The sequence below is a fragment of the Miniopterus natalensis genome, chromosome 20 (genome assembly GCF_054644295.1).
Source record: "Miniopterus natalensis isolate mMinNat1 chromosome 20, mMinNat1.hap1, whole genome shotgun sequence".
Taxonomy (NCBI): domain Eukaryota; kingdom Metazoa; phylum Chordata; class Mammalia; order Chiroptera; family Miniopteridae; genus Miniopterus; species Miniopterus natalensis.
In genome coordinates, this window is record NC_142100.1 from 10,180,145 (window position 1) to 11,262,714 (window position 1,082,570).

At 48.5% G+C, this 1,082,570-nt stretch overlaps 23 protein-coding genes, 1 long non-coding RNA gene, 1 other non-coding gene and 2 pseudogenes across 62 annotated transcripts; 12 read left to right on the top strand and 15 right to left on the bottom strand.

Moving 5' to 3' along the window:
* The first annotated feature begins 61,840 nt into the window (after positions 1 to 61,840).
* On the top strand, positions 61,841 to 514,703 carry KIRREL3 (kirre like nephrin family adhesion molecule 3). Its single transcript, XM_016204456.2, has 17 exons — positions 61,841 to 61,977; positions 425,278 to 425,355; positions 443,341 to 443,490; positions 446,735 to 446,884; positions 478,930 to 479,087; positions 485,619 to 485,769; positions 491,559 to 491,664; positions 496,554 to 496,702; positions 497,934 to 498,061; positions 498,316 to 498,442; positions 502,278 to 502,378; positions 504,446 to 504,644; positions 506,063 to 506,098; positions 509,356 to 509,463; positions 510,794 to 510,903; positions 512,459 to 512,545; positions 513,139 to 514,703. Exons 1-17 carry the CDS (start codon positions 61,923 to 61,925, stop codon positions 513,580 to 513,582), a joined length of 2,337 nt encoding a protein of 778 aa, XP_016059942.1. The 5' UTR covers positions 61,841 to 61,922; the 3' UTR covers positions 513,583 to 514,703.
* Positions 514,704 to 517,842: 3,139 nt separating this feature from the next.
* Positions 517,843 to 533,639, bottom strand: ST3GAL4 (ST3 beta-galactoside alpha-2,3-sialyltransferase 4). 4 transcript variants are annotated; one of them, XM_016204454.2, is made up of 10 exons: positions 533,182 to 533,639; positions 532,837 to 532,909; positions 532,371 to 532,451; positions 532,037 to 532,134; positions 531,769 to 531,829; positions 531,140 to 531,235; positions 530,855 to 531,044; positions 530,057 to 530,200; positions 523,369 to 523,512; positions 517,843 to 523,082 (listed from the first exon to the last, which is right to left on the bottom strand). In XM_016204454.2, the coding sequence occupies exons 1-10, from the start codon at positions 533,195 to 533,197 to the stop codon at positions 522,996 to 522,998; spliced, it is 990 nt and encodes a 329-aa protein (XP_016059940.1). In that variant the 5' UTR covers positions 533,198 to 533,639; the 3' UTR covers positions 517,843 to 522,995. The 4 variants fall into 4 exon arrangements, with proteins under 4 accessions (XP_016059940.1, XP_016059939.1, XP_016059938.1 ...); XM_016204453.2 differs by having other exon boundaries at positions 532,825 to 532,909; positions 533,182 to 533,252; XM_016204452.2 differs by having other exon boundaries at positions 532,837 to 532,933; positions 533,182 to 533,231.
* A 9,533-nt stretch (positions 533,640 to 543,172) lies between these two features.
* Positions 543,173 to 543,628, top strand: LOC148090780 (large ribosomal subunit protein eL37-like; annotated as a pseudogene).
* Positions 543,629 to 569,344: 25,716 nt separating this feature from the next.
* DCPS (decapping enzyme, scavenger) lies at positions 569,345 to 603,480 on the bottom strand. 2 transcript variants are annotated; one of them, XM_016204448.2, is made up of 6 exons: positions 603,271 to 603,480; positions 601,642 to 601,810; positions 581,608 to 581,753; positions 576,912 to 577,025; positions 571,793 to 571,903; positions 569,345 to 569,795 (listed from the first exon to the last, which is right to left on the bottom strand). In XM_016204448.2, the coding sequence occupies exons 1-6, from the start codon at positions 603,478 to 603,480 to the stop codon at positions 569,529 to 569,531; spliced, it is 1,017 nt and encodes a 338-aa protein (XP_016059934.2). In that variant the 3' UTR covers positions 569,345 to 569,528. The 2 variants fall into 2 exon arrangements, with proteins under 2 accessions (XP_016059934.2, XP_016059936.2); XM_016204450.2 differs by having other exon boundaries at positions 601,642 to 601,835; positions 603,271 to 603,441.
* Positions 603,481 to 603,679: 199 nt separating this feature from the next.
* Positions 603,680 to 612,210, top strand: LOC148090781 (uncharacterized). Of its 2 annotated transcripts, none has more exons than XR_015716246.1 (3): positions 603,680 to 603,937; positions 610,066 to 610,135; positions 610,732 to 612,210. It is a non-coding gene; the product is annotated as an uncharacterized LOC148090781 (long non-coding RNA). The 2 variants fall into 2 exon arrangements; XR_015716245.1 differs by lacking the exon at positions 603,680 to 603,937 and adding an exon at positions 603,944 to 604,039.
* TIRAP (TIR domain containing adaptor protein) lies at positions 607,681 to 613,735 on the bottom strand. 2 transcript variants are annotated; one of them, XM_087828704.1, is made up of 4 exons: positions 613,603 to 613,735; positions 613,332 to 613,402; positions 611,160 to 611,801; positions 607,681 to 610,598 (listed from the first exon to the last, which is right to left on the bottom strand). In XM_087828704.1, exons 3-4 carry the CDS (start codon positions 611,761 to 611,763, stop codon positions 610,579 to 610,581), a joined length of 624 nt encoding a protein of 207 aa, XP_087684830.1. In that variant the 5' UTR covers positions 611,764 to 611,801; positions 613,332 to 613,402; positions 613,603 to 613,735; the 3' UTR covers positions 607,681 to 610,578. The 2 variants fall into 2 exon arrangements, with proteins under 2 accessions (XP_087684830.1, XP_016059933.2); XM_016204447.2 differs by having other exon boundaries at positions 613,244 to 613,402.
* A 7,794-nt stretch (positions 613,736 to 621,529) lies between these two features.
* Positions 621,530 to 628,639, bottom strand: FOXRED1 (FAD dependent oxidoreductase domain containing 1). 2 transcript variants are annotated; one of them, XM_016204446.2, is made up of 12 exons: positions 628,555 to 628,639; positions 627,025 to 627,245; positions 626,173 to 626,283; positions 625,787 to 625,905; positions 624,593 to 624,687; positions 624,204 to 624,305; positions 623,779 to 623,855; positions 623,204 to 623,364; positions 622,953 to 623,082; positions 622,611 to 622,715; positions 622,133 to 622,391; positions 621,530 to 622,035 (listed from the first exon to the last, which is right to left on the bottom strand). In XM_016204446.2, exons 1-11 carry the CDS (start codon positions 628,637 to 628,639, stop codon positions 622,137 to 622,139), a joined length of 1,461 nt encoding a protein of 486 aa, XP_016059932.2. In that variant the 3' UTR covers positions 621,530 to 622,035; positions 622,133 to 622,136. The 2 variants fall into 2 exon arrangements, with proteins under 2 accessions (XP_016059932.2, XP_016059931.2); XM_016204445.2 differs by having other exon boundaries at positions 621,530 to 622,391.
* Positions 628,640 to 628,939: 300 nt separating this feature from the next.
* Positions 628,940 to 634,777, top strand: SRPRA (SRP receptor subunit alpha). Of its 2 annotated transcripts, none has more exons than XM_016204443.2 (14): positions 628,940 to 629,146; positions 629,757 to 629,840; positions 630,134 to 630,297; positions 630,482 to 630,642; positions 630,899 to 631,049; positions 631,166 to 631,319; positions 631,545 to 631,636; positions 631,739 to 631,857; positions 631,999 to 632,085; positions 632,349 to 632,521; positions 632,607 to 632,820; positions 633,137 to 633,300; positions 633,382 to 633,480; positions 633,626 to 634,775. In XM_016204443.2, the coding sequence occupies exons 1-14, from the start codon at positions 629,030 to 629,032 to the stop codon at positions 633,752 to 633,754; spliced, it is 1,908 nt and encodes a 635-aa protein (XP_016059929.1). In that variant the 5' UTR covers positions 628,940 to 629,029; the 3' UTR covers positions 633,755 to 634,775. The 2 variants fall into 2 exon arrangements, with proteins under 2 accessions (XP_016059929.1, XP_016059930.1); XM_016204444.2 differs by lacking the exon at positions 628,940 to 629,146 and adding an exon at positions 629,302 to 629,470 and having other exon boundaries at positions 633,626 to 634,777.
* Positions 634,778 to 635,242: 465 nt separating this feature from the next.
* On the bottom strand, positions 635,243 to 671,703 carry SIRAL1 (SIR2 antiphage like 1). 6 transcript variants are annotated; one of them, XM_016204437.2, is made up of 7 exons: positions 671,680 to 671,703; positions 653,370 to 653,462; positions 649,337 to 649,589; positions 644,971 to 645,198; positions 642,398 to 642,526; positions 640,784 to 641,069; positions 635,243 to 636,100 (listed from the first exon to the last, which is right to left on the bottom strand). In XM_016204437.2, exons 2-7 carry the CDS (start codon positions 653,453 to 653,455, stop codon positions 635,976 to 635,978), a joined length of 1,107 nt encoding a protein of 368 aa, XP_016059923.1. In that variant the 5' UTR covers positions 653,456 to 653,462; positions 671,680 to 671,703; the 3' UTR covers positions 635,243 to 635,975. The 6 variants fall into 6 exon arrangements, with proteins under 6 accessions (XP_016059923.1, XP_016059927.1, XP_016059925.1 ...); XM_016204441.2 differs by lacking the exon at positions 671,680 to 671,703 and having other exon boundaries at positions 635,243 to 635,786; positions 636,044 to 636,100; positions 653,370 to 653,476; XM_016204439.2 differs by lacking the exon at positions 671,680 to 671,703 and having other exon boundaries at positions 644,971 to 645,165; positions 653,370 to 653,483.
* Positions 671,704 to 671,852: 149 nt separating this feature from the next.
* On the top strand, positions 671,853 to 679,013 carry RPUSD4 (RNA pseudouridine synthase D4). The gene is made up of 7 exons (XM_016204436.2): positions 671,853 to 672,045; positions 672,878 to 673,043; positions 674,250 to 674,451; positions 676,990 to 677,083; positions 677,160 to 677,304; positions 677,569 to 677,666; positions 678,220 to 679,013. The coding sequence occupies exons 1-7, from the start codon at positions 671,857 to 671,859 to the stop codon at positions 678,457 to 678,459; spliced, it is 1,134 nt and encodes a 377-aa protein (XP_016059922.2). The 5' UTR covers positions 671,853 to 671,856; the 3' UTR covers positions 678,460 to 679,013.
* An 86,691-nt stretch (positions 679,014 to 765,704) lies between these two features.
* Positions 765,705 to 846,183, top strand: CDON (cell adhesion associated, oncogene regulated). Of its 11 annotated transcripts, XR_015716251.1 has the most exons (23): positions 768,915 to 769,138; positions 796,011 to 796,147; positions 797,635 to 797,907; positions 799,143 to 799,289; positions 800,082 to 800,225; positions 800,880 to 801,167; positions 802,387 to 802,656; positions 803,942 to 804,298; positions 809,556 to 809,845; positions 811,037 to 811,211; positions 812,978 to 813,106; positions 815,978 to 816,181; positions 816,825 to 817,006; positions 817,479 to 817,584; positions 822,149 to 822,271; positions 825,019 to 825,240; positions 827,214 to 827,494; positions 830,098 to 830,177; positions 837,114 to 837,164; positions 837,258 to 837,284; positions 837,396 to 837,644; positions 840,548 to 840,579; positions 840,666 to 841,436. XR_015716251.1 is itself a non-coding variant. In XM_087828775.1 (21 exons), exons 3-21 carry the CDS (start codon positions 796,072 to 796,074, stop codon positions 843,187 to 843,189), a joined length of 3,783 nt encoding a protein of 1,260 aa, XP_087684901.1. In that variant the 5' UTR covers positions 766,678 to 767,248; positions 768,970 to 769,138; positions 796,011 to 796,071; the 3' UTR covers positions 843,190 to 846,183. The 11 variants fall into 11 exon arrangements, 8 of the variants coding, with proteins under 8 accessions (XP_087684903.1, XP_087684901.1, XP_087684902.1 ...); XR_015716250.1 differs by having other exon boundaries at positions 837,396 to 840,579; XR_015716249.1 differs by having other exon boundaries at positions 840,548 to 841,436.
* Positions 846,184 to 847,745: 1,562 nt separating this feature from the next.
* Positions 847,746 to 857,470, bottom strand: VSIG10L2 (V-set and immunoglobulin domain containing 10 like 2). Its single transcript, XM_087828764.1, has 12 exons — positions 857,380 to 857,470; positions 855,579 to 855,908; positions 855,047 to 855,322; positions 853,297 to 853,572; positions 852,503 to 852,751; positions 851,579 to 851,839; positions 849,874 to 850,164; positions 849,134 to 849,430; positions 848,423 to 848,545; positions 848,141 to 848,165; positions 847,982 to 848,034; positions 847,746 to 847,843 (listed from the first exon to the last, which is right to left on the bottom strand). Exons 1-12 carry the CDS (start codon positions 857,468 to 857,470, stop codon positions 847,746 to 847,748), a joined length of 2,370 nt encoding a protein of 789 aa, XP_087684890.1.
* Positions 857,471 to 874,053: 16,583 nt separating this feature from the next.
* DDX25 (DEAD-box helicase 25) lies at positions 874,054 to 887,670 on the bottom strand. The gene is made up of 12 exons (XM_087828625.1): positions 887,596 to 887,670; positions 886,973 to 887,039; positions 886,677 to 886,718; positions 886,027 to 886,162; positions 884,484 to 884,576; positions 884,267 to 884,369; positions 882,704 to 882,818; positions 881,328 to 881,505; positions 877,866 to 878,103; positions 876,472 to 876,634; positions 875,479 to 875,667; positions 874,054 to 874,242 (listed from the first exon to the last, which is right to left on the bottom strand). Exons 1-12 carry the CDS (start codon positions 887,656 to 887,658, stop codon positions 874,181 to 874,183), a joined length of 1,449 nt encoding a protein of 482 aa, XP_087684751.1. The 5' UTR covers positions 887,659 to 887,670; the 3' UTR covers positions 874,054 to 874,180.
* A 625-nt stretch (positions 887,671 to 888,295) lies between these two features.
* Positions 888,296 to 898,152, top strand: PUS3 (pseudouridine synthase 3). Of its 6 annotated transcripts, none has more exons than XM_016204422.2 (6): positions 888,296 to 888,584; positions 888,803 to 888,993; positions 895,330 to 895,748; positions 895,864 to 896,429; positions 897,311 to 897,501; positions 897,644 to 898,152. In XM_016204422.2, exons 3-6 carry the CDS (start codon positions 895,374 to 895,376, stop codon positions 897,952 to 897,954), a joined length of 1,443 nt encoding a protein of 480 aa, XP_016059908.2. In that variant the 5' UTR covers positions 888,296 to 888,584; positions 888,803 to 888,993; positions 895,330 to 895,373; the 3' UTR covers positions 897,955 to 898,152. The 6 variants fall into 6 exon arrangements, with proteins under 6 accessions (XP_016059908.2, XP_087684783.1, XP_016059904.2 ...); XM_016204418.2 differs by lacking the exons at positions 888,296 to 888,584; positions 888,803 to 888,993 and adding exons at positions 889,001 to 889,122; positions 890,509 to 890,640; XM_016204421.2 differs by lacking the exons at positions 888,296 to 888,584; positions 888,803 to 888,993 and adding exons at positions 889,190 to 889,297; positions 890,509 to 890,640.
* On the bottom strand, positions 891,113 to 902,292 carry HYLS1 (HYLS1 centriolar and ciliogenesis associated). 4 transcript variants are annotated; one of them, XM_016204427.2, is made up of 3 exons: positions 902,222 to 902,292; positions 894,518 to 894,632; positions 891,113 to 892,427 (listed from the first exon to the last, which is right to left on the bottom strand). In XM_016204427.2, exons 2-3 carry the CDS (start codon positions 894,526 to 894,528, stop codon positions 891,518 to 891,520), a joined length of 921 nt encoding a protein of 306 aa, XP_016059913.2. In that variant the 5' UTR covers positions 894,529 to 894,632; positions 902,222 to 902,292; the 3' UTR covers positions 891,113 to 891,517. The 4 variants fall into 4 exon arrangements, with proteins under 4 accessions (XP_016059913.2, XP_016059914.2, XP_016059912.2 ...); XM_016204428.2 differs by lacking the exon at positions 902,222 to 902,292 and adding an exon at positions 902,028 to 902,189; XM_016204426.2 differs by lacking the exon at positions 902,222 to 902,292 and adding an exon at positions 896,071 to 898,152.
* Positions 900,902 to 901,041, bottom strand: LOC148090782 (small Cajal body-specific RNA 11). Its single transcript, XR_015716266.1, has one exon.
* A 17,708-nt stretch (positions 902,293 to 920,000) lies between the features above and the next one.
* Positions 920,001 to 922,343, bottom strand: PATE3 (prostate and testis expressed 3). Its single transcript, XM_087828765.1, has 3 exons — positions 922,298 to 922,343; positions 920,631 to 920,753; positions 920,001 to 920,125 (listed from the first exon to the last, which is right to left on the bottom strand). The coding sequence occupies exons 1-3, from the start codon at positions 922,341 to 922,343 to the stop codon at positions 920,001 to 920,003; spliced, it is 294 nt and encodes a 97-aa protein (XP_087684891.1).
* A 7,084-nt stretch (positions 922,344 to 929,427) lies between these two features.
* PATE2 (prostate and testis expressed 2) lies at positions 929,428 to 930,722 on the top strand. Its single transcript, XM_016204237.2, has 4 exons — positions 929,428 to 929,479; positions 929,623 to 929,646; positions 930,103 to 930,231; positions 930,586 to 930,722. Exons 1-4 carry the CDS (start codon positions 929,428 to 929,430, stop codon positions 930,720 to 930,722), a joined length of 342 nt encoding a protein of 113 aa, XP_016059723.2.
* Positions 930,723 to 936,112: 5,390 nt separating this feature from the next.
* On the bottom strand, positions 936,113 to 938,416 carry PATE1 (prostate and testis expressed 1). Its single transcript, XM_016204279.2, has 4 exons — positions 938,365 to 938,416; positions 938,051 to 938,082; positions 936,944 to 937,115; positions 936,113 to 936,246 (listed from the first exon to the last, which is right to left on the bottom strand). The coding sequence occupies exons 1-4, from the start codon at positions 938,414 to 938,416 to the stop codon at positions 936,113 to 936,115; spliced, it is 390 nt and encodes a 129-aa protein (XP_016059765.2).
* An 18,736-nt stretch (positions 938,417 to 957,152) lies between these two features.
* On the bottom strand, positions 957,153 to 959,532 carry LOC148090783 (prostate and testis expressed protein 14-like). Its single transcript, XM_087828768.1, has 3 exons — positions 959,460 to 959,532; positions 957,507 to 957,635; positions 957,153 to 957,310 (listed from the first exon to the last, which is right to left on the bottom strand). The coding sequence occupies exons 1-3, from the start codon at positions 959,530 to 959,532 to the stop codon at positions 957,153 to 957,155; spliced, it is 360 nt and encodes a 119-aa protein (XP_087684894.1).
* Positions 959,533 to 965,626: 6,094 nt separating this feature from the next.
* Positions 965,627 to 968,347, top strand: ACRV1 (acrosomal vesicle protein 1). Its single transcript, XM_087828769.1, is given in 5 exon segments — positions 965,627 to 965,684; positions 965,775 to 965,914; positions 965,917 to 966,085; positions 967,365 to 967,484; positions 968,223 to 968,347. Coding segments are annotated over 5 exon segments (612 nt in total).
* A 10,455-nt stretch (positions 968,348 to 978,802) lies between these two features.
* On the bottom strand, positions 978,803 to 994,194 carry CHEK1 (checkpoint kinase 1). The gene is made up of 13 exons (XM_016204414.2): positions 994,158 to 994,194; positions 993,447 to 993,530; positions 991,937 to 992,160; positions 990,682 to 990,746; positions 990,520 to 990,589; positions 988,678 to 988,866; positions 988,138 to 988,242; positions 986,130 to 986,225; positions 983,279 to 983,387; positions 982,921 to 983,098; positions 982,524 to 982,655; positions 980,714 to 980,815; positions 978,803 to 979,693 (listed from the first exon to the last, which is right to left on the bottom strand). The coding sequence occupies exons 2-13, from the start codon at positions 993,509 to 993,511 to the stop codon at positions 979,598 to 979,600; spliced, it is 1,431 nt and encodes a 476-aa protein (XP_016059900.1). The 5' UTR covers positions 993,512 to 993,530; positions 994,158 to 994,194; the 3' UTR covers positions 978,803 to 979,597.
* Positions 994,195 to 996,303: 2,109 nt separating this feature from the next.
* Positions 996,304 to 1,019,265, bottom strand: STT3A (STT3 oligosaccharyltransferase complex catalytic subunit A). 4 transcript variants are annotated; one of them, XM_016204411.2, is made up of 18 exons: positions 1,019,186 to 1,019,265; positions 1,017,332 to 1,017,458; positions 1,016,550 to 1,016,610; positions 1,014,260 to 1,014,381; positions 1,013,751 to 1,013,896; positions 1,012,253 to 1,012,343; positions 1,010,361 to 1,010,467; positions 1,009,523 to 1,009,687; positions 1,008,146 to 1,008,326; positions 1,007,206 to 1,007,361; positions 1,006,149 to 1,006,240; positions 1,005,317 to 1,005,472; positions 1,004,879 to 1,005,067; positions 1,003,867 to 1,003,983; positions 1,003,647 to 1,003,749; positions 1,000,805 to 1,000,993; positions 999,912 to 1,000,027; positions 996,304 to 999,305 (listed from the first exon to the last, which is right to left on the bottom strand). In XM_016204411.2, exons 2-18 carry the CDS (start codon positions 1,017,417 to 1,017,419, stop codon positions 999,267 to 999,269), a joined length of 2,118 nt encoding a protein of 705 aa, XP_016059897.1. In that variant the 5' UTR covers positions 1,017,420 to 1,017,458; positions 1,019,186 to 1,019,265; the 3' UTR covers positions 996,304 to 999,266. The 4 variants fall into 4 exon arrangements, with proteins under 4 accessions (XP_016059897.1, XP_016059898.1, XP_016059896.1 ...); XM_016204412.2 differs by having other exon boundaries at positions 1,019,146 to 1,019,216; XM_016204410.2 differs by lacking the exon at positions 1,019,186 to 1,019,265 and adding an exon at positions 1,019,104 to 1,019,178.
* A 2,971-nt stretch (positions 1,019,266 to 1,022,236) lies between these two features.
* EI24 (EI24 autophagy associated transmembrane protein) lies at positions 1,022,237 to 1,034,103 on the bottom strand. 3 transcript variants are annotated; one of them, XM_087828748.1, is made up of 11 exons: positions 1,034,087 to 1,034,103; positions 1,031,610 to 1,031,722; positions 1,028,790 to 1,028,935; positions 1,028,138 to 1,028,198; positions 1,027,207 to 1,027,273; positions 1,026,572 to 1,026,696; positions 1,026,140 to 1,026,259; positions 1,025,673 to 1,025,784; positions 1,024,883 to 1,024,994; positions 1,024,420 to 1,024,494; positions 1,022,237 to 1,023,235 (listed from the first exon to the last, which is right to left on the bottom strand). In XM_087828748.1, the coding sequence occupies exons 2-11, from the start codon at positions 1,031,649 to 1,031,651 to the stop codon at positions 1,023,073 to 1,023,075; spliced, it is 1,023 nt and encodes a 340-aa protein (XP_087684874.1). In that variant the 5' UTR covers positions 1,031,652 to 1,031,722; positions 1,034,087 to 1,034,103; the 3' UTR covers positions 1,022,237 to 1,023,072. The 3 variants fall into 3 exon arrangements, with proteins under 3 accessions (XP_087684874.1, XP_087684873.1, XP_087684875.1); XM_087828747.1 differs by lacking the exon at positions 1,034,087 to 1,034,103 and adding an exon at positions 1,033,235 to 1,033,638; XM_087828749.1 differs by lacking the exons at positions 1,024,883 to 1,024,994; positions 1,034,087 to 1,034,103 and adding an exon at positions 1,033,235 to 1,033,636 and having other exon boundaries at positions 1,023,104 to 1,023,235.
* Positions 1,034,104 to 1,042,975: 8,872 nt separating this feature from the next.
* Positions 1,042,976 to 1,048,584, top strand: LOC148090784 (fasciculation and elongation protein zeta-1 pseudogene; annotated as a pseudogene). The gene is made up of 2 exons (XR_015716203.1): positions 1,042,976 to 1,043,067; positions 1,048,236 to 1,048,584. The product of XR_015716203.1 is annotated as a fasciculation and elongation protein zeta-1 pseudogene (transcript).
* An 11,468-nt stretch (positions 1,048,585 to 1,060,052) lies between these two features.
* Positions 1,060,053 to 1,065,611, top strand: LOC148090785 (fasciculation and elongation protein zeta-1-like). The gene is made up of 5 exons (XM_087828770.1): positions 1,060,053 to 1,060,061; positions 1,060,232 to 1,060,318; positions 1,062,442 to 1,062,610; positions 1,065,143 to 1,065,414; positions 1,065,597 to 1,065,611. Exons 1-5 carry the CDS (start codon positions 1,060,053 to 1,060,055, stop codon positions 1,065,609 to 1,065,611), a joined length of 552 nt encoding a protein of 183 aa, XP_087684896.1.
* LOC107530587 (fasciculation and elongation protein zeta-1) lies at positions 1,065,429 to 1,071,713 on the top strand. Its single transcript, XM_016204403.2, has 3 exons — positions 1,065,429 to 1,066,491; positions 1,068,103 to 1,068,178; positions 1,071,043 to 1,071,713. The coding sequence occupies exons 1-3, from the start codon at positions 1,066,420 to 1,066,422 to the stop codon at positions 1,071,264 to 1,071,266; spliced, it is 372 nt and encodes a 123-aa protein (XP_016059889.2). The 5' UTR covers positions 1,065,429 to 1,066,419; the 3' UTR covers positions 1,071,267 to 1,071,713.
* The last annotated feature ends 10,857 nt before the right edge of the window (positions 1,071,714 to 1,082,570 follow it).

Below are 1,082,570 nucleotides of genomic sequence, written 5' to 3' on the forward strand. Positions count from 1 at the left end.
CACAGACTTTTCTGTCTAGGCTTTTTGTTTCACGTTACATCATAATCTCCTGAGCATTTTTCTGTATCAAGTACATTTCAGGAACCTCACTTTTAATGGATGTACCATATGCATTTAAAATTTCTCTATTTTGGATACGTATATTTCCAGTTTTGTTGGCTTCCCTATATAAATATTGCTGCAATTAATAGCCTCGATCTTGGTCTGCACCTCTGATTACTTCCTTACGATACATTTGCATGGGTTACAATTTAAGGTGTCTCATCAATAGCGAAGGGGAATTGCACTGAGCTTTCCACGTGCTCGGGCCTGGTCCGTCTTCTGGTTACTGCTTGTGCTTTTCCCAATGCCTGCTTAGCACCGGAAACAAAATCAGTGTTTCAGAAAGTCATTTGTTTGTTGAGTGTTTTCCTAAGGAAAGCCAAGTAACCCCGGTTTGGACGTCTGTTGTTTTTGCCTGCCCCGCATCGCTCCCTACTTTTTCTGAGTAAGACATGCACAGTTGTCCCTGCTCTCCATTCTTGTGGCTCCAGTGGAACTAGTAACCAGTCACCTTTGGATTCAGGAGTGGCCAGCAGCCAATCAGATCCCCGACGAGGGGCAGGCGGGGGCTCTTGTTAGGACTCTCTTTCCTCTGAGATTGCGGAGGGGGTGGAACATAGGCCCAGAGATGCTGGGACTCATCTTTGCCCCTCTCCGTGAAGATAATTTTATAGACGTTAAGAGATGATATCCTTACCTGATGCCAGTACCTTTCCTTGGAAGTAGGTCAGGCAAGTGAGGACATCCATTGTCTTAGCCACTAAAAGCTCAGCAGCTCTGATAACTGGCTCCTTGGTGACCTTCCTGCCCCAACATTCGGGACCTAAGTAGGCGCCTCACTTGTCAATAAGAACTCAATACTCATTTGGCAAACTGGATAGATCTGGACTTTGTTTGTCCTTCTGATCCCTGGAGCTAGCCACACTCTTCCGCCTACCCTGCCCCCCATGGCTTAAGGCATATTCCTAAAATAGCTGTTCCAACATCTGGTACTAAGCTGACTGGTGGGGTTTCTTGGCAGAATTCTCTGGCCCGAAGTTTGTTTCCCAGTATCATCATGATGAGAATCACCTGGGATGCTTGTTAAACACAGATTACTGAGTCTCTCCTTTGGGAATCTTCATTTGTAGGCTTAGACTGGGGTCCCCAAATTAAGGTTAAGAACAAACACCTGAAATCATGCTTTGGGCAAGGTTGAGACACCCTGAGAATCAACAGAGCCACCCTGGCTATAACATGTCCATTAACCATAATTACAAGCAGCTCATTAGTACGTGGACAGAACATCGTCAAGGGAATCCAATATCCAGGACTCAGATTCTGACTCAAACCCTTGCTAGCTGGGTGGCTTTGAACAAATTATATAACCTCTTTGAACTTGTGTTTCTGCCTTTGTAAAGAGATGAAGGCATCGCTTGCCTCTTTCCCATCGGGGAATCTAATTAGATGATGCATGTAAAAGTGGATCACACATGGGAGAAATTTCCAGTTTGATGTCTTGAGTAGAAGCAAAAGCCGTAAGGTGATCTGTCTGATGGAAGAGGAAAACCTTGCACAGTCAACAATTATTTGTAAATATTAGCTCCACAAACCAGTCATTGCATGCTTGTCCACACCGAAACTGGGAGGTCGTCCCCGTAACCAACAATCAGCATTTACTGAGCACTTACCCTCCATCAGGCATCATTCCAGATGAATTATTCAGACTGATCAATTTAACCCTCACAGCCGCTCCATGTAATAACTGCTACTTTCACTGCCATTTCGTAGTTTGGGAAACTGAGGCAGAACAGGTATATTTAAATAACCTACCCAAGGTATGACTGAGGTATGGCTCAATAACTTGTGAGAGGTCACACAGCTGTTACGAGGCACTGGGAGACTTTGAACCCAGACCGTCTGACTCCACAGTTCCTGTTTCTGACCCTCTAAACCACAGGGTTTCTGAAGGTGACGGTGGCCCCTCACTGACAGGCAGGGTGCTCCGAGTCTCCAGTTATTTGCCCCACTGTCCTCTCAGGTAGTGAGAAGGGATGCATAGGAGGATGAGTGGGCAGAGCAGCGGTTTTTCAAGGCTGTGAAACTGCTGTGTATGGTACTGTGATGATGGATACGTGTCCTTATACATGTATCCAAACCCACAGAATGTACAACACCAAAAGCGAACTCCAAGGTAGACTATGACCTGTAGGTGATAGAGATGTGCCAGTGGAGGTTCATAGATTGTAACAAATGCCCCACTCTGGGGGGGGGGGGGATGTTGACCTTGGAGGAGGCTGTCCATGGGTAGGGGCAGGGGCTATATGGCAGCTCTCTCTACCTTCCCCTCTATTTTGCTGTGAGCCAAAAACTGCTCTAGAAAAGTAAAGTCTATTAGAATACACGTGCAAAAGGTAGTAGTTTTCTTATAGACTGCCCTGCTGATGTCCATGAGCCCTCTATGGAGTTCAGCCTTACCCTAAATAGTTATTCTGTAACCGTTATTACAGAATATTAGCGCTTGATAACATGCTGGCAAACACTGATCTAGGGGGACGTCAAACTAGAGGCCCAGGTACCAGATGTGCCTCCACAACCTTGATGCACTCTTGTGTCTAGAAACATCTTTCGGCGACACACACACTCTGCAGGGTGGCACTGTCTTCCCCTGCCCATTTCACACCTGCAGTCCCTGCCTAACCCCTAACAGCACTTGGGTTTGCTCCTCTGACCCAACCCCGTGCCACTAGGAGGAAACCAAGAGCCCAGACAAATGAAACGGATTGCCCAGGTCCAAAACTAATTAGTGGCAGAGTCTGGAATAGATCCCAGCTCTCCCAACTCCCAGACCAGTGCTCTTCCAAACCACAACAGCATCCTGGCCATCGGAATAAAATAAAAATAAAAATCATGAAGCAGAGTCCTCTCCCAGGGGACACGTCCTCTGCCCTCACAGCACAGGGGAACTGCATGGCAGCCGAGTCGCCATTGTACTGTGCCTGGAAAGTGGGAAGACTTGGAAGGGCCCGACCCACCCAATGAGGCAGGAGGGGCGGCGAGGCTTCGACTGTGACACTTTGATCAAAGCCAGCAAAGAGGAGTCTGGAGCTCAGCGCTTTCTCTCAGGCCCTGTGCGTGCACAGAAAGGCCCGGGAGGGAGGCAGAGCAAAGCCGGCCTGGGCCGCCTTCAGATTGCACCTCAGAGCTGCTTGTGGCCCTGGAGAACTTTTAATAGAAATCCACAGAATGAAATGGGCTACAGCTGTTTGCCTTGATAAATATATTTTATGCTACATGCCTCAGCCACCATCTGTTTGCTGATACGAGCATTTCTTCATGGCAACTAAAGAGAAGTCATCAAAAGGAACCGCAGGAGGTAAGCTTCCGAGCAGGTAGAAGGGAGAGGGCAACCGGGCAAGGGAGCTATTTCTAGAAAGAAAGGGACCGGCCCGGGGATGAGGAGATGGAGGGTGTGTGCGGAGTGGGGCGCACTGGGCCAGGCAGGTCAGCCGCCACCACCTGGGCTCCGCGACTCTCCAGGATGCTCTGGCTGCACCCGAGAGCCCTCCGTCTCTCCTCCCTCCACCTTCCACCTTGACCTCGAAAACCAAAACCAAGGTGAAGGCAGCAATCACAGCAGTGCCCACCTCAGAGCCCACGCTGGCCCGCAGTCAGCATGCCCAGTGGTCCCTGGCACCAGCAGCTGCTCCCTCAGTCAGCGCAACCAGCCAGGAGCCCGAGTTCCCCGCACCAGACCCCTGCCCCGAGCCCACCTCCCGGCTCCTCTGACCTGGGCTGAGGCAGAACAGGCAAAGAGAGGGGCAAGGACGGTGCCCTGCAAATAATGCAGCCAATTTGGGGGCCAAGCCAGGTCAGGGCGTAGTTCCAGAGCCCCTCTGCCGAGCCCTGTGGCCACACACTACACTTTGTCACCCTGGGAGGATTCGAGAAACTTCCATATGTGCTTAGAGTGGACATGAGAGAGGAGGGACTTACGCGTTCTGGAGAGCTACAATATTTCCATGGAAAGCAACCGATCTGCTCCCTCTCGAACCATCAGAGCAAGAACAGACTTCATCTTAAGAGAGCCCAGCGTCCACGGGGAGGGGCTGACATCCTTGGAGGTTTCCGATTTCTGAGGACAGGACCGACGTGAACTTGCCTTTCCCCTTCCTTTCTTCCTTCGTCGTGGGAAAATGTGAGGCAATGGCACAACTTGCCCCTGTCCTGAGTGGCTCCTGTTTCTGGCTTCCCCTGGATCACTGACCCCCCGTCCCTACCCACCAGCCCCCCCACCTCTCCCCTGAGAAGATGCAGAGAGCTGGGTGGGAATGGAGCAAGAGCATGTCCCTGTCCATGGCTCTGACCCCAGACATCCCCTGGCCCCTTCTCCTCCCTGCACCCCCACCTGAGTCCTGTTGGGGAAGATGCTGCTCTGACCCCTCCTGTTGGCAGTACAAGGGCCGTGTCAGGCCCAGCTGCCCCCCGTGTTTCCTTCCCCATCAGGGTGGCTGCACGGGGCTGGTTTTGACGCTGGGGAAATGGGGACAGAGCAAAGGGACAGCTCCGACGTAGGCTGAAGTGAACGGCAAACTGGATCCTTGGGAAAGGGGGGGCAGAGCAAGTTTCCAAAACTGTATTAGTCAAAACTAGCTGGACAAGGACCTGCTGCTCAGCGCCAGCTTCTCCCAAGAACGTGGGCAGGCGACTGCTGGTGACAGTCTGGGAGGCACTGAGTCACTGTGCACCGAGGACTGTGATTCTGGGTCCAGGAAACCCAGTGCTCTGGACGGGCTTCAGAACTGCTGGCTGCTCATCGGGCCCCCCCTCCCCCAGAATTAACGCGTTTCCATGGCGCTGGATGCTACGCAACGATCTTCCCTAACACGCCTGTCTTAGCAGGAGGAGCAGGCCGCGCGCACCCCTCTGCCCCCCCAGCGCCTGCCAGCCTCCGAGAGGCCCTGGCTCCCCGCACGCCTCAGAGGGGGAGACTAGTAGAACCTGGTTAAGTCCCCACTCCACAGCCTCTTCCGTCCACATTTCAAGGCCAGCTCAGGACAAACTGACAAACCCCATCCATTTATTCATTCCACAAATATTTGTTGAGCATCTACTGTGTGCCAGGCCCTGCTTTGGGCACCGGGGATACAGCAATGAGTGAAACAGGCTGTGGAAATCCCTGCCCTCGGGCGCCTTCCCTTCAGCGAGGAGGCCGAGAAACACTAACTGGGTAAGTAGCTAGTGCTATGAGTAAAAGTAACGCTGAACGGGGTAGGGAGGACTGCGAAGGGTATGATTGCAGATCCGGCGATCCCAGGATCGTGGTGGCTGGGAGGAAGGGACCCCACTGAATTTGGCTGGGGAGAGGTCGGAAATGTTGCTAAACATCCCACAACGTACAGGATAGTCCTCTACAAACAACGGCCCAGCCCACAACGTCCGCAGTGCTGAGGTGGAGAGACCCCACGTCGGAGAAGTGAAGGGAAAAACACGCAGGGAGGCACCGAGTGTGCGAGGGTCGGGCGAGTCTACGGGGCAGCCGAAGCTCAGGCGCGAAGCGGACACCCAGAGCCCACGGAGGCCGCGCCGGGGATGATGCTGGAACACGGGGGCAGTTATTACGTCTACAGACCAGGCAACAGAAACCCGCACTCGGAAGAGGGAAGCTGTTTGCTCCAGGTCGGCCATGGGGAGAGTGACGACAGGACCCAGGCTCAAGTAAGGCCTACTGGACTCCCGACCCGGGAGCCTCTGCTCTGACCTTCAGGGGCTGGGAGCCCACACTGGCTCCCACGGGGGCCTTCCGCCCCAGCCGACCCCAGGGGCTCTGAACGTGGCCGGTGCTGAGTGGGGCCTCCTGCAGGCAGGGAGGCGGGCTCCCACAGACCATGAGGGAGGCAGGCGGCCTGAGTCCATTCTTTCTACTCACGGGCATATTTGGTGCCCAGGGAAAAGTGCTTTAATTACCTCTAGATAACAATTGAGTGTTTGATGGCCTTTCCTTTTATTAGTCCCCTCCCTCCCTCTTTTCCTCCCTCTTTTTTATTTTTTCCCCCTTGAAAGTGTGCCTTTGGCAAACTGTGAGTACTCACCAATGCTCATTTCTGTCTCCTCCTCAGCACAGGACCAGATGACCTGTTTCGGCTCCCTTCGTGGCCGTGTGACTGAATGCTGGCCAATGAGGTCCCAGTGAAAGAGCTGTCCCTCGCCCAGGTGTGGCCCCTGGGCCGTTCTAGCTCACTTCCCCACCTGCCACTGCATCACCAGAAGGTGGAAGGTAGAGTTCGCCGGAGACACCGAGGGAAGGGGCAGGGAAGCCTACCTGACAACCCTTATTTCTTCACTGGGCTTCATGTGAGTGACAAGCTTTCACTGGGTCAAGTTACTGGCATTTGGAAGTTTGTTTGTTGCAGCAGATAGATTTGCTTGTCCTACCCAGCGAGCATGGGGGGGAGTCTGGAAACTTAAAGAATTGAGTTTCCCATACACAGAAAATTCCAGCAAGTGGCTCAGGCAGAAGTCCAGCAACAGTGTCACCTAGGAATCCGTGTCCTTTCACTGTTGTTTCACCATCTCCAGTATGCAATGCTGCCATCAGATGTGCCTCCAGGTTCCAGAAGAGGCCACATTCCAGGCAGGAGGGAGGAGGCGCAGGGAGGTGGCCCAGCTGAGCCAGTGCCCCGTGAGCTCTGTGGGCCACCCCTCCTCGCAAGGGAGACCGGAAAAACCTTATCTTTGTACTTGGCCTCCGGCTACTTGGGACAAAATCAGGGGTCTGAGTAAGGAAGGAAGGAGAATGGATATTCAGCGGGGAAACCCTTGGAGTGTTTGTTAAAAGGAGGGAGGGAATGTGGTTTTGAATCAGAAGCTCTGCCCAGCTGCTTATGTGGTTGCTGGCTGCCCCTCTATGTGCTGGTCTGTTTCTGGCTTCAGTGGCTCTGAGGCAAACACAGGAGGGATCTAAGATGGCTCTGCCCTGGGAGGCCCCACCCCACCCCCTTTCCTGGTGACCTCTGAGACAGGATGCCCTCCCCACTCGTCCAGTGCACTCAGCCCAAACCCTCTGCGCTCACTCTCACCTGTTTCCCAAGAGCCCATCCTCGCCTTCCCCCCCAGTCCTCTTTTCAGCAGAATTCCCCACAGTGGGGAGCAGCCAGGAGCAGCCCTATGGCACCTCAGGGTGCCAGGCACCCCCTAGCACCTGCTCTCCCCTTCACAGTTAGCACCATAAAAACACACATTCTCCTGCCATATACTCAGCCAACTCCCAAGCCATGTGTGGAGTTAACGCGGCTCCCTCTGCCTCTCCTGCTTGGTGTTGCTAAATGCTGTTCCCTATGGCACTTGGCACAGGCCCGTGGGGAGAAAATAACACAGAATTAACTTTAAACACAGGTGTATGGGAGAAAAAAACAGCTTTACCAAAACGAGAATAATAAAGGGCAAGTAATCACCCCCTCAACGTGAGCACTTTGGGGTGCCACACGGAAAAAATACTGTGCCGGCTTTTCCAGTTTTCTAATATTGTGGCTGATTGTCCCTCTCTTCCGACCTGCGTGCCCAGGCAGCAACTGCCAAGAGGCAGGCTGAAGGAATGACAACCAGCCTGCCTTCGCACCCACTCCCCGGGACAGGCAAAGGGAGCGGCCGGCCACCTCAGCAACACAGTGGGTCACGAACCAAGGCTGGCTCCTCGAGCCTGTGCACCACGTACCAACATTCTGGGGTTTAAGAAGAGGATTTTATGTTGTTTGGAATAATTTTATGATCTCCCATCAGGTCAGACTCCCTCCTTTTGTTTCCCTGTTTCTATTTAATGGAGTCTGATTCCCCTCTCTCCCTCTTACATAGGACTTACCTTGTTCAGCCATCAAGGGGACTTGGCTAATCCAGGGCAGCGCTTCCTAGATGTTAACATGCATACCAGTCACTTGGGGGTCTGTGAAACTGCAGACCCTGATTCAGGAGGTCTGGGGTAGGGCTGGGAGTCTAAATTCTAACAAGTGCCCAGGTAGTGCCAAGGCTGCCGGTCCCTGGACCACACCTTCACCCTGGCGTCATTGGCAAATGCACTTGGATTGGGTTAAGCAACTGAGATTTGAAGGGATGTGTGTTGGTGCCTGATCAAAAGTGCAAAAAGGGACCTGGCTGGAAGACCCTGTGACTTTGAGAATTGCTGATATCAGCACCTCAGAAGGTTACGAGCCTGAGACTTGGAGGTACATCAGAAGTCAGAGCACATTGACAAATGGATCTCATGCAAAACCAAGCTGTCTATCAGAGGGACCCATGGTTTCCTCTTAAGACGCACCAGTGATTTCACATAGTCTGTGAGCACTGACGCTTCATTGTGTGGTAGACCTGTGGAGAGTTCTAGCAAGCAGCCTCCCACGCAGGGGGGAAGGGGGTTCAACAACCTGCGCTTCCTTCACTCTTTGATATCAACAAATGACTTGTCAACAGCATCCCAAAGGCTGATGATCTTGGGGAGAAACTAAGGCTGGGAGCAAGGTGTTGTTCACCAGAGCACAAACCTGAAGGCCCTTCCCCTTTAAACTGGCCTCCCCGTGATTAGCTGACAGTGTGAGGAATCACAGTGTCCAGCCCAGGACTGCTTCTCAAAGTGCCCAGGGCCACCTTCCAAACGTAAACCCAGCACCTAGTGAAAGGGGCTCTTGAGTCTAGAGAATTCTCAGCTATACACTGGGCCGCTTAATCCACCCAGCTCTTCACCCCTCACCTGAACTCTCTCTCCTCCTAGAAACTAAGCTCCCTCTTTCTCTCCTAGATTTTTCTAGGCGTTCTTTATTTGCTGCACTCATTGGATATGACGCATACTATTGCCTTCCCAGTGACAGCTGTGTAACTGTAGTTTCGCTTGTCTCCATTGCTGACTTTGGAATGAGAAGTGTGTCCTCTGGCCACGTCAGGTACGAATCCACTCACTGTAGACTCTGTCCCAGGAGATCTCATCCAACCCACGGTTTCAGTTACCACCTGTGTGCTGAGGATTCCCAAGGTGGCTTATTGTGAACCGCCTCGGCCGGCCCTCTCATCTTTGACTCTCCCACAGTGTGTGACGATCTGTTGCTGACTCTGGGGCCTGAGAAAGTGATACACGAGTGGATGAGTTAGGAAAGGCCCTCGGTAAGTCGAGAGTTTTCACCAGAGCTATATTGCCCTGGAAATTTATGTCATTTAGGCAACACTGTTCGCAACTCATATTTTTTCCCCTGGAGAGTAATTCCCAGTTATTCCGAGAAAGCAGAGCCACTGCCATGACTCAGCGTAGAGCAGCGAGCGGCCTGCTCGTGATGTTTCTTCTCTCCAGAGGCCGAATCCCCGCAGGTGAAAGTTTACCGCACGCAGGCCCCTCGACTTACCTGGTCAGCTGGGAGATGGGGAGACAGAGGCTGCTGGGGGGGGGGGCATGAGCCCACCCGTGGGCTGTCCCGGCCGCTTCGTGTCCTCCCCTGTGGAAGTGCAGCTCAGCTTTCTGCAGCGCTCCCTGTACGACAGAGCCCAACGTGCTTTCCGGGAGCCGGAGCTGCTAAATGATGCGAACAGGTTGCATAATTCTGTGTAAACTAGAATCTCAAGACTTGAGTTCCAACTGCTGAGCCTGCCACTTGCCGGTGAGGTAAGGTGGGCAAGTTACTCAACACCTCCAAGCCTTGGTGTTTTCATTTATAAAGTGGATCCCTACCCACTTCGTGTTAATTATTGGAAGAGATATCAGCATTTTATAAACTCTGAAAATAGCCTGGCCGGGTGTGGCTCAGGAGTTGAACATCAACTTAGGATCCAGGAGATCGAGGTTAGGTTCCCGGTCAGGGCACAGGCAGGGTTGCGGGCTCGATCCCCAGTAGGGGGTGTGCAAGAGGCAGTCAATCAATGACTCTCATCACTGATGTTTCTCTCTCCCTCTCCCTCTCCCTTCCTCTCTCTGAAATCAATAAAGATAAAATGAAATGAAGTGAAATAAAATAAAATAAAATAAAATAAAATAAAATAAAATAAAATAAAATAAAATAAAATAAAATAAAATAAAATAAAATAAAATAAAATAAAATAATAAAATAAAATAAAATAAAATAATAAAATAAACAAAAACTCTGAAAATAGTAATTCATTGTAAACAAGGTGTGGTTTTTTTTTGCTTGTTTTTGTTTTGGAGCTGGTTACACTGCTTCAACATTATTAAACATTATAAAGAGAAGATGACAAAGCTGAGGGAAGGTGATGAGTCATTAAATGAAGATGACAAAGACCCCAGTACAAGAGAGTCTGGCAATGGGAAGCAGCTGGCACTCAGATCCCAGAGGTGGGAGTAGCAAGAGGCAGGGGTAGAGATGGAAGTAGCATCATTTCATGCGGACCCTTGGAGGCCAAGTTAGAGAAGTTGGGGGTTTTCTGAAGACCACTGGAGCTATAAAAATGTTTTAGGCAGAGAAACATAGTGATAACATTTTCATATGAGAAATTTGTTTATGCTGCAGTGTGGATATTGGATGCAAGTGTGTCAAGACCAGAAGTAAGGAAACCCCCTCAGGGCTCTGTGGCAGAGACCCAGAAATGGCAGTGGGCAGGGCTGGAGTGTAGCTGTGGGGATGGAAGACAATGGATAGATTCAAGAACTAAATAGCAGTAGTGTCAATATGTCACAATTTCATCTCCAAAACCTCAGCTCAGCATCTGCAAAGGATTGCCTCGAGGAAGGCGCACTGGATTGGCAGGCAGACGCCGGATTACTAATCAAAAGATTGTCACTCGATGCCTTGCAATGAATTAATAATTAAAATTAGCTTCACAGATTTGGGCAGGTCACTTAACCTCTCCAAGCCTCTGTTTCCTTGTCTATAAAATGGAGATCATAATAATTACCCCACCTCGGGGTGGGGGAGTGGGTGGGGAGAGATAAAGCAAAGAGCTTATGAGCTTATATGCATAACCTATGGACACAGATATTGGTATGGGGACACCTGGGGGAGAGGTGGATGCAGGGTGGAGGGGATCAATGGAGGAAAAATGGGGCATCTGTAATACTTTCAACAATAAAAATAAATTAAGAAATAATAATAATAATTACCCCTCCTCACTTAATGGGCAGATGTCAAGGTCAAATCTAATATGATGCATGAGATGGGCTTTGTAAATTGCTAAGCAGTGCAGGATGGCAGAGCAGACCCAGCATTGTTCAGACACCAGTCAAGCCAAACAAAAGAAATAGACAGAAAGAAAGCATCGGGCCCCTCATCCGGGCCTCCTCCCTGACGCTTCCTGGCCTGCCTTGACTTACACTAGGCCAGGACCTATTTCCACGGCTTCTTAAATTCTATAAAGCCTTTCACGGTGAGCAAACTTTGCGAGAATCTTATTAGACACAGCAAAGACCAAAATCAGCACCAAGCTCACACAGAAAAGCTTTCGAAAAACTAAGGATTTCTCCAGAGGCCCTATATGTGCTTAAATGGTGCGGAGAGCTAAGTTGTGAAATTACAAATGAGACGTGGAATGGCATATTTGATTATACAGAGTCATCTGCAAAGCTTCATAACATGCAAGAAATTGAGAGACTGTTGATCTGGCACTGAGCTCTGGAAACAATCTGCAGAGCCGACCGAGTCTACCAGGCGTTCAGAAGACACGGGGTGTGCTTGAGGGGGGCTGGAGGGCACACCTCCATGGAAGGGCCTGTCCCACTTTCTCCCCAGATTCCAATGCTCGCATGAAACTTGATTGGAACCCACTCATTTGAGAAGAAGTAAGATTTTCCCTGCTTTCCAGGTAATGAGTTACATCCTAAAAGAAGTACAAGGCATGATCTCCACCCTCAATCAGTTGACAATCTGATGGGGCCCGTCAGATCTGTGTGACACAGTCACTCCCTACATGGCCGATGCTCGCCCCCTTCTACATGTTGAGGGAGAAAGGAGGGCAGAGGCTTTGGAACCAGGCACACCTGCGATTCTACCCTGATTCTGCTGTAAATAGGTCACCTGTGCCCCTGAGCCCCGATGCCCCATCTGTGAAGCAGACATAACAGTGTCTGTCCTGAGGGGTTGGTGCAATGAAATGAATTGGTCATGTGGGTGCAGAGCCCGTGTCCCCTCACCGCAACTGATGACTAGCTAATACTCCGTGTGTGTGTTGGGTGGTGCTCACGACTAGAGGGTTGGTGGGAAATCACCCAGTGAGCTGGGGGCTGTCCACCAGGAGAGGTTGGCTCCTCAAATTCCTAGATCAGCACTGTGCTCTTCATCAAAGTCCCCAAATCCTCTAGGTGCGCCAGAGTGTCAGCCGCAGCGCCCCAGGATTACAAATATTGCAGCAACAACCTAAGACTTCTGTATTTTTCAAAGCAGAAGGCAAGTGGATCAGACAAAAGCAGTTGCCCTCTCCTGACCCAGATTCAACCGGAGCACCAGAGCCAGTGTCTGTCCCCACCAGGCCAGGCCTCGGACGCATGGAGCAGCTGAGCCCGGATGTCTTCAGGAGCCCAGCCTCCAGGGCTGCTGACACTGCAGCCTGGCCCAGCAGGCAGGTGTGCGGGCGGGAGGCAGTCAGGGGAGAGAACAGATTGAGAAGGGCCCTGGAAGTCCCTGGCACAGATGTCATGGCAGAAGGGAAATGCTTCCCTGTGCTCCGTCTTCCAGCCCCTCCCTGCAGTTCAAGGAGAGGGGCCAGGAGTTCGAGGTTGGAGCGGTTCATCTGATCCAGCTGTGCCTCCTTTTCAAATACGGGCCCTGGAGGCTGTGACCCTGGAGGTCAGCATCAGGGCATATTCATCAAAACTGTGTGCAGAGGTCCACACCACCCCCAGCTGCAGGAGTTCATGATCTGACTGTAGAAAGCACACGTGAGTTCAAAACAGACACACAATAGAGCCGCGTTTGCGTGTGCATGCGTGTGCATGCTCACGTGTGTCTGCGTGTATGCATGCATGTGTATGAGCATGCGTCGGGGTGCAGGGAATGGGAAAGTGGGAACTTCCACATTGTAATTTGATTTTACTTCTTAATTATTATGGAAAGAATGAGAACGGGACTGGACAGGATGAAGGCAAAGGAAACACAAGATTTCAGCAACATTTCTCAGTTCCGCGAGGCATTGCTTGTCTTACCTTTTATCCTGGAGCTTGTTGAAGAAACACATTTCGGGAAACCCTGGTTACAGGGCTCCCCTGGATGATCTAGTCAGACGGTGCTGGATCCTGCCTGGTGTCTCGCCTGAATCCCCCTGCAGGTGTGTGTTAAACGCCCAACACATGCAGAGTCCTCTACAAGACTTTCCAGGCCACACGAGGTCTGAGATTATTTTCTCTGCAACTGCGATCGGCTGCAAAGCTCTACTGATTTGCTCTGCTGGATTTATCTCTGACCTGCCAGGCCCTCCCTGTCCCCATGGCCCTCAGCATCTTTGCCCAGACCTCTAATGGGTCAGCTCAGGTGGATGCCAGGTTCTCCCAGATGCCTTCCCTGACTCAGCCCACAGCTTTGCTCAGTGTTCCTCATCTGTGTCCTCACAGGTCCTCAGTTTAGTTTTTGTAGCACTTACCACACGGTATGAAAATAGTGTGCTTTTAGATCTGTGTCTGACCCTAAACTGATTATAATCTGTTGAGGGCTTTGTAACCCTTTAACATCTCACACAGTGTCTGCCGCTGGGTAGAAACTCCAGTGACACTGTTTACTGAGGCTCAGCCTCCATCCCAGCATGTGGTACCCATGTTATCATTACTCAAATATCTGGCCACTCCCCCAGCAGACTGTGGATCCTTAAGGACAGGACCCGATTCATCTGGGAAGCCCCAGCGCCTAGCACAGTGCTTGGTATCTCTCCACTAACCAGTGAATGAATGAGAGCATTACATGTGAATAAATATATCTGCATTTCTTCCAATTGCTCCGAGGCTGTTTTGTATCACATGAGCACACAGATGATAAGTGCTGTTACATTTCTCAGGAGCAAAAGATCACTTTCAGCTAGAACAGTTGGGAAGGGTTTTGAGGAGAAAATGTGATTTTAGCTAGGCCTGCAGAATGAGCAGCTTGCGTGCATGCCGATGGAGAGGGGACCTTCCTGGAGGCAGGAAGGAAGTGGGGGTGCGGAGCTGGGAAAGAGCAACCCCGAGCTGCCAGGCGTGTTCTCTGAGTCTGATCTGCATGGAAGGAGAGATGAGGCTGGCTCTCTTCTCCCTCTCTTCTGTGCCCACTTCAGGGTTCTCAGAGCTGGTGGGTGTGCTATCTGACTCGGGAAGACCTGTGACCCATCCTAACTGAAGATTCTGGGTTGGGGGTGGGAGGGTGGGAAGGTGACCCACTCTCCCAGTTTACCTGGAGGTGATGGTTTCTCAGGGATCGGGACTTGCTGTGCTAAAAGTGGGGAAGTCCCAGGCAACAGGGATGAGCCAGTCAGCCCACCCTCCAGAAAAGACAGAGAAAGCTGAGAGGAGTCAATGAGCCTTTTAGAACCTCTCGGTACCACTCCCTTAGTGTGGCCCCAGTTTCCGATTTACTTTCTCCTTTGAAGACAAAAGGAATGGGCTTTACAACTGGAGGAAAATGTTCTACGCTCTCCAAGAAGCTGTCTCTCCTGCCACTCCTCCTCATTTAGGTGTGAGCTCAATGCTAAAACATGAAGCCTGCCCGCATGCATTTACCCATGACTGTGGGGCGCTGATCTGCAGTGACTTTCCCCAAACTCTCAAACTCTTAGCTGGTGCAGTGCTATGGATCCCAATGCAAACCACCCAGTGCTTATTTATTGAGTGAACAGATGCATTTATTGGTTGGTTTCTTGGTGGTTAGATGATTGTGACTCATTAGTTGAATATTCCACAGTAACTAATGGATCCATTCAAAAGTAACTAGCTTGGCCCCCTCTGGCAACAATCAACTCCACTCAAAGTCCCCACTGGAAAAGGCAGTCCATTGTGTTATGCCAGTTTTTAGTCTCAGGCAGCAGCTCTCTAAGGCTGAAGGGCTCAGCAGGTCTTAGGCCACAAAGGCTCCAGGCTCCCCAATTGTCTTAGTAATGTTCTTTATAATATTTTTTTCTGATCTGGATCCAATCAAGAGTTGTCTACTCCATGTAATTATCATTTTCTTAAGTCTGGTTAGTCTTTTTAATCTAGGTCAGTCTCCTGCTATTTTATTTTATTATTTATTTTATTTTATTCTGATAGTCATGGAGCCCAGATTAATGTTTCACAGAGCACCATGTAATCTAAATTTGGGTGTTTGTTTCTTTGAATTCATATTAGACAGTTTTGGAGTAAGTACTACAAAGGTGATCTCCTCTACTTTTCATCCTAGCATATCAGGAAGCTCAGAATATCACTTATTTCAACATTGATAATGATCCCACATGGCATCAAAGACTCAGGAGCAAGAACTAATGAGAACTGAGGCAAGATGCTTTTTCTGTCACTTGGTTAAGGTTAAGGTGATGTCTGCCAGATTTATCCACCATAAACGCTCCTCTACCCTTTGTAGATAATAACCTGGGGGGAGGCCATGTGAATGCCCCATTCTCTAATGACTTCCATCCAATATCTTACTATGTATCCATTGATGATCTTTGTCTGAATGAAGTATTGCAATGGTGGTTGCAAGTGGTGATTTTTCTAATTCAATCATTTCTTCTGTAAATATAGGCTAGCATTCCTCTGTAAAGAACACCACCCCATCACCCACACACACACATGCCTATTTGTTAAATTTTTATCTTGAAATAAAGACCCACAGAAAGTGCAAAAATGTTACAGGGAGGTTCAGGGCATCCAAAACCTAGCTTCCCCTGATATTACATCCTGCATAGTATGTTATCAAAACCAGGAAATTGACATTGACACCATAGGATTAATTAGACTACAGACTTTACTTGGATTTCACTGCTTTTTTAAATTTCTAATCCTTGTTTTAATTTTTTAGCATCGCTCTGGCCTCATTTTCTTTCATCGTGTTATAATCTATTAACATCATTATTCTTTTTGATGCTCAAATTGTCTCAGGTTTAGCTAGGGAGAAGTCTGCAAACCAGCTCGCATGTCTTGTTGATAAGCCACTACCTGTCTTTGAGCTTTGGTGGCTTTCTAGTACAAGGTGTCCCAGACTCCAGACCTGTAAGTAGCCATTTCTCCAAGTAGCCTAGTTGTTTCTTTTAGTGGGGAATGGTATCTAGAAACTTAGATCTGGGTGCTAGGGGGGCTAATTGCTGCTGGAGCTTATTGCTTCAAGGCTTTTTCAGTGGACAAACCTGAGTTCAGACTCCTCTAACTCAAATCCAACACTGCAGGATTCTTTCTCTTCCTGTCCCATATTTCTAGGCCCTTCTCCCTGGGTCTGTCACCATCAATATATTTAACTCCTTGCCTTGGTCCTACAGGATATTCAAAATTATTGAAATTACTAGGCCAATACCACTACCAACAGCAAATCCACTAAGTAAATGTAAGGTGTCTTTGGTTCTTTTTATAACCCACTCAGGATATACAGTTGGAAGGTTGTGCTCGAGAGTTTTTGAATGAGTTATTTTTTTCTGTACGGTTATGTCACCAGTTTGATAAGAGGTTGGCTTCCTTTGTTTCATTTCGTGTTGTTTTTAAGATTTGATCTTTAGTTATTCTTACTGATTTAATCTTTAAATATATGACACACTTTTGTGATGCGTAAGTCAAAGCTGTGTGACAAGGTATAGTCAGAAAAGTCTCCTTAACACCCGGCCCCTGCCCCTTCCACACGCCCCCTGACACGCAACCACTTCCATCGGTTTCTGGTTCATGCTCGGGGCACTTTCTTTTGCAAAAATAAGGAAACGAGTACACGTTTTCTTGTCTGTTTATACTTTATGTGCCCTTTCACACCTTACCCTTTGCTCTTAACAGGATATCCTGGAAATCTTTTCATATCAGTGTGTGGAGAGGGTCTTCATACTTGTTCGCACCATCTGTGTCTCCTCTCGTGTGGATGTACCATAGAGAATGCAACTCATCTGCTATAGAATGGCATTGAAGTGGGTCCTAATATTGTCTTACAATGCATAACATCACAGCACATGAAGTTATCACAAGTGCTTCGTATTTGTGGAAATGCATCTCAGGTAAATCCCAACAAGAATAACAGCTAGTTCGAAAGGGAAATACATAGTTTTGCTCAATGTGCCCTGTACTCCCCCACGGAGACTGGCCCCGTTGCTCTCCCACCCGCAACGTGGGAGTCTGTTTCCCCACAGCCTCTTCAAAAGTGGGTGTGTATTGTCGACTTTTTGAATTCTGCCTGACTGATAGGTGAAGAATAAGATAAAAGAGTAGTTTTATTTTGCATTTCTCTTATTGAAAGTAAGTTTGAGCAGTTTTTTATACATTCAAAGACCATTTGTGTCTATTTTTTTGTGAAGTGTCTTTCTTTTGCTCATGTTTCTTTCAGATTTGGGGACTTTCATTTCTTGATTTTCAATTTTTTTTTTAATGTATTAGGAAGGCATTAGCTCTTGATCTGTGATGTGTATGGCATATATTTTCTTCAAGGCAGTTGTTTATCTTTTGACTTTGTGGTTCTTTGGCCATGCAAAACTTTGTGATTTTTTTTAATTTAGGCAAATTTATCAGTCTTTTCTCTCATTAACTCTGGATTTGAAATCATGATCAGAAAAGCTCTCCATAATTAGATTATAAAGAAATTCACCCATGTTTTCTTCTGGTTCTTGTACGGTTTCTTTTTTTCTTTTTTTTTCTTTTTTGCATTTAAATCTCTGATCCATTTGGAGTTTATTTAAGGACATAGTGTGAGATATGGATCCATTTTTGTCTTTTCCCAAATGCCTATGCAGTTGTCCAGTCCTTTAAGAAATCCATTTCTTTCCCAGAGCTTCTTGAGTATAGAGGCTTCCACACTACACAAGTCCTATGGTCAATGTTGGGTGTATCAACACAGAAACTTCCACAGTATGGAATTTTCTTTCTGTGCCTGTTCAGTATGATATGGCCAGACCCTGAAGGGAAGATTAGACAGCGACGAAAAAACAAAGGAGCAAGGGTTAGGAACTCACGGTTTCTGAATATACATATTCTGTATAACATTGTTAAGAAATGAATGCTGACAAAATTTCAAATAGTACAGAAATTTGTGCAGTGAAAGTAAAATCAGCCTCCTATATCAGGCTCCAGGCTTTCTGGAAGCAGCCACTGCAGCTGATTTCTCATGTATCTGCCTGCATGATATGAGCCTGTGTAGACAGGGGATCATGAGGGAGAGCAATGCTTTAAGAGAAGGGGGAGGCAAGTCAGCTCATTCCTACTGAAAACCTTTTAAGTGCCCGGCATGCATGGGTTATTACCCTTTACCTTCCAACATTCTTCTGGGTTTTCATATTTTCATCCCATTTTACAGATGAGAAATTGAGGCTCAGAGAGGTAAAGTGATTTGTCTAAAGGCCTCAGTGAGCGAGGAAAGGATCTGGATTTGAAACGACACCGTCTCCTCTGTGCCATGGTGTGCGCCTGTAGGGAGCAGGTGGTCACCACATGTGACTGGAACCCCTGGAGGCACACTAAGCCCAGTGTGGACAGCCCCCAAGAACGGCTTGGCAGTAGGAGCAAAAAAATATGCAGATTGTGCCAAAGAATTCACGTGTCATGTCATATTCACATGCTGCTTGACAAGGAGCTCCCCGTGATGGTGAGGGCGATCCGAGTATGGCCAAACCTCCCCCTCCCAAGCACTTTGAATTTTTTTTGTGTGCAAATCCTGCTGCCAAGAGAGGAAAAAAAAAAAAATCAAAAGACAACCTGGATTGTGTCAAGAAATAGTAGCAGCTATGACTCAAAGATACATGGGGGGCAGATCCGTTGACTCGGAAGGGTCCGTTTCTTAGTCACTTAGCAGCTTTTACCACACTTCAGTCTTTTAGGGAAAGAAAGTGATTTACGGGTTGGGGGGAGGTAAAAATAAAGGACTGAAATGGAAGGATTTGCTCCACAGCAGCAGTTCGTGGCAGCCCGCAAGGAAAATATAGAAGAGAGGGCATTGTTGTTCCACTCCGGACAGAGGGCTTTTGAGTACTGGGGACGACAGTGTCAATTCCTGTATATTAAAACATTCAAAATGCAGCTCTGTTCTCCACAGAAGCCCCCTCTATTGTAGCGGAAACGTACTTTTTCTGGTCTTTAGGGATTACAACTCTGCAACTGCACATGCTCAAAGGGGAGAGGGACGGGGTGCTGCTTCCCTGGAAAGTTCACAGGCTGTTTTTTGGTCCCTGGGGATCTTCCTGCTTCTTAACCAATGTCCTTGAACTGCTCCATTCCTTGGTAGGCTGGGATGTTTGATTGGGATGGGACTGTCCAATGGGCACTTGGTCAGTGTGTATGGTTCACGTATGGATCAGCGCTAGTTCATGATCAATCCGACCTGTTCCCACCCCATCCCCTTCTCAGTACCCCCAACTGTCACCACCAAGAAAGATTCTACAGGCACCAGAATTCTACACCCGAGCTAGACATGTACCTCCTGTCTGCTCTGTGACCACCAGCGGCCAGCCTGGCAAGGATGCTGGCTGCCTGTGCCAGCCCGGATGACCATGTCTGCACAGATGCCCATTCCCGCTTGGACGCTCATTCTCGCACAAATGCTCATGCCACCCGCTGTTTGCTCAAGGACAAGCTCTGCCCTAGCACCTAGCCTCTGACCTCTCAGCCTTTCATTAATTCCCCTCCTTTGGAGAATTCTTTGCCTAATTTCCATCAACATCTACTCTACTCAGATTCTAAACAAGGAACTATGCTGTTCCTACTCAGATCTTCTCATCTCAGCAGTCAGGAATAGTCCTCTGATCTTCTTAGCAAGGCTCCACAACCCTTCCCATTTTAAAATGCTAGAAAAATCCAGAATTTAGGGCAAATCTCCCTCGAGTTTTTCAAATGTTTCAAGTAACTCCATGCTTTAGCATCAGTCTACCCATCCACCGATGAGCCTGTTTGATAGACACTTGCTCTGTGCTAATAGGAATGGAAATGATATTTGCAGGATGCTTTACAATTCTACACCTGTGTTCCTATATGATCCCCACAATAAGCCCTAAAGCAGCAAGGACAAAAATAATTAATAATCCCACCCTGCAAATTAGAAAACTAAGGCCCAGAGAGGTCGGACAGCTGCTAGGAAGTAACAAAACTAAATGTTCGACCACAGATCTTACTTGAAAGCTTCGACACTTTGGATTAACCATAAACCTTTATGTATGTGCACAGGCATGTGCCCCTCCCTCAACACCTCCCCCTACACGCCGGCAGAGTCTACCTTCATAGTTGTAATTAGTGGTAAGCATGTTTTTCTCTGTTTTCTAACGTGTTTGTTCTGCCTTCCTTTAGTCCCTAAGGTCCCCATAAACGGGAGCCCAGAGCAGCTCTCCGAGCTGGAGCTGAGAGGAGAAGTGGAGTCCAGTAAAACCACAGTGCCGAAGGGCAAGGCTGGGCAAGGCTTTCTAGGAGCACAGGTGCTGTCCCATCCGAAACTGCAGAGAGAAGTATTGGGGGCCCGTGCCGCTGGACTCCCTGGTGCTCCACCCCTTTAATAAGTAGTCCTGTTTTTTGAGCAATTTCCATTCCATCAACACAACACTAAGTGAATCAGCTCTGCAGTCTCCATCCAGTCACACTCCCTCCCCCCTCCCCCTGCACAAAAGCAAAGCATGTGTCAAGCCCCCACAGGGGGCTTATATAATCATCAAACTGCAAACCCATTTCTCAAGGATCCTTCCCCATTGCTAGAGACCTGGATGAATCAGCTCGGCTCACAGTGTTTTTTGCATCTCTTAATTTACTACCAAGCACTCCTCTCCTGAGAGGAGATGTTTTGTTACGTGTAATTAGACGGTGTACGCAATCCTATGTGGGACTTGTTATGTTTGCACAGGAGGCTTACAGAGCTGTCTCCAGGCAGAGAACGGTGACATGCTGCAGGAACAAAGGTATGCTCTGTGCTCATTTGCAAACCTCCACCAGCGTGGTGCAGGCTCGGCTGGGGAGATGCTAGGGCTGGAGGGACACGTGGGCTCAGCATCTCCGAATAATTGTCTGGGGCCCCGAGACACAGAACATAATGCCTGGAGCATATGGTCTCCACTGCCTTTAAGGTTTTCTGCCTCCTGAGAACAAGGCCAGCAGCAGCCACCACGGGCTGAAGGACCTGGCAGTGACTTCACAGCCCCTCCTTCCTAGGACACGTGCAGGGGACCAGGACATCTCTATGGAGGACAGATCTGATTTTAGGGATGGAAGAGGTGGCTGGGCTTCGTAGAATGAGTGTCCCTGAGACCTTGAGCTCCAATCTTGGGCTTTTCCTTGTGACAGTTTGATCCCCCTAATACTCAGCCTCACCTGAAAGGAAACTTGAAGTTGTGTGTTACACCAGAAGCAAAATGAAATCACGGCGCAGAAGCACCATCTGGCCTGTTTCAAAAACTCTCCACCAACTCGACTGGAACCTCCACTCCTGACTCCAATTGTACTAGAAAAAGCAGGTTAGAATTCGAGGCCGTCCGTGGAGATACATTCTGTGCACTCTGGTCCTCAGCTGTGGGCACCTTCTGGTCATCGGGCCTCTCAGGAATCAGGCCTCTGGGGATTAATGAGGGCAAGTGTTTCACAGGAGCGGGAAGCGCCCTGGTCAGACGGGAGGAGGGAGCTTTGGGGCACCAGCCTCTAGACCATGGGAAGGAGGCCCTAGAGTGCGGACATGCTTGGATCGGAGGTTACTGTTTCCTGGTTCATCACTTATGAGCTGTGTGACCTTGGGCAAGTCATCGATTCTCTGAGCCTCCGTCTCTACAGACATCTGAGGATGGTAACAGAGATAACCTCGGACCGACGTCTCAGGGCTTTGATGAAGACCAAATGAGATAATGGCAGCAAAAGACACTTGTAAACCATGTTCCTTGTGCAAAGAAAAGTCCCTGTTATTAATAAGAATATTATTAATAAGCGAAAGTGCTTCTTATTAATAAGAACGACTCTTCTGGGGCTGCTCTCCCAGCATTGCCGCCCCCTTAGGCCCTTTGTGAGGGACCAGCACCCAGGAGGTCTAGCCTGTGCTGTCACTCACCAGGGGACATCTCAGGGGACCGCAGGCAGAGGTGCGGAGGACAGGCGCAGCGGCATCCTGTCCCTCAGGTTTGACTCTGCCTAATTGTCTTGACATATGATGAAATTTGTTCCCTCATGGGTCACAAGAAAGCCCAATACCGATGCTTTTCATCTAATTTCAATTACAGTCATTAAAACCCTTACTCCTGAGTCAAGCCTTTCCAAAAAGCCATCAATGACAGCCCATTACACATGAGTTATTTATAGCGGGGCATGTTAATTTTGCAGTCCCCCAGACCGATGATTCACGGCTGGGCATTAGGGAGAGCCTTCGTTCACGGGCTGAGTGATCCCTGACATAACAAGCGGCTCGAGATCTCCTCGGGGACGATTCAAGGCCCCAGACTCAGAGGCCAGACCCCGTGCAGAGCAGGATAACCAGAGTATCTGGCCTCTGCCCATTCCACCCAAGACCTTCTGGCCATGTGGGGAAGAATTATACAGTCTGCTTTGGGACTGACATCTAAAGGATTTCTGACTGAGGTGACATTTGGTCTGGGCCAGAGTTTCAGCTTTTCTTTCTCGTACTTACAGCTACTAGGATGGGCATTCAGTAAACCTCATATTATTGGCTGCTTTTCAATCACTCTAAGGTAGCAATTTTCAACCAATGTGCCACAAGAATTTCTAAAACATGCACAGCCTGGCTATTTAGTCAGGGCACTGACCTCTTTCCCTTAGATTGTCAAATTAAAATAGGACAACAGCCAACACAACAATAGCCATCAGGTTTAAACGCCCTGTCTTGAACCATAAATATATAGGTCATATAACAGAGTTGCATTTTATTGGTCAAATCACATAATAAGTCTGCATCTGATTGGTTAATTCTTGGTACCAGAAATCCTTATATACAAATATAAGCACTTGATTTTTTTTAAAAAGTCACTTTGAAGCAAAAAGGGTAGATAACTGCTATTATTATTTTTGTAAGTCAATCAAAATTATACCTATTTTTTTTCAGATCAGCAAAAATATATTTTTGGTGTGCCACAGAATTTCAGTCCTTAGTTTATGTGCCATGAGATGAAAGGGGTTGAAAATCGCTGCCCTAAGGGGATCTCTGGTACTCACCTGGAGTTGATGGGAAAAGATGGCTCTGGGGCCATGGAAAGCCCACCATCCTTTTATCCAAACTCCTGCAACCTCAGGTTCCTAAGTGCCACTTTGACCAATCGATACCGGGCGGGCCTTTTGATTCCGAGTCTATTTGTAGCTGGATTTCTCCCCCTTGATTAAAAATTCACCAAGAGGCAGCCTGATGTGACATTTATGAGTTCCTGGAAGTCCATAAATGTTGAATGTTAGAAATTAGCGCCGAGTTGTTTAGACCATAAAAAGAAATAAGGAAAAATTTTTTTTAAAAAAAAGCAGGCAAGAGGGCTAGTATTTAACACTCCTACATTTTTGCTATCTATCTGTGGAACCTCATGGCAAACAGAGCTGAAGTTTCACGCCAAGCACCTCAGGTTTGAGCAACCCCTGCCTCTATAGTAAGGCCCCTTCCCAGTGCAGCTGAGCTGGGCTCGGAGAAACCGGCTACCTTATTTCCTTCCAGCTTGGTTATACTTTGACAATGGGTCACTTGCCCAAGTCCCCTGCTCTATTTTAATACAGGCCATAATAATAAATATTAAAATGAATTACCTTTGCTCTTACTTCATATAATCGTAGCCTTACAATCACTAGGACAATAGGTTGGCGAGAAACACATGTGTGGCCTTATTATTTCCAACCACAGGACCATTGCACATTCTACCCATCATTACGCGTTTCGAATTATTTTCTACCTCTATCCCCAGCACTTCTCTGAGCCCCTGTTCCCTTCATTTAAGCACCCTCTTCAGACTTTCTATAATGTTCTCTCTGTAGACCCTTCTGGGCCATTGATCACAGTCCTGGGAGCTTTGCACCCCTCCTGGGAGGCCTTGTGAAGTCTCGGCTGGAGTCAATGAAGAGACAGAGAAGGTTAAATGACTAAAGCGCTCATCAACCAGCCTGAGTGCCACTGTGCTCCTTTTACTGCGTGGTCTTCCAGACAGCAGTTTGTAGATGGAATTTCAATTCTGTCAGGTCGCTGCTACATCTTACAAAGACAGTGAGACACTCTCCTTGACTTTCAAATGGGGAAATCTAGAAACGTGTTCTTTTGTGCGAGTGTGAAGAAAAGCGAAACGTGCAGTGGTAATAGGACAAAATCTACAGCCGGGGTGTTTGTGTTGGTCCTGATCTCTACCATTTATTAGTTTCATGACCTTGCTCTTAAACCTCTCTACGCATCGATTTTGTCATCTGTGAAGTGGGAGTCATGATGGTCCCTGTCTCAGAGGGTTGTTACAAGAGAGTAAATGAGCCAATATTTGAGGGCATTGCCAATCACATAGTAAATGACATGTAAGTGTTTGTTAAATGAAACGTTTTAATATAAGAAATACTTATGGATAACCCACTGTTCCCTGCAAGATACAGTCCTAAGCAATGTGGGAATGTAGAAAATTAACAAATTATGTCAGCCTTAAAGACAGTTTGTGGAGGGACACAGAAGTATATTCAAGTAACCGAGACTAGGGCTGGCACGGGCTATATGCAGGTCTACTCACACAGATGCAATGCACAGACAGAGGAGGGAGGGGCCACTCTAGCCGGGAGGGAACTGTTAAGATTACACAGAGGAGGTGATATTTGGATTATTTCTTAAGGGATGAGTAGTGTTTCCAAGGGCAGGCAATACAGGGCTCTTGGCAGAAGGCTATCCCACTTACACCCAGCAGAAGGCTATCCCACTGGCACCCAGCAGAAGGCTATCCCATTGGTACCCAGCAGAAGGCTATCCCCCTTGCACCCAGCAGAAGGCTATCCCCCTTGCACCAGCAGAAGGCTATCCCACTGGCACCCAGCAGAAGGCTATCCCACTGGCACCCAGCAGAAGGCTATCCCACTGGTGGTACCCAGCAGAAGGCTATCCCACTTGCACCCAGCAGAAGGCTATCCCACTTGCACCCAGCAGAAGGCTATCCCCCTTGCACCCAGCAGAATTCTATCCCACTGGCACCCAGCAGAAGGCTATCCCACTTGCACCCAGCAGAAGGCTATCCCCCTTGCACCCAGCAGAATTCTATCCCACTGGCACCCAGCAGAAGCACAGAGCCAAATCTCCCCCCTCCAAGTTCATCAACCCCGCATCTGTTTCCTCTGTGTGCCTCACCTGCCGTATCTACCTGCATTTCTTCCGCTCCTTCCGCCCTTTCCTCTACTTGCAAATTTCTACCACTCCTTTTTCTTCAAATTACATTCTTCTTATTTTATCTTTCTTTTAATCTCAAAAGTAATGCAAACAATCTTTAAATAAGTCAAATAATACAGAAGGGTATAAAATGAAAGGCAAAACCTTCTTCCTCCACCCCTTCTCCATGGAGGTGACAGCGGTGTGGTGGTTACGAAACGTGGCCACAGATTTTTAACATTTCTCATTCCTAACCCTACCCCCTGCCCCCGCCTTGAATCTGAGTGGGCTTATAGCTGCTTCCACCCCCAGAGAAGTGCAGAAGGGACAGTGGGCTTCTTCCAAGACCAGGCCTGGAAGACCAGGCAGCATCCACCTGGTCCGGCCAGCGCGCTCGCTGGGAGCCCTGAGCTGCCACCTGAAAACTCAGCTTCCCCGAGACAACTCACTGGTGACGCTACATCCCAGTAGTCTGAGCAATGGTCTCATCAGGGTCCAGCCTCTCAGCTTCCCCCAGTCCTTGCAGAGCTCCTCTCTTAGTTAACGCACACCATTGCACAAACCTACCCCCCGTTAACCCCTGTCCTAAGGGTCATTATTGTAGTAGCTTCCAGAGTTTTGAACATTACAAAAAATGCAGCAATGAACATTCTTACCCATACATCTTTGAGCATTGTGTGGGTATTTCTGCAGAATAAACTCCTAGAAATAACATTGAAAAACCAGAGAGTATGTGATTTTTTTTTTTAATTTATAGATATTGCCAATTCCCCTCCAAACAGGCTAATTGACTTTTCCCGATGGTGTATGAGAGCACCTGCTCCCTGTAACCTCACCAGCACTGAGTGTTAACAAGCACTTGCATCTTTACCATGTGGATGTCTCGGCCTTCGTTCAGATGTGCCCGGCTATATTCAGCGTAAGGAGCCATCCCGAGCAGGACTTGAGATGATGCACGAGGGTAAGGTATTAATAATTCAGGTGGAGGAGAGCTCATTTAACATAAAGGTAAGGCACAGGACATCACAGACATGCAGAGCAAAGGTGTCAAAACGTAATGGGATTCAGCTCGATGACACTCTGCTAATGGCAGGTGTTATCTGAAGTCCAGAATGACCCATTTGAAAGGAGAAGGCCGGGGGTGTATGGATGGAGCAAAAAGGAAGCTCTCTCAGTTAATCAAAGCCCTCACTGGGCAGCTGGCTATAAATGGAACATTTAAAAATGATTGACTTCAACCTGGATGGTTCTAGGGTACAGTCAAGGAGAGTGGGTCCCTCCCCGGCCGGTGTGGCTCAGTTGGTTAGATTCCCAGTCAGGGCACATGCCCCAGTTGTGGGCTTAATCTCCAGTACAGGGCATGCAGGAGGCAGCTTATCCATGTTTGTTTCTCTCATGGATGTTTCTTTCTTTCTAAAATCAGTAAAAACATATTTTTAAATAAAAAGGAATATTGTTTTCCAGACCTAGCTGCCTAGCAATATTAGCTGGAGTATTTTTTTAGGAAAATATAGATATTTCAAGCATGGCCAGTGTTGCTCAGTGGTTGAGCATTGACCTATGAACCAGGAGGTCGCAGTTCAATTCTTGGTCAGGGCACAAGTCTGGGTTGCAGACTCAATACCCAGCAGGGGGCATGCAGGAGGCAGCCAATCAATGACTCTCTCTCATTATTGATGTTTCTCTCTTTCTCTCTCCCTCTCCCTTCCTCTTTCTGAAATCAATAAAAATAGGTATTTTTTAAAAGTTTAATAAAAAAAAAATCAAAACACACAGATCACCAGGGAATCTGTTAAATGTGGAATCTGATTAAAATTTTTAAACACATAGACAGTCACCATAGACTCTGATGCAGTTGGTCTGCCTTTTTAACCAACCCATTTCTGTGGCAGAGCAAGGTTAAATTTCTTCTGGAGCAGAGGTTCTCAAACCTAAAAGTGCATTACCCTGGGGACTTATTGAAACAGATTGCTAGGACCCCCCACAATAGCTCCTGACTCAGCAAATCTGGAGAGGGCCTTGGAAACTGCATATCTAACAGGCTCCCAGGTGATGCTGATAGAGGGCCATGGATCAGGGACCACTGCTCACAGACGCACCAGTGACAGCGAGACCTGGGAGCCTGCTGGAAATGCATAATCATAAGCCCCCCTCAGACCGGATGAATCAGAGTCTGCATTTAACAGACTCCCTGGTGACCTGTGTGCACATTCATGTTTGGGGAGTGCCGCCCTATGAGCCTTGCCTCTGTTGCCTTGTACTATTCAAGCCTGCAGAAGTGGAAAGCTGCAGGGAAGATCTGGGTTCTAGTCCCAGCACAGCTAGTGATCATCTCCCCACCTCACATAGGCGTCCGTGCGATACAGCTAGAAAGGAAGATTGTAGAATTCCTCTAGCCCAGTGCAAAGACTTGAGCATAGAGCATTATTAGCATAAGAAATGCCACTGTTCGGAGAGCCCTACCAGTCAGCCTATTTCCACCAGCAAAGGATGTAAATGCCTGCAGCATTTTTCAGCAGAGGCACAAAGAAGTCAAGGTTCCACAAAAGCAAAAGGTTTTTAGACTTTTTCTCAACAATGGGGAAAATGCAAAACTCAATTTGTTCTTTTTCCCATTAAGGTGGTCTACAGCTATGCTTCTCAGATGTGAAGGAGCCTGCGTGTCACCTGAGCACCTTGTTAAATCATTGATTTTGATTCAACAGGTTTGGGGTAGGGCCTGAAAGTCTGTATTTCCCAAAAATTCCTAGTGGAAGCCCACACTGCGAGTCCGTGGACTACACTTTGAGTAACAAGGATCTAAGGGCAGTAAGGTTGGGTCTATGGATTCTGCAGATTCATTGATAGCTGGCGTTTACCTACTAAAGTTTGCTTTGGACAGGGGTAGGTCACCTCACCTTGGCAGAGGTGGATGTTCGAGAGACACAAAACCCTGCCTCCATTAACTTGGGCTCTTAGCATCGCCTGAGCTTTGAAGAGTCAGTGAGACCAAGGGAAGTCATCCAATGTGTTGGCTATTATACGTAGGGTGCCCAGCTCACTCTTCTTCACCGACAGGAAAGACAGAAAGCAGATGGTTGAGGCAACTATGAGGTTAAATTTTAGAGCCTCGTAAACATCCCTTCTCTAGCTTTCAGTGTCCATGGAGACATGCCCTGGGCCTGGTTGTAAAAGCTCAGGAGCTTTCTCGCCTAGTCCCAGAGGGCACAGGGCCTACATACCATAACCCATGGTGTACACTAGAAAAGGCAATCACAGACATCCTTCAACATTCTCCAAGATTCCGAGTGAACCCTACAGCAGTGCTTTCCAAAGTTATCTGTATATTGGGGTCACCTGGGTAGCTTCAACATTAGTGATTCCTGATACAACCCCAAAATATTTTGATTTCACTGGTCAGGGGTATGTCCTGAGGTTTCAAATGTTTTTTAAGACTGTAATGTGCAAGCAAGTTTGGGAATCAGTGCTGTAGGGTAAAATGTTAATTAAATGCAAGGATCTAGGAGCGAGGGGAACTATAGCATTCAGAAGGATTCAAGGGCTACTCTCGACTGATTGTTCATTAATTTGTGTATGGATCCATCCGCTCGTGCATGCATGTGTGCTCACATACAGCAGATCATGACTGAGGACAGACTCTGTGCTGGGGCCCTGCTGTGTATTTATCATTCAAAGGAGAAAGACATGGCCCTGCCCTCAGAGGGTAAAAGAAGAGATGCAAACAGACACCTGAAGGGGAGGGTGACAGTTCTGTGGTAGTGCTGTGGAGTGCAGGAGGGCGACACGGGACACAGAGCCTAAGTCTCACGCACAATTAGCTCTCTCGGATTCAGATCTCTGGGTAGCAGTTCTGACGGGAGGAGCGTGCTAGTCACTCACTCAACGGACGAGCATCTCTCGACTTAGCGAGCATCTCTCATCGAGTTAGCTGCCGAGTACATTGCAAGTGAAGCAGTAGGCTCTATAATAAACTCAGAATTTCGTGCTCCTCTCGGAATTTCTGATTTCCTAGTAAGGCAGCTATTTCTTGCTCGGTTTCCCATTTTGCCGTCCACCCTCCCTTCTGGTACAGCGCTCAGAGCTTCTTTCACTCTCAACCCACTGTGTCTGCGGGATCCCCTCTTCTGTCCTCGGAGCATCAGATCAGCTTGGCTCCGAGTTTCCCCTTGGATTTAACCCGGCTGTGTATGTTGACATGGGGCCGTTGGCTGCCATCTAATGACCAGTGGACAGAAGCAAAGGATGAAGCCATGCCTCTATTCCTGCTCATACGTCAATAGATTTAATAAATTCCCTTTAGGGCCTAATTCAGTTTGGGTCAGCTTTTGTGTTATTTGCAACCTGAAGTGTCCTAACTGCTACACCTAAAATGGATTTTTCTATGAGTATTTCCCTTTGTGATTAAAATGAATAAATAAACCCACCAATACCTGTTCATGAAGTGCTCGGTTTCCCGTTTCATGAAACTGCGTTTGTTAGAGATTCTGTTCTGGCTTTAGATGTATAAAGGGACTTCTGCAAAGTCAGTCAGACCATGAGCTCAAGATGTTCTCAGAAAAGTGTTTAAATGATGCTGCACCTAGTGAGCTGCCAGCTGAAGTCTCGAGGAGCAGATGGAGAGAAACAGTCCGTGTTGTTCCACTTGTCTCCCAACAAGTGCCTAAGAGACCCTGTAGGTCTGAGAGACTGGTTTGGGAGTTTTTGCATTCTGGGCAGTATTGCTATGTTATTGGGAATTAAAAATAAAGAGGAGCCAACGAAATATTGCAAAGGTTGTGAGGTGAGCTGAAGGAAGATTTTAAAACTAAGGCTCTCGCTCATCAAGTACTGCTGGTCCTTCTAAATGTCTCTCAAATTGTCTTCTCTTTTTCAAACATCTTAACGCTTTTGTCCAAATTATCATCATCACGAGCCTGAACTAGTGCAACAACCTGGAAACAGTTCTTCATACATTGAACAAATAGCATTTCCACCTCTGGACACACCCATCCTCCACTCTTCTGCCAGACAATCCATCGTGTCCCTACTTAGAAACTTCGCACTTGCTTGGTCACCTACCAAATAAGGTACAAGATCTCTGCCTAGATACATGCTGCCTCTATCTGCATATGAAGCTTCCACATCTAGTGTGACTGCATCTGGTTCCCTGCATGGGCCATGGGCCAGGCCGGTGCAGGTATCTGTGCCTGTGCTCACTGCACTCTTTCCGTCTTAAAGCCCAGGAGGAAAACCCCTCTTCATCTTTCAAAAACAAATTCAAATACTCCCTTCTTTAGGAAGCCCTTCCAAGAATCCTCCCACCTTTAAAACCAGTTCCTCCCTCCTCTGTACTCAATAATTCCTACAACTTCTATCCCCTAACATTCCCTTACTGTGTTTGCCCTTCCGTCTAAATGAGACCCCCTTTAAGAAACAGCCAGTTCCTTACTTTCCTGTCTCCAACACCAAGTACAGTGCCTGACATACAGTAAGCACTCAGTACATGTTCAATAAATTGGACTGACTGCCTTTGTTTCCAAGTCCGCGTTGAGGGTGATTTAGAAAGAAGCACCTTGATAATCAGGGATAAGATCAGAATTAGGTTAAGATGCAACGGGTAATAGCCGAGTGTTGGTGATAACAGGTTACCCATACGTTGATGTCCATTCCAAAAGATTATCTAGTTCAACCCATAAGACTTGACATGCTTAGCTTTCCCACTAAAGGTAATACATTGTGCCTAATATGAAAACCATATTTACGAAATGTGTAGGTTTGATTAAAATCTCCACAGAAATCGTAAACACAAATACATACTTACACCCAAACACCTTCATGTTCATTCTGGGAGAAAATGGGATTCTAATGACCTATCTTAAATTAAGTAAAAATGTCTAAGAGAAAAAGCAATTCTTTTTTTAAAAAAAATTAAATTAAAAGGCACTTTCTAATTATGCAAAACTAAAATTACCTGGTTGAGACCATTCAAGCTGAATCCTGAAGGGTCAGAGTAGGCAAAGCGGGAGAGCCAATCCTGGTCACCCGACAGCTTCCCAGCTCAGGTGACCGGTTGCCTGAGCAGCGATTTCTAAACAATCCCAACCAGAGCCAGGGACACAAGTCAGATGGCCCCTCAAACATTGAGTGTACACCTGCCCTTCTTGGATAAGCCCTGCTGGGTTTGGGTTGTGCTTATTCCTAGTAATGATGAGAGCGACAGCGTCACTTTAAACCAGCTGTGGTAAAAGAAGACCTAACCTAGCAAGAGGGGGCCGCAGGTTGCCTTATAAAACTGGGGAGGCCTGTCATTGCTTTTTTTGCTGGAGCTCTGCAATTCAAGGCTAGTTTGCACTTTCCAGGAGCCCTGTTTTGTTACCAATTGACACTCCGCAGAAAAGGTAGGCGGTCAGGGGGCAATTTTGTGCCATTGTATGTCTTTGTTTAGTATCACAATTTCCTCATAACCTAATAAGATTAGCGTCTGGCTGCAAGTGTGGCCTCCTGCAAACCAAGCCGCCACCATACTCATAAACACAGCGTATTGTTTCAAAGAAGTCCAGTAATCAAGAGACAGATGTAACAACCTGGAATTCCTGGATTCTCCACCAGTCTGGCAGGGTAAGGACGTGTGTCTGAACTGCCAATCAAGCCGATTCGATGCGCATCCTATTTATATAATAAATAGGCCCTTGGCAGAGGAGGCAGCAATTGGTGATTAAAAAACAAAACAAGTGAGCTCAGGCGTGGCCACCCAGTAAGTAAAGTAGCTTAGCTTCTAATTTTACCATTTTCCTTTAAAAAATCTTATATTGTCATGATAAGGTCCATATTATAAGTGTGCGGTTTCATCAGTTTCCCCATACGGAATGCACACATTTACTGTACCAATCACAGAACGTGTCCTGCACCCTGGAAGTCCACCTTTGACTCCTCCCAGGAACTCGCCTCTCTCCTCCCAAGAGTAACCACTGTCCTAGCTTCTATCTGCAGAGCTTGGTTCTGCCTGGTTTTGTCCACTATATAAATGGAATCATAAGAAACGCACTAGATACAATACTGTGAGATTTGCACACAGTGCTGGGTTTTACATTGGTTTTTTCTCATTGCTGGGCCGTATGATTGTGTGACTATATTTATGCACATACACACCACAATCTGCTGATCAACATGTGTGGTCTCCGGCTGGGGGCTGCCATTAACATTCCAGTACATGTCTTTTGGTGAAATGTATTCACAGGCTCTCAGGCGCCTGCGTGGGGTTGTCATGCTGGATCTTGTGTTATGCACATGGCCAGCTTGCATAGATCCTACCACAGTTTTCCAAAAGGGTCATAGCAAGTCACATTCCCACCAGCACGGCCACACTGGCTGCCCCGCTTGAATGCTTCCCACGTGGCCTGGCCTGGGCAGTATGTTATTTAATCTTCCCGACAGCCCATATTCCGGTGAGGAAACTTAGATTAAGAGACTTGACAAGATCCTACAAAGTAGCAACTCTTCAACCCAGTCCTGAGAGCTGAAACTCTTACTGTCCGTGCTTGTTGTCGGTGGAAGTGGGGCTCTTGCGGTGTTGCGAGAAAAAGCATTTTCAGGGACCCACAAGGGAGGATGCGATCTGGTGGTAAGATTTATTAGGGTGGAAATAGAAGTTGGTCTCTGAGTTTCCAATGTCCCATCTCTGCCCTTCCCGCCATGGAAAGTCAGGGACAGAAATAGGGCCAATGTCCGGAGATTCTGTGCAGTATTAAAGCTTAGTCCTTTGGGGCCTGAGCGATCTGCCCGGGCCCCGGGCAGCTGCTAAGCGGTCTCAGCCCCTGTCCAGGTCGCTTAGCGCTGTCCCTGGTTGCGATTCAGTGTCCTGCTGCAATATCCAGGCTCCCACCCGGAGCTGCATTTGGAGTCCACGTGGTCAACAGCCTTGTGGCTGCTAAGGCCACACGGTTTCTCTGAAGAGCAGGCTGAGCGTGTTACTGGGCGAGAGAGGGAAGGGCTTTGTTCCCTGGGCTTATATTATCTTGGGCTTAGGAATGACCAGGCACTTTTCAAAATAACCAGTCAACTTCCAAGCTTTCATGGCTTGCGCTGGGCCTGCCCTAAATCTTGGAGATTCTGTGTTTTACCCAATCTGGTCCTTGCCCCAGGCTAAACTGACAGACTTCTAGGGTCACCATCGTGGCTCCTATGGTACATGCCTCATAGAAGCACCTCCCCCCGTACCATTTTGATGTCTCCTGTGCCTGTGCTTGCCTTCCCCTTTATCGTTTTATCTGTGGGAAACAGAGCGGGGTTCCCTGGGGAGCGCATGAAGCTGTGGCTTCCTGGTGGAACAAGCAGGCTCAGGGTCCGATTCAGCTCCCCGGCCCTTTAGCTCAACCATGCCCGACCCCCTTTGCTCCCTTCCTTTATTAATATCTGGCTCCCTCCGCTAACATGCTCACGGCCTCCGGGTGTTCTGGTTTGGTGAAAGGTACCAAGTGCACCTCTCTTAAGGGAACCCCCTGATGCTTTTCTCCTGTGTCTCCTGTCCTGGGACTTGCTGACTATTCTCTCCGCTGCCAGTCATGTCCATTCTCTGAAGCTTCTAAATCCAATGGCAATAGCTTCACTTACTTTCAGGAAACCACATTTTTCTCCTTTGCTGGTTCCTTCTCACCCCCTCACCCTCTGAATGTCCCGGTCCCCCAGGACTCATGCTTCAGCTGCCTTTCTTTCTCCCCAGGGACTGTGGACACTATCCAGGACTCCAGCTGTGTCAGCCTCCCTGGCTCCCAAGTACATGGTAGGACAATGCTCCCTGTACATCCTCATATCTCTTAGGCTTGAGTGAGGCTGTGTGGCTACTTCTGGCCAGTCATCGTAAGCAGAAGGGACACATCTCTTCTGAGCCAAAACATCCCATTCCCAGTGCAAGTCTCCCCAGAGTTCTCTTGCGTCTCCTTGCTTTGCCAGTCTGAGTCCCGGAGTGAGGAGACATAGAGCAGAGCTCCCAGCCAACCCACAGTGGATAAATAACATAAACAAGAAAAGAAAATGTTGAAGTCGTGAGCCACTAAGATTTGGCAGGGTGGGAAGTACTTGTTACCTAGCATAACCACACCCATTCTAACTGCTACAATGAAAACATTTAGCTTTGTGAGTTTTGTTAAAACCTATATTTGACAGCTCCCAAATTTTATCTGTTGGCTGATCCTGAGCCCTGAACTCCAGACCCATTTATCCTGCTGTTTTCTCTAAATCTCAGAAAACTAATCTACATCTCAAAGTGTCCAAATGGAATTCCCAGTCTCCCCTCTCCCCAAACCTGAACCACCCATAATTTTCCATAAATCAAATAATAGCAGCAACAATATTCCCAGGCCAAAGCCTTGGGAATATTCTTGTCTCTTCCCTTTCTCTTACACCCCACATCAACCCCATCAAGAAATCACACATGGTGAGTTTGATATATTTTTTTATATTTTCAAGATATATCCAGATTCCGACCCACCTTTGGTTATCTAATTCTAGAAACCATAGCTTTTTCAAAAATATATTCTTCTAGGTATCAGCACTGTTAGCACCTTTTCTTTGGAATTTTCTCGCCACACCCCCCCTCACCCTGCCCCCACCTGCTGCCATGACATCATTGTGTCCAGTTCTCCTGTACACCTTTCTTTCCTTGGAATTTGCTGGCCACTTTCTACCCCTCACTTTAACTTCCTGGTCTTCTTGCTGTTCTGTTTCCATGAGAAAACCAGCCCTTCTTATGGCTTTAATTTTCACTGTTACCCACGTTTCACAAAATGTATGTAGAACCATGACGGTACCAGGAATGATTTTAGGAGATATACGAATGAATACCTCCATTTTAACAGTTATGATCTCATTTTAATGTATATTAGACAAACTATAACAAGCACATGAAGCCTGAGATTTCACAGATACTCTTGCTTCAATGAAGCCAAATAAATCAGTTTAAGTCAAATTAAAGTAAAATATTAAATAAACAATACTACAGGAGGTTTAAAATAGGGGAAATGTAAGTCATACATAAATGAAGTTCAGGGAATGAGCAGGGACCTTCAAACCATAAATGTAGCCACTCCCCTTCAGTGCGTGAATACTTCTGGGGCCACCTGGAGGGTTGCATGTGGGTGGCCCACCGGACCCTCAAATGGATTCTTCAGAAACCAGTTACTTTGCCACGCCAACAACTGGGTGTCATCTTTATTCAGCTCTCTCTTTTGTCCCCTTGATTGACTAAATTTTCAAATCCTGCAACGACGGTCACGTTTGCCCTTTCCCTTTTATTTTCATTCATATCATTCCAAGCCATGACCCAATTACCTCATCCCCAGATGGTCACAATGACCTCCAAACTCTTCTCCTATCTCCGTCTGAATTCAACGGCATTCTGCTATGGCCTAAAAAAATCATCCTTCCCACATTCAAAACATTCAGCAGCTTCCCCAGAAGGCAACGGCCAAGCGTCCTAATGCCATGTTAATCGTGACTGATATTTATTGAGTTTCCTGTGCTGGAAGCTGCACAGGAATTTTCTTATTTAACCCGAGTGATAATCCTTTGATGAAGAATCGGGTTCTTCGTAATAGAGGAGGAGACTAAAGTCTAGAGGTTACATGAATGACTCGCCAAGGGCTAGTGAGTGGCAGAGCCAGAATCCCATCCCAAGCAGCCCAATGCCAGTATCCCTTCTCTATAGTGCCCCACCCTGCCTATTGACAAATCTCACATTACCGTTATTTCTAATTGCATGCCATCTTTATGTCTTCTGTTCTATTTCCTTTCCCCCGCTCATTTAGAGGCGTCTCATACCTGCATTACTGAGCCTTGATCGCCTACCCCTCCCGCACAGTGCACGATATCCAGATTGTACCTTTCCTGTGGGGCCCAGCTCAAGTGCAGCTCCTTATAATGTCACCAAAGCCAGAACGACCGCTGGAGTAAATAGATGGCTGTCCTTCCAGATCTAAAACTGACTTTCCCAGGCCTCGAGCTAGAAGGAAAAAAGCTGACTCCCCCATCCTACGAACAGGAGAGCCCTTCATCTCCAAATTAAGAACGTTTCTAAGCAATGCAAGCAGATGCAGTTCAAGGGACCGCTTCCTGACGTTTTATGGGCACAGGGCCTTTTCAGCTCCGCGTTCTTTGTGTTTAACAGACACTTAGTAATTATAATATGCAGGCTGATGCAAACGTGCCAGTGTTTCAGAGGACAGGGCCGGATATGAGCCCCACCCAGGGGAACCACGGCTTCACCAGGCATGTATTCCGGCAAGATATTTTTGGCTCACTGATATTTTCTCGGTTGGTCAAATCATTCCTTGTTGTCCACAGAGAAGCAGGAAAAGAAATAAAAATGGTAAACACAAGCTGTCTCTTCTGTTCTTTTTCTGTTCTTTTGTATAATAAAAGGCCACAGGAAAAGACCTTAGATGTAGAAGCAAACTTAGACATCATCTGGCCCCATTCCTTCATTTCAAAGATGACAAAAGGAAGGCTCAGGCAGGTGAGGTGACCCCCACGGGGTCACACAACTAGTGGCAGGTCTGGGATTGGAACCCAGGACTTGGAATCCCAGTAAAGTGTTTAAATCGTGGCTCTGTTAAATAGGTGATAACCATATAAACATGAACAAGCCACTCTTTTGGGGGTTCGGTTTTCTTAATTCTGCAATGAGGATAATATTAATAATTGCTTCTATTTTGAAGGATTGTTATATAGAATCGAATAAAGTCAAATAAAATAATTCGTGAACGAGCATCTAACTTAATAGTTAAATGAGCATCAATCGATGTTCATTTACTCACTCAAATGGTTACGTCAGCAGACATCCAGGAGAATCTCAAAAAGACATATTTTAAGAAGACGACTAAAGCATCGAAGATTGGATCCTGCAAACTTTCTGAAGATCTGAGAGAGCCTTGAAGTCAGCGTGGGGAGAAGGGAGGCAGCCGTGAAGGGGGAGATGTTTCATGGTGAGTGTGTCCCAGTTGTTTGTTTTTTAAGGAAAAGGTGTGTGTCAGCCGGGTGACTCTTGAAACACTAATTACATTTTTCATTCTTTTTATCCCTGGGAAACAAACAAACCACTTTGCGCAATGCCAAGCTTCCCGGAGACCCAAGAAAACAATTGCCTGCGTCTATCATTAATTGCTTTAAAAATTAGCTTTAAGTTTCATCTTGCTCCACTTTTCAAGGGTTAAGTGTGTGCAACAGGCAAGTCCTACCTGGGCGGTGATGCTTCATCCCAGGCTGCGATGTCACACCTCAGCTCTACCCTCGACTTGCTGGAGGCTCCTGGATGGCAGTCTGTCTGGGTTCCTCTTTCTGCCCTTGTCCGCTTGCTCTGGAGACTAAGGCTTGGGTGGGCGCTGCAAGCGCTGATAGTAAGTGATCAGGATAATTCTGATCTTGCAAAAAGTTTTGAGTTTTTAAATTATGGAAAATGTATATGCATAAAAGCAGAGAACCATTTAACAATTATCCGGGTACCATCCAGATTTGGTACAGGCTGTATTATTTTTTTCCTATCTGCCTCAGGAAAGAATTTAAAGCCAAAATTTCCAGATGTCATTGGGCCCCCATACCACTCTCTTCCCTCCGCAAAGATAGTCACCATCCTGAAGTTGAACTGTATCTTTGTATTTGTATTGTTTACATTTTTCTTATTTATGTATTCACAATAATATGTAATATTAATTTTTCTTAAATGTTATATAAATGATGTCAGCACATATACTTTCATAACTTGCCCTTCTACTGGACATGATGATTTTAGATTTCTATTTGTTGATACATCTAAACCTAGTTCATTTTGTTTTAACTACAAAAAAAAAAAAACAAAAACTTGTGTATGAGTAGACTACATATTATCTATTATGTTATTGAGGGGCATTTAGTTCATCATTCCAAGGTTTTACGACCGCTAATAAGACTGAAATGAGTATCCTTGGTCATAGCTGTGTGAGTACATGTGCAGAATTCTCTCAGGGATGCACATTTAGGAGTCAATTCCTGGGTCATGGGGCGTACGTCTCTTCAGCTTCACCAGGGACTGGCAAATTGTTCTTCAGAGACTCAGCACTAATTAACACTCCTGTGTCCAGTTACGACAATTTCTGTTTCTGCTTCAGTGCTTGATATTATGGGACTTTTAAGTTTTTTCCCTAATTGGATAGATATAAAAGTCACCTTTCTTTAAAGATCTGTTTTCTTTTTTCTAACAAGTTTACATGTTTAAGAATGTTTATGGGCTATTTGAATTTTCTCTTCTGCAGATTTCTTGTTCATGTCCTTTGTCAAGTTCTCTCTTGCTTTTTTTTTAAACGCACTTACAGAAAAATATTCTTAATACTCTGAACACAAATCCCTTGCTGACTATACAATACTGATTTCCATGTTCCTGAGTGCTCAGCTATTTCTACTGGGCAGACTCTAAGCGAGAGTAGCTATGGATGAGCCCCTGTGTTCAGAGATGCCCGGGGGCAGGGTGGATGGGCACTCGCAGTAGATCTCTAAAGCCGTATGGCGGAGCAGCCAGAGCACTGGTTAGAAGGCAGAAGGCCTGTTTCTAGACTCCCTTTGACCCTTGATTATCTGAGAGTTCTCAAGGCTTTTTTCCTTCATCTGTGAAGTCACAATATTAATACCAGCCTCCAGGGCTTTTGTGAAAAGCAAATGACACATAAAATCACTTTTGAAAATATTATACAAAGGTTAGCCATTGTTAGTAGCAGCAATTCAAATGCAAGGTTATTGAATTAGTCCGGTGGGCTGCCATAACAGAATATCCCAGGCTATGTGGCTTAGAAAACAGTCCTGGAGGTTGGAAGTTCAAGATCAGGGCGCCAGTGTGGTTGACTTCAGGCGAGAGCTTTCTTTCTGGCTTACAGATGGCCACCTTGTTGATGTGGCCAAACGTGGTGGGGAGAGAGCTCTGGTGTCTCCTCCGCTTCTCATAGGGACCCAGCCCTATCGCCCTAGGGCCCCACCCTAAGACCTCTTGTCGTTGTTATCACCTCTTCAAAGGCCCTATCTCAAGCACAGTCACATTGGAGGTCAGGGCCTCAACATAAGAATGTGGGGTGACGCAGTTCAGTCTATAGCAGTCATGATACTTTAGTGTCCATTCATTTATTTCCAAAAGGAGTGACGTTTTTTAATCTTCCATCAGGGCTTGGAGACCTAGATGGGAACACCATTAATTTTGTGGTTATTTTCGCTTACTCCATTCAAAAGTGTTGTGGTTATTAAACTAAGGTTTGATCATTTCTGTGACTACCGTTTTGGGGACAAGCCCTTATTGTCAATCTTTCCTTATCTGGTGCCAGCTTAAAACCGATTGGGTAGAGAGACCAGACCAGGACTGTCCAATAGAGCTTTCTGCAGTGTTAGAAATGGCCTATAAAATCGACATTGTCTGCTACAGCAGCCACTACCTAGCCACAGGTGTCCCCTGGGCACTTGACATATGACTAGTTTGACTGCAGAGGCATATTTTCCATTTTATTTACTCGTAGTAACTCTAATTGAAAGAGCATGTGGGTAGTGGCTACTGCATTAGGCAGTGCATGTCTAACAGCTCACTTCTCCTCTTTTATTGTGTGATCTCTGTGCTACATGGCACCTGGTGTCTCCCTACCATCTAACAGGATTATCTGATGACAAAAAAGACAAAGAATGGAAGTTTGGAGCTCACATCCGAATTCCAGACTGGGGTATGGGTGTGAGAGGGCTGTGGCTCAGGGACTCAGAGAAGGGCAGGAATCAGGAGCCGTACGAAGTAAGGGAGGAAAGACCTCGGAGGGAAATTCTCCCTCCAAAAGTGCAGCTGGCGTCTGCTCCGAAGCTCAGGCATGTGGCAAACGTCAAGTTTTTACCTTTCCCAATTTTCTTTCACTTTCAGAAAGTCTGGGAAATAATCCTTAACGACAGCCGGTTTCCAGATTTATGATGGAGAGGTCCCCTTCCATCCACTCGTACTAAAACGCAGCAGGCCTGAAACGAGAAGAGAAAAAGCTGCCACTTGTTAACCTCAAAAGGTTTCTGCTTTTTAAATTATTTTCTCTGGGTCCCAAATAGGAGCAATTCACACCAGGGCTCACGGAGCAGAGACAATTCCATCACCGGCGGACGGTAGACCTGCCATAGCTGGTCCTGCCCGTCTCAGGCTCCGTGTTCTGCCTCCAAATTTTACTCAGCTACCCCACTAAAGCTTCAGAAACTAAGAACAGTACTTCCAATGAGCAGGACCCCCTAGGCTCATTGATAAGAGAGAACAAAATCAAAGATAGTGATTGGAAGTCATGATCTGAATTACCCCTCAAAGCACAAGACACACAGGTCCAACCCTGCTCTGGAAAAGCAGGCCTGACACTGCCAGCTTGTTGACACGGTGTTTAGAGTCCTGAAAGCTGCTTCTCCGGACTCTGAACTTGACCTTTCGTTCACTGTCTCTTCTTTTTGACTCACCGCTGCCACTCACACCCTCCCAGATTCCACCCACTGTGTTCGTGATTTAGCAAATGCCTTTGTGTGTCTCACAACTTGGGCATTCAAATTACGAGACCCGTCTATTGTGCTTGGATCAATAAGCTAAACCCACACTTACTTTTCAGCTCAGAAAAAGCTTTCCATTTTCCACCCTAATGGTCTTTAACATCGACGCCAATGACCACCAAGCCAGGACTAAATGTCCCGGAGCTTGAGCAGGGAGGGGGACAGGAGCCGCGGGAATGGGTCCACCTTGCTATAATTCGCTAGAATATTAAAGATTTAAAGGTTCCAGGGAAGCCTCGCCCTCTATCCACTCCTTTCAGAAGTCACTCATCTACTCCCTCCTTCATTCAGCAAGCACCTTGAGGCCCACCCCTGTCCCTTGCCCTGGGTCTCACATGTCATCGTGGCTCTCCACAGCAATGTCAGGACCCAATTTGCCACAGTGACATAGCCTGGGCTCACTTCAGAGAGGAACAAAGCTGGAGGAACCCCAATGACTCTTCGAGTCCGGTTCTAGTCCTATCATTCACTGGGTTGGCCCAACTGCTATTGCGAATGCTCGAAATGGTCTAAGAATGAGAGGGACGGGTACAGTTTGTAGGTGATCTACGATTAACACACTTCTCTGAGAGTGGGTCCTGGCTTGGCCTGGGGAGCCTGGTTGAACCTCTCTCAGCCTTCATTCCTCACCCATAGTGTGGGAAGCATGATAGCAACAGACCATAGGAGGCTATTGGAATAGCCGAAAGAGATTCTCCTTAAAGGTTTGCTGACTTCGATCCCGTCTATATGAAAAGTTACAGCCAGAGTGAGGCAGGTGTTTTCTCACCACCTCACCTCTCACCTCCTCTCAATAACAACAAATCATAATAGGTTTAGCACTATCCGTGGTGGCATTTGGGCACGTCTTGCACCTAGAAATTTGAAAAGAGAAACTCTCACTTGGGCTGTGACACAGAGGGGACAGGGAAGGGCTCAGGGAGCGCAGTGTCTGGCTGAGGCCAGGCTGGGTGCCGTCTGCATCGCTCCCCTCCCCAATCCTTTACTAACTTGCTTTTGAATCTTACCTGCATGACCATGTGGGTCCCCGGGAAAGCCAGCAGTTGCAGAACAGTTTTTTTCTCTGGAAGACTTGGCTCTTATCTTCCCCACCTCTTATCACAGGCTTTGGGGGTCACCAACCCATGGGTCGTGGGTAATTCTTCCTGGAGAGTCCTGAGACTGTGCAGGGCCTACGAGTGAACATGCTGGAAATCCTGTCTGTGCTGAGCAGGACCGTGTCCACCTACTGGCGAGAAGCAGGAAAAGACCCTCGGCAGTAGCCCAGCCGGGCAGGGACGGCCGTGCAGGGAACAGTCAAGAACATGCGTGCAGCGTGCTGACCGCAGCCAGAGACATGGTGTCACTGTGTAGGGTGACAAGGACACTGGACTTACTGTGTTGATCGCTTCTCAGGGTATACGAATATCAAATCATTGTAATACACCCGAAAATAATGTTAAATGTCATCTAACCCTCAATTAAAAACAGAAAGAAGTGCTTATATCGCAAAAAAGAGGCAAACAGTCATTAAATGCCTCCTGATGGAAAAAATAAGACACAACTATGTTCTGACCGAAAGGACTGAACCAAGGTCGGATCAAGCCTTGGATCCTGCTGCCAATCAGCAGGAAACAGCAAGGAGCAAGGAACTGCACCCCGAGGTGCAAACTGCGGGAGCCTCAGGACAAACGCCGCAGGTCTGCAATAGGCAAACTGTAGGGAGAGAAAGGTCGGGAGGGGGTGAGGCGAGGGAGCTGCAGATTAAAGGACACCTAAGAACACACGAACATTTTTAAACAGGCAAGTCTACACCGAAGTGCCTAGGGATTGTGATAAAAATATAAAGAAACACAGGAAGCGATGTCTGTAAAAGCCCAGGTTGTGGTCACTTCTGCGGGGAAGGGGTCTGAGATTGGACCGAGGCTGGAGAGGATTTGGGAATGGCTGGAAGGGTCCCATTTCTTTACCTAGATGGTGGTTACGAAATGTTTACTTAATGATACATTCATTAAGTGGAGGGGGGGGGGGGCGGGCTGGGAATAGCACTGGGATCAGAAGAAGAAAGAGACAGCCAGACAAAGAAAGGTGCTTTCAGGATAGATGATGTGTTTGGAGGTAGAATTTCCTTCAAATTTTCATTTTTCCTCGAGCATTTAGAAGGAATTGCTTTCCAGAAAGACCTGAATGTAAAACATCAGATTCAAACGTAAAAAGCAAAAGGGATGTGGGGAAATCAGGTAGCTCAACATAATCACGGGTTTTAGAAAAACTGATCTTATTGTCTCCTTAGATTATTTTCTTTACTCTGATAAAAATCAGATGTCACTTTGTTTTTATGGAAAAGACCGGCCACAGCAATGATTTACGCCCCAGTCCAAAGGGCCCCCTGCACAGCCTCCTGTGAACTCTTACCCCAGTGGCTCCACTTTCCCAGCGTCTGGGCAAAGCCCGTGCCCACCTCAGGGCTGCAGCAGGGGAGCTGCCTCCCTCCGCCGGTGTGGACGTGCAGAAAAGAGGGCAGAGCTGCTCCGTGCAAGCTGTCCTGTTCAAGCCTGGTTTCCTGTCAGTCTTCCCTTCTTTCCTGTGAAGCCTGAAATTTTTTGCCACAGCACTTTCTACATTTTAGTTTCCTGCAAACCTCAGGAAATAGACTGAAATTAATATCGTCAGATGCTTCTGAAAGTGCTGGCTTGGCAGCATTGCAGACGCTCTCAGATGCCATCTTGGGATTAAAATCTACCAGTTATGCCCCATTGTTTGTAAGAGCGATCTGTGAAAGGAATTGTGTCTGGGATTGGACCAAACTGAAATGTAGGTTACAAAAGATTGGCTATGGAGGCCTGAATTTTCAGAGTAGGCAAAGCAACCCCTAAGCAAACTGGAAGTGCCAGCTAAGAAGAAACACCTCCAGGGACCGTGGTGTTTTCTCAGCCCCATCAGAATGTGAAACTGAGGCCTGGGCACCTTGCTCTTGTTTCCCATGTAGAGCTTTCACGCCTAGGGTGACACATCCGTGATCAGGGGCCTCCAGATCTGATGCCAGAGGGAAATGCAATGTGTTATGACAAAAAATAAATAAAAATATAGAGGTAGCCCAGCTGGTGTGGCTTAGTGGTTGAGCATCCACCCATGAACCTGGAGGTTATAGTTAGATTCCTGGTCAGGGCACATGTCCGGGTTGTAGGCTCGATCCCCAGTAGGGAGCATGCAGGAGGCAGCCGATAGATGATTCTCTCTCATCATTGATGTTTCTATCTCTTTCTCCCTCTCCCTTCCTCTCTCTGAAATCAATAAAAACATATTTTAAAAAAAGAGCGAATGGTAAAAAATAGAGAGAGAGAGAGGTAGAGAGATCATTTGTCAAAGAACGTATTCTGGAGCTGATCTGCATGTGTCAGGTGGCAGTACCCAGACCTCGCATTTTCCCACGTCTCACGGGCCCTGAGGGGCCCAGGTCAGATGGAGGCCCACTGAATTTTGAATTCCTGCTCTGGCCTGCAAGCAGGTCCCTATGCCTTCAGACTGCAGTGTCTCTGTCAGTCTAGTGGGGAGATGACATATATTCCCTTCCTCCCTGCACACAGGCATCACAACGTCAAACTTGTAACAACTACACAAACATGTTTCAGGTTCTTGAGGGGGAGAGTGTGACATGAATAGCAGCTATTTTTATTGCTGTTGGTTTCGGCATCTATGACTACGTAAGAGTGTCAGAGGAGGCTACACCATCTCAGAATCTGCAAAAATCTGTTTGAAATCCTTGTAATATTGAAGACTGCTCAGCTCCTTACATTCTCTGTGTATATTCCCCCTTTGGATCAGTCAGCTACAACGTCTCCCTCTACATCACACAGCCTCCATCAGTCCATCAGGGGGCCTATTCATTGCACAGCCAACTCCTCCTGTGCCTCTGTGTCCCTGGTTCAAGCTCTCACTGCCTTCCTTCGCTCCAAATCTAACAAGCACATCACTGGCTTTGCTGCTCTGGGCTCTGCCTTCTGCTGCAGCCTCCACATTCCCTGGTGCCATCTGCCAAATATTTCTCTCTAGTCAGCAACCATGGAGCTCAATGGTCCTTCAGGTACCTACTGAGAAAACCTGTATTTTATAAATGAGTTTACCGTTCCCAGAAAATTCAAGTGAGTCACCCTATGACAGCTTGCTAGTCAAGGGTAGAAATGAGCTAGAAGCAGCCAGATCACCAAATACCAGGTCTATACTTTACTTATCATGTCCAGGGATAGAGCCGGACCAGAAACCAAGTCCCCTAATACCAGGTCTATGCTATTTCTTAGCCTTCAGTGTTCCCACATATCCTATAGAATAAACCCAAATACTCAAGCACTGGCCAAGTACACGCAGCTTCACATAACAGGACTATGGCTGCAGAGGTGCAAAAGGAAATAAGAAGTCAGGAGCTGGCATTCCGAGACTGATGCTGCTGTTCCAGGAAGTCATCAGGGACTCAGGTTCTTTCTCACTCCGTTTCTGCCCTCCCAAGCATGGGACTTTGCTTCAGGGTCACAAGATGACTGCTTTACCTCTCGCCTCAAGTTCACATTCTAAATAGGAAGGAGAGAGGAGCAAAGGGCAAAAGGCGTGGGCCAGGTGAGTCCTTTGTGATAGGCCATACAATGTCCTTCCAAGAGACCTCACCTGGTAGACTTCCATTTACATGTTGCAGGTGAGAGTTAGGTTACCTGATTCCCCTCTAGCTGCAAGGGAGTTGAGGCATCCATAGTTTTAAATGTACATAATGACACTCTGAAAAAAGTTGGGGTTGCGTTAGTAGGGATAAAAAAGAGATTGAATACTGAACAGGTAGCTGATGGTCTTGCCCCAAACACCTTAGTGTTGACATTCAGATACTGTGCAGTTCCACTGGGCTGACTCCTTACCATCCTGGCCGTTGGCTCCACAGTCCAGTGCCCCGGAGCTTGCCATTCCCCACCCAAGCAGCTGTGACACTTTTCTACCTTTGTGCTTTCTCCACCCCCTTGCCCACTTCTTTCAGCTCATCTCTTCTTAAAACCCAGCGAAACACCACTCTGCTTTTCTAATGCTCACGGTCAAAATTAACCTCTAACTTTTCTATTCTTCCATATACATGTTGTATGATCTCTATTAAAGCACTAATCACACATGTTGTATGATCTCTATTAAAGCACTAATCACAGCCCACTTTGAGTCATAATCACTGTGCATATATCTGCCTCATCAGCAGAACACAAGCCTCAGAAGAGCAAAGACCACATTGTGTTTATCTCTGTACCCAGTGCAGAGTTTAAAGTGCTGAGTGTCCCACAGTAAATGTCGAAGTGTTTGTAACTGAAACGAGTTATTTCATTCTGTGTGCGTGACTAATGGTGGACAAAAGGAACATCTCATAAAACTGTGTAGGTAAAAATACGGCGACCTCCCATCTCCCTGGAAGAGTCTAGCACTACCTTTCTGCTTCAGTGCTGGGCTCTGGTGCTGACTGCACCCTGTCCCTCTGGGATCACAGCTCCTGCGAGGTGGCCTCACCCCCAGGCTTCAGCTCTCCAAGGCTCCCCTTACATGGGTCCCTTCCCTCGGGGCTTAACCAGGGTTCCTCTTCCCTGAGTGCCTCAGCATCACCTCTTATTGGCTCCCTAACCCTGCCCATACCTCTGTACACAGTCTATGAAACTTCCCTCAGGATCCATGTGAGTGTAGCTTATTTTATGCCGGGATACAGACTGGCACAGGTGCAAGGCCACCTGCTCCATGGCCTGTATTGATTAAGCTTCTTCAACTAATGAGGACTGTTCAGAACTGCTCACAGACATCTCCCTGCTGGCCTGCAGGAGCCCTGTGTCTGGATTCCCACGCTCTCTGAGGACCGAGTGAATCTCCACCAAAGACCACACGCCCTGTTTGTTTCTACAGCTTGCACTATGACTTGTTCATTCAAGAACTAATCTCCTCTGATACAAAAATAATGCTTGTCTGACCTGATCTGATTGCTTATGCTTGGGGAGATGGGGAGGGGGAGGAGATAAGGGCCCAATGGATATTAACATCTCTGATTAATTGCATATAAAACCCAATAAATTAAAGAATCCTTTCCCCAAAGACTTCATCTCTCTCCAGAGTGGGAAGGTTTGGATGTGGAGAGCTGGTCTAATTGAACCTCACACGGACACGCCGTGAACTCAGAGCAAACCGTTTTCTGTTGTGTTTGTCTGATCCTGGGTGAGCTGAGGGAACGGAGCCTCCAACCTCTCCCAGAGGGGCCCAGAGACGCTCAGCCTCAGGCCTGCAGGGGGCAGGGATATCTGACTTCTGCCTGCCCGGCCTCCCTCCCTTTCCTCTCTCCCTTCCTGTTTCTCTTTGGAAAAGGGCAGTAGAGGAAAGAAAACCACTAAAGCACTTGGACACGTCTGCACACAGGAAGTGCTAAAGAAATGGGGGCTTGATCGTGATTAGTTTGAGATCAAGGCCTTATTGCTCCCTGAAGCCAGCTCATCCTTGTTTGTCTAAAAGTTTCGGGAGTTCATTTTCGGTCCCGTTTCCAATTCTTTCTATTTGGACCAGATTTAAAAACTGGAGCCTCGGTGGAGCTCAGGTTTTCTCTTGCGCCCTCTCTTTTCCCTTCTGGCCCTGTCCCCACCAGGATGGCTGTCTCTGCTTCACCAGAAGCCTGGGTCAGTTGTGGGTGAAGAGAGCAAGTCTGTCCCTGGAAAGCAGGGGACAAACGAAACGAATGCCTTCATTTATGTTTCCTTCAGGCACAGCAAAGCAGACCATCATCAGCAAAAGCTAGGAGACATGTTGTTAAAATGTAAGAAGACATTGTTGCAGAATGACATGTGTCATGTGTGATTGCATCTGTGCATATGTGTGTGGAGTGCTTGGTCTTGCAGAATGACATGTGTCATGTGTGATTGCATCCGTGCATATGTGTGTGGAGTGCTTGGTCTTCTGTACGTGTAGATACATGACTAGAAGGGTCCACACAGAACTGCTACCCATGGTGGCTCTGGGAGAAGGCTTGGGGTGCTGGCTGGGGAAGGGTGGTGCTCACATTGGACAACATGTGCTTCTGCATGTTTGATTTTTTTAAAAGAGATGATCAGGTTTAGCTTTTGCTTACATAAGTAATATACAGATTCAATCACCAGTAGCGAATTCTTCAGCAACTTTTTAGGTCATTTCTTTCCCTTATGTTCTACAAGGAAGGACCAAATTAATTTTTTGAAAGTTTTAAAAAAATGAGATTTCTCCACTTGAAACACATTCTCTATCACTGTGGCGTGTCATTGTGCTTCCTGGCCGTGATTTAAAATAGATAGTAATGAATCATCTCCCACGGCAAGTTTGACTCAGTCAAGTAAAAATGGTTCAAAAGAAATCAAAATTAGGAATTAATCTCCTCCTCCATTACCACAATTATGCTTCTCTGATTGAGTCTGATGGCTCATGTTCCAGGAGATGGAAGGAGTATGTAGCGGAGACTAAGGGAACAATAGCATCAGGTGTCTAACCTAACCGGGACTCCTATCAGATTTGAGCCGGGTCCCTTGGGCTCCAGCGAGGCCCTTGGTGAACCTTGCCCTCCCACCCGCCCGGTCCAGGGGAGGGCGCCCTCTCAGATTCTATGTCACTGGCCACCCCCAGCTCATCTCAGAAGCTCGGTCTGCTGTTCCTTAAGCCTCCCGAGGTCGTGAACAGGCTCCCTGAGGACAGACTATAAATCTTTTTCAACTCCGTGTTGCCTGGGCCTGCATCTGGGGCCTGACACAAAGTAGGTACTCCGTAAATACGTGCCTCGTGAACATTTAAATGAATAAATAAGTGGCTGCCTGAATCAAACAAGGTGTCAGTTTTGTGCCTTCAGCTGTATCGGAAGGTACTTGAGGCCAGGGGCCTATGTCTTCGATCTTCCGCATCCCCTCCAGCGCCCCGGGAAATGCAAGTATTCAACAAATATTTCATGATCGATTTCTTCTATTTTAAAAGATAATAAAAAATATTCACAGAGATTTATATCTTGATTTTTATTTTTTGCCAGCCTATTAACAAGAAAGGGGAGGGGAGACGGATTCTTTCCCTCCTTTTGTAGATAACTCAAAAGGTGAGGAGTTTGGACAAGTGAAGAGGGTGGAAACACGCCCCCTGACCTTTGCAGGCTGCCCTCCCAGGACCTTTCTGACCCCTTGAGAGCCCCGCATGTTCGTGCTGTGACCCTCTCCCTGCCCCGCGGGGCACACGCCGCAGCTGGGTGGAGAGCCCCCAGCAGAGCGGTCTCTGAATTTCAGGCAGTTAAGGTAAAAAGCGGCGCTTCATAATTAGACAGCAATAGCGCAATTATTTGAAGGTGCCTCATAATTACATCCCTCCTCCCCAAGCTCCTTGAGCTGCTTCCACCGGGATCTCTGGTTTTGTCGCCTTCGTGTCCTGCACCAAGGCAGTGCCGCTGGGCCGATATCAAGTATTGATCAAACACGAATATATCATAACAAGGCAGGAACACGCCAAAGGGTTCTCTCAAAAACTCGGACCTCATGGGCGACCGTTGCTACTAGGTGGCGAGTTCTACTTCAGATCATTTTGCATGTGGCCCCAGATGGATGAGATGGGAGGCTGAGAGATCCTTGTGAAGCCACTGAGTCCAGATGCCTCTTCAACATTTATCTCAAAAGGACTGACCTCGGAGCATCATGCTGAACTCCCTACCTCACTGCCACTTGCGATTTGTACTTATTTGTAACTTATGGTCCCATGACAAACAGGTTTCCTGTTGGTTGAGCCTTGAAAGGAAGGGGAAAATCACCACCAGCACCACCGAAAACTACCTGCGCTTTTCCTTCCTCTTGAGATGGAGTAGAGCTCCACCCGACAGCCTCTGAGCAGGCAACACACCCAAACATCGGGGCAGAGTGAGAGCAACCCGCTCAGGTGGGAGCAGCAAGGGACTGGTCAGTCAGCTGCAAACATCACCCGCTTTGAAAGACGGCTGAGTGAATGTGCACCCGGCCTGCAGAAAGGAAGGCGGAGGGAGACATTAATGAAAACAAGAAACTCAGTTTTACATCTTGCTCAAAAGATGGATTCACCGTCCTCCTCTCAATCCAGGTGGGTGAGTTGGTTTACTGTGGAATTTGTCTGCCTTCACTGAAAACTCTGGTCAGGCAATGAATTATTCCAAGTAAATTAAGTGTATCGATCGTCTCCCCTTTCTGACACTTTGCAGATAGTGCTATCAAATCACGCTTCACGTAAGTGTCAGGTTTTGCCACGGACACCTGGAGAGGGGGTCGAATATCCTCTTGATTTCTCAGTCTGAGAAAGTACTCACAGGGTACAATGGGACTTGAGGGACCAGTCAATGACACGGCCCTTTGATGAGACTGCCTGAGTGACTTAGAGGGCTTGCACTCTTAGCTGGGCAGAACAAGGTGAGGGGTGTGCTCCCTTGTATTTTTCAGGTGATGTCAGCTCATGGGCCTGGGTTGCACCTTGCCTTTGGCCAATTTTCAAACAAAGGCTGGTGGACCAGAAAAAAGATCAGGCCAAGAGTACAAATAAAAGTTGTGAATCTATCACCACCCTAAGAGAACAGTCAGACCACGTGCCTTATGAGTAGGATGTAGCAGGAAACTTTATAAACTATAAGGAGTCAGCTCTTTCAAGGGGAACGCATGCATCATTGTGTTGGGAGCCTCAACCGGGGCTTGCTTCTTTGACGTTAATTATTCATCCCCATTATAATGACCAGACTCATTCTTTTCTAAATAATAAATTCTTAACCCCAAAAAAGGAAAAATAATCTTTCTCTGTCTTATCTAGATGAGCTGTCTTTTTTGGCTGAAAACTACTATATTAATGCTGTTGAGGGTATTCTAAGAATGAGTTGTCTAAAGATGAATGGTATGGCTCAGATAACTAACAAATTATATTATAAAGTATTGTTTTCATCTATATGAAAGGCCCTCTTAACATACTGAAATACTTGTGGATGAAAGGATATGATGTCTGAATTTGTTTCAAAATAATCCAGGGAGATGGAAGAAAGCAAGGCAGATAATTACAACAGAAGTCACCATGCCCTGGCTGGTGTTGCTCAGTGGTTGAGCATGTCCATGCATAGAGAGGTCACTGGTTTCATTCCCGGTCAGGGCACATGCTGGGTTGCAAGCTCGAGCCCCAGGAGGGGTCGTGCAGGAGGCAGCCAGCCGATGTTTCTCTCTTTCATGGATGTATCTCTCTCTCCCTCTCTCTTCTTATTTCTTTAAAATCAATAAAAACATATTTTTTTAAAAAAGCATAAGTAGCCATGGCTTGACCATCGTTGAGGCCGGGTGATGGCACAAAGGAATTCTAACAGTAATTCTCAAATATTAGCATGCATCAGAATTATCTGGAAGGCTGTTAAAACATAGGTAGCTAGGCTCCAAATCAGAGATTCTGATTCAGGAGGTCTGGGGTGGGATCTGAAGATTTGCACGTCTAACAACTCCTTAGGGGAAGCTAAGGCTGCCAGCCCAGGAACCCCACATTGAGAGCCGTGGTATTATACTATACTTTCTGGTTTCAACCAGGGCCTAACTGGGCTGGCACAACAAAGCAAAGTGAAGGAGAAGGGGTGTCCACTTCTGTCTGCTCACACTCTCAGACAGACAACGGAAGAAAAAAAAAAGACAGAGACAACAGAAAAAGCACTGAACCATCAACTCAATTCAAATTGGACTGCGTTTGGGAAAAATTAATGTTGGTTTTTCTCGTTTACTTTGAACCTATGTCCATATAGTTATGACAGAGCGTCCCGCTTCTCAGCTGGTTTGGGACTGTGCCATTAACAACATTAAAATGCAGGATTTCTAGCTGCTCTTGTACAAGAGCTGGGGGTAGGTTGTGATTTATACAGATAAACAGCACCCTCCCTGTATTTGCTGAGATGTGGGTTAGGTTCAGAATATATAGTCAGAAATCATCCTTCATTCTCTAGATGCGTCTAGTTCCGGAAGACAGATATAAGATTTTCTAGATCTAGTTGGATCTAAAGGCATCCGATCCAATGGTGAAGAAAGAACATTTCCCTCTTGAGACCGGACGGTCACAAGAAGGACAACCGGGAGTTCTGGCCTAATTTTATTTCATTTAAAAACCATTTAGCAAACAATTACTGCAAGCCAAGCACAGAACAATGCACTCTGGGATATGCCATAAAATAAGTCCACATAATGGTCCTTGACCTTGAAGATCTCACATATGTTTTGGAAGGTGGACATGTAAATAAATAATCATAATACAACATTAACAGTTACACAATAAGAGACAATAAAAATACTGTGGGAACCTGGGTGAGTAAGCTGTTCATATTCGACTAAGGGGCAGGAGAGGTGGAGGGAACTTCTCCTGGGAAGGTGGCCCACCCGATGCTTGAGCTGTGAGCACCTGTTTATTAGGCGAGGAGGTGAATAGGCGGGGAGAGGCAGGACAGGAGAGAAAATAGTTAGAAGAAAGGTACAGAAAAGCAGAAGTGGCTGCTGCCTCTAATCAGTAAATCGTAATTGGAGAGGACTACAGTGTGGGCTGTGCAGGAGGGGCTGGTGGTGAGACAGACAAGATGTGCTTGGTTGACATGCCTCCTATATAGTGAAAAAAGTGTATACTCCATCTTGGGGGCAATCCATGCTTTTAAGCATGGGGAAACACTACAGAAGGCATTTCAAACACAGGTGGTGGAACAGTGGGTTAGACAGGGCAGGGGGCTTGTTAGTCTGCAGACCAGGCAACGAGTGCAGGAGGCTATGAGGTCAGGTGGAGGTGACGAGCATTGGGCCTAGGCCTCAGCAGTTCTGAGTTACTGCAAGTTATGCGTGTGTGTGAAGTTTTGTATATACAAAAAGTTAAACAGCCTTATAAATATAGATGCATATAGAAGTTATAAATATATTTATACATAAGTTTATTTATAAACTGATGCATATGTTTATTATATGGAGAGAAGAAAGAAAGGAAGAAAGGGAGAGGAGGAAGGAAGGCAGGGAGGGAGGGAGGGAAGGAGGGTCAAAGAGAGGGGGAGGGAGGGAGGGTCCAAGAGAGGGGGAGGGAGAGAGGGAGAGAGGGGGAAAGGAAGGGAGTGAGGGAAGGGAGGGGGGAAAAATACTATGAGCAAAAAACAGAAAAGTGAAAGTGAAGTTTGTCATCAGGGAAGAAAACTTTCAGGGGCTTCAAGGGAGACACAGCAGCTCCCGGACTCCAGAGGTTCCCCGATGTACAGTATAGGCTAGTGGGCTAGGGTGAGTATGTTTGCATGGAGAAGGGTTATGAAAAAGAGTAGCTCAGATAAAGAATAAGTGCCGTCTAATTTCTAACACTTCCAATACCACGAGTGAGTCATAAACTGGAATTTCACTTTGTCTTCCAACACGTGCCACATAATCAGCCCGCTGGTAGACGCAGAAGGAGCACATGGCCCGTTCCACACCGACACGGGCCGGTTCCGAGCGCGGCGCTGCGCTGGGGTGCTGAGGCTGCCATACCTGCCACCCCCGGGCACGAGGAAGGTGCTGGCCTGTGCCCTCAGCCAGCCAGGAGACGAGGCACGGGCACTGCCGCGTCCTTTCAGAACACTCCTCGTGTCTTCTTCCCTGTAAATTATGCACTTTCAGGCCTCACTGCGAGAGATAAAGCTGCTCCACTGAGAACTGAATGCCCAGTGCCCTGAATGCGGGAGTGGGCGGGGGCTAAACAGACCCATTGTCCTTAAGCCGAGCTGCCTGGGAATTGTCTCCCGCATGGAATGATGGCGGAGAGATAAAAATATCTTTCATTTCTATAGCACTATGCATCTTAAAGTGTGTTCCACATCTTGCAGGCTATATATAGGCTCACTTCATTACCCAACCCCATAAAATCCAGCCAGCGCGGTGGCAGGCACATGCCAGATGTTTGACAATGGTTTAATAACCGAGAGAGAAGAAGTTAAATTGGATTCAGAAAACAGGAAATGGGATGTGGGGCACTAGGTAAAACGCTACCCTTCACTCAACATTATCTATGGAGAGCCTTCTGCCTGCCGGGGTAAGAGCTGGCGCAGACCTGCGCACTGAGAGGCCTCTAGAAAGATGCCCACTCAGGCAAAGCGGACAGTCAGGTGTGATCCGTGTTAAGATGGAGTTCAAATACAAGGTGCTGTGGTCCTTACTGCTCTAAAGGCGGGCTTTACACGTACTTGAAGAAAAGGTGTGCACCCATACAGCGATCAATGTTCGGGGAAGAAAAGCTGATCTGGAACCGAGTCCGAGCTGGACGTGGGGCATGGTTCTGGGGAAAATTAAGAGAGGCGGTTACAAGGAGAATAAGCTGGGGAAAGACCGTCCCAGGGCACTCAATGTAGGACGACCACGAACCAGTTCAGGAAAATGCCGTAACCAGTGAGAGAGGAGGGGCACAGGCAGGTTCCCGGCACTGGACCCCGCTGGGCCCTGGCCCTGCGGGCCCTGGGAAGGGGCTCCCGAGGCTCTCCAGGCTGAGAGGCCTGCCCGCCGGGAAGGAGATGGTAGGATTTCTTGGATCGGGAGGGACCCAGAGAGCCCTGTCTCCAACCAGTCATTTTTATAGATGAGAATAGACATGCGGGGAGAGGAAACAAGATGGCGGCGTAGGTCACAGCTGCACCCGCCGCCTCCCGCAGCCACATCAAAATTACAGCTAAAATGCAGAACAGCCATCAGCCAGAGCCTCCTGAGACCTGGCTGAACAGAAGCCCCACAACCAGGGAGCTGAAGAAGCTCCGAGACGGTAGGAGGGGCAGAGACGCGGGCGGGTCGGGGTTGAATCTCGGAGACGCGGCCGCGGGCCCTCACCTGGTGGCGCAGTTGAAACCCGGGAGGGACATCTCGGCGGCGGAGGTTTCCCGGAGGAGGGAGGGTCCCAGCCCCACAGCAGGCCCCCAGCCCAGGGCTCCAGGCCGGGAAGAGACACCCCCACAACTCCGGGCTGTGAACCCAGCCAGGACTGTCCCTGAGGGTCGCGGAGGCCGCGGGAGCCCCAGCAGCTCCTCTAAAGGGCCCGGCACAGACTCACTCGGACGCTCCCTCTGAGCCCAGCGCCGGGAGCGGCCTGAAAGGACCCGGGACACTCGGGGGGGAACTGACCTGCCTGAGATCCGGGCGAGAGGCGGAGGGCGGCTTCCTCCCGGGCAGAAGGGCTGGCAGAGGCCATGGCTCCTGTGGCGAGTCCTCCCCGCACACAGCCAGCGGGCAGGCGCCATGTTTGAGTCGCCAGCACCTGACTCACACCTTTGGCCCCGTGATTCCCGGAGGCCCCGCCCCTCCCCACCTGCAGCTCATCCAGGCCATTTCCAGGGGCTTTTCTGTGCAAGTGGCCTCTCAAGCCTCAGGCTTAGGACTTTCCTAAAATCTCTCAAACAAGCAGCAGCGGGCCCCACAGGACTTGATAAGTGGCCCAGGCCTGGCACTAGTGGCAGCTGCACTGGCTCATAGCTGGGCCTCTCCTGGGCTCCTCCAAGCCCAGCACAAGCAGCAGCCAACTACGGTTTGCTGTGTAGCTCATGCTGGGGGGCCCTGGGCAAGGCACTGGCACAGGCTGACTTTGCACCTCCCGAGAGGCCCCAGAGACAGTGCACCTGGTGGTCAGACTGGACCACGCTGCACTACAACCCTACCACATCCACGAGTGACACTCAAGGGGCGCACTTGGTGAACACCAAAACTCCACTGAAGTAAATCCTGCTCCATAGGGGTGTCCCCAGGACAGCAGCTCTTTGGCTGTAGTTGCAGCTGGTCCTCACAGCGGATTGGCCTGGGGGTCAATTCCTCCCAGGGACACCAACAGCAACCAAGGCTCAACTACAACAGGACAGTGCACACAGCCCACACAGGGAGCACCTAGAAGGCCCAGCTCAGGTGACTGGGGAGGCTGAGCCACTGGACCCTACAGGACACCTACTACACAAAGCCGCTCTACAAATTCCAGGAGACACAGCAGCTCTACCTAACACACAGAAACAAACACCTGGAAGCAGCCAAAATGTGGAGGCAAAGAAACATGTCACAAAGGAAAGAACAGAAGAAATCTCTAGAAGAGGAACTAAATGAAATAGAACCAAGCAAGCTAACAGATACAGAGTTCAGAATTTTGTTTATAAGGATGTTTAAGCATACTATTAGGGAAATAACTGAGAAAATTGATAATATAATAAAGTACCAATTTGAAATGAAGGCTACACTAACTGAAATGAAGAATAATTTACAGGTAATTATCAGTAGAGTAGAGGACATTGAGAATCAAATCAGCAATTTGGAACATGAGGAAACAAAAAACATCCAACCAGAAGAGCAAAAAGAAAAAAGAATCCAGAAATATGAAGATAGTATAAGGAGCCTCTGGGACAATTTCAAGAGGCCCAACATTTGAATTATTGGGGTGCCAGAAGGGGAAGAAAGAGACCAAGAAATTGAAAACCTATTTGAAAAAATAATTACAGAAAACTTCCCCTACCTGGGGAAAGAAATAGACTTACAAGTCCAGGAAGCACAGAAGGTCCCAAACAAGAAGAACCCAAAGAGGCCCACAGGAAGACACATCATAATTAAAATGCCAAAGGTTAAACACAAAGAGAGAATCTTAAAAGCAGCAAGAGAAAAGCAATTAGTTACCTACAAGGGAGCACCCATGTGACTGTCAGCTGATTTCTCAACAGAAACTTTGCAGGCCAGAAGGGAGTGGCAAGAATATTCAAAGAGATGAAAAACATGGAACTACAACCAAGATTGCTCTACCCAGCAAAGCTATCATTTAGAATTAAAGGTCAAATAAAAATCTTCACAGATAAGAAAAAGCTAAAGGAGTTCATCACCACCAGACCAGCACTATAGGAAATGTTGAAGGGTCTTTAAGAAGAAGCTAATGAATAAAAAAAACCTGATGAACTAAATAGATCCAGAGATATTGACACATGCAATAGATGATCATATTTCAGTAGAAAGAGGGAAGGGGGTGGAGGGTGGGAAGAGATTAACCAAAGAAGTTGTAGGCATATATGCATAACCCATGGACACAGTCAATAATGGGGTGAAGGCCTGGGGAGGGGGTGGGAGTGACATGGAGGGGGTCAATTGGGGGAAAAAATGGGACACCTGTAGTACTTCCAAGAATAAAGATAAATTTTAAAAAAGAAGAAAGAAAAGAAGTACAAATTGGTAGTTACAGAATAGTCATGGGGATGTAAAGTACAGCATAGGGAATATAGTCAGTAATATTCTAATAACTATGTATGGTGTCAGATGGCTAAGAGATTTATCGAAATGATCACTTAGTAAGTTATATAATAATATCTAATCACTGGGGTGTTCACCTGAAACTAATATAATATTGTATGTCAATTGTAATTGAAAAATTAAAAATGATTTAAAACTAAAAAAAAATTAGCTATAAAAAAAAAAGAAAAAGATATGCCTAGGTTCATTCAGAGTCTACAGAAGTTGGCAGTACCCATGCCAGAGCCCAGGGGAAAGGCTTTGCCATTACCCTGCACTCAGGCCTGGCCCAGGGTGAATTGGTGCTGCAGGCTCGCCATGCCCTTTAGGGGACGTTTCTGAAAGCTGGATCCTTGCTTTTTGGGGCCCTTCCACAACAAACTACAATGAACATGGGTTAAAGTTCTGTAATCCACCTGCACAGGTGTGAGCAAGAAACGTGGTTCAGATCAATGAAGAAGAAATAGGCCAGAAGACTGTGGCTGCCTAGGTCAGGAGGGCTGCTACAGAGGAGGACCTCTGATGGCCATCTGGTCTTGGGACTTATTCATAGCTTCAAGCCCTTATTAACTTCTCCAGGACGGAGAGTGAGGTAAACTGAACTCCCAGGAGGGGCCTGTTCCAAATGTGTTTAAATCCCTGGACATGGAGGTTTGAACCAGCACTGGCAGGATATATTAAAAAAAGGAGAGGAAATGTGGTTTATAATGTATCTGTGCAACAGGTACTGTGAAGAGGCATTAAACAGGAAATTCTCCACTCGTGATGACTGCCTAGGGCATAAAACAGCCTCCCCTCTGGGTGTTTGTGGTAAGGGTACCTTGTGAGCACAGGAAGACAGTGGGGGTAGGGAGGGGGGAAGCCATTTGAGCCTTGCAGGAGAGAGAGGAGGCCAAGCCAGCAGAATCCTGGATGGAGGCTGGGCCTGTGTGCATCTCAAACCTTCCTGCAGGGCCACAGGCAAGTGGGTGGGGAAGGATCCAAGGAGAAAGGATTCAGCATGACAGATGACCTCCGGGGCAATTTTTGTCTTATTAAAAAGCCAATGAGATGTTTCATAATTTTTCCCCATGTATACACCTGTGAATATGTCTCCCCAACCAAAGGACAAACTTTCTAAAAGCAGGAATTTATGTATTCATTCCACATGTCTTGATTAAGTACCCCAAACAGGCCTTTACACAAATCAGAGGAATAATAAATGTTACCCACAGAGGACAAGCAGCCCAAAGCAAGGTCACTGGAAAGTAGTGGTGAGTGGGGTCTGCATAGTCTATGTGAACCCTGGCCTGCTCAGGGCCCCGGAACCCCAAGCCTTACTCTCTGTCCCAGACCTCAGAAAGTTTTGGGGGTGAGCGTGCTGCCAGGAGAGCAGGGCCTGGAAGCTGTCGGTTGCAGACTTGCCCTGTGAAACTTCTTGGCCAGTGAGCAGCAGAGTCTGGAGCCAGCCTCACTCCCTTGGCGATGGAGCTCTCCGTGGCGGGGATGGGAGGGTTCAAAGGACACAGCACTTGGCACAGCCGCCTGGAGAAGGGGGCTGGGGACTGATAAATGCAGCCTCCGGGGCTACAATCCGGAGAAATGCTGGAGAGAATGCCACCTGCTGGTGAGGGACCCCACTTGCCTGGTGGGCGCCGCAGAGACTTGGAGCCTGGATGTTCAGAGAACAAGAATTGGGGAGGTTTTCCACGTTGCCTGTTGGTTTTCTACTGTCTCTTTAGGGCTGCCACCTTCACAGAGGTGCCCAGAGACCCGGTGCCCTGGGCCCCGCTGCGGACACTGATGTTCCCTCCAAGGGTGGCGGACTCCCCTCCTCTCCGCTCCTCCCCACTGCCCTCCCTTTCCCTCCTGCCCCCTCCCTTGCCCTTCGCTCCTATCCCTCCCCTCCTCTCCCCTAAGGTCTCCCCACACGCTCCTGGCTCTGACACTCTCTGCTCTCCTCCATCAGGTGGAGCCTTCCCTTCCTCTCGCCTCCCACCTCCCTGGGCACCGGCCACAGCGCGCAGGCACCTTGCAGGCCAGGAGGTCAGCCAAGCCCCCGGAGGAGGTGAGGCCAGGACCCGCCGCCCGGCGGGCGGAGATGGCGGGGCCACCGTCGGGGCTGGCGCCAGGGCCCGCCGGCTGCGGGTCCTGCAGTTACCGCTGTTGTTCTCTCTGCCCCACGTGGTGGCTGCCAAAGATTGCCGTGGTTTTTCTGGTCCTTTTAGAGCCAGGCAGCTCATCACTTAATCCAAGCTTTTACCTTTAAGCCAGGAGACCGGAGGCTGCAGGGAGGGGTGGAAAAGGTGAGGAAGGAAACAGGCTCAGCTGGCTGGGGGTCCGGAGGCCAATCTCAGGGAGCAGTGAGAGAGTGAGACAGGGTCCTTCCCACCTGGAACCCCCACCAAACATCTCCTGTCCAAGAGTGAGCATGTGGGGTGCACACATGCCCTCTGTGGACCTGATTTTCGTGTATCGCACAGTTGACTGGCCTTGGAACACTAGTTTTGTAATATTTTCCTTGGGAGCCGAATTAAGCAAATCTCGGCCCCAGGCCACTTAGAAATTAGCAACCAAAATTAAACAACAGCTTAAAGGATAAATGTTAGTTAAAACATCAAATATTGCTTTGTAGGATACAAACCACAGTCTATATTGTTAGTCTCATTCACTGTAAGGCTTGGCCTTAGGAATTGCACCCCGATCTTAAATTTCTCCCCACCCCCTTAGAATTAATGGCAGCAACCACTAAAGTTGCAGCACTGCACAGGCCATAGTTTTACTCCTAATATGCTACTTGGTGTGTGTTGCCTAAGATTCTTGTTCCTCTTTTGCATGTGTTTCTGATTTGCCTCTTGGGGTCCATTGCATTGCATGGCCCATAACGAGTCAGTGGGCTAAGGCTATGCAGACACTGCTCCTGAAATTTGTTTGCTAATTTGGTGGGTGAAGTGCCTATATTGGATCCTCTTAGTTTCCCTTGGTCTGTGTTTCTTTTGATCCCCGAAAAGTTTGCTTACAAATTGCCACTTGATATGTTTAACAGCCTCTAAGGGATGCAGTTAAATAAACTATTACGTTTAGAATAGAAAAGTCAACACAGCAGACACCTACTAATTTGTAGGTCTTCAATGTGAGCCACCAGATGTCAGCTCCTGCCAGCACACCCTTTCCCGGGTGCCCCCCACTTCTCTCTTTCTCGTTCCTAAATGCCAAGGGATACATCCACATGGATATGTGGAGTTGGAATGTGCCTTGGAGTCAGCAAAGTTACCAAAGTATGTAATACTGATTCAAGAGAGGCTAAGGTTTCCCCAAAGACCTCTCTCCAAGGTCCAGTGACTAAAGAAAGTGATGATTGATTTTATAATTTAAAGGCACAAACGGAGAAAGCATCTTTCATTTTCCTCTTTTTACTCATTTACTCATAAAATACTGCATATTTTATACACTGTTTGTAACTGTCCTTAGAGTTTGCATCTTATGTGTATACTGTACTTGCACACTAAATGATGAGCTCCTTGAAGGCATGGTCTGTGCCTACGATTTTATTTCCCCCAACGCCCTGCTTATCCCAGGCACATGCAAATGTCTATCAAATGAATAGACCTAGATACATTCACTTTGACATCCTGGCAGAAATCGAGTTTGATTTGAATGTGGGTTTCATGATAGGTAAAAGCCCTAAAGGTTCTTAAGAGGCAGCTGCCTGTGACCTTGGCCTCTCCTTCGGTGTAGGATTCACAGCACCTCTTGGAGAAAAGACACTCTCAGAGTGTTGGAATGCTCGTTAGAGGAGAAGCTGCAAATGCAAAGACTGGCTGCTCCCCTACCCTTGTAGGAAACACACAAGTCAGGATGGTAATAAACAGGCACATGCCACAAATCCACCTGGCTTCCCTCTAGTTCCTTTATTTTGTTTGTTTTCTAGGAGAAGCACAGAGCACGCTAAGGTCCACCCTTCAGGTTTTATGACCTACACCACCCCCCCACCTCGAAAGTCTCAAAAAATGCAAAGCATGCTTGTGTCTTCCCCAACTCTGAGGCTCCCTGCACACATTGGCCAGCTCCTTCCCGGAGGAAGATGCAGCTTTCCCCCCCCTCACCCCCCCCAGCCCAGTTTCCAGTCCTCTGAGCACGGGGCAGGCGTGCCCATTTCCCTGCGTGCACATGCATGTAGTCATTCTTAACTTCACGCCCATTAAACAGCATTCTATCGTGTGGGCAAAAAAGTCACAGCTCCACTAGCTGTTCGAGATGCCTTTTGGTCATTAATGGGGACAAAAGCTGAATTTCCCTCTATTTAAGGGGAGAGAAAAAAAAAAGAAAAAGAAAGAACAGAGCCCCCCGCCCCCTCCGTTTTGCAAAGATCTCCTTTTCCAAGTGTTGCCTCTTTAATTACGGCCCGTTTCCCCTCCCTCTCCCCTCCCCAGCTCCGGTGAAAGGAGCCCTTCTGTCACTGGTCCCCGGCTCGCTCGCTGGCTGGCGGTGGGAGGAGCCCCGAGGAAGCCGTGCGCCCGGGAGGCCGGGAGCAGAGATGGATCTGCTCCGAGAGGGGACGCTGCTGACGACCCCGGCTTCTCGAGGCGGCTTCTAGAGACAGGCCAGTCGTGCCGCGCGGCTGCCGAGACCCGAGGCGCACGAGCCGGAGGCCCCGGGGCGCGCGGGCTGGCGGGCGACCCGGCGAGGACGGCGGCGCAGGCGGCGCCCCGCGAGCCGAGCCGCGGAAACTCCGCGCGAGCCCAAGTTGCCGGCCGGCTCGCCCTCGCCGCGCCGAGGAATGAGACCTTCCCAGCTCCACCTGCTCCTCGCCTGCGCCTTCCTCTTCGGTCAAGGTAGGACCCAGGCCGCCGGAGTTGCGGGGAAAGTGGCGGAGGCGCCGGGGCGCGGGAGGCACAGGGCGGAAGGTGGGAGGCTTCGGAAACTCGGCTGATGGATGCGCCTCTCGGGCCGGGTCGCGAGGCGCTGGCTTCTCTCCTTTGCCTTTGAAAATGCAACAAAATGCTACTGTGTATTTTCCTTTGGAAGGAAGGGGTATGGAGAGGGGGGCGGGGAGGCGACTTTCCCCTCTCACTTGTCGACATCCAGCTCAAACTCTCCAATGCAAATGAGTCCTTTATGCCCCCGGTATGCTAATGAGGCGGTGTCGGTGGCCGTGCAGCCCTGAACTTCTGGGCACCTCCTCTCCTTCAGACCCAGGCTGGAGAGGGAGCGAGTGGGGAGGACAGCTTGGATTCGGTGGATTTTTAGCTCGAAAAAGGTCTGACTTGCGGGAGTGTATGCAAAAGCGAGCGTGTGCGTCGCACGTTTGCAGAAGGGGCTGCAATTACCGAATGCACCGTGGGGGTAATTTGCAGTGCCGGGGAAAAGCGTGTGAAGAGTTCATTGAATGCAATCTCGTTCTCGGAGTAAGACTGAATTCTGAGTTCTGCAAGGCACCAGATTCAGGGTATAAAATGGAATTTCGCCCCTGGTGCTGATTGTTTCGTTTCTGCAGCCTAGCAGGAGCAGAGGAGCTGGGTGGACGCTCAGAAAAGAACTTTGCCACCTCTGGGCTCCCTGCCACTGGGAAGCGTGGGGCTGGGAGTGGCGGGAGGGCGGGGAGGGGAATCCGGGAGAGGGACTGTGAGTGCTAGCTTAGCCAAATGCGTCGAGTCACCTGTGGAATTGAGTTCAAAGGGGACAAGTAAATGGACTCCTTCCCATTTCGGAATGCCAGGGCTGCTCTGCCATGGAGTCGGCGTTTGTGCCAGCCAGCACAGCCCTGAGAGGGATGGGACTCGCTCAGAAAGATCCACAACAGAGCAGGTCCATCTGTTGATTAAATGAAGGGTAAAAGTTTTGGGGAGAGCCCAGCACCGCCGTGGGTGGCAGGCTTTGCAGGCAAACAGCATATCATCTTTTCTTCCCCTGTCAGGGAGAAGCCAGTGTAAGTACAATCCCAGCCGCCTTCCTCACCTCTTCCATAGCCACTGTGGTCCCTGCAGATTTCCCTCATCAAATGTCGCTGCTGACCATCCTGATTAAACCTGAGGGGGGCTTCCCCCATGTGAGTGTGCTATACCCGTGCCTGTGTATAATTATAATGTGCACACACACACTCATGCATTCATGGGGCTGTGTGCACCTCACAGGAGCTCCTACAGTAGCAGGAAGATAAATTGCCTTCCCCAGAGTTTTCAGGCTGAATGAATAAGTATCTCAGAGCACTGGTATAAACAGTTTGGTTACATTACCGTTTGTGAAATTCCCTTCTTTCTTGGATGTGTGCGCGTTTGCTTATGGGCATACACTACACAACTATACATAATACTCTCTCCCATTCCCCAGTTCACTCGGGAAGTTGCATGTGGGATCCCTGAAAGGAGGATCCGGCCATCCTCCTACACACAGTTCATGGGGCCCGAGCACGTTTTGGTCAGCGGTTTGTGTTCTTTGGCGGCACACCAACACAATTCTTCTCCGGATTGGCATACGGAGTCCGTAGGTGTCCAAGTGCCTCTCCGCTGTCTGAATCATCGGAGTGCATCTTCTACCGTGCTCGTTCCCCTCTCAGTGCAGAGCTATTTCTTGACTGCCTCATTGGAATCTTTAAATATTTACCTGTGGAGGTTAAATGCTCTGTTTCATCTACCCTTGACCCTGAGGGCACTAGGGAGAAACCAAAGCATCATGCGAGTCGTAGCTCTGTGTTATTCCTGGGTGCTCGGAGCTTGGCCAGCACTGCTACCCTATAGAGGGTAGATGCACAGGACTGCAAAACAGGACTAAAGAAAGGTGATGAGACCAAAGTGGACCCAGCCAGTCAGAATGGCCCACATCACTAGACACTATAGGTCCCAGGTCCCTTGAGTAGACAGCATCTGACTGGAGGAATTAAAGGTCAGGAAGGAGGATGCTTTATGGACTTCATTGCAATAGAGTATCTTTTGACTTGCTCTATGGATATTTGCTTTAATGTGGATGTCGTTTGGGGTATTGTGAATTCCCCAGAGGAAACTATTTGACCCTGTGCACATACATGCTGAGCTCATATACTGTGCCCAACCCCTGCCTGGTGCCATGGACTTATCACTATTGGACAGTGATAAGTGGGTCATGAGAGCACTAGCCCACAGGCCCTAGATGGCTCTCCTCTCATACCTCTTATTGAGGCCACTTCCCTCCCCCCCCCCACAGAGCCAGCCTCTGACCCCCATCTTCCAAGGGCTCTTCCTCCTGGGGTGCTTTCCAAGGAAATGTTCAGAGTCTCAGTGATGGCCCTCCAATCAGAGAAAGCAAATGTCCAGGGTTCTATTTAAGGCCATATCTGGCACTCAGGTGATACAGCCATCTGCCGCCCACACCTCTCCTGGTGGAAACCTGCGTGTCGTCTCGGAGTTTCTGGAAGCACAATGCTCAAGCTTCCTGTTCTGGATCATCTCAGGTCCCACATAGAGGCGGGTGGCGGGGCTCCAAAAAGCGCCGTGATGACTTCAACAGCAAAACATTTAGATAAACTCTTACAGCCTATTTCAATCATCTTTTCTTTTCAATTGTATCAAATATCTGTTCACCTTTCCTTTTTTTCATAGCCCTTTTGACAATGAAATTAAGGTATTAAGGTACAATTAATTTCAGTGATATGCTGCGCCATTAGTCTTTTAAAGTTTGGACTTTTCATGTCGATGGAGATGGAGTATTTATTTCTCTTTCCTGGGGTGGCAGTAGAAAGACCAGGTGGCATCCCTCCACTTCGCCCCTGCCAGCCTGCCCGGGCCTGGCTCCCCGCGAGGAGATGGAGAGCCGCCAGTGTGCAGTGTGGGTTTCCTCTTGCTGGGGATGCCCCCTCCTTTGGCTGTCAGGACGCACGCTTTGTACAGAGAGGGATATGTCACAGCACAATTTGCCTCCTGCGGAGAAGAGGCATGTTCTGCCCCGGGGTGAAGAGGAATTGATTCTCTTGTCATCCATAAACTTAGAACTTGCTCTATTTTTTCCCTTTACCATTTCAGTTTGCCCACAACCATTTCCTTCTGCGCCTTCCTTCATCTCCAGGACCGTTCCATCCAGCCTGCACAGCCACATTAAGTAGCTGCAGAGGAGTAATGGACTGAGGACTCCCTGCTGCCCACGGATCTCAGTCCTGAGAGTCTGGGAAAGTGCAGCATGGCACAGGCTCGGTGCCTTTACCTGGACCGCTCTAGGGAAGGCATTGTCTACCCCCCCCCCCCCCTGGTGTTTTGCTCTAGTGCCCCCAGTGTCCTGTCCTGCCTAGTAACTCAGTGGGTCTGAAAGTTCTAATTCTGGTGAGCCCTGATCTCTTGATCTACCTGTGCGTTGTGCTGTGCTGCTCTGGGCATGTTGGGGTAAAAGTGACAAATTGCATTTACCTGCCCCTGAGTTGAGGATTCATCTGGGGTGTCATCTACCTATTAGGAAGAATCTAAGCAACTTGCTCTTCTGACCTGCTGGCAGGAATCTGTCAGATGTCCACTCCAGGGGCAGAGGTCCATGGTGACATGCATCTCTCAGGGAATAGAGGAGCATAGAGCAGACAGGAGACTAAAATAGAATGTGAGTGGAGGGAGTTGGCTGGGGTGAGGGGAGCCAAGGGGAAGACAGGAAGCTCAGGAAGGGGGGTGATGAGAATATAGCTTGAGCACCTCAGAGGCTGCCAAAGAACAGAGGAGTCCCAGGGGGTGCATGCTGAGAAGGCGTTAGAAAGGATATTGGAATGAGCAGAGACTTTGGGAAACATTGATCCTCACTCAGAAATGTCATATAACAGAAGAGGCAAGTAATAAGTGTGATGTTCTCTGCCCACCCCCGCACCCCAAGGGGTGTGACATCTGGTCTAGAGGAGAAGGAATCCCTTCTTTTGTGCTAGAAGGTCAGTGCACAGCTGCCAGGGGTGTGGACCACTTCTTCCACAAGTTTGCTGGGTGAGGGAAACTGGGATGTGTCTGCTGCCCAGCAGGGAGTTCTCAGTTGCCAACCAGACCAATTGTGGAGGGAATAGAAACTCCCCGGGGATGGAGGGGGTGGAGTGGGGTCAACACCATCCTACTGCACTCAAAGGACGCTGCAGGGCCTCCCGCCTGGTCACAGAGGAGGGTATGCTGGCAACCTGGGAACGTGGCAGCAGTGAGCGAGGAGCTGCTCTGAGCCAGGGCCAGCAGGAGACAAACGGGGTGGAGCAGGGGATTAGGCCTGAAGATGCAATTTTTCTTTTTTGTTCAGCCCAGTGGGGATGGCTTAGAAGGCATTATATTGCAGACCCAAAAAAGCACATGAATAATCCTGAGTGAATTCAAGAGATTTCCATAGCAAAATAATAACAATACTAATGATACCTTTGATTTGCAGAGCACTTTTCTTCCAAGGAGATAAAAAGATAAACTGTTTTGGAAACATGAATGAGGAAAAGAAAATTGCCTGTGATAGAGGAGTGGGGAGGAAGGCCAAGAGCATTCATTTTAGGGTCTCCATGGAGGTGGGGGGGGTGGGGAGGGGGTTCCATGGTCCTAGGCATCATTTTTTCAGCCTCAGCCCTTCTCCTTGTAAGATGTTGGGATGACTTTTGGGTGAAAAACCGGTGCAAGCATTTTAATCAGGGTCAACCTAGAAGCAGCAAGGCACTGAATTCCTTCAGCATGTGCCCAGGGCCAGGGCCACTATAGTGTAGTAGTGCAGAGGGTAAGCGAGATCCGGGGCCTGCTGGGATCACACTTGGCCTCTCCCCACCGCAGGGATCCTGACTTTAATGGGGACTCTTGCAGCAAAGTGAGTGGGGTCTAGCCTTCCCCCAAGGCCAGTGGACACCCTGGACACCCCAGCACTCACAGAGCAGAGGCTGGCTGGAGCAGCTGCTCTGGGGCTGTTTCCTCCCTGGGCTTTCATAGCCCCTTACTGTCATCCACAAGGGAGCAAGATGCAAAGCCAGCCAGTGCCCGGTGCCCAGACTGTCATAGCTGCGCCCTGTATTCCAAATAGAGTGGGACATTACCTCCAGTTAGGGGACAATGCAGAGAGGCTACTGCTCTGAGACACAGTACCGCTCCTCATGTCATCATGAGCCATTTCTTTTCCCAGGGGAAAGCCACGGACTCCACCCAGTTAGGTGTGCAGGTCACATGAGAAGATGGGTTCCCTGTGGATCATTAAAATACTTGTCTCGCATTCACGCAAAGAGCGCTATGCCCTGGTTTCTGCCAGAGCTTGGGGATTAGGCATGGGGAGGGGAGCTTCAGCCTTCCCTGCTCTCTCAGGACCCACACTACTGCCATAAGCACCCATCTCCACCACCACATTTAACAGTAACTTTCACTGACTTTCTGCTTCTAACCCACCGAAGGAGCCAGGGATCAGACATTATGCTTTCCTCCCTTCCTTCGTCTCCAAATGGTAAAAATGAGTATTCTGGCTATATATGTCCAGAAGTTAGTAAATGTCAATATTGGAGGCGTGTTTCCTTTATATCACTGTAATTTGGCATAAGCTGCTTGGAAACAAAGGTCCCCGTGATCATGGAGTGCTTCCTGAGTACACAGTCAACAGCACTATGAGGACTAGATAAATGTCAGCGTCCTCTGGGTACATGGGTAACAAGTTGAAGCCATGGAGATAGTGGCCAGCATGTGACCCCTGCTCCTGACAGATTATTATGTGGCAGCCCTGGCTGGGGCATGGGGGGTGGGAGATGGGCACTCACCCACCTCCTTCCTGGAAATAAAGGCAAGGAAGTAGCCAAATGGGGACCCCTGCCCGCACACCATCGCAAGGGTTTCTGGTAGTCTAGGGGCCTTACCGTGCCTCCTCCCAGCCTCCTTCCATCTGTGACCCCACTCTGCACGCATGCATGTAAACATCCACCCCCACCCCCACACACCCCTTATTGCTGGAGTGTAGTGACGTCCAGAGCTTAGAACAAATGGGAGGTGAGCTCTCATTCCAGCCTCCCACCTGCATCGGTGTCCTCATAGGAGAAGTGAGGCAGGTTTACCTGAGGCTGTTTTCTGATCGCTGAAACTAACACTACAATGGCTTGTGTTTGTCGCATTAAGAGGAGGTTGCCACATCAGGCTGAATTATCGAGATGGCCTTCCTACCCGGCCTGTGCTCACTGCACAGTTGTTGCAAGTTTCCCTTCTTTCTCACCGAGGCTGGAAGATGGGAATTTGAAATCGGAGTCTGCGAGTTGCGGCAGTGAGCACGGAATGTCATTTTCACCATCCTGCCCTTCTCCCCCGTGTGCTTCGTCGGGCCTGGTGTCTCAAAGGGCCACATTTATTCCCCCTTCCTTTGTGATCTAATGGCATTTGGTGACACTAAAGCTCAGCCCATGGCCTCTGGGCCAGCACCCACTGTGGGCCTATATGTAGCAGGCACTGTGCTAGGGGCTTTGGATGCAGAGATGTCTAAGGCCACATGTCTGTCCCAGGAGGGCTCTCAGTCTGGTGAGGGAGCAGACACTGTGACTCGAGGTTACAGTGATGGGCTCAGAGCAGTCAGAGCGTTCAGAGAGCCTGGATGGGAGTGGCTATCAGGGAAGGCCACACAGAGGAGATGACTTGGTTCTAAGATGTCTAGGAGTCATCGCAATGGAGCATACACAGTGTTTCCGGCTGTACCTTAGAGTGTGCAATGGCAAGAAGACAGGACAGAATGTGACCTGTTCCGAAACGATGGCTCCTGTGGCGGCTGGAATGTTAATGTGTTTGAAGGGAGCCTGAAGGGAAGCCTGGGGAGGGAAGGCTCAGCTTGTGAATGGGGGTGGACGCCACCCTAAGAGTTTTGAGGATGGATTGTCCAAATGAAGCCTATTCTTTAGAAACATTATTAGTAGCTATGGGTCTATTCCTCTCTACACCATGAGGTCCCCAGACTGCCCCCCCCAAAAGAAAGATCAACATGTTATTTATTCGTCTTAATATCCCCTCATTTCACATATAGACTTGAACAGAAATATACTCGCTCTTTTCAGCTCCCCTTCCTTCACGGCTTTTATGTGAAGAATGGAGCAGTGGGCAGTAGAGTGAGTGCGGAGAGGCCGACCTTCCCTCCAGAGGGAAGGCAGAGCGGGTAGTAGGCAGACGTACACTGGAGTGATGTGTCGGGTGAAGGGTGTGGAAGGCAACAGGCGGCACCCAGAAGCAGACATGGCTGAGCCCACACTGGACTGTTAGTCCAACGGAATCGCTGAGAAAGGGATTGGCCAGTTTCTAGGGCCCCGGGAGGCTAGCCAGAGATGGAGGCAACCTAACAATGAAACAATGGTAGACCAGAAAAAGAGCCCAGGACAAAGATGAGACAAACAAGAGACGCCTAGGGATGCTTTGCTGATGGTTTCTTTTCTGTTCTCAAGAGGAAGCTGAGCTATGCTGGTTTTGGGGCAAACAAGGCTCCATGCTCAGTGATTCTTCTACTCAGATGCTAGACGTGTTTACAGGGGGGGAGCCTTTTTCCTGCCAAGGGCCATTTGGATATTTATACCATCATTCGTGGGCCATGCAAAATTATCGAATGAAAAGTTAGCCTGCCATAATTCTTCAAACATTTAATTAACTCACCCCTAATGGGATGGCTGGAACTGCTTCTCTTTGGTGAGGCCTTGGCAGGGCCAGACCAAATGATTTTGTGGACCGGGTGGTTCCCTACCCCTGTTCTAGAGTAAAAGACATCCTCAGATCTACCTGTGTGTCCCACTCTTTTGGCTTGTTTTCATTTCCCCAACAGGTTGAACCTAGTGTCTGAGGCTGGCCCACTGAGCAGCCTCCCATTGCTGAGACACTAAGAGTGGAATTCAGGCCATCGAGAATGGGAGAGTCAATCGCTAAGAGCTGGATTGGAGAGTAGACTAGATTTGGATGACATCCAAATCCTCTCCAATTCTAAGATCTCCTAAATATTGCCTATTAGCCACAGGCTCTTTACTTGGGGTAATAAATGCCTAGAGGGTAGATGACATGTTATAGATCTCTTTGCCCAGCACATGTTCTTGTAGGTGCCGGGCAACTTCCTTTGCTTGGTGGTGGGAGTAGTGGTGGCAATAGTATGTTCTTATCATGATGATAATTAGCAACATATAAAGCTTCATGCATTGCCGAGTGGTGCCTTTCACAAACACTACTTCATTCATCACCATGATATCAAGGAGAGGTGGCTGTGATCTTGGCCATACCCTCAGGAAGGTGATGTTACCTGACCAGGGTCAATCTCAGTCTGGTTCACTCTCTGCCTGATGCTGCTCCAGATGCTGGAGATCCAGCTGCTCTGAATCATCAACAGTGAGAAATGCATGGGCAGACCCTAAGCTGTGGCATTAGTGGAGCCATATTCCTATAACCTGTGGGAATTCTCCCTGGCTGGGAAGAGAAGAGGGGTTTAAAGGTTCTGGATGAAAATCAGGGAGCTGACCTTTGAACAGTGGCCCCGCATTGCAGCTCCATCTCTTCTTGATTCCAGACTCCTTCTGGACTGGCTCCGTCATCTCTCTGTTTCAGCTCTACCTGCAGGACACAGGTTTCCGGGACCTCCTGCCTGAGGAAATGACAGGCCAGCCTTTTGGGCAGAATAGCAGAAAGGAGACGAGGCTTTGGTGGTTTCTTTTGTGGCTGTTCTGAGAAAAAGAAAGAAAAAAAAAAAAAAGCAAAGGCAGGGACTTTTCTTCTCTTAATTGGTTGATGAAATATCCATTTCTTTTGTGCCCCCTGGTGCCTAGCACACTATTCAGCACATAGGAGGCTGTGAATAAATATTGAAATGATGGGATGAAACAGGAGGGATAACGAAAGGAGGAGGCATCCTTCTGACGTTACCACACGCAGATGCTGTGAAGGCCCCACAGGAGGGCAGGGGAAAGAAATCAACTATTAAAAGTGTGGTTCCACCCTGTAGGAAGTTGCCGATCTCGGATAAAGGCCTCTAATGACCGCTGGGTCACCAGGATCTCTGCCAAGAGAAACATCCTCTGGCATGCCACCCACTCCTTCGTTTCAGTAAGAAACAGTCACGTCCTCTGTTCTTCAGTGCATGTCAGTTCCCATTTCCGTCAGTCACCTGCAAATGTCACAGGTGACTCGGCTCCGGTGCTGTGTGACAGTCCACCTGTCACCTTTGGCAATGCTGGGAGCTATGACAGTTTCAGAGTGACACAGGGGGGCTGGTGGCTCATCATGCAGGCATCCAGGAGACAGGAATGTGGAGCTCGCTCCTGGAGACCCATCCAAAGCACCGCATACAAAGCAACTCCCACCCTGCCTCGCTGCCCTGGTGACAAAGACAGAAACTGCCAATTAATCTCCAGGTGGCTTTGTTCTCCATGTCCTAGGACCCACACTTTTCCACACCTCACTTAAAGATGCTGGGTCCACCCCACATTCACAGGGTGTGCCGTTGTATCAGGGATCCGGACTCCAGGTCCCTGCACCGTGTGAGGGACGACTGGGCAGGGAGGGCCTGTTTTATTCTTGGGACCCCATCAGGCAGGAGCTGGCAGAATGGTTTTGGAGCTGAAACCAGGGGAAGGCTGCAATTCCCACATCTGCCTGATGGTGGCAGCAGCAGCGCTTGCAAAGCCCAGGAGTGAGCAGCCAGCCAGAGGCCCAGGAAGGCAGCCGGGCTCTCCAGCAGGTGCCTGGGCCCTTCTCTGCCTGGGACAGAGGGGCTGGGGCACTGAGCATGAGGCAGGGGGCAAGGAAGGGAGGAGCAGACCTTTTGGATGGCAGCAGCTCCCCCAGGTGGGTTCCTTTCTCCCCTTTCTGATGGGGGTGAGGACAGAGTGTTCAGGGTGCCTGTGAGGAGCTCCAGGAGGTAGGTGGGTGCGATTAGAAATACTTCAGGGGCTTGGGAGAGCTACAAAGAGATCAAGCAATGGAAACCTCAGTTGGCAGAGTCGGTTTCTCCGAGGCGAGGCATTTCCCTGGGGTGATGTCTCCCCTGGGGGTGATGAATGGGGTGTCTTCCCCAGGACCCCCCACTTCTCCTCAGTGAGCCCACTCCTAGGCCTGGTCCACTGCCCCTCACAAGGTTTCTGCCCCTTTCATGGTTCAGGAGCCAATATTTATGCAGCTGCTCCCCTCTCATGCTGAAAAGGCAAAACAGACCAATGCTAAAATCACTGACTATTCCTGATCCCCCGGGCAGGTGCTACTGTTCTCACCTCTGGACAGAAACAGGCACCGTGAAGAAGTCTCCATGAGCATGGCTGTGTGTTTAAAGTGAGTCTCTCTGGGGAAGAGGACCAGACCCCGAGGCAGCACCTGTAGCCCACGCCTTGTGCTCTGCCAGAGGGAAGGTGGAGGAGTCCTCGTGGCCCCAGGAACTCCCTCCACCTTCATCTCCGCAGTGGGCAGCTTACCTTTTCACCTTTTGAGACTTAAGAGAAAAGTGGGTTGAAGACCCCGGGAGGGGTCTGGCATCTGCACATGTGCGATCCATGGGCATAATAAACAAACAGTGGGACCTGGAAGGAAGGAAGGCCAAGGCCACCGCTGGGGCCATTCAATTCTCAGGTGTGGCCTGAGCGGCTGGGAGAGCTGGCCCTTCATGTGGCCTGAAGTTATCAGACATTATTCGCCTGTCCATTACTCTGGGTCATTAGTGAGGTTTTTAGATAAGATTTGCTCAGACCCGAGCAGCCTCCACAGCTCACTCAGCATCGCAGGGTCCTGCTGCCTCTCAGGACCCAGGTTCAGGCAGCTGCCAGTCCCTCCGTCCTCACATTGTCTGTCTCCCTGGGGGGCAGGGGGAGTGCAGTGGAGTTGGGAGAGGGGAGGATTGTTCTGTCCCTTTTACTCATAGTTCTGCTGGCAAATGCCAGGTGACATCTTGAGCAGCTCCTGCCAGTCAAGAAAACTTTTTGTGTAAGTTTGAAAACCCTCACCTGAACCTGCAGACCTGATGCTCCACAGATCAGAGAAGAAAGGTCAAACTGCGTGATCCGAAAATTGGCTAAAAATAATAGAGCTGGATCTCTGCCCCGTATAAAGAGATGTCAGACCAGCGTGGTATGTGTGTGCCCTTGGCCCTGCTGCCTCCCTGGCCCCCTCGATGTGGCCGCCTGCTCCCCTTTCTTTTTTCACAAACACGACCTCTTGGTGCTTGGGGATCCCTCAGTGAATGTTGATGGGGAAGAGAGGAAACGTGAGACCAGAAAAGAATCTAAACCTACAATGGCCTCATTGTGTTTCTCTCTTTACCACTATGCCTGTGGTTGCTGAATTGGAGCCAACCATGGTGAAGTCCCCCGTTTAATCCTCATAGCGACCCAGTAAATAAAATAATGCAGGGTTGTCACACCCCTTTGCAGATGAGAACTACTGAGGCTTAGGTTTCATAACTTGCCTGAAGGTCACACAACAGATAGTGACAGAACCGCCATGCAGATGCGCAAACACGCCTATGCAGAGGCGCAGATGCCCAGATGCCACACCCCTCCCTGCCCATCCCTTCAGGAGGAATTTGGTCACACAGGTGCGCCTTGACAGCTGTGCGACTTTCAGGAAGCCACAGAAACCCCTGTCCTTGCCTATGAGCTGATAGACATTAAGCAAACAAACAAAACAACTAACCCAAAAGCATAAATAAGAATCTGAGAAACTTTGCTCCTGGCTAGTGGCTGCTCTTTTCTCCACAGCCCAGCTCCAGCTTAGCCTAACATTTGAAAGCCAAATGCTGGTTTCTTAACAAGAATCCATTACCACCTAACTTTCCTTCAGTGGGTTAAAACAAAGAAGTGAAAGCCCATTCTGCTTGGGGAGTGGTTGCCTGGCGTCAGCTGCCTGCCCTGAGAACAGAGCTACTCCACACAGAGAGGCATTCTAGCGCATCACACCCTCCTGTCAAGCCCAGAAGAGTAAAAATGTCAGGAGGCCACATACTTCTGAAATGATTAATCGTGGTCGTTAGGGAGAAATAAGAGGACTCTTGAAATGGAGGAGAGCCGGGATGCCGTTCAGCCGCCGATGCGCCTCACTTTGGCTCTGGCTGGTCCGTCTTAACTTGGGTCAGAAATCATTTCTGAGGATGGCACACGCCTGCCTGGGCCGCGCTTAAATCACAATATTGCTTTAAGATGGACACTTGTGATAAACTAGCAAAACATAAAAGTTCTTTGAAGTTTCCAAAGCTCCTCTAGATGGAATCGGAGGGATGCAGAGGGAGAAGGCGAGGCAGATAGATCGCCGCGTGGAGAACAGAGCCTTCCTTTTGTCCCAGGGCCTGCGCCCTTGGGCGGAGCACACGCTCACAGCAGGGGCTCTTCCTCCACCGTTGCCCCGGCTCCAAACCCACGCGATGCCCTTTCTCTGGGCACGAGCCTTGGTTTGGGTTCCCTCCTCATCAAACCAGAGCAGCGGTATTCACTGATAGAATCCATACTTTATAGGGGAAAACAAGCAGATGCTGAGCTGAGCAGAGTCAGGAAATATTATCCAGAAAAATGTGTTCCTCCTCCCCTGTTCTCTTGCCGACAGTAATGGGAAATCCACATTCCCTCTCATTACCCAGAGGTATTTATTGTCTAAGATTCATACCACTGAACTGTCCGGGAGAGGAAAAACACACACCCTACTGTATTTTCTAAGTTCAATTGTGCTAGTTTTTTTATTTCTTTTATGTTACGTTGTCCACCTTCAACATTTACACAGCCAGGGCCGGATGTTTATGTCTTTCTCGAGGGCTGTTGCAACCATATGAACTGATAAAAGTATTTTCTACTGCAAATATGCATATCCTGTACACCGAGCCATTTGCTCCTTTCGTTGACTGGCATTCGGAGTCTGTGAATGTCCGCCAGGCAGCAGTGCGTGGGGCCTGGAGGTCACAATTTCCCTCTCAGGAAATACCAAGATGCTTTAAAAAATAGTAATAACAACACCTTGTGGAGACTTGTCCAGAGAAAGATGACAAGCATTTGGGGGGTGCATCTTCTGGCATAGGAGTCTCTTGCCTTCACTCTACCCCTCCCCCACCCCACTGTGGCCTCATTTCCACGTGAATAGTTGACTGGTTGACCCTTGGACAATGTGGGGGTTAGGGGTACCCCCCACAAAGTAAAAAAATCAGGGTATAACTTTTGACTCCCCAAAAACCTAGCTGATCTTAGGTATCCATGGGGGATTGGTTCCAGGACCCACCACGAACACCAAAATCCGTGGATGCTCAAGTCCCCTGTATAAAATGGCTTAGAGCAATGCTAGAGTAGGCCCTCTACATCCTCAGACTCCCAGCCATGGACCCACAGTGCAGGTGTTTATTAAAAAAATCCATGTATAAGTGGACTCCCGCAGTTCCAGTCTGTGTTGTCTGAGGGTCATCGGTATTGCTTATGTTAACTATGGCTGTACAAGGGGTTGGAGAGCAATTTTTAATGAAAGAAGTTAGGCTGACTCATGGGAGCTGTCCCTAGAATTTCATGTCATATTGTCCTGGGGTCACTCGCACTGACAGTGACTCAGGAATCACCATAGATCATGAGCATGGGAAACCAAACATGACAAGGTCAAGAACATACAGCTAGGAACACCGTGGCTTTGCCAGTCTGTCCCTGACATCACTGCCTTCCTCACAACCGAGAAGAATGCCAAGAGTTACTCCTTTCCACGTGCCTCTCAGCGTGTCTACCCCAGGAGAGCCATGTGGTGTGGCCACCTGTGCTCACAGGGGCGACTGTAGCTAAGGGAGGCCATGGTTTTCTCCCTCTGGCAATTTAGAATGTTCCCTTTAGAGTGAGCGTTGCACACCAGAGATGCTGGTGTCCACGAGGGATGGATCCTCTACTTTGCACAGAGAACAGAGTCAGAATGTACAGATTAATGCACCCCAGGAATTCTAGTTCTGGTTGTAAAAACTCTCCAAGGTCAGTACAACCACAGATATTGATATTCATCTCATTGTGAGCTGGGATCTGCTAGCTCCTTAGCATCATTTTATTTTTCAATTCATAAAAAAAGATATTCTCATCAGTAGGCCTCTGGCCCTCTTTCTTCAACGCAAACCGCCAATGGTGAGCCAACTGCAGGAGCTGATGTAGCAGCAGTGAGGGGAGAGAGAAGGAGGCAGAGCCAGCACCCGACTTAAAAACCCCCAACCCCTGGTGGCTGCTGTGGACGCACCATGCTCACTCCCAGGTGCCTGAGTGACAACCGGGTGGTAGCGGAGAGGAAGGGGGAGAGAGGCACAGGTATGTGTGGCTAACCGGGAGAGGCAGAGGGACAGACAGAAAGATTGAACGAGCTGAGATGGGTGTGGGAGAGACATTTTAGTTCCCCAGAGAAAAGACTGGAGGGTTCAGAACAGCAGCTTCAACCCTCCCCAATCCAGATGGGGTCCATGAAGGCACACACCTTCCATACAAGAAGGTTTTGAAGTTTCTGTTCATCAGTGAAATGCTTCAGCCACTTAGCCTTGGGGATAGCCACATGTGCCCGATTCGGGCGCAGAGGTCTCTGTCACTAGGCGGCTGTGTGTTCCTGTTCCTTTGATGGCGGTGTCCCAACACCTACAGGATAAAGATCCTCAGGCCCAAACTGAGCTGCTGATGTCTGAGCGAGCTCTGTTCCCCAGGCCTGGCTTCCCCCCTAACTTCCTTCCCAGTGGAATGACCTCCCTCCCTCCACCCTGAGGACCAGCTCACTGTGCCTCCTGCAGGAAGTTTCCCTGGCCTCCCCCCTTTCCCTCCGCCTTTCCATAACCCTGCGAGGAAACCCCTTGTGGCACTGGTCTCAGTATTTTGAAGTGGCTTTTCCTACCCACCTTCCCTTCTATATCAGGAGCTTCTGGAAAATAAGGCTGGGCCTGTGGTCTGGTTCGTGCACTTCCTCTGCTGGGCCTGGGTACACAGTCGATTCCCAATCAGTGTTTCTCGTACAAGAATGTCTGTAACTCGTCCGAGATTCTGTGGCTCTACCCCCGTGCCTGCATTTCACCTGCTGACCCCTGAACGTGCGCCGTCAGAGAACATGGCCTACTTGCCACCGCTACTGCCTCCTGCAGCTGGAGGGCCCGGAGCGCCTCGTATTCCCGGGAGAGGGGATGATAATTTAATCCCTCCTTATGTACTGCGTGGCTTCCAGAACCCGCACACCTTTATCAGGATCAACTCTTATTCTCGCTTTAAAAAATTAGGCGGTTGAGCATTGACCTAGGATCCAGGAGATTGCCATTCGATTCCCCATCAGGGCACATGCAGGGTTGCGGGCTCCATCCCCAGTCGGGGGCGTGCGGGAGGCAGCCGATCAATGACTCTCTCATCATTGATGTTCCTCTCTCTCTCTCCCTCTCCCTTCCTCTCTCTGAAATCAGTGAAGATATATTTAAAATAACAAAACAAAACAATTTGTATTAAAAAATTAGGCATATGAGACCAGGGGACAATCTGCTTCCTTGCCTCCTCCAGCTTCCAGAGGCAGGCCGCCTGCTCTCCTTGGCTTGTGAGCCCCAACTCGCATCACCCCAACCCCTTGCTTCTGCCTTCACATCTGCTGCTCCTGAAACTGAGCCTCCTCCTGCCTTTCCTTTCTGTGAGTTCTATGGTGACCTCAGGCCCACCCGGATAATCCAGGGTCAGCTCCCACCTCGGGAGCTTTTAACTTCATTACAACTGCAGAGTCCTTTTGTCTTGTAAGGTAACGTAATCAAGGAACAGGACATGGACATCTTCGGGGCTCATTAGCCTGCCCACCACGGGGACCAGAGACAAAAGGGAGCCCGCAGCTCCTCCCTCCTGCACGGAAAAATGCAGGCATTCCTGTCTACTCCCTGTGAGACTGTGCCTCAGTTTTCCTATCTACAAATTAGAGAGAATGAGCTTCCTCCCATTTATATTTATAAAGTACTTGGGGATTATCAAGTAAAGGCGCTGAGTATGAAATGGTTATTATAATCTTATAGCATGACTTGGTATCAATGATGCTTACATTAATCAATAGAGCTACTACTAGATGCAACTCTCACTGGGTCCCGTGGGGGAGAAGTTGGGGGGAACATCCACTGGAGTCTGTAGTTAAACCTCATTAAATGATTCTTGAGAGTGGTTTGCCTTGGCTTCGGTAGCATCGAGTATGAGGACTCTCCTTTAAGACACCCTCTAGCTCAGCCTCTCCCGTCCATGGTGTAATTGAAATGAAACAGAGAAAACAGCAGTTGTGTAAAACAAAGGACAAATGGGCACTGTGCTGTTTCTGTGTGATTTGCTGTAGTGTAAGACATTTATCGCCTGCACTTTGATTTTCTCTCTTTCCCTCCGAGCCCGGTTGAGTTTCTGGCCTTTGACTGAGGATCAGGCTGTGGAGGAGGCACGAGGGAGCGGGCTGTTAACCGTGTGTGGAAGTGGACGTGGGTTGCAGACTCGGGGATGAGTTTGTGTGCCTTGCCGGAGCAGAGGAGAGGGCATATGATGATAGTGTTACACCCCATTTTGGACCTGTTAGGCCTTGAGATTCAGTTGATGTACTTTAAAGGCTTTATGAAGTCGACCCTTGGGTTAGAGAAGATTTAAGAAATTAGGAACCCGAGCCCCTCTCTACCTTCCCGCCCCCCAGATGCATCAAGACTCCGTGGAGGGCGTGGGGCTATTAGGTGCATACTGAGGGCCAAGTTAACCGACCCTGTGCCAGTTCCTTCCTGGCTTCCAAAAGTGGCAACATGTGAGGTCCCCAGACAGACCTCTGATTCTGCCCCACCCCACCCTTACCCAAAAATCCACCGCAACTCTGCCTGGGAAGCCCAGTGAGAGACACAATCAATGGACAATGGTAGCATCTTTAAATAGGTTCATAAAATAAAATGTTCAACCTCGGAAGAGCCTGTATCCAGGAAAGGTTATGTTGCTGCTAGATAGTCCTGGGGGAAGGGGTGGGCATCACAACCAGCTCCTGGCCTCGGGCTCTGGGGAATTAAAGCAGAGAGACAAGCCTGAGAGTGATTATAATCTCATTATGCAGAGCTCCCCCTATTTATTTCTTCATATGGATGAATTTGTATATATTTACATTTTGTTCTATTTGATAATATGCATAGAATTCAAATTGAAATGACTTGAATAGATCTGAATATTAATGAAGTGTTTAAAGACTGCCAACCTGGCAAAGTCCCCCAGTGAGGGCGTGCATGGTACAGAAGCCCAGATATCTCCTGGGTCACCAGCACCGCCAGGCCCCACCAGGCACCCCCAGGGCCAGGAAGAGGGATGCCCCCTGTGATGGAGATAGAGACCTCCCCACAGCTCCTGGACACCAACCCTGGATCCTAATCCACTGAGGGGGTGCATTGAGAACAGCCCCCCAAGCCTGTGCGGCTTGTGGTCTCCTCAGACATCCGGACTCGCAGTTTCAACACTGCCGTGAAGGACAAGCTATTTTCCAACTGAGAAAAGCCCAGTTGCCTCCCCCTCTTAGAGCAGGTGGCAGGGGGTGGAGTCCTGTTTCAACCAACAGGTACAGGTGTGTGTGGCGCTTCCCCAGTGATCAAGGAAGGTGCTGGACTTTTTCCTAGAGATCTACAGCACGTATGACACCTCTTGGTTATCTTCTGTGGAGTAATGGCAGTTAGTCAACGTGCTTTCGTGGGCCTGAAGGTCTCAGTCCTTCCCAGGCTCTGGTGGGACATCACTCGCTACTGGTCACGGAGCCTGTCAGCATTAGCATCTGCAGCCTGCACAGGCCCTGGGCTAAACTCTGAGAATAAATAAGATAAGATGGCTTGTGAACATAAGAAAGCCCCGCTGGGTTCAACTGGTCATCTTCCCTCCCTTTGTCTAGAAACCTGGGTAACAGCTTGTCCTAAGAGGTGGGCTAGTGGTACCAGGCTCCAAATATCTATAATTTGGTATCCAAATGTGTAGGTTCGTTACGTAAGACTAGCACTTTGTAGCAAATTAAATTATGTTAAAGGTAGTTCCTTGTATAGAGCTCTAACTATACCATCATTCACTGCTGAAGTACTAGGAAGCGACATTTCTTAGTGATCCCCAAATTATTTTTTTGTCCTAACTGAATGTTGGTTAGTTCCCAGTTTACACTCCCAGCACCCATTCTGGCAGCTAATTATGAGAGCCAGGGCATATATAATGAGAATATACTCGCGCACCCCACTCCATGAGGCTCTCACGTGTACCCCGTCCTTGCTTCTCAGTCGGCAATCTGAAAACCAAATCGTTTTCTTTCCTGTTGTGGTCTTCATCTCAGGAAAGGGAACCCTCACAGTCCCAGCACCGGTTCTGGAACCTGAGTCAGCTCCAGCCTCTTTTTCTCTCCCCATATCCAGTCGGTTCTCCTCTCGACAGATTTATCTATACCGTCTCTTTCGTTTGCCTTCTCTCGCTCTACTTACCTTTATAGTTTTCTTCCAAACTAATAGAGCATCCTGTCAACTTCCTCACTTTTCCCCAAAGTCGTCCTTTATCATCATCATCATCCAGGTACATGGCCCTTCCTGGAATACAAGTCAGAGTTGCTCTTCTCCTCTCAGCCAAGCCCATGGCTACCCTTTGCCAGTAAAACAGCCCACGCCCCTCCACCTGGCCAAGGCCCGCTCCGTCACCCCCCATCGAAAGCACCCTGAAATCTCACATCAGCTGGCTTCTCGGTGTCGTCTTCTCTCCATCCCTCCTTGCTCTCTAAGTTTCAGCCAAAAGAAAAATTTTTCTATATTCCCTGGATACACCGTGCCTTCATGTCTGTGCTTCTGTTATTGCCTCCCTCAGCCTAAAATATTCGGCACTCATCGTTTATTGAACAAGGCTTGGCTCAAATGTCACGTCTTCCATGAAGCTGCTTCCCGTCCCCAGCTCAGAGTCCCTCCTTCCTTTGTTGTCTGTCCACATCGTGTATATATTTTATCATATCATGTATTCAGTCCCGTCCAGCTTGCTGTTTCCACAGTGTCTCGCCAGCTCCACTGTGAGTCCCGTACAGAGAGAAGCTCTTGTTCTAGCATCTTTAATATCGTCTGATCATCTGTGATGGGGCTCAACAGATGTATCAAAAAAAAGCCTGTGAAATGAATGAGTGGAAAGACACCATGCAGTGAGGGCTGGTCCTGTTCCTGCAGCCGTGGGCAGCTCTTGCTCCCCGGCGCCCGGCTGTCTTGAAAAGACACCAACATTTATTAGGCACCCGCTCCATACGCCAGGTGCTTTCTCATGATCTCAGTTCTTGCTGCCTAAAAACCCAATGAGGAGAAGATCCTTATTTCCATTTTGCAGATGAGGAACCTGAGTCTCGGGGAGGTTAAGGAATGTGCCCCAGATCCTATCCACAGGAAAGGCTCAGGCCTCTGGCTCGCGCATGGTGCGCTTCCCAGCTCCCGGAGCTGCCTCTGGAGTGAGCCAGCCCCTCAGCTTCCCCAGGCTCGGTCAGGCTTCAGTGCCCGGGGAGAATGAGCTTCCTTCCAATCGCTCCCGGATGCAGTTATTATTTTATAGGGATGTTGTAAGTTGATAAGGTAGCTGTTATGCGTTAATAGCTATTGTAATGTTGTTCTTAAGGCCTATTACTCGTGCTGGTTTGTATTTTAATGTGTGCAAAGGTGATTACAACTTTCATATGAATGTTAAACAGATTAGCTGATTTATATGTAAAATAAATAAATAAACGGAATGCATCCTCTCACTTCTTTTCATTTCTCTCTCCCTCCGTCTCCTCCCCTGCTGTCCAAAAGCAGATGTGGTCTGTGGAGCATTGACAGTGGGCCGCAAAGACAGCGTTTTCTGGGTGATGCGTCACGGTTATAGATGCGTCTTTGGTTTCGGATGAACTTGGACTCTGCCCCTCAATAGCTGCTTGTCTGCGAGTTTGTGCTCCTAACTGTGTTTGGGGAGTTCCATGTCGTGTGAGGGCTGTGCTTTCGCCATCCTCTCCCTACCTTGTGTCCCCCACCTCTGTCTGGCCCCTGCTGTTTGCTCAGCACTGGCCAGAAAGTGGGCCAGGCTGTCAGGAAGGCAGGCGAGCCCCTATGCATCCCGATGTACCCAGGAGCGCAGGGCGCAGAGGGGAAGATGGATCAGAAAACCAACGATCGGAGCGTGGACAGGCGGGGACCGGGGGCAGCTCTGTGGAGTTGTTCCTGCGGGAGGAGACCGGAGAGATGCTGCGGACCTGGTGGAGCAGCTGGAGAGAGCGGGTGTCATAAGGCAGAACTCAAGGGTGAGCTGAAGTCATCGGAGAGACGATGGACGGGGCGGGTGGGGACAGGGAGGGCGCCGAGGGGAAGGCAGGGGCACTTAGAGGAGAAGCACGTGCTGTGTGCTGAAGCCTGAAGGCAGGAGAGACTGCAGCCCTGTCCCAGAGCTGCAGGGAGCTCAGTGTGACATGATCTGAGGGCCACTGAGGCCGCTGGTGACACCAGCGCCTTCATGCCCTGTGCTCAGAATCAGAAGTCAGGGAGTCTCCCAGCCAACGACTGTGCGTATTATGTTGACAGGAAAAGCAATGATGGGTAGGGGGTGGCCCGAGTCTTTCCTCTAGGACGCAGTTGCTCCCAGGACAGGGACAAGCATGAATCGGGTTGGTTACAGAGATTCCACACATAAGGGTGGAGAAAACCAGATTACCTGTAACTTACACTTAAGTTTGAAGGGAAGGATGAGGTGCTTACACATCTGAGAGGACAGCAAGTGTGACACAGAAAGAACGCTCATGGGGGTGGAAGTGGATGGTAACCCTTCAAAAGAAATCCTGGAAAGAGGGACAGAGGCAAGACTGAAAGAACCGTGAGTCATTACCCACACACAGTGCAGACTAGTCAATTAAGGTAGCATTAAAGTCTAAAACCCCCACGTGTTAACAACTGGCCCCTGGGCTTGATGGCACAGGCGTGGTGGGAGGCACTGTGGAGTGGGTTAGTGAGGGTGGGCGTCAGTAGACTGGGCACTGGGACACACGGCTGCCCTACAGAGTCCACGCGCTGGGCGTGGGAAGCGTGGTGGGCAGAATCTGAGCAGGAGGCAAAGAAATGAGAAACCGAGGCAGTTACTCTGCCTGCTTAGTATACAAGGTAGGAAAGCTCTCTCCTGATACAAGGTATGAGCTGGCACAGGACTGAGTTGAGCCGCCACAGGGAACCTCAGCTCTCCAGATATCAGCTGCAAGGCTAGTCCTGCTAAAAGCAGAGCCTTGACAGTTTTTCATTGCCTTACAGTCCAGCTTGATCGCACAGAGAGCTGGGGGAAATCAATGAGGGGCCCTGCCACTCGAGGTTCAAGTGTAACTAATTTTTTACTTTTTCAACAAATATTTATCGAACACTTAGGACATGCCAGGCATAGTGCCAAAGAGGCGGGAACCTCGCGATGACACAGACAGGCACATAGTAGGCATTCAATATCTGTTCATTGAAAGGATGCAGGAATGAATGAGCGAAGGAAATGGCAAGCTCGAAGGAAAATAAACACTGACCTTAGGAATTATAGTAAAAACAGGACACTGGGCATGGTCAGACACCTAGCCTAGGCTTAGGACTATCACTGAAATCCTCAGGAAGGAAAGATATCGAAGAGGGGCAATCAGATGGAAAGGTGACTCTGGAAAGATGGGAGCTTCAAAAACAAAACTGACTGGACAGTATAATACTAATTATCGTTTTGAAGGAGGAAGACAGCCAATGTGGCCCCTCAGACAACTCTCCAAGGAGCTCAGGTTGTAAAAAGACACATGGGAAGGACGGAAAGTGGGGCACCTAGCACAGGGTGGGGACAGAGGGAGAAGGGGCCCATAAGGAAGATAGCAGGTGATGTGAAGTCTCAGAATGAGACAGGCCTGCAGAAAAAGAAAAACTAGAGCCAGGAGAAAAAAGCCAAAAAGGAGACTTTTAAGCTCCAGGAACTGGGATAGTAGTCCTTGAGAAATGAGCACGTTAATCAGTTACAGAGAACTTCCAGGCTTCTCTTCTGGTTCTGTGCGTTCTGTAATGCGCTCCTGTTAGAGAAGAAACGTGATTGAGAAAGAACCAACCCCGGAGACAGGTGGCATGATGGTAGGAGACTGGGTCGGGGGCGGTTTAGGGCCACCAGGGTAGGGATTAAACACCGTCTCTGGGACTTAACAAACCTGTACCAGCGGGAACCACTCCTGGCTCCGTTTACGCTTTGGTAAAAGAGACAGGACAAGTGTATGCAAGTCAGATATTTGTTGACTCAACTAATGCAAATAAAACACTCAGTGTCTGAAACCTAAAAAAAAATTCAATAAATGTTAGCTCTTGGGATGATGATGGCGATGAGGTGTTTAAAACAAACCTGGTAACTGCGCCCAACAAAATTAACCTCGCAGGATATTGAAACAATTCGAAGATATGATCCCAAGACCCTTCTGGGTGAACAGTAGTCCAGAAATATTGGAAAATAGGAGAGTCTGGAAAAATACCAGGCTTTTTAAAAGTGGAGGAGCAGATGTCAGTATATTCTGGAAGCAGTGGACAGATAGACTTCACAGAGAACTCCAGGAAAAAAAAATCTGCAAGAGATTAATTTGATAATTTGTAAACACCCAGAACATCATTGCGGTCACTGGAAGCCACCTGGGCCTTGGGCAGTCATGCTAACGTCTCATTTAAGGAAAAAAAACACAACCTGGCATTTCAGTTTCATCATCTGTCTCTCTTTTCTGTTGTTCACAAATGTGATAAACAAATCTTCGGCTGTCAGGTGTATTCTGGGAGTCTTAATTGAAGGAGTTTTATTTATTGAAATCTCAATGTGAGCTAACAGCGTGCCATGGTTACAAATAATGGGCCCCGGCTTCCCCGGTAGAAAGCATTGTGTTCATATTAGGGATGCGAGCGAGCCCGCAGTCCTCTCTGCTGATGCGACCGCATCTGGGTGACCACTCCCTGTCCCCACAGCCACGGCTTGGAGAGCCACAGACACCAGGGCCTGTGCGGAAGGCCGGAGAGGGCGAGGAGCCCGGGGATTATGACACGTGGAGACACGTGGACGAACACAGCACAGTTTGGGCAGGAAAGGCAAGACACAGGGACTCCTCAGCTTTATTGTGCATGAGGATTACCTGGGGTGCTTGTTTGAATTGCTGATACCAATGACGCCAGTTCCTACATTTATAGAGATTCCGATTCATTAATCCCAGGAGGAGCCCAGGAAATTACAATCAAACAGACATTCCAGGCAATTCTCATTCCAGTGGTCCAAGGACTATATTTTAGGAAACATGACTTAGAAGAAACAAAATAGCTGTCCTTAGATACAAAGGGCAGAGTCCTAACCAGCAAGTCCTTGACCCCACTGAAAGCCACTGGAGGGTGGGAATGCTGGTGGGCTCTCTTCTGTGTCCCCAGGTCCAGATATGGTGTCCAGCACACAGTAAGGGCTCAGCAAATCCTTGATTACTGAAATGACCAGAAGGCCAGAGGAAGAACCTTCAAGAAAGCTTCTTGAATGAAGCAGGTGGCCTTGTGCGGCAGCCAGCCGGCCATCTATACCCATCTATATGGGAGGCGGGATAGTAACGCATGAGAGACTGCGTAAGGGACATGGCTATGTCGGAAGAGAAGTTCAACTAAGGCAGCCTCCAGCACTTTCCATACTCTTAAAACTCAACTGAAGAACTATATTCAAACAATTGTTTGACTGCAGAACAGAGATAAGGGAGTCAGAGAGCCATAGACAGGAGAGGAGAGATGGGACAAGTGCCACAGAAAAGAGCGAGAAGAAATGTTTATTTGAAACGTGAGGAGGTGATCAAGTCTGAAGAAGCACTTAACAGGAAGCCCAGGCTGTTTAGTTGTAGCGAGGGCTCCTGCAATATTTTACAGTGTACGTAACTTAATGCAACCCCGGACGTTCGTTGAGCACCTATTGTATACATATAAGGAGCAGAGGTAGAGTTGGTCTCTGTCCTCAAGGCACTCACAGGGTTATGCTGGTGGAGATGTGCCCCAGGTGTGCTCCCGGGATGACAGAATATGAATCTAACTCTTCCAGCAGAGAGGGAAAATGTGAGTTCACAGAGAAGGACATCACCTGTCATATGAATCACTATATCCCCAGCACTTACGAACCTGACACATTGGAAGCATCCATAAATATTTGTTGAATGAATCAGTGCATGAATGAAACCAGGACTCAGCAAATTCCTCCTTGCCTGGCCATGTATTGCCTGCTTTGTCTATATCATTACTCTTTAATTCTTCCAAACTCTGTAAGAAGTATTATTATCCTTGGTTTACGGACGTCCAAATGGAAGTGTTGTGAAGTTACCCACTCAAGGTCATGAAGCTCATAAAGGACAGAGCTGAAGTTCCTGAATTTGAGTGATTTGCCTCCTGACCTTGTGCCATCTCTACTGCACCAGATTAATGTAGGTAGCTCTGTTTTCAGATCTGGAGAGGCAAGAAAACTTGCTCAGCACCACCCTGACCGTGTAACGGAATGGGGTCCAGACCTAAACTCTGAGCAGCGACTTCAGCAGGGCCCGAGCTCTTCAGCGCAGGGCAGCAGCTGACCTCCTTTCCCCACTGGCCCTTGGAGACCCTGGGCCTTCACATAGAGGAAGGGGCCTGGCCTTCGCCAGCTCTCCATTTGCAACCAAATAGGGGGCCCCTGAGGCTATGTCAAAATTGGTTGGGTCAGTTTGAACTTGGCAATGCGATGCTGGTAACTGTGGTGATACAGTCGTCCTGAGAAGACTCTCCCACCATAAAAATGAGCTGATTTTTATGCCACAGGATGTTCGACCTGTTATTCAGAGACCTGTGACTAACGTGCTCATGCAGATTGACCTCAGGACTCAATTTCTGCCTTTTTTTTTTTTTTTACAAAACTTAGAGCTGGCGGTAGAATAAGTTATATGCTAAATTCTTCTCTAGTCTCTGTGGGTTCAGCTCTGCCCTTAGTTATACAAACATAACTCCCATTGCCTTTGTCCAGCGTCCTGCTTGAGTGAAAGGGAGAGTAGATTTCAGGCTCTCAGCTCAATCAGAGCTACATATTGTTCCTTCTCCGATACTTTTTATGTAGATAGTGGGGGGCAATGAATAAAGGGTTTTTTCCCTCACTCCTCTGCAGTTGTTTTCAGCTGGCTGTGCAATAACAGTTTTCAAGCCAAGAAGAGAAGAATGTTTAGGGAAGGAGGAGCGTGTGGTGCGTGCATACATGTGGATACGTGCATGCATGTGCGGGGAACTGTATCAGGCAGGGGTTTTAGTGAAAGCCACAGGAGCACCTGGCTGATGTAAACAGAAGAGAATACTGGGCAGGTCCAAGAATTGCCAGAAGGGCTGATGAACCAGGCTCTGAAGTGGGTCTAAATAACACCCCAAACCACCATCAGAACGTTCACCTGCTGCTGTCGGCAGACAAGGCTGACCCCTGCATGATCTCGCCGCAGCTGCTGGCCCTGCTGGAAGGGGTGTTCTGCTTGCTTAACCCCTCCCTAGCATCACTAGCTGCGGAGGCTGAGTCTGGGAAGTGGGTCAGGTTGGCAGTGACTGACTGGGTCCTGGACGTTCTAGCTGCAAGGGAGGCTGGGAAAACCAGGATGTGGAATTCTGCAAGTTCTACCTGGAGCAAGAAGGAACCTGTTTCCCACCAAGAGTAATGAATTTCCCCCAAATACAGAGTGGGGCAAAAGTAGGCTTACAGTGGTTCATATGAAAAATAATACAATAATTAGTAAATAAAGTGCAAAAATAAACTGTTTTTGCACACTCACAACTGTAAATCTACTTTTGCCCCATCCTGTATAGGAAGGGTTACTACAGCTGGGCAGCCAAACAGACTAAGAGGTACCCAAGACAAGCACAACTGCTGTGGCTCTCACTTGACAATGGGGGGAACAGCATGTGAAATAACGTGCCTGCACCCTCCCCTCTCACTACCAGGCCTTTTCTGTCCAATCCCCAGGTCAAGGACACATGTACAACTTGATTATACCCTGCGGTATGTTTCAGTGAAAACAGCGCTGAAGTGTCATCCCCTCTAATTCATCTGGAGTTTTCCACTCGCCAACAGGAGAGCCAGATGAGCTTCTGGGTCACTCCTGCGACACTGGGCCTGCAATCATAAACTGGAGAGGGGGCTGTGTCAGCTCTGTGCCGTGAATCTGTCCATCCTGGACTGATTGAATTTCCAGACGCCGCTCTTACCCCGAGGGGTCAGTTGCTGGTCATCCTGTCTGTACAATGTAGTGAGCCCGGGTCACACGGAACAGGCATATTTAGAAAATCACTGCAAGCGGATCGTTACAGTCCTTTAAAATAAATAACATTTCCCTGCCTCTTACCTGTGCACCTTAAAAGACAGACGATGGAGAAGCTGCAGAAGGGCCGCCCCCGTGCCCTTTGCTAGGTTGGGTTTCAGCATCTTCCTCTGCAACACCTGAGGCTGACCTCAAAGCCGGGAAGCAGACTGATTTCTTTTCACTTCCATGATTCCTTTCAGGGCTCTTGCCCCTCTTAGAATTGCTGACTTAAGGTAACGTGATCCTGTTTTAATGGGTGCAAAAAAGAGTCTCAGTGATAAGCCAAAGGTCAGATGACAGTGTGGGGAAACAACGTAAAAAGCCTCCCGGTGGCTTCGAACTCTCATTTTCACATCTAGCTGTTATCTTGAGAATTTCCAAACAGTTTGTAATGATTACAGTCTTGTAGGTAGAGATGATTATTCTCAGGCTAGAGCTGGGGAACCGGGGTGCTGAATGAGTTGCCTCTGCAACCTCTATTCATTCGAAAATCAGAGACACACCCTGACGATTTCTCGCTAATGGTTTAACCTCTGAAGCATTGCACTTGTCATGATGTTTACGCAGTTTTGTTTCTGGAATTGATGTCACCAGGAATGTAGATAATACATTCTGTTTGTAAATAGTCGTAAACCATCTAAATAAGTATCTGCTTCTTGGAGGGAGATGACAGTAAAGAGATAAGAAGGAAGGCAGAAGCTGTTGTGTTGAGGAAGGAACAGTAGATGAAAGGATCATTGAAAAGCAATAGTTAATACTGCATTTGAAAATTAATATTTCAAACCTTTAAACTATCGCAGCCTTTGGCAGCCACTGGGAAGGAGGGAAGGGAGAGTCAAAGCCGGGTCAAGGGCCACAGCACCCTCTGTGCCCGTCTGTCCCCTACTGCTGTGTACACTCCCACTAGTGACTGGGCCTCATCAGGTACTAACTTGCAATCCTTTCTACAGTTCCTTAGATGTCACTTATTTGGAACTCAGCAAGCATTGTTTTCATGGGAGCAATGTTCTAACGTAAGCTGAATGCCTCAGCCAGTCCACGGAATTTTACTTAACCGGGACTGTAGCTGAAAGACTGTTTATAAATTTACATATAATAGAAAACATTCGTGTCACAATGTCAGTAAACTTCTCAGCAACTTAACAGTTGAATGAAAGGTCAAATCAAAACTATTCGGTAAACTGGTATTTAATAAAAATCAGATTTCTTAAGATGACAATATATTGGTGCCGTACAGGGTTTCCTGGACCCTCTGAGAGGTTGACGGAGCGTTTTTAAGAGTTTTAAAGATCGGTGGTACTGGTTTCTTATGGTTAAAAAAACCATGATTTAATTAATTGTAATTAATTAATTTTAATTAATGCAGCTGTATCACTTAGGTTTATACTTATCTATCAGTAATAATTAAAATGTTTAATGAAGAGATGAGAGAATAGAAGACGAAAAAGGAGAGAACTCCCTGAAAAACTCAACTAAATTTTAAAAAATAAAAACAGCCAAAGAGAAATGTGTATTGATATGGAAAACAGAGTGGGAGCAACTGAGCTGTGAACAGTGAAAAACAGCGTAATAGCCCCAGGGGAAGAGGGCGACGGTAGAGAAGCTGCATTTCCCTGTGCCACCTCTAGGTGGCAGTGTCAGCCGAGGGCAGCTTGGTGGCTGTGGGCTGGTTTGCGAAAGAAAACTAATTTCAGCCAAGCTTTCTTTTGTATGATCTTGTCTTAACTCAGGTAGAGTCTTCCATTAATCACATCAACACAAAACCTTCTTTGTTTCCCCTCAGTGGTTTTGCTGGAACTAAATCTCAACCCTTAAAAACAATTTTGTGTATGTCCTCGGACCCCAGCACTTTTGCAGTTTGCAGGCAGACAAGAGTAGGGGAGAGGGTCGAAGAAACCATGGAAACATCATGGAAAGGCTGTCCTGTTCCTCCACCCAACAAGAGAGTCCTGGAAGGAGCCCATCTCCAGCTTGGATCGGTCCACAAAAACAAGCCACCTTCTGGATGACACGTCATTACTGACTCAGCCTCAGTTCCATCAGCACAGGTCACCGCAGGCTTTCTTGCCACCCCTCTTTTCCCCTTCATTCATGTGAGGAGAATTTGCCTTCGTGAGCCTTGCTTGCACCCTAATGTGGGATTGCTTCATTGCCCTGAACACAGCATAATGTATCATGTCCCCCCCTCCCTGCCCTCCCAGAGCCCCACACCCTGATGAGATGTTCTCACTCCCTCTGCCCTGGTTCACACCTGCCCCTTCCAGACTCTGCTTGGGTGTCACCTCCTCAGAAGCTCTCTTTCACTCTTCCTGTGAGTTCCCATTGCACCCTGAGCTTCACTCCAGCCTAGTACTCACCACACCATACTGAATTGCCAATACATCATCCCTGGTAGACAACCCCTTCTCCCTGGAAGACTGGTGTTCCTGCAGCTAGAAAATCCATCTTATCTCTCCATTCCCTGTGCCCAGGGCAGGCGCTCAGCAAGCACTTATTGAATAAGTGAATGAAACGACTCTCTCCAACCAAGCTGGCATCCAAGGACTTTTTTGCCCCCAACCTATTTTTCACAGTTTAGAACTGGCTTCACTGGCACCCGGGCACCCTCTTCTGTCAGAGTAGAATTTGCCGTGCATGCTCCTGGTTCTCTGATATGTGGGTCCCAGAGCCTTGCTTCTCAGACACAGTCTGAAGTCACCCCCTCCCTTCAGAGATCTAGTCAAGGTTAAGGCAGAGTTTTTCTGTATCTGATAAGATTGTCAAAAACACATCAAACTGTAACCTGTTAGAACTCAAGGGACCTCAGGGATGGTGCAGTCATACTCCCTCTATTTACAGATTAGGGAACAGAGACCCAGAGAAGTGTGGTCCCTAAAGTCACATAGAAAGCTTGCTGGCAGGCCTGGGGCTGGAATGTTCATCTTCTACCCCTATCCATTTCTACTGCAAAGTCCTATTATAGACGCTCCCTGATTCCTGGACTCCTGAGAGCTCACTCCTGGGATGAGGTGAGCTAAAGGGGGCCAGTCTTGGGCTAAATTAGTCATTCTGGCAACGTACCCGACCTAGGGCTGCTTTCTTCAGGACGAGCTCAGTGCATTGAACAGGGTGTGTGTACACAGGAGCCACTTGAACAGTTTCCCCAGCACACTGTCAGCAGTTACATGTGCCCCATGTCATCTGTAATCTGCTTTTAAAAGGCTCTGGTGAGGTTTTGATGGAGGCAATGAATGACCCAGAAGGCGTCATCCCAAATGTTCAAACTGAGCCGAAGGTTTGGGAGAAGCTAAGGTATTCATCTCCGTAAAAAATCCAAACACGTTGACTGAAATTGCGCTTCTCCATCCAGATACATTAACTTTTCCTTCTTTTTTTCCTCTGTTTCTATTGCATTTGGCCATTACCGTGCTCGGGTTATTGCCCACATCTGGAGCGTGGCAGCTGCCCTGCAATGTGCAAGCTGCGGTCTGTAATTTGGAGAACTTGAATACAAATATCTGTTAATTAAAAAAAATACAGAAGCATGTTTGTCAGCTGGTAATTATGTAAAGAAGAACACCAAGTCCCAAACTAATTTAAAAAGCAAAATGAAAATAACTTTTACCGGCGGCTTCACAAAACCCAACAACTCTGCACTTAGCTGTTAACTTTCTCCTGAGTATCCCAAAGTCCTTTGCAAACGCCTGTGAAGTTTTTTTAGGGTGATCAGATGGACCCAATGAAATGGTCAGGGGGGCAGCAGTGGGCCAACAGACCACTGGGTTCTGTTATTTGCCCCCTGATGTAAAGTCCAGGCAGGGCCTTTCCACCTTGGCACTGCTGGTATCTTGGGCTGGATAATTCTCTGCTGTGAGGTGCTGTCTTGTGCGTCGTAGGATGTGTAGCAGCGTCTTTAGCTTCTATTCATTGCTTATCCCCTCCCCAGCTGTGACAAACAAGAATATCTGCAGACATTAACAAACGCCCCTGAGGAAAGGGGGGGAGAAATCGCCCCCGTGGAGAACCACGGTTATTTTCATTCAGGTGGAGGTGGGCATTGCCTCATGCTGATGATGTGACCCTGGACAAGGCACCTGGCTTCTCTCTACACCTGTTTCCTAATCTCTGAGACGGGTTACTGTGAAGATCATGAGATGTGGAGGATTTTCAAATGCAGAAAAAGGGCATTATGAACGGAAGGTCTATTATTGTTGTTATTATTGCAGGATGGCTCCTGAAGTGCAATTTGGAGCGAGGCCGCACAGCAGATTTGCCCCTTGGGACGCCGTTCCCTGTTAGGACCTTGGCCACATTAGCACGGAGCTGTTCCTCACTGCAAGGCCGACCAGGCAGGTAGAACCTGCGGTGTTCTCTACAGACATCTATGGGCCTGTGGAAGGAGCTCTGAGGAAAGCACAGCTGCTGAGGAATGGCCAGTGGAGAGGGAACAATCTCACATACACAAGGGGAGGCGCTGGACCAGGGCCCCGGGCTCCTCTCCATAACCCCTCTTCTCCCATAACTGGTCAGAACGCATTTGAACGACTCCAGCTGCTGTGCGGTTGTGTCAACATTAAACTCCACGTCGGAGAAAGTTTCAGAATCTTTTCTGATGGTGTTTTACAAAGGAAGAGCCTGCCAGCAGTCTGGGCTGACGGGAAGGCAGGCGGGTGGGTGGAATCACCTCTGGAGGGCCCTTCTAGCTCAGGCATCCTAGGGCTCTGGGTTTACAGCTGGGTATTCTAGATCCAGACACTGCCTGTTGAAGTCCCAGGTTTCTGGGGAGGGCATTCATAGCAGCAGCTGCCACTCACCAAGGACTGCTCTGTGCCGGAAACTGTGCCCAGTGTTTGGGTGTATTATCTCATTTAATCTTCCAGACAGTTCTGTAAGGGACGTATTTTCCCCATTTTACAGATGAGGAAGTTTACAGGGGAAGTCACTTGCCACAGAGCAAGCGAGTGCTGTTTGCAAGAGCAGCTGTGTCAGCTTCTCATCTAAGCTCCTGGAGGGAAGGGCCTGTGGCTGCCCCTGGACTCCATGTACCCAGGCACCTGCGAGGAGCCCATCAGTGCTCCAGAGGAGGGTCACTGAGCTGTCACTCAGGACAGAACTTGAACATCCGGGGGCAGCCCAGGCCTCCTGAGTGGAGCACTCCGGGGCCTTGGGCCTGAAGTTTGAAGACTGAGCGGTATTCCAGGGTTTAGGTGGACGCCTAAAAATAGAAATGTAAAAAAATAAATAACGGCTGGAGGGAGAAGCTGACAGCTTGACTGGAACACAAACAATCAATACACCCAAGATAACAACTTCTGCCGAGCCGCTCCTTGCTTACCCAGACCCCCAGGAGACGCGCTGCTCTGACAACTGGCAGAAACTCCGACTCGCCGCAGATCTGCTTTCCCCGCCGCCTGCTCACGCCGACTTTTTCATTTTACATTATTAAATATTAAATCCAGTAAACACTTTCATTTGTCTGTACTATATTGTCAGTCAAATTACCCTTTCATCACAGCATCAGATTATATTGGTCCCACTTACTTCCCTGGGCCATTCCAAAAGCCTATCGCAGGATGAAACAATGGTGCACCTGAACTGCTGGGCGGGGATCAGGGTTCCCAAATTGACATCTGTGCCAGTCAAGTTGTTCCTTTGAATGGGCACACTATTGAGAACCCACTCCTTTCCTCCAACAGATTGAAAATGGATTGATTTTGAAAATTCAAAATTTTAAAAGTTGAGCCCCATCAACTCAAGTACCCCGGCTGTGGATTACACTACTGTCTTGATACCTAGAACTTGTCTCTTGCTGTCCCTTCCCTGGCAGCCATTTGCTGGTGCTCTGGAATTGTTCATTATTTCCCGATATTAAATATCCAAAGGAAAACATTATGAGGCCAACACGATATGGGACAATAATGGATTTCCAAAGTCAAAAGGAAATGAGATTGTTGGATTAGCTGGTGTTTCAGATTATCCATGTCTCTCTCTGTCTTTCCATTCACAAAATAATCAAAACTTTATAATACCTAAACTTTCATTTTGGGAGACAGTACAAGAGAAAGGATCATTGGATATGTGCATTCAATTGCCAGTTACTTGTGTAGTATTTTATGACATTTCTCAGTACCAGCATTCCAGGACCCACTGTGACAGCCAAGGAAGTCCTGAGACCTGGCGTCTGATGATAACTACTGTGCAAATAGGAGACACCTTGACTCAGCTCCCTCCCAGTGACCACCAGCGTCCTCCTTACTTCCTAAGAGTTGAGTACCAGTGTTCAAAAGATGGAGCTGATGATATAAAAACACCCCAAAACATCTCTGTAAATAACAACACAGTTAACCAGCCCAAGTAGATTTGTCAGCAACAGGAAATAAATTAACTAAATTAAAGTAATTAAGTCAAGTGGAGTTAAGATTTTACCAGCAACTTTAATTTAGGCACATCCTATAGACAGTTCCCCAGAGCGTCCAACCCATCCTTACGCCCAATTCATCTTCCCATTCTTACGCTGCTGCTTCTGTGCCCTAGGTAATATTATTTAACCTTTTCTTGGCCCTAACGACCCATCTGCTGGGCTGGGAGTATAGCACTCGTATGCATCTGTCAGGGAATGGTATGCTTTAATGAATGTTTGGAAAATATTTTGAACATGAAGTGCTCAGTATTAATATTGCTTTCCAATGCCCTAGACAGTCTAATGAAATGGGATCTTCATCTCTGTCGCAGCTAATTCATTTTGGAACTGAGTCTACTGAATACAGATTTCAACTTGGGGGTCACTGGGACAATTTATTTTTCCTTGGGGCAAATATTGACCTGCTGAGCCTCCATCAATATTTACCTCTTGGGTCAATAAGTCTCAGTGTTGACCTTGATAAAAGTCAACATCTCCACAGAACCTTCATCTGTGCTGCCTCAGTTCCAGGTCTGCCACTTGATTCTGTTCTAATGAATTCTTATTTGCCGGAGTTTATAAGACAAGCCGTTGGTCTGAGCTCAGGGTCAAGTCTCTTGGTGTATCCAGGGGCATTTGTGGAGAGATGCTGGGGTGGAACTCTTAGAGTGCTTCAAAGGGAATTCCTGATCTTATGTTCCTACTCTCCTCTTGCAAGGGGGGAGGCCTTTAAGGGGGGTCCACCCAATAAGGAATAAAATACAGATGAGGCAAACTCCTAATAGAGCCTCTCCAACTGGACAGTGACAGTCACTGGGTATTTGCAGGCTATCTATCTATTTGGGAGAAGGAGGCACTGTGTACATGTCCCTGGCCTTGTATCTGCAGACATTGCACATTGGACATTAATCTGAACACACTGACTGTAATCAATAAGGCTTTTCTTAACCAAAGAGGCCATGTAGCTTTCACTCCAAACCATGGACATGCTTGGAGTAGTCCATTAGCTGCGCTGGGATATATTGATTGATAAGTGCAGATTCTGTCATTCGATAGTCGTGTTCGTTGAATATTTTTTAAAGAAACTACTGTGCCAGGTCCTTTGCACAGACCAAGTTCTTGCTCAGGCCCCATGGTGACCCACCGCCTGCTAGGGGCTGAAAATACAAAAGTGCAACAGGCACGGCGCTCGCCCTGAGAACTTTCTCTATAGCATGGACAGAGCTGAATGGCTTCTTCATTTTTCCTATATCGCATCTCACTCAAATGCTCATACCTGGGCTTCTCCCTCTGTGAACAATGCAGGCTGGGGAGACGGTGCGTGAGTACATCTTTCGCACTGGGGTCATAGGCCAAAGGGACGAGGCAGGTCTTCACTCCAGGGACAGCACTTCTAGTCACCTTCCTACATTTCTGCAGGATCTCATCATCTGTGGTCTCAGGGAATCCTCGGGGAGTTTGCCTTGGTTGAAGACATGGGGAACGTGTTTCATAAGAATAGGAGGGTCTGCCTTTCAAGGCCCATGGGGAAGATGGTGCACAAGACGGAGAAGGGCAGTCGAGAGGTGCCAGATCAATAGCACGGCTGCTGCATTCATCACATTTTATCTTTGGGGGTTGGATTTAATTGCTTTCCATATAGATTCAAGTAGAGAGAATGTTTCATCATAAAGTACTTTGTTCAGAAATGTTGCACAGATAAACAGATTTCTAGAATGAATGTATGTAAAACTCAAAACCCTGTCCAACACATCTTATGATAAATGGGACTTTTTTATGCATCTCCCATTGATTTATGTGCTTTTAATGGACCCATTTGCAAGAAGCAGTGCTTCCAAATTTTCAAGGGTGTGTGTGTGCGCGCCTGTGTGTGTGTGGGGGGGGGGTGAAGGGTGGTGAGGGAGAAGCCTAGCAGTTCATTCATCCCAGAAGGCTAACTGTTGGAAGGCTAGATCTCTCCTATAACTGTTCCTCTTTTCTCCATTATTTTGTCAGCCCTAATAGTAATTCAGGCTATAAAAGCCTATTTTTATTTGCCTAGATATTTTCAAATAGTTGGGGAACATAGATTGATGAAAAGGTGGAAAGGAAGGGGGCTTTGGAGTTATTCCCAAGTAAGGTTTGTGGTGGTTAATTTTTTAGCTTAATTGTCAGTTTTCCGCCCTCCTTCTAGCTGGGTATCCCAGGCCACATGGTCCCCATCCAGGAGCTAGCTCAGCAGTCTGGCCCCTGGACTGGTAGCAGCTCCCTGGAACCACAATTCAAATCAAATCCATCTTGATGAGTTTGATTAATTGAGCTTCAGGAGTTTACTCTGTGCTGATCCTTTGAATCAAAGCCTTCAGACCCCAGGCAGCACGTGTTGGGAGAACTTTAAATATACCCCAGGGCCTCTTTAGAAAGATTGGCTTTGCCTCAGTGTCCTGAGCGCCATTTCTGAAAATGGCAAACAAGAACAAAAACACACAAACATAACCCGTCATGGCAGAGTCTCTCATTCCATGGGAATAATTGGGATATTAGCTACCTTGCTCTCAAGATAACTGCTGGATTCTTTTCCTCATTTCAGATTTAATCAAGGAGAACTTGCCTTTTATTTATTTCTGACAAGTAAATTAACTCCTCTTTATGTTTCTTGTTTCCTGAGTCATGTCAAGGTCTTATCAGATGCTCTGCCTTCTCTACTTTGCATGGATGTACAAGCAAAGTCATTCATTCATTCGTTCATTCGTTCGTTCATTCATTCATTCATACAACAACCATTTATGAAGTATCTGATATTCATCAAGTACTTTGCTGGGAACTGAGGGATAAAAGAAATAAATGGATCAATCAGGATTGCTGCCCAGAAGGAAGACAGAGCCTAGAACAGAAAGATAGGCCTAAACAAGCACATGCAGTAAAACTCAGGCGAGAAGATGAAGAATGACTGAAAGCAGTGCTAATGGACACTGAGGGGAGGGTTTAGACATGAGGGGGCCAGGGGGTCAAGTCTGCTGTCCTTGAGCATTAGTAGCACTTAGGGAGTGTCATACGAATGGCCCCAGGTCTGGTAGCAGAGTGGGAAGCAGAGCATTCTCTGAACCAGGGGCTGGTGCGGGGCAGGCAGGCTTGTGTGGAAAGTGCTGTCATCATCTTTGGGCGGTTGATTGGGGGACCTTGGAGACATCCAAGGAAGGATCGCAGTTGACAAGTGAATAGATGATATTACAGCTTGAACTTGGGAGGCATCTGGACTGAAGAGGAAGGTTTGGGATTTTTTTAACATAGGTGTGGTGTTTGGAGCCTTGGAAGTGTGTGAAATCATCCAAATGGGTGCTGCGTGCAGAATGGGGAGTAAAATGGTAAAACAAAGCCCCAGTAAAAACCAGCATTTAGGGGTGTTTTAAGGTCTCCAGAGAAACAGAACAAATAGGGTGTATACCTAGAGAAAGAAAGCTTTATTATAAGGAATTGGCTCACGCAACTATGGAGGCTGAGGAGTCCTTGTCTGCCACAGGTCAGTTGGAGGACCAGAAGAGCCCATGGTGTAAGTTCCTGTCTAAAATCCTGCAGGATGAGACCCAGGGAGGGTCAGCATTTCAGTTTGAATCTAAAGGCAAGAAAAGTTAATGTTCCATTCAAACAGTCAGGCAGCAGGAGTTCCCTCTTACTTGTGGGAGGGTCAGATTTTTGTTCTAGTCAGGCCTTCAACGGATTGGATGGGGCCCACCACATCAGGGAGGGCAATCTGCTTCACCCAGTCTACTGATTTAAATATTAACCTCATCTAGCAACACCCTCATAGGCACCCCAAGAATACCGTTTGACCAAATTTCTGGGCACCCTGTGAAGTTGACCCATAAAATTAAAATCACAAGGGTCATGCAGAGGAGATGGAAAGGGCACCAGAGGCAGAGTAGGTGAAAGAGACAGGAGAAAAGCTATCATTTGTATGAACGATCCCCCACCTTAGACACCTTTTCTAGGGAGGTTTTGCAGGAGTGTTTGCATTTGTGTACACACACTAACATGATTGAGCAAAACAGCTATGTGTGAAAGGCACGGTGCCCAGTATCGTAGGAGAATTCACAGATGATGATGATGCTATATCATCGAATTTAGTGAAAGAGGTAGGCGCATCTGTGGGTAATGGGAGAAGTGAATGAACATGCCCATGGGGGAGGGATGGGCCTGATGAAAATGCTGAGGGAGGCTGAGTACCACGCTGGCCAGTCTCAGTGTCCTGAATGTGGATCCCTAAGCTCGTCACTTACCCATGGGGGGTGGGAGGTGGGTATCCTGAGCCAGAGGATGGGAGTTGTGCTCACATGGAGGAGCTCCTTATAGATGCTTGCTTGTCCGGTGTCAGAAGGAGGCTATTTCCATGCGGCGCCAGTTCACGTAAACTTCATTTAGGGTCGGGCTCCTCTGGGGACACCCCCACGTTCCCAACATTCCATCTTTGTGCTAGATGAATGGTCACGATCACATAATTTTCCTTTCATATTCACACTCTCGGATGCCCTTTTATTTTATTTTTTTTTTAATTCTAATCTGCATCTACTAGAAACGGTGAGTTACATTTGCTAAGTGCCAGGCACTGTGCTCTACACACACCATCTCTTTAACTCTTCCAGCAGTTCTTTGAGGTAGTCCAACAAACCTAAACATCACTCTGTTGGATATCATAAGAAGCTGTGAGGCTTCAGAGAAAACATAGGACCTCTGCTCTTCACTATGCTTGTAAACTGCCAAGTAGCACACGACTGAACAATATTCCTACTGAGTGACATGGCAGCCCTTGAGGTGGATGGCACCCTGCCTGTCTTAGGAGGAAACAAAAGTTCCTGGGGACTGACTTGCTAGGAAGTGGTAAAGCTGGCCCCGAACCCAGGTCTTCAGACATTTGGTGGGTTGACACCAACCTGGTCCCTCAGGCCTCCATATGGTCCCTCAGATCAGCCATGTAGGAAGAGGTCAAGGCTTGGCCTCAGCCCTGACTCAGCCGGGAGCCTGTATCCGGGCCAACCCTGCCTCTGGCTTCTTAGAAACGTCTCCCGTGCGAGAACACCATAGGCCGCCACGATCCAACCTTTCTCTGCAGCCCACACTCTGTCCTAGACTCAGAAGGTGCAGGACTGGCAGTGTAGTGACCCTGTTCCCAAGCATGCTCAACACCAGGTAGGATGGGCTGAGCTCTCACCTTCCCTGGCAGCCTGAGACAAGCTTTCACAATAAAAAAATTAAATATTAATCCTTGACAATTAATCTCTGGCTTGAAAGAGCCATATATACCATATGTGTAACCCCTGGACATTTTAACTTGCACTCTGTGCCAGTAAGATAACATCCTGAAAATGAAATGGAATCATCAATTAGCAGTTCCTCAGGACAGACGGATCTGCAGCAGTGAGCAGTTTCCACCGTCTCGGCCACGCTGACGGTAAGTGAGAAGCAGGAGCGTCAGAGGGAAGAGGAAAGATGAGCCCCTGGGCCTTGAGATAAGCTGCAGAGGCTGGGAGGTGGAAGGCGGCGACCATGAACACTGGCCAGCTCCGTCCTCGATGGGCTCAGCTCTGTGAATTCATCGCACGGCAACCATTGGCTTGGCCACCGTGGACTTGACTGGGTCACAGTGGGGAGACGCCAGAGAAGCAGAAGAGGTGGCCCTGCTGGGAAGACCTTGAAACTATGTCACAGAATTGGATCGTGTACATGTGAAGTGGATTAGGAACATCGCCCAAGAGTCACACACACGTGTACAAATTAAAACAGGGCCTGGTGGTCCTGGGCCTGTTTTCCTGCCTCTGTGTCGCCAAAGGTGACAACTGGAATTGCCTGGCAGCAATTGTAAAAAGTGCTTGTAGATCCTTGGCGAGAAGTCATCAGGCCAGAACAGTGCATTGTGATTTCATATTATATTTAATGGAAAGTTGAAGCACTCGGATATTTCCAAAGAGTAATTTGTTCTGATGGGTAGGCCGACAGTGAATTGGGCTGCTTCACTAGGGAAGAGACCAAAAATAAATTAAACAAATTAATGACTGTGACGCATTCCAGGGGAAAGAAAATGCATCTGATAATCCACCCCCGCTACCACCCCTCACAAAAATCATCATTTTTATTGCAGTCACATCTCCTGGGGCTGCAGCTTCTTGCGGGTATTTTTAAAGAAAACTTCCCCTCCAGTCATTTTCTTTAGCCCAATAAGCACAGTTGCTAATTTTCTCTCATTTGGAGATCCTCCCCCTCCGGAACCATACGCCATTAAAATGCTTAGGCATGTGCAAAGGGGCTGAAGAAGACATGAGGAGACAGGGAGTTTCAGGCGAGGAGAGACTGTCAGATGGAATGAGTCTGACATCAGATTTCCTAACCGAGAGAGAAAGATCCTGCCATGGGAGGGGGGAGGAGAGCTGCGCCCAGTCTCACAAGGGTCCAGAGGCGCCTCGTTCCCATTCCCAGGGCATCACTCAGTGCCGGGCCTCTAGCCAGTGCTCACTGGCTGAATGAGTGAATGGGGGAGTGAAGGAGTGAATGAGGGAGTGAATGAGGGAGTGAATGAATGAATGAGGGAGGGAATGAATGAATGAGGGAGGGAATGAATGAATGAGGGAGGGAATGAATGAATGAGGGAGGGAATGAGGGAGTGAATGAATGAATGAGGGAGGGAATGAATGAATGAGGGAGGGAATGAATGAATGAATGAGGGAGGGAATGAATGGATGAATGAGGGAGGGAATGAATGAATGAATGAGGGAGGGAATGAATGGATGAATGAGGGAGGGAATGAGTGAATGAATGAGGGAGGGAATGAATGAATGAATGAGGGAGGGAATGAATGAATGAGGGAGGGAATGAATGAATGAATGAATGAGGGAATGAATGAATGAATGAGGGAATGAATGAATGAATGAGGGAGGGAATGAGTGAATGAATGAGGGAGGGAATGAATGAATGAACTGAGGAACAAATGAATGAACAAGACAGACATGGAACTGAAACAGGAGGCAGGTGGAGTCAGGAAGTCGGTCGCAGTGGGACGCAGCACTGGCAAGCAGATGGACGTAGGTGAGACTCAACCACACAGAGCAACACAGAGCAGCATGTGCCCTAGGTGACAATATGGACCCATAGTTCCGTGTCCCCTTCTTCATAGAACTTTCCGCATTTTGCATTTATTTGTGTAATTATTCAATTCATGTTTCCGGAGGACTAGCCAACCTACTTGAGAGCGTGTGCGTTGACGGTAGCGACCAACCAGAGCAGATGCAGTGAGAAGGGGCGCCGGCTGCCAGCCCCCCCACTGCCCCCGAATGCGAGCGCTGAGCGGCCCTCCGCCACCAGCCCTAGGCGGTCCGCGATGAGCACCGCGCTTGCTGTCGGGCGCGTGAAGGCCTCGGCACCCAGCTCATGGAAATAGCTGATCAGTTTAGACACTGCCTGCTCTGTGTACATAGCGGCTCAATTAATATTTGTGGGATGAGTGAACACGTTATGTAGGGAAGGAGCAGATTGGGGCAGAGGGGAATGAAACGTCCCCAAACTGCAAGACAAGTTGCCCTCATAGGGCCCCCCAGGGCCTGACACACAGGGACGGGCAGGCAGAGGCAGACCGCCCCCGGCAGCCAGGGGGCTTCCTCCGCAGACTGTCCCCCGAGTGGGGAAATAAATCTGTAAATGCTCCCCGGCCTCCTCCCCTCTGTTAGGGAGCCCAGTGTATTAATTAAAAACTGCGGGCAGCTCTGAGGATTTTCAGAACAGGCTTAAGCCAGCTTTCTGTCAGTTGCTCTCAACGCGGTTGCTGTTTGCTGGAGAAATGCTTTCTTTAAGGGCTGAAGCAACTTGCGTCTCGCTCTGCCATCTCCTGCATTACCCGTGACCCTGCTGGCCCCTTCCCCTAATTCGTGCCTTAAGCCAGCTGCAACAGGAGGACCGCGGGGATGGCCACATGCTGGTCGCAGCACCCCTCAGACAACGCGGTTCTCTGGGCGCCGATGGAAACGGAGTCAGGCCGGTGTCATCAGCGGCCTCTCTGCTCCGGCCAAGTTAGGGCACCTGTGACATATTTATGTCAGCCATGGCCAGGTGTGCCGAGGAGCGAGCAAGACAAAGACAGGATTGTTTCCTACGTGATGGGTCTCAGTTAACTCCTCGCACCCATCACATAAGTGTCACTTACTCTGTAAGAGCTGGCACACCAGGAGAGACTTTCTGTGTCCTAGGACACAGCTATTCGGGGGGAACCAGGCCATCTGAGTGATGCCGGCTACCGTGGTAGGTGCTCAGTATGTGACTGTGACAATGAGCTGCCTGTGAGACTCCACTAGATGACCTTTAAGGGCCCCTCCGAGGTTGAAATCCGATGTTGGGATCGAGCTGTCTCCTGAGGCTGGAGCCGAGTTGAGACCTTCTCCCGCCCTCCAGGGACAGTCAAGGGGGTGCGCTCCCTGGGCCGTCTGCTCTGCTGGCCTGTGGCCTGTGTAACCGGCAGGGGGCGTGGGCATGGGGCAGGAGACAGAAAGGAGAATGCCAGGAAGGCAGGGCAGAAGCAAGCACTCCTGAGCCCTAAGACAATTTATAATTCAGAGACCTTTCGTGTTATCAACAGTGAGTATTAAGCAAATTAATAAAGTCCCCATTGAAGTGATAAATAATCAGCTATAATAGCACAAAATATGTCTGAACTCAACTCTAATGTGACTATAAAATAAAATGCCAAATCTGAGGCAGCCGTTTTTCTTTCATGAGAGAGAGAAAGGAACACAGGCACACACACAAACATGCACATGCACACACAGGCATGCACACACACACATGCACACAGACACACGGATATGCATATACACATGGACACACACAAACATGGACATACACACACACATGCATGTGGACATGCACATGGACACACATGGACACACACTAGGATGTGCAAACACAGACACACACATGGACACACACAAACATGGACACACACACACATGCACATGCACATGGACACACACACGCCTGGCAGACTGCACCTTGTGTGCATGCCACTCAGCAGATCGTGCTGTGAAACCAGCCTCAGAAAAGAAAGAAAGGGGGTGCAGAAAGATCTAAGTGAGGATAACATAAATAAGCCTGTGGCAGGCAGAGAAAAACCCTAACAACTAATCACACTAGGGACAAGTCACTGCAGAATTTATATAAAACACAGTATATTAGAAAAGCCGATGAAAGACCTCTGAGAGGCAGAAATCATGAAAACGTTTTCTTGGTAGCCTGTGGTTTAAATGTGTAAGAATTACTCTTTTGTGAAAAATTGATGACCAAAGTGATTATTTTCTGTCAGCAATCAGCCTTTTTATCTTGTCATTAGACTTAGTGGATTGGTGGTGCTCTGTGTGTGTGTATGTGTGTGTGTGTGTGTGTGTGTGTGTGTATTTAACCCCTGTTTGCATCTTTGGTCTTCTCTTTGGACTATCAACATGCTCAAGTCATAAACAAATGTACAGAACTCTATTTTTTTCTGTAATTCTTGTTGTTCCTCTGTCTCCTATCTTTTCCAACGTTTTACAGGACAAAGTTATTGGATAAGTACATGTGCATTTGCCCTGGCTAATTTTGAGCCTCGGGCTCAGGATTGGCCTTTTTGTGAAGCAAGGTTTCAGTTCTTCTTTCCCTTTTCCTTTGGTCAGTTGCTTCTTTCCTCCAGATGAGTTCATTGCCCCAGACTGCAGTAAGGCGAAAAGATGTCCAGGGAGCATTTGGCCAACTCCTCTGTCTCTCTGCAGGATTGAATGGCTCCTGCCTTTCCTTCCAGCACTCAGAGGTATTGTTTACCTTCTGTTTGCTTTGGCTCCCATGTCTCATACGCCAACATCATGTTTTGACACTTCCAGTACAATCAGTCTTTCTGTGATGAAGAGATGTTAAGCACGCGTTCCTCATTGGGAACTTGGACTCAAACCCTGGTCCCTAGTCCCCTGGCCCAATAGAATCTTCTTGTTCAGGATGCCCACTGCTCTGAGTCCTTCCTAACTAGAATGCCCCCATCGACAGTAGCAGACACCCCTAGAACATCCTCCTTGTGCCCAACACCCACACTGGGCATTATTGGGCATTACTGAGCATCTACTGTGTGTCCTGCTGTGAGCCAGATCCTGTGGCCAGCAAACTGGAAAATGTAAGATGTGGTTTCTGTCATCTTACATGGAGCTTATGTTCTAATTATACAAAATCTGGACATGTGAGAGTTCATTATCAAATGCCCAAAACATATCTATCCGTGCACCCGCCTCTCCTTTTAGCCTCAGGTCTCTGGTTGGTGAGGCCTTTTCTGCTTGTCTTAAAGCAAACGGTGCACGTGGCTCCTCTCTTCCAAGTCTATTCTTAGCACACACGTGCTTTATCTCCTCAGCTGGATGGATGGTGGCCCCCCAAAGTGCCCCATCCTAATCCCCAGAGCCTGTGAGTATGCTCTCTTACGTGTTAAAGTGTTTTTGCCAATGGAATTTGGTTAAGGATCTTAAAATGGGGAGGGTATTCTGGATTAAGTGGGTGGGCTCATTATAATCACAGAAGTCATTATACAAGAGGGACAGAGGCAGAGAAATGGATGTGACCACAGAAGTGGAGTTTGGAGTAGTGTGGAGCCATGAGCCAAGAAATGCAGAAATGCAGGTAGCCTCCAGAAGTTGGAAAAAGATTTTCCCCTAGAGCTTCCAGAAGGAACACAGCTCTGCCAACTCATTTTTTACTTCTGACCTCCAGAATTGTAAGATAATACACTGGTGTTTCTAACTACTGAATTGGTGGTCATTTGTTACAGCAACAAAGGAAACTAGCACCAATCGTGCCATCCCTTGTCTCCTGACCCACATTTTCATCTTGATTTTTGATCTTTTCTACAGGCTGTGTATGGTCAGCACGTTTAGGTCATAAACAAACAAACAAAACTCCATTTGTTTCTGTGCCCTCATGGTCTCTCCATCTTCTTTCAACACCTTATAGCCAAATTACTTTAAAAATAATCTATGGTATTGAATCTCAAGTCTGTCACGTTTCACCTGAGGAGTTCTGTGTGTTTTTTAAATATGTTTTATTGAATTTTAGAGAGAGAGATTAAAACATCAACATCAACATCGATCAGCTGCATGACCTCCTGCACGCCCCCTACTGGGGATCGAGCCCACAACCCGGGCATGTGCCCTGACCTGGAATCAAGCTGAGACCTCCTGGTGCATAGGTCGACCCTCAACCACTGAGCCAAGCCGGCCGGGCACCGGAGGAGTTTTTGAATAATATTACATCTGCCCAGGTTCCTCCATGGACCTGCTGAAATCGGGCCCCCATCCATTCAGTGATCTTTGGCACCTATCACTCTAGTAAAACAAAAAATTAATGATGTTACCCGTCTTCCCCTCATCTTCACAATCACTAAATCCATTGGCTTTTCCTTGGTCTGCATGTTCTGAAACTCCACTGCATTTAACTGTGTTGATCGATTTTTTCTGGGGAGCCTTTCTTGGATTCTAAGTCTCTTCACTAGTCCGGCTCTCCTAACTCCCCCTAGTTGCCCATTTGTTTTCCTTCTTAACCTTAAAGATGAGTCATCAGGTCTACCTATCATCTATCTTTCTATCTTTAGTATTTTCATTATTAAATGTTATTAATTTCCTCTTTCTCTTTAATGGAACTCAGCTATCCTCGTGTTTCCACAGTGTGACTCCCTCCCCTGTGTGGACAACTTCTAAATGTGCAGCTTCCGCTGTGACCTCTCTTACGACTCCAGCCTCATGGCAGACTCTTCTGTGTAACAGCCACTCATTTGTTAGATGTGTCTGGTCTTCACAGAAACCACACCAGATCTTAGCCCTGTGGTCCCAGGTGAGGAAACTTAGGCTCATGGGGGTTATGTAACCAGCCAGCAGTCACATCTCCCTGTGAACCAGATTTAAAATCTACCCTCAACATTCCCCAGAATTTTCAATTTTCCTTTTGGCAAGTTTTTAGAATCTATCCGTATAGAGAGCTTCTCTGGGGGATTCTGAGGGCCTGCATGCATGCCATCCCTATGTTTCTTATTAAAGCACAGAGTGAATATATTAAGTGTGCACATCTCAAAGATGAGCTATCCAAGAGAAAATACTAGCTTTTCTCAGAGTGAGGCACTCCCCCTTTACTTGTTTAAAATTTACCCTTCCCTCAGTGCTCAGCCGAAACACCTTTGCTCTTGAGGTCTTTCTAACCATGTTCACAACAAAGAAATGGCCCCTTTCTGAACTGGGGGTTTTTAAGGCACAAACTGTAGAGTAGACACACCCATCCCAACCTTAGATATTTGGGAGCATGATTCCAGGGCTTTGCCAAAAATGACTTGAGAGATGACACACTGTATTGAACTTGGGGACATTTCTGGATGGATTCAAGCCTTCCAGAAACTGTTTGGGGGTTTGTATGTTTGTTTTTTCTGAACGGAACACATCTCTGAACTTACTTCTGTGTCTGAATTCTCTGTCTTAATAAGCAGAAATCTTCCCTCTGACCTGGGCTGCTCTTAAAAACCCACCTTTATTTGGGAGGGTTGCTCTTTGTTCCCCAAGAGGCCTCTCAGCCCAGGTCTGCTTCAGAGCTTTTTCTACCAAGGAGTTGAGGTGCTCTGTGCAAGTGGTCCTCCTGGTACCCAGCCCTGGTACCCATCCCCCCAGTTCCAAAGATCAGTATGCAGATGGTGGTTCCCCACCGCACCCTCATCTGGGTAATGGGAGGTGGGAGACGAGAGGGCTCAGCCCAGGCCAGCAGCAGCGGGCCCTTAGAGAAAGATGTATCTCCCTGCATGGCAGACAGTGCAGGCTTCTTTCGTCATGCATTACGCATGAGTAGAGACCTGAAGGTGGAAATAGGAATGATTAATGGGAGGGAGGTGGCCACCCTGAGAGCAGCGTGGTTTAGCTGGAGCATTTACGAGACACGAAATTCGTTAAATAAATGAGACCAGATTCTGAAGGATCTTCAACACCAGCCGGTAGAGATTAGCCTTGGTCTTAGGGACACTGGGCTTCCTTGTCTACTTTAAAGCTGGAAAGTGAGCTAATGCTTAGGTTTCCATAAATAACAAAGCGAAAGGAAGGGAGAGTTGCCAAGTGTCTTAAATTCCTCTTGGGCCTATTGCCTGGTTTATCTTGGACCCTAAACACACAGACATGTGCAGCTTTTCTTGGATTATTTATTTTGGATTTAATGTACACAGTGGAGAACTCGATGTGAGCTTGGCTGGGTGCTTCAGAGAAAAGGGCTGTGCTATGTGTGCTTCTGTTGATGCAACTGGTACCCAGACCATCTGTGGGTGGTTCCTGCCATCCTTAGCAGCCCCCCTCCTTCTGTCTAGAAGAATGAAGGCTCCCGTACTGAGTCACTTGGTGGCCACTGAATTTTATTTTAGGAATGTGTCCCCAATAGTGTGGGCTCCCCACTCCCGGTGCAAAGGAGAATGCCCTTTGAGGAGAGGAATCCTGTTTGTCCAACAGCAGCACGCTGCTCCGGCAGCCTCTGTCTTTTGTCGCAGGATGAATGGGGAAATGCTCGGCCTTTGATCGCCCAGGGCGAGAGCATCCAGGGAGGATGCTAAGCAGCCTGTTAGGGTTTGAGTCTGAAATGCACCTCCGTGTCACTCCACATGAAGATGCACGCGGATCACCCTTTCAGTGTTCCAGAAGAATCAGAATCAGAACATTTAAGAACTGGAAGGGACCTGAGCGTCCGACTGCCTGCGTATTACTAGACTCCCGTCACAGCAGTCCCAGTTAGGGGTCACTCTGCTGCTTCGTGCTAGCTATTTTCGGAAGAAGACTCAGTTTCTAATCCATGGTACCCAGTAAGCTCAGACACTGCTTACGTACACTTCTAGAGAGATTGCGTTATATGTCCTAAAAGCTCCCCCAAATCATACCTGGCGACTGGCAAATTCATATCTAGGAATTTAAAGAGATAAATGAATGAATCACTCAGTAAATGTATAATGTTCTTCTCAGTGTCCAGTAGTAAAGAGACGGAGTGAAGAACCATGTTGTAGAATAATAAATATTGGTGTAGGACACAGTAGTAGGTAATATTTTCACCTGTGCCTTTTCTGAGAGCTTTAGATGTCTTATGTCATTTATTATTCACTCAGCCTGTGTGTTTGGTGCCTGTGTGCATACTTGAGTGTGTTTTGGAGGCTGGGAGGGTTGGGGATCCTGTGAACACTTCTGAGTTTTTGAGGGCCAACTAGTGATATCTCCTCCTTTACATCCCCCTGAGCTGGCTTCTAAGTTGCTGTCCCACCCCAACCATGTGTCTCCCTGGAGCTGAACAACCATTTCCCATGAGGCTTCCCCACCTAATCAGTCCCCTTTTACTTCCACCCAGTCAAGGCAGGCCCCCTGAGGAGGTGGAGATTTTAGGGCTTTGAAAAAAGGGGATGCAGCCTTAGACAAGGCTCTAAAGAAGGAAAACTCAACCCCATGGGTCTTTTAAATGCATATTTAAGGTTATATGGAGGTTTGGGGGAAGCCTGAAACCTCTTCTAGCTTTCTTGGTCTCTCCCTTGGTCTCTTCTGTCAGGACACTGGACTGGGAACCAGGGTTCCCTCCCGCATGGTAGTTTGAGCACTACTGACTATGATCTTAGCATGTGATGGTCCTGGATCTTAGCTAATATCACAGTGGTTAGAACAGGACCTAGGCCCCCTGGGTCTTGGCTGCACTGAGATCCTACTATAAAGGGCAACAGATTCACGCCGGAGAGTTTTTCTTCTGCCGTTCTTGAAACTTGACCAGTTGGGGGTTTTTTTATGATCAAATACAATTTTAATAATATAGAATTGGTTTCTTATTAAATCAAAGGAGAAAGTTATCAAGCGTGGTAGGTATTGTACTTTAAGTTGATTACAAAAAGCATTTATTGAGGGTTTACCACTAGGCAATGGGTAGAAAATCAATTACACGGTAGTTAAACATCCAGTAATATGTGTTTTAATGAACAATTTATATTTAACACCTGCTATGAAATAATGAGCTGTGTTGGAGTTTTGGGGTGGCCAAGCAGCAGTTGGGATATCTGAGTTAACGCTTGAGGAGCCTGATGCCATGTTTTACCAAATAGCATCTCACAGTTTTATGATAGGTGAGGGCTGGGTCACATCCCATTCTAGCACTGCGCCTCCTGACGGCTTAAATGACCGCCCAGCTCCTAAACATCCCCCATGTAAACTGGGATCAAAGACTGTATTGACATTGTGTTGGACTGAAAGAGCAAGTCGTTACTTTGAACAAGTCGTTATTTTGAAAATCTCATTATTTTGACGAACTAGAGATGATAGCATACGTTATAAAATGAAGATTTCTAGCTCTGTCCAGTGTGGCTCAGTGGGCTGAACATAAACTGGTGCACGGAAAGATTGCTGGTTCAATTCCCGGCCAGGGCACATGCCTGGGTTTCAGGCTCGATACCCGGTAGGGGTGTGCTGGAGGCAGCCAATCCATGTTCTGCTCTCACATCGATGTTTCTCTCTTTCCCCCTCCCTTCCTCTCTCTCTAAAACCAATGAAAAACTCTTTAAACAAATAGATGAAATGAGCATTTCTTTAGGTAATGTGAAGAGCTGTAGGATCCCTTCTTACTCCCATCCCAGTCTATGGAGACCTGTCTCTCTATTGTCTGCCACATCTCCCACATGTGAGAACTGACTCACATGAGCTCTTTATCTTAAACGGTGTTTGTATGGATTGTGTGTGTGTGAGACTCAGCTCAGTTGCTGTTCATGCTTTTCCTTTTCGGTACACTGTCCAATCAAATGTGGCTTCCAAATGATGGGGCCATCCAGTTTCAACACCTTCCAAGACACCCCCGTTTCCGGCTCCACTGGCTCTTGTTCTGGAATTCTCCATCTCTCCTTTTGCTCTGGGTTGTATAATCTTCAAAGGAGCTCACAGCTTACACCTCTGGAATCCTACCCTGGTGCAGTCTTTTAGTTTAGCCAATTCACAGATATTTTACAGAGTAATAGGAGAGGTGAAGGAGAGAGCAAAGAGTGGGAGACAGGGAGAAAATAGCAATGTTCAGGTGGTAATTGAAAATGAGATCCAGCGAAGCCTGGAGAATACAGGAATGGCTGTGTCATAGGTAGAGGACCCTGTGGGGAAGGTGAGCGCAGGAGTGGGGGATGCTGAGTGGGAAAAAGACAGTAGGAGTAAGCTGTTGACTCAGAAAACACCGGCTTTGGCTGACTTAATGAGGCTCATCAAACCAAGCCGAGGTAGGTCCGATAGGTAGCAGTTAGGAGCTAGGGCTCTAGAGCCAGGTAGACCAGATTTCTAGTTCTTTCTGTCACTCGCTGGCTGTGTGGCCAGGATGTTATTTAATCCTTTTGCACCTGGAGATGTGATGCCTGTGTGGTTATACCAGGTGCCAAGGACAAGGTCTGCCACATCCTAGTCACATAGTAATTGTTGGTTAAAGAAGGTGTGTACAATGACATCTACTTTATATGGTTGTTCCATGCAGATAAGTAGTAAAAACCCATATAGAACATTTAATGCATTGCCTGGTACATAATAACTGCAACATTAATAATAGCAATCATTATTATTACACCCGTTTTTAGAATATCCAAGCCTTTGATTTTCTGTAGCCATTTAACCTTGTTATCTATGTGATGTCCTTTCTGTTATGCATACTGGGACATGGTTTATGAGCTCTTATCACAGCGGCTGATATAAAATATGTTCTCAAGATACATTAAATCAATGAATCAATTAATTTGTAGAATTTGAGTGGAAAGTCACCCTACCGAACTTCTAGTCTACCTTGTAGATTTTTATAGGGATAGCCTATAAATTCTTTTCTGACCATGTATAAATAAATAAAGTAGGATAGCATTTTATTAATGAGGAAGGTGAGGCCCAGAAAGGGCAGGTGGCTTGGGCTAGGTGGCCCAGTGAATGAGCACCAAACCAGAATTATAGCCCTGGTCTTACAACTCTTCGTATGAAGGCATGTCACACCAACTGAATCTTCCCTTCCGGGGGTCAGGGATGGCTGGTCCATCGCAGATCCTGGAGGCCACTGTCTGAGCTGACTTCTCACTATGCAGTTTCAGGGGCTCCACCATCATTTCAAGGAAAGAATTGCAACTTGTGTCCTGGCATCTAAGCTTGGGGGTTCTTGTTTGTACAGGGGGTTAAGCCCTAGCTCTAGGTCACTAGGTTCTAGTTCAGAATTCTTGGCGGTTTTGGTTAGGATTCCTTACTCTGCCTGAATTTCTAAAACACCCAGCTCAGGACCTGAGATTTGAAGAGGCCCCACTCTGACAGCAGTCACCCTAGCTTGTGGGAAGGACACATGAAAAGTGCCAGGAATGACATGAAAGAGGTTGATGCCATTTCTGGAGGGAAAAAGTAGTTTTCTTTGGATAGCATGTTTCTACTTTTTATGGCTGATGTGCTGGGTTGATCACAGGGAATTTGCATATTAACAGGGTCCAGGGAGGAGAAGATATGGTGACCACGTGGGAACTTGAATCGAGAAGTGAAATGGGTGTGTAAGGACCTGCATTTGGGAAGCATTTGGTCTCACCTTCCCTTCTAGCCTGGTTTAGAACGACCCCGTTACCTCGGGGCTGCAATCCAGGGAACGCTTAGTGAAAGCTCTGACACATGGCAAGTACCAAACATGCGTTTGAAAAACAGATGAATGAACCCATTGAAATAATAGAGTTTTAGAGATAAAAAGAAGCTTAATGGACCTCAAGTGATGGATATAACCAATATCGTTGCAATTATTAATTCCAATAAAGCAACTCTCAAAGTACTAACAGGAGCTTGAAAATACAGGATTTATCATCATCAGTGTGCTTCCTGTTGTCACCATCAGGATGGTGGCCTGCCTGAGCTTTTTCTCCCTCTTTCCAGCGTCCCAAAGAGATGGGGAGGCTTACGTATAGGAGCCCAGTGGAGGAGGGGAGCGTCTTCTGTGAGTCTAATGAGGCTATTAGGGTGGAGATAGGCCAGCAGCTTCCCCCGAAGGCATCAGAGGAACCCTGAGAACTGTTTCCCCACAGCCTGGGGGAACATATCTGAAGATTTGCTAAATTGCAGGTATAGATTAAAACGAAACTGAATGGCCCCAGGCCACGTAGTTCTGGGACCTGTGGAGGCTGGAGGAGAGAATGACTTTTTAAAAGGCCTGGATGTGCCAGCTGGAAGGAGAATGAAGAAAGAAATTGTCCCAGGTCCTTCAGGAAGGCGGTGGAGGCATCTCCCGCCCCCTGCGCAGCCCGTCAGATCTGCACTTGTGGCTGAATGCTGCTGATACGAACCTGAGAAGCTATAGACACTGGGACACCTGAGAAGGATCAGGATGGTTTTGTCATTACAAAAATCACACTGGACAGCAGCGAGGCGGGTGTGGACGGGTTCAGCAGAGAACAGGGCCCTGAGAATCTGGGAAGGTGTCAGAGCAGTTTTGACACAGGGAAGCAAACCAAAAGTGAAGCCTAATGGAGAACTCGAGGCAGATAGAGTCTGTCAGTGAGATGAGACCTGTTTCAGAGCTGAGAGAGCCGCGAGGGCCCCTTCCTGATGGGAGTGGGCAGCAGGCTGGGCAGCTTGGAGGGTCTGGAGCCACTCATTCCAGATGGGACTCGGGTGAACCAATCAGACAGTCTCCTCATTAGGGCCTTGAATAAAAGGCGAGTGAAAGAGGGCAGAGCACAGCCTGTAGATTCAATTTGGTCAGAGCCAATATCTGACAATCCCCCATGCTGTTAGCCAAATGAAAGCTAATGCAACTATGAATTAGCAGCCCCAGGAGCAATGGAGGAGGGAATTCAGTTCTCTCCGCTCAGCTCCAGCTCCAGAGTCTGGAGGCTCTGTCCAGACACGCAGGTGTCAGGAGGGGTGCGGGGTGCAGGATGCCCTTGCTTAAGCCTCAGTGCGGGCCCCAGTCCTGCCTTGTCCGAGCTTGGCCAGCTCGCTCTGGGCTGGTGGCTCAGTTGGTCGGAGCGTCGTCCTGTACACCAAAAGGTTGCAAGTTCGATTCCCAGTCAAGGCACCTACCTAAGTTGCAGGTTTGATCCCCGGTCAGGGCGCATATGGGAAGCCACCAGTCGATGTTTCCCTCTCACATCAATATTTCTCTCTCTCTTTTTCTCCTTTCCTCTTTCTAAAATCAATCAAAACATATCCTCAGGTGAGGATTGGGAAAAAAAGCCTGGCCAGCTCCTGATGCCCACGTTGAGCCCTAACCTCTTCTGGGCAGTTTCAGCAGCAGAGAGAAACTTGTTTCTTTCTCTCGCCTTCCTCCTGCCAACCTTGACCCTGACTTCTTTCTTCACTGTGAGCCCTGGACAGAGTTCCCCGGCTTGGTACCTAAATAGCGTCATCCCCACCCAGCTTGAATTCGATAACAGCGTGTCCCCCAAACCCTGAGGACGGCCATGTCCCCACTTTTGTTTTCCTTCCTTCGAACAGGAGGATATTAATGAGACCAAGAGGACACAGGGGACACGGCCTGCCTTCCTCACTCATGGAGATGGCTCTTTAATGCTTCCCTCGGAAGAAGTGCCCGCCCTTGACCCTTCGCATCAGTCATTCTGCTTCTGCTGACCCTGCAGTCCTGCCCTCATCCCTGCCTTCTGCCCCACGTGGCACTTAACCCTCAGAGACATCTGCGACACTCATGTCCCTCTCGGTGGCTGATTTACTCCGATCCTGGGCACCCTTCACCCACTCTCCGTGGCACTGTGCGAATGCACTGTGCTCTCCCAACGGGCCACCTCAGCCGGGTCTGGGTGGTTCTGTTTGTACAAGGCAGTCTGTGAAGGACCTTCCTTTGATGATGTTGGTGACAGTGCTCTCAGATTGTGCTGAGCAGGGCCGGGCAAAGCTGCCATTAGTTCCAGGACCGAGGCAGGCAGTGGCAGAGATGGGATCTCCCTCTCCTTTCTGGGACGGGCCTTTCCCTGTAAGCGAGCAGGTGAGAGGAGAGAAAGGATGGAGATGAATGGTTTGCCACGGGGCTGCTCAAGGTCCAAAGGCATCTTGAAGCCAATCCAAGACCCCCAAGGGAACAGCCTGGTGGAGCAGCACCACGGCCAGAGGGACTGATGGGGACATTTATCAGGAAGCTGTGCAAACGAGCGAGCTGGAGCAGACGCTGGTCCCAGGACACTTTGCAGTGGGTGGAGGGTTGGAGGGAATTTCTTAAAATAAAATCTTTTCCTGTTCCTCTCCACAGCAATATAGCCTCCTTAATGACAAATCGGGAGCTCCCGCCGTACTTTACTGCCTGCGTGTTAATGAGCCGAGCCCATGTAACACAACCATTTGATGAGGGGAGTTTACAAACAACCTGGCTTTGAGATACACAGAAAGAGAGAAAGAAGATGAGATTGCCTGGAGAGCAGCAAGCCTGGGGGAGGAGGCTGCCTCCTTGCAAGCCTGGGACTCAGAGAGCCCCAGAGGGTGGCCGCACAGAGCCAGGGGACATCTCTGAGACTGTGTGCCACTGACGGACTTCGTTCATTAAAATAATATGCAAAGCCCCCTCCAGCACATGCCTCAGGACTCCTAGGATAAATTCAGGTCACTTATGGTACTTGAATGACCATCTGGCTGCCACTCTATGGTACTTGAATGACCCTCTCCAGCAGGGAGAATTGAGGAGGGCATAGGACCTGGGCTTTCATAAAATGGGTCAGCTCCTGTTTCCTGAACTCAGGGTTAGGGTTATGCCCTGGTCCTTTGTTACCAGGTTCTTGAGGTCACTCTGTTACCTTTACAAGGTAACACTACAGTGACTAGTCACACTGCAGTGACTAGTGTGACTGGAGCCCTTTGGAAGGTGGGGGGATCGTGTTTTTGATGACAACGATGATGATGATGATGGCACCATGTAAATGTACTCAGTGCTTGCCATGTGCATGCTGGGCATGAGGGGTCTTAGATGCATCCACCTTTGCATCATTTAGTCTTTACTCCACTGTGTGCTTGACGACATTGTTCATCTCATTTGTATAAATGAGTCAACCAAGGCTCCAAGAGAGCACTAATCTGATCACAGTTAGAAAAGCTCCTTGGTGACGTAGAGTGCAAAAATATTAATCACTGGAAGAACATGCACAGAACTCCCTGGGAGTATGTTATGTTGCAGATACTTGAACTGAAAGGGAACCTAGACATCATCTGGCCCAACCTTTCCCTTCGCCCAGGTGAGAAAGCCGAAGCCTGGAACACTGAACTGACTTCTGCCAGGTTAACCCGCCAGAAACGGCAAAGCTGACAGTAAAGCCTGGTTCTTCTGAATTCAAGTCCTTTGTTCCTTTCACTTTGGCACACTCACTGTCTGGTTGTCTTTCAGGAGGGAATGTTGCAGTATTTTTTTATTTTTAAGTAACTTGTTGATGGCCCCTGGTGAATTAAGTGCATAATAGAACTAAAACATCTAATAGTTGGAAAATAACCAAGGGGATAGCCTGTGTCCATCGAGCAGGTGTAGTTCCACAAGACAGCTCCCTGGGGTCCTGCCATCTCCCTGGGGTGCACCGCCTGACCCCGGGCAGTCAGCCCACGTAGTCCAGGGAAGGCTCTGAGAGTTGGAGGTATCTGGTCTGGTCTTGGGATCTGCCCTCACCCAGGCTTGTACTTGAAGATGAAAAAAGATGAAGGGAGAGGAGGAAGATGACTGGAGATGATGCTTCTCCCTCGCCCACCTGCGTGTGCCCAGCCCATGTGCCAGGCTGGAGTGATGTAAACGCCAGCTCACAGGCCACGCTGGGCCGGCCACTAAGAATCACCCGGAGAGCAACTCCAAGTCAGATTCCCGAGCCCTCCTCCCAGCACTGCTGACTCATAGTGAGGTTACGATGAATCTGTGTATTTTTAAGTGCTTCCCAGGCGACTCTGATTATTGGCCAGACTCAAAGCCACCCGCTACCTAGGCTCTCAGTCGCTGGGCAAACGCAGGGGAGGCTGGAGAGATCACATGACAGTGGTAGCCCATTAAATGAGAGGTCGTGTAGAATTTTGGAGGGATTTGGGCATTTTTATTGTTGTTTTGTTTTTATTTCTTTACTATAACTCCTGGGCCACTGCCAAGGGTGACACCGAGGATGATTCTGACACTGAGAAACCAAAGGAAAGGGCCGTAGGGGTACGATCCATTATTTTAATGCAGATGAGATTTTCAGTAATTAGAACTTCCTGTCAAACAGGAAGGCTCAATAGAAATAAAATCACAAACAGTGTCTGAATCATCTAGATCAATTCCGCTGTGTGTGTGATCCCCAGCAGTCAGTAGATAAAGCTTCCATCAGGCTCAGTCATTACCTGGATAAGGGAGGCAATGAAAATCCAGCCCCCCAGACACCCAGCCCTGAGTGAATCCCCTGGGACCACTCGGGCTGGTGCAGCTGGAGGAGCAGAGCATCCAGAACTCGGTGCAAACAGCTGCGGGACAGTGGGGGCTGCATCCGCCTGCAGCAGCAAAAAGGGTGGGACGGGGGGAGTGAGAGCTCTGAGGCCATCCCTCAGTTTTCCAGCTGGCAGGCTCCGAAGTGGAACATTATAAGCCATGCGACTGGGAGGATATGGCAAATTCAATACCGAGAACATGGCCTTGGTCATGAAATGATCATCTGGCCACCCTCTGGTGCCGCAGAGGAGGGTGAACACGCACATGCATGTAGACACATGCATACGCACATGTATGTACACACACACCGCAGAAATGGACGAAAATGACTTCTCTCTGTTGTAAATCTAAATGAAGTCCGGAGTAGCGAAGGCCATTTATAAGGTCTGCTGAGCTAATGGCTTCATAATGACTTTTAAAGCTTCACTCGGGTAAGAAATACCGTTCATTTTTTAATTGCATATAATTATACTTTTTCATAATCTAGGACAGCATAGCAAAAGTAAATCTACTGGCTTAATTATAAATCTTTTTATTCTCTGGAACCCTGCTGAAATAAGAGGAAAAAAGAAACAACTATTGTTTTTCTAATCTAGGAAAAAGGGTTTAAAAAATACCCTCCACGTTAAACGAGTTATGATGCTTTTGATGTGAGAACACTGGTTTGTCCCACCTTTGATTCGCCTGTGGCTGTTTGCAGGGGTGCCAGGGCTTTCAGACCCGCCTGTGGTCCAAGCTGCTTCCTGTCCTGGGGTGGGCATTTGATGCTCTGTTAAATAAGCTTAAAAAGCCCATTTTTTGTTTTATCCCCAGAGGTGCATTCTGGGAAAATCTTCAAGCTTGCAGGGACAGGAGGTTAGAGGTGGGGGCAGGGAAGGGGGTGGTGGAAGGCGGAGGAGGTGGAGCTCCCAGGAGGGAATCAGATTTTTGCTTCTACGGGTTTCTCCAGGTGGTTTTCCCACAGCCCTCGTGGGGCCCAGGGGCTCACTCGGGGTGACCCTGGGGAAGAAACTGCACCTCTGAAGGATGTAGGTTGATAGCAGGAAGATTCAGGGCTTTCATGGAGATAAGATTTGCTGTCATCTCAGTTTATTGTAAAGTAGAAGTGCTGACTCAGTCATATATGGGGAAACAGCACCATCCCGAGGAGCAAGGCCAAGCCTGGGCCTTCACAGCCGCGTCTGAGGGCAGGGGAGTCCCTGGCTCACCAAGGCTCAGCTCTCCGAGTGCAGCTCGGCTCACAAGCCAGAGGTGCTGGCAGCCTGCCCGAGGGCCTGTGTCTCGGAGGCAGCGATAGGGTGGCCAGCGGAGGCCTCTTAGCTTCAGACCCTGGGAGGCTCATCCAGGCTGGTGCTGAGCTGAGCTGAGCTGAGCTGAGCTGAGCTGAGCTGAGCTGAGCTGAGCTGAGAGCCTGTCTTCTCCTGGCCCGGGATCCCAGGACACTTGAAAAGGCATCAATTCTGGGTGCCCCGTTTTTACGTGAAGCAGTTATTCAGTCATTGATGGGGAGGCAGGGGACCCAGAAAGACTACCTACTTAAGCCCTTAAAGGCTGAGCCTCCGTTTGGGCCTGGGTAGGTGGACAATGTCAGTGTATCTCAGAGGGGGGATTGCTGCTTGAGAGGAGACAGCAGTTAGCCATTAATATCTCTCAGTCCCTCTCAACTACTTTTACCACCCTCTTCCAGTTCCAACCAACAATCCAACCAGTGCAGCCCCCAACCCCCCTCATGCCTGCTCAAGTCGGCTCCGAACTACTGATATCAGGCCTAGAATTGCAGCAGTGCAGGGCGTGCCTGGGGTGACTGGGAGCCTCTCTCACCCAGGCCTTTGTCCCCATAGGCCCCAGGCTGCTCTGCACCCTCCACATGGAGACCCCATTCCCCAGCTTGTTCTAGACCCTGCATTTGACCTTGTGCCTGGTGCTGTTGGAAAGCAGTGTTTTAACTTTTACCCCCTGTCCAGAGGAAGCAGATCACAGAGAGATCTCCCTTAATGCCCTCTACATGCTGTAATCGGGGGAGTGTCCTAGCAGAGGTGGGCTCCTGGTACAAAAGTGGTTTTAAACAGTGAAAAGACAGTTGTGTCCACGCAATTCCTTTATGTTATGGTTTAAAGTATAAACATTGCAACACAGAGAAGCATTGTGAGTTTTGCTCTTTAACCCGAATCCAACTAGGGATCATCCATACCCATTCCCTAGAACTGTGGAGTGTTCTCAGTCAGTGGAGACCTAGACCAGGTGATCGCTTAATCCTAGGGAGCCTGTGTTTTTTCTTTAAACTTCCCTCCCAGCGGACAAAACACAGGCCAGTTTGCAATCCTGGCTCCACCACTTACTAGGTATGTGACCTTGGTGAATCTCCTTGACCTTTTTAACCTCATTGCTCATCCTCGACATGGGGTGATAATGCCTCACTTGCAGAGCTGCAAGAATTAGAGAAAATATAAAAGTGAAGTGCCTGGTGGAGTCTGAGACCAGGCACCTATTCGGGGCTCAGCGTGTGGTTTGTGTTGTTACTGTCGTTACTATTGTGTGACCTGATTCGGCATTCTGGGTGCAGGGTCTGCTCTTCCACTTGCTGCCAGTTTGACTGGGATAAGTTGTGCAGTTTTTCAAAGCCTTCGTTTTGACATCTGTGAAGTGCAACTAATAATTTATACCTCACCAGACAGCAGTAGTTTTGGCAACAGAAAACAGAAAACCAACCACCGTGGTTTAAACGAGTGGGGATGTGCTGGCCTCACTTCAAAGCCTTTCAGGGAGACCCTGTTCTACGGTCCAGCAGCTTCCCCACGGCAGGACCAGCGTCTCCACCGCTCCCCCTGCTCCTCTGTGCGTGGTCCCTGTGTGACTGCTGACCCTGTTCTAGGCTTGGAGAAGGGGGAGAGGAAGGGCCAGAACATCTGCCTCTTTGTGTCAGAAAATCAAAAGCTTTCCCCAACATCCACCCAGCGAATTTGAGCTCATACCTCATTGACTGCAACTGAGATGAGAGTCAGACCAGTCACCTAACAGTGTTGGTCATGTCTGATAGGGTTGCCGTGAGAATGGGTGAGCTGGCCTATGCTAAAGCATTGTGTATGTGCCTTAGAAAAGTAAGTTATTGCCCTGGCTAGTGTTGCTCAGTGGTTAGAGCATGGGCTTGCATGCTCTATGGTCGCAGGTTCGATTCCTGGGCAAGGGCACATACCTGGATTGCAGGTTTGATCCCTTCCCAGGTTGGGGTGTGAGCAGGAGACAACCAATTGATGTGTCTCTCTTACACTGACATTTCTCTCTCTCTCTCTGCCCCTCTCTCCCTCCTTTCCACTCTCTTTAAAAAAAAAAAAAAAAAAAAATCAATGGAAAAAATATCCTCAGGTGAGAATTAACAAAAATAAATAAATAAAGAGAAAAGTACGTTATTGTCCTTATTCCGGCCCTTATTCAAAGGAGAGGCCAGTCAGCTGAAGTGATAACTATGCTGTGCACACCGAGATGAGTGGAGGACACTTGCAAGGCGATGGTGGCTTCAGCACTAGCCTCTTGCTAACCAAGCTGGGGCTTCTCCTGTTTCATTCTGCAAGGGAGATGATGTTTGAATTGGACTTGGTAGCTTCAATTGTTTCTGCTTAATATAAATATGAGACTACGTCCTAGATAAATGCAGTGAATTTCTGTCCCAGCAGGAGGTATTAGAAAGAGTCACTCACCAGTAATCCTGTAATGGTGAATTAATCATAGGTAGTCTCTTTAATGTGGGCCCTCCCATTCATGTACCCTCCCGACATCCTCAATAGGCATCTGCTATTTTTTAACAGCTTTATTGAGGTATAATTTACATACCTTAAAATTCTCCAAGTGTACAATTGAATGATTTTTAGTAAAGTTACACAGTTGTGTAGGCATCACTACAATCCAGTTTTAGAATGATTCCATCTCCCCACAAAGATCCTTCAAGCCCATTTGTAGACAATCTCCGTATCCACCCCCTGCCCCAGGCAATTAGTCATTGATTTTTCTCTCTCTCAATCTGCCTCTTCTGGACACTGCATGTCAGTGGAATTGTCTGTACAAGATGCGGTCTTTTGCATCTGGCTTCTTTCACTTAGCGTGTTGTTGACCTTCACCCCGGCTGTAGCATGTATCCGTAGTTAGTTGGTTTTTATTGCTGAGCAGTGTTTCATTGTATGAATATACAGTGGATGGTGAACATTTAAATTCCTTCCACTTTTTGCTTATTATGAATCATGCTGCTGTGAGCATTCATGCACATGTCTTTCTATGGACATATATTTTCATTTCTCTTCTGTAGGTATCTAGGAATGGATTTTCTGGGTCATATGATAAATTTATGTTTAACATTTTAAGAAACTGCCCAGCTGTTTTCCACTTTTTACCATAGTGGGATGTTTGTTACAATCTATGAACCTGCATTGATACACCATTATCACCCAAAGTCCACAGTTTACATTAGGGTTCACCTTGGTGTTATACACTCTATGGGGTTTGATAAATGTCTAAAGATGGGGTATCCATTATTACAGTATCACACAGAATAGTTTCACTGCCCTAAAAATCCTCTGAATGATTTCACTTCCACCTATCCATCCTTCCCTCCCTCCCCCCAACCCCTGGCAACCACTGATCTTTTTACTGTCTCCACAGTTTTGCCTTTTCCAGAATGTCATACAGTTAATCATAAAAAATGTAGGCTTTTCAGATTGACTTCTTTCACTTAGTAATATGAATTTCAGTTTCTTTTTTTATGGCTTCATGGCTCGTTTTTCTTTAGCCCTGAATAACATTTCATTGTCCAATGTACCATGATTTATTTATACTCTCTTACTGAAGGACATCTTGGTTGTTTCAAAAAATTGCCAGTTATGAGTAACGTTGCTTCTATAAACATCTGTGTGCAGGTTTTTGTGTAGACTTAAGTTTTCACCTCATTTAGGTAAATACCAAGAAGTACGATTGCTTGATCATATCGAGAGGAAGAATATGTTTAGTTTTCTTAAGAAACTACCAAACAGCCTTCCAAAGTGGCTGCACTGTTTTGCATTCCCTCAAGCAATGAACGAGAGTTGCTGTTGGTCCCCATGCTCACCAGTATTTGGTGTTTTGGATTTGGCCTTTCTAATAGCTATGTGGTGGTATCTCATTTTTGTGTTAATTTTTTAATTCCATAATGACATATGATGTGGAGCATCTTTTCATATGCTTATTAACCATATGTCTGTCTTCTTGGGTGAGGTTTAGTTCTTTTGCTCTTTTTTAAAAAAAATATGTCTTTACTGATTTCAGAGGAAGGGAGAGGGAGAGAGAGAGAGAGAGACATCAATGATGAGAGTCATTGATCGGCTGCCTCCTGCACTCCTACTGGGGATCGAACCCACAACCCGGGCATGTGCCCTGACCGGGAATCAAACCATGATCTCCTGGATCCTAGGTCCATGCTCAACCTCTGAGCCATGCCCGGCAGGGCCTTTTGCTCATTTTTAAATTAGATTGTTCATTGCCTTATTGTTGAGTTATAAGAGTTCTTTGTATATTTGCAATAATAGTTCTGATCAAATATGTCTTTTGCAAATATTTCCTCTTAGTTTGTAACTTGTCACCTCTTGACTTTTGCCCATTTCTTAATTGCATTGTTTGCTTTCTTATTACTGAGTTTTTTAAAAGAATTCTTTACATGTTCAGATGTAAGTTATTTATCAAGTATACGATTTGCAAAATTTCTCCCACTGTGTAGCTTATCTTTTATTTTCTTAATGGTGTCTTTTGAAGTGCAAAAGTTTTTAATCTTGATAAAGTCCAAATCTTAAATGTGTTCCTTCATGAATTACATTTTCAGTGTGTATTGAAAAACTCTCTGCCTAACCCAAGGTCACAATGGTTTACAACTATGTTTTCTTATAGAAGTTTTATAGTTTTAGCTCTTATATGTAGGTGTATATAAATTTGGGGTTAATTTGTGTGTGTAGTGTGAAACAAGGGGCTAAATTCACATTTTTTCATGTGACTATCCAACTGTTCTAGCATCAGTTCTCCCAATGAATTTCCTGTCATTTTAAAAAAATCAGTTGACCATAAATGTAAGGGTTCTGTTTTGGACTCTCAGTTCTTTTCAGCTGATCTATTGTCTTTATCCCAGCACCACACTGTGTCGTGTCGGCTACCTATAGCTTTACAGTGTGTTTTAAAATCAGGAAATGTCAGTCCTCCAACTTTATTCTTTCTCTAATTGTTTTAGCTAGTATGGGTTCCTTGCATTTCTTTTTAAATATTGGGATTAGATTGTCAATATCTGCAAAAATAAATAAATAAAACAAAACAACCTTGCTGATATTTTGATAGGAACTTTATTGAAGGTAAAAATAATTTGGGAAGAACTGACATTTAATAATTTTGCGGCTTCCTGTTCATGATCATGGGATGTCTCTCCGTGTATTTAGAACTTTATTAATTTCAACAATGTTTTGTGGTTGACAGTGGATAAATTTTTCACTTCTCTGGTTAAACTTATTCCAAAGAGCTTTATTATTTTTGATGCTTTTATAAGTGGAATTGCTTTCTGAATTTCATATTTGTGTTATTGCCAGTATATAGAAATGAAGTTAATTTTTATATATTGATTTTGTATCCTGTGACCTTGTTGAATTCATGTATTAATTTTTGTCATTTTTGTTGTAGATGCCTTAGAATTTTTTACATATAGGACCATCTACAAGTAAAGACAGTGTTCTTTCCATCTTTATTTCAATCTGTTTGCCGAGTATTATTGAACTTGAAATTTTATAAAAGACTCAAAAATAGTATAGAGGAGGTCCCCAGGGAAAATAATGTGAAAACTTGGAGGAGGCAAGGCTTGCCAGTTGGGGCCGGGGGGGCAGAAGGGGCCAGGGAGACTGTGCAATGAGTTTAGGCTCAGTTACGTACTTTTCAAGGTGCTGGGATGAAGGAGCTGCCATAAGAAAGCACGCTCAGGTTGAGGGAAGGGACTTTGATGATGAAACAGAACATGCCTTATTGTTGAGCCCTTTCAGGAAAATTGAAGTACTCTAGCGTTTTTACTTTGTCCCATGAAGAAATGGTTTGTTTCCTTCCCATTAATTCGGATGTCTGTTTCTGCTAAGCGGGGACTGGCTATACCCCACCCCCTTCCAAAAGAAGAGGGGGAAATAGTGACAAAAAGACAGCCATTAAAAGTCAAGAAGACCTAGTGGCCATGAGCAATGTGCCCCCCCAGCAGTAATTCCAGACTTTAACAACTGTACCTCCTCCTCACCAGCTAAACGCCTTTTAAATAATCCCTCGTTGTTTAACATGCAATGGCTATTATGGCTCTGTGCGCTGTTATCTAGTTATGTTGACTATTAATAAATTATTAGACCATATTGTGTGGGTTTTAATAACTCCATAGGAAGAGAAGCGTGGCCAGGAGGTGAAATCTCAGGCAATTACAAATTCGTAGGTTGAGTTCATTTTTTTTCTACCACCGAAGCTGTTCACTTCGAGGTAAATTAAATACGCAGGCTGTTGTCCTTTCTTAGGATCCTGGCCATGCGGAGGGGAGGAGCTCACAGCACATGCACAGCTCCTGGTGGCAGGGACCTGCGGGGAGGAGGCCTTAGTAGGGCCTGCCCGGAGCAGGGGCCCGCTGCTGGCCAGGGTGAGTGCACTGAGCCTTGCCCACCGGTGTGGGCTCAAAACCTCCACGAGGGCAGGATGTTAATAGCCATGGTCATGCCTGTGAGAGACTAAACAAGGCTTTTAAAATGAATTATTCTCAATCAGCCTTGAAATGGGGCCCCCCACATTGGCCTGCTTGGCCGTTTCCCAGATGAGATCCAGGGAACCACACTGTGCCCCTCGCACGCATGTTCTAGACAGACGGGCAAGAGGCCCCCTAAACTCTGGATCAGAGCATCCGCTGGAAGCTGCTTGATAAACTCTGCTCCGGGAGGTCGGACAGAGGCAGGGAACGCTCCAGGCCCCGGCCGCAAAATGGAAATGGACTCAAATCATTTTCTTGTCAGCCAGGATTTGAAAATCAATACCAAGCCGCCCTGATACATTCTTGCCCCTTTCTCTCCTTTTCCTGTGTCTGCTGAGGGTGATGATGGATTTCCTGGTCTGGGCAGCTGCGGAAATGAAATCCTTACACTGTCCTTGGTACCAGTGCACCCTGCCGACACCCAGCCCGGTGAGGCGACAGCGCTCCCCGGCTCTAGGCATCACACACGCGTGTCACCGCCTCTTCCCTCTGCTGGAAGGGGACTGAAGGCACATCTCCTGCTTCGTTGCCACCATCTGGAAGCTGGTGACAATCTTCCCCAGGACGCTGGAAGAAAGAATTGAAGGCAGGCATGGGACGGCTTCCATTCTGCCTTTGAATTACGTAGCTAGACAACTGGTACCACGCAGGACCCTCACTTATAGTCGCTGCCAGAGAATAGATTTGGGCATAGAACAAGTGCGTGCTCTCGGATGGCCACCCCAGAGCGTTTACTTAGGGGAGCCTTCGGAAGAAACGTATCCAACACTGTCCCCAGCCTGGATCCTGCATCCCCTTGGGCTCCCTGAGGTAGGGAGGTGTGTTTGGTAACCCCCCTTCTTTTTCTCACACCCAACAGTGAGTGCTGTGGGGTGATTGACAGGACAGGAGGGGGAAAGCAAGGAAGGGAGGGAGATAGTTTCCCGTCTGTCCACTCGTCACCCAGCCTTGATTTCATGCCATGCCCTATGCCCGACAGTGCGGTGGGTGCTGGAGACACAGCAGTGCCCAGAGACAGGTCCTGCCCTCAGGAGTTGATTGACAAGCTGGGGAGGGGACCAGCGATGTAAGCAAAGTAGGTGGAGTGCGTGGTTCTGCGCTGGGATAAGCACAGAGGGCTGGGAGCTCAAAGGTCGGGTGTCCAACTCCCCCAAGATTTTCTGAGAGAAGGTGATACTCCATTCCTGTGTGGGAGTGGGGGGTGGGTGGGAAAATTGGGCAGAGGGAACAAAGTGCGCCAAGTCTGAAGAGAAGTGACTGCCTAGTCCAGCAATCCTGGGTGGGTCAGTGCAGAGGAGGGTGGTGGGCCCTGAGGCCAGCGTGGTTCCTTGTCTGTATGTCATGAAGTGTCCCGCAGAAGCTGTGTGAAGGATCTGGGACATGGTCCTGGCAGCCAAGGGCCATCGGGTTTTTAGGCGGCGGAGAGACATGACCAGATAGGACGCTTAGCCCAGACCCTCTGACTGCACTAGGTACAGACGGGTTAAGGGAACAAGGCTCGATGCAGGGAGATATTAGGTGACGTCTGTGAAGGGAGATCCTGGCCTGGCCCAAGTGGGGGCCTGGGAATGGAGAGAATCCAGTGACTGCCCCTTGTCCCCACCTCAGCAGGCTTTAATGCAGGGGCCACACAGCTCTGCAGGGAAGGGCAGAAGATTCAAACCAGAAAGGGGCTATTTAATGGAGAAAGCTTTTCAATCTGGAGAAACTTTGAGGAAGGAAGGGGCTCTCCACGGCCCTCTGGGGAGCTCAGAAAAATCAGGAGAGACCTGCCCCAAACTGTGCAGTTGGGCAGTGAGGGGATGAGCCTCGAGCGTGGACACAGAGGCAGCTGGCACAGCCCATGCCCGATGCCTCGGCCCCAGGGCTTGACGGGCACGGGGAGATCCAAATATTTCAAAGCAGGGGCAAGACTTTGGAGAGCACAGTGGAATTCATTCATGAACTTACCAACTTGCTCCTGTTACCACAGTAACATCTCAAGGGTTTGCAGATCTGGGAGGAGAGAAAAAAAACAAGAAGAAAAGAAAAACCCCGAGTTACAGTACTCAAAGCAAATTAGGTCACTGTTACGAGTTATTAATTTTAATGCATTAAGAAAAGTGTGCAGTGGGGGGAGTGAAGGGTTTTAAAAAAAACACACAGTAAATGGGAAACAGCAAAAAGTACAACAATAATTATGCTGAAAGCAAAGTGAAGTGTTCCATAAAATGTAAGAAATGAACAAATTACACGCCCCTCTCCCCCCTGCCTCCAGTGTGGCTCCCCCACAGCCCTCTGATGCAATTAGGAGCTCACATTTCTCTTCTTTGTGCGTGCCGAGCGCTGTTACTTAAGCCAAGCTGAAACTCAGCTCTGAGAGGAAGCGCACAGGGCATTTTTCTGGGCTGAGTTATGTTTAGTGTGGAACTGCTGTCGGGCAAGTGTGCAATGTGATGAGGGGAACCGGAAGCCTTCGTGCCCAGGGGGACTCCGGGCAGGCTGGGCGTCGGGTTTCTGGGCCTGGTGCACTCGCCCTGGCAGCCTCCCTCCCCGATGGAGCTCTGAGCCTCCTGCCTGCAGAAGTGGGTCATGGGCTGCTGCAGCCTGAAGAGGCCTTGTGTGCTGTGTTCCGCCTGATTTGACTGCCCTTTCTGTTGCTGTTGCTTTTTAAATCTGTTTGTTTTCTCCCTGTTTGGTTTTGCTGTGCAATTTTGGAGGCAAGTCAGAAAAGCTGCCTTCCAGTTGGCGTCGCGTGTGGAACTGGCCTCCTTTATTCTGCCCACCGAAGGCCTCCCCTCACCCTGCCTCTCTTCCCGACACGCGCCCACACCTTTCCTCCTTCCACCCCCTGTCTGCATGGCATCCAGGCCCTTGGTGCGTTTCAGGCTTGCGGGGAGAAGATCGGACTCAGCTCTCCACAGTGGCTGCGTCACCTCCTGCGCCACCTCTCTGGACTTCACGGGCACTGGACACCCTGTCCTCCGGATAACTCCCTTCCCTTTGGCTTCTAAGACACATTTCTCACGTGTGCCTTTCTTCCTCTCTGACCGTGCGGTGCATCTGCCATTCTCTGAACCCTGCTCCCCACCCACATCCTTAAAAACTCCTAAGAGATCCATACATCTGAATTTGAACCCCCTCTCTGCTCCCCATTTTCTCTAGGTGACTTCATTCTTCCTCATTAATGTACCAATTAGGGATTTACTCCTGACACCCAAAACCATAATTTGGCCTTAACCTTTACCTAAGCTCAGAGGAACCCACTAGGGATCACCGTCCATGTAGCTCATAACTGCTCCAAAACTGTTTGTTTTAAAACTAAACTAAATCCCCCCCTCTCCTCGGTGGCCTCTCTCTTACTTTAACCCCTCCCCCCCAGCCAACAAATAAAGCAAAGCAAAGCAATATAAAAACAACTCTACTTCTCTTTTATCCCTTATTGCCATTAAAAGGCAGCATCTTCCAGCCGGGCGTGCGGTGAGGGGCCCCGAGTTTGCGTGTGGACAATACGTCTGCAAGAGCCCACAGTCCTGTCTGTCCTGTTGCTGCCACTGTGACGGCCATGGTCCCGGCCCCCATCCTCAGAAACAGTGTCGGTCTGCAGCGTCGCCCTCCCTAATCCATCCGCTACACTGATTTCTTTCCAAACCCCACACCCCATCAGGGCACCGCCTGCCTGTGGACCTGGCCTGGCTCCCCGTTGCCTAAACCGTGGAGTGGGGAGCATTTGAAGGCCCAGTGAAGCCTGGCCCCGCCCTCATTTCTGGCCACTCTTCCCACCCCGTGGTCTAGACTCACGCCCACTGCTCCCTGCATGCTCTGTGCCCCTCCACCTCAGAGCCTTTGTGCCTGACCTTCCCTCTGAAGGAATCCGTCCCATCTCTTCTCTGCCTAGCAAACTCCTGCTCATCCGCAAGGCCCCGAAAGCCCCCATGTGGGGTGAACCTCCCTGCCCTGGACTCCTGACGAACACTTTTCGTGGAGCACTTCTCACAGCCTTGTGTTCAACTCTTCACATTCCGACACCCCCGTGGGTTTCTCAACTCCTTGAGAGACACCATCTTTGAACCCTCACCCACCATGAGGAAGCTTTAATCTTTTATATTCCTTATGCATGTTTTATTTTCTTTCTCAGCTAAATTCTGCACGTATAAGTGGAAAAGTTCTAAGGTTTCATGATAACCTATTCGAGGCTGTAGATCCCAAAGAAGGCAGAGCTCAGTGGATTGAGAAGTGGAGGCGGTGGACATACTGCATGGGCGGTCTCGGCTGGGTGACAGGCTCTCCCCAAGGTCACTCACCCTGGGAAAGGAGAGGTTGAGATTTTGACACACGAGAGCTCCAGGTGGATGAGGCCGCACACGCCTGGGCCTGGCGCTCGTTACAGTGTGGCTGCAGGTTCAGAGGTCAGAGGGCAGGGAAAAACACTGACGTTCTGGTTTCTTTTCTACCCTATTGTTAAGTGGCTGTACAAAAAGGCTTATCTATGTTTTCCAAAAGTAGTAAAACTGTAAGCGGGGTCGAATCTCATAGAAGTCTGACAGATCTTATGCCTCTGTCTCATTGCTAAGTGGGAACAAATATAGTGGTGTATGTGACTGGGTAGAACATATAAATATATGAGTGCGTGCACATGCAACTATAAATTCAACAGGCATGTATTGAGTGATCACTGTGTGTGTACTTACGTGCATGTGTGTGTGCACACATGTGTGTACCTGTGTGCATGCAGATGTGTGTGTGCATGTGCATGCACGTGCACATGTGTGCATCTGTGTGTGTGTGTGTGTGCGTGCATGCACACCTGCTGCAGTGGGAGCTTCTTTGAGAAATTCATGTGACCTCACCTTATCTGGCTTTAGTACATTCTGGACACTGGGGAGGAGGCAGATTTTCTTCAGAAGCTAATTTACCTGGTGAGTGGAAAGCTGCGTTTTAATTGATCGTATCTTTCAAGATCTGAGTAACCTGTAATCTCGGCTCAGTTGTCAATATTTTCCTGGACGTCCCTCTGCTTTTCCCATGCCGGTGGGAAAAGTTCTGACACGGCTCTGGGTGGAAGGGAAGAGCAGCCCAGGGTACTAATCGGCTTTTGATGTTTGCCTCACTTTTCCTACACCCTCTCTCAAATCCACTCAAACTCGGGAAGATCCATAGTGCTTAGGAAAACTCCTGACCGAGACAACTCTGTCCCCTTCCTTCGTTTCTTTTCCCCCGACCCTCTTTCGTATTCAGAAGCCACCCAAACATCCGAGTTTTCCATGATTCTTGGCTGTGCACAGCGTCGCAACCAGGGTGGGACAGAGGTTCTCCCCAGAGACTTTGCAGCTCCTTCCAGGCCTGTGCCAGATGGTCTCCTTCACACTCCCAGGCATGACTCTGGCAACGAGTCACTGGGGCAGCAATGGTGACAGTGGAGGGCCTTCTGTGGGGATCAAGGGGACATGCAGAGATATGAGTTAAGTGCACAGCTCCTCATGGGTGTCTCTCAGCAGTCCCGAGAGCCAGGGCTCCACCTGGGCAGGACTGGGAGGCCGGCTGTGCAGAGAAGGAAATGCTCAAGGGAATGTAACGAACTTCGATGGCGACGTTGGGTGCTGTGTTAGGAGAGGAGCCTGGGAACGCACAGGGGCAGCAGGTGGGGAGAGGACGGGGCGGGCCCTCCTGGGGAAGCTGCTGTTCCCACCACTGCCAGGGCCTCAGCCAGGGAGCACTGGAGGAGACGGAGGGTGGGAGGGCACACGAGGGGATTTGAATACTTTCCCTGGTGGTGACTCTGGGACGTTGGCTGTCACCGGCCCCATGGAGAGTGAAGATGGGCCTTCGCCAGCAGGAAGACGTAGAGCCAAGGCGGCGAGGGCAGACCGGGCGCGCTCCCGGCCACTGACATCTGCTCCCCAGCTCAGCCCTCGTGCAGAGCTCAGCTCGGGCCCCACAGCCTCTTCTATTGAATCCATAAATCAGCCCCGTGCGACTCGGGCGGCCTCGGTGACCCCACGCCTGTGACGCGGGCAGCCGCTGCATTTTCCTGCTCTACACTTTACCCTTTTTATTTCCAGGCCCCCGTCACTGACTTGTGTGCTGGAGAGAGGCCTCCGCCTGGCGGCCTCATCACAGGCCTGTGACCCCTGTCACCTTTCAGGACACACGCGAGCATGTGCGGTAGATCCCAGCAGCTCCGACTGCTTGGGGAAAGGCAGGAGAGCCTTCGGTTAGCAGTGGGTTGTGAGGTGTGTGGCCGGGGGAGAGACTGCAGAGGCACATCCGCCAGACCTTTGAAAGGCTCTGGTCCTGTAGCCTCAGCCCTGGTCTTGCCTGTGGAAGGAAGGAGCTGGGATGGGAACACAGACCTTTCCCGACTATGTGCATCCCCTCCCCTTTTCCCTGAGAGCACAGCTCCTAGGAATTGTCTTTTTCCTTTCCTGTCCTCTTGACCACACTACACACATGCGCATACACACATACTACACACACACACACATGCATGCACACATGTGCAAACATCGCATGCACACATATGCACATGTGTGCATATATACACACACACAAACACATACTCAAGCGTGCACACACACACATTTGCCTCCTCCCCAGTGTCCAGAATGTACTAGCTTAGTGATGGGTCATAGGGGCTGAGGGAAAGAAGATGCCGTTGGGACTGCCACTCCAGTGTCTGGTTTGGACAAACGGGGAGTATGCAGGGGAAGAGTCACTCACAATAACTGGGATCATGTGAGGACGAGAAAGGTTGGGGAAAGCCGGGGAGCTCCTGCTTAGACACACTGAGCTGGAGTTGCTCATGGGGCCTCTCGGTAAAGATGTCCAGTAAATACTTGACTGTGTGGGACTGGAACTCAGGAGAGAAGCCTCCTCTGGGATTATGGACTGAACCTGGGCAGTACTCTCAAGGCATACCAACATTTAAGAAAGGGGTAAAGCCTGGCTGGCGTGGCTCAGCTGTTGAGTGTTGACCTAGGATCCAGGAGATCGTGGTTTGATTCTGGGGAGCTCTGTCCCCGGCAGGGTGTCTGCAGGAAGCAGCCGATCAACAACTCTCTCATCATTGATGTTTCTATCTCTCCCTCTCCCTCTCCGTTCCTCTCTCTGAAATCAATAAAAATATATATATGTATAAAAGAAAGGGGTAAAAAAAAAAAAAGAAACGTCCGCAAGGCTAACTGGGGAGATAAGAGGAAACCAAGGGAGTGTGATATTACAGAAGCCAAGGCAAAAACGACTCACTGGGGTAGCACCGATTCTGACATAGAGATGGACCAGGGGCTGTTAGAATCCAGAGTATAAGGCCATTAAATCTCAGAGAAAGGCGGTTAGGAGGAAGGGGAGACCTGGACCCCAGGATGCTGTGGGTTGATAAAGGGTTGGGGGTGAGAAATGGGGACAGTGAATGTTGACAGCTCTTTCAAGAAATCTGCTAGTAACTAGAGAGGAGAATATGGGGAGGTAGAGGAATTCAGGATGGAGGGAGGGTGGTGGTGTTGCTGTGTTATTTGCTTTTAAGGTGGAAGAGAATTGAACATATTTTGATTCTATGAGGAAGGAGAGGGTAAAATTGACAAGACAAGGGCCCTGGGAGTGGGAGGGAAGAGAGTTGGCAGCGCAGGTGGAGGGGTGAGCCCTGTATGGCCTCGGTCCACTCTTCTCATGTACCAGGAGGGAAGGTGGGAGCGTGAGGACCCATGAAGTCAAGTTGGTGGTTCGGAAACAAGACTTTGAGAAAACACTTGTCTGTTGACCTCTGTTTTCTCCGGGAAGTAGGGAGAGGTTATCTGCCGGAGTGGGAGCTACCTGAGTGGTGATGTTAAGACGCATGGGGAGGTCTGTGGAAACAGCAGGCAGATCGAGCACAAAGGCACAGAGGCGGTGGAGATGGGGTGAAGGGGCCAGTTGAGGCTGCAGATTTATATAAAACTGGACCCAACTTGAGAGTTGGGGAAAATCTGCCCGGCAACTCCCAGCATCCCAGAATTGGGCATAGGGAAGGTAGACCTTGAAGGGACCTGGGGTTGGGTTTTCTAGGAAGGCGAGATGTAAGGACAAGGGGTATGGCCATGGGTAAAGAGGTGGGCCTGGGGTCTGAGCTGCAGAGGGAATAACATGAATGTGCAGGGCCTGTAGGATAGAGAAACGGTAAGGGGGCGAAAGAGGGGAGGTTCAGTGATGCCCAAGAACGTATCTGTCTTAAAACATATTCTGAGAAATGGCCAAGTAAGATCAGGAAAATTAGGAAACTGTGAGCAGGGAATAAAGTACCTAAATGTATTTTTTTCAGAAGAAAGAGGCCATAGCACTGCCCTATAAAAAAAAAACGAAACAAAAAAACCTGAATGCTGGTAGTGTTTCTTCCCATGAAGACTTCTTTAACTGACTCCTCAACCCAGATCAAACACGTTAATTCCACAGTGAAGCGGAGAACTTTGCCTCAGCAGGGATTTAACTCTGCGTCCGCTCATCAGCGCAATGATTTGATAGCATTATTACCGCACCGTGCATTTATCTCTGTCCAATCGATAGGTCTCTTGGGGTCTACAGATGCATCTCATAGTGATAAAAAAGGCATTTTACAGGTGGAATCAGTGGTGGGAGTGCCTGTCAGGCCATGTAAAGGCAGGAAAGTGTGGTAGCCGAGAGCATGAATTTGGGGATCAAGTTCCTAACCCAGCCACTTATTTGTCAGTTCAACTTTAGGAAAGTTATTTAATCTTTCGGAGCTTTCATCTGTACAATAGGCAGAGTGATAAGTGCTTCATGGGAGTGATATGAAGATTAAATGATACAATTAAATGATGAAGTTAAATGATACAATTATAAACACATTTAGCATCATGTCAGACGTAGTAATTGTTCAATACATGATGATCAGTGATAATAATGGTATTGATTGATATTCCTTAAAGCGGAAGGACAAGTTACACCCCAGACACCTCTCTGTCTGTCAGCATCATGCCTGCCTTTGCCTTTGCCAGCTAAGCCCATGCCCAGGCCGTCTTCCAGCAGCTCCCCCCATCCTCTTAGGAGCCCTTAAACTAAAAAGTTCTTAGCACCTACTCTGCAAGTCATGTGTTGCTATTTGGCTCCTATCGGGGAACGTGCTTTTCTCCAGGCCACAGCTGACTGTCTAAGTTCAAAACCCTTCCGCACAACTGGCCTCACTGAACTGCAGCAGGTCCTCAGCCACTGAGCCCCGGCTGCAGGAACAGCCTGAGCTCGGCTCCATTGTCTGCTCCAGCCAGCAGCTCAGCGCGCCACGCCTGTGCCCAGGCCTTGGTGGCGGCTCGATGTCAAAGGCCTGGTTATCCATTTTTCTAATTGTTATTCTTCACCACGGCCAGAACTGCCAAGGTTTCAAGTGGCTTCCCTCCTCCGATCCGTAAACTTGCCCTTGGCTTATTGAGCCAGCCACACTAGTTCAACAGCCGTGACTTTAATTACTCCGCTGGAGCTACAGAGAAGCAAGTGAGGAAAGCAAGTGGCTGTGATCAGCGTTTAACCGAAGGGCCTGGCCCTCTCCAGTCTTAGGGGCAGAGACACTCATGGTGGCACCCTACCCCGTCCCCCATCACCAGGCTCTCTCACCCAGCACAGGAGCACCCACACGGAGGGGCCAGACTTACTGAGACCCACAGAGCCCCTTTGCCTCAATTCCACAAGTAACATATTTACTTACTACTTGGAAGGCGTGGGATCCTAAGTCGATGCTATAGAATTATACATCCTTCGATCTGTACCAATACCCCTCCATGCTCTCTAGTGCCATAGGAATGTCTTACAGGTCTGATTCCCACTCTCGCTAATGAACCAGACCAGGGAAGCCTCACACACACTCACCGCAGTCGGTTGGCAGTGGCTGCCTGGCACTCACTGTAGGGAAAGATGCTGGAAGGAGCTCTGTGCTTGATCGGTACTGTCTGCCATGGGCACAGGAAGGGAGATGGACACGCCTTTGCTCAGTGTTTGCCATCCCTACCTTAGATCACACATTTCTGGGAGGCGGGGAATGTATCCTTATAGTTCTCTTTGTAAATGCACCTAACGTATCTCGTGAGTTATTGATGATGATGGTAAAGAATGTTTATGAAAAAATATAATAATTTAACCAGTTAGCAAAAATCTGATGATTGCCCTCCTTACCGTGAGCTTGCTCACTGCTCTGTTAGAGGTTAAGCAACTCCGCTTCCAGAGATTTCACTCCCCACACTAGCACCACTTGCAGCCGGAGCCCTGTCATGAATATTAGACACCAAGTTGTCAAAATAAGTGAAGGGAACAGTTTTGTGGTTTGGCAAATTCTGCTCTTCTATTAGATCGTGTTTATTTGCTCACTCACAATTCACTAGATGTCCCCGGCATCCAGCTGTGTGTTGCAGGCTCAGCTGGACTCACACAGGGGAGAGGGAACAGCATTATGAGCAAATGAATGGCAAATATTCCTTTTTCCCTGGTAACATTCATCCCCCTTAAGTTGTGTGTTCTTCAGCAGCTATACCATGGGTCTGTGTCTTCCCTCAGAGAGGGGTATATATCATCATGTGCTAGCTTCATGTTTCTGAGAACACAGAAAACCAGGTTCCTGGATAGCAATAAATGTGCCAGAGATCAGTGTGGAGTCTTACGAAGCTCAGCTTGGGGAGATGAGTTACAGAATCTGAATTCTGCCATGTCCCCGTGAGCTGTATAATAACATACCAAGTGAAATAGTTTAGCAATTGCCAGAGGCACAGGCAGAATGTGTACCAGGGACACAGGTGGGCTGCAGGGAGTTCTAAACACCCCACTGCTTCTCTCATCCCATATTCCAGAAACTTCACCCTGACCCTGAAGTCCATCCCCAAGCACAGGAAACCAGTGGGGGGCACAAAACTGAGTATCTCTTGCCAGCAGAAATTGTAGCAACCACCTCAAATCTCTTCCTGGGACCTATATTACTCCGTCATTACTCAGTACCCATAAAACTTACATCTGTAGGGTGACCCACTGTTCCTGCAGGAGCAGCTGTGGGAGAAGCCCCACCTCCCTCTGATTATGGCCTGTGGTTGAAGCCTCCAGCATAAGGAGACCCTGGGATGCTGGGCCAGGCGTAGTTACCTATCTGAACCTTCAATTTCTTTTTACAAGTATGAAAATGAGAGGGTTGGGCCAGGTGATCGCCAGTGTTCTTTCTAGCTCCAAAATTTCTATCCAAGACCTAAATTCATATTCAGTAAAATTCTGACTAGCATTCATCCCACAGTTGGAATCTCCCGTCCTGTGATCTGTATTAGTAACTGGTTTTTTATTTTATTATTTTAATGAAGAAGGGAAATGTCTTCTGCAATTAAACCTCACAGCCTGGCTTTCTACACTGATCTGTTAAGTTTAATCTAATCATCGTCTTGGGGAATTATTTAGGAGTATCCGTCTCCCTCACATGCCTGTTCTGCCCTTGATAAGACGTGGTCTTCGTGAGTGGTTCTCCAAGTGTGGTCCCAGGACCAGCAGCATCAACATCACCTAGGAATTTATAAGAAATGCAGGTTTGGTGCCAGCCCCTCAAGGTTGACTTTATCTTTATTACCCACTCAGAGCATCAGGCGACTATAATTCGTCAGTAGGTGTGGAAATGCTGTGAAAGGTTGAGTCCATTTCACATGGGATCAGACTTTTATTCATTCATTCATTCAGTTTACAAATCTCATTTATCATCCATTCGTGACAGACACAGTTCTAGGGCTAAAGAATGACACACGAGGAAGACAGATGAGGCCCTCGTGCCGTGGAGCCAAACTCCTTATTAGATCCTTCATGGAACCTTTTGATGTTTGCAAACAATTGTATGATCCATTTTGAGATTAGAGTCAGGTCTCTCAAAAGGATGGGAAAATGTGAAATGCTTTTACCTATGAAGAGTAAGGTTGGCTTATATCTGGTGTGACAAGGAATGAGTTGACTACAATGTGACTAAAGCAATATGAGTCACCAGGAGAGACCATAGGAAGAGATTTAACACTTGTCCAGCTGGGCCTTGCTTTGATGGGGCAGGAGACATGGATGGATGGGACACTAGGTCTCACCCAGCTTGTAATAGCAGAGTTCTACCCTCTTCGTCCGAGTCAACTGTCCTGGCTTGTCTCGCACAAAACTGTATTCTCTGCAGAGGAAAGCAAAGCATGTAACTCCCAAGCTCTTTTCTAGAATCATAATTGGCCAAATCTCTACCATCTGAGATTTGGGACCAATAAGAACAGACAAATGTTCACCAGGTGGATGGACTCCAAGAAAAAATTTTAGAGTTGAAGTTTTAGTCTTCAGCCACTATCATTGACAAGCAGCTTTTTTTTTTTTTTTTTAAATCCAGAGCTAAAATTCAATTTCCTAAATTTTATGAAAAGAAATGAAAAATATCCCTGGGTGGAAAGACTGGCTCAAGAGAGATTTTGGACTTCAAAACCCTCAAAATCCTTTTAATGATTTAAGTGTAAAGGAACCAGAAACATACTGATGAAATTCCCCTTGATATCCACATGGTGCGTACAGATTCTGGAGGGAAGATTCCAGCAATGAAATCTGCTGTTATTTATCAAACCCAAACCATCTGAGATGCCTGGCGAACTCCAATATTGTCTAATCATATCTTTTTCATAACAGTCTCTTCTCCCCTAAGGCAGAAAGGGAAGGAAAGGCCTAATTAAGAAACATTGGTTTTTAAGGTCAGAGTCTTAGGGGGGTGTTGTTCGCGATGCTTGGGCTGACCCACAGATGTGCCGTGAATATACAAAATTAAAATGTTAATTGTCTAATCTTGTGCTACTTTTCAACATACACTTGGCAGCACTTGTTGCATGTTAAGTTCGAAAACAGTAAATTTCCAAGCTGTCATAATATTGAGGTCTCATGTGTATTGCTTACTCTGCATAATTAATTGGAAAGTGACAATTTGTACACTAAGATATTTTCATTCAAACATGAAAGTAAAAGTCTCAGCATCTTTGCCTCTGGCGGGCAGAGGGAAAGGGAAGTGGCAAATGCTCCCCAGGCATTTGTAAGCCTTCCTTTCCCCAAGGTTGGCTGACAAGGTCATCAGAGAATATACAGCTGTTCAGGCCTTGGCCCCTCCCTGCGGTTAACCCTGCCCACTGCTTTCCAAGTCTCATCCATTTTTTTTTTTTTTTTTTTTAAATATATCTTTATTGATTTCAGAGAGAAGAAGTGAGAGGGAGAGAGAAAGATAGAAACATCAATGATGGGCTGCCTCTTGCAAGTCCCCTACCTGGGATCAAGTCCACAACCTGGGCATGTGCCCTGACCAGGAATCAAACCACGATCTCCTGGATCCTAGGTGGATGCTCACTCGCTGAGCCACGCCATCTGGGCTCATCCATTCTTGAAGGTTGTCCCAACTAGGGTCAGCCCTCCAGTCTCCCTTCCTCTGAATCCTGGTGGCTCGGAGTCTATACACAAGGCGTCCTTGAGTTCAGTACTCTCTGTAATTCCTTCTGGCACTCACTGTGTTGGTAAACTGTTGGCAAATGGAAAGCAGGCTTCATAATTCTGTTCTTCCAAATCACTCTGCAGAATCCTGAGAATATAGTCCTGCTTATAGATACTCTTATTAGCTCGGCTGATGTAACAAACAACTCCAGAATCTCAGTGGCCTGCAGCAGACATATTTACCTGTCATGTATGTCACAGGTGGGCTGTGGGTCACCTTTGTCTCTGCCCCACAAGACTTCTCATTTTAGGGCCCCGGCTGAGGGAGTGGCACCTATCTGGGACATCCCTTTCTCACGACAGAAGGCAGAAATTGGCCAAACCACATCAAAGCATCTGCTCACACGTGGTGAGCATCCCTTTCACTCACATTCCATTAGCCAAAGCGAAGGCCAGTGCAAAGGGCAGGGAAGAAAACACCCCTGGAAGGAGCACTACAGGTCACATGGCAATGGAGGGGTTGGCAAAGTACAGTCTCTCCTAACCCGTTGTCCCTGCGCTCCAGATGGAGAGGGAGGACCTAGTCTTCATGAGCATGAATTGATGGCTGCCTAGTACCGTCTCCCCCTGAAGCCTGTGAACTGGTTCTGAGCACAGAGACGTCCTCTGCTCTGTGACCTTCACCACCAGTATGCATGCTCTGCTGCCAGGCCACTTCGGGTGCCTTTTTAGTCTATCCGCAGGTGATGGTCTCTTCCAAGCAGACTTAGGAAAAGGTACTTTTGCCTACAGAAAGCATTCTTTGGACTTCAAATAGCAGAAATGACTCCAGTTGATTAAAACCATCACAAATTTTGTTGATTAATGTAACCAGAAATCCAGAGTTAGGCACAGTGAATGCAGCCACGGGGTCTATTTTTTATCGTCTCAGTCCCTTCTTCCTCTGTGGGTTGTCTTCCCCCCAAGCCAGCCTCCTTGCTGGCAGTGAGGTAGCTGCCAACGGCAAGCCAGGCCGCGCGCTCCTGGGCTTGCATCCCATGGGAGAGAGTGTCTAGCACTCCGAGAGTGTGATAAGTTCCCCCACATCCTTCAGCATCTGCTCTGCATCTCATTGGTCTAACTAAGGTCACTAGCCCAGTTCCGAACTGATGACTGAGGGGGATAGATGGCCCTTAGACCAGTCCGGCTCATTCAGGAGGCCAGACATTTCCCTAAACAGTATTGTTATCAGTGGAAACATAGAATGTACCTGGGGGAGTGAACCCCATTTCCCAACCACATTTGGAAAATCTGGTATCACCTGCAGTCACCATTAAGGATATGGAAAGATGGGAGAGATGAGTCCAGCCTCCCCAGCCCCTGCCCCCGGAGGTAGAAAACAGCAGCTTCTGATCTCTGGGTGGTGATGCCAGAGGTACATTCTCAATCCCACCTGCTTGCCAGGCAACTCCTGTTAACTAAATTTGCTTGGCTGAGAGCCTTTTTGAGGGAGCCGATGTTTCCCTAAGGTGTTGCCTCTCTTGCCTGCTCTGACTGAGTGGTGCACCCCAGATGGCAGGACTCAGCACCCCCCAGTGTGTTATCACGATAAAACAGTATTGGTCGTTATGATGAATGCAGCTAATCACTAGGTTCTATTATCGCATCAAGTCTCTCTTGGCTACACTTCACCTGCGGTGCTGGTGGGAACTTAGAGAGGGAGGCTGGTAATTAGGTGGATACAGCAGGAGGCTTAGTGGTGCCTCACATTGAAACAAAGGCCCTGGAAACGTAACGATGGCAGGGGCAGGAGAGGGCGGGGAGGGAAGCTGCGCCCAGGCACATGTGGGCAGCACCCTTAGGTGCGCAGAGCCATGCCGGGCCAGGTGAGCTTGCTTCTTGGAGGGAGATGGTGAGCACATCTCCAGGGACAGCGGCTGTGCTGCTGACTACATGTGCTTTTGTCCTACCTGGTGTTTCTAAAAGGAGAGCTGGTCTCCAGAGTGACCTTCTGGAAGCCTGACTCACTTCATCCAGGCTTCCTGACTTAGCCTGGCTCTGGCCAGGGGCCTGAACAATGGTTTGGACTTCTGCTTAGGTGCCTGCACCTAGACGCAGCTCTCAGGGCTTCTCTCCCAGTCTCTAGAAGTTGTCCCATCTGCTGTTCTTATTAAAACATCCCACCATGAGCTGGGGGCCAGAAAAGGGAATTCCTTCACAAAAGTCCCCCTGACCCGCCCCACCTCCTACCCCTACCACTTCCTGGGGAGAAGAGAGGGGCAAACGGAGATCCCTTCTCTGGCCACCAGTGGCCAGCGAGGCCACGGAAGTGATTTAGTGGCCGGACAGCTGTAACACTGGAGTGCCCTGCTGTCTCTGCCACAGGGTACACACTGGCCTGGGCAGACCTCACCAGCAGATGCGCTGGCCGCCTCCCTCTGCCAAATCTCCACGAAGTTCTTTTAATTAGGAAAATGTCAGGGTTTTATTCGAGGTGAGAAACCCTTTTCTGAGTTTGACAGCAATGCCATTTTCAAAGAGGAATCTCAGCATGGTGACTGCCTTTGCTTTGGTGGCCTCCTTCCCCCGCTTGGAAAGGAAGGGTGGACCTGGAAATATGGAACCATTACTGTCATCACCAGAACTTCATGTTTCTTGCTCTCTGCCTCCCATCCACCCCCCCTTCACCTCACCCCCTCTTTCCTGATCATAGTGACTCTTCTCCACAGAGAATAAAATTCAAGAAGGGTCCCTGAGGCCCAGGGCAGTTGCAGAGGGGTCTTATAAAGCTCATCCTTCCTTCCGCCTGGCAGCTGGAACATGCATCTTTCTGTCTTGCTCACTCTTAAGCCTGATCTGGCCCAGAGTCACTGCTGAGCCAGGCTACTCCATCAGAGGTGCTGCCTTCCCAGCTGCGTGGAGCCCTGCATTCCACTGGAATACAAATACCCCTTCCCGGGAAGAGGGACATGCAATGGCTAAAGCGACATGGAGATTGGGCCTTTGGGGTTCGGGCCCTAGCCCAGCTGCCTGTTAGCCTGTGATTTTGAGTCTTAGGCTGAGACACCTGCTGATGGCCTCATCTATAAAGTGAGGATACTACTATTTACCACATGGGATTGTTACAAGAATTGAATGGGTTAGTTTATGAAAAACCCTCAAAATGGCATCTGGGCCCTAATAAGCTCTAAGTAAGTAGTAGCAAGATTTATTATTAAAACTATCCAGTGGCTCATGAGTCTGACCACAGCCCTTCTCAAATCCTTGTTATCCCCTTGTCACTATTGGAGACAACTACAGAGTCCCAATCGAGGATTTAGAGACGTTCTCTGCTTTCTAGCCACCAACTCCAAAAAGGCCTTGTTCCCCACACGATCCCTTTTCTCTGGACAAGGTACTCCTTACTGACCCCTTCCTCTTTTTTTAATATATATCTTTATTATTATCATTTGGTTAATCCTCACTCAAGCATATTTTTCCATTGATTTTTAGAGAGAGTGGAAGGGAGGGAGGGAAGAGGAGGGAGAGAAAGAGAGAGAAACATTGATGTGAGAAAGACACATTGATTGGTTGCCTCCCACATGCACCTCGACCTGGGAAGGGATCGAACCTGCAACCCAGGTACATGTCCTTGACCGGGAATCAAATCTGAGACCCTTTGGTGAAAGGGCCAACACTCTAACCACTGAGCCACATTGGCCAGGGCTTCCTCTTTTTTTCTTTTTTTAAATGGGAGCTTTTAGACCAAGGGCTGTGTATCTATCCCACAGTTGCCTCCTTCCCTTGCTGAGCATGCTGAGTCACCTCCTCCAGGAAGATCTGAGTCTGGTCTCTGCAAATTCTGGGTGCTCTGGGGACATCGAAACACTGTAAAGGAAAGCTATCTGCTGACAGACTCAGGACGAGTCAGGTTTGTTGCCTCGAATTCAGATAGACAGTTTAGGGTGATTTTAATGACACTGAAATGTTTTATTTTTTACGGCCCCTGGAACGGCTGCTCTGCAACCTCAACAAATTGCTAGTTTTCCATTCTTCCTCCCTGTCATCTTCAGTTAATACAGGGTCCATTAGGAGTTGAGAAACTTATTATTGCAATAAAAAAATATATCCTATCCATATCACAGACCATATATCTGAATCTTGCATAACACCCTCCCAGGGATTAATCTATATTTTAGCCAAGTGTTTTATAATGGCTATTGCTTCGGCCCATGTACAACCATTGCCATGCATGCAGAGACAATAACAGCAAGAGGTCATCTCTGAGGTCGGGATTCTGCCTCTTCTGGGTTTATAGATACCAAAGAGCATCTCTGTCTCCCCGGGCAGGCTTCCCAGGAGACTAATTGTCTACTGAGAGGGTGGAAGATACCACAGGGACAGTGCTGCTGTGACCCCAGTGAGCCCAGGCCTTCCTCAGCTGTGAATGACCCAGGGGATGTACCTGTGGGGGTGCAGATCTGAATGTGAAGCCCCGTCTCGTCATCAGAGCCACACCCTGTGGTTCGGAGCTTAGCAGGTGCTGGAGGAATGGGAACTGCCTTTACTCCTTGGACACCCTGGGCACTCTCTGCACTTCTCCAGGTCTTTCCTGCATCCATGAAAAGTCTTTCCTGACTGCAGAGAGTCTTTGCTCTCTTGCTTGAGGAAATATCAGGTTAGGGAAGGTTTGCACTCAATCTCATGGCCATCTGCTTATGATGTAAAGAGCCCTAGGCTGGGCCCTGGATTTCAGTTCCAGGAGTCTCATGAACTCTTTCCTTTCCAACCCCACCCTTTCCTTAGCCCCACATTGCCAATTTCTGCTCAGCTGCCTGTCTCAATATTCACATCACTTCTCTAATGATGCCGTCCCATTTACCCTCGGCCCCTTGAGAGCACAAGTTTGGCCTCCCGGCCTTTGGGATCATGGGGCCCTGTGACTTCAGAGCATTCATCCAGATTGTAATTATACTTCTACGTAACTCTGTTCCATATTCATCTCGCTATTTAGATTTCAGGTTCCACAAAAACAGGACCCATTTCATTTAGTCTGTTGTGGAATCCCCAGTGTCCAGTATGCAGGAGCGACTTCCATGTTTGTAGAATGACTGGATGAATGAACTAATGAATGAATGTGTTATTTTGAAAAAATTACTTATCTCTGTGGCTTTCAGTTTTCTTAGTAACAGTAATAATAGCCAATGCTATTATATTGCTTACCTTCTGCCATGCTTAGTCTGAGTATTTTATATCATAATTATAATTAATCTTCATAGCAACCCTACGAGAGGGTTCCTATCCTTTCCCCCCTGCTACATTTGAGAAAACTAAAGCATACAGGTTAAATGACTTGCCCAATGTCACACAGCTAAGAAGTGATGGAACCCAAGTTTGAACCCAGGCAGCCTGGCTCCAGAGCCTCTGCTTTGCTTGGACAAAACAACCCTAAAACTCTCTTTAGCTCTTGATGTCTATGACTTTAGAAGCTATCCCTTGGACTGTTCACCTAGATTCCTTTATTGAATAAATGTTTATCAAGTGTCTACTAAGCATCTGGGAACTGGAGATACTGTAGAAAACAAAACAACAATCCCTGCCTTCCCTGGACTAACATTGTGATGGGTGGAGTCAGGATAACAAACCGAACAAATAACAGGTTGTCAGGTTAGATAACGATACGTGTATGGAGTCCAATGAGGTAGGGAAGAGGTTTGGGGAGTCTTGTGGTAGTGGTGTTATTTCATATAAGGTGGTCAAGGAAGGTTCTGTTGAAAAGGTGACACATGAGTAAAGATCTAAAGACAGCGAGGGAGCCAGGCAGATACCTGAGGGGAGAGCTCCCCAAGCAGAGGGGCAAGCAAGTGCAGGGCGAAGGGACTGGGCTAGATGGAGAAACTGCTAGAACAGAGTGAGCGGGGGGTGGGGGGCATGGAAGAGATGAGGTGGAAGGGTAGCAGCAGGCAGATCCTGCTGGCTTCGTGTTCATCTCCGTCGCTTTCTTCTAATTTCTGTTTACAAGTCCGGTTCATTGTTCCTTCAGTTTAGACTAAGGCTCCCGAGTTTAGCTCTGAGCCTTGTCATAGCTGGTACTTAGAACGCTTTTAGAACAAATGCTAGAAGTGATAGAAGAGCTCTAATCCTATACTTCTTTTTTTAAATCCTCACCTGAGGATATTTTTTCCATTGCTTTTCAGAGAGAGAGTGGAAGGGGAGAGAGAGAGAAACATTGATGTGAAAGAGACACACGGATTGGTTGCCTCCAGCACGTACCTGGACCAGGACAGGGGATCCAGCCTGCAGCCGAGGTACGGAATCAAACCCAGAACCCTTCAGTCCACAGCCCAACCCTCTAACCACTGAGCAAGGCCGTCTAGGGCTAATCCTGTACTTCTAAAACTATTTTGTTGCCAAAGTTTTCTTAGACTTTTCAACCTACCCTCCCAGCGAAAGTTTTCAGCATCTGCAAGAAGACGTTTTCTTGTATTTCACGCTGTTATGTGCCATTGGCAATGACCTTCTATTTCAATTTCCTCTCTATTGCAGCCATCATGAGGTGTGGGGGAAATTATGATATTCTTCGGTGAAAATAATCATAACTATATTTGACACAGATGATGATTTGATACAATGCAGAGCCCTCTGTCTCAGGAGGTGGCACAGTGTTCAGGGCATGAAGAGGGCAGGCGTGGGAGGCACGGGAGCTCTGGCTCACTCATGCCTCCGATCAGTGGGGGAGCTGGGGCAAGAGTTCAAGGGACATTTCCAACTGGCAGAGAGGTAGCTTTCCATTCTGACCAAGTCTCAGTTTGAAATTCAGATACTCCCACAGCAACAGGAAGAGCGACACCGTGTTTTTACCGACTGGTGTAGAGTGATCGTGCGCCAGGCCCCATGTGCAGTGATGGCAGGCATCAGAGGAAAGTAAGGAAACTGAGGGTTCCTTCTTGGGGTGCTTCCCTCTTCACTTTGGGCGCCCAAACCATGAACTGCTCTTCCTGCTTTTCTTCTCTGGAATGTTGGGGTTCAGCCAAACCAGCCTGACTTCCCTCCGTGGGCCTCAGAAAGGCAGAACAATTTAGGGGACCCCAGAAGGAAGCCACATTCTTGGGGCCACATAGGAAAGCTCTGGGGTCTGAAGAGATTGTGAACTTTCAGGATCTAATTTGTCTTATAATGTGTGCAATTCACATCTTGCTTTCAATACTATTCCTACTTATTAGTGAACACGATGTTTCCATCCATGCTAATAAAAAACAGTAAGAGGAAGTGAAACCTGAAGCAGAAACGCTGCTTCGTGTGGAAGGAGAATCCCATCCACTCACCTGCTGGGAGGAGATTCAAGTTCTTGGGCAGGGGCAACAGGGAAGTCATTTTTAAGGTCCTTGCCATCTGGGAGCATCTGTCACTTGTCTCCTTGGGAGTAATCTTGCTGTTAATTCTTCCCTTTCCTGAGCCTCAGTTTCCCTCTAGTGACAGAAGGCTAAGGAGCTGGGTCCTTCCCCAGGCCTCTGCCTTCTAACCCTTCTCGATCAACACCCAGCAAAAGCACCTCCGCAGCCACACAGGGCAGGAGGACTTTGAAGCCAGAGGTTGGGAGCCCGGTCTTTGAACTGCCTGCCTCTCCATGATCAGCAGGCAGAAGGAGGGCCGGTCAGAAGCCTTCAAAGGAGACGGAGAGCGTGGGGAGGAGAGGCTGGGGTCTGCAGCGAGCGAATCTGGAGGACAGCCGACGGGCGGGAGCCTGCTGCACTGTGCTGGGAGCCTGCGGCTCGGCACGCTTCTCAGCCTTGAAGCCTGCCTGGCATTTTGTTCTACAAAGCATCTGGTTTAGCAGGTAAAATGCTTTTTGATCTGAAGACCTGAACTGACGACTCTGTGGACTCACCTCAAATACAGTCGCTCTGCCCATCACCCCACCTCGTCTCCCCTGTGCTTCCCCACTCCGCCCTGCTGCACCAGGAATCCTGCACAGTTGGGTGTGGACAGGGAACCCCGAGCACTTTGGGATGTCACATCCCTGCTGCAGCCACTCCCCCGGGGCACTCCTGGGTTTCCAGCAAGCATTGACAGTCAGCAATCGGGCTCTATTGTCAGGCCTGGAGATGGACATAACCCCATTCCACATGGCTCTGGTGTTTGGTTAGGGTTCACCAGATCGTTAGACAGTGGGAGATGCCTTTTAGCACCCAAGTCACATGCCCACCCAGCTGGATGACACCTGCAATATGTTTGCAGGTCCCGAGTGCCAGAGGCCCATAAGGCCTGAGAAGAAGGACCCTCTCCCTCTACCCCCTCCCCAACCCCAGTGACCCCTGGGCAATGAACAGCAGATGCCTGCCACACACTCCTCCTGAGCTTAGAATCCCAATGAGCAAGGGGGTTACGGAAGTGCCTACCTACTGTGTGCCCCTGACGAATTTCAATTACTTAGGGCTGTTTATCTCATGATACCATTTTGAAAATGAGAAAACAAGGAAATTGAAGGATAGAGGTTTTGTTTTTTTAAATTTATTTTTCAGTTACCATTGACATACAATATTATATTAGTTCCAGGTGTACAACATAGTGATTTGACATTTATACAACTTACGAAGTGATTACCCTGATAAGTCTAGTACCCATCTGACACCAGACATAGTTATTACAACATTATTGACTGTATTTCCTATGCTGTACTTTACATCCCCATTACTGTTTTTATAACTGGCAATTTGTACATGTTAGCTCTTTCTCGATTTTCACCTGGCCCCTCCAACCCCTCCCATCCGTCAGCCATCAGTTTTTTTCTCTGTAGAGGCTTCCCATTAATCTCACAGGAAGCCTCTACACCCGGTTCAGCCCCTCAGCTGGCCACCCCCTATAGGAGCATCTCCTTCACTAAAAAGCATTAACCCCAGCCTAGACATGGCAGTGTACTGGGAGTGAGCCAAGTCCCATCTTCAAGGAGAGGACTCTCAGAATCAAGTTTAGTCCCCCCTGTACAAACTGAGCCATGGGGCATCGGAGCCTCCACTGATGACCCAAGTTGTCCTCACAGCACTGCGTAGACACCAAGCATAATCCTGCCCTGCTTGCCAAACCAGACAGTGACCCAGACTCCCCAGATTGTGTCCCGTCTGAAGCACTGCCACAAATACCCATCTGAAGATGGTATTTCGTGTGACCTGCTAGGCCTGCGTCATCATCATCATCATCATTTTCTGTATTTAACTGTACTTGGGGCTGCCCTAGATGCCTTCAGGCAACATTTGCACAGGTCCTATTCTCTGGGTCTTACTGTCTCAGAGGAATAGCATTGATGCTTGTGGACGCAGAGAGAATGTTCCAAAGATTAAGGGAACGTGGAATAAAAATAGATAAGGCAAGATTAAATATGTACCGGGTTCCCCCCCAAAATGTATACACACTTTTTTTTCTGATACCTCAATTGATGTTTCTTTCTCTTCAGATTTAACCCATTGGAATTAACAGTTATTCAAAGTGTTTTTACATTTTGGGGGGATACCCTATGTATGATGCCTACCTCCTCCCTTGACCCCTTCCCCTCAAGCGCTAGATGCACTGTGCAGTAGCAAGAAACAGATTTTCTGGGTCCGAGTAAGAACAGTCTTATAAACAGATTATTTCTTTCCCTGCTGTCAAAAACATATATTTAAAGTCATCAGGAGAGAGCCATCAGCGGCTGAGCTAAGAAGTGTGGCTAAGATGTTTTAAGGAAATGTTATTAGAATGACCTCTTAGTCATAAAAGATTTTGTGACCGAAAGTCAGCTATGTTTATGCTGCTTCAGACCAAGTCCTTTTTATCGGCTGTAATATTCCTGCGAGTGATGGGTCTGATTGGAGTCGGAGATGCAGTAAATATCAAAGCACCATTTAACCAGCAACAGCAAAATAGCCAGTAATCACCGGTGCGGGGGCCTTTGGCCATAAAAATGCAGATGTTTACCTTGAATGTTGACTTAAACCACCTAGATTTTGTGCCAGATGAAGCTTGAAATGTATCATCTGAAGTATAGTGTCCAAATGATGAAAATAGTCCTAAAAGCTTTGCCGTTTTATTAAAAGGAGATTTCAAAGGGGGTGGTCCTCTCAGAGCCAGACAATTTGTTCTCTGCTGTCTTTATAAAACTGTAGCATTTTAAAGTTACAAAGGACCTTACAATCCAGGCTTTTATAATCAAGCCTCCTCCAAATGCAGAAATCTCTGCTCTAGAATTACCCGCAGGCTGGGTTTGCAATGCGCTATGTACCCAAGGCAGGCTATTTATTATAGGGCCACGTCGGGGGAGGCTGGTTCTTTCCAGGGTGAACCAAGGGACTGCATTCATCGCTGGGCACCTGAAGCGAATGCGAGCCGACCAAGCAAGGTGCCCACATAACTCAGTCTCCTAGAGGGGGTGGCAGCAGGTCTTGGGATCTATTGAATTTCCTTTGATTTAGGACCGTCTTCTTATTTTTCCAGCCAGCAACATCCATTGTTATGTTGACCTATTAAGGTGATTACAGAAAGTGTTGGTGGCCCAATGGATCTCATTTTCATCACTGCCAGGCTCCCTCAATTGCAACCTTCTGAACACATCATAAATCCAGCCCACTGAGTGGCTCCAAGAGCTCAGCAAAGAGGCTAGTTTTTCTGCTTCCACTTAGGCCAGGGTTATGCGTATTAAAGAATAGCAACCCAGGCCAGCGATGTGATAATGGGGGAAAATGAGAAAAGGCCTCGAGGAGAGGCAAGCCAGAAAAGCGCTCAACTCGCCCTGCTTTGCTGAGTTTTCAAATTCATTAGCAACCTCAATTATCCAACTTCTCAATTTTAATCTCTAATTAAACACTGCCACAGACGGTGTGTCTATGGAGGGTGAAATTTAAGTGGCCTCTTCTTAATAATTGCTCAACTCTGGTCCCTGAATGGTTAACCCAGACAAAAAGGTGAAAAAAGTTTACCAAAAAAAAGAAAAACCTGAGTGACTAAACTCCATACTAAATGGTAATTGCAGAAGGATGCTTTTTCCCCTCTAAATATAGCAAAGATGACTACAAGTCTTCCAGCGTTTTTCAGAATAATTTCTTAAATCAAAAGCATATTTGCCGATAAAAAGGTTTTTACCACAGCTATTCTTTTTGGGATAATTAGACAAGCAAGGAAACAATAGGCAGAGGTACACTGTGCTGCTGGGCAAACGATACTATTTTTTGCTTATTTCACAAGGTCAGAGAATCCTGGGCTTCCTTTTTTAAAAAAAAAAAAATATATTATTCAGATGACATAATGAAATAAATATAGGCCAAGGCATTGAATGGTTGCTTTTTGGTAACCAGGTTTCCATTTATTTAAAGAAAAGCTTCCTCCTGAAGAGAGAGCACAGGCACACACTCTTGGAAGGAAATGTGATTCAGACACAGGTAGGAAAATAGAATTCAGTATCTCATCTCTCCATGGCGACAGCCCTGCAAGCCCCGGGCGTCTCTGTACAGACTGTGGGAGGGGGCGGGTCCCAGTGCCCCCAGCATCCTGCCCATTGCTGACACCATGCGTTGTAGTTGCCCATGTTCTCCTTCATGTGCCCCAAGAGATGGTGGGCTCTTGAGGAAAAGCGTGCGCCTCTCATTCCTGTATCCATGGGAATTAGCACCTTGCTTGACACGTAGCAAGGAGCCAGCAAATGTTTGTTAAAAAAATTTCCTGCATTACGACGGGATAGGTATGTGTACATTCTTTCAATTCCCTATTGCAAAGCCTTAAACCAATTTCATAAGAAATATACACTTTAAAGTCCTGAACAAATATATAGTATATAAATGTGCCTATATTGTGTACATCCACATATTTCAAATAGTCAGATTAATTCAATCCAAAGAATCAAACTAAGAGTAAGTTTGAATTTTAAGGCAACGGGAAGAACCTCTTCCTCTATAGTGAAGGCACAGAAGTGTGTTCCATCTGGCCAGGACCTGGGTCTCTTGTGTCCATTACCTAGACCTCTCCACATGGTGTTTCCTTGCAGTGTCAACCACAGCACCTTTAGGTGGGCCAGTGGTTGGCCCAGAGCCCTGTGTGTGCTCCATGACGGCAGCACCACCTGGACAAGACTCTAGGTGTTTCTGATGGATAGGTGACACCCAGGAGCCAGGATGTGCTTAGCAGACCTCAGAGTGCTGGGCGCTGGAGTGATCTTCATTGTCCTGTGGGAGGGAGAATGGAGCCACATGGGCCCTGTTCCTCCTCTCTGACATGTCTCACACTGCAGTGGAGGTGTCCCTGAAGCCGCCTGGCAACCAGCTGGAGTCACCTTAGCTGTGAGCTCTAGGATGGCATCAGTGCCAGGCGAACTCATTGGTTGCTTCTCTGTTTCAAGAAGGACAACCGGTTATTGTAGGAGGAACACTAGGTACCATGGAGGTGCACGTAGTTTAGTGAGACTGTCAAGTAAGAGAAGGCTTTTTTCAATCTCTCACCTCAAGAAGTTTACAGCCATGTATGCAAGGGAGATGAATTAGAATTACAGACCCATGTTTGGGCCTAGCCACCCATTTGTCAGCATCATATATGAAAACTTTAGACACTCAGGTTGTGACTTGAATAGGACCATGATTCAGATGCCTGGACACAGTGTCATGGGCTTTTAGCCCTATATTAAGAGGTTCCCCACATGGCCATGACTGTCCCAAGCCATCATCCGTTCTTTCTCCAGTCAATATCCTATTGCATTGCTAAGCGATTGGTCCTCAGGCTCCCTCTGACCCTTGCAGTGCCTTCCTGGGAGAATGGGGCTGTATTTACTGAGACTGCAGATTTTTCAGACTAGCGACGAGCTGTCTCCTCTTTGAGAAGCTCCCTGCTCCCCAAGGGAATGGGGACAACTTCTTGCTGCAAAAGTGAGGATGGCTCCTTTTGTCAGCTCTTCCCACAGAAAAGCGATGACAGCTGAACACTGAAAAGAATCTGCAACTTGAGGCAGGTACCTTGCACTAGTCTGAGCCAATCTCCCGGAGTCTAGCTCTTGGTGCCAATATTCTGGTCTTTGCCTACCTTGAGGCTCCTCCAGGTTCCTTTCTTCTCTCTCCTCCCCTCTTAATTTGCCCACTTCTCCTATAGTTTCTAGGATAAAGCAGTTACTTGACTTAACTCGCAACTGTTTTGAAAGTATCTTTAAATAAATGCCGTGCATTGCCTCCAACAAAAACTCTGAAAGAGCTCGACAGCCCTGAAGATATACAATCAATACTTCGCCTGAACCATTGATACCCTTGCCCATCACTTAAATATCATTACAGGAAAGATTTCAGCAAGATCACGGCACATTATACTTTAAAGTTTGACTTTAAAGGATGCCTGGGCTTTGCTGAAAGGCATTAGTAATGGAATTCTTTATCTCGGAGCTTAATTTATTCTGAGGAGAATAGGGCCATTATCTTAAATCTATTTTTTTCTTTTTCCCAACAGAGAAAACAGGCCTCAGAAGTCCAGCACTTATAAAGAAATCATTGTTTAATTACTTTTTTGTTTAACCCTTTGCAGAAGGAAAGAGAGTGGGAGTGCATTGTTGGAAAAGGAATGTGCATTCCTATTCGGTTACCATCCATAGACTTGCAGTATTTTTTTCGTTGTCATTTCTATTTCTCTGCATTTCTCACATGCAAGAACCCTGCAGTCAAGGAAACCTTTGCATAGTTTCAAACCTCAACCGAATTCACTTTGCCCTTGATCATTGGTGATGAAGAGATCTTCGGATTGAAGGATGCAGGTCATCCGTCACTGAGGAAGCAATGTTCTGGTATTGGGCTACTTGCTATAAATTAAGCGCACGAGAGCTGTGTGTTTACACACATGGGAACAGACACACTTGCATTTAGCCCCTTGACAATGTGTCCTCCCTGGTTTGGAGAGTAGAGAAAACCATCTATCAACTGACTATAGTCATGAGTCGTCTAACAACTGGCATACGTCCTGTGAAGTGTGTTGTTAGGTGATTTCCTTGTGTGCACATCACCGTGAGCACTGACACAAGCCTAGGTACAGCTTACCACACCTAGTCTATATGGTGGAGCCTCTTGCTCCTGGGCCTCAAGCCTGTGCAGCATGTCACCGCCCTGAATACTGTAGGCAGTGGTAACCCAGTGGTAAGTACGTACCGTACATAATGGGATATGCTATATTTTTATATGATTGACAGCGCTGTAGGTTTGTTTACACCAGCATCACCACAAACACGTAAGTAATGAGTTGCTCTACTGTGTGACTCGGTGATAGGGATTTATCAGCTCCATCCTAATCTTATGGGACCACTGTCATATATGTGGTCTGTTGTATTTCTCTTTCAAAACACTAACCACCAAGCAATTCCTGGGGTTCTTTATTGCTTCCCCCGCAGGCAAATTGGCTTAACTAAAGAGTGGTTTTGGCTTTGTAGAAGGAGATTTGAGCTCTAGGAGTCTCTAAGAAGACGCCATAGGTCTAGAACTTCTACTTGCTTATTTTTGTGTGTTCTAATATGTAAAACTCAACCACTCGGCCTCCGTTGACACGCTTTGGGCCAGGCTTGTGAACTAGAAGATGGACGAGTGCTACAGAACTTGGGGAACAGCTGCTTTGTGAGCTCGGAGCTTCATTAGCCTCCCCACTCAGCCCATCTGTTGATAGGGCCTTTCACTACGGCTGCTCCCAGAACCTCAGCCCCAGATCCGGCTGGCCAGGCGTGCCAGTGGGTGGGGTGGCGTGGCTTTCCAGAGGCTGAGGGGCGATCAAGCTTTGAGGAAGCTTTGTCTTCCAGGACATTCTTGCCAATTGGTTTGGTGGAAGGAGGAAAATAGGCACCATTATAGTTCCAGGAACAGGAAGCCTATCAGTGGTCCACATCTGACCGTAAGCTCCTTCCTTTCCTTTGCCAGTTAGGATAAGTGATGCTTTTTTTTTTTTTTTTTTTTTTACTGCTATTATCAGAGATTTTGTGTTTAATGGTTACTGGGTCACATTTTGCAGGTGCAAACCGCTTTAATGACCTCCATCCACTTCTTCTAGCATGTCTACAAAGAGTAAAAGGCTACAAAGAACTCAGACAGGCACCAGTTTTGATCAGGGCCTCCGGATGGTCATTATACCCAAGTGAAAAAGTCAGTGCACTTCTCAAATTAGGGCCCTATATATAGGAAATCTCCATTCTACAAGATTGTAATGCATCTCTTGGGTTTTGTTCCATCCTGGTGGGTCAGTTAGTGTGTAATTGACTTTAATTGACCTCCCACCTCTGTTAGACTTTATTACCTACAGTCACAGGGAGCTCGGGAATGGGAAAGATCTTCCACCTGCTTTTGAATCCCCCGTCTTACAGCACCCCTACTGATTGCCCCACATGAGTAGGTTCAGAAGTCAGTTGGAAAAGGGAACCATCAGAATCACCATTTCTGTTGCTATTTACTCTGTGTTCTAAGTTATGTGTTCTTTTTTATATTGAGTGTTAGCTGCAGAGACTCAGGTTGACCATATTTCTCAGTTTATGGAACATTATCACCCATCTAAGAAGAACTCTGTTTTCTATATTTTTCTACCTTTATCCCTGGTCCTCACTCCTGTTTCCCTTCCTCTACCCTTACGCACCTATTCTATGTTTGATAGATGTCTTAGAATATATATGTAAAATAATAGCAATTTCTATGTGAATAATTTCAATTTACCTAAATGACATTGTGCTACATATATAATTCTGTTTCTTCTTCTACCCAACTCTCCTTTTAAGAATTATCCATCCTGTTTGATATTTACCCAGTTATTGTTTTTAACTGATGCATTTACAAAGTTTTAGTTATTTTGATGGATCTCTAGATTGCTTCTAATTCCATTCCCCGCTCCCATAAGCCTGTTTCAAACTTCTGGTATTGATATCACCAGACAAGATGTCTGAGTTTTAGGAGACATAATTTTTTAAGTACTGCCAGGTGTATTCTAAAATAATTAACCAGCTTACGTTCTCACTGCTTGTTCCTGGGGGTTCCAGTTTCCCCACATGCTCACAGTCCCTAGACCTCACTTTTCTGATTTTTGCCAACCTAACTGGCATAAAGTAGTATTTCATTATTACTTTCATTTTCCTAATTCCTAATAACTTCTGCTAAATCTTTACTCTCAGCTGTACATGAGATCGGAGGGAGTGGCAGCAGATACTAGAACCAAGGCAAACAGTACCTGGAAATGCCTGAAATAAATGTGTGGCTGCCTAAGGCAGCTCTTCAGACACCCCGACCTGTGTGAGCTGCAAGGCTCACCCTCATCATGACCCCTGCAATTCTGTAGGAATTCGGTGACTCAGGACTGCTGGGCCGGCTTGGACGACCCGAGCATCCACTCCCTCTCCCCAGGCAGCGACATGTCCCCCGTCCCAGCTGCAAGTTCAGGTGTCACACGTCAATGGATCTGTGCAGACTCACTTAGCGGAACGGTTATGTCCACTAAGGAGCCCACAAGTGCCGTCTTCTCAGAGGCTCAAGCTTCTATCACAGGGTCATTATGGTGTTTGTCATGAGACTAAAACGGGCTGTTGCTCCTGCCTGTGGTACTGCTGCTCATCTGAAACTGGAGATGAAATCAAAGTGGAAGAGATTTAACCAAATTATCCATCTTCAGAAAATAAGCTCCACTGCAAATGCATTTTTGATGTGGTGTTTGCAACAAGAAGGAGGAGAGATAAAAATACCCTAATGGCCTCTTGTACACAAACGGGAGACTGAATTTAACCCTCTGTGCGAGCAGGGGTCCACTCTCCTTCCCTGGCAGTGGGGCGGGGGTGGGGGTGGGTAGAAGTTGGATACGTGAAGGACAGGCGTCTAATGCTCAGGTCCAGCTGAATCACACAATCATCTGCTATTTTTTTCCAAAATGAGAGAACCCTTGGGGAAGGCTTTTCTTTTTCGTGACGGTTTGAACACCTTCAAGGGAAGCTTCTCCTAGACTGCCGTCTCTTCCATTCCAAGGCTGACCTTGGGATCCCAGCAGCCCGAGAACACTCAGCGGACTCCACCCGCAGCCGGTGGGCCTGGGGGCAAACCGCCGCTCCTCCCAGTGGGGCCGGGTGTGCTCATTGCAGCCGGAGGGCTTGTCTTAGGCGTGGAGCCTGTGCAGTTCACACTCATGAGATAGTTCCAGTGTGGATGACTCAGATAGTTGCAAGAACAGAAAAGAAGGAGGTCAGAGCAGCATGCTCGGGGGAGTTCAGAGCAAGGCAGGAGCTTGGGCCCGTTACCCACCACGGCTACGTCCCCACCTCCCCTAGGGCCCTGTGGTGCAGACTCAGGAACAAATGGAAGCAGCCAGAGCATCAGACAGAAACCATGGCAGTGCTGCTTCCAGTGTCCACAGTGTGCGGAGCACGCGGTTAGGTGTTGTTGGGGGTAAGGGAGCAAACAATACAAAAGCAGGAGAAAACTGCAGGTAAGACCTAAGTAGGCGCATGATTGTAGAGATGAAACATACGGTGAGAGTGACCACCTGGTGTCAGAGACGGCCAGAGTGACGCTGTGACCACACTGCCCCCGCTCGAGGTCTGAGCCCATGGACAGGCCCCACACCCTCCACCGTTTTCCAGGGATCCCTGTGCCATTATTCCACCCGCTCTGCCCACTTCTCAGATTTCGAGGTTTTCTCCATTCCAAGTAAAAAGCAGACTTTAAAAAGCGTGCCTGGCCGTGGTCTCTGAAGGGCACCAGTGCCAGGAGGGGAGGTGAAGGGAGCCGTGGCGCGGCCTCAGAGCCCAGCGCCTGATGCTGGGGGGACAGGGGAAGCCCCCTGAGCAGCTGGGGTTCGCTCCGAGCTGCCCTGTGTCTCGGGGACCCTGCCTCCTTGCAGACGAGCAGAGGCAGCTCCGCATCGGATGGTGCGGGCTGGCTCCTCGGATGCGCGTCCGCCTGGCAGTGGATTAGAGGCTCAGCAGGTCCTGCCGAGCGACGGCTCTGTGATTAATGGAGGCCTCGCCTCCGAGCGGCCCGGCTACATTTTACATTCGCCATAAGCCGTGCGTGTGCTCTCCAGAGAAAACAAGAATCAAAAAACTATTTGCAAGATAAGTAAAGAGAACTGTAATCCCCGAGTGGAGCGAAGGGGGCTTTGAAATGAATGGGGGATAATCCTTTCGTTGTCGGTTACAAATGCACTTGATTTCTGCATTATCTGGCTACGAGTGTGCCACTCGCTCTCGTGACAAAGCCACTGCAGTTCCTTCTCTTTATGGCATGTGAAGTGTGTGTTGCGGGTTGTGCTTATTGCCTGGGGTCCGGGGAAGCCTGCCCGGGAGGACGGCTGGGTCCCGCGGCCACTGAGGCTTCTGACAGAATGAGTTCCACGTCAAGTTCAGGACATCGGTAAAGGGAGGCTTAGGGGAGTGACAGAACATATGTCCAGCCCCCACCTGCTCCAGACACTAAAGAACCCAGCACTCTGTCCTCATGGGCTTTCAGTCACCAGAAGAGTCTTAACTCAGTCCCTCGCTCAGTCTGACACTTGAGACTGGTCTCTCTTCTATGATCTGCCATTCAGTTCCTTAAAGGGATGGCAGGGACAATGCAAGGACCAATCAGAGCATTGCTGCAGCAGTTCATTCCTCCCCCCCCACGCCATCCTTTCTTCCCTCCACAAGAAGGAAGCCCCTAGTTGGGAGACAGGTGTCATGGAAGCTCTAGGAATGGTCACGAGCTACCCCATCAGAGCGTCTCTGCTCCTGGGAGTTACTCTCGGAAGCTCAGGCTTCCCTCTGCGGATCTGTCCTTTGGAGTCCTACGAGTGCAGAGAAGATGGAGCACATTATGAATGAGTCACTCTCAATGGGTGAAATGACTCCCACATTAGTACCTAGAAAGTTCAAGAGCTCTTCTCTGATCACCAGTCAAGAGAAGATCAGGGGGTGGGGACAGATTGCAATGTCACTGCCCTGCTTTAAATGCTCCAGTGTCTTCCCACGGCCCAGGGCGACAGTGCAGTTCCATGGCCTGGGCTGCAGAGCTCTCCTTGCCCCAACCCCAGCCTGCCTGCCCAGCCCCACCTGGTGCCATCCTCCTGTTCTTCTAACTCCATGCTCTTTGCTGCCCTGGGACCCTCACACATGCCACTCTCTCTACCTAAAATGCCCTTCCCTCCCCGTTGGTCTGATCATTTCTACTCATCCTTCAGAGCCCACCTGAAGCATCATGTAAGCCATCCCCTGCACCCACTGAGAAGGCGGGGGAACTTTTCTTTTGTGGCTCCGGCGCCTCTTTGTTTTACTTATGATTGAAAATAAGCAATCTCTTGGGAACTCACTGTGGTCTCTCACATTGGAATGTAAGCTTGAGAGGCTGGATTCATGCCCATTCATCACCATGTCCCCTCACTGGGATAAATACTTACCAAGCGACTCAATAAATGAAGACAAACCAGCTTTCTCTAGTTTGCATATATATCCCTCAACTCATCAATCCCCTCACTCCCTTAGAAGGCAGGAAGCCTGATTCCCCATCGTGCCTCTCAAAACCCTCTTCCTATGCAGTCGCCCCAGATGACGATTTAGGCATGGAAATACATTTTGTCATGTCTTCCAGCTGCACCAGGGAAGAATTCTTTTTCAATTGCTTGACTCTCATCATTGTCATTTTCACCATCTCATTACCTACAGCAGGATCCAAAGCCCACATAGAACAGAGTCCCATGTGGTCTTGGATAGACATTTATAGAGACGAGCTCATGGGTCTGTATCTCACCACCTGAGAGCTTACAGTCAAGAAATAGAAAATGAATCCAAAATATATCCAGAATATCCTATCAGCATGATGGGAACATGGAACTATGAATCTCAAGGCATTTGTAACATACATAGTTTAATAACAGAACATCTTAGTGGGAAAGAGCACATTTAAGTGCATTTGGAGGTGGGAGATGAATGTTGGCTGCTGACACAATTGAACAAAGAGGATGTGGAGCTTGTCAGTTGGGGGAGAAAAACAAATGATTATCTCATAGTAACCCAGAAGCCAGGCCTTGGACAGATCCGATTCCACCAGGGTCTAAACCTTTCAGGTGGCTGGTTCACTGGTTCCATTTAAGGCATAAGTTCGCCAACGAATTAAGTAAAGTGTCCCCAATAAGTACTAATAAGCCCCAAGAGGAAACGGAGGCATCCCAGGCATACCAAATGCACTCATTAGCATCCCTGCTATTATGCAGACTAGCAAAATGACCTTGCAATCATTAGAAGCTTAAAACGCTATGACTTAAGTTTAGAGGGACACATATTACATTGTAAAACCTAATTAGTGTTACGTCTGCTAATTGCTGCCTAGCACTGAGCTGGATGAAATGAATGCATGACGGACGTTTTGGGGCATCGGGTGTAACCCCAGCACCGTTTTTAAAGGGAGTTGAAATTATAGAAGAGCCATTTGGAAAGGTATTTATCGGAATTATTGTGAGTGGTTGGAGGACAGCGGGGGGGGGGTGGGGGAGCACGGGGCAGTCAGTGTATCTGTTTGTGTGGATCCTAAATGCTGAGATTTTCTCCCGAGAACACTGTTTTTCTCCTGTACTTCCCTAATGTGGATGCAGGGATGCCAAACAATAGGAGATAGTCACAATGGCACCAACACCCATCCCCAGCAGGAAAACCACTGTGCAGGCCTGCAGTGAGCTCGCACCCCACAGGCCACGAGAATGCGCGGCCCTGTCCCAGCGCAGCCCCACAGCAGGACGACCTGCGGGTCCAGGAGGGGATGGTCCCCTTGGTGCGCTGTGCGGGACCCTCTCCGCAGCTCGCTCTCCAGGGGACCCGGTGTGCTCCGAGCTCACATGTGTCGCTGTGAGCACATACACAGCCCCTTCACTACCTCGGGCCATCGTGGTCATAGTGCTTGGGGCACAAAGCTCAAGGCAGGTCCTCGTCTATCTTTACCCTGCTACTGAAAACAAAACGGAAACTAGGAAAAAGGGTTGAACCTGCAACCACACCCACCCGCTAGACACACACACACACACACACACACAGCTGTGTCTTGCTTCCTGCTGTGCTCAGCATTCACAATAGGCTGTGAAAGGCAGATCATTTTCTCAGGGTTGCCATGTCCCCCCCTCCTTAAAGATAAACAATAGCTGATTTTTCGAAAAGAAAAGGGTGTCACTTGTGCCTCTTTCAGGGCCCCTCCTGAGTGTGCCCTAAATGGTACAAGTTAAAATCACATTATAAAATTTACAGCCAGAGCAATAGGAAAGAGTTTAGAGCTTCGTGTCCATGTCGGGTTCGGAAAGGGGCTGGGGGTCCTCCGAGGTCCCTCAGCCTGCACTGCGGCAGGGGGCGAGGAGGGAGAGCAGGGAAAACAGAGCAGGCAGGGACCTCCTTCTGTCGAGGAGCCCCACTCAGCTTTTTTCTAACTGAGTTTGCATGCAAAATTTCACCTGGAAAAGGAAAAGCTCCCGCTGCTAAAAATAGTTGGAAAATCACCAAAAGGCCTTTGAGGAGTAGGATAGCTCTGTACCTTCCCGGAGCTGCTCCCAGACAATTTTAGGGACAGGACTGGAATGCAGGTCTCCTGGGCCCTGGCTCCAGGTTGGGGACAGGGGAGTAAACAGTGCCAACCACTCCCAAAGTTGGTGATGGCTTAGAACCCTTAACAGGTAACTTCCGAAAGGACATCCAACTCCAACCTTGCTCTTGCAGATATTCTCAGATATTCTGAGATAAGGGTCCCTTCCTGGGCTCGATGCCCAAGCACTTCTCTGTACCTTTCAGAGAGAACAGGGGCTTCACTGGGATGGTCAGTGTTGCCCGCTGTGCTGCCCCAGTGTGACCTCCCCCACACCAGGGCTCTAGGGAGAGAGGACCCTGGGAGCAATCCTTCTTAGACTCGGCTGGTCAGGGCTGCATTTTAGAAGCTCGGTTGCCCCAGTGTGATTTCCGGAGTCTCTGCATTGGCCTTGATTGTTAGACCACTTGGCTTCTGTGGGGGAGGCCACTGCCATGTGCTGCCTGACAGTGTTAGTGCCAGCACGTCGGACTGGCAGCTGGAGCACACCGCACCTGCAGCCCACGGGGCCCTCCTTGCAGGGAGGTGGGGCCCTGCCATAAGCTTTAACAACACTGCTGCCTCACCTCCCTCCTTCTCTCTGCCTTTCCTCCTAGCCCCCCGTCCTTTACAATAGCTGCAGATTAAAACAGAAAAAAAACGGAGCTGCTGATAATTAAAATTAAATCTTTGTTCCACAATGTCTGGAACTCTGGGAAGTCATTATCAGAGTCAAACAGTGATATTTTGATTTCCAGAATCTTTTTGATATAGGAATAAAGTTCTGAGGCAGTAGGCGATAGAGCGCCCTGCCATCTCCTCAGCACCCTGTATAATTTGGGGTATCTTGGGACACTTCTCAGATGTTTCCACTGTGGCTTATGTACACTTCAAACCCACGTGTGGTTAAATGCAGAAGCTAGGTACTGAATTAATGAAGGCAGCTTCAAAAGCCCACCTCTTTGGCAGGCTGGAGATCTAAGGGCAAACTCAAAGAGGGTGATGGAGCTTTGAAAATTACTAAGCACAAACAATAAACCTCATTAAAGCCAGCAGAGTGGGCTCCGAGACGGAATAAGGCAGGTGGGGGATACAGGGACCAGGATCAGCCCCAGAACTGACTGTCGGGGAGCTGAGGTTGGGTTGAAAGGATTGTGTTCTGAAAAATCGCATGACCAAGAGAGAAGCAGAACTTAGGCAGGTGGTCAGGGGGACGCGGGGAGAGCCCAGGGCGCAGGCTGGCCACCACAGTGAAGGAGGGGGGGTGGCCTCGTGCAGGAGGGGGAGCTGCGAACCGAGAGGCACCCAGAATTCACTGTGGATGGCTGACTCCTCTCACTCAGCCCCGGGAGCCTGGGCAACGGCTAAGGGAAGCAGGGCCCGTAACGGAAGAGAGCAGCTGATAGGAACGGCTTGGCCACCAAAATGAGCTCCCCAAAGTCCTTCTCCAGGGTGGACCGTCACTCTGTCAAACAGAAGGTGCTCAGGGACCCCTCGAACACCCTTCAGTCTGCAGCCAGGGAGCTGGACACTCCAGGTTCGGTCACAGCCAAAAGGGGAAACCTCCTCATGAGACTCACTTGAAAACTGGCCGCACACTGGGCAGCCCTGCTGCCAGGCCTGAGCCTGGAGCTTCAGCACGAGGTCAGGGCAGCTGGACATTGTGCGGGGAGATTACATTAGGACACAGCGGGGGTGAAGGAGCGCTCAGTGTCTGGGTGCCATGCTCTTCCTTCGGTACCCCTCCCGCAGGAGACTGAGGGTGCCTGACAAGGGGGCCCTGCTCCCTGGGACGCCAGCACAGAGCCTCTCTCTGCCTTGCTGCTGCCCAGTGCCACCTGTCACAGACGCCAGACTCTTTCATGAACCTGCTGAGCACCACCGATCATCCCCCTCCCACTCCCGCCCCTCAGTTTTCTGCTCCCCCCTCCTCCCTAACAATTATATCTTAATTTTAATTCAAGAATTTAACCACAGCGATTACACTGACCCTTCGTCCTAGAATGAAAGGGCACAGGAGCCTCCACCCCATAGTTTCTTGTGACTGTAGCTGGGGGTTTACTTAAACTAATTTTCTTATTCATGACACTCACAATTTACGCAGCGAATGCAATTATAGCCTGTGATTGGCTGTCACTGCCAAGGGCTGCGAGTGCTACTTCCTGGGAGATGAAGAAAGGCGACAAATATTAGAAAATAATCGGTCACAGCAATATTCTTATGAAGTGATCCCCCCAAACCTTCATTTAAAAACAAAAAGCTAATTTAATTTCCCGAATGCCCTGCAAAAGATACCTAATTATCCCCTCCTAAATTGCTCTCATAATTTCTCCGAAGCTCTCGATTGTTTGTGCCTCTGCGAGTTCTCCTTGTCTGCGAGCGAAGGGGCCGTCGTCTCAACCGCAGGTCCCTGAAGACCCTGCTCGAGACGGTCCCCCAAATGCTGCGCTCAGGGGTCCTGACCCAGCCTCAGATAGGCCCGTCTATCCAATCCAGACACATCTGGGAAGCAAGGCCCGAATTACCGTTGCCTACAGTTGTGGGAGGAGTAAAGGAAATTGACTTTTTAAAATTTTCCTTTCTTTTTTCCTAAGAGGACCAGTTTAAAAAAAAAAAAATCCCTGAACATCATATGAAAACAAATTGAGGTGCATCCCTACAATGGGACACGCCTCAGCAGCAGAAGGGAATGAACCACTGAGACTCAAAACAAGGAGGCCAACCTCAAAATAGTTACGCTAAGTGAAAGAAGCCAGCCAAGAAGCAGTGTGAGAGTCCATTTAGGTAGAGTAGTGAAAAAGCAAACTCATTTTTAGAAACAGAAAGCAGATCACATAGTTGCTTGAATGGGAGAGGTCAAGGGAGAGACGCCAAGCAGGAGGAGAAAACTTTGTGGGGGGCTAGAGATGCAGATGCTCATTACCTTGGGTTGCGGTGATGGTCTCATGGGTGGACACGTCAAAACTTATCAAATTGTGCAATTATTCAAAGATGTGCAGTTTGTTCTATGCTGATTATACCTCGATAAACCTGTTAAAACAGACACACCCCTTAGTTAAGGGATTTTCAACCTTTTTCATCTCATGGCAGAATAAATTAATTACGAATACTCTGCGGCACACCAAAAACTCTATTTTTTGCCAATGTGAAAAAAAAATAGATATAATTTTGGTTCATTCACACCGGATGGCTATTGCTGTGTTGGCTGTTGTCATTTTTTTTTTTTTTGACAACCTCAGAGAAAAGAGGTCAGTGCCCCTGACTGAATTGTCAGGTATCACGTGTTTTAAAAATTCTTGTGGCTCACAGGTTGAAAATCTCTGCTCTAATGCAGTAGGCGCGGTCAGTGCAAGGGACAGCCCCCACTGCATCAGATGCGTTCCACCTTCACAAGATGAAGTTCCGGGACCGGCCCAGGTGAACGGCGAGGAGAAGGCTGAATGGGCTTTTGCTGCTTTCCAGCTGTGCAACCTCAGGCAAGTTGCCTACCCTTGCTGAGCCTTAGTTTCCTCATCAGTAAAGTGGGGCTAATAAGAGTTCCTACCTTTAAAGTTGTTGTGAGGATTAAACGAGACCATTAACATGCACATCACTCATCAGTAAGCGTGCAGTGAATATCAGCTTCTGCTTCTGCTGTTGACAGGTATCGCTGATGCTTCCCAGGGCCACAGGGGAAACATACCCCATTTATCATCTCTCGTTCCATCTCTCCCCACCCCCTTGCACCCCTCAACTCTGTACCCCCCTCTACTTGTTCTAAGATGTCTATCATTGCCCCCTGCAGAGGGCCCACCAATGCCAGGCATACGCTTGTCCCCATGTCTTGTGGGAACATTTTCTTTCCTTCCTCCGAGCGGCGCCACTTTTCTTAGAATGCACTTTCCAGAAAGTTCTCCCTGCCACTGATGCCCTCATCTGAGAGCGCACCTGTCCCCCGAGCACACCTGTGTGCCTTCAGAGAAACAGGTTAGGCCTGAGCTTCTGTTTGCTCCCTTTGAGAGCCTGCAGTGGGAGATCTTTGTGATTTAGAGGAGAATCTGGCCCAAAGCGAATTTTTGTGACTTTGGGTTTTGTTGATGGTGACGGTGTTTTATTTGTTTTGTTTAACTACCACTGTTACTGAATGGAACACTCATTTTTAACGATCAGGGTAAGTTCCCGTCCGGAATGAAGATGCACAACAGCAGGCTGCGTGAATCCTTCCACCCTGGTCCTAGGTGGGGCCCTGGGCTGCACTGAGAGCACAGGCTCCAGAGACTCCCGCAGACCCCAGTCTGCACCACGCAGACTTCACGGCTAAGTGACCTTCCAGGAGTCCCTTGACCTCCCTCACCTCCTCTGCAAAAAACGGGTAATAGGTTCATTTGGGGGAACATGAGAACATGCAGATAGACTGCTCAGCTCAGTGCCTGGCAGGTGGTGAGCAGTTGATAAATGCTAAGCTCTCATTATGACACACTCCAGAATTCAATCAGAGCCTGTGCTTAAAGCAGCTGTTTGGAATGTGCTGAAGAGATCGGTGTCGGTCGGCCTGCCTCCTGGAGCTCACGTGTTTCAGTCATCTGGAAGCAAATGCAATCATGAGCCCTGCACAGAGGCAGGTAAGTCCCTCTGCCGCTTACGTAGCAGCACCTCACGGTGAGCTGTGCTTGGCCACTGAGGCCGGAGTTGCCTACTGCAAGGTCATCTGGAACCCCACAGATGTCAGTGCATAGACCTTGAAGATGTCAAGAGAGCCCCACACCTCCCTCCAGGGCCCCAAAGAGGCTGCACCTGGAATTCATCACTGTGCCTGCGACTCAGACCCCATGGGCATAGTGTGGATGACGGTGCCCTCTTACGTGAACCGGGAGGAGTGACACTGCATGTCACCGCCCTGGGCTGATGCCATCCCCTCCTCTGAAAGCTCTAGTGAGGGGAAAACAGCGGGACCAACCTGTTCAGGATAAACATTTTCACTTTTAAGAGGCCCCAGATTGAATATCAAGGGAACTGACCAGTAGAAGAGATGCACAGGCCAACGAAGACAACAGTGAAAAGAGTAGCTATTCTCCACTGGGTGCTTTCTACGCGTGAAAGGTGCATTAACCCACTCAGATCTCACCAGGATCCTTTAAGGTAGATACTGATCATTTCCAGCGCACAGGCGAGAAACGTGATGCTCGGAGAGGTTAGGTGACTTGCCCAAGGACACAGAACAAGGGAGGATGAAGAAGAGATTTGAGCCTAGGTGTGTCTGCCTCCAGAGGCAGGGCCCCTGCCCAACGATGTGAGGCTGTGAAATGCAGGTTCTTTCTCAGTGTAACCCTTTGGGGGAGAAAGAAACCTGCAACCTCCTACCATCTAAATAAGGTCAGGGCGGAAATGCTGTGGCTGAAGGAGGCGAGGGGCTCAAAGTCATCCTATCTCCTCCCCTAGGGGTCCAAACCAAAAACCTCTGGTGCATCTGAAGTGTGGACCTCAGAGCTTCTGTTCTTTCTCTAAGATGGTGAAGACAGATGTTGGCCTTCCTGAGTTGCTGGGAAGATTAAAGGAGCATATAAAGCATCTAGCGTACTCCTCAGGAACTGTTTTGGTCCTAAGTGAGAGATCTACTGGGGAAATGAGTTAGTTCAGGGGGCCCATAGCGGGTTGAATGGTGCCCCCAGAAGATACAAATCCTGAGAACATTACAGTATATCAGCAATTTTCAGCCTTTTTTATCTCACGGCACACATAAACAATTACTAAAATTCTGTGGCACACCAAAAAAAAATACTATATTTTTTGCCAGTCTGACAAAAATAGGTATAATTTTGATTGATTTACCAAAAAAAATAATAATAACAAAAGTAATTGCCTACCCGTTTTGTTCCAAAGCGATTTTTTAAAAATCAGGTGCCTATACTTGTATATAAGTATTTCTGGCACCAAGAATTTACCAATCAGAGGCAACCTTATTATGTGATGTGAGCAGTAAGATGCAACTCTATTATGTGACCTATATATTTATGGTTCAAGACAGGGCACTTACACCGGGTGGCTATTGTTGTGTTGGCTGTTGTTATTTTTTTATTTGACAGTCTAAGGGAAAAGAAGTCAGTGCCCCTGACTGAATAGATATCACGTGTTTTAAAAATTCTTGCGCACACCAGTTGAAAATCGCCGCTTTAGTTAAATCTTGGCTCCGCCATTTCCTAGTATGAAAATGTAACCTCTTGGGGTGGTAGTTTACTCATCTGTAAAATGGGAATGATAAGGCCTTCTCTGCCTACCCCTCAGGGGGGTTAGGAACATCAACATACGAAAACAACCATCCAGATATATACCTACTAATCAATTCAGGAAAGGACTTCATCAACTTTAATCGCTGTGGAAGGGCGAGGGACCAGTTCTGTGGTCCCAGGGCCCAGCCTGTTACTTTACACACGGCCAGGACTCAATCTTTGTTTAACTGAGGGGAAGGGGGACAGCTGGTGTGAACACTTGGTAGGCCTTCACTGGCGCCACGGAGTCTGAACAGTATTTATTTGTTGAACGCCTAACAGGAAATCACAGAACCCTGAAATGGCAGGTACATCTGCCATCGGGAGCGAGTCAGAGAACCTTGACCACTTGCTGGCTTCAGACAGATGAAGCCTAATGACATTTAGGACCTGACTCCGAGCCTCTGGCCAGGCTCTGAAAGAGGAATGCTCAGTGAGGGAGAGAGTGGCGAGCAGGTGACCAAGACCAAAGTCCTGGAACTCCTGCTGGGCTCTCCTGCCCTCATCCTGCCGCGGAAGCTGATCAGTAGAGAGCCTGCTAGGAACCTGGTAAGAGCCCCTGAAAGTCACAGCACAGCGAAGTGAGACTGAGGTGGGGGAGCTGAACTGAGCTCCCTCGCTTCAAAGACTCTTCCAGGCCCCAGGCAGCTCTGATTGTAAATTGTCTGATGCCAGACGTGGTGGCTGCTCCTAGATTAGCATCCCAAACCCTCCTGGAATCTCCTCCCTGGCTTCCTGACCATCAGCCCAGCCCACCTGATGATGACACTCCTGCCTCACTCCAGGCTGTACTGTGCATCTTTCTGTCTCCCTTTGCAGATGCCAAGGTACTTTCCCATGGTTATCACATGTAGTGTCCCCCTTGGTTCTGTGGGGTGTACAGGGTAGGTCCTGTTAGGACTCCTGTTTATGGTGAAAGGACTTGACACCCACGTAAACATAAGATCCCTCACTGAGCAAAGGGTGGAGAGAGGAATCAAGCCTCTCCCTTTCTCTCCTCGTGCCATCCCCAGGGAGATGGATGATCCCACCTCTGGGTAACTGGCCCTGAAAGCAACTCTGCCTATTCCTGTCTTTCACCCGCCGCTGAGAGTAGGAATGTGACTTACCTAAGGTCACACTGTAGCCCAGTTAGAGAGCCGGTCCTGCCAAAGGCACCCTCCTTTCTGCGGTACCAGTTTCCTCTTTAAGATTTGGTTCATTTCAAACATTGTTTCAGCCGTTGCCTTCACACTCCTGGCCAGGGCTGGGAACCCCAGGTAGGGGAGGAGGGGCTGGGGATTGAAAAACCTACTCGGAGGCCCAGCCAAGCTCCTTGGCCTCCTTGCCCCCCGCCTGCAGTGACGGGTAGGCTGCAGAATATATGCCTCCGAGCCCGCCGAGGAAGGATCTCCTGATCCTTTCGACTTCATGAATTTGGAAACAGAATAGCACAGAAGCTATATTTGGGCAGATAGGAGAATCCTCCTTGGAAAACACACTGACCGTGACCGTTGTGTATAATGCTTCCTACTCCTCAGTCTCCAGTCCCCAAAGCATCTCCCCGCCGTTCCACTGACAAGACACGCTTGTCTGTTAGTTTTAGAGAGATGAATGCAGGCTCACTCTCATATTCATGGGCTACATTCAACACAGAACCTGGGCAATTATCAGGAGCTTGGGGAAGTCGGATGCAGATGTCGCAGATGACATGATGCCTCAATTATTCAGTTTCCAAACTGCCATCTGCAATTTTGTGCGCAGCTCACTTCGAATGTTCCCCACACCACCACCCTCTGCCTTTCCCAAACTCTCCTGGGAGGTAGTCTAGGTGAGGTAGCGTGGGACAGGGAGAATGACCTCTAACTCAAGTGTTAACCTTGGATTTGGACTTTCTTGAGCCCTACCCAGAACTACTGTCCCCTTTTCTGAATGTTAAAGGTTTTTTATCCCTCTGAGGAGACATTTATGAAAGTGATCACCATTGGAATGTGAATTTTCCTGTCAAGGATGAGACAGAATAAAGAATGGGACCATTATTCTGTGCTCATAAAAGAGGCCTCCTTCCACCTGTTTCTCCAAAGACAGCACAAGCCCCTCCTGGCACTGGGTCACCCTGCAGACTGGCATTGCCCAGTCAAGGACCAGCCCACGCTCGGTGCATGGGACCAAGCTGTGGACTGATGGCCGAGCTTGGCTCTCCAGCTCAACTGTTCAATAATGCTCTAATTAACTTCTGCAAACTTCGGAGGACCTAGCTAACTATAATTGAGAGATCAGCAGAGGCGGCATGGAGCTAGATGTGCATACTAATTGCTGAATTATCCAACACCTGTTTTGGAATGTAGCACTGAAACATGGCCTGTTCTCAGGCAGAAGGCCATCCGTATAAGAAGAAAGCTTGTCTTTCGTGGGAAAAGTGAAGCCCCCTTCTGGTCTGTGAACCATACCTTTCTATTGGCACTGGAAGGTGACAAAGCTGGGGTTGTACAAATGAAGCCGGTAGGTGACATAGCCATACAGTTAGACATCAGGAGAAATTCCGAAGGGGAGCAAAGGGGCTACTGAAAGTGGATATAATGAGTACATTGGCATGGAGGAAACTATGCTTAGGATCTGTGTATTTGAAGGCTGTAGCCAGACATAATTACCACTTTCCAGCAACCTTCACATCTGGCTCCGTCCCTCAGAACTGGGTTTGCACCACCATCTGAACGCTATTAATGGGTCAAACCACTTAGCATCTTCATTAAGATTTCTGGGAGTGAGATGGGGGCAAGAGGTGTCAAAGGAGAGTGAAGATGAAAGGATGCAAAAGAGTCAGGACCTCAAACTAGAAAAGAGCAGAGAGCAAGGGCTGAGGGAGAGGAGAGAACACAGAATTAAGGTGAGAAGCAGCTTGGACCTGGGAAGGAAGGAAACTCTCCCATTCCTCATTTTTACTGATTAGCTTCAGTAGCCCATAATCAGTGAATTCAGACAGTGGTGAAACCATGCTTACACTAGGAGACACCATTATTCATTCATTTATTTATTTTTAAATATGTTTTTATTGATTTCAGAGAGAGAGAGCTAGAAACATCAATGATGAGAGAGTCGTTGGTCGGCTGCCCCTTGCACGCCCCCGACTGGGGATGGAGCCCGCAACCCGGGCATGTGCCCTGACCGGGAATCGAACTGCAATCTCCTGGATCATAAGTCAATGCTTAACCGCTGAGCCACACCAGCCAGGCGAGACTCACAATTTTTTAGATGAAACATTTATTACCAAATAGAAAAATGAAACCTCTTTTCAAAGCCCCACATAGCCTAGAATTAGACCGCAGAGTGGGGCATACCTGAGGCATCTCAGGTGTACTGTCTTAAAAAGAGGGGACTCCCGGATACCATGAAAAGATTACCTGCCAGGAAATAATAAGGCAGGTTCATTAACTCTGGCTTTTTCTCAACCGGGAGAAGTATGTGTGATGATGATACCACCCATGATGTTGGCAGTGATGGTGATGATGATGAATATGATGATTGGCATTCACAAGCAATACCAACCGAACTACAAAGGCCTGAGGGATGCTGGGATCCTAGAATCATCTTCACTTATACTGTCTTTCCTAAGAAATTCAATACATTTGATAAGAATATGCCTGAAAATTTCTAAGAATTTTAGGAACACACACCACGTTTTCCCATCTCAGTCCTTTCTCTGGGAAGGCTGTGCTAATAAGGAATCCAACGTGGACATTGCCGAAGATGTCACCACACTGAAGTGCCTGTATTTCCCACCATGTTCCTACTTTAGGAACCAGGTACATTGAGAGCGAGTTTTTTCAGACTCAACACGTCTCTGCATTGGGGATCTTTCTCACTGCTGAAACGTGCAAGTGAAGGGATTGATGTCCAAGACTCAAGAAGGTAGTACCATGGCCATCTACTGGCATCAGATTTCTCTCCCACAGTCAAGGTCTTAGCAGCTTTGAAATAACTCTCTTTCCCAGCACTGCCCGATCTGAAAGTGGGGCTTCTGTATTGACATTGAATTCATGGTATTTATATTTAAAAACAATATATGAGACTCTTAACCCGTTGCCCATTCACCCAACATTTATTCACAAAGAGTTGGGTCAAATTATCAACTCCAGATGATGTTAAACTTTGCAAACATTGTTGTGTTGATTATCTAACTTGGAGATGCCCCATTGCCAAGCAACAGCTGGTTGTATCTTTTAGATATTTGCTGACCACGCCACCTTGTGCCAAAATATGACTGCTGTGCTTTTCTAGATGACCTTTTCCACCTCATTAGCTTCTACTGGGAGGTGATGTCATTGCTTTTGAGCTCACACACAACCTTGGCAAATCTTGTCTCATTTCTCTAGAAATATCCCTCAAATCTGTCACCTAGTTGATCAGTTAATTAGTGCCCTGGGTCATGATGTTTGTCTGCTCACTTATTTGTTATTTTTCCCCATGGAGTGCTGTGTTGTCTTGGACTTGAGGGATGTGAGACCTGTACCAAGTGTGTGTGTCTGTTACCAACCTGCCCAGGCTTCCTCGGGGCTCTCCGAGCACATCTTCCCCTCAACAGTCCTTCATCCTTCATACTTCTCTCTGTACTTGGATTTTGAGCCCAAATTACAAACTTTTTCACACATATATATTGGGAGATATCTGAAGGTCGGGTCTATTCCTTGTCAACTTAAAGGAAGATTTGTCGAATAGCAGGGCTTAGGGGACCTTGATGGGCACTCTTTAGAACAGGGTTTCTCCAATGATAGTCCTGGAGCTACTTCCAACAAAACCATCTGGAGTGATTGTTTGGAATGCAACTTCCCGGGATCACCTACACACTACTGAACAGAATTTCTGGGAGTGGAGCCTGGGATTTTTAACAAGCTTCACCAGTGAATCTTACACACACTGAGAACCGAGGTACTGGGGAACACTCTTCTAATAGACCCAAACAAATGTTTATTCATCTATGTAGGCCTAACGCATTGTAGAATCTTAAAGTTGAAAAGTATCTAAGAATCATTGGGGTCATTTGTGCAGTCTCCCAAGGAGGCCTCACAACCTCCACTTTAATATCTGCAGAGGTGGAGCTCACGACTTCAGGAGACTTCCACTGTTGACCTTCTCTGTTAATCAGAAAGTTCTTCATCCTGAACCAAAGCCTGTATCTCCACTTCTCACTTCCAGTTTTGACTGTGAGCCAATATGTACCAGCCACTCTTTTACATGACATGCTTTCTAACATTGAATTGCAAACTGACATCAACAAGCTTTGTTGAACACCTTTAATGAGTCCCATTAGCCAACGTGTGGTAGGCCCTGGAATTCCAAACCTAAGTTTGGAGCCCAATGCTTGTCCATGAGATTTTCATGGTGTGATGTGGGGAAGAGAAAACTTTGAGTGTAGGGAAGTGAATGCTAACACGGAGGTGTGATGGGAGTGTTGAATGAATTTTTAGCCAAAAAAAAAAAAGTACCCTTTACGGAACTTGAAAAGAGGGTGGGATTTTTTCCAGTTGGAGAAAACAAGCAAGGGACACTGCAAGCCGAGGCGTCAGCATGGGTAGAGTCGTGGAAACTGTGATAGTGATCATTCATTCAGAGACTAGCGCAAAGTCCTGTGTGTGTTGGAAATAAGTAGAGAGGGGTGCAGGACAGGGGGTGAAAGGAAGAGAAGAAGCCTTTGTTGGGAACAGGTGGTGAAAGGCTTTCACTGCTGCGCTGTTTGAACGTATCACACCACCTCTGTTGAGCTGCATTGCCTTTCCACGTTGCCTCGCTTTCCCCTAGAGTATTGCTGGCTTCTCGGGGAGCCTCCACAGCCTCTGATGATTCTCCTACCTCCTGCTCAACTGCCAAGGAGTGAGGCCCAGATTCAGAATCAGACTCAGTTTCTTTCCGGAAGGAAAGGGCTAAGTAAATTAAAGTAACAAACTCTGCGCACGTGCACTGAAACAAGGGGAGATTTATTACTTTTAACTAAGGTGACATGTGCCCTAATGGGAGGAGCATGCTTGTCCACTACAGTTAGAGGTGAGCTCATGGACTCAGCAGGCAGACATCCGAGGTCCTTCTAAGCTCTCACTTCTGTCCAACGGGTCATATTCAGGGGGCCAGGGTCTCTGAATCCATGGTCCTTGAGCCTGGACATTCCAAGGGTTCCTTTGTTTGGGTGACTTTTTAAGTTTCTTCACTCAAAATGCATCATGAGTCAGTCCAAGAATGTGTTAGAAACTTCTCCACTGGTCACTGTGGTCACAGCAGAGGGTAAAGTTGGCTCCCTGTGCCCTTCGCAGGCAGTCAAGAACCAAGAATGTCAAAGATCGGCTGCTGCTTTTGCAGGCCCTGTTGACATCACCAGAAATCATGAAAAATAATGGAATAAGATTGCTTAAGAGCAGAAGGTTTAAGGACATAGTCTCTCCCCGAATTCTACTTTCTGCTGGGACACCTCCCCAGTTTATCTCTGTACTGCGACCCAGAGCATTTTCCCCGGTGACAGTCACACACTCACACAAGGGCAGGGTGGACGCACCATCCGGCATTTTATAACAGCAAAATGCAAGCATGCGGGTTTGGTTTGCACTGCAAGCTCGGTGAACTAGGGAAGCGGGTGTTATAGCCGCAGGGTCAGTCTTATCCCCACCAGACTGCCCTGCTGAGCATAAGCAACAGGAAACTCTATAGTGTCTCCCCTCCTAAAACGGTCTGCGGTTCCTAGTCTGAAGGAGGAAGCTTAGGTGTGCACCTGCTCCTACTTTAACAAGTGGCTGGCAATTTGGGGATACATTTGAAAGGATCCTTCAGTGAGAAGGGTTCTCCGAGAATGTCAAGAGGGCGTGAGTTGGGGTGAACATGAGCTTCCAGAGCTACTGTGCTCATTCCCTCGATGCCCCAGCAAACAAAGAAGTGATATGGAAAATGACCTGATGAGGGGCCTGTCTAGGACTTGACCCCACCCTCACCCCCCAGGAAAGCCCCTGGGTGTGTTTCCTGTTCTCCAAGCTCTACTTAGCTCATCCTACTTTTAGTTAAAAGTCATCCATGAATTTTTCCCTAGCACTTTTTTTTCAAAACCAGGCATATTTTTTTTTCTTTTTTAGTTGCATTAAGAGCTGGCCAGTGTGACTCAGTTGGCTGAGCATCATTTCGTGCACCAGGAGGTTGCTGGTTCTAGTGCCCATCAGGGTACATGCCATGGTTGTGGGCTCCAGTCCCTGGTTGGGGCCATGTAGGAGGCAGCCGGTCAATATTCCGCTCTCACATCAATGTTTCTCTCTCTCTCTCTCTCTCTCTCTCCTCTCTTCGTCTCTCTAAGCATGTCCTCAAATGAGGATTTAAAAAAATAACGAACAAAAAAATAAATAAACAGTTTTCATAATGCCCACAGGTCTGTGGGCCCTGCAGCCTTGAACAAGAGCACTGTCCCGGAGGAGCAAGGAGAAGGGCATGGGGTCAGCTGGCACCTGGAACAGGCCCCATGAGCAGAACACAAGGTCGGGGGAAGGGGAGCCCACAAAAATTTCAGCCCATCTGTGCCTCTTGCTTCCATCCCGGCTAATAAGAGATATACTCCTCCTATTAGGTACATTACCCCTTCACTGTGATTGGTAGAGGGAGCAAAGCACTTGTCAACAGAGTGAGTATTGGCTGTCACTCCTGTGATCCAGCTGCCTGCTTATTTGCGATTTTATTTTCAGACGTGACTGACAGCTGGATGGCTCTGACATTCTCGCGCGAACATGCAGCCTGTTATTACGCTTGCATTAACATTTTGATAAACACACGGTGCGGTGCTGGAAAAGTAATTACATGTCATCACTCCAGTGCCTCATCAAAGAAAAGTTTAGCGCGTAATTGCTCTGTGATTTACCTGGGCGCAATGTGTTGCATTCCACAAAGGCTCCCTCTAACAGTTTACACTTCCTCTTTAAAATACACAATATCTCTTCTCAGGGGCTTCCTTGGTCTAAAATAAACTTGGCGATATAATTTAGCTTTCCATAAATATACTTAGATATTACCGCGGAGTACTTTTGCATAACAGTTATTTAATGCTAAGTGTAAATCCGCAGCCCATTATATTGGCTGAGCTATCAAAAAAAAAGAACTTTTTGACAACAAGGTAAAATAGGATATTGTTACCTTGGTTTCTGCATTTAGGAAAGGGCCTTTTGCTCTTATATTTATATCCATGCTTTTCACAATGACATCTAATTTTACAATAAAGTGAAGTTAGCTGAAGCGCCTAGCAGTAGAATCTAAAATATTGGTTCTTGTTAGCGTTTAAAGGGCTCTTCAGATGTGGCACTGAAAGAGGTGTATTCTGGAGGAAAGCACAAATGATTGCAGGGTACTTGGCAACTGGAGACGAAGGGATGGTTTGATGGATGCGTGCTCAGTGGGGTCTGTCTGAACAGTTGCATATCTAGGGAGCAAAAGGTTGGGATGGAGGCTTCAAAGCAAACGGTTGTTGAAAGCCCCCTACGGACTCTGAGACTATAAATTGCTTTCATGGCGGATATTGGTAGGGCCCTTCGAGTTGTTATGTGCTTTGTAATTATCGATGAGCAGATCCTTTCAGCAGCAGCCAAGGTCAAATCGACAAAGCCTTTCTAGGATGCTGAGAGGTCATCGGCACATCTGGATTAGCTACCATCCAAGAAAGGGTAGGCACGGGAAAGTGACTGAGAGGAGTAGGGTGGGCCTGGTTACTGTCACAAAAGCTCATTCCTTTAGCTTTTCCACCTCAAGGGTTCTCCTTGGGCACAAGACTTTTTTTTTTTTTCTTTCCTTTTTTTAAACTATGTTTTTATTGATTTTTTAGAGAGGAAGGGAGAGAGATAGAGAGATAGAAACATCAATGAAAGAAAAACATCATCAATTGGCTGCCTCCCGCACGCCCCCTACTAGGGGTTGAGCCTGCAATCCGGGCATGTGCCCTGACGGAGAATCGAACCAGTGACCTCTTGGTTCATGGGTCGACGCTCAACCACTGAGCCACACCAGTTGGGCAGCAAACAACACATCTTGATAAGTACCACGGCTTCCTCCTTAAAACACTGAGATGGGGTGCGGAGGGCCAGTGGTCTATTCTGAAATGAAACACAAAAATGGGCCAGCCACTCAGTAAGGAACACAGCACTGCAAGCCGCTGGGGACAGAGCTCCTGGGTCACGAGATCAATTGCGTCCTTGAGGTGGCCTTTACCATTCATCTAAGTGGTCTCTTTGCCAAAGGATCATTTTCTCAGGCGACCAACCTGCTCAGCACCGTGCTGAGGTTAAATGACTGAATTACAGAAATCCGGGTGAAAGCCAGAGCGTTTTGATCTTCAGGCTTTCTGTCTGTTCTTTTGGGGAGAACTCATGACCGCGTGGAAAGTGGTTTGGCAGCGAGAGAATTGGGAGGAATGGAAGAGACTGCAGCCTGATCCTGAGCTTGAAAATGAAGGTGGGGAACTCACATTTAGACACAGATGAAGGGGGGCAGTGGGGAGGGCCTGTAGCTCCCCCAGCAGCGTGCCCTGTCTTCAGCTGGGCCTAAAAGGCGCCGGCAACTGTATCGGTTGCCTCTCCAGTGCAGCTGGCAGCCACAAAAAAAAAAAAGACACAGTTAAAACACGCATTTCCAGATGTGTGTGACGGTTCAATAGTTTCCCGTTAGTGTATATTAATGCTCTCTGGAAACTGGCATTAACGCGGCTATAGCACTAGTCTAAATAACCACGTCAGCTCTCAGAGCAGGAGCCCCTTTGCGTAACAGCTGCACACGGCATCTGCATCCCGGTTATAGGTTCACCCTGCATTACCTCTGAAATGAGCTCCCTTCCCTCCTTACGTTCAGCCGCACCCGGCGTATGTCGCCGTTTGCTGTCAGGGATGTAAAGAAAGATGCCATTGTCATTGCCAGTTGGCCTGCAGAGGGACGCCCGTAATTGACGAAGATTGCTGGGCTGCGGGAAGGAAGACGCACTGATGAAGAGGGATCGCTTTTAATATTGCATTTGGCCCGCACTCCTTTCCCCCGTAAGGGGCGTCTCAAGTCCTTTGCCTTGCCTGTTCTTTGCGAGAGAGAAGAGAACTGTGCCGTGGGCCGCCAGGGAGTGATTTCACTGAGTTGGGAGGCTTCAAGGCTTTAATATGGATATATGCTGAGCTACCCCAAAACCGAATTTGTTCCCCTTCCCATTCAATGTACCCTCTGACCTGCCGAACCCAGAGGGGACCAAGGCTTACACCATTTTTCACTCCTGCCTCAAATTACTAGGTCAGATCTTTAAATCGTCATTATTCGTGGGTGTGGGTGTGTTTTTTTTAACTTTACACCTGAATTCAGGCTTGTGTTGCATATTTTTTCCTTGAGAGTAACATTGACTCTTTTTTTAGAGCACTTTAAAAAATTGCACTGTTAGAAAATATATGTATGGGTTAAAATGCATTTTTTCATGCCCTTTCACGCTTTATTGATTTTTTCTCTCTCCTTTTTCTTAACAAAAGAAAGTTTCTGTGTTGTTGTTTTTTGGGAGGGGGCGGGGGAGAGGTAGTCAGCAGTTGCTCCCTCCCCCAGGAGTAAAAATACTGGACACCTTGCTTAGCAATGTAACACTGTATATCTGTATCTATATCAGTATCCAAATATAATGGGGGCTGGAGGTGGTGAAACCCCATTAGTCACCTGTAACACAACTCTTCTCACTACACACCATTTTAATAGCTACAGGGGACTTTTAACTCGCCACAGTTTTTAACTCTGCAGTAAAGTTTAAATGACCTAGAGGGAGTGTTTGATGTACCTAGGGGAGGTTCAGCCTGAGTAATGGTATCTAAAAACTAACATTACCTGGAGAGTATGTATGCACCCACTGCCTCCTGTCCGCATACCTTCCTGTGTGTCTCTCTCTGAATGATAGGTAGGTCATGCATGGCGTGCAAAGGCACTGAGTCAGGAGTCCAGCCATCCAGACTTGAATCCCGGCTCTGAGACCTTGGGCCGGTCATCCCGACCTCTCGGAGCCATCTGTAAAGTGAGCAGCTTGGACTGTGTGTCTAAGAAGAATTTCAGCCTCGACTCTGCAACTGCCAATATTTATTCTTGGGAGGAGAGCGGAGCCTTATCTCCCTGGCCTGTGAGCTTACGGTAGAATTTAGGCCAGAAAGCTGTGAAGGATAGACATAACAAAAATACTTTGAACTGACTACTTCCAACATGAGATCCCCTAGCGTGCCTCCCGCGTGCTCTTCCCGACTCCAGAATCAAGCAGAGCCTGGCTGTGCCGTCACCTCTAGGGAGCCAGGGATTTAATTTCAGTTTCACCTCCAAGCCTGTGCCTGCTTCTAACATCTTATGATAGAGGGACAGGTTCTCCCATGAGATGCCATGTTCTCTCTCAAAGTACCCGCGTCATTCATGCTCACGCTGTGTTATTATGTTTTCCCTGCACCGTCCTGTAGATCATTTTCACATGTAGATACACACTCTTGGATATTGTAACGGCGAAGCACGTATTATGAAGACAAATGCGTTGAGCGTGATGAGAACGGATTGCCAATGAAAGTTGGAAAACAGTGAACCGTTTTGAAAAGCTTACCCTTATCCAGAGCACTGTCACTCTGAATGCTCTGCAGAAAAGCACTTAGATGGAAGTAGCTTATTTTTAGTCTAATGTTGATAAAGGCTTGACTTTGGTAGCGTCTTAATTATCTGATAAAAGCCAGAACCCTCTGCCCCGCTCACCTCTAATGTCTAATGTCTTCTGCTGGCGTTTAAATTATCGCCTCGACTTCAGAGGGAGAAACGCGAGACGGCATCGGATGTCTGAGATGCGAAGTGGGGTTTAAAGAGTCACTTGGTTTTGTTTAAACAAATTACAAAAATAATGGGTTGCCCTTAAAAGGTCTGTTTCATATATTGTTATCCTTCACTCGCGACACCCCGACAGTGCCGTTCCCGATATCACGTCTCCCATTAGTCTCTAGGTGTCTGGGGCTCTCGTCTCTGCTGTCCCTCTTTGCCCCTGATTCTGAAGAGCAGGGAGAGGGTGAGGGGAGAGGGGGCCGGTGGCCCTGTGCCCGGAGCCTCCGCTCAGACGTGAGGGCGCGCAGAAGAGCATATTGGTTGGTTTGTCCATCCATCAGTGGACTGATAATTGCTATACATTCACAATCTCTGAAGCCACACAGGGTCCCGAGAATGTGAAAAGGGGCCAGAAATTGAGATGGGTTCCCTAGGGGACAGGGGTGCTCCCAGACATAAAGAGGAAACAGTCAGAGCAGCACAGGCCTCTGCCAGGTTCGGGGCAGTAAGTTAACAGGACCATTATCTGTGCGACCTTGCTCAGGTCACCTCTCCGACCTCTGTGTCTCAGCTATGAAATGAGGAGGCTAGCCCTGGCCTGTGTGGCTCAGTTGGTTGGGCACCAAAAGCTTTCGGGTTTGATTCCCATCAGGACATACGCCCCCGGTTGTGGACTCCATTCCCCGTAGGGGGTGTGCAGGAGGCAGCCGATCCGTGTTTTGCTCTCACATCGATGTTTCTCTCTTCCCCTCTCCCTTCCTCTCTCTCTTAAAAAAAAAAAAAATCAATAAAGTCTTTTTTTTAAAAAAATGAAGAAGCTGGACTGTTTCTAAGGGACTTCATCTTTAACAGTTCATGAGCCTCTAAGGGGCTGGGACTATGTAGCTATAACTCTAAGCACAGCCGACTGGGAGGCTTAATTCTGAACACCTCCCCTCTCAGAGAGAAAAATGTGCCAGGTTAAGTATCTGAGGAAGCATTTTGCGGGGTTGACCCAATTCCCACACTCGGGAAATAATGTCTAGGCCCATATGGCTAATTCCTTTTCAAATGGTGTGTTTGCCATCACGCAGATCTACCCTGAAAATAAAGTGTCTAGTCGAATTTCGGAATCCAAATAGAGCAGAATGCCAGCGAGCAAGAAAATTATGAAAAGTACATTTCCTTTGAAAATTCTTTGGTGCGCAGCCCTCGGTGTCCCAGGCGCAGGGGCTGTGGGTGAAAACTACGCCGCTTCATTATTGGGGCCTGTATTTACTTGAGTAAGAGGTGCCTTTCAATCTAATGCTTCCCTCGCTCCATTGTTTAACTTTGTTGCTTGGGCGGGCACCAGCCTTGCTGGTAGCACAGTGAGAGATCCGAAACACAGGATTTTCTGTGGCGTCTCCAAGGAACGGCCCTTTGCCCCACTCTCAGCCACGGCTGGGACCCAGGAAGGGGTGGGCAGTTTCCAAAGGCCACGTCGCTACATCATCTTAGAGTCTCATCTCTCGGATGCCGGTGGGAGTCTGAAAATGAGAATGAAACTCAGGTTCGGGAAATGCTATCCAGTCAGTGCTTTCATTAAGTAATGGCTGGGGTGAATGCCTTGGATCACCTTGGTACATCAGAGAGAGATGCGGACCAGCAGGCATTATTAGGTTAAGCTTAACCATGCTAGAGAGATGGAATTCCTTAGGGGAATTTTTTTGGAGGAAGTGGGGTGTGTGGGGGGATTAACCTTATAATTTAATATCTTGGCATCCTTTTATATTAGGTAAGTGGTTACAGCTTCTCGGCTTGATAAAGCATTTCTGTCCAAGCACACAGCAGCCGAGGTGGGCTGGACAGGTCCTGGGCTCCCTCTTGTCTGGGAGGCACTCGTCCAGGAGCACAGGGAGGCGTCCCGAAGGCCTTTGCTTTGGGTGCGAGTCCTTCCTCTCCTTAGCTTTTTCAGTGTGTTGGAAAACAATTTTCCCTGGGCTGGTAATTATATAAAAATTGCTTTTTCTTTAAACAAGAATTATGCTTGAACCTTTTGAGCAAGAAGAAAAATGTGCAGAGGGAATCATTAATTTTGAATAAAAACACTTACTTTCCCGTAGCCAACAAGGGAGGGGAATGTGAAATTGGTGTTTTCTGCAAACAACCCAGTGCCGCGCCCCAATCCGTTTGCCTGATCTATTACCCAGTTCCCTGCAAAGTTGAATGTCTCAGTTGGCCCTTCTGACTTTTGTTCTTCCCTCCACCTATTTTTGAAGGACTGTGTTATATGCATACCTCAGCCTTCATTTGCATCGCATTAAAGTAAAACAGTTTAAATTTCTTCACAGCAGAAGTAAATCTGACAGACTTTATGAAGCTATTATACCTGCAGGTATTTTATACTTTTAAAATACATTCTTGTCAAGCGATCTTAATTACATTATTATATGTACTTTTGAACTTGTATCCGCTGTTCCATGATATATTACACTTTTGACAGAGCCATCCTAAAAAGCTACAATTTATAGCAGAGTTTTTTGGCTGAGCAACGATGAGTCTGTTACGGATTCTGGAGGGGTTTGTTGGTTCCCGTGACGGCATGTGTGACCGTCCAGGTGGTTGCAGGTGGAGGTGCATGGCCGTGGCCTTCAAGAGCGATGGCAGCTGATCTCCACCTGCTTGATAAGTCAGCCTCAGCAGGCGAGTGCTGGCCTTCACCTGGACTCCTGTGGCGTCGGCCTACCTTTGAACAGCTAGTTGCCACTGTGTTTGTTACTCGGCACACCAACAGAGGGCTGACCGGTACATCATTTGCTTTCTTGTGCCTACCCAGCAACCTTCTGGCAGCATCGGGCAGGAAGGTGCCCCCACTCACAGAGAGGGCAAAAACAAGGCTGGGGGAGGGTGGGGTGGAGACAGAGAAAGAAAAGCTCGATGCTCTATAGAACTTTCTCAGAGGCACCAGGCCTGAGGTTCCTCAGAGGGGCTGCTGCGGCATTTGAGGCAGCTGCCCCCAGCATTCAGGGCAAAGGGGGGGCACTGTGGTCTGTCCTGCAGCCTGATCAGATGGGAGGGGTGTATACTCAGACCACGCCTCCTCTTCCGCTCCCTGATAGTGGGGGCCCCCGGGCGCAGGCTCCCTGGAGGCACCGTGGGGAGGCTCTGCTCACCTGTGCCTGCAGGGTGTTGAATGAAGGCAGAGCTTGGCTCATTTCCCCGCACACAGGGCTCCCTGGCTCATCCTTTCCTCCTGTTCTCCATGACCTGCCCTCTCCTGTCCAAGGGCCGTGCTCTCTCTGAGGGCTACAGTCACGCACACACGCACACACACACGCACACGATCTGCGAAGGACAAGCTTGTCATCATGGAGGCGCTCATGCCAACACTGCAGAGAGATTTCTTCCAGAAAGAGGCTGGTACAGGCGACCAAAAAGGCCCCGTTCCTCTCATGATCTAGTCTCTCATTGCACGTCTATGAGGTAACTTGGTTCTACTGATAAGAGGCCAGGGAATGACTTTATCTGGAGCTTCAGGGCTCCCCTTAGATACAGGCTTTATTCCCTTTTGTTTATGGTCCCCCAGACCCTAGGAGGTGCATCTGCCTCTGAGGCTGTTGGAGGCTGAGAGAATGCAGTGACTCACCCGAGTAGTCGTCCCACAGCACAGGGTAACACCAACAGTCTACACAGCCCAGCTTGCCTGCCGTTTGTGCCGTGGCCTCCCCCTGGAGTTCTTCTGAGGTCAGAGGTGGCCCTGCATGTTCCCCTCCTAGTCAGACTTAGGGACACGGGGGCCCTTTATACATGCAGGGAGGGGGTCCCCTGCTTTTCTTACTCTCCCTTTCCTAGAACACACAGCCTAAGTCTGGGCACCAGAGCCGATGGCGGTACACACAGTGTGCCCTGGCTGCACAGCACAGTTGTGTGCGGGATGGAGATTACTTCTGAAGGTCCATTTGGACTGTTTTAGGCATCATCTGCTCCCTTTACCAAAGGCTCCACAGATGCTGTTTTTTTAATATGTCTTTATTGATTTCAGAGAGAGGAAGGGAGAGGGAGAGAGAGAGAGAGAGAAACATCATTGATGAGAGAGTCAGATTGGCTGCCTCCTGCACAGCCCATACTGGGGATTGAGCCCAGGGCATGCGTCCTGACCCAGAATCGAACCATGATCTCCTGGATCATAGGTCGATGCTCAACTGCTGAGCCACCGTGGCCAAGCTCCACAGATGCTCTTGATGTCTGCCTCCGGCTCCAGACCCCATGCCCGGCCAGCTCCCAGGCTATAGGCAGACCTGCTCATCTAGAGAAATGGGTTTCGTGCCTCCTGAGGACAAGTAAAGCAGTTGGGATCCAGTCTCTCTGTGAGGCAGGAAAAAATCCTGTTCCCTGCGCAGAAATCCAGGTGTCATCACCTGCGTCCCGTGGGCCACACAGCACCAGTCCCCCGAGCCCTCCTTTGTTCTCTGCACAGAGCTGTGATTTGGGTGGGCAGAGCTCCAAGGCCTCCCCTGAGCATGAGTGTGGAGAGTCTGTACCAGCTCCACCCCCAGCTCTCCTCTGAGGTGATAGCAGGAGGTGGGCACACCAGGCTTCCTGAGGGTCCTGCGCACATTACTGGTGCTGCTTTCACAGTGGGTGCATCTGTCCATCAGTTTGGGGCCTGCCAAGCCCGGCATGGTGAGTGTGTGTGGGATCCCACTGAGGGGTGACACAGGCTGGGTCAGGCGGCTGCCTTCTAGTGAGCCGTTTGACTCATGCAGGTGGTGACTAATTTTTTGTGAAGGAGCCACCTTTCAGGAAAGTTGCATCTCCAGGGCCAGGCAGACGCTTCACCAAAAGCACTCCATTCCGCCTTAGCCCTTTGACTCTGACCTGGCAGAGGCCAGAGGCTCTGAGTGGCCATCCCTTCACCGGATGGGCCCTCCAGCCCGCCCAGGCCCAGAGCCAGCCTTTGATAATTACATCAGTGGCATAGCCAGCTGTCTCCTGGATCGGGTGTCAAGAGATTGGCGCAGCAGCCCTGGCATCTCAGGGCGGGTGTGCAGTGTGGGCCACGCTGCTGGAGAGATGCAGCCTGCGGCCCTGGCAAGAAATGTGGCTGGGGCAGAGAGGATGTGGGCCTTGGCTTTGGACCATGGAAAGAGCCCTGTCCCAGAACAGAGACCACACCCTTGCCAAACTTGCTCCAGCCTATTAATCACGGTGCTCTCAGGCCCCAGTTTCAAATGAGGTCCCCATCTGCACATGTACAGATGAGCTTTACCCAAGATGCAAAGTCTGTTTAGGGGCATTTGAAATGGATTGAGGAAAGGACGCTGAGAGGCCACTTGGGGTGGATATAAGAGGATTAATAAAATAATGAACCCATTGCCGGTGGCTTTGGAGCTCAACTTTCACCACTTTGGAAGCCAGAGAAAGTCACAGGGATTAGCTCATTTTTGGACAAAGGGGTGTTTTCTCTGCTTAACAAGATCCAGTTTAAATGCTATTCATCCAGTGACCGTTCTGTGAAGGGACTTACAGTGAAGTCTCAATGTGACACAGTCCCTGCTTTCAAAGACTTTATGATTCTGCTTGGGAGTGGGGTAGGGTGGGGGCCGACAGTCAGAAACCAGGATGAGTGCACCATGAGAGGGATAGATCCAGCCCCTGTGAGCATCTAAGACACTCGGAGCAAGAGTCCGGACGTTGTGAATGGGTCAACCTGGGTTCCTGTACCTGAGCAGAACCCATTTGGACAATGGGGGGACTTATCTGTTAGCAGACATGCATGGTCCTACCGTGAATATAAACTACAGAGCCCTACTTTGAGCTGTCCCAGAAATAGACCCCACAATTCGAGTGCAAGTAGTGCATCTGGGAGGCGATCCCTAGAAACACTGCGGCCAAGTGGGAAGGCAGCCGATAGAGTCCATCACCCAGCGGGTCTCCATCGGGGCAGCCAGAGCTTCTTTCTGCACAGAGCAGGCCTCAGAGTCCTCCCGGCTGAGGGGCAAGGAAGCAGGGCATTTACCCCCTGCCTCTATCTGTCCTTAGGTGAGGACTGCTTCTGCCTCGGGCAGAGGGTCTCAGCACAGGCAGGGTGGTGTGGAGAGCCCGATGCTGCTAACGGGTAGAGCGGGACACTGGCAGCGTCCAAAACAACAGAATAAAGCCTGGACCCTACTTGTGCACAGACCTCCACTTACACACTTGCTCTCATGTCCTATCCCACTTGACCCTCACGTCCGACCTGTGAGAAAGGTGGTAGCCGTTGTGACCAGTGGCAGAGTCTAAACAAATCCCAACGCCCCCCCATTACATGGTCACTGAAGAACGAAGGTGGTGGGTCAGGGCCAGTCTCTTTTATGCCTGTGCCGCTCCTTTCTCTCCACCAGAGACGAGGTGGCCCGTCCTCAAAGCCCCCCTCCAGCCTCACCTCTCCTGAGGCTCCCTGCAGCCAGGCTAATGACCACATTGACCTGCCGAGTCCTTTCATTCCCGTTTCCCAGGCTTGACGCCCCGCTCCAAGCCCTCCCCAGGGACTGCTCTCTGCTCTCTGCCTGCATTTTCCTCCAGTCTGAGCTTCGCCTCCGTAGCGATGGGGAGGTTTTCATTCTGTCCTGTCCTCCACTTGTCTGTGTGTCATAGCACGCGCCGACTGGGCATCCGATTGGTTAATTTGAAGTGGCCTAGTATCAGGCTGTCCTGGAGGGAAACCGGCTAAGCTCACCCACCTGCACCCACCCGTCTTCCTTAAATGCTGTATCACTCAGGCTTCTCTGTAACAAAAAAAAAGAGGGAGATGGCTTGGTCTGGAAGCTGTCTGGCCAATCAATGAATGATCAAGTTTATATTGAGTGCCTGTTGCATGTCTAGCTCTGAGGTCAGGAGCTGTAGGGGAAACAGGCGCAGAAGGCACGTGGAGCCTCCTTTGGGAGCCCACAGCTTTATTGCGGAACTAAACTAAAACCTGAAAATCAATTACCTCAGAAATAATACTGGACTGAGAGGCAGCAAAGGTGCTTAAAGGCTCATAAAAAGGCAGAAAGTCCAGGTTCAGACTCTGGCCATCTCACTTACCTCCTAGCTGAATGGAGCCTTAAATAATTACCTACCAGAGCCCCAGCCTCCGTTTCCGTCCCTTGGAAATATTAACAGCACATCCTGATGGGGCTTTTGTGAGAGTGGAAAGTGTTTGCATGGAAACCACGTGGCACCCAGTAATCACTCAACGAAATTTATGAGTATTATTATCTCATATTAGTGTTATCTATTATCTAATTCGAGCCCCTGCTGATTCAAAGTGCTATGGGAGATTGGGGAAGTGAGTTAGCAAGAAGGCTGGCTTCGTCATGGAAAGAGTAATGGGTGAAGTGGTATTAGGTTGGCCCTTAGGAGAGTTTTAAAAATGGGAGAAAGGGCCTGGCCGGGGTGGCTCAGTGGTTGAGCGCCATCCCATGTACCAAGAGGTCACTGGTTCAATTCCCTGGCACATGCCCAGTTTGTGGGCTCCACCCCCAGGAGGGGGCATGCAGGAGGCAGCTGATCAATATTTGTCTCTCATCGCTGTTTCTATCTCTCTGTTCCTCTCTCAAAAATATATTTTTTTAAATAAATGGGAGTAAGGAGAAAGAACATCCGAGGAGATGCAAGGGTGAGTGGGCGGAGTGGGGAGAGTAGGTCCCCACTGGCAAATTGAATCCTTGGAAGGAAGGATTCAATTTGCTTTGAGAAATGGTGTTAAGTTCGTAAGCAGGGGCCTACTATAACAGTGGGGATTCAAGATCATTCCTATGGGGGTGTGGGATGGGCCTGAGTGCAGGAACCTGGGAACTCGAGGAGACCACACAGGCCCTTAGGGAGGGGGCCCCACCCTGCCTGGCCAGGCCAGGTGGGGAGGGGAGCAGGTTCTCCCTGCAAGACACAAACCATGGTCCGTTTACTCGTTCTCTTTCTCCTGAGTGCCAGGCAGTCTTTGGCTTCTGCACAGTGTTTAGACAAGGGAGAAACCTCAGTCCGTCACCCTCCCCCAGCCACTCTCCTAGGATCCCCATCGGCGGAGGCATGCATATTTATCTTTCTTCTCTTTGTGTGCTCCAAAGATGGCCTGACATTGGCAAATCTCTGCAGCGAGCTTTAAATGATGTATGAAATGAAAAATCCCTGCCCTGTGGATTGGGAGCCTCCTGCCTAGCAGTGGTTGTCTCTGCTGGGCTGGCTCCTGTATTATTTAACTTCGAGGTGGCCAGACACTCAGCTGAGCGGAGAAGCTTGGTATCACAAAAAACAAAGTTAAAATTTAAAAAGAAGAAAATATGTCTACTGAAACACATACAAGTCTTTCTCCCTGGTTCTTGACATTTTTTTTTAATTTCTGCTAACGTGGGTAGGAAAACCTTTTTTCTACTTCCTTATGCACTTTCCTCCCACTCAAGTCTCCGCTCTCATTTCGTAACTTTACCAAAGGACAGAAACAAAGACTTCGTCAAATGCGTCAGGGTCCTGTCCAATTGGTAGCATCTCTGTTCCTTCTTTGATGACATTTTTAGTTTGATAGATCCTGTGAGCATTTCAGGGTGGTGAAGGTGGGTGGGACCTTCTCGAGTGATCTGCCCTGATGGACTCTGGACCCACGGGAACCCTGCGGGGTGGACCTGCAGGGTGTGCAGGCGCAGCTGTTGCTGTGGCAGCCGAGGTCTGCTTTAAGAAGCCAGGGACAGTGTTGTCCACCTGACCTCGCCACAGGGTCCGCTGGTCCCAGGCGAGTGTGACCATGAGGATAGACATCAGGTCGGAGTGGCCGCCTCTCACTCTTGAGACTGAGCTACAAATAGACTGAGAGCCTTCTCAGTCTGCAGGGAGGACGGGCTTGATCAATTTGCTTTTAGCCGATGGAATAACCATCGACGTTTGGACAGACTTCTAATCTTGGCGCAGAGCAGTCAAGAGGCATTTTAGCTACAGGTCGTAAATGGGTTCATCCTGGGATATATTTAGCAGAGTGGCCTGGGGGCAGGAGGGAAAGAGGCCTTGGGATCCAGGAAACCTGTGGGAGCCAGACCCACTCTGTGCCTGGAGGCAGGTCATAGCCCTCCCTGCCTCTCTGAATGGCCCCTGGGTGGGTGTGCAGTGGGTTCTTGCTGCAGGGAAGGGACAGGAGGAGCTCCAGGCTAGGCCCTGGACGTGGAATCATGGCTGTGACCATCCTTCATCTGTGCCTACAGGCTAGTAAGAAAGCAGGCAGGTGAGTATAGAATCGTGGGTGAGCAGCAAATGGTGTGTGTGCCCTGAGAGAGAGGAAGGGACCAGGATGCTCTGCGATACACTGTGGAGCTGCCCTGGACTTGAGCCCGGCTCCACCAGCCTAGGGGCGTGCATTTGGGCCGTTATTTCCCCTCTGTCCCTCAGTTTCCTCACCCATAAAATGGGAATAATAACCCCATCTTCTTGACTTCCCAGGAGAAACATAGGAAAAGCCTTCTGTAGACTGCAGTGTGCTCTAGACTTTGTAATATACACTATCTGGTCAGCCCCCTCTCCTCAGCCAAGTGTTTAGCTTCAGGAAGGACATGCAGCCAGTCGTCGCTGGGTGAACACGTGGTCCCGCCAGCTAACAGCAGCCCTGCAGCGCTTGTTCCTGAACCCCGGCTCCAGGGGAGCTTTGGCACCCAGCGAGGCCTGCAGCCGGCCTTTGTCCTGTGAGCTTCCGTGCAGGAGGGTCTCCCCATGAGGAACAGCAGGTACTTGGGGTTTCTGAAAATCCAGCAAAACCTCTCCTGAAAACCCAACTTTAAGTTTAGACTGAAAGGTTCCGAGTTTCACTAACTCCACTCCTCTCCCCTCCCTCCCACTGCACAGACACACACGCACACACACACAGGCACACACACAGGCATCCCCCACCCATTCCCATTTCCGGAACCCTCACTTGGCCTGAGTGGTCTCCCTGGGCAGCTGGAAAGAGAAGGCTGAGCCCCAGCGCAGAACAGCAGCTGAGCAGTCCTCCAGGTTTTCCCCCCAGGTAGCACATCCCAAACCTGCAGCCCAGGTGCCGCCCAGACACCTCTCCTTCCCTCCCCACCTCCACCGGGGGAGGAAGGCAGCAGGCCACGGCCACCAGGCATCAGCAGGAGTTGCTGACAGCCTTTCAGGCAGAAGGGAGCGAACAGGAAAAGGTAGGGCCAGTCCCTAACCGTCACACTTCCTACACCTTGAATTAGCAACTTGTCCCTCACAGCTCCGGTCTCCCAGCGCTGGCTGTCATGGCCACCAAGTAGGTGTGATGCCCAGGCTCTCTCTGGTCAGGGAGCCACGGTGAGAAACTGCCAGCAAAACTCCCACTCTGTCTGTTGCTTGAATGCCTGGCCGTGTAAACGCAGCCTCAAGGGCCCCAGTGTCATCCACATCAGTCCCTGGCAGGTGGATTTCCGGGGCCTTCCCTGTCTCTCGGAACTGTAGAATGCAGAACTGGAAGGGACCTTTGGTGTTACTGGTGCAATGCTGAGATGCAGTGGGGTTGGAGTAGCTGGTAGGAGCAGTTGGTGGTAACTGGAGACTGGAAGTCAGGTGCCTGCCTCCCGGCGAGTGCGCTTTCTGCTGCTCCAGCAGGGAGAGCCCGGGACCTCGTCATCAGGGCTGCTCTGCTAACAGGGGACAGGGGCTGGAGTCCCCGTGCCAAGCCTGCTGCCCACGTGCCCATGCCCATTAAACTGGCACACCTGGTGTCTGCACAGACAGTTCAGACCCACCCGGGGGAGGAAGAGCAGCTCCCAGAGGGAATGGGGTTTTTGTCGATACCCACAGCGGAGGGCTGGCTGGGTTTCCAGTAAGAGTCGGCGAAGCTGGGAAAATTACTCATTATGACTTTATTGATATTCACTTTACTCTGCAAATGACATGGGATGGTTCTGACAGGACACCTTAATGGTTCTGGCTGAAAATCCATTTGGGTGGATGTGGGTTAATGGGGCTGAAGAGACTGGAGTTTCAACCACGTAAACCCTGCTTTCCAGGCATCCCCTCTACTATCGGGATAGAGCGACACTGTACAGGGCCCGGCGTGATGCTCGGGGCACCCCTGCTGCTCAGGAGGGTCTCGGGAGTTTTCCCGTCCCCTCCGCCCTCACCTGGGTAGCATCAGAGCGCTTCGTTTGTCTGTGGCTTTGTTCTTCAGGGCTAACTGCCAAGAAGGGCAGGGGCTGGCGAGGCCCCTCTCCAAGCCCGATGCCCACCTGCCCGTGTGTATTAAACTCATTCTGATAGGAAAGGTTTAGAAGTAGGTAATTAGTGTCTCACCTTCTGCAGAAAGATTTCTTATCATCTGGCGCAAATCCGAGTGCTCCCAAACACGATGACAGCCAGTTGGATGGACACGTCCCATGGACTAGCCCCAGGGAGACACCGTCAGTCCAGATCCAGGCAAGACTCCAATACACAAGCATAAATAAGTTCCAAGCTGCATTTGGAGAGCTTTCTGTAATGTACAAAGGGCTTTTACATATATCATTTCATTTGATTCTCACTAATACTCTGTGAGGCAAGTAGGGCTAGGGATTTTTGTGTGAATTTTCTATGTTGGTCCTTTGCCTGTTGACACATTCAGATCCCCTTCCCCTGTAAATTGCACCTCCCAGGCTTCCTTCCAACTAGCGTCTGTGTAGGTTCAGCCGATAGAGGAGAGAACCAGGACCTTTCACCCTTCTATCTCAGCTCCTTGGGGGTCTCTGAGATGGCGATTGTGTCTCCTGGGTGGTCCCAGTTCCCACTGTGTGGCTCTTGTCCTCCAGCTCTGGCCAGCTTCTCTTGATGCCATCCTTTGGGCACCATCAGACCACCTGGCACAAGCTCTGTTCACCTGGCTTCACCGTGACCCAATATATTCCCAGAAGCAATGAACCGGAGCCCATGACAGCACGTATCGTGTCTTCATCGCAGAAGAGCCCTCACCTTCTAGAACCCTGCCCTTCGATTCCATGAGAGAGCAAAGAAAAGGAGATTCAGAGTGATCCTGATCTGGGAAACCCAGAGGGGAAAGCACAGACACTGAGCACGGAGCAGGGAGCACGGAGCGGGGAGCACAGAGCGGGGACACTGTCTTTGCAGCTGCGAGCTCAGTGGAAGAGGTGGCGTTTGAGCCCGGTAGGCTAAGACTGTGCCGAAGCTGGTGTGCAGGAGGTGCTGGCTCCCACCCACAGAGGGACCAAGTGTAGGACCCTCCACTTTCACACTGTCCACCGGCGCTGTCCTGCATTTGTGCCCGCACCTCCCATCTCGCGGCTTCTACCATTCTCATCTTGTCTCTCGGACCAAGGCAGTAGACTTCTCACTGCTCTACCTGTCCATTCCCCCCCCACCACCGAGGTTAGGAGGAGTCTCTAAAATGCACGTCCCCCCAAGCCAGTCTCCTGTCTGGAAACCTTTGCTGACTCCCTGTTGCCTATGGGATTGGCCCCACCTCCAGAGCCCGGGATCCCAGGCCCTGGGCAGGCAGGCCCTTGGCAGGCAGGCCCCTCTGCCTCCACACAGCCGCTGCCTGGCACCCCGGAGCCATCAGCAGGTCTTGAGGAGGCCGTGCGAGTCTCCTCCGCTCAAGCCCTTTCCTCTGCCTCCAGTGCCCTTGCCACCTTCGTCAGCAGATCCCGTCCATCATTCAATGCTCCTCAGTGATGTCACTTCTTCAACTCTCCCTCCACTTCTGCCTGAAACACGTATCAAGACACCCTCCTCTGTGTTCCCCAAACCCACTGCGCATACGTGTGTTAATATTTTTAATCAACTTGCCCCATCATGATGCATTTACGTGTCTGTTCTTACACCTTAGAGCTCCCAGCCTGGCATGTGAGCTCGTCTTCTGCCTTCTCAGGGCCAAGCACCTGGCAGATACTGAAAGCACGTTAACGTTTGTAACGTGGAAATGAACCCCAGTGTCATCCCTCCTCCCCCTCATCTCCTGACTCCTTTCCTGAATTCACTCCGCTTAAACCCTAAGTCCGTGTGTCTCCCCTTGAGGCCGGCCTGGGACAGGCTCCCCGGGAGCATCCGTGGGGCTGGGTGATGGCATAAACACAGCACCGTCTGAGTTGTGCTTCTCAGACTATGGCACATCATCAGGGCTCAGCGCAGGGCTGTCCGGTTAAATAACAGCAGGGAGGGGAGCTGTCGTGTGAGATGGAAGTCTCAGATTGAGACTGGTGCTGTGACAAACAGTCTCCGCTACCCCATGGTCTCCTGGTTCATTCTCCCTCCTCTCCTCAACCCTGGTCCAGCTGAAAATCGCTTCCCCTTCCAGGGAGCTGGCTGCCCCTTAGAAAGAAACTTCTTTCCGAAACTATGTTCCTTCTCAGGATCGGGCAGTAGTTCTACCTCTCATAGCAGGTAGATTGATGAATGTGTTGGTCAGTTTTAAGTCACTTCCACGTGCATTTATGTGTGTGGTTCCCCTACTAAATCACTAGTGAACTCCTCAAGCTGAGAGGCCCTCTGGGACAGTCCCTCCCCGCCCACCTTGGCATGGCTCCTTCCCAATCTTGACACTGCCCTCCATTGTCCAGGCCGATGCTCCCTTTGATTGCAGAGGGATTTATATGACACCAGAGGGGTTAGAAGCATGGACTCTGCACCAGTCAGCCAGGCTCCCCACCCCAGCCCTGCTAAATGCAGCCCTGTGGCCTTGTGTAAATTTCCAGGCCTGCTTCCTCCTGACTCAGACTGGAGTGATGATGGAAGCTTCCCCACGGGCCAGCGTGAGGATTAAGTGAGCTGCCATATACAAAGTGCTGCGGACAGCACCTAACATGGGATGAGCAGTGCGTGAACGTTTTTTATTATGATGGAGATTATTTTCCACCTGCAGACAGCCCGTGCTTCTCTCCTTCTCCCGCCTGAGGACCAGGGCAAAGGACTTCTTTGTCCAAGTTGGTGTTTCATAAAGTCTCCTTCACACCACTCCGCCTGCAGAGATAGCTCAGTAAAAATCAACTTCAGTCCTCGCGCAGCTTCTTGAAAAGGGCATTTGTGCGCCCGCAACTCTCATCAGGTGCATGGCAGGGAAACCGCCATCCCTGTCCAAGCTCGAATCTGAGGCCTCCGTCCTGCAAGATCGTGGCGTCCCAGCCAGGAGCAGCGAGTTGGCCTTGTTTAAACCATGCTTCCTTCCTGCATTATCCTCCCCGGGAGACGCCACGGTCCCTCCAGCAGCCGGACATCTAGCTGATGAATGCCCCGCCTCGCTAGCCACAAACAGAACCATGGCCGAGCTGGTTTGGGTTTTGAAGACAGTCTTTCCCTCGGCCTCACTTTACAGAAGACGCTGCCTGTCAGCTGTGGGTACACAGACCTGTTTGCGCGTCCCCAGACATAGCCAGACAGAGCAGCACGCACGTGTCCAGACTCACACACATGCTCACTCCTGCTGACCTGAGCCCCTGGGAGATCAAAGCCCAGGTATGTCTGCCTGGTGGACAGCAGATAAGATTCTCGCTTGCTGTGTGAGCACAGGGGAGGGCGTGCTAACCTCTCAGGAGATAAGAAGGGAGATTAATCCCCCTAGCTGAGGCCAGGCCGCGCTCAGTGGGAAGCAGTGTGCCCCTCGCCACACCATGTCAGCTCCCCCCCCCACACCCCTTCACAGCATCTCTGATGGATCTCTGGTGTATTAGGAGGGAAAGTGCATTTGGCAGCGCCGGTGTCTACTGTTTAAGTCCTGTTGCCTCATCGGCTGGCCAGCCTTCGACGGGATGTGTGCTCTTTCAAGGTTAATGAGGGAAAAGCTCCTTTTTACGAGTCTGGTCTATATTTGTGTATTTTGCTGCCACGACATGATAGCTGAAATGGACCAAATGGCTTCCCAGCACAAGCCCACAGTAATATTTCTTGGGCTTTCGCATGTGAGCCTCCTGGCCTGTTGGGCTGGTGTGGTTTGTGTGGTGAGTGGGGCGCCGGCTGGGTGCCAGCAGGTCGAGTCACACGTCTATTGCTTACTTCACCTTCCAGCACCAGTTCTGCCCCCTTTGGCTGTCTGGGGAAGGCCGGGAGCACTCACACGGTTAAACTCCCCACATGGGGGGGGGGTGGCCAGCAGGGCTTGTCTGCACCCCTCTCAGAGCCTTTCCCTGCCCACAGCCACTGGCTGTCCTCCCATTTGCATCCCAGGCAGGGCTAGTGCACCAGGCCCACCCTGCCGCCTGGACCACCAGGGCTGCCCAGAGACTCTCCCCCTCCCCCTCCTGTGTCTGCTGCCTCCTTTGGTATCAGGCAAGTAGTTGTGATAGCCAAAAATGTCCACTTTGGGGGCTGGAAGACCTCCATTCAAGTCCTGGATTTGCTGCTTATGAGGGGGTGACTGTGGAGGAAATACCTGTCTCAGGTCAGAGTCCCAGATTCGGTCCCTGCTCAAGGAAGGACTCCTGGGCAAGTGCTCACAGGAGAAACAGGAAGGAGAAAGAGCAGCAGAAGAGAGGTGGGAAGAAGCCAAGCAAGAGTGTGATTTTAGGAAGAACTCCAGTCTTAGCTGAGCCTGCAGAGAGAAGAGCTCTGGAATATAAATTATACCTCAGAGTGCATCTGAATCTAAGCAAACACTTATGCTCCCACACGAGTCCTTGGCTAAGGGCCCCAAGGGGCAGAAACCTCTCAGGCAATTCCCACTCTCTGCAAATTTAGGCCAACAGTGGGGGAGAGCACCTCCACTGGCTGGAGGATGGTAGTTCATGAGGGTCACAGGGGTGCACCAGTAGAAGCAAAGCCCACAGGTGGGTAGAGGTGGGCACGTGGGACCAGTAAAGGAATGCAGAGGTCAGGGTGGGTCACCATGGGTGTCTCCTCCACCCCCAAGCCCACTGCGCTTCCTGGCTCTCAGTGTAAAAGGAGGACCCCTGTAAGTCTACCATAAAGTTGATATGAGAATAAAGGCGGTCACAAGTGTAAATGATCCCACACCTGCAGGTACATCCATATGAGCTCCCTTCTTGTCCATATACCTATCAGGTTTCCCACCTCCCATCAATGGTCCCACTCATTGAAGAAGCTGAATGCTTGTGACACAATGTCAAGTGGGAAAAAATTCAGGATATAAATTTGTGTCCCTGGCCTGATCACCATTTTATTTAAAAAATCTAAAAAATACACATATACTTTAAAATATCATTAGAAAATACTCCACATGCTAATACTGACCATCTCTGTGCACTGGAATAATGAGTGATTTTTTTATCTTTATACTTTCCTGATTTTCCTACCATGAGCAAGTGCTATTTTTCTTTTTAAAAGATACTTTAAAACACCAAGGCTCAGGAAGATTGAGTAGTTTAATTAAATACTGTGAGAAAAATCTTAAAGGCCAGCTTGTCTTCACCTGCTCCCAACTCCTATGTTCAGGTGCAGAGGCAAAGTCGTGGTAAATAGATTTCATCTTTGCTTCTTAATTCCTACCCTAGGTAGGTACTTGCATTTTAACGGAAATCTTTGTGGACACTGTGGCTTGAGTAAAGTTAAGCAGGTTTCTTGGCTGTGGAACTTTCCAGAGCCTTCAGTGTTTTCAAGGGCATCATGATTTTCCTAGAGATGGATATCCCATTACATGTTCTCCAAACTTACTTAGCACTGGAACCCTTTTTCAAGGAGAATTGAAAGGACTTCTGTCCCAAGGACCAACCTTGGGAAACATCAGGCTTAAGGCAAAGGGAAGGTAGGGCTCTCAGGTACCCTTTCGGGACATGTTTTGAGGCAGGGTCATCTTTTGGGGCTTCCAGATCTCCCTGTGTTGGCACCTCCCCACAGCTTCGAGCAGGTCCAGGAGGGCCCAGCCCCCGAGAAGTGCTGATCGGTGAGCCATGAGCACATAGAGGCGGTGCCAGCAGAGGGCCTGTGGGCCAATCTGGTCATGTCTGGTCGCCAGGCCTCACCCACAAGCGGCTAGAAAATCTAGAACAAAGCCTCGAGTCTCCTGACCACAGAGTCACAGTTTTGGTCAAACTAGAGATAACATCTAGGTCTCAGTTGTGTTTAAGCTCCAGGCCCAGAAAAGCAACAAAACCAGGCAGAGAGATGCCATGGCTGACATCAGGACCAGCTGCAGTGGCTAATGACCCCCTGCCCTGGCATCAACCAATCAGTAGAGACCAGGGCTCTGAAAGGACACCCCTGGAAAGCTGATGAATATTCTATTGAGGCCCTCCCCCTGAGACCTCCAGATAAAAGCCCTTAAGATGAAGGACCCGGGGCGCACGCTCATTCTCTCTCTCTCTCTCCCCCCCCCACCTTTTGCCTCTGTAACTTGTTTCTCACTTCTTCCACAGTTCACTTTATCTTTATCTGCCTCTGTGGCTTTCTAAGTAAACTTTCACTTGTGTTTGAGTTCCTTGGCTCTGAATTCTTTCTCAATCGAACTCAAGAACTGAGGTAGATGAACCGAGGTCCAACATTCTGGTGCTATTTGCCATTAACAGTAGAATCTAAAACAGCAACAAAAACTTGGCTGCATGAGGAGTTGAGGCCACGTGATGGAAGAGGTCTTTCTCACTAAGAATAGCTCCATCGCTGAGCCTGGGGACCGGTCCTCTGTCCTTAAGTGCTCTCAGAACAGACTTGTGTGAGACAATTCCTATGTGTGGCTGACCCAGAGGGTTGAACTAGTTGAGCTTGGAGATCAGTTGCCATGTACTTATTTTCTTTCCCACTATGAATATCGTTAAGTAAAGACCCAGAAATATATTGTTAACCTCTGACATATAAAGTCCTATCACATATCTAGACTGAAACATTGAATCAAGTTTTCTGCAAAATAGGCTCAGAGATCTTGAAAGGAGGTCCAGAAAGTGTTTTTGTTTTTAAGTTTGTGTAAAAATGGTTTTGAAAATTATTTTTTTACAGTATTGTTTTAACTCTGTCAGAAGCATATGGGTGGTGACAGGAACCTGGAAGGAGACGAGTAAATGTGAAGAGCTGTCTAGGGCTGGGAGAACTGTGGGCGGATATTTTTCATGGCTTAATGTCTTTTGTGGCATTGAATATTGTTTTAATAACAAACAAAATAGACGAAATGATAAAAAAAAACATTTGAGAAAGGAAATGCATGAAAAGCATATTAAGACTGACATCACGTCTTTTACGCATTTAAAAGCCTAGAAATGGGGAGCACAGTGAGATAAAAGCAGATGTACTGCTTATTATAAACGAAAACAGTCTCCTCACATTAAGACTCAAATTACAGCCACAAGACAGCTCCATGAGATGGCAGTTCACAGAATCAATATAACTCCCGTTTGTTTGGAAAGCCAAGTTGCCTTATGCCAAAATACATATTTTGTAAATTGCTTCATTTACATTTGAAAGGACCCAACCTTAATTCTTCAAGAAGCTGAGTGGAAGGACTGAGAGAAAGCAAAGGAAAAAAAAATCCGCATCACAGCAATGTAAGCAACCTTTTTGGGTTCTACAATAATTTGATTGAAATTGATAGCATTTGGAAAAAGGAAATGTTTTCCATTTAAAAAAAAAAAAAAAAACAAGGAAAAAAAAACAGCAACAATGCAAAAAATTTGCCAGAGTTATGTGAGGTCTTTCCTGCAGGGAGCTCCTGCTGACAAGAGGATGCAGATAACACACTCTTGGAGAGGAATTATACCCCCCAAAGTTACCTCCTCTGTCCACAGGTACACCTGGCAAAGGCCCTGGAAAGAGCTCTGTCCCCTGGACAGTCTCTGTAGGTGCCTTGGTTCCAGTCCAGCCTCAGACTTGCTGCATTAGCTCAGGGAGCTCGTCCACCTCCCAGAACTGGGCAGTAAGGGAGAGGCATGGAGACAGGGTGCAGAACAGCCATGGCTTTGCTGTGGGGACCTTCAGCACAGTGCCTGGACCCTCAGGCTTCATCTCTTTTTGTGACAATTAATGTAACAAAAGTACAACAGCTCATTTGAGCTCAGCTATAATGCCTTACGTTTTTATAGGGACTTAGAATACCAAGGCCCTTTCTCAGCTGCCACCACGTCATTGACGCTCCCGACTCATCTTATTAATGGAGAGAGAACTCAAGCTTTGAAGTCACAAAGCTGGGTGACCTTACGCCGGTGATTTCTTATTTCCAGACAGGAGTGTCCTAGCTTTGATGAGAACTGAGAAAATATATATATGGTATCTGGCACCAGTCAATTTACCTCTTTCCTACCTTGCAAATTGAGTATCATTTTATTTTACAGATGGGTTTAAGGGAAACTAGATGAGGTTCCAGGCTAGATAGTTGATAAACAGCAGAGCTGAGACTAGAGCCACAGTCTTCTGAATCCAACCACGGCCAGTGGTTGTTCCACTCATTTCCTCCCTTCCCCTTTTCCCTAAAACCCCTGAAAAGTTGTTTTCATCAAAGAAAGGCAAACGGGCAGTCACTGGGTTCAGGCCAGGAGGTGGCAGTTGCCATGGCCTCCCCCAGCCCACCCTCCCTGCACAGAGAGGCCACAGCCTGCTTTACAGCTGCCCATGAGCCTCCCACACAGTTTACTGAAGCCACCTGCCCACGCGGACTTTGATGACCCTGAGGGATCTCAGAGGAAAGATCTGCTTTATGCTCCCATCAAAAATGTGCACATAAAGAGCTTGCCTCCCTGCCAGGACATCTTCATTGCTCTCACCAGGGCCAGAGTCCACAGTTCGCATCCTGCAGGCCAGGAAGAGACAGACAGACACTGGGCAGATAGGGTGGTGACATGAATACAAGCGCACTGGGTTTGGCGAGGCTGTGTATTTGGTTCCCAGGATGGGGAAAGGACGTGAGGTATGTTCTCTCTGGTTAAAGCAAAGTGGCCTGAGGACTGGGGAGGGAGCAGATACTACCCAGAGTGGCTCCCACAGCACCCCTGGAAATCCCAACAATTAATCATGTCCCCATAGTTACCCATAAATATTTGTTTGTGTAGCGCTAATGTGATGCTGCTGAGAAAGCTCTCATGCAGCCATCTAGAGAGGTGCCTCCCCCACATGAACTCAGCACATAGCTCCCCAAATGCCTTGAGCAGCCTTTTTAGCTCCAGTAGTTCATAAGGGACGTCCTGACCCCTGGTCCAGGACTTTTCCAGAGGACCACGAACATGTCATCTGGGGCACCGCAGTTCAGGGACCCTCACATTCAGATATCCAAAGTCCAGCTGTTCATTCAGTAAGTCACCTTAAGACACAACACCACACACACACACACACACACACACACAGAGGCAGTGTGTTCCTATATGTATTTGGGCAACATGATTTGACATCAAAATCTTCTCTGTTCAGAATCTTTCTTCTTCCCAACATTCGGAACCCCTCCCAGAGACAGCCCAAGCCCTGTCGCCTTCAGAGAGGGGCACCCAGGGACCCTCGAGGGCTGGCCATGCTGATTATCTGAACTTCCAACAATGCCGCTCTGCCTGTGACTGCATTGGGGTTAAGGCTTTTCTTCGCAGTGTTTGCGTGGCTCGGGGCCGTTTCATCCCTCACCTCCTGGCCCCCCTCTGTGGCCTGACGTAGGATGCGGGGTCTCCTAGTGACCCAGATGGAGGTTCCTCCCAGTCGGAGTCCCCCGGGGGCCTAGTGTGCCAGCCTCAGCTCCTGCACGGCCGGACCCCTCACGGGCTGCACTCCCAGCCTAAGTCTTCAACCTGGAGCTGATTCCCTCCACTCGATGGTTTTCCTCCAAGCTTGTTTTCTTTGTTCTTCCAGTTTTATTGAGATGAATTAACATACAGCACTGTAGAAATTTAAGGTGTACAGCATCAGGATTTGACTTACATATACTGTGAAATGATTCTTACATTAGGTTCAGTTAACATCCGTCATCTCCTATATGTACCAAAAAAAAAAAAAAGACAAAAATGTCGGGGTTTTTTGTACTGAGAGCTCTTAGAATCTACCCTCTTATTAACTTTCCTATAATCCATGCAGCAGTGTTAGCTGTAGTCATCAAGCTGTGGTAAACAGTAGCCAAAACCCTGTCCCCTCAAGTTCCTAAGTAAAATGTTTCTCTGTTGGCAGCAGGAATGGTACCCAAGGCAGCCACTCACTCCCACCCGTGATCCTTATTAGTCTATAGGTTAGCTCACAGTCACCGCGGAAGGTGCAGAGAACCTGCCCCAAAGCAGTGAGATGCAAGAGCAAGCAGCAGCTTGGGCAGAGGAGGGCTGGGAGCACCCGCGGGACAGGCCTGGGTTAGCGGGGCCTCCCCTGGGGGTTCATTCCCGCCCAGGGCAGGCTTCGGGGGGCCAGCTCTGCAGCTGCCCAGGGCCACCCAGCCACAGCGCGTCTCCAGCTCCGCTTCTGGAGAGTGGAGATAATAAAATCCACCTGCTGGGGTGGCCCTGCGGTTCCAAGGAGATGCTGCGGGAAATCTCTCGGACATTCCAGAGTGCCCTGCAGGCGTGGCTGTCGTAACTGTCGGTGGCTGTTTAACTCTGACTCCCACAGCCCAGGCCCCGCCACCCTGGTGCCACCTTTCCTGGGGGCTGAGGAAGGGTGCGCTGTTGCAATGGGACAAAACCGGATCGTTTGTGCTGCTCCTCACCTGAATGAATGAAACACGCGCAGGTCGCGGGCACTTACGAGCGCTGTCATGTCTGTGTGCGAGGAGCTGGCAGCTGTGGTTTATTCTGTACCGTTCTGGGACAGGGGGCCGCAGGGGTGCTGCGGGTCTCCCGCTAAGGGATGGGCCTCTGCTGCTGAACGCGCCGGGACAGCTGTGCGCCCCGTCCCCGCGCCCTTCAGAGAGGCAGCCCTGTGAGAGCCGCGCAGCCCTGAGACGCCAGCTCCTCACCCTCCGCCTGGGGTCTCTTCCCTTTCCCACAGTGCCCCCCACACCAGTTTTTCTCCCCGGACAGCATGCCTGGGGGTTCCACCTGACTCTGCCCTCAGCCGATTGAGGGGTTCTGCCTGTCAGGAGGGATGGGTGGCTCGGAAGACCCCATCTGAGCAGGCTGTCCTGGGACCCCATGTCTCCCCCAGCTCTGTGGTCTCGCTCACAGTGGGCTGAACTCCGGTTATCAGCTCACCTTGGGGGCGGTAGCCCTGGGGGCGAAAAGTCCCTGTGGGAGGAAGCTGGGCAGATCCAAATGAAAGGCGGGAATTAGGGGCTGGAGTTGGTTCCTGGTGAACTAACAGTGGGTGCGCTCGGCCACGCCAGCTCCTCCCATGAAATCTCTCTCTGGAAGCACTTCAAAGCACCTTTGCCTGTGCAGATCTTCCAAATTCCCTTGGACTTCTGGGCAAGACCATATCCTTTCCCCACGCCTGTGCACTAGCCGCTCATGCAGTGGGGACACAGCTGAAGCTGCGTCGGGGGGTTTTCCATTAGTGGTTTTTCTTATTTTTGTCCTGTTCAGAGGCCGTATCTTCCTTCCAGAGAGCAGTTCAGTGTTGTGTCCTGCTGCTCTGATCACGCAGGCAATTGTCCCAAAGGGCAGCAAGTATGAGGACACCGCTGCCCGGAAATGAGGGCCGGCCCCACGTTTGGCTTTGGAGTGTGTGCAGTTAGGCAGGGAGTCCAGGGATCAGGGGAACTCAGCGCTCAAGTTCCTTGTAGCACCAAATAAAGGCCTTGCTTTGGCAGAAAGAAGAAAAGAAATATGTGATGCTTGGTCCTTCTGAACTTGACCCATACTCTCTCCCGATTGAGAGGCCAGCTCTCAATCTGACTGAGAGGATATTACACTGAGTCAAACTCATGGTCAGCCCAGGATCTGCCCGTGACAGGGGCCAAAAGGACAGTGGCCCTTTGGTGGGTCCTTTCTGAGTCTATAGTTCATTTCTGAGAATAAATGTGTGTCTTTATCACCATGACCTGCCTTCATGGCCCCTTAATTGTGGCTCCATCATCTCTGAGCCGCCTCTCCAGGGAGGAGTTCTTTAGCCTTGTATATAAAACATCACATGTTGGCCAGAGCCCAGTCTGACCATGAAGCTCTTCAGATCCTCTGTCCTGCGGTGGAAAGACCACCAGTCCCACACCGGCACTGTGTCCCAGGACTAGATCCCAAAGCAAGGTAACTGTGGATGACCTTAGGAGACTTGGTCTGGAAAAGGAGAGGGTAGGACTTACATAATCATGGTCTTCCAGCGGATAAGTGCTCGTGACAGGAAGGAAGGGGCCCAGATGCCAGTCCTCTCCACTTGGAGCAGAAAAAGAATTTGCATCGGGGTCCTGAGAGATTTATACTTGGTACAAGGCACAGTTTTCTCATGACTAGGAGAGTTAGGTCCTAAAACAAACTTAGAGAAGTTGTTTAAGTTCATAGGGACAGCCAAACAAAAGGGTCCACGTGGCAAGGGGCAGATTGGACTCCAATAGCATGGGTTGGAAGAGCTGCCTCAGTCCATTGTCCTGGACACAGAGCCTGGATGCAGCTCAGGCAGCTCAGCTATTCCTGTCCCCTCCACACCACTGCTTCTGAGGGCGCTCTCTTCTCTCTTCCTTCTTGCCTCTTCAGTGAAGAGCTCAGTAGAACCTGCACGCTTCCCTCCACTCCTCTCCTGCCCACCATTCCCCGGCCCAGAGCCTACCCAGGGAGATACAGAGCTTGGGGACAAACAGGAGGGAGGGTCACTCAGTAGGACTGCTTCATAGCTCTTGTTCCAAGTCAAAGGCCCACCTTGACCATCTGTGCAGGCTTTGCCTTTCCCTGCAGGACCTAAGTAGAAATAAGACAGCTGTGGGTAGGTGGTGTAAGAGGAAGGCCTTTGGGGCCAGCTGAGAGACTCAGGAAGACCACTATCAACAATAATTAAAAAGAGGGTTCCCGGACACTGAGCGTGGCTCAGAGAACAAAGATGGCACTATAGGGTACACAGCAGCTAATAAGTTCAAGTTTATTGCTGCAGTTCATTGAAGTGTAATGGATATAACTTTTTTCCCTTCAATAAGAAACGTTTGTCAAGTACTTACGATGTTTGGCCTTGGGAACACAGATCCATAAGGTAGGAATGTGGCCACTGAGGGCCTAGCCATCTAGGAGGCCAGGCTGACATGAAAGCAAGTAATGAAGTACAATCTTCTCAATTTGGAGAGATCTCTGCAACGAGCTGGGACACCAGAGGTGGGGTTTGTTTTGAACGCCTTCTGTATCCTGGCACTGTGCTGGGTGCTGGGGATGCAGAGTAAAGAAGCAGATTCAGGCCTTGCCTTCATGGGTGAATTTGCTCGGGTGCATGCATGCGGGTGCCCTCACCTCGCTCTGCCTGGGAGCTCGTCCAGGGCCCTGCGGGAAGCCTGAGCCCAGAAGAAGAGAGCTCCAGCTGTTCCACAAAGGACGGAGGGGATGCAGGTTCTCTACACAGAAGGAGCAGAAAGTCGAAGAGTGTGGCAGTGTGAAAACACGGCCTATGTGGGGAAGCTTGAAAAACATCCCTGTTTATTACTTCGTAACCCAACCCCATTTGCCCTTACAGCTCAGATTCTCAGAGTCTATGAGTCACTGGGAAATACAACTATGTTGCTGAGACACAGACTGAAAACATTAACTGAGGTCGTTAGTCTAGTCTTGTCCCTGGGCGCTGGAGCATCTTAAAAGTTTTGATTAGGGTGCTCCAGCCCTCCTGAGACCTAGAGAGATAACACACACACCGTGAAGAACTGGTGTGGATTTTATTAAGTTCTAGAGCGGCGATTTGCAGGAGTTGACTCTTTCCGCACTAATAGGAAGAGTAGAAATAATAACTCTTCAAGCTCCGCATCTCCAAAGTGGCATGAAAAGGCGTGATTATCGGCGTCAGTAGACACCCGTATCATTTAATCCCCAGAGTGGGTCTCGCTTGTTAACGTGTGCCGCTTCCAAAGCAGGTCTCCCTGTCCTTGCCTCCAGCGAGTAGCCGGTGGCGTTGCTCTCGCCGAGCAGTTTCCTTCCAGAAATCAAGATGCTGGCAGCACCCTGTAAGACACACAGCAGGAAGGGGGTTCGTTCTTGTCCACTTAAATATGCGTGACAGCTCGCATTCTGGTTCAGAAAGACACTTGTTTATTTAGATAAGATTTAATTTATTCATAATTTACCTAACTTTGCAGGGACGAGCATGTACAGTTGAGCGTGTAAGTCGCATACTACAGAAAACGTCACCAGAGCGTGCAAATTGTACGGTGGCAGTCAAGGGACCCGCCTGTGTGTTTTAGGGCGATAACACGTTTCCAGCAGAGCGGAGACCTTAGCACAACGGCCTGGGACTGTTTGCCTGTGAGACGCTGACTCATCAGCACCCAAGGCGAACTTCCCATTAAAAACCAAGTGTGTATAATATAAACGGATTATATATATTCCCGAGCTGGTGTGCTTTCTTTTCTTCGCCCTGGTCAGGAGCGGATTCCTTCCTTGTATACAGACAACCCCTTCTCCTCGAGCCCCCAAACAAAACCAAAATTAGGAATGTCCTCCACATTTCCAGGTAATTAGTGACGAACTGCCATTAGCACTCATTTGCTCATTTATTCAATTCATAGCCATCGTCCACTTGTTGCAGGTAAGGACAATTCTAGACTCTCTCAGCAGCCTTGTGGGGTAGCTCATCGAGAGAATGAGCTCTCTGAAGGCAGGTGCCCGGCCTCGCTCACCCTGGCATTGCAGCGCCCATCCCTGCTGGCATATTGAAGGTGACCCACGCGCGTCATTAATGATGTTGGTCAGTGTTTTCAGCAGCGTATGTTCGTTCCCAGAAATAGAGATTAAAAAGGAACTTTCCATGAGCGCTTTCTCATGGCTTATTGCTGGCCATGCACCTGATATGTTCCTCCTCCTGACCCTTTCGAAAGGAAAGCCAGGTTCTCACACCGGGCCTGCCGGCCGAGGGCACCTCCCTGGTGTGCGGGTCTTTCCAGCCGGGGCCTCATTTATAGGCTTAGAAAGAAGAACTGGACAGACACTATCTGAAGGGAGCGTGAGACAATTTAACAGGAGGGGACTTGTTTGGAGTCTTTGCTACCTAAAGGCACTGAGACTTTATAATGCCAAACAAGTCCCGTTTTTCTTTCTTTATGGATCATACATTTCCCCCCTTTATTACTGCCATGCGTTTTTCCAACCTGACAGCTGATAACACCGAAAATTCACTGCTTGTGAAAAAATTCCATTTACCGCTCTCTCCAACAGAATGATTTCAGAATTAAAGGAAAAAATACTTATGCATCTATATGCAAAAATATCCCTATTTCTTTTTAGCCCCTGGACTCCTGCTCCGCACTGAATATGGATTTGGGGTCTAGAATCACATTTTGATCTCAGTTCAGGGGGATTCTTTTAAAAACATAACCTTCCCACATCAGCTCTTACCTGTTAACTTTTAACCTGGGGAAGAAACGTCAGAGCAGGTCCTCTCGGCTTCCCCGGAGTTGGTGCAATTTAATTTCAATTTGTCAAGCATGGCACTGTGGCGGAGATTTAGTTTTCCCCTGATTTATTAAAAATCTTCTAAAAGGGGCAGCCTGTCACTCAGGTTATTTCAAGGGCTAGTCCCTTGTTTGAAGTTTCTTTCCCTTTGGCTTGCTATCCAAATCCACAGGAAGGGGGGAAACAACCTAGAGATAAAAGGCACAAGGAGGCCAAAGAGAGAAATCAATGTGTTTTAAGTGTGATGACAGGATAGGTTGTTTAAATGGCTCCCACACATTGATTTAAAGCGTGCCTGGTAGAAACCTCTATTATATTAACAATCTTTCCCCTTCATTTCAATCACTGTAGTTGCTGCATCTTACTACTTTTCAGACAGATGGTGGCCAACTATCATGATGAGTACAGTTTTTTTATTATTATTTTTTTGTTAGATGAACAATGGGTGACGACTCAGAGGTCTGAGGACAGGATTAGCAACATAAATAATGTGAACTCCAAATAATGCAAGATGGTGATAAATCAACTGCACATTTAACTATAGATTATATCCTGGCCCAGTACTTTTAAACCCTTTTCATCTCATGGCACACATAAACGAATTACTAAAATTCTGCAGCACACCCAAAAAATATATATATATATTTTTTGCCAATGTGACAAAAAAATAGTTATAATTTTTATTTATTCACACTGGACAGCTATTGTTGTGTTGGCTGTTGCCGTTTTTTTATTTGACAAGAAGTCAGTGCTCCTGACTTAATCGTCAGGTATTGCGTGTTTGAAAAATTCTTGGGCACACGGGTTGAAAACCGCTGTCCCCGATGCATTTCTGTGAAGGGCATGCCGCTCGGGCTTCTGGAGTGTGGAGGGACAGGATGCAATCTGGCCATAGGCCGCAGGTTGTTGAAAATGGACAGCAAGCTGCTGACCCGTGTGAAGTAAACAAAGCTTCCACGTGAGACGCTGGGCCGTGTTTCGACACAGTCCCCTTTAATCTCAGACTGCTGATACCTTTTGTGAAATTACTTGCAGTTGGCCCACCTGCCCTCAGTTCAGAGGAAGCAGGACCATTACTCTTTGAGTTCCTTTCCTATTTCCACACCAGAATGACCCCTTGATGATCGTTAGGGCCGGAAAGGGTGGGAGAGACCCACGTCCTAGAGGAGACCTGGTTCTCCTGTAATTATTATGGAGTAACCCGGCGACAGAGAATGCAACCCACTGGTATCTTTCTACTCGGAGCCTAGGAGCATCCTTGGTGTGAGGATCCTAGCTTTTCATGCAGGGTTTGGAAATGCAATCTGAGCTGTAGTTAGAGGTCGTTTTCTGTTTTGCACACCGAGCAAGTGTTTTCACACAGGGTGTCTCCCTCAGTCTCGCGGGGCTGGTTAGCTCCCACCCATTTCACAGCTGAAGAAACTGGGTTTACGCAAAGTTGTCATTCACCCGATTAAAGATTGAGATTGGATTTGAACCAGTGTTTTTTTACTCCACAACTTCTGTTGTTTCCTCTAGGCCACACTACTCCAAAGCTGTTGTTTTATTTATTTATTCCTTTAACCCAAAAAATACTTACTGAATGGCTTTTATGCGTCAGTCCCATTAGTGTCTGAGGTGCCGAAAATACTGAAGCCAGGACCCACAGACCCTGCTACTGGGGATTTCAGGTTTTGTCGGATAGGTTAGCTGTGCTGGTAGGAGGGGAAGCACGGGGTCATGGAAGCATGTCTAGGTCTGCGTGACCACCGGGCTCGGAGGGCTTCCTGGAGGAGGGGGCCTATGTTGGATCTTGCCCTGAAACACTTGCCAGCAGCCTCCTTCCCCTGGACAGTGTCCCTGACGTGCACTGGGAGGTCATGACTCATAACTAGGAGAGCGAGGGACCCAGTCAATGGCAATGAGGAGGTCAAGGAAACACCGCTGGACATTTTTTCCTCCCCTCCTCAAGTCTATATGCGCAGAGAGGAAGTTGGTTCCTTGCTACCATGTTATTTCATGAGGTTCACACAAAAAAGAAAGGAAAGAAAACGACTCTGTCCACTAGGAGTCCCGACAAGCATCTCTAAGCAGATTGTCAACACAGTGAAGACTTTTTGGACTGTTTGGTGTAACTTAAGTTCGAGTAGTCCGTTCCCCTTCCTTATATCTGCTTGGCCCAGATCTTTATCACCTGCCTTGGGATCCTAGTGGACAGGACACAGGCTATTTATCAAGGCTTTGTCACAGTCAGGATTTACAGCAGGCAAGAACTCCCAAGATACCATATTTAGCAGTTATTCTGCGGCACCTCTATCCCCTGCCTGCCAAACGTCCATTCATTCTTGTGTGAGCTAGACCGACCGTCCACTTAGAGGGAACAGTCCCCCAGTCAACCACCTCACTTCTGACATCAGCCGCAAGTTCAGGAGGGTTCTCAAAAGCACCCTCAGGTTTGAGCATGTTCTAGAAGGACTTACAGAACTCCCCGAAAGCTATTACGCTCGTGATTAATGTTGTTTTTAAGCCTCGCTCGAGCATATGTGTCTTTTTTATTGATTTGAGAGAGAGGAACACAGATGATAGAGATAGAGATAGAGATAGAGATAGAGATAGAGATAGAGATAGAGATAGAGATAGAGATAGAGATAGAGATAGAGATAGAGATAGAGATAGAGATAGAGATAGAGAGAGAAATATTGATGGGTTGCCTCCTGTACACACCCAGATTGGAGATCGAACCAACCACCCTTTGGTGTACAGGACAACACTCCAACCAACTGAGCCACCCAGCCAGGGACATTAATGTTTATTACAGAAAAAGAGTAAAAATCATTCACGGAAAGAAGAGCACAGGGCAAGCCTGGGGAAGTACGAGTGCAGAGCTCCGGCTGTCCTCTCCCCGTGGTGTCAGGATGTGTCCCCTTCCTGCGTCACTTTTGTGTAACAAGACGCTCTCAGCATTGCCAGGGAGCTGGCCTGAGCCTCCGTGTCGAGAGTTTAATGGAAACTTGGAATAGGGGCTCCAGTGCACAGGCGTGAGTGACTGGTGAAGGGATGGCTCGCGTGGTGGGTCTCGGCCTCCGGGTCCTCTCACACCATGCGACCCGGGGCGCCCACCCTAAATCACACTGTTAGACTCGCCAGTGCCAAACACAGCCACTGGCCGAGGCCAGGCCTCTCTGGGGGTGCGGTGAGTTCACAGCACGCAGCTCGCTGGGGCAGGTCTCCAGGCAGAACCCGCACTCCCGCTTGCACCCCGAGGCGCTGTGTCCGCGCCTGTTTGCATCGACCGTATTGCACAGCAAAGTTCTCACTTCCGTCGTCGCTATGTTCTTGGAAACTGCACCTTTAAGCAAAATGACATATAATAAAGCCAAGTTTACTGTAGGGTAATTGATATAGACAAGACTTAAGTTCCTACAGCACATTTCTGGTCACACAAAAACACCACCAAACTTCTCAATAAAGACCCAATACGCCTCTAATGTGGAACATTGAAATAAATGTGAGATGTGCGTGCACTTAAGAAAGATTAATAAAAATAGTGAGGTCATTATTTTTCCACCTGCGTGTTCTAGCTTAGGGTCAAGGGCAGCAGGGGCCTCTCACTGAAGCTCAGGGCACGCCCCAGCCCAGACAGGACGCCCTGGCTCTCTGGGCACTCCCACACCCGCACTGGGACAGTTGAGACACATCCATTTCCTTCCATACACGTTTTCGTGGTGTGGAAGGAAATCGGAGCTCCCAGAGGAAACCCTGCAAACGTGGGGAAAACATGCAAATCCACTCAGACGGTGACCCCAGCCAGAATCGCTTTTTTTGTTTGTTATAACAAAACAGCGTTATTCAAGGACATGCTGTAAACTCCTTGGGGCTGGAGACTACGTCTGAATTCTCATTCTGCCTCTAACACTCAGCACCTATAGGGTCAATCATAGACTAGGTGTTTAATAAATGTTAAGTGGATCGAGTTTTTCTATTTGGTGGGGGAAAATGTTTGGATTTGTAAGTTTGGAGCTTACTGGCTACTTTATTTTGGCTTTCTGGATGACATTTACTTTTGTAAATGTAATTCTTTCCTCACATCCGAGAGCAGACATCACACATTTGTTGAAGTTTCTATCAACCTGTAAAATTCGTGGCCACATCTCAGCTTCCACGAATGGTCAAAGAAAGTTCTTAAGCCCGAACAAGGACCGTATACCTTCCTGGGCATGGCACTGATGTTTCTAGGAGAACATGATTTCCGAACCCTGGGAGGAAGAGAGTCAAAGCGCCCGCTCCTTGTTTTGTGATGCTTCTCACGCAGTGATGTTACTAAAGATAAGTCTGCAGGAGAATACAGCCCACTGAGAATCAATCGCAGGACTTTGGTTAGAGAATTACCCTATGGCAGAAACAGAAAACTGAAAAAATATATATAAAAAGTTGATAAGTGGCAGCAAATCCACTGAGAAATACACAACCGGATGCTACCTGCTGTCATGTTTGTTCCGGTGGGTGGAGCTGCTGTGCTCTGAGCAGATCAGTAAGAGGGTGGCTCAAAAAATAAAATAAAAGTGATTTGCTCACACTGAGCTTCTAATTACGTGCCAGCTGTGGAGTGTCCCTAACGCGTCTGACATGATGGCACAGCTAGCGACCACTCTGCCAGCTGTGCAGGTGAGGGTGCCGTTGGCAGTGCCAGGCCATGCAGCTGGCCACGGTGTGCCTTGGCGGAAGGGCCACGAGTCGGGGGTTGTCGAGATTCCCGTCTTGAGAATTCTTTTCTTTACAAATTGGGATAGGGCAAGACTCATAGATGGCAGAGTTTCAAGCCAGCCGCATCTCAAAATAATATTCGGTAATGGCATTCAAATTGCCCCTGAGTGATCTGGTTTTTAATTTCTCCTCAGCAGTGAGCTGCTGAGATGATCTACGGTGTCATCAGTTGGTTCTGTCTGCTGCCAAAAGCTGGAGTCTCGTGGAGCCGATTCGTGGGGCTTCTGAGAGCAGAGGGACTTCCCCGCTGTATCTGTGACTCAGGCTTTCGTCTGAGCCCCAGATTGGATGGGGTGTTGAATGTTACACCAATGAGTGGTTTCACCCTCGCTTCCACCTGCTCTGGTGGCTAAACTCTTTGAAGACAGCAATCCCCACCCAAATTCCAGGTCATGTGCTCAATGGCAGCCTCAACACCCAGCTTGTCATAGGCAGTCACTTGATGGGATCGTGAGGTCCTACCAAGTGGCTCCAGGGATTAGAGGTGATCTGACCTCCAACCACAATTTGAAACTATATCTATGTAACCATCAATTTAATGCTTGCATTTCCACTACCCGCTGCTACATAACATTTAAAAAAATCTTAAATGGACAGAAAACACACTTTCTCTCAAACACTGTACATTTGGGTGGATGGATGCATTCAGGGGAGCAGACATTGGAGGCAATAGAAGTTGAAAGAAAATACGTGATGGGCCCTAAAGGCTGAAAGGAAATGTAGAATTTCACGGGGACACGCGTGCTTGGGAGTAAAGGTGTGGGGCTCACATCCTTCATGAACAGGGGCGTGTCACCAGCTGACTTCAGGAAGGATTTCCAATTTGCCTGTCTCCATGTAAGGAGACACCTTTGTGACACATCCTGTGGCTCTTCCAATGGAATGCTGCTGAGATGCAAAAGGGTGCTTATTAAGTGGGACCCAGAGAAGAGTAGATGAGAGAAAAATTAGCTAACACAGCAAATGCCGTGCAGGTAGAGGTCGCCCAACCCATTTCTCCGCCCGCAGAGATGAGGCTGCGTGAACTGCGGTGGGTACACCTGTCTCAGGATCACCCGTGAATCCCATTTGCCATAAATTATTTTAGCTTGCCATTGTGTGTGCCTTTTTGGAATATGAAGGTGTTCTTATCTCCTGGTTTTAAGGGCTCATTACCTCTGTAAGTAAAACACTTAACAGAGAAAGGGGAAAATCAGGCCCCGCATTAGAGCAAGCGGGCTCGTGCCGTGTTCTTTGCAGCGGGAAGGGTGGTGCTGTGTGACAAATCACTGCTGTTGGAAATAGTCGGAGCCGAGCATCTAGGAGACTAGATAAGAGAAACTGAATGATCCTATTATAAGGACAAGAGCAGCGAGGAGAGTCTCCCCGCAGCCGTGCCTGGGCACGTTCCGTTGATTTAAAGGTGGTGAGCAGCCTGGATCTCGGAGTTCTCTGCTTTGGATGGCTTCCGTGCAGACCTGCAACGTTATTTTAATGTAGTTCGATCTGGGGCCCACAGTGAAGCCACTTGAACAAATCCACGTTAAAAGGAATGGGAGGACTGTGCACCAAACAGAAACAGAAACAAGCACATTAGGTCTTTGTGGAGGGAGGGTGCAGGGAAAGAGTCCAGACTAAAAAGGGAGAGATTTCCCCCTTCCCCAGTCGCCGCATCTGCTCACTGAGACATTGTGAGTGTGCAGGCCCAGTGCCGCCTGGGAGACCCCTCAGGAGCATGCATTCGCGAGAGTAAAGTGGTGGCACCACGAGTTTGTCTCTGACCTGGCTCTACCCTAATGAGACGTGCACTCTAGCGCTGGGCAGCTGTGAACCTGCAAGGACTCCATTCTCCTGAAATACTCTCCGGCCTCCAGCTTCCCTAGGAGAATTTCAGCTCCTGGGAGAGAAGGGAGGGGTGGCCTTGTGTGCGTGCTCTCCCAGGAATGTCCTTATAGGAGCAGGTTTATTTTAAAGCAGTTGTAATTTCCCCATGTTTATGTATTTATTTATCCATCCCTTTCGCCTCTTCAGCATGTAATCATTGCATGAGCTTCACTTTCAAAACAAACATGCACTGACCCCTTGGCCTTACATCAGTAGGTGCTGTCTGTGTCATTGATGAGGCACTGAGCCCGTGGAGAAGCATCTGTCCACACAGCAGACATACCTACAATGATGTGGGACACACCGTGGGGCATGTGAATAACTTGACTCCATTGTCCTATTTAAAACCCCATTCAAAGAGGAATCTGGGGCATGTGGCTCATTTTCTTTATGTAAAAGAAAATGCAGAAATGTTTGATGGGGAAATAACATTTAATGCCTTAGCATTTCCAAGGTTTAAAAACAGTATAAAACAAATTAAATATGAAGACTTAAGAAATATGTTATTTGTATGGATGGATGGATGGAGAGATAGGTGCATTAGTATCTGCATCTCAACCAGTTATATGCCATGGAGGCAATTTCTAAATAATGTTTCACAAATAATAAGACATTTTAAATGCTCAGCCAATAGTCTGAACTTGTCGTTAGTCCTTTGACCACCTACTGTATCTAACCATCACCTCGAATTGTTTCTCTAAATGTACCCCATGAGATTGTTGATTTAGTAGGAAGGTACAGTATAAAGATCCCCTCAGGAAATATTCTAGGCCCAGTACATGTCAAAAAATAACAGAAAATACACATTTTCTGTTATATATAAGCCAGCTTCTAAGTTTGGGGTAAAAATTATTCAGGGACACATTCAGCAATTGCTGAGCCGATTAAGGGGTGTTGCATTTGTGGCTTCTAAGTTGTCTTGGACCTTCAAAATTATATGCACCTATTTGTTTGAAAAAGAAGTTTCCAGACATTGCTTTCAGGATGGGTGGAGGTCACCTGATGGCCTAGATGGCCATTCAGAATAGAGGATGATGGATGGATGGATGGATGGATGGATGGATGGATGGATGGATGGATGGATGGATGGACAGGTAGATAGACTGATTTAACAAACAGCGAGCATGTCCTCCAAGAAAGCCGTGCCCTTACGCATGTGAAGATGTGTGTGGACAGATATACTCTTTGACCATAAAGCAATATTCCAGTAATTATAATGTGATCTTTTTCCTGACGCTGTAGTGAAGGACCAGGGCGACAGAACGCACGGAGGCCCCAGACAGTGGTGACACAAACAATAGTGCCGCTCTTGGCACAGGGAGAAGTCATTTCAAGAGCGCTCACACTTCAGCTGCTGTGCGGAGTTAGTTTTGCATCCAGGCAGTTAGACAATGGATGCATCTGGCACCAACACCTTCCCAAATGCCTGCCTGTCCAATCCCCGCTTAGCCGGCTCTTTAACAGCTGCACTCAAATCAAAACACTAAGAAATGACTGTCACCAGGCCACCTGTAGAATCCAGGGACGCGAAAGGATAAGTCCTTCATTTAATTGTAAGTGGGAGCTCCTCGCAGTCCAATTCAGAGGGCCATCACTCAGAAACGTTAATGCTATTTATTGTAGCGCGCGTGGGATAAAGGCATTTCTCAACATCTGCTTTCATTTAAAATTTCGAAGTCGCCTTTGTGTTGCATTCAGTGGGTGCTGCTCGGTAATGATGCTGTTCCTACTTATGAAACAGGAGGCTGGAAAGTGGCAAGTGGGAATCCCAACAAAATGTTATTAATGAGTATTTGCAGCTGCTGGGGGGATTTGGTGAGGAGCTGCCAGCATCGATGACGGAATTCATCTTGGAAAATGTACCTAGGATGAATGTCAACCAGGAGTGATTAGCCAGGGTCGTTAATTCATAAGATACTCGCAAGCAAACCAGCAATTTGATTGCCATCAGTAACAGGATGTCTTTTTTTTTCTTCTGCAAGGCAACCAGGGGCTTAAGCTCCTAACATGGCCATCACTGCCACACTCTTGGCTTTCTTCTTGTACCTTGAAAGGTTTAGTCTGGAAGAAAAAAAGGCCCTGGCCTGTGTGGTTCAGCTGAGGGCGTCATCTTGGGCCCTGGTTTGATTCCCAGTCAAGGCACATGCTCATGTTTCGGGCTCAGTCCCCCACAGGGGGCTGCAGGAGGCAGCCTGTCAATGTTTCTCTCTCGCATCGATGTTTCTCTGTCTCTTTTCCTCTCCCTTTCCTCTCTCTCTCTCTAAAAATCAAGTAAAAAATCTTTAAATAAAAGAAAAAAGGGAAAGTTCTGCGTGCTTAGTGAAATACATTGGAAAGGCCCTCACATCTTTCAGGCTCATGTCAAAACTCACTTCTTCCCAGCAGCCATTTGGGCAACTTCATCTTTCCAGAACCCTCCCTCTCAAGTTCCCATTACACTCATCTGGCTCTCTTTTACTCATTGAGCATTTAATCATATTTTGCCTTTTTGTGGTAAAGCCTTTTACTTGTGCATTCCTTGTCTTCCTGTGTATACTGCATGCTCTTAAGGGTATTGGTTTTTACCTCTTTTCTGCCGTCTCGACTCCCTCAGAGCCCCCAGTGTTTGGACCTCGTAGTTCCCATTAACTATCTCTTAAGTGAATAACTATGTGAATGGTCACATGAACAAGCAGCCTCCCCCATGCCAGGAGCTGACCTACAAGGCAAGAATTTTAAGTAACACTGGAATAGGTAAGAAAGCCGTTGGAACCTTGAAGCTCTTGAAATCACACCTTGAAGGCCAATCGCTCACCCTACCGCTGACCTGAATTCTTAATGCCTCTGGAATCTAGTGGCTATGACTCTCCATCAAAAAGATTGACCGAGACCTTTCAGTCATCTAGGGGTGCTCAGCAAAGGCTGTTCGTTCATGAGCAGCTTACACACAAACTGTGTTGAGTGATGTCTCGCAACACCTGAAACAGATATTTCCCAGAACATCCGAGTCCTGGAAGTTCAAAGCAGAAATACCATTTGCAAAATTTGGAGGGGATCAGAGGAGAGAGAAAAATGAGGAGCCAAAAGCCAGGGAGACAAAGAGGCCCATTTAATGCACAGCCCTAAGAGTTTAGCTCTTGATTGGCCCCATGGTAGCAAGGGAGGGAGGCCAGGTAAGGCAGTAATCACAGTGAGGAAACAGGTGCAATGTCTAGGACAGTGGCTCGCTCATTGCCTATTTATTAATTCTGCAAAGAGTTCCTGAGCACCGTGCCAGGCACACAGGTGAGGGGTGGGATATAAGGGTGGTCTAAGCCAGGCTGAGTCCCCTCATGGCACAAACTATCTAGCAGGAGCAATGATGTTAATTTAATGATCACACCATAGATGTTCCTGTGCCTGGGTGGTAAGCACTGAGAGGAGGGGCCTTCAGCTCTGGACGAATTGGATGGGTGGGTAAGTGTCTATTCAGGAAATTCTTCTCTAAAGAAGGGTGATCTAAATGATGCCCAGGAGTTAACAGCCCAGGGGAGGAAAGAACTTTCAAAAACTGCAGGAATGACTAGAAAAGAAGATGAAGAACAGAAAAGACCCCAGGAGGGAGACGGAGCAGGAGGTAACACCACCTAGAGTGGGCAAGGCCATCAGAGACCACAGGTCATTCTTCTGGTGGGCCCCTGCCCTGGGGGACTGGGCAGAGGGGATCGTCAGGCTCAGATCCTGAAAGGCACCTGGCAGGCCCAACCCAACTGGGGAGAAACCAGAAAGAAGATTCTCCTTCAAAGGGTGTTTCCCGAGAGGGCTGCTGATTCCCACTTAGAGAGGAAGAGAAACTGATGGCCCATCCCAACTACAATGACCGTGTGTGAAACTGGGTTCAAGCTCTCTGTGGCCCAGTTTTTTCATCTGTGAAAAAGGAGATAGGAAGAGTACCTATCTTATCCAGCTGTTGTGGGGGTTAAATGTGTAAATTTATGTAGAGATATGTAGAGGGCTTAACCTGGAGGAATCCAGGGCGCCCAGTGAACTTGGTTGAGGGAAAGATCACATTTTGTTTTCACTGACTTCTACCAGAAGTTTAGTATTCCCTTTAATTATGACTATAGACAACATTGCAGTGGTAACAGCAGTTACCAGTGACTTTGTCACCGAGTGAAATCTCAGATGTTTTCATGTCATGTTGGTGTTTCTGCAGAAATCTCAAAACCTTGTTTGCTTGTCACCACTTGAAAATACCGCAGTTAGTAGATCTTTGCTTGAGCACATACTTTACCTTACACTGATTTGTCTTCTAATATTTTCATAATTGTATTTCTATGTAATTGCTTTCTTTTGTAATCCCGTATGTTTTGTTTCACATTTGAAAAGCCTATTCTGAGAAGTCCATAGTGTCACTGGACTGCCAAGTTTCGGAATTCTTGTTCTGGGTCAAGTGTTCAGACTCTAAGCATAATTTTCCTACAGAAAGCCCCATTTTTATTAGTCTGCCAAGAACCACAGTGTATCTATCTATTGGATTGTGGAAAGAACCTAGGCCAAAAGTCAGAAGGCCCATATTTATACCTGGAAACTCCCCAGGGTTAGATGCATTACTTTGGGCAAGGTATTTACCCTCTCTGAATAAATGTTCTTCGTAACAAATCTTAGATAGCATCGTACCTGCCCCCCAGGGTTGTCGTGAGTGTGAAACGAGACCATTCATGTGAAAGCACCTGTCACAGATAGGCCCTCTGTAAAAGTTGTGTGCCTCTGATCAAGGTGGGAGCTCTTCAGTCCATTGGCACATTCGGACGTCGGCTTGTGGGATGCAGATGCTTTTCTGTCTCCCTCCTGCCTGGACCAGGCCACTGGGATGCTCAGGGGTGGCTCTGACAGCTCCATGCCAAGCAGAAACCTGTGCTTCTTTTCCAGCCTTGTCCCCACGGGCAGACTCTGCTGAGCTGAAGAGTTCATGAGGACTGGCATGAAAAGGGAAAACAATTTGTTCAGGGGCCCTGGAGGCGGGCACTCGCATGCTGGGCGTGTGGGCTTTTTCAGCTTTAATCAGCATCAAGTTGATCATATTCTGAGCGATGCTAATGAATCCAGAATGACTACAGGTAGCTCCAGCCAGGCGCCGCTGCTCTGCACCTGGTCCTGCCCACTCCTCCCTGCCCTCCTGAGGCTGCCTGGCTCCGGGGAGCCCGGACTGTGGCTCCCCTGTACCCAGCTGTCAGCCTCCGCCCCATGCTGCAGCTGGGAACAGCAGAAATTCTATTTTCCTTTTCAGGCTTATTGGGTTGGTTGGTTTCCTTCCTACTCTCTCTCCTTTTGTTAAACTTTTTTTTAAGAATTAATTTATTGTGGCTGAAAAGACGGCAGACAGAGAACCCTGGAGACTGGTTTCTTCCTACTTATCCAAGGCACCCCCCTGGTGCTCGCAGAGACAAAGCATGTTTCCCATGCAGGGGCCCACCCGTGAGACCAGCCAGGCTCTGGAGTTAAATAGCTCTTGTTCTCTGAGGAGCTCAAAGCACTTTAGAAACATGAGCTCATTTGGGGTCCATGCTGACCTGGATTTGAAGTGCCCCAGGATCCTCCCAGGACGCAGATGTCTGAGGCAGCCTGCATTTCTGCTGAGGCCGTTCCGTCTGCCTGGAGTCAGAGAAATAGAGGCGCGAAGCCCAAGTTAGATGAGCTGTAATGAAAAGAGATGCCCTGGAGGTTAGATGAGCCACTTTCAGTTGGTGGGCCGTGTCCTCCGGCTCTGGTTGATGCCTTAGCTGTAGCATAACTTGTTTTCTAAGTAGCAAGAGAAGTCATGAATATGAAAGCACCCTAGTACAATGCGTTCCAGATAGTAGATACTCGGGAAATGGTAGTTGAATCCAGAATGTTTGGAGTGATGCAGGCCAGTGGGTTCAGTGCTTCTTGCATTGCCAGGATGGGCAGGTTAGTCCCTGACATCTCCCCTCCTCTTCTCTGTCCCTGGGTTACCTCTCGTGAATACTAGAGGTGTCTGGTGGATTACAGAGAGCCACAGAGTCCTTGGCATTGAGAGGTTGGATCGTTGGATCCCACTGAATCTGGCGGGACCTCTGACTGCTTTGACCCATAGGGTATGGCGGGTGTAGTGCTGTCTAGTCCCTGGCCCAGCCCGTAAGAGGCTGTCTCTGCGGACACGTTCTCCAGAAGCCCGTTGTGCAACAATAAAAACCTCCACATTACATGAGCTACAATAAGTACCCAGGGCCAGACCACCTTCCCTAAGAAAACATGTACATTAAAATTAAAATTAAAATTAAACAGGAACTGGGCAAAGTATAGCAGTGCAGAACCTTCTGGACTTTGTGATATGTGCCCGGATTGTAACTGGAGCTACTGCAGTTAGGGGAAGGGAGGTCCTAGAGCAGTAGCCACAGTCCCTTCTCCCTTTTCCATCTCAGGTAGCAAAAGTCATCATTGTTTTTATGTCTGAGAACGTACTGCAGGACCAGGCTATGTGCCTTAATTAATAGTGATACCATTGGCCACCCTGGTGGCCCTTGCCATGTGTCAGGCTGCATGTTAATCTTCACACATTAGCCCTTTATTCTGACAGCAACCCCGCAGGTAACTACTGTTGCCATCCCCATTTTACATTTGAGAAAACTAAGGAACAGAGAAGTCATGAGTCTTGCCCAAGGTTATAAATCTAAAGGTACATTATAATATTTAATTAGCCCATTAACTCTGTGTTAGTTTCCTATGGTTGCTGTAACAAATTACCAGAAACTTAGTGGCTTAAAGCAGCACACATTTATTATCTTACAGTTCTGGAAGTCAGAAGCCCAAAATGGGTCTCATAGGGATAAATTCAAGGTGCCCACTGTGTTCCTTCTGGAAGCTCTAGGGAGAATTTGTTTCCTTGCATTTTGCAGCTTCTAGGAGCTGCCCACATTCCTTGGCTCGTGGCCTTCTAACTTTATCTTCAAAGCCAACATCGACCAGTTGAGTCTCTTACACTGCATCATTTTCACATGAACTCCCTGCCTCCCTTGCACTTACTAAGGTCGTTGTGATGACATTGAACCACCTGGATAACACAGGATATCTCCCCATCTCAAGGTCAGCTGATTAGCAAACTTAATTCTCCCTTTCGTGTAACGTAACATATTCACATGTTCCAAATATTAAGACATGGACATCTCTTGTTGGGGGGTGGACATGATTCTGCCTGTGGCACCCAATAAGATGGGAATGATTATGTCTCCTCTTCTACAAATGACAGAAATGAAGCTCATGCTAGTTAAATAATTTTTCCAAGGTCACACACACCAAATGCTTCTTCACCTAAAAATTGTAGGGTCTCATGCTAAGAAGCAGGAGTAGCCTGGAAAATGGCCAGATAAGCCTTCCCAAGGGCAGGGGTGTTGCTGGGAAGTCAACTTGAGTAATCACTGTGCCTTTCTGCCAACACATGGAAGTATTTTCTACCAGCTTTAGAGTGAAGAAGCACTGCTGGGGTTCCTCCCCCAGCCCCGCAGCTCTCGCAGAAGAGGGAGACCGTTGGCAAAACCCCTCTGAGATTGCTCGCTTATCTGTCCCTGAGAACTGAGGAAACAGCATTTCTCATATCCAGTAAAGCCTCTGATAATGAACTCTGAGATAAGGGACTCCATTCATAGTGAGGCTGCAAATCGTTCCAGTGCATCAACACTTGCAGTCCCAGGAGAGATAAAGAGGGATGTTTTGGAGCTCTTTAAAAACATCATGTGTCCCCATGGTGTCTCAGACCTATAAAGCTCAAAACATATCCTGAAGGGCATTTCCCCAGCCCTCCCTGGGCCGGGCCGGGCCAGCCCCGCTGCTCCGCTTCCTCTTCTGCAGGCATCCTGACAGGGCGGCCACTCACTGAGTGTGGGCAGCAAGCCGGGCTCCTGAGACATTGGCCTTTAATCCTCACAGAAGCCCCTTGAGGCAGGTCTTGTCCACTCTGACACTTGGTTTCTCCATCTGAAAAATGGGGATACGTAAGCTGTCAACAGCCAATAAATGACAAAGGTAGGATTCGAACCCAGGCCTGTTTGGCCTTACCCCATGCCCTGGCCACGTGGACTACTGCCCCTCATTGCCTGCTCTGCCTGCTGAGCCTCTGCTCAGTACTTTTCCTCCCGGAGTCCTCACACCACATCTCCCATCTCCCAGAACCTCCCTCCACCTCCACCTGCACCCTGCCCGACATGAAGCCTGCCCCAGCTACTCCAAATTTGTTCTCTCCTTTTACCAAAATCCTACTCTTCTTACAGTGCAAGACACCCCCTAACCATGAGTGTTTTTCATCTCTGCCCCTGGGTTTCATTCATTTTCCCAGGAGAAACTAAACTCATCTGGGACAGATCCACACCTTACACAGTATTCCCCTTGGGATCATCACAGACGCCCGTGGGATTAGCTGCACAGGTGTGTGATGGGTGTATCTGGGTCTGCGGATTGACTTGCTTTACCCTCAGTTCTGCTTGGTTCCTAGTTTAAGAGGCTCACTATATAGTTTTATACAGAAAATTAAGGAGCAGACCTAGCCTCTACGGCCAGTTCAAACCTGAAACTCGGGGATCCTGACTCAGCCTTCTGTCTGTCCTGTGGGCCAGCTGTTAGCTTTGTCTGAAAGGAAATTACCACGCGATGACAACATTTTGTTCATTGGTGTATCCCCAGCACCCAGAGCAGTACCTGGCACTGTACTGTAGAGTAGGCCGGACATGGTAAACTTCTAAAAACATGGCATGAATGAAGGAAGGAACAAAGAAAAATTGTTGGAAATATTTTTAATACAAATTTAGCTTTGTCTGCCCTGATCAAATGGAGCCCAGGTGTTCCAGGCCCGAGTCAGGTGCAGAGCTCAACTCTGGATGTTTGGAGCGGGGTTTGGATAGCAATAATCTTAGCACCCTTCTTGGATCAATCCGATACGCGCCCGAGTGCAAGAACCAGGGCTTCACAGGAGAATCGTTAGCGGTGCTGAGCCTGGCTGAAGGGTCTAATTTGCATTGTTAGATTGTCTGCAGCTAGAATCCTTCTGACGGGCCGACGAGGCGACACGACTGACCCTTTCACCCTGTGCTCAGAGAGGCGTATGTATGGAGGACCAGACCCTGTAGTGGGTCTTCCAAAATCTGACCTGAGCCCTGCCCGTGGACCCCGTGCCATTGCAGCTGCAGGAGGAGACCCGCCGAAGGGCTCTTAATCCGGCGGCTGCATGTGTCTAATTGGGAGTCTGCCTGGAAGACCCATCTATCAATTCTGCCAGCATCAAGCAGCAGGAAGGAGCAGCCTCCCGCACAGCGGGCCTGCCCACCCGCGCTCGTCCACACCTCATTATCCCTGAAATTCATCGTCCTCTTGCTCTGCTGCGACAGGCAGGGCGGAGCGATGTCGGGCACCTGCTGCCTGCTCCCTTGTCTTCTTCCTTGGTGTTGCCCTGAGCAGCACAGGGGACCGGCCTGTACTCAGAGAGGGGCATCGAGGGCCCTGGGCATGGGAGAGAGCAGCGCGCAGCGAGAGGAGCCCTCGGGGGCAGACCCATCACTCCAGGCTGCCCAGCGTGCTGGGGACCCCAGATTGTCTTGCTATTCTTCTGTTGAGGTCACCGGCTTGAGGCCCCACCTCTCCCCCTCCTCCCCCTCCTCCTGCTCGGATGATGGGGGTCTAGATACTTAAAGCTGCTCCATGTCTTCACCAGGCGCTCTGCATCTTTCTTCTCCAGGGTCATTTCAGTTCAACAAAGGGTACTGAGTGTTCACCGTGGATCAGGCCCTGGGCCAGGGCAGGCTCTCAGGATACATTCTCTGCCACTGGGAGGCGCAGCCTAATAAATGGCTTGTATCTAAGGAGGTGGAATGGCTGTAAAAATCTCTGCAGAATTTGGGAACCAGACACCAAGTGATGGGGCTCTCCGTTGAGGCAGACCTAGAATGAGCAATTATAGTAACTGTGTAGAGTCCATACAATGGGGGAATTCTGTCAATCGCCAAGGACGTATTTCTCTGTACTATTTAAGATTCCAGGCAAGTCTAAAGGACTTCACACACACACACACACACACACACACACACACACACACCCCAAACCAGTTCTAATTTTTGCAGTTCACATAGTGAAGTGGAGTGGTTAACATTTTATTGAAACCCTCTGGCATTCTAGGTGCTTTGTATACATGCTTTTATTTAATATAGGCAGCAACTCTGTGCGAGAGGTCATCATAATTAGGTATGAAACTGAGGCTCAGAGAGGTTAGCTAACTTTTCCAAAGACACACAGCTAGTAAATGGCAGAGGCAGGACTCAAGTGTCTCCTGCCTTACTCCAAAGCCAGTCGAACTCTTACTGCTCGGCCATACTGGCTTCCCAGAAACACTTTTTTTGTTGTTCACCCTTCCTAAGTCATTAGTTGCCTTTTTGATGAACCAGAAGCAATGGCGAAGAGCTCACCTATAGGCTGTGCCTCTCTTTCCTACTGGAGGCCCTCCCCATATCCCCAGCTATGGAAACATTTCATGTGGCACTTGGCTGCCTGTTCCCCTGGCTGCGTAGTGGCCCTGGCCCCAGCCACATAGACACACCTCACAAGCCGATCCTTGGCAGATGCTCCTGCCCACCTGAGAGCTGCCATGCCAGGTGTCTGCTGAGTCATGGCATCCTCAAAAGGTTCCAGGGCACTTCTGTAGGGCACAGTGACTGTCCTGAATCACCTTGGGCTCTTTCGAGGGTCTCCTCCCGCTGAGGCCATGATTAGAGAGCTGACCGCTCACGAGAGGCTTGTGAGAGTCAAGCAGAGCCAAGCGAAGGGGCACCGAGGTCCGGAGTCTGCACCGGGTGAGCAAGTCAGAGCTTCTCCCTGTGGGTGACTGGTGGCTCAATATCATGACCCCCACAGCCTCAGAACAAGGTGGGGCTGGGACAGCCAGAGTCCCAGAGAGCCAGTGCCAGATGTGAGCCCATCACCTGTTTACTCCATAAAAATAGTGTCACTTTTATGAAATAAACAGGTGTCAGAACAGGAATAAGTTTGGGAAGCTCATGAAATTTTTCAATCCCTTTAAGACCTGAGGTCGGGTCTGATTGCTGTTCATCATGCCACTTCATGAGTGTCATTTTGCTGTCCCTCGGACTGGAAGAATGTGAAAGCAAAGGGTCTCCTCGGGGTTGAGGGGGATGGTGGTGACTGATGCAGTGGCCCCAGTGATAGGACATCAGAGGTCATGTGGATGCCTGATTGCCTGAGGAGTGGGCAGAGTTGGCCCATCCCTCCCTCTAGCTCCAGCAAGCGGCATTACTGCCCCATCTTCTTCTGCCTCTGGGGGCAGAAGCCCTTATCACTTGCAACCCATGGCCAGCGACGTCATCTAAGCCACCATCAGCTTTTGCAACCTGGCTCTGCCACTGCCACCCCCCTCGGCAGGCTGCGTGTTCCTTGGCAACCCGACCTGACAGGTGAATGGTCAGTCCCTTCCCCTTCGGTTGACCGATGAGGGAGTAGACACCTTCGACACAGCGCGAGCTGTCCACCTGCTCTGCTTTCTCTGGCCTGTGAGCCGTTTCATGCGCTTGGCCTTGTGGCTGCGTTTGGCTGGTCCAGCTGTTTGTGTTCCCTGTTTCCTGTTAATGTCAGCAGTGTTGGCTTTTTCCGGCTTCGTCTTTGTTCCCTGCAATCCTGCAATTACGTGCTCTTTACCTGAGCCCTGTTTTCAATGCAGCTGGCTCTCCCTTTCCCCGAGTAGCATGTTCCCGGTGACTGCTTTTGATTGTGCCCAGTTTATCTATGTTTGTTCCAGGAGGCTCCGCTCAGCGCCCCCTCTTAGGTGCTGAGCCTGTGATTAGAAGGAATGCCGTGCCTCTGCCATTTCCCGGTGCCTTTTCAATAAATCACTGATTTCTCTCTGGGTTTGTTTCCTGGACAATTATTGATTGTGGTGAGCCTCTCGCAGCTCCCAGAGTGGCCTCCGTCTGTAACAACAAGGAGAGCGGGCCTTGGAGCACGGAAGAGACTTAGATTTGCTGTCGAGTGGCCGATGACCTCCCTCCTGGGGTGTGGGGAGGGGGGGCTGTGAACGGAGAAGATCGACGAGCATCCCTGAAACTGTGTGAGCACTTAGGAGGCCCCTGGTTTGCAGATTCGGACTGGGGCCTGACCTTAAAACTTGGCCTTGGGGATTATAAATGACACCATAACCAGCACCTCCTTTTTCCACCTTGAGTTCCCTAACTTTACAGCTCTAAACAGTTCTGACTCACTTCATTCAGAATGAGGCAGAGACTGCAGAGCACAGAGGAGTGGGACCCGCCATCAGCCCACTCCTGAAGGCAGTGGCCGCTGTAATACTGTCCACTCGTCCAACAGTGGACTCCTCCCTGAACCTCAGGAAACAAGCTCAAAAAAGTCTTCCCCCAAAGGAGAAAAACAATTTGCTATTATTGAGCTGACATACATTTGAATGATAATGAAGAAAGACTGTTATTTTTTGTTATTTACCTACTTTCTAATTTTACAATGGAGCACTAGTGATAATCCCCAAACTCTGTATTTATAGGAAACTGCCTCTTTTTTAAGAATTCAATGGAGCAATTATCTCCATACTGTATGTGCTATTTTTCTATAAATTGTTGAAAATTCAGTAATTATCACTGGAAGTAGCTGTGGCTTTTTTAATACAGATACATAACAAGGGAAGAGGTCATCTACGCATTAATATTCAGAACACACACTACTTCCTCCCCTGTGGTGGGTGAGCTCAGCTTTGGGTTTTGTAAGAACCTTACATAAGCCAGTTAAAAACGCTGTTATCGTGTGGCTTTTGTTTATTGAGAGTTGATAAGAGCTGTATCAAAAGAGAATGGGACAAGAAATACATCTTAGAATAAAAATAATAGCTCACATGTATTGTGTCAGGTAGTATGTGGTTTCAAAAAGTGTCCTCTTCATTCCCTCGGTACCTTTACAAAATCGGCGCCATCCTTCCCCCCTGCCCCCCCCCCCCCCCGTGTTCCAGAGAAGGAAACTGAGGGTTCAGAGAAGTTAGGAATGTGCCTGAGGTCACACAGGGAAAGAACTGAGAGCCAGGAACAGAAGCAGAGTCTGTCTGGTCCCATAGCCTTGCCCCCTCCACCCAAGAGTAGACCCAAGTCATGTCAGTGATGGAGCTGGAAGCTTGGTGCCTCAGACCTGACTCCGTTGGGAAGGTTAATGTGCTCAAGGTCGCTGTGGAAATGAACCCATAAGGGCCACTGGCTCCTTATGGCCCTAGAAAAGGGTGGCCTGTAAGCCAGAGACCCTTGTTACCTGTCTCAAGTAAGCCAATGCCATCAAGTAGACTTCCCTGCCCAAGGCTTTAGAGCCCAAGGAATGGGTCAACAGGTGCAGGTACTTCTGTGTCAGTGACTAACCCTCTGAATTTAGGGCGCGGTACCCTCTGAATTTAGGGTACAGTTGCAAGAAGGGCACCTCAAAGAACCTGCTCTTTGTTCTTTGTTTGGTTTTTGCTTGGCTTTGTTTTATTAGTTTGTAGATTCTGAGTGAGAAGGTTTGAGTAAAGAACCCTCTTCACTCACTCACACACACCTGTTTGTAAACCTCGATAACAATTGACTGTGGTCTTGGATCCTAAATGGCAAAGGCGATAATGTTAGTCAAGGTGGCTGGGAAGATATTAAGCTCCCAATGAGCAAGGGGATTCATTCTTCAGTCATTTTGGAGGGCAGAATTCCCACTCACTGCAGTGGAAGTCAGGTGGGCAAAACCTCAAGGTCATATTTTTGGTCTAGATATTTATAACTTTCTCACCAACAGCATCATCTGGGCAGTGTGAATATGTGATTAGGAAATAAATGAGGGTCTCCCCAAGGAGCAGCAGGAACAGGGATCAAAGGGTCTGCCATCTATTTATTTATTTATTTATTTCCTTCAGACACAGGTGGTGAGCGGGCCTTGGGACTAATGAACATGTTTTTAATGATTTTGAAGAGAACCCCAGAGCTTTGTTAGTGCTCCAGCCACGAAGGGAAACGGACTGAAAATACCTTCGTCTCCCTGAGTCCTAGTATCTGCAGGCACACTCCTTGAGTCCAGTTATTTTTAGCTCAAACCCATGGCTGAATTATTTTGCTAAATTTCTTCTGCATCCCTAAAGTCTTGGCAATATTACAAGGAGAGCCAAGTCCTATTTCAGTGATAGAAGTCAGTTCATGAGTCTGAACTGGGGAAAACAGGGCTTAACACATAGTGAGCTGTAGCTAATGAAGTGGAAACACGGGCATTACTGCCTTGATCTGTTTATTGCGTTCTGCAGTGTGGTCCCACCTGGCTGTGGACTCCAATGAGAGCCTCAGCTTCCCATCAGAGTCAAGGTGAGCTGGCCCCCTAACCCTCTTTTTCGGATCAGGGCCGTGTTCTCAGGCAAGCAAACAGATATTGTTCATACAGGATCCAGGAGACAGCATCCATCTCAGAACTTGGATTCCAGTGGAGGCTGGTTGAACTGCATTGGCTCATTGCACGAGACTCAGTCTCAGTCAAACAGTGACAGCTGCTCATCCCGACAAAAAGAGCTTGAATTTTTAGCCAGAGGCCCAATGTCAGAGCAACCTAAGAAGCCCAGTTACTATCCATCACTTCTCACCTGCAATCGCACAGGTTGGGATCTAGTCAGCAAGCAGGTGCTGGCATTTGTAAAGTGTCTTCGATGTGCCGGACACCAGGGATACAGGGTTGTCTCCTATGGACGTGTTTCCTTACCTGTCTGGTGGGGAGGACACTCAAAGAGCATCATTCTGGTCACTGGACGGCATCACTGTGGAGCACCGCCAGAGTGCATTAGGAAGTACTGCCAGAAAGTGCGAGGAAATCTTGAAAGGGGCTCTGCTACCTGACCCAGAAGCGGTAGCCTGGCGAGCATGCCTCCCCCATCCCCGACTCCTTGCCACTACTGACATCAGCTGCATCTTCAAAACAATATTAATGAGAGCCTGGTACATTCAGAGCTCTATAAATGGGCAAGGGAATTCATTCCTCAGCCATTCTTCAAAGCAGGTAAAGGTCTTTGGCCGTCTCTTATGATCGAAATAGAAAGAATAGGCTAAATGGCGTAAAATGACAAATTGTTTGCTTAATAGGTAGAATCTATTCTACCTGGTCATCAGGATACATGGTTCTCATCGAAATCGAGTAAAAAATACTCTCCTATTGACCGGTGACCACAGAGGTCTGCAATGTGTCAACATTGCAGTGGGAGGTTAGACTCAGAAACAGTCTCTTGACTGTAAACTAATGTGTTGAGGGCTTGGTTTCACTTTTTTTAGGATTAAAGGAGTTCACTGCTGCTGTTGAGCGCTGTGAGAGAAGACTCAGCCTTGGCTGGCTCTGTTCCTGCCCCACACACACTGGTTCCCATTCATTTGCTCACTCATTTGTCCATCCATCCACCCAAATAGTCAACAACTATCTATTGAGAGTTCGCTGTGTGCCAAGAACTTTCAAGATTCTAGAGACACGGCAACAATCCAGACACAGTCGCCCACCCTGTTAGGAGCTTCCAAGACAGCAGCCACACGGACAGTTTGCGCGGGGACCTCATGGCTCCATAAGAAAGTCGTTTGATTTCTGGCTCAAAGTTCTCCCTGGAGGAAGAAGCTGATGGAGGGAAGGGGAAGGGAGTTGTGAGGGGCACCTCTCTGAGGGAGCAGGGTGCTCAGAACGGGAGAGAAAGGCCACTGTGAGCTCCCAGGCTCCGAGTGGGCCCTGGCCGTGCACCAAGCTTGGAGCTGCTCGCTGGCTCCTTGGGGCCCGGCTGCAGCAGGAGCTTAGAGCCGGGGATTTAAACCCTCCTGGTTGGCCCTGAGCCGGGGCCAGCACATGCCCGGGGTGCAGGCGGGGAGCCTGGTGGCCAGGGGAATGGGCAGATGGGGGTTATCAGACGGGCGTGTGGCGCATCACTGTGCGCGCACTCCGACATGCACACGCACACCACAGCTGTCGGGGAAAGAGCCTGGGGCTTGGGGGACTTGAGAACATCTTCCAGAGCAGCCGTAACACCCTCCGGCTGCAGCCAGGGCCGCCAGAAAAGGTGGAACCCGCTCTCTGGCTCGGCCTCCCTGATTAATCTGGTGTTTCAGACTCAGTAGCCCGTGAGGTCTTCATGTCTTGCGGCGACTCCTCTAGCAGATGTCCGTTTTATGAGCCATCCCCGAGTCTTTCCTTGGGAGCCCATGTCCCCTCCTCCGCGTTCATGCCTCTGGTTTCAACCCGCCTCCGAAATGCCAGCAGTGCCCAGGTGCGGGGCTGAGCGCAGAGGCGATGCCGGGGCTTGTTTTTCCTTGTGGGCCCGGTGCTCCCACTTAGGGGATGTTTGCAAGCTCCTCGACCCGGCGAGAGAAAACGTGTCTCGGCCTGGAAACGTGGAAATCAGACATTCTGGAGGGACCCGATGGGACTTCCACAAGCTATTTCTAAAGTGCTGTCCGGGAGGCAGGCCTTGGGAAAGGCTCACGTGCCCGCGGGAACTAATATATGGTAATCAGAGCAGCGCGAGTGGCTGAGTTTCGACAACATACGAGGAACTTATCGCTGTTTTCTGCTGTGGCTGCACATTCTGGATCCTTGCTCGCTGGAGAGGCGTGAATAGAAGATTTATTTGGTATTGTTAGGCTGTCAAGGCACTCTAGAGCAACAACTTTGAAACGATAAGTTCCCCAGCTTACAGAAGTTGTGAATTATATGCTTTTAGTCCAACGTGAGCGAGGGGCTGACAGCTCTCCCCTCCCCATCACCTGTCCCTTCACCACTCAGAGCCCTTTATGATCAGGGACTCAACACGCTGCCTTCCCAGACCCAACGGGGCTGTTATGAAGAGTGACAGAAATCTATTTCTAGCCATGAAGCAAGCTGAGGCGGCTGACATGTCATCACAGAAAAAGAACTTTTTCACACCTAGGTCCCCAGAGCCCTGGGAACCTTCTTGGCCAAAATTGAGACCATTTCAAGTTAACTGGATGTGAGAAAGGATTTGAAAGTTGGGTAGGGAAGGGAGGGAGGGATACGCAGTGAGCTGGGAGGCAATGTCAGGGATGTGTTTGGTCTCTCTTCCACTTTATCAGTCTTGGGGACAGCATGGCTATTCCCTGGAATCGGGCAAGATTGCAAAGCTTGGTGCAGGGCAGGGCAGAACCCTACACACTTTGTCCTAGACCTCAAAGCAGCTGGAGGCCTCTCCAGTTAGCACAGAGAGATCGAGTTTAATTAATGAGTTAATGAACAAATCTCTTAAATGTGATTACTAGTAGATCATCAGTTTAAAGACAAGCAGTGGGGCAGTTTAATTACTCCTGCCTCTCCCTTCCTTTGTCTTCGAATCCCACCCTTCTATCCCACCCAGCACTGCAGTTTCCTAGGTGTCTGCCTCCCCTGTCTGCCTGCTAGATTATAAAATCCTTTAGGGGCATGGTCAGTGCCTTATTTGTTGTCTTCTGTGTCACCCAACGTATCCTGCACTTAATATGCACCTTAATAAATGGTTATGGATTGAATTAGGGTCCCTCCAGATAATAAGGCCCAGGACTTTCTGTGCCCTCTCTTGAGCACAGAGGAGATCCTGTTTTCCCATCGGCCTCCTGCCTAATTTTATTTGCTCCCAGGGCATGCGAGTCAGGGCTTGTATGCAAGATCGGGTGAACTTCCTGTTCTCCACAGCCCCTTAATGAAGGTCCTGCAGAAGCGAAGGGCTTGGTGTTGTGAAACTGTTATTGTCAAGTTGCTCATGACCGCTGAGCAACTAGCCGTGCATTCTGGTTTATTATTAGAGGCCCGCACACAAGAGCTGGCTCCTTGCCTGTTTTTTTCCTAAGGCAGCTGAAAACAGCATAGTTGCTTTTGTTTTGAGGGGGAAAAGAACAAGAGATTTTGTAAACAGTTATGAAAAAAGCCAAATTGGTCCATTTTAGAGCCTCCTGACCTTGACAGTGTCCCTCTAATGCTGTATAAACATTTGTGTTGGGTATTTAATAAGCTGCCAGCTGACAAATTGTGGAACTTTTCTGCAAGAGCCCCTTATCTTTTCTAGAACCACTGAGATGGCAAAACATATTCTCTGTCTCAACAATTCACTCTATATTTGCATGTGGAAATTGGAAAGCTACTTGTTTTTCTTCGTTTGCATGACAAAACTCAGACCCCAAAATACAATTCAGCATTTAATTTGAGCTAGTTAGAGAGTGCAGAAAGGGGCCCCGCCTGCTGGATCCTTTCTGCTGCTGTGTTTCTGTTGTTACAATTAAAATGAATTTATAACACTAAGAACATAAAGTACCTCTTTGGGTAGGAAGGCAGTGGACTTGGGAGCCTCTGCCTCAGGAGGTCACTGGGGAAAAAACAACCCCCATGAAAAACTTCCTTGATTTGAAGCCTTAATAACTATTTCAACTTGGCAGACCCCCCTTCCTGCCCCCAGCATGGGCTAGTGGCCAGTCTGCCCTGGGGCAAGGACGGGCACAGCTGCTGGAGTGACCCCTTGGAAGCTGCTCCTGATTACAGCTGGCCAAAAGCAGATCATGAAAAAGAATTTAGGACATTTAATTTCTAAATAATTACAGTAGTCCTCCCACCCCAATCCATGGTTTTACTTTCCACAGTTTCAGGTTCCCGTGGTCAACCATGGTCTGAAAAGATTAAATGGAAAATTCCAGAAATAAAGAATTCATAAGTATTCAATTGTGTGCCTTTCTGAGTAGCATGATGAAATCTCACACTGTGTGCTCTGTCCCGCCTGGGATGGGAACCACCCCGTTGTCAAGTGCCTCCCTGCCTGCTGGTCACCTAGCCGACCTGGTGACCAGATCCATTGCAGTGGTACGGCCATGCTTGTGTTCAAGTCACCCTTATTCTACCTAATAGGGGTGCAAAGCTGCCTGGCCGGGGTGGCTCAGTGGTTGAGCATCGGCCCATGGACCAAGAGGTCACAGTTCAATTCCCACTCAGGGCACATGCCAGGGTTTCAGGCTCCATCCCCAGCAGGGAGCATGCAGGAGGCAGCCGATGAGTGATTCTCTCTCATCATTGACGTTTCTATCTCTCTCTCCCTTTCTCTTCCTCTCTCTGAAATCAATAAAAACATATTAAAAAATAATAATGGTGCAAAGCCATTCACATTATTTTTATTACAGTATAATGCTACAATTATTATTATTAGTCATTGTTCATCTCTTACTGTGCCTAATTTATAAATTAAACTTTATCATAGGTGCGTATGTATAGGAAAAAACCCAGAATGTATAGGGTTCGGTACCATCCAAAGTTTCAGGCATCCACTGGGGGGTCTTGGGACCTATCCCCTGAGGGCCTACTTCCTTTGCTCATGGCTTCCGGGCAAGGGTCCTCTTACTACATGGATGCCCTATTCCTTTACCCTCTCAGCCTCAAGGGGGCGCTCCAGTCTCCAAGCTGAGGCACCTACATTTGGCAGTGAACGCCCTTGCTCACCTTCTTTCCCATCCACACCAGTTCAGACATTCATTCACTTCCCATGTATCCAGGGCTGGCTGTAAGCTAAGCACCACGCCAGGCACTGCCGCCAGACATGAACACACTGTGTGCCCTCAAGGTCTAATGAAGGAGGCAGCACATAAACAGCCACTTGTAACACTAAGCAAGTCAATGAAGTGAAACTTTGGAATTAGAAATTGGTTCAAATTCCAACTCTGACACATAGAGAGAGGTTCCGTGTCCTGCTCTGAGTTACACATGTACTTAACTTGAGTTTCCTTTTATCATCTCCTTCAGAGAACTATAATGAGAATTATTTGAGACAATAAATGCAAACCATCTAATAGAGTGCCTGACACTTAGTAAGCACTAACTAAATGGTAGCCATATCTGTACCAATGACTAACCAGGACACTTCATAAAATGGGTCCAGACCCATGTCACAGAGGAGACATGGAATAACCTCAAAAGCCTTCTAGAAATGCTTCAAAAGATTGTCTTGCACAATCCAGGTGATGGGTGGGGGGAACAGACATTCCAGGCAGAAGCACAAGGATGGGAAAAAGCACAGCATCAGGGGAACCTGCAAGTAGTTCTGTGTGCCTAGGAGTGTGGCAAACCTGTGCTCCCTGTTGTGGTGTCTACACGTCACAAGGAGGTTCCAGAGGGTGCCATGAGGAAAAGAATTTCCTGAGGTCCCCATGGGAGGATGGGGTTTTGTGGGAAACTTAATTGATGATGTAAAATTAAGGAGGTTCCCCTCCAAGGTCCCATCTCTGTCTGTCTCACCATGGAAGAAGTCCAGTCTTGTCTTCAGCAGGCCAGAATTAAGGCCACTGCCCAGAGTTTCTGTACCATATTAAAGTACAGTCCAGTCCAGCATCTGGCTAGCTTAGCTTATGTTCCCAGCTGCAGCGCATTGCTTGTGGGGTCCGCAGAGCCATGGGCCATGTGGCTTCTAAAGGCTAAGGAAAGAGAACAGGCAAATGCTCAGGCTAGGGCAGATCACAAAGCAAAAGAGAGTAGGAGCAAACAAAAGCAAGAACAAGGGAGCTTTTGTTTGGGGATTTTAACCAGGAGCTTCTTCAAACTAAACAATTAAGCCTCCAAGATTTTGCACGCTTCTGGTGGGGTCCACTCCCTAGCCAACCCATTGTTCCTCAGGCTAGACTGACAGGCAAGCACCTCTGCTACTTCATCCCTACTTCTCTACGCATGGCCCATATCCCCTTTGTTGGACCCCTTCCCCCAGTGATCTGCAGGAAATGGACCGGTGGTTCCCTGGGGAGTGTGAAATTGCAGCTTCCTAGTGAAGCTGCCCAGATGGCCATGCCTATAATGTCTGACCCCCCTTTTGCTTTCTTTCCTTTATTAATATTAACTAGCTAATTAGGACAATAACAGTTCCAATGTAATTGAAACGCATTTAAAAATTTTAATAATTATATATGAATTTGAATTGTTAAGCATATACACTAGGGGCTAAGGGTAAGTCTGAGGGTCACCTGCCCACTAGAACATCTGTGCGCCGCAGAGCGCAAGGCAAGGCAGGGCAGTCTCACTTACCAGGACTACCCTTTCTCCTAACATCTTCCCACTGCATGCAAATGCAGCCATGATTCACCTTAGCATCCTGACAGTTTCCTGGGCTGCATTCTAAATTTCACTGTGAAAAAGTTCCTTCATTGGATGAGAAGTGTAAGGTTTTACCAGTGAGGTCAGAAGAACTAAAACTCTGGCAGGGGATGGGGTCTGGGCAGTCAGGCCTCCCATCTTCCCATCCCACATCCTGCTCACAAACCTGCCTGGGCACTGGGAAGGGGCACTACTCTCTCAGGGCCCCAGTGATACCATCTCTGCAGAAAACAACGAAGTTAACACCTGATCTTTACCCAATAACTTTATTACTTTCCCTAACTTATAGGTGAGGAGTCTGAGGCATAGGAGAGGTCATATAACTTGCCTGAAGTTTTATTGAGCAAGTGCCCATAGAACTAGGAGTTTAACTCAAGAAGCAGCTCCCCAGGCCCATGAGAAAGACCACTACATGGAGCTCTGTCTCTGGCTAAGTGAGAGACTCCTGTCATTACCGACACTATTTGAGTGCCCCGTCATGGAAGTCTACAATTAGGAGTGGAATAGACTTTTTCTACCAGACCCTCAGTTTACAGATCTCCATCTGCAGGAATAAGTGGCCGCCAGCCGAGGCCCAAGGCTCCGTGGGGCGGTGCTTTGTGAAGACAGTCTGTTCTTTTTTATTACCCTCCCTAGTAGTGCTCGTATCGTTGTTGTGAGTACATGAGGGAGAGTGTTCTTCATGTTCTGATTATCTCCAGGAGGCTCATCAGAGCTGAAGAATCGAGACAATAGCTTCCCCCGAAGACCTCAGTTTGGTTTTCACGTTTGCTGTTTGAGCTCCAATTGGGATTTGAGGTCTGGATGTTTGTACAACTGCAGGCTGGTGACTGTCCAGGCGTTTAACTGGGCACGTGGAAGCTTCGGTGTAGACTTTTTGAATTTGTCGAAATAGTTGAAGGGAAGACTTTGGGACATAGGCATATTAAGAGGGCAGTTAAGGAGCAGGTGGTGCTAAAACGCACAGGCCACCCACCCCACCAGAGACCCATGGGTGGGGTTTGAGCCTCGGGTCCCATGGAGATGGGATGGGGGCTTGGGTGGAGAAGCTGAGTTGGAACACTGAAAGGTTACGAATACCAATAACCCCTTCCTCCCTTCCTCCTACCATCCTTCCTTTCTCTTCTTAGGTTTGTCTTCCTTCCTTCCTTCCCTCTGTCTTTCATTTCTGTTGTGAACAGATACTTAATGGCTGTTATATACCTTGTACTGACGGGATTAGCAATCACTCTGAAAATCATAGTTCTTCAGCAGACAAGATGACAGGGTGGGGAAGTATTGTTTAATTTATTCATTAATTAATGAATGGCAATTTAGAGACTACTTTCCACCATCAGATTAGGTTTCTTTCTGTTTTTCTTTTTTTTTTTTTTTTTATGGGACACCACGCCTGACTACACGTTGGAGTTCCGAACAAAGCCAGATGAGGTGGGATGAGGCTGATGGGTGGGAGAAATTGTCCTAATAGTGCCCTAGGCCCTTTAGGGAAGATGAACGGAGCATGTGAGTAGTGAGAGTGCCTCCATCGGGTGCGGCTTCTAACAGGTTCATCTCCTTTCACCTTCCAACTCTGTTTAGTAAAGATAGGTAGCCCTTCTCCTGACCTTCAATGAGACCTAAATACATAAACAAGACTTTCGTGGTGTTTAGACCACTTGTCCTCGCTGCACTGCTTTATGTACTCATCTATGAAGGAATGAATCTTTATACAAGATGCCATTTTAGTACATTACTATATAAATATATACATACACAAATATGTAGCTCATTACAGGCTAAAACTCATCCACTAAAAAGCCTCAGACCTTATGAGCTGTGCTCCTTAAATGATAATTCAGCTTTTCTAATCTCAATCTCCTTGTGACTCCCCCCACAACTTCATCCGCTCTCTAATCTCAGCCCCTGGTCATGAAAAGTACACCAGGCAACAGAGTGTAATCCTTAGCTTGTCTTGTATCAGTGATCCCTTTGAAAACCTAATTAAATTCTGGAGCCCACTCCCCAGAAAAATGCACCCCACATTTTTGGATGGTCTCAGGTAGTCCATCCACTCAGGGCACTGAGCACCTTGAAGTTGAGAACTCCTGCTTGCAGGAGAGGTTATTATATACCAGTGACTTTCCAATTTCTGTTAATAAACGGCGTTGTAAATGTGATCTGTCTACAGCTTTTATTTGTTCAGCCTGCAAATGTCATGTTTTTTAAACAAAAACTAGTGACAAATTAAAGCCGAGGTGTAGTTCAGTTCCTTGCTCCCTTACTAAAATGCTTTCATCAAGGGAGATTTCCCACCCTGGCCGGTCTGGCTCCATTGTTGGGTGTCGTCCTGTGCACCAGGAGGCTGCAGGCTCGACTCCTCGTCAGGGCACATGCCCGGGCTGTGGGCTCGATCCCTGGTGAGGGGCGTGCAGGAGGCAACCCATTGATGTTTCTCTCTCTCTCCCTCTCCCTTTCTTTCTAAAAATCAACTTTAAAAAACCTCATTTTTAAATTGATTTCAGATAGATGAAGGGAGAAAGAGAGAGAGAGAAACACTTATGAGAGAGAAACATTTATCAGCTGCCTCCTGCATGCCCCCTACGGGGGTTCGAGCCCATGACCCAGGCATGTGCTCTGAGCGGGAATCGAACCTGCAACCTCCTGATGCACACAACGACACTCAACCAACTGAGCCACACAGGCCAGGCAAATAATCCCTTAAAAAAAAAAAAAGATATTTACCCATATATCACTTCCTTCTCCTCCCCAACCAGAGCCCAGTTTCAGACCAATTTCTCAAGGTGAAGTTCACCAGGGGACTTAGATCCACTTCCTCTGACATCTGCCCAGAAGCCTCTAAATGGGCCACTACCCTCTGCTTTCCACAAGCAAGAGGAGCCATGCCATAGGAGAGCACACTTAGTTTATAGACATTTTCCTTCTGCCCTTCTGTATTTAAGGAAGCAGATTGCCACTTATTTGTACGGAGTAAATTGGCTTATGCACCATAATAGGCTTCACCACTCTGCCTCTGCCAGGAAAAGGTCATCCTCAGGCTTTTGCACTCCACAGACTCAGAGATTCTTGACAGCAAGTGGAGCAATCCCATGCTCCAGAACTGTAATTTCCTCCGTGGATTAAGACCTCAGCAGGTTTATTTCCTAGAATATTGTTGGCTATTGCCAGGGATGTAAATTGTATTGTACCTTGTGTGCCCTTACCGAAATACAGCCAGTGTCTGAAAAACACACACATGCAGTCACACGCAAACATACATGCATACCCCCAAGCAAACATAGGTACATATACACATACCTACAAACTCACACGTGCATGCATGCACACACACAGACACACACACAGGCAGGCACACCACCTGTTTTCACTCATTTCAGTCTGGATAACCCTTCAATGGACCGCTCAACTGTGTTCTACTGGAAAGGCTCCTGCTCTAATTTGACGTTATTAGCCATTGCCTTGGCAACGGATAGAGAGGTTGTCTGTGTGGCAGCGTGATCCCCAGTCCCTCCGGAGCTCTTACCCTCGAGTGTATCTAGTTGATAGTTGAGACAAAGGGCACAGAAGCAAGCAAGTCAGAGAAGAGGTTTTAAGGCCCCATGTACTGCCCTGGGTGGTGGGGGACGGGGGCAGGGGGGAGGCATAGCATGGGTGCCAGCCAGCAATTGCCCAAGGGTGTGTGTGGAAAGCCATCTCTGATCCTACTGGAATGGACTCCATCTGCTCCAGCTTATCCTAACCTGAGGACTTAGTAATGTACAGGAGAATTTCATGGTAGCCAAGTATTATAATTTTTATGTATTATAAATCCCACTAACAGAATTTATAATATATAGGGTGTCCCCCCAAAATGTATACACACTTTAACAGCTAATAAGTGTTAAGTGAAATGTATTTTAATAAGCACTGCCTTTATAATTACTCAAAGTGGTGTATACATTTTGGGGGGACACCCTACATATTCTTCCAATCCTTTAGGGAAATGTAAAAGTTTTCTAACCTCAATTTTCTGTTGACCCTCATGAGACTAGCTATGTCTCCTACAGAGAGTCAGGAGCGTTCATACTTCTGCACTTTGGCATGCGCTGTTCCCTCTACTTATAATGCTGTTCCTGCAATTCTGTGCTTGGCGGTCTGTTTCTCATTTTCAGGGCCCAGCTCAGCTATGCTCATCTCTGCGAAGCCTTCACACAGTCCTCTAAGGACTTTCTTATGTGGCCCACTGCCCTGTGAACACGCCACTGTGGGAGTATATGTTCCATTTAATCAGCTAAACCTGGTCTCCTCGTACTGGGCATTTCAGGTGCCAGGTGTGCCCCTCCGGATCGTCTCTGCTCCTCGAGGCACCTGGCATCCTGTAGTCAGTATCTCTGAACTGATGAAAAATGATGTATTGTCTGATGTCCAAAAAGACTGAAATTGTCATTGAAGTTAACTGTACTTTAATTCTTAGGATACAGAAGAAAGCAGGTGCATTTTTAAGAAAAGATTGTCTATAAAACTTGAAACTTAAAAGGGTAGAGTTTTTAGTAGTCTTCAGTTATGCAGACTGAACCCAGATCTTTTCAAGCACTCAAATTAATCAAAGTTTTGCTAAAAATCAGAAAGCCCCGTGAGATTGGAGTTTGGTATTTATCAGGTCTGTGGGCCTGCATGCACCAGCAATATTAGGTGCTAAAACAGTACGTCCAGTGTCCTCGATCCTAAAAATCTCTGTCACTCACCAGCCCCAGACAACCTCCTATTAACTGGAGCTTCCTAAGCCGGACTCAGAAAGCAGCCAAGCTGCTTCCCTTCGCATTATCCCCTGTCACAGCCCCGTCCTGTGTAATGATACCTGGCTCCCGTGTGCTCCCCACTGTCCGGGGGCTGGACAGTTCTCTTCAGCCAGAGCGTCTGGAGTCCACTTCTGGCCTCGGAGGTGGCCTGTTTGTTTGCTGGGGAAAGAGTGTTGCATGTGAGTCACTAATGGAGCTGAAAGGTGCCTGGGGCTCATTATTCTTGGGGTGATCCTGAAGGTCACAGTCCCACGATTCTGTTTCCTGGCAGCAAAGGCAGGACAGATGCTTATTGGAGGCATTTCAGAATCCTAGGATTTACTTTTGCACAAACAAGAGGTATAAGGTTTCTAATAAGCCACTATAGTCAAATCTCAGTCAAGGGAGAAATCTGTCCCCAGAGATCTGTGTACCTGTCGTTTGGGCCAGTTACCCCAACACTCTGGTGAGATTTGTTTTTCTCTAGGCCCCGAGCTCCTCTCGCCCAGATTCGCACAGTGCAAGCCCCTGCATTGCTGCGAAAACCTGCCTGTCCCCAGACTGGAAGGTAGACGGAGAGTTTCACAGTAACTCTAGGCTTGGGGCCCCATGCACACAGGTTCTGACGAATTGATTTGGAGTGGGACCTGCATTGTAATTTGTTTTAACTCATGTGATTCTAAAGGAGAGCAGAGTGGGGACCGCTGGTCCGAAGGTTCCTCTGCTGTAGGCCCTACTGTAATCTTCACTCTATAGATGGGGAAACTGAGGCACGGCATGATTGAAATCACAGAGCCACAGAGGATGTGAACCCAGCGTTAGGCCCCAAACCCACGCTCCTTCCTCCTACAGCATTTCCTCCCACATCCTAAAGTATTTCTAGGCGAATGCGACTCTCACCGTTTCTCTAAAGATCCCGCAGGCTGACCCCGAAGATGTGCCCACCAGCTCAATTAGAGCCATAGAAACCAAAAGGACCTTTAAGAATCTGGAAGGGCAGGGCCAGAGTGAGAAATGTAAGGGCTCTACATGTTTAAAAGATGAAATGAGGCCCCGTGCATCCCCCTCGGGTCCCAGGCCAATACGGGCTTATGACTAATCCTAACCACACAGTTAGCGAAGGAAACCCTGAGGAGCTCTGCTTTTCCTAATGGCGATCTCTTCAATTCTTTTAATAAAATATCAAATGGTAAATTGTTTCTAAAAATGTTTGTCTTGATTCTTCAGTGTCCTCTGCTTTTCTGGAACCCAGAGCATCTGTTTCTGCTGCCCACTGGACACTGAGCCCTGGGCAGGGCTCTCCGTAGGTTCCCTGGACATCGGTCAGCAGGTTCCAAATCCCAGGTGGCAAGAAGCTGTGGTCCTGGCAAAGGAAAAGGCTGGTCTCAGACAAGAAGAAAGGCATGTTTTAAGTTAGAAAGGAGCTGTGCACCTGGGCGTCAGAGTGGGGTGACTGGGCCCCTCCACACCACCCTTGGGGGCTGATGGATTAGGGAGGCAGAGGGGGGCTGCACAGATGCCTGCCCCGGGCCTCCGGGCATAGAGAAATCTCTCCTCTCCACCTGGCTGTGGTGGGTGCAATGAGCCATCGCTTCCATAGTCATCAGATTTGCACAGTGGGGAGTAGAGATCCACCTGCCCGCCTCCTCACTGCCAGGCACACTCGGGAGATGAAAACACAGACGCAGACCCATGGGGTACTCGGCAGTGTCCACGGGCCCACAGGATGCGCGTGTCCACGCAGATGAATTGTTCCAAGTGAGGCAGAATACAATTATTTCATTTTCTTTTCCACTCCGAATTGTTGATGTTTAGAAATAAATTGCTCCCTGTGCTTCTGATTTACAACAAACGTGAGTGCAGAAAACAGGTTCGGTGGAGTGGTTTGAATTTCCATTACAATTACGGTTCTTTTCAACCATATGATTCCGTGCTTTCCTCATATACATCAGCCCAGAGCTGGCTGTGCATGGAGGCTGAGGTTCAGGCTGCCAGGCAGGGCACCATCTGCAGCCCCATCACAGCCCCGGCTGCCCCAGGCCCCTGATGGATTGGGACTAAGCTGCACGGAAAGCCACTAAGAAAACCGGGGTGCCCATCAGCGCCTGCTTCTGGGATCAGCAGGCAGGAGGTTCAGAAAGCTGAAGCAACACCCCCAGAGTTGTGGTTTGCTAATTCCAGCTGGTCCTGAGTGTGGGCTACAGGAATTCAGAATAATGCCTCCCCTATAGGCACCGTCTTTGGCCCCAGAAAGAGGCAGCAGGTCGGCCGTGCCAGCCTTTGGGGCCCAGCCCTGGCATGACCCCACCCCAGCATCATCGTCTTTGGCATGTTTCCCTGCCCTCTCTGTGCTGATCGCCGCGTTGCCAGGCCATCCATTTTGAGTCCCAGGGCCCAGTGACACTCATGCGGTCTAAGCTGCTGCTCTGCTTGGGGTCGTGAGCATTTAAAAAGAGCAGGACAGAGGGCAGTTCTTAACACAAAAGGGACCTGACACCCACATCTAGGGCCCTGTTACTCAGTGGGGGCCTGCTCCTCACTTCACTTGGGAAGGAGGAAAATTCCAGTCTCAGTGACAGGGGCATGGGGGCTTTTCAAACCACACCACCTAGGCAACCTGCTCTGATCAAGGTGCGAGCCAGCCCTGCTCCCAGGGTTGCAGAGTCCCCTCCTCAGCGTGGGAACTGGCTCCACCCGCTCCCTCCTTTCCTCTGGATTCAGCGGTGCCCACCCCAGTGCAGGACAGGCCAGTCGGCAGAAGGAAACCCCTCCATCCAAGAGGCTGGGGCCCAGAAGCCAAGGAGCCAACCCCGGTGGAGCCCCTCCCCTCTCATCCCCTTAGCCAGGTCTTTGGGGTCTAGTTCCCCATTTTAATAATCAGTCAGGTCTTATTTTGTGTCTCACCTTTTTGTTTCCCTTCCCCTCGCTGCTCCCTCTAGAGACTGAACAGTATCTTCAGGATTCCAACTTTATTACATTAGCAAAACTAAAATAAAACCTATGTCCCCCCCATGGATACAGAAGTGTCGCGGTGAAAGATTAGTCTAAATAACAAATTAGATGAAGACACGAGAGCAGAGTGGCTTATTATTGGTTATATGAATAGCAGAATAAATCAGGCGAGGTAATAGTTCAGCATGAAATATGTGCTGTCATTTTCAGTTCACATTTTCCCCAGTGCCTGTGTGAGCCTTTGCCCAGGCCGGGAAGGAGCCTGGCACACTGAGGCCAGGCAGGGGGAAGCTGCCGTGCCCCTCCTCAGAACCGATTCTCTCGGTGTAAGGGGTGGGGAATGAGCCAGTGGTTCAACCAGCTCTGTCATTAATTTTTCAATTAATACATTTATTTCTTAGAGCAGTTTTATTTTTTTATGTTTCTCATTGATTTCAGAGAGAGGAAGGGAGAGGGAGAGAGAGAGAGAAACATCGATGATGGGAGAGTCATTGATCGGCTGCCTCCTGCACGCCCCCTTCTGGGGATCGAGCCCGCAACCTGGGCTTGTGCCCTGACCTGGAATCGAACCCTGATCTCCTGGATCCTAGGCCAGCACTCAGCCACTGAGCCACTCCCGGCCAGACTCTTAGAGCAGTTTTAGATTTATTTACAAGTTTATGGGAAAATCGAACAGAATGTTATAGATATTTCCATATACCCCCCCCACTCCATGTCCCCTATTTTTAATATCTTACAGTAGTGTGGTATATGTTACCATCGATAACCCAATGCTGATACGTTATTATTAATTAAAGTCCTGCTTTACCTTAGAGTTGGCTCTCTGTGTTGTATAGGCCTGTGGGTTTTACCAAGTGCATAATGCCATGTAGCCACCGTTACAGTAGCACACAGAGGAGTTTCACTGCCCTAAAAATGCCCGGTGCGTGACCTAGTCAACCCTCTCCCCAAACCCCCAGCCCCTGGCGACCACTGATCTTTTCACTGCCTCTCTCCTTTCCTTTCCCCAGAACGTCAGCAGCTGGAATCACGCATTATGTAGCCTTTTCAGGTTGACTTTTTTCACTGAGCAATATGCAGGTGAGGCTCCTCCGTGTCTTCTTGTGACTTGATAGCTCTCTTCTTTTTCAGTCCTGAATAGCATTCCATCGTTTGGATGGACCACAGATTGTTTATCCATCCTGGTTACTGCTGAAGGGCATCTTGGTTGATTCCAGTGTTCGGCAATTATGAAAAACCAGCAGCTAGAAAGATCCATGTGCACGTGTTGGCGTGGACGTAATTTTTCAGCTTATTTCAGGAGATACCTAGGCGAACGATTGCTGGTTGCATGGTGAGGGTGCGTTTCGCTTTGTAAGAAACCAGCAAACTGCCTCCCAAAGTGACTGTACCACTCTGCACCCCACCAGCAACGAAGGGGCGTTCCTGTTGCTCCCCACGCTCTCCAGAGCTCGGTTGATACTTTACTTTTAGAAAGCACCCAGGTTAGAATATTTGTGTAATACCATAGCCAATATTATGTGCCATTTTCACATGTATTATCTCCTTTCATTTTTGTTTGCACCTGAAAAAAAGCTTTTATTACCCCCATTTTATAGATGGAGAAACTGAGATTCAGAAAGATTCTATGAAAAGCCCAAGGTCGCACACTGAGGAACAAGAGCAGGGCTGGAATCCACCTTCTGAGCACAGAGTCCCTGTCCTCTGGCTGCTCACCCACCCACCACCCCAGGAGGTGGAACCCGGGGGGAGCTGCTGGCCCAGGCCAGCCGGCAAGTTCCCCGGGCTCCCCCGGGGCTCACTTACCCAGGACACACACCGAGCATATCCTGAGGGAACCTGAAACGTCTTTTGGATAAAATTTGATATTTAATGTTTTAAAAAATTAACTCCAGCCATCCTGGAAACATCATCAACATTGTTGGACTGTCTTACCATTATTTTATGTGTTGGAATTGTTTTTATTTTTGAACACCACAGAAAGGCACACTGTAATATTTTCAGTGCTTAGCAACCCTTAAAGGTTTCAATCTTGCCATGGTCTCTCCCAGTTCAGTCTATCTCTCAGCCTGTCACCAGCATTGGAAACTCAACTCAACTATTAGAAAGGCATTTATTTAAGCCTTTGTACAACTTTCCAGATTTTCAATAGGTACCTATTAAAATCCAGGTATTGGCTGAGACTGAAGAGAAGCCACACATGTATTTGGCTTGCAAATTTATTCACAGTAGAGCTCAGCTATGCAGAGGAGCTGGAGTTACACCTGCCTACTTCTTATCTGAACCTCTCATGAGCGGACATCTGGTTCACTCGAGGACACTGGGTCCAATGCAGTAATTTACACTTTCCCCTTAGTGAATTCTCAGTCTCTATGGTAAAACCGTTTAGCCTCTCAAATTATGCCCTCTCCCTGCAACTCCTCCCCATCAATCCCCTTAGGAAGGACTCACCTGGCCTTGCACCGACTCCCTGTGTGGTCACCGTAGGTGAGCAGTGGTGTCCACCTGGTGCCGCCGTGAGCCTTCTGCTGAGCTCCTGGGGACATCTGGGGCCAGTCTACCTTGCTGGTGTCTGTGTCTCTTTCTTTCTTTCTTTCTTTCTTTTTTTCTTTCTTTCTTTCTTTCTTTCTTTCTTTCTTTCTTTCTTTCTTTCTTTCTTTCTTTCTTCTTTCTTTCTTTCTTTCTTTCTTTCTCTCTTTCTTTCTTTCTCTCTCTTTCTCTCTTTCTCTCTTTCTCTCTCCCTCCCTCCCTCCCTCCCTCCCTCCCTCCCTCCCTCCCTCCCTCCCTCCCTCCCTCCCTCCCTCCCTCCCTCCCTCCCTTCCTTCCTTCCTTCCTTCCTTCCTTCCTTCCTTCCTTCCTTCCTTCCTTCCTTCCTTCCTTCCTTCCTTCCTTCTTTTCTTTCCTTCACCCTCCAGCTGATTTATCAGATCCTTGACTCAGAATTCATGTCCCAGAGAACTAAGGGAGTTTAGAAAGGGCAAAGTCAACCCTCCTCAGCTGACCTGGCGTCTGAAGGCAGGACCAAGGAGGGTTGGGCCGGCTGGGCCAGAACCACAGCCGTATCCACTTGGCTCGGAAACTGCTCTCAGATCCCTTTGCCGACAAAAAGCTGGGATCCCGCCTCCCTTCCTCAGCCACTCATTTCCGTAAGTGCCCCAAGAACTCCTTTCTTTTGAAAAAGGAGCAGGAAAAGGAAATCGATCTGCATGATATGTACAATTTTCTGCCATTCTCATAAATATCGGGAGTGGCCAGCTTCCATTTCCCACGCTCTAGGGCCCCCATGAGACCCCTGTGAGCAGAAGCCTGGTGAGTTGGTAGCTGGCTGCATTAGGCCCGGGCCAGGGATGGTGTATTGGGGTTTTTATTATAGCATTTTCTGCTCTCCCCTTTAGGATTTCACCTATTTCCCATCTCATCAGGTCAACAAATAACAATGAAATTGTCAGCAGAGGCCCCCAAAAGTGGAGTTTTTCCTAACCAGACCTTTCTCCCACAGCAGACAGACAGTGCTTGGAGGCGATTTCCGATCCTTTGTTCACAAAGATGGTTTTTCTTTCCATCCTGGCAGCAGAAAAGGGCTGTTTCCAAGCCACCGTTTCCTCCCAAACCTTACAAGTGACCTCATTCGCATTTGCATTCTCAATCGCAAATCCTCCATGGCTGATTTAGTCAGTATGTGCCTTTATTCATAATTTTTTAAAGAACACAGGCCATTTCTAAGCGGAATACAATAAGCATTATTCTTGCTTATGATGTTTCCATCCATCACGTGCCCCTCTGGGAGCGGGCACAGGAATGGGAGGCAGAGGCAGAGCCTGGCAGTAGAGGAGGAAGGGGCGGGAGCCCCTGAGTCGCCTCCAAGCTGGCACTCGCCTCTCTACCTCTGGGATCAAGGCTGAAGTCACTCTCTCCTCTGACTCACTGGTGGTGAAATGTCTCATTATTTATTCATTCATTCCTATGCTGTCTAGGTTTACCTCGGGCCGGGAGTAACGTGCCAAAACAGTAAGAAAAAATAATTGATCGAATGGTCGGGTTGTTTGTATTATAGGTTTTTTTCACTAAGCATGAAGTGAGCACTAACTAGATGCCTGTGCTTATGCCATTGGGTCCTGACAATAGCCCTGTGAGTTAGGGGTTGCGAGTCTCATCCGATAGCTCAAGAAGCTGAATTTTAGTGAGATTAAGTTCTGCGACCAGTGGCACCAAACTTATCAGAGGCGAGCCCCTTTCTAGGAGGACTGGGAGGCTACGGTGTGGCTGGGATCCCAAGAGCCTGGGCCTTTCCTTTCATGTCCACCCTTCCTGTTACCCATTCACCGTCCACGATGCATTTACCGAGCATGTGCACCGAGTCTGTGTAGTTAATCAGCACCTACCTAGGATGCAGTGAAATGTTTGCAGTCCCAGATGAGAAGAGACACTCTCTGAAAAAGCAATAGGAAAAAATATCCTCAGGTGAGAGTTAACAAACAAACAAACAAAAAGAAATGAATGAAAGAGCAAGAAGACAAGAAGATATAGTGTAGGGGGTGGTGAGATGAAAGAGGTTGGCTGGGGAAGGCGACAGTTCAAGGTGCCTGTGAGACCTTCAAGGGAGGGTGTCAGGTAGGCAGTCGGAGAACACGGGAAAGCTTGGGCTGGAGATATAAATACGGGACTGACCAACCACGGGCGATGGATTGATGAGATTATTAAAGAGAGTACAGCAGAGAAAGAGAAAGATCCAGGTCAGGGAATTAGGAACCTGTTTAGGAAATAGGAACCTACCAGGGAGATTGAGAAGACGCTAAAAGAGAACTACGAGCAGAAGACTACCGAGGGCCTTGTCACTGAAGCTGAAAAGAAATGTCTTTGGAAGGGTTGGGAGTAGACACCTGTATGGAATGTTTCCTGCAGCTCAAGTAAGTTGGAGGCAGGCAGGTGGACCTCAAGATTTGGCAACTTAAGAGTTGGCAATGGTCTTGACAAAAACAAGCTTTTGTAACCATAGGGCATAAGCCAGAAAAGGTGAGCTCACGATCGAATGGGAGGAGACGCGGTGAAACGAACGTGTATAGACAACTTCTTCCAGAAGCTCCCCTGGGAAGGTTGCAGAGCAGTGGGCCAGCAGCCAGAAGAAGGGGTGGGGTCCAGGGGAGATTTCAAGACCAGGAGATCATTGAGTACGGGTTTGCTTGCCTTTTTCTAACGGGAATGGCCCAGGGAAATGAGAAAGGACTTGGGAATGCAAGAAAGAGAGGAGATAACTGAAGGAGCCCTTGAAATGACAGGAGGGGATGGATATAGAGCACAATGTGAAGGATTGGCTTTTGTCCTGAGAGACACTAAATATAACAGGGTGGAAGAAAGATGAGTGCAGATGTGCTAGGTTTGGGGAAGTAATGGTGGAAATGCCCAGTTTCTCCGTACAGTATGAAAATCGTCAACATTTAACAAACCTATTTTCAGCTCCTGCTGTGTGCCCAGGCTGAGAAGCTCTAGGGTGCAAAGGGGATGAAGAGTAGTCTTTGCCCCTAAAGAGCTCATGGTCCCATGGGGGAGACAGATGCCTGTATTACAGCCTCTTTACATGCTGATCTTGTTCACAGGGCATGGAGTGCAGAGCAGGGTACAACCCAGCCCATCACTGGGTCAGAGAGGGTGCTTGGGTTTGCTGGACAGGGTGCTCAGCCTCGCGCACTAATAGGTGCTTAACAGATACCACACTTTGATAGTGACGATTATTTAGAATTCAGACTTTCTACAAATGGAGGTCATGATTTGGGAACCGAAATCTATCAAACAGCCTGTTACATTTTCCTCTTTTTCCTACAGTGCTGATAATACAATGTGCAGGGCCTCTGTCTCCAGATCAAAGCAATCTATTCCTTTGATAGTGATTGTCGGGCCTTTGTGATCAATAGTGATAGAAGACGATGGGTTGGGTGAGGCTAAGGCTGGCTTTTAACCCAAGCATCGTAGAAACTACAGTGTGGCCCGGCAGAACGTGGGTCTTTTCTCTATCATTAAGGCAGACCTCTGCGAGGTGAGCTAACAGGTTCCCCTCCAGCCCAGTATCCCAAGAAGCAGCCATGCTGTTCCCTCGATCTCTTTGACTGGAGTGTTTGCAAACTGCAGAGCTACTGTTAGGTTAAGGACAGGATAGAGAGGCAAGAAAAGGAGCCCAGCCCTGCCTCCACCTCAAAGCCAAAGACTGTAGACCCTGCAGAACTGCAGGATGCATTTGCGTTCCCTCCCTGAGTCAGCGCAGTGATAAGAATCGTGTCTCAGCCGGTGGAAGGGGAGGCCCAGTGAGACCGAGATCAATGCAAAAGGATTGGGACCCGCAGAGCAGCCCTGCAAGAAGGGCAAAGGAATGGTTGGAAACATTTCCCTGCAGACTGTGAGGGCGGCAACTGTGCATTTCTCACCTCTGCCCCGACCCCGACTCCATCCCCACCCTCCCACACCCACAATGCCCAGCAGGGGTCAGGTGCTGGAGAGGCAGAACACAGTCCTGGCTAAGAGGGTGACAATGATTGTTGCGCACTGACCTCTCAGTGCTTCACTCCCATCTGTAAGGTGGGGATTGTTAAGAGGATGAATAGAAGTTCCTGGCACATGGTAGATTTTTTTTTTTAGATATGTTTTTTAAATTGACTTCAGAGAGACGAAGGGAGAGGGAGAGATAGAAACATCAACAGTAAAAGAGAGTCACTGATGGGCTGCCTTCTGCACGCCCCCCACTGGGGATTGAGCCCACAACCCAGGCATGTGCCCTGATCGGGAATCGAACTGTGACCTCTTGGTTCATAGATTGACGCTCAACCGCTGAGCCACATCAGCTGGGCAAATGGTAGGTTTTTTAATAAATAAAAACTGGATGGATGCCGAGAGGAGGCAGGGTGAAGAGTGATGTGTCCCATTGTTAGAAAACAACCCAAGGAGGCCAGTTCATCAGGAGCGTCCCTTCCCAGACGAGCTGTCTGCTGGCCGGGGGCACAGGCTGGGAAACAAAGGCCCGGGGGGAGCGTCTGCGCCTCACCTTCACCGGGTGTGTGGGAAAGGAAATAGCAAGAAGCAAGTCAATCGTCTCCCCGAGACTGGCTATCCAGTCCCTTCCGCCACAGGAAGGAGCTCAAAGAACATTTGCATTCATTAAAAATTTATCTTTCCAGGAAAAAAGAAGCAAGTTGTCTTTTCCTCGAGTGAAAAGCATGAAAAGAAGATGCCAGAAGTTGGCATGAAAAGTTGGGTCTCCCTTCTTTAGCTTTGGGAAGAAAACGGTGGGGTGAAAGCTCTGCTGTGTGTTTGGGTGTGTTGAAGTTGATTTGGGTGGGATAGGTTTGGGTTTATCGTGCTTAGCATTTGGCAAGGATTTAAATTATCTGAATAACAGGCAGCATGAGGCCACGGGCCCTGGTGATATTATTAATTGTGCAAAGAACCCCCGGAACAGAGCAGGCTGTTTCCTTGAAGTTCACACCTTGCAAATCACAGAGGATCCCGAGGACAGGTACAACGGGATGACAAACCCATGCAGCTGGACGTGGATTGGCACCATCAGTTAGTCACCCTGTCACTCATTACATCAGCTGTTCTCTCCTGTGAGTGGCCCCAGGATTAGCTCAAATTACCTCTGACCCATCCTCCTGCCCATAACGTAACTGGCCCCATGCTGGCCTTTTCTTTGCGATTATTTGGGTAAAAAAAGCCCAAAGCCCACCATGGCCCATCAGTCCATCAGTCTGATTCCCTCTAACTTCAATAAGGGGATGTAGAGAGAGCCACTGCCTCTCCCTCCAGACCCCCTGGCAGGACGAGCTGCTAATAATTGCTCATCCAGAAGGACCAGCTCCATTCCTGTCCTTCTTCAGAGCTGGCCTTCCATCGCTACTGGCTGCCTTTCCCCGAGCTCCAGTCCGAGCAGGAAATCAAGCCAGGGCTCCCTCCGAGTGCCCTGCAAGCTGCACCAGCCCAGCCGGTGCTCCATCCTTCAGACCAGGCACCCGGGCAGGGGGTATTGTCACAGGGCTGGCAAGGCCGCTCTTTGGCTGCCGGGCAGTGAGCAGTATGCAAGCCTGGAGTTAGCCGGCCTGCCCTGGTCGACCTCGCTGGACAAAACTCAATCACTTTATGAGAACTGACCCCCAAAACTGATCCTGGAGGAAGCAGGAAATCATTATACCATTCTTCCCCAGGCCATGTTTCTTTTAATGCTGTTAATTTTTATTAAGGTTCTTTTATTATTGAAGACCGTTATCCTGTTTCCTACAAATACAATGGAACCCCGTTCTACTATCCATATGCATTGGGGATAGGACTTGACGTATTTTTAAAATAATTTCTTCCATAAGGATGTAATATTACCGCATCACAGAAAATGTAGAAACTAAAGAAAAGAAACAGAGTCAGCTCAAATCCCACCAGTCTAATACAAACACTATTAGCATTTGGGTGAATTTCCTTTGGGTCTTTTTCTTATGCATATTTTAACATAGCAGTAATTATCTTTACTAATATTTTTACCACCCTTTCCTTTTTCATTTAGCATAGTTATCATGTGCAATTTTCATATTATATAATTCTTATAAACAATCATTTTAAGGGTCCATACTATTCCAACAAGTCTGTGAACCATAATTTATTGAACCACCTCTCAGTTGTTGAATCCTTAGGCTGTTTTTGCTATTACACTAAAAGATCTGTTGATGTTTAGAATTATTTTGTAGAACAGATTCACAAAAGTGGGGTGACTGAGTCAAAGGGTTTCAACTTTTTTTTTTTTTTTTTTGCTGCTGATACAACTCCCAAATTGCTTTCTACTCCATGTCTCAGTCCAGTCACATTCCGTAGGCTCATTTGTCAGCAGTGTTGTTTTTATGTTTGGGGGAGCATATGACCCCCTGAACTGCATTGATATGGTGACAGTCTGAGCTCTTTTGCCCCTTGGGAAGCCCCTCTGACTCCCCAAGAGCATGTCACACTGCAGGGCCCTTGATGGACAAGAAGGGAACAAATGTGTCCCCTGATCCTGCTGGGGGAGGAGGCAGCCTTTGTAAGGAACATATCGGTGCATCTCTTTGTTAGGGTGAAAAGCAGAAAATTAATGTCAGACTTGCTATGCGTAACTCAAAGTGTTTGTTTCTGCTGTAATAGTGCTTTCCTTACGGAGAGACACCTGGCTCGCTGTCATGGGCCACATGTAAATACTGAAAAGCAATTCTCTGAGGGCAAAGCCCTGGATGGACTCCCCGACTTTCTATCACCCCTGCCCCACGCCTTCCACACTTCTTTGCCCCCATGCAGGTTCAGTGGAATTTGGTATAAAAGTCCCCCCTTGTTTTAGCTTTGTGGTCAAGGAGTCACTGGAGAATGCCTTCTCCATAAGAACCTCATCTCCCTGGACACACCTGGCTTTTTCACCTCCAGACAGGTGAGGAACCAGAGCTGTGATTCTCCAGGCTCAGAAGGCAGTGCTCTCTTGAATTTGAATCCATGATCACTGGTGGCTCATGAGCTTTCTCTTGGAAACCCATGCTGATCTTCTATAGTCTACCCATTTAACTGACGGTTCTTTTATTTCTAGCACATATTAGTACTAGCTTTAGATTCGGGACATGCTCAAGGTAAAATAGTGATAAAGGGAAACTGATCTTGGGACTGCCTCACAGAGTGTCACAGGTTGCTCACTGCACAGGAGGGCCTGGCTGGTGGGGATGGGATGGGATGGGGTGTGGGGTAGGGTGAGCCTGATACCCAGCCCACTAGCCACTTCTGAGAGGGCCTAGGAACAACCAGCATATCCAGTAGCAACGAGCACATCTAGCATCCAGATGTTGGTTTCTAATCCCGTTCCTTCAGGAACGGAACAAGGGCTCCTTGAAGAAATGGCTGGTTCTAGGACTGGGGCAGGTCCTACAGGAGCAAGAGAATATATATGTGTATACTAACCTTCTCATATACACTTATCTATAAATATTTCTATATGCAACCATCTGTATCTATATTAAGCTAAGCATGCATTCCTACTGCTGTCTCCAGCTCTAACCCATTGCCACGCGGATCTGTTATCACATTCTAGCTGTTTCCTTTTGCTTATCTGTTACCTCCCACTCCAACAGTGAGGAACACGGCTCCCACCACCCAACCTCCATTCACTGTATTTTAAAGACCTGGGACTAGCTCAGCTTCAGTGTACACGTATAGCTTATCAGAATTGTTAACCTGGGTGTCCTTTCTCAGTTCACACAAAAGGGTGCTGAATGAGCTGGGAGCACCCCTGCATCCCCTCCAAACTGTGTTTCCTGCCAGCCAAATGTAAGAGCCTGCAGCCTCTGTACTTTCCCCCTTGTCTTCTCTAATTCCAAACCTAGTCTCTCAAAAGGACCTGTTATCAGCTATTTATATCTTAATATTAGTGAGAACACGCTGGGCTGAACTGTAAGAACAAGTGAACCCCAACATCCTGGCTTCACCCAGCGCAACAGAGCATTGTGTTTATCAGCATCAGCTTCTGCAGCAGCCTGGGCGCCCCTCCTGCACCGTTAGCTTCACGGCTTTGAACTTGTGGCCTCCAGAGTGGAGACGAGAAGGCAGAAAGGCCGTGCAGGATTTTTTAAAGACCTGGGACTGGCAATCGCTTCTGTTCCTTCTCCACACATGCCAAGGGCCACCCTGTCTCATGGCCTGAAGCTAATTGTAGGAATCGGGACACTGGCAGCCTCCCTGGAAATCCACAGGAGGAAGCCATACGCTCGCTGGGCAGGTAGCATTGTCTCTGCGTTAATCTTCGTGTGAATTTTGGTCAATATGTTAATTTTCCCCAAATTAGTTTTATTTTAAATTTTATCTCAAGTGTGTAACAAAAGGTCTTATTTTATGATAAAGGAATTGTGAATATTTGTAGCCACAGGGAAAAAGGGAAGGGTGGTGCAGGAAATTTTTTGCCCCTTCCCTGAAAATCTAACACATAGTAGCGTCTTTTTCTACTAATACGTAAGATCAAACTTCTTGATATATATTTTTTTAAAGCGTCATCAGCCTTGGCGGGTGTAGCTCAGTTGGTTAGGCATTGTCCCGTGCACCTCAAGGTCGCCCGTTTGATTCCTGGTCAGGGCACATGCCCAGGTTGCTGGCTCGATCCCTGGTGGGGTATGTACAAGAGGCAGCTGATCGATGTTCTGCTCTTACATCAATATCTCTCTCTGTGTGTCCCTCTCTCTTCCTCTCTCTCTAAAAATCAATTAAAAAAACCTTAAAAAAAAAAAAAAAAAGCTTCATCACCTGTGGATACCTCATTCAAAGCAGCCTCACAATTTCCCTGTATTCCCTAGAGCTAAGGTGGCAAATGACAGTGGGTAGGCCAGGTGGTCCACAGAGGCCTTTGAGTGGCTGGCGTGGCCAACGGGGATTGAAAGGCACCGTTCAAGTCCAAGGGCACCTTCCTCCCTGTGACTCTGCTGCTGTGGAACAAATGTTTTCATTAGAAGAGGAGATGAGTCCTGTTCTTCATGGGACTTTAGTGTCAGAAAGAGCCTTAAAAATGAGGTCCAAATAATGTTTTAATGACACAGAGAGGATGCTAATGATAATTTAACACTGAGGGGGAGGAAATGCATGACACAAAATCATATACACAGTATGACTTCCCTCTGCGGTACATTGTGTACAGAGAAGGCGGAACAACCAAAGTATTAACAATGCTTTCTCCGTGGTGGAATAATCGGTGTTTTAATTATCTTGTTTATACTTTGATGCTTTTTCTAAGCTTTCTCTAATGAGTATTCATGACTTTTATAGTCTGAACAGGAATGCTAAGGAAAAAATTTAAAAGATATACAATCCCACTCACCTCCCCATTGTAGAGATGGAGGAAAGCAGCGCCCAAGGGAGTAAGTGATTTGTCCCGCATCGCACAGAAATGAAACGGAAGGCCAGGGACCAGAGGGCCAGCGCAGAAGTGTGTTCCCTCCTCGGGTGCAGTTAGGGGACAGTAGGTATAGGCGGAGCCCTGGGGAAGCACCATCACCTGACTGACAGCCACACCACACACATGTCCTCGCCCCCTTTTACCCTGATCCAAAATATCCACAGTTAAAAATGCTTCCCAGACTCTCCCTCTGTTTCAGCCCAGAGGCCTGGGAGTCATTGCCATCTCCAAGGAAGGAAAAGTAACTTTTATTTAGCATCTGACATAGGCAGGCGTCGTGCTGAAACTATAACTCGCTGAAACCAGCCGTCAGAACGGGGAAGGGAGAGTGGGGAGAGGATGACTGACATTTGAACTCACAGCAAATGTCATAAGCCACAAGGCTGCTTCCTTCCCATTTTATAGATGAAGAGACTGAGGCACACTCATGCCGCGGGTGGCAGGGCTGGGATGAAACCTCACCCCGGGCTTTCTCGCCCACGGCCCTCACCTGAGCATCATTGCACAAAGCCTCAGTGCTGTAGCGAGCTTCAGATGCAGATTAAAAACTCCACCTCTACTTGCTGAATTCACATAAAGACCGCAAGTGTACCCCATGCCTAAGATTTCAGCGGGCTCTCAGATATCACCCTGGAAACACCTGCCAGCCCCGGACACGTGGCCAGACCTGCGTCCCGAGGTGATGGATGTGTTGCCAGATGAGGGCATCTGGGCACTTCTGGGTACCCTCTTACTTTTGCACAGGACATCCTCCGAGCTTGATTCCCTGTCAGGAGGCTGCTCGGGGAAGATATATACTGATGAGAAATCTCAGCCCCCAAATTCATTTTTCAAAGAAGCCAAGCAAATCTGGTGATTTATTCTCTGTCACTCTGATCCCAGCATATGTTCCACATCAGGTAAGTGAGATAGAAGGGATGGTTCAGCAAGCATTAAGTTAAAAGAAGCCCTGTCAGGCTTCCCCACAAATAGCCAGGTTTTATTTAAAGCCACAGAGTAATTAATTACATTGAGTAAAAGGCAGAGGCTCTCTCCGGCACAACACCCCTCGAGTTCTGCCAGCAGAAGATGATGCTCTTACAGGCCGCAGCGTGCGCCCATGCGAGCGGCTTCCTGTGGCTTCCTCCGTGTCTGTCGCCTTCTTGTCTGCAGTCTGTCCTGTTTTCCCCTGAATCCGAGTCCCTCCCCGCCTCCCTCTCTCTCTCTCTGCACTTCCTGCCCACCTTCCCGCTCCCGATTCCTTTCCCTCTCCTCCCCTCTCTGTGACCCTTGTCCCTGGTCTCAGGACAGCAGTCCCCCTTCCCATACATGGCACAGGGCTTCCCGTTGAGGCCATGAAGCCAGACTCAGCCCAGCTCCCCCTCCACTCGGGTGACTGACCCAGAACTTGTCTCCTCCATCCCTGCCAGCGCTGTGCCTCCTCCCGAAGGTACACATGGGGGCAGATGGGCGCCTGGTTGTCACTTGATTCTGCTTGATGCTAGGAAGGAAGTCAGATGGCACGTGGTTAGTGCATGAAACCTGCAACGCTGTCTAAATAAGAGGAAATGTTACGATGACTAGTTTGCTGCCGTAGGGACTGTTGTGGATGGAGCCTGTAGGTGGACAGATGGAAGAAGGGAAAGAAGGAAGGTTGGAAGGATGTTATGATTTCACTCATGCATTCGTCCAAGAAGCATTTATTAAGCACCTACTGTGTGTTAATCCTGGTGTCAGATGTTGAGACTACATAAGGGAACACAAGGGGGTGATTGTCAACAGTCCAGTTGGTGAGATACACATGAAAGTGATCATCACAACACTAGGGGAGACACGTTACAAATAGTGGGTGTGCAAGATCTCCTGGGGCTCTGGAAGGAGAGGATAGTGTCACTTGAGTGGGGTGGGCAGGAAAGGTCATTCACATGGTTTCTCAGTAGACAGTTCTGTACGCAAACAAGGTAGGAAAGGAAAGAAATGTGTTTGGGACAAAGGAATAGTCCTGTTCCCAGTCACAGAGGAATAAAGGGCCGAATCCTACTGTGAGACCCACGAGTAGAGTATAACTGAGATGTGGGCAAGTGTGGGAGACCCACGGCAATGAAGCTGCAGGGGCGCAGGGCCCGGTCCTGAGCCTTCTAAACCTACCGAGGAGTCCAGACTCTAGTGTATGGACAATAGGAAGCCGCTAAGGACCGTAAAGCAAGAGAAAGCCCTGGTCCATCTTGCGTTTTTGATAACTCTCTCGGGCAGGTGTGTGGATTGGCTTATAGGTTTCCAAGACAGGTGGCTGGAGACAGCCACCCAGATACGGGATGATGAAGGCTGTACCCACGGTGGCAGTGATGGCAGGAGCATCTGTTGAGTGTCTGCTGTGTACCAGGCACTGGCCTAGGAGCTTTTATATATAAGACCTCAGGTGTGTGTCCAGAAGCATGGAAACAACTGCATAGCTCGTCATACCAGAACTGAGAGCACACATCTGCTAGACCACAAAATACTAAGAGTGACAGTTCTGCGCCGAAACGATATGCACGGGCCCTTAAATGGAATCGAAAGAGCTTATCTTGGTGTTTAGCAGGACTTCTTATACCTTTCGTTCAGGTTGACGTGCACTCTCCACACGCCGCCAGCGGGACTGGATGTTGTGCACCCTTTCTGCAGAGCAGCATACCGATCCTTTTCAAGTGCTGAGAAACGTGCAACTTTGTTCCAGAAATCTCTATCCTAGAAATTGAAATTAAGGAAAAATTAGGGATTTGTGCAAAAGTTAGGCTAAAAGGATAGTTATTGCAGCATTGTTGGCATGGTAAAGATACAAAAGCAATACGAATTGCAAACAGTTGCAGGCTGGTCTCAGACATTCCAGCTCGACTGCAAGGTCACACAGTTTGCCGCTGTTACGGGTCGCGGGCGAGTGTGCTCATGGCCACGGAAAGAGGTTCACGCGATTCAGCCCCTCTCCAAAGATGAGGTCTCAGTAAAGATGGGTGATTGCTATGCAAACACAGCTCCAAGACAAATCCCTGGCCTGCCTTGCACTCGTTTCCAATATATTTTTAAGTGAAGGAGAAAGAAGCAGACAACATATATAGTATGATCCCATTTTAATTAAAAAGAAAAATATGTGCATGTGAATTTCATGAATATGAAACTGTAGAAAGGGTGGCAGGATATCTACTGAAATGTTAAATGTATTTCTCACTGGTGGGAATCATAGGGGTTGAATACCTTTTATTTTATTCCTTTGGATTGTCTCTATTTTTTTTCTTTTTGTGTACAGTGAGCATGTACTTTTAAAAAAAGAGAAACCCATCCTAGTCTTTACAACCGTGCAGCATGTTGGCCTCCCATCTCCCATTCCTTCTCTTACCCAAGCAGCGTGCTTGACATACCGCTATTTCCAGGCATCATAGAAGGAATCAGGGATCCAAGGTCGTTAAACGTGGTTCCTTCTCAAGGAGCTCACCCTCTAACAGGAAACTGAAGAGCAGATAAGCAGTTGTAGCATGCTGTGAGCGGTGACACAGTGGTAGAAATGTTTGCATGGTTTTCTGGGCTCAAAGATGAAGTGGTTTTGTCCTGCAGGTGATAAAAGGTGACTTGCGTGGGGTAGCTAGAGTTCCACTCCCCATGCATCTCTTCTTGTCTAACGGAGTGGCTGGGAGAGGAGGCCTGGTAGGCTGGAAAGAGCACTGTGCTGGGAGTCAGCTCCCATCTGGCCCTTCAGCTAACCCAGGAAACCTCTGTTGTCTGCGGGGCAGAATGTTCTCGTCTGGTGTCCAAGACCTGTCTGGGCTCCAACCTCCATTCCCAGCCTCATTTCCCACCACCGCCTTCATCAACTTCACAGTCCTGCTTCCCACCTGAGCTATAGCTGTCCTCAGACCTTCCAGACCCTTGACCAACTCGATGACTTCAAACATGCTGTTCTCCTGATCTGGAAGCCAGGGCTTTTGCCCCTTGGCACTGTTGATATTTGGGGCAGGGTCACTGATGTGTTGAAGGGTTCGAAGCATCCCTGGCCTCTACTCTCTAGCACCCGCCAGTCATGATGACCCAAAGTGTCCCCCAACATTGTCAGATGTTCCCTGCAGCAAAATTACCCCAGATCGAGAACCACTGCACCCACCAACCAGTGACATCAGAAAAGTCACTAACAACTCTGGCCCGAGCTGTTGAGACATAGACAAAAGTCACATCTCCATGATGCTGACAGTCCCTGTTTACTGGTTCCTGCTCACCATGGGCTGTGAGCGAGGGGCACCAGAAGAACCCTGTTCCTGCTCTCTCGGATCTGGAGGAAACAACTCCTGCACCTGTCAGGCCATCCACACGCAGCGGACTGAGGCATCTGAGCCCACCGGGTCTGAGGCCCTGAGCACCGCCACCCAGCAGTCCAGCTGCTCCAGGGTCCTGTGCAGAGGACACAGTTTCTCTCCTGACATTTGAGGCCTGGCACTGCTCACAGATGGCAGTGCTGGCATCTCTCAAGATGCCACATGGGGCATCTATGCAATTCCCCAGACCTGACAGAGGCCTCCAGTGGGCGCACTCTCCCAGGCTTCAGGTGGACTGCTCCAGGCCATGTGAACTGCACGTCTGAACCACACATTTCCTGTCCAGGGCCCTTCACTCCTCCCTTCTTGGACAATGACAGGGCCTGAGAGAAACCAGAGCTGCCCCTCTGTGGGCGTGTAAGCAAGGCTGGTCCAGCTTCCAGAGGCCAGCAGAGTGGGCAGAGACTCAGAGAACCTCTGGGGGTGAAGGGAACCCCACCTGAGCCAGGCCTGACTTCCTCCGGGACAGCTGCCCCAGGCTTCCCCCTTTTCAGTCTCAGGAGCCTGCCCTCTGACCCCCAGGAAGGGCTGTCGTCCCTCAGTCTCAGGTACCTGTAGAAGTCAGGCGTCCTGAGGCGGCCCCTCTCTCCGAGTTCTTCAGGTAAAGGAACAGGGACCTGGCTGGTGTGACATGTGAGACTCCAAGGTTAGCTTGAGAGGAAGAAAATTCAAACCCCAGCTCAGCTAACGCTTGGAGATCTCATCAAGCCTGCTCTGGCAGGTTTCAGAAGCTAGAAAACTAAGAGCTAGTCCACATATGAGAGCCCGCCTTGGTCCTGTCTGCCCAGGGAGTCAGCAGGAGACTTCTCACCCTCCAGGCAGGCAGAGAGCCGTGTTCCCTGAGAGTGTCCCCTCCCCACCCCCTTACATAGGATGCAGGTGGAGAGGGAGGGGTTTAGGGAGGCAGGACCGCATCTGAGGATATTAAGATATAATTAAGGCAAGGGGGTGCTGTCTTCCATTGACGTGTGCTCAGCCTGTCCACAAAGGAGTGGTAGAGATGGGTCTCAGGCCTCTGATTTATAGATAAAAAGCCGCATCTAGCCAGATGGTTAGCCCCTACCAAATCTATTGCTTCACGGGAAGATGTCTTTTAATAAAGATATTGATTGACCACCAGATGATCTGGCATTGGTCACTGCTAATGATTCACGGCCACAGAGGAAACCAATTATTCATTCAGCAAATATTCTTTAACTGCCCACAGCACTAGTACTACAGAGCTGAATGGGAAAGACAATGACACCCTGCCCCGGGAAAAAGCCTAAACAGAGCCAAGAAAGGGCAAACAAATAATTAGACAAATGGATAACGAATAACCCTTTAGGTTTTGCGAGGGAGATGTACCAGGAGTACCGCAGAGAGGAAAAGAGCTCGGGCTCCCCAATCAGGCACTTCAAAGTTCAAATCTCACTTCTGCTAAATGGCCTCAGGCAAGTTATTTAACCTCTCTGAACCTCAGTTTTCTCGTCTGTTAAAATATAATAGAGCAAGGGGAGAAAAACTTCCTAGCCTGCCGGGTTGGCTAAGGATGACTGATATACGGGGAATAAAAGCTGCTACAGGCTTGGTATAGGGCATTTTGTAGCAAACGTTAGTTCCTCTTTCTGCCCCTTCCATTGTCACCTGGAGCTGATTGTCAGTTCTTTCTCCTGCCTGGGATGAAAGGCAGAGCCAAGGCCAGAGCTTCCAGAAGAAGCCAACGTGAGTCTTCCTCAAATGCCATCGCTCAGGGAGAGCTCCGAGGGTGGCAGGTGAAAGTCGAGGGACTCTCACGACTGGGTGGAAATACCAGGTCATTCAAAACCTATGCGTAACAGGCCATCTCCCTAATGACTTGTGACAAGAGGCACCATGTGCTGCGCCTTTCGTTTTATAACCATCGTGGCATTATTTTAAAAGGTTCTGTTAATTGCCATTCGCAGACGATTATTACCTGTTCGAGTCCCCTGGCACGAATGAATCACACCGTCTGTGGTGTCTGCGATTTCTCAGCCCACTCGCTGACCCCAAAATGCCGCTGCTGCTGTAGCGAGAGGAAGAGAAGGAGACTGGCTGGCAGGAAGGACAGGAGTTTGGGGAGCCAACCAGAGGCTCTCCGGGTATCTGTAGGTCGGGGAAGATCAATGTATGGTCTCTATGGGGAATAGTTAAGGAAAGAGACGTGAAAGGAAGTAAATGGGTGGATTCTGCTCACAACTAGAGAAGCAAGGTGGGGGCAAAGGGGGTGGCCCTTGATGGGCACCCAGCAGGGAGGCTCCACTGTCCCACTGCCCTCACCCACGCAGGCTTCCCGGCAACCTGCTCAATCACTGTTCCAAGTTGAGCCACAGTTATTTGGACTTAGCCTTTGAATTTGGGAAGGGAGGAAGCTGGACACACCTAGACAGAGTCTAACCAGGAGTTTTTAATGGGATCTGTAGATCCTTCCATAGAGGGAGCTGGGGAAACCATGATAACCAACCCTACCCTACTGGGTATATTTTATCACCCTAGTTTTATAACAGAGGGACCAAGGCTCAAGGAGGCGAAGTAGTTGCCCAAGATCAACTTGTCGCAGTCAATATTGAGACCCACATCTGCTGATTCCAGAACCTCAGCTGGAGGCCATGTCTTCTTCTGCCTTGTGCCCTGGAAGCTGTAGCATATGAGCTCACCAAGGACAAATGTCTACTCTCTGATCCTTCACAGGGCCTGGCGTTAAGCAGAATAGTCAGGAGACGTTTAATTAAAAGTTGTTAAATGAAGGAAGGAACTAGGGGATTAAGAAGTCTGAACATGCATTTCAGTGTTAAATGGAAATATGCAAAATGCATGAATATCACATGCAAGTCAACATCTATCATTCTCATTTACTGCCTGTGCTGGGGACCTGCTGGGGAGAGAAAGGGTCACATGGTGTTCTCTGCGGTAAGCACCCCTTCTTTATGACAACATCTTTCCAATCATGTCTCATGTTGACTTGAGCAGCCACTGAAGGACTTGTGTCACTCTGGCCTCTCATTATCATCTATCAAAATCCTATCCATCTTTTAAGATTTGCTTTTGTGGCGTCTACCCTGACACCCTTCTCGAATCCATGAAGCCTCTACCATGTTAGGAGTCCTTCACTAGGAGAGACACGTGTAAGCACGTGATGGCAGGGTGTCAGGCTTCGTGCAGTGTTAGAAGTGTGTGGCCGGGCGTGGCTCAGCGGTTGAGCGTTGACCTAGGATCCAGGCGATCGGGGTTCGATTCCCGGTCGGGGCACGTGCCCGGGTTGTGGGCTCGATCAATGACTTTCTCATCATTGATGTTTCTATCTCTCTCTCCTCTCCTTTCCTCTCTCTGAAATCAATAAAGATATATTTAAAAAAAAAAAAAAAAAGTGTGTATGAAGTGTAGGAGCAAGAAAAAAGAGTGATTGTCAGGAGGTGGGGCCTGCGGGAAGGTCAGGGAAAGCTTCCCAGAGGAAGAGATACCTGAGTTAGGTCTCAAAGGCTGCTTAGGAGACTGGCAGGTAAACGCAATGCAGAAAGGAGATCCCCGGGGACAGCCTCTGTAGAGGCAGGGAAATGTGTATTTTGGAAACTACAAGCACTGATCGTTTTAAAAGATTTTGAAACACAAAGCAAATCACATTACTTCTCTGCTTAAAACATTTCACTGGCTCCCACACACATAGAAAGCAATCTTGATGCCTTGCCAGGGCTGGCATGGCCTGCCAGCCCACCCCCAGTCCCACCCTCTGCTCAGACATCAGCATGCCACCTTTCCCCAGGCTCATCGAGCTCCGGCCACGGCTGCCTTCCTTCTATTCCTGAAGGACACCCAGCTCGTTCCCACCTCAGGACCTTCACATCTGCTGTCCTATCCCCCTGGAACTCTCAGCCCTCAGCTCCCTGCCCATCACCATTGTGGGGAGGGGACTCTCATATTCAGGTCTCAGCTCAAATGTCACATCTTCCAAGACCTGTTCTAACCATCCCATCCACAGCAGTCTTCCAACCTTCCCGCAGCCACTCATCTCCTGCTTTATTGTCTCCTTTTTACTTTTCCCTACTGGAATCTACCATGTTTCTTTCTTTATATTGTCCATCTCTTCTAAACACACTAAGCCATAAGTTCATGAGATCCTCAGCCTACCTGAGTGAGTCACGTGTTCCCGGAAGCAGGACACACAGCACCTACACATAACAGGCGCTCAGTGTCTGTGAGACGAGTGGGTGGGTGGGTGGGTGGATGGATGGAATGAATGAATGATAGTTACTGAATAAGACTGATATGAGGAACTATAGCATTTTAAGGATGGAGAGATGTTCAGGGAGCTTTGAGTGCCATGCAGATGATTTGTACTTCAGCTGATGGGGACACTAGGAAATTATCATTCTCACCAGAGAACATTTATCTCTTGCTTTGCATTGGCTTATGAGAATTTCTTGTGCCTGAACCTTATCTCACTAATCTATTTGCCAACCACATAGTATTAGCCAATTTTTGCAGAGAATTCTACCCAGTCTTTAAACACTATTTTACTGGGCTCTTATGGACAAGTGTCTTCTCTTAAACCTCTTTAGTACTGACTCAAACATATAGTAGGTTCCCAATAAATATCTGTTGATTGATTGAATGCCTGACACAGTCCTTTAAAAGAGTAAAAAGAAGGCCTGGCCGGTGTTGCTCAGTGGTTGAGCGTGGACCTATGAACCAGGAGGTTACGGTTCAATTCCCGGTCAGGGCCACATGCCCAGGTTGCAGCCTCCATTCCAGTCAGGGGTGTGTAGGAGGCAACCGGTCAATGACTCTCATCATTGATGTTTCTATCTCTCTCTCTCCCTCCCTTTTCCTCTCTCTGACATCAATAAAAACATTTTTTTTAAAGAAAGAGTAAAAAGAAGAAAATTAAAACTAAGTGACAAGTGTTGGCGAGGATGTTGAGAAAAGAGAACCCTTGTGCCCTGTTGGTGGGAATGTAAATTAGTGCAGCCACTATGGAAAACAGTATGAAGGTTCCTCAAAAGATTAAAAATAGTATTACCATAGCATCCAACAATTTCACTTCTGGGTATTTATCCAAACAAAATGAAAACACTAATTCAAAAAAAAAAATCTGCACTTCTGTGTTCATTGCACCGTTATTTACACTAGCCAAGACATGGAAACAACACCTAAGTGTCCATTGATGGATGACTAGATAAAGAAAATGCAATATATATACAATAGAGTATTATTCAGCCATAAAAAGAGGGAAATCGTGCCATTTGTGACAACATAGATCTTGAGGGCATTGTGCTAAGTGAAATAAGTCAGGCTGAAAAAGACAGATATTGTATAATCTAACTTATATGTGGAATATTTAAAAAAAAAACTCAGACATCAGAATGGATTAGTGGTTGCCAGATGCAGCGCAAAATGGGTGAAGATGGTCAAAACGTTCAAACTTCTGGCTTTAAAATAACTAAGACTTGGGGATGTAATGTACGGCATGCTGACTGTAGTTAACAATACTACACTGCATATTTAAAAGTTGTTTAACGAGTAGATCTTAAAAGTTCTTATCCCAAGAAAAAAAATTGTAACAAAATGTGGTGGCAGATGTTAACTAGACTTGCTGTGATGGTCCCTTCACAACATATACAAATGTTGAATCAATATATTGTATCCCTGAAACTAATATCATGTTATATATCAATTATATCCCCCCAAAAATTGTTTTTAATTAGGTCGATTGGTTAAATTAAACAGGACAGGAACCCGTACCCCGCACTATGGTGTGTGGCGTTGGGTGCAGGGCCTCACATACTCAGTCCTCACAGCCACCCTGTGCAGTGTGTTATTGCCCCCATTCCCGGGCAAACCGGGACCCAGAGAGGGTCAGGGAGCTGCACACAGCCCTGCAGCCAGCAAGCAGCGGCCCAGGATTCACACCTCAGGCCCAGGACTCCCTCTGTGGTGCCATGTGCCCTGCAATCAGTTTCGCCCACATTCTTGGCCTTGGCAGTCCCTGCACGTGTCTGTCCCAGAAGAAGGCCCAGTGGCCACAACTGAATCAAGAGCTCAGTGGGGCTCCCTGAGGTCCTCAGAGCCTGGCCACTAATGACAGGAGCTCTGCCCCTTGCCCCGAGGATGCCTCCAGCCCCCTCCTGAAATGTGGTAGAAAATACTCTCGCCTTTTTCAGGAGGTCCCCTGACTCTTGGGCAGAGAAGAAGATGCTGGTCCTCGGTTTGCCGTCTCTTCCTGTGTCCTGGTGCACACAGCTGGTCCCTCTGTCTCCCCGAGGGAACCTAACACTCCCTGGAAGACCCACCATTTCCACTGGTCTGCTTCTCGCCTTGGTCCTAAAAGCCCACACTCAGCAGGGGCTGGGGGGGTGGGGCATGTCTCTGTGTTGCATTAAACCACCCTGTTTATCTCCTGTTTACCACCCCCTCCTCTATGCAAAGCCCACAGTCTGTGTGCCTGGACCACTCTCTCGTGGCCAGACAGGACCAGCACTCTCTCTTAGACCCCAGCTCTTTGTGCCTCAGTTTGCCCAGAAGCCAGATGGAGCAATTTTACCTCCGCAAGGGAGTCCTAGGGACTAATTACTGTGAGCAAATCACTTTAATTATCATAATGATCAACAGCACTTTATGATCCCCAGTCGGAAAGATGATCATTAAGTTCTGCACCCCCTCCCCCTGCCCGGGACAGAAAGTGGGTTCTGTAAGTGCCTGCTGAGACCCTGAGACCCCGGCAAACAGCGTCCGTGAACATTCCCCACTCGGGGAAGAGACAATGGAACGAAGCTGCGAGCTCCGCGACGAGGCACCATGAGCTCTGCTGGACGGTCCCCCAAGCCCCACGCGATGCCATCCCCTCCCGGAAAACTCCTTCGCTGTGTTTAGGATACGTGGCCTGTGCGTGCTTGTCTTTCCAATGGAGTAGAAGACAACGAAGAGGGAGTCGGGCCACATTCGAGGAGGAACAGAGAAAGCAAAATACGGCGAGGTTTTAACCCTGCCCTGTCCCCCGGTTTTGCCGCGAGTGTCCTGATTCTGCAGCGCGGTCATTACGGCCATGCGTCTGGCAGGCCCGTATTAGAGCCCCGAGGCTGTCAGGACGGGTGACATGCTGTCTGTCATGGGCTCCTACTGTTCTCAGCCCACCCAGGCTCAGGGAGACAGGGAGTGAGACAGGGGCAGAGGTGTGGGAGGGAGACTCCCGTCCAGGCATCTAAGGAAGGATCGTATTAAACCACTCACAACATTGGAGATGAAACTGTAGTAGGTGCCAGCCCTGGATGCCTGGCAAACACAATGGCTCTTGGGAATTGGAAGTAAACAGCAAAATAAATGGATGAATCTGCTCCACTGAGAGCATCCCTCCAGTGGCCAAGCGCAGATTCTGTACCATAAAGTGCAACGGACGCTACAGAGCACTGCGCTGCGGGGCTTGGCGGGGGAATACTTCCTTCTCCAGGTAGCAAATTAAAAAAAAAAAAAAGATTTAACTGGGAAAAGAAATGGCAAACTGGAACCTAGCTATAGGAGCACTGGCTCTAATCACGTCCCCACCGCTCAGCTAGGCTGTAGGGGCCAGGGGGGATTTCTTTAACTCTCCTGGCCGAGGCCAACTTCGTTGCCTTGTCCCTCCCAACGCTGCCTGACTCCCTTTGCCTGACCTTTGACCTCATGAAAGGGAGACAGCAAAGAAAGCTGCAGTAGCAGCGCCCTCTCTCTCCCCGGAGCCCAAAGGAAAGGAGCTTTCTTAAATAAAAATCACTGTAGACGGCAGTGATGGTGACTTGGCAATGATCAGAACAGTGTTCATTCCACAATGAACGCTGGCGCCACACGCTGGTGGAGACGGAGGCTTACAAACAGCTGTGACGAGCAGAGCACAGGACGCGGCCCCGAGGGCGAGTTAGCAGTCACAGGAACAGGAACGGGCGTGCTGGCTTTAAGATGCCCCTGCTGGTCCTCAGGGGACGTGGGCAGTGTTGACACATTGGTGCAGCCTAATTCTTGCTCCTCACTGTCTACTGTTGGGAGCTGCCCTGGGAAGGAGAAACACCGGTGAGGGTAGGAAAGGACACAGGGCTTAGCTCCATGGGATTTGGGCAAGCAGGTAAACCTACAGATGGACTTGAAAACAGTTGTGTCAAGATTTCAGCCCTAGAAGGTTGTCCATCCTTATGGTGTCCATTTTACAGATGGGAAAACTGACACCTGGTCTGTAAAAGGAGTTTGCAGAACCATGGGATATGGTCTGGCCAGGGTATTTGGTGACCATCAGAGGCTTTTCAGTTACCAGTCTGTGGCCACAGAAGGCTTGAAGATTCCGGGTATTTTTATTAACCTCTGTTGGCATGAATGGGTTCCTTATCCCATCTAGGAATGGCGTGGCTGTCCCAGGTGTGCCGTCTCTAAGCTGATACCATCCACTTTACCGCCTGTGTACTCCTTGTTTACATTCCAGAATCCCTCAAACTATAGCAGGGAACTCTTGCATTTGACAAAAGAGCTTAAGTATTGACAGGAATGACACCTAGGTGACTCATTTAGGAGGATCCAGGCCAGGAGTGTGGGGCTCTTGGCCTAAGACCAAGTCTAAGGGAAGTGAACCCTTTGAGTAATGAAGTAGAACCATGGAAATAACCGTGTTTCTGGGGCCCCAGAGGCTGCTAGAACAAGCCTGAAGCAGCTAAGTAGTATGTCCTACTCGTATGTAAAATAACTTAGAAAACCAGCATTAAGGGCCTACTTTTCGGGGTGGGGGGGGCCTAGCAAAAACTCACATAAACTAAAACTCCTACACTGAGTGGGCGAATGTGTCAGCTGTCATTGGCTCCCAGAGAGCTGAAAGAAACCTCATTGGCAGTGGGGACACCACAGAGAAGGAGATGGGCATCAGAGATGGACGCGAAAGAAGGCCCCCGAGACTTCTGGGAAAGGTGCACGTGCAGAGAGCCGCAGCAGGGCCCGGCAGCCCCAGCCCACACTGCCCCCTATCTGCAGCACGGACATGTGCGGCTTCCAATTAGGGCCTAACAGAGCCCAGCCCATCATTTCCTCCTATCTACGTCTAGCTGCGAGAAGGGGGGGGGCGAGAGGCAGGACACCTGACAGAACCGATATGTGCCAAGACCGTCGCACTTGACCAGAATGACCCACTGTCTGATGCCTTTTGTGGAGAAACTGACTTATGTCTCGTTTTGCCCCAGGCTATGGGGGCGAGTGGGTTAGACAGGCGAAAAGTTAGCATTTTATTTATTCTGATCGGAATCTCTTTTAAAACTCAAATGGCATGCATGATCTTCCCCTTAATTAGAGCTTCTGAAATATCACCGGGCATGCGGATAAGCCCACCTTTCCTTGCCCTCTGCGAAGGAGGATGGTGGGAGAGCTTCGCTGGGGAGGGGTTGGTGCAAAGGTGTCGGAAAAAAGAGGGGAGCGATTCGGGGGGCAGAAGGCACGAGTGTTGGAATGTCGGCTGGAAACGAGGCAGGGTGCTTAATGGGGCTGATGTTTTCAGAGCAGAGGAGTGAGGCCGAGGGAGCAGGGCCTAGAATTCCCTGAGCACCTACTGTGTGCTGTGCGCTTCAGACACTCTCTCCCTGCTTTGCACATGGAGGGGGCTGGTTCTAGCATCGTGATTTTTTAAGTGAGAAAGCTGAAGCTCAAAAGCTTGGAAACTCATTCAAGGTCATACATCAAGAATGGGGGAGAGCGGGTTTCGAGCCTGGGCTGATGGAACCCCTGCTCGCTTCCTGCCCAGCCCCTCCTGCGCTGCGGCCCCTCGCCCCTCCCCTCACACACTGCTCCCCATGCTGAGCACTGATGACAAGTGAGTGGAGCTGTTCTGTCCAGAGCAGCCCTCAGCACAGACGCGGACCTTCCTGCGGTCATTTGCTTCATGGATTAGAGATGACACTGCAGCCACAAGGCTGGTCATGCCACTGTCACATTACAGAATGCTGATGTTGGGAGGAATTCTAGAAATCCTCTGGCCCATTTCCCTGCTTTGGCTTCAGGAGAAAGAGTTGTTCAAGATCGCACAGCTGGCTGATGGCTGAGCCAGCACCAGCTCTCGAACCCCGCCCAGCACTCTTTTCCCCTCTGCGGGGAGGAGAGGAAAGTGTTTGCGACTTGGGATCCTTCCCTGGGGCTCCCGCCCCTCTCCTCGTTTGTCGTGCTTTCAGACTTGATTCCTGCAAGCCCTGAGTGTGGGGGCCTCAGAGGGTGTGTCTCCAGAGCTGTTGGCCACCGCCAAAGGGAAACGGAGAAACAAAGGAGGAATTCGGGGCCAGTGGGTTGGAGGGGAGTGCTGCAAAGATACCCCCAAACTCAGTGCAGTTTTCTCCCAGCTCCTAGTTAGCTTTTAGCCATGGAGTGCAGGTCAATGAAGGAGACCGTGGCAGGGATCCCCACTCTCGGGTCCTCCACAGGTCTCCAGAGCAGAGGTCACCATTTAGGACCATGTGACAAAGGCCCAACTTAATAATGTCAACCAAAAAAGAGCTCCTCTCTCTGTCACAGCCAGCCAGGAAATGGGCAATAGAGCATGGCTCCCATATCTGATCCACCACAGTTGCTCCAGCTCCCACTGTTGTGCTGATTCCGGTCAATGGAAAGCACTCTTCTTTTGCTTTTAAGGGCACAGTCCAGAAGTTGTGCCCATCCCTTCTGCTCACATCTCGTTGGCAAGGACTTAATCACATAGCTGCAAGGGAGGCTAGGGGATGTGGGGCTTATTTGGGGCAGGCTTGTTTTCAGCTAATATTTAGGATTCCATTCAGTAACCGCTAACAGTAGCGAATGGATGTTAAAGGACTGCTAGTGATTTTTGTCTAGTGAACACTACTTCTGACGAATACTGCCCATCTGCTTAAGCGACCCAACGCAACTCGGTCCCCAGCCGAGGGCCTTGCTGCGGGACACAGCACTCCCCAGGGTGTCCACGGAATGAAGGGCCAGTAAGCCAACATGAGCAAACAGGAGACCCAGGCTAAATTCAATTACAGGAAATCCAGAACTCAGTATCAGAAAATGAGATTGAAAACAGGGAGCTACCTCGTAGGGAAGCTCCCCGAGAGATTTTACAGGAACGAAGATAAAACCAAAAGGAAATCGCACAGATTGTAACTCTGCTCTGATCCCCAGGGGCTGAGTGGGGTGCCCACTGGTCTACCTCGTAAGATCTGGTGATATACCGGAACTACATAGTAATTACATTTTTGCAGGATGAGTTAGCATTAAGAGTAAGCGTGTCCCAAAGTAATAACAGTGTGACCATATAATGTGTTCTGTGAGTTAGGCTTGGGTTTACTTTCTAAACCTTCATCCCCTGTTCAAATCTTAACACTTACATTGAATCATCAACTGTAAACTTCCCATCGAAGGAGAGAGGTGCAGAGGGAGGACCCAGGGTTGTCTTGGTCCTGGGAGAAAGCAGGAGGAATGAAGTCTAGACACTGCCCTCTGCTGGTGACAAGCAAGCGAGTCACCAGACATCACAGACCTCAGGGAGTAAGAAGCTCTCTGGAGAGGCCAACCCATCCTAGTTCCCTCCTGCGAGCCTCCCAGGCCTGTCAGGGGCCTGACAGGCTGGTCACCATTCCTCTCCCTTTAGGCGTTGCATGGCCCTGAGCCCCTGCCAACCCTGCTTGGGCCCAGAGTTTCCATACCTCTCCAGTTGGTCAGGACAAAGATTCCAAGCCCCAGCAGGCCCTTCAGAAGAAGGGGTGGGTTTGAGGAAGTGGGCCACCTCCGTTCCGTGCCCATTCCCTGGTCCAGCATCAAGGAATGTGCAGAGGAAGGGACCTCCAGCTTCTCCCATTTACGTTTAAAAATATGGTCCTAGGGGTGTGAATGGACAAGAGAAAAAAGCCTTCCCTAACCACCCCACACCAGAGTGAACACTGTCCAAGTAACAGTAACTCCTAAAATGCATTCAGCACTTTCCATTTTATAAGGCATTTCCACACCCACTGTTCCTCAAGACAGACCTATCAGTAGGTATTATCGTTTCTGTTCTATTGATGAGGGAACAGAGATTCAGAGTTGGAGGTAGGTTGCCCAAAGTCACATAGCTAGAGAGTGATGGAGCTAAGGCTAGACTCGTGATGGTCTGACTTCAAGTCTTAGATTTTTCTAGTGTGTCAACTGCCTCCTGGTTCCTAGCAGGTCTTGAATGGAGCACTGGCACTTACCCACGTGCTGCCCTGTGGCACTGACTCCTCCAACTATGGCTCAAGCTCCTGGAGAGCAGGCACTAACTCCTAGGTGCCTCTTTGAGCCACTCTAGCATCAGGTTCAAGACTGAACATGAAGGAGGTCCTCAAAAATAAGTAGGACAGTTGTTATGGTTACAGAAACGCAAACTCTAAGAACGTGCTGGGTGGTAACACTGAAGGATCCAGCGACCAGGAAGGAGTGAGGTCAGTGCAGGGGGCCGGGCAGGAAGCTCCCACTCTCTCTGCGAGTCCTCCCCTCCCCTCCTGCTGTTAGAGCTCTGCTTGAAACATATTTGATGATCCAGATTTCTCAGTGGGGGAGCAATAAACAATAAATAGGAGCCATGAGTTGGCAGCCTCTCAGAATTCCAGCAGGGAGACCTATAGGTGACTCCCAGGCAGGAGTAGAGAGGAAAAGAGAATCTCGGGATTGTCAGGGCCATGCCTGGCACATCGGAAACTCCCAGTAAATATTTGCAATTGAGTGGATGGGGGACTAGAGCAGAAGCTATCAGGGACCAGGAGAGCGGTGCTGCATAGAAACCAGTGGTATGGGAAATCTCAGTGGCCTGGGAAATCTCAGTGGCCTTCCTGTGCAAGGAGCCCCAAGGTAGGGTTGGTGTTGGCCTAGCCTGGGACTCTGGACCTAACCTAGGGTTTGCTCAGCTTCAGTTATTTCCTGCTGCTTCTCACTGTGGCCACTCTTCTCTGAAAGCACCTCATCCTATCTTGCTCCAGATGTGTTTCCTCGCCCCAAAGAGAATTGAATCTACAGCGGGCTTCACTTTGAGAGAGTATATTGATGACTGCAGGTTTTTTAGAAAAGCACTATTTCTTTATCATCTGAATGGAAAGGTGTAAAAATGTTAAATATATTTATGTACAATGCTTACAGTGGGGCTTCTTTATGTTACAGAAGTACCAGGCCTATCAGTGTGTTTGTAGATACAGCTAATGAACTTTTTTTTTTTGGAAAAAGCAGGCCATCCTCCTGGCCAGCACCACAGCACGTGTTGTCTACTAGTGATTGCCAAAGAGTTTTCCTTTATTGCCAACCTCCATCAGTAAAAAAATTTAACATGCACCCAGAATACGTATGTGCATTTCGATGTAAATTATGCACACACACTCCAATTCTAATGTATTATAGGCATTAAAAACCATACCTGCAAAATGGACAACATAGAATTAAGAGATAAAATGTGTTCTTCCTTCGCCCAAAGGGTTAAGTGATTTCCTGGGGTACCCACAACCCACTTTACAGGCCACTGGCTTACACAAGACGGCACCCGGTTCACAGAGTAAATATAATCAAAGCAGAATTTTTGAATTGTTTTCTTAGGTAGCTCCTGTTTTTGACGTCAGCACTCAAAACAGCCCCATTTAAAGGGTCCCGTTCCATCTCATAAGGGTTAAAAAAAATAAGGACATGCCACACTTCATCTCGGTCAAAGCTTTCTGCCACGGAAGCAGTTTTGAGGGAGAAATTGTGATCTAGCCCCACAGTTATGCAAATGTGATAGTTATTTTTGACACTGGTAAATAATGGCTCTGTATGCACAGACACTGTTTTCTTACCTCATCATGCAAGGTTTCAAGCCCTAATTTAGATGTTCATAAGTGATTAGCATTTGGGGGCTATGGCAAGCCATTGGGGCGGTGTTTCCCATCTATCTCCTGCTTGGAAAAGGTGATTAGCACTTTGGGGGCGGGGAAGGGTTCGTTTAACAAATTGCTTCTCTGATCAAGGCGAATCGAGCTGTCTGGCGGGATGATTGGCTGACATAAGTATACAGGCCATACCCCGGGCTGTTCGTGTTCACACCGGAATTAATGAAGGCTGCCTGTATCAGGAATTCATCTGACTTCCCTTCGTATGGTGTGAAAATAACTACCCCTCAAAATAGAATCACTACAAATTATTTGATTCAGAACAAAAATAGAATGAAATATACACGTGACGCCGGTAATACAACAAGCACAGTAACTGTGATAAAAATCTTTACAAGACTGCAAGACAGCATTCCCAGCCCACTTTCAAATTAGCTAATTGAGAAAGATGCCTGTGTGCTAATGCTCTTAATCGCCTGGGCAGCTTCCTAGAAAAGTCAGGTCCTTACCGGCTAGTACTCTGAGAGCCTTAACAGCCAAAGCCAGGAGCCCGGTTCATAAGGTCACAGCGGAAACCCTGGTGCCTCCCCGCACTGATGTACTGAAGTCTGTCTGGCTAATTAGCGAATCAGCCATTATGCAGATGAGCTCCTCCTGATTGGTAACAGCTTCTGTCTTTCCCCACCACCCATGCAAATGAGGCCAACTGAATTGGTTGTTTGTAGTCCAGTGCACACTAAGAGAATAATAACGTTTTAGAGCCGATTTCCTTTAGGGATCGCATGGCCCAACCTCTCAGTTACAGATGAGGAAACTGAGTCTTCCAGGTGAGGATCCTTGCCTTAGAGTTCCTTAGTTAACTAGCGGGAAAACCAGGCTTAACTCCAGGCTTTTAAACTTCCAATAGACTCTTTTTTATTCTGTCATTAATTTTAATTTATCTGGTGAGCTTTGGGATTGGGCACACAGAAATCCGTGGGACCCTATTGTAACACCAGTGAAACCAAGGTTGCTGTAACGAGGTATCGCCAGGTCAAGGATTCAGGAGACCTTTCGAGGGACCCTGAGCCACTGGACTCATTGCCATTGTGTGGGTCCCATTTAGAAAATCCCTGTCCTCTAACGCCATAAGGACAGGATTGTGGGCCTGACTTTCATGAGCCCTCCCATGTGGGCATGATTTCCTCCCACTAGGAAAGGCCCAAGGCTTTTCTTTCTTCCCCAGGAGGTCTGAGCCAAGGCCAATGGCTTCAGTCACAGCAGATTTGTGCTACGAAGCCCGAGCACTTCTGGGCCTGCCTCTTTCTCTCCTTTTCTTTCTTTTTCCAATTCCTTTGTAATCTTCTTAAAGCCAAGTGCTCATTTCCACCAGAACTTTAAACATCGTGCCTCTATGTAGCCCAGCTTTTAATTTTCCTCCCTAACAGAAGTGATTGTTTATGTTGTAAATGCCACATTAGTCCCCATGAAATGGAGATGGAATTGATTTTCATTTCGGAGCTTTCACAGCTTGCCCCAGAACTTTATGCTTGATTGCCAGTGCTCAGAAACGCATGGGCTTCTGAGAGCCTCAGAAATGGCGTGTGTAACGTGGCATATACAAATGGGAGAGCTGGAGCCGCCTTTGGTGGGAGGCAGTCCCCTGGGTCTCAGTAGCTGTGTCTTGTCGGGCACTCAGCAAAACAATGCCTTGAGTACAAGCAGCACCAGCAAGGAACAGACCGCAATACCACCAACTTTCCCTGCCAGAAAGTTCTGGGAGATTTATTCACTGAGCACTTCTTTCAGCAAGCCTCTGCTGAGTGCCCGCCCAGATCGGCTTAGGCATCAGAGGCCTAAAAGGAGAACCCTGCACCTTGAAAAGCTTATAATCTAATTGGGGAGAGTCAGCACGGGATGCCAGGGAATTCAGCGGGGATATGCGAATGCAGCCCCCACTGAATTCCGAGGGCACACTGCTGCTCAGAGCAAGAGCAGGGGAAAGCTGCCTGGCATGTTGGGCATGGAGGACACACGTCGGATGGACCCGAAGGAAAGGTTTTATTTGCCTTGTCTCTCCTGCCGCTGCAGAGCTGCAGCCCCCTCCTCCGTGGGGGACCTGTTGCATTTAACTGCTGCAACCAGGATGACAGATGGCTGCACTCTCTTCCAGCGATGTGAGAGGAAGCCTCTGGCATTTTGTGGGCTTGGGCCCGATACTGCATCTGTCCGGGTCTTGGCCAGCTGTTGGCCGGATTGTGCAGAGGGCACCTTAGGGACCTGCCTTGCTTTCCTGAAAGGTTCTTTCTCTTCAAGAACTTCTCCAGAGCTGGAGTTTTTAGAACACGCTTGACACTCCGTGCAGTACAATACGACATTCACTACCATCCCGTGCACCATGCATTACGCGTGACGGACCGTTTGAAAGGGTTTCCATCTAAATATGGGCTGGGCAGAACATCTCCACAGCACACAATTTTCGCAGCAGTGTTGGGGGTGAAGGAGACTGCTGAGGCCATCGGGGGGGACCTGAATTTAAATGGTTATCACCATGGTTACCATCAACATTCCACTAAATTGTGTCCAGCTCCATCAAGTTATAAATATGTAGATATTAATTAATATGAGCTTTATTGGTCAAAGACAGTAGGTGATTTAAACAGCAATCTTCAATAAGTCTAAAACTGCCATCCTAAATTCACTATAAAGTATGAGAGGCCCAGTTCCATTGCTAGTCAATTAACAAAACTTTCCTTTATATCAAGATAATAGCTGGATGCGATTTAATATTCTTGAGTGAGGTGCCAGCATCGGGTGCTAGGTCATCAAAGCTGGAGAGGGGCTCGCTCTCGTCCTGCCTGTCCAGCTGTCCATCCATTTGCCTGTTTGCCTCTCTCTCCTTCCACACATGGCAGATGAACACGCACGTGGGGCTGGGGGCACAGGTGCTCAGGGAGACTCAGTCTGCAGACCTTTCCTTGCTGCAGGCCGGATGCCCTTCTCTCTCTCTCTCTCTCTCCTTCTCCCTCCCTCTCCCCCGTCCCCCATCCTGGTCTGTTTTTCTTGTATAGAGAGAAAGAGGAGGAGCTGGCTTTACCAAGTCCAGTTCTCATTTTGCATTGAAGAGTAGTATTGATTTTTCCACCCATGACTGCTGAAAATTAGAATTTCTTCACGATGCAGGGTTTCTTCTTGTCGTGCTGCTTATCTTTGTAAATATGATTACCTGCACTTCAGGGCATCCTGGCTAAAATCCTAATGAACTTTGCCACCCGCAGCAGCACTCGGATCAGGAGTGGACCGCCTGCAGGTCCGTGTCTGCGGCTGCAGGAGAGCAATCCAGGGCCTTGGGCGGGAATAAATTTTCCCCTCTGGTTACTTAAGGCCCTATCTTTGGGCCACAGGTGTATTGACTTACTACTAATTTTCTTGTCAGGATAATTCTTCCAATCAAGATTTAAAAGAAATTGGAGGTTCCTAAAGTGCTGGAGATTAAAGCCTAATGCTTTTTTTAAGTTTGATTAAGATCCTCTTGTCTGGGTTCTTTGGGCCCAGTTCAAACTAGGCGCACACCTTCCTTAAAGGGCCAGGCAAACACCTGTTTGTTTCAAGCAAACACTTCCCTTGGCATGTGCCTCTCCTGCTATGCACTTGCCCTTGGGAAGGGACTAGATTACTCCCGCTGCATCCACCTACAGGCAGCTGCTCCGTGCAGTTTCTTTGATGTCTTGCCGCGGTAAAAGAGACAGTCGCTTCCCAAGTGGCGATTTGGGGTGACCTACATTTTAGGAAGCTGTTGGATTCACCATCATGTCCTCTCCTTCCAACCTGTAGACCCAAAGCCTTCCCAGAGAAGGCACTTAGCAGAGAGATTATGGAAAAACAGAGACAATTCGGGAAAGACACAGCACAGTCACCTGATGCCACAAAACATGCAGACTCCCTCTGACGTGAAAGGCGACCTTTTTAAATGTATCTCTTATCTCCAGTCTTTGTTTCTCGGAGGACGCTGAGCCCCTTCAGCAGTGTCTGGTGGAGACATTATCCAGTTTACGGCCCTTAAACCACGCCGACTTTGCCCATCTCCCTCTAATATTTTCCGTCCGAGTTAATTAGCACAATCAAAAGAAAGCTCTCTCTGCCTACCCAGCCAGCCAGCTACATGGTCGGAGTTGAAGGCCAGAGATGGACAACCAGACAGCACAGAGTTAGAGAGGCAGGTTCTGGAGATGCTGTTTTCAGCACCGAACATCTTTATTTTCCATCAAGTTTTCTTTTAATCTCGCTTTCTATTAAAAGTCTTCTCCAAGCTAATGCAATAAATTTAGATCTGTAGCCAGATGCAAAGCAAAAGTTTTGGCAAGGAGCACTCTATCAAAAGACATTGCAAATGAAATATGCACTCCCTTGGGGATTATGCTACAGTTTAATTTAATTTGATATTTCAAATTAAATTAATTCAAATGGTTATGCAGTTTCCAGGGAAAACAGACTTCATTTATAACATTCTGCCACCAAATTGTTTAGCAGCCATCATATATCTTATATCGTTAACTAAGAAAGACAAATAGTGACAAGGAAGGCGCTTCCCCTCATTTCCCAGTTCCAGTCTTACATGGAACACAAGCAAATTCTCCCAGCACCATTCTCTCCCTTGTTGGGCAGCATAAATATTTATTAAGATCATTATCGTTAAGACTAATACTATCTGCAGACCCTTCCATCTAATCACTTCCGAGCATGTAATGAAGATGCATGGAGCCTCCTGAGAAGAACAGATGTGACGATTCCCATTCTATAGACCAAGAGACAGGTGGTGATGGGATTTGCCAGGCCTCCTGCGGGGAACTGGGACCAGTGGCAGGAGGTCCAATCTCTTGCCCAGGTTCTCAGCCCTCCGCCTTATCAGGTTACGCTCCCAATTTGTAGCCTTTCACGAGGTCTTAATATAATCTGAACTAGGCCTACACTGTCCAAGAAATGAGAAAATTGACCCATTACCGAGTAAATGAATCAATATAGACATTCCATCTGTGGAGCTGGGAAGGAGAATTATGTCCCACAGTTGTCTTTTATTTCATTTTATTTTTTAAGTAAATATACTGTATACTTCTCTTTTCTTTCGTTGTCCTTTTTGTTTGTTGTCTGTCCTAAATAATCTAGGCTGCCAGCTTGCTTTTGTAAGTGTGGACAGCTGAGGAGGGGGCACGGCACCCTCACACTGCAGTGTCTAAGCTGGGGGGGGGCCGGGATCCTCACGGTGCAGGATGGGGGGGGCTCCCCGGCCTGGCTCTGAAGCCTGCAGACTGCGAGTTGGAGAGAAGACCCAAATCCCCTCCGAGGCAGAGGGACCCATCGTGCTCTGACGCCCGGTCACCTCATCTGAGTGGCTGCCTCTGGCGTGGGGAGTGGGCAGCAAACACTTACCAGCGTATGTCCCGGGGAACTTGTCTGCCCGCCTTCCCTCTTTCTGTTACAGAGCAGGTTTGTGAACATATGCTGTTCCTCGAGTCCTCTGACTTCGTCTTTCTAGATGTTGACGAGGGAAGACAGAACCATTTGTGGAGAGCTCACGTCTCTGCTCTTGCTTCCTACCCACCGGCCGCATGAAGACTCCAAAGCTTTTCTGCTAAAACAGAACTTAATATGGTCACAAGAGACCCTGGAAGAGCACAGAACGCTCAGTTTCTGGTGTCCATTGCACTTCCTCCAACACGTTTTAAGGAGAGTAGAGGGTTTATCTCCCAACATCTCCTTACCGCCCCCAGCACCCCCACCCCAGCTCCCTTTCCTCCTAAAATCCGCATGGAAGCAGCAGTTCCAGTTGTTTGGGGTTTTGTTTTTGGTATACTCTCCCCTTGGGGTGAAGTCTCCTCCAAGAGCACGGCTAAGAGAACCCAAAGATTTACATTTCTTTGTAAAGACAAATATAATTTGCATCCCTTTGACATGCGAACTTTCAGAAAAAAATAATCATCATCCTTAGAACAACAACGATACCTTATAGCACAGAAGCTTGTAAGCTGTGCCCAAACTTGAAAGGGTTGCGTGCTCTGTGATTCTGCGCCCATGTGCAGGTCCGGCACCCGGCTGTCCAGCTGCAGGGACGGCACTGTCATGCAGTCATTAGTATCAGCACAGTCATGGGCGCGCTCGTTCTGCAGCTACATAATTAACTCGCCGACCCGTTAGCACCTAGCATCCCTTGAGCTCACGACTGCAAAACTAATCCCAACATTGTTCAAAGCCATCTCTTCGACTCTTGGGAAAGGAATCCACACAATCCAAAAGTGAAGGGCCTCCTAGGGATAGTTGCAAAAGCCAAGGCCCACAGCCAAGACCACTTTCGAGCACCTGCTAAGAGCCTGGGAAATATTTAAACTCAGTATCTCATTTTACCTTTAGGATTCAGGGATAAATGCTTCGTAAAAGAAACTGAGCCACAAGGAAAGGCGGCTTGATCAAGGTCACACAGGAGGCAGAAGAGGGGTTTCACCCACTCCTTCCTTGCTCCGACTCTTACATCTGACTGGCTGCAATGCTCTGCCTCCCTGCTCTCCGATAAATACAGATAGAGGAGCGTGGACTTTTGTCCCTCCTTTTCCATCCATCTTCTTTCACGTGGCCCTTTCAGTTCCTTTCCTCTCTGGCTTTCCTCTTATTTTATTCAGCTAGACACTGGAATTTAGTACTAGGTCTCACTCTTTTCTCTTTTTCACTCAACGAAAACATTTAGTAAGAATTCACTTGCACGGGGTGTTGTCGTAATTACTTTGCACAGCTCTTAAGCAGTGGTTACTCTTGCCCCCTAAGATCTCACATTCCAAAATTATTGCGACTTCTCTTATCAAAGGGCTAGGTGTGCAGAAAATGATCTCTCTGTGTGGCAAACACTAAACGAATCAAGTTTATTTAGCCAGGGGAAGAAACACTTGAGCAGTGTTTTTCAAACAGTTTTCAAGTTCATAGCAGAGACATTGAAACCTTCCCAGCTGTTCTCCGTCGCTGGCAAGAATGGAACAGAAGGAAAAGTGGTTCGCGCAGAGCAATAGACATTCCGATTATGTATAAGAACTTTCTGGCTGTGAAGAATTGTTAGGCAAGGAGACGGTTTACTGAGGCGGGCTGTCCTTGAAGACCTCTCTGAATGAGACAGCTTGCTTCCCGGGGCACATTAGACGGAGGGGCGGTGGCCTGAATGAGCCGAGTAGGAGGCTCATTCAGTCTGAGGCCCCCTACCCCACAGACCGCATTCAGTTTGTCTACACTGTCTACCCGAAGTGGAAGCTTCATCAGTTTGCTGGTAAATTTTACAGCACAGACATAAGATAAAATGCATTTGGTTTAAATGATCCAAATGGATGCCCCTGTCTAAATCACAGGTGGACAGGTCCATATGGAGACATTAGAGATGATGGTATTAAGGTAACAAGATTAATTGAATTTATAAAAACCCATAGGTGTTTTTAGCTCCTTAGAGATAGGTGCGTGTGAGGGAAAGCTGTCGCTAGAGTGATAGCCGCTATGTGTTTTATTAACTCACTTGTGACAATGGAAAGAGATGTGCATCGGTCACCAAGGACCTGGGTTCAAATCCTTGCACTGCCATGTGCTCACTTGTACAATGCATGTGATGTATCCGAGCCCCCCCTTCCATATATGAAATGAAATTACACCTACTTTCTGCAATGGGGAGAGGGAGGTTAAGTTCAATAGCGTTTAGTCACCCAGCACAGTGCTGGGTCTTTCCCAATGAAATGGAACCTCTTGCATTCTGACTTGGGCTGGTGACTCTGACCCAGCCCACAGCCCTCTAAAAAGTCTACCTGTTCCATTCACTGCCAAGTTCATACCTAAGCCTCCCTCAGCCAAGCCCCTCCAGCCTGGGCCCTTGTTTCCAAGCAGGATGCAATAGGATAGACATTCCCCTCTCTGGCTGCCCTCACGCAGAGCTTCAGTGCGGCTTTGAGCCCCCACGCACCCCAGCATTGAGCATTTTTACAGCCAGTGTGGCATCACTGAGAACATGTTCATGGCACCTTTAGGGAACAGGAATGCATTCAGTGAGGTAGATATTGAAGAGTTAACACCATGGTGAGTGCACTGAGTTAGTCAATAAAAGGCCCACTGTGTGGCTCCAGTGTGCCCAAGGTGACTGTGGGCAGGTCCCGTCTCTGCTTGGTGCCTCAGTAACGACTCTTGTTTATTCTGGGCCTGCTATGTGCCTGGTGGGACCTATTTATCACAGTCACTATTTCTGATATCCACAGTAAGCCCCCAGTGGATAGCACACCCTTCCTCTTACAGATGAGGAAACCGAGGTTCAGTAACGTTGGGGAGCTTCATCCAGGACCCCTGGGAGCTAGTAAACAGATGAGCAGACATTAGAACCCAAGACCCGTGACATCAAAATGGAAACTTGCTCACTTCACAGACCCTGACTCGATTTCCTCGGGTAGAAAGTGGAGTGAGACTAAGCTCTCGGGGGTCCTCTGAGGCCCAGTTGTTGACTATAAACCTGGACTTCTTCCTGGGCTTGGCGCCAGCTTGAGCACATCAAGGGTGGAGTCTGGAAATCTCACAACAGTCAAGTTCTAGCTCTCCCTCCCCTTAATTTGTCCCCTAAAGACTAATTGGAAGTTCTCTTATATTTCCTTCTTGGAGAAATTATTATTAACTTTTTTTCTAAGAAAGATTTTGGTAGAGGAGGAAGAATTGAAACAGTACTCGGGTAAAGAAATCCCTTGAAAAATGATCTTATTTCCTTTGGAGGTGCTCTTGTAATATAATTATGAGCCATCTGTTAACTTCCTCTCCCCTCGCCTGATCTTTCTGGTTCTCAGCCACTGGTGTTCCCAAGAGAAAACTGGTAAAAATGGGGGGTGAAGGTGGGGGAGGTGAGCTTTTCTCATTGAACATCAAGGGATGGGCGACTTGAGCAATGAGTCAGTGCAGTTTGACACAGGTGTAGAAAACCCAAGCCAAAGCTAAATACCAACATATGTTCTTGAGATTAGCAGATCAGGAGGGAGTAAAGGGGCCAAATTTATATAGTTGAGAAAGGATCTGGCTCCGAGGGACACAATCACGGTCTATAAATACCTCCACGAAAACAGCATAAATGAAGTAAGGGAATTAATCACCTCACCGGCCCCGAAGCCAGGAGACAAGGTGCAGCTGCCCTCGGCTTGGGGAGGGAGATGGACAGACCTGAGAGGAGCACCTGGGCCAAGGGACCGAAGGGACCGGGCTCCTGGGGAAGGCACCGCCATCACCAGAGACTGGAGGCGGGAGGAGATGAGATGCTAATAGGAACACGAGTCCAGGGAGGCCCAGGAAGGCTAGACGGAGGTCAAATACGATGACCTAAGTGGTCCCCCCACCTGTGATTCAGTGAAGCAAGGAGCAATTACTTGCTCTTGCAAATTGCTTGGTAAATACTGGGAGTAAATCAAAGACTGCAGGCTGCAGCGTGCAGGGACCCCATGCAGAGCTGGGCTTGAAGCGGAGGCTTTATCACCAGGTTGGATGGCACACTTGGCCTGGTTTAATCCACATGCATAAACACGGAAGGCAGCCTCCCTTGTCGGACAGCAGGAGCCCCACCAAGGGCCAAATCCCCGTGGCCTCCCTTACCTGCCCCCTTCTGGAAGAATCCTCTCCACCCTTCCCCATCATGTCCTCTTCCTCCCCCTCCTGCCCCGCCTCCCCCTTCAGCAATATTGATGGCTCCTGCCCAAGCACTTGAGCAGGGCCAGGCCTCACCTCCACAGAGCCTGTTTAGAGATGGCCTGCAAGGCTGCTGGGAATAATTCTAGCCATAGGCAAGCTCAAGAATTATTGATGAAATAACCTTTTGGGGCCTGAGTCTGGGGTTTTGCAGATGCGACAGTAAGATTATTGTTTAAGTGGGGACTTGATCAGGCAGTGACCTAGAAAACATTTTGTTCTTTTATTGCTTTCCCAGCTTCCTCGGGCGAACCCTGTCTTCTGCCATGGAAGCCTGAGCAGCTCGCTGGGGAAGGGAAGAAAGTGGACAGTGAGATAGCGAGATCGAACACGCAGATCACCAAATAGTACCGGAGCAGTGTGTCACCCTGGAATCAGAGGGCCCTGGGTCTCCTGAGTCACCAGAGCTTGGAATCGCATAAAGCAATTCAGCTTTGCAGGGCCTTGCTGGTTTTGACATAAAAGGTCAACTTCACAGAATCAAGGAGCAGATAGATCAATCACAAGGAAGGTGATTGTTAATGGAGCAGCCCTTGACAGGGGCCACAGAGCTAGGCATGATTCAGATGGAGACTGAGAAATAGGATGACAGGAAGTCACCAAGGAAGGCCACATCAAGGGCCAGAGACAGACAGGAAAAAAGGGCAACACAGTTCTGCAAGGGAGGCTTCAGGCTGACCACGCTCCCTAGGAGGCAAGGACCTCTCAGAGTACCCTCTGCAAAGAACTGCAACCCACAGAAAGGGGCACAGGGGCCCTTTCTCCACTCTCTGCACATGGTGATCCCAATGAATTGGGAAGTGACTGCAACATTTGTGATAGATATTGCAGGCTAGAGATAATGAGGGCCTAGACTTGGGCAGGGATTGTAGTAATGTAGGAGTTAGGCCAGAACTTTTGTAGAGATATAGTCTTCAGGATGCGGTGGGGTGAGGGGAAAAAGAGAGATCCAAGATCACTCTAAGGATCCCAGCTTGGGAGACTGGGTGGCTGGTGATGGCCATGCATGGAGGTTGGAGTTTACTTTTGAAAATCCCGAGTTCCATGTCTCTACGGGATATGCCAGTGAAGGCTGGCTTCTTTAAGTGAAACTCAAGTGTGGTAGGCCATGGCTAGAGCTGTGAGTTTGAGAGTCTTGATTTATCTCCACCTCCTGCATAAAGTTGATCCTGCCACACCAGGCAGAGTTAATCACTTTCTCCTCTGTGCTTCCACAACACCTCGCACGCATCGCACTGTGTTGTATCTGTTTGTTTTATGTACTTACTTTTCTACCAAACCACAGGCCAGCGAAGGGCAAGGACCCATCATTTGCATGCACATCCCCAAATGCCCAGCACAGTGTCTGAGACATATGGGGTTATTTAAAATTTTGCCGAGTAAGTGCAAGAGAACAGAGAATGGAGACAAAAATGAGAAAAGTTGTTAGGACCTAATCTCAGGGGCCATTAACAGTTAGGGGGTGGGTAGAAGAAAAGACTTAAAGAAGCCTAACCAAGAGTGCTGTCGGAGTGGGGGGAGGAAGGGCAAAAGAAAACAGTGACAGGAGGGCAGAGAGAGGGAAACTTTCAGGGACCGCAGGGCGACCAACAGCATCAGCAGCTGCGAGAGGCCAGGCAGAGCTCTGGCTGGTCACGATGACCATTCACACTGTCCGTTTTGGGAGTAAGGCTGGGGCAGGACCAAAGATAAGTGCCAACAATAGGCCTGGCCTCTGGAACTTCCAGATGGTTCCTTCCTTGCAAGTCCAAGCAGCCCTTACATCACAGGGGTGGGTTGTGAAGCCATGAAAACCCAGATTGTGTCAAGCAATGAGGTGGCCAGAAGAATCCACGAGGCCACTGCAGGCCAGGCGTTCACACTGGCTTCCCCAGGGGGTTCAGTGCTTAGACCACCTGAGGTACCCAGATACTTTTTTTCCTTACCTCCGTGATCTCTGGTTTTTGGCCTTATAGGCTTGTTTTCATGGGGATTTGGTGGAAGAAACAAAAGCCACTGGAAATGGCCATGCTAAGTATACCAAGAATATATTGCAACACGATCAGTTACCTGGGGTTTTTGTTTGGGTTTTGTTTTCTTTATATTTCATTTCTCTTTTCCTATCTTGGTCTTGTTTCACTGGTCTCAGCTCACGTGACCACATTGTAAAATACCATTTTGTCTTTTTTCTTAGATGTTGAAATGTGAACCGAATGCTGTTTTTAATGAGCTAGGAAATTGTTCAGCCTTCTCTTTTCTTTGCTTTTCTCTTTCTCTTTTGAATTGCCATAGGGTGTACCTCAAAGCTTCCATCGGAAGCTTGCAATTCCACAGTTTTCTTCAGGCAAAAGAGGCCATTCTGTGTCCCAGAAGTATCTCCGCAGCTCAAATCCAAAGTCTGTGGTGGAGGTGTCATCATACGGGGCTGGGAAGGGGGAGGTGATACTGAGGGAGGTTCCATGGGATCCTCTCCAGGGGATGGCCAGAGTCGGGCTGACTGCCTGGGGCAGCAGGGGTGCCTACTGGTGGCCAGGGGTCCCCTCTCTAAACTGCACCTCTCACCTGGAATATTCAACTACCCGGGGAGGCGTTCCCACCAGCACAGAGCCCACCCCCTCAAACCTGATGCCCCCTGAACAGAGTCCATTGCTTCCCTCAGCGCACCAGTTCCCAGTTATCGTGTCAATCATTGCTTTGCATGTTATGTGGCAGACACAATTGTAGGTGTTGGGGTCATAGCAGGCAACCAGACAGACACAGTACCTGCCTCGGGAAGTTCACACTCCAGCAGGGAGGGCAGCTTTGGATTGCGGTTAACGTTGTCAAATGACAGTAATGAGAATGATGTTCCTTGAGCCCTTACTGCCCACCAGGCACTCTCGCCAGCACCATGGTGCACAGGACGGGAGCCCTGGCGAGGTACTCTTCCTGAGCCTGAGTCAGTGCCCGCTGGCACCATAGTTCTCCCAGGTACCCACTTTGGGAATGAGGTCCCTGCCTCTCCCTTCCACACCTTCCCCTCCAATGAGTCACCGAGGCTTGGTGCTGCTTTGATCCTTTCCAGCAGCCTGTCGCCCACACTTGGAAGACGACAGCAGCCCCGGCTTCCTTGCCTCCACCCTCCAGTCCAACCCCTCTGGTCTGCATGTCTCCTTCAGATGAACTTTCCAGAAAGGCTGCTTCCTGCTCAACATCGTCGTCTCTTCTTCAACAAATATTTGTCAAAAGGCTTGCCTCGCCCAAAAAGTCAGGCTGTGTGTTTCAAAAGAGAAACTGATGCCAGTTTTGTCCCTTGTATAAAAATAGCCAACCTCCTTTGCCTGGCACTGAAGGCCCTCCCCCCACAGGCCCTCCCCACAAATGGCCTGGTCACCATTTCCCCAAACATGACTTCTGCCTTCTTGGGCCCTGTGCCCCTCCCCATTTCTGGTCATCAAAATTCCACCCATTATTAAGGCCCAAGTTGAATGTGACCTCTCCCGTGAGGCCTTCCCTGATGCGCCAAGCAGAGGTGCAAAAACTTTCCTGTCACTGAATTTATTCCAAGGTACAGAGACACTGCACGTGCCTGCCTGTGTGTGTCTCACTCTCACAAACATGTCACACACGCTCCTAGGGAACCCCCAGGAACCACGTGTGGACCTGCTGTTCGTGAGCCTTGGCTCCGCTCCAGGGACTGTGCGAAGCAACTCAGCCAGACTATCTGCTGTAACCATCACGCCACTCTTGTGAAGTGTGCACCATAATTATATCCCCAAATTATAAGTGAGATCAGAAGGTTAGGTGAATTACAGAAATAAGGTCACACTGCTAGTAAGTGGCAAAGCCAAGAAGCAAACCTGATTTTGACCAAATCCCACAGCCATTCACCAGACAAGAATTCTTTTTTAAACAATTATATGCCCCAGTTGCCTTCTATAGTGCTCTGTATGCAGTATGCATTCAGAATTATATTCCCAGTACTTAACACAGAGTCCAGACCGTCTCCTGCTTGTGCAGGAAATATCTGTGAATGAATGAATGGGATTGTTGCTGGCACCACGACAGACCTTCTGAGTCGAAATGGCTGAAATTGAGGTCGAGAGTCTCTGTGTTAACAGAGTCCAGGTGCTTTCTTAGTTTGCAGCCAGCCAGCACCTGTCCATAGACTAGTCCATCCCCCCTCCCCATTTTCTGAAAAGGCAAACTGAGGCCCACAGTAGTTAATTGTCTTGCTCAAGGTTAGCAGCCTACCTCCCAGCCCCAAGCCATCTCCTCTGGCTGGGGTTTTTATAGCCTTTTATTGTCAGCCCAGCTTTAAGATAAGATACTAACACTGGGTGGAAAACAAGCCCATATCTCCATCTCCCCTGTCTAAGGAAATCTTAAATTGGTTTTTCTGATTGTCCCCTCCGAGGAAGCCCTTACTGAGGGCCTCATCTCAGATAAGCGGAGCAGGGGACAGCCTCTGAGCAGCTGACCTAGAAAGTCCAAACCACAGCAAACCAAGTCTTTGACCTGAAAGTGCCTCGTTATTGGGTTTTACTTAAGGCAGATCCATCATCTTCGGAATCTCCTTGACTCCTCATAGAGAAGCCCCGTTGCCTGGCAACCAGCGTGTCATTGATGTGGTGAAACCATTGATCAATAAGATTCTGGCTCCTAACCTCTTCCTGAAACTGTGTTCGGCCCGTCTTATTCTAAAAGCCACTGTCCACCGATTTCTTAGCGGCTGGGTGATGTATTCAAACCAGAATAAGGTTTGGAGTTAGACGTACCTGGGTTGGTGTTCAATTCAACCACGTACGGGCGGAGTGGTCTTGACAAGTCACTTGCCCTCTCTGATCCTCAGTTTCCTCGCCCCTAGTGTTAGGAGAGTTTGATGGACAAATCTCTGGTTCCTTCCAGTTCTGACATCTGTGTTCGGTGTTCCATGGTCTTGGGTGTGAGCTGCTCCTATGACCCAAGTTAAGATAGTTCTGTTTCGTGTTGGTCATGCCAAGTTCTCAGTCCAGCCCACCGAGGCATGAAAATAAATTAGAACCACTGGGAGGTTAGGATGCTCTCCTTCCATGGATACCACCCTCCTCCAAATCCCCAGTTTACCTCGGTAACAAATGCCCTTGCATACAGACAGACAGCATGACTCTCAGCAAAATCCTCAAGAAATGGTGTCCATATGTTCTTGAGTCATTTACACTGAACCCATCATAATATTGTTCTTTGAACATCCATTTACATTTGTTCTAAAGGCTTATTTTAAAGCTTATGCAAATGAGCTAGATTAAGGTTGCATTCTGGAAGCTGAAGCTGGAAATGGGATGTTCATTTTAGAGCTTTGGTGTAAATAGAGTTTCACATGTGTTCCAAACGGTTCTCCCTTCTTAGCCCAAGGGTCCTCCATTCAACCTCCTGGTGTCCTCAGACCCACAGAGGTTCTCTACCAGTGAAATGTTAATTAATGGCAGTTAGAAGTAATGGAAAAACAAGGGGATGGCTGTCCTGTTCTCTGCCTTCTAACTAGCCTTCTGGCATTGGATGGGCCACTTGCATTTCCTAGGTTTCCAGTTCTTCATTTGGGGGATACACAAGACCTCTGTGGTTCCCTAATGTCAGCAGAGTTTGATTTTCAGACAAGCAGATTCTGAGCTTCTCACCCTGACCTACTTAACTACAGTCTCCAAGAGGGAAGCCTCGGAATCTGAATTTTTCCCATGTTCCCTAGGTAATTCTGATGTGTACCCTGGTGTGACAACACTAGACTAGATCATCTGCAAGGATCTCTCCTCTTTCCCTGTGAGATTCTATGATTTGTGGCAGAAGAATCCCTTTTCAACTCCTATGTCCCTACTTGTCTCCTACACTCTGTTCCCATTCATCTATGGCCCCTGTTGTGGACTCTTGGAAATTTTCTTTGAAGAATCATGATGCAATTGTTGAACTCCGGTGAGATGTAAGGCACCGTCACTCTAATGGGGAGCCCAAGTTTAGAACTCAGCAGCCAGCCGCATTACAGAACCCCCCCGAAGAGTCGCCGTGCTTGCCCTGTGGAAGCTGGCAGACTAATCTGTGAACTGACACATCTGTCTCTGTAAAATTACATACATGTGCACACCCATGTGCGTATGTAGGTGGTGGGTGAGGCGCATCGGGGGGATCTGCACTAGAGCTTGGACTGTGCTCCAAAGGGCTGCTGGAAGTGGAGATGGGGAGAGAAGGTATTGTGGCAGCAATGAAGCTGGGGAAGAGAGAAGAGGCCTGTGCATGGGGAAGGACACCTCGTCTTTAATCTGAATCACCTCTTCCTGCTGCTCTGAAGAGAGTTGGCCCGTGTTACATAATGCTTGGGGATGGTTTTCCATCCGGTGTCTGCAGAAATGAACTCCTTGTGGTGACACCTTCTCCCCCATCTGCCACTTCCCCTACTCTCACCCAGCCCGAAAGTAAACACCGTCTGATGATATTGCCAAGAGCCTTGTCACTTGTCATACCATGGGGGACTCTCGCGGAGCAGTATACATCTTCTGCTCAATGAGTCTGGCTTTTCCCAGGTAGCATGACCTAATTTTAATGTAAATCTAGCACTCTGCTCCCAACAAGAAAAGTATATCTCTAAGCCTGGCGAGGAAAATGTAAGAATGTGCCTAAAGTTGTCTTTCAGCCCATTTTTGTGGCCATGCTCCCAGCCCCTTCTTGGCCTCCCTTCTCCAGCAAGGCCCACATGCTCCCTCGATGGGCCCCTCCATCTGGGAGCCCCTTCTAGCTGTGGGATTGTCCTGTTAGTCTTCTCTCCCAAGATAAAAGATGATGCTGGGAGAGGGCATTGCTTCACCCCTAGGAGTAAATCACAAGTCTAAGCAAAGTGCTTCCCGGGAAGGAGAAGGATCTGAGTGGGAGGTTTGCCGTCACCCCCAAGTCAGAGCACATTGTGGGCACGGGAGCCTGGCCTGGGGCACCCCGATGGGCTCCAGTCCAGACAACTTCCAGGTGGCTGCAGCAGCGAGTGTAGAATGAGTCCCATCGCCACTGAATTCGGCAGCAGAGCGCTTCAGTTTCTTTCAGTCCTATTTATAAAACCATATTTAATACTGCGGCTCCGATCCAGCCCATCTGCATTTTTTCCCATTAATCGCAGTAAACTCCCCACTGCAGCTTTCATTACCTGCTCAAAATGAGTGGGGAGAGAAACCATAATTAGATGCCACTTTTAAAAAATAATATCTCGAAAATAGAGCAAAGACTTAAATAAAAAAGGGCGGGGGGGGGAGACACAGTGTGAACTAATGGGCCAAATTACCTCAGGTTAAGCTGATTTTAAATCAGCTTTTTCTTTGTCTTTCTTTCCCTCGCTGCCCCCGCCCCTCCGGTGGCTCGTGACAAATCTGGAGTTGGGCTGGATGGATGATTAGATTTTCTCCCCTCCGCCGAAACAATGAAATATTTCTATAATATTAAACCCGTCAGACTGATCAAAGTGCAGTGTCAAAATCCTAAGTGCTCCTTCTTGCCCATCCTCTCGGTGCTGGCAGAGCGGAGCGCATTTATTCACTGGCCCTCACCTCCCTGAGGTTTGTAAAACCTGACACATGCCGCCTGGTTTGCAGAGCTGCCTGCGTTTCCACCGTCGGTGTTCGCCGCTCTAAAACCAGCAGCCGCACTTGGGGGGCGCCCCACACGCCCTTAACTGTCATCAGCTGCTTCTCACCGCCACCCCGAGTTCCAGACGTTACTAGTGACTCATCATATGAAGCGCCTGATGACAGGAACGCTGCTCAAGGGCTGCTGCACCTTCCAACATTCTCAATACCTCGGAGCCTCAGTTTCTTCATCTGTGAAATGAGAGTAATTCAGTACCACCTGCTCGGTCTGGGGCACGAGGCTCTTCCACAGATGGAGACACAGTGATTTATGGAGAAGCCCGTAACCAGGCCAACATGAGGCCGAGTTAATATTATTACGGGTATGATCTGTGCTGTGTGGACCGGTCGCGTGCAGAAGTTAGGCAGCTCACGTTGGTGGAAGTCACATTTTCCGCAGCAACAAAGGACAGTGGATAGGGTTCAGCTTTGGAGCCAGACCTGTCTGGATCTGAGGACCGTTCTGCCACTTTCTAGCTGTGTGGCCTTGAGCAAGTGGGTCTTTCAGGAACACAATTCACTTTATTTGTACAAGGGAGAGAGAGAATGCATACCTGCCTTTCAAGATTGCTGAGGCATTGGGAGAATTAAATGAAACGGACGTAAGCACCTGGAACACAGTGTGCACTGGATGAATGACAGCTTTACCGCCGAGGGAGCTGGGTGCACTGGGCATTGTCTGGAAGAAACGAGAGCTAGCCCTCTCCTTCCAGGAGTTGCTTAGATCACCGCTGGGGTTTGGGTGGGAGAGTTCATTTCTTTTCTTTTTTCACAAACTTTTCTTTCCGGTAACTGCCTCGGTAAACTTCTTTCTGGGTTTTATTTCTTAGTATTTGGTTTGGTTTGGCTTTTTTTTTTAAATATATCTTTATTGATTTCAGAGAGAGGAAAGGAGAGGGAGAGAGAGAGAGAAACATCAATGATGAGAGAGTCACTGGTTGGCTGCCTCTTGCACACCCCCAACTGGGGATCGAGCCCGCAACCCGGGCATGTGCCCTGACCGGGAATCGAACCCTGATCGCCTGGATCCTAGGTCGATGCTCAACAGCTGAGCTATGCCCTGCCAGGCTGGTTTGGCCTTCTGTTCCTAAGACCTGCTAGGCCTGAGTCAAGAAAGGATGTTTCTGGGAAGGGATGGAGGGAAGGAACCAAAGATGGGGCAGCTATGCTGACTTCTTTCTTAACAAATGAGAAACAAGCTCGAGGTTTACAGATTAAGTGCTATTAATTACCACCCGGCAAATATTGAACCACAATGCTGCACTCCTGGAAAAACCAGAAAACCCAGCCTGAATACTAAAGGACTCCGTTAGTGCTCCGTGTAAATCCTGCTCCATTTGTGCAGGTGGCACTGAAGCTAGGGAAACGCCAGGCAGGCTCGGCCGCACCTCCTACGGGAGGCCCACTGCCATCTGTGGCCAAGTCTGGGACTCTGGGTGAGGAGGGAAAGAGTGAGCCTCCTGCCGAAAGGGAAGGCAGGGGACCAGATCAGGTGGGGCTGGGGCAGGCTAACGGGGCGCTGTTAGAGGCTTCCCCACCTGGGACTGGAAGATGCTGGTTTTGATCCTGGGCTTAGCTGTGGGCCTGGCACACTTTGTAACTAGCACATGGGAAGCCTTGGGTATACAGTGTAGTTTAAATGTCCTGCCCGGACCAACATTCTGCATACGGAGCCTCCTGTAGCCCACTGCGTCCCCAAATGCCCCCATCCTCTGTAGAATCCTGAGATGGGGAAGAACCTAGCACACACTGACACCTCCCACGTGTCCTCACTGTGCTAACTGTTCTTAAGTGATTTCATTGCATCCACCACTGGTCTGACCACCCTCGTTTTACTGGGAGGGAAACTGAGACTTCTAGGTACTAAAAATTTACCCAGGTCCTTTGCCAGTGTCCACCTGTGGCCCGGAGGCCTCTGCCCCCTCCTCTAGACCCCCAGGAGCGTGGGGCTGCTTGGGTGGTAATGCACGTGACAGGTGGTGAGGGAGCTACAGGGACGGCTCACCCCCTGTCCTGCCTTCACCCTACCTTCTGTGGCCAGAGCTGGAAGCAGTGACCTGCTTTCCTCCTGCCCCCGGGCCACAGCCCAGTGTGCCCACAACCCCCTCCGTCTCTAAAACCTGCCCCCAGTCAGAGGACACATTCTTTCTCCCCTTGGCAGCACTTCCCCGCTCGCAGACTCCCCCACATTCCACCAAGTCTGCATTGGAAATTGCCAGATGAGCAGAGTGGGAAACTTACTACTTGAGAAGACTTGAGCCTTTTCATTTCTGGAATCTAAATAGGAACGCTGCTCCTGAGGATAATAGTTTCTGATGTGACAAATTACTGGCTCCCTGGCTAACGAGATGGCGCCTCACCTTCCATGCTCTTGGAAAGCCAGAGGACACACCCTTTGAGTTCTTGCTCCCGGGTAGCACAGGGTGCTGGAAGGACTGTGGGGAGGTAGGGCAGTCCCCCTGGACTCTGTGCCAGTGAAATGAGCATGCCCTTTGACTCTACCCCCACCTCAGTGTTCTCATCTGTAAAATCAGAAGATTGGTCCAGACCAGGGTTTCTCCACCTCAGCACGGTTGACATTTCAGGTGGGATAACCCGTTTCTGTGGGGACCGACCTCTAGGATGTTGAGCAGCATCCCTGACCTCTAACTACTAGATGCCAGTAGCATGAGATCTGCCCCCTCACCTGCTTGTGACAATCAAAAATGCCTTCAGACAATGACAAAGGTCCCCTGGGGGCAAAATGGCCCCCCAGTTGAGAACCACTGGCTTAGGTGATCTCGGATGATCCTCCCAACTCTCAGGTTCTCTGTTTAGAAGATGATATGAACACCGTAAAGAGCTTGGGTTGGGATGGTTGGCTAGAGCTTACCTCTGTCAAATCCCGGCTCTACATGTAAGCTTTTATAACTGGTCAAATGGCTTCACTTCTCTGAACCTCAGTTTGCTGATCTGCAAAATGGAGATGATAGTACCTATTCCATAGGGTAGATTGGAAGATTAAATGAGAAAATGTATATAAAACTTCTGGCACATAATATATTGCCCAAGCCATCTGTTTTCTCCAGATAATCCCTCTTGTGACCAAACTCACATAAATTCACACCCAGGTAGCCAGGCAGCCACAAGAGTTATGCAAAGAGAGAAACTAACACATGTACTAAACATCTACTCTGTGCTGGGTACTATGCTCGCAGTTACGTAAAAATTTTCAAGCTAGCCCTGGCCGGGTGGCTCAGTTGGTTAGAGCATCGCCTCATACACCAAAAGGTCGCAGGTTCGATTCGGGGTCAGGGCACATACATAGATTGCAGGTTTGATCCCCCGTCAGGCTACGTACAGGAGGCAACCGATGGATGACTCTCTCTCACATTGATGTTTCTCTCTCTCTCCCCCTCCTTTCCTTTCTCTCTAAAATCAATAAACATGTGCCCCAGTGAGGATGAAAAAATTCTCAGGCTATCTCGGGAATTTAAACAGCACTCAGATCTAGTAAATGCAGTGGAATCGGATGGACTCACCCAGACCCCGTCAGAGTGCCTAGGAGGACAGGATCTGGAAATGGTAGGGGAATTATTCTGTACCTGCAGTATCAGAAATGGTTTCCCTCACTTTTGCCACTAAAGGAAGATTATCCATTCATCTGTCACCCATGATAAGTACCATCTATGAGAAAGGAAGGAAATGAAAAAGTGAGCTTCAGCGGGATATGTTCGCTCGCAATGAGTTCATGTCTTCTCTTTGGCTCAGTTCTGCCCAAAGAACAACTTCCTTCAGTTCACACAGAAAGAGACAGGGCAATAATATTTGTCCTGAAACCCGAGTCACAGGTTTCCATCTCCTCTCCCGTCACCCATGCTCCGAGGCCTGACAGCTGTCTATTACCTGCTAGGCCACCTTCTGCAGGAGGCCCTTGTCCCCTGCGGCACATTGCCGAGGTCATGTCCCCGGTCGTGGCTGCCCCAGGAGAGGTTCATTCGTCGGTGGACGTATTGCTCTGTCGCTGGTTACAGGCCTCGTTTCTGTGTGAAGTTCCAACGGGGGAGGCAGAGGAGGCTGGAAGCGGGGCCAGGGGAAACCCCCTTTCTCCCGCCTGGTGGGTCACCCCGCAGGTGCCCACGGCTCAGGTGCAGCGATGCTTACCCGGTTCTGCTCTTTTCCTTGTCGTTGCTGTTGTTCACCTCCCTGCCCTGCTCATCAACCTCAGATTCAGGTTCGGATCCGGTTTCTTCTACATATTTTCTCAGCTAGCCCTCGCGGGAACCCATTTTACAGATTTTAGAGAGGCAAAGGGTACCATCAAAGGCCACCACTGGGAATTGGTTGAAGCACGTCTGCATGTTCCTCCCTACTCTGAGTCCCGGTGCTTGTCCCACAGTCCTGATAGGAAAACCCGCTCTTCCCGAGGGTGAAAACATCCCCTCTGGGCCTCCTGCTGCAGAGACTGTGTGCTCCAGGGCACCAGGCCTGCAGCCCCTCCCCGAAATGCCCTGGACCAGCCTTAAACCCCAAGCTGAACCCCATGCTGAACATCTCCACATCCGAGTCCTAGTCATCACTCCCTTGACCCCAGGCCTCCCCAACCGCCCCTCTCTGCCACCTGCAGGACTCCTGCGCATCCTCAAGCATCAGTTCAAAAATCAATCTCATCAATGAAAACTTCTCTGTTAGTCTCCACCTCCGTGTGTCTTTAGCACATGGCACACATCTCTGTTAGCAGGTGTCACTCCACGTCATACCACTTTCCATAGCTCCTAGCACATAGCAGGACTAAATGAAGATTTCTTAAACAAATAAATGGATGAATGGAAAAATGGGGGGGGGGATTGGGGGCCAAAAATCAAACACAACATTTAAAGTGCTTATTTAGAAATAGCCTTGAGAATCTGCCTGAAAGTAGAGCATTTTTATTTATTTTTTTCCCATGAAAGGCTGGGAACTTTGAGAAAGAGGCAGAGAAAAGCCTATTTTCTTTTCACCCACTGACTGATTTCCTTTCAAGAAGGGCTTCCCAACCTTTAAGGTGCACACACATCATGTGGGGCTCTTGCTAAAATGCAAATTCCGACTCAGTAGTTCTGGGGTGGGGCTCAGATGCCCCCGAGTGGCCAGACCAAACTTTGAGAAGCAACTCTGGTTTTTCTGGGGCTGCATCCCGCCTCGCCTGAAGTCACTGGGCTGTCACCGAGGCCCCAGCAGGGCCAAGTGCCCTGGCAGCCCCATGCCAGCTCGGGAAAGCAGCTGTCTGCTGGTTTATTTTTTTCCCTCCCATTACCAGGGAGAGAGACTCCAAAGACATGCCACAGCCTGTTTTCAGAGTGCCTCGGAAAAGTTAAAAGTGCAAGTTTTTTAGAAAATTGCATCAGCAGCCCTGTAGGATCACACATATGAGGGGGGAAATGAGCTAAAGGAAATTCATAAAATATTAACTGACACAGCGTCAAGACACAGATAGGGGCAGCACCGTAATTAAAGTAAACAGCACATCAAAACTCTGGCGAAAGCCCTTATTTAAATTGAAAATAAATGGAGGGGCTGATCGTGTAGCCTTGTATAAATGTGTTTCCAAGAGCCTTTTAAGAATATTAATGATTGTGGAAGTTTAATGCCTGAATTTCAATGATCCTTTTTACAGCAAGTGACAGTTCAGAGGGAGAAGAAAGAATCTAGATACTTCCAAAGATGCAAACTGGTTTGATCTTCCCAGCATCGCGTCCCTCCAGGCAGGAAAGACAGTTAAGGTGTCCTGAGCTCTCATGCCCCTCTCCTGCCTTGGGAGGCACAGAAGGCGTGTGGATAGGGAGCCTTGGCCATGACCCTGGGCCTCTTCCCTCTTGTCTAGGACACCAGCTGAGCTCCTACTATGTTCCTGGCCCCAAGCACCCTCACCGTCTCTAGAAATACTTTCCCACCCTGCTTTAAAGTGGCTGAAAAGTTCAGCAGCCAAATCCAAAGCAAGACTGTGAAGTCCCATAACCGACTTTTCAGGAAAGGTATTAGAAATTGCACAGCTGAAGTGAAGGCTGTCTGTCCCCTTCCTGCAGAGGGGAAATGCTCCCAATGTGTCAAGAAGCCCCGAGAGCCAAGGCTCGTTTCTCTACTTTCACCACGGGGCCACCCTGCCTTCTTTGACATTGGATTTCACCAACATTGTCTGCTCGGGGTCCAAACTGAAATATGTAAGCACTGTTTTTTTCCCTTAAGGTTCAGCCTTATGCTGACTTTTCTGGTAACACAGGGGCTCCCACTGCTATCCTTTCTGCCCTACCACCTCCTGGGGTCAGATCCCAACACTCTCTGAGATTCTCCTCGGGCACAATCTCCTGGTGGGCAGCATCCCCACACGGCAAGGTCATCTTCCCAAAGTGCCTCCTCCCTCCTCTCCGGTGTTCTCCCAGGTCCGAGCCTGTGTCCTGATCCCGGGCCAGACCTCCCGGGCCAACTCTTGACCCAGCACTGGTGGGAAATGCCCATTCTCTCCTGTCCCAGTGTCTGGCTGCAGCCTGGGGCTGGCGTGTACTGGACTGGACGTTGTCGTGAAGCTGTTTAGGCAGAACCTGGTTAGTGGGAAGCAGTCTCGTCCGGCGGACCAGAGAGCTCCAGAGTGTGGCATCGCTTTGCTTTCCACTGGGTGCTTGCATTTCTCAGGGAAGTGACTGTTTCAAGGGCAGGATTTGGGCATCCCTGGGCTCAGTGCAGTAACTGATTAAATGATTGCGATTGCATTATTATAAACTATGAAATCATTTTATTGTTAATAATAATCTCATGTTAATGACATTATTATTCTAGCCATTCCTTATAATCCTCCATCCCAAATCTCTAGCTCCAATTCGCATTCCTGTGGGAACCCTGCATCTCCTGATGGAACAGATTGGGAGACCCTGAAGTGGGACATGAGGCAGTGGATTAATGAGACCCCCCCCTTCCTGGCTCCCACTGGGAACCAGCTGAGCCAGCAAGCCAGCCCCTCCCTTAATGATCGGACTCACCTTGGGGCAGCCGCCTCTCCCTCTCCTCCCTGCTGGGGGCTCAGTCCTCAGTTGCTTCCTCAAAGAGTTGCCTGCATCAAAGTAGCCACTGTTTCCAGCATCTTTCTTGCATGGTCTGTTTTGTTCTTTGCTTTTGATCCAACATATGCTGGGGGGGCTGGCTTTTGTCTTTCAGCTTGTGAATAAAGGAGCAGTTAGGGAGGTGCGGCCACCAGCCCCCTTAGTCTCTTGCTCTTCTCTAGCTTGGAGCAGGAGGAGTCCCATGGCCAGGGACCTACAAGTGGCCTCAGGTCCAGAGAGCAAAACACAGCTTGGGGTTCGAAGACCTGAGTGTCAGTCCTGATCCTCTCAGCACTGAGGTGTGTGACGTTTGGCCACGCCTGCTTCCTTTACCTTCTCATTCACCAGGCATGGTGCAAGCTGCTGGGTCTCCAAAGATAAATGAAGTCACATCTGTGACCTTGAGGTGACCGCAGAAAGGAAAGAGGGAGATGTGAGAATACATTCGAGGCGCAAGGGAGGTGACATCTGGCTGTGGCATAAAGGATGGGAGCCTGGCCAGGGTCCTTTGAGGATGGGCAAGGCCTGGAGGCATGAAGGAGCTTGATGTCCTCGGAGAAGTGAAAATGATCTGCCACTGCGGGAGCAGAGCATCGGGAGAGACAGGGAACACGGCTGGAGAGGTGGGAGGCAAGGCCAGGCCGGGAGGGTTTGCAAAGGCTGCTAAGAAGCCTGGGGCCCAGCCGGCGTGGCTGAGCGGTTGAGTGTTGACGTAGGATCCAGGCGATCGGGGTTCTATTCCCAGTCAGGGCACATGCCCGGGTTGCGGGCTCGATCCCCAGCCGGAGGTGTGCAGGAGGCAGCGGATCAATGACTCTTTCATCATTGATGTTTCTCTCTCTCTCTCTCTCACCCTCTCCTTTCCTCTCTCTGAAATCAATAAAGATATATTAAAAAAAAAAAAAAAAAGCTTAGGAAGTGGAGGAACTCAGGCAATGTGCTTGTCAGTGAAGAATTCTCTCAGGTGGCAGTGACGGGACTGACTTGAAGGTCGCCCTGAGGACAGTAAGAACACTTAGCACCGGAATAGAGCAGTAAGAGAGACACACCCCGAGCCTCTGGGGGCCTGCATCCCAGTGGGAAACAGCCTGGCACCTCACTGCAGTCTGGTGGGTAAGTGTGAGCACGTCGAGGCCCACACGGGTACTGCAGGGGGACATCAATCCATAGGACAGTCTGTACCCATTCTGCAGAGGGGTAGACAGGCTCGGGGATTTTGAGGGACTTATCTGAGGTCATACAGCTTTTGGGAGGTCCTCTGACCCTGTACGGGTGTAGGCCTGTTCATTTCACTGGGGCTGGTTCCCTGCCATGTGGCCACACCTTGCCAGCTGGTGGCACTGCCCAGCCCTCTGACTCTGCGCATCTCTGTGACTCTGATAGGCCACATCCCATAACGGATGGCCTTTGTCCCACTGCCATGTGGGATGTTCTGCTTCTCTCAGAGCTATTGGTGTGGGGTCTGGGGGAGATATGCTCGCCACCTGAGGGACTCCACCCCAAGTCAAGCCGTCCCGTCCCTCTGGGGCTCCTCGTCACGGGGAGGTCTCCACCCGGGTCTGTACGGGATTAGGCACTCAGACAAAGGTGGGCCCTGTACCCCTCCCCCCGGAGCCGCTGTCCTCGCAGAGACAGTTAGTGTTTCAGTAGCAATTGTGGGAATGGATCCAGCTCAGTCAAATCTGATTTTCTGTGGGAACTAAATTGAATTCTCCACCTTGTGAGGTAGACAGAGAGAGCAGAGGGAGGAGCAGGACAGAGCTCAGCCAGGGAGGGATGGCCAGACACCCTGCGGGGCAGAGGAGGGGCGGTGCAGGGGGCAATGCCAGGTGGGCAGGGGCAGGGGCAAGCACTTCTGGGGAGTGGGGCCCTCCTCAGCCCTCAGACCCCCTACCAATCACTAAAGCCAAGTTCTCGGGGTTAGACTCAGCACCAAGCCTGCGGGGTGGGGGGGCTTCCACTTACTTATGCTAATGTTGAGACCTGTCAACCCTGAGGCCTTTTGTCTGAGGCGGAGGCAAACCCCTGTTTCTGGGGAGAATGCTTTCCAAGGGGGCAGGAGTGAGGAAGAAAGGGGGTGGCCTGAGCATCTGCCACAGGGCCTCAGGACTGCAGGGGACAACCAGGTGTCACATGGGAGCCGGCCCAGCAGGTGTCTCCCGGGGAAACACCCAATTGCACGTGTACCTTTGCTATTGTTCTCACTTTGCAAACACTTAGGTGGACTAGTTTCTACCTGTGAGGCTCTGTGCTAGGCACTGGGAATTCGGAGCAAAGCCCCTGCCCTCAGGCTGCCCCCAATCTGGTGGACAGAGGGGCTGATCTAAATTAACCACGACAGAGTGACTTCTGACAGGGCATGTCACAGAAGATAAGCCTTCTCAGACAAAGGAGCAGCTGGCTCCTCATATAGGGACAGAAAAAGAGATGAAACCTTTCAAGAGGGGGAATCTGGGCCAAGTCTTGAAGGATGAGTAGGAGTTTTCCAGGCAGAAGGAGGAAAGGGGTGTTCCTAGCTCAAAGCACGTTCAGAAATGTGGTCCAACACGTGGTTCACAGAGAGGAGGGAAATGCTGGGGGGAGAAGGGGCTGCAAAAGCAGGGTGGAGCCGCTCATCAGAGGCAGCTTGAGAAATTTGGACTCCTCTATGAAGCCCAAAGTTTATCACCAAAGAGATTCCAAAAGAAACACAGAAATTTCTGAAAGAAAATTGTAGAAAACATGCCAGAGATCGTTCATAAGTTTGTGAAGGTGTTTAGGCTTAATGTCTCCCCTAGAATCCTTGAATACAGAGCTTTAAGAAACATCTAGAAGAGCAGCTCTATCTGCGGGTGTCAGAGTGGGCTCCTTGCAGCTCCTGAGCTCCACAGCAGGGCCTCGGAGCCCCACTCCAGGTGCTGGGTTTAGACGGGAGGGAGAGCACTCAGTGGGGCGGTCTGCAGGGACCCAGGGACGGAGACCACTGAACATGCACTCCGGGGTCCTCCTGCAAGGGCAGAGCAGGCTCAGTGGGCCTGAAGCAGTGCCCATGAGTTCCTGTCCCACTGCCCCCTCCAAACGAGGCTGGCCTCTGAGGAGGCAGCGGAGGGCGCAGCCAGCTGGATGGCAGGCAAGGGCAAAGGGCCAGGCGTGATCATGCACAGACAAGTTGTGTTTACGGCCTGGCAACAATGAGATGTGAGGCTATGTCAGGAAAATGCCCAGGCGGTGTGAGCACGCTTCCCGATCCGAGCAGGTTGCTCTGTGTCCGGAGTCAGGGAGTCAGGCCGCTAATGCACAGGGCACCAAATGAATGTTTTTATTTTGCTTCGATCACTCCTGATGGCTCACTCTGCCGGAGACATCAGATCTTTGATCTCTCGGCACTGATGTTAAGTTTCTGGAGCTCAGCTGCATCTCCTAGAAAGTGATTCTTCATGGCACACCCGGCACCACGTTGTCCTCTCGCATACAACACAGCCGGCCCCGAGTCCCCCTGGCCTGCTGCCTCAGTGGCTACCCACAGGCTTAGGAAACAACCCCCGGTGTCCTCCCCTCTTCTGACCTCCCCTCACTCATAGCCACACTGGTTCAAACCTCCGTAAAGTGGAAATACCATCGGGCAAGACTTGGATTCCTGAATAAGCCACGGTCTAGGTATGTGACCCTAGACAGATCCCTCACCTCGTCATCTTAAGATGTTTCATTCTTACACCAGGAATAAAAATGCCTACTTCCTCACCTAGCACCCTGCCTGACACCAAGCAAAGGGGCCGTAAATATTTATCAAATGTCTCATAATTGACTGGTGATAAAGAGGAATGCAGAAAAGGTGTCATTAAGGTTATTCACAAGCCCAATAAGACGATCAGTATTCAGAAGATGTCTCACTGGGACTCACCAGGGGAAAGAAAAGCCTCGAGAAGGAAGGCAGCTGAAACACACCTGGGTTGCATCTCGGCATGACATGGCTGCTGAGCAGCTGTAGAGACATCTCCACCCCTGGGGGAGGGACAGGGTTTGCGCCAGCTGGAGAGTCAGAGCACCCGCCCATCTCCTTGCAGCCCCTCCCAGACCTGCCTGGATCTTCCGAGAGGGCCGATGGGGACTGATGTGGCTCAGAACCTCCAGGGTGAGCATCTGCCAGCTCACTCTCTCCACGTCATGTCCTTCGAGGGATGCGCTATGACTGAAAGTCAGCTCTGTGCATCTGTGTGTGTGTGCACACGTGTGTGAGTGTGGACTGAACCAGGGGCCTGTCTTCTGATGAGTTTAGTGTCCCACAGCTCAGGTGCTTAAGGTCTAGAGGAAATGAACTAACCTCGAGGAGATGGAAACAAGAAACCTGACACAGGAACCCGCACTCCCCTTGCCAATGGCAGAAGACACCTACCTCTGAAAGTTGAGGGGACGTGATGCCCTGCCCCTCACTTGCCTCCCAGGTCACCCATGGGGCCAGACAGAGGAAGGGGTGGTCTCCATCTCTGTCCTCAGCAGGAGGCTCGGTCCTGACGAGAGCCAGGCTCGGAGTAGAGGGCCTCACCTTTCTCTTTGCATCTCGTGAGGTCGTGGATCTGCCCTCCCCCACCTTCATGACCCTGGAGCTTCTGAAGCTATCAGCTCGGAGATCTAGTTTCCTGCAACTGGGTTCTTGAATAGAAGAAACCTCCCAAGATCCCTACCCAGAGAGACAGCAGGGACACCCCGTCTCCGAGAGTAATAGCGTCTCTTACAGTATTTCGCGTTTTCTGCTGGGGGCTGTGCTTGTTGCCCCAGTTCCAGGTTCCAGCAAGCATCCGTGCTGGCTTCTTTCCTCCTTCCCTCCCTCCTCCCCTCCGTTTTCATATCATCTCATGTCATTTATGTAATTCAACAAAAAGTAATTGAGCATCTTCTGTGTAACCAGGCGCTGGCCTAGATACTAAGATTATAAACAAACAAGGCACAGCCGCTACTCTCAAAAAGCTCGCAGTGGAGAGGAGTGTAAAATACTATGTTTCCTCTGGTTGCTGTCCTAGGGCCTTTATTTTTTAAATGTGGAAGAGAGGCATCCAAGGAATACTTTCCTGCCCCTGAAGGTGAGGTGCAAACTGATGTCCCCCCGCTCGACTGCTTAATGAGCCACCGAGCATGTGTATCAGGAGGCCAAGGAGAATCGGTTTGAAAAAATTGGTACCTCTTCCTACCAGAGAAGAATGAAACAGAGCACGACCCCTCCCTCCTTTGCTCATTTCCTCTCCCTCTCCACAGGCCCCTTATCCCCAGTGGATACGTGACGTGTGCCCTGCTTCAGGCTTGGTCCCTTTGCCTTCCAGTCTATTCCAGGGACACAGCTGAGCCCTGCTAAAAAGGAGGGCTGCTGAGGATCCAGTGGGGAAGTCCGGCTGTGATCACCAATACCTACCATGTGCCAGGGCCACCGGCTCTGAGGGGGATGCTGGGGCAGAGATGCCTAGACCGCGAGGATCTCAGGGAGCCCTGTGTGCCCAGCACCACAATACCGTATTCCACGTGCACACAGAGGACTGGAAAGGGGTAGAGGAGAGAGGGCCGATTCTGTCCTGAGGGATAAAGGACCGTTTCATGACAGAGGTGACACATGGAGCTTACTTGTGGGAGAAACGGGACTTTGTACAAAAATAACTATGATACAAATTAAAACTAAAGTACCATGGGAGACAACAGGAGGGAGACTGGATCTGGCAGGATCGAGGAGTGCTTCCTGAAGAGGTGATGTTAGAGTTGGTCCTGGCCAGTGGGTAGAATTGTCAGCATCTACTCTTCTAGAAGATATTTACTGAATAGCTATGACGTTATTCCAGGTGAAGGGGGTGCGATAATTTAGAAGACAAACACAAACATCTCGCCGTAAGGAGCTTACACTGTAGCAGGGAGGACAGAAAGTAAGTAAACGGCGTGAATTCTCTAGAGCAGGGCTCAGCAAACTTTTTGTGGAAGGAAGAGATTGGTGAGTATTTTAGTTTTTAGGGCCATATGATTTCTGTCACAACCACTCAACTCCGCTGCTGTAACTGAAAAGCAGCCACTGACGGGGACCTTAATGAACAGGCCCAACTATGTTCCAATACAACTTTATTTATGAAGTGGAGTGGGCTGCATTTGGCTCACGGGCCATAATTTGCAGGCCCCTGATATATAGTATGTGAGATAGTCAGATGTGCTAAAGAGAAAACATAAATCAGGAAAGTAAAAATAAATGTAAGAAATGTTGGAGGAAGGGGTTGAAATCTTAGTAGAGTGGCAGAGGAAATATACCCAGGAAGGGGAATGAGACTTCTTACCTGAAGTGAAGGAGTAAGCCATTCAGGTGACCAGGAGAGAGCTTTCTGGGCAGAGGGGAAAGCAAGCTTAGAGCCCTGGAGGCCAAAATAAGTCTGCCAAGTTCAAGTGTTGGCGAGGAGGTGGTGACCAGGAAGAGGGTGTTTTCAGGCAGACAGAGTCGATCGAGAGCTTCAATGCCATACTCTCGGGAGACCTGACTTTATTCACAGGGAGAGACTTTTTTGCACATTCCTGTCTGGACAGAGCATACACAAGTGGCTCAGGCTTTCCTCTGTAGGACACCATCCTGGCATCAACCACATGTAGCTGTCCCGGGTCCTGACAGTGCTATGGCCCACAGGGCTCTGCACAGGCATGAAATCGCAGCCATCCCTCCAAAGCACCCTGTCTTCATCCTCAGCGAGGAGTGGGAGCAGCACCTGAGTGAGTGGGTCCAAAAGAAGACAGAGGAAGGGCATGTGGAGAGGGTGAGAGGCAGCTCTTTTGAGTCAGGGAGAGAGAACTCAGAAAAGGAGCTGTGTAGCAGGAGGGAAACAAGGGTCAAGAGAGGTTTCTCCATATTTTAAAGCTTAGAGATATTACAGCATATTGGTAAGAAGATGATTAAACAGAGAAGGGGAAATGATGGCACTGGAGGGAAAGGGGACAAATGCTTGGGTCAATGTCATTAGTTCCCTCCCCTAGATTTCCCCCAGGGTTTCTCTGTGGGCCTGACTCATCTTCAGGAACTTGGATGGCCCTTCTGCGTCCAGTGCTCCTTGGAGGTCAATGGAGCTGGAAGCAGGAGCAGCCCTGAGCTGTGCTTCCCTCAAACACCTTTCTCTACATATGTTTCCGTAGGTTTTTACCTGTGAATCTGATGAGTTCTTTTTCTATGGTGACTTTTCATTTCTGCACAGTTTCTTGGAGTTGGGTTCCGTAATCTGTACCTGATTGCTGCTAGGATTTTCCAAGAGCTACTTCCCACTGAGTAGAGCCCAGCTGGGGAGCCCCTGTCTCCACAAGGACCCAGTGCAGGAGAGGGGATGCCGGGCTGCAGTTCCAGGTGACCTGAGATGGAGGCACAAGTCTGGCTTCAGGAGGTGGCAGTCCCCCACCTGACACAGCCTCTGCAGCCTGGGTGGGAGGGAGGCCCAGACCTCGGATGGGAGCCCTCCTTTCAGCCTGAGCTCAGTGAGGCTCCCTTGCCCAGGTGGGAGATCCATCAATCCCTGACCCAGAAAGACTGGGCTCTTGTTATGAGGAAAGGGACATTTCAGCTTCCATCCATGAACCTCCCAAGGAAAAAAATTTTTTAATTTCTGTCAAAACAGGTTAGCACATTAGCAATCATGGCTTGCTACCATCTGTATTTGTCCCATTTGTTGCGTTTATGATGGTTATCCACATTAATTATTTTGCTGCTACAGTCCCTTCTAATTTCTGAGTGCTGTTCCTCCTAAGAAAGATGGATATTAAATATGCCACACATCAGCACAGGGTGGCATTATGGCATGCTATTAAGTTCAGATGCTGAGGCTCGGCAGAAAATAACTTTGCCATTTGTAATCGCAATGAAGTGTTTTATACTGTGGCTCAAAATGAAGGACGGCATTGACGGAGACCGATTTTTTAGTTGTGCAATGACCCCAAAGTCACCAACAAGGACAGGGGCCACTAGGCTGAGAGGGTGGGCAACCTGCAGACAGAGATGAGCGGGGATGGAGGGAGAGGAGTGCAGGAAAAGCGGCTCCAGAACAAGATCACGCCAGACCTGCCTGAGGGAAGTGGGAGAAGGACCAGTTTCCAGAGAGAACGCCCAGAGATTCTGGGTCAGTAAGTCTAGGGTGAGGGGTAGCCAACTTCTAGAACATTCTGTCACTGCTGGTTTGCTCAGCTATGCGAGTCCCATAGAGAATTTACAGAAGAGTGAAGAACAGTCCTGCCCCAGAGGATAGCGACAAAACAAGACATAGTTATCCTCCTAACCCCTAGCCCACTCCCCCAAAAAGACACCCATAGGCTCAACACAAGAAGCACCGTCCTAAAGGTGAGGTCAACGTAAAGGTCTATGGAAAACAGAGAAAGCTCCCTTTGTGGAGCTCTTTGTTGAAAAGCAGTCTTTGAGATTCCAACCTGAGTGGGGTTTGGTCGGATCGAGGCCCCTTTCTGCTCATTCATTTATCAAGAATGCATCACGCTTACAGGCTCTGTGCCCTGGGCCAACAGCACCCATGCACGCTTGCCTTCCAGGGGAGGCAGAGAGCTACCCAGAGTATGGTCACAAGTTGCAAAAAGGAGGCGAAACAGATACTGACTGAGAATAGGGGTTAGGTCCCATTTACAGGGGGTCCAGGATTAAGTGAAAATCAGCTGATTTAAATCAGCTTTAGCTTTCTCACGGTTGCCATCCCTAATCACCAGCTCATTCCCCACAAATTCAAGCCAGCAAACAACTTCTTTGCCCGGCATGGCTGGTTCTTAGATCAATTCGGTTCCTGTTTCTGCTGGGGAGATAGCTCCCCCTGGTGGCTGGAGGCCTGAGTGTTTACAAGCTATAGTACAGTACAGGAATCTTCTGTGCTAAATTGGTATCACTCTAGATTGGAGCACATGGGTTTGCCTGTCCCTCTGGGATGGGGCCATGTTGAATCATCTTACACTTCCTTTATTCCCAAGTTCAAATCCCAACCTCCCTACTTCCTCAGTGTTGTGATTTGGACAAAGTTATTTTTCACTTCTCAGAGACCCCATTTCCTCCCCTATAAAAATCAGCCAACGTGGTGTTGGGGTCAGGATTAAGATAAGGAAATGACACCTAGCTCAAGGTGTGACACCTAGCAGGTTCCCCATAAATGTAGCTGCTTTCTCTTCTCAGTTTAAGGTTTTCAAGCTCTTTCTTTCCAGCTCCCTCCTTCCCTTCTCTTCCCCCTGCCTCTCCTTCCCAAATTCCCATACCATCCTTTCTCTTTGCTCTTAGCTTCCTCCTCTCTGTTCCTTCTCTTCCTGTCTCCCTTCCTCTCTCCATCTCCTTTCTCTGTTCCCCTTCTTTCTCACCACCTCCCACATTTCCCCTTACCTCCCTCTCCTCTTTTGTCCACACCATATCCTCTATTCTTCTCATGCCCACCCTCTTGCCAAGACATCTCAGAACTAACACTGGGCACGTGAAGGGCACTCTCCAAGGTAAATTGCATCCTGCGCTAAGTTGGAGAGGAGCCATTTCTCTGCTGGTCAGTAACACTGCAGATGGCTCTCGTATTCTTCTGAGGGGCACCAAGAGCCTTTCTGCCCACTTCACCTTGGAACTCAAGTCCCTCCACCACAATCTTCATCTTCAATGATGTTTGAACATGCTCTGTCTTCCTCTTGCTCAGAATGCCAACATTTGCATGCTCTGCTTACCTTTTCTCCCCTCCCTCTGCCTGCCAGCCCTCTCCCTCTCTTAGCTCACCTCACCTTGCTTCACCCTTTTGCATTGTTTCATGTGTCCCTGGCCCTTCCCTCTCGCTTTTCATTTGCAAAGTAGCCCATATTCTCTTAGATTCCCAAAGTGCATTTCCTCAAGCCTCCTGCAATATCTCTTCCCTGTCACTGTAAAAGCATTTTCATCCCCATTTGGAGCCATTTGCCCAGGTCATTTCTCTTTGTAAGATCACACAGATCATCAGTCCACATGGTCCTTAGCTGTCAGCAATCCCCCTGAAGGAGAGCAGCTACTTAAAACTTGCATTTGAATTTGGGGACCCATCAGTTGCTGGCCAGTGCAGAGTGGATGCCCACCAACTGCCCAAACTGCCTAACTCTGCACTGAGACCTTTGGGAAGGAAACTAAAAAAACACTGAACAGTTGTGTGTGTTTTTCCTCCACAAGACAAATGGATGGGCGAAGTCGGCCAAGACTGCTTTTCTCAAGTGATTCTTTCTCTACACAGTTTCTTTTGAGGAAGAAGGAAATAGAATTATCAGATGACAAAGCGGAGACTACGAATCAGTTGTCTAGGCACTTTTCCTGGGGTGGAAGGGCAGGAGGCTCGCACAAGGAGCCCACTGTTAGGAGTGTAGAGTCACACAGGAAGGTGGTGCATGAATTTAGAATAAATAATAATTTTTAAAAAGCCCAATTCTCCATCCTGTGGCTTAGGACTTAGAGGAAATAAATAAATAAGTCATATCGATGAAACTCTGCTAATTGTGCAGAAGGCTTCCTTTCTCTACAGTGGGACTTGGTACATGTGTTTCCCTCCTCGGGGTCCTTGGGGGCCATCCCACCATCTTGTTTAGGTCTCCCCAAAGCAGATGCTGAGACAAGGATTCAAACACATGCAGTTGGTCTGAGGGTGGGGTGATCCTGGGAAACACTGGTGGGCGGGGGGGGGGACAAGAAAGGGAGAGAAGGGAGCCAATGAAGGGTTCATTGTCTAGTCAGACTGCACTGACTGCAACTGTGCTCAACCCCGCTGGCCAGCTCAGGAGCATGGCCACTGCCCACTGAGAAGTAAGGAGATTGGGATATGTGTCCCACAGGCCCCCATCCATCATTTGTTGAGGGTTGCTTCCAAGGAAAGCTCCCCAGCACCTCCCACTTGCCCTGTTCCTGGACTAAGCAAGTCCCCACCCCCAGCAGCCCCCACAGAGGAACAGGTGTGGGAGCAGGTGCCCCTGCACCTACAGTAAAGTGCTAAGAGGAGATGGCAGCGCTCCAGCAGCATCTGTGCTCGGCCTGTGCCACGTGCCCCTTCATTTCTGCTGCTCTAGCCCCAGGGGCAGCAAACATTTTCCTCTAAAGGGCCAGAGGGCAAATATTTGACGCTTTGCAACCAGAAGGTCTCTGCTGCAGCTACTGAATCCTGCAGCTGTAGAGTGGCAGGGCCAGGAGTGACATAGGAAGGTGAGGTGCCCACGGTGCCCAATCGAGGGGTGCTGGCTGCCAGAGCTGGGACAGAGGGGTGACCACTGTACAAGTGAGGGCCTTCTGAAACTTTGCACCCTGGGCCACCTCACTCCCTTACACTAGTCCTGGCCGGACAAAGTGCAGACTCGGCCACACCCAGTATGTACACCACCGTGTGCAGCTGTGTTCCTGCACAACCTCATGGGAAAACAGGCAGATAGCGGGATTTGGCTCAGACTGTAGTTGACCCTCCTCTGCTCTAGCCAAACTGGTCTTTTAGGTTCTCAAAGCGCCATGCTCCCTCCTCCCTCCCCCTGCCCTGTGCTGTTTCTGCCCCCACCTATCACCTCACCTAAATATTCCTACTCAGCCTTCAGGTCAGCCTGCGTCCTGGGTCCTCGAGGACGCCTCCCCTGCCCTTGGCCAGAGCAGATGCTCCCCAGTAGGCCCTCACACCCTCCAGCTCCTTCAGAACACTTGTCACAGTAGTAATGGCATAATTAGTTGTGTAATTAGTTGTTTAATGTCTGTTCCCTCCCCAGAATGTAAGCTGCCATCAGTGTCCAGGCCTGTTAGATCTACTTCCTGAGTCTCTGGGATCGTTGCCTTCTTCCAGCCCCAGCACAGCCCAGGGCCTCCTGGTTCCCACCCAACCCTCTGCAGCAGCCTCTGATTGGTCTTCTGGGGGGGGGGGGGGTGTCACTCCTCTGCTAAAAAGCTTGCAGCGGCTCCCCTGTGCCTTCGTGAGAACATCCTAACTTCTAAGAACCCGTGTGGCCCTCATTCCTCTACCAACTCTGCCAGCTCCCTCTGCTTCGGTCATGCTGATTTCCAGCCGCCCCTCACTCCTAGATGAGAAGGTGTCCCTTTCTGTGCCTCTCAACATCAGTCCTGGCACTGGCTTCCTTGACTTCACACCCCGCAGCGCCCCCACTCTCAGCATCAGCGACCTCCACAGCCCCCATGTTTCCCCGAGGTTTCTTACACTATATTACAACTGACAGTTTACCTGCAGGAAACCTTGATCACACTAGGAGCTCCCTGAGACCAGGAGCCAAGCACCTAGCACCCAACACATAGCACCTGGCACCTAGCACCCTGCCAGAGCTCAGGAGGCAGTCGGGAGGTGTCTGCTGAGTGACCAAAATCCCTCGGAACACCTTCACTGCCGTTTCTCCTATGGCCGGCAGGGGGACTTGAGTGGCCTCTGGACCACCTGTCACTTTTCCAAAGATGGAAAAAGGGGGCTTGGCCAAAGAGAAGTACAGTGTCCACCCGCTTATCTTCCCTACTGGCAGATTTTTGGTTGTCACCATCCTCAGAAAGCCACAGTCCCAAGCTCACAGACCTCCTACCCCCTTCTCCTCCACTCCACAGCCCCACACAGTGACAGGACAGAAGCACCGATTCCAATGTCAGGGTGCAGGGCCTCATGCCCAGCCCTCAGCTGCATCCTGGATCCGGAGGCGGAGGTGCCAGCTCCGGGAAATGAGGGCAGTGATCACAGGCCTCCGTGCTCTTTTCCTCTGAAACCCCTCAGAAACGGAACAGGCTGAGATTGGACTAAAGTCCAAGGGCCAGAGAGGCAGAAGCGGCTCTGTGGTTTGCAGAGGTCCTGGCCTTTCGCTGTCATAGCATCATCCAGACAGGAGCTCCGGAGGGCTATCCCTCCCAGCCCTGGCCTCACCCAGAAAGCCCCTAGGAACTGCTTGGAGACGTGAAGACAGCTCCTGCCTCCCCGTGTGCACCCACATGCGCACACACACTCTCACAGGCACACACACCCTTATCTGCAGCACACAGTTCCTCCTCCAGCTTCAGGCAGCTGGCTGGACTGTCACTTTCATGATTGCAGATAATTCACATTCACGAAAACTGACTTACCAGAGACACAGAGAGAAAATGCTATTGGAGTGGGAACGCCAGGCTCCTGTTTTGCTTTTCCCTTTCCGGGCATCTTTCATGTCCAAAGATGACCATTGAGGGCTTTGGCCATCAATGGTGGAAGTCCGGGTACCACTGACAGTGGTCTTCTTGGACCCCAAAGGAGGCCCTTCCAGGGGAGTGGGAGCTCCTTTTTGTCCCTGAAATAGCACGTTCTTAGGGATGTTGTTGCTTTCTGTAACGACTGTTCCACAGCTGGTCACGCCTCAGAATTGCCTAGAGAGGTGGGTGGGGGTGGCTCTGTAATCCACAGAAGCCCTGGCCTTTGCTGGCAACCCCTCCTCAGGCGGTGGGGACTGCCTTGGAAATCCCCACCTCGCTAAACCGAATTTCTGTGGGGCTCCGGGCAGGACTGAGGCCTTTTTTTTTCTTATAGCTATCATGATACTAGTCCTGCTAACTATGTGGGAACCAATGACTTAATAAATTATATCAAGAATTCTTCCTAGAATTGGACAGTAACTTGCTCACACATCAAGCAGGATGGAGACGATTATTTTGTAGGGTCCCCACCCCTCTGCCACCTGCTTGGTCCAAGAAAGAATGGAGCAGAGTCTTTTCTCTAAGGACCTAAAAGCACTTCACAGTTTCTAGGGGCTAGTGTTTGAAACCTGAATGCTCCGAGTGTTTGACAATTAAGTGGTTAATTTGAATTGTGTAGACCACAGATTTGGGGGGCAAACGGGGGGTGAACTTGGCCCCCATCCTCCCATTATCAGCTGAGCAGAGGCAGCTGAAGCTCTCACTGCCCCAGAGAGGGGCACTGAGATCGAGGGCACCCCATTATCTCTGGGGCAATGACACCGAGGGCTCCCCTTGCCCATCTCCAACATGACTCTTCCCCGAAGCGTCTATTGCTTGGCATCCTGCGCACTGTGAAGAGACAGATCAGGGTGAGACTGTTGCACACACTCATTAAGGCTTCATTCATTATTAACAAGGTACTTGTCCAGGGTTAGCCACTCTGAGACGGACTTCATGTCTCCAGCAGTTGTTGAACTTGGATAACTCCGTTCTTAATAATCGATTGTGATCTGTTTAACTTGGAATCGCATTTCTTATGAGACCTAAACCAAACCTTTATTGAGACACTTAATTATAAGTGAGACTAATTTGATTCCCCTCAGGGCACCAGAGACTCTAAGGAGGGTGCCCTCCCTGGTGGACGGAAGGGTGACGGTTATTGACATAGATCGCCACCGCACAGAGAAATAGTCCCCAGCTCCCATCCGCGCACAGCCCTGAGGACTGTCCGCTCCGTGGAGGGTTACCTGAGTGATGCTGAACTGTCTCTGGAGCTGAGCTGACTCTCCATTAGGCTACTTCCAAGGGACCATGCTGAATAGAAATAGGAAGGGAGGTGGTTGTCCCTCCTTCCTCAGCCCCATGAAGTCCTGTTTCTGCCCCTGCTCCTGGGTGAGGCACTTGCTCCTAAATTCCACCTGGTGGTCAGGACCCTGCCGCCTGTGGCAGGTCTGGGGCCCCCCGATGCCAGCCCATCCTTGAATCCACACAGCAGAGCAGAGCAAAATGAGCTCAGACTTCATGAGAGGAGGCAGGGGTTCACATCTCAGAGCTGACATCATCTGTTTCTCTAGGGACATTTATGACCACACCAGGCTTTGGAGCCTGCATCTCTAAAAGGGCTGTGAGCCCAGCTGCCGTAGCTCAGCAGGTGAGCACCAACCTAGGATCCAGGAGATCAGTTTGATCTGTTCGATTCCCGGTCAGGGCACATGCCCGGGTTGCAGGCTCGATCCCCAGCAAGGGGTGTGCAGGAGGCAGCCGATCAATGACTTTCTCATCATTGATGGTTCTTTCTCTCCCTCTCCCTTCCTCTCTCTGAAATCAATAAAAATATATTTAAATTTTAAAAAATCAATCAATAAAAAATAAAAGGGCTGTGACGGTAACTATGTGCAGGGGTACCTATGAAGATCAGGGCTACTAAGTGAGAAATGGCCACACAGTGGTGTGGTGCGTGGCCTGTAGGAGACGCTCAGTAAGGGGAGCTCCTATCGCTCCCCGCTCTCGTGCCCCAAACCCGCTCCCCCCGCTTCCTCAGCCAGCACCTGACTGGGCCTTGTATTAGCCCCCCCAGGCTGCTGCCACAAGGCACCACAGACCTGCGGTCTGAGCAAGAGGAATTTGTTTTCTCGCAGTTTCGGAGGCTGGATGTCTGAGATCAAGGTGGCGACAGGTTTGGTGTCTTCCGGGGCCTCTCTCCCTGGTTTAAAGATGTCCATCTTCTCTGTGTATCTTCATATCATGTGTCCTTCTTACAAGGACACCACTCATGCTGGATTAGACCATAATGACCCCATTTTAACTTGATCACCTCTGGGAGGGCCCTGTTGGCAAATACAGCCACATTCTGAGGTGCTGGGCATTAGGGCTTTAACACATGAATTTTCGGAGTTTGCAGTGAACCCCATAACAGCTCCCTATCACCACCACTACCACTCGTCAGCAGCTGTTTGTCTGAACTTGAGCCTGGTAGATGAGAAGTGTGTCTTTCCTGTCTGACTGTACCTTTTGCCATTGGACCCGCCCCACCACCCCCACTCCCCCTAGAGAAGAGAGGGGCCTGATTGGAACCAAGTTCATCTTGGGATAGAGTCTGTAATAAGGCCCAATGGTCAAATCAGGACCATATTATGGGGAGAGTTTTGGTTGCCAGGAAAAGTAATCGCAGTGATTTCTTGACCCTTCGGCTCAGAGATAATAAAACGGTTCCTGAGGTTGTGGACAGTGTTAAGTGAAATGAGCACAGATGATAAAACAGTGCCCGATGCAAGGTAGGTATTCAGATATCACTGCCCTTCTCTTCGTGGGGAGGGATCTGCTGAGCACCGTGTTAGAGAAAAGCGCCATCTGGCCGTGATAGCACAGGCTGGACCCAGGTGGAGGCACAACTGTCGGGTCAACACGGATCAGGGCAATAATAGTGGGACAGAGAGGAAGAAACGTTCAAAGGACACCGGAAGGAAGAAACACTGGATGTAGGGACAGTGTGGATATGAGGAGGGAAGAATGGAAAAGGAAGGGAGAGATCACAGTTGATCCCAAGTTCTTAGAACCGGCTGAGTGGAGAATGGGGCGCTTGACAGAAAGGGGGCGCTGGAGCGTAGGGGGAGCAGGTGCTGAGTGTGAGTGCAGGGCCCTGGAGGCACTGGAGGAAGGGGGGGCTCTCTGAATCCATCAGCCAAGGAGCGTGCAACTAGATGGCCACTCTTGGCTTTTCAGTCCCCTGGTGCCTCTCCTGGACATTGAACCACAAGCCTTCCTGACCTTAGGAGGCCCAACTGGGACTGCGCCTTGTTCATTAAGCTGTTGTTACCCATGGCGATGGTGATGACTCCTGGTCTCCTGTGCCCTGGGCTGGAATCAGAGACCTGAGACCAAGGGCTATTTCGAGTCCTTCCCTGCAGTCATTCCCTTTGCAAGGAAATTAATGTATTCACAGCCGAATTTCAGCCCCGCTTTCCCATCTTCCAAGAGGAAAACAAATGGAGCGCTTTTCTGGCTCAGCGCGCTTGGTGAGCGAGACGCTGTTGTTCTAATGTTGTGGACTTGAGACGTCGGGGGCCTTCTCGGATGTTCGACTTCACACACGCGTTGTGCCTGCTTTAGTAGCACTGTGACCCTGTAACCTGCCAGGCAGGTGGGTTTCCAGGCAGCATGAGTATTTCCCGAGTCCCTGATGGGGGGTTTCTTTCACATGTGGAAAGGAGGTGGCGTGGGAGACCGTTTGTTTTTTAATCATCAAATGGCACATCGGTCCTCCTGACCTGCGGAAGTCATCACCTCATTCAGGGGCACCTGCAGGAAATCCATCCGTCTCCTGGTTCCCTCTCCACTCACCCCACCCAGCTACCCCACGGAGCGTTGCAGGAGAGCAACAGGCCCAGGGCGAAGGCATGTGGACGGCCCACAGAAAGAGGCCAGGAGGCAATAAGAGGGAGGTGTTGGCCCTGGGTGGAAGGGTTCCCAAGAAAGCAAGAAAAGCTAATCACGGGGACCAGGAGGAAGGGCTTAAGAGCGAGTATTGAAAGGAGTCTTTCTCCTCAGGAAGAAATGATCCAGGGGAGGGAGACTTTCTACAGAAGAGCTGCAAGGACTCTATGGAAGAGCAGATTGGGTTAGAGTAGAATAAAACGGAGTCATTACACCTGGGGCTGGCAACAAAGGCTAAGGAGCCTGGCCCCGGGCTCCAAGAGCCAGCTGCTGTCCTGGAGGAGATGCAGGCTAGAAGCGCCGAAAAGCAGACTTTAAAGATATGAACAAAACAGAAGGCACAGATATGGACCCCAATGTATCCATAGGGAGAGAGCATCCAATAAAGGCTATTTCCAAGCGATGGGGAAGGATTGATTATTCAATAAATGCTATTGGGCAACTGGCTAGACATTTCAGAAGAAAAAAAAATTAAACAAGATCTCTTCCTCACACCTTTACCTAAACAGATCCCACCTGGATGAAAGATAGCAAATGAAACAGGAGAAAATGTAGTGTGTGTGTGTGCACGGATACACAAAGTCAGGTGCTAAAGCAATAATCCGTGAAAAAGTATTTGTCACACAAATGACAAAGGGCTAATTTCTTTCATTTGTCATCTGAGAGTTCTTACAATTCAATAAGGGGAAAAGAGTTCTTAAAATTCAATAAGGAATAAAAGCCCTCATGAGCCAGTAGAGAAATGGGCAAAGGACATCCACAGAAAAGGGGGAAAGGAAAGATAGCTCATAAACATATCAAAAGACGAACCACTTCAGTCATCATTGACGAAAAGCAACCTAAGACGGGGCTGATGTTTTTTTAATCTGTCAGACAAGAGAAGATTAAAAGTTGGTCATCTCCCCGTGCCCTTGTGGGCAAGGATACAGGGAGTCGGGCAGACCCACACGCTGTGCGCGATGCAGAATGACGTAGGAGCCCCCTGGAGGGCAATTTGGCCCCATATATCCAGATTTTAAATTCCCGTGCCATTTAATAAGAATTCTATCTCTAGGAATTTAACCTATATATACTTACATGTGTGCACAAAAAGATATACAGGATGTCCTTTGCTGTGTCCCTGCAAGGAGCCAGATAGGACATAAATGCCCTTTAATATAATAATAGTTTTTTAATAAAATTAAAAAAACATAGTACAACCGTTGCTGAATGACTGGGTAGTTATTAAAATGAATACCATCAATCTACATGTTTTAGTTCTTCGCTTTCTTTGTAACAAGTCACCCGACGTGTAGGCGCTTCAAACGAAAGCCACCATTCACTGCCTTTCACAGCTCTGTGCTTGGCTGGTTCGGCCCAGTGGGTCTTTGCTCTGCCTGGTTTCTCCGGGGCCGCTGCAGCCAGCTGAGCCTCACCTGGCCAGCAACTGGCACTGGCTGTGGATGTGGGCACCAGCCGCCGCCAGATCACAGCCCCCAGCAACTGGCACTGGCTGTGGATGTGGGCCCCAGCCCCCGCCAGATCACAGCCCCCAGCAACTGGCACTGGCTGTGGATTTGGCCCCAGCCCCCGCCAGATCACAGCCCCCAGCTCCGTCACTCTCGTCCCACAGGTACTGGACAGGTTTTCTCACCTGTAACCTAGGGGTAAGGCAATGGCAGTGCCCACCTTGCAGGCGGCAGGAAGGGTAAAATGCTTAGTGCTTAACACAGAGCCTGGCGCAAAACAGGGGATCAGTAACCGGTAAGACGGCCGTGATGGTTTCATCTGCTTCTCACGCGAGCCCCGCGGAGGGAGCGCTGCCCCCTACAGCTGCGTGGGCACCGCTCATCCAGCCCGTGCCCTGGCAGCCTCGGCCTTGCGCAGGGCACAGCCTGTGGAGCAGGCAGACACGGTAAATGGGGGGGGAGTGCACAGCTGCAATGAAAGCAGCCCCCCGGCTCCCCTGGGGCCTCCTGCCCCACCCGCCGCCACCGCCCTGACCAGGACTCACAGCTCGGCCAACATGCCATCCAACCTTCTCCTCATTCTGGTCCGCACTCGCCAGAAACCATCCTTGCTGCCACCCTGAAAATAAAGACCCTTCTCCAGAGGAGAGGCAACACGTGTCCTTCAGGGGCTCCAGCCGGAATAAAGGGGGGCAGCTGGCACGGCCCTTCGACAAGCAGGACAGGACTGGGCCTTGTTCCCTGCAGCAGGCTTTCCCTTCCTGGGACAAACTGGGCACGGGTGGCACTTGTCCCTTCAGTCGTCCTCAGGGGATGACATGCTGCCTGTGAGATGGCGCACAAACTGCCCAGTGCCCGCCACCTGCGGTGCACAGATACACGGGGTGAGCACCAAGAGAGGGCTGGGCGGGTGGGGGCATGCTTGTGCCAGGGCAGGACAAGGCAGGGAGCTGCCAGCCCTTCCAGAGAGTGTCTTTCCTATATGGCAGCCTCGGTGTGTGTCCCTTTGCTCTGCTTTGTGCTGAACAGAAGCCGGTGTGTCCGCAGAGGCTACGGGGAGCTGCTGTGAGAGGGGCTGGTCAGAGTAGGGGAAGGTCTTCCTCTCCAGCGCCCCTGACCTCGGCTGTCGGGGGCACATCTGAGCACCGAGTAATGTGGCAATGCCTACCGCACTTCTATTCCCATGAAGGTGCAGTAGATAACAGTGATCATAATGCCATGTAGGTGTGAATTTCTGTGCACATTTTAAGGAAGTTTTGCTTTCTTTCATTTGTTTTCAGCACAAGCTTATACAAACACCTGCAGCTCCATCGGTCGGTACGTTCTGACAGCCCCCACGCTAAGCGTCTTACTCGCGCTGTCTTTAATTTTCATGACAGGTCCATGAGTCACGTATTATTCCTCCCATTTTACAGACCAGAGTTGCAGTGGGAGATAGAAACCTGAGAGGCTTTCCCTAGATCATGTAGCGAGTTCAAAGCAGAGCCCAGATCCTGCTTTGGCTCCAAGCCCACACCTCACAGCCATATGCTAAATGTATAAGTTAAATAAGGAAGTATGTTATTACCCTGCTATAAAGAAAGAACTGGAAAGCTAACAAATGTTAAAGCACTTGCCCAAGGCCACACAGCAGGTTGATGGCAGGCCTGGAACCCAGGACCTGGCCAGCACCGACTAGTCTAAGGGTCGTTCTTCTACGTCATCCTCATAGCATGTCTGCCTTCCTCTATAGATGGAAAAGCTGAACAGGCCAGAAAAGGCATGGCTCCTGACCAGGCTGAGAGTGGGCTCCGGGACCCCTCGCAGGAGCTGCCACCGGGGCCCCAGTCCATCTCCTCCAGCCTCTGCCCTTCCATCTCTCTCCTCCAGCGAAGGGGGTTCTGTGGTCCTCAGCTCCCCTTTCTTCTTAGCATGCTATGAGTTCCTAAGCCCAACAGGAGAGAAGCTACTTTTAAAAATACTCAAACTTTGACTTTCCAAGGCGTCTTCAGTTTTAGGACAATAGGCTGTAGGATGGCAGGTTGCAAGCTCAAAGCCACAAGGAGAGGGAGCCATATAGTCAGAGCACGTACATGCTGCTGACTCCCTGCCGCGTCGCCTAGACGTCCTTCTGGCATCAGGAACGCAGTCCCTACTGGTCTCCCACCAAGACTAGGAATCCAGGGGCTCAGTGCCTCTCAGCATGCCTTATTGATGTCGGGATTTATGTTGAGAAGTGGGTGCACAGTGATGGCACTGTGAGGTCAGCTCATCTAGGAATATGTCATTGGGGGGGTGGTCTCACACATGCGCACACACTCCCATCACGTAGTCCAGTTATTGTCAAAGGGACTGTGCTACTGAGGAACAAATCCTGCTGTTGGAAAGAGATTGAAATGCCTGGAGATATTTGCACTCTAGCTCCTGTATTCAAATGGCCCTTTCATGACAATGCGGTGTGGCTGCTGCAAAGAGACACTGACATGTGCTCAGGCTTTCACGGCTATTTTGGGATGAATGGGTTGCTGGGCTGGCTTTTGTGGGTTCCTGCTAAATGAAATGAATCTGGGAGCCTTAATTCTAGGCTTTGTCTCCACGGCCGGACACAAAGCAAGGAGCTGCTAAGAAGGGCTGAGGCAGGAGGTGGGTTTAAAGAGACTGAGCTCATTAGCCCAGCACCGCTGGGGAAGGTGTTGGGATGGATGCTGTGCCTGTGAAAATCTCGGAGAGATCTTAGCCCAGCATAGATTTAGGCAGGTTGGACACTGTGGGGTGGGGAGGGGGTTGCAGAAGAGATTTAATTTGCTGAATGGTGGGGTGAACCTCACAAACCGTCCCTTGGGGTTCTGGCTTCTGGCTGCTTCTTGGGACTGGCTCCCAGCCCTCTGAGAATGACGCCTATCAGGTCCCTTAGGGGGCAGGGTCCAGCCAGAGGAAGGACCCACCCTGACAAGAGGGCTAGCACACCGGGCTTGGATCCGGGCTATTGGTAGGTTAGTGACTGGAGATCATGGCACTTGCAGCAAGGCGTGATAACCTCGAAGAGCTTCCCAGCCCTGCTGTGCAGAGGGCTGGTGCTGGGTTCTTAAGAAAGAAAAGAGCTGTACGAAAGGGGAAACAAGCCAATTGAAAGAGTTCCAGGGGCTAAGAATAGAGCCCCCCATGGTCGGTGACCTCACAACAGCTCAACACAAGTGCAAAGAGCATGCGTCCCTCTTAGCAACTCCCCTCTCTCTAGACTAGACAGGCTTTTAAGTTCACGTGGAATACTCTGATGATGCCTCGAGCTGGAAGAGGAGGAGTTGAAGGGATCCTGACTCTAACCCGTGTTCGTTAATTACAACAACTAAGGGGTGGTTTGGGACCCTGGATGGATAGATAACAGGACCTTGTATTCAGGATGTCAACTTTGACCTTAGCCCTCTAGGAGCAGTGCCCTTGACACGTGGTTCTTTATGCTACTCTTTCATTAATTCTACTGACATTTCCTGGGCAGCGAGCATGTGTCAGGCACTGTGTTAGGGCTGGGTGATGCAATGATAAACAAATGAGGCATTTCCCTTGCCCTTGACAAGTTTACAGTCCAGGGACAGATATAGAAACAGTTATGATAAACATAAGTTTTTTTAATGTATTACGGTGCATTATAATACAGGAAGGAACAAGGTGCTGTGGCAGTAACTGACTGTTGGATAAGGGAGGGCCTAGGGAGTTTTAACAGAAAAAGAGAATTCTGAGCTGGTTTTTGAGGATAAAGGGGAGCTAGCAAGGAAGGGAAAGGGGGACACTCCTGACAAAGGCCCTGGCAGGAGTCAGGCGGGTCATGGGGTCATTCTTTCGAGGCGCCAGAGAGGCAGCTGTGACCATCTCAGCTCTGGGCCAGAGCTGAGGACAGGGGAAGGAAGGGAGGGGGAGCTGTCCAAAGTATTTGTTTCATTGATCCCAAAAAGGAAATGAGTGTCCCCTCATTCCAGGTAAATGGCTCCAAAGTATGGTCAAGTAAATGTACACACTGTTTTCTCTTGGACCTTAGCACCTGTACGGCAGGAAGGGAATGTTAAGATGCCAAGGCGCCCTCCTCCTGCCTCTGGCTGTCCTGGAGTCCTGAGAGCCAGCAGTCATCTCTGTTAAGGCCGCCCCACTTCTGCTCACGGTGGCACTGTTCTTCCTGTCACCCGAGCTCAACCCCTGGAAGTGCCGTCTGACTGCGCCGCCTTCCTGGCCCCTCTGAGCCACAATGGATTTCTAATGCCTCGTCTCCCCATGCGTTCCCTCCCCTCCCACCAGCCCTCGCTGCTTTAGGCCTGTCCCCTGACGGGCTTCTCCGCTTCCACCTCTCTCCCTTTCCTCCCATTGCAGTCCACCCAGGCGACACCAGATCACATGACCTACGGCAAACCCGGGGCCTCTTCACTCCCCCGTCAAAACCACTGTCCCACATCATAAGTGCTCGGTACATATTCGGTGAGTGAAATGGTCTTGAGGGACCCCACGCCGCTACTCAGTAAAGTGCAGACCCCCCCATCTGCATTCAGAGCCTCCTGCAACCAGGTCCCAAGTCCACCAACCTTTTCAGACCTACAGTCCGCACTGTCCTATTCTGCTGTAACCAAGGCAAGTCCTTCCAGGGAGAAACCCCCTCCCCAAAGCCCCCATTCCTCTGCAGCGAAGTGCCTCCTGCTTGCCAAGACCCTGGTGGCCCCGCCTCCTCGAGCCATATCAGGCCATTCCTGAGAGATGTGTGTGTCTCCGTGTGTGTTTAAGGAGGAGAAAGAATAAGGCACTTCCCTGAGGTCACAAGTCACTTCATTTCTCTGAACCCATTCTTATCCATCTGTTAAAAAATAGTAATATTGACTGCCCTTGTCTCACAAAATTGCAAAGAGATCAAATGAGATCATGTATATGAAAATGTTTAGCAAATGATTCTCTGGGGTTAAACTATAATGATTATTGTGTACATGTTATGTGGTTATTATTATGAATATACTCCTTGATCAGCTCTAGATCTGCGCCATCTGAAACCTAACCTCATGCCGGCCACCTGTGGCCGTGAGCGCCGGGATTGTGGCCGGTCCAAACTGAGAAGTGCTGTCAGGTACATGTCCTTGCCAGATTTTGAAAAAGTAAAATCAAAAAGTAAGATATCTAAATAATTTTCATAATGATCACATGTGGAATTAATAACATTTTTATATATTAGCTTAAATAAGACAGTATTAAAATAAATTTCTCAGGTTTCTTTCTACTCGCTGAGCGGTGGCTGCTGGGAGATTTAAAATTACGTAGGTGGCTGGTGTTACCCTCCTCTCGACCTCACTGCTTAGAGAGCCGGGAGCCCGTGTTGTATCCACCGTTTACTGCACCTTGTGGGAACACTAGTGTTTGTCGCATGAATTGTGATGTGAGGAAAGACTAGCTTCATCCACTCACTCAGCCATTCAGGGGAGTTTGGCTGTGATATTAGATGGTGCGGGGACGAGCTGGGTGGAGGGGCACTGAAGCCGCACTGCCCCCGGGAAGTGTCGCCCGCTGGTCCCCGGTGCCCACCCTCACCGAGCCCCACAGCCTTCAGGAGGCACTGGGGTACTGGTCTCACGTCCCTTCACCTGTCTTGCCCCTCTCAGCCGCCCCTCCCAGGAACTAGTTAGGACCCATGTGCTGGAAGGAAGGGGAGGTGAACAGGGTACAATTTTTCACATGAAAGGGGAACTTGGTGGTGAATAACTTGCGGGCACTCCCAGCGGGCATCCCGGGATCACAGCCCTCGCCAGACCCTGTCTATGGAACAAGGGGGTGGAAAACACTGAGCCTTTTGCATCAAAGAGGCAGTGACCTGGGTGGGAAACCTGGAGACTTTCCTAAGGGGCGACATGCACGAGGCCACCTGCCCTCCCTGGGACCCACTGCCTGAGCAGAAGTAGAAGCCAAGGGCATTGGAGTCACACAGGGCTCTGGACAGGGACACCGGTCAGCTCTCCCCAGGCCAGCAGACAGCATGGGCCACAGACACTCCCCACCCCTCTTCTCCCAGCTTCTCCCTTCCACTTGGATCCCTCTTTCTCCTCATAGGAAGAACCCTGGATCGGACACGCGGGGCACACTTACACTTAAGAAATAGCCCTGAACAGATGTTCTCACACCTGTCACCTTCAGGACACATGGCTGGTGTCTCCCAGCTGTAGCCCATGTCCATGGGGTTGACCCCCCAAGACATGGTGGCAGATGAGACACCCGAAGAGGGGGCTGTGTGGCCTGTCTCCTTGTGACTCCAGAATAGCATTTGAAGAGATTATGTGACTTTTTAAATTAGAGTCTTAGCAGGCCTACGAGAGAGATTTGTCTCTCCTGAGTGCCTTTTCTTCAGGATACGTGTCAGGAGGATTCTTAAATCTTCAAAAGCCCCTCATCTCGCCAGGAGGGTGAGACCGTGGTAGCAGGAAGGCTCAGTAAAAAACCTGCTGATAGACAGATGGATGGTGTAATTACACGCAGGAGGGAGAGAGGGAGCGCTCGCTGGAATTATCGGTGTGGGCAGACAATTAGAGGCTTTTCCAGAAGATTGCACTGCTCCCTCCCATCTGCGCTCCATTTAGGAGTTTTTACATTCACAATGCCATTTCCTCCTCAGCTGTGCCATTTGCCATTTTGCCCAAATTATTATTGTGCTTGACTCTGCGTTTGTTCAGACCTCACCAGCATCCCCATCTTCTCCTCTTGGCACTGGCTCTCCCTCTCCGAGCCAACGTTCGCCCCCCCCTTCTCATCACTTTCCATCTCTTCTTCCTCTGCCCCCCTCCCCCGGCTGCCCTCTCCCCCCCTCCTTCCCCCGGGGAAGAGATTCCAAAATGCCTATCAGAGCACGGCTGCCTTTTTGTAGGCTGAGCAGGATGTGATCTAATATGAAATAATAGGGAGGTGATCGGAGCCATGAGCAGCTCTGCCTTTTCTGCCCCTGGGACCCACCCTGAAGTGACAAAAAAGGCTGAGCCCCAGGGAAACGAGCCTAGGAGCAACATTTAGGGTCCGTGGTTTGGAGTGTCAGGGAAAAAAACAAAACAAAACAAAAAAGTGTCCTCTCTCCGCCCATTTGTACCTGGTCCAAATCTTCTGACTGCCTCTGGGCCCACAACTCTAAATCCCAGGGCCTCTTTCATGACTCCCATTTATGTATTCGTTCATTCATTCATTCATTCATTCATTCATTCATCATGGCATCATTGAGCGCCTACTCTGTCCCAGTCATGGAACTGAACACCAGAGAGATGGAAGACAACCACCGTTTATCCAATGCCTGCTCTGAGTCAGGGACTGTGGAAGGTCCCTTGGCAAGTAGGAATCATTGTCTTCACCTTCTAGATAGAAAACAGATTCCTAGGGATGGAGCTACTTGCCCATGTCAGAGGCACAGAGCCAGGTCCTGGATCTCTGGCTCCAGGCCCGCGCTCTCTACCATATATCCTTGGTTCCAGGAAAGTGGAGGAAGTCCCCACCCTCTAGTAGTCCTGTCATCTTCTGCATAAACAAGCACCTAGTTACAATAATAAGTGAGGAGGGCCACCAACTAGGGAACACAGGTCTCCAGGAGCCAGGAAGGTGAAGTGACTAGACGTTTGCAAGGAGCTAGAGCAGCACCCTGTAGGTGAGCAGAAGTATGCCAGGGAGTGAAGGCAGGGAAGGGCATTCTGGGCAGAGGGAACAGCAGGTGTAGCAGGCAGGGGTGGAAAGGAAGGAGCTGACACTTTTTTAATGCTTTTTTTTGGTCCAGCCCTTTCTCATACATTATACCATTCAGCCCTCAGGGCAACCCTAGATTGCCCTGTCCCCATAAAACAGATGAAGAAACTGAGACTCAGGAAGGGCGAGGCCCTTGCCTAGAGAGGGATTGGCACGGGGGAGCGACAACCTGAGCCCTGGCGGGTCTGACTCCAGAGCCTGCTCTTGCCCTCAGTCCTGAGAGAGCCACAGTCCGCATAGACAATGAAAAATGTGTGGGGTGGCCCAGCACGCGGTGCAAGAAGTGCACACAGGAGGACCGGGAAGTTCTGGGACAGGAAGGCAGCTTGATGTCGCCTCAACAAAGGCCTTATGAACCATGCGACGGGGTCCGGCCCATCTTGTGGCCATGCGGCATCTTCTTGGACCACAGGTTGTGGTGTGTGGCTCGGCCACGTCTGGCAGTTGTGTGGAGGAAGGCGGGGAGGGAGGGCCACCAGCCCGGAGGCAGATGGGTTGGAAGGCGGCCCCGAGGTCAAGGTAAGAGGTGTTGTGCCTGACCTAAGGTGTGGAAGTGGAGGCGGGATTTTGAATCAGATTAGAGGCTGGGGATGAGGGAACAGCAGGAACTGAGGATAACTCAGAAATCACAGCCTAAGAAAGGAGATGGCTGATGTTGCCATAAACCCAAGTGGGGACTCAAGGAGGAGAAAAGTCAGGGGGAAGGGAGGCCAGATGACCAAGGAGGAAGCTGTGCACCATCAGGGCTCTTTGAACTGTGGCATCTGAGGAGGCAGCAGGGCCAGGGAATGGGGGGTGTTGCCATAAATTGGAGAGAATCTCACTCCTTCCCCACCAACAATAAATACATTTTTCAGGGGCTTGACTACACGCAGCCAGGTGCTTGCACATCTCCATGCAAGAAGGAGGATCCTGCGGGACTCAGAGCCCCCTCTCCCTGCTTCCTTCCCCTCTGGCCCTGGCCCTGTCCCCTTGCAATGCTACAGGGCCCCAGAGCCAAGAAAGCCGGCAGACAGGCAGTCACACGCAGACACACAGACAGCCCTCGTCAGCGTTCTGACTCGGAACCTGGAGGATGGCTGGTAGGGGACTCGGGGGCAAGGGGACGTCAGTGCTTCCGGAGGGTTTGCTGAGTTTGGAGGGACAGGGTGCGGGGCAAGGGGCATAGCACAGGGAGTCTGGGCAGTGTGGAGGGGCTGATGCCAACTCTGTCAGCCAAATGGAATTCAAGCTGCCACACCACTTGAGACTTTCAGGGGAAGGGGAGGGGAACACAGTAATCCCAATGGTCTCTAGGTCTCTGTGCGATGGTACAGCCAAATAATGGGGAACCCCGGGGCTAGAAGTCAGGAAGTCTGATGCAGTTCTCACTCCGACACCAATCTGTGACTTTGTGACACATCACCTTCTATCCCTGAGTCTCACATCCCTCCCACCTCTAACATTATAGATCTGACTCCTCTCATCTCATTGTGCAGACAAGAGGAACCCCAGAAACACAGACAGATTAGAGCAAGGGTGGGCAAACTTTTTTGAAAAGGCCACATGGTAAATATTTTTGGCTCTGTGGGTTATAAGCCTCTCAGGACAAGTTAACTGGCTGTGTCCCTTACAGCTTCATTTACAAGAGCAGACAGCAGCCAGGTCTGTCCACCATTTGCTGACCCCTGACACAGAGCATCCTGGGCCCAGTGAACCTCGAAGCGAATCCTCCCATCAAAACAGAGCAGTAAGGTCACTGCCCTCTGCACAGGTTCAGAGATGAGGAAAGGCTGATGCTAACCCATCTCTCCCAGCTGCCCTGGGAAGGGAATTTCACATTTAGTGAGCGCCTACCCTATACTAGGTAAGCACTTTCACTGTACAATAAAGCTTCACCTTCATTTATTAGTAACAACAGCCCTGTATTAATAAGCTGTTACAGATTTAAAATAAGGTGGCTCACCCTGGTGGGGTGGTTCAGTTGGTTAGAGTGTCATCCTGTGCACCAAAAGTTTTCGGGTTCGACTCTGTCAGAGCACGTACCTAGGTTTCATGTTCATTCTCTCTCTCTCTCCCTTTCTCTCTTCCTGTCTCTCAAATCAATAAACATATGCTCTGCTGAGGATTTGAAAAAATAAAATAAAATAAGATGGCTCATACAGGCTAGGAAACTGTCCTGAGGTCTCATGCTTAGGGGCAAACAATAAAACTTCAAAGACTTGGAAAGGTATACCACCATTCCAGCCCCAAACAGGGGCATTCTAGCCCAAAACAGCAGATCCTTCTTTGATGGAAGGTAGGTCAGCTTTCCCTATGCCCCCCGGGCTGACAGAGGCCGGAGCAATCAGTCTGCACACTCTCCCTGCCTCCTCTGCAGTATTTTCCTTCCCCATTTTTAAATGTCATGGAGTGTGATGCTGACACAGTCAGACAGAATCCCCAGTCCAGACAGCCCCACAGCCAAGGGAGCTACAACTCCAGCACACGCGCACTGGGACACAATGGAAAAGTGCAATTCGCTTTAAATAGATTCCCATAAATAAGCAATAAAACAGGAACAGGCTTTCGCAGTGAGCGTTTCCAAGGTTTGATGAGCTAGGAGTTCGGACTGGGGGGAAAACAAAGAGCCTTTTCCATTATTTCTCCATCCCTGCAATTTTCTTTTACTGCCTGACAACTTTGAAAAGGGAAAACAAAAGAGATGGAGCCCGAGCTCCCATCACCGGCTGCAGCCTGCCAGCCTCGACTTCCCCCCCTGGCCCAGTGTGACTGAGCTGCGCCTCTGCCTTCCTGCGCCCAGGATGCCCCGGTGCCTCCTCCCTGCCGGACCCTGTGCCCCCGAGTTGAGCGGGTAAAGAGATGCCCTCAGGCCTCAAGTGTCCAAAATGAGGTGGGCAGACAGGGCGGGATGGGGTGAGGGACAGGACGAGGAGACCGAAAGCAGAGAATCTGACTTCTACAAAAGTGCATCTGGGTGGTAATGAGGGGTGCGGCCCAGGCCAGCACCGGGTGAGCCGTGTCTCCATTTCCTTTCTCTTTCTCTCGGATGTCAGAGGTGACTTCCTCACCAGGGGATAAAACCCCACCTCGATTCACACCAAGGCTACACAGGCCGTCCCAGGTGCACAAATGAGATTTCCCTTGTAAACGCTCCTGATTTGAAATGCTGCTCTGGCTGTAGGTGTGTAGGTGTGTGTGCATCTGTGTGTGCATCTGTGTGTGGTGCGTGGCCATGCATAAAGGAACATACACTTACACGTTCAGTCTGTTTGGAACCAGGTCTCATGCCATGAGCTACACTCTCCAATGGCATTCCAACAAAATCTTCACCTCCCGATGGGAAGTTTTCCATCTTATGACTTCTCGAAAGCCACCCTCTTCTTGATCACAGCCTGATGACACCTTCCTCTGACCTTGCTCCTCTCCTGGAGCCCCACCCACGCTTAAAACCAAAGCATCAGATACAGCTGAGATCTGATTTTTCTACTAAAAGGAAGCCATCTTTCCACTTCTCTAAACTCACTGCCTTTCTCAGGAACCATTTAGTGAATGCAGAGTCCCAGCAGAGTGACTGCTCTGAGGCTGTCCTCAATAGCCATGCTGCAGGATCCTGTTATAGGTGGGTCACCCAGGTAACATTTGATTTTATATATCAAACATTCTCAGGTTGTCTCATGTTCATTAGTCTGTTAAGCTCTCAGAAGACAAAAATTACACACACACGCATAGACATTTCTCAGTCATCCTCACAGTATCAGTTAGCTATTGCTGTGTAAGAAATAATGCTAAATTAATGACTAAGAAACAACAAGCGTGTTTTATTGCTCATCTAGCTATGTGTCAGCTGGATAATTTTGCTAATCTAGGCCAAGCTCAGCTGACCTTCGCTGGGCTCAGTCACCTGTCTATGGTCACCTGGAGGTGATGAAGGAATGGCTGGTCTTGGAGGCCCCATATCTGGTGGTGGTCTGGCTGTCTGCAGTGGTGACAGTGATGGCTGAGCCATAGTCTGCCATCTCTAGCAGGTTATCCCAGGCCTGTTCACACAGTGGCAGCAGGCCTCCAAGGGAGCCATGGAAGCAGGCAATGCCTCTGGAGGCCTCTACACAGAACTAGGACACCCTCCCTTCCACCATATCCTCCTGACCAAAGCAAGTCACAAGGCCAGCTCAGGTCCAAGAGATGAGAACACAGACTCCACCCCTCAATGGGAAGAGCTGCAAAGTCACATTGCAAAGGGTGTGGATCCAGAGAAAGGTAGAGAATTGAGGACCTCTCTGTCACCAGTCTGTTATACCCACTAACAGGTGGATTCATAACATAAACACAAAATCCAAAAAGCAGTGCTGTTGTAACTGCACCCATTTGTATGCTCTCATCTCCCTTTGTGCCAAGCACTGATCTCTTCCAGGTTTGGCCACGACGTGGTCATGCCAGGACCCAGCTACAGATCGGGAGAGAAGGTCTTTGGTACTGCCAAGTAACCCAATTGAAGAGGGTCAAGAGAGGAATGTCACCTGCTGTTAAATGAGCCAACCTGCGAATTCATAAGATGGTAGTAAATCAAATATGAGCCCAATAAGTTTCATTACCTCCTCTAACAAGCAATCAACAGCCATTTAAATCTTCAGTCAAAAATGCCGTCCTAATCATTGCCCGTAAAGCAGCCCAAATAGCAAGAAGCGGCTCAGGAGGGACTGTAGCTTCTGCCCTCTGGCCAGTCTCCTTCCTCCATGCTAAGACTCAATAATTCTGTGACTCCAAGGTTTTCTTCACATCAGGGCCATCTGGGAGGTTTTGAGCTGTGGCCTTATTTCATTTCTTAAGTACCAGTGACCCAAGCTGAGACACAATTAAATTAAATATAACCACTAATCACACACTTTCATCTCTAGTCCATGAATGGCTCTTTGCATTTATGTCCTAATGTGTTTGTTCACTTATGTATTTCATTTGGGTTGTGGGGAGCGGGGCAAGGTTGTTATGTTGGAGTTCTGAGAGTTGAGTGTGATTCTTATTATTAAATGCTAGATCGAACCTGAGATTTTTCTCCTGAATACTTGGCAGTGTTTTGAGCTCTGCATCTAGTAGATTGCTTTTCTCCATTTTGTTTAGTTTTTTTCCTGGAATTTTGTTCTACTCTTTCATTTGGGACATGTTTTTTTGTCTGCTTATTTGGGCAGGTTTCTGTGTTTGTTTCTATGTATTAGGTAGAGCTGCTACATCTCCCAGGCTTGGGAGAGTGGCCTAGTGTAGTAGGTGTCTTATAGGGTCCAGTGGCACAGCCTCCCTGATCACCCCAACTGGGCACCTCAGGTGTGCCTACCCATGGGGGCTATGTACACCCTCCTGTTGGAGTTGACCCTTGATTGCTGTTAGCACATCAGTGGGAGGGATTTACCCCCAGGCTGATTGGCTGCAAGGACTGGCTGGGACCACCAGCCACTGTGGAGTATCAGCTGTGCAGAGGCCCACCCCACAGAGCAGGACTGACTTCAGTGGGCCTCTGGTGCCTGCTGAGGCCGCCCCTTGAGTGCATCGTTTGTGGAACTGGTTGGGTGGTGCTTCAATGTGGTCTGAAGCTGTCCACTGGGTGTGCTCGCTCTGGGGCCTCCCAGAAGGTATAGGCCAAGGTCACCCACTGCCTGTGTTCTGCCTGGGGCCACCTGCCATGAGCTATGAAGCGATCTGCAGAGGGCTGCTACTTGTGCTGGGTTTAGAGGTGCCCAGGAGAGGCTGAGCTGCAAACAAAGGCCCGCTGCTGCTAGTGCGGGGCATGGGGCCACTTAGCAAGAGGTACGGGGCACGCTGAGACCAGATGCTGCATGTTTGAGAGATTTTAGGAAAGTCTGAAGCGTGAGCCAAGATAGGCCATTCTTATGGAAACGCCACTGAGAACATACTGGGTCACATTTATGTATTTTTAATGCTATAATAAATGTCCATTTAATCGCCAAGAGACAAGAAAACTAGAGCACTGACGTCAGCCGGCGCTGTGTCCCTCTCTTCCTCTGCCCGCAGTAACTAAGCACACTCTTGAGTCATATGTTTGTCATTGCCTTGTTTTCTCTTTTTCAAGTAAAGTTTTATTATAGCTCCATATTTTCTTTAAAAAAATAATATTTTGGTTTGAATTTATTTTAACTTTATACAAAGGGTACCATGCAATATTTATTATTTGGGGGCCTCCTTTTTGACTCAAATTCCATTACTGAGACTAATCCATTGCTCCATGTAGCCATCGTTCATTCGTTTTGACTGAAGTTTATTATTTCACTCTATGCCCGCGCCACAATATATTAATCCATTCTTCTGTCAGAGCACATTTGTATGGTTTTCGGGTTTTTGCTGCTTATGAATAGTGCTGGTGGAGCATTCTCGTGCAGGTCTACCGGTGTCTGGGTGCACGAGTGGCCCCTCGGGTTTTAAGGTACCTGAATGTTCAGCTTCGCGGCGTGATGTCAAACTGGCTGGGCAAGCTCACGCCATCAGCAATGCACAAAAGGTTCCGTAGATGCACGTTCTAGCCCTCGAGGTTGTCGAAATTCTTAATTTGAATAGTCCAGTGGGTGAGCGCGGTCTCCCATTTGCCCTTGAAATGCATGCCCCTGCCCATTAAGGAGCATGAAGATCCCATCATGGGTTTACTGGCTGTATGTGTTTCTTTGATCAAACCGGGAACTTTATTTCATCCAGACACCCCAAAGGAAGTAAAAAGCAAGTTGCAAACCAAGACGAGTTATTTTTCCGCACTCAGAGCTGAGGAAGCATTAGCTTGAAGGACAAATAAAACAGGAGGAAAACTCACCTGATAGAAAATGGGCAAAAGAAATGGCAGGCACTTCCCAGAAGAGCGTCTCCCTTATTACTGTCGCCGCAGGATGCGCTGTGCTCACAGCACCAGCTGGTCATAGTGTGGGCTTTTCTTAGCATCAAATGGAAACTTCGTTCAGTGTTGACACAACTTTATAAGGCTTAGTCTTTAGCCGGTTCAGGGATTCGTAGGAAAAGCCTGTTCCTTCCTCCCTTGCCAACTGGAAAATTCATCCAGGCCCAGAAAAGGTCATCACAGGAACAAAAACCGAAGCCAAGGTGCTGTCGCAGATGGTTGCCTAGGGACACGCAGGCCTTAAGAAACCCTAAAACCTAAGACATGAAAAGACCATCTTCCCATGAGAACCGGGTGACATTTTCCCAATCAGGACCCCTCCAAAGCATCCACAGGGGAGGTAGGGAATCTCCCATCCCTGGCCCACGTGCCAAGGAGAGAGGGGGACCATTTCTCTCACACTAAAACCGTTCACAGCATCATGATGAATGACATGAAAAATCTACGTAGAACTAATTTCTCTCAGACGTTGCCTGGAGCCAATGAAACAGTTATGTCTTTAGGTTTCAAAGGTCTGCACAGCAGATAATGCCAAAATAGGTCCAGTCTAGAGCGCGGCTGAGGCTTCCTCCTCAGGCTTCCTCCAGCGGTTAGGGGAGACCTCGAGAGGGAAGGCCCGTGCCGGAGGAAAGCAGTGAGGCAGAGAGCTAAATAGGGGCTAAAATAAGAGGCAGCTCTCACACTCCTGCTCCTATTTCACTAACTAGCTTTCTAAGGCGTTGCTTGCCATTTGCAGTTAATAGCAAGTGTCTTTCCAAATTTATTCACCTACCTGTCAGGGGTCCCTGGTCCTGTGCAGCCGTGTGAAATCTGACTAGCAGATGATGCTTTTGGTGCTAACCCATCAGTCTGAGGCTATCCTCTGCTCAGACCCAGGGAAATGACAGGCACACAGGTTACTACTTGCACTGACTTTAAGCAAAAGTAACTAAAACCCGGACCCTTGCAACGGAAGCCACCAGAGGAACTGGTTAACAGGACATCTTTTGCAATCTCCAAGCTGGGCTTGGATGGAATAATTTAGACATGTCTAACTGGGAGCTTCAAGGTAAGACAGCTAGGGGACAAGATGGGCAGCTAGGAAATCTGGAGGCTTCTCCTCCAGAACATAGGAAACAAACTCTCTGGAGCCTGAAGGAGCTGGAGTGGCCCAGCCTGTGGTGTGGACACACATTGGAGGACGATGCTGGACGATCCCTGAATTCCTGGGGGGAAATGTGTGGGTCTGTGGCCTGATTAGGGTCATACTCCAGGCGACTCCTACTTCCCCAAGTCTAGATGGAGCAATTCCTTTACCACACATTAACCTCAGAGGCCACCGGCAGAACATGCTGGCTCGTTTGAAAATCAACTTTCTTAACTATTTTCCCCATTCTTTCCAGTCACTAAAATAGCCGATCACAGATCGTTGACATTTCCAGCAGGATCACAGGGGGTCAGTTTATCACCTGGTGAAGGTGGGCAGCTTGGGCTCCATACATCATCTCTCTCTCCCTCTCTCTCCCCCCGCTCTCTCCCCCCCTCACTTCTGCATAGCTTCTTTACAGCCAGTCAACAAAAACAAGGCTGGGAGCAGAAAAGCGTCCTGCCAGCCCTTGTCTTGCTTTCACTCTTCCTTCCATCTTCCTCCCACTCCTCTCGGGGCCTAGAGCCCTTTGGGTAGTTAGCGTTTGGTGTTTTTAAGCAAAAGTTTCTCCTGACAGCCACCGTGTCATCTCTGAGCCTTTCAGCCTCGACGAGAGACAAGAACAAAGCTTCTAAAGCACACACATTTCCTTCCCTCCCAGAAACTGGGACAGCAGTGGAGCCTGCAGACCGCACTCTGTCCCCCTGCAGAAAGCCGACCGCGCCTTCGGAGCCAGTAGCGGCGACGGCGCCCTTATTGTTTAATTACGAGGTAAAGGCCCCCCAGTCCCGGGCTCCAAACCCCACTCATTCCCGGAGGACAGCGGAGGCGCACTCTCTCCTTCCATTATTATTTGTGATGATTTTAGCTTGTTCAGCGGGAAATGCAATATTGACATTTAGAACTCCTAGGGAGAAAGGGAAGGAAAGAAAAAGGCAACTGGAACACCGTTCGCTTCAAATATTTGAGCAGTTGCCAACTGGAGGCCATGGGTGTCTCCTCCTGTCTTTTTTATTTCGTTTCCCCTCCCCGCTCCCTGACATTTCCAGGGGGGCTCGCCCCCCAGTCACCACTGTTTCTAACCAGTGCTGTGTGCGGCAAAGACTGGCCACTGAACGCGCTTGAGTGGATCTGCCTGTGGCCAGAGCTGGGGAAGCGGTGGTCAGGCCTCAGGAAGGGGACAGCGGGAGAGGCAGTCCCTCTGTGTCACTGTCTTACAGGGCTGGCGCTAATGCTGGAAGTCCAGCTCCATCCGCCTTGAAGCTCAAATCATTTCGAGCTTCTATTATTGACAGACTAGCAGAGGCAGGAGTTGTTGGTGGTTGTTTTTTTAACTGCAAGAGAACATTTATTTGGTAAAATTACAGAGGTGGAAGAAATAATTGCTAGAAGAAACAGGCTTTGGAAACAAGTTAGAGAGGCCCAGGGGGGGCCCTTGGGGCTTGGGAGCCAAGAAGCTAAGGCTGAGGCTCCTGAGGAGGGGGGAGAAGGGGGAAAGGAAAGGCCCTGGGGTGCGGGCTGCTCCTGGGAGGGAGGAAGAGTTGTTCTTAAAGAAGTTATGCCTCTCCTTCCACTGGACATTCTCATAAATAACACTGTTTATCTCTCAAATTCAACTAGTGCCCAGGATACCTTCTCCAGGCATTCAACCCTTTCTTTTATTTTCCTAGACTTTTCCTTGTTTGGTGGGTGGAAGGGTTTCTCGGGTGGCGGGGGAGCCTGCGACACTGGCCTGCACCCCGAGGCCCTCACAGGGCCCTACACAGCTTCCCTTCCAAGTACTTCCCAGCTCTCACTAGATTGCGAGAACTTGAGGAACAGAGGCCCCATAGCATCCATCTTTGAGTACCCAAACACCCCAAACCATGCATGCAGGAACAATGTGAGTATGTTGAATTGAGAAATTTTAAAAATGCATTAATGAATGAATCGATTAATCAATGAAGTGGGCATGTCGGAGGTGGTAGCAGGAGAACACCCCAGTACATTGAAGACCCTGCGCAGAGCTAATGAAGCTCTGTAATCCCCCTCCCCCCACGTCATTTCCAGAACTGGCAGCTCCAAAGGGCTTGGGATTCTTAGATGCTTTGGTTTATGTTCCTGTGGATTCCCCACACAAGAGGATAGGGTTGCCTTGTTTCTGAGGTTTAATGGTTCAAAAATAAAAATGTTTTTAAATAACTTTGGGCTAGGTTAATGTGGGGCTGTAATGTTAGGGGTGTGTGTGTGTGTGTGTGTGTGTGTGTGTGTGTGTGTGTGTGTGTGTGAATTCCTTCTTCTCTTTGCCAATCCAGAAGGTTTTTTGATGCAAATGGCCTCTGAGTCAGGGTAACTGTATGAATTAGCTTTAGAAAGAAAGCCAGGAGAGAGATGACCACCAGCTCATTGCCTGGCACAAAGAAGGGCTTAGCAAATGTTTGAAATAAAGTCATGTAAATTAATTAGCTCCTTCCTCGGCATCCATTCATGAACTTGAGCCCTCTCAGGCGTGCCCTGAAGTCGGGCATGTCCTAACCACCTGTGCAAGCCAGTACCTCGCCTCTCATCCTTTTGAGTCCCGCCTCCAGCCACACTCATTACTTGCAGTTCCAGGAATGCTGTGCGCGGTGGGGCCCACATGCTTTTGAATGAGATGTTTCTCTTCCCCTTATTACCATCTAATTGATAACTCTTACTTACCCTTCAAAATTTAGCTTAAGTGACAAGCCCAAAAAACTGTCCCTCACCTGCCCTGCCTGGTCAGTGTTCCCCCGTGACCCCATGCCATCCTAGCAGCCAGCACTGTCTCCTGCAACATTGGGCACACAGGACTCCTTTTGTCTGTGCTGGTTGATAAGGTTCACAAGAGTAAGATGATTCTTTTGTCTTTGTAGCTCAGCCCCAAGCACAATGCCTAGAATGGTCCATAAATGTTTACTGATGAGCGAACACATGGATGAGTTAATAGGAGAATGCTGAACACTGTACGAAGTCTGGAGATGATCTTGGAGAAGCCATACAATGCAGGGCAACCTACCTCTAGACACGAGCCATAGTAGGAAAACATGGGCCATGGATGGGCTGTGGGGAGGAGCTCAAAGTGAGACGGGGGGCAGCGACCCCCATCAACTAGCTTAGGGAGGCCAGGGCTGCCTGAGGCAGGCTTGGCTCAAACCCAGCATCGTGCCCACGGGGCCAGAGCAGAGAACCTTTCTTCAGTTCAAGGCATGAGAAGAAACTATGGCATGGGGTGTGGCAGACATGGGGACCAGATCCAGCTTTGGTTGGGCACACGGTGTCGTGGGAAGAGGCTATGAAGGAAAAGGTCCGAGTGGTCCCCCACTCTGGTGGGTTTTTCATCCCACCCCAAGTGGCTCTGGAAGCTGCCCCTGAATGCTGTGGGCAGCTCTCAGAACAGCCACGGTGCTGCCAACGGCGGGGAAACATTCATCATCATAAGCAAGAGACCAAAAGCGATAGAAACGAACTGTCACTGCATTTTAATTCAGCCATTGTACTTGGGAATGTTTTAATTAAGGTTTATCTGTTACCATTATGACTGTAATCCTGAGAGAAGCGCCAAGCCTACCCTGGCAGGGAGGAAAGAGGGAGGGAAACACGTCATAATTAAAATAGTTATTAATGTAATCTCTTTCAGTATAGATTATTAATTATTGTTGCCGTGATTATGCGCCGGGGGCAGCCCCGTTCCTGAACCAGACCCGTCAGCTGTGTGGAGGTGGGAGGCGCAGCACCGCCTGGGAATCCCTCCCTCCCGCAAGGCAGCTGCCTGTCTCCTTCCATCGAAGCGCTGCCCCCAGCTCCCCCAAAATTCTCCTGCCCAAAAGCTGCTGGGCTTCAGACAGAGGGTCTGCGTTTGGTTGTGTGCCCAACACCCTGCCCTGCCATCCACTCCCCAATGCGCAGCTGAGCTCCTTCCTCTCTTCTGAGGGTCCCCTGGGGACACCTCTCCAGTCCTTACTGCACCCGGCTTGTGTGCAGGGCTTGCTCCCCAGGAGGCCACGAGCTCCTTGAAGAGACTCGCTGTGTCCTTCATCTTTGTATTACCTCCAACTTCTCTTCCCACCCTGGTGTCTGCAGGAGTGTGAATCTAACGCCTCAGCACTGGAGGAAGGGAAGGAGGTGGGGAAGGAGAGAGAGAGGAAAGGAGGAGCGGAAGGGAGGCGGTGAGATGAAGGCAGAGAGCCCTGTGCTGCTGAGGGTCATCGGTGGCCTGGGCCAGCAGCTGCTGCACCTTCTCACGCGCGTGCACACACGGCCCGCGCTGGCTCTCCATTCTTCATGGGTGTAAATGACTAATGGGTATGAAAGCAAAGTGATTAGGTGGCCTTTACAAGCTTCAGTACCTACCAGGATAACTATAAGTCACTCTGACATCATAAATGCCTCCTCAGGAAATGTAAACAAAAAGAGGAGACCTACCCACAGGCAGAAATTTAATTCTAAGTGTTTTCTCTTGTTTGGTCATCCGTGCGTAAAGTTGGACTTGCCTGGCGGGGGTGGTTAAAGGTTTCTGAGCCTAATTCCAACATGCGTGGGTTCCCCCACAATACCAACAATTTCCCAGTCCCAGCTGGGTGGTCTGCAATCCAGCTCCATCCTGACACTATTACCCGGAGATGACTTCAGATCCCACAGGGTTGGGCTCAGTCCCACGAGGCTGCCCCCCATTCCGAGGCCAATCACAACTACTTAGTAGGTGCCCAGGTGACCCACAACTTCTCTGACTTGGCTACAAATCAAAGGTCCCAGCACACTGCCCCTCATTCTCTGGTTTGATTCCTTTGCTAGAGTGACTCACAGAACTCAGGGAAACTCTTATTTATGTTTGCCAGTTTATTAAAGTATGTGATACAGAATTCAGATGAACCGCCCTTCTCTCTTCTTAAGATAACAGGGAGGGGGCTGAAAATTCCAACGTTCCCATCATGCCTTGGTCTATCCGATGACCAGCCCTCCCCCAGGAGCCCACCCAGCGTTGCCTCGTTAGAACAGGAGACACCTCTGTCACCCAGGAAACTGCAAGGGTTTCAGGGGCCCTGTGCCAGGAGCCAGGGACAGAGACCAATACATGTTTTCTATCATCTCACAGGGATATTCATCAACATAATGAAGGGACACAACTGGTCAGGGGAAGTCACAGAATAAGGGACATGATTTATGCTGATGGTGTCTCTCATCTTCCTCAGAGCCCTGAGGTTTCATGAGGTACCTTGGGGGTGGGAGCCAGTTTAACCAGGAAATTTTGCCTCTGTGTTTTTATGTATCGGTTCTTTATTTAGGTCTAACTTGTGAAAAGAATTCTGCTGTTTAAAATAACAGCCACTTTGAAACCCCTGATCTAGTACATCTCCCTCTCTCAGAGCAGAAGAACTAAGTCTCCAAGGTTGGGGGCGTCCCACGGCTGGCTGGCCAGGGCTGGGCAGGGCTGGGCACAGATGCCATGTGTGCCCACTCCAGCCCGGCTCCTTCCGGCACATCGCTCACAGTTCCTGCCCCCAGTCCCTGCACAGTGAGGGTCCTGTGTTAGGGTCACCCTCTGGCCAGTGTCAGGTTCAGCCCAGCCCGTGGCTATCACCTTCAGAATGGAGAGGAGGCAGCCCAGAGGCCCAGAGCCAAACCCTGGGCTCCAGCTCCCACTGCCCTGCGCAGGACCTCTGAGGCCACCGCCCTGCACAGCTCCTGAAAGGAGCCAGGCAGGAATCACCCCAAGACCGCGATGGCCCACAGTTGTCTGGGATCCGGCCAGTGTTTGAAGAACGCATCTTGTTTCTACTCCATAAGCAGGTTTCCCCCCTGAGAGGAAGGAGGCTGCCAGTCCTGCTGAATGGAGCCTAATTGGAATTTCACTGCTCGCAGACAAAAAAGAAAGGGGCTGACATCAGCACACTTATTTTCAGCTCCTGTGCTTCATCCGTGTTCCTGAGGCCTCCGTGGCCTCTGTTCTGCAGCTCATGCCTCGCTGGGTGTCAGGCAACGTGCTAAGGGCTTACATGCCCCGTCTCCCGTTAGCCCCCAGCTCCTCGTTAAGACAGGCCTCGGACCTCCCAGATCGCAGAGAAGAAACAGAGGCTTTGAGGGGTCCTGTCACCTGCCCACAGTCACACAGAGACCTTGCATAAAACAAGACGGGACACCCTCAGGCCCAAGGCTCTGAGCAATAGCAGGCTGTTTCCCTTTGAGGACCACAGCCATTTGGGGGAGTTTCCTTCCTGATGGCACATAGTATGTCCCACTCACAGACCATCAAACCGCCCACACATTCCCATACTTAAGAATCCCATTTCTCTCTCCCAGGTTCAGTCCATGCCCTTGGAAGTAGCTCCAAGAGCTCTTGTCTCGATGTCAGGGTCAGAACATTTGATCAAAGGGCCTAACATTGACTCTCATCTCTAAAGATACCTCTTGGAAAGATACCTGATTTCTATCATGAGTTCTGTTCCTCTTTTTTCATCTTAAACATTAAACCCCTTGTGCTGTATTTCCTTAAGATGCCAGTTCTTAATTACAGGGTAACTTCATAGGTAGCTTCTAGGGTGCATCCGTTTCCCAGGTTTCCTGTCCTCTCGGAGGAGACTGATGAAGGAGCTCACCACTCAGAGGTATCGATCGCTCCTTGGAGGAAAGGGCAGTGAGAGAAAAGCAGACTCTGGTTGAACACCTGCTCCATCTCACTAGACCCTGGGCCACACACATCGTTCCCATCTCATTTCATACTCGAGACAACCCTGGGAGGAGGCCCATTCTACAGATGAGAATAGTGTGACTCAGAGACGATACACTTCCTGCCAATGTCCTCCAGTCCCAGCTAGAAAGAAGAGAGTGGCTGTGGGGATGGGTAGGAGCGAGCACATTCGAGAGATGTTCCAGAAATAGAAGCAGTAATTTAAGCAGTAACTTTGAGTCCTGCAGAAGCCCCCGGCCTAGGACACAGAACTGGGCTCACACTCCGCACTAGTTTTGTCACACCCACTCTTCCTTCACCCAGGTCCTACAGGCATCCTTTTCAGTGGTTAAATAAGGGAGGAATATTTTAAATATTTTATTGCTTTGCATCAAATAATAGATAACATAGAACTTTAAATCTGCAAATGACTGTGAAGATTTAGTCCAATCTTGACATCAGGTCTTCTGATTCCCAAACTAATATTTTCTTCCTGCCTACTAGGGTTGTGTAATGTTTAAAATCTAATGCATAAGAAAACATTCCGGAAAGTCTTTCTGTTGCATGATTTCATTTTTTTAAAAGTACATTTGGTTTGCTTGTGATGTGTTTCTTGTCTCTCAGGACCTGGGATTCTGAAAGGCAGAATCCTCAGGAATGCTGATCTAATATCGTTAGCCTTGCAGTGCCCAGAAACAGAGCAGAAGTGGGACTGATGCTAAGAGAAATTCAATTAAACAAATACTGGTTGAGCACCTACTACACGTGATGACAATTTGCAAAGCTCAAGCATCGGCCTTATATGACTGATCTGGGGGGTGTGTGCGTGTGTGTGTCTGGCATACTTTCCCATGGGTACACATGTGGGCACGTTATCGCTGCCCCGGTTCTCCACTCTTCCCAGGGTAAACTGAAATGACTAAATCCCCATAAACAGCCTCCCTCATGAGCAACCTTGGAAATAAGTCCTATTTACAAATATTTCAGCATCCCACCTACCTCAAGCCCCTTTTCCCTGATGACTGTAGGCAATAACGTGAATAAAACTCGGGATAATTTCCTTCTACTGGCCATCCATCATCACTTTCCTGGGCAGATAGGCATGTGATTCAGTGCCAGGCTGCTCAGGAGGTGCCAGGGAATGTCTGCAAATTCTGGATACAAAAATCCACCACCTTTGGGCTCAGGCCCTGGATAGCCTGGCTAGGGATAGAGGAAGCTGTATCCAGTCCGGACAAGGGGTACATTTGGTGAGCTCCTGACATTATTTCTCATGTTTTACCACATAGAAGGGAGTCCCAAGTCCCTTTAGTCATTGCTGCAGGAAAATGTTTTGACACGCATTCTCATATATCATGATGGAGGTTAGTTACCAAAATGCACACATTTGCCTTGGCCGTTTTCATTTACTACCCTTTAAATTATTTCTCAGCCTTGCAAATCTTGCTGTGACAGACAGAGCAGGGGGGGAAACCACTAAGTGTTCATTTTTCATATAATATATTCCAATCCTGTTAGGTTGTGCTGCTGAAGGTAATATTTCTGGCATTCATTTAATGAAATTGACATTGATGAATGGTTAATTATACAAATTACATTCTTATTAAATCCCCTAGAATCAGTGCCTGAAAATTTCCTAGCTATGGGCTTCTTATGGTTGATACCGTATTTTTTTTTCTCTGAGTATCTCCTCTGTTGGCTGCTATAAGACTCACTCTGCATATTTTGTCTCCTCTAAGAAACTTTGAAAAGCATTAAAAATCCCCTAGTTAGGGTAATTACTGCAGATAAGTTAATCTTCATGGGATGTTTAAACCCCAGTTCTTGCATATATTTATTCTGATTTTTCCCCTCTAGACAGGTTCTGCCCTGGAGGTGGAGTGACGGAGGGGAGAACTCCCCTACCTCCTGCTGAATAAATGGTCTGATGGCTGTGGGAGGAGAGGGAAGCAGCGGTGTGGCCCACTCCCTGCATTGGTTGCAGGCTATGCATATATATATAATCTACATATAAATATTATACATAGATTTATATATAGACACTATATATATTTTATATAGATACTATATATATATGCACAGTGGGGGAGTTGATATGCATTGGGTTAATGGGAAAGGATCACCAAATGGCAAATATCACTAGCTGACATGTTACCAATGGAGAAGCTTGTGTGTTTTTTTGCCTTTTCACTGGGAAATAGAAGGATGAGTCATATTCACTGAGATCATTTTTTTTTAATTTTTATTACTACGCTGACTGGTCACAAAGACAACAGATATTTACTGAGCGTCTGCTATGCAGCAGCACTGAGTAGGCACCTCTGGGAATCGGGAACAATCTCAAGCAGTTCACTGGTTTGGGGAAAATTTGTGTCCAAGAACAGTTGCAAACCTGGATGCTTTTCCTCCATCTGAGAAAGGCAACAGACGTGCTGCTGGGAGAAGCAGACCCAGTTTTCAAACCATCTCAGTCTTTCTGTTTTCAACTGCGTTGGAAGAAGCTGCTTCATGCCCCATCCTCACAAGCCATGGGGGGGCTCCGATGGCTCCACGGGCTCGGCCGGGGGTCATCTCACTCCAGTGCTGTCTCTGGGCACTTTTCTCCTTGCACCTATGACACCCTTTGGCCATCCAGTTGGCTGGGGCAGGTTAGGTTAGTTTGACTAACCTCAACCTGTAAATGAATGTGGCTTGTTTGTGGCTTGTAGGTTGGAGCAGTGGGTCGTATGCTCTGCCAGTCACCAGTTAGACTAAAGGTCACCTTATCTCAGTGGGTCATGTGGACAAAGCTCTTGATTTAGGTTGAGTACTAGTAAGTCAACCACACTCTAAGCAACACTCGTGCCCATGCATCAGTGCTCAAGTTAGCCACTAGGAAGTCACAGAGGGTAATGGTTAATAGCACTAACTCTCTAGAGTCAGAAAAACCTGGGTTCAAATCCAGGCCCTGCTATTTTCTAGCTGTGTGACCTTAATGCACTTGAACCCAAATGTCCTCACTTACAAAATGGAGGTAATAATAGCACCGGCTTCCAGCGATGATGTTGTTGAAGGAAGCTTCACAATGAACACAAAGCACTTACAAAGGCATGTCCCTGGGGCTCAATATGTTGCTGTCATGTATATTATTGGGGAATTTTTTTCAGCTACAAGTAACACAATGGCCTTTTGACTGTGGCTTAAACCAAAGGACATGTATTGTTTGCTTGACAAAAGTCCAGGGGTAGATGGTCTCAGAGTTGGTCTGCCCAGGCTCCCTGTACTTTACTATTCTACTACCCCTCCCATGTTACCTTTTTAAAAAGGCATTGGGTTTTTTTAAAAATAGACTTTAGTTTTTAGGAAAGTTTTAAGCTCACAGCAAAATTGAGAGGAAGGTGCAGAGGTTACCCATACACCCCCTGCCCCTGCCCGGACACAGCCTCCCCCTTATCAACATCCAGATGTTACCTTGTCAACCTCATACTCACAGTATGGCTGCCAACGTCCGGGTATCACACCCACATCCAATAGAGGAAGAAGGAGTACTGGGCAGCACCAGCAAACCCTCAGAGCATGCCTTTCCGTTTCTTTAGAAAGCAAAATATCTTTCCTAGGATTTCCTTAGCAGGCCGCTCCCTGTGTCTCATTGGTCAGAGGTTGGCCATCTTCACACGTAGGACAGTAAGGGAGCAGGGGGTTGGGAGTGGCTTTTGAGTAGCTATCTCATCACTCTCTCAATTGGCCCCCCACCTTCTGGTCTCAGTGAGGTGAGGCCCATACATCTTTCTTCCTGCTGATTAGGGTGTGTGGCCAGCCGTGCAGGCTTTGCCACTCTCCTGCCCGACGGAGTGGGAGTAAGACCAGGCAACGAAGAGCAGGAAAGTCCTTTCTTTTCAAGTTCATTTTCTTCTGCAAGGTCACTCCCTTAGGAGCAGTTCACATTCAAGCTGCAAGGGATACGACTCCATCACCCTGACCTGGGGCGGGGGGAGGGGGGAGATTTCCTTCCCTTTTTCCCCCCTTCCCAAATTTCATACCCATCTGTGCTGGAGTCAGCATGTGTGCTCACAAATTACTAGTTTTAATTGTATATCAAGGGGGACAATGGGCGATATTAATCCAGCACTGTAAGCTCAGAGTGAAGGTAATAAATAGACTATTAAGTTAACCAAGTTCTCGGCTTCAGTAGTGAAAGCTGCCATCTATCTTGCGCGGTTTTCTGCATGCTTCATTACCACATGTAACCATACTGAGAAAATATGCCTCATCCTTTCTAATGAGACGACAAGTTCCCCGCGGCGGAGGTGGCAGAGCCTGATTCCAAAGCCCTGGTTCTGAGGCCACAGCATGGGGATGGGGGTCTACCAGTGTCCCCAGGCCTGACACTGATCCCGATGACAGGGCACGGCTTGGTGGTGAGAACGGCCTGAAAAGCCTAGTCCAGAACATTCTGCCACTCGGACAGCACAGACCACTGCCACCCCCTGCCCCTCGTGGAGAAGCAATGAGAGAGGCGCGTTTGCTCCAACCCCTGGGCAAACACCCCACTGTTCCTGGCATGAGCCCACCTGCTCTGGTCCAGCAGCTTCTATAGGACGTGTCCTGAGAAAGCCCCTCCAAAGGTGCCGGCCGGTTGTCTGTCTCCTCTTGCCCACCCATCCCGGCCTCCAGGCGCAGTTAGCACGGAGCACGTGGGGAAGGCTGCAGCCAGCCAGAGCCGGGCGCCCATCCCTGCACCACCGCCGCAGGCTCGGCCCCCTGATGAGTCAGTTAATCTCTGACCTTGGCTCTCTCACCTGTGAAATGGGGTTAATGAGGCTACCTCCCTGCAGAGGTGGAGAGAATTAGATGAAATCATCAAAAAGCACCCAGCACTGTGCTTACTACCAATATCTTCCCTCCAGAGTGGGGATTAAGTTACCAGAGGGGGTAATGAAATCTTCAAAAGTTACAGTAAGCCACATATCATATGGTCCCACTCATATGAAATGTCCAGAAAAGGGAACTCCTAGAGACAGAAGGTAGGTTAGTGGTTGCCTAGGGCTGGGAGGGGGGACAGGAAGGTGATTGCTAAAGGGTGCAGGGTATCTTTTAGGGGTAATGAAAATTGACTGTGGTGGTGGCCATACGTACCTGTGAATATACTAAAAACCATCGACGTGTAACCTTTAAATGGTGAATTGTATGGCATGAGAACTAGAAAATCAACTCTAGTAAAAGTAAAACATTGCAGTAGCAGACATGGCACCCTATGGTGCCACGGACAGCACAGGGTGCCTCGGAGCCCCAGACACTTCTCTGGTCTAAGCAGACATGGCCGGTATCTTGAACTTGAGAACTCAAAGGCCCCTGAGAATATGTATCCCAAGACTATCAGGGGAAGTTCTTTAGAGGACTCTCAGCACCTCCCCCTTCCCTCCAAAACAAACAAACAAACTAGAGCAACAGCCAGACTGGTCTAAGCATGAGTGAGGCCTTTCTTCAGAGCAGCCCAGCAGCCCTGGGGGCGCGAGAGGCCCAGATGGGAGGGAATCTCCCTGTGACTTGACCCCAGGACATTGAGAGCATTTTCTCAGGCTCCTCCCCTCTGGGGCCTCTCCACCTCCACCTTCCCCCTTGCATGCTGAACGCCCAGCAGTTTTGTGCTTCTTTTCCTGGGTGACTTCACCTGTGCCCATAATGTCCACTATCACCCTCATGCCGGTGACACCCCCCAATTTGTATCTCAAGTGTCTCTCCAGAGCTCCAGACCTCTATGGCCAGATAGCTCACACAATTCTACCTGGATGTCCCCAAACCATCTTAAATCCAGTATGTCCCAAACTGAAGCTGTCACCCTCTCCCTTTCTCAAATTTCTCTCTCCTACTGGATTTCTCATTCTGGTGTTAGCATACCATCCATTCACTGTCTCAAACCAAAAGCATGGGGTCAGTGCCTCCCTCTCCTTCTATCTCTCAATCAACAAGTCGGTTTTAGTCTGAGAGCTAAATAACTTCCCCTCCTTTGCTTGGATTACCGCTGTGGCTCCTGAGTGGCCTCCAAGCTTCTAATTCTCTCATTAATCCATTACCATGCAGCTGCTGGAGTGACCAGTGCTCTGCTTCAAATGGCTTCCCATCGCCTACAGAATCAAGTTCAAAGTCCTCTGCGTGCCTCGCAAAACCTTTCATGAACTGACCCCGTTAGCTTCTCTCTTTTGACTCCCTGCCTTCGCCATGACCAGCTCCCAGCCAGCCAGGAAGCAGGCTCTTTGTTCTCAGGAGTGACAAAGACAGACAGTAGGCCTAGGGATGCCTCTCATTCCATGCTGGTGATTGACCCCTTTGTCCCCCCCCAACCCCCCAGCTAGAGAATATTGTCTAACACTGCTGCCCTCGGGCTTCAGTCCTATGATACCAAACTTCTCTCCCAACTGTCCTACTCCATTCCTCACCCCCACGTGAAGGCAGATGTGAGCCAATGCTAAATGGTTTTCATTGTAGCCGAAGTCCAGAATTGTGGGCTTTTAAAATATAGAACTGAGCCCTGATTAATAATATGCCCAGTGTATAATCACAGAGCAAAGCAAGGAAGGCCCAGCCCATGGGGTCAAACATGCTGACTTCTGTGGAATAACAGAAATTCATTTCTAAAGGCGTGAACAGCCACTGGCAACCTCAAGGGTCGGATCGCTGGCTCAGTTGGACTTGATTATATGAGGCTACCGTGGAGATAAAGGCCCCAAAGCTGGATGGTGTGTTTAGGAGATAAAGCAGCAGGAGAGCTGTGGTGCCGGTGTCCTTGCCTCAGAGGATCTGAGAGGCCAGCTGGGGTGGGAAGCAGCAAGCCCGGAGGTGAGGGCCTCCGCAGTGCTGGGCTGGGGAGTGACTCGGAAGAGTCAGGTGCACCTTCCTCCTCTTGACCCGAGGTAGCACCCTCCACGTGCTCACTGGTTAACACCATCTACATCACTTCAGCGGGTCTCCTACTGTTCTCAGGTGGAAATATAACTCACTTTATCACCTTCTCCTCAAGCCACTCAGTAGTACACCCAAGAGTAACATGTTCTGGTTGCTGCCCAGGCCAGGGAACTGGAGGGCTTGTACAGAGAAGGCGGATCAGCTTCTTAGAATCCAGTGACTATAATTATCTCTTTTTAAGTTTTTTTTTTAAATATTGATTTGAAAGAGAGAGAGAAACATGAATTTGTTCTTTCACCTATTTATGCATTCATTGGTTGTTTCCAAATGTGCCCCTATTGGGGATCAAACCACAACCTTTGGGACAATACCCCAACAAACTGAACTACCTGGCCAGGGCTGCCTACGATTCTCTCTTAAGTAGAAGTTAAAATTCTTAGCCCCAAGCAAAGCCCCTGCCCTCCTTCCCCACTAATCCTTTCAAATACTCTTGCCATGAACTTTGGAAGAGAAATTAAGGGGGTAGATCCCCAAGCAGTACCAGGGCCCAAGTGAATGTCAGTATTGGGGGATGACAGGAAAGGGGATGGGCACTTGGCTACAGAGCCGGACAAGGGTTGGGAGCTCTGCCTCACTAAGTAGACTGAACAACAGCCCTCCTCAGACTGTTGACCATCTGAGCCCTTCCTTGGTGCCACTGCTTTTTGCGGGCATCTCAGTGTGGAATCGGGTCTTACAAGCATGGGGTCCGACACATAGTAGGTATTTGATATATACTTGTAGAGATTATGAAAACCTAGCAAAGATTACTTACTTAGTATGCCTGTGAAATCCCACCCCTTTGAGATGTTAACTGGGGATAAATCTCACATAGAGGTAGAAGAGAAAGTCTTCGAAGCCCTTTTCAAATCTGCAGAATTCCCAACAATTCAGAAAAGAAGACGCACCCACCCTTCTTTCTGTAACATTCTGGCAAAGCCAGACGTGCAAGTGCTGAAGCTGGAGCTTGAGAGGGTCCTTATAGGCCCCACATGCAAACCTCACCATGAGCAGGTGAGGACGTGGCGGCCCGGAGAGGTGGAAGAGCTCCCCCAAGGTCCCAGCTAATGGCAGGGCCATGACCAGAAACAGCTTTCTTCTCAGAAAGGCCTTCAAATCGATGAGCACAACTGGTATATGCCGAACTCTGTCATCCTTCAACCCCTCCAGGAGCTAACTCACAAGAAATCCTAAATGCGGAGGGGGGACAGTCTGTCCTGGTCTTTAGAGCATCTTTAAATGTTCCTGTTAGCAGAGTAACGACTAATGCATTTCCCAGTGGAGGAGCATCTTACAGACCCCAGCCCAGAATTGGTCCTGAATTGGGAGCCTGTTTCCATCTCTGCTCCAGGAACTCTCACATCAGACACACACTGATGAGGGAGGCCCTGGGCTCCCATTTGTTTTTCCCTCCCCCAGCCCCTGTGCCAGCCCCGACTGTGGCAATGAGTGAGAATGCAGATGAATTTTGGAAACATATTAAGAAGCAATTATGGATTCCTTGCCTGTAAATGCTTCCTTCTTTCCCTTGAGTCCCAGGAATTAACATAAATTCCTTGGTCAGGAGAAACTATCAAAGTACTATCCATCTGGATCTAATTTCCAGAGCTGCCCGGCTACACGGTGACCAGAGTTAAAGGTCTATTCATAAATTTTCCTCTCGGTGCCGCCTGCCTGAGCCCAAACCCTGCCTCTAATCCGCCTGTCCTGACCAGATAACAGATGGGCCCGGCTCGGATTCTGCACACGCAGCACGGCTCTCGCTGACCAACTTCTCTCCTTGGCCTTCCGAGCCAAGTGTGGCCTCCCATTTCCTTGAACTTCATTTGTCTGGGTCATCTTTGCAAGTGTGGCTCTGAGTTAGCTGACTACAGCCAAGTGCCTATTACCCAGAGCTCCTGCTCCTTCGCCTATTCAAGCCCCTGGCTCCAGCTGCACACCCACGACCAGTTCTGTCTAGAACTTTCCCCAGAGAGTGAGGAGGGCTCGGGGGAGAGGAAACTCAAGCCTGTTTATTACACCGCTTTCCATAATTTCCTGGAGGGCAGGTTTTAAAAACTGGCTTAAAAAAGTTTGACTAAGAAAAGGTCAACACAAAGCAATTAGGACCTCAGATCGAGGTTCAAACAGGAGGGAGAGAATTTAGTTGCCTAGTTAGTCAGCTGGGTTAGGTGACAAGTAAGGGAAGAATTCATTGCTATAGATACAAAAAAGAGAAATACTCGCCCTGGCTAGTGTGTCTCAGTGTTTAGAGCTTTGGCCTGCCACGAAAGGGTCACGGGCTCGATTCCTGGTCAAGGGCACATACGTGGGCTGCAGGTTCGATCCCCACCTGATCAGGGCACCGTCAGGAAGCAACCAATCCACCCCTCCCTCCCTTCCACTCTCTCTAAAAAGCAATGGAGAAAATATCCTTGGGGAAGATTAACCAAAAACAAACAAAAAAATACACTATCAGGTATCCAAATAGATAATAAATTCCCTAAGTCTTCCTAGGGCTGTTTTATTATCACTGCATCTTCCTACCTTTGTGCACAGGAGCCAGGAGCACGGCCACTACAGCTTCGTACAGAATGGTGTCACTGCCTCAGAACTTCCCTGTGCTTTGTCTCTTCCACCCTGTCCCCTACCAAGCCCCTGGCAACCACTTACGTGTTTATCCTCAATAGTCGTGCCTTTTCCAGCGTCACATAAACGAAATCATACTGCGGGTAGTTCTTTCAGGCTGACTTCTCTCCCTTAGCCAAGGGCCAACTTCTCTCCTTGCCCTTCCGAGCCGGATGTGGCCTCCTGTTTCCTTGGGCTTCATCTGCCTGGGTCACCTGGGCAGCGGTGGCCCTGAGTTAGCTGACGCATCCCTGTCGTGGCCTCAGCTTATTTCTTCGTATTGCTGAGCAGTATTTCGTTAGATGGATTCACCCCCGTTTGTTCATCTAGTCACCCATCGGAGGACGTCTTGGTTGCTTCCAGTTTGCATGGTTATAAATAAGGTTGCCATAAGCGTTCGCATGGTTTTGTGTGCACATAGTTTTCAAATCAGTTGGGTAAATACTCAGAAGTGCAATTACCGGATGGTATGTAAGGGTATGTTTAGCTTTGTAAGAAATTCGCAAACCAGCAATGAATGAGTTCCTGTTGCTCTACAGGTTTGCATTGTCTTGTCAGGTTTTTTAATTTTAGCCGTTCAAATAGGTGTGTAGAAGTATCTCGTTGTATTTTCAATTCGCATTTCCCTAAGGAGGGATGAAACTGAGTATCTTTCCATGAGCTTTCTTGCCATCTGTATATATTCTTTGGTGAAGTGTCTGTTCAGATCTTTTGTCCATTTTTTTAAATGGACCGTTTTCTTAATGTTGAGTTTTAAGAGTGCTTTGTATATTTTGGATGCAAGTTCTTTATGTAATAATGTGATTTGCAGATATTTTCTCCCAGTCAGTGAATTGTCTTTTCAATCTCTTAAGAGTATCTTTAGGGGAGTAAAGTTTTTAATTTTAATAAAGTCTAAATTATTTTTTTCATTTCATGGATCCTGCTTTGGGTGTTGTATCTAAAAGCTCACCACCAAAGCCAGCATCACGTAGATTTTCTCCCATAAATTTTAAACTTTGTATTTTATATTTAGGGCTGTGATCCATTTTGAGCTACTTTTTGTTAACTCGGAGATTAGGGTGTGAGATGCTTCAGTCTTTGCACCATTTGTTGCAAAGACTGTCCTTTCTCCATTAAATTGTCTTTGTGCCTTTGTAAAAAATAAAAATAAAATAAAAAAATCAGTTGAATATATTTGTGGGAGTCTATTTCTGGGCTCTCTATCCTGTTCCATTGATCTATGTGTCTCTTCTTTCACAGTCCTATGCTGTCTTGATTACTGAAACTTTATGGTAAATCTTGAAATTGGGTGGTCTGAGTCTCCCAGCTTTGTTATGCCTTTTCAGTATTGTGGTGACTCTTCTAGGTCTTTGCCTTTCCATATAAATTTTAGATTCAATTTGTCTGCATCTACAAAATAGCTTACTGGAATTTTTTACTGGGTTGTGTTGAATCCATAAGATTAAGTCGGGAAGAATTGACATCTTAAGAATATTGAATCTTCCAACCTACACACATGCAATGTCTCTCCATTTAGTTAGATCTTCTTTGATTTCTTTCATCAGTGTTGTAGTTCTCTGCGTACAGAAATACTGTATCTATTTTGTTAGGCTTATACCTAAGTACTTCTCTTTTTTGTGTGTTAGTGCAAATGTTATTTTTTTAATTTCAAATTCTAATTGTTTGTTGCTGGAATGTTGGAAGGCAGTTAACTTTTTTTTTCATTAAAGACATAAATTTTTATTTCCTTCCATTAAGTTGTTGATTACGTTCCATAAAAGCTAAAAGGCAGTCTTCAAGGGTGGGACGAAGTAGGCAGTTCTCCATGATCCGGATTTCCTATTCAAAGCAGCTGACTTTTGCATTCTGCAGCCTCGCTCTATTTGGTTATTAGTTCCAGGAGTTGTTGTTTTTTTATAGATTCTTTGGGGGTTTCATACATAGACAATCATGTCATCTGTAAATAAAGACAGTTTTATTTCTTCCTTCCCAAGCTGTATACTTTTTTATTTTTTTACTTTTACTTATCCTCTGGCATTAGCTGGGACTTCCAGTGCAATGCTGAACAGGAGAAGTGAGAGGACCTCCATGTAATGGTAGCTCAGGGTTTTTCGTATACTCTGTTATTACGTTATGACAATCCCTTCTATTCTTGGTTAGTTTATAGCTTTTTTATGAATGGTCACTGAATTTTGTCAAATGCTGATTTATTTTTAAAAGATCCGGTGCCTGCTATGCAGGGTCTGTATTTTTAGGGGGCACAGGAACAAGTTGGGAAGACTAATGACACAGACCCACACAAAGATTGATGATGGCTTGGACCAGAATGCCCGCAGTGGGAATAAGTGGACGGATTCGGGATATATTTTGAATCAAGAGCCAATAGGAGTTGCTGGCATGTTGAACACAGTGGGAGAAGGAAAGGGAGAAACCAAGAGAGACTTTTAGATATGAGTCTTGAGCAGGTAGGTCCTGATATTCCAAAGACTAGAAGAGAAGCACATTGCTGGGGGGGGGGGGGTAAAAGTCTGTAAGGATATGTTACCGTTTGCAATAACTATTAGACCTCCAAAATAAGATTTTAAAAAGGCAGTTGAATATACAAATCTGGAGTTCAGAGGATAGGTCAGGGCCCAATTTGTAATTTTTAAAATTATTTGCATCTCAATGGTGTTTAAAGCCTTGGAAGTTCATACAATTACCTTGGGGGGGTGGATTCATCAGAGAAAAGGGGAAAGCCCACAAGAGCCCAGGAGTCCTTCAGCATTTGCTGGCTGGCTGGGTGATCTGACTCAAGGGAGGCCTGAATGAGTGAACAACAGAGTTCATAAGTATTCAGCATGTGCGCTGATGTTAAAAATCTAGCCACCCATAAGTAACAGAGAAGCCCTTACAAGAATTAACTAAAGATGTGGAAACATTTGGAAATATGCTAGTGGGTTAAAAATAGATGGGGTTTAAGAGGGGAAGTTTCCTGGAAGAGACGGTCCAAAATCTGAAGGCTAGAGAGGCAGGAGCTCTGGGAAGAAGGATCTTGTGAGCTTTGGGAATCGCTGGGGAGAAGCTTGCCTCGGGCCAGGGCTGTAGATCCAGGGGCCCCTTGTACCTGGAGGGGGGGGGGACACAGTGGGTCTGGTGACTTCACATCATAGCCAAAAAGGAAATTCCTGCCAGAACAAGCAGGAAGACCCCCATCCATAGAAGCCGAATGTAAGAGCAGGCACACGGGGTGATGGGAATGTCTTCAGCTGACTCCACACTGCAGACCTCTCTGCCAAGAGTTGGACTGGATATCCTAGCAGGTGACTACAACTTCAGGACATTGCGGGACCCCACCTTCCCTCAGGACACTGGCTCCCAGGACACAACCTCAACCATGCGCAGTAACCAAGCGCCCATAGGAGCACACTCTTAGCTGCACACTCAAGGCTAGGGATTTTAAATGGAGCTGAAAGTTATTAAAAGCCCCTGTGAGCCACCCCGAGGGAATTAAATTTAAAAAAAAAAAAGAAAGAAAAAGAGTGGTCTGCCATCAGCTCTTTATAGATTTGAGACAGCAAATGGCATGGCATGGGCTGACTCTCAGCCAGAATGAAAACCGAGAAGGGGCCCTTCTGTCACCCCGGGGAGTTGGGAAGAAACTAAAGAGGGAGACAGGAGGAAAGGGCCACCACACTACCCGGGTGCCGAGGACGGGGCCCCTCTTCCCCCCGGAGGTTCCCCAAGCTGAGGCAGCCAGCAGGCTGGAGAAAGGGAGCAGTCTGAGGGGAGGGAATCTCGGCCTCTTTCTCTGGCCAGGGGTTCTGCTCTCCACCCCTCAGAGGTGCTGAGGTCGTTCAGAGACTAGATTCCCAGTAACCGTGATCACCACGGAGTGCGACCAAGCAGTCCTGCCCCACACCTGGAGAAAAGAAGCTATGGGGCTTCTCCCCAGGATGCAGGGGTCCCAGGTTTTAACTGCTGTGTCCCAAGATCAGGAAATATCAACCTTCCCAGACCAGCCCGATCCAGGACCTCAGGCCCCAGTGCGGTGTTCACAGGGTCCCAGAGGGAGGAGATTCCCTAAACATTGTTGGTCTTCTTTGTTCTCTAAAGCAGTGCCCCCCCCCCACACACACACACACACACTTCTCAGGAATGTGAGCTCTCAGCATCCAGGCCCATGACCCATTCAGCTGGGCCAGCTTGAGCTGAGATCCTGTCTGGGAGCAGAAGCAGGGACTCAGTTGTTCATTGAGCCCATTGTGGCAAAGAACTTGTCACCACAGCCCTCCAGGGAAAACGGGTTATGAAGGGGCTGCCCTTGGCTCTTCCCCAGTCTTCCCTCCACCTCCCATCCGGAGGCGAAAGTTCCTCCTTAAAACCCCTCTGTTTTCCAGGCAGTTTCCTTCTGCAAAACTCCATTAAACACGTAAGCGACACCTGAGTGCAAACAGCCCCGCTCTCTCTAAAACCACACTGCTGTTCCAGCAGCCAGTTCCAGGCAGGCAGTGTGATCTGAAATGTTTGTCAGGCAACTTAATATCCAACCTGTGTATAAAGTGCTTCTGGAAGACATTTGCTGCTGGAAATGGCCTAGATTTCAAGGGAATGGAAATGGACTTCGCTGTGATTGAATTCATTACAGGTACATTCGCTGATTATTGTGTGTGTGTTTTTATTTTATTTCCTGTAACTCTCAACTTTCAAAGTTATTTCATTGAGATTCTTTGTCCAACATCATGAAGTCATCTGGAACTTTCTTCCTTTTGTTTTTTTAATCCAAAGTGATCTCTTTCCCTGAAATAAATTGGACAAAATGATGCCGAGCTATTGACAAGAGAAACTGCCTGTTCAGCACGTTTCCTAGTCCGTCCAGCGTTCCCTAGATCAACATCAGGACATGAGTCTTTCGGGATTGGGGGTCCCCAACCCTGAGGCTGTCGGTCAGGACCTGTCCCTCCCCAGGAATCTTTCAACAGACTTGTCCGAAATGCACATGCCCACACCAGCATCTCTCACGGATAAGCTGCATGACTGGCTCCTCGAGAGCACGGTCTCTGTTTTATTCTTCTGATGAAAGACCTACAGTCAATACAAATAAAAATGGGGAAAGTAGAAACCTCACTGGAGAGAAAGAGAGAGCCGGGCTCGGCCCTAAGTGTTAATATCACGCAGCGAGGAAATAGCCGAGTGGTAAAGAGACTGATAAGCAGGCAGCACAAATCACCAAGATTGTTCTCCTTGTGCCACGGAGCCGAGAAAAATGTTTCCTCGTTGTTTCTAAGTGAGGGAAATGGGTTATATTGTTCAATAAGCTTTGCTGTAACTTTCTTCTCGTTAGATTTTTTTTTCCCATCCTGGCAAACCCGAGGAGCTCTCAGGACAGCCGGCCCCCTATTTCTCAGGAGCTGGTTATGCGGGGGTGGACTGCAGGGTGCCCGCAGGAGGTGGCACCCCCAAACCCCCGCCCTGGGCTGTGCGTAAGATACGGGGAGATGGAGGGCGGCGGGATAACTTGAAATAATTGGCCCGTGAGAACTGGATTCCGGGAATCCATGCTCCTCGTGATTAATCAACTTCCCACTTTGTTTATTTATTGTTGATTAATGTTCCTCAACTTCTACAAAATAGGAGACAAATGGTTCTGACCCAAGGGTGCCAATCAGACTTTCCTGAGCAGCCCTTTCCAAATAGAAATGCCCCCATCATCCCAAACCAGGAGCTCTGTTTAAATGATGACAACGAAAACAATAGTTTATACTTACACAGCACAAGTATAGGCTATTCTAAATGCTTTTATAAATTACCTTGTGTAATTTATGTAACAGCCCTAGGTGATGGGTTCTGTTATGACCAACCCCTGATGGCAGCGGCCCCAAACCCACGCAGCGTGTCTGCAAGCCCTCTGCTTTCTCCGCTCGGGCTGTCTAATGAAAATGTCTCCTGAAACATGGCCCTGGCTGAGAGCCGCTGCACCAGAACTGGTTTTAAGTGTTCTCAGAGTAGAATGTTTCCCCAGAGCTGGCAGCCTCAGGTAGCAAGCCACACGTGCGGGACAAATAGAATGTGTCATGCCATCCCACCCCCCGCCAACACCATCTGCAGACCGTGCTAGCTGGCCTGGGACTTCCTCCTAATGCACGTTGGCCAGTCTGTCAGTAAGTGATGAGGCTCATTGCACAGAGGTGGAGGGAAGGTGACAAGAATTTGACAAAATTTTGCAGGAAACTACTAGTGACTTGCCCTGCACCTAACACAGAATGAATATTGGTCTCTGCTCACAGTATGAAGGGGTAAAGAGACACACGCACAAATCATTGTAATATAATAAATAACACTGGAGGCCTTGAGCAAGATCACAGTTTGCTCTGCCGGGAGGGGACAAGGCGGTGGCTCCCAGGCTGGACATTGTGGGTCAGGAAGGGCACTCCTGTCTCAGAGCACAGAGTGTCCGTGGGCTGGGAAGCAGTTTCCTGTAGCTGCAGCTAAGGATGGAAAGGATGCAGTTCAGCAAGGTGTCACCGAAGCAGCCTTTGGAGGACCAGTGTCCAAGGTTTCCCACAGCCCAGGGAACAACAGTGGGCATCTCCAAGAGATGACTGGCCACGAGGGTGTGAAAAGGGCCCAGCAGAGCTAGCAGGGATGGAGATGCTGGGGGTAGCTCTGATGTAGAAATGACCCGGAGGTTGAGGCCTGAAGGCTGTCATCCCTTTCAGTATCCCCAGCCCCACGAGACCTGTCCTTTCCTCCCTCTGAGGTTGCTCCAATCCGGTCTCACTGGGAGTCGGCAGCGAGAGGAGGGAGAGGCTTCTCTCGATGCTGAAAAAGTGAAGTCCAAGGCGTGAGGCTGCCCACGCTTCACTCTGCACCCCGCATGCCTGCCCTTTAATTCACTCCCTGTCCGTCACGTCGGACCATGGTTGGTTCCACATGGTTCTCTTTGTACTTTTCCTGCTATATATGATAGGTGCTGGGGATGGTGATCATGATGGTAAAAATGCAAATGGCCCCAGCAAAAGTGTGCAGCCTCCCTCTGATCCTCAGATTGGTAAGAGGGGGTGGACGGTGCATTATGGATATTCCACTCAACCGGCTCTAAACAGCTCTGGTATTAATGGAAATTTTAGTGAAACACTAAGCCTTGATTAGGTTGCCATGCAGAATCCCCACACTTGGCACAGTCTGGTTAATTTCCCTGGTGCTGGGGGTACAAATGCATGTGCATACTCTCAGCAAATCCCCTCTGATCTCCAGGCCAGTGACCCTCACATTTTCTCCCAGAGCCTAACCCTGGAGTGTTAGAGGACCGTGGTGGCTCTCCCACGCTTGTAATCACAGCAGGCTCAGAGGTTAGGGGTTACCAGGGAGCTCCAAAGGGAGTATCCCAGCTCTCTCACCGCCTTTAGCCACACAGACAGAATTGGAGCAATAGTTCACAGGTAGAAATCCCAGGAGCAGGTGCTGTGCCCTCCCTGAGGGGCAGACCTGGCAGGTCACACCCCACTTCCCTAGGAACCAGCTTCCGGAGAAACATGAAAGCATTTGCTCCCAGGAGGTGTGTTTAATTATGACAAGCAGCTTGATGTATCCCTGTGTAGTAGAGACTGGCACCTCCCTGGGAGGAACCAGGAGTTGCAGGAGAGAAGAAAGCAGTGGCTTCATCTGGTTAAAGGCACACGAGATGTGGCTCTTCCCTCACGGCCCCTCCGGCAGCCTCACTCCACACTGGGCCCTCACCCATCCAGAGGGTGGACACACCTACTCTTTCCAGTTCCTCCCTGGGCCACGCCTGAGCAGTGCCCTGACCTCGGCTCTTCCACAGCATCTTGCCGAGGAGAGGTCCATGGATCCCTGGCTCCTGTTCTGAGTAGAAATAGCCCTGGCTGGTGTGGCTCAGTTGGTTGGGCGTCATCTCATGCACCGAAGAGTTGCCAGTTGGATTCCTGGTCAGGGCATTTGGCCAGGTTGCTGGCTTGATGGAGGTTTCGCTCTCACATCGATGTTCCTCCCTCTCTCTCTCTTCCTCTCCCTCTCTCTTTAAAAGTCAATAAACTATTCTTTAAAAAATAAATAAATAAAGTAAATGAGTAAGAAGAACACGGGACAAAAAAAGAAAAACATGACTTGGGAAGCAGAACACTACCCTCTGGACAGCTCGAAGACCCTGCTGCTGAGAACGCATCGGAAGCCGGTGATGCAGCCGGTCTCTTAGCTCCCACCCAGAAGCCCTTTCTTGTTCCCTCTCATGCTCTGCTTTGCTATTTCTGACATCACCATGTCCTCCAAGGCGCCTGCCCTTTTCTGGTGTCTTTGGTGGCCCATGGGCAGATTTCCCGAAGTCATTTACAGTTGTTAAGGTAAAGGGCTCTTGGTCAGAGCGGTGCATTTTTCCCTTTGTTAGTCCCTGATGCTACTGCTCACCAGTTCGGACTCCTCTGTGATGGGAGATGGAAACACTAAATTGTCCCAGGCGACTATACTTCTGGGGAGGCGGTGGGGGGGGGGAGGATGAACACAGCTTTCACCTTTGCGGCCTGGTTGCAGAAACTCCATTCTGGGAAAATCAATCTGACTTCTCTCTTCTCAGCTGGCTTTGACTCTCTCTTTGTTTCTCCCTTCCCCTTTCCTTCCAACCCACGCCTTCCCCCTCCGCCCCTTTCTGGGACCCACACTTCCCCCCCACCCCCCTTCCACCCCCACATCCTGTAAAGATGAGGATTGCTGCTTGGGAGACAGGCTTTGGTCCTCAGCTCTGCGACGTGAACCAGGGCCTCCTGTTTCACTCTTGTCACAGAAGCAGGGTTGGCTCCAGCTTTCTCAACCCCAGCTGCACACAGAGTCTCCTGGGAGCTTTTAAAAAATGATTGACATTGGGAGCCCACCTCAGACCAGCGAAGTCAGAACCACTGGAGGCAGAGCCTGGGTCCCCGTGTTTTTTATGCTCCCCCAGGTGATCTTAACGTACAGCCAACGGTGAAACCGCTGCGTCCAGCCCCACACAGGACATCTGCCCTTGGAAGCCTGTCTGCTATCATACAGCAGGGGTTGGGACCAGGGGGTGACCTACAGAGTCAGCAGGGTCTCTGGCTGATGGAGGACCCACTGCAGAGGCCCCGTGTGTCCACATTAACCCTGAACACAGGCTTCCTGACCCTCCTGAGGAATGTATCGCCTCCTTCAATTACCTTTCAACCCAGGTGGTTCATTTCTCATTATTTGGGACAGAACACAGAATTGTAAAAGTTGTCAGGGACGGTTTTTTTCTTGCAAAAGGCAGCTGGCGAGCCCATATGACAATAGTATCTGTTCTCTTTGTGATAAACAGCCTGCGACCAAACAGTAGTTATCAGAAACCCACAGGGGGCCTGACCCACTGAGAGTCCCTATTTATCCTAAGAGACAGCGTCTGCTCCATTTGGGAGCTTATGTCATAAGAAAAATGGCACCATCCAAACATAGTTACCCTGAGGGCAATTACAAGGTTGCCTTATTTCTTTTTCTTCTTGTTTTTCTTGGTATGTTTTGGTTTGAGATCTATTTGGGGAGCTTCCCCAGATGCTAAGTGACAGAAGACAGTGGCTGTGACACAGACGTCGGGGCTTCCTCTAGCCCTTCGGTTTCCATGGAGGCTATTCCTCCCAAGCCTTCGTCTGCTCTCAGATGGTCCCCCCACTGGCCTCTATCCCATCCTTTCTATGTGAAAGTCAAAGCAAAAGAGACGCTTTGCCAAACCTCCAGCCTCTGTAGCTTCCAGGGCGGCGTTACTGTGCAACCCCGGGAAATCCTGTCTCGTCTTTGGCCCTTGCCATGGCTTCACCATTTACTGACCAAGCCTCATCTTCCTCAGATCCAGCGCATGCTCTAGCTGTGGGACGGGTTTATGGTCACTGCCTTGGCGATCAGTGTGATACGCCAAATGAGACTGCTTTCTCTGGCCTGGAAACGGTCAAGCCATTTTTAAAAGTTTGCTCCTACTCCCATGGGCATCAGCCTCACGTGCCCAGCCATTTCCCCGGCTCTCTCGGGGAGCTCTTATCATCCAGGTTCGGGGCTCCTTGGAAATGGAGCCCAGTACCTGGATGATTTGCATTCTTGGAAATGGTCCAAGACACACACTCAGCTCTCAATTAGCCATGCTCGTGGCGGCGAGCAGTGGTGCAGGTAATGCAAACAGCGGATTATCTGGAGACCGCTCTTGGTGCCGTTGAAGCTAATGCAGCAATGCAGGGCGCGTAGGGTGTGTGCACGGGGGGGGGGGTTGCAGCAATGCAGGGCGCGTAGGGTGTGTGCATGGGGGGGGGGGTGCCCAGCAGCGGTTTCCATGACTGTCTGGGATGTATGCACCTGCGTTCACATGCTCTGGGGTAGCATCATCTGGAATTGGGAGTGAGCATCCCCACCGCCTCCTGAGGAGCAGAGGGAAGCCAGCGTGGCGTTAGAAATGCTCCCTAAAGTATGTAGCGGTGATGGAGAAGGCTATGGACCTCTGTGTCGGGAGTTTTGTGGACCCTGTAGGGCTTGTCCCTTCTCACCAGGGGCCCCACTTTGCCCTGATGCCCCCCTAGGTGCCCACAATCTGCCCCAGATTCTGACAGGACTGTTGGGAGGTACCCCAAGGCACTCTCTCTGCAGACTGCACAGTTGTCCCTTCTCAGCGGCCACCCTAAATGTTCAGCACCCCCTTCAAGGCCAGAATGCCACCCTTATGATGAGCCAATCAGATGCACTTACAGAGCAAGCACCTCGCAACCTCCAGCCTTCCTTGGAAGTTCATGGCAGGTTCTTGAGGCAAAGGGACCCACGTGGTGGGAAGTGGTTCCCAAATCTCACTGAACCTAAGAATCACCCAGGGAGCTCATTTTAATTGCAATGCCTGGGGTCTGCTCATAGAAATTCTAGTTCAGACGTCTAGGGGTGGCTCCTTTAATTTGCATTGCTGTCAAGCACACCGCCCTTTGGGAGACACCTGTTGAGAACCTCTGTTTAGGGGACATTTTCACTCTGCTTCTAGTCTGATTTGGGGCAGTGGCTTGAGTGAAGATGAACATTGGTATTTTCAGGGCCTTTTCTGCCATGAACCGCTAATTCTAGTACAAGTCTGACCTGTGATGGGCCAGTAGGGACCATAATGAGACAACTTTGACCAGGTGGATGGGACAAAGTGCCCAGATACTTGAACCAGTGTGCCTTCCCCCCAGCCTGACTTTGTCCAGAAATACACGGCCAACCCACAAGTCTCAGAGCCTTCTTAGGAAATACAATAATAATAGTTCCTACTGTTCATTGAGCACTGACTAGGTGGCCAGCGTGCCTATAAGTGTTATGCACACATTTTCTCACTGAATTCTCCAAATCCTATGAGGTGTCATTCTCATTTTGGGAGGACCTGCAGAGAAGCTAGCTCAGTCTCTGTAGAGCTCATTTTAAAATAGGAGAAAAAAAATAAATAAACCCAGCATGTTTGAGATTTCTTGAAGGAAAGACAGCATGTAAATCACCTAATTATTATTAACATTCATGTCTGTATCCTTGCAGGCAAGGGGAACAAAGCATGATTTTTCTGTAGTTTTGTAAGAGGTGGTTCAGACTAAAGCAATTAGCTAACTAATTGGCCAGTGGAGATGGTTTTCTGTGATCTTCCTGATGGGTGCCCACTGGCCAGTTCTCCTCGTGAGGTAGAAGGGTTCAGTCAACCCAACCACCCTGACAACCGCCTAAAAAGGGGTTGTCACTCTGGACAATTTCGCATGCTCCCAACATCAGGGTGGACGAAGTAAGAAGTCCAGTTGTTTCTGTGGCCATCGACTTTCTAACATAAGCAGTGTGGGATCGACGGTCACTTAAAGGACGCTCCTTCCAAGATTAACCAAATGTTCTAAGCCTGGAGGGTCTGGTGAAGGAACAGAAAGTGGAAGGAGGCCTAGAGGCCACAAAACAGCAAAGCTTTTCACATGCAGCCCTTAAGACAAAGAAAAGATCTTAAGGAGATGCAAATCCCATTTTGGAAAGCTCTCCAAGTCAGTAATTAAAGTATATCCAGGAACCCAAGGCTGGCGAGCTATAAAAGATCAATAGGTTAAATACTTGACGTTGTTTAATCAGATACTTAGCGCAAATCAAATATTACCTTATTGAAGTTATTAGGCTAAATGAGGGCACCATGGGGTGAACATTCGTTACTGAGATACCAACGGCAACTACGGGAGTCCATCCCGAGTCACCTCCAGCCCTCAGATGAGTCCTGAAAAGCCTTGTGGGACCATAGTGGCATCTGTGCTTTTCTTTTAGGAGTAACTTAGGAAGCTGGGGCTCAGTTTCCCCAGAGAATCAAAGATACCAATTCCGGAAATGTATAAACATAGCAATCTCTTTGAAGCTGGGAACACCCGCTGATGTGCACAGTGAGGAAGGATCCTTATTACCCAGGACCATCGAAAGTTCCCTCATTCTTGTAAGACAGTGCCTTCTTATTTTGTGCATTACTATAACACGCATGGTAACATTAGGGTATCGAAGCTGCTAGTCTTAACAAGACTTCCCTGAGAAGGGTTCCCGGGGGGAGAAGGGGCCTGCTGGACTCCTGCAGGAGCAGGAGAGCTGTGGCTGAGCCCTACAGGGACCACAATCCTCCGGCCTGGCAACGCCCATCTTCTCTGTTTGACTTGTGGGCATCCAGGGGGTAGCAGGCTTTGTGGACTGATCATTCATTGTCCTCTGCTGGCTTTGCTGGCCTTGATCTGGTCATATTATTTCCTTGCGTCTTCCCATGGAGAGAAGTGAGGCCAGATTTGAATTCCGCTGAGAGCTAAGAGGACGCAAAGGGAAAGAAGCAATAGGATTAGGGGAGCGTGCCCATGAGCAAGCACAGCACAGGTTGATGCAAGCGCAGCACAAAACCAGAGCACACAGCTCCACCTGACCCCAGCCAGAGGGAGCAGCTGATTCCCACTCTCTCCCAGAGCCCACCCAAGTCCGGGTGTGACAGACTGTCTGCACCCTTCCTTGTCTCCAACCCCTACTCTACCTCATCCCAACCCTGGAGGTCTCTGCTCATCCATTTCTCTCTGGGTTGATTTACTTGGTTCACTAAAACATGGTAATGAGCTGGGGGTTAGTCTGGGCTCTGCTTTTTTGGAAACAATCTACTGTTTCTATAATAATCGGTCTAAGGCAGCAGTCTAATTGGGCCCCTCGTAGTCATGTGGTTCCAAGAAGGGCCAAGCTGCCTCTACAGACAATCAATGGGGCGGCTGAGCAGGCAGGGCCCAGGACCCAACCCCTGGCCTCCACCCTCACTGACACCAATTATGCATGTTGAGATTCCATGTGAAATCTCATATGAAAAAAATATCCACTACTTAAGAGAAAAAGGTTGGAAGCCATGGTTCAAGGTTTTCTCAAGACTCCAAAGATAGCATCTTGTATTCTATTTTCTTCCCAACGTGTAACAACAATCATAAGGGTAACTAACAATGGTTGAAGGCTTATTTCAAGCCAAGGGTTTTGGATACGTTGTCTTATTTCAAACTTTTTTGCAACTGAAAAAGTTGATTTTGCAAATGAAGAAGCGCAGAGACCGTGATAAGAAACCAGCCCAAGATCTCCAGGGGTACAAATGGCAGAAGCAGCAGGCGTCTTGCTGATTTCAGGGTCCAAGCTCAGTAGTCCTCCCTGACCTCGCTCGCCTCATGCCTGGCTCCCGGGAGCCCTGCTGTGCTTCTGGTTCCAGAGGCAGCTCCATTTGGCAGAGCAGAGACCTTCAACAGTCCCAGAGTTCGGGGAACCCCCCGGCTTTCCCTAACTCAGCTTCTCATTTCCATCCACTTCTGGAGGATTCTAATTCACTCCCAACACCTGCTCTCGCCCTTTCCTCGGCCCCACTCACCTTTTACAGTCACAGTATTTTACTATGAGGAAACCTTGGTCAGTAACAAACAGTGTCAGTACAAAAATGAATGAATGAATGAATGAATGAATGAATGAATGAATGAATGAATGAATGAATGAGAGAAAGTTAATTGTGTTCTCAAGATCCAACAAGAGCTAAGGTTTGTTGTTGCTGCCACTAGTGTTCCCGCCCCACCCCCATTTGAGAAAGGTGGGCAAGATTTCCATCCTGTTATTGCCACGTAGAGATCTGAGCCCAGAGGAGTCTAAAGACCAGGCCACCAGGAGTGGCCCCTGATTTTGCAGCCACTGAGATCTTCAGGACGGGCATTCACACAGCTCCCCAGGCAGGCGGCACACCCTGCTCCAGACAGGGCGGTGTGTTGTGAGAACTGCAGATCCTCTGTCTTCTCAAAGTGGCTTCCAGGCCCAGGGGGATGGCCCACCGGCATCCTGCGGGGAGGTAGGAAGGAGGGAGAGCTTTGGAGTTGACAGTGAAGTGGTTTTTAACTCTCCAAATTCAGTTGTTTGTGGGGGAGGGTGAAGAAAAAAGGCTGGTGTGAATCTTCCGCAAGTCACACTTCTCAAGGAAACAAAGGAGGCATTTGTCAGAGCAGAGAGCTGCAGAAACCCCCGGAGAATTCAGGCAGTTAACACCTAGCAAGGCCCTGCCTTCCCCGGCGGTGACCTAATTTTGAGACATACTGTTATATTATTTCCCAGGTAAAAGCAGGCACCCCCAAAAGCTCTCCTGGATGAGGCTTGACATCAGGAAAAATCATCCTGACTCAGGTGACAAATCCCCCCTCTTACTCCCTTGCTCCATAACCCAGCCCCACACCCTTCCCTCTCCCTTTCACGAATCTTTGGCAGAGCTGCCAAATCACAAGCCATCAACACAGACCGATATGCTCCCCACCTCCCGTCCACTGTGATCAGGACCCGTGTTTCACGCAGTCTTTGCTAGTGGGTGAGCCAGGAAGGTCTCCCAATGTCTCCTTCCATCCAGTTAAAATCGGGCAGGTTGAGCTGCCTTTTCAAGGCCAGGGAAGACCAAGGAGTTACCTCTGGGGAGCGAATGGCCCTCTGCAGACCCCTGGCCTATTACCTAATAGGTCGCTAATATTTAGAGAGAGTGGACAACAGCCTTAAGGAAGCAAATCCTTAAAACACTCAAGGTTTAAAACAAAACCCAAAGCACTGAGCGGCGTGGGAGGGAGCTGGAGTGCAGGGTCAGATATGCCAGATTCCAATGAAGTTCAGAGAGTCTGTGGTTCTAAGGGGCTCAGACCTTCGTCAATGTCAGGCTGGGGGCTGTCCAGCCTGAGAGGCCTGGGAGGACGCCATCCGAGCTAAATGCCCCCTCCAGACAGATGCAGAAGGGAGTTTTAGGGCCACCATGTTCTTAGCTGGGGTGAGGGAAGGGCATCTCTCTGAAGCAAGGGACACTCTCGCTTACACGGCTCCTCATCTTGAAAAGCTACCCACAGGAAGCTCCTTTTTGGAAATCTTCCCAGAAAGACCAAGCCTATCAATATTTTAGAGACAGATGCACAGAGGGAGGGGAAAGGGTAAATTATTTACTTGAAACTTGTTTCCATTTGGATGGTATCCTGAGCCCATCTTGGGGTTGATTTTTTTCATCCTTGCACTGAAATGGTAAAAGTCTTGGATGCTAAGGAGAGAACTCATCTTTTATCAGCTTTTAGCAACAGAAGCAGTACCCCCAGTAGAAAAGGCGAAGCCCCCCCCCGCAGGTATCTGAAGCGTGAAGCTTCATTCATCAGCCTGATGAAACTGAATGCAGAGACCCAGAAACAGTCAAAGAGATTCTCAAAGTAAAAATGGGTGTGTCCGGGCTCCCCTTGGAACCAGAGGCCCGTGGCGGGAAGATTCAAGGACACTAAACTCTGGCACTGAGGGCCGGGACCTTGCTGTGACTGAGGTTTTGGCCTGGTGTGCAGGGGAATTATAAAGACTTGGAAGCCTCCACGCTTGCCCTCCGTGGGTCCCTATGGAAGAAATTGTAGGATCTCCTCCTGGATCTGCAAAAGGGCGTTTACAAGATATTTTTTTCAGCTACCCTTTTTGACTATAGTAGAACAAAAATGTCATTTTCCATTTGATATCAGAAGAGACAAGAGAAACTTCTAGATCCTCCCTGTCCCTTCCCACTTCTCATCCCCGGGTCACTGTCCCCTCCGAGCCCCACCTAAAGTGGGTAAATCTTCAGGATCAGGCCTCCATCTAACGACATCTGGCCCAGCTTTTCCCTGGAGTCAGATGGGCTCTGCTCCTTGCCTTGGCCAGCGACATGCCACGTGGGGGCTGCCAGGCCAGAGCTGGGCCTGCGAGCTCCGGTGATCTTGTTCATGAAACACTCGCCTCTGGCGCTGCTTTTTCTCTGGTGGAATCTGGTGTTTGTGCGGAGCTGTAGATCTTTCAGGCCAGCTTCATATCCATTTACTTATTTGAATTTCATAACCACGGCCCAGAGATTGATCCCCCAAGGTCAAACACCTAGTTACTGACGGGGGCCAGGAGCTTGGTTCCCTGATTTTGTCCAGCTGGAGCCCCTTCTGCCTTCTTGTCGTTGCTCGTCTTTCAACAAGCAATTCACATCCCACTTCCTCCAAGAAGCCTTCCTGGACCATGCCAGGCCCAGCGCCATCTCCTCGGCTTGACTGTAGAAAGCTCACTGTTTGCATCTCTCGGTTGCCAGGTTGTTCAATCACTCTCTTGTTTACCTAATTTTTCAGGTGTGTACATATATACTTCCCGAGAAAATTATACACAAGGTGTCTGGCATAAGCTTTATTATTCCCTCTCTTTTCTCCCTCCCCCCAACAAAAACCAATTAAGAGTGTAGGAGACATTTAACAAATACCACTGCTGAATGCATGAATGAACAACTTTTTTTCATCAGATATAAATTAAGCTGGTGTCACATCCAAAGCAGAACTTCTTTTTGTGTTAACCCCTGCGGAGCTTTTTCCAATGGCAGCAGGGGGCAGGGAGGGAGCTGGCCCTTTCTTTCTGCTCCACAGAACGGGACCTCTGGGAGGGAAATCTAAAGGCCTCTGCCCTGGTTGATTGCCCTTGGAGTGAAAATTTGAGATTAAAATTTCAAAAAAGAGTAAATCTTCAAAGTTCCCCATTTAGAGGAGCAATAATAGGAGCAGTAGCGATGGGGTTGTAATAGCAGCAGGGAGGACAGCCCAGGGATGACATACAGGCTTCGGAATCAGACAGCCCCATGGTCCCAGCCCTGCGACGCCTGATTGATGGGTGACCTTGGGCGAGTTACATGACCTCTTGGCCACAGTCCCCTGTCCACCCACCCACAGAGACTCCAGCCCAGGCTCATTGACCAAAAGGCACCCATTCCCCATACAAAACAAAAAGGGGCCACAGATACTAGAGCCCCAATCCGAAGAAGCCCATCCTCCCATTCCGAGGGGCTGAAATCCCAGCTTGCCAGTGACCCCCAGAAGCTTGGTCTCTTCTTAAAGGAATTCTCCAGACAGATCAGGGACCACACCTGCCTGTCCTGCGCCTGGCCCAGAAGTAACAAGCCCTCGCCGTCTCAGCTCTTCTTCTTCGGCTAGAACAAGGCCGACTCCCCTGTTTGCCTCATTCTCTGGTTGACACAATGACTTCCTCAAGCGTCTTTAAACATCTGAATTCGGAAACCTTCTAGGGTCGTCCATGACTTTATGGAGGAGCCACGATTAGACCTATCATCACCACCCCAAATGAGAAATTGAACACCTATTGCTTTATGGCCCTTTCATCATAATTGGTGCTACCTCTCAAGCTTTCCATTTATTGGGTTCTCTGGTATAATCATTCCTTATATGTCTTTCAAGAACTTGTACAAGTACAAATAATTTAAACTAATTAGCTTCTTATAAAAAAAAAAGGGAATGAAAACAAATGGCACATGAATGAATTGTGAGGTTTCGTATGGAATTAATATCTCCCTAATACCCACAAATTTTGTAAGTTTGTTATGCATCCATAATCAAACCTGATGAATCCCCGAGGTAATTCCGAAGTAATTATGCATGAACTGCTGCCACTTACTTTAAAATGCTATCAAAATAAGAGATTTATCCTCAAGATCCAGTTAGGCTCCAGGGTAACTGGCGCTAACCTGACATGTCCTGTCACAATCAGCCACTGGAAATTACACCAACTTTGCTGGCCCCTGCCACTGCCATCGTAAAGGCAGCCACGAGCCTCAGGATATTTTCCGCCTGAGACGTGGACTTGAGGTTTCACTGGGATTTGTTTGGGAGTCATTTGGGAAGGACACAGAGGGACCCCCGTTGGAACAGACACCAAGGCCCATGAAGTACGGCTCATCCAACGTGCTCACCCGTTCCCAGGAGCCTTTCTTGGCCAAGGGGAGGGATCCCGCAGCGAGGAGCCTTTTGTCCTTTCAACTGGGATGTAGTTCTGTCCAGTACCCCATGCCTGCAGGACAGCCAGGGCTGGGGTGGGAGCAGGCTCATTCCACCAGGCAAATGAAATTTTCCACCCTTTGAACTACCACAGCTTTTATGTCTAACTTCCTTAGAATATAGCTCTTCATTTACATTCAGACATAGCTCCTATTTGATTGTATGTTTCTTAAAGACCATGACAGTGCTACTTATTATATACATCCATGATGTATGTATATATACATATGTATAAAACAAATAGTTATTAAGTGTCTGTGCGTTAGACAGTGATACTTCAGTAAATAAAACAAACATCTAAGCCTTCATGGAGGGGACATTCTAGTGGGGGAAACATGAAATAAACAACTGAGTAAGAGAAATCTTATGCAAGATTGGGATAAATACTCGAGAGAAAGATAAAGTAGGGGAAGGAATGTGGAAGAAGGGTTACAGGACAGGGTTGGGATGCAAATTTTAAACAAGGTCGTCCGTCCATGAGAAGCTGCAAGAGAGCAGTGTCCCGAGGAAGTGAAGGGCTGAGCCACGTGGGTAACTACGGGCAGAACACCTCAGGAAGAGGGAACAGCAAGTGGAAAGGCCCTGCGGCAGGAGCATGCTTGATGGGTTTGGGGAACAGCAAAGAAGCCAAAGTGACCGGAGCTGAGAGTCAGCAAAAGGAAGAGTCGGGGAGGAAGCTCAAGAGGGATCATGGAGGCGAGACCAGGCAGGGGGCCTGTAAACCAGGACGAGGGTTTTGCCTTGGCCTCTGAGATGGTTTGGGATGGAGAAAGGACACCATCCAGCTTCCGTTTTTAAAAGCATCGCTCGGACTGCTCTGTTGAGAAGAGAGCGTGAGGGAGGGAAGGCCAGAAGCAGGGAGGCCAGTAGGGAGGCCCTGGCAATAAACACGGGGGCGGAGGGGGGGTTGTCATACCTTGGCCCGGGGAATAGCAGTGGAGGGTGGGAAGCAACCAGATTCGGAATTTACTTGGAAGAAAGAGCCACCAGGTTTGCTGACAGATGAGACTTCCTTGTAAACTTTTCAGCTCCCAGAAGAGTCCCTTATTCCCAGAAGGTGCCAAATCACTGTTTGCTGAATGAATGGAGTAAACACAGGCATAAATGGAGTAGTTAAATAATTCGGACCTCGGTTAGAGGTTGGATTGAATCTGATTAGAGGGAAGAGTGTATGCCTCAAACAAGTCTGTCTCCCTCCTGGGGCTGAGATGCTTTACCTAGTAGAAACTCATTAAATATTTGTTGAATAAGTGAGTAAACGAATTAATTAAAATGGTTGTGCAAATCCTGGGACCTTGTTCTGACTTTCAACGGAAAGCCCAGTAGATAGGCCCTTGGCCTGGGGCTTTTCTCTCTCTAGCCCCTGGCAGACTTACAGGGACCGACATCATGAAATGGTGCCAACGTGAGATTCCCCATTGAACTTGCCCAGAAAAGTGCCTAAAATGATCATCTATCCTCCTGTTTGTCACGATGGGGAGACAAGAAATGCTTTCTAAGTGCTTAAATGCCATCGTCATTCCTAATGGCTGTAGGGATACAGATTCCGTGTATGCTACCGAGGATCACGAAACTCTTCTGATGCCGAAATTGAAATAATTGGCTCGTCGATGGGACGACATGGAATCTGACTGCAGCGGCTTGCGGGGGACGTGTTGTGTCAACAGGAAGAGCGCAGGACGGGAGCTTGAGCAGGTAGGCTGGTTTTGCTGGCAGAGTGCGGCTGTGTCGCAATTACAAGTGACAGCACAGATTACGATTCAAAACACTTGGAGCACAAATTTACAGCCACAGAAAAATAAACGGGTTTTGCAATTAAACAAGAGCTTGAAGCCCATCGGGTTTTCCAGGGCACACTTGAATTCTGTGTCCCGAGGTCAACCGCAGATCTGACTCTCAGGGCAGGGAGCGTCCTAAACAAGAACCAAATAACAATGATAATGGATGGAGCCGCAATCCAAGAACGAAGATGTGTTTTAAATGAAAACCATTACTCACAGAAGCCGGAGGGCAGAGGCAAACGCATCGCGTGCTGACTCCAAGGAGCGAGCGGCCCACTGGGCCGGCGGGGCGCGAACCTGCAGGTGCCCAGGCCGGACCGTGGGAGGTGGGGCGGGTTAATTAGCTGCCGGTTGTAAAGCGTTATTGCCTCGCAGAATATTATTATTTTAATAAAAAAAGGCTCATGAAAACGTCTCTGGTGGTGACTCGCGGAGAATCATTTTGAGGACAAGAGTCCTCGTGCATCATTCCGAGTGCCGCTACGTATTTGAGTATCAACAGAAAATTTACTGTTTAAACATAAATCTCGGGAAGAAGTTCAAGTTAATTAAAAAGGTTTAACAGCATATGCATTAGTATTAGCCCCGGCCCTCTTTAGCATGGAAGGAAGGAAAGGAAATGAAACAAGGTCTGCAAGGAAGCAGTCAACGAACGTAGGCATTTAATTAAATGTGGTCCGAAGCGAAGAAAAGATGCCACCTTATCTGCCGTGCGGCGCGAGGGTTCAGTGCCGGGATTGAGACTGGGAGGCAGAGAGTGTTCCCTGAAGAGCTATTTGTGTTTTTAATTAACTGAGGCTTTCAGAGTTTTCCCTACATGGTTTTTTCTTTAGAAAGCTAGACTTTCACCTTGTGCCATGATGCTGTGTGCTCCGGTGCGGGAGGCCTCAGGCCAAGCATGCTGACCCAGTGTAAGCGCCTATGCTCCGATTCGTGCCCGGTGGTTTATTAATCGATTGGCTCCTTCCCGCCACAAATATTAGCAGAGCCCTGACTCTGCATGACGCGTGGAGCTCTGCAGGCCGAGGAGCTGCCCAGGTGGGCTGGTCTCTGCTCTCGCAGTAGAGTGAGACAGACCGACAGACCTACAGCACCACGTGGCAGATGCTATGAGTCAGATATGTGTTCGGTGTCTGGGGATCATAGATCAGGTCATTTGAGGTCCCTGTAAACACCGAAAGCCCAAGCCTGTGACCGCAGGAACTAGAGGATATCTCCTGCCATGCCCCCGTTCTTGGCTCCACTGTTTCCAACCTTGTCCATCAAAACGCCCAGCCCGCCTCACTCCTGCTCTAGCTTCAGAACATGCCACCTTCAGTCCACTTGGGCCCATCTAGTCTCCCTCCCAGTTCCTCCCCCGCCCTCAAGGCTCACCTTGGCCATGACCTGTACCTCGACTCTCACGGGACTTGAAATGTTTGCCATTGTCAAGAGGGCTGGTCAGAGGCACCAGGCCGGAGCTGCGTGTGGCCAGCACCAGGCATTGTAGCACTTAAAACGTCCGATGTCTTTACAACCCCCTCATCATTGCTTGTTTCCTAGATATCCTTTGACCCTCTGACTTAAGACTTTAACTCTTTGAGGCATTTAGTAGGAAATCAATAAATTCATTCTGTACATTGCTTTCCCCAGCCCCACTTCAATCTAAGCTCTTTGCCCTAATAATTTCACTCGTCGCACCATCTCCTCATTCTTCTCGCGTCATCTGCAAGGTTTCTGGACATGGCCCCCTGTTTTCTGCGAGGGCTGTAGCCCCAGGCTCTCCGCCTTCCCCTCTCTTTCTCAGCGCCTCCTTTGTGCTTGGCGACTTTGGGTCCCCGACCTCTTCGTTTGCGAGCGCTCTTCCCTCCAGCCACCTGTCTCCTCGGCTGCTGCATCGTGACACTCACAGATCAGGACGACTACACGCTCAGATTGTCAGTTGTCAAAAATCCCTCTGCGTCTTCTCCCCGTTTCTTGCCCCCTCTTGAACTACTGTCTCCTTTCCCCTTGGCCTTCAGTCTAGTTGTTCTTTCCTATTTTCCCACTTCCCTCCCTTGGCTTCACTCAGTCTGAACCCAACGACGGCCCATTTTTAAAAAATCCTCACCCGTGGATATGTTTTTATTGATTTTTAGAGAGAGAGGAGGAGGGCAGAGAGAGATGCGCTCAAACGTCCTTGGCCACCTTTGAATTTTCCACTTAGAGCTGGACACAGGGGAGACGCCTAATAAATTTTACTTTGTTGGGCTGATGCACAGTTTAGATTTTTCACAAATCACGCACTGGAAGGGACATACGGACATTACATTGTCCATCCCCTGCCTCAGGAGGACTGTTCCTGTGCTACTTTCTGGTCTGTCCTGTCCTGTCCCCTTTTGTGTCGTTGCTCCTTAAGACTTGAGTCTGTTCATAAACACTTTGTCCGTCAGATGCTCTTGGCTTTTCGGAGGCTCCTTATTTGTTCGTGGCCTACTCCCGGATGTTAGCCTGGAAATGGTGGTCACCCGAGGAGATCAGACCTGTTCTTAAAGGGAGAGCTTGCTGGAAAGAGGCAGGAGAAGGGGGAGGGCATGGGGACAGGGGGGCAGAGCTCACGTCTCCCCGAGTCTCGCTTGAGCTCGGCCACGTGGTAATGAGCCCTCGCAGAGACAGTCTCACTTCCCTCCTGTTCCCTGTAGGAGTCCCTGCAGCAAACGTGCCTTATCTCCCAGGACTGCTTTGCCTGCTAGGGGCACAGCCGCAGCGTTCGCAGGGAGACTTGGCACAAACAGAGTCTCTTGCTGGTATCAGAAGAGGGAACAGTGAGAACTAATCACCAACCCCAGTGCGACCGGTGCAGGGAGGATTTCGGAGTTGGGACTTAGGAGGCAAGGAAGCATCTGTCAAAATCTGTCACTTGATGTGCTAACAAGATTGTTGTCACTCCCTCTCCCCTGTGGGTTATGGAGCTGTCCCCTTTCAAGAGGGGCCTCTGGCTCTCCATGAACAGCTCAGCAGCTGCCCACTGGAACCTGGGCTCCATCAGAGGCAGCCACAGACATCTGCACCCTTCACAGGGGGGCTCCTCCCCGACTGGACACCTGCCCTGTGTGTGATGGAGAGGGGGCCCTTTCCTAGCCCTCACCTGGAGTGCTAGAACTGACACCCCAGCCCTGAGAAAGAGTGGTGGCTGGGGCTGTGCACGTGCAAGGGGACTCGTGGTAAGGAGTCAGGGAGCAGCCCATGGCTCTATGGAGAACTGGAGTTACTCTGAGTTCTCAAATATCCTATAAACCAATGTTTACGTGGCTTCCACCCTTTAAATACGGTGGGAACTCCGGGGAGGAGAGAGAGGATGACTGAGAGAGATATGGACTTGTTATGTGATAGGGAAACAGAGCCAGCTGGGGGGCGGGGGGGGGACATCATTCAGCCCCAGGCTCAGAAGAAGCCAAGAGGCTCTGGTGGAGCGCAGCCTGTATTGTCCTGCTGAGATGTATCCCACTGGCTGATACTTTCTTGGCTTGCAGTCTAAGTGGGACTAGCAATGTCTTTCTTTCCTGTTGTTACTAATGTCAGAGGTATCCCTTGACCTTGGACCTCTGTGGTCAAACCTTGTAAAACTCCACATGAGCGTAGCTTTGTGGCCACCCAGAGGCTCCTCTGAGACAAGGCCTCAGAGGGAGGGCCTGCTAAACCCCGAGCTGTGGAGAGGTACAGCAATCATCTGGGTAAGAATGATGCTGGTGGCCTGGGCCACGTGCTGGTGGGGGAAGCGGTGAGAGGTGGTTGGTCTATGTATATATTTTGAGACAACAGGCTATGTTGACAGATTGGATATGGGTATGAAAGAAAGAGAAGAGTCCAAGATCACTCCAAGGTTTCTGGCCTGAGTAACTGGAGGAACAAAACTACCACCTAAAAGATGAGGAAAACTGTGAGGGGGTGGGCCTGTGGGAGAAGATCAGGAGTTAAATCTGAGATGCCCACTAGATGTCCAAGTGGAGACAAGAAGCAGGCCATTGGATATTTGAGTCTGGAGTGAGGAGGAGCGGTCCATGCTGTGGGCATAAATTTGAGAGAAATCAGAGGAGAGTTGGTGTTTAAAGCTCTAATATTGAGCGCAGACCAAGAAAAGGGATCCAGGGACTGAGCCAGGGGTCTCTGATGTCAAGGGGAGGAAAAGCCAGCAGGGAGGAGAGGCCTGTGATGTGGGGAAAGGATCAGAGTGGAGAACCCGGAGATATATTTCGTGCTTGCCTCTCGTGGGCTGCTGCTCACACAAGTTGGACATAGTTCTAAATACAAAGGTGCCCATGGTTCCCCCTGAGGTTCAGAAACAATCTATGTGAAACAGCACCAAGTGGCATGAGAGGGGGTCTCTTTAAGACCAAGTTGTGTCATTCAGACTAAGGGCTCTGGGGTGCATTCATCTGACTGCTGGACTCTCTTAGCCACACTTTTCAGGTGCAAGCAGCCCAGAAGGAAAAGCTGACTTAAATCAGAAGCCAAATTTTCCCCTCAGATCTATGCATGTAATGTATGCAGGGAGCAGACTGGAATGCTTTTGAAGTTACTAATCTGAATTGACAGTCTGTTTGCTAGTTCCAGATGAGGGTGCCTTTTCATTCTGTGTGTGTGTGTGTGTGTGTGTGTGTACATACCTGGCATTCAGTCAGTTCTAACACCTTCCTCTCCCAAACCAAAGTGGGACCTCAGGACCCCCACCTCTTCACGTCCATGGCTATTTCTCAGGGTGGCCCAAGCCCTCTCCACTCTACAAATGACAGGTACTCTCAGGGACCCACCGAAGGGAGGTAATCGTCTCAGACAATCATGTAGCTTCTGTGCCTTATTTTTTTAGTACAGCGCAGGGGAAAATAAAAGAGTAATGACTTGGGAAGGTGGAAGATTAATTGTCTTCTCTGGGCACGTTCATTTCATATTCATTGTCACCACGCTGATCGTAATGAAGCGATTCAGTACTCACGCAGTTGTCACATCAGGTTCCTCCATAGATGTTTTACTGTAATTTAGCATAAGTTAATGGATATCTGTATTAAAGTGTTCCCAATTAAGCACGTGGCCCTTCTATCCTACAGGCCAGATTGGATTGGATGGCCATGAAGTGTGAGCAAACTAAACCTGCTCAGATCCCAGCCTCCGAGGTCAAACCCGAAAATGAGTTTAGCTCCTTCTTGTGTCTACTTCACAAGAATCCTCGTGGCACAAAAATAACTTTGTAATTGACTGATCCAGACAGATGAGTTGGAAAGTGGGTGATTGATGGGCCCAATATATTTGAACAAGATCAACACTGGAGAGGATGCTAATTGCACGAATCGGGCGAGCTAGCAGAGCAGATACAAGGATGGAGTCCAGATTAGACGGTCAGATCTCCAGCCTCTGGAGCCCTGAGACTTGCTGGCAACTGTCTTGGGATGTAGATGGTGGGTATTTAGCACGTGCCTCCTACACTCTCCTGGATTAGAAGCTGCCACGTTGGAAATGATTTACCAAGCTCAGTGGAGGTTACTCTTCAAGGCTTAAGAGATTGGATTTCAGTTTGTTTTTTTTTAGAAATGCAAACAACTTTTAAATGAGGTTTGACCAACCAAAGGAACTTTTTCCCCCTTGATAATTACCTAGAAGTATTAAAAAAAAGAAAACCAAAATGTTCAAACAGAAATCCAAATAGCTACTTGGACCTTCATTGGAGAGAGGACTGATTTGGTCAATACATAAGGTTTCTTTTTCTTAAATGTTATCAAAGGTCAGAGGCAGTGGCCTTTGAAAGCAGATCTGATCAGATAGAGGCGGCCCCCAGAGCTTAGTCTCCAGATCCATCAGCACTGGCCTGTTTCTGTTGACTGGGCTTTGGGATGATGACTGGAGGTTGGCCAAGGCGCAAAGAAACTGTAGACTTTGGCAGCACAGCCTAGGGCTGAGAGACACCCGCAGGACAAATGGAGACTCCTCTATGTGACTTGAGGATCTTAATTCATCCAACAAAAAAAGCATTAAACTGCACTGCCCCAGGCTCTGGGGCTCCAGTGGTGAGCAAAACAGAGCTTGCACGATCTAGAAAGGAGATGGTGCAGCAAGAGACTCGGTGATGACCACTGAGGTCCTTTTGGACCGTGGTCTCCCCACAGCAGCAGCCTTCTCACCAAGGTTCTTACATGACATGAATTCCAAGCCCTCAGCCTGGGCTTCCATTCACGAAGGCTGATCCATGGTCAAATGACTGCAGCGACAAGAAAGCATAGGATTTCTTGTGTGGGGGGAATGAAGAAGAGGGAATTCTCCGTGCACTGTGGGCCTGCCCTCCCCATCTCTTTGCACACTCCGAATGCCTTTGCCACCACCATCTGACCCTCCTCTGGCCCTTGGTCTCCTGTTCCTACTGCAGGTGCCGTGTCCCTTGCTTCCCACTATGGGTCAGTCTCTGAACAGCCCCCTCCCTTCTCTTCTCCAGCTTCTGGCTCAACCCTCTGCCCATGTGTTTGCCCAGAACCTGGCAGGCACACTCAGCTAGCTTGTCCTCTTGCAAATTCCACCTATGTGTTTATTCCAATCCCTCATCTTAGAAGAAATGAAAGAATAAATCATGTCTAAGTCTTGATAAAAATACAGCTTAGTGTTGTCTGGGCTGATAAAATCCTACGTGTAGAATGAAGACCTTTTTCTTTCCCTAAGACTGGAAACCCCTGAAGGTGGCGAGGTCTGAGTCATGTGGAGTAGACCGTACTTCCCAGAGAGGTGGAAGGAGGCTAGAAATGGGTTCCAAACCCGGGGCTTTGCAGCAGGGACCTTACCGATCCAGGGGAAACAGAATCTGATTGGATACAGCCATTCCTCCTGTCCTCTCCATGTCTGTGCTGTGGTTAGGTGGTCAGCACCTAGGTTCTGCCCAAATAAATATATTTGCTGGTACAAAAATATACACTGGTGGGTGATGAAACAGCAAGGGAAGGTGGTGTCCAAACTGAATTTTAACAGCTAAGGAGCAATTTAAAAAAAAAACAACAAAAAAACGTTTAGACCCCAAGAGGCATAAGGGAAAGGGGACAGATGGAGAATCGGGAATGTATTCCTCACTCTGATAGCCAGTACTGTGCAGTTGAGGAGCCTGGTAGGAAAGCTTAGGAATCACCCCCCTCCCCATCCCACCCCACCCTGCGCAGGATGGGAGCTGTCCCGGGTGCTGACTGCAGCCCTGAATGTTCTGAGCGCCTGGGGGCAGAAATGAGAGGCTCAGGTGTTGACCCAGAACTGAAGCTAGATTTAGAAGGATTGAAGGGAATACAAAGTAAGGAAACGCAGAGACTCCCAGCTTTGTCAGAATGTGTGGACCCCGCACAGCATGCAACAGCCATCACCTTCCTGCGTAGAGTGTGCGCCCAGGTCTGCTCACGCCTGTGGTGAAGTGGACACCCCCCCCCCCCGAGTGGACATACAAGGGACTTGGGAGAAATGGCAGATGAGGGGAGAGTACATGGAAGGATGTGAGCAAGAGTTCACGCAGGCTTTCCTAGGGCTCCCTCCAGGTTGGCCGAGGGGCCTGGTGGTGCCCCTCCCCTGTGTCTCCTGGGACCCGGGGTCCCTCAGCACATCGCCCCTCCTCAGTCTCGAGGTGCAGGCAGAAGAGAAAAGAAGTGAGGGAAGGGAAGGGGGCTGGCAGCAGGGAGGGGCGAGCGAGGAAGCAGCAGAGAGGAGGGAGTGTGCGAGCAGGGGAGGCGAGGGGAAGGAGGTGATCTGTGTTATTGCCAGTGTGTCAGTGACAGTTACTCACTTGCGAGAAAAGTAATAAAGTCGCATTATTCACACATTACTCAGAACAAGCCAGTCAATTCTGCCTTCCTCCCAGTCAAATATTGTGATCATTTTAGGGATCATAACTTAATTGAACAATGAATTAATAATCTTGCCTGGACAAATTTCTTTTGTGTGTAGGAACCAAAAAGCCTGAGGTTTCTCTCATTCTCTGAGCCACACCAGCAGCAGTCAGAGAAGACACACAAGTGTCTCCCCTCTGGGAGAGACCCACACCGGCAGGTCTTTCTTTGTCTGGGGTTTTGTTAGCGGAGAATGTGAGCCCAGGTGAGAGAAAACCACCTAAACGCCTGTAAGACCTTGCTTGGCATCAGGGATTCTCACAAGGTGGGGTCCCCGGACCAGCAGCAGTAACATCACCTGGGAACCTGTTAGAAACGCAGGTTCTTAGGCTTCCCAGGCCTCCTCTTGAATCAAACTCAGGAGCGGAGCCCAGAAAGCTGTGTGAATGCCCCCCAGTGATTCCGATGCCCAATAGGCCCCCTGCTTTATTACTCCAAGTGGCCTGGCCCCAGGAGTGAGGCGTCTGGGAAGCCAGCCCTTCCCCAAATAGCTCAAAATCAGACAGAGATGATGAGAAATGAACGCACACGGCCAGGCCCAGACCCTGCGGCTGGAGCCGGGGTCCAGGGTTTAATCTCGCCTCCCGACCTGGGCCAAAATACATAAGCTCACCAATCCCTTTCCTCTGCAAAATAAGCTAACAGTTCCTGACTCCTCGCAAAATTGTTGTGGGAATAAAACGAGCTAATGCGTTTGGAAGTGCTTTGAAAACTACAAGGTGTTGTTTCACTGTCAACACAGGAAAGGGCCGCCTGTGACCACGACAAGCACTCCCTCCTGTTACAGAAGCGAATCATCTCGGAGTGACAGCTCTGCCTGCACCTCCCTCACTTCTCCCTTGGGGCTTTCTCTCCTCTCTCTCTCTCTCTCTATATATATTTATCTCTCTTGCACACACAGCTATACCTGCTCTGCACACACAGCTATACCTGCTCTAGAGCGTCGGGCCACGCACTGAAAGGTCGTGGATTCTATTCCCAGGCAAGGGTCTTACCTGGGTTGCAGGCTCGATCCCTGGCCCAGATGGGGTGCATGAGGAAGGCAACCAATCGATGTGTCTCTCTCACATCAATGTTTCTCTCCCTCTCTCCTTCCCTTCCACTCTCTCTAAAAAACCAATGGAAAAAATATCCTTGGGCCAAGCTTAACAAAAAACTAAAAGAATTTTTTTCAAAAAAAACCACATCAGGAATAATAAAACATGCCTGATAGAGACAGGTGACAATGAAATGAGGCGATGTTTGCAAATGCGGGTACCTAGGGGCTGCTCAATAAATAGCAGAAAGAATGAATGAAGGGGTATCTTGGAGGAGGGTCTGGGAACAGTAGAAGCGCTGGTGCACTCCAGCCTCTTGACAAGGCCCGTTAAAGAAAGCAAAACATTTTAAACTCACCCTCAAATGAAGATGTGTGTGTGTTTGTGTGTGTGTGTGTGTGCGTGTGCATGTGCTCATTCTGATTAGTCAGTGCACCTGCAGGGCCATTTATTAAATATTTGAATATCAACACTGCTCACTAGTGTGGTGACTATCAAATAGGATGTGCTGTTTTGCCATTTGAGTGTTAGGTGAATATTCACTAGATGCACAGACAACTGAATGAAAAGTGAAAACACGGTAGCCACGTGCCTCTGTGCACAAGAAGAAAGGGCCGGTCCGTATGTCGGGGTGGGGAATCTAGAGCAGGGGTGGAAGCTGATGGTTGAGGCAGGACACAGCAAGGAGAAAGTGCCTCTGTCTCCCAGGCAGTCCATGCAGTGGAGTGGACACTGACGAGTGTGGAGAGATGATCAGACCTGCAGTGCAGCTGGCCCAGCGGCAGGTCAAGGGCAGGCTCGCCTGGTGGGCCACTGTGGGTGGTAGTGCTGACTGGAGTCTAGGGCTGTGGGTTGAGAACACCAACCCTACCCATTGGGCAAAAGGACCAATCAGGAACCAAAGACAAGCCCCTTGGCTGGGAGTCAGGCGTGTTTCTAAAAGTCCAGGGCCCTGGGTTGAGGCTCCTGTAGGAGGGAGTCTGTCAGCTAAGCCAAGATCAGCAACCCTGCTCAAAGGCCAGCTCCAGGGAGAGGGAGGGAGATAAATCATCTTTAGGTAGAGGGATCTTGGGAGCCTGGCTCAGAGGCTGATCTCAGTGGAGTCTTTCCCAGCCCAGGGTCAATGCCTTACTCGATTCCCCACAAAGTGCTTGAAATCAGTCTTCATAGCCAACAGGGAGCAAATAAAAGAGGGAAAGAATGAAAGAGGGGGAGATTCCCACCAATTGCTAGAACACCTGCTTCAGTTCTTTGCTAAATATTAGTTACAGAGAGCATGCCCTTAATTCTTGTCAAGTCGCTAGGTTGCAGTGGCCAATTTCTAAATCAGAACAGACAACAGCCTGCATAAAAACATCCAGGGGAAGAATGGGCCTCATTCCCACCTCACCCAATACACACAGAGAGGGTTTATTCCACCTTACGCAGAACCACGGAGAGCCTGAGGACTGTCCCTGGGTCCTGGAAGCAAACTCACTAACACTTTTCTAAACCCAGCTCATCTACCTGGAAATGGGATCTTTATCACCCACAAGACTGCATTCTGCTCCACATCAAAGCTGCCATCCAGGAACAACCTGACACCAATAGGGTCCCTTTGACTGTGTGGGTGGTGAGGAGTGGCCTGGAAGAGGACAGGGGCTCTGTCCAGGTCCTGGCAGAAAAGAGCTGACACACTTGCACTGAGTAATCGGGGGAGAGTTTCGGAAAGGGGCTGTTTGCGAGGCTGTGCTCAGGGAGAAACAGAGAATAGCAGAGCACCCTAGGGCTAGAATGTCTACATGGGGGGGTTAGAACCAGGGGTGACAGGAAGGGGGGCTAGAGGGAGTCGGGGAGCTAAGAGAGAGAGCATCTCATAGAGTAGCCGCCTTAGCAAGGGGCTGTGAGCTCCAGGACAGACCAACCCCTGATGATCTCACAGAGGAAGGGCCAGGGGACTAAACATTTCAGCTTCAGTGTCCTCCTTCCCTCCAAAGTCCGGCCAAGGCCTTCTCCTTGGCCAGACCCAATCCAAAGCCTACGGCAAGGAAGCCCACTGACAGCCCATGCAGTTCAGTTCCCTAGGGCGCGGGCAGGGTGGAGACAGACCTGGAGACGCAAACGGAAGGCACTTCCCAGCACAAGTCGCTCCAGCCCCAGAGAAAGCAATCAACGCAAAGCCCTTTCCTCACAGCTGCCCTTGCTCCCCACTCCACTAAGCCATTTGGAAAGAAAAGTATCACGAGAGGCCCAAGAAACACCCCTTTGGCCCAGAAGCCCCGCAGCTGGTCCCCTGGCCCTCACCCTGGCGCTTCACCCCAGGGAGCTCACAGGGCTGGCAGCTGCCACTCACTCATGAGCCTGCTTGGATCCCCACTGCGCTTCCTGGGGTGCAGACATCTGCTCGGCTCGGGCAGCGTGCTCCCGGTCCGCCTCCACGCACATGTGCACATCCTTGCCAAGCCAAGCCCACACCGGGCCCATGCTAAACAAGAGGCCGAATTCCCGGAGAGTAGCTTCGTGGAAGGAAACATGAGACACACCTTCTGCACAGGCCTGGTTCAGAAGCAAGAAAAATGCATCGCGGGCAAGGAGAGGGGCATTGATGGGGGGCAAAGGAGAAGAGACGGGGAACCTAAATAGACAGCCGCATTTTAATTAAAATCTCTAGCCTGCATTTTGCGGCCAGTCATTCCTGGCTCCCGTCATTAGGATGTGCCCTAATGTGCTCATTATTGAAGATTTACAAACTGTGTGGGTTTGATGCCTCCTCTGGCTGGAAAGTCGGCTCCCTGCTCTAATCAGACATTTTCACAGCACCCTCTGTTCTCAGACTTTACCCACGACGGACCCTGTGCAGGATCAAGGAGCTGGAGGGGGCTGTGGGGAGCGGGACTGGCTCCAGGGAGCGGGCTGGACTCCAGGAAGGTGGGGTGCTCGGTACCACCCTCCTAGTAAGGCGGAGAGGATTCGATCGAGTTCCTATTTTCTGGTAGGACAGACAAAGAAGGAACAGATATGTGCTGCCCAAAGAGATGCCGGCTACACCTCAGAAGGAGGCCTGAAGAAAGGCTGACGACAGGCCATGTCGTTGAAAGAAACTGTGAGACCACCCACCATTGTTGTGGGAGCCGCAAGAATGAGATACGCTGCTTCTCTCGCGCAGCAGACCTTTATCAGCTGCCTACTATGTGCTCTCAGGGCACAGAGTGTAGACATGTGTTTAAAATCCAGGGCCAGGGGAGAGGCGAAGGGGTGGGCTCTCTCTGTCTACAGTCACTGAGGGGGAGGCTGCTTGCTCCTGGAGCCCTGGGGGGCACCCTGGCAGCCAGAGAAAGAGGGGCAGTTCTTTCTGGGGTCTTCTCCTGTCCCCCTCATGGGGAAGGGGACACGAGGCTGACCTTCCAGGGAGGAAGAGGGCTTAGGCAGGATTAGAGAGAGGGGAGCAAGGGTTTAATAAAAGGAATATGAGATCATGCAGGCAGAAAGCCCTGGAAAGATAGGCCAGGTGTGTTCAGAGAAACACCAGATCACTAGTGTCTTCTGAGCAAAGGATACCCATTGTATCCCCAAGTTAGAGTGTGCTTTGGCCTTGTTTCACAGTGCACAGAGTTTCTAATCCCTCAGAACACCCATGTTCTCGTTAGACCCACTCAACAAGCCTGCGAGGTTGGTGGGCTGGGATCAGACCCATTTCTCAAATGAGGAGACTAAGCCTCTGTCTTAGTGCATTCAAGCTGCTTTAACAACTTACCGTACACCATGTGGCTGAAGCAGCAGGCGCTGCTCTGGAGGCTGGAGGTCAAGATCAGGACCTCGGCATGTTGGGTTCTGGGTGACAGCCCTCTTCCCGGTCATGTCCTCACGTGGCCTTTCCTTGCTGGTACAGAGACACCTTCTCCTCTTTCTGTCAGGGCGCTAACCCCAGCACGGGGCTCCCCGCTCATGGCCTCGTCTAAACCTAACTGCCTCCCAGAGCTCCACCTCTTCATGCCTTCACAGTGACTATCAGGTCTTCAGCATGAGTCAGAGGGGGACACTGTCCCTTCCTGGGTGGTGGCAGTGGTCATGAGGATCCAGGCCTCCCCATTCCTGGGCACACTGGCACCCACCTTGGCCTGTCACAAACTAAGGAGAAGAGAAGCCCACAGCACTCTGAGCTGAATTCTCCCCTGGGCCCTGCAAGTTCCCTCTGAGATCTGACATCTCTCTAATCCTGCCAACACCCCCACAAAGAGCACCCCTTTCCCTCCGCCCTGTGCTAGTGCCACCTCCCTTCTCCAGAACTAATGAGGCAGCAGGCTCCATGCAGGGTCCCAGCGACAGCTGCTAGGAGCATGTTTACTGAAGCCAACTGCTGGCCCTGACAAGATGTGTTAATTAGGAGATGATGTACGGTGGTGGGACACATCGGCTACCTGGCAGCGGAAGGACAGCGTCACTCACCATGGAGCCAGGGAGGCTGCCATGACATTCTTAACTCAGGAGAACCCTGTCCCCCTCACCAGGGAACGGCCCCAGACTTGGGGAAGTGAGCGCCACCGGCGGTCCCAGCAGGGGCGACCCTGAAGTCTGCCCACGCAGTTAGGTTTGGCTAGAGGGGGGAACCTGGGAGTACAGGCAAGATCCCAATACTCCGTGGGGCTTAGGGCTCTTCACAGTCTGGCCTCAACCTACTTCTCTTTCCTCGTGAGCCCAGTTTCCAACACCATGCAGTCGCCTTTCCCAAACAGGCCATTCCCACTTCTGTGAACTCACTCGGTCTAGATCTGCAGTCCCCTTCTTTCCATTTCCTTCTCTTTAGATTGGAAAACAACTAAATACCACCTTCTTGTACAAGCTTTGCCTCCTTCCACACACACACACACACACTTCTTCATTTGAGGGTGAGTTTAAAATGTTTTGCTTTCTTCAAAGGGCCTTGTCAATAGGCCAGTGTGCACCAGCACAGCGGCACCAGGGCCAGTGGTTAAAACACTGAAATATTTTCATACGGACTGGGAAGGAGCCACGGTTCCAAGCCCCTCACCCAACACAATTCTACTGTTCCCAGACCGTCCTCCAAGATACCCACCACTGTCCAGCTCTAAAGAGTTAATGCTTGGGCCCAGCCAGTGTTGCTCAGTGGTTGAACGTAGACCCATGAACCTGGAGGTCACAGTTCAATTCCCAGTCAGGGCACATGCCCGAGTTGTGGGCTCGATCCTCAGTAAGGGGTGAGCAAGAAGCAGCAGATCGGTGATTCTCTTATCACTGATGTTTCTCTCTCTCTCTCCCTCTCCCTGCCTCTCTCTGAAATCAATAAAAACATTAAAAAAAAAAAAAAAAAGTTAATGCCTGGCACCAAGGACTCTGCCTCAGCCTGGTGGCCTGTGCTCATTCTGATCGGCCAGTGCACCTGCCTGGCCAGTTATTAAATATTTGAATATCAACACTGCTCACCAGTGTGGTGACTATCAAAGTAGGATGCGCTGTTTTGCCATTTGAGTGTCAGCGTCTGCTCTCGGGGCTCACGGCTGCACATTCGCTCAGGGCCACTGTGTCAAAAGACATGGTGGGAAAGGACACACCCCTCCAAGATCCCCAACATACTGTGAGTTGAGGCGCTGCTCCTCCGCCTCTAGGTCTCAACCCCTATCAGGTCCATCGTGGACCCAAGGCAACACAGGGCCAATGTATGTGCCCTAAACCCTACTGGTAGCTCCTACCCCGACAGCTTTCTACCCCAGAACATATTTCCCCCAATCATTGGATAAGCACATAGAGTGCACCTACTGTGTGCCAAGAAATGGGATATGAAAAGGAAACAGGCACATCCCCTCACCAGAGAAATTCAAATTGCAATAGATGTAGACAAGAAAACAAATGAACACGGTACAACAAGACGGTTGTTAGAATAAAGATAGAAGAAGGGCTGAGCGGTGTTCTGTGGGATCTCAGGGGAGGAGCTGCTCCTAGCCCCACACAGGAGAGGCAGGGATGGTCCTCAGAGGTGAGACAGGAGAACGGGCTCTTTCTAAGGATGGACAGGAGTTTCCTGGGCAGCAAACGGCAGAAAGATGGTGAAGACACAGGAAATGTCATGTACAAAGTATGCAGAGGATGCGAGTATATAGAATGGTCAGCAATGTCCAGAGTGGCTGGGAGCAGGAGTCACAGGACATCAAACTGAAGACTGGGGGCTGGGAGGTGAGACTGTGAGGGTGGGGCCAAGGAGTGTGTCCTGTCCTCAGAGAGGCACTGAGGGGGGTCTTTATGCCAGGAATGATGTGAGGAGCGGTGTGGAGACTGAAGTGGGATGTAGGAAAGATTGGCAGCCTGCAGAATCTGACTAAAATGGGATTTGTGAGTAATTGATTTCTTACAGTTACTAACCCTGAGGTTTCACAGAGACTTTTTGAAAGGAAATATAACTTGTTTCAGGTCATATACTCAGGGAGTTTCTGGAGATCCTGCCTAAAGGTGACTGAGAACAGACCTGGGTAAGAAATCCTGAGAGCTGAATTACAGGCCGTGACCACCTTGCCGTGTGACCTTGACCGAGAAACGTAACCTCTGAAAGCAGTCGCTGGAATCCTGTGCTAAAGCAGTCACGTGCTCAGATGGAGCAGGGCCCAGGGTGAGAGCTGTGTCAGGACTTCCTACGGCAGGACTGGGGGAGTTCTGCTCATTACTCTCAGGGCCGTGTGGGGCTTCTGGTTGAGGTCTGAGGACCACCCACCCTCTTCCCTGACTTCCCAGGGCCCGGCAAGCTTTCCACACAAGAGTGTAGGCTGCCCTGCTTCCTGATAACAGTGACCTTTGTGATGAGTCACTGGGAAATACTGTCAGTCACCTCTGCCTCCACCTGGTCCCCCCACCCCAGTTCCCATCTCCCTTACCTTGGTAGGCTAGCCCAGCCAGCGTGGCTCAGCGGTTGAGCATCGACCTAAGAACCAGGAGGTCAGGGTTCAATTCCCAGTCAGGGCACATGCCCGGGTTGTGGGCTCGATCCCCAGTAGGGGGCGTGCAGGAGGCAGCCGATCAATGACTCTCATCATTGATGTTTCTATCTCTCTCTCTCCCTCTCCCTTCCTCTCTCTGAAATCAATAAAAAGAAAGAAAAAGTACAGGCTCGTCCTGGGTCAGTGTCCAAAGGCCCCTTCCACTGCCTGCCCTGGTGGTTGGCCTCAAATCAGGCATCTTGAGGTCGCCCCACATTACATAATGACAGATGTTATTGATGCTTGGGAGTTACTCGGCCCTTTGAAAAATCACAGCCACAGTATTTGTCTCCATTAACATCCGTGGCAGCACTTCAGTGAATCAATAGGGTACTTAATGCTGAATTACAGGACATGCCCGGGCAGCCTGCCTCTGCGGAGCGTAATCTGTCAGGTGAATAGCGTAGGCGCGTGTTCTGAGCCCACTGTGGAGGCGCCCGGACCAGAAAGGGGAGACCCCGCTGCTGTTAACACGGGTGTAAATATGCATTTGCTTACCTGCTAGAAATGAACCACAAACACTTGATCTTTTCATTGTAATTGCGTTTTAAGCACCTAATGGGGCTTTCCTCGTATATCTGGCGTAAGTGATTCATGCTTCATGGCCTAGGAGAGACCTGGAGTTTTGTTTTGTTTCCCTAGTGGAAACCAGAGGAAAGAAAAGAATCACGTTTGGTGAGAATGACAGATGATCCCACATGCACCATCCCTGTTCTCTGATCCTCTCATCTCTCATCCTGCTCCCTCCAGCGGTCCCTGTTCTTCGTGCCTGTTGATGTGACTCAAAATGCCATTTTCCTTGGTAGTGGCCTGACGTGTTCCACCAGGGATCTCAACGCTCTAAATCAATGTCCATCACCAGGGAGGACGGTCCTTCCGAGGCCACAGATGGAGAAGGTGTCATTGCAGGTGAAGAAGAGCCTGGGTCCTCTGTCTCCTCACCTGAGCTCCTGTCTCCTTGATTCTGGCCAGTTCATGTCTTATTTATTGAATTTAGACAACTACTCATGATTACTTTCTCAATGGGCTAAAATATCCACCTGCCAGCCCCTTCTGAACTGGAGAGAAAAAAGGCATAACTTTTATTGCCAGGTTCAACATAGACCCCAAGACACGGGAAAGAGCTTTTCTGGTCAGTTTGTTCATTTTCTTGAGGACCTAGAATTTCACCATATGTCTTTGTCTTGTGGCTTGATATTGAGTCAGTGCTTTTCTCTTCACCTCCTCGGGCTGGTCTGTCCTTCACTCTTAAGAAAGCGGGAGGGAGTGTGCCCCGCACGCAGCCTCGCCCTCACCGCAGGAACCCTCTCTCCTCCTGGCCTATCAACTGTGCCCTTTCTACCTTCCTTCCCACACTTATCTGATTTCTTCTCCATCATTCGAGATTCACACAGATGCTTTTCTGATCTTTCCAGTGGTTGCACAATCTCATCAGCCCATCGAGAAGGCAACATCACAAACACCAACCCGGGCCCTTCCTTCAAAGGCCTTGGAATTATAGTAAAGGAACATCAAACATTAGAGGGGGTGCCCACAGAGCTGTGGGAGAATCAGAGCCCCCTTCCAGTCATCTGCACACGAACTGAGAGCATTGGCTGCTCTGACACTAGGGCAGGTGTCCGCCACCACCAGGGGGGACTGGTTTCTGGCCAGGCAGACTGGCTTCCAGGGAGGCAGAGTGCATACAGGCACCGACCCTCGGCTTCTCTTCCGTGTGCCCTGTTGGCATATCTTCTACCACGTGGGTGTGTTTACGAGAGGGAGAGAGAAAGCTGCCCTGCTAGCCTATTTGCGGGTTTGGCTGGGTCACCATAGACAAATGACCACCTACTGCTGTTTCTTTTGTCTCTAAAATGGAACCAAAGGCTGTCTGGATGATCAAATGAGATAATTAGTGGATAATACTTTGCAGGTTATAAATGTGACATACATGTAATTAATGAAGAGCCTGGGCTCCAGGAGTCAGCTGGCTGGTCTGGAATTCAAGACCCACCACTCACTCCCTAGTTGTATGGCCTTGTGCAAAACACAAGGTGCCTCAGTTTCCTCACTGTGAAATGGCATCTGCCTTGTGAGATCTAATGTAGGATGAAAAGAATGAATACAGATACAGCACTTTGAACCGCATCTGCGTGTAGTTTACATCATGAACAGTGTGGCCATTGTAATTAATTTCCTCTTTTAGGATTTCAGCTCTTGGGAGTCAAGAATCTCATCTCCCCTGACGTGTAGTGAAGGTGCCAAGTTCATCACATTGGGACCTAATAAGAGTGTGTGAGACCTTGCTGTGGCCATGGGGGCCACTGGCTGCCTTGCGTAGGGGTTACCATGAGCCACCCTTCCCAGACAAGGATCAGTGGTCTCTTCACTTGCAGGTGAACAGCTACCGATCTCCCACTGTCCCCAAGCCTTCATCCAGAGAACAGAGATTCAGGTTCATCAGGAGATAAAATGTGTCAACTTTTAATAACATTTAGAGGGCGCCTTTAAGAAGAGTAATTATAACAGCACCCAAAGGTGTGATGACTTTCTCTAAAAACACCAAGCTCTCCACTGGCCGATTTAGCATGTGAACAATCACTGTAGGCAAAGCAACTTAGAGAGGCCATCTGAACCACAAATCCCAGGACAGATGAGCAACTGTAGCAAAATAGTGGCACAAATGTCATCCCAGATATGCCCTCTAATCTATGCCGAGGCCTTGACTCCCATGCACACCCCCGGTGCCCAGCTGGGTGCCCAGCCAGCGCATGGACAGTGCCTTAGGGCCATCCACTCCAGAAACAACACAACCGACAGGCCCAGGGACTGCCAAGTACCCCCCTCAGCTTCAGGCCCCAACTCCGCCAGCAGCCAAAAATGAGCACTTTTCACCCACGCTGGACAAGTTCATTATCTTCATGAGGTTTGAGGAACACGGTGATATGTCTCATTTTATAGAACACATTGAGGTTAGAATTTAGTGCAAGGCAATAAAACAAATCTAAAACTATAAGGTAATAGAGTAAAATCAATAGGGATTATTAGAAGCAAAGTGTTATATCTGAGGCCATAAAGCCTTGGAAATCCCAGAAAACAATGTTCTAGTAAAACTATAACAAACGGCTATGATTTAATCACTTGGTAAATAGCTTGGTATTTCGATGGGCTTTATAGTTTCAGGGTAGAAAAAAAAAATGCACATTAGGGACTCATCCAAGATGGTTCTTATGAAGAGGTATCCAAGAGGAGCTTTGTTTTGGCAATTTAGGCTTTAAATAACAGCATATTATTTTGTGCATAGCCTCACTCCTTAAGCCTCTCACACGCCTCTAGGGTTTCCCTTACCATGAGGCTGTCACTCTGCAGATTCTCATGAAGTCTTTGAGCTCGTGAAATTATTTTCTCTGCCGTCTCCCACTTCATCGAACGGGCAGACTTGGGAATTCTGGGACGAACTTGCTTTTCCTATTTTTCCTTTAGCTGGGTACTAATTTCAAATGTTGGTTTAGAAAATAGGAATGCATTACACTTGAAGGTCTCATGGCCTATTTTAATAACCCAAATCAAAAGGGGCTCTCCCCACCCTCCCCACGCAGAGCTCTCCTGAATAGTAAAATGAAGATTAAACTCTTGATTTAAGTAGCTACATCTTAGCAGTAATTAACATGTACATCAAACACTTTTTCCCCTTTGATATGATATGGTACTAGAATTTAAATCCTGATGAAGGTGCCAAAATTAACTGCAATGGGAAATGAATAATAATTCTTTGGAGATGACTTTGCCCTTTGCATCCGCTCGAGTTCAAACCCTTTAACAGACTCTCGGCTCTGTTCTCAAAAAACCTGCAAGACAAGCACACAAGCAGGTTCCAAAGGCGTGTGAGCCCAAGAAAAGAACTGAAAGAAAACCCTGGGCCTTGGGCCCATTGCTCTATAGGTTCTCATGCCTGTTAGCCGGATGCAGCGCCCCCCTCACTAGTCTCTTCTCTAAGAAAAAAAAAGGGCAGAGATTTCTCTTCTCTGGGTTTGGATGAAATGCAAGGAGCTAGGACAGGAATTTAACGTGGGGTCTGAGGCAGAAAGAAGAGAGAAAGAGACGTGCAAAGGCATTTGGAGCAGGCGGGCAGGAGGAGAGTGAGGGTGGGGTCAGAGGAGGGACTAATTGTAGCACCCACTTGGTGCAAAAATCCCTTGATTAAACTTTCTAGGGCAGTGGTTCTCCGTTTTTAATGTTGATGAAAACTTGAGACTTGAATGGACTCTCTTCCCAGAAGGACATACAATGCATATTTGCCCATACATGTACATACATATGGGGTGTGTGGACCCAGTCGCGGATGCACAAGCCCCACGTGAAGAACTACTGCCCCGTGAAGACTTGGTGTAAGACTCTTAATTAGTGGGTGTCCATGGGATCGACAGTCCCTCTGAATCCCAGGCTGCTCAAAAGTGTCTCTGAGACTGAGTGGCCCATTTTCATAAGGACATGGGTGAATGAGGGACCAGCCAGTGAAGAATGGCCTGGAGCGTGAGCAGCCTGGAATCCAAGAGGGGGCGACTGAAACAACAGGGGGGTTCAGAAAGAACCGAAAGGGAGGTACGATCGCTGATAAGAAAAACTGGAAGAGGGCAGTAGCCTTGTTTTCGGTCGTGGTTTGGGTTTTGGTGCAGGAGTCGTTCCTAAAAGAACCAAGTTTCATCAGCAGGAGAGGGAACAGTCTTTCCAACAATCAGAGGTGCTCCTGGCAATCCCATCTCCGCGCAGCATCTTTTTAAAGTGGAAATCAGATTATATTACTTTCCCGATCAAACCCATCCAAAGGCTTCCTACGACGCTTAGGATAAGATCCAAAAGTCCTCGTTATGGCAGGTGGGCCCCACACCATCTGGCGTCTGCCCTCCCCGCTGAGCTCATCTCCTCCCACCTCCTCCTACTTGACTTTTCTCCAGGCCATTGTCCTTCTTAATGTGACAAACTCAGTCTCCCCTGGAACCTTGCCTTCTCCTGTTTTCTCTGCTTTAAATGCTCTCCTTTAGATCCTTGGAAGATGGAATCCTTCTAGTCATTTAGGTGTCAGCTCAGTTGTCACCTCTTTACAAGGTCTTCTCTAACGGTCCAATCCACACTGGCCCCGGTGCCCAGTCACCCTCCGTCACTCCGGTCACCGTCTCCAAAACACCTACCACCACCTGAAATTCTCGCTCATTGACTTTTTATTTTCTAGTACTTGCTCCCCCCACTAGGAGTCAGGCTCCGTGAGAGCCAGGCCCTGCTGGGCTTGCGGGCTTCTGGAATAGTTCCTGACACGTAGCAGGCATTTGTTAACTACTCCCGGGGTGGGCAAGGGGAGAATCTTCCTCGAGAAGTAACCAGTGAGTCTCCCACCAGCAGAGGTGGGAGAGTCAAGTCCCAGCCCAGCCTGGGATGCCCCAGGAAGGCCCTCGCCTTGGGTAGGTACATTGAGCTGAACTCTAGCTGTCACTCTGAGACATGCAGATTTCACAGCCTCAGGTCACAGAGGGGGAAGAGCATGCACTTCTAAGTCAGACAGGCCTGGGTTTAAATCTCGGCTTAGCTCCTTACACATGGGAGATTCTGGGAAAGTCCGTCTTTCTGGACATCAGTGTATTCCTTCAGTATACTTAAAAATAGGAATAAAAATACCTATCTTGATGGGTTGTGGGACGCAGTTAAGATGATGTGTGAAGTACCTAACACAGTGTCACACTGTGGAGTCCCCTAGTAGGGACTCCACAATGGGAGTCCTAGCTCTGCATCGTAATTTTCTCTACAACCCATCAACACTTATAAGAAGGCTATATGTTGGGAATATGCTCAAGCTAGAAGAACTTTTAGAGGGTTTCTTAGTTTCCTAAGAAAATAATACATCTCTTCAAATTCTCTTTCAAAGTAGATGTGTGTAAATTCTGGAAACCAGAAATCAAAATGAATGTCCAGCCTTGTACTTCTGTCCCAAACTATCAATATACCCATGTCCTAGACATAGCTCTGAGCTTCTCTGCAGCGAATCTGGGGATCCCCCTCCTCCCTCCTCCCTCCCCCCAGAGTTAAGTGAGAGAAGGGGCCGTGTTTCTTCGTGACCTGCCATCTAATTTCATAGCATGCCCACCAACCAAGTCCATGTCTGTTTGATCATGAGTGTAACCTTCCAACCTGCCAGTGAGTCGACTTCTCCTGTCCTGGGGGCCAAGACTGTGGCCTCAGCCTGGTCAGGCCAGACTAACCCTCCTGGAATTCACTTAGTGAATCAACAGGGCCGCTGGCCTGTGAACGCCTCTCAGAGCACCCTCTTCTCCCCGACTCAGCCCAGCCTGCCCTCATGTAGCTCACCTGGAACTTGGCCTGGTGCCGCCAAACGAACACGTGGGCTTAGTCATGTTGAAAAAGACTCTCAATGCCGCTTCTGATTTAACCTTCAAAACCCCTCTGAGCTTGTTTCCTCAACAGCAAATGTTTGTTCGTCCCAATAAATGGGATCATGTGTTTTACGTGCCCGGTTCTCCAATGTTCACTCCCTTGCGTGTCCATATAATCTCATCACAGCCTCCCCAACCGGTCCAGAGAGGGAGTTTTCTGGAACACCTTGCTGCCTAACCCGCCCAACAGGAGAGTCATCACTGCATCTAACTAAATTCCCTCTTTCTCCTTAAAGCTTGCCCCCGGCCCTGGTGGGAAGAAAGCCATAGCCTTTAAAGCAGCACACACCGTGTTAGAGGGATCACCCATCCCGCCAGCTGTCCCTTCCCCTCTTTCTTTCCTGTCCCTCCTCGCTCCAAGCCGGGCCCCTCTCCCATTCATTCTCCCAAGCTGCCATCTCCCCGTTCCCTTAATTGGCAATGCCATCTCAGGAATGTTACCTCTGTGCCTCTAGCTATGCCATCACTTTGATGAAAGGCCTCCTTGGAGCACTCCTTCCCTCCTCAGCTGCTTCCCCCCTCTGCCTCGCACCCTGAGCCCTGCGGTAAGGCACTCACCGAGTCTATGTGAAATACACAGAGAAGCTAACACAGTGTTTCTTGGCCAGAGCAGTCAAGCATCCCCCCCCCCCCGCCCCTCCATTCTGTCCTGTCGCCAGGGGCTTTTGAAGGAGTCTGCCCCCCGTGGCCACAGACATACGACCGTGGGCTTAATGAGAAACGCAGGCAGGTGGCAGAAGAAGCCACAATACCCACTACCCGGAGATGACCACAGCAGCCGAGAGAGCAGTTCCATCACCGCGCCTGTGTGGCCAAAGGACATGAGGCTTTTTGTCTGGACCAGGCCAGGACCTTGCTGGTGGGGCCCAGGGTAAGAGGCCAAGGGGAGCAATAACCAGGTGAACTTCAGACTTTAAAATCTGCCCAGCCTCTGGCTCCATCACCATCGGGGCCTTTTCTAACTCAGTTCGTACTCACTGCCATGGCATAACCGGGTCATCCAAATAGCTGTCTACCTTCAGCCTGGATGCCTTCGGGGTTGGGGAGCCCGCCCAGGGCCCTCGCAGGCAGCTAGGAGCACAGGTGCCCGGACAGGCTTGAGTTCGCAGGCAGCCTCGGCTCCATCCTGGCTGCGACCGTGAGCATCCCTCACCCTCCCTGCGCCCAGCGTCCTGCCTGCAGAGCTGGGGACGACAGGCCTACCCGCAGAGCACTGGCAGGCTGGAAGGGAATGAAGCAAGGAAAGTGCTTTGCACGGTGGCATTCATGACAGTAATTGATAATCGCAGGGATGGCACTAGAACATTTATCCAGGACTATGTTGGGAACTGAACTCGGTGCTAGGAATACACAGATGGAAAAGACAGGGTCTCCAGGTAGAAAGACGGCTTTAAAAGCAGGGCCTAAGACAGAGGTGTGCAAGGGAATATGGAAGCACAGTTCTATATTATAATTCTTCCTCCTAATGCAACAAAATCAGGTTCCCTGGCTCTCTCTTCACTGGCCTGAGTCCAGCCCCCTGGAGCATCTAGAATCATTCCAATCCCTCTTCCACATGACAGCCTTTCAGCCTCCTGAAGATGCAATTCCTGTCCTCTTATGTCCCCTCTTTTCTACCCTAAACAGTCCCGGTTCCAGTCTAAAAAGAGTAAGTCTGCCCTATCTGTCTGCATGCCTTTCTCCAAGGAACAGAAGCTGTTTTACCAGCCCTGGCTCAGCTTCTCAGCACTGAGGCCCACAAAGAAAGGAATATTTACCTGCCCAACCCAGGCCTGATACTGAGAGAAATTCCATTCTATCCAGGCTCCCCCAAGAGTCCCTCAGCTGAGATACCTAAACCCCAGCTGGGAATCATGACCCAGTGACTGTGGCCCACTTGTCTGTCAATGTGTCTCACCAACTCCAGCTGGTGACACATCACTGCCCAGCTCATAGCCTCAGGCAACCAGAAGTCTGCAGGAACATTTAAGATCACCTGGACCAGGGGTTCTCAGCCTTGGATTTATGATAGAATCACCTGGGAGTGTTTCATAAAGACACCAAAGTCCAGATCCATTCACCCACCATAAGAAATTCCAATTTGATTGATCTAAGGGTCTGGGCGTCAATATACAGGGTGTTCCAAAAAGATGTACATGTACTTTGAATGATCATAAAGTCAGTGTTTATTAACATACAGTTCATTTTCAAAATTTAAAAGAATCTACAGAAGTGAATAACTTTTTTTTGTCAGTGCTTGAAAACTCTAAGCAATGGAATCGCAACCATCAAGTATCATTTTGTTCAGTATTTGTCTGCCCTCAATTCGTGGACTGTTGCCGGTTTTGTACAGTAAACTTTATCTTTTATGTATCCCCATTAAAAAAAAAAGTCTAGAGGCACTTTAGGATAAATTTTCTTTGTTCAAAACTTAGTCTGGCTTCACCCATTATTTCAAATCAATTAAGCCTGATAGGAGTGAAAATTAAGTGAGTTATCAGCTGTTAAAATGTGTATACACTCGGGGGGGGCGCACCCTATAGTTTTCAAAGTTTCCATTCTAACACACAGGCAGGATTAAAAACCCGCCCATCTGCTCACCAGTTCCTTCTGCACCTGAGAAAACTGTCCAAAGGGTAGGCGTGCTCTGGCCAAGGTGAGAAAGCTGCCTAAAAGGCAGAAGGCGATTAGGCGTCCTGGCTTCTGACTCCCAGCCTAGTAAGCACCTTTTTCAATAGGCTGCCTGCAGGTTCACATCCTGACTTCACACTGAAGTCAGAGGAGTATTTCATTAGATGCTTTAGAGAAACAGATAATGGATCCAACCCTTCCAACCCCAAAAACCCATCCCGTTAACCCCTCTTCTCCTTTCTCAGTCTCGTCTGCTCCTCCCTCACCTCTGTACCTCGGTCTGAAAATGTGGAGTCAAAGTGCCACCCACAATGGGAGAGCTCTATTCAGTTTTCAGCCAAAAGAATTACACAGAGAAGAACCTCATTGTAAATCAAGAGTCAAAAGCAATTCCTAAAACCAAATTAAGGTCCTGAGCATTCAGCGATGCCTCTTGGGAAATCAACCCTTCTGGTTCACTCCCCTGCTAGGTAAAGGCTGGGGGTTTGGGCCTGGTGGGGGGACAGTATTAAAATTCCAGAAATATAATCTTAAATAAATACGTGATATTTTCTGGCCAAGGTAAAGCAAGGGTTTTTTGTTCCCGATGTGATGGAGCTGCTTTACATTCTAATAAATGCACATTGAAGAAGTAATATCATTACTTTGATACTGGGCGATTATTTGTGAGCATAAAATATTAGCGCTTGTCAGGAAGGCATTTATTTTCTTTTTCCTCCTTTCTCTGCTGCAATATTCTTTCACCTAATAGAAGATCATTGCAGAAATAATTACATCAAACAGTGGCCAATACACAAAATAAATGGGGGAAAATGAAGGTGATCTGGCGTCGGATTGCAAACATGAGAAGGGGAAGCGTGTGCTGGAGCAGAGCGAGGTAATCGCACATCAATCAGATGATTAGGGAGTGGGTGGGGAATTAGGGCGAGCGATTGGCTGCGGAATGTTTGGATCCCAGATGGAAATCAGAGCATGGATCAGAAATCATTAGTCAGATTATCCATTTCCTGTATCCATGAGGGAAAGCCAAACTCGTAAGTGGAGCTTTGTGTTTGAGAAAATAGTAGGACCTTAAAGAGCTGTGTGTGTGAGCCTGGATCACGGAGCACTGGGATCCATGGCCGGTTTCTGAGGGTTCCTACGCCCCTGAAATTATGTGTATTCACACAAATGCATGTACCTGAAAAGACATCCCATGGTTTTTAGAGTATTTCTAAAGGAGCTCTTTATCAATCATAAATGAAAATTAAGAAGCACTCTATTGGTCCATCCCTTTCTTTTAAAAAAATAAAATTAAAATTAAACTGTCCCCAGGAAACAGTGCAGCAGTTCTGCAAAAAGTTAAACTAGAGTGACCATGTGACCCAGCAACTGCATTGCTCGGTATCTGCCCAGGAGAACTGGAAACATATGTTCACACAAAGGCTTTACACAAATGGTCATAGCAGCTCTATTCAGAATAACCAAAAAGCAGAAACCCAAATATCTAACTAATGATGAACAGATAAACAAAATGTGGCATATCCATGTGATGGAATATTACGCTGCCATGAAAAGGAATGGAGCCCTGATACACAATACAGCACGAATAAACCTGGAAACCCTATGCTGAGAGAAGCGGTCATGAAGGCCACGAGGTTTATAATTCCATTTATATGAAATGTCCAGAATAGTCCAATCCACAGAGACGGAAGTTACATTAGTGGTTGCTGGCAGGGGCAAGAGGTATGGGAAGTGACTGCTGATTGGTACAGGGTTTATATTTAGGGTGAGGAGAATGTTCCAGAATTAGCTAATGGCGACCATTGCAAAATGTTGTAAATATACTTAAAAACCGCTGAATTGTATGTACATTTTAAAAGGGCAAATTTTCTGTTACATGAACTCTATCTCACTTTTTAAATGAGTGTACTTAAAAAAAATCTCTTTCATATCATTTACAAGCTTGCCAGGTAATAAGAGAGCATAGTGAGGACAAGCATAAAATAGGACAAACTAATCCAAGTGGATGTCTTATGTGTCTGTTCCTTGAAATATTGATGGAGCGCTTATCATGTGCCAGATATGCCCGGGCCCTGCCAACACCACACTGAGCAGATAGACTTACTCGCGCTCTCTTGGGCTGAAATTCTAGTGGGAGGTCGACAGTCCACCACATACACCACAAAGTATGTAATTGCCGTGGTGACGAGAGTTGTGCAGGAGAAGCACAGGTGACGTGGAGTGTGGACTGGGCTGGACGGGGCCTGGGGCAGGGAGGCTACTTGAGGAGGTGAGGGAGTGGGAGAGCTCAGCTCAGTTAAGGAATTGAGGAAGATCCACTTGGCACCACCCACACCCTTTCAACCACCCCGGGGGGGGGGGGGCGGGCAGGCCCCTGGAGTCCCAGCTGGGTGACATTCTGGAGCACTGCTGGCAGTGGGGTGGGAGGGAGAAAGGCCCGAGGCACCTGACCTGAGGTCTCAGAGCCCCCACAGGAGCCTCCCAGCCACCTAGCAGGTTGAATAACAAAGCATTTGTGAAATCTAATTAGTGCAGCCTTAGCTTCTGACTTCCTTGGTGAGCTCCTCCTCTAGCTCCAGGATATCCAGGCGAATTAAGCTGCCTAAGATCACCCCGTTAAATCCACTAACCTTGCTTTTCCACTGCGTTTAGCCCCAGGTGCCCTCTGTCTGTGGGAGGCTCACATCTGGCCTGACCAGAGCGGTTCCCAGGCAGGTGGGTCAGAAATGCGCCCCCTCTCCCCATCCCTAATGGCTTTGTAGTCGCAAAGCCCCTTTCTCCATCCTCACAGATCCTCAGCTCCAGTGGGAGCCCCCACTTCTCACCTGGGCTTGCCTAAGGGGATGGTGGTCTGGGTGGTGCAGGGAGTTCAACCAGGAGGGAAAGCTGGTGCAGAGCAGAGTACTGGGCACACTGCAAGCAGAGGACTAGCACACTGATTCCAGTTCCCTGGCCCCCAACTGTAGGGGCACAGGGCCTGTGCTCCGGGTACCCGGTGGGCAATGGGATGCTCGGTGAGGAGACAAGGCCTGGGGTAGGAGGGAGGGTGATGCTTGGTGAGGAGACAAGGCCTGGGGCAAGAGGGAGGGAGCCACCAAGCAGCTCCTGGGCCAGGCTGAGCCTCTGTAACCAATGAGCACCTTAGGGTGGGCAGCAGAAACACCCAGGCCAGGGGTCCAGTTGAGGAAGAAAAATGCAAAGTGTTACAGGAGAACTGGAAAAATCTTCCACGAAGACGGCGCTAAAGTACTGCCAACTCCGACTCCTAGTTTAATTGTGCTAAATCGACAATGCCCATCCCCCTTGGGTGGACATCACCTCTGCCCAGGCCAGGACCCCAGGAGGGAAAGGAGAGAGGGAGGGGCAGCTTTGGAAGGACTAGGGTTTAGCAGGCAGGCCTGTGCAGCTCCACACAGCTCTCCTAATGTCTCAGGTTAGCCTCCTGCCAAGAGGGCTAATGTGTGTCTAATGTGTGTCCTTCCCCCGGGCTGGGGGCTGGGTTAATTGCATATTGTTTATGTAGCACCTATTACTTATGACTTCCTTTTGTCTATTCCAAGGGTGACAACCATGGCTAGCAAATCAGTTATTCTGCCTTGCGAGATGTGTGAGGAAGGTCTCCCTCTCAACCTACCTGAAGTGACTTGGAGGCCAAGAGTAGCCTCATGAAAGGCTGGGAGAGAGAGGTGGGTGAATGTGTCTGAAACTAGAGGAAGGGAGTCACTCCACACTTAGCTCAGCCCCTCCAGTGGAAGGCGATGCGTATGGTCAGCAAGCTCCCGACTCCCCATCTGCCCCTCCTGCTCTCACCTTCAGTCCTTCCTCAGTAGCTGAAAGTGTCCACACATCCATCAGAAAACAGCCCCGACCATCACAGACTCACACGGCCTCACACCAAAATGTGATAAAGCGAGTTGATCGCCTCGCCACTCCAGCCTCAACTCCCTTTCCTGCACAAGGGGGAGACAGGCCAGTCTCAGCATAGCCACTCTACCCTTCCTCTGGGCTAGGGAGCCGGAGCCCCAAACTGTCCCTGTGGCCGAGGCCCCACCCATTCTGATGGCCTCTAGGAGGCACTGGCTACCTCTAAGCCCTGTGACCAGCCCCTTGGAAGTGACTAGCTGGTCACGGAGGTCAGCATTGGCATGCAGTTACCCTGCTCCGGAACCCCAGGCTGTGTGTTGGGCAGGTCCTCCAGCTGCTCAACTCAGCTAGAAATCACCTGTCAGTGATGTCAGTCCCTCCCTGCGGTGGCAGTTCAGGGAAGTCATAAGGACCCCGCAGAATTTGAGGAGAATGTCCCCAGAACGTTAAACAGGCCCCTGGGTTCCCTCCCCTCACTGCCAACCTTGTGCCAGTCGCTTGGCTTGGGAACTTAGACCTGCGCGTAGCTAACTAGGATGCCTTCCCGAGTCTGCCTGAGTCCACCTGGAGACATTACCTCCCAATGTCCACCTCCAAAGGGGACAGTCTGAGCTGAAGAATGAATGGGAGCATCTCTGGATGATCCCTTCTACCTGTGTGCCTCTGGGTCCACCCAGGAGAAAAGGTGCATAGAAAGGAATCTCTCTGCTTAACTCCCAAGGGGACACCTCCCCCTGCCCTCCCAATCCTGCCATCCACTGACTGCCCCACGCTTGCAACCCCTCCCTCCGTCCCCAGCTCCCAGCTTCCCTCTGCTCGCCCCTGGCAGTATGCACAGCTCCAGGCCCCGTGTGACGGATATGTATGGCCAAGGATGGTGATGTATTTATTAAGTGAAACCGACAACTTTCATTAACCCAAGCAGACATTATTAAAACGCACCAGTTGTCTCTGGGAAATGAAGTGCCCGGCACAGGCTTGAGCAGAGCCCCTATTTGCAGCTCTGAGCTGCTGAGTGTGAGCTGGGCCTCCCTCCTGGCACCTGTGTCTCATCCATCATTTCCCTGGAACCCGGCTCCATTCTGAGCCCTCACAGCAGTCACCACAGGACTCCTCCCTCTGGCATCCTCCTGAGGCAGGAATGGATCCCCTTCTCAGAGTGGGGCCAGACCCCTCTCCTGGGGGGACCTCAGGCTGGTCTCTATGCCTTACTCAGTCAGCCCCCACTAACTATTCATTGGGACCCCCACAAATATGAGGGAGAGAGGCCTGCCCCTCACTCGGCCAAGCCTCCCGGGAGTGACTCTCACCATGGCCTTAAATTGTCCCAGAGCAGTTCCTGAAAAGTTCATTCCCTCTTACATGTCCTTCGAGCCTCCCCGCCAAAACACTTGTCCCAGATAGAACAGTGAGCCAGTGGTTCCCAGCTGCAAGCGAGAGTCGTACATTGGAACCCCAGCCGTGATTCAGGGTCCATCTAGGGCGAGGCTTCCACACCGATCCTGGAGCCACACTCCCTCCTTTCTGCCCTGGAATTGTGATGTCAGAAGACCCTTGTGCAGGTCCCAACTCTGCCACTTTCTAGCTGTGCAACTTTGGGCAGAGCGCTTGGCCTCTCTGAGCCTGTCCATCTGTCAGGTGAGGATGGTTTCACAGGATGGTGGTGAGGATCCAGCGAGATAACGAATGAAGACATGCTGTCTAATCCTCCAGGCGCTTGACAAAGGCAACCTGCTATGATTACGGGATCTGTGTCCCATGCCTGACGTGCAGAGGGCCGGGGGCCAGGCTAGGGGACAGGCATTGGAAGGCGCCCTTCCTCCCAAATAACCTCACACCCCACAGGCTCCGTCACCCACAGACCTGAAAAGCTCCCAGGGCTGCAGTCCCCCGGCGGAGCCACCTCTGACAGCGCACACGGCGTGCCCTTCTCCAGAGCCCAGGTTCAGCATCCATCAAAAGGAGAAAGCTGCTGGCTGACCCTTCTGCCACTGCGCTGGGGACACACTCTGCTCTGTGAGGAGGTGGGGAGCCATCCCTCGTCTCGGTAAACAAACTCAGCCCATCCATTAGCTCCTGCGTGGTGTGGATTCTGCAGTGGGAAGGCCACTGTCCCTCTGTGCCGTGCGGTTGCTTGCCTGACTTGGCCAGAGAATCAGAGGCAGCCGGGGGTGACCTTTTTCATCATAGACGCTCAGAGGATCCCTTGTCTCCTAAAACTCATGCTATCCTATGTGCACAGCCTCAGATTGACACCCACTTTCAATACAGTGTCCTTCGGGAGGGGCCAGGTGCCAAGGAAGGAGCCCCCAAGAGGGAAAGAACTGGCCTTTATTGCCCACCTACTGTGTGCCAGGGTAGACTGGGGTGAAGAGGGTAGGCAGGAGGGAGGTGCTGTGTGCTGAGGGAGGAAGCGGCCCTCCCTCCCGGGCCCTCCTCTGGGTTCCACATCTCACGTATGCAGCATGAGCGCTACCACCTTAGAAGGCGGGTCACATCATATCGGGAGGGGTGATGGGCTCGGGGACACATCACTCCAAAAAATGAGCTCAGCAGGGAAGTCGTGATTTGGGGCTCAGCCGCAGAGTTCAGGGAGGTGAAACTCCAGCCAACCAACTGTTGTCTAAGAATGTGGGTGGGAAGATGAATGGTCTCTCAGGGTGACCGAGAGCAATGGACAGTGGATGGGACACTGACCGGATGGGTGGCGAAGGCAGGGAAAAGCCAGGCCCAGTGCCCCAGCTTCTCTCAGGTGCCCCAGGGAGGAGGGCCTGCCGGGTGCGAAGTAGCAGGCTTCTGTTTACAGCCATCCATCTCCCATAATTAGCCATTTAGGAAGAAAATCGCCTTCAAATTCAAAGGTAAATTGACTTACATCGGGATAATAACGTTTGATTGAGCACGGGAAGTTCATCTTTAGAGCAGGAGAGCAAACAAATTGCTTTTCTTGCCCAGTGCTCGAGAAGAAAGGAGATGAGATTGCGGGTGCTCCCTGAGCTCCTTGCCCATCGCCTCTGGCCATTAGCAGGCCCCTGGCTTGGCCACCACACCCAAGGCGCCCACGGCTCAGCCCCTGCCAGTGGCTTTCTGATCCTTATTTTGAAGGGTTCTTAAATTGTTTTACATCACATTGATGCAGCAGCCAGTTATTATTGTCAACAAGAGCATGAAGAGACATAAATTCCTCCCTTAGATAGAGGCTCCCTCATAAATACATTTCTTTATGACTTCTGAGGTTGGAGAAATTGCTCTGAGTGTTTGGCTTCCCGAAACGTGATGGGTGTGGGGGTGCAAAGGATTTTAAATTTTGCTTCTGACTTTCTAAGGTTTTGAAATCCTGGATGATTTTCTGTAGATATCACTGGATTCTGTGCTTCCTGGGGTAGTGGATCGGTGGGGAGATGAGGAGTGAAGAGGGAACATAGAAAGAATTAAAATATAACGTGATGTGTTTGCTGATGTAGATATACACTGACGTGGGACTCGGATAGGGACCAGTCACTCTCACTGAAGAAATTAGGTAAATTTTTTCAGAGAACTGAAGTGAGTCAGGCTTTGAAAGGTGAACCATGAAAGTGAATTATCAGAGGTGCACAAAGACCCCCGGGGCCTCCTGGGTCAAGCCCCTTCTGGTACTTTGGGCTCTAGCAGAAATTCTAATTTTACCGAGGCTACTAATAGAAACCAGGAATCGCCTCCCTAGAGCTTTATCTCACTATGTCTCTCTTCCAATTATTCTGATCATGTATTTTCAGAATAGGGGTGAAGGGACTTGGGCAGTTCATAGTTTTGAGTGTAAGTGTGTGTGCATATGTATGTGTGTGCACATGCACATGAATGCGCCACCAAAGTGACTTATGGATGTGAAAAGTTAAGTCCTGGAATTTAAATATAGAAGAGTAAAACAAACACTTTTTTTAAGCTAAGAAGGACCTGTATTAGTTATCTACTGCTGTGTAACAAATGACCCCAAATTTAGCAGCTTAAGACAGTACACATTCATTATCACAAATCTCTGTGGACTGGGAGCCGAGGCATGGCTCAGCTGGCTCCTTGGCTTCAAGGCTGCTCCCAAGGCTGCAGCCCACTCACATAGTTGGCTGGGTTCAATTCTTTGCAGGCTGTTGGGTTGAGGGCCTCAATTCTTCACTGGATGTTGGCCAGTGGCCACCCTCAGTGCTTACTGCATGGGCCTCTCCACCACACAGCTCTCTTCTTCAAAGCAAGCAGCTGAGAAAACATGAGAAAGAGTGTGTCTGTCAGCAAGACAGAACACAGGAGCCACAGTTGTTTATAACTTAATTGCAGGTGTAACATCTCATCATCTGGCCATATCCTACTCACTGGAAACAAGTTACTAGGTCTAGCCCACACTCGGGGAAGGAGAGTACACACAGGTTTGAAAACCAGGAGACAGGGACCCCTAAGATGCTGCCAATCACGGACCTTGGCTATTAAGTCAAACCCCCTACATATAGACCAAGACAATGGACACCTGCCCTGGCCAGGTGACTCAGTTGGTTGGAGGATTGTCCCATACACCAAAAAGTCGCAGGTTCTATACCTGGCCAGGACACATACCTAGGTTGTAGGTTCAATCCCAGGTCTGGGCATGTGCAAGAGGCAACCAATTAATGTTTCTCTTTCACATCAATGTCTCTCTCTCTCTCTCTAAAATCAATAAACATATCCTCAGGTAAGGATAAAAAATATATATTAAAAAAGACAATGGAAACCCCACTGGGGTTGAGGCCAGGAGTAGAACCCCGGTCTTCCCCTCTCCCCTCAGTACCCCTTCACTGTAGAGAGGCTCGTACATTGGAAGGGTGGCCAGTAAGTGGACTGGAGCCAGGGGAGTGTCCTGGAGAAACCTAGTCAGTGGCTATAAGCAGGTCCCCTGCAGAGGATAGTGGTGACCGCAGGAGTCTTCACCAGGCACGACAGACCCCTAGAGGTTTTCATGTGAAGGAAAAGCCAAGTGGGCCCCAGTTTCTGTGCAGCCCCCGGTGTGCCTGACCCAGATCCAGCCAGAAGCCAGGAGAGAAAGGGGGGACGTAGGGAGCCACACCAGGGGGTTGAAGGAATAAGCAGAATAAACGCCCAAGGAGAGCGCTCACCTTTTCACTTTAAGAATTAAAGACAACAGAGAGGAGGAGAGGAAAGGCAGGCGCAGCCAAGAGCGCACCTGCTCAGAGTCCGTTAGGGGCCCAGGCACCGAGCAGGGACCAGGCGCCCAGACAGTGGTAGCAGCTGAAAGCCCTGGAAACAGGGTGCCGGACTCCAGCTTCTGGGACGTCTCAGCAGATTAATGAGGCTTTTGAGGATCTCCAGAAATGGTTCTGTGAGTCAGAGCCTACGAGGGCCACTGTGAGACTCTGAAGCCTCCTTTTCAGTGGTTTAAAACAGCAGCCAGCTCTGCACCCAGGAGGAGGGGCAAGGCCTAGGGGGGGCAGGACTTTATACCAGCCTAGCAGACCATTAAAGTTGGAAGGCAGGCACAGGCCTTAGGCCAGGAACAATTATCCCGCAGGCAATGGGAGGGAGGGGGCAGCTGCTCAGATATAAAACCACATGACCTTCTGATGGACAGACAGGGCATTCTTGGAAGCCTGTGAGTAGACCCTAGAAAGCAGAGATAATGTCTACAAAGCAAAACAAGGGTTATAATCCTCACTGTATAGGTGAGGAAACTGAAGCTCAAAGACACCTTGTGACTTACCCATAGTCCCCCAGAAGTGAATGACAGAGGGCCATCAATCTGTCACCCAGTGGTTAGTAGCAGAGTCCAAAGTACCAGTGGCACAAACAAGCTAGGGGTTCACTTTCCTCTCGCATAACATGAAGGCTGGAGGGAGGCAGGCAGCCCATCCTGAACACTGGCTTCCATGCTCAGGTCCTACCTCATGGCCATAAAGTGGCTGCTGAAGCTACAGCCATCAGCTGCACCTTTCCATTAAGAGGAAGAAAGGAGAGAAAGATGTTGGTTAGCCCCCATCTCCCCTTAGAATGTACTGTCTACTCAAATGAACCCAAGTCTCTACTCTCTTCGGACTGTGTAGAACCAGACACAGGTCTTTGCTTTCGCTGTAGGATCATTATGGGATGTTGCAAGGGAATTAAGCGGCTGCTATGCTCCACTTGAGACAAGGACTGCGTTTTCCAGCAACGTAGTATTGGTCAAGTTATGTAGGAAAGTGTATGCAGGAATCGGAGCAGAATGACCATCAGTTACATATATTTTTAATTCCCCAGAGATCAGGGGCAAGTTACACAGTCCGCCCCATTCATACCAACTGTCCCATTGTTTACTGCTGCAGCCAACAAAAGCCCCATAAGCAGTTGTGGGGGAAGGTCCTGGAGAGAGTAGAGTGGGGCCACCTGCCCTTTGAGACCAAAATAGCTTGGAGCTCCCAGTGGAAACAGTGAGGCTGACGACAGGACAGTGTGACAGCGTCCTTCCCCCCAACCTCCTCTTCCTCTCTTTCCAAGTTTCCTCCTGTGGCATTTCAAGTTACAAGGCTGCCATCGCAGAACTTTGACTTTGAATGTCTTCATATTGGCCTTAAAGAAGATGGTGTCATCAGTGACCTTTTTTAAAGACCACGGGGGCTTAATTAAAACTAAACTTGGCCACTTAATTCAGAGGCTCCTGTCGACTTCTCGGCACCAAAGTGAACTCGGGCTTGTCAGCTTGCGGCAGGCTGCTGGCACTGCCCTTTGGTGTCCCCACACGGCGGAGCTGCGGAGCGACAGGCAGGCTCTGGCCCAGGCCCTGGGACCACCGGTGCGGCTCTTGGCAAGGGAGGGGCTCCGCCACTTAGAGCTGAGGGGACTCTGAGGGGAGAGAAGGAGCCCATGGGGAGACTGAGGCATCTGTGGAGGGAAGGGCCCTGAATGGGGGGGACACGGGTTTCATATGATGGTAAGTCGAGAGCAGGGAACTTCTGTGTCCCGGCTTTCCTCTGAGTGACTCCATGGAGGGATGGAACATATAATGACCCATCCTTCTCCCGCCTCCTGCTTTAAAGATTCTAGTAACTGGCAGGCGGATGTGACACATGCCTCCTGAGCCCTGGGGCCTGCAGCCCGGGCTCTGTCTCTCTCTCCCAGGCTCCATCACCAGTGGCCATCAAGCCCACCTGGAAGAGCAGATCGAACGGCATTCCTGTTCTCCCTAGTAGTGGCCTTTATTCCCCCTTCCCAAGAGAGGAAGGCAGGGCTCAGGGTGTGCAGGCGCACTGGGAAGACGTGAGTGTTGCTAAGACAAAGGTAGGGCGTTGGAGAGAAGCGTCTTCTCCCACTGCCAGGGCGCTGCCAAAGTCGAGAGGCGAGCGCCTTCGCAGGTGAAAACCATCTCTTCCTCACAAACCACATCTAATGACCGCAGACCCAATGAAAGAACTTTCCAGAGGCCAAATCAGCTGTGCCGCCCTGGGGCCTAGGTCCTCACATTCCTCACCTCGCCCCCTTCAGAAGGAAAAATGGATAGTGAAGGAGACTTGGGCCTGGCCCTTCTCCCACCACTACCTGGCTGCGTGACCTTGGGCGTGTGACTTAGCCTCTTTGGGCTTCAGGTGCCACCTCTGTAGAGTGGAGTGAATCATAATCTTTAGGGGTGCTCTTCTAAGTTATCCTCACATGTGATTAATTCGTTGGAGAGTTTGCTGAGCAGCTACCATGTGCCTTCGATCTGAGCATAAGCAGCATTCTTGCTACACTGTCTCCTGGGCGTGAACCCTGGGCATCATGGGCACTGAGACTTTCTGGCAGATGATCCCTAAGATTGGCAAACAGCCTCTGGAGAAGGCAGTTCAGCCATGAGGCAGGATCCCCAGCCTCGGTTTGTATGGTTTTCCATGTAGTCAGCCAGAGCCTAGAACAGACAGATTCATCCTGGGGGCTTTTCCTCGCTTCCTTGGGGCCAAGGGTCCCCGCTTTGGGCTTCAGGAGCCACTGTCCTCTGCTCCTAAACAAAGAGTCACATGGCCAGCTTATGGCTCCGGCTCTTAAAGCATGTTCATTACAATTATTTATGACTACCGCCCACCCAAGAAAGCCTTTGAAAAGCAGCCTGTGCCTGCAGAGCCAGAGGGTGTGGCAGGGAGGACCTGGCCGACTCTGTCACGGCTGGTCCACTAAGGCTTCATGTGCCCTTGGGGTTTGTTGCTTCTGATGATCCCTGTCACTCTCAAGGGGGCAGGGTGGCCTGGCTAAAGGGACTGGGGGGTTGGTGGTCTGCTGGGTCTTCCTTGGGAAAGGAAGCCTCATTCTAGTCCTGACTCTGCCACTTACCAGCTGTGCGATCTTGAGCAAAGCGCTTAAGGTCTCTGAGTCCCAGCAGCGTCATCCATGAGACGGTGCTCACAGTACATGCGTACGAGTTGTAGTGAAAGTTCTTTATACAGGGTAAGGCAAAGTGGGTTTGCAATTATTCATATGGAAAATAACACAATGATTAATAAATAGTAATACAAGAGCCCTGGCCAGTGTGGCTTGGTTGGGTGTCATCCTGTGCACCAAAAGGTCGCCCTTTTGACCCCCGGTCAGGGACGTGCCTGGGTTGCGGGCTCGATCCACGGTAGGGGGTGTGTAGGAGGCAGCTGAGCCATGTTTCACTCTCACATTGATGTTTCTCTCTCTTTCCATCTCCCTTCCTTTCTCTCTAAAACTCAATTTAAAAAATCTTTTTGAAAAATAATAACCATACAAGAATAAATTCTGTGTTCTGCAGACTCACAACTATAAACGTACTCTTGTCCCACCCTGTATAATACTTGGTCAACTAAAGGGGCTCAAAGCAGACACCAGGTGTGATAACTAGGAAGTTCCTGACAAGGGGAAATAAGCCAAGGCCCAAGTCAGCTTGGAGGTGCAGCGGAGCACAGGCCCCTGCTCACTCCGCCCTCGCCTCCCCCTGCCAGGCGTGGCTGGGCTGGGCACTGCCTCACCCGCTCTGCCAGCTCTCTCCTACCCTGTCCCCCAGCTCTGGGTCCCTGGCACCAGAGGAGGCTCACCCCGGCTCCTTTGGCTGCCCGAAGTAGGTGCTCACTCCCTCTAAGGCCCTCCTCCCTGCTCAAGTGGGTCGAGAGCCTTGGAAAGAAAAGAGGAAGCCAATGAAGTGGGTCTCAAGTGCTCTCCAGCCAACTGGCAGCCCACAGACCTTGTCACCATCCCCACAGCTGCAGAGAAACAGTGCCTGGGCGTCCACGTTCATTGCCCGTGTGAGAGGGGGTGCACTTCAGCCAGGAAGGCCCCACTGGGCCCAGGGCCTCACCCACGCAGCTTCCTGGAGAGGTGCTCTGAAAAAGATGATTTCCCAGCTTTTTTCGGGGGGGGTCATAAATCCTCTTGAGAATATGCCCAAATCTGTGAATGTTCTCCCTCCCTAGAGCTTAAATGCACAATCACCCAAAATTAAGGGATCGCACCAGTCCTGACGCCACCCCATTCCGCATGCCCAGACCCAGTTGAGGATACTTCTAGACTGTCTCAGGCACACAGAGTAACGTGGCTGTGGAGAAATGACCAGCAGACAAGCAAGTTGGGCTGGCCAGACAGCAGGGAGCAGGCCAGGAGGGGGTTCCTTTGGCCTTTCTGTACCCAGGGGAGATTCCTGCTGTGCCCACTGACCTCACTGCCCCAGGGCCCTCAGTGAGCAGGGAGGGGCTGCGGCTGGGGGCTGGGGACTGTGTGAGGAGCCAGCTTGCTGCCATCAGCCAAAGAGAGCCAGGGGGTGGAAACGCCAGCAGCCCTGCTGCCTCCCGATACCGGTGCTAAATAAAGGTAATCTCCAGTCACCAGTTAACAATGGCTGAGCACACAAGCAGTCACCACAGAGGCAGTCAGTGGCTGGGCGAGCTGTCGGGGAACCGCTCTTAGAGCCTCCTAGCCCCTGGTCCGTGTCCACAAGCAGAAAACAGAGTCCAAGCCCACACATCTGGCTCTCCAGAGCCCTGGCATTTCCCCCCTTGGAAAATTACTCAAATGAGCTGCCAAAGGGGTGGGCTCCACAGCTTCTGGCCAACAAGCCCTTTGCACAAGCTTCCTAACAGGGAGGGCCCCATGCCTCCTCCCCCTCAGCCCTCCTGACCCCAGCTGCTCCCAGGCCCCTCACGAAAAGCCAGGCCTGGCCTTCTGCACCTGACAGCAGCCTGCTCCCCTGAAACAGGCCTCTGCCGACTGAAGCCGAGGCTCCGGCTCCAGGCTTCGCCCCCCATGGCCACACCCAGCTCAGTGCAGTGAGTGTCATTTCGAAGAGCATACAAAGCCCGACCTGGGACTGATTCCAAACTCCCTCTCTCCCCAAGGCCTCCCCAGATGGTCCTGCTGGGCCCACTCTCTTGGTCCTGACCCAAACCAGAAAGGTTCCTCCCGGCCCCAACACACTGCTCACCAGGCAGTGGGCTACTGTGAGGTGTGATGCTTTCTTCCCCAGGTCTTTTCCATCCTGAGGTGTCTGTCCCCTACTGGAACAGACTCCTTGAGCAATCTGCCTCCTCTTGACTGAAATCTCCCTGGAGAGGCTACAGGTGTAGGGGAAAGAACGTGAGCCTTGCAATCCGTTGAAATTATCAGCTTTTGGCTCCACCCAGCCCCCATTTCATAGCTGTGACTTTAGACTTTGCACAACTTCCACTTTCTCATTCATATAAAGGGAGAAAATGACACCACTACCTGGAACACACCTAGAATAAAGCTTACACTTAAGTCTCCATCTAGGCAGCCCAACAGAATTTCTCTCATGGCCCACCCAGGGCTATGAACATGCTCTTAGCTGTCCTGGGGACTCATCTCTGGAGGGTCCAATGGCAAGGAGCCCCCAGCCCTGGCATTGCAGCCCCAGAATCTGTCAGTGCCCTGAGGGATGGAATGCAGGCGGGGCTGTTGGCCCTGCAGAGCCTGGACTGCGTGGGCTCCAGGAGTGGTGAGCTATGTGACCTTGGGCTGGACACAGAACCTCTCTGCACTTCCATTTCCCTATTATAAGAAAAGTCTCCACCCCATCAACCTCAGGCATTGTCATGAGGAGCAGCGAGAGTGCCTGGAACACTGTGAAGTCCTGGTTACTAGGGAAGGAATGCCCCATGGTGTGACCAGCTAGGGCTTCCCCTACCCAAACAACAGTAAACCCTCAACTGTGCAGACCTCGATTTAACAGACTTTACATTTAACAGACAAAATTTCTGGCCCGTATGTCATATGTGAAAATTAACACCCTGTCAATTTTTAAATGCTTTTAACCAAGATTTGTTTACAATTAAATTAACAGGTTAATTTTTTGTTACTAATTCATTGTTATTGTTAACAAATTTTAGCGGATAGGCCATATGTTGGAAAAAACACTGTAGTAATTTCACTGACATAAATAAATATTACATATCTACAACTATAGTCTACATATTTAAGTCCAGGAATCACCACTTATAAACAATGTTCAGGGAATAATTAGCACGTGATGACACCTCACCTCGAGGTAGTTGGTTCTGTTGTCCGGAGGTATGACTTTCTGCTGCAGTTTTAACGCATGTCCCCGATGCTCCCGCGTGGGCTAAGCCACGCCCCAGCCATGTGTATTTGTTTACTCGAGGTGACTGGTGAGTGCACACATTTACTAGACCTATTCAGTATAAATTTAAAATTATAGTAATACATATAGAAAACTTTTCTGTGAAATTAAACTTTTCATACATACTTAATTTTAATTAAACAAACATGTCTACATAAGTAAAAACAGATAAACTAATTAATTTGTCAATTTTTTAACATGCGCATTTGGAAAACCTACTTTAGCATATAAAATGGACTTTTGGCTTTAATGGACGCCCCCCTCACCCTAGTCCCTGATATCGAGGTTTTACTGCACCTCCCTTCCAGATTATGCCTTCAGGTTAAGGAGTTCTGCTGAAGTATTTATGCCCTTGGTTGTGGCTGGTTACAGCCTCCAGCCAGTTGTTACACTTTCACTCCTTAACACCCCATTAGTGCATCAGATCGCCTCTTAATAAGGCAAGTCCTGGAGGGAGTGGGGCTAAATGGGACACACAGGACAAAGAAACTGTGGGTGAGATAAGCAGAGAGAACAGGGAAGGAAGACCTAGGGAGGGTGCCCAGCAGAGGGGTCCTGAGAAGCCTGGGCTCCCAGATACCAAGGTGGGGCCAGGGGACCAGTGGAGACCTAAGCTAGGAAGACAAGAGTGCAACAGAGCCGGTGTTACACCTTCACAGATTTTCTAGGCATAGTTCCCGCCTCACTTCATCCGCATTTCACTCTCCGCACCCCCACTCCCACCTTCACAGGCCCTGGAATGAGCGGGGCCTTGCAGCTTCCAGGTCCGAAAGTCTCCTTACCCTGGGCAAGCAGTCACAGGCCCCCCTTCTCCTCGGAGGACAGACAACTGTCTGTGTCCCCAGCCTCCTTGAGCCGGGGCAGCAGCCCCCACAGGCACAGCTCAGGCCCTAATTACAACCTCCATCACTTTCCCACTGAGGCTGAAATGGGGACAGATTGCTCAGCAAGCAGTGGCAGTGACCTTCACAGGCCGCTTCACCGGCAAGCAGCCCCCTCCTCGCCGGAGCCCAAGTTCTCTGTCATCTTGAGTGGTCACAGCGCCACAGCAGAGCCAGGGCAGCCTGCGAAGGAGGGGGAGAGCTGGGCTGCAGCCTTCGGCCGCCCCAGAGGGCAACGAAAAAGGTTTACCCATGTGGCTCATTTCTGGAAGACCTGAGGACTCAGGACTGGCTGAAAAGCCTAACAGTTGGCAACCCTGAGACTTGGGGGCCAAAAATGTGAGTGCAATCTTAGACTGGGTGCATTGCAAAATGTTGTGCGAAACACAGGGAAGTGACATCCCTGGGCTTTGCTCGGTCAGGCCACAGCTGGAATGTTGAGTTCAGTTTTAGAAACTGGCTTGAAAGGGGACATTAACAGAGAGTGCCAGGGTGGTTTAGGTCTAAGGGCCATGCCATGTGAGAAAGGAGCAGGACATGTACTGGTTAAAAACGCAGATCTCAGGAGTCAGCTTTCTGTGTTCACATTCGAGATGCAATAAGTGCTCAACAAATATAACCAGTATGAGTATTCCTATTTGTATTTGTATTAATATAGGTACCCCAAGGATATCTCTGCTGTGGTTGAGCCCTGGCTGGTATTTGGGGAGTTCCCACCCCTAGGAGGAGGCACCTCAGCCAGCAGTGGGGCACTGGGACAGGGCCAGCCCAGTCCGGTAGAGGCGAGGACATGGGCAAGGTTAGGTGAGGTGGCAGGACGCAGGGGTTGAGATGCAGCATCAGTGACTGGTGCCCTGGTCAGGAACCTGAGGCTGGGACGTAAGGGAGTGTTCACACCACGCAGGCTCCAGGGTGCCAGAAAGAGTGCATGTGCTTTGAATTCAGAAGCATGGGCGTTCTAATCCAGCACGGCCACTTAACGAACTGTGTGACCAAGCGCAGATCACTCAACCCCCCTGCATTTTTTTCCCCCTCCTTTGAAACCAAGAGTAGCTGCTCCCCAGGGCTGTGAAGAGGGGCAAGCGCTCAGCAAGGTGCTGGCACACTAACTAGGCCCTGGTGGGTGCCAGCTCACTCTCCATGGTGCTTCTCAGGTGCCTAAGCGCGTAAGACCCAGAGCCATGGGCAGCCTGGCTGATGCCCGCCCCTGCCTGGGCATGGCTAGGCGGCTGCCATGCCCTGCTTCCTTGGACAGAGTGACACTGGTCCTGGACCAAACAGCCACAGCGCCTGAGTCCTGGGGGAGTCGGAGGGCAGGGCGTGCCTCTCTCAGGCCGCCACGGCCGCAGCCGCAGCCCACACTCCTCCAGCTCTGGGGGCTTGGCAGGCCCTTCATCTGCCACTGTGTTGTCTGTTGCCCCTGTTGTCACAAGGAACAGAAGAGAAATATTGTCCCCAGCCAGAGCCCCTGGAGGCAGGCACCTCTATCCCAGATCTGCCTCCTGTCCCAGGGCTCTCTCCCTGCACTGCAGATCCCACACCTTCTTATGTCAACTTCTCCTTCCTTCTTTGAAGCCTCCAAAGGTGGACCTCAGCCCCTCCCTGCACCCAGCCCCTGTCTCTCCAGCGAGTCATTCATTCCCTGCATTCACTTACCCCCATGAACACCGAAAAGAAAAGACAGATGGCAATGAGAATTGTGTTCAACTTTTTTACTTAAGTCATAATCATTCCTAATCTAAATTTGCAGGAATGTATTACACAGCCTAATCATTCACATATATTGTACTGCAGTTTCAATTTAGTAAAAAGTAAAAGCCATTCAGAAGGCAGATATGTTAAATGAATATCTCCCAGTTTCCAGTCCTCCCGTGAGATAGAAATGGCCGGGGCTTTGATTCAGGGGTTGGTGCTATCTGCTCAACTAGGGGTGTTTCTCCAGCTTCCCCTTCATGCACAACCGAAGGCCCCAGCTGGGCTTTGCTACTGCTCTCTGCTCGCCTCCCAGCCACTCGCCCCACAACACTCCCTGTAGCATGCTCTAGTCCAGACTGGATATGCTGTCACCTGAGGTCTTCCAGCTTCCTGGGCTTTACACGTGCCATGTCCTTAGTCTGCAACACTCAGCAGTTCATCTGCTTGTTTCAGTTGATGTCCCCATGAATGTCTGGCTGGTGACTGTCCCTGCCCATCATCAGGGTGCCCTGGACTTCTCATTAGATCATTCATCACACAGTGTATCATAACTGTCTATGCACTTGTTTCCCCCCCTGGACCACCAGCTTCTCGAGGGCAGGGACTCTGTCTTGCTCACAGGTGTGTCCCTAAGCCGCGCCACAGGGGTGCTCGATAAATATTCATTGGATGAATCCAAGATCCGGAGCATTTGCACTCTGCTCTGCCCATCACCCAACCACATACATGCCTCAAATCTTCTCTGTGAGCTCGGCCAGGTGTTACCCGCCCTGACCACATGCCCACCTGTGAGCCCCCTCACATCAGTGGCCACGTGAGTGAGCCCACAGCCTAGCCGCTGGCCCAGGGCCTCCCCTGCACCACCTGGTAATAGCTACTCAATAGCGCCAACGTCCTCACGGCCCAGGAAAGATGACGAAGCTTCACATGGCATCGTTAAGGGCTGGAGTTCAAGTTCAACTCCCACTTCTGCTATGTGTCTTGTGTGACCCTGAGCCAGTTATCTAACTCATCTCTTCGAGCGCCCGTTTTCAGGTTTATAAAATGGAGAGTAACGATACCTGCTGCTTGAATTTGTGTTGTTATAAATATTGAATAACAAGCAAAGTGAAAGGGGGGTTACATACTTCAAGGAGGCGGGGCCCATGTGCGCAGAGAAGCCTGAAAACAGACCCCCAACTCATTCACAGCAGGGGGCTCGGCAGGACAGCCTTGTACTTGCGAGAATGCCGGCTCCAGCTGGCCTGCCCAGCTACCTAGTTACTCCGCAGTGATTGAGGCCCGGGAAACGGCAGCGCTAAGCAATGTGATTGTCATCGATCTGGGCTCTGCGTGCCTTGTGCACCAGGACGCGTGAACCTCGAGGCCTCTTGATTCAAGATCCTCGGCTGCCTTTTCCCAGCCAAACGTCTGGCCTGTTTTCCCAAAAGTGCCCCATAATCTGACCCCAACCTTCTCATCCCATCCTGGAAATGCGGCCCCCTGGGGAGGGGTCCTGGGCTGAGTGTCGCCTGCCAATAGAGCTTGTTTTTAAAGAGAGGAAGTAAAGAATAATATTCCCGTTGCTAGCCGCTGAGGGAATCAGGAAGGCAGACAGCCATCACTCAGATGGAATTCTGCCAGGGTTTATGAGATCATATTTATTTGCCCAAAAAACCACCTCCCTCCCATCTCTCAGGCCAGGGGAACCAGACACCCTGATCCAGTCACCTTTCATGCAGAAGGTTTAAGACACACAGACGGAGCGTAATGGGTCGCGGCTGTTTACACTCATATAGCACCTTCCGGGAGATGCACCCCCAGAGCTGGACAAACAGCAAGGGCAGGTGCACAGACAGGCGGGAGGCGCTGCACGCAGGGCTGATTTCTCACGTTCTCACAGGCCCCTCCCTCGAGCCCTCCTTGCCATTGGCATGAAGGTGAAATATCAAGCAGTTTCCTCCCCAGTTCTCTGCTAAAACAGGGGGGAAGCGCATCCCGATGACAGGAGTCCACAGACTGCCTGGTAAGGGTTAGTTCCCCCACGATGCACTGAGGAGAGCTACGCAAATGAGTCCAAATGTGTTTGCTGGCTGACGCTGCTGAGTTAAATGGCCATCACTGGGGCCTGGCCCGCTGGCTGTGAGACACGCAGAGCAGTGGCATCCAGCTGCCCGTTTCATTGATGTCCTGGTAAGGAGGCTCTTCCCAAGTTGGAGCAGCATCCCTCCTGCTTGGGCTCTGGTCCGATGGGATGAAGGGAGAGGGGCCGGTCGCGCCGACACCTGTTACTCTGAGCATCCTCGCGTGAGAGGAAAGTTAAGGGCACGTGGAAAACTTGGGAAAGCCCTTTGCTCTACCCTGCCTGTCTGGGCAGCAGGCAGGACCAAGTTCATGGGCCTGGGGCCAAGCCAGAGAAACACACACAGGGTGGATTTTCAGAGCCCTGGGGGCTGTGTATCAGGAGGGAAGAAAGGGACCATCTGAGAATCCGGGAGCACGAGAGCAGCTGTCAGAAAGGATGGGCTTGGATGAGTTCCAGGCACCGCAGGAGTGGAGGACATCACCAGGAGATGGCCGGACCACGGAGAGGCCTTGTACCGGACCTAGATCTGTCCAGCAAAGAGATGAAAATCCCAACACCTTACTTCCGGGCCCCCAGCCTTGAGCACCCTCTCCCCAGTAGATGGCCTGTGCTCCCAGGGCCCAGGTCTATTATTTCTTTTCCTCACTCAAGCACACAGCCCACGTCTGCACTCATGCGTCAGGCGTGTTGTATTCTCAAATTTCACTCCTAAGGACAGCTTTGTGGTGGGGACTTCATTTCATTTTCCTGAAGGTCCTGAGGGGCAGCCACCAGATTGCACACGCCGAATGTCAGCTACACTAAACTAACACGTTCACATCATCGAAACCCCTATTTACACATAGTAAACACGGGGCTGGATGCCGCAGAGGAAATAATACAGTATTGATTAAAACAGTGGCCCGTAATGCCTTCTCAAAGGCTGCCATCTCAGGCAGCTTTCTCAGCAGGGACCCGCTGGAGGCAGCCTCCCTACCTGACAGCCGAGGCCTGTCCCTCTCCAATGTGAGAAGGGGGCCAGGCGAGGTGGCAGGACCTCCCTCCTGCGTGCCAGGCACTGTGCTAAGTGCTTGTTCTCATTCATCCCCAAGGCAGCTCTTTGAGGTGGGTGGAATTATTTCCATTTACAAAGAAGGAAGCAGGCTCAGAGAGGAGCTCAGCGTCTGTCTGGGGTTGTACAATTACTGGGTGGTGGAGCAGGGACTGGAAGCCAGGACTGTCTAGCTGCACAACACACACTATGTTCATGATTCTGGGCTACTTCGTGTGTTTGTTCCAACAGGGAGAGAGAAGCTCCGGGTGTTAGGCCATGTCCTAGCTACTAGGGCTCTGGACAGACCTGTTATCACTGATGTGCTCAGGGGAAGGGGGGACCTTAGCAGCTTAGCCTTGGCCATGATCTCGGCTATCCTGGGCTGAGAAGGTTTGCAGTTTGGCAAATCTGGAGGTTTCAGGGTCTCAGAAATGGAAAACCTCATTCTAGAAAGATAAATTTTTGCCCTAGATCTGCTGGTGAGCCCAGAGCAGGGCATGTTGTCCCTGTAACCACGACTCCCTGGGCTCTGAAGGAGTCCACGACCAGCTGAGGACAGCAGGAGGGGCTGTGACCACAGGCCAAATGTCAGATGGAGGGGTGCTGGGAGCACACAGTGGGCGGAGGGCCAGGTCATCAGGTGGACTGATGGGGAGTTTTCCGTGATGATGACTGGCTGGTGTGGGGCCCAGGAGAGATGGGAAAAGGTCGCAGTACCCCCCTGTCCATAATGAGCGGTTCCGCTCTGTCATTCACTGGTTGTGTAACTTTAGACAACTCACTTAGGCTGTCTGAACCATTTATCAGAAATAAGAATAGCCCTACTTCTGTGACTTCATAGGAAAATGAGTGTGACTGCAGGAAGTGTGGACGGCTGGACAGGCTGATACCAGTGCAGAGGGGAACCTTGGGGACCTGCCCCTGCCGTCCTCAGGAGCTTTAGGCCTGGAAAGACCCCAGAGACCTCAGGGAGACCTGGAGCCGAGGCATCCCCCTGCCTCTCAGCTGTCCCCGCCCAGCGTCCTGGGTTTGGAGGTACATGGGCAGCTTTGCATCTGCTGAAATCCTTGCTCCGCCATTCGCTTTCTGCTGCTGTAGCCGAGGATTTGCACTAAACCCTCCAACCGTGTCTGGATTATGGCTTCCGGCAGCATCAGGGGAGTGCGTGCCAATCCCGACTCTCATAAAACACCAAAGGCAGAACACAAACCAGGGCTTAGCGAGGCTGGCAAAGCCCCCACTGGGGCTGCTGGCAAGCGGAGCCGCCTGGCCTCAGAGCAGGCAGCCGTGGGAGAGGAACCCTGGTCCCGGCTGAGCAGGGGGCTCACTTGAGAGTCCCCCTCCTCACTGGAGAGATGAGAAGCTTGAAGCCCAGATGAAGACACAGGGACCAGATAAAGGGAGGGGCCAGGCTTGGCAACCAACCCCACTGCCACTGAGCTATGAGACCTTGGGCAGGTTGTTAACACCCGGGAGTGTCTGTTTCCCCGTCTGTAAAATGGGACTATGAGTGCCTGCCTTGTGTGACTAGGGAGCCAGGAGGTGCTCAGTGAGCGTCCACCCCTTCTCTGGCCGTTCCTGTCCCTGCCTCATCAGGACACCAGAGGCTCTCCATGTAGATGTTAGGGTCTTACTCTGATTCTGAGACCTAATCCTGGCTCAAGAGGAGACTCTTGCATTAGATCACGGCCAGATGGGGGTGGAAGTTCCCTCAGGTCAGAAAGTCAAGCTGCTGCTTCCCTCCTGGACTCAGAGGGGAAGACAGGGCCCTGCTGCTGCAGGGAGCATGGAAACCGTGCCAGCCCCTTCCCTGTGGGAGACCCTCAAGGAGGGCAGTGTATGAGTGCCTGGAGCCACAGAGCTGGCCTGGGAAAGCTCTCCATTAAATGTATTGACCAGTCCCCAGCATCGCATGTGGCCCGGCTCTAGTCCCACCTCCTCCGTGAAGACTTCCTGGCCAGGCCCGTGGCAGTGGCTGTGGGTTGCCCTTTGTGTGAGCATCCTGTACCCCAGCGATGGGGCCTCTGGAGGGCAGAAATGAGTCCGGTGCGTCCCTACACATCCAGCTTCTGTCCAGTGGCTGGCCCAGTCAGCATGTATCAAGCTCCTACTGTAGACCAGTCACAGCGACAAGTGCCACGTAAAAAAAGGGTGACATAGCCCCTATTTCCAATGACCTTCCAATCCAAGAAGACAATCAGGCACATTGGCATATAACCATAATACTGTGGTGGAGGGAGGTTGGCAGCCATGGGAGCAGGGGGTGTTTGAGGACAAAGGTTACCAGTGGTTGTAACTGCGAGGCCTGTCCAGACCCAGGTACAAACCCAGATGTAGAGAAAGACACACGCCATCCTGCTCAGGGAGGGTCGCACCCCACCCCGGTGCAGGGCAAAAGCCAGCACTGCCCTTTTTTCTCTGCCCCTGTCCCTCGCACTCTGTCCGGTTCTCTCCCGCTGCCTCCCCGCTTGATCTGCTCCCACCTTGTTCATGGGAGAAGCTACTGGTTAAATGAGAGAGCAGGTCCTGGGGGCACGGAGCGCTCTGCCGAGGGGAGGCCCAGTGGAAATCTAAAAACTAAATCAGGGGGATAAACGCTCAGACAACAAGCAGGAGAAGTTAGGGAAACGGGGAGCTGCAGCCTGAGCTCCTGAGGAAGTCGGAACTCGGTGCAGCCTGAACTCCCCGACCTGGGAGGAATTTAAGAAATTGGATTTTACACTCGCCTGTGTTTGGGCGCTAACTACCCTCCCACGTGGTAAATCCTTAGCAGCGCTCGGTGGGGATCATGGGAGGCTACCCTGCGGTCATGCTTTAGTCTCCACCTGTCCATCCTCTGGGTCTAGCAGCGGCTGGCAAGAGGGAGAACGCTCAGAGTCACAGGCAGGCTCAGCCACAGAGCCCTGCCCTGGGTAGTGCTTCGTGGAGGTGGCCCGAGTTGGAGACAGAGCACAGGCCTCGGGTCCCACTGCTCCCTGCTGTGTGGCCTCAGACAGTCTTGCCACTTTGCTGATCCTCAGCATCGTCACACGTCAAATGCGGATCCCTTCCTGTCCCCAGGTGTGGTGAAGATAAAAAGAGAGAGTGTGAGCAAAGTGTCTCACAGGGTAGGAATCTGCTCACGCACATGGCTGTCCTTTCCTTCTCAGAGTTGATAATCCCAGACCCATTGTGAGACGAGAGGCTGGGACATTTACAGTTTCAGGAGCAGGGCTTGTGCTGAGCCAGGGGCCCAAAGCCCACTGGGCATGAACAGTTTGGCGCCACTTTCAGAGAGCTCTCCAGTGGGGGAGGCAGATTCAGAGCCGTGTGCGCCTCAGTGCAGCCCCTTCCCCAGGGCCCGCACAGGAGAGCAGCATCCCCACGGCCCGCACAGAAGAGCAGCATCCCCACATGCCCCCCACACTCACACATGCAAGACACTCACTGCTCACCTCATATCCAGCCCACAGGGGCCGGCACCCTCTCAGACCTGAGCCCTCACCTTGGCCCCAAGGTTTGAAAGAGACCTAAGGTGCCAAATAAATTGGCAATCTGTCAGACATAAGGGTAGACTGTCCCAGCCCCACGCATCCCCTGTAAATATTTATCAAGTGCCTACCATGCCAGGCTCTGTACTAGGTAGTAGAGATGCGAAGATCTACATAGATGGCCCTCATCGCAGTCTGCAGGGGTAGAGCCAAAGATTATAAACCATCGTTGCATCCATAGGATGTCTCATGGCAAAGGTGTGTGAGAGGCATGAGGGAGTCCAGAGGAGGGGTGCCCAGTGCACGGACGGGTGAAAGAAGGCACTTCCGAGGAGGGTCTTGAACTAAGGGGAGTGAGATGTTTGAGAGGAGTGCAGGAATGCCTGGTACAGAACTGGAATCAACACGGCATGTTCTCAGAACCATTCATGAGTGGCCTTGTGGTCAGGAAACAAGACTGGGGAGGAAGGTGGTTAGGGGGTAAGTGATCATCCTTGCCATTCAGGGTGCTGCCAGAATGGGGAAGACATGGCTCTGCCCCTGGTGGCTCTGGGCAGATCACCTCCCTTCTCTGAACACCGGTCTCTTCCCCTGTCCAAAGTTGAACGGGGTGATTTCTAAGTTCCCTTTCGCATCTAACATCCTCTGACATTTCTGATTAATGCACAAAATCAAATATGTACACAAGGCCAGAGGCGTAAGAAAATACACATAGAAGCGTGGGTTAATCTAGTGCAGATAATGTCAGAACTGAATAGATGGCTACCTTGGCAATTCTTCAATGACCTGTGGAGTCATCCCCAGGCAGCCTATCCAGAACCCAGGGTTCCTCCTCTAGCCCCCAAATAAAGGGGAAGCCTCGCCCTGGGTGAGCTCAGTGCCCCCAGTTAGGGTGACAGAAGGAAGCAGGCAGGAGGGCCTTGGTGCTAAGCCAGGGGCTGGGGCTGAAATTACTCATCCCACAGAGCTGCTGACACTCATTAAAAAATGCTGTGGTCAAAAGTAGCTTGAGCCCTTCCTGGGCCCTCAGTTCCCTGCAGTGGGCTTCATTGCTGAACCACAGTCATCAATGGCGGGGAGGCCTTCGGACTCAACAAGCCTCCAAGCTAGAGGTATCTTAGTGACCCTTTTGGTGAGAACTTATAGTCTGGGGCAAAGGGGGAGGAAGGAATCAGCCCCTTTGAGAATATGTGAAGACCACTGTCTCTCCCTAGAAAAATGCATACTCACTCAGCTTTGTAAGCAAATTCATAAGCGTGTAAGAACCCCCAATTGAGGTCCCCTAGAGGTCCTCAGACTCCAGGTTAAGTTGCCTGCCCTAGTTCAAACTCTCTATTTTGCAAATGAGGAAATGGAGGCCCAGAAAGAGTAGGTGACTCACCCAAGGTCACCCAGCTAATTAGAGCAGAGCCAGGCCAGCATCTGCCCCAGACAGGGCAGCTTCCAGCAGGGCCCAGGATCACTGATACCCTACCAGGAACTTGGCCCCTAGCAGATGCCACAGCTCTACTCTGGCAGGGAGCACGGAGAAGAGGGGACAGCCAGGTCCCCGCAGCCAGAGGCTCTGCCTCTGGGAACTGGCTGGTCCCCAGAGTACTGGGCCTCTACTGTCTCTTTATGCACGGCAGCCCACCTTCCCTGCGGCCCCAATCAGGAGAAGGGACCCTCCCAGTCTTAGACCAGGCCACCTCGCCGTATCCTACAGCCAGAGAACCTTCTCCAAATTAACAAGAGTTGCAAATCCTCCTGCTGTTCAGGCCTGGGCCTCCAGCCTCCTTCACATTGCTATGGCATCCCCTGTGGCCTGGCTGGAGCCTGAGCCAAGGTCCCTGATGGTTTCTTATGGGGAAACAGGTCACAGAAGCACATGGACCCCCACCTCCCACGTGCACTGAGGCCTTGTGAGCTCCATGCGCCAGAAGAGAGCCGGAGAGCTCAGCACTGGCCGGGTCTTTCGTGGTACCAGGCACGCCTGCTCCAGGAACTAGCAAACAGTCCGCAAACGACCCACCAAGGTTGGGGGGGCAGGGACGCAAGGAGAGAGGGGGTGAATCAATAGTTTTCTCTTCAGGGGAGATTGTCTAAGGCATCAGCTGGAGCTGAATGCCTTCCCACTCTCCCACCAGAACAGCGAGGATGTGCCTACTCGCCCCCTCTCATTCCACCCTGTCAGCCTCAGCCTCCGCTCTGGTGGGGCTGCCCAGTCGCATGGCCCCAAATGCGGTCACCTCTCGGGGCTCACCTCGGCTGAGCTGGCCTCGTGATTGCCTGTTAGCAATCAGCCCACCGCTGGGCTGGCCTCCTGTGCGTAAACTTTCGAGTCCTTATGAAGCGAGGGCTGCTGGTCCAGGATTCCTTCCCTGGACCTGTTTAAGGCTGATTCCTTAATCAAAACTCTCCAGCTCCCCTTCCCACCCTCTCCCCCAGAAGGTTATCATTAAAGAGAAGAAAGGCGCTTTGATTTCGGATGCTGGGCCTGCCAGCTTGGATCTGGGGCTGTGGGGGAGGTTGGGAGGCTTGGTTTTACCCTGAGCCTTGTGGTCAAGTCCCAGCTCAGCGATTACCAGCTGGGGAAGTCATGAGACCTCTCCCCTCCCCTGGGCCCACCTCCAGACCATCTCGGATGTAGTGAGGTTCAAAGAGAAATGTATTTGATGGTGTTTCTAAGAATACAGGTGTTTTAGCTGCTGACGCACCTATGTTCTCTGACCCATGCTCCGGTCCCTCGGGATGAGGCCTCCTGTCCAGCAGGGGGCTTCCATGGAACTTTCTGGAACTAGTGGACTGTCCTTCCATAAGGTATCTTGGGCAAGAACATGAGATGGACCCAGCCTGTGCCATGCACCCTCCCCCTCTCTTAGAGGCGTCCCCTGACCGGAGCTCCCTGCTGTCCTTGCCCCCTCCCCTCCTGACCCCCACACTAAGTGGGAGAGACTGCATCTGTGCATCCTTCTTTCTGAAGGTAAAAGAAACAATGGGCAGGGGATCCAGGAGCTCCGTGAATTGCTAGATAAACACTTACTAAATAAATAAATAAACGTAAACAAAGAAAGCCTCCATTGAGCTTGAATTGCCACCTTGCTGAGAGGTAACTGGCAGATTCGATTTAATTACGAGATGCAGAGTTCTAATGGGGTGTGCGAGGCGAGGAGGGTCTCAGGAATAGGGGACAGCAGGGTCCCTGCCTTCTCTGCTGGGCTTCTCCAGACCCCCCACTCATGCCCCTCCTTGCCACTGGGGCAGAGGCAGAAGCCTTGTGTGGCCCTGGAAATCTGGCCACCCCCAGGGACCATCCTTTCTCCCACTGCAGCTTCTCAGTGCCCCGGCCACCTGGCAGCAATGCCTGCGACCCCATTGGCCAGCACCCTGTGAATGCCCATGGTCCCCTTGCTCCCACTGGTGTCTCTATGGGTCACCTGGCTGTATGTACAGCATCCAGACTGCATCCTGGCAGAAGGGCACAGCCTGGGCTCTGGGATCTAACGGGCCTGGGCTATAATCCTGGCTCCTCCACTTCCCAGCTGTGTGACTTCAGAAAGACCACTCAGCTTCCCTGAGCCTCGCCTGGGCTTTGGGGCTAATAATCCACAGCTTCACAGATCTGCATGAAAATTAAATCCACAAGTCAACCTTGTTTATAGCCTCTTATTGGGTCTCTGCCGCCCCAAAGATCTGGGCCCCAAGAGAACTGCAGGGGTGGGGTGGGGGTGGAAGTGGGGGGTTGGTGGGCCTCCTATCCTCTCAGTCTCAGTTTTGGGGGACTCTATTGACCCTCCTAGAAAAGACAACAGAGATGGTCTCTTTCTGCCTGGCTATACCAGACGGGGCCTCTCTGAGAGCCGGACACACAGCTGTTGAACATCTGGCCCCATTCAAACATTAATCACCAACTTCCAACTTCCCCTCAGGGGAAGTCTAAGAGCCTTCCAGGTGGATGGCCTTCAGCAGTCCCTGCTCCTCACAGGATAAGTAACTGCTGACAGGCGGGGTGCAGGAATGGCCTTCCTGGTCCTGCCCCTCTGTCACAGTCCCCACCTTAAATCTGATGTCCATGTGATAAAACTATTTCCCAGAAAATTCTTCAACTGACATCATCACACCCCCCGACCCCTGCGCCTCACAGAGATCATACCAGAAGTCCAAGGAACTGCGTCTATAATCCATTTTACTGGCCCCCACACTTACAGCTGCATGACCCTCAGTGAGTTATTTAATCCTTTGGAGTCGCAGTTTCCTCTTCTAGCAAACAGGAATAATAATGGTAATTACCTTGTAGGATTTTATGATTGAATAACATAATATATGCAAAGTGCTTAGTCTAGAGACTAATAAATCATAAGCAATCAGTAAATGCAACTTAATTGTGATGGTAAATTAAGTGAGCCTGGCCCCAGGTAGGTGAGCCCTTGGTGCGACCAGCCAGTGGAGGGGAGGCTGGGCTGTTCCCAGCCTGAGGGGGGGGCGGGGGGGGGGGGGAATGTGTCCAATTCCACTGTGCAGAGGGGTATATAGCTCTGCCAAGCTTGGGCCCTGCAAGTGGTCCAGAAGAAGGTCACATTCTGGGTCAGTGGTGGCCACGTTGGAATTCCAAGTAATTAATCAGTTGGGAGAAAGACCCCAGGCAATGCTGAGGGCAGGCACCTGTGTGGACCAGGCATGGAGTCAGGCACACAGTGTGCACCAAGATTTATTTACATCACAGCTGAAGGACACTGGGCAAACTCCTCACCCTTCTGAAATGTCCATTTCTTTATAAAGACAAGAATTACAATACCTATCTTCATAGGGTCTGTGTGAGGGTGAAACAAGATGAGTAGAGTAGAATGCCCAGTGCTGCTCAGCACATGTCCACTGTCTTTTTCGTGCCCGTGACATATAGACTTGGGCCAGTGGAGCAGAAGTTTGGAGAAACCAGAGGCTGGTGACCATTTGGACACCAGATTTCCTGCAGGCGCATGGGATTTGGGGCCACTAGCATCACAATCAGGGTGAGGACCTCCCAATACACTACCTGCCTTGCATGCTGTGAACAGGGTTATGCCAGCCAAGAAATGGCACAGCTGGCAAAGGGCCGCCCCAATGCTGTCCTTGGTGTTGCTGTAGGAAGCTGCAAGGTGAGTTCCATCAGGTGTCTGAAGCAGGAGCTGGTGAAGATGGGCTGGTGGCCCCAGAAACTTTGGGAAACTATCACAATGATTCTCAACTCTTCCTAAAACAAGATAACTCAACATCAGCTTTTCACGTAATTCGTTAATTGTAAAACATAATTTAAGATCACAGCTGTTTCGCGTTTCTCTTACAAGAATTTAATTGGTATGTAATAGCACAGTTAATTAAATACAAATCAATAGTTTAAAACAACTAATTGATACTTAATATGAACAGGGAAAAACTTAGTTCTAATATAATTAACTCATATTAAATAAGCAATGAAATAGCAATTATGTCTTTACAACAATGTAAAGTTTATGGTTCCTTTAATAAACTTACAAGTAGCGAGCAATGAGATTCAACAATTATGAAACAGGTATTATTGGGCTATTAAACATTGACTACTTGTCCTAGAGGGCCAGAGCTGTGCACTGGTGCTAGTCGGGACTGGCGAAACTTTGCTTCATGTCTCTAGGCCTCTGTAGCACAGACGTCGATCAGAAAACTGATCTTTGCATGACTTATGGGCAGCCTTATTGCCCGGGATGTGAATAATTATGCTGCAAACAGGACTAGGCAGATCGAATGAAGAAAGCAGTTTAGCAGAGTCAAGGTGAGAGCTCTCCAAGCATGAGACTCCAACCTCCTTCCGTGAGGCATCCTGGACAACCGCCTGGGAGAGAGGCCGCTGGACAGGACACCCAACAAAGGGCAAAGCCCAGCCCTGTCTCCAGCCTTCCAGGCCCCTGGTGAGGGCCACCCACGACCTGCAGCTCCCTTCCCTCCTCTGGACTCACAGCCATCACTGCCATTCATGTGGAAATAACTGGCAAGATTCCTCATGACACCTCTTGCTGAACTGTTACTTGTCTTGACTTGTATTTACCTTTTCACAAGTATGTGCATCACCGACAGGGTTAAAATCTCACTGGGGAGGCATGCTCACCTTCACATTTTGTCCTGCTCATGGTGCCTAGCGCTCCGTGGCCTCTCCATGAGTGTCCCTGGGTTGGATGTAGGCCTGTCACCTGTATTACATGCTGGTAGTGGAGGGGACACTAACACTTGTGGCAGAGGCCACCCATACTCTCCGACTGCGATTTGTGTAATTCGTTACGTAATGAATCGGTCTCTAGACCAAGACATTCACTGTCCAAGGTCAGTAAAACTGGTTACAAACGCGTTTCTACAGACCTAGCCTCCTGCTCATATAATCACCCAAGACTCCCTCCCTTGGGAACCCCATTACCTCAAACAGGAGAGGTCAATAAATATACCATCGTCACCCCGGGGCCTAAGTGGCTCAGCTGTCAATCACCCGCTTCTGACACGGACACCACTGTCCTCCCGTCTTCCTGACTGAGGACACTGCAGTCATCTTCGCCCCATTCTCTGCCTGCGCCACTGTCACTCAGTCCATTGTCTCTTCCTAGAGTGTTTCTCCATTCCCAGCGCCTCGGAAGTGGGGAGGTAGTAAGAGCTGGCACATGTCCACTGTCACCAGCTCCACCCACAGTTGCTCAGAGCTCAGCAGTTTCTGGCTAGGGCAATAAGCGAGCACTACGCTGGCCAGCGTCTCCCTCACGCTGGTAGCAGGAACGCTAAAGGCATCCTAGATCGCCATGGAGGGCTCTGGGCGCAGGCACATGGCCAGCCCTCCCTCTCCGCCTCCTCTCTTCCCATCGTCACTTGTGCCCGCCAACCCCACTGTCCCATTCGTCAGCCCTACTGGCTGCTCTCTGGTCAGCTAGTGCCCTCTGATGAGCCTTTTGAGCGGTTATGGGATGCCGTCCTGCGAGTCCCTGCAGACAGCTCTGGGACCTAAGGGATCAGCTTCAAGGAAGTGTGGCCAGTGGAACTAACCGGGCCTTGTGAGACCAGTTCCTCTCGGCCTCCTGTCTGTCCTGGTTGTTAGGGCTGCTGTGACAAGGCACCACAACTGAGCGGCCACTTTAACTTGATTACCTCTGTCAAGGGCCTATCTCCAAATAAAGTCACATTCTCAGGTGCTGGGGTTGGAACTTCAACTTGGGGTTTTGGGAGGACACAGTTCTGCCCCCTGTCCCCGCCTGGACTGCCGCTCTGTGCGGTGTGTTCCTGGTCTGTCATGATTCACAGCATTGGCAGCCCTGGGATCCCAGACCTCCCCTGGGAACTGAGCTGGAAATCAGCCCTGGCTCCCAGCCTGAGCGCCACTACCAACTAGCGCTTTGGCCTTGAATTGTCACTTTCCTTCTCTGAGCCTCAGATTCTGAAACCACAATGAGGGAACTAATTCCTGCCTTGCCTATCACAGGGCCGCTGTGTCTAACGAGATAGTGACTATGACAGCATCGTGAGAAAATAAGTATTTCGCAGATGTGAAGTAATACCGCTGTATCACTGTTATTACTAATAAGAATTAAAAAACCCTCAGGCTAGAAAAAAGTCCCGCCCTCACTTCTGAAACTGAAGGAAACCCGCTCCATTTATAGAGCCTTTTGTCCCTCTTTGGAGGAAAGTCTCACGATTCCTAGACTCCTGTTCCAATGAATTACAACTTCCATTCATTCCCCCGCCCTCTTTCCCTACCTCGATCCGCTGTGCCACATTTAAGCCACCTGATTGCATTCTGACCTGGGCAGAGGAAAACTGATCACTGCCCAATATTTTCTAGTCGGCCCTCTCATTAAATCAGCAGGCACGTGCTTGGGACCAGAGGCTCAGAGGTAGGTTGTTTGTTTGTTTTTTGTTTTAAAGGCACAATGCAGACTTTCTGTTGTTCACAGTCTAGAGGCCAGGAGCCCCTGGGAGGAAATCTTCCCTTCTCCCTTAGAAACATGCTCTTGCCTAATAAATGTTTCCTTGCTCAGCAGTATTTCCTAAGCCTTTGTTCTGCTCAGACAGTGCCCTCCACACACCCCCTCTGCAGGGGACCCTGCACTTCTCTGCTGTGAGCTTTTATTTTAAGCCAGGACACTTTGTTTCATGTCAATCACTTTCCATGGACACCTTCGGTGCATCTGATGGTTCTGCTACTGATAAGTGCTCGGCCGATGTCTGCAGCCCCCGGTCCAGTTGGAGGAGATGCCATCATCTTGCCGATCTAAAATGGGCATCTGTGATCTGACTCTACTCCATCCCAGTGCAATGTGGCAAGGAAGGTAGCAGTCTGGAGGCTGTCTAGCTCACAAAGTGAAGGTTCTGCTCTTTCTGTCACATTGGATCATCTCTCCCCTAAGGGCCGGGTTGGTCTGGCCTGGTGGACCTCCCTAAGCCAAAGCAGTTAGTTCCTATTTCCCCGGTTCTCACCTGGGTTCCAGCTTCTCCTCCCTTCCCCCATCTCAGCCCTGCTGGCACCTCCTCACTTGGACCCAGTGACCTCTTATTAGCTCTGGCAAATCTCTCTGAAGAGATCCCACATTGTCATATATGGGCAGCTAGTTAATCCTCACTTCACCCATCCTCCAACCTGCTTGTTTTTGCAAAGATCCCAGTGGCTTCTCCCCACGTCTCCGTAAAGACTCAGCCAGAGTGCCTCTCACTTAGTAAGTTTCTGCAGTGTGCTTATTAGCGCCTTGTAACGTAGCTGCCTAAATAATTAAGACTAACCCACACGTGTCAAATTAAATGAGCCAAATACATTGAGAAATTGCCTCATCCATCCATTTCTTTTATTAATCAAGTTTTTAAAAACTTCTTTTCTCGGTCATTTGCAAAATTCAAACTTGGTCAGTGAGGCTCTGACTTAAAATAGCTGCACATGCAGCCCCTTTCCTCCCGCAATCACTCCGGGGGGGACCTATTATGTTGACATCGGACGGGCTGAGTTGGGGTGGCAGAGACGGCCAACATGGACAATCTGGATTCAACAGGTTGTCCATGCTGTCTAAATCTTTAGGAAAATTATGCCCCCCCCATTTCCCTGGGAATTTAAGGGACTTTCCAGGAAGACTAACAGGAAATTGGTCTAAATTCATCCAACACCATCTGTCCCCATGCTCTGCGCTCCCGTGGTCTCCTCCTGGGCTCAGTCCAGGAGCCTGGGCTCCCTTTCTCATTAGCAGCCACTGCTGATATGCTTTCAATGGACCTGAGAAGTCACTGGAAACTATAAAAAGAATCGCCAGCAATTGTATCTTTCTGATGGTGAACAGTCGCTCCCACTTATAATGGACGGGCTGACTCTGCCTGTCGTCAGCGTGCTGAGGTTTCAATACAGTCTCAGGCAAGGGGCCATTGTTCAGGGGAGCTCAGAGCCTCCTCACAGCTTGTCCTTCCGCCAGCCCCCTCCTGACACTGCATCCGTGCCTCTTGAAGGTGGTTGTTAGAACGAATCCACAAATATAGTAAGTAAACATCAAAGGGGCTTTGATCCACACGCCCTCGACAGAGCAGGAGCCGCCGAAGAAAGAACCAAGGCCTCGGATGAGGGAACTTAACATCGCCAATTTGGGCGCCTGAGATGTAAGGCTGTTTGAAGTGAGGGCGGTTTGGCCATGCCTTCAGATGAGGGAGCGTGGAAGGAAAGGGAAAGAAGCGAGTGCCTTTGGATAGGCATGCTCAGGTCTGCCTCTCTGCTCTTTACTGATAGTCAATAAACCCCTTTAAAGAATCAGGAGATCAAAGCTAGCGACCTCCCTGGGCCATGGCATTCAGCTGCCACCCACCACGCTTTGTTTTTCTCTAGGGCAAGAGCCCCCGAGCTTGACTCCTCTGTCTCTGACGGGCCCTGGGTTCCCTTTCATCCTGCTGCTCAGGGAGGGGGCGCTGGGCAACCAGAGGCAGATGGGGATGTAGGAAGGAGGAGCCCAGCCTTCCTGTGCTCTAACGGCCTAGAAACACCCAGTGTTTTTGGAGAAGTTGCTCCAACACACCGCCCGGTGGGAGCTTCATTCTCTGAGAAACTGATAGAGGGAGGAGCGCCTGGGTGCCCAGAAAGCCTGGCAAGGCCTAGGAGAGGGTGCAGTCACATCCCATCTTCCGGAAATCATACCCCTTATCATTGACCCAGTTTGTGGCAATTGTCACATTTGTAGGACTTCTAAGCAAACAGGCAAGGGTGGGAAGTCTAAAATAATCCCAGGAAGCCATTTAGCATCTTTGAATTTCAATATTCTCATCTGTGTCATGTGCAGAGCAGGGTCCCATCTGCCTATCTCGTGGGGTTGGTGTAGGGTTCAAGGGGAAACGGGGGATGGGATTGCTTCGGAGCCCAGAGAGTGTTTATGACCAGTCAGGATTCAAGGATGAACACCAGAGAGGAAAGCGCGACTTCTTGTGGGGCAGGTGCCCTCCAGGCCGGTGCTCACACACAGCGGGCTCTGATTTACAAAAACGCTGTGAAAAGACTCTCTCTTGCACTTGCTACCTAGGATTGTTGTTCTAACTTGGTTTTCCAGTTGCATCACAGGCCTTGGCACCAGAGTCTGTCTTGTGTCCCTTAGCCACCCCAACCCCAGTGCTCCTCACTGAGCCTACAACTCAGATGTGCTTGATGATGGTGGCAAATGGTACTTGAACATAAGCATGCACAGGACCCCCGGCCCCAGAAACCCCTCTCTCCCTATCTCTACCTCAAACCCCTGTGCCTTCCTCCAAGTTCACCCATCACTTCTCCATCCCGTTGAGTCACACTCTGTCTGGTTGCGCTGTTCCATCCCGGGCACCAGCTGCTGGACTCCGCCTCTTCTCTCGCAGGCCTGACCAGGATCATCTTGGTGTTGTCCCCAAGCCTGGGACATATTGGGCTTCATGAACCTACGAGTAGTGGTTGTAAGTGAGGATTCTGGATCCAGACTGCCTAGGTTCAAACCCTTGGTTCTGCCACCCACTAGCTCTTCCATCTCTGACTGCTTATAAATTACATGTGAAAACGAGGGTGGTGTAAATGAATAATGGGCCCAGCTAGAGTGGCTCAGTTGGTTGAGTGTCATCCTGTGCTTCGGAATGTTGCTGATTCGATCCCTGGTCAGGACACATACCTGGGTTGTGGGTTCAATCTCCTGTCACGTATGGAAGGCAACTCATCGATGTTTCTGCCTCACCTCTCTCTCCCTCCCTCCCTTCCTCTCTTTATGCATGTCCTCAGGTGAGGATTGAAAAAAGAATGGATAATGTATGCACCTCATCAGATATGGAATTTATAGCTTAAAATTATGCCTGGGCCATAGTAAGTGCTGTGTAAATGTTTGTGAAATAAATAAGCAGCCCTGTTGATACGAGCAGCAAGCACCGCGTGCCCTGCAAAGGAGGTTCTCTGATCCCTGACCCATACCCGGCTCACCTGCCTGTGTTTTTCTTCCAGAGCTGGGCCTTCAGAAGAGAGGATGCTGCCTGGTGCTGGGCTACATGGCCAAGGACAAGTTTCGGAGAATGAATGAAGGTCAGTGAGACCCCACCTACCCTCTCAGGAGTAATGTGGAGGGAGGAAGCTGTGCCCTACAACTCCAGTGCCAAGGAAAGGAACCTGGGACATCTAGAAAGAACAGTGGGCAGAGCAGTTCGATGCCCATGAAGCTATTTACACAGTAACGTGGAGAGGGGTCGCTAATGCCAGAGCACAATATGCGGATTCCAAAGCCCTTCCTTGAAGCCATCTTTCCCCTCCCTCTGTGCCTCCCCTTCCTCTCGCTTCCCTAATTTTTGTTTCCCGCTCCCCCGGCACAGTTAAACCTGCTTCCACTATCTTTTCTAATCCACACCACTATGCCTCCCTCCTCAGTCGCTCTCATTTCTTAAATGTCTGTTGAGGGAACACCACCTTATAAGGCACTGGGGAGAAAAGGGAAGGAAAATAAGACGGTCTTTATCCTCAAAGGACTTACCCCTGGAGACCTGCCCTCTTCTCCAGCTCCAGCTCCCCTCCGCCTCCCACTTGCTCAGCTGCCCTCCTCTTGCACTGAGTCTTCCCTCTGAGGCTTGCCTGGGTCACAGGAAGCTAGGGAAGGGCATTGACATTGACAGGGAGGCCGGGCTATGGAAGGAGTGCTGTCACTTACAGGCCTGGTGTAATAAAGAGCCAAGTCCTGCATCCCCAGCCATCTGTCTCTGTGTAGCTAATAACCCTTTCCATCAGATGCCACAGACTGTTTGTCAAGATTCAAAAGTAGATAAACAATGGCTGGGGATGCCATTTATTCATTCAAGTCAGGCAAATGAAGCCCTGGCTTGCGACCAGCCCAGCTTGCTGCGATAGGGGCCCCTCCCCTCCTGAGGCCCTGGGCTCCATGCCAGGCATGGGGGAAGCAACTCACCTGTGCCTTCTCTATTCCCAGAGTTGGGCCATCGCACAGTTCCAGTGCTTGCTTCCTATGCTCACCTGGCTCTCCTCCAACCCACAGTCCATGACACCTACACCCTCCCCAAACCCGATGCCTTGCCAGCTAGAGGTTTGTCACCAGCACCCATCACGGTGGCAGTGCCACGAGAGTCAGGCCAGCGCAAGGAATATCACCTCCCCCACTTTGCTGCCTGTCTGCCTAAGGAGGCAGCAGCCCCAAGAGGCCACTTCCCAGCGTTGGAGGCTGTGTTTTCTGCATCCTGCCAGTCAGCCTCCCTCCCTGACTCTTCTCTGTCTCGGCCCAGCCCCTCCACTCCCAGCAGGGCCTTCCTGAGAGCGCTGGGCAGTAACTTCTCATTTGTGGGCGCGGACAGGGTGCCTCTGTCCGTGGTGCTGGATAGATACACTGTCCTGTTGGCCATGCTCATTAGAGAAGCTGAAGCCACAGACTGGGGAAGCCAAAAACCCAGGAGCTGGGCTGGATTTGAAACCTCAAGCTCTGGGGGCCTAAGAAGAAAGATGCTGAGCCTAGATCCTGGGGCCTCCAAAGAATCATGTCACATGACTATTGAACATGATTTGACTGCCCCCACCTTTCACAAGTGGCTAATGGTGGGGAAGTCCTATTAGTCAGCTCGGGCTGCTGTAACAAAAAACCACAGAAAATTATTTTTTCACATTCTGGAGACAGAAAGTCCAAGATCAGGTTCTTGTGTGAGCTCTTTTCCTGGCCTGCAGGTGGCCCCCTTTTTACTGTGCCCTCACCTGGCAGAGAGAGAGCAAGCCCTCGAAGGCTCTTCTTATGAAGACAACAATCCTCTTGGATCAAGGCCCTCCCCATATGACCTCATTTAACCTTGATTACTTCTGTAAAGGCCCTCCCTCCACATACAGTCACAGTGCAGGGTGTGGCTTCAACATATAAATTGGGAGAAAGGGGCACACAATTCAATCCATAGCAAGGGGTCTGGATGCATTTGCCAGAGCAGAAAGGTACAATGGTAATGCCCTGAACCCGGAACTTAGGAAATGGTAAGAAAGAGAAATTCAGCATTAGGTAGAGAGGCACGTCTTAGATGTTGCTTAAGTAAAGAAGGAAGGAAGGGAGTCAGGGAGCACTAGATGAGGGCTGGGGAACAAGACCAGGACCCACTGCCTCAGACAGTTGGCCTGACTTTGTGTGACAGCTAAGCTAAAACCCCATTTTAGAAGTTTTTTTTTCTTTTTAAAATGAGAAGATGCCAAAACAATATCTATTCTCTCTGAGTCCCCTCTCTAAAGACATACAATCTACACAAATATGTTATTACTTTCAACTGATAGATGCCCAATGCCCTCCCCCTAGTGACGACCACTTGAGAATTAAGCAAGGTATTCAGAATGAGGGAGGCCGCAGAGGGATCCCTGAGGGCCCAGGGAAGCCAGCACCTCACCCCTGCCTCCCTCTCTGCATGTGGCTCTCACCCCTCCCAAATGCCCCGAGGCACACATCCATGCACATGCTCACACACAACCACACACACAGTAGCTGCTGCTATTTCTGGATTAAGAAGGAGACACGGGGGTATTCAGCACGCTAAGCCACCCCGTGTGAGTGGTTACAAATCTAAAATAATAAGGAGGAGACAGATAGGAGGAGGTGAGACAGCGGGGCAGAAGAGGAGATGCATGAGGTGGGTCACCTTTGGCTCTGGATGGACAGAGAAGGGAAAGGGACCAGAGGGGTGGGCGAGGCTCCTCTGCTCCCACTGTGGGTAGTCTTACCACCTCAAGTGCCACATTATACATGTGGGGGTTTTTTCTCTCTCTAAAACTCACGTGCCCAACTCCAACACGTCTGCAGATAAGAAAAGGCATCAGCAAGCATGGGGAGCTGTTTTATGGTTTATAATTATCTTGTACCAATACTCAAAATAATTATAACTTTCACATATTAATAATTGAAGTGGAATAGAAGCCATGACATTAGCTCAAGAAACAGAAATCTCTGTCCAGGCTGCAGCAGACACCTTGGGATTAAATTGAACAATTGGCAAAATGGTAAAAAATAATTATTTCTCTCCCAGATGCTGGAATTAGTGAGAGATTAGAACTATTAGCTGCTTCCTCCATTAAAGATAAGGTGGTGATCATTATATTTCTCATTTAGAATAAGTATAAAAGGCTTACTTGTACCGTATTAAAGTTTATTTGTTCTGTTTAACAGTATTTAGTAGGGCGTCTGTCACCCGGGGAGAAGCGGTCTTCTATTTCATGTTTCCTTGTTAATCTGGTATCTTTTTATTTTCTTCTCCCTCCACTCCCCCCTCCTCGCTACATCCCCCCAAAATAACAGTCTGAGAAAAGTCATGAATGAACAGGAGCTTTATAGGTTTGGGATTTATCATAAGCTAGAGTAATCGCAATTGGTGCAATTAAACTATACGAAGCAATAAAGAGAAAATACTATTCAAAGATCATTTAAGGGGCCATGTGCTAGTCCATGAGAGTCGCTCTATCTGAGAGTGCTTAAGAGCCCCTTGGATAAACTTTGCAACATCTGCAGAAATGGAGGTGGTTAGAAATATGTGAGGGAGGCGAGGTGCACACACTCTTTCCTGTTTGGACTCAACACATCTGTGGTGTCAAATGGAGATACGACCAAAAATGAATGAGAGGCAGACACAGGAGGAAATAAAGACAGATCAGGCCTAAGAGTATCAGGTTTGTTTGACTTAACAGTCTTCATGTGATTAAGTACATAGTGCTTTAAATGGGGCTGTTGGAAGGAGATCATTTATTCATTCACCACAGTCATTTAATACCTACCGGAAAATAATACCATTTTTTATAGTAAGTTCCAGGCATTGTTCTAAGCACTGGTGCTTTTAAAGGTAAGTAGGACATAGACCATTTCTAAGGAACCAGAAAATTCTATCAGGCCCTAGGACTCTTGAGAAGGGAAGTGAAGATGGGGAGGTAGAAAGGAAGAGACAGGAGGCTGCGAGGCCCTGGGCCTTCCTGCCAACGCCTGCACCCAGCTCTCCCTCCAGTGCCCCTCTAGGGCTCCGCACCCAGAGCGGCGGTGGAATCACAGATCCCGGGCATGCGACTGGCGACTGGCGCTGCTCCCAACTCAGTGAAGGGAAAGCAGAAGTGTCCCCAGCGCTGTCACTTTCATCTTACCCAGAAGACACGGACCAGCGATTAGGGAAGGCAGCTTCTGTTCAGAGACCCCGGCTCTCTGGGAGCAGGCCGGCTCCCCAGGCAGACCCCATACAGGCTCTCGCCTGCCCCACAGCTCCGGTGGTACCACCCTGTTAGTCCAGACTGAGGGGACACACCTCCCCTGGGTGTGTGAGGGGTGAGCCCTCAGCTGGGCGGGGGAGACACAGCCCTGGAGGATGGGAATCGGGGTGGCAGCAACAGCCCTGACGTGCTTTCCCGCAGCATGGAGTCCATCCTGTCTTTCTGCACCCCGATTCCCTAATCCGTAAAAATGAGTCTAAGACTTCCACTGTGTCTTGCCTGTCCCCTGGCAGAGATGGTAAGGAAGGTGCCCCATTGTCTCATGTGGTGGAAGGAGCACCTCCGACTGAGGAGCCGGCCGTGTGACTCCGGGCAAGCCCCCAGATGCTCAGATTTCAAACTTCTTGTGTATGAAACTGAGTAATGGTGACCACAATCATCTGCAAGCCTTTAAAATGTGATGGTTCAAAATCTATCTTGGCCTTCAACAGCCCGCTCACACCCTGTTCTCACCGCCAATCCCGTAAATTTAAGTGCTTTGGTCACCAAAGGTACCAGCACTAGGACACTGACTGGCTTTGCTCCGCAGCCTCAGAGGGCAGCGCTTATTTTTCCCGCCTGTCCTCTGAGCGTGAATTCAGGCCGGCTCAGCTGTACCCTGGGTGGCAGTGAGCAGGGGCGCAGGCCTAGGCACGGGAGCAGGGTGGCCTGGACCTCGGCCCAGGGACCTGGCCCAGCAAGAACGGGTCTGAAGGCCGTGAGCTCCTCCCGTCTGACTGTGGAGCCACCACAGTCTGGCTCAAGCTAAGCACCCTGTCATTTTCTCGAGACCATTCCTTCACCGCCTGCTCGAGCCCCCAGGACGTTGGCTAATATTGTCATTTTGTTAGTTGGGGCTCTCGGGTGCATTTTTTCTTATTTCATTTTTCTTACTGATGTGTTTTCTTCCACTGGGGCTGTAAAGCTGGTTATTTTGTATAGCATCCCTGTTTATTATTTATGGCAAGACTCGAATTTCCAGGGCACTTCATGATTGGTATTTAAGTCAGTCTTGGAGCAGGGGGCCTGCCATTTCACTCGGCTGCCACAGTCTGATGGAAGATTCCAGAACTTTCCCCAGACCCATTCCTCCGGCCATCACTCCTACTAGGAGACCTGCTTATCTAAGATGATCTGGGGGGGCCCTAGGCCACAGACCAGTCCTGTTCCTTTTTAAGTATCCATTTCTCCCACACCCATATTCAGCCCTCACCAGGACCTAGAAATGTTACCTCCCAAATATCTCTTGAATCCATCCACCTCTGTCCATCTCATAGCCACCACTCGTGTCCCATCACCTCCTTCCCTGCTTGGATTACAACTGCTTCCTTGTGTCTATCAAGCCTGATCCCTTCCCATCCAGTTCATTTTCCACACCTCAGCCATAGCAATATTTCAAAATGCAAATCTGATGTCCCATTCCTGTTGAAAATATTGCAGAGGCTTTCTGTTGCTTTTAGGAAAAATGCCAAACCCTCGGTGTGTTTTGCACGGCTCTGCATAATCTGGTTCCCACACACCTCTTTGGCCTCCTCTTGCCCCCTTGACACTCTGTGCTCCGGTGACATCAGCCATCTTTCAGCTCCTCAAACAGAGATGCTCTGTCTGACACAGCAGCTGTGTCTGTCCTGGTGCCTCCTCACGGATGCTGGCCACACCGGCCACTCCCCATCCCGGTCCCTTCACATTGTAAAGCTCATCCTTCAGCTCTCAGCTTAGGTATCACTTCTCCAGTGCACCCTGCTCAGATGCACCGCCCCCCCCTTCCCCAGCCAGTCTGTGCTCTCATGGGACCATATCCCTTCCCTTCAGAACTCTTAGCTCAGTCTGAACATGTATGTTCATATTGCCATGATTTTATACTTCCTGTCTCCCCTGCCAACTACCAGTGCACATAAATTCAGTGCCCATTACTTCACCAACCATGTACCAAATGCCTGCTCTGTGCCCTGCACTGTGCTGCTGGGCCCTGGGCACATAAATACAGCCTGCCCTCCCAGGATGTCACAGCAATCCCTATACAATGTCACACCGCTGCAGCTAGGAGTGTTCGGGAGCTAGAGGAGCAGAGACGTAAACCCAGTCAAGCTGCACACCAAGCGAGCAGAGTCCAGACAGCTCCCTGGGCAATGTGATATCGGACCTGAGCCCTGGGAGCAAATCGTATTATAAGAGGCCATTGCAATCTATGCTTGAATCCCTCCAAAGTCGGGAAGCTTGCTGCCTACCAAGGCCACGGGCAGATCCTCAGCCAGGGTCTCAGTAAGGATTTTCAAAAATAACACCCCTCCAACCCCAAGTGTCTACAGTTTTGTAATTCTATCTGCACGATGACAGAGGGACCTAGAGACTTAGGTGGCAGCCATTGGCAAAATCCTGGGGTCTCACCCTACAGCAGCTGTGCCTCTCCCTCCCTTCCACTTGGCTGGCCTCAAAGGCTTCATCACTGAGTGCCAAGGCCTCCCTCCACCCTCTCCCGGGGTGAAAGTCGGCATAAATGAGGGTGTTTAATGGCCTGTGTGCCATCAAGTTTTCAGAGCCGTATGCTGGATTAGCAGGTTCAGGCTGAGATGAATCATCCTGGGCTTTTATGAAGGGGAGTCAATAAAACCCTGAACGAGCTGGCCCTGTCTCCACAGAGTGGCCATGTCACATCACTGGGCCCCGAGCTCTGGAAGCAGTCATCGGATGGACACGTCTCTCCCCTGCTCCGACTGCTTTCCTCCCTGTGCCTTCCCTTCTCAAATGTGTTAGTTTCCATGGAAACGGTGTTGTTACTGGTAGGGGAGGAGTTTAATGACATTCAGAAGCACCAAATCAAGTGCATTTATATAATGGTTTGAAATACACATAATGGCCTATGGAATATGGGACGCAGTGACAGTTTCAGTGACTGCATACAGAGTGCGGGATAAATAGAGCAATGGAAGACTCCCTCCTCCAGTCAAAGGCACCAGCAATAGCCGCTAGTCTTAGCCTTAAAGAGCAGCACTCTCAACCATTGCTCACGAAAGGCTCTCAAAATCCTGCACCGAGCTGCTCTCCTCTCACTAAGGAAGGATGCTGGCTGGGCCACCAGTTCTCTGCACATGCCAAGGTTTGTCACATGCGGCAGGTACCGAGGAGAGGGCAAGACCCCCCCCCGGTGAGGGAAGGAGCACAGCCTTTCTGTCCTGGGCTCCTCGGGCCCTGCCCCTTGGCCAGCTGCTGTAGGACAATCGATCTTTGAGATTGTTCCTAGGACTCATTTTTGTCTGATTGGGAGATTTATCAGGCATCAAGTGTGTGACACATGCCCTATGCCCTTATCTTATCTCAGGTTCCCCCAGAGGACCTAAGTAAGGTCTTGAGTGTAATGATCCACGTGGGATGCACAGGGCACAGATGGAGGGTAAGGAATCGACATGAAAAGGGAAGGCATCCAATATCAATCCCACTACCAGGGTGAGCGACTGGAGCCTAGTCCCAAAGGGGAAACTGAGAAGTGCTCTGGAATTCAGGCTACCCAGGGAGCAGGGTATGTCTCACCAGGTCCTGTCACTAACTGGTTGAGGGCTGCATGCGTGGGGTGTCAGTTCCCTGGCACTTCTGGGCTGCTCTTTGTGGGAGCAGGGTGGCCTTCGCAGCTTAAGAGGAAACCTCAGGAGAAGGTTGCAGGTACTAGCGACTGGGAGTTGCCTGTGGGCACTGAATGGCTCGGCCTGAGGGATGCGGGTGGGGCACTGATGGGGTTGGCCACATCCCTGATAGGGTTGTGAGTCCAGTGGGGACACAGGTATATAGTGAAAGAGCAGAAGGCAGGGTGGTGGGAGAGCTGAGAGCTGGAGAAGTGACGTGCTCTTGGAGCGTAAAGGTGTGCAAACCACCCATTCGGAGTAATATCAGGGCACTGCCAGGGAGTGGGAGAAGTGGGGGGCACTAACCAGAAAGTCGAGGGCCTAGGGAGGCACTTCCACCCACATTAGTTAATCCTTACTTCATCACGAGGTAGGCGGTATTATCTCCATTACAAGGATGAAGAAACTGGGGCTCAGAGAGATTTAGACATCTACTTGAAGGCACACAGCTAGTGACCTGTAAAGCTAAGAATGAAGCCCTGGTCCTCCCCCTTCTGCTCTGCCCCCGGGGGCTTTGTGAGTTTGGGAGATAAGGGCAGGGTGACTCCCCCATCACCATCAAGGGCAGATGTGACTGAGCGCTCACCCTGGGCCCACATAGATTTTCCCCAGTGCCCAAGGCCTGCTCTCTCCCCTGTCTCCCCACATGGCACTGCCCACACCCCCCTCAGCCAGTCAGGCTGCCCCTCTGGTCCTGCCCCAGTTGTAGGCTGGACCAACTACACTTAATATTGAGTGAATTATCTGGAATCCGCCGCGCTGGGGCTGCAGGAAGGAAAAGAGGCAGCCTGGGGAGGGGCACTTTAGCTCTGATGGGCCCACAAGCAGGCTTTCTACCCTGTCCCCAACCTCTATGTCTCTTGCCCTAGCCCCATTTCAAACCCCACTGTCTCAGAAAATATGGCAGAGGAGGGACCACGCATGCACATCTCCCTGGAGCTGCATTTCTGCAGCATGTTAATAGGTTTTCCATGAAATACAGGCTCCATGGTTAAATAAGGTGGAGAGAAGCTGGGTTAACCCTAATTAAACAAGTCTCTCCTACAGAATTTCTCAGACTTACATGCCAAAGGGCATGGAGAACCCCCAGAAGGGGGGTATGGTTCGAGGAGTTTCCCAAACTTATTTGACCACAAAACATTTTTCCTGGAGCACAAATTAATATTGGCGTTCCTTGGAATCCTCCTTGGGAAATAATGGTTTAAAGCTCAGATCTGCCATCAACTTGTTATGTGATCTTGTCAAATAGGAATAAATAAAGCCTGCCTTATGAAGACCAGTTAAAATAACAGGGTTAAAACCTCCATAAACTGTAAAAGGTGTCATTATCTTTGCACATAAAAGATGGTGCTCTTCTTTATTTACATGAATCAAACACACTCAGTTCCCCAGAGAACATTTCATTAGGAGTCAAAATAATAATAATAACAAATGTTTTTTAAAATAATAAGTTCAGTTCCTGACTAAGTATGTGATCTTAGCCTTGATCCCTCTTGAACTCTGCTTTCTAGTCTGTAAAATGGGAGCAGCCCTCTTTCCTCTGGTCAAATGTTGCAAAGATAAAATATGCTTAGTGGTTGTGCAGGTGCTTGGAGAAAATATTAAACACCCTAAAGCACAAGGCACTGTTGTTAGTGCTCCAGGTTCATACCCCAATCCAGTCCCGTTGTGCTGAGATGCAAGCAGGAGGTGTGTTGAGGGAGGGGAGCAGCTAGTGGGAAAAGTAACAGCGACTACGAATTTTCATCTGTGTTTATGATGTTAGGAGCCTTGCACGAGCATGTCGCTGAGGGGAGGGAATAAATATTTCATGAGTAAACGCTAAATGTAGTATTAAGATGAAGTGGACCGAAAGCCCCCCGTGTGCCTCTGCCTCCAGTTGCAGCTGCGAAGGGCAAGGCAGGCTCTGTGACTGGGCTCCAAGGAGCAGGGCAGCTGGGCAGGAGGGAAGGCTTCAGCCTCCGGGCAGAGGTGGGGGGCTGTCTAGCATGACTGGTGGAGGGAATCCTGCCCTGGGAGGCAGGAGAGCCAGTGCCCACTGCCCCCACCAGCTGGTAGCCTTGGGCAGTTCCTATAACCACCCTGGGGTGACTGTAAATGAGGGTGACAAGGTCAGCCCTGCACAGTTGTGAGGTCTCAATCCAAGTCGAGCTGTTTGGAAGGAGGCTTTGTAATGCACGCAGGTGGGAAGTATTATTCACTTATTCACTCAACATTCGCCTATTGAACACCTACTACATGCCAGTCACTGCCACAGCCATCTGCTTGTCATTTACTGTGTGCCAAACACCGTGTGCACCCCTTGGTACACATCACCTCGTTTAACCAGCATCACAGTCCTGAAAGTAGCTGTTATCACTCCCAGTTTCCACATAAGGAGGTGAAATTGGGGAAAGATGAATCACTTGCCCAAAGCCATCTAGCTAGGAAATGGCAGAGTCCAGGGCTGTAAGAAGCCAAAATCATTTATTCTACACTAAATGTCCCATCTCATCCACGGTTCCTCTGCAGAGCCATCAAGGCACCCTGCCCCCTACCTCTTCCAGCTCTTCCCTGTCCTGTTCATGTCTCGTGCTCCCTACTACCAGCCCCCCTTCCTCACCCAGAGGAGAAAGCCTCCCCTCTTTTGGACTCCAAGATACCCTCCCTTTGTTTTCTACCCCCGCTGTCTTCTCCCAACCCTCACGGATGGTCTGTTCTCCATGACACAGTCACCATGAGGTTCCGATTTCCATCCCCAGCCGTCAGGACCTTGGCCTTCAAAACCCTGGCAACCTGTATCTCTTATCTGGTTCCATCTGTCGGGTGTGTGAAGACTGAACGCCTCCCACCCCTAAGATGCCCTTGGAAGGTAGAGAAAGGACAGAGGGGCGGTGCTGGGGCTAATCTCAGCCAAGCCTTCCTGCCTCCTGATAGGTGCCTCCAGAGGTGCCTGCTGGCAGCCTCTGTCCACCACAGGGCACAACACCCAGCCCTCTCTGCAGACCTCTTCCCCATGGGCCGTTTCCTGTTATCTTGGCTCATTCCTTCTCCAGAGATGAAGAGATTGTTTTAAACCTGCCGCCCCACCAGCTATGCTCCTGGCTTCCAATGCCATTAAGTTTCATTATAACAAATAAACACCACAATGACATTTATAAGTTACCACAGAGCGCAGAAGCACAAATATGAGGCAGATAAACTGCATTTGATCCAAATAATTACTGCAGGCAATACTGGGCTTCGTCTGGGCTGGCAGCCGGGCGCCGGGTAATTTATTAGATTGCGTGTGGCAGTGCTGCGCGTTGCGTTTTTCATTATTGTGTCTCTTCCCCTCTCCCTGGTCTAAGTAGGTTAGAGGAGTTGAGACAGTGCTCAGCCAAACAAAGACAGGCTTTGCCCAAGCTGATTAAGGCTGGGAGTGTCAGCCAAGTGCCCGGGAATGGCTGCTTCGCGGCCGTGGGGGCCCTTGCGAGGAAAGAGAGGGTTTAGGATGATCTTGATGCCGCAGCCAAAGACAGTCCCCTGGACTCCCCACCCACTGGCCCAGAAACAAAGGAGCCCCGGGGAGGGAGCAAATGGAAGGGTTGGCTGGAGCCCCCAGAACCCCAAGCCATGCTTCCTGCTGCCGGTTCCTGCTGGGTGTCTTTGTGTTCAGCCAGAGACCCTGAGTACCAGAAGGCCCTCATCGCCCCAGGCAGCCTCAGGCCAGCCCCAAACCCCAGTCCCAGACCTCTCCTGCAATAAATAAAGGGAAGGAAGCAGTCCGCCAGCCAACTCTGCAAAACAAAGTGATGAGAGCTGGCTACCGGCAGCCGCCTCCCTGCCAAAACTCAAACTCATAAAGTTTGATTCAAGGGGTTACAATGCCTCCTATTGAGTCCCTCCTGCCCCATTCTCGCAGCCTTAGTAAATTACCCAATAAGCAGCAAGGACCTGTAGTTATTGTGCAGTTAAATGGTATTTGCCCAGTAAATCCTGAGCAGAGTACTCGCCGTGATATACAGTAACTAATTACGGGCATGAATTCTCTCCCCAAGACATGGAGTGTTACCAAATATTGTTGCCTTTAAGAGAGGCGGCGAGTGGCGCTCTGCGCCCCCGGGTGAAGCCACGAGTAACTCTCCTGTCAGAGGAGCCGTGGCACAGCCGGAGGCACCCCGCGCTGGAAAACAGATATGTCCTGGGGGCAGGCAGGAGTGGGCCTCGTCTCCCAAGAAGACCCCCATTTGCTGCCCCCGATCCTGTGCCCAGCAGAGGGCCTAGCCGGGCACAGCGTGCCCTCCTAAGTCGTCCCACCACAGAGAAGAGGCCTGGCACCATGGTGACTGCTGCAAAGGCCCATGGCAATCACTCACCCAGCCCAGAACCAAGCTGAGAACACTGCAAAGGGCCTCTGAAGGGGGATGCGGCAGGTAGGGTTCAAAAACGGCCATAACCCTGCCTGTGTCTGGGCAGCTTTTGCCCTGAATTGTTGTTCCCGGAGCTGATCTTGGCCCCGGGTGCCTAGGACAACCAGAGTTTTCCCCGGTTGATTGTGGTCTGCAGGTGAGCAGGGCCTCTGCCCAGGGGCACGAAGGATTTCCTGTCAGCGCTCTGTCTGTTACTGGGACACAGCTTGGGACAATCATAGGACACATCATCAGCATGTTTTCTGAAGAGGGAGCCACAGAGCTCACCCACCCTCCGTCTTACCAACACTGTCGAGTAAGGCAAGGCCCAGACCTGGAGCCGGATGCCTCAACCGCCAGCCTTCGGCATGCACTGGGACTTGGATGGGTTCCATAGCCTACCTGAGCTTCCGTTTCCTAATCCATAAAGTGAGAGGGACTCTCTGTCTCTCAGGGTTGTTGATGTGAAAACAGAGAGCCTGGGGTCAGGGCTACTTCTTCTTCCATGGAGCTCTGTGCCTGCCAGCTCATCCCCTGTGATGCCTGGGCTCGGTGACCCAGCCCCAGCCTCCAGGAAGGCAAGGAAACCCCTCAGCCCATCCTGGCACCCCCAGCAGTAAGCATGCTCCCTCTCCTTCTTCTCCAGGCACCTCCAGCATAAAATCCCTTCTTTACCAATTTTTCCACTTCAAACAATCAAAAAAGACTGGGGTAGCCATACAAGTTAGTTTTGTTTTCTTTGCTGCTCCATTCTGGGAGTTGATGCATATACTCTGAGCCTTTGCCAGGGCCACCGTTAGGTGGTGACAGAGAGACCAGGTGAGGCAGAAGAGGTCTGGGAAGGACACACTTACAGGAGACCTGGACTCGGGCCTCTCCATCAGGGCTGATGACAGAACCTTCTCCACTGGGTGTCGTGAGGGTGGGGTAAGATAACACATGTAAACTGCTCAGTGAAGTATAAAGCGTATGCAAGAGCTAGTTGTGGTTAATATCCCCAAGCAGCCAGGAGACAAGGCCCAGCCAGAATCCCAGGGCAGTGAGAAGAATCGCTTTTTTAATTAGAGTACATATATAGTCCGCTCTCAATTATCTGTTGGCAAATTGTCCCCATTCCTGGAAAATGCTATCGCCAAGATTGCTTAATGAAGTCCTCGGTTAACATTTCACAGTTTCTTATTTTGCTCTTATTTGCATGAGGCCCAAAGGGAATGAAAGTCCTTTCAAGGCAAAATTAGCTAATACCCCCATCCCCTCCTAGGAAAGGTGTGAGCCATAGACAGCGAGCCAGGGAGGGGGGAGGGTGGCCCGACGCCAGCTGTGGGCCAGTACCAGCGGGGATGTGCCCCACTGGCTGAGCAGGAGGCAAGAGGGGGCTCCATCACTAACACTCTTTCTTTAAGTATTGAAAAATCCCAGAACATCAACACATCCATACTCAGGCATGAATATCCAAATGTGTTCCAAAGTTGAAAATAAATGTTACTTAAAATTATTCATTATTTTAGGACGTCCATCATCTTGGATTATTCACACCCTTGTTCCTCTCCATTAACAGAGATAATTGGGTTGATGGTATTTGGGCTCCAAGAGGAGACAAATTCAGGACATGGCACCAAGATGATCTATTTCTAATTAGAAACGACTCCAGCAGCCAGGAGGAGATTCCTCTATAAATGCCAGGTCTAGATGGTAGTCGCCAATGCAGGGCTAGCGAGGGACACAAAAGTGCCTCATGTTTCAAGGGCAGCCTCCTTAACCACACAGTGTCCCCTGGGTCCCAAGCCTGCCTTTGAACCTGTCAGTGGGACACAGCTGTATTCTCCTTCACGGACACCTGGAGACCATTGAATTGCACGAGACCTTCTGATTCCTTGAGCAGACCAGTGCCTATGGGAGATGTGATTTTACTTCCCTGTACCTCGGATTTATTCTTTCAGCCTTAGAGTTTGGATAAATCCGAACACAGATCCCTAGGGCTGGAAGGGGGAGACCTACCGGGTTTGACTACGGGTCTAAATCCCACCCTTTGCAGATGCGGACTCTGAATCTTAGAGCCAGGCCCACAGGCAGAAGCAGCACCAGGGCGCTCACTGTGAGGACACAGCTCAACATCATGGGGTCAGAGCCCATGCCCTACCTCCAGCCCATCCCAGTGGCCCCCAAGCTGACGCACTCTGAGAGGGCTCTGTCTGCCCACAGTGGATGCCTGCGGCCACCTCTCGGGATGACAATGACATGGCTCTGTTCCGTGGTTCTATCACTGCTCCTCAGCACCACTTTCCCTCATTGCTCCTACCCTCCCCCAGCAATGGGTGGGTGAGCACATATGCACAAGAGCCTGACACTCAAGGAAGAAAGGGCATAGCCTGGGCCCGTGGCCAGCCAGCAGCAGGCCTGAGACGCTCGCTGTCTGGCGTCCTGGCCTCCCCACCAGCAGCACAGCAGCCCACGCTGCTCTGCCCTTCCCGTGGGTCGGGCTCCAGGGTGACCGCAGAGGCGGGGACGGATGGGCTCCTTCCCTGGCCGCCGTGCCAGTGTCTCCAGCGCACTTATCGGTGTCTCTTTGGCATCCAGGACTTGGCGGGATGGATGGAGGGTTACCTCTCTGTCACTAATGAGCACAGCGCAGGCACTGGCTGGGCCACAGGCTGAAAATCAGTAGGCAAAGGATTTATGGTGACTTTGGAGTCACCCTGCCTCGGCCACCCCCATTGCTCTTCATTAACGACCCCCGTTGTCCAGGACAACCTTGGCAGATTGTGTCTCCTGGGAGAGATGTGTGAGGCCGAGGGAATCACAGGCAAGGAACTCAGATGGGAGAATTGCCCCCCAACCAGCCCTTCACACAAGAAGAGTAATGGGGCTCTCCTGTGTAAGCCCAAACAAAAATCCAGTGCAATTTCTAGAACGTTCATGATGCCGGCAAGCGTCTCCCCACCTGTGTGTCAGAACCAAGTTGCTGATGGCTACCAATGGTCACGTTGGGGTTGAAGCGTTTCCAAGTCTCTCTCTCCGCAGATGTCTCAGAGAAACAGACAACGGAGAGAAGGCCCATCTTCCACCCTGCCTGTCCCTCTGGCTTTCTTTCATCCCCCCCCCACGGTGACCAGCACAGGGCCCCACTCTGAACCCTAACTGGTGGTGTAGACCAGGGGTGTTGGGAGGAGGCCATGTAAATTTAGGGGAGAGCCGAGAATTGCTTTTCACACCAAAGATTCTCTGCCTCTCTTTAGATGCTCTGAGGTGCTGCCTGCTTTGTGGGGTGAGTACTTGTTTGAGAATCAAAATTGGATTTCAGGCCCTTAATTCAATAGCTAGCATGGGATAATGGCAAGAAAACAGGGTTTGCAACCGAAGACACTTGGATTTGAATTACACTTGGGTCCACTGTTTGACCTTGAGTTACACCTGGGCCCACTTCGTGACCTTGAGTTACACCTGGGCCCACTATGTGACCTTGAGTTACACCTGGGTCCACTGCATAATCTTGAGTTACACGTAGGTCCACTGTATGAGCCTGAATTACACCTGGACCCAGTGTGATCTTAAATTACACTTGGGTTTACTATGTGATTTTAAATTACACTTGGGTCCACTGTATGACCTTGAATTACACCAGGGCCTACTACATGACCTTGAATTACAACTGGATCCAGTATGACCTTGAATTACACCTGGGCCCACAGTGTGACCCTGAATTACACCTGGGTCCACCTTGGTCATGTCACTTCATTTCTAGGAGCCTCAGTTCATCTGTAAGCTGTGGGTAATAATGTTAACTGGCACCGTGGTCAAATTCAAAGGCCTGGCATAAAGCAGGCTTTCATGAATAACTCGGTTATTGTCCTGTAGAGCCCACCTCCTCCAGGCTCTGGCCCCTCCCCCTTTATCTCTCGCTTCATGCCTCCTGTGTCCTGAGCTGGAAGGAGAGGCCTTGAGGTCTGTCCTCCTGGGTGAAAGGAAGTGGGCCCACCCCTCCCCTCCTCTCCATCCACAGCACCTCAACCTTTATCCACTCTAGAAAGAGACACTGGGCTTATGATTCTGTTGGGAAAAGCATCCCATTGATTTAAAAGAAAGTAAAAAAGTATTTTTAGTGTCTTGTATTTAATGTGTAAAAATTAAAATTAGACTGAAAAAGAAAATGTCAGTTAAAGTACTAACCATTCCCTCCCCCAAAGTAGTGTGCGAATTCTCTCTTTGGGTGGTTTTCTGAGACTATTCTGTGTGTCCATCTCCCCCCCTCCCCAAAAAACAGCCTTTCCGTAGAAAAGCTGGGGGGATCCAAACAGACAGAGTGAGAAGCAGGCTTTGCTCTGAAGCCCTCGAGGCTGGGGGATCTGGGGCCTGTCCTCCAGCTGGGCCCCTCCTGCTCTCCCCTCCCCTTCAGGCTCCTGTCTTTAGGCCCCAGGTCTTATTTGAGGGGCTCTTCTGCCTGCTCCAACTCCTGGCTCTGAGACGCCCTCCAGAGTGAAATAGTGACTACTCGGTGCCCACCTCCAGGGCCTGCTTCCACACGTCACTCCTCCCAGCCTGCCTGCCGCCAGAGCTGGTTTCCATGGCGACAGCCTCTTCTCCCTCGGGCCACCGCCATGGCCACACTGAGGTATCTCCAGTTCAGGACTCACCCGGCACCCCCACCCCAGCCCCTCCAACTCGCCTCAGGATGCTTCCTGCTCCCAGCTTTCTAGTTACGTCACCAGCACCAAGAAGAAGCTGGACTGGGAGTGGGGGACCGACGGAACAGCTACCACTTCAGGGGTCCCCATCCATGGACATTTCTGAGGTCTGGGGCACTGTTTTGTTCAGGGCCATCCCAGCATCACTCCCTCGGCTTCCTGCTGACCGCCTGATGATTGTCTCTGATAACACGCTCTTGGGCAGCGCTTGCGGCTGTCCCCCCTTGTCCTCAGGCTCTTTCTCCCATCTCTGTCTCTTCCCTCCTTTCCCCTCTTGTTTTGGTGCCAGAAACAGTCTAATTACAACAGAGAACCTGAAGAGACGGGGAGAAAAAAATTACCCACCACACGTAGCTGATTAAAATGTCCTATGAAATCTAATTTGTAAAGCTGGAATCAGAATAAAAAGTGTTCCTCCCACAATTCAGTGCCAATTTGATTGTTAATGAGACTCCTCAGAGACCCAGCCAAGATCTCATCAGGGTACAGACTCAGCTACCTGCCGCCTGGCACAGACTGTCGCGTGTGGACTCTGTCTCTCCTCCTGGGGGCCCTGCTCCGCAGCCTGCCACCGCCCTGCTCCCCTCGGAGCCGCACACCCATCACTCCCCGCTGAGGGCCTGTTGCTGCTGAGAGCTCGGCCCTGCCTGTGGTCTGAGCCTGGGCCTTTGTGTCCCGGACCTCTGGGGCCATCCTGACTCTTCCAGGGGGGAGGAGAGCCCGTGGCAGCAGCCTGCCGCCTGGTCCAGTTTCCCTGGGTTGTCTGTAGCTGCAGAGGGGGGTGTGGAAAGCAGGGCTTGGAAGTCAGTGGGCCCCAGGTCAAACCCCTGCTCCACCACTCATTAGCTGTGTGACCTTGGGCATGGCCTGTTGGGGGAGGATGGCTGGACCACAGCGTGAGTGTAGGTAGGTTAGGGATTGATGAGGCTGCAGCGGGGATCCAGCCCCTGAAAGCAGAAAAGCTGGGGGCAGTGAGGAAGCCACTGCTGGGCCCCAGGGCAGGAGGGGCAGTGCTCTGGTGTAGGGCCCGGGACAGGGACAGGGAACCTTGTGCCCTGGGCCAGCCTGGGCTCTGCATCCATAACTTGATGAGAAGCCCACCAGGTTGCTCCTTGAAGTAACTGACCGACCGCTGTCTTGTCTCCTTCCTAGGCCAAGTGTACTCCTTCAGCCAGCAACCCCAGGACCAGGCCGTGGTATCGGGGCAGCCGGTGACGCTGCTTTGTGCCATCCCAGAGTATGATGGCTTCGTTCTGTGGATCAAAGACGGCTTGGCTCTGGGCGTGGGCAGGGACCTCTCAAGTGAGTAACCCCAGACCTCCCTGGGAGGGCCTGGAACCCGTCCCAGCCTTACCCACCCCCCCACCTCCCACGGAATCCCAGCTCCAGCTGCCAGCGCAGGTCCACGGCAGAGTCAGGCTAGGCCGGGCCCGGGCCCAGGATCCCAAGGGCTCCTAGGACCTCTGACAACTGGTAGTGAACTAGCATCAACCCTTCCATCTGGTGATGGGTCCAAACCCAGCATGACATTGCCCTGGAGGGTCGATGCTAAATCAAACATCACTCATGTCAAGTCCGATTTCCAGAGGTAAAGCGTTCTTGTGTCTCGGTCCAAAATCATTCCCCGCTTATGTCAAAGCCTGCTTCTTCCCAGCTCCCATCCTTCAAAGGAAGCCAAGTGGATTGAAAGATCACAAAGAGGCCTGGTGACTTTAGGGGTCACCATGTGATGGGAAGAAAAGAAAAAAAAGTGTATGAAATAAAGTCCAACCCTGGTTCAGCCCACCCACCCTCATATTCATCAAAGATGCACTGATGGGCCCCTGAGGCCGTCCATGACTGGCATCCAAGCTCCCTGGTCGGTGCCATGCCCTGTCATCTGTTAGCTGTTGTGAATGTCAACCCTTAAGCCCATAGAGATGTTCTTCCAACCCATCCTCTCCTCCAGGAGGAAGAAGAGTGGGACTACCCTCCTGGTCACCTCCATCCACAGCTATTCTCTCCCCCTGGGTGGGGGGTGGGGGGTGGAGGGCATGTGACTATTGCTGGGCTTAGCAGAAACTGTAAAATCTAGGACAGGGATCTGGGTGTCCCTGCAAATGGGGAGTGGCTGAGGGTGGAGGAGAGACAACTGTGCATTCAGCTGAGAAGTGGCCTTGCCTCTCTTGCGGTGGACAGCTCCAGGAAAGGAAAAATCGAAGAGCACTCTGCAGCATGATGGTTGGGGAATTAATATTTAAAATGTGAGTTGTCTTGCCCAGTATGTATATTGAAGCATTGCTGCCATGGCCCACCCTGTCTAACCTCCACCAGAACTCTACGAGGTCCTAGGGTTGTTCCCACTTTCCTGATAACAGAAGCACAAAGAGGCGAAAGCAACTAGCCCAAGACAACACATAGAGGAAGTGTTAGAGCTGACCTTTGAACCCAGGCAACCTGACCGTAGGCCCCAGACTCCCAGTAATTTTGCCTCCCCTGAGAATAGCGAGAGAGAGTAATGATGCTGCGGAGGAGCTGGAGCTCCCTCAGGATCTGTGCTTCTGGACTGATGTTTTCGGAAGATGCTGCCAGTCCTTGGGATAGCAGCGCAGCTCTGCACCTAATTAGGCAAATACAAACAAACCCATCACGGATGTTTTCAGCAGCTCCTGAGAGCCCAAATCGCTGCTGAACGCTTGCTTGCAAGATAACAAAAACACAAGCTCCAGCCAAGGTGCCTGCGGGAGAGCAGGGGGCTAATCACAGGACAGCGGGATCCAGGGGCTGGGCAGAGGGGCTGGCGCGGTCAGCCAGATGCAAGGAAGGCAGCGGCTGCAGGGAGAGGCTGGGCTAAAAGCCATTTCCAGCCCTGACCCCAGGGGGAGCCAGCTTAACTCACCTGGGCTTCCCCCAGCCCAGCAGAGGGCAGCGAGGGCAGGCAGGCCAGAGCTGATTGCCCTGTGAGCCTCTCTGGCCAGGCCTGACAGCTGTGGGGAGCAGGGACATTTGATTGCATGGTGGGGACAATGCTAGCCATGAAGACATGAGCCTCAAGGGCTCGGCCGCACAAGGAGCTCCCACAAAGCATACTGGGAAGTCCTGCAAAGGATTACAGCCACCTTCAGGGACCAGGAGTGGGTGGCCCTGTACAGCCCCACCCCCCCCCAGGGAGCCCGGCCTCGCCTCTGAAACACCTTTAGCTTATGGAGATGGAAGGGGCCTTAGAGCTCCAATGTTTTCATCAGGGTAGAATTCTCCTCTGCAGTGTGCCTGACAGATGACCATACAACCTCTGCTTGAATACAGCCAGTGACGGAGATCTCACTACCATCTCTGACAGCCCAGACCCCTGTTGGACAGTGAATTGTTCACAAAATTCTAACAGAATTTCCCCAAGTTCATTCTGCCCATTAGCGCTAATGCGATCCTTGGGAGGCACAAAAACACACCTAACCCACTCTAAGAGACTGAAATATTTGGAGAGAGCTGTTTATTGCATGTCCCGCTGTCTGTCTCTGTGTATGTCTCTCGCTTGCTTAAGCCCGAGTCTTCTCTTTTAAAAGTCAAATGTGCTCAATCCCCTCTCCTGTGTCACCTTTCTGAGAAGTCACTCTGCCCTGGTGAAAGTCCTTCCAAAAGAGGAGCAGTTTGGAGCTGCCCAAAGGTAGCAGGCCTTTGGGGAGAGAAGGGAACTAGGATGGGGGGTGCCCTGTGAGAGACTGGTGGGACAGAGGGCAGAGTGCAGGTCAGGGGATGGGTGGAAACAGGTCCTGCTCAGAGAAACTAAGGGGTTTGGGAGCCCAAGACCCAGGAAGGAGAGGATCCGCCCACCCTGGCCACTAGGACTTACATTGGCATTTAGTCCATCCGCACAGCGACAGGAAAGCCAATTAATGATCTATCAGGCTCAAGCTTTACTTATCCATCCTTCATCTCCAGTGGTACAAGGGCCCCCAAACTCCTCAGTGTCCTGAGCACCTCACAAGTGCTTAATCAGACCCTGGGGTCTGGGGTTGGGTAGGAGGAGTGACGAGAAAAGAGCCGCTATGGTCCAGAGGCTCCTGGGCACTGGTAGGATGGGCTAGATGCCCATGAAACAAAACTTTTCTCCAAAGTCACTCTTAACCCTTCCCCAAGTCTTTTTCCCTTCTCTCTGTTTTACCCCTTCTCTCGCTCTCTTACTCTGCCTGTCTGTGTGGGGGTCTAGGCCTGGGCCTCTCTGTCACTCTGTCCTATCAACACACATGTCCACTTGTCACCCAGGCTGCTGAGCGCAGCACTCTCCCGAGTAATGAGCCCACTGTGTCTGTCCACACTCAGCGTCTCCCTCCTGTCCTCTCCTCCCCTCTCTGCAATAGCTTCCCCAACATTCCTAAACTTAAAATGAACAGCGCCCTGCCCCAGCGCCCTGGGGGAACTCTCACCTCTGTGCTCCTTACGCTGACATCAGGGCCCTGGGCCTCTAAGACTGAGCAGCCCCCGCTCAGATGTGCGCCGCTGTCCCATTTATCATGAATGTCACCTCCCCCCTGGACCAGCCCCCCTGATGTACCTGCTGTCCCCACAGGTTACCCACAGTACCTGGTGGTAGGGAACCACCTGTCGGGAGAGCATCACCTGAAGATCCTGCGGGCAGAGCTGCAGGACGATGCCGTATATGAGTGCCAGGCCATCCAGGCCGCCATCCGGTCCCGCCCCGCACGCCTCACCGTCCTGGGTAAGAACTGTCCACACGTGGGGCAAGGACCCTACGGGAAACACCTCGGGCTCGGTTCCAGAAGGGTTCTGTCAGGGGCCTCCCCCTGGGCAAAGCCCCCAGCATTGTCCCCCAGGGACAGTGTCCTGTCATGGTCCCGCTCTGTCAGTAACTCCCTCCCCACCCACCAAAAGGGGGAAAGTGAAATTCCCGCCCTGAGATGAGAAGGCCAAAGCCAATACCTGTGACCTTGTCCAACCCCAGTGTGTTCGAGTCCAGCTTAGGGAGCAAATAAGCTGGATTGTCACTTACTCGATCAGAGAACGTGTTCTTCACCTGTGCCAGGTGATGGAGAGACAGAGAAGACTGTGACACAGGTTTGAGTTGCTTCTTTCTGGACTGACCTCCCTCGGGGTGCTAACAGCCCCAGGTAGCCACTTCCCTGTCAGAATCCACCCAGAACTTGATTGTCTGTGTGTTTCCAGCATCCATAGGACCACGACCGCCCCTGTTCCTTCCCCACTTCCCTGCTCCGGAGAACCCTGGGCTGCCCACACCCTGCCTCGGGAAACTCATTTCAGGCCCTTAGTCCAAATCATACTTTTGCTCTTGGGGTCTCTTCATCCCAGCTTCCCAGGAGCTCAGTGTCCCTGGGACATCCTGCCTGAACAGGTCCCCCCCCACACACACACACACACACTCGGCAGACCTGCCTGAGACAGGGAATGGGCTCACTACCTTTTAAATTGCCTCTCCCTGTCAACTCCTTCCTTCAGCAGGATGTTACTGAGGATGCAGGCTGCCTGGGGGTGGGGCTCAGCAGTCAGAAGAGGGGAGTCTGGGCTCTGCCCTGCCCACCTCTCAGCAGCTGCAGAGAGGCTCTGACAGCGGGGTCAGCGCCAGGGTGCTGCCCATCACCTGGTAGATAAGGCGCACGGCAGCCCGAGATGAAATATTTACGAGTGTGTCAGGTTATCTTCAGATCTACACGGCCTGCACGCCGGCGGATTAGCCCAGGCAGGCAGCAGACGGGCCCCGAGGACCACTTAGCAAGCTCAGGGCCCGGCTGCTTGAGAGCAGGAGGAGCTGGGGCCAAGCTCAGAACCTCCGGCCACCTGAGTCCCCTCTGGCCTGCGATGAAAGGAATGAGGGAAGCAAGCCGGTCGGACGGTAAAATAAGCTGGGAGCGTGGCTAGGAAGTGGGCCTTTAGGAAAGTCCTTGGGGACATTGAAGGGCAGGCGGCCATCTCCATCTCTCTTGAGCTGGGGACTATCGTGGGAATAGGTATGGGGGCTGAGGGAAGAGAAAATGAAGATTTAGTGCCTAATACAGTTTCTGGTTTGGAGGGGATTGCAAAATGTCAGAACAGATTTGCTAAGAGAACTTGTAGGATCTTCATCGTCAGGGGTTAGTCAGCCCTATCCTCAGAAGCATCTGCCTTCTGCTTCCCTGATCCCCGCCAGGGGGGACCCGGGGATGCTAAGATGAGAAGAACCTGGGCACTGCCCACGCACGCTTCGTGCAGGACCCAAAATAGATGGAGATGATCTCATCCTTAATCGTTGCTCCAGTGTCAGAGCTTCCCCCAGTCTTACCCAGCGATTTACAGATTCCTTTCCTTCTACTATCACAGTTAGATAGCAAAGTCCCAATTATTCCAGTTGTTTCACAGGTCAGGAACTCAAGACTCAGAGAGGCAAAGGCACTGACAGGAGGTCACACAGCTTAATTATACTCAGACTAGACCCAGATTTTCCAACTCCAAGCCTAAGCTCTCTGCCTGATCTCCATGCCCCTAAAGGCCAGTTAAATCTCCTTTGTCTGGCTGCTTAAGAGCTAGGCTTCTGAGAGCAGGGTGTCGGGGTCTGATCTAAACAGACTTGACTTTGTCTTAGGTCACATCTGAATGGCCTTCGCTCCCCCTTCTCTCTCTCCAGTGGCACAGCCTGACACTGCCTTTGGGCACAGAGCTGGATTATATGGGGAAGATGTTTTGTTCAAGTATAGGGGTCAGTTGAAGAGGCAGAAGGAGTCTCCAGGGGGCCCAGCAGGATGGCCTGGGTAAAACTCCTGAGAGCCAGAAAGGGAGCTCGAGCAGCGACCTTTCATGCAGGCTCCCTAGAAATAATTCCTCCTAAACAAACTAACCCCAGGCATGAAACAGCTTCCCCAGGCTCTGCCTACAGTCCTCCCTGACTCCTCAGGGCCACGCCAGGTCTCCACTCCTGAGCTGGTCCTGCAGGTTCCCACCCCTCATTTGGTCCTGCAGATCCCCACCCTTTGGCTGACCTGTGGGGCTCTGCCTGAGGTGCCCAGCCTGGCTGTTTCTCTGCCATGTACAGCCCCACCTACTGCCCTGGAGGGAGGCCCTGCATGCAGAAGCTCACCCAGCCTTCTGGAAAGGGAGCCCTGTCTGTTCACGGTGGCGGATAGACAGAGCAGCTGCTCCAGCAGAGGGGAGAGGGGTGTTTCTACCCTGCCCAGCCAGCTTCCCAACCAAGACCCCATCTGCTCGGCTGTGACATCTCAGCCTGGGAAAATGTCCCAGCCGGTTCCCCAAGGGGGAGAGGGTGGCAGCCTTTCCTGTGTTCCAGGAATGAGAGAGCTTCCTAATTTAGTCGGTATTTGCCTGAGATCGATTTTTAATTAAATAAAGTAAGAGCCTGATTAGAACCTGCGGAAGATGTGAGAGCAGAATCAGATGGTATTCTGGCGAAACTGCAAAGCAAACACTTTGGCTGGAACAGAGGGGACCCCCAGGGGTCTTCCATCAAAGCACCAAGCGAGGAGGGTAAACATGAGATACTATATAGCCAACAGATGTGCATTGTGAAAATATGCATCTGCCGCATGCTTGGAGAAGCCGGAGGCCAGCTCACAGAGCCTCCAGGCTCCGGGGAGGGCATGGGGCTCGGGCCCAGCAGCCAAGCCCAGAGTCAGACATATTAATTAGCCTTGTGTTTCCAGCTCTCAGATGCAATCAGGCAAGGAGCAACTTTGAGCTGAGCAATTGCTACCCTAGGAGGGAGAGAGGGAGGGAGGGAGCTGGGGAACGAGGAGGGGAAGAGGGGGCAAGGGCTGTGCTTGGGAGGCTGAGCCAAGCAAAGTCCAGGTCAAGAGGCAGGCTGCATCCCCTCTGTGACCCAGGCAGGGACCATACTCTGACTCAAGCCAGGCTGAGACATGCGTATTCCCCCCACCCCAGAACATATGAAAATCATGGTCTCATGGAAAGAGCAGCAGACTTGGAGGCAACAGCCCTGGTCCTGCCATTAACCAGCTGTGTGATCTTGATCCTGTTACGCAGTCTCTCAGGGGCTCAGTTTCCTCAGTTTCCTCAATAATATAGTCTCTAAGAACTGTCTAGCTCCCAAAACACATGACATCCACCATCAGGACCCAAAAGCCGCACCAACTATTTTAGGAAAATGCTCTAACCTGCACTGGACCTGGGATTTGTGTGGTGGCCAAGGCAAAGAAGGTAACTGTTTGGGGCGTTTAGACAGCATTCCACTGTGAGGCTAGAGATGGGACCTCTCAAATCCTGTCCAGCCCTGGGATCCTGCAATTGGCTCTGCACCTTAACCCAGAGGCCTCCTCTGCATCCAGCCTCCACCCATCCCGAGCCATCTCTGCAGAGACACAGCTTAGTTGACCATCAGGAGACCCCGATGCACCTGTGCAGAGCTGGGGTGCAGGAGGAAGGGCCCTGGCTGGGAGGCGGAGGAGTGCCTGCAAGCAGCTCACTCGTTGTGTGACCTTGGCAGGTCCTCAGGACTGGCACTGGGTCTCTGGTTCAGTTCTCTTTAACCAGCACTTAGTACAAAGTAGGTACTCAATAATATTTTAGGATTTTTAATAAATGAGTGAAAGAAAGAGAGAAAGAGAGAAAGAGAGAAAGAGAGAAAGAAGGGAGGGAGGGAGGGAGGGAGGGAGGGAGGGAGGGAGGGAGGGAGGGAGGGAGGGAGGGAAAGAAAGAAAGAAAGAAAGAAAGAAAGAAAGAAAGAAAGAAAGAAAGAAAGAAAGAAAGAAAGAAAGAAAGAAAGAAAGAAAGAAAGAAAGAAAGAAAGAAAGAAAGAAAGAAAGAGAAAGAAGTTTCTGGTTCTTACTATAAAATAGGAATAATAAAAATACCAATCTTCTAGAATTATTGTGTACATCAAACTACTCCTACTACATACACACACACACACATACACACACCCCTGCAAGAACCAAAACCAGGGTTGAAAATATCTAAACGGTTCCAGGGCCAGAGCTGAAGGGGATATTGCACTTGATCTTCCTAAGGGCCTGAAAACTTGGGAAGCAAAGAGTTGAGGGGCCCAGAGCAGGCAGGAAATGGGTGCCAAGGATTTGATCAACAAACATTTACTGAGCATCTTTTATGTGCCAAGCACTGATCTAGATGCTTGAGATTCATCCATAAACTCGGAGAAAACCAGCCCCTGCCCTGCGGTAGCATGCGTGCTAGCAAGGAAACAGACAGTCATAAATAACAAACAGATTAACAGGTAAACTGCCTAGTTATGTCGGTGTCAGCCAGAATAAACACTATGAGAAAGAAAGAAGAGCGGGGTAAGGGGCACTGGAAGCAGGCGGGGGAGGGTGGTGGGTGTGAGATTAATTATTTACAAAGGTATTTTCCCAGTCTTCCTTCCCCTCCCCTCTTCTTCCTGGCCCATTCTAATATTAACTCCGCTATCTTGTAGCTCCCATCAGAAACAAAGCTTCCTAAACCAACATGAATTATTTAACGTGGAGACTCAGTCCATTCCAATGAAGAGGGCGCCTTGGAACTGATGTCAGGCCCCAAATACTAAGAGGGGCAACAGATAAGGCCCAACCGTGTCCTTACCTTGTGCCTTTTTCCAAACCACGAGCTCCCTCTGCAGCTCCCCCCCCCCCAAAGAACTGCAGGCAGAGATCTCCTGAGTCCACAGCATGGGCCGCACCCCCGACTACCAGCCCCCTCATCTGGGGAGGTCGGTCCAGAGAGAGGCAGCAAATAGCTCGGGTCATGCAGCAAGGGAAGGTGGCGCTGACACTGAACCCAAGAGCACTGGCTTCTTAAACTGTTCTAGAAGCTCATGGCGAGAAACCCAGCCAGTCACCCTGTCAGTGTCAGTGGGTCTTTGGGATGGAGAAAGCACTTCCACAGAACAAAGCCCAGGCTCCCTTCGTGGCACATGAGGCCCTCTGAAGCCTGCCCTCTGCTTCCTTTTCCAGCCCCAGCTCTGCCACCCTCTTGCTCCAAAGACAACAACCAGCTTGCAGCTCCCTCCACTCCCCACACCTCTGTGCCTTCATAATTGTGTGTTTCTGCCTAGAATGCCCTTCCCACTGTTCTTCCCTTGGCTAACTTATGTTCACCTGTCAGGATTCACCTTGGACATCACTTCCTCCAGGAAGCCCTCCTGAGCCTCACATGGCCTGACTGTCCCCCTCTGTGCTCCCTTAGCCTTTCATACACATCTCCATCACAACACTCAATCCAATTGTATTGAAAGTAACTGCCCACATGTCTGGCTCCAACCCCGGTCTTGGGGGGGGGGGGCATTGTGCATCCTCACGCCAAGCACAGCCTGTGAGCATCTACTAGGTGCTCAGTAAATGTTCATCTGATCAGTATAGTGAAAGGGCTTGAGGGCAGACCCTGGGGAGCCTACACTGAACTCACCGCAGGGAGCAGCGCCTGGCAGAGAGTAAGCCCCAAATACACGTGAGAGTGTGTTGTATGTTGTGTCATGTTTAGAGAGGTGGCATGGCTCCACAGTTATGAGCCCAGACTTGAAACCAGACTGCCCTAGCTGTGTCAACTGCCCAGTGTGACTTTGGGCAAGTTATTCACATGCCTCAATTTCCTCATGTGTAAAATGGGGGCATAGTCAGGATAACCCTGTCCTCTTAGGGTCATAGAGAGAGCGTAATGAAATAATATCTGTAAAGCACCTCATGCAGCCGCATGTCAGCATCGACAGTTATCATCACACTTGTTGTGGGTGTTACTGTGATTCCTGCAGTGTCAGGAGACACCACTGAGCAATCCTCCTTCTTGGGGGGGTCAGGCTCCGTGCCCTAGGGGAGCTACTCCATCCGGCACGCTCCCTCCAGCCCCTCCGGCTCAGGGCCTGGGAGGCAGGCCGAATTGATTCCCTTATCTCCTCATTAGGCGTGTTTTGCCGGCAGGCCAGTCTTGGGTGCCCTATCTCATTTGTGCTCTGCTCCTGCTTCCTGCCACATTCATTACCCTGCAATCACCCCAAATAGGGCCGCAAACAAGCCGGAGATGGGAGATTGGAACCGACAAAGCACGCTCATTTCCCCAAGTTCCAGACAGGAGCCCGTCGAGCTCCTGTGCCCTCCCCAAACCTCCACCCCTGCTGTTAGCTATTCCCCACTTCCTCTGCCACACTGCCCTCTTGGGGGCCCTGGCCACCCCCGTGTCCCCTGGTCCAGAAGCTCAGTCCCCTCCCCCCTCCCCCTGACCACAGCACATTGCTCTCTGCCCTGCCAGTTTAACTCTGCGCTTACGGCCTGGACAAGCTGCAAGCTAGCATGGCTCAGGGTCGCTGTGTGACTCTAAGCTGACTAATAGTCTCTCTCCTAAATTACAGCATAGGGTCCCTGGGTGCAGGGGACCTGCTCTGTACGATCCACACTGTGGGTTCAATGCCACATGCCCCGTAGCTGCCAATAGCAGTGGTTGATGGAAGGGGGGGATGTGAGACAGGGTGAGATGGAGCCTCTGTGGCGCTTGGGTCCAGGCGTGTCGACCTCGGAGCTGAGTCACTCTGAGCCCTCCCAGGCTACAATCATCCCCGACCCCAGTCTTCCTGTCCCTCTGAAGTGCCATGTTGCCATGGAGAGGAACGGCCTCTCTGCCTGCCCCACACCCCCCACCCTGTCTTCATCTCCGCCTCAGTGGGATGTCAGGAGAGTCCACTCCTCTGGTGCAAGGTCAGGGGAGGGAGCGGCGTCCATCGCGGTGGGAAATGAGGTGGGGAGAGAAGGGCTGAATTTATGTCCAGGGAGGAAAGGCCAGGGCCAGTCAGTCCCTCAGGGTGGAGCCGCCCCTCTCCTGGCTCCAGGCGCCTGGGCACAGTGCATGTCGCGCCCAGGACACTGGCTGGCAGGCTGAGGCCTGGGGAAGCCCGGGGGGCCGCTGGCCTGGGAGGCCTCCAAGGATAAAAGCAGCTCACTGCTTCTCCGCTCTGACCTCAGCCAGGGCCTGAGACGAGGGTTTCACGGCAAATTATGGATTTAAAACTAGCAATGAATCTCCATTACAGCATGAAATGAGAAAGGAAAATGCTGCTAAACGGAAGCCTTCCCTCAGCAGCCAAGGGGCAGGGAGGGGTGGCTTTAGGAGGGAGTTTAGAGCAAGAGTCACAGAGCCTGAAGCAGGCTCCCAGAGGCCCAGACCAGGAGCGCCCCGAGGGAGAAAGCTGGAGAGTGTACAGGGGTGGCCTCCAGGAGACCAGCTGTCCACGCCAGCGCAGGACACCACCTGGTGGAGAGGGCAGTGCCACCCCAAGAGCCAGGCGCTGGGCTCTCGGAGGCCTGCACGTTTCTGCAGAGGAAGATGCATGGCGGCCTCAGGAGGGGACTGGCCAGAGCTTTGTTCATGGTTGCTGTGCTGGGCGGGGACCTATGTCTAGATGCGGCCAGGGAGAGGCATTTCAGGAGCCCTGTCCAACTGCCTGGGTGGCCCACACACATGCCTTTAGGCACCTGCTCACCACCTCTGCCAGGCAGGCCCCACCCACGTCTCCTTTCACAGATGAGAAAGATGATACACAGAGAGATCCACTAACTTGCCAAGGTCACACAGCAAGAAAAAGAGTGAGAATCTGAACCCGGTTCTTTCTGGCCCCAAAACTTTTGCCCTTCCCTTTTTCCAGAATTCTGCTCAGACTCACTGCAGCCTGGCTCCTCTCTTTCAGATGGGGACTGCAATGCATGTCTCTTTCCAGCCCCAGGAATTCCGGGAGCCCTGTCTGAGCCCCTCACCCTGGCTCAGGGACCCCAGAGTCAGAGAGGTGGCCTCAGGAAACCCTCCCTGCGGCCCCTGCTCCCCAGATGCGCCTTGGGAGCCAGGGCCCTGAGACCCACAGCATCTATTTTCCATCCCGCTAGTCTCATATCAGGGGACGTCCCGCTGTCCTTTCCCCATCACTAAATGACTCTGTCCATGTGGAAGAGGTTTTCCTAAGTGGGAGATTCATAGGCACCCAGAAGCCAATGGCTGCCCCCAGCTCACAAAAATAAATAGCTGAGCCCCGCAGCAGTGCAGGAGGGGAGTGGCTGGCTTCCAAAAGTGTCAGATTTTCACAAACCTATCAAGGTGTTTGTAAATGTTTATAGAAAGGAAGAATTTCCCATATGTAAATATGTCAAGAAAGGTGTTAGCAGCTGAAAAGAGCCAGGAACTGCAGCCTCAGTGGTGGAAGCAAGAAAGGGGGGAGCAGACTGGTGGCCACACAGCCATTCCCCCAAGAGCTGTGTGGCCACCACACAGCTGCACCCCAAACATACCACTCCCTCCTACCCTCCACACATTTCCCCTCTATCTACACAGAGAGAAACACACACACAGTCACTGGGATGCAGTTACAGATGGGTCAACTGAGGTCAAAAAGGAAAGAAAAGATGCCAGAGGCTGCAGGATGCATAGGGAAGGGAGAACCAGTCCTCTCTGATTCTTCAAGATCGAGAAATTTGGGCTCTGAGCACTGGGCACCTGGGACTGCCCTGTGTTTCCTCCAGACCCAGCTCCAAATACCAACTTGGCCTGAGTAATGGTTCTACTAACAACCAAAATTTGACCTTGGAAAAGATCCCCCAAGTCAGAAAATTGTAGAGCTGGAAGGAACTTGCCAGTCAAGGCCCCTTCATTCATTCCGTTTTCAACATAGATGCATGCACCTTCCACGCACCAGGCCCTGGGAATATACATCAGTGGTCAAAACAGATTAAGCTCTCTTTCCTTCATGAAACTTATATCTGCCTCCTTTCACTGAGCATAATGTTTTTGAGATTCACGTGTGTTGTAGCACTTGTGGGTAGTTCATCTCTTTTCACTGCTGAGTAGCACCTGTCGTGTGGACAAACCACATTCTGTCTCTCCTCTCATCACTTGGTGGACATTCGGATTATTACCCCCAGTTTGGGGCTGTTATGGATCATGCTGCTACGAGCATTCACATACAGGTGCATGTGTATGGATGTGTTTTCATTTTTCATGAGTAGATTTCTAGGCATGGAAAGGCTAGGTCATGGGGAGAGTTCAAGTTTAACGTTTTAAGGAAGTGCCCAACGACTTCTCACTGTATCATTTTATTCCGTTCCCACCACAAATGAGAGTTCCAGTGTCCCCACAGTCTCATCCATACTTGTCCTGGTTGGCCTTTTCTGTTGTGGCTCTTCTAATAGGTTTAAAGTCATAGTCCATGAGAGATTCAATCTGCATTCCCCTGATGACTAATGATACTGAGCATCTTTCGATGTGATAATTATCTTTTTTTTACCTCCTTTGGTAAAATGCGTGTTCAGACCTTTTGCCCATTTTTGAATTAGATCATTTGTCTTATCATTGCGTTGTGAGTGTTCTTTATATATTCTGGATCCAAGTCCTTGATTTGATATTTAATTTGCAAATATTTTCTCTCAGTTTGTGGTTTGTCTCTTCATCTCCTTACTGCTGTCTTCTAAGCACAGATTTTCATTTTAATCACATCCAGTTCAGCTTTCCTCCCTTTTATGGATTGCTCTTTGGATACTGTGTCTAAGAACTCTGTCTAACCCAAGGTCACAGAGATTTACTCCTATGTTTTCTTCCATAAGTTCTACAGTTTTAGCTCTTATATTTAGTCTATAATTCCTTTTAAGTTAATTTTTGGGTAATGTGTGAGGTCAGAAACTAAAGTCATCACTTTTGAATTCAGCTCTCCAGGTAATGTGTGAGGTCAGAAACTAAAGTCATTATTTTTGCATTCAGCTCTCCAGGTGTCCCAGCATCATTTATTGAAAAACTCTATCCCTCTTCCCACTGGATTGCTTTGGCATCTTTTTCAAAACTCAACTTATCAAAAATATAAGGGTTTTTTTTCCTGGACTTTCAATTATGATGCATTGATCTATATGTCTGCTCTTTTGCCAGTACTACACTGTCTTAAATACTATAACCTAACAGAAAATTTGGAATTCAGAGAAGGTAAGTCCTTGAATTATGTTCTTTTTCAAAATGCTTTTAGCAATTTGGGGTCCCTTGTATTTCCATATAAATTTTAGGGTCAACTTGTCAATTTCTGGAACATGGTTGGTGAGATTTTTATAGGAATTGTGTTAAAACTGTAGACCAATTTGAGGAGAATTGCCATCTTGACAACACTGAGTCTTCCAATCCATGAACATGGACTGTCTTTCCATTTATTCAGTTCTTTAATTGTTTTCCAGCAACATTTTTTAGTTTTCAGTGTATGTCTTGTACTTCTTCTGTTAAATTTATTCCTAAGTATTTTATTCTTTTAGATGCTATTATGCAAGAGATTGTTTCCTTAGTTTCATTTTCAGATTGTTCATTGCTAATATATAGAAACATAAATGATTTTTGTATATGAATCTTGGATCCTATAACCTTGTTGAACTCATTTTTTAGATTTTAATAGTTTTTGGTGAATTCTTTAAGATTTTTTGCATATAGGATCATTTATGTTAGAATAAAGATAGCCTAACTTCTTTTCAAATAGATTCATTTTTTTTTTTCCTTATTGGACTGTCTAGAACTTTCAATATAGAGTTGAATAAAAATGGTGAGAGCAGACATCTGGCTTTATTCCCAGTCTTAAGGGAAAGCATTCAGTCTTTGGCCATAAAGTATAACGCTAGCTGTAATTTTTCATAGATGCCATTTATCAGGTTGAAGAAGTTTCCATCTGTTTCTACCTTCTTGAGGGCCTTTACCATGAATGGTATTGAATTTTGTGAAATGCTTTTACTGCATCTATTGAGTTGATTGTGTGGTTTTTGTTCTTATGTAATGTGGTATATTACATTGATTGATGTTCAAATGTGAAACCAGCCTTGAATTCCTGGGAAAAATACCATTTGGTCATGGTATATAATCTTTTTTTCATGTTGCTAAATTTGGTTTGCTAATTTTTTGTTGGGGACTTTTTATGAATATTCATGATGGACAATGATCTGTAATTCTCTTGTGATATCTTCGTCTGGCTTTACTATCATGGTAATACTGGTCTTGTAGAGTGAGCTAGCAAGTGTTCCTTCTTCTTTTACTTCTGGAAGATTTTGTGAAGGAATGATATTATTTCCTTTTTAAATATTTGCTAGGACTCATCAGTGAAGCCATCTGGGCCTAGAGTTTTCTTTGTGGGATTATTTTTTATTTTATTAATTCAATTTTTTCCCTGAGGTAGCTTTATTCAGATTTTCTCTGTAGAAGGTCGCTTTTGAACAAAAACTTGAAGAGGTAAAGAAGTTAGCTGTGAATCTTGGGGCAAAATTCTTTCTTGAACTGAAAAAGCCGAGTGGGTGAGGGTTCTAAACAGAGGAGTGACGTGACCTGACTCACATTTTAGAAGGCTCACCCTGGATGCTGGCTTGAAAACATCTTCGAAGAGGACAAGGGTGGGAGTCCTATTAAGAGGCCCTTTCAGTAACACAGATGAGAGGGAGGGGCACAGACCAGGACAGTGGCAACGGAGGTTTGACAGTAGGTATGAGAGAAAGAGAAGAGTTAGGGTGATGCCAAGATGGAAAATTCTGAATGCAGAAGTGTACGTCTGGGGAGAGGCTTCACATTCTCAAAGGAGTCTATCAGTAAGCTCCCAAAAGTACAAGAATGACTAATCTAAACCAACCTCTTCATTTTTAAGAAACTATGGCTCAGAAGGGTTGTTTACATCCCCAAGGCTACCCAGTGACCCAGCAGTAAACCTGGGGCTGTCCTGGATGCTTTTTCTACCCCTTTGAGGGCTTACCTAATGGTATATGTGATCAGGACCTTCTCCACCCCCCCTCCCCATCCAATGAGATCTGCTCACCCCTGTCTAGGAGCACATGGGAGAGAGAGCAGGTAGAGAGTAGAGAGAGCGGGCCCTCCTCTGAGTCCAGCTTTTGGCTCCCACCTGCCTCCCAGGCCAGGGTGCCCCTCCCAGGGCCTCCTTTCTCAGAACCTTTGGTCTGCCCCAGATCCATGGGCTCTGAGCCTCCCCACGAAGAGCTGAGAGAAGGCCTTTCTGCCATTCACAGCTCCTCTTTCACACAGAATCACAAAAAAGCAGCAGCTTATCTGCCTAAGAGAACGAGAGAGCCCTTGGTTTTTATCTGTGAGGGAATCTTATCTAAACAGGTTCAGGTGGCAAGAGTGAGGGAGAAAATAATTAAGGGGGAGGCAGGTGAAATGTTGGCATTCTTATTACTTAAGTGCTGCAAAGCTTTTAGTTCATGTTTTTATACCAAGACACCCAGCGAGGGGAAATCGGCTTGGCCCATTATCTGAGCCGCACACCCGCTCGCCCCACCTCCCCACCACCTATAAATCTTATTAAACAGGTTCCATTGGCAAGACAGAAAAATAATTAAGGCAAAGGTAGGTGAAATGTTGATGTTATTACCGTAACACAACAGCCTGTTTAGTCTCTACACCCATGAAATGCAACCAGGGAAATCAGTTTTAAAGATTACCTCTCCAAGATGCAGATCGGAGAGCCGAGAGCCTGGCTGAGAGGAGAAACCCGCTTCACTAGGAAACATTCCCGATTCTGAGCCCGTCTCTCAGGGGCCTTTAAGCCCACAATTTACCTTCTGACAGCATTCTATTTTCTCGCACGTCCTTTATCTCCCACTTACTTATTGAGTAGAGACACAGCATCAAAAGGAAAAAACAAGAGAGAGATTCTGCAGCCACTGGTCTTAAACATCCATAGCAGGAAATGACTCCCGAGGGAAGACCTCAGCCCTCGCTGTGAGCAGTGCTCTCCTGAATCGCTGTCCCTCCCAGGGGGGCCCCCAGACAGCTGGCTTCTCTGACCTCGGCGGGAGGGAGCAGCTCCCCCATCTTATCTTCCCAGGAGAGTGGGCTGGGGGGCTGGGGACAGCTCTCCCAGGATGGCCCACCAGGCCTTGCACACAAGGGGTCAGGAACTCTGTCCTTCCCTAATACATGTGTTGATCCAACAAATGCCTGCTCGGTGCTGGGCAGCCTGGGGGCCCCCAAAGGATGAGTGACCACCAGAGCAGGCAGAGGCCACAGGAATCTCTGTACCCAGGTTCACAGTGGCAGCTGGCAAGAGGCAGGCGAGGCAGGCAGATCAGGCATACAGGAGGTCTGATTAGCTCCCAGAGTATCTTTAGAGTTTTGTTTTTTAATTTGTTGCCTACATTTAAGATTCTGGGAGACTTTGTATGAAAAATTCAGATATCTTGCTTCTCTGGCAAAGATCTGGCAACCTTAGGCCCATTGGCAGGCTTGGCGGCAGTTGTGTAGCGGATGCTCCAGTCAGTGAGATGTGGCCCACCTGTCCCCACTCACTGCTGCTTACCTCGGCCACCTGATATACTCACCTGTAAGGAAGTCTGCTGCTTCTGGTCCCCCGACCCCAGGAGTAGACCTGCTTCAGGGAGTCACAGTGAGGACCTGGGTTAAACTAGAAACAGGCACAGGAAGAGGAGGTGAAGGAAGGCCGAAGGCTGGTGACATCCGGTCATTCCCGGAGTCGCCAAGGGCAGGCTGGCAGAGTTCTGGGTGAAGTTGAAGCATGAGAGGAATTTGTAAGAGATGAGTGGGCAGCGTGTTGGTTCTCTGCTAACTGTAAAGAGAACTGTTCTATTGTGAGAAGCCAGGAAAGTGGCTCCTGAACTTTCCCTTGGTAGGATGGGTGAGATTTTAGTAGCTAGAGGGTGAAAAAATAATCATGATAACAGGAGCAGGGGCACAGAGAGCTCAAAGAACACCTCCCCCGGCTCCTCAAGGAAGAGCCAGTGCTGGGATGGTGGCGTGGATGGGGATGGGGGGGCAGGGGGGGCTCCACGGGACAGGGCCTGGAGCCATGCTGAAGGGTTCGAGCTTGGCGTTGAACAGTGGGGACCCGTCGTAGGTGTCTGAAAAAGTTCGTCACCTGATCTGATGGTCCCAGGAAGAGAAGCATGTGGTGCACGGGGCACAGATCTGCAGGCGGGAAGGTGTTGGTTGGTTAGATCCTAGTTCACAGGAGGGAGGTCAAGCAAGAGTTTGCCGATGCGCCTGCGAGCGACTAAAGGAAAGCAGACATGCTGGGGCTACTAAAGTGGGGTGGAGAGTCACACACCCCAGTTCTATTAGCCAGGGGACCCCTATGCAATGCCTGTAATTCCATTCAACTCAACAATCATTCTAGCAGCGAACGTCCCATGATGCCTAAGCCAAGTGTAGTTTCTTGAATGATCCAGGAGTTTCCAGGCCTCGGAGTCCTGAGCCATTAATAACTGGCCTTTGCTGAGCACCCACTGCAGGTGGCCCTGCCAAAGAGGGACCTAGACCTCAGATGCCTATGAGGAAAGTGCTGTCCACAGGAGCCAGGTGCCCCGATGTCCTTCACTCTGCCCTAGGTCCACCCACCCGGGGGCCCACCCAGCCCCCGATCCCTGAGCCAGGAGTTCTCTGTGAGTCTCCTTTACTCGCTGGAAGCTCATAGGATGAAAATCACGAGGTGCGAGGTACCCGTTCCTCTCCAACCCCTTCCCCATGTCTGGGGCCCACAGCGTGCCTTGGAGACTGTTAGCATCTCTCTGGGAATATTTAACTGCAAACAGTTTCTAGTTGGGATCTGTTCTAATTGCTAATTAGATCTGATTATAATTATCTCTCACTGCCATCCCTTACCTGGCACAGGGTAGGACGCAGCCTTGAGACAATTAGCAGTGTCTTCCCTGACACACACCTGTGATTAGGAGCACAATCTCGGGGTCGGGGCAGAGCCCAGCTTATTAAAGGCAGGCTGCTATTTACCGTGGAGCGTTGTGATCAAATTAGATAAGATTAATGAGGGGGGACTCGAATTTTCCCCCCAACAGTCTCCTTTTTGGTCTCAACTGATGCATCATTTCGGGGGAGAAGCTGAACTCCCCTCTGCGGTCTCCTTCTTTTCCCACCTTGAGGTTTTGAGGTTTGATGGCCCCCAGTTCTGCCCTTGCTGCTGGACCGGCCCAACTCCAGCCCAGAGGGAAGCAGTGAACCCGATAAACAGACTCTGAGCAAGTCCCCTGAACCCTCTGAGCCTCCCGCCCTCGTCTGTCACACAGGAGAACACTTGCCTCTGAGCCTGACACCTGCTCCAATTACCCACAGGCCTCTGGGGAGGGTGGGAAGGGCCACGTGTACAACAGGGACCAGTGTCCTTTACTCTCAAGTCTGGTGCCCGGGCTGGGAAGACGGGAACAGGGGGTCTGGAGTGCTCGGGCTCCGAGGGCATCTCTCTCCAGCACAGTGGCTTCGGGGAAGTGAGCTTCCTACATGGCTGCTTAGGGCTCCCATGGGGCACCCAGAGCAGGGTGGGGCCTCTGCCACCTGCGCCTCCGTCAGGCGTCTGCATGTACGAGCCCTGCCTGCCTCTCTCCCTGGCACCCAGCCTGCCCTGCTAGCTCCCACCAGCCCCGGTGTCCCGTGGTCAGAATCCATGTATGGGCGCCTGCCAAGCCCACCTCCACCCTGGGGAAGGAGAAGGCAGGGCAGGCGCAGCAGACACTTTTTCTGCCTCTGCTGGGCTCCAAAGCCAGAGATCTGAGACTGGCAAACAGGAGGTCAGTTTGCCAAGGTCCCGAATTCCAATGTGGCTTTATCTGACTCCGTCCAGGCTGGCAGCTGCCTCATGCCACTCTAGATTCTCAGTGGCAAACTCAGAGACTGAGCAGGCTCAGAATCACGGAGCTGTGGGATGTCAGAGCTGGGACGGCAGGGGACCAGCCAATGCAGAAACAGGCCCTGGGTGGGAAATGTCCGACTTAGGACCCACCTACCCAGCCTCAGCTCCGCCTGCCCCCTCCCACCTTGCTCACCTTCTCTCAAGTGTTTGCACACAATTCTCTCTCACCTTCCTCTGCACACAAGGCTCCTTTCACTCGCCCCCCCCAGCATGCTGCATGGACCCCCAGGCTTCAGCCTCCCCAGTCTGTCTTAGAACCCCTTCTAGGTTCCTGTGGCATCCTGCACCGCCCATGGCAGCACTTAGCACACAGTCCTGTGTTCTGTGGGGGTCTCCTTGACCTGGACTGTGTCCCCCGTGGTCAGGCACCAGGCTTCCTTGCTCTCTTCACCCAGTGCCCAGCCCAGGCCCAACAGATAGCAGCACTCCGTAAATCTGGTGGGACAGATGAATGACCACCAAGGTCACCTGCTAGCAAGGACAGCTTGACCCTCAGCAGCAGCCAGGCCGCGCATGATGGAGCCCAGGCCCTGCTCCTACTGATGCAGTTACTACAGGACCAAACCAGGCAGAGCCCTCGGCTCTCCTTCCCTGCCCCTTCCCTTGGCCCTGGCCTGGGCAGCATGCCCAGCAAGGGCACACAGCTCGGTGTTCTCATGTGATACACGGACATGAGAGCTTCCATCTAAACGGGTGGCTATGAAAACAGGTGAGCGCTGAGTGCTTTATAGACAGTGAAGCTCTGGAACGGAGTTAGGCACTGTCGCCCAGCACAGTGGTGTCTGGAGGCAGCTGTCCGGGCCTCTGAGAGATTGCCTGTCACTCCGCATCCAATGACAACAGGCTGGGAGCTTGACACTGGCTATAATGGGAGGATTCTCTCCATAGAAACTGCCTAACACTAGAATTAGGGGTTCGTTGGGTGCTACGTTCTGTTATGTTTGCAGAGCTTGTTGACAGCACACCGTTGCCCTAGTTCCTCCCCTGACCTGCCCTGAGACCTTCGGCAAGTCATTGTACCTTTCAGAGCCCCTGTTTTTCTGTGAAGTAGGAACACGTATTCCTACCTGCCCCGCTGCTCAGGGAGGCTGTTTGAAATTAATGGAAGCACCCTGAGCTCTTCAGCAAAACTAGGCTGGAAAACCCCCAGGAGCAAGGCATCGTTCCCGTGATTAATGTCCTTTATTATAACCACCCTTCATCGTAAAATAAGCAGGAGCGGTGACTGAGCGCCGACTCACACCTGGCGCTGTGCCCGGCCTGGAGAGACCAGGGACTTGCTTAGCAGCCTCCAGGGGCTGACCTGGGCCTGGGCACCAGGGACCGCACATGAATCAGGCTGTGGCCACCCAGGAGGACTGGAAGGACAGGCTGGGCCCCAGCCAGGAGCTAGAACTTGGACCTGGAGCAGAGAGGGGATTTGTGTGGGGGACTTCGGGTGAGTCAGAGGGCAAGAGAGATGGGGGGCAGCTGACAGAGAGCATTGAAGTCAGGTCGAGGGTTCAAGCTCCATTTTGCAGACAGGGGGAAGCCCCTGGAAGTTTCTGAGGAGGCAAAGAAGAGCAAATCTGCAGTCTCACCCCTAACCTGTTCCCTCCACCTGCTCCACTTCCTCCTCTGTCTTCCCAGCCCCCAACTCAGCCCAGGGTCCGAGCAGCAAGGCGGGGCCTTCGGGGAAGACAGGGGCTCAGAGGGGACGAGCTAAGCATGCAGCGCCTCCTGGAATTGGTCAGCACAGAGCCTAAGCACCTGGCTGCAGCTCAGCCCTTCTGGGCACTAGCTCAGGGCATACAGGAGACTCTGCTCACCTGGCTCTTCCTTCCTCCTGCTCCCCGAGACCCAGGGGCTTCTGGCCTGATTAAGGTGGGTGTCATCACACCAGGGTCTTGATGGATGGCCCCGGGAACGCTGCACATCTCTATCTGTGGAGCCTCCCGAGCTCATTCATCTTCCCCTGGCAGCCTGCTCCCACCCCAGGGCTCTCTTCCCCTGGGATGCTTCGAGGCCTGAACATGCCCAGGTGGGTCCAAGAGCCTGAGGGATTGGCCTGCCTTTGCCCCCCACAGGTTCAGGAAAGAGGAGCAGCTTACCTCCCTGGGGAACAGTGGGAACAGGGTCAAGGTTGGGATGAAGCACTAAGTATAAAGGCATCAAAAAACTCTATAATTTATCCCTGCTTGGTGTGGCTCAGTTGGTTGGAATGTCATCCTGTGCACCGAAGGGTCATCGGTTCAATTCCTGGGTCAGGGCATATACCCAGGTTTAATCTCCAGTGAAGGCACATACAGGAGGCAACTGGTTGGTGTCTCTCTCATACTGATGTTTCTCTGTCTCTCCCTCTCCTTTCCTCTCTCTCTAAAATCAATTTTTAAAACATATCCTCAGGTGAGGATTAAAAATTAAAAAAAAAACAACTCAGTAATCTAGATAAGTAATATTTAATGTAATATTTTTTAAATCAAAATTAATGCAAAAAATATTAATTTCTGAACAAAACATCAAAATGTTAAATAAAGACAGGATCAGTAACAGCATCACCAACTCACAGCAGAGCCTGGGGCAGGAAGAAACATGTACGCCCCTGTATACATGAATTCGTGTAATTTTTAATGGTTAATACTCTCTTCAGAACATTAAAATACTTGAAAAATTGGAACATTTAAAATAGGTGTATTAAACCAATATTATTTTAACCCAAAGTATTTTGTTTACTGCAAAAAAAAAAAATTATTATTATTTTACTTTCCTGGTTCAATGGAAGCAAATGCCCAATAATAATAACCTCCTTCTCTTTGCTTTTCTCATTTTCAGTTGAGGTATTTGCCATATTCGATCATTTCTCTTGACCGAGTGACCATCCTAAATCATTTCTAATTAATCTCAGTTTTAATGATACTTAATTTAAAATTGTGATATTTGGGTCACCATGGATATTTTTTATTAGTTTTGATTTTTTTTAATTTTCATTAAGATATTATTTACCTCCATTCCTGAGGTTTCTGGCATGCCCTTAAATTCTGTGCCCCCTTGAGTTGGAGCAGAGCTGGTGGACCAGCAGCCCCCAGCCTGAACCAGAGAGGCCTGCAGGACCCAGGGCTGGAGGAGGGGAGCACTAGGAGTGGGACAGCTCAGGGGCATCGAGGGCCCCCTCTGTCAGTCCAGGCGGGGCCAGCTGGGGACGGTGAGTGCTTATACAGGTGGCTGTGGGGTGAGGGTGCTGTGGGAAACCGCTCTGGACCTGAAGTTCAGGTTCCAGCACCAGTTCCTGCTGCGTGGTGTTGGCAGCTCTCTGATGCCTGCTGGGCCGACCCTGCCCTTCCCTGTCCCACCTGCCTCACTGGGTCACTGAGGTTCAAGGTGATAACTAAGGGGAAATTGCTCTTCACTACACAAATGGCCACTGCTTGCAGGTTAGCCAGAGCACCTGCGGCTACTCCAAGGCCTCTCTGGTGACTCAGTGCAGCACCCTTGTGCTCCTGCTGCTTCTTTAAGAGCGAATGACCACCTCCGCCCAGCCTCAGTAGAAAGAAGTGGGGTCTTCCTATCTGACCCCAAGGACTATTCCCAGCTTCGCTTGGCCTCCTGGATGCCCAGACCACCATCTGGCCAGAGATGCAGGAGGGAGGAGAGAGAAGGGAAAGGATGAGCAATAATAATTATGTTAATAATAAATAATCCCGGGGATTTTACATATGCCATCTCACGTAATCAGCCTGCTAACCCTCAGAGGGAATATTATTACCCCTCCCGTTTTGTGATGAAGACACAGGCTCGGAGAGCTAATTCACTCATCCGAGGCCATGCAGCTGATAACTGGGAGGCCAGTGGTATGGTCACAAAGGAAGCATCTTAGGACAAGGAGCTCTGAGCACCTGTGGAGTGCAGGCCTGGACACTTGCGATGACCTGCCTCATGAACAAGGCCAGGCTGAGGACTGCTTAATGCTGAGAGAGCTCTGTCCCTTCTCCCAGGGGTTATGTCCAGTGAATGCAAATTAACACCAATGGGCATCTAAAATAAATATACCAAAGAGCAAGGCTCCCTTTCCTGCACCCCCCCCCCCCCCACACACACACACATTCTCACAATGCACACTAAAGTCAAATGCAAATGATATTTTCAATTAGATACCAGGTTGGGATTATCCAGGCCTCTGGTCACAAATATGAATGCTTGTCACGGGGACCTGACTGTGACTGTAAGACACATCCAATACATTTCACTTCCACCTAGCACTGAGCACCTCGCCCCATCCGCTCCTGCACAGACTAGCTGATGGGCTGCTCCCTGGCGACACTTTTGCATTTGGACCAATATATGCAGCACTTACACTCCCGAGTTCCCACACCACGACAGTGATGCAGATGGGAACTGAAAGCCATATATTGTGACTCTGGCTGATCCCAGGACACTCAGAGTGACTCGGTGTTGTCGCCTCTCTTTTATTGGAGCATCCACTGTACCCAGAACACTTTCCAGGTGATTCTATTGCTAATCAAGGGAAAAGAAAGGCTTGGAGGGGAGATAGCAAAAGAAAGGGAGGTGATTAAGGGTCCAAGGGTCCTAGGCCTGGCTGGTGGGTCTCCGAGAAAGGGGTGGTTGAAGGTGGAGAGTGGGGAGGTCGGAGGGTAGGAGACTTGTCCGAGGTCTCAGGAAAGCCAGGGACATCAGCTGCCCAGGCCCCAGTGATTCAAATGCCTGAAGCCACCTCCAAGCCAGCAAGGCCCTTAAGAGCCCCAAAATAGCTGCTTCCGAAACCCGCTGAGGAATCCAACGAGGAGTGCCCATAGGGCCAGAACAGACTTTCGGGAACGTAGCAATACTCAATAAAGCCCACAGTTTTCGGATCTGCCTGTCCCAAAGCATCCCCATCTGGAAGCCGTGTGTCTCCTACCCACCCTTTCCTGTAGGTGTCCCTTCCTACCCTTCCATTTATCCCGCGCTCACCTGCTGAGCCCTGTCTCTGTGCGAGCTCTCAGCTGGGGCAGACAGACAGGAAGAGTAACATGGGCTGCTCCCCCCAGAAGCCACCCCCAGCCAGGCTCCTCCAGCCAGCCACCCCGAGTCCCACACAGCAGACTCCGCAGGACAAAAGGGAGCATTGGCAGAGGTGACTAAAATGAGATATCAGGAGCACTGTTTTTTGCATTATAAAACTGGGCACTGGGACACACAGAGGACAAGGCATGTCCTTGCTCTCCGATGCTCTGTCACAGTCTAGTGGAGCTTAGAGGAGGCATCTGAGCAAAGCCGAAAGATTGTGTAGATAGATGTCTGCAAGTCAGAAAGCAAGGGCCGGACATTCTAGGAAGAGAGAGCAGCCCCTCCCGCCCACCTCCTGGGGACCTGAGGGTAACTACAACATAGGGGTAACTGTGGGGAGAGGGCCTAGCAAGGGCTGCGCATGGTAGGTGTGTGGGTGGGTGAAGGAAAGGGCCCACGGTGCCTCCGCAGTGCTCAGATGAGGGCCAGTCTCCCCACAGCCAGCAGGAATGAGGCCAGAAAGGACAAGGGAAAGAAAGCACCCTTCCCTGTCAGAAAGGATCGCTTGGACTCGGAGCAGAAAGAACTGATCTGCAGTTGAGGCCAAGCAACACACCAGTGAGTAGGGCTTCTCAGTCTGTGTGAGGGTCACACACCGAGGGGCCATCAGGATCTTCCTTCCCCAAAGGGTAAAGGGTCAGAGTGGGCCCCAGGGTGTCAGAGAGAGTGGGAGCATACGGAGTCCAGCCCGGAAGGAGACCCAGGCAAGCAGAGCTCAAGGTCTTTGAATCAGGGCTGGTGGCCCTTTGCCTTGAGGCCATGGGTACCCTGAGCCTTCACACTGCCCCAGGCTGCCCAGCCCCTACTGGGAGTATTCAAGGGCAAAGAGCCCTAGACTTTAAGTCATGAAGTGAGATTAAAACCTTCATTCTTCCATTGAACAGCCCTGAGGCCTGAGACACCCAGCTTTGATTCCTCATGGAACAGCCCTCCCCTTCCCCTGCTCTGGAATGGAACACCCTAAGGGCCACCCCAGCTTCTCAGCTCCCTGTACGATCTGCTGAGACCTACCCCAGCACCACCAGGGTTCAGATCGCTTCTCTGTCCAATCCTGCTTCCTCCACTCCCAGCAGGGGTGGTCTTGAGGCCCCCCCCCACACACACACTAAGTTTTCTCAGATCTCTGCCTCAGAGTCAGCTTGCACGACCCCAACCTACGTCAGCCCCACCCAAGCCCGCCCACAGCTGAGCATGACTCGACTTCTCCAAGTGATGCCCTATGGTTGCAAAGAGGCATCTTCCATGGCAGCCTCCGGGAAGACTGTGAAGGCCATAAATTGTACCTTCTCTGTATAAAGCGAAATGCAGTGCTCACCAGTTTCTGAGAACTGTGGTCTCTGGGAAAAATGAGGAAGATAGGAGATTTCAGAGTTACCTGTAATGCCAAACTCTAGACGGGCATTAAAACGCCTTTTATACTGAATCCAAAAGCGTTGCCCTTTTTAAATTTAGAGACTTGTACTTTTTCCAAAAAGGCTCAGATCAGAAAAAGAATTTGACTTTTTGTCTTAGGATTCAGGCAAAGAGTAGACTTGAAAAATGTGCATAAAGCTGAAAGGTACATTAGGTGGCTTTCTGAGATTCCCTGTATTAAATGTTCGTGGCAAGGGGCCTGAGACAGCACCTCGTTTCTTCCCCTCCCTTCCCCGGAGCCCTGACCTGGCCTCGGTTCTCCCTTACGGGGACACTGATCGTCTCTCGTCACATTGCTCTGAGTCGGTGACTTGGCCTTCGCGCAGCTCTTTCTCTCTCTTTTCCTGCCTCTCCCTCTGCGTCCCCTCCTTGCACTTTTCTTGGTCCCTGCTCTGTCTCTTCCCATCTCTGTTCTCACCTTCAACCAACAATCATCTGGAACAAATGCCCAGTTTTATAATGAAAGCATCAGTGTTCCTGACCTCTTGTTTTAGGAGCCAATCACTGGAATTTCCTATGTTTATTTTTAAACCCCTTAGTGAGGTGACCCTTTGCCAGCACCCCTCCGTTTCTGCATAGGATGCTGAGGCTCTGGGTGCTGGTTGGGCAGGTTTCCATCCCCCGGCCTCCTTCCCTTCCTTAGGGAAAGCCACCCAGTTCCTCTGGAGGTTCTTGGCCAGATGGGGAGCTCATGGCCACATCAAGCAAATCAGTTCTGCTATTTCTGGGCCCAGCCAGACTGACCCAGCCATCTCCTGTTGGGTCAGGACAGCTACCTTAGAGGTGGGAGAGCCACACAGGGCACCGGGACGAGTTGTGGCTCCCATGCGGCCCTCGGCACTGAGGTTAGCAGTGGGCCACTGGACTCACAGGGCCCTGAGCCAGGAGCCTGGTTCCGGTACTTACGACATGTGCGACTTGCCTCAAGTGGATTAACTATTCTGTACCTCAGTTTCCCCATCTGTAAAATAAGAACACTACCAGGGCCCACAGCATGAGTTTACTGTGAGGTTTAAGTAAGTAAATGGTGGGCAAAATAGGTGAAGGGGACTGAGAGGTACAAATTTCTGGTTACAAAACAAGTCAGTCACAAGCGGTAATGCACGGCCCAGGGAATATAGTCAATACTATTTAATAACTTTGCAGAGTGACAGATGGTAACTAGACTCACTGTGGTGATCATCCTGTAATGTATAAAAATATTGAATCACTATGCTGTACACCTGAAACTAATTTAATATTGTATGTCAATTATAATTCAATTAAAAGAGAAAGCAAGTAAATGGCAGCCCATGCCACCGTGCTCGGCTTCCCCAGGCCCAGCCGTGCTGATCGGGACCCCAAAGTCAAGTCAAAGTCAGAACTAGCTGAAGAGCTTAGCCAGGCTGAGGCGGGTGCGCGCCAGCTACTCCTGCTCCTGCAAACACGCCCAAGAAGGGCTCCCACTTTGTCCTGTGGCTGTCTGCACAACCCAGCCCCCAGGTGGGTCAAGGGGGCCACCCACACCCTGTGCTTGCCACGCCACCCACCCTACAGCCCCACCTGCCCCACGAGCCACGCCGTTCCTTTGGCTGCTGCTCTCACAGGTCCCCCTTTCCCACCAAAGGGGGAGCTACCTGGGCCCTCCACGCATGTTCTCCACACCCCGCCCACCAGCACCCAGAGCCAGGGCTCATGGGACACGGCTGTTTGCATGGAGCCCGTGTCTGTCGCCCTCCCTGCCATCACCCTCTCCCCTCCCTCTGCTCTGCACACATCCTGTGATTTACTTGTCTGCTCAGTGTCACTGAAATGTCCTTCTCCCCACAAACAGCTCCTCCCTGATAAGGCGGCTCAGACCCTTCTTCAAGCCTTAATCTGGAATAAACAGAATGCTCGCCCTGCCCACTTTGAAGGGGAAACAAGTGACTTTGTTTGACTTTGTCCCTGACAGCAGCTGTCCCCTGGCCCTCACCTCCCCACCCTGACCCTCCTCCCTGGCAGGCCCCGCCCGCCCTGCCTCCACTGTCTCTTTGTCACTGGTGGTGCGGTCAGTGCTCCAAGGCCACGTGCTGACCATGACGCCAGGGGACGCTGAGGCTGGGCCACGGAACAAGGGCTGAAACAAGCTCTTTCCCAAGCAATCTGCTGCTCACTTGGGCAAGTAACATAACCACTTTGTGCCTCAGTTTTAAATACGTAACAGGAATGTTAGGTATTCAGCAAACGGAGACTGACTGGGTGTTTGGATGGATGGATGGATGGATGGATGGATGGATGGATGGATGGATGGATGGATGGATGGATGGATGGATGGATGGGTGGGTGGATGGATGGATGGATGACCTGACTTTTGTGACGATCGGTCTGGGACCGTGTGGGAGAATGAGGGAGAGAATGCGAGGTAGCATCATCCAAGCAAGAGATGGCGAGGGCCTGAGCCAGGAAGACTTCGGGGGATGAAACGGAGAGACACGTTTGAGAGGGAGCTCAGAATTTACCAGGATAGTTAACAAGGCAGGGTGAAGAGAGAGGAATCCCGAAAAAGCTGCAGATCCTGGCTGCAGTCATTGAATGGTGGTGCCGTCCCCCAAAATAGGACTGTGCATGTTTGGGATTTACCAGCATACAGATGTCGGTGAGTCCACAGGAAAGTGATGTGCTTCCCCCTAAACAGTGTGCAGAATGACCTGTGCCAGGAAGAGCAGGCCCTGGGGGAGGTCAGCAGCTGCCGTGGGAAGAAAGTGACAGCCAGAGTGGACAGGAGAGAAACAAGGGGATCTATCTCCCCGTCCCCACCTGCTCTTGTCTTGTTATCAGTATGTGTGTATTCTTTATTGTCTGTCTCTCCACTAGGCTATAAACGCCACGAGGTCAGGAGCGCTGTGTCCCTGTGTTTCAGAGAGGGCCTAGCACACAGCGGGCCCTCGATGTGAATTTTCTGAATGAATGTTGAGCTAGCCCTGAAAAGCTATCCTTAAAAGTTCCCCCGTCCCCTGTCCCGTCTTTACATTCTGCGGTTCTGCACTTTGGCCAGTAGGTGGCACGTGTATGCGCGTGAGGGACAGAGGCTGGGATTTCGGGTGTCTCAGAACCTGGGCAGAGGCCCTAAGTGAGCAAGGAGAGGATCTGAACGGCAGGCATCATCTGTTCATGCCCACGGCAGACACCTCTCAGGCACCCACGGCCAGCATGGCCCATGCTCCCTCGCCCTCTGAAACTCACCCTGAGGGGTCCGAATGCCACAGGCATAGCAGAGCCTGTCGCAGTATTGGGGTAACGGTCGGTCGGGGTGCAGGCAGGAGGGCTGATGGAAAGGGCTGAGAAGGGCTGCTGCCGCTTTCTTTGTGGCCTGTAAGCTGCTCTGACTCCAGGGGAACAAATCACAGGGTCAAACAAACCTGGGTCTAAATCGCAACTCCACCACTTACCTGCTGTGTTATCTAAGCCAAGTATTTTGCCTTCTCTGAGCCTGTTTCCTAATCTATAAAATGGAGATCCTAACAGTTCCTGTTTCAAAGAAAATTGGGAATAAAACAAGAGGGCCCTTTGGCACAGTGCCTTTCACATAGTGAGAAAAGTAAACATCATTCTAAAAACTAGACGTAAGCATTATTTGCATATCATAAAAGGTAATCCTCATTATAATACTGCAGGTGTCTTTATTACCCCACCTCCCAGATTGTCGGATTATATAACTCGCCCAGTCATACAGCCCATAAAGTAATGGACTCAAGCCAGGAGCTGCTCAGCAAACTTAGTGCGGGATGTCCCGGGTGTGGCAGGTACTAGGCCAGGTGATAGGGATCAGGGGAGGGGGAGGTTGCAGTCTAGGAGAGGCACACACATGCGGATCATTGCACAGAGTAAGTTCACTATTGAGACAGGATGCCCAGGATGCTGTGGGATCATGGACAAAAGTCACTTGTTCCAACCTGGAGATTCCAGAAAGACCTCATGAACCGGGCAACCCGCTAGCTAAGTCTTGAAGGCTGGGCAGGGAGACCCTGGAGGAGATCTCCAGCATCCCAGTCAAAGAAATGCCCTGTGCGAGGAGCCCGTTATGAAACAAGACAGCTAGCTGCAATCCCCGTGTCTGGTGAGCCGTCTGGGCCCTTTCTTTAGCCTAACCCAGAAAGCTGAGGAGGGAACAGGGCACCAGGCCAGTGCCGAAGGGCCCCCTATGTGCTCTCATTGTCTGGTGAGCCTTTCCGTCAGAGCGTTCATCAGCCTGTAATTATTCCTCGGAGTCCTCCAGAGCAGGGCTTCTCAAACACTGATGTAATACAGGTTTCCTGGGGTGCTTTTCAACGCCAGGCCTGATTCAGGAGGTCTGGAGGTGGGGACCAGCAGCTGCCATCTGTAACAAGCTCCCAGGTGGGGTGTGACTGCAGGCCATCTGGGCTCACCCGAGGAACAAAGGTCTGCAGGAGGGCAGGCAGGTCTGGTTTTCTCAGCCATTATCTGCCCAGACTGTGGCATGAAAGAGGCTGAGTGGGAGAAATGAAAGGAGAAAGATAGGGAGGAGAGGGGAAGAATGCTGGCGGAGCAGGACGGGACACTGGGGTGGAGGAAGACTCTGAAGGTGGGAGAGCCCCTGGGTGGATGAGGCCCTGGTGGCCTCCCTCCAGTCGGGTCAGCTCCCACACTCCCAGCATGAACTGGGCCCGCTCCCTACCCTGCCTGAGTCCCCGGGGCCTGGGGCTGAAGGCTGATGCCTAATAGCAAAGAAAAGTAGTGCCGGCAGCTAACCTGCTCCTGCGCCCGCAGCCAGGTGTCTCTGATCTGTCACCTGCAGCTTTCTTCCCAGCCTGTGATCCAGGCAAATCAGACTGGGGTCCCACCTCGACCAAGAAAACTGGTGCTACCAAGAAAACAGGCTGAGGAGCACCCTACCACTACCACCATGCATCCCAGCCCAGGCTTGTCCCTCCAGAAATGGCAGGAAGCAGCCAGTCCCCCCCATGTCACACCGCAGAGAGCCCTATACAGCTATCCCAGTGAGGGCCCGGAGGCTCCTCCTCTTTGCCCACCCCCAGCACTCACTCATCCACCCCCAACTCTATCCACCCACACACAAACACAAACACACACACGCACGCACAATATGAAAAGTGCCGACCTCAGAGGGAAAGGCCATGAGAGATCTCGCCCAACCCAGGGATCTTTCATTTACTCAGTCAACAAATATTTATTCAGCACCTGCTATGTGCCAGGCACTGACCTAGAGATGGCAATATTGCAGCGACCACGACACTGTTCGGGAGCCTCCTTCCAGGAAACAGAGACAGACAGTATGAACCCAGGGATGGGGAACTGAAGCAGGTGGTGAGATGGGGAGCGGCCCAGGGGCTACTACATGGGCCCCGCTAGGATGTGAATTTAAGCTGTGCCCTCATTTACAAGACGAAACCATCTAGACGAAAATACAGAAAGGAGCATTCCAGACGGAGCAGAGCCAGGGCCAGGCCCTGAAGCAGGACGAGCTGGCTTGTTCAGCAAACAGAAAGGCTGAGGGAGGGAGGGGTGCTGAGGAGGGACCAAAGGGACCCAGGTCGCAGAGGTGGGCCAGGCCAGAGGTGCAGGCGCCCGCAGTGCAAACCACATTCTAGGTAACCCTGCAAGCTCTGAATCAGGGTAGTAGCAGGCCCGGTCCGTGTTGTTCATGAACTTCTCTGGTGGCAATGAGCTGGTCCAGAGTGGGGTGGAAACCCCGACCCCAGCTCCACTCTGCCCTCTGTCCTGCTGATGTCCTGTGGGAAGGACAGTCAGACGCTGACCCCTGACACACACTCTAGTCCCGAAGTCTAAGGCCTTCATGGGAGCACTTCCTACAGAGAGCAGTGGGGCCGGGGAGTGGTTCCATATAACTCTGAGCACAGGATCTCTCATTTCTTTTTTTTTCTTTTTTTTAAATATATCTTTATTGATTTCAGAGAGAGGAAAGGTGAGGAAGAGAGAGAGATAGAAACATCAATGAGGAGAGAGTCATTGATCGAGCCTGCAACCGGGCATGTGCCCTGACCAGGAATCGAACCCCGATTGCCTGGATCCTAGGCCGATGCTCAACCACTGAGCCACGCCCAGCTGGGCTGGAATCTCTCATTTCTATAAAACGATATAAAGAATCTCAGTACATAAAAGCCACTGCAGATTTACCTCCAGCTGGAGTCAGGCTGCGCTCCCAGGCCCACGCTCATCTTCTGCCCTCACTCATCGTGACCTGGGGCAGCTTCTCCTGCTCCCTGGCCTCAGTTTCTTCTCTGTGAATTCAGAACTAGACTGTGTCCCCTGCCCCTCCTCTCCTGCCCTTGACACAGAGCTTGGAGAAAGTCCTCTCACAGGGAGAGAGAGCCACGTGCCCCACACTGCCCACCCATGTGGTGGCCGCCTGCAGGGCTGGCGGGGGCAGGGAGGGAGACCCCCAGCTACCTGCCCAAATCCTGGGGCACAGAAAAGTCTACAAATAGCCAGCCACCCGGCAATAGCGACCGAGGCACCTCAGTTCACATGATCTGTGGTTTCCTAATTAGTGCCGAGGAGCCGGCCAGGGCTTCGCTCTCACTGAGCCGGCCCGGCTAAGGCTGGGCAGTGGCCTCCGCAGGCTGGCTTCCAGCTCTGGGGACCAGCTTTCCCGGGATCCGCTCAGGTCGTCCACGGGCCTCAGCCACCCGACAGTTAATGCATTTTGTCCTGACTGACAGTAAGCACAACACAAAACAGTCAACTATTTTTATCTCCAGATTAATCACAAAAGGCTAACGTTTCCGCCTTCCCTGTGATTAAAAATTAGGAACCCGAACTCTGTGGTGGTTCAAGATAATAACCAATCCTGCGAGGGGCGTTGTGAATAATGCATGTGCAGGCTCAGGCTGCTCCAGACCCCCCCGCCCCCCAGCCTCAGCTCGGGGCCCCTCTAGAGAGAGGGAGTGAGTCGCCCCTTCCTTACAGGGGAGCTTCAGCTGCCAGAACCACTGTTGATTTCTGTGCAGCCTGTGGGCCCCACAACATCCTCCCTCTACACCCACCCTCCCCACACACCCCAGCCCCATCTGCACCCCCACCCCATCTGGTGTGCAGCCAGGCGAAGGCCAATCAGTAATGCATAGCTCCATGAATAACTGCGTGATAACCGCTTATTTGGGAAGATGCAATCAGGACCCATTCTGAGCCTGGATGTTGCGTGTGCGAGTGTGTGCGCGCCTGAGTACTCACACTGCGCAGCCCCAGCCCCCCTCCCCGTCTTCGCTCCCCGAATCCAGTACTCCCAGCACAGCCCTGGGAGCAGGAAGGAAAGGCTCCACCCCTCGCCTGCCTTTGCTTTTTGGAAAGGCCTCCTCAGGCTCCACACTGTGATCACAGGAGCAGAGGCCCAGAGACATTTGGTTCTTTGACTTGGCCACACACGGGAACCCTCTGCGAGCTTTCAAAGCCCCTGCTTCTGGGCCCACCTCCGGAGACTGGTTCAGCGGGTCAGTGTGCGGCCCTGATTTTAAAAATCTCTCCCAGAAGACTGTAATATGCGGCCAGGATTAAGAACCACTGCCTCAGGCCCGACGAATGTCAGTCCTGGAGAGAACGTTCCAGATCCCCTGTTGAACTTTCACATTTTGTATCTCGGGAGGAAATAAAACCGGGAGAAGGGCCTGCCTGACCAGCATCACCCCTCTGGTGGAGGGCACTTTCCATGGCCGCACCCCTGGGCTAGTTTATACTACTCCTAAAGTTTCCAGTGGTCCTTTCCACTCTTCCTGGTGCTCGGCAAGCTCAGCTGGAGCACCTCCACCCTGGACAGTTCATGGGGAGCAAGCTGCCACCACACAAGGGAAGAGATAGGAGCCCAGCCCCAGCCCCAGCCCTCCCTGCTGGAAGGAGCCCATGCCAGGGAGATAAAGTTCCCTCTGCAGCAAATGTAACGCCCACCCCAACTATGGAAAGCCCTCATTAGCCTCCCTTTGCTCACAGGCCACACCCGCACCCAGGAGGCCTCTGGCAGTAATGAGGGGGTACAGAGTGTCTTGATTGTCCAGCCCACACCCACCATCTGTCTGAGCCCAGGCCCCCCAAGAGGCTGGGCAGGGTTGGATGAGGCAGACTTCCTCCCTGGGCCAGGATCCCGGGCGGAGTCCTGGGGCTGGTGAGGGCATCTCGAGACCCTGAGGGTTTGTTCTTTCTCAGGAATAGAAACTCCTCCCTGGAAGGGCTGGGGATTGGCATTCACGGGGCTGCAGCTCTGACCCAGGCCCCCTCAAGGCAGGACAGAGGCACAGAGCCCCTAGCTGAAGATGTCCAGAGCCTCCTGCTGTTTTTGAGGTGCCCTGGGAGAGCCACAGAACAGGGGAGGCCCTGGGGAGGAGAGGGGAACCAGGCAGGTTGTAGGAGTGCCTACTGGGGGGAGGGCAAACTGGAAGGCAGAGCCTGCTGGGGGACCGCCTGGAGCTGCTGTGGTCACCTTCCCTGAGCCCACCAGAGGTGAAGCTTACACAGGTCCTGGGCTGGAAGATGGACTTTCTCCAGTAACTGGGTCCTTTGTTCTAGGTCCCTAGCTTGTCACTCAGCTACCCCCTATCATTCATGGCAGATGTGCGGTCAGCCTTTCCCAGCCTCCAGAACTGAGGGACCCAGCCCCTGCAGGGAGGAAGAGTAGGGTTGCTCAGGTGGCCTCTAGGGAGACCAGCCCCTCTGTGGTTTGTCCAGGGAGGAGAGGCAGGGAACATCAGAGGCCACACTCCCCATGTGCCCACAGCCCTGGCATTAGAAGAGGCTCTGTGACTTTGGCCTGTCACCTAACTTCTCTGGGCCTCTTCTCCAAACGATGGTCATGTATCATCATGTCTGCCTGCCCTACCTCCACGGTCATCGTCGGATCAAAGGTGTGACTCTGTCAAGTTGGCACATGTTTATGGGCCTTCCTTCCACCGGCACAGGTTCTGTGCAGGGCACTGAGGGAGATGTCAGGCTCCTCCGCCCTCCTGGGCTCCCAGCAGCAGCCACAGCCTCAGACCTGCTGCTGAACACGCGGCGGGAGAGCCGGGCAGGGAGGCCCTTTCTCACGGGGGCGAGGGAGCTGGCACCGCTGTGAAAGGGCCAATCGCTCAGGAGATGCCAGGGGACGCACAGCCCCTGAAACGATGTCTCAGTCTTGAAAGGTGCCTGTCACCTGTCCCCGGAGAGGAAAGGGGCGGCCCCGTGCTCCAGGTGTCAGGGCCTGGCTCCCAGCCCTGGCTCTGTCACTCACTGGCAGGGTGCCCTTGAGCCTGCCCCCCCGAGCCCCAGTTTCTGCATGTTTGCAGGTGGGGGAATAGTAATGTTTACCAGCGAGACTGTCATGGGGACGGAGTCAGACAACACATGGGACAAGGAGAGGAGAGGAGAGGAGGAGTGAGAAGGAAAGAAACTACCGATATTATCTGGGCATCGGAGCCTGGCTCTGCCATCTGTGACCAAGGTTCAAGACGCCTGCCCTGTCCCCTCACAGGCTCATCGTGTGCAGAGGATGTGACGATGATATAAATATGAATAAATATGCCGTGCATGTGCACGGGATTATCGCCGTTATTATTGTGACAATACAAGGGGATTAACGTTTATTTAAGTAGGAAAATTATTGTTTGTCATCAGCTCCATAAAGTCGGCCAGCTCAGCCGGCTGCCTGGCTGGACGACCGGGGTGCCCTCCTCCTGACCTCTCTCCTCTTCTCCCTACAGTGCCCCCCGATGACCCCGTCATCCTGGGGGGGCCCGTGATCAGCCTGCGGGCAGGGGACCCCCTCAACCTCACCTGCCACGCAGACAATGCCAAGCCCGCGGCTTCCATCATCTGGCTGCGGAAGGGAGAGGTCATCAACGGGGCCACCTACTCCAAGGTGAGGCCTGGGGGCAGGTGGGGGCGAAGGAGGGGCGGGGACCGCAGGAGGGGGGTCCAGCTCTCCCTACCCTTGCAGCTCTCTCTCACTCTATGTGTCCATCTGTCTGTCGCTCTTGTTTCCCCCTCTTTGTCCCTCTGTCTCTGTCTTTCTCTGCATCACTTTCTCTCTCACGCTGTGGCCCCCTTCGACTGACCTCCTGTCTCTCGGCTGTGCTGCCCTGTGTCTCTTCCTCTCTCTCTTTCCTGGGGTAACTGCTGGGCTTGGTGAAAACCCTAAGAATAGAGATGGTGAGAGGAGGAGCCTGAGGACAGAGTGGCCAGGGCCCAGGGATGCCCAGTAAGTTTGAATTTCAGATAAACAATGACTAACCTTGCAGGGTAAGTACGTCCCAGTACTGCATGGTGCACACTTATGGCTCATACTCACGTTAGTAAATTACTCACTGTTTATCTTACATTCGGTCTTAACTGAGAGCCTGTGTTTCTATTTGCTAAGTCTGGCCACCTTCCAGGGCTGCCAGGTATGACTGCTGAGGTGCTTCCCTGTCCCAGGTGCCCAGCTCAAGGGCCAGGGAGGGCTGAAACCCTCAGCAAGCCCCTCACCCAGCTCTTCCTGCCCACAGGGCACTTTTTCCTAATTCACACAGAGCACTATGAGCTACAAGTGCTCTGAACTGGTCCTTATATCGGCCACATTGTTTATTTTCTGTATGTTATGATGGTTGGACATCGACAAGGCCCAGGAGGAGAGACCACCCTTCTCAGGGTCAGCTAATTCCAGACACTTACAGAGAAGACGCCTTTGGTGTGCAAACCAAACCCTCACCACCTCCTATAGCCCTCCTGCCCCAAACAACCCCCTGCCAGGTGCTGGGTAGCTACACCACCCCCAGAGCCTAGAGCCTGCAGAACTATTCAAGCCAGCCAACCCTGAACCTGCCTCAGGGTCCCCAGGAAAACCACACTGAACACTCGAACCCTGGCTTTCTCCTCTGCCCCCTCTGCTTCCCAACAGACCCTGGTGCTCCCCCATGTGGCCCTCCTCTTGAGTGCTGTGAGTAACAGCCTTTTCCATGACAGCCGTCCCTGATCTGTTGGCCTCCCCCTACCAGAAAGAAAACAAAATCCCAGGTAACTTCCAAACAGCACCCACTGACCTCCATGCAAGGAGACTGTGAATGGCACTACAGACAGGGTTCCTGGACCTCAGAGTCTCTAAAGATGAGTGGGGCCTAGAAGGATCCACCATCCAGCTCCCTGACCTACAGGTGGGAACTGAGGTCTGACGAGGGAGTGACTCTCCTGCTCAGCTGACAAGTAGTGAGACACCATGGTCTCCTTCCCATGAGCCTCTCTGACTCAGACAGATGGGCAGCTGCTCAGAGGTTGCACCAGAGCTTCGAGCCAGCCAGCACCCCAGGCTCTGAAGCTGGAGGTTCAGGCCTCCAGAACCCCTCTCTCCTCCCCTCATGGCCTCAGACAGTTGGAGGTACACCACCTGCTCCCCACTCCCAACCCACCCCGGCCCCTTTTCCAGGGTCCTTAGAAAGACAAGCAAGCCTTTGCCGTCAGTGGAGGGTGTAAGGTGGCCTGTCCCTTCTCTGAGGCTATGTCCTTCCTGACAAAGCTGCCCCCCTACCAAGGAGTCAACCCCAAGGCTGCTGATCACAGTCCCCACCCAGAGCCTAGTGCCAGAACCTGGAACAAAAGCCTTTCCTTGGGCAAGAGTCTATTCTGGGGAAAGCTGCCTATTGAGAGGTGAGTCCCTCCCTCAGGTCTTGGGTGGGAGCCACCCTGTTGTGTTATGAGATAAAAAAAACATGGCACAAGAAGTGTATCGTCCGCTGAAGATGAAAAGGAAGGCAAAGGGTGTTTCCTTCCAGTCTGGGCATCTGTCCAATCCCTCCCTGAAGTTGGGACAGCCTGGCCCCTGCCACGGTTTATGTCCTGCAGGGGACATACCCCCATCTGGCAAAGAGAAGGTCACCTTGCTGGACCTGCACAGAGGCCACCGTGCCCCCTTGCCTGGCACCGTGCTGCTGCAAACAGGAACAGAGACATCAAGCTCCACCCTCTGCCCAGCAACCCTGTTCACACTCCCACTGGCCTATAATGGGAATGGGGCCTGGGTTCCAGTCCCTGGTCTGTGTAGCCCCAGGAAAGCCATTCCCTGGGCCTCAGCTTCCTCCTGTAAAACAAAGGGGTTGGATCAGTACTCTTTATTAGTCTGCTAGGGCTGCCAAAACACAGTACCACAGACTGGTGGATTAAACAGCAGCCATTTATTTTCTCACAATTCTGGAAGCTGGAAGTCCAAGATGAAGGTGCCAGCAGGGTTGGTTTCTGGTGAGATGCCTCTCCCCACCAGTCACCCCAGCATCCCCCCTCCCACCTGCCTATCTATGGGGGGGGGGGCCTAGAGTCTCCACCCAGGGTAGCACCCTCCTCAACCTGGCCTTCTTTGTGAAGGGCATCACTGCAGGCCCCAGGGCACAGGAGTGAGGGTCCCTGAGGATGCAGGTCCAGGCAAATGGCACCGCGCAGGTCTCCACCTCCCCATACATCCCTATTCAAGCATCGGCCCTTGTGGATTCCCCAAGCAGCTATAAAAAGGGGAAGCAGAGAGGAGATTTTTTTAAAAAAGAAAAAGAAAAAAAAGACACACAGGTGGGGGAGGTGGGGGAAGAAGGAAGGAAAGGCGGCCTTGTTGCTAGGCAATTAGGTCTCACTCGAGGCCTCTCAAGGCTATTTGCATCTCAATGCTCGTCCCTTATTTAGCTCAGGTGTTGGGTTCCACCCACTGCATTCCCTCCAAACCTCCTTCCCTGTTACCTGGGTCCCCAGGCAGACAACACCAGGCCTCCCGTCTCTTAGGCTCAGCATCTCCCCACTGCCCAGCTGAGGCCCCGGGGGCTTTGGGAAGAGCAGAGCGGCCACAGTTGCCTGCACTGGACAACCACACACAGGTCGCTTTCTGTCCCCAGCTAACCCAGCCTCCAGGGCCACTGCCCTTTGAATGCCAAGTGCCTGCCCTCAGGGATGGGGCAGTGGGGCACAGATAGGAAGCAGTGCCCTGGCAGGCAGAGTTTAGAGACGGGCCCCAGACCTCACACAGCTGCTGGGAAGCCTGAAAGCTCCTTGGATGGAGACAGAGAGCTGGAAGCCCATCCATGAAGCTACTGCTCTGGCGCACTCACTCCTGCATGTGTGTCATATGTACACCCAACCCCAGTACACACCTGCACACCCAGACGCGCTGGGTACTCCTGCACCTGCAAGAGCTGCCATCAAGGTCACATGGGGCAGCCTGGGGTGGGATCTGGCAGCCTGCTAGTGCCACCACTCTGGAGGGAGGGCTGCCCCAGGCCTTAGAAATGGTGACCCCAGACACAAAAGACTCACCATTAATAATTCACTGGATGAGCTGATTTGCATCCTAACAAGGTTTTGAAATAGGAGGTGGGAGGCTGGGGCCCACAGTGTCCCCCCAGAGCCAAGTTCAGTGAAGGGGAGAAGCTGGGAGGGAAGGCCAGTGGGGCTGTGACGAGAATCAGCCAATGACAGAATGTTCGGCCTAGTTGGGGCCTTCAAAGCCACAGTCCAAAGGTTCATTTGCATATGAGTAAAGGGGAGCTCTATAAGACGGGAATGAGGGGAAGAAAAGGAAAAGCGAGAGGTGAGAAGATTAGGAAGCACAGCCCAGGTCTGCAGACCTGGCCCTTCCCCGGGGACACCATCCAGGGTCTGGGGTCCCAAGAGCTGAAAGCCAAGCTGTGTCTCCTATGGGTGCCAAGCCAACCACCTGCCTTCCCCCTTTCTCCCCCTGTTTAATGAAAGCATCTCCCTTTTCTCTAATTAGGTGGAACAGCTTGAACCAGAATTTTTATTTCCCAGAAAAGCACACACCCGGACACAGTAAATATGTCATTAATCATCATTTGGAGGCAGAGGAGCACCCTGGGCTGGGAGTGTGGGGGGCAGACCAGGGGCCTCATTAGCAGCACAGACGTCCTGGTTGCCCTCCCGCCAGCACCCTGATGGCCCTGCCGTCCCCTGCAGATAGCAGGTCAGTGGAGGGGCTCCGGCAGTCACTTATGTTGGCTCAGTGGAAAAGTAAAGAAAGGAGATAGTATGGACCTCCCTCCCCACACAGACACACACAGACACTCCACCCCAGGAGTTATTTTCATCCAGGAAATTGTTCTTATTATCACTTGGCTATTTATAGACACAGAGGGTCTGCGGAAGGCCCTGAGCTATTGTGTTGCTGTGGTGCAGCCGCAGCGCCCTCCCCTAGGGGGTGCTAAACCTCTGTGCCTGTCCCCGTGCAGGTCCCTGTGTCCAGCCAGTTCTGCACCCTGGCCCTGAGCCTGCTCCCCACCGACTGCCCCATGGCTGGTTGGAACTGACCACATCCCTCTCCCCCAACCCCTCTCCAAGGACCCCTCTGCCCAGGGCTAAGGCCACCACCCATGACGGCCCAGGGAAGGATATGCAATGAGGCCTCAAGCCACCAGCACCTGCCTAGGCCCAGGCAGCCTTTGAGCGTCCAGGAGAAACCGTGCCTGCGACTGCCCCGCCCCGTGGATCTCGCTGGCATCGAAGGGTCTGGCTTTGGCTACAAAGGACGTGCTGACCTAGGCAAGGCTCAGGCCATGTTCTACTGCTGGAGGCCACAGCTCTGCCCCAGCTGAGAAGGACCCCACTGGCCCGCGGGCCCCGAGAGCTGTTCCAGCAGCCCACATGACCTTGGCTCCCTGACCTTGGTGGCTACATAATGATTCTGACCGTTCCCACCTTTAATCGGAGATCATGCTCACCTCCTTCCAGCTGTGGCAGGAGGGTCACGGCTCAGGGCTCACCATTCTCAAGTACAAAGCCCAGCCCTGCCCAGCAAGTTCCTGATTCATTTTGAACTCAGTTTTCTCTTCTGCTAAATAGAAATAATGCTCCTCTTCTTCCAGGGTCTGGTGAGATTAGAGACGATGCTGTTGTTGTTTTAAAGGAGGTTTTGAGGAAGTCAAGTCTGTTATTCTGTTCCTGGCTCTAATCTCAGCAAAACAGGACTGCATCTGACAGCCCTTTTCTGGAGGGAGTCAGTTCCTTCCCAGAATCAGCAGCCACCCAGGACCGACCAACTCCTACTTGGGAGTGGCCCTCCTGCCCCGCACGCTTCCCAGCACGCACCCACCTTAGCAGGTCACCTGCGGGCTCAGCTCCCAGGGCACCAAACTAAGAGGGAGGGAACTGAAAAGGGATGCAGGGGAGGGATGATGGTGGAACTGGCTGCAGAATGACCTCAGGGTCCTGTGGAAACAAAGGAATGGAAGACAGGAGACCAAAGGCCTTAGGACTTAAGTCAGTTTCTTTCCTAGGGCTGCCCTGACAAAGTCCTACAACTGATGCTTAAAACAACTGAGATTCACCGTGTCACAGTGTGGAAGCCAAAAGTCTGCATGCACACAAGGTGCTGACAGGGCCACGCTCCCTCCCAAGGCTTTAGGGAGAATTGTCGCCTGCCTCTTCCAGCTCCTGGAGGCTCCTGGCCATCCTTGGCTTGTGGCAGCATCGTTCCAGTCCCTGCCTCCCTCTTCATCGCATCTTATTCCTGTGGCTCTCTGTCTCCTCTGTCTCCCTGTCTCTCTGTCTATCCTCAGTCTCTCCATGTCTCCTCTGTCTCCCTGTGTCTCTTCCTCTTGTGAGGACACCAGTCATTGGATTTAGGGCCCATTCTCAATCCAGGATGATCTTGTCTCCAGATTCTCAACTAATTACTAATTACTCAGCTAATCTGTGAAGAACTTATTTCCAAATAAGGTCACATCCTGAGGTTCTAGGACATGAACTTGGGGGGGGAGGGGCGCTACTTAACCCACTACAAGACCCTTATTTCACCTCCATCTTGAAGTGTAAGCTTGGTCAAGCTCTATGGCCACTCTTGGTCTCACCTGCTCTCTCACCTGTCGCGTGGAAGACAATGGCATCTGTCCTGCCTATAACTTGGTCAGAGCTCTAGTAGCTCAGGAAGTGAAATTTGAAACATTGAAAGGGTTTTTATCTAAGTAATAAAGCCAGTCTGGGTCGATTGATTCTGCAGCACCCCCACCCAAGCCTGCCCTTACCCCCAGGCCCCAAACTGCAGCCCCCTCTACAGACCATGTGGCTGCCACGGAACAACAGCTCTGCCTGTCCCACTCAGAGTTTCCTGCAGACCCAGAAGCCCCCGGACATGAAAGGCAGATAGATGGGAATTACTACAAGGGACCTGCAGCCTGGTGTCCATTAAGCCCGGCCTGGCTTCCTCTCTAATCAGGGGCCTGCAAGTCCAGGCTGATTTCCACGCACAATGGGAAGCCTTCTAGTTCCTTTTTCCTTCTGCAGCCCGACACTCAGCCAGACCAGGAACCGTGGTAACCCCAGCTCTGCACAGACTGGTGCCTGGGGTCCTCCAAGCACAGGTCTCCCTCTCCCTGTAGCTGCCAGGCCAGGCCATCCCAGCCGAGTGACATGCTTTCTGTCCCTACCCCAGACCCTGCTCCGTGATGGCAAGCGCGAGAGCATCGTGAGCACGCTCTTCATCTCCCCCGGAGACGTGGAGAATGGGCAGAGCATCGTGTGCCGAGCCACCAACAAAGCCATCCCTGGAGGGAAGGAGACCTCGGTCACCATCGACATCCAGCGTGAGTACTGGCCTGGCCTGGGCCCGGAGGAAGCCACCTGCACCCCTGCCCAGGGCACAGGTTTTGGAAGGGACTGGGCCTGGACAACCAGCTCAGCAGAGCCCCACCCCAGCTCCTTCGGGTTCCCTCTCCTCAGGACATCCGAAGGCAGGAACCAGGTCAGACAGCTCCATGGACTGGCCAGGTTTCAATCTGTGGGTACCCAAAGGGCCAGCTTGTCCTTGTTGTCATTTAAGGTGAAAACATCTCAGATGAGGGTCCTTGGCAGATCACATTTTTAAGCCACATTCCCACACCTGTATAAGGTAGGACTTCCACATCACTGAATGTCCTGGTCGGCCCCTGGCCGCCCTGCTGGCCTCACCAGGTGGCCCACACAGTCCCTTGGAGAGGAAGCCACAGCAGAGCTGCTGGGAGCTAAAGGAGCCCTCGGGGTTCAGACCTCATGAGTAGCACCGGCCCCTCTAGAGGATCTACAGGGGCCCTCTCATGGAAGGGCCGGTCAAGGACAGAAGAGGAAGCAGAGGGAGAAGAGTCAGTCCGTACTTTGCATGTGTTATCTCATTTAATCTGTACAACAACCGTTTGGAGTAGGTATGACTGTGGCCCCTATGTGGGGAAACTGAGCCCCTGAAAGGCTGATGAGCTGGCCCAAGGCCACAGAGGTTTCAATGCAGGCAACCTAGCTTTGCAGAGCTGTCGCTGATAACCCCTCCTCTGTGCTTCTGAATGGTGGGCCTCAGCGACGGTGTTATTACAATTAATATTAACAATGATGCTCTAAAACTACACCAGCGTCATAGTCCAAAAGTTACCTAAAGGAGACTCCTAAAGGTCCCCTAAAGTGCCTGTCAGTCCCAGAGAACACAGAAGGGCTCAGCAAGGCGCTCCAGTGGCCTCACTCTCAGCACCGGACCAGGTTAGGTTTAAACTATCAGCTCTCAAAAATCAACTGTTCTTCCCTTAAGCCACCCCTTCTGCCAGGGAGCACGATGCCACCATGTGCTTGTGGCACTTCGGTCATTGGCTCTGAGCTCTGAGCTCGAGCTGCAGGCCAACACTCTTCCTCCTCAGCATTCTAGTCCTTTTCAATCAAATTCATTTGAAAACACTTCCCCACCGCCCTGGCTCGTCTAGGGCTTCTGGATACTGTTCCACGTGCCTCTCCAAGGATCTGTGTCCTAGGGTTTTCTGAACCCATACGGGGGCCCAAGAGCAGACATCCCTGCTCAGCTCTCGAGTCCTTGCAGACGCCCTTTGCATTCCAGAGGGTGGAAGAAATGGCAGTAACTTCAGATGGGCTCGCTGTGCACACCAGACACAGAGCCGAGTTCTTGGAGAAGCTTTATCTTCACTGTCTCCACCAACTATTAGCCCCCTCTCCTCGCTCCACGCCAAGAAGGGGTTTTGCTTTCTTTCATTCCTCACTCAGTGAGAGCCAAGAACATCAGAGTGATGGGAGGGAGGCGCTCGCTCTGAGGGTCTTGTAAGTTCAGGGGTCAGTCTGAGAGGGGTGCCTCCCTCCCCAGCCCTCGCCCAGGCCCTGGTTCTCCACACCCACCTGCTTCTGTGCAGCAGGCGATCCATGGTGTGGAGCAGTAGGCCCAGCCCCCGAGAGGAGGCAAGGTGCTGTGGGTGTCAGCTGGTCCAGCGTCCAGAAAGGCTCCACCCGCCTTGAGCTGTGCCTGCCCAGCCTGTTGCTCTACCCAGGGACTCCAGTTCCCTGTCTGATTGCACTGAATGACCTCCCAGCTCCCTTCTTGCCCTGGGATTGACCGTGAATTAAAGCTAAGTCTGGGAGGAACGAACGTGGGAGGCACAAGACGTCCAGCCTCCAACCGCCAAGCTGCCAGCCGTGGCCAGGGTGCAGCCCCTTCCTCCTTCCCCCACCAATCCCCAACCTGGTCGGGAGGCCTGTGCCAGCTACGAATCCTGCACAGAAGAAACCACCAGCTTGGCTCCCATGGCAGCTGCCTGGGCCCTGCCAGGGAGACCCAGGAGAGGCATCTGCTCCAGGCCACAGGCCCCTCCCCTGTCAACAAGAAAGTCATCACCACACACAGACCCACCAATATATCTTTTTATTGATTTCAGAGAGAGGAAGGGAGAGAGAGAGAGAAGCACCAATGATGAGAGAGTCATTGATGGGCTGCCTCCTGCACGCTCCCTAGTGGAGATCGAGCCCAAAACCCAGGCATGTGCCCTGACCGGGAATTGAACCTCGACCTCCCAGTTCATGAGTCAACGCTCAGCTACTGAGCCGCACAGGCTGGGCAGCCCACCAACTATTAAAAGTCATGACCCTAAATGCACTCTAATGAGATGATCAATTTATCAGAGTGTGATGACAGTCTGAGTCAGAGGAGGACACCAGCCCTGCCAGGTCTCTGGGCCCCAGCTGCCTGTCTTTCCCAGGACACCTCAGGCATCAGGATCAAGGTCAGATGGAGGCTGAGGACCCAGATGCCTGGTTTCGTAGGTCCGCCCCATACGAGAAGGACAGGGCCATAGTTAAGGCCACGCAGCATTCTTCCTGGTTTGAATGTGGCTCTGCCAAGGTCAACCCGGTTATTCAACCTCTTGCGCCTCCACTTCCTCATCTGAATACAGAAGTAACAATGCTTAGCTTGTGGGGTTGCTGAGACTGCATTAAATCATTCGGACTAGCACAAAGCCTGGCAGGTGGTGAGCACTTGGCACCTGTTTGCTTTGTTACCATGCACGGTCATGGGTGTTAGACCATCCCTCCCCCAGGAACCCCAACAGCCCTAACAACGGAGAGGCCTCCACCCATTTGTCCCTCCCGTAAGTGTTTGCATGCATGCGTGTGCCAAGCAAAAGCACAGCCTCCGTCCCCCCCAGCCTCCCCCTTCCTTCCTCCTCCGTTTATCCGTTTGTTCATTCAATAAGCATCCAGCTGTTTAGTGTGGACGCCATGGGCTGGATGAGCTGCCTTTGCAAACCTGCTCATTTTCTCAGTCAACCAAGAAGCATCCACACTCAGCAAAAACACATGTGTTGTTTGTTTCCCTTGGTCTTTATATGTTACCCAACGGAAGACAAAGCCCCCAGATTGAGTAATGGGAGAGAAAGCTTAACACCCCCAAAATCTCACTACATCTGGACCCTGCATCCAGCTGCCAAGTTGCAAATGGATGTGCTATAAAATCACCAAGTCATGGAATTTCTCTCTTTTCCCATCCCCTCCTCCATGTAATACTTCCCCTGAGCAAGTGCACACACGCGCACACACACACACGTTGTTGATAGAAACACTAACAGACTCTCAGCTGTAACATCTGTTCGATGTGATCTCTGTTCCAGCAACGACATCAAAGCTGCCCTCTGCAAGTTATGCAGCCGACAAGATGAGAGGGATTAAAATCATGTTTAATAGTTGGATATGGCATCAACTAGTGATGCCTCTGGAGCCTGGCTGACTCCTACAAATTCATATCCTGCACAACCAGAGGTGGGGGCTGGAGAGGCAGACGCAGGCCCCTGTGGCCAGGGGTGGAGGTGCAGTGAAAGTGGACAGTATGAATGCTTCCTGGGGCCCATTCTCCTGAGTCCTGCAGGAAAGGCTTGTATCGAGGGTACCAGATGGCAATTATCAAATGCCTACACCTCAGAACATGCTTCTCCAGCCCCCAGTGAGATGCAGCTCCTCCCTGGGTCTCCATGTCACTGGGGGTGGCACCCTCAGAGCTTTGGGGTGTCCAGCTTAGCTGGTTAGCCCTGCCTGGAAAGAGGGCTGGGACTCCTGAGTAGTCTGGCCCTGGAAGCTGGTAGTTCTGGGCTGGGTGAGCAGCATTCACCTGATGGGCAGCAGCTGGGGGTGGCTGCAGAGCCCTGGGGGTCATAGCTCTCCTGGAAGGTGGAAGGTGGAAGGAGAGCCCTCATGGCTGGTCCTTGCCTCATGCATCTTTGTGACCACTTGAACTATGCTTTAAAAACTAAGCTTGAGAATATTGAAATGACTTCCCTGGGAATTCTCCAGGAAAAGGCAGGCAAGCCAGCTGTTCCAAGAGCAGATGCTCCAGGGATTGTGGTCCCATCGGGAACTGGGGGATAAAGTGGGAGCACAGGCCCCAGCACAGTCAGCCACCTGCTGCTCAGGAACCCGTGTCTTAACAAGAGATCTGCAGAAACGTGTGCAGCCTCAGCCCCATGGGCCATCTCCCAGGCCCCAGCCCCCAGGCCCAGCACTGGGCAGGGAGGGAGGCCTGGCCCAGCTTGAGCACCAGCAGGGCAAAGGGGGGCTGAGTGGTCAAATGACACCAGCTCTGGGGAGCCAGGCTCAACCTGCAGCTGGAGAGCTGGGCTATGACTCTTGGAGGGGCTCAGGACCCCCACCTGTCATTTCAAGCAGGAACCAGGCCAGGCAGGCTGAGTCCTGCTCCCTTCCTGGGCCCTTCACATGCACCCAGAGGGATCAGCATTTTCCCTCAATGGTCTCTGGAGGCTGCCCAGGGCCTGGGCCTGGCCACAGGGACCATGCTGCCCTCTTAACTCACTGAGAGCAGGACTCCAGCCAGACCTCCACAGCATGGCAGGAAGAGGGAGAACCACTGGCTGGCATCTCCCCTCCCTGGAGTGTGGACACCTGGGCCCCCAGGCCTGGGAGCCAGGTGCATGCCCAAGAGCATGGGGGACACCAGCTTTTGGAGAAGGTCCCAAGCCAGCTCCTCTGAGCTCAGGGGGCCCGCTGTCTCCAAGCCCTTCTCTGAGCTGACTTTCCACCTCTCTGTCTCTTGGCTGTGGATCCCTCTGTCTCTACTTCCATCTCCATATCTCTCCGTGTCTCTTTCGCCCTGTCTCTTTCTCTGTTCCTCATTATTTCATTATTTTGTTTGGTCTGCCTCTCTAACACCCTGTCATTTTCTTTGCTTCGTCTCCCTTGGTCTTTTTGCTCTTAGTCTGAAATCTTCATCTGATTTTGTTTCTGTGTGTGAGTCAGTCTCTCTGTGTCTCTCTCCAGCTCTCTGCTTCTCAGTGTTTCTTTGATTCTTTTTCCTCCTGTGCGTTTCTCAGTCCCCGCCCCTCTCTCTCCTCCGTGTCTCTCTCCTACGTAGGTACCCGCCTGCCATCCTTTCTGTCCAGATCTCTCTGTGTGTCTGTCTCTTTTCCTGTCTCCCTGTCTCACTCCCTCTCAGTTCCCTGTCTCTGCCACCTCCCACATTTAGCACTATAGAGCTTCTCATCAGGGAGAAAGCTGAGCCCAGCCTGGGGAGCGGGGGCTGGGGGACCCCAGTCAGAATGGCGGGAGGCAATTAGGCTGATGAAAGGGTGTAAATGCCACGTTCAAGCTCACGGATGCACCAGAACCTTCACACAGATATGACACAGACATTTCAGAGAAGACAGTTTGTATTTAAATGGGACTTGGTGTCCACACTGCCCCTCATGCCTTTGGGCCCTCCGCCCCTTCTCCTTTCTGAAGTCTTTTGTTCTGTCTAAAAGCTGGAAGGTGGACAGGTGAATGGCAGAGTCCTGGCCCCAGGCAGCCATGCTGCCTGGCTGGCTGCTCATTTAAACACCAGGCTTTGAATCCACAGAGGGAGCCCTGGCGCCACCAGGGAGCGGGGCAGCCTCTGCTGAAGCCCCCAGCTTTCTGGGGTCCCCTGGGGTGGTGGCAGCTCCAGGGATCCCCAGGATCGTGGTGGTAGAACCTCTAGCCGTTACCTTCCATGTCACCTAGGGGATCTTCCCGGGTTTTCCTGCTTCATTCTTTCCCTAAACCGTGGACACAGCTCCCCCGTCTACAAGGGAATCTCTTCTCCCTGCAGACCCCCCGCTTGTCAACCTGTCGGTGGAACCACAGCCAGTGCTGGAAGACAATGTTGTCACTTTCCACTGCTCTGCCAAGGCCAACCCAGCTGTCACCCAGTACAGGTAAGAGCTACTGCCGAGGATGCCTGGCCTGGCCACCGGGCCCTCCACACTCTTCCTGTGGCCCTGGGCATCCAGCACAGTGCTTGGCTCACTGTAGGTGCCCCTGTTCTTCTCCCGGCCCCCCACCCCACCCACCCCTGGCCAGGTGAGAACTCCTCTCCTCCTGCCTCTCCCCCCCACCCTGGCCAGCTGGGGGCTCTCTCCTCGTGCACATATGTGATCCCATTCCGCTGGAGACGGTAGGTGTCACCCCTTCTGTTTGAATAGCTTGTTGATCCCTTATCTCTGAAATGAGGGAGAGAGGCTCAGGAAAAGAGTTAAAACAATCAGGGGAACGAGTAAGATCAGCATCTGTATTCTAGTCTTGTGTCACCAAACTGCTCACCTGGGTAGGGTGCAGTTTCTGGGACAGCTGGCCCTGTCCAGTGGGCACCTGGGACCATTCATGCTCATGGCCCTGTGCACCCCTTGCCCACAGCACTGGTAAAGCATCACTATCTCTTGCATGCTTGTCTTTGCCTGTTGACTGAGCTTCTTGGAGGCACAAACTGCAATTTGAGTCGCATATGGCTCTCAGCACGGAGCACAGTGTGTGGTGTGTACCGGCTCTCGGAATGCAGGCTGACTGACGGGCTAAATGCTCAGAGCTGCTCCTCTGGGCACCTCCTCCCTGTGCACTGTCACAGCACAAGGCAGCCAGAGACGGTGGCCTCAGAAGTGCTCAAGGGCAGGCTCAGCCTCACTTGCTGGTGGATCTCGCCATGGCCCTGGCTCCACTCCACCCCTTCCCGCCAGCCCAGACCTGATGGAGGCGCCCAGAGCGCTGCCTCTGCCATGGAAATGGATTATTAAGCCGCAGCGTCAGCCAGTACCAGAGATGCTAATGGGCTCAGAGTAAGAAAGATGCCGCCCAGAGTGGGTGGAGAACAGGGACAACAGAGGCAGTGCCGCCCCAGAGGCAGAGTCAGAGGTAATGGGCCGGAGAGGCAGCCAGAGGTTCAGCTGGACATGAGGCAGCGCCCCCTGCAGGGCAGATAGTGAAACAACATGGGGACCGAAACCAGGAGAGACAAGGGTCTTTACGTTTGAGGATATTTTTAAATAGGATGAAAATCTACCTGTCCGGTCCAGTCTAGCTGTTCACTAACTAGGGGATCCCTGGAGTCATGCAGCCCAGGAGGTCCAGGGTCAGGCCTGGTTCAGCTGGGACCCAGCATCTGCCTGGAAGGGACTAAAGATGCAGAGGGAAGCACCCAGAGAGACTGATTCTCTGGGCTCCGCCTCTGCACCTGCCAGGCCCAGCTCCTCTCGACAAGGCCGGCTTCTTTCTGCTCTCTGCTCTCTGCTCACGATCCCTAAACACCAGGCACCATGTGCCCAGAAGTTACCCCTGATGCCAGTTTCCCTGGCAAGCCCTTCATGCCCATAGCCCACAGTGACCTTCACAGTGTCCCAAGAATGCCTTGGACCCCAGAGATCAGAGCAGACAACTTCCAACTTCCATTTCTCTGCACTTTCGGGCTCTGGGTCATCCGAGGACCTAGCTGTGGAGGTTCGTCAGCAGCAGGGCTCTGCTCCAGGACCCAGCTTCACTCCCCACCCACTCCGCACCTGCCCTCCACCGAGCACAGGGCAAGCAAACACCCGAGAAAGCAGGCTCTGGGCCCGCGTCCCAGTCACCCCTCTCAAAAGAGCAGAACCCCAGGGATGGTGATGGTGACAAGGTGTGAGTGTACGCACGAGACAGGGCCACAAAGCAGATGTGGCAGAAGAGTAACAACACAGATGTGGCAGAAGGATAACAGCTGGCGAGTTTAGTGAAGGGAAAAGGGGTTAATTGCACTATTCTTTCAACTTTTCCTTCATTTCAAAGTTTTCTTTAAAAAGTTAACAAATGAACTAGTGGGCAAGCACGCAGAGACTGTGCAGGTTTCCCTGGGCTCTGGTCCCTGTGGGTCCCGCCCCATCTCCATCCATCCCTGCAGGCCACAGTCAGGGGGAGCTGTCAGGTGGGCCAGTCGGTGGGCTCCCTCCTGGAGGTGGGCACTTGTCCTTACTTGTCACCTTCCCCGTGAACTCCGGATTAGCCAAAGGTCCTGAGAATGCTTTAGAGTGGACCAGGGTCCCTCCTGGCCTCCTGAGAGCCAGGTGGCTTGGGAAGGAAGGGGGTGGAGGGCTGTGGAGAGAGGAGGGGGGGAACCTTCGCCCACCCACAGCCTCTCAGCCCCTTGGCATCAGTAGGTCTCACCCAGCCTGTGCCTTGTTGGGATCCAAGAAGAAAGCTTTAAGCAGATCGTATCACATAAGCACCTCGATTTTCCCCAAATGACTTTGACAAGATTACAAGGATCTTTCCTCCCTGTTTTACATAAAAGACTGTGATCTCAGAAATTAGAGAGATGCCCTCCTCTGCCCCAGTGCCCAGAGAGGGGGCATGGGTGGGCACAGGAGACATCCAGCAGGCTCGGGGGTCCCTTTGGCTGCCCGTTGGGACCAGAACCTGGGCGAGAACAGGCCCCGGCGCAGGGGGCCCCGCAGGTACAGGGAGAGGACCGCCGCCTAATATGAAACTCGGGGCTGCTTTCGGACAGCCGGTGGGGTTGTGACACATCAGGCCCCTGATTCTGTGACGTAAATAATTCATCCTCTTACATTTGCTCAGGTCCCCTCGGTTGGAAGGCTTATTAACCCGACTCCTGTCTTGAGGGGCTGGAGAAGCTGCGAGTGGGTGGGCAGTGGGAGGGCGAGGGGACCAGAGAAGAGAAGCCAAAGAACCAAGAGGGGGAGAGAAGAGCTGGGGGCTGGGGGGCCTTGCCCTCTGGCTAACCCTAGGCCCTGTGGCCAGCTGCGAGAATGAGCGATTTCAGGTTCTGAAAGGGTTCCCCACAGGGGGTTTCTGATGTGGGGGTGGGTGGGAAGAAAAGTGAGGAAGACTGGCTGGGTGAGATGCGAGTGGGAGACTCTGGTGCCCCCGAAAGGCTCAGCACCCACAGCCAGCGCCTGCCATGCCCCTGGGGGAATGCTGCTTGCCCCCCTCTGCCTCTCAGGTGGGGACAGGCCTGGGACCTAAGGGCAGCAGCTGCACAGATGAGCGGCTCAGGCAGCACAGCTCTGCTGGGGTCAAGAAAGCTTAGTCCCCAGCTGTCCCGCTGGGTCCCGGGCCTGTGGGAGCCCCCACAGTTCTCCCCAACTCCTTAGAGCCAAGCGGCTACAGCTTCCCCCCTCCACGACTTACAGGGGAGGGACCCGGGACAGTGGGGAGAAAGCCCTGCCCTCCTCCCAGCCCAGCCAGAGGCCTGGGTCCTACCCCTGGCCCCCTCCCCTCAGCAGGATGGAAGGAATAGGGTTGGACACGGATCCCCAACCATGTGTCTGGGACCGAATTCATCCGCCTCAGGCAGGGGCCATGCCAATTAAGTCTGGTCATTAAATTAAAGTTAGAAATTGAAGTGATTCATGAATAACTCATAATGGTTTGTTGGGAAGCTCCTTAAGCTCTCAGGGAGCATGGTTTGCTCTGTTGTTAAACTATAATTGTTATTTATTAATCGTGTTCTTAATAATTACCCAATATTAATTCACAATAATAACCACATGGTGCCAGCCTGGGAGCTCCGGGTGCTGAGAGATGGCCGTCTCCTAGGCTGGAGGGATGGGCCGGGCAGGAGACAGATGGAGAGAAGGGCAGAGACGGGTGGGAATGAGAGAAAGTGGGGGTGAAGGCAGGGTCAGCAGGGAAGCTGTGGTTACAGGGATCCAGGGTCACAGGGTGACAACTGTGGGGGCCAAAGAGCCTGTCCAGCCCTGCTGAAGACATACACCCTGAAATGGGCTTGAACTGCAGGGGGAGCCGAGCTGGAGGTTTTGTCATTTTAAAGTGAGTGTTGTCCACAGTGAGTTAAAGCAGGGGGAAGCTATGAGCTCTCTCCTTGGAGACCTGTAAGGAGAGCGGCCGTGACACATGCACACCCACACCCTGGGGACTGCCAGTACTGGCCACAGGCAGTGGGCTGCGGGTCACTGGTCCGTGCAGTGTTCTATGTCCCAGGGCCAGGACCCAGACAGGCCTGAGGCTCTTCGGTCTCATCTTTGCAGCCACTGACTAGTCAGGTGGATTGGCTAATGAAAGAAGTCAGCACAGCCTTCTTCTTGCCTCTCCGACACACCAGGGCAGACAGAGCCGAGGCCTCTGAGGAGTGAAGCCAGGGTTGGAGGGTGGAAACTGCACAGAGAAAAGAGCAAGTGCCATCTCTTGGGGGACCTACTCTGGGGACAGGAGTAAGGACAGGAAGGCTGAGAGAACTGGCCAAGTGTAAGGGGCAGTGGGGACCCCAGCTAACCCCACTCCATCAGCTGCTCACCAGGCCTGGAACTTGAGCTTCCTGAGCCTCATTTGTGTGGGTGGGGATGGGGGGCATGCATGCAGGGGTGGGCACGTGCCATGAGACCCTGGCCTCTGAGATCACAGACTTAGCTTCCTCCTTTCCAACATGGCCAGAACAGGGGCCCTGACAGGCTCAGAGGAGGGTGGCCAAGCTGTCTGGGGGCTGTGCATTATCCATCGCCTAGCCAGTCAGACGGGCTGACCACCTGAATGGTCAAAACACCTCCCTCCGGAATAACCAACTTGTCTGGTGCCACTGATCACCTGGTGATCCTCAGACCAAAGCCTGCCACCTGCAGCACCAACTGCTCCCAGCCCTGGAAGTAGCTCCTGTATGGAGAGTTCCCCTGAGGGACCCCTGAGGGGCCTGCACCCGCTGTCCCAGGCCCAGCCTCCTTTCTCTGTGGTCAGGATGCGTCCAACTCCCACAGCGCAGCTGCTCCCCGGGCAGGAGGGACGCACTTGCCATCAGAGGTCACCCCAGCCCTCGGGGCCTGTGTTGCAGGTGGGCCAAGAGGGGCCAGATCATCAAGGAAGCATCAGGGGAAGTATATCGGACCACCGTGGACTACACGTACTTCTCAGAACCAGTCTCCTGTGAGGTGACCAACGCCTTGGGCAGCACCAACATCAGCCGCACGGTCGATGTCTACTGTGAGTGCCACTGCCTGGGGCTTCCCTGGGGGCATGGGCCCTGGGGTGTCTGCTCAGGGCCAGGGGAACTGGTCTGGACTCACTGCACACAATGTACAACGCCTCGCTAGATCATGGAGCTGTGTCCTGTGCACAGGGCCTCCCTGTGCGGTGACCCTCATAACAACACAGGGAGGCAGTGATTGTACCCATTGCCCAGATGCGGGGACAGAGGCCTGAGGTCACACAGAGTGGAGGTGGCAGAATGAGGACTGAGACCAAGCTCAGAGCAAATCCACTGCCTGCCCACCCAGCCTGCCCCTCCCATTCAGGGCTCCCGGATGTCCCCCTCCTGCCTGGTGGCCCTGCAGAGACCTCCCAGCTGAGGGCCAGCTGAACGAACTCACAACCATAAGCATTAGCTCCTCTACAGCCCTTTAGTTTTAACGCACTTTCACCGACTTTTCCGGCTGACCCTGCCCTCTCCCCCGACAGCCTCAACTGAGATTACTTTCTACACCAAGGGCCTAAGCCAAGCTCCCAACCCCAGATTTCACCCTTCGCTCCCTGAAAGCAGCTCTCTGCACCCTCCACCATGGTGCTTAAAAGTTCAGCCTGGAGACCAGGCTTGGTTTGCAGGAAGCTCTGGGGGCAGGGGTTGGGGGTAGGAGGCAGAGAGGAGCCTTCATTAACCTCACCACTCAGCAGGGGTGTGGGCAATAGATGGGGTTGAACAAGAGTCTGGAAGGGGCTGGGACAGAGGATAACCTGAGGGCACAGGAGGGGACACCAGGGAGCCACCTGGCCACTCCTTTCGGAATCTCAGAGCCACTAGGAGGGGCCTGGGAGGCTCAGCGAGTGGCCAGTGGACTTTGAAGGCAGACACATGAAGATCCCTGAGCCCAGGGAGGAAGGCCCCTCTGCCCACACCCTGGGGTGGGGGACCTCCTGGGACCAGGACAGAGGGAAAGGGATGGGAGAGCCCTGAGGGCATATCCAGGCACAAACAGGGCCCGAGAGCCTGTTTCCTAGGGCCGTGAGCCCGAGGGAGGCTGGGCTCAGGAGGAGAGGGGTCTTGCCCTGACTTCCTGACCTTAGGCCCAGGGGGCAGAGGACTGAAATGTAAGGGAATGGGCTGGAGCGGGCTGAGGTGGCACAGGCACCAGGGTGGGGGAAGGGACGCAGCAGCAAAGAGGGTCCCCAGAGCTCCCCAGCCCACCAGAGCCCGGTCTCGTCCTCCCACCCATCATAGTCGGGCCCCGGATGACGACAGAGCCCCAGTCCCTGCTCGTGGACCTGGGCTCAGATGCCGTCTTCAGCTGCTCCTGGACCGGAAACCCATCCCTGACCATTGTCTGGATGAAGCGGGGCTCCGGCGTGGTGAGTCCACAGCTCAGACCCCAGGTTCCTCTGCCAGGGGTGGCGGGACCCTGGGCCGGGGGGGCTGCCTTCCAGGGGACTCTCCCACACGCAGCTGCTATGCAGTGAACGTCTGTCTCCTACCCCAGCCCCGGTTCTTACTGAGATGCTCGAGACTCGTGACCTTCCACCAGGCCTGTCTCTCGGACTCTCTGGTTCTGAAAGACACAGAGCCCACCCCCACTCTTTGTGTTTGTTCTCCCCAATTCTCCTAGGTCTTGAGCAATGAAAAGACTCTGACCCTCAAGGCTGTCCGCCAGGAGGATGCTGGGAAGTATGTGTGCCGAGCGGTGGTGCCCCGGGTGGGGGCCGGGGAACGAGAGGTGACCCTGACTGTCAATGGTAAGACCCCCCCACTCCTGCCAGGGAAAGAGGTGGAAGGGAGGGAGAGGAGAGGGACCCAAGGGTCTTGGTCCCAGGCAATGACCCAAGGGACTGTCATCAGTTCTGGGCCTTGCCATCAGCTCCAGCTATGGGTGCAAGGCAGTGATGTCTACCTTGTCAAGTCCATGTTGGAGCCTAGTTCTGACCTAGGAAGGACCAGGGGAGTTTTCTGATCACCTCCCCTTTTCTTTATCTTCTAAAGGGTCTCAACCTTAAGAATGGTAGCTGATGGCTTTTATCCTGGCAAGGAAAAAAGGGTCAGAGGGTCACTGGACAGGGTGGGCAACCAAAGACATACCCACCCTTTAACCTTGATCTCAGCCCTGGTGGGAATTTAGGGAGAATCTCTGGACTCCTGATTGGCCTATTCCCATTGCACTACAGTCACCCAACTGGGACCCCTGTCACCATGGACAAGACCAAATGCTCAGGGGGTCATGTTCAGGGGAGGGAAGGTATCTTGTTATATATGATAAAAATCACAGCAGGAGGGGGTTTTCCAGTCTCTCCTAGAACACAGTGGGAGCTCCTAGATGACAGTTACATGGGGCATTTAGGGGACAGGGCTGAGACCAGGCCTGGCCAGTGGGATGGAAAAGGTCATGGAGAAGCTGGTACCCAGCTCAGGTCAGACCCAAGACAGTTGTGGCACAAGGGACAGAAATCCAATATCCCTGCTGTGATACGTGCCTGGGCCATGGGCAAGAACCCAAGGTGGTTTGAGAGGGCAAGAAACACTAAGGCCAGGTCCCTCTGCCACTTCCAAGGTTCCTCACCGCTGGGTCCCCCTTCGAGCCTGTCATGCCCATGGCCCTTGCAAGCCTGCTCCCCCCTCCACCCCCCCCCCACACAAGTCTGCCAGGCCCAAGGGAGGGCTTGAGCAGAGTTCCAGAAACGTGTCCAGTTGGCTTCATCTCGGCCCAGGAAGCAGCCCCCTGAAAGCCTCATCGATGCTCCCCCTTTGCTAGAAAACTAACCAGCTCGGTGCTGCCTTAGCCACACCCCCTCTGCTGTCCCCGTTAGCCAGACCCTCTATCTATTTCCTTTTCTCTCCCCATGTGTATGGCAACCCCAGAGTGGGGTTACCTACCCAGCCCCCTGAGTGCTCACAGGCCACCTGTCCTGGGCAGAACCCAGGCTCAGGGGCCTTCCTGCCTTTCCCATGTGTCCCCAGGACACCACCAATAAATTGGCACTGCAGAGCTAAAAATAGCAGCATCTGATGTGCCTCCATATATCCATGGCAACACAGGCTGCAGCCTTTTCCTGCCGCTCTGGTGTCTGACGCTCAGCTCAGGCGCCAGGCCCTGGTGAATCTCGCCACCCCCACTGCCGGCTCTGGGAGGGCGCCGGGCAGTGCTGCCCATGATTACAGCGAGCTCCAGGTCCACTCACCCAGGGACCAGCCAGTCTGGGGACCCTCAGACTCACCTACGGCCTCCAGGGTCCCCAAGCCTGAGCTTTAAAGGAACATCCTTGTTTCTGGGGTAACGGGTGAATAAAGCAGGGACTGTCACTTTAGACATTCGAGAATTTCCCAGCAGAGATGCAAAGTGGTTTCCTGGGGAGGGAACACACATCTTGGAGGGACATTTCTCTCGGATGGGACGCCCCAACCTGGGCCCTGGCATGTGTCCAGGATTTAATCGGCTCCCTCCAGAGTCTGGCTTTCCATCCCCCTTTCCTGCCTTCAGTCCTGCACAAGCTCCCCGAGGCTGCCAGGAAGAGAGTGCCCGGGGGATGGGAGTAAAGCGAGGAAGCTGTGTGTCCTGCTGGACTGGGGTCATCTTGCCCTGAGTCAGGGGGATAGAGTAAGTGGCCCAGGGAGAGCAGCCTGCCAACCCACCTGGCATCTGGAGAGAAGGTGGAGGGATGGTGCCGTTCTTTGCAAAGGGGCCTGAACTAGGCGGAAGGACCTGACATTCTGAAGGGATCCAGAATGATGGGGTTTTCTTCAAAACAAACCCGAGCCGGTGGGGACTGCGGGCCATTGCCCTCTGGGGGATCAGTGGGCACAGATGTCAACTGCTTTGGCTCACCCCCGGATCTGCAGGAAGGGGAGATGGGCCTTCTTACTGCTGTACTGTAACTCCCTCAACCCCGACAACCTCTATTCTGATTTCTGGTTTCTTTTAAGAAGCGCTTTAACACAGATGTGTTTGCCCGAGCTCCTGGGAACTGAAGGGGAAAAGGTGTTATGGTTTCACCACTTCCATCCCAGCAGCAGAACAAACCCGATCAAGTTTCTGGAACACCCAGACCTCTTGCCCTTTGCCAAAGGCTTCTTGGTGCTGAGGGTTCGGCCCACTCGTAAAACCAGCTGAGTGTGGAAACCCTAATCCTGAGGGTACCCCACATCTGCCTTCCCCAGCTCCAAGCTATTTGCATCCTAAACTCAAAAAGGCACCTGAGTGTCTCCCAGTAGCTTTTTTTCCCTTTGGCTAAGAGCTACTCATAGAAATGCAAATCTGGTTTAATTAAGGTGGCTAATAAACAGCAATTAGGTTTGCAGCGATTTTTGTTTTGTTCCCAGCATAATTTTACCTGTCCTCAGATACCTTTCTCTGCCTCCCTTGCTTCTGTTGCCTGCCACCTGAGCCCCTGCCTTCCCAAGGATTGGGAAGGGGGCACAGGGGCCTCTCCCCTTTTACCCCTTGTTTCAACTGCCCACCCAGCCAGGAAGGGGGCTGCACAAATGACTGAACTAGCAGCTCCTCCATTCCCCTTCCACTGCCTGGCGGGCATGAGGCAGGAAAGCCTCGGGGTGGATGAAAGGCAGGAAGCACCGCTGGACTTCAGGTAGACCCGCTGGGCTGTCTGATACGCTAATTGAGACAGGTGCTCCAGGACTGGGACACGTCACACACGCACAAGCACACACACACTCACACACATGCACGGACTAGGTGAGATGTTGGGGTCGGCTTTGGAGCCATGATCTCACCTGGGCCACCTGGGGTCTCCTGAGACATGGGTGAGAGGAAGGCTGTGGACGTGCCTGGCGCATTGGCATTGCCCCCGTCCAGGGTGATTCCCCCACCGGCAGAGGAACACACCCGGTTTGTTAGGCAACGGCGCCCTCTACTGGAGACCTGAGACAATGGCTTGAAATGGAACAGCTGGCTAAGGTGGAGGTGCCATCCTCTAGCACCCCTGTACCCCGGCCTCCCTGACAGCTCCCCCACTTCCTTCCCTGGCTGACCACCTCCTCCATAAAGCGTGTCCTATCCGCCAGGCAGAGCTATTCTCTCTCCTCTGAGCCCGTTAGCACTTCATCTGTGGTCCCAACACTCTCTTCCCTCCTCTGGCTCTTTTGGCTGGTTGAGTAATCAAATCGATTTGTGACAGATGAACAAGAGAAAGTAACCAAATTTAATTACATACGTGCATATGGGAACTCCACATCCACGAGAGAGGGACAGAAAGGAAAACATAGGTCAAAATATTATCCCTGATAATGTCTCACTTTAGGGAAGGCCCCTAATTTAAATTCATATAGGCAGTTACGGGGAGGGGGTGTTTCTTTGAGCCTGCACACCACAGTAGCACATGTTGGGGTGACTCATTCTGAACCCCTACATTTCTTCTGGGCCTTCTGACTTAGAAGCATCGCTCATGACCCTTAAGAGGTTCATGACTGACGCCTCGCCCTTCACCTTGTACACAGAAGCCTTCGGGGAATGTCTGCTGAATGACCGACATAGAGGAAACTTTGGAGCCCACCCACGAGGGGCCCAGCCAGGGACCTGCCCTTCCCAAGTGAGTCCCTGACGTGATGCTGTTCTCCCCACAGGCCCCCCCATCATCTCCAGCACCCAGACCCAGCACGCCCTCCACGGAGAGAAAGGCCAGATCAAGTGCTTCATCCGGAGCACACCACCGCCAGACCGCATAGTGAGTGCCCCGGGGAGGCCACGGGGATTGCAGCGCAGCGCGCAGATGTGGGCGCTGGGAAGCCCGGGCCTCCTCCCCTCGGCCGGGAAGCCATTCCCACTTGCTCTCTCGGGGAGGCATCAGGAAGACAAAATCACAGGGTCTCTTTTCCTACTGCCAGGGCCCGTCTGCAAGTGTATTTAACGCCTCGCACATTGAGCTGGGCGCCAGCATCGATGGTCCTAACAGAATTCCGCATCCGGGGAGCAGAGGAGCAAGTGGGGGGAGCAGAAGGAAAAGAAAGATACACAATTCCTCACTTTCCTGGGTTCAAGGCCAGTTCTTGCAAATCCTGCGCAGAGTGCAGCTTATAGCAGGCAAACCCCTTCCTGCACCTCCCGAGGCCCCTCCTCGGCCTCTACCCATGGAGAATGAACACTGCCTCATTGATGCGATTTTCCCCTCGAAAGCGCCATTCCATTCCCCCTCCCTTTCTCTGATCCCTGCACAGTGCCGCTAAGGCCACCTGGGTTCACACGGAGCCCTCCCAGGCATCTGCACTTGTGAAAGGGAGCCTTCCACCCCCACCCACCTGAAACTGGTTGGGAGCCCAGGCACAAAACCACTGCACAGCACTGAGGGGCAGGTATTAGTAGTAGTAAGCCCCAACGCTGAGGACAGTCCTGCTAGAAGATAGTCCTGAGCCAACTCCGAGGGGCAGCTCTGCCCTTCATGGTCCAGTGGTGCCAGGGAGGGCGTGGGGACATGCACAGGGCCGGGACACTGAGGCTGCCAAGCTCAGGGTGCCATTCTGGACACGAGGTATTACTAGAGCAGTATTGCTGTTAAACACTTTCTCGGGCATTCAGTTAATTCACTGTCGGAAAGATTCACACAAAAAGCAAGAATTCACACATAGAACTATGTCTCCCCGTTCCTGTCACTCTTTCATTTTTTTAATTATAAGCGCAGCACATGCCCTTTGTAGAAGAGCCCGTCCACTCAGCATAGCCACACAGTCTTCCCCTTCATAGATGCATAACTCTAACCAGCAGTTCTCAAGGGGGCATTTCGGCCCCCAGGGGATTTTTGGCATTGTCTGGAGACACTGTTGGCTGTCACAGCCGGAGGGGGCTGATGGCTCCTGAGTAACAATCCTATAATGCACATCTTATAATGCACAGGAAGGCCCTGCAACCAAGAATGTCAACAGTGCTGAGCTGGAGCAGCCACATTGACCACATTCTCACATACCTGAATGACCACATTCTCACAGACCAGGAGCAAATGGCATGCAAGGGGCCTCCCGTGCAAGCGACACTGCTCTGAGAAAAATTCAAGTATCACACTTAGAAACTGAGATAGATTAAGCTGATCACAAGCACAACTCTTGGAACACACTGTTGTACAGACAAGACATAAACGTAACAAAACTAGACCCAGCCTCTCTGGAGCTGGTCCCCTGCCTCCAGTGACCAGGTGGCAGCGCCATACTGGCGGGAGCATCTGGGAGAGACACTGGCACAGGCCATCCGTTGGGGGCGGGGCAGGGAGGACTGGTCACTGCCACAGAGTCGCCTGCTGGCTGGAAAGGTGTTCAGGGCAGGCCCACATAAGGACCCCTTCTCGAAGGAAATGCTGACCTCTGTGTGTACACGGGTTGGTACTGTATGGGGTGGGGTGCTGTGTGCATGTGTTGTGGCTTTTCACAAGTGTTTATGTGTGTAGTGTGTACACGTTTGTGGTGTGATGTGTGTGGTGTGTGCAAACATTTTTGGTGTGTGTTGGGATGTGTTTATGTGTTTGTGGTGTGATGTATGTGGTGTATGGACATGTTTATGGTGTATTGTGATGTATGTACAGGTGTAAGCATGTGTGTACATGTGTTTGTGGTGTGATGTGTGTGGTGCGTGCACACTTTTGGGGTGTGATGAGATGTGCATGTACTTATATGTACATGTGCCAGTGCTGGTGACAGCGGGCATGCATGGGAGCCTGGCAGTGTCAGCCCTAGAGCACGAGGCAGCAAGGTGGTCCCGGTGTGGGTGGCTGGGTGGGCTCTCCTCCTAATTCTGGCACCCCGGGCAGGCCTGGTCCTGGAAGGAGAATGTGCTGGAGTCCGGGACGTCGGGGCGCTACACAGTGGAGACGGTCAGCACAGAGGAGGGTGTCATCTCCACCCTCAGCATCAGCAACATCGTGCGGGCCGACTTCCAGACCATCTACAACTGCACCGCCTGGAACAGCTTCGGCTCTGACACCGAGATCATCCGGCTCAAGGAGCAAGGTGGGAGCAGCAGGCCCTCCCCACCCAGGGCAGGGCCCCATGCAAGATCTCCAGGGGTCCTGAGGGAAAGAATGCCGAGTGACAGTGATGGCTACGAGTGGGCTGGGGCCCGAGGACAGGTGGCAGTGTTCCTGCTCACCTGCCATGGCGCCCCGGGCAGGTGGGTGGAAGTTGTCCTCCTGGGGGCCCTTGAGGCCAGGGCCCTGCCCATACCAGGAAGCCAGAGGGTTCAAAGGCTGCTTAGGGAGGTGGCCCTACTGATGTTTCAGGGAAAGGTGACCACAGATGGAGCCAAGTTAGCTGCTGTGATGAGCCGCCAGCACCTTCTAAAGGCCCCGACTTGTCTGACTCAGCATTCCCCTGGTGGGCCCTGCTCTGGTGCCAGAGTGTCCTCAGGGGTGTGTGACCTGCTGAGGGGCAGCCCGGGGCCTTGGAGGGACACAGGGATACCCCAGGGTGGACTTGTTAGGGAGCCTGACCTAGCCAGTTAACAAGACAAGCCAGTCCAGACACCCAAAAGTCCCCCAGGGCCACCCAAGCAGAGCTAAAGGGAAGCGATTGAGCTGCCCCAACCGCTGGGAAGGGGGGTCCGGGGGCTCAGACCCACTGCTGTTGCCCTGGGACATGGGAGATTCATGGGGCTACTCTGAGCTGAAGGCGGGGGGACAGAGCAGGGAGCGTGAAGACTCAGCCCACTGTGACCCCGGGTGCAGACTGCCCAGCTCCTGGTCAGGAACTCCAGCCTCTGCTCAAAGGTCTCACGCAGAACAGAGGGCGTGGAGCCTGGGAGGGCGCAGAGTGGGACAGGAGGAGCTGGGCACAGCAGCAGCACTCCCGGTCCTGAGAGGGCTGCAGACCTTGCCCCTTTGCCAGGTCCAGGGGGCCTTACTCAGCCCGGGCACTCTGACCCCTCCAAGACGAAGTGCACCCACATGCTGTCAGACCCTGGCAAAGGTTCTGGGCGAAGCCGGTGTCCCGGTTGACCCCTCTGGCCCCAAGGACCCAGCAGGTCACAGTGTCTCCCCACACCTCTTCCCTGATAGGTGCTGCTTTGCATAATGCTTTGCATATAATTTGCATAACATCATCCACACATCATCCCAAACCTCCAGTCCCTGCTGCTTCCCCTCCATGTCTTCCCCTTGGTGCCCAACCCCCATGCTCTCCTCTTAGTGTTCCCACCCCACCCCCCAGACCCACCCACCCCAGTCTTGACTTCTCTCTGGTCCCCTCCCCCTGGAGTCCCTAAATCTCTCCAAGTTCAGTTGGGACAGCCTGGGTCTATGGGGCAGTCCTGAAGACATGATTGAGGAGGGAGCCCCCTCACCCCAGACCCCTCCAGGTGGTGGTCCCCCAAGTCCCACCCCACCCTGGCCAGCCAGGCCCTGGCTGTGGACGCTTGCTTTATTTCCAAACAGGTTCGGAAATGAAGTCGGGAGCCGGGCTGGAAGCAGGTACGGAAGGAGATATGAGAACCCCCTGGGTTGGGGGGAAGGGACCTCAGGGTTAGTGGGGGAGGGAACTCCAAAGGGGGTAGGGAGGCCTGTGCAGGCCGCTAACTACTCTGCCCTCCCCCATCTCGAGGGTTCAGTGCAGTCAGGGTAGCAGGGAGAGGGGTTCCCAGCCAGCGTGGTCGAGGAACCCCAGAGACCTGTCTCCTACCTCACTGCCACCAGAGCCCGCAGGCTCCTTGCAGCCAGGGACCAGGTTCCTCCCATCCCTTCCCTTCCTTCGAAAGCCCTGGCTCCTCCCCTCTGGGGACAGCTCCCCTCCACCTGGCCTCCCTCTATTTCCACGCTTTTCCTGACACTTCCAGCTTCTCACATCATCACCAGCTTGGCAGCGGCTTCCAGGGGCCAGGGCCTCCACCCTGCTGTGGCCTGCGCAATCCATGCTAATCCATGCTTGCTCGCGGCTGCCCCCTCCCCACTCCTGCCGTTCCCCAGGGCGCTAGGTCCCACCACCCAGCTGAGGCTGCTGGCAGTGCTGCCCTCCCCTGAGGCACCTGGCAGCAGAGTGGTCAGGAGGGTCCCTGGGTTCAACTGCTCTGTCTTGGGCCCTACAGGAGACGGTTGCCCCCACCTTCCAAGCAGAAACCCAGAAAAGAATCAGGGCATTGTGAACCTGATCCACAGGGCTGACCAAAGACATGCCGGAGGTGTGGGGTCCTCTGCCCTAGTTCCCCCGCCATGCTGGCCCAGAAGGAGCCAGGGCCGGTCTGTTCCTTCAACAAGCTTGGGTGGGGCACAGGCAAGCTCAAGGAAACACTTATCGGCCCCCTGCCGGTCTCCCCTGACCCCTCAGAGCCCCTCCTGGTGCTGGCCACGGTGTCCCTTGCCCGTTTCCATTTCGTATGTGTCTGTTCACCCTCCCCCAGAGGTCCCTGACCCCTTCATGGCTGAGACTCCTCACGCCCAGTCCACCTCTTTGGATGGAGAGGAGTCTGAACAGGAGGGTAGCTCCTTCCTCCTCTCTCTCCAGGGGACATCAGAGGGGTGCTCTGTCCAGAAAAGGACAGCCAGCACAGGGGACATAGGCCAGAGCTCAGCCAGGCAAGGAGGAAACGCACACAGGCAGGCCTCGGAGGAGTGCCACCCCCGCCCCCATCAGACCCTCTCCTGCCCCCTGCCCACCTGCTCCAGATAAGATGGTGCCTCCCAGCTGCTAACAGCTTAAAGGCGTGTGGCGTGACGGGATGCCAGAGCCAGGATACCGCTTCCCTGGTTCTCTAGTTTTACAGGTGAGACCTCGAGTAAGGCCCAGAGAAGTTAAGGAACCTGAGCTCAGCTGAGACAAGTCCAAGTCATTCCAAGGAAACTTTCTAGGAATCCGAGGAGAAACTAAATCAAACCCAAATCAATAAAATTCAAAAGCAAGGAGCCAATGACCTTCTAAAGCAGTTTTCCCTCCCTGATGGAATGAAAACTGGAGACAGTATCATCTATTTGTCAAAGCAAGGTCACCTAGGTCAAGTCCTTCACTCCTGACTGCTGAGACCAACCCAAGCACCTTCCCTTTCAATCCCTGAGTGTTTGCAGCACCTCCCACCTCCCCCACTCCCTGCCACTCCAGCGGGGTCTCAGCCACCAGCAGGCAGGTCTTGAGGAGCTGTGTGCAAGTCCTGGGCTGGAGGGGTGCACCAGCATAGCCACGGACACTGTCCACCATCAGGCACCTTCTCCGTCCAGGAGGAGGCGACCAACCCCCTCCTCCCAGCAGCGTTTCCAAGGGCCAGGGTTTCTTTTCCCTCCTCTCTTTAAAGAAAACAGCAACAATGAGAGGCTGACCCACAGCCCAAGACAAATATCTAGATGTCCCACTCATCCACACCAAGGAAGGTGGGGCGGGCAGGAGGGAGGGAGCCTCAACTCTACAAGGAGATTTCCTCCCTTTGAGATTTAGATCTGCTACAGGCCTCCTTCCCATGCAGAAGCAGGAGCAGAGACTGAGCAGGGCTGGGTGCCAGGCCCAGTTCCGAGGCCTTTAGCTGCATTCACTCACCTAAACGTCATAACACAGTACTCATTCCATTTTACAGATAAGAGAGGTAAAGTAAGTTGCTCAGAAGTGGTGGAGTCGGGGCTGTACAGAGCATGGGCGATTTGGAGGCTGCTGGGTGATACAGTGGACAGAGCTGGGCAGGATCAGAGGCGGGGGCTGGGTAGAAGGATTAGAGGAGACCTAGATTTTCCCTGGCTCTACTGAAGTTGTGTGTCTTTGACCAAGTCCCTTGGCCTCTCTGGACCTCAGTGTTTCCATCTGTAAATGAGAGGTGGGGACTCGGTGGGCCCTAAGGTCTCTGTGCCCTTGCATTCTCTAGTTCTATTCCCCATGGACTATTCAGGGCCCCAAATCAGATTCTCAGGTCCCATCTGCAGCCACAGAAAGGCCAGGGCTGTCTGGAAGAGCACCCCACACACCCGCCCCCACATTGGCTTCCCATCCCCATCTCTACAGGGCTGGGACAGGCACAGACCACAGAAACTCAGTGGGAGCAAGGCTTTGCCTAGCTGCAATTCTGGGCCGCTCAAGAAAGGCTGCCAGGATGCCCAGAGGACCGGCCTAGGAGAGAAAGGAGCCAACTGGGGGAGAGGGAAGGTCATAAAAAAGAGGCATTTCTCCTTAAAGATGAGACGCTGTGATCCTGCTCCCCTGGCCCCTAAGACAGGCCTCTGACACCTACAACTTCTGATGGCCCGCAGGCCCCCATGGGGCACCGCCTCAGACCTGAGAACTCTAAGAGCTGGTTGTCCACGTTCAGCCTCCTGCACTGGGAAAGGAAAGAGAAGGAAAACTCTAACCGAACAGACAAGGGCAGTGACCACAGTCATTTTTCAAAGAAAAGCCAGGACTTACAACTTTCAGCCCCTGCACGGCAGACTGCTCCCAGCTTAACACCCGAGAGCGCTACGTTGCGCCCAGCCTTGCCTCTCCTCTCCATGTCCCCCGCCCTCCCGTGTCTGCGTGCCTCCCTCTCCCACCGCCCCGTGTCTTCGTCCCACCCTCTCCCCCACCCTATGTCCCACCTGAAGGGACCTGTTGGACTCTACCTGGGCCTGCCCAGCGCCCTGCACAGGCACTTCCCAGAAGCGCCCGCATGCAGGGCTCCGGCCCCAGCTTGGCAGAGGCTGCAACCGAGGGAACTGGGTGAGACCCCGAGGACAGTGGGCTGTTGGGTCCCTTGTCAACTATGCCTGCTTCTCTCCCACAGAGTCTGTGCCGATGGCCGTCATCATCGGGGTGGCCGTGGGAGCCGGTGTGGCCTTCCTCGTTCTTATGGCAACCATCGTGGCCTTCTGCTGTGCCCGCTCCCAGAGAAGTACGGGAGGGACACCCGGGATCTCAGGGAGTGGGACAGAGAAAGAGGCCAGGCTTAGGCTGCCCCAGAGAGCAAGCAAGCAGGAGTGCAGTGGGCAGGGGCCCGGAGGGTGAGCTGGACTGAGCTAAACCTCACCCGACAGGGCAGTCAGCCAGCACCTTGGACTGAACACATGTAGTGGGTAGATCTCTAGAGAAATCTCGCCCTCCAAGACCAGTGAGTCCAACCGGAAAAGCTGGTCACCCTCACATGAAAAACAAAAAAAGCATTCATGGAATCACTCTGTAAGGACTTTTAAAGGTCTTTAGTCATTAGCAGTAAAATCTTGGTGTCTGTGCACTCTTGAAGATCTTGTGCATCTCGAGTTTCCATCCCGGGCACAGCGCTGGCGTTCCATGTGACAGACACATGCAGATGTGTCAAATGGGATGGCAGCGCAGAGGTGGAAACAATAGAGGCACAGTCCTCTGGTCCCACTTCTTCCACACGGGAGCTTGGGCGGGCCGCCACCAGCCCCGGCCTTAGTTTCCTCATGTGTAATAGTCACGTGACTTTTGTGAACCCCCCCCCCCCATTGCTGTAAGCATAAGGCTCACCAGGAATAATCAGAGTCAACCTGCTCCCTCCACCACATGACAGCCTTCACTGTGGGAGAAAGCTGAGTCTTCCCCTTACGTCTCCTCCACTCCAAGCTAAGTGGTCTTGGCGTCCCCAGTGGTGTGGTCTCAGGACCTCCCTCACCACCCTTTCAGTGGGAGCTAAATGGGAGCAGGTTTTAGCCAGAATTTTCTAACAATTCGCCAACTATGAATTGGCAGCCTCCTCTAGAGGTTGCACAGTCTCCATCATGAAAGCACTGACCCAGGAGCTGGACCACCACGTGGTGGGAATGTCTCTGCTTTGGGCCAGAGGTTGACCAGTAAGGTCCCTTCTAACAGTCGGATGTGTGATTCTCTGAAGGGAGAGCTCAGAGTCTGCTACAGTAGGTCAGAGAAGGCTTCTAGAAGGAGGTAGGACTTTAGTAGCATGAAAGGACCTCGCTCTGTAAGGGACAAATTGATGAAGACAGCTCTTAAGCCATGGGAGTGGCAGTGACAGGCTGGGGTGCATGCAACCAAGAGCCCCCGGAGGCAGAGCTCTGAGGCCCTACAGCCCTTGGCGCAGCCAGACAGCTGTTCTACTGGCAGGAGGGGGGTGGAGAAGCTGCTGAGTTTAGGGGCTGGAGGGTAAAGTCTGGGGGTAATGGGGGCAGGGGGCTTGACATCTCAGGCCCTAATGCCAGAGGATGCAGACTGAACCCGTCACCTACACGTTCCTATCTTATGTCCAGATCTCAAAGGTGTTGTGTCAGCCAAGAACGATATCCGTGTAGAGATTGTCCACAAGGAGCCCACATCTGGCCGGGAGGCCGAGGAACACCCCACCATCAAGCAGCTGATGGTGAGAATGCTGTCTTACCCCCACCCCGCCCCAACCTCTGTGCCCTGGAGTCCTGGGCTGCAGGCCTCCTGAGCCGAGATGCTCCCAGGAAGCAGTGCCACAGTCACGACATGCCCTTCCCCCTATAATAGGCCAGGCACCTGCTCTCAACCAACAAAGCGTGGCCGTGTGTCTGCTCTATTGCACTGGGTGTTCTAGGGACTCCAAGACATCTAAGGTGCAATCCCAGCTTTCAGAGAGCTTGGCCATACGGTAGGGAGAGAAGACTTGCATAAACAGCCACCGTAGGCTGTTATATAGCTTATAATTCTACACACCCACAGATATTACAGATATTCAGTATACACCTCATTTCCCAATATCCCCAAAAAGTCTGCAAGAGGCATAGGTTCCTCTTTTGGAACTGACTTGCTTACCGTAAGCAAATCATAACTTCTCCAGCAGCCCCAGTCTGCCCCTCATCCCAGCTGTGCAAACAGACCTGAAACACTGCTGAAAACTCTAGTAGTGATATGCTGGAGGGGGAAAGAGCGTGGACTGTTCTGTGCCTCAGTCTCCTCATCTGGGAAGTGGGGATGAAAGCAAGAGTACACAGGCCATGTTGAGGGCTAGATGGCAAACCCCCAAAGAGCCTGTGGGGCAGAGTAAGTCTCCAGAGATGTCAGCTGTGTGTGCAGAAATGACACAGGGGAAGCAGCACTGTGGTTGTTCATATTAATTAACACACTCACTGTGTGCTGAGTATGCTTTGTTTTTCATCTTAATTTTAATTATTATTTTAATGTTCAGAAATTTAGAGCTATGCATTTCATTCATTCATCCAGTGCAAACATAGCATTTGTAGCAGCCCTATTGTATGTAGATCAGGCACTGCACTAGGCACCAGCAAATCAAGGAATTAATAAAAACAATTAAATATGACTCCATCCCAAAAGGATTTTGGCCACAATACCCAAGGCGCTGTACCAGGTGTGCTAGGGACCCAAAGAGAAACAAGAAGTAATCTTTCTCTTCAGCTCTTTGGTATCTGCTAAGGAAGAAAACTTAGGATATCTAAGTCATTGCTGGGTGGCCCAGGGTCACTGTCTCACTGTGACTCCTTCTGAATGCCTTTATCAAGCCTAGCCCTGAGGATACCCTGTTTTGCTGGGGCCCCAACCTGTGCCAGATGGTCAATGGTCAAGGTTCTGTAATTACTTATTTACAGATCTATTGCCCTGATAGGAACAGCTGCATGTTAACCTGTGTATGCCTGGCCCTTAGCACAGTGCTTGGCCTGAAATTCAGTAAACGCTCAATGAACTGAACTGAATCAGCCCAAGGAGAGCTCCTAGGCCCCCTAGGCCAAGGGAAGTGAGCTCAGTCTTAGAAACCTGCCCCTCACCCACCCACTCACCCACTCCTGACTCTTTCACCTGCCTCCTGTGGGCCAGGCAGTGGGGGCGGGGGGCAGAGAGGGCAAGCTTCTTTTGAGTTGGCTTCTCCATCTTTCCCTTGGGGGGAGTGGGCCTTTAGCCCACCTCCTGTCCATTGAGCAGCTGTTTTGGGGTTGCAGATGGACCGGGGTGAATTCCAGCAAGACTCAGTCCTCAAGCAGCTGGAGGTCCTCAAAGAGGAGGAGAAGGAGTTTCAGAACCTGAAGGTAGGAGGGGCCACGAGCTGTGGGACGGGCGTGGAACCTGGTCTCCAGCTCAGGTGGCCCGAGCCCCGTGTCCAGACAAACAGTGATAGCAAACAGAAGAAAAAGGCCAGAGTTCACCCTGGGGACAGGTGCCTATCCTCTCCCTAGGGTGGGGCCTCCTCCGCCAATGCACCTGCTGGCTCAGCCCCACGCGAAGGAGGCGACAGCGTGGAGGCTGAGGTCCCACAGTCCTCTCCCGCAGCCTTCGCACAGGTCCACTTTCAAACTAAGTATCCACGTTCTGGACAAAAACAGAAACTCTGGTTCTCAAATGGCCTTGCATTGTGCTGACAACTAAACAGGCCCACCCAGAGGCCCCTGCTTCCCTCCCTTCAGCACCCTCCCTCCGCCTCCCGGCTGCCACCTGAACACCTGGCAGCCCTCCCTTCTTGGTGTCCCCACCAGGACAACCCTTCCAGGCCCCCTCCCCGCATTTCTCCCCTGCTGCCCCCTCCCCCTGTGCGTCCTCGCGCCCTCCCGTGCGGGGTAGGCCTGGCTCAGCCTCCCAAGTCCTGCCCCCGTGACGCCGCTCTTGCTCTTGACCCCCGCCCCAGGATCCCACCAACGGCTACTACAGCGTCAACACCTTCAAGGAGCACCACTCCACCCCCACCATCTCGCTGTCCAGCTGTCAGCCGGACCTGCGCCCCGCGGGCAAGCAGCGCGTGCCCACGGGCATGTCCTTCACCAACATCTACAGCACCCTGAGCGGCCAGGCCCGCCTCTATGACTACAGCCAGAGGTTCGTGCTGGGCATGGGCAGCTCGTCCATCGAGCTGTGCGAGCGCGAGTTCCAGAGGGGCTCCCTCAGCGACAGCAGCTCCTTCCTGGACACGCAGTGTGACAGCAGCGTCAGCAGCAGCGGCAAGCAGGACGGCTACGTGCAGTTCGACAAGGCCAGCAAGGCCTCGGCCTCCTCTTCCCACCACTCCCAGTCCTCTTCCCAGAACTCCGACCCCAGCCGACCCCTGCAGCGGCGGATGCAGACTCACGTCTGAGGACCCGGGGCCTCCGCAGGGAGGCGGGGGCTGGGGCCACACACACGTCCTGGCTCTCCAGATAACACGGGGGCTTTGCCGAGGACCCCAGGGCCCGCAGCCTCCGGGACAGCCCCGCCCTCCCCGAGCCCTGATCAAGCACAAATCTGGGTCCCCAGCAGCAGTGTGCCAGAGGGCGGGGGGGGGGGTCAGAGGATTGAGGATGCGGCTGGCACACTGGGCTCCATGCTGGACACTCCGGTCTCAGCCCTTTCCTGGAGGCCCCTCCCCACCTGCTCCTGCCACAGGCACTAGAGGCAGCTAGAACTTTGCTTTAAGGAAACTGCCGATCACTCTCCAATCTCCCCATGAGCTCTACCCCTCGCGGCCCATAAGCTCTACCCCTGCGCCTTTGCTCCTGTCCATCCCTAGGGAGAGGAGGGGTGATGTGCTGCCCCTGACACTGAGCTGCCCCAGAGACCCCAGCGCCCTCTGCTGCTCAGAGCCCAGACCCTGCTCAGAGCCAGAAACGGCCCCGGCCTCAGGACCGCCTCTCACCACACTGGCTGGGAGCCACCCCCAATTTGTTTGGTGTTTCGTGTCCATACTCGCAGTTCTGTCCTCGGACTGATGCTTCTGAACTCTGAGGTGGGACCGGCCCACCAGAGACTGGTGACCTGGGAGGGGAAGGGAGGGGACAGGGAGGAGTGTTAGCACTTGGGGAACACCTCCCCCGACACTCCCTTCGCCAGGCTGTGAGCCTCAAGCCTTCCCGCTCGCCCTGCTTCGCACAGTCCCCTCTCCTCTACGGCACATCAGAGAGTGTGAGCGCTTCTCTGGTCACGGGGAGAGTGTTTCCTGGGAGAGGTAGGTCTGAGGGGACGAGAGGCCAGGTCTTTAAGACGATGAGACGTGCTTTCTCAGCCGATGAGTCTCCAGGGCCCGAGATTCACCCCAGGAACGGCGGCCCTGTCTTTAGTGAGACTCCACCGGCAAGAGAGAAAGTGTACAGCACCTTACCCTCCCGCTCACCACCTGAGAATAAACGTTAGGGTTGTTACTCCAGCAAATTCGTTCTTTCCTTTTGTTCCTGCAGAGCCACAGGGGAACCCAAGAGCTTTGGGAACCCAAAGTCCTTTGCCCTTGTTTGGTTCGATTTCCCTGTATTACGAAGGCAGCCCATAGCTCTGGTGGTGGTGGCAACACCTACAGGCAGACTCCTCTCCTCGTGGATGTGCCCAACCCAGAGGAGTGCCGGACTCACTGACCACCTAACTCATGCCATATACAGCTCAGAGGCCAAATGGCCATACTGGTCACTGGAGGGGTCATTCAAGGCCTTTTAGCAACATTCTGCAAGGAAGTTCCCTTCTTTGGGGGTTCAGGGAAGGAGGCCCTCTTCAAAGAACCTATGGCACCAAAAACCATCACATTCTAAGGCTCACTGTTCCAAGAGTGGCCTTGCTTGGGTGGGAAGCTTGCTGTAGTGATGGCAGAGGGGATGGGATAGGTAAACAAGGGCAAGTTAGAGGGCTAGTTTAGAGGGCAGGATTCAAATGGGACTTTCGAGAAGCCAGAGTGTCCCTAAGGTTGGCATTCCTGTTAAGTTTCAGATCCTCCTTCTCCAACTTCCTCCAAAGTCCTTACCCATCACTGGAACCTTTGCCACAAAAGTCTGCATTTCTTTCCATACATGGATTCCTTGGATGGCCCCCCACACAGGTTTTGCACACTGCCTCTTAGCACCTCCACCCAGAGGGCGTTCGGCTTCCACCAGGTTTCCTATTGCTTCACAAGGCCCCAGGGCCCCAGATATCTTCCTTTGCAGCCCCCAAGCCCGTAGGAGTAGAAACATGGGACGTCTCAGTGCACATCCCAGCCCCACAGCTTGCTCCTAGGACCATTCTGGCCCCTCGTCTAGGTTCATCTTTCCATGTATGTGTTGCCTTTGTCAGAAGGAAACGCTATTCCAAGACCAGATGCAAAATGCTTGGGCACGCTAGCATGAGAAAGAGGGTGCCCCACGAGGACTCGACCATTAATTTATCTTGCTCTCCCCACCTTGGAAGCGGGCAGGAAGTCTCCCTCCTAATCCCAACCACAGCCTCCCCGCCCCGCCCCTTGCCCCCCCCCCACACACACAGCTTTCATAGTAGGGTGAAGGCGCCCATTCTTTCCTGAAACCCAAGGCTATGACTCAGAAAATCCAGAAGCATAGGGAAGAGCTCTGTTCTCCTGTTGAACAGACCGGGCTCGTCTCTGTCTTGAGCTTCGGGCACTCCCAGAGTAAGAATGTGACTGTCATAGAAGGGAGAGGAGTCCTCACTGGGGCCGAGCAGCCACCCAACACCCAGCCACCCAGTGCCCAATGCCCTGAGCTCCCTCCAACACACAACCACAGCAAAGGCTGCCTGAGGGATGGGTGGTCACAGGCAAGGCCTTGGCGGAAGAACAGAAAGGGGGGAAATTGGTAGCATCCGGGCTTCTGGGATGCTGAGGCATCGGGAAGGAGCCTAGACTGTGCCGTGTGCACCCCTCAGCTGTCTGCAGCCCCACGTACTTCTCACGAAGGAGCGAGGGCACAACACGGCTGCTAAAGGGGGGTGTTAAAAAAAAAATTAAGGCACGGGAAGCCTTGAATTGCCCTGGAGGTGATTTCGAATGAACTGAAACGAGTCCACGCTTCTGATCTTATTTAATCCTCACAATTCTGCAGTCTTACCATTTTACAGGCATGGGCATGAGGCTTGGAGAAGCCGCAAGACTTGCCCAAGGTCACAGAGCTAATGGGTGGCCAACAGAAGGTTTAAACACACAGGATTTCCTCTGTAAACTGTTTCCACCCCACAGTTCCAACTCAAGGCCACTTTCATCCTAGAATCTGATGAAACGGCCTGTGGTAAAGGCCACCTGCTAGCACCCACTCTGTGGGTAGGCTGAGCAGGGACAGGCCACAGCTCCACCAGGAAGGCGGGACTGGCAACCTCCACGTCAAGTCCCCAGATGACCTGGAAAGACCACAGCTCCCCGGGAAACAAAGCTATTCTGTGTATCAATCCCCCCTCCCCCACCAAGGCCAGTGTCCAGTTTTTCTGATAGTTTTAAAGTTCACTGTTGGCTCCGAGTCCCTGGACGGGAGCCCAGTTTCTAATTCTCAGGCTCGCTATCAGTCTGGAAAGGCCGGAGTTGTTTCCACCACCTCTTCGACTTTCCTGGGATAGGAAGTGCTGTCGCTGGAAGAGCTAGAAAACTGCACCACAGCCGGTCCTGGCCGAGCCTATAGAAACAAGTGCTACCGAGCAATAGGCCTTGAAGCGGCCTTTGGGCTTCCGGAGCGGGAAGGACCCGGGGAAACAAAAACAAACACGCCGCTGTCCTTGGGGGGTTTCTCAGAATGGGAGCTGCATTCTCCCTTCCCATCTGGGGAGGCGTGAGCACCGTGTATGGTTCTGCTATAAAGGAATCCAAATGGAAATTCCAAGGTACACTCCCCAAGTTCCGTGAGCTCTTCCCGGGTATTGTGTGTGGTTTATGAAGGCACCAGAAAAGAAGACGAAGGCAGTCCTGCAATTAGTTCCTTCTCTAGGAAGTCTCCCTATAAGAGAAGCTCTTTATTTAAATAAAAGTATAAGTATTTAAATAAAAACAATCTTCATTTGCATATAGATTTTTATTTACAATACCGCTTGGTGTGCCTAGCTAAAGAAACATAACCATTTAGACATAAATCAACGGCATCTCAACTAAATCTTGAGTTTTAATTCCCTTTATAAAAAGTATTTTAGGAACCTCTTATCTAAGTTGTTTATGGATGTGACCACATACCAGCCATTTGCAGCGAGAACATCAAAACTACCAGCAACCTTTGCTAAATCAATCGCTGATAAGAGACCTCTCAGCCTGACCTTTCCTTCTCACTTCCAGTAAGGCTCCAATCATCCTTTCCCTAACTCCCTATGTTTCAATCTTCTGAACTAGGTCATATGCTGGAAAAAAAATGAGGAAATGTCAAGCTACTCTTCTTTCTAAAAATAAGGACTTGTTTCCCCAGATGAATTCATTGTTGCTGTAAGAGAGGATGGTCGATTCTATTCTCTCCCTAACTGCTACTCTTCCTGGTCCCCTCTCCCCGCCCCTCTAATGGCTGGTCTCTGACATACACGGAAATCTTTCATTACCACGGAGCCTGCAGCTTTACTCCTGCCTTAGTCTTTAAAAGGCCTTTTGTGAACACACTCCATTTTCATTGACTGGTGCCCGATATCTGCCTGCCCCTCCGTGTTCTCAGCTCTCCCCTCTGGAACAGTCCACTGAGCCTACCTTCAGGGCTGGGACAACCTCAGCTTGCCCTGGGCCACAAGCACTCCTGAAGCCCGCTGATCAGGGAGATCAGCAGTGCAAAGGCCATCTGTCTCCTTCCCCTGCTTCTTAACTTCATGGCTCTGGGAAATGTCCTGGAATGCCATGAGAATGCCCAAAGAATGCCCTTTATAGCGGTCTTCTTTGTGGTGAACCTAAAGATGAGGTAAGTGAAGTCTTAGGAAACAGGACTTGGGAGAACTGGGGTCTTAGTAAGTGAAGCCTCTGTGACATCTACTCCCAATGCTGCAAAAGGACCTGGATACAGGGAGTCTGCCTGTGAAGGTCACCCCAAAGACAAGTTCAGGTGGGCTAAGTTAAAGATACCACCGTTGCCTGCTAGAAAATACATTTGTGACACCATGAACACTGCACTTTGGAGAAATACTGAGGAAAGAAAGCAATAGATATAAAGTGATCTGGATAGGATTCTGGGCTTCTACAGAAGAGTGTTTAGATACAAACCCCTTATTTGGCTTTTCATTTAAAGTTTCTCTAGCTCTCCTGCCACTCAGGCCTACACCAGTGGAACATAAACCTATAGAGAAAAAGAACAGGACTGGAGAGAGTCTCCCACCCAGGCTAATTTCCACTCTTGTGATTTTTTTTTTTTCCTCACGAGAGAAACACATTTTTAAGCAGGAGAAGATACTCTTTAAGTGTTAAAATTGGCGATGTGTGTAAATAGTGTTTTAGGAAACCTCAGAATAATAGATGGTTCTGGAATAGCTTAGTTCAGTAATTCCAACTTCAATCCCCAGTGTGATTTCAACATCAGAGCCTTCTCTCATTCCCTCCACCCAACTCCACCCTCCCAGGCTTGCAAGATTCCTGAGCGGAAGCTGCGTCTCCGTTGAGGGGTGGGAGTCCTTTAAAATGTTAGTTGTCCCTAGGAACCTGAAATCTGCATTCCAAAGCTCATTTTTCTCTAGGAACTTTTATCCAATCCTCTGTGCTAACCCTCATGGACAGGACTGTGGTGTCTCCCGCCTGATTCCAACTCTGTGCAATCCCTTTACATAAAGGAGCAGAGCCTTCAATACATTTGGTCTCCCCCCAAATCTGACATCTGAGACTCAATCTGACTCATTTCTTGGGGGAAGGATCCCCAAGACCTCTAACAAGAGAGGTAAACTGGTTGAGAAAGAACTGGAAAGGAAAACAGGCTATAACTACACACACACACACACACACACACACCCTCCTTAAACTTTTAAGTTGGAAACATTTTCCTGGAACCATGTCTGGTACGGAACCATGGGAATGCTCAAAACTAACAAATAGCTTTCTGAAGCTATGATTAAGACATCGAAAAAGGTCAGAGGGTTTAGCCGTCTAACCAACTGAGATCGTATCCTCTCTTCGTTCGGGAACCTGCTGTGTATGCCGCATGCCATGGAAATAGATACTGTCTCCAAAAGCCCCGAAAGGCGTCTGCCTTCAACGTGAAAATCACTTCCAGAGGGCAGTTTGAGCTCACTCTGCATTGTTTGACTACACAAAGCCTGCATTTGAGTCATTTCGCCCTTCCTTTGATGGCGGGTGACTCAAAGGCAAAGACTTTGCTGTAACCAGTCATGTTACTCTGTACCTGAGCAAATATTTGACCCCACAGCTGTATCTCACCTGTTTCCTTCGCTTTCTGGTAATTTCCATTATGCAAGGCAACTCTCCAATCCAATACTTATATCGCACTTTACAGTCTACACAACGTACCCATTAGGTCCTTAGGACCTCACTGTGAGATGGGTAAGGCGATCAGTTTTACAGCTGGAGGCGCAGAGAGGCTGACTGGCTGGTTACGTGACAGTGGGGAAGTAGAACCCGCGATCCAACCGTCTGCAATACATTGCGTGCAACCCACCTTTTCCTGCGATCCAACCGTCTGCAATACATTGCGTGCACCCCACCTTTTCCTGCCTCGCAGACAGAACTGCTCCTCGCTCCCACTTTTCACAGGCTAGTCAGTATTGGGGGGATGTACTTAGGTCCTTAGAAAGTGTAAATAAAAACCCGAAGTGTCCAAAATTAAGGCACACTATTTGATGTTAAGACAAAGTATTTAAATGTGTTTGTGGGCTAGGTCAAGGCCTAACCTCCTCCTTGCCTGGCTCTGTGCCTGAGCTGGGAGACCCTTCTCCAGGTCTCTGTGGAGAGCAGGGCTTGTAGAGTCAACAGTGTAGGGGAGGGGGGCCGGGGCGGGGCGTGGGGGCACCGCAAGCCACGCTGCAGGGGAGGCTCGGCCTCGGATGGGGGGGGCAGGCCCAGCCCCAGAGGCCTCCTCAGCAGTGACCATTCCCTGCCAGGTTCCCACGCGGCCAGGCCCGTCCCCCGCCCAGGCAAAGGCGCATGCGCACCCTCACCCGCACCGCACCGCACCCCGCCGCCCCGCCAGGGAGGGGCCAGCTGGGCTGGCTGCCCCTCCGGTGCCTGAGCCTGGCTGCAGCAGCTCCAGGGCGCCGGGGATTAAGATGGGCTTTGCGGGCAGCCTGGGAAGTTGAAAGGCGCGGAAAGGCGCAGAAAGGCGCGTGAGGTCATCCCGGAGTCTAGACTGCTAGAGCCGAGGTTCTGAGTGCTCATTAAAATTCCAGACTCCTGAGCCCAGCGGCCTGGGTAAGACCCAAAAATCTGCATTCTTAAATCGCCCCCAGATAATACTGACATAAGTGGTCCTCATTGGCTGAGCTCGCAGACGTGGAGAAGTGACTGATCCTGCATAATTAAGTAGCAGAGCCTGGTGCACAACCCAGACTGTCGACTTGCCCTCATCTGCCGCTTTCTCCTCCCATTGCCTCCCTGCCCTGTGTCCAGGGCACAGTTTAATCAGTCCCAGGCAGGCTGGCAGGCAGATCATTCACATTGTTGAGCTAACTGCAGAATGAAAGTCCCTCTCTCAGGTCACCAAGGAACCCCACCCACATCAAAGCTCCACTCTCAGCGCTCACTTTTGGCCAATGTTGCCTCAGTCTGCAGTCTGGAGAAAGCTGAACCCACATGCCAAGGGAGCAGTGGACAGTTTGGGTGTACATACCCTACCCCCACATGCCTCTTGTCTGTATGCAATCAGGAAGGACCGTCTGCGTATGCCATCACAGGCGGAGCCCAACGAGAACGTAAAATGCTCCCGTGTCTATATGTGTGTGTGCGTGTGGATCTGGAGAGCCTGACCCATCCATGTGTATTGGATTCTGGCTCAAGTTTAGGCATGTTCAGTAACAGGCAGTGACCCCAGTCTAGGACAGCTGGATCATATGTGCTGACAGCCACTTTCGATGGCCCTGGATGGGGAAATTGACACTCCTTTGCATACCCCCATGAGAAGCAGCTGGGGAGGCATCGGGGAGAAGCAGAGCTGAGATCCCTGTCCCCATGCTCATACCCCTCAGCAAAATGAACAACTCCCCCCACCGACCCCCTGCAAAAGCCTGTGTGGGGCTGCAGATGCTGAGGCCCTATTTGCTTTCAGAACCCCCCTATCCCCTGGGGGAGAGCAGCTAGCAAGTAATTCAGCCAGGCTTCTGAGAGCAGGCAGTTTGCTTCCCTGCAAGGGTCCTCAGGACCGTTCTGTGGGATGAGGGTGGGTGTTCTTCAGGCCACTCCAACACTGTCAAGAAGTGTCATTTTCCTCTGATCCTCCCAATCTCTGCCATTTTCTATGTGTCCTGTACCAGCCCAGCTTCAAAACCTCAAGGCTGCAACTTTTTCCAAGGAAGCCAGGAACACAGCTGTGAGTCCCATTCCCTGGGGGGGAGTTCGAGCTCTCCCTCCTGGCTCCAGATGTAAAGAAACAGCTGTGGGGTGGCAGGAAGCCCAGTTGGCAACTAAGCAGGGCCTGGGAAGATGGAGAACAAAGGGGAGAGACGGACAAATGGCAGCACTATCATGATTCTAGAGACCTGGGGAAGAAAACATTTTACCCCCTGGCCTGAGCAACTGGCTGACAGGCCTTGCCAAATCCCTTAGCGGCTGCCCAGGCCCTGCCCTTCCCGATCTTGGCAGCCGGGGCAACTGGCAGGACCCTCTGTAAACTCCATTTTATGATTTCCAGTTAATCTGAGAAGGAAAACTTGGCTGTTTCTGTCTGACTCCACCCCTGTCCTCAAACAGTCATCTCCCAGCATGAGATTTTGGAAACTAAAAGCTGGTGAGAGAGCGGAGGAAGGTGGGAGAGGGTTCTGCCCCTCTCATCTGGCATCCCCCTCCCCCCACCTCTGGGAAGAAAACCAGGGTGCAGGGTGCCAGCTGGGTGTCCGCAGACAGGGCTGCTCTGGGCACCACTTGCTTGCCTGCTACACCAAGGTGACAATGTATGACTTGGCACCAAGTACTAATACTCAAAAATAAATTTCCTAAATGACCATGGCCTGCCCTGGGTCCCACTGGGTCTTTAACTAAAGCCTGTCCACTGCCAGGAGAGGGGCCCACTGCTGAATCCCATTTTCCCATCCATGTCCTCCCCAATCTGAAAGGACACCTGGTATCACAACTGCTTCATTTTAGGAAAAATAGTTTAATTTGTTTGGTACCTCTTTCTTAGATGAGGTTCCCTTCTCCACGGAACATCCCTGGCACTGCTCTTCCCAGGCCCGCCGGGAGGAGCAGCCCCTCTCTGGAGGACACCCACCCATTCCAGACGACTCCCCTCCTGGGAGGCCTGCTCTGGGTCTAGGCCTTAGTGGGCCCATCATTTTTGTGTTTTTATAAAAAGTGGTCGAACACTGTATATGCCCCTTTTTCTGGATGGCATGGGACCAGCCCACAGCACTTTCTTCCCCTTGATTAAATAGCCCATTAAATAATCTCCCGGTGCTGAAAGGCAGATGTCACAGCAATGAGCCTCGTTCGTCCGCTGGGCTCCCATCACCCTAGGGTCTGCACCCCGACTAGATCAGGCCTCCACAAGAGCAGCCAGGGCCACGGTCTCTTCTCAGACCTGGCCAGTCCTGGGACCCCTCCCCAGACAGGCAAGGGGGAATCCAAGCTGGTCATACTGGCACCAGGCACCCCCATCGCCATGGCTGGGGGTAGCTCAGGCAGCAAAGTGGGAAGACCAATGGGCACAGCTCCTGCCTAAGTCAGAAGTAAGTGAGGTTCTTGACTGCTCCGATTTCCAGCATCCGTTTGATGGCCAGGGCCTCTTGGGAGACATTGTGGCCCGACCCCTGTGGAGACAGCCAAGGAAGGAAACTGAGGGGCTGCTAGGGATGTCCCTGGCCCTCCCCACAGTCCCAAACCCTGGGATCTCCCTTCCCTGTGCTGCCTCTCAGAAGGAAGAAAATCTGTGTGGCCAAATACAGAGGACACTGGCCTGGGAACCTAGGTGCCTTGGTGCCAGTTCTGACCCTAAGTGACCTCACTGTGAGCCACCTCTGGGCGCCTGGCCCCCCTCGTTCACCCAGTGTCCCAGGCTGGTCTGCCCCACCCAGCTTGCAGGCAGGGGCCACTTACCGCCATGGACTTAAGTGTGATCTGCTCGTAGTAGTGAATGGTCTGCTTCCTGTTGTGGGCGTCTGGGTAGCCAAAGCCAGCAATGTGCACCACGTCGCAGAGGTGCAGGGCCAGGGTGATGGCCAGCAGGCCTGTGGTGGGCTTCTGAGGGACACGGGGTGAGGGAGGTATTAGAGGGAGCCCCGCTCCTTCCAGCATCTTCCAGGCCAATGCTCTGCAACAGCACTTTGTTGTCCTGGAGGTGGCCTTCTGTGCTGTCCTGTATGGCACCCACCAGCAGAGCTGGCGACTGAGCGAGTGAATGGGACTCATGGAGCCGAGGGACTGAATTTTTAATTTCATTTAACTGCAATTATGTGGCTCGGAGCTACCATACTGTATTGTACAGATGGGGAAACTGAGGCTTACAACTGGTAAGCAACTCCCTAAGGAGTAGAAAGGTTCTGCTCTGAACCTTGGAGAACCTCCCCACTTTCAGAAGTCTGGGACCCCACGTTCACAGACTGTGTGCCCTTTATGAGGTGGGCTCACCCCTCTGTAAAGTGGGGATGGCAAGACTTTCCCATCTACCTTATGGGCTGCATCCCAAATTCGTCCACAGAGATGGACAGCCTGCTGTCCTAACCTCACACATCTTGCCTTCCTCAGCTCCGCCGTCCAGACCACTTCAGCCGGCCAGGCCTCCTGAAGCCGAGGTTTTCCCAGCATCTTTCTGAGCTCTGCTATCATTTCATCTGTCACTTCCTGCCCAGGCCTTCCGTTTCCCCCTGTTGCTTTAACCACCACTGTGTTAACTCATCCAGTTCAGACCTTCGCCGAACCACATTTCCATCGCCTTCTAGCCAGCTCTGCCTGGACAGGGCTCCGGAATCTCACCAAACTCCCCTCCCCACCCCATTCCCTATATTAGTTACACATATTATCGCCCACCCAGTTGTCCAAGTTGGAAACCTAGAACTGTCATAAATGTCTCGATTGCACCTGAAAAGTAAATGTTGTAGCAGGAGAATTTGAAGGCCACTCCCAAGGACCCTAGCCCTTGGGTGTGTGTGGAAACTATGGCTATGATGAGATATATTACATTAAGTTACACTGCTTTAGATGGCACAGCTGACCATCAGAGCGATAATCCTGGTGGGCTTGACCCAATTTCATGAGCTTGTACATCTGGGTCTAGAGCTGAACAGCGGAGGGAGTCAGAGATGGGAAACACAAGAAGGATTTATCATGCTGGGGCAGGTCTGGAGATGGAGAGGAGCACAGGGCAAGGAACAGGAGCAGCCTCCAAGAGCTGAGGGTGCTCCCCGCTACCCCGGCTGAGAGCCAGCAAGAGAACGGGGCCTTGGTCCTGCTACCACAGGGAACTGAATTCTTCCCACAAGAATGAGCCTGGAAGTGAACCTCCCTCCCCTGCCCCCAGCCTCCAGACGAACTCAGTCCAGCGGCTTGCTCCATTCCAGCCTGGAACAGGTATTCTCTGCTTTTTGAAAGTTTGTGTTACACCACTTTGCTTTTACAAAAGCCCTACAAAAGTACCTGTGTTCGCTAACCAGAAGAAATTTGAAGAGGCTTTTTTTTTTTTTAATTTTATGAAAAAAGGTGGAAAGCAAACATAGCGTTCAGCATTTGTTTTGCAGCGAGTGGCCCCGCCAAGCTCCTTCCCTGAGAACCACACCCAGCACCCAGCTGCCAGAGCTTTGAACTGTGTCTGAGCATCTGGCCTTCATCCCAATTTATTCTGCGTGCCCGTTAACAAGATGTGTCCGAAGGTATCAGAAAAGCCTAAGGGAGCTCACAAGGGTGTTAAAAACTTAGCATAAAACTGGATGTAAGTAAGCGTTTCGATTAGACATCGATGGTAATTGCTTACGAAAGATTTCGAAGGGACACTTTCCTTTCCGATAGCGGGGGACCTGCATTCCTACCCTAGGCAGAGGACCCAGCCACCCTGTGCTGGACTTCTGACCTACGCGACTATGAGTGGATGCATGGTGTTGTTTTAAGCCACTAAACTGTGGTAATTTACTAGGCAGTGACAGGAAACGTATACAGGTCAAGCCCATCCGTTCTGTTTTCCTTCTCACCACAGCAGCTGGGTTCTGGTCCTTCCTTTCTCTCGCCTCCCTCTCCAGCCTTCACTCCTGCCTCATGCACCATCGGGGCATAAAACCCCTTCCAGGCTGCCTCTGCAACTCCACGTGCAACAGAACCCAGTGCCAGGAGAGTGTTTGGTATTGTCAAATGACATACCTTTCCCCAGTTCTCTGCCTGATGGGCCCTATGACCCCTCAAGGCCCAATCCAGCATCACCACCTCCTCCTAGGGGTGGGAAGGGGAGCTCCGAAACAGCCCCACAGAGGCCTGCCCCTTCTCTGAGATCCCGCAGCACTTGGAACAACTCTCTGCTGGGGCATTTGCTCTTCCCTGCTGTTACCTGTGTCTTTTTTCTGCTAGCCCAAGTACCCTCAGGGCACGGAGCGTGACTCACTCCCCGCATGCATACTTGGGGCCGGGCACAGAGTGGTCACAAAAGCACGCATTCAATTTCTGAAGCTGCATCACAGTAGATACTCAGCAAATAATAAAGTCATTTACTCCAAATTTGGCTAACATTTATTGAGCACCCACTGTGTTGTACCAATCTCCATGATGGGCCTGTTACATAATTAGCTTTTTAAATCTTTTAAAGGAGGAGATTAAAGATGGTGGCAGACTAGGTGGAAGCTACACTGACACTCTCCTGGGACCAAACTGGAATTACAACTAAAACATAGGCAAACCATCCTGAATAATCCACTGCAACTGAAGACGAGCTGGAGAGGAGGAAACCAAGGAGGAAAAGCAGAGACCCCAGAGACTGGGATGGAGGCCTGAGAAGGCTGGCCGGGCTCCCACAGACAGCAGCTGAAGGTCCTGAGGGAGATCTCAGCTGAGGGGGTTCCCACTGAGGACTCTGGGGCCTAAACCCCAGGCTGGGCTTCCCAGCCAAGAGCACCAGAACTGAGAAAGGTGCCCACATAACATCTGGCTGTGAAAAGCAGCCGGGTTTCTGTCAGGAAGAAAGAGCTGGAAATGCAGGCACCCACCTAAAGAGCCAACGCACAAAGTTTCGTGTGCAGCCACTCACCTTGAGCTCCAGCAGGGGGTGGGCAGAGTGGACTGGAGCTGTGTGAGGAGAGTCTAGGGTTGTGGGCTCTAGAGATAGAGCTCAGAGGCCACCTTTGGATTCCTGTGCTGAGTCATTCCCCCTTATGGCAGAGGCAGACATTTACCTTCCAAGCAGCTTTTGCCTGAGGAGGAAGCAATTGCCCCACCCTGCTGGAAAACCTCTTGCCCTACCCCATGGAGTTTGTACAGCCTGAGGCTCATTAAGAGAATCAGATTAATCAGCCTGCAGGCAGAGGCAGATCTCAGAATGCTTTGAGTCTTTACCTGATCTGCTTCTGGACCCAAGCCTTGGAAAAGCTGACTTTGGTATGCATCTTGGTCCTTTCCAAATGCACCCAGTCCCAACAGAGGGAACCTCAAGCCGTGGGTTGTTGATAGCTCCAAACAGGGTATTCAAGGTCAGTCACAAAGAGAGTCTGATATTGGCCTGCACCAGAGACCTTCCAAAAAGACAGAGTCCTAGCAGGCCTACCTAATACATAGAAACAAACCCAAATAGGCAGCCAAAAATGGGGAGAAAAAAACAACCCCCAAATGAAAGAACAAGAAAAGTCTCCAGAAAAAGAGCTAAATGAAATGGAGGTAAGCAATCTATCAGATATAGAGTTCAGAATACTGATTGTAAGGATGCTCAACAGCATGAAAGAAGATACGGAAACTATAACAAATGACCAGCCAGAAATGAAGAATGACATAGCAGAAATAAAGAATACATTGGAAGGAATGAACAGCAGATTGGAGGAAGCTGAGGGTCAGATCAGCAAATTAGAAGACAGGGTAGAAAAAAAATCACTCAATCAGAGACCCAAAAAGAAAAAAGAAAAAACAGGAGGACAGTCCAAGGGAGCTGTGGGACAACATGAAATGTAACAATATTTGCATCATAGGAGTGCCAGAGGAGGTAGCAAGTAAGCAAGGGTTAGAGAACCTGTTTGAAGAAATAATGGCAGAAAACGTCCCTAACCTGGTGAAGGAAAAAGTCACACAAGTTCACAAAGCACAGAAAGTCCCAAGCAAGAAGAATCCAAACAGGCTCATGCCCAGACACATCATAATTAAAATGCTAAAAATTCAAGACAGAATATTAAAGGTAGAAAGAGAAAAGCAATTTGTTACCTACAAAGGAGCGCCCATAAGGTTGTCAGCTGACTTCTCATCAGAAACTCTATAGGCCAGAAGGGAATGGCATGAAGTATTCAAGGTAATGAAAAGCAAGGATCTAAAACCAAGAATACTCTATCCAGCAAGGTTATCATTCACAATAGATGGTAAAATAAAGAGCTTTCCAGACAAAAAAAAAGGCTGAAGGAGTTTATCACCACCAAACCAGCACTGCAGAAAATGTTAAAGGGAATTCTATAATTAGAAATAGAAATAGAAGCATTGCAAGAAATGTTAAAGGGACTGCTGTAATAATAATAGGAAATAGAGAAACATAGGCATAAAGAATTAAAATGGCAATAAATAATGACCTCTCAATAATAATTGTAAAGACTTTAAAGGAGAGATCAACAGCAATACAGTCATAGTCGGGGACTTTAACACCCCACTGACTTCACTGGCTAGAACTTCCAGACAAAAAGTCAACACAGAAACAGCAACTAAACGGCACACTAGATAAGATGGATTTAATTGATATTTACAGAACATTTTACCCCCAAGCTGCAGAATATACATTCCTATCAAGTGCACATGGGTCATGCTCAAAGACAAACCACATGTTAGGACACAAAACCAGTCTCCACAAGTTCAAGAAGATTGAAATCATATCAAACATCTCAGATCACAATGGCATGAAATTAGAAATCAACTAGAGTAAAAACACTCAAAAACAGTCAAATACATGGAGGCTTAATAGCATGTTATTAAACAATGAATGAATGGGTTGCCAATAAGTTCAAGAAAAAAATCAAAAACTTCCTGTAAACAAATGAAATGAACACACAACAACCCCAAATCTATGGGACACAGCAGAAGCAGTCCTGACAGGGAAGTTCATAGCACCTCAAAAGCAAGAAACATTTTTAATAAACTATCTAACCCTACAACTTAAATAATTAGAAAGCTTCCCCGTGAAGCCATCCAGACCAGGGATTTTGTTTGCTAAGAGTTTTTTATTACTGCTTCGATTGCATCAGTTGCTATTGGCCTACTCGGGTTTTCTGATTCTTCCGGATTCAGTTTTACATGATCTCATTCATATGTGGAATCTAATAAACAAAACAGACTGAGGAACAAAATAGATCCAGAGACATAGAAGCATGGAAAAGACTAATGAATCTCAGTGGGAAGGCAAGAGTGGGGGAGTGGGTGGGGAGAGATCAATCAAAGAACTTATGTGCATTCAGCATAACCCATGGACACAGACAATAGTGTGGTGAAACACTGGGGAGGCATGGATGTGGGTTGGAGGGGATCAATGGGGCAAAAAAAAGGGGGGATATCTATAATACTTTCAACAATAAAGATAAATTTTAAAAAATATAATATATTTTTAAATATGTTTTTATTGATTTTAGAGAAAGAAGAAGAGAGAGAGATAGTTATAGAAATATTGATGAGAGAGAAACATCGATTAGCTGCCTCCTACATGCCCCCTATTGGGGATTGAGCCCACAACCTGGGCAAGTGCCCTGACTGGGAATCGAACTGGTGACCTCTTGGTTCATGGGTAGACACTCAACCACTGAGCCACACTGGCTGGGCCATAATTGTCTTTTTAAATCCTTCAATGGCCTTCAAAGGTCAGTACTGATTTTATCCCCACCCTACAGATAAGAAAAGAGAGGCTCGGAGTGGTTGACCTGCCCAAGGCCACACAGTAAGTGGTACAGCGAGTCCTGTCTACTTCTGCTGGTTACCTCTGTCCACTTGCCCACACAGACTCTCTGAGGCTCAAAAGACACGTGTGCAAGTACTTGGGAGGCTACAAGCTAAAGCCTACCAGCCAAAGACTAAGGGCACTGAGAGCTGCAACCAAAACCAGAACTTGCAAAACTGCATCATGACTCCAAAAATTGACCATGATATGCAAGAAAAACTGTAAGCTCAAATTCTTAACTCACTCAGACCTATATGTTAACATAGTGATCAATTACAGTGATCAGAGATACAGTGATCAATAGCAACTGCACGGGCGTGAGTTGTTCTAAAGATAAGACTAGGACTGTCTCAGCAACGCCCCAGTTTACAAATTTTGACCAGCGCCTGCCAAAACCATCCTCTAACTCCAGCCCCAAGCCCTGTCAGTACCCTCCCATAACTCCACTTTGGGGACGCCTCATGGTTCCCAAGCTCCTGCTCTCCCTGGCTGTGGCAAGCTAGTGAACCTGATTTCAGGTGTCCCTGAAGGCTGTGGTCCCCCGGCTGTAGCAGGTGCTATTCAGATGGGAGCTGTGATCTCTGTTACTACCCTCCCCTCTCATGGGGTCCTCTACGGCTTCCTAAGTCTCTAGGACCCTCCCACCTACTTCCCACCCGCAACCGCGACCCTCCACCTGCCCAGTGGTCACATTGTCACCTGCTTGATCTTGCGTGGCTGCTGCACTGGTAGGCTTAGCAGTTTGTCAGCTGCGATCTCCATGAAGAAGGGGTTGAGAATCCGAACCTGTTTGGGGTTCACGTCCCAGATGAGGGGAGGCTGTTTCCAGAAGCCCTTTCGCACCTGGAGGATGAAGTTGGAAGGAAAAGGTGGGCATGGGTGAAGACCTGTTTGCCAAGGCCAGCCTGGTAGTCCTCAGCCAGGGGACGGAGTCCACGAGATGGCAGAGACCCCCAGGGTGAGTGAGAGGAGAGGGAGGTGAAGGCCTGCACCAGAGATAGGAAAGGAGACCAGGGGAGGGGAGCAGGGAGAGAGAAGAGGAGGGACCCCCAGGAGAGGCCAGGTGGCAGTGTGTAGAGTACAAAGTCTAACCACTCCCACTTCTAAGGATCTCCAAACAGGTGGAGGGGCTTGAGTTTGGGGTTGTATAAACACTTGTCAAAAATGCCAGACTGGATAGTTCAGCATTTGACTGGATGACAAAGGGACACGGCCTTTCTGAAGACCGCCTGGAAGGACCCAGATCTGGACGGTCCTGACCAGCCCCTTGCCTGGAGGTGACTCCTGACCAGCTCCTGCAGCCTGAAGCTTGGGAGAGCCCTTGGCTCCCACCTGACTCCTGTAGGCACTTGGGCCCTGGCTGCCGGGCAGGCCATCAGATGCCCTACAGAAGACTGAGTTCCCTCCTCCCCTCACCAGCTCTAGGATTGCAGAGCAGACATCACAGAACGGGAGGGCCTGACCCCCAGGACTCAACCCTCCCATCTCCCCACCTACCCGCTTCTTGTCACTCAGGATGGTCTCAATCCAGTGGAAGTCCATCGCCTTGAAAGCCACCAGGACGAGGAGTGTGTCGGGGTTGTTCTCCTGTTTGGGGTTGAAGTGGGCAGATTCCGGGTAGAAGAGACGCATGGTGGTCTTGGAGCCTACGTCATCCTCATAGCCAGCCACTGGGGCGTTGTTTAATCTGGGAGGACGGAGGAGGGTGCTGTCACCTAGGGCCCCACTGGGCCTGTCCACAGTCGCTCCCCAACACAAGAGGGCAGAGCTGGTCATACAGACCTGATGACCATGTCATACTTGTTGATGGCATCTCCCAGCGAGCTGTTGCGCAGCCGGTGCCCGTTGCCCACCACCACGCAGCGACAGCACTTGAGGCTGCCAGGGGAAGAGGGGACTCAGGCACAGAAGCAGGTGCTGCTCCTGCCCTGGGTCTCCCTGGCCTGCTCAGAGTCCCTCCCCCGGCTCCCTCAGCCCCTGGTCCCCATGAACCAGGCATCTGCAAGGAGTCCTGCTTATGGCCCTGCTGACTCTGAGCCCTGGATTCTGTAACCAGAGGGGAAACTGAGCAGAGCACAGAAGAGGGAGGAGGGGAGAAGCGAAGACGACTGAGGGGTAGCAGTAAGGAGCCCCCTTTTGGAGCCCCCTCGCCTGCTGCAGAGGCCTGCCTGTTGCCACGGCAATACCCTCAGCAGCCTCTGCCTGCCCCAGCAGCCAGCTGCCCAGGCTCAGTTGCTGTGGGGACCGACTACCTGCGTCCCCTGGAGACAGGGCAGGCTAGGAAGACTTGTCAAATTAGCCACAGGGGACCAGAGGCAGGAAGCTCAATGGGAGGCGTTGGGCCATGACTATTTCTCACTGGGGCGGGAAGGAGAGGCACAGGGCCTGGAGTGAGAGGACAGTCTCCTTACCTCTGGATGCTCTCCGGAATGGAGTAGCTGGTGAGGGCTAGCACCCGGAGGAGCAGGTCTTCTACAAAGAGAACAGATTGGAAGGGGCTGAGGACAATAGCCAGCGTTCCAAAGGCTGCCGCTGTCCCCCCTCCACTCCTGCCTTCTCCTCCCTGCCCCCCGAATCAGAGCCTGGCTGAGAACTTGGGCGCTGGGGCTGTGGATGGCCAAAACTAAGAAGAAGGTGGCAGAAGAGCCCACCGTTTCCACAACACCGGCCAGTACTTACCGCTCCCCTTGGTTCCGAAGGGCAGCTCGTAGGCAGAGGTTGTCTTGACCCAGAAATAATCCTTAAGCTGCAGGAAGATGGGCTGATCTCGAGAGTAGCTGCACAGAAGCGAGAGCAGAGTGGGGTTACGAAAGGGTCAGAATCAGGGTCAGGTCCCTGCTAATATTCTATACGCATGTCCAAGGGCCGTTCCCTCCTTCACTGCCTTCACCTAACCCATGTCCACCAACACAGTCCCTCCGTCCGGCTGGCACCGAGGCCCCCCACTCTGTGAAACCCTCAACCCCAGCTCACCCCAGGCCCTGCCCCACCCACCTCAGCCTCAATTACTTACTTGCCAAAGAGCTTAGAGACCTTCCTCTCTGCCTCACCCTGCAGGCACAGCTCCTCCTTCTCTGGGATTGGAAAATAAAAACTGGGGACAGAAAAGAAGAGGCAGAAGCTCCAGTCAGACCAGGGGCCCGGCCTCTACCTCCTCCCGGGTGCTGGAAAGTGACTTTCAGGGTGGGATCATCTCAATCCAAGTTCCATTTTGAAACCAAATCATTGAGGATCTAGCTCTTCCTTCTCCTGACCCTCTCTGGCCAAGGGCCTGGGGAGTCATCCCACACCCTACCCCCCAAACCCACCACCTACCCCCTGGAAGAATTTAGCGCTAAGAGTTAAAGGGAGAGGTCATGCTCAGGCTCTCGGAACCCTCCTGTCCCACTCTGTCCCCACCCTAGACGCTCCATCCCGAGTCCTGCTCCTGAGAAGAACCAGTGGGAGGACATGGAAGCTGGACTCACAGCTCAATGTACCTGTCTTCTCGGGAGATGGAATACCACACCATGATGACCAGGACCAGTGCCAGCATGGCCAGGAGCTTCCAGCCTGCAGGGCACATGCATAGAGGAGCTGGAGGCAGAAACAGGCAGGTACAGTCCTAGTCCACCTTCTTACCTGCCCTGTTTTGGGCCCCTGCAACCCCCAACTCAAGCTGCTCCAGTCCCTGGACTTGGCATTTCCAGTGTCCCTCAAGAAGAAGAGAGGAGCCCCCAGCTCCCCATCTGTCCCTCCACAACCCCCAGGGTCCCAGGGTGATACTCAAGACTACTTCTGAGGGGGCCCACTTTTCGGGGGGGGAGCTCTTGGACAACACTCACGGGACTTGCTGATCATGTTTCTCAGCAGGAAGCAGGGTTCCTGGGGAGAGCTGACATCCTGGCTGCCTCGAGCCACCTAGAAGTAGGAGTCACAGGTGTCCAGCCAGCTCCACACACACCCCTGCTGGATACTAGAGCAGGACACACCCATGGCCTGCCTCCTTCCACTCCCAGTAAGCACAACGCTGGCCGTCCAGGGAGGGCCCTGCTCACCCGGACACACCCCAGCCCCTCAAAGGCAGCCTCAGGGGTTCGGACGTCCTATGGGACAGGAAGGTAAACCAAGTCCCACCCCTCAAGGATTAGGCTCCACACCAGTCTGGCTGGCTCCAGATTCTCCGGCGAGCTTCCCCTAACTGTCTTCCTCATTTTGACCAGGGGAGGGCCAGCTCCGGGATGCAAATGGCACCTCCACCCATCTTTTTACATGAAATTAAACTAACTGTAAAAGGTGTGATTCGTTTTTATGTGACTGAACTTGACCTGTTCACCACCCTCCAAGGCTTCCCCTGGGTTCTAGATACCACCCACCTCCCCATCCCCAGTCTCCCACTATTCCAACCAGACAGGTCTGCTCAGGCCAGACAACGGGGTGAAAATGCAGTTACGAAATGGCCCACAAGGCCTCCTCCTACCCTTTTGGACTTTGACTAAATGCAAACAGTGTCTGGGCCCTCACCACCTGGCACTTGGGGCAAACTCAGAGAAAATGGGTGTTTGAATGGGGAGGGCGGGGGGCAGAGGGTCTCTGGTCAGAGGAGGTGGGAGATTCTTTCAGGTAAGGGCAAGGGCCAGGCTGTGGAAGAGGGGAGCTGCTACTGGCACGTTAACAGGTCGCTAAATCACAAAACTCAGTCAGGGCCACACTCTGGAGTCACAGGGAAAAAATATCTATGGTTTCCACAGCCCCACAAAGAGGCATGGGTGCTGCCGAGTGCCAGTTTCTTTCTTTTAAAAAAAATTTTAATTTATTGATTTGGGGGGGCAGAGAAAGAAAGAGACATCGATTTGTTGTTCCACTTATTTATGCATTTGTTGGTTGATTCCTGTATGTGCCTGACCGGGGATTGAACCTGCAAACTTGGTATATCAGGATGGCACTCTAACCAACTGAGCTACCCGGCCAGGGCCTGCACAGATTTCTTCCATCCATGCCGGATTCCTCAGTTATCTGGAGCACAGGACCCCTCCTCTCCCCACCATTTACTAAAAACCCAGATTCCAGGGCCCTTCCCTAGAGCTGCTTCAGTCAGCAGGTGGACCTGGGATGGGTGTTTCCACAAGCAGCCAGTTCTGAAGGACCAGGAAAGAGAAAGAAGCACTAGTGTCTGCACGCTCCAAGATAAAAAAATCTCGAATGTTCCTTGATGGGTGGGGGACAGTGTCTAGACAAGGCCTGGGTCTTGTTACAAACCACAAATCAATGATCCCGAACACTGTTCTATCACGAAGTCATGCTCTGCTCCTCGGGGGGCATCCCCCGGCTCCACTCAGAGTCCCTGAGCCCTGAAGAATGGGTCCTGAGAGGAAGGAGGCAGCCTTGCGGGGACCAGAGTCAGGTGGCCTCAGCAGGGTCAGCAGCACCCATTTTCTAACCCCAGTAAAGTTCTAGGTTTGTAACCAGAAGATCCCAGTGAAAGTCGTGTTTCTAGAAACTTCCATGATTGCTCTTCCGAAAGTGCGAGCCTCTCCTACCTGCCCACAGCTGCTGCCATCTTCCCCACCACGGTGCCCCTTTATTGCCCCCATGGCAATTCGGTCTGTAAATCATTTAGTGACTCATTTGTTTGCTTGCTGATAAGCCCAATGGAATGTAAGCTCTGTGAAGGTAGGAATCAGGTCTGTCTTGTCCCCACCCCACCCTCCAGCCCCAGCACCTAGCCCGCTGCCCGGCACAGAGCCAGCACTTGGAAAGAATGGAATGAACAGCACTTTGGGCTCACTTCTCCCTCTCTGATCCTCAGTTTCTTTGGCTGTGAAACTGGGAAGTTGGTCTTAGATGTCTGCAGGTCAAAGTATCTCTGATCAGCATCATGGGCCTCACTTGGAAACTTATAAGAAATTCATAATCTCAGGCCCCCTCCAGACTCACAAAAATCAGAACCAGCCTTTGAGTAAGATCCCGATGGTGCAAATGCACATTCGAGTGGAAAATGTGCAGTCAAGACGGAGGGGAGGGACGCACTTGACTTGGCTGAACAGAACTGCCTGGAGCGCTATTACTGCTGGTCCCAGACCTAGGAATTCTGACCTAATGGGTCCGGCCTAGCCCTGGCATTCGCTCACGCACCCCGGGTGACTCCGAGGTGGAGAAGCACTGGTCTGGAGGGTGGCGAAAGCAGATTCCTCCAACTCTGACCTGCACATTCTGACTTAGTGGGTACAGGTGGCCCGATCCTAACCAGCTCCCAGGCGGTGGGTCCCTCTGCTAGGCTGAGCCCAGGATCCTTCCAGCTCTAACATTTCCCCATCCTCTCTCTATCTCCCTTTCGTGACCAGGATTCACTCCATCTCACTCCATCCCCCTTGCTATCTGTAGATAACAACACTGATTTCACAAGGCGACCGATCACCTAAGAAGTAAAAATGTACAGATGTCCAGGCCCCCCTCCCCAAGATTCTCATCTAATTGGTTAGGGGCAGAGCCCAGGCATTGCTAAGTAAAAAACAAGACAGACCACCACCACCCCTTGGGCTTCTAACATGCAGCCAAGATGGAAACGCTACACAGAGTGTGTCCACAGTAACTCCTCGATGGAGGAGACCTAGGCCATCACAGGAGACAGCACTGACCAGTCCAGAGCGGCAAGACAACTAGCCCTTCTCTGTACTCGTGTGTCTCTGTCCCCAGACTGCGCTGGTTTTATGTTCTGCAGACTGGCCGGTCGCAGGCCTTGCTCTAAGACACCCTACCCGGGGTTTCATCAGCCCACCCCGTCCCCTCGCTGGGCCAAGCCAAGAGGATGGCTCAGCAGCCCCCAGACATTCCAGCAGTGTGGTTCTTGGGCTGGCTGCTGTCTCAGGACAACTGGTAGCCTTCTCCCAGCAGCTCCCCCACGTTACCGACTGAGCCCCTAGGTATAAAAGGACAGAACAAAACTCAAAGTAGGGTACCAAGGCAGGAGAGCGGGCATCCCATCCACTCATGTCCAAGGCGCAGCAGCCTCTGGCTGCCGGGAAGCCGGGCTCACCAACCCGCTGGGCAAAGCTGACCCCCGACCAGGAAGGCTGTGTGCTCTCTTGGTGTTCTTCCAGGAACCAGTGTCCCGGGCAGAAGGGAGGCTGGTGAGCACCGTCGCAGAACTCGCAGAAGGGCAGACCAGGGCACCGGCTAGAGAAACGAGACCCACTGACGCAAGCAGCAACCGTGACGGACGCTCCGCACTCCGGGCTAACACACAGCACGTACTCTGCAGGCACCCGCAGCACTGAGAACGGGACTGTGCTCCCCCGGGGCACAGCCCCTCAGACCCTGGGCCCATCAAGGGTTATGGCTTCATGTTCCTCAGACGGCTATGGGGAGGGGCCGGAGGGGGACAGAAGCACAGGTTCCGAGGCCTTGACCAATGTCACTGCTCCTCAGCTCTGTAGGGAAAACTGGAGCTGCCTGCCTGCCACCTCTGGACGTACCTACCGTTCCTGCTCTCTCCTAAGCCCCGCACCTGGACACCGGGTCCCCACTCACTTTTCAGCCTTGCTCCCGGTCAGCGATCCTGCCCCTCGCCCTGATCCTTTCATCTCTCCCCCCTCCACTCCCTTTGACTTATAAACGTGCTCAGGTCTCCCTCTTCCTAAAACAAAACAGCATCCCTCTCCACCTTGGTCTCCTCCTCAAGCTACCCCTGCATCTCTGTCCTGGTCTCCAGCCATCAAACATCCTCACCTGTGCTACACCCCCACTCAACCTCTCACCCCGCCCCACCCCTCAGCCCCTCACCCCGCCCCACCCCTGCCTCCCACCCTTACTTTTACGAAGCCTTTGGCACTGTGGGCCAGTGCCTCCTTGGCCTCGGGTCAGGACTCTCTCCAGGGTCTCCTGCTACCTCTTCGACCCGCTCTGCGCTGGCTCCACTTCTTTTAAGCACTGGCAATCCCCAGGGATCTGTCCTTGAACCTCCGAGCTCCCCTGTTTGTTTTCACAGGCCCAGTTCATTCCTTTGCAGAGCTTTAACTGCAACTCATACACACCCTGATGACTCGAGCTCTTTGCTTTCAGCCTTTTAATTTCTCTCCCAGGTCCCATTCTAATATGTCTAACTTTCTACGGCAACATCCTACGTGGGTTGATCTTAAATTCTCCAGACTGAGCATGTCCCAAACTGGACCCATCTCTCCCCACCCCCACCCCCCGCCCTCACATTATCAACTCAGTCTCCAACATCTCCCTCCCCTTCACACCACCCCTACTAAACAGTTACTAAATATTATCGATTCTGCCCCATTTCCTAATTCCAGTAAATGTTTGCTGAACTCCCACTAACTGCTTGGCATTGTGGGAGGCACGGGGGATAGAAGGCTTTTATAAAACTCAGTCCGGGATCAAGGCCACACAGTCTTGAGCCTCGGGAATATTCAGGATGCAGCCCTCCACCTCTTCTCCAGCCAGAGATGAGTCTAGACCCCACCCCAATTCACCTGCTTCCCGACTGGTCTCTTTACAAATCTTCCCTCACTCAAGCCCCTTCCCTTTTTTTTTTTTTTTTTTTTGGTTAATCCTCACTTAGGAGATTTTTTTCCATCGATTTTTAGAGAGAGTGGAAGGCAGGGAGGGAAAGAAAGAGAGAGAGAGAGAAACATCGATGTGAGAGAGACACATTGATTGGTTGCCTCCCACAAGTGCTCCGATTGAACCTGCAACCCAGGTACGTGCCCTTGACTGGCAATGGAACCAGCCACCCTTCTGCGTGGGGGCCGACGCTCTAACCATTGGGTCACACCAGCCAGCGCTCAAGCCCCTTCTTTAGAACTGCCAACAAGGTGTCCTTCTAAGAAACAATTTGGGGCGAACACCTTCCTGCTTTGATTGTTCCCTGTTCCTTAAATGAAAATCCAAAAGTCCTCAGAGGCCATGGGGGCCCTTCCATGTCAGGCCACAGCCTGCAGACGCACCTCCGACCCTCTCCCAGGCGCAGGGCACCTCCCACACCACCGCTGCCCCAAGCCCCTCCTCATCCTGGCGGCCTGACAGTCCCCCTCCTGCAGCACTGGCTCAATGACACCTTGTCCTTGGAGTCTTTTCTGACATTTCCAAGCAGCTAATGTTTCTCTTCCCACAAAATATTGTTTACATCTTGATCTCAGCCCTCACAGGTAATAAAATTTCATATTATGCAATCACTGCTTTTCTTGCTTTGCCCACTGCCCTCTGACCTCTGAACTTGGAGGCTTGTTTATACCAAGGATGTAGAAGATGTTTTATCACAGAATATAACTTTGTATTATATTATTGTGTATTTCTTATCTTGCCCATGGGAGTGCAACCTCTGTGGTCTGGGAGTTCTTTATGTCTGCAGACTCTATTATGGGGCCTAGGATGTAGCAGATGTATCATAAATGTTTGCCATGCAAGTAATAAAAGGAGATTAAACGTGTATTACATCCCTTATTCATAACTGAAGTGTGCTGTGCACTTACGAGGTGTGACGGCAGGGAGGTCTCACCCTCCTGACCATTACTTTGGGGGCCAGATGAGTCATTGTTGTGAGGGCTGTCCTGTGCACCATAGGATGGTGACCTCAACCCCTAGATGCCAGCAAGACCCCCCCCACTCCCCAGCTGCGACAAACAAAACATCTCCAAAGATTACCAAATCTGAGGCCTGCCCTGCGAGACGCTCTCAGGGGCTGTCCAAGTATGATCTCAACCCTGTGAGCTAAACACTATGATTACCTCTCTCATGCAGATAGGGAACCAAGGTGCCAAGAGAGTCAGCAACTTGCCCAGGGTCCCACAGCAAGTGAGAAGGGGGCTGGAACTCAGGCTTAGCGCTCCGAGCCCTGCCTCTGCTGCCTCTCACGCCATCCTGGATGGAATTGCTCCCTAGGCTCCCAGATCCCCGGAGCGTCTGCCTGCTGTCTGACTCCCTGGGCTGTGCGGGAAGCTCTCCAGCATTTCTCCGGCTGCACAGCTGTATTTGCAGGACGACTCCTACCCGGCATCTGGACACCAGACTTCCAGGAGTACTGGCGATGACTGCGTTCGCTCTCTCCCAGCACTGGCACGGGCCTGAAATCCCTCACCTGGCGAGCCAGGTCTCCGGGGCCCTGGACTGGTGTGGCCGCCATCTGAACTGAAGAGCGGGACAGTATGACACCTGAGCGCACACGTTTCACCTCAGGAGGCTGGGACCAGGTGTCCAGCCTGTCACGGTATGCGCATCTCGACGGTGTCAGCCAACCCGCAGCATGTCCTGTCTGCTTAGTGTCAGCTGCCAATGTTCCCGAGGGGACTCATTCTGGGCTGTGAACTTAACATAATGAACACAACTGCTCGGTAAGGCCATGAAGCCCTCCCGGGAGTTCCGACCCACTGTAATCAACTGCTCATGGGTGCGACGGTCAGTTCTGGAGAATGGACCTGTCATCTCTATCACTTCTCTGCTCAACACTCTCCATGGCCTCTTCATCACTTAGAAAGCCCACAACCTTGCCTCTGATCTACAAGGATGTCCATGACCTACTGGCTAGCGCCCTCCTTCCCCACTTGCCCCACCCTTTTGTGACTGGGCAAGGCACACCCCCCCTTCCTCGGGGCCTCTGCCCTTGCCATCTGCTCAGCCTGAAATGCTTTCCCCCTAGCCACTCAGCTCTTTACTCACCTCTGCCTCCCAACATATCCCCAATATTTCAGATCCCCCTCCCTGCTTGTAAAGATTTTTTCTGTTGTTGTGTTTGCTGCTGTATCCTCGTGTCTGGAATAAGTGACTGGCACACAGTAGGCTTTCAATACAGATTTGTTGAATTAATCAGCGGATCTATTGGAGCCAGAGAGGAAGAGATGTCACAGGTTGGATGGCTGCTTCAGCCCCCACGGGGCAGCCCTGACAGGCCAGAGCCTGCAGCCTGCACCCTCTCCCCACCGCTGAACAGCAGGCACGGTCACAGCATGCCTGGGAGGGAGCTGGGCTCCCTTGGCCCCAGGCTCATTCCAGGCAGCAGAGGGCAGAGTAACTGACCGAGTGCCCCAAGGCCCACCAGAGGTCAGATGCAGGTGTCTCTCCAGACGCCCAAGTACAGAGGAAAAGGGGGAGGACAGGCTTCCCACCGCCCTGCTCCAAGGCTCTCTCTCTGCTCCCCACCCTGTGGTCCACAGGCTCCTCCCACTAGGCACCCCAAACAGCCCAGCACTGCAGCCTCCTGCAGAGATAAACAGTATCATTCATTTTGTCAGCTGCCAGTCACAAGATACCACGGGGAGCCACTTGAAAATCATACTTCTGACATCTGCTAGGGAGGGGCAGGCGCTTTGAATTCCATTCTCTGAGTGAGGAAGCTGAAGTGGCGTGTCAGGGTGGAGATGCAATTGTCCAGGCCCAGGCCCAGGCCCAGGACAAATCAAGGAAAGATCTGGTGTGGCCATGGACCTGCCCCGGTTCCTAGTCAGGGGCTCTTGCATGTTACCCTCCTCAGAGCCCCCACCCAGGAGCCGACGCATTTGGCCCCAAGGACTGAAAGATAAAGGCACTACTGGAGCTGGGGCTTGAACCCAGCTCCCCTACCGTGGACCGCAGTGTGGCCAGTCCCCTTCCTCCTCTGGCCTCTCCTGAGAGCAATGGCCGGTCCCACGAATGGCCCCTGCCACGTGAGGCTGTGAAGCTGTTGCAGTGTGGCCCATCCACACCAAGCTGTGCTTTAAGAAAAATACACACTGGATCTCAAAGAATCGGCACAAAAAGGTAACTGTTACCTTTAAATTATTGACACTGATCACACATTGAAATAATATGATGGCTATATTGGCCTAAAGTTTTAAAATTAACTTCATCTCATTGTTACTTTTTTACAAATGTGGCTAAATTATCATGTAAAAAATTTTAAATTACACATGTGGCTTGCACGTGTGGCTCTCATTCCATTTCTATTGGACAGTGCTGGGCAAGGGAAGCTCCAAGACCCCACTGGAAGCACCTGCAGCACTTACTAAGTAAGGTCTACATGCTTCCCCGGGCTCCACGTCAGAAAGGCCACGTCACGGGCTGAGCTGTCTGAGGAAGGGCCTTGGTCATTCTGATTCACAGCCACAGTGTGCATGTCCTGACGTCTCCACCTGTCAGTCGAGAAGTCCCCTCCCCTCCCTCCATCCTGCTCCCCCAGCCACTGGGGCTCTGGGTGTGGAAGCACAGCTCAAGGAGACACAGCCGCCTGGGGCACCCCAGCCTCCTCCTGACCCTGGCATCTTGCCCCAGTGCTGGCCCTTGGCTCTGCCTCGCACCCCACACCTGAGACCCTCATGGAACTGCCCCACCAGAGCCTTCTCTCCTCTGGCCAAGAGCTGAGCCCAGGGGACTGGCCAATGGGTCTGAACCCTGTCTCTGCCACTTACCACATATGTGACTGTGGGAAGCTGCTTGGCATCCCTCAGCCTCCACCTTGCAGTGTGTGACATGGCGTAAGTGGTCCCCACCGCAGGCTGGTTGTGGGGGTTAACCAGAGGCTGGGTAAGGCACACAGGAAGTGCTCTGAGAATGGTGACTATTAGCAGTTCTCTATCTGCAAGTACGAAGTGAATCCACAAGCTGTGAAGACTATGGGGCGAGTTACAACATTATTTTAAAAACCACTATTTTTCGGTTAGCCTGTTCTGAGACCAAAAGCACAGGAGACTAAGAACCATACGCTAAGCACAACTGGCCACTGAACTGAGCCGATCTGGGACCCGAGGCCTGGCCGGAGCTGCTACACACCTTCCCCTCCTAGAGGTGAGGATTTAGCCCGCACACCCCATCCCGACTCTGACCCCAATTTGAGGATGGAGGCGGGGCCAAGGGGTGCGGGGGTGGTGTGGGGTGAGGGGTCAGCACCAAGATCCACATCTGAATCCATGTCAGGCAGAAGCTGCCTGCAGTGTAAATGTTGGGGGGTCTGGAATCATTGTTGTGACCCAAGCCAGAACTCCCTCCCCAGCCTCCCCGGGTCCTGGTCACTCTCCCTCCCATGCTTCCTCCAGCACAGGGTCCCAATCTAGGAGCCGCCTTGCCCCCATGGTCTGTCTCACTAGGTCACCCTGTTTAATCTCCCTCGTATAGCAGATAGACCACACTGTCTCCTGCACCGACGAGACTGTATGTCCCAAGAAGGCAGAGGCTTCCCGTGGCCCAGTGTCTCCAGCACCAAATTGTATTCCAAACACATGGCAGGTAATCAACACATATTTAAATGAATAAATGAATGAGCTCATGAGCAGACTACATGTGAACAAAATGCTTTATCAAGTTAAAACATCTGAGACCCTGAGTTGCAAAAACCTGGGCATACAAGGTGCCAGGGGCTGGCTAGAGCCTCAGCTCGGCAGCTGGAGGAGCCACCAAGTGCCACATGTTCTGCCAAACATGTGTCATGCTCACAGACTCATCTTAGCCACCAGCTGCCATCAGCCAACCTGTGTGGTCCCAGGAGAGGGATAGGTTTGAAGACCCCCTCTCACCTAGAAACCTCCCTTCCTCCCTACTTGCTCAAGAGGGGCAGCCTGGGCGAAAATCCAGGGCCCAAGCCCTGGACCACAAAGCACCTTTGGCCTCCTGGAGGCAGGGGGTAAGGATCTGGATTCTGAAACAGCATCTACTTCGAAGACAGCCATCTCCACGACACATTGCCAGCCACTCAGCTAGATAAACAGCCAGGCCCCTCTCGCCCCGAGGCGCCTTTATGTTAGAGAGCTTGGTTGACTTCAGTAACTGACCTTTTGGGCCGCACTTTAAATTCAGGCTCCTATGTTTTAATTTCACCAATAAAGAGTATGTCCTTGACCCTCTGGTCTCGGCCGCAGAAGCGAGATGACGGAGGGAACGTCGTCATTGGGCCAGTGACGCAACAAGATGCCCACACTGAGCCACCGCTGAGGCTCCAAAGCCACCGCTGAGGCTCCAAAGCCACCACCTTCAGCAGCCCACCTGTGATGAGTGTGGCCACCCCGCCAAGGGGAAGGGGAAGTGTAACTGGAGGGCCAAGGCTACAGGCTGAACCACGGGAACCGGTCGCATGAGGCACCTGAAAATCGTGCACGGCAGGTTCCGGCACGGATTCCATGAAGGAACAACACCTAAACCCCGGAGGGCAGCTACGCAGCACCCCTTTCATCTGAAGGATTTCAAGGATTAGTTGCGCAATAAACGTTCTGGTTTAAAGAAGAGAGTCCTTGAAACCCTGGGCCTGCACCTTGTAGACGAAAAGATCCCTACAAACTCACAGACCTAAAGTCTGAACATAAAGTCAGGATGATCTGAACATAAACATTCTTACCTAAAAGTGAGCCATGGCTGGTAGTCTTGCCCTAAACCGGTACCTTCCTTGACAAAGGTTAAACTTTACTTAAACTGAGCCTGTCTGTTATCTTTTTGCGTCTAGGAAAAAGTACCTCTGGGATATCACAGTAATTTCCTTTTTTCAGATTCTTCAGGGCACGATCACTGCGCCAGAGCAGAGACCACAAAACCCCTCATTGTTATTGCTATAGTGTTAATTGTTAACTGTCACCTACCCTATAGCCACCCATGTAAAAGAATATGTGTCCATTCGATTGACTTTTTATCCAATCCCAGAGATCTCCCCACTTTGCTGTGCTTCCCCCGCCTCCCTAATCTATCGCCAACGGATTTCATGTAACCCCTTTACAGCTCTTCCTTTGATTATAATGTATAAAATAAGGTGCGAAACTACCATTCTCTGAAGCATTTTCTCAATCCATTGAGATTTTGCTTCCCGGCAATTGTCATCAGTTTGACTCAAATCAACTCATAAAAATTCTCTACAGGTTTAACCATTTCTTATGCTGACATTTACTTGGCGTAGTGCAACAGGAGTCCAGAGGAGCCCACCCAGGACCACCTTGCAGACCTGGACCCATGCTAGGTACCAGCAGGGGCCCACTGTGCCCCACCGGCCCCTCGCTTCGCATCGGGTGAGCTTAGGTGAGTTTTTCTTGGATTTCCAAACCTCCCTGTTTTAAGGTAAGAAGCCTGACTTTATCTGAGCTGTTTTTTTAAATTAAAAAAAAAAAGTTCTTGAGGTGGAGCTAAACGAGTTGCTGGTTTTTAACTTCGGCTTTCAATTGGAATTGGTTTTTGACAGTCTGAACAAAACCTTTCGCCAGGTAAATAAGCCTGAACTCATCTGGCTCCAAAGATAAGGGGCACCTCCTCCCTCCAGCCCGAATCCTGGGTATTCTTAGGTGACTAAGAATCTTTGTGGGGGTGTCAGAGGTTATTCCTCAAGACCTGCAGGAGCCCCAGAGGTAATTCCAACTCAACTGTAATTAAATCATTAACTCGTCTGGGGATGTGCACATAAAAGTTGGCTACCTATCGCTCTGCGTCCTCACGGCTGCATTAGACAGCTGGGGAGAGAAACCGAGACACGTAAAAGGGTTTGATGTGACTCTGGAGGTGACTTCCCCTTGGAGCTCACACCATAAGCAGCACACTTTAACCCATCACACTATATTTCTAAATATTTGTTCAGATTCTGCAGATCCCAAAATAAAACTAAAATATGGGAAATTGTGCCTCCCATATTAATACTCCCCATTAATACTCCCACATAAAATGGTCTGAAATTAAAAGTTTCTAACTTGGAATGTCAAGGTAATTTCCTTTTTTTCTGGACCCCTCACTACACCAGAGCAGAGACCCCCAAACCCCTCATTATTGTTAACTGCTAACTGTCCTATACCCACCAATGTGAAAGAAGTGTGTGTCTCTCTGTTTCACTCTTTATCCAAACCCAGAGGTTTCCCCTGCTTTTCTTTCTCCCACCTCCTTAATCTACCACCAATGGATTTCATGTCGCTCCCATACATTCCTCCTTTGACTGTAGTGTATAAAATGAGGTGCAGGTTCCAATGTTCTTACCTTGACAACCTTCAACCCCAACTAAAGCAGAACCCAGGACAGTTCTCCCCAACCCAACCCCACAGCCTCGCTGTGTGGCCCCAGCTGTGCAGTGTTAGCTCCAGGTCCTAGAACTAATAAATCTTTAGTTCCTCAAATAAATATTCTGAAGGACATCTTCTAATCATAGTAAGAACCACAGGGGCAAGTCCAGCCACAACACTGGCTGACTGGCACTCACCTCTCCTCCTGGCAGCTGGGTCCACTGCACACGCTACACGGGACACACATGGCCGCCCAGGGAGAGAGGGGCACTGCCAGTCAGACTGTGCCCTGCACTAATGTGCTGCCAAGGATTGGCCAGGCTCAGTGCATGCTGTGGCGGGGAGAGGGAGGAGGCCACATTGGAGAAGCCGTTTCCTCTCTTTCCCGGTGCAGCAGCTCCTAGAGAAGGTGCCCAGGCCCCTGATCAGACCCCTCTCCTGGGCGGTTTCTATCTGCAGAAGAGATTTTCTCAAAGCTGGTGGGCCACCGGCAGGGACAACGGTGCAGTGGTTAAGAGTTCTGGCCTTGGACAAGTCAGACACAAGGCATATAATCAACAAATACTTGGATATATCAGTACTCCTTCAAATCTATAAAAGACCAAGGAACCAAAGAGAATAAAGGACAGGAAAAGGTAATTCAAAGATTAAACTCAAACACCAAATGAACAGGACAAGATGTTCGTGGGGGGCCAGGTGAAAACAGTCACAAGGATGTAAAGTACAGGATAGGAAATATAGTGAATAACATTGTCATAACTATGTCTGGTGCCAGGTGGGTACTTGTAAAGGATAGGGTTGTCTAACCACTATGCAATACACCTGAGACTAGTAAAAAATAATAATGAATGTAAACTGTAATTGAAAAATAAAAATTGAAAAATAAATATGAACTCGAAAAAAGAAAAATAGAGAGAAATGATGAATGTATGACTACTACAGTGTTATTTTAAGTTTAATATTTCATTTATACCCAAAACAGAATTTATCTTCTTACTTTCCCGGCTTTAAAGAAGCTAACTTATCAATAATAGTTTAACATGTCCTTCTCAGGTGACTAGTTCTCACATCAGAGTATTACCACATCCAACATTTTCTCATGAACCCGTGATGTACACATAATTTTAAAATTACTTTGATTACTAAAATGTTCTTTGCTAGACATCTCTGTGAATTCATTAAAAATAAAATCTGGAGAACTTCAAAAAAAGGGTGTTCAACCTCCCTAGCGACCAGGGAAGACAGATGAAACCGAATGCGTCATTTCTCGCACCTTGCTCGTAGGAGTTCATTGACGCAAAGGCTTGGAAGGGCAATTCACAACATCTAGTAAGGCTGAAGTTACGCACACTTTACAGCCCAGTAATCCCACACGCGGGCACAGCCCGGAGCACCCCGCCCTTGTGTGCGTGCACCCCTCAAGGATGCTCATCAAGGCACTGTGGTGCAGCCACAGAGGGGAAGTGTCATTCACGTCCAGGAGGGATGGCTGGGTAAACTGTGCTACATTCGTACGACTGAATACCCACAGCCATTTAAACGGAAGAAATTACAGGAATCAAGCTGGATAAATCTGAAACACGATGTCAATCTTGGAAATTGTTGCGAACAAATACATAAGCATGCCCCTATTAAAGTCATGCATCGCATAAAGACTTTTCGGTCAACATATACAACGGTGGTCCCATAAGAGTTTAGGGGAGCTGAAAATTTCCCGTCACCTGGTGACGTCACAGCCATCGCGTTGCCAGTCGTATAAAAGTATTGCACATGCAGTTCAATACAGCACATAATAATAATAAATGACTATTTACTATACTAAACTCTTTATCTATTTATAAAAAAATGTTTGCTGGAAAACAGTGTGCCGTGTTACGCCGGCAGCAGCCTCATTCGTCTCATATTTATCGCGCCTCTGGACTGCAACATTTTCTCCTGGGCTTGATTTAATCTCCTGGCCTTTTGTACAGTAACACGCTGCACAGGTTTGTAGCCCAGGAGCAACAGACGACACCATATATCCTAGGAGTGTAGTAAGTGCCCTGTGATGTTCACACGACGACAGCAGAGCCTGGTGATGCATTTCTCAGAACGTATCCCTGCCGTCAGGCAGCACGTGGCTGCACTTAGACGTTAAAAACCTACAAAATAATTCTGACGTGTGTGTAGATAGGTAGCACTGTCTGTGTATATGTGTACCTGTGTAAATGCTGTGTGTGTTTAAGGTAAGACAATAAAACACAGACTGCCTCCAAATGTAAGTGTTACATTCTGGGAAGATGGAGAACAAGATAGGCTGTAGGGGCAAAGCTTTAGTTCTATACTTGGGATATTTTATTTCTTAAATAAAAACCTGATGTCACACGGGGAAAATGTGCACATTTGTTAAATGCAGCTGATTATTATGGGGGGTCTGTTATATTATTTTTAAGACAAAAATTCAGAAGCTATAAAAGAAAAAATTGATTCTCTTCAACCGCATAAAAATTTACACCACTGAGAGGGAGAGAGCACAGTTAAGAGACAAATGGAAAAAGGAGAAAATATCTGTAATGTGTGTATAACAGACTAGTTAATTCCCTTACCTTATAATGTGGAAATCAATAAGAAGAAAAAAAAGAAACAAAATTTAAAAATTGGCCAAGGGCATGAATATACAATTTACAGTAAATATAACAGGCACATAGGAAAAGCTATTTATCTACATTAGAAAGTTCCAGAGGCCTGGGTCCCGCACTGCCGCTGGGGCTGGGGCACCAGGCCGGGCGGAAGCGAAACCCGGGCCACCCTCTGGGAGTGATTTGGCGGCATCTCCCGAAACCCCCTTTAGCCTGGGCATTCCATCGCTGGAAGTTTATTCCACAGCAAAGTTTCCTTTCGTGTGCACAGCCTTTTCTATCGAGGTCTCTACAGCAGCACTACTTGTAACAGTGAAAGGTGGACACAACCTGAAAACATGAGCAGAGACCTGCTTGGACCCTCACGGCACAGGTGACAGGGCACTGCAAATGCATGCACGCTCCTACCACATGGTCTCAAAGCATATTACTGGTTTTTAAAAGGCACGTGGAGGGAGGTGCTCTGTGCATCTCCAAATGTGCTCTTAACAAGAGACTGACACGCTTACGTGGCTATGTCCGTACATCAACAGATTATTTGCAGAAAAAACTGAGGTGGTTACCTCTCCCGAGGGAAGCCCTGGGGACAAGGGTCTGGAATGGAAAAGACAATCTCTTTGTATCGTATACCCTTTTGCATGTTTAATTTTTAAACTGGTGAGTGTGATACACTTTCAAACTAAAAACTCCCTAAAAAGAGAATAAAAAATCAGGAATATAAATTTGGAGTCTCACACACCTGGACCTCAATTCTGCTCAACACTCACTAGCTGTGCGAGTGTCTGGAGAGTCACCTGTGCAGGTCTCGGGTTTTCTGCTGGGTCAGGTGGGGATTAAACATGGCACTACTGTTTCTATCACCCAGCTGGACATGCGGGTAAGAGGTGCTCTCAAGGTCATTACCATGGGAAGTGGAAGAATCACCTGCCCCTCTCAGATCCAGCGGCCCCGGGCCATTCTCGTCTCACTTCCTGTCCCCCTCTACCTGCAGAGAATGGCAGGAGCAGGGCCACCGGGCACAGTTAAGCACACCAAGTGTGCAAGGTGTGGTCGGGTGGGGGGAGGTGGGGAGAGTGAGCCCAGCCCTCCCTCTACTTGTCAAACCATTCGCCCAGGTGCAGCTCTGAGTCCAGCAACAGGGGTCACCTATTCTGCTTTATCGGAAAACTGCAGGAGCGAGTGGCAACATCATTTAGAGCAGAGCAGTTTAACCCTCCCTCCTCTTGCCAAGTGAAAAGCAGCCTGGTGCAAAAATCTGGGTGTACACAGACGGGGGGGGGGGGGCATAGTCCAGAAGCAGCCCTGGGGAAACTGGTACAGCCAGCCCATCACTATTTGTCTTCCTGTGTGTCATTTCCCTTAAGCTCACCAAGATGCCCTTCTTATGAGCAGGTGTGGTTTCTGTGGAGTTGACTCCTGACCCTTTGGTCCACCCATATCCACGTGCTAAATCTTGGGCGGTGAGTCAGCTATGTGAGGCCACCCCAAGGACTAACCCTGTGTGGGTCCAGGACTGCCATGGGGGGCACCTCCCTCCTCCTCTACTTGCTCCTCAGAGGGGCTCATTCTGAAGAACAGCCCTGCCCCACGCCAGGCTAGGGTCCCCAGGCCTCCAGGGACACAGAGGCCAGGCAGCCCAACAGAAAGCAGAGCCAACAGGGACTGTGGGCCTACTACACTCAGGGTGCTCTCTCGGGCTCTACACTACAGCTGTAAACATGAAAACAGGCCATGTTCCTGGAACAGATACCTAGGTGGCAAGAGACAAGCGGCAAACAAATAAATGAGCAATTCATGTGACCATGATACATGTTATGAGGCCAATAAAACAGGACAGTGGAGCAGGGGTGCCGGGCAGCGAGCTCTCTCTGCTGCGTCAGATCTGAGGGAAAGGAGGCCATGCGAAGATGCTGGGGTGGGGGGAGAAGGTTCTAGACTGAGATGAGCGAAGACCCTGAGGCATGGTTGGGTGTGAGGAACAGAAAGAAGGCAGATTGGACTGAACACAGGGAAGAAGGGCTGACGGTGGTGCCAGGGAGGCACCAGGGCGAGGTGGTGGAAGACACCACAGGCAACCCCGGAGCTGAGACTTCACCAAGGTCCCAGGAGAAGTCGAGGGAGGGCATCCGAGAGGAGCAGCACTGTGCACTCATTTTAAAAGACCCGTGGGCTGATCTGCTGCCACCGTGCATGATCTCATTCCATTTGTAAAATGCTGTGGGGTAGTCTGCTTTATTTTGATTTACAGAAGAGGAAACTGAGGGACAGAGAGATTAAACTAAGGGTCCCAAGGTCAGACAGCTAGAAGGTGGTGGAGCAAGGAATGAGGGATTTAAGCAGTCTGCACTGCCCAGAACCTCCACACTCTAGGCCACCCTGGGATCTAGGGTGAGCTGTCTGGGCTCTATCTGACTCTGGTGACAGGCTGGGTGACTCTGACAAGCTTCTGTATCTTTTGGAGACACAGATTCCTCATCTGTGAAATGCAGGTGGCAGGAGAAACCTCTGGAAGGTATGTGAGCCTCAAAACACATCCCAGGATTGAAAGTCCACAGCCTTAGTACAGGCTGGGCCCAGAGCCAGCCCTCATCCTGGATGCTGAAGGTGACTCCTGGCCAAGGCCTCCCTCAGTGGGTGGTAGCCCCTCTCCCCTCACGTTCTGCCCATCCCAGAAAAGGGAAGGGTCCGCAACCACAGCTCCCACTGGCTCCCATAACTACAACCACACTCACCTCTGCTCCTGGCCCCTAGGGCCACGGCACACACCACACGGGACACACACAGCTGCCAAGGAAAAGGAGGAGAGGCACTGCCAGCAACACTGTGCCCTGCACTGAACACACATCCCACGGCCTGGCCAGGCTCAGAGAACACACTGAAGTGGGGAGGAGCATAGAGTGGGGGAGGCCCCATCGACGAAGCAGTTTTCTCTCTTTCCGGGAGCAGCACCTCCTCAAGACAGTGCAAAGGCCCCTGATCAGTGCCACCTGACAGCCACCCCAACGGGCTTGGCACAGATCCTAGATCCTCAACCAGGGCAGAGGTGAGCCCCCTCTGTTCAGCATCACCCCCTCTCCACAGCTTCTGGGGGCTGCTGGGTCCCCTCTGCGAGGGCACTCTCTCCCCTGGCATGTCGTGCAGGGCACTGCCCACTGAGCTCCAGAAGCAGCACACTCTTCAACAGAACAGATGTCCCCTCTGTTAGTAATGTCCCCTCTCCAGGGCAAGTACTCCCAAAATCCTCGAGCAGGGACACTGAAGGGCAATGACCAAGTCTAGAATCCCTGCAGAGCTGGATAAAGTTCCAGCCTGGCCATGAATGGTGCCAGCAGCATAGTTTTTTTTGGAGCATATGGGAGTAGCAAGGATTCAGACACAGAAACCTGTCCCATGGCCCCTCGTTCCCACAGGGACCTTCACTTCTGCCAACCGAACCTCCTTCCCCCCCAGAACATCTGATGCTCACCGCTGCGGTGCACCTGGCCTGCAACGGCGATTCTGGAACAAGGAGGTCTCATGGCCTCAGCAGGCAGGGTCCACTCCTGAGTTCCCACCAGAAGCCCGATAGGGTTAGAAACGCTGAAGATGAGAACAGGAAAAGGGGAGCGCTGCACATGCTGGTATGGGGGACAGGGACAGGCGGGGTCTCTAAAGGAGAAATGAAACCCTAGAAAAGGGAACTTGACCTCTATGCCCTGCATCAGCCTGTCCCCTAGAACAGAGAAGCCAGTAAGAGAGGCCCTTTTGAGCGTGTTTCACATCAGTAAGGCTTTTCAATGAGCCGGTTGTATCCAGGACTCTCTTTCAAGTAAAGGTTACGGGTAAGGGGAAAGGGGGAGCAGCTAGGTACTGCTAGGGAAGGTGCAGACCCTCTAGGCTGCATCTCAGGGCCGAGGGCCCAGGGCAGAGCAGGTGGGAATGCTGGCTGGAGAGCTGGCTAATGCTCAGGTTATCAGAAATGGTCCAAAGCCACCTCTGTCCCAGAAGCTGTGGGGCTGGAAGCCCTCTGAGCAGCCCTGTGCCCCCCACCAGCTCCCAGGCCCGCCCCATTCACGCCCAGAGCCCCGTAGGCCCTGGGAAGACACTGAGCCCCTTCTCAGGCCAGCCCTGCTCTGGTGCACTCAGACCCTCCCAGAGTCAAAAACCCTACAAATGTAGCTCTGCACAAACCAGATCCTCGCTCAAGCACAGGCGTGTACCCCAAAATAAACACTGCAAACAGAAACATGGTAACCGCTACACACACATGCACATACACGCACACATTCCTCAACCCCTTCTCCCCTGCCTCCCACCCCGACTCCCAACATACAGCTTCTGGGGGCTGCTGGACCCCCTCTGCCAGGGCGCTCTCTTCTCCCATCCCGCAGCGCAGGGTACTCCCCACCGGGCTCCTCAACCATCAGCTCAGGCTCCAGCAGAGTTTGTTTGTTAGGTTGAAGGTCCCTGGAGCTACCAGCCAGGGAGCCTGAAGCTTCCAGAGGAGCTGGGAGTGGCTAAGCCAGCCCTGTAGGGATCTCCTCCCAAAGTTGGGTTAAGGGAAGCCCTCTGACCAGCCCCGCCCCGCCCAGCTCCCAGGAAGAGCACTTGGGGAGGTGGGCTGTGGGGGAGAGGGCTTCAGGAAAGCACAGGCATGGAGACACAGCCTCATGGGGTGATCCCAGGGGTAGGGCAATGTCCTCGGCAGCCTGTAGCTATGGTCAGGCAGAGGGCAGAGGCTGCTGTCCCAGTGGAGAGCACCCCTGCCCGGCACCCTCACAGTGCTCACTCACCATCCTCATAGCCTGTCCTGGCACATAATCCTGATCTGAGTGACAGGGACTGTCTCCCTGGCCCACCCCACACAAATCCAGGAAACTCCTAGGCCCTCCCCCAGCCATCTGCCTCAGCCGCAGACCTTCTAGGTTCAAGCCCTGAGGCCTTAGCAATTTCAGATCCTCCCAGGACCCAGACCCAGGGAGGTGGTGAGAGGGCAAGATGGGGCGGGGCAGGGCCTGGGGACTGAAGAGCCAGTCCAGGGCTTGTTCAGCAGGTCTTGGTTCACCCATACCACCTCTCCAGAGAGCAGTGCCCCGGTAAACAGCATACTCCCTGGGCAGACACCCGAAATCTAACTGAGGGCATGCTAGGGACAAGCCAAGTGCCAGAACCTGGGGTTCTCTGTCACTTGTACCCAGAGGAACCTGGGGTCACCAGCAATTCCTCCTTGCTCTTTTAAGAAATCCAATCCTTTCCAAGGAAACCCGGTACCAGAAAAAGGCTCAGAGAAACTGAGGCACAGAGAAGACGCAGACCCTGAGAAAACGCAGGAGACCAAGCCACCACAGGGACCCTGGCTCCACCTGGAGGCCCCACCAATCCTCCTGGCCTCTTCTCGGTGTGTTTTCACCCACCCAGGAGCTGACAGGATGAGGGCCTTGGTACAGGGTACCGGCCACCCCCAGAACACGCTGAAGCCTGGCCAGCTCACCTGGCCCTCCTAGCCTGAGTGTCCAGCTGTTCCAGAAAGAGAACCTTTTCTTCTCACTATTTGGACAGCTGCAGAAATAGTGATGGTGAGAAGAGAATGTCTGATTACTGATGGAGGAGAGAGGGAAGAAAACTGGACCGAAGGGCCTCTGCAGGGGGTGGGCAAGGGTCTGGAGCTGGAGGGGGCCACGGCTGAGCGAGTGAGCTAGGAGGGGCCTTGGGCCGGCCTGACAGGGTGTAGGAATGGGGACAGCAGGTCGCTCAGCAGCACCACAAAGGGGCAGACAGAGGGGCTTCTGGAGCCAAGCCTGGGACCTGGAAGAAGGGAACAGACAACCAAGAATAAAGGAGGACCCTGCCCCGGTAGCACAGCCGGTTGGAGCACCATCCCCATACGCCAAGGTTGCAGGTTCAATCCCTGGTCAGGGCATATACAAGACTCAACCAATGAATGCATCAATAAGTGGAACAACAAATCGATGTTTCTCTCTCTCTCTTCCTCTCTCTCTAAATAAAAGAAATAAAAAATGACAAAAGAGTAAAGGAGGAGACTGAGTCCCCTCTGTATGGAATGGGTTTGGTTACAGGGTGGGGCAAGGACAGACTCTCAGGCCCAGTCCCAAAGCCCATCCGGCCTCACTCCCAAACAGGTCCTGCAGCCCTGTCCTCGGTCCCCTGTGCTGCGTGTCCAGGCTGGTAGTGACACTCAAGGACGGAAGACAAGCAGCAATAGGGCAAAGGTTGGAAGATCTGGACATTACCTCCCTCCCACCCAGGAGAAGAAAGTAGACTTGTAGGGTCAAGACAGACTTTTTCTCCTGTTCCTGCTCTTCTCCATGGTCTCTCTCTCACTCCCCTGCCCTCACCTCCCCACCCCGTCCCCTCTCCGGGCACCCCATCCTGGTGTCTCCCTGTCCCCATCGCTACCTCCTCCCGCCTGTCTCCCGCCCGTTATGTAAGGGGCCTGAGAACACACAGAGGGAGCTTTGTTGTCAAACCACATCCATACGGAGCCGGGCTCGGCCAGCGCAGCTGTTCCCCATTCCCTCCGCCTTGGCAGGGCTGAGACACCAGGCAGGAAGCCCCCCCACGCCTCCATTTTCGGGGTGGGGGTGGGCAAATGCTGGCCCCTGGGCCCCCAGGCAGCCAAATGGGTGGCCAGGGATCAGTCACCATTGCGTGGGACCACAGCAGGAGACCAGCTGGCCCCCAGGACAGAACAAAGCCACAGTGCAAAGCCAGGGTCACAGAGACTGGAGGAGAGCTCTGGGCTAGGAGCAGGGCTGCCCGGTGACAGGCCTAGGAGGGCACAGACCCACGCAGGGCACCATGATCTTGTCCACACACAGATGCATGCCTGTGTTCTCTCACACGACCCATGCACACACTTGTCTGCCCAGGAATATGTCCAAGGAGGTAGGGGAGGCCCCAGGTGCCACACTGAGCTCACCCTCTCAGCCCCACAAAGCCAACCCGGGGGCAGAAGGACAGCTGGGGGGCAGGGGAGGGCAACACTTTCAGAGGATTGTCCCGTATCCCAGTCAGCCACACCCCAGGGACTTTAGCCTCAACAGTCCTAGACGTTTGGGGCCCCAGAGAACAGACAGGAGGGTGAAACCAGGACCTCAGAGAAAGAAACAAGATGGGGACAGGGCAGGGGGTGGATCGGCAGAGACAGGGTCACTCCTTAGGCAGTCCCCTGCCTGAAGAGCTACTCTGCGGCCTTGAACAGCGAGTTCCAGTTACTAAGCGGGTGCCGTGTGCCGGCAGGGCGCCAGGGCCGGGGCTGCGGTGAGCAGTCAGGTCCTGCCCTGCGGGTCTGAGGCCTCTCCCAGCTCTGAGTGTTTATTTCACTTGTGCATCACAATCTTGTGAGGTGAGACGGAGACTAACAGCCCAATGAACAGATGTGATTATGGAAAACCAATAAAGTCGGAGACCTGTCTGAGGTCACACGGCTGGGAGCAGACACAGGGGACACCCTCAAGGGCAACCCCTGCCTGGACACCTGCCCTTCTCTCCAGGGCCTGCGGGTGGACACTCCATTCTCTGCCCTGCACCCTGAGTCACATAAACCACACCGGCCAGCATTTGTGGAGCTCGGGGTTAGGGGGACTGAGGTGTTATCTGAACGCTCTCATCAGAAGGTGTGAAGGCTGCACACCAGGGAGGGGACACACCCTGTCTCCAGGAAGACAGTCACTACCCACAGCACTGCCCCACTACCTGTCTGTGGTGGATGGTTCCTCCCACGCCCCTCTGTGGTTCATCTGGGCTCAGCCGGGCACACAGTCCCCTCATGTCACAGGGGTGGGGAGTGCAGGAGGGAGGACAGTGCCCTGGGCCGTCAGGGAGGGTTCAGAGAACAGAGGCTGGAGTTGGATGCTGAGGACACCCATGGGGGGACAGTGGGAGCGGAGGTGAGCTGGTGAGAGCATGCAGTGTGCCGCCGGGGGAGTGAGGACAGTCTCACTGGAGCCAGATGGGCGCTTTCACATATAAAACTTTATTTATCTTATTTTTTTAATCGTCACCCAAGGATATTTTTCCATTGCTTTTTCAGAGAGAGTGGAAGGGAGAGGGACATCGATCAATGTAAGAGAAACACATCGATTGGTTGCCTCCACCATGGGCCCCAATGGGGGCCAGGGATTGAGTCTGCAACCAAGACACACGCCCCGGCCCAAATCGAACCCAGGGCCCTTCAGCCCACAGGCAGACACTCCAACCACTGAACCAGACTGGCTAGGGCACACATACAAAACTTTAAAACCAGAAATCCTCTGTCCCACTTTCGTATGAAATTGATGTAAAAACCCAATGTCTAAGGAATAAAGGTGGAGTTGTTTGGGTTGAAGCAAGAACAGGGTGAACCCCTCCTCCCTAGCCCTCACTCCTGAGAGGACCCCTGAGAGAGGGTCCCACCTCCAGGGAGCCTTTCTTGGCCAAAATAAGGAAAGGACTGATGTCGGGACAGGAGGTGAAGTTAGGACCAGTCTGTGCAAGGACTTGAGGGTGGGCTGAGGAGGGGTGACAGGAGCAGAAATGTGACCCACTGACCACAGAGTGGGCAGAGGGGGGCATGCCCTCATAGGGTAGACTCTGCCCATCCCCACCTGGGGCTCCTGCCTGCCCCTCCAGGGTCTGAAGGGAAGCGGGAAGGCCCTTCTCTGACAAACAGCTCACCTGTCCAAAGGGAAGCTCTTGTCCCTTTGCCCCAGGGAAAGGGGAAGGGAAGCAGGGACACAGTGAAGACAATCAGGAACCCGAGCTCCATCTTCCATTCATTCATCAAACAAATATTTATTGAGTTGTTACTAGCTAGACACAGGCACAGAGAAGAGCAATAGCAGTGAACACGACAGACAGGTTCCTGGAGCTCAGACTAACGCCCTGGAATCTCAGGGAGGAAAATGCCTTCGAAGTTCCCAAGCCCATTCCACACCACAAATGCACCCCTCGATGCTTGCATCTCCTCAGAGTGTCCCTTTCAAAGTCACCAGTCTGCGCTTGAACTTCTGCAGTGATCCGGAGCTTGCCCCTCCTCTGGCAGAAGCAGGCTCCTGACATCTCCAGGTGCCCACAGTGAGGACCCTGGTGGTGTCCCTGCCCGATTCGTGGAGACAGAACCCGAGGCAAGGGAGGCAGGAGGGCGTTCAATGCACTGTTGCAAAGCGCAAGCTATTTTATATCAAGACCAAAAATGAAGTTTTATCTTGAGTTCCGCTTGTTCTGAGTCAGCTGCTCGAGACCAAAGAAAACAAGTTGGCTCTGTTTTCACCTGTCCGAGCTGTCGGGTCCCTCAGCCTTTGCCACCATGAGTACCCGCTCAGTTCCCTCCCATGACCCTGGAGCAGAGGGTCCCCAGTGCACCCCACCAGCCCCACTTCTCTCCTGCTGTCTCTTCCACCTGGGCCTCCCCCTTCTGACCTGAGCAAGCTCTAAGGGCAGAAGGGAAGTTCACCCCTGGACTGAGAAGTGGGTCTCGAAGAAGCCCCTCGGGCCTTGAGAGGCACAGGGCGAAGGTACCCCAGTCTGGCAGGCATCTGGGAATGCCAGACACCCGGAGCGGCCACCTTGGCCGTTAGACCCCACAGGGCACCCCTTCCCAACCTGTTGCCCTGGTTGCTGGATGAGGCCCTGCAGCCCTGTGGGTGGCAGCCTCGCTGCCTTTCCAAAAGCACTGGAGAGGCAGGCAGGCCACATGGAAGCAATTACCACTGGGAAAGCGGAGAGGTGGGGGCTGGGATGAGCCGAGGGGGATGAGGGAGGGGAACCGCCCTGCTCAGCTGAAAGGGCTGGCCTCTGGGGATGGGGTTCCTGGAAGAGCAGGCAGAGATGTGGGGTTCAGGGCAGCACATAGAGCTCCAGGCTGGAAATCAGGAGGGCCTGTGGTCCCTCTTTGTCACCAAGACACCGTGACCTCAAGCACACCCCCTCACACCTCTGAGCCTCAGCTGCTTCATGGATCACAGGACAGGGTGAGATGAGCTCGGGGAGCAATGGGAACTGGGCTGGAAAGTGCGGGGTTTGGAAACACGCCTGGATATGAGTCCCCGCTCAGCCGCTTACGAGCTGCGTGACCTTGGCCAAGCCGTCTAATCTTCCCGAGCCTCCATCTCCTCTTTATAAACGGCTTACAATAGGGGCTGCGTGAGGCCTGCACGGCGTGATGGAAGTGTCGCGTGCATCTTTCTTTAGTTTATTGGGCCAGGCTTTTAATTAGTGCTTGATTGATAAACAGTAACTCCTTTGGCATCTGCTAAGTCCCTTTTTATGGCAAGGACAGGTGTTGACAGAGGACGCACGGGCAGAGGACACAGGACAGACTGCGGGCACAGGGAGCAACGCTGCAACCCTGGGACCCGCACCGTGGAGGAGGGCTGGGAGCCGAGGCGGAAATGACAGTGTGCTGGCCCAGCCCCCTGCTAACTGGTGTCTGTCCTCCTTCTCGCCACCACCACCCAGCCCAAAGCCCCTGGCCCACCCAGGCTTTGAGGTGAAGCTACAGGCCAAAGGGGGACTGTCCGTCAACCGCAGCTGCTCTGGCTCTGCGGCCAGGCCCTCCTCGCACTCGCGGCCCGGCGGCCACCGAGGGCCTCTGCAACCTGCACCTCCTCAGCCCTAGCAGCAGCCTCCTCCCTGCCGGGCTGTGGGCAGAAGCAGGGCTTCAGGCTCTGGAGCAACCACTCAGCTTTCTGCAGGGCGGCTTGGAGGGCGTGGAGGGGGCAGAGACAGGGCTGAAGGCCTCCTGGCCCCAGGCAAGGGGCCAGGGCTAAAAGGAAACCTGTAGCTCTGGACATCTATGTCCTCCTCAGCGTGGAAAACCCCCTTGGCAGAGCTCAGCCCCTGCTGGGCTTGGAGGAACCAATCTGAAACCCGAGGCACCTGGCTGTGGCCCAAGCAGCACACTGCTGCTTTCACTTGTTGCTACACTTGACCACTTCCTCCATCTGTAAGATAAAAAGCGTCATACATGCACGCACACACGCACACACGTGTGCGCATGCACGCACACATACATGCACACATACATGTGCACGCATATACATGCTCACACGCATACGGACACACATATACATGCATACACACATATACACATACACACATATAAACACATACGCATACACGCGTATGCACATATACATACACATACACATATACACACGGGTGCACACAGGCACACACACACATACATGCACTCACATTCACACACAGGGAATGGGTAGGGGTAAGGCATGATTCTGAGGCCAGGCCCCTCATTCAGGGGCACTCAACACTCCTGCAGGAGAGGGGACTAATGACCACGGCCACCAAAACCTGCCTACACTAGTCATTTCCCCAGGCAACGAAAAGCTTCAGGTCAAGGCCCTGAGTCCTGAGAAGGAAGGAGGACCCTGTGGCCAGCTAACGCTGCAGGGAAGTCTAACCACAGGGCCACTGAGGGGTCAGGAAGGAGGGTACAGGTCCTGTAAGATCTCTGGGGTCCCACCCCTCACCCCCTGACAGCCCTGCTCTCCAGTGCCCTGCTTCCTCCTCAGAGGGCCTGGGAGTTTAGCCAGGCTCTGGTGACAGCCTCGGTCGCACTCTGTAAATCTGGCCCTGGGATGCTCAGGCACTGAAGATCCAGAGGGTCCCTTTCAGGATAGAACCTACGGGCTGGAACCATGTTTTGGTATCATTCTGAGGTAGAGTGACCCTTCCCCCGGATGGAGGGAGCAAACCTTGGAGCCACTCTGAGAGGTAGAAGTCATAGCTCCACAGGGGCAGCCTCTCAGAAGAGAGACCCAGACACTGTCCGGATAGGGCCCGGGTGGGCACCCGATGCAGGGCCGAGCCAGACCCATGGGTTAACTGTGGAATGACCACAGGTTTAGCTGGAGCACAGGAGTGGGTCTGGCCTCTCTGCCCCTGCAGGTGAAGGGGGCATCACTTCCAGGACTTGTTACAACTCCAGAGAGGAGCAGATTTTCAGTTCTACCCAGAACACTGGACCCTACGAGTCTAAAAGGGCTCGGGAGGTGGAGGGGCCAAGGAACTGCTTCTGAGGAGTGGGGAGGGAATCACTGCTTTGGGACAGGAGGGGGGAGGGAGGGAAGGCAGGCCCGAAGACATCACTGGCCCCCTGAGCCTGGGCCTCCACTCACAGGGAGGGGGCCCTGCTGTCCTGAGCCCACTCCCCAGCTACAGATGTCTCTCAGCCCACTGCCCAAGCAGGCAACTCTCACCTTCCTCTCCTAAATTCTCCTTCCATCTAAACTCCCCTCCCAACCCCTGTCAATTTGGACTCTGAGGGGCCGGCCTCAACGGTGGCTCTCCTCAACTGTCTGCTGGCCCATGGGACAGCCTAAGCTCTCCCACCCAGCACACGGATGCTGAGGGGCAAAACACGAAGAGCACTCGGAGTGGAGATAGGAGCAGAGCAGGGAGCACGTCAGAGGGACCTGGGCCACCTCGGTTTGCGCAGGGGGATTTCAGACCATCTCCCAGCAAAGAGAAAAAGGCCCAGAAGTTAATTTCTAGGCCCAAACAGCTAGCACCTCCCAGGCACCCTCTCTAGAATTATGGGGCAACTTTGAAGAGAAAGTGTGGGAGAAACATTACTAATGGCACACACAGACCTCTTCCTCTGTTTGGGCACCTTTCAAAGCACTTATCACAAACTGACTTATTTAAAACTTCCCTGGGCACATGCCCGGGTCTAGAGGAGGCAGGCTGAGGAGCACAGCTCAGAAGAGAGCAGCACTGGTCTGTGCCTCTGTGACAGCCTAGCCCATTCCAGGTCCGTTCCCAAGGCTCTGAGAGGACCAATCAGCCTGAACTTGGCTTCCACACCGTGCCTCCCTCCGGCGGTAAAAAGCACAGGCTTCCCTGAGAGGGCTGTGGGGGTGCCAGCCTGTGGGTGGCCATGAGGTCAGACATGCACAGTGAGCAACCCAACAATGCCTACACCCCAGCCTTCAGGAAGGACCCCCAAAGCCAGGCCTTCGGGACCCAGAGGAAGCAGCAGATCAGGCCTCCAATGGCCCAGAGGAGCCTACCCCAAGACGGGGGATGCAGGGACAGTACTAGTCCTGGCAGACATGTTGGCAGCTCTGAGCTGGGCTGGCCAGCTGGGAGGTAGGTCCTTGCTGGCAAGGGCCCCAGGGGGTCACCCAGAACAGACAGCTGAGCCAGGGGTTCTGCGGCGCAGCAGTACCCCACCTTTTTCCCAACCCCGGCCCACCCTACTGCCCACCGCCCAGGGAGCTCTGAGCACAGCGGCCTTGGCCCAAAGACCCCCCACAACGTGGACCCAGGGTCCTGGGCACAACCAGCCTGAAGCTAGTAACCTCTACCGTGGGACCGATTCTGCTTGGCGACCTTGCGCCTCTGCACACAGATGGACCCAGCAAAGCATGTCACCTCCAGCAAAGCCAGCCCACTGGTCTGATGGACTTGATGGGGCAACTGTGAGACAAACCGTGGCTCCGAGGATGCTGAGGGTGCGGCGCCTCCAGCCTGGGCGCAGGCTGAGGGCTGGAAACTTTGCGGTTAAGAGGACCGTCCCGTTTGCTCCCTCCGAGAGACCAAGGGAGAGGCTTCCCGCGAAAACCTGGGAAGGGATTCCGGGCTTTGGCCGCCCACCCGGTCCCCGCTGGCTGCGCCCACGTGCCGGCCCGACCCCTCCCGGCTCCAGCGCCCCCGTCCCCGCGGGCCCCAGGCGCGTACTCACCCGGGAGGGTGGGGCGGGGCCGGCGGGCGGCTCCGTGCGGCTCCGATCCGCTAGGCGCGCGGCGGGCGCACGGGCGGGCGCTGCGCTCGGCGGGTCCCAGTCCGGGCGCGGGGCCGGGCTGCGAGTGGGCCAGCCTGCGGGAGGCGGGGGCCGGGCGGGGCAGGGCCCCGCGGGGCGGGGACGCTCCGGACACGCGTGCGCACAGGGCCGGGCGCGGGCGGGAGCGGGCGGGCCCGGGAGGAAGGGCGGGGGAGGGGGGGCGGGAGGAAGGGCTGGGCGATAGCGCGGGCGGCGGGCGGCGGTGTAGTGGGGGCGCGGAGGCCGGGGCGGGGGCGCGGGAGAGGCGCGGAGCCGCCGGGACGGCTCCTGGGTGCGTGTGCCGCGCGGCCTCCGCGCCCCCTCCCGGGAACAGTGCGCCCCCAACAAAGGGTTCTCGGCTCCCACGCGGCGAGCCCGTCCTCCCTCACTCGGGAAAGGGAGGCAGGAAGACGAGGCCTTGTTCCCGGAGGCCCGCCCCTAGTGCACGCCGGCCAAGCGCCCTGGCCCTGGTCTGGACCTGCCGTCCCCGAGGGTTCCCTCTGCACCCCTCTTTTGCACACCCTATCTTGGCTCGCAGGCGGCTTCTCAGTTTCTGTTCCTCGGAGCAGGGGAAGGCGCCAGGCATCCTGTCTCCAGGGGAAACCCAGCAGGCCCTCGACCCCAGTTCATTGGGCCCATACATCCCCAAATTCAACCTGGGAACCACTCAGGCTGAAAGACGACAGCCCCAGGGGTCATCCATAGGACAAACCACAGTCCCCAAGACACTGTCATAGGGGAACAGTGTTTACTCAACCCCTGGTGTGAACATCCTGGTGCTGAAGGCTCCAGAGGCAAGTGTAAGACCCAGCCCCTGCCTGGGAGAAGCTTAGTCCACAGAGAAGGCCCACCAGGGACTCCCATTGAAGAGAGGCAGGGCAGGATGTGACTGTGATGAGTGGGCGACAGTGAGTGCGAAGGGGTTCAGAAAAGCACCTGCTCAAGACTCACTTCAGCAGAAACCGAAACCCCAGCCCTTATCTGTTTAGAACAGAACCCAGAAGCTCTTCTCTTCTTGAAAAAAGTGCATAAGGCGAGTGGGCCCTTCCACAGGGGACTGTGCCATCCTAAGTCACGTCTTACGTGGTTTTTCTTCATTTCACCAATGTATTTGTTATGTTGGGATGGTATCTTTGGCATTGTCAGTCAAGCATTCATTCAACAAGTATTTATTTCCTATCAGCTCCAGGGGGGCTGGAACTAAGCTAGGTAGAAAGAGCACAGTGACTAAAGTCCTTGCCCTTAGCAGGTCCAGAGGAAGAGGGAAGATCCTCACTGCTTTACAGGTGGGAAAGCTAGCCCAAAGCAGCTAAGGGTATCTGATGGGGCTGAACGGAGAATCAGCCCAGCTTCTAAATGCTGCTAACTCTTGGATGAACTAGATCTACACAGTTTCTACACAGCAGTTCTTGCTATGAACCACATTGTCTTTACTCTGCCAGGGAGGAGAACTGAAGGGCCAACTTTTCCTTCTGAAGACCTGAAGTACAACTCTGCCTCTATCACTAAATAGCTTTAGTCCCCTCGCTAGGGAAAAAAAATGGAAATAACTGCTATTCAAAGGGATACGGTTGGTACTCAGTTAGGCAATGGATGGGAATTGCTTGGAAAGTATGATGTGTTATAGCAATGCAAGCTGTTATTACGAAGGTGGATCCATCCTCTAACCAATAAGCCCTATTTAGGTCTCCCCCACCCCTCACCCCACACAGAGGTTATCCCAAGCCTGGTTAGTGGGTGCCCAGAACCTAACTGTAATTCTGACTCCTCCCTTTAGGCCACAATGTGCTTACTCATGATCTTTCCCCTCCAGTTTCTGAATGGCACAGCCAGATGCTTAGCTAGCTGCCTAGGAGCCGTATCATCTATGGTGCAGGAGGAAGGAATTCTGGTGCTTTTTCAATTCCAGGCACTGGGTTCTGGAGCCTGACCCAGCTCCATTGCACCACTTTGGCCCACTTGCATAATACTGTGAGCTCCTCAGCAGGAAGCAATGTGCTGGGGCAAGCAGGGCTTTGGCTCCTGGGGGCTGTTCCTCTCAGAGGCTAGGTGTGCCAAGGGTGGGTCAAGACAACCTGAGGATCAGCTGTCTGGGTCCCAGTCCTCTTCTGAGCTGTGCTGCCTCCGTCCCCATTTCCTCTGCCTCTGTTGACTTCTGAATCTGTCTCTGCTGTGGAGGAAGTGGAAGACACCTCTGCTGGGGGGTGGGGAGCAGAGGGAGGAGACGAAGTTGCAAGGTGCATGGGAAGGGCAGGTACATCTACAGCCTGGAAGCCCTGGTCCAGAGGCTCCTCCCTGGCAGGCAGTAGGTTTGGGTAGGAGGCATGGAGCCACTTGACAAGTGTGCCTGGCAGGCTTTTGGCTCCCATGCCTCACATGTGCCACGTTAGCATCCTGCCCACCAGGAGGAGGGAACGGCAAGATGCTGTTTGAGGAAGAAATAAACCCAATCCAGCATCTCAGACGCTTTTAAAAATAGCAACTCCAGGATGGTATTTCAGCTCCTATTTTTATCAGATTTGTATGGCTGGACCATGGAGCCGAGCTGTTCCCAGGGTTCTCAATAGCAGGGACATCACTGTTGTAGTCTTAGAAACCTGCCTGCTGGCCCAGGCTAAAATGCATTCCAGGAACCTCTGGGCTGGGAGAGATCCCAGAAGTCACTGCACCCAGCCCGTGTCTCTATTTAGGGCCACGATCAATTCACCACAGAGAGTTTATGGCTTGCTTTTTGCCTTGGAGTCTCTCGGTTGCCATGACTCCACTGCACAATCTAGGATTACACGGCCTTCTAGTTCAGGAAGTGCTTTTTAATATCTAGCCCAAATCTCTCTGGTGACATCCTTTTTGGCGTTTTTCATGTCAGGAAAATAGCAACTAGCATTCACTGTGTGATAACTGTGTCCACAAAACCCTCATGTAAACCTCACAGAGCCCTTCGGGGTGAGCACGGGCACTGCTCCCGGCTCAGCAGTCGCGGGGCTCGAGCAGGTTCATCCTTGGCTCTGGTGCAGCGCCTATGCCGGGACCGCTGGGCCACGCTGCCGCTCAAGGGGGGCGGAGAGAGGCCTGTAGGGAACCTGGTAGCGAAGGGGGCCAAACGTTTGGCCTTTTGGGATTCTGATTTTAAGCTGGTAATTGAGAAACAGAAGACTCAGAGAGAACTTTGATCCTTCCCCCTTTCCTGCCCAAGAGGTTCAGATGGAAAATCCTTCATCAGGAAGGAAGTCCTAGGATGCTCCTCTTAGCCTGGTCTGATAAGGATGGTAAATAGGAGGGCTTCAGGCAGGGGCCTGTTAGCTGGACACCCTTGTGTCCCATTGTTTCTGAGCTGCCTAGGAGTCTGCCCTCCCTTGTACTCAGCATTTCCTCAACTATCCGAAAAAGGCCCATTCTCAGTTCTGAAATCTAAGACCCCAATACCTCCCTTTTCTCCTCTGTCCAAAGTGTCATGTATACCCGATGACGCTTCACTGTCTTTGGAATTTTCATGTTTATGTGAATTCCCCATGTGCACGTTATTAAAATTTCATTTTCTCCTGTTAATCTGTCTCTCTAATTTGATTAGCCCAGCTTAGAAGAATTTAGCAAGTGGGAGGAAAAGTATACACACACACTAGCATTGACTTTCATTTCTTCATCATGATCCTGAAGGAAAAACTGGCCAGCGTGCTAACTGCCTGTGTGCGCCCCATGATCTCAGAAGCTAAATTCTGGGTCCCAGCCATGTTGAGCCCCGGGGCCCCTCACTGCTGGGCCTTTGCTGTGCTGGCCATGTGGCCATCAAGTTTTAGCCCAGGCTTCTCTCAGCATAAGCTCCCATAGCCCCCTCTGCTTTTTTCAGGTACTCACCACTCTTGTAATTACTTTATAATTAATGTCTCACTAAATTGTAAGCTCCAAGTGAGCTTTATCTCCAGATCCTTGCTAAAAAAAAGGAGGGTGAATGTTCAAAACCTATTTATTGAGTTGAAACACTTTAAACAGAACCAGTCTACGCTTAGTTTTTAGCAGCAGTTAAAACAGTGGCATCAGCCCTGGCCAGGCAGCTCAGTTGGTTCGAGCATCGTCCTGACATGCCAAGGTTGTAGATACAGTCCCCGGTCAGGGCATGTGTGAGAATCAGCCAATGAATGCATATATAACTGGAACAGCAACTGATGTTTCTACCCCCCCCCCACAATCAATAAAAAAAACTCCGTAGCTTCAAGTTTATATAGATTTCAGAATCCAATGTAATTTTGATAATAATAATAATAGAACATAGAGCTGAGTGAGGACATTTAAAACACAACAGCCCTTAATTATCACCATCTTCTTATTTGAAAAAGGGCATTTTAACATTATTTAACATGTTTGGAATAAAGACTTAGTCCTGCCTGCCCTGGCCAGTGGGGCCTAGTTGGTCTCATACACCAGGAGGTGGCAGTTCAATTCCAGGTCAGGGCACATACTCAGGTTTTGGGTTCCATCCCCAGCTGGGGTGCATGCGGGAGGCAACCGATTGATGTTTCTCTCCCTCTCTCTCCCTTCCTCTCTCCAAAATAAAAAAAAAAAGATTTAGTCCTTCCTGAGAAGGAAGGGTTAGCACACCTATGTCAACCTATTCAGAAATAAAATAGATATATTACAATGTTTGGATATAGAAGTATTACAAGAGAAACATTTTCAAGTATTATTTTGTATGTAATCATTTCTTGATTTCTCAATATGGAGATCTGTATTCCACAGAGACACTCAAAGTGGAGCTTGAATGTCCAACTCATTTCAAAAATGTTATTTTTCTGTTTCATGAAGGAATGTTGACAAACATAGAACACTCAGCAATTTTGTTCTATGAGGAAACTTTTGGGCAAACTGAGAGGAGCCAAAGAACAGCAGCAGCCAAGCTGCCAGCGGCTCCCTTCCTTCTCCAACCAAGCCAGGAAGAAGGCGGGCCAAGGACTGAGGGCTGGCGGCCAGCGTGGAGCCCTCCAGGATGCTCTGGGAAGGGCGCATCTGCCACCGCTCCAGCAGGCAGGGACACAGGCACGTACACTGAAATCACGCCATTCGACGGCCCTCTTTCCAGCAGAGGACAGATGGATCGCCCTGCCAGAGGAGCTGGTATGCAAGTCTTCCAAGGTGGGGCTCAGGAATCCTGGGCCTTGCTCGGCAAGCTCTCAGGGGAGGCGAGATGTTGGGTTTTGCTAAGTGACACTGCAGCAAAGGAACGACTACAGGTGGTGACAAGGGCAAGTGGCTGTGTCTCAGACGGAGAGTCTGCAGAATCTATTTCATGGCCCACTGCACCTAAGCAGCTGTTTAATGGAGTGAAAGTAACACTGTGGGCAGTGACATTTGTGGGCAGTGACACTGGCCACGGGTGGGGTTCCTGGGGGCAGCGGGTTGGACTCTGGTCTTGTCCGGAGCAGTTTCCAGCTTGCAGACTGCTCCTTCCCTGGCTCTTGGTCACTACCACTGCAGGCGCTGGGAAAGAAGCGAGCCTGGCCCCTCTGTAAAAGCAGAGGGTCCTGACATATAAGCACCAGCCCTATCTCCCAGAATGACAGGGCATGGGCTGGGGGTGGGGTGGGGGGGGCAATACCAGGCCTCCCTCTGGAATAGCCCTCACCTACTGTCTTGTCCTGGGCTGTCCCATCCCTTGGACCATGCTTCTGGAGGTACCATGGATCTTCCTGCTTCCATTGTCTAGTCTCCCTGTAGTTTCAGCCCATGCAAGACTTGGTGGAAATTTGATGGGTGACTGAGCAAACCTGTGGAGACGTGGGACAGATGGGGCCAGGGAGAGGCGGGGAATGCCTTCACAGGGCACTGGTCCAGGGAGATGGAGGCCTGTCCCAGGGGGCTCCGCTCTCTTCCTCTGGTCCAGGATGAACCGCCTATCAGTCTATTCCAAGCATACCACCTCTGCGTGAAGCCAGATGAGACCCCTGTTGAGAACTGGATCTTTCAAGAAGAAAACATTCCCTCCACTCTGGAAGGAGGAGCCTCTCTGGGTCAGCAGCCTCTCCAATCCTCTTGGCATTTATCTTCATGACAGTTCAGAGGGGTCTCCTCTTCAGACCTCCCCACATGTATTTCTTACACATGGAGAAAAGACAAGCCAGGGTTCCCTTCCAAGCCGGCTGGTCCCACTGCTGTCACCTCCACCTGATGGGGAAAGCAGGTGCCCAGCCCAGTCACATCTCCCCTCTAAGGCAGCCCTGGCAGCCTCCCCACTCTCAATGCCTTATTCCATTTAGACTGTCCCGCTGGAGACACACTGGGTGGGCCAGGGGGCCGAGTACTGTCAGGATCCAATGCATACTGTGTCTCCCTAGAGTAACTCTACACCTGACTCTCCCACATACCTGCTTTCAAAGTAGCTTCCATGAGCTGTCTGTTTTCACTCCTATGTTCACCTGTCTGCCCCGCTAGCCAGAGGGTAAGAGCTTTGCATTAGTCATTGTGTTCCCAACCCCTAGGATACTGTCCAGCTTACAAGCCAATCAACAAGTCATGGTTTATGATAAAGCTTCCTGATCACACCTGACACAGCAGCTTACGTCATGATCCTCTCTCCTCCCCCCTTTACAGCCCAGTAGACTCAGAGCACCTCAGGTCTTGTCCGATGTTATGGGCAAATGTCGGCTCCAAAGAGGCTTCTGGCCGTTTGCTCAGCATTCCCCAGTATCGAGGGCAGTGCCTCGCCTATAGTACATGCTCAATAAACACCTGATGCATAAATGAATGGAGCTTGGCTGTAAGTCCAGGTCTCCTGGTTCTTGATCCAGGGGATGCAGAGTAAGAACTGCCCACTCCTCTGCTTTATGCTTCCCTCTTACCACTTAGCAAAACCCAACATCCTGCCTCCCCTCAGAGCTTCCCGAGCAAGACTCGGGCTCTGTCAGCCACACTCGACAAACTGGCACACGCCAGCCCCTCTGGCATTGCGATATCCTGGTCTCCTGTGAAGAGAGTGCCATATGCACTTAATCATATGCCTCCAGCATGCATGCCCTGTCCCTGCTCTGCTGGAGCAGTGGCAGAGGTCACCCTTCCCAGGTAAGCCTCTGTCTGCTCCTCACAGGCCATCAGCCTGCAGTCCCTTCTGAAGTCCCTTCCTGGCCTCGAGATTCCAGGAGCAGGGGCCTCTGACGCTGGTGCCTCCTTGGACCTGAGCCCGTCAGGGCGGCTGCATACCACCACGCTCACATCACTTTGCCCTTGCTGGTGCACTGTTTGCGAGTTTGTTTCGTCTTCCTGCCTAGATAATAAACTCAAGGCCAGGGACTCACTGACCAAATAAGAGAGGCGAAGGCAGGCTTTTGGGGGCTTGCATCGCCCAATTCCTTACAACTCTCCCACTTCCAGGCGGCAATCCTTCATCCTTGTCAAGTTTATCAGCAGGGTTGACTCATCCCTCGAGGGCGACCTCAGTGCTGGGAATGGAGAGGAAGTGCCATCAAAAAATTCTATAGATTATTTCCAGAGAGTTTTCATATCTGCTTTTTTAGGGGCACTCCCAGACACATGGACCTAGAAAGCCATTAGGCAGGAAGGAGTGGACGTGGCAGTAGAATCGGGAAAACAAAAAGGGAGAGGCAGTGAGATTCAGGACACGGAAATGGGCGAGGATGGGTGTGCAGGATTTGGAGACAGGCCTGGCAGCCATCCAGGTTAGCTGAAGCCACCCCCCACCCCCTTCCTGGGGCTGGTCTCTTTTCTCAAGATCTCCCAGGTGGCACCGTCAGTCCACACCAAATGAGACCAATACTTTATTCACATACTAGAAGTAAGCCAGTACAAAGCACATGTAAAAAAATAACCTGGTACTAAAACCTCCCCCACCCCCCCACAGTCCCATTATCTGTGTTCTCTGGACAGCCCTAGGAGACTCAGCTTTTCTGGGCCTCCTGCAGGAGCTTGAGCAGGGGGTCATCCGCCCTGAGGGCAAAGGTGAGGGTGCGCTGCTGGTAGTGCTCGGGGTCCCGCTCCAGGTTCTCAATCACCTCTGCCAGAAGGTGAGCCCGCTCCACCCCCGAGCCAGGTGCCTCGAAGCCCAGGGCGGTGAAGTGCACGTGCAGGTGGTAGTAGGAGGGCAGGTAGTGCAGGTACACGCGGAGGCGGTCCCCCTTCACCTGGTATCGCCGCAGGATGGCTTCCTGGCGAGAAGGAAGTGGTGGGAAAGGGGTCACTGTGCTGCCCTCGAACCAGCACCAGACCCTCCTCCTGCCCTAACCCCAGACCAGCCTCTGGACATCCAATAAAAACCCTTCACATAGCCCTCTGCCCGCTGTATGCTTCAGGTCCCTGCCTTCCTCTCTAGGGAATCAGCAAATGCAGGTGACAGCAGCCAAGCTGAGGCTCTTTCCCCCAAATGAAGGGGACCGTGGCTGGGATCAGGGTTCCCCACTTCAACCTGGATAAAACATCTGCTTCCTCAAACAGCTGCTGCTAGAAATTTAGAAAATCCCGGTGCCTAAGGACGCGCCCCACAGACCCAGGCTGGGAAGGTTTGTAAATACTCAGAGCACTAAGTGGGTAGGAGGAAACCTGTTCCCTCTCTCAGTCTGCAGCAGAGTGAAGCTCAGAAACGATGGGCGCAGGGCTGAGCCCGGGCCTTAGTGCAAGAACAGGATGGGGCCGGGCTCCTGGCGGGAGGGTAAAGCCTGGCTTTGGCCCTGGCTCCCTTGGCCCCCACCTTGCTCAGGGGTAGGGCTTTTTCTTTTCTTTTAAATTACAATTTTATTTTTCATAATAGGTCTTTTTTTTTTCATCATTACCAGAGGACATGTTCATTAATTTTTAGAGAGAAGGGAAAGGGGGGAGAGGGAGAGAAACATCAATGTGAGAGAGAAACATCATTTGTTGCCTCCCTCATGCGCCCTGACCAGGGCTAGGGATCGAACCCTCAACCTAGATATGTGCCCTCCAGGAATCAAACCCTTGACCTTTTGGTGTAGCAGACAATGCCCAACCAGCTGAACGACACCAGCCAGGGCAGGAGGAGGGTTTTTTCTATCAAATCCCTTTTCTGGAGTCTCCAAGGCTTGGAGTTAAAAGGAGACACTGGTTTCCACTGTGGGCAAATGCCTGAGGTTAGAGGTGAAGAGAAAAACCTAGGGCCTCAGTGGGTTCGGAATACAACCCAGAATGCATTTTTTATTTGGCACTCACGACAGGGATCTCTGCAGCAGGGTGAGACCTGCGCCAGGCCACCCAAAGGCTTCCTTGGAGAAGCAGGGTGAGGCCACCAGAGCTGCCAGAGCAGGTGAAAGTGTTGGCCTACCATCTCCCTGAAAGATGGTCCTCTCTGCCACCCAGAGACTGTTTTAGGAGAAAAGAAGCCGCTCCAAGCAAAGACAGGCAGCCAGAAGGTGTGAGGTGCATGGAACGGCAGGAGAGGAGGTGAGGGCACTGACGGAGCTGGGGTCGAGGTCAAGAGAGAGCAGACCCGGGCAGAGCCCTTCTCCAAGTGCACCCCAGCCTCGGAGCAGCTCTTGTTGAGAGGAGCACCCATGCCTGCCAAGCCCGGGAACATGGGTATGTGTGGGGGACTCTCAAATGCTTCCAAGTGGGGAAAAAAGCTGAGAACAACCCCACAAAATGGAGGCTTCAGAAGGATCCTAACCAGACAGCAAGGCGCAGAGAGGTGAGGCCCAATGTCAAGACCTGGGTTGGGCCACAATGTCAGAACCAGGGCCTCATCTTGGATTCTAGTCTCTGTTCCCCCATGTTCCCTCACCTCAGGGCTCCTTTTAGCTCCCCTATGATTTCATTCAATTCAATAAGCACCCCAGATAGACAGTATCTCAAATACCAAGTGCTAGAGAATGCAGCCTCTGCCCTCGGGCTAGGTGAGGAGGTTCCTGCATTCAGGCATCAGAGCCTCCGCTACCCAAGAAACACGCTGGAACCTAAAGGAGGAGTGTGGGCTGAGGAAAGGTGGCTGAACGTAGAGCTGGAGGGTGGGGCAGGACCAGACGACAGGGTCTGGGGAGTCCATGGAAAGAGCCTGTGTGTAGCCCTGACTGACACCCAGGAGGAAATCCCACTGCAGACATCCTGCTGAGAAAGGCGAGGAAAGTGTACAGGGAACACACGGAAAAGGGAGCATAATTACTCTGGGCTTCGATGTGACTGGGCCAGGGCAACTCACCTGCCCCTCCTGGAGGATGTTCCTGAGCAGTGGCAGGTGCTCTGCAGTGAGGTCCCGGATCGACCGGATGCCCCGGCGATGGCAGATGGCGATCAGGTACAGGTCATCAAGCTGCACAGAAACCAGAGGTAAAGCAGGCTCAGCAGGTGGCAGAGCCAGGGAGGGCACCAATCTTGAAATTCCCTGGAGAAGCCAGCAAGCACCCACCCCCAGGCCTGCAGTGCCAGTCACAGCCAACCCCAAGGACCCCACAGCAGGACTGACCCCAGCAACATGGGAGTCCACGTGCCCAGAGTGAGTGGATGGTCTAAGGAGCAGAACTTCCGTTCATTCCTCCTGCTAAAGAGTATCATGTGGGAGTATTTATATAGCCATAGAGCTGACGGGGTTCAAGACACTGCCAAGGACAACTCCTTCCCTCCAAGACTGTATGGTCTAATCGTATGTACACAGTAACCACTATCGGGCTTGAACTGATGGAAGAACAGAGGGAAGGAGGAAAGACTATCTAGCTAAGGCCATCCAGAGAGGCTTCCTGGAAGAGAAGGCAGGTGATCTGGGTCTTGAAGAGGTAGGTTTAGAGGAAGAGCATTCAGGGAGAGGGAACAGTGAAAGCAATGGCTCAGAGGCAGCAAAGCATAAAGGGAGGCCATAAGGGGAGTCAACAACCCGATTTGTTGGGAGTCAAAGGCATGTGAAGGGGTATGAAGGATGGAAAGAGAGCCTGTACCCAGCTGGGCAACAAGCACCACCAGAACCTTAATTAACCCTTCCTCTCTTCCCCCATCTCCCAGGGCCCACAGGCATCATTCCTAAACCTGGAGGTCACAACAGTGCAATGAGCCCGAGTCAACAAAACCTTGCTCAGGACAGGAGACGAATTCCTCCTCTAGCAAGAATGCATCTCCACCCACCCCGCTCGCTCAAACCCTGGCCTTGGCTGGTTATCACAACCATGTGTGAGGCAGGCCCCAGACACAGGGGCTCTGAGGGTGAGGCCTGGGGAGGCTCCAGTGGCACTCAGCCCTGTGTCTGAGCTGCTGATTCTTCAACGAGACAATCTGGGGACCCAACCAAATCCTGAAGGGCCCCAATTTAAAAAGTGAGAATGAGGTTTTCCATATGGTACCTGATGTCCAACTGTGACTCTTCCTGCCAACACAGTCCCTTCCTGCCACAGCCATTCATCTCTGCCAGAGTTTCAAGGATCTGGGCTCCCTGCCCCAGGTCTGCTTCAGATGCACCCAGGGGACCTCCCCGCAGATGACAAGCTGTGCTGACCAGGCCTCAGCTGTGCCCACAGGCCCCTCTGTGCTCTCCCTTTTCAAGACGTGTCCAGGACATTCATTCTCTCACTAGGTAGAGGCCCAAGGAGAAGCCAGGAAACAAAACTGCTTAAACCTGGGATGTGTGCGTGTGTGTCTTGGGTATCCTCAGCTGTTCCATGTGTCACTATCACAGGACTCCCAAATCACAGTAGCATCTGTTTTAGAGGATGTCTGCTGACAAATCCAAACATGACATTAAGTTACACTCTCTGCTCCCCTGACAGGGAATGAGGAATGAACCCTAGTGCTGGTGTCAGCTTGTGGGCTGGGTAAGGGAGGGAACAGAAGGCCACTCTGTGATGTAGGACATCACCCCAGATTTTCTGCAGGCAGCCAGAGGGCCTCCGGGCCAGAGAAATGATCTGAAAAAAACTAGACAAGGGGCAGGCGAGGGTCTCAGATTGGAACCCGAGAAGGTGGCCCATCAATCACTCTGGGATAAGACATGATCACTCTCTCTTTACAAGGCAGGATAGTGGATGTGACAGCTTCCTGGTGAGGGCTAAGGGCTAAGGTTGAGATTGGCTGAAGCTTTGGAGAGCCATCCCTCCAACTCTGGAGTGACCTAAAGAGAGTTTCCTGGTCTGAGAACCTTAGAGCAAAGGACCTAAATCATGTGCAAGGAAAGTGTATGTGTGTCTATATAAACACAAGCATATATGCTTACATATTCAACAAGCGAAGACTACCTCTGGAAGGGCAAGGAAATTCTCTTCTGGGGAAGGGAAAGGGGAATGTGGGGCGAAGGAACTCACTTTACTGCACACCTCTGTACCATTTGCATTTTTACTATGTGCATGTACAAACCAGATCTGCAAAAAATAAGCAAATAAAGTATGCAGATGATCTCTTCAGAGAACTGAGGAAGGGATTTATAACCTCCAGGAAGACAGAGGATCTAGCAAGTATTAGGGACTTGGTAAATATCTATAGGATGGACGGATGGGTAATGGACAGAGATGCTCTAATCCTGGGCCATCAGCTGAGGGGCTATATAAATACAGTGTCCCCCCAAAATGTATACACAGCTGACTTCTATTACATTTTGAAAATGAAGTGTATTTTAATACATGTATTTTAATAAATACTGTCTTTATAATTATTCAAAGTGTGTTGCCCAGCCGGGTGTGGCTCAGTGGTTGAGCGTCAGCCTAGGATCCAGGCAATTGGGGTTCGATTCCTGGTCAGGGCACATGCCCGGGTTGCGGGCTCGATCCCTAGTCAGGGGCGTGCAGGAGGCAGCCGATCAATGACTCTCTCATCATTGATGTTTCTATCTCTCTCTCTCCCTCTCCTTTCCTCTCTCTGAAATCAATAAAGATATATATATTTTTTAAAAAGTGTGTATACATTTTTGGGTTACACCCTATATATAGAAAGTATATAAAGGTACACTCCTGGGAGAAATAGCAGCAGGAGGAGATTCCAAATGACTAGAAAGCCTCCTCAAAGAAAACGCCATGCACAGCTCTCCTTTACCCTCACCTGGGGTAAAGAAAAGAAGAGACGTCCAGCCGGCCCATCTCCCTGCTGGATACGCTACTTGTCAGGAAACTGTCGGTTTTGGTGTATTTTCTCTCATAGGTCAAGGATTTGAGACAATGACATATGGCAAGAGACAAGTGCTAATTAAGCAAAGGTTAAGAACAATGGCACCTATATTGTCATCAAGGAAAGTCGGACTGTTTAAAAACTAAATCTAGAGAGAGAAAGGGAGAAGGCGAGGGAGGGAGGGAGCGGGGTGAAGAGAGAGAGGGAAAGAGAGAGAGGGAAAGCGAGCTCGGTTGCCTCTCACATGTACCCCAACCAGGGACCAAACCATAAACCTGGGCTTGTCCCTGACTGGGAATTGAACCACTGAACACAGGACAACGCTCACCCAACTGAGCCACACCAGCCAGGTCGAAAGTCTGACATTTTAGTTTGTCCATTCTCAACTGTTGAGGACAAGTCCGGACATGCGGCTGGAAGCCCAGCGCAGCTCCTGAAGCCTTTTGTCTTAAAGGGAACAGAGAAAGGGCAGTTCCACTGGCAGGCCAGGCAGGATGCCTGCCAGCACAAGGTCAAAAGGACGCCCATTTGCGTTCTCGGTGCCTTGGCTTCTAGAATGAAGACGCACAAGTTTCTCTTGTGTTGTCCCTCCACGGCCCTCAGAGCACCAACCCTGCAATCACAAGCTTGTCAGTCTTCTCAGATCTTGTGAGTCAATAGTTCCTCTTATCCCATCCCCACCTCCCATGACCAGCCTGCCATCCAGGACCTCCAGGAGCAGGCTGCCGGGAGGCAGACAGGCTTTGCACAAAGGCATCGCCCACAGCTGCCACCAGCATCCCTAGGGCCTGTCCCAGCTCCCAAAGCATCTCAGAGCCAGTCTGGCCTCCTCCATGGTCGCCTGAGGTGGCGTTAGCTGCAAGGGAGGGGGAGGAGGGCAGTTGCTCTCTCATCCTCTGTCCACTACAACAGCCCTCACTTTGATCTTCCCTGGTGCTAACAAATCATGCAATGCTCCAGCTCCTGGAAACTCCCTATTTCCTACCACCCCTGAGCCATGTTCAGGAATCCCCACAAGCCTCCCATAGAGACAGCTGGCACTCACTAGCCTGTCTGCCTCTGAGCCCCGGGGTTGGCCCTGTGCCCCAGCCACAGGCTCTCAGCCCCCACTTTTTGGCAGTGAAGGAGAGGCATGGCAGGTCTGGAAATCACCAAATCAAAACCAAGTAAACTGCAGGTGAGCTCAGTTAGGACTCAAAGGCCCAAGGAGCAGGCCACAGCTAAGAAAGAAGAGGGCAGGTGTTCCAGGCGAGGTGGACGAGTTGGACAAGGCCTAGCCTCCAGAATGACGTCTCTGTCTGTCTCATGATTGCATGAGCAGCACAAAAATCAGAAGGACCCATCCAAAAGCAGAACGGAAACCCAAGCTGGAATACTCAGAGTCTAGTTAGAGAAAGGGGACACTTATTTGTCTACTCCCCACTTCCTACTCAGCGATTCCACCTCTGGCTTCTCTGCCTTCTCCTGGCCCCCGACCCACTGCAGGCTGAGGCCAGGGAGAGCACATCCTGTAAGACGGGGCTCTCCTATTCTTTACTGCCAGGGCACGTAAGCCCACCCAGGAGTGATGGCGCATTGTGACTTGTGGTGGGCAGGTACAGGGAGTGAGGACGAGAGGACAGAAGGTGGAGAGACAGAGAGAGGGAACTGGGAGGGACTGTGCGAGAGGAGGTGGCTTGCCTGGGGACTGCCCCTTAGTAGGTGGGAAGCAGCAGGCACAGAAGACCTGGAAACAAAGCTGAGAGGCACAGGTGGAGGAGGGGTTGCCAGGGAACCTCCTCTGTGACCAAGGCAGAGCAGGGGACACCTCGGGTTGTTCATCATGATTGCTGCCTGTCATTATTTCAGACCATGGGCATGTCTGGATCTGCTGGTGTCTAGGGAGACAAAGAAAAGCTAACAGGCCACCACAGGGCTCCAGAAAGTGAGAGCGGCCACCCAAGCCAACTGGCTGGTTAAGGAGCAGCCCCTGTGGTGATGCAAACATCTCCTCATCTCCCTGACCACCCCCTATACACACACAGGGTGGGGGTGGGGACCAGAGGAGACAAAACGGGCTTTAAACAGCCCGCTGAAGCATAAACGTCTATGTTTGACAGTTACACATCAGCATGCAGAGCGCAGACCTCCCGTCGTTGGTTACGAGAGACAGTGTGGGAAAGGCGGCTCCAGGTAGGACTGAGGTGGGCCAACAACCTGGAGCGGGGCGCTCCCAGCAGACCCAGCAGGAAATCTCTTACCTGCTGTTGGTTCCACTTGAGGTCGGGGATGAGCACAAAGCCGCCAGAAGGATCCGGGTTCTCGAAGACAATCCGGTCGGCCTCAGCCTTCTTGTCAAGAATGTTGTACACCCACTGGAAGGAGAGGGAGAGGGGGGGCCCTTACCCAGTCACCGCCCTGTGGGGAGACTCCCCAGACTGGGCTAGGGAAGCTCACTCGACACTCCAGGAAGGACAGCCACTGAGCTCAGGGGGTCCACACGCAGGCTGCCATGTCCCCCAGGATCTGCTCTCACTCCCCTACCACCGATGACACTCGGTCCCCACAAGGACCCTGCCATGCAGACGGCACTGGCTCTTCAGGCTCTCACTGGTCAGCAGTGTGCACACACTCTGCTGTGGCCACACAGGCCTGGTCTGTGGCTACCCCCTCCCCTGCCCACAGAACCGGGGAGAGCGTCTCCAAGGACCCGTCCTGCATTATTCAGGACCACAGCAAATGGTCAGGTTGGGGGTTCCCTCTGCAAGTTCTAGAAATTAAGATATGTAGGTTTCCTACCCACTGGGATTCTCAGTGGTGGGATGAGCAGCTCTGCCCACATGGAGCCACAGCAGTCTCAGCCTATATGGCCCCTGCATAACAAAGCAGACCTGAAGGCCAGCTTTCTCGTCAACCCAGGGCTCCGGCCATCCCACACTCCCTTTGACCCATAGCTCTTGAGCCTTCAGGGCACTTCCTTGGGCACTGTGTGGATCCCAAGGACATCAGTTTACAATCAAGGTCCTGATGGCCTCTAAAGAAACCTCCTGCACAGAGGTTAAGGCCCTGCTCTCACAGGGTTCAAACCCTCAGATCTCAGCATTTCTCCACTTCCCCCCAGCTCTGAGCACCCTTTGCAAATGAGACTTCTTTCCAGGTCAGTGAACCCTTGCCAGGAATCCTGGAGAGAACCCTGCTGCAAAGCCAGAGAGAGGGCAGTGGTTGGGCTCACACTGCCCCCTCCGCCTCACAGTCACAAAGGGCCTCCACACTCACAGAGGGGGTGAGACCGGAGGCCAGGGCACTGACACCAGCAACCAATGGAGGGCTCCTCTGCCCACTTCCAGAAATGCTGGCACAAGCAGTGTCAGCAAAGGCCAGGGGCTGGGGGCTGGTTTGGGGTCCGCATCCTTGGTTCTCCTCAGCTCTTGGCCAACATGGCCAAGGTCAAATGACACTATCTGAGATGGAGGATTAGGAAGCAGAGGGCACCTGCTGGGAACAACGGGCCACCTAGCCCCACTGGTAAGACCCAGACAGGTCACGTGTGGTCCACCCAATGCAAAGGAAACAGGTGACGCTCTCCAAGAAAAGCCTGGCCGCACTGCTTTCTGGGGGTCTGGAGGGTGGAGGGACCAAAACTCTTGCCTGTGGGGATATTGACTGTTAAGCTGGTAATTAAGAAACAAGACTCAGAAAGAAGCTTTGGCCCTTCCCCCCCTTTCCTGCCTAAGAAGGCAGAAGATAAAAGCTACTCCAAAAAGGGCATCTCAGGCTGTTCACTGTAGCGGCCTGGTCTGAACTGAGTGTGGTAGATGGAGGCTACAAGTCCGACTGGAGGAAGGACAAGAGAGAACAAGGGCAGAGGAGATGGTGCTCATGGCAGGGCAAGGCTGAGGTCGGCGCGAGGACGGAGTGGCGACACCAGGCAGGTGTGCGGTGTTGAGTGAAGTCTGACTGTGCGCCAGGCCCTGCTCCAGCGCCTCAAGGGATTGTCCTCACAGCAATCCTGGGAACTCAGGGCCATGAGCGCCCCATCGTGCAGGTAAGGGAAAAGCAGAGGCAAGGAAGTTCACACGATTCTAACCCAGGGCCTGGGCCTCGGAGCCCATGCTCCAGACCATGTGGGAAAGGCCTCTGGGAGAGAGAGGGACCTAAATCCACATCAAGTCTTGGGCCAGAACCCCTGCTGAGAAGGGGAGGAGATCCAGGGAACAGAATTCACACAAACCTCAGGGGTTACATAATGGGGAGTGACATCCTCTGAAAGCAAGGCTGGTAGGCGCCCACTTGACGGCAGTGGGCCTGTGAGGGGGCACGGGCGCCTCTGGATGCACCTGGCACGGCCTCCTAGCAGTAAGTGACACTGGCAACTCCCTCCGGACGCCCTCCCCACCCTTGGGACATCTTGCTCCCTCTTCAAGCTCCTGCTTTTCTGCTCACCTGCCTGCTGGCCCCTCTCCTCTGGCCTCCCTTTACCTGCTGCACCTCCAGGTGCCTCAGCTCTGGACTATCCCGTCCTGTTCCGCAGAACTGTCACCTGTGTGTGCACAATGGCAGCTGCCACTCTGGCACCTTTTCTGTGCTGGAAACAGTAAGCAGGCACGTGATACACGACACCTCTCTCAGTTTTGACCGGGACTGTGGTTGCACTTTCCAGATAAGGAAACAGGGCTTCCAGAGTGAAGGACAGGGTCACACTGCTCTGAGATGGCCGAATGAGAACCCAAACCTGGCTAGCCTGAGCCCTGACCCGGTGACTCATGGATCGGTTTTTAGCCTGAGGATCTCTCATGCTCTGAGTCCAGATATCCCACTGCATTTTCCCCGGGGCATTTTCACTATAAGTTACAAGTACTGAATGTGAGGAGCCAAACAGGGTAGTTGGCTAAGAGCACAGACCCTCGGGCCAGACCGCCTGGCTTAGAATTCCCATCACCGAAGGGCTACTGTGAAGATTTTTTGAGGCGATGCACAGAAAATGCTTGGAACAGCTTCTGGCACCTCATGAGGTCTCAGCAAGTCCCACACTGAACTCACTGTCTTCCACATAAACCCTTGCTGCTGTGCTTGTCCCCCATCCCAGCTGACAGTCCCATCTGTCCACTCATCACTCAGGCCAGGCCTGGCGCCATCCCAGGCTCCTCACTTCTCCACACCTACCAGTTCCTACGCCCGGCCCCTCCAATCGCTGCTGACGCCTTCCTGCGGCCTCCGCCTCGTCAGACCCACACCGCGCTTCAGTCTTCCTGCTCCACTATCAGAGCTGGCCACCACCTCCCCCACTCTGTGTCACCACTGAGCTACCAAGTACTGATCTCATTATATGGCAACTGTCTGACTACACATCTATCTTCCTTTAAGACAACAGGGGCATTGTAGGGTTTACCTTGGTGACCCTCCTGGGCCTAGCACAGGGCCTGGTACAGAGTAGATGCTCAGTAAATTCGATGACTGTTGCCAGTTAAGCTGAGTACTTGAAAACTTGCTAGAAATAGCCAAGAAAGAACACACAAGTGCTCGTGTCAAACAGAAGTCGGCAGAGTAGTGAATTTTGTTGTACTATTTTCCAAAAGGATCTGAATGATGGGGTATAAAAAGGGACATATACGACTCACACTGACTACATTAAGGGCTTCCTCTCTTGAATCTCATAGATATGCAACCAGTACATAGAACATATATTCCAGGAGATCCCTCTGGGATCCTGACAGCAGAAGCTATCTAGGAAAATGGTAATATATCTCTTTTCCACTTAAAAGACAGAGCAAGTGCTGGGACTTAAAAGGATAAAAAAAAATCAAGCCCGCTTGAGCCAGAGGAACCTTGTGCAAATGCAGCACAGGGAACCATGGTGAAGAGACAGGCCTCCGCCCAGCCTGCCAGCCTCCCTTTCCTTCCTCTTCCTGAGGACATTCAGCTCACACTGCCCCTACACCCAGAACACCCGCCCTTCTTTTGGGTCTGAGAGAAATGGCTGTGAGTTTCCCATATTAGAACACCCTCCACAACTGTCACCTGAATCCTGGGGAGAGTGAGTGAGAAATGCTCCAAGAGAAACAAGGGTGAGTGATCAAGACATGGAGACAGTGGGAGCTAGAGAGCAGGCAAGAAAACAACTCATCTGTCATACTTAATACCGAGTGTTCACCCGGGGCCAATTCCAGGCAGAAGTGCTGGTTGGCACCAGGCCCATGCCAAGGAGAAATGGGGATCTTAGTTAAATGGCCTTGCATCTGGTCCAGTTGCCGAAGACACTCACAAGATGCTGCCAACCCCCAAACATAGCCCCTGGGAGAAGAGGCCTGCACTGTGCCCCGCAGGGACAACAGGGTCCTGCCCTCCATGGAATGAATGCAGGGGAGACTAGCGAAGGGGAAGTTTTACTCTGAGATTCAACTTCTGGAGGCAGGTTTGCTGCAGGCAGAACTGGGAATAAAAGTCTGGACTGTGACGGCCTAATCAGGCATCAGTCTTTGCCGATTCACAGATACCTGGCGAGGGCACAGCCACTCTAAGACTGACCAGGGCTACTGTAGGGTAGATACAGATTCTCTAATGGACTAGGTTGCTTTGAGACCCCCAGGGAGCCTCGGGGACATGCCCAAGACCAGAGTCAATTCCCTTATCAATGACTATCCTCTGTAAAACAGTGGCCACCTCACTGAAGGACTGTTTATGTCCCTTTCTTGCTGAGTTTTCTCCACAGCACTCATGATGTCGCATCTCATGCGGTCATTTATATGCTTGTGTACTATCTGATTCCTGGTGCGGTAGGAAGCTCCATGAAGGTGGTGTCAAGACAGGGAGCCACTGTGCTCTCAGCCACAACCCCACAGGCTATGTTGCAGAGCAGTGCTGGCTCCTGGTAAGGCCCTGACAGATGCTGGAGAAAGATGCACTAGCCACTGACTGGGACAGCATGCTATGTGACCCCTCTGGGCCAGTCCACGTCACCTGGATGCTGAGGCTCTGGGACTCCAGGTAGGGTAAGGTGACATTCTTGTAGTCGCCTCCTGTCTCTCTCACTAGGTGGAGGTCCTGGCGCAAGTACTTCTGCAGGTGCTTCTCTGTGGCTGGGTAAACCACAGTTGTCTTTACATCTGCAATGACACAATGTGACCGGCCTGCAGAGTTAGGTCGATTCTCTGCCCCGCCTCTGATTCCCTGACAAAGGCAGGGAAGGCTGAGGTTCTAGTCACCCATGATCCATTCCCACAAGCTGCCTTGTGCCACTAAATTCATAAGCTGGGCCGTACTCGGAATCTGGGAAACTCACCACCCTACCCCTTGTCCTTCCCCTTTGTCTTCTAGGCACAGAAATGAAACGTTGCAGGCTCTGCTCAGACACCAAATTCCCAGGTATGTGAGTTTCTGGACCTGAAGCTGAAAATCTACTTTAAAGCCAAGCAGCCCTCTTAGTGCCAAGCAGTGCAGGAGGGCACAGTGGTTAAAGGCCCCGGCCCTGGAGCCTGATTGAATTCAAGTCCTGGCTCTCCTGCTCCTTCCTCAGGACCCGGACACTGGTCCGGTTGTTCAACCTCTCCCATGGCCCCTGCTTCCCCATTGCCACCTGAGGATAATAGCTCGTGTGTCACAGGATTGAGAGGATTAAATGAGCTAAAGCCTGTAAAGCACTTAGAACAATGTCTGACATAGTAAATGTTTACTCTGTGAGTGATGGCCGTTTTTTAATTGGTTTGTTTGTTTTGTGGGGGTTTTTGTGTTGGTTTTTTTTTTTTTTTAGGAGGAGAGAGACAGACAGACACTGATGTGCGAGATACATTGATCAGCTGCTTCCCCATGTGCCCTGACCAGGAATCAAACCTGTGACCTTCTGGTGTACAGGATGACGCTCCAACCAGCTGAGCCACCTCCCTTTAATCCACAGCTTCTCAGCCTTGATACCACCATCGCTGGCCTATCTATCTTTCTGTTGTGGGCTATCTGTGCACTGCAGGGTGTTTAGCAGCCTTGCAGGCTCCCACCAGAATGCTAGTAAAACCCCCTCTCCACTTGTGACAACCAAGCATGTCTCCAGACGTTGCCAAATGTCCCCAGATAAAAATGCCATAGCTGAGAACGACTGTTTTCCCAAGAAGGAAATTGTGTAGTTTTCCTAAACAGACTCTAGGCCAGGGTCCTGGTCAAATACAGCCTTGTTTTGGTTAAGTCGCTTTCTCTATTTCTAATAACCTCTGCTACAACTGTTAGCACTACTCTAACATTTACTCAGTGTATATGGTGCTTCAACAAAGATATTAGGGACAGGAAAGAAAAACGAGGTTTAAGATCAGTGGGATGTTTCTCAAAAAACCCGTGACCTCCCTGACCCCTTACTCTAGGCTCAGATGTGCCATCCAGGGAAACCCAGAGGAGCCCTGCAGGTTGAGCACTCCAGCAAATTCTCACGCTCGCCTGCACACATCAAGACCCACCTAAGAACCACCAATCTACACTTCCTGTGAGGTCTGAGGACACCGGGGATTTTCATCCCCATTTTACGGGTAGGTGAACGCGTTGATGGCAATTGAAACTTATCTGACTTCACACTGCGGGCAGGCGAGGTGTGGCAGAGGCGAGCGGGAACCCGGTCTTCTTTCCCTAAAGCTGGTGCTCTTTCGACACCTACTGAAAACCTGATTGTCTTCCAACAGCCTCAGGGAGGCGTCCACAGGTGTTATGCCTAGCACTTGACCTCTGGTGAGGATCAAAGGCCCCTATTCTGTCAGCTCCAGAAGCCAAAGAAGTATGACGCAGAGATATGGGACCTGAGCTGACACATGACTCCCCACTTACTGGCCATGTGATCTGGCTGGGCATGTTATTCAACCTCTCAGAGTCTCAGTTTCCTCACCAGTTAGAGGATGCTCATAAAACCTGCTCACAGAGTTGTCGCTAACATTAAACAACACGTGTCATCTGGCCCACTGGGATGCTCAGTAAATACCACCCTGCTTCCTGGGTATCTCTGCCTGGACCATGAAAGGGAGGCAGCAGCAAAAGTTGTTCTTTAATTCTCACTCCCACCACCTCTAACAGCCCAGGATCACAAGCCAGAGATCAGCACACCAAGATCTCAGGAGGCAGGAGGCTGCCTGAAATAGGTTGAATGGCACGCTGTGCCCTGGCAGTGGACTCTTGGGAAATCCTGGGCTACCTGCAGTGCAGCTGGTGGAGAAAACAGAGATTCCAGCAGCAATCCGCTTGGGTTCAAACCCTAACTCTGCACTTGGCAGCTGTGTAACCCGGGGCTGTTGTGAGGAGTCAGCGAGCAGGAGATGGGGAACATTTAAAAAGCGCCCCTTCCCCCAACAGAAAAGTGCTCCTCCAGTGCCAGCTCTCATTCTTAGGTTCACGATTATTCCAGTTTCCTGGGCTAGGCCATGGGGAGGAAAACCACGAGCCACAGCACGGGGGAGATGGGCGGGGGACAAAGGCAGAACTGATGTTGGAGAGCAGCCTAGCCCTCTTGGCAATGGACACGCAGCCTGTGCTCACAGTCTGGGGCTCCCTGGCTGCTCCAGATCAGAAAGTGGCTGGGCCTCGGAGCATGCCTGTGTCTGCCAAGGCTTGTCAAAGACTGCCCCAGCCAGCCATGGTGCTGGGGAAACAGGCACCTCAGTGGGCCAGCCCCCTCCTGTCTTCCCCTCAGTGGTAGGGAAAAAATAAAAAGACATTTTTCCATTTCTCACTTCCTGCTGTGCTTCCTTTCCTGGATGCAGAAACCCCACTGCTGTACTCAGGGCCCTCAGGTCCGGTCACTCCTGGGGGCCAGCCTCTGGCAGACCACCACGGGAAGCCCGGGCCCTCACATGCTGGCATCAAGGGTGGGTCTGGCTGAGTTCCAAATCCTCTTGAGGGGCTGACCCTCAAGCCTGGACAGTCTACTCGCTCCCTATCATGGTCAACGCGGCCCTCCATCACCATGCCCAGACCTCTCCCCAAACTCATGTACCACCGTTCTCCCCCTTATATCTCTGCTCCAGACAAACTGATCTCCTTACACTTCCACTAAATCACATCTAGCATGTGCCCATTTCTAGGCCTCGTACCAGCTGTTCCCGCTGCTAGGCGGGCCTCCCACCTAAGCCACAGTTGCTCCCATGGATCATTCAGGTCTCTGCCCAGAGGCCAGCTCCTCAGAGCTCTTGGGGAGCCCTGGCTAAAGCAGCACCCTCACCTCATCACTGTCTCTTTCACTCATCACCACCTGACCAGGTAGTACAGACTGACTGTCTGAGTCCCCGTATAATGTACCTTCCAGGAGGACAACAATTTCATGTTGTCTAACTTAAAAATTTTTTTTTATCATTTTATTACCAGCACCTGGGATAGCACTGGCTTACAGTACGCACTCAACAAATACTTACTGGACAAATGATTAAATGAAACTGGCCTTTCAGACTATAAACCCAGGAAGAGCATTTCTGTCCCAAATGGAATAAAATCTCTCTGGTCATAATTAATATAAGTTTCCCAATGGCAGCCAAAAGCAAACTCTGTTGTCTACTAAACGCCAGTCAAGGTATTGACCTGCAACTGAACTTCCCAAGGAGTTTGGTCAAGAGTCAACGCCCAATAAATGTCAAACCACTGGGCAGAAATGCATTGACAGCAGGATATACACGCACAGCCTCAAAGTAGCTCCCCACAGATTACTTAACGATTACAAAAGGAAAACACCAAGTGATCAGAGCTAACATCACCCCGAAGGGGAAAACTGACACCACGTACCTCCTGAGGGATGTGCCGTGGTTGTTCTGGCCAAAAGTGCACAACCTGAAGCCAATGGTGAGGAAAAACCAGCAAACCCGAATCCAGGGACATTCCACAAACAGGCAGCTTTACAACTCTTCCAAAGTGTCCACGTTAGGAAAGACAGAGAAAGGACACTGGAGACTGGACTGGATCTCAATGGGGCGGAGGAATTCTGCTTCTAAGACGGTATTGAAACAATTGGTGACATTTAATAATGGTCTCTATGTTACACAATATTTTGTATAGATATGAAATGTCCTGGAATGGGTCATTTTACTCTGGTTCCTAGGAGACACACACTGAAGTGCTTAGCAACGAAGGGTTATGTTATCTGCAACTTACTTTTCAATACATAATAAGAGTAATAAAATTATTATCATATGCATACCTGGGGCAAAAAAAAAGCAGATGTGGTAAAATGTTAACCAAAGGTGAAGGGAGCATGGTAATGGCATAAAAACAAACACATAGATCAATGGAACAGCATAGAAAGCCCAGAAATAAACCCATGTCTTTATAGTCAATTAATATTTGACAGAGGAGGCAAGACACACAATGGGGTAAAGACAATCTATTCAATAAATGGTGTTGGGAAAATTGAACAGATTCATGCAAAAAAATGAAACTAGACCAACTTCTTACACCATATACAAAAATAAACTCAAAATGGATTAAAGACTTAAGTGTAAGACTCGAAACCATAAAACTCCTTGAGGAAAACAGGCATTTCTCTTAGTAATATTTTTTCTGATGTATCTCCTCAGGCAAGGGAAACAAAAGAAAAAAAGAAACAAATGGAACTCCATCGAACTGAAATGTTTTTGCACAGCAAAGGTAACTATCAACAAAATGAAAAGGGATCCCACTGAATGGGAGAGCATATTCACCAATGATACATCTGATAAGGGGTTAATATCCAAAATTTATCAAGAATTCATACAACTCAACACCAAAATAACAAACAACCCCATTAAAAAAATGAGTAAAGGGCCTGAACAGACACTTCTCCAAAGAGGATGTACTGACGAGGCCTGACAACCGGCCTGGTGCCCTCTCTGCCAACCCGTTAGCAAGCTGATTTAAGGGGCCACCTGCGCAGGGTGAGCTGTACCTGACATCTCCCCACCCAGAAGCTTTTCCCTGTGGCTGGAGAAGCAACATCCCCCTACCCCCGCCTTCCTGCTGGCATTCTTTAAAAAATATCTTGCAACAATCTCAAACACCTCCAAAACGCATCTCTCAAAAATCTTCAAATACAGTCATTCCCCCCTTCTCAGGGATACATTCCAAAACCCCAGTGTATGCCTGAAACCACAGATAGTACCGAACCGTATATATGCTATGTTTTTTCCTACATGTATGTGCCTATGATAAAGTTTAATGTATAAATTAGGTGTAGTAAGAGATTGGCAACAATAACTAATAATAAGATAGAACATTTATAATAAAATACTACAATAATAACATAATAGACTATGACAAATGTGGTCAGTCTCTCTCAAAAGATCTCACTATACTGTTTGCAGTGTGTTCACATACTGGGTAGGACAGAGTGGGAGGGCATGAGATCTCAGCATGTTTCTCAGAATGGCACGCAATTTAAAACTTATGAAGTGTTTGTTTATGGAATTTTCCATTTAATGTTTCACTGAGGATAACTGAAACCAAGGAAAGCAAAACCATGGGTAAGGGGGACTACTGGATATTAAGAGGATCTCCTGATGCTCCTTAAAAAGCCTCTCTACCTGTCGTGCTTTGTTTTTACTTTTACTTCAAGATGTGTTGGCACACAGACTAAAGAGTCAGATGGAGCTTGCTTCCCTCTGTACACCACTTTCAACTCTTCATTTCTTTGGTTATGTACCTACATAGTTCTAAATTACAAATATTTTTATAACTTGTTCCTTCTTGACTTTCCAGTTTTACTATTACCTATTAACCTCCCATTATAGAAGGATTTCGCTTTTTTACCAGCTCTCCACCCCAATGTACGTGCACACACACAGACACACAGACACAGTCTCTCTCACCCCCATCCTCAAGATACCATCAGGTCACAATTCGGGATAAATCAGTACTCAGCATTAGCACTATTCATGATGATGTAGATGCTGTTCACTGCTGAATAGTATTCTATGACTACTTTTCCTTTTCAGCATTAATGTTGGTATATATAGTTACTTTTTTTACTTTTATATAAACTTATCACTAACTCATCACCTCTGCATCCCTGTTTACATATCTACTCTTGATGTTAAAACTCATTACGCACATGAGCAACATGCCTCGCTGGAGCCTTTGACCCGCTCCGGCAGGAGCCTGTGCAGAGCTGTGCCCTGGGAGCCTGGTGCCCTGTCATCCCGGGGCCCCTCCCTATCTCTCCGGTACTCAGTATCTTGTTTCTCGCACCTACCATCTTTCTCTTTCACATGTATGTCCTTATTTTGCTAAAGGAGAGGTTCTCAAACTTTAGTGTGCTGATCTGAGGTGGGGTCTAAGAATCTGCATTTCTAACAAGAACCCAAATGCAGTTGCTGCTGCTGATCAGAGGACCAAACATCGAGAACCACAGAGCTAACGCACAAACCTGCTTCCAGAGATAAGGTGTGAGGGAGACAGATTCAGAGGCTGGCAACATCTGAATTTATTGTCGCTGAATGAAGAGTCTGCCTAAAGAATACTGGACAGCCCGGCCGGTGTGGCTCAGTGGTTGGGCATCAACCTAGGAATCAAGAGGTCACAGTTTGATTCCCGGTTGGGGCACATGCCCAGATTTCAGGCTTGATCCCCAGTAGGGGGCGTGCAGGAGGCAGCCGGTTAATGACGACTCTTTCATCATTGATGTTTCTATCTCTCTCTCTCCCTCTCCCTTCCTCTCTCTCTGAAATCAATTAAAAAAAAAAAGAAAAAACAATTAAAAAAAAAATTACTGGACGGGGAGCAGTGACCCTCAGAATCTGAAATTGCAAAGCTGCTGTTAAGAGGTCTGAGGTCACTCTGAGCCCCAATCCTGTGTACTGACCACTTTTTTCTTGCTCACCCCCATGTCCTGATGGTGCTCATGGATCTTGGAGGGGCTTATTTTCACCCATTGAGCTGGGTAATTATTGAGCCCTTTCAATATCAAAAATCATGCTCCTCGATCCTGAAAAGCTGTCTTATCTCTTCAGTCATTTTCTTCCCATTTTGTCTGTCCTTTCTTTCTTTCTTGGATATTTACCTTCTTTCAGTTTTCTCTTCTCTCCCATTTTCCATCTCTATGTCTTTTTGCTCTACTTTTAAGGAAGTTTCCTTCAACTTCGTCTACCCTCCTACTGAAATTTTCATTTCTGCTATATTTTTAATTTCCAAGAGCTTTTAAAAAAAATTCCTTATTGACAATATCTTGTTCTTATGCATTCAATATATCCTAATTTCTCTGAGATTAATGATAGTTTCTGAAAATTTCTTCTCCCTGCATAATGTCTGTTCCCTCCATGTTTCTTTCTTTTCCTTCCTTTCTTTTCAATTGAGGCTTTACTCAAAAGTCTGGTCATCCTTGCCTGTGTACTCACACCGAAGAGCAGAGAACTACGGAGCTGATGGGCAGCCCTGTGGACACAGGTGAGTTCACCTGGAGCTTTATCTTAGGATGATCAGGCTATTCCTTTGCATAGCAGAACCTCCAAGAATTTAAGTATTTAAGTCTTTTCTCCTGGGCTGGTCAGATTCAGCACGGGCCACTCTTCCAGTTCCATAGATGGAGGCATATAAGCCTGGCTGACAGCATCTCTACGTGATGAGGAGAAGAGTTAGCTGAGAGTCATCTCAACCTTCAATATCTAATTTTTTAAATTGATTTTAGAGAGAGATGGGGAGGGAGAGGTAGGGGGGTAGAGGAAGGTGGCAGGGGGAGGGAGGGAAGGAGGGGGGGAAGGGAGGGAGATTGACTGATCTGTTGCTCCACTTATTTCTGCACTCATTGGTTGCTTCTTGTATGGGCCCTGACAAGGCATCAAACTCACAACCCTGGCATATCGGGAACAATGCTCTAAACAAATGAGCCAGAACCTTTGGGGGTATTTATAATATTTTCTAAAACAAATATGTATCACTTATGTAACAAATATATCAAAAATAGAAAAATAAGATGCCCCTTAAAAGTGAGCCCCAGAGAGGTTAAGTAACCTGCGCAAGGTCACAATGGTAGCGCTGAGATTTGAACCCAGCAGTCTGGCTCCTCTATGCAACAATGTTTTCCCGATGGGCCACCCTACTTTGGGCCTTTTCCTAAGACACCCATGCTGCAGCTGTGTTCTCCAAGCAGCAGCCCTCTCAACAGGAGAAACGTGATGAGTCCCAACCCTTCCGGACAGACAGACACCAGTCAGCAAAGCCAAAGGCATAATGAGGTGCTGGAGTGACCGGGGCTACCGACTGGGAGGTCTGGGAGCACATCAGCGCACAGACACCAACCACAGTGATGCCGCGGTGCTCCCTGCCAGCCTCCTGGGAAGACCAGCGAAGTGTAGCCAGCTCCTCATCTCCAGAGGGCTGAGTGGTATCACCGGGATGCTCTGCTGCCAGAAACTGCACTAGAACAGGCTCTCGTGGGGAACACAGAGGGACTAAAGATGACCCTGCTCACAACAGGGACCAATGGCTGTTTTGACTGGTGTGTGGTACCACACCCCCAAATAGGTCAGTGCTAGATGGTGAGAAAGGAGGCCTGCGGCGGGGGTCCCCCAGAACAGGGGCCTTGTGGTGGTGTGGTCACCTCTGAGGGGCTTGGGGCTGCAGCTCTTTATCCACAGGCAAGTTTGGCAGTGGGAATGGTCACATAATGCTTCCCAGATCAACAACGGCCCTGCACACACAGGCTCCTTTCTCTACAGCTCAGCCGAGCAGGCTGGGATGCCCTTGCTAGGACAGCTCTGTCTTGCCCATTAAGACTCTCAGGGTCCCCTGAAAGGCCTTCTCCAACCAATAAAACCACCCCATCTCCCACCGGAACACAAAAGCACAACTGCTCGCAGAGGTGGGAGGCAGGGCTATGCGGAGAAAAGAGCAGCTGCCTCCCCCGCTTGCTGCCAAAGCTGGCTTAGCCAAATCCCCAGGAAAATGCTGCTGCACATGAAACATGAAAATGCAAACCACAGACAGTCTGCTCTCCTTCCCATACACATGTTCAAACAAGACTGCTTTCCAGCCCTCGCTGATGGGCTTCCACACGATGAGGTCATTTCCATGGCTCCGTCTGTGGGTTTTGCTCTCCTTTCACTATGATGAGCTAGTTTCAACTTATTTGACCCAGATGTGCAGGCCCAGGAAAGCAAGGCAGAAGCAACAGCCAAGTGTGATCTATGTACAAAGCCCCCCCCCCCCCCAACTCCCCTCCACAAAAGCCAAGCAGAGCCACCCAGGAGCCAGGCTAGATGACCCAGATAGGCAAAGCAGTCCATCTAAGAACTCCTATGGGAGGGCTGGCAAGGGGGAGGCTGTGGAGGGTCCCGGAACTGCCTTTCCTCTCCCTTTCTTGGAACTTTCCCCTGGTTCAGCGACACGCTCCTCTGCCCTGGCGCCTGTGACCAGAGAGAACAGGCCAGAGGCTGGAGCAGAGGCAGCCATGCTGCAGTCAAAGGCTGGCGGGGAGTATTCCTGGCCCCCCACTGTAGGGACGCTGGGAGAACTCAAGGCCCAAGGAGAATAGGGCTGAGGGGTGTGGTCAAGATCCTACTGGAAGCTTCTACCACTCTACAGCAAATCTCAAACAGCTAATTACCTGTCTCCAGGAAAGCACAGAGATACTCTTAGAGCCAGAGGAGGCAGATGCTGATTTCAGCAATGCCTGGGTCTGAAAGGCTCCTTTCCCCCTCTCCCTAGTTCCCTGAGGCCCAGGAGTGGGAGGAGGGAGTATGACAGGGTCTAATGGCCCACAGCAAATGTGGAAACTGCATGCGGCCCTGGAGACGGGAGGCTGGGCAGTGGGGGTGGCCTTCAGTGATGCCATACAGATCATGGTCTTTTAGAAACAGGAAACGCTGCGGAAGGCGGCCGCGGGGCTTACACACTCCCCAAGTTCCACTTTCACAGAACGACCAGGCTGCGACCTAATGGGATAAGACTGACAATCCCGGCCTTAGAGCTGCAGGAAGGAATGACTCTGGGGCTGAGCTGACCAGGCTACAGGAGCTGTTAGGCTGAACACTCAGGAATCCCAAAATATGGCCTCTCCCAACTTCCTGTCTAAAGGGATTTCCTTAATCCATTCTGAGAGAGCACACGCCCCAGTCTCAGCGCACTTCAGTGGAAAGCGCAGTATTGTTTGTGTGGTGGGAGAGGAGCAGAAGGCCAAAGGCACAGGACACATCCCCACTCAGGAGCCCAGGACTACCGGGATCCTTGTTATTGCTCACTAGGAAGCACGGTCAGGAGTGGGCAACAAAAACCCGCTGCCACAGGCTGGCAGCCACGGCCGATCGGAGCAATGAAATGGAACCGGCGATCCTGCGGGGAGTCTGCCTCTGCCCACTGGTCCTGAGTAAGCCGACTTTTCCGCTGACTCGAGCCTTAATACTGCCACAGAGTCTTGGGATCTTGCCCCACCTCAGAGAGAGAGAGGGAGGGAAAGAGGGAGAACTCCAGGCTTGCGGTGGGGGCACAAAGCAGTAACTCAGGATTTAGTCACTTCTAACTAGGCTCCGGAAGCAGCCAGGACCCTAATCCAGGCTAATCTTTTGATCTGCCTCTTTTGTTTATTTGTTTGGTGAGTAGGTTAACATCCTAAAAATTACCTATCAATCCAAGTGTCACAGGGATATATTCTCAAATAATGCCAATCATTGCGGCAAATACAGATAATAGTTGGGTGTTCGCTCGCTATTCCAGTCTTTTCTTTAATGAGTTTGCATAAGTATGAACATGTCTACATAAAAGTCTTCCCCCCCTTTTTAGGGCACAAGTGGGCTAATCCTTTATTGGTTATCTGTGACCTCAGAGATCTCCCGAAAGTCCATACAGATCTTTGTAATAACTGCATGGCAGCCCACATTATGCATGCACTATGCTTTGTTAACTGGCCCCCCACCCCCTGCTGCCAACAGGGGTCACTGAGGTTGTTGTTTTTCCTATCACAAAGAATGCTGCAATGAACATTCTTGTGCATGTGTGTGAGCAACTCTCTCAGTCAGATACCTAAAAGCAGACATGCTAGGTCAAAGGGACACAAGTTTCACAATCTCATGGATCTGGCCATGTCCAACATACACCCCACCCACTGTGTGTGGGCACCTGGGAGACGCTGAGGTGTCTATCTGTCTCAGCTCACCAACATCAGATCTATCTGGGTATGGCCTCAATGGGATAACTTTTCTGTGGCCTAAGCTGCCTACACCTACAGAGACCCCTACCCAGCATATCTAGACACGCCTGGAAGGCCACCAACTCCTACTTAATGGTGCCTCTCAGACCACTTCAAAACCCAATGCAATAGCAGTGATGAAATGCAAAAGGAAACAAACCCATAACAGTGACAGGAATGAGTGGGAGGCAGCAGGGAGAGACAGCAATTCATTTTCCAAAGCCAGGAAGTAGAAGGCAGCATGTGCATGAAGGAGACAACACCAAAGGAAGCCTGGGATGGGCTACATGGAGGTGACAGCCAGCCTCGCCATGGGCACCAGCAGAGGATCTTGGATCTAAACAAGCAGGTAGAGAGGAGAGGAAGGGAAAGGAAGCCAGCTCACTGGACTGTCAGACTGGTTCCTCTAAATACAAATGAGTAGACGATCACCAGACATTTGGGGAAAACCAGCAGCCTGAGAAAGAATGACCAAAATAAACAACCAAAACCAGAGCCCAGAGGAAATGAGATCACCTAAGGGTCAGGAGATAATTTTTGAAACAATTCTAATTAGTGTATCAGAAAAAGTAACACCAGTTTGGCCCTGCAAAGCTAGAGCAAGATGCTATGAAAATGTTATAATCAGAGAACCAGAGAGAAGAAAATTAAAAATATAATTGCCAAATTAAAACCTTCACTACAAGGCCCGGGAGACAAAGTTAAGACAATCTACCAGACCACAGACAGAAAGGACAGGGATGGCGACAGTGCAAACAGAAGCAGCACACAGGATCAACCTAGGAAACCTAGCAACTCATAGGATTTCCAGAAAGAGAAAATAAAGGAAATGGAGAGAAAGAAATTATCAAAGAAATAATAGAAAAAATGTACAGAGAGGAAGAGCAACATAAGACTTTAAATCAAAAGGGTCCAAAAGTATCCAGCACACATCTTACCAGATTTCAGTACATCAAAGATAAAGAGAAGATACTATAAGCTTCTAGAAAAGGAAACTAACAAAGCAATAAAAAAGAGCAAAAACAGCCCTGCCAGGCTTGGCTCGACGGTTGAGCATTGACCTAGGATCCAGGAGATTGCAGTTCGATTCCTGGTCAGGGCACATGCCCGAGTTGTGGGCTCGATCCCCAGTCGGGGACCTGCTGGAGACAGCCGATCAATGACTCTCTCATTATTGACGTTTCTTTCTCTCTCCCTTTCTCTCTCTGAAATCAATAAACATATATTAAACACACACACACACACCCCAAAAACAAAAACCAAGTTAGCTATAAAGACATGAGAATCACGTTGACATCAGATATCTTATTAGCAACAATGAATGCCTGGAGTCAATGGATCAATGCCTTTAATGTTAAGAAAAACAAAATTTGTATTTTGTATTTGGTCAAACCATCAATCATGTATTTACCTCTCATGTATTCTTTCTGAAGGAGTGCTTACAAGGTACTTCAGCTAGAGAGTAAAGCAAGAAAGGAAAAGACACTGCATCCAGAAAGTGGTGGATCTCACCTGGGAGGGGGGAAGGGAGTCTAGGTGGAGAGAGTGCCTAAGACCCAGCTGGCCAGAGGGGAGCAGCAGGAGACAGTGTCTGCAAATGTCTCCAGGAAGGAAGCAGCCATCATGCAATGAATTACCTAACTAAGTGGTTGGACAACTTCAAAAACACAGTAAAGGCCGTGTTCTTTTAACCACAATTTTCAAAAAGGCAACTGGAAACTGAAAAAGTGAAAGCGAGTAAAACAATGATTCCAGTATGAAAAACTAAACAGCAGTGTAGTTTTGGAGGAACTGTTGGAATGTAAGGGGAGAGAGAGTCCACTTGACCCAGACATCAGCTTTCTCTTCCACATGGCACAGGGCTACACACTGAGCAGATGCACAAGCACGGAGAGCCTCTGTTCGGGGGAGGGGCGCACGTCAACACGGGCACAACAATGTGAGCACTGCTTACTGGTGTCAACCCAGAGTCAACTGACAGACACAGCACACTGGACCTCACTACAGTTTGCAACAGAACATGCCACAACAGTGTGAAACACAAGCACAGGTGACAGATAAGTTGGGAGAGAGTAAAGGATAGAATTGGTGGGAAGGAAAGGCTGGAGGCCCTGAGATTCTCTCCTGACAGAATGATAAAACCTGCTGTAGATTTCAGTATACTTGGGACTCCAAGGGCAATTTTAAAAAATTCTAAAAATAATAATCTAAACATCAAAAATTGGGAGGAGCAGGGAAGGAGGGAGAGAAAAGCACGGGCATACCTTGGAGATACTGCAGGTTTGGTTTCAGGCAACCACAAAAAGTGAGTATCACAATGAAGCGAGTCACAGAATTTTTTTGTGTCCCAGTGTATTTAAGTTATGTTTATACTATACTGTAGTCTATTAAGTGTGCAATAACATTATATCTTAAAAAGCAATGTACATGCTATACTTAAAAAATACTTTATTGCTAAAAAATGCTAATCATCACCTGAGCCTTCAGCGAATTGCAATCTTTTCGCTGGTGGAGGGTCTTACTCTCATTTTGTAAAAAACACAGTTAGCTGCAAAGCACAATAAAACGAGGTCTAAAGGAGCTGAACCTTTTAACATCCACTGTGGGGACTTGATCATGTCAAAATCTGATAAATTAAGAAAGAGCTGCAGAAGCATATTATTCAATTCGGTGTCTGGAGGAAACCACCAGATGCACTAACCCCAGAGATTTTCACAGTACCTGCTCCGGGAGAGCAGACCCAGGTGGGGCAGACCAGGTGGGGCAAAGTGGTCTGGGAGCCTGTTCCTGCCCATATAAGCCCTCCGGGGCTACTCAATGATTTGACCGGATGATAGTGTGACTTGGGTAAATGCTCTAGCCTAGAGACTCTTACTCATTAGGTCAGATTCTGTATTTGAGAAAGCTCCTTAGCAATTCTGAAGAGTAGTTCTAGGTAATAAACAAAGCACTGAAGAAGCTGTAGGTTCCACTCAAACCTGAGATACTGTATCTCATAGGACACAGACGTCCCTGAGGCAGGATAGCCAGCTATTAGATTCCTCTCTCTCCACTCAGAGAAATGGAATCTCACAGCTACTCCATGACTTGCCCTGGTGTCACACGCTGGCCATGCCTGGGAGTTTCTCATGCTAGATGACAGCAGTGCTCTTCCACACTCGCTCGGGCGGTGACCTGCTTGGCAAGGCTTTCCCTGCTGGTTACTGTTCAGAGAACTCTTGTCCTTAAACTCAGCTGCCATGGGAGAGCTGCCGAGGACACCCACAGGGATGGGGTGAGAGGCTTGTGCCAGTCTATGCTAGAGTGGGGCCCATGGAGCCTGGTACAGGGCCTTCCCATCCAGTTGCTGGAGGACCCCCCACACTGCCCTGTCCTGCCAGGGCTGGCAGATCCTGGAGTGCACGCCAATACCACACAGCTCCCTTGGGCCCTGGAGAAAAGGGCAAGGCCCCACTGCTCCTCTGCCCAGAGAAAAGTCGGAGTGCAGAAACACAAGTCTAACACTCAAACCCAAGAGGAAGGCGGCCTAAAGCAAACATTTTTACTTTCAATAGCAGTGACTAGAAACCACACTTGAGAATGAGGGTAGAGCTCCACAATTTAGTGGGGAAACAGTCTCAGTTCTTCTAAGGACCTGCCAATTTTTCTTAACTTTTAATTGGAAAGTATATTGTACATATAAAATGTGTGTGTATACACAAAGGTACATATTTGTAAATATATATAGTACACATGTATATAAATATAAAACATGTACAGTTTAAAGACCTAAAATAAAGTTGAAAAATGCACATGCATGGCCTGCTGGTATGGTTCAGTGGTTGAGCATCGACCGTGAACCAGGAGGCCATGGTTCAGTTCCAGTCAGGGCACATGCCTGGGTTGCAGGCTCGAGCCCCAGCAGGAGGTGTGCAGGAGGCAGCCGATCAATAACTCTCTCATCATTGATGTTTCTATCGCTCTCTCCCTCTCCTTCCCTCTCTTTGAAGTCAATAAAACCATATTAAAAAACAAAAACCAAAAAACACGCATGGAGCATACTGTCCAAGAGAGAACATTACCAGGACTTCTGATGTCCTTTCTGCCCCGCCCCCCAGAGATGAGCATGTTGCTGAACAAGGTGTTAAGAAATCTTGTCTTTTGCCTTCCTGGTTTTCTTATGTATGCATGCACCCTAAACAGTACATGTTTAGTTCTGCTTGCTTTTCAGCTTTATCTGGAGTCACACTGTACGTATTTTGTGTCTTGCTTTTCCTGTGGTTCATTCATTTTCACTGCAACGGAGAAGCAGCCCAGATAGCCAAGATAGAAAACATCTCAATTTATCTATCTATTCTATTCTGAGCCAATGTCCAGGTTTTTTCTAGTTTTTTTTTTTTCTATCATGAACAAGGCTGCCAGGTAAACTCTTACAGGAAAAGTTAGTCTTTTAAAATGCTCCTCCCAAACAAGTCCTCACTCTAAACTCAAGAGGTACAGGCTTCGCCTCTGCGAAGAGCACAGGGAGGAAATCCCTACGTGTAGCTCAAGTCCTGGGAGTTCTCTGCAACCAAAAGATGATGCGGTTCCCAGGGTTCCTCTGCTCCTGCCCTGGCCTCACTCAAACAAATGCCTTCTGCTCCTCTGAACCTGAGATTCCACACCCCTGCTCCACACCAGGAAAACAATTGGCCTTTTTAGACGCAGTCTGGATTTCTGAGTCACATCCCTCTCCCTAGTATCTCCCCCCTTCTTCCCAGGTAAGAGAGAGCAGAGATCTCAATGAAAGGGCTCCATTGATAGGCCTGAGGCGTGACAGTGTGAGAGCTGGAGCAGCAGGAGGAGGTGATCCAGCCTCTGCCCTGCCTGCTGGCCAGAGGCAGCACTAAGTCTGGCCCACCCATCCTCACAGTGGCCACATGGCCGCAGGGGGAAGAAAGGAAACCTGCCTGTGGTCAGGGCCTGGCATTTTCCCATGTGTTATACATATATATTGTTCCACTTAAGGCTCATAGAATTGTAAAGGGGTAACAATAACAGAAAAGGGTTAACACATCGAATACACACTGTGTGCCCGCCACTGTGCTAAGAGCTTTATACACCTTCTCTCACTGGGTCCTAACTCATGAGGCTGGTGATGAAATTAATTTAGGTTATGACCAGCATTTCCAAGAAAACACACAAGACTGGAATTAAGTTAGAACACTAGAGAGTATCCCACAAAGTAAGAGTGGGATTGTTTTGCACACCTATGTATTTATTCACAGGTACTGGGTCACACTGTAAAATGTATTTCTCACTGTGGGCAGAGGTTAAAAAATAGGTATCTTTCTTATTTATGTCGTAATCATCCTGAGGTATGTTCAGTTGCTAATCAAATTTAATAGCTACTTCCCCAAATTCATCTGTGCCACACACCATGGCCACCAACTGCCCCTCCAAGGTCCCAACGAAGCGGCCTCATTTCTATTTCTCTCTCCTCCCCCAGGGCATTCTCCTCACCCCCCACCAGCGCTCTGCACAGCTGATCCCTCCCCATCCTTTGGGTCTCAGCGTGGGTGGCATCTCCACAGAGGCCTCCTGGATGTCCAGCCCATGCAGCCCTCCTGTTCAGGGCCACAGAGACCTCTGTTTTCTGGTTGGCTGTCTATCTGATGTACTCCCAATGCACAGAGCATCCAGCACAGCACCTGGCATGGGGCAAGCACTTCATCTTTATTAAATGAGCACAGAAACTTCCCAATTCAGTTAGTAAATGGCAAAGCCAGAATTCCAGCCCAGCTATGATTGACCCGAGGCTTGCTCTTTTTTTTTTTTAAGGTTTTTTAAATTGATTTTTAGAGAGAAGGAAGAGGGAGAGAGAGAAACATCGATGTGAAAGTGAAACATGGATCAGCTGCCTCCTGCATGCCCCCAATTGGGGATCAAGCCCACAACCCTGGCATGTGCCCTAAACAACGCCCAACCGAGCCATACCGGCCAGGGTTCGAGGCTTACTCTTAACTCCTGCACTACACTAAAACTCAAACAGCACATTGTCTCAGGTCACACCACTAGCAAGTGCTAGTGCTAGGACAGGGCCCGAGCGTGTCTAACTCTGATGCCCAAGGTCTACTATGCTAATGGAGTGGCGAGTAGCCTCTCGTGGTCAGCTGAGATTTCGAAGTGATAAATGAGAAGACTGCAAAACCTTCAGGCTACAGGAGAAATTTGCCAATGACCAGAGAAGTACTGGAAGAAATAAGGAGATCAACCAGCTCAGAAATGGGGGGTTGAGGGAAGCTCCCCCAGATAAGCTCCCCCTGTTTCTCCAGCTAGAGAAACAGCTGGAGAAAGCAGAAAAATTCAGGGAGCACTGTGCAGGGGGCTCAGACAGCTGAGGCTGCAGGAACCACATTTTAAGGTCCCTCCTGGCAGTGTTAAGAGTTGGTGACTCCGAGAATGAAATCAGAGCGGCAGGACTGAAAGGCTCTGGCTCGGAGGTCAAAGGAGCAGGCTACAGGAATACTTTGACAATGCTGCCACCTCGTGGCTGCCAAACGCCTGGCCCACAGGAAAGAACACAGCCAGCTTGTGGCTTTGCTCTTCAGCAGCCACTTATTGAGCACCTAATACAGGGCTGGCTGCTGGGGACCGGAAACGGGTCTGACAGGTTCCAGCTTTCAAAGACCTCTGTTCCCTACACCCACGCAATGACCAAACCCTGTTGAGCTTACTCCCCTCTTTTCATAACAAGACCGTGAAGACACAGACAGTGGCTTATTCACCTCTGAAGCTCCAGCACCCAGCGGAGGGCCCAGCACATCAGAATAACAATGGCAGCTACTATTTAACATGTGCTAAGTACTTTCAGATACATTTGCTCATCTGAGTCTCATATTTTATCTATGTGGTACTTATGAGACTTCCAAATGGAGATGTCGGGAGGCGTTCATTATAGTACTGGCTCGTTCAGTACTTATCTCAGGGGGAAAAACCAACGAAGAGAAAGATAGGGAGCGGCCTCCATCCCTTGTGTGCAGTACCAGAAAAGTGCGGGAAAAATAAAATAAGAAAAGGTCGTGAATTCTACACAGTTGCTCTGTGGAGAACCTTCATTTTGGCTGAGGATGGGGAGGGTGGGTAGAGGGAGGCAGGGAGGCGAGGGAAAGGGGTGAAAGCAGAATAAACGCCCCAAGCATGTCTGGGGCTGCCTCAGGTGCTATTTGGCTACAGTGCCTTCTGTCATGCTTCTGCCTCTTTGTGTCGGAGAATACATTTGTTTAAATGTCACCGCCTGAGAAAGTAAATACAGCCGTCCATTTCTGTCAAGTCGAACCAATCAATCTGGCTCTCTTTCAATGGAGGACCAGGCTGTTTTGCTTGCAGTTGTGAAAGCTTTGCTTGTCTCACACCAAGTAGTAACGTATATTTCCAAAGGGCAACAAAGGCCCCTTTCTTGGGGGTGCGGAAGAGACTGAATCGATCAGAAAGGCTGTGGCAGGATATCCGTAAAGCTGAATTGTTCTTAAATGACAGAAGAAAAGTACAAAGGCAGAAGCATATGTGCTGCAGAGCAGATCCCAGAATTTCCTGGTTGAAAGGGACCTTCAAGGTCAACCAGTCTCCCTCACACTTCCAACAAAGCTGCCTACCAAATCCAACTATCCAGAGGAAAAAAGCTCACATCATGCCTGGCTTTGGCATGGGATATTCTTCTTCTTCCTCTTTTGAATAAATTAAAGAATACTTGCAATCAAAAATAAATCTCTGGCCCTGGCCGGTGTGGCTCAGTTGGCTAGAGAACTGTCCCGTACACCAAAATGTGGCAGGTTCAATTCCTGGTCAGGGCACATACCCACATTTCAGGTTTGATCTCCCATGAGGGCGAGTACAGGAGGCAACCAATCGATGTTTTTCTCTCACATCAATGTTTCTCTCTCTATTTCTCTAAATAATAATAATTAAACAAATAAAAAAACACCAAGTCTCTGTCTTTTAACCCTTGAATTCCTGCCCTTCTCAAGTCCATCTCTCTCAATCACACTGTCTCCCCTACTAGGAAGCGAGTTCCTTCAGGGAAGTAACTGATCTTTATAGCACCCAGCACACTGCTCATTTCACAGAAGTGTGGTGAGCAAGTCCTCGTCTACTGGAAGATCTGCGTTCCTGCTGCCTATTGACTGCGTGATCTTGGTTGGCCAAGTTGCTCAATCACCGGCATGGCTCAGTGGTTGAGTGTTGACCTACGAACAAGGAGGTCAGGGTTCAATTCCAGGTCAGGGCACATGCCCAGGTTTTGGGCTCGATCCCCAGCAGGGGGGATGCAGAAGGTAACCTATCAATAACTCTCATCATTCACGTTTCTCTCTCTCCCTCTCCCTTCCTCTCTCTGAAATCAATAAAACCATATTTAAAACAAAACAAAACAAAAACCTCAGTCCCCTCACCTGTAAAGTCCTATCACAATAAGGCTATTTTGAGGATAAAATAAGATAATACAAGCAGAGCACTTAAAATGGTGTCTAGCACAATAGTAAGAATTTAGTGTTGACAATCATTATTATTCAGTTAGTAGATGAACCTGTTCTCTCCCATGAATCACACTCCCTCCTCAAAAGAGACTACACCAGAGCGGGGTTTCTCAACCTTGGCACTACTGCCCTTTCTTCTTGTGGGGGCCCATCCTGCATTTTATAGGATATTTAGCAGCATCCCTGGCCTCTACCCTCCAAGTGCCTCCCCATTTCTGACAACCAAAAATTGTCTTCTGAGATTGCCAAATGTCTCCTAAGGAGCAAAATCCCCTCTTCCTTCCACTGAGAACTATTGCACTAGAATATGCAAATCAGTTATGGATTTGCCACCCCCTCCCCAATTTCCCACCATCCCACCCTCCCCACAAGCAGCCACTTCAGGCACCACTTGCTCACCACTCAGCTGCCTTGGAGGAAACATGTGATAGGTGCTGTATATATCATTGGAGAACTGCAACTGGAGCTCAGGGCTGCTCGTGAGGAGCTGGGCCACCTGTTCCACCTGAAACGGTGTCTTCTCCAGGATCACAATGGCATCCTCTCCATCCCCAGAGGACTCATTCACCTGTCGGCAGAGACACAGGTGAGGCCTGGAGAACAGAGGCAGAAACTCCCGAGGGTCTCAGAATTCCCAACATTTGAGACTTCCTTCCCTGTAGTTTCCCTCTGTGCAAGTCTAGCCAATGACACTGTTTCTCCTTCCAGAGGAGAAACCATTAACCTCAGTCCTTTCTTCTAAAAGATGCAAAGCTTCTCAGTTGTTTTCAATTTTAAGCTCACAAGGCCTCTGTTAAATTCTCCCCATTTTGCCTGGCCAGTGTGGCTCAGTGGTAGAGTGTCAACTCATGAACCAAGAGGTCACAATTTGATTCTGCTCAGGGCACATGCCCAGGCTTCCCGCTGACCCCCAGTAGGGGATGTGCAGGGGGCAGCCGATGGATGATGTTTCTCTCTCATCAATGTTTCTATCTCTCTATCCCTCTCCCTTCCTCTCTCTAAAAAAATCCATAAAAAAACATATTTAAAAACATTCTTTTTATGTCTCCCCATTTTACAGATGAAGGAGGTCTAGAGAGATTAAGTGACTTGCACAGAGTCACATGAACAGTCAATACTGAAAAAGAAACTAGAATCTGGGTATCCCAACAAACTGCTGGCTTAAAGGTTCTCATGGCTAAAATCTTAAGCAGGTGCTGCAGGCTGAAGAGAGATGGGGCTGAGAGGACCAGACAGAACCTTGTGAAAAAACGAGAGACACGAGAGGAGCGCGGACACCTACGACCAGGTCCGTCCTGATCCTCCCAAAATGAGAGCTCCTTCTAAGAGTTCTGGGGAGCCCTGGTACCTGCCTTGGCTGGGCCTCCTCACCAGTTAGGGGGTGGTCTCCAGTCTCTCCCCAGCCCCTGGAGAGAGGGCCGAGCACCCGGTGTTGGCGCCAGCTGTGTGTGTCCGTGCTCCCCACGATGCTCTGCACGCTGCAGGTCAGGGAACCTACCTTTCACCTCTGCATCCCCGGTACCTAGCGCTCTGGGCTGGCCCGTCAGTGCGCGGCACGTGGAATCGAATTACCAATTTAACAAACGGTCTCCCCTGCCAGGGCTGGAGTCCTGGACAGCAGGGGTCCAATCTCCTACAGTCTCTTGTCGTGGCTGCTCAGGGCCACGGAGGAGAAAGGCGGCCAGCAACATCTGACCGGGTTCCTAGCACCTTCTACAGGTTGAATGAAAAAATGATGAACGACTTGGAGAATCTGACACGTGATTTTTTAATCTGCCATACACCCTACCGGTGTTCGTGGTTATTTCTAGCAAAGGAGGAATTTGGAAAATCAGCCGTCGGTTAAATAGTCCTAACTCCACGGGCGACCGTGCCTCCTCCACTCCCTCGCCCCCAAAGCACTCCAGAGCCGCGCTTCCTCCCCCGCCGCCGGGAACGCGACCGGCACTTCCGGGCCGAGGCCGACAAGACCCGCCCCCCGGCGGTAACGTCACACTCCCGCGCCCGGCCCAGGGCTGCCCAGGGTACCTTGCCGTGCAGGAACAGGATCTTGTCCCGCGCGGACTCCCGCAGCACTTTTTCCACCCTAAAGCCGGAGAAAGGAAGGCGGACAGGGGCGGAGGTGCCATTCCCAACGCCGGCTACTTTGGCTTTCTTGTCCTCTGTGCCGGAAGCTTCTGCCTCCCCGGCTGCTAGTTCGCGCTTCCTCTTGCTCGGCGGAGGTGCCGCGTCTGCCATGTTACCCTTCGGGAGAGCGCGCCTGCGCAGACCCCGCACGCGCCCCGCCCACTCGCGCCACCGGCCGCTACTACAACTCCCGACGTGCTCCGGGCGCTGACCCCCGGCGACCTGTTCCAAAGAAAGTTTTTCATCCGGGTCGCGGCCCTGGAGCCCTGGTGCTGGCCGGCGGCAGTAGAGGCGGGCGCGGAGGGGAGAGGTGGCGGCGCAGCGACCCCCTAAACTGGCGGGTAACGGTGCGGGGGGTACCCCGGCCTTCCCGGCCGGATTCTGGAGGCTTTGACCCCGTGTTTGAACACAGACACCCAGTCATCGTGGAAGCCCGGCGTCTGAAACGAATCTCTTGAGCCGATCTTAGTTCTTGGCCCATTTTTTATAGAGAGCGCTTAGAAACTTAGAGTTTTCATCGCGTTCAGCTCTTCTTTATAGATTCAGTAGCTTCTTGCTGAAAAGAAAGGTGAGTGAGCAGGGGCAGAACTGTATTTCCATCCCTGCCGCTGCCCCTCCGGCCTGTTTTACCCACGTGTTTGCGATGCTGTCCCCAGGTGGGATTTGCAGCGTGAGTATGAGGATCAGAGTTTCTTTTTTTTTGGGGGGGGGGAGGCATATACAATTTTTACTTATAATTCCTGCCTTTGTAAGTTTCTTTCGTGCCCGTGATTTCCGGCTAGTCCCTTTTCCCTTGGGGATGGTGGTTCGACTCCGGGTCAGGCGCAGGGGCTCCATCGGGGGGGGGGGGGGGGGGGGCGTGCAGGAGGTGGCTGGGCCGTGGCTCTCTCCCATCATTGATGTTTCTCTCTCTCCGGCTCCCTTCCTCTCTGAAATCAATAAAGCCTTTTTTTTGGGGGGGGGGGGCAATATCAGTGTTATTTTCAGTTTGCTTTTTTCAGACAAAATAATAGGGCAGGGGCGCAACTTTCGGTCAGTAAATTAGGAAGTGTACTATATGTCAGTTACAGGTTGCTTTGGGGTTATTTCTACCAGAAATAATAATATGAGTTGGAGAAAAGGCTGCTTATTTTGTGAAGCAAAGCGCATTAGTAGGGGAAGCTTAGGATCTGGAGCAATTATCTTCAACCAGAAACATTTGCTGCTGGTTCACACATTTCCTGGGTATATCCCTCACCTTCTGGGAATATACAGGAGGTTATAAACTGTGTGCGACACTAGAACAAAATGCCCTGGGAGTAAGTGGCAATAGCAAAACCTGCTCAAAACTAGAAGGCCCTGGTCTTATGAAAATGTCTAGGTGTGCATGTTCCCTCTTCCTCTTCTTTCCGTCCGCTTCCTCCCTTCCTTTTTCTTTCTGTCCCCTCCCTTTGTCCATGTTTTATTTTTTATTTTATTTATTGCACCTGGAAAGAGAATTTGAGCAAAGTAGATATGTTTTAACAAAAAGAGCCCTGAATGGGGAGCTGTGAAGTCTGGCCCCAACACTGACTGTGCGACTTTGGGGAAGTCACTTACCCTCTCTAGGCCTCCGTTTCTGTTTGCCAGACACTGTCCCTCCTGAACAAGACAGGAGAGACCTCTACTTTCATAGAATTCATATTCAAGTAGAGATGAGCTAAACAAATGTAATTTTAGGTAATGATTAATGTGTTATTTATAGAATAAACAACAATGTTGATAGACCCTGGGCACACGGAGGACTTAGATAAGGTGGCCATGAGTGCCCTCTCAGGAAGTGACATTGAGCTAAGACTTGAATGATAAGAAGGAAACAGCCATGAAAATGTATTTCGGGCAGAGTAGAGGTCAGATGCTAAAGACCCTAAAGCAGTAACGAGCTGGGCATTTTTTAGAAACAGGAATGGGCCTTATGGTGAGAATGTCACTGTTGAGCAAAGGAGAGATATAAAATCAAACTATAGAGAAATTTATTCATTAGCAAATTCATCAACAGTTATAATTCTGATTAAAATATCCATAAGGTCAGAATTCTGGTCTTAAGCTTTGGCTCAAGGGAAGGATGAGTTCACAGGAAGGCTCAGCCACCAGATGGCTTAGAACACCAGATGGCAGAGTGAAAGGGACCTTTAGGCAGCACTACAGATCCCTGCTTGGCTTCAGAGGCCTTTGTTGATGTTTTCAGTTCAGTTGTTTGGAAACTTGGGAAGGCTCTGCACTGTCCTTCCAATAGCCACTAGCCACATGTAGCTATTTACATTTAAATGAATGAGAATGAGATAAAATTAAAAATCCAGCTCCTCAGGCATACAGCCGTGTTTCAAGTGCTTGATAGCCACATATGGTTAGTGGCCACCATATTGAACAGCACAGATGGGGATATTTTCAATCATCACAAAAAGTTCAACTGGACAGTGCCAGATTAGAAGGTTATCACAGGCCCTGGGCGGCGTGACTTGGTTGGGCATCATCCCATGTACCAGGTTGCTGGTTCGATTCCTGGTCAAGGGCACATGCCCGAGTTGTGGGCTCGATCCCTGGTCGGGGGAGTGCAAGGAGGCAGCCGATCCATGCTGTGCTCTCACATCAATGTCTCTCCAAAAAAAAAAGGTTATTCCTGGAAAGTCCTGGTCTGTCTATAAGCATCAACCCTTCAGTCTTCCTGAGGAATCTCAAAACTTCTCCCAAACCCTTTTTTTCAAAGAAGGACTAGACACTTCCATTTCAGGTATTTTAACAGACTAGATATTCTAAAAACCTTTCAGCTAAAAACACCTGCACATTCTGGATGCAATGTTTAAAACATCCTTTTGGTTACACTGCAGCTCTCAAGAAAATAAAATTTTCTGAAATGAAAAATGTGGGAGCACAAATTTATATAATGGTAAGTGGGGCTTGAAACGGGTTCTAAGAGTGACTGCTGGTTTCTAGAAATCTAGGGCATGGGAAACAAGGCCTGGGCTTGTGCCAGGTGAGGAACTGGAAGAGAAAACTTCGCAGAGAGCCCAGATCTCTAGAGGTCCACCACGTCCATGAAAGGGCTATTTAAAATATGAATAAAACAAAAGCTGCCCCACTCAGAGAGACATGACTTTTAGGAAACTTGTCTGCCTCAACATCTGGCTCTGGAGGGAAGAAAGAAATCCCTGGAAAATGTGTAACCACAGGCCAGTCTTGCAGGATTAGAATTCAGATTCTTACCGCCTACATGTTCAGGCCATTCAAATGGAAAAATCTCGTCAAGCCACTCTTGTATTCTTTATTGATTTAATCTATGCCAGATTGACTCCAGAATAAATAAATAGATCTATTACCCTTTAAGACATTGAAATAGCAGTTTTAAATCTTCCCATAGAGAAAATGTTAGGCCCAAGGGATTTACAGATAAGTCTACCCAACATTTAAGGAATGATTAATTCCAAGCTTCAGCTCTTCAATCAAAAAAAGGGACCACTCCCCAACTATTTGATAAAGCTGGTATAACCTTGGTAACAAACCAGAGAGGGATAATACAAGAAAGGGCAATAATGCGCCAGTCCCACATGTGAACACAGATGTAAAATCCTAAAGAAAATGTTAGCAATCCAAATCCTGGGATTTATAACAAAGGTAATAAGTACATCATGGTCAAACTGAATTTACCCCAGGAGTGTAAGGCTGGCTTAACATTAGAAAATCTAATTTTATTCACTGCATTAGCTGATTAAAAGGGAAGACAAACACATCACCTCAGTAGGTATGGAAATTTTAGATTAAATTACAAACCCATTCAAGATAAGTAGCTAGAAACAGCAGGATACAACTTATTAAAAGAAATATGTACCAAACCAAAAACCTACAACGAATATTACATTTAATGGTGAAATGTTTGAAGTGTTGCCTTTAAAATCATGAAGGAGACAGAAGATGGCTGCTGTGGTCACTTTCAGCATTTTACTGGCGGTCCCAGGCAGCACAGAAAAACAATTTGTTTACAAATTGTATGATTGTCTTATAGAAACTCAACAAAATCTGAGGTCTTATAGAATAAATAATTCAGCGGGTTGCTTAATATCAAATCAGTATGCAAAATAAACTGCAATCCTTTCTACCTGTAATAGATAAAAAATATAATTAAAAAATATTTACAGTAGCAACAAAATATGAAGTCTATCCTCTCTCTGAAATCAATAAAGATATATATGTATATATTTAAAAGTATTTAAAGGAAATGATCTTTAAAAAATAAATAAAATAATAAAAATTTTTTAAAAAAGAACCTAATAAAATATGCGACTGACTGACATGGAGAAAGATTATAAAGCTTTATTGAAGTACATTTAAAGACATCAAAAAATGGACACATACCATTTTTTATAAAGATTCAATATCATAAAAAAAAATCTATCCTTCCCAAATGAAATCAACTGCATGGAAACCCAAATGAAAAAAAGATGCAGGCATTTTCCTGGAGCTTGAGGGACCAAACAATTTCTATGACAAAGTAACGGAACAAGTCAGTGATTTTGGTGAGTAAAGGAAGGAAGGGCCGACCTACAAGTCGGTTTATGGCTTATTAGAAACCATAGTAAGCCAGCGTGCCGCTGATACAGGGAGACACAAACACACAAGTGGAGGCACTGGAGAATCCAGGACCAGACCCCACACATGACAAGCAGTGACATTACAGTCCGTGGGGAGAGGGCGGACTAATCAGTACATAACAGCCGTTCAAATGGGGAGGGGGAATGGATCTCTGACTTTTAAGCCAAAAGCAGCAACAACAAAAACCCAAAGAAAAATCCAGGCGCATGAAAGACCTGCGTGTGAAATGCTTCCAGAAGAAAATACAGGAGTACGGAAGGGTTTCCCCAGTAAGACAAAAACAGACTACACAGCAATAAGTAGAAGTTTTTATATTAAAAAAATAACTATTCTTTAAAAGATGCTGTCATACTGTCATTTTTTAAAAAACTTCTAGCCCTAGCTCAGTGGTTAGAGCGTCGGCTCATGGGCTAAAGGGTCCCAGGTTCGATTCCTGCCAAGGGCACGTACCTTGGTTGCAGGCTCAGTCCCCTGAGGGAGGCAACCAATCGATGTGTCTCTCTCACATCAATGCCTCTCTCTCTCCCCCCCCCACTCTCTGAAAAGCAATGGAAAAAATATCCTCAGGTAGGATTAAAAAAAACACAAACTTCTACTAATTTAGAGATACATACCTAAATATGGAGGAATAAAATAGGATTTGCTTCAGAAGATTTGAGGGTTGAGGGAACAAGTAGAGTGTTGTTGGTATAACTTAGCTCTGAGTTGGTAATTGTTGAAGCTGGGTGTTGGGCACCTGGAGATTCATCAAATTTTCATAGAAAAGGTTAACAGGAAAATAAGAATATTATGATAATACAATACCAGTTTTCACCCACCAGATTAGCAAACATTTTGAAATCTGATAGTTTTAAGTGTTAGCAAGGGCATCAAACAGTAGGAACGCTTACACACAAATGGTAGGAACTTAAATTGCCACAACTAATTTGGAAGGAAATTTGGTGCCTTCTACTCAAACTAAATATGTGTACTCTTCACTACCCAGCTGTGCCCAATCTAGGCAGAATCCTGGAAAACCTTGCTCATGGAAACATGTACAAAAATGTTCATGGGCTCATTGCTTTTAGTAGCAAAAACACTAGAAACCACCAAATATCCACTTGTAAAAGAATGCGTGGCTAAAGAGTGGTGTGTTTACATAATGGATTGAACGTGAATTGACTGCAGTTAATGCCTCAGCGTGGGTAGATCTTACAAACATGATAAACTAAAGGGATTTGCAGAATACAACACAATGCTTTTTATGCAAACTAAAACCATGTAAAAGTAAATGTGTTGTCAGGGATGCATACTTATGTAATAAGTTTCTAGACAAAGGCTAAGAATGATAAATTCAAAATTCAGGCTAGTGGTTACTGCTGGTGAGAGAAGGGAGCACCCTAGAGATTGTAATGTTTTGCTTCCTAAGCTGGGTGGAAGGTACGTGAGTGTACATTATAGTAAGCTTTAGTCCTTTTGTATGTAATAAAATAATTTGTAGTTAAAAATACAAAATGTTTTCACAATATATACACATAGTGGCTCATACACCTGAAACTAATGTTATATGCCAAGTATATCTCAATTACAAAAATATATATATGTATAAATATTGTTCGGTAAAAGGAGGAAGTGAGAAAAGAATCTCAAAAGTACACATTGAGGGAATAAGAAACGCATTTCGGTTCAACAGCAAACTTGTACTGAGAACAGATGAATGAACCTTGCCTTCCTACGAGGTACACAGTCGTCTGCCAGAAGAAAAAGGCCGGTTTCTCTCGGTGCAGAGGGGGAGGAGCTGCTGCACAGCATGAGCTCTTGCCAGACTCCTGATGAGGCCCCCCTATGTCCAGCAATTGGTGGGTGGGCTCTCCATCCCACATAAAAGGTCTGAACTTCCCTTCTCTGCACCCCACCTGCTCCCTGTCCCCTCCCGTCTTCAGAATGGTTTCTAGGTTTGAGTCTTTAGACATGCAAGCAGTAAAACTAAATACAGTACAGTGCCGAGTGAATTTTCCATGTAGCTTTCTGAACTGAATGAAAGGGAACAGAACGGCAGCAGTGAGTGTGAAAGGCCTGACACCTGTGGCTTTCTCCTGACATCTGTTCCAGGCTTTCCCAGGCAACTGGAAGAACCATCCATGCTGAGACATGCACTCTAGGCTTCTGGCTGATTCACCAGGTGAGTGACCCGTTCAGGAGGAATGCATCTCTACACCAGGGCCTGATCCCAGGGGAGGACGACACAGGGATGTGCCAGACTCATGTCTAATATGGAGGAGGCAGAACACTGGGTGGTCATCTTGGCATCAGTACCTCCTACCACCTCGTTTCTGGCTTCCCCATGGCCTTCCTGGGGAGTCCCCAGCTTCCTCATGGCCTTCCTGGGAGAGTCCCAACTTTGCAAGGGCCTTCCAGGGGAGTCCCCAGCATCCCCAGGGCCTTCCTGGGGAGCCCACAACAATGGAAGCCTGCTGGGCAATCTGATCCCAGGTCACAGACAAAGTGCTACCAACTCTGGCTCCTCAGGCCTTGTCACACTGGCTGGATCCAAGGCCTTGGGCTCTCTAACTTAATTTCCAGCTTTGTGCCAGCTTTCTGGGTCCCATGGTGATAAGAGAAGTGTCAGCTGATGGTCTTCAGGTCTGAAAGAGACCAAACAGAATCAGAGGGCTTGTCACCCTCCCCAAATCCAGCATCTTTTTCCCCCAACAAGTCTCCACCTCTTCTAACTTTAAAAAATATATATGTTTCTATTGATTTTTTTTTTTTTTAAAGAGAGAAGAATGTTGATGTGAGAGAGAAACATCGATCACTTGCCTCCTGTATGCACCACAACCGGGGACAGAACCCACACCCTGGGCATGTGCCCTGACCTTGGAAATTGAACCTCAACATCTCCAACCCCGCCTCCGTAGCAACACGCCACCAATGCCAACAACAACGGCTAAGGCTCACTGAGGACTTGGGCTGTGCCTGTTCCAAGGACTCTGCTCCGAACACTTACTCAGTGAGCTGCTAACTGGGGTGTACGGTATCATTCTCATTCCCCCACTGCGGAAGCCCAGGCACAGGGGTGCAGTAACCCCAAGACCCACACTGCTCTCAGGGCCTGCATTTTCAACTACTGGGCTACGGGGCTGCCTCCTGAAAGCCCAAGCAGGTGGGCGCTCGCCCCTGCCCCCGCCCCTCCCGGCAGAGCTTACAGCGCAGGACGGCCTCCTTGACCTGCGGGAAGCCTCGCTCGGGGCCCCGGCCGTCCACGTAGTACATGAAGCGGAGCTCGGGCGGGTAGGCGGCCCTGGCCAGGCCGGTGAGCAGCGGGATGGTGCGGCCCTCGGCACCTGGGGCCTGGCTCAGGGCCTGCAGCATCTGGTACCGGCACCACGGGTCACGCAGGAAGCCGGGCGTGATGAACAGCACACGGCAGTGGCTGCTGTCCAGCGCCCGGCACAGCTCGGACACGATGGCGCTGCCGGGGGCCGCGTCTCGCAGCTGCATGAAGCAGCGCAGGCTGGCAGAGCTGTCCTCCAGGTAGGCGACCAACTCCTGCACAGCCGCCAGGTCCTCCTCGCTGTGGCACACACACACGTCGTAGTCCCTGCTCCAGCGGCCACCACTGCTGCTGCTGGAGGCGCCCCGGCTGCTGGAGGCGCCCTGGCTGCTGGAGGTGCCCTCCTGTGCCTGTGGCGGGGCGGGAGGCAGGGCGGATGCAGCCGATGCAGTAGAGCTGAGACCCGGGGAAGGGGTGTCCTCCTGTGGACATCGTGGTGGAGCGTCACTGGGGGAGCTTTCCTGCGACACAGGCATCTCCTTGGGCTTCTTGGACAGGGCCTGCCTGAGCCAGCCTGTGGGAGAAACCCTGCTCAGGCCTGATTCTCACCAGGCTGCCTCCTCGCTGCGGCAGAGGGGAGCCCGGGCCAGGAATCAGGCCCACCTTCCCGCACTGGCCAATGCCGCCTGATTCTCAGGCCGACTGCTCGGCTATTCCGCACACCCTCAGGACTTGCCCAAAGTCCCCACTATCGTAAAAGTTTTCGGGAAGACATAGGAATTCTGACTGTTTTATAAGTCCTGGGATGCAACGTACAGCAAGTGGCTGGCTAATACTGTATTGCATATTTGAAAGTTGCTGAGAGGATAGATTTTAAAAGTTCTCTACACTACAAAAAAATTCTGCATGTACAGTAACAGATGTTAACTAAATCTGTGCTGATCACTTTGCAAAATATAGGGAATCATGTTGTATATCTGAAATGGATATAATGTTGTATGTCAATTATACCTCAATTTAAAAATGCCCCCAAACCCTTGGTATAACAACAATATGGGGGGGGGAAAAAGAAAAGAACTCTGGCTCTTTTACCAGGCAGACTGGGAAAGGCCATGCCCTGCTCCAGGCCCTTGGATCAGGCCTACCCTACCCAGAACTTCTGCTAGAGCTGACCAGTCAACCATCTGTGCATCTGTGAGTAGAGCTACATGAAGCTAGAAAGATCAGTCAGTCCCCAAACTCATTTTCAGCACTGAGGGGAGGCAGATCTGGATTAAGGAGGGCCACCCATTATGTGAGGGAAAGAGGGGGAGGGGTTGGCATCCGTTTGGACCTGAGAAATCCTAGACTGTTCCTAAATGGGTAAAACGGAAGTATGGAAGAGGGCTACTGCTCAGAGCTCCTGGAGGGCACAGAGCTTGGTGACTCGGGTCCTACACTTTGGAGTCAGGCAGAGATCTGAGTGTGGACCTGCTGGCTCTCTGTATGACCTTAAGCAAGTCCGTCTTTGTCTCCATTTCCTCATCTATAAAATAGGCTCATTTTAATTGTTGAAGATTAACTGGGAAAATGCAGTGTTTGGTATATGTCAGTACTCCATAATGATTTCAACTCAGCTCCCCAGCTTCTGATAGGGACAGAAGGCTTGGTGTTCTGGAGGTTGATCTGTTTTCTCTCTCTGCTTGGCCCCTTCCTCTGACTGACTCTGGAAGATTTAGGTGACAAGAGACACAATGTTAAGCACTCAGCATCATGGTTTTCGGGCTAGGAAAATTAGCTGAGCATGCCTGGAAAAACATGTGAGCCAGAAGGACTGAAGGTTCCAATGCTGCACACCCCCTCTCCTCATGCCACAAAGCACCTGGGCACCAAAGCAAGGCAGGAGGCCCCCTTCATCAGCTGCCCTGCATCTCTCCCCTGTGTGGGGGCCAGGCAGGCCTGCTACCTCACCACTAGGAACACTGAGGGCTATACTCACAGGAGCAAGAACAGCATTAGGAGTTTGCTTCCACTCACCAGCCATCTTGCCCAAAGGCTTCTTAGACCTGGAGCCAGAAGCTGGGAAGGAGGTGGGTGATGCCATAGTGTTAAACTCAAAACTAACCCCATGAGACCAGGCATTGGTAAAGCGGGAGAAGGGAGGAGACCCAGTCTTGACCTCATGGAACAGCCATCCTGCAAGAGACAAGAGAGAGAGGATTGCAAAAGCTATACTTACCTTACCCTCTGTGGCAGGGTGGGATCTGCAGTTCTTTCTCTCCCAATGACTGACACTCAGTCTCTAGATGGGTCCCTCACCCTCACTGGAGAGATACCACTGTGATTGGGGCTGGTTTCTAGATAAGCCCAAATCCGGGGGGTGTGGTCAGACTTACAGAGTGTGAGTGCAGCATGACCAGCAGTGTCTGCTCTCTTCTCCACCCGGCCTGGAGGGCATTCGGGAGCTGGGGAAGGGCAGCCAGCAGCCAGCTCTTTACAGGGACTTCCTGTGTAAATGCTGAAACGAGAGAAGGACAATTGCTATTTGGACATATAATGTATCCAGGTAGACAGATGCTGAGCAGCAGAGGGGGGACACATGTAAGAAACCTTGGGAAGCTTCCCCTCAAAGTCAGCCTTCTCCTGAATAACTTCTTCCATCCACCCATGCCTCCTTCCCTCTCTCTCTCTGATGGTCGCCCTCAGCTGTCAGCCCAGGGAAGCAGTGACACATATTGGTGAAGACTGCAGCCTGTGCAGGCCGAGGGCCTGGGATCTCACCTTTTATTAACTGTGGCCTTTGGCAAGCTACTTAATCTCGCTAAGCTTTAGCTACTCCATCTGTGCAATGGCCATTATCCCATCACCTGCTTCTCAGCTTGTTGTGAAGATGACATGAGACAACTTATATAAAGGACTAAAGGTACATGGCCTATAATGCTCAGAAAAGTGTGGGATAGTATGTATTTAAAATCTTCTAGATATTGGAGGGATATATTATGTTCCTGGTTTAGAAGACACAGTAGTGTCATCAGTTTTCCCCAAACTAATCTTTAGATTAATGCTATCCCACATTCCAGAAGGTTGTTGGTTTCGGAGGGGAAGGGATTGTCAAAGTGCTTCTAAATGTATAATGGAAACGCAAAGGACTAAGAATACCTCCAATGGGAGACTTGCAGTGTTCCCTTCCCACCACAATGCCCAGAGGTTTTTTTCAGCCTAGGTTTCCGGGAGGACACCCTGTGGAGCACAGCCTGCCCTGGTCCAGACAGAGCCAGAGATGAAGGGCTGGCGGGGAGCTTGGCTCTAGAGCTGTGGAGCAACAGGAAGAGAGGACTGCTTCCTCGCCCCTCTCTCTGCTGAATCCGCAAAGGTCAAAACAAACCCCCTGGGAACTTATATAGGAGCAACTTGTATTATTAGACACACTGAAGTAAGGGGTTTCAAAATGCAGAGAATGTCATTCTATGTTGGACAATAATGCTTCGTCCATTGTTAAATGCTACCCCCACCCCCCGTGAAGCTGATGAATGTACAATAAGGGGTTCTGTTGATTCATGAAAATCTATCCAAGTTCAAAAAAAAAGAAACGAAACTGCAGCAGCGAGGGGGTAGAAAGAGGAGCTGGAATGGGTGCAGAATCAGAGACACACTTGGAAGAGAAAAGCAGTTAGTGGCTAAGCCTGCCAAAGGGACACGGACAGGTAAACATTAGAATACGTATGTTTCTTTTCCTGCCTGATATTCTCTGGATTTCAGACGCCTAGTGCTGGGCCGAAGGTAAGGCGGAGCCTGACAGCCGCCGGCAGGTTGTGAAACCCTCTTCCTGCGCAGGGTTCCTGTCTGTGGACACCTTCATTTCAACCATTCACGACGTCCCTTTTCCCTCCAGGAGTGAACTATTGTCAGTTGCTTTTTATAATATTCAAATACTTTTTTCAGTTTTGTTTTAATTTAAAATTTGTTATTTGGCCTTGATACACTTACAAACTGGAGAATCGCTTGATATTTTAATGACAGCCTAAAGATGAAAAATTAACATAACACTTTACTCAACTGATATAGATTTATAAGTTTCAGTTTCTCATTTTGTAAAATGATTTGCCCTTCTGGCAACAGGTGCTGGTTTGGGGTAACTGCCTTTTTTTCACTGCTTGGTTAAGAAAATATCCAGTTGCCCAACAGCATATGCCACTGCAAGTGGGTTAATATAAGCCCTTATGACTGACGTTATGGAAAAGTTTAAACACAGGAAATAACACCATCTTTGAGAGAGGATAATTGAGCAAGAGAGTAAGGAAGTTCCATTAGCCATACACATTGTCCACTTCCCAGAGCCTAAAACCCTAAATACCTTCCTTGTTACTTTTCAGTTCTGAGGCTGTGGAGCTATTTATTACACTCAAGTATGTTTTCATCTTTACAATATACAATAATAGTCATATATTGAGATTTAGGAGACATAGTTGCCACACAGATAAGCTATTTTATGCACCCAACCTAGGAGCACCTAAATTCACAAGGCAAATCTTGAAGGACATAAAGGGAGAGATCAACAGTAATACAGTTATAGTAGGGGATTTTTAACACCCTATTGACATCAATGGGATAGACTGTCCAAACAGAAAATCAACAAGGAAACAGGGGCCTTAAATGACACATTACACTAGATAAATTTAATTGATATTTTCAGAACATGTCACCCCAAAGAAGCAGAATATACATTCTTTTCAAGTGTACATGGGACATTTTCCAGGATAGACCATATTTATTGAGATACAAAACAAGTTTCAATAAATGTAAAAAGACTGAAATCATATCAAGCATCTTCTCAAACAAGAATACCATGAAACTACAAATCAATTACAAGAAAAAAACTGAAAAACACAAACACATTGGGGCTAAATAACATGTTATTAAACAATGAATAGGTTAGTAATGAGATCAAGGAAGAAATCAAAAGATGCCCTGAGAAAAATGAAAATGATGACACAACGAGTGAAAAATCTATGGGACACAGCAAAAGCAGTCCTAAGAGGGAAATTCATAGCAATACAGGCCTACCTCAAGAAACAAAATGTCAATCTCACCTTACACCTAAAGGAACTAAAAAAAGACAAACACAAAAGTTCAAAGTGAATAGAAGGAATAAAATAATAAAGATCAAAATGGAAGCAAACAAAATAGTGTCTAAAATTTAAAACACAAAAGATCAATGAAACAAAAAAGAAAAGAGAAAAACCGAAACAAAAGATCAAAGAAACCAAGAGCTAGTTCTTTGAAAAAATAAACAAGATTAATAAACCTTTAACCAGATTCCTCAAAGAAACAAAAGAGAGAGAGCCCAAATAAATAAAATCAGAAATGAAAGAGGAGAAGTAACAACTGACACCACAGACACACAAAACATTATATTATATGACAGCAATTAGACAACCTGGAAGAAATGGATAAATTCTTTGAAACATACAATCTTCGAAGACTGAATCAAGAATAAACAAACAATCTGAACAGACCAATTTCAACCAACAAAAATGGAACAGTAATAAAAAAAACTCCCAACAAACAAAAATCCTGGACTGGATGACGACACAGGTGAATTTTACCAAACATTCAAAGAAGAATTAACACCTATCCTTCTCAAACTATTTCAAAAAATTCACGAGTAGTGAAGATTCCCAATCTCATTTTATTAGGCTAGTATTATCCTAATTCTAAAACCAGGTACAGACACTACAAGGAAGTAAAATTATAGGCCAATATCCCTGATGAACGCAGAGGCAAAAACCCTCAACAAAATATTAGCAAACTGAATTCAGCAATACATTGAAAAGATCATACTACAAATTGATGTCTGTCTGTCTCTCCCTTTCCCCACCACTCCTCTCTCTCTCTAAATCAACAAAGAATTTTTTTTTTATATCATTCACTATGATCAAGTGGGATTCACTCCTGAGATGCAAGGATAGTTCAATATCTGCAAATCAATCAATGTAATATACCACACTTAAATAAAATGAAAGATGAAATTCATATGATCATATCAATAGATGAAGAGAAAGCATTTGACAAAATCCAGCACCTATTTATAATAGAACCTCTTAGCAAAGCGGGAGTTACCTGAACATAATAAGGGCCATATAAGACACAACCATAGCTAACATCAGACTCAATGGGGAAAAACTAAAAGCATGTCCCTTAAGATCAGGAAGTAGACAGGGATGTCGACTTTCACCACTCTGATTCAACATAGTACTGGAAGTGTTAGCCACAGCAATCAGACAAGAAAAAGAAAAATGCATCCAAATTAGAAAGAAAGAAGTAAAACTGTCAATATTTGCAGGTGACATGAGACTAGAGAGAGAGCCCTAAAGATTCCATGGAAAACCTACTAGAACTTATAAATGAATTCAGGAGAATAGCAGGACACAAAATATTCAGAAATCAGTTACATTTTCATACACCAGTAATGAACTATCAGTCAAGGATGTAAAGCACAGCACAGGGAATACAGTCAATAATATTGTAGTAACTATGTATGGTGCCAGGCGGATACTGGAAATATTGGGGGGATCACTGTGTAAAGTATATGGTTATCTAACCAATACAGCCATTGGTAAAAACAATAAATTGAACACATTAAAATGAAAAACTTCTGTTCATCAAAAGACATCATTATGAGAGTGAAAAGGCAATCTTCTGAGAAAAAAAAGATAATTTAAAATTACGAATCCAATAAATACCTCACATTCAGAATATTTAAGAACCCTTACAAACTTGTAAGAGGAAAATTTATTCAAAAACTGGGTGGAAGAATTAAACAGAAACTTACTTCACCCAAAGGACTTCCAAATGGCCAACAGACATGAAAATATGCACAAGTCGTTAGTCATCAGTGAAATGCAAATTAAAACTTCAATGCAACCCCACTGCCCACACACTGAGCAAAATGGCTCCTATGAAAGAGACAACATCAAGTATTGGTGAGGATGGGGAGACACAGGAGCTCACACAGGGCAGGGAGAAATGTAAACTGGCACAAGCTGTGTGCAAAGCGGTTGGCACCAGACAGAACGCTGACCCTGTACACACCCAGCAATCTCATTCTAGGAACAAGCCCAACAGAAGCGCTTACACATGTTCACCGAAAGACAAACACTAGAAGCCTTCCAAGCACTACTGAAAACGACCCCGAACTGGAAACCGCCTGTGGCCATCCGTGCCAGTGCACAGCAGCGCGAAGAAATGCGCTGTGGTCTGTACAGCGCAACATCGCACGTCGGCGAGAACACGAATCACTGCCGGACGCAGCATGGGGGCATCTCACCTGCTGTGTATAAAACGCCATGCCCGACAAGGACGTCACATACACTATGCGTCAACCGCTCAAAAACAAGTGAAACTGCTTTATGAGGCTGGAAGGTCGGGCAGTGGTCGGGGCAGCGGTTAGGGCGGGAGGAAGTAGTGACTGGAAGCGGGTGCAGGGCTTCTGCGGAGGAGCGGGGTTTATTCTGCACGCAGGCTGCACAGGAAACGTTCACCGTGAAAACGGGTAAGGTGTACACTTACAATCTGTGCGATTTTTTAAAAGTTTAAAGAACAACTAGAGGTGACGTCCCGTGACGGCTGCTCATTCCTGACCCTTGGTGCCCCCGGGCTGAGCGACAGAACTGCGCGTCTGTCTCCGCGAGGCGGGCTCAGTCCGTCCGGCTCAGCCGCACTTTTCCCGCTGCCCGACCCACGGAGGCGCTGGTGAAACGACTCTGGGAAGAATGCCCGCCGGGTCACTCCCCTAAGTTAGGCCGCGTTTTGCTGACACGCGGTTACAGGGACCACCGGAGGAGCAGAGCGAGAGGCGGCGAGCGGAGCCGGGAGGCCGGGCAGCGGGAGAGGCGGCCGACCGGGCGGCCCTCCGCCGGCGCGAGCCGGGCTCCCTGAGCAGCTCCTTTGCGGCAGGATGGCGACAGCTGTCTCGGGCCCTCTCCACCGGGACCGGGCTCTGGGTGCCCGAGGCGGCAGGCGGCCGGCGGGCGGGAGGGAGGCGGCGGATCCGCGGGTGTGCCCGGGGCTGGCCCGAGCGCGGGGGCGGGGGCGGGACGCAGGTCCTGCGCGCCCCAAGGCCGCCCTCCGTCCTTCCCTCCCGGGGTCCCGGCCCCGCCCCGCGGGCCCCACCGTCCCCCCACCTGCTCGGGCGCTCACCTGCGCGGAGCCCGGCCGCGGGGCAGGCGGGGCAGGCGGTGCGGGGCAGGCGGCGCGGGCGGTGCAGGCGGTGCAGGCGGGGCGGGCGGGGCGCCGCCGGGCGCGGGCCGAGGGGAAGTGGGGCGGGGCCAGGGCGCTGCCCCGCCCCCGGAAGTGCCCGGGGCGCCCCGCCTCCCGCCGCCCCGGCTCCGCGCCTCCCGGAGCGCAGGCGGGCGATGCCCGCAGGTGGGCTCGTGGGCACCGCCGGAGTCACCGCGTGGGCAGGAACGCGCCACTGAGCCGCCGCCTCGCCGGGATGCCCGCCCCCCGCTCCCAGCCCCGCCCGCGACGCCCCGCTGCCGGCCGGAGGCTCCTCCGTGCGCGCGCGGAAAACCCGCTCAAACCTCCTCCCGCCTCCTCCCCAAGTGCCCGCAGCACAGGGTGAGGTTCGAAGCTGTGCCCCCCTCGCCCTGGACTGAAGATTCCCCGAGGCCCGGGGCCCATCTTCGGGCTCCAGGCGCAGCCAAGAGGCCCCCGGGGGAGCGGGGCCGAGCCCAGGGGAGGAAGGCTTGGCCCGCCCGGCGCTGCGCCGGGGAGGAAATGCGGCGATGGGCGCGGTGCTCCCGGCCGCCTCAACAGGCCCCGTGGGCAACATTCTCCCGTGCTGCCTCGACGGAAGATAACAGAGCCACATGGAGGTTTCCCCCCGACCCCATACATGGGGGTGCCTGTGGGGCACCTAAGGAGGCCACCTCACAGGGTTAACAGGGGTGTCAGGTTTGACCTGAGGGCCCCTACCCCTATGCCGCTGGCAGTTTCCTTCTTGTCCCCATGCCCCTGGCAGGTTCCGTCTTTTCCCCCAAGCCCCCACAAGTTCCTTCTTGTCCCCCAAGCCCCCACAAGTTCCTTCTTGTCCCCCACAAGTTCCTTCTTGTCCCCCACAAGTTCCTTGCTGTCTTTCTGCACCAAATTCGGGTGGCTCTTCCTCCTTGCTGGCTTTTCGCCGCCACCTGCCAGGGGCTTCTCACGCCACCTCACTGGCCGTACTTCTGCCCTCTCCTCCCTCCCTCCCCAGGTGATGAGTGAGACCCACCTCCATCTTTTGCTGCTTTTCCCCAACGGCCACTTTGGGGGTGGGGGCATTTCACTGGCTGTCTCTGCTCCCGTTCACTTCTCCCTTCTAAACAGCGGCCCACACCTCAGACCCCAGAGGTGCACTTCCTCCTGGAACTTCCTTCCTCCGCTCTCCCGACCTACTTTGGCTGCATCCAGCCCCCACGTGCATTTATACTCTTGACCGTCCCTCCTCGGGCCAAACCCTCTGCCTGGCTTTTCTGGCCACCTCTTGAGTGGCCTCTTCTTTGGTTCATCCCTTAAAGGAGATGGAGTCCCTCCAGCTTCACCCCTTGGCCCCCTACCCTTCTGCCCTCCTGCGGTGATACCATCCTCACCCATTGTCCACATCTCTGCCTCAGTGCAGACCATCCTGAGGCCACAACAAATTCAACCGTTAGACATCTCTGCAGGCATCCTACAGGAACTCTTGGCTCAACATGTCCCAAACCGTACCGTTTTGTCCCTCGCAACTCCTCCCTGGTCTTCCTCATCTCTGTGAAAGGCACGGCATCCATCGATTCAGTTGTCCCATGCAGACTTAATTTCTTGTTGCTACTGTAGCCTCTTGGATGGGTACGCTTCTCACCACAGCGGCAGCCTTCCATCTGGCCTCCCGCTGTGACATCAGAATCTGTCCTCAAGGCAGGCAGGGTGATTTTTCAGAAGGGAAAATCTGATCATGCGGCTTCCATATTGAAAACCCTTCAGTGTCCCCTGCCTACAGAATGCAATCCAAGCTCCACAGCATGGCTCTTCAGGCCCTGGCCCGGATGCACCTCTTCCTTCGCTCCACGATCTAGCTAGTCCCTGGAATCTTGCTACTTCTTGGTCCCAGGACTTCATATATGGATTTCCGCCAGCCTAGAATTGCCCCCCTTCCCACTCTCCTCCCCACTTGCCCCTGCGTTCACTTTCTTAAGCTGTTCATCCTTAGGTTTGCCTGCTGGTGTATCTCGAATATGTAGCCCTGTACCTGGCCAACAGTTGGAACTGAACAAATTTTGAAGAGGAATGAACACATTCCTTCCCTCTACATCCATACCCCTGCGGAAGTCAGGCAAAGGAGGCCTAGCTTGCCAGCGGAATTTAAGAGGGCCCCTGGGAAGAGGAAGAGGAGGAGCCTATGCTCCTCCCAGCCTGGTGTCAAAGGCTAATGGGAGCTTCAAAAGCAGCTGCCATAGGGTGAAAAGAGGGGCAGAAAACTGGCAGGAAGGAGTCAGTCGCATTTATTGATTGATAATAAATTTGCACCAGGCTGCACCAGAATGCTCCCTGCCTGGACTCTGCAGGGATATGGGAAGAGGGGCAGCAGCAATCTTTCTGGGTTGGTACGAGGAAGGAGCCATCCTGGGCCATGGTGCTCAGGACCACTGAGGAGTTCTGTCCAGCTGGACAGCTTGGTGGGTAGCATCAGCCCAGGCCAGGGATCAGTTCTAGGGTCCCAGTCCCTCATTCTCTGTCAGCCTGGGCCTCAGGCATAGAACCGCAAAGCCTGTAGTCTGCACACCTGCCCAGCCACATGGAGACAGAACCACCTGGATGAGGGGAGGAAGGTGGAGACCTGGGCATGGTGCTGGCCAGGATTTGTGCCAGGGGTGACAGATGGGGAAACGGGGCCAGTGAAGAGCTTACAGGCTCAGATGATATTGTGCTCTTGGACCTTCTCTCCCAAGTAAAAGCGGCTGAAGAGGAAGGGGCTCAGGTTGATGGTCTGGAATTGCCCCTCAAGCATCATCTCGGCCACAGCTCGCCCCACGGCAGGGGCCTGCTGAAGCCCGTGGCCACTGAAGCCCGTGGCAAAGTACATGTTGACAACCAGTGGATGGGGGCCCACCACACCATTCTGGTCAAAGGTGTTGTAGTCGTAATAGCCAGCCCAGGCGCTCCGAACCTGCAGGTGCACAAGACGCTGGGTTCTCAGGAAGGCTTCGCTACACCCTACCCTCACTCCTGGTCAGGCATCAGCACCCTCTACCACTGCTGAGGAGGTCGATGAGATGGGTCCTTAGACCAACAGAGTCCTTAGCAGTTGTGAGGTAGATGGGAAAAGGCTGAGGACAGGCTTTCCAAGGGGACTGAGATGCTCCAGTATCATCTGTCTCCTAGTTACCTTCAGACTCTGAAAAGCTGGCACCCTCTGGGCCAAAGGGGGCCACACCTTGTCCTGGAAGAAATCATGGTCCACATCGAGGTTCCCTGGGTCTGGTTCCTCCTCCTGGAGTAAGAGATGGGAACAAGGGTTATATTACCTGGGACACAAGGACAAAGCCAGACCTCACTGACCCCTTTAATCAACCCCCTATGTAGATGGGGGATGGGAATGAGAGGTCCCAGTTGAAACCTGGAGGGGGCTGCAACATCAATAACAGCACTGGGCCCTCCCTAAAAACCCAACTCTTCAATGACAATTGGTCTGTCTCCTTGCCAGCACCCCCGATCCCACTTAGCTTACCTCAGTGGGGCTACAGCCACCCAAGTAGTTGCTGCCTAATCCTTCCCGGCGGAAATAGGCTCCACTGATGTCTGAAACGAATGGCGTCTCCAGGCCTGGTCCCTGGGGGCAGTGCCATAAGTACACATACCTGCCATAACCAGGGGGTTAGGAAGTGGCAGGAATAGCAACTCTTCCCTCCTCCCACTTAGCCTTTTATAGTGTTTCTTTTCTCCTCTCACCAACCTCCTCAGCTGCCCTGGGGAAGTCACCTTTTCCTTGGTTCCACAGGGAGCTTGGTGCCCTGAAGGGTACCAGGCGGCCCCTTCCCAATACCAGCCAGCTCTGCAATTTGCCCAGACCAGGCCCCTGCTGCATTGATCACGATGGCACATTCCACAGGCTGGTACTCCAAGCTATGGTCCATCTTCACCTGCAGGCACCAGAGAGAGAGTGGAGGGAGGGCCTGGCCCATACGCTGGCCACCATGATAGGTACATTTCTTCTTGAGCCTTAGTTTACCCACACTGGAAGTGGGTAGAATATCAAAATGAAAGTTGTTGCTCAGCTGGCATGGCTCAGTGGTTGAGCACCAACCTGTGATCCAGGAGACTGAGGTTCGATTCCTAGTCAGGGCACATGCCTGGGTTGCAGGCTCGATCCCCAGTAGGGGGCGTGCAGGAGGCAGCCGATCAATGACTCTCTCTCATCATTGATGTTTCTACCTCTCTCTCTCCCTTCCTCTCTCTCTGAAATCAGTAAAAATACATATATTTTAAATGATGGTTGTTACCCTTCTCATCCCTCCCTCCATTTTGTAAGGAAGACACTTAGGCTGGGAACTTACATGAACTTCATGGATCCTTTTCAAAGTCACCTCTTCCCCACTCATGGTCTCCACATGGCTAGATGAAGAGACAAAACCTGCAGGAAAAAGAGAATTAAATAAGCACTTGAGGCCTTGAAGAGGAAGGAGATGGGGATGCCGTTGGCTTCGCAAGGAAAGAAGGCTGGGAGCTTTCCCAGACACTGAAGCAGAGTAACTGGGATGAACGTGGCCACACTCGGGACAGGAGAGCACTGAAACCTCAGGCAGGTCACCGGTCAGGAAGAAGGCTAGTCAGGAGCTGGAGTCAGGATGCCCAGGACCAGCCCTACGGGAGAAGGCCTCCCCCCACCAACCCTTGGCCTGTGAGTGAAAATAAGACATGGCCTAGGCCTATGCCCTGGATGGCAAAGGATATAAGCAGTGGGCATGGGGCTCAGACTCACGTGTCACCTCTCCATGGCAGAAGAGGACCCCCATGGACTCGACCTTTCGCCGAAGCCCCTGGAGCAGACACCAGGGGTCAAACCAACCTTCACCCTCCAACCCTGTAAGGAAAAAATGAGGACTCATGAGGAGAGACTAGAGCCCTTCTCTCCTAGAGTATTTCCCACGCCCCCAACTCTACTTTGGGCTCGTAAGCTGGGGAAAGTCAAGTGGACCAACTGCACCAGTATCAAATTCTGCAGAAGAACAGAGAGATGGCATGGCCAGGGGAGGCCCTGCTGGTCAGGAGGGAAGTGTTTCTCCTTGACTTGGCTGCAGGGTGCTGAGACTTCCCACCTGAGATGCCCGCAACCCCTGATCCCCTCTGCAAGCAAGCCTCACCCCTCACCATAAGAGGCCAAGGCGACTCCGTCTGTGTTTATCCAGGGAAACTTGTTCTGCAGCTGCTCGGGAGACATCAGACACACTTTGGCTCCTTCCTGCCTGAGAGAAACATGTGGATCTGTGTGTGTATGTGTGTGTGTGTGTGTGTGTGTGTTAGAGAGGATGAGTGTGCAGAAGCAGTACACACTCAACTCCACAAGTGGGGATTCTACCTCATTTATGTCCCTCTCTGCCCCAAACTCCCCAATTTTCTCTACTTGCTGAATGGGTGGAGAACAAGCCTCCCAGGCTCCTCAGCATCTGATCCCTTCTTCCTTTCCAACACCCTAGTCTCCCATTGGCTGCACTAAATTCCGTCAGCCCCTCACTATTCCATGTCCTTTCACAACAGGGTGAGCGGCTCCGTTCCCTCCACTCTGCCTGGGAAGCCTTCCTGCCCATCTCCTGGTACAATCACATCCTCTGGGAATGTGTTGCCCAAGGGCGGCAACACAGGTGCTGAGAGCACACTTGTAAGCCAGACTGCCTGGTTTGAATCCCAGCCCACTTATTAGCTCTTTGTGCCTTGATTTTCCCACATGTAAAATGGAGATGTTCTGATGATCAAATGAGTTATTACCTGTGAGGCATTTAGGACATTACCTGATATCACTAGTGAGACTTTGGAGACATGTTTGTTGAAGATGTCTGCTCTTGACTGACCATGATTATCAATGAGGGCAGGGCTGCCACATCCAGCCTGCAGTCTAGTTTTAGTTTTACACATGAGCCATACTCATGCATTTATTTTTTTTGTTCATCGCTGATTTTGTGTTTCGATTGCGAGTTGAGTGAGTGCAATAGAGACTGGATGGCCGGGAAAGCCTAAAATACTTACTATTTGGCTCTTGCAGGAAATGCCTGCAGATTCCTGGGCCCCTCCTGAGAGATTCTGATTATTAGGTCTGGGATGTGTGCTAGGTGGTTCTTATCATCAGGCAATGCAGGACCCACTGCAGCAGCACTCTGTCCAGATCTGTATCACAGCCTTAGCCTGGGGCACTGAGGTTCTGCATGTCCCTGCCCTTCCTGATGGACTGAGGTCCCAGAGAGTAGGGACCTGACTTATCAGCTCCATCACCCCAGTCCTGACTTGATTTAAGGCTTTACTGCATGCACATGGCTGGGAAGCGACTCGAGGGCTGAGCCAGGCACCCACCTCTGCACTTTCACATTGTTCTCCATGATCGCAGCACCCTTTTCTGAAGCCAGTAAAAGGTAACCTGAGGGGTTGAACTGGAGGTCCAGGGGAGGGTCATCGACTACCGCCAGGTAATCCTGTGTGCAAAAAAGCTCCTCAGAGAAGCTGATTCACAGAAGGGATAGAGAGCATTCCTGGCTTCCACACCTACAACTCTCAGAGCTCAGGACCCTAACCCAGAGAGAAGTCTTCCTCTAGGCACCACCACTCAGAAGAAAACCAGGGGTTTCAATTCCCACCTGCCTGAACTGCTCCTGCTCCGTTTCCCCTAGCCAGCTGGGCTGCTCCTCTCTCTGGGCTAAAGGAGGGGTCACCACCCAGCCCCCAAATCTCACTGCACATACATTGATGTTCCGTAGAAAGTCAACTGAAAAGAGGGAGAGCTGGATGTTCTCAGGCAACGAGAACTGCTGGCGGATCCCGCCCACGGAAAGCCCAGTAGAGGCCCGGGAATACTGTGGAAGACAAGGAAAGTTGAGGTAGACCAGTACCCTGCCACACAGGAGCAGAATCCTGTCACAGAAGCTGTGAGCCATGTGCTAAAGTTTAAGGGGAGGTTTGCAATCTTAGAGAAGCAAGTATATCTATTTGTAGGTTTATAATCTAACAGGACCTGACATGGATAAACCCAGATGCAAGCCATCCAGCAGCCCAGAGAGGACAATAGTTATAAAAGTTCTCATTAGCAGATGTGCAGAGCAGAGTCAGTCATCAAGAAAGGGCTGGTCACAGTCGTACAAAATGGTAATGGCCCAGAAGTCTAAGGGCAGGAGGTTAACATTTGATCCACAAATTGGAAAACAGGGTATGGCCAAAGTAGCGGGATTTGTGGCTGGCCGGCCGTGGCAACAGAACAGCTAGTGCAAAACCTCAGAAGTAATGGAATGTAAAAGGGGGTGGAGATGGCTGTTTGTATTCATTATAACTTGAATGCAGGCTCTCCTGGCCAGACCTGTGAGATCTCAAAAGATCCAACATTGAAATTTGCTTTCAAAAGTCAAAACCTTATCATCAAGGTCCCTAGTTGGAGGGAGGAAGAACCTGGGACTATTTCTCAACAAGGTCCAAAGCACTGTCCCTGCCCTTTGGACCTCCAAAGATTGAGAGGTCTTTTCTCCCCTTCCCTTGTCCCTAGAGTCCTTAGTAAAACCCAAGTCTAAACCCCACTCATGACTCTGTCCTACCCCATTCCTCACCGTGTGGTCCCGTTCCACCACCAGCACCTTAATGGCACCTCGTTGCTTCTCCAACTTCTTCAGCCAATAGGCCACGGACAGGCCAAGCACCCCACCCCCCACAATCACCACATCCGCATGTTCAGGGGGCAGGTGGCTGGTGTCATACAGTGGATTCCAGGATCCTCCAGGAAGAACTGACTGGATCTTCTTCTTAATTTCAGACACCTTTCCAGCCCAGTCTGTGGGATGCAGTTATGGTCAAAGAGGTCTGTACATTTCCTTTTCAGACGGTAGGGGATAGAGGATGAGCACAGGAAAAGGTGGGCAAAACTGACACTGAGTTGGCAGTCGCCACTGTCATTCTCCTCTCATAAGGTCAACATGTACTCAGCAGTATTCCACAGCTTTGCTATATGGAAACTGCCATCAGTCTATCTTCCTTTTCATGCATCATGCCCAGTACAAGATTCAACTTCCTAAAATTAGCACTCTATTCTCTCTCCCTAGGATAGGTGACTTACACATATTTATCTCCTGTGCACATCTACCTCTCTTGTGAGCCCCAGGCTCATATACTCAACTGCATCACTGCATCATCATCTCCACTTGGATATCCTTGGCTTCTGAACCAAGAGGTCCCAGAACACTGTGAGCTGCAGCAACCTCTGAAGCATGGTACCTCTGAGAGGCACCTTACCCTGGATATCCGTCACCTCCAGCAAATTTACATTCAAACTTAAGTTCTGATGACTATGCCTTTCAAATATTTCCCCAATCTGTCACCTTTTTTATCTCTGCCACCACTGCCCTAGACCAAACCACCATAATCTCTCACCTAGACTAATGCAAAAGCCTCCTGTTCCCACTAATTCCCCTCTTGTCCCCCCAACCCCACAATCCTTTTCTGCATTGCAGTTTGACTTATCTTTTCTGAACACAATTTAATCACACACCCTCTTGCTTAAAAGCCCTCCGATGGCTTTCCATTACTCTAAGGATAAAAGTCCAAAACCCATAAACATGGCCTGGGAGACAATGCACAACCTGGCTCCTGCTCGCCTGTCCTCCCCACACTCCAGCCCCAGCCCCTTTGTTTCCTTCATGACTCCTTATTCCTTATGGACAGTTTGGGGACTATCCACAGTCTTGAACTGATCTAGAAAATCTTCCCTCTCCAGCTTCACTTCAGGCACCTCCAGGACACATAGGAATCCTCGCCTTCTCTTCTTCCCTCCTTCACGGTCACAACACTCGGCACAGCCGGCTGCACGCGGGCAGGACGGGGCGCGCGTTCGTGCAGCCCACGAACCAGCCTGGTCTCAGTTATCCTGGTGAGAGGCGAGGCCGAGAGCGGCCTAGGGGTTGTCACACCTGGGGACCCACACACCTGCCGCGGCTCTACAAGCTCCAGCGGGCAAGCGTACCCCCTTCTCCCAGCTGACCCACTGTCTTCCCAGCGGCAGCCGGGGTCCCGAGTCCTGAAGGTCACATGGCCGGAGACTGGGGGTACCCCACAACCATGATACCCTCCAGCGCCCTCAACTTTACCCGGAGTCGAGCCTCCACTGCGTGTGCTTAGTCCCCGGCCCATGCGGCCTCGGCCCGCACAGAGCCGCACCGCGCCTCTAAACATGGTCCTTCTGAGCGGGGTCTCTGAGCGCGACCCTTAAACCTGGCACCGCCCGCGAGCTGTCACTGCTCCGCGCCGCCGGCCATCCCGACGTGCGCACCCATTGGCCAGCGGCCACTCTGGGCCCCGCCTCTCCGGGCTATAGGCCGCCCGTCTTCCTGTGACCGCCCAAGAGCCCCGCCCAGGCCTGCCATTGGCCAGATTTCTGGCTACGTCAGTGCCGCGCGCCCTCAAGCGGAGGCCGGTAGGAAACCCTAGGCTCTGAGCGGAAGTGCGGCTGAGCCGGTTTCCGGGGCCGCTGGTGTGACGTGTCCCGCGCTTGGCGCAGCAGGAAGTCGGGGCGATCGCGGCCTCAGTTCCCGGCGCCGGCCGGGCTCCTTTCCCGCTGCCGCCATGCTCGACTTCTTCACCATTTTCTCGAAGGGCGGGCTCGTGCTCTGGTGCTTCCAGGGCGTGAGCGACTCCTGCACCGGACCCGTTAACGCGTTGATTCGTTCCGTGCTGCTGCAGGTACCGCCCCCGCGGGGTCAGAACTCCGGGCTCGTCCCCCCATCCGATCCATAGCCCCCCTGGACCGATCCCGCGCCTCGCTCCCACCCTGTTCGCCCCGAGGTTGGCCGCTGGGCGGTAGCCGGGACTCCACTTCTTTCTCCCGCCCCCGTCGGGCAGTCTAGCAACTTTGCGGCGCCCCCTCCCCCTCGCTTTCTGGGACTCTAGCAGGGTTAGGCACTTAATTCAGACTTAACCGTCGTTCCCTCCATTCGCCCCTGGTAGCTTGGTTTTCTGTTTCGAAGAATGAGTGAGATAATGGATGGTTAAATGCCTTTTAGAACTGTAAGTAGTGTACAGCTGCTAGCAGACCTGATTGTTTCTATGACGACTACTTCTCTTCTGGCTCCCGTGTGTCTTGCCACTGTCTCACCTCTGCCCTCAACCCCCACCTTGGTCTCTCCTTTTCTCCCTGGTGGAATGCTACAGAGCAGTGCCCCAGCATCCTCTTGTCTTGAGACAGGTTTGACTTTGGGGGAATGTTTGGTTCTTTCCCAAAGGTAATCGTTGAGGGGCCCAAGGCTGGGTTTTCTGGGAATAGTCTGAACTCCGAGACATACTCTTTTTCCAGGAAAGGGGAGGCAACAACTCCTTCACCCATGAAGCACTCACACTCAAGTATAAGTTGGACAACCAGTTTGAGCTGGTGTTTGTGGTAAGTGGGGGTATTTTAGAGGGACAAGTGCATTCTCAAAGTAGTCCTGATTATTAAGAGAATCAAACTGATTAATTGCAGAAGGTGTTATATGATGAAGTAACTGAGAAAACAAGGAGGGTGAGGGTAAAAGGAAGAAACTCTGGGGCCCAGTCAGAGAGCTTGGCTACCCCTCAGGTCAGGGACACCTGCCAGATGGCTTAGCCAATCTGGAGGCCTGGGTTGAGTTGCCTCAGTCTGTTCTGGGATGGCATGTAAGCAGATCTGTCAGCTCTGTTTCTTTCCCTAAACAGGTTGGTTTTCAGAAGATCCTAACACTGACATATGTAGACAAGTTGATAGATGACGTGCACCGGCTCTTTCGGGACAAGTACCGCACAGAGATCCAACAGCAAAGTGCTTTAAGTCTACTGAATGGCACTTTTGATTTCCAAAATGACTTTCTGCGGCTCCTTCGGTGAGAGGCCTCCCCTCCCCAAAGTCAGTTTCCATGACTTGATGAGCCCCTCCGTTTCTGAGGCCTGTTCAGGGGTAATAAAGTGTTTATCGAAAGATGCTTCTAAATTTGCTGCCCTGTTCTAAATTATCCTCTTGGTGTTAGGGTCCTTTCTCTGGACTTGAACCATTTTCTTTCTCTTTAGTGAAGCAGAGGAGAGCAGTAAGGTCCGGGCTCCAACCACCATGAAGAAATTTGAAGATTCTGAAAAGGCCAAGAAACCTGTGAGATCCATGATTGAGACACGGGGTGAAAAGCCCAAGGAAAAAGCAAAGAACAAAAAAAACAAGGGAAACAAGAAAGAAGGTCAGTTTGAGCTCCTTGAACATATGGGGCATGAGAAGTTAATGTGGCACTAAGCACTGAAGTGGTTCGCTGTCCTTCAGTTTGTCATTGCCTGTCTCCCTCACTCAGATGCCGCCACCCTTGCTGTCATCCCCAGTCCTTTTGAGCCCCAAGATGTTTGCTCCTAGTTTCCTCTTTAAGGATTTGGAAGATTTTTCCGCATTGTCTATTTTGTTGGGATCTGGTCCTTTTTCTCCAATGAGTCTTCTTGTAACAGGTTTTGACGTCCCTTTGGCTGCCAGCAAAACAGTTCCTGCAGAAAAGTCAATGGGGGCTGATAACGGGGTAGAACTTTCCAAAGAGGAGCTGATACGGAGGAAGCGAGAGGAGTTCATTCAGAAACATGGGAAGGCTGTAGACAAGTCCAGGTGAGCATTCTAACCTTTGCCATGTTGGGGGCAGGGGCTTTCTTGTCTCTGTATCTTGGGCAGATGTTTCCTCTCCTGCTTCTCCACCATAACCCTCTGTGCTATAACCCTTTCAGCAAGTCCACGAAGTCAGATGCCCCGAAGGAGAAGGGCAAAAAGGCGCCTCGGGTGTGGGCACTGGGTGGCTGTGTTAACAAGGAAGACCTGGATTATAGTGCTCCTACCACCAACGGGGCCCCCGAGGTTGCCCCACCTGAGGACATCAACTTGGTAAGAGTCAGCAGGGGCCAGACTGAAGGTTACTGTTCAACAGAACGGGGAGGAAGTAGAGAGGAGGGCAGTACCTTGAATTTCTTTGAGCCACGGAGTTTGTTACATTTGGAGCTTCCCAAATCAAAGAAACTGAGCAGTGTAGACGGTAAATCCTGGGCTTTTTCCCCCTCTGAAGCTTTAGTATTTCTAATCCTATCGCTTTCCTTTCCCCGTACCCTGCAGATTCGAGGGACTGGGCCTGGGGGGCAGCTTCAGGATCTGGACTGCAGCAGCTCAGATGATGAAGGAGCCGCTCAGAACCCTACCAAACCTAGGTAGGGCATTTCAGGTGGTGGGTGATATGTGTGGCGCCAGAACGGATGAGGCTCGACTCCTGCCCACTGGCTGTGTGTATCCGTAATCTCTTGTGCCTGCAGTGCTGCCAAGGGGACTCTGGGTGGCATGTTTGGGATGCTGAAGGGCCTTGTGGGTTCCAAGAGCTTGAGTCGGGAAGACATGGAATCTGTGCTGGACAAGATGCGTGATCATCTCATTGGTAAGTTCTAAGGAACAGGTGCAGTCGTGTTTATGGGGTGGGGATGGTGGAGAGTAAAGCAAGCTAGTTTCTTAGCTGTACCATAAGAGTTGTTGAATGTCGACATGCACTCACATCACTCCTGTCCCCCTCTCTCTTCAGCTAAGAATGTGGCAGCAGACATTGCAGTTCAGCTCTGTGAATCCGTGGCCAACAAGTTGGAAGGGAAGGTGATGGGGACCTTCAGCAGTAAGTATCATTGGCCTTCGTGACTTTTGGCAAATCCCTTAGCTCTAAAGCTCTATGACGTAACTTAGACTTTAAGAGTTACTAAGAGGATTAAATGAGTTAATGTTTGTGCAGTGTTTATTAGGACAGTATCAGATACGGTGTGAATCCCCAGGGCAAGATCCTAGTATCCAAATCCTAGTTCCCTTAGCTCAGAAAGGTGTTGGTGTTCTTGGAGTACATTCCTTGGGATTCATTGGTACACCACCTCCTCCCCCTTTCAGCCGTGACTTCCACAGTAAAGCAAGCTCTGCAAGAGTCCCTGGTACAGATTCTGCAGCCGCAGCGTCGTGTAGACATGCTTCGGGATATCATGGATGCCCAGCGTCATCAGCGCCCTTATGTTGTCACTTTCTGTGGGGTTAATGGAGTGGGGAAGTCTACTAATCTTGCCAAGGTCAGTGCAGTACTCCTCTGACCTTTCTTCACTATATCTTAGCAACTCTGGTTTGAGGTGACAGTTTCCTTTGTGTCTTTTGCAGATTTCCTTTTGGCTGTTAGAGAATGGCTTCAGTGTCCTCATTGCCGCCTGTGACACATTTCGTGCCGGGGCTGTGGAGCAGCTGCGCACACACACACGACGTTTGAGCGCCCTACACCCCCCTGAGAGTCACGGTGGCCGCACCATGGTGCAGTTGTTTGAAAAGGGCTATGGCAAAGATGCAGCTGGCATCGCCATGGAAGCCATTGCCTTTGGTACAGTGCACAGGAAGTGTGGGAGCTTGTCTGGGCCCCTGTCCTTGGGTTTTTTTAAAATATGCTGAGGATCAGGGTTACCCTACCACCAACTTACTGCTTGGTAGCAAGTCAGAATTAGTGACTTGCCATGCTCCGCTTTGGGTACTAGGTGTAGTGTAGTTCCAACCAAAGTTAATATATACCAACTGAAGAAACCTCTGTTTCCAAGAAAGTAAACCGACTTTTAACAGCCAGGCTAGGACTTGAGATGAAGCTGGAAATAAGTGTGAGGGACAATCTGGGAATTTTGAGTTGACCACTTTTCTCTCTCCAGCACGTAATCAAGGCTTTGATGTGGTGCTGGTGGACACAGCTGGTCGCATGCAAGACAATGCCCCTCTGATGACTGCCCTGGCCAAGCTCATTACTGTCAACACACCCGACTTGGTGCTGTTTGTGGGGGAGGCCTTAGTAGGCAACGAGGCCGTGGATCAGCTGGTGAGGGCATGGTTCTCTTTCCAACCTCAGTTTTGGTTGGAAAGGTGCTTTTTACACTTATACACCATTTCTCCTTTCCAGGTCAAGTTCAACAGAGCCTTGGCTGACCATTCTATGGCTCAAACACCTCGGCTCATTGATGGCATTGTCCTTACCAAATTTGATACCATTGATGACAAGGTAAGTATGAATGACACAGGATGCAGTGTGAGTGGGAGCGGTGGCCATCCTTCACAGGAGTGCTGAGGCTGCATTAGCTGCAAAGTTTCCTGTTACTAAGGGTGCAGAGGGTCCTTGAGCTGACTGGGTCCCTTTTCTACTTCAGGTGGGAGCTGCTATTTCGATGACCTACATCACAAGCAAACCCATCGTGTTTGTGGGCACTGGCCAGACCTACTGTGACCTACGCAGTCTCAATGCTAAGGCTGTGGTGGCTGCCCTCATGAAGGCTTAACATGCTCTTGCCCAAAACCAAATCACCGCTTCCCCCCCAGTCCCTGTTCCTGTATCAAGAATGTGCTTTAGAGTGTGAGCAACTTGTCTTCAGTGTAGGAAAGGCAGAGTGAGGGCAGCTCCTGGGCGTGCAGCTCCTCCTAGCCCCGCTCTGTTCAGTCCACCTCCATCTGCAAGGAGGGCCTAATCATGTTACAGTCACTGCCCATTGCCTATACCCACCCACCCCCCACCACTGAGGTCCTGCCCTTCCTACTCAGGCTCCCGGTCACTCTGCCTATAGACTCGGTCTCATTACAGCTTTGACTAATGGTCGGAAGATCCAACACTAGAACTTTGCTAATTAGTGTGGTCATTGGGACATCTGAGCATCATAAGCAGTTTGAAGCCCCAGCTCCATTAGATTAAGAAACTTCCAGAGCACCTCTGGGTCTTGAGTGGCACCTTTCCCCAGGCTACATAGCTTTCAGGTTCCTGGGCCTGGGTGACACCCACCAACCACACTGTGGCAATGTATGGCCCGTTCTTAATTGCTGCTAATTCTGATGATGACCCCATCCCCGTTGTTTCCCTAAAGCATCAGCTAGGCCAGAGGGATTTGTTACAAATGAGCGAAAGGAGAGTCCCCTCTTCTCTCAGAAAGAAGGGCAGCGAGCTACAGTGTTGCATTGGGCTTCTTGGCCTCCGAGCTCTTGCCCACGCCCAGAATCCAGGTGTAAGCTTTGCATGTCCCCTTTCTGGGAGAAAACCATCTGTCAGAAGGTATCACGTTGCCCCTCCCTGTTATTCACCCCGAGGGACCCTGGCTTCTCCGCCTCCTCTCTACAGTGCCTGGTAGACAAGTGCTACATTGAATACAAACCTTGTTGAGACTTGTCCTGTAGCTTGGTATTAAGGATGTGCTTAGTGCAATAAGGTGAAGGCTGTCTGCCCAGAGAAATGCATAATTTATATATGAGAAAATAAATTTCATAAGTAAATGGCCTTTTAGTCTTGGAGTTACTTTATATAGGATTCAAAACTATGGTTCCACAACACACTCACTGGGGTTTGTGGTAAGAAGGGGAGCAGCAGGAATTGATGATGATCTGAGGAATCCAGTAAAATGGCTCTCCAGAGAATGAGATCACCCCTCCCCTGGGGAAAGGAGCAGGTCTTTTAAAATTTAAATTGAGCCCAGCCAGGTGTGGCTCAGTGATTGAGCATCAACCTAGGATCCAGGAGATCATGGTTCTATTCCCAGTCAGGGCACATACCCAGGTCTGAGGCTCGATCCCCAGCGGGGGGCTTGCAGGAGGCAGCTGATCGATGGCTCTCATTATTGATGTTTCTATCTCCCCCCCTCGCCCTTCCTCTTTCTGAAATCAATAGACATATTTTTAAAAATATTAACAAAATTTAAATTGAGTTACAAAAATTGGGCTTGTCAGTCAGTACCTTTGCAGGTTAGTTTTCTAAAGTGACAAAGTAGAACCAGGGCCCTGGGAAGTCAATGAACAAGCTTTTAATACAGTTCAGGTATGTAAAATACACTGTAAGATCTAGAAAACTAGAGCTTCAAGTCTTGTTTTAGAAAAAGCCATACGCTTAAGTGAAAAACCAAGTCTAGAGTACAAAACTGCAGCAAGGGCCACGGCGAGTCCACGCATCTATAGCCCGAGTCCATGCATAGCAGCAGCCTGTGCACTGGACACCACCCAGTGTGCATGGACGCAAGCAGCGTGTCCAGCCTAGGGGTGGGTGGGAGCTGCATCTGGGTCCCATTGTCACCTGGGTATTCTCAACTGGAATAGGCCACATAAGACCAAGAACCGGGAAAAAAATAAAACCAAAAAAGATCAAGAACTGGCCGCCACAAAGGATTAAGTTGGGACGTTCTCCCTACTCCACGTAGCCCCAGCCTTCAACTTCTGGGTTTTGGTTCTTCCTCAGAGCTGTGTTTGTTTCTCATAAGTTTACTGTTAAACACTGTCCACGGTAGGGCCTTACCGCTTGGTCTAATGGTGCCTTCTGTAGCCCTCATGTACTAAGGTCTGTGGAGAGAAAAGGCAGAAAATAAAAGTTTCACAAAAAAATTTTACACATCGAAAGCTGCAGATACTCAAGTCAACCTTAACCAACTTTAGAAAACAAGACATAAATACCAGGAATCTTGTAACGGACTTGATAGAAAAGTACAGAACCCTTCCCAGGTAGCAGTTAAGTCATTACTCTCCCAGGTCTCAACTAGGTCCTAGGGACACATTTTCTGTTGACAAAGTGGAAAACAGTAGAACAGGAAATAGTATACCTCTTATTTCACTGTGTGCTGCAGATGAGCCGTTTAGCTGACCTTCTCTCACCATCCCTGCCAACAGAATGAACATCAGTATCAGCTGTTGGACTAAAAAGCCAGAACAATTAATAGAAAAAAACAACCAAAGGGAGATGAATGCACATTTTCTAACTAAGGGATGGCATTATTAAGTACTGAACGTATTACAGACACAAAGATGTGGTGGGGAGAATAAACTAGTCTTCAAACGATTGTATTAAATAACAGAAATAGTAAGGGGCCCAAATGCACTGACACTGCTTGTAAACAAAATGTTTACATGGGCAAAGTGTGTCTGCTGTCCCTAACTAGTCTAGAAGGCCAAGTTCAAGGGGAAAAATTAAGTCTGACCAGGGAAGGGGCGGACCGTGCAGGAGCAAATTCAACCAAGCAGAAGAGAGCAACGTCACAGATACTCCCACAGTATAACATGCCACACGTGGCTGAGTTTCACATTTAATAATTCTGTTCCTCTGTCACACTAATTACACTTCAACTACTCACGGCCACATGTGACTTGTGGTTATGGTACTGGATGGCAAAAATTATAGTTCTATCACTGCAGAAAATTCTATTGGCGAGCACTGGGGTAGATAATGGTGTAGGAAAAAGTGCCACACATGGAAGAAAAGACTGGCCAATTAGCGTACAGATAAAAGCACTCAAACCTACAAACTGCTCCTTCCCTCTTGGAAAGCACCTGAGCAATATTTATTGACCTCTAAAATGTTCATGCCTTCTGACCTAGTAGCTACACTGAGAACTCATCTTAAGGAAATTACTGGCAAAAGGAAAAATTGTATGGATGAAAACAACATTCATTGCAACAGTTCTTACAATTAAAAAAATAGGAAAAAATTATAAATTAGGTATACTAACGGCCATGCTGGATTATAACAGTCATTAAAAACAGCGGTTATGACAATGAATGCATAAATAAGTGGGTAGAACAACAAATCAGCATTTCTCTCTCCCTCTAAAATCAGTTTAAGAGATTTAAAATAAAACTGAAAAGTGGTTATGAAACTAACAGTGAAATGTTCATTTTCCCTGACTAGTCTAGCCTGCACTATCCCATGGCTTTCAGGCTTACAGCTCCTGCTATAGATATGCTAATTATCTAGAGGAATTCTGTGTGAGGTTTGAGCTTTTGCAAGAACAGCCCCTTTAAGGCACCTTTCCCGTAGAGGTTGGGAAATATGTACAAAATAATGATTGTTTATCAAAGATTTACAGAAGCCTCAAGACTGGACTCAGATGGCAGGGGTGGGGGAGTGAGGAGGGAGGTGTTCAATGGACCAACTAGGAACAGAGAGACAGCGATTTCATGCTGTTCCCTTGATCCCAGTCTAAGCCTAGCTGTCCACAGGCTCCTCACCCACCACTTGCCTTGCCCCTCTCCTCCCACTGACATAAAAGACACTTGGATTCTGGGCTCTCTTAAAATAGATTTGTGGAAGTTATAAACTGCCCCCCCCCACACACACACACATCTTCTCAAGCTGGCACCTTCTCAATCAATAAACCTTTCCTTATCAGTTTTTTATTACTGGCCTTTGAGGTCCTGGACACACAAACCTTGAACCAGTAACAAAACCTGTAGCCTTGAGGGAATTTGTATGATGTACCACCGAATGAAAAAAGTACCAAGACAGTATGTATACTTTGTTTTCAACTATGAAAAATGCATAAAAAATTGTTAATTGGAAATATACCAAAATAGCTGCTCGTATGATGGTAATGAATTATAAAAGAATTTTTTCTTTTCCTCATTACTTGATTTTTCTGAAATAAATGTATGAGACATTACACTCTTTTGAACCCATGTAACTTTCACTATGCAAAAGTGAGTGCACAGCACAATGCCAGGTACACAGCAAATGCTCAGTGTTTAACAAACAACAGCAGAAGACCTCTTATCAATATGCATCTATGGAAACTCAAAACAACCAAGGATGGCAGACACGCTTGACTTATCTCAAAATGAAATGATGCTTTTAACCCCAAACTGCTCTGCTAGATTTCAAATCATAAACTCAGACAACCATTCTAATAAAGCCCCCGGCCATATATTAAAAATCCTTGATTTTGAAAAATTCCAAATACCTAACTTTGGGGGAAGCCACTCCAGTAGTGTTGCCAGTGAAAGTGGGGTTCTTGCAGTGTCGTGAGAAAAAGCATTTTCAGGGACCCACGAGGGTGGATGAGGTCTGGTGATAAGATGTATTTGGGTGAAAATAGAAAACACCTGGGTTCCCAATGTCCCATCTCTGTCAGTCCTGCCATAGCAAATCAGGGCCAGAAACAGGGCCAGTGTTCAGAGATTCTGTGCCATGTCAAAGCTAGTCCAGTCCAGCCTTTCTGCCTATCCGGCTAGCTCTGCTTGTATTCTGGGCTGCGATCCACTGCTGTGCTGCGGTATCCAGGCTCCCACATGGAGCCTGCCTTTGGAGTCCATGCTGGCCACGTGGCTGCTGAGGCCACATGGTTACTATCGAGAGAGAACACTCAAACAGCATGAGCACAGGTTATTGGGCATGAGAAAGAACTCTTTGTTCCCCTGGGATTATATCATCTTGGGCTTGGGAAGGACCAGGTGTTTGTTTTTTATCTCAGGTTTGGGAAGGAGCAGGTGCTTTTTCAAAATAATGAATCAACTTCCCAAGCTTTTCTGGGCTTCTGATGGGTCCACCCCCTAGCCAATGATCCCTTTTCCCAGGCTATGGTCAAGTACCTCCCCCAGCACCATTGTGACTTCTATTGCACATGTGCTTACCTCCTCCTGCTCCCCATTACAATCCAGTGCCAGAGGAGGGAAGAGAGGGGTGTTAATCCTTGGCAGGGCAGTGCTGTGATCCCCTGGAGTATGTGTGAAGCTGTAGCTTTCTGGTGAAGCAAACAGGCTCATGCTCCCCAGATGACCATGCTTAACAATGTCTGGTCCCCTCTGCTTCCTCTTTATTAATAACTAGCTACAACCTATGCTAACAGTAGGACGCCTTCACAGCTAATAAAAGCCTTTGTGCCACTTCTGATGATTTTTGTTAAGAAGAGAAAAAAAATTAGTGTAATAGGAACAGCTGTCCAGGGGGATTTCGTTATTTTCAATTTTAGCATCTTTCCTGGGTAGAAGATCTCAGAATGTAGACCAAAAGAAATATGTAGTTTGAGTGTGTACCTCTTGATTAATGAAAACAGAATTTGTCCAGTAGGAAAAGCTATCGAAAGTCCTAAGTGTGGGTGAACAGCAAAAGAATCAAACACTGCAGGGCAACAGAAAGCACGCCGCCAAGAAAGAACAGCAAACTTTTCACAAGAGAGAAACCGAAAGGTCTTCTGGAGAAAGGACAGACATGGTTTTTAGCATTCAGTTACGGTGATAAGAGCTTGTGGGATTTCTCATTACGAAGAATTCCACTCAAAGCAAGCTGATTCAGGAAGAAAAGCTGGGAATGATGATTAGATTTAGGAGCAGTTCTCTCTACATTAAATGACCTGTACTTTAATAGGCCCCTTAAGATGCATTCAGATTGATAATGAAAATCCAAATTAACATAAAACTTTTCAAGAACATATTCTACCTACAACAGTCAAGTCTGTTTGGACCTAGGTGGTGAGTCAGAATGGCCATATCCTGCGGCCTGGCTCTATTCAAAGTAAGGTTTTAAAAAGCATACTTCAATTTAGTTGATACCGTAAAGTTTTGTATTTTGTAGGGTTCTTGGGAACTTGCCTGGAGCCATTAATAGATTGAACCTTTTATCCCCATTTGGCTTTCTCATTAGAGCTGGAGGGTAAAATGTCAAGTGAGTGAGTGGTACCCCAACCTCTGACTTTAATGCCACCGACGACAGTTTCAAAAGAGCACTTTAAAGTGTTTTTTTCTGTTTTTATAAAGATAATGCATAATCATTGTAGAAAACGCTCACATAGAAACAAAATATTTTTTAACAACCCTTAAGTTCAATAGCATAAACATAACCACAGTTAATTTAGTAACCAGCATTGCAGCTATTTCTCTATACACACACACAAAAAAAACAGAGTATCTACAATTTCATATGAATGGGACTGACCATGGTGTTTTCCAACCTGCTTTTCAGTGCCCCTTCACTCACAATATTATGTCTCTGACATCTTTTTGAACAATAAAAACATTTTCCCTTTTATAGCTTCATTGCATTTTATCAATTAAATAAGTGTTGAAGAATTTACAAAATTCCCTATTAAATGAAACATTTTAAGTGACTTCCAATTTCTTTCATTATATACAACATAGTTGCACCTTTACCCCTGTGCAACTGTCCAATGATCTCTTTAGGAGAAATTTCTCCTAAGAAATTGTATTGAGTGGAATTTCTGGGTCAAAGGTTTTTAAATTTTGAACATATTCCAATATGAATATATTTCTTTCCTCGCAGCTTAGCCAAAATTGAGTTATCACTCTGTTTTGAAATCTAAATTTAATTGCATTTCATTGGTAACTAATGAGGCTGAAGTTTTTCCTTCTTCCTACTTCTACACTGGATTGCCTTTGTGCATTTTCCTCCTGTCCAAATGCCATTTTCGTCTAACCTGAACACCTAACATGCCCTCCCTCACAATTTGGTTAAGAAAATATTCCTCATCATGCTAATGATTTTACCCATAACCAATACACACGAGGCTGAAGAGCTGCTGCTCTCAGATCCTCCCCCGTCCCAAAATGCATCTTACCTGCCCTGCCCTTTGTGGAGATCTCACAGGTCAGTCGCTTGAAGTACTCTGGAAGATCAGAATATTCATTTCCATAGGAGATGACCTTGATCCCTTTGTCCAGCATGTTTTCTCGAAGCTTCATGAACTCATCTACATCTCCTTTCCGAACCAGCATGAAATGTTCTAAGTCAGATTTATGCTTGACGGCCTCCAGAAAAAGGGCTTGGAAAGTGGTGTCATCTACTGTCTGGCCACAACCCAGGAAAAGAAATGACTTGTTTTCATAGAGTTTCTGAATCTCTCTCTTGCAGGAAAAGAAACAAAGTGACACCGTGAAGACACACACAAGGCATGTCTGAAATACAAAAGCTGACAGGGTCATCATAACCACTACTTTCACCCCTGAGCCAAGACTGTGGTCACCACTGAACCAAGATTTAAGAGGGTAGATAAGTCCCCAAAGCTGATCTTACTATAACTTGATGATTGGTCTAAAATTGATCTGTACCTGGCGTTGTCCTGTAGGCTCTCTATTCAGGGTTTCTTTTGGTTAGCATTGGTCTACTGACTTTGCGATTTATTTTTTAGATCTATGTACCCAGAGGCCATAAAGCAATGAGTAGGTCTTCAATATACTTTACTCTTCCCATTTTCTGGACCATATTTGCCCTTTTTTGCCTTACAAACGGAATCACGCACCACCAAATGAGGATAATTTCATCACCAGATTTCCTCAAAGGAAGTTGGATACTTAGAACATCAATATGTATCTGTGTGTGTGTGTGTATCTGTACATACATATATATAAATACAGAAACATCAGAAATGATTTTGCTTAAGGGATCACTCAGTGTGAATGATGAATGGCAGTTCCAACAGATGGCAGAGAAAGAATATATGGGGGAATAAAGGCTCTTATGCTTTAGAAAACCTCACGTTTTCTTGGTCCTTCCTGTGCCACATCATGTAGATTCCATCATTCTAAGTGACCCTGTCCTAAAAATAGCTATGAACACTTTCCAGAGTTGGGAGCCAGTGAATTACTCCCACATATCGCTGCGGTGGGAGTGTTTTGGTATGAACATGTATGTGAGCAAGTCTAAACTTGCATCTCTAAAGATCAACAAAGATCTTTTTTCACAAAGAGGAAAACCTCCACTTTAACACCCTATCCAAGTATTTTCCAATTTTTCCCCGAGCAATAAGTTTGGATAAGTGTGGTAATTCAATACCAGCCCATCGTCATTTACACACATCACTTTAGAGTGTATGTTCTAGTGGTGAATGGTCAATAAAAAGCTACAGCAGTTTTTACTGGCATAGAGAGGGCTGTTAATACCATAATAAACCAAACAATGAAAGGGGGTAATAATGTATTCTTTGTATGTGAAGAATACACAAAGTGACAATGACAGAGTGCCACCAGGTGGCCATCAGTCAAGAACAAAGGGAAACCCTGCAGCACAGTACCTGAGTACATTCCCTAGGACGGCATGCCCACCCACAAGCTGAGCAGCATGGAACAGAATGTGTGACCTCCCAACTTTCAATTAATGGAAGGAATATGTTTTCCCTTGAAGACCAATGGTATGTGTAGAGGTTCCCAGGACCAGCAAGACGAGCAGCACTCACCATGACTTCAGTGTTCCTGAGCACGTTCTGATAGCCAGCTGGGTGAAGGACAATGCCACTGGGGTTGGTGTAGACCCCGTGGATGTGTAGCACACTCAGCTTCCGCTTCTCCTGAGCCCACTCAAGGACCTGCACAACACAGAGAGGGCTCAACCAGGCTGGCAGTTGCTTCAAGGTCCCGATGGGCAAGATGACTGGGCTTCTGACATAACTCCCAGGGTTCATGATATACTATAGAGTAAGAATGCAAACCACGATGTGGCCTGTTTCCATTTCAGGCATGACTGTTAGGACAGAGGCAGCAAGTCTGCAATTTCTCTTTGAAAGTAACAATAAAAAATTAGAATGTATTTGCCATCATTTGCAGAAATGATGAGGGCTCTTTTCACTTGTGACATCCATGAGAGATATGGGTGCATTTCAGAAATGGTCCCCAAGAAATCAAGCCTCCTTGCACCCCTGCCTCTGTGTAGCCCTTGTCCACACTTACTTGGCCACATGGCTTGCTTTAGCCGGGGCCTTAACTAACACAACGCGAGCGGAAGCTTGAGAAATGTTGGGATAATGAGTCTTATTTCTCTTTGGCTGCTTTTGGAACCCAGCTACTGTGTGGAGAAGCCTGGGCTAGCCTGCTGGAGATGCAGGGTCCAACCAACTGCCTGCACCACGGATACAGAAGTGAGGCCACCTTGTACCACCCAGCCGTAGCCTGGCCACTAGATAATTGCAGCCACATGGGTAACCACAAAACCAGCAAAAGAAGTGCCTGCTGAGCCCAGCTGAAATCATTAATTCCCATCATCACGGGCAAATAAAATGTGGCTTTAAGCCACAGTTTCAGGGTGGTTTCTGCAGCAATTGATAAGCAGTAAAAGCAGCACTTCAGCCACCTCTGAGTCACCTAAAAGGCCACCAATGAAGATCAATCATTTAGATGACAATGGTAACAACAGCAGCCTGACTTCCACAGTTCCATGTTCCCAAGGGATCAAGACAGTACATTTATTCTTGTAACATCCCAGAGTAATACAGTATGAATTAAGAAAAATAGCCAAGAGGCACAGAGATTTAAAATTTGATTATTTCTAGGCCCCATCCTGACTACCAGTAAATGAATTAAACAATTAGACTATAATAATGTGGACTAAAAACACAAAGTAAATCTTGAGACTCCAGGATGAAAATGAGAAGAAAAAATATCATGTCTGATAGATATCCTGAACTTTGAAGAGGCCTGACGCTTCTGATGCTGGTCAGGTCTTTGGAGGTTTTATCAGAAACAGTATAAAATGCTATATCTAGCCAGTAATTTCTCAATTCCATTTAATAATTTATTTTTATTTATTGATTTGAGAGAAAGGAAGGGTGAGAGAGAAAATGAGAGGAGGAGACAAAGAGAGAAACATCGATTTGTTGTTCCACTTATTTATGCATTCATTGGTTGATTCTTGTACGTGCCCTGACTGGGGATCAAACCCACAGCCTTGGAGTATCAGGACAACACTCTAACCAAATGAGCTACCCAGCCAGAGCTAGGGTGTGTCCCTTCTTAAGTAGGACGGTCAGAGAAGACCTCTCAGAGACAGTGCTATTTGAGATTTAATAGGGAAAGGAGGAGCTGGCCGCACAGCCTAAGAGTAGCAGGTGGAACACTTTGCAGCCAGAGAAAATCAGTCTTCATGGCACCATGTCCCTGACTGGTTTCCTTTTAAAAGCTGGCTTCAGTGTCAGCAAAATTACAAGAGTGGCATCACAGCTGCTATGCCAGCAGAGGCAGCACTGTGCCAATGAAAGCCAGTGGGTGAACCTCTTATCTGTTCACTCTATTTAGCTGGGTGCTAGGCTGGACAGAGGAAGGCTCCTGGGAAAACAAAGTGTAGAAGGAAAATTACAAAAACTACACAGCAGGCAAATGAGACCTCATTATGTCTCTGACATCTTTTTATGGCAATAAAAACATTTTCACTTTTATATCATTGTATTTCACCAATTAAATACATGTTGGTGTAGCTACAGAATCTCCTATTGGTGTTAAATATCAAATTACAAACTCAGATGGCCATTCTAATAGCCTCATCTCATTAGCTGACATATCAACACCTATAATTCCATACTACATAGATAGCTTAGGTATAGTATGGACTCCAATACAAAAGAGTCTGCTGAGGTCTCCACTGAACATTAACCTCAACCCAACATTCACTGGGCCTGGCAGGTGGTCATCCAGGTGTCCTACAGTAGTTTTCATTCAATTCCAGGTGAGTTGGCACACAGAATATATTCTAAGAGAGAATTCTAAATCAACATTATACCCACCTGATGTTATCAGGTAGTAAAGAGATCTTATAGTTCAAATGACTTCCTACACTCTTGCTTTGAAGTTGGGTGAAATTGTCAAAACTCAGAGAACTGAGTACTTTTAAGATCTGTGCCTTTTACTGTATATTGATTTTATCTCAAAAAAAAAAAAAAAAAAATCCCGCAGGGAGCAGCATACCAGTACCACACAACGTCCCAACAGAAAAGAGGTTTGCTCCACCGCCCGAAGCCCAGACTCATGCTTCCCTTTTTACCTTTTTTTCATCAGTAAGGTCAAGGGATTCGAGTTGTTTTCCCTGGTCTGCTGCGTACAGTTCCAGGAGATTGTCAAAATTTGTAGTCAATACCAGGGCTCCGTTTTCCATCAGGTGGAGAACTGACTGAAGCAGCTGTTTTCCAGAGTCTTCGATCTTTGACTCCAAGTCATCGAATACTTCATATAAACAGTCCTTAAAAAACGTGGATCGAACATTACTAGTCCGCTAGAGAGGGATTTGAAAGAGAAAAATTAATGCTAGGTGTTTTGGTAGGTCATTTGCCTTAATAACAGTAAGAGCAATTTTTTGAAACATACTTTGCACCTAAAATAAAGGTAACATATTGTCTACGTCACAGGGTTCTAAGGAAAACAGGAGGATGCCTGCCAAGTGCTTAGCACAATGCCTGGCACAGAGCAAGGGATCAGCACTATTACACCACATGCAAACAAGCACAGCTCTGTAAAAAGCACTTTGACAGAACGAAGAAAATGGGCATGGCCGAGAGATGTGTGTCACTGCCAGGACTAAAGGAATGCTGGGAGAAAGCAGAGCACCAACCACCCTCTAACTTGGCCTCAGGTAAGACGACAGAATGTGCTTTTGTACACTTTCTTTAACTAGGGAATAACTAATAAAAGACCTCTAAATGTGGGTTAGCATCTCTTTTTCTAATCCTACGTGCTTTTTAAGAGCCACATGGATTTGAATGCTGATGCTATGGAAAAACCGCTTGCTGTTTTTTCCCTTGCATAATTCAGCAATCTGTTTACAGGTTTACTAGGAAGAATATTTAGTATTTAATAAAGGCTCCTGAAAAATCTTCATTTTGCAACTGTTAAAAATACTAAACATCAGTCAGTTCTAAACAGACTCCCTATTTCTTAACATATGGTTTATTTAAATAACTGCGTTCCCAGATTTATTTTGAATATGTGCAAATATCTGAGGACTAATGAGGAATACAATACCAGCCTCAGGTGGAAAGTTGGCTTATAGTTTAAAAGATAAAGTGGCCTCTGGGACAAAAGGAATTTGAAAGGGAAAGTAACTTTGCAACATGCTGTCACATATACCTGCCCCCTATCCCATTCCCACAACACCACTCAATTAGATAATGTCAGAGCAAGGACTGGTTCTTAAAGGTGCCCCTATTTCCCATTCAATCTCCAAGTAACTGCACTTAGCTAGCAGGTAGCAGATAACAGCTCCTGCTGCTTTTCCTCAACGTGGCTTCCCTGCCTTTCTGGTTTCCTTTGTACATCCTTCTAATAGCACAACACTCAGATAAAGATCTGTTTCCATGGAACCATGGAAGCAGACTCATGAAACACGCTTCTATTTGCAAATTCTTGCCCTAATTTTTCTAAGTATTTTTTAAAATTATCAATTATTTATGCCTACCAAATAAATGGTAAACATCTGTCACAGTAGAAAAATTAGAGCAGAGGTGAAACAGTGGTGACACGCTCAAGGTTTATCTGCTTTTGTCAGTCCCTGGTCCAGGCTACATCTACTCCTAGGCAGGCTCCTTTTGTCAGGGGTCTCAAAGATCCTTTTCTAGTGCTAAATAGATGGTATGGCCCATAATTTATGTGGCTAAGAATGTATTTTAACTGTCCATTCTCATTACATAAGGGCATAAATAATTCCATCACATATCGTAGCAGCCCACAGGCAGCCCACGGGGACTGTAACACTCAAAAATGAACAATCTGCTCAGAAACAAAGTGAAGAATTTATAACCTCAGTTATTGAATTTCACCACATACAAGGGTCAACTACTAACAAATGCCAGGCACATTTCTAGATTAATTATGAAAAACACAGTGTCCCTTTAATGTTGATCAAAATTATAATTCATTTATCCTACGATCTTAAAATTCCATTTCTAGGAATATACTCGATATAATTGTGAACAAGTGAAATGACATATACAAAGTTATCACTGCTCTGTATCTGTAACAATAGAAGACTGGAAACAAGGCCAGTACACATATACAGGAGACTGGCATGGAAAGGCCTCCCAGATACACTGGTAAGTAAAACAAAGGAGGTGCAGACCAGTGCGTCTAGAATGCTACCTGCTGACACGGGGGATGAAGGTAGTGAGATAAGAAGAAATATAGTCCTATTTGTTTCTGTTTGCAAAAAGGAACACTGGGAGGATGCTCAACAAGCTAGTAAGTGTGGTGACCCATGGGGGGGGAGTTTGGGGACACAGGAGGCAGACGAAGAACAGGAGTGGGGGTGAGGTGCTGGGATATACATAAACCTTTTTACATCGCTTTCACCTCTGCAGTGTGTATAAACAGTAATTATTCAAAAAAGCAAAATTCAGTTTAAAATGAAGTATGGTTCATTTATATGGTTGTATTAAGAACTCCTTGTGTTTTTTAAATTCATTTTTTACTGATTCACGCACATACACTTATATAACACTATATTCAAACACCAGTTTAATCATTACCCACATGGCTAGAAATGCCTGGGTATACAATCAGCTAATCATGGGTGTGGAATGTATTTTCTCGCTTCTACGAAAAGAAATACAAAAAGCTAAAGCCTGGAAATAAATGTCCTGAGTCACTTGTTTCAGCTTGCTACCTCCTAGTCATACTTCAGTTACATTTTGCATTATCAACAGAGAAGAAGGAAAGAGGGTCTGGTCGCTGCACTGATGTCCTCAGACTTAAAAATGAATGTTTCTCTCTCTTGCAGCAGGTGACTCCAGAGCTAAATTTCTGATCCGTGGCCTCTGAATCAGGACAAAGGAATGCAAACAAAAGGAAGTTCCCTGGTCGAACGGAAATGCCGAACTCCCACACAGCTGCCCCGACACTTTCTCATTCATTTCAAACTGTGAGCTGAGTCCAGGGCTACTTCATTTCCTCCTACCATGTACCTCTCATCTTTCTGATCCCATGCAGAGCAAACACAAATGCAACCCTGAGTCTTTCCAGAGGTTCCTAAAACTGACAGTGCACACTATGTGCCAGACACTTTATATTCATGAGCTCACTTCTTCGAAAATCCCCATGAGCTAAGTAGCACTGTCCCAGTTTTATTTTTTCTTACATATCCTCTGTTGGAATGTTTCTCACAACAAAGCCCACAGACCCCCCCTGGATTCCTGAGATTCTTAAGGCGTCTGCAAAGCCAAACATATTTTCATAGTCATATTAAGGTGCTATATGGTCTAAACTGTTTATATTCGCATTGGTGATACAAAGGCAATGGGGCATAAAACTGCTGGTGCCTAGCGTGAAGGAAAATGGGTGGTGCAATAAACTTGACAAGCTCAGGGGGCCACAGGGCAGGCTTGATAAACTCCGTGATCAAAAGTAACCACACATAATGATCTGACCACAAATCCCTAGCTGGGCAGGTAACAGCAGTAATCAAATCCCAGGCCTATGTTTTCCTTAGCAAAGGTCAATCTACCTTACTTTGTCCATTGTTCTTATGCCCATAGGATAACATCTCTTTGAAAGGTCAGAGTAATTTTCTTTCCCTGCTCCTCAAAGGCACAACCATGGAGAGAGAGAGAAACATCAATGATGAGACAGTCATTGATCAGCTGCTTCCTGCATGCTCCTCACTGGGGACCACGCCTGCAACCGGGCCATGTGCCCTGACTGGGAATCGAACCGCGATCTCCTGGATCATAGATCGATGTTCAACCACACTGGCTGGGCATGCTAACTCTTAATGACACTTCTTTCCTATAGGCCTTGGGGCTGGGGAGGAAGGAGGAATAAACACTGAGGTGCCCTTGACTTAAGACTGAGAACATGCTTTGGCTACTTTATCATTTCCAAGTATTTCTTAGGTAAATCCTGATTTTTAAGACATTTTTAAGCCAAAACAAGACAAGGAGGCTCTACAGCCATTAGGAAACTGGTATCCAACTCAGTTTGATAACGCAAGACAAAATTCCTTATAAATATTTTGAGTGATTGCCTTTAAAAGAACATTAAAAACTTGTGTTGCTTCATGCATGAAAAGATAAGAATTATCTCGAATCTTTCTGAAGTTCCCTAAAAGGCATGGATACCAGTGAACACAGCTTTTACAGTGGTGAGTGCAGAAAAGTAAATTCAAAATACAGCAGCAATGGAACAGTGGTCTCAGTTTTGTACTCATAAAGGCCTCAACAACAACATCATCATCATCACCCTCCTCACCATCATCACACACACTGAAATGGGGTGCAGAGATGACCACCCTGACTAAGGTCCATAACCAGACATTCTGCAGGACAGGCAAATGCTACGCAAAGCTACAAGCTGGAAGGAAGATCCTGGTTACGCGCAGCGCGCAAGGGGTGGCTGTGGGAAACTTCCAGCAGCCAGGTACTCACAGGGGAGAGTTTCAAAATAAGGTCATGAGCGACATGGACAAGGTTCTTGTCTTCTCGGAGGCATTTCTGAAACTTTTTGCTCTCATCTTCTTCTAGAAGATCAAAGTCATTGGCGGCATCCAGCAGGGCCTGAATCAGCCCCTTCCAGGACTTCAGCGCTGGAACCTGGGGGGCGACTGCAGCGCTAATGCCTGTTCCAATCACCAGCACAAGTTCCCGAGGCTTCTTACTTTTCAAGCTTGGAAGCAGTTTCCTAAAAAAGTTCAACAAAGAACAGTTGACAGATACGGGGTGCATGGAAAGACTGTCCAAAACCATGGTTTGCAGCCCTAGTGTGCCAGTGCTTGCTGGAAAAGTCATAAACCCACTTCAGGAATCCTAAAAAACAGCCTTAAAATTGATGCCCTCTCAATCTAAGAAAACCCACTAATAGTAAGAAAAGTTCTGATTATATTACAGCTCAGCTGAGTTCTGCTAAGTTTTATTTTAACTTTAGGAGTACAAAGAAAATAGATAAACTGCACTTCATTACATGTCAAAGAACGTGTTTCATTTCAGTTCCCGAAGGAACAGAACTCCAAACTAAACTGCTATTGTTGAGAAACAAAACAGGAGATGAAAGGCGGCCAATAAAAATTTAAGCCCAAATTTTGTGAATATTACTAAGATAAAACTGAGCATGACTAAAACTGAGTGGGAGATACATAGTCAAACATGGGAACAAGTTTGTCTTCAGTTTGTTCTAGATATCCTCAGGCCAAAAAGAAAACATGGCCAACAGAATTCTGAAAACACAGGAGAAGCCCAAGAACCCAAATAAACAAACGGATGGATATGACAAAAAGGGAAAGCCATTCCTTTCTTACCAGTATAAGGACAGAGTTCTGTCCTGAAGTTTCTATGTGAGACAGAGGAGCACAAGCTTTTTGTGTCTTGTCCCCCACCCCCTTTCATTCTGGAGACTACAATAAAATTGATTTGAAATATATTTTTCCACTTTAATTTTTGCTGATGGCATGTTTTTCCCCCAAGAAACTGTCTTTCTCAACCTTTTGTCCAAGTAATACAATAAAGAGAAACGGGATCAGCATTTGGGCACAACCCAAGGAAGTGCAATACTTTAAGCTCTGGGAACCCTCTAGATCACCTTCCCTGTGCCCAGCTCATGCATTCAGTCCTTCAACAAATATGAAAAGTTCATAAAGTCCCAGGCACTACAGCAGGCACTAGTGATGTATTTATAAACAAAATGGAGCTCCTAACCTCGAAAGTTTAGTCAACTGGAAAAGACAATAGCAGACATTAGAAACAAATGATCAAAAATGATTTTCAGTTCAAGGCAATCAAGACAGTGAGGCACGCAAATATAAACTCAGAAAATTTCTAGAAGGATTCACAAGAACTGGAAATAATGGTTAACTCTGGGGACCGGAGAAAAGGATTTTTACTTTTCACTTAATTGTGCTGTACTATTTGAATTTTTTTTACCACATACATTATAGATTTGAGGTGTAAGTTTTCCTAATTTAAGACTTTCGGTTAAAAAAAAAAAAATTAACAGTTGTTTTTCATTCCTGGTTCTTCCTAAAACCACTAAATAATAGTAGTTTTTTGTAGAAGACGTACATTCATAAAAAGTAGCGTAGGGAAAGCAGACCGCAGGCAGCAGAGACCCACAGTTTTAGAAGGTAAAAGTGAGTCCCTCTGCAGAGCCCTGGGACTGGTCAGGTCCATTTGAAGGTGGAGGGCTGGAGGAGCGAAAATAGGCAAATTCACTGAAAGCAGAATTCTGAGCCTGGAGGCTTGCCTTCCAGAAAGGTCGAAGCAGAGGACTCTGAATTTGAGAACACTGCACAGCTTGTGGGGGGGGGGGGGGTGGATTAAGTAAAGATCTGTATATGAAATAATATTCTCCTCTGCTCCCTGCCCCCAGAAGACTCCCACACATTGGCAATGAGCCTGATACCTGTACCCTGTTCCCCATTCAATCAGGAAATGGGGATTCCCTTTCGGGGAAAATGGCCAGCATGGGAGAAAAGCCCCCCCCAGCTGCTGACAGGGGGAGCTTCTCAGCTGTAGAGCCTGGCCCACACTTGATACCCACAGTGGAGCGCATCAGTGACCACGGCCCTTGTGCACACACAGACCCTCCAGCTGGCTTCTTAGGGTTTTCTCTTAAATATAAGCAGACAAATTCGGGTCACCTTATATTTGGGCAGAGCCCCCAACATAGGCATTTCACCAAAGCAAAACTAGCAGATAGAATGGAACTTGGAGTAAAAAGAGACAGTAAAGAGAAGAAAAACTGAAAAGAAAACAATGACATCTTCATAGAGATTTTTTTTTTAAATGGCATCTATAAAACAGGAACAGAATGCTATAAAAAGGGATGGGCAGACAAAAAGACTTCTTGGAAATTAAAAATAGAACAGAAATAAAAATCATAAAGTTAGAAGATAAAACCAAAAAAAAAAATCTCTGAGAAAGTAGAATTATAAAAATACACACAACAGCAAAATATATAGAAAGTCCAACACCAGAATACCAAGAGTTCTACCAATACACAAAAGATAAAATTATCAAATAAGTAACAAGAGCATTTCTCCAAAGTGAAATTATTAGTAGCCAGCTTGACAGATCACCCGATATCTAGATTCACATGAAGATAAATCACTGTGAAACTTCAGGTTGCTGAGAATAAAACCCCTATCCTTACAAGCTTTTAATGAAAAAAAGAGGTCATGTAATACACATGACTGGGAACCGGAACGGAGTGGCTTTTTTGGCAGAACACTTAAGTGTCAGCAGAGGATGAGCAATGACTTCATAACTCTGAGAAAGACGATTTCCTACCTAACACTCTGCACTCGGCCAAATCATCAAGTAAATATAAGCGTATATACAGACATTTTCAAACGTCTCCCAAAACTTTTCTCCTCTGCATCCTGAGGAAGCCGAGGACATTGTTCAGCAAAATGAAGGCGTGCACCAAAGAAAAAGACATGCGACCCAGGAAACAGGGTCCAATACAGGAGAGAGAGGAATTCCCAAGAGACGGGAGAGGAAACCGGCAAAGTTAGCAATGGGGCAGCGTAGAAAGCCACTGTCCAGCCCGGCCGGGCGTGGCTCAGCGGTTGAGCGTCAACCTGGGATCCAGGCAATCAGGGTTTGATTCCCGGTCAGGGCACATGTCCAGGTTGCGGGCTCGATCAATGACTCTCTCATCATTGATGTTTCTGTCTCTCTCTCCCCCTCTCCTTTCCTCTCTCTGAAATCAATAAAAATATATTAAGAAAAAAAAAAGAAAGCCACTGTCCAGAGCGGAGGGCAGTCCAGAGGAAGGATCCACGAAGCAAATGTAATGGGGCATTACTGATGTGTCACTATGGCTAGGAGACTGACTCTCCTGTCAGAGTTTGAAGATAAAATGATAGGTGCACAGAAAACAACGTGAACAGAAAAAGAGAGAAAATCTTTAATAACTTGGAGAGATAAACAAATATAATCATAATACATTAGGCTCAACTATGAATACTGTTTATATATCATATAATGTAAGTATTAAAAAGTGATTTAACCCCCAAAAGTGTGATATAAAATACGTACAATGGGGGGCTGAGGGGAGGGTACATGGGGGGGTGCGTGTGTACAATGTGGGAGAAGATCTGTGAGAACAAACCTAATCCTCATCTTCCATAATTGGAAAGAGATAAAATCAAAACACTCAAATATAGCAGTGCATACAGTATTGAAAAATATGGATGCAAATATTAGAGACACATACAAAAAAGCTGAGTGACTAAGTGGGAAGGAGCCAGGCATTATGAGCCTTGAAGTACTAACTTCTAAAATTATGTACATTTATGACCTTGATTAAAAAATAAATGTTAGATCCAAAAAAGAAATTTGATTTTACGTAAAGGTCAGTATTAATTAATGAAATTAACTGGGATTTAGAGCAAGTTCATTACTTTTCATTAACTACCATTACTGATAATGGACTATGCTCCTCAGATTCCCTTCCCCTGTTTACCTGGGCTTTTTGGTGGGGGGTGCGCCGTCACTGAGGAATCCAAAAATGTTGTCTGTATCAGAGGCCTGGCTCCCTGTAGAAGCCATCGAGTTTCTAAAATATATTAAACACCATGGACCACAATTAGATCTGTAAAGTGTAGCATTCAAAACAGCACAAACATTAAACAGTTTTATAAGCTATACACCCTAAAGGTGTTCTTCTAAAGGTACTCCCTGCTGAACCGAAATTCATTAATTAATGAGCAACCAAAACTTAAAGAATTAAATTCATCTAAAAGAAAGTCACCGTGAAATTATGACTTTGGTACTCCATGTTGCCATCCTGCTTCTGTTTCTAAAGGCTCCCCACGCCCCCCTGAAAAACCCCAATGACTCATGTCAATTACTAGCCATCATTTTGTAGAGTCTAAGAAATACTTTTATTTTCCCATGAAAAAGGCTTGGGAAGACTCGAAATAAAACAACACACAGGTAAGTGTGCTAATAGCTCCCAATTACCCATTTCCTAACAGCTAAAAAATAAAATAAAATCACTGAGTTGAGAACAGAGCAATCAATACTCATTTGTGGATTGTGAGGCATTCTTGTTGCTAGACAACTGTGTCCTCACAGGCAGTGAGACATGCCTCTCTAGCTAAGCACACTGTGACAAATGGGAAAGGTATTATCAAGCAAAACTGTATGACAAATTACCAATTATGTTCATTTGGTGAGATAACTGCCAAAGTAAGAGAATTATCATGGATTACAATGAGAATGATAAAGAGAAGTTTTAAAAAGTTTAGTAAGCTTGCTAAATCTAAGGACCATTAATTCTAAAATAGCAATATTTTAAATAGTATGTGTGCACACACACAATAAGACAATATGTATTACCAGAGTTTAGTGTGTTTATCTTTCATTGTCAATATTTAGAAAGCAATGGAATTACTAGTAATTAAGTTTACTGTTTTATTAGAAAGCTTTTTCATTAAAACATTTTTTAAAGTTTGCTGATTTAATTTTTCTGATAAGTAGAAGGCTCAGTTCCTCACCCCATATTCTACCACATAATGGAATTCTTCTTTGATATCATAAATCATTAGAAAATGGGAATCACAAAATCACAGAAGTGACTTAGGATGCAGACTGTCCTCTAGTCAGATCTTTGATTCTGTTGATGGGAACGGCAAGGCTCAGAGAAGACAGCTGAATTACTTCAGTAAATCATGACTTCTCTTAATAATCATCTGAACCCAGGAGCGCATGGCTCAGCGGTTGAGCGTTGACCTAGGATCTAGGTGATCAGGGTTCGATTCCTAGTCAAGGCACATGCCTGGGTTGCAGGCTCGATCCCCAATGACTCTCTCTCCTTTCCTCTCTCTGAAATCAATAAAGATATATTTAAAATAATAATAATCATCATCATCATCTGAGATGCTTGTTAAAAGTACATACATGTTCTTAAAAATAGTTAATTTTAGAGACTCCAATCTTTGTGTGTGTTCCCTGGCTCCAATCCCAAATTACTGAACCAGAATCTCCAGAATCTTCGGGGTTATTTCTTAAGATTTTTTTTTTTACTCAAAATCAGAGAGAGAGAGAGAGAGAAACATCGCTGTGAGAGCAAACATCCATCAGCTGCCTCCTGCACACCCCCTACTGGGACTGTGCCCTGACTGGGAACGGAACCTGCAACCTTTCAGTGCACTGGGCGCCGCCCAACCATCTGAGCCACACGGGCCAGGGCCTTCAGGGGACTCTATGATGGGGCAAACGGGAAACACCTAAGTGAAATCAAACAAATTTTCTACAATCCAACTCTTTTGCTAAATGTAGGGTACACACGAGGCAGCCTACATTTATGTCATCTTCTCTCCCTGTACGTGTACACATCGTTTATTACAGCCTAACAGCTCTCAGTTTGCTACCACCAAGTCAGGAGTTGACCAGCATTAAAACATTTCCATGACATTTTCATTTATGTGAACTCATTTCCTACTCTGAAGTCTATGCTCTCGATTGGAGAAGTGATGGTAGAAGGGTGGTTACTTCTACCACATACAGGACAACCCATCAGTTTGGAGAGATTTTTTTAAAGTACACAATGAAAAGCACATATGCTTACGCTCTTTCCTTAAATATCCTTCTTTAAACCCATTGTCTGAACAAATGACACCCATGTAAAAAATGCCATGTATTGAGAAATATGAAAATAAAGTATAGAGGAAAGTAATGTTTATTAAGTTCTGAATACAGACATCTTCAGAATTAAATGCTCAATTTAGCTACTAAACCAGTTTTATTTACAAACTCTTACATAGTACTTACCATGTGCCATGCATTACTTATAAGTATTAACTCATAATCTCCATAAACTTATGAAGTACTGTTATCACCCTATTCAGAGATGAGAACACTGAGGCATAGAAAGGCTGGGTGTCAGAATTCATACCAAGGTGGTCTGCCTCCCTAGTCCATGCTCTTAACCACACTAATATCACCTAAAAGCATCCTGCAAGGATTAGTCTCTCAGCTTTCCATGTTTAATTTGCAGTGCAAAACTATCAAAAAAGGAAGCTCCAACATTCTGGAAAGCAGATTTATTTAAAATAGTTCTGTGTAATGCTTAATAGCTGCTACATGACCAGGCACCCTGCTGATGTAATCACAGGGGTCACCTAAATTCAGAAGCTGAAACGCCATCTTCTTCTGGTGACAAGTACTATTGTTACTACTTCCCAGCACGACTAACCTACTAGAACCCTAGCTCCGTCTTACCATTTTTCTCCTGGAAAATATGCAAGGTCATTTTTGCTGGATTCTATTTCTGATAGATGGTCAGTTCTTGGTGTCTACACCTGACTACTAAGCCTTTTTCATTTTTTCTTTACGGAGTCAACTGTTCTGACAGTCCACTTCACCTACATAATTTAAAGGAATTAAATATGGCTAACGGCTCCTGACAAGTTATTACTAAAATGTCTTGGGTCCTCTGATTTAGGAACTGGATGAGAAGTAACTCAGTGTGCCCACATTCTATCTGATGATACAGCCAATCTGCTTCTAACAGGACATCCTCATTTCTTCAGTCTAAAGTGTGCCTCATAAAATACAATCTCACACGTACACCCTGGTGGCATCTGAGGATAAACTGTACCTTGTTCCTCCTAGAGTTCTGCTTCAGGGGAAAAAAAAATCTGTTTTAGCATTCTACCCTAAACAATATGCAGTTATTGCTAAAGAGCTTCCGAGCTCACTGTGAATTCCTAACGTGCATCAACTAGTTCACATGAATTTCTCTATGTGATCACCATTTGAGTTACTGCTAAGCACTGAGGAATCCTTCAAAGCCAATACAGCTCAACAAAGTCGGTCAGATACTTGGTAAAAGCTGTGAAAAGTGACAGCAACCTCACCGACATATTTTTGAAGACCTAAGTCTTCACGTGAGAGAGGACACATACTTTGAGACCTGTCAGCTTGGCAGGAAACAGAATGTATCTGGTGGATGGAAAAGGGGAAAGGCCAAGGCAAATGTTCTAGGGAAAGAACCTATTAAGAAACAAGAAGAAAGGACAAGAGGAAAGGGGCTGGCCTGTGAACGAAATGCTATTTATACAAACTAGAGGACTTGGGGATTTCACATATCAAAGGCGGCCAGCAGCTCTTACTTTCCTGCTATCTTGGTGCAGGCCAAGATGGTAAACTCTGAACGGCTTTTTCCATTTAAGCAGAGTGAAGCCTCCCAGCTTGAGTCCCTCGTGCTGATCTGTCTCTCTCTCCCTCTGGCTGAGCATCTCCCCCCACCCCACCCCCTGCTTCCAGTGTGTAGTCTTCAGCTCAAATAACTGACAGGCCAGAAGGAGCTCAGAAAAATTCCCTTTGGTATGTGGGCAGATGCAAAGTCGACACAGAGAAAAAAGTGCCAATAATGGCATTTATGCCTGAAAGTAAAAGGCAAAAATGACTAGCTTAAGAAGGTGGTACATTTGTTTTAAAAGCTGCCCCCTCCCACGTCTATTTTAAAAAACAGAACAGTGACAGGAATAAAGACTGGCTTATTTCTCTAGCCTCCACACAGAAAAGGGTTAACTTCATTTTCTAAGGGAAAAGACAGTCATCCTCTGACTTGGAAGAAATCAAATCCTCTTATGGTGGCATCTGGACTAATTCCAACATATCTGTTTTTAGCAACTATGGAGGAAGGGAAGGAGGAAAAGACACCCAGTATAAGGTACTACAAAAGAGCACCCAACACTCACGCTGACAAGAAATAAACTATTTTACTCAGGCAGTTGATCAATTCAGTTCTATCATGGAGACTGTAGCCTTTCCCAGCAGAGTACAGAACAAATTTTCCATTTCTCATTCCAGGCTCAAGGGTTCAGATGCTGCTTTTATTAGTTATTTTTAATTATAAAACCAAAGTAACGCATCATGTATGGGAAAACAAAACTGTTTCAAGAAGGAATGGAACATCCAAATTAAATGGAACATCCAAATTAAAATCTGATTTGAATTAGAAGTTGGTAACAGAAGTTGATGATTTTACTGTGCAAACAATGAGAACTTCCTTGTCACTGCTTTCCCTCCTATGAAACTTCTGAGAAGGTATATCCTGAAAATAATGACACATGTGGCTAAGAAAGAAGACTTGAAAAATACTATATATATATTCATGTATCCATGTATCCAGAAGTATGATCACACAATTTCATCACAAATGACATGGGCTATTCATTAAACATGAGATTAGAGAAATCTTCCAGTGAGCCCTTAAAAACTAAGTTCCTCCTATTAATAGTGTGAGTTACCTGTGGCAATACCTTCAATTGCTTGCTTTTCATGCCAACAGAATACACACACTGTACTGTGCACAAATGCACATTCCTCAGGTGTGGGCTATCCGAGAAGATGTCATCACTATAAAGGCGCTCTCTACGAGGGGAAATCTGACAAGCCGTAAACAAGGGAAAGATAACAGTACAAATGTTTAGTAAGAATCTCTCACCTAATTTCCCCCCTTCACTTTCTTGAAGATTTCTGACGTAAACAGTACTGAGTTTGACAATGAGAAAAAAAGGTACATTTTGACAACATGACGTGTGGCAAATGTTATGATTAAAAACCCCAAGTACAGCTGAATAATGGTGATTAAGTGTCAATACCGAGTGAAACACCTCAGAGGTCTAGAGGTCTATGCATCGTGGCCTTGTAATCCAAACCCCATCACCAGCAAAACCAAGGACAGAATATAAGAAACACATAAAGTAAATCTGTTGTACAACTATTCTTAGAGTTAACCAAGAGGAAAGTAAATAAAATGTCCTGCAACATCAAGATAAACAAAAAAATCACTCAAGTCCAATTTATTGATAACTTTCCAGTTCATGTTCAAGCACACAGTATCTTAAAGATATAACAGATACAAAATAAGTGAACAGACACCCATCTTAGGTTATTTATCTTTCAAACTCAGTTATCAGAACACCCAAAAAAGAGGGATTTAAGAATAAGCTTGCTTTTATTTAGTGCAAATTCTTTTTTAATTTTGTCATCCAACAGCTATTAAACGTCTACTAGATGCTAGGCTCTGACCTTCCCGGTAAGAACAGCAATGGGATTGGGCTTCCCTTAAAGAAGAGGGTACACTATGTAATTCTGAGGTGATTCACATGCAGTCCTACCTGGAGGAAAAAGAAAAAAGACCTGGCAAATTTTTCATGGTCCTCCTAACTCGCAGTTACATGAACTCTTACCACCTTCCCTTTTTGCTGTGAGAACCAAGTCAAAGACCCGTGGCTTTTCAGCATGTTCTGGAGTGATCTTACCTCAGCTACAACCTCATGGGAAAACACATGAGAAGCAATGAACAGCAATTCACAGGTAGGACTCCAATAAAATTCAGAAACAACATGTGAAAGATTAGTTACAGGCAAGTACGGTTGGAATAGCTCCAGTGATCTCCCTAGATAAGTGGAGTCTGTTCTTTACAGAGTACTGTGCATCTGCCACAAAGATGACACTGAAGATACAGACCAACACAGTACACTTGACATGCACGTGAGTCTGGGAATAGCCTACTGCATCAGTCACAGAACAGGGCCTTATGAAAGCAGTGCACCTGGTTGAGGCTGGCAAGTTCAGAAACATGCAAAATTTCCCTGAGTCATAGAACAGAAAATGCAGACCATCAGACAGAAACACTAAAAGGATTTAGGGCTACTGAGCTTGTAAGAAATAAGGGAGGCAACGAAGTCTGCTCTTAAAGAGCAGCTTCCCCTGACTGAGCCCTATCCCCCCCGCCCTCGCTACCGCTCCTCTTAGAACAAGTGCATGTGGCACCATGGCCACCCTCCACTCCAGCACAAAACCTTTCCGCTTTTAACTGGGAGGTTTATAAATCAGAACAGCAAAACTTTCAGTTTTCATAAATGCTAGATCTTCTAAGCATGTCATCCAGTATCAGTTTTTTTTATTTACAGAAAAAGAGATTTTTGTTTAGCTGCCTCATGGCATGGATTTAAGAAATTTCTGCTATTTGAAATGACCTACTTCAAGTTAAGGCAGGAGTCTGAGTGTTTGTGGATTACCATCTGCAGAACATTCATAGGATGGAAATTCTTGGCCTAACTGTTCATTTGTTTTGGCTGATGAACTTCTTAAAAATGACTGAGGAGAAACCCATTCCTAGAAAGCTGAGGAACTCCATTTCCATCCTCTGGACACACTGGCCTCGCCACTGTTCCTCAGACAGGCCTGGTCCCCTCTGGCCCTGCAGCCTTTCTTTGTACTGGCTGTTCCTTCTACCTGCATGCTCTTCCCAGGTATCTGCACAAGGTTCCCAGACTTTGCTCAAATCATACCTTATCAGCAATGCTACCCTGACCACCCTGTTTAAAACTGCAACCTCCCAGACACTGCATTAATTGTTCTACTCTTTATTTCATAGCTCATACTACCCTCTAACATACTAATTATATCAGTAGTAATAATAAGGATACTACTTATGTTTATTACTTGTCCCCTACTTCCTCCCACTGGAATGCAAACTCCTCAAAGGTGGAGCTCTTTGTTTAGTTCACAATGTATCTCAAGACTCTAGAAAAGTGCTTGGCACATAGTAAATATTCAAATATTTATTGAATGGACTAACTCAAATGCAAGATGCTGCTCATGATTACAATTACAAGAAAGAATTTCATTGTGCAACAAAGAAAGCATTTCCCATTAAAAGAAACACCCCACTACTGCCTTTAATGAACTAAGAACCATAAAAAGGTCATTTTTTAAAAAATGGAACAAATGGAAAAAGACAAATTCCTGTGAAAATTGTGTACAAAGTAAATGAACATTCAGACTATCGTTTTCCAGATATGCCCACCAGTGAGTACAAGTAATCTGATTCCAGCAGGCAAAAGGATTTCAGACTTAAGGTTTCAAACCTATCCTCTGACACTAACTGAATATATAAAAAAAATTTTTTAATTTGATTTTAGAGAGGATGGGAGGAGGAGGAGGAGAGAAAGAGAGGAGGGAGGGAGAGGAAGAGGAAAAGAGAGAGAGAAACATCGATTTGTTATTCCACTTATTTATGCATTAATTGATTGAGTCTTGCATATGCCCTGACAAGGGACTGAACCTGCAACCTTGGCATCTCGGACAACGCTCTAACCAACTGAGCTACCCGCCAGGGCTGAATGTTTTTATGTATAAATTATTTTATTTTTATAACTTAAGTTTCTGATATCTAAGATGTAAACTGATATTTAGAGGTGGATTTGTAAGGCAAGAACTCTGGCAAATAACTTAAGGACATCAGTATTTAGGGCTAAGAAATCAATCAAATAACACAACTGGATTAAATCACGGTTAAAATCACTCAATGGCTTCTCACCGTATTTAATAAAACTCCTCAGGGACATGAGACCAGGCATGACCTGGCATCTGCGGTCCACTTTACAGCGTCCCACCCAGCCCTCTCCTTCACCAGGCTTCAGAGCCACACAGGACACACAGCAAACCTTCCTACTGACACAGAACTTGCTCAGGTGGACACACTCTACAACTGCCTCCGCCCATCTCACCCTTGAAGCCTCCGCTTAAATGTTCCTTATACAGTCTGGTCTCCTGCCCCCTGCACAGGCTGCATTTATACTCAGCTCCTTGTGGAGTCTCTCAGCACTTGCAATTGTTGGTGCTCCCGTAAGACTAAGAGCTCCTTGCCCTGGCCGGTATTGCTCAGTGGTTAGAGCACCAGCCCACAGACTGAAGGGTCCCAGGTTTGAGTCCAGCCAAGGGCATGGCACGTACCTCAACTGCAGGCTCAATCCCAGGCCCCGGTTGGGGCGTATGCGGTAGGCAACCAATCAATGTGTCTCTATCACATTGATGTTTCTCTCTCTCTCTCTTCCACCCTCTCTGAAAAGCAATGGAAAAAATACCCTGGAATGAGGATTTTAAAAAAAGAAGAGCTCCTTTAGGACAAATACAGCATGTGCCTTAATTTGATCATCACGTCCACAGCCCTGCACAGTTTCTGTATATATGTGTTTACACAGTGCGTGAATGTTCAAAGATTTGCTGAATGAATGGGTACCTACCATGATTTAATTTAAAGTCTAGGAGATGAACAGATACTTTAAATTTTATGAGCTGTAAAAAAAGCCAGATGAGGACTTAAGGACAAGATGGTAGAGAAGGTAAACACTGTGCCTGCCTCCTCGCACGACCACAAAAAATTAGAGAACCACTGTCTCTGAGAAGCCTGAGGACTAGCTGAACAGAATCCCTAAAACTAAGGATGTGAACAAGCAGCCACGTTGAGGCTGGGAGGAGGGGCAGAGATGAGAAACAGGCAGGACCCACACTGAGGTGTGGTGGTGAGGAATCAGGAGGGACATCTGGAGGTCCCACCTGATGTGTGAGGGGTCCTAGACCCACACTGTGCTCTCCAGTCCAGGACACCAGTGCTGGGAAGAGGAGTCCCCATAATATTTGGCTGTGGAAACCAGTGAGGAATGCAGTCGAGTGAGCCAAGGGCTGCGAGAGGCCTAGGAACTGCTCTCGAGAGGCCTGTGCGTGGACTCACTCACGCATTCACTGGCTCTGTGCTCCAGGGCAGGAGAACAGGGAGGAGCAAAGCTGACTAGTTTCGGGGCCAGGACTGGAGTGGCAGGGGTTCAGAGCAGCTCCCTCCAGGGACAGACACCACTCACCTACTTAAGGCTATTTATGTCTACACATTAAAATTCCCATTGGCTCTGGGGCAGTCTTCTCTACCATTTCGTTTACTCCTTCCCAACTACATGAAAAGAAACTAAGATCACAAAGTACTTTGCAGAAAGTGTGCAGATTTGTTTTCTAAAACAGAACCTCATGCATTTAACTCAGTCTGCTTCCATTCTGTAGTTTCCCTATGGACTGGCCGAGATTATATTCCACATATGCTTGTAAAGTAAAATGACAGGAATCGTATTGGTCACAAGTTGTTGAGTTGTCATGTTCAAATATCTGTTAAATGTCAGACACTGTGTTAAGAATATTACTATTACCAAACACCATTTATCATTTACAATGAGGCAGGCACTGTTTTCTACACTTTACAAATGTTCATTCTTTTCTGAAGTAGATACTATTATCATCACGTAACATAGGTATTCTAGATATTGGAATTGAAGCACAGAGATGTTAAGTGCCTTGCTAAAGGTCACACAGCTATTACACAGGAGACATAGGATGCTGACTTGAGTCCATATTGTGAAGACACAATGCAATACTGTCTCACCAAAGATGACTAAGACTGTAAGAACATATCCTTAAGGGCCATACCCTTAAAAAGTCTCTTTTAGGGGAAACAGAACTATAATCAAATATATTTGTGCTAAGTTTAATATGCATGTATGAAGTACGAGGAGGTTAACAATTGTGCTAGCCTGGTTGGGTGTGGCTCAGCAGTTGAGCCTTGGCCTAGGATCCAGGAGATCGTGGCTTGATTCCCGGTCAAGACACATGCCCGGGTTGCAGGCTCAATCCCCAGCAGGGGGCGTGCAGGAGGCAGCTGATCAATGACAACTCTCTCATCATTGAAGTTTCCATCTCTCTCCCTCTCCCTTCCTCTCTCTGAAATCAATAAAGATATATTTTAAAAAATAACAATTGTGCTTGATGAAGATCCAGGAAAGCTTCTCGGGAGACAAATATCTTTTTGGCAAAATTCAATGAAGTCCTTAGTACTTATCTTCCTCAACCTGTTCGAAGCATCTGATACTTGATTCCATTCTCATCTCCTCTGGGTTCTGTTTTCCCGGTTTTCCTCCCCTCCCTCTAGTGGAAGCTCTTCTTCCTCTGCCCAACCCTTAAATGTTGAGAGGCGTGTCCACTTTAGGCTCCCCAGTCTATTTACATATCCCTCCCGTCCTTTCCCCACCCCATCTCCTCCAAATGACTAAAATACCAGCCAATGCTAATGATGCCCCTGCTGTATCTTCAGACGCAGGAGATACCTGCTCAAAAGTGTCAGTTACACAGCAACCACAAGCAAAGGCACTTTCAGATGGCACTTTAGACTTAAAGGTCAAAAAACAGCTCAGCAACCAGTTCCTTATCATGTGCCATGGGCCTCTGAAGGGCAGAAGTAATCTCTGGGTGAGAGGATTACAGGTGGTTATTTGTCTCTTTTGGTTTCAAGACCCAACACAAATATAGATTCTGAGACTGTGGGGTACTTTAGAGATGTACCTGTAAGCACATTCCTTGTATCAATTCCAAAAAAACCCTTGAAAAACAAGAGAATGATGGACCAAAGGCAGTTTAGGTAAGTGGTCAGACTTGAAACCTTTACCTAGCTTGATATTCTTTCCCAGATAGTTTTAAAAATAAAAACTAACTAAAAAATGTTCTCTTTGATCTGTAAATGAACTGAGAGATCAAAGCACTGTTTATACCTGAAACGAGAATCTGAAAGCTCAAAAAAAAAGGTATTACTGTATCTTCCAGAGGTCACCAGAACCACGAGAAAGATGAGACTAACATAGAATAAACCACTCTAATTTTTTTTTTTTAATACTCACCTGAGAATATTTTTCCATTGCTTTTCAGAGACAGTGGAAGAGAGAGAGAGAAACATTGATGGGAGAGAGAGACATCAATTTGGTTGCCTCCTGACGTGCCCCGATGGAGGCCCCGGGGATTGAGCCTGCAACCGAGGTACGTGCCCTTGGCTGGAATTGAACCCAAGACTCTTCAATCTGTGGGCCAACACTCTAAAAGCTGAGCCAAACAAGCTGGGGCTAGAAGAAGCCACTTTAAACAGACTGATGACTCTCAGTGGGAAGGCGGGGGTGGGGGAGTGGGCGGAGAGAGATTAATCAAAGAGCCTATATGCATATATGTATAACCCATGGACACAGACAATAGTGGGGTGGGGATCAATGGGGGGGGGAGGGGATATCTGTAATACTTTCAACAATAAAGATAAATTTTTTAAAAAAGAAAGAAACCACTTTAAAAGCATTGCTTTGCTGAACAGGTAGCACCAGTCTTAAAAAGTGACCAGTAAAAATAATTGAAGAAAAAAAATAGGTAAGAGAAAAACAGGTTAGGGAGACCTAATAACACACTTTCTTCAAAGAATCAAGGAGGTCAGCACAAGACCAAGGGAGAAGCCACAAGCAGCAGCAACAGGGGCTGGGCAGCCTGGGCCCAAGGGCCACGGCCCTATCCTCCCGACTGGAAAGGAAACAGGTCCATGTGGGCAGTGCAGGACACACGTAAGGGACAGGGAAGGAGAAGGAGCACATGAAAACCACCCTGTAACTCACCTGGACAGAACTACCTTTGATGCTTTGGTTTCTGCGGAGAAAAGCAGTTTGAAAGGAGTGCAAGCATCCTAGATTCGTGTTCGTATCAATTCAAAAATCCTGTACCCTTAAGAGTGTGCCTCTGCTTTACACCAGGAATTTTCTTATACGTAAGTCCTCAGTTTTTAAAAAAACTTCCTTCCCACATTCATCTTAATGTCTCAGTAATACTAATTTTCAAAATTCTCACATAGCTTGTGGATCCCTCAGAAGAGCAGTAGCACATGTTTCTATAGGAGAATGAAGAGAGTGGTGGTACATTTCAAGAGACTGAGGGTGGCGAGGAACCTGGGGGAGTGGGAACTAGCAGGGAGTAAGCAGAGGGCTGGGCCCTCCTCAGTCCCCATGGACATGACCTAATTGGGTCTATAACACTGATGAAGCACTAAGTCCTCACCACACAGGGGACCTTGCCACTATTTTAGGATTGACACTCACACCTGCTCCACTGCAGAGCAGAAAACTAAAAAATTGTAATGGTCTGTCTTTGAAGCTATCATATCCATGTAACAAGAACAGATATTATGAAAAAGGATCAAAGAAAATATGGAGAGAAAAATCAGAGAAATAATAGAAGAAAGTGTCCCAGAACTGAAGGACATAAACCTCTAAAATGACAGGATCCTCTGAGTACCCAGAACAGTAAATGAGGCAAGACCCACAACACGGTCCTTCATCATCATATTCCACCACACCAGGGATAGAGAGAATATCCTCAAAGCTTCCAGTGACGGAGAAAAGAAGAAAAAAAACAAACCGGCAAAATAAAGTCACACAAAAAGGGTGTGAATCACTATGCCCCCAGCAATTACAGACACCAGACAGTCCAACAGTGCCTTCCAAATTCAGAGGGGAAACTGTTTCCAACCTAGAATTCCATACCATTTCCAAACTATCAAGCAAGTCTGTGGGCAAGACAGTCATTCAGATACTTCTTAGTAAATTTCTATATGCCAAGAAACGGGATTACAGGGTGCCAGACCAGGAGGGTGAAGGCAGTTCCTCAACTGATTTGGGCCGTAGTTCCTGATAGAGGAGAGTAAAGAGAGTAGGAGGAAGATGCAGGGCTCCAATAAAAAAATGGAAATGATACATTTGAGCTCATAGCAAATGTTACTGATAAGAGTGTGGCAACTATTCTGAAGCATCTGGGAAAAAATTAACAGTAGATATGTGAAAGAACAGACAAAGGTCAACCTAAACACAAAGAAGAGCGTAGCTGAGACCAGTCACCTGCCTCCGTGGTTGAATGATATTTGGCAGGGGTATAAACACAGAAAATCTGCCCGTTTTAACGAAAAATTATAATATAGCTGTGGCAAGAGCGGAAGATGTGGGAAGGTAGGGAGATGGTGGGTGGAAGAACTAAGTCCTAATCTACCAGCCGGAAATCAATGGGCCAGACACGGGGAAAGACAATACAAAATAACAACACAGTAAATTACTTAGAAGTAGGAAGACAACACCTGCAGAAAGAGGGCAACAATGAGTGGACACCTCTAAGAAGTGAGACTGTGTGGGGAGGAGAGGGGAGAGCATGGTCTCCCCCTCATTGTAAGTCTTTTAATACTACCTGACTTCAGACTATACACACAAATTACTTTGATAAAAAAGAAAAAGAAAAAACAGCAACATTTAAAACTTGCCATTTTTTTCTCTACATGTTCACTACCCTTACCTTTTGTGTGGTATATTTCTAAACAAAAGGGCTTTCAGCCCAGGCCCCTGGACTGCTTGCTGGGCAGGGAAGAACAAGGCAAACTGGTCCCTGCGCCCTACCTCAGAATTTACGGATTCAACATTTCCAGAGGAGTGCTCTGTAGATTTAAAAGTACCTCTGGCGAGTCTTATCATCAAGCAAGTTGGGGAAATGTTAACTAGTAGCTTAACCCAAGATACACATTCTCCTGCCTAAGAATGAAAACCCTGGTCACTTTTTTCTGAAGAAGGAACTTCTGTTTGCTTGGTATAGGAGTAGAGTCTTAGCCAATACTGGGATCAGTAAACTCTGTGTGGACCTGGTTTTCTAACTCAGTTCTCCTCGTAACAGCTACTGGAAATTATTTTCATTAAATTAACAGTATTATTAGAGCCACCACAGCAAGTTCCAATCATTAACAATTAAAACACAATCTACACCTAAAACTTACTGTTTAAATTTTCAAGTAATCAAAGAATAGGTTTATTCAACTTAAGCAACTATATGTTGCAAATACCTTTTGGAATTTCTCTAGGGATCCTGATATCCTTTGGCTTTTAACCATCCCCATGATGAATATCCCTCAGTTTTCCACTGTTCATGCTCTGGAAACATGGTCTCCACGTTCACCCTTCCAGTGTATATTCCTTTTCCCATGAGACACCTTGATCATCTTCATTTATATAAATGAGGTAAGATACAAAGCTCTTTAGTATTGAAATTGCTCTAATGTAATAATCTTACTGGAACTTATAATCATGAAATGCTACTAATAACTTGAGTATCTACTACATATGGGGTACATGTATTTATCTCGTGGCTCATCACAGCAATCGTATTAGATATACAGTATTAATTCCATCACTCATATGAAGAAACAGGCTGAGGTGTGCTCACGTGGGGGCTGGAATCCACATGTGCCATGACATGAAAGAGACTGGGAAGTTCTGGTTTAAGGTAGACCTGCTTTGATCATTACTCAAAAGCTGAATAAAAGTATAATGAGGGGAGTCAGTATAAAAGAATCTCTTTAAAAGGCTGGCATGGAAAAAGGATTAACAGCCATGGTATAGGTCTATACTATTGATTTCTAATATTTTTTTTTTTTTTTTGAGACAGACAGAGATTTGTTGCTCCACTTACCCATGCATGCATTGGTCATTGGTTAATCCTTGTATACGTCCTGACTGGGGATTGAACCCACAACCTTGGTATTATCAGGATGATGCTGCAACCAACTGAGCTACCCGACCAGGGCTCTAATATACATATATCTGTTTTTTTTTGGTCTGCACTCCCTCTGTCATGCCCCACACTTAGGATATCTTAAGGTATATTCTGACACCACTCAATAAAGTAACCTCCCAATATAAATGTTAGCTCACTGGCATTACGTTCTGGGGTAAAGAGCAGAATCCTGGTTCTCTGTGCCAATGCTAAACGTATTCAAGATAAGTCTGAAATAAATTCCACTTAAGAAAGAGAAGTGCTTAAGTGAGAGTCGAAAGCTTTATAGAATGAAGCTTAAGGCTATAAGAAGCTTCTTTTAAAAGACAAAAAAACTAAAGCCCAAATTACTTGAATTCACAAGCACCTGAACTGGTTGCTAGTCCAGATCTCCCGGCTCCCAACAACTGCACTTTCTAGATGCCTCCAGAGAGCTCCTGCTGACTGTTTCCTTGACTCTCTCTAAAACCATAAAACAATGTCCAAGTACTTCCTGCTCTGCAGGGAAACAGAATTGCTGGTTAATCTGCAACTAGCAAAGCATTGTTTGAGAATCCAGAATTTAACCTTATGCCACTAATTAAACTTAAATTTGTGATATTTAAACACAAGTTCCTTTATTAGCCAGTCCTTGTTTATATCTGTGAAATAGAAAGGTGGCTTTGTTTTTGCATAGATCAGGAAATATCCTTAAAAATGAATTGTTATGTTGTTATTTTGGGAGCACTTGATATATTATGATATATCAAAGTCTATGAATAGTGGTTGCCAGAGGGGAAGAAGGTAAAGAAGGAAAAATCTAGACTTTGGGTGATGAGCACACAACCAAGTACACAGATATGGTACTGAAAAGCTGTACACCTGCCATGGCCACGTAGCTCAGTTGGTTGGAGCACCGTCCCGATGTGCCGAAGTTGCAAGTTTGATCTCCGTTCAGGGCACATACAAGAATCAACCAAAGAGTGCATCAATAAGTGAAACAACAAATTGATGTCTATCTGTCTGTCTGTCTGTCTCTCTCCCCCCTTCCTCTCGCTAAAAAAAAAAAAAATCAATAAACTCCATTGCTTTAAAAAACAGTTGTATATTTGAAATTTGTTATTAACCAATGTTACCCCAATAAATTAAAATATAAAATATATGTAAATATGCCATGTTTGAACTCTATACGAAGACACCACAAGTAGAGTTTTCCTCCTTGTACTATGCAAACAACCCAGGTGGGGAGTCCTCAACCGAAAAGAGAATGTGAGATTGGCGAAGAAGTGGAAAAAATAAACTGCCTAAGACAGGATCAATTGAGTGAGGAAGGAGGCAATGTAGCTTTAAAAAAACCAAAGACAGACATCATATTTGCATAAATTCTTATACACTTAGCAACTCATTAGACTCACAGGAGAAACATAAAGGAAGCTGTAATTTCTGCACCCATACTCGCTAAGGCTGTACCGATACCAAGCAAACACTTTTAATTCCTCACATTTTTATCTCTCAACAACAAAAACCTAAAAGTTCCTTCTCCGGAAAAAAGTGACCAGTGCTTTTATCCTTAGGTGCTACAGTGTTGTCTTGGGTTAAACTGAAACCCAAGAACACAAGCTCTGTGTCACTAGCAATGACATCTGAGTTGGTTCTTCATTTTGTTTCCTGCCACACAAGGCCAGTTCTGCAAGAACAGGTATTGTTTCTTTCACGTCATTAAGGACAGATTAAGGTAGAAATAGGTTTTCCCAGCCCCCACAAAAGCATAAAAGTACTACACCCAAAACAGTAACAGCAATTAAATGCAGTGATGTGAATTAAAGTCCTGATGTCCAAATTTCAGAATCCTTGAGGGGAAAAAAGTCTTCATGTACCTAAGTAATATGTGATGTGGGTCTTTTCAGTGAAATTAGAGCCCAGGTCTGGAGCATATCATTACAAGGTAATAATTCTTGTAGGGTGGAACTTCTCAACTTTCACAGATTTATGTCTTACCTGTGAATTTGCAGGGGGGGGGGGGGGGGCGCAGAGAGAAGGAAGAGAGAGAAGCTGTTTCCCAAATTCCCTTGTAATTTTTGCATTTCTATCCCAATCACCTGTCTTATCACAGAAACCCACGCAAGCCGCCTTTCCTCCTCTTTACAGATACAGTTACCCCAACCTCCACTCTTCAGGTCAAAAAATGACAGAACTAAGACAAAGCAGAATGTTCAGGCACACCTAACACGTCTACGATGCGCTTCACCAACTGATTATTTGTGAGGTCCCTCTGTGCCAGACGTGGGACTAAAAAAATACCAATGAGTCCTTAAGGGACTCGACAGCTCAACAGCAGCAGGCAGTGTGGTCCATCTTGGCTTGTACAGCTCAAAATCAAGTCAAACTCAAAGCACGGCACAGCGCAGGGAGCCAAGACCACTGAAGGAAGCATAACGGTCTCATACTGACCGCCTATAGGGACTGCAGCATCCTAGCGGATTTCCCTGCCACCAAAGCCCTTTCCTTTCCCGTCTGTCCTGCATTCAACGGCCAGATGCATTTCTAGAATCGCCCTTGCAAGGAGTCCCTCTCCCGCTCAGGAGGCCGGCTTCCGAGCCTGCTCACTGCCGACCACACCTAGCTCACACTCCCCTCCACGTCGCCCTTAGGCCGGCTCCGCTTACCTGTTCAGCTTTATTTCACGCTCAGCATGGCCCTCTTCTGCCAGTCCCTTGTGGACAGGGGGGGAGGACGCAAACCTCGTCCCACCTCCCACCCCGACTCCGCAGGCAGCCTTCGCTCGCTCTAAGCGGTCTCCACACACTTGCCTCCGTCGCCAGAACAGAGCCCCCGCCCCCGTTCCCCAGAACTCGGCACGAGCTTTCTTCCTAACAAACGGCAGGTGTGTCCCAAGGTATTTTTAAACGTTACCATCCCAACCCACCGCTCATCGTCCCGGCCACCGCGGAGGGGAATCGGAGAGGGCCGCTTACCGTCTGGGCACGGGAGTCCCCACAGGACCCTGGGTAAGAGTGGGAGAGGACAGGCTTTGGGGCGGCCGCAAAAAAAAAAAAAAAAAAAAAAAATGCAAACGAAGGGAACAGAAAGCGGAAAGTCCGCGCTCCGTACGCTCAGCCTCTTCTTCGGAAGTAGGGGCGCGGAGGCCGCCAGAAATGAATTCCTGAGGAAGGACAGCGGATACTCAAGGGGTTCCCTAGGGAGGACACGGGGCTGCGGCCCCGGATAAGGCGAGGGCTCCCCATCACCCCAGGGACAGGCTACAACGTGCAACAGAAGAGGCTGGGAGCCGGGAAGGGACAGAGGTCCCGGCGCCTCCGCAGGTCGCGCAGTAAGGAAAGGGACCGCGGCCGCGGTTGCCAAGAGGAACGAGCCGGCGCCTGAGGCGGCTCTGGGAGCATCGCCCCGCGGAGGCGGACGGGGTTTTGAGGGGGATCGTCTCCCTCAGGGAGAAACGGACTCCCAGGGCAGTGCTCTCCCAGACAGAGATCCCGGGACGCGAAGTTAACGCTTGAGGAGCGGGCATTTCCCACCCCGGCCAGGCTTCCCCGCACACTCACCGCGGCCGCTCCAGACGCCGGCTGCTCTAACTGCGGTTAACCGCCCGCGCAGGGGCGCTCGGCGAGCACGCTCACGTGACCCGGCCCGGGCTTCCCGGCCCCGCCCCCTCCGCCCCACCTGACTCGCTCGGCCCCTCCCAACCCACCTCCCTAGTCAGGTGGTCTGGGCTCGGCAAGATGGCGGCGCCCACATGCAGGGTGCCGCGCCTCTGGTTTTGGGGTTCAGGGCAGGGTCTGGGGAGTCACCTCCGTCTCGTCTCATGGCCATTTTGTACCGCCGCTGCTGCCTCGAAGCCCCTGGTTGCCCAGGAGTTAGCGGAGAGGCTCCGAGCCCAGAAACAGGAACAAAAGGCGAAGAAGGTGCCGGTGAGTCCGGAGGGAAAGACTACAGCTCCCAAGAGGCAGTGCGCTCAGTGGTTTTCCCAGGCGGAGGGAGTGGGGAGGGTCCCCTGTGAGAAAGCGAGGAAACGTCCGGCCCGTTGGTGGGAGAAGGGGGAGAAAGAGGGGAACTCGGAGGGAGAAGTCTGCTGGGTGCGGTGTCTTCCTGTGGGCTGGGTCTTTGGCTCTTGGCCTCTGGACGCCAAGCACCCCCTGCTCTCCAATTACTCCGGGGAGGCGCGCGTGTAATGCAAAGACACAGTGATTCCCTGCCCAGATGCTCACCCAGACTTTTCTTTTTTTAGTTAAGTTCATTGGGGTGACATTGGTTAATAGGATCATATAGGTTTCAAGTGCAGACTTGTGTTACAGGACCAGTGTTTTGCATTGTGTGCCCACTCCACCCCCCCCCCCCCAACTCCGCCTTCCCTCTGGCAGCCACTACACTGCTGTTTGTGTCCACGCGTTTCAGTTTTCTATCCCAGATGTGAGTGAAATCATATGGTTCTTAGCTTTGTCGGCCTGACTTGTTTCACTTAGCATGATATTCTCAAGGTCCGTCCATGTCGTTGCCAATGGCAGCACTTTGGCTTTCCTTATGGCTGACTAGTAGTTCCTTGAGTATATGCGCCCATCTTTATCCAGTCCTCTAACAGGACCCTTTGGTTGTCTCCATGTCTTGGGCACCGGTGAATAAGGCTGCAGTGAACATAGGGGTGCATATATCTTTGCAGATACATGTTTTTGAGTTTTTCGTCACCCAGACTTATTGAAGGTCTTCCCCACCAGTCATTTCCCATTGTTTTTTCTCTCCCGGTAGGTGCTCACGGACCCTGTCCAGCGGAGGGTGCAAGAGCTAGTGCGGTTCACACAGCAGCTGCAGAGAGTCCACCCCAATGTGCTCGCTAAGGCACTAAGCCGAGGGATTGTCCACCAGGACAAGGACCTCGTGGTCATCAATAAGCCCTATGGTCTCCCTGTGCATGGTAAGGACCATGTAGCTGCTGCTTTCTGCTACAACTAGGGGTTACACTCAGGTATCACTTCACTTCTGGGACTCTCAGAAGCCTTGCATTCAAAATAATTTACATTTTTGTGGAATACTGTCCTATATAAGGCACTATTGAGGAAACAGATAAATGAGACACTTGCCACCTTCCAAACATCTGACATTCAGCAGTGATTTATGGAATGTGATGTGTGCAGACCTCCACAGGGATTGCTATAGAAGAATGTAAAGGCTGTGTGATTCTTGTCTTTAGGTTATTTTCCATCAAAACTGGATAAGAGAAAATAACTTACAAGAAAAAAATGTCTCTGTGTGTGTGTTGGAGCAAAAACCCCAGGGTACCTAGAATTTAATGGACAATCAGATGTTTTTTAATAAATGTTGAATGTAAGTGTCAGAGATAGCTGGAGTGAGTCAGGAAAGACAGAAAAAAATGAATTTGTGGAAAGAGTTTTGGTGGGGGAAAGGGCATATTTTAGCTAGAAGAATACTTTTGGGGGAGGTATGGAGAAGGTTGTACGTAAACGGAAGGAATTAAATATTGCTAAGTGCTTTGTGTGGATTTTTTCTCTGTTGACTCTCACAATTGCTTCTTGTCTTCTCATTTCCCATGAGATAGTTATATTACAGATATTTACATTTTATAGATGAGAAGACTGAAAGTTAGAAAGATTAAGTAACCTGTTCAAGGCCAATGGCTAGTTAGGAGAGTACATAGAGTAGAACCTCAGGAGGGCCTCATGATCTTACATTTCTCACTAGGGTTTATTTAGCAAATTCTCAGGCCTTTGTTTACATGGTAAAATAACAGACCTACTCATTGCTGATTTTAATTGCTGATTGTAGTGTGACTACCCTTACATAAGTAGATTAAAATAAATGTCTAAGGAGAAAGCCTCATGCTCTAAGACCATACTTGTCAAACGTGAATACATATGCATATGAGTTACTTGGGCATCTTGTTAAAATGCAGATTTTTATTAATAGTCTGGGTTGGGGGCCTGAGATTCCTTTCTAGCAAGCACCTTGGGCATAAGAATTTTACTAGTCCCTGGACCACACTTCAGTAATAAGGCCCTAGAAAGCATTGACTGTTAATCCAGTAAGGGTTTTTTCCTCCAAGTAGAATTCTTTGGTGGGATCTTTTCCTGGCCACTCAAACCTCTGTCATTTCCCTTCTTAGGTGGCCCTGGGGTCCAGCTCTGCATCAGTGATGTACTACCTATCCTGGCAAAGATGCTTTATGGCCACAAGGCAGAGCCCCTACACCTGTGCCACCGGCTGGACAAGGAAACTACAGGCGTAATGGTGTTGGCTCGGGAAAAGGAAGTGGCACACCAAGTCCAAGAGTTGTTTAGAACCCGTCAGGTGGCAAAGAAGTACTGGTAGGAAGCCCACTGAGGGCAGTAGAGGTGGCAGAAATGAAGGCATCCCTTTCTTCTATTCATGCATTCATACAGCAGCGACTCCTATTAATAGCAGGCACTGTACTAGGACCTGTGGGCATTTAAAAAGGCGTAGGAAGCAGATTTAGTGCTTAGTACATCAGAGTCTGACAGAGTAGTGGTTCCTAATAATGGCTGTCCATAAAAATCATTGAAATTATTTCTGCAAGTAATACATGATTTCCTTTCTGTGGCAAAATAGTTGGCAAAGATAAAGCAAAAAACTCCTAGAGAATTTACCACTCTGTCATTTTCATTCCTTCCCTTGGGGCAGTTTGGGTTTTATTCCTCTGGTCCTTACTCAGCATATTTTATGTATGTATTTAGTATATACAGTATGTGTGTATGTGTATCTACACAGACACATACGTGTTCACACATATATCACATTGCGCAACGTACATTGTACTATTTCCCCCACTTTGTGTCTTGGGGATCTTTCCATGTTAGTACATATAGGTTTACCTCAGTTTTTTAACAGAAGAAAGATATAGGAGCAAAAATGAAAACTACCCAATTTCCCTTTCCAGAGGCAATCTCTGTTACTAGGGTCTGAACCTCTGGAGTCACACTGGGCGTGGAGAAGCCTGTCACTGTAGGGCAGCGTATTTTGCACTGCCTCGCATCCTGCCTTTTCCACTTGGACAGTATATCTCGGAGCGCCCTTTGTGGTGTGCATTTAGACCTGGCTCCTTTTTATGGTGTAGATATGTCATCATTTCCTTATTGATAGATGTTTAGGTAATTTCCCATTTTTCAGAACCTATTGGGAAGAATATGTGAGTATATCTTCAGGACAAATTCCTAGAAATGGAATTGCTGGTTTGAAGGGTACACACTATTCAAAATTCGAGTACTTACTACCCAAATTGCTCCCTAAAATGGGTGGTCAGTTTTCACTCTCACCAGCAGTGGTAAGTGTCCACCTCCCCTCCTGCCTGACCAAAGGGTTTTTAAAAGGTTTGCCACTCAGATGGGTAAGAAAAAAATTTTTTAAAGGTTTTTTATTTTCAATTTCCCGGTTTACTTTTTTAATTGTTTACAGTATAACAAATGTCTTCCATTTCCCCCCTTCTTTGCTGTCCTCCACCCAGCCCCTTCCCCATCCCAGGCCTTCACCACACTATTGTCTTCTGACTGTCTTTCGTGTTCATTGTCTATTTTGAGTTTCCCTTCCTGTAAACAGACTTTAGTTCCTTTCCCATTTTCTGTTGGCTTGTTTATTATTTTCTATCTGATTTGTAAGTATTCTTTCTGTATTTTCATTGAGATGATGCATGTGAAGTGTTGAACCTAGTACCAAGCTCATAGTAAAAGCTGAAAGATGGAAAACCAAGGCTGTTAGAAGAAATGTGTTCTTGATTGTGGGAGTGGCATGCACAAGGGAGTGAGACACGCAGTCCACTTTGGAGTGGTGGGTGGTGGCAGAAAGAGCTGGAAGGGTGGGCTGGAACCTCATAAATGATGGTCTTAAATACCAGGTGCAGGAAGTAGAAGTTACGAGTAGAACATAGTAGGAACTATTAGCTTTTGCTGATAGCAGCGTGTTATATTATAGACACTTGTTTGATCTTCTTACTAGGCTATGAATTCCTTGAGAGAGGGATTTTTATCTTGTTCACTTACATAGAATTAGTACCTATCTGAGTCAGTACTTATTTATATTCAGTGAATATTTACTGACTGAGCATTTTGAGCAGTAATGTTAGGTCATCAGGAAGGGTGATCTAGTAGTTATAACTCAGTTTATGATAAAATATGTCACATTGCAGCCCAAACTGGTACCAACCTGAAGTGGGCATCCAGGATGTGAAATGTTATATCAGTGGGCTTTTGACCCCTCAGTCAGTGACTCTGTGGTAAGCCACCAGTACCCAGGAGGACTCCTCTGTGATTGACCTGGAAGAGATGTGCATGTGAGGACAGATTAAATAGTCTTCTCCCTGTCTGCCAACAGAAGTGATTCAGAGTGAGTTACTGACTTGTGGTTGTGGTTTCTGTGACTTCTTTGGGCACAGTTCCTTCCTATTTTATCTGCCTCGCAAATAGGGCAGGAATGATCCTGTGACTTTTTCATTCAGTTCATTCATTTATTTCATATGTAATCAGAACTTACCATCTTTTATTATTTAAAAAAGAAAAACAGGATACAAAAGCCATATTTCTCTAATTTTACTTTAAACTATACATACTCATTTTTAAAGGCTGGCATGAAAGACCATGTTATTAATATAATTTTTTCTGTCCCCCCCCCCCCGTTATTTTACAATTAACATATATTACTTTAGGAGTAAAAGAGAGATGTTTGTAAGATAGTATCAAGCTCTCAGGCTAAGCACTATACCAAGAGATCATTTGGGACCCTCCTATTTTAAGAACTTACCACAGTAGGTCCACTGTTAAAACCTCTAAGTAGCCAAATCTGAAGAATACCTCACTCACTTTTGTGGCCTAAGCAAGGGTCTGTGTGTCCCCCAGGGCCATCACCGTGCATGTCCCCGTGCCCGCAGCAGGAGTCGTGGATATCCCCATCATCGAGAAGGAGGTGACGGGGCAGCAGCAGCACCACAAGGTAGGTGAGCTGCCTCGCAGAGGGACGGGTTTTCTGCTCGTCCTTTGAAATCTTACCTTGATTTCTTTGGCTGCAGATGACGCTGTCCCCGAGCTACCGAATGGACAATGGGAAAGTGGTGAAAGTACGGAGCAACCGGAACGCTCACGTGGCTGTGACCCAGTACCAGGTGCTGAGCAGCACCGTCTCCTCTGCCCTCTTGGAGCTCCAGCCTATTACTGGTGAGGCTGCCACCCTTCCACGGCGGGAAGGTGCTACCACAGATAATGTGGAGAGAGAGGAAATTGTGAGGGGGGGAATTGGAGGTGTAGCAGTATTTATAATGTGTACTTCCCATAGCTTATAGTTTGTTATATTGTTTTTGTTACTTTGATGCAGTTGGGGCTCTGCCAGTTTACTGTGCTTTGATGTAATAGGATTAGAAGCAGATGCTGCCAGTGGCACTGTCCCCATAGCCACTCATAGTCTTCTCTCTCTCTTAAAAGGAGTCAAACACCAGCTTCGAGTTCACCTGTCCTTTGGATTGGATTGCCCCATCCTTGGTGATCACAAGTACTCAGACTGGAATAGGTTGGCCCCCCAGGTAATAAATGCAGCAGACTATGGGGCAGATCTTGCGCTTTCCCTGTGTGAAACCCTGAAGTGAGTCACAGCAGGACGCACTGAGGGTCTCCAGATGCAGCAGCACCAGTTACCCAGCTCAGGGAGAAACTCAGGAGCAGTCAGCTCCTGTGCTCATGCAGCCACAGGATCTCTGAGCAGAACCCTTCTGCTGCGTTTGATTAGTCTCAGATTTTGTTAGGAGGCTGTGGGCGGGGGAAGGGGGCTATCTGAAGGCTCAAAGCTGCCTTTCGTGCTGCTGCTAAAGAGCCATCGGGGAAACTTTTGTCATTTGGTGTTCCAGCCCATTCTCTTGGAGGGCGAGAGAACTGGCCATTTGAGCTTTCCTGCCATGGCGGATTCCTCTTACCTGGGTCCTGAGCCCTTCCTGCATGTGCCTCTGAGGCAGGCTCTAACACGGCCTCCTCTGGGGTGCTCAGATTGGGTCCTTCCAGTGCAAGTGTTCTGACCTGCATGGTGGTCAAGGACCAACTGTTGTTGGCGCTGCTCTCAAAGGCCGTCTTGTCTTTGTGCAGAAGCTGTCTGTCGGCACTCTGAAGAAGCTGGGGCTGCCCCAGTCCAAGGCCCGCCACCTCCCCCTTCACCTGCATGCCCGCCAGCTGGTCCTGCCTGCCCTGGGGTCCAGGAAGGAGGAGCTCAGCTTGGTCTGCAGGCTTCCTCGCTACTTCGTGCGCTCCCTGAGCCGTCTGGGCTTAGAGATGCCAAGTCAAGATCCAAACAAGGAAGACAAAACTGGGCCCCTGGGAATACAGTGAAGACTGGGCAGTGTGGCCCCCGAATCCTTCGCTTTGTTGAATGGACTCCTTGGGACAGACTCCAGAAGAGCCAGGTGTTAGGAGGTGAACCCCAGCTGCTCCAGGGTTTTTACTGGAAACTAAAGTCTCTCTCCTGATACTTGGGCCACACTCCGGAAGAACCTGCTCTGTGGGAAGTCTCCCTGCCTCGGGGTCATCTCGCCAAGATGGAGAAATGCCCAGGGCCAGGCAGGTTGGGTCAGTAATTAGAAAAGGAGACCTACAGCATAGAACCTGTGAGCAGACACTGTTTTCACCCAACAATAAAGTTCCTGATCTCTCAGGAAGGTTCTTGTGGTTGGAAAGAGCATGATTGTTACTTAGACATTCAGAAGCACTTAGTTACTGCCCTCATGGAGCTGCAGAGTCCTTGAGCAAACCCTTCCTCTTTCTTCATCTCAGGCTTTGTAGACACAATTCAGGGGGCCTGTCCAGCTGCAGCATGGGAACCGTGCTGCACCAGTGGTCGTGGGGCCTGTGACGGGGGCTTGACAGCAAGGGAAGCAGATGAAATGGCAGGCGGATGACATGAATGAGTGGTGTGGGGCAGGTGAGGGGTACACAGCTGTCTGAAGAGGGTATTTAATCACTCCCTCGGGGTGTTGCTATGTGGGAACAGCTATTCAAACGATTTTCAGAGTTAGGAAATCCAGATATTTATGTGAAATCTCCCAGGATGTTGCTAACTAAATCAATTTTTTTAAAAATCAGGCAGCCAAGCAAATCATACTGGATTTGGTCTTCAGGCTACCTGTATGCAGCCTGTTTGAAGAACGGCATAGGAGTTCGGGGAAAGGGCCACCTTGAAAGTTCTGGATCAGTGATTGGCATTTTAGTGACATGTCCTAGACCTAGACCAGGGGACAGCTTGGCTTAATCTGAATGTGTGGTCATGGGGGTGCTGCTGTGTTTTAAAGCTGCTTGCTTTGGGACGTGAGCATCTGCTCCTTGGGTCTCAGGAAGGAGATGGCCACGCTGAACAACACTAGGGACAGAAATGACCCTCACCACCCTGCTTATTTTCCTGCCAGCTCCCATCTTGTTTTTGCACCAAATGCACGTACTTTATTTAGGGCTGAGCTGAGGAAAGTTAGAGGGACAGCAATTGAGGAAAATCCCCAAGAGCAGCCTTTCTGTGCTTGGTGGTATTCAGACAACTGTAAACCCCTCCCCAATTTCCATGATACCTGCTTCAGTGCCCGATGGATTCAACTTCCGAGGCACAGATGAGTAACCACATTTGTGTGTGTGAGGCTTAAATATTTTGGCTGTTTCTATCTCTAGTAAGCCATGCTTCTCAAGAGAAAGGTACAAGCATGTGACACTTAGAAAATATTGACGGCTGGCCTGGCCAGAGTGGCTCAGCAGTTGAGCATAAACCTGGGATCCAGGAGATCACGGTTTGATTCCTGGTGAGGGCACATCACATACCCGGGTTGCGGGCTCGATCCCCAGTCAGGGGTGTGCAGGAGGCAGCCAATCAGTGACCATTCTCATCATTGATATTTCTATCTCTCTCTTCCTCCCTTCCTCTCCCTGAAATCAATAAAGACATATTAAGAAAATAAAAAATACATTGACGGTTGACTGATTTAGGGAAACAAGCGAAGAGGACCCAGATCTTGTGAGTGTTGGGAGAAATCCCAGACACCCAGGGAGCCACTCCAAAGGGACCAGACAGCTGTCTGCCCCCCCACAGTCTGGATGTAGAGACTCACTGATCCTGCACAGATGTGCTTGAGGTGTTCAGGGCCATGGTGAGGGGTGCAGGGGGTGGGGGTGGGGAAAGAAGACCCTCTTCCTGTCTCTGTTTTTTTGTCTTGCTGGGTATAGCAGCTATCTTTAATCATTGAAAATAATCAGAGGACTTTTACCCCAGGCTGGTGTGGCCTGGGAAGCAGTGGTTATACAGCAAGGAAGGCTGGAACGTGCCTAAAATGAAATGTTTAGAGCCAGTGCAAAGGTTGGATTTACCATAAAGTTATAATTAATACAAGAAAATTGTTTCATTTTTTAGTTTATTAGAGTTCTACATGTGCATGATTTTAAAAATCAAGAACTAAAGCGTAATAATAACTGTTCTTTGCCCATCTGGAGCTTTTCTTTTTAGCTCTCCCCAAATGTCCACTGTGTGCCTCTGGGGGGCACTAATTGGTTTCCCTAGGAGGTCGGAGGGCAGCTCCCCAGCACTTCCCTGAGGTGTGGGTGGGAGCAGCACCCCTGCTAGGCTCCAGGAGGGGTGACCAGCTCCTGGGCCACTGGTGACCAGGTAGGTTTTTCCAGGCTGGGCGTGCCTGACCTAAGCCAGGAGAGCAGTTTTCTCCAGCCTCATGCCACACCTTGTCTTTAAATTTAATAACCAGCCCTGGCCAGGTAGCCATATCCTGGGGGAGCATGTCCTGAACCCCATTACCAGTGAGCTGCAAGCTTAGGGGTTTCCACTACCCCTCGGGCTTGATAATTCACTAGAAAGCCTCCCAGAACTCAGGAAGGTACTTGCAGTTAAGCTGTAGAAAGACACAAGTCAGGACCAGCCAAAAGAAGAGACGGTTGTAGGCAAACAGCCTCCTTGAGGTATTTCTGTTCACTCCCCCTCACCGCCCACTTAACACACTTACCTGTTATGGTCCACGGCGATGATGGCATTTTCATCAGGGTGCTCACACAGGAGGGTGAAGCTCTTCCTGGGGGCTGTGACAGTGGCTTGCACTAGGGGGGTGGGGGTGGAGGAGACAAGTTCCATGTGCAGCTTGGCAGCAGAATGGGGAGACCTGCCTGGTGGAGGGAGCAGTTAGGACGCTTCCCAGGGAGTGTGAGCCCCTAACTGATGAGGTGGGTTGGCAATGGTGGGGAGGCAGGTTTGGGGGTTGCCCTTCCAATCATATCTGTAGACCAAAAAAAGGCCACATATGAAACCTGACAAGCTCAGGGGAGGCCTGGGTGGGCCCTACAAACTCGGAGACCGAAAGTAACCACCTAGGATGCAAAGCAGGTTGTGGCCGGTAGTCTCGGAAGCCTGTAGCTTCCTTGACACAGTCAGTCATGATGGAAGTGAGCCTGTCGTCTTTTTGCATCTGAGGCAACAGACCTTTTAGAGTATCAGAGTGATCCCTTTTTTCAGACCTCTCAACATGGGGCCCGCATTGTTACCTTGTTGCCCCCCTGCCATCTGTGTGCTGTACATGTTAACGATCCTGCACCCACCCATGTGAAACAAGTGGGTGTCTCTCTGTTTCACTCTTTATCCGACCCCAGAGATTCCCCCACTTTGCCTTCCCCCGCCTCCCTAATCTACCACCAAGGATTCCCTGTAACCCTCCTTATGTCTCCCCCTTTGATTCTAGTATATAAAATAAGCTGTAAAACTGCCACTCTTTGAGCATTTTCTCAGCCCATTGAGATTTTGCTTCCTGGCAGTTGTCAGTTTGGCTCAAATAAACTCATAAAAATTCTCTATGGTTTGGGCGTTTCTTACGCGGACACATTTGTGCATCCACGGAGGGAGGGCCAGAGTGGGCCTCAACCTGGTGTTCCCAAGCGCCGTGAGTGGGCGCCCACCTTTATAGGTCAGCACTTACGCTAGCACCTTCTGCAATCATATCGGCCTCCTCTTGGGCTGTGTGCATCTGGCGGGCAGGCACCCAGTCCTTTATCACTGTGTCCTTGGCCCCTTGTAAACCCTTGAAACTTGACAACAGAACAGAACAGCAGCGCTCGCTCTGTGGGGAGCTCTCAGGCTCTGGAGTCAGATGGGCTTTGGGTTCAGTGATGGCTCTGCTATTTATTTGCTGTAATCATGGGTAATTTATTTACCTTATATGAGCCTCAGTTCACTCACCTGCAAAATAGGACCTATATTAGGTGTTTTAAGGATTACATTACTTAATTCATATTAAGTTCCCAGAAGAGTTCCTGAAATGGGAAGTTTCGATTAATGTAATAGGCTGAAAAGCATGAAAGTAGCCATTTAAAAAATACCTTTTTTTTGAGATAAAATTCACATACCATAAAGTTTGTCAAGTATATAATTCAATGGATTTAGTATAGTCACAAAATTCAAGTCTTCTGCCCATTTTAAAAATTGGGTCATTTGTCTGTTATTAAGTAGTAAGATTCCTTTATATATTCTGGATACCAGTCCTTTACCAGATATGTTATTTGCAAATATCTTCTTGTCTTGTAATCACTCTCATGATTACATGATCGGCAACGTGAAAGTTCTAAATTTTGATGTAGTTTCATTTATTTTTCCTTTTGTCGGTCGGGCTTCTGGTGTCTTATCTAAGAAAACATCACATAATCCAAAATCTTGGAGATTTCCTTCTATATTTTTTCCTAATAGTCTAGTTTTAGCTCTACATTTAGGCCTACGACCGGTTTAATTTCTGTGTGTGATGTAAGGAAGGTGCCCAAGTCAGCATGTGGGTCTGGCTGTTCTAGCACCAGCTGCTGAGAAGATTATCCTTTCCCCCATGAAACTGTTTTTGGTGAACTGACCTTTTTTAAGGCCATGCCTGGCTGAATATAGACAATTCCACAGGATACATTTTCAGTTGTATCGCAGCAGTAACGAAAATGAGACAAAACGAGGTATAACTGTAGTTTCCTGTTTGGCCATGAGATGGCAGCAGCCTCCCAGGTTTTACCCCTTTCCAGGCTCCACTACCTGAAACTGGGGCCTGTTTCCAATCCCCTATGGGGTACCCTCCACCAGCGTGTCGTGCTGTCTTTCTCTAACCCCCTCCTAACCCTGACTTCGGCTACCCCAGTGCAGGAGATTTCGGTCCCCTACTTTGTAGAAAACCTGGATTTCTCTGTTCTCCGGTGGAATGAGGTTATAGGGGCCCCCGGTTGTGGTTTGAACCTCCCAAGTGAATTTGAAATAGAATCTGATTCACAAAAGCTGTTATAGACGTAAAAGTTCCTTATAGAACAGCATAACCAAGCTGTTCTCAACTATCAAAAGCCTCATGGAAATATGCATTTACCTACCATGCGGTGGCACAGCTTAGCTAAAATGTCAAGAGTCCTCAGCTCTTAGCTGATTTTATTTTCACTCAGTCTAGTAAGAAATTGCAATCCCTCTGTTGATCAGAAGCACTGATTGATATTTAGGCTGATTTTGTGTGATAAAAACAGCTCAAAGTAATATTGAATAAATAATGGAGGGGAGATGAGGGTGACAGGTTTGGAAGCCACATTAATGTCTTATAGGTGCCTCAATGTGTGTCTGCTTCTGCCCTTCCCTTCTCCTCCTTCCCCCATGGACGACAAGCTCAGCCGGGGCAGGCTTACCCTTCCTGCCCACAGGACTCTTGCTCCACAGCCTGTCTAATCAGGATTTAGGCACCCTCAGGCCCTCACCTCTCCCCCACCTCCCATTGCATCCATGGGCCTCTGAGCCCCAGCGACAGAGCTAACTGCATGCCCCCAATTCCTGACACATCCTAACCAGACTGCCCTGGGGGAGCTGTGAGGGTGGGTGCAGGGGAGGGGGCAAGCAGCAGGGATCCCAGGGGAGGCCAGTGCTGACCGCCAAGGCTGTGCTAACCTGTCTTTCAGCACTTGGGAGCTGTTCCCATCTGTCCATCAGCAGCTTCGAGGAGCCAGGAGTAATGGCCTGGACCCATTCAGGGAGCAGAGCAAAGGGAAGGGGTCCCCACTTTGATGTGAGCAGTGAGGTCAGCGAGGCAGCAGGAGGTGAGGGCCAGAGGGAGGGTTCCCAGACAATCTCCTCTCCCATCACAGGCTTCCCCAAGCGAAGACGCCAGCTTGTCTCCTCCCTTCTTTCATTGCCCCCTTCCTGGGGCTATCTCTGATCTCTCCACCCAAGTCTCTGGGCTGCACCCAGTTCCTTGTCGCAAACCTCCAGCCTCTGTCCTGACTGTGGCCCCATCACCCACTCACACACCTCTTTGGAGGGAGAATAAGGGACATGTTTGGAGGGGCTAGCTGGGGAAAGGGGTGTTGGCAAGGGAGCACCTGGGGTGGGGGCCAAACCATCGACTTCATTCTAAGGGGCATGTAGTGATTACTTCATGTGTGAAACACCCAGATCTGAGAGTCAGGGGAGTTTTCCCTTTGGAATCGGGAATCTCAGTGTTGGGAGGGACCTCGGAGGTGACCTTCAACTACATTGCTAATGGGCAGCTGCCAAGCCAGAACTTACTTGCATGCACTGCAAGGAGCTCAGCATCTCCTGAGGGTTCCCAGCTCGCTGGTGGAGGGAGAGAGGAAGAGAGGAACAGGGAGAGAGAGGGGAGATGGAAGCCGAGGACAGGCAGGAAAGAGAGCCATTGAGCTCCTGCTGTCCTTGGACACACATGCACACACACACCAGGATCTCCTTGAGCCAGGCCTGAAAGGCTGCCAGCTCATCCAGGGCCAGCCGGAGAGTCTGGCCTTTTTCCTGTCTAACGTTACAGACTTTTCCAGAAGTTTCTCTGTTTGGTTTTTTTGGGTTTTTTTCCTGGAGTTATAAACCAGATTTCCCCTGTCCCCTTGCTTTTCTGGCCTACGGAAGAAAAGCCAAAGAGAGAAAGACAGCAGGACAGAGGGCCTCTGAGCACACCCAAGGCCCACCCTTCCCTTCCTCCCTCCTGCACTGGGGTTCCAGGAACCTAATGGTAACAGCAACTTCAATATTCAACATGTGCTGCCCACACCGAACCTCTGATGTGTCTTAGCTAATTTAAAGCTCCCAATCCCAGCCTTGCGACTAGGCTGTTCTTCCTAACTCTCATTTCTGAGTTATAGGTGAAGCCCAGAGTGGAAACTAGATCCCTGGGGTTTCATCTGGTTACACAGCAGAACTGGGTTGTGACCCAAGTCTGTCTCTTTGCAGCCTTTCTGTTACCTCCACTGCCCCAGTGGCCCGGGTGTCTTCCAGCCGTCCCAGATCACACAGCAGCCCTCAAAGGAGACGGGGGACGGGGGAGATCTCACAGTGGAAAGGTTCCATTTTCATTCTGCTGTTAGCTGGCTGTGTCCCAGTCTCTCTGGGCCTCAGTGTCCTCACCTATGAAGTGGTTGGGATGAGACAACGCCTGTGATGGTCTGTGACGGTCTCGGGCTGTAGCCAATGTCTCCGAGACACCCCCCCCCCCCCCCCCCATGGTAGGCCCTTGAGTCCAACTGTGCCAAGACAACTGATTTGGGAGAAGAGATAACACCCTCAGCGCTTGCGCAGAGCCCACCAATTCTGCCTCTCAGAGAGGGCAGCGCAGGGACTCAATATTTGGATCCAACACAGAGTCCTGCGGGTCATTGGAGGTAGGGCCCCCTGAAGAGCCCTGAGCACAGGGCCCTTACTGCTCTGCCCAGCACCGGTGGCCCCAACCACGGGCAGGCGGTGAGTGGTCCAGCAGCCGTTCCTAAGAGGACCATGGGGCACAGCGACCACCCCGTGCTCAGCACTTACATGCACTGGGCACCGTGTTCTGTCCATGTGATTCTGTCAGGCCCTCACGGCGGTTCCACATAGTAGGTATTTTGGAGACCAGGAGATGAGAGGTCAGCGATTTGCCCGATGGCCTGCAGCTCACGCCGGGGTGCTGCCCAGTGTCAGGTGCAGCCCTAGATTCCCACCCATTTTCCTAGAGAGGAGGCAGGTCTCAGGGTTGGCTCTTTGGGCCTTTGGTACGTTTTCCCGGGGTCCCCAGGAGATGAGGAGCAGCCCTAACTGTGCCACCCTCGCTGCAGCTGAGGGTGAAGCGGGAAGGGGAAGGGCGTCGGGCCCTCCCCACTATGTGTCAGGCTGGAGCTCCGAGCTGGACGCGCGGTGGCCTTCCCGGGGGGTTGCCAGGCAATGCCTGAGTGGCTAGAGCCCCAGGAGTGACCTTGAGGAGCTCCCGAGGTCGCCCAGGAGATTGCCCTGGGAACAGGGTGGGAACACAGGCATTTCCCAGGCTGGCTTGTCCACCGGGGATGCAGCTGAAGCCCAGGACCTGGGAGTGAAAGACGTGGCAGGTGCCCCAGCCGTGGCTGGCCTGGGAGTGAGGGCATCGCCTGCAGCCCTGAGCGGCCTGGGCTCCCTGAGGAGCGTGGGGTGGTCTGAAGGGGCTGGCATGAACCCAGGATTCTGTGGTTCCGGATTTGAGGGCCAAAAGCCCAGGACACCAGGGCTAAGGGAACCCCCAGGTCTGGCCTCAACGCCTTTCCCTTTCCCCAAGTTGGAAGATGGAGGTTGCTCTGTCAACCCGAGGGGGTTCACTCAGCACCCAGCATCACTCATCCCAGCAATTTAGCTGCCGCTGTGAGGCTGCTATTTATGCAGGGGGAGGGGCGGGGCAGCGCAGGAAGGAGAGCAGAGGGGAGAGCTCTGGGGCCTGGGGACACCAGCAGCTTTGTTCCCCGTGTCCACCTTTTAGGGAAGGAGGGGGTCAGTGGTGGCCCCACACCCTCTCTGGCAAGCGGCCCTATGTCTGGGCCAGGGAATTAAGCTGTCTTCACCTCCCAGGCATGAATGAGGCCTGGGGGGCTGTGACAAGAGCTGTCAATGCTGGCATCCTGTCCCAGCCATCGCTGACAAGCTGGCAACTCAGGACACCTGGGAAAGACAACACTGAAGGAGCTGAGTGCAGGGCCTGCGGGGAGGGGCAGATGGGGACAAGCAGCCTTTGTGTGCACCTGACCAGTGCTGGTCCAGAGCTCCTTCCTGTTGGGGGCTCTGTCCCTGTCCTGTCTCCCCGCACTTGGACTCTGAACCTTGTGTCCCCACCACCGCCACCCCTCCCCTCCCATCTCTCCCTCTCTCAGGCCCAGACACTGAGCTTCTCTGGAGAGCTGTCCTAGGTTATGAGACAGGGATGAACTTCAAGGTGATGCAGGTGACACTGGCTGTCTTGGCATTGGCCCCACCCTACTCCCCCTCTCAGCCTCTGTGAGGCAGGTGCCAACCATCTTAGCAGGTGCCAAGGCTGAAATCCGCTGGTGTGAACTGATGGGAGACGTTTTCAGGGGTAGGGTGCCCACATGGCACCCAGAGCCCTCTGAGCCTATCTTGCAAGGAATCCTCGCTGTGGTGGGAGCTGAGCCCAGCTAGAGAGCAGAGAAAACACCTCGGGCTCCCCAGCCAATTCCTCGGGGTCCCTGGCCTGCTGACCCTTATCAAGCAGCTTCCTCACTGGCCTGAGTTTCTGTCTGATGAGAGGTGCCGGGGACCAAGATTCTAAGCCCTGGGCCCAGCCCAGCTCATTCCAAATCCTTAAGGCCAGGTAGCTGCCACTGTGGGTGGACAGGTGACAGTGGGTGACAGGCTGCAGCTGCAGACAGCCTCGCACTGGATGGTGTGCGGGTTCATCTCCGTGGGAACCAGGCATGTGCAGCTCCCTGACTCCTCTAACCACTGCAGTAATTTTCAAAGATAAGTGACCCCGTCACCAGTCTCTAATTCCACCCTCCTGAAATCACCCAGGAGGGGCTCCAGGCCAGGCCCTGGGGTCCAGGAAGGGCATCTCTGACCTGGCAGTCCCTGCAAAGGGATGAAACACCGGGGGGATCTGGGGCCTGAGACGGGGCAGAGGCATCAGGAGCCAAGACACAGTTCCTGCACCCAAGGGGCGTGCAGTCTAGTTAGAGAGACAAGAATGAAGTGCAGCCAACCCCGAGTAGCGTGGGAGCTGTGGCTTCTCATCAGGACTGTGTCCCTCTGCTTGCCCCCCATCCACTCACTGACACCTACAGCACCCAGGCTCTGTGCTGGGCAGTGGTGGCTGCAGAGATGAGGCTGGAACCCCCTCCTGAGCCCATGCTGCAGATGTCTACAGGGTGTAAGAGACCACGAGGAGGTGCCGGTGGGACCTGAGTTGGGGTGTCGCCTGGTGGAAGGAAGGGAAAGGCACCCCGCCTGAGGAAAGAGGGGGAGTACAGGTCTGCAGGCAGTCTGGTGTGACTAGAGCACAGAGCTTGGGACGAGCAGGGGCTCTGATGAGGGAGCAGGGGTCTTGGACTCCAACCTGCAGGGGAGGGAGCGGCAGAGGAGAAGCCAGGAAGCCCAGCGCTGGGGTGGAGCCGAGGCTGCTGTGGTCAGAACTGTGGGAGGCCAGGAACCAGAGGCCCCCTGGTCAGCCTCTCAGCTGGTGACTAAAGGACATGTTTCCTGAACTGGTGGTTTTATAGCCACAGTCGCAACCGCAGCAGGCAAGCCACCTGTCAGTATCAAACATCCAGAAAGTCCCCGTCTTTGGCTCATTTTTTTTTTTTTTTTAACTATATCTTTATTGATTTCAGAGAGAGGAAAGGAGAGGGAGAGAGAGAGAAACATCAATGAAGAGTCATTGATCGGCTGCTTTCTGCACGTCCCCGACTGGGGATCGAGCCCGCAACTCGGGCATGTGCCCTGACGGGGAATCGAACTCCGATTGCCTGGATCCTAGGTCGATGCTCAGCCTCTGAGCCACATCCGGCCGGGCTGGCTCCTCTTGAGCCTGAGGTTCCCGCTCAGCCCTGCTGTGTCCCAGGCAGGCCGAAAGGAAGGATCCTGGCCCGGTTGGTTTGCCTGGTGATTCTTAGGGGCTCTTGCTCCTGGTGCCCCACAGTCAGCCTGCCTCCCTGCCCACGTGGCTCTGGGTGGGCTGTGCTCAGACCCAGGCCCGCTGCCAGCCTGTCCCGGGGCCTGCTTGCAGCTGGAACCTCCCAGGGAAAGTGGGAGGTTCGGCGCTGCCTCTAGGGCTCGGGTGGGCTATGGGAGAGGAAGGCATTTGCCGACAGGCACGCTCCTCAGTCCTGACCCGGATCCAGGTCAGGAATGCTCACGATCAGGGTCAAGCTCCAAAATGTGACCAGCTGCCTGTCATCTACTTTTCTGTTGTCATTTCTGCTGTGGTCTCTCTTTCTCACTCTCTCTGTCTGTGTCTCTCTGTCTCTCTTTGTCTCTGTCTGTATCTCTCTGTGTATGTGTGTGTCTCCCGTAGCCTTCACATGCGTTCAGCCCTCTGCTGTTTTCCCTATTTCATGCCTTTTCATTTCTGTTTAGACTGTAACTCCCCCACCGCACCCCCTACCCCCGGTTGCTCTCTCTCTGCCCTTTCCCCTCCTCATTTTCTGTCTCTCTTTTGGGTCTCTTTCCCTTGTGTCCATGTCCCTTCTCTCCTCTGGGTGGCAGCTTCGGCCGCATCCTCTAGCCTGCCTCCCCTTTCCCCGGGAGAGGTCCAGCGGCAGGCTCCCTTGTCCCAGCCCAGGGACACCTTCACAGGGCCGGCAGCGTGAATGCTGCTCTCTTCCCTGGCTGCTGAAACCTGGGGGCTCTGTGGTCAGGGGCAGGGCCTTTAGTCCCTGACCATCTCCACCCTCTCCCTACCAAGTAAATAATCTAAATACGGACCTGGGGCTCTGCAAATGTCTCCAGACCCATCCCCTTGCCTTCCCTCCGGAGGGGCCCTCCAGTCACCTCTTTCAGGCCTTCACCTTGCTCCCTTCGCTCACTGCTCGCTGAGCACTCCACTTTCTTTATCCCCAGGCCCCACCCCTCCTCAAGGCCTCGCTCACCTGCCCCGTTGGCTTCCCTCTGCACCCCTGTTGCCCCTGGCTTGGCTAAAGCCCCTCCTTCAGGTCATATGGTTGACCTCATGTGATCATCTCAGTAGCCTTCCTTTTATGGAGGAGAGAACTGAGGATCAGAGAGGTAAAGAGTCCGCCCAGGGCACACGGCAGTTCTCTGCATTTCTGTCTCCACCCGCCCCTCTTCCTCGGACTCGGCCTGGAGGCATCAGCACTGGTTTCCATGTCCCAGCTGTGCTCCGGCTGATGAAATGCCCGTTTGAGGCATCTATGGATGCCTGGGTTTAACAGTCCTTCGTGGAGCACACTGTTCACACGGTGCATTGGGCCGGTTTAGGGGTCTGGACCTGCCAAACAGGGTGCGGGTGGGCATCTCCAGGGTGTCACCTGTCTGCCCTGCTCTACAGCTGAGTGTCTGGGTTGCCGCTTGGCCGCTTGGCTGGGGCTGGAAGAAGGAGGGGCCAACACGGGCTTGTGTGGGGTGGGCTGTGGGTGAGGGGTGCGGGTGGGAGACTGGGTTTAATGAGGTGACTGCCACTTGTAAATGAAACAGAAGGCGGGGCAACTTGTGTGAACTCTGACCCCTCCTGTCTGTCTGGCCTTTCATCAGGAGCTCTCCAGCAGCTGCAGGGCTCAGAGGGGACCCACCGCAGCCTGGAGCAGGCAGGGTTGGCCAGGGTGCTGAGCCCTGGAGTGGAGAGAAGGGAAACCGGGCCTGGGGTTCCTAGAGCCCTGCACCTCCACTCTCCCGAACGGGAGCTTTGGAAAATAGAAGCGGGAGGCTGGATTTAAAAGCATTGATCGCAAACCCGGAGACTTCTAAACATAAAAATTCTCCAACCCTGTCCCATCCAGTCCTGTCCTGGGAGTTTCTGGGTCAGTAGGTTTGGGGGACACAGAAAGCTGTGTGTTTAAAAAGTTCCTATGGTGATTCTTAAACTTAACCAAACTTAACAACCTCTGTCTAGGAACACTGGGCAAAGTCGACTGGCAACAAGTCACCAGCTCACCCACTGGGCACAGGAAAACTCCATTTCTCGAGATGGTCATTGGTCCCATTGGCCGAGTGTCCCCACATGTCAGGCAAGTGTTTATGGCCATTGTCCCATCGGGTTCTGCCAGGTAGACAGCATTGCCTACATGTCACAGGTGGGATGGAAATGAAATAACTGGCCCAAAGGGATGCAGAATTGAGGTGTGGAAAAATTCTGTGGTTAAACAGATACTGTCCATCGCCTTATTGACCTGTGTAAAGGTCACCATGAGCATCGAGGTATCCAGTCCATAGGAACCAAGAAATCATTGCCCCATTGTGTTCTATAGTCCACGGGCCAGCTTTAGACTTGGGATTAAAGTCAGCCCTTCAGGGTAGGGACACTTGTCCTAGTCATGACTGCATCCCCAGCACCTTGCACAGGCCTGTTCATAGGAAGTGCCTAATAAAACACTTCTCAAACAGGTAGCGAATACAGTTGACCTTGGCACAATGTGGGGGTTGAGGGTACCAGCCCCTGAGCAGTCGAATATCCATGTGTAACTGCCGAGCAATGGTGCCCTGAGCCTTTCCTCCAGGCAGGTGGTAGCCTCGGGACCACTGAAGTGATCCTGGGCCCCAGGAAGTCATGGCCATTGACCCTTCAGGTAAGAGGATGATGAAATGTCTCCTACACACCAGAGCACCTTTGAGAACAAAAGGTGGCACTCAATTATCACCCAGCACAACAAGGCTTAAGCCAGACCATCTGCAGGCAATCGGGACTATGGTCGCCCTACCTTTCTTTGGGTCTCTCCAACTTTAGAGTTTAGGGAGCTGGAATCCAGGAGTCCAAGGTCATGGCTAGAGCAACTGACAGACTGTTTTCCCAAGAGGCTGCATCATTTTATATTCCTGCCAGAGTGTATGAGGTTTCCACATCCTCTCCAACACTTGGTATTATTTGTCTTTTTGATTCTAGACATCCTAATGGATGTGAAATGCTATCTCAGCATGGTTTTGACTTGAATTTTCACAATTCAAGTGATGTTGAACATCTTTTCATGTGCTCATCTCTCAAAGCAATGTATTCACCGGGGCCTTCCACACACAGTTCCCTTTACCTGGGCAGCTCTTAACACTCTTCCCGGCCTCCCCCACCTCCGCACCTCATTGTTTTACCTACTGATCCTTCAGTCTCAGCTTAAATATCATCCTTTCCAGAAAGCCTTCCCTGACTACCCAGACCAGCTAGGCCCTCGTCCGTATGTGTTCCTGGAGCTCCTGCCCAGCTCCTAAACGCTCAGCACCCTCATGGTGGCTCATCTGGTCAGGCTTCTGCTAGACTCCACGTTTCCATAAAGGCAGGGGCCTTACCCGTCACGTTCTCCATTCTGACCCAGCGCTTAGCCTGGCCCAGAGCAAGTTCTTCTTAGAAAAGCAACAAATAGACTTGGAAACAGGAGGTGGAGGCAGAAGGAAGAAGGCCACTGTCGAGTCTTTCCTGAGCCACCCTACACCCCTCTGCTCAGCTCTTTATGCCAGCCCTCCCCAGCTCTCCCCACCTCACCTGCACCCCTTGCTCGGGCACTGCTTGATGTTCATTTGAACAAGTTTTCACTATCAGTAAATGTTAGCAGGTTGAGGTCCACAGAGTCCAGGTCAGCGCCACCTGGGCATGGCCCGGCCTGTGGAAATGCAGCCTGCCTTCTGCTGTGTGGCATCTAGTGCTTTCTGCCAGCTCCGTCTGGCTACGGCTCTGAGATGAGTTTCGTTGTTGCTGTTTTGGAAAGATTTTTAAAATGAGCCTGAAATCACAGCCATTCACATATGACTGTGAACATGAGGATGGGCCTTGGGAACATGGGGGATGTCACCGCATTGAGAGTAAAGGCATCCGGGGACTTGCTACCCAAATGCTGCCTCTCCACAGTGGTTCTGCTCTGAGCACCAAAACAAGGGGCCCTTGTCCTGGCTCCCCCTTCCCTCCCACCGAGGCTGTCTCAACCCCCCAGCCAGAGGGGAGCCCAGGACACCAGCCCCTGGTTTATACACTCATGGAATGTTAAAACTCCTGGTGACCTTACATGTGTACCCTTCCAGAGTCCATTCGCGTTCACTCTGCTGTGTGACAGGCATTATATTACGTCATCTCACCTATCCTTACAGCTCTGTCACAGAGAGAATACAGGTCATCATCTCCATCCTGCCAAGGAGAAAACCGACGCTTAGGAAGTTACGTGGCTTTGTCAGTGGCAAATCAGTACCAGCATCTAAGTGTCCCCGTCTGTGCTGGGTCCAGTGCTCCTCCTGCCACGCCAGCTGCAGGCCCCAGGGAGGCGGTTCCCCATGTGCCAGGCAGGGCCCCACTGGGTGTGGAGGTTCTTCCTAACTGGGAGGAGACTTAAAGCAGGCAAAAGCACCACGAGGCACATAAGTGATCTGAGGAGCTGGCATTTTTCTCCCTCAGCCACGTGAAAAATTTCCAAATATGGGGAGCCATCTGCTGATGTGAGAATTGGGCAACTTCTGTTCTCATCATTAGCTTGGCAGCAACGGAAAGTGAGTCCAGAAGGAGCCCTTGTGTATCATAAAGGAAATCTAAGCCGTATGTTTCTCATTCATTTACTCTTAAGTCATCAAAATGTTGGTTTTAAAGAGGCTTTTGATGTCCAACTCGCTTTCTGCTTTTTTTTATGGGGAGGAGAGAGAGAAAGTCACAATCCTCCAGCTGTAAATTGCTCAGTTTGGGAAAAGCTGGAGATGACCCAGTCCCCCCAAATACTGGAAGCATGGAGCTCCAGGCCGGGGTCTGCTCAGGAATCCAGACAGGGACATTCAGTCTCATTTTTTTTAAAAAGTACACTGAGCGCTCAGTAAGAGTCAGGCATAGTAACCTGTACCAGGTAAACAAATCGTGACCCTCTCCTGTAAGTGTCAGTAAAAAGTGGGAAGACAGACACCTAAGTACATTTCTGTCCTATTTTCCTGTAGTTGACCCCTCTGCCCAGAATCACCTTCTGAGAAGAAACTGTGGCTTAGACCGGTCACCATGCTCGAAGTTACCTGTGCAGCGGATGGGGTCCTGGAGCTGGGATTTGAATCTAGGCCGTCTTCTTGAGCTCTCACATTCTTAACCTCTTCTGCCTCCACGAGGGAGAGGGGGAGCTGTTACCCAGATGGGGGGAAAGAGAAAAAGCTCTTGGCCTAGGAGACGGCCCCAAGGAGGGAAGGGCACCGCACATGTAAGGAGCAGAAGGTCATGCGGTGAGCATCGGAGAGGGGCCCCAGGTAAGGCTAGAGAGGCGGCAAGGGCCCGACCACCAGGGCCTCGGTGCCAAGGCAAGGATGTGGTGTCTGACCTAAGAGCAGAGGGAAACCAGTGGAAGGTGTAGAAGGTCTCCAGGTGAGTCTAACATGCACGCAGGACTGAGACCCGCTCAAGGTGCTGGCAGCTGAGTCAAGGAAAAGCGGACCAGCCGGAGAAGGGCCTTGGACTTCAGTTTATATGACTTGGAGCAGTGCATGGTAGGGAGGGGAAGGGGAGGTATTGAGAATGAAGAGGGAATAGCAAGTGACGTTAAGGGCAAATCCGCAGTTAAGGGGTCCAGGGACTTGTGATTTTTAGGAGAAACTGCCATGTGCACAGTCCTGTTAACATCAGAGCTTCTGTCTGGGTACGTTCAGGCTTCGAAGTCCAGGTCACTTTTGTTCTCATAACCCAAACAGCTTAAGTAATATGCTAACAACACAACTCGGTGAGTGTCACAACAGGGACATAAATAAAAATGCTAGAGTTGCCGAGAGAACTGAGTGACCAGTTCTGCCCGGGACGGTCAGGGAAAGCGGAGCTGAGGAGGTGACCTGTGAGTTGGCTCTGAAAGGATAGGAAGACGTTCCCAGGTGAAGGAGGGGGGGGCACCTGAGCGTGTAAGGGGCGCAGGATGTGAGGGGCCCGCTGGGCGTGGGAAACAGTGAGTTCAGAGCGGCAGCGATGACCAGGATGAGACCTGAGAGACGGGTGGAACCAGCCAAGAAGGGCTGTGGAGACCAAGCAAAGGACTTGAATCGTACCCTTGGAATCACCCCTCTAATTCGTAAACTCTTCTTTGCACAGGACGTGGTCTTTTGCCTTTTGTTGGGGAATCCTTGGAGCCAATAGGCCCTTGGAAGTCCATCTAATCCACTCCCGTGGCCTTAGGGGGCACCAGATCTAAATTACGCTGGACACATGGGTAACCTCCCTGCTTCTGAAACTTTTCCAGGAGATCCTGCAACCTCGCTAGGTCACCCGAGGGTTAGTCCAGGAACCTTCACCCTTGTGCTTTTCATCTATGGCTTCAGCTTATTTTTATAGATTCTCAGAGGGGTGAAAACAGCCTCCATTTGCCGTAATGAAAGATTTCCACATTCTTGGGCGCTCACCAATGAAAAACATTGATTGGACTCCTGCTATGTGAAAAGTCCCGTGCAGATCAGAAGATAAAAAATTAGAACACATTCTTTGGCTGCGAGTGGCTCCTATCTGGGGAGTAAGGAAATAAAAAAGGAAACTAGTAACAGAAGGCAATATATGCTAAGTGCCAAATAAAATCTTCTCGTGCTCCCTTGGGCAGACCCTTACTGTTCTGTGCCTGAGCTGCCATTGTTTCTGGCACAGGCGTCCCCCCACATAGCAATTATCTCGTGACATGCTGTCGTTTCCATTCCGTCTCCTCTGCCCGCTGAGCTCCTCGAGGCAGAACTGTGTCTCTCTCCTCTGTGTGAATCCCTCGTCCCTACTTCAGTATCTAGCTTGTACTAGGTGCTCAATAAATGTTTGCTGGATTAATAAATGATTGGTAAAGACTGTAAGTCCCTCTGAGTTCAGAGGATGCAGGGACCCCCTGTAGGCCAGAATGGTCAAGAAAAATTTGAAAAAGGTGGCCAAGTACCTGCCCATATGCCTAACTCATTGCTGAGAAATGAGGACCCAAATAATGAAGTTAGAAAGTGGTAAGTTGGGTGGGAGAAAGGTTTCCCATAATCCAGCTCCAGCTAACATTTTTCAGGCGGCAGCCATGGCCTCTAATTTGAAACACAGTGGATTCTGGGACAACCGATGACTGGATTGTTCTAATTTGTGACCACGTGTTGAGTCACGGGATCCTGAGTCCCTCCTGGGCCTTGTCTCGGGTGCCGGAGCACCAGATGCTGCTCTGGTCTTCATGGAGTTTCCTGGGATCCCACTCTTTCCACTGGAGGCTGTGGCTCTCACAAGTTAGTCTCTTTCCTCCTTGCTCAAATTAAAACAGCCAATTTTAGATGCTTCCCGATTACTCCTCGCTGAATCTCATTAGCAGAATTAGAACGGTCAGAACCTCAGCTGGAGAAGGAACAACTTTCATTGGCCCTGGTGTGTTTTCCATCCCCATGTTGTTGCTGATGTGGGGTGCCTTGGAAAAAAGCAAAATGAACTCTCTCCTAAGAGAATGGACCACAGGCTGTTGGCCGAGCGCCTGAACCAGTGGGTGAGGGGTGAAGGAACACACGTCCGAGGGAATGTGACGGCCTCTGGTGGCAGGCACATGTTTTGCTCATAATGCATCTCAAAGTGCGTAAGCATTTTTTCATTTCTATATTCATTCAACATTTAATGATAACTTAGCATATACCAGGCTCTAAACTATCCCATATCCCAGGATCTTAGGCCACAAAAGCATTTGAGGGATGGTCCCTGCTAGTGAAGAACTCAGTTAGGTGGGCGCTCAGGCAAGCACATGACTTCCAACCCACCTGATCCGTGCAGAGGCATCTGAAGGGCACTGCGGTAGAATAATAGTAACGGTAACAACTAATCTTTGATTGTTACGTTGAGGATTCCATCTAAGGATTTTATATGAGTTAACTCACTTAATTCTCACAGTAACCTCTGAGCAGAGAGAAAGACCACCTAACTTAGCAGGGAGGGGAGGGAGGCGTTCCAGGCAGGTGGAATGGCATGTGCTAAGCTGTGGAGGCACAGCGCCCAAGTGGAGTTTGGGGATCTGTATACCTCTTCCTGCAGTTCTTTTTCTCTGTCACAGATGACGAGATTCCTGCAAGTATCTCATAGTTGGTAGGCAATGCCTGTTCATCATGGGATGGATTTCGAGCACCTCCAGGGCATTTTTATGACACTGAAAACAATCTCCTGCAATAGCTTTGGTCTCTTGCTGGGTTTGCACTTATCCAATAGGACCATGCCGGGGAGCCTGTTAGTCTGCCCGCCCCCACTGGCTTCATTTCCCTGGTTTTTGCTCCACCCCCTGCCCCCATAAACTGATCCTCGAGGTGTTCTTCCCACTTTAGTCTAGAGCCTCCTAGGATTGCTCTCTTTCCTCCACTAACACTGCTTATTTCCTGATGGAGCTGGCTATTAGGATGTCAGACGTCTCTTCTCTCACAGTCCCAGTTGTCCTGAGACGGTCCCTAAGCAGATCAATAGTGAAAAGATTTCAGCAAATACAAGATGAGCCAGCAGCAACAGCCCCTGTCAACATCCGTCTGCACATGGCCTGTGCTGGACACCGGAGAGGTCAGCGTGATCTGACAATCCGATCCCCCAATCAGGATTCACGTGGAATCTAAGCCAAAGGACTGCACGGTACTCAAGTCTTATGTGGGAAGTGAGGAAAGGAGTGTCGAGGGAGGGGAGTTGCCAGCACAGGTTGGGCCATAGAGGAGGTACTTCTGGAATGACTGAGACCGGTGATCCTGGACAGACAGCAAGGTTACAAATGGTGACTTTCTTCCAAGCTTGAGCCTGAGTCAGCAAACATGACTGTCACTGACATTTTCCAAGAACTTGAAGCTCCTTCTTGGGCCCAGGACCTGGTCCCACTTTTCTGCATGTCCTTTGTCCTAAAGCATAGACAGAGAATTTCCAAGCCCCAGCCTGGGACAAGGGGCTCAGGGAGCCCTGAATGTGGCCTCAGAGGGGACAGGATGGTGCCTCCCAAGAAAGCCAGCCTTCCTCTGCCCATGTCTTGGCTCCTCGAAACGATCCTCTCCAGAGCACTTGAGGCCTAGAGTCATTTTAAATGGGAACAAGAGGCTCATAAATCCCAAGCCAGACTCCCTTGGAAGGTCCTGGCTCAGCTCTCGCCTCCTGGGCTCCCTGCCATGGGGAACACCTCCCAGGCTGCTCTCCCTCGCTCCCCATGGACTTCACACATTGACTTCTGGCTCTGGCCGGGCAGCCTCTACCGGCCTGACCAGAAGCTTCGGCCTGCTCTGACCAGGACAGGAGAACATCTTTGGGCTGAATGTAGATCTCAAGTCCGACAGACTAGCTTTTGGAGAGGTCCCAGGGAGACATCAGCCCCCCAATGGAAGGTAAGAAAGGAGGAAAAGGCTGGGCTGGCATGGCTCAGCGGTTGAGCAATGACCTAGGATCCAGGAGATCTCGGTTCGATTCCTGGTCAGGGCACAGGCCCGGGTTGCGGGGGGCCTGCAGGAGGCAGAGGATCAGTGACCCTCTCTCATCATTGATGTTTCTATCTCTCTTTCCCTTTCTCTCTCTGAAATCAATAAAAACTTTGTTTTTTAAAAAAAAAAAGGGGGGGGAGTTTAGGTGAAATCTACTTACAGTTACCTTTCCTTAAGTGGGGGCCCCAGCACCCAGGTTCATCCATTCTTCCTGTGGCCCCATCTCAGGGTGCGGATCCTGCCCCCCTTCCCAGCCAGCTGTCTTGGAGTCTGTCTCTCTCCTGCTCTGGTGAGGGAGCTCGGGCCCTCCCCTTACCTCTTCCTTTTCCAGTCAACCTTGTCCTTCGTCTGGAGGTCATGAGCAGAGACCTCCAGGTGCAGCCTGGGCCCGGATAAGAGGAGTCAGTCCCACACTGTCAGGCAGATCTGTCAAGAGGGCTTTAGGGTTTATAATTAGGAGAACCAGCTGGGCTCCTTCTTTAGTCTCCCCTCCCCACCCCCACCCCCAGCCTGTCTTGTAACTTGACTTCTTAGATGGAACCAAAAATAAAAAGAAGGAACTACTAAGCCCACCTCCCCTCTACATTCTCAAAATCACCGGGTGCCAGGCCTTGCTTCTTACTTATCGAATCCTATCTTCTTGGCATTTTGTGTGACCTCAGGATTTGCAGGAGAAAGTTTCTGATGGGGAAAACTGATTCCTGCAAGTCGTCAGAGCTGGAAGTTTCTTTCCTTTATGTTACAGCAGGTCGGCCGGGGGCTGAGGCTGGACCTGGAGCCCACGTGTCCCCACACTCCAGCCGAGACTGGAGCTAGCTGGGTGGAAATCAGCCGGGGTTGCCTGGGGACTGGTTGGGCTCAGGCCCTAGCTTGCAGGGTGACCTTGGAACAGACTGACCTCCTCCCTGGGTCTCAGTTTCTCCACAGGAATAGGAGAACACAACTTTCGAAGGTTCTCCAACAAGTGACTACTGGAGAAGGGAGTGATTGTCACTTGCAGCAATTTGTGTCAAAGGTGGAGGGTCATCAGTGGTTTTAGCGGTGGAGCTGGACACAGAGAGGATGTTGGTCCTGGCGGGGGGAGGGGAGAGCTGCCCACTGGAGAAGGTGCCGTGACAGGGACAACCAGGAAGTCACAGAGTCCAGGGCCGGCACAAGGTGGGTCTAGGTGGGTCTGCCGTCTGCTCTTGAAGATTCAGTCCCTCTGTCAGGCCAATTCAGCAGAAACCAGAGTCTGTGGGCACGGAGTTCTAGAAAAGTGGGTTTTGCCCATTAGGGCAGATCTGAAGCCCCCTGGAGGGCCCTTTTCCACCCTATGACCTTCTCTGCCCGAGGCTGTCTGCACCTCCTGGGTCTCACTGGCTCTGGGTCTCACTCTCTCTGTGGGAACCTCCCCCTTTGAGACCCAATTACTGGAACCTCCAGGAAAGTTTAATTGAATATTTGTATTGAAAACAGGAGCCAGGGCCCAGGGCCCTGATTAGAGGAAGCGGGGACAAGGGGAGAGCTGGGCTTGCTTTTCATTCTGAATTAGAGACCTTTAATTGTGCTGAGAGCAGAGAGGGGGCCTGCAGGGTAATGAATCTGAAGTTTGTTTTCTCCCCAAGCTCCCCCTCCCCCTTTCCACTCTCCCTGTGGGGAAGGGGGAGGGCAACTGGCTGCAGGCACTGTCCCAGCAGCAGTCCACAGGGCACTCTGCGCTCTGGGGCCCCAGCCTGGGTCTTAGGAGCTGCAGATATGCACAGAGGTGGGTGGAGTGCGCAGGTTAGTGTGCGCAGGCCCCGTGCTTGGTCATGAGTGCCTCTGGGCAAGTGAGAGATGCTATGTCAGGACATTAGTGATACCGGAGCCCACCTGCCAGGTGCTCAGCTGGCCTCGGTGGGTGTGTGATTTATTGAGGCCTGAGAAATGCAGTTGATCTCTCTCTCCCTGGAAGGCATAGATGCCATTCCCATGAGCCATGGGAACCTGCAGGTTCAGCCTGGCCCACCCTTGGAAGAGTGGGCCTGGGAGCCAGGGATTGATGGCCCTAACCTTCTCAAGTGAAAGCCCTACAAGTCCTAGACCGGGTGTTCCTGCCCTGAGGCCTCTGTGAACGTCATTGCTTATTACCTGCGCAAGGCCCCGGGTTCAGAGGGTGGGTACTTGTATGGCATTGCCCAGTGCCTGCTGGCATCAGGCGCCCTCCCCGTGTGCAGGATCTCGCCGGTGAGACAGGTACAACTGGCCATGACGTCATAGCTGAGGATAATTAGATCACATAAGTCACTTTCTAAGGCCACACAGCCAGCTCCAGTCAGAACTGGGGCTTCAACCCAGGTGGTCTGCTCCTAGGACTGGACTTTCTCTTGCACCACAGCCAGGAGAATCAAGGAATTAAGGGCAGGACTTTGGGACCAAGCGAGACATGAGGACATTTGGCTCTTCCACCTTTTTTTCTGAACAAGGTTGGAAAGAGAGACAAGAAATCCTGAAAGTGACACAGTCACCAGCAGTGTGAAGCTGGAAGCTGCAGTGTCCATCTCTAACCTCTGAGTCCATTCCCCACCCCCATGCCTGGCCTGTGAGCAGGTATCCACAGCCGTCATCACTGAGAGCCTACTGTGTGCCAGGCTCATTCTAAGTGCTTCATGTGGGTAGCACATGCAGTCTGGCACAGCCACAGGAGGGGGGGCTGGAGCTGGCAGCATTGAGTAACTTGTGCACTCACTCCGCCTCCAGGGTCCTGGCACTAACCACTGAGCACACAGCCGCTAGGGGAAGGCTTCTGGCCACCTCCATGGCCTCCTCACTGCTCTCGGAAGGGGTCTTTGGGAGTGGGAGTGGTAGGGTCCCCATTCTCCAGTCACCGGGGGCAGCATCACTCCCCTTGGCTGCTGGCAGCTCAGAGGTCAGAAGAGGAAAGGTGAGCCCTGCTGTGGTCAGGGAGGCGGCCCCCTCCCTGTGGCCCTCTGCAGGGGGACTGGGTGGCCAGGATTCTTGGGCTGTGAGCCTCCTTAGCTCATTGCTACAGACACTGAACCTGGCCAGCTTACACCTGCCCCATGGCACAGGCAGGTATAAGCTGATAGTGGGGTATGGAAAGGGTACCTATATGACCTCTCATGGAGGTGACAACACACTGAGGCCTAGAGTCCACCCCATGTGGTCTCTGCCGGACAGATGATCTCCCTGAGTCTGAAGTGACTGGCCTCCCCTCCTAAGCTGTTTATCCCTCTGTTCGTGCGTTTGGAAGTGCATGGGATGAGGGACACTGGAGAGAGCCGAGGCCCAGAGGGATGAAGAAACGGAGGAGGAAGCTGAATAATAGACCCAGGGGTTTGGGGACCCCTGGATGCTCCCCATCCATGGGCAATGCTGCCCTCCCTCTCCCAGACCAATGAAGCGAGCTTCAGCCCACTGCTGAGGCCACGTGGAGCCGGGAGGATGCTGGGACCGGCTCCCTTTGCCGTCAACAGTAGTAGGAAAACGCAGCTGCTTGTGTATAAACTAAGGCTTGTTACAGCCCTGGAAGCTTCTGACTCTGGGGCCCACACCAGGAGCAGAGAACACTGTGGGGAGAAAACTCACGTGTGAGCTGTGACTGCTGTGCCCCAAGCATTCTGCTCTCCCCCTCTCCCCCTCCAATCTCGGGACCTGTTGCACGGCCCCCCCCCACCCTGCTAGAGCCCAAACACGGCCCAGCTGCAGGACATCAGCCTCTCATTCTGTCCTCTGGGCTCCTGCACAAACACAGCGGGTCTGCAGGGGTGAGAGGTCGGCGAGCTGGGATTTGGCTTTCCACGGGGCGCTGTGAAAACGCACGGGTGGGGGGCAGGCGCGGGCAGAGCTCAGGCCGGCCTTTCAGACGGCTGCCGTCCTCGGGAACGCCACGAGCACACCCCCGCCCCAGGGAAGCTGCAGCCCACTCGGCAAGTGGAGGCAGCCCTGAGCAGAAAAGGCTGGCGAAGGCAGCGGTGGGGATGGGCATTAACTGGTTATGTAAATAGCATGCAAATGGGCCCTTTATTGTGTTTTAGTCAATAGCTGGGCATTTTTTATCTTTGGAGGCTTTGGTCTCTGTAGGTCCCAGCAGGTCGCCAGGTGGGAGGGGGCTGGCAGCCTCAGAGGCGGTTGGAAGGAGGGGAGGGATCATCACTTTTCTCTGCCCGGTAGCTGTCACACCGCAGGGGCTGCCAGGGGGGACTGGCGGCAGAGAGACCCTGGGAGTCCCTCCCAGTGGGCCCTCTGATGGCAGCGCTGTCATCTAGAGGCTGGGGTGGGGGTGGGGGGCTGGCAGGGTGGGAGGGTTGTGCTGGGCCTGATGGATGGGCCTTGGCAGCAGCTCTAGCCGCCCTGCTGGGGGTCGGGGGCCCCGGGTCTGCAGGGCAAGGTCAGGCTGAGGGCGAAGGGGGCTCCTGGTAGCTGAAACGTTGGGGAGCCTGGGAGGCGGTTAGGAGGGGCTGGGGACGGGAGGTGGGTGTCAGGGTTTTTCCCAGCTGAGACTCTGGGACAGTGAGACAGAGGGAGAAAGAACAGGTTCCATGTGGGGAGGGGACTAGTTACCCTCTGGGGGAACATGCCAGAGAGGACAGCCTAGAGTCGTTTTTTCGTCTTCCTGAAGGACTGGAGAGCCTACATTTTGGGTGGGTGCCTGTGTTGGGAGGAGCGGGGTCCGTGCAGTGTGCAAGCGAGGCAGACGAGGTCTTCCTCTCAGCATCCTTGCCCTATCCCAGGCACACACACACACACACACACACACCCCTTCCTTTTGTTTAAAAAAAAAAAGGGGGGAATCTGATTTCCATGGAAACCTGGCCACTTATGTAACCAAAGTGTCCGAATTTACATTCTTGGGTGTGTATCATGTCTCTCCTCCCTCCTGTCTCTCCAGTATCCCAGAACGCAATGCTTGAATTCCCTCCTGCTGAACCCCAGAGAGTCCACCCTCTCCATAGAGGCTCCCCCTCTCTCCTTATGTGTCTGGGAATTGTGAGGTGGACGGGGAAGGGGGGGCAGTCCTGCCTGTTATTGCCTTGTGGTCACAAAACTGAGGCCCAGTTGCCTGTCCTCAGAGGTCAGAGACTGACACAACTCTCCAGTTTACTCAGGGAGTGTCCAGCTCTGAGCAAAATCTTCGTGTATCTGAGTTGAGGGAGTTGGGAAGGGAGGGAGGTAGTTTGGGACTTTTGTGGGGACCCAAGAAGTAGGGGTCACTGTCTTCTCTCTTTCCAACCCATTCTATGACCTGTGCCATTGCATGAGCATCCCCTCCCAGAAGCCCAGGGGACTTACATACATACTTCATGATTAGAGACAGAAATAGAGGAGAGAGCGCTGAAATCCAAGATTGGCCCCACTCGCTGGACAGAATCTTGCCTCTCCAGGTGGATGCTCTCAGGACGGTTTGGGGTTGAGGTGGCCCTGTGCTGGAGCAGGGCCAGCAGACAGCTGTCAAACTGCCTCCTCCTCACTTCATAAATTCCCCTGCCACTTCCCTGGGATACCTTGAGTTTGACCTCGGCGCAGGGAGCAAAGTCCTCTCTTTGTCTGCTAATAAACAGCCTCAGGGTTGCTGGCTTCCAGCTGTTCTGGGCCCTCTGGCCCTCTCCCACTCACCCTCGCCACCCCCCCCCCCCCGCACCCCGTGGAGTCTCATTAACTGGAGGCTTGAGGCCAAGGCAAGGCTCTCCAAGGCCACCTCTCCTTATTAGCACAATCATTTCTGTCTGGCGTGATGGCCCAGCTTCTCCTGGAAGCCTGTCTGCACCGAGGCCTCTCCAAGACCATTGGAAAACACTGCCTTGTGTCCTCAGAGTGACCAGGGCAGTGTCCCCTGGGATTGTAGTGCGCAGTGGGTGGGTGTGGGGGGGTTATCAAGTCCCTTTCCCCAGCCCACAGAAAGCAGTTACTATCAGATCAGGTGCAGGGATGGTGGGGTCTCTCAGCACCCCCTCCCTCAAGGCCACTCTCATCTTTGCAGAGATTCCTTTCCTCAGGGCACTTGCCCAGCAGGAGACCTGGTCACTCAGGCTGCCCACAAGGTATTTCTTTGCTCGCACGAGTTTTGTGAGTTTTGTTCTTTGACTGTCTCCCTCCTGAAAATTCAGTGCAAACCTTGAGCTGGACAAGAAGAATCTCACGGGGAAACCTGGAATGCTCTTTGCAGGTGGATTTCTCCCTGGACGGTCAAGTGGAGGCTGGAATTTAGCCTCGTGGACCTCAGTCTGCTTCTCACATCTTCTTTCTGGAAACAGTTGTGTGTTGGTTGAAAGTCAAAGAGCAGCCCTGCAGCCAGCTGGTGTGGCTCAGTGGCTGAATGTCAACCGATGAACCTGAAGGTTGTGGTTTGATTCCGGGTCAGGACACATGCCCAGGGTTTCAGGCTCAATAGGGGGTGTGCAGGAGGCAGCCAACCGATGATTCTCTCTCATCATTGATGTTTCTATCTCTCTCTCCCTCTCCCTTCCTCTCTCTGAAATCAATTTATTTAACTTAGACATTAATTTAACTTATGGAATGATCCCACCTGGCACCACACATAGGTATTATGATATTATTGACCATATCCCCTATGCTGTACTTTACATCCCCGTGACTATTTCGTAACTACCAATTGGTACTTATCAATCCCTTCATTTTTTTCACCCCCCAACCTCCCTCCCACCTGGGAACCATCAGTTGGTTCTCTGTATCTATGTCTGTTTCTGTTTTGTTTGTTCATTTATTATTATTATTTTCAGATTCCACATATAAGTGAAATGACATAATATTCGTCTTTCTCTGTCTGACTTATTTGCTTAGCATAATACCCTCCAGGTCCATCCATGTGGTTGCAGATGGTAAGATTTCATTGGTTTTAACGGCTGAGTAATATTCCATTGTATATAAGCACCACCGCTTCTTTGTCCACTCATCTACTCATGGACATTTAGACTGCTTCCCTCACTTGGCTGTTGCAAATAATACTGCAGTGAACATAGGCATGCATATATGTTTTTGAATTAGTGTTTTAGGTTTCTTCAGATAAATACCCAGAAGTAGAATTGCTGGGTCAGAAGATAGTTCTGTTTTTAATTTTTTGAGGAAACTCCATACCATTTTCCACAGTGACTGCACCAATCTGCATTCCCACCAACAGAGCAGGAGGGTCCCCTTTTCTCCACACCCTCGCCAGCACTTGTTGATTTGTTGATGGTGCCATTCTGACAGGTGTGAGGTGATATCTAATTGTGGTTTTAATTTGCATTTCTCTGATGATTGGTGACACTGAGCATCTTTTCATATGGCTATTGGCCATCTGTATGTCCTCTTTGGAGAAATATCTATTCAGGTCCTCTGCCCATTTTTTAATTGTTTTTTTGGTGTTAAGTTATGTGAGTTCTTTATAAGCTTTGGATAGTAACACCACATAGGATGTATCATTGGCAAATATCTTCCTTTGCTGTGCAAAAACTTTTTAGTTTGATGTAGTAGCATGTATTTATTTTTTTCTTTTGTTTCCCTTGCCCGAGGAGATATTTCCAAAAGAAATATTATTACTAAGAGCAATGTCAGAGTTTGCTGGTTATGTTTCCTTCCAGAAGTTTTATGGTTTCAGATCTTATATTTAATCCATTTTGAGTTTATTCTTGTATGTGGCATAAGGAGATGGTCTAGTTCCTTTTTTTTTTTTTTTTTTTTTTGAGTGTATCTGTCCAGTTTTTCAGGAGGCACACTTTACATCGTAATGTCCTTTTGACTCCTTTGTTCTATGTTTACATGATATCAAACCAATTTTAAAAGTTAATAACATTAAAATTTTAAATGTTAGAAAAACAAAAGAGGAGACCCACTGGGAGAGAAATTTTTCAAGCTTTCCTAATTACTGAACCTCAAAGTATCTGGCTATCAGAGTTAGGCAAAGGGCTAATTGTGAGCAGTTCTTCTGGGGGAAAAAAGATGTGGGGACCTGGGGGTATCCGGTCCAAGGCCATGGGAGGTCACATGCATCTGTCTGGAGTAATTTCCCCCATGGGTTATTTTTTTGTCCATGTGCCTTGTCCCAGCGCCTCTCCACAAGCTGGACACAAGCCCTCACCATGCTGTGTTGCAAGTGCTGCTCTGTGCTGGCTGGGGCAGGAGGAGGCAGCCCCCAGCCCTGAAGGTCACCTTACTGAGCCCTCTCCCCTGCATTTGCTAAAAGTCTGTCTTTTCTTCAAGGCTTCACTCAAATTCCACCCCTCCATGAAGCCCACCTTGTTTCCACCAAATCAGAATTCACCCTGCTATCCTCTCACATAGTTTTTGCTCATTACTCCGTCTACTTCTGTCCTCTGTGTTTTTATGTCACTCTCAGTCATTTGGATGCCAGTCATTTGAAGCCCCTCGAGGGCAGAGCTCACTCTCACACTACTCTAGAGTTCCTAGCCCGGTGCCCGGGATAAGCTCTCCATCCATGCTCGAGAAGTCACGAGTGAGTGAGTGAGTAGCTTTTAGGCCTCAGGACCTCCTAGACAGGCTGATTCTTTGAACCTCAGTTTTCCGTCTGCAAAATGGGGATTGCAATAGTGGAACCCACCTGTGAGAGATCAGCTAGGTGTGCTAGGAGTCTCAGGCGCACCCTTGGCCCTGGTGGGTGCCCATCAATTTGGGCAGTGCTGGCTCTCATTTAGAGACCACAGGTGTCCTGGAACTTTCTATCAGCTCTACCGTGTAGAGATCTGGCCTTCCTTCTTTCCCCCACTGGCTTCTTGATGTCACAAGGGCTTGAGCTTAGTGCCCAGCGCCCCAGACATGGAGTGGTTAACCCCAATGAATCAGCCCTCAGCCCTTTCCCCCCATCGCTCTCCAGCAGGGTCTCGAGGCAAAGCTTCCCGATGCCTCTCTGCCTGCCGAGGGAGTCCCGGGCAGCGCTTGCAGGCCTGGCATGGGGATGCCGCCTGGAGCACCCCCCTGTGAGCAGGTTACTGCCACCCTGACCTCATGTCTTCTCTCCCTGCCACTCGCCTTTCTCTTCCCACTCTCTGCTTTTCCTTTCTCCTTCACTCTTGCTTCCCTCTCTCCAGGTCATCCACCAGCTTGAGTCTGCAGACGGGGAGGGACTGGCAGCGGGGTTGCGCGCAGGGCATGGAAGGACCATCCCTTTCTTTCATCGATCACCCATCTCTGGTCCATCTTCTGGTCCTGCTCCCAGTAGGAGCTCATGGGCTATGCTGAATGGGAAGAGGCTCCTTTTGTCCTGTGTCATTCCTTCCTGGCCCTCCTTGCTTGGTCACTGGAGCTAGGGTCTCTCCAGTCTCCGCGGGGTAGTGGAGACCCAGGGAGGCAGCAGCCACAGCTGAGAAGGTGCCACACGCTGCACCCGATGCCCTGTGCTGGCTGTACCTTCTCCCTTTGCTGTATCTGGTCCACAACCCTCAGCCCTAGTGGAAGTGCCTTCAGATTTATATGGTGCTATTTACTGGCCCTCTGCCAATTAGTGACACTTTGAAATTCCCTTATATGACGCACTGCTGCTCTGACAATAAACAAGTCATTAGCTGGGTCGGAGGGCAGCTTCCAGCTGGTTTTGATTCATTGTTTCTGAACCTGCTCAGGAGGCTCATTAAGCTGCAGGGTCCCCAGCCTAAGGCTCAGGAAACCCCTCAAGCTGGAGGCAGATGGGGCTCTGGGGCACTGTCATCTGCGTTTTTCCTCTGATCCCCCGCAGGCTCATCACCCTACCACTGGAGGGGACGCTCATGGCCACCGCGGCCTCCACTCCCCTTGCCTAAGTCACAGACATACGACAAAGTCCTCAGCAGGGAGAAACAGCAGGTTATGGTGAAAAGAGGCTGGGAGGAAAGAAGAGGCTTAGGTGCCGAAGGAAGGAGAGGCGGGGGCGGGGGAAATGGACACTCCAGTGGGTGATTTGGGGGGTGGGAATCTGGGAACACCTGAGTGAGAGCCTGCCTGTTTTACCTTGTAGGTTCAAAGGCTGTTGGACCTGGAAATAATCTTGGAGATCACCCAGCTACCCCACTCTGTTTTACATTTGGGAAATCTGAAACCCCGGATAGATGAAGTGACTTTTACAGGTTCACTCAGCTCCTAAGTGCTAAGATCAGGTGAGAGCCAGGTCTCACTCTGGTCCAAATGTCTGCTTATGTATGACCTTCACTACCTCCTAAGAAAGAACCAGTAACTTGGAAGAGAACAGGAAGTGTCCTACTCCAGAGCTATTGCTTACTTCTGCCATTCTCCTCCCAGGATTACCCTGCAAGCCCCCTGGTTTGTGGGATTCTGCACACATGAAAGGGTCATGCATGGATGTTGAAGATTTTTGTATGTTTGAATGGCCTTGAGAGGGGCCTTGGGACAGAGCACTGTGCTAGGCACTGCAGGAAAAACAAAGATGACTAGACCTGCTTCTCAAGAAGTACTTGGTCTATTTGCAAAAATCTCATAAACTAGAATGCAAAGTCCTAAGAAAACTTACCAGTAAGTAAACTAGCACTTAAAGTCTAAATGGTAAATTCCATGACGATGGTGCCAAGGGGGATATCCAATTAGATATAGCGCTTGGTGCTAGGGATGATGGTTTTGATGCTGACATGGGGGCAGAGGACATGGTCTCTATTTTGTAAGAGACAGTTAAAATCGAGACCTCTGCAAAATCTAGAACTCTGTAAGGAATGCATCCTCAGAGAAATCAGGACTAGAAAAATATCACTCTTAGCCTTAGGGTAGTGACAAGCAAGCTTGTCCTTACTGTACCTCTGAATAGAGAAAAGTCCCCAGTGAGAAAGAGAAGCTCCAGGTCCCAATCATATGTGACTATACTGTCTGAATTTCCACTGTTTAGAATTTCCAAGCTGAGAAATTAATGTAAAAAGAGGTCCCAGACCAGTCAACCTCCTGGGGTATCAAGAGAAGGAAGTGCAAGACTCTTCCTTCAGTGAGGACTGTGCCCCAGAGCAGCAGCATTCTCAAAGCACAAAATAATCCTCTTTGAACTTGTACCAACAATAAAAAAATTACAAACCACATGAGGAAATATGCCATTAGGGAGAGTCAGCAAGGATATCAAACTAGTTTAGCATTCTAATAATAACAATCTGAAAGAGATTTCAAGACAACTATGTTTAAAGCAATTAAAAATATGAAAAAGAAGAAACATAAAGATAGGATATTTTGAAAGGGAGCAGGCGAATTTAGGAAAAGAACCAAATGGAGCTTTCTAGAAGTTAAAAAGATTACTATTGAAATAAAAGCTCCATGGATGTGTCAAACAGTGGATTAGACAAAGCTGAACAGAGAATTAGTGAATTGAAAAATAAGTCAGAGGAAATTATCCCTAATGGAGCACAGAAAGATAAGGAGAGAGAAAATATGAAAGAAAAGATAAGAGGCATAGAAGGAAGCATGAGAGGGTCCAAACTACCCCTGCAAAGGGTTGCAGAAGGAGAAGGCTAGAGAGAAGGGGGGATAGCAATATTCAGTCTTCCAGAATTGACAGAAGACATTCATCCTCAGATTGAAGAAATCCTGGGAGTTCTGAGGACACACATAAAAATAAATCCATACTTAGCTATGTTGTAGCAAAGCTGGATTCAAAGAAACACAAGCAGTGTGATGAGGGCCTAACAAGAAAGGAGAGGTTCATTTTGCCCAGGAATGTCTGGGAAAGTTTATGGAGTTGGAGGCTTGCAAGCTGAATAGAATTTTAAGAGGCAAAGAATATGGTGAGGCTAGTGGGGAGATCTAAGAAACAAAGGGAAGGTATGAGATTTCAGCCTGCCTTGCTAGCTTATAAGCAGGTTTTAACCCAATTTGTTTTTAAGTAAGTTACCTGTCTGTTAACTAAAGGTGTCAGGGGATCCTCTCTACTCTGCACCTTCACTCAGACCTGTTCTTTGTTCTTCCTTTTCGGTCCCCTGCTCCATCTCTGAGATTCACTATGACTCCACAGCCCCGGGAAGGCGCAGATCACCCGCTCAATCTCCGTAAGAGTGTTCATAACCATATTGCCCTCTGAGGCCCTCCCCTCCTGGAGGGGGTACATATTGAAATTTGACAATCCATCCTTCCTTCTATCTACTTGGGGTCCTTTGGACAAAGAAAGGCCCTACTCTGAAGTGGACAGCAGGGGCTGCCCTGCTCATCTGCGTCTTATTAGCGGTGCCGGTGGCTTCAGAGAAACAGAGCAACCTGGCCGTGGTAATTGGCTCATGAAAGCTGCACGTTGCTGGAGGGGGAAGGGGTCTGGTGAGGAAGGGGAGGGGGCTTAATGGGAAGCAAATGCCACAGAGAAGCCTTGTGCACCCCCTCCCCCAGTCCATGGTCATTAGCATTCCTCAGACACCTGCAGGAAGTTGGCCCTGGCTGGGGCTGGGATGTGCTGACTCCTCCCTGCTGGTCCACAGAACCAGAAGATGAAGTTTGGTTCCAATTAAGGGGGTGGGGAGCAGGGGTGGGTGTGAGGCAGGAGTCCCCTTTCTTGAATCTTTTGAGAGCATGCGGTTTTATTTGGCAGTTGTCAAATTCGGCTTCACCTGATGGCTGTTTATGGTGTCGGGGAAAGAGCACTGGGCTGTGGGACCAGATGAACCTGGGCCTGAAGACCAGATGATCCCTTTCCTGGCTTTGCAACCGCAGAGAATGCATTGACTCTGGGGTCCTTCACCTCTGCCTCTGGAAGGATAGAGGCAATAATACCCACCCAACAGAGTCCCTGTAAAAAAAAAAAAACCACACAAGGCAGAGCATGTGAAAGTGCCTAGCACAGTGCTTATCACAGACTGGACATTCAAAAACACTGATTTCTTGCCTGGCCAATGTTGCTCAGTAGTTGAGCTTCACCCCATGCACCAGAGGTTGCTGGTTGGATTCCTGGTCAGGGCACATGCCTGGGGTTCAGGCCTAATCCCCAGTAGGGGGCAGTCTCTCTCTCTCATTGATATTTCTATCTTTCCCTTTCCCTTCCTCTCTCTAAAAATCAATTAAAAAAACATATTAAAAAATACTGATTTCCTTCATCTCTGGGTATAAATACCTTCAGGGGAAGGATGGTGTCTTATTAATCTTTGTAAACCCCCGAGGTCCCTAATGCAGAGCCAGGCGTACAAAGTGGCCTTTGAGTAAGTGAGGAATGAATATCCTACATATTGAGCTCCCACCCCCCTCATACTAGTATGGGTCAAAGGTCAGCTCAGAAGCCCCAGGTGCCAGGAAGGAAAGACTGAGTCCCTGAAGAGTCACTAGAATGAGTGTGGTGATGAGCTGGTGGCCAACCAGTGAAAAGACAGAATTTCTTTGAGGCCCCTTGAAGGACTCACCCCGTAGTACCTACGAACTGAACGCTGGGAGACTGAAGGGTCCCTCCTGCAGGGAGAGAACTGTGGCTGGGAAGGAGACTGCCCTGCAGAGGGACCAGCCTGGCCCGGGGAAGGATGGCACCCTCCCTCTACTTCTCCCCTTTGCATGCGGATGCTGTGCCGGGATCAGGACAGGGGCAAGCTTGTCTGAGGCTGGAGGGGGGATGGCTGCTGGGGTTGGCTCCCCTCCCACTGTGAAGGCCTCTCTGGCTCTGGCTCCTGTCCACCTGCTCTCCAGCTGCTGCCTGGTCGACTGCAGCATCCCCCAGCATCTTTAATCTTTCGTCCCTCAGTGCCAAACATCTGTAGAGTGGATCTACTGGACGCTTATTTTCTGTTTGTCTTGGGTGTGACACAATCTTCATTCTTCAATTTAATGCCTCTTCTCTTTATTATTATTGTCTCAGCCACTCTGTTTATTTGCTTTCCCCTGGCCCCAACCACGTCCCCTTTCTTCCCCCAGGTTGGCCGGGGCCTGTGCCAACCCTTGCTGCTTCCCTTCCTCTCCAGCTCCGGGCCCTCTCCTCTGGTATCCCAGGACCCTGCCGCCCCTGCTGGGCACCTCCCTCAGACCAGATGTGGCTTCCTCCTCCTCTTGCCCCTGATTTGCCAAGGGCTGCAGGGGGTAGAGGGGGAGGAGGGGCTGTTTGGTACCAGCACTGAGGGTGTGAGTGATGCTGGGCAGGACCCCTGGGGCTTCACCAGCAGGGGACCTGGGTGTCCTCTGCAACAGAGCTGCACTGGGAAGCTTTGGGTATAATCTATGACATCAAGTATCCTGAAACTCTTTACTCTGGGTTGTATCAAGGCCTCTCTGCCTAAATACTGCCCGACTGGCAATGTCTTACAACTGGTTAGTGCCTATGGCTATACAGGCCTTTATGTCCACTGTCTTTGTCACCCTGTCCACAGCTGTGGGATGCAAGGTCATCAGCAAATAAGGACAGAGGGGCCTCAGGGTCCAGCAACACTCAGCTGTGAAGGCCAGGCACAGATCTGAACCCAAGTCTGGGTGGGCCAAGGATGGCCGATTAGCTTAGAAACTAGGCCTGTCTTTCTCCACCCAGCCTCCTCTGAGCTGGTTCCAACACCTGGGAAGGAAACTCTTCTGACAAATAGTCTGAGTTTGGAGATACTGGCCAGCCTGGGACACACCTCTCTGCTTCTGGAATCATTTCTACCTCTGGTCTCAATGGGTCATTGGAATTCGACCTCTGGGATTACCATAGTGATGATTAGAGGTGAAGTTATAGTTCTCACTGACTCTCTGAGAGATGCAAGAGAAAATGGACATCATCAGAGGGCAGGTTTGATGAGAAATAGCAAGGCTTAAGAGCCTGACCCCCAGCAGCTTTGCTTTAGTGGATCTGGGCCTGCATTTTTAACTTGGAGTCCCTCAGGAGATTCTAGTACAGGCCATCTGGGGATCAAACTCTGAGAACTACCTCCATGAGGAGGTGATGGAGAAGGGAAAGCCTTGCCTGGGTCATAGAGCAAACCAGGGGCTCAGGCAGAGCTGTAGCGTCTGGGTCCTGCGTTCAGTCACACTCCTTCAGCTCCCCCTGCTATTTCTGATCCAATCCCATTTTCTGAAGAAGTGGGTTAGTAACATGGGGGTAAATGTGACTGATAAGAAGCAGAGAGAGGTAGGGAAGCGAAGGGAGGGAGGTTTGTCGGGACACGTATGGCTGAGCTACTTGGGACTCTTGAAAGGTGAGAGACCCTGGGCCCCAAAGGTGATGCCAGGTCACTGGGGAGGGGGCCTGTAATTGCTGACAGGTGCACTGGGAGTGGCAGCTCCTCTCCCGGTGTGGAATGCCAACGGAGTGCTGGCTCAAAGCCTTGGGGCGCCCCAGGTCAAAGGTTACCATCAAAGGACCAAATGTCAAGGTGAAGCTCTCATTAAGCCAGAATACTGACGGGTCTGGGTAGGGACTTTCTTTCTTTGTTCGTTTTGGCAGGAGGTTTAGTCTAAGCGTGTAAATGCCTCTCCTCTACAGGTGAATGGCTCCCCTCGAACCCAGGAGTCGCTTCCAAAGACATGTGATCTAGTGAGGACACCAGAAGTGGCCACTCCACATCACCCGGAGTGACAGGGACAGAGGAGGGAAGAAGTGGGATGCGGGGGACACAGAGCGCCTATGACTGGTGGGAAGCATCGCCCACCTCCCGTGTGTGGGCAGAGCTGCCCCCTTTCAGTCACGCCCTGGGAGCGAGGAGCCCTCCCTCTCCTGAGGCCCTGCCACCAACCCTGCCCTACAGGCCCAGGCCCACACCCTGCCCCGTGCAGGGGGCAGCCAGCACCTTCCCTGGGTTAAAGGGAGGGTGAAATGGCTCCAGGGTTAGAGGGCCCAGGAGCTTACTGGCCTGGGGGGCTGCTTGTGCCCTGGGGCCTCTTCACCAACAACCCCAGGGGGCACCAGTCCTGTGGTATTCGGGAGCCAAGGGACAAAGTGGCTTCCCCTCGAGTTAGCGCCTGGTTACTCCCTCTGCTTGCTAGTGGGGAAAGGGAAGGACAGTGGGAGAGGGAGGGAGAGAAAGGAAGGGAAGGAGGGAGAGGAAGGAGGGAAGGAAGGAAGGAAGGAAGGAAGGAAGGAAGGAAGGAAGGAAGGAAGGAAGGAAGGAAGGAAGGAAGGAAGGAAGGAAGGAAGGAAGAAGGAAGGGAATTTTCCCCAAAGGCCTGCTGCCAGTCAGTCTCCAGGCTGGGACATTCAGAGAGATGCAGAGGGAAGAACCGAGAGCCGGCTAGGGCAGGGGGTGGGGGGACCGCAGAAGAGGCCAAGCCCCTTGAAAGCTGCTATTGTTTGAGGTCTGTGCTCAGAGGAGCCCTGAGTAAAAAGAGCTTGTTAGAGAGGGCCAGGCTGGAGACAAGCTGCTCTCAGAGAAGCAGTGAACCGTGCGAAATGACTTAAACTAACATCCCTGACTGCACTGGGCCGGGACCCAGGCGCAGGGCCGTGTGCTCATCAGAAATTCATAGAAGGTGCCCCGCAGCTCAGCTTTCTCTAGCCGCCTTGTTCATTGAGCGGTTTTTTTTTTCCAGTCCCGCGGCTCTGAAAGGGAGACAGGGGCTGCCTGATGGGGAAGATCAAGTGGCCTTTGAAAACCTCTCTCGGAGTTTATTAAACCCAGGGCCAGGGCAGGCCAACCTGGAGGCCCAGCCAGGCCTGGCTCCGCCCCCCTGGGCTCCCCATGGGGAACCTGGACTGTCCTCCTGTCCCAGACTTGGCAGGCCTGTGTGGGACGAGGGAGCAGAGGTGGGTGCAGGGAGCAGGTCCTGGAGAAGCAATGCATACACCCATCTTTTCCCAGAGGATGGGGAGCATGTGAGGGTGGGGCCCGGGCCAGGCTGGAGCCCCTTCACCTCCACAAATGACACAGGCCTTGCCCCCCTCCCCCCCCGGGCCCCTAGGACCCTCTGCTTCCTGCTGAAACTCCTCTCCCAGCCTCTCCAGAACGTTTGTGCAAAAGGCGCAGGCAAAGGAAAGTGGGGGAGGCAGGAACAGAGGGTCTCTAGGCTGCACCGTACCCAGTGACCAAGTGAGGGCTGGAATGAGGCTTCTGAGAGGAAGCCCCCTTTCTGGAACCTGGAGTCCCTCAGAGACGGAGAGGTAGGAGATCACACCTGCCCATGCTCAGTTTGCCACTCTCCCACCCCACCCCAGAGGGACGGGTGTGCGAGACAAGGCACAGGGCAGCCACCAAAGTGCATTCACACAGAAAATCCCACGAGCAAACTGTGATGCTCCGAGTCAATGTATGGGACGGTCACGGTGGATTCGCTCATTCTGCACGTACTCACCAGGGACTTCTATGAGCCAGACACTATTCTAGATGCTGGACACGAGTTGGGGGAGCAAAGCGGTGGACGTGTACTGTTAGTGAGGGTGGGGAGTGTAGGAGCAGCAGCTTCTGTGACACCTGTGACTCCCACACCTGGCTAAGCACTCCCCCCTCAGGTGACCCCAGCAGTCACTGTGCTTCTCTGAGTCTGGGGAGGAAGGAGTGGAGCCCCGAGGGAGGCCTGTTCTCTGTGTTCAACGGGAGCAGCTTCCTTCGACCAGCTTGTACCTGGGGATCTGAGTCAGATTTCTTTTGAAAAGACAGTTCTGCTTATTTAAAAAGTTGAAAACCATCCATCTAGCCCCCATTTAAATCTTTTTTTGCCTTAGTTTCATTTACGGTGCCCCCTTCCCAAATCCTTCCAAGGCTCTTTACATGCTTCTTCTGTCCTACCCCCATACCCATAGAAGAAGGGTGATCTTCCCCACGCGGCTGTGGATTTGGAACCCAGTTCTGTCTCTGCCCCTTTTATGCTTCCTCTTTAAACAAGTTCAAAGTCTTTTCAAGTTTCTCCTCAGAGTCTCATTCTCTGTAACTGTAGAGAATAAACAGACGGGGGTAGCCAGAAGATGTGAAGCTCGAGTTCAAAGTCATATATGGTAACCATCCCTGAACCTTGGCTGCAGAGTGCAAGGTGTGAGAAATGGCCCCACTTCCCCTGGGCTGCGCATTTCCCGTGGGGCCCAGGCTGCTAACGGGCGAGTCTGAAGGACTTTCCTCCCCAGTTCAGGCCAGCGCTGGTCTCCTGTTGGAAATGTGGGCCAGGACCTTGTCCTACAGATCTGGGAGCCAGGGAGGACATGGGGATGGGCAGTGTCCTTTAGCTTAGTGCCCTTGGAGTCAGCCAACCAACAGATCTGGGTCCGCAGGGAGGTGTTGGCTCCTGCACCAGCTGCTCAGGTGCTGGCTGCCTGGCTGCTCTGTTTAGACAGATCCCCAGACGGCGTTGTTATTGTTTTTGTTGTTATTATTGCCCGTCTCAGAGTGTTATTGTTGACTCGTGATGACTGCATGGCACTGGCTGGAGGGGGCGGTGGAATCTGGGCTGTTTGTCGCATTCCTGAAAAGAGGGGGGAGTTACAAATACTCATGCTGCTCATGTTTTTACTGAACAACAACAAAATGAGAACAAATGCTCAGAGAACGGGCCAGGATATCGGAGTTTGGGAACCGTGCCCGAAAGCTGGTACATGTGTTCGCTGCGTGTTCCGTCGCGGAACCTCAGTCCTTAAAGCCGGCGGGGACTCCCGCCACGAGAAATTACACCTCAGTGGTTTGCAAACTGTTGTTTTACAGGCTTCCAGTGGTAAGCCTTTCTTTCAAGGAAATTTTACCCAAAAGCATAAACAAGTTCAGCAGACGATGCTGAGCTGCTCTGGCTGACACGGGGAGAGCCCAGCTGCTGGGAGCTGCCTCCCTCCACCCCTGCCTTCCCCTCCCTGCCCTCTGCGGGCTTCCTAGGAGCTCCCTGGAGCCCATCGGAAGTGACAAGTCTCCTCCTCCTTGCCTTTAGGAGCATATTTGAGAATACTTTTGGAGAGATGCAGAACTTAAGACTCAGGAGTCTGGGTTAAATGAGACTATCCCACGACTCTCCTGGCAGTTGTCACATTTACACGCCCCCACACCCACCGCCATTGCCCTGACCTGCACCTGCAAACTCCTTCCAGTTCCCTCCCTTGCTTCCAAGCAGTGAAGGACCTCCTGCTTTCTTCCTTAAAGTTTCCTCACCCTGGCTGTTCCCACACCTTGCCATGTCACCCCTTATAACACTGCCACACAACCCCTCGCTCTCCCTGACCAGGCTCAGTGGGGATCCCAAATCCTGGGCCTCAGCCTAGGCTGCTTCTTGGTGTCATTGCCACCCCCCACCCCCCGTCTATATGCCCCTCCATCTATATGTGCACCTCCACATGCCCTAGAGGTCCAGAGTGACTTCAGATTCTCTGCCTATGAAATGGGGAGGGGCAGTGCCAGCCCAGGACTCCCACCCTGCCCCTTGCAGTTCTGGGACAAAGCCTACTCTGTCCTACCCCGCCCCGCCCCACCCCCTGCCTCCTCCAGCTCCTGGCCCGATCCCTGCCTTTTATACACACTCACCTTCTGGATGCGCCACCTGTCTGGGGTTCTAACCCCCTACTCTCTGCTTCTGTCCATTCCACTCCCTGAATTGCCCTTCTGTCCAGACTTGCCTCCTCCATTTTATTTTAAGAGCCTTTCAGAATTCAGCTTCTTCCCAGAAACCTCCCTGGATTGAAGGGAAACAAAGCTATGTCCCCCCAATATTTCAACCCATTCATTCTTACTTAGCACGAAGCCCATCAACATTGGCGCTGGGCACCATGCCAGGGCTAGTCTATTTTGTTCTTGGGTGCTGAGCTCTGGTGTCTTCTTGATTTATTTTGTGGTCTGTGTCTTCTGCATCTATTCGCACGAGCACAACTACTTGAGACTCTAGCCCCACAGGCAGGCGTTTAATAAAGAAAGCGAGCCTAATGGGAAGACGAGATGGGCCATATAGCGGGCTGGATGGCTGCGAGCACGGCCCAGGCAGGGACCCCTGTGGGAAGAGGTGGAACGAGGGGTGACATGTAGTTCAGGTTCTTTCTCCTTGACCGGGAACTTTGTGCCTGTGTTAGCTGGACTTCCCACTCCCACCCAAGTCTCTAAGTTCTGTGTTGGGGTCTGGGACCCAGCTTTGCTGACAACCCTCTTCTTACCCCCACCCGCTACCTCCCCAAAAGACAGCAAAGGGCTGGCTGCGTTCAGTGCCTGTCAGCTAATTCAGTGGGAAGGAAACGTTAAACACTCCAGGCACTGCACTCTGGAGCTGGGTAAACTCAGCACACCACAGTTTACTTTGCTGTCAGAAATCCCCTAGCTTACCACAGAGCAGAGCCCTGGAGGACCAGGGCCCCCCATTCCTCCCTCCTGGGTCTGCCCACCAGAAGGGAGACTCAGCCTCTCCCTCCAGCCCCAGACCCTTTGTAGTCCCTTCCCGTGCTCCCACCCCACCCTGCCTCCACCCCTCGCTCCTCACTTCTGCCCTGCTCCCCTGCTCCCCTGCTCCCCTGCTCCTGTCTCTTTCCCTCTCCCAGACTTGGAAGAAGGCCAGAGGAGCTCACCTCTCAGAGCAGAGAGATGGGGGCAAGGGGAGATGAGGTCCAGGCCTTCTCTAAGGGGCAGAGAGAGATCAGCAGTCACCCTGGCTTTCCTCCTCGCTTTGTGCCGCCCCGGGTCCTGGAGGCTTGGTTCAGGAGGGCACGGGTTCAGGCAGAGGTGGAGAGGTGAGATCAGGGGATTGGAGGGACAGGTAGGCAGCAGGGGAGCAGATGGAGGAGAGCTACAGGCGGCGGCTCTGCTCGCTCCATCTCCTCCCAGGTAGGTGCCTTGAGGGGTCTGGGGTTGGGAATGAGGGTGCCCCAGATTTTGGACCCGGTTTTGCATTAACTCAAATGTTCCTCAATCCTACAGCTTCGACCTCCCCAATGGCCTCTCCCCGCCCCCACCTCTCCTAAGAAATGCGCAGCCTGAGCCAAGGTTTTCTCTTTGGCTCCACTTGGAAGTGCAAACCTTGTGGGCTTGAGATGAAACATATGCTGCTCTGGAATGTGGCTCTCGGCCAAGGGAATGCTCAGAGGCCCCTGCAGAATTTGCAGCCATCTGCCTGGGGTTGATCAGGGAGGGGGGGAGGGGATGTAACAGACCATTTGGGGCCGGGAAGGAGCAAAGGAAGCGGAGGGCACCTTCCTTCTCTCCACCCACTTAGGACCGGTGCTTCTTTCAACACTCGAGTGGATCTCAATGTACTGGATTTCCTACCCTGGGGAGCCCCAAAGCCGAGCTCAGCCTTGGATGCCATGGGCCCAACCACTGGCTCCAGAGCGAACAGGTGCTGATTAGCGTGGCCTTTTGCTGTTCATTTCCTGCCAAAAGACACAAGCAATTTCCCCTGGTCCTGCCATCTTGCCCTTAGGACTCACAACATCCTCTGCTCTCCCTCTCCAGCTCCATTCCGCTTATTGTCCTTGATCTTCCTAAGCTCTTGCTGACCCCTCTCTAGCTTCCCTGTCCTCACAGGCCCAGCAGCAAAACCCCCAGTGGGACGAGTCCCTGGTGCCCAGGCTGCCCACTCAGGCCCTGCCTTCAGCCTTCATGAAGCTCAGCAATAAATGCGCTCCCTGAGGGGGGGATTCCTGGCCCCCACCCTAGGAAGGTGCTGCCTGGACTGTCTTGATGGCCGCAGGGCCAGGCTGAGAAGCCTCTGGCAGGGCCGAATCACCAGGGATGGATGGTTTGTCGTGGGGGAGAGGTGGCTGGCAGAGACCCCACCAACGTCATGGGTCAAAGAGCTCTGTTCTTTGCATTTCTGGGAAACTGCTTCAGGCAGGTGGGTAAGGAGATAAGCTTAGGGAATTCTTAGAGATTATTAATTTAACACTTTATTTATTGTTATTATTAATTAATTTTGTTAACTTACGGGCAACCTAAGACTCAATGCGAAAGCCATTTTCCCAAGGCTGTTCTGTTGGTTAGAAACAGAGCTGGAAACAGAAATAGAACTCCTGACTCTCAGTTCAGTGCCTTTTCCAAGGAAAAGTGTTACCTGGGCACTCTTTTAAGAAATCTCACCATGTCCCCAGAGTACTCTGGGGGTGGCAGGTGCCTCAATGGTGCTCCTGCCTCCCCAGCTTTCGAATGCCGCCCCCAACTTCTGCGGAGCTAGAGGGAGTCCCTGCGGATGAGTGTCACCTGTCTGTCCATGAACCCAGAACCACGCGTGGGGATTGGCTGTACCTTGGGAGGGATGTGTGAGCTTCTCAGAGAATCTGTTTCCCCACGTTCGGCTCCTGCTACCTTAGACATGTTTTGTACACATGTTCCACTCCCTGGCCACAGCTGATTTGAGCAGGAGCTGGTGCCTAAGGCCAGCCAACGTCTCAGCTGACAACAGCCTTTCAGTTTTCCTACCTTAAGAATTTGAAATAATAAAGCACAGACTCTTTACCCACTTAGTTGCAGGAGCTAAACTCAAGCTTCAAACTCAATGAGGACTTGAGTTAGGGCCGTATGATGACACCATAGGCAAACCGAAATTACTTACAGAGCAAAGCCAAGACAGCGGACTCTGCAGCCCATAGCTGTCCCCAGGTTCACTTTTTACATGTGAATGTGTTTCCGCCTCTTGTGACCAAAAGCATTTTGATCAGAAGTGATGAGGGAGGAAACATTTTAGCATAAAAGTCCCCAAATAAGCCCAACTCAAGGAGGGTTGCACAGTGACTGCTAGTGGGCAAGGCACACTCCCATTCCATGGAGGCGGAGATGGGGCTCCAGGGTCGAGAACTGTGGCTGCTGCTCTCAGCCACTGGCTGCTACTCCCTCCCTCCCTCTTCCTTTAAGGGAAATGCCCAGATGTTGAGGAGGTACCCTAAGTTAACACACCCTCTTTGTCCTGTTTTACCCCCTCAAGAATGTATGCAACAGGATGAATGAAACTCTTACCTGGTGGGGAAACACCCAGTGTGTCCTCTGCTGTTATGCAATATTCACCTCCTCTCTCCCTAGAAATATCAGTGTGTGCATGGGGGGGGGGGGGTTGGAGATGATGGAAGGATCGTCAGCCAATTGCCAGAATGTAGGTTTGAGGGGACACAGGTACAATCAGCTCCGCTTAATTTGGCTCAAGGACTCCAGGGTTTTGGAAGGAGGCGACAGATCCACGAGTATGCCCCACACTGGCTCCAAGCAGAGAGAAACCGGCCTGCCTCGGGACTTCCAGGCACCCTCCCATCTGGAAGACAGAGCTGTATCTTGGAGCAGAGCTCCATCTGCCAGCCAGATGAGCGGTACCTGTAAAACTCCCCACATCAAGCCTTGTAGGGCTAATGCCTCTTCCAGAGCCTGCTGACAACAGGAAAAACGATCCCAGAACTCTGTCTCCCAGAGGACGCAGAGATTCTTGCCCTTGAGAACTGAGCGGGTTGTCTGATGTCTGCAGACATCCCCGGGGGGACGGGGCAGCGAGAGATGGCCAGGGCAGGGCGGGCACGGATTAGGGAACAAAAGCAGATTCTCAACAAGAGGTCCCTCCCTCCCTTGTAAGAAAAACCCCTACCATTCACCGGGTGCCTTCAGCATTCCAGGCCCCTTCCAGACATGACTTCATTTCATTCTCACAGCCCTGCAGAATATGTCTTCTTTCCCTCGTTTTACAGAGGAAGGACCCGCAGCTCTAAAAGGGGAGCAGTGGGGAGGTCTGCAGAGATCACAGGCTCGCCATGGGCCTGCTGCTTAAAGTCCAAGCGAAACGGAGCCGCCTTCCAGGCACCAGGAGACCACTCGGGCAGCACTGTTAACCCGAGCTCAGAGGGACAAAGTGGGCTCCAAACCTCAGCGTGGCCCTCTTGGAACCGACTGTGCAAAGAGACACGAGAGGCTATGAGCAGAGCTGCTGAGAGTAACCCGAGTGTCTTTCTAATAAACACGCCAACCCTGCGCCAGGCCTCTGAGAGCAGCCGTGGGGAGTGTGTGCTCTCGGAGTCGTCGTTGCTCAAACGGTGGTTCCTCCCTGGCCATGGCCTTTGGGGCTGTGGCACATTCCTCTGAAACTCTTCAGCGGTGGCAGATCTTCCTCTTCATCCCCTGGGGTGTATTTGATTTGGGGGCAAGAGCCAGAAGTCATTTCAGATTTTGTGTTCTTTGGCGTCCAAGTAAGGCCTGACCTTAATGCAGAAAAGTGCCCAGTGCTGTGGACAACACAGCAGGGCCCTTGGAGTTTGGTGCAGAGATGAGCCCAGAAGTGCCACAGTGACCGAAACACTGGGGGCGGGGGGGGCTCAAAGAGTTCTGAAGTGTCCTCGTTGGGAGAGGCACGATCAGACCCAATCAGGGCATAAGTAGAAACACACATGGTTCCATAAAGTGGCCTGGGAAAGATGCCACGTTAATAAAAATGGAAAATGCAGAGGAATGTGTGAAGAGGGAGCCATTAAGAGAATGGAAGTGCCTATAAACTCAGCTCGGCGAATGTTGCCCCCGCCCCCCTCACGACTCCAAATTGTCCTTCATTAGACCCAAGAAAAGCCTTAAAGAAATCGGCCTGTTTGTGGAGGCAGCAGAGTGTGGGGCTGAACACCTGGCCCACGTCTCTCCTTGGCTGATGCTCTGGGTGTCCCCTGCCCGGCCACTTCTCTTCCCTGTGTCTCTGGGTCCGACTGCCCCTGAATGATAACGCTTCTCCCAGGAACATCTTGCTAGTCCTGTGGTCTCCACAGGCCAGGATGTTCGGTGCAAGGAAGGGGTTGGAGTGGGTCTGGGTGCGGCAAGGCCCACTGTTTCCACTCTGGTATGTTCTGAAACAACAGTCATGCAATAGAAGTCATTTTCCCCTTCTGGTCCCCAAACTGGCCCTGGGGACCAGCCAGTCTGCTGGCAGCTGGCCAGAGCCTTATCATATTTCCAGGCTCCAAACAAACAGGAAATGGGCTTGAATGGTTAGCTCTCAGGTGGAACCTCCCGAGAATCAATGATCAGAAATGCAAGCGCCAACAACAGTGTAGAGGGAAGGAGGAGACCCGGTCTGTGCACTGGAGGAGCTCCTGGCTTAAGGAGTAGGTGGGAGAGGCACTGACATGAGCAAGAAAACCAAACCGATAGAACATACTTGTACACGGGCAAAAATGACCAAGTAGGCACTTAGTATTGAGGAAGGTGGAACAAGAGCACATGGAAATGAGTAGACTGGGTAGAGTCTCATGGCATCACAGTTCTGGGGAGAAGACAAGTCTCCCAGCAGGGATCAGAAGCCAAGAGATGGACAAGAATGGCTGTGGAAATGGAGATGGTGGGGGGGCGTGATTTGAGCTTGGGTGACAGCATTTGCCATGCTGGGCAATGGAGGGGGACAGCTGAGCTGGGCAACAGGCAGGAGGATATGTCTTGCTAAAGTGAGGGGTTCAAACTCATGCAAGTTGTACAAGCGGTTTGTGCAAGTGGTTGACTGTGGGGAGGACAGTTGTTAGGGGACTGCTATTAGAGATTAAATTCAGAAAGAGGTGACTTTCAGGCCACAAAGATTTCTGAAAACTGAACTGTCCCCCTGCCTCTGTGCCTGGGAGCAGAGACCTAGGATCCCCTAGGATCCATGGGGTCCCTTCCAGTCTAGGAAGTTTGAGATGGTGGCGAGATGCTTCCGTGCCCCATCCCCGACTTCTGGGTGTTGTGGTCAGATGCAGAACTGGGCTGATGGCCTTTGCTTAGGAATCTGTGCTGATACCCAAGGAGCAGGAAGCAGCTGAGATGCCTCCGGTTAATATTGCAACCCGAATACCCTCCCAAAGCAGGCGCAGCCAGGACCTGACAGAATCTGCATTGTTCGGCTGGACAGCTGGGAGCAGCTGCAGGGCCCCTGGGTCTCCTTGAGCACAGGAATCGTGAACAGCCTTTGGCCTGGCTCACAGACATCCTGTGAGATCAGGGAAGTGCCAGCCTGTCTGGTGTGGTATCCGGGTTGGGCAATCATCCCTGGTCACAGTGGTCACTGCGAATCAAGGACAGAGGCCTTTCGGAGCTCATAGTCTCACATAAAAGAGATCACAAGGACCAGGGGTGAAGGGAGCCAGGAATGGGAGAACTTACATGTGGAATTGGGGTACAGTGTCCTCTTCTCATCTATGGAGGAGCTAGCTAAGTGCTCCCCTACTCCCAGCCCACACTCCTGATGGCATTAACGTGCAAGCAGCCAACTCATTTTGTTAATAATTTGGGGAACTTCCCTCCCCCGCCCCAAAGAGGGAGCCCAACTAGGACCTGAATCAAAGAATCACATAGTTTTAGAGCTTGACATCACCTCAAAGATCATCCAATTTATCACATTCACATTATAATCCTGAAGAAGTGAGGAAACCTATCGAAGGCAGGCCTTTCATTGGTGTCAGAGCCAGAACTGAAACCCCAATCTCTTGTCTTGAAGGCCAGTGGTCAGTCCTTTGCTCCTCTGGATGAAGTCACTCAGTGTAGCTCTCCACTGGGTGTGACTAAGGCAAGGGGGGGGCAGGAATGGGGCAATATAGTGTGCACGTTTCAACATGAAGTGATCACCATACAATTAGGATGCAAAATTAGAGGCGACTGAGCCTTGCAGTTTTGGGGGAATGAGCAGTAGCAGGAAGAATGTGGGGGTCACGAGTCATAGACCTTGGTTTAAGTTCCTGTTCTACTGCTTGTTCACCAAGTAACTGGAAATATCACCTGATCTTTCTCAGCCACAATTTATCCATCTGTGAAATGGGGCTAAAAGTACTGGAGGATCCCTGTGAAATAGCATATGGAAAAGTGCACGGGAATGGGCTGGGTACATACTAGGTACGATTATGATTCTGGGGATTATCAAGGCCTGGGCGGTTGAGTTTGGAGGCTGGAGTGGTGATAGTCTGGGTTCTCCTTAGTTCTCCGTGGTTTTCAGTAGAAGAGGGAAATACACAATTGACAAGAGTTTCAACTTCATCTTAGACAGGTTCAGATTCAGCAACGGGAGCTGGATGAGGCGGGACAAAATCCAAGGCCTGGGTGGAAGCTCGGCTAGGCAGTGAGGAGCCTTCCCAGACTCCTGTTTCTGCCCCAGGAGTCCTGGCCTTCCCTGAGACGACACTTCCTGCAGAGGGATGAAGCCTGGTACCTCCCAACCTAAATGGGACCCCTCTCAGCTGCCCGGAGGCGAGGGGTGGCCTCAGGAGAAGCGACAAGGAAAAGGGGGCTGCCAGCTACTAGGCCCACGTGCTCCAGCCAAAGCTACTTGGAGCCACTTGGACAAAGGGACCCATAGCATTCTCTCTAGCAGGCCTGATGGCACTGCCTTCCTGACTTTTGGTACCAGCCTTGGGTGGGACCTTCTAGCTCAGGTATTAAACTAGGGGTGCAGCATGGGGTACATGGAAAGGGAAAGGGTTAGAAAGGGAGGCCTCTGTTGTGATGGAGCCCAGAGCTGTGGCGTTTCATAGGTAAAAAGCCCTGCTGTGCCGACTGAGGTCATTCCTGGCACAAGCTCCCGCTCGTTGCAGACGCCTGCAGGTCTGTTTTAATATCTGCAGCAACCACATTCCTGAGCAGGGTGGATACGAGACTTTCTGGACAAGACTGCTTTCCATCAGAAATTATTCCAATTCACCAGGGTCAGCTTTCTGAGAGAGAGCAGGATTTCTTTTTTTAAAGAAGAAAATAAAATTCTGTGAGGAAGACTAAATGCAGAAACTAGAAGCAGAGCAAGGTCCTGGGGGTTGGAGAAGGGAGGAGGGACATGGAGTCCTAAATGAGGGAGGGGAATGGACAAAGATACAGGCGGTGGGGCTGAGCTGAGAAACAGCCCTCCTTTGGGATCCAGCCCAGCCAGGCCATTCTCAGCCCCGGTCATCCATCCATCCATCCCTCCCCTCAGTTGACTTCTGCTCTGGGCCAAGTGCTGTGCTAGGAAGACAAAGCAGTTGTATTAGTTGTCTATTTCTGGATAACAAATTGCCATAAGACTTAGTGGCTTTAAAACAACACGTGCTTATATTATCTCATGGTTTCTGGGGCTGGGAGTCTGGGTGCAGCTTGGCTGGGCTCTCCACTAGCGGTCTCCCAGGCTGTAATCGGGGTTTGACCGGGGCTGGGCCTTATCTGCAGCTCAATTGGGGAAAATCTCCTTCCAAGCTCACTTAGTATTTAGCAGAACTCAGCCCCTCGAGGGCTATTGGACTGAGGGCCTTGTTTCCCAGCTGGCTGTGAGCCAGGGGCTGCTCTCTGGTCCTTGCCAAGTGGCCTCTCCTACATGGCAGCTTTCTTGTCCCAATGTGTGCAAGCTGAGAGGCAACAGAGAGTCAGCTGGCCGCTGGAAGTCACCATTAAATGCCATATAATGGTAGACGTGACATCTCGCCACTGTGCCATATTCTATGGGAGCCAGTCACAGATCCTGCCCACACTCGGGGAGGGCGTTGCACTGGGTTGTGAAGTAAAGGACACAGGGACTGTCAGGGACCATCTTGGAGGCTGCCTGATGCAGAGTCTCATTGCTTCCTGCCCTCTGGTGACTCAGAGTCAAAAACAGTGAAAGAAAATAAAGGCAAGTCAACATAGTGAACGCTTATGGTGCCTCAAGAATGGTGTAGGTTGTTTTACCTACACTTTTCTTTTAATCTCTATTAAGTAGGTACAATTATTGTCTTCTTTTTAGGTGAGAAGATAGTCTCAGAGAGATCACAGTGAGCCATCTCAGTTTTTGAACTTGAATCTGCCATACTTCAAAGGCTTTGCTCTCCCCCCCTTCATTGTAAGCCTCCCAGGTAAATGGCCGTGTACCTCGGAGCATGCTACAACAGTCCCCTAAGGGGCACTGGGAAGGCTTCTCAGAGGTGGTGACCTAGAAGGAGCACTGTGCATAAGAGCAGCAGGACCCTGGAGGGAGTCCAGGGAGCAGAAGAGACATGATCCTTTGCTCTCGAGGAGCCCTTGAAGCTCAAGTGGGGAACCAGACCCAGGAGCAGTGTCCGGCACTTGCTAGAACGGCAGCAAGTGCACACTGAACAGCTGTTTGAAAGAGCCCCGAAGAGATGTGGAAGCCAGTGGCTGTTTAGATTAGTTTTCTAATTGGCTGAGTGTTAGCAAAGCCTCTGTGTATACAATGGGGATAATTAATCTTGTCTATTTGTATATCCACTCATGTTCTGTCAGTCCCGATCTTCTCAGCTGTCTGCCTCTAATTGTTGGTCTCAGGCCCAGAGAGGGTTTAAGTCGACCAGACTCTTTCTATGTGGCCCCAGCATGGGTGGGCAGCAGGAGGGCAGCAACGAAGGGCTAAATGATTCCAACAGCCCCACCCACCCCCAGCTAGAAGCACCCATCTTACCTCCAGTCACTGGGACCCGTACCTTCGCAGGAGGTGGCCTTACACAGGTCGCCGCAGAGGTCCAGCACTCTCGTCATTGTCTGTCCGTCTGACCCACCCATGCAGCACATTCATGTAAAGGCTCCCTTTGCTGACTTGTCAATCTATCCACATGCTTCTGTCTACCTTTCAGGGCCCTTTAGTTCTTGCTTGGCCCCCACGAACCCATCTCAACTCCATTAGAGGCTTGTGCGGTGATGACACCAGGTTCCCCAACTCACTGAGACATCCCGAGTGTGTTGGTTCCCTCTCTAATCAGACTGTAGGCACCTTTAGATCAGGCACCAAGATAGCAACTTCTCTCACCATACTCCAAACGCAGGTCAAAGCAGATCTTTATGCCTCGATTGATAATGAAAGAGGGAAAGACAAACATGAGGCTGGGAGGACGTCTAAGGATAGGAAGGCCCTCTTTTCAGTTGCACTGACTGAGGGAGCTCCAGCCTATGTCTCTCCCGCCACTTCCTTCCCTGGAGCCCTATCTTAGGCCTCTAGGTGTCTGTTAGCGATTTTCTTTCCCTTGTGACTTAAGTGGTCAGATTTCCTCCTGTAATTGCTCCAAGCTCAGCAGTCAGATATGCACTTAAACACTTACATTTGGGGGGAGGGCAGGGGAGCCAGAGTTCTGTATATAGGGTCAGGCTCAAGACCAAGACCTGGCAAGGAGAAGGTGCCCATGTCAAAATGCTCAACAAATGGGACTGGCATGACCAGATTGGCCTTTGGGGATTATGGCCCAGAGAATGGTAAAAAGATGACTATGCAAATGAGGTAAACAGGAAGTTAGAGAGATCTTGGCCTCCCAATCTCTATCACTCTTATATATAACTATAGCTACTATTAATTTAAGCACTTTTTATGTGCCAGACTCTTTACAAAATGCTCTACGAAAAGGATCATAGTCCTCCAGACAGTCCTATAAAGTAGCATTAGGATTCTCCCAGTTGGACACTGTGGCTCATAGAGATTAGGTAGGGTGCTTAAGATTACACGGTGAGGACAGGGGTCAGGGTGTGAACCCAGGCTACCTGACCCTAAGCCTTTGCCCTTAATCTCTGAGGCCAATGGATGGCCTTCGTTCGTTGTTGAAAGGGACTCAAGAAAACCGGCCTCTACTTCTCTCAGGCTGGGACTTGTGCTAAGAGGGAGAGAGAAGAGAGAAGCTCAAGACTGAGGTTCCTCCTACTTTTCGAGGAAGGGCCCGAGGTCTGGGTTCCTTCCCAGCCCAGCACAGCCCTCGCCTTTGCAACTCTGCAGAAGTGGGCAGCTGGCAAGAGAGCTGCATTTTTTGAGGCCCCAGGCTGCCTTTTTATCTCAGGGAGCTGTGATTTACGTTCCTCTATCTTATCTCAGCCCAGGGCCCTGGTGATGGATTTCACCTTCGGCATTTGGAGCTCATTTGGAGTGGTTGCTCCGTGCCAAGAGCACTCCCCCGAAGACAGATTGAGAAGGAGACAGCCCGGGGCTCCCCGCTCTTGGATCCACCCTTCACCTCTTGCCTCCCCAGCTCAGGTGGAGAGAGGAGGACTCTGTGCTGCGTGGTTGCAGGCGGTGAGGTGACACTCAGCTCAGCAGGGATAAAACTGCCTTTCCCCAGATTTGGCCTTATTGAGATGAGTTGGGGGGACAGGAAGAGGGAAAAATAATAGTATGGACGTAGTGTTTTCCTCTTTGCCATGATCGTGCATATGCTTTTTCAGATTTCATCTTTGCAACAACTAAATAAAACAGTTTTTTGTTGTTTTTATTGTTGTTCATTCTTACCGGAGGATATTTTTTCCATTGATTTCTAGAGACAGTGGGAGGGAGGAAGGGAAGGGGAGAGAGAGAAAAACATCGATGTGAAAGAGACACATTGAAGGGCCCTGACTGGGGCTGGGGATGGAACGTGCAACCCAGGTACATTTTCTTGACCGGGAATTGAACCTTCGACCCTGCCATTCTCGGGCCAATGCTTTAACTACTGAGCAACCCTGGCCAGGGCAATAAAACAACTTTTTTTTTTTTTTAAACATAGTTCTAATAGTTTTGTGGGGAGTTTTTTTGTTAAATATATCTTTATTGATTTCAGAGAGAAAGGGAGAGAGAGAGAGAAACATCAGTGATGAGAGAGTCATTGATCGGCTGCCTCCTGCACGCCCCCGACTGGGGATCGAGCCCACAACCCGGGCATGTGCCCTGACAGGGAATCGAACCCCAATTGACTGGATCCTAGGTCGACGCTCAACCTCTGAGCCACGCCTGCCAGGCGGCCAACATCACTTAGCTCACCAAATGCCCTCATGGCCCTTGGGAAGAAGAAAGAGGGATATGGAAGAGCAAGGAAAAGATAAGCTTAAATCGAAGGCACAAAGGACATAGAACTAGATAAGTCAAATCTGAAAAGGCCCTCAGTCATCCTCTCATCCAAACCTTGATTTTTTTCAGGGAGGACACCAAAACCCCAAGGGCACAGTAACCTTAGTGACTTCTTTAAGGTCACAGAGCCTGGGTGAGGACCTATGTCTCTTGACCATAATGTCCTTGACAAAATGCTGGTCTCCTTTTTCCACATTCACCTCGATCTCATTCATTCCAGAACAGAGCCTGCCACCTAACTTGTGAGTCCTTTCTTTTGGGCTTCTTGACACTAAAGAAGTGATTTAAAATTATCTTGAATTGACTGTCCTTGAGGCCATTTTGGCATTCGTGTTGTGACTTCAAGGCTGCCTGCACTTAAACATAGAGGATGAGTGAGGGTGGCAGAGACCAGCATACTGGGCCAGTTCTAGCCCCGGCTGGTCCCATGAGAGGTCTGGCTTGGGTATTACCATGGCGCCCAGTCTTGCCTCCTAGAAGTTTGTCCTGGTGGTTTGCAGTCATGGGAACTTATGCAGTCTTGAGCAGAGGTGCTCAGATTTTGTCCAGTGATCAGGGACTAGGACACAGACATGCATTTTACCACTTTATGGTGATTTGGGTGTCCCAAACAACCCATCACTCCCAAGTGCCAGTCTAGGATTTTCTAACCAAGTATACAGTTAGAGGAAAATGTAATCCATGTGTATCTGACTCACTGATCTCTAAATTATTTTAAATTTGGATTCTGGGAATGGTTTGATATATATACTCTGCTTATTTTTAACTTTTGGATTGGTGAGTTGGCCAAGACAAAATAAATAGTTATCCTGTGAGATGGAAGGGAGCTTCAAATAGAGGAAAGACCTACAGGCTCCTTCCTCGGCCTAGCTGGGGACAGGAGGCACAGCATGGCAGGGAGCCTGCCCAAACCCAGAAATTCACCTTAATTAATATAACCTGCAGCCCCTCTTCTGCTTGCACTTCTGGGAGGCTGAGCCCTGCTGAGGAAACTCACCCAGATGGGAAGATGGTGTCACCACAGATCTGTGGCATCTGACTTCTGTTGCACTCCCTAGAGTACAGAGCAATCCCATTGGGTGAGTCCCCAAGGCCATGCCAGACCTTCATCACTCTTCTCAAGACCCCCAACTCTCTTTCTCAACCATTTTTTGTTTTGCAGACAAAAGGGTGTCCACCAGGAAAGGATGCCCTTTCTACAAGCCCATCTACCTCAGCAACTCTCCTCCCTAGTTGGGGCCATTCCTGAAAGGCCAGCCTGCTTCCGAGCTCTCTGCTGTCCCAATGGCATCATCCTTCTACTTCTCTCTCTGACGGCTCTGCTTCCTTTGCTCCCTTACTCAGCAGGTGTTGTTTCCAGGGGTGCCAACATTTCCCCAAGGCCTCTGCCTCATCCCTAACATCCAGTCACCAAGTCCTGCCAATGTGACACCTTAAGCATCCATCCCCTCTTCTCTAGCCCCATTGCTACTGCCTTAGTCCAGGCTCTTTCTTCTGGATGGCTGTTGCTACAATCTCCTAACTGATTTCCCTTCAGCCAGTCTTGATCATGCTCAATCTGTACTATACAGAGCAGCAAGAGCGAAGTTTTTATAAAATAATTCTTGTCCATCACTCCTTTACTTAAAATTCTTCAGTGGCTTCTCATTACTCTCAGGATAAAATCAAAGTTCTCCAGCATAGCATGACAAATCGTGTATGATCTGCTTCCTGTCTGTCCGTCCAGTCTCGGTTCTCCTTCCCACTCTTTATGCTACAGCAACACTGAAAGTCATTGTTCTCACTCCCTGGACACAGCGGGTTTTCTCAGGGCTCTGTCTTCACACTTGCTCCTTCCTCTGACTGAGCTGCCCTTTCTTGGCTTATCTGCCAGGAACACTCTCATTCCTCTTTTCAGGTGGAGCTCACGCACTGCCTCCTCCTGAAAGCCTCTCCTGATTTCTCAAGGTGCATCTGAGCACTCTCCGCCCATCTCCCTCCACCTCACTCCACACCTGCCTCCATTGGAACAGTGGTCTTAGGTACCGTAACTGCTCATTTGAGGCAGGAGCCCCTGCCCACCTCTTTTAAGTCTAAACTTCTTGAGAGCAGTGCCCATGTCTTTTCATTTGTATCTCCTATACAAAATACAAAGCCTAGCATATAATAGGCACTCAAGAAATGCTTAATTAGTAATCATGCCTAGCTTTTATTGAGCACTTTAAATATAGCCAGGCAAAGCGCCAAGCACTTTAACTTCCATTATGTCATTTAGCTCCCACAATTACAATTCTCCTAGGAGGTGGGTGTCATCCCCTCTTCCCCTCAGGAGCTGCCTTGTTGAGAACTCATTCCAGGACCAGGCAGGAGACTTGACTATCTAATTGTCATTTCTTGAGATTCTGCCATCTGAATGGTGCTTGTCCCCTTTACACTATCCTGACCATAAGGGCCACGACTAGTGAACGTAACCCAAAGATTGGCAGGGGCAGGGCCTTTGGTGGGGAAGCAGAGAAAGTAAAGGGTTCTGATTCTGCCTCTTCAAGGCCCATTCTCAAGATCTCGAGCGAGTCACCTCCTTTCCCAGGGCTTCCATTTGCTGAACTAGTTACTGGATCATCCTGAAGGTCCCCTTATTTTCTGAATGTCCCAGTGGTCCCTCAGGGCCAACCTCTTGGCCCTTAGAAGAGACTTCCCACCCGTGCAGGCTGCGGCCTGCAGGAGCCAGCCTCCAGCCTGGGGGTCCGTCTATGTGCTTCCACGGTCCCAGATCGTCCTGGCCCCCTGGCAGAAGGTGGCAGTCTCAGTCACAACATCGACTGTAGCCTGTATGTTTGCGGCTGGGGCCCAGTGGGGGTCCGTGGACGTCAGGGAACAGCAGGCGTGCGTGTGAGCGAGTGTGTGTAAGCGTGCAGTGTGCGAGTGTTTATTTATCCTAGGAGCAGTTGCTAAGTCGGGGGTGTTTGCCAGCAGAGAGCTGCCTGAGTGCTGTGTTTGTTTACTTAGCAGAGTGCAGGGAGGGACAAGCCGAGAGACAAGTGCAGACTACACAGCGTTGGTCTTGGGGGCCCCTGTGAATGGCCCCATTCTATGGGTACTGCTGGGTCTAGAGAGCCCCCCCTCAGGAACATGGGTTGTTTGCCTCCTGCACCAGAGGCTCATTCTTGACCTCCACTCCCGAGCAGGGTGGAGCCTCTTGTTCCCCTCAGGGCCACGGACAATCTTCCCCTCATGCTGGGGGACTCCTGGCCACAGGGCTCCGAGAGAAGGTTGGGGAGACAAAGGAGGGACAGTGTCTACTGAAAGAACAGTGGGGTTTGAATCTGGGCTCCACTCAGCCTCACTGGGCCTCGCCAGGTTCCTCGTCTCTAGAATGAGGGAACCTGAGAGTCCCCTGCAGCTGTACAGTTGCTTCTTTCAAGAAGGCTGGGAGACACACACCAGCCCCTTCCTGTCCCATTGGACCTGTCAGCCCAGACACTGCTCCTCCAATCTCAGCCCCACTCCCAGCCCTGCCCAGAGCATTCTCAGCCCTTAGCCCGGTTTTGGCCCTTCCAGCAGGGCCAAGTCTAGTGGGCTGAAGTCTACTGCCCCCAGGACCTGTCCTTTTCTTCCAGGTTAGACACTGGTTATGTATTTCCTGTCTTCAGGATGGAGAGAGAAAGAGTGAGAGAGAGAGAAGACCCTCCTGACCCCCTGTCCACCCCCAGCCTCAGGCCGGGAAGGTAGATTTCCCCAGCAGTGGAGCTGGCTGACTTTCAGGGCCATACTCCCCAGCTGGTGGCCCGGGGACTCCCCAGAGGCGTCTGCCTCCCTCCCCTGCCCTAAGGCCACAGCAGCGGCTGCCAGTCTCTGAGGGAGCAGTGACTCCCCAGATACAGTCTGGCTGGCAGCCAGGGGTGGTGCTCTGGCTCCTGCAGCAGCTGAAGGGGTGGCAGGAAGGCCCTGCTAATTCCCTGGGAGAAAGCTCCTTGGCAAGCAGAGAAGAGAGGCTGCCTGCACTCAGCCCTCCCTCGGGGCCACGGAACACCGTACCCTAAATCCGCCAGGCTGGTTTCGTGCCCCAGTGTTCTGCCCACCCCCCCAGATGCTTGGGGGGGATCCCAGCTGGGCCTTTCGGGAAGGAGATCTATAGCTTACCCTTGTTCCTCTGAAAAACCCAGAGGAATTATGAAGAAAGAGGGTTGGTGGCACTTGGCCCCCTCGAGTTTGCAGCCTTCTCTGGCTCCCATTAGCTCTGGGACATTCCTGACAATGTTTGGAGAAACAGCCGGGACTGCCAGGCTCAGGGCTCCCCAGTCCTTGCCCTCCTTCCTATGCCACCGCCCTGCCACCCACCTCTGCCCCCAACACACACACAGACACACCGACACACACACACACAGTCAGCCTTCTGCCACCAAGGCTGCTCGTTCTGCTGGTGCCACATAGAAACAGATGAAGAGCTGGAAAAATCACCCCCGAGCCAAAGGGAATCAGTGTGGAAAAAGCAGGGGAGCGAGTGAAACCAGATACAGAAAAGGCAGCCAGCTGGGGAGGTGGCGTCGCACCTGGCAGACCTCCTCCGAACTCCTGGGGAACCGGGGCTGGGGCGGGGGAGGCCTGCTCACTCAGCGGGCATGCCACCTACGAGGGGTGCCAGGCCCCGATCCTCCAGTGGTCCTGCCCCAGTCCCAGATCTGGTCAATGAAGCTCCTGCCCCCTTCAGCCAGTCCCTCCGCAGGCGTGGCTGTGACTGCGTGAGCTGGGCTGCAAGGGCCCACCTATCATTTCCCCCATCTGCCTCTGCCTTGCCTCCATCCATACCCTTAGCCTGCAGGACAATACCAAAGACAATTTTGAACTTTGCATGTGTGCGTGATGGATTTCACTTTCTCAACAGCAAAGAGGAAGCGAATCTGGCCTCTGCTGGAGAGACCTCTACTTTCCCAAGGGATCTGGGGTCACCCACCTCACTTGGGCCTAGAGGGTCAGTTAAGGGCTGCTTCCAGGCCTGGCTCAGAGCTCTGGAAGCAGGCGGGGCTGGCATTGCAACCCCAGGAGGGACGGTCAGTGGATGGAACTGACCCCTTGGTCCCTCCAGGCCACAGTGTGGGTCTGGCATTCCCAAAGTGAATGGTCCTAACCAAGCAAGGTTCACTATGTCCAGGTGGACCATTCCCAAACCCATTTCTATCACAGATCACTTCCCAGAAACTTTCCAAGATGGGAAATCATGACCAAAGCTGGTTGTTTAGATCAGAAAAATCTGGGTATAATGTCATTAGGGAAACCAGTCTCCTCACGCGAACCTTCGCCTACAGCCTCTCCCTGCTCCCTTGGCCCATCCACTCCTCTCTGCCTGAGTCACGACAGCAATCAACAACTTGGACTCGGAGCCTAGTGATGTGCCAAGTGCTCCCACGTGCCCCATGACATTTATTCCTCCTAACAGAGATAAGTCAGTGTCAGCTCCACCCAGGGAAGCCAGGAGGCCTGCCCGCACTGTATAGGCCATGGGTAGTGGACCTGACTTGCAATCTTGGGTTCTTTCCATAGAACCCTTCCTGCCAGCTCCCCGGAGATGTGCAGAGAACCGTTGGCGGCAGGAAGGAATTGACTTGACTGGCTTCCAGCTGGGCCTTTCGTGGTGGCCTCAGCCAGATCCTTAGGGGCAGAGGGGGTTGGTGAGGGGTTTTCTGAGAAGCCCTTCTCTCTTCTGACTCATGCTCCCACATCCTTCCACCCCCAGATCTCCTTCCTATGTGCCTGCCAGGCCAAGCCTGTCTTCTTTCTCAGGATCACCCCTCTAAAGAACCCCTGCTTCTCCTGTGCTTCTTTACTCTCCCCCAATACCCCCCCCCCACATTCCTGCCCTGCTTTGGGAAGGATGGCAGGCCCACCTGGCAAAGGTGCCAGCATTCTCGGGCTCTTGGCTCTTAACGTGGCCTCATGTGCCCTCGCTTTAGCTTTGGCTTTCACTGGAAACTGAACTCTGTTGGGATGCTTTTTGGATTCGTAGAGAACTCCTGGGACCTTTCCCCTGCTCTCAAGAACTCAGACTCTCCTGGGCCTTTGTATTGTGGAGCAGAAGGACACAGGAGCCCAAATCTAGTCTCAAGAAGGCAGGAATGAGGGGAGAGGCACAAAATGTACCCATTTTTCCTGAGCAGGTATCTGCCCAGGCCCTGCCAGTTTCCTAGGACAACTGTTCTGTCCCCCAGTGACCTTAGAACCCTCACCCCAGGCCTCTCAGGGAAGATGATTGTGCAAAAGCCCCGTTTATCCCAAGCAATGGGATGCATACGTTAGAGGGGGTGGGTAGGTTTTATCCAAAGCACATGCTACTGTAGTTATCTTGGATATTTCCTGCATGTTTGTCACCATGGCAACTGACTCAGCACGAAACCTTGTTTGCTGGGCCCTGGGGTCCAGCATAACGGCCATGTGGTGTCAATTTGGGCCTCTTAGTGTTTTTCTGTCTCTCCGTCTGTCTCCCCCAGCTTGCGTCTCTCTGTCTTTTGTCTTTGTCTCTCCTCGGCCTGTCTCTGGGCCTCTCCATTTTCTTTCTTCAGGAAATAGCTGCTCCTGTATCCCTGGAAGATGCACATGGAGACAGTGCCCAGCTCTGCCCACCCCAAACCTTCCCTTGCCGCTCCTGACAGTCCTCGGCTCAGCAGGTCTCAAGATGGACAGGAAAGCCACATTGCAGGGACACGCAGGAGGTCGGCCTTGGGTGGGGAAGGGCTCAGCCAGGGTCTGGCCCCCTTTTGGAATGGACCCAGGCTGCCTTCCTTCTGATGGCCCCAGGGAAGGACAGGCCTGGGGCCTGGAAACACGGGTTAGAGGAGTGTGTGGGAGTGTGGTCTCCACTCCTCGGAGCCTTGCTCCCTAGACCACGGAAGGAGAGAACAGCAGAGGAGGGGAGAGAGAGGCAAAGAAAAGGGGAAGAGTCCCCCAGAAGGGAAAGCCTGGCAGCTAAGGGGCAGTGAGGTCCCGACGCACTCCGGTCTCCCCGAGGCCCATGCTGTTCCTTGTTTTTTCTCGCTGGTGGACCTCAGTGTCCCTCTGTGGGGCCACCAGGGAGCAGAGAGGGTGTTGACAACGGCAGCATGGAGGGAGTTGGGCCAGCAGTCTGGAAAAGGCAGCGTGAGCAGACGAAATGTAAACAGGCAGCTCCAGGAGGTGAGGGCGTCGCCTGGCCCTTCTCCACCCCCAGGCCTTGCTCCCTTCAAGCCCAGGAAGCCAGGTCTAGACAGTTGCTCCCCACCAAGTTTCCTGCACCCACACCCTGTCCGAGAGGCCTTGCCACGCCACCTGCCCAGATGCCACATCTGCCCCTGGCCGTTTTCTGTCGTGCCCGATCCCCACTCCCTAAGGGAAGTCGGCCTGGAGGTTGGGGTGGACTCAGATCCCTGGGCAGGGCTGGCTCCCCTCCGCCCCCCCAAGACTGTTAGGGGAGAGAGGAAGAGGAGAGAAGTGACTGGGAACCTGGCTGCTGAGTCAAAAACTGCCATGTCTCCACTCCCGCAGACACAGCCCCTGCGGGATAGGCCTCACTGGGAAGGGAGAGGCTGGGTGCGGCAGGCACGGGCAGGCTGAGGGCCGTGCTCCACTGCCCCACGCCCAGCATCCACAGGGCGCAGCGAGTCAGCCTTCACTGGGGCCAGTGTCATCCCAAGGAGGTGCAATCCTGTGGACTGGCTGGAGCGGCAGGGAAACAGCCAGAAATGACAGCAGTGTGGCTCTGGGCTCAGCTGATGGGCCAGGGTCCTCCTGGCTTGGGAGCTCCCAGGGCCAGGGACCAGTTCTAGGGGAAGGGATTGCCGAGAATTAGATGTGTCAGGGCTCTGGTCATCTTGGGAAGATTCAGGATGAGCTCCAGGCCCAGTGGGGAATTAAAAGGCCAAACAGGAAACTGAGGCAAGACCAAGAAAGAGGAGACCCAGGGAGACAGCGGGTTGGCAGGCCTCACAGGGCTCAGTGTGGCAGAGAGAACACAAGACATGAAACCAGATAAACGTGGCTCGAAGCCCACCGCTCAGCCTGGGCAGATTAGAGAACTCTCCGGACCTCCGTTCCCACCTATAAAAGGGAGAAAATGCCGATTCTGCAGGGTCTTGCAAAGAGTAACTGAAGTGTTCTGTGGATGCTGTTCCAGAACACCGTCTAAACCCACATGGAAGGTGCTCAATAGCGCTCTTCCCCAGAAAACGGGGATAATTTCACACCCTCCCCAAGACTAACATGCCTCTTCTTTTGGTCAGAACTGGTCTGGATTGCAGTGTTAGGGCCGATGCTGGTAACTAAGAGGAGATGTCAGGGTCAGCAAGCCTGGACAGCAGGGGGGATGGGACAGCTCCCCTCCCGGGAACACACCAAGGAAGCTGTAAGTGGGAGCAGTCTATGGGGTCACTGCCAGGGTGCCAGAAACCAAGTCACAGTGTCCAAATCAACCCCTTTCCTCATGGGGGCTGCACAATTGAAGGGGAGAGCCCCCTCCCAAAGCTGTAGGAGGTGCTAAAATCCAGGGGACAGACAAGCGGAGGCCGCTAAGTTAGAGAGGAGAGTCCCAGAGGGTCAGAAGCCTAGCATGTGGCCGGGTTGGCCTCGTGATGCAGGGAGCATGAGCCTGTATGCGAAGCCAAGGATGGGAGCATGCTGTGCACATGGGGCTATAGCCGAGGCCAGCAGCAGAGTTGGGGAGTCTGGCTGTGTCCTGCCTGTGCCTCCAGCTCCATCCTGGGGCATCCAATGGGCCAAGCTGGGCAGACGCATGCCGGGCCAGTCCCACCTCAAGGACATCCCCTCTTTCCAGTGCTGAGGGTCCAGCAGCATCTCCAGTCAACCCAGCTTCCAAGGCAGGGACTTCCATCGCCGCTCCCTCTGTTCCCTGCAGTGAGCCTGTGGCCCTCTGTGGGCCCCTGCTTTCCCATTGGACTGATGCCTTGAAGGAGGGAACAGCTGCTCCTTCAGAAGGGGGTGAGCCTGGGAGACAGAGCCCAGGAGACAGAAGAAGGCGGTGAGGTCTGAGGCCGGTGCAGGGTTCCAGCTCCCCCCACAGTGATGCTGTGAGGGATTCAGAGAGCAGGGAGGGACTGACTGCTCCTCCCATCCTCTCAGTGCTCCCCACAGAGACCACAACTCCAGACCCAACTGTCCCCTCCCAGTGACTCAGACTTTGGCTGCCCTTCTGCCCACGCCCAAGGCCAGGTCCAGTGCCCCAGACCGGGAAGGGCTGTGGTGGGTGCAGGGACGTGGACTGCTTCCAGCATCCCCTTCCCCGAAGGCCTGGGTGTGCAAGGAGAGGTCTGGGCCGGGAAGTCCTGTGCCTTCCTGGTCGTGTCACCCTGTGCTGCCTCAGGAATGTGGGTTTGGGCTGTGGTGGGTGAGTCCCCCTCCCTCCGCACTGAACACAGCAGGCACTTGTTTCTCATTAGCGACTGCAGGACGTCACACGGGCGGATGTGCAGTTCTGTCTATTTGCTGGAACGGTGGGTAGACAGTGGTGGGGCTGCAAGCGCTGAGCCAGGGATAGGGCCTGTGGGCCCCGGGGCCGGGCTGCGGCTATATGGAGCAAAACCATTTGGAGGCCAGAGGAAACCACTGTCCCTGCTGGAGCCCCAGGGCAGCTATGCAATGACACAGGGAGAGAGAAATGGAGGAACCGATGACACATGACTATAGTTATTATAACATATAATATAATATCACCACTGAGGAACCTTGAGTGCAGTTGTTGGTCATAATTATTATTAATAATAACAGCTAGCATTCATTTATAAGGAACCAGCCTGTGCGGGGTGGTTCATGTATATTATTTCTTTAGTTGTCACAATAACTGTTTTACAGAAGAGCAAGCTGAGGCTCAGAAAGGTTAAGTAAATGACCTCATTCTCACAGCTGATTCTCCTGACGTCTTTTCCATGATGACACATCGTTTCTACCAGGGTCTAACCTTTTCGTGCCATGGAAAGTCTGGTAAAGCCTATGGGCCCCTTCATGGAATAATGCTTTTTTTAAAATAGAAAAACCAAACACATCATATTTACAAAGCAGGGGTTCTGAACCTAGAGTCGTGTCCCCTGAGGCATCCAATTATATGGAAATATAGTTGTCAAAACATTAAAAACTTGTGATACAGTGATATACGTGCTTCTTTATTAACACATTAAATAACGAGATCTAATTACCATAGTTTCAGGTAGCTGGCCCTCAGCCTGAGAGACCACAAGATGGGACAGGGGACAGAGTGACTGTTCTTCCTCAAGGCATCATTTCCACCAACCTCCAACCGGGCCAACTCTCTGAGGGGACAGGAGCTGGATTGGGGAGGAGAGTGGAAATAGCAGAGGCTTCACTCATGTCCCAGGACAGCCCTTAAGTGGAAGTGACAAGGTACTGCATCCAATGGGTACGGTCCCCAACTTTCTCCCTTCCCACCTTAGAGTCTGGCTGAGAGGAGAAAGCCTAGAGCCCCTACTAGGGTCTTTGCAGAGTCATTAGGCTCTAGGCCAGTGATTCCCAAGATGGACACATCAAGTCCCCAAGTGTCCTTGGAAGTAGTAATGGAGGTTGGGAAGGTATTTTAGTGTTTATTTTTTAAAATCTCATAAAAATCATACATTTTCTGAAATAAGGCTACCTCCTACCCATCCTTCAGATATCAAATTAAATGTCATATTTCTGGAAAGCTATCCGTGACCTTTTATATAAGTCAGGTTCCTAGCAGGAAAAGATGGCTCATACATATCGGGTAATTGACAAAGCCACTGGCAGGATTAAGGGACACTAACTAGGGGATGACTTACTTCTGGGCCTTAGTTTTCTCATTTGTAAAACTGGGAGAGCTGTGAAGATTAAAAAAGATACTGCATGATAGGTTTCTGGCATGTTGTAGACACATGATGAATGCTATTTTTTCTGCTCTCTTCCCTTCCCCTGGAATGAGTGGCCTCAAGCAGCGTCTTCATGAGATAATTAATACCTTTTCCTCCTTTCTCTGAATTCCTAAAACCCCGAGAGTGAAGGCCAAGCTATGTGGAGACAACGATACACAAATTAGCCTTTGTTGTTCTGAACAGTTTTATATGTCAGCCTTGTCTGGCCAGCAAGCTTGTTGGCGTTCCAGGAAAGACCTTTCTCTTTGTTATTTATTCAACAAGCATGTACTAGAGAGAACAGCACCGGCCACTGGGGATTCGGCCGTGGAGGAGGCAGCCAGGTTCCCGCTCGTGGGGCTCACAAAGGAGTGGAGAGGCGGGCCCTGGTCCATCATGAAATGAGTTGCAATGAGTTTTCCCCATTCGCGATGACTGCTTTGATGACAAAGCATAGGCCATCATGAGAGTGTAACAGGGGACTCTGGGGCTCTGGGAAGGCTCCTCAGAGTAAAAGGCATTTAACCTGAGATCTGAAATATGACAGGGAACCCGCGAGAGGAAAACAGTCCCAGCAGATGTGAGTGGGGTGGGACACTTCACAGCCCCGTAAGCAACCTAGGTTGTATTCTAAATGAAATAAGAAGCCATTGTGAGGTTTTGAGCAGAGAAATGGCATAATCCAGTGTTACTGGGTACAGAAAAAATGGGTGGGGTTGGCCAGGATGAAAAATGGTGCGATTTGTTAGGTTGCTGGAGCAGCAAGCACTCCAGGCTGGAGGTACAAAATCTTTTTTAATCTTCACAGTTATCTTAGTTTTATAAACTGAGAAAACTGTGGCCCAGAGAAGTTAAGTACCTCATCCAAAGTCACACAGCAAGTAAGTGGCCCAGCCAAGATTCAGACTGGGTGGGTCCGATGTCAAAGCTTGTGTTCTTATAACTAGACACAGGAAAGCAAGGGAGTGGCTTACCAGTCACTCCCAGGACATGTGGATAGTGATTTATATGGGCTCATACAGAACAGCATTGTATCTATGGTAACTCTGAAAGCTGGGCTGGTTCTGATACTGAGCCCAGGTCTTACACGCCACCTTGGTACATGTAGTATGGGCTCCGAGGTGTCCAACAGCAAACAGGGCAGTTGGACTCACCCAGAGCAGCTGCAAGCCCTAGGAAATGGCCCGAAATTGGACAAGCCCTGGAATGAAGGGCTGGGCACTGTGCCCAGCATCTGACCTTGGAAGGAGCCAGCAGATCTGGGGTTTGGGAGATTTTTCTTCTTTCACTAGGACCATCTGCAGCCTGTTTTAAAGGTGCAGGTAAGGAGCTAGGTGGTGTGCGTTGCGCGGGGAGTTGGGGGAGGAGCGGGAAGGGTCAATCCTGCCAGGCTGACCTCTGCTGGATAATGTGATCAGCCTGTCATGGTTCTGAGCCCTGATTTGGGAAAAACAAAGAGTTCAGGCCCCTGTGCCTCCTCCAGCCCAGGAATGCAGCTGGGGCCAGGCTGTGACCAATCGGGAATGCAGGTCGGGAGCGAGGCGAATGCAGTGTGTACAGCGAGGCTTTCACGCATTGATGGGAGCCCTGCTCACAAAGCCAGGCTGACATGCCCCCGCGCTTCCAGCTTTGATATCCCAGCCCTGCCTTTGGGGAGCCGCGCATCCCCAAGCTGTCTGGCCCCGCTGCCCTGCTGTGGCCCTTGAGGTGGTGGTGGGGTGGGGAGCGGAGAGTCCAAATCCATACTCCCTCCCACCCCTCGATGTTCCCGGGTACCAGCGTCTCCTTGCCCATCTCTCTCCATGTCGGGAAGTCTGAGAAATAGACAGGGGGTGGGGGGAGGGAGTTGCTGCTTAGCCCCCTGCCTGGGGAGAGATGAATGCGTAGACAGACAGATGTCCCATGGGAGAGGCTGCCAGGCCACAGGCAACCACTGCTGACAGGTCACAGAGCCCTCTCGAGGTGACCCCCTCCAGGGAGAGGAATAATGGTGGGGCTGGGGGGTCTGACTCCTGGGTTAGACGGCCGAGCGCTTTGTGCATTCCGAAGCTCCCTGCCCCCCCCCCATCCCCAGCCCACATCCATCCTCAATGGCCAGTTCTATCAGTGTGGGGTCCTCTGGGCCTGCCTGTCTCTGCCCTCTCAATTATCTGCTGCTCCCATCTCCCCTCCTCCCCCCATGCTCCCTCTCCTGGGTATTAACAGCAGCAGTGCCTTACAGTTTACACACCACATGTACGTACACGGACCATTTGATCCTTAGAAGAAACCTATGAAATAAATATCCTAATTTATGCAGGAAGGGCAGAAGGAGGGAGGAGGCAGAAGCTTTGGGAGGTGAGGAACTTAAGGCTCTTGGGCGGTGCGCTCAGTGATGGGACAGTGGTGTCATATGATGGCAGGAGAGGAGGCAAGGTTCCAGGAGCTAAAGTGGTCCATGATGCGGGCCCTAGGAGCTTGGAAGTACTTACTGGGGGGTCCTTGTTAAATGTCTGTGCACTAATTAACTGTGTCCAGTGTGCTGCTTTATTTCCCCTGCCTCGTGGGCTCTCCTGGGAAGACCTGAATGCTACGCTGAGGCCTAAATGACCGGTGATAGCTTTCAAGTGACACCTCTCAAAGAAGTTAGTTCTTATGCTACACGTACGGGAGCATCTCTACTGTGAGAAGAGCCGAGTGGAAAGGCAGAGGGAGCCTTTCCCAGAGACTCCTGGTCCTCCAGGCTCTCCGAAGCTCCCAGCTGGGACTCACCAGATGGGGCTTTGATGGAGCAGGAAGCAAGTGGGAGGAGGCCTGGCGTCCCCTCCACAATCACCCCCAGAGCCACCCGCTGCCAGAGCAGGGAGTCCCGAGAACCCACCCAGGCCCTCGGTTGAAGAGAAAGCCTGCTGCGCCTCTGCTGCGCTGAGCGCTGGCTCCAGTCCTCCGGGCCCCCTGGCAGCGCCTGGGTTCTCCTCATTCCAGAGAGGAAATCAGGCCCCTCTCCCGCATCCTGCATCCCGCATCTGCTGTGAAAGATCCTCGAAGGGACTGTGCGTCGGTTCGGCTTGAGGGGCCCTCGCTGCCCCAGGCCGGGTCAGAGTGGCCCTGGAAACAAAGCACATGTTTGGACAGCAGATTAAAGAAGACAGGAGGAAACGGTTCGCCAGGACAGAGGGACAGCGCCGCCACTGCCTCCGTGTGAAGCATGAGCTGGGCGGCCACCCCAGTGTGACTTTACCCCCCGAGCAAGTGCATTACAGCATTTAGAAACCTATGCCCCGGCCGGGTAGCTCAGTTGGTTAGAGCAGCCTCCCGACAGGCCAAGGTTGTGGGTTCGATCCCCGATCAGCGCACATACAAAAGTCAGCCTATGAGTGCTTAAATAGGAGGGACGACAAATCGATGTCTCTCTCTCTCCCCCTTCCTCTCACTCTAAAATCAATCAATAAATAAAATTTTAAAAGAAGAAACAACCTATATGTTTATTAATAGGAAACAGGGGAATAAATGATAGTACCTTTTAAGGAATCCTATGCAGCAGTTAAAAAAGACTGACGTAGAACTATCTATCTGTACGTGGAAAATATCTATAATATATTAAGTAAAAAAAGCATGTTTCAGAGCAGTCTACATACTATCATCTCACTCATGTAAAGCAGCAAAACAAAACCCTATGTATTTATATATTTATGTATTTAAAATTCACTTTTTAAGAGGGTGAAAAGCTATACACCAAACAGTTAATAAGACAACCTCTATGTACTGACATATTATAAATGTTTTTACCAACAGCATATGTTGTTTCTGTATCGGAAAACGAACATAAAGGGAAAGGAAAAAATCCAGTGCTGTCATTCTGTAGGAGAAAAGCACATAGCACAGAACATTCAGTGGCACACGCAAGGTCACACACTGGAAAAGCAGCGGTTCTTAGAGAGAGCCCTCGGTAAGCATCTGTCCGGTCAAGCTGCGGGGACAGGAGGGCGGTGGAGAAACAGGGAGGACACTTGTGTCCCTGAGGAAGGGGCAAAGTTTCACGGGGAGGGATGGAGGGGGGTTCATTCGTCCTGGGTCTTGCTGATGCCACACACGCCTCCCACGCCCCTGACCCTGTCTGTGAGTGTGCACTAGCTTGGTGGCACACGTCTGAAGGCCAGGAATGGGTTAAGCCAGAGTCCTTGCTGGACAAAGAGAGGCCTGGGTCCCCTGAAACATGGAAGGAGCTCAGTGGCTCCTGGTGGTGATGAGAAATGAGGCGGCTCAGGTCTGAACCAATCGGAGTCTCCATCTGAAACGCAAGCCGGGTGCTGGAGTCCCAGAGAAGAGGCCAAGGCAGGCCTTGGGAGCTCTGCCTTGCGGAGGCCACGGCTGCGTGCTCCGGGGGCCCCTGTCCCCCAGGGCAGCGCCCGCAGCTCGGCGAGTCCTCCCCGGCTCCCGGGTTCCGCTGGCACGTTTCCCTCAGGGGCCAGGACTGCCCATGCTAACTTCCTCCAGCCCCCTGGGGATGGGCAGAGATCTGGGCTCTGATGGGCACCAGGTGCTTGAGTCATGGTGGCAACAGAAGCCCCCAGCACCAGTCCCAAAGGCCTGCGACGCTCCCCCTCCCACTGCCATGTTTCCACAATTCACAGTAGTCAGGTTCCCGACGCCCATCCAGCCTTCTATGGCTTGAACCCATTGCCTTCCCCACTATTCCACTTTTCCAGGGTACCCTCGGAGTCTCCCCATCGCGAGCTTCCCTCCCAGTCACTCCTGGATCCTAGCTCTGTGTCCGGTCTCACTGGCTCTGAAATCAGACGCGAGAGTAATTCCAGTTCCAGCCTTTTCTGGCTGTGTGACAAGTTCCTTAAAAAACCTTTCTGGGTTTTGGTTTCTCATAATGTAAAAAGATCACAGGAGACTATGCAGTGGTCTGCAGCACGTGTTACTGAACCCAAGGGGTTCGCCACATGGGGAACCAGACGTGGTTGTTGCAAGGTAGTTTCACTTACTTGCAGCAAGTAAGGAGAGAGGAGACTCATATCCAGAGTTCTGCCTCCCCAAGGGAGCCTTAGTCTTTGCTTAGATACACTATTTGGTCAATTGATTAATTTCTCCTTTGCAGTTGGCTACTTTTATCAGGTTGAGTTCCTGTCAGCTCATCCTGTTTACAGCAGCATCTACAAAACGCTATGCTACAGGCCCTGGCCGGGTAGCTCAGTTGGTTGGAGCATCTTCCCGATGTGCCAAGGTCGTGGGTTTAATCTCTGATCAGGGCACATACAATAATCAACCAATGGATACAGAAATGAGTGGAAAAACAAATTGATGTTTCTCTCTCTCTCTCTCTCCCCTTTCCTCTCTCTTTCTCTAATCAATAAAATAAAAAAATTTACTATGCTTTTAACAGTTAGCAAGAAATAATGTTTAGAACCACCTAGACCTTGAGATCCTTGAGCTTCCTAAAACATGTGCAAGTTGCTAAGACCAGAGTAAGAGAAGTGTACACTAAACCAGGTTACAGCCCAAGAGGCAGAGTCCTGAGCTCTGAGTTAGGCCATCAGAGGCCAGGCGTGAGGGAAGGTTTGAGCCACCCCAGCTCATGGTGGAAGCAGGATGGGGAAGCGGGAGACCAGGGCTCTGCCAGGCACCCACTGTGCGACCTTAGCAGGTGACTTCGTGGTGGTCTCCTCTGGAAGGTGAGTGAGGCTGGTGCTCCCGGGCCCTGGTTTTCCAGTTGTGCTCCCAGGAGGACTTTTTGCAGCCCCATCTGGGCTCCATTTTTACGTATGATGAGGCTTTTGAGCCCAAAACATGTTTGAAAACCCCATTGGGAGCAAGGAACAAGACAAAGTGATGACACAAGAAGTTTGTGCATCAGAAGGGTACATGGAGAAGAAAATATTTAATGAGAATGAAGACGAAATAGCCAGTGGGTTTGATCCAAAAGACAGACAAGTGAGACACTGCGGGACGAGGCCCTGGGTTGGATCTGTTGTTCTGAGTCCTGGTTGCCACTGTGTGATTTCAGGCATGGTTCCTCCCTGTGCCTCAGTTTCCTTACTTGCAAAGGGACATAAAAATGCTTCCTTGGGGGGCTTCCATGTGGGTTAAATTAGCAAATACACAGCGACACTGTAAGATATTAGCAGAGGAACTAGAGCATGGAGAGAAGTCCAGGGAAGACCACAGGCAGGTCCAGAGAGAAACCCAGAGAAATGCCCCAGCACAGGGGCAGGGGACACATGTGCAGACTTGGGCATCTCAGGGAAGTTCCTGGGGCCTCGAACATCAGCTTCTGTCCCCACCCCAGGTCTGTCTCCAGGACCATGCTGCCAAAGTCCTCCTCCCCCCTGAACACACATACACACACAAGTGACTTCTTGTGGGGAGGGTCCTTGTATTCTCTCTATCCTAGTGCGTTTTTTGCTTTTCTGGTTGCCTACTATTTGCTAGGCACTGTGCTAAGAGCTTTACGTGTGTTATATAATCTATACAACATCCCCGAAAGGCAGACAGATGTTATCTAGTAGCTACAGTGTACAGATGTGAGCACTGAGGCAGAGAGAACTTAGTTACACAGATAGTAGAGGAGAAGCCAAATTTGCACCCAGTCACCCCAGAACCCAGTGTCATTACCACTGGACGGTTCTGTAAGCCACGCTCAGGTTTCCCGGAGGCAGGGGGAGGCTCCAGAGGGGACCACCAAGTTCACAGTGACCCCAGCTAGTGTACAGTTAATGTCCATATGCTTAAAATAGTATCTGACAGATCATACAAACCTAACAATTGGTTTTTGTTACTGTCATTATTATTATCTTCATTCTGGCTGTTTCTTAGCAGGCAGCGGAGAACAGTGGCGTTCACGTTCAAGCACAGACGAACTTTCAGTTAAAGAGGGCAGATTAAACACACTCTTTAATGTCATTCCTCCTGAAACGCCATTAAAACAAAAACTAAAGGAAACAGAAAAAATAAGTATAAACCCACAAAGACATGGGAAAGGAGACAACAGCAACACAGTTTTGGAGGCTGGGGAGCATATTTAATAAATACCATATTAATAATACAATATTAGTACTCTGCTCTAAGCAAGCCTGAGAAAGTTAAATCCTAACTCAGACATGAACATCCCAAGTTATATATAAGAACCCCCAAAGACTCAGGAATCAGTGACCTAAGATACTTCTAAAAGGAGGAGGCACCGAAAACAAGAAGATGGGTTGAAAGTTTGTTTAAAAAGCAGGTAGACCCCAGAGCCTTTTCCCTACTCAACGCTTCCATTCCTAGCAAAGTCTAGAGTCTCTAGAGGACATAGAACAGCTTCTGGACTGGGGGACAGCATGCACAGAGGCACACAGAAACATGAGAGTTAAGTGCAAGTTTGTATATTGAGTGTTGAGACCGCCAGCCTTCTTTCCCTGAGTGGTGAAAACCAGGCTTATACTCTCCAGGCAGGAGACCAGATAAAGTTTCTCTGGGAAACTTTATAAAATGACATCAAGAATTTCTCAAGGGAATGGCTTAGCCAGGTCACCCAACAGTGAAATCTACAGCTGACAAACGCTGCCCAGATACTGATAAGCACCACTCTGTAGCTTTTTACTACTCAGCCGTAAGCAAGCAAGAAGCACCAGACTTTTGAAGAAAGATTCTAACATGAAAAACAAAGACATAAACAAACAAAAGACAAAAAATCTTGGAGAAAACAAAATATGCAGGGAGAAGAAAACTCATACTTAGAAAGATGGGATATTGCATCTGAAAGATGAAGATGAGATGTTATAAGAAAAATATTCTCAGGGAACTAAAAAGAGCTCTTGAAAATTAATTATGATGGGGGTAAAAATTTTTTAAATCAATAGATGATTAAAAAACAAGTTGAGGAAACTACTCAGAAAGTAGAGGAAAAGTTAAGAGAAAAGAAATTAGAAGATACATTCATGAGGGTTAACATCCTAATTATAGGAATTCCAAAAACAGAGAATAGAGAAAACGGAAGTTAAAAATAATAAAAAGTGAAATTCAAGAAAATTTCCCCAGTCTAAATATATGAGTTTCCAGATCGAAAGAGCCCACTGAGTGCCCAGAACAACCAATGAAGAAAAAACCCCACACAGACAGGTACATTATGAAATTTCATCATATTAGGGACAAAGAGAGGATCTTACATGGTTCCCGAGAAAATAAACAGGTTTCACACAGAGAATCAGAGCAGCAGAATTCTAAACAACATTGGAAGCTAGAGGACAATGGCGAAAGGCAACTACTTCCAACTTAGTTAGAATTTCCTATTCACCTAAACTCTCAGTCAAGTGGGAGAGTAGAATGAAGACATTTTCAGATATGTCTCCAAATTGTATGTGCCATGCACTCTGTCTCAGGAAGCTACTGTGAAGAATAGTTCCACCAAAAATAGAGGAGTAAACCAGGAAAGGAAGACATGGAAGAGCAGGGCCTTATACAAGAGAGAAGGAAAGAGCCAATAAAATAGTGAAGGGAGGCCCCGAGTCAACAGCTCTGTAGCCTGCATAGGGATTGCCCAGTTCAGACTGGCTCCCCCAGAAGCTCCAGGAACCATCTCCTCAAGAAATGAGATGGATAAAATACCTCAGGAATTTCAGCATTTGTGGTGATTGAGAGGCGACTGGGGAGAGTTGGGGACCACGTTAGTGACAAATACGCAGAAAACTAAACAAATAAAACCAAAATGATTTTTAACTCCATGAGAACAATTTAGCACTAAAGGGGAAGTAATCATTATATACTAAGACTTGGCTGTGAATAATGCATGATAAGGTAAATATTGAATGTTAACCTAACCAAAAATCATGATCTGACTATGATACCATTGTACTTAGCTAGTTATTAATAATAGGAAAGGAGCAAAAGGAAGGCCAGACATTCTAGGCATGTCATTTGGGCAACTTCACCAGGAAGCTGCAACTTCGCACTCCCTAGGGGAACCACTGAGGTTCCCTGTAAATCACTGGGAGAAAGGGTCCAACACAGGGGAAGATGGATTCATGTGCAGTGATGTTGGGGTGACATAGGGAAGGTGCCTGTCAGTCAAACCTGGGAACAGAGGTCATTGGCTAGAGGAGATGGGACCACTGCAAATGCGAAAATTTGGGGATACATAATCCCAAAACAAAGGAGTTCACTTTCTGGGCTCTGGACCCTTGTGGCTCTCTTGCATTCGCCCATGTTCCCTCCATAGCCATGTGGCCCTGTGGACCCCACACACAATGGACTGACAAACCAAGCTGGCCTGATGCTGGATTGGGCCATGTCCCAACATGGGACAGAAACTCTGGGCAACAGTTTTAATGCTAGCTTTGCTGAAAGCAAAATGGGACTGCTTCCTTGATGGGACAAAGGGGAATGGGGACTTGGAAACTCAGGGATTTAATTCTACAGAAATAAAGCCTTCTACAAAATCTCATCCTCCCGTGCAAGTTTCAGAAAATTCTTTTTCTCGTGACATTGCAAGGAACCCATGTCCTCCCACAACAGGTGGGGAGGAGGAGCACTCCCCACCGATCACATCTATAATATTCTGCCTATTGCAAATAAAGGTAAAAGTACACCTGTAAAGAATGGTAAGGTAGAAATAGCCCTAGATTTGCACTCAAGAGATCTGGCTTCAGTGTAAATGTAACATCCAAGGCAGAAACATCCCTTTCACTCATTTTCTGGGACTCTCAAAAAAAGTGAGAATAGCCCCAGGGCTACAGCCCCAAAGAAGCCATCAGCTCAGGACTCTTCCCACCACAGCCTGGCCCACACATCTGGCCTTTGGCCATCTGCATCTCACTGGCCTTCATGCCCCCCAGAGAAAGCAGGCATGGAGACCCCCCCACCTTCAGAGTCCCCACCTTTGCCCGTGTGGCAAGAGAACGCAGGGAGAGGAGAAGGTGGCTGGGAGCTACTTGGGGGACCCAGAGAGAGATGGACGAGGGGAGAGGAAGCATGAAGTGGGGGTGTCTGGGGAGAAAGGGACTCATGCCCCCTGGGATCATCCCGTGGAGAGAGTAACAACAAATCAGAGGTAAATCCACTCCCAGGCAGGAAGCCGAGCCTGAAACCAGATGAAGCCACCGTGGTTCAAAGGGAGTGACACCCAAACAAGAGAGCAGCTCTTAATCCCCCAGAGAAAGAGGCGAGTGAAGAGCTCAGGCCCGGGAGGGAGACCGAGGGCTTTGTTTAACTGGGATTGAAAACACAGCCCTATTGAGAGCCTGGGACTTTGAGACACAGACCCTGAGGGGCAGTTGCCAAGTTGAAGGCAGCCCAAAGCTGCCAGCTCTCACCTCTTTAGTTCTGGGCTTGGCAGTAATGAGGCGAAGGGCCAGGACTTTTCACTGGCGAGGTCAAAAAGGTTTACTTGTTAGACAAACAGTGGGAGGGGGGTGTAGCTGCGTTTGAGTCTAAGCTTGGAACCAGGAACTTCCAGAACAAGCTGCGCCAGAGGCCGGTCTCCTTCCACACCCCGCCCCTGCTGCTGAGCCCTGGGCCCTTCACCTCGGCCCCATCTCTACTCCTGCCATTTTACTGTAGCTTGAAGGGGAATTTAAAGTGTCAAGTGGACCCAACCAGGTGTGGCTCAGCGGTTGAGCATTCACCTAGGATCCGGGAGATCACGGTTCGATTCCTGGTCAGGGCACATGCCCAGGTTGTGGGCTCCGTCCCCAGTCAGGGGCATGCAGGAGGCAGCCGATCAATGACTGTCATCACTGATGTTTCTATCTCTCTCTCCCTCTCCTTTCCTCTCTCTGAAATCAATTTTAAAAAAATAATAATAATAAAATAAAGTGCCAAGTGGGCCAGAAGAGATGCTGGGCGAGAGGCCTACCCTGAGGCTGGTTCTTGACCTGTAGGTCAACACCTGGGATAAGGTCAATTTGGGGAGGCAGCCCCTAGCTGGTGGACAGACAGGCCTGAGGGAGGGAGGGGTCCCTCTCTCCTGGGTGGCAGCTGCTGGGGCCTGGGTTCTGGGGCCTGAGGCCCACACCCGCTGGGCATTCTCTAAAGCTGTTTGTCAGCCTGCAGTCTGCAGAGGCGGAAGGCTTACAAAGTGGTGCCCAGCGGCCAATGGCAGATGGGGGGTCCCCCATCCTTTCACTGCACATCTCAACCAGAACAGCTTCTTTTTAATGTACTTGATATATCTCCCATGTAAGATTTCAGTTGAAGAAGCTATCGCAGAACCTAGAAAGTTTGAGAAGCCCTGCCCTGAGGGGTCAGATGCTCTGTAGGAGAGATCCATGCATCTGTTTTCATAACAATATCTGCATAGCTGGCATCCCAATGTAATTCATTAAATGAATGCTTATTGATCTTATTTGTTTATACTGTGGGGGTCCACAGCAAGACTACCTGGGATGAGTCACCTTGGCACACAGATTATTTCCAGCTGAAAACACCCGAAGCCCCACAAACTCAGGAAGAGTTTTTCACCTCCCCCTTACCCACCTAAAAAGAGTCAGACAGAAAAACCTGCTCCAAGAAGGGAACCTGAGCATAAGTACCTTAGCACTTACAAGTGAAGTGTGGCGGACTGGGAGGATCCCAACAGAAATCTGATTTTTTGTGTACAGATGTTTCTGAATGACCCTGCAAGAATTTGTTTACCAAATCTGCTCTTTCGTCTACCTGTGAATTGCCTACTCCCCTCTCCTTAGTCCAAAATGACATTGTGTCTCCCTGTCTTTGGAATTTTCATGCTTATGTGAATTTGCCATGTGCATGTATTGAAATTTGATTTTCTCCTGTTAATCGGCTCCTGTACATCATTGGAATTATTCAACCAGCCATAACTAAGGGGGTGAAGGGAAAGTTTCCCTGACCCTGACAATATGCCCACTGGTTCCACAGAAGGTTTGAGGCAGCTTACAAAGGGATGGGTGTAATACAATAGAGGTAAATATAAATGGGAATAAGTTATCAGAGAAAACATACATGCAATGAAATCAAGACTAGGGAAGAGAAGCACGTATATGCAAGTGACAAAGTTCTATATATATACTATGTAATAAAAATATTGTACATAAGATTATTCCTCCCCTCCGACAGGGGTGTTCTAATTACTCTCTTCTCCTTTAACACCAAGCTTCGTTACTGGGTCACACCTGTCCCTCTCTCTTTTACCTCGGGATTATTTTCTGGGACGCTCCTTGGTCCTTTGTGCAAATAGACTTCTCAAGGACTTGCCTCACCAGTTTGCCAAATTTGCTTAGACAAGTCTTAAATTACCACGGTAGATACAGCTTATACGAGAACTGGGACCCCCCTGCTTCAAAAAGATGAAATGTCAGCATTTGGAGAAACAGATACATTTTGTATTCTTCGGATAATCTTTCATAAGCATCACTTTTGGTGAGCGCTGGCTGAAAGCTAGTTCAGTATTATATCCCATAAAGAGGCCCTGGAATGATAGGAATAGCTGCAGATGTGTGGAAACCAGTTGAGCAGGTAATAATTTTGATATTGCCTTTAAGGTGTCTAACAAAGGCTCCCACGTGTGTGGAGGGTCAGTCCACCTCAGCCCAGAGGAAGGCTGGAGGGGCACCCCCAGGTAAGACAGGATTTTTCCTAAGAAACTGATCTCATTTGGTCACAGTCCATGAACAAGTGGTCGGTTAATTTCCTGAAGTTCTACACAATAGAGCTCTCTCCCACTTTTTCCACAGAGCTTTTCTATATCTCTTCGCTTTTTATCAAAGAGAACCATGGTATTTTCATTTTTGTTTAGTTGCCAGGAAACCTAGAAGTAAACTAAACACAGTATAAACCATTCCTCTTCCTCCCTATACGGTTTTGATTTTTTATTTCTCTTCGAAGCCCTATTTTATGTGTCTACTACCCTTGTTATTACTGCTGCTGGCATCACTCCTGCTACGAAGTGTTTGGATAGTGGCCGTGTCGACGCTTCCCTGAGCCCTGTGATCCTGGGAAAGAGTGACAGCTAGGAAATCCCCCACCTTTTGTGTTCCAGAAAATGCTGACTCTAAAGGACCACCCTTCCCCATAGGATGGAGATAAGACCGGCCTTGATCATGACAAGACTAGACACGGGCCCCCGAAACCCCCTTTCAAATAACCATGTGAACTGTGTCTCCGCACTGATCATTGAGAATGAAATGCTTGTTAATAGAACTTTAGTTAAGCTTCTCTCCTTCCTCCAGAACCCTAAACCCTGGGCCACCCTCAGCCAGCAGACAGCCATCCCGAGAACAGGCTGGCCTCGGGGGAAAGTAGTCTCTGAGCTACTCACCCATTTTACCACCCATTTTCCAGCCTTGCTGACTTGGCTCTATGAAAGAAAATCCCCTCTGCCAAACTAGCTGGGATGCTTGCAGATCTTAGGGTCATCGGTGTTCTCTGTACGCACTTGTCCCTTCCCTCCCCTCAACCTTGCAGCAATTCTTTTAAAAAGCCTATCCTTACCAAGTCTGGGTTTGTTTTCTTATTTAAGCATAGTTATTTGTCACATAAAGAGCATACACACACATGTATATGTACACGTATGTGATCTCATTTAAGTTTCATGATAACCATATAATAAAGTCAATATTCATAGCAGATTCAATTTACCAGAGAGGAAACAGGATCTTAAGAAATAACTTGCCAGGAGTGAAGGAGAGATGTGAAGCCAGGTTTCCCGTCTCTGACCCCTGAGTTACTCTTGCTTCAGCATCACTAACCTTCTCTGGAAGTGGGCAAGGGATCATTAGATGCCCCGCACAGCACCAGGGAGCAGGCTCTCCCCTGGCCGTCTGGGCTCTTAGGCGGCCCAGACGTGGTGCTTCACGTGCATTATTCCGATGGCTGTTGTTTCCCCAGGAGCGTGCAGCTGCTCTGCTCATCAAGAACATTCTCCCGGTAAGACGGGGGATGATCCCATGCGAAGCACTGAGCACAGAGGCTGCACCGAGTAAACTCTGTACCTGAGCGTCTGTGGGGGAGATGTTCCTGAAGTCATGTTTTGCCTTGTTCCAAATGAATTTAACGTTTAACTCAGTAACTTCGGTTAATCTCTCAACAACCTAATGAGGCAGGTGATTACCTCCATGGCCCAGCAGAGAAAACGGGGGTTAATCCTTTGGTAGATCTATCTATGGTTCCAATAATAATAGTTACTATATATCAGAGACAAAAAGAACACTGCGAATTATGTGCTATTACCTCAATTTTCGGAGAAGGAAATCAGAGAAATTAAATAATTTAAATAATTTGCCCTAAGACAGCAGAGCCCAGTCTTTCCTGGAATCTTCTGACCTCCTCTTAGCCTCCCCCTGCTGCTCCTCCCTCTGGTTTTTTTTTATCATGTTTTCTTAAAATCAAAATTTTCTTCCACATTGTTTAAAGATACCAAGAGTTCTGCAAGGCTTGATAAGAAATCTCAGGGGTAACTTCTTCAACTCTTTTTTTTTTTTTTTACTATTGTTTTTATTGACTCTTTACCTTACTAAATAGCAAACTTATATTACTACTTCTAAATTTTTTTCATGTTAGGCATTTCTTAAATTTCCTTAATTTAGGCATTGTTTTAATCACCATCAGGGAAGAGGAAGATTTATCTCTCTTTTGCCAAATCTTCCTGCCCACACACGCACGTCCTGCCCCACTCAGCCTCATTCCCCCCGTATAACTGTTATCGGCGGGGAGTGCTCCTCATCCCACTTGTTGCCAGGGGATATGAGTTTCTTACGATGTCAGAAGAAAAATAATTTTCTAAGGCTCACACGGGAGGATGAGATTTTGCAGAAAGCTTCATTTCTGTGGAATTCCACCCCTGAGTTTCCAAGGCCCCATTCCCCTTTGTCCCATCAAGGAAGCAGTCCCATTTTGCTTTCAGCACAGCTAGCATTAAAGCTGTTGCCCAGAGTTTCTGTCCCATGTTGGGACACGGCCCAATCCAGCATCAGGCTAGCTTGGTTTGTCAGTCCATTGTGTGTGGGGTCCGCAGGGCCACATGGCTATGGAGGGAACATGGGCGAATGCAAGAGAGCCACAAGAGCCCAGAGCCAAGAGAGTGAACTCCTTTGTTTTGGGATTATGTATCCCCAAATTTTCACATTTGCAGTGGCCCCATCTCCTCTAGTCAATGACCTCTGTTCCCAGGTTTGACTGGCAGGCACCTTCCCTATGTCACCCCAACATCACTGCACATGAATCCATCTTTCCCTGTGTTGGACCTTTTCTCCCAGTGATTTACAGGGAACCCCAGTGGTTCCCCTGGGGAGTGCGAAGTTGTAGCTTCCTGGTGAAGTTGCCCAAATGACATGCTTAGAATATCTGGCCTCCCTTTTGCTCCTTTCCGATTATTAATAACTAGCTAATTACAACAGTATCATAAATACAAGCCTTGGGGGTGGTGAGAGAGTGTGGGTGTATAGGTGTGTGGTGTAGGAGGAAGGAGGAAGGCTAATTGATTTTAGGTACACTGACATCCAGGCATAAGAGAGATTTGTTTTCTGGAGCAGAGGCTATTGTCTTTATTCTAGAAAAGTTTTTCTGGAAAAGTTCAAGAGAAATATCAAAGTATAGTTAGGCTGACATTACTTGAACTTTGTAGAAAATGGTTGTCCAGGGGCCTACCAGATAACTTATATTTTATTAATAATAAGGGGAGACTGAGCTGTGGCAGAAGAGTCCCCATTGGCCCATATTTCTGGAAATTCTACTCAGGGACCTGGATGCACAGAGTAGTCCCTGGATAGCTTTCTAGATCTCAGGGAAGAGAAGCTTCAGGGCAGGTGTTTTTTCTTCTTTGTTTTTGTTTTGTTTTATGTGCCATCCACTTATACTACCAGTTAAAACAGAAAATTGTACTCCAAAAAGGAGTGGGGAATCTGCAAGTGAGATTAAAACAGATTCAGGTGTGTGTGTATGTGTGCGAGAGAGAGAGAGAAAGAAAGAGGAGTGGGTTGGGGTGATAAAATAATCTCAAAACCTTCATGGGGGGAGGAGAATAGTAGTGTAAGGCAGTTAAAGGTTAAGGTCAAAAAAGCTGAAAAGGGAAGTGTAGCTCAAGTGGGCAAGCGGAGGAAAAGAGCAGACTGCCAACCCCACCACCCAGGCCTGGCCCTCCCCTTGGTGTCGGCCTGCGGGCCCTAAAACTGTGCTGGCCCAAGCCCTGTCTGCCGTCCCCTCACAAAGCCCGGGTTGTGCTCTTGGCAGGGCTGGGCCTCCCTGTCACTGAGGTCCTGGCTGGGGCCGTCTGCCCTGGGAGCCTCCCTTTGCAGCCAGAGGCCCCAGATTTGTCCAAGTGCCAGTACCTAATGAGGAGCTCATTTGAATCTATGAAAGTACCAGGGAGCAAGGAGACATGCTAATTAAAGTGATTGCTGTTCTTTAATTAAGCAATAATTCGCCCAAAGAGGGCATTCTCATGCAAATAGAGCCCTCTTGGGTGAGGTAAGGGCTTTGGGCAACAGCTGAGGTCTGTTAAGAAGGCCTTGAACATTGGAGGGCAGGGATCCAGAATGCCCCATTGAGCTGGGTGATAGAGCAAGGAAATAATCCCCACGGCCCAGCGCTGCCTTTTGTCTCCCCAGGTTTTGGCTGCAGAGCTGTGGGAGGCTGGGACCCTGCACCCCTGCTGCTCCTTTCCCCTCCTTTCCTCCCTGTGCCTTCTCTCCCTGAGATGCTTTCAGAGCTGGGTGGGGTGGACAGGTTTGTGGGCCAATGTCTAGCTTGGCCCTTGGAACAATCATGTCCCAATTATCAGAGCATCGGCACAGAAGGGTTGGAAAGGGTTGGGAATGGGAGCTTCTGAATGTTCATAAACATGGACCTTCCTACAAGAAGCTGAGCTCCATTCCTCAGCTGCTGAGATGTAATGGAAAGAGCAGTGAAATTAGTCATCCACCTGGGTCAGTGTGGCTAAGCACTTGCCTTCTCCAAGACTCAGATTCCTCATCTTTGGAATGAGTTGCTAAGCTATCATGTGGGTACATGAATGTGAACTCCCCAGGCACAGGGCCTGGCACCTAACCTGGGGGTTCTGGACCTGGGGTGATGTGGGCCCAGAGTAAGACTGTCAGATAAAAGATATCTTTATATTTTACTTGTAAATCGGGTAGCCTTTTTCCAGGGACATTGGCAATGTCTAGAGATGTTTTAGACAGTCACAGCTGGAGGAGTGAGTGCCACTGGCATCGGGTGGGGAGGGGCCAGGGATGCTGCTAAACACCCTACACTGCACAGGACGGCCTCCAGACAGAGGACCATCTGGTCCAAAATATCGATTGTGCTCCGACTGAGAGACTGATGTAAACGGCACTCAATAAACCAGTTACATGAAGAATAGATGAGGAGATGGCACATTTTCTGTTGTAAATCACCTCTGGAACCCCGTCCTTAAGGTACAGTAGTCCCCCCTTATGTCCAAGACCCCAGTGGATGCCTAAAACCATGGATAGTACTGAACCCTTTAAATACTGTTTTCTCCTACACATACATAACTCTGATACAGTTAAATGTATAAAGTAGGCACAGTAAGAGATTAACAATAATTAATAATAAAATAGAACATTTACAACAACATACTGTAAATAAAGTTATGTGAGTATGGACTCTCTCTCCCTCAAAATCCCTTGTACTCTACCCACCCTTCTTGTGATGACATGAGATGGCACAGTGCCCACGAGACAAGATGAAGTGAGGTGAGTGACGTAGGTATATCGTTAGGCGCCTGTAAGGGTGACTTGAACACAAGCACTGCGACACCACCGTGACAGTCGGTCTGACAGCTGAGATGGCCCCTGAGTGGCTCACGGGGGGAAGCATGTACAGTGTGGATACACTGGACAAAGGGACGATTCACATCCTGGGCAGGACAGAGCGGAACAGTGCGAGATTTTAACAGGATACTTAGAACACAGCCCAGTTTGTAACTTATTAAGTGTTTATTTCTGGAATTTTCCATTTAATATTTTTAGACAGTAGTTGTAAGGTTTTGTGTTTTATTTTTTTACATTGGTAGTTAGTTCTCTTTTCTCAAAAGGAAGAGTTTGTACAATAACTGTGTTTTAAATAACCAAACAAGCAGACGGAGGCTGAGAGGCCCAGGCTGGAGCTGGGAGCCCCATGCAAGAAACAGAACCAAAGAAACTGGTTACAGATCCAAGAGCTTCAGAGACAGCCCAGCGCCAGCTCTGATGTGAAAAGAAGGGGAGTCTTTGTGGAAAGAGGGCCCTGGAAGAGGCACCTGGGCCCAGCCTGGAGCGCAGCGAGCAGGTGTCAATGACTCACACGTCACCTTTGACCATAATAGTCATATAGTCATGACACAGATTGCGCTTGCTGTTCGAATTCGCACAGGAGCCTATGGGGTAGGTCCTATTATTACGCCCATTTTGCAGATACGGAAATTAAATACCTTGCCCAGGACACATGTCTGGTAAGGGCCAGGATTTCTGAGGCTGGGGCAGCCAGGAACTATCTGCCCTGAGACTTCCTCAGTGGTCACAGGTCTTGAGGTGTCACCGTCTCGCTGCCTAGGAGTTGGGCCTTCAGCCAAGTGCCCCGTGTGTCCACGGAGGCTGTTGCGGGGACTGAGTCTGTACTTGGGGGCTTTGGATTCCCCAATGAGCACCTAGAGGGTAAGGCAAGGATAGAATCACCAAACCTGGCTCTGCCCATCTGAGTCTCATTGCTGAACTCATCCTCTCTCAACCTGGGCGTTTCCCTAACTCCTGGGCTAAAGTGGGGGTGGCTCGGTGCTCCCAGAACTGCCTGCATAAGGACACATGTCTCAGGTGGAACATGTACACCACTGCGAGGGACACAAAAGGCAGAAAGTCAGCCACCGGGCAGTCCAGCAAGGGGAAGATCAAGCCTCTTGCTCACAGAAACCTTGGACCCCTTTCAATTTTGTGTTCACTCAGTGCAAAATAAATGTTTTGTGTTACAAGGAGACGGAGATAGTATCTCATCAGTCCGACCAGCTCAGTGCCGCCTCTGCCAACCCCTCACTCCACACTTGGCAGGGGAAGGAGCGCAGAGTAAAACAGGACTGGGCTCTGTTTGCAAAAAACATTTTCATCAGTCAGAAAACTGCCAGCCTTGTGAATATTAAATAAACCCTGACTCACGCAGACGAGTACCTTGCTCTGCCCTGCTGATCTGCTGGGTAACAGACAGAGTTACATTACTTTACGAGTGACAGCTCTAACATTCTGCAGGCTTCTCAAAATGGCTCTGGCTTTTTCTGAACAAAGAACAATCCACAAAAACGCCCATGGTTTGCAATGCATGGGAGTCTGTTTACAGGATCACAGACTCAAGCCCTCTCCATGGCCAAAAGGGACCCGGTGAGATCACCCGTTTAAGTGGCTTCCACCTCCAGGTGGGGCCGGGTGGCCTGCGGCTCTTCTGCCAGCAGGCTTAGTGAGAGTGTGGCCCGAGTCTCAGGCCCTAGCAGTGAATTCCCTAAGGGCCAGCCCCGTTTTTTCCACTGCAGGATTTATAGGTGGGTTTGAAATGAGAGCGTCATGTTCCTGTGCCAGGAACAAAGGTTTCCAGTGTGCTCCAGTCACTAACCTAAGACACCATCCTACATCAGGCTCCCCTCTCCCCAATCCAGCCAATCCCACAGTAAAAGTTCACCTGGGAACAATAATAGTAATAGTAGCTTACAACTAAAACAATTAGAGAAAACTTTGGTCTATAGGAGGAGAATCCCCAATGATTCTTACCATGGTGATGATGGTGATGATAAAATTAATAACAGTAGTTAATTTTTATTGTTGATTTCCTTGTCTCTGGGCTAAGTTCTTCATGTGCATGATTTCACTATCCTCCAACAGTCATAGGAACTAGGTATTATTATTACTGTTTAACCGATGAGAAAACTGATGCACAAAGCATGCTGATTAATTTGTCCAAGACGCAGGTTACTTTCCATAACATTCTTTATTGCTGATATAGGAACTATTCGCAATGGAGCAGGACTGGCGGTCCTCTAAACCAAGTTGATGAATCATCAGAACATTCACGTATGGTATGTGCCCGCTCTGTGGGCCACCATACAAGGAGCCTTATACACCCTAAATTCTCAAAACAACCTGGCAACCTATGGGATATTTATACCTGTTTTGCTGATGAGGAAACTCACCCAAGTTCATACACCTTATGGACAATAGGACCAAACAGAAGACCTCTAGCCCCTCTAGATTGGGCCTGGTCAGAGCTGCCTCATGTGTTGCATATCCTCTGGACTTAAAACCAAATCCTTCAAGCAACAGTTAAGGCATTAGGGCAAACATTTTTTGTTCCAACCTATGCTAGAATTGTGAAAGTTGCCAGAATTTGCTCTAACAATGCCAGCCCCTTAGAGACCTTGGCACACTGTCACTCATTTCTTCTCTCGGAAGGAGGGAAATTCTACCGCAGAGACTAAGTGATTGGCCCAAGTTCACACAGCAGAGAGCAGGAGAATGGGGAATCTGGGAATAAATTATACTGGACAGGGTTCCCAATCCTCCTTTCAATGCTTTCTCTGTGAGACCATCCAGCCTCAAATTACCCATTCGTTAGCTGCTGCCCTTTGCAAATATCCCCAACTCCGCATCACTCTCTTTCAGGCCTTTGGGTTTCTTTCAGGTCTCAGACAGGGGCTCCTGAGTGACAGGGAAGGTGGCATCCCTATCTGCTCAGGGCTGGCCTCCGTTACAGACCTGTCTTTCTGTTTCCTGTAAAATGATCTCCACATTCTTTGCTAGTGCAAAGAAGATGTGTAAAGTCATTTTCTCCCGTCCTGGTGTGTGGGTAAATTAATCTAGCATCACAAACCCAGTCACAGAGTTAGGTGATCTGTGTGTAATGGGTTTAGGCAGTGTGTCTCCGGAGCTTAGCCTGCTCAGCATAAAAAAGGCCATAGAAATCTCCCTCTCCGTGAAATCCTCCTGCACCCAATTCAGGAAATGTACAAGACAGTGAGAATACAGTCAACCGATTAGAATTTCTTTTTGAAGGAAATAAATCTTGCAGAGGAAAACTGTTGATTACCAACCTTCTAGCCTTGGGAGGAGAGCTATCCTGCAGTCATTAGATGTACAATTCCGAATGCTTGGGGGAGGGTCAGGCCATTTAATAACATGTCAATATTAAATTACATCATAAATAATCAGAACTTCCTGCATATTTGATGGAACTTTGTTGTATAAATTTGGAAAATATCCAAATGGAGACAAATGACTCCTGTTATTGTTTAGCCCTCTGGGTCCAACTTATTGTGGGGGTCGCTGTTGTTTTGAACTTTGGAACCTCTAGCAGAGAGTGAAAAGAAAGTCCCTAAACTGATTTACTTTTTGGTGGTCATGTTCCCTTTCCTTTTTTAGTTTTAAATTGATTTTCTTCCTATGTAAATAAGATCCAGTAAAATCCAAAGCCATGACCAAAAGCAAAACATATGAAATCACTGTTTTGCTGGGAAACCTTCACCATGACTGAGCCAGCTTGGTGATGATCCACCCTGACCACCCTTGCAGTTGCTAGACGAGCCACTTTTCTACATGAGCCCAAGAATATTTCAGAGGCTCATAACATTAATTTGTGTTGGTATCAAATCCAGACAATAAGATTAGAGTTTCTACCATAAGATACAATATAAATATAAAGACTAGTTATTATTATTATGACCCAAATAATAAAATCCCAAGTTCTTATCGCCAATTCAAACCCTCCCGTAGATGGCCCTAATTTATCTCTCTGACTTTATTGCCAACTGCTCTTCTGCACGGAACTCTTTGCTCTGATCCCACAGGCCACTGGCTGGCCAGAGCCTTCCACCTGCCATCCTGCTTTCACAACTTGGCTCCCATTGTCCCTCCAGCTCTCTAGTTTGGAAGGGTCCCCATTTCTCCACTTCTCTCTGAGCCTTCCCCAGCCTCCAGGCTGGGGTTAAGTCTTCCTTCCATCTTCCACTTCAATTGGAAGTTATTTTTGTGGTTATCATTTACTGACAGTCTACGGTGTCAGGTGCCAGGAATGTGCTCAGAATGTACTCATGTTACCGCAGTTACTCCTTGAAAGGTGGGTATTAATTAGTCTCATGTTATTTTAAATTTTTATTTACATATCTTTAATTTATTTTTAAGTATATCTTTATTGATTTCAGAGAGAAGAAGGGAGAGGGAGAGAGAGATAGAAACATCAATGATGAGAGGGAATCATTGATCAGCTGCCCCCTGCATGCCCCCTACCCGGGAACAAGCCCAAAACCTGGGCATGTGTCCTGACTGGGAATCGAACCATGACCTCCTGGTTCATAGGTCAATGCTCAACCACGGAGCCACCCCGGCTGGGCTGGTATTTCTCCATGTGCCTCTTTGCCTAGCAGTGGCATAAAGAAGGTGCTCAATAAATACATTTAGAGTAAATATTGAACAAATAAATGACTTATTAAAGAAAAATTACCTTGCACCTTAAATGATTTTTTTTTCAACTTATAAACAAGGCAGAAAGAGACTAACCAATGTCAACAAACGCTGCGATTATTTCTCAGGTTTGATCATGAACAATAGGCACAGTGATATTGAAACAGCGCTATGAGATTTGGGGGCGCCCGGAGTCAGCGGGGCCCTGAGAGAGGAACCTGGGGTGTCTGCAGTGGCGCTGCAGCGCTAGGGGACAGTTAGGGTTCTCACAGAGCGCCACGGGAACCTGCAAGACTTCCATCCCATTCACACAAGGCTCTCATTTCAGTGAAACCTTCAAGGTTTATAGGACATCTTATTTGCTGAATGAAAAATACCATTTCCTATACCTCGTTAAGAACATACAGATCCTTGGTTGGAGAAAGTGAAAAATGGAATGATGGGGGACAAACGAGAATTAAACTTCTTTTCTCTCCGCCGCCCTATACTGACTCTCTTAGGACCTAATGCTTGCATCAAGACCCTGGTTCCAGCTAAAGCACAAAGCCAAACGGTTTGAACACCACCATGCTTTCAAAGCATTTCTTTGCGAAAATCAAGTAAAAAGGTAAAGGGGCATATTTTTCCTGAAGTTCAGTACTGAGTGTTTTTGAATTTCAGGGGTCATTAGGGGCCCTTTTGTAGTTAAGTAAGGATGTTGATTTAAAAAAATGAGCTAACCGCTAATAGTAATTATTACTATATAGAAGTCACAGTCTTCCAGTGGTTACTCAGTGGCAAGTGCTTTATACTAAGTATTGAGGGGGACCAAAGTTTTGCGCCCCCAAAAGACACCTTTTGGGATATTGATTTTAAGCTGGTTATTAAGGGGGAAAAAAGGCTCAGAATCTTTGACCCTCTCTCTTTCTGCCTAAAGAAAAACCTGCTTCAGGAAGGGAACCTTAGTAACGTCGCCTTAGCACCTATGAATTAAACGTGGCAGATAGGAAGAAATCTAGCAAAGCCTATTTGTTGAACTTCCTTCTGCATCCCATGGTTCTGGGCTGCCCAGAAAGAACTTGCTTACTACCTGTTGTCTACCTGTGAATTACCCACTTTCCTATGGAAATCCGAGCCTCCTGCTCTTCCCCTTCTCTTTTGTCCAAAATGGCACATAAACCTCAATTGCCTAATGTGTCTTCGGGGTTCACATCTCATGGCACCCCTGCATGTACATCCCTAATAAACTTTGGACATTTTCTTCTGTTGACCTGTCTCTGTTAAATTCATTAGCCCAGGTAGGAGAACTTAGAGGGTGGGAAGTGGGGTTTTTTTTGCACCCCCCCATCCACAGTATCATATTTATGCTTCACGATCACGTTTAAATAGAAATTCTTTTCCCCTTTTTCTGTTTGAACAACTGAAGTTCGGTGAGATCAGATAACTTGGGGCAGGTCCAAGGACCCGCCGGCTAGACTGCGGGCCCAAAGGCCGCGCCGCCTTCCCCAGGACACAGCCTCTCTCCCAGCCTGAGTTCTGTCGGCTGCTGGCGTGGCTGCGACTGCAGGAGGGCAGGTCGCGGAACCAGGGAGAAACGAAGCTCTGGAGGTAAAGAAAACGCGAAGGAACCACAGCGGCGGGAGCAGGAACCCTGAGATAGACAGCAGGTGGGAGAGGGGAGACAGATCTGGGGGGGGGTGGAGGGTGGGGGTGTGGAGGGTGGTGGGGGGTGTGGAGGGTGGTGGGGGGTGTGGAGGGTGGTGGGGGGTGTGGAGGGTGGTGGGGTGGAGGGTGGTGGGTGGAGGGTGGTGGGTGGAGGGTGGGGGGGGTGGAGGGTGGGGGGGGTGGAGGGTGGGGGGGGTGGAGGGTGGGGGGGTGGAGGGTGGGGGGGTGGAGGGTGGGGGGGTGGAGGGTGGGGGGGGGTGGGGGGATTCGCCAAAGAATTTATGTGATTATGTGCAGAGCCCATGGACACAGGCAAGAGTGTGCGGAAGGCCTGGGGCGGGGGCCGGTGGAGGGGAGCAAAGGGGGGAAGAACGGGGTACATCTGTAATATTGTCAACAATTAAATAAAAACAGAGGAGAGGACAGGTCCAGAGCTCCGCCAAGAACTTAGGGGCGGGGCCTGGGGCGGGGTCTGGGCGGGGAGGGGGCGGGGCGCCGGGGGACGGGCGGACCTTCGCGGGCCGCTGGAACTGCCGCCTCTCGGGGACGTCGAGGGGAGCAGAGAGTGAGTGCAGGCTTGTGGTGATCTCCGTGAGCTGCTGAGGCAGCTTCTCCTCACCTCCCCTAAACCAAAGCCGAGACCTCACTCTGCTTTTCTGGGGTGCGGTTCTCGTAGACAAGCAGGAAGGGGACTGGAGGCGGCCTTGCACATGGTCGCCCCCCCCCCCCGATTGGTATGTCCCATCCCCGCCGCTGATCTGGCGGCTGCGCGCGCACCCTCGGGGCGGGGCGGGGCCGGGCGGCCTTGGGGCGCGCTCCCGTCCCGCCCAGGAACGCGCCCGCGCGCCTGGGCCTGGGCGGGCAGGCGGCGCTGCGGGGGCGCGCGCGGCGACTCCGCCCCGCCCCCTCCCCCGAGTCCCGGGTGCGCGGCTCGGCGCCAGGAGAGCGGGGACCCGCGCCCCCGCCCCGCCCCCGCCTGGCGCGTGGAGGCCGCTCGGCTCGCTGTCGCCGCCGTAGCCGCCCGCGCGGGATGACCTGGGGCGGCTCTGGAAGCCGGCTGCCGCGAGAAGTCTGGGGGCTCCGCCGGCCCGCCGAGAGGTGCGGGGTGGTCCCGCCGCGGGGTCGGAGGGCGGAGGGTCGCGGCGGGCGGCGGGCGGCGGGCAGGCCCGGGGGCGCGGGGTCCGGGGCGCGGGCGGAGTCGGGGGCCGCCCCGCGGTGGAGGGCGGGGTGTCAGTGACAGGGACCCGCCGGGCAGGTGGGGCGAACCTGGCGGAGAGCTGGGGCGGCCGCACGGCCCCGGGGGCCGGGGTCCCCGCCCCTCCGCTCCCCCCGCGGCCGGTGGTTTCTGCGGGGCGAGCGGGAGGAACGTGCCGCGCGGCGTGTCCTGGGCTGTCACGGGCGCCCTGGCCGCGCCGCCCCGCGAGCCCGCGTCCCTGCTCCGCGGGCGCCTGCGGGGCGCGATCGCTTCTCAGGACGTCGCCGCTCGCCGCCCGCAGCTTCCAGACCTTTGTTGCCTCCTCTCCGCATCCAGGGCTTTTCCGTCATAAATCACCGAGGGGGCCGAGGGACGCGCTCCGCCTGCCCGTGGTGGTTCCCCCGAGCCCCGGAGTCGGGGGCCGCTGTCCCGCAGGAGCGCGCCTGTCCGCCGGCCGCCCCGCCGAGGGTGGCAGGTGCTGCGGGCAGCCTGCGCTCCCGCGGAGACCTGGGCTGAGCCCCTGCTGGGCGCAGAGGCGGCCCGCGGGCCCTGAACCAGGCTCCTGGAGAAGCAGGTTGGCCTGAGCGCCTCGGCCCGTGGCCGGGACGCGTGGGAGGCCGCGCCCGGCCGATGCCCGCACCCCAGGCTCGCACCTGCGGCTCTTGGCGATGCCTGGTGGGCAGTGTCTGGGGGAGGTGGTGGGAGAGGGCTGGAGACGAAAGGGGTGTGTTCTTCCTATAATTCTAAGCATTCTTTTACATTTCAGAGCTTTTTTTTTTTTTTTTTTTTTTTTTTTAGTATATTGTAGCTGAAAATGGGTGTGTATGGGGGGGAGTTCAACTTTTAGGACAAGATGAAAGGGGACTTCAGAAAATTTCTGGAAATTTTAAATCCGTGCTGAACTCGAAAGCATGGTGAGGAACCCAGAGAGGCACCCAGGCCCGGAGCTTCTGTTATGCCCATGTTGACATAAACCGCCTCCTACTTTTAAGCTTCAGGAGAATGGAGTGAAAACCTGTTTCGTTTTGTGAAGACCTGCCCTGGGTGTGTGTTGGGCCGTGTCCAGAACAGAAGCGTCCACGTTTCTATGAAAAACGCGACTGTGTGTTGTTTGACGTTCCAGGCGGAAACTCGGATGCAGTGTCTGGGAGATGTGTCTTGGTTGGAGTAGTGGAGTCAACCAGGAAAATCAGCTCCTGGAGGTGCAGTGTTTGTGCAGTAACCCACTTGGGATGCTGTGATGGACTGCTGCGGTTCCCGCCAGCCTCTTCCCTGGAAAGTACTTAAACAGCCCGACTCTCAAGTCGGGAGGCACAGAGAACTCTTAGGACGCGGGGCACGCTGGTCTGGCCCGCGCAGGGTGGGTTCCCCATCAGCCCTAGGCCTTGCCTTCTTTGCAGGTGGTTTGACCTTGAAAGGAATGAAGCTCCCTTTTAAGATAGGACCCCCTACTCCGTCCCCAAAGTATATATAGATGGGAGGCTTTGTGTAGGAATGGGAACCATCCTCATAGTGCTCTCAAGAGATCAGGTAAAACTTGTTGACCAGCTCTCGAGCTTTCCCCTTATTTTTTCCACTTTGCCCTTACGCTTTCAGGACTTTCTGGATGATTTCATTTATGATTTTGTCAAAATCACAGTTGAAGTAAAATTCTCCTTCTCTAGATAGAAATGTCTCTTTTGCAAAAACATTTAGACAAAAATTTGGTGATCGTTTCTAAGTCAAACCCTGGGAAAATGACTTCAGGAATTCAACATTATCATGGTGAAATCAGGCTTGGAATGGGAAATAAAAAATAACTAGTTTAGCCCAGCCGGGTGTGGCTCAGCGGTTGAGTGTTGACCTAGGATCCAGGCGATCGGGGTTCGATTCCCAGTCGGGCACATGCCCGGGTTGTGGGCTCGATCCCCAGTCGGGGGCGTGCAGGAGGCAGCTGATCAATGACTCTCTCATCATTGATGTTTCTCTCTCTCTCCCTCTCTTTTCCTCTCTCTGAAATCAATAAAGATGTATTTAAAAAATAAAAAATAATAATTTAAAAATTTGCTATTTATAACACTTAATTAGCTGTTGCCTTGTTATTAGTGTTTGTACTACATAGAAGTGTAGGGAAGGACACATCAGAAGAGGAGAGGAGTTGTCTACCAGGTAGTAGATAGACGATCTTACCACTTACCAGCAACTAATTAGATTAGAAAGGGAATTTGGAGTCTGGTTGCTAACTTTGAAGGACTTGATTTACAGTTTCTGATTGGTGCTTTTCCCAAGAAATTTTGTTAACTTGGGTCGAATTAGGGGCTCTTTTACTGTTTTTATTTAAAATTTTGTGTTGTGTGTAAACATTCCATTTATTTATAAACATTTCATTTATAAGTGCTTGTTGTATATATGCTGCTAATTCGCTTTCAGGAGAAAAGGGAGGAGGGCTCTACTTGATTCTTTTCAAGTGTATGGAATATACTGACTGTCACTTTAAAACTATTAGATTACAATTAAGTGAAAAACTGGCTTGTTGGTTTGTTTTTATTTTAATCCTTCAAGTTTTCCCTCATTGTTTGTGCTCTTTCCCCCACTGTCAGGCTTAAAACATACAGTATCATTGTCATCTGTCCCCTGAATAATGGTCCTGAGGTGATATTATTAATGTGGCTTTTTAAAATCAAACTAATTATACTTGCCTAAAAGAGCCACATGTGTGTGATTCTAGCTGCCTGGTGCCTTTTGAGAGCCCTGGAGACAAGCTAGTGAATAGAGCTGAAAATTCATTCTGTATTTGATTAAATGGAACAGACTCGCTGCTCCTTACCCCAGCAGGGGCTGTGAGATCTCTTGATCCCCGAAGCGGCTCCGAGACCCTGGGAATTCCATTAGCGAGCACCTGAGGAATTTCTGCCCTGCAGTGCCTTTTTGTGTGTGTGTGTGTGTGTGTGTGTGAGAGAGAGAGAGAGAGAGACAGAGAGAGAGAGAGAGAGAGAGCCGAGGGAGTGGAGTGGAGTGGCGAGGGGGGAGTGTGGGGGGGAAGAGACTGCATTAGAAGACTCCATATGTTAGCAGATCTAAAATCAAGGCATGACTTAACAGCTTATCTCATAAGAGAGGAGCCCAACCCAAAGGCAGATTGCTAGTCAGGACTCTCCTGCAAGCAGCACGGCGGTGTGTTCGCAGCCCTGCAGTGAACGCCACTGCTGAGTCCAGAAAGTCACTTCTCTGCTTTCCCTCTGAAGCACAAGCTATACACGTCACAGATCTGGTAAGTTTTCTCTGAATGATCTTTTGATAAGTATGTAAAATTGTGTTACAGTTTGGTCTTGCCTATAAGGGTGGATGTATTGTTTCCATAACTTTTTAAACTGAGAGCTGAATCTGGCTTTCATGTGAAGCAAATCGTTTTTGCAGAGGTGAAATGCCTGTTTGAATAGGCACATTTTAGTTTGCGCTTTTGTTTTTATATTACTTTATTGTGTATTTGTTATGTTATAGAATTTAAATTCATTTAGGGTATGTCTCTCTTCTGTTTTTTAAAGAAGTCTTTCTGATTTCTAGTATTTTTTTAAGGAATTGCTTTGCAGACTTGCTAGCAGCCACAAGTAAATGAAAATATATCTACTAAAAATATTCTGTAAACATTTTTGGAGCAAAGTTTTTGGGAAATATTAGTGTATCTGCCCCCCTCCCTTAACCCAAATAATTTTTTGGATACATTTTTCAGAATGTTAGCCCAGTTTGTTTCTTGTATACTTTTCAAGGAAGAGTTGTTCTGAATCTTGGATGCTGTAGTTAATTGATTTTCATCTTTTGAGAATAGTTGAACATGAATCTGAATTCTACTGCTTGTGGATTTCAAGTAATGCAGAAGAGTGCAGTAGCTTATTTGATGGTTAATTTGATATTCTGTTCTTGATTAAAACCATGTTGTATATCACAGCTCTTTCCATCCTATTACCATGTAGTCCTACCAAATTCTCCTCATGATACAGAATGTTTAGAAAATAAAGAAGCCTTTTAGAGAATATGTTTAATTTTTTTTTCCACTTTAATCCTGGGCACGTCTTCTACTAGTATGGCCAGATTGAAAGGACTCTTGAATGAATTGGAGTAAACACTGAAGTTAGCATTGTCCCTGTCTTGGTTCATAGTTGTCCAGTCGCTTTGCTGTGTGATGTATTTTGATAGCCACAAATAATGAAAAACTGCCCCAAAGAATATTGTTTCTATATATCAGTTGGAATGTGAGTAGGGACTTCAATTCGTGAGAGCCAGTGATGTATCTTTAATCATAGAATTAAGGAACTGTGAAGTACACCTTACTTGAACTTAGGTTATATGTTCTGCTCATGTTTTGTTGCTTGGAACTGTGCTTGATTTTTTTTTTTATATTCCTCTAATTCAAACAGAGAATTAAGAACTTGACATTTAGCTTGCCCCTCAGCTATTCTTGTTACGGACTGGCTCACCTCTATTTATGTGAGCTCGCACAGTGATCTTGACCTAAGCTTTGGTTTTCTGCTCTACAAAATGGGGTAATAACAATAGTATCTCTTACCACTGTTGTGGGGATTACAAGAGACAATGAAAGCAAAGCGCTTGGCATAGGGTAAAACTCTGTGAATGTGAGCTACTGGTATTGTTAGTAATTCCTCCTGTATGTTAGTCTACTTTGATCCAGACGTGATTTCCTTGAAGTACTAAATAATGAGGAATTCTCAGAAGTTAGTGATCATGTGGGCACATGTAACTGTCGTAGTCTTAGTGTGCTACAGTTCTCTTAATTTTGCAGTTGAAACTTGAAAGACACTTGGAAACAATGTGTTGCATTTTTTCCAGTTGAGGTATGATATAGAAGTGTACACAAGCACACATTTACTGTGCACTAAATGAAAGCTAGATGGAGTTTTACAGGTGCACACACCGTTGGTAACCATTGCCCAGATCAAGATATAGAACATTTCCTTAACCTCAGAAGGCTTCTCAGACAACACCTAATCTATTCTGACTATAGATCAGTTTTTGTCATAGATTAGTTTTGCCTGTTCTTGAACTTTATAAAAATGGACTCATACAGTATGTGCTCTTTCATACCTGGTTCCTTATACTGCTTATTACGTCTGTGAGATTCATCTGTTATCTTGTATGGTAGTGATACATGCATTTTAAATAGTTGTAATATCTTTTGTGTGTTTTGGAATGTGTAGTAGTTAATTTTATTGGCACACGGGGCAGATGGTCATTGGGAGAATAAATAACACTACTTCTTCCTAAGTTACTAGAAAATCAGATCCCAGTGGCTAGCTTAGAAAAATAACCATGACCTTATTTTTATACATAAAAATGGGTTGAAGGTAATATAATTACCTACAGTTACAATTCCACAAATCAAATTCTGTGATAACTGCATTTATCTTATTTTTTGTTTTTAGAAGGGAATGGAGGGAGCCTCAAAATAGAGGACCATCTAAGTCATCTTATGTCCTTCATTTTTAGGATTTAGTGCACTAATCAATACTTAGAATTGTACAGAAGGGGTAATGCATTACCCCAGCATTAGTGTAACATTCTTTTAAAAGGAAACAAAAAAACACAACGTTATTTTGAAGAAAAAAAAAAATCCACTATAAATGGAAGAAAATGGAGCTAGGATGTTATACTACAAGAAAAGTTTAAAGAACAGGACTGCTCACTTACATGGGCTATATAACCTTAACCATTGCTGGCCGGCCGTGCCTTTGTGTTTAGAATTTCTGTTTGTAGTGTTGGAATTCTCTAATATGGCAAATAAAATTTATCTCCCCAAACAGTGAAACAAGAATACCAGATGATGTTGATGAATCAGAAGTTTTTGTTCTTATTTAAATTTTGGAGGGAGCCGTGGTTGAGATGAATAATATTCCTGTCCTTGGAAATGTTGAAGGATTTTTCTCACTGCTCTGCTTGAACACAAGCCCCTTCTCTCTCAGGCGACATTGTATTTCCAGCATTTGTAGTTTTATTAAATCTATTATTCATAGTTCCTTGACACAAGGTCATTCTTCATTTACAGCCCTGTGCAGGGATGGGTTCCCCTGCACTCCAGAGGGGCAAGTTGTCCCCCTTTCTTCTTCAACCAGACCACCAGTAGCCAAGATTTCAATGGGGGTGGGGAGAGTTGAAGTAGTGATATATGATGCGTCTTTTGTTCCATCGGGACACTCAAAAGATGCAGATTTTGTTTCAAAAGAAGGAAGAACTGTCTGACAAATAGAGCTGCCTCATGATAGAAAATGCTCTTTGGAAGCAGCATGAGCTCCTTATGACTAGACATGTTCCAGTGGTGGTTGCAAAAGATGCTGTGGAAAGGTTCACTTCCTTGGGGGACAAATTGGACCCCGTGACCTGTCAGGGTCTTTGCACTATGGAGACTCCCTGAAACAGGCTTCTGCGTGCTGGCGCTCGCTTAAATGTGATTCTTAGTTTTCACTAATAAGTGAATGTCCTAGATTCTGCCTTTCCCAATATCCTAAGCACAGTGGTATCAGACATGATAATACCTTACAAGGCTAGTAGCTGCTTCCTTTCTATGTAGGTACACACCTGAGAATTTATTTGAAGCCATCTGTTGGCCTAGTTATTTATTCACCCCTACAACAAAGTATATATAAAGTAAAAATTAATAAATGTATCTCTTGTCTCTCTACCTATTTTCCTCCCTCCAAACTTTTCTACACTTGAATTTCAAGAGCGAGAAATATCTCACATGGGGTGAGAAAGGCCTGTATCAGTGACTTACCCAAGCAGTGAAACTATATTCTGGGGACCGTTATTTAATCGAACCATGTGCACATTTTGTATCTGTAAATATATGTTAATAATTTATGTTAATGATATTTAGAATGATTGAAAGGAGTATAGAATCCCAGATCACCAAAATAATATTTTCTCTATTTTACAAAGCAGAAAAATATATTGAGTTTTTACTGTTTTATACTTATGTCCACACCAGAAGCCTCTGTACCCACCCTGTAACCCCTAAGATCTCTCTTACCTCTTCTCTGTTACCATTATCTTACCTTCCAGCCTTCTTTTTAAAACTCGGGAGAGGGATGAGAGGAGATCATCGTAACTCCTGCTTAAACGGCTGCTGCCTCACCTTCCTGTCTCCAGGCTTGGTTTTCTCCCACCCCAATCATCCATTTTTCTCCATTTTGCCTGAGTAACGACCTTCCTAAAGCATAAATCTGACCATATGACTGCTCTTAAAACCAATTTCTCCAAAGCCCCCGAACCGCGCACTGATTAAAGCCCAGCCTTCTCTAGGGCGCAGAGGGCCCCTGCCTGCCTGGTGCCGGTGCGCTCCCCTTCTCTAGGGCGCAGAGGGCCCCTGCCTGCCTGGTGCCGGTGCGCTCCTTCCTCGAGCAGGCCTCGCTTCCTGTCCCGCAGGTGGGCGCTGTGTCTGCCTGGGCCTGACCTTACTCCTTAAGGACAGACAGTGGGCCCTCCCCCTGTCATCCCTCTCACCCCTTTCCTCGCGCTGTGCCTGACAAGGGATCGGTGCTAACGGTGCTAACGCAGTGCTTCTCAAACTTTCAGGAGCATGGGCATTTCTCAGGAGGTGTTAAAATGCAGGTGCTGACTTGGTAGGGTGAATCCCAAGAGTCTTCCTTTCTAACAAGTTTCTGATGATATTAATGACTCTGGATAGCCCACACTGAGTAGCAAGGTGCTAAACTGTCTCCTGTAGACCCATGGATGATTTCAACACCGAATTTTGTTAAAAATCCAGTGAAATCAGTGCCTCTCCGTGTCAAGTTCAGGTAAAGCACAGCTGCAGATAATGAAGATGAAAGAAAACTATAGCTAAAGAAAAAAATAGTGAACTGTTGCAGATACCAGGACATTTATTGTCACATTATTACTGGAACGCTTGTCTAATATTGCAACAATTTAATATATTTAAAATGTGTATTTTTGGTCTGTGCAGCATTAAATGTCTCTAGAGAGCTGATGTCATGTTTCGTGTGTTTGTTTTCAAACACTCATTATTACAGGAGTTCTCCTGGATGTATAGGGACTAAAAAGTACATTCTGGCTTCTGTCTCTTGCCAGGGAAATGTCTGACAGTTATTGGCTTTTTATGGTATCAGAGTAAAAGTAATTAATCGTCTCTATTTTACTATAATTTGGTATCTGTTCAGTGAGTAATCGTACACACTGCCTGGTTGGAGGTAAAATTGGCAGCAGGGACGAATGTTTAATGGATAAAATACTACTTTTATCAGGCCATAAAATTACTGCAGTGACATCAGAACTTGGCAGCCTCTTTTATTCCAGTAAAAAGAAAAATAGCATCATAAGCTAGGGATAAGACATTTTTTCTTGCCCATTTATTTTGGCTTATTTTCATGGTTTTGGCCTCAGGGTAGGTGTATAACAAAATAACAACACGGAGTACCAGGCTATAGGAATTAGAGAGTGAGTGGTTTCAGCTGCAGTGGGCATGCTGTTTATCACGACCTCTGTCAGTGGTTTTAACTGTTCCTCTCAGATTGCTGCCTATGAGAGTGTAAGAGTGGGTGTGAAGAATCCTTACGTGTAAAACGGAGTTAAACTTCATTATCTGCCTTGATATTACATAGCTTGCAATATATTGAACAAGTTTGATGATTGGCTTATAAGATGGCCATGTGAGGGTGAATGTCTGAATGCAATTGTGAATGTGACAGTACAGTTTTGTAGGAAAGGTGCTGTTTGTTCCTCTTTATAAACACTGGTAATATGATGTTATTGGTAAAATAACATCATATTACCAATCAAATCACTGTTCACTCTTGCTGTGAAATTTGATTTTTAGATGTTAGCATGTTTTCATGACAACTCATATACCAGCATTTCAACTTGGTGTCCAGCCTTCTGCGCAGTAGAGCAGATCCTGGGACTGCTGAATCCTGAGAAGATATTTTTATAAATCTTAATCGGTTACTGAAGTCTTGCACTAAATTCTTATGATCATGTTGTGTCCAGGATTTACCTCGGGGGTTCGTTTTACTGTGATCACCTTCTTAAACAAGGTCATAGTAACAAATGGGTTGTTTCTTCCATTAAATCTTAGATGTTCATCCAAAATGAAATTACAAGTTCTGTTCTGCAGTAAAGAGGATTATTTTAAAACCTAATTCTAAATATATACTTCTACTTACGAACGTTTTTTCAAGTCATAATCTGATTAGAAAGTTCCGGTCTCCTAATCGGTTTGTTTCCTATTTGTTGAAAATTGGGCATACTTTCTTCTTTATGGTCAAGTCCTTTTTGAAATTAAAACCAAAGCAGATCAAACTTCTAATCCGAGTTCCCAATTCCAAGCTCTAAGTCATCATTTTAAAATTATTTTGTATTTTAGTTGGATTGGTCTTTTAAAAGAAATCGCAGTCCTCGCATTTTGACTGTAGCCTGCACAGGTCTTTCGTATAGTTTCCATCTTGCAGTTTAGGGCTAAAGCTTCTCCTTCGTCCCGCTAACTGAAGCCGATTCCAAGTTATTACAAGACGGGTTGTTAACTGTGGTCTCCCTATTATTAGGCTAGCAAACACACTTGCCATTATTTGTCATTTCTTTTGTGTTTCAGGATGCATTTTAAAAGAGCTATTGTCATAGTGGTTTGGTCTTAAAATAATTTCACATTTGTTACTATGACAGCAGCCACAGTGGGATTTTTAATCATACAATACAGCTTGTACAGAGATTTGATATCAATGCTTTTGGCATCAAATAAATTTTAGCTCAGGGATTTGACTGCATGCATCTTACTGCTGTTAGCAGGAGTCTTCTAGCTGGAACCTTGTAAGTCGAGGCTATGTCCACCCCACCTGAAAACGATAGAAATTAAAGAAAAATTGTCACTGTTTTACTTATTTTGGCACTTCTCTTCCAGATAGGTAGATGATTAGGGAAAAGATAAGGGCATGATTAGCTCGGTAGAACAAAGCCTTCAATGCTTGATCAGATTCCTGGTTTCTTAGCTGGTTAGACATATGTAAGGAACACTTAATTCATTGTGGTTACACATGTCAGCTGATCATGGAGTCAAATTAACAGGCACCACATATCCAACTCCTGAGGCCTTCAACAACCAGGAATGAGAACACAAGTTTTGAATTTTTATTTGTGCAATTAAGGATCCCCCCCCCCCTTCTTGTTGAAATGTGAGTTGTCTGGGGAAAAATCCTTTCACATGACTTTAGTAGGCAAAGTCCCCATTTACTTGTAAAAGTTCTTTCTAATTCACTGAGAAGTACTAGCATCTGCTGTGTCTGATGCTGGTACCTGGAGTGACTGTGCCCCAGGTGTCCTTGGGCAGTTTAATAAATAAACAATAATAAATAAATAACATTGTTTTTGCAGAGCAGGGCCCTTGTCTGTTTGGGTGCCTCCAGAGGCCTGGGGAAGGAGTGCGCTGTCTGGTCTGCGTGGCATGCACACCCGGGCACGAAGGCACTGGGACACGCCCTGTGCTCGCTTAGTTCCTTGCTGAGCAGTTATTATGAGCCCAGTTACATCTCCTGTCTCGTGGTTCTGTTTATTCCATACACAGAATAATCTCCTCCTCCTCTCTGTTTCCGATGGTGATCATTTCTTAAATAACTTTTATAGAGCCCATTGTACGTTGCAGAGTGTTTTACAGGGTTTTTTGTGTGTGTTTTTTTCTTTTGCTATTGACCATAAATGTATGAGATAGTAAAGTCTTCATGAAAATGGGAATCATGAAGACAATAAACGATTAAACATTGGTTTCAGATACAAGAGTTTTAATGCAGTTCAGAGTCAATAATCTTTAAAGTCTCTTCTAAGATTGGAAAAGGAAGCTATTTGGAACTGTAGTCTTTTAAAACCGAATTTAGGTTATAATTGCACATTTGTCTGTGCTTAGAAATAGAATAAAGTAGTTCAGTTATAAGTTTTTTTGTCTGATATTTGTAAACCACAACTACATTCTGGATTCTGTTGACCTTATGGAAGACATTGAAGTGAATTTTGCCTAAGGTAAAATGACCCCTTGGTGTCTTGTATTTTAAATCTCTTTCCTCTAAAGAGATCATTTCACTGTTTTTTTCTAGCTCCAGGAATCTTTGCTTTCTGACATTTCTGTACAGCAGGTACTCGGATGCTTAGAAATTCTTTAACAGTGTATTCCAGGTGAAAATGAAGTTTGAAATTTCTTCCTAATTCTATGTAAAGTGAAGAACATAGCAAAGGTGGCTTTTTAGAAATAAATCTCATTTTATATCTGTGTCTTTCATTGTGGAATGAACCTATAATCTACATTGATATGCCCTTTGTCTTAACAATTGCTCCATGGTACTCCTGTATCCCAAACACGACAGGTGATGCCGAAACACAGTCTGGTTTTTCATTTCTTGGATGTGTTAGAAAATGAATACGAAGTTTGCAGTTTGAAGTGCTTCTTTCAGTGTTCTTTTGTCAATTGTTAGCCATTTCTCTTTTGTTGTATTATAATGTTGGATAAAACAAATGCCAATTCTAAAGCATCTAATGCTGGCTAATTTGTTATTTCAGTGTAGATTAAAATGCCCAATGAAACAATTTAAAATGGTTTCATTACCAGTCGATGGCCGGATTGAGAAGGAAAGAAAGAAACTAGACACTCATAAAGGCAAGTTTTGCTCTTCTTTTGTCGGAGTGAAGGCTGAGTTGTAATAGCAACAGAGTCCAGCTCCCAGTAAGAGGTGTGAGGCTGTTTATTTTCACTCTGGAGATGTATATACTACAGAAGGAAAACTCTGGCCTTGCTAAACCTAAGCAAATCATTACTTATCTACGACCTGGCAGGCAATTTGATTAAGGTTGACAGAGCTCGTATAATATCAGAACCAGGCCCTCTTCATGATTGATGAGCCTTGTCTGTAAGGTTTTTTTGTTTTTTGTTTTGAAAGGAGAAAAACTGAACAAGAATGAATATTTGTTCAGATCTCTAATTGCCAAGTATAAACCAAGTCTGTAAAGTAGTTTTATCTATAGTGACTAGTATGTATTAATTTGTATGCTATGTTCTTTGGTTATAATTAAACGGTTTTAAAATACTATTTCTGTGTCAGCAGCTTAATTTAGCTTTTACATGATTGAAATTTTGAAATTTTAGAGATTTTGTTTCACATTTTAACATCTTTCTTAACTTGGTTTTCTTTGATGTTCTGTATTTAGTATAGTAGAATTTTTAACCTATAAAGAATTTTCCTTTTCATTTTCTAATAAAATTGAGTTATTTGGAAGTCCTTGGCTTTAATTTAAGACATTTATAACCCCTTGCTTTCTAAGTATATGAAAATGATTTGGACAATTGTAATAGCATCTCTGGGCTATTGAGTGTGTGACTGGAATGTGCCCGATGCTCTTGGCAACACTTGAAACCAGTAGTCTACATACAGGGCTGACTCCAACTAAAGAAGACAGTTTCTTGTTTTTTGTCATTTTTATGCTGCTCAGTAGAAATAGGTATAGGACTTGAAGACCACCCCCCCCCATTGAAATAAATTTAGCATATGGAACTTTCTGATGAATGAAGAGATTGACTTGAGAATAAATTAGTTTTCTGTAAGTGGAATTTTGTTAACCTGGGAATTTTCAGGTAGGGTATCATAAGGATTTAGATGAGAGTCAGCTCTGGAGTCCGAGTGCCTGGGGTCAAAGTCAGACGCCATCATATTCTAGTGATGCCACCTCCCTGCCCTTTAGTTTCTGCATCTGTATAACGGTGATGGTGACTCATAGGGCAGGTGAATCACCTCATTTAGTCCCCACAAATAGAGTGATTGGCACTTGGTAGGTGCCTCTTGAAGGTGAGCAGGTGCTGCTGTTACTGCTATTTGTGAGATGGCTGGTATTGACAAAATATTACTGTGATATATCTGAATTAGTGGCTATTGAATCAAAAGGAGTAGGGCTTAAACTTTGGGGGAGCTGTAAATGTGGAAATAAGCTAGAATTGATTATGTGCTTTTGCTCTTGGGTTGGTTAGGACTTGGCTTGAGAGCCAGTTAGGTTGAGTGCTAATGGTGAACTTGCTCCATTAATGCTCTTATCCCCAAACAACTAAACATCGTCTTAGACTTTCTTGCCCCAAATTTCAGTTTTGTTACTTTGAGATCTCCCCTTTCTCCTTCTCATCTCCCCAAACTCAATATAAACATACTTCAGTTTAATACCAGGAAAATAAAATTTAATTTATAGAAGATGTACTTTCTATCTCACCTTATTGACATGTTCTTAAAAGCAAGGGATAACTCGTTGGAACCCTTCGCCAACTTTTCTATTTCATTTTCCCACCAGAAGTACAAATGTTGTCATGTAGGGGAAATCCCAGTGCTTTCTAGAATTTTTATATGTATACTTAAATAATCTTAATTCTTGTATGTGTTCTTTCAAATTTCCCACTCTGCAGTGGGGTGAGGGGTGGGGTGGGGGCTTACATATGGTTGGAGCACATAAACATTTCATTGGGATGGGTAGCATTAAAGACCACCAGAAAAGTGTCATCCCCAAGTTGTTTCACAACCAGAAATACGTGGTGGGCAAAAGGAGATTTACAGTTGTTCGTATGGAAACACATGTAGGTTATGATGATTACAATTGCTTCGTTAACTCTGACTGTAAAGCCACTTTTGCCCACCCCTGTAGAATAGATGTGGGATCATCAGATGCAAATATCTGACTTGGAGATAAGCCAGTTATGTACAGTCAGCCCCACCCCGGCCACTTCCCTATTTAGTTTCTAGCTGGCCAGGGGGACCCAAAGAACGGGAGCCAGGAGTTGTGGAGCTAGAACATGGCAAGTGGTGGGCTATGGTCCCCTTTGCAGCTAACCATTGCCTCCTTCTCCTGTGGTTTCCTTCTCTCACCTGCAGTGGTAGTAATGATGCTTCAGGAAGGAGATGCTTGTCTTACTTTTTTGTTGTTGATATTAAATGTTGAGAATTCCATCCTATCCCCCGGATTGGCCTAGTTATTGTATTTTTATGACTGGGAGCCAGGTTTTCAGGGAAGCGCAGTAAATTTGGTGTTGATTCTGAACATCTTTGCAGGTGAAAACATTGTACCACGGCTCCACAAATGCACAGAATTGGAAGATACTCCATTTGGGAGTTATAAGTAGAAGATAAAGCTTGATCGTGTTATATCTGTGGATTCATACTGAAGTAAATGGACATAAAAACAAACCTGTAAAAGCCCTGAAAAGGGCCTTTTATTTAGAGACCTGTGTGTAGAATGGGGATTACTGTGTGTCGGAATTTCACCCCTGTCATTTATTAGCTGTGTAGTCTTGGGGAGGCTAATTGGAGCTTTCTGCATTTCCGTTTCCTCATTTGTAAAATGGGAATAATATCTATCTTTGAGATTGTGGGGATCGGCAATAATATATGTAAAATCTTTTCCCTATAAACCTAGTAATCGGTAGCTGTTGTTTTTCTTTGGAATAATTAACCTCACAAGACAGGTGTTTGGTAAGATGCATAAATATGTAAACATGTTTCCACACAAACCAGTTATTCTCTGCTTGGTGGAAGCAAGAGGCAAGGGTGGAGCAGGGTGTCAGAATTATTTGGCAAGGGCTTCCACGCTGCATGTAGAGTCCTGCCTCCCACGATCGCTCCACGTGACGGCGGCCACCACTGTGCAGAGGCGGAGAGATGGCCGAGACCTGCTGACTCAAACACTTGAGTCTTTCCTCTGGTAGCTCTGATTTAAATACTTGTGTGATATTTTAAGGTTTTAACTTTATATTTACTTATCATAAAGATGAGCTTATTTATTTATCCAAATAATTAGCAGATTTGTATTGCCTGATATTGACAGGGAGTGACTGACTTACCTCACGTGTGTGGATAAATTAGCATATGGCAGATTGCTTATGGAATGTACTTGATTTTTATTATTGATTTATCAAATTCAGGACTTACAGAAAAAGCGTTGGCAAGAGGTAGGACAGATGACTTGATGGTTTTAAGGAAATTTATGAAAACTATTTACCTTTTAATCTGGCCAATACTCTTTATGGATATTTAGAATTCCTCCTAGAGAGTTATCCTCCCACTTAATAATAGCATTATGTGGTAGAGTTTTGTTTTAACATAGCTTGCTATTACATGATTTCGACTACAGAAAAGCTCACACCATATTACCGGAAACATGACTATGTACAATTAAAAAACTTGATCTTTTATTTATTTTTATTTTTATTCTTTTTTTAAAATTGGATGTATTGGGGTGACATTGGTTAATAAAATTATGTAGGTTTCAGGGGTACAGTTCTATAATACATCATCTGTATATTTCCCAAGTTGCCTCCTTCCATCGCCATTTGTCCCCCTTTTACCCCCTCCTACCTCCCCCCATCCCTCCTTTCCCTCTGGTAATCGTACAGTTGCCTGTCTGTGAGGTTTTTGTGTGTGTATGCTTAATCCCCTCACTGTTTCTACCCAGCTCCCCTACCCCTTCCCCTCTGACAGCTGTCAGTCTCTTCTCTATATATGAGTCTGTTTTTATTTTGTTCCTTCGTTTCTTTTGTTCCTTAGATTCCACATATAATGGTTAATCTCAGATTGCTGCTATTGTGCCAAGATATTTGGAGTTCTTTTGGAATTATTTTATGGCGCTTAAAATTTTTTTTGGTGTCCTTGTTTTTTTTTTGGAAATAACCATTAATGAATAAATTAGGTGATAATGTTGGAGTTAAGACTAACTATATGGGGTTAAAAATCAGGTGTTACCATAACATAATGAGAATGATTTTTCTCTCTGGCTTATACATTGACACTGAAAATAATTAACAACGGATTTTCAGAAAAGTTTTGCACAGAGGAGCATCTGTGGAATAATGCACTTCTTCTAGGTTAGGTCTGTCTGCTGCTATGGTTTTCCCGTAGTGTATGTATGTGTGGTATATATATGTGTGTGTGTGTGTGTCTCCTGCATCAGTGTGTCTTTGAATTATTTCTTTGGGCCATCCTGTTTACTGTGGTCCAGTGTAATGTCACAATGCAGCAGCTGTCGTTTTGTACCCAGCAGAGTTGTTCAAGCAAGCTTTGCTTCATTTCTGGGAGATGGGCTAGACCTAGGCTAGATCTGCTTCTCCCAGTCAGACTAAGACTTCATGCTATATTGTGCTGTTTACGGAGATACTGTGATCTTAACTGATATGTTTTTCTATTTTCTAGTTCATCAGGACACTGTATCTTGGTCATTTCTTTGATTTTAACTTCCTATCAAAGTTTTCTGGGATGCAGATTTTCTTCATAAAGGCCAATGTGTGTTTTTACTTATCTTTAGACTTATCATTCCACTTGTGGTGATTGTGTGCTGACTGGTAATCTGTGTTTGATTCGTATGTCAGTCTATAAATGTGCTTGGAGTCCCATTATCAGCGCAGGGCCACTGCTCCGAGGTGCTACAGCAGCCTCTACGAAGCCATGTCCTCCTCATACCCATCACCAGTTTAAGCAAAGCAGGGACTCCTATGAAATCTAGACTCTTTCAGTTATTTTTATGCAGCCAGGTTTAAAGATGGAATAAGGTGCTTGGAAACTAGTGTCACCATGTATCAGGTCTCTAGGAAACTTATAACTCAGCAGGTGACACAGAAGTCATGGTGACAGGTCCACCGCTCAGCCAGCATGAGACAGTTTCATCTGCAGCAGAGATTATCTTCTTAAATTTCTAATTTTTTCTTATTTCGCTTTTCCCTAAATGTTTGACTGTATATATTAGAATAGACTTCATGGAAATGAGCTCCTCCTTGAGGTTTTATTTTCTTGTTATTAAAACGAAATCTAAACCAAACCCCTTGAGGGTGAGTCTTTTGTAACTGCCAGGGAAAACGTGTTTCATCTGGGAAGGTCTAAACCAAGCACTGGACTTGCCAACAGCTGTATTAATTTTATAACCTAACACTTATCTGGAGCTCTTTTTCACGTTTTCATGTTCCTTCCTTTCATCCTCACCAAAGAACTTCAGCCAAATGTCTGTCCGGATCTTTAAGTGTCTGTTCAAGTTTAGCTAGTTCTTAGCAAGCTTAAAAATTTTGCTTTTAGCATTTGTTTTGTGGTTGCCATAACTCTTATTTTTCCCCCATGAAACCAATTCCAGTGACAAACTGGAAAATCTGCTGAGTGTTGGATTTGTGGCCAGTGTTGACTTTGTGATGCTTGCAAAGTAATCCCCTTGAAACTTGCTGTATTTTGTCTTGGTAATAATTGCTCCCCAATCACTTTTTAGAGTTTCGCTGTTTGTGTGCAGCTGTGCTTTTAAATATTTGTAAGGCTCCTGTATGACTCACTGTAGATGCCAGAATTATCTTATCTCCACAGTTCTTGGTTTCCTGTGCTCTAGAAGCAGGAGGAAATAATCTCCTTGAAAGAGAGTGGAACAGGAACACTTGACTGTTTCGTTAAACATACAAATACTGTGAATGGACCTAACTCTGCTCTCGCCCAGGCAACCTTCTCTTTTGGTGTGTAATTGGGACCACATTGACTCCTGTTGCAGCTGGCAGCCCTTCACTGTTGCCTTTTTCTGCTTGTGACCTTTGATCTCAGCGACCCTTCCTGGGGTTAGTCCTAGGCCCTTCATTGTGTTGGAGCTGAAGTGGCTCATGTGGAGTTGATTATTTCTCTGCTCATTTGGCCTTTTTGGTGCCATAACTCCCAGTCACTTCCATTTTCTTCTCTACTTTTGACGCTCCGCAGTGAAGGGAAATGCTTTGGAGGCAGCAGGATCAGTTTGTATGCTTGACTGACCCGATTGAGACTTCAGAGTGGGGGGAGGGTTGTGAAGTCTGTAGGTGTCAACATTTTTTAAAGTTGATCTGAATGATTGCACGATCATTAAGTGCTCAAATAGTGGGTACTGTGGAGAACTGCATTTCATACTGAAGGGCCTGAAGAGAGGGTGAGAAGAGAGGACTGCAGGTGATTGACCTGGGCCTGGGTGTTTGATGTCCAGCAGCTCGACTTCTTTATGTACCTCCTGCTGCCTCTGAGCTGCACGCACCTCAGCAGAGAACTCACCCCTGTTCATTGCACACGACTGCTTTAAGGGGTGCTTCAGTTTCTGAAAGAACGGGGAGGAACCCCGAGATGAATATGCTAACTATTGGATGGTATATTTGTTGCAACTAGATTTGTGGTAGCACTTTCTTTACCTCTCCTTTGCTCACCCTCCTCCTGCCCCTGCCCACTCCTCCAGTGAAATCACTGAAGGACGGATGCCAGCTGCTGCTCTCATTTTTCAAGACCCCATGTGGACAGCATGAAGACTGTCACTGATCAAAGGCTCCAGTGATCACGAAGGAGTCTGCAGTTGAGGAATGTGTCTGATTGCCCGAAACTGCGGTGCTCTTGAAAGATATATGTGTGTGAAATGCAGTGACATTTGAAACTCATTTTTTAAAAAGTCTGTTTCTATCCCTGAAATATCATTCTCTGTTTCTTCCTTTTGTGTGTAAATTTTAAAAAAATATTTTAGTAGTATTGATAATATGAATGATTTTGAATGAGGAATTGCTGCCCCTTCAATGTGGTGTTTTTAGGATTCAGCCTGATGCCCCCTCCTCAATAGGGAGCCTCAGCTTTGTGTCTCACCTCCCAAATCTCTCAAGCAATTGGGGCTTCTTTCTGCTTGCCTCCTAGATGTCTGTCTTCGAGTTCCACTTATGTCCAACCCAACTCACTAGCTCTGCACCTTAGGATACGCTCTCTCCGTTCCTTGCCACCCCCAAACAGCAGCAGCAAACCACGGAAAACCCTGCCTCTTCTCATGTATTTCCTGTCTTAGGAAACACACGTAATCCACTCACTCACTTGTGCAAGTCAGAAATCTGGACAGCAGCCTCAATTCCTTTACTTATGGGGAAAGCATTGGGGAAACAGAGAAGTGGGCAGATAATGGATTCCAAAGACGTCTAAGAGATCTATTCTTCCTCAGTCCAAGTCACTCACTATCCAAGTTCTATCAGCTCTACCTCTTAAATATCGTTTAAGTATGTCCATGTCTTTAAAAGTACTTTTTAACCTATTAAATGTATCCCCTGGTATTTTTCTAGTACAGGTCCGGGTTCTCTTTCCCCCTTAAGCTATTCTCTATGGTGCAGCGTGGGTGATTTTGGGAAGCCACAGGTCTCATCTTGTCCCTTGCCTGCTCAGAAGCCATCAGTACTCCCCTGAGGATAAAAACCAAACCCCGTCACCTGATTTATAGTGTTTTATACTCAAGCTTTCACTCACCTCTGTGACTTGCTGTCATCCTGTTCTTACTCTGCTTCCCAGCCCGTGTCTCCTTGCTCTCGCCTCTGATCCTGCGCACGCTCGATTCCTCCTGCTTGGAACCCTCCCCTCCCCTTGCTTGTCACCCCTCCCTCTTCCCTGCCCCGAACGCAGCCTTTGGTTCACCTAACTGTCTTCAGTCCCCTAAATCTAGGTTAAGTGGCCCTCTGGTTCCTGCGGCACCTGTACTGGCCTTATTCTGTTCCCACCTGTCCCTCCCTCACGGAACTGCTTTAATTTCCGAAAAGCATCGCCTCTTAGCAAAAACCATTTCCATTGATTTTGATGGAAAAGGTCATGGTGTGTTCTGTCCCCGTCCAAGAACATGAAACAGTTTCACAGATAGAAAAAGAAATCACTAAGCAATAGAAACAAAGTTGTAAAGTGATGAACAATAGTTTGAAAGTAAATAAATGCAGTTTGTTCCTAAATTAATTACAGCGAATTTATTGTGCTCAGCCAAGGAGAAGGAAGACTTGAGGGTGGCGACTGGGGACAGGGCTGCTGAGGAAGCCCCGGGAAGGGGTGGACAGGCAGGAAATGGACTTGCAGACAGGCAGTCCCTCCAAGGCACCTGGTTACCGTGCATTCACGGGCACCCGAAAGCACAGTTACAGCACAGAAAGGCACCTTCACGGCAAAATAAAGGCTAACCACCGGGAGTGCTTCGCAGCTGGTGGAAACGTGTACTTCACGCGGATTAGAGAAGATGCTCGCTGTCCCTCTCTGGGCACCTATACGCAGAGCACCGTGTTCGGGTTCACCCGCATAGAGAAGGCCAGTCAAATTCTAGGTTTGCTCACCAAATACCGTGGTGTCTTATAAACTGGTGGGTGTACCTTTGCTGTAATATCAAAGTACCACTTTTTAGTTCCTGATTGAAACAGTTGTTATGCTGAAACAAAAAGAAGCCACCCAAAAAGTGGGATAACTTTGCACGAGCCCTTATGGCAAAAAGTTTAGTTCTGTGTGATAACTGAGCCTGAATGTCGCCTTCACTCACGTGACGAAGCCTCAGGGAGGCAGATGTCCTGTCTGATGTGCTCATGGCTGAGCTCCCAGCATAGCACAGTTCCCAACACACACCAAGTACAGTTTGTGGAATAAAAGATGAATTCCTCTGCTTTAAATTCTTAATACTTTTAACCCTCTCCTTGCACTTACGACACTTCTCTTTGTTCCAACGTTATGCTCACACACTCCTTTCTCCATTAAGCTGCAGTAGCCTTGAGTTCAGGAATTAGGACTTCATCTTCCGTATGTGCCCCTCACAGGATCCTGCTCAAAGTTGATGCCCTGTGTATGCAATTAATTGATTAAGTGACTATTTCCTGAGATGGTTAGGGTTCTTGGAGAAGTCTGCAGGAAATACTAGCTTCCTTGCTTAACTGTTCAAGTATTCAGCATGAAGGAAACTTTGACAGCAGACTGAAAGTTGGATGTGATTAAGGTCAAAGTAGTTCAGTGGGTTAAAAAAATGCATTGCATGTTTCACTTCCCTAATTGAAATTGTGCTGAATTAATCTGTACTTAATCAAAAATTTTTAAGTAGACATATTTCCTTTTTTCTTTTGTAGTTACCGCAGAAAACTCACATTTCCTCAACAGTTGGGAAGTAGCATGGTTTGAAATAGATTGTTTGAAAATATGGATCAGTTCTTTTAAAGAAGGAAATTACTGTTTTGTGCAGAATTAGATGCCTCTCTAAAAGGAAACTAACTTAAATAAGTTTCTATTTTGAAGAACAGTACCGACCCCCAAAGCCGAGTTTCTGTTCAGTAGTTAATCACAGTTATGCCCTACGCCTGAAAGAATACTTCAGGAAAGTTTGACATTGGCGTATAGGGAGGGGATAATTCCGAGAGAGCTTTGACCATCCTTAGGAAAGTAGAGGCATTGCTTCTGGAACAAAGAAATCAAATCTAGAAATTCAGGAAAGGCTTTTCCCAGAGGATTATTCTGGCAGCATGTTGAAGAGGGGTTATAAAAGCATTAAGTTCACTGCCTGGACAATAAGTCAGGTAAATGTTAGGGAAGTATTTCCTTTCTTATTACCGTTAGTTTCCCTTTGCCAGCAGAAATGCTTCTGAGCCTGGAGTGGCAAAAAAGTACAGTTTGATGTGTAGGACAAATTCCCTCTGTGTAGATGAGAAGGGAAGACTTAAAGGCCTGTAATTTAGGAAATGCTAGCTATTCTTGAAGAACTCCAGGCCAGGACTCAGGGAGCAGTATTTGGGGCATATGAAGGTAGGGAACCCTCCAAAATTTTTTTACAGCATGCAGGAAAGAGTCCCATGATTTGGAGGGTTACTGGAGTGCTACACTTAGCCGTTCTATTCTGTTTTTATTTTTTTGTACCTACTCTTTTTTCTGGAGAGACCGTACTACCAGATACTTTCTTGGGAGCAAAGTGACCACTAAGCATTTTCTCAGACACTTAAATCAGCCACTCAGAACTACAGGGAGTCCTGGCCAATGTGGCTCAGTTGGTTGAGCGTGGTCCCATGCACCTAGAGGCCACCAGTTCGATTCCTGGTCAGGGCACATGCCTGGGTTGTAGGCTTAATCCCCAGTAGGGGCCATGCAGGAGGCAGCTGATCAATGGTTCTCTCTTGATGTTTGTCTCTCTCCCTTCCTCTCTCTCTCTAAATCAATAAAAACATTTTAAAAAAAGGACTGCAGTGAAAATACTAGAATTGTGTTGGTTGTTAACTTCCCCTGAGGTCTAAAGGAGGGAGGAGAGCTTCCTCGTGGTCATGTTAATTTCTTCTTAGACCAGTGAGTTGGATAAGCCATAGCAGTTCTGTTTTTCACATGGGGAATTGACTGGGTCTTTGCCAAAGTCCAACAGTAAGTCACGATTGAACCAATTTAAATCCAACCCCTTGAGTTATTTTATTATCTCCAGTAGTTTCAGGAAGTAAAGGGATTTTTTTTTTTTTTTTTGTAATTGAATGTTCAGATTGACAAGGTTTGTTTGATAAATGTGGCATGGACAGTGCCGATTCTTTTTGCATTACTTTTCTTTTAATTTTTAAAATTTGTTGATTGATTTTAGAGAGAGAGAGAAAGTGTGTGTGTGTGTGTGAGAGAGAGAGAGAGAGAGAGAGAGAGAGAGAACGGGGGAGACTTGTTGTTCCACCTATATATGCATTCATTGGTTGTTTCCTATGCGTGCCCTGACCGGGTATTGAAACTGAAACATTGGTGTATTGGGACAATGCTCCAACCGAGCTCCCCGGCCAGGGCCTTGCATTACTTTTATGTAAACTTAGAATATTGTTAGAAAAAGCTTTGCTGGATTAGACAGTGAATGTTGCTTTATGACCAATCAAATATTTTAATGAATTGCTCAAACTAATGTTTTATATTCACTCTTTGTTTAGCACAGTGTAAGGACTTAAACTATATGCCAGTGAGTGAGAGTCCCCCCCCAACTATCCCAATGGTGGTTGTTGGGGATAGATTAATACATTTGTGCCATCTCTTTCTTTTTGGAAAACAATTGGAATATATATATTTATATTTATATTTATATTTATATTTATATTTATATTTATATTTATACTTATATTTACACTTATATTTACACTTATATTTACATATAAATATATTTTTATATATATATAGTTTTACAAAAGTCTGTACTCCTTGACCTAGTAATTCCACTTAAAAAAATCTATTCTAAGGACATAATTAGAGTGGTTAAAGATTTATGGACAAAGATATCCATAACAACATTATCTGTAATAGCAAAAAACCATATATACTTACATACACACATATATTAAAAAGTGTAACCTAACTATCCAAAGGGAATGGCTAAGTAAATTAAAGTACATTCAATAAAGTATCTGTAGCTATTACAAATTGTGTTTATGAATAAATTTAGTAAGTAAAAATAATCATTAAATAAATGAATACAGCAGGATTTAAAACTATTGCATATATGTTATGATCTCAGTTATGTAAATATACACATATGGAAAGGATTAGAAGGAAAAGCAACAAAATATTGATGTTATCTTTAGGTGATGGAATTGTCATGTTTACTTTTTTGTATATTTATGTATTCCACATTTTCTATGCTGAATGTGTTTTTTTGTCAATGAGTATTTGTAGAAACATGTTAACAACTCTACTTATAAAAGTAACATTTTCATTGTAGAATATGTGAAAAAATGTGAATATTTTGTTTGAAATATCACCTGGTGTTATGTTAGCCGCATTGAGTACTTTAAAAAAATCCTAAGTAAGAAAAGCACTGAAGTCTAAAAAAATGACAGTGTGATTTAAATCAGAATTCTATTCCATCTGGTACGACTGAAATCAGCATTCTGATTCTGTCTTTAATTTTTGCATGAGAATATTTGAATGTTATATGCACTAGAGCAGAGGTCAAACAGCAAGTTATGTGCTGAAGTGATGAGTGGTGGAGTGGGCTGGATACACTGGATACACTTACCATGACTGTTTCCTAATCAGAAGAGAGGATATGAGGAGGATGGGATAACGTTCATGCAGAGGAAATTAGGGCTGTTGTTTCCTTGCCAAGGCAAATTTTTATGGGTAAGAAAGACAACATACATGTTAAGGCCATTGATCTGTGTGTAAGAAAGTGGCAGGAGCCTTGTTCAATTGTAGTAAACTTGGCCAAACAAATTGTTCATTTGGTAGAGCAATGCAGGACATATATACTTATATACAAATTATATTATATACATTTTGTGTAATTATTTATATATAGGTGATATATAGGTTTTCCATAACTTGTTAGTCAAATAGCATTAACACTAATATTATTGAGTGTCCTTTTTCGACAAAGAGTACTTTTAAAAATGACATAGCATTGAGCAGTTTTTCAGTAGTGCTAGTGGATATACCCTGATTTATACATCATCTAACCTTCCTTGTGGTCAGCAATGTTTATTTGGGAGGTTGGACCTAGGTTGCTGTTGGTGGCTGTTGAATAAAATTTCAAGCTATCTGACCCATATATAGCAATAGAATCCAGGGCCTTGCTCTCATTATCATAATTCTCTAACAAACTGAGCAAGCTTGCCATAGATAAACATAAACCACCTCAACAAATATTTAGTAAATGACTGTTATGGTCACAAGTTCTTTCCAACCTCCAAAATCAACACATAGCATGTTGGAGTTCCCGTTGAGATGGCAGTTAGGTAAGTGTGGTACTCGGAACCTCCCACAACCACGTCAAAATTACAACTAAACTGCAGAACAACCGTTACTGAGAACTGCCTGAAGTCTAGCTAAACAGAAGTCCTACAACTAAGGATATAAACAGGAGGCCACATGGGGACTGGTAGGCGGTGCAGAGAGGTAGAATTGCTGGTCCCAAACCCACATGTGGTGGTTAAAAATTGGAAGGGATATCTTGGCTGTGGATGTCCTCCTGAGGAGCAAGTAGTCCCAGCCCCACACCAGGGCCCTCAGCCCCAGGTTCCAGTGCCAGGAAGAGAAGTCCCCACAACTTTTCGCTATGAAGACCAATAGGGATTGTGGCTTAGTGAGACAGAGGGCTGCTGGAGTCCCAGGTGTTCCTCTTAAAGGACCAGCACATGAACTCACTTAGACTCACTTGCCCTGAGCTCCAGCACTGGGGCAGCAGCTCGAAAGGTGTGTCAGGGACATATGAGGAAGAACTGAATTATCTGGCTTTGGGGTGAAGGCTGAAGGGCCAGCCTTCTCCCAGACAGGTGCTGGCAGAGGCTGTTTTTCCTTTGCTGAGTCATCCCCCCACAGAACCAACAGGTGGGCACCGTTATCTGAGTCTCCATTAACCTAGCTAACACTGTTCACTCTGCCCTGGTGATTCCCAGAGATCCAGACCCTCCCAACTTTTAGGCCCACCCAAGCCATTTTCAGTGGCTTTTCCATACAAACAACCTTTCTTGGCTAATGCTTTGGACTTTCCTAAAATCTCTCAAAGATTCACAAACCCAAATAAGGAGCATCTGACTTAGGCGTGCCCCATACCTGTTGCTAAGTGGCCCCAGGCCCAGCATTAGTGGTAGTTGGCCTTCGTCCACAACTTGGCCTCTCCTGGGCACCTCCAAGCCAAGCACAAGTAGCAGCCATCTGCAGATTGCTTGTAGCTCATGCCAGATGGCCCAGGGCAAGGCACAGGGCAGTTGATCTTGGACTGCACCTCCCAGGAGGCCCCAGAGCCAGTGCTCCTGGTGGCCAGCTTCAGACCACACTGAAGCACGACCCAACTACCTCCACCAGAGACACCTTAAGAGGCAGACTCATTGGGCACCAGAGCCCTGCTGAAGTAACTTCTCTGTGGAGTCGGCCCATGCACAGCAGCTTCTCTGTTGGGGTCGAATTAAGTCCTCTCAGCCCTTTGGCCTGGAGCTAAATGCCTCCCATTGACATGCCAACAGCAATCAAGGCTCAGCTATAGTAGGAAGGTGCACACAGCTCAAATGGGGTGAACTTGGAGTGCCCAGATCCAGTAACCAGGGAGGCTGCACCACTGGGCCCTATAGTACACCTACTACATAAGGCCACTCCATAAGACTGGGAGACATGGCAACTCTACCTAATATATAGAAACAAACATAGAGAGACCGCCAAAATGAGGAGACAAAGAAATGTCCAAAATGAATGCGCAGAACAAAATTCCAGAAAAAGAACGAAACAAAACGGAGATAAGGAAGCTCAGTGATCTCAGTGAGAATATAAACAAAGAGATAGAAAACATAAAAATGGAGTTATAAAACATAAAAAAGAACCAGTCAGAAATGAAGAATGCAATAACTGAAATGAAGAATACATTACAGGGAATTAACAGTAGAATACATGAAGCAGAGGGTCAGATCAGTGAATTGGAAGGTAAGGCAGCAGAAAACACACAGAACAGTAAAAAGAAAAAATCCAAAAAAATGAGGATAGTTTAAAGAACCTCTGGGATGACTTTAAATGTACCAACATTCACATCATAGGGGTGCCAGAAGGAGAAGAGAGAGTGCAAGGAATTGAAAACCTATTTGGAAAAACAATGATGGAAAACTTCTCTAATCTGGTGAAGGAAATAGACATGCAAGTCTAGGAAGTACAGAGAGTCCCAAATAAAATGAACCCAAAGAGGCCTACACCAAGAAACATCAGAATTAAAATGCCAAAGGTTAAAGACAAAGAATCTTAAAAGCAAGAGAAAAACGGGAGTTCCCACAGGGGAGCTCTCAGAAGACTCAGCTATTTCTCAACAGAAACTTTGCAGGCCAGAAGGGCTTGGCAGGAAATATTCAAAGTGATGAAAAGGAAGGACCTACAGCCAAGATTACTCTTCAGCAAAACTATCCTTTAGAATTGAAGGTCAGATAAAGAGCTTCTCAGACAAGAAAAAGCTAAAGGAGTTCATCACCACAAAACCAGTATTACAAGAAATGGTAAAAGGTCTTTTTTAAGAAGTAGGAGAAAAAAATGACAAAAATGTGAATAATAAAGTAGCAATAAATACATATCTATCAACAGTTACTTTAAATGCAAATGGATTAAAAGCCTCAATTAAAAGACATGGTGGCTGAATGGATAACAAAACAAGACCCTTACATATGCTGTCTGCCAAAGACTCACTTCATATTGAAAGGCACACAAGACTAAAAGTAGAGGGATGGAAAAAGATAGTTCATGAAAATGGAAATAATGAAGAAAAAGCAAAACTGGGGTAGCAATGCTTACACCAGACAAAATAGATTTTAAAACAAAGGCTATAACAAGCAACAAAGAAGGACCCAGTGATTTCAATTCTGAGTATTTACCTGAAGAAACCCAAAACACTAAATTGGACAGACATACGTACGGTATATTCATTGCAGCATTATTTACAGTAGCCAAGATATGGAAGCAACCTAAGGGTCCATCAAGAGGTGAATGGATAAAGAAGAGGTGCATATGTACAGCGGAATATTATTCAGCTGTAATAAAGAATGAAATCTTGCATCTGCAACAACATGGATGGATATTAAGGGTATTATGCTGACTGAAATGAGACAAAGATAAATGCCAGATGATTTTACTTATATCTAGAATCTATACAACAAAATAAACAAGCTGAACATAGATACAGAGAACATTTTGCCAGTTGCCAGATAGGAGGTGGTTGGAGGGATGGGTGAAAAAGGGGAAGGAATTAAGAAGTACAAATTGGTAGTTACAGAACAGTCATGGGGATGTACAGTACAGCACAGGGAGTTTAGTCAATAAAATTGTAACTGTGTATGATGTCAGATGGGTACTAGGTTTATCAGGGTGATCATTTAGTAAGTTATATAATGTCTAATAACTATTATATACCTGAAACATAATACACGCCAACTGTAATTGAAACATAAAAAATTTAAATAAAAAACCGCATGTTATGAGTAACCTAATAGAAAGCTAGATTAATAAAGGCTATTCCCGTGTGCTAATATTTAGGTAGCAACAATGAGCTGTGAAATTTTAAGGGACAGCCCTAAAGTAGCTCAGTAGGTCACATGCTAGGGTTAAAGTTGACTCAAGAATTTTTTCACTGCTTTTCAATAAATAAATAGTCGAGGAAAGATTTGGCAAAAGGAAGAAACACTCCTCCTTGTCCTCATTCTCTGAGGAAAGTGCCTCCTGTTAACAAGTTATTTGAATGTTTACTTTGCCTTGACTGCTGAGCGGTGGCGTGTCAGTTCTTACCCTTGAACCAAGTGAGAATTCAAATAAACCAAACAAGTTTTCACACAGATGGCCCCTTCTTCCCATGAGCGGTACCAATATATCCCCTCCCGTTTGTAAAAAGAGGTCAGCGAGGAAAAATCGGAAAGGCCCGTGAACTGATAGCCCGTGATGGGAATAAAGTGGGATTTGCTACTTGTAGATTTTGGAGTACCTGGCATTGAGAAGGAAGCATTTTCAGCTTTGCTAAATGGCTGTGCTATCTGTATACTAGAAAAGCCCCAGAAAAACAAGCCTTCCCTCGACTGCCATTCACCTCCATCAGCTCTCCCTGTTTTTCTGCTGCCCTTTTATAGCAAAACTCTTAAGGAGTCTCCTGTGCTGCTCTCTCCGCTTCCTCCCTGCCCGTTCTGTGGTGAACCCACTGTCCGTCTGTCCCTCTGCGTTGAAGCCGGCCTTGTCAGTGTCACCGGTGATCTCCGTTGTGCCTTTCTGATGCCGTCTCATCTTACCTACCTCTCAGCAGTGTTTGAGACAGTTAATGATTCTGCTAGAAGTGCATTCCCCCCCATTTTTCTCCCTGGATATGACATTCTCTTAGATTTCTTCCAGGCTCATCGATGACTTTTTCAGTCTCCATGGCTCCTCCCCTCTTCAGCCTCTGAAGGTTGGAATGTCCCAAGGCTCCTCCCTGGTCCCTCTTCTCTCGTTTTCCTCAGACAGAGCTCATACAGCGCTATGGCTTTTAGAGGACTAACATCTGCATCCCAGCTCTGACTTGCTCACAGCTCCAGACCCCTATGTGTCACTGTCCACTGACAGTAGTGCCGGGCTGCCTAATAGCTATCTCAGACTGAGCTTGGCTAAAACACCGTTGACTAACCCGCTGTTTGTCGTCTCCCTCTCTCCGAGCCTCCCCATTTCAGTAAACAGAGCTATTATTCATTCTGTTAAACCCAAACTGAGTTTTCCTTGGCACATCTCTTTATCTCACACTGTATCCAGGCCTTCAGCAAATTTTGTTGGTTCTGTCCTTAGAATATGTTCTGAATCCGGTTACTTTTCACCGCCGCCGCAGTTGGCTCACTGTCTGCCCACCGCGTTCTTGTCTCTCTCCCGAGTGATTACATGTCTCTACTCCATGTCCTTCTTCCAGTCCTGCGCTACTTCAGTCTAGTCACTAGCAGCCAGTGATCTTTTTAAAGCATCCGTGAGATCCCGTCCTTCCCCTTCTCTAAGTCCCCTAAGGGCTTGCCATTGCATTGGGAATAAATTCCACAATCTTTTTTTAATTTGTTAATTACAGTTGACATACAATATTACATTAGTTTTAGGTGTACAGCATAGTGATTAGACACACCTTACGATGTAGTTACCCTATTAAGTGTAGTAGCCATCTGACAGCATATATCGTTTTGTGGTATTTTTTACCTATATTCCTGTGCTGTACGTTACATCCTCTTGACTGTTTTTATAACTAGCAATTTGTACTTCTTAACCCCTTTCACCTTTCTCACCTGATTCCAAAAGCTTTACCATGGCTTTGAAAGCTGGGTGGACTCTGGACCTGTGCTCTTTTCCCGGCTCCTGCGCCCTCAGCACAGTGGTCCTGGGGCTTCTGCACACATGCTAAGTAGCTGCATCCCAGCATAGGCCTGCCCGTGGCATCCTGTTGGAACAACCCATGAGCCTGGGTCCCCCATGTGAAAAAAAGGGAAGAAAGTCAGTAGTTCCGATCTCATAGGGTTGTTGCGAAGATGAAGTTAATACAATAAAAGCGCCGAAATGGTGTCCGGAACATACTAAATACTCTGTAGATGTTAGCTTTTATTTTGTTTCTGTTATTTCTGTTTTAAGAACTGTAGAGGAGGAATGCATTTTGATTGTGTTGAGCTGGAGATTCTTGGGAGATGTAAAACAAATGTACCACAGGCTGTGCATGTATTCATTTGGAATGATGGATTCTGCAGAATAAGAGGTATCCCAGTACCTTGGGAGGAGCAAAACTAACAGTAATTTAGTGTCAAGAGGCTAGTTTGTGAATTGGGAAGATATGGATCATGCTCACAACTCTATTGACTATTGGGATTAGTGAGGTCAGCTGTTTCTGTGGTTGAGATTTTCTTTCCTCTGCATGTCTTTCAGTGCTCCAAGGCCTGGATTTTGCTCTGGAAACCTGTCCTGCCCGCGTCTGTAATCTGGCGCTATGCATCCGGATCCTGGCCCCTTACAGACACTGCTGCATGTTGTTCTTTTGGCCCTGTGCTCTTCTGTGAGTTCAGGTAAGAGGGGAACCATAGTGTTGTAGCTGAGCGTTTCCTCTTCTTCATCTTAAAGAGCCTCCACTTCAGTATTTTGCTGGTGGTAATAGATTCTAAAGACATTTGTAAAATTTGTTTGACCAGCTGAATGATTTAAAGACGTTTAGCAATTTAAGCAATTTAAGAATCTCTTAGTAGTGCTGCTTGGACATTAGCAGGCCTTCCCATCATTGTGCTAATTTATTCCTTTTGTTGCCTTAAAAATAAATATTTTGCAACTGTGCCTTTCTTGGTAAGAAGATATGTTTCAAATTTCTGAATTTGGAAATTACAACAGGAATAAAATGCTGACTCCATACCACCAAAAAGAAATTTTAGAATCAGCATGTAATAGTATTCAGCTTGGAATGGGGGAATTTGGTTCAAGTCCCAGGTCTCTCATGACCTTGTCTAATTTATTACCTAAGTCTGTGCTTACTGAAAAGCTTAAATGTGTTTATTGTTAAGTGCGTACGGTAAGCCTGAGCCTAACAATGGCCCACAGGCATTTCTTTTTATTTTAGATCTTTGTAAAGATGTATATATGTTATACATGGATATTTATTCATGAAGTAATATTTATTTTTCTCTGTTAAAGAAACTGTACAGCTATTAGATTTAGTAAGGGAAAATTGATTTAGTGATTTTATTACTTTTTTGTTGTTGCTAAACAGCAACCTCAGATTTAGTTAAGAGGCACTTTTCATAATCTTCATTTCTGATCAAATGTCCTATAAAAGTAAAATCAATAATTTGATTTTTTTTTAAAGTATTTTATTCTGCCAGAGTAACAGCATTCCTGTCCTCGGCCCTCTTTTCTGGGTGGAAGAGAGAGCTCTGTTTTGATACTTAAGTGCATGAACTCCTCCCCCCCAAGTTCCTGGAGGAATAGACATAAGGAATGAAACTGTTCCAAATAACAAATAAAAATAGTAAGGTTGATACCCCGTTGAGCCTTCTATCCAAAACAAAGACTTTGTAGTTCAGTGAGGCTTCCTAACTTTCTACTTCTACTTTCCTAAAAGCGGAACATTATTTCATATTAAAGGTTAGTGGTAAAGAAGAACCATAGCCTTATTTATAAAATAAATTGCTCTTAAAAGCCAAATCCCATTGGTAATATGGGAGAGAATTCTTTTTAGTTTGAAAGTCATCTCCTCTTTTTCAGACAATTACTTTTCATTTCTTAAGAGCTACTTCCTTAAATGAGCAGTTCACCATCTCTCATTTATATCATGAGGATTCTTACCCATTTGCCTTAATTGTTAAGTTATAGGTTAGCATGTTGCCTTTTTTCCTTCCAAAAATGGGCTTTTAAGACTTCCCAGGACTTTCACAAGCATTAAGAGCCATAACACATAGATAAAGCAGGGGATTGCCTGTGGTTACGTAGATTGAGCTGAAGTGTGTTTAATGTACTTTCTTCCCATTCTCCCCTTCCTTCGCACACGGGGAATGCTCCCTTGTAGACTTGGCACCTTATTTTATTTCTGAGCCACTGTCCGCTGTCCAGAAACTTGGGGGACCTGTAGTTCTGCGTTGTTCTGCTAAACCCGTGACCGCGCATATCACATGGTTGCATAATGGAAAAAGATTGGCGAGAACCTTGGAACAGATTAAGATTCATCAGGGGACTTTGACTATTCTTTCTCTCAACCCCTCCCTTTCGGGTTACTACCAGTGCATCGCCAACAGCAGCGTCGGTGCAGTTGTGAGTGGCCCCGCCACAGTATCCATTGCAGGTGAGTTTAATCTTGTCCCTGTTATATGTGGGTTTTCCTGAAATTACTGTTCGTACTTGCACTTTGGGATAGTGGGAAGAGCATGGGTTTTGGAGGAAGATCACAGGGGTTCTCATCCCGTCCTTGACTCTTGTTGTGTGTTTAACTTGGGGAAATGTACTTGAACCTCTGTGAGCCTAGCCAGTTGTCTTCATCTGTGACAAGGGTATGGAAGTGAGTTTTTACGTAGGTAGGATGGTTTTCTACAGTGAGTTCTGAATTTCTTTGTGAGTATTTAAAAGTCCTTAATACGAGCAACAACAGAAAATCTGTTGTCTACTTTGACACTCAGTTATTTTATACAGTTCTTTATCTTTCTTTCACATCTGATTGTTTTATTTGCCTGATTACTGAGTGATTTTAATTTATTTAATTGAAACCAGGCTAAAGAAACAGGGAAATAACTGACTGTAAAGAAAGGAATGTTGAGTATTGAACTTAGGTAAGATCTGCAATTCATAGTTTTCTTAGTAAGTTTGAGCCATTTGCCTTTCAAACAGTGATGGATTCCAGTAATGGACACTGTCTTTGCAAGGGCACCCCTACTTACAGAACAAATCTAGATTCCCCAGGAGTAGTGAGTTTGTCATAACTGAGAACAGTAAATGTTTGTGTAGAGCTATGACCCGTGGACTGCTCCAGGACACACACTGGAGAGCGGAATTCGAGCGGCAGGCTGCCCACTGCGCTCAGCACTGGCGATAACAGCCTTCCATGCAGGCTGCGTCTGTAGTAACTTACACGGCAAGGGACTGAGACCAAGTCAGTATATTCAGATAATCCAAATGATGCACAGCTTTGTTTTTCCATGTCCTGGGTTCGTTCTCATAAACCGTTTTATTGACTATGAGCAGCTACAAACAGAATAATGCATAGGGAAAATCAATTTTGATGAGGGACTGGATTGAAAGGATCCATCTTGACAAATAGGAATAGTTATGCTTTGTAGTTCTCCCTAATGCTTTAAGAGCAGTTGTTTTTCTCATCTGGGAAAGGGTTCCATGACTTAGTTCTGGCCCTCAACCACGCACCTCTACCCCAACTACTCTTTGAGATAAAAAGATCATGCTACCCTATGAACTGGGATTAGCTGCCACAAACAACCGTGTTGCAGAAGCTGTTTCTAGTTTTTAAACTTCTTTTGGGAGAGAGAGTTCAAATTCACATATATTCATTTATCTATTTATTTATTTTAGTTCTTGGTGATTTTGACTCATCCACAAAGCATGTTATTACAGCAGAAGAAAAAAGTACTGGTTTCATTGGCTGCAAGGTACCAGATAGCAACCCCAGAGCTGAAGTGCGCTATAAAATCCGGGGGAAGTGGCTGAGGCATTCTACAGGTGAGAGTTTTCATGAAAAGCCAGTGGCACCCACAGGTCCAAATGTTTATTCAGGAAACTACTGTTAAGCTCTGCGTGCTGGGGATTGTGGGTACAAAAATATGTAAGATACATGTTCTCCACTCTCAGAAGTCAAGGGGAGACTAGAAGAAATGGTTACATTAAATAAATGATTACAGTCTACACTCCCAGTGCTCACCCCCTGGTCTCATTCAGGCCTCTACTCAGATAGACCTCCCTGAGAAGATCGCCCTCAGGGCCCTTTCTAAAATAACATGCCTGCTGCTCTCTTCCCCTATATTCAGCCTTACCTTTTCCTCAAAGCATTGTGTGATACATGTTTTTGTTTGCTGGTTTGTTATTTACCCTTTTTCTGCGCTGGACTGTCAGCTGCATGAAGACAGGGCCTTTGCCTGCTTGCTTCATTGCTGTGTCTTTTGTGCCTGGGCCATCATTGGCAGAAAATAGGCACTTAGTACGTATTGTTGAGAAGAAAATGAATGGACGTGACCGAGTCCTGGGTGGTCAGTGCTCAAGGTGCAGGTTTCCCCAAGGAGGTGGTTGTAGCTGGTCATTGTGTCTTTGTCTAATTGGCTTGATTTTGTTACTCTCGTACTACTGACTTTCTTTTTTGCCTGACTTTTCCTTTCTTTCATTTAATGAATTTTCCTCAATTGCTTATTTGCTACTAGTCTTATGTCTAAATTTAAAGCATAGCTATCAAAATTGATTTGTTTTCATTGGTGCCCTTTGTAAAGAGAGAGGCCTAACTGCATTCCTTTCCTTCCTCAGAGAAATACTTAATCCTTCCATCAGGGAATCTTCAGATTTTGAACGTATCCATAGAGGACAAGGGGTCATATAAATGCGCAGCTTTTAATCCTGTCACACATGAATTAAAAGTCGAACCCATTGGCCGAAAGCTCCTTGTGAGTCGTAAGTATTTGGGAAAATAATGGTAACTAGGAAGAGTCCTCGGAATATTCCTCATAAAAAGTTGACAAATGAGAGTTCGTTTTTCCTTTAGATCATGTTTGTTTATCATGAGAAAGTCTTATAAAAATTAAATACATGGATGTATTATAGAATAGCACTGTACATGTTTTAAAATGTAATGATTCATTAGAGGAGAATTTTGCTCAAGATGACACAGTGGAATATATGTGGAGAACTTTGCCCTTTGCTCAACTAAAAATAAATTATAGAGAAAATATAACTTGATCAAGTTATATTTAGTGGTGATCAAGTTTGTGGCTAACTGTGAATTATGAAAAAATAGATATCTGTTCTCCTTCATACCCGACTTTCAGAATATGGTAGTTCAGTTGAGGTGGCACCAATAGCCAGAGCTTAGAGAAGTTCGGGGTTCCTGTTCTTGGTGAGAAGTCTGTGGTTCTAAACTGCTAATTCAGAAGTAGCCCTAAAGGATCACAAGCTCTTTTAATTTTTATTCTCAACTAAAAATGATTTAGCTACCAGATAGGACCTTGTAGTGTAAAGAAAGTAGATGGGGAGGTGGGAAAGCTCACAGATTTGCTAGGGAAGAGATTGGACGTGATAATAATCATTTGTTTTCTCTTCTTTTCCCAGGTGCTTCTTCAGATGATTCTCACATTCTTCACCCCACCCTTTCCCAGGCACTGGCTGTGCTTTCTCAAAGCCCTGTCACCCTGGAGTGCGTGGTGAGTGGGGTCGCAGCATCTCAAGTGCACTGGCTGAAGGACGGTCAGGATGCGGTGGCGGGGAGCAGCTGGAGGAGGCTGCGTTCTCACCTTGCCACGGATAGCATTGGCCCGGTGGATGCTGGGAACTATTCCTGTGTGGTGGGCAGCAAGTCTGGAGGCGTAAAACACGTCACTTACATGGTTAATGTACTTGGTAAGATGTTCCTCAGTAAATTTCTTTCCAGTTAGGCTATTTTTCTGATTTAATTGATGTTTGAATGGAAGATCTGATTGTGAACTACAAATGAAATGAGTACTATGAAGAAATATCTACACCAGTAGACAGAACAGGCTTCATTTTCCTAACGGACTCCTGAATTAGGCAGTATTTCTGGGTGTCGCAGAACATTTCACCTGGACATTCTTGGGAACCTCACCCCAGCCTGGTTACATAGTGCAGAGCTTGTTCTTCTTAATGACACAGAGGAAGGAGCCTGGGATTCAGTAGGATGGAAGTTCTGGGCCGTTTTCAGGTGTACTATCCAGTAATGGTAACTAGTACTGACTAGAGAATTTCATCTCTAAAAGAAATCTGTCATTTTATTTTCCCTAATGCTTTCACTATATGAAGCTCATAAAATATGCATTAGTTTCACCTCCATTTCTACGTAAGCTTTTTATCTCAGAGCTATTCCTTTCTCCCAGCTCCTTAAATCACTATCATGTGTAGTAGCAGAAAACGTTTTCCTTTATCAAAACAGGTCTTCATGAAAACCAGAAAAAATAGATAGTAAGTGGTTTCATAGTTTATATAGCTTTTGTAAATCTGCACATGTGTAGTTGCAACAGTGGCCTGAGGTAGGTCACACTGGAATTAATGTAAGTATACGGCATGTGGGCTTTCAAGTTTAATGATCATTAAGACTAGATTAATATGCAAAATCATTTAATTTGGGTGTATGTTACAAATGTAGATAAATGATTTACTTTGTTTAGGTAAAAACTCAATTGATGGATAGTAAAGGAAGTTTTTTGCCCAGTGTACACCTAACCTCATAGCAGAATTGGCCATAAAAAGAATTTAACTTCTGAATAAGAGTTTTTCTGTTTTGGCTCTTGTTTTGTGTGAAACCCAGGGCAATGATTACTTTATTTCAAACAAATCACCTGAAACTAATGCTAAGAGAAGCCCCAAATCAGAAACTCTGTGTGTATGTGGAGGGAGTTAAGTGGTTGGAGAGATCTATAAAAAGAGATTATAACATATTAGTAACGTATGGTTTATCCTGTTAAAGGACAGTTAAAATACGTTTCTAATTTTTTCTTGACCACAACAGATGGGAGAATGTGAATAAAGAGTACAGTTTGGTTTTAACTAGTTATTGGCAGGGAAGATTTTATGTGACTGGTGATAATTTATGTTTTGTTTTCAGAACATGCTTCAATTTCTAAAGGACTGCAGGACCAGACAGTGTCTCTGGGAGCCACAGTGCAGTTTACTTGTGAGGTTCGTGGGAACCCATCTCCCAACCGTACCTGGTTTCATAATGCACAGCCTGTTCACCCTTCCCCACGGCATCTACCTGCCGAGGATGGACTGAAAATCAGAGATGTCATCATGGAGGACTCTGGGCTGTATCAGTGTGTAGCGGACAACGGGATTGGATTTATGCAGTCCACTGGGAGACTTGAAATTGAAAAAGGTAGTCTGTAGGTCACGTAATTAATTTTAGGAAATTTTACTTTTGAGATAGGCTTTTGTCATGGTTGAAATTTAACTAAAGGGAATGACCCTAGCACCATAACAGGATTGTCTTGATGTTCCCCGGTCCTTTCTAGTTGCAGATCGACGTTTCCATGAAGAAGCAGCCTTTAATCAACCCATTAAACATTTTTTAAAAATATTTTTCAACAGATACGATGTAGTTTGAAAGGTATTCGGTAAAAGTTTCTCACTCCTGTTCCCCAGGAGTATCTGGTATAAAAAGAACTCCAAACCATTACAAAAAAGATAAATGATCCAGTAAAAAAATGGACAAAAGGCCCTTCACAAAGAGGAAAGTATGTGACACAGAAACATGTGAAAATATGTTCAGCATCGTTAGTACTCGGGGAAATGCAGGTTATGACTAGTGAAGTTAGCATTTAACACGTAAGAGATTGACAAAATTCAGATGTCTGATAGCACCAGCTGTTGGTTTCTCAAATGTAGGAAGCTAGACTAGAGAAAGATATGCTGGAGGAAATGTCATTTGTCATCAGTATTCCATTGTAGGCGTACTTAAAAATAGCCCCAGAGAGGACCTGGGACCAAATGCAAAGCGTTGGATATTTTTCAGGGCACAAGATATGTGCCCTGACTGGGAATTGAGCCTGAAACATTTTGGTGTATGGGACAATGCTCCCATCAACCCAGCCACCTGGCCAGGGCTCGCAGGCTTTTTATAATCAGACACTCCCCCAAGAACTGACTATTTTCATGTAGGACTATTTAGTTTTTTTATTACTTTATACCTTTTTTATGTTAATGTTTGAGGTTTTGGCTTCACATGGTCTATATTTATAACTGTCAGATGAGTGGAGGGTGCTTATTGGGAAGCTCCCAACAGATTATATAATTCCTTTCCTTCTGAAGGACAGGAAATCTGTGTAGGAAATATCCGGGAGCCCACAACTATGAAAAAGCCTACTCTTTACTGACAGTTTTACTTGGTGCAAGTTGAGAAGGAAGTTGTCCTTGTTCTAATCATCACTGTCATGACTGTGTCCCTGCTTGCATGTGACATCACGAACACTTCATTTCAGTGAATGATCGTGTGCTTCACACTGTTCTGGGTGGAAAACACTGTTTAGAAACAGGTGTAAAAAAGATGTTTCTGACTGCTGCTTGCTCATGACGTCGAGAACATTTGCACAATAAGACACCATTATTTTGCATTGTAGATACTGTAATATTCTTAATATTTTGTATGTGAATGACTTTTTTAGCAGGCAGTGGACTCAAGCCTGTTATAATCACCGCACCAGCAAGTACAGAGGTGGTAGATGGAGACTTCGTTACTTTGTCCTGCAATGCCACGGGAGTGCCCGTTCCAGCCATTCGTTGGTATGACAGGCATGGATTGATAACCAGCCACCCATCTCAAGTCCTTCGATCCAAATCCCGAAAGCCACACTTACAAAGACCTGGAGGCTTTGACCCGGAGCCTGCCCACTTCGTCATGTCCCGAGCTGGCTCCAGCTCGCTGTACGTCCAGGCTGTCACTCAGGAGCATGCCGGGAAGTACACCTGCGAAGCCACGAATGAGCATGGCACCGCACAGTCCGAAGCTGTCCTCACAGTGGGTGAGTTGCCACGAGTGTTTTTTTTCCCAGGTGAATAGTTTTCTTTGATAATAGGGGATAAAGTGCTTTAAAATATTATTTTAATGAATCCAGCAATCTCTAAAGATATATTTTCCCCAGTGACAGTGATATATAGAACTGTAGTTTTTGGTATTTGGCCTTAACATGAACTGGACAAACACTGGCCTCCTTTTCTGATGTGTTTGCTAAGCTTGTAGTTGTCATATAGAAGCTCTCATTTGGGAAGCGCAAGGTATGACCCACAGGGAGGAACAAACTTTTCTGTACCCTCAAGGTTCTTCTGGCTGGTCTAATAATCAAATAGACATAAGACAGATTAGCAAGAGTAAAGAACCAAATGTAATGCATACACATGTATTGGAGCCCCACATGCACCAGAGACTCAGAGACAGAAAGGGAACACGGGTACATAAGACATCTGAGCTAGGGGTGTGGGAAGGTGCCTTGGGGGTGTCAAGGGGTCACTGCAGGATGGTAAGTAAAAAGAAGTTTGCCCTGCCCAATAGATAGGTCAGAAGAAGTTATCTCTCATAATCTTTCATGGGCAAGGCCTCTAATCCAGATTCTTCCAGGTAGTTAAGGGTAGGGGGCAGAAGTTTCTCTTGAGCCTTCAGCTAAAATTGCCTTTAGCTCAAAACAGTACCACAGAGGCACATCTTGGGATGACTCATTCTGGACCCCCACAGAGCTCTTTTCATGATTAATGCTTTTGATTTTCTAAGTTACTGAAAATGTCACTGCAGACATTTTTAAGGTGAGCCCTTGCTCAGTACAATAGCCACAGTCTAAAGGGTTGGCTTTCGTGAAGAAAGTGGAGCCGTGGTACTACCAAACAACACCTGCATGTCTGTGTCCCCCATCTTACTCAGTTATTTTTCTAGTGGGGTGCATAGTATTAATTCTGTATATTTTACTGATTTTTTTGGTGATGATGACTTAAAAACATACAGTTTTTGAAATACTGGTAATAGAATATCAATATTATTAAAATAAATTCAAATTTGATTAAATTCAAATTCAAATTTACGTCAGTAGGTATTTAAATTTTTTAAATTTTATTTATTTTAGAGAGAGGAAGAGGGGGGAGAGAGAGAGAGGGAGAAACATCCATTTGTTGTTCCACCCAGCAGTGCGTTCATTGGTTGCTGCTTTTATGTGCCCTGATGGGAGACTGAACCTGCAACCGTGGTGTATTGAGACAACGCTCTAACCAACTGAGCTACCCGGCCAGGGCCCATCAGTAGGTATTTAGAGCAGCATTCTCAGCAGGTAGTCAGTTGAGTGGAGATTGTCACCATATTTGTGGTGCGAGAGTAAGAGCATCGTAGAGCTGTGCTCCCCTTACTCTTGGCAGCTGAAGCTCCTGCCCTGGGCCTCTGCTTTGGAGGGCTTCATGCGACCCTCTTCTGCATGGGTCCTCAGGTCCCACAGGTCAAAGAGTACGTGGGTCGAGGGGCTGTGCTTACCCAGAGGTTGGTGCCCATGCTCCTGTAAAACAGGCCTGGGCTTCAGAATTCCCTGCTTTAGTTTACAGTCTGATTACACACAGGTCTTTCCCCTGGCCCATCCTCCAGAGTGTGGGCCACACCACCAGTGTGCAGGTGCCCTTAGACCAGAGGAGTGATAGGTAGACAGAGGGTGGGTGGGTGCACTGGTCTTTCCATTTGCCTGCATGCAAGGACCCCAGCTCTGGGCGCGGCTGGAGGTGGAAAGAGGAGAGGGGAAGCCAGGGACTCCATTTAGCTCTGGGTTGCTTACTGCATGGATGCCAGAGGAGGGGATGATGTGAGGTTAAGCACGCAGGCTGTGTGAATCCTGGCTCTGCCACTTACGAGAGTTGTACCCGGGGCAAGTTACTGAACTAGTCTGTGCTTGTTTCTTCATGGGCGTGACAGGTAGAGTGACGTGCCCCACTCATACAGGCGATGTGAGAATTCAAGGAATTAGTACATGTGAAGTGCTTACAATGGTGTCTAGCAACAGAAATCCTTCAATAAATACGAAGTATTAGGTTATGATTATATACTAAGTATTAAGTTATAATTACCCATGTGGTGATTAAGGAAGGAATAGTTACTGATTTTAGTAACCTTAAGAATTCTTAAATAAAGAAGGCATTGAGTGCTGTATGAGTTTATACATATATGTGACTATGCATACATGTGTGTTTATATATCTATTCTGCTAAGCAAAAGTAAGAGTGGCTCTACACAGAATTGTTAGTTGTAAGACAGATGTAATGCAGGTGCTACTTGCATAGCATTTAGCTGAAGTGATTATTTTATGTAAATGTAGGGTAGAGGGAGCTGTAGAGGTAGGTCATAGTCATAGCTGATGAAACGAGATATTTTGTCTAAATGCCTCATTTTAAATATGACCTGAAGCCCTCAGAAGTCACATGAACTACCCTGTTTCAATTAGATCTTCTGAGACCTTTAAGATGGCCCCCTTCAGGATTTTATGTCTTGATAATACCATTTTTATGTACAGTAACCGCATCACCTACATCCTACCTAAGTGGTCATGCATTGCCTCTTTTACATGCTATCTAATAATTATTAAGATCCAGCTGAGTTCATTAATGCTCAGAACAGTATAGAACAATCTTCTTCTTTCCACCTGAGCCTTGTTAAAGTCCAGTGTACTGACAACCATTTACTTTGTTCATTGTGAAGGGCAGTAGGCAAGCTCAGAGAGAGATGCCTGCCCCCTCACCCCCAGTTTTTTTCTTTCCAGAGACCTTGGGTTTTGAGGCACTGGGTGTGCAAATATTTGTACAGTGAGTTGTAACTCTTCAAAACTACATTGGGAGCTGGCCTGGGTTTCCCAGAGGGTTTTGGGTGGGGGTTGTTGCTGTGAGGGGTCATAGTGGGTACAACTTTGGCAGATAAGATTATATTCCCTTTTTGATGAGCTTCAGCTCAGAGTCGTTAAATTCATTGCCATAGTTAGAGTATTTAGAAAACCACAGTTTTATTAACCTCTTTTTCAATTCAAAAAAACATTCTACCTTACAAAGTGCTAGATATCTATTCTGACCATTTCACAGAGTTATTTTGAAGACAAATTGAAATAATGTATGTGAAAAAAATTTTTGAAAGTACTGTTAAGGCCTTATAAACTGTATCTAGTATCTTGTGAGTGCTCAGACTATATTAGTGGGGCTAGTAAATGAAGATGAATGGGATTCTCTCTATAAAAACAGTTATGGAAAAGTCTCTGCGTCCTGACTAACAGAAGTAGAATCTTGAGACAGACTGTAGCATACATTCTTCTCATGCCTCTCTATAAACTGAGGCATGTGGTATTTAATCTCTTCTACAGCCAATACCACTTCCCAGTGGTAACCTTCCCAGAGGTTCCATGAAACTCCTATTGATAAAAAGGTTTCTCCACTGCCCAGAGCCACAGCTAATTACCTCCACTTGCTGGAGTCCGTCTCTGCATCAGCAGGCTCCAGATCCCACCCCTAACATCAGCCCACGTTCTGACTCACTAGATAAACATGGCTGTTCCAGGAGCAATATTTTGAAGTCTCAGCGAGCTTAATTAGTTTTCTTCTGTATCGTTTCTCACTAGCTTCTTGTTTTCTTTTACAGAGGATGCTTCTGGGACACCTTTTCTCTCTTTTAAACAAACAGAGAACTGACCTTACACTGTTAGTCCTGTTTTTGTTGCTTCTTTACTAAACTGCAGTCTTTCTCCTAACAACACACCCTCCCTTTACCAAAAATCTGACTTCATTGTGGAAAAGAAACTCTAATGTTGTTTCCTGTGCTCCCTTCCTCCACAAGAGTAGTCCAAAAAAGGAGACTTTTTTTCTTGTTCAGTGTTCATCGCACTTTAGAGAACGAGGGCTGTCAATCCTTAAGTTTTCTCATGGTGGGAATATATTTGTTCTCATATGTTGCTGACTTTTTCATAGCAGTACTGCTAGCATCCTTCTGCCAGCCCTTGTCACTTAATTTCTCAGAACCCTAATTTCTTCATCTGTAAGTGGGAATATCACTGTCTAAGAATGTTGCTTTGCAAATTGAATGAGATAATGTTTATTACCATCTAGCACAATACTCGGTGCATAATATGTGCTCAGTAATTTTGTATGTGTGCAGCCTGTTGTTTTGGAATGAATGAATGATTTTTACCTTCCTCTGGGTATTCCACCTGCCTCTGGTAGTCAGTATAAGGCTGCCAGCTGTATTATCTTTCCTTAGATTGGCAGTGTTTTTTAACCTCCGTAAGTTTTGTCCAGATCCAGGGCTTGTTTAGAAATAAGTAAATTCCTTTCTCTCTGCTGGTTTTGTTTCATGGCTTTCCCCTTCTTGAACGCAGATTGTTTCTGTGTGTACGATAGGTATTTTAGTTATCCGTTGCTGAGTAACTGCCCCAAAGTTTAATGACTCAGAACAGCTGCCTTTATTGTCTCTGACACTTCTGGAGGTTACGCGGGTGCAGCTGGGTGCTCTGCTGGCCTTTCTTGGGGTCCCTTATGCTGTTGTCATCAGGGGCGAAGGGCTAGGATATTCAGAGTGGCTTCTTTGTGAGGCCGGGACCATCCCCAGCTCTCTCTGTCTCTCCATGTAGTTAGTCTCGCCACAGGGCCGGCTGGGCATCTGTATGCGGCAGCACAACACCAGAAGTGCCAGGCCTTCTTAGTGCTCGTGCCGGGAGAGCACAGCCTCCCTCTCCCTCCCATGGGTTCAGGCCAGTCGCGAGGCCAGCCCGCGCTGGGCGTGGGAGAGGGCCGCCCAGGGCTGTGGATAATGGGAGGTGTCTTTGGAGACTAGTACCTGGTAGGTAGGTCAGAGCCTAACCCCTGACCATTCCCTGTTCCCAAGGGAATCAGCTCCGTGTGTTTCATTTACCAACTAGAGTTAAAGCTCCATGTTCACTGCCCAGAATCTTCCGAGGTTAAGGTAGCAAATTGTTGTTGTAAATGAGAAGGAATGCTAGTGTAGAGCAAGGAAGAAACAGAGTCCTTTAAACCACTAAACTCTTGCATCATAGAATTGATTTTTCAAACACTTAATGTGCTCCTTCGTGAATAAGAGGTAGCTACTGGAGGTGAGATGTTTCCATGAATTATACATGGAAACCGCACCTGCTTTAACTTCTAGGGCTGAGCTTGTATCAGTGCGGGTAGGTGGGTAAGTCACTGCATAGAAGATACTGAAGTAATGCATTTCTTCAAGCTGTCTCCCCTCTTCCTCTCTCCCTCCCTGCCCCTTCTCTGCAGTTCCTTTCGAAACGAACACAAAAGCAGGAATATTCACATCATCTGATGCCACTCAGAGTGGTAAGAGAGATGGTTCAGAAACTGGACTCTTGGGTTCACTTCCAGTGAAGGAACATTCCAGTGCAGTGGAATCACCATCGGAGAAAAGCACGAGTGGGGCCTCAGTCCCTGATGCCCCCATTATCCTGAGCCCCCCTCAGACCCACACCCCAGACACATACCACCTGGTCTGGAGGGCGGGGAAGGACGGCGGGCTGCCCATCAATGCCTATTTTGTGAAGTATCGAAAGGTAATGTCTTCTCACACGTCACCTTTTCTCACACCTAGCACTGTGTGAATAGCGTATACTTACTGTCCTCTACTTTTGGGAGTGGCAGGAAAGAGAACAAGACACTCTGGAGGGTGTTTGGGAGAAGCGTCCCAGCTGGATCTACCAGCGTGTAAAAGTAATAAGAGTGCAGTATAAACAATTTCCCCCAAATTTGGATTCAGAGAACCCAGTACCTCCTCAATATATTCTATCAAACGTTTTAACCCCTTGGGTATAAAGTACTATATAAACCACTTTTTAAAAAGTCATCCCCCTCTCTAGAATAGTAGTATTGGTAATTTATTGCAGTAAACTTTGGTCCTTTGTTGATGTTTCAGATGTTTTCCTGCCAGAGACTTGTGTTAAAGCAAAATTAAAAAATCGCCTCTGTTTAATGAGACTAGCAGATGAATGAAAGGGAAGAGATGCACTCACATTTAAAAATGTTTTTCTTTGTTCAAGACATTTGGTGTCCACCATTTAATAGTAATATTTTTGATATCTGGAAAAATTAACATCATGAGATTTGAACGTTTATTTACTTTTTCTAACCTGAGAATTCTAGATGCAGGAAGTTTCACTGGAATTCTTACCACACAGAAACTTCCAATAATGTTGTCTCTTGGTTCCATTAGTGAGACATAATGGATTGGATCTTATTTAAATTTATTTCATCCAACATATATTAAACAGTGTCAAGACATAAAGCAAGACTGCTAGAAATATATGACACATAGTTATATAATACACAAATATGTATATTGTATTCTAATGTATTACATGTATCATGGATAGTATATACTATCATTAATACACATTATTAGATACTTTTTTTATTACCCCAGTAGCCCAGTAAGAAAGGAGTATTGTTTCCACTACAAGTAAAGGGAATAAACTCTGGGAAATCATTTCACTTGCTTGAGGCCGCAGTTAGTGGTAGGGAGCAGAGCCAGGAGTCTACAGTGAGAATTCCCAAGTTCTTGCTGCAGGCCTCCTTGTAACTCTTATATTTCTTAATATGAAGAAATATCGTGTCCCTTTTATTTAAAATGGTACACTCCTTCCCAAAATTCACCTGGAATTGAGTAACTTCTAGTTTTGATCAAATTTGAACGGAAGCTTTTCCTGCCCTTTGTCTCCCTGTTTGATGGCCTGTTTTCTCTTGAGTAGCTGGACGATGGTGTTGGCGTGGCGGGGAGCTGGCACACCGTTCGAGTCCCGGGGAGTGAAAATGAGCTCCATCTAACGGAGCTGGAGCCGTCGAGTCTCTATGAAGTTTTGATGGTCGCAAGGAGTGCAGCGGGTGAAGGACAGCCTGCCATGCTCACCTTCCGAACCAGCAAAGGTGAGTAAACCCTCCGTAAGAGGAATGAGCTGGCTGCCTTGATGTCACTTTATTAGCAAGTATCCCTTTGGGTAGCAGACATTCTTATGTATAAATTCATTAAATAAGCCTATTATGGTAACTTTTTGGGCCACATTGGATGGCTGTATTATTCCATCCCACTCAATATTTCACAGATATTTTTGAGAGCTTATGATATGTATAGGCCTTAGGGTAGGTGATGCAGGGAGAACAGACATGATCAAGATGACATACATCCGAATGGAGCTTCTACTTTGCTAAGAAAGGTAAGACATATCCATAAATATCAACTACAAGGCAAAAGTTCAGTTCCGCTAATATTTACTGGGTGCCTTCTATGTGCCCGGCAATAGACAAAATATACAAAACTCCTTGTTTTCATGGAGCTTACATTCTAGTTGGGAGAGATTTATATCTAAGTTATAAGTATATTAGAAGGTGGTGAATGTTAGCAAGAAAAATAAATTAGGGGATGGATGTAGGAAGTATATGGGGTAGCAGTTGTCACAGTTTAGTGAGGTGGCCAGAGAAGTCTTCAGTGAACAGCCGACAGCAGAGCAGAGCATTACAGAGGCGAAGTAGAAACCCATGTGGCTAACTTGGGAAAGAGCATCCCAGCAGCGAGAATAGCAAGAGCAAAGGCCCTGGGGTGGGGTGTGCTTGGTGTACCCTTGGAACCCTGAGGGAGCCCCTGTGGTGGGAGCAAAATTAAGTCAGAACACTCAGGGAGGTGACAGAGCGGCCAAATCACACAGCACCTTGTCTACACTGACTTTGAGCTGGAAGCATTGCAGGAATTTGAGCAGAGTTGTGACACAATCTGCTGTGTGTTTCAGTGGACAGTTCTGCCTGTGGGGTAAGGAGGAGGGCAAGGGTGTAGGCAGAGACCAGACTACGGTGAGCACTAGGAAAGACTGACAGAGGAAATGCCAGCGGTGTACAGAGAAAGCATATTCCTTCAGTGGGGAGCTTGCGAGGGTAGGCCAGATGGAAAAGCTGCCATCATGGCCTGGCCCTAAATGACCAAGAAGATTCAGGGAGCGAAGACAGGGACTGGGTGGGAGAGTTTTTATTATGGCCCGATAATAAAGGAGGCATGACCATTGAGCAGAAATTTCAATTGGTTTTTGAAAATGACCCTTTCATGTAATTACTGAGACTGGCCAGAAAAAGAGTGAGTCTTTCTTATTTGAAGTGTGATCTGAGTTGATCTTTATAGTTAGTCTTCAGTTATTTATAGAATCTGACCCGTTACTGAATGATAAGCATGTATTTCAGTTTTAAAATAATCACCCAGTTTCACCTTTTACCTCTTAAAATTTTAAAACTTAACAAGACAGTTTTCGTGCACAGAAACTTAACAGACGCTCTTTAATAATGAATTTTATGTTTCAGAATTAAGAAATACACACAGTAAAAAGAAAAAGGGACAAACAGTTTGAAAGCCTGGGCCCTAGTCATTTGACTTTTGTGGGGGGGGGTTTTTCTTTGAGTAAATTAAAGTTAGCCAGTGAAGAAAAACCCCTTTTAGTTTTCCCTTTAAGGCACTAGAAGCAGATAAAGTAATTTTTAAAGCCAGTGCCTCAGAGCAGCTGAGTATTTACAAGGTGGGTCTTAGATTTAGACACTGTGACAGGTAAGTCCATATATTTACATCTCTGTGCCAGTGAAATTTCACGGTATCTTTTCTTACTTTGCATATCCACAGAAGCTTATGCTTCAGTATTGCTTTTTAATCTTTCTAGAGAAAACAACCTCATCGAAAAGCGCCCAGGCCTCCTCCCCTCCAGCAGGCGTTCCTAAGCGCCCTGTGGTTTCGGAGGCTGCCGACCACTTTGGAGTGGTCCTGACAGACTCCTCCAGGCACAGCGGAGGTAAAGAGAAGAATCTTCCTTACTCATATTTCGTTTGTTTATAAATGTTTCAGATTATTTGGGGGGCGAGTGGGACGGGCTATTTCTTATTTCAGGTTATATCCTACCATGTACTCTTCTAGGTCCTATTTCAACCACTTTTTAAAATGCCCTGTAGTATGCAAATCTTGGTAACCCAGTGTCATGATTGGTGTTTAAGATAATACACTCAGATTCAAAACATCTGGTGCTAGGTTTTTATAACGCACAAAAAGTATTTTTCTGTCTCTTCTCTGGCAGGGAAAGCAAATTTATATTTTGAACTCTAAAAATTTTTTTATGACTTATCAAAATGGTGGTACCTAAGATTTAGGTGTTCTTTTTTAAATTGAAAGATTACAAGTCACACTCAGTTTCATTGCTGTATCTTGTCAATCTTACGGTTTTTAGATGTTGTAGCAGTGAAATCCTCAAAAGACGTCTTTTTAGTATTTAAGTTTCGTAGCTATCAGTTGTGCAGTGACAATGGTAGATGCCACACTAACTGCTGGAGCAGCAGAGATAAGATAGATTTGCCTACAGAAGTTTGCTGGGTGATACAGAAACTAAACCCATAACAGTGTAGTGGGTGATACGGACAGGCTACCTCACAGCAGTGATTTTGATTCATTACATCTGAGATCTACACTTGTTGCTGTGAGATCACAGGAGAAATGTCTGAATCACCCACTTGATGGAGAGGAGGCCACGTGGTGGATGAGAGCCTCCCTGAGCTAAGCCTCAAGGACATGTAGGTGGGTGAAGAGACAGAAAAAGAGGTCCTAGGCCAAGGCAGCTCTTTGTGCAAAGACACATGTTCTGTTTCATTGAGGGATTTAGAGGTTAGAGAGTTCGTTAGCGTGACTGGTTGCTGGCGAATGAGGCTAGAGTGGGGGAAGCAGGTGGGTGCCTTGTACAATGTACTTAAAACTTAATCTTCCCCTGAAAGCTATAAAGAACCCTAAAGGATTTAAAGAGGGAGGGAGGACGAATGGCAAAAGCTGAGGCTGGAGAAATAATGAGGATGGCGACAGTGTGAAGGTAAAGAGGACGCAGGTGACAGATAAGGCAATCGAGTCTGCACTGAGTGAGAGGGAGAAATACGGTGGCTTGGGCTTGGGCAACTGGGGCCCATTTACCAAGAGAGGTAATAAGAATTTATAGGTGAAGATGATGGATCCAGTTCTGGAAGTCATGAGTCTGGCATTGTCCAAGCAGAGATAACCATCCGAAGTGATTTATTTAATCGTCACAGCAGCCCTATGAAGAGGGTGGCATGACTGTTTTACAAAATAGGAAACTGAGACTCAAGCGGCTGTGCCGCTTGCCTGAGATCATCCAGGACCCCAAAGAACTGCTGTTCAAATTCAGATGTCTTAGCTCGAGTGCAGTGTTCTTTCTTTTACCCTTTAACTGTCACATGCTGTTTCTCTTAGATATTGAAGATATCCTCTGTAGAGACTTTTTCCCTAATAACTTCCTTTTTCTATTCAAACTGTGGTATTCTTTGATGAGTTTTAACTTCATATGAATCAACATAAGGAAGTTGTTTGGTTACATAGTATTTAAAAAGAGATTTACTAACAGTCTATTCATTCTGTTTCCATTGCCTTCTAACTTGAAAGGAATACAGTAAGTATCACTCAGAGTCGCCTGCTTTGAATATATTCCTCTTAATGCATTAAGCAGTTTGTCTTTAAAACGCCACAGTCTTCTCCATACAAGTACCACATGCAGCAGTATTTTGTTCTTATGTATTTGAAAGGGGGTTGAAGAGGTGCTGAAACAGAGGGTGTTGCTTGAGGAGTGTGGCACAGGCTGGACAGAGACCGGGCTCCCTTGGGGACTTCACCTAAGTAATGTAACCACGGCCAGAGTGGATCCTTGTCCAGCTCCGGAAACTTGATTCCTAGCATGCCCAAGAGAGCTGGTCTCTTGAGAACTAGCTCATTTTTACAAAATTCACAGTTGAGTGCAGAATCCTAATTTGTGATGTAACTGTCATACTGACCAGGTTGTTTCTGTCAGCATTCTGTCCCTGTTGGAATGAAGTGCGAAGCCCGTTAGAGCCACACAATTGCTTGGTCAGCAGGGAGAGTTAGGTACACAGTTTAAATGGCTGATGTTTCCCCTGCCCCAGAATCTAGACCGTCTAACCTGCGGGGTAGGACCTCCCCTCCCCTTGGCGGTTTGAACTGAAAAGTGCTAGACATTAGCTCTCTGACCCCTTTTCTCTGTGTTCATGCGGCTGGTCGTGTGTTTCATCTGTTTTCTTTGATGACATACCCTGTCTTCCTGCTTTCATCCTGAGCAGTGTTCTCTTTCCCTTATTATCAGTATTGATTTTGTTAGTCAAATTTTATCTCTATTCATGGCTTACAGCCTGCGTTTTGGAGTAGCAGTCCTGTGAGGTGTGTTAAGATAGGATAGTAACAGGTAATGTAATAATCTGGAGAGTGTTGCTGGATGTGTTTTATGTAGCTTGGATGGATCAAACAAACATTTAAATAAGATAACACATAATTTTGAAAATTTACTATAAATTATGAGCACAGTCAGACTTGAAACACCCAGTAATAATTACTGTCCACTGTTTTAGCCATGAACCCAAATGAGCATGGTCACAAAGATCATACTCTCAGCTTTTCGCAGACAGTTAAGGTTAGTAGGTTATTTTTACTTTCCTTCCTTTTCCTTCCTGTATTTGCCTATTTCATTGCCTTTTAACAGGAAGATCTGTCAAAGTTTGAAGAACCTTTAATGAAATGGTATTTGCCACTTGCCCTTTCTGTTTATTTCCATCCTTCTTGTCTCTGGCGCCGGGGATTCTGAAATGAATGTTTCCGCTTCTAGTCCCGGAGGCCCCTGACCGGCCCACCATCTCCACTGCCTCGGAGACGTCCGTCTACGTCACCTGGATCCCTCGGGCCAACGGGGGTTCTCCAATCACTGCCTTCAAGGTGGAATATAAACGCATGAGGAGTAGCGATTGGCTGGTGGCAGCTGAGGACATCCCTCCTTCCAGGCTCTCTGTGGAAGTTCGTAGTTTAGAGCCAGGTAGTACTGTTCAAAGATTCCCTTTTTTTTTTTAACCATCAATGTTGACTTCAGATGCATAGCTTTAATAACCATATAGTTTTAACTGTTAAAGTAATAAGAGCTTATTGCATAAAAATTTGAGAGTAAAGAAAATGTAAAGAAGAGAGCAAGTCACCTGAGACCCACCTATCCAGAGATAACCATTGTTTACATTTTGATATATCTCTTTCTAGTCTTTTTTCTCTTTTGAGTACAAACTGGGATCATGCCATATACATTGTTTTGTGACCCCATTTTCCCATATTGTATCATATGCATCTTCCAATATCCTTAAAAGTTCTTCAAAAACTCAACTTTTAATAACTGTGTTTCTTCCAGGTAAGTATACCATAATTTACTTAGCCTCATTTTGTATTTCTGGGTTTTAGATTATTTCTAACTGCAGATGAGTAGAAACAGTGTTGTGGTGACCTCTTTGCATGTATTTATGTCACTTGGTATGAGTGAGTATTTTAAGAGGAAAGTTGTTTGATATGATGCATTTCAGCATAGTTACACCTAGTGATTGTTATAGCACAGTTGTCATATTTTGAGTATTGTACCTTCAGTTGTCCTATTACAGCTTTTTATAAAGATTCTCGTTTTTTTCTCTCCTCAAAAGGTTCAACATACAAATTTAGGGTCATTGCTATCAACCATCATGGGGAGAGTTTCCGGAGTTCGGCATCTCGCCCTTACCAGGTGGCTGGGTTCCCCAATCGTTACTCTAACCGACCAGTCGCCGGGCCTCACATCGTGTACACAGAAGCTGTCAGTGATACGCAGATCATGCTCAAGTGGACGGTAAGCGACACACACGGCGGCTCGAACGAGATGGTTTTCTGGCCGTGTTAACAATGTACTGTTCTCATGACACAACAGTGAACAGCAGATTTTGGAACTTCTAAGTGAGGAAATTGAAGGGCACAGATATTTGTCTAAAAGCACGTATTATAAGTAGGACAGGGTTAAAAATAAGATTATTGTTGCCTCAGCTCTCATCCAAGTGTTAACGTAGTTGCCATTTCATGATTTATTCATTTTGAACCAAATGTACTTTTTTATGCCTTTGAACCTTGTGAAATATATTGCTTTATTTTTGGTTGGCCCTGCAGTAAGCTAAATGCTCTTAATACTTCTGAATTAAATTTAAAATGGCCATCAAGGATGTTTGCAAAATGAACCGAGAGAAATGCCACACAGATAACTAAATCTTAATGGACTTGAAAGTTAAATTTATTTTTGTCTTTGACAAGTTTTTGCTTCTGTTTTTTAGTACATTCCATCAATTAACAATAACACTCCCATTCAAGGATTTTACATTTATTACCGGCCAACAGATAGTGACAACGACAGTGATTACAAGAGGGATATTGTAGAAGGTAAGGTCCATCAGCAAGCTGGGGTCCCAATAAAGAAGTTTTGGAAGGGGAGAGTTTATAAATATTATGAAAAACATCATCACAGGTTAAGATAGAGTAAAAAAATGAAATGGTATTTGTACTAATACTTTGAATTTTTCCCAAAGAAAGATAATTTTTCAACTTAATATATACATAGTAGCTTACATTTTGGTTGTAAAAACTGACAGTTACAAAAGCATGGGGGAGATATAATTTGTCAGTAGTTCATCTGAAAATAATTTTTGTTTTCTGTTCTGTTTAAATGAGTAGTAACCTGTGTATAAAAACTGCAACTTCTAGTTATATTTTAAAAAATAATGTCTCAGTGAACAGTTCCATTGAAGTTGGTACTAGAAAGATCACACTTTTAGAGATGCTGAGGAATTGGGGTATATGTAGAGAAAAAACCAGGCACGATGGTGAAGGGTGTTGAAACTGCCTTCCCCCTACCTTTAAAGTACAATTCAGAACTTTGTGTGTGGTCTGAAGGCACTGCCCCAGGTTAAGAACCTGGCTGGCCCCTGCCTGCACCTCCAGCCGTGTCTCACGCACGCCTTCCTGTCTCACTGTGTCCTCTGTCACACACTGGCCTTCCTTCAGCTTCCTTGTGTGCACCAGGACCTTTCTTGCCCCAGGACCTTGGCACATGCCAATTCCTGCTCTCTGTTGTGCTCCCCTCCCAAGGCTTTATCTAGGTTCTCTACTTTCCTCTGTTGCGTGCTTAAATATTTCTTCCTCAGATAACCTCCTCCCACTTAATTTCTAATCGCACCCTTGATGAAATTTATCATAGATGTGTGTGTGTCTGCATATGCGTGTATGAAGTTATTTGCTTAAAGTTTGTCCCCCTACTAAATGTTAGCCTCCTGTGAGTAAGGGGCCTTTTCCCAGTGCTGTATCCCCAGTCCGTGATGCAGTGGCAAAGTGTTTAGTATTTATTGAATGAATGAGTGAATGAATGAAGTCCAAAAAAAACAATGAAATGTCTGGGATGATCAGTCTGGAAAAAAGACGACAAGCAGCGTGATAGCTGTCTTCAGATATTTAAGGACTGTTATGTGGAAGAGAAACCCAGTCATTTGGGGGAGGGGCAGTTAAAAGGAAATAGTATAAAGGAAGAATTCTCTAATGTAGCATTTCCCATTAAATAATACACTCCCTAGTTTTGGAAGTGCTCTCAGCAATGTCTTGGAAGGGGTTCTTGCTTTGGGAGGAAGGCTTCTTCCGAGGTCTTTTTTCACCCCTAGATTCTGATTCTTTGAAATATTAACGTCCTAAGGGACCGTGTCAGAAAATTGCCCTGGGCCAAGCTTATTTTCACATGACTCCTTGACATCTAATACTGCATATAGTCTTTGTTTTACGTAGTCTTACAATAAATTTCTTTAAATATGCTATACACATCATATTTCTTTAAATAGTGTAGCATTCCTCTTACTGTTTACCCAATGGAATTATTTTTGTAATATAATTAACAATTTATCACCTGAGTTTTAATACCTGGCACATAGTAGGTGCTCAGTAAATATTTGTTGAATGAAATTGTCTCTCTTTTCTTAATCTGGAAAAGTAGAAAAGAAATTCGTTCCTAAAATTTTCTTTAAACATAAACAATTGGGGAAATGTAGAAAGATAATTGTTAGTAGCAAAACAATTGTCTGAAGTCAAGATAGCAGCTGCCTTGAGGGAGAAGTGACTGGAAAACGCAAGAGGAGGACCTTTGCGTGCCAGTCATACTCTCTTCCTTGACCTGGGTGTCGGCACCGTGTTCAGGTTGTGAACATTCAGTGAGCTGTGCAGTTATGGGCACTTTTCCTCCTGCATATTTTACTTCATAAAAAGGCTATTTTTAAAAAAAGAAATGGAAAGAATTGTTAGTGACTGTTCTACATCTTAGTCCTAGCTAGGTCTTCATTTTAGTTTTGCTGGGTTAGGAGCGTGGGACTGTCAGATTTTTATTTTTTAAATCTTTTGACGGAGGTTAAACATTTGTTATAAAATAGTTTTAAACAAGGCAAATGTAAATAAAATTAACACCCCTCTCTGTCTCTGTCTCTGTCTCTCTCTCTCTCTCTTTCTCTCTGTCTCCCCCCACCCTCCTAGTTCTCTTATTTGGAAATATCCACTGGTAAGGTTATAAACTGTCTCCTGTAGTTACAGCTGTGAACTTTGTGAGCTTTGTGCTGTGAATATTGAGTGTGGAACTGGGAAGTTACTTTAAAGGAGCACTTGTATCCAGTGGGAGGGCCTTGACTGTGAGTTTCGCCTCACGGTTCACAGAGACCGTGTTTATAAACGAAGCCGACGGAGCAGTTAGATGTTTAAGTGGGCTGCACTGTGCTGTGTAATTTGCTTATTTCTTATTTTCGAGTTTATGCATTTGAAATTCTTTCTGTGGCAGTTAGAAGCTATTGGCCTGCTCTCCCAAACCAAGGAACACACGTGTTTCTCCTTCCTGCATGAAGCTGTCTTTAAAGTAAAGGCTTAGGTTTCCTATGCATATTGACTCAGAATCGGTCAGGCTTTTGAAAAGAATTTGAAACTCGCATTGTTGAGGAATACAGTAAGAGGACATTATATTAAGTTATCCTATTTCTGAATGAAGGTCCACGTCTAGATGAATTGTAAGTGTTTATCGAATACCAGGGCTTTTTTGTTGGTATTTTTATCTTATCAAGTTGAGTTTCATATAAATCAGAGTCACCAGTCATTTAATCTTTACATCGGTGCTTTTGGTTTCTCACCTTCTGTAAAATATCATTTGAGGGGAAAAAATGCCTGTTGATTTTAAACCTAATAATGTACTTAGTTTTATTCATCAGTGATCAGTAAAAAAGCTCTTTCTGCCGCAGTTTCCTGTCATTTTAGCCATTGGGATAATTACCATAACAATGGGACATTAGTCTGTTGTTTTCATGGTTTCCTCTTACTAGTAACATATCAGAAGCTTAGTTTAATTCCGTATTACTGCTATGAACGGAAAACTTCAGATCTAGTATAGTAAATATTCACAAGAATGTTGATAGTTAGGGCTGGGCTAGGAAAGACCTAAGAGTAGAGGAAAAAACAGAAGTTTTTTACAAAGATTTTGGAATTTTACCCTGGCCAGTGTGGCGCAGTTGGTTGGAGTGTTGCCCCATGTCCCGAAAGGTTGCTGGTTCAGTTTTCTGTCAGAGCACATGCCCGGGTTGTGGGTTCGATCCCAGTTGAGGGACATGTTGGGGGCAACGGATCTATGTTTCTCTCTCCCTCTCTCTCTCTCTCTCCCCCCCTTCCTCCCTCTCTCCCTTCTCCTTTCTCTAAAGTTAGTAAAATATATCCTTGGATGAGAATTTTTTCTAAAAAAAGAAAGACTTTGGAATTTAGAAATAGGTCTGGTCTAGTCTCAACCAGATTTTGAGTCAAGTTTCTTTTAAGGTTCTCCTTACATTTATAAACAGGGCATAGATTTGCTCACTTACTGAGCCTTTTCAGAGTCCCTTTATCCTAAAACAAGTAGGTTCTTCATCTTATAAAATATGGGTCTTTATAAATGAGGGGTTTTGTATTGGTGACCTGGGGAAGGGGTTGTGCTTTTGGATTGAAATATTTTTGTCTGTGTTGAATTAGAAAGGAACCTGGTGCTATTGGTCCTGTCAGGCAAATAGATCTGACTTGTATGTGTGTTTTGGTTTTTTTTTTTCTTCCCCTTTAATTAATTCTTAAATCAGTTGGTGGTATAGTTGAGTTTCTAAGAAACAGTGGAAACAGTTTGAAAAGGTATTTCCTAAGAGGGATTAAAGGGGCTTGAGGAGTTAATTAAATTTGGCAGAAGTGTCCTGTTTATTAAAGTTTGTCACAGGTCCATGGAAGTAAAAATGGAGAGAGATTTATACTGGAGTGTTCAGTTTAGGAGTGTTTCTAAATGAAATGTTGGCTGTGCGCCATGGATAACAGAATCATTCTATTAGAGGTACTTGTGTGGCTTGGAGACCCTGACCCGAAAGAAGAGAAATCCTGGGGCAGTAGCCAGGGGTTTCCCGTGGTGGATTTTGCCTTTCGATTCTTCTCACCCCTTCATCGGGCCTTTGTTTGTATGTCAGTCCACATCACGTTCATACAGTGGAATCGAGGGTTTTGCTAAGGCCTGTCTTGTATTGTGCATGGTCGGTTGTTCTGTTAAAGGCACCCCTTGCTGGTCTCATGTGTAGTGTTGCTTCTTGCTGGGTGGACAGAGTGGGTTAAAGGATTAAAGCACCTGAGGGTGTTTTCTACCTAAGACTCACCAGCCATAATTTGTAATGAAACAAAGTATTACTGCCAACACACAGGTATAGCTTTAATTCAGTTTATCTCTTTGTAATTTTTTCCATACCATGTAATAGAAATGCGACGTATCTGTGATGTATTACCAGAACACTTACATTAAGTACATTTTTATTGCACACACTGACTATATGCTAATGGGTGCTGCTCCCACCTCATTTTGAAATTATTAAGTAATTATATTGAGTGTCATTTGGCTTGTGTGACATGTGAAGCTTACCCTTACCTTCCTTTTCAGGTTCAAAGCAGTGGCACACAATCGGGCATCTGCAGCCAGAAACCTCCTATGATATTAAAATGCAGTGCTTCAACGAAGGGGGAGAGAGCGAGTTCAGTAACGTGATGATCTGTGAGACTAAAGGTAAGGGGGTGCAAATTTGTGCTTTTTCCAAACTCTGGATCATCCCTCCTACTATGGATATATTTACCTAAGGAAACTTCTGCTTTGGGCCTTTTGTAGGTGCATACAGTTAGACTGTCCAAATAGAAAGTATAATATGTTGGCTAGAGCACTTGTCTAAAAATAGTTTACACAGGCATCAGTCACATTTATTCATTTCTCTGTCACTCTCAGTCACTTCTTTTCTCTTTTTCTCCATCAAGAGAACAGAAACATTTGCGAATTTCTGAGATTGCTGTGAGAATTAGAAAACTAAACAAAACGTGTAAGGATTTTAAGGATAAGTGCAACATGTGTTTGAAGTGTTTCTAAACACAGTCGCTAATTCTAAATTGAAATTCTCAATATGCTTATATACCTATTTTAACTGAAATATTACCATCCTTAAAAACAGAAGATAAAATAGAAACAGCTAGTGTGGATATTCACAAATCAAAAGCACTCGTGTTTAGCCTCAGTCTGACAGAAAAAGAGACATTTTTCATTGTCTTTTTTTTTTTAATCCTCACCTGAGGATATTTTTAATTGATTTGAGAGAGAGAGAAAGGGGGCGAGGGAGAAACATCACTTGGTTACCTCCCATCTGTGCCCTAACCAGGAATTGAACCCACAACCTAGGTATGTGCTCTGACTGGGAATCGAACCCAGAACCTTTTTGGTGTGGGAGACGATGCTGAACCAACTGAGCCACCCCACTGGCATCTTTGTGCCTGTTTTTAAGAATCAGGGAAAACTTCCTTGAGTCCTGTAGTAGATCCCCACCCCCATGTCTTATTGGCCAGAGCTCGGTCACAGGCCCCTGCCGTGGTGGATGAAGGATCAGGATCCACTCCCGAGTTCCGTGGCACTCAGTGGACACCTAAACAGAGGTGGGGTCCTGTCAGCATGGGAGGAGGCTGTTGAATGGGCCGGGCAGCCTTTAGCACCTGCTACAGGTGATTTTATTGTCCGGATTTAAATGAAGAAACTGAGGGTCAAAAAGATTGACTTTTTTTCCATCTTTTAATTCTAAATTGTGCCTTGCTGTTGCAGAATTCACATATTGAATCAACATTTAAACATATACATACATAGACCTTTAGACTTAACTTGAATTTTATTTGGTTAGCACACATGTAAGTGCCTTTTTGTATCAGACACTCCAATGTGTTCACGGACATTTCTTATTTGCCCACTGAATGGCAGGTGCCGAAGGCCCACTGTTCCCCCAGCCTCAGATCATAGATTGGCGGGATTTGTCTTTCGTTCTCTCTCTGTTTTTATGTGTTTAGGTGTGTGACTATGTTCCAGGATCTTCATGTGTTTCATGTCCCCTTTCTTATATCACATTCTGAGCTGTCTCTTATTGATGTTCGTGGGTGTGTCCCTCTCGCCCTCCACTGCAGAAATTTTTAACTTTAGCAAGAGGTTGGCAACAGATTATCAAGTTGGTAGAATTATGAATAAGTTAAGGGTAAATAAAGAGTGAATAAATCGGAAGGACTTCCCTGGGAGTAACCATGATCTTTAACGTATAATCTGTAACATCCGTTTTGCCTCAGAAACTTGTTTGTTTTCTTTAGAATTGGCAGGGACCTGAGAATTGTTTAATCCAACATACCGTAATTTCCTTTGGAGTCTCCGCCAAGTATTCATCTAGCTCTCAGCGATGGAGAGCTCTTCCCTCCAAAAGGTGGCCTCTCCTTTGCCACCCCCAGCTCTGTTCTGTACAGTTAAAGTTGCTAGAAAACTGAACTGCAATATGGAAGTAGATTTTTTTTAAAAGATCACTCTGCTCGTATGGGTTGTTAGGGGCCATGACATGAAATACAGTGTAATAAGTAGTAATCGTACCACAGTTGAACACTGCCACATGCAAGGCTCTGTTCTACGTGCTTTATGCGGGTTAACTCGTTTACCCAATTACAACCTCGTGGTGGAGCTGTTCCTATTATCCCAGTGTCCCACATGCAGAAACCAGCTCATGGAGGTTAAGGTCACACAGCCTAGGACAGCGGCGGAGCAGGACATAAACCTAGGCAGGCTGCTTCCGGGCCACACCGTCCTCCACTGTGCCCACTGCTTTTCCATGATATTTAAGGCCCTAAGAGCATGTTGTTTGGGGACAGAGAAAAACGGGGTTTGAGTCCCATCTATTGTTAGCTTTTGTTATCACTGTTATATCAATGAACTAAGTAAAAGTACTGCATTTATGGGAACTCCAAACGTTTTGTATTTTGAAATGCCTAATATTTATATGCGAGGTTTGGGGAATTGTATGTAATTGTTCTAATAGTCCAGAGTCACATCTTCTAATATTAGTCACATGGTAGAGGCATAAATATGTAATTCTGAGCCTCATTCAGCTCAAAGTATACCAAATGGAAAGGAGTTTCTGTCCCATCATAAGTTGAAATACTTTTATTTCAGTCTTGAAATATGAGCCTTCTACAAATACAAATTGAGCAGATAATCAGCAGTTTGGGTTAGACCAAGTGCATATGTTTTCCTGATGTTCTGTTTTCTCTAGAATTTGTGGACTAAAACTTTGGCATACCAGATCTGGAAACCTTTGAGCCCTCTTTGTGACTCATTGGTGGTCAGATCATCTCAGAAACAAGTGTAAACAGACTGGTGTACATTCCTGACCAGACCTCCTTCAGAGAGTAAACCATTCCGTAGAGTCTGCGTTCACCCTGACATCATGTTTTCCTTTCTGTTTCAACCAGTGAAGCGTGTTCCTGGAGCCTCCGAGTACCCCGTCAGGGACCTGAGCACCCCGCCCAGCTCTGCGGGAGGCGGAGGCAACGCCGGGCCTGCAGCCAGCCCGGCCCGAAGCAGCGACATGCTCTACCTGGTGGTGGGCTGCGTGCTGGGCGTCATGGTGCTGATCCTCATGGTCTTCATCGCCATGTGCCTGTGGAAAAACCGCCAGCAGAGCGCCACGCAGAGTAAGGCATCCCCAGCAGGGTCTTCTCTTTCTTGGAAAAAGAAGGGTAGGAAAATATTGGCCGAATAAACATTGATTTCTAGCAGTTCTTGTGCTAGTGGCGTAGAACACACCAGCTGCTCTTCATTCAAAGGAGGCGACTTTGAAACTGGTTTAGCTGTCAACCCGAGTAAGCGAAGCATCTGATTAAATTGCCCAGCAGAAATAAACAGCAAAGCCAAAGCTAAGCTGGGCTCTAAGCAAAGAGCTGACTGCGCCCTGGGAGACACCGGCTTTGTCAGACCGCCAAAGAGGACAAGTGCTTGAAGCAGGAACTCTGCGGTGGCAGGAACACCTCCGACTGTACCAGTCCTGTCAGCAGGGACTGGAGAGGCATGAGGGACAGGAAGGTAGTGAGGGCTTTTCCAGGTTACCATCCCTGAATGACACATATTAAGATAACACAGGCCTGTTTCGGTACCTGATGTCCCAAAACTGCTCAGTGGCATCCCTCCCCCAAATGCATCTGGTAACAGAAGTGCTTAGCGGTCAGCGATGGCCCTGCATTCAAGCACGCCATCTAGACGCCTTCCCTTTTCCTCCTCCAGTTCTCTCCCCTCACCGTCCTTCCCGTCCTGTCCGCAGCTGTTATAAAACAGGGTCATCAGTCAAGCAGAGACTCCGCTTTGGTGGGAGGAAGTGTTTTGGTTTTCCCTTTGGCCCCAGTGTAAGAGAATGAAAGAAAAGCCAAGGAAGACGCCAGCAGTGACAGGCGGTTTCGGCTGCGATCAGCCAGTTCCCTCATGGGATCCCTTTGTAGTTTATCACTAAGGGGACAAAGTGGATTTATTGGCTTGGTCCTTCCAGGAGGTAGGCAGGGAAGAGGTGCTAGTGAGGGTGGTGCCAGGCTCAGAGGGTTGAGATCGTTTCTTGGGTCTTTTTCTAAATGGTTTTAATGGCGCTGACTTTAATTGTGTGAGCGTGGGCTGAATTATTAAAAGGAAAGTGATGATTTGGTTGCCTGAGCAAGATGAATCTGATTAAAGTTATTTTCTGTGACTTGATAATGTCTAAAGATGGAAATTTAAAGTAGTTATGTCCATTCAGTCGTCATTCAGAAGGCCCTCGCCGACTCTTCTGTGTGCCCGGCTCAGAGGCACAGCGGTGATATGCGGGCAAGGAAAGGAAGCGCGGCCTCTGCCCGCAGTGTGGAGTCTCAGGAGCAAGGCGAGCAGGCCCCTCCCAGCCACACACTGTGCGAGCTGCTCACGAGAGGAGGGACCCTCATCCAGCCCCTCTCACTCTAACAAGGCTGAAGCATTTATCAGACTCTGACAGCAGATCCTGGGAATTCCGATACTGTGCTTTCGAGGGGGTATTTTACTTTTTTTAAATGTTCCTGGTAGCTGTGCCTCCGAAAATTGGAATTTTGAGGCCGTTGTTTACGTGGTTTTAATATAAGAAAACGGAATAATTAGCTTTTGCCTTTAGTACCCACAACTTCCGAAGTAGCTATAATAACGAAGGAACTATATGAGTAGTCAGTAGGTGTATACACAGCTCCATCCTTAGAAGTGTTATTTATTGGTACTTGAAGTATCCTGCCTATGGTTCGCCATTTGTTGTTGTTTTATACAGTTTCTTTCTGCACTTTGAACTGTAGGGAGTTTAAACGCTTAGTGTTGCCAGGACCTTGATCGTTCGGCTTGCACAGTATATTAATTCTCTTTCACGTAATTGCTGTCTGGTTAATTTCTCTTCTCATTAACAGAGTCATAATTAGCTGAGAGTCCCTAGATACCTGCACACAGTAAAGGAAACGACAGCAATGACTTCATTAAAGCATATCTCACGAGTAGGCTTTCCCTGGACACCTGTGGAGTGTTTTATTTTAGTGTGTTTGTAGTTTCTTAATGGCTTTATTAATAAAACTTCCTAAGCAAGAAGATCGTCCTTATCAGTACCTTTTTTTCCTTTTTTGTTATCTCCTAACAGAATATGACCCGCCAGGATATCTCTACCAGGGCTCGGATATTAATGGGCAGATGGTGGAGTACACCACCCTGCCTGGCATAAACCGGATAAATGGGAATGTTCACGGAAGCTTCATAAGCAACGGGGGCCTCAGCAACGGCTGCTCCCACCTCCACCATAAGGTCCCTACTGGAGTCAACGGAGTCATGAATGGGAGCCTCAATGGAGGGCTTTACTCTGGGCACACGAGCTCTGTAGCCAGGACACGTGCGGATTTCGAGCACCCTCGTCATCTAGTGAATGTAAGAGACCCGATTATAAATGAAACCTCCCTGTGCCCCACGGTGCCAAGGTCCAAGAGCAGGGTGGGCGCGCTGGCTCTTTTCACTGTGGGAACCTCGCTGGTTCACTCGCACGGAACTGGTGTGTATCCCTGGGAACCCCTTGATCCAGCGTAATCTGTGTAAGATTTCTATTGTCAGGTGATATATATATTCATCAGTTTGGTTTATATTTTTCAGTGATTTAGCACTGAAAGTAGAACATGTAGCAAATAGACTGGAAGTTATTCTTGAGATGAGATGGACAAACCATTGGGTGAAGACTGGATCAGATACTTCAGATTTAATTCATTGAGAGCAGAGTTTGAAAACTCCTGTCGCTGGAGGATTCTGATCATGACACTGAGTGGAGCAGGTTAGGGATGAGACTGGTGTGGAGGGGAGGGCATACGGGAGGGCACACTTGCTGTCAGCGGAGCAGCTGGGATTCTGTCCCTGTTGGCTGCAGGACCCAGTGTGGCCAGATCCCTGCTTCTTCAGAACATCTGTAAATATAGGTGAAATCGCCAGATTTTTACATGCTGGAAGCGCATTCTGGTTTTCAAAATCATCACGTGGCCATGCAGAACATGTCTGCGAGTCCCAGACCACCTCTAACACATTGTGATTTCGTTTGTTTGTTTGTTTTGCCCAGTGTGTGGTGTTGGTGCCTGTAAGAGTTTTGCATTTTACGGTATTAATATTCAGCCACAAGAGGTGATAAACCTTTAAAACCACTTTAATTAAGGAATAACTAGCTGATACAGTTTTAAGTTCTGAAATGGGAACAGAATGCGTAGCATATTTTAGATGTATTTTGGTCAGCGAGGTTCTTGGCACCAGGAAGTTTGGCTCATTACGTGGTGTGGATACGCATCCATGTCATTGTTCAACCAAATAGGTAATTCTAATTGATCAGATACGAGTTTCTGTCATGGTTCTGATTACAGTTAAATTTGCCATAACTCATAATGTGCTACAATTGGAAGAAGTTTAGTTTTCTTATCTTAGACTTTAATAAAGATTTATTAAGTATTTGGAGAATAGAACAATAATATATATTCGTATCTTAAAGCTAGAAGTCTAATAATGGCTATTGTGTGACCTCGCCTTAGTATGATGTAGAAAAAATATTTTATTTATTTTACTCATCTCATCACCAGAAGAGACTAATGATTTCATTATTTTGTGCGGGAAGACATGGCTTATATTCAGACTTCTGAAACCTTTTTTGTCACTATTCCTAGTCCAGACTACGAACATTATCCAAGAAACTGGAGGAGAGAGCATTCAAGTCTGAGTTGGACATGCTGTTTCCATAAGAAGGGAAAATGAATCTGATGTTTGCTTTAGTATTTGAACACAGCACTTTGGGCTTTTGAACAATGAATTGCTATTAAAATAGTAGTCAACCCATTCGGTGTGAAGTTTTAGAGGTTGTCACCTGTGATTTTAACTCATTTTCTTATTCTGTTCTCCTGGGTGGGAGGAAATCTGGAAATTTAAAAAATGATGGTCATCATAAAAATCATGAACTAACTTTAATATGGTTAGTGATTCAAATAAGTACATTACCCTGTAGATTGTTCACTTGATTTTCTGGAGCTTTGACGTTTACCCCTGTGGACTGAATATAGCCTAGGAATAGTCTTTCTTTCAATGTTTTCTTAAAAATTCCTGTCGCTAGTTGGATCAAGAATGTTGAGAGAGATTTGCAGTGTTTTTGGTTTGCTTGGATTCTGGCTGTTGGTGTGAGATGAATGGAAATGGAAAGTATCCTGGGAAAACAATTGCCTGAACTTTTCCTAACCTTGAAGGCCTGCTCTGAGTCTGCCGAGTGACAACCTCTCCCACCCTTATCAAATTCGCTTCTGCTGTTTCTCATCTGGGAGCAGCGTTTTCACTCCGGCTGTAAGGCTGGTTCAGTTCTTAGCTTTGGTTGTTAAGAACTCTTGCCATTGTGTATGTCAGGAGAACATTGCACAATGAGGTATGTGTTAATCTGGGCATTTTTCTTAATTGCTGGGCAGTTTTCGCCAAAAGCAACATCAAAATATTAATAGTTCCCTCCAAATCATTGCTGGCTGAGAATCTGCTCCATCTGGAAAAATACAACATGTTTTAAAACGTCGTGTAGTCAAGTGAACAGACCTACTCGAAATAATCACAGGAAATGAGGATGGGTTTATCTTATGACGTCATCAGCCATTTCCACCCTGCTTCTCCAACTGGCATCGAAGGCAGTTCTTCCACGGCTGCCAGAAAAGTGCAGGAACGGGAGGGTATAGTCTGTAGTGTGCTTTGGGCCCATTACGTTGGAAACACTGAGGGAAATGACTAACCTCCATTGATTTGCCCCCTTCAGTACAGAGACCCACGGGAAAACCTGGCATTGAGTTTCTGGAGCACAGGGTTAATGCCGCGCAGAACGTGCTGGTGAATATAGGTAGATGGTGAGCACAGCATTGCCGGGGGAGCAGGTTAGCGTGGGCCACGCGTCCGCTGTTGCCCGGGGCCTTTCTGACTGAGGGTTTGGTCAGCGCTCGGGGCGCCCTCAGCCCTCCTTGTACTTTCTCCCTGACCAGGGCGGCGGAATGTACGCGGCAGTCCCTCAGACGGACCCGGGGGAGTGCGTTACCTGTCGAAACTGCTGGAACAACAATAGGTATGTTGCTAGGTATTTGCACGGGTTGTTGTGAGGAGGTGTATGACTCCTTTTATTTTTTTTCCCTTTAGCAAAAGAAGTTCTTCAAATTTTACCTAAGATGTAAAACTCTGAATAAGAGAGGCTGTTACTGATTTTTTTTTTGCCCCTGCTTTACAATTTTTATCTTTCGATGCTTTAGCAATATTGACAATATTACTTTGTTTCTAAGATATTAAAAGGTTTGATGTTTTTGAAATCTTTAAATTAGAGTCATTCTCTGCATACGGACTTTATCTTTTCTCACCTGTTATTTGCTACTCTGTGTTATAGGGTGTTCTCTACTCATGATATGAATGAGAGCATGCTTGATTATTAGGGAAAACCCCGTGTGTATAGTAATGGTTTTTCACAGTTATAGTATTGAAATTTTCTTACCAGATTTCTCAGTGTTTTTTTGAAAATTCTTGAAACCTTAAGATAACTAAGCAAATTCTTGCTTTATTTTCATTTTCTGTTTAAAAAATAACAAATGTAAAATGTTTAAATTTTGACAGGATATTTAGAAAGCTTTTGTGCTACCTGTTAAATTCAAGGATTGTAAGATTTTTGTTGTATTGTGTCTGACAGAAATCTTAGCTCTCCCTTTTATGTAATGATAGTATTGGTTTACATGGTCTCACAAGTTTCTCCAATGGCTAAAACTCTGCAATTTAAAAATGATCTCATAGGTAGTACATAAAGAACCGGAGTATGGACTGGAGTTTGGATATTGCATTATTGAAATGGGATTTGACCCATATTTTAAAACTTAGTTATAAGGTTAGGTGTTGTGTCTGGGAGTTACCAAAAGCAGAACTTGAAGGAGGGTCCCGTCGACCATAGAATTGAGGGCCTGTTGTTTCAGCATGAGTTCTAAGAGCTGCAGACAAAAGCAGTGAAGCTGCCTGGAGACTTCTCTTTATCTTTTACTTAACCCATCTCAGGGTTTGTGTATCAACAGGAACCATCTTTCTATTTTGTGTACTAAGATTTGCTCGTTACATTTTTAAATACTACATGCCTCTAGCTAAATGTTAAGATATCCATAACATCGAAGCGATATTTTTGTTCTGAGCCTCTCATAGACTTTATCACAATCTGTTAGTAACATGCTGAAGGACTAGTAAAGATGTTTTATACACCTGGTAAGTAATCAGGTGGATTTAATGAAAACAAAAGGCATTGCCTAAATACATGTTTTCTTTTGTGGTTCTGGTGGCCATCAGCAGGTCCTGACTCAGCGTAGACTGAGAATGATGTTATGAGAGGGCCTCTAGCCCAAGAATTAATAGATGGAGGCTTTGCCACTGTTTAAATCTGTGATCTTGGTAAAGTTATATAATCTGTCTGAGGTTATTTCCTTCTCTGAAAAATGGGAAAGTGCCCTAGGTAATGTAAAATCGCCCATAGCATACTCTGTGGAATTGGGTAATCTGCTGCTGTGTACTTCTTTATGATGAAGTATCATCCTATTTCCTTCAAAGAATTTAAATAACTTCTGCCATCTTGCACTCACAGTCGTGTGTGTGTGTGTGTGTGTGTGTGTGTGTGTGTGTGTAGTATTTGGAGGTTTTTATTATACATGATTTTTTAAGACATTGGTCAGTTAGCCCAGCCGGTGTTGCTCAGTGGGTGAGCATCAACCTAGGATACAGGAGATCGAGGTTCGATTCCCAGTCAGGGCACATGGCCAGGCTTTGGGCTCATTCCTCATTGGGGGACATGCAGAAGGCAGCCGATCAATGACTCTCTCATCATTGATGTTTCTGTCTCTGTCTCCCTCCCCCTTCCTCTCTCTAAAATCAATAAAAACATATTAAAAAAAAAAAAAGACACTAGTCAATTATATTTCTATTAACTTTCAAATTGGTGACTTCTGGCATTTCATGTGTGGGGGTTTTACGTTTTTTTTGGAAACAGTGAATTCTCTTCAGCCTGAAAAACCAGCTTCTGTTTGTCCCTGGCTAAAATCTTCTTCCCACATGAGGGTGCACCTGTGTAGGGCACATCTTTGCTTGCCTGCGTGGCCTCCGAGGTTAGCCAATGTCACATCTGGCTCCCAGGAGCTATTATGTAATTGGACAGTTAATAACTGGCCAGATAAATATTGATAAATGTCTACTTTCAGCTCTAGAAAACTGGACTCATTAAATTCAAAGCTTTTAACTCTTTTAACTTTGTAATTGAAACAGGCATCTCTTCTCAAGATCCCTCAAAATGGAAAAATTTGTAATAAGCTTCAAATGCCGAGAGGTAGATGATATATGATTTACTCCCCAGATATGCTCAGTGTTAATTAATTTATACTTGTAGAACATCAACATTATTACTAAGAATAAATGTGCATTTTCTAATGCCATCTGAACTAGTGTGCACACAGAAGGAGCATAATTTTAGTCAAGTTCCATGAGGGCTGTCAAGTAGGCATTTTAGAGCTTTTAGCTCTTCAGTCAAAAGAAACATTGAGCACCGGCCAGGCACTGGAATAGGTTCTGAGGTGCTTTCAGGCGGAAGGAATTGCAAGAAGTCGTGGAAGCGGGAAGGGTAATAATGTTTACATAAGGGTGAATAGTCTAATTCAGTGGTTATCAAACTTGAACGTGCGCTAGAATCACTTGGAGTGCTGGTAAACCACAGGCTACAAGGCTCTGCTCCCAGAGCTCTGACTCAGTAGGTCTAGTCAGGCCTGAGCACTTGCATTCCTAATGAGTTCCCAGGGATCTGCTGCTCGTCCTGGGACCTGGCCTTGAAAGCCACTGGAATAATTTGCCTGGTGAGGTACAAGTAGAGAGTAGCAGGATATAAAACTGGGAAACCGGGCCGAATTTTATTGTGGATGACCCTGAATATCAGGGTTTAGTAGTTTATTTAATGAACATTTACTGAGGCCCGGCCAGCGTGGCTTAATAAGCTTGAAGTCTAGTGAGTAGAGTTTGAAGAAGCTCACTGAATCTTATAGTTTTATATTTAAGGAATGGAAATGATCTGCATTGTTTCTGTAATATACAATACAGAGGGATATGAGATTTGTATATTAATCAGAAGAGGTGGGGGATATGGGTTCAATGTTGAGAAATACTGGGCTGGTAGTATCATAATTTTTTCTAAGGCTTTTCCGAAGGGGAGTGGGCCGCTCAGAGATGTGTTCAGGTCTGACGGATGGCGGTGGCAGCACAGGGGTGGGACTGGAGGGGGAGAGCAGTGTTTCTGTAATGAGGACCGTAGCCTCCGTCAGTGACCCGGTGATTGCCACGGAGATGGTCATGGAGATGAGAAACTCAGTACAGTGGTTTATTGAGGAAAGCTGATGCATTTGGTTTGGGGCATTTAGAGTTTCAAGTGCCAATTGGGTATCTAAGTCAAGGAGACAAGTGGAAACGCTGGTCATGGGTTGGGGGGGAGACTGGAACTATGATATATATTTAGGAGCCATTTGTATCAAAGTGATAGAACTTAAAAACGGATGGAATCACCAAGGCCCCTCCACATTCTTTCTTCTCTGCCTTCTTAGGTTTAAACTTAAACTCATTCCTTGGAGTGGACTTTTAGGAAAAAGTCATTGCCAACCTTAGGTCCCTTGATCAGACCTCTATTTTGGTAATAAACTATTTGCATCCCTCTATTTTAGTAATAAACTATCTGCCTTTATTGTCTAAACTGGAGTGTTGACGTGAACATTTCAGAACGGGCAAGGGGAGTGTGTGCTGTAGCAATGTGTGGAGTTTAATTTGTTTCTAGGGCTTTGTGGCACATTATGAATGACTGTCTCACTGTGTCCAGTTGATTGGAACCCTTCTCAGGTTTTAAGAGTAATATATAATAGCTCACTATCAACAGCTAGAGAGAAGCTACCGAATAAGCTTTTCCGGCATCCAGTTCCGTACACTGAAGACAGCTGAGAAATCCTTGTGCAAAGTGGGTATTTCTAGAGTTAAACAGATTTTAATCTAATAAATCAAAGGTGTTCCACCCGTGTTGCCTCCTGTCCTCAATTCGAAAGGCAGCACTGTAGTTCTGGATATGTAATCAGATGGAGTTTGTCAGCTGCTTGGCGAGTTTAATGGGAAGGGATTGACATTAAATCTGGTCTGTTTACCATCAGTCTTGATAATTTGTTAAGAGTAGAGAGGACACTGATGAAATTCACAGATGAATGAGCTGAGAAGTCCCATCAGGAAGGAACAAGAAATTACGGGTCCTAGAGAGAATGGAAAAGGACAGGAAGTAGCCAAGTAAAAATCAGCTTGGAAAAATGTATATAATCCATCTGGGAAAAAAGTATAAGCTATGCACAGCTGATAGTCAAGAGGAAAAATAAACTACTGGGAGTAGTGCTTTAGAAAACACGGCTCTTCCAAATGATCTCCAGGTTTTTACATAACAATGACCTTGAAGCCTGTTGCTGGGTTTGAGAATGCACTTGCACCAACTGACCCTGCCACTGATGTCAGATATGCTCCGATTTTTAATAACAGTGTAGAGATGAGTATGAAAACATTTTATGATAGTAGTTCTTCCGGGCCTAGGGTTTGATCTTCCCAGTTGGTCTGTTGAGTATGAAAACAAGTCCTTGTTCAGTTCACCTGAACCCTGTCCCCTGCATGCTAAATGTTATGATCCATTCCCTCTCCTGTTTCTGATCACTTAGCTACTTCAGAGCCAAGGGACAAACACACAAAACCTAAGATTTGGTTTCCCTTCCATCTGTGGTAATCTGCCTAATTCCCTAAGAAAAAACCCAAAGCACTGTGTCTAATTTTTAAAATTGATCAATACCTTCCTTCGGGGGACTTAATATATCTCCTACCTCTAATAGGGAGAGGAGGGAGGGCCTGTTGTCAGGGAGTCGGGGTTAAGATAGTGCTTTTGGTCTTTTATTTGTAAGGATGTGTGTGTGTGAACTTGTCATGTTCAGTAATGTACTTAGTAATTTATTGTCACCAGTAAACTAACTCCACAAAGGAAACTCGCACACTGGGGCTGGTGTCATTGCAGCATCCAACAAAGAGTGTACAAAGAGAGTGGTGGACAGCCATGGCCCTGGAGGATTGTCATCAGGGTTCTGTTGCATAATGACTGACAAACTCCCCCAAATAAGGGCCACGTCAGCAAAATGACAGACAGTGGCAAGAGGAAGCAGCGGATGTGAGCTGAAAAACAAACCACTACCAAGATGTGACTGCTTCAGAAGTCTCAAGAACAGAGTCATGAAAATAAGTGTCAGACTTCCAAGAGTTTCATGGATGGTTACTCCCTGCCCTCTGGGGACAATCAGAAGAGGAAACAACGCAGAATTCACCTCGTGGTCTAATCAGAGGAATTCTGTATGTGATCATGCTTCGCAAGCATCCACCTGTGCAATCAGAAATGGAACACTTCTCCAGAAGGTACCTCCGAGGTGCTATACAGTTTCCCTGGAATGTCCAAAATATGGTTAGTCAAATACTAAAGCAACATATTCTTCCAAGCTTGATCCTGCGCTACTATTTCAATCTGTTTCCTAGTTTGTGCCATTCAGATTATTGGTTTAAAATATTTTAATATTTTGGTGACACTATGATAGTCATTTTCCTATCTTACAGGTTGGTCAGACAAAGTCCCTCCCATTTACTAAAAGACATCTTGGTAAACAGACCCTACACTCCCTGAATTCTTGCAAAACGGTACAATTTGTGTCAGTGGCAAGATGCAGAGTTCTGTTTACTCAATGTCTTTCAAATTTAAATGTAAGAAAAGTAGTTTCATTGAGCCAGAGACAGTTCAGTGAAAGCTTTCACTCCATGTTAAGCCAATAGCTGCAACTGAAGCATTGTTTGAAAAGCCTAAGTAGTGAAATTATAAACTCTTTGTATTGATTAAACGGTATAATGTGCATTGCAAGAGCATCTTAGTGAATGTTACATACTTGCAGGCAGTCATTTGTCCTGTTGCTTTCTCTCCTTGTAGATCTGGGTCTCTTAAGTGTACATATATACAGGTATTATTTTTGTGATTATCTGATTGCTTCAGAAATTTTAGTTAAAGCACTATCAGTAAAATTATTTTTATATGCAGTTTGCCTAATTATATTCAGGACAGGTTTTTTGTTTTTTTTTTCAGGACAGGTATTATATTCCTTTTCTGTGGACTGTTCCTCTATGCTTATTTCCTAGCATGGAACCCCCAAGTTAAAGCCATTTTTATGCTGACACAAATAGACCTCTGGAATTTAACTAAAAAGTAATGTGACTGAAGTATTTACATTTGGTTATCTAACTGGTTAATTACTGATGATTATGAGTTAGGATTTGATAGAGTAGAAAATTTTTAATTCGTTTGGTTTATTTGTTGAAATTTGGGTTATAATTACTTTAACAGCCTGACTCAGATTATGTTCCTACTGTCAGCACCACTCTGTCAATTGAGGGTCACAGTTCGGAATAAAAGTAAACACTGCTGTGATTTTGTGTTTCACTTTCCTGAAAAATAGATGCTAAAGAATAGGTGGTAGGAAATTGTACTTTGCTGTTGCTAAAGACCTATGATGTCTTTTCACACATATTTGTATTTACTCTGCTTCTTTACTCCCCGCATGTAAAACCAGGTGATGGCATCAGCACATAGTCATCACCGGTGTAGGTGGCCTCCGTCCTGACCATTCCTTCAGTCCTGCCCCATCAGATAACTCACCTTCCCTGTCACTCTCACAAAAGTGATGAGAAGACATTAACCAAAGATCTTATATACATATATGCATAGCCCATGTACACAGACTAGAGTGGTGAAGGCCTAGGGTGGGGCGAGGACTAGCGGGGGTGGGGGGCAAAGGAAGAGAAATGGGGGACATCTGTAATACTGTCAACAATAAAAATATATATTAAAATAAATAATAAAATTTAAAAGCAAAAAAATCTCATCCTTTGCTTTAAATTAAAGAAATGAGCAGGAAAAAAAGAAACAGAAGAATTTTAAGCACCTTATTATCTGGTGAGTCTTCATTATTTTATGTCAGTGTTATGAAATTTCATTCATGTGAGCTTTATATAAACAAATTATTAATTTATAATATTTTGTTTTTAGGGAACTGCCCTGGTTTTGCACATTCTGGCAAGTATTATTTTTTTCTACAGATTAACTTGACTTCTTTTAAATGAAAACTTTTCTTCTGAGCCGATACTTTCTGCTTTTAGGTTTCAAGTACCTTTGTGTTACTTCCAGGTTCATGCAGAGAAATGAGACATGCAGCCAGAAGGTCCTTAGTTTGTTTTACAGCATCACCATGGGGATTTTATTAAGTGCCTGCCTTTGCTGTACATCTCACTGTGCTAAGAGCTTCCTCTGACACTAAGGACAGTCACTGTCTGGCCTCCAGAAGATTGAAGTTCAAGTCAGAGAGCGGTGAAGGCAGTAGGTGTAAGAAAAACTGGACACCGGAACCCATACTGAACAAGGACAGAAACCTAAAGGGTAAGTGTATCTGTCATTCTCACCTGAATATGCATGTCTGTCTTAGTATTGGATATGGTCTAAGGTATTTTGAATAATTAGCTCAATTGTTGCTCTCTAATAATAAGTCTACTTGCTTATGAAAAAGGATATGAAAATGTCTGACGTTCTAATGTTTATTATTTATTTAACATTTTTGAGGGCCTACTGTATGCCGTTTACTATGTGCTTGCTGCTGGACATTATGCCTTTAATTAGTCTACTATATGTTAGTACTTTTACCACTTCCTAGGCAATAAAATACTTTAGAACATGTTTACTCCATTTTCTTCTCCACTGTTTTGTGTTATTTTTGTCATATGTTTTCACCTACAGATATTTGAAATCCTCCAAGACATTACACTTAGTTTTTTGTTATCATCATTTATTCAGAATTCTATTTTTGTTGCTGCTCCTTTCTCTCTTTCCTTCCTTCTGTCCCCTGCTACTCATTTTCTTTCAACTTGAGCTGTCTTTAGTATTTCTTCTAGTGCAGCTCTTAGGGTGACAAATTCTCCCAGGTTTAGGTATGAAAATGTCTTTAATTCATCATCCTTTTTGAAGGATATTTATTACTGTTTATTGAATTCTAGGTTTACAGTTACTTTCTTTTTATACTTTAAAAAATGTTGTTCCATTATTTTTATTGCTCCCATCATTTCTGTTGACAAATCAGCTGTTAGTTATTGATAATTTGCACTTTCTATTTTGTTTCCACCAAGTTAATTATTCACATTCAAAAGTGTAATTTTCTTTGTATTTATTCTACTTGGGGCTCATAGAACATCTTAAATCTTTGTCTTCAGTTTTTATCAGTTTTAGAAAATTCTTGGCCTTTATCTCTCCCAATATGGTTCAGTCCCATTTTCCATTCTCTCCTTCAAAGAGACTCCTGTTATATGTATTTTTGATCTATGCTTCATATGTCTCTTAGCTTCTCTACATATTTTCCATTCTTTTGACTCTGTGCTTCAATCTCAGCACTTTGCAATGATGTGCTTCATGTTCAGTAAACTTTGTCCATCTGTGGCCAATTTGCTTCTAACCTCATGGACTGAGTTCTTAATTCCAGCTATTCTACTTTTTAGTGTAGAAATTCAAAATTACTATTAGTAGATTCCAGTTCTCTGTCAAAATTCTCCATCTTGCATCTATTTTCTTGACTATATTCATGTAGTTCTTTTAAAGTCTGTACCTCCTAACTCAATATCTGTATCACTAGCTTTTTCTCTTGTTCCTGTAACCTGATATGTTTGGTAATATTTTATTATATTCTGGACATTTATATAAAAACTCAGGGGCTCTAGAAGATGTTCCTTGCTATAGAAAGAATTTACTTTTGCTTTTGGCAGGCAGTTAGTTAAAGGGCAGATCACTTTAACCCAATCAGGAATGAGTTCATTTAAGGCTGAATTTTAGTCTTTATAAAAACCTGTCTATTCCCGTTTCATCATTATCTTTACAACCATAACCCTTCAAGGGTCCCAATTAAAAGCCTTGAGCTGGGCCTTTTCTCTTTGGCAAGCTCTAAATTTCAATTTCCCTTTTCTCCAGCCCCCAGGAAACTGACAAAAGCTCTGCTCAGCTTCTTACCTACCACTTCCTGCTTCAGGTCTCAGTGTTTCAGCCTGTACTGATTTGGGCAAATGCCTCAAGAAGGAAAATAGTGCCAAAACTCAGAGTTACATTGACCTTCTCTCTGGAATCTCAGCTACTCAAGTGCTTTGGTAGCTCTTCCATGACTTCAACAGATTAAAATGCAATTTCTCCTTTTTAGTTGTTCTTGGCTGGAGACTTGTTCTGATACAAACTAATCAGTCATAGCCAGAAGCCAGGAATTTAATTTTTAAGAATTATTTCCAAGAAATCATGGTATCCATATAGATTCCCCTGACCAGAGAGATGTTTCTGGTTTTTTAAAATCAGAACCCTTCTTATTCTCTAATTCCATAATTGCTATCTAGTATAATTTCCTCAATTATGAGACAACTGAGTCTGAAATAGAGGAATGTACACCAGTCTCTAGTTGGTAATGTGGGAAGCCACACATCTATAACTCCTGTCTAGCTTGAGTGCTCCCAGTGTCTTTTATGTCTTCTTATGGAACACTTACTACATTATATTGTAACCATTTGTTTACTTCTCCATCTCCTCTGCTAGACTGGGAGCTGGAACTCTGTTGTATTTACCATTATATTTTTAGTGTCTACCATAGTATTTAGCATTTAGGAGGTATTTAGCAAAGGCTTTTAGAATAAAGGGCTCTTCTAGATAAGGTTACTTATATATAGATGAATAATACCTTTAAATTCTCATTAGCAGTAGTTTGAATTCAGAAAGGTTTTTTTTAACCCTGACTTTGCCCACATTTTCGATGAGCACCCTATTTAGAATCTGTGGATTCCCATGAATTTTTAATGCATTCAGGGGATTTTTGAGTTCTCTGGGCATTGAGACAGTGGATGACACTAATGATAAAGTACCAGAAGGGAAGAGACTGCTAACATGGGTAACATGGAAATTTAAAAATGGCTATCAGGAGATTAGTGCTCACCTTTACCAACATCCCAGATCTCTGAATTTAAGGTTTGGAGTTGAGTAAAACATACAACCAAACAAATAAGGACTGCAATACTCTTGTGGAATCACAATCCATCTAGCCCAGTGCTCTGGTTCTGGCTCCAACAAGCCTCCCTCTGTACCAGTGCTTCCTTTACTTTTTATTGGTTTAAGGCATGCATGGGAAGACTTGGGTTTCATTTGAATCAGGTATATATTTTTGCTATATTATTAAAAGTTAAAATTACAGTTCTATTAAATTATACTGTACTCAAATTATTCTGTAGGAACAAATACCTGACCTACCTACTTTGCTTTCATTCCAGATGATTGGAATCCGAATTCCACCAAATGTGTAGTGAGTATATTTCTCTGTTTGACTTTAAATTGGACTTATTTAAATGAAAGATTTGGTTAACTGACAGCTGTCTCACTCTCTTCCAGGTTCAGATCTTTCTTCATGCTTTGCATTTGGTGTTTCCAGTAATTTGAACCAACAGAGCTGTTAGCAACAATTGCATGGACTTTCTTTTACTGATTTTCATATGTCTCAGAAACATACCATCCCATGTTTAAAGGATGGAAATCCAAAGAATTCTTCTATTTATTTCCTAACATTGTTTATCTGTGTTTCCTACCTAACATGCCCAAATCAAAGCCAGATGGAATGTCTCCTCCAATCTTTGCTTGCTCCCAGTTTTAGAAATAAAAAATATATTTCTGAGTTTCCAGCTTCTGTTAATGGTGGAATAGCTTGATCATCCACAGGCAATAATGATGACATGTGGACAATTTGAAAGTATTGGAGAGTAACCAGAAGCAGGCAGTAATATGTGTAACCTTGAAAGACAACGATGACATTTATTTATGGGTTTTGTCTGAGAGCATTCTTCAGGCTTGGGTCACAGACCCAACAGAAGGTGTCAAAGGATGGAGTTCAAGGCCAACAAAAGAACTAAAAAATTAGAGGGGAAAATCCATTAAAAAAAAAAATTACATCTGAAGAAACAGGAAAATGTGATACTTCCTCAGGAGGGAAAAATAGTCAGTAGAAACAGACCCTGAGATAACTTGATGTCACACCCAGCAGACAATGACTTTAAAGTAGCTATTAAAAATATGTTCAGAAATTTAAAGGAAGACACACACAATGAATTTACATATGGAGAATTTCGGCTGTGAAATAGAAACTATAAAAAAAAAAACAAAACTAAATGGAAATTCCAAAGCTGAAAGCTACAATAACTGGAATGGAAAATGTACTGGATGGGCTTGACAACAGATTGGCGGCAACAGAAGAAAGAGTCATGAACTAGAAGACCAATAGAAATTATGTGGTCTGAAGAATGGAAAGAAAAATAAAACACGTATCTTGGGTGAAAACCGGAAGTAAACGTACAGCAGGATTGAAGTGAATGCCCGGTGCTAATACTAGCAATTAAGTCTGCAAAGAAAACAACTGAAAAGAAACACAACCTACATTTTGAATATCTAATCCTTTTAGTGTTTCTTCCAACGGTGAGAGGGAACCTGTTACCTGATTTCATAGTATGTTTTCCTAAGGCTATTTCTCTTATGTAGACACTAGTTTCTTGGCTTTACGTTCTCTTTTTTCTCTCTTATTCCCCTCATTTCTTCCAGTGGTTATGGCTTTTTCCTTATGTGTGCTACATTCAGGAGCCGGTTAATTATGAAATAGCTAACAGTGATGGGCCAAGGCAAAGGAAGCATGTGGGACTAGGTCATCCCATAAGGTTCCGTTCCTAAGTGGTTTGCTTCTTGATTTATGCACCTGCTGTGTTCCACCTGAACTGTAATTTTAGAGTACTTGATACAGCAAATCATAGTGAAGCATTTAGGTATTTTTAAGTACCAGCCTCTCTTCGGAATCTGTGATACAGAATACCAAATGATATTTCAAAATCAGTGTATTTTAATTATTGATCCCTCCAGACAAAATAGTTTCTTTTGGTTTACACTTTGTAGGTGCTTCACCAAAACTAACGGCACTTTCAGCAGCAGCCCCCTTTCTGTGGTCCCAGTGGTAGCACCTTGTCCCCAGGATGGTTTGGAGATGAAGCCCCTCAGTCACACGAAGGTACCTGCATGCCAGGCTTCCACAACCCCTGACTGCAGCCCGTCACCTGGAGAGAGCAGCAGGGACGATGTCGCACCAAGACCTGCTCCACATACGTGCTGCCAGGACAGCGGAAATGAGGTCAACTCTGGTTCCTCAGAAGATGCAGCAGAGTGCCACAGAGGTACAGGGGACGCCATACGAGCTAACTTTCTAGATGGTCTTCATCTAGCTAAAGGCAGGAAGGTCATACAGAGTGTTCTCTCTGGGATCACTCACTTAGGTCTCAGGAGACTGGGCAGGGGTGACGGATACTTGAATAGAAGTTGACGGGGTAGATGTTGAAATTTTGTTATTTACCTCCTTCCTCTCAGGCTGTTGATCCCGTTACATTCTGGAAAATAAATCCAAATAGGTTTTGATTCAGTTTGCACCTGGCCAGTAGACTTGCTCGAAGAATGTGTTTTGTGGCCATGGACCTCTGGTTCATTTGAGTTGGTTATTTGGGGGCTTTTAAGGGCTTGCTGTAACCCTGAGTGAACTGCATAACTTCATCAGAGCTCAGCTTTATTTTAAACCTTTCATACTTTTGTCTCCCTCAAATTCAGACTAAACGTAACTGGGCCCTACTTCAACTCATTCTTTATTGCTCAAAGTCATGTGTTGAGACTGCTTTGTAAAAACCAGCCTTTATGATTTCATAATGCTCCCAAATCTTTGTGTCTTTCAGGAGACAGCTGTGTCCATTCAGAAACAGAGAACAAAATTTTAAGTTGGAATCCTCTTATTTTGCCATCTGCTTCAAAGGACTGTACTGAAAAGACAGCGTGGTCTCCTGGGATTCCGTTAGACAGCCCCCCCGGGGTCCTTCAGCAGCCCCGGGAAACCTGAGGACGTGCACACGACTAGTCTCATTCCCCCTCCAGGCCAGTCGCTGCACAGAATAGGCCTGGCAATGGGCCGTGTGAAGGACATTAATTCAAATCAGAGAAAAAGCATTATTTATTTTTGTAGTAGTAATGTCATATGAATGTATCTTAAAATGTGTGCCCTTTTATATTATTTATGCCTTAAAAGTTTTCCTATCTCTTCCTCCCCCTCAGTAGGAAACAGCCTAGTTTGCATAGTTTTCAATCATCTCAGAGCATTCCATGTTTTCCACGCACCTCAGTGAACAGAGCGCCTCGTGCAGGGACCCGGCCTGTTGGCTGACTCAGCTGAGGGACTGCAGGCCCTTGAAGTTTCACATATTGTCTTTCAATATTGTCTTACCAGACTTGCTGAGAACATTTTGAAGCAACCACAGTTGTAACCTGCTGTTGACAGTAGCAGATCTCATGATTTTTATTAGTGCCTTCCACAAAAGTGATAGCTGAGCTGGTGACTCACTCTGTCTGCACATGGGTACAAGCCACATCCCGTCTTCTCGGCACTGATCACACACAGTGTCCTGGACGTGGCTGAGGCACGCTTGGGCTGTCGCAGCCCACAGAAGGGAACCAGGGCCAGAGAGGACAATGCCTTCAGGTCCTACTGCTTTAAAATTGCATTTGTTTATAAAATGCTTATACTGTGGGCCTCTTTGTAACTGTTTCTAAGAGCAGAAACAAAAAGAAGACTTTAAGTTGATGACTTTGAGAGAAAGATTGACATTTTAAGAAGGAAGGGCAGGGAGGTTTGCAAGGGCGCCCGGCCGCAGCAGCTCTCATCAGACGAGGGCTGTGCCCATGGTGCTGCACCAGCCCAGCATCGTCCTCACGTCCAGCGTGGACGGTACCTGGAAACGTGGCTGTGAGAAGAGGCTCAACGTGGGGGTGAAGGAGGGTAGGGACTGAAATTTCCTGACATACTCAGATGTCGTTGTGAACAGGCACCTAAGCGTTGGTTAGCAAGCTCGTCAGTCACAGCTACGCTGCCTCTGAGTGACAGGGCGTTTGCAGCTGCCTTTGGAAGGTTTTCTCCACATCTTAAAAAAAAACAAAAAACACTGTGTGTTGAGTAGCTGAGTCCAGCTTTAATGGATCATTGCTCCTTTGTGGAATGTGTGTCCCTTTGGGGAAAGAAACTGAAAATTCTCTTTAGAGTCCAGCAGTTTCAGCATAAATGAAAAAGTTCTACAGTTTCCCAGAAATTTCAGTGAAACAGACTAGAATACTGTGTTGGTCGGCTGTCTACATACGTGTGTCCGTTTCCCTCACACGTTCATATGTTTCATAAATAGAGCTGTTAGTGAGATGTGCTGTCGGAGCTGAGTCACTCTGCAGGCATCCCCCCGAGTAAAACAGAGTGAACGGAACTTCCCCGCCAGGTAGCAGGGATGCCGGAGAATCGATTTGTCCACTCACATGTCCAGGCCTGTGCAGAATAGCATTTCTCCGTGTTGCACAGATGCAGTTAGCTCTGGAGGGGTAGCTGCGTCCTTGACTTCGGTGACTAGCAAAGGACCAAGTCCTGGGACACAGACTATGAAAGCGAACGCCGTGTTTGCCGGTCAAGTTACAGTGATGCGGTCACAGAGCGAGTTTTGGTCATTTTGATTCAGGAAACTAGTAGCGTGAGCCTAGGTCATAAACTGCTTAGAATGATGGAGTTTGAACACGGGATCTGCCCACCAGGAAAAGAAAGCGACTTTACCTTCAGGGCAATCTCATTGTGGACTGCTTTATTTATATGATTAGTAACGCTGTTTTAAGTGTTATCCCTTTTATTGTATTTTATTTATAAAAAAAAAATGCCTTTATATATTAAGATATATAAATATAAATATAACTATATATATAATTGCCTTTATGTGTAGGAGTTATGAGTTCTCCCTCATCAGGAGTTGTTCTGAGTTTTCATGCCCTGCTCAGTCCCCAAAACTAGTTCTGCCTGGTGTCACTTCACCAGGAAGTCCAGGGACGTGGTCCACCGCAGGAGGTGGCACCGACATCCGTGCAGTAATTGCAGTGCACGGGACGCCCAGCTCAGAGTTGTCCCTGCTCTCTCACTGACCCTCACAGCAAACCCACAAGTAGGTGTTGAAGCCCACAGGCCTCGCAGTGAGCCGCAGGGCCCGAATCTGAACCCAGTTGATGGGGAGCCGTAATCGGAGCTCCTTTCATTTTTCCACGCTGCTTTCCAAAAGCACTGCAGTTCCCTCGTGATGGAACCAGTCCAGCTCCGCATGCGGCGAGATCCCCTGACGCTCCACCAACCAGAGAAGCTGCCCTGTGCCCCGCGTGGGCAGAGCTGTGCGCCGTTTCTCCGCCTTCCCGGAGCCCGTCTCTCCCTTTGACCCCACCCCACCCCCACCAGAATCTGACCTTCGCATGGCTTAGGGACACTAGTCGGCCCGGCCTCCTCCTGTTCCTTTTCTCCTCTGTATTGTTATTTTTAGCACTAAACTGCCCCATTTCTCTTATATCCTTTCACTATCTCCTTTTTTCAATAATGCACTGGTAGTGTGGTGACAGGTGACAGTCTGGTGACAGGTGACAGCCTGGTGGCGTACGGGACGTTAGTTAAACTGCAAGGTTTTGAACCTTATGAAGTGGTCTTTTCAAACATTTCTCCCCGAGTTTTGTTTCTGTTGAGCAAGTGTGAAGGCCAGCCCGCGGCCGTGCGCAGCGGGTCAGGCCGGGCCGCAGATCTCATCGCAGCTACAGCACTGCCAAGAAGCTCGTTTTAGGACCGGATCTCACCTGTGTTGCTGCCTTTTAAAGTAATGACTTTGAGATGCATGTTTTTGTATCATATTGAAAAGTATGTTTTGTTTTCCTGAAAGTTGTAATAGTACGTTTGAAACTGTACATATTTTAAGTGATGTAGCTTTGACAGGTCCTATTTGATTGATATGATGTTACATTAAAAGAGAATGCTGCTTTCATGTGGAGCTGCAGTGAAGAGGGGACGCTCAGATACTCCGTTTGTATAAAGCTGCTTGTAGCTTGTCACTGGGGTGAGGGGGTGTCTTACTCTGAAATTCTCCGGAACCTCCACCCTGCCCTTCCCTGGAACCCCCCACGCCCCCCTCCACCCCCTGTGCAGGGTCCAGGAGCCCGGTGAGTTAATCCCTTCCGTTCTGACTGCAGAGATCCAGGCCCCGAAGGAGCAGGATCTGGGACAAATTTGGGGGGGGGGGTCTGGGAAAATACCTGAGCCGTGAGCAGGCAGACCCCTTAGGGGATCGCAGTGTTCCTTTGGAAGGAAGCGAGGGGAGTGGGAGAGGAGCACCAGGATGGGGAGCGGTCCTGCCTCACACAGCTCTGAGGTCCCCGCTAGAGCTGGGCCTCCTCAAGAAGCAGCTGTTCTACTGCCCTTAAAAGTCAGTGTCTGGGCTGCTCTGACCGGAAAGCCAACAGGGTCCCTTGCACGGGGTGGGCCTTGTTATCTTACTCCCCATATTTAAGCAAGGCTTCCCTAAACCTTAGCCGGGTCCTGAGAGCTCTGAGGGAACCCCAAACCCCCTTTCTCATAAGGTCTCAGATTTGAGAACCTGAGAAGCAGCTTCGGGTCTGTGGGGCTTCCCCCCCCTCGGCGCCACTGCTGTTCCTGGCAGACCGTCTCCAGCTCCGGCTGTCCCTCCGAGTCCCCTGCGGAGCCAGCTCCCAGTCTTGACTCTTCTGGTCGAACAAGCACTCATTTGTGTTGCGCCGGGTTTCAGACACACTCAGAGGCGGTGAGTCATGCCGGCAGCTGGCGCAGTGTGACTGGAACAGCCCTGGTCCCCTCTCGGCCAGCTCCCCTGGGGCTGCGGGGGCACGGGCTCCCGGAGTGTGGCACCCCCGCCCCTTCGGCCCCTGCAGGCTCGGTGATATTCCTCCACCAAATGTAGGAGAGAGACACAGGCCCTGGCAGCTGGCTCTGCCACCAGCTCTGAGAAGCTGGTCCTACAACAGAACCTTGTGTCCTTGGGGAGGGAACTGAGATGTGGAGAGGAAAGAACTAGAAGGCCGTGTCTCGCTAGTTGAATGAAGGGAACACATGCTACACATCTCGTTTCCCATCTCCTAGCTCCCAGTAGGAGAACCTGGGCCACCTGGACCCGGGAGCAGCCTCCCCTGTGGGAGCTGCAGCTGAGATGACCCTCGTAGTGAGAGCATGGGCGTGATTTATTGGGAACTGCTTGGTGCTTGGGCTTGGCCTGCAGCTCTGGCTCACGCAGCGCCAGGCTGTCTCCAGCACCGTCATCTCTGCCCTCGGACACCGCTGGTCTTCTCTCCAGCTGCGTGTCTTACCCGCCCTTCCACCTCTGTCTCTCACCGGTGGGGCCAGGACTCCCCTTGTATCCAAGTTATTTGGGGCCATGTGCCTGGGCCTTGCACCAGATGCAAAGGCTGGGCATTAAGTGGGGAAGGGGACTTGGTGTCTTAGCCACCTTGCTTTTAGGACCTAGTGTGACAGGGGATCTCTCCTCCACCACCACCACCCCGCCTGCCTCCCCTGAGCACCTTCCTCTCGGGGCCTCACGGTGTCGCTGTCACTGTGATGGTGACGTTTACTGGAGTATCCGTGGATTCCTGAGGAGGACCCGAACCCGGGGTGATGGGTGGTGTTTCAGTGCCTGAAGAATAGACATGACCACAGGAGAGGTGCCTCAGGGGTGTCCCAGGTTGTCCTTAGAGGACAAGAGACCGAGTGTCACGCGTGAAACTCAGGGCTGCCCTGCTTACAGTCACCTTTGGGGTAAACTGGCGCTTACCTGCCTGTGCCCCTGGGCCTTCCGCTGAGCCCCTGGGTGGGTGACTCTGCTCCCTGAAGGTGAAGTGGGTGAGTGAGGTTAGTGACATCCACACCTTCCCAACCTTCCTTCCCAGTGAGAGGAAAATCCTGACCCCGGAATGCCAGGTCCCCCACTCACATGGGAACAAGCAGCTGACGAAGGCCTGTAGACAGAAAGGGAAACGGCATTTGAGCCACCAGCCCTCCCTTGCCCACAGGCTCCACGCTAGAGCCCAGGATCCCAGAGGGGAAGCCCCGGTGCCTGAGGTCAGGGTTGGACCCACTGAGGAGATGTCACACGTCGGAGAGCCCAGATTTCCTGCCCCCCGGGGGTGGGGGGGTGTCCTGCAGCTCCCTGAGGTAGGTGGAGACCTGGCCACCTTCTAGGGTCAAGAACCCACCCCCTTCAGTTCCCACTCACAGGGGAAAGTCTCGGGGTGCCGGGCAGCGTACTGAAACACCAGCAACGAGGCCACCGTTGCCACCACCATTCCTGTGCCTGCTGCACCCAGCACGGCTGGGTAGGCGCTGAAGGGGGGGTCCGCTGGGAGGGGAGAGCACCGGTTGCCGGGGACAGGTTTAGAGCCAGGCCTGAACTTGGCAGCAATGGCTTATAGGGTACTGAGCAGGCAATGCCCTGCTCAGCCAGGGCCCCCTGCACCTGAGGTGGGTGACCAGGGGCAAGGCTGGGCCCAGAGCACCTGGAGACCGGGTCTCTCCCATGGAAAGAGGTGCTCTGTGTGCCTGGTGCTTTTGAGGTTGGAGGCCCCCGCCAAGCCCCCTGTGTTTTGCACAGAAGGCAGCGGGCCAGTTATCCTGGCAGCTCGCCATGTAGTGAGGAATTCCCAGGATGGAGAGGGCAGCGGAAGCCGAGCCCACGTGTGTGCCCCAGGAGAGGAGACTGAGGCACAGAGAGGGGCCCTGTCCTTAGCTAATCTCCCCTTTCCCTACTTCTGATTCAAGCTGAACTATGGCTCCCCCCCTCGGTGGGGCTCCGGGCCTCCCGGGAGGGATGGGAGAGACAAGTGGAGGAAGCACCTGGGGGAAGGTGGGGGAGAGGAGACGTGGGGATGGAGGAATCCAGCAGGAAGAGGCTGAACCACGGCTCAGCTTTGTGGGGCCCGCCCAGCACCTGGTATCCTGCCCTCCGAGGGATGTCCAGCTGTGCGGTGGTTCAGAGCCAGGATGCGGAAGGCGTAGAGCACCCCCGGGTCCAAGCCCCCCAGCCGCCGGGTCCTGCTCTCGGGCTCAATGTCACCGGCTGCTGTCTCCCAAGCTCCGGCTCCTGGGCCCTGAGCCCCGGCCCTCCGCTGCACCAGGAAGCCCGTCAGGTTCCCCGGGCCTGCAATGGCCCATTGAAGCTGCACCTCTCTCCGCTGTCTCCCATAGGTCAGGCGGCTGATGGTGACATTGGGAGGAGCTGGATACCCTGGAGGTGAGGGTGGGAACGCATGCAGACACGTGCACGCCCACAACTGTGTGTGCGCACGTGTGCTGTGTGCCCAAGTTTGTTCCAGTTTTTCTGGGAGCCCGAAAAGGCCCTGGACTGGGATGTGTAAACTTGATCAGTTCTGCGTGGTTTGGGTCGGTGTTACCCTAGACTTCCATTTCTAGGCCTCAGTTTCCTCATCTATGAACCAAGGCAAAGGAGCTCATGCCGCCTGCATGGGGCTCTGTTGGCCTGTATTCTAGACTGCGCATGATTCATGTTCAATAGCCATCTAGGTTCGTGTTTGTGAGGCCTGTCTGTGCCTGAGGGAGCCGACCCATCCAAATCCCAAAGGAGGAATTCCAGTGCCTTCCACCTGCAGGGCATATGGGGCTGGAGGGTGTCCATCCCCCTCGCCACACAAATGCACCCCCCACACTCACTCAGCACCTCCAGCAGGACGCTGCGACTGCTGTTGCCCAGGGCGTTGCGAGCCACACACTGGTAGGTGCCCCTGTGGAGAGCCGGGTCTGCAGCTTGGATGCTAAGATGGAGCTGGGCGCCCTCGGGGTGCAGCATGAATCCAGAAGTGCCTGCTTCCAATGGCTGTCGCTGGGGTCCCAGCCAGAGGAGGTGGGCAGGCGGTGTGCCCCCCAGGAGGGCACACCCCAGCCAGGCCTCTTCTCCCTCCAGCACGGACACCTGGAGCTTAGTCACTGCCAGCTGTGGGGCTTCTACAAGGACAGAGAGAGTAAGACGAGAGATGTCCTCTGGGCCCCGGGCTGGTGGGAAGGCTTGGGGGTAAGGTGCTGGCCAGGGATGGAGGGGAGGGGGGAGAGAGGAGACGGGGCTGTGGAGTTGACAGCGAAGCTTGTCTTGGGCCTGCCTGCCTCCTCTGTCAGGCTTCCATTCTATGCCTGATTCCTACCACATCTGGGCCAAGTTTGGAGATGATAGTGGTGTCGCTCCATGTCCTCTGCACCCAGCCCCAGGCTCCCCCTGCAGGCGGGGCCCCGCCTCCTCCCTCTCAGTTCCCACCACGTGCTCGGTTTTATGGGCTGATTCCTGAAGACCCAGAGGTCCGGGTATCAGTGGGCCCCTGATAGAATTTCCAGCCCTGAGTAATAGGGAGGGAAATATTTCAGGTCAAGGAATTTCTTAGAGCTCCTGAAAACAGGCTGGTCACCAAGCCTTACAGACTGAGATGGAACTCATTTTGTGAGCATTGTTATATATAAAACGGCTCCTCTATTTGATTTTCTCACATTTTTTACTTCAATGTTTAATAACTTTTTCTTGAGTTAATAAATGGGACTGGCAGAGCCAGAAGACAAAGAAAGGAGCCTGACCAAAGGCAACTGGAGCGAGTGAGAGAGGTAAAGGCCTCTGACACCTGAAACATTAATTTGAGTCAGGAATTCGATCAGGCATCTCTCTTGCAAATTGATGGAAATGAGGCAGGCAGGACCCCTCACTGGCTAGATGGGTGCTGCCCAGCCACGTGTGACTACTAAGCACTTGGAATGCAGCCAGTCACCCCTGAGATGTGCGGTAACTGTAAATACACCGGATTTTGAAGACAGTAGAAAAAAATGTAAAATATCTCATTAAAAATTTTCTATTGCACATGAAGTGATCATATATTGGATATATTGAGTTGAATGAAACATTTCGCTTATTTCTTTTTGCTTTTTTAAATGTGGCTACTAGAAAATTTAAAATTATATGTATAGACTGGCCGGCGTGGTTCAGTGGTTGAGCCAGGAGATCGCGGTTCCATTCCCAGTCGGGGACCTGCCTGGGTTGTGGGCTCGATCCCCAGTAGGGGGCGTGCAGGAGGCAGCCGATCAATGACTCTCATCACTGATGTTTCTATGTCTCTCCCTCTCCCTTCCTCTCTCTGAAATCAATAAAGACATTTAAAAAATTATATATATGGCTCACATTATATTTTTATTGGACCACACAGACCTAGACTAAACCCCCGATTTTATAGATCAAAAAAACTTGAGTCCCTGGGAGGTGAGGTGACCAGCCTCTTCGCTCACTCTACATTTCAGCACAGCTGTCCCCCAGAGCCCCTCATCCCGATTTTAAAGGGCTGCTCCTCCCTTCAGTCCCAGAACCCAGTCACTAGCCCCCGCTCACCCAGCTGAAGCCGGCAGTGGGGATCGGGGGCCCTGAGGGGGTGAGTGCCCTGGCAGGTGAACTCTCTGCCAGCCAGGTCGCCCCGGGCCTGCAGGAGGTGGATGGCCAGCGAGGAGCTGCGGCCGCCCAGAGGCTGCTGCTGTCCATCCAGCCAGCTCAGCAGGGCAGGGGGCTCGCCTCCAGCCCACTCACAGCTCAGCATGATGAACTGGCCTCCAGCTGTGGCCATGGTCCAGCACGAGGGGCTCCGGAGGGGTTCCCCTGAGGAGGGAATAAATGGCTCAGCATGACCCTCCAGGGGGAAGAGGGACCCAGCAGGCCTAGCCCATCCCTCCCTCCTTCACTTATTGCTTCACTCTCCCATTACCCCGTTTACTCAGTCAACTCATTTATGTTTTTATGCATCATTTATTGAAGGCTGACCATGTGCCAGAGAAATAGTGGGGAACAAACACTAGCAAACAGTTACAATACAGTTTGACGAATGCTGGAGTATAAGTAGGAAGACAGCTATCGGGGTGCAGGGAGAATGTTTGAAAACAAGATGACGTTTGAACTTGGTCTTGGTACATGGATAGGAGCTTCCCATGCGGAGAGAGTCACAGGCAAAGTTCGAGACCAACATGCAATAGAGCAGGAGAGGGAGAGCACAGGAGGGCGAGAGCCTGCTGCCCCTGGAGGCTGGGGGCAGTTAGGAGAGTGTCAGGGTCCCCAAGCCTGAACCAAGGACAGGCCACCAGGTAGATGGAGACCAGACTGGGTGGGAAGAAGCAGGGATGTAGGGTCTGGGCTGAGTGCCGCCACCTCTTTGTTACATGGCAAGTCTCAGAGTCTGTGGTCTGGAGCCCCACCCAGGTCCCAGGGCCCCTCTGTCCTCTCCCCTGACCCCTAAATGTCAGAGCCCTATCTCCCCCGTCCACTCACACACTGTGATCCTGCAGACGGCAGGCAGGGCCAGGGCTGGGTGCTGGCTGGTGCAGGTGAAGACGCTGCTGTTGGGCAGCTGGGTGGCGGCGTGACTCCAGGTGACATTGCTGAGGGCAGTAGGGCCATTTCCCCGGGGCCCTTCCCACTGCAGCTGGGCAGCTGGAAGCCCCCCAGGCCAGGTGCAGACCAGAGTCACAGCCCCGGGCGTGGGGAGCACTGCACAGGAGGGCCGCCCCTCGGGGGGATCTGGGGGACAAGTGGGCTCAGGTGGGGCTGGACCAGGCCACACTGCCAACGCACCGACACCTCTGGGGGGCCGAGGTGTCAGTGTGGGGGAGCAGGGAGAAGTGGGTGCGCAGGGACAGGCCACTCCCTCTGGGGGGCTGGTGAGCAGAAGGCTGAGCTCTCAGGTCAAGGAGCGGTGGTGTGGGAGTTGGGCAGGAGGTCAGAATTCACTGGGCAACCCCAGGGGCTTCCACGGAAGCCCCAGCAGGGACGTGTTCCCATGTCCCATTGTCATCTTTGCCTGGCTACTTTGTCTCACTGTCCTTACCCTGCCCTTCTCTGTGCCTCAGCCCAGTCCTGGGGACCCTGGGAACAGCCACTTGGAATGGGGTGCCCCTCTCCCAGCCCCGTCCCATGGCTCTTTAGCCTCTTTCCCTGCTCTGCAACCCCATTTGGCCTCCCGGACCTGCCTGCCCCCTGCTTCTGCCCCATTCCGCACAGGGCGCCTGTATTTCCCAGAGCCCAGGCCCGCGGAGGCTCCGGGGGAGGGCCCCCCCCACACTCACAGTAGACGGTGAGCTGGACGGCAGCCTGTGTGCGGGTGTCCAGGCGGCTGTTGTGGGCCAGGCAGGTATACAGGCCTGTGTGGGTGCGGCTGGCGCTGCCGATGGTGTAGGTGGGCCCGGTGTGGACCTGAGTGTGGTCCCGGAGCCACGCATAGTGACTGGGGGGGTTGGATGCAGCCAGGCAGCTCAGAGTCACTTCTTCCTTCTCAGGGGCCCAAAAACCCCCCTCAGTGAAGCCCGGTGGCTCCATGGTGATCACAGGACTGTCTGGACCATCTGGAGGGCAGGGAAAGCCTGTCACACCTCCCCAGTCTTCGTTCCTTCACCCACTGCTGAATTTACAGCTGCGGCAACCACTATGCTTAGGCCTCTGAGGGACCAGAGTGCAGGGGCCCCAGGCGCAGTCCAGTGCAGGGGATCGGGGTCTGCGGAGTGAGCCCCCAGGCTGTGGTGGCCCAGGGGGCTCCTGTGACTCCGAGAGGCTTCCCTGAGGGAGGGGTGGGCTGGGCTGAGGTGGGGGACAGGCGAGAGCTGGGTAGGCAGGGCGCCCAGCCCCCCCACACGGCCTGGTGTGAGGGGTTCTCGGGACTGGCTCACTTGGTCCCTCTAGACGGGAGGGGGAGGGAACAGGGCGGGAAGGTGCCCTGAGCGCGATCCCAGCAGCCAGCGCTTTCCGCTTCTGTGGGCCACCGCCTTCCCCTCTCCCCCGTGTCTTCTTTCTCCCTGACTCCTGGAGAGGACTCACTTATTTTGCTGCCTCCGTTCTGCTTCTGCATCTTTCCCGAGAACTGTTCACCCGTCTCCTCCACAGCCCTCAACTCACAATTCCCACGAGCCACCTCCTCCAAGACAGACAGGACCCTGTCCGTCCCTGCTCCCTGAACCCTCTAGGCCAGCGCTGTCCAGTAGACATGGGAGCCACAGATTTTAAAATCTCCGGTTAGCCAGGTATTCAAGAGACAAGATCCCCTAACTCCACCAAGCAAAAACATCAACAGGTTTTAATAATTTTAATAATTTTTATTTAATGGAGTACATCCAGAATATTATCATTTCAGTGTATAATTAATATAAGAGTTATTGATGAGCTATTTTATAGTCTTTCTTTGGACGAAGTCTTCAAAATCCACTGTGCATCTTACACTGCAAGCTCATCTCAGTTTGGTTCGGCCACGTCTCGCGTGCTCGAGGCCACGCGTGGCCCCCACGCTGGACAGCGCTGCTCCAAACCACCTAGTCTTCACCTTTCCCACAAACGCTGATTCCTTTCAGTTCATTAGTGCCCTGTGTTCCCCTCTTTCCTGAAATGACTGTCCTGGCCTGTTGTCCGCTTTTGCCTAGCTGGCTACCCCCTCCTCACTGGCTGCTTTGGAGTTCTTTGTATGTTCTGAAAATAATCCTTGTTTGCTCTCAGAAGTTGCTCTTGGGCCAGCTTGTTGCCCTCTCTTCCCACAGCGCCCCCTCCCTGTTTTCTCAGGTTCAGATGGTGCCTGAGAGTCCTTGAGGCTTAACCCAAAGGCAGACTTTCTGGGCCACCCCTTTACTGTGGGTAAAACTGTGACTACGAATCTATGCACATTTTCCCGGGAGGAGGGCCCATGACCTGGACAAGGTTAAGCCCCCGTGTACTGGAGCCCCATTTGGCACCAGTGGGTGCAGTGCCCAAGGTTGGGGCAGTCCTGGGGGCCGAGCTAGGGTGGGTGGGTGGTTGCCAGCCCTGACTCCCTTCCCCCACACCTGTGTGACTCACAGATGACGTCCAGGAAGGCTCCGTCACTGCTCAGCTGGTTGACTGCGTTGTGTGCACTGCACACGTACCAGCCCAGGTGTGTCCGATTGACAGGGTCCAGCTGGAGCTGTTGCTCTGTGACCCCCACCAGGGCCTCCTCGGGGCCTCGGGGTGCCTGATGCTTCCAGGCAAAGCTCATGGGCTCTGTGCCCTCCCGCACTGCGCACGTGGCCACCACAGATGTCCCCTCCACTGGGGACGGCTTGCTCAGCCGCACTTGAGGCTTTGATACAGGCACTGGCCAGAAAAAGAAGAGGCTCTGTGTTTGTCATCGCAGAACCAGGCTGTGACCGGCTGTGTCAGTGACCCACCCCTTGCTAGCTGGGGGCTGGCCTGCCCACTGGGTTCCCGAGCTCCCCAGGCTTCCTTGTCCCGTGGCCACAGGCCTTGCAGAACCCGGGCGCTCAGGACACAGCCCACGCTGGCAGCACATGCGAAGGGTGCAAAGCAGCACTCGCAGTGGCTCAGGCCAAAGCCCCCAGCAAGGCCTCACCGAGCACGGCCAGGCTGAAGTGGGAGTAGGCGGTGTGCAGCCAGCCTCCGGTCGCGTGCAGGGCCTGGCACAGGAAGCGGCCGCGGGCACCCTCCCGCAGCTCCCCCAGCACCAGGCTGCTGTTCTGCAGGCTCACGGTCCCCAGGGCCGAGGCCCCGGCCTCCACCTTGAACTCTGCTCCATTGGTGACAGCCACAGGCCGGGGAATCAGCGAGCCCAGGGGGGTGAAGCTCCAGAAGACCACCAGGGGGGCAGGTGGGGAGCCACAGGCCAGCTCCACGGAGCCACCCCTCACTCCCTGGATGGATGCCACCTCCTCATGGGGCTGCCCTGGGGACAGAGACAAAGCAGGACATCTGAGCTGTACTGGGTTCTCCTGCTTCCCCTCCGTCCTCAGGGCCGCCGTTCCCGCTCTGCAGTCGGGCGGACTGGGCAGGGGTGCGCAAGATAGCAGAAGCCCGGCTGGAGTTGGGGGAGGCAGAGATGGTTTCTGGGGGAGCCTGCAGCCTCCTGCTGGGCTGTGCCATAGGAGTGGCAGGCTGGGGGGTCTTTGACCGAGATCAGGGAATGGACTGGAGCAGAGGTTCCCACCTTCGCGGGCCATTGGACTATCTGGAAAGCTTGATAAAAACACAGATTCCTGGGCTTCATTCCAAACTATAGTCAGAATCTCCAGGGCGTCAGCACCAAGCACTTGTATTTCTAACAAGTGTCCAGAAGTTGATCTGATGATCAGCCAGATGACGCCTCGAGGGTCAGGAGAACTGTGTGGCCACTGGCCATCCAAGCTCCTGGGTGCAAGGACTCCAGGGGGTTCCAGACCCACCAGCAAAGGAAAGACCACACCTGCCTGGGTCGGCCCGCCCAGCATCTATTCACTTGTCAGCTGTTTAAATTATAAAGTGCCTGCCTTGTGCCAGGCACCAGGATCACAATGACAAATGAGCCACCCTATAGTGACTCCCATGGAGCTTTCAGTCTGTCGGAGAGTCCGACATTAGCTAGTCATCACGGGGTAAGGCTGCCGAGGCTGGCACGGAACCCCAGCATCTGCCCGAGCCCCGTGTGTTCTCCTGCCCCTGTGGCCAGGTTTCTCCAAAGTGCTGACAGCCCCAGCAAATGGGGATTAAAGTAAGTGCGTCAGAGGAAACTGAGCCACAGAAAGAAATCACACCAGCCTGCCTTTGCTGAGTGTGAGGCCCTGTCCTGGCCTCTTCCCTCATTACCTGCAGACCTTAATCGTTACAATAACAGCATCCCCTGAGACTCTGAAACACGAAATCGCTTGGTCCAAACCACACAGTAGGTGGCAGAGCTGCGTGGAGCCCCGTCTGTCTGACCCCCCGTCTGAGATTCTCCCGGCTGCTATCGCTTTCTCCAGGGAGGAGACCGTCGGAGGGAAGGGATCAAAGGCAAAATTCTTTCCCAAGAAGGGAAAGAACCCAGAAACTTGTTCTTTCCGATCCCACCAGCTGTCGGCGCCCTGACGACCACCTGGCTTGGGGCAAACTTGATGGAACCGATCTGGCCATGTCACTCCTGCCCTCACAGCCGGGCAGAGGCCCCCAGGACACCCCGGCTGCTAAGGTAACGCAGAGCGCTGTGTTCTGGCCCGGCCTCCCCCCCGACGGCCTCGGCTGCTCAGAGCGCGCTGGCTAAGGTCAGGCAGGTCAGCGACGTCGATGGACTTCCCTGAACGGCTATGCGAGTGGGAAAGAGGGACCCTGAGGAAGAAGCAGGAGGAAAGAGTGGGATGGGAGTGGGAACGGCCACTGGGCAGGGTGGGCTGAGAATCGCTCACCTGAGGCCCCCAGATGCAGAAGGCAGAAGGCCGTCAGCAGCAGGAGGCTGGGTGGTCTACGCGGGGCCTGCTGACTCTCCGCCACCCCCATCGCCCGGGGTGGCTGCCCGTCTGAGACAGAGCCTGCCTGAATCTTGGGCTCCGTCTCCACAGAGCAAAGCCCAGCCCTGGGAGGATGGGGTTCTGGCTCAGGTTGCCAACCTCAGCCCTCCCAACACCTTCGCCCCCAGTCTCCCGTTACCCTCACTGCCCTGATTGCAGGTGAATTATTTACCAGATGATTCACTGCATCCATAATGCAGAGGTGGGGAAGGCAAGACCTGGCTGGGCACACACCTAGGGAGGACCCCGAGTTCCCGCGTTTTTATTCTATGACATGATAAAATTAGAGAGTCACTGACATAGAGCTGAAAAAGGCCCAGCCTCGTCGAGTTCAGCCACCTGCCCCATACAGGGCCCCCACAGGGATCCTGAGGTTCAAACCCACCTTTAGGGCCTTTGTCCCCTCTGCTTGCCTCGTGTCTTGTTAGGAGAGGCAAGTGGAGCTGGGAAGGAGCTCTGGAATCAGAAAACTCCAGTTTGGGTTTGACCCATGAACTGCGAAACATTAGGACATTTCCGAGCCTCTACAAGCTTTCGTTTTTTTCAGAGAAATGGGGATAGTAACATCTTCTTTCTTGTAAAGATTATTGTGAATATTAAATGAAAAGCTTACATTAGCATATGGGGGGGCTTCTTGGGTGCTAGTAATGTCTTATTTCTTGACTGGAGTAGGGGTTACCGTTCATCAAGTTGTACATGCATTTTTTTATATACTTTTAGATATGCTTGATAAAATACACACACACGTGCACAGCACTAGCACGTAGTTGGCGCACCCTCATGCCTGCTCCTATCTGGATTTGACCTACACAGGCTGGACCCGGAGCTGGAGTCCTCCCGACCAGGGCTCTCTGGATCCCAGCTCGCTCTCTCTCTCCCTCTCCCTCTCCATGTCCTGCTTCCCTAGCAGTTTTCGAGTGACAGCTTGAGATGAGGTCAGAGTTTTCCATCCTCTGGCGGCAGGTTGGGAGGGTGAGGATCCTAGACCCCAGTGAGACTAGGGATCTGGTGTCTGGTGTCAGGTTCATCGGGGCTGAGCAGGGACAGGAGACTTCAGAGCTCGGGCCCCTCCTGCGCCCAGAGGTGCTCACTAGGGCACCCTCGGCTTCTCACTTGCCCTAAGACTGTGGCTAGGCATCTGTCCCACTCTCACGCAACCCGCGGCCAAGGACCCTCCGCGCCCTCCTTAGGATCTTGAGCCCCCATTGGGCTTTAAGCAGAATGGCAGACGGTCACTGGGGCTCAGGCTCTCATGAAGTGGGGCTGACACACGTTTGGCCGACCCTATTGTCCAGGACACATGGCCCCCCCAACGGAATATCCTCAGAACTCCATGAGATGTTCCTTTGGGAGCAAAGAATGGGGATTAGACGGCTGACTTACCTCTCGGTGGGCAGCAGCCCCGTCTCTAGAGCAAATGTGAGAATCAGGCAGGTGAACTGGGAAAACTTTAAAGGATTCTCTGGCTCCAGCAAGCGTCTGTGCTGGCCCTGGAGTTAGTATATTCTGCTTGCGGAGTTAGCACCTTCTTACCCAGGAGCACCAGGGTAATAGCGGACTAGGAGGTGCTTCTCAGCCCACTGTGTCTGTCTCCTTAGCAAGGGAGACCTTGGGAGGGAGAGTCGGAGAGGGAGGTGTATTAGAGAGGATTCTCCAGACAAACAGAACCGATAGAATGTGTGTATATATAGAAAAAGACATATGGTAAGAAAGTGCTCACATGGTTATGGGGGCTGGCAGGTTCCCCGATCTACAGTCAGCATGCTGGAGACCGGGGAGGACTGAAGGTATAAGCTCCAGTTAGAAAGCTGGCAAGCTGGACATCCATGAAGAGCTGATATCTCAGTTCTAGTCCAAAGGAAGGAAATACCAAAGTCTCAGCTCAAAGCAATCAGGCCGGAGGAGTTGCCTCATCTTTGGGGGAAGGTTGGCCTTTTTGTTCTATCCAGGCCTTCCACTGATTGGATGAGGCCCACCCACGTTGGGGAGGGCAATCTGCTTTATTGGGTCCACAGATTCAAGTATTAATCTCATTCACAAATACTTTCAAAGACACACCCTGAATCATGTTTAACCAAATATCTGGGCACCGTGGCCTAGTGAAGTTCACCAGTAAGTTAACCATCAGAGAGGTGAATGGACCCCCGATCCTGCAACCTGGCTCTGCCAGGCAGAGCTGCAGCCCCCCCTGAGAAGGAAGAGGGAGCACAACGGGAGTAGGAGAACAGGCCCAAGGCTCCTGTCTCTGCTGCCGTGGGAGCTTGGGGCCAGGAGAGACGAGAGAGTACAGTGGTCAGAACACAGCTTCGTCTCTTTATTACTGTGTGATGTTAGCATGCTACTTATCCCTTCTGAGCTTCCGTTTCTTATATGATTTTTTCTTAAGAAGAATAAATGAGGTTATGCATCTATAGCACCTGCCTATTAAAATTACATGTGCCCCTTGACCTGAAGAATGTCAACAATTCAGCAATCATTTCTTGAGCATCTATTAAGTGCAAGGCACCGTGCTGCGTATGGTAGGGCGCCGAGCTTCCTCCCCTCTTTGCCAAGGAGCAGCAGCCAAGCCGGGCCTGGTGCTGCACCCGCTCTGGGCATGCTCAGTGCTCCTCATCTCCCCTCCTGCTCAGGCCCTGTGAGCTCCTTTGCCCACAGCCCACCTGGGTCCCAGGGGCTCACACCAGCACCTGCATTCTCATTTCTTTGCGACAACCTAGAAAGTGGGAGCAACCCTGAGTGGCCTCTCAGCTAAACTCAGGAAAGAGGAATTATAAGGATGGACTTGAACATCCAGAGGTTTGAGGTGACATTTTGGAGAACAAGGCTGAGGGCTCTGAATGGGTCCTTGGAACCTCCCTTGTGGCACAGGAGGCCCCCCTGCAGCCTCCTGGAGAGACCGGCCTCAGCCTTTCCCAGGGACCCACACTGGCAGGCGTGGCACTAGCCGCACGGCCTGGGCAAGCAGCGTCCCCTCTCTAAGCTACATCGCCCTCGTCTTTAACAACAACCTCGCGCGTTAGGGACACAGAGGATGCAACCGCACCTATCAAGCACCCGTAGGCGCCTAGCACATGGTACACGTTCGATAAATGTGTGTTCTTGACCTCTTTCTGTTCAGGTTGAACTGGAACTCGCCTCCCTCACACCCCTACCCTGGGGCCCGAGTTCCCCTGGAGCTTTAAGGATCATTCCCATCCCTCTCCAAATGCAAGTCAGCCCGCGCGCCGAACAGCAGCCCAGCCCTCTCCCTGCGCCTAAGAAACGACTCGGCAGCTGACTGCGGGCAGTGCTCTGTGAGCCGGGGCTGCCCGAGGGCCCTGCCCCCACGTCTGACATAGGCTCAGACTCTCTGCACTTTCCCGGCAGCCTGACTTCCCATGTCCCAGGTTCCTCCCCACCTCGGTCGCTCTCCAGTTGTCCCCACCCGCCCGAGGCTGTGTTGACTCCAGAGGGCAGGGGCCTGCGGAACTGCTCCGTTCCTTCTCTCTGAAAAGAAGGCTCAGTTACCTGCTATGCTAGAGTTTTGTTTGTCCCACTAGTTGACATTTATTTCCTGGCCACTGGGCACGGTCACTCCGCTGCTTTCCAGGCCCCCGCACAGGCCCGTGCGGAGGCGGGCGGGAGCCGGCGGCCCGTGGCCTCAGTCTTTGACCAGGGAGAGCTGTGGCGGCAGCGATGTCCAGGTTTCTGGGAACCTTCTGCTTGGCGATGGGCAGTTGTGAGTCCCATGTGTCAAACTCGGGGCCAGGTGCCTCCGGTCCGGCCTCCTCCTGCCTGGCGCTCACCTCCCCTTCTCTGAGCCGACCCGCAGGGCCCTCCCTTCGCGCTGTGGGGTTCACCCAGCTCTCCTGCCTGCTGTGACATCTGAGCCATGGTTCTGGAAGCCCAGGCTTCTGGAGGAGCAGGATGTGAAAGGATGGGAATAGCTGGGCCGGAGCGGAGGAAGCAGATGCTCCTGAAAAACAAATGGCTTTTCCATGTGTGTCCACGTTGCCTTGTTGGAGGCCAAGCGTAGGCCCTCGGGAACCCCAGCAGATGAGCCGAGGGCTGGAGAGGAAACGGCCGAGGCCCAGCAGCCCAGGCGACATGGCTCCTGCTGCTTTTGTGGCTGAGAAGTGGGGGAGGAGGCAAGAGGGCCGAGGGCCTGGCCGGGGTCACTGCTCGGGCACTCCACTCCGCTAACTGCTCCGTGGAGGAAGTGAGTAGATGAGTGAGGTCCTAGATGGAGGGGTGAAGAAAGACTGGGGACCAGGAGAGGAAGGAAGGGGAGGCTGGGAGGCTGGGAGGCTGGGAGGCTGAGGCCACGTTGTGGCTGTGGAGGCCCCAGGGCAGGAGGCCGGCTTCTGCTCCAGCTCTGCCTGGTAACTGCCCTCCTTCCATCTGCTTTAAGGTTCTGGGAGCCCTTTCACAGTCAGTCCTTCCCCGGCCACCGTGGGCAAGACACGCCGTTGGGCCTCTGTTTCCAGATCAGTTAAACATGTGGCTGTAATGCTCCCCGGCCGCTTCTCAGGGTTGTTGTGAGAGCCGGAGGGTGGACAGTCGGAGAGGAGTGAAAATGTACCACTGTGCAAAGAGGGCGGTGAGGGGAGAGTCCACCTGGGGACGGGATCAGCATTCAGGTCCTGACTCAGTTGCCCAGTAGCTGAGTGACACCAAACAAGTAACTTATCCACCCAAGTATCAGTTTTCCCCCTTAAATTGAGACACATTGTTTATTGGATAATATTAGAAAATTGTTAATTTTATATGATCACAGTTTTGTGATTATGTAAGACAATGTTTCTATATTTAACCAGATCTTCAGTTCCTCGTGGCTGCGGGGATTTTTTTGGAGCAAAACCTGCTTCCCATCCAAGTTAACACTTCTCAGTTTGTAAAAGCTGAGCTCATTGACAGGTTGTGCTGGGCGTTGTTGGAGGAAGTGGCAAGGAGGAGAAAGGAGGGTGCCTTCGGAGGCAGTTAGAGTGGAGAGGAAGGGGTGTCTCCAAGTTTGGGGACAGGTCAGAGGTCCCTGGGTCCCTCGGTCCCTGGGAGAGCATGAACCTCACAAGGCAGAGAAGTGGAGAGCCCCCAAAGGCCAGAACCCTGAGAAGGTCAGCAGCACCTGTGAGGGACCCATGGTCAGAGCTTCTCCCTGGCATTGGTGCCTCACGAGCCCCCTGGATCTGGTGGGAGCCTGGGAGGGGCAAGGGCCCCAGTAAGGGAGTCCACTCTGGTTTTAAGGAAAATGAAGGAACAGGCGCACACACCTGAGTTCATAGAGTGACAGTCACGCCTGCCTCGCTGCTGTTATTATCATCAGTGTTGCTGCTATTATTTATATGAGGCAGACTGGAGCCTGGGCCTCAGCACAGTTAGGTGTGTGGATTGCTGCCCCAGGGAGAGGACTGCTGGGACTGGCAGGGGTCCCTCCCTCAGCATAGGGCCCAGGCCCTTGCCTGCCCAGCTGGCACTGGGGCTTCTGCCATGTGCAGAGTGACAGTGTTAGGACTGTTTTCTGTAGTTGAGGATCTGGTTCAAGAACTTGGCCTTGGCTGGGCCCAGCGGGTGTCAGTGTGCCCAGGGCTACCGGAGCCAGGCCGGGCATCTGAGATGGGTGGAGGAAGCCAGGGCCCAAGGAAACCTTTCTTCTCTCTCCCTGTCTTCTGGCCTGGTCTGCCCCCCTCTCCTCGCTCCCAGTACCCCCCCCTCCAGCCCCCAACCTGGCTAGATTCTCCAAGTTCCCTGGCTCGGAGCAGGAGGGAGTAGGGAGTTTCCGGAATGTCTCTGCAGAGCTCCAGGGGGAGGCTTGGCAACTGGAAATTGTCAGCAGTCTCCTTGGCGACTAGCAGCCAAATAATTCTGGGAATGGAGGCGGGAGGGGACCTCTCTGCAGGGCGGCCAAGAGAAGCCGCCCTCAGCCCCTCATTACCTGTGTCAGTCCGGGCCGATCAGGAGACAGAAACCACTCCAGTTACTTGAAAAGAAAGAATTTAATATAAAGGATTGATAACTAGGTATAAAGTTGTTAATTAGGTGACGGAAGGGTAACAGAAGCATGCTCAGGCACCGTGGAGGCCGCAGCTGCAGAGCAGCCCCCCTCTCGGGGCTGGGGAAACCAAAGCACCAGGGCGCAAGGACTCAATGACATTTTGAGAAGGGGATCAGAGCCTGGAACCCAGACCTCTGAGGACAGGGTGCCTGCCAGCTAGGGCTGGGGTCTCTGGGGCAGGGGTGTGGGGGTGTGGGGTGGATGCTGAAGCTGCAAGTGTTGAAAAAACTATAAACTGGGTTCAGCTGCTGCTTCAGGAGGGGCCTGCTGCTGTGGGGTGACGCTCGCTTACGGGGAGCACAGGGAGGGAAACAGGCAAGAGCATGTCCACCCTTCCTCCTCCGGCCTGCAGCCTCCCCCTAGTGGCCCCGACTGGGAGACTCTAATAGGAAGCATATGGCAACACAGAAATGGGGGGCCAGTGCATCGCAAAGCCATGCAGAGAGGACAGGCCTGGAGCCGAGAAGCAAGAACCTTCAAGTGTTCGTCACTGTCTTCCGGCCCAGCTCTAGTGGAAAGAGCAGTGCCAAGCACATAGTAGGTGCTCATCTAATATCATCGTCGGGCCTCTGCGTTGGTCGGTTCCTGCAAGGGCATGTGGGAGGCCTTCTCGAACTTACTCTGGCTTTTGTTGCAGAGTTACTGACGTTCCCAGGCTCCGACAGCTGGAAGGAATTTGTATCATGGTGATGGAAACAACAGCAGTGAAAGAATGTTAGGTAAGAGTGGCCCCAGGAAAACTATAAATCACTGTGATCAAATCATATATTAAGGGCAAAGGACAAGATAAATTGATCTATGGGATGGAATTAGAGCCAGGCCCAGGAACACATCCCAGTGTGTTGGACTGTAGGATAATATACAATAAAAGCAGTATTTCAAGCCAGTGGGGTCAAAGGGTAGTTTATTTAACAAACTGTATGGGAACAACTGGCTATCTGTCTGCAGAACAAGGTTAAGCTCTCTACCTCACAAGTTATTAGAACTAGATTTCAAATAGATGGAAGATTTAAATGTATTTAAATTTAAATATTTAAAACAATTTAAATATTGTTTTATATTTAAACAATTTCATAGGCAAATATTTAAAACAATTTTAAACAATATTTAAAACAATTTAAATATTTAAAATAATTTAATAAAAAAATTAGGAGAATATTTATACAACCTAGGTTTGAGGAGATTTTTCTAAACAAAACAGAAAATCCAGAAGCTACGGGGGAAAAGATAGACAGAAAATGTTTAAATTTTAGAAGGAGGAAAGATAACATACAAAGTCAGAAGACAAATTGTAAACCAGAGAAAATGCTGCTGATAAAGAGTTAACGTCTGGCCCTGGCCAGTGTGGCTCAGTTAGTTGAGTGTTGTCCCACACACTGAAAGGTTGGGGGTTCGAGTCCCGGTCAGAGCACATGCCTGGGTTGTGGCTTTGGTCCCCGGTCGGAGTGCATACTGGAGGCAACTGGAGTGCATACTGGAGATTGATGTTTCTCTCTCTCTCTGTTTCTCTCTCTCTTTTCCTCTCCTCTAAAATCAATAAAAACTATATATATATATATACATATATATATGTATATATATATATACACACGCACACACACTCATATGTATATATATATATGAAAGAGAAATCACCTAGTAGAAAAATGGGCAAAACCTATGAACAGGTGACTCGTGGAAGAGCAAGTCCAAATGGCTAATACGTTGTCAAAGAAATGCAGGTTTTAAAAGCCTGCCACCGCTTTTCATTTATCAGGCTAGCAAAACGTAAAGAGAGTAACAATAGCCAGGGCTGGAGAAGATGCGGGAGAAACAGCACTTTTTGCCACAGACTTTTGAGCAAGGGACCTGGTAACATACGTGAGAACTAAGAATACGCGTCGCTTCGACCCGACTACGTCATTCGTGGCGGTTTGTCCTAGCAAACCCCAGGATGAAAAAATATGCATGCAAAAGATTTAGAGCATTTTTTGTGGTGGCAAGAATACTCGCAATGTTATGTTATGCAAGTATATAAAAGAATAAATTACACAAAAGACAGATGCTTATGATTCCACTCGGGATACCTCTGAAGTCGTCAAAGTCACAGAAACAGAAAGAATACTGGTCGCCAGGGGCTGGGGCAGAGGGAAGGCAGGAGCTGTTTAATGAGTAGAGTTTCAGTTTTGCAGGATAAAAAATAGCCACACCTGGCTAGGGGCTACCATATTGGATCACATAGCTTCAAATGTTAAAGCTGAAACTCTACCCATTAAACAATTCTCATTTTCCCTCTGCCCCGCTGGTCAGGGTGCTGTGGAGGGAGAGTCTAAGTTGAGAGGGCTCTGGAAATATACTGAACACTGCTGAACTGTCCTCTCCAAAATGGTTGAGATGGTAAATATTGCATTACGCATCCTTTACCATGATTTAAGAAACAGAATAAATTGGACTATCACGGTGTTAGTGAGAAAGTAACTTGCAGAGAAATCTGTGTGGTCTGTGCGAAACAATGACAATGAATGTAAATAAATGTCCTTTGGGGGACCCAGACCCACCTGGGCTCCCCAAGCCCAAGGTTTCAGGCAGGAGCAAGCACTGAACTGAGCTCTTTGGCTTTGTCAGCCGTCGGTGGCAAAGCACCTTCAGACTCCCGCCCTAGTGTCCCCCCATCTCAACCCACCTCCACCAAACACCAGCTCCACACAGGCTCTGGCACTGCCAGCTGAGGCCCACAGCTGTTTCCAATATCTGCACAAACTTTATTGAAATGAGAAACCCCGTTTATCATTCCTCAGGCCCAGCTCCTCCTGATTAGGTACATACGACCTGACCTGTTGGCAGGGCCTGAGCCAGCAATCAAAAAACAGATTGTTCTGAGCAGGGAGCAGAGGAGCAGGAGCTGGGGGGCTGGGAGGGGCCCAGAGGAGTGTCTAGCCAGCCTGGGGCAGATGGGGGATATTCTCAAGCTGAGGGAAGGACAGGGCTGAGTAAATTCTTTAAAGGCCACTGGTCTGCTTGTCTTCTCAGGCCATATCTTCTCTCTCTGGTCCCCAAGCCTCTCCCAAAAGATACATCCTCCAGTGGGAACATCTCCCTATCCCCAACCTCTAAACTCAGACTCAATTTCTTTTTCCTTTCGTCTCTCAGCTGTACCCGAAACCCCTCTGGACACAATAAAAAAATTTTAAAAATTAAAAATAAAAATGCATCTCTCCACAATTCCTCTCTTCCTAGAGCTACAGAACCTTCAAAACTCAAATACTGAAGATAACTTAGAGGTGACTTAAGTCTAACTCCCTCTCAACTTAGACTCTCCCTCCACAGCACCCTGACCAATGGGGCAGAGGGGAAATGAGAATTGTTTAATGGGTAGAGTTTCAGCTTTAATATTTGAAGCTATGTGATCCAATATGGTAGCCCCTAGCCATGTGTGGCTATTTAAAAATTAGTCCCACATCTGGGTATACAGATGACCCTTGAACAACACATGGGTTAGGGGTGCTGACTGCCTGCACAGTCAAAAATCCACATGTAACTTAAATTGGCCCTCTGCATACATGGATTCCCAACAGCCAGTTGACCCTTGAGAAGTGTGGGTTTGAACTGTGAGGGTCAATTGAAAGAATCCATATATAAGTGGATCTATGCAGTTCAAACCTCTGTTGTTCAAAGGTAAACCATGTATCCAAAGGAAATGAAATTATCTTAAAGACACAGCTGCACTCCTATGTTCACTGGAGCATTATTCACAACAGCCAAGATATGGAAACAACCTAAGTGTCTATCAGTAGATGAATGGATAGAGAATATGTGGTATAAATATATAATGGAATATAACTAAGTCATAAAAAAAAAATCCTGCCATTTGGACAATATGGATGAATGTGGAGGGCATTGTGCTAAGTGAAATAAGTTGGACAGAGAAAGATGAATACTGTATGGTATCACTTATAAGGGGAAATTTTTTAAAAAGGAAAAAAAAGTCAAACTCACAGAAACAGAGAGTAGAATGTTGGTTGATGGGGGCGAGGTGGGGGGAGGAACTGGGGAGCTGTTGGATAAAGTGAACGAACTTTCAGTTATAAGGTAAGTTCTGAGGATCTAATGGACAGCATGGTGACTATAGTTAATAAAAATGTATTGTATACTTGAAATTTGCTGAAAGTAGCTATTAAAAGTTTTCACCAAAAAAAGGGTAAGTATGTAATGTTATGAATATGTTAATGAACTTGACTGTGGTAATCATTTCACAATGTATACATGTATCAAATCATTGCATTGTATACTTTAAATACAATATATATACAATTTTATTTGTCAGTTATAGCTCAATGAAGCTGGGAAAAATGAACTAAAGCTAAAAATTCAATTTCTTAGTCATACTAGCCACATATCGAATGCTCAACAGCCACACGTATTAGACAATATGTAAGAAATGCAAAGGATCTCATATTTTACCCTAGTTGTAAGCTAACAATTAATCTGCCAGTTTCATGGGTGCTGACAGAAGATATGAAACTCCCAGGTCTGAGACAAAGGACCTTATTATCTACCAGAGTATCAGCATCTTCTTGCTCCAGTTTCCCGAGCACCAATTCCCACAGGGCAAATATGAAGAGGGCCAGATAATACCAGCACATGCAGTGGGAACCCTAAGTTCAGGGAATCTGCATCTTTTATAATGGGTAGGAGGCATGTTGTTCTTTGCTCTAGAGGAAGACACTAACTCTACCTTCCAAGGCTGTCTGTTGGCTATACAAACATCCTTGAAAAGTTTCCAGATAAAAGGCATTCAGGGCCTCTGCGTAAAAAAATGTGCAGAAATGCAAGCGACCCATGGAGAATTGTCTCCCAGCACAAGGTTGAACTTTTCCATCACTGCAGAAGGTCCTGCTGGACAGGGCTGCTCTGAGCAATGGAACTGGCTGCTATACGTGCTCCCAGCACTTTGGAATTCAGACCTGAGGAGTTGCAGAGAAAGGAGCCAGCATTTCTGGCTAAGGGTAAGCTCACAGCCACACACAGATATGCAAATTTCAGGGTGTTTCTTTGATGGAGAGTTCACTCACATCACACTTCTTGCCTTTCCTAACTGAACTGTGAAAGCTGGGTCTGCTGTAACATTTATGGGCTGCTGCACCCTGGGCTGTCATGGGTTCTGTGCTCATGAGGACTCTGAGGATCCATGACGGGCAAAAGTGACACATGGCCGGGAACACGCTTGAATGGTCCAAGACGGCAGTGCACTGGTGCCCAAACTTTGGCAGGTGTCAGAATCCCCTGGAGGGGTGGAGGAAGGAGCTTTCTGAGCCCTGTTCCCAGAGTTCCTGGTTCAGGAGGTCCACGGTAGGCCCAAGAGTTCACACTCCTAAGACCTGCTCAGGTGATGCTGACGCTGCTCATATGTGACCCGGCTGTGACACTATCTGTCTTACTAATATTTATGCTTTAACACATGTTGAAAAAAATATAGCCCGCACATCAAAGTAGTTATATTTTTAATTATTCGATTTAAGGATATATTTACATATATACGTAGTTCAAAGATTATCTTTCCCCTTCACCAGTGCTGCCCAAACTTCAATCACTCTTTTAACACCTTGGCCATTTTTGCCAAAGAGGGAGGATTCATGCAGGCCCGCAGTAAGGTCCCAACTCTGCTACACCCACAAACCACCCGCCACCTTTCGGGTCCCCTCCCACAGTTATAACATGATCTTGTTACCTCTCCATGGGATTTCCCAGGACTTGTGAGAATCTCCTTCCTTCCTTCCTTCCTTCCTTCCCTCCCTCCCTCCCTCCCTCCCTCCCTCCCTCCCTTCCTTCCCTCCCTCCCTTCCTCCCTCCCTTCCTCTCTTCCTTCCTTCTTTCCTCGGGAAGCAGGCACAGTTCCCACCCTCAGGCCGCTTATTGTCCAGGGGACATGCTCTGTTACTTTTAAGTGCTAAGGAATTGTCAGGGCTCATTACAGTCTCAGGTTCTCCACCTGAAGACAAAACCACTGCTCCTTCTGCTGAAGCCTGAAGGCTCTGGAAGGAGGGAGACAGTCCCAGTTTAGGGGGGAGAGAGGGACGGTCAGGCACAGGTCTTGCCAGCTTCCCTCTGCCCTGGGCAAGGTGGCACCATCCTTCCCTTTGGGGCAGCTGTCACTTTTCCAATCATGCTGCTTCAGGTAATAACAACGCCTCTGGGTAAATCCTGAGACCGAACCCCTGTGAGCTGCCAGGCCCAGAAAAACGCCATCCTAGACCAACCCATGGTACTTTGCTAGAGCAATAGGTCCTGTCTTTATGGGCCCAGCCTTGTTTTGTTTTTTAATCGTCACCAAAGATATGTTTTTATTGATTTTTAGAGAGAGAGACAGAAAGGGGAGAGAGAGAGGGAGAAACATTGATGTGCAAGAGAAGCATTGATCGGTAGGCCCCGCCCCATCCCTCCCCACCAGGAACCCAACCCGCAGACTTTTGGTGTCCTGGGCGACGCTCCAACCAACCAAGCCACCCAGCCAGGGCTTAATGGGCTGTCTTAATGGCAGCGGGGCACAGGGAAGTCAGACCCTAACAAGAAAGGAAAACAAATATTCTGTGACCGTGAGCCTGGAGAGACCTGCCTGGCGGAGCCCTCGGGCGGTCGCTAGAGGAGCCGGCTGCTCTTGTCCACGGGCGGCTGACTGGGGGACAGGCCGGGAGGGAGGCCTCCCCTCCACGAAGCCCTCGAGCCACGCTTTCGGCTGAGCCCCCCAGGCTCCAGGCGGAGTTTCCATCGCACCATTCCTTCCACGGGCCTCTGGCCCCTGCCCTCCTCGCTACAATGACCTCAGACGGACATAAAAACGCTGAGCTCAGCACAAGTGAGGGAGACATGAGCGTTGCCTCGGGGTCCCCGCGGACCCCAGCTGGGTACGGTGCCGCCCTCGGCTCCCCTCCACAGGATAAAGTGAACTCATTTATTCGGTTGTTTTAAGTGAGCTCACCCCAGGCAGTGCCAGAGAGCAGACATAAATCTCTCCCGGCCCGAGTCCCTGCCAAACACCTTGGACAGGACTCGCTGCCTGTTCAAGACAGTTTTCCTGCCTCGACCCACGAGGGGGGGAAGGCACTAAAAATCCAGGGGGTTGGGGGGAGGGTGTCAGCAGATTCTGGGAATGACAAACTTGTCAACGCTTTGGCTAATAAAAATTCTTCCAGTAAGAAGGCAAACTTTCTGCCTTAGAGGTTTTCCTTCGCGCTCTCGGTGGGTGTGGAGGGCGACCCTGGCCACTTGGTCTGGCTGCGGGTGACCCCGGGCCGGGAACGAGGGTTTTCTCCCATCTCTGAAGGCGGCGTCTGCACCAGAGGTGGGGCCGCTGGTCGCATGTCGCCCTCTGGGCTGTGGGTACAGCCTCAGCTGCTTCCAAACCAGAGCAAACTCAAGCGGGCGGTTTGAAAACTCGTGGCCAGAGAAAACCCTTGCCTGAGACTGCAGCCGCTCAGCGACGGGACGGGCTGGGGGCGAGGGACTGTGTGTGTGTTACCCTTCGCTAAGAGGTTTCTTGAAAATGTTTATTCTTTGCAAACACGGGGATGTAGAAGGAAAGCCACCTACCACCTTACTGTCTCTATAACGTATCAAGTGGTTTTGTGCCTCCAAGTTGTCTTTTTTTTGTTGTTAATCTTCACCCCAGGGTATTTTTTCTTTATTAGGGAGAGTGGAAGGGAGGAGGCAGGAAGGGGGGTGGGGAGCATGGGCTGGGTGCTGGGGCCTGCAGAGAGCAGGATGAGGGGGTCTCCCCCCGCCTCAGGGCCCGTTAGAGGTGAGGCAGGAACAGCAGTCCCATGTTCTCCACCAGACGAAGCAGCGAGGAAAGGGGCTTGAGAGCTGGAAGGGACCTTGGGGGACAAGGCACAGCAGGTGAACTGATGTCACGGCACAGAACGGGCTGGTAACACTGTAGGGGGGCTGGAACCCAGGTCTCTTGTCCCCCCAAGACACCCCACTCCCCTCACTCTGGGAGATGAGTCTGCACAGGGGCCTGCAGGGCCCAACCGGGGTGCACCCGGCCCAGACACACACACCCCGCACCACCAAACCGTCCCCTCAGCAACCACAGCGTCGGGCCGGCCGGGCCTACTCCTGTGTCTGTGCCCCCAGCCTGCCTCCTGACTTGTCCGAGTCAGGAAAAGACCTACCACGTCATTAAATATGATCAAGAATTCAAGTCCCCGCAAATTAACGTATGGACTGAGTAAGTTCTTACTGCCGAGTGGATACAGTCCAATAAAAATCCAGGGGGGTTTGGGGAAGTTGATAAAAATAGATCTGAAATTAATCTTTGCAAAATAAAACTTGTAATGATTTTTTTAAAAATAAGGGAGATTAAATAAAATAAATAAAAATAAAGTAAGGGAGAATTAAAGTAGCCAAGAGGAGGAAGAAGTCCTTAATCCACATTACATAACAATCACACTTAAACTGTGGTATGGCCCAAGAATAAACTGGAATTAGGTAGACACCCGGGACCCTATTATATGGGCATAGGTGCGTAGATATTTAATATATGAAGGAGGTATCGGGAGACGGTGAAAAGTGCTGGCGGGTTGGAGCGAGACGCGTGCAACCTAAGAGGACCCGGCTCCTCTGGGAGTCCCCTGGGTCACTAAGGCCCCACCGCGGGCCCGGCGCCCCTGGGTCAGCGAGCACAGGCTGCCTGCGCAGCAGGAGGGAGCGGCGGGGGTCCTGGATCTCAGGGTCCACGTGCAGGCCGGGGAGCCGGCCCTGCTCCGGACTCCAATCTTCAGCTTCTAGTCCAAGGGTCCTCTTTCTGATCCGGCCGCTCCCTGAATCCAAGGGAAGGAGGCTGGGCAAAGCCAAGACTGGCCACAGAGGGTCCCTCTCCCCAGTGTCAGGAGAGGGCCTGCTCCCCTCGCCCCCAGCGCTCTCAGATTTTCCACGGTGCCCACGAGCCCACGTACCGAGGCTGCCAGATGCTCTCGGGGGGCCCGAGCTGCGCTGAGGCGGATCAGCGTGTTCTCACGACCGAAAGCAGTAAGGCCTCTTGAGCAGGGCTGTCACACATCCTACCAGGCGAGGACCAACACATGGCCTCGCCTATTATTCATAGTTGCTGCAGATCCAGCGCCTCACATCACAGGGCCGCGCCCCAGGCCAGGAGCTCTCACAGCTCCCCCTGGAAATCCCAGCCCCTCTACGTAACCGTGAGCGTCAATATGCTCACGGCGCGGCGCTGGCCAAGACAAACCCAGCGGATCTGGTTTGGGTCTGGTGCCAAGTAACACACAGCTGACTGAGCCAGCACGCAGATGTGCCGAAGTCAACCGGCTCTTCCACGTCTCCCTTTACCCCGAGGCGGGCATCCCTGGAGAGAGGACCTCGGCCAGGCCACCGTGGCCACGCAACGAGGGCGTGCAGCTCCAAGCAAGGAGTCTTCGGGTTGCTGGCTCACCAGACTGGACAGTTAGTGTTAAGGCAGCTGTGGCGCAGGGGACCCAGGGCCCGGGGCCTGCTAGGCCACGAGACAAAGGGATGTGGGGAGGGGACAAAGGGCCCTCGAGGTGGAAGAACGCCCGCTGTCTGCAGACCCTGGGGGAGCAGCTGCCAAGTAGAAATGACGCAAGACATCTGTGAGGGCATCTGGTAAGAGGATCTCGGAGACCTGAGCTGGGAAGGGAGGTGGCACAGTTTTCATGTGTTTCTGAGCCTTCTTTGTGGGGATAAAACCTAGGCAGGGTGACATGCATGTAGGATATATCAAAAGAGAGGTGCCAGGAAGACCCTTCCACGTCAGGGCGACAGGAGCATTCCGTGAGGCTGCTGCTGCTGGTGGTCTTGTGAAAAAGCTGGGGCCCGGGCTTTCTGGGAGAGCATCGATTTCCTCATTTTCTCAAGCGCACAGGCTCACTTTTTAGTAGAAAATGTGAGAAATAAAACGCATCTCAATGGGACTTGCGGGAAAATGTCCAGGATTCTCAGACACACCCTTAAAATTCTTAAAAGCAAAACCACTGGCTACACGAAACGTTACTTCTTAAATACGCTGCCAATTTCTAAGAAATGACAATGATAGAGCCACAGTTCAGGCACCATTAAATGATTGATGATGGATTAAATCTCTAATTTGAAGACATTAAAGGCAAACTAGAAAAACATTTTGAAATTCTGTATGTTAGCTGAAACATTAAAAAAGCAAAATGTTTTTCCAAATATTTTTACTTTGTAAAGCTTTCCGTGTGTGTGCGCGGGCACCCAGCGTGCATACACGGGGCGGGGGGGGGGGGGATTTAGTGGCTGGAAGGGGCAGCCTGCAAGTGAGGGCTGAAGGCGTGTGGCTTTTCGGGTGCCCTACTAGCTCCAATTCCAAACGCAGCAAAGCTCTACTGCCATCTCGTGGCAGCACAGGACGTTCACAAGAGGGGTGATCTGCTCAGACTCTATACATTAAATCCACACAAAGTCGTGCACCTATGCAAAGATTAAAATAAGAAATAATGTTGCCTTTTTAGTCAAAAGTCTCATGTGTTTCACATCGTTCTGGTTTCAGAAAGGCTTAAGGTCTTTAAAACAAAGGCTACCACGTTTATTTTGCGAAATGTAACAATTTCACTTTGAAAAAGCCTCGACATAAAAAATTACCTTTAAACCCCATTTTCACATAAACTAGGAAATTTCACAAATGATAAAGTTCTTTCTTCAACAGTCAATCTTTTCGATCTCATCCATGTCTTCAGGGTCGAGCTGCTTAATGCTGCTGTCTGAAAGGACAGGTGAACAAACCGGTCTCACCCAGGGCCCACCTGGAGTCTCATCCCTTCCCACTCGGAGATTCTGAAGACAGGGACACCTGTGAACATGTGTTCCTGTGACAATGGTGTGGGAAGCCTCACGATGGGCGCCTTCTCCAGATCAGATAAGGAGGGATGGCATCAAAATAACCCACTCATACTACCTAAAACAGCATCATAAGCAGCCGACAACAGAACCCACATGTCTAGACACCATGGGGCAGAAAATAGGCCACGGCACATGTGAATGTCAGGGAAGGGGCCTGCTGAGCTCTGGAGGGGCGCAGTGAGTGGGTGCAGGGGCTGGGCTGCAGGACGGCCACAGGGAGAGGGAGGGACTAAGGCTCCTCCGCTGAGTCACTTCCCAGGACTGGATCTTTAGGAGCTTACACAGCAACAGTGGTTCTTAATGGTTCTCCCTGCCCCTCCCCGGGTCCTCAGTTATCCTAACACAGGGCGATTAATCAGCTTCCCTGAAGGGTTCACAAACGTGCTAGTCAGTATGCGAACCCTTTAAAATTATATTCCAAATCGCACATGTGCCTCTGTGCATGTCCCTGGGGAGTGTCCACTGCTTCTCATCAACATTAAGGACCATGTCCTAAAGGTGAAGATGTATTTGGGGCCACAGCCGGGCTCCTCTTCCCCTGCTCCCAGCATATCCACAGGCTTTGGGGCCTGGGGTAATTCGACAAGTGGACACTCAGGGTACATCACCCCTGGAGCTCCCATCAGAGTGCAACCTGCCAGTCCAGGCGCCCAGCAGGCCCTCAGAGCCTGCCTCGTTGAGGTGGGGGCTGCAGGAGGGGCAGCGGACCTCAGAATGTAGGACTGTCCTATTTGGTGGGGCGGGGCAAGTAGAAGGGAAAATGTAAATAAATGAGGAAGCCGGGGGCAGAATATGAGCACCCAGGACACTGCTACTTTGCTTAGGTTGGTTCTTTACAGGACATGGAGATCTGGTTCAGGTCCCAGAATAAGCAATAACGTATAAATCTGAGTTGACATGGATGCCACGTGATTTAAAATTTTCTATTTAACAACCATGTGCTAATTGATCAAGTGTCGCACAGTAGGCTCTCTGGCACTGTGATTCAGAAGCCTCCTGTCCCATCCTGTCCCGAGCCCCTGGGTTGGGATCCATGACCAGAGTCGTCACTGCCAACGTGAGCAGGCCCACTGTCCCCTGTGAACGATGCTACTTACTAAAGTGGTCCTGGATCTTCATAAGCAGGGGCAGCTTGTCGACTTCGATCATGTTGAAGGCAAGGCCTTTTTTCCCAAAGCGTCCCGTCCGCCCTATGCGGTGGAGGTAGGTCTCGTAGTCCGGCTCCTCCAGCTGGTTCACAGGGAGATCAAAGTTCACCACAATCGTGACCTGCTTCACATCAATCCCTGGAGGAGGAGAGACAGCGGAGGTCCCTGCTGCTCCTTCCTTAGGAGACAGCTGTCCAAGAACCACACTTACTGGGGGGTCCTCATTTCACAGACCTGGTCTCACAGGACTGAGGGGGCGCTCGGGTCAGGCAATCTGCTTGTACAGCATGTCTGCCATGCTCAATAGGAGTCAGTGGAAGCTAATTCTACAGAAGCCTGAATACATACACTGTGTGTGCACATGTGCGTATGTACACGTGTGCGTGTGTGTATGAGAGTGCACAGTGAGAAAGGCTCTTACCAAGAGCACAGAGCCCCTGCCTCCTCTCTGCTCCCTCTGTGCCCAGTTGCCAGCGGGCCCTTAGCCCATGTCCCTTTCCCCGTCACAGGGCACAATCAGGGGGTGAACAGATGCACTAACTGTGGTACATCCATTCAACGGAATACTACTCAGCAAGAGCAAGGAATGAACTGCTGATACATGGAACAGCACTGATAAATGCAAAAGCATTATGTCAAGTGGAGTAAGTCAGATAAAGAGGCTGCCAACTGTAGAACTTAATTTATATGGTATCTAGAGAGACAGAAATCTGATCTAGAGTCGCCAGGAGTTGCAGAGACTCACTACAAAGCAGCGCAGTTTTGAGGGGAGATGGCAATGTTCTGCATTTTGATTACAGTGATGGTCATAGGACTATATTTGTCTCTCAAAACTCATTATATAGTGTATACTATACATTGAACACTATACTTAAGAGTGAATTTTAACACATATAAATTATACTTCAACAAACTTGACTTTAAGTACACACACACACCTACCTCGGGCACAGACATTGGTTGTTATAAGAACTTTCTCTTTTCCATCCCGAAACCTCTGAATGATGGAAGCTCGCTGATCCACGGTCAGCTCTCCACTTAACAAAGACACCTGGTGGCCATCCTGCATCATCTCCACCGTCAACCACTTGGCATTTCGACGAGTCTACGTGAAAAAGCAAAGCCCAGCACCCCAAGCTAAAGCAGACTGGCTGTATTCACGGTGCTCAGGCGTGCGGGCGGGAGCCAGAAGGGCTGTCCTGGAGGAGCTAGAGTGTGGCATGGAATTCTGTGCTTCTGAGGGTCCCAACCTCTCAGCCTGTCAGAGCTGTGGCTTCTCAGCCACGAGAAAGATGCTAAAACACTCCACCTATCACACGCGGTGGTATAATGACGACATGAGGCAACGTGCTAATGATAACATCAGACCCTAAGTGCTCCACGCCTGCCGGGCATGCTGCTAAAATCTGTTCACGCAGCAATCTGACCAAGTAGTTACCTAATTTCATTTTTAAAATTAAAAACAAAAAAAAAGCCGGGCCAGTGTAGCTAAGTGGTTGAGTGCCAACCCATGAAGCAGGAGGTCATGGTTCGAGTCCCGGGTTGCAGGCTCAATCCCCAGTTGGGGGCATGCAGGAGGCAGCCAACCAATGACTCTCATCACTGGGGTTTCTCTCTCTCTCTCTCCCTTCCTCTCTGAAATCAATAAAAAACTTTTTTTTTTTAAAAAGTTAGAAAAAATTAAAAAAACCCAAAGCTTAAAAACGTGAGTACCCTGCCCAACCTAACATGCTGGCCCGTGGCAGAGCTGAGCTTCCCTTTATCCCACGCGTGCTCTCAGACCTGGGCTGGGCCGGGGGCGCCACTCTCGAGCAGGGGATGGGAGAGCAGGACAGACGGGAGCGCAGAGCGCCCGCGCGATCGTGGGGAGAAAGCAACACGAACACGTGGGCACTGGGAATGTCAGGTTGCAAAAGATGAAGATAAAAGCAGCGCATTGCCAACAGTGAGGGGCTGAGCGGCTGCTTTACTCATAGCAGGTCAGGAATGGAAGGGGACGTTCTTCACCTGATAAAGGGCGTGTGTCAAAACCCCTCCAGAAACATCGGCCTCCGTGGGGAAGTGGGAGAAGCCTCCCCTCCGCATGAGGATGCCGTCTCTTTGGCACAGGGAGGGCCCGTCCCATTGCTTAATCTAACTTCCACCCGCAAAATACAAATCCCTTCTACTCAGGTTGCCCTGAAGATTAAACCGCAGAATAGGCAAGAAGCGCTGAGCACGGTGCCCGGCCACGGCGCCCTTCTGAGTATCACTGTCCCCCGACTCCGCCCGCAGGGGTCCAGGCACAGCCAACTCCGCCCGCAGGGGTCCGGGCGCGGCCGAGTCGCGGCAGCTACCTGGCAGAAGATGATGGCCTGGCCGATGGTGATGCCACCATAGATGTTGCACAGGGCTTGGTACTTGTCCTTCCTGCTTTCGCACAGCACGTAGTACTGCCGGATGTTGTTCAGGGTCAGCTCCTCTTTCCGTAGCTTGATCACGTTGGGGTCAGGAATGATTCGCCCCGCAAACTGCCACACGGACTCCTCGAAGGTCGCCGAGAAGAGGAGCATCTGGCACTCGGAGGATAAAGCTCTGTTGGGAGGGACAGGAGGAAGGTCGTGACCGACGGCCACCCGCGCGGGCCACTCGCCCCGGAGGCAGCCTCCAGCACCTGGTGCCTGCTGCCGTCAGTGGCCCGCACACCGGGCAGGGCTGAGCGCACGGGGTGCCCGCGACCCTGCACCTCCACGCACAGCGCAGCGCATCCTGCTGCGGCTCGCCACCAGGACCTGCAAACGCACGTACACTGACCGGGCAGCTCAAGAGCAAAGTTCCATGTGTGTCCTGCAGGGTTTCAGCTTTTCACACCCATGTTCTCTCCGGGAGAAGCAGAATCACGGAGCCCAGTGAGTCCAGACGCCGCTCACGGGGCTCGTCCCGCACAGAGTCGCGCGGGGGTCCAGAGAAGGAACCGGGCCGGTCATTCCAGGGTGGGGGTCCTGGTGGCCAGGACTTCCCAGCTGGACGTCCTGCGCACTCCGCACCTGAGACTAAGCGCTGCATTATCAGCTTTCGGCCACTTTTCAGTGAGAACTGGGAGAAGCGCTTAATGAGTTTCAACTGCACAGAAATGGAAGGCGAGGCCTCCTTAGACACGTGCCTATCCAGTGACCGTCACTGCTGCCGGCCACTGGGAAGATCTACAGGGCTGGCCTGCAGAAAATCTTATCTTTAAAACGGGACAAAAAGGATGTCCTCTCCAATCCGGAAATACACTGAGGGTCCGGATGGAGGAAAGGACTGTAGCAAAACAGAAATTACATGTTGCTTCTCCACACGGTCTGATGGCCTCTGAGTACAGGCAATATCTGCTTAATCGGTCCTCCGGGATTTACATTCTCCTTGAGAAAAGTTCTATATTTATGTATCTTAACACTATACAGTAGCAGCCTGTAAAATGCAAGCATCCATTTATAACAAGTTTAAATAGATTAAGATCAATTGCTACGTCACAGATGAAACATTATAAAATAGTTATATTTCTCTCAAACACATTTATTAAATTAGTTCTACTCTAAGCAATTACTGTAACTGCTACTGTTAACTAGTTCTACTGCTGCTTGGTTTAAATAGTAGATTAATGTCACAGGAAATCAGAATAATATATAATGTCAAACAAACATTTTTCATCTTTTTATGTTAAAGTACCAACACATGTATATGATTGCTTCTTCTATATTATTATATTATATTATATTATATTATATTTATTATATTATTATATTATATTATATTATATTATATTATATTATATTATTATATTATTTATTCATTTTGTCTGCTATGACTATGTCCCAGGTTGGCTCTCTAAAACGTTGGTCACTTTAAGGAAAGAAACAACGTTAAGAAATTTCCCCAGATCTGGCAGGCACACATTTGGGGAATGAAAGAGCGCACCGTGTGCCGAGTACAATGAATTAAAAAAAGACCCCGACTGAAGCACATCACTGATAAGTGTCAGAACACCCGGGAGAAGGAAGGCTCTAAAAGTCTCTGGAGAGAAAGAAAACATCACACAGAAGTCTTGGGATCAGGATGACATTAACCTTTTCGGCAACAACACTGAAAACCGAGAGTATTCATTACAGTATTTTAAAAGCCGTTTCTGTTTTCCACACTGTCTCCGAATTTACAGGGTAATGCACTTCAACCTGGAAGGCGACGTGCAGGCAAACCATCGATCCAAAGGTCAAATTTGCAGGTACAATGAAGACATTTTCAGACAGGTGTCAATGGTCAAATTCACAGGTACAAGCGAAGACATTTCCAGACGGGCAGAAACTGGAAAATGAACTAGTTTCAGGAAGCCGTTAGGGAACAGACTGTGTAAACCAACAGCAGGCCAAGAGGGACCCAGGGAAACGGGCGATTCAACACAGTGACCGGGGGCGGGAGGGCCTGTAATGACAGGGGCGCAGCAGGTCTGGAGAGCAACCAGTCCAGGCCAGGACCAGAAAGAGGGAGTGGGAAGGGCTTCAGGAAAAAATAAATAGGGGGTTTTAAAATTGTATTTCCCTATTTGGAGATATCACTGACATGATGCACATGATGAAATAGAGAAAAATTAAAGATCCCCACACAGTGACACCTACTAAACACATGAAAATAGGCAATTATGACTTCTAGGGGAAAACCTAATTTTAACAATACACTGTTCAGCAGTGGACAGTATTTGTAATGTCACAGTGACATCAATACTTACTGTTAATGAACCAAACTTACAATATGACCACAGAGAGGTGTTAGAGGGGGCAGGAAAATGAGAGCGAGCGGTGGAATGAAAGAACTAAATCCCAACCTCCTCTAACGGGACGTCAGCAGACAATGACTGTACATCAAGAAACAGCAGTACGGCCCGGCTGGTGTGGCTCAGCGGTTGAGCATCGACCGAGGATCCAGGAGATTGCGGTTAGATTCCCGGTCAGGGCACATGCCCGGGTTGCGGGCTGGATCCCCAGTCGGGGGCGTGCAGGAGGCAGCCGATCAATGACTCTCTCATCACTGATGTTTTTCTCTCTCTCTCTCTCTCTCTCTCTCTGAAATCAATAAAGACATATTAAAAAATATATATATAGCAGTATGCGCACTTATAGTCATGAAGGTTAATATCACAACAGGGATGCATTCTCTAGGGCATGGGGCAGGGGATTACTGCTTTTCACTGTAAGTCTTTCAATACTATTTGAATACAACACTAAACGTATGCTTTGTTTAAAAATAAGGGATACAGAGTTCTAAAGCCCACTCCCAGAAATTCTGATTCAGTCAGTCTCAGGTTAGGGCTGGTAATCTGTCATTTCCAGCCCCATCAAGTGATCCTGAGAGACAGGCCTAGGACAATGACAGGATTTATTTAATAAATTGCAGGCAAAGTCGGGACTAGGCTACTAGGCTCCTGATCCCGGGTTCCATCTTCTCTAAACCCTGATCTATCCACTGTAACCTTAAAGCTCCATTGGATTTCAATAAACTCTCTTTAGAACTCTGCTCCAAATACATAAATTAAAAAAAAATTACTGGCACATTTTGGAGCAAAACCCACTCTATGGATTCATCTGTAAGCCTGTGGGGCAAAAGGAAAGCAGTGAGGAAGGTGGAAATTCACAGCAGCCGGAAGGCCTGTGAGCTGGTGAGACTTGGTTTGAAAGGTGACAGAAGTAGGGAACCGAGCAGTAAGGACAAGCAGGAGAAGCAGACAAATGAAATTTCTCACCCGGGCATGAGAGCCTGGAAGGAGGGGTGCATCTGAAGATTACCTTTGAATCCGAATGCTCTGATCTGAGAACCCTTGCGTGGCGATCATAACATCTGCTTCATCCAGGACAAACACACGGATCTTAGCCAAATCAATTAATTTCCGCTTGAAGTACCAATCGAGGACAGTCCCAGGGGTGCCGATTATAATCTGCTGGGTGACGTCAGTGCTCCTGGGAACTAGGGAGAAAAGGGCTTGAAGGGCTCCTTCAGATGCAAACAGCCCACAGTGCAGGGCAGTGCGACACAGAGCTCTCACCCCAGGGACACGTCTGTCCGTGTGCAAACCCTGAGGTCACTGTGGCTTTGAACTGTGCCGAGTTTTAAAATAAATTTCTTAGTTTTATGGTGATGATAATATCCTGAATATCTGATTCATTTAAAACGCCACCCTGCAGCATTCCCGCTGTCCTACAGAAATGCTGGCGCAGCTGTGAAAACCCTACAAACCCTCCCCAAATGGAAAATCACCACCATGTCTACCAATAGGTTACATTAAATAAATTAAGGAACATTATGCAGCCAGTCAAAAGAATGAGACAGGGCGATACGTACTGATATGGAAAGATGCCCAAAACATCTAAGTTTTTTAATATTATGAGAAAAATACTCCCGTTTTGGTAAATACTCTAAGAAAACACATACATATACATTTTTCAGTGTATGAGCTCCAAAAAAAAAATGCAAAAAGCAAAGGACTGTTAACAAAACTGTAGTTATCTTTGGAGGTAGGTTTCTGGAGGAAAAAGAAGAACACTCACTTTTACCCCCTAATCTGTGTTTTAAAGATTTTTTTCCCTGCCATACACATGTAATACTTTAATGAAAAAGTTAAACAGTAAGAGCTGTTCTGCGCCAAACAACTGAGCTTCAAAGAAAGGAACATACAAAGCGTCCTCCTGCAGGGTGTGCGAATGGGGGACACAAGGGTCCCTATGATGCGCCAGGCGCTGTGCACAGGGCTTTGTCCACATCACTGCGTAGCATCCTGACACCGGCTCTGTGACGCAGGTGCTACTACAGCCCCCACTTTAGAGACAAGAAAGCAGAGAAGTTATATGACGTGCTTGTTAGTGGTAGAGCCACGATGTTAAAAATCAGCCTAGGCCGGCCAGTGTGGCTCAGCGTTTGAGCGTTGGCCTAGGATCCGGGAGATCGTGGTTTGATTCCCGGTCAGGGCACATGCCCGGGTTTCGGGCTCCATCCCCAGTAGGGGGCCTGCAGGAGGCAGCCGATCTATGATGTTTCTCTCTCGTGGATGTTTCTGTCTCTCTATCCCTCTTCCTTCCTCTCTCTCTCTCTAAAAAAAAAAAAAAAAAAAATCAATAGAAACGTGTTTTTAAAAAGGATCAGCCCAGACAGGCTTCGCAGCACATACCTGGGTTCCCTCGAATGGCATACATCACTTGGACGTCCACGCAGAATTTCCCCATCTGCTCAACCACACGGCCCGTTTGCAGAGCCAGTTCATACGTAGGGGCCAGGCAGAGGCACTGTGCGGTAGAGAGAAGGGGGAAGGGAAAGTTCAGAAGCCATCACGCAAGGCTGACAAACGACTAAAATATGTACCCGGAGAGGCACAGAGATTTGGGTTGAATAAAATATTTTAAACTGCATACAATTTAGCAGCTGCTGGATATATACTCCTCCCTGCAGGGTTGTGAAGACACACAGGTTACCGGGCACACTTTTCTTGGTGGGGGCGGAATGGGATGTAAAAAGGCTGGCAACCGAAAAGAGGGGGGTGTGACAAATTTCACCACCTCCGGCCAGCGATGAAAAGTCTGCCTCTTTCCAGAACATTCCCTGCTGGATCTGATCTAACTTTGCTTCCTCCAGCTCTTCCATGTGTTCCTCCCACCCCCCGCCCCCATCAACAGCGGCTGCTGAGTGGAGATGTGGGTGGGAGAAGCTGGGGCCATGTTTAAAGCTTCAATGACAGGCCTGTGATGGAGAGCAGAGGGAAACACAGCTAACGTGCTAAAGACAGTTTCCACACAGATTTCTCAAACGCGGCTTTTCCTGAGGAAGCTTTATTCATAATATCCAAGCCCAAATACAAATTTCAGTGGACTTGTCAAAAAACAAACCAACCACCAGATGATTTCATATGTCTGGCTTCAGTTATTCACGGCCCCAGCGTATCTTGTTGATCAGAGCGTAAGCGCCCCGAGGGCACCCTTGTTTCCCCAGCACTGAGGGCACTCAGCACTCGGGTACTCAGCTTGTCCCACGAGGGAATGAGTACAGTGTGGAGACAGGGAGCGATTCACAGATATTTCCCATGAGTGGAAGCTAGACCAGGAGCAGGGCGAGCACAATTCCAACCCTGCTCGGTCAGTCTCTGACACCTGTGACCTCATGTGACAGTTCCCTCTCCAAGCCTCACCTGCCTCCCCGGCTAACTGGGTGAGGTGGACTGGAAGATCTTCAGGTTCCACCGCTGTGGAGCATGGATGCACACCTCATTCCAAGCAGTGCTAAAAATGCAACTGTTTCATTTAATCTGCATGAGGCAAATACTCATTCATTTGCTCATTCACTCACTCACTTGCTCACTCACTCATTCATTCATTCCCTCATTCAGTGTTTAATGAGTGGTTTCTACAAGCCAGGCACTGTGCTCGGTGTCAGGATTCAGAGTGAACAGAACTACAACCCACGCCTTTATAAATGTTATCTTTACAAACAAGGAAACAGACTCAGGGAGGTTTACTTCCTCGCCTAAGACGTTCAGTCAGTAAGAAGGGAGGCTGGGACTGGAGCCACTCAAACTGTAAAGCCTGCGCTCTCGATCGCTGTCCCACACTTCTGCCCAATACTCTACAACTTCATGAAAGAACGTCTATTGTAAATATGGTATCGCTGCAGCAATACCGCCTATTACTAAAACATCATCGGCACTGAAAGCAATCCCGTCTCTCTCGCAGCCCTTCCTCACCTGCGGGAACAGTTCCGAGGTGTTAACTCTGCTTAGCATTGCCAAGACAAACGCAGCGGTCTTTCCTGTTCCAGACTGGCTCTGGGCTATGAGGTTTTGGGGTCTGTAGAAAAGAGGAGACCACTGGGCATAAGCTGAATATAAGACCCTGGGCATGAACCAAATATTAGAGCCTAAAAACAACCAAGCTGCAATTACCACTACCCTGGGAACTCACGGATGCGCCAGCATCATCGGGAGGGCCATCTCTTGGATTTTGGATGGTCTATTAAATCCCATTGCATAGATCCCTTTTAGCAACTCTTCCTTTCTGTGAAAACAAACAAAAATCAAACACTTAAAAGCTCATGATTGGTTGAGTAACCTCAGAAATACGAACTTGAAAGGTGCATTTCTAAATTAAGCCACTTGGTAACTGAGCTTCAAAAGTAATATTCAGAAATCAGACTATATATCTATCAATGCCCAAACATATGCAATCATGCCTGTACAGCTGGACCCCTAAAATAATAAGCTATACTATAAACCTAGGGCAAGGACAGTAACAGAACCTAACACTGACCTTTCTGTTGAACCAAACAAAAAACTCATCTGACAGATGTCCATTAATTTGCCAGGAAGAGTTTTCTTTCCCACATAAGCAGAACTCTACGTGAAATTTGTTATTTAATTCTTATTAATGAATAGCAAACTTTGATGTTTTAACAGCTATTTTCATAGAAGACAGAAATTTATGTAGGTGATTCTTTCATCAATTCTGTCTAGGGGCAGAAGACACTGTTACCTCACCCTTCTGAGCCAGTACTTTTAAATGCTTCTTTCCTGGGGTCTCATGACAGATGCCAGGAAGAGAAAGTGCAGTGGGCTGGAACTCCTCCACCTTCAATAACATGCACGTCTGAGATGTGCTTAACTGGCAGGCTAACTGGTAGATGACTGGCAGCCAACTTTTAACCATAGGAAGGCTTCTCCTTCCATTCAGAAAATGTCTGGACACTGGGATTTTGGAGCTTTCCCCTTTACACAAGTCCATATCGATAAAATGCATTTCTTTAATGCCAACTGATAAATCCCTAGGAAACGCAAACCCATTTGGGAAAGGTATTCATTTTTAAGCCACTTGAAACACAATATAATTAGAAAGGAAAAACTTCTAGGTTATCTAAAGGGGGTGGGGGGACATTTGTGTCATCAATGGTCTTGTATCTTTACTCTGGTGTAGAGATTAGCAATACGGCTGTCTAGCTTAGCTATTTCCCTTAGCACAGCAGGATTGAAATATTTTACCATCAAAAATGTTCTCGCCCTAGCCGGTTGGCTCAGTGGTTAGAGCCTCGGCCCCTGGACTGACTGAAGGGTCTCAAGTTCGATTCTGGTCAAGGGCATGTACCTTGGCTGCAGGCTCGATTCCCAGCCCGGGTTGGAGCACATGCAGGGGGCAACTAATTGATGTGTCTCTGGCATCGATGTTTCTTGTTCTCTCTCTCTCTCCCCCCCTTCCTCTATCTCTGAAAAGCAATGAAAAAAATATCCTCAAGTGAGGATTTAAAAAAAAAAAGTTCTCAACTTGCTGAACAGTGCAGGCATCCCAGTGTTGTTCTTTGAGCTATATTTTAATTGCATGCAAAATGTACACATCTCATTTTAATACTGAATATTGGAACACAAAGGAGATCCTGGCAGTTTTATGATTAGCAGATTAGTTTGCTCTGTGCTGCGATTCCCGGCATTTCCCCCACTGAAAGAGTAAAAGTACTCACAGCCGCAGCTCTTCAAATGTTTTCACTGAGTAGAGGGGAGAGCTGGGATCCTTTTGTAAGACTTCGACTCGGTGACTGGATTCTACTAAGGACTGCCGGATTAACTTGTTTAAGAGTGAATTAGCAGCCAAATCCACTAAAAAGGCAAGAATAAAAAGGGAGATATTTATGCTTTATAGCAGGGGGGGAACTCAGGCTTCCCAAATGACACCTAATAAGTTGCTCCCTCCCGCTGAGTGGTGTATATCAAGCAACTGCTCCTACTCTCATCTTTCTTCTAAATAAGTTTCTAGAAAAAATGACATAGCGCCGAGAATTTTTTTTTTTTTCTCACGAGGATCCAGTTTCTTACAGTCTGCTGCTACACCAACCTCTAACTTCAAGCAAGTCTACATCCATCGCCACCAGACCCCATGTTTCCTCGCCAGCTGGAAATTCTTAGCCCCTCCCTACTACATACTCCATTTCAACTTCCTCTAGAAATACACCCCACTCCTAACTTACTATTATTTCTCCTGAAAGTCACTAACTTATAAAGAAAACAGAAGTAAAGACGGTTCTCCAACTGACAATACATTACTCACATCATGAAATCATGATGAACTGAAACAGAGTGCTAGGGGATGCATGCAAATGAATTTGTCTCCTACCTACTTCTACTTCGTCGTCTTCTGCGTTATTAACAGAATCATCTAAAAGGGTGGAAGAGAAACGATATATGTAAAGGTAAGCGCCAAGCAGAGATGGGGAGCGCCGGTATCATCCCAATTTCTCCTGCCCCCTCAACAGTGTGCACTGGCGGGAAGGGTCCTCCAGGGCAGGGGAAAGGGGCCGAGGGCCTTGAAGGGCAGGTCAAGGGAGCCAAATCTGCTTCAGTTGCCAGGGTCAGGAGGAAAGCAACGCTCCTCCACGGAGGCCAACCTGCTTTACCCTGCACAGCACTTACCCGGGTGTGGGGCTGCAGTACTCTTAACACCCCGAAGGTTCTTCCGGGGGTGGATAAGGTTTGAAAACTATTGAAAGACAGAAATTTCAACCAATATTAGGAAGGGAGACTTCAAGAAGGCCAGCGCTACCCCTAACGGGAGCTGGGAGGGGTGCAGCAAAGGCCACCCAAATGCTGTGTGTCCTCTGCAACGTCAGGTGCAGGTGCCTTTGGGGAGCTGCGTGAATTATCCTGACACTGGAGGGGCCTTTCGGCGGCCCCTGCACCTGCAGCGCCTCCTCGGAGGCCTCTGGTCCCCGGGGGTTCACACGCGCGAGGAGCGCGTCGGTGGGGAGCGGGGGGCACGCTGCGAGCCTAATGGTCACCCTGGGAGCGCAGACAGCGCGGGGTCTGGCTGGCCCCCGGCCTGGGCTTCCAGGGTCTTCATGTCGCCCTCGCAGACCAAAGGCCTCGCGTCTCTCGGGGTCTCCTTTCTCGGGGTCTTCTTCCAAGTCCTGGCGGCCAACAGCGCCCCTCCCCCCGGACCCCGCCCCTCCCCCCACCCCCGGCCCCGGCCCCGCGGATTTCCCCGGGGAGGGCCGCCCAGCCCCCGCCCCTGTGCCCTCCGGGTCCGTGGCGGTTACGTGGCTGTTCAGGTGCTCGCTCTCGGCGGCCCCGGGCTCGCCTCCCCACAGCAACGACGCCATGGCTGCGGCCGCCGCTCGGACCCCAGCACGTGCGTCCAGCGCTGCGAGGCGGGTCGGGCCCCGCCCAGCGGCCAATGGGCTTCCCGCGGGGCCGGCTCACGTGCCGCGACCCCGGCCGCCCGGCGCAGGCGCCTGGGCTCCCCGGAGGAGGGGGGCGGTGTCCCGGGAGGAGGAGGGTTGTTGGGGGGCAGGGGGAGCTGCGTGCATCCGCCCGGCGGCTGGCTGGCCGGCCCCGCAGCGCGCCGGGTGCTGGGAGCCGCGGGGGGCGCTGCGGTTGCGGGGCGCTTGCCCGCCGCTGACCTCTCGGTAAGGCGACAGCGGCTGGCGACTCTGGGCAGCAACAACCCTCGTACTGATTCGAGTCCTGCCTCCCCTACCCCACCACTCACTCCCCCGGTCATTCTCTGGGTGGTCGGGCTGGACCCCCGCCCCGCTTCCAGCTCTCGAGCCCACGTCTTCCCCCCCAGATCTCCGCATCCCCGTGACAAGCGGCGCTAGGAAAGCGGAGGGTCAAAATGGGTGCATTTCATCCGACAAACGAATTCGAGCTCGAGGGGCGTGGCGAGGAAGTCGTTCAGGCTCCGACTCCCGTCCCTGTCCCTAAATGCCTGTGACGCCCCCAGACCCCGGCTTATTTTAATTGATCCCGATGTGTGCCTGCCCCTTGCTAGAGCAGTCCCGAGAAAGCTGCGCTTGTGGTACACACTCCACCTCCACCTGCACTCCATGATCCGGGACAGATTCCTTCTACTGCTGACTGCTCAGCTTGGACGAAAGAACCAGATTTTTTTTTTTTTTCCCTAACTGGAATCTTGAGATCTGGATCAGCCTCTGGAAAAAACTAAGATCGAGTTATACTCTCTCCGTGGTGCTGAAGCCAGGCTCCCCGTCAGTCGCTCGCTGGCTCCTCGATCCTTTGTGCTGAGGTTATCGTATCCTTTTCAGCTCTTGCACGTGGCTGGGTTGCAGTAGTAAATGTTTTGTTTTGTTCTGTCTCGCAATGGTAACTGTCGACGAATTTAAATAGGTATAAAATTGAGCCAGATTCTTTTAGTTTTGTATAAGGGTGGCAGACCTCTGAATAGTCACTTATCCATTATTTAAGCGCGCTATAATTTATCTGTTTATTCTTGTACTACGCTAGGCCTTAGTGGAGAAACAGTGGCCAACTGGAAAACACTAGGCTGATTTCCACAGCAAGCCTGCACCCCCGCTCTTAGAACTACATTTCCCACAGAGCTGGACTACAACTCCCATGAGCCCCCGAGCGTGCCCGGGAGACGCAAAGCGTCAGCTTCCTGTCTCGTGAAAAGCCTCTCGGCCGACGATCGGAGTGTAAGTGTGGGGCTTTGGGGGTGAGTTGTTTTATGGGTTCTACAAGAGGAACGGACGGATGGACCGAGAGTTGGACGTTTCTCTCTTCCTCGCCCCCCTTCTGTGCCCGACCCTTTCAGGAAGGTGCCGGTACGTGGCAGCGGGACCTGTTTGTGTCTAGGGCTTCTTGGAGCTCCCGGCGGACACTCGCGAGCGGCTTTAATTCGGTTCTTAGAGGGCCCTTGGACTGCGGAGGGAAGCCTCTGCTGCCTCGTTGAGAATTGCTTGCTCGTAAAACAAAATACGAGTACTGGTCGGGAACCCAGTAGGTTGTGGGGTGGGAGGAAGGCGTGGAGACATTTTTTCAGATCGTTGGGGGGGTATTAGTGATCATAGGTTTGAGTTTTCAGACCCTGAGGATATTATCCTCCTTCTCTCATTGGTTTAGAATACAATTTATCGTGGTAATACTTTACTAGTCCACTAATTACTAATATTTTCGAGACTAAAACCTTTATATATAGATATATATAGATATATATAGTGATTTCAGAGAGAGGAAAGGAGAGGGAGCGAGAGAGAGAGAAACACCAATGATGAGTGTCATTGATCACCTGCCTCCTGCACGCCCCCGACTGGGGAGCCCGCCACCGGGGCATGTGCCCTGACCGGGAATCGAACCGCGATCGCCTGGATCCTAGGTCGGCGCTCAACCGCTGAGCCACGCCCGGCAGGGCAAAAACTTTTTTTAACTTTAAAAAGTGTTGAAATTAGTGACGGCTGCTTTAGTGTTGACAGATGCTTGGCACACGCATGAACACCCTCTGATAATTTGGCGGTTCCCTTCCAGGTGTTAGAGGTCTGCCTGGGAACCACTACTTCACCCTGAGAAGGCTCCGTGCGCTGGAGAAAGCACTGTACTGACTCAGGAGTCTTGGGCTCCACTCCTCCTTTTGCCATAAATTTTATTAACCGGCGCCTCAAACCCTTTGGACTGGTTCTTCTGGTAAATACAGGGTTGAACTACATAATCACTTTGAAAACTTTATTTGGTAATGTTGGGCTTTGAGATACATATAAAGGAGGTAAATCACTGGAGCGTTTTGCTGTAATTTGCATGTAAAAATGCCATGTGGCTTTTAACTTTTAAAAAACATAGATTTAAAGAAAAGAAAAACTACCTTTAATCCCACCACCCAGTGTTAGGTTTTGATCTATCTTTGTGCTTTGCCTTCGTGGTGCATGTATGGGTGTAGGACTGAGATCCTACTGCAGTTTGTAACATACTTGTTTCACTTAATTTACACTTTCCATTAGCTTCCCATGATTCCCAGTGACTGACGTTCTATTTAATTACCTCACTATTGCATACTTTGCAGTTTTTATTTACTTGCAGCTAATATATCCTACACATGTCTGAGTCACTGATTATTTTCCTGATAAATGCCTAGCCCTGGAACTGGGTGAATGATGTAGCTTAAGTATTATGGAGATGTATTTTAGCAGATGGGTCAAGGTTATTCATTTTTGTCACAGCTATTTTTCTTTGAATGAGCAAACTATTTCTGCTATCAGTCTCTGTCTTCATATGTTAAAACGGACAGCCTTCGGTTTGCAGATGTTCCTTATGAGATTAGAATCATCAAGAACAAGGAGATCCAATTTAAGGTGAGCAGAATTAGTGTTTTGGTCTGTACCTAAATAGGCCAGATTCATTTTGGTATTTATGTCTGCATTTAGTTCCAGGTGTTAGCAGTTTGAGGTTCTGTTGCAGTGAGAATAGCCTTCAAGTGACAGGCATAATTTCTAAGACAACATCAGGGGCAAATTTAAAAATTTGGGCAATACATTTAAATAATTTCACAACAAAGCTTGGGCTAGAATCCTGTCATATAGTGCTGCTGTTGAGCATCTATTAAAAAGCATTTAACAGTTATCTAGACTTTCTAATGCAGGAGAGCTGTGCTGTTGTTACCTTTCTTCTTTCCTTTAGGTTTGTGGGTGTAAAGGGCAGGTTTTGTCCCTTCCCTTTGGCTCTCATTTAGGTGGTGAGAGAGTGATGAGTACAGTTGGAAGGAGACTCACAACTCAGGTTTGAGATCATCTTTCTTTGGGAAGTATGTATATAAGGGCAAGTCCACAAATTTCCAAAATTCTTTAATGAATAAGCTTAACACCCAGCAACTTTAAAAACACACTAATAAAAACAGCAACTCACATTGGCCAAAGGTAAAGAGTACAGAACAGAAACAGTGCTAGCTGACTTTGCTTACTGATCTGCCAAGTAGAGAGGCCGGATCTGTTTTCCTTCCTCTGACATGACTTCTTGTGCATTGCTGGATTTGAATGGTAATTTGGCAGTTAAGTGGCATCTGATACCAATGTGATATATACCTAGGAAAAACCAATGGTGGGTGAAGTCCTTCTATAATGTGCCATGAGCTTCAAATTAGTTGTTTCTACTTAAATAAAAGGAAAGCTATAAAATACCAGGTTATCCCAGTCTTGTGAAAGGAGACCCGGGTTAAAAAAAAAAAAAAAAGACTTAAGAAGGAGAAAGAGGAAAGGGAAGCTTCCTGGGCATGACCCCATTGGCAAGGTCACAACGGATACCCCAACAGAGGGCAGACCTTTTCTTTTCAGTCGGTACTAGATAATTGTTTGGAACATAAACGTGCTGAGGCTTGGGCTGGGGTTCTGCTCGACAGAGCATCTGCTCTCGGACACCCCAGCGTAATTCCTTCCTGTGATCTTCACCAGGTAACCGCATTGAGTCCCAGTCTCGTTTGTACTCAAAATAGCGGGCTACCCTGTCTATCTTGCCCCGGTTTCGGCTTAACTGGTCCAGCCTTGGGAGAATAAAGGACTTGGGTCGACTGGCAACAATCAGGTCTTGTTCATAAGCTGGAGGGTCCATTCCTTCTCTTTGTAGATAGCAGTTGAGCTGATGTTCATGTGGTAGATTAAGTTTTTCTGAAATATCAACAGGGGACTCCCTGTCTTTCTGGAACTGAAGGGTCATCAACCTCTGTCTTAAGTCCCAGAGATCCATATCACTTTCTGCACCAGACTCTGATTCACTGATAATTGACTCATCTGTCACTAACACTTCCCCATCCGGCCTCCTGCGCAGCACCTTTCTCTTCATCACTGGCTTTCGGAGTCTTTGGGAGGCCTCTGAGACTGTGTCTGAAGTGACGTTACTTTTTGCATGTGGGTACTGCAGTTGCACAGGAAGAGCACGTCGCTTTCCTGGGTTTATTGAAGCTTTGCTGTAGGGATCATATTGGGTAGACTGGGCTTCTCTCCTGACATCTCCCTCACCCCGCCCTGCACAGATCTGGGTGAAAGCTGTAGCAGCCGCCAACATTTGTTCTTCTGCATCCATATTAGCCCAATTTTGTCCACTAGGTCCCATGAGTTCTTCCATTGCTTCCTTTACACTGTAGGACCTTCTACAAGAGAAAACACTGATCAGTTTTCTAATGATAAATTTCCAGCTCATAAATTGTTCACTCACTTCTTGTCTATTCTTTTATAGCAGTGAAATGAAGAAAGAATGGCTAAGGCAATCGTAACTACAATAGTTACATAAATTCTAGATTAGTACAGGGTAGTATAGGAACAGTCTGGAGGTGCATTAACCCAGTTCTGGGGAATCCTGCTTTCATTCCCACTCTCTGCTTATTCACTCCCACATTCTACTGCCTGGAAGTTCTTGCCACCTTTAGTAGCTCCTAGGCAGGATGGGTGAGTTCTGGCATAAGAAAAGCTTGACACTACATGATATGGGCATAATGCTTAATGTACGTATGTAACTTGTGCTTGAGAGGGACACTTCATGTATCCAGCATCGTTCTATGTGCTTTACATTCATTAATTCGTGTAATCCTCACACTGTGGAATAGGTACTCTGATTATCTTTTCACAGATGAGTAACATGAGTCATACAGAGATGAAACAGCTTAGCCCAAGGTTTCACAGCTAATATGTTGCACAGAATTCCAATGTATGGATGTACTGTAATTTTTCAGCTAGTCCATGACTGATTTTAGGCTTAGTTTTCTGTTAAAAAAATGAATGCTACAATGAGTATCTTATAAATTTTTACATATTGGTGCAAGTGTATGTGTATGTTAAATTTCCAGAAGTGGGATAGGTGGGTCAAAAGGTATGTGTGCGCTCAATTTTGGTAGCTGTTACCAGATGCCCTCTAAAAAAGTTGTACTGCCCAGCCGGGCGTGGCTCAGCGGTTGAGCATCAACCTAGGGTCCAGGAGATCTCGGTTTGATTCCTGGTCAGGGCACAGGGTTACGGGTCTCATCCCCAGTCGGGGGCATGCAGGAGGCAGCCAATCAATGACTCTCATCATTGATGTTTCTATCTCTCTCTCTCCCTCTCCCTTCCTCTCTCTGAAATCAATAAAGATACATTAAAAAAAAAATAATGTTGTACTAATAATGTGTTACAGAGCCTGTTTCTCCATCCCTCTTCCAAAGTGGTGTACTATCAAACTTCCTAGTCTTTGCAGTTAGTTTGGTTTAAAAAAAAAGTTCTCATAAAAATTGGTGTTTATTTAAACTGAATAAAACTGAGCATCTTTTCATACATTTATAAGCTTTTTCCTTCTCTTCTTTGTATAAAATGCTTGTTCTTTTCCCACTTACCTCTCAGGTTGTTGGACTTTTCCTTGATATATTAAAACTGATCTATATATTCATGAAATACTTAGATATTAAGGAAGTTATGTAGCTTTTTACCATCATTAATTTTTTTTTTTTAAAGATATATCTTTATTGATTTCAGACAGAGGGAGGGAGGGGGGAGAGATCGAGAGGGAGGGAGGGGGAGGAGGAGAGAGAGAGAGAGAGACATCAATGATTAGAGAGTCGTCATTGATCGGCTGCCTCGTGCACGCCCCCGACTGGGGATCAGGCCTGCAACTTGGGCATGTGCCCTGACCTGGAATTGAACCGCGATCTCCTGGATCCTGGGTTGATGCTCAACCTCTGAGCCACACCCAGCTGGGCCCCATCATTAGTTTTTTATTTTGACTTTATTTTTTGCTGGCAGAAACTTATTTTTAGGTAGTCACAGTTTTGGTTTTCTATGGTTTCTAGGTTTCTGCAGTGTTTTACTTTGAAAATGCCTTACCCGCCCCAAGATTTTAAGGAAGTTATTTCATGTTTTCTTCTAGTACTTTTACAGTTTCATGTTTTAAATTTAAACTTTTAATCTAGCATAGACAGAAACTCAAAAGGCAAAATACTAAATGAGCTACCTAGACTTACATAACATAGTCAGCCTTAGAAGAGATGTGGAGATGATTTTCTACTACTAAAGTAACCATCAATCGTAAGTGTCTAGTACCATCTTTAAGGATGTAGTACAGCTGTCCTCAGGTTATTGAAATACTCCAGGAATTTCAACACTGACATCTAAATTACATTATCCAAACTAACTCTTCTAACTGCTAGAGGAAGAGATATTTTTTCAGAACGTGCATTAAATTTTAATTTTAAAAAGGATCACGATGCTTAATTACCTTTCTGCCATCAAAATTGCTTAAGGTGGGAAAATCTTGACTCCAGGTTCTACTTCCAATATACAGTACAATCATTGATAAATTTCTTCAATCAGGATAGCTTCTATTGTACCACCTTTAAGACAAACTGAATATTAGGTGATAGAACATACAAGCCACTAATTTTATCTGAGATACTAGAAAGCAATAGACACAGTAGTTACAACAGATTTTAATTTTTAAAAATTCATTTTTAGAGAGAGAAAAAACATCAATACAAGAGAGAAATTTGCCTCCCAGACGCGCCCAGATCAGGGATCGAACCCCCAACCTGGGTATGCACCCTGATGGGGAATTGAATCTGTTACATTTTTAGTGTATAGGACGATGTTCCAACCAACTGAGCCACACTAGCCAGGGCCTTATCAACAGATCTTGATTAGAAAGATTGAACAAATGTAATGAGAAGTCAAGAGGAAATGCTTTAGGGGAAAAATATCATTAACATCAGTCCTTAATAATCTCAGCTAATGAACAAGAGAGATATAAAATCTACAGTCGTTTTCCCTAAATGCTATTTAAACCTTAACAATGCTAGCTGAATATTTTTATGACTCCCCCTCCCCCCCCCAATGAACTGGCCATACAGGATGGAAAATAGTATCTGGATGGTTAACCTGTAACAATTAAGCTAATGCTTGTATGCCAGGGCAGAAGCTAGTCTGCTTAAGGCATTAAAATAAATCTTAGATACTGTTTGAACATAATGGAAAGCTACTGACATGACCAACAGAATAAGCACTGAAATTGTTATCTCCTTTTACTCTTTTCAGGTAGTGGAACCTTATGATTCATTTATTCCTGAAGTCGTCTTATCATGGCTGAAAATGACATAGACAGAATCCAGACTGACAAACTCCTAAAAAGAGTACAAGAACTGGAGCAGGAGGTACAAAGACTTAAAAAAGAACAGGCCCACACCAAGGACTCACATGCTAGAGAAGATTCTTCAGGGGCTGGAAAAGCTAAGCGTGCATTTGATTTCAGTGCTCATGGTCGAAGACATGTAGCCCTAAAGATAGCCTATCTGGGCTGGGGGTATCAGGGCTTTGCCAGTCAGGAAAACACAAACAATACAATTGAGGAGAAACTGTTTGAGGCTCTAACCAAGACTCGACTAGTAGAAAGCAGACAGACATCCAACTATCACCGGTGTGGGCGAACAGACAAAGGAGTTAGTGCCTTTGGACAGGTAAGAGCCACTAAACTGTTCCTCAAAGCAAGCAAAACCAATATAGTCTAGGTGTACATACTGAGGGTTCATATTATTTATATCTCTAACACATCATCTTTCTCTAATTCCACAGGTGATTTCTCTTGACCTTCGTTCTCACTTTCCAAAGGGCAGGGATTCAGAGGATGTTAATTTAAAAGATGAAGTCAGCGATGCTGCTAAAGAGATCCGTTACACTCACATTCTCAATCGGGTGCTCCCTCCAGATATCCGCGTGTTGGCCTGGGCCCCTGTGGAGCCCAGCTTCAGTGCTAGGTTCAGCTGTCTGGAGCGGACTTACCGCTATTTTTTCCCTCGTGCTGATTTAGACATCATAACCATGAACTGTGCAGCTCAGAAGTATGTCGGCACACATGATTTTAGGAACTTATGTAAAATGGATGTTGCCAACGGAGTGATTAATTTTCAGAGGACTATTTTGTCTGCTCAAGTACAGCTGGTGGGCCAGAGCCCAGCTGAGGAGAGATGGCAAGAACCTTTCCAGTTATGTCAGTTTGAAGTGACCGGCCAGGCATTCCTTTATCATCAAGTCCGCTGTATGATGGCTGTCCTTTTTCTGATTGGCCAAGGAATGGAGAAGCCAGAGATTATCGATGAGCTGCTAAACATAGAGAAAAATCCCCAGAAACCTCAATACAGGTAATTTAAAAAACAAAAACCAGCTATTGCTCACAGATTATTTTAAAATATATTCTAATATATCTTTCTCTCCCCACAACTGTCTAAGTAACGAAGTCACTGAACCTTTCTTCATGCAGCTTTTAGTGTAACTTGTAGAATGTTATGAACATGTAGGAGGGAGTGGTATCTCTGAATTTGCTTATTACATTTCTATCCCAGTCGTAAGAAATAGGCGTTTGGTCCAGGCCCCTTAAATAAAAGCACATTCATTTCTACATGTTTTCCCCATTGAATTTATGCTAAGAGGTATTGTTAGGTTCTGCTAAACAGTGAGCATTCAGACTATTCATATTAAATCTTGCTTGCTTTGTATTATGGAGTAGTCGTACTGCTATACTTCAGAATTTGTCCTAATTTTCAGTTTCTGAAATGGAAGGAAAGGTACGAAAAAGTCAACTTTCCTTTTAGGAGCAGGATGAGATCAGATAGACCAATAATTCATTCCTACACAGTGAACTCTATGAGTAAGTTTTTACTTTATACTATACAATATTGACAAATTTGGAAAAACACCAGCTGTTTTTTATTTTATAGGCATATGGTGGAGCCAAATGAACTTCCTTCTAGGTGACTTGTTACCACTGAAATTTACCAATATAGATTAGGGCTAACCAGTTGCCCCACAGTTTGTTTTTTGTGTTTTTTTGGGGGTTTTTTTAGTTATAATGTGCAAGGTTAGGGATAGTGTTGTATTTTTTAACTATTAGATACTTAAAAGTGACATAAAGTTATTTCCCTCCTTTTAACCCAATTAACCCTGTTTTTCAAGAATTGTTGAATGGCTACTATGTATTCTCATACTCTGTTCTCTCTCTCTCTCTCTCTCTCTCTCTCCCTAGTATGGCTGTAGAATTTCCTCTAGTCTTGTATGACTGTAAGTTTGAAAATATCAAGTGGCTCTATGACCGGGAGGTTCAGGAGTTCAATATTACCCACCTACAACAACAATGGGCTAATCAAGCTGTTAAGACTCACATATTGTATAGTATGCTGCAAGGACTCGACTCTGTGGCAGTACCCTGTGGGACAGGTATGACAGGGAAATCCATGGGTAATATTATTTACCAGAACCAAAGTTATACAGGTTATGGGGGAGGTAGATTTATATAAAGTTTGGAGGTGATTCTGTTGTGGTGAAATATCCATGTAATGATTGATTGTACATATTATAGGAACAAAGACGGATGAAGTGATAGAATGGAGAAATGTTAAGCCCTCTATCATAAAGCAGACCAGTGCCTTTGTAGAAGGAGTGAAAATGCGCACATATAAGCCCCTAATGGATCGTCCTAAATGCCAAGGATTGGAATCCCGGATCCAGCACTGTGTACGTAGGGGACGCATCGAGTACCCACGTTTATTCAATGAGACAGAAATGAAAGCCAAAAGGGAATGTTTTGACACACTAGAGGAAGAAAATACTATTTTAGAGAAACCAACAAAGAGAGTCTGTGTTGATACAGAAATTAAAAGCATCATTTAACCACAGAAAACTCACCAGGATCTAGGAGGCAACAACTAGCAAATGGTAGGTGGGCAGAAAGGGAATACAATATTTACTGCAGTAAGTCCTAGAAGTCAATGATCAGCTCTTAAAAAAACAGAAAACCAAAAAGATCACAGGCCCCATTTAAGGAAGTTCTTGCTTGAACAGAAGATCAAACATTCTCTCATTCCTGTCCAAAAGGATTGATGGAAGAAGCAAAAAGCAAATGTAAAATGGAGATGTATTTATATATACCTGGAGACCTGTGCCTCGCGTTCAAATTTATTAAAGCCCAATCCAGCAAGTGTCTGATTTGTTGTGCTGTCCTTTTTAAAAGCAAACGAGATATTCACTACCCATCTGAATTTGCATAAAGAGCATGCCTGATCAGGTGTTTTGTTTTCTAGGACAAATTAAAAAATTAAATTTAGTCAGTTAACTATCTGATAAATTGGTGCAGTGCCAGGCACAGTCCTACCTGACAGCAAACTAACTGAATGAGGCACAGCATCTCTCACGAAGCTTATCAGTGTAGTGCTGTGTGAGCCACAAATAGTCTCTGCTGTATATTCTTTCTTTTTCCAACCTTTTACACATGCAGAAAACATTGTTAGCCAACTGGCCATGCAGTTTACCAACACTGGCTAGTGGTTTAAGGAAAGCTCTTATAGAGAGATCCAAGCTAAATCTTGTAGAACAATTGGGAGCCAGTTGAAGTGGAGACAAAGCAGAGCTTTAGTGTGTCTAAGGCAGAGATGCAGATTGTATAAAGAGTTAAAGATGATCACATTTGCCTAGTTTAGAAAGGTAAGCAAGGGTCATGTCTGTAGAGCCTTGTAGACCTTCTAAAAATGCTTAGGTTTTTATTTTGAGGCACCTCTGGAAAAAAAAAATTAAAGGCCAGAATTGTGTAGCACAAATATTGCTCTGTGTTCACTGTGGACTGGAAGAGGGCAAGACAGTAGGACCAAGTAGGCGGCTGTTGGCGTAACCAAGGAAATTGATGGCCTAGGCTAGATTTGTATACACACACACACACATACATACATACATACACACACACACAATGGAATATTATTCAGCCATAAAAAAGAATGAAATCTTACCATTTGCAAGTGAAATAAGTCAAATGGAGAAAGACAAATAACATATGACTTCACTTATATGTAGAATCTAAAAAAATAAACAAGCAAAACAGAGATTCACAGATGCAGAGAACAAACTAAGGGTTGCAAGATGGGAAGGGTGTGGGGGGACTGGGTGAAAAAAGGTGAAGGGATTAAGAAGCTACAAAATAGTCAAGGGGATGTATAGGAAATATAGTCCGTAACATTGTAATAACTATGGTACCAGGTGGGTACTAGAATTATCAGGGGGATCACTTTGCAAATTATATAATTGTCTAACCACTATGATGTACAACTGAAACATATAAAATAATATTGAACGTCAACTGTAATTGGAAGAAGAAGAAAAAAGCCCTGGCCCAGTAGCTCAGTTGGTTAGAGCATCGTCCTAATATGCCAAAGTAGTAGGTTCAATCCCCTATCAGGGCACATACAAGAATCAACTAATGAATGCATAAATAAGTGAAACAATAAATCAATGTCTATCTCTCCCTTTCCTCTCTCTCTCTAAAATCAATCAATAAAATTTTTTAAAAAGAAAAAATAAATTACTCCTTATTTTTAAATATCAACTCTAAAGAAATGATACATGGCACAAAAAGCACAAACTAAAATGTCATGCTTGGGACAGTTTATAGAAGCAAAGAGTAGAGGATCAGGGTCTTAGGTCTTAAGTAGATCATTTCCAGTTTAAGTAGGTTATGCTATCAAATCTAGAATAAGCTTTTAGTGACATTATTTTGGGTAGCTGCCACAGAAAACAACTCAGGACAATCATAGGAGAAACAAGTGAGAAGTCCCAAACTATAAACTTTGCAGAATTACTGCAGTTATGTGAGGTAATGTCCGTATAAATTCCAAAGTCTCTGACCCATGGTAGGGACTAAATAAATGTTAGAAGTAAAGTAGGGCTTAGGCCTTACTTTCCTCATTACAAAATGGCAGGAATTATTTCAATAGGTTTTGAGCTTTCAGTGAGATTTTATATACCACTAAATATATGTAAACAAAATGGAGCTTTGTGAGAAGTATCACATCACTGCAATGTTCATGCAATACAAACCTACCTACTAAAAAGATGAGCAGAGAATAAAGTAGGGACAGAAGTGGAATAGGACTCTGGGTGAGGAGGAGTCCCGACACTAACGCCAGAGATTCTTTTGTGTTCTATACTGTACAGCAGCCATTTTCAACCCTTTTCATCCCATGGCACATAAACTAACAACTAAAATTCTGCAGCACACCAAAAATACATTTTTTGCTGATGTGACCAAAAAAACGCATAATTTTGATTCATTCACACTGTACGGCTATTGCTGTGTTGGCTGCTGGCATTTATTATTTCACAATCTAAGGGAAAAGAGGTCACTGCCCCTGACTAAATAGTCAGGTGGGGAGGGGGATGGGACGGAGTGGAATGGGTCATTGGGGAGAAAAAGGGACATCTGTAATATTTTAAACAAAAATAAAATTAAAAATAAATAGGTAATGAATGTTTTAAACATTCGTGCGGCACACCAGTGCGCTGCTGCATACAGGTTGAAAAGTGCTGCTATAGTGATTAGCATGTTACTTTATTTGTATTCAAATTATAGCACACTCCTATTTTTTGAACATATGAAGACAGGTGTCTGCAAATAATAAAATCTAAACTTCAGTAAGGTCCACCACAGGTAACTGTCGGTTCTTTATATTAAAAAGAAACTCTTTCTAATATAAAGACCTAATAATCCTTTGTCTTAGGAGGAAACTTTTATACAGAGGCTAGAACACCTTATGTTTTGTAAAATTACTATATATATACACATTCATCTTAAATTGTCCTCTCGTGCCTTTAAGGGCCAGCCCTAGGCTCAGGACGGCCCTCCTAAACGGAGAGGGAGGTCGCTGTATGTCCTGCCAGTCTCCCCTGTTACAACTGAGCACAGGCGAGCAGAGAAAGCATAGGCCAGGACAAGAATTACAGACAATAGTAACCAAAATACCCCAAAGTGCCTTCTCTTCAAGAATCTTAAGTGATTTGCATCCCAGGCTTAGCTAGTTTCAAAGTGACAGGACGTCGAGGGTGGAAGGGGGAGGCTGGGTCAGGACTCAGATTCTAACCATTACTGGGAGGCTACTGCAGAGTTAAATTCCTCTACCTCTGGGGATGTACACATGCAGCTTAAAGAACCACAGTATTAGGACAAAGCAAAACAAAAAACACTCAGAAAGAACTGATCAATGGAAAGAGACAACAAACTGGGGGAAATATCTGAACCAGGTTCAAAATCGCTAATTCAAATTCCTCTTAGAAAGCCAATAAAAAGGTACACGCGCCAGAAAATAAGGAAAAGACAGGAGGCGATTTACCAAAAAATAAACATAGAAAACGATGTTTAATCTCATTAGTGATGCAAATAAAAACATCAGGACATCCTTCCAGATGGGTAGAAAGTCCCCACTACCCAGTGCCGGTCAGCGTGCGGAGGCCCCGGCAGCCTCACCCTCCGGCTGTGAGTGGGCGGGGTGGGGGCACCGATTTTTCCAGGGGGCAGTCAGACAGGACGAACCAGAGTTTAAATCGTACCGTGACTTCTAAGCCATCGCCCAGTTCCAAGAATTATTCTAAGGAGACAAACTGGGTAAGAATGCAGACAAGTATATGTACGAGGGACCAGTACCGTGCTATCGATGATGATGAAGAAATTGGAAAAACAAATGCCCATCATCGGGAGACCGGTTAGAGAATATACGGTACACGGCGCGGCGCCGCCGCGGCAGGAGGTACCACGCATGCACTAAAAGTAACGCACTCCCCATCTGACGGACGCGCATTCCTAAAATACCGCTAAGGCACGACCTGCCTTTTAAGTGGATGTGCTTTATTATGTTCAAAATGTACAATTTCATCAAACACGTTTTATAAGGATACTCATGCAAGTATATACCCACAGCGAACACCTCCGCAGTAGACCCAAATGGAAAGGGTTCTCTTGGACGGTGGAATTTCGGGTACTTACTGCCCTTCTTCACGCGTACTTAATACTGCTTGATTTACTTATAAAAACAATGAGGTGGTGTAATTTTTATCATCAGGAAAAAAGGGTTCACTTTCATTCCAGGGTAGGGCTGTGGGGCTGCATTTCACCCTCTACCTGAACACGGCGGGGAAAGAGCTTCTCGCACGGTTACACCCGTCAGTTCACAGGAGGTGTGGCTGCACAGTGAGAGGCCTTCGGTCCCCTCGGCGTCACCTCGCTAAGCCGGGGCCACGGTGGCGACCTCGGGGGCTCCGGCCGCTCAGGGTCGCGTACCCCGGCGGTGGGTTCGTCCCGGCCCCGGACTGCGCGGCAGGGCACTGGTACCCAGGCCGCGAAACCAAGTCCGCGTACTCAGCCCCGACCTCCCCCAAGCAGCGGGGCCGCCCTCGGGGCCCCACTCCTCCGCTCCCATCCGTCCCGCTTACCGGCCCCGCCGACGTCCGCTCGCCGCGCAGTCCCTCAGCCCCGCAGGTGTCGGTTGGGGTCGCGCAGCCTGCGCAGGCGCACTGCCCACTCAAGCACGGAAGCCTCCCTAACCGCCGGACGCCGAGGTTTAAATCACAAGAACCAACCGGCGGCCTCGGCCACGCCCCTCAGCCCTCCTATTGGTCTCGAGAGTAAACGCCTTCCGCTTCTACATTCTGATTGGTTTATGTTTTTCCTTGGCCCTCCCCTCAGGAGGGGAGGAGTTCGGCATTCGGAGCGTGGCCTGGGGAGCGTCCGAGTCCCGCCGCTTCTGAGCGCGACTCGCGAACCGTCGCTCGGTTGCCAGGCCAACGGGACGCGGAGGGCCGACGGCGCGGCGGCTGGGTTCCCGGAGAGGCGGCCTTAGCGCTCCGCCCGCCTCGCGGAATCGGTTTCACCCCTCCCGACTCTGCGCGGCCGGTGGTCCGGGCCTCAGGGGGGCCCTTGGCGCTGTCGGCGCCGTGACCCCGATCCGGCCTCTGCGCCCCGGCGCGTCCTCCCGAGGCCGGCGCGCGGGCTCTGTGCGAAGGCTCGGACGCGCGGGGAGGCTTCCCCGAGGCTCTGTCCCGTCTTCCTCCCCCTTTGTCGCAGGGCCTTTGCCTTACATCTCGAAGGCACTTTGGGTTTGTGAGAGGAAAGAAAAACAAAGACGAAAATGACAGAAGTAGGTTGTGACGACGCGAAGGACCCTGCTCCTAGATCTCCAATACCCTAGCTCTCCTTTAGTGCGCACGGTTCTTTTCTTTTCTTTCCTCGTGAACAAACAGCCCCAATCCAGGTTTGGCCATTTCCTGCGCGCACGGCTGCTGCTTTGGCACCGAATCTCCAGCCTTAGAAACCAGAGCAAACAGTTTTCTTATACCTGTTGCTCTCTGATCGTTCAACACACTCACCGCTCTCCTCACGGGCTCCTTTTCTCAGGCTTTAAGTTAAAATCTGACCTTTGAAAACCTGTCCTCTATCACAACTTGTATTTCAAGCGGCACCTTGTGCGCAGCCCAGCCCTTGTTTTGGGGGGACTACTTCACCCTCCGCCGGTGCCTAGATGAGATAACCCTCAGGGCTCCCCGGAACCCCCTGGCCCAGGGCAAGAAGCCGGCACCAAGGCCCCGGAACAGGCCCCGTCGGGCCCGGGGGCGCCGCCCGGTGGTTAGAGCGCCGGCCGCCGACTGAAGGGCCCGGGTTCGATCCCGGCCCAGCGCACCCACCTCGGTTGCAGGCTGGATCCCGGCCCTGGTCAGGGATCCTGCGGAAAGCGACCGATCACATAGATGCTTCTCTTCTCTCTCTCCTCCTTCCATTCCACTCTTCTCTGTAAAGCAATGAAAAAAATTTTCCTTGGGTGAGGGTTAATAATAAATAAATAAACAGAAAATACTATTCTTGCAAACCAAATTGCTTCCTTTAAAAAATTTATTAAGGACCTTCTAAAAACATAACCACAGTATAATGATGACACTTAAAATATTTCATGTATTTCCTTAATGTCATCCAGTGTTCAGTTTTCTATTTGTCTCTTAATTTTTATTTTTTTTTCTCCTGTACTTTGCTGCTTGGAGCCAGGATCCGACCAAGTCCACGCATTGTGAGTGGTTGATAGGTCTTTTAAGTTTCTTTTATTCTGTAAGTCCTTCCTTCATTCCCCCCCCCCTTGCAATTTATTTGTGGGTCCTATGGAGCTTCCCATAATTTGGCTTTCGCTGCTTATGTCTAAGTGATGTAGTTTCACAGAGCTTTCTTACCTTTTTTTGTAACACAGCTCACTTCCAGATGCTCACCCTGAATAGGCCTAGCATCTTTATCTATGCCTCCAAATATTACTTTCCACCGATTATGTCATGCCTAAGTTAATCACTCCTTTATGATATCTGTGCTTACCTCACCCCTTTGTTGACATTTTCAAACCCCTTCGACTGTAGTCCTCTCTTAGATGACTAATCCTCTCTCTAACATTTTCAGTTCTTCCCTCTTTATGTCTTCCCCAAACTTGGGGAACAACAAAGGCGTAAAGAAAAGCAAAATGAAAACAAACAACTCTCCCTTGACACTGCTGCCCCCTCCTGTCAGCTTTTTTGTCCAATCTCTCTCCCCTATAATTGCTCAGCTCCTTGAGTCCCTGAGTTCTGGATTCTGCCTTCATCAGTATATTCCAATTGTACTCTCATGGGTTGCTGATCTTCTTTGTAGTCAACTAGAGTTGTTTTACTCAGGCCTCACTCTCTTACTTTTTTTTTTTGAGGGTATTTGCTAATTTTATTAAGCCTGTATTTGTTGAACACCCATGTGAGGTCGTGTGCTTGGTGATTTGATGACTAAAAAGACACAATCCCTGCCCTTGTGCAGCTTCCAGTCTGATAGGAGAAATTGACATTGATCAAACAATCACAAATTATTATTATTTTAAAATATATATTTTTATTGATTTTAGGAAGGGAGAGGGAGAGAGAGAGAGACATCCACGAGAATCATCCATCTGCTGCCTCCTGCATGCCCCCTACTGGGGACAGAGCCCACAACACAGGCACATGCCCTGACCAGGAATCGAACTGGCCACCTCTCAGTGCATGTGACGATGCTCAACCAACTGAGCCACACCAGCCAGGGCACAATCACAAACTGTAAAATTAGAGTTGTGTTCAGTGCTAAGGAGAGGCAAATGGCCAATGAAAACATCTAATAATAGGGAGATCTGACGGAGTGTCACTGAACTAAGAGCTAAAGGATAGGTAGGAGAAAGGACGTAGAGGGGAGAGATGGGGGTGAAAGGAATTTTCTAGCAGAGGGAAAGCGTATGCAAAGGCCTGGGGAGGTGGAAGCCTGAAGATTCAAGAAATTGAAATAAGACCAGGGTAGAGATGAGACTGGAGAGATAGGCAAGGGCCAAGTCACGTAGGTCATGTAGGCCCAGGCAAAAGACTTGATCTTTACCCTAAGAACTGTGAAAACTGAAGAGAGAATTGGGATGAGTTATGTGACATACTCAGGTTGCATTTAAAATTTCATTTTGGCTGCACTGAGCAGAATGTATTTGAGGAGCACAAGGTTATATGTGAAGTCCAAATGGGAGGCCGTTGCAGCATTCCAGGCGGAAGGTGGTGGTGGCTTAGTCTAGGATGCAAAGTGACAAGAGATAGCAAGAAGGGGACAGATAGAGACATTCAGTGGATAAAACCCATAATGACTTGAACATGGGTTGACTGGGGTTGACATGTAAGAGAAAGACAGGTCATGAATTATTCGTAGGTTTCTGGTGTGTGTAGCTGGATGCCATCTTCTGGGATAGGGAAGACTGAGGAAAGACCATGTGTTGAGAGCCAGAGTTAGATTTTGGACATGCTGAATTTGAGATGCCCTTGAAAACTCCATGGCAGTTGGGAATCAGAGCATGGAGGTGAGGTGCAGGTATGGAACATGGGTGGGTGGTAGTTTATGTTTTGGGGGACAATGTGGTATTCCTGGAGGGAGTATAGAATGAAAGGAGAAAGGCAGCCTACTGTCTTCTTGAAACTCTCATCTGTTGAACTCTTTTATAGTTTTAAATCTACATTTATATTTACAGGCCATTTCAAGTTAATTTCCATAGATGGAGTGAGGTAAGGTTGGAGAGGTTGTTTTTGTTTGTTTTTACATATGGATATCCATTCTTTTCCATCACCAGAACACTGTTTTCTAATTGTTTTTCACTTACTGTGAACATCCTTTGTATGTGAATAAATGTTTATAACATTATTTTAAATAATAGCAAAGCATTCCAATATGTAAGGATCTTAGTTTATTTCCTTCACTTCCTGTTACTGGACATTAGGTAATTTTCTATTATTTTGCTATTATAAACATGCTAAGGTTGCAGGTTCGATTCCTGATCCCGGCACATGCCCTGGTTTCGGGCTCTATCCCAGGTAGAGGGTGTGCAGGAAGCACTGATCTATGTTTCACTCTGACATTGATGTTTCTCTCCCTCTTCCTTCCCCTTTCCCTAAAAATCAATTTAAAAATCTTTAAAAAAAATACTTTACCTTAAAAAAATACAGTACCCTGTTTCACTAATTTTACTAATCTCACTGGAGATCTTAGACGATTTGCTAATGTGAACAATTGTTACCTTTAACATTATCTCCTAGTATAAAATAAGTTAAAAACAAGTCATATTTCCTGTAATATAAGCAGAAACATGTTGTAAACTCTTAAAGGCCATGAGATCATTTTTGTTACAGTCATTTTTCACCCCGTTTCATCTTCCCATCCCAAGAAAACAGCAGATAGAAAGTTAAGAGGGCTTCTATCTCCGGATGTCCTGGAACATTATCAACAACAAGCAAAACCCCGAAAGCTGCGCTGTGCTCTGAACAGGACTTCTCTCTTCCACTAGCATAACAATTCAGGAGGGCTTCTTGGAAGAAGAGCTGAGGCACCCCTGACTTCTTATTGCTCAACACGCATTGTGTGCTTATTGATGGGCTTGAAGGCCCCGTGTTCTCACGGGGCCAGATCACACAGGGCTTCAAGGTGTTCAATGTGTACCCTGCAGCGTTGCCTCCAAGCAAGACTGTTAGCCTGTCCTTAAAAGCCTTGAAACCTGGCACTAACTTGGCCTCCATATGGATGAAAGTCCTTTCAGGCAATTCATTTCCAGAATAGGGAGGTTTCATCCATATTGAATATTTTCTCTGGTAAGTAATTTCCTCATATAATCAAAACTAGAGTTTTGATTTCCAAAAATCAAAGTTTCCAAAACTGCTTCAGCTGCCTTTACATCGCACTTGCAGACTCACCACTGACTCACATTCTATAATAATAATGATTGTTGAACTGTTTAAACCACCAGGAGCTAGTAGCCAATTCAACACTGCAGTTGGAGGCCAGCCTTTTCTTTCAACATCACCAACTGTTTGCTCTGGCTGTGATCAATCACGGTGCTGAGAGGGACCTGCTTCTAGGTCAGATCTTCAGAACAGGTCAAGAGCAGTTTCTCCACGTCTCATATAGGCCCAATTTTGATTCTTAAATGGCCTCTGTGATCTACGGTAGGGTGCATTTGTAATAACAGGAGCAGTGTGTAGTCCAGAGATCTTTTCCTTTGGCTGCCAGGTAAGCAGAGGAGAAGACACTGTCGTTAACCTCACCTTTGCTGCACCCCGGTTTCAGTGGGGAAGAGGCATGTTATTAATTAGAGAGAAATGTTCTGTCAAGAAGGACAGGTCAAGAAACTACAGGCAGGGAGACAACCCAGAGGTTGCAGTAGCATCTGCAAGTGAGGGCAGGAGGGGTGCCTGGTGCATGGGCACTATGACAAATGCCATACAGCATTCAGAAAACATGCCCCTTTGTAAACAGTTCTTTGACCCTGATGTTCTCTTTCAGTCATCTTTGTGGAAAGAGTTGAAGAGGTGAACTTTTGTTTTCCCCAAGATAGGAAGATACGCGAGATCTCAGGCCTTTGGGAAAGCAAAGGTGTAAGGGGGCAGGGCTAGGGGGGCGGGGGTGGGATGGGTGGTAGAATTGACTCAGCATTCAGGCTGGGCCTGGGAATAGAGTCTTTTCTAATAATTCTGAGCCAGCCCCTTCATGCCTTCTCTTAGAAGAAAACTACTTGTGCCTAGGAGCTGGGCATCTGGAAAGGCACTCAGATTTCCAGAAAGTCCCCAAGAGAAGGGACCTTTGCCTTGTGGTGACATTTTTATTCAATCTTGTTTCTTGTACACAAAGTAAAAATATTGGGTTATGCTGCTTCTGTGCCCAACTCCTGTATTTTACACATTTGGTAAAATGGAGATGGCGGAAGAGATATAAGGAAAACATCCCCGCAGCGGTTCAGCTGAGTTGCTTTCAGGGACATATACAATCCTCTGACTATTGCTTCGGTCTTTGGTTGCTCTGGTTTGTAGAGCAACAGCTCTAACCCTGACCCTTCAGCGAGCCAGAGCTCGCTCAGCTTGCTTGCTGCCCACTCATCTGAGAGAAACCAATCTGTCCTGAATCTGAGCCTCTGTCTTCAAAGGTCACTCTAGAAGAAACTGTTCTTGATCTTCCTGCCCACTCCAACACACAAGCCAAATCTAAGCCCCGGTGGCAGTTAACCTTGATCAGGACACTCCTACAGCCACCCCCATGCCAAGTTCTCCATCATCCCATGGCCACCGTCCTCTCTGGACACATGACCTTCTCAGAGGCTCCTGATGGCTGAAGTTTTTGACATCTCTTCTGACTAGGAGGTCTGAGCACATGGAAAACTGGGAAAACAAAGTGTCTCATGTCCTTAACTCAGGCCTATCACACAGCTTTGTAACCGGGCAGCCCTGCTGAGCACCATCTAGTTCAGTCTTGGCTGCGGAATAGAGACAGTGGATCCCACAGAGTCGTGCTTGGGGCGCCAGCCTGCATCCTCCCAACTGCGCTTTTAAAGCAAATTTGTGTCAACCTAAGGTCAACGTTGCAACCTCCTGGGCATCGTCTGCGGGTTTTCTTGGGTGGGTTAGAACAGGCAGAAGCTACAGCTGGGGAGCAGTACAACCTCGAGTGCCTCTTCTCCAGTGTGACAGGCCCATGTCCCTGCAGCCTGCAGTAGGAAGGGCATGTGACAAGCGTCTGCTGGGACTGCAGTCATGGAAACTGGTGGAGAACTGCTGTCTGGAGGTGACTTGCGGCAGCCTCCCCCCCTGCACTCATCACTCCTAAGGGTGGCGGGTTAGGATCAGAGCTATGGGCTCTAAGGCAGGAGCTGGAGCGATGGAGCCGGGCGTGAGGAGCTGGCTTCAGGGCAAAGCCCTCCTCCCTTCGAGACTGAGACTCAGTTGGAAAAGCCTTTGGAGGTGGGTCATGAAGAAAGCTTCTGGAGGAATCCTCGTGGAAAAGTTAGTAGTTGTGAGTCCTGGCCTTCCCACATCGACCCCCTTTTAACCATGTTAAAGGAGTGAAGCTCCTGAGCCAGGCATGTGGGAGGAAGTGAGCTAATGAAAAGAGGGGACTCAGAATCCATATCTGACCCGAAATGCACACTCCCAGCTCCTCTTACCCCGGACATGATCCCCGAGAAGACCCGATTAGAATCTCCCTGCACCTTCACAGGGTGGTGACATTTTAATTCAATCTTGTTTCTTGTACACAAAGTAAAGACATCGGGGTTACAATGCTTCTGTGCCCGACTCCTGTATTTCACACATCTGGTAAAATGGTGCCTTCGAGGCTGTCCAAGGCTGGAGAGTTTGGAGCACAGTTCAAAGAGGGCAAGTGGGCTAGGCCAGGAGGCTGGACTGGGTTGGGTATGGAGAGGGAGAGTGGGTCAGGGCTTCAGGGGTGCAGGGCAGTGTTCTGGGGTGGATCCAGGCTGCTAAAGGGCACTTGGGACTGAGGCAGTTCTAAGCATCAGGACCTGCTGGTCAGCCCCGTTTCCCCCGCAGGCAGGAGAGTGAGGCCGATTGGGTGCCATGGAGGAGAAACGTGCCTGCCCTCCCACCACACACTTCTCTCCTGCCTGGACGGGAGCTCTGAGAGAGCCCCATCTTCTCACTGACTCACCTGGACCAGATGGCTCCCCTCTCGGGCCTCTCCCTGCTGAGCAGGGCCGGGGGTGGGGGTTGGGGGCGTGTTTAAGTTTTGCAGAAGTGGTTGAAGAGGGTATCTTTGAATGCAGGGAACATTTTTGGGGGGGAAATGTTTGTCTTTATTTTACTTTTCCCTGTATCCCATGCCCTTTCACTGTCCTCCTTCAGGGGAAACAGAAACCCAGCGTTAGGCTGACTACCAAGGAGCCTAATTTGGCCTCAAGTCCATTACCTTCCCCTCCTTCTGTAGCAGAGGGGGTGGGTACTGGTTGTGCCTCTGGGCAGGATGGGAGCAGGATGGGATGTACTACAACCCGCCCCCCCATCTAGGAAAGAGCAACAGTAGTGAAAGGGCCTTGGGTAGGAGCCAGGGCTGGAGGGCAGAAGATGCAGACTCTGGGCCTCAGGAGAGGCCTCCGGGGAGAGATGTGAACCTGGTTCTAGGGGCTCAGACACAGAGGTGGGCGGAAAGAGCAGGTGGCCAGCACATTTTCCTGTACCCGTGGGAGAGAGAGATGACCCCAGATGTCTAAGGTCTGTCTGTGGCCCACACTAAGATCCTGGAGTGACAGGTGTTGGAAAACTAAGAAGCTGGCTGAGGCTTCTGGCTGAGTCTGGAAGGTAGGCTCAGGTATCAACCTTTTTAAAGGGGTTACCTGGTGACCAGCTCCAATCTCCTCTTCAATTCTGGGCTTCACATTCTAGGAGGGACAAGAAGGGACAGGGTAGAACTGTGATAAGGTCACAAATTCCACAGTGAAAAATCAGAATATCACATATACAGGGTGGGGCAAAAGTAGGCTTACAGTTGTCAGCCTACACAGAGCTTGCAAAACACAGAGTTTATTCTTGTATTATTATTTATTAATTATTGTGTTCTTTTCCATACAAACAACTATAAACTTACTGTTGCCACAGCCTGTATGGTCAACTGTAATAGCATTTATTAACATGAACATCTGATATGTGTACAGAAATAATATTGTGTGAAGATATAGCAAAATATTCACAGTATTTTTCTCAGATTTGAAGACATAAAGGAAATTTTATTTATTTCTTAGTAAGTTTGGTGTATTTCCAAAATTTCTGTTACTTTCATTCATAGAAGAATGTCCAAAGCTACCAGGACAAAGAAGGAGAAGGACCTGGGTTGCATGGGACCTGGGCTTGAGATTCATGCCCAGATTTTCATCACTAGTTGCCCAGGTCAAGGTGCAGAAGCATCTTTCCAGGCACAAGGGCCCTTTCCTTGGAGGCATCAGCCGATGCTCTTGGTCAAACCCCCTGGGACTAATATCCATGATTGCTGCCCGTGTCTCACACAGTCCAAAGGCAAGGCCCCAGAAGGCAGACCCTATGGGAATTCCCTCCAGACAGTGGCCCATCAGCCAGGCTGTGAGAGCCCCTGGTTTCAGTGGGAGCTTGTTCCTGAATGCTGAAACTCTCCAGAGGGAGGTGTTTTTAATGGAGATGGCCTTTTCTTCTCCTCTCTTCCCATTGATTCAGGGTAGAGCATTTCTAGAGCCCCAGCCCTGGGAACCCTTCTTCAGATTGTTAAGAGAAGGAAACGGCAAGGTATAGGCCAGAGATAGTGGCCCACTGATTCAGAGATGTCTGCCTTGTTCGCTGGGGAAAAAACTTTCACGCTAAGCAGCCCTGGTCTTCAACTAGAAGACAATGTCAGGAGAAACCTATGAGGTTGTTCAGAAAATTCAGAGAGAACAGGGTGTAACATGCCCAAAGATGTTTGATGCCAAGTAAGGTCTTCTTTTTTCAGTCCTCACTGAGGATATTTTTTCCATTGCTTTTCAGAAAGAATGGGGGGGGGGGGGGGGAGAGAGAGAAACATCGACCTGAGAGAGACACATTGATGGCTTGCCTCCTGCACGCACCCTGACCGAGGCCGGGGATCGAGCCTGCAACCGAGGTAGATGCCCTTGGCCGGAATCAAACCCAGGACCCTTCAGTCCACAGGCCGACACTCTAACCACTGAGCCGAACCGACTAGGGCCCAAGTAGGCTCTTAATGTCTGTTCCCTTCGCCATGGCCCACGTGTGAGTCTATGAAGTGCTGACAACTATATCAGATAGACCTCAGGGTCCTCGTGTTTACCTAGAGGTGCTCAGTAACTTGTTTGCGGTCACAGCAGGTCGGGGGCACGCGGGCTTCCGTGCCAGGCGTGCAGGGAGGGCATCATCGTAAAGATTATGTGAGGAATCACACTGGGGTGCTGTGTGTGTCTGGCTCTGGGAATGATCCCACTCAGATAAAGGCTCCAGGCTCACTCTCTCCCCAAGACAGGGGAATCTGCCCTCACCACCGCCTGTCGTCCCCATAGTGACTAAACAGCAAGGTCAAGGCCAGGAACGGCATCCTGCAAACTTAGAATCAGGGGCCGTCCGTATAGAGGCACCGTTCCCTTGTGCCTCAGGTTAACCATACCAACCTGCCACTCATTTTTTCATCAAATATGTCTGATTATCTGACACGTGCAAGGCGTTATTCTGGGTGCTGAGGAGAGAGCAGTAAACACAGCACGTGAAACTCTTCATTTGTGCAGCTTTCGTTCTCATGAGGGGGGAGAGACGCGATCAGCAGCAATAGGGAAAAGCTATAGAGTAAAAACTGGGTTAAGTACTCTAGAGACAAATCAAACAGAAAAGGGACAGGGAAAGAGTATGTACATGAGAAAAGCTTCACTGTGAGTTAACGCTTAATAGACAAAAGATGGACGGCACAAATATGTTGTGCCACCTGGAGGAGGCGAGATAAAGCCAAGGAACTGATGGAAAAGTTCATTTCCAGGCCTCCCTTCTTTCCCTCCATACCCCTTTTCTAGTGACTAATCCAAATATTTATTTCTCTCTTCCCATAACGCTCAGTGAAAGTCTCTCCCGCTATAATCATGGATGATGGCCTTTGTTTCCCTTGAAAAAAGTAATGAAGGAACTTGAAGCTGAGATCATCCCCCGTCACCACCACCTGTTTCTCCTGGACTGTGTCACCCGCCTCAGAGATGGTGCTGCACCGGGAGGTCAGCCCACAGCCGGAGACTTGGACTCTGACCTGGTGACCTGCTTTGTGAAGGGTGCAGCGCTGCTGGAGGTCATGGTATCTGAAAGGGACTGAGCAACCCCCAGATGCACGGCGACCCCAGCTTTGTTATATCTGAAAGGACAGCACATGGAAGTGAAGTGAGACGTGGTCTGCGGAGACCCACAAATAGACATACAACCGAAGTAAAGAGGTTACTAGGAAGAGAGATTCTACACCAGCGTTTAATTACTATCTTATGATAGATCTAAGAAAACGAAATGTGGTGTCTGGGTGGCCAGGCTTCCAGGAAAGTGGAGGGACACAAACACAGACAGTGCGTACCCTCTCCTGGGAACATCAGAGAGGACTCAGGTGGTTTGATCTGAAATTTATGATTCTGCGATTCTAGTGGGATGCCTTAGGGCAGGTGATGGGCATAAATAAAGCTACAGCCTCCCACTGGGACCTTCTCAAGAATGGGCTCCAGGATGACCCAGTTGCTTCTGCTGGGCATATGCATAGTGCTCTTCATGGATGAAGGTTAGGCCTGGAGAGGGAGGCCTGGGGGTGGGGGGAGACGGATGGGGGGAAGAGAAGGGTTTCTGAACTTGACTCTTGGGGCTGCTGTAAAATGGTTCATGGAGAATTTTCTTTTTTTCTTCACAGGAGACAGAGTCCTGACCACGAGATGTATGGTTTGCCATCCTAGGATAAATAATGCTACCGCGGGAGGGGAACCCTTGAACCCTTTACACTTTGTCTCTCTGCCCTCCCTGACTTCACTCTGTTCTCATCGCCCACTGCTCCAGTGCCTTCTTTCTGCCCCCCAGCCTTGGTTAGGGGGGTGTCTTGACTCTGTGAAGGGTCATAACTGTTCCCCACTCAAGGGAGTAAGGACCCCTGGCAGATGCTGGGAAGGGTGTCAACTTATTTTTGTGAGGTTTGCACCACCTCAATATAAATGTTTACAGGTGGGGGAGATTCTAAAGCAGAATCACTTTCCCTGGAGCTCTGTTTGAAAGCTTTGCTACTTTTCTTTAGGGATTCGATTTTGCAATAAGTGCGATGTCTATAGTGGATTCGAATGCGTCACTGGCATGGAAAGCTGCTGGAAGTTTAATCTGTGGTTCTATAACAGGAGTTGTCGCACAGATCACTTTTACTATGCTGAGCGCTTGTCAGGTAAGTGAGGGTTAGAGAGAGACACCAACTATTACCGATGGTGCCCACAATTCCTTGAGTGAAGGTGTGGATGGAGACTGGGACCCTAGGAGAAGACGGGGAAAGTGGATTCTCCATACACAGACGTGGGGTGGAGACCCCACTCTTTTCTCTAAGCCAACAGATCGATCTACCCATGGAGGCACTATCTTTCCGGTGTCAGTGCTTCCGTTAACAGGAAAGTATAAAACCATAGGCCACAAAAACCCCACCTCTACTTTTTAGTTGGATCCCACCGTCTTTACCAATGCTATCTGAAGATGTCTTTTGCCAATGCTATCGAAAGAGGCATAGATGAGATGTAGACACAGCCTTGGGTTTGTTCCAGACTGCAGAAAACTGACAAGGTTCTGGAGAGAAATCATTGCCGAGAAGATGGCGAGAGAAAGCAAGGCCCTCACCTCTGCTTTTCCTCTCCTTAGGGATGTACCTGTACCGTTATACGGAGCTAAATTGTGAAACTTGTGAAGAGGGAATGCTCCAAATATTCCATGACCTCTTGAGAGAAACATTTTGCTGCAGTCATGATGACAGGTGTAATGACCCTAACGACTTAGTTGATACTACAAAGCCATATGTGTCAAATGACCAACACAGAATTGTTGGTGAAGAATAAAATTATTACATTTTCAACCACGTCTCTCGGGAAACTTTGCCCTTCCCCTATCTGATGGCAACATTATCTTGCATTTTCTCAAAATCCAGACCCCACTCTTTTCTCTAAGTCAACAGACCGATCTACCCGTGGAGGCACCATCTTTCCCGTGTCAGTGCTTCCGTTAACAGGAAAGTATAAAACCATAGGCCACAAAAACCCCACCTCTACTTTCTAGTTGGATCCCACTGTCTTTACCACCTGATACTCCCTGGCAATCTTTACTTGCCCTGAAGTTTTGATGTTATACCTGACATCAGAGTTCTAAAATTTCTGGCAAAGGGAACAAAGTATATTTTGGTAAAACTTCTGAGAGAAGATCAGGAGAAAGCAGACTGGATAGAAATTGGGACAAGTAATCACAGGGGATTTTAGAAATATTTGGGAGGACAGTAAAAGAGGTATTTGGTGGGGACTGGGAAGGGTTTGGATGAAGCAGGGGCTTGAGAAAGTCAATGTGAAATTAGAAAACTCTGTCTTCTGTGAAAGCAATAGTGAACGTAGCAAACATGAGAGGCTTAGTGTCTGCCACTATTTTGAGAAACTATCCCAATCACACCTACTCTTGTCCACATACACCTGATCACCACGTCTCCGATCATCTTCTCTTGCACTCATGGCCAAAGCCATGTATATCAGGATGGGCACTTGGCTGAGGATTGGCCAATTACTCTGTCTCCTGGCTTGTGAAGCATACTCTATCACTTAAAAACATCAATTTAAAAATCTTTAACAAAATATCAGCAAACAGATTTCAATAGCAGATAAAAGGATAATATATAACGGATCGTTAATTTTTGTTGAGTAAAAAAATCATTGTAGAACTCAGTGGCTTAAAATAATAACCAATTATTTTTCTGTGTCTGAAGAATTTAGATATTCTAGAGGTGCTCAGCTGGGCATCTCTGCTAAACTCAGCCAGACCAGACTCGCTCATACATCTAGTGGGTAGCTGGAGATTGGTTGGTTTAGGCTGGTCTTGAGTAGAGTGACTCAGCTCTGCTCTGTAAGCTTATCTTCTCCTGAGACCAATGGCCTAGCGTAGACATATCTTACAGAACAATGGCAGAAGCAGAAGAGAGCAAGACCTAAGCTCATTTCCCACCTCTGCCTACATTAAGTTTGCTAACACCACAATGAACAAAGCAAGTTATATGACCAAGCCTAGAGTTAGGAGACGGGGAAACTCACGCCACTAATAATGGCAGGACATTGAAAAAGGTGTAGACAAAAGGAAGGGTGAAGAATTGGGGCCAGCTGATACCATATACTACACATCATGGCCAAGTGAGTCTTATTCTAGGGATGAAAGGTTCATTCAATGTTAAAAATATCAATTACATAAAGTAGAAAAATCAGATGATCATCCCCATAGAAAACAAGAAGTCATTTGACAAAATTCAGCACCCATTCATATATATAAAAAAGTGAAATTGATAAATATGTATTTTACATAATAAATTGATGCACAGTTTAGTCCAAAAAGCCAGTATTTATTTAATGGGGAAACATTAGTTTCATGATAAAATAAGGGATAAGACAAGGATGTTCAGTATCTCTATGGCTAATTAATATAATATTAGAAGTAACATTTGGGTAAAATGTCCATACTACCCAAAGCAGTCTATAGATTCAACACAATTCCTATCAAGATACCAATGGCATATTTCACAGAACTAGAACAAATATTCCAAAAATTTATTTAGAACCACAAAAGACCCCGGGTAGGCACAGGAATCTTGAGAAAGAAAAACAAAGTTGGAGGAATCATGCTACCTGATAGCAAACTATACTACAAAGCCACAGTAATCAAAACAGCATGGTGCTGGCATGAAAACAGACATCTAGATCAATGGAACAGAATAGAGAGCCCAGAAATAAACACACACCTTTACGGTCAATTACTATTTGACAGAGGAGGCAAGAACATACAATGGGGTAAAGACAATCTATTCAATAAATGGTGTTGGGAAAAATGACACTTCTCCAAAGTGGACATACGGATGGCCAATAAACATATGAAAAAATGCTCAATGTCACTAATCATCAGAGAAATGCAAATTAAAACCACAATGAGGCATCACCTCACACCTACCAGAATGGCTGCCATCAACAAATCAACAAACAACAAGTGTTGGTGAGGGTGTGGAGAAAGGGGAACCCTCGTGCACTGTTGAGAATGAAGATTGGTGCAGCCACTGTGGAAAACAGTATGGAGTTTCCTCAAAAAATTAAACATGGAGCTGCCTTATGACCCCACAATTCCACTTCTGGGAATATATCCAAAGAAACCTGAAACACTAATTCGAAAAATTAGATGCACTCCTATGTTCATTGCAGCCTTATTTATAATAGCGAAGATTTGGAAGCAGCCCAAGTGCCCTCAGTAGATGAGTGGGTAAAAAAAGCTGTGGTATAGTCCTGGCCAGCGTGGCTCAGTTGGTTGGAGAGTCCCCCTGTGCTCCGAAAGGTTGCAGGTTTGATTCTCGGTCAGGGCACATTCCTGGCTTGTGGGTTCAATCTCCCGTGGGGGTGTGTATGGGAGGCAACTAATTTATGTTTTTCTCTCTCTCTCCCTTACCCTCTCTCTAAAATCAATAAACATATCCTCAGGTGAGGATTCAAAAAAAAAACATACAACTGTGGTAGTTCCACAATGGAATACTACTCAGCCGTTAAAAAGAAGGAAATCTTACCTTTTCTGACAGCATGGATGGGCCTGGAAAGTATTATGATAAGTGAAATAAGCCAGTCAGAGAAAGAAAAATACCAGATGATTTCACTTACACGTGGAATCGAACCACGATCTCCTGGATTCTAGGTCGATACCCGACCCCTAAGCCATGCCGGCTGGGCTAGAAGGGATAAAATTTAAATGACAAATAACTGGTGATGGAAAGTCATGGAGTAAATGGAACTCTTGTAGAGCACTGATACGTGCCACCTCTTTGGCAAACTGTTTGGCGGTTTGTTTAAAGTTATGCATATGGCCCTAGCTGGTTTGGCTCAGTGGTTAGAGTGTCAGCTCGAGGACCGAAGGGTCCCAGGTTCGATGCCAACCAAGGGCATGTACCTCGGTTGCAGGCTCCATCCCCAGCCCCAGCTGGGGTGCAGGTGGGAGGCAACCAATCTATGTGTCTCACGTCGATGTTTCTCTTCCTCTCTCTTCCTCTCTCTCTCTCTCTTCCCCCACCTTCCACTCTCTCTGAAAAGCAATGGAAAAAATATCCTCTGGTGAGGATTTAAAAATTAATAAATAAAAAATAAAGTTATGCATATGCCTACCTTATAACTCATAAATTTTACTTTTCATTACCTACCCAAGAGAAATGAGTGTGTATGTCCACCAAAGGTCTTATTCAAGAATTCTATAGTAGCTTTATTCACAATAGCCCAAACCTGGGAAAAATCCAATGTCCCTCAATAAGAGAATTTGTCGAATAAGTTGTAGTATATGTACACAGTGGGGAAAAGATCAAACTTGTGCTATAAGCAAAAACACCCACGAATCTTAAAAATTAGGGTGGTGAATGATAGAAACCAGACTCAAGAGAGTACTTTCTATGTCATTTTATTAATAGTAAGTTTAAGAACATGTAAAACTATCCTAAGGTGATATATGTTAGAACATTACCTATGGGAGTGAATGGTTACCCGAAAAAACTTACTGAGGTGATGGAAATGTTCTATATTTTAAACTGAATGGTGGTTATGTAGGTTTCCACATTTGCCCAACACTTCAAACTGTCTGCTTAAAATATGTGATTTTATTATATGTGACTTATAGTTCAATTGAGAGGGGAAAGTAATCCTATTTCAGCTCATAACACATAATGGATAGAGTTAATAATAATCACTGAAGGCCGAAACTGTTAGAGGACAGATTGAAGGGAAACTTTATGCCAAGTAGTTGAATCTGAGAACCCACCTATTAGTCTTGACATCACTGAAAAACTAGGCAGGCAGCCGGGAAAAGCAGGGAGGCGTCAATGGTCCTGCCAACTGAACAGGTGGAAATGAAAGGCCCCATCAACTTTACCAGTTATTCAATGAAACACAGTAAGTTTTCCCTGGCCAGCCACAGGCAGCAGAAATGAGAAAGACGTGGCCCCTGTTCCTACTGTGATTTGTAGCACCCCGGGAGGCCCAAATGAGATGAACAGAAATGACTCGCAAGGAGAGAGTGGGCAGAAAAGTATCCATAAAGGGACTTGGGCGTTCAGAAGAGGGAGCATTTGTACAGCAATGGTCTGGGCGTTGGGGGGGGACAGTGGCGGTGGAAGCCGAGGGAAAGTGGAATAGGGAAAGGTTAGGAGAGGAAGGGGAGGGGGAGCAGGGATGTGCCCGAGCATCCATCCTGACAGGCCTAGAAGGGAGCGTGTGTAAACTATGAATGCTGCAGAAGCAGGAGATCCCTAATTCGCTCTTTCTGACTAACGGTGGCCACAGATAGACTTTGTAAGCGACAAGAAAATCGCCACCGAGTCTGAAGTGGACACTGTCCACCGGGGGAACAAAATAACTTTGTTTCCATAGAGGAAAACCTTGAGTGTCCACCCTCCAATTTGTTGCTATTTCCTGCTTGATTATAGTAATGATAAATGCAGGTTTTACATGAAGATAAATATTTGTGAGTCTTCAGCCGAGGGAGTTCTGGTTGACCTCAACTATGGAAGCTAAATCACAAGGTTCTAGAATGGTCTTGTTTTAGATGTTACTGGACTGGGCCTCTCAGCACAGGCCTCTTGGGGTGTGGTCACGACAGTTCCTGTAACTGCAGAAATGTGCTGTTGAGAATCATTGCCTCCGGCTGGGAAAGGAGCCAAGCTGGGGGCACCGGGAAGGCTGGCATGAATTAACGAGAGAGCGGGGCTGCTTCTGGGATGGACTGGGCAGGAAATAAGGGCAGGCAGAACGTGCAGGAGGAGAAACATCAGTAACACTCTGCAGGGAGGCGGCAGGGCGGCACATGTCTTAGATTGAGATGTTACAAAAGTCAGTGGTGCAGCATTGATGGACGTAAGTCCGGTGGTTGAATTCAAGGGTCAGGTCTCTGCAGTGTTTCTGACACACCAAGTATGACAACCAGAGTTCAGAGTCTGTAATAAAGAAGGAACATAGGAAAATAAGCCAGTGATCTAAGTTCTCTGAAGACAAGTCAAGCCCGGCACTAGCCCAGTCCGTGGAAATGTAATTGGGCATCAGGGTAGGGTTGGCTATGGCTTCCCAGCGTACAGTCCCCAAGAGGCCCAGGCAGGTGGTGGAGAAATCTCCAGGCCCCGCAGGGGGTGTTGCCTGAGGTCCCTGACGACAGAGCTGCTTCATTCCGTTCCCCTGGAAGATCAGTGACTAGTGCTTGAGTGTCTTCAGAGTTGGGGTCAGTTTGGTCAGCTCTTTGGGGAACACGGACTCCCCCCCTTCTTTGTCCTGCCTCAGTTTCCCAAATCCTCTCTGCCTGGGTGCCCCCGGCCCGTGCGAGGTGCGTTCTGCGCTTTGATTCCCCTTCTAGGTCGGCCTTAGTCTGAGATATAAAACTGCTGAAGCGCCCTCTTAAGAATGTTCGAAGAACCTCAGGGCACCCCCCCCCCCGGCCCTCCAGCTTACTCTTGAGGATGTTCAGTCTCATGCACGACTCGTATTTCTCAGCGTAACAGATGCCAAAGCCGTTCCTGCAGCGATCGGGCACCATGAGAAGGTGGCACGTTATGCATTTCAGTGGTGTCACTGCTGGAGGGCACAGAGCTGGGGTGAGGCAGGGGCCGTGTGGACCTAGAAAGAGCTGCACACCTGTGGGTCTCGGGGACAGGGTAGGTAGCCCGGGGTCAAGGGGACGGGTGAGGAGCGGGTGGCACCAGGTATTAAAAGGTCGGAGCTCTCAGCCACCTCCACGTTGCAGAGAAATGCTGGTAGGAGAGCAGGGGGGCTCTTTTCTGGTCCCAACTTAAGCTGCTTAACCTGGGTAGCTGAGCAAAGGTTTAGCCTTCATGGCCTTGCTTTTTCCAACTTAAAAATGGTTTGAGCCCGGCCGGGCGTGGCTCAGTGGTTAAGCGTTGACCTAGGATCCAGGCGATCCGGGTTCGATTCCCGGTCAGGGCACATGCCCGGGGTTGTGGGCTGCAGCCGATCAATGACTCTCTCATCATTGATGTTTCTGTCTCTCTCTCTCCCCCTCCTTTCCTCTCTCTCTGAAATCAATAAAGATATATTTTTTAAAAAAATGGTTGGACTCATGCTGGCCTGGCCTATTTGGCAGCAACTATAGATAGACAAGAGTGTGATGACAAAGCTGAGTGCCTTAAAATAGTTTACCCCAGCCTTAGCTGATTTGACTTAGTGGTTAGAGCGTTGGCCCAAAGACTGAAGGGCCCCAGGTGCGAGTCCAGCCAAAGGCACGTACCTTGGTTGCAGGCTCGATCCCCGGCCCGGGTTGGGGCGCGTGCGGGAGGCAACCAATCCATGCGTCTCTCTCACATCCATGTTTCTCTCTCTCTTTCTCTCTCTCTCTTTCTCTCCCCCTCTCTCTCCTCCTTCCACTCTCTCTGAAAAGCAATAGAAAAAATATCCTAGGGTGAAGATTAAAATAATAATAATAAATAAAATGAAATAAAATCATTTACCCCAGCTAGTGTTACTGTGATGGGATTTCTGACATTTGCTGCTTAGATGAGATGGTGTTCGGTGATATACTCTGTTAGTTTGAAATTCAGACTGAATCTTGGGGAAGCCTCATGAGTTATAGCACAGTTAGTGGCACTTTATGGAATATTTTGTGGGGTGAGCCAATGAAAATGCAGGTTTACTTTTTTTCATCTGATTGATTCCAGAACATCTAGTATTTGCTCTCCTAAGATCACTTGTTTTAATACAAAGCTCCTGATAAGGGTGTCAAAGGCCATTGTCCAGTGCTAAAATAAACTACAAAATCATTCATTATAGACTGACCAGCTTCCCCGAGAAATGGACACAGACTTATAAATGGGAAGGATGTCCCAAGGAAAATCTCGTTAGGATTTTGGGTAGGGAAAGAGAGGGGAAGCAGTGTGAAGGGGCAGCCATAGAGGCTTGAGGCCCTGATGGGGAATGGCAGAATGTTGAAAGGTCAGAATGTTAGCCCGGAAGGCAGAAGGAGAATTTTGAAGGCTAGCTCCCCCTCCCTTATAAAAGCAGTCAAGGCTCAGCCCCGCATGGATCTCTGTTACACAGGTAGAGGTTCCTGGGGCTCCCTAGGTCCCATCCCTGGAGCCCACTCACTCCTCAGGCCCGTGACTCACCCTCAATGCAGAAGAGGGAGAAGACCAACAAGAAGCGTTTGTCCATCCTGACACAGAAGTCCCTTGTGCAGAAAGAAAAGAAGCCAGGGGCTGCAAGCCCAGGTCTGCAGGCTGCAGGGAGGAAGCTTTCATCACAGGGCAGGGGTCATTCATGCATAAGGGAACCAATCACACGAGGTTTCCACTGGGAGCTCAGCTTCATTTTTTCTCCCTCCTCCCTGCCCCCCACAGCAGAGAATACTGATCATGAATAAATGTTGAGGTTTACATTAAGTTACTTTTGTCCTTTAATATAATCACCATAATAATTATTAGTAGTATTACAGTTATGATATTATAATTCTTGTCCCAATTTCCCACAGGAGAAAACTGGGTCTTGGTGAAGGTTAGTATCTTACCCAAGATCACACATCTAGTGACTGATAGTGCCAGTACTCAAAGCAAGACTTTCTAGTTCTAGAGACCATACTCTTAATCCTCCTGATTCCATGCCTCTTGGAGATTTATTCATACACTCGACAAATATTTATTGAGAGCTTTATGTGCCAGGCAGTGTCCCATGTATGAGAGCAGAGCAATGCGTAACTCAGACGAGCTCACCCAACTCCTTACCTTATGGATGAGAAATGGGAAAGTGAATGAAAAGATGTGTGTAAGCTATGACCAAACTGGGTCTTCAATCTAGAACTTTGATTCTCAGCCCAGATCTCTTTCACCTTACCTGAAACCCATCCTCCAGGGACTGTTCAGTGTGTAGGGCTGTGAAAGGCACCTTAGAGTTATCATACAGCTTGAACTTTAGCAGGTTTATATTGTGAATCTGGCTGGTTTTGTCCATGACGTAGGTATCCGTCTCTACAAAAGTTACCTCAGTTAAGGTTCGCCATCGGTCAAGCACTGGAAATGATGACCAGCCCTGGCACCCTAAATCTAAACCTGCGCACCCAGAGTGGCTCAAAGGCTGAGCATCCCACCCATGAACCTGGAGGTCACAGTTCGATGCCCGGGTTGCAGGCTCGATCCCCAGTAGCCAATCAATGACTGTCATCATTGATGTTTCTGTCTCTCTCTCCCTCTCTCTTCCTTTCTCTGAACTAAAGATATATTTTAAAAACAAACAGACCAACAAACCAAAAAGCTATATTTAAATCTAAACCTGTCTGTGAGCTGATGGTACTTTGGCTAGAGATCCTAAGGACCTTCCATACTGAACTGATTCAATGGCAGGTTCTTTAGCTGCAGGAACAATGTGTTCGATAAAACATATCAAGTCTGACATTTTGAGACATCGGACACAGACTGCGCTATATAAGGTCTTAGCTCAAATGCCACAAAATTTACAATCATCCTTGCCCAGGAAGAGAGCCAGGAGCCTTAGACAAGAGGGGATTGGTTCTGAAAAGAATTGATTCTAGAATGAAGAGAAAGACTGCGAAGCCTTTTCTCTCCTCTGCTGTATTTCCAGTGAGGATGTTACACACTGGGTGGAATTTTTCAGGACTTTCCAAAGGTTTATCGAAAAGGCAAACCCCTGAGGCTTTGGTGCTTGGGTTTACAAGGTTATCAGGGTGTTTCATCTGTTACCTGTTTTCTCTGCTTTGTCTGTTTAAAGACAGTGGCTCTAGAACCACAGCCAAGGAAGCAGCCATTCTAGGTTCAGCTGCAGTGGGTTTGCAGTTTCCCTTCTTCCTTCAAGGTTCCCCATGGCAGATGCTTCCTGAAAGGCCCATTGAGTTTTGAGTCTCTTTTCTACTGGATTATTTCCAGTTGGGATTATGAAATTTTGCAACTCCATCCAAGCGTTGGGGTCCTCTGACCTACTCTTCATTCACCCACAGTAAATCCTCCATCAAAGTTTCTCTTAAAAACAATTTCTTTCTTCATTCAGCATGGAGTAGGAGAGAGTAGGTATTAGAACCTATTAACAGAGGCAGTGCGATATAATAGAAATAGCATTTTCCTGAGAGACCTGTGGCTGATTATAACGCAACCCATGGAGTCTTTACCAAGCCATTTATCTGTGATGTGAGATTTCGACCACTTTTATGATCATTTACAACTTTTACGTTCTGTGGTTCTGTGATGTAAGTCATGAGGATGGGTGCAAAGTTCTGTTATTCTGACCTAGCACTCGGCTTAGCACATGGCAATGTGCTGAACATATGACGACTGCATGAGTGAATGAAGTGAACGAATGAAGGTATCGGTCTCACATGATACCAGTGTCCACGATCCCACTGAGGCAGACTCAGTGAGGCACCCAAATTAATGCGCTCCCGTGCCAAGAAGGCTGTCACTCAGCATAGATGCCGTTTGCCCTGCTCCATGGAGATGAAGGCAGAACATCGTGTGCTTGTGGTCATGGTCTCTCTTGGCTCTAGGGTGGGTGACTGAGATCTTGGTGATACCACAGATGAGCAACCTCTTAATTTGAGCTTCCAAATGTTATCTTGTTTTGGGGGAATGGAGCTTGGCATAGAGTCAGGGTCAGGCTGCTTTGTTCCTGGGTTCCCAGGGGGCAGCAATTGCTTACCAGAGTGTGTATAGAGACTAGAGTGAGAGATGGAGATCCTTTGAAAAATCTGATGGGGGGATACCTGCTTGTGGGGCCCAAGAAAATCACCTGGAGTTCACATCTATCCCCTCACACGTCTGATTGCTGGTGGGAAGAGCAGTAAAGAACAAAACCAACATTTATCTAGTGCTTGTCATGTGCCACCTAGAAGGCTGGCTAATTCCACTTAGGGAATCTCATGGAGACCTCACAACACCCTGGTGGCGACGTGTCTAGCAAAGAGCACAGTGGAAGTTCAAGCACAGATCAGTGTCACTAAAATTCAGGCTTCGTTCACAGTTTTGCTCTTAATAGGATGCTTCAGATGAAAACTCACAATGGATAACAAAAATTTCCAGAAACCTTTTTCGAGACTGTTCATGGAACTTTTTACCCATTGCGACAGCATGGAGGGACCTAGAGAGTACGGTGCTAAGTGAAATAAGCCAGGCAGAGAAAGACAAGTACCATATGACATCATTCATATGTGGAACCCAATGAACAAAATAAGCTGACGCACAAAACAAAATGAAATGAAAGGCATCTTTCAATGCAGACAGCTCTGCCTTGCCTTTGGGTCCTGCTTGCTCTGCGAGGCGAAGCCGTCGAGGAATTCTTACATCACGAGTCTCTTTTGGAAACTGTGAAAGTCAATGACTTTTGAGCCATGGTAAAAAATGATTTGATCAGACAACACTTGGACAGAGACAAAAGCTTCTTTTCTCTTTTCAAACGTGGAGTTCCTCTGATGGGTGGTGCCCACCTGGTTTAGCTACTTTAGTGAGAAAGTTTACCTAATTTAGTGAGAAAGTCTTCACGTCCTGGCCATTCACTCGCTCTGCAGCAGACACGCCTGACAGCGAAAACTCTTTCACACATCCCTGGAAGGAGTTCTGTCATTGTCTGAAAAATCAACATTATCTGAACCAGGTTTCTAAATCATCACATTTAAAACATATTTTTGTGGGGGATAAGAAAGCCTTCTCTCTCATGTAGGAGTTCTCTGACTTTCAAAGGGACCAGCCTTAGTACCTATTCTGATAAAAGAAGTTCCTCTCTCTCTCTCTCTCTCTCTCTCTCTTTGTGAAACATGTTGAAAGGGAGGACTTGATTCATGGCCTGGGCTTACCTGAAAGATACTTTTAACTATCTGAATGCGATAAATGTTTCAATTCAAAACCCTGAACTTATTGTTAAGGTGCTACTGAACAATCAAAACTTTCTTGGCAAAATTGCCAGTACTCAAGAAGAGGGTAGAGGCCCACGTCTTTGCAAATATTTTTCTTCCACCCCCCCACCCTGACTTTACGCTGAAATAATTGACATATAGATAGATATAACTTTAGATATAACTATAGATATAACTTTAAGTGTACAATGTGTTAATTGAATATACGTACATATCACACTCTGATTGCCACCATTGCGTTAGCCAACACTTCTGTTACATCCCATAATTACCGTTTCTTTTTCGTGGTAAAAACATGTAAGGTCTACTCTCTTGGCAAGGTTCCAATCCATAGTACGGGGTCCTTATCTATAACCACCATGCTCGCTGTCCATTAAACTTCCAGAACCTTCTCATCTTCTAACTGGAAGTTTGTACCCTTACTAACATCTCTCCTTTTTCTCCTTACAAAATTTTAAGTGCTAAGGAAGCTTCTATATCAGAATGGAATTGAAATACAAAGTTTTTTTGTCAATTTATTTGAAAGAAAAAAATCTGTGATAGTCTGGAAATGCTCCAGAAATCGTTTGGAAGTCATTTCTATCTTGAAAGCATTAAAGCTGAGTCGAGGGATCATGATATTTTATATTTTATGTATTTCCAATTTAAATTGTATCTCAAATGTTGTAGGATAACCAAAGATTCGTTCATTTATCTTAGGACAAAACACGTGCTCCTAATGGAGTTTTTTAAATTATTTTTTACTTTGGTAATTTTGAAGTGATTTCAAACCTACGGGAAAAGTTGCAAAAATAAAATTAACACAAAAAACACCATTTCTCCATTACCCAGATTCACATACTGTTAACTCTGAATCCGACTTGCTTCAGCAGTTGCTTGTATTTTCTCTCTCTCTCACTCCCAGCCCCCTCTCTGCTGTCTCCTTCCCCAACTTTCTGAGCCATTCTGGGTAACTTGCATGCATCATTGCTTTAGACATCTTAAAAATATTTTAGCATTTATTTTCTAAGAATAGAGACATTCACACAACCACAGTAACAGTTATCAACTTTGGTAAATTTAGCATTGATAAGTACTTTCATCTAGTCTATCACTGCCATTCTATTTTGTCATTTGACCCAATAATTTTCTATATAGTATTTTCCCTCCACCCTGCTGAGTACAAGAACCAGACTAGTGTCAGGAATTGCATTTAGTGGTCATGTCTCTTTAGCTTCATAAACTGGACTATTTCTGCAGCTTGTCCTTGTCTTTCATGGCATTAATATATATATATATCTGTATATATACACTCACATGTATACATATATAAAATATACATGTATATTGTAATATATGTATAATAGTATGTATAATAATATATATGCATTACATATGTTATATATTATATGTGAGATATATATATAATAAAGAATACAGACCTCCCTCTTTTAAAATGCAGGGTTCATCATTTTCAGTATGTTTGATGATCCCTCGTGACTAGGTGTAGATGGTCCACTCTAGGCTGAAACACTGCATGGGTGATATTGTGTTCTTCTTTGTATCATATCTAGAGGCACACAATGTCTATCTGTTCTTCAATGATGATTTAAAAATACGTTTAAATTTTATTTTTAAAATCTTATAGCTTTATTGAGATATAATTGACATCCAAAAACTGCACTAATTTAAACTACGCAGTATAATAATATTTGGCATGTTCATAATTGTGAAATCATCGCCAAAATCAAGATGGGCAAGAGGCCCAGGATATTCAAACTGGCTTTCATTTATTTTTCCCTCCAAATCTCCATAAGCAGCACAACAGTCCACTTTGAAATGTAAAAATACTTGCCATCTACTCTCTTGGGACTCTAGCTAGAAAGAGCCTCATTTCACATCCTTACTTTAGTTCCCAAAAGATCAATCTGATAACCTGGTTGCTATGTGGAAAATGGACTGGAAGGGCGCATGAGAGCATGTGGAAAAGTCATTAACCTCTTGTTGCACAGATATTTATTGGGTGTCTCCTATGTTTCCAGCTTCCAGATGCTGGGTGAGACGTGGTAAGTAAAACAGAGCCCTTGCTGTGTTCCCGTGGAGGAGTCAAGCACGTGACCAGATAGATATGTACAGTCAGCTAGTGAGAAAGTCCGTCCTGCATGATAGGACACAGTAATCTCAGCAGCAAGGCCAATGCGTGGTCCCCACAGGCCACCACCTCCAACGAGACACACCTTTGCGCCTTAATTTCTTGCTTACCCATGTCACTGCAACCACAGGGCCTGCTCTCATCACAGTGTGTCAGGTTTTCTGACATCTCTCTGGTCTTTGACATAGGCTGTTCTTTTGGGTGCCTGACCCTCCTTTTTTCTTAAGTATGTTTTTATTGATTTTAGGGAGAGTAAGGGAGAGAGAGAAGCATCAATGTGAGAGAGAAACGTCAATTATCTGCCTCCTGCACACCCCTACTGGGGATCAAGCCCGAAACCCCAGCATCTGCCCTGATCAGGAATCGAACCGGCAACCTTCCGGTACATGGGACGACGCCCAACCAACTGAGCCACATTGGCCAGGGCCCTACTCACTGCTTTTAACTAACATATTATCAGCCTAAAAAGTCCTGCCCAGTCATCTCTTTTTCAGGGAAGCCTTCCCTGGTTAGGCAGTCAAATCGGAATGTCCCTCGCCTCGGCCCTCACAGACAGCCTTGCTTGGTGTCCTTGCGGTCCCTAAAACTAGGCGCTAACGTCTGTGAGACCGCTGACTTGTGCCCTGGTTCGCTTACCTTCTCTCCCTGTGATATTGGCATTTGGTATGTGTTTCGTAATTATTTAATTACAAAATCAATCACCTGAAAGCACACCAGACAAGTTTCCCCTCCGCTCACCTTTTTCCTGAAACTTCCCTTCCCTGCACCACAGAAGGGGCACCCCCAGGGCCTCCCCTACATTCAGACTACACCTGGAATCCTGAGCTTATTTTCTGGTGCCTCCGTCTAGGTGAGACACAAAAATTAAATTAAATTAAAAATCTGAGATGATTCTGAAGAGAGTGGCCAGGTTAGTGAAAAGAGCCAAAAGGAACAAGGTGTCCAAATGCTGTCCTGATACACCTGGGAGGTTAAAACGTGAAAGAGAAATTGGACTCGATTGCATAGCTCAAGGCTTAGCTCTACAACCATGAACACAACAGGCGTATGTTGGCTCATCGTTGGAGAGAATTTTAAAATAGATGCCTTGGGGGTAGTGAGACTCCAGTGGGTGGTTTGGTTCTTGGAACATCGAAGTACTATCAGTCCCTGAACTTTTATAATTATATCATTTAGATGAACAGCCAAAGGACAGATCACTGAAGGAAATCAACCAGCAGGTTCCTCAGGAAACCGCACATGACCCGAGTCCCAGGATGGTCACCCTGTTTTTGCTGGTGATCGTCTCTCTGTTCTGCACCAATAACGGTAAGTCCTGGGGACACAGGGCAGCTGGTTGTTGGTTAAGAGATAAGCAGATGCTGGGGGAAGAGAAATTTCCAAAATTGGCTTTGGGGCTTTGGCAGATTTATGGGAGATCGTGACAAGGAAGACTTTTCTTCTTTTCACAGGTGCACTTCGGGAGTATCTGACAGGTATGACCATGCCTCACGTCCTCGGTAACAGGTCATTTGTGACATTTTTAGAAGTAAACCTCCCCTCCATCCTCAGAGAGGGCTGGAGTACATCCTTACTGTAGAATCCTAGGAGTTTTCTCTTCTTCCAGACCTTCCAGTAAGAAAGCTAAAATCCCCTTTGTGACTCCCTTGCCCTTTTTACTGGACAAAAATCATCTAGATTTTGGGTCGACACGGGGCTAAATCCTTGGGGGTCGGTAGATCAATTTTACAGGAACTCCGACCTTTGGAAGTCATATCCAACATTTGATTGACGTCTGTCCGTGCTGCCTTTCGAGAGATTATCAAAGAATTCAATGGCCTGAGAAAGAGTGGGAGCCACTAGGTTTCAGTAAATCCCTGCCGAGAAGCTTCCAGGCCTGGAGAACCTTCTCCGGAGGAGATTCTCTAAGCACCTCTTTCTGTGTCTGGCAGAGAAAACAATACTGTGTCATAAATGTAAAAACTTTCACCTTGGGATCTGCTATACCAGCATGAAGCACTGCCAGCTGACGCACCAACAGTCCTGTGCTATTGAGAACATTTACTTACTTACGAAAAGAGGTAGCGTGGGGGACAGAGTGGCCGAGAAAGACCCCCCCCCCCCCAGAAATGAGGCTGCCCCGTGGCCCTCGGAGTGTGTGAGCGGGTGGGATGGGCTAGGATGGGGTGACTCTCCAGAGGGCATGGCAAAGATGCACTTTTCCTTAAGACGACAGGAGCCACGAGGAAGCCGATGGGCCTCGCTGGTTAGGGAATGAAATCCATGATCTGGGTCAGTAACGGGTGGGCCCAGCCTTGAGGCTGATTTGGGCCTAGGGGGAAATTAGTGAGGCTCAGGAGAGAGGTGGTTCCTGGGAGCACGGCAGGAGGAAAGCTAGTCCTTACAGCTGCATTCCCTCCCTCTCCCCTCCTCAGGGCGGAGTTTATACTATTATTCAATACTGTCGTGTATGACCAACTGTGAGGACGTCAACTTCTTGGGTTTTCAGAAGAAGACAGAGTTAATCTGTTGCAAACATGATAGTTATTGCAACATCCCTCAGGGATCCTAGCTCTGCATCTCTCCTGGATTCCGGCTTCTTCTCCAACTCACCATCCCCTTTATTTCTTCCCCCAAAACCTGTATTTTGCTCCCCTTGTCTAACAATGGTAGAGGGCGAGAAAGCCAGCTGGGAGTGAAAAAAGGAGCTGTCATGAGATGAGACAGTGGAGGGTAACTGAGTCTCATTAATTATGGAGCAATACACTGAATTTTTGCAAATCTCTGTCGCTCGCATCTGGCAGGGGGTTTGGGTTTCCTCATGATGGTGATGCCATAAATAGGGTTGGGTTTTAAATTTTTTAAATTATCACCTCCTGTAGGGACGTGCAAAGAGTTGGGTCAAAATAATCCCAAGCTAGTACTGAGAATTCTGGGACGGTATTTTAATCGTTGTTTATGCCCAGTCCTCTGGGTTGGGATTCTTTGGGGTAGCCCGACACCTCCAGGCCCTCTCCTTTTGCTCTTGGGTTTTAGACATAGAAGAAGACTAACTCCAGCTGCCCAATTTGCTGGCAACACGAGCCACACCTTTCTCTGATGGAGCTCTTTGGTGGGGGGGTAGAGAGTGGGGGGGTGAGGTGGGGGTAGGGCGGGCAGGGAGCAGGAATCGAGCTAGGAAACCTGGGCAGGCGTAGGGATAAAGCATCCAGGAAAACGTGAAGGGCATTTCAGTTTGTGGAAACTAAGATTTGAGAGACAGTTTGGTTTGGGTGGGGTTCTGATGGCCCTGGCCAGCCAGGTAGCCAGGTAGCTACAGCACATGATTGAACTAGGAACTGACTTGAGAATGGAGACCTGGAGCAAGGATGGCCACTCAGTTTCTTTTCATAAGAATGAAAGAAAAGCCTGGCCGGGCGTGGCTCAGCGGTTGAGCTAATTGGGTGACTTGACAAGTATCACACAGCTTTCCAGTTATTATTGCTGCATAAGAAAATTATTATGTTCACTGGATAGCCACATGCAAAAGAATAAAGTTGGAACCTGGCTGTCTTAGTCTGTTTGGGCTCCTGTGGCAACAACGCCGTAGACTGGGTGGCTTAAACTATACACATGTCCTCCTCGGTGTCCTGGAGGCTGGGAAGTCGAAGATCAAGGTGCTGACAGATCCGGTATCTCTTTTTTCCTTTTTGAGACTACCCAGATGTTTAATAAATGTGGTAAAGATGCTTAATCTCATTAGTCCTCAAGTAAATGCAAATGAAAAGCACAGTGACATCATGGTGCACAGCATCAAATTAAAACAAAATTTGCCAATAGGGCTTTTCAGGGAGCACACACACATGTTGAATAGTGATAGTTCCCTGGGGTTGGCAACTTTGGGGTAGCTCCAAGCTTGCTCTTCTTTCCAGTGTCATGACTATAATTTTCAATACTGACATTACCAAGTGTTATAATATCTAGAATGGTAAGACTCTTCTACACTGCTGGTAAGCGAGGAAATTGGTACAACTGCTTTCAGCAGTGCCTACCACAGCTGAACGCGTAGCTTATGACGAGCGATTTGACTCCTAGATATATACCCAACAGAGACACGCGTGTGCACCAAAAAAAATGGATACGAAGAGTCAAACCCACATTCCTGGTAACAAACTGAAACTTGAAATAAGCACAATATCTCACCAAGAGTAAAGTGGGTAAACTGTATATATTCACATATGTGAATACTATATAGCAATGAAAACATGAACTTGCAGCAAAGTAGGTAAAAATGACAATTACTATGTGAGTTAAGAAAATATCCGAAGTCTCTTTTAAGAAAGTATTAATGCTATTCATGAGTGATCCATGCTCAGGACCTCATGCCCTTTCAAAGTCCCACCTCCTAATACCATCACATTGGGGGTTAAAATTTCAACATATGAATTGGGGGGAGGCACAAACATTTAATCCATAATGCTCACTTCACACCAAATAGGAAGAAAAAAAGTCCAAGGCCTAAATGTAAGAGCAAAGGCTACAAAACTCTTAACAGAAAACAGGGGTAAATCTTCATGGCTTTGGATTTAGAAAAAAATTCTTATGTTTGATACGCAAACCACAAGGAACAAAGGACAAAAAAACAGATACACTGAGCATGACCCAAATGAAAAACTGCTGTGTCTCAAAGGCCATCACCAAGAAAAGTGAAAAGACAACCCACAGAATAGTAGTAAATATTTTCAAATCATAGACCTGAGGAGGGTTTTATATCCTGAATATATAAAGAACTTCTACACCTCAACAAAAAAAAAAGAAAAAAACACACCAACTTTCAAAATAAGGCAAGGACTTTAACAGACATTTCTACAGAGATACACAGGCAGCTAACAAGCACATTCTATTCACAATACTATTTGGTGATAAAAAGAAACGAGCTGTCAAACCATGAAAAGATACCAATATATTTTAAATGAACATTGTTAGGTTCACAAAGCCAGCCCAGTGGTAGGAGGTGCTGTTACAGAATCGGTCCCCTAATCATGGGACGACAGGATCGCTGGCTAACAAAGCCTAGGTGTCATCGCTTAGTCATCAGATACAACGTGGGCACAGTTACCACAGGGGACAGCCAGACGAGATGGTAGCCACGGGAGCCTGGCCCAAAGGCCTTACGGAGAGAAGCAATAAAACATGGTACTCCTAGGGTCGAAGTGTTTGGGCATCTCGCAAGGGTAGTGCTTGATGTGTCCAATCAAAAGAAAACAAGAACGAATGAACAGCATCCTGCTTTCAACCGACCCATGGAGAGTGACAATCCTTGACTCAGATTCGAACATGAGCTACTCCTCAGACCAAAGAACATTAAACCAATGGCCATTATATGGTGCAGTGCCCCCAACAGATAGAAACATGGGTCTGGGGACCAAAGAGTGACCTGGAAATTACTTGGCAATTTGTATCTGCTGCCCTTGAAGCCTGAGGCCTAGAGGGCGAAAGGCCAAAAATCAGAGTGTGGAGTCAGGAAAGTTTATTGATCCAGAAGGAACCTACCAAGACAATGAGAGCTCTAACAGTGCCTCAAACCCGTCTTGCTCGCTGGGCTAGACTAAGGGATGTTGGGGGTTAAGGGGAACAGATGTGCGGATGTGTTGGTGGGGCAGGTGTTCACTGGAGGACCTTGGACCTTGGCCATTGAAAGTAAAGGACGTCAACACTGGACCTTCCTGGACAGCAAACCCTTGGCTGCTGAAAGGGTTCCTGTGTTCAGGTTCTGGTTATGTCCTGGTCTTTTTGGTGTCTTGCCAGGGCGGGAAATGGACCTTGGTTCCTGGTGCAGCTGGAAGCCAAAGGTCTCTCCTCTGCACAAGCTTCGGCTGCATGACTCACGGTCCTGGTCAGCTGTCCCCGAAAAGCAGCTCAGCACCCCATCTGACAGGATAAGGCCATTTGAGCTGGCTCCACAGTAACACTATTAGCTTAGAGCAGCACCCTTCTCCTGAGACTTCTCTCTGGACCGGAGGAGCCACTTCACCTAGAAATGCCTGCCTTTGAGGGTAGCACAGAAAATGACTGATCGATGCCCATCATGATCCCCTTGCCTCGAGATGGGTTAAGTCTGCGGTGCCAGTTTCGCTCCAGCACTCCCTGTGGGATCGGCCCGATGCTTACGCTCAACGCACATTGTCGCCTGGCCTTTCCGTGCCTCCTGGGCAGGTTACACCTGCAGGCACTCTTCAGGAACTCGCTTGCACTAGTTTCTTTTTTATGATTTTTCTTTCTTTCTTTTTTTTTTTAAATATATCTTTATTGATTTCAGAGAGAGGAAAGGAGGGGGGGAGAGAGAGACAGAAACATCAATGATGAGAGAGTCATTGATCGGCTGCCCAGCCCGCAACCCGGGCATGTGCCCTGACTGGGAATCGAACCCCGATCGCCTGGATCCTAGGTCGACACTCAACCGCTGAGCCACGCCCGGCTGGGCTATGATTTTTATTTCAGCTTGCATGTTTAATTATGTCTGTACATACATTTTCATCTTGTTTTTAATTTGATGAGGATAGGAATGGGAATCATGACTGCCGTGTGGTAGGGACTAACGGTGCCTGAAACATAGGATGTTTTAAATAAATGCTGAAGAAATTAAGGAAGGGTCTGGAGAAGAGAGAAAGAAGAAGACACAATATAAGTATGAAAGAAATGTAACTTTCTTTATGCTGTTTTAATAATACCATTTAATCACCCCTTCCAGGCCCCATCCTACCATTTTGTTAAGAATCAGTTTCAATCCTTGTAACTAATTCTTTTCAACTCCCACTTTTTCCCCCAAGGTGCTAGAACCAGACATAGTAGAGGCCCGAGTGTGTGTGAGATGGAGGTGGGGGGTGGGGAGAAGCATCTGGCCATGGGGACAGCTCTCCAGAGAGGTTACTGCTGAGATGTCTAGTGGCCCGGCCCACGTGGCTTCCTCAGATCCCACAGATCTCAGCTTCCTCTGCTGTGCTTCGGGCATGGCAATGTTTGTGGGCTGCTTCTGGCCTCACCTCCCTGGCAGCTTCCTGCGGCTCTTCCCTGCTTCAGGGTGGATGCCTTCCTGTGCGTTTGCCAGGAAACAGTGTACAAGCACTATTTCTTGAATCCCATAGATGCCTCTTTCTCTTTTCCAACCCCCAACCTCAAAAACAGCCTCCTTATATATATATCTTTTAAATCCTTACCCGAGGATATTTTTTCTATTTCTTTTCATAAAGAGTGGAAGGGGGATGGGAGGGGAAGGAGAAAGAGAGAGAGAAACATCGATGTGAGAGAGACACATTAATTGGTTGCCTCCTGCACGCACCCCGACCTGGGCCTGCAACCGAGGAATCGAACCCCGGACCCTTCAGTCCAAGGGCTGACACTCTAACCACTGAGCCAAACAGGCCAGGGCAACGGTCTCCTTCTAGAACACAGAAGATCTTTCTCTCATCAGGGCTCTGGCCCAAATGTCACCCTACCTTATCGCCTTCTGCCCGCTCTGGGAATGACGCTCACGAACAAAACTTAGGATGACTCGGGCCATCTCCCGCTTTGCCGCCCCCCTCTGCACGAGGCCAGGGTTATGCGCTTTGATTGGAGCAGAATAGCAAGGGAAATACCAACAGGAAGAAAAAAAAACACGTTAAAAAATATGAAAATAGACTGCCAGAGAAGAAAGGGGAGAAACCAGGCAAGAACTGCCCCGGCGCCGCCTTCCTCCTCGAGGCAGCTCAGGTATTCGGGGAAAGCGCTGGCATCGGCCCGCGGGGCCTATCGACCCTGCTCTCCTGCTGCCCCCTCCAAGGGGCCAAGACAGAGAATCTGAAAAAGGAGAGAGCGTTTCCTTCCACGTGCACAACGCAGGGCCGTGTGTTTGCAAGTTGGAACGTGTTTATTTAGGAAGGCATTATGAAGAGGCCGTGGCAACAGTGTTGCCTAGAGATGCCACGGCAGGGCCGGCAGGGCCTAGAGGACTTCGTTGCAGAAGTCGTAAGACCTGCAGCACCTGAAGTTCACCTGGAACTCGTTCCACTGTATGTGGTCCACATTGGCGCACTTCTTCAGGCAGCCCAGGAAGCTGAACTGGAGCATGCCCTCACCTGCAGAAGGGGGGGATCCCTCAGCAAAGAGGCCCCTGCAGAGAAACAAACCCCTGCCAGAAAAACAGCCTCACGGAGCCTAAGGCTCTGTTATTCAGACGTGAAGAACTGGGAGCTGCTGCAAGTTAGGGGCTTCCCAGGCGAAAGGCAATGCTAGAGGAGTGAGAAAAAAAATGATTGGAGGCGGGGAGAGTCGGATAGCAGCTACCCCGGGGTTGCCAAAGCTGGAGGTTTCCCCTGGGAATCAGCACTGGTTAAAGCAAGAACTGTAAATGCCAAGGGATCACTCAGAAGAGAGGGTAGGTAAAGAGAGACATGAGGTTCAATCTGAGCCATCAAGGGGCCACTTAAGCCTGTCTCTGTTGCTGCCCGCGGCCCCTCTATTTCCACAGCTGAAAACCACCCACAAGGAATTGCAGGCAGGGACAAAGACACAGAGCCGCCCTCCCCGCCCCATACCCAGCTGTTCTCCGGCCAGTTGCCTCTCCTCTGTTTTCTTCAGGCTTCTCGAAAGACTGGGTCCCTTCATAATCACCCTCATCTATTTGCATTATGCCCTGTGATGGGCGTAGAGATACCGGCCACTCCAGGGCTGAGGCCTCCCGCAGTAAAGGCAGGCCCCCTCCCTTTCAATCTCACCGACGTGTCCCTGTCTCCTTCCTCCGCCCCTTCTTGCTTCCCCCAACCCACAACTTACTTGTGACAACCGTCCCAACCATGCAAGCCTCGTCCAGGGCTGCAATGCATATCCCCCTGCCTTTGGAACATTGCTCTCCTGGAAACTGCATGTGGCACATCCTGCACTGAATAATATCTATAATTTGGACCACAGAGTAGAGAAACGGAAGTGAGAGCAGATCTCGCATGCCCTGAGAGGACTCACCTCCCCTTTCAGGCTGGAATTCTGCTCCAAGCCTGGAGGGTTTGGCCAGAAACCCATTAAGCATGGGCACCTGCCTCTATTAACATAGGCTGAGCCAAGAGAGGGACCGGGGCTTATGGTCTCAAGAGTTTTAGTCTGGGGGGCGGGGGGGGGGCAAAATGGGAGGGGAAAGAAAGGAAAAGAGGAACAAAATGAAGACAGATCATCAGCTCAGGTCCCCTTCATACTCACCAGCAACATGTTCTTTATCAAAAACTATGTAGTTGCGGTTGGCTGTGCTGGCAAAGAGAGAGAAAACATGAAACAAATCTGCCCTTTTGCCTTACCCCGGCTTAAGACCCTTTTAATCCTTGTAACGCACGGGGTTCACTCTGTGCTCTTCACCTGGGGCCACCCTAAGCCATTTCTGTCCTTCCAAAGCCTGAGTACCTATCTCATGGCGCCTCTGTGCCTTCCCCCTCCCCTTAATTCTCTCCAGCTGGACAGGGCCTCTCGGCTTCTAACAGGAGGCAACACAGGCCAGACGGAGATGGGTAAGTACACTTTTGGTTTTGGGGTTTTTCTGTGCTTCATTCACTTCTTTTTAATGGACCCCACGTGGCTTTTACCTACCTGTCTGGAGCCTGGCAATGGGGAAGAGCATTGGAAAGTCATTAAGCAGTTGCACTTTGGATTTGGCCAGCGGGTGCCTGGAACGTTTCCCTTTCTACTTGCCCTTTATTGACTCGCCCTAAGCCTTTCAACTGCTGTTCCTGTTATGTGGTCAATACTTAAAGCCAGCTCTTTCCCCAGCCCCATCCTGCTGGAAGAGTCACCTGGTATTGAAATCCAGGGTCTTTCGACCCCCAATGTCTGCCCCGCCCCTCTCATCTGTCCCCTCCTTCCCCCTCCCGCACCACTGATCCATTTCTACTCACCCACATCATCTCTGTTTGAAAATGACCCGGAGAGTACTGTTGGGGGGAAAAAGATACACCCCTGTAGACCTCATTTGAACAAGCCCCACCTCACAGCTTCTGTGAGCATTCTCTCAATTCCTTATAATGCACCAGTTTTCCCCTGTAAGGGGGGCGCTGCAGCTTTGGTGAGACCCCAGGGACACTGGTGGAAGGCGTGGCATTGGAATGACAGTGTCTGTCGCCACAGGGGCCCCCTAAGAGGGCCTCTGTGTGGGAACCCTGACCCGTTTCAGGATCCTTCCCACTTCCCTCCCGCCGTCAACCCCAGGGGCTCACCTCTAAAGCCGCCCAGCAGCAAGGGGAGCCCCAGCAGCAGGGCCCTGCCCATTTTGGAGGCAGAGAGAGGTCAGGGCGGGACGCTGCACGTGCCTACTTATGCATCTGCCAGGTCGGCCTTCCCGGGGAAGGGCTAGGGGCGGGGACACTGTGGGAGTCCTTCAGAGACTCTCCTGCTCCTAGGGAAGCCGGGGGTGCTGTCATTTCTCCTCTTGGCAAATTGCGGGGAGAGGGACTGGCGGGGTAAATCCTGGACCTGACTTATGCCAGTCCTGTCACTCAGGCTGTTTGAGGCCAAGTTCCACGGTCTTCTCATGACACCACACTGCGGGAGAGCACAGGGCGAACCGCTGGGCAGGTGGGGCTCGGTGCCATCCTCCCAAGGTGCCCATTCAAGCACAGAGCACGTGCCTGCAAATGCGCAAAGGCTGGGCCCCCTAGAATGGGGAAGATGACAGGTTAGGCTCAGAGGCATTGACAGGACTCTCCGGGTGGTGTAGCCCCCCACTGTCAGTCACCCCGGGGGTAGGAGATGAGAGCTCAGGAAGAAACTGCTTCCCGGCCTTGGAATTCCCAGTGGTTGAAACTCAGACTCTTGTTGTTAATCTTCATTCAAGGATATTTTTTTTGCAATGATTTTGAGAGAGAGAGAGAAAGAGAGAGAGAGAGAGAGAGAGGCTGATGTGAGAGACACATCGATTGGCTGCCTCCCACATGCTCCCCGATAGGGGCCGTGGATCAAACCTGCAACCCAAGCACCTGCCCTCGGCCAGGACTCAGCCCCTTCTGTAGATGGGCCGGCGCTCTAACCGCTGAGCAACACTGGCCAGGGCAACACTTAGACTTTTGTTAGAGGATAGAAGTTGGGGACTATTTCTCCTGGAGGGAGGTAAGCTGGTCCTTCCCACTGGACGTCCGGCCAGGTATTAGTGGGCTTTAGCTCAGCTCTGAGAGTGACTATGCGTTCAGCGGGGGAGGTGGCTGAATGTAAAGGGCCCATGCAGGGACCGAGCCAGTGGGTTCTAAGAGCAGCCATATCCAATACGTTATTCTGAGTTTTCCATTAGCCCTCCCGAGGTGGCACACAGCCCTCTGTATTGCTGAGTTTATGGCATATTTTTACATATGTCATAATTGTAAAAATAACCTTACATATGTCAGATTATAGAAATAATCTCTTTGTGTTCAGAGAGACTGTCCCTGACCTGTTCGTTGCAGCAGACTCCCCCCTGTTATTTCCTGCGTGTGTGTAGGTGCGCATGTGGGAGGCAACCAGTGTGTCTCTCTTGATGTGTTTCTCTCATATCGATGTTTCTCTCTCTCTTTCTCCCTTCCGCTCTCTCTGAAAAGCAATGGAAAAAATATCCTCGGGTGAAGGTTTAAAAAAAAAAATTAAAGTCAAGAGGAGGAGGCCTGGAACCATTGTTCCAAGAACAGCCTGGGACCAGCCCATGGGATTAGGGGAACAGAACATCTCCTTCTTGGGCCTTGAGCGGAGATCGTTTCTCACCATTAAGGTCCAGATGGGCAGCAAATGAAAGGTGGAAAGCTTAGTCAGGTGAGGAAGGGAACAAGGAGGACTGACTAGAAAGGAGCACTGGGGCTCTGGGCACTGCTCGGAGGTGGGTGGGGAAGAAGCGGAAGCTAGTACATTTAGAAGACATGGATATGCTCAAGGAAGAAACCAGCTCTCCTAATTGCAAAGACTTAGCATGTGCCAAAATGTTGAAAATGCAAGGTTAGGGAGAGGACATAGCCTCCTCTCCATGTCTTAGAAATTTCCGGAAAATGTATGTTCCCACAGAAGTATAAGAAAGTGAGACTCTTGTGACACCTCCACACCCCCCTTCATCCCGGAATAATTCCTCCCCCAAACAGAAGTCGGGGGCACATGTCCTAAGGCACTGCGATGAGTCCCCTGGAGTACCCAGGACTCTCTAGCTTCAGACTTCATGAATGAGCCAAAATTCCAATTACGCAATACAGGGTCATCAACTATAGTCACCATGCCGTGCCTTATATCCTCAGACCTTACTCACCTTATGGCTGAAAGTTTGTGCCCTTACACCAGCCTCTTCCTACTTCTCTCACCACCAGTCCCTGGCAACCACTTTTCTGTTCCTTGTTTCAATGAGTGTGACTGTTGTCGTTTTAGATTCTGCATAGGTGATAGAGACCATGAAGTATTTGCCTTTCTCTATCTTCTTTTACTTAGCACAATGTCAGGTGATGGGTGTGGTTGTTTTGTTGTTGTTTTTAAATATCTTTATTGATTTCAGAGAGGAAGGGAGGGGGAGAGAGAGACAGAAACATCAATGATGACAGAGTTGTCATTGACCGGCTGCCTCCTGCATGCCCCCTACTGGGGATCGAGCCTGCACGCAACCCGGGCATGAGCCCTGACCGGGAATCGAACCGTGATCTCCTGGATCCTAGATCGATGCTCAACCTCTGAGTCACGCTGGCCGGGCAGGTGATGGGTGTGGGGGAGAGATCCTGTCACAATGTATGCGTATATCACATCACCATGATGTATACTTTAAATATTTTATAGTTTTGCCCATTATACCTCTAAATTGTTGAAATTTTTTAAAAAAAAGAAAAGCTGCATAAGCTCTGGTGACAGGCCAAGTTGAAGCCTCAGCTCTGTTTCTTAGCATTGTGACCTTGGCAAATCATTTAACCTTTCCGAGCCTCCACTTCAAACCCTGTAAAGTGGGTAGATCAATGCCCCAAAGAGACAACAGTCGAGGGTCAATGTCTCCGAGTTTTCCTCAAAGGCCTCCCTCAGAGCGAACCGAGGAATCAGCCACCCCAGCCACCCTGAGCTGGAAGCAGCGTGATTGCCCCGCTGCTCACACTGAGGGGCTTGTCCGGCCACAGCAGAACTACCACCCGAGTGTCCACAAGAAGGCAGGGCACCGACTTGCAGCCACAGCTGCTCACTGGAGCCACGGGAGGAGGGCAGAATCAGTCGTCCGCTGCTCCCTTGAGCTGTGAAAGCCACTTGACTGACATTTCCAAATCCACGTGTGAGCTATAGAGTCAATCTGAGGACAAATGATAGCTCGCTGCTTAAAAGATTATAATAGCTAAAAGGAGAGGCCAGGGGTGCACCAAAAAGCCCCTGGGCTTCAATGTTGATGCTTTTAGTCTTCCTGGGTGTTAGCATTTTGGCCTTTTGAATTCCTGTCATTCTATAGTACATATTTTTGAGTGAAATTAACCTAGAGACTCTTTTTTTGCCTTAGTCAGAAACTGTCCTTTTTCTCTTTAGTCACCTCTTCCTTATGCAAATGTCTTGGTCGGGGCCCCGCGTGGGCTCTGGAATGGAGAGAGGAAGCACAACACCCACTGTCTTAGAGGTGGGGGCCTCCCACTACAAGTAAAGGAAATGCACCTTTTATAGCTCAGGGTGCAACTGGCAGAGCAGGAGGCAGGGAGGAAAGTGGGGCTCCATCTCCGCCCCACATCCTGTCTAGTGCACATTACTCAGCCCTCCCTGGAGCTTGGTTTCCTGCCACATCCCCCTTTCCCAACATATATGGACTGGCTCCTGTTCCTCCTGCTTTTAGGAGCCCTTCTGGTTCTGTGCTGGCCTTCCACAGACGGTGAGTCCCTCAGAAGGGAGCCAAAGTGAGCAGGGCGAGGGGACAGGGAGTAATGTCCTAGAAAGTCCTGACGAGGAGGAGCAGAAGCTTCAGGGACAGTGTTGGCTGGGTCCAGACCCCTGAGCCTTTGGCTGCTGCAAATTCCCTTCCCTGCTGTGGAAACTCTTTCCGGGCCCCTGCTGTGCCTGCTGTTCAGTAGCTTCACCAAATGTAACCCCTGAGTGATGGGAGGGGAAGGGCTGATAAAGAATCATTGGGGGGCAAGTTAGAGAGCAAAATACATATGCTCTCAACTAAGACCCAGGTCTTGATAAGTAACTTGGAATAGAGGCCCTCCTCTGCCCTCCCCCCTCTGCCTCCCGAGTCTTCTCTCTCAGACAAGCTTACCTACCTCTACCAGCCATACAATGCCTATTTCAGGGTCCCCTTCAGAAGCCACAGACACAGGCTGAGCCTGAAAAGAAAGAAGGGAGAGTGCTTCCTGGTAACCCCATGACTCCTAAAACCAGGTTCCTTGAAACAGATCTGGGCTGCGCAGGGAGAGGCCCCAGAGGTGGGATGAGAGAAGCCTGGCAAGCCCAGCGTCCTGGCCTCAATCCCCTCCCCTGCCGTGGCAGCCCTCTTCTCTTGCCCTAACTATTTGGCATCCCTTGGTCTCACCCCATGGTTCTAATGTCCAGATCCTACAAGATTTCCACTCTGCACCTCCTGCGATGAGTTTGTTGGCAAGACCTGCAAAAAGAATTTAGGTTCCTGTCAATCCAGATATCCTGACTTCGCGTGCCAGACCACAGAAGTATACGATCAACATTATACTGGAGGTGGGTGAGGGCAGGAGAGAAAGGAGGGGTGGGAGGTTGCATTTTGTGATTTGGCCTGGCAAAAACAAACACACAAAAAGAGCCTTAGATCTGGAGTCAGAATTCTTCAGTCCCACCAGCTCTGGCATGAACGCAGCTGATGGTCTCGGGTATCCTTCTCTGAGTTCAGATTTCTCATCTGTGCAATGATTGAGCTTCGATGGATGGCCTCCAAACCCATCCATCTCTGACGTCCAGTGACTGCATCCCTGATAAAGTATAACTGTTACAGCTCCTTAGCTGCAAACGCATGTGGGTGTTGGGGGCGGGAATGGGTCGCCCTGGAAGGAGACTGTCCCTTCTGTGGAAGGGTCTTCGAGTCTCAGGCTCTGCCTGAGGGGACAGGAGGGAAGGGAGGGACTGCCCACTCAGCCACATACCCCATCACATCCCAAGTCTAACTTGGGCGTCTCTGTTATTTTCTTACCCTCTTCAGAATACGTCTACCGATATTCCATCCTGGGCTGCCCCAAAAGGTGTGTGGAATATATCCGCATCACCAACAGGAAGAAACACGTGTTCTCCTGCTGTAACGAAACCTACTGCAACAGCTTGGCAGTAAAGGATTTGCCACTGGATGTCATCCCAGAAGAGATCTCCCAATTCGACTGACCTGCAGGGACCTCGTCCTGGTCGTGCCCTGCCCAACCTTCATAAACAAGCATCAGCATGCAGGAAAGCCGGCACCCTCAGCTCCACCGCTGTCTCGAGAGCCCAGAGGCCCAAGAGAAACAACCTGAGGGCGAGGAAGGACTGCGGTGCAACTTGGAGATGGGCCTGGGCCAAGTCAGGCCCACCAGGCCTGGCAGTCTGGTTCTGCTCTTCTGGCGGGGACCATACCCCAAGTCTAGGTGAGACAGTGGGCAAGGCTGCACTGCGACACCTGGGGGCCCTGGATGAATGATAATAACAACTCTCATGAACAATAAGACCAGATGCAGGGCAGCTTGTGCACAGGCTGTTTCCATGGTGGACCCTTCAAGGAAGAAGGGACACTGGGCAGAGAACGTTCTGGCAAAGGTCCCCAAGTCATTTCATGTCATCTCTCAAATGTATAGGATCTGAAATCCCATCAGGCCCCTGACATTCTAGGCCTGGGGAGGTCCCAGAAACAAAGAGGACCTGACAGACGGGGCCTGGATTTCCACGGGGGGCCCTCTGCCTTCTTGGGCTGGGTGGGATGAGGGCAGTGGGAAGAAAGTTTCTCCGGCCACTGCATGACTTAAGTATTAAAAAGCACATATTCTGAAGGAGATTGCCAGGTTACCTGAGTTTGAGTCCCACCACTCCGTCCCCCCAGCCCTAAGGACCTTGGGCAATTACTTAGCTGCTCTGCACCACAGCCACCTCCTACTTTACACCCTTGATATGAAGCTGAAGTGAGTCGATAGCTTTTAGGTGCATATTAAGCACAGGTGTTTGACGTTTCTTTTTTTTTAAAAATTTTATTGATCTCAGAGAGAGGAAGGGAGAAGGAGAGACAGAAACATCAGTGATGAGAGAGAGTCATTGATCGGCTGCCTCCTGCACGCCCCCTGCTGGGGATCGAGGCTGCAACCCGGGCATGTGCCCTGACTGGGAATCGAACCGCCATCTCCTGGTTCATAGGTTGACGCTCAACCACTGAGCCACACCAGCTGGGCTGTTTGATGTTTCTTATCACCTATGTGCCAAATGCTGGGTTGGACACTTACCGATCATTTCATAAACCTTCCAATGCAGTAGGGAGATTATTATTTCCATCTTCACAGATGAAGGAATTGGGGGTCAGAGAGGTTAATTAACTCTGTAGTGTGCAGAGCAGGTAAGTGGCAGAGCTGGGATGCACACAGAGGCATCTGCCCGCACCCCTACTCTACACCTCCGTGCTTGCCTAGCAACCAGCGGCCTGTGAGTCACACCCTCACCACGGGAACTGTGGTCCAGCCATGGCTCCCATCGCCTTCATCGCCTTCCATCCAGTGGCCCTGGACTCCTAACTTTGGCCCAGGTCTCCTTTCCCAACTCTGCCCAGAACTCTGCTGTCAAGCTCACCCCTGCCTCCCTCACCCCTGGGTCCTCTTAACTGTGTGGCCTGTTGAAGTCAGAGCCTCGGTGGAGAGAACAAGCTTTGGCTCCCAGCAGCCCCAGGCAGGTGGTAGCGCCCTGCCACTTGCTGGCTGCAAGACTCTGGGCAGACCCTCAGCCACTCTGATGCTAAGTGTCTCTCCTGTACCGTAGAAATAACAAACCTCCTTTATATGATCATGTGACAGTGAAAAAAGACGGGATATATAATGAGCTCCCTGATGGTGCCTGGAACACAGGGATGAAGAGTGGAAGCTGCTGCTACTTTTCCTACTTACCAGGCAAATTTATCTTCTTTAGCTTGTATGATAGTTCTGTTTACAGATGAGGAATCTGAAACTTAGAGGTGGAATCACTCGCCCAATGTCACCCAGGTATTATCTGCCTGGGATGAGCTAAACCGAGCTAAGAGGCTCCATATACCCAGCGCTCTCCACTCCTAAGGCTGCCTCAGCCTGCAGGCCCCTTGCGGGTTCCTCGCCCAGGCCCTGTCCGGGTCCCAGCAGTGGCATGAAATGACTCAGCCATAAGAAAACCAGGAGCAGGAAAGTCGGACACAGGCTTCCCACCCGGATGGACCTGGGCTCTCAGTCACGTATCACTTCGGGAACATTCTCTAAGCTTCCTGAGCCTTCGTTTTCTCCGCTGCAAACTGGGCTGTTGAAACGTCCTCGTGTGGCATTTGTGAAGGTGAAAGATAGAAACATATCACTTTACACAGGGACTGGAGCATGTTAACTGCCCGATAGGAAATAACAGCATTATAATCCACAGTCATGTTACTATTTAAATCCAAAATCGAAGAGAATTCTACGCGGAAACAACAGAAAACCAAGAGGATGTCGGTTATTGTTTAAATTGTGGTAAGACATAAATGACAAATTTACTATTTTAACCACCTTAAGCGTACAATTCAGTGACAGTAAGTACACTCCCGTTGCTGTTTAGCCCTCCCCCCTCCACATTTCCAGATCCTCTCAAGCAGAACCTCTGGCCTATGAAACAATAACTCCTAGGAAGGGCTTAACAGCAAAAATATATAAAAACTCACACAACTTAGCCTCAAAAGAGAAAACAACTCCATTTAAAAATGGGCAGACAGTCTGCATAATATTTTACCAAAGGATACACATAGGGGGCCAATAGGCACAGATTGTCCACTGATCATTATCGAGGTGGGGAGGGAGTAATAAAATGCAGGACTTCTTTGGGTTTTTGTTTTGCTTTTATTTTTATTTTTATGAAGTGTAGACATGTTTCTTTCATTTCCTCTTCTGCTTTTCAAATCTTTAATTATGGCCAATCATAAATAAATGTTACTACCTTAACCGTTTCTAAGTGCACAGTTCAGTAGGGTTAAGTATATCCACATCGTGGTGAAGCAGGCCTCCGGAAATCCTTCACCTCCCCAAGCTAAAGCTCTGCACCGGTTCAATACCAACTGCCCCTTCCCTCCTCTCCCAAGGGCCTGGCAACCACCACCCTACTTCCCGCTGCTGTGAGCTTGACTCCCCAGCACCCTCATGGAAGGGGAATTACATGGCATTTGTATTTTGGAGACGGTTTCGTTTCACTCAGCATAATGTTCTTAAGTGTCACCCATGTTGTGCCATGTGTCAGGGATTTCTTCCCCTTTAAGGCTCAGTGATATTTCTTTCTATGTGCACACCAGGCTCTACTTTCCCATTCACTGGCTGGTGCGCGCTTGGGCTGCTCACGCACTTTGGCTACTGTAAATAACGCTGCCACAAGCAAGGGCGTGCAAATAGCTAATTGAGACCCCGCTTTCAGTTCTTGTGGATATACACGCGGAAGGGGAATTGCTGCATCACATGGCAATCCTGCTTTTAAAGTTTTAAAGAACAATCATGCCCTTGGCTGCACCGTTTTACATTTCTGGCAGCAGCGGCCAAGGGTTCTGATGTCACCACATTCTTGCCGACACTTTTGTTTGTCTTTTTGTCCGTATTAGACATCCTGCCACCGTGACCGTGACCCATCCATAGGTCTTTCTGATGAGATGAGATATAACAAGTACACCCAGCTTAAATACACTGGAATATTTGGGTTTGATTGGCTTCGGTCTTGATGGGGTTGTTGCTACCTTCCAGCATTCAATGCCAAGCCTCCCACAATGACTAATCCTACCTGATTTCCCTTGTACCTCCCATCTCAGTTCAAATATATAGGTAAAAATCTATAAGATATATTTAAATTTGATATTCTAAAAAAGGTAGGTTTTTAGACAATTTTTCTTATGACTGAAAAACACACCTAAATAAAACACACAGAAAATGAATTTCATTTATTTTGTTAGTCTTTTCAAGAAAATGGTAACATGTCCCATTCATTTGTTTTAAATTATGAGAGGAAAATAGTCAATAAGTAACACAAATACAAATAGTCTCCATTTTCCCATAGCAAACAGCAAAGGAAAAGATAAAGGGCTAAGGACAAGAGATGGAAAGGAAAAAGAAAAACAAAGATATTGACAAAATGAGCAGAAAATATTACATAAAAGGAGAAAGAAATATACATTGCTACAGTTACAATGAGATTTTTCCATTAAACAAATGTAAAACACGAAGAAGAAATAAATCTTTCTTTGCCTAAAAACATACTAAACTCACTCTTCTCACAAAAAAATACTCTGTCACTTTCTCACTTCTTCCCAAACTTCTTGGAAGAGTTGCCCATACTCACTACTTCCTCCTGTCATGGTCCAGCCATTTCCCAATACACTGTAATGTGGCTTCTGTGACCATCGCCCATGAATCTTCCTGGACAGTGACTGTCACCCACTTTTTTATGCTGGGTCTCTCTAGTACCTATGATTCATCCACCCCTGTTCAACTTCCTCTCCCATGGGACAACCTCTCTAGGTCTCATAAGGTGAACTTTCAGTAGATCCCAAGTTTGTATGTAGCATCTAAAGCTGATGATCCCATCTTTGTGCTTCAGGCCCTAGAACATTCTTGGACTTTGAGGCCTCTCTGTCCATCTACCAGTTGGACGCATTTCCCTGAGCTTTCCACTGACCCTCAAACTCCTGGTGTGTGAAAGGAACCCACCCCCTTTCTGGGCACATTCCAGTCACTTCTAGGTTGGAAGGAGTAGAAGGAAGGCAGCCAGAGAAATGCAGTGATGGTGAGAGACCGGGAAATGCAAGGCGAGGAAGGCTGATGGTGACTGGCAGATGCGCATGAAGCAGAGGCCTGAAACAAGGGTGGATTAAGAGTGTTTTGTGTCATAGGGAAGGAGCCGGTGGCCAAGAGAAAGTGACGAGGAGAATGTGGAGGAGAGAGCAGGGCCCTGCACGCTCTTCAGGAGCACGTGTGGAGGGAGATAGGACCAGAGGCGCCGGGGGCAGGAGAGGGCGAGTGGACGTCACCCTAATGAAGAATTTCTTGTTTCTAAAGCTTGTATTCCTTTCCTATTCCCTGATATCTATTACAGAAATCTTGACCTTTGCAACAGAAGATTGAAATCTTCAGGGCCCCAAGAAAATAATTTAAAGGTATACAACTATCTGAGCAGTCCAATTCAGTGTGGTTGTAGGTCCACCCACCTGGAAGAAAGGAATTCATATTCAGTGCCAGAGGACAATGCTTAGAACTCAAGTAAGAGGACCTTCCCCAACTGCACCGTCTCCAGACTTCAGACACAATCCCATCTCAGCAAGGGCTTCCTCGGACTGGAGAGCCCCTGCCCAGTGTCTAAAGTCAGAGGTCTGCTCACGACAAGAGAGCCTGGCTCAAGTTCATTACCTTTCTCATAGAAAATGAAGAAATCTCTGGTTCTGCATCCAGGGCCTTGTTCCATGGTGCAATTGCCCTTGCCCACCAAACAATGACCATGCCTTAAATTTTTGCAGACCATGCATAATGTCTCTGGATCTGTGGAAAATAGACATAAAGTTTGATCCCAGGGTTGAATGGGCTGAGACCAAGAGGGGTTAGGACAGTGAGAGGGCCAAGGACTTTAAGGGAAAAGTATGACCTTAAATACCTCCTCCAATATACCCTTAAAGCCTGGAAAGCTTCCCATCAGATGATGTCCATTTATTCTTTCAGTATATGGGACTTTGACACAAGGTTCTTGATTCCATTAAAAATAAAATGAAAGGGTGGACTTCTGATCAAGATGGTCACGTAGGTGAACGCAGTACTCAAATCCTCCCACAATTTCATCAAAAACACAACTAAACTACAGAACAAGAATCATTCAGAACCCCCTGAAATCTAGCTGAATGTAAGTCCTAAAACTAGGCATTTAAAGAAGAAGCCACATAGAGATTGGTAGGAGTGGGGGACATGTGGAACAGGTTGGTCCCACACCCACGTGCGGTGGTTTAAAGCTGGGAGGGATATCTTGGCTGCAGAGGCCTCCTCTGAGGCTCTAGGAGTTCAAGCCCCACAGCAGATTGCTTAGCCCAGTGTTCCAGTGCCAGCAAGAGAAGTCCCCATAACTTTTGGCGGTAAAAGCCAGTGAGGCATGCGGCTGGGTGGGATGGAGTGCTGTAGGAGTCCCAGGCATTTCCTCTGAAAGGGCCCATGCACAGACTTACTTGGACTCACTCCCTCTGAGTTCCAGCTCTGGGCAGCAGCTTGAAAGGAGCCAGGGATATACATGGGGAAATGAATTGTCTGTCCTCAGAGCGAGAGTTGGGGGGCAGCTTTCTGCCAGAAAAAAGTGCTGGTAGAGGTCCTTGTTTCTTTTCTGAGACCCCCCCACACACACAGAGCCAACAGGTGGGTGGCATAGCTGAGACTCCATCAACCTGGTTCACACTGTTTATTCATAACAGGTGATTCCCTGAGGCCCCACCACACCAAATCTTCAGGGCCATTCAAGCCGTTTTCAGTGGTTTTTTCCATACAACTGGATGCTCTTGCCTCATGCTTTGGACTTTCCTAAAATCTCTCAAACTAGCAGCACTTGTCCTCTGCGAACCCCTTGGCACTTGTTAAGTGGCCACAGACCCAGCACTAGCAGCAGCTCCCCTTGCTTCACAGCTTGGACTCTCCTAGGCACCTCCAAGCCCAATGCAAGCAGCAGCCATCTGCAGATTGCTCTGGAGCTTGTGCCAGGCAGGACACAGGTGGTGGCTGACTCCTGGGAGGCGCCTGAGCTAGTGCACCCATTGGAAAGCTTCAGCCAAGCCAGATTACAACCCTACCATCTCCATTAGCAAGAAATTGAAAACCTACTAGAAAAAATGACAGAAAACTTCCCTAATCTGATGAAGGCAAGAGACACAAGTTTAGGAAGTACAGAGAGTCCCAAACAAGATGAACCCAAAGAGGCCCACACCAAGACATGTCATAATTAAAATACAAAAGGTTAAAGACAAAGGGGGACTCTTAAAAGCAGCAAGAGAAAAGCAGTTAGTTACCTACAAGGAAGCTCTCATAAGACTGTCAGCTGATTTCTCAACAGAAATTTTGCAGGCCAGGAGGGAGTGGCAAGAAATATTCAAAGTGATGAAAAGCAAGGACTTACAGCCCTGGACAGTGTGGCAATGGTTAGTCTTGGCCAGCGCACCAAAGGGCCATGAGTTTGATTTCCAGTCAAGGGCACATACCTGGGTTGCAGTTTGATCCCCAGGCCCAGCTGGGGTACATTCAGGACACAACCAATCAATGTCTTCCTTTCACATTGACGTTTCTTTCTCCCTCTCCCTCCCTCCTTTCCACTCTCTCTAAAAATCAATGGAAAAAAATCCTCGGGTGAAGATTAACAACAGCAAAATAAGAAACCAAGATTCCTCTACCCAGCAAAGCTATCATTTAGAATCAAAGTTACAGATAAAGAACTTCCTAGACAAGAAAAAGCTAAAGGAGTTCATCACCTCCAAACCAGTATTACATAAAATGCTGAAGGGTCTTCTTTAAAAAGAAAAATAAGCCCTGGCAGGTGTGGCTCTTTTGGTTGGGCAACATCCCACGCACTGAAAGTTTGCTGGTTCAATTCCCGGTCAGGGCACATGCCCAGGTTGCCCACTCCATCCCTGTTAGGGGGCAGAAGGAAGGCAGCCAATCAATGTTTTGCTCTCAATCAATATTTCTCTCCCTCACTCTCCCTCTTCTCTCTAAGAATCAATTTTAAATCTTTTAAAAAAGAAAAAGAAAGATAAAAAATATGGACAATAAAATGGCAATAAATAAGATGTGACAAGGTTGGGGGGATGTAAAAAAGGTAAAGGGATTTAGAAGTACAAATTGGTAATTACAAAATATTCACAGGGGTGTAAAGTAAGGAAGAGATTTGCCAAAGAACATATATGTATATATGCATAGACCATTGACACAGACGACAATGTGGTGAAGGCCTGGGGCATGGGAGAGGCTGAGTGGAGGGGGAAAATGAGGGGAAACTGGAGTACACCTATAAGACTGTCAACAATTTAAAATAATAAAAGAAAATTAAAGAAAATAAAGTGGAAAGTCTCTACTTACCTTGGTGTCATTATGCAGAATACAATAAAGCATCTGCTTATAGCCACTTGAAGCTAAAAATCTGTTAGTAAATCATGGGACATAACCACTCTTGATCCAAAGTGAGGATGCAGTCCCACAAAATTCCTACCACACCTCCCCCAAAATGTCCTTGGATGTTCAAACATATCTAAGTGACCACAGTGCACTTGCCATGAAAATATTGGTTCCAGATAAGTCCTTCAGTGATCTGTTCCAGCTAGAACACTGTCCCCCAGGCTGCTGCTTTATAGAAAGTCTTGAGCAACATTGGTTCTGCCTCTGAGGGCCATCCCAGCAATCTGTCCCAAGGGAGTGACTGACCCCACTCTGAGACCTTGGGAAGGGACACGAACCCTTCCGATGGTAGTAGTAATGGTGGCACAGCAAAGAGAGACCTCAGACCCTTGCTGGTCAGATCAGCCCAGAACAAAATGCTCCACCTCATTCCCTCCCAGCTGGTCAGATCACCACCCCGGGATGCTCCCCCTGCCTCCATGTCTTCACCCCTGCCCAGCCAGCCCAGGGCCTCACCCACTCCTTGGAAGAACATGAAAGAGAAGACTCCCAGCAGCAGCAGCAGGAGCACAAGCTTGTCCATCTCCGTCTGGGATGGCAGGGAGATGCGGGGGGGGAGCAGGGGAGCAGAGTGCCCAGGAAGGGCTGGACCGCAGCCCTAGTGTGCAGATGGGAGGGGGCTGGAGATCTGGATGAGCTGTTCCTGGGCTGTGGGCAGAAGCTTCCTTTTACACACTTGCCAGGGGGTGTTTAACTGCCACCCAGACACAGGAAATGTTCCCACAGAGCCAACCCACCTGGATACTTCTGAGGATGGAGGGTGTTCTAGGTGCCCCCTCCTGTTCCCTTGAGGCTGCCTCCTCATGAGTAGAGACATGACGCTTGACCAGGTCAGCTGGACCCCTCAACAGTCTGACCCTTTACTCTCTGGACATCCCACCGCCCCAGGCCCAAGAGCAGGCCTGTGCTAAAATATCCACATCCTCTGAGTCCAGTGCCTCCTGTGACCACCTGCCCTTCAGTTCTACAGCCCGAGCCAGTCCACAACCTTGGCGGACATCCTGCCTCAGGGCTCAGAAGGCTTTCCCCGTAGGTTCAGTGCTTTCACAATCGTGTTCACAGTTAGGACCATGGATGGGTGTTAAGAAACAAATTATTCATGGCATTGGTTAGAGACAGTGAGGTTGACTTTATTCCGGGGGACAGTGATAGTGGGGTTTGGTAATAGGGGAGAGAGATCAATCTCACCTCTGAGCACAAGGAAAAGTGCAGGTTTATTCCCAAGGAGTAGGGTGAGGGTCAGTCATGCAAAATTACTAAGAGGAAACATCAAATATCAAGGTGAAGGGTTTTACTAAAATGACCTAGCAGGATTATAGCTAAAACTAGAACAAAATGTGTCAAGGACAGGACCCAGGTCAGGCACCAGTCAGACAGACTACTCACAGGACCTTGACTCACCTTGGCTGAAAGGAGAGAGTTTTGTCATCTCTCAGTACTAAATCGGTGCCGGAAATCATGAGAGAAGTTTGAAATCATAAAATACACTTATTTAGTGTTTTCTATAAGCCAGATCTACATCCCTTACTACCATGCAATACACCACTTAAGATACATCTTCAGCCTGTCATAATGGCATCAGATATAGTGCATACACTATCTAAACAACAAAGTAGAGAGGCCTAATAGACAAATAGATGGCCACAGTATGGGACAAACTCTAAAGCAATTCCTACTATATTCAACTCTTTTATTTCTGAGGCCAATGAAAGCACAGACCCGTGTTCCCCAAGCAGGATGGGTATAGAAGAGGCTCTTGCTGATCGCCGGGGGACTTGGTTGGAAAGTTCAGGAGCTGTGCAGACGCTTCTTCATGGGTGTGAGCAAACCAGGGTACGGAATATTACTCTGCAATTTAGTTACAATTTTCCGATTATATTCTGTAAATACGCATCTTCGGCTCACTCACTGTGCTTAATGCAATAGCCAAGCCTCCGGCAGAGGGTTTGCATTTGGAGCTGCAGCCAAGGGCGGGAGGCGGCTGCTGGAGCGAGATCCGGAGAAAACGTGGCAGGGTGCACGGCAGCCTCGCCGCTCTGCCCTTCCCTTCTAGACACCCCGTTCCTGACAGACCCCTGACAGTCACGTTCACCGGGAACCAGTGGCACCTGGCACGAGTGAATAACTGAGTAGCTTTGCTAGGAGCCCAGAGGCTCCTCCATGTTCAGTGGGCCTCTCTAACAGTGACACTTGAATTCCAGGGGCCTCGCTTGAGTTCCCCAAGACTACATCACCCCCAGCGTAACTGTGCAAAAGAGGGGGTGAAGATGGAATAGAACATGGGGCAGGTGAGATACGAACAAATCCCTGGAGCTGCCAAGGAGCAGCTTTGCTCTCCAGGAGCATTGTTTTCTTGAAGATACGCTCTTCTGTGCAAACTGGAGGAATATAATAATGCTGGTCCATCAGGCAAAATGTGACATTAGGAAAGGATGTTACCGCCAGGGAACGGAAGAAAAGAGAGTAGGAGTGACAAGAATGGCCTGGTCAAAGCTTCCTGGGCAATGAGTGCTCCCCAAACACCCCGCTGGCGTTTCCTAAGGAAAGCACAGGGCGGGTCTTCCTCTGTGGAATCCTTTTAGCATCATGTACCTGTTCTCTCCAGCTTGCTCACAGGGAACATACTTGGACAGATTTAGGGGACAAGGCCCCACTAATAAATATCTGTGACTGCCACATAATTATAGCCAAACGAAATGGAGATGGTGTATGAGTCAAATAGCTCCACTTGCATATCGGAATGACTGAGAGACGTCATAAGTGCTGGTGTCCCTTCCTGCACCCTCCCCAAGTGGATGGAGATTTTCTGACTGTTCAGAAGTAGGGGGGTCTGGGGAGGTCCGTGAGGAATTGGAAGCATGGTGGATGCCACGTATTAAATGCATTCTGAGCCCGAGTGCCTGCCAGACTCACAAAGTTGGCAGAGGTCTAATAGTTACACTAAGCCATGCCTCTATGCCAAGTTAAATATTAGTAAATGCCCATTTACTCCCTAAGTGTCCCCGTCCAGAAAATGAACTGTAGGGCCCACCTACAGTCATCAGGCACAATCGCTCTGCCAGTGCAGGAACCTCTTTCTCTGCAGCATCCAGACAGTGGGCAGCCGGAACCGCCACAAGCTTCCAGGCCCACGCAGGTCCCCATCAGACCTTCCAGGAATGTGTCTAGGCCGAGACCCAACAAGGGCGTGCCCTGGCCAGAGCACAGACTCGGGGATCAGGCACATCTATGTTCAAGGCCTGGGTCCAAGTTACATCATCTTTGTATATCTCAGGGTCCTCTGCTAAGGAGAGGTTTCCTCTGCTAAGGAGAGATGATAGTAATTGTACTGAAGTCAGAGAATGGTTTAAGGAGAATCTATATACATGTACGTACTAAATGATGTTAGTTTTTTAGCACAATATGCGTCACAGAGCAAGGACAGACGGACCTTTGCTCTGATGATTGTTGGCGGGGCCAGGGAGAGTCCGGGAGTGGGATTCCCGACGCCTCCCAACCCCTCCTATGGGTGACAGACTGTTCCATGGTGGGACCCCGGCCTGACCACTGCCGGGCCCCTGTGCTAGACCCTGATACGTCCAGGACTGAGCAGACTGCTTTGTGCAGACGCCCGCAGACTGCCTGAGCCCTCCCTGCGGCCCAGGCCTGCTAGTTCCTGCGCCAGGCTGTTGCCCTTCCCCAGGCTGGCAGGGAAAGCTTCTCCCCTTACTTGGGGCAGTCACACCTCAGGCCCCCACCGGCCCTGCCCCGTCCTGTAGAGCCCCTGCTGGGCGGCGCAGGGGACGCCCGTGCTGTGTTGCTCTCCCGAGACAGCCCCACGTGCAAGCTCCCTGAGCAAACCTCGAGTGAGCTGCTGGAGTCTGGCGGCTCTTTCTTCAGTCTCAGCCCCGAGAACCTTACACAGCCCTCCCCTGAAGGAGCTGGTCTGGGGGGGGGGGCTGGAGCAACACCTAAGGGGGTCCTAAGACATGTCAGGAGCCTGGGGCTTCGACTGTGGCTGATCCCAGGCCACCACACAACAGATGACATCCAATATGCCATTCTATGTATGATCCTACTCTTGTAATATATGTGCATAAAAAAGTATGTCTGTACGTTTGTATGTGTCTCCATGTGTGCATGCTTGCTTATGAGAAGTCTGCACAATATACATAAATTTTTAAATGTTAACCTCAAAGAATTGCTTTGGTGGTCTTTTTTCAACAATTTTTTTAAATTTAAAAAGTTTTAGACTTATAGGAAAGTTACAAAGATATTACACAGTTTCTCACTCAGTTTCCCCTTCTGCTCACAGTTCTCTTGTCACACTAATAAAAACATATTCATTATTATTAAGTACACTCTGCATTGCATTCAGGTTTCCTTGGCTCGGTGCAGTCTCTCTCTTTTCTCTTCCAGGATCCTGCATTTCTTTTACTCACCATGACTCTGCCTCCTCTGGACTGGGGCAGTTTCTCAGAATCTCCCTGTTTCTGTGATGCTGATCATTTTGAAGATGACTGTGGTGATATTTTGCAGAATGTCCCTCAGTTTGGGTTTATCTGATGTTTCTCTGCTTACACTAGGGTGATGGATATGAAGAGAGGACCACAGCGGGGAAGTGCCATTCCCATTACACCCCATCAGAGGTACCTGCTATCAACTGGCCTGATGGCTGTCGGTGCTGACCTTGGTCACCTGGCTGACACGCTGTTTGCCAGGTGACTCCACTGTGAAGCGACTTTCCCCCTTTCCATGTTGCACTTTCTGAAAGCAAATCATTAAGTGTAGCCCATGAAGTCTGTTTTCAATTTTTTTATTACCTTTTTAGTGTATTTAGAATGTTTTTCAGTAGTTGGGATAAACATTGTCCATGAAATCATGGCTAATCAGACAGTTTTTAAAATAAAAAAGGCCTCTCTCTCATCCTGCCCCTATTACCCTGGCCACCCACGGTTCTCTGTACAAGACGACCTGACTGGACAAAGAACGTTTTATGCCCTCTCCTTGGTGTGAGATGCCTCTTTTATTAATACCTGTCACTGTCTGATTGTCTTTCTCAATGTAAAGCTTAAAACTTGTATCATCATTTTTATGTGCATTTTTCTTGTTCCTTTGACGTTCCTTTTCCCCTTTATATTCCACCTCTTCTACCCTTACCCCCTGCTCTCATTCTGCTTCCCTTATTCATTCTACCTGCTGCTAAGTGTTTGGAACACAAGGTCAATAAATTTTAGCTCAATAAAAATCACACAAAAATGAATTTGTTGTTGGTATCTACAAGAGAAACAAAATATCCTCTTGTTTTGTTTAAATTTATAAATGATAAATGTAAGATTATGTTTAATAAGTAATTTAACATGATAATACATTCTCTATCTTTGTATCACACTCCAGTCACTTGTCAATTGGTAAGATCAGAAATCAGGCAGCCAGAGAAATGTGATAATTGTGAGAGAGCGGGAGATGCAAGGTGAGGAGGGTTGACGGCGACTGGCGGATGTGCATGAAGCAGAGGCCTGAAACACAGGGGAACCGAGAGTGTTTGGTGTCCCTGGGAAGGAGCCAGTGGCCGGGAGAAAAGTGATGAGGGGAACGTGGAGGAGGAAGCAGGGCCCTGAAAGCTATTCAGGAGCACGTGTGGAGGGAGAAAGGACCAGAGACGCCGGGGACAGGGGAGGGTGAGTGGACATCACCACCGACAAAGGAGTCAGCAGTCAGTGAGACGTCCAACGCAGTGATTTTCCTCGATATTGGTTGCAGAAATCTTGACCTTCACAGCAAAAGCTTGAAACCCTCAGGTTCCCACGAATCAGCTTCCAAGCCTTACACTCACTGGAGCAGTCCAGCTCTGTGTGGTTGTAGCGCCACTGAACTGGGAGAGAAGGAATTCATATTCAGTGCCAGAGGACAATACAAGAAGCTCAAAGTGGGGCCTTCCCCAACCATAGTGGTCTCCAGGCTACAGACACATCCACCTCTCAGCAAGGGCGTCCTCAGTCTGGAGAGCCCCTGCCCAGTGTCTGAAGTTAGAGGTCTGCTCAAGACAGAGCCTGGCTGAACAGCATTACCTGCCACGTCGAAAAACGAGATATCCCTGGTTCTACATCCAGGGCCTTCCTCAACAGTGCAGTTGCCATTGCCTTTCAGGCATATGCCCTTCTTAAAAATCTTGCAGACCATACACAGTGTGGCTGGAGCTACGGAGAAACAGACATGAAAGCTGAGCCTGGGGTTGAATGTGCTGGGACCAAGGTGGGCTAGGACACATGAGGACCCGAGGAGTCTAGGGACAAAGCATGACTCCAAATACTTCTCCCACACATAATTTGGGGCGAAAATATCCCCACTAGATTACTTCCATTAGGTATTTAAGAAATGGGGCCTTTGATTTGGGAATCTCAAAATCCATTAAGGATAAATAACTTTGTGTACACTATATGAGTGAGTTGTGTAGTATGTGGATTATATCTCATTAAAGCTGTTCTTAAAAAAAATCTTTGAACAAGGATATGAGAAGTTACTGTGAGGTGAGGTGGGAGATAATGGGAGGTGAGATATAAGGGAAAAAGATATGGGTTCTAACCAGGCAAGTGAAATTTCCAACGTTGAACCTAAACAACACTAAGAGATTATCTCCTTAAGTTTTGTTCCCTAGGATCCTAGCTGAACCATCCCTAGTACCAGCTCTGGGCTCACATGCTCATAAAATCTAGAAGAGGTTCACTAAATAAATCATCTCCCCTTAGCTGTGGAGCCACGTGCAGAATACAATGAGAGTATCTATGTATAGCCACTCTGGGTCAGGATCTCTGGGGAAATGAATGGGGCATTAGTGATACTGTTCTAATTAGCTAATTATTAATAAGAGGAAAGCCAGACATTATAGGCATGTCATTTGGGCAGCTTTACCAGAAAGCTGCAATTCTGCACTCCCCAGGGAACCACCAGTCTATTCCCTGCAAAACACTGGGGGAAAGGATCCAACAAAGAAAAGACAGATGCATGCCTAGTAAAGTTGGGATGACATAGGGAAGGCTACTTGCCTGTCAGTCACACCTGGGGACAGAGATGGTTGGCCAGAATGGGCATGGCCACTGCAAGCACACGAAAATTTGGGAATACATAATCTCCTAAACAAAGGAGATTCTCAATCCTGTTGCTCCTGGGTCACTCTCTTGGCTTTCTTACATTCGCCCGTATGGCCCATGGCCATGTGGACCCCACATGCAACGGACTAATGGACTGGAGCTAGCTGATGCTGTATTGGACTGTGCCAACACGGAAAACAAACTCTGGGCACTGGCTCTGATTTTAGCTCTTCTGAAGCCCCAGCTACACTTCTATGACTAGACTGAGGGAAATGGGATTTTGAAAACTCAGGAATTTACTTCCACACAAATTAAAATCACTCATCCTCCCGTGTCTCAGAAAATTCTTTTTTCTTGGGATATCACAAGAAATCCACCCGTACTAGCAACCAGAGGAAAGAAGGCCCTCTCCCCTTCATTAACATAAGGACTACCCAGCTTGAAGTTGAGGAAGCAGAGTTTTAGTCTCCAAAGATTTCCCAGCATAGCACCAAAGTCATCAAACGCACACACAGATCTAAGCAAAAAGAGGGTTGTAAAAATATTGGTTCAAAATAAGTTTTCCAATTGCTTCTTCCAGCTAGAGCACTACCTCCAGGCTGCTGCTTTATAGAAAATCTTGAGCAACCATTGGCTCTGCCTCTGAGGACCATTCCAGGCAGTCCCAAAGCCCTAAATAGAGAAGGGCCCCCCAGGACCAATCTGTCCCAAGGAAGTGACTGACCCCACTCTGAGACCTTGGGAAGGGACGTGAATCCTTTCCCTAGTAGTAGGTAGAGTGGACAACAGAGAGAGCCCTCAATCCCTTGCTGGTCAGATCAGCCCAGAACAAACTCCTTCACCTCATTCCCTCCTAGCTGGTCAGATCATCACCCCGGGATGCTCTCCCTGCCTCCATGTCTTCACCCCTGCCCAGCCAGCCCAGGGCCTCACCCACTCCTTGGAAGGACATGAAAGAGAAGACTCCCAGCAGCAGCAGCAGGAGCACAAGCTTGTCCATCTCCATCTGGGATAGCAGGGAGATGCAGGGGGGGGAGCAGGGGAGCAGAGTGGCCAGGAAGGGCTGGATAGGCTCCCTGAGTGTACAGCAGGGAGAGGGCTAGAGATCTGGGCTGAGCTGCTCCTGGGCTGTGGGCGGAAGCTTCCTCTGGCACACTCGCCAGGGGGTGTTTTATTGCTACCCAGGCCCAGGAAATGTTCCCACAGAGCCAACCCACCTGGATACTTCTGAGGATGGAGGGTGTTCTAGGTGCCCCCTCCTGTTCCCTTGAGGCTGCCTCCTCATGAGTAGAGACATGACGCTTGACCAGGTCAGCTGGACCCCTCAACAGTCTGACCCTTTACTCTCTGGACATCCCACCGCCCCAGGCCCAAGAGCAGGGACTCTAATGTGGACAGGGCTATGCTAAAATACCCACATCTTCTGGGTCCAGTGCCTCCTATGACCACCTCCCCCCAGTCCTACAGCCCATGCCTGTTTACAACCTGGGCATGAGCCTAAATGACCCTTTAACTCAGCTCTCCATAACTAATTGTCTCTGTCTTTCAACTGCAAATTCCTGGGAGAAGACTCCCTCTCAGCTCATCTTTTCCGAGCCAGGCCACAAACATTACAGCGGCTGAGCTGGCTGATTCTTTTGCTCATTCAAGGGCACTGGGCACTGGATCACTGGCTTATTTAGAATGAAAGAGATCGGCAGAGGAGAGAGGCAGGGCCTGGGACTCCTCTGGATGTCTTAGCTCCAGAACTCTTCGGAGTTCCACAGTAAATTCTCCATCACTGTATGTTTTGGGACGTGGTGTACTCAGATACAGGTCTGGCTTTGAAGTGCCAGGCTGCTGGACACAGGAAGAGGTTTCCAAAGTAGAACCCAGGGAAGCCAGCCTGAGTGGGACTGGGATATAATCCTGAAAAGCCAACCTTGAGAAAAGGAGGGAAAAGCTGGAGCATTAGGTTTAAGGAGAGAACATTCAGGCTTTAAGGTCCTGTCTCTCAATACTGTGACTCCAGGGGAGGAGGGAGGCAGGGATGTCCCAGGAAGGTGTGATCATTGCAAAGTGGGGTGCTGCTAAACTGTAAACAACTGGCAGGTGATATAGACGACAGCGCCTCTTCCTTTCCACTAATTTCCACGGCTTCTAGCAGCAAAAATCTGACTCAATGTGATCTCATAGCTGTTTCTCCAAACGTACTCCACACGAAAGAAACTACTGATAGCATGTTTTTTCGTGCTTTTCTTTCCTCCAAATGAGCCCAGCTTCTGACCTTGAAATCCTAATTTTCTTCTCCAAGTCAAGCCAAGGAGGGTAGGCCTCCTCTGCAGCTTCTGTCCTTGGGTGATCCTGCTTTCTCCAACTGACCCAGAATCTTCAGCCAGCCCACTCTAGGGGCTCTCTATCGATTTCCATCCGTGAGGCAGAGAGAAGCCCGGCAAAGGCAATTCATTCATTCCTTCATTCGGGACAAATTTATTATGTGCCTATTTTGTCGCAAACATGCTGCTAGGTACTGGGGATACAACAGTGACTCAGACAGGGACCCTGCTTTCAAGGAGCTTAGAGTCTAATGGAGGAAATGAACATTGAACAAATAATTATAAAGTGATGAGTAATATCTACTCTAGATCCAGCGCACAGTGGTAAGAGAGGCAGGTACAGAAGACGTAGATGAAGGCTGGGGGCTCTACCACCCAATCCGCCAAAAGTTCCAGCTTTATACCAGCGGGGATGCCTCACTGCATCCGACCCCTCAGCTTGGCTACCCCCCGGAAAGAAGTTACAGCTCAAGGCACAGCTTCCAACTATCCCTTGCTGATCCCTTTTCTGTGCCCAAAGCATGTAAATTCTCTTCAGTTACCCATTTGAGTTTGCCATCTGCTCCCTGCCAAAACCATATAGACCTTTATGAAGAGACTATTTAGTGAAGCGAGCAGGGCTAAGGGGAAGGAAGGAAGGGAGGGAGGGAGGGAGGGAGGAAGGAAGGGGGGAGGAGGGGAGGGGAAGGAGGGGAGGGGGGAAGGGAGGGGGAGGAGGGGAGGGGGGAGGAGGGGAGGGGGGAGGAGGAAGGGTATCCAGGCTTTGGCACAGCAGGAAACTATCATCATCCTTAGGTCTAAGGGGACAGGCGAAGAAAAATATATTATCATAGCCTGGATGAGAGCTGGAGCCATGAAGGAAAGGACACTAGGCAGAAGCTCCATCATGGAAAGACCCAGCCAGTGTCAGACTGTGACAGGAATAGTAACAAGTACTTCAATCTCAATCTCAATCTCTCTCTCTCTCTCTCTCTTTCCCTCTCTTTCCCCCCTCTCCCTCTCCCTGTGTGTGTGTCTATTTCCTCACTCCAATCTTCCATTGGCTAGACCCAATCTGAATCCAAACCCAACCAGCACTCATGGAATCAGGTCAATAGAGGTCAGCCTTCTGGGGTACAGGGCCAAAAAAGGGCCGATTTAGAGAGCCAAACAGAAAATAACAAGACAGCCACTTGACACTTCACTGTCAAGAACACTTTAAGAAGAAAGAATATAGCCCAGTCTGCATGGCTCAACAGTGGAGCATGAACCTATGACCCAGGAGATCGTGGTTCAATTCCCAGTCAGGGCACATGCCAGGGTTTCAGGCTCGATTCCCAGTAGGGGGCGCACAGGAGGCGGCCAATTGATGACTCCCATCACTGATGTTTCTATCTCTCCCTTCCTCTCTCTGAAATCAATAGATATATTTTTTAAAAAAGGACATAGCTTTTATAATTTATTACAAAGACTATCTGTTATTTTGATAATAAGACTTTTTTAAAATAGAGCAGAGAACCCCAACACACCACCTTGCAGGTGGCAAACACATAGCCTGCACTGGTGCAGTTTGGTGGGTTGTTGTAGGGCCAACCTGAGAACCTCAGAGCACAGACCATTATTAGCAAACATGGGTTGATTCTGAGGTTCTAGAATTCCCAGAAGCAGTGACTCAGCACTGGGAGCTTCTGCTCACAGTTTCTCTTCACAGATCTTGGGTGCCCTACACCAGGGTTCCCTCTTTCCCAAAATCCAGATGAAGTTTCTCTTACTAATGAGTCTTTATCTGCTTGGACCTGCCAGAGGTGAGTTTTCTACCTTAGCTCTGGGTAGATCTGCAAGAGGCCTCTTGAAGGTGTTTCAGGCCTTGAAGAAGAAAGACTGGTATCTTAGTTACCAAAGTCAATCTGACTCAAAATCAGAAACAGCTAAACAAGCTCAACTCTGAGCACCCCTGAGACAGCTGATTCCTTCTGATTATGGGTTTACCGTCAGTGGAGCCCACTGGCTTGGCACAGTCCTGTTCCTACTTCTTTCAGCCGCTCAATGCTTGTACCTGATGCTCTGTGAGATGAGAAGATAGGTCTAGGGGTTCTGTGGAAGTCCAGCGAAGGCTTGTTCCAGTGAACTGAGCGCAAGAGATCCTTGTGTAGTGAACGTGGCAAGGAAAGATATAAGGAGACAGGAATGCAATGCGCCCAGAAGGCCATCTCAGAACACGGCAGGGCTGCGGGCCAGAGATTTACATGTAACCCTATCATGGCTTCCAGTTGTCTGTGTTTCTTCTTTCAGGACCCACATGGTGAGATGTGTTCCCTCCTTCCTACAGCAGAAGAGAGGCCATGAGCGCTAAGCTGTTGGTTAAATGCCAGTGTCTCCTATAATGTCAGTTCTCAGACATTTTGTTTTTGGCTTTCTTAGATTTTCAAAGGTTGACTCAGAAATGCAGATACATAGCTACCAGGTGGTAGTATGTACCAGCCACACGGCGAAGCAGTGACTCATAAACTATAAGGGTGACTAAGAAATCGGTGTATTTTTTCAAGCTTCCTTTCTATAGCAGAAATATCTCTTTATTAAAGCTTCTGTTAACTTTTGAAGGCCCAGTCAAGCAACTTTTTAAAAATAAAAACCTCCTAAAAGCCTTGCTAAATCTTACCTTTCCTCCTTTATACACATATTATGATCTTAGTTTTTCAGAAAGTCATTGATTTTGACTGCAAATCACCCAGAATGAACATACATATAGATAGACAGATAGATAGATAGATGATAGATGATAGATGATAGATAGATGATAGATAGATAGATAGATAGATAGATAGATAGATAGATAGATAGATAGATAGATAATAGATATAGATAGATGACAGAGATGATAGATGATAGATTAGATAGATAGATAGATAGATAGATAGATAGATAGATAGATAGATAGATAGATAGATAGATAGATAATAGATATAGATAGATAGACAGAGATGATAGATAGATAGATAGATAGATAGATAGATAGATAGATAGATAGATAGATAGATAGATGATAGATAGATAGATAATAGATATAGATAGATGACAGAGATAGATAGATAGATAGATAGATAGATAGATAGATAGATAGATAGATAGATAGATAGATAGATAATAGATATAGATAGATGACAGAGATGATGATGATAGATAGATAGATAGATAGATAGATAGATAGATAGATAGATAGAGATAGATAGATAGATAGATGATAGATGATAGATAGATAGATGATAGATAGATAGATAGATGATAGATATAGATAGATGATAGATAGATAGATAGATAGATAGATAGATAGATAGATAGATAGATAGATAGATAGATAGATAGATGGATGATAGCTATAGATAGATGGATGATAGATGATAGATAGATAAATAGATAGATGATGATAGATAGATGATAGATAGATAGATAGATAGATAGATAGATAGATAGATAGATAGATAGATAGATAGATAGATGATGATAGATAGATGATAGATAGATAGATAGATAGATAGATAGATAGATAGATAGATAGATAGATAGATAGATAGATAGATAGATAGATAGATAGATGATGATAGATAGATGATAGATAGATAGATAGATAGATAGATAGATAGATAGATAGATAGATAGATAGATAGATAGATAGATAGATAGATAGATGATAGATAACCTCAGAACTCTTACAGAGCTAGAGGACTTTGGGGCCTCAGGCCACCTCATTCTCAAAGATCTTGTAATTCCTCTCAGCCTCTGGCTAGGATTAATAACTCAGTTATTGTAGTTTACTCGCCTCCTCTAGGTTACTCAGTCAAATCAAAGAGTAATAATCACATTCTATTTGGTGCTATTTCTAATAAAATGAAAGTCATAATTAAGGAATATCTATCTCTCTTCAGTCACTGATGAAATGGATTATAGTCGGAAGAGACTGGCCAAAAGAGAATGACCAGCTAAGAGTTTTGTAACTCCCAGTGTAGGGGGAGAAGAGAAAACTAAAATTAACTGAGCACTTTAGCAATGAACTAGGCACTTCACAATTTATCTTATTGACTACTTATGACAACTCCATGAAGTGGGTATAAATGTTATATCACAAGGAATCTCAGTTCAGAGATATATAAACAAATCATATTTTTATCTTAAGATTGATAGCAACTTTTCTTTGAGCCTCCAATCCACATAGATTGGGGATTGAGTGTGGGAAAGAAGTTGAAATTGCCAAACAAAGGCGTCTTTTAACTCCTTCTGATAATTTTTGTGTTCATTAGATATTTATCATTTCTTTGTGTGTTTCTTTAATAAATTTATTGGGGTTACATTGGTTAATAGGATCAATAGGTTTCAAGTGTGCATTTCTATAATACGAGATGTGTATATTATACTGTGTGCCCACCACCCAAAGTCAAATCATCTTCCATCACCATCTATTAGACCCCCTTCATCGCCACCCCCACCCCCTTCCCTCTGGCAGCCACCACACTGCTGTTTGTGTCCACGAGTTTCAGTTTTATATCCCACATCTGAGTGAAATCATATGGTTCTTTCATAAGCTTTTTTCCATCTGACTTATTTCACTTAGCATATTCTCAAGGTCCACCCATGTTGTCGCAAGTGGCAGTATTTCGTCTTTTCTTATTGCTGAGTAGTAGTTCACTGTGTGTAACTAGCTGACTTCCTCCAACATCTGTAATCTCTCCAGCGGCTGATATAGGCCACAGGAAGCCTAGGAATCCCACGTCATTAGCCTTCCTCCACAGGAAAGTAGTCTTTACCGCGGACATGCTTTCTCTACCTTCACCACCTCTTTTCTGTTCCTTCTCCATCCCAGGAGCACCAGGTCAGCCCCGTGAGCCCTCTGGCTCTACGGGTCATCAAGCTTCAGTTCAGCAACCTTCAGGTGAGCACTTGTCACCTGTAACCCCTTCAGGCCGTGAGGCTTTATTCCAGACTTCTTCAGGCAAGGTTTTAAGCAAGTTCGCTTCTAGCGAGCACACTTTACTTGGACGCGCTTTGGGTGAGCACAGTTCAGGTAAGTGAGCTTCATGTGAGCCCGGTTTGGGTGAACATGGGCTGCGAGTGAGCATCCTGCAGGTGAACACACTTCTGGTGAACAACCTTTAGGTGATCAGGTTACGAGCGAACAGGCTGCGGGCGAACAGGCTACGGGCGAGCAGGCTGCGGGCGAGCAGGCTGCGGGTGAACAGTTCCCAGGCAGTCCGGCGGCCAGCACAACTTCAGGTGAGCCACACTGGAGGGGTGCCGGTCCTTGACTTCAGCTGGGGAGTAGGCAACACATCGAGAGGCCCAAGAGTATAGAAGAAAGAATAGCACACAAACATTTCACAAACAGCTCTCCCAAAGACCCTCCTCATAGGCTAAATAAATAGGAGGGTCCTCTTTTAAGAAAATAACACAAATGTAAGACGCCAGCAGTCCCTCCAACCTCACTTTACATATGAAATTACGAATACAAATGCTCGCATCTCCCATGGGAGGGGCTCCTGAAAGACTAATCTTCAGGAGCTTCGTGCTAAATCCGCCTCTTAACAAACTATGTTAGAATGTTTTGCAAACCCTGTAAAGACATAGCTAGCTCCAGAGCTGGTGTCTCTTTGTTCTTTGTTTGAACATGAAAAATAAAGCATGAAGACATTCTGTTAGATCCAGAAGTAAGTTCCCAGGACAACGGAAATTCTTTGGCTCTTGCTGAAAAAGGGGCTGTTCAAGGAAAGAAAACTAGACCCAAGGTTTGATGCCTCATTATCACCAGACATAAATACTTCCTATTTCACCCCACTGCATAAGTAGTAGTATCCCAAATTTTCAGATAAGAGACTAACATCACATGGCTAAAAAATAGCAAGCCTTGTTTTCTAACTTAGGTCTGACTCCAAAGCCCTATTTTTTTCACTTCTTATGCATCCGTAGCCAGGGAATTGGCAGTGGAGATAGTAACAGGGGCAAGATGGAAGCTTTTCAAAGAGAACGCCCTTTGTGACAAACGAACCTTCTCATAAAGGTCAATTAGAAAATGGAGGATGACACAGACTCTTTACAAGGTTAGCACAATTAGAGCATTCTAACATAGCTTATTCGTCAAATTTTGCTCCAAGTGTTTGTGCTTGTGGGAAAGTGGGAGCAAGGAGAGTACAATAGGGAGTCAGTTATGTAATAAGTTATTCTTTGCTCCTACTGTTAGACATGGCCGCCCTTAAGGCCATCGAATTAGAAATGTCCAGGAAGTCAATGGGGATATGAATTGGAGTAAAAGTCAACATCAGAAAGATAAATTTGGGATTCATCAGCAATGAACATCATAGATGAAGCAAAGAATGAGAATTTCTTCTGGTGCAGAGACGAGAATATGCTCTATCAGATACAGGGCCCTCAGATCCCCAGAAATGAAATGTGTTGTATCCAAGCTACCTGCTTCCCTTCATCCATCCCCAGATGTGTGACTCAAGCCTACAAACCTGGTACACGAGAGAATTTCATCAGGCTTAACTTAAATTTTCAGGCCCGTCCATAGACTGCCACACATGCTCTTTTATGAACGATGAAAAAAAATGTCTTCGTGGAGAGGGAGTTTGCACCATTCAGAAGTCCCAGCAGTGCATGTTAAAGAAGATCTTTGAAGGTATGTGGCACTTCATGAGGCAATCTTTGCCAGAGAACACATCAACCAAGTTGACTACTCATGGGGAGTAGTTGGGCAAGGGAAGGGGACAGGGGCCTGAGGAGGGGATCAAGCTGTGGTTCCCAGAAACTTGGGAAATTCAGTAAAACTTTATCCTTTCAAGAATTAAGAGTAGAATTTCAGCTACTGATAGAGAGATAGAGACCCTTCCCAGCACGCCTATGACATCTTAAAAGGAGGCGGGGAGACTGGCTATCTCTTCTTATTTTAAAGAAATATGAGTTGCCCCTTGAGCCGTTGACTGTAAGCTCAGGGTTGTGTCTACCTTGTTCAGGGCTATATATTCCTAGCACTTAACACAATGTCCAGCACATGGTAGGCATTTAGTAAATACTGACTAAATGAATAAACAATTGTCTACCAGTCTGTGCCCACAGGTTTCCAGAACTGTCTGAGAATGTACCCACACCTTTCTATCCTTCCACTCTCTCCTAATCCCCAAAATAAGGGATCTTGGTTACTTCCATCCCATAAACCACATTGCCTGACTTCCCTTGTAGTTTCTCTCATCCCTCAATAGAAGGAGTGGGCAACTGATGAAGGGAAGGGCCTAGAAGAGGCAGATAGAAAGGGAGGTCCCACTCATGCCCGCACGAGGACATAGGAGACCATGGGATGAAGGCCTAGGTTGGAGGAGGAAACCTCCTGCTCACTACAGTCTGTCTCCACTACTTTCAGGTGGAAAACTTCAATACATCGTTCAGGGATGTGAGAACATGTGCCCGTCTATGAGCCTCTTCTCTCATGGAACCAGGATGCAACTTCTGTGCTGTAAGAATGAACCTTTCTGCAATAAGATCTAGGAGCCTGTCCTCTTCTTTGCTCCTGGCTCTGACTCAGGCAGCAAAAGTCCTCCATCAACCTACCTCCGGGTTCAATTTATATTTAGTTTCTTCTCCAGTCAACAGCTAGTCACACGTGCCTCTTCCTGAGTGTCAGACTGGATGCTCAGGATCTTTCCTCTTCTACCCATGCCACTACCCATTCTTCTCTGTCCTCTGCTTTCCCTGTTCCCCAAACCCATCTCTCAACATTCTTTTGTTTTTCAATAAATTCCGCATGGTTAAAGACTATAGGCTCCAGACTGACTTCTTTTCCTGACAGTCAGCTGCAGGGTGAGCCGAAGTGTCCATCACTCCACACACTGAAATGGATGCATTTTTAAACCGTTTCATAGTTCCATATTGGTCAAAGTGAAGGGATCCCCCAGGGCAGAGACCACAAAGAGGAATATAAAGTAGGTATTAAGCTTTTTTAACAAGCTTAAACAGAGGGAGGGGCCTTCTCTGACTCCCTCCCTTTCCATCCTTATAGAAACCCCATCCCCTTCTAGTTATCATGGTGTCCAAAACTCACCCATTCTTTGGTTCTTGACAGTTTTTAGTCTTCAAGAGTCTACTCTTAACATAATTATAATAAAATGACTCCTTTTATCTATTGCTATATAAATATATAACAGGTCAGAAGCTTACATCTTTATTTCATACACAATGTTACTGGATCATTTCAGCATAGAAGGGCAAGCAGAAATACTATAATAGTCCCTCTCACCTTGTGTTAGTGTTATATTCTTCAAGGTGTTTTTACCTCTGTTTCTGCTATAAAGTTACAGAGAGAGAGAACTATGATCCAAGGGATGTGTGCAACCCACAAAAGCTGGAAAAGGCAAGGGAATGCCTCCAGAAAGGACCACAGGGTGGCTAATACTTTTATCTCAACCCACTGAGTTATGTGTCAGACTTCTGACTTATAAAAGTGTAAGATAATAATTCTGTGTTGTTTTAAGCCAGTGCATGGTAATTTGTTACAGCAGCAATAAACAACAAATACAAACAACTAGAGAGAAAATTAGCAAAGATATAGAACTCAAAATACCATAAACCAAAAGGATCGATTCAACATTTATATACCCTACCCAACAGTCTATACATTCTTTTCAAGTGCCCATGGAAAATACAAAAAATCAGACCATGTAATGGGCCATAGAACATACTTAAACAATACAAGAACTGAAATCATATAGATGACTTCACCAAACACAAGGGAATCTAACTAGAAATCAGTAACAGAGAGATAGCAGGAAATTATCAAAATACATGGAAATTAAGGAACATATTTCTAAATTCACAGATCAAAGAGGTGGTATCAAAGGAAGCAAAAAAAATACACACTTTTGAAAAGGAAAATACAACATAACATTTGTGGGACACAGCTAATGCAGTGCTGAGGGGAAAATTTATAGCAATAAACGCACACTTTAGAAAATTAAAAAAAGGCTCAAATCAATTATTTAAGTTCCCATCCTCAAGAACCTAGAAAATGAAAAAGCAAAATAAACCCAAAGTAAGCAGAAGAAAGTAATGAAGGTAAAAGCAGAAATCAGTAAAACTGAAAACAGAAAAATCAATAAAAGAAAGAGCTGGTTCTTTGAAAAGATCCATTAAAATTGGCAAACCTCTGTCAGAACTGACAGATAAAAAATAAAGATACAAATTACCAGTATCTAAATAAAATGGGATATCACTAAAGACCCTGAAGACATGAAAAAAATACTAAGGGAATACTATAAACAACTCTGCACACATAAATGTGACAACTTAGTTAAATAAACCAATTCCTTGAAAAAAACAAACTACCACAATTTGCTTATTATGCAATGGGTAATTTAAATAGCTTTATAATTATTAAGGATACTGAATTTAGAACCTAAAAACTCCCCCAAAAGAAATCTCCAGGCTGTGATGTTGTCGCTTGAGAATTCTATCAAATGTTTAAAGGAAAATTAACACCAATTCTACACAATCTCTTCCAGAAAACACAGTGGAGAGAACACTTGCCAACTTATTTTAAGAAACGAATGTTACCCTGATACCAAAACCAGACAAAGACAGTACACACACCAAAAAGGAAAAAAAAAAACCCCAAAAGACTATAGACCAATATATCTCGTGAATATAGATTTTAAAAATCCTGAATAAATATTACCAAATAGAATTCAGTAATATGTAGAAAGAATTAAACACCATGACCATGAGGTTTATTCCGTGGGTGCAAAGCTGGCTCAATATTTGAAAATCAGTGTAATCCATAGTAGCAGGCTAAAGAAGAAAAGTAACATCATCATATCAATTCATACGGAAAAACACATTTACCAACGTTCAACCATCACTCATGTTAAACTCTCAGAAAAACAGAAACAGAGGAGAGTTTCCTCAACTTAAAAAACAAACAAAAACGCTACAGATAACATTTTCCTCAATGCTCAAAGACTGATTTCTCTCTAAGACTGTGGACAATCTTACTTAACATAGTACTTGAAGTTCCAGTCAGTGCAGTAAGGGGAGGAAAGGAAGCACGAGGCATAAAGATCAGAAAAGAAGAAATAAAGCTCTTCCTACTTGCAGATGACATGATGTTCCAAATAGAAAATCTGAAGAAATCTGCAAAAACACTCCTAGAACTAATTAGTGAGTTCAGCAAGGGGGGGGAGGGAAGAAATTCACAAAGAACTTATATGCATATATGCATAACCCATAGACAGACAATAGTGCGGCAAAGGCTGGGGAGGGGGCAGAAGTGAGGGGGAGGGGGTCAATGGGGGGGGGCATCTGTAATACGTTCAACAATAAGGATAATTTTAAATTAAAGTACTAAAAGCAATTGTACTTTACATATACTGTATACTAGCACTGAACACTTAGAACACCCAAACTAAAAATACAGTATCATTTCCAATGACTAAAAACAAGAGAAATATCTGGATATAAATCTAACAAAATATGCATAGGCCATGTACACTGAAAACTACACAATGCTAATGAAAGGAATCAAAGATCTTTTTAAAAATGGAGAGACGTACCGTGTTCATGAATTGGAAGACTTACCATGGGAAAGCTGACAATTCTAAGTCGATAGACCGGGTTTAGTAGAATTCCAATCAAAAGCCCAGCAATGAGGAGCGACAGTGAGATGACGGACTGGGTAACTCCAGGCTCTTTTTTCCCTGTGAAAATATTTTTTTTAAATTAAAGATGGGAAATAATTTAATAGGAGCTCTGGAAAAGTCCAAGGTCTACAGCACACAACTGAACACCCAAGCAAGAAAAAGCCACATTAAAAATGGTAGGAAATTTCATGGCATTTTTACTCATTCTTGCCCTATCCGCTTTTCCACAGGAGGTGGCAGGGGTCCAACTGCCCACACACTGTCTCCAACCAGGCCGAGCAGACCCTCAGACCCTATTTGCAAAGGTCTAACCTGTGTGGGGGCTGCCTGAGGACTGCCCTGTTTTAATCAACTCCAGAGCTCAGGTAGGGAAAAGCAGAAGAGCTCGGATCTTAGGCAGAAAAACCCCACGAAAAGCAGTGAGCAGCTCTTGTGAAAGCTGCAGGGGGACTACAGATTAACAGATGCCTGGGTAAGAGATTACCGTTAGGTGGTGAGAATGCAAAGTGGTGAAGCCACTGTGGCAAACAATAGAACAGTTCCTCAAAAAATTAAAAACACAATTACTGTATGACCCAGCAATTCCACTTCTAGGTATATAACCAAAAGAATTGAAAGCAGAAACTCAAATACATATTTGCACCCCCATGTCCACAGTATTACAATAGCCAACAGGTAGAAGCAATCCAAATGCCCATCAAAGGATAAACGCGCCTGGCTGGCATGGCTCAGTGGGTGAGCGTCGACCTATGAACCAGGTGGTCAGGGTTCGATTCCTGGTCAGGGCACATGCCTGGGTTGCAGGCTCGATTCCCAGTCAGGGGCATGCAGGAGGCAGCCGATCAATGACGACTCTCGTCATTGATGTTTCTCTCTCTCTCTCTCCCTCTCCCTTCCTCTCTCTGAAATCAATAAAGATATATATTTTAAAAAAATAAAATAAGAAAATCTAAACATTGAATGGGTATCAATGAAGAGCAGTAAGAAAAGGATAATCTTTTCTCTTTTCCCCCCTTTTACTTGAATTTATTGGGGTGACATTGGTTGATAAAATTATACAGGTTTCAGGGGTACAATTCGTAACACATCATCTGTATATTGTATTGTGTTCAGCACCCCAAGTCAAGTCTCCTTCCATTACCACTTATCCCACCTACACCATCTTCTACCCCCTCCCGCACCTTTGCTGTTGGTCTGTGTCTATGTTTCTTTGTTTTTTTGCTTAATCCCTTCACCTTTTTCACCAAACTTCAAAAACCCCCTCCCCTCTGACAACTATCAGTCTATTCTCTATCTATGAGTCTGTCTCTATGTTTTTGTTAGTTTATTTTGTTCATTAGATTCCACATGAGTGAAGTTATATGGTGCTTGTCTTTCTCTGACTGGCTTATTTGACTTAGCATAATGCTCTCCAGGCCCATCCGTGCTGTTGTGAAAGGTAAGATTTCCTTCTTTTTTATGGCTGAGTAGTGTTCCACTGTGTAAATGTACCACTCCACTACTTTTTTACCCCCTCGTCTACTGATGGGCACTTGGGCTGTTTCCAGATATTGGCTATTCTAAATAATGTTGCAATGAACATAGGGGTGCATATATTCTTTTGAATTAGTGTTTTGGGTTTCTTCAGATATATTCCCACAAGTAGAATCGCTGGGTTACAAGGCAGTTCCATTTTTAATTTTTTGAGGTATATCCATACTGCTTTCCACAGTGGCTGCACCAATCTGCATTCCCACCAACAGAGCAGGAGGGTCCCCTTTTCTCCACATGCTCATCAACACTTGTTAATTTATTGACGATGCCATTCTAACAGGTGTGAGGTGAAATCTAATTGTGGTTTTAATTTGCATTTCTCTGATTACTGACATTGAGCATCTTTTCATATGTCTGTTGGCCATTTGTATGTCCTCTTTGGAAAAGTGTCTATTCAGGTCCTTTGCCCATTTTTTAATAGGATCTGGTTGTTTTTGTTGTTGGGTCTTTTTTGGTGTTGAATTTTATAAGTTCTTTATAAATTTTGAATATTAATCCCTTATTAGATGCATCATTGGTTGTCTTTTCATTTTGCTGGTTTCCTTTGTTGTGCAGAAAGTTTTTAGTTTGATGTAGTCCCATCTGTTTATTCTTTCTTTCGTTTCCCCTGCCTGAAGTGATATATCAGAAAAATTATTGCTATGAGAAATGTCTGAGATTTTACTGCCTATTTTCTTCTAGGATTTTTATGGATTTGTCTTACATTTAAGTCTTTAATCCCTATTTTTATTCTTGTGTATGGTGTAAGAAGGTTGTCTAGTTTCATTTTTTTTTGCACGTATCTGTCCAATTTTCCCAACACGATTTACTGAGTAGACTATCTTAACCCCGCTGTACAATTTTCCCTCACCTCCTTTGTCAAATATTAACTATAAAGGCATTGGTTTATTTGGGGACTCTGTTCTGTTCCATTGTTCTATGTCTTTTCTTATGCCAGTACCATGCTGTTTTGATTATTATGGTCTTGTAGTATAGTGATCTCTCCAACTTTGTTCTTTCTCAAGATTGCTGTGGCTAATGGGACCTCTTGTGGTTCCACATAAATTTCTGGAACATTTGTTCTAGTTCTGTGAAATATGCCATTGGTGTCTTGACAGGAATTGTGTTGAATCTATAGATTGCTTTGTGCAGTAGAGACATTTTAATGGTTTTAATTCTTCCTATTCATGAGCATGGTATGTACCTCCATTTATTCATATCTTCTTCAATGTCTTATAATTTTCTGAGTACAGGTCTTCTACATCCTTGGTTAAATTTATTCCTAGATTGTTGTTTTCTAAGCATTTGTGAGTTCATTATTGGTGTATAAAAATGGAACTGATTTCTGGATATTTACTTTGTATCCAGATACTTTACTGAACTCATTTATCAGTTCTAGTAGTTTTTTTGGTGGTATCATGTCATCTGCAAATAATGAGTTTTACTTCTGCCTGTTCAATTTGGATGCCTTTTCTCTTCTTGTCTGATTGCTGTGGCTAGGACTTTGTTGAGTAAGAGTTGTAAAAGTGGACATCCCTGTCTTGTCCTGAATCTAAAGTGAAATGCTTGTAGTTTTTGCCCATTAAGTGTGATTCTGGCTGTGGGTTTGTCATATATAGCCTTTATTACATTGAGGTATGTTCCCTTTATTCCCATTTTGCCGAGTTTTTATCATAAATGGGTGCTGGGCTTTATCAAAAGCTTTTTCTGCATCTATTGACACACTCATGTGGTTTTCATTTTATGTGGTATATCACGTTTTTAGATCTGCAGATATTATACCAACCTTGCATCCCCAGAGTAAAACCCACTTGATCATGGTGTATGATCTTTTTAATGTATTACTAGATCCAGTTTGCTAATATTTTGTTGAGGATTTTAGCATGTATGTTCATTGGGGACATTGGCCTATCATTTTCTTTCTTTGTAGTGTATCTGGTTTTGGAATTAGGATAATTCTGGCCTCTTAAAATGAGTTTGGGAGTCTTCTCTCTTCTTGAATTTTTTGGAATAGTTTGAGGATAGGTGTTAGTTCATCTTTGAATGTTACCTATGAAGCCATCTGGTCCAGGATTTTTGTTTGTTGGGAGTTTTATTACTGCTTCAGTTTCACTAGCTGTAGGATAATCTTTTCAATAACTAAAGTTCAATACTAAACTGGATAGCCATATGGGGGGGAAAAATGAAACTTGACCTCTATCTCACATTATACACAAAAACCATTTTCAAGTGGATTGTAGATCTAACCATGTAATCCAAAACTATAAATAAAACTTTTAGAATACGCAAGAAAATTTTCATAATCTTATAGTAGGGAATGAGTACTTAAATAAGAAACAAAAAAATGTTAGCTGGGGGAAAGATCTTAATTGGACTACATTAAAATTATAAACTTCCATGAAGTGTGAAACCATAAGCCACAAAATGGGAGAGTGTGCATGCAACACATGTAATTGACAAAGAATTTGTATGCTGAACATATGAAGAAATGAAATCATTAAGAAAAAAACAGAGAAGTAAGCAAAAGACTAGAACAGGCACAGCATAAGACACTCAACCTCATTTAAACTTAGGTAACTACACAGAGATGTTACACACCAACAACTTGGCGAAAAATAAGACTGACAACATCTCATATAGGCAAAAATTTGGAATACTAGAAACATGGAAAACTGTAAACAATCCAAATATCCATTAGCAATAGAATGAATAAATAATTGATGATATGTTCTTAACCGGCATCCTAGGTAGTAATCAAAATCAACGAATTTGATACATGGAATAGTGTGAATATAAAGAAAAGGGAACACAAAAATACATACAGCATAATTTAATTATATAAAGTTTAAAAACACTCAAAACTAAACTATATAATTTAATGATGCATAAACAGCTAAGAAAACTAAAGAAAACCAAGGAAAGTATTACAAAAATAAATTTTGTGATTACTTCTGGGGGTAGGGCGTAGGTTGTGGTTGGGAAGGGGTACATGTACGGGAAGGCTTCTGAGGGTCTGGAAATGATCTTCAATTAAATTGTGGTTAAACAGGTGCTAACTTTACAATGGCTTGTTAAACCGTATATATTTTGTGTTTGTTTTTTTAACCCTCACCTGAGGATATTTTTTCCATTGCTTTTCAGAGAGAATGGAAGGTGGGGGAAAGAAATGTCGATATGAGAAACATATCAATTGGTTGCCTCCCGCACACACCCCGACCAGGGTAGGAATCGAGCCTGCAACTGAGGTACGTGCCTTTGGATGGAATCAAACTCGGATCCCTTCAGTCCATGAGCTGACACTCTAACGACTGAGCCAAACTGGCCAGGGCTGAACTGTATATATTTTGTGTGTTTATATTTACCTCAACACTCATACACACCACACACATACACAAAGTATAAAGTGACCTTTCATATCAAAATTTTAGCTGTTATAAATTCCTCTCCACCCATTTCTACACTTTGCAAATTTTCATTGATAAGCAGATATTACTTTTAATAATGGGACCAAATACCTTCTCCCAATAGCATCATGAACACTGTAGAAAAATTATGACAATTTATGTCTATTAAATGCCTTTCTGTGCAACACAATATACTATACTCTTCACATATATTAACACATTTAAGATAAAAAACAACTCTTAAAAGTAGTTATTATCAGCCTCTTTACAGAGGCAATTGCCAACGTTCACATAGTTATAAATGTCAGAATTAGTCTGCCCAAATCTGAACTGGACTTTTCCCACCTGTCTACACAAATCCAATAGCTGATAAAGCTAGTTTACTATCCATCTATTCACCTTCCTCTTACAATACTCTACGGCATTTTCCTCATCTGACATTTAATTAGTTCATTTATTTATTCAACATTCATGCACTTATCCAATGTATATTAATTTAGTATCTACTGTATTCCAGGTACTGCTCTATATACAGGACATACAAAGGTAAAAAGGAATGACAAAGTCTAAGCTTGCAATTTGGTGGGGGAGACAGACAATAAACAAAAAATGTCAAGTAGCGATCAGTTCTATAAGAAAACAGAATAAAGTGATAGTGTGACTGGGGGAAGTAGAAATATCCTGGCCGAGAGCTGAGTGCTAAATCAGCCATGCATCTACTGGAAGGGGTTCCCTGCAGAAGTCGTAAACATCAAAGCCCGGAAGGGGATAAGCCTTGGCTCACTCAATAAATAGCAAAAAGGCTACTCTGCCTACAGTACAGTGAGTAAAAAGAACAGAGGGTGTCACGCTGGGGCAGGTCAGTCAGAGAAAAGAATTTAGATTCCATTCTTGATGCACTGAGAAGGCTTATAATTACACATTCCCATGGAGAAAACAGACATTAATAGATAAACAAATAAAAATATCCTAGAATGTCAGATAATAAGTGTTGTGATAAAAAATAAAAGAGTGACATGCCCGGCCAGCATGGCTCAGTGGTTGGGTATCAACCCATGAACCAGGTCTCAGTTGATTCCCAGTCAGAGCACATGCCTTGGGCTCGATTCCCAGTAGGGGGCGTGCAGGAGGCAGCCTATTGATTCTCTCTCATCGCTGATGTTTCTATCTCTCCGTCTCCCTCTCCCTTCCTCTCTCTGAAATCAATAAAATCATATTTAAAAATAAATAATAAAAGACTGACAGAGGTGGCATAATATTTTAGATAAGTCAGGGACTTTGCATAGGAGGTAACATTTAAGTAAAGATGTAGATGTAGGATGAAGCAGAAGCTGCATAAATATTACGGAGTAAAGGACTCTAGGTAAAGGGAACAGTGAATGAAAAGACCTGAGGGGAGAATGAGCTTAGGTTGTGAGCAGAACAGCAGAGCCAGTGTGGCAGATGAAGTCCAAGAGGTGACTGAAGGACAAATCCCATAAAGCCACGTAGATCATAAATTTTTGAATTTTGTTTGCAGTGTGATGAAAAGCCATGAGTTGAAAGCAGGGGAGGAATACATGATTCACAGTTTAGAAGGGTCATTCTGAATGCTTTTCTGAACTGTTGAAGGATAGTAATGTGAAGAGGTAACAGGGCCTTCAGCTAGAGTGGTACTGGCAGAGATGTGAAGTGGGATGTAGCCTGGATATATCAGTTGAATTGAAAAGGATTTGCTGAATTTAACATAGAATATAAGTATCATGTCAGGGATGATTTCTTTTGGCTTAGGCAACTGAAAAGCTGTGTGTAACATTTATTGGGATGGGGGAAATTAGAGAGGAACAGGGTGCAATAGAGGCATCGAAAGTTGTTTTGGGTCTTGAGATCACTCTTAGTCTAGGGAAAATGCTAGGTAGGCTGTAGCTACAAAAGTCTAGAGCTCAGGGGTGAGGTCAAAGCCAGAGATGATTTGTTTTTGGAGTTACTGATGGCTGGCTGACAATCTTCAAGAACAAAATGTCTTCATATTTAAGAATTTAAATACGAACTGATAGGTGGCTAAATTCTTAGAAGCCACCTGTTGGTTCGAATTTATTCCTCCCATGGTATACAGCAGCAGCACAATTTACCAGTATATATACCCTAATATATGATAAACTTTAACAATAACATTTCATATGTCCTTGGCTTCAGACCAAAATGACTGATTTTATAAATTAATTACCAAGAATACAGGGTCCCAACCTAATACATTCAAATTAATGCAAAGTTTATTAGAACAAAGTCTTAGTAAATCTCATAGATAAGAGAACCAAGAATCAGATCTGTTTCCATCACAGCTTCCTTATTCCGCCTCCTTTTTTATTCCTTACCACCTAGAAGCTTGGGCACCAATAAGTTCACAGAGTTAGCTATTCATTTTTAAAATAGAATTTATTTCTGTAATAAAGAATTAAAATATGGCTGTGAAAGTAGAGAATATAGAAAAAAAATCTTTAAAATGTGCAACAGTAATTTTAAAGGTAGTTAAGCACTACAGTCCATGCTCAACTTCTACTTGAAAGACCAACTAGTATTTTATATTAATATTTTATTAACTACAGTGGAAAAAACATACCAACATGCAATTTCAATTAATAATTATAATTCAATAACGGATTTAGATACCTGGTCAGGCCCTTTTGAAAATGAGTACAAATCTTGGGGATATATTTTTTTGAAGATGACTTCACTTACAGACTGATAAATCTACTGTCTAAAAGTCACAAGGATTTTTTTTTTTTACCAATTCACCCACTTACTTAAATCAATGTGGAAGCAATACGTACTTTTTGGATAAAACCAAATGTTTTGGTAAAAATGGGACAAGAACATCATCTTTCATTATAGTAGCACAAAAGCTGGCAAACTCATATATCCCCAAAGCTTGGTTCTCACAAGGTGGGTCTCAAATTAAGGCACTAAACACAGTTGAAAAAATACCTAATGAATTCTATGGATCCCTTCCCCCAAGTTTTATTTATAATTAAAATATAGGTGTTATTTTTATGCAGAACATACAAAAAAATTGAAAAATGTTTGACTAGAAGGAAGACGACTCTTCAGGGACTATTGTTTGAAGTTTGCAGATTAGGATAATCTTCTCTAGGAAGATTAATGACAACATAGCAGCACTATATTCACCAGGAACCCCAAAGCCAATGGATCTATCATGTGGGAGGAAGCCAAACCTTCTGGCTGCTCACAACATCACTCAGCTTCCCTTTAATCTTCAGGAAGTGTCTCTTGAATTCCAATCCATCACCCTATATTAGGAATAATTTCCAAAAATAATGTCAAAAATAAAATCAAAATCTCTGTAGTGATATGCAGATAAAAACATTTACAGATATGTCCAGCTACAATTCCCTTCAGGTCCTCTTACAAAGACCAATTAATTGTCTTGGGAGAAGAAATGGCTAAAATAAGTAATTCTGAATGATTTTGGGCCGATTACTGTTCCAACCACACTGGACTCAGAGAGCAAATACAATGACATTCTGTCTGTTTTAAGCATCTAGATATGTCTAGACTGAAGTCATTGTTTTCCATAGGTACTGGAGGTTTGTAAACTAAAAATAAGCTACACGACACTGAAGCCTTGCCAAAATACTGTGACAACAAAGCCAGTGATTCAGTTATAAGAAAAATTTTATTACACTAGGATATTAATAATATAATTCCATAATAAGCATCTGGACAACAGTATTGCAGCAAACCTCCAATATAAAGAATGTGAATTCCTCCTCCAACCCCCTTTAGAACTATTACAGTCTCTCAGGAAAGAGAGAAGATGTCATTTTTGACTTTTATGTCAAGGGCTTTAAAACTATATATAACCTCAGCACCAATAATTTCTAAAGAAATAATCAGAAATGTGAACAAAACTCTATGTATATGAACATTAATCATAGAATTATTAACAGATAAAAGTTCATTAATTATAATGTGGAAACATTTTGACAAATCATAATTTTTATTAAGAAAGTACATATAAATTCAATAAGAAAAAGTTTGGAATGTTTAAAAATTATTAAGGGTAATTAAAGGTAATTATTTTAAGGGTAAAAACAATTTAGGATTATTTTTATTTTCTTATTTGTTACATACTATTAATAGTAGTAAGGCTACTATAATGAAAAATATAAAAAATAAATCTGTGTTCTCTCTGATAAGGTTAAACTTGATTATTTTCTTCTTTAAACTTTTTTATATTTTTAAAATTTCTACAATAAACATGCAAAACAAAGTTTTATGTGTTTTTTTAAATGTGCCTTTCTACATACCTTAGAAAGCCGGAAGTCAACCAAGATCTTCTCATCCATTTCTACCAAATTAACTTTGAAAATCAGTTTATTGTTTCTTCTATCAGTTGTTGATACAGTAACCTAAGGCAATAAAAATAAGGTTAAGCCAGATGCAAGGGTAAACAATACTCTAAATATAACTACAATCTCAGGTTAGTGATACGACTGGGATAAAGCTAAGCGGTGCACTTCTATAATAAAAGCAATGCCAATCAACAGTCTCACTCCTTCCAGGGATTTTCCTCTCCCCGTGGGAGTATGTGCTTCACTAAGACCAAAGGTAACCAGGATGCAGCTCCATTACCAGGGCAGGAGTCTATATGAACTCTCAGCAACAAAATAAAGTAGTATTTTACCTAAAACAATTGAAAGAAGAAACAAGCGAAGAGAATAAAAAACAGAATGAGAGAAAAAGCAAGATAAAACGTAAGAAAGAAAGAGAGTTGAGATTTGTGGCTGGAAAGCTACCACAGCAATCAGAAGATGGTAATGGTCACGAGAGTCCTTGCATCTTTCACTTTCAGTGTTTTTAGAATATTCCTATGATCTGTAAAGAAGCAATAAGGAAAGCAAGGGCCAGCCAACAGCCAGCACCAAGACACCAAACATGGAGGACATCTTAAACCAGTGGCTATAGTAAAGCCATCAAAAGACTACAGTTAGATGGAGGAGCCCAAGCAAGATCAGCTGATTGTCCAGCTAAGCCCAGCTCGAATTACAAAACATCTGTAATAATTTCCACTTCAAGGAATGAGTATAGCCTGGCCTGCGTGGCTCAGCGATTGAGCATCGACCTATGATCCAGAAGACTGAGGTTCGATTCCCAGTCAGGGCACATGCTCGGGTTGAGAGCTTGATCCCTAGCAGGGGGCGTGCAGGAGGCAGCTGATCAGTGATTCTCCCTCATCATTGATGTTTCCATTTCTCTCTCCCTTTCCATTTCTCTCTCTGTAATCAATAAAACATATTTTAAAAAAAGAAAAAAAAAAGAAATGGCTATAAAAAATACATTGGGACAACACATTATATCCTGGGAAAATACAAGACACGCAATACATCTGAATTAGGTATTACGCTTCAAAGACAAAGAAAATTCTTGAAGGATTCAGACAGAAAGAGTGAAATGAGGAGTGATGTCCGTGAAAATGGTGGAGTAGGGAACTCTGAAAGCCCACTAACTCCACAAAAGCAATGAAAAACTGGCAAAAATTGTCAGAATCAACTTTTTTAAAACACTGGAAACTAAAAGCTCGCAGTAACACAGAAGCACTCACACAAAACAGGTGAGACTCCGAACAGTGAGGCTTCTCAAATTGTAACTTATCTCATCCCCACGCCCACTCCTCAGCTCAGCAGCAGCCTTGGAAACAACAGTCTGCATCCCAGGTACAGTGCAAGCGGCAGCAGAAGAAACTTCATTCACACACTGTCTTAAGCTGAGCTGGCTCCTTGGAAGCCCTGCTTAGAACACTTCCCTCTGTTTTGCCTGACTGGGTAGACAGAACTCGTCCTGTGCCAAAGCTGCCACCAGGGGGACATTTGTCAAACGTATTTATAAGCAAATGCTTTAGCCTCCATTTACTGAGGCAATATAACTTAGGGAAGTCTTTTAAGAAATATTATTTTTTTAAGGTAAAGAACGTTTTACTTAAATTCCTTCCATTTCAAAGGTTTCTTTTTCAAACTAAGCTACTTACCTTATATTTTAAAAATATACTGATGAGAGTTTTTTACTCAAATACTTAAATTTTCCTTTAGGAAAAGATATAATGAAAATAACGAAATATACCTGATTCATACAACTCTTCTTCCATTGATAGCCCAATTTCTCACAAGTCTCTTTCAGGCATTGGTAAGATTTGTCTGCATCCAATTTGGTAAAAAATCGTGTCATTCTTTTGACCAAGCGCTGCCAGGGGTTCTACATGCCAAATAAAGAAAAGCAGAATAAATCTGATAGCACCAAAAGCAGTCATATAGGTTTTGAGTCTGAAAATTCTTTCCTGTTACTTAAGATTCTTATCCATAAAGGTCTCCTCTAATTATATCTTCCTTGTAAAAAAAAAAAATTTTGTATAAATTAAAGTATTAATACTTTAAGATTTAAACATTTTTAAAAAAGACTCTAAGACAATAAAAAAAATAGATGGCTCCCATTATTTATTTGAAAAATTAAATTCTCTTACCTGTGAGGATCCTGGGGTGCCAAGTAATTGACTATTCAGAAGCATATGATCTGGACATGTGGGCTGCGAAAAACTGATCCCTTGTACCAGTTTATCAATGTATGAAGGGCTGGTGTCCCATAAGGAAAGACCTGTCCGTGGTTCTGGCTGGGAACTGGAGTACTTCACATTTTCTTCACTGAGGCATTAAGATATGGGGAAAAATATATCTTTAAATAAAATCTTTCAGACCTTTTTTATATCACATTATCATACACCAATAAAAGTGACGATCATTAAGATAAAATACAAACATGTATTACTTTCCGTGGTGAATATTACCTTCAACAACTACTTGATTTTTATTAATTAATCTTACCTAGAAGCACTGTTTACTGGAGAGAAGTCCAAACTGGATTGAATGTGCTTAGAAAATCCACCAGGAGACTCCGAAACACCACCTGAAGTGACTCGGGGCCTCTTTGCTCCTAAAAAAAATAAATTAATTAAATAAATACAAATGCTTTCACGTCTTCTATGCAGATACTTTTTAATTAACACAACTGGCAACCTGAAGAAGTAAAAATACATCTGAATTCATTTAATACAAAATACTTATATGACAAACAGTGGCACCTTCCACATGATTTTATGAGAAATGTGGTTGTTATGAACTTACTAGGATTCACTTGTCAAATTACACAAATTCTGATCAGTAAGTATGTTCCAAATGTGGAGTACAAGGCCATAACTTTAATAGTACCATTTATGGCAATAGAAAAATGTTCTATGAAGACAGAAAGACCTAGCTAAAGAATCGAAACTTTTTAAAACAAAAAATAATTTATGATAATAGCAATGAACATGATCAATCTGCTCTACCCAACATTCCTTGCTCCACTGGAGAAGCTTTAACAAGAATAATCATTATACAGAAAACGATGCCACTATAAATTCAGGGTTACTACCCTCAGCTGGATCTTCAACACTGACAGTCAGCCCTATGTTTCTCTAGTCAGTTTCCTCTCCCTTCCTCCACAATGATTGTTTAAAAACTTCTGAACTCTTATCAGATTCTCAAACCACCCTCCAGCACCTCACTTCTTAGTGTGTGATACCTTCTCCCATTTCACAAAGAAAATAAAGTGATTAGAAACTCCCTCAAGTTGCATTACCAAATCTGCCGATTTACTTGCATTCCTACCAATCCTCCCCTCCCATCACATGTTCTTCCCTTACTTGTACTTGAGCCCATACTTGCTTATCTCCTCAGGGATCTAGACGCTCATTTATTTCCTCTCTCTCTCAGACTTTCAGCCTCTTCCTCTCAACTGCATCTGTCCCAAAACCATTTAAACATGCTTAAGTCTAGCCAACCCTTTTATCTGTTAATCCACTCATTCAAATATTTTATTAAACCTATTGTGTATCCAGCAGTAAGACAGGAGAAACAGCACATAGGTATGCTTAAAGATCCAGGGGAAAGGGGAAAATTAATGATGCAGGAGAAAGACAAAAGAATTGCAGACAGTGTCCCTGAGTAGGCAAAAGAGAACTGGGTCTAGTGTACAAGAGTGGCAATGTGAAAGAAATTTTAATCTGGGGTTTAGAAGTTGATTATAACAAGTAGGGGGATAGTGGGTGGTGGTAGAGTCTGATAATGAGATTTGAAATTATGCAGGGAGGAACTTGGGAAAAAAGGAGAAAGCAACAATGAAGAAAGAAGATGCCTGCCTGCTCCCAAATCCCAGGGTATGGGAGCTCGGGAAAGAAAACATCTACCATTTAAGGGGAAGCAGTATCCTCAGGGGAGAGCTGGACTTCAACTAAAACACGGCAGAAGGTAAAAGGAACATTCAGAGAAGGGTTAAAAATTCCTCATTTGTCTCCAGCTATTGTCTTCTCTCAGCCAAACTTCTGGAATGAACTGTCTGTACTCTGCTTCTTTATTCTTTTAGACGACAGTCACTGCACAAACGCTGTACTCTTCTAGAATGTGCTCCCAACTCTAGTCAAAACTGCTCTTGCCAAGGTCGTGATTAACTGCCATATCATGAAGTCCACTGGACACATTTTTCTGTGTCCCTGGCCTTCACCCACCACTTAAATATTGGCATTCCTTAGAATTTCATACTCAATTTTATCTACTACTGTTTAAATTACCATCTATTTGAAGAAAACATTGACATCTCAAGCTTAGTCCTGTCTCCTTGGTCACACACACACACACGCACGCACGCACGCACACACACACACCCCTCTATTTGGGTTTTACTTAACTTCTCAAATTCAACATGTCCAAAATCAAATAAAATTTCCCCCCAAATCTGTGTTTCCTCCTGAGCTACATTCCAGTAAATGGCATCACCGTTTACACCCTTGTTCATACCAGAAAGGAATCATCCTTCATTCCTCCTCCTGCTTCCTTTCCCAAGTATAAACCACCAGTCCTGTCAATTACAGCTCCTACATTTCTTTGGAATCGCTCTCCTTTCTAATTCCATTGTCACTAACCTACTTCAAGTTATCATAATCTCACAGCTAGGATGAAAAATATCAAAAGCAATGTGGAAAACGTAGCCGGAAAGATCTTTTAAAACCAAATATATGATCCTGTCATGTCCTTGCTTAAAATCTCTCAAGGTTTCCCCAACAGCCTTAAGGAAATGCCCAAAATTCGTAGCATGGCTTACAAGGTCCTCCTCTGCGACTTGGTTGCTATCCACCTCTCTGGCCTCATCTCAAACCTCTCTCCATCTCCCCCTTGTCTGTTCACTAGTTACTAACAAACATTTACTGAGCAAAACAATGATAAGCAAATCAGACATAGTCTGTGCCATGCCAGCCTTCTTTCAAGTTCCTCAAATGCGCCACTTCCTAAACTCCACGACATTCCAAAGGCTGCTTCCGACGTTCAGAATCTGCCACTTATCTTGCTAGTGCTCATCTGGCCGACTCTCCTTTAAACTTCAAATGTTAAATCTACTGTGTTTCCTCAGGAAGACAAGTTTTCTCTATCATTTAAGACTTGGTCAAACACTTATAGTACCCTGACTTGCAATTTTATAATTATCAATAAACTTAAAATTATTATTTCATTTTTCCTGCCACACATTATAATCTCCACGACAGCTGAGACCACAGCTATTTTGTGCTGTTGACTTGTGATACTGACTTTGCAAGTTCTTTACTTTCACAGAAAAAAAATACTTGTATTTTAAGGATAGTACCTTTCTTAAGTGGTTTGTTGTACCATCTATCTTTTTTGATGTCTGGGATGGTAATCCTTACTGATGGATTCTCAACTAGAATTTTATGCAGCAGAGCTGAAAACAAAACATTAAGACAACATTTATAAAAGAGTCATGCAGATTAGAAAAGCCTATAACATGTGGTATGAACACATTCTCTCTTGACCTCCTCATGTCCAAGTATTATTTCTGGGGAAGAGAAAGAATAAATTAGTAAAGCGACTATATTATTGCTTTAATTTCATGCAGCTGTTATTTGCTACTGTCTGTATCTTAGAATATTCTGCCCAGATCTGGTTCTCAGTTATTTGCAAATAGTAGCATATCAGCCAGGTAGAAATGTTTCTCCCCAGGTGACAACATTAACAAAAAGATACAAAAAACTCATCCATTTTCAATACCAAATTTGTTCCAATGTCAAGTCCTCTTTCACACAGTTTTATAAAAAAAAAGATTTACTTTCCAGCATCCTAAAGTATCTTAATTATCTTGATCAAGAATTCATATATTGCCCTGCTCTGTGATTAGAGCATCAGCCCGAGGACCTAAGGATCTTGGATTCAATTCCTGGTCAAGGGCACATACCTGGGTTGCAGATCCGATCCCCACCCCCAGTCGGGGCATGCTCGGGAGGCAACCAACTGATTGATGTGTGTCTCTCACACTGATGTTTCTCTCTCTCTCTCTACCCCTCCCTCCCACTCTCTCTTAAAATGGAAAAAAAATTCATATATCTCCCACCACAAAAATAATTTTCTAATGGACAAAAGGTTTAAATGAAAAAATGAAGCCATAAAAACACAAATGAAAACATAGGAAATTTTTTTTCCAATGTTAGAGTAGAAAAGACCTTTCCAAACATGACAATATAGTCAGGAACCACAAAGAACAAGATAATAGATTTAAATTAATAAAAATACAAAAACTTTTCATGTCAAAACAGCATAAATAAAGGAAAAATACATGACAAACTGTGAAAAGTATCTGTAACAAATGCAAAGATTGGAGGTAGGAGAGGGTAAATAAACAGTGATGGAAAGTGACTTAACTCGGGGTGGTGAACAGACAAGACAATATACAAATGATGTATTATAGAATTGTACGCCTGAAACCTATATAATTTTATTAACCAGTGTCACCCCAATAAGTTCAATTAAAAATAAATAAATAAATGCAAAAATCTAATGATATTAATACGTTCAAAAAACTAATACCTAGTGGATACACAACCACATTGGTACTAAATTTAAAATAAAAAAAAACCGGTGAATATATTTTTATAGGCCTATTGGATTAAATATTTTTTAATGTAAATTAATAGGACTGTGATGACATAATATGAACTTTCTGAAAAGCAATTTGGCAAAATAAATCAGAATTTAAAACTGTATACAGTCTTGACCCTGTAATTCCACTTCTGGGGTTTTATTTTAATTACGTTAAAGGTATGTGCAAAGATTTAGTTATATGGATGATCATCCTATCTCTTTCATAACAGTGAAAAACTGGGGGAAAAATCCAAATCTCTAAAATAGTGAACTGAATGAGTATAAGGAATATCCATTAGGCAGAATACCTTCAGAGTCTTTAAAAACAATGATGTAGGCCTATAATTACAATCATGGAAAAAGCTCACAAAGCATTAACACAAAAAAACAGGTTTACAAAGTATCAATGTATGTAGTGTGATCTCATTTTGTAAAAACACACGTTATAAATAATGTACATATGTAACAAATATATGTACTTAAATATTTTTACAACGAAGTGTAGAAGCACATACCAAAATATTAAAAGAAGCTATTTCTGAGGGATTATAGGACTGGTTTTTAAAATTTTTTTGTTATTTTTTAATTTATCTACAAGGATCGTGTATTATTTACATGACCATTTATAAGTTAAAAAGAAATGTAATAAAAAATAACCAAACAGCACTATGCTTCATTATCCAAGAAATGAGTACTTTCAAACAAGATAACCCAGTTACCTAAAGGAGCAGAATCTATTTTTTTCCAAGGGTTGAGGTATGTCTTTTTTTCTTTCCAATCAGAATATTCCTGACAACTGTCACTGGGCTGGTCCCACGGCAATTCTAAAAAAAGAAACAAGTCCCAGTTTTCTGAGTGTTCATATCATTATGCAGTAAAGATTCCAAGGGAAAGTAATTAACAATACAAATCCATTTCCTCCAAGTTAATTCAATATGGCTTTCAAACCAAGAATACCAACTCACAAAAATTTTAGAGGCACTCAGAGATGGCTGAACCACTTCCTGCTCTACTCTTTCCAAAAGTATTCACATGAATCTTAAAAGTGAGAGCTACTGTGGTATTTCATTTAATAGCTACGCGTGCCTCATTTTTTAAAACCTTTGGGATTAAAAGTTCTAACTTAGTTACAAATAATTCATAACTTTTAAAATACTGTCATATAAATATGGAAAACCTTGGTTTATTTCATTTATTTTGGTATAACAAATCTGTCTTGCCACAGGACAGGAGTTTTATCATGATTAAATAGCTCTTACCTCCAGCCAACATTGCTGTAAGTACTATTCCACAGGACCAAATGTCAACTGGTTCTGCATGAAATTCTTTTCTCTTTAGAAGTTCTGGAGCAACATAAGGTAAAGTACCACACATCTTGTTCAGTAAACGCTCACGATTATTATGCCGAAACACTGTTGCCAAGCCAAAGTCAGAGATTTTGAGGTTATCTAAACCAAAGGAAGGAGAGATGGCACTGGATAAAAATGTTTTCTAACTAGATATACTTAAAAAATTAAGTCTTATTGGAAAAATCACTAATGTTACTTAAGGTTTGTAGAACTTCTGTACTTTAAAATTAACAAAACAAAAAATTTTTAAAAAGAAGAAATAAAAGATATCATCTAGCTAAAATCAGTGAAAGGACTTGTCGTTTCTCCTAACTTATCAGAAATATCATCAATACACAAAACAGGTTAAAGAAAGGTACTAAAGTCAAAAGGGCCTGTCCTTCTGGAAAAGGGCACTCCAGGCTTAGGCTTAAAGTAGAGGTTGTGCAGCAGGCTGGAAGGAGACATCAATAATATATTAGGCACAGCTTTCCTGTTGGCTGGAAGAAAATATATATGTAAAGACACAGCAAAACTAAAGATCCACAAACCACCAGAACTTCTTGTCCAAGTGGCGAAGCAAATTTCCATTCTAACTTCCCATCTTCAACACACACAAACTGCAGGCAGAGCTTTCAGTTTAACTTATACTTGGTGAATGTCTACTGTAACAGAACGACACTGTGCCAGCCACTGTAGTTAGGTACATTATTGGAGAAGACTACAGCAGACAACTGTTGTGAAGGTTATGAAAATACAGAATAGTACAAAATCGTATAGCAAAGGAATCTGATCTAGTCTTAGGAATTAGGCAAGATTCCCCATTTTCAACCTTTTTAGAGGGCAATCTGGCAAAAGATGTCAAAATCTGAAATACACTCTTTGAACTAGTAATTTCTACTTTTAGGTCTCTATCCACAGAATACTCCCACCAACTCACAAACATAAGGATATTCATAGCAGTATTATTTGTAAAAAACATAAATGTCCATCAGTAAAAAATGATTAAGCCCTGCCAGGTGTGACTCAGTGGTTGAACATCGACCCAGGAACCAGGAGGTCATGGCTGGATTCCCGGTCAGGGCATATGCCCTGGTTGCAGGCTCGATCCTGAGTATGGGTGTGCAGGAGGCAGCTGATCAATGTTTCTCTCTCATCGATGTCTGTATCTTTCTATCCCTCTCCCTTCCTCTCTAAAAATCAATAAAAATGTATTTTTAAAAAATGATTAAATCTTACGTACACAATGAAACTACACAAGTAATTGTTTTTGAAAAGGCATATCTATAAGTACTGACACAGAATTGGGTATAAGTGAAAAAAAGGCAAGTGTCATAACAAACGTTCGTTATAACATGACCCAATTTTTATATTGGGTCTGTGCACAAATTTATAGAACAGTCGTCACTGTTCTGTTTTTAAAGCTACAAAAACAACTGTCCCAAAACAGAGGATTAATTCTTTAAAAATTAATTACATTTGCACAATATACTATGTAAGCCATTGACGCTGTTTACCAGTATTTGACTTGGGAGGTATACTATAATTACCTTTTAATAGCTATATGTGACACAATCTTAATAAACCACTGAGAATGAGTTTCCAGTTACTTATAAGTAGTAATCACATAAGATACTAATGGATGACCACAGTATTCCTTGGATTTCATTGTTTTGTTATCCCCTGAAATTTCAGTAATGCAAAAGCCTTGAAACAGCCTTGTATGGCTGCATTAAAATAATTTAGCTAGCTGAGACAAAATACTAAACTTACCCCTTTCATCCAATAGAAGATTTTCTGGCTTAATGTCCCTGTGAGTTATTCCAATACCATGCAGATAAATCTAAGTGGAAAGCAAAGGGAAGCATACTAGAATTTAGTGACTTAATTCATTCACACTAATTTTAAGTAAAAGGAAGAGTCAGCTGTACCTACCACCCCTGCCATGAGTTGATGGAAGAACCTCTGAGCATCTTGTTCAGGCATGCCTATGTCCGGCTCTATAAGAATTAATTAAGAAAGTTAGTTTGCCAGGTAAATATAATCAGGAATCAACCACATAGTCTCCTAATTCTAAGGTTAAACATTTGTGATTGTACTTTTGCAAACAGAATCTTATGCTACAATGAAGAGACTCTGGAATCCACTAACACTTAATAACTCACATTTCCCCATCTGTTATGTGGTGAAAATAAATCAACATCACAGGAAAATTACAGAGAGAAATAACAAACTATTATCCAAATCAAGAATGCAAACCATACCTTGAAAGCTTCTACTTATCTTGTATTAACCATGATATATTTGACTTAATTCTCCCCTAATTTCATCAAAGTGTTACGCCAATATTTTTCCCCTCCTGAAATGTAATTGCCAAAGTGGAAGCTTGGGCAAATCTAAGCTAATTTCACTATTTAACAACAGATTTAAACTTCATATAACCTCTCACACTACAAGGTCACAAGTGCCTGTGAAGTTTCTTTAGTAACGGTTTTATTAAGAAATATTCTATTGTCAGTCATCTTTTTATATCTTGATCTCCCTTATTAACTCATGATTTCTTTTACACTCAACTCTCTTCCTGAGATAAATACTGGAGATTCTAATAATCAATTTTAACTATTAATACAATAGCTTTAAATGATAAATTTAGAGCCATAGAACATATTTTATGCACTTCTCAGTGTTCTGTAACATCAAGCCTTTGAGTCTACATAGAACATTTAAGTAGTAGCAACAGAATTTACTTTATATATATATATATAAAAGCAATCCTAGAAAACTCTAAATCATTTCACTTAAACAAGTGAAGAAGAAACATAACAACATGCTATTATTTTGGATCTGTAAATATATGCAATGATTTCACGTAACTAGAGTGTCTACAAAAAAAATTGTATAGGCAAACAATTCATTTCATTTATAATACTTCACCATGAGATTACAGTTTGTCATTCTTAAAATCTACAAAACAATACCAATCAAAACCACTTATATAACTTGAGAAAAAAGTTTTCTTTGATGACTTTATGCTTTCATGTGTTAATATTAGTTGCAAAAAACAAAACAATTTACTCCAATTTCCCTGTCGCATAAGCAATTCTAAATGGACAATGACCAAATACAGACTCAAGTTTTAAAAATTTAGCAACTTGTTTAGTAGAATAATTATCTTAAATCTTTTCCATACCTATTCGGTCAAAAAGTTCTCCCCCACTACAATACTCCAGAAACAGATATTGGATATTGCCTTCTCTCCTGTGACCATAGAATTTCACTACATTCTCATGATTTAACATTTTATTGATACAGATCTCTTTCTTAATATTTTCTGGACAGTCTACGGCACGCTTCATGTCTACAATCTTCACCGCAACTGCTTCTTCAGTTCTTCTATTCACAGCAAGCTGAACTCTAAAAAGGAAAAGGAAAAGTTGTAACATTCCAGACACTTGAGTTTTATTTATTTTAAAACTTCAAAAGATGAAACATGACTCATCCAGAACTATTTTGCCTTTATTAATTTCCCCACCAAGGAGAAACCATGGGAACGGTTTCTGCCATGTTCTCAACAGATACTACTCCTTTCTGACATGTGAGGTACAACGGATGATGCACAAAAAGCAGTCATGCTGTATAGCCAAAAGTCATTTAATAAACGCTTGAGAAAATAAACTGAAGTGGGTTAATAGCAATTCTAGGCCACATCACATATAACACATGCTCTATTCATTTAATTTTAGTAACATTACCTAATGTTGATTAATCCTGTGGTAACTGTTCTAAGCACCTATGGGATAGGTACCATTATTGCTATCCCACAGCTAAAAAAAACTAGAGGCACACAACAATATTAAGGAGCTTGCTGCCTTGGCCAGGTGGCTAGGCTGGCTGGAGTGTCATCCTGTACATCAAAAGGCTGCGGGTTCGATTCAGGTCAGGGCACATGCTGAGGATGCAGGTTTGGTACAGGAGGCAGCCCACAGATTGCTGTTTCTCTTTCACATCAATGTTTCTTTCTCTCTCTCTCTCTTTCTCTCCCCACCTCCTCTTTCTCTCAAATCAATAAATATACATATCTCCTCGGGTGAGGACTGGAAAAAAAAAGCAGCCCAACTGGGCCTGGCTCAGCGGCTGAGCATTGGCCTAGGACCCGGAGGATCAAGGTTCGATTCCAGGTCACGGCACATGCGGCTGACCTCCAGCAGGGGGCGAGCTGGAGGCAGCTGATCTATGACTTTCATCACTGATGTCTCTCTCTCTCCTTTCCTCTCTCTGAAATCAATAAAGATATATTTAAAAAAGAAAAAAGCTGCAGCCGCTTGCCTAAGAACAAAACAATGGCCAGTATGTGACAGGCTGATGATCTGACAGCAGGCAAGTCTGACTCCAGAGTCAGTCCGCTGCCTCCTTTACCCGCTCTGCCGAAACCCGAAGAAGGGCCGTGGGGCGGGAGAAGCTGACCTCAGCAACCCCTTCCGGCTCTCCACAAAGAAAATGCAAAGGAAAATAAAGCCCTTACAAAAAATGGTACAGCTTCGGTTCCCAAAGGCCTTGGGCTGCAAATGCAGCGATCTGTTTTCTAAGCCCCTGCTGTATTAAAATAACTCCAAAACAACAAATATGGACTCAAACAGGACAGCTGTGGCGGAACAAACAAACAAACGCAAGTGTGAAAGCAGGTTTCGAGGGCCACTCACTCTCCATAGGCACCTTCCCCCAGGGTCTGCACCAAGTCCCAGTCTTCCACAAAGGGCACGGCCATGGCTCCACCGTGGACGCGGCTGCGAGGGGCAGGACCCAGAAAAGACGGGGGTGAGTACCAGCGCCCGCGCCCCGCGAGGCCCCGAGCTCTGCGTCTCGCCCCGAGTCCTCAATACCTGGGGAACAGCTCCCGCTCGCCCTGCCGCCGCCTCGCCCGTGCTTTCTCCCCGTCTACTCCACAGGCGGGTACCCCAATTCTGTGAGCCCCCGTCCCCGCGCACGATTGCTCCACCTCGGGCTGCCTCACCCTCGGGGGGAACCTGACAGTTGCGAAGGGGAGCCGAGGAACGGGGCGGTGGACGCGGTAAAGGGCCGGCCCTGGGTCCGAGGGGAGGGGGACTGATAACCTCGACCACCGCAGCCCCTCCTCCCGGCCCCGCCGGCTGCCTCGGGGCCGGGAGGAGCCCGGGGCGGGGCCAAACTGCCCGAGAGGCGGAAGGAGGGCCGGGTGGCACGCAGGCCAGCAGAGGGGAGGACTCGGGGTGCCTGTCCCGCACGCGCCCCGGCGCCACCCTCCCGCGCCCTCTGGAGCCGCCCTCCGCCGCAGTCTCTCCGAGCCCCTCGCCCGTGGCCGTGCCCCTCCCAGCTAGTGCGGACCCGCCCTCCTCTGCAGACTCCCTCCCCAGCCTACCCGCCGCCCTCCTCACCAGGCCGTCCTCTGCCCGCCACCGCAGGAATCCAAATGCAGCGCTTTTCCCGCCAAAACGAGCCGGCGTCGCCTTGCCGCAAACGCGCGCGCCCTTGCCGTAAAGCAGGGAGGCGCGCTTTCCGGTTCTCGGGGTTTGGAAGGGTGGTGGCTCCGGGCGGCCGGCGCTGCGGTGCCGAAGGCTTCGGCCGGCTGGGCCCCGGCTGCCGGGGAGTCGGGAGAAAGTGCGGGAAGCTCTCTGCGCCCCGACGCGTCTTAGCCCCGGGCGGCGCCGGGGACCCGAGCCGAGCGCGCGTCGCTCCTGGCGCCTCCCTCCGAGCACCTGCCCAGCGGCCCGACGGGGCCGCGGGGGCCTCGTTCAGCCTGTCACCTTCTAGGGCGGCTCCAGCGAACCGGGGCCGGGAACACGAAGGGAGCTGCGGGGGCGCAAGCCTGGTCCCCCAGCATCTGGCCGGGAGGGGGTCGGGGGAACTCTCGCGGTTTGAGGTGGGGGGGGCTTGGCCCGTTTTTGCCCTGTGTTGTCTGGACCGCTCCGGAACAGCTCCTTAGCCCCGCGGCTTTGGAAGAAGAGCATAGCGTGGGCCTACCTGCCTCCTTAATGTGCAGGAAACGGGCAGGTCGACCAAAAAGGCTGTTCCGCCTCATTTTACAACGCAAAGTTTAAAAGTAGAGCAGCCCGTTTAAATGAGAAGGTAAATTCGGGGGAAGGGCTACTGAGGGGTAAAATAATACGAGAAAGTGAGACAGTCTTCACTCGGGGCACAGGCAAGATTACCTCCCTAAGTTCTCCAGCTCTTAAGGCTGGGCAGGCACACTGAGCCTAACTAGCTCGACTGTGTTACTAGTAATGGAGTAAAGTAAGTGTAATGCATGTTACACAAAAATGCACAATTAACCAATGTCACCCAATAAAATTTAATTTTAAAAAATGCACACGTTTTAAAACAGGACTGGGGCACTTCAAAATGCCTGCTCAAGAAGTTTTGACCATGAAATCATAGGTTAGGCTTCACGTAATAAAGTAAGTTTTTAGGTGTTTTACTACATTTTCTCTCAGTTGTGCACTGTGTGCTGCAAACAAAGAATAGGAAGAAAGGAAGAGGAGGACCTGCTCAGTTTCTATGTGTCTGGGTGGAATTAAAGTTATCTTAGCCTGAAAAAATAAGGTATAGATTTTAGGCAGAATACAGTTAAAAACAGCATATGGGAGGACTGCACACAATAGCCTCTGTTCCCTTCTGAAACCTTACTAAAATAGTAAGTCTTTAAAAAGCACAAGAATAGAGAATGAAAAACAAGATTTTGGCAAGTGGGAAGTCTTTAGATAAAACAAAGAGGAATCCTAAAGACAACAATGGGAAAACAGAAAAGCAACTTGATTTACATCACAGAACTTCCAAAAGTCTCAAGTTGAATTAGTGACACCAGGTAACTGAAATGTAGGTGAAGGTGGGGCTAAAAAGAGGGTAGGTTGAAAGATTAGGTAAGAAGCAAATAGACCCTTGGACCCTCTCCCTCTGTGTACCCAAAGAACTGTCCCTCCTCTAAGCTGGTACAAGACTTGAGAGGGTAAATACATGGTATCTGAGCTGGAGAGCATCAGGTACACAGCCTTGAGTACCTTACTGAAAACAAGGGGATTAAGTGTAAGTTTATGCAATGAAAGTTGAACCTCTAAGCCTTCTTTCCCCACTTTACTCTTAGAAATCTGGCAGCCTGGCTTGTAACCTTAGGAGATATACAAGCCTTCTCAAGGGAATGTCACCTATATAAATGATCTAAAATACCACTATCAGCCCGCCCGTGGCTCAGCGGTTGAGCATCCACCTATGATCCAGGAGATTGCAGTTGGATTCCTGATCAGGGCATATGCCCAGGTTGTGGCTCAATCCCCAGTAGGGGGCATGCAAGAAGCAGCCAATCAATGACTCTTCATCATTGATGTTTCTATCCATTCATCCCTCTCTCTGAAATCAATAAAGGCATATTTTAAATAAATAAAATACCACTATCAGGGATTTCTTAATGTAACAATTCAGCCAGATAACAGGAGTGAGGCCCACATTCAATGACCTGGATCCCTCTCTCCAAAGAGATCTTCCAATCAGCTATTTAGGGTCCCACTCTTAAAAAGAGCAGACAACTGAGAATTTGAAAAGGCTTTTAATATGAAAGATGTCAAAACAAAGGAATATTCAAACAAAACAAACCACACCTCTTGGACATTAAAAAATGTGATAGCAGAAAACAGGGAAACTACATAGACAAGTAACAAAATTTTTTAGGAAATCTTCCAGAAAGAAGCATAAAGATGGAAAACTGTATGAATATTGGGAGAAGTCCAATATTCAAACAGCTTATTTTTCAGAATGAAAAAAGAATTGGGAGAAATCCAAAAATAAGGAAATTTCCCAGAACTGAAGAACTTGACTTTCCATACTTAGAAGTTTAAAGTACCCAGCACAATGGATGATCCATTCCAAAATACATCACTGGAAAATTTCAAAACATTGACATACAAAGGAAAGATCCTAAAGAGTCTGGGGGTGGAAGTGAGAGGGAAAATGGACACATGCAAAAAAGTTAAAAATCACGAATCAGAAAAGCATTGGATTTCTCAACATTTAAAGAAGAAAACAATGGGCCAATGCCTTCAAAATCTAAGGAAAAGTTGTTCACAACCTGGAATTCTATACCTAGCCAACCTATTAATTGAGTGTGACATGAAATATGCAAGATCTCAAGAAATTTATCTCCCAAAAACTTTCTTAGGAAGTTAGGTGGAGGTGACAAATCAAGAAACAAGTCAGGGGATTAATATAACATGACAGTGAAAGGATACACCAACCCAAAGAGGTGTGTAACCTAAAGAGTAAACCAAACTGGAACATACCAATACAGAAGACATCTCTAAGACATACCTAATGAGTCTGAACATATTAAAAGGAAGTTGGCACAAATGAATGAGAATTTGGGGAGAAATTAGTGACAAGCACAAAAAAACAAATGGGAAAAAAACTTTCCCCAAAATAGTTATGCAGGGGGGAAAAAGTAGTAACAGTACATACACCACAGGACCTAGCTATGAAAAGCCATAAGGTAAAAACTACTGAGCTAACCTAAATCATAACTATAATAGAATCTTAAAATGGTCTATGGGAATAGCAAGCTGGTGAAAAAGAGCAAAATCCTCAATTTCTACACTAGAAAGTCAGCTGATGATAATTAAAATTGAAAAACCAACACAAAGCAAAATAAAGCAAGTTATTTAATGAGACAGTGGTAAGTTATGTGAGAATCAGCAGAGTTGAAAGTGGTTGCCTCTGGGGAGTGGAAAACACTGTTGTTACTTTTTAGAATTAAGTTTTTTTACACTAAGTGTACCATAACAATGAAAATGAAAAGTAAATTTTTCAAAAAGATAGCTTCATGCAGCCTAGAAAGTAACAAAATTAAAATAAAGCAACAACTACAGTGATAAGTTAAAAGGTTATCCCATATATACTACAGAGGAAGACCATTAATGATCTCTAAATGGTATTATTCATATTGGTAAAAAATTTAAAAATATAAACAAACCTCAGAACCTCTTTCACTAGGGAGGAATTCTGTATATAAATCAAGTAATGTATTTACATATAGTAAATCAAATATTGCATCAAAACTAAATCTCACAACAGTTGAAGCACTTGGTATATAAACTGGTTTGGAAGGTTAAGTTTCCTGGGTATATAAGGATACCTGAGCATACCCTCTAGGAGCACCATTCTGACTTTTCTAAAAAGCCATGTAATTGCTCCTGTTTCCTCAACAGGTAACACTAAACAGTTACCGTGTTTGTTTTTTAATGACGTATGGTTTATACACATTGCTGTTATATGTATTATGTTGTAAAATACATACAATGTCCTACTGTACTGAACATAAGGCTGTTTATCCTGACATTAAATATCCATGGGACTATTGTGCTTTGAGTTAACAGACTAGCACTTCTCTCTACGTACTACTAGGTACTACTAATAGCAATTCCTCCTCCTAACTTTTAACTTATTTGGCAAGGACTTCAAAACCAGATCATTGAGATTGTTAGTGGTATGTAATAACAACACATAGGCAGAGACTAAGGGATAAAGCAGCTCACCTTTAAATAACCACAAGAGTTTTAGTGCATAAACTAAAGGAAATGAGCAAAGAGACACTTGCTATACCATGGATAAGTGAGAGTACTAAGAGCTGGATTTTAAATAGATAATGTGTGATTATATTTCAGCTGATTCAAAAGTACCCACTGACCATCAAGTTGTACACATAATGTCGGAGGAGTCTCTTACTCCACTGAGAATGAGAACAAAAATTTCACTGTTTGCCTTGAGTCTTCAAAACCGATTTATTCTCACTTGATTTAGTCCTGCTAAAGAAAAGAAAGAAAACAAACCACCTAGCTAGTCCCAAAGAACACTGAGAAGAGGTCTGGCTAGCCACCTTCTCTCCCTCATAAAGTCAGAGCTCCCAAAGACGAGATATGTTGAGAACAGAGACATGATGGCAACACAGCTGCCTTTCCTACCCAGAAATGGCACTCCTCTAGTCCCACATTTATTCATTCAATAGAAGTTTATTGAGCACCCACTATGTGCAAGGCATTATGCTCGGTGCTGCAATTTTTGAAATGACAAAATTGTTTGTATATGTAGGAACTGACCCAGCCCTTGATAATTTTCCTGACTTGATAGAGAAAGACAGTATGCCCCTACATAGCTGATTTAGGGAGCTAAAACATGGATGAGGTCTGCTTTCTGTCCTATCAGCCCAGCATAAACTTTTGCCTTCCTCAAATCAGTCAAAAGTAAAAACAAATAAGGCACATTAAAAAAAAAAAAATTCCCTCCCTTTAATTGACCAAAGTAAAGCCATGACATTTCATTTGGTAACCTGCTCAGAATTATAAAAATCATTGCATTTGGCCCAGCCCATACTGCCCAGGGCAAAACTTCCGGACAATTCTAATCCCATCGCGCTGTTCTTATTAACTGCATATTTTAAAAATGCCTTCAGCGTCCTAAATGTGACGCGCTCAGTGAGAAGGTTATCAGAGCTGGATGTAATATGTTTATGTCCTTGACAAGCCTCGATTATCCAGGTCCTTTACCTGCAACATAAAGATGTCAGTTTAATATTTACAATCAGGTCAACTTGCAAGAGCTTCTCTATTGAGTTGGGTCACTCCTATGGGGAGGGATTACATTGGATTCTGCTACCTGGTTTGGCTTTGTGATTAAACAAGCACTGGTTTAAGACTAGCTACTCTCTGCCTAGCCCTTTAAAATACCTGTGAGGAACAGTATAAATGATCTACCTTCTAAATACATCAAGGGTTCTCAATCTTATGTTAGAGATATAACACACTTATATGTTACTCTATGCCATAAATTCTTCAGTGAAGAGAAGAAAATGTAGTTCAAAAATACAAACACACACTTTCTCTCCCCCACCCCCACCCCCTAACGCCAAAGTCTGATAATCACTAAAAAGATCAAGTTCAACCCCAAGTGGAAAAATATCACTGCAACCTCTGCCACAATGACAGCAGACTGGGGTGTCTACTCTCTAAGAACAATCTAAAATAAAGTGTAAAATTCTGAATTGCAAGCTACCTTTTGAGCATTAGAAATGTCCCTATTTTAGAAATATGTAGCCCACTTTTAACACTAGAACCAATCTGCAAACATGACAGTCCAGTGTAACATCTGCTCACCTTGTATATCCTGACTAGCCAATGCTCTGTGGTATATGCTTCCTCCAGGACATCAAGCTCAAAGTCTTTATTCCCTATCTCAGCATTCCGCACACGGTCGAAGCCTGGAGGACGCTCTAGAAAGGGACAGAGGAGACATACACTTCTTTCTACAGTGCTAACTTTCCTAAGGAAATAGTAAATCACTTTGGTAAATCATCTATTAACTGGAATGTTATTCTTCAGCCTGCAGTTTGTTTAGAGAGTAGGACCTGCAGAAAAGGACATCTGTAGTAAGGGCAAATGCAGTGTTAGCCTAACTCAAGTCCTCTCCAAGATGCTGCTGCTTCTTGTCTTCTAAGATGTAGGGGGCTGACTTCAAAACTCCTCTATTCCCAAGAAGTGCCACCCAGAGCCCTCTGTGATACACTAGTAACCTTTCCATGGATCAGAAGTCAAAGGCCTATATCTGGTTCAGAAATTGTCCCTAGCACAGAACTAAGAAATTGAAGTTAGAAAGGAAGACTTAACCCAATCAAATTACTCTTGATGTATTTATCTAAAGAAATGAAAAGTCCTTTATTCTACCCCCTTCATTCCTTTCTCCATTACAATACCTTTTACTGAGAGAGAATAAAAAATAATGGGTAAAAGCATAGACTCTAAAGCCAGATCTCATGAGTTTAACCTGACTCTGCCACTAGTTAGGTGACTTTGAGCAATTAAGTGCCCTATTTGTACCTTAATTTCCTCATATATAAAATGGGAATAATATTAGTAATTACCTTTTGGGCTATTGTGAGGATTAAATGAGTTAATATATGTAAGGCACTTAGAATAGTGCCTGACACATGAAAACACTGTATTAGCTATCACTGTTATTATTGTTATTAATGTCGCTGTGAATCACTCACTGGCTTCTGTGTAGACCTGTCCAAAGCGGTAGTAACACATCTTATACATAAGGCAGTTGAGCAGCACTGGAGAACCCTCCCGGTCCACACGGAATTCCCCAGTTGGAGTATAATAATCATGCTCCTTGATATGTCTGCCAGTATCTGTACTCCCTCCAATCCGGACCATCCACAGAAACTTGTTGATGTCTAGGAAAAAAAAAAAAAAAGAACTGCTGCATCACAAGGGTTGCTGTAGCTAAATCACCTAATGAAAAGGTAACTATTTCTAAGGAAATTCCCCAAATATTTTTCTACTGGGGAGTGGTACCATTTAACTCATTTATAAAAACTGGAAAGACAATTTGTGCACAAAACTTTTTTCCTCAAAATATACAACTTGTCCTATAGATTATTTAACTCCTGAAATCCCATACTATTGTAGTCCAGACTTAAGTCATAACTGAAATTAGTCCCAGGTATTAGCTGGGGCTGAGCTGTCCAATGAGTAGCTACTAGCCACATGTAGCTACTGATACTTGAAATGTGGTGAGTCCAAATTAAGATATGCTGTAAGTATAAAACACACACTGGATTTCTAAGATTTAGTCCAAAAACAAAACAAAGCATGTAAAATACTTTGATTACATGTTAAATAATAATATTCAGTTAAGTTAAAATTATGAAAATTCATGTCAAGGGGGTGGGGGAGGCAGAATAGGGAACGGGAGAATAAATGGCGATGGAAGAAGACTTGACTTGGGGTGGGTGAACTCACAATACAATACACAGATGATGTATTATAGAATTGTACACCTGAAACCTATATAATTTTATTAACCAATATCACCCCAATAAATTCAATTAAAAAGTAAAAAATAAAAATTTAAAATAAAATTCATTTCCCGCATTTCTTTTTATGTATTTTGATGTGGTGAACAGAAATTTTAAAATGACATATGTGCCTCTATTACATTTCTATTGGACAGTACTGACCTAGGGAGTAGCAGCTTTACCAGAAAGGTAAGGAAGACATGAACATGCTCCCTTTCCTGACCTACAGGTGCAAAGTTACAAACCTACAAACCTCCAAAGTATATTTGTGAGAAGTCAACATTTCTACCTCAAAATACTGATACCACTGTTGTCAACTCAGGTTATCTCTCTTAGAGTATGTTACTCTTTGTATCTCCCCCAGAGACTTTAGGGAAATGGATGGTTAGTATAAAAATATTATTGATCCATAAGAAAAACAGATTCCTACTGCAAAGGGTTCCAGGGTATATCACAGTAGTCACAAACAGACTCTGGATCTAAACTGTCTGGGTTTGAGCCCAGTCAGCGTGGCTCAGCGGTTGAGCATCAACCTTTGATCCAGGAGATTGCAATTTGATTCCCAGTCAGGGCACATGCCTGGGGTTTCGGGCTTGATCACCAATAGGGGGCACGTAGGAGGCAGTCGATAATGACTCTCCCATCATTGATGTTTCTCTCCCTCTCCCTTCCTCTTTCTGAAATCAATAAAGACAAAAAATTAAAATCATAAAAATAAACTGCCTGGGTTTGAATCCCAGCATTGCCAATTCTAGGGGGGTGGCCTTCAGCAAGTTACTTAACCTCTCTGTGTTTCAGTTTCTGACAGTATCTACAACAATGTAGCTGCTACAGTATTATGAGTAAGAGTATGTAAAGTATTTAAAATATCATTTGCAAGCATTCAATAAATAATGTTACGATCCTCGCATAGTATCTGCAGTCTTACCTCCACCTTATATATGGAAAAACAGAGGTACAGAGACTTGCCTGGATCACACAGCCAGAAACAGGGCCAAAAACAAACCCCAAAACATCAACTCAACTGTCTTAGAGCACTGATCCTGTAGCTTCCTGGTGGGTATGTTTGAAGCAAAAACCCAACAAGCTTTAAGAATGGAGGAGTGCCCAGCAAAAGAAATGATCAGCAAAATGAAAAAACTTACAGAACGAAAAAAAAATTTACAAATCATATATCGAATAAGGACTTACTACCCAAAATAAATAAAGAACTCACATGACTCAACAGCAAAAAACAACCCCAAATAATCCAATTTAAAAGCGGGCAAAGGACCTGAACAGACATTTCCCACAAAACAGTCAAATGACCAACATGTATGTGAAAAGGTGCTTAACATCACTAATCATTAGGGAAATGGAAACCAAAACCACAATGATAGGCCCTGGCAGGGTAGCTCAGTTGGTTAGAGCGTCGTCCCAATAAGCCAAGGTCATAGGTTTAGGTTTAGGGACAGGAATACCACTCTTTTTATAAACTTTCAGAAGTGTTTAACATTTTAAAGTATGAAAAGGTATTGCTTTAATTTTTAAGTTTTTTTAAGGCAGAGATCAACACTTGGATGATACTTCTAAAACTACGGTTTTGCTAATAATCACAGGGAACATGGTTAATATAGGCCATATATATATATATATATATATATATACGTGTGTGTGTGTACAATATATATAAAAGATTTTAAGCTGACAGGTTATTCTATGGCTTAAACCTACTAAAAAACGTTAAATCATAAGTTCGTTTTCAGAAGCTTTATGTTATCTGTCTACTGGTTGTGGAGCTACTCCTAGGCCTTAGACAGTATAGTATGCCAAAGCTACAAGAGACATATTTACATTTACTTCCTACTTGTTGCCAAAAATAATAATAATAAATAAATAAAAATAACCAACTCGAGATGCAAATTCTTAGGAACTTCCCCAACCAAGAAAATGTTAATAAGAGAATAGTAAAAGGAGAGAAAAATAGAAGAGTCATCTAGTTTTCCTAGAATCTAGGTCCTACGGGCAGAAGCAGAATCAAACACATTACCATCAGAGGAATATCCAGTAAGACCTCCAAAAATGACCAGCACATAGCTAACATCAAGCTCTCTCATGATCTCATAGGCTTTTTCTTCTGTGGATGCCATTGCCTAGAAAAACACGTGCACATTTCTCAGAACAAAATTCCAGGTCATATGATCCCTCATGGAGAAATACTTCCCACTAGACCCTGTGGGTCAAACACTCAACTGACCCCTTTACCTTACCTGCCCTACTCGAGAAATATGTGTATTATTCCATGTGTTATTGTCCACTAAAATCGTCCGATTCGCCATAGCTGTAATCTGGTAGCCATAATCCCACCATGACATGACCTTCGCATCCTGAAAGAAGCATGGGAAATCAAAATAACAAGCTTCTCACTGCCTCCAAAAATCACATACAAGAGAGGGGGTGGAAGGGCATCTCATAGGAAATGAGGCATGGCTAATTAATCAATTTCTTCACAAAATAATGCATGCCTCACCAGAAAATAAACCTTTGCAACTGGTCATACATTTATATACAATCATGAGATCTCAGCACAAATTATACAATCCAACATTCCCAATACTTTCATCACAGATCACCTTTTCACAAAAAACTATAATGAAGTGGGAGGTATAGGGGACTGTTCAATATTTCCAAATAAATAGAATGGCCTCATCAGGTAACTGTATTAAATAAATGGTCTTTAACAATATAAAAAAAAATCAGTTATAGTAATAGGGGGAAACATAAATCACAGGATATAATGGGAAAGGATTAAAAAATTCTTAAAGTTTTGACTCTTACGAATCTAACTCAGAAGTGCTATTTCCAATAGCTACTGCAAAGGAAATCACTCAGATTCTCAAAAGGTATAAACCAAAATGTTAACAGTGGTTATCATTAGGTGATCACTTTATGAAAAATTTATCTTTTTTCTTGCTTCTATTTTCTGGTTTTTCTACAATGAACATGTAATATTTATATGTAACTTTTTTTCTTCTTTTGGGATAGTCTACCTCATGATAAATCACCATGCTGACAATACAAGCACAGTGTAATTACCAGTAAGGGTCACTATAGTGGAAATCCTGAATTGAACGAAGGCGACTTTTAAAGTTCATTCAACACTAGAGTTCTATAGTTACAATTTTTTCAAACTTTCTACCCATCTAAAGGCTATAATTCACTATAACATCAAATGTTTGCCCCTTTACCCTACCCACAATCCCACTTTTCCCAAGTCTTTACCTCTGGAGTATTGTGACGAAGCCAATAGTAGGCTTCTCGAAAGTCATCAAAAATGATCCTACTGCCATCCCCACCACGAGCAGACAGCACGATGGAGGGAGAAGAGTAGGCCTCGCTGGTCACCCAGGTCGAATGAAAGGTGTAGGTGATGAGAAAGAAAGCCATGACCAATATCATCCCACTTGCCACCTAGACAAGGAAAAATTGTGTCATAAAACCAAATTAAATTTACACAACACAGAACAGCTTCTTACACAGTTAATAATATAGATGAGAGGAATCAAAATAGGTCAAGAGCTATGTAAGTTAATTCTGACCACTTATGACAGTCCCCTACTCTTACTCCCTTACTCAAAAAGATATATGTACACACACACACGTGCGCATATGCACACACACAGTTTCCCAAGACTGCTCTTAGTGTTGCTTAATACTCACTTCATTCTTAATAGGGTAGGTAGAATCCTGCTGCTTCCTGCTCTTCTTGTCTGGACGACTTATGTCCAGATTCTTCATATAAGTGGAGAGCACTTGGGAGACTCCAATGCCAGAAAGAATGCACATAACAGGTGCCAACACTAGCATCAGACGAACCTAAAAGAGACAGGAAGCAAGATCACACCTAATCAGTGTTTTACAAATTACAGATTTCAACCTAAGAGTAGATCATGACATCAATTTAGGTGTTTTCAACAAACATGACTTTTCAAAGAAACAGAACAAACTGGAAGAGAAAACAATAAATCTACAGTAGCAGAAATATGTATTTCTTAAACTTAATTCTTCAGTTCTATATATGTATATGTGTATGTGTGTACTGAGTAATATAAAATATATTTCTTAACTGTGGTTTGGGATCAAAAAAGTAGAGGAAACAGTCTTGTTACAATATATAAACTCTCTCCTGTTTTAACAACCTAGCACTCAACAATCCTCCCAGGGTTTTAAGAAAAAAAATCAACTCCCTTTTTAAGACACTGAGAGGGGAAGGAACCTGCCAGGGTCACTCTCTCCAACAATGTGGAAGCGCCTCTTCCTAACACAAAGTTATGAATACAGGAAAGCTGGGCCCCACAATCAGAATGTATGAGTGCTCACACATGCCTGCGAAGGATCAACCAGTGAGCAGTTTTACAGCGCAGCCCTCAAGTGCACAGAGGGAAGCACCTGCATAATCATCGGTACTTTCTGAATCCTGCTATGCAGGAAACAAAAAGGCACCTCAGAGTTAGCAGTGGAAAGGTTTGCGAGGACTGAGGGAATTTCTCACCATTACAGCCGAAAAGTACATGCTGGTCACACCATACATGATGATGAAAATCCGGGCATCAGACAGGTTGCTAAAGCAGTAATAGAGACCGACTACAAAATTAAAAGTAAAAAGTAAGTAGTTCAAAAAAAAATCCGATATACACAAAGATGTTCACTACAGCACTCTTTAAACTAGCAACAAATCTGAAACCACCTAATGTCCAGCATTAAGGAGGTAAATTATAGCATATTTACAAAGCAGGTTATACTACATCAAATTAAAATACTGATGCAAAGATTATGGACCACTTGCCTTCTTTATACATCACTGTAACTTTAAAAAAACTAACATGGTGTATCTTAAACATTATTTATCTAAAATAATAATACTAAACAGAAATTATCATGATTCCTTATGAAATGAAAAAAATCAGGGGGAAAACTGTAGCATTTCATTATTATTCAATAAGTAACTAGATGAATATACATCAAAATGTTAACACTAGCAACAGATGTGTGAGAAGAATTGAAATTTTTAACTTTTTTCACTTGTCTACTATATTTTTTACAATAGATAAGTTACTTTTATAATAAGAAAAAATATAAAAGTTATTTTATAAAATATAATTTTTAAAAAAGGGAAGCCCTACAACTGGTAAAATCTAAAACATATCTGGATTGGCAGGAAGATAAGTTAGATGGAGAGGTTTATAATCAGCCATGCCTGTTTATACCGCCAAGCTAAATGGGAAATCAGGAAAGGGCAGTTGTAGAGAGGTACACTAGAAGTATTTTTTAAAAAAACTAAAAAAAAACCTGAACACAAATTAGGGTTGAATTTTAATATATAAATGAAGAGAAAACTGTGAGGCTCTGAACTTGCCAGTGTCTGCAATTGTTCAATTCTAACATCTATTCTGTTTCAAATATCAGAAAAAAGGGCTTAGCCATCCTCTGTACTGAACAGGGTAAATAGGCAAAAAACAAAAACCCAAAGGACAAGGGTATTTTACTTATTTTGAAACAAATGGTAATTTTTACAAAGAAAGCCACTTCAGAACACAAGGCAGACAGACCTGGAAACATGAAGACAAGAAGCTGTAGATCAAAATAGTATGAAGACCAGGTCGTAGGCTGATGCTCAGACACAGAAGCAATGATGGGGATGTTGTTCTTAGCATAAGAAGGATCCAGCAGTGAGTAGAAACGCCCCGTCCAGGGAGATATTTTTCCTGGCAGCAAAGAAAATAAATATTTCACAATCACTCCTGAAACAAAATAACATCTAATCCTAATCACAACTTCTCATTTTAGTAATATTCTCTGAGACAGAGGAGGACTAGGTTTTTGTTTAAATGCCGTCAATACTTTGAGAATTTCACTCCTTCCTTTTTTTCAAACTTGAGAGTCCTTTGTCAGCAGAGTGAGCAAAACAAAGTCAGGCTGTACTTAAACTTAGAAGGGAGGCAGAAGTGCTTCCTGGAAGGGTTTAGGCCAAATCTGGTCAAACCAAGGCCAACTTTAAGTCAACTACGACCTCTGGTGCTGCTCTGAATTAGACAATACACAGAAACTTGGCAAAATCAAATCAGCCTCTGAGAAGTGGAAGTGAGGAAAAGGTGATATGCTAACCAAACTAAACAGCTGTGGTTTAGTGCATATAGGATCAGATGGAGCCACGCTGTAGGGTTTCGCAAGCAATGTTAGGATTTCTCCCACTCTACCAACAGAAAACAAAAAAAGAAAAGAGGATAACCAAGGTAAGATACGGTCCTTTCCCAAGTCTGATTCTTCCGAGACTAAGAGCTGCTCTAACAAGACATCCTTTGCTACGCTGAATCCAAACACTAGGTTGACAAGCGAAATCAGTGTTGAAGAAGCAGGACTTCATAGGTTTGAAATGAAAAAGAGAAACAGGAGAAAAAGAAGTAATCCTTCTTGACCCATATTTTTGAAGTTTATTCGACGTCTGAAACTCATTTACATCTAGTGCGAAAGGCCATGAGCCCTCCCTACCTGTCAGCATGAGGAGAGCTCCGACGGTGAGAAGAACAAAGCCCACCAGAGAGATGACACTTCGGAAAAGAACTTCAAACTGCTGTGGGTTCAACTTGCTGCGCAGATAATCCACAAAGGCATGGATCTGGCAGAGACCAAAAACCCCAAAGGCTGCCATGTGCTCTGATGAAAGGACGGGCTGTTGGTAAAAGCATGAATGAGAATAATGTTAGAAAAAGAATGGGTCCAGCTGGGACCTGAACTATACTAACCTAGTTCAGGCTGAAGGGTCAAATGAGTTCTGAAGCCACCAAGGATTTAGGACCATTCTAGAGGAGGGTCTAATTCACCTGCTACACTTTCGAAAGAATGAGCACTCTATCACACCTCTGGCCTTTCCTCAGGCTACTTTTTTAGCCTGAATTGCAATTTTCTCATTTCCCCATAATTTGCATTCACTGACATTCTCATCATTCAAGGCCCAATGCAAATACCATTTTCCCCTCATCTGCCAAATTGAAATCCATCACTCCCCTCTATGTTCCCTAAACTACAGACTTCTCCCATGACTTAAAAATCTTTGTTTAGACCAGCTGTTCTCAAACTCTAGTAAGCATCATAATCATGGGGGGTAGGGGGCATTGCTGAGCCCACCTTGAGTTTCGGATTCAGTCGGTCTGTGGTGGGGCACGAGAATTTGGATTTCTAACAAGTTCCCAGATACTGCTGATGCTGCTGGTCCAAGCACTACATTTCCAGAACCACATACTACAGACTGCAGAGAGCTGCATATACTTCTTTCCCCACAGCAAGGCTGTAACTTCCCTAAGGACCAGGACCATACTGTTACTTTTCACATTTCCCAGTGATTAGCAAACTGCACATAGGAGTTGAACAGTAAAGACTTGTTAACCTCTGAATAAGGATTCTACTTTCATAAGACTTACATGAGAAACCAAACACACCCTATTATTCTGCTTTAATAGTTGTCTCTTAATTCTGGAGGGTAATGTGGCTAAAACGTTTGTGCTCTTCTTCCTGAAGGACTCTGGTAAGGCTGCATTAGGAAGTTCAGGGGTCATTACTATTAAATGGAGTCATTATCATTGAAAAGGAGGAGAAATAACTTGGATCACTCACAACTCAGCTCAACCAAAATCTCTCCCTTCTTCCTACAAACCTAAGTCAAATGAAGAATCATAAATTCAAACTTCCTGGAGCAAATATTAATGTCCTCCTGGAAGGAGACTTTAATGACCAATGATTCTGTTACTTCAGTTAACACAAGCAGTCCAAGGTTAGACTCTCTCCTCACCAATATCCAAAATAAATCAATCAAGTTGGAGCTGCTTAGAACAAGTAGAAGCTAAAAACCCCACTCAGCCTAGGACTCACCTGAAAACCCACAAAGGAGATCTGCATGGAAAGAATGGTGCCCAGGCAGTAAACAGTACAGTAGGCCACATAGATCCGGTGGGAGAAACGTCCTGTGAGCATCAGCACCAGTACATGGAGAGGGATCAAGTTGATCAAGAATACATAACCTCCCCATGAAGAGACCTATGACAGGATAAAAAGAACAGTTCCTCTGAGGACTCCTCCTCATACCACCACCAGTATACCTTAGAATATCACCTGTGACCTTTTTAAAGAACATCTCTTTACAATAACTAATAAACTTTATTTATGCCAAGTGGCTTAGAGTTTAAATAGCTGATTTCTTTAAAAAAAAAAAATCAAATTCACAACCATAAAGCAAATTCACACCCATTGCTATAACTTAATCCCCTGTTCCCTATGGCTCCTCACATCAAAGTCATAAAACAAGAGGCACCCAACCTTCAGGGTTATCTAGATGCAATCTATTTTAAGTTCACGTGAAGAATCTAGTGACACATGGGAAACATGAGCAAGTGAAGTAGTTAAGGGAAGAAGTCTCAGTGTATACATAAAACCAAACAAATATACGTATAAAAAAATTTAAGAAGACCATATCAGAAAAGAGATACGTACCCATAGGAAATACAGTATCTGAAGAACTTTAAAAATTAAAGCATCTCTATCTTGCTATTATACAATTGATATCCATGCTTTGGATTAGTCTTTGTATGGATACAAGAGGCAATAAAGACTTCTAGCCTCCATTCCCCCAAGAGCTACTTCCAATTTATATCAGTAGACCCCAGTAGGTATTCAGACATAGAGAGACTCCTAAAAGAAAGTGAAGAGTTACCATGTAGAAATAAGCAAGGGCACATTTGGCTGCCCAGTAGATGGAACCAGTCTTGACTGCTTTGATCCACATGTAGTAGGTGAGTAGCATGCAAAAGATGGCAATTCCTGCAGAAAGAATGCAACAAAAAGTCAATAAAGGGCCATGATGGCATAATACTTAAGAATACCGTTCTGGAACAAAATGCCTGGATTCATACCTCAGTTCTCCTACCCATTTAAAATATAATTATTTTGCCTTTCTCTGTCTGTTTCTTGTACAAATGAGTCCCTAACAGTATCTACTTCATTAAGTGTTGTGAAGACAAATTTAATTATTGCATGTAAAGCAGTTAGAACAGTACCTCACATACAGCAAGCACTCGGTGAGTGTTGGCATTATCATTACTATTCTTTCCAGGCACTAAATTCCCTGCTAGTGTAGTCCTAAATATAGCCTGTACTGTCTTGCATCTCCATCTTACCACAAGCTGGTCCTTATGCTCCAAGTGCCCCTCTCTTTAGTACTTACCTATTGGAAGTCCCAACCTCAGGGTCCAGTTGAACCTAAACTACTTCCAAAATGCCTTCCCTGATCCTCAAATCTGAATTAATGTCTTTATTTTTTATAAATATATCTTTATTGATTTCAGAGAGAGGAAAAGAGAGGGAGAGAGAGAGATAGAAACATCAATGATGAGAGAGTCATTGATCGGCTGCCTCCTGCACGCCTCCGATTGGGGATCGAGCCCACAACCCGGGCATGTGCCCTGACCGGGAGGGAATCGAACCCCAATCGCCTGGATCCTAGGTTGACACTCAACCACTGAGCCACACCCGGCCAGGCTGAATGTCTTTTAACTATATTCTCAAAGTACTCTGTTCATACTTCTCTCATGGCACACACTATCTGCCTATTATTAGTTATTTTTATAAGTCCATACTGCATTTATCTTCCTTAACAGATTACAGGCCAACATAATTTTATTTATTATCTAGCTCTGTAATTCATTAATTATGAGCCAAAATAATCTTACTCATTATTTTTATAATACCAAACACTGTTTTCCTAATAAGACTCAATAAACATAGGTTGCATTGAAAATAAGTCAATAGCCTGGCCGGGCATGGCTCAGTGGTCGAGCATCGACCTAGGATCCAGGAGACTGAAGTTCGATTCCCGGTCAGGCACATGCCTGGGTTGTGGGCTCGATCCCCAGTGAGGGGTGTGCAGGAGGCAACCTATCAATGACTCTCACCATTGATGTTTCTATCTCTTTCTCTCCCTCTCCCTTCCTCTCTGAAATCAATAAAAATGTTTGTTTTTTTTTAAAAAGAAAAGTCGTCAATAAAAGTCATTCTAGTTTTAAGAACATCCATTCCTAACAGACTGACAGAGCTCAGAAGGGAGGGGTGTGGGGGTGATGGGAAGAGATTAACCAAAGAACTTACATATATATATGCATAGCCCATGGACACACACAATACTGTGGTGAAGGCCTGGAGTGGAGCAGGGGTTGGGTGGAGGGGGGTAAGGGAGGTGGGGTGGGGAATATCTGTAATACTGTCAACAATAAAACAAATATCTATTCCACTTATCTAGGAAAATAAAGGCAATAAATCATGTTAAAATATGAATACCATTCAACACTAAAAATTAACTCTACTTTTAGGAGTCCAGAGATGAGTCAAATGCCTTACATAAGGAAAATTACCAGCTACCTTTCTATGGGGAGTGACAAAAAGAGAATATAAACTTCTCTGGGGTCTCTTCTTGCCCATTTCTCATCTTTTTGCCCAGATACCATTTTTGCAATTACTAAACAACAGATTTGAACCTTGATTCTATTGCACTTCATGAAGTCCTGCTGGAAAATGAAGTGCACAGATCTTCTTCAGCATTTTCAGTCTTACCTTCATTATCATAGGAGCCAGCCACAGATCGGGAGATATATCCAGGAACTACAGCAATCATGGCAGCAGCAAGAAGTCCAGCCCCTGCATCCTGTAAGAAAAAAGGGGTAATAGGAAGTTAACACCACTACATCTAAGAGGAGAAGAGAATATCCACTAGTCCATTCTGTTTAAAATGGGCCCAGAGCCTGGCTGGCGTGGCTCAGTAGTTGAGCATCGATGATCCAGGGGATTGCAGTTTGATTCCTGGTCAGGGTACATGCCTGAGTTGCAGGCTCAATCCCAGGTGGGGGGCGTGCAGGAGGCAGCCAATCAATGTCTCTCTCTCATCATTGATGTTTCTCTCTCTCTTTCCCTCTGCCTTCCCCTCTCTGAAATCAATAAAAATATATTTAAAAATAAATAAATAAAATAAAATGGGCCCAGAAAACAGTGCAACACTTTCAAAGGTAAATGTGATGCTAGAAATGCTAGAAATGTTCACAGCACAAGACAGCTAAAAACTTCACACCAATTCCCCTTGATACCAAATCTGAAACTGAGTACACATATGCTAAGGACATAACAAGTCCTGCAAGCTGTCAGACATCAGACACTGCCCAAGAATGGGTCATTTGGCCGGGGTATCCCCAGGCTTATGAATCCCTGTCCCTAATGGTATCTGCACACTGCAGGAACATGAGTCACACCTCTAAAAGCTATGCAATTACAAGTAAAGAAGACAATTATTATTTGACCTAAAAGCCAGCAGAGATAGGTGATAATCTATCTGGACTAAAGATTCCAGGAGCTGAAATAATCAAGCTGGAATAACACCAGGCAATATGTGAGCTCAGGAGAGAGAAATAATGAAATGTAATCCACACCCAGAGAGGAAGGACTTGCGTGTCAGTAAGAGTCAAACCTGGAACAAGGGCAGCAAGGAAAAGGGTAGAAAGGCTTCCAAGCCAAACTCAAGCTTCCCAAACCCTCCCGCTAGTTTAACAGCTCTCAGGTGGTTCCCTGGCATCACAGCCTCACACTAAGAACAGCCTCCAAAGCACCAGGCTCAGCAGTGCAGAACCCTGGAAAAGGAGAGTATTATGGAGTCTACTACAGAAGCCAAGTGGTTTAAAAATTTTTAAATAAATGTTTTAAATAACACACAAGTTAAGTGTTCATTTTCAGTAAGAAGAACTAACCACTTTAGAATATGTCCAGTGGTTAATTTTCCTCCCTTGTGAGAGCTTCAAAATCTAAACCTAACCTTTTCCATTTTAAATGTGTTCCCCCCTTACGTAGCAATTTACATTTGACCTTCAAATGTTCTCTTTAAAGGACACAGATGATAATAAGAAACTACATATTCTAGGGAGTGAACCAATAATTTGGCGCAACGAAAGCTGTCTTTAGCCTCTGGCTCCCTGCCCTGCTAAGGTTCAGTCCCCACCCCTTGCCATCTACTACAGAGGTTCAACAACATTCGCTCACAAGCATCCTATCACCGAAAACCCTTCACCTTGAGCTCTTTGGTAAGGTGGTACGTGACGATGGTGGTGAAGGAAGAGAAGAGAGGGGCCAGGAACACACAGACATTCCGAATGTCGATGGTGATGTGGAAAAAATGGAGTACATGGTAGATTGCAGCAGAGGTGATCATTAAGCCTGTAACAGGAAAAAGAAACTCCATTAGGTTATCCTAGGATAAAGAACTTAAGGGAAAATGCAAGTATCAATAAAGTGACAACACGTCTTGTCAAACCACCAGAAATACTAACACAGCAACTGCAAGAGGCCTATACATTCTCTCCTAAGGATTCAATCAGAAGTCTGGAATTTATGAAAAGCCATCCATCCCCACTTTCCCATACATGTTCTCCTGTCTATATAAGATCCACTTTTAGGAATGTGTAATCAGAAATGAAATTACAAGTGTCACAAAATGAAGATATTAGAAATAAAAGAAACTGTTCCATAATATACAAATACCTGTTTCTGTTTAAAACAAAAAAATCCTGTTTCCCTCACCTGGGTAAATTGTTCCTCCAATGATTCGGCCCAGTGGGTACCAGGCCCGGTCATCAAACCAGTTATGGAATTTATAAAATCCCTCCTCAGCAAGGAACCTGGTAGTCCGATAATTAAAGTACCTATAGCAAGAAAAAAAAGATCCATGTCTCCTCTTCTTCATACTCAAATACTTGCACCAATTTGTAGTAATTTTGCTCCTCAGATTACACCATTGAGGAACTTATCATTACTCCAATAAAGTCAGTTTGGAACCAGGAACTATGCCAAGCATGAAAATCATTTTATATTACTGTAATTCTCATTTCTAGCTCCATGCTTGTCTCAACTAAAGCACTGCCTCTCTCATAAGGAAATGCAGCTAAAGCCAAACATTCTAATAAAGCTCTCCAGCAGGACATTTCATCAGGCTGGTGTGTCGTAGGCATTGCGACAAGGCAGATAATTCAAGCACTCAAAAGACAAAACAGCTGAGATGTGGGCACCAATATATCTGGCTCTTTTCAAGTGACAGGCACATGCAAAAGAACATTTCCATACCACACGCATGACACATGGATAAGTTTAAGTGATGAGCATCTCTGAAGATGTTCGTTTAACAACATATGCACGATGAAAATTTTTAACCCACTCCACAACACAAACTCCTTAATTCTCATGTTATTTAAAATAGTTCTAAATGCCATCTACATAGTAGTGTAAAATGCAAATTACGTAAAAAATATTTGATATAAAACACTTAAAGAGTTACACATGGAAAGACAGTTCTTTAGGTCCAAGCCATGTAACCCCTGCTCTTAAGTTTCTCACTTAAAAAGAAATTTTTTAAAAGGCAAAAAATATTAATAAACAAAAAATAAACAAATAAAAGAAATTGTTTAATTACTAAAGATAATCATGACTGACCTTCATTCCTGCTCATCCCTCTAACCCTATTTCCTCTTTGATCAATCAAGTTTTAGCAGCTAAAGCAGAAGTAACAGAAATCTCTAACCTCCTGTTTATTGCTAATGAATGTTATTTTGGTATTTTGGCAACTGTCAAAGAGGCAGAAGGAATAAGGGTAACAGGCAGTCAGCATGTGTCAGAACCGTGTCCTTTGCCTAACAGCAGGAGAGACAGAGTGAGACAGGAAGTATAAGTTAGTGGGAATAGGTCTGGACTATGGTCACATCCCGGGCTTCAATTTTCTGCTCTGCAAGAAGAAATGTCAAGTCACAAGATCTTTACAGACCCTTCCAGCTCTATGACTACAGAGCAGATATTCTTGCTTTCCCTGATCATCTCACCTCAATGTGTGCCCAAAGCAAGCCCTGACTGGTCATTAAGAAACAAAAGGATGTGAGTTTCCTCATTCACAAGAAAAAAGATAAATTGTTTCGGGGGAATCCCAAAGAAAGTATCTGTATGCTTTCAAAGTGCTTTCACATATCTACACAAACAAAATGACAAATTTGCAAATACATGCAGGAGCATTTTGAATCAATACTCCATAAGCTGAACATGCTATTTTTAAGATATCAGTATTTCAAGAACCTATGATTCTGGCTTTCCAAATTTTAATTAAGCCTTAACTTTAGGCAATATAACATAGTGACTCCAGTGTCTAGATAGACAAACCCAGAGTCAAATCCTGGCTCCTCCACTTACTAAATGTGTAACCCTGAACTGTCTCTCTCACTTTCAATCTCTTCTATGAAAAGGAGATAAAGTGCTACCTCCATCTCACAGGGTTGTAGTTAAGTTTTAGAGCTAAATCTGTAAAACAGTGCTTGGAAGAAAATGAATGCTCAGTAAATGTCTTTCACCTATATCTTTTTTATCTAATAAACAAAATCCCTAATAACTCATAGCTTCAAATTTTCCTCAAAGTCTTAGAACTGAACTGATAGGCCCAATTTCTACCATATAAATTATTAAACAGAAAAAAAATGTCATGGATCTCAAGTTCATGGCTTGTGATTTTCTTTTCAGCCTAAAACACACACCAGGCCCCTTTCCCTCAATCTGCACCACTAACTGTTGACCAAGCTGAAAAGCCAAATTGCTCTTAGCCTAGCCAGATCTTACGTGACAGGCAGGCACACCAGTAATGACTCCTACATTTTTTATAAGTTTAAGAGACTCACTTGGTTAATTCTAACAGCAATGTTTCAAAAGAAGACAATTATCTCCTTTGGAAAACTTGAGTGGTTTTCCCCATCACTAAGACCTTACTGGAATGTGAATTTGAAACCCATGAATCTGAACGTTTCTCAAAGAAAATACCAGACCAAGCAAATGTACTCACGGATCAAACTCATGGATGACACTTTCAAATCTCAGGACAGCAAAGAGACGAGTGGAGAATGCTGCAAAGACCAGAGAATCAGTATGTTAATGGTAATATGCCATGAATAATAGTAGATGGTAGTATTATAAAGTTAAAAGCATTATCCAGCACATAAGTCACAGGAAATATAAAATGATCCCTGAATGAAGTATTTATCCATCCCTCCCACATAAAAGAGAAGTTCACTTTCTCCTGACAATGACACTTACATCTTCCACTTAGGCAGGACACATTTAACTAGTTATTATCAATGCCTATGATGATGCATTCACCTATTAATAATGCACTCAATTTACATGGTCATCTTTTATATACGTTGAGTTCCCCTAAACTAACCTTAACTTTGGAGCAAACCAAGAGGTAAGGCAGTCAAGGCTATATTTAAAACTCATAAAGAGCTAAAATATCTAAAAACAGAAAGTTCTTAAAAGACTTTCAGAAATACTAAGGTAGGCAACTAAACTGAAGAAAATTGTCCCTCTGAAATTCAGTATCAGAGGGTCCTCAGTATCTCTTTCAGAAAACAGAATTAGCACAGCATGCTTCCCATTCTTTCCCAGATGATCACTAGTCCTTTTATAACCCTTGTTTCTTTTGCCTTCATAAAATTATACTGATGGAGAACCGCAAAAAGAACATATCACAATCTGCTGAAAAGAATAAGAAAGCCATTCTTGATTTTTTTCAAGATTTTTCTCCTTTCCGTCCCCAAAGAAAGAGTGGTCCATGTGCACACTCACATAACACAGCAGCCATTGACAGAATGAGAAGCTTCAGAAGTGTGTCCTGCTTCTCATAGGACAGCCGCAAAAATCCCAACTTAGTCATCTTGACATCGATGGATGGCAGCAGAGGACACTCAAGTAGCTAAAATGGAAAAAAATCAAGACCATAAGATATTGAGCACCTTCAACTTACCTAATTCACGTTCATATTTTATGGTAGTAGAGAAACATAAAGGAGACAGGAGTGAGAGAACACACCAGAGAGGGTCAGGGCTAATACTAATACCCAAGTCCTGCCTGAATTACGATCGACTGGCAAGGAAGAAGGCACAAGTCAGGCGCGTGTGCCAAGACTAAAAAGGAATGATCAGACCTGGCACCATAATCCTGTTTCCCACTTCCTCACAGCTAACAAGTACATAAGCAAAATGAGCAATAGTGAGGTACAACGGATGTAAAAGAGAAAACACAGAAACAGAAAAACGGGGGTTGGGGAAAAAGGGGTGAAGAAAATACAAAGGATTGGAAACTGGGGGGAAAAATAATTACATGGACAAAGAGCATTCAAGAGGCAGGAATGTATGAAAGCAAGCAAGGGATGAATATTGAGTGCAGAGTGAAAGTAGAAAGCAGAGAAACAGAAGTCTAACCGAATCAGCACAATTTCCAGCTCTAAATTTCAGCTTCGACTGGCTGGCTACAAGCTTCCCTCTGATCCAAACATCAGTGGCACTGTGGGGTCAACTAAGAGGGCATGACTGATCCCGAATGCAGGTATGCTTAAACCACAAGCTGCTCCAGGGCTAAGGGATAAAGAATATAATAATAAAGGATATGCAACATTGTTCAAGAATGCAGGGGGGGGAAAAGGAACCTGCACCCCTCCTGATCTTTTCCCCAGGATTACTAAAGGTAAGAAAACAAAACCACAACGACAAAAACACTGGGCCGGGTGGAAGGCATGAAGAATCCCATATTCCTAGCTCAGCAGTGAGAAGACAAGCGTCTTTTCCCTAACTGACTGTCCAGGGGAGCAGTTTTACACGTCTTCAACTATAATCCCCCAGGAAAGCCTTATCTTGCAATAGAAAACAGACACCTAGCTCCAGGAAGTCAGCCTTCCAGCCCCATGCCTCAGGTCTGGGTTTGTTTTCTGCAGGGCCTGAAACGAAAAACTGAACACCGGCGAGCTGACATGACCCACGCCTCGGAGAGTAAGCGGGGGAAAGCAGAGCCGCAGAGCCTCGGCCTGAAAGCTGAGCACAGGCGCCGGTAACTTAAGGCGGGACCTCACGGGAGTTTCCGTGTGCTCCGCGGTCGCCTTCGGACAGCCTCGAGCGAGCAACAGCAAAGGCGCTTCTCTGACACACTGGGCGTCCCTTCTCCCCCGCTGTCTGCGAGCCCCGGCACCCGCGCGCCACCCTAGCCTGTCCCACCCTGCTGCGGGTTTCCAAGCCAGCGCCTCCCCGCACCCTGTCCCGCCCTCTCACACTCCTTCGCCCCCCTCCGCTCACTCCCGTACCCATCTCCCACCCTCACGGGACTCCACGCGTGTGACAGCCCCACCGCGAGACAGCCGCCACCTCAGCATCCTGAGCGCCTTCCCCTCCGGGACCAACCCCAGGACCCCAGCTAGGCCACGCACTCCCGCCCCGAGCGCACCCGCATCCCAGACCCGCGAGTCTTCCCATTCCGGGACACCCCCACACCACGCCCCACGCCCCCTCCTCCACGCTCTCCAGTCTGCCCTCTGCCTCCCCTCCCCACCTGCGCCTTTGGAGCCCCACCTCTGGCACGTCCCTCGGCCCCGCCAACGCCCGGGGCCGCACCTGCAGCTGCTCCCCGGTCCTACTCCCACGGCCTTCTCACCCGGCCTGTGCTCCTCAGGAATCCGCTCGGCTCCCACGGCCATCCGCTCAGCGGCGCACTCAACCCTGGAGAGGCCGGGTCCGCCTCCAGGACGGCTCCCCATTGGCTGGCTCAGGGCCGACGCGACACTTCGGGAGCACGATAGGGTTGCGGGACTGTCTGTCAGACCCAGAGGCGGGAACAAAGTAGGGCTCCCACTTCTTAAATGGACAATACAGAAGTCACTTAGCTCCCCTGTAGGCGGGACTTTGTGCTTCCGCCGAGCTGTGATTGGCCCGCTGGGGAGAGCAAGACCACGGAGAAAGCGCTCAAGGCAGTTTGGTTGAGGGCCGAGGAGTGACGTGTCGGTCTGCGGACCGCGAGGAAGTCGCGGGGTGGGGAACGTGGGGCCCGTTGACCCCACTCACGTGGCCAGAAGCGGAAACTACGCGTAGGAACAGCCGAAACTCACAGGTACCCAAGAATCAGGAACCCAAGGTTTGTCTGGTAGCAACTTCAGGAAATAAACAGGAGCATGGAGACAAGACAAGAATCAAAATGTGATTTCATATCCCCGATTATGAGACTTTTTGTTCTTTAAGGTAGAAACTGCCACTTAGCAGAAGGGTCACGTTTCCTACGTGTGGTCAGTGAAAACGCGAACGCTTCCCGGTGCAGACCGTCGGGTCTCCCACGGCCCCGCAGGAACCCGCGCGCTCCACGCGCTTCCCGTCTGGGCCCGGAGCGCGGGTCTCCGGGGCGGCGGCCCGGGAAGGACCCCGCGGGCGCGGGGGCGCGGTCCGCGCTGCACGCGGCGCCTGCAGAGGAGCCGCCGTGCCGTCCTCTAAGCCCCTCTCCCCTCGTCTCCAAAAGAGCTGCTGGGGCCGGGCCGTTTCAGCAGCCGGCTCCACCCGGGGAAGGAAGACCCGCCAAACTTACTGAAAGCACATTTAGACCAGTTTCAGAATCGTGTGCATTTCTCAGAATTCACGTGACCAGGCTCACCCCCCCCCCCCCAGACCGTGATCCAATAGGTGTTTGTTTTTATAGTATGTTCAGTGTAAGTTTATTAGCAGAAGGAAACTGAAGCTGAATCTTAAGGAATTTCAGAATCTCAAGTAAATGCTCCTTTAAAACAAGTTAGTTTTTTTCCCTTAAAAGGGGGTGAGGAGATGAAAATAAAAATGATTCCTTTAAAGTTAAAAAAAAAAAAAGCATTGTTGCAAGAATATTAAGATGAGGTTCTCGTTAATTTTTTAAGTTATTGAACATGTTCTTAAAGGAAACTTTCGGAAGTGAAAATATACCACTAAAGAACAAAGTTTAAAATCTAAGCCTATTTTAGGATCATTCTTTAGTGCCAATTGATAGGGAAAGGTTTATGTATGTAAGTAAAACCAAAGTCAGGACAGCAGTCTTTTTGGTTGTTGTTTTAAATATATCTTTATTGACTTCAGGGAGAGGGAGAGAGAAACATCAGTGATGAGTCATTGATCAGCTGCCTCCTGCACACCCCTGACTGGGGATTGAACCCGCAACCCAGGCATGTGCCCTGCTGGGGAACTGAACCGTGATCTCCTGGATCCTAGGTCCATGCTCAACCGCTGAGCCACGCCCAGTCCAGCCAGAGAACAGTCTTTATTATAGTTATCATAAACCAAGAGATTCAGCGTATCAGTTAATCCTTCCTCCTGACTTATTGGACCAAAAGTTCTTAGTTGTTTCAGAAAATCTCTACCATCCCATCTGTTGTTTAAACTAAGGCTATTTTTAGCTTGCGGAGCTTTTCCTCTCCTGAAGTATCTACTGACCTCTTTTATATCATCAATCAAAAGAAACATCTCACCTGGAGCACACGAAAGTGATATCTGTTTTCTTCTTGAAGATGTTCTCCCCGGAACCCACCTTTCCAAGTGCGCTGCAAAGCTACCAGGATTTCTTCTCAATGCACTGATTCCACTGTTTCACATTGTTTGGTTGGATGTTTTGTTTTTATTAATCTGCTTCTTGTATTTATTTTTCACTTTGATGGGTTTTTCAAGTAACTTCTTCAGAAAATCTGAATGGAAAGCAAACAGTGCCTTCATTTTGTTCTTAGTCGCTAGCATACCTAGGTTTAGATTTATATGAACAAAGTTGGGGCCATGCTATCCCATACACACAGGAGAGTCCTCATTTCCAATCACTTAAAACTTTAAGCATTTTCAAAACCAAGACATAGTGCTGGATAAAATCACATGCCTTCATCCACTCAACCTCCCTAACCTTTCTAAACTAAAACTAATTTAGTTGGTACACATACAAATTTCAGGCAGCAAAGATGTGGCCACTTAAATAACTAAGCTAATTTTAAAAACTTAACTAATCTTAAGGTAATCAGTGATCAGTTACAAGCTGATGAAATCCTGAGGTCTTCAAACCACCCCCACAGCAACCTGGCAGTTCTCTGCAGTACTACTGACAAATGACCAGAGGTGTCCAGAGAAGTAATGGAAGTAAATCTTATTTTAAATTCTCTTTTATAATTTTTTTGCAAAAGCTGGAAAACGATGCTTACTTCCAAGATGCCCACTATTTTAAAACCTGCAGTTTGAACTTCGCTTTCATCTCCCAGTAGTGATTTTTAAACCCTTATTTTGTCTTGAACATAGTAATGGTTTTTGTTAGCCAAATGTCTAATCTCTTCTCTAATGAGAATGTTCAATACACTGAAACCTAGAAGAATCTCTCCATTCATGAATACACAGGAGATGTACATATAGACTTTAAAATAATTCAACAATCCTAAATTCTCTCCAAGATGTTAACATGATCATCATAATTACATAATCCAAACTTCCTCAGGGAACATTTTCCAAGATTAATCTCTCAAAAAACTATAACCAACTTTATCCAAGACAAAGTCTTGGGTTCCGTAAATGTTTGAGGTGATGATTTGTAAATTCAACCATTACACACCTTGTGGGAAACCAGCTCACGTTTAATTGTGACATTTTAAAATTGTACAAGTGTTTTGACATCTGTCCCCTCCCCCATACTTAGTTTATTTAAAATGACAGAAAAACACCAATCACAGGTTTAATGGGTTTAATAAGTTTACCCCTTCAGTTCCTATTTGCAGCACCCAATATTCCTTTGAAACACCAGACAGACCCGACAGTGGCCGACAGTAAATTTCAGACCTGCAGAGTTTAAAAGTTCAGGTTCTCTGAGCATTCTGTGTTGCAGTGGCACTTATCCAAAACTGGTACCTCCCTATAGTTGGGGAACTTGAAATGTACCAAAGAAAAAAGCTTTTTTTCCCCTTTAAGGGGAAGAAAAATCAATCCTTAAAACCCAGCAGATCTGGCTGTGAGGTCTTTCCTCCTGTCCCATCTCTTCAGGCTTATTTTTTGCAGTGGAGCAAGAGAGACCAAAATCTAACCTGAGTTACAAGAAACAAGACAGTGATGGCTATAAAGGGAGTGGCCAGGAGCAACTGAGATACTCCTTTACCTCCCACATCCAATATATGTGCTTCACAGAAAAACAACAAAAATAACAGGTCCACAAAATACAAAAGCGAGAATTACAAAATCCATTCATCCAAGGGTGGTGGAAGGCAGGAAGGGGAGGTGGGAGGGTAAATGGCACGGGAAGAAAAAGTATTCAAATCAGTCCAGGCACGGGGGCTGGCAAATGCTAGAAAAGAGCTGCAGAAAAACCTGTGGTCCTTTCAGACTCACAGGTGTTAAAAATCCACATACTGGTGTCAGTGCACCAGAGACAAAAATCCCAATTCCTCAGGAGGAAATATGCAGAGGGTCCTTGGCAGAGGGGGTCCTGCCTTCCCTGGTGGGGGAGGTGAACAAGGAAACACTGCAGGGGCCCCCTCCAATTCCACTCATTCCCCCTGTATGGCAGGGGACTCAGTGGCCTGCAGCAGCCTTCATTTTGGCAGGAGACGAATGCGGCGAAGGGAACTTCTCTGCAGAGGTTGAGCTACTCAGGGCAGACTGCAGGTAGACCGTCTTGTGGAAGAGTCTGTTGCTTAAGAAAACCACCAAGGAGAAGAGGCGCAACTGGAAAAGGCTAAAAGGAAAGAGACCCAACTTGTTAGATCCCCAGTTGATCAGAATTATTACTGGACAACTGAAATTTGACATTAAATTTTAAATGACATGAAAAATAAGACAAGTGAAATTTGATCAAGGTAGTACAGATATTAGGCACATGGGTTAAACAGGCAGCAACTGGAGGATGCCCTGGGTCCTGTCACTGTCATAAGTACAGTGAAAACACCAGCATTTGAAATATCAAAGCTTAATAGAAATAAAGTTTTATTCCAGATTAACTCTGATTCAAGAAGCACTTTTCTATAGCTGACTTCAGGGCAGAAACTTCAAGCTATGTCTGAAGACATCATATGCCGTATGTGTTTCACTTTCAAGAGAGTTTCAAGACAAAGTCAATTATGGCTACTAAGACTCACTCACACTGAGCACTGCTGGACAGCAAGGGTATGCAAAAACCCAAAACAGATCTAACATTCCTAATTGTGTATCCTCACTGACTTACCCAAACTTGAGCAAAGACTGAGCTTTTCTTTGAAGTGATAATTTTTGGAGTGCTAGTATTACTGCTAAGGATTCACTTTAAAATACTTTATTTACTATCGTTATTAATAAACTCCTACAGCCAGATCACATGGCCCCAATACTTTTTTAAAAAGTTGGCCATTCTTACAAAAAATGGGTTTAGCCCCGCCAGACGTGGCTCAGGGGTTGAGCATCGACCTAGGATCCAGGAGGTTGTGTTTCGATTCCTAGTCAGGGCACATGCCCGGGTTGCAGGCTTGAACCCCAGCAGGGGGCGTGCAGGAGGAAGCTGATCAATGACTCTCATCATTGATGTTCCTATATCTCTCTCTCTCCCTTTCCCTTCCTCTCTCTGAAATCAATAAAGATATATTTAAAAAAAAAAAAAAGGGTTAATTACAGGTGTTTACAAGCACCTTAGTCAGTAGATTGTTACATTTTAAAAATATGTATAATAGCATCAATTTTTAAAACATATTCGTGTACAGATATACGCATGGGGAAAATTTGAGGATATATCCCAGAAGTGTTTTTCTCCCATTAAACTGTACATTAATGTTCTCCTGCAATCCAAGAGGTTATTGTAAAAACATCTCCTTCACATAACTGTGGTATTACGGCCCTGATCCTTCGCATGGAAAACCTCACACCCTTTGGCCGGCGCTGGCTGACACCTACTAGGCTCTGCCAGGGGTCTTCGCCTCGTTGGCGCTGATAATGAATAACGGAAAGAGGATGGAGAAGAGGCAGCCACTGTAAGGAGAGAAGAAAGAGTAATGAGCCACCTTCACAGCATCCTCTGGAAAGGACACAAGAGGCCCAGGTTCCTCTGCCTCAGTGCTAATGTTACGGCTTGATAAACCCTTAATAAACCACACACATCTTTCCAAAAAAAAGGATTTTTCTAAGCACTGGCTATGCTTAACACTGCTCCAGGGGGCAGCACAGAGGGAATAGGATCCTGCAGACTAGATATTAATATGACAAATGCCTACGACTATCTGTCAAGGAGAAGAACCCTGTGGACATCCTAACAGTCAACAGGAATGCAGAACGCCTAGCACAGAACCAGGCATCCAAAAGACGCTCCCTACACTGAATATCTGTACTAGTCCCTTTCCGGTCCCTCCAGCCAAGTCACCTGATAATATATGAGGACTGCATTGCTGTGAGGAAAGCCAAAGGTAAACCGAATCCAAAGTAGTAAGGCCAGTTCCTCTCTATGTTTGACAACCGCTGGTGCATTTCAATTCCTAAAACAAGGAGCCAATGCAATTAAAATTCGTATTTCCTTTTACTAAAATGACTAAGTATGGTAGACAAATTATTTGAGGTTTGAGTTTTGGATATAAGTCTGCCATTTAGAACACAGCTAAAGCATACAATTCAGAATGGTCCAAATCTGATATAAAACTTCTATGGCAAAGTTTTTATACTTCAATCATCCCAATTTCAAAGCTGGCAGGCTAAGTGAATTATGAATTACAACACCAACATCTTTGTCAGGATTAGTCTTAAGCAAAGCAAGATATCAAATAAAAAGGCAGCCATCGCCTAGAAATTAACCTCTTTCAACCATACATGCCCAGACAAATATGCCAAGGGCTTCTAAAATAGCCAAAATAATCTGAATGCAGTGACGTCAAGTTAATTTCTCTAATTCAGAATAACTCCTGCTCATTTATGCCGACTTATGGCTCAGTCAGAGCTACATCACATTAAGCACCATAGAGGTAATACCACACTGCTGTACCCCCCAGCATCAAAGTTAAGGGTTAAGCCAAATGTAAGTGCCCTTTTGCCAAAGATGCTCCTTCCTTCCAAAGATGGTTTGCCGAGAGCCTAAGCATTAAACAGTTTTAAGAAGTCTGCTTAACAAAAGCATTTCCAAACTGGGCTTCCACGTTTTGAGTTTCTTTAAATGAACGTACCTTTATTGAACCAACGATATTCAAAGCAGTATAGTGAGTAGAGAAGGGACATATGCAGGAGACTAACCAGCTGACCAACAAGGTGGATTGGAAAGAGACTCACAAACATCCCCTGCAGAAAAAACATGGAAAACCTTAATTCCAAGGTTTCAGGGACTAACACTATTCACCTGCCACTCTGAGCCATCACTCTCTGCCTAGATAGCCGCACAGTTGCTTCTCAAGTTTCTGAAGAACAGGAGTGGAGAATGCCCAGGGTAGCAGGAAAGAGCAAGTAAATTCATGTTTCTTATCATTCTGTGATTTTTAAATTCCCTAGTTGTTTCTGTAAAAAAGTTATTTAAAAATCATTACCTCCCATAAGCATATCTGCCCCAGTATAAGTGCAATACCCTGTCTTTGTAAACTTCCCCCTAGTGAACCTTTTCTTTTGGAATCTGTCCATATGCCCAGAAGGCCTGTCTCACCTGGATGAGGAAAAGAGCCTGAAGCAGAAGGTTGAAGAGCATGTCAGCAATGATTTTGCTAACACTGGGGAATGGGTGAGGCTTCCTCCCTGATACCTCGAATGCCAGGTCAGCTATATCCTGTAACAGAGAAAGTAGCTCACCAAAACAGGAATGAAATGGCCTCAATATCTATCCCCAAAGCTAAGGCCGCTGATCTGCCCTTGGACCTGACTGGTGAGAAAACTCCCTGGACACCTGGCAATGAGACGCTTTGGTGGCCTGAGACAATAATTCCATTTTACAAGAGCACAAACATCACCCACTGGCTGCTTGGCCAAGATAGGCTGTGAAATTGCTCCCTACATGGCCACTAACTTCGCAGGCTAAAAATCTGCCACCTGTCAACCCCTCATGCTATAGGACCCGGTCTCCATTCTACCCTGGACCTACTTGAAACCAAATGGCATTCACAACTTTGCTAAGCACAAACAGGGGGAGCACCCAAAGAGCACTGAAAATTGATGTGAGGAAGAATTCCAGCCACGACCAAACATCTCCATGTAGAGACGGATCACCTAAGAAAGGGGAGAGGAGTTATTAGTTTAACTGGAGAAATGGAAAACCAGAAAACCAAATATGGAAAGCCTAATCTGTGACTATTCCTCCCCACCCCGACCCCACACACATCTTTGTTTCTTGCCAGCGCATCACTATGCCTATTTCAGATAGTCTTATTCTTTGCAGACACCAAATTCTGGCCACAACTCCAGTTCAGAATAGCCATAGATATGTGCTACTTACCTGGTGGTGCCTGAGATGTCACAGTGATTAACAGTACACAGTATGTGGGAAACCACCTGAGTTTAAATCCCAGCTCTGCCATTTACTAACAATTTAACCTTGATAACGAACTTCCATTTCCTCACCCATGAAATGCTATCTATAATACCCACTCCAAGGGTGGTTGAGAGGTGTGAGTTAAGAACATCCCAAGCCCCTGATACACAGGAAGTGTTCAACAGACTGAGGAAGACAGCAAAGCCTCCTACCTCCATCCCAGGTAGACAGCACCGTTATGTACTTACCAATAATTTGGGCAGTTACTGACTGAAGTACAGGAATAAACACCCGATAAAACAAGAGGAGACTGAACTAAAGGAAAGAAGCATAAGGTAAACATTAACACCCTTTTTTAAAACAAGAGTTCCAAGTTACAGTGTAATTATTTTCCAGAGAGTTGACTTTTATAAATTAGAAGGCCCGAAGGGGCACCAAAATTGAATCCATTTCTATTCCCAATACCCAACTAAGAGGTACAAACCTGACATTGCCTAAAAAACAGTAAAACCTTTGGGGGCAGAGAAGGACATTTCAAATAGTATTCAGGACAAAATACAGGCACAGACTAAGTACACAGTAATACTTTACTAATTAAAGCTAACACCTGAAAACATCTCTGAAATGTTTAAATTAAGAAAACTTACATTATGTTGAATTCCAAATCAAAGGAAATATTTAACTACCTGTTCTTCAAAGTACTCAAATTTCACCTAAGCCTGGGTTGCTTCTCCGTTAATTATAGGCAATCTCTTCTGGTGTGGGTTTCAACAGATATCAATTCTAATAGATTGCTATGACCAGATGAGGGGAGAGCCTTGCCCTTGTCCATCTGTATTTTCCCTCTGGTTTCCCATAGATGCTCTTAGCCAAAATGTCCAGATAATGTCAAAAGAAATTATTAACCAACAGCAACATTAAGACTTGTGAATAAGTAATTTTTCAAGAAAAATTAAAATGCTAGCCCTTTACTTCAGGGATAGCCCTTTATTTGCATACAAGTGTTCTGACTGGAAATAAAATCACTGCAGTTGCACAGAATCCTGAGTTAGGGTCTTAAGCATGTATCAGCTGGTCAAAACTACTTGTCTCAGTTTAAAGAAAACAGTTGAGAACCATTAACAGCAACAATCTAAAGATGCTTATAAGGTGCCTGGAATTTAAGGAAAAAGAACTTACCCAGAATACTCCGCCATTCCAAGCACAGCACTGGAAAATTCTACTAACAATACGTGGCTCACTGGAAAAGACCACATGTATTTGGCTTAGAAGGCACATAAGCTATTTGCATACTGTCATTACATTTTGTCTCCATCTTATATCTTTCATTGGTATTATTTTCCCCTAGATTTAGCATCCATTGACAATTGAGAACTACTGTTCTGCCAATGTCCTAATGTCAGTCAATAAGAAAAGACTAAAAATATAAGTAGAGAAGCAGCTTTTCTCAAAACAAAAAATTATTTTCTAAAATCCAAGATGTGGGAAGATTAAAAGAGGATGTCTAAGGTCCTATCAATAAATTAATCCATACAGGCTCTTCTAGAAGTATCCATCAATCCAAATAAATTTTTGTGGTTCTCTTTCCCCATTCTGAATTTAAAAAAAAAGCAAAGCACACCATGACATTTGAGCAAGGATTACTGCTAGGCCCTAGTTTAATTAATTCAATGTAGTAGAATGGAAAAGAATGACATCACATTTGGGGGGAGAGAGTACAAAAAATAATGGGGTACTACTAAAACTTCAAGCCACTACATAGGGTCTCAATTGTATACTAAGATCAGTCATTTCCTAAAGTGCCTTCCAGACACCGGCCTCCACTCCTCACCTCTCTTGCTTCCTCTCTATGCTCTGGGCCCTCCTCTGCGCCAGGACGCTACTTGCCCTTCTTCGACGCTGCTCCTCTCTCTTTTGCTGAATTCGAGCATCAAGCTTTGAGATGGTACAGATTCCCCAGATGGAGTCCTTGATTCCCTAGAGACAAGAGGATTATTTTTAAAGAGGGAAAATTATGGATCAGAAAATACTTTCCAAAGTTATATACAATAAAGTGAAATCACAGTGGAAACCATTGTATTTAATTTTGCTACATGGCTTAAGGGAACCTTGATTTTTAATTTATTTTGAAATAATTCCCAATTTGTAGAAGAGCTGCAAGAATGGAAAACTTTGTAATACCTTTTCCTCCACATTCACCAGATTAATATTTTGCCATATTGATTACACACACATTTTCCAAATCACTTGAGAGTAGGTTGCTACATCATGTCCCTTTACTTTTAATTCTTCAGTGTATATTTTCTAAATAATAAACAATGATATTCTTTTATATAACCAAAAGAGAGTTATCAATTCAAGAAATTTAATATTGAAACACTTTAATCTCACAGCCCATATTCCAATTTTTCCATTTGTCCCAGTAATGCCCGCTACAGTATTTTTACCTATCAAGTATCAGAATTCAGTTCAGAATCATATATTGTATTTAGTTTGTCATGTCTTTTTAGTCTCCTTTACTCAGGAAGAGGTCCTTAGCCTATCTTTCTTTTTGACGTACACAGGCCAGTTGTTTGTTGTACTTCCTCAACTTAGATTTGTTTCCTTTGTGATTAGATCCAGGTTACACATTTTTGGCAGGAATATCACCTAAGTATACACGCCCAGGTATTGCATCCAGAGGCACATGATGTCTGTCTGTCCTTGCTAGTGACGTTCATTTTACAAACTCAGTCAAGGTGTTGTCTAGCTTCTCCCCTGTATGGCTGCAAGTTTTCCCCCTTGCAACTAATAAGGAATCTGTGGGCAGGCACTTCTGGGACCATCGAAATATCCTGCTCAAGTTTCCTCCCCTAGATTTAGAAGCCATTGGCAATTCTTGCCCAAATTAATCTTGAGTAACATGGTTGCAAAATAGTGGCTCTCTGATCCTTCCACACTTATCAATACCATAAAGCCAAGTTACTGCCCTCCCCTCCACTATCTTCCAATATCAATCAAATGCCCATAGTGTGATCGATATCCTGTACTAAACTAGCATTACAAGATAAATTAAGCACTGGTCTCTGGAAAGGACCAGGGTTACACCGAGGTTGGAGAAAGACACAAAGAAATAATTACTATAAAAAAATGCCAATAAGACAGAAACAACACGGTAGTGTAGCTGAAGGAGAATGTCCTTAAAGAGTGTATGATGCAGGAGAGGGTGTTAATTCTACAAAGACAGTGACAGAGGCACTTGCCAACCATATTGGAAGAGCTCCAATGGCAGAAAGGTTATTGCTTGCTACAAACACCAGAAGAGCCTATCACCTAGTTCAAAGAACTGCATTCACGCATCTACCTACCCATATACCAAGCATCTTCAATGAGCTAGACACTGGCCACATGGAAATGCTCAAGAAACATAACAGGAAATGTAAACAACAACAAAAAGTGTAGTTTAATTAAGTGCCACAACACTTTTATGTCCAAAGCAGAGTGGTAGCACCGGGGTATTTGACTTCATGAAGCAGCAGCACAAAAAGGCAATGTGGAAGCAATGGCAAACCTATAGCACTTTCACCTATTATTAGCTAAAACAAATTTTGGAGATACTTGCCAGGATACAGAGACAAGGACAAGTTTATGAACTACCGAGTGATAGGACCATAAATTGGCACAGTGTGCACCTGATCTTTTACCTATGAGTAATTTTTAGTCTTATTTTGCTTTTAACTTCTAAATCTTCCACAAATAGTTTAAATATACAAGAGAGTTGAGTTCAAATGGCTGAGGGCCTAGTACATGCTAGAATGTTGACAGGATCCCCACCTGAGACACTTACAGTCTCGTGGGGCAGACAAACATGTAAAGGGCACAATGTAGAACTGATCCAGGGTTGAAATTTTATCACACAAGAATGGCATGACAAGGAGGTAAAGGTATTAAAAGTAGATCACATTGCATTAAGTCTCTTTGGCCCTTCTAAGATACTGCTTCAATTTTTCCCTTTAACTCAAAGATAATAAACATTCCCACTGAGAAATCACCTCCCACCCCCCATCAGAACTGGCCTCTCTCCTGCTACTAAGAATATAGCTAGAGGGGCTACAGCTAGGGCATTAGACCTCAGACATCCACTGTAACAGGATTTTATGCTACTGGAAATTTGGATGACTAGGTCCTAAACAGATCTTTATGGGACATTTTCCTAGAGCATCATCATCCGCGCCTTGTAGAAAGGGGGGCTACTCTAATGTAAATCCAAATGAAGTAGTTTAGGTAACAGTGATATAACCAATGTTCACTGCTTAGTTTTGACCAATGTATCACGGTTACAGAAGATGTTAACATTAGCAGAACCTAGTGAAGGAAACAGGGGAACTCTGTACTATCTTGCAACTTTTCCATAAGTCTCAAATTAATCCAAAATAAAGTTTTTTTTAAAAAGACTCTGACCAGGATTCTCAAACTAGAGACACCTTGGTAGAGAAAGGTCTACCAAGCTTCTGCAAGATGCAGGATGATACCTCTCTCTTGAGTACAGCAGGTTAGAATGAGAACCTGTATGTGAAGGACACAACAAATATGATACAAATTCCAATCACCTATAGGATTTCTTAGTCGGTTCCTATAGCAAAAGGGTTAAGAGATGGCTTGATGTACTCACCCTGGCAAGGTCCTGGAGAAAGGTTTTGACACTGTCAGCCATCTCTTCACCACCCAAACTACCAACTACACAGAGGATACAGAAGTATCCCAAATTCTTTCATCATGAAGAACCTGGAAACAGATAGAGCATAATGGAGGGGAAAATATTTATCTAAAGATAAGTAACTTCACGTACATTTCTTCATGATGCCATTTTCCACATACTTGCATCTCTAATAGGAGTGCAATAGATTCTAGCACTTAGATACTAGGACAGTGAACTAAATAAGGTTATCCCTGTAACTACTGAAATCTGCAATCAACAAATTATTTTTTAATCACTTACCACCCTTTCACTTTTACAGGGGCAAACCGGTCTGGGACCGGTAGTCTCCTCTCTGGGCCTTGATGTCCTTAACTGCCCCCCACACACATTCCAATATCCTGTTAAGCTATATTTATGCTCAATGTATAACCTCAAATGCTAGAATGAAACTACAAGAGTAAGATGAAAGTTCTAACAAAAATTACTAAATATGCACTTCATACAAAAGGCCCTCCAGCACACCATTAAGTTTAGGCATGATGTGAAATTTCCCACCAAGACCTCCAACTAGGCCTCCATATGCTTTCCAATTTTAAATATACACACATAAAAGTGCAATTTTAATAAGCATGCAAAACAGTGGATTTTAAATTAGGCCATAAAAAGCTCACAGGTATAAATATTCCTTAACTCACTATAGCTTTTCCCATTTTATTTCTCAGGTAAAAATAAATCTAGCTTCAAAAATTAAGAACTTGGAAGTTCATATGTATAAATATTCTTAAAATCTATGTTCCCATTTAATGTCGTGAAGGTGAATAGGAAACCCATTTTCAAAAATTCTAAGAACTTGGGATTCTAGAGTTCTCAAACCTGGCTAAACCACTCTAGGGCATTCTCAATTTAAGAGATAGATCATAACGACAGAATTTCACAGGCTGCTTGTATAAACCTCAAACTTCAAAACATAAGCACACTTTCCCTGGCCTACAACCACCTCACCGAACTGTACCTTATTGATCCAACTGGACTAATGCCACCGAGAACTGAAAGAGCAGGGACTATAATAGCAGGGAGAGGGTAACTTGCACAACACCATATGAACCACCTGCTCCTGAGGTCAAATCCTACACAGATGCACTCCCTTCAGGTAGAGAGGTTTCTAGGGTAAGAAACTTCTATTAATACTCCCACTTAAAAACAAAAAAACCATCTCAGAGTGAAAAATAACTGTGCCAGGTGAATGGTAAAATGCTCAATGATGACACACAAGAAAGACACTGGTTTGTAAAGACTATCATGAATTCACTCTTAACCAGCTATGTCCTAACCTTTAAATTAAGAGTATTAAAATCTTCATTTTTTCCGAGTATAAAGTGCAATAACATGAAAATAAAAACGTCTCTATAAACAGAATCTCACTACAGAATAAGCTAGTGTGGGAGTTTAAGGAACCCAATTACTTAGTCTGCATTCCTCACAGCGCTCAGAGAGCCTGAAACAGGTCAGTCCTAGGCCAGTAGAACAGCTTTGTTATCTGAACCATGGCCATTAACACCTGGCGTCTGCATGTACCAAGTGGCAGGTTACCTACTGACCAAAGGCGGCCTCTGAAGGACAAGTCACTTCAATTTTACGCGGAGATCCTAGCAGCCTTCCTGCAGGAATATCTGGTGAATCACCGGTTTGACAAAAAGCTGAGGCGTGGAGAAAAGTAACTTGCCACACTGAGGCCAAACAGCGCAGGGGAAACCCTCCGACTAAACTGGAAGGAAAGAAGATGCATCTGGTTCACATCATTTTACAGATGGGGAAACTGAGTCTCCACAAATAAAAGGCTTAACCCACGATTACAGCAAAGTGAAGGGCTACAGCAAACTTGAAAACCCCGATCGCCTACCCTCAGTCGGACTTTTTACGCCAGAGAATTGTTGTTTACCCCGAGCACTGCACGGACAAAACGTCTCCCAATCCTGGAAACACACCTGGCCACCAAATGCCTCTCAGTCACGGGAACTCGGGAGGCAGCCACTGAGGCACCAAACCCAAGTCGGGAAAGCGGGAGGCGGTCGGAGCCGCTCCGGGCGCAGGAAAGGCGAGCATCCTCCCTCCCCGGGCCGCTGGGCCGCTCCAGGGCCGCTCCAGGGCCGCCCGGACGCGGCGCCCGGGAGGTGCCGGGCAATGCCCGCTGGAAACCACGCTCTCCCTCCGCGACCACAGCCGGGCGCCAGGCGCGGAGCCGCTGCCGTCCCCCGTCGGTCACGCGCAGGTAAGGACGCCGCGCCCGGGCGTTCTCCTTCCAGCCGGGGTCCCTCCCCGAGTCCCGCCCGCAACCGCACGGCCCCGAGCTCGGGCCCCGCGGCCCCTCCCCGCCCTCGCCACACGCTCCTTCCGCCCAGGGCCCCGCCGCGCGCTAGGGGCCGGGCTCCGCCGAGCCTGCACCTACCTACCCGGCAGCTCCGCCGCCCGGCTCCGGCCCGGCCCCTCGCCCCCCGCGGGCCGCTCGGACCCTCCGCGCCCAGCCGGCAGCCGCCCGGGCGCTCCCAGGGCCGAGGCCGCTGCGCCCGCACTGGGCATGCCCGGGCCGCACGGGGCGGTGGGAAGTCGGCGGGCGCCCGGCCCAGCTGCCCAGGGCAGAAGGGGCGGGGCCGCTGCGGCGGAGGGGGCGGGGCCAAGCTGCGCCCGCACTGGGCATGCGCGGGCCGCTCGGAGCCGCTGCGAAGCCGGGTGGGGGCTGCAGACGGCGGCCCGGGGCGGAGCCGGGGCGGGGGCCACGTGGGGCGACGGAGCCTGGGAAACCCACTGGGCCCCCCGCGCCTCCTCGCGCCGCATCTGGGGCGCCCTGGCTTCCCTGAGCGCTTCCCTAACCCCCGCCTTCCAGATCCGTGGTCCTGCTCTGTGCCCTCCCCCGCTTGCTTCTGCAGGGTTGCATGTCCTTATGAAGCCTTATGAAGCCTCAGGGCAGCGGAGCAATAAAACACAGAAGTCACCTTAGTTTACTTGGTTGGAGATTTTCTGTAACCAAAGGGTATGAAGCACGGATGGGCTTAAGTCAAGGTTCAAGTGATTAAGAATAGGACAAGCCGCCCTGCCTTTCGGCTGCATTGGGTGTGTACTCTGCCACCACAGTGATGGTGGAGATAAACACAGAAAAAAGTAAATAGAAACAAGACTTTTCTTCTGTATCCCCACCAGTCCCCTTAGTCCACCCTAGGGACGGCATTTCTTGGCATCAAACCATCAAGCCCTACTTGTAGCCTTTCCCTATTGCCAACCTTTTCCATAAACCTCCCTCCAGATTTTTTCCCTTAACTTCTTATTTTCCTTCCCCTTTAGCTGTGCCTAGAACTGCTAGTGCTAGGGCCACCTACAGAATCAGATTTTTACAACTAGAAGGTATTTAGTGTAACATTCTGTTGGGGGGAACCTGAAGCCCAGACGTCAGTGGCAGAACGAACACCCAGGCCTCCTGACTCTGCCAGTTCAGTGGTCTGAGCGGTTGACCTTGACGCGCTGGCCCGACTTCCAGTCCCATTCCAGAATAAGCTGGCCCCCTACCTAGAGCCTCCTGAAACCTTCCCTGCTCTCTAAGGAAGGGGAAGTTAGAAAGTTGAAACTAGCAAGATGGGAGAAGTGAATGGAGTATTTAGAATAGAAGCAGCCCTGAAGTAAAAGGCCAGCCAGGCATTTGTATACGTAAACTCCTGTACGGAGGGAAGGGTGGGGGGATCTTCTTTCTTATTTGTATCCACTGTGGGAAATAATCTCATTTTCACTAAGAACAGGTCTAGGAATATCTACTCCATCTCTTTTCTCATAAATATATTTCTTTACTCCACCACTAAAGTCATTACAAAGACAAGACAGTCCTAAACTTGCCTTTTGTCCCATATGAGTAAATGTCTTCAACTGTTTATTGTACGGAACTATGTAGAAAAGATCTTTATTTCTTTTGGAATTTTATTTTTATTAAAATGAGCAATCCATTTGCTGAGACTTAGATATCTTGTTATAAAGACATTTAAGTGGTTTAATGATAAACTGATTGTTGTAATTGTTACAATAGTAGCAATTGCTCCAAACTCCTTTCTCAAAAGTGTGATTTTAAAAAGAATTTAGTAGATATGAGTCCACTCCAACATGTTTGATGGAAGGAAATCTTTTCTTTTAAATACACTTTACTTTGTGCATTATTTTGTCCACTCTTATTTAGTGTCTTTTTTCTTCCTTTTAAATTATGCAATCAAAGCAGCACTCAGCACACAACTTGACACAGAGTGTGTGTGAGAACAGATCAGTGACAGGAGCCCAGGCTCCAACCTCAGGTCCACTGAGCTGCAACCCTGCTGGGCCAGAGAGGACTGAGGACCACCAGGAGGGCTGCTGAGATGGGGCAAATAGATTCTTGATATCGTTTAGACACTCAATTTTGAATTTCTCTTGTTTATTTTCTATCACTTTCCTGTGGAAGGCAGAGAACAAGCTGCCGGGGTACAGCATCAGAGGATCCTGGGGCAAGATTGTGCCCTTGCCATTGACTCAGTGCAGGTAGCCACAAGTCATGTTGGCCATGCTAATGGCATGAGCAGAGCAGTACAGAAACCTGTAGCCATTCTGGCTGATGGCGTGGTAGAGCTATGTGATACCCTGATGAGTCCGGTCTTCACCCAGCTGGGGAAGAATCTGTCCTGCTAGTCTGAGCTGTTTTGGGCTGTCCCGCAGTCACCGGGTCCTGCAGGTACCCGCCAGCACCCCGACCTGCAGGCACCTGGTGCCCCAATCCGGTGCCCCAACAAATATGGCCCATTCAAGTGAGATGTCCTTCTTTTGATGACCCCCTGCCTTAGCCAGCCTTACTGGGTATCCCCTGTATCGTATCTGTCTGTACAATGGATACCTAGTACCTTTGTCACCTCAAATAGAGAACTCTCATTGTACAATTCTGTCTCCAGTAGTCAACCTAGTGACCTGTTTCCCTGACTTTCACGTTCCCAAAAGCACTGGTCCTTTAAGAAACCTAGGAGAGGACGCAGCAGCCACCCCTTGCAGGGAAGGGAAGGGAGGGGGTCCCCGTTAAGTTAAGTTATCCCTGAGGCTCTCATAGAAGTTGGTTTCAGGGTTGTGGTCTCCACTGATTGATATGCTAGGGGAGGAAAGGCCACCCTGGGGGCAAGGTCTCACCCTACAATTGTCCTTTGTTGGGCACCCAGGGCTTTCCATCCTAGTGACCTTCTGTACCTGGCCCATTGTCCGTGCTCTGCTCATGTCTGTCTAACTGCCTATCACATGTTAATAGAAATAACTTACAAACATGGGCAAGGCAGCTGCTCCCAGTGGTGGAGCGGCCAGGAAGAATCCATACCTCTTCCCAGAGAAGGTCTCTTTTTTATAGGGGGTTAATAATAAAAGCATATGGTAGGTCATCACACAGACCCCCCAGAAAGAATGAGGCCTTCTTAAATGAACGGATTAACATCAGGCAGTTATCCCACTCTGCACATGCATTAACTTCCTTCCTGGGGACATGGCAGCATTCTGGGTTTCTGGGTAGCGGGACAAGCCTGAGACTACAGAGTTAAGAGTCCACCATTTCCCAGATGCCTTTGCTGCTGGAGTCATATTGCATCTCAGTGAGCTCCCCTTTGGGAAGGTTTTGTTCTCAGTGCTCAGACTGAGTATGGGAGTAGCGGGTTTTGGTCCTCAGTATTTACCTCATAAGGATTATGTACATAAAGTGCTTAAAACGGTGACTGGAACCTATTAAGTACGCAGCAAACGTAAGCTTTTATTACTATCCCTATGTAATGTTTGAAAGTCAGATTTCTTTAGATGTGATTACCAGAGGTATAGTTGAAAAATAAAATAAATTTATGATGAAATCTTTAATAAAGTGTTTACTCTCTCCATCTAACTAAGTTTTGCGTTGCACTGCAAAAAGCCCACAACTAGAAGTGCTTCTCCTTGTTTTAACGGAAACAAAAAAGTTAAAAGGATAATTTTCAACAAAGGTAAAACAGGACTCTCATACAGACTTAAAAAACCCAAATTTTTAATTAATTATTAATGAGGGGACCAGTAAGATGTTATAATCAGTTTTACTCCAAATTTATATGGAGTAAAGAAATATAAAATGAATTTACAAATGAATGGTAATCTTTTTCCAAGGTTCAGGGAAGAGGGAAGACATTGTATTTCCACTTGACAGAATTAATTTGCATGTCTATAGGCAAGAATGTTTTGTATTTCTATTTGTTACTATTTATAAGTAGCTCAAGAGCAATGAAGTAGGTCAGAACGTACCACCCCAAAATACACAGCTTTGGCTTATTGATTATTTTGAGTTGAATGCAGTTCTACTTAAAATCAGGTCACAAAATTTATCATGAGAAAGGTGCTTTCCCTGAACAGGGAAGAACATTTTCATCATTGGGAACTATCACAAGAGGTAACCACAAAGAACATGGGGAAGGTGTGCTGAGCTGGGGGTGTTAACAGTGAATAACACCGGATGTTAGACCTCGGTCCTTAAGTTTGGCTAAGAAAGAATTCAGAGCCAAGAACTCAAATATAAGTGAAAGTTTATTTAGAAAGTCACAGAGGTAGAAGAAGTGAGCCACCTGGGGAAAAAGAAAAAGTACACGGCACCCAGAGAGCATGTACTTTTTTTCCCCCATTGATTTTTAGAGTGGAAGGGAGAGAGGGGGGAGAGAGGGAGAGAGTAAGACATAGATTAGTTGTCTCCCACATTCACCCCTGGGGGGTTGGGGATCAAACCTGCAACCCAGGTATGTGCCCTTGCCTGGGAATCAAACCCGCAACTCTTCGTTCGTGGGCAGACATTCTAACCACTGAGCCACACAGGCCAGGGCCAAAAACTGTATTTTAAGAAGAAAAAAATATTTTTATTTGGGAATTGTGAATGATTTAAAAAATTTTTCTTTACTTTTGAATTTTACATCAAAATACATGTCTTTATATTTGAGAGAAAGCAAACTTTGTTGTTGTTTTTTTAAAAAAAAAGTGATGTGGCTTAGACTCCTCAACCTGGGAGGAACACCATAAGGAGAAAAGCAGTTTCTCAGACAAGATATCCAAATGAGGAGACAGCAGAGCCTGTTTTGCATTTTGCAATTTTTCTAGCTAGACAAAGACCCCCGATGTATTAGTCTATTTACATATTAACAGGATCTCCACAATGTGGTGCCTATTGGACTCCACACTAAGCAAAACAATGGACTTGAACTAGTGCCAGGCGCCTCCCTCCCGGTTTAGGGAATAGAGAACTTGAGAGGAGGCAGCAAGATTTGGTCCCAGGTCCAGCCTGGAGACATCAGGATAAACAAGATTTGTCCTCCAGCGTTCCCTGGGCTGAAACATCCCTCCCTGTCCTTTTTTGCCCTGGGGCAATATTGGTCTGCTTTTTCTCCTTTGGTGGATAGACCCGGCCTGTTGGAATGCAGCAGCTCTTCTTAGTAACCATGGGAACCTTATTGGCATGGCAACCTGGCAGCTTCAGTGACAAGCAGCAGTGGGGGGAAGGATGGAAGTGGAGGGAGGCAGCTCTGTAGAGAGGGGAGAAGGGAGCAGCCTTCCTTCCCGCCGAGGAGAGGAGGAAAGATGTCCTGCTCTCTGGATGGTCCAGAGAAGCCCCTGATGAGTTCAGACCTCACTCCATAATCCATCACATCTCTGAATACCAGGGCATCTGGGGGACAGCAGAAAATAGAGAAGTTTCCAGGACATCGAGGGGAGTGGGAGTCAGTCCTCAGGGGTTTATGCAGATGATGTCCCTGCTTGGCCTGCAGGTCTCACAAAGAACCAAAAATTAACCTAAAAGATAGCTCTCGGAGCCAAAGCATGTCAAGAGCAGCCTCCCCACATGACTCTGGGTCTATCTCCTGTTAAGAGAAGGAGACAGCAAGAAACCTATCCTGCTCCTGTTCACCCAGAGCACGTGCTGATCGGTGCTGGTAGATCACTAGGTAGCCACCAGGAGAAGAACAGCTTTCCTTTTTTGGCCACTGAAGGTCTAAATGCATCCCCCACCCTGGGGACCATTTTTCTTTTCTTATTAAAATTGTTGGCTCTCCTTTCCTGAAATAGTCAGTTCTTTTCTTTACAGGAAAAAAAAAAAAATTGTCACATTTACCCTTATGGAACTTTCCACTGTCCTGAGGATCTTCTTCTTTATTTGCCATTTTTTCATCAGGTGACAGAGACAACTACTTTGGAATTTATAATTATTCTGGGGTTGATTTATTGCCAGTTTTTACAATACTACTTATTTGTTTCGAAAGCAATATGGTCTTGCCCGGCCGGTGTGGCTCAGCGGTTGAGCATCGACCTAGGATCCAGGAGATGGAGGTTCGATTCCCAGTCAGGGCACATGCCGGGGTTTCAGGCTTGATCCCCAGCAGGGGGCGTGCAGGAGGCAGCTGATCAATGACTCTCTCATCATTGATGTTTCTATCTCCCTCTCTCTCTCCCTTCCTCTCTCTGAAATCAATAAAAACATAATAAAAACATTTTTTTAAAAAAGGAAGCAATATGGTCTTGTTCTTGGTGCATGTGCTTTGTGGCAGGGAGTAATTACCTGCAGACTAGATGGCTATAAATGGATTTTGAAGCATAGGGAATATTCTATTTCCCTTGTGAAAACAAATGAGGGAGTTCAATCAACCCTGGAGATTGAGGGTAGAGATGGATATAGGCCTGCGTTGCGTGTTGGTGTTTGAGAACTACCAGTGATGGAAAAGTTAAGGAGTCTTAGAATGTTAGCAGGTATGAGCTCATCTTTATTTACTGGGCTGTGATTGACACAGGTTTTCAATAAAGATTCAGCAGCTCATTTCCAGAATGTCATGGAAAACTGGCTTCTTCAATACGGATTCTTCTAAGGAAGGTCAAATAGGATGAACACAATACATGCCATGCTGTCACTGAATTTCTAACCTTAGCAAGTCATTTCTAGTTTAAACCATTAAATAAAACAAAACAAAAAGACTGGGCAGCCCTGTGGGAACAAGTTTCTCATCACTAGAGGTGTCTAAATAAGACTGTGTGTAAACGTTATATTGGTTTCTGTATCAGGTGGGTGGTTGGACTAGACATTTTGATTCTATTTAAGTAAATTAGGGACTAAAATAAGTTCAGTTCAGGGACTAAACTAAGTCCCTAGAATGGTACTGGTGTGATTCCAGGAGCAATTATTTGCCCTGTATCCCCAACAACTTAGCCGTTTGTACCTATGACCCAGCCTTAGTTTTTTCTTAGTTGAAGGCATGTGTGTGCCTTTGTACATACCCAACTTTTTCTCTGTTAGTTTCCTCTGTGTCACATGTAGCCCTGTCGTAGCAGAATGTTCACTTACCCCTTAAAGACCTATGCCTATGTCTAAGGTAGTGGTTCTCAATTGGGGTGATTTTGTAATTCCCCCTCCCCAACCCTGGGAGTCACCTGATGAAGCCTGGAGACATTTTTGGTTGTTACAACTCAGGGAAGAGGGCAGTGTCACTGGCCTCTAGTGGGCAGAGATGCTGCTAAGCTTCATGCAGCACCCAGGACAGCCCCCAACAATAACCACCCAGCCCAAAATACCAGTAGTGCCAAGCTTGAGGAGCCCTGATTTAAGTTAGGTGACCTTCCAGACAAAACTCCTGCTTCTCCCTCAATATCACACAGCAGTCATAGAAATTTGTTAAAACACTTCATATCTTCTTTAAAGCCCTTATACTTTGTCGACCGGGAGCACCATTGGCTTGGGAACTTTTTTAAACTGTAGAAACTTTATATGTTTAACTATAAAATTAGACTTCCTCTGATTGGAAAGGTGGGGAGGTGGGAATAGCTCACCTATCAGCCCAAAGGAGGATTCCTGAAACCCCAACAACACGCAAGCCGCACTTATTGAGCATTTACCATATGCTAGGTCCTGTACCAAAGCTTTACATGGATTGTGCACAGGAGCTATTAATGTATGTCGAATTATCTTATTTAATTTTTCTAGGGTTCTGTATTCCTTTCTCTTTTTTTAATTTATCTTTATTGATTTCAGAGAGAGGAAGGGAGAGAGAGAGAGAGAGAGAGAGAGAGAGACTGAACAGCCGATCAATGATGAGAGTCATTGATCGGCTGCCTCCTGCATGCCCCCTACTGGGGATCGAGCCCTCAACCCGGGCATGTGCCCTGACCGGGAATCGAACTGTGATCTCCTGGATCTTAGGTGATGCTCAACTGCTGAGCCACACCCGGCCAGGCTGTGTTCCTTTCTTAAGATTGTCTTAACAAGGCACCAAGTTATTGAATTTTGGGCCCATCCTGATCTCAGGGGGGCAGAGTGACCAGCTCTCCCTCTTCCTTCATCGGGACCTTATTTCCTCGCTTTGCCTTTTTCTCATAATTGAAATGTCCGTGCAATGAATGAAAAAAAAATGAGCACGGGAAAGACTCCCTGCTGCTTTCAGCTGATGTTCTTAGCTTTGCCCAGGGGCATTTCGCCATCAGACTCCCACCCCTTTCTCTGACTTCATCTAATTTGACTGAGTCTTTGGGTTCTGCAAGCAGACACGCTGGTCCAGGTGCCTCCCACGGATACCTGCAGTTCTCCCACTTTTCTTTGTCTGCTTTCACGGATTATTAGACTTCACAGAAAAGCATCTATCAGCACAGGCTCATGCATAGTGGACAAGGTAAACGAAAATGTAGTCGATTTTCATAACGCGCCAGGGGCCTTCCTTATATCGCCTGGTGAACCAGCCTCATCACAAGTCCTCCTGGGCCAGAAACCTCGCTCAGCTTTATTAGCCTGGATCCAGCTCCCTTTCTGCATCTTCGGGTGGTAAAAGCGTTTATCGCCTTTGGCTTGAGGTCTGACCTGGGCTGTGGGGCGGGTGGCATCTCTCCACTTGCCCACCTCAGTCCCAGTAGAGTTGAATGGGGTGCCCGGCAAGTCCAGGAATCCTCGGAGTGTGTCAGTGGGCATCACCTGCCCATCCCCTCAGCCACCGCCTAGTTTTTCTGGAGAATTTACAGCGTCAGGCCCAGTGAGATTTCCAAACCCCGAGCTACCGCACGTGCACGCGTTGGGATTTCTGCACATTCCTGCGGGAAGCAGAAAGGCCAGTGTCACAGGGGGAGGGGGGACACTCACTCATAAATATTAATAACCGCGGCCACCTGCTCCAAGGGAGGCTGTGAATGCTAACAAGGAGATGACGCACGGGTCCCGCGCGTGCCAGCGGGCTGGAGCCCGAGCGCGGGCGCGCCCCCGGAGCGCGGGCACGAGCGCGGGGAGGGGCGAGGGCGGGCGGAGGGGAGCTCGCCGCCGCCGCCGCTGCCCGGCCGCAGCCCCGCGCCGCGCTCCGGCAGTGCCGTGGATGGAGGTGTCCCGCTGAGCCCCGGGACCCGCCTCCCTCCTCCGGGACCCGCACAGGTGCAGTCGCGGGGGGCGACCTTGGTGCGGACCGACGCACGGCCGCGGGGGGGGGGGGGTTGGACGGGGTGGCGAGGAGGCCCCGCAGGTCTAGGAGAGCCGCAGCCCCGCGCCCCCGGCGCGTCCCGTCCTGGAACCCGAACCGAAAAGGGGAGGTTGGCGCTCTCCGCTCGGCGCGGGGCGGGAGCGCAGCGGGGACGCCGCGCCAGGCCGGGGAAGTGGGACGAGGGGCGCCGCGGGCAGCGTCTGAGCGCGGGCCCCCCGCCGGGCCTGGGGTGTGTGTGTGTGTGAGTGAGTGTGAGTGTGACAGTGTGCGTGCGTGTGAGCGCGCCCGTGCGGGGTGCGTGTGTGTGTGTGAGTATGTGAGTTCCAGTGTGTGCGCGCGCGTGTGCCGAGCACGCGGTCCGGGGCGGGGAGGCAGGGGCGCTGCCCCGTGGGGCTGGAGCCGTGGGCAGGGGCCTCGTCTCCAGACCGTTATCCGTCCGGTCTGTCACCTTAAAGCCCCAGAGTCGTCTCTCCCCTAATCACCTGCGCCGCCCCTCGCCGTGCCCTCCCCGGGGTGCCAGGCCTTCCCCGGGACCGGGCATTCCTGCAGGGTCAGCACCCTGGCCGCTGCCGCAGACGCCGGGGAGCGATGGCTGGGCCGCGGAACAGGTCGGGGGAAGGACCAGCGCGGGGAGGGCGCGCCGCCCCCTGTGGGCTCGGGGCCTCTGGCGCCCGGGTGGGGGCAGCGACCCCAGCCCTCCATGCTCGCGTGCCTGCCCCTTCTCTCCTGGACGATCGGCACCCCCAGCCCCCTCCGGGAACTCCTGCGTCCCGGTCTGGTTTGGTCCAGGGGCCAGCGGAGCCTGTGCGCGGCCTGCGGGACGAGCCCAGCGTGCTTGGAGCGCCAGCCATTGTGTTGCTCGGAGGAGCCGTTATTTACCCCGACAGCCCGGGGGCGGGGGTAGGGGGAGTGTGAGATGAGGGTGAATGGAGCTGCAGGAGGGGGGAAGCGGGGAAGCAGAACCGCAGAGGGGCTGCTGCTGATAGGCAATGAAACACTCTTTGCGTGGGAACGGGAAGCTGGCACCGCCGTGCGCACCGCTGGGTCTTGCTGGGTAGCAGCAGGGAAGCTGAAGGTGCATCGCGGAAAGCGGGTTCTAGGGATGGGGGGAAGGGCGGCACGCAGAAGCTATGGATCTTTGGGGCAGGTAACGGTGAGGAGGGGGAGATGGCAGGGGCCTGGGTGCAGGCTTGGTGCGTTCTCGGCTGCCCTGCTCCACGCCGCTCAGCTCAGCAAAGCAGGGACTGGAAACGTGTGCTGCGGCCCCCAGCTGCGGCTACTGCTGCTTTATACTGCACGAGAGGCTTATGTGTTTCCTCCTGGGCCTCTGTTAAGCTCTCAGACGCCTTTTCTTTTCCAAATTACACTACCTATTGGGAGCCAAAATAAGTGGAATAGATTATAGGACATAATCAACCGATAGTCCTGTATTCTGTTCTATGACAAAGAGAAAAAGATATGACAACCCTTCTATGGTTCCTTCTTTCTGCCATTCTTCATGTATTTTTTTTTTTTTTTACAAAATTTATTTTGGAAGCATAGAGAAAGGGGATAAGCAATGAATTATCTTAACCCTAGCTTTCAAGGGGAGGAGGCCTCCGAGGTGAGCTGCGAATGAAGACCAGGGTAGGCTTGCCAGGACACAGGAGTAGGACATTTCCTTTGGGGGGCAAAGGCACCCTACCAAGAGAGAAGAGCAAAACAAGGTGAGCTAAAGGAAGGAGAGAAGGGGGCGCCATGTCAGAAGGGCTGCCAGCCCCAACCCAGAGACCCCTCCTCAAGACCATGGTTGGGCCAGTCAAATGCCTGGCTCTCGTCTCCTCTGCTGCAGCCTGGGGTCTTTCTACAAGTGCTGGGCTCAGTTTGGGTGTTGAGTGACTTCTGATTCCCAGCACAGGCTTTCAGTTTTAGCATCATCTCCAGCTGGCCATTCATGCAGAGCTTCTTGGCTCTCAGGTAGTGAATTGATTAAAAGAAATCAGGCTGTATTATGGATTATGATCGTGTTTCTGAACTCTAGGACTGTGATAGCCATTTCTTCTTTTGCAATCTTCTGGATGAATCCATTTCTCTAGAGCCTGCCAGGGCTGAGGATAAGTGCTTTCAGCACAATCTTCCTGTTGCCAACACTCAAAACTCAGTCTTAGTCCTAGATTGCCCTCTTGTTGCTGGTTAATTAGTATAGATTGTGCCCTTTCAAATCAGCACCCCCTTGGTGTCACCTACTCCTCCCAATGCCCCTTCTTTCCTAGAGAAGCATGCACATTTAAAGGAAATGCAAATTTCTGGAACAGCTGCTGGCTAACTTTCTTGTCTCTCTGCAGTGGGACCCAGGATTTAAAAGGCTTTCACAAAATGAATTGAAAATACGGCGTCTTAGCCAAAACGGTGATAAAATTCATTCAGCAATAGTTCTCTCATTTGATAGACATTTGGAAGCATAGAATGTCCTAGCAAGGATTGTTTTTCTTTCGCTTGGAGCACTCTCACTCCACACTTCCATGTAACTAAATTATTCTCATTTTCCTAAAGTCATTGACATTAATTGGACACTACGTATTTCATGCTTTGTGCTTGGATTTCAAAGATGCTCTCATTTACTCCACAAAGTAACCTTCAGCTTTAGTACTATTCTAAATCTCATTTATAGACGAGGAAATGGAGGCACAAAGAGGCTGATGATTTGCCTAAATTTTCAGAGCTAGGAAGTGAAAGGACCAGGATGGGAACCTGGAGTCCAGGCTCCTCACCATCACGGAGTCCGGCCTCCACCAACACAAACCCCGAATCAGTGAAAACCTCCCCTACTCTCTGTTGCACTCTGTGATCTTTTCTAAACTCACTTTGGCACTAAGGGATTCCTAGTCTTTTGCGTGCTATGGGCCCCTTTGGCAATGTAGAGAAATCTATGGCTTCCTTCTCCGGATATGTTTGTAAATGCATCAAATAAAGTATAGCTATATTCAGTGAGCCCTTGGATCTGTCAACACTAGATGAAGAATCCCTGACTGACAGTTAGTTGTGTATTGCTTTATAGCTGTGTTGTCCAATATGGTAGCCACTAGCCACATGTGGCTTTAGGGTGCTGGAAATGTGGCTCATCCAAATGGGGAATTACTGTGAATATAAAGTATACCCTGGATGTCAAAGACTTAGTATGAAAAAAGAATGTAAAATGTGTCATTAATATTTTAAAATATGGATTGCAATGTGAAATGGTGATATTTTTGGATATACTGGGTTAAATAAAATGTTATTAAAATATTATAATTAAATTATTAAGTTAATATGTTATTAAAATTAACTTCCAAAGGTATTAGCTCTCTATACCAACATCTTCATTGTAGCAAATGAGGTAATCAGGACCCACAATGGTTGTCATTGACCCAAACATTGGCAGGTCTGTTGTTTCTTAAGCCTGTGTTCTTTCCAGGATAACATACTGCTTTTCTTTTTGTATTCTAAGGTCCTATCATGTTGCCCTTGTAAGCTGTAAATACTCAGAATATGTTTTGATGTGATGCTGTGCTAGCTGACAACGCCTGTAAAATCCCAGGAAGAACTGTCCATGTCCTGGCCTGGCACGCCCTGTTCTTCGCTTATTTAACAGTTTTAGCTTTGTAGACAGAGATGGAGAATGGCAGCCCTAGGGCAAAACCTGTAGTTTTTGATGCCTCTTTGGTTCTCCTCAAACAGTGGCTCCAATTTAAACATCTGACTGGATCAGAAATCACAGAGACAGGAGAGAAAAGTTGGGTTGCCTTTCTATGCTACAAGGAAGGAAGTTTTGTGTGTCGAGAAGGGTGTGATGGACACTGGTGTGTGTGCTTCCTGAAATTGAGAATGAGAAACTGTATGTGGGGTGAGAAGATCATTTTTCAATGAGCACACATTGATTGATTGCCTAGCCACAGGGCAGTGTGTTCTAGGAGCCCGGGTGGATATTCAGAGGACGTCTGTGCCTTCAAGGAATTTAGATTCAAATTTGGGAAGGGCTTGGAGGTAAACACGGATGGATAAGTCACAGTTGAAGGCCATGTGTGAAGAAGGCCTGGAGCTGTTGGGAAAGGAAGGGGGGCCAGAGCCTGCATCCTTCTGGGATTCAGTGTCCAAGATGATGGTTTTGGACTCTTGGCTCTGGAACAATGTGGAACTACACAGTGGTAGTCTGGTCTGTCTTTTACAGGGTAATAGATCATTTATTCTGTTCCTCTAGCCCCAGACATATGCTCTGTATCTGGGAAAAACTCAAGCGCTTGTTGAAAGTCTCTCTTAGTGTTCCATTAGTCTGTTATTTATCGATGAAGGTAGTAATATCCAGGTCCATGACTTCCTATCCAAAATCCTTGGGGCCAGGCATGTTTCAGAATTTAGATTATCTCAAATTTGGGAAGGCAGTAATAGAGTGCACATTCTGCATAGCATCCCTTGGGGGCCGGGGCAACAATCTATAATTTTAAAAATTAATATTTCTGCAGCAAAACACACTAAGTGGGATAACTTAAAACCGTAAGCAGCTTTTATATCCTGTAGATGAGGTTTAGTTGTCAGATGAGCTAGCTCAGGTCAGGTTTTGCCATCCAATAAGTTATGAAGAACTCCCGGTGCTCAGAGCACATGGCTTAGGATGTGGCCATGCATCGAACAGTATTGACATTTATGGTCCGCCAGCTGCTGCTCTAAGCTCTTCCTTGTGTTTACTCCTATGACAACCCTTGGAGGTAGGTCCTGTTCCTGTTTCTGTCTTGAGAAGAATAAAAGGAAGCACAGAGAAGGCAAGAAACTTGCTAAGGGCGAAGCTGGCAAGGGGCAGGACGGTGCGAGCCTGGGCAGTGTGGTCCAGGGGCTGGCACTGAGCTGCTATGCTTTGAGTCTCAGAGCAGGGAACTGGAAGCAGGTATGTCTCTCAAGTGCACTCTGTTGGGTTAGTACTATTCGTACAGACAGTGAGATTTGAACTCCTTAAGTCCCTAATCATGAGCAAGTGCAGGAGCGATGGACGCCAGGAAAGTGGACTCTGTTTTTAGAGAGACACAGAGCGCGGGGATATGATTACGGTTCTGCAGCAGAGCAGGCCCAGAAGCCCAGTCCAAACTCACATTAGCTCGTCTGTTTCTTCCAGATAGACGAACCCCGAAAGGTGCAGCCGTGTAAGAATGGAGGCCCCACTGGTGAGTCTGGATGAAGAGTTCGAGGACCTCCGGCCCTGCTGCTCGGAGGAACGGGAGGAGAAGCCCCGGTGTTTTTATGGCTCGTCTCCCCACCATCTGGAGGACCCCTCCCTGTCTGAGCTGGAGAATTTCTCTTCTGAGATCATCAGCTTCAAGTCCATGGAGGACCTCGTGAACGAGTTTGACGAGAAGCTCAATGTCTGCTTTCGGAACTACAACGCCAAGACCGAGAACCTAGCCCCGGTGAAGAGCCAGTTGCAGATCCAGGAGGAGGAGGGGACCCTGCAAGATGAAGAGTAAGGAGCCTTAGCTGCCCTCCTCTTCCTCATCCCAGAGCCCTGTAGCCTGGGCCCCTTGGCATAGACCTAGATCCTGCCTATGAGTTCATGGCTTCTTACTTACATTTTTGTGTCAGTTGTTGACATTGTTCTGTCATGTCCCTTGAGTCACCTGTAGAGCTTTCTTAAATCGAAAGCTTAAAGAAATGAAGGAATTTTAGGAAATAGAAAGTTCTTCCTAGATACAAAATAGAATTTTAGGAGCCTGGTAAATTTGGGGGGGGGGAGGGGGGTCTGTCTATCTTCAGCTTTCTTTATGTCAGTGGTAATCTGCCTAGATGTCAAAAATAAGGACCAGAAACTAAAAAATAACTGTGACAGAGGAATTGATGTCCTTAGAACCAGAATTGTGAACATCTCCAAATTGTTTACCACCCCTCACAACTGGAAAAATGTCTAGAAATGTTAACATATGTCCAAGTAAGAAAGTGTACCAACTGAACAGAGAGCCCATGGAATGACCCTGGACGATACAAAGGTGATAACTGGGTGGAGGGGCTTCTGAGCATTCAGATTCCCCATGTTATTCACCAGCCACCTTCTCGGGCCTGAACAGTAGTTAAGAAAAGGGATCTAATTTGTCATATAAGTGAAAGGAGAGTGTTTATTAAAAAAACACACAATGAATTCCCTATAGAGATAAACATGCACCAATTGTTCACTGGGTATCACACAAGAAATGCCATGTAGTTGGTAATGAAAGGTTTGAGCAACTGTGCTTTTGGTTTCTCTTTTTATGAACTTGAATGGGAAGAGCTGACCATAAACCAGCTGGGTAAGAGGCGTGTCCTAGAGGATTGAACCTGACCATATTGGGCAGATAGTTGCTTATTTGGTGACTGACTAAGATTGTCTCTCCGAATACAGGGCTACATATCTGTGTCTCACTATTATAGCCCCACTGTCTAATATAGTGCTTGGTGTGTAGTAAGTGATCAAATAATATTTTTTGAGTGAAATATTGACTATTGAGTGAATTGGATGAACAATAACAGCTAGCCTCGTAGGTATATGTAAAGTATTTCTAGGTCTACCCCATTTCTGTCTCTTTTTCATTAACACTAACCTGAAGTCTTGGGCATAGAGAACATTTCACTGAGGTGACCAGTACTATCACTGTGGGGTGTGTGTTCTGATTCCATTTCAAGTTTCAAACTAGTTCTTTTTAGTACTGAGTCTGTTATAATTTGTTCAACAATTTTAAGTCGAAAAGGGATGACTATGGGGCTTTATTAGACAGAGTATTTTTTCACTCCAGTCCATTGCACCAGGCAATGAACTAGAAATATAAAGTCTATGAATTCTAATTTTCATACTCTCACTAACTCGCTGTGTGACCTTGGGCTAGTCGCTTAACTCTAGTTGACTGCGTGGGTCCTCATCTTTGAAACCTCCAGAGCTCAATCTTGATGAAGCGGGACTAAGGACTTGCAAAGAACCTAATTTCTTACCTCACCCAGGCTGCACTCTGAAAATGACATTTTAAGATGTGTCCAATTCCTTTTGCTTCCAACAAATCATTTCTCCCCTACCTAACCCCCCTCTGCCTCATTAAAGATGAAGGCACAGCGCATTAGCAGAGGCCACTCAATGTCAATTACCACCACATGGGATTATTGGTCTTATCCTGATTTTCCCGACTTGCCTGCCTCATTGACTGACTCAGCTAAAAGAACAAAGGTTGAATAGTTCCTTAGAGATAAAGTATGATTTGGGGATAGTGTCGAGGGAGGAATCTGGGAAGAGAGAAATTAACACTGTCCTTTCTAGGCAGTCAGTGTATCTAAATCTTTACAATTTAAAATAAAAATCAGAATTAAATTACATACTTTGTTTTACAGGCACCTATTCAGATATTTCAGCTGTAAAATATGATGAGGTGAAGGAAAGAGATACTTTCATATCTAACCTGATTGTGAGTCTCCTGAGCATAGCTCTATGGTTCTAATAAACTTGCTTAGGTTTAGTATTTGGAGGGACATTTAATCTACAAATGAATTGAACACTTTAAAACAAAAACAATGAAATTTTTGGTCAAACTAACCTCCTTAAAGAAAGCACAAATCAGAAAGCCAGTGCAGTGGTTCCCTTCGAAGTTTTGATTTCTTTAATTCTCATTTGAAACTGTTTGGCTACTAGGGAATTAATTGGCTGGGCTATCAACTTAGCTCTGATTCTTCAGGGCATGGAGACATTAAACAAGAGTCAAACTTGAATGTATATAGCTCCTGTTTTTAAATTTAGAAACTATTTCAGAATCTCTTCTTTGCTTATGTGTGATCACCCTTTCCTTTATCGTAAGAGACTGAACCTGGAGGCCGGAGCTTCTTAGGGTCCAATTCAAAATGAGAATAGACTGTTCTCACCCCGCCTCCTGCCTCATTGGGGTCCCTCTCAGGGTCTCTTATAAGTGCCCTGGAGACAGAGGAGCCAAACATGTGAAAGCAATGACAGTTTTTCCGTTCTACAGGTGGAATTATGGGGTTAAAAGTGATGTTAAAAACAAAGTCTGCACAATAAATAAATGGCCTGCAGTCAGCCACCTTTCCTTCCTAGAGGTCCGGCTTCCCCAGATAGAAGACAGAAATAGTATTAATTCTATTGAAGCATTTGAAAGAATGTAAAAAGTTGTTCGAACTCATTAATGTGCTAGTAATTAATTATTCCTAAGTATCAACTGCGAAAGTGTACTCACGTGCACGCGGTGTCAGACCTGAGCTGTTGTCGGGGGGTGTTACCCCGCCCATGCTGCTCCGTTTGTTCATCCGCTGCCAGCGTCCTTTCCCAAACCCCCGCCTCTGGGGAAAGACAGTGTAGTCAATTCTGCGGGCATCTAAGCCCAAGCTAGGAGATCAGCACCTGAAAAGCCTTTTCTGTTATTGCAGGGCCCGAGGACAAATTGAATCCCGGCTGCCATGGCATCACGCCAGAAATTGAGGCAGCCTGTTTAATTTTAGTTCATTTTTAAACATTGATTCTAGAGAGAGAGGAGGGGGGTTGCAGACACACACACACACGGATTTGTTGTTCTTCTAGTTCATGCCTTCACTGGTTGATTCCTGTACGTGCCCTGACCGGGGATCGATCCCACGACCTTGGCGCATGGGGACGATGCTTTCACCAACTGATCCGTCGGGCCAAGGTTAATTTAGTTCTTTGATAAAAGATAGATAGCTTTCAAAGTCTCCTTTCCCCGAGATGAAATAGCCGGATGCTTCTCGGGGGAAGTGGAATTTTACGGTGCACCTCAGGGCGCCTGTAAAAGGGAGTGTGTGCGTCTCCAAGGACCCTGCTTACTGTCGTCATCATCATCATCATCATCATCATCATCATCGTCATCATCGGTAGTTAGCCTCCCTGGGGAGAGAGCCCTTCCTTCCCTCTCCCTCGCAGAGAGCCTGGGCTCCCTCCCGCCCCGCTCCTGTCCTGGGGCTGCCACCTCCCCGTGTCTGCCTCCCCCACTTGGCCTCCCTGGGATGGAGATGAAGACAGAAAGCTCCCGTGCCAGTCGTCCTCCCTAGACAGGTGACAGCCTACTGTCCGGAACAGTGCAGTTAGAGGTTTTTCCCGCACAGCCGGTTCTGAACTGCTGTCCTAGGGTGTGATTTGGAACTTGGTATAATATTCTGATGCCCACGCCCATCATAAAATCCACCAAGGGTTGGAAGAGTTAAGTGGTTAGGAATGTAGGCTCTGTAGCTCTGTCGCCTGTGTTCAAATCCCAGCTCTGTCATTACTGGCTGTGTGAACCTAGACAAGTTAAATGAACTCCTCTAGGTTCCAGTTTTCCCTCGTCAGTGTCTGTCTGAGTGTTGTTGGGAGGAGGGAATGAATTAATCCACGTAAAGAGTTTAGAATAGTACGTGGCTTATGGTAAATGCTTGTTAGCTAAGTGTTGGCTGCTAATGGTTATTAGCATTAAATGGGCACTGAATAAATATAGGAAGGTCACCCAAGTGATTACAGAGATGAGAGTCATTCTATCGTAAGGCTGCTTTGAGCCTCCAAGGGTAAGAAGTGCCTTGAAAGGCAGAAGAAAGCCTGGCCAAAACCTGAAAGAGAAGGAGAGTGGCTTGAATTCTGAAGAGATAAAGGTTTAGGAAATGGTCACTAAAATCTAGAATTAGAACATAAAACCCAGAGTATGGTATTAAAGGCTAAGATGAGAAAAGCTGCTACTCCCTAAAAGATTTGCGGGAGTTCCCAGTGGTCTCTTTGAGGATGCAGACAGTTTCAAGGTCATTGGAAGGTGTGTAGCCTGTTGAAGCTCCCAGCTTCCATCCTGCCTGGGAGAGAGGTATGAAAAGCTCTTGCCTATTTTGGGCTTTGCTGAATTTCATTTTCTAGGTACTTGCTGCAGGGACAAATCTGAAGGTCAGCGCCTGCGTGCAGTGCTGTTGGTTCTCGAGGCAGAGAAGGCGACGTGGGGACTGGAAACAAGTAGGCGTTGTCTGCTGATCTTTCTAGTGGGTGTGGTGCTGGGAGTTTTGTCTCGCTCAGAGCAAATCCTCTTTGCCTCTTGGCTTTAGAATGCTAATGAGACTTGGATTTAGAATTGGGCTGGATTAGTGAAGCTCTAATACAGTGCCCGATGGAGATTGGATTATCAGCCGTGGTTAAGGAGAGTCTGAAATCCTGCTGAGTAGATGTCTAATGAACGCCTGATGAGCTCTCGCAAAGTGCTTTCCTGTAATTGTAGGAAAATAATGAACGAGCGGATAACCCAAGCACTGCCATGAAATTGTGTTTTCTGGAGTTCACTCGGTTTCATTGACAATTTAAATTGTAGGCATCATGCGCTAGGAAAATCTCTTTGCGCCTGGCCAGTGTGGCTCAGTTGGTTGGAGTGTTGTCTCGTGCACCAAAAAGTTGTGGGTTCCATTCCCGGTCAGGGCACACACCTAGGTTGTGGGTTCTATCCCCGGTTGGGTCGAGTACAGGAGGCAACCTATTGACATTTCTCTCTCACATCAATGTCTCTCTCTCTCCCTTCTTCTCTCTCTCAAATCAAGAAAAACATATGCTCTGGTGAGGATTTTAAAAAAAGAAAATCTCTGCTTATATATCCATATATCATATATTATTCCTGATTTTATATGTGTTAAGAGCACTTTCCTGCCTCATTTTATGTATTTGATTTTCATTTCAAGTATCTGTGCTCTGTTTTGCTGGTGCTCCCCCCTCCCCATATATAATTTGCACTTATTGTTTCAGCATCTTAATCCACATTTTGTCATGTTTTGAATTTGATCCACATGTATACATATTTGCTTATTTTTAAATGGCTATTTCCTTATATTAGTATCTTTTACACCTTGGTTTCATAGGTGTCACTCTTGCTTGACATGCATAAGTATCGGAAGGAAACTGTATAGAGTCCTGGTTTATCTAATATTAACTCCAGTGCTGCTGGCTTCCAGGGATGGCATTATTTTAGGAGTTTGGTTTACTGATTTACTTTAACCTCTGGGTACTGACTAACGTATTTATTTTCCTCTGTGTGAGAGTTTGTGACTTCAGGATTTCCCCCCACTCCCCTTTTTCCCCCCAAACAAATCTTTCTGAAATGAGTTAAGCAACAAGAATTGTAGAAAGCCCTTTCTCAGAATGTACTATCAGAATTTTAAAAAGAAACATAGTAAAGGGAGCCCCATCTTCTCCCACTGAAAAGCCATTGTGTAGGCAGAGGGGTATTTATTGGTTCCTTTCATACATTTGCTTTGGAGGGTCCATGATGGAGACGGGGCACCCTTAGACTCTTCATTGTTAAGGGCAGGATTGTGTCACCCGTGGGCTCGCTAAACGTTTTGGGTAGTAAGTAAGCATTAACAGCACTGGCACCAGATGGTGACCCTGTTCTTAATGAGACCCAGCCAGAAAATCTGCCCAGATCTCTATCTGTATCTATCTCTCTGTCTCTTTCTCTGTGTCTCTGTCTCTGTGACTCCCCCTCTCTCTCTCTTGTCTTTTCTGCCCATAGGAAAGGGGCATTTCTTAGTTTTATGAGACATGAACTATTTTGTTGAGGGGCCAATTTATTTTCAAGGGCAGTTTTTTTTTTATTTTATTGCCAGAGGTGATCTGACTGTAGACTTTATCATTTGTATCTCAGTGGCTCCTCTGAAGCCAACACCTTTCCCTGGGACGCTCCTGGCCAGGGTCCATTCTCTTGGCTCTTCCTCGCCCGGTGGAGCCTCTAATTCAGTTTCTAAGCTGCTTTGCTGCTGCGGGCTGGAAGGCAGATGATCTCAGCCTGGCACACACGGAGCCTCTCTCCTCCCCGGCCCAGCTCTTCCTTCCTCCAGGCGGGGCGGGGCCCCAGATGTGTGCTAATGAGAGCTGCTCTTTGTTTGCAGGGTTTGGGATGCTCTGACGGACAATTACATCCCTTCACTCTCAGAAGACTGGAGGGACCCAAACATCGAGGCTCTGAATGGCAACAGCTCTGACACCGAGGTACCTCTCTGCTCCCCCCACCCCCACGTAATAGGGCTTGAGAAGATGTGGATTCCAGATCGAAAAACATTCAGCAACTTAACAGTCTCCCCCATTAAATGCTCAAAACCGTTCCTGGGAAGGTGGATGTTATGAAGGAGGTGACAAAGAAAATGGGGGGCACATCCAGGTGACTGGAATCATTACCTGTGAAAAGTGTATATGCAGATACTTCCGTGGCTGGTCTGTGTACCGCCCCATGGAAAATTAGGTGGTTTGAAGTAGGGGGAGGAGAGTGGCTACCACTTGGTGTGTTCAAGTAACAATCATTAAAATGAACAGTTCAGTCCCATCAAAACACTGCTGAGCACAAGTGCTGATGGGTGTGTGGCCAGCTCAGGGCCTGGCTAATGGCCAGAGCTGGGGCCCGGATATTAGTAAAGTGGCCTCCTAATGGGGAGGAATTCGTTACGGAAGGTGACCAAAGAGACATTTACGTGGCCGGACCTGACTCACACCCTGTGGTTACTGATGCCAAAGAAGAAAGTAGCATAAAGGCTTCTGAGGAAATAAAGAGAATACTTATTTTGAGTTGATGTGCATGGGCTTGGGGGAGTGACCTTTCGGCATATCCAAACTGGCCCTCCTGGCTGATTCTACATATAAAAAAGTACACTCATTTAATGGCTAAAAGCCAGTTTTTGCCTTGCTTGGTTTTCTAGCTTCAGCTGTAAAGGAAATTTGACAATTTCTTATCAGGAAGGACTGTCCAATGTGTGTGGGGGGGATGGATCTGATATTCCTAAGTTGTCTAGAATTGAGTTCAAGTAAAAGAGCTAGAGATAGGTTTCCCTTGCCGGGCAATATTTTTGCAGATCATCACCCAAAATAGCATAGCAGATGATCAGTTGACTGATTTTTTTTGAAAAGGTGGTTGCGTATCCTTCCTAACTCTTCCAATAATTAGCAATCCTAAATATTCAAAACCTCAAGGCTTCATTGCCTGGGGCAGGTACGGTGGTGACTTTGAGACTAAGATTGGCTGCAAGACTACTCAGAACAGACCTTGGAGGGTGTGTCCCAGTCCCTGTTTTGTATTCCCACCTGCTTGTTTTCTCCCGCAAGGCTTACAGATGCGGTGTTTAGTACGTCCTCAAAATGCAAAGGAGATCGGTAAGGATGGAACAAATCTAGTTACTGAAATCAGATGAGGTCCATCTTGGCGCAAAAGGCAGATTTTGCTCTATCTCTCTTGCCACCTTCCCAAGTCATGTTGAGAATTAAGCCAAAGGAGATTATATATATGAGAGCCTGCCCTTCAGAAGGACTTCAATTTATCCTCATTGGAAGATTTCCCTCAAGAGGGTTAATATTTCAGGGCAAATTGAATGACCCTGAGAAGGCTGACCTTGAGCTTCGCTGCTTGTAGAATTTCTTCCATGTAACCTCGTGGGAAGGGACAAGCAGCCAAAGTGGATGGACGGAGGCTGTTTTCTTTCCCCCTCCGTCACCGCAGTCCTTACAGCAGAAGCCCTTTGAACTGACCTCGGAATCCCCTCACCTTCATTCTGGGGATTCTTCTCACCTCTCTCTCCAGTCCTCTGCCTGACATATTTTTATCTCTTTGTTTTGGTGGTGGGGGGGAAATCAGTGTATTCTTGAGAAAGAGTACAGAAGAATATGCGTTTTAGAATATATAAGAATGTCTTCACTCTTCTGTCATCTGTTGGTGGAGAGTTTGACCACAGCTTTCAGTTGCTGTGAGAAGCCCCAAGTGTACTTAGAGTCCCTGTCTTTTATATGTGACTCTTTTTGGTTCCCTCCAGAAGCTTTTAGGATGTTTTTCCTTTCCTTTCTCATCTGAAATCTTACAGTAATGCGCCTTATAGTGAGTTAAACATTTTTTCTTCATTCATTCATTCTGCCTCATACTCAGTGGGGACTTTTAACCTGGAAGCTCATCACTTTATACTGTAGCATGTTTTCTTGCGCTAGTTCTCTGAAGATTAATCGTTTCTGTTTTCTGCTTCTGTTGAGACCAAGGCACAGTTTTCTTCTTCATTATGTGACTCAGATGAGGTACATGAATTGATTTTCAAATATTAAGTCAACCTTGCATTCTTGAGATAAACCCATCTTGGTCGTGATATATTATTTTTTTATTTTATTTATTTTTTTCTCACAGCTTTACTGACAGATGATAGGTATACAGTAAATGGCGCATATTAAAGTGTGCCTTTTGATTGGTTTTGATGTATGCATGTGCCTGTGAAACCATTACCACAATCAAGATATTGAGCACAGCCGTCGCTTTCCCCGTTCAACCCCCAGTCTCCAGGTGACCTGTTTCTGTCACTATAGATTAATTTGCATTTTGTATAAATGGAATCATGCAGCATATACTCTTTTTTTTTTTGGCTCGACTTTTAAAACTCAGCATAATTATTTAGATACTCATCCATTTTAGAGTATGTATCAACAGTTCATTTTTTTCATTTCTTTTTTTTAATTATTGGCAGTATTACAGATGTCTCCCATTTTCCCCCTTTTTGCCCCCCTCCATCCAACCCCCGCCCCCCACCCCAGGCCTTCCCCACACGATTGTCTGTGTCCATGGGTTATGCATGTATGTTCTTTGGTTGATCTCTCCTGTCCTCCCCACCCCCACTGAGATCTGTTATTCTGTCCCATGTATCCATGCCTCTGGACCTGTTTCGTTCGTCAGTTTATTTTGTTCATTCGATTCCACATGTAAGTGAGATCGTGTGATATTTGTCTTTCTGTGACTGGCTAAGTTCACTCAGCATAATAGTCTCCAGGTCCCTCCATGCACAAGACAGTGTCCTGGTAACAGAAGGCAAGTAGGACTCTGTAAATGACATTTGTAGGGAAAGAGGCCCGTTGAGAAGTGACAGCAGCCATTGAAGCAGAAGGAAGTCTGGCTGGATTGAGAGAAAATGTGGGCCTGGGGCCTAGAGAGAGCGAGGAAGGATGAGAGAGTCAGGAGGAAAGGCCCGGGACAGGGTGGATGCGGTGAAAGCCGATGGAGGAGGGGATCAGCCCACGTAGAAGAGCAAGAAGCCGGGGCTCTCCGGGGAATACCGTGTGCATGCTTCTCCCTTTATTTTATTTTGTTTTTAGTGGCAGACTTCTGAGATCTGAGGAAATATGGGGTAGATATAGCTCCCATAATACTAGGAACTCATGGTAACTTTCACAAGCTTGGAGTTGATTTTCAAATCTCTTTGAACCCAGGCCTGACTGACAGAGGAGAGGAAGCTCTGACTAGGAGTCATTCACGCATTGCCTGTAACATTGGAGCAGCAGGAAGGATCTGTCCCTAAAAGCTCCCTGCCTGCCTGCCTTCCACCAGGGACGCAAAGGGAGGACCTCAGGAAGGGAGATGGGGTAGTTGAAAGGTGCAGCATTGTCAGTGGAATAAACCCACTAAAATTGGCCACATTTCGCCCTAGACAGTTTTGCTCAGTGGTTAGAGCGTCAGCCTGTGGACTGAAGGGTCCCGGGTTCAATTCCCGGCCTGGTGCCAGCAGGCAACCAATCATTGTGTCCCTCTCACATCGATGTTTCTCTCTCTCACTTCCACTCTCTCTGAAAAAGCAGTAGAAAAAAAAATTGGCCCCATTTCAGAAAATGAGAGCGCTCTGTTTTTAAAATAGACTTAATGTAAAAAAAATCTGGTTATAGACTAACACTTGCTATCAGATGCTTATAAAAAATAATCCAAACAGAAGACAAAAGCTCTCTTTTCCAATAGGAGCCGACTTCTACCCAAGGACCTTCTGGCCCTACAAGTTCTGCCATAAGAGTGTAGTTGTGAACAGCTGTGGCTCCGGGAGTTGTGTTGTGCGAGGCGGGGAGCTGGGGAACCAGGTGGCTCCCACAGGTGGTGGACTTGGCAGGGAGAGGAGCATCTGGGTCGCCAGCAGAAATAGATGTCACCATCTGGCATACAGACCCTCAAGTGATCCCATTACCTCCCTGTCCTACCCTTTATCCAGGTTGAGCGCAGATGGCATTTAATACATATTGGATTAATTTTTTTATGACATAGTCCTGGTTTTAAGCAAATGGAGACAGAAGGTGTGTGTTTTGTTAGGGGTGTCTGCCAAGGTGGAGCTCGGTGAAGAGGGGAAAGTTTCTGAGGACTCACTGTGTCTGGCATGACTGCTTGGGTTGGAACTGGGGTGTTTCCTGTTAGAATCGGAAAGTATAACCCCAGGAAAGAGGCCGAGGAGCGTGCCAGCCACTGGTGAGCGAGTAAGATTGATTCCTGCATGAGCAGGGGCCCTGCAGAAAGATTTCCTGAGGACACTTCGCGCCAGCTCCTGCGTGACTTTCCAATCAGGCTTCTGGACACGGGCAGCTTGTTCGGCAGTTTAGTGGCTTCTGTCTTGCAGGGTTTGAACATAAATGCCAGCCTCTGGCCATCTGGGTTGTGGTCAGTAAAGCTAGAAATGCCACGAGTACCTCGTTGGACATCAACATCTACCGTCTCGGTGGTTGTGAACTTTCAGAATCTCACTTGGGATTACGGAACCCTGGAGGCGCAGGGCAGATTTTGGTATATTTGTTGTTTAGTTTGTCCTTTAGTTCATGTGGCCAGGCGGTTCTGTGGCATGTCCCAGATGGATTCATTACATCCTTCATGAGCTCTGACAACATGCCTAGATTCCGAAAACCGGAGGGCATTTCATCCAATTCTAAATGCTTGACTCTTTGGACCGGAGCAGCCTATCCTTTGAAATGCCTGATAAAGTAAATTCTAGACACAGACTCCCAGATCGAAACTCCTTATGTAAATAAGCATTGCCTTTGCTGCAGGAGTTGGTCGCGGTATCACTGACCTTGAGGAGGTCCCCGTGCACACAGGGGTGACCGGCCCGTGGGTGACAGGACAGTGCTGCTCCCTCTGAGTCAGAGCGGTGCTGGGCCTTCATCCCTCGCTGTCTTTTTCTGACCACCCTGCACTCAGCGATGCATGTGGTGTGGCAGGGACACGTGGGAGATGGGACGGAACTCTGGACACCTCTTCAAGCTCCCTCTTTACCCAGTGGATGGCTAGAGTGGCCTCTCAGGCTGTGTCACCTGCTGTAGAGACTAGAGAGAATCCTGGTTCTGCTGATGGTCAACCAGAATCCCATTCCCCCCTTCAGATCCATGACAAAGAAGAGGAAGAATTAAATGAGAAGAGCGAGCACGACTCTGGGATCAATGAGGAGCCTCTACTCACAGCAGATCAGGTATGAGTATCTCCCTCGGTTCTTGGGATTTAAAAAAAAATTTTTTTTTTTTTTTTATGGAGAAAAAGTTTTAAGGCAGAAGTAAAATGTATGGTCTTGTGGAGGCTGTGTGGATGACCTGGAATGTCTTTCAGAAAGGATTTCATTTCTCTTTATGCCTCAGTTTAGCCACCTGCTGTAAATAGGAACATAATTCCTGGCACTGGGGTAGGGTGGGCTCCGTATTTGATCGCAGCCAGAAGCCGGCCCAACGTTGACTAACTTCACCCCCTGCTAAGCCTCTTATTATAGTTCATTGTGCTTGGAGTCAAGATGTTGAAACAAGGGTCCCAGATACCTGTTCTTCCAAAAATAGAAGTGGTGCATGAGGCTTCCGTGTGATAGATATTTTTCTCATATTTCACAGAACATTGAAAATTTTGAGCCTTCCCAAAGGAGTCTTAGAGACACTGTGTCTCTTTGTGAAAAAATAAAAATAAAAAAGATATAGTGCTTCTCATTTGATTGAGTTAATTATACTTTGGCTTTAATAATTTACTACTGAAAGAGGGTAATATTGGATCTCTGGATTCCTTATTGAACCTTTTAGTCAACAAATATTTGTGGATGGTTGTTTTGAGCAGGCAGCATACAAGATTTTTCACAAAATAACTCTGAAAAAGCTCCACTGGGAGCCTTGGCTGCCAGAAAGCTTTTCAGTAAAAGAGACTCTTTTGTGTCCGTGGTAAAAAATGGGATATAAATAGGTAGGATCAAGAGATTAGAGGGAACCAGGTTAAAAAAAATAGGGGCTAACAGTTATTCTTGTGAATTTAAAAAAAAAAAAGTCTTTATTGATTTCAGAGAGAGTAAGGGAGGGAGAGAGAGAGAGATAGAAACATCAATGATGAGAGAGTCATTGATCGGCTGCCTCCTGCAGGCCCCCTGCTGGGGATCGAGCCCGCAACCCGGGCCTGTGCCCTGACCGGGAATCGAACCTCCATCTCCTGGGTTATAGGTCTAGGCTCAACCGCTGAGCCACGCTGGCCGGGCATATTCTTGTGACTTTTAGGAGAAATACAATTCAGTGACACAATTCAACGATAACCACTCTGAGAGAAAGAGAAACCTAGCCATACAGTTCTAAAGGGGGTTTTGTCATTTAGTTGCATTGTATGAATGGCTTTTAGTCGTCAAAGATTGAGTGTCCCCTGAATTTGTGAATAGAGATGAGACGGTTGGGGGATAAAATGGCAATTATTCTAAAGGAGGGAACTGGTACATCTTCTCCTCGTTGGTTCAGCCTAACTTGAAGAAACCCCCTTCAGTGACCCCAGTCCGGTGGCCTCGGAGCTGGAGTCAGTCACAGCATCGAGAACAGGTATTGCTGTTGTGACCAGGCTCATCTATGGAGTCCTTTCAGAACTAGTCTTTGCTTATCCTGCTTTCTTCATGTATAAACAATTAATGTACAAAAGTCATTCCTTTTGGCCACTAGCTAATTTTACTCTCACTTCCAGGAGCCGTTCCTTATCGATAGTCTAGATTAGGGCTGGATTTCTTAGCTGTTTTCTGCTCTCCAGACCTTACGTATCCTTTTATTACTTTGTGATCTTTATTTTCACTTGTTGCCAGACAGCTTTAGTTCCTGTCTAGAATTCTGGAGAAATAGCTATTTCCCTCTAAGTAAAAAAAAAAAAACCTCCACATTTTGAATTGCTTTAGGAACACTTTGGGGTTTTTTTTCCAGCCATATGCATTGTAACAATTAATGGACTGGGTTTTGTGTTAAAGTTGGGTGGATAAACTATTTTTCCACTTAAAAACAAAGTGCTCAGCAAATTGAAGTAAATGTTCCCATCCAGGCAGCTCTGCTGGTTTCCTGAAAGAGTCGTTTATTTCCAATAAAGCACTGATCTAAATGGTGTTCTTGGAAGAAGCTTTGCATTAAAGAAAGACTGTGTGTAAGCCTTTTTGGTCCAATCTATTTTTATTATTATTTAATATTTATTAAGTAACAGTATTGCATTAAGAGTTTTACAGACAGCAAATTAGAAATGTCTTTACCTGATCAGAATTTAAGCCGGAATATCCCTCCAGCAGAGGACAGAGTTACTCAGCAGTCTCTTGTGTACCTTCTGCAGGTAATTGAGGAGATCGAGGAAATGATGCAGAACTCCCCGGACCCTGAGGAGGAAGATGAGGTTCTGGAAGAGGAAGATGGAGGCGAAACTTCCTCCCAGGCAGACTCCGTCCTCCTGCAGGAGATGCAGGCCTTGACCCAGACCTTCAACAACAACTGGTCCTACGAAGGTGAGGGCTGGGGGCGGCTCTCGGAGGAAGAACCCCTGCCTGGGCCAGGTGCTGGGCACATGCTTCACGTGTAGCTCATAGAACCTTGCATCTAGGGATCTGGCAACATCTTTCTTACTGGGCTTCAGGAGAGAAGTTAGCATTTTTGGAAATAAAAAGGCAGTCGAGCAAAATTAAAATGGTAAAACTAAGCAAAGAGCAAGACTAAAGCAGACTAAGTAGAAGAAATCTGGGCCCCCCTCTTCAAAACAAGGCTACTGTAAATACCAGTGAAGAAACCCCTACAGAAGGTAATAAGAACAGCTCATGTTTTTGGAGAGCTTTCTGTGTGCCGCCCTGTTCTAAGACTTCCTATGCATAATCTCATTTCATCCCCACACCAACCCCATTAGGACTGAGCTGAGTATTAACTGATTTGCTGAAGGCCACTGTTGCAAAAATATAATTAAAAAAACAAAATCTCCTTTCCACAGAAGTAGGGGAGAAAGAAGATAATTCTATTATTGAATAAGCATTAACCCAGAAAGTGATGTACGTCACAAACAGCCCACGTGCTGCAGGGGCTGCAGACGCAGAAAGAAATCCCACTCTTGTCTAGAGCCAAGTGGCTACGATCCATCACATTAATTAGGTCTTGCAAGTTGGAGTCAGGTGACAGCCTAGGTCCCATTACCCTCCTAGACGATTACGTTTCAAAGCAGTGTCTCCATGGTTCTTGAGGAAACATTCCTGAGTCCTGAGACTGGCAAGAGGCTTATTTGGCCATTAAAATGATTGACATACATTTGAAAAAGACAGAAAAAGAAATTCTGAAAGAAAAGGAAGGTAAGGGAGAGGGAAAGTCTCCTCCCTCATTTTCAACAGGGAGAGCCAGCTTTTTATTTTGCATTTGCATTTCCTCTCACACCACACACATGAGTCAGAAGGGTTGGAGCCAAACTTGAAGCCACATAGGTTAACTCCAGCGTCCACATTCTTTTTTTTTCTTTTTCTTTAAATATATCTTTATTGATTTCAGAGAGAGGAAAGGAGAGGGAGAGAGAGATAGAAACATCAATGATGAGAGAATCATTGGTCAAGCCGGCAACCCGGCACGTGCCCTGACCAGGAATCGAACCCCAATCACCTGGATCCTAGGTGAACTCTCAACTACTGAGCCACGCCCGGCCAGGCCAGCATCCACATTCTTAATATGTGTGTTGTATTGATTCTCTGACATAGATCTGTAGTAATTATGATAGTGCAAAGAAATGGGTGGATTAGGAATGAAATGAAAAGATGTAGCACAGCAAAGGCAAAACAGAGTATAAGATTCATCAGTTTGTAGGAATGACCAGGCTCTTGCTGCAGGAGGGGCCACGGCCCTGGGGAGCAGACCCATGGAGGGTGAAGGTGGGTGGGTCAGGGTTTGAAGATCCCAACACGGATTAGAAGGGTGGTAAAAATAGAGGCGTGATCTGAAGAACCGATTTTGAAAATGAGCCTGGCTGTAGGGAGCAGAGGCAGAGCGGTCACAGCAGAAGGAATCTGTGCAGAGTGATGGAGCGACTTGGCTGCAGCTCTGCATTCCCAGCTGCCCCAATCAGGCCATTCTCAGCCACACAAAGGTCCCAAACATAGACACGTTCAGCGAAAGACTCGTGAAAACCGCTGAAATGCAGAGTGAAATGGCAAAAACAGAAGGAGGGAGGACAGCTCCACAGAACAGAATAAAGGGGAAAGCCGAACCAAGTCAGCAAGTATCCGGGAGCAGCAGAAACAAAAAGAAGAACATGGATGCTGAGGCGGAAACAAAAGGTGCCATTAGGAAGGGGGACGTTTGCCAAGATGCTTTCTGAATCCATTTTAAACGAAGAAGCCTCAGGGGCAGGAATTCAAAATAAAGTTATCTGGATCTCGCCATCTCAGGTTCCCTTTCCTTTTTCCCCACAGCAGCAGACCACGCTCCTTCAACTCGCCAGGGTCCCCTTCTCACTCGGTGTTGGCGTCTCCCGCACGCTGCGTGCATTTTTGAAGGCAGGCGCTGCCACACAGGAGTGCAGGCATAAAGAAGGCCTCTCATTGCTCCGCTTATTTTACTGTCAGCTCTTTCTCGATCATTACCCTCTTTTGCTCTTCAGCACTAATGCCAAAACCTCCTGCTAATGTCCCCCTGCCCCATCCGTGACCCATTTCACATGGGGAATATTATAGAAACAGGAAAATTTGGAAGACAGAAACAAGGGATCAAGAAGCCACGTGTCTGTCCAACACTTTTTTTTTTTTTTGTGGGCAGAGTCCCCTGGCTTCCTTGGGGACTGTTTATTTTTCCTCCTTTGTTTCGCCCAGAGTGAGGTTCATTTCTGCAGACAATATACTGGCCCTGCCCTTCCTGGCATGCCCCTAAATTGTGATGGTCTTTCCTGGCCCTTTGAGGAGTTGGAGGGGGTCTCCCCAGGAAGGGCAGACCCATCAAATGGCAGAGGCCCCAGGAGCCTCTGCAGTGGCTCTGGTTTGGATGCAGGTGTCACCTAAGAGTGGTCTTCCCCGCAGGACTGAGGCACATGTCTGGGTCGGAGCTGACCGAGCTGCTGGACCAGGTGGAGGGTGCCATTCACGACTTCTCGGAGGAGCTGGTGCAACAGCTGGCCCGCCGGGATGAGCTGGAATTTGAGAAGGAAGTGAAGAACTCCTTCATTACGGTGCTCATTGAGGTTCAGAACAAGCAGAAGGAACAGCGCGAGCTGATGAAAAAGAGGCGGAAAGAGAAAGGGCTGAGCCTGCAGAGCAGCCGCATGGAGAAGGGGAACCAGATGCCTCTCAAGGTATGTGAGCAGCCCAGCTGGAAGCCTGGGTTTGTCCCACCTCAAACCCTGGACACTTCAGGTCCCAATACCAGCCCTGCAGTAGACTCAGGAATAGTACTGAACAGTGACTGAGCAGGACACGTGGCAGACAGTGGGGTGTAACGAAGGAGAAGTGCTACCTGTCTCCTCTCCTCCCCTAGAGGACTCAGGTCTAGCTGGAGGAGACAGGGTGTAAACATGAGAAAATCATTGAAAATGTTCTCTCAGTCAAGACCCTAGAAAGTGGGTGAAGGCATGTGGGACTGAGAGAAGTTGTGCCTGGGGACTGTGGGTCAGAACCCCTGCTACTTGCTGAGCTTCGAGTCTTGACTTAACCTTTTTAGGGTGTCGGAAGGGTGTTTCAGGATTGAAAATTATGACACCTAATTGTTATTAAGCGTCAGGATTAATAACAAAGATTCTTCAGACCAGTGGTTCTTAGTCAGGGAAGCTCAGCAGAATCATCTAAGGAGATTTTCCAGAATGCCTTTGCCTGGGCCCTGTCCCACATCTACTGCATTGGGCCTAGGTGTGTGCATTTGGAGAAAGCATCCCAGATAAGGACAGTTGCTTGACATCTGCCCTTCCCAATGGCTGGACTTTTTTTGTTTTCTTCCCTAAGGTGTTTGATTCCTCATTTGTCCAGTGTTACTATACTGCTTCATTTTCCTATTTCCACAATGGGGACGGAAATGAGGGAGCACTGGGCGTGCAGGGGGGTCTTGTTGCCCTGGGGGCGACTTGCTTAGATAGGAGTCTTTGAGACTCTAGCAGTGCTCTCAGCGCTCAGGTCTCCATTTGGACCTGTCTCTTAGCTGAGGTCTTACACTTACTGTCTAGTCCCTGGACTCTGGGGCAGCTCCCTGGGCAGTGTGGTAGCTCATGGGTCTGGGTGGTTGAGAGGGCTCACAAGTCCCTGGGGTGACAACCGTGGAGCAGGAAGCACCTGCTCCTCTTGAGTCTCCTTTCCCCCAGCGCTTCAGCATGGAAGGCATCTCCAACATCCTGCAGAGCAGCATCCGCCAGACTTTCGGCTCCTCGGGAACCGACAAACAGGTACGAGCTGTCTCCCTGGTCCCGGCTTTCCTCCCAGGTTCTTGCGATTTGGCCTCCCCAGCAGAGCAGGGAGCGGTGACTTGATAGAATTATGCTAACACTCGGGCAAGGGCGGTCCTAGCATTTTCTTCTACTCTGCAGGAGGAACAGAAAGTGTCTTTTTAAAGGTGAACAGTTCCTTGGGCTCCAGTAGTCTAGGACATGGGTACAACTTAAAACTCGACACTGCTTGTAGACCTAAAAGTTAACTTGTTTTAAGAACAAAATTTTAAAAGGGAAATGCATTTGACGATCGATCCCACCTGAGCTTAAACTCTACCCCCTTGGGTCACCAGCTGACCAGTCCTACCAGGACTGCGGCTTTAGCTGCCCACTCTGTCACCCACGCTGTGACATCTCCGGGTTGGCTCCATTTAGTCAGTTACTTGCTGGAGAGACATTTCCGGTTACTTTTAGACCATGTCCAGATTTTTACTGCGTGCTTGATATGTGCTGAATTCTATGGCCAGGCCCTCAGGTATCAAGATGAATAAGTCCTGATGCTGCTAACAGAGATGGCTGGTGCGTAAATGGACCAGCGTGAGACTGTGGAATAAGTGCACGTAGATTGCGTGTGTGTTTTACACGTATTTGGAGCTGGATCCTGTGTTAGAATTCTGTAACACATTATGGGAAGGGATTTTAGGAGCATCTTACTCAGTCCCCTTATTTCACAGCGGTGAGAACTGAGGCCCAAAGAGATTAGTCAAGATTTTCCCAAGGCTGCACTGCTGGTGTGTGGGAGAGCCACATGGCAGACAAGACTAACATACAAGCCTCCGGCTTCCGGCCTGGAGGTCTGCTCACCCCCTATGCCAGGCGCCCTTAGGGCCCTTCAGCGTTTTTCTGGCCTAGAGTCTCCTGTCCCCCGGGGCCCTAAGACGATTTTGTTGTAGAAGCGCCTTATACCCAGCAGAGGGCGCAAATCCAACATTCTAGACCAAGGGCGTGGTTGAGGTTCTCGCCGGTCATTTTGACAAAAGAACTGTTCGTCCTCAAATTGCACTACAAAGGGTCAGAAAACATACTACGCTCTCTTTGTTCTTGGTCTGACTGAGAAAAATCTCACCAGGGCTTTTGAATTACCCAAGAGCTTCTGGTCTCTGGGGAATGCAGAAGTTGGAATGGAGGGAAATGTTTCCTGGCGGATACAGTCAAGTCTTAGTTGTTGTTTTTTTAAAAGTGTATCTTTATGGATTTCATGGAGAGGAAGGGGAAAAGAGAGAGAAACATCAGTGATGACAGTCACTGATCAGCTGCCTCCTGCACGCCCCCGACTGGGGATCGAGCCCACATCCCGGGCATGTGCCCTGACCGGGAATCGAACCCCGATCGCCTGGATCCTAGGCCGCAGCTCAACCGCTGAGCCACACCCGGCCAGGCTCAAATCTTAGTTTTAAAGAGACGCTCCCCAAAGACCAAGGTCCTGAGACAGCGTTGTGCGAATTACGCTGGTGTCGAGAATGTGACATTTGACGGGGTGTGTTTCTTGGAGAAAAGCCCGGGCCCCCTGCAGGCTGTCTCAAGCCCGGAGGCCCCGCGTCTCAGGCCCGCGTGCCCTTTGTCTCCTAGTACCTGAACACAGTCATCCCCTACGAGAAGAAAGCCTCCCCTCCGTCGGTGGAAGACCTGCAGATGCTGACGAACAGTGAGTTCTCTCCCCAGCGAGGTCGGCTCGCTTTTCTGCACCCCTCCCTGCGAGTTGCACCCCTGGTGCCGCAGGCCTGCGATTTCCCAGAGCGGCTTTCGATGGCCAGGCTGCTCTGTCTCATTCCTCGATGGCCAGGCTGGTCTGTCTCATTCCTCGACGGCCAGGCTGGTCTGTCTCATTCCTCACTCCCCGGGCAGGGGCAGGCTCAGCGCCCTGCAGCGAGGCCCTGGGCCGGCCTTTCTCGCCCTGCTTCCTGCAAGGGACAGGATTTGCCAGAAGAAGAGGAGTGGGCGAAAGAGGGTGGGGAGGGGCTTTCTGGTCCCCGGCAGGCTTTGCATTCTCTGCCTCGCCTGTCTTCTCCTCTGCAGCTTGAGGATGCCGCCAGCCTGAGCTCGTGCCCCTCGAAGCAGGGGCTCGGGCTGTGGGACTGGCTGTCTTTTTAACGGGAAGCCAAGTTTCTCAGGTGGGGTGAGGCTGATGGGAAAGCAGGGAGCCTGGTTTCCTCGCGGGCCATGACTGCCTCCTCCCCTCCACTTTGGCTCTGCTGTCAAATATTAATAAACATCCTGAGCCGTGGGAGCAAACAGTGTGTCATAAAGAGCCCTTTGTAGGCAACATCTCTTCATATACATCTAACACTACAACCCCCAAGGGCCCGGGCACAGGTGGCAGCCATCGGTGTCAGCTCCACTCTGGTAGGAAGAGAGTCCTAGGCTGAGATGTGACAGGCTCAGGGAATCGGCAGCCGCCCTGGCAACCGGGGACTGCATGAGTGACATGCTAGCCAGGCCGCCCAGCCCTGGCAGCGCCGCCCGGTGGCAGCCGCAGGGCGATCTGGACCTCTGGGGACGGGAAGAGGCGCTTCCCCGCTCAGCCGAGGGCGATGGGTGCCCGCCCGGCCCCAGTGCTAAAGGCGACCGAGTGTTCTCATCTCCACCACCCGGGAAACGAAGCGGGAGGTTCTGATAGATAGAAACCCTGCTGACATCAATGGATACTGCGTCCTTGAGACTCTGAAATTCTAAATTCAAAAGACACTGGCTTCCTCTTGACTCGTTTTAAACTACTTTATTTGCATAAATATGCACTAAGGTGTGTGTTTTTTAAAGGGAGCAGATAGCTATGAACTGACATTCATAGGTGTTTGTGTTTTCACAAGTAGTAAGCATTTGGAAAATAAATTGGACAGATTATGAAGGCTGATCTATGTAAAGTACTCTATCATGGTCTCAACGAAAGGAAGAGCGGTGTATTTATACAGACACCCAGTAAGGAATTCAGTGTGAAATCCTTTCATTTTAATTAAGAAGCTGTGGGCTTGTTTCCATTTTTTAAAAAGTGTAGCTAGAGTGTATCAATCATTTAGAATACTTTGGAAATATCGAGAAGCGAACAAAGGAAAATAAATAATTCATCGTCCCCTTGACTGTGGTTACCATTTTGGTATTTTCCAGCCACAGTATTTTATGTCTTTTTCATGTAGTTGGAATTATTCTGGCTATACAATTTTGTATCATGATTTTAGTCACATCAGTTAACATTTGGTTAACATTTTTCTATGGCTCTCTCATCTATCATGTGGATGGATACACATTCTAACATTTTATTCTTTTGAAAAGAAAAAAGTGCCATCTTTTCTGAATACCGGTTCTCCTGTAGGATTTGAAAGCTCTTTTTTGCCAAATCCTTGTATGGATTTGTGAGTGATGTCTCCTCTTTACCCTGCTCCTGAATAGGCCAAAGACCAGCTCTGGGGACTGGACAACTCAGATAAATTTTAGATTTTGACGATCAACTTAGACAAATAATGACTGAGTGCACTTACTGGATTTGATGAGGGTCATAACCTCACTGTCCTGGGCGCCTAATGCTCAACGGCTATTCTCCGGCCCCCTTGTTTTTTCGCCTCTATGGGGGTCCAACCTGCATGACTAGCAACGCGCCGGAGGAGGCCAGGCCAGGGGAGGGTTGGAACCATGTGCCCAGCTGTAGGCCTGGGGAGGAAGCTCACCGGGGGCCGAGGTCCTTGCTCTCCCAGTTTGCCTGTCGCTAGGCACCCAGGGCTGTCCGAGCTGGTGACCTTCTATACCAGGCCTATCGACCTTGATCTGCTCACGTCTGTCTAACTGCCCACCACAATGCTACCTAGTTTAATAACAGAAAAAGCTATTTTAAAAATTTTTATAAAAAGCCTTTAGGCTTTAATAACTTCTCATTGTTTGCTTCCAGTGGAGTCATGTCCTGTTTCAACAAGAAGTGTCTAAGTAAGCTCCTTGAGGGTCCATAAGCCTCCTGCATTTCCACAAATTCTAGTGCTATACCCAGCATAAAACAGAAAACAAATATTTATTAGATTGAATTCATTTGTTATTAATAAATTGGAGGTGAGGACATTTTCTAATAATAAGTTTGTTCAAATAGAAACTCTTTAGAGACAGTTGTTTTTGTTTGTTTTTTTAAATATGTCTTTATTGATTTCAGAGAGAGGAAGGGAGAGGGGGAGAGAGAGATAGAAACATCAGTGATGAGAGAGTCATTGATCGGCTGCCTCCTGCACGCCCCCTGCTGGGGATCCAGCCCGCAACCCGGGCATGTGCCCTGACCGGGAATCGAACCGAGATCTCCTGGATCCTAGGTCGGTGCTCAACCGCTGAGCCACGCCCGGCCGGGCTCCACCACCACCATTGATCTTGAATGCTGACCTTGACAGAAGCTTCTAGACTTTTGCTTAATGCTCAGCAAATGCCTGGTTTCCTTGAATCATTTCTCACTCCCTTCGGGTTGGTGGGCTGTTTGGCCGTAGAGGCGAGTTTCATGCCTTGCTGGTGCCTTGGCTCATCACTGTCCCTCTCCTTCCCCAGTTCTCTTTGCCATGAAGGAGGACAATGACAAGGTGCCCACTTTGCTAACCGACTACATTTTAAAAGGTAAGAGCAGCGCGGCCCTCTGGGGCAGAAGCGTCTCCGGCCTCCCCCCAGGACTCCTGCTGCAGGCAGTGTGGGGCCCCCTCGGTCACGGGCTTTGCCTTGGGGTGTTGCTTGGAGCCTGGGAAGGAGATTCCATCGTTCCCGAGTCACCGGGGTGACTGTACTCACCGGGGTGACTGTACGTGAGAAGCTGCCAAACCAACAAAAGGCTTATTGTAACAGCTCTGTGGAGCCTGGCTCTGCAGTGGGCAAAACAAGGCCCGAGGATGCTATTAATAGTTTTCAGCTGCTTAAAGGCAACAAATTTGAGTCATGATGAGCTACATCCCTTAATAACTATTTTCTTGTTTGAGTTTGTGTTGGTTTAACGTAGGTAAAAGTAGAGTGAATGGTCTAATGAGCTTCTATGTACTTTACATCAATTTACAGCTTCAACAATTATTAACACACTGGCAATGGTGTTTCATTTATATCCCTTCCCAACTTCTCCCCTTCGTCTTATTTTGAAGCGAATTCTAATCATAGTTTCCATACCTAAATATGTCAGTGTGCAGTTCTAAAACATAAGGACTCTTTAAAAAAAAAAAAAAAAAAAAAAAAAAAAAAAAAATATATATATATATATATATATATATATATATATATATATACCTTTATTGATTTCAGAGAGAGGAAGGGAGAGGGAGAGAGAGATAGAAACATCAGTGATGAGTCATTGATCAGCTGCCTCCTGCACGCCCCCTACTGGGGATGGAGCCCACAACCCGGGCATGTGCCCTGACCTGGAATGGAACCACGATCCCCTGGATCCTAGGTTGATGCTCAACCGCTGAGCCACACCGGCCAGGCCATAAGGACTCTTAAAAAGCATAACCACAATATTGTCACAACTAGAAAAATAAAATTCTCAGTATCATTAGCTGTCCAATTAGGGTTCAGATTTCCCTATAAATTTTTTCCCCAGTTTGTTAGAATCAGGGTCCGATGAAGGTCCATATTGCAATTGGATATGTCGCTTCGTCTCTTTTAACATAGTATATCAGCTCCCTGTCTTTCCTCTCTCTCATTCCTGAACCTTTTTTTCTTGGAGAAACCAGGTTGTTTGCTCCATAGGTTTTCCTCTTTCCGGCCTTTGCTCGCTGGTTGTGTCCCCAAGGTTTAATTTAACATGTTCTCCCATTTTTTGCACTTCCTGTTAATTGGTAGGGCTAGAGGCTTGATCAGATGTAGCCTCACATTTTTTGGTAAGCACTGTGTTATTGATGGTTGTAAACTTCCACTGAGAGACACATACGTACTCTCTGGTTTTCTTTCTTGTGGTGTTAATATCCGTGTTAGTCTGCCCAGGCTGCTAAAACAGAAGACCACTGCCTAGCTTGTGGAAAATAAACAGATAATTATTTTCTCACAGTGCTGAGGCTATAAATCCATGATGAAAGTGCTGGCCAGTTTGGTTTCCAGGGAAGGTTCTCGTCTTGGCTTGTAGATAGTGGTCTTTCCTTCTGTGCTCTAGAGGACAGGGAGCGAGTGCTCTAATGTCTTTTCTCATAAGGACGCTAATCCTATCAGGCCCTTACGACCTCATTTAACCTTACTTTTTCAGAGGCTCCATCTCCAAAAACAGCTGTGCTGGGAGGTTAGGACTTCAGCATATGAATTTTGGGGAGACACAAGTGTTCAGTCCACTGATGATCATTCATTATCAAGATCCTTCTTTTCACTTGTTTTCGCCCCTTGTTTTGCAGCACAGCTCTGGGTACAGTTTTGGAAGGCTTGTGAATCTCAATTGACAGCCTCTGAACTATATTGTTTCCGTAAGGATCAGGGAGATTAATCTTAAATTTCTGCAGGAGGAATTTAGGCTAAACATTGGAAGAACTTCTGACTCTTAAAGGTTTTAAAAGAGCAGCAAATTTCTCAAAGGACGTTTTGAAAGGAGGTTTATAGAAAACGGGTTCTGTAAGTCTGGGAACCTGAGGGCTAGACTTTACCCCACATGATCCATTGAAATGTCAGTGAATTTATAAAACTAATTAACATTTACTGAGCACCTTCTACTTGCCTCGGAACAACCCTTGGGGTAGCCAAAGGCACAGTCTATTGTATACACGAAGAAGCGAGAGAGAGGTGAAGGTCATAGAATTAGAAACAGTGGATCCAGGGTTTGCATCCGGGCAGATGGGTGCCTGAGGCTACGTGGTTATTGCACCAAACAACCACGGATCATTGGCTCCTCCTTCTTCCGGCAGAGGGACACGTCACTGCAGCTATTCCCTGTTCTAAGGGGGCAGCTGTCCGTCTGCTCAGGGTGCTGGCGGGAAGCTGGCGTGACCGCTCTCGGCGGGGCCTCTGGGTGAGCAGGGCCCGGCCCGCCCTGTGCATTGACCGCTGTCCTCTTTTCCAGTGCTCTGCCCGACCTAACCCTGCCCTTGGGAGCAGCCTTGCCGCGGAGGTCACTGAGCAAGAGTCATTCCATCACAGGGACCGCATGACCCCATGTAACCTCCGAAGTGTATTTAAACGTGTAGAGCTTAACCTGGATTAACCATGAGCAAACGCACGGGTCCTTTGCTGTCGTTGGCTTCTAGCCCTAGTAACCATTGGATGCATGACAAGGGCAGGGCTGGGGACACGCCTGCTCGCCGCCTGTGTCGGAGGGAGGCCGATGCTCTCACCGCCCATGTAGTCTGGCTCCAGCCCTCAAAAACAGCTTACACTTTAACACTAATTTTGAAATAAACCTTCATTTAATTAATATTCTCCATGTGCTTTGGAGTGTGATGTCCCGCGGCGCCCGTTACAAACCCTCCAGAGGAAGGAGGTGCAGCTGCGTCCCCGTGACGTGATGGCCGTGGCCTGCGGTCGCAGCGTGGCGCTTAGGGGCTGGGCCATGCCCTGCTGTGGTCACGATGGGGCTGCACGTGGCACAGGTGAGGGAGGAGGCCGGCCTCGGGCTGTAAGACCCTGCACCTGGGCAGCCGTAGAGGGGGCTGCAGGACGCGTGGCAGGAGCTCCGGTGAGGGGGCGTCAGCTGAGGGGGAGATCGTGAGGTCAGCAGGTAGACAGTGAGCTCAAGGAGCAGTCAGGCAGCTGTAGTACCTCCTGCCGAGACGGCCAGGCTGGTTCCGGGAGGGACCTGGCGGCTCAGGTTGGAGGGAGGCAGCTCTGCTGAGCTGTTCGAGCAGGGGGATTTCGGCTGTTTTCCTGACTGCCCGCAGTGCCCCCGGGAACCGTACCCTATGGCCATGCCTGCCCTGCCCTGCCCTTCCTGCAGACCTGGAGGTCCAGCAGCTCTGGCCCCTGCGTGCCGTTTCCAGCATCGGTGGCAGGCAGCTGCCAGCCTTGCTTGACCAGCAGGTGAAGGCTGATTCGTGGCTTGATGTTACCACAACCGGAACGCTCTTGGCTTCCAGCTTCTGGTTGGAATGATATGAACCCTGCCAATGTCCACAACCTCATCTTAAGACAAAAACTTTTATCAAGCACTTGGTAAGCACCTGCCACTGGCCTTGGCGCTCTCTACACATCATCTCACGTCACAGCAGCCTTGTGTGGTGAGTGGGGCCAGCATCGCTCCGATTCAGAGACCAGGAGGCTGAGAACAGGGTGTCCAGAAGCAGAGGAGTCAGTCTGGCTCTGGGTGTCATCCAATTAGACTTCCACTCACTCTCAGCTCAGTGTTTGTTGAATTAAGGGTGCCACGGGGAAAGTCATGCTTGATCACCCTGGAAACTACAGGAGGCCACAGATCTACAGATCCACAACAGAAGCCATCCTTGGTGCCCGCCTCTCCCTTCCTGGGCCTCCATCCTCCAGTAGCAGTCTCACCTGGGTGAGGGGGACTTACCCTACCAGGGAAGGTGCCCCAGCGCCTCCAGCCCTGACTCAGGCCAGGAGCAGAATGCGTGTGTAGATACAGCCCCAGCTACTATAGAAGCTAGAAGCAAACAGGAACCCATGCAAATCCTCAGGAGCCAGCAAATTGGTGTACGTGCCAGGCTTTGACAAAAGGGGCGACTTCAGTTCTGCATTCATGGGCACTGTGGCTAAGGGTGCAGGGGCCCCTGGTGGTGTGAGGTCATGAGTGAGCCACACTGCCCCGGTGGGGTTTTCATCAGTCTCAGCAAAGGGGAGGCACTGACATCCCCAAGATCTGGGTCAGCCACTGCTTTCCCCCAGTTAGCCTGCCAGCAGGTGTCTCAAGCAGCAGAGACAGCTCATCAAAGCTGCTGGCCGTCAAGGAGGAATCTCACACGTCAGGACGTCAGGGATGCTCTCCGGCCAGGAGGGGCGGGTGGGAGCAGTGGCTCCTTTTTCTCTCCTTCTGTCCATGCAGGAGTTGAGAGGGAACATTCCATCAATCTCTCATGGTTTTGCATTGCCCTTCTCTCTGTCTTTGCTAATCAAGGTGTGGTGCCCAGACCAGTAGCACTGACAGCACCTAGGAACTTCTTAGAAACGCAAAACCTCGGGCCCCCCCAGACTTACTGAGTCAGAAACTGCATTGTAACAAGATCTGCAGGCAACTGGCACTTGCATTAAGCTTTAGAGAAGCTTCCCTCTAGGTTTTCAGTGTTGCTGGAGCCCTGACTTGCAGGCTGCACCTGAAGAAACCACAGGTAGAGTGACAGGTGAACGCAGCTCTCTTCCCCCAGCTTCCGCTCTCCTCAAGGAAGTATCCCAAGGGCAGACTGATGCTTTAGACGCCGGTCAGTCTTGATTGCAAAACTCAAGTCCAATCTAAGAGGCCCACGGTCAGCAAGGAGTCCTGGAGGGCAGGGTCTGCAGGGTGCCTCCGTGGGTAGCTGGGAGGGTGGTCTGGCCAGCGGGCTCTTTAGCTGAGGCGTGTTCCCATCAATGAAAGGCCTCGATGTGGGTTTTGCTAACCAATCGCACCAAGTCCTAGTAATGGCATCTCCACCGCACAGCCAGGCGCCGGCCTTCATTCGTGCAGAGCTGAAAGGGGATCCAGGAGGCCCGGCCATTTTCCAAATGGACTATCTCTACGTTCCCTATCTTTGTTTTTCTGTTTCAGGATGGGAGACGATGTGATGTCTCAGAAAGAAACTCCCAAAGGAAGGGTGTTGTGGCCCTGAGGTTTGTGGGATCGATTGGATTTTAATAGTTAAATAAAGCTTTTTCATGCCTGTGGAACAATGTCTGGAGTATGACTCTTCAGCTCGCCGTCGGGGAAAGCAGAGGTGGAGACGATCGGCAGGAAGGCACGATGCTCCAGGGTCTCAGGATGAACGACGCACAGAGTCCTAATGGACACCAGGGAGCTCATTCCGTGCCCAGTTTTGAGCATCCATTGTGCGCTGGGGACCCCGGCCCCTGAGGGCACTTGGTATGTCACCAAAGTGGAGGCAGCAAGCGCCCGGATGCCCAGCAGGAGATGACAGAGGCCGTCTGGTTCCGCGGAGGCAGGCGAGGTGCCCCCTCGCCCGGCCGGCCTCTGGGATTGGTATTTGCGGGGAGGGAGAAACGGCCGCTGCTCTGGGAGAAGAGGCGCTCGCGGCCCCGGTGGCGCCGGCCTGCTTGCTTCCTCGGGCGGGTGGGAGGAGATCTCAGGGCTTGTCTGCGCCTGAGCTTCGCTGGCCTCCTGCCTTCGCTGGAGGGGAAGCGGAGGCCGCCCTGCAGGCCAGGAGGGGGGCCTCGGCTTCCGGCGCGGGCCTTTCTTTTCAACGAACAATGGGCCACCTTAGCCCCGCGCCCAGCGGCTCCGCACCCCGCCCAGGCCCTCATGCATATGCATCATGCTTCAAAGAGCACAGCATGGAATATGCAAATCAGCCAGGCAGGAGCTGGTTGGCATTTTGATAATAGCTTTGTCTGAAAAACCCCAGAGACATATGCACCTCCAGTTCCTCTCCCTCCCTCCCCCCTTTCTCTCTCCCTCGCTCTCCTCTCTCGTTCCTCTGCCCCGTGTCCCCCCCTCTCAGCCGGCCTGGCAGAGGCCGGCTGTCACAGAGGCAGAGACGCGGGGCGTGAGGGCCGGCGTCTGGGTTCCGGCCGTCGTACCTGCACCCACCCTGCCTGCCGCCTGAACAGACAGCCTGCCTCCGCCTTTGCGAAACCCGGCCGACCTCACTGCGCCGGCCCTGGCCTGTCCCCTGCTCTCAGTGGGCCCCGTCCCCTCGCCTGGGCGCCCACTCGCGCTCTCTCTGCCCCGGAGGTCAGCTCCCCTCTCTTTGTACTTTCCCCACCTTCCAACCTGGCTCTTCTCTTGCTCAGCAGCCGAGCCTGAGGAAACCCCAAGACCCTGGGAGGAATCACCTCCGCAGGTGGCGTGAGGAAGGCCTGGGTGTCGGCTGGCCTCTCCCAGGTGACCGTGGGCAGCAGTGCGGTGGGCCTGCTGCGGCCACCTCTTTTTCCCAGCGACCGAGGAAGAGGCACGCAGACCCCCCAGACACATCAGAGAAGCCGCACGCGCTGCGGGGTTCGGCCAGGCGGGCGGGACATGCGGGATAGTTCCAGAGGCCGAGGAAGGCGCCCCAGACCTGAAGCGCTGCTGCTGCGCAGTAGGTCAGCCCTGGGGACCACAGGTCAACAGTCCGGAGCCCGTCTCCTCCATCCCCTTGTCTCCAGAAGGCAGAGCTCAGGTCACTGTGGAGCTGAAGGAATGGGGGGGGGGGCTCTGGGTAGCAGTTTGGTCTCCCTGCCCTGAGCAGCATTGCACAGTAAAGGGAGGTGACAATTTAGAGTGGGGCGGATGAGATTCCTACACGGAATGGGCAAGCTGGGTTCACTGACCCTTAGTGCCCTTTCCAGGACTGAGAAATAATTTATTCACTCTAGGCTCAGATTAAAAAAATTTTTTATTGATTTTTAGAGAGAAAGGCGGGGTGGGGGGAGAGAGAAACACTGATTGGCTCCCTCCTGTGCCTTGACAGGGAATCGAACCGGCAACCTTTCCACGCACAGGATGACACCCAACCAACTGAGCCACACCAGCCAGGGCTAGGCTCAGGTTCCCGTGAGCAAACACAGCGGGAGGGCGGCCCTGAGGGCAGCGGGCGTTTTTAGCTCAGAGCGACTGCACAGTAGATTCTTTTCTGGAACCAGGCGTGGGGGGCGCGGCGGTTCAGAATCTCTGGGGTGCTTGTCAAAATGCCCCTCCCTGGGCCCGGCCTTGGAGACTGATTTAGGCTGGACATGGAACTTGGGCGCCTGCAACTCCAGAAGCCTGCTCAGCCACTGTAAGGTGCGCCCCAGCTGAGGACTCCTGGGGTAGGGGTTGGGGGGAGACAAAGATGCCACTGGGCCTGGAGGTGCTGGGGACAATCCAATCGCAAGACAGCAAAGCTATTTCATCTCCTTCTAAAGTGTGACCCCGCGTGGACACGCAGCAGCAGCCAGTCAAAAGGGCAGTGAGAAAGTGTGGCAGTCCGGCCGGTGGAAGCCTGCGCAGTGACGTCAACCTCAGCTTCGGGGTGGGGGGTGGGGGGGGGTCCAGAAAGAGGAGCAGCATCCCCAGGAGCAGCTGAGGAAGCTGCTGCACAGTCGTCCAGGGGGCTCTAGTTTCACAGAATCTTAACCGAAGGGGAGCTCAGCGGCCATCTCCTCTAACCTCCTCAAAGTGCCCGTGAGGAAGCTAATTTAGATGGCCCTGGGTGTAAGGACAAGTTACTGGCAGAGCCTTGGCCAAATCCAGGGGGACCCAGTGTTCTTCCTTCCCTGCAAAGGAGCCTGGAAGGGCTGTGGGTAGACGGAGCGGGCCTTAAATGAGTTGGGCATAATAAACATTTGGCAATACTATTGGGGAAAACAACCACCCCCAAATTCACGCAATCACAGGTGGATGTGGGATCTGCACACCTGAAGCGAGTTCTCTGACTAATGCTTGGGTGTAATAAGATGAAAACAATCTGAAATGAAAAGGTATAATGGCATATACACAACTGAAGGGAATTGTCGTAAATGGCGGGTTGTAATGAGATGTACATAAATTGCAAGGCTTGTAATGAAATGAAAAAAAAAATTCTTGCCTGATAATACCGGGTGTAATGTCTACACCGGAAATAAGCCGTCTCAGTGCAGTGAGTGTAATGAGATGCATATAATTTTAAAGAGTGTAATGAGATGAAAAATAAATCACTTGTCTTAAATGAAAGATGTACTGCGAGGCACACACCTGAAGGGCATTGTCCTAAATGGGTTTGGTTTAATGAGATGCATTTAATTTGCAAAGGGGCTAAATGAGATTGGCCCAGAGAGAGGCTGAGAGAGAGAAAAAGGACCGTACCTACACCTGAACGTGGGATAATAAAACCCGCCTCGTCTGTGGGGTGGAAATAAGATGCCAAAGTGGAAAGGCACAGAGTAGGATGCGATCGGCTCCCTCGGCCTGTGACGCTCTGCAAAGCTGAGCTGTCCTCTGTCCCCCGACGCCAGGCCCAGAGCAGGCCCCTGCGCGAGCTTACGGAGTGACCGGCTGCTCAGGGGCTATAGTGCACACAGCGAGAGCAAGTTAAAAAGGCCCTTCCACAGGGCCTTGATTTCTTTCACAGCTGAAAACTATTTTCTGAGAGCACTGTTTCTCCAAGTCTTCAGGCATCTGGCCTTGAACCCGGGGAAAGACAGTTGTGGGGCCGGATCTGCACTGATAACAGGCAACCCTGGATTCTTTATGCCCCAAGGCTCATGACGGCGCCCAGAGGCCAGGGAGGCAGCTGACAGATGGGTGAAGATGCCTGAATAAAAGACACGGGTAGACTTCGAAAGGGATGGTAGGAGCACCTTCACTTCCACAAACAAATGTGTCACCTCCATTCTCTTCAAAGGCAGAGCCCTCCTGCCTTGTTTTTCTTACTCTTGCTGGGCCAATGGGCAGGCAGGAATATTCCCCCTCGTAAAGCAACCATTCGAGTATCCGAGAGAAAGGCAAAAGCGGGGGGGAGGGGGGGGGCATAACTAGGCGCTGAGCCAGCCAGTTAGGGACAGCTTGGTACTTAGTGGCGGCCACCCTCAGCTGCAGTATTGAGACCACCTGGGGGCCACTCTCAGGTACGTGGAGCCCACTTCGCAAGGGGCAATGATCCAGCCACACCCAACTGCGACTGCGAGCGAACAGAGGCCCCAGCTGCCTCCTTGCCCGGCTGTTTCCAGAGACACCAGGAATCTGAATTTTTATGTGGAGTCTTTTAACTTTTAAATGTTGGCACAAAAAATTGAAAGACAACTAATGGTCCAAACGAAACTCGTCCGAGAGCTGAATTTGACCTGAACTCCGTCCACACTCACTTGACCTGAGAGCCTCCTGTTTTATACCAAGTGTAATAAAGTTCGAGGTCACTCCCAGGATCAGGTCATATTTTAACCATTTCGGGGACATCCTGAGCACACTTTATCTCAGTCTCTTACTAGAATGTAAACTCTCTAAAGGCAAGGACTTTTTTTTTTTTTTTTTAATCACAGCTGTATCCTTTGTATCTAAAACTGCCTGGGACAGAGTCGGTGGTTAATAAATACAGATGGAATGAATGAGCCTGAGCAGGCTGCCAGGTGACAGTGTCATTGCCCTCACCCTGGCATATCCAAGGCAGTAGAGGGGTTCCTTGGCCGAGGAAGCATAGCTCTGGCCATCAACTCCCTTGAGTGGGAATCTCCAAACCTGAAAGGCCTGGGATGGGTGTCGGGCTAGAAGTTAGTCTGAGGAGTTCCCAGGGCCTGGCATCAGAGCTCTGCGTAAAGGAAATCTTCCCCCCACACCTCCCCACATACATTGTCCCATCTCTTTTTCCCACAAGGATTGTGCCACATCCCCGTGGGTTGGATGGGATTGGGTCGTGCACAGAGAGAGGTTGCTGCCTCCTCAAAACATAACCACCCACATCTCGAATAACTTAGGAAACTCCTTTTTCAGTTGGCAACACGATGGAAAAGATGGCAGAAGTTGGGAGAGAAACTTCGGAAGGGGCGGGAGAGGCTGGGCAGGCTGCTCTGTAATTTCTTAGAATAGCGTTCCCCAAAGTGTGTTTTATGGAACACTCACATGATTGAATAGATGTTACTTGAAAAAAAAGGCAATCAATTTGGGGAACAGGTTTCTTTCCTGCAGGACTTTTCAGAGCCTTTACTACCATAATGTGCCTTTTGAAATCCCACTAGCAAAATATAGTATCAGTTCATCCTAAGCTAATTTGGCCAAGGAATAGCTTTGATAGCTTATCTCTTAACAGTGTGTTCTCTGGAAAACACTTCTTTGAAAGTTGCCGTCTCCCTGGCTCTGGGAAGTGAGGTTCTGGGGGATCATCTCTTTTCAGCTCTTGAGACAATCTCCGTTGGCTGGAGGCGGGTCCCTGCTGTTTGCACAACCCACCAGGTGTGCCGGGTGGGTGGGTGCAGCAAGAGCGGCGACCCAGGAACCGCCACCAGAGCTGCTGGAGGCCCACTTTGCCCGTGTAACCAGTCCCTTCCCCACCTTCTGCCTGGTTCTGCGGTGTTCACGGGTAAGTGCAAATTCTGCGGCCTGTGCGAGCATGAACAAGGCATTCCCCCTCCTGCCTCTAAACCGATGGCCTGGGCGCCTGCGACAGTGCCCAGACAAGGACACCTCAGAGCTGAAGGCCACAAGAAAGCCTGCCTCTCACCTGGGGAGATTAGAGATGAGCTGCCCCTAAATTTCTTCTTGTCCCAGGGAATATAGTGCTGAGCCCTGGGGTTCAAAGGGCGGGCTCCCCTCTGGACACAGATTCGGGATTGAACGTGGCAGCCAAGGCTTCCTCTCGGACAGGGCAGGGTGGGCACGTGAGGGCTGGGGGGCGGTGGTGGCACCAGCTTCAATGGTGAAACCCTCGGGGCCTAGGACATGGGGAGAGCCAAGGGCTCCTGCGGGAGGTGGAGGACTGCGGGGGAGGCCGCGATCCGAGCTCTCCACCCCTGCGGGAAGTGTCACTCCCGCTTAGAGTCAGGCACGAGGGCGAGTGTGCCAAGCTTGGCCGTCTCCCCGCAGGAGGGAAACGGAGGTGACCAGGGGGCCCTCTGCCCCCCGCCTCCCATGCGGGCGGTCAGTTCAGCAAAGGGCATGCTGGGGCCTCCTGATTCCGTCCACGGTCCCACTGACCACAGAAAAAGAGAAGCACGCGGCAGGACTACGGCAGGTAATAAGATTTACTGGAAACTTCTCAGCCACATTCAGTACTGGTTTGGTGGATACATCGGAAGGAGGTTGCATAACATTAGGCAGGTGGAGGGGCTGGGAGGAGGTGGGCACATGTGTGCGGGTGCCCATGCTGGGGGGGTGCCTGTCCAGAGTGGCGAGTGGGTGCGCGCATGTGTGCATGCGTGTGTCTGCGTGTGTGCATGCGTGCGTGTCTGTGTGTGTGCGTCGACGAGGAAAAGGAACCAGAAAGGAAATGTATTTTATCCCACTGCACGTTGCCAAAAAAGCTAGACTTTCTTCTACCTGTGGCATCAAAAGGGAGTAAAAAATGATCCAATCACCAAGATTATAAATAAGG

Excerpts from the sequence above, each read along its gene's own strand:
- KIRREL3 (XM_016204456.2), top strand. The coding sequence starts at position 61,923 with ATGAGACCTTCCCAGCTCCACCTGCTCCTCGCCTGCGCCTTCCTCTTC. Across the intron at positions 443,491-446,734 it reads CGTGGGCAGGGACCTCTCAA|GTTACCCACAGTACCTGGTG; the intron begins GTGAGTAACCCC and ends CTGTCCCCACAG. Across the intron at positions 446,885-478,929 it reads CGCACGCCTCACCGTCCTGG|TGCCCCCCGATGACCCCGTC; the intron begins GTAAGAACTGTC and ends TTCTCCCTACAG.
- ST3GAL4 (XM_016204451.2), bottom strand. Across the intron at positions 531,830-532,036 it reads CTTCGGAACCAAGGGGAGCG|AAGACCTGCTCCTCCGGGTG; the intron begins GTAAGTACTGGC and ends TTCTCTTTGTAG. Across the intron at positions 530,201-530,854 it reads TCCTGAGTGACAAGAAGCGG|GTGCGAAAGGGCTTCTGGAA; the intron begins GTAGGTGGGGAG and ends TTCATCCTCCAG.
- DCPS (XM_016204448.2), bottom strand. The coding sequence starts at position 603,480 with ATGGCAGACGCGGCACCTCCGCCGAGCAAGAGGAAGCGCGAACTAGCA. Across the intron at positions 601,811-603,270 it reads TCCTGTTCCTGCACGGCAAG|GTGAATGAGTCCTCTGGGGA; the intron begins GTACCCTGGGCA and ends CTCTGCCGACAG. Across the intron at positions 577,026-581,607 it reads CCCAGAGCCTCAGCATCCAG|TGGGTGTACAACATTCTTGA; the intron begins GTGACGTGGACT and ends CTCTCCTTCCAG.
- TIRAP (XM_016204447.2), bottom strand. The coding sequence starts at position 613,310 with ATGGCATCACCCACCTCCTTCCCAGCTTCTGGCTCCAGGTCTAAGAAG. Across the intron at positions 611,802-613,243 it reads GCCTTTGGGCAAGATGGCTG|GCTGGCTCAGGCAGGCCCTG; the intron begins GTGAGTGGAAGC and ends TTTCTCCCACAG. Across the intron at positions 610,599-611,159 it reads CAAGGAGGCCGTCCTGCGCT|ACCTGAAGACCATCAGCTGA; the intron begins GTAAGCTCTGCC and ends GGTCTCTTTCAG.
- FOXRED1 (XM_016204446.2), bottom strand. The coding sequence starts at position 628,639 with ATGTTTAGAGGCGCGGTGCGGCTCTGTGCGGGCCGAGGCCGCATGGGC. Across the intron at positions 626,284-627,024 it reads TGGTGGAACGGGACCACACG|TATTCCCGGGCCTCTACTGG; the intron begins GTGAGGAATGGG and ends TGTCTTCCACAG. Across the intron at positions 625,906-626,172 it reads ACTTTCTACGGAACATCAAT|GATTACCTGGCGGTAGTCGA; the intron begins GTATGTGCAGTG and ends TTTTGCACACAG.
- SRPRA (XM_016204443.2), top strand. The coding sequence starts at position 629,030 with ATGCTCGACTTCTTCACCATTTTCTCGAAGGGCGGGCTCGTGCTCTGG. Across the intron at positions 629,147-629,756 it reads TTCGTTCCGTGCTGCTGCAG|GAAAGGGGAGGCAACAACTC; the intron begins GTACCGCCCCCG and ends CTCTTTTTCCAG. Across the intron at positions 629,841-630,133 it reads AGTTTGAGCTGGTGTTTGTG|GTTGGTTTTCAGAAGATCCT; the intron begins GTAAGTGGGGGT and ends TTCCCTAAACAG.
- SIRAL1 (XM_016204437.2), bottom strand. The coding sequence starts at position 653,455 with ATGGCTTCTACAGGGAGCCAGGCCTCTGATACAGACAACATTTTTGGA. Across the intron at positions 649,590-653,369 it reads CCCCCCACCAAAAAGCCCAG|GAAACTGCTTCCAAGCTTGA; the intron begins GTAAACAGGGGA and ends GAACTTTTTTAG. Across the intron at positions 641,070-642,397 it reads TCAGGAACACTGAAGTCATG|AGAGAGATTCAGAAACTCTA; the intron begins GTGAGTGCTGCT and ends TTTTCCTGCAAG.
- RPUSD4 (XM_016204436.2), top strand. The coding sequence starts at position 671,857 with ATGGCGGCGCCCACATGCAGGGTGCCGCGCCTCTGGTTTTGGGGTTCA. Across the intron at positions 672,046-672,877 it reads AAAAGGCGAAGAAGGTGCCG|GTGCTCACGGACCCTGTCCA; the intron begins GTGAGTCCGGAG and ends CTCTCCCGGTAG. Across the intron at positions 677,667-678,219 it reads GGAATAGGTTGGCCCCCCAG|AAGCTGTCTGTCGGCACTCT; the intron begins GTAATAAATGCA and ends GTCTTTGTGCAG.
- CDON (XM_087828777.1), top strand. The coding sequence starts at position 796,072 with ATGCATCCGGATCCTGGCCCCTTACAGACACTGCTGCATGTTGTTCTT. Across the intron at positions 796,148-797,634 it reads GTGCTCTTCTGTGAGTTCAG|ACTTGGCACCTTATTTTATT; the intron begins GTAAGAGGGGAA and ends GCTCCCTTGTAG. Across the intron at positions 802,657-803,941 it reads GAGACTTGAAATTGAAAAAG|CAGGCAGTGGACTCAAGCCT; the intron begins GTAGTCTGTAGG and ends TGACTTTTTTAG.
- VSIG10L2 (XM_087828764.1), bottom strand. The coding sequence starts at position 857,470 with ATGGGGGTGGCGGAGAGTCAGCAGGCCCCGCGTAGACCACCCAGCCTC. Across the intron at positions 855,323-855,578 it reads CTTCAGCCTGGCCGTGCTCG|TGCCTGTATCAAAGCCTCAA; the intron begins GTGAGGCCTTGC and ends TTTTCTGGCCAG. Across the intron at positions 851,840-852,502 it reads CGTCTGCAGGATCACAGTGT|GGGAACCCCTCCGGAGCCCC; the intron begins GTGAGTGGACGG and ends TTCCCTCCTCAG.
- DDX25 (XM_087828625.1), bottom strand. The coding sequence starts at position 887,658 with ATGGCGTCGTTGCTGTGGGGAGGCGAGCCCGGGGCCGCCGAGAGCGAG. Across the intron at positions 884,370-884,483 it reads CCGATGATGCTGGCGCATCC|ACCCCAAAACCTCATAGCCC; the intron begins GTGAGTTCCCAG and ends TCTTTTCTACAG. Across the intron at positions 876,635-877,865 it reads AGGCCATCATCTTCTGCCAG|ACTCGTCGAAATGCCAAGTG; the intron begins GTAGCTGCCGCG and ends TTTTTCACGTAG.
- PUS3 (XM_016204422.2), top strand. The coding sequence starts at position 895,374 with ATGGCTGAAAATGACATAGACAGAATCCAGACTGACAAACTCCTAAAA. Across the intron at positions 895,749-895,863 it reads GAGTTAGTGCCTTTGGACAG|GTGATTTCTCTTGACCTTCG; the intron begins GTAAGAGCCACT and ends CTAATTCCACAG. Across the intron at positions 897,502-897,643 it reads GGCAGTACCCTGTGGGACAG|GAACAAAGACGGATGAAGTG; the intron begins GTATGACAGGGA and ends TACATATTATAG.
- PATE3 (XM_087828765.1), bottom strand. The coding sequence starts at position 922,343 with ATGGACAAACGCTTCTTGTTGGTCTTCTCCCTCTTCTGCATTGAGG. Across the intron at positions 920,754-922,297 it reads CTCCCTCTTCTGCATTGAGG|CAGTGACACCACTGAAATGC; the intron begins GTGAGTCACGGG and ends TGTGCCCTCCAG. Across the intron at positions 920,126-920,630 it reads GAGACTGAACATCCTCAAGA|ACTCTGAACTCTGGTTGTCA; the intron begins GTAAGCTGGAGG and ends TCTTTATTACAG.
- PATE2 (XM_016204237.2), top strand. The coding sequence starts at position 929,428 with ATGGTCACCCTGTTTTTGCTGGTGATCGTCTCTCTGTTCTGCACCAAT. Across the intron at positions 929,647-930,102 it reads ACTTCGGGAGTATCTGACAG|AGAAAACAATACTGTGTCAT; the intron begins GTATGACCATGC and ends TGTGTCTGGCAG. Across the intron at positions 930,232-930,585 it reads TTACTTACTTACGAAAAGAG|GGCGGAGTTTATACTATTAT; the intron begins GTAGCGTGGGGG and ends TCCCCTCCTCAG.
- PATE1 (XM_016204279.2), bottom strand. The coding sequence starts at position 938,416 with ATGGGCAGGGCCCTGCTGCTGGGGCTCCCCTTGCTGCTGGGCGGCTTT. Across the intron at positions 938,083-938,364 it reads GCTGCTGGGCGGCTTTAGAG|TACTCTCCGGGTCATTTTCA; the intron begins GTGAGCCCCTGG and ends TCCCCCCAACAG. Across the intron at positions 937,116-938,050 it reads CATTTTCAAACAGAGATGAT|GGCATGCGAGATCTGCTCTC; the intron begins GTGGGTGAGTAG and ends GAGTCCTCTCAG.
- LOC148090783 (XM_087828768.1), bottom strand. The coding sequence starts at position 959,532 with ATGGAGATGGACAAGCTTGTGCTCCTGCTGCTGCTGCTGGGAGTCTTC. Across the intron at positions 957,636-959,459 it reads CATGTCCTTCCAAGGAGTGG|CTCCAGCCACACTGTGTATG; the intron begins GTGAGGCCCTGG and ends GTTTCTCCGTAG. Across the intron at positions 957,311-957,506 it reads CTCGTTTTTCGACGTGGCAG|TTCAGTGGCGCTACAACCAC; the intron begins GTAATGCTGTTC and ends CTTCTCTCCCAG.
- CHEK1 (XM_016204414.2), bottom strand. The coding sequence starts at position 993,511 with ATGGCCGTGCCCTTTGTGGAAGACTGGGACTTGGTGCAGACCCTGGGG. Across the intron at positions 990,747-991,936 it reads AGAACTTTTTGACCGAATAG|AGCCGGACATAGGCATGCCT; the intron begins GTATGGAAAAGA and ends TAATTCTTATAG. Across the intron at positions 988,867-990,519 it reads TCTTCTATTGGATGAAAGGG|ATAACCTCAAAATCTCTGAC; the intron begins GTAAGTTTAGTA and ends CCTTTGGTTTAG.
- STT3A (XM_016204411.2), bottom strand. The coding sequence starts at position 1,017,419 with ATGACTAAGTTGGGATTTTTGCGGCTGTCCTATGAGAAGCAGGACACA. Across the intron at positions 1,013,897-1,014,259 it reads TGGAGGAACAATTTACCCAG|GCTTAATGATCACCTCTGCT; the intron begins GTGAGGGAAACA and ends TTCCTGTTACAG. Across the intron at positions 1,008,327-1,009,522 it reads TCTCCTTTGTGGGTTTTCAG|CCCGTCCTTTCATCAGAGCA; the intron begins GTGAGTCCTAGG and ends TTTTACCAACAG.
- EI24 (XM_087828748.1), bottom strand. The coding sequence starts at position 1,031,651 with ATGGCTGACAGTGTCAAAACCTTTCTCCAGGACCTTGCCAGG. Across the intron at positions 1,027,274-1,028,137 it reads GGAATGGCGGAGTATTCTGG|TTCAGTCTCCTCTTGTTTTA; the intron begins GTAAGTTCTTTT and ends TCTTTCCTTTAG. Across the intron at positions 1,023,236-1,024,419 it reads AAGACCCCTGGCAGAGCCTA|CCTTTTCCAGTTGCGCCTCT; the intron begins GTAGGTGTCAGC and ends CTTTCCTTTTAG.
- LOC148090785 (XM_087828770.1), top strand. Across the intron at positions 1,060,319-1,062,441 it reads CTCTACTCACAGCAGATCAG|GTAATTGAGGAGATCGAGGA; the intron begins GTATGAGTATCT and ends TACCTTCTGCAG. Across the intron at positions 1,062,611-1,065,142 it reads CAACAACTGGTCCTACGAAG|GACTGAGGCACATGTCTGGG; the intron begins GTGAGGGCTGGG and ends TCTTCCCCGCAG.
- LOC107530587 (XM_016204403.2), top strand. The coding sequence starts at position 1,066,420 with ATGGAAGGCATCTCCAACATCCTGCAGAGCAGCATCCGCCAGACTTTC. Across the intron at positions 1,066,492-1,068,102 it reads CCTCGGGAACCGACAAACAG|TACCTGAACACAGTCATCCC; the intron begins GTACGAGCTGTC and ends TTTGTCTCCTAG. Across the intron at positions 1,068,179-1,071,042 it reads CCTGCAGATGCTGACGAACA|TTCTCTTTGCCATGAAGGAG; the intron begins GTGAGTTCTCTC and ends CTCCTTCCCCAG.